Source organism: Triturus cristatus, chromosome 6 (genome assembly GCF_964204655.1).
Source record: "Triturus cristatus chromosome 6, aTriCri1.1, whole genome shotgun sequence".
In the NCBI taxonomy this organism is placed as follows: domain Eukaryota; kingdom Metazoa; phylum Chordata; class Amphibia; order Caudata; family Salamandridae; genus Triturus; species Triturus cristatus.
In genome coordinates this window covers 1,352,213,304-1,353,258,054 of record NC_140589.1, presented here as the reverse complement: position 1 = coordinate 1,353,258,054, position 1,044,751 = coordinate 1,352,213,304, and the positions used below count along the sequence as shown (strand labels likewise).

Sequence of the window (1,044,751 nt, the reverse complement as noted above, 5' to 3'; positions counted from 1 at the left end):
ACATGGCCTGTCCAGTGATGATGAACTGATATATGGACTACATGCCTCACAGGAATCGACAGAGCAACCAGATGTCACTCCACAGACAGCCGACCACATTATATGAACACTGAGAGACTCCATATCCGGTTGGGCTTCAAGTGGAGGTACTTTGATGTATGAGTAGAAACATTTAATCGTCAAATGTGTCCCTGTGCCGGGGCTGCAGGTTGATCCCTAGATTTAAGTTAGCAACAAAAGGGGGCAAATCCCTTTTCGTGCTGGGCGCCAAGGCTTGGAATAAGCTTCCGCCCTTTTTACGATCACTGTCTCATGAAACCCAGTTTAGGAAAGCATTGAAAACCTGGGTGTTTTCTCTGACCGATGCTGCCTGTAGAGCACTGGTGTAATGTGTAGTGTAAAGCGTAAATGGTCTCCTTTCCCTCCAACCCTTCCATCTGGGTTGGGTGAGCGCCAAGATACTTCTTGGAGTGATAGGAGCGCTATACAAGTGTACCTTACATTACATATTGCATTACATCATTGCATTGGGAGTTGGGCGGGGGGGGGTGCGGCCGGGCCACCGGAGGAGAGAGAGGGGGGGGGGGGTTTGATCTCCAGCTCTTCCATGACTGTGTTGGCGCTAGCATTGGCCGTTGACCTGGCTGGAGTCCTTGGGTCCAGGCGCATAGCTGACACACGCTACACTGCAATCCGCCTGTAGATGGGGGGCCTCTAGCGTATGAAATACGCATATTATTAATCTCTGGTACTCGATGCGTAGCACACCCCTCCAGGTCGTTTTGACTGTTGCCTCTATTGAGGGTTTGGACGATTGCCTGTTGCACTATCGCCCTTTTGGCATTGTTTTGAGGTTTTTGTTCTTATATTGGTTTGCCGCAAGCTGCCTTTCAATACACTCTGCTCCTCTACGACAAACATTGTTAGGAGGCCTCACGTGTGGAACGCAGGACACTACGAGTTACAAACACTGTGCGATGCTGAAGGGTATGCACGGGAGGTTAGTGTACTATAGAACATATGTCTACGGTTAGGGTTGGCACATGGAATGTGCGAGGCATGCATACACCATCCTGCAGGCATCAGATATACTCGTACCTCAAGAGACCTCGAATACAAGAGACGCACTTGACTATGGTGGAAACACAGCGCTTACGTTGCCGCTGGTGAGGACAATCATATGCACCGGGATACTCGGCATACGCCCGAGGCGTATTGGTCTGGGTGCAGCCGGGGGTCCCCTTCGCAGTCACACAATCACTGACAGACGCAGAGGGAAGATACTTGGTGGTGAGGGGCACACTTGATGGCAAGCAGGTTGTGATTGCATCATTATATGCTTCCAACACCGATCAAGCCGCATTTCTCGATATGTCACGCATCCTAGCGCCGTGGTATGATGTACCTATGCTGCTGGGGGGGGGAATTGCAATAGTGTACTTGACCCCGCATTGGATCGCTCCTTCCCGCCCCTACCGGGCGCCGCCACACACACTGCCATGAAGGCGCTGATTAACTGGGCGGAACTTTGGCGCCTAAGGGATGCTTGGAGTTATCGCAACCCCCAGGACAGGGTGTATTCATACTATTCTGGCGCTCACGATTTACATGTACGGTTGGATAGGTACATGCTCTCTGAGGAACTGCTTCCACATGTGTCCGCGGTTTATTACTTAGGAAGGACGCACTCAGATCATAATCCACACTTACTAGAGATGCGGTGGGAACCCTCCCGGGCACCGGTCCCGACTTGGCGGATGCAGCCAGACATGTTATTAGATGGGCCCTTCCGGAGCCTGCTGGCCACACATATAGCACACTAATTCAAAGAAAACACTGGTACTGCTACGACGCCCCAAGTAGAATGAGATGCATTTAAGTAGTGGTAAGAGGCGAATGTCTTGGCATACAGGCAGGTATGCGAAAACAAGTAGAAACTGAACTTGCACGCATCGAAACTGATCTGCTCCAGGGAGAGGGGGAAGCCATAGAGGGCAGAGATGGGTCTGACACGAGCCAAAGAGGAACACTCCAGATTGCTTGACCGACTCCGCAATCTGAACTACGCAGCACACTCGGCGCGCACCCACCACATTAGGGACAAACCTGGCAAGTTGCTATCTTGGCTGATATGGCATGATACAATTACCGCGCCCGTGACATCTATACAAAACTTACATGGCGTAATGGTCCACACTCAGGCAGGTATACACGACGCATTCGTGGAGCACTACACCGCACTGTACCAGTCTCGCTTGCGGGCTACGGACATAGATATACAGGAGTTCCTTGCGCCTTTGGCGCTGGCGTATCTGGCGGAGCATCAGCAGGACGAGCTGGGGGCACCTCGGCAGTCAGACGAAATGCGAGAGTATTTTCTCGCTATCGAACGGCAAATCCCCAGGTCCGGATGGACTACCGGACACATTTTTTAAAGCGTACTCCGGTATACTAATACCAGAGCTGCTCCGAGTGTACGTGGTGGCCCTAGAGGGCTCCACTCTCACGTGTACACAAAACGAGGCGACGCTAGTCTCCCTCCTGAAACCAGGTAGAGACCCTGTAGATTTAGGCTCCTATCGCCCACTGGCCTTGTTAAATACTGATTATAAAATCCTTGCTTCCACCCTGGCTAGGCGTCTGTCTCCATTTGTGCCTGCCCTAGTTCACAGCAACAAACGGAATTGTCCCAACCTGGAACACCTCCCTTAATATCCGCAGGTTATACAGGGTTCAGAAATATGCAATGCAGCGGTGGCCGCGATCTGGCTGCCTAGTGCTGGACCTGGAGAAGGCCTTTGACTCAGTGGAGTGGCCTGATCTTGCAGCGGTGCTGCGTAAATATGAGCTAGGAGATGGATATTTACAAATGGTACAGTTATTGTATCAGCGGCCCACAGTGCGAGTCCGCACAGGCAGACTTGTGTCGGACGCGGTCAGGGTCAGGCACGGAACCAGGCAGGGGTGCCCGTTGTCTCTGCTGCTTTTTTCCCTCGCAATGAAGCCTTTAGCGACTTTGCTGCGAGAAAGCGGCACAGACTGGGGTATACCCCTGGCAGATGGGCTACATACGGTGTCCCTGTATGCCGATGACCTGTTGTATATGAAAGACCTACATGAGATACCGCAGGCGGTGTCCGACATATTCGGCAGCCTTGAGGAAATCTTGGGTCTTAAAGTGAACAGGACGAAGTCAGGTGCTTACACCTTCAACGAACGCGTGGACGCAATTGGGATAGCAATGAATAGTGCTGCGCTCAACTGGCACACGACAATGTTTAGATACCTGGGCATATACATTTATAGGTCCCCTGTGGACATACTGGAAGGCAACCTGGTGTGCACCATTACTTCCATACGGGCGCAGATGCAATTCTGGAAAACTGCCACTAAACGTGATGAGCCGAGTCACCCTCACTAAAATGATAGTATTACCTAGATTATTGTATTTTGCAAATTTGCCAGTATGTGTCCCGGTGCGGCTGTTTCGGGAGCTGGAGGGGTTGATCAGGGGCCTAGTGTGGAACAAGGGGCGACCCAAGATAGCGCTGCAGAAATTATATGCACCACCGGAGCGTGGGGGCTTAGCGGTTCCTCATTTAGAATTATAATATTTGGCTGCGCAGCTGCAATGGGTCGCAAAGTGGCTCAATGGGTCGCAAAGTGGCTCAGTGGTAGGCACCTGGCAGACACAGCTACGGAGACACACTCATGGACACAGACGCAAATCTGTGGCCTATTTCACCCACTGGCGACCTCTCTCCGCCCGACGCAGCTACACCTTGGGATAGCATATAGGTGCTACCGCAGGAGCCTTCAGCTTACAAAGGGCACTGTCCCTTACGCTCCAATTTTACTGCTGGTGGGTACACCCCGAGGTAGGGAGTCTGTAACTGACCTAGAGCTGGCGTCCTGGACGGCGGCGGGAGTGGAGACCTTGGGGGTTCTGTATGTAGATGGTGCCCTAGCGTCTTCTGCAACATTGTCAGAGAATACTGGCTTGCCGGTAGGTCAGTTTCTCCTATACGCAGCCATCATACGTACATTAACGCAAACATGGGGAGACCTGTCGACTGAACTACAAACGCATCACTTGCTACAGTACTTGCATATGATGGGAGAGGGAACACACGTGATACATTGGCTGGTGCAGGCCCTCCTTACACATGTATTGAACCCATTGCAAAAATTTAGGGCGAGCTGGACAGAGGTCAACCCTGGACAGATAAAGATTGGGAATGTGTCTTAGCTGGCGCCACACACACCACGTAACTCGCGCTTTAAACTTGTACAAAAGTACATATTGCACAGAGCGTACCTTTCGCCAGATAAGATAAATAGATACTTCAACATCACGACTTTAGACTGTCCAAGATGCCATTTATTGGGCGCTGACCTACTACACCTGCTACGGTCCTGCCCCATGCTTCATGCCTATTGGCGCACAGTTGCGGAAACCCTAGCCAGCAGCACTAACGCTTTCATGCCATGCACATGGGAGGTTTGTATCCTGGGGTTCTACAAACGCACAAAAGCCAACAGAGTGAGCTCCAGATTCTGCGATTTAGGCCTCATTACCGCAAAGCGATTAATAACTAAAAGATGGAGACACAGGGACCCCCCGGAGGTATCCCATTGGCTAAAATCTCGGGAGAAGTGGGCGCAGGCGGAGAGCACTAATCTACACAGAGAAGAAATAGCTGGGCTGCGTAAGTTTCCGATAGCACAAGCTTGGGATGACATGTTGAAGGCTCTCGCGGGGGCGGATGGGGGAGCGCATGCTCCCCAGGCACGGCGAGCGGGAGAGGAAACTTGACAAGGTTGCCTGGAGGGACCGGGTAGGCGGCGCATGCGGGGCACCTTTAGGCAAAGCTATCGGAGTGGGAAATGACTTCACGTCCCCTCAGATCACAGCACAGATGCGACTCCCACAATGGAATATTTTGGACACCACACAACTAAACACACACTAGACAACAACCCATATTTTGACAAATCAAGCGTATCCCCTAATACGGCTTAACTGGAATGGCACATAATACCTTAGATGCGGGAAGCTCTGTGTATTTGACACCTCGCGGTCTTGTTTTAATTATTTTTATAATTACTGGTTATGAGTTATGTTAGGTTGGAAGATGCGGACACGCAGCAAACCAGCGATGATATTGGTTCCCCTAAAATATATGCCTTATTGTTCATTGTTTCCCAGAAGTTGTACCGTATATGCATCATACATTTACATGCTGTCAGGCACATTTTCATAGTGTCAACAGATGCAAACAGAAGACATGTAAGATAGGAGTGTCCTACCCTCCAATTCAGATGTCATGATATATGTGGATGCCACGTTCCCATATAAAACACTTAATACATGCTCACTGTGGGTAAGGAAAAATGATAATGTAAAGCAGTGAACATTCTAAATGACGATTTGTACTGACATTGCCGCAGTGACAATAACCCTGTGTATCAGTGCTGCATTGAACTACAGTTGCTTGGTCTGTATTGCGAAACTGTTTAAAATGTAAATACAGATATTTAAAAAAAAAAAATAATGATTTCAGCACACGTATTTTACTCTAGTATAACGACTGTTGATTAAATACTTATTGAAAAACTTCCCTACTGTTTATTCTGTCTATCTCTCTGAGACGAAGTGAGCACGAGTGACTTAGTGAAAAGTAGTACACTGTTTCCACGATCCTGAGGTATTGGGGTTGTCATGTTCGATATTTGCCAAGAACTATTCTCTCGGTAAGAGGAGCTTCTAGTGGCACTGTGAGCTGGTTGGTACACAGGCCAACATACCCGGTGGGGGTCTCTAGAATCAGTCTGAAACCAATCCTACAGTGTGTTGTCTAAACTCGCAGATCCTATATAGGTTTTATAGGAACGACATGACATGGCGCCGCCAACGTTAGTTGGTTACTCATTTAACAGTCAAATATGAGTAGTTCAGTTGTGCTATTCTAAGAGACCCCTACTCTCATTTCCCCAGAGAAGTCTGGAGTGGGAGGTTACGAACTCCATCACAGCTGAGTAGTCAAAATGCTATGTATTGGCTGTTGGTTAATCAACCTTGAAGGACATATTGTTCCTATTTGTGCTAACACCTTATCAAAGCTCCCTTGCAAGGCTCCTCTTACTAAAAACAATGACTGTAGTTCAACTAAATTTCTCAGGAGATGAAGATGCAGATGCAATACACATTTCAGAAAATGTTAGAACTGCCATTACCCTAAAATTAGCTGCATACGGTTTAACATATAGGGGTGGACAGGTAACATTCGTAATTGAGGCGCACAAATCATTTAGAACAGAGGTATTCTATTCATGGGTTACTTTCCCAAAAGCGAATGCATTAACAAAGACATTGCATTACTACACAGAAGATGAAATACCGAACAAATATTTTCCGTACGAGGACATTGAAATTCCGTTCACTTACCAAGAACATTTATACAGGTTTAAAGGCGTCCTACCCATACAAGAAATAGAGTAGGACTCTGTCCGCTCGGAAGAGATGGAGCAACATGGCCAGTACTAGCGGCCTACACACCACACCCTGACATTGATACAATGCCAGGAGGAGTCTTGCTTACACAACATAAAGAACTAATAAAACTTTACAGAAACATGACAGTTTTTGATGAGAACACTCACAATTCAGCCGACACCGGCTACACAAGCAGGACCAGTCTAAGCTTTTACAACAAAAATTACACCACAACCATTACACGCAGTGATGGGTAAATTGCTCACTACACGTGAGCAAATGCCTTTCTTGATAGCTCAAAAAATAACACCGCTAGAGGCAGTATTTCCACACACTGGTCCACACGAAAAGCATAGAATGCTAACAATTTGCTTGCCAATGGGGATAGCTCCCCCGATAGAGGATTGTACTTGGGGTACAGTCTTTGCTGCAGTATATACCAGGACTCGTGGAATGCCTTAATTAGCAGTAATACCAGACCTATTGAGACAGATACAGAACGAGTATGGAGCTGAACCTGCTCTGAGCTTAGGGATGAAGTTATTAAATAACTTCACCCAGGTATCAACTATAATATTAGCAGACATTAAGGGGATGCAGCATCAGTGGCAATAAGCCAACGCCTGAGAGATTTCACTCCTTTACAACAGCAGACCGAATTACCTAAAATAATTGAAACGGCTTATGCAAAATTAGGTAGATAGTTTGGGAGCTAGACCAGTAAAACCCCAATTAATAGTTCTGAAAAGGATGCCTTTAAGCAAGCACCTACTTCTTCAAAGAAGAAATGGGACAATAACAAACAACAAAAGAATAAAGAAAATAGATCTCAATCCAGAGGTAGATCTCCTCAACAGGAGCCCTCCGAAAGGAGGTATAACCTTAGGAATAGGGACAGCATTAGAAAACCTGACAGCTATTGGGACACTGATGCACGTTCCTTTCAGAGCTCAAAGAAAAACTCGGAGAGAGACAGTTGGAACGGACAGGAGGAGCGTACAAAGTCCTGAGTCACGCAATGCGCTGCGGACTATGCACCTAAGAAAGAAGAAAAACAAAAACCTAAACCTCAATTAAAAAAGAAGAAAGTAGCAGAGCTCAAGATCAGACATGCCCAGAATTCTGAAGACTCCACTACTGAACGGAAAATGGGCTCTTGACGATGCTAGACAGCACAGCAGAAGTAACGATAGCTTGCCAGAACCTGATTGAATTTCTGGTGACAGCGGAGTTGAGTGAACATATCCTGGTGGAAACACCTGTTACTAGGGTAAGCGTCCCACATAGGTTACATGAGAACACTCTGGATGGAGTGGGGAAAACCCAGGAAAATTAAAGGTCTCTTTTGGAAGAACCTAACCTTTAGCTATGATATTTTATTAGCTGAAATACTTGCTTCTTGTGGTGCGGGGCACTTACATTGTTCCGGACTGTTACCACGGGCATGACTCTAGCTTGCAGGGGACCATGGTTCTTTGCGAGCAAGGGGAGGATGTTGATCTTTCCTTCATGTTGTGTCCGTGGTCACTGACCCGGTCTGCTTGTACCACCGCCTGTGTGGTGCTCGGCTGCCTGGTCCCCCCTATTGGGTAGTTGCCCTCTGATGTCGTGCGCATCTGAGCTGCTCACGCTGCCCTGCAGGAGGTCTTTCCTTTCTTCGTGTGGTTCCAACATCTACACGATGTGCTTAGGTGCCTTCTGGTATGCTTCGATGTCTTAGTGTTGCTCCTACTTTGATAGGCTGTGTGCCATTGGCCCTTTCGTCGGTTGTGACAGACCGCCTATGTAATGGCGTGTCTTCTATTTTACTACCGGCCTTCTGGCCATGGATTGTTTGCCTGCTGATGTTGTCACATGTGTCTGGCTGATGCTGTTTGAACAGTGCTTCCGCTATTCTGCATACTGGGCCGGTATGCGCTTTGTCATACCAGTTGCCATCCCTCTGTGTTTTGCTTACAGGCGACACATTACATCTGGTGGATCTCTCAAACCCTAGGTCCAGTTCCACTTCTAGTGGTGTCCTCAGGTTCCTTCCAACTCCAGCATATCTAGTATGCGTTTTCTTGTTCCGTTCAGGCATTTTCTGGGCAGGGGTCAGCCTTTTGCCTCCGTTGCCCCTTGTATCTTGCAGGCGCAGGTTCAACAGTTTTGTTTTTTTCCCCCCACTGTTTTGCCTGGTCGACCGATAATCGCTATTTGTTTTCTGTCAACACCTCGGATCCTGTGGATCCCTCGGGCCCTAGGCTTCGTTCATCTTCCCTTTTCAAAGTAGTGAACTCTTACTCCAGCACGGGCATTCTGGCTTTGGGCTTTCCCCCTCTCAACCTGTTATACACAAGGGGTTTTTGTGCTGTACTTGTCGGCTTATGTTGCCTTTGCCTTCCATTGTTCTCCGCACTCTTCTGAGCTTCATTGCCTAGGAGTTGGGTACGCTGACATCACTGTCCCCATTGCTTCGTCACATGTTTGACTGCACTGTTTTAGTCCCATTATTGACAGCCAAGTTCTCTCTAGAACTTGGTGGGGGTTCAGTCGCAGACCCGCCTCTTCTATGGGTATGGCTTTGGTATCTATTCTATGTTAAGGAATCTGCGGCTAGAAGTCTCTATCAGATGATCGAGTTACTTACCTTCGGTAAAGATGTAACGATGTATCTATTAGATGCATAGTCTAGCCACAGATTCCTTAACGCTCGCCCGTCCTCCCCGTTCTGTGAGGACCTTTTTAATTTGGGCTTTCTGCGCTCGCCTCCCTCCAGGTGACTTGATCCTTCTGCAGGGTGACTTTCATTTCACTTCCACGCAGGATGCTTCATTCTGCTTTCATAGCTCTACTCTGCCCATTTTCGTAATTGGATGGTATGCTCATGTGTCATGTATCCCTTTCAACCCTGAGTCCTGGGTTGTACAGTGTGGATTCTATTTGCTTTTTCCCACCCCCTGCTCTCCCTTTCTTATCACCTTGGCATCTCTTACCACCCCTGTGCTCCAGTGGTTTGAGGTCTATTGGCTCTGCCACATTTTTTTTAATCTCTTATCGGGGATACAACTTCTTTCTGGTGAAGTCTTGTGGTCAGTTGTCCTAGCTCCTATATTTCGGATTTGTTGTCCTTCACAGTTATGCATAAAGGTTGCGGACTTTGTCATGATGTTTACATATTTAGGCCCAGATCTCTGTACTGGGGTGAATGTATGACATTGTTCTGCATTCTGTCCATCAATAGTTCTTTTTGCATGATGTTTACATATTCATTTACCTCCCAGGGTGGTTGGCCTTCACTTTTGCAGGGTTGCTTCTCAGAGCGGTGCTCTGCTCTTTCCCTTTACTAGTTGTCAATATACAGTGCCTGGAACTTTCCTTTATGGTGCTGTTTTTCATCATTCCATGTCTTTCATAGTTTTCGCACACTGTTCTCATATTCTAACAGTTTTTTAGTGGTGGCTCCGCGTTGCGGCGCGGAAAAGTTTCTCCGAAATCTGATGTCAGAGCGCCGGGAGGGGCATATATCGCTCCGCTGACGTCTGTGGACTGGGTCGGGGCAGAGCCGTGTGGCTCCGCCCATAGCGCGCAGAGGTGCTGCTGCAGAAAGTTTTCCCGATCCAGTCTGACGCCAGGGGATATTCTAAGTTAAGGAATCTGCGGCTAGACTATGTCTCTACCATTTACATCGTTACCGAAGGTAAGTAACTCGCTCATTTTAAAAAACGTATGCACGTGAGTGGGCAGTAGCCCTTGCTCCAGCACTATATCGAAACCATGTTGGATGGGATGAAGTCAACCCACCAAGTGATACCATTAAAATCTACTCCAACTCCAGAGACAGTATCCCATAAAGCAAGAAGCTAAAAAAACAGGTCAGAGAGATCTTAGATCAACTTGAATACCAGGGGGTGATTGAAACTTGCACCTCTTCAATGAATGTTTCCCGTAATGAAACCTGACAATACATATCGTCTAGTTTTGGATTAGTCATCTAAATTCATGCACAACATTTGCAGTACAAAACGCACATAGCGCCGCATTAATGAATAATATTGTGTGGAAAAAATTCAAAATACTAGATATCTCAAATGGATTTTTCTGCCAGAATATATCACCTGAGAGCAGATATTTGACCGCGTTCTGAACACTAAGTTCCCAGCGACTGTTTTTGTAGACTAGCCCACGGGTATAAAAAAAAAAACAGCCCGGTGCTGTTTTCCGCCAAAGTAACTGAATTACTTCAAAATCTGAACGAGGAGGCATTGGCCTAGGTAGATTATATTTATCTGGCGGTTGATGATCTGGAGGAACATTTGACTAGGGTGAGCGCCATAATTTTGGGATTCGGCTGAGAGGGTTACAAATTTAACTTCAAAAATAGCCCACCTCAGTGTCCTATTTTGGGGATAGGAGCTTTCAAGTGAGGGGAAAAGCCTGGCAGCCAACTTTTCTAAAGTGTGCGCTGCTCCAACCTCCAAAATCATTGAATTTACAATCCATACTGGGATTCCTAAATTTCAGCAGAACATACATCTTGGATTACGCAGAAAGGGTCAAACCTTTCTACGACCTCATAAGACCTGATTTTTCAGTTAGGCAATGGACACAAGAACCAACAGATACACTTTGTTTACTCCAGCCTGACATGATAGCGTCTGAACACTTACAGACATGCATAATTGTCCGCAACCTGATGATCCTGATAGTTGCGGGTCAATCTGGGTACACATACCTCACATATAATGGAGAACCAACACCCATTGCTTTCAAATCACACTTGTATACAAATGCTGAGATGCGTTTCGCATCCACGGAAATTCTGACAGCAGTACAGACTGCTGTCGTGAGAGAGAGAGAGCACTGGCTCAGGGGAAACTAATAATTGTCGTAGCTCCAGTACCAACTTTAGAGGCTGCTACAAAGACAAGCGTTCCTAACCTTAAAACGTTACATCCGAGATGGATACAAAGGGCTAATACTCTTACTGCATCAGATGTAGAATACAGATATTATCCAAATCTGAAAACACAAGTATTGCTGCAGTTTGAACAAGAAGATCCTCTCCCGAATGAAATAATGCCTCTAGATCAGTAAGAATACATAATTTACACTGACGGATCTGCACAACCGGCCATACGTAGTAAAAAAACTAGAGTGCCACATGTGCGATTGTAAAAGGTCGTATGCGACATGGTTGGGTCCATCCAAGCTGTACAAAGACTCAGTCTCTAGGAGACTGCATGGCTCAGTTAGCAGAACTAAAAGCTTTTATGGCACTGAAATACGGATCGAGGATTCCCCACACTAATAGTGTGCAATTCTTTTTACTGTGTCCAGTCATACAATGAATATCTCCATTATTGGGGACAAAATGGGTTTAAAGACCTAAAAGTGGCACAATTAAGCACAAAATGCTATGGGAACAGGTAGCAGAATTGAAAAACGAACTACCAAGTGCTCATGTGATGCACACGCTGAGTCATCAACATGATGGCGTTAACGTTAAATGCAATTCATTGGCTGATGAAGCCGCGAAGGGGGCAGTACGGACTGCGTCTGTAGCTGCAATCACTCGCTCTAAAACGGGAATAGACGGACAGATAATGGTAGCTTCACGCAAAGACAACAAAGCACTTCCAAAAAGGTTTCCAATCAAGTACTCCTACAAGTTAGATGCAAACAACTTTCCATTTGCTCAGATTCCTGGAGTGGGGGATAGAGTAATTGTTGTATCTGATCTTCATTGCAATGCATCTTTCCTGATTCATGGTCCTTGCTGCTCAGCCAGTATGGATGTGCTGTAGAATGTTGGTATGAGTCGTGAGGTCACCGTGTTGGGATGCCTGGGAGTGTCAGTTGAGAGTATAGGCTTCACCTCGTTAGTTTAGGTAAAGTTAGAGACTTGCTGCATTTCGTAGGAATTGAATGAAGCGATCTCTTAATACCCTTGCGTTTTGCTGAAGTCCCCTGAGCCTTCGTGTGAAAGTGTTTTACTTATTCACATATTTCATGATTATGGGACTACTTTTGCGTTGTTTACTGTGCCCTATGGACTCGTCTACCTAAAGGCAGTTTGCGGTGAAGGTTGCACTTCAAGTTTATTTGAATCTCTGTCCGAGCACCTTACCGTTTTCTTGGTGCTGCGCGCGGAATTTCTCATGAAGTTTTCTCTTCTTGATTCCTCACTGCTGCTGTGTAGTGCCTGCATGCACCAACTCGCCGAGAGCCATCCAGCTAGGCGTCATGCTACGTGCCTCCATCTTGCTTGGCACCACGGGAGCACATTAAAGTCGAGCTGATCTTGGATTTCCTATTTGTTTGCGTGATTTTGCCATCCATGCCAACCACGACATTGTCGTCAGTAAAGTTTTATTGAAGATGTCTCGTCCTCTCCTCAGCATTTCTGCCGACGCATGGATTCAATCAAAGACATCGGAGCTTCTTAATAAGTTATTGTTTTCCCCGCAGGTACTGTTTCCCTTTTCTACTGCTGCTACTACTTGCATCTATCCTTTAATATGCTTTGTCATTTTGAAGACATCGTAGTGGCTGTCTCTATTTAGTCACTAAGTACTGTTTTCCTCCTTGGTAAATCTTCTGCCCTTACTACATTTCACAGCAACAGCAGTAGGTTTCCATTTCAGGTAGTATTCGTTTTCATGAAGATGCAGCGTTATGTACTTTGCTTTGGTTCCATCTTTCATACTTGGATTTTGTTCCGGAACTGCATGCATCTGACTTTGATTAACATCTTAAGTACATGGGATTTCAGTGTGATTTCAGATGGTTCTTGCAGTTGAGATGGACTTCGGGTGAGGAGTTGCTCAACAGAGAGAAGTATCACCTTTTTTAAAACTGTTTTGCTATGTTCAATTATTTTCTCTTTAGTGTACAATGCCTTACTGTACTGTTGATCATAATGTTTATTGGTCAATATACTTTATTTTTTTCATAATGCCTTGCCATTATGTGACTTTCCACCTTCTTCGCAGATATTTGTGCGTGGATATGTCACTTACTGCATGATAATTAAGCTCAGTAATTTATTTTAAGGTTCCGTTTTGGAATCTTTCTCTTTAAGGTTTTGATGAGTCTTTTGACTATGACTTTAATTGTCACCTACATTTCCTGTTTTTACATTACATAGCATATAGTTGCTTTGCTTTAAAGTTTCATTAAGGGATCCTTTCTCTTATTTGAGGTTTGTATTGTTATAGCCTATTGGCTATGTGACTTGCCATTTTTAACATGTTATTTTGTTGGACTCGTCACTTACATTCTTTGCTATACATTACTGTACTTTTTACTAGTTCCGTATTTGAACTATTTTTAGTGCAGGTAATATTTCTTTACATTAATTTGTTTGCAGGATTCCTGGAGCTGGTACTTACATTTGTTTAGTGCACGTTATTTTTACTGATTGAGATATGCGCCAGGTATGCGTTTTTATAGCCATTGGCTATGTGACCTTCACTTTAAATAATACATTTGTGCGTGGAGTTGTCACCTACATTTTTACACGTTATTTGTACTTAACATGATTTGAATTGCAAGAGAAGTTCAAGATGCTCACCCTTGCGCAGGTTCTTCAAGCGCAGCAACAGGAGGACTGGATGGTGTTGATCGACTTGCTGGATGCGCATTTCCACATCCCCATCCTAAAGTCGCACAGGTAGTATCTCTGGTTTATGGTAGGGTTGCAACATTTTCAGTTTGCAGTCCTTCCGTTTGGTCTTACTACTGCACCTCGGGTCTTCCCCAAGGTGATGGCAGTGGTGGCAGCCCATCTCAGGTTGGATTCCAGTTTTCCCCTATCTGGACGACTGGCTGATCAAAGCAGAGTCGCCAGAGAAGGTGCTTCTTCATCTGCAGGATACAACTCAGCTGTTGTACAAATTGGGTTTCTCGATAAACGTGCCCAAATCTCACCTGGTGCCCTCTCAGCGCAACCTGTTCATAGGGGCGGTACTGGACACTGTGTGTCGAGCATTCCCACCTCCACAAAGAATTCTCGACATACAGGAAATTATTGTCCACCCTTGTATACCTACAATTCGAATGATGGTGTTTCAAAATGTATGTTACTGTCAAAGGCAGTGTTATTTCTTTTGCCTTCCTATATAATCTCCCACTGTGTTGCATTGTATATTATGTACTGTGTATATATTGTTGCCCGTCCGTGTGCCTCGAAAGCACGGAAAAAAGGGCGGAACTGACGTCATCACGCCAACTAGGTCTTCTTATGGATCCGGTGACGTCCGCTACAAAAGTTTCCGAATGTTGCTGGCGCAGGGGGATCTTCACAAGGTGAGGAATCCACACCTAAGGTAAGTAACTTGTTTGTCTGGGTCCCTAAGGTGGGGGATCTGGTCAGAAAATAACGTACAAAAAAGAATTTGGGCACTCATACAGGAAGCCTGTACCTGTCCTGACCGTTGAGGGAACAAGAACTGTACTTCTGCTACCTCTTGCCAGTAAAAAGGAGAAAAGATTAGTCTCCATTGATCTGATAAAACCACACTATGTGGCCGATGCTGAATAGTAGGCCTTGTGGGCTCATGGGTTGACGACGCCCTCCTCTCGCTACCATACAGGAAGTTCAGGCGGAAAGGCTCCTCACCTTTGACGAGCCACCCATACGTAATGATGGACTAAGCAACAATGCAATGGAACTTGTTCCCCTTGAACAAGGATTACAAAATCAAGAAGAAAGACAACTTTCAATTCGACCTAACACTGTCTACATAAATATGCCTCAACCAGCACCACCTACCTAAAATAAATCAAACTGCATCCAGTTATTTCATCGACTTTGATACCTTTTCTTTGGATCCAAGTGAACCTGAAACAACGCCAGCCCCAATTTCTCAAACAACAAATCAGACGTCTACATTTTTCTTAAAGACTTTACCTGGTGTCACCTTGGATAGAACTTTGGATAAGCAACGGGATACTTTTTTTTCTCTTCTGTATAGGCTTAGTAGGGGTCTTCTGCTTACTTGTTAATGGATCCTACCTTTGCCAAAGCTCTGCAGCATCAAAAGTGAACTTAGTACTGAAACCTCATGTTTCCTCACATCGTGAACAAAGACTTGTCGTCATTGAACATTACAGCAGTTCCTATACCTGATGGTATAGTACGGGACAAGGTTGATTATGATTAGGGCTCCCTATTTTATGGTATTTATTTTTTGGACATTTCTATCTGTATTTATCCATATTTATTTTGGGTTTTGTGAAAAAATTAAGATAAATTAGTATTTCCACATTTATTTAACCAATAAATATGCACTCATGCTTGAATCCTTGCCAGATTTCATTGCTGTGAGCACCCGAAGATGAATCAATGCATTTTTATGAAAATATGCACATTTCAATATCAACCTTGTGCATATCTACTGGTATGTGGCTCAATGGTTAGAGCGGCAGACCATGAGGCAGAGTTCTGGCCAGTGACCAGGGTTCGATTCCCACCTCGGCGGAGCTCTGGCTCAATTTCCTCGGACCTGTCTATTCTCGCCTCGGTGCCTATTCTAATCACGGGCACTACGATGCAACTCTGGGCAATAGCTTGCTTAGCCTCCACACCGGCCCCAACAGCGCTAAGGATGCCTGGCTTCACCCTGGGGGTGCCCAGGAGTGGACACTTCACAGGGACAGCCAGGAGGGGTTCCACAGCGGTATGAGTATCAGCGCCAGGAAACCGCAAAAGGCGACGCCGCAAGGTGGCCGTCTGGTGACAGTGCACTCTATAAGTACCTTGACATTTATATCTATTAAAGCCTCTTTACTAAAACTCCTTTCTTTTTAATCCACTTGACTATCCATTCACACAACTATTCTCCTGGCAGACTATTTAGAATTACTCAAAGCAACTCAATTTTCGTTTTTATCCATATTTAAAAATAGAGACAAGAAAAATGTTTTCTGTATGTATTTATCTGTAAAAATGGAAAACGGGGAGCCTTAATTATGATATATTCGGACCGACAGAACTTTTAAAAATACCCCATTTATTTTAAATTTCCTTGAATATCATTACCTCCAGTACATTTTCCTATGATTGGGATTTTGAAACTGTGAAGAATATGTTGTCTGATTTAGAACAATCTGATTGGGATTTTGAAAATGTGAAGAATATGTTGTCTGATTTAGAACAATCTGCTGCATTCTCCAGCAATGAAATGTTAGACACATCAGACTTTAACACAATGTATTAACATTATGGTCCTCATTTTCTACACAAATCAAGTAACCCTAGAAACATTTTCACATATCACCAATGGGAACGTTGCCCAACACCGCCTAAAAGTAGTCTGGAAACTTTTACACCAAAATTTTCATATTTTTTAGGATTTAATATTTCAGACCCAACTTTGTATTACTATAAGGTTGCACCTACACCTGCACAGAAATATGTTGACTAAGACCAAACAGATTTACTCTGCTTCCTTTATTACCCAATTATCTGAACAGGGTTTCAACTTATGGAAAGACACTATAGACTTAAAATCAGTCTGGGGTTCTGTAGACTGCCAGTCCAGGGAACAGAAGCGCTATTTAGAGCAGGCCTCATTCCTCAGCAGATTATATTTCTAAATGAGAATGTGCAACAGACTTCCTGCCTTGGAATAGCCATGAACAAGGATTTAATTACACCTCAAATTTCAACACCATAACAGGCAGATTGCAATTTTACATAATTGCAAAGGACTACCTTCGATGACCACTTACAATACAATAGAACACACCCTGATTGGAAGGGATGGTTGGTTTGGCCCACAGACACTAATCGGTCAAAGATTCAGAGGTACCACTGAAGGGTCCAGTATCCATAGGCCAGACCCACGCTACGTTCAAAGAACATCCGGGGGTAGCGACATCATACAGTGTTGGTAACTTATGCCTCGATTGGCTAAGAACCTCAGCACTAACACAGGTGAAACACTTCTCCTTACTAACAGACGATGTGGACCTAAGGGATTTTTTGCTAGGTCCCAGAAAGCAACGTCAAACGTGTTTATAATGCGGTTTATAATGAAATTTGGAAAATCTCCCAACAAGAAGCAGCGGAGAGACTACGAGAAATAGGATCAATTTAGAAAAGGCGTTGGCCGTAGTTGACCTTGGTATGACTACGTTAACATTCAGGATTTATTCACTGGGCAACATTGTATATTCTGCTATTGATGTACCAGAACAAGATTTGCCCATACTACAGCACGGACAGTCATAATTACGTTCTTTTATGTTATTGAGCTGGACACTGCAAACATTGCGTGCAGGTTATGTGCCTTGGCGTTTTATCAACAGTACGTCATTGTTTTCTGCATACAATCGAACGGAAATACTGATGAAAATGGCACAGCGAGGAGCGAAATATACAATGCTGCGTATTGAAAAGCTGGATAGATGACCTTTTACTGTGGCAGAATCACCATCCACAGAATGGTTGATCCATGGCCATTTAACATTACCGGTCACAACTTTCCAGTTTCACTACTACCTAGAACAGGCAGGTAGATATGAAGAAATGGGTAGGGAATATATCAAGAAATCTTGGGAACCATACAGATTTCGATGCAGGAATGGGGATTGAGAAGTGTTTCTAAGCGATACAAACTACCAGAGCACTTTGAGTGGATCTCTCATATGCCAGGATATTATGTTGCACCGGCCTGTAATGGTTCGGTAGCAAACCCATCCTGCCATGCCACTTGAGGGGTACCCCGGCAGCTCTGATTACTCCGTTATTCAAGCTACTTTCGAATGGGAGTTACTTGATGCTGAGCGATCAAGGTTGTTGTGGCATACTTCCAGACATCGCATATCTGGTAACCGTGAGCTCCAGGGTAACTTGCTGTTTGCAAGTATTGTTTCCACTGACACACGCAGTCAGGGAGGCGTTGTTATGGCCTTCACTGAATTTTTCTCTCATATGGTTTGATACTCTGAGCAGAATGAAAGCCATGCTTCTACAGAAAACCGTGCCATTAACCACCCGGGAGACTTTTAATCTCCAGATCGCAATATCCTCAGCCGAGATACAGACACTCATACGTACGAACTGCCCATTCCATTTCGCAGAGATGATGAATCGTATCTTTAACATGTCTGATACGACCGGTATTGTACACCTATTTAAGACCATAGGTTTGGGACTGTTGAGCACCTTTCAGACTGTCCTCTGAGTTACACCAAACTTTATACACTCCGTATTCAGAAGCATTTTTGGAGGACTTCTGCTTATCCTTTTTCTAATAGCAGGTATCCTGATGGTAATTTTTCTGCTACGCAATGGACGTCCCAGTCACCAAAGAGATGGAAACAGTGCTCTTGGAGCGCAATACCATGATTGCAGGGTACAACATCTGGGTACACCTCGCCTACGGGAACTGAGGGCATCTTGGTTCCTGTCATTTAGACCAGGCTGGATGGACTGCATCTTACCTGTTCTCCGATGCCTGTTCTGCGGAGAAGAATGTGTGTTGGATCTTTGACACTTCCATCGATTGCGCAACTGATCGTTGATGCACTACTGGGCCCGATAACGGCCCATGTTCTGCAGTGTCCCCAGCGTATTCCTATGTTGATGGCAGCATTCTCAGAGCCTCCACAGGAAATTTCTGCTCCTGTAGGACTGGATACCAGTTCCTCCACTGACACCAAGGCCTTGGATGGAGCACATGCTGCCCCAGCATCGACTGCAGGCAGTACGGAAGATCTGTGCTCGATTGATGTACTCGAGGTGTTACAGGGATCGTCGTCTGTGGTGGCAGACAACAGCAATTTGAAACTCCATAACAAAATTGACACTTTTATGACCTGCATGGCTTTCCGATGTGTGTAGTTCGAACTATATATATGGACATATTAGAACCATGGCTTGAGTGACAAATTTTGTGTTTAGCACCTTTTAGAGTTTTTAAAACCTTTTGAAACCTTTTTAGCGGAACTATGGTTTCTACTAAATGTTTGCATACCAGTACCTAGACAAGTAGTACATTAGTATTAAATTGTCGTCCAGTCGGATGAGGAGTGGGTGTTACATTCCATATAGATACCCAAATATAGGTTCGGGTAACAACCCAACCTTTCACCTATATTCATCCCTATATTACATATATAACGGGCTGCTAGAACTTGCCCTTTAACTAGTTACAGTACTGCACACAGAACGTGGGCTTTCCCTGAACACTAGCCTCATACATTATGCATGAGGATCCTTGGATTCTTGGGAACTCAGCAGGGCTACCATCGCCTGCAAAATAACTATGTACAAGGTTCATTACCGACGTCATCCTAAATCCGACAGTGGCACAGCAAGTTAAAACCCCTGGGGATACCTTCGGGTATATAAACATCACATCTTGCTGAGATAGGCAGAGGAGATCCGGACTTGCATGACGACACCGACGCGAGACGCAGAAGCTCCTGTATGCTCCAGCTTGCAGTGGTCGGACATCTCTTGCGGGGTGTCCAACCCGAGACCAGGATGGGGGTTCCACAGTTTCTCACTTCAGGTAATGGGGTTGACTCTATCCTAAAGGGATGATTTTGGGCTTAACACCTACACACACGCTAGGTTACATATATGTACATCTAGTTAGGATTGCATGGTAGGAGTACGCATTTTATCATGTATTTTATGTACTTACCGGTCTTCATTGGTACAGCAAAATGGTAGTACTCTACAATCCTTTTACTTTCCTAGTGCTTCTAATCGTCTATATCTGTTAGTCTAATGATTTCAGCACACCTATTTTACACTAGAATAATGGCTGTTCAGTAAGTACTTATTGAAAACGTCCCTACTGTTTATTCTGTGTATCTCTTGAGACCAAGTGAGCACGATTGACTGAGCGAAAAGTAGTACATTGTTTCCACGGTCCTGAGGTATCGGGTTGTCATGTTCGATAGTTGCCAAGAACTGTTTTCTCCTTGGTAAGAGGAGTTTCTAGTGTCACTGTGAGCTACGTGGTACACAGGCCAACATACCCGGTGGAGGTGTCTAGATTCAGCCTGACACCAATCCTACAGTGTGTGTTGTCTAAACGTGCATATTCTGTATAGGTTTTATAGGAACTACACAACAGGAGCTTCCTACGCAGTGGGGTTGCGTAGCGCAGCTGAGGCCTTGAGCTTCCTACGGTGGCAGTCTGGACTAACCTCCTGACGGAGGTGCTTCAACCAACTGCTGCCTCTTCGAGCCCCTTCTGCCTCTTAATGAGGCCCTAACCAAAGTCCTTCTGGACAGTTGATTCAAGCCTAGCACAGGGGCTTCTGTGGGCGAGATGATTGCCCGACGGCGCCGCGACCCACTTTTCCTCTCCCAGCACCCCACCCCGAGAGCATGTGGTCCAAGCCTCATCCTCTAAGGGCGCATTCCCTACTGTTCCCCCAGATAGGGAATCCAAGAAGCTGGACCACCTTTGGAAGATGTTTTCTTCGGCCAGCTTAGCGCTGTGTTCGATGAACACCGCACGCCTCTTGGGCCGTTATACCCATACAGTGCGGGATACGATTGCACAAGTGCTGCCACAGTGCCTGGAGGAGGCCTGGGCCATTCTCACCTGCGCAGTGGCAGAGGGTCACGACACCGTGAAGTTCACCATCAGATGAGGGCTGGATACCGCTAGTCTCTGGGCAGAATGGTTTCCCCGTCAGTAGCCTTGAGGCGCTATGCCTGGTTGAGGACTTCTGGTTTCGCTGGGGATGTCCAATCCACCCTACTGGACATGCCCTTTAATGGCTGCTGCCTTTTCGGTGACAAGGCAGACTCAGTGTTTCGAGCGCTTCAAGGATTCTAAAGCTATGGCAGAGTTTTGGGCCCCGCAGCGACCTCTCACCCCACGCAGTCTGCTTTTCACCCCTTTCGTGGCTACGGAAAGGGTCACCCACCACGTTCGACGCAGTCCAGCCACCGGTCCATGCAAGCTACCCAGCCTCTGCATGGCTGTGGACGTGGGACCCAGCGACGAGGGTCTGGGTGCCAGCGAGTGGGCAAGTCCGCCCATAACCCGCCTGCAGCAGCCTTCAAGCCATCCTAGTATTACCATTCAGGGCCATCAAAGGCCAGTGGGCGGCAGGATCCGCCAGCACCTCCCCCACTGGCAAAACATCACATCGGACATTTGGGTTTTGAAGATAGTCTGAAGTCGCTACTCCCTCCTCTTTGAGGCTACCTCTCTCTCCATGCCACCATCCTTCCATCGCATTTTGGATGATCAATTGGCCCTTCTCCGCCAGGACGTTGCAGCTCTTGGCCAAGGGAGCTATCGAAAGGGTCCTTGTGCCAGAAGTTGGTGCTGGTTGCCATTCCAACTACTTTCTGGTCCCCAAGAAGGACAAAGGGCTGCGTCCTGTCTTAGACCTCAGGTCCCTAAGTCGCTTCCTCCGAAAGAAGTTAAAGATGCTCACGTCCTATCTGCCCACGACCCAGGAGACTGGATGGTAGCGTTGGTCTTGCAGGACGCATATTTCCATATCCCCCGTCCTGCCAGCCCACAGGCGTTTTCTATGGTTCAGGGTAGGCCATAAGCATTTTCAGTTTACCGAACTCCCCTGTGGCCTTACCAGCGCCCCTCTGCTGTTCACGAAAGTGATGGAGGTGGTCGCAGCTCACTGCGCAAATCAGGGGTTCCAGTCTTCCCCTATCTCGAAGACTGATTCTTGAAGGCAGGATCGCTCCAGGCTATCGTCTCACACCTCCAGACTACGGCGGACCTCCTGCGCACACACTTTACTATCAATGTGCCGAAGTCACACCTGACCCTCTCAAAAGCTCCTTTTCATCTGAGCAGTTCTAGATACAGTGCAGTTTCGGGCTTATACTCCCGAGCAGCGAGTGAGCTATTCGGGCTATGATACCAATGTTTCAGCCTCTATCCCAGATTTCGATGAGAATGACCCTGAGGCTGCTGGGGCTCATGGCCTCCTGCATCCTGCTGGTGGATCATGCCAGATGGCATATGCTGGCTCTGCAGTGGGACCTGGAGTTCCAGTGGGCGCACAATCAGGGGAATCTTTCCGACTACGTTCAGATCTCAGAGGGGACTGCACGTCAACTGCAGTGGTGGCTAACGAACTAAGATTGGGTCAGAGGCAGATCCCTCGCCCTGCCCCAAACAGGCCTCACAGTGGTGACAGATGCATCAGTCCTGGGATGGGAGGCCATCTGGAAGAGATGGAGAATAGAGGCGGCTGGTCTCTGGCAGAGTCCACGCTCCAAATCAACCTGCTGGAGCACCGGGCGATTTTGTCTGGCACTGAAGGCATTCCTTTCTTCTCTCAAGGGGAAGGTGGTGGAGGTGTTCACAGACAACACAACTGCCATGTGGTACTGCAACAAACTGAGTGGGGTCGTTCACCCTATGTCAAGAGACTCTTCATTTCTGGACATGGCTGTAACATCAAGGCATGTCCCTGGTGGTTCAACACCTGGCAGGTTCTCTGAACACCAGGGCGGACAAACTCAGCCGCTGGTGCCTGGTGTATCACAAATGGTGTCTTCACTCGGAGGTGGTGCAATTTCTTTCCGCAGTGGGGAGAGTTTTGGTTAGATCTGTTAGCCACTGAAGGGAAAACAATCTCAGCAATTCTACGTGTTCGAATTCCCAAGGCGGCAGTCGATCGGCGACGCTTTTCGTCGCAAGTGGAACTGTGGCCTCCTGTACGCCTGTCCGCCTGTACCACTTCTACCCAGAGTGCTGAAGATCAAGCGCAACCGGGCCCAAGTCTTTCTTGTGCCTCCGATTTGGGCACGAAGAATCTGGTACCCAGAGCTCTTGAGCATGGCCATCGATCCTCCGATCGGACTGCCTCTTCAGGAGGATCTTCTGTTGCAGGGAAGGGTCCTCCACCCGAACCTTATCAACCTCCACCTCCTTCCGTGGAGATTGAGCGGTGACAGTTGACCGCTTTTGACCTTCCTCCTGATGTTTTTAATGTCATCTTGGCAGCCAGGTGTTCCTCCACAAAGACAGTATATGTCTGCAGGTGGAACAAGTTTGTGGCATGGTGCACAGCAAAGGCTAGTAATCCCCTTTCTGCCCCTCTTTCAGAGGTTCTTTATATACTTTATTTGGCCCAGCAGGGCTCTGCCCTGGGCCCTCTTAAGGTCTACCTTTCAGCCATTTCTGCCAGTCTTCTTCGTCTTCCTGATCAGCCTTCTCTTTCCAAGTCCCCTATTGTAAGTAGATTTCTGAAGGGCGTTACTCACCTCTTTCCTCCTCCTTTTGTAATGCCCCAGTGGGACTTGAACCTGGTCTTGACCTATCTTATGTGCGCTCCCTTTGAGCCTCTTCATAACTGCTGTCTCAGGCTCCTCACTCTAAAGACTACTTTCCTGGTTGGCATAACCTCTGCTTGCAGAGTGAGTGAGCTTCAGGCTTTGTCTTCCAAACATCCTTTTCTTGCTGTTCATCCGGACAAAGTTGTCCTTCCCACAAGGTCCTCTTTTCTTCCCAAAGTTGTTACCTCTTTCCATATAGGACAGACCATCACTTTTCCCACCTTCTTCCCACCTCTGCACCCTTCCAAGGAGGAGGAAAGACTCCGCTGTCTGGACCCTAAACGTGCGCTGCCTCTCTATCTCGACGACACAAAAGAATTCCGGGTAGACTATCAACTCTTTGCTGGATATGTGGGGGCCATGAAAGGCTGGGCTGTGCAAAAACGTACCATCTCTCGATTGGTTGTCCTATGCATTAAAATGTGCTACTCCTTGGCAAAGAAGGAAGCCCCAGTGGGACTGCATGGCCACTCCACCAGGGCAACAGCAGCTACTACTGCCTTGGGGCGTGGAATCCCACTCCTTGACATCTGTCAGGCGTCCACGTGGGCATCTCTGCATTCACTAAACATTATTGCCTGGACAGCCAAGTCCGGAGAGATGGCTATTTTGGCTGCTCTGTACTCCAGGACTTTCTGGTGTGAACTTGGTTCGTAGACCCACCTCCGGGGTTGGCATTGCTGGGGTATCTATTCTAAAGGTAAGGAATCTAGAACTACAGTCTCTTTCAGATGAGCATGTTACTTACCTTCGATAACTATGTATCTGTAAGAGACCTATGTAGTTAGATTCATTACCGCCCCACCCATCCTCCCCTTTCTGCGAACTGACTTCAGGGGATAGGGGCTCCCTTCCAGGGCCCTAGTTATGTGCACCAGTGGTAAGTGTCTTGCATGGCTCTGTGCTTCTGGCGTGGAAAGTTGCGTCAGAACTGACGTCAGCGCACAGGAGCGGCGTCTAAGACACTGTAACGTCATTCCGGCGACCACGACGCCAATGAATAAAGCGTAGTTGACAGACTCCACCTACTGACACGCACGGGTTCTGCTAAAGAAAAAATCTCCGGATCCAGTCTGATGCCTGGGGGTAATTCTAAAGGTAAGGAATCTATAACTACATATGTCTATTACAGATATGTTGTTACCGAAGGTAAGTGATTTGTTAGACAGGGAGCTCCTACCTTCTCCCTGACGATTGATGAAAACGGCTCTTTATTCACTACATAGGCGAAACCAGTCCATTACCAGTGCTGGTTTTTTGTGCTTCTTCACACATGAATCTGAAGCTCATTCCTTTTTCTCACCTGTTGGTGAGTTTTCCCCAAAATGCTCCAAACCTGTGTGCAAGGGAACAACGTCTTCTCCTCCTAAAACCACAGCCTGGAAGGTAGAACATGGCAATAAGTCTCAAGTTAACTAGGGGTTTAATGTTCATCTCAAATGATTAAAAGTTGCTTCATGGATGACTGCCAGTCCTTCCTTCCATTGGTCTGAAGAAATAAAAACCTTCTAAGGGGTTCACTGATACACCTGGTCCTCTAAACCAACAAAGAAGAGATTGGCACAGAAGTTGTAATATCAAGAAAACCTTTTTATTAACCTCACATGAGGGAGATTGTGTCACACAGTACCCTCAGGCCACTGTAGGAGGCATTCTAAGGAGTACAGAGAACAGGGGCCTTATGTATGCATAGGTTACATAGCATAAAACCAAGGGGAGGTCCTGGCACATACAAGCATGCTTATTGACTAATATGGGTATACAAAATTTGCTTGCTCAACAAAGTGGGAGGAGAGATATTTCTCCTTGCATCAGCAAGAATAGCCTGACAGTTCAATACTAGGAGCGGGTGCATTCTATCAGCTAAACCTTTCTGAGCATGTGCAAGGCTCTGAAAGAGGGTGAAAGCACATTGCTAACTAAAATGGCTGCAAGGCACAAAATGGCTTTTACCTCATGCTAACAGCAATTCCTGCCATCTTTAACAGGTCAGGTTGGTCTTTCCTGATGATTGGGTAGCTGTGATGTATAAATAGGTCAGAGATGCTTCAGTCATGTCTCAGACTATGATCTGAAGGTATTCCTCATAACAATCAGTGGTTGATATACTGATGCATTTGAAGGCAACTTGAAGGTGCAACTTAGCACACTGACTATGTCTTCAGAAGGGGAAAGAGTTGGAAATAGTCAATCAGATGACGTTGAGGGAGGTGGTGATGCTCTGGGTGTCTGAGGTGAGGCGTACCAATTAATTGTGTTGGATGCTGGCAGGTGGCTTGGGGGGCCGAAGTATGCTGTTTTTTTTGCTCAGATTTTAGATCCAGGTGGTTGTATGCTTGATTTAAATGACATGATATTGCTTGTGATGAGTACTTGCATGTCAAGCGAAATGGTTCAACAAGGACCCGGCATGTGCAGCTTTTAAGGGTATTAGGCCCTCTGTCACTAGTGCCTCGGGTGTAATGAATAAATGGATTGGGAGCTGCGTACAGGCATGTTCAGAGCTTGTTTACTTATGAATACGCATCAAAAAGCTTGATCCATTCCAGCACTTGATGTGGACCTTTCTATTAATTGCCAAGTTACCAGCCTTTATCACCTCCTGGTTATTATTGCACTATTCTTTCAGTACCCCCTTATAACTATAACCTATACCTTCCAATAGGTAGTATATCATATGTGCTGCTGCCTCCCCCCCTGTAGACCACCTATATCATTTAGACCCTTTGTCACCTGAGTTTACTCCTGATCGTAGGACAGTCTATTCCCTGTCCGTTTTATTCCGATACAAACCTGCTGACTTTTAATATGGTACCATCACTCATCTGACTACTGCTGCCACCCTTCCCACCCCTTATTGCTTCTTTCTTGCCGCTGTGCTGCATTATCGTTCTGGGAAATTGTGTGCACAGATTTGGGCAGCTTTTTTTTTTTTTGTTTTTTTTTTATATAACTTTCACAGCCTATGTTGCCACTAAAAAAAGAAAGAAAACGTTTAAAACCAATGCCATTCTTGCCCACCTAGAAACTATTATGCTGTATACGTCCAACTACTGAGTTCTATTTTGATTGCTTAACTTTTGCATTCCCACACCAGGTGGCAAAATGGATCTGGACAATTCTGCAATGGCTCCTACTTACCTGTACATGGAGCCATCTGCTTTAATTGCAAATCCGTCCCACCTTCGGACAAGACATCAGTTGCATATAGTCACAACCCCAAATGCTGACATTAGTTCTTCTTTTCCTGCAGTGTCTGAAGAGGATCCAGTTCCCTGCTCACAACCTTTTCTGACTTTGATCAAATTCTTCGAAAACATTGACGGGGAAACGGATGTCTCCCAAACGCAAAATGGCAGGATGTAAGCTGTTGGAAATGGATGTCTCCCAAATTCAAAATGGCAGGATGTAAGCTGTTGCAGCTCATGCAGTAAGCAAATATCAGTCCGGCACCTGCAATACATCTGTATTTGGTGCTGCTGCACCAAACATGATTCAACATCCTTTAACTGCCTATTGAAGCAGAGAGCAGTAAGTCTAGATCACAGTGGAGCTGATATGCCCAGAGTTTCCCCGCTTTTGACTCCACAGCAGATTGAGGGCTTTATAGAGCCATGCTGCAATGTTAAGAGTGTTCCCGAGTCCTGATGTACCTTCTGGTGGACCTTTCAGGTCACACTGATCAGTCAGGCGTCTGCTGGTGTGGCATTCTCCAGCCCCAACTGACCCATTTTGACCTCAGCCTAGTGCTAGGCTGCACCTTGACCCCTTTTTCTGCAGTCCCTGCCGGTTCTTCTGGTGCACTGCTTCAGAGATGTGAGTCCCATGCTCGCTATGCCACCACATTCAGGCTAGCCTGGCTGAACGGGTGAAGCCTTCAAACCAGTCCAAGGATGCTTGTTTCTGGTCAAGGGAGGACCTGGCCTGGCAGTTTGAGCTGGACTGTTCCAATGTGGAGCAGAGCTGAGAGTGATTTGCTTATGGCTTGGTCTAAACTGGAATGGGGTGGCGTGCACAAAACAGGGGGGGGGGGGGGTTGAAAGTTTTATTTATTCAGCATTCCGTCCATCTGTTATTTTTGCAAAATGCGGTCACTGACATGGTTCATAATAGCCTTGGATACTGAAATTTGATGGTGTCCTTGGACTTGCAGGACCTGTACTATCAAATGCCTGTTCGGAGTTCCACTTAGGCTATCTTCATATTTTGATCTGGTGGAATCATTTCAAATCACCATCCTACCCTTCAGTGTTACTTTGGCACAAGCCTGTCAGTGGGTGCGTCTCATTTTTGCACGTCAGGAATGCACATATTCCAACTTTTTGACAAATGGTTGCTGAAGAAGGACTTTCCTTAAATTATCTGTCCACTTCCATGCAGCAGTTTTATTGTTGCAATTTTGGTTCTGTGATCAAGAAGCACATCATTGACATGTGCAGCAGATTTCCTTTATTGGGGCTATTTAAAGGCCTTTCTCCTCCTTTAGTGAGCCTGGGACATCCAAGCAATGATCCCAATGTCCTTGTGCATACTGTACCAGCTTACTTATCCAGGCCCTTCAATGGAAAAAAAACCTTGGAATGCCTTTTGGGAGCTTTGGTGGTCATGACAAATGCCAGCCTGATGGGTGACAGGCCCATTCTCTTTGCCTCCTCACAATAGTGATGGGTGTGTCCTTTGAGCTGGAGGGGCGAGGGTTACCTGGGCAACGTGTTGCTCATAGTAAATAAAGCAGTACAAAAGGGGGTGGTGATGGACGGAGCATCAGAACCAATAAAACACTCACACCCAGTCAACAGATCTGGGTTTGATCCATCACCGTTCTTTAGCCCACTCTGCCACCCCAGTTCAGACATGGCCATATGCAAATCAGTCTGACCCTGTGCCTCATGGGAACAGTCCAGCCCGAACTGCCAAGCCATGTCTTCCCTGGACCGGAAACAAGCTTCCTAGGACCGGTTTCTGGCATTTCAGCCGTCTTCAGCCAGGCTTGCTTGAATCCAGTGGCAAAGTGAGCAAGGGACTCACGTCTGAGCATACCCTGCCAACTGAACTGGGTTGGCAGAGTGGGCTAAAGAACGGTGATGGATTAAACCCAGATCAGTTGACTGGGGGTGAGTGCTTGCAATGTTCAACACTCAGTCCATCATTTCCTTTGGTTTTTGCTTTGTTCGCCATAAGTTGGCAGGGTATGCTCGGACGTGAGTCCCTTGCTCACTTTGCCATTGGATTCAAGCAAGCCTGGCTGAAGACGGCTGAAATGCCAGAAACCGGCCCTAGGACGCTTGTTTCCGGTCCAGGGAAGACATGGCTTGGCAGTTCGGGCTGGACTGTTCCCATAAGGCACAGGGTCAGACTGATTTGCATATGGCCATGTCTGAACTGGGTTGGCAGAGTGGGCTAAAGAACGGTGATGGATCCAGTTGACTGGGGGTGAGTGCTTGCAATGTTCAACACTCCGTCCATCATTTCCTTTTGTTTTTGCTCATAGTAAATAAACACATCGCACGTATCCAAGTTTAAGCAGTGTACAATTAAACTTTGTATCCTTCTTTTGGTGTAGGGGTAAAAAGAGGTCAATCACCATGATGAGACTGCAGGTGCTAATGGGGATCCCGTAGAACAGTGGTTCAACAAACATGAGAATTAGTCAATCCCAGAGATTATCAGATTATTAGGGGGAAGAAACAAGATGAATGGTACATTTGGAAATTGCATACAAAATTAATATGCGGACTGTCATTGACAAAACAGAAGGAATCGATCCAATCAGGACATTACGAGCATTTACAACTAAGATTGTGCAGATTTCTTACAAAACTTGTTGGCTACAGGCAACTGTATGAATAAATCTATGGAAACAAATTAAGATTCTTTAACCACAACAAATGGACTGAAGTGCTTTACCTGACAAATTTAAATTGTTTTATTGGATTAAAAAGCTCCCGATAAGTGCAGAGTATTTATGGGCTTGAGCTCCCAGTATTTTGCTAGAGCAGCATCACCACAACAGAGGCCAGCCTTCTTGAGTGACGTGACACCCATCTAGTCCTAAAGGCTTTTATGCCTATAATCAAGCTCAGGTTTGTACAGGTCCGGACTGAGTTGTCAACCATGTAGTACTGCAACATGCAGGTCAATGTAGGGTCATGCATCATCTGACTGGAAGCTCTAAGGCTGTGTAGATGGCTGGATCCTGTTGGGATCTCTGTCAGGTACACTGAACGTCTGGGCAGAGTAATTTATCAATTACCTTGCAGACCACAATTGGAGCCTGGTCCTAGAGAGACCGGTTGACACCGCACACGAACGTGGCGGCCCAGCTTTGATCTCGGTTCCTATGCTACACTTGGATTGACTTCAGTTTCCGGAATACCTATACACTACAGTACACCCTCCCGGACCTTCACAGCGGATCGGCGACCTGACCCTGCCACTAGCACTTTCTAGAACTGCACTGTTGGCCTTTGGGACAGTCCCACATTGAGTTACTCCGAAGCAGACCCCTTCCACGCTCTGCCCTACCCGTGATCTCCACCATTCACGGTGGTACTTTGGCCCCTTTGGTCCTACCTATCCCTGACCCCATGCAGATGCCACCAACGCCATGCTAAACCCGCGATGCATACAACGCACGCTGATACCCTGATTCAACCCTGGGCATACCTATTCTGACTTCCGCAGCTTGCCCCCTCTTTACCAACAGTACTTCCCAATTTGGCAACCCAGTCCTGATGATGGTCCTGAATAAATAGGACTGAAACGCAGTCGACCGACTTATCAGCGCAACTCAAGGCGCACTTTCAACTTTGGCTCTTAAAAGTTTAAAATCATGCTCAATCATTGTAAATAATCATTCTTGCTGAACCACTGATCCCTGTACATAATTTTTAGCACCTTGCACCGTCTTTTTCTCACCTGTCACTTGCACCGTCACTACGTTTGTCACGAGCACAACGTGCACCAAGTTCCTTTGGGTTGCCTTCGCAATTTATGCTCTGTGCTGATATAACTGTTCTGTATAAACTGTGATTCCTATGTATGATGCCATGAGCACTTTTGAACAAACTACCATGAGTCTCCTTCTTTCCTTTTTGCAATGTCGTGTACACATATTGAAAATGGTTGAGACATTATTGCTAGTTTTTGTTTACTCACCCAGATCTCAACCTGGTCTATGGGTTATAGTCCTGTTGCTATTTACTACTGGTCCTAGAGGTGGCATAGGGCATCTTTGCTCAGTGGGGCTTGCCTCTGGTAGATCTGTTTCCTACTTTGGAAAATGCTTAATGTCTAGCCTTTTGTACCTCATTCTTAAGTCAATCTAGGGGATCTGTTCCACGCTCACTGGGACTCTGGTCTCCTTTAAGTATTTCCACCTCTGCTAAAATTGCATGGGACATGAAGGAGATTAGGAGGGACCGAGCATAACTGTCTGACTTGGCATAGAGCGTCTGCTACCTGTTAAATCGGACTGTCCTACACAGACTGACTTTCCAGATCTACTGCCCCAAAAACAGGGAAGGGTTTTGCATCCGCCAAGTCAGTCTATTCTGACTGTTGATCTAAATGTGTGGCCTGACACAAGGAAAGGTACGTTGACACTCTGCAGGCTAAGCTGTATTCTAATCTGTTTGTTTTCTCCGGTCCAGCAGGATTTCGCTGTGGGTGCTACTTTTTTGATGGGCACTTCTATTGGCAGATTCCTTACCTTTTTAATATCCCAGGAGTCGGACTGAATCCGGAAACGTTTGAATAGCTCTTGACTAAAGTGGAGGGCGCTGCCTCCAATCCGGCGATGCCATTGTAACTTCACTGGAGCCATAAAGCACCCCCCACTGACTCGATGTTGGTTCCCTTTTTTTATAACATTTCTGAGCAGTGTGTGGTGCAGTACATGGCAAACCCCAGCCCCCCTCCACCCCAAACATTCAGGGTTCTAACCGTGCAAGGACTGTGATGGACCTATGTCCATCAAAAACCCACACAACATATGTCTCTAGTTACCTGTAGGTTAACCCAAGGCATGCACGCCTGTTGAAGCATGTACCCCATGGCTGTCAAGGAGCAGGAGGGTCCATGAAGAGGCAAATGGAGGCGTAGTGGGGACTGCTACTGAATATACACTAGAAGCGGACCGGGGGCATCTGAACCTTGGATGCCCATTTGAATTAGAGCCTCATGGGCCAGCGGCTGTCACGTGGAGCCCAGCCGTGCACCAGAGGGTTTTGCCTTGGAAACAGGCCTGATCAAGGGGAGGGCGGCTCTGCGCTGACTGAGATCCCCAGCCTTATGCCACCCAAGAAAGCACAATCCAATAGTCTCTAGCTATTTTGCCCCCACCGAAGCCAGGGTGGACAAGGAGAGGGACACACAATCCGGCAGCGCTATGGCACTCACCCAAGACGAGCTGCTGACTTTGCGATACTTTAAGAAGGAACTGAGAGGATATTCAGGCTGACATCGGCGCCTCCTTCAACGCATTTCGCGCGAACAAACTGGTGGCGCTCCAGGCAGACGTGGATTTGCTGGGTACCCGCACCCTAGACCTAGAAACAAAATGTCAAGAGCTAGAAAGTCGAATAAAACCCTTGGAAGAGAGATCAGTCAATTTGAACTCAACTACGTGCTGCCATGCTCAAATGCGAAGACCATAAACTGTTCTCGCAGATACAATCTGGGTGAGGAGCCTGGAAGAAGGTTGCGAAGGGCCTGATTTGGAATCATTTATGGTAGGTCTCTTCTCCACGGTCCTTAGGGATGGCTGTTAAGAGGTCAAGCTGGAACGAGTACACAGGGTGGGCCCACGGTTAGAAGGAAAAAACAGGCACCCTAGAGACATTTTGGCCAAGTTCAGCTCCTTTAAAACTAAAGAACTGATTCTCCAGAAAGTTAGAAGCAGCGACAAGGTCACATTTCAAGGCACAACATGCTCCCTCTTTCATGACATTGCTCAAGCCACATTAGTGCGCAGGAAGCAATTCCGCACGATAAAAGGTTCTAAGGGATCGTTAAGTCCGGTACAGGTAGACATACCCGTTTGGCATAGCCTTCCTGCTCGACAATAAATCATACCACTTTACCGAATTTGAAGGGGCGGCGGTCCTACTCTGTCTGAAGGACAACACACTGTGACCGGCAACAAACCCAGGAGAAGCGCGCCCAGGGCAGCAGACAGTGCGACGCTCGCCCGGCCCATGGCAGACATCAAAGAGTTGGCAAGAAAACAAAAGGTTAACAGCTATGAACGCTGTGGCCCCCTGACCGCAGGGCGGATCTGTTCTGCCCCCTTTATCAGACGGGGTGGGCAACGATTTCGATCGAACTAAGGGATGAAAGAATGGTGTGGCCTCCCTCTGCCCGGGGGCCTTGGGCTTGGATCTGTTGTTGAGGGGCATGTTTCTTTCACTAATGGTAATTGTCAGACGTCCAGTGTTCCACTACTTATGCAAATGGGGCTCTGGGAGCGGAAGTGGACCCGCCCCTGGAGCTGCCTAAGGTGATGAACTCCAATCACTTTGGGGACTTTTCAGCTCAAAGCTACTGTTCATATTTGTTAATGTTTTTACCGTGGTGTTTAAAAATGTGGCCTTTGTGACTGGTGTATTAGGAGAGTGGGGGGGTGGGGAGTGGAGAAGCTGGGATGGGGGGTATTCACAGCTGGTGGGGGTGCCCTGGAGGAGGCGCCATGTGCCCCGGATTAAATGGCAGTTAGCTGCGTATCATGGAATGAGAGGGGTCTTAACACCCCCATCCCCCCCACCCTCCCCCCAAGAGTCAACCCTTATGGAAATACTTGGGGGACCACCATGCTAAGATAGTGGCATTACAGGAAACCCACTTAAAGAAGGGCGAAGACATTTGCCTAAAACATAAAGCCTATCCCTTAATTTTCCGCTCTTCGTCCACCACTGAACAGTACGGGGTCGCCCGCTTTTTCCACCTCCTTCCACTTCCATCATCTCAACACTAAAATCGACAAAGTGGGGAGGTTTCTTATGGTCCAGGGGATCTTGCAGGGATGGCCATGTACCGTAGCCACGGTGTACGCACCCCTATGCGGGCAATCAGATTTTCTCCTCACCGACCGCATTCCGGGATTTCTATAGCTCCCTTTACACAGCAGAATCCCTAACTGAGCAGGACCAGTCTCTCTACCTAGATTCAATAAAACTTCCGCAGGTTCCCCCTCATATCAATAGTTAGCTTAGCTAATCTATCATGACCGAGGAGGTTCACAAAGCGATAGACTCCCTTAAACTTCAGAAAGCCCCTGGCCCCGACGGGTTGACAGCTGCGTTCTACTAAAGATTTGCTTTGGAATGAACCTCTCATCTGACAAACCTCTTCAGTGAAATATTAGCCACACAATAGGTATTTCCAACGATGGGGGAAGCTCTAATCACTATAGTCCCTAAACTTGGGAAGGATCCGCAATTCCGCGCTTCCTATCGGCCCATAGCCTTCTTAAACCTGGACGCTAAATTATACTCTAAAATATTGGCTAGCCAGCTAGAAAATGTCCTACCTATGCTATCCACCCAAACCAGCGGGTTTTATTAAGGGTCGGCAGACCCACGATAATTTATGCAGGATACTACAGCTGATAAAGTGCAGAACAAACATGTCCCAGTGGCCCTTCTCTCACTATATACAGAGATGGTCTTCGACCGTGTCGATTTGGTCCTTCTTTCATCTCACCCTACACCGCTTAGAGTTTAGCTAGTTTTTCATAGGAATGGTACAGGCTAACTATCACTCCCCCAGATCTCGAGTCCTAGTGAATGGTGAAGCTTCGGACTCTTTTGCTTTCACGAGGTACGAGGCATGGCTGCCCACTTCCCCTCATGCTCTTCGCCCTCTGCATCAAGCCATTTACAACGTGGATAAGAGCTAACCCAAATATTAATGGGGTCCAATTCGATCCAAATGAACGCAAAATTTCGCTCTTTGAAGATGACGTTCTATTACCCATCACTGACCTTCCGACATCGCTGCCGGCTATATAAAGCAAACTCAATCATTTTGAAAAGGCAGCTGGATTTAAAGACAATCTATCTAAATCTTTTCTACTTGATCTAATTCTGCCACAAGCAACGATGGTAAGGACCGAGATGTCCCCTTTCTGTTGCGTACGCAAATAAATCCCCTATCTGGGTGTTAAAATCACCCCCAAACTATCCGACCTCTAAAAGGCTGACTTCAAAAAATGGGGGTTTGCGTTCATCTCCTGAATAGGCAGAATAAGTGCAATCAAGATGAATGTCCTACCTTGTCTTCTCTACCTTTTTCAGGGTCTCCCAATCACAGTAGATAAAGAGCTGTTCCCGCAACTGAAGAAAATGACCACTAAATTAATATGGCTGAGGCAGAGGGCGCAACTATCCCAACGGCTATTGACCAGACCAGGACTGGAGGGTGGGTTGGCTCTTCCTGATTTCCGTTTGTACTATCAAGCCGCTCAGCTGCAGGTCATGGCAAAGTGGTCCTTTAAAGCCTCCGACAAACACTGGCTCCATGTGGAAAGGCAGATAGTGGGCAGAACCATATGGGGCCTTCCATGGAAACAAACACGACAGGCCGCCTAACGTAGATCTCCGCATCCCCAAAGCCACTTCTCCGCGTATGGGACACCGTTACCGGGACACCGTTACCAAGACACTGCCTTTGACTTCTCCTTCTCCCTATACCCCCATTCATTTCAACCCGGCCTTCCCCCTGGCATTGCTAGAGGGTCCCGTTGATAAATGGATTTAATGTAGATGACTCATGCTTTCCGACCTTGTTAAGCGGGGTGAACTGCTCTCCTTTGCGGAATGCACAACCCTTTTTAAACTACCGCCCACAGAAGAATATCGTTACCTCCAGCTTAAACATTGGGTGCAACAACCACAGGTGGGGCTGGCCACGACCAGGGAATTGCTCCTTATTGAGAAATTTATTAAATCGGGCTTACTACCAAGGGATGCATATCTTTTCTGTATTCTTTTGGAGGTGGGCCCCTGGCCAGTACCACGACACAGAAGGTTTTGGGATGCTTTGTTACCCACTCCATTAGGGGAGAAACAGTGGGGTTCTCTATACAAAGATATTGTCAAATACAATTGCTCTGTTTTTATGAGAAGCGCGTACAAAACTATGTATGAATGGTACTTGTATCCCTAGAAACTACTCGCCATATTCCCTAATACCTCAGACAAATGTTGAGGGGCTGTGGCCTGCTGGGAGACTTTTGTCATATTTGGTGGGACTGCCACGCCATACAACCTTTCTGGAAAGAATTCCTCTCCCAAATTAAACAGATTCCTGGATACCCCATCCCAGACACTGTAGAACATACTCTCCTGGGAGTGAGGGACCCTAGTCTGAAGTATCAGACCAAAGGAGATCGCTTCATTATGCGTTTGTGTCTGGGGGCAGCCGAGATGGCACTAGCCACAGCCTGGAAGGAGCCGGAGGCCCCCTCCATTACCCAATGGCATGCACGGTAATGGCGAGCGCTGGCCCTCGAGCGGGTGACTGACCTAGTCGGTGACGCACGTAAGGGCTCTAACTGCATCTGGAGCCCGTTGTGGGCTACCTGTTGGAGGGGTTGCCTCTATTCACCTGCGGTCCTAGATTGCGGGCCCCACATCTTTCAGATCTAATGGTCCCAGGCACTGCCCTGCGCCGCCCCCGGTCCCCCCTGCATCATTAACACGAGACACCACGGAAATGTGTTATATTTTTCTCTTTATTTGTTTGTCTTTTTCAAAGTTACGTTCTCTTTGTTGGCTCTCGAGCACAGACTGCAGACGCAACCTGGAACTTTCAAGCAGGATCCTTGAGGCGCCGCATTGATGGGCCCATTATACCTGGGAATTGTTTTAAAAGTAAGATTTGCCGAAACCTTGTGAAAAAGCTTTGTTTTACTTTGATATCTGTAACTCTTGGCATATGAACTGTGCTCAGTTGAGACATAAATGTTGTATATCTTTGTAAAAATCAGTAGAAAGATTTTGACAAATGTAAAAAAAAAAAAAAAAAAAAAAAATGTCCCTACTGCCGCCTCTCCTCCGTAGTCTTCTCCGCGCCGCAATGGGAAGCACACAGCGTCCCAGAATCCCGTTACAGCAGCATTGTGATTGGTCTGAGCGCTGTGGCTTGGCTCTGCATAGGCTGTGCATATTCCCTACCAGGCTGTGCAATGCAGCCTGGTGGGGAACATGCAGAGTGCGCAGGACTGGCCGGCCCAAGAGTGTGCTTAACACTCCTCCCCCAGTCACCTGCTCTGACCTGCCCAGCCCCACCTGCCCTGCACCATACTTATGCAGGAAGGAAAACAAAAATTATAAAATTAGTAATTTTAAATATGAACTATTTGAGAGGTTAACATTATAGGCTACCCACTAAAAACTACAAACCAGATTTAAGAAACAAAAATGGTACAGCCACCAGTAGGGACTGCTCAAAATAAAGACAGCTGAAATTGGTGTGTAACCAACTAGAGTGAAAATGCAATACATCAAAAATTATTGCTGAGGAGCAGTGTCTTAAATAACCCATAGGAACAATTACAAAAACCGATGTTCGCTCCATAAAGAAAAAATAGAACAAAAAAAAACCTAAGAAGCCCTTTGTGTACAAATGTCCTATGTCTAAAGCGTGTAGTGAACAATAATCTACCAGTATTATAGGGACTATTACTCATCATGGGACCGCATAAATGTCGATCGTATGGACAGTGCTCTCAAATGATCAAAGCCAATTAATTATTGTACAACGAAATAAGAATTAAACAGAATTAGGATTTCAACTACCAACCTGTCCTTTGAATCTGAAGCTGTCTGTGCAATCTGGCGTAAATTGGCAAGACCAAGTTAAAAAATAAAACTTACTATTCGAATTATCCAGCATAATTCAATAGTATATTGCAATATTCCCCTTGTACACCAGCTGTGTGCCAAAAAAAAAAACATTCCTAAAGATCTCAGAAGGACAACAATCTACCAGGTTTAGCAGAAACAAAGGGGTGCCGTGGGGAAAAAACTCATCTACACAGAAGCCAAGATGACTTCAGTATATCTGAAAAGAGTAACACCTTTCTGTGAAAAAAAACTGATGAGATTGCCACTAGAAAGCTAAAGTGAGTCTGTTTTATGAACTTTTGTACATCATTAATCACCCACGAATGCACCCTAATGCTTGTAGAGTATGAATTTCATGACAAGTAGACATCTAAAGGCTATCCATTTTCTGTATTTATTGAAAAGCATCTCACACCTGTAAATACATTACCTGACAAACCTTCATCGAGCAGATACCATCACATCGCATGCCAATGGCATCCATTTTCATTACCAACCTGGATGGCTACCAACTATCACACATGCCACCTATCTGGGTCTTGTCCAGCCCATGGGCATTATTTTTTTTTTTTACATCTCTGGGATGGTATTCCTAGCCACCCACTGGTCTTGGCAGGACCTCTTTGCAATAAATGGACAGATGTACAGTACTGTCAATCTGGAAACCGGATACTGTGGGTGGACAGTTTACTTTTTTTTCCAAATAGTCTGCTTCTAATTTGTCATCTTGCTTATAAAGGTTTTACACTGATTCTCCAGTATTCATCTTTTTAGCTATATTGGCATGCAGCAAATGTTTTACTAAATGATGCCTCAGACAGTGTAAAGTTATACAAAAGTTTAGCAAACCTATTTTTTTCAAGCTGCAGTTATGCTGTGTACATTTTATGTTGACAGAAAATGATCAACAATATTGATTTCACACTTATTATTTATTTGCACATAATCAATGAGCACTTTGGAAGCCTTCCAACCCAACTTGTCATTTTCCAAACATACGTTTTGTTGTGTGTTTTTTTTAACTGGAAGCACTTGCAGCGATCTCATTAATACGGGCATTTAGCATTAGCCAATCATATACATGTTTGACCAACTTGTACATAGGCATTCAAATCTTGCGTTTAGTGGCAGATCTCAGTGCAGTTGTGAACCAGAGTGAGACAATCCATTGGGTTTCATTGTTGAAGCCCCTGGCTTGTTCATGTGCACCTGATGGCGGTGAGGTTTCTTTCCCAGACAGTGGAAGTGGATTGCTGACATTCTTGCGACTGAGGGATGGGAACACAGACACTGATGTGGGGAAAGAGGACTCTGCCTTACCCTCAAATTTGATTAGTCTTTCTGATAGTACTGCTGATTAGTTTTTCTGCAGTTGGATGTCTAGGGTGAAGGGTGGGATTGCAGTTTCTGGTACCAGGGTGTGATGGGCCTTTTAAAAGGTGAGTAGAACTTTGTTTTTCCTCCTGATCATGGTCCGGTGTGGCTGTTCTAGCCACTTCCACACTGCTCACACTCTATTGTGCCTCTGTTGTGGTTTGCTCCAGCCTGGTGTCAGCCCTCCTGTGAAGAAATGTGTGCAATCCACCAGGCCCTTAAGGCATTTAATTCCCCCTCAACCCCTGATTCACAGCTAGTAATTTCAGCTCCTGATGTGCAACACAACAGTGATGCAGTATGCCAAGCTGGGTATAATGGGTCCATGGAGTTGTTTCTAGAGGTGCTGAGGTTATGGTCTTGGTTAATGACCAGTCAGACACTGAACCAGAGCCCATCTGTCAGGCTCCCTGAATATACGGAGTGACTATCTCAGTTGGCGCAATCTTGCTGACCATGAGTGGTGTATCTTCACCAGCAGTGGTTCATTTCATTCTCTCCCTTTGTATGGTCCTTCTGATGGACTGGTATGCCCCTCACTAGAATGCACACTGCCCACTGTTGTGCACCCTGCACTTTCTGCTGCCAGGATCTCGGGGTGGGGGGGTGCATTTGGTCTGAAGTGGGACCTCCCGCCAGTATGCATTATCTCCCCCTCCTCTTGTTCCGAGGAGATGTGCGTATCTTACTCGTGCTTAAGTGGCCTAGAAAGGTGTTGTACTCATCCTATTCTCCTAATCAGGTTGGGCCTCCTTTCCCAGTGGGAGGGTCAAGTTCTGCATTTGAACCTGCGAAACCTCCGCCATCCTGCCTGGAGATTAATCAGGGCAATCTGAGCTCTTTTGACAGACCTACAGAAGTTGTGGTCATCGTTTTTCAGCTCCACATCCCTTTACCAAGGTTGTCTATTCGGGTCAATTTTCCCATTTTGTTGCTTGGTGCGCTGAAGAGAACGTCCACCCTCCCAAAGCGCACTCTTGCCCGCAAGGCTTTTGCCTTAAAGGTTATTTGTTAGCCCTTTTATGCCTTTCTTCCTCATCCTTCACTTTCTAAATCTCCTATTATGAGATTTCTTGAAGGGGTCAACATGTTTCCCCTTACGCGTTCATACCATAGTGGCACCTTTTTTGCATGGTGACTAAACTGATATCCAGCTCATCGTGATCAGCAAATCTCAGTGTGCCCTTGACTTGGCCAGAGTTCACAAATGCAACTAAAGCAATGGCTGTACCTCAAAAGTTTGGAGTTTTGTTTGACTGCAAGCCCTCCTTCACACCACTGGCTCCCAGTAAAGGCTAAAGTGAATTTCAAAGGACTCTGCTTCATCCACAAGTGCCTCTGTCAAAGCAGTTTGTCCTGCACTATCCATCCTGAAACCTTAGATTTATGGATCAACGTAGTTTTGATTCGCTCATTCCACCTCAAGAAATTTGGTACCTTCAAAAACAAGGAGCCTGCTTACGGAATAAAAACACTTCCTTCCAACTAAGACTGGAATATGACTATCAGATTCAAGAAACTTAAAAACTAGTCTTGTCCACAAGGTATATTAGTAGCACTGTTCTGCGGGCTGCCAGGAATTGGGCTGCTTAACACTTGAGTTGGGTCTCATTATTAGATGCCTAAAACCAGCTACTCCTTTAAAGCTCCATACTTTAACTACGTAAGGCGTTCACACCTTCTCAGATTACTCCGTATGTTTGCTGTCTACTATACACTTATCTATTTATCTCTGTATCATTGTTATCTTACATAGCACTCTATCTAATGTTGCAGAGGATTTAGTAGTCTAGGAGAGTGGTACTAGAGTGCAGATTTTGCAAGTAAGGTTGTGATCTGTTAGTCTTCTAGCCACAAATTCCTTACCTTTTAATTTCCACAGGCATCAGCCTGGATTCGTGAGGTGTACTCCTGTGCGCCTATAGGTGCCGTTGGTCAGCTCCTTGTGGCTTTGTAGGCGCTGGAAGTAACGCCAGCACCACCTATATAGGTGCCGCCTCTGTGTGCTGATGTCAGTTCTTTTCTTTTCGCACCAGCCAGTGCTGATACAAGAGAAGAGCTTCCTCTCGGTTTGTTTTTATAGGATTTTTGCGCCACTTTGTCAACTTTTAGGGAGAATGATTTCCTCCTGGTGTCAGATGTCATCGAGGAAGACTGGTTTTAAACTCGGGGGCGCATGTCACAGTGATGGACCAGCACCTCATGTGATTGGGGTGTCTTGAGCTTGGCCACAGCTCCAAATTGTGCTCAGACTGCCGGCCATGGCGCCAAAGACTTTGATGGAGCAGTCCATGAAGCTGCTAGTGGCCTGGCATGCAGCTCCACAGAAGTCAGTCCCGCACAGGAGTCTGAAGTCCTTCATTCTGCCTGAAATAGTCTAGGCACTCTGGTAGGAGGCACAAAAAACACGATTTGAAGCGCACTTTGACTTTTCCTTGTCTGTCGGCCAGCGTGACAAAGGAATATCAGCGTTCGAGGCCTGGTTCTCTTGAACCTGGGCCGACTCCATGTCGCCCTAGTTTTCAGGGAGCTGGAGCTACCCCCACTCAGTCAGTCAGAAACAGCTTTATTCGATTTTAAAAACAAAACCATAAAAGCACACAAATATAACATTTCATTCATACTAAATAGAACAATTTAACATTAAAAAGAGCTTTTTCCGTTAAACCTAATTCATGGAAATCCTGAATCTAATAATAGTTTTAAGGAACATTGACACCGAGAATATAAGAAATTCATCATTTAACATTTGTAATCTAACCAGTGCCACTCTACATTGTCGCAGGCCTAGTTTTTTTAAAACGGGGAGTAAAATACTTTTCCTAGGCTCTGAGTAGAATTTGCAAAAGAGAATACAATGAAGGGAAGATTGGACAGAGACCAGATCACAGGGACAGGGAATTAGTTCCTTTAACCAGCAATTCATCTCAGGGAAGGTAACTAATCTGAAGAAGGTATCCACCCTGAAACGAGACAATAACATTCGGGAATAGCAGCTAGGCACTAACTTCAGATATGGCTGAATGCCTTGATTTTGAATAAGTAGGTAGTTAGCCATAACAGAGGTCTTACTTTTCTCAGTCTGCCATCGTTTTTCAGCTAAGAATTGCAAGCAAGTTTTCTTGAGCATTTTTCTTGACAGACCAGCCATACTATTCGGAGTATCAAAGAATTATTGATGTCCCATGTCCACTAAGAAATTTTTTATATATTTAAACCAGGAAATTTTTGTCGCCCCGTCAAGACATAAACAGTCCCTTATAATGTCCCTGTTTAAACCTGTCTCATTACAGGACCATACTTTATGCCATAGTAAGATAGGATCTACTTTGATAAGATGCAAAATGTATGGTATTCCCAGCTCTTGGTGGCATACATAGGAGGAAGTGGACCCAGGCACTGCCAATAGGTAACGAAGGAAAGCATTCTGGCAGGACTGGATGCTAAGGTTATTTGCTATCCCCCAGATTCCTGCACCATATAACGCCGTGGATACACACTTAGATTTATAAATGTCTATTAGTGCTGGTACAGGACGACCTCCCACCTTGTTAGCAAAATGTTTAACAGCCCCAATTGCTTGTGATAACGCTAGTTTTCTTGTTTCACCTGCTGCTGTCCAAGTGCCCTTTTTGTCAAAATTTATACCTAAATAGGAGAAAGTATTCACAGTCGCAATTCTTTTGTTAAATAAAAAGGAATTACAATTAAGATTCTTCTTTTTGGAGCAGCACATATTAAAGGTTTTACTTATGTTGATCTTAAGGCCCCTGTTTCCCATGTATTCAGCAAAATTATTGATCGATCTCTGAAGGCCCACTTGGGTCCGGGCCATAATTACGGCATCGTCTGCGTATAAAAGAATGGGAATATGGGAATTACCAATTTTGGGATAGTCTTGCATATCTTCCAAGAGATGAGATGCTACCGAATTAATATATAAATTAAACAAAAATGGGGCTAAAATGCAGCCTTGTCTCACACCCTTTCCTATTGGAAATTTGGAAGTACAATCCCCCTTGTCCCCATAACGTACCCTGGCACCTGCTTCTCGATATAGTTCTCTGATAAATATTAGAAGGTTTGGGTCCACTCCCATTTCCTGCATTGTTAGCCAAAGTTTATTGTGGTTAAGACAGTCAAAAGCCGAACTTAGATCCACAAAAGTAAGAAATAAGTTTTCATTTTTGGCCTCGACGTACTTGGCTACTAGGAGTGCTAAATTCAGGCCTTGCTCAATTGTTCCCATGCCTTCCCTAAAACCATATTGAAACTGTGAGAGAATACCTCTATCATCAACCCATGTTTGCAATTTGTTGAGTATAACTCTCCCAGCAATCTTCATAAGTGAATCGAGTAAGGAGATCGGTCTATAACATTTCGGTTCATTGCGATCTCCTTTCTTAAAAATAGGAACCAAAATGGCTTCCTGCCAAGTCAGTGGAAAACCAACTTTAGTAAAGCTGTTTAAGACATTAGTCAAAAACGGGGCACATAACTTAGTATTAGCCTTGAAGGTGTCCACGGGGATTCCATCCGGGCCCGGGGCCTTCCCCGCCGCACTCTTATCAATGGCTATCGAGACTTCCTCCAATAAAAAATCAACATTTATTGGGTAAGGAGCCAAAACCTGGGTTCTTATGTTTAGCCCCCTCTCTGCTACTACCATGGTATCTACTTGATAAAGCTCCCGAAAGTAAGTCACCCATGACTCTTCAGTGATGGCTACCTCAATAGAATCTGTGGCGTTGTCATTAAAAAAGGGAGCGTTTACCGCTCTCCAAAAAGCAGTACTATCTTTTGAGTGGCAAGCCTCCTGCAGGGTCTGCCAAGCTTCCTGTTTAATCAGTTTTTTCCTATTTTTCACTGCCTGTTGATAAGCAGATCTAGCAGATCTAACTTTAGTCATGACCCTGGGCTCTCGTTTTAACTGTGTCATTAGATAGGCATGAGACTTACTGCACTCTCTATCAAACCATCTCTTCGTTCTACTCGCCCCAGGTGTCTGAGATTTTAAAAGTAACTTTCGTATCTCTTCAGTAATACTGAGAAATGCGTCATGGACTTTAAGGGGATCCTCATTCTCAGAGAGGCAAGTATTAAGTTCCAACTCTTTAGAACGAATTAGGTTTCTGAAAAAAGCCACTGGTTCCACTTTGTCCCATTTTAGGGTATAGCCGTTCTTCCTAGCAAGTTACAATCTATAATTATATGGATTTTGGACCGTTGTATCTGACTTGCTTTTTCCCCCCGCGATGGTAAGGGACATAGTGAGTGGCAAATAGTCACTCATTGCTATCTCGCATATTTCAAACGAGCCAATATAACTGGAATACCGTTTGGATATTAACATGAAGTCAATGACTGATTTACAACCCCTTCCTATGAATGTAGCATTAAAGGGGACTGGGGGAGAACAGAGTTCATTTACAAAACCCAAATCCAGAGAGAAAAGTATTTCATTTAAATAATTTCCCTGGGGCATATGGGAGAAGTGTGCCGAAGGGACATCAGAGGTTTCCCCCAGCCCACATATATTTAAATTACTAAGAGAACATGGGAAGTGGTTAAAATCGCCCGTCCAAATCACGCAGGGATCAGGAGCTTGTTTTCCGTCCATGTTTTTAAGGGTCTCGTGCAATTCCTTAAAAGTCGAGGCCCATACATCTTTCGGGATGTTATTATAAAAATGTATCAAAGTTATATTTTGTTTACCCCGAAACGATATAGACAGTATATGATAAAAAGCAGAAACAGGAAAAAAGGAAATTTTAGTTTCTTTTAGGCAATTTGATATGTAAGTGCAAAGGCCTCCTTTGTTTCTCCCTCTTATCGTGTAGGTTGCCGGCTTGTGAAAAGTACGGTAACCATACATATGAATGGGGTCCACCGACCAGCATTCCTGTAAACAGATAATCGGGAACTGATGTAAAAAGGAGATACAACTTGTATCCCCTAACCTGGCGGACAACCCTGCAATGTTCCAGGACAAAAGTGTAAAATCAGAGGCTCTGTCAACGTCTTTAGATGGTCTCGCATAGAGAAATTCACGGGAGGCCCCACTTCCATAGGTTCCTGTTTCGGGCAATGGAAGGTGATTGATTGCCTCCCCAACCTCAATAGTAATAGGGATGAATTCAGACTTATCCTGTGGAGAAATTAATAAGTGGGCAGGCCGAGAACCAGAGGGTAGAGTTAACTCGTCATCAATTATCACCTCTCGAGTAGATTCGGGTGCAGGGGATTTTAAGGGTAGTCAGTCAACCATATCTAGGCAGCTATATCTGTTTGTTCTCTGGAAGGCCTCAAGCCAACCCTGTTCAGCTGGGGCCAACCTGCCTCTTTGAAAATCAATATTTGGTTTGCCCCTCCCCACCTGTTCCCACAAACTATTGTTTGCTTGATGAGGATAGAAGTAGCCAAGAGGAAGTGGTCTAATTCTTGTATTGGACAAAAGTGGCCGTACCTGCTGAATACATTTTACAGCCTGTGTATCCTGAAAATTAACGACAATACAGTCCCCAAATATGTCTTTGTTCCTCCTGCCCACCCAGCTGACTCTCCGAGCAAACAGAATTTTGCTATGTATATAAGGGGGGAGTGATCGATTTGAATTGAGCCAGTGCATTGTTTTATTCTTCAACTCATGGTATGTTTCGATGGTGTTTTCTTCCAGACCAGGAACCTCTGTCAGTACGATAACAAACAGAGAAGATTCTGGCGGCAAATCTAAGCTAGGTAACAGGGAAACTCCACCATTATTACAAGTAGATCTGTTTTCTGTCTTGTTAAGGTTCTGTGCCGAATCACTTTTAGCTTTAGCATTCACATCAGAGGATTTCTGAAAAGACATTTCTCTTGTAGGTAAATCTTTAGGTTCATTAACATTTGTGGGGTTTTTAACACAAGCAGTGTCCTCTCCTTTATCCCGAGATATTCCCCTCTGCGGGTCTGAAGAGGACGTATCCTGAGGGACAAAACTTTTTAGCATGGAATTAGTTGCTTGGTTACCAAGAGAGCTGTTCAGAGGGCTCTCTTGATAGGCCTGTCTTCAGCATTTGATTAAGTTCAAGGTTAGATAGGGCAATCTGTTCAAGATTCTTAAGACGTTCTTCTATCATGTTAAGTCTATCCAGGATAGGGCGAGTTGTAAAAGCAAAGAGTTCCCCTATTTTAGAATAAAAACCATAGTCTAGATGCCTCGCTGGATCTGCAGTTGCTTCAGTCGGGAAATGATCGACATCACCCAGTAAATTATTAGATGCCAATTTTATCTTTTTGGATTTCGTCGATCTCAATTGACTCCCCTTTTTTCCTCGCTGGACAGCCTTCTGTTTAGATTTGGCTCCCAAATTTTGACCAGAGGAAGGAAGAATAGCCTCGGTAACAGCATGTAATTGTGCACGGGTGGATACGCCTTCTGGTTGGTTTATCGTAGCATCAGGCGTAATGGTTACAGGCCTAGCGGTACTTCTACCTTTTTTACCGCCCTTACTTTCTAGAATAAGATACGTACAGACAACATTACTGTCCTCCTCACTAATCATGGAATCAATTGATGTAGAATTTATAGTGTTTACCTTAGGTGTGACAGACGAAGCAATTTTGCCTAAAGATGAGCGTTTGTTGAAAAGAGGATCTAAGGAAAGACGGCGCTCTGTGAGATCAATTTCTCGTTCGAGAAGGGTAGCGGCTCTTACAATAAAGTTGTCCAATGTACCTGCCATGGTAGTACCAGCTACGGCACTTTTGCCCCTAGTCATTCCGCCCACCATTGTCAAACTACTAGCTTCTAACAAATATCAGTACCAAACTATACAGGGAGTGGCCCAGCCCAGTCTCTTCAGTCTCGAACGGGCTCAAACGGGCCCGCCCTTGGCCCGGGCTTCGCCCGGCACGTCCCGCGTGCGTCCCGCACAGCGGCTAATGACTTGTTTTTATAGTGACGGAGGCGGGGCAGGAAGAGGACCCAGCTGTAGTTGGTGTAGACTGTTGCTCCTCGCAGTCCCACACCCGGCAGAGTCTGCAGAAAACGAGCACACCTCAGGTCAGGTCAGCAGCTGCGAGCGGCTCCCGCGAAGCGGGGGCCGCGAGCCGCTATGAAGCCACAGGGAGGCGGGGCAGGAAGAGGACCCAGCTGTAGTTGGTGTAGACTGCTGGTCCTCGCAGTCCCACACCCGGCAGAGTCCGCAGAAAACGAGCACACCTCGGGTCAGGTCAGCAGCTTCAGGTCGATATTCTGGTCACCGATGTTCTTGATGTCGATATCCAGTCCCTTTGATATTTCCAACTCGATATTTTTTATGGTTCTCTTTTAGGCGGTGCCAACAGGAGAAATGGGCTGATGCAAGCACTCAAATTAGAGTTCTGAGGCTATACGTCTCATATTTTAGCAGCCCAACCCTTCTGTTGTGCCTTTGGGCCCCTTGGAGCCTTAAGGGGGCGCGCGGAGTGGCCCCAATCTGTATCCACGCAGGAGGCTCAGGTATCTGCTCCGTTGGGCCCCCATGGATCCAGTCATGGATCTGGACTGGCGCCAGTCGTGCCACTACGACCTTCCCTGACACTGATGCTGCTGGCTGTGCCAGTCTCCTTGTGATCCCTCGACGACTGACTGATGTCCACCGATGTGGATTCTAGTGCCGACAGGACCTCTGTGTCCTACACTGAAGCCTAAGCCCTATTCTGAAAGGCTAGACATCGGGCAGGAATGGGAGGGGTTTCAGGATATAGACTTGTTTGAGGAACTGGGTGCTGCCAGCGGACTGTATAAGTCTCCAGATACCGGCATGCTTTCTCTCCCCTACCGTGGTTATGGTGGAGGGAGCTACATATGTAATGGTGGTGCAGAGACCAACATCTTGACAGAGGTGCTGCAAACAGGAGTCTCCTCCAAATCCCTACTCCTGTTCAAAAAAAGCCCTCCGTGACCTTCAGGGGATCTGGTCCAACCTCAACACTGGGCCTCCTGTGAATAGGATGATTGCCCGCTGCCAGCGCCCCACTCCAGTGGACTCAAATGTCCTCACCCAACATCCTACCCCCGAAGAGCTTGGTGGTCCAAACCTCCACTTCCCATGGCGTGTTCCCTGCTGCTCCTGTACAGGGAATCCAAGAGCCTGGACTGCTTGGGAGACAAAATGTTTTTGTCAGCCTTGCATTGCAGTCAGTGAATACCGCATGCTTATTGGGCTGCTATTTCCACATGCTGAGGGAAATAGTTGCGCAAGTGCTGCTACAGCTCCCGGAGGAGGCCCTGGTCATTCTCTCCCAAGCAGTTAAAGATGGGAGTGATGCAGCAAAGTTCACTATACGCTGTGGCTTGGACACGACCGACTTGTTGGGCAGAGTGGTTTCATCTGTGGTGGCCCTCGCACACCATACCTGGCTGAGAACTTCTGACTTTCAGGGGATGACCAGGCTTCCCTCATGGACTTGCCCTTGGATGGCACCCGTCTCTTTGGAGACTAAGCAGACTCTGCACTGGAGCGCTTTAAAGACTTGCGTGGTTCCGTCAACGTCCTTGGCCCTCTTTTCTGCCCCACATCCCCAGTCTGCCTTTTGAACCTTTCATGGCCACGGAAGGGGCTTTAAATCGTGCCAGCCCTATCTCAGCCAACAAGCCGTGCAAGCTTCCCAGCCTCTGTGTGGACTAGGGTGTGATTCCTACCGGCTTCGTGGTTCGGGTAGCAAGCAGTCTGGTCCAGCCACCACTCCCCGGCAACTGCAGCCTGCAAACCTTACTAATCTTGCCCTGTTAGATCATGGGCGTCCAGTTGGTGCCAGGATATGCAATCGCCTCCACCACTGGCAGTCCATAACATCAGACAGGTGGGTTCTGCAGATCGTTCAAAGGGGCTACTCCCTACCCTTCTAATCTTCCCCCTGCCTCTATGACTCCATCTTACGACCGGGTGACGACGGATCATTTGTACCTGCTCCACGAGGAAGTCATAGCTCTCTTGACCAATGGAACCTTAGAGAGGGTTCCAGTGCCAGAAGTAGGCATCATTGCTATTTCTATTACTTTCTAGTCCTCAAGCAGGACAAGAGTCTTCGCCCTATCCTAGATCAACAAACCCTCAACTACTTCCTCAAGGAGAAGTTCAAGATGCTCACATTAGCTCAGGTCTTGTCTGCTCTGGACCCTGGAGACTGGATGGTAGCGTTAGACTTTTAGGATGCCTATTTTCAGCCCCCCCCCCCCTCCCCTGTCCTGCCTGCCTGGCAGCTCTACCTGTGATTTATAGTAGCATTTTCAGTTCACAGTGCTCCCTTTTGGCCTTACCAGCGCCTCTTTGGTTTTCACCAAGGTGATGGCAGTGTTAGCAGCTCATCTGCGCAGGTTAGGGGTGCCAGTCTTCTCCTATCTTGACGACTGACTAAGGAAGGCGAACCTCCTGCATGCGCTGAGGGTCACTAACCTGCTGAAGTCACACCTGGCTCTCTGACGCTCCTTAAATTGAGCTGTTCTGGATACAGTGCCGTTTTGGGCTTATCCTCCAGAGCGACGAGTCCAAGATAGGTAGGCTACAATACCGATGTTTCAGCCTGTGTCCTGGGTTTCGGTGAGTCAATGAGGCTGCTGAGCCTCATGACCTCCTGTATCCTGCTTGTGACACATACCCCCTGGCATATGCTGGCTCTGCAGTGGGAAATTAAGTTTCAGTGGGTGAAGAATCAGGGGATTCTCTGACATGGTCGGAGGGAACTGCAAAGGACCTGTAGTGGTGGCAAATGAATCATGATTGGGTCAGAGGCAAGCCCCTCTCCCTTCCCCCAACCAGATCCCACAGTAGTGACAGATGACACTCCTGGGATGGAGCGGCCTCCTGGGAGAGGTGGATATCAGAGGACTCTGGTCTCAAGCGGAATCCGGGCTCCACTTCCACATGCTGGAGCTCTGTGCCATCCAACTGGCATCGAAAGCCTTTCTACCCTCAATCAAGGGAAGGCTAGTGCACGTGTTCACGGACACCACCACCAGGTGTTACTGCAAAAAAACAGGGCCGGTGGGCTTGTGGACCCTCTGGCAAGAGACCCTGCATCTCTGGACATGGACGGAACAGCAGGGCATATCTCTGGTGGTTCAACATCCAGCAGGTTCTCTAATTGCCAGTTCAGATCAAATCAGCTATCGATGCCTTGCGGATCATGAATGGTATCTCCACCCGGAGGTGGTGCATGGTCTCTTTCAGCAGTGTGGAGAGCCTTGGTCAGATTTGTCAAGTAATCCATGTCGATCCGGACTGGGCTTGGAGTCTCGTATCCCGAGCTTCTGAACATGAGGGTTATCTCCGACCCTAGTGTCCAAAAAATGATCCATAGAACTCTCATTGCTGAACATGGCATTAACTATGATACTCTGTTATGATATCTTGTTACCGTAAGTTTGTGCCCTGAATTAGCCTATTTCTAGGTAAATGCATTGGCTGCCCTTATTGAAAAGTAATGGAGTAAAAAAGAAACAAGTAGAAGCAGTGACTTACTCGTCTTGTTTGCTCTAGTCCAGTGTCCAAATTGTTGTCTACTACATTTTGTTTTTTGTTGCTTCTCAATATATGTTCTATGGTGTCTAATATATGACCAATTGATAGCTGGTCATTTTGAGGTGGGCAACTTGACTTAATTGGTGTTTACTTCAGATGGTGCGGCTTTTGGCCTTCCTGGCTGTCAATATTTGTTTCAACTTTATGCATATTTTCCATTCATCTCACTGAATCTGAAAAATCACTCTGTTCAAAAGCTCTCCAGTGCTGCCAGATGCCCCTTATGACCCCGTTTGTGGCTCTGACATTGGACTATAATTGGGACTGCATGGTGGATCCCCACAACATCTGCATCTGGGGCCCGACCATTACTCCTTGACCTGTGACTTCTGCAAATCCATGAACCTGAAGGCCATCAGTTGAGTATGAGGCCAGGTTGTTCTGGGGGAGATCTTGTAAGGAGGCCCCAAAAGGGTCCCTCTTTCAAGTAAGTCACATGAGAGAAACAATCTAAGGGGGTCTACCTGTTTTAAACCAATTAATTATTATTTTTTTTTTTTTAAGTTTTAGCTTAATCTGCCGACCTGTCTGAGCTTGAGACCGTTCAACAGGCCACGCAGAATATAGTTGGCTGTGACCTCAGTGCCTCCCAAATCCATGCCCCCATAGGCTCTAGTCTGTGTAATTACCAAGAAAGCCTTGACTACTAAGGTGCTGGCCCGTTTGTATTCAACACTGTTCACCATGCAGTCTCTGGAATGGGGAGTGACTGTTTCAGCTTTCTTCAAGGACCAGCACCTGGTGGAGCCATGCCCATAACCCAAAAAATTAGCTCATTTTCCCATTCGCAGACTCATGCCTTTAGACATGCTGAATATAGATTATGGGCTCAGCGAAGATTATTCTGGGTTAAAAACCTCCTCTCTCCTTATTACACTTGCTTGTGGATACTGGCAGTTACTTATACCTCCAACATGCTAGTGGTCTAGACTACGGAGAGAAAATGACTAACCATTACCTACTGCTGAACCTAAATCCAACATCTTGATTAATGTACTGCAGCTGTCAACAGCCAAGAACATTCTTTTGCCATTTAATGAAGCATTCTTGTTGCAGCCTATATTGGCTGCTTAGGAGGAACCCTTTGGCACCGCTATTGGTTGAAATCCTGCACACTGTTATATGGTCCACGCTATCCAATCCCAAATTCTTGGCTGTGCATGCATCCCTAAAGAGCGTAATGATTCAGGCATCTTCAGCAGAGTTGAACCCTATGGCCTTTCGTACTTCTCCAGATTGGTAGTCCAAACTATTTGACTATGAAGCAAAAAGGTTTCCACCCAGACAGCCTACCCTTGAACATGTGCCTCCTTGGATGGTATGTACACACCATATGGGAGCCGGCAAGGTAGGCCATAATTAGCCTTCCTCACCACATGAACTTCTGATTGTAGAGTGACTATTTAGATGCCTCAAACAGATCTTGTATGCGGTCTGAATTTAGCAGACACAACTACTCCATTCATGGATATTGTGGTCACTCTATGCAAGCATACCTGGATTCGTTCAACAAGCTTTGCTGATGGATACTTCAGACTGCAGATTCCTCTATCTGTTGAATGCCTCCATCGCTAGGCTAGATCTCGAAATTTTGCTTTGCAATTCCCTTGCATACCAGTAGGTGATGTCATGTGGCTCCACTTGGCAAAATGACATTGGAAACAAATGTAGCAAGCACTCCTTCGTGTGACGTCTATTCCTTTCTTTCTGCACCTTCCAACACTGATCTAGAGCTCACTCCCTTGTTTTCCATCTTTTTGACAGAATGTAATTTTATCAAAAAATGTAAAAGTGTTGCAATGAACAGGTCTCCCCTAAAACTAAATGTTTCAAGCTCTGAAAGGACTGCCGTAATCAGATGTCTGTGATGGACCCCCCACCAGGTGTGCCTTTGGTGTAAAGGTTCCTCTTACCACTTTAACTCGTGTGATGACTGTGCCACCCGAGACGGCAAAGCTCTGTCACTGAACAGTTGGAAAGCATATAAGGGCCGGTGTCGTCTTCACATCACTCTCGTCAAGGGTTGTACGAATGTCCGGATGCCTCCTCATCTATCAGAGCGGATTCCAACAGCTAGTCCTGATTCTTAGGTCATTTAGTGACACTGCAACAAGTTGAAACCTTCAAGGAAACCATGTTGTGTACATTTGGCACCCTACTGGCTCCCTCTGGCATGCCTACAGGTTCCAAGAGGGCCTCCAGTCGGACTAAGGCCAGCAGATCAATCACAGGCATTGATTGTACTTTTTGACCCTGCTGCAGGGCCCGCCTCCAACTCCAGGCCCTACGCCCGTCCCGACTTCTCACCCGGCGACGAGCTTCTTCGTGGTTTCATGCACACCAATGCCAAAGAAAGAACTGATTGTCCTTTAGGACTGAAGCAAATCCACCATGACCTTGACTGAAATCGCACCCAGCTCGACCTCCGACATACAGTCCCATTTAAACTAGGATGGGACATTGCCACTGTGATGACCAGAATGAATATTCCCAAATTTATTAACAGAATTTATTTCGGGACCTTCAAGATGTAAGTGGGCTACATATGTCCCCTATCACTGGCCTAAGCTCTCCACTGGCCCTTCCACACTCAGCATCTTTTGCCATGGTCATCAGAAGGGCTGCATAAGTCCTGAGCCTCCAGCTACCATCTACAGATGTCCTGCAGCCTGGGCAGGCTTCTTCAGAGCCACTCCTCTCGTTCAATGAGGCCTTCGACCAAACCTGGATCTTGCCTTCCTTTGCATAGGCAGATTGCCAGGCAGCACAGTCCTGTTCCTGAGACCTGTCTTTCCTGCTCCATCTTGCTCGAGAGTGTTCTAGAGCAAGCTTCCTCAAACCGATTGAACCGTAACTTACTCTACTATTCCCCTAGATAGGTTGACCAAATGCATGGAGGTCTTTGGGAAGAGAATGTTTTCATATTCCAACCTAGCCCTCCAATTAGTCAACTCAGTTGCCTCTCAAGGCATTCATCGAACACGTTACTTGCACACATTATGGGACATGGTGAGTGAAATCTTACCTGCGGCCATGATGAGTTTCACAACAGTTTAGTTCAGATCTTGGACACCACTGATTTTTTTTTTTTTTTTTCTTTTTTTTTCTTTTTTTTGGGGCAGTCTCTCCCAGCACCATGAGGGATGAGTTCCATGGAATATTTGTAATGACTTCCAAGCATCACCAAAAAACATCCCAATGATGCCATTTAACATTTCAGGGACAAAGCCAAATCAGCCCTGGAGCACTTCAAGTCAGGCAGAGCCACAGTGTCCTCCCTGTGCCTCTCAGCACCCATGCAGCAATATCCCCAACGGTACTGATGTTTTGGAGGTTTCGGGGGGGGCATCCATCTGAGGCAACGCAAAGGCCTTCCACTGCAACAGACCTCCCAATCCTTTTGAGGTAGAGGTCAGGGATCATGCCTGCAGTGTCGGGTCATCAGGGAAACAAACTACCTAGTCTACTTCCACACCAAAGCCCACCTCCCTCCCACACCCCTTTAGTTTGCCCTCTGCTGCACATTGTCTCCCTGTTGAAGGTAGGATAAGCTATTACCTCCAGTAGTGGCAAAGCATCACATCTGATCTGCCTCAAATTTTCCAGGATGGATACACCCTACCTTTCCTGTCCACCCCTCATATCTCACCTAGACAATAGCGACTTTTGGAGGACAATCCTATAAATGGGATGTGAGAGTGCCTCTTTTACATGGTTACCCACCCACTTTTGCCTGGTTTTGATGTGGTTTCAGTTGTAGTCGAGTCCCTGCCAACCACGTCCCCTTATCGTTATCAGTGATGCTAAGGCGGTGCTGTGTCCTGCTGCCAGAAAGACAATACAAAGACCAACATAGACTGAACATAAATCACACACACTGTCAAAGAACCAGTAAATGAGTCCAAGGTGATAATTGAGGCCTATGGTAATTCGCATTTATGTTCAGTGTATGTTTGTCTTTGTATTGTCTTTTTTTTCTGGCAGCAGGACACGGCACCAGCTTAGCATCACTGATGACAATAAGTGAAATATATCAACTTCCTTACAGGTCACCACCTATTACGATGGATGATGTATATGGCATGTTTTTAAATGCTGTGTTTTCTCTTCCAGATTTTCATAAAGTAGTATACCTATTGGGGTATTGTATATTGTGCATGTTTATTTGGCATGCTCACCACGTAGTGACTACATGTATATACACATTTTTTATATTTCATTGTATTATATCGTGAGTGTAGAAGGGATCGTTTTGGTCCTGATGAAGAAGCCAGGGGAGGGCTTCGAAACATGTTGACATGGGAGAGACTGCTCATCATTGCAGTGTACCTCCAACCTATTCCCCACTTTTAACAATACCAGCTCAAAGGAATATTGAAGTCTTTGTCCACAGAGCCAGATATTTTTTAATTCATAATCACTTTCACTCACTCCTGTCCCACTCACATTCCAACACTACACATAGTCTTGTTTTTGATGAACAGTCCTCTCGCGTAGTCGTAGGTGGTAGAGCGCACCGTCCCACAGCGGGACGGAAAGACCCCTATGATGAAGCATGACACCAAGGGTCCTTTTGGTGTGTGAGGGGTATTTAAACAAAGCTGTGTGCTTTCCACCACTGTAGGAAACACACATAGTCTGGGAGTACACAGTCATACATCGGTCTGAGGGTGGATCCTTTTGTTTCTTATATATTGACTACAGGAGGGCGTATCCACCTTCATTGCTCTTTTGAGCATTACCTCTTCACTCCCTCTTTTTGTTTCTTTGGGCATATCTGCATAAGCAGGTATGCCCCTCCAATATTGGGGTCCATTTCCTAATATTGGAAGTGCCAGTGAATCCATAGAGCGTACATGATCTGGAAACTCTACAACTCTAGTTCCACAGCATCATGATGGCTTCACTAAATACAGGAGTGTTTAGTACCAAACTACTCCTTTTGATAAATCCTCACTGATGCCATGGTGGGATTTATTGCACCATGTACTCAGAGCACCTCAGCGGTCCCCCCTGGAAACCTGCCAACCCTGGTTGTCGTCTTGGACTGGCTGTTGGCAGCCAGACACAACCAGAAATGTTTCTGGACCCCTGGGTAGAGAGGCCCTACTCTCGGGGACCAGAAACAATGCACATCCTGGGCAGAGGTGTCGCACCTCCTTAACCCAGGATGGGTCCGTGCTCGAAGAAGGAAGCTTCAAAGGCCTGCTGCATTTGTAATGGGACACCCAGCAGATGGCAGCCCCTGGTTTACACCCCCACTTTGAACAGGAAAAACTCAAAAGAATAGGTGTGCCCACCTCTGCCAACCCCACCCCAAAGGTGGGGGAAGTGAGTTGAAGCATAACTTTCAGTCGCCCCGTCTTGAAGACGGGAAGACCTCTCCAATCAGGGCTAGGTCTGTGCCCCCTCCCAGAGGAGGGTGGCATAATATAGGGTGTAGTCTCCCCAGGCAAGGTGCCCATTGGCCCTACCTCCTACTACCCTAAAACAACTCCTAAATTTAGTATTTAGGTGGCTCTCCCAGACCTGGAAATTAGATCTGCTACAAACGAAAGACAACGCAGACTGCCTTGGCCCCAGCCCAACCCGCCGGTCTCCAGCTTCTGCCACCTGTCTTGCAGCCAGTGACCTCTGAAAACTGTGGGAGGACTGCAGCTTTCAAAAAAGACTCCAATCTCCCGTGGACAGCAGACCTGTCCAGAAGAAACCTACTCCAAGAACTCCGGATCCAGACGGATCTGCGTCCCCTGCCCACTCTGCACCCACGGCCTGAATCAGTGGCTCACCTATGCAGTGCAGTCTCCCCAGTGATCCTGACCTTGTGTCTAGCATTGGCTGACCCCTCCAGATCTCCACAATGGGCCTGCAGTGTGAATCCAGAGGGCACCACGACCAGCTCTGGTAAGACGATTCCGACGTCGTAAGGCACCCCTTAACACAAAGCTCTTGGGGTTTGGTGAGCTGAACCGACAGTGTCCCTATGACCCCCTTCATCTCTACTTACTTCTGCTGTTATTGGACTCCCTCCTGCAACCTCAGGTGCGATGCCTGCAGCCTGTTTGCCAAAACGAGAATCTCCATTGAAAAGCATTGGGCCCCTAACATCAGATTTACACCCTGCACCCGGCCGCCCCTGTGCTGCTGGTGGCGTTTGTTTCATGCTGCTTTGTGGCTTCCCTGTGCGTGTGCTAATCCCTAAAGCTTGGCCATTGCAACCAATTTACTTACCTGCAAGCAGTGTGGCTCCAGGCACCCCCTGTCTCTATTGGAAAGCATTGGGACGAACTCTGATTTTGGCCTCTGCACCCCGCTGCCCCTGTGCCACTAATAGTGCAGTTGTGGTACTCACCTGACCCCTGGCCCTTGCTGACTTTTCGCTCAGAAGACTGGGATTGTAAGTTCAGTACTTACCTGTTAAACCGCAGTATTGTTTTCCCTGTAGGATAACATTGGACTGTGTTAAAATTTCTATGTGTTGATTTTTTTGAAGTGAAAAGTATTTTTAATTAAAAATGTACTTACCTTATTAGGGAGACTTGGGTCTTAAAAATAAAGTACAAAGTATAATTTTCTAAAATTGGTCTGGATCTACTCATTAAGTCGTGTCCATTTTTGATTACGGTTGTGCAATAAATGTCTTACACTCCTCTTTGTTAGGCCTAAGGCTGCTCGCCCACACTACCACTTATAGAGCACTTTGGGTTTTACATTGAGCCCTGTACACATTTGAGAAACCCCTGGACTCTGTGCTCGGAATAACCACCTAGTAATATCATATACAGAGCCAGCTTCCTACAGGGAAGACTTGACCATTTTAGACAAGGGAGCCATCGAGAAGGAACCGACAACAGAAATAGGGACTGGTTGGTACTCCTTTGATTTACCTGTGATGACGCAAGAGTGAGAACTTTGTCCTGTTTTAGACCTTTGCCCTTTGAACTTCTTGCTCAAAAGTGAGAATTTCAAGATGCCCAGCCTAGCTCAAGTTAGGTTCCCCCTTGATCCAAGGGACTGGAAGGTGGCGTTGGTATGCAGGATGCTTAATTCCACATTCCAGTCATGCAGTCCCACAGATGTTGCCTCTAGTTTCAAGTGGAATGCAAGAATTTTCACTTCTTTGTGCTCTCCTTTGACTTCACCTGTGCTCCTCGGTGGTCACAAAATTGGTGGTTGCACATCTTTGGAGGTTGGCAATGCCAGTCTTCATATACCTTGATGACTGGGTGTTGAATATGGGATTGCCTCAGTCAGTCGTGGACCACCTCTAGGTGACTACAACCCTCCTGACATCTTTGGAGTTTTCGATTGATGTGCCAAAAGCACTCCTGACTCCTTCAGAGGCTCCATATCAGAGCCATTCTGGATACATTGCAGTTTAGCGTCTTCCCTCCACCTCAACTAATGTGGGGTATTTAAGCTATGATATCCGTGTTTCAACCTCTGGACTGGGTCTCGTGAGAATGGCTGAGACATCTTGGATTCTGGCATCCTACCAGTGGGCCATGCTAGGTGGCACATGAGGGTTCTGCAATGGGATCTGAAGTCTCAGAAGGCTCAGCAAGCACCAAAGGACCTGTTGGATTCTATCCCACTATACGACGAGACCGTCCCATCTCCTTGTTTTTGATTTGTTCGCCCTAGGTTGGCAGGGTATGCCCAGACGTGGGTCCCTTGCTCACTTTACCTCTGGATTCAAGCTAGCCTGACTGAGTGTTACCTGGAAACCTGTCCCAGGATGCTTGTTTCTGGTCCAGGGATGACCAGGCTTGGCAGTTTGGGCGAGACTGTTCCCATGAGGAACAGGGTCAAGACTGAATTGCATATGGCTGGGTCTGGACTGGGGTGGCAAAGTGCGCTAAAAACAATGTTATATTCAAGCCAGAACTAATAGTGACCGGGGTGAGTGTCTGAAAGGTTTATGCGCTCTGTCCATCTCCTTGTTTACTAGGATCATTGAAGGCCAGAGCTGACAAATTCAGCCGTTGGTGCCTTGAGGATCCCGAATGGCAGTTACACCCAGATGTGGTCTCTTCCACGAAAGGGGGAACCTTGGCTCTATCTGTTTGCCACCACCGTGTGTTGGAGTTTCCAAGGAGTCTTGCACTTAGACACTTTTTCTGCCTTGACTGGACCTTAGTACTCATGTAAGCCTTTCCGCCGATTAACACTCCAGCCTCGAGTTCTCAAGAAGATCAGTACCAGCTGGTCCCAGGTCATCCTAGTGGCCCCTGATTGGGCATGGAGAGTATGGTATACAGCACTCCTGGGCTTGAGCATCTGTCCTCCGATTAGGCTGCCTCTCTGGGAGGACCTACTGTTGCAGCAACAGGACAGAGTTCTGCACCCAGGCCTTTGCAATCTCCAACTTTATGCATAGAGATAAAGCTGTAACAGCACAACACCTTCATCCTTCCTCTGGAGGTAGCTGATAACTTGGGAGCCAGGTGTTGCTCAACTAAAACTGTGTATGCCTGTTGGGAAAAATGTGTGGCTTGGTGTGGTTCTCAGCAAATTGACCCCATTCATTCTAAGCTTTCTGACGTGTTATTGTTTTTGTCCTTAGACCAGCAAGGCCTTGCCCTGTGAACAGTTGAAGGGTACATTTTGGCTTTATTGACCTTTCTGCGGTCGCAGGTTAGCCCACTTTGTTCAAATATCCTGTAATGTACTTTTTGAAAGGGTTTCAACACTTGTTTCCTCCCTCTTCCTTAGTCATGCCTCAGTGAGACCTTAACTTGGTCCTCAAATTTCTAATGTATATCCCTTTGAGCTGCGTCAATGTACAAAATATTGATGTAAAAAATATTGATAAAAAAAATATAGACAGCAAAAATATCGACTCCTATACTTAAAAAGGTAAGTACAAAAATATTGAATAAAAAATATCGATGTAAAAAATATTCATTTAAATATATCTAAAATAATATATACTTGCTATATTAATATTTTAACAAAATAAATTAAATTTAAAATACATTTTGACAAAATATGACCAACTTAATTAAAAAAATAAACACAAACCTAGTGATTTATACATATATTTACTTTAAATTAATAAATTATTATCTTTAATTCATTTTAAAACTTTACAATTATATAAAACAAATATATATATATTAAAATATGAAGGAAAAAATTACAATAAATTAAACTATTAAAAAATATTTCAACTTAAATTGCCCAATACTATAAGTGCAACAGTAGGGAAAGTGTTCGGATAGCAGAGGGGTAAAAATTACTGTGTCCACTCCAAAGAGTGCAACAGTATAAAGTGTTGGATAGCGGAAGGGTAAAAATTACTATTCCCACTCCAGTGAGTGCAACCGTAGGGAAAGTGTTGGATAGCGGAGGGGCAAAAATTACTGTTCCTACTCCAAAGACTGCAACAGTAGGGAAAATGTTGGATAGCGGAAGGGTAAAAATGTAGCATTCCCACTCTAGTGAATGCAGCAGTAGGATAAGTGTTGAATAGCAGAGGCGTAAAAAAATGTTTCCCCATCCCAGTGAGTGCAACAGTAGGGAGTGTGTTGAATAGCGTAGAAAAAAAAATTACTATTCACACCCAAACACTTAAAAAAAAAAATATATATATATAGTTTAATATTTTTAAAACAATATATATTAAACATATAAAGAACACATTATATTAATTACATATAAAAAAACAAATATTATAAAAAAAAAAAATATATTAAATACATTTGCAAAAAAATTCTTACACTAAATATTTCCGAACAAAAACAATAATTAATGTATTAATTTTATTTCCTACCCTATAACACCACACCAATAACAAAACACTTCAACATATTTAATTACAATTTACATAGTTAACATAATCAATTTTAAAAAATATTAATAAAAAACATTGACTACACAAACTTTAACACGATAATATCCACAACACAAACCTAAATTAAACTATAAATAATAAAACACAATTCAAACTTATTTTAAAATAAAAACTATTACTTATTAACTAATATTACATAATTAAAATGTATTTAATACCCGCCCTTTACCCCTTTAAAAGTAAAAACACACAATTAACCAAAATAAATATCAAATTATTAACATTAATTAACTATATATTAAACACAAATTACTTTCCACCCTTTACTCCTATAAACACCAACATACACCTAAAATTAATTATACAATTACCATAATTATAATGAATTAAAATTAACAACCAATTATTAATTCATCGATTAAAAATGAATTACTTCCCACCCTTTACAGCTATAAACACAACACACACCTACAATTAATTACAAAATTACCATAATTAATAACCAATTAAAATTAACCAACTAATTATTAATAAATTACTTTACACATTTAACAAAACTCAAATATTAATAAATAAAAATTAATCAATAAATGTAATATAATTAAATTACTTCCCACCCTATTCCCCTATAAACCCACAACCCGCTAAAAGCACAAAAGTCAAATAAAAATGAATAACTACAAAATATTTAACACGAATATAAAAAATACAGTAATTCTTACATAAAAAAAATACATCATGCATATAAAATATATAGTAAAATACATATTAAACGATATTTTGAACAACCATATTTTTGCAAACTATATTTAACACTTCCATATTACTTACCTTAAATCGATATTCTTGACCACGATATTCTTGCTGTCAATATTTCTTACCCACGATATTAATGACTCGATATTTGTGCTACTTGATATTTTGTACTCTATATTCTGTCTTTGCACCCTCACCTCTAAGTAGGAGACATTTTCCTGGATCCCAGGAAAGTGCTGAGTTTCTACATAGATTGTCCCAAAGAACACTGGATCAGCTCTTTGTGGGATTCTCGGTAGCAAAAAAATGCAAGGCTGTGCAGAAGGGAACCATATCCTGCTAGATTTGTGCTCTTCATTAAAATCTGCTAAGCACTGGCTAAAAAGCAGCCTGAGGAAGGGCTGCGTGCTCATTATAGCAGGGCCAAATCTGCTACCACTGCATTAGCATATTTAGTCCCTGTCCTAGATATTTGCCAGGTGGCTACGTAGGCATCCCTCCATATGTTCACAAAGCACTATTATCTAGATACTCTGGTTCGCCAAGAGTGGCACTTTGCCCGCTCAGTCCCGTAGGACTTTCTGGTTTGAGTCCATCCACAGACCCACCTCCTAATAAGTACTGCTTTGGAATCTCTTCAGAAGGTAAGGAGTCTACGGCTCAGTCTTTCAGAAGTCTGGGTACTTACCTTCGGGTGACCTTTCTGCAGAGGCTCTGCCAAGCTGCAGATTCCTTACTGACCCTCCTATCCATTTGTGATTGGACTCTATCTATTACTAAGATCCCAAGCCTAGTAATCTGCACACTGGTCTATCAGTTTGTTTTTTGGGGGTTTTCCTCTGAGGTTTGGACAGTCTCTAAAGCAACTGACAGTGTACAGGAGTGGCACAAATATAGGAACACCAAGCCAAATGCACCACTTAAACACTAAGTTAAATCGAATACAGATTCTTGAGTAGTTTTATGTTTTCTCAACAGATTCTTCTTTATTTTACAGTAACTTTTACAATTAAAACCCAAAGTTTTCCAGAACAGCCAGAACAGCCGACGCGTTTCGTCCACCAAAGGACTTCTTCAGGGCTGTAACAGATATATACAAAAACCTATTGAAAACTTTTTTTTTTTTGACAAAAGGACAAGACACAAATAGACATTACATAATAGTGCTATGAGTTCCATGTATATGTAGAGTGTAAACAGACACATCTACAAGTGTTTTTAAAAGGTTATTCAAAAACCCACACAAATACAATTGTAACATGTTAAGGATGAAACATTACATGAAGAAATTTATGAATTTACAGCATGACACAATAATTTATATTAGAGAAAAATACATCAAATCAATATATGTATAACCATCTATATGGAGCTTATGGTCAGTAGATCTTTCTAGTGTTAGAGCACTCTAACACTAGAAAGATCTACTGACCATAAGCTGTAATGTTTCATCCTTAACATGTTACAATTGTAAATTGTAGAAGTCCTTTGGTGGACGAAACGCGTCGGCTGTTCTGGCTGTTCTGGAAAACTTTGGGTTTTAATTGTAAAAGTTACTGTAAAATAAAGAAGAATCTGTTGAGAAAACATAAAACTACTCAAGAATCTGTATTCGATTTAACTTAGTGTTTAAGTGGTGCATTTGGCTTGGTGTTTGTATATGTATTTTCCAGTTCTTGGAACGACATTGTGCTGGCGGGTGTCTACCAAATTTGCACACTTGGGGTGATTGGATTATATCACCAAAACTGACATTGAGTAATTTTAAATCCGGTGCTGCTCTAGAGGGCTACCGCTAGCTTTGTGATTAGTTGTCTATACTTTGTCACCCCTGTTAGCACGGATTTAGCTCTCATATCTCCCAGTGGGACACATTTTTGAATATAATTAGTTTTCCAATATCTAGTATATAAATGGCTCAGTTTAAGGACAGAAGACACGAGTTGGCACAGGACCTATTCGGTAATAGCCCGGGGGCCGGGGGTACGACAACAACAACCCCGAGCCCTGAGGGTTTAAAGATTAAATTTCAGAAACTTGAGAGACTAAAAAAGGCAGAAATGGCAAGGTGGTGGGATGGCACCACCTTAGCAAAATACATGGAAAATGACAAAATTCCAAGGGGTTTGAGAATCTTAATCTTCCCCACCTTTGAGAATTTAGAGGAGGATGACCTCAGGGATTGGGAAAAAAACCTTCACGATGCCTCATTCGTGATGATGAAAATCCTTATAAAAAATGCAGAAGGAAAAGGGAGAAAAATACAACAAGAGATTACTGAACTTGAGACCGAGATAGCCTCTATGGATCCCAAGGAGACAATTGGGAAAAATTACGAAATCCTGAATAAAATCTTGGACGATCATCTCATTTATCTTAAAGATAAGAAAGTAAAGAAAATACGCAGGGACGACAGAGACTATAGGGATGGAAGGGTGTACACATTTGCTCGAAAATACGACAACATCAAGGTAACAGGGGAGGGAAAAAGACAACGTGAAGATACCCTGGGATCATCATTAACGGGCAGTGTGTCATCAGTCTCATCTTCTGTTAGCTCCATAACCCCAGAGACGCCAACCCCCAAACCGGCAGAGAACATCCAGACTTCGTCTTTTTTATTAGAAATGGAGAAAGTCAGGGTAGGGGGAAGGGCTATGGGAAAGGACACAAGACAAGACGGGGGGGTAGGAGATGGCAGGAACAGCGCCTCAAACAAACCCACAACAAACGAAATCCCAGAGAGGACAACCAGAACAAGGAGGGGAGGAATCAGGAAATAGGGGAACTCGGGACAAACGTGACTGACGAATTGAAAATAGTTAATCTTTCCAAAAAAGAACTCACTGACAGTGAAATTTCTGTTCTCAGTAAGGGACTTGGGTTTTGCCCGACACAAACGGGTAATGATGTTGACATTTTTGTTGATGTGTATAAATTTGTACGTCATCTGAAATTAAAGGATCATTTTGCAAATACTTTGCCTCCCCGTGTGGAAACTAATTCCGAACGACTTCATGTTGAACAGACGGTTTCAGAATTTAATGCCCTCAAAGCTATGCTCTCGATTCAATTTGAGACAGAAATAGATACGGAGGATCTACGTATTGAACTAGACCTGACGGAAGATCTAAGTGTGAACAGCAATCTTAAAGAGAAATCCAAGTTTATACCAATGGGGACACACCCCAATATTGACATCTTTTATGGTAGGGTATGCCACGATTTATACAACATGAAGGCCTCACACACCAAAAACAACACGACAACATTTAATCTATCTCTGGCCGAGAACCAGGCACTCAAGGAACTAAGAGCAAATCCCACATTAGTCATCCGAGAGGCCGACAAAGGGGGCAATGTGGTCATCATGGAAAAAACCGACTACATGGGTGAGATAGAGAGACAACTTTCGGATACTACATGTTACACGAGACTAACTGTTAATCCCATCAAACAGCTATGTGATTATATCAATAGCAGACTTTTTGAATGGCGGGAAATAGGTCTTTTGGACGAAAAAGAACATAGATATTTGTCAGTCATAGAGCCCACATTCCCATGCATCTATGTCCTACCGAAGGTTCACAAAGGTGGTCCTTTCCCCACCAGGGTGACCCATAATCTCTGGGATCAATTCCCCGACTGAGAGATTGTCGCAATATGTGGATGGCTTTCTGCAACCCTTGGTACAGAGACTACCGGCTTACATTAAAGACAGTAAAGACATTCTTTCCAAATTCGAGGGATTGGAATGGCAGGACTCCATGATTTTTGTCACATTAGACGTGACCAGTCTCTATACCTGCATAAAAAAGGAGTTTGGTGTCAGAGCCTTGGAATTCTATCTGGGTCAGAGAACGGCTGACCACCTGGCTCACAATGACATGCTCATGGAGATGACAGACATAATCCTGTCTAAAAATTATTTCCTCCATGACAACAGGTGGTTTCAGCAGATACAGGGCACAGCCATGGGGTCCAGGTTTGCGCCCGCTTATGCCGGCCTTTTCATGGGCTGGTATGAGCGGGTGCATGCCTGGGGTAGACATTCGACCACATGGACTGAACATGTTTTGTTCTGGGGCAGGTACATCGACGATGTCATTATCATTTGGAATGGACCTGTCCCAGACCTTTTGGAATACTACACCTACCTTAATGACAACCCGTATAATGTAAAGTTCACCTTAAATTGGAACAAGGAGAAAATAGATTTCCTAGATATCCAATTTTTTGTGCAGAACAATGTGATCCATAGCACAGTCCACCGAAAAAATACCGCCTGTAATAGTGTTTTACACTATGAAAGCGCCCATCCCCGACAAGTGGTAAACAACATCCCTTTCGGGGAGATGGTGAGAATGAGAAGGATCTGCAGCACCCAAGACTCATTTGTTCACCACATTACAGAAACCAAGAAAAGATTCTTGGCTAGGGGTTACCCTGTTACCCTTATGAACAAAACAGAGAGGAGGGCACTGAACATCAAACGTGAAAGTACACTAGAAGAGAGAACTCCACGTAAAAAGAGAGGGGATCACTTGCCCGTGGCCCTGGTGACAGGGTATAATAGAGACAGCAGCAGGATCTATAATATCCTTCGCAAACACTGGAGACTCCTGGAGGAAGTTCCAGGCCTTAAGGATTCGATCACACAAAACCCCAAAATCACCTATAGACGTGGCCAAAGCCTGAGAAATATGCTCTGCCCTAGCCTGATCAAATCGCCAAACAAATCCAACTGGATGAGAGAGGGCCAAGGGGGTTTCTACACATGTACCAAATGTTGTGTCTGCAAGATTGGGAAAAATAGAACGCGCACTTTCCAATTCAACACTGAAAGGACATACAAGATCAGACACATCATAACATGTAGAACCACGTTTGTCACATACATCTTAGGATGCCCTTGTAACAAAATTTATGTGGGCAGTACTAAAAGGGAACTCAGGATTCGAATACAGGAACATCAAAGAGCAATAAACAACGGGGACTCCAGATACCCCCTTACATCCCATTTCCAGGAAAGGCAACACAAGTCCAATGAACTATGGTTCCTTGGCATAGACTACATACCAGTGTCACCCCGAGGAGGAAACAGGGAACTTACTTTAAGAAGGAATGAGGCCGGCTGGATTTGTAAGCTCCGCTGTGTCGAGATGGGCCACAATAGTGAATCAGAGATGCACTATTTTCTCTGATGCCCTCAGATCACTTTTATCCATTTTGTGAATACCTCTACCCTAGCATGTTAAAAGACTCAGGGACACATGCTAGGTTAGCATTACACTGGGTATCCCTCTCTTTGTCATAGGTGCAAGAGGGGTATGACTGCATGCTCTCTCGCAGTGGTTTTGTGTTTTTTGAAAATCTGGATCCATTTTATGTTGTTAAGGAGCACCCCTCTTCACATGTCACAGGTTCTGGTCCAAATTGTAATTTCATTTGGACCTTTATGCTGTTTCCTCTTGGCATTTACCCCTCCCCCTTTTTGGCGGTTTTATTTATTTTTTATTATTCATTTATAGAACCGTTTTTGCTTTTCCTTCTAGAGGGCCTTTCCTTTTTGGGTTGACACTCTACTTTATGGGTGGTTCTGATGGTGAATTGGGACTTTCTTTATCTTTTCATGATCTTTGTTGACCATGCCCACTTGAACACTTCAAAGTATCGGCTGCAATACCGGTGGCTTTTTATGGTACCGCGACGTATTTCGGTTTACTACATTAGTCATGTGGGGATGGGTCACATCACTTATCTTAGCTTGGACCTGTCCGTCATTTACAGATGCGTGGTTTGTTGCTAGGTATTATGCATTTCTATACATTGTAAATGAGGTTTTTTGCTGCATATTCATGAGCATACCATTGAGATATACTTCTCGCAGTGATACTCTAAGAATAAATTCATATGACCCCCTTTAACTGACATCTCCTAACTGAGGTGCCAAGGAGGGGTACTTAAATGTAGGCTATATATTTACTTCAATGGTCCCGTAGACCATTCCAAGATGGCGGCCTCTATACCAGGGCCACACTTTTTCTTTAATGGTTCCATAGACCGTTCCAGGATGGCGGTCCCAATATCCGGGATCGCCGAATCCTTTGTCCCCACGCACTTCCACCTAACGCTTATAACAACTAGCTCCACCGTTTTGACGCTGTTATATGCGCTCCAAACATTGCGCGGTGTCGTTCACCAAATAGGGTTTTTATCGTTTGTTCAGTATACAATTTGGGGCACACCAACGTGGATCTACCGTCTGCTTTAAATTACTTCCACCGATGGGGACTCATGTTGGAGCCATGCATTTAAACTTACTTAACATATTTCAACTATTTGGCGGTCCAATAGTTCAAAGATGGCGCCCACTGTATCGGGGTTTTCGACTCTTCCATCGTCCCGTACTTCCGGGTAGGACATTTCACAACCAGGTGCGATCACTTTCGCCCAATCATTTGGACTATAAATATGGGATTCTCTCATTGGAGGTCCTGCGGCTGCCTGATTGGATGGGTGGATGTTTGACCCTCCCTTGGAGATACGGATTCTGGTAAGCGCTCGTATGGCATTAGATACTCGTCTGTCTCAAATCATGGGATGCATGGTTGTTTGAGTAAGGTCATTGTGACCTTTAGGAGTAACGACTTGTTAACCTTATTCATCCTTGATTTGGCATTTTGTTTCTCGTGAGCACACGAGTGAGCGTGCACTTAAAAAGCCATATGCTACGATTTTTTCCATGCCTCGTACTGTTTTAGGCAGTGACATAACTAAAGCACCTTAGCGCGTTGGTTTTAATTTCTTTTTAAATTCATCTCTTATGTAGTCGATCTTCCTCTTGGGGAGACTAGTGAGATGGCATTTTGTATCCAGGACGCCAAATATTCATATCCAGCATCCATATGGGTTCCTGTGCTGTACCTGGATTACTGAGCAGATCCGCTTCAGTTACCATCACAGCACACATGAGACTGTGGGTTTTGTTTGGTTTTTTTGGTGTGTCTCCCCCCTTTGTTTGGTGTGTCATTTTCGCCAATATACTGGTAACCGTTATTACGGCTCCTTGTAAATAGCTTTTATTCATTGTCATTGCTTTTCTCTTTTCCTTTCTCCCCTTTTTTTCACTTGAGACCCTCCCTCATCACAATAGACTGTTCAGACTATACAGATCTTTTCCAATTGACAACTAGGGTCGAGCTTAGATTTTTTATCTTGTAAATACATAATTATGGTCACATTAGGATACATATATGTTGTTTGTTTTTTATTATAGGTATCTTCACTTTTTTATATTTGCCTCACATATTGGACGAACCTTGACTTAGACCGTCCTTCGTTTTTCGTTCCAAACCGGATGTGGGTTCTTCAATCAATTATTTGGCCTTGTCAATTTGACATTTGTTTTTCTGACACGAAGTGAGTACTGTCCGATTGATTAACATGGTTGTACTTTGACCTTTTACTCTTCAGCCAGGCCTTTGACTTAATCATGGACATCTATATATTATGTTTGTCTCTTTAGAAACATTGACCTCTGATCTTATTACTGTGGATACCTGCAATTGTGAGGAAACCGCAAGACGAAGAATAGTATATGAAGATACCTTTAACGTCACATCAATTTTTTGGTGTGTATACATTTCATATTCTTCTCTTGCCCTGTTGAGCTTTGAGATACTTAACCATGATATTGACAAATAGTTTTTCTCCGCTACCATTTTCTACCCCCCCTCCACCCCCCCTATTTTAGATTTTATCAGAGATTGTTTGCTTTTCCCATTCCCCTGGTCATCCCACCTCGTGCTTGTAGTTAACCTAACCATGCTTGGGTTGAGACATTTCGAGAGGAGTGCTCTAACACTAGAAAGATCTACTGACCATAAGCTCCATATAGATGGTTATACATATATTGATTTGATGTATTTTTCTCTAATATAAATTATTGTGTCATGCTGTAAATTCATAAATTTCTTCATGTAATGTTTCATCCTTAACATGTTACAATTGTATTTGTGTGGGTTTTTGAATAACCTTTTAAAAACACTTGTAGATGTCTGTTTACACTCTACATATACATGGAACTCATAGCACTATTATGTAATGTCTATTTGTGTCTTGTCCTTTTGTCAAAAAAAAAAAGTTGTCAATACGTTTTTGTATATATCCGTTACAGCCCTGAAGAAGTCCTTTGGTGGACGAAACGCGTCGGCTGTTCTGGCTGTTCTGGAAAACTTTGGGTTTTAATTGTAAAAGTTACTGTAAAATAAAGAAGAATCTGTTGAGAAAACATAAAACTACTCAAGAATCTGTATTCGATTTAACTTAGTGTTTAAGTGGTGCATTTGGCTTGGTGTTTGTACATGTATTTTCCAGTTCTTGGAACGACATTGTGCTGGCGGGTGTCTACCAAATTTGCACACTTGGGGTGATTGGATTATATCACCAAAACTGACATTGAGTAATTTTAAATCCGGTGCTGCTCTAGAGGGCTACCGCTAGCTTTGTGATTAGTTGGCACAAATATAGGCTCTGTATGTTCTTTCCAGTGCATACCAGAGGTGCTGCTGAAAAGTTTCTAATCCAGTCTGATGCATGGGGAATATTCAAAAGGTGCGGAATCTGCAGCTAGATAGTCTCCACCAGAAAGAGCATTACCTAAGGTCACTTGTTCATTAGTGATCTGCACATTGTTTAATCTGATCAGTATTGGCTCCGCATCCCACAGTGTGGACAGTTTCAGGAAAGGAACTGATGTCAGTGATCAGGGGTGGTGGATAGATGTGGCAGTGATGTCATTTCTGGGATGTGATTTCCACATGGAGCCACATAATGCCCCATATCGGCACATGAGGAAATTGCTGAGATCTTTGAATCCCGTCTGGCACCTGGGGTTATTCACATTACTAGTATTCAAATTACTACAGATAAGTAAGTTGTTCTTTGGGAGATTTCGTCTTATCCTTAATAGTCCTGTTCTTTGGCGTAATGCAGTTCGGTGATAACGTTAACTCCTTCCTGGAATGGTTAAAAACAGCTGTGCTATGGATTCTTTGCTGGACCTTCCCTCCCCCCTTCTAAAAAATTTAATAAACGATACTGTAATTTCTGGGGCCTTCCCAGAGCCAACCCTCATGATAGCCAGCCCAGCAGATGCAGAACCCGTAACAGTTCCACCAAACCCATTTGGTGTTTGTGGGTATATGGTCCTAAGGTGCTGCAGTTCCAGTTTCCTTATTCATCACTTAAAACACTTTATTTCGTCACCTTCTGGTACAGATCAGGGTCTAATTTAACCACCAAATGATCATGACCATGGTTGGTTGGCTCCGGCTAATCTTTGAGCTCCACACCTCCCTTTATGTCGTGTTTCCCCCCCCCCCCTCCCCCCCCTCCCCCCCGACTACCCAGATTCTGCACAAACATCCTCTGGGATGCGTGCATTGATTTTGAGGGTTATTTTCTAGAAATATTGGTCCCTCTCAGAAAAATAAAATAAATACATTTTATATAGATACAATGATACCTATATGTGGCTGCCCAACTGGACATAATCAATCTGAAAGAAACACGTTCGTTATAGATTCCTCACCTTAGAATTAGCCCCAGGCCTTAGGCTGGATCCTGAAAGTTTTTTCATCAGCAGTACCGCTGCGCGTCGGAAGGTGGCGTCCGTCAGCTCTGCGTCAGTCATTGGCGTTGTGGTTGCCGGGATGACATCGCGGTAGCTACTTAGATGCCGCCCTCGCGCGCTGACGTCACTTCTTTCTTTTTCAGAGCCAGCCAGCGCAGATCAGGAGAGATCGGTACCTCCAGTCATTTTTGCCTGAACTTTTTGAGCAACTTTGTCGACGTCTCAAGTCTACGACTCCTGGTGCACGAGGGATGCCCCGATTCAAGGCATGCGGTTCCTGTACCCGACTGATGTCGGTTACGGATCCGCCCCGCATGTGCCTCTTTTGCCTGGAGCGCAACCACGACCCCAAGTTGTGCTCCGACTGCCGGTCCATGGCTCCGAAGGCTTCGCGCGAGCGGTCCCGAAAGGTGCTTGAGCGCCTGCAATCGGCTCCACGCCGTTCGAGGTCCCGGTTGCGAGGGAGGTCGAGGGACCGGTCACAGAGCCATCACCACTCGTCCAAGTCATCGAAGTCTTCGCACTCTGGGTCGGGTAAATCCAAGCACAAAAAAGTCTCCGAAGTATAATCGCTCTTTGACTTCTCCCAGTCGGTTGGCTGGCGCAACGAGGGATGCAGGCGGTGCCCCTCCCGTGGTGCTGCGCGCGGAGCCTGAAGAGTCTACTCTGGGCTTCGCTCCCTTCCCAGGACCCGGAGCGACTCCTGCCCAGCTTTGTAAATTTTACAAGGCGATGCATGCCATCTTGGGCAGCCCGAACTCGCCGGCGCGCCTTCGGGCCCCGCGGACTCGGCTGGGGTGCCTAGGCCTTCTCCGCTGTCTGCTCCGGCCCCAGCACCGCAGGCCCCCTGTGGATCCAGGCCTTGATCCGGATTGGTGCCGGTTGACCATATAACACCTCCACCGGCGCCGCTTCCTCCAGAACCGCAACCAACGCTGGTCATGTACCTGATGTGGACCCGGAGCGAGACCCGCATCGCCAGACGAGGGACCCGGTGCAGAGTGGAGTTTTTGTGCCCCTGTTCACACCTGGGGTCCCTTTTCAGCCAGATAGGCAACCTGAGAATGAGGAGGAGGACTGGGAGGGGTCAGGTGACCCTTTAACTGATCAGCTCGTATCTGAACAGGACTGGAGAGAGGAACTGGGGGATGCCAGTTGTCTCAACACCTCCCCTGACCTTGGCATGTTGTATCCTCCTACTGTGGCAACGGAGGAGGGAGCGTCATACGCAGTGGTGTTGCGTAGGGTGGCCGAGGCTCTCAACCTCAAGCTTCCTACACTGGCGGTCAGGGCTAACCTCCTGACAGAGGTGCTTCAGCCAGCTGTGAACTCTTCGGAGCCCGTGCTGCCGTTTAATGAGGCCTTTACCGACGTCTTTTTGGGCACTTGGTACAGGCCTAACACTGGGGCTCCCGTGGACAGGATGATTGCTTGACGCCCCCGTCCGCCTCCGGGTGACCCCACTTCCCTCTCCCAACGCCCCGCCCCGGAGAGATTGGTGGTCCAAGCCTCCACTTCCAAGAGTGCATCCCCTACTGCTCCACCGGAAAGGGAATCCAAGAAGCTGGATGATCTTGGGAAGATTTTCTCTTCCGTCAGCTTGGGACTACGGTTGGTAAACACTGCATGTCTATTGGGCCATTATTCCCACTCTGTTTGGGATACGGTTGCGAAGGTGCTGCCTCAGTGTCCGGAGGAGGCCCGGACAGTGCTCCCCCAGGCTGTCGCTGCCGGGAGAGATGCAGCAAAGTTTACCATCTGTTGTGGGCTGGAAACCGCCGACTCTCTAGGCAGGACAATTCCCATGTCTGTAGCCCTACGTCGCTACGCCTGGATGAGATCGACTGGCTTTTCAGGGGATGTCCAGAACACCCTCATGGACATGCTTTTTGATGGCCGTCGTCTTTTTGGCGACAAAGCGGACAACGCTCTAGAGTGCTTCAAGGACTCACAGGTTACAGCCAAGTCCTTGGGCCTCTCCAGCCACCCAGCGCAGTCTGCATTTCACCCCTTTCGTGGCTACGGAAGGGGTGCCCCACTATGTCCCTCCCAGAGCCACAGGCCGCAGCAAGTTTCCCATCCTTCGCGCGGCCGGGGACGTGGGAACCACCATCGGGGTTCAGGGGGGGGCCAGCGGGCGGGCCAGTCCACCAACCCCCCCTTTGCAGCAGCCTCCAAACCCTCCTAGTCTGACCTTTCAGGCCCATCAAACGCCAGTGGGCAGCAGGATCCGCCATCACATACCCCACTGGGGCACCATCACGTCGGACAGGTGGGTAGGGTTTTGCAAATGGTCCAATGGGGCTACTCCCTCCCCTTTGAGGCTACCCCTCCAGCCATGCCATCTCAATACCACCGCATGTCGGAGGATCACCTGGCACTTCTCCAAAAGGAAGCTACACCTCCCTTGGCTAAGGGAGCTATTGAGCACGTCCCAGAAGTAGGTTGTGGTTGTTATTCCCACTACTTTCTGGTACCCAAGAAGGACAAGGGCTTGCATCTTCTCTTGGACCTTAGTAACGTCAACCGCTTCCTCCGGAAGGCGAAGTTCAAAATGTTGTTTTTTTTTTTTTTGTTTTTTTTATTAGCATTTCAAGTTTAGACAATCAAATACAACCATAACATACAGGTCACAGTACAACAGCATCCATCTTCCAAGCCGTAGCATTTCAGTCCGATTCAGAGGTTCCCCCATGTACCCCGCCACCTGTCGCACGCGACAGCAGCGGTCCGCTCTCTCAATGCGATTGCAAGTATTGTGTCCGGTACGCCCAGTAGTCTTTTGGCTTTGATCTAGCAGGAAGTTCTTCCTCATATGTCTTCAGGGTATCTCTACAATGCGTTAAATCCACAAGCCAGTCTTTAGAGTTCGGGATCCCTTTACCACTCCAGCAGAGCGAGACCCTCCTCTTAGCCATTAGTAACGCTATAACACAGAATCTACGCTTCAATGCTCTAAAGTCAGGAAGTAGACCCAGCAAGCAGGTTTTTGCCTCACATCGCACCTCACCGCCCACCATAGTTCCCAGAAGTTTCGTCACTTGCATCCAGTACTCCCCTATCGCCCCGCACTCCCACGCCAAGTGAATAAAGTCCGCCCCCTCCGCCCCACATCGCCCGCATCTAGAATCCTCCCGCAGCCCGTATCTGTGTAATCTGGCAGGCGTGTAGTAGGTCTGGTGTAGGTACTTGAAGTGTAGGATGCGGAGATTGCCATTAGGCGTCAACATGCCCGTCAGTATACATGCAGCAGCCCATTCCTCCTCTGTGAGTGGAGTGTCGAGACAGCTATTCCACTTCTCCATGGAGGCACTAGTGCCCGCCGCTATGTCTATTTGAATTTTCGTGTACAGTGTGGACACCAGGTGTCTGGGCGCGGGTGTGGTGATCAGCCATTGCAAGGCTGTCAGCTCCGGTGGTTCCACCGGGTATAGCTGTTTCACAGCTTTTTGGAGCCTATGATAGTTAAATCGGAACAGCGCAGACATATTGCTAATGAACGTCAGTTGATCTAGTGTTTTGAAAGTCCCGCCTTCGTACAGATCTCCCAGGGTGTCAATGCCCACTTGACGCAAAAGCTCCAACCCCTTCTCCTCTTGCGTGACTGAGATTTCCGGATGCCACTGGAGTCGGAGCGCCGGGGCATACAGCGGTAGTTTGTTAGCCTTCCGCCCCATAGTGTGCCATGCTTTATTTGTAGCGTCTATTGTGTTAATGTCGTTCTTGTGCAGGGGAGGTCTGCGGTGTGTTATAACTGCTTCCAGTGGGATCGGCAGGGCGTCCCCTTCTTCAATAGCAGTGTGGGTGAGGAATGGTATTTTGTGATACCAGAAGTGCGCATATTGCGCTTGCGCACAGAGGTAGTAAAGGAAAAAATCGGGTACTCCGAACCCCCCCCTGTTATATGGCAACGTGAGCGTGCGCAACTCGATCCGTGCTGCTTTTCCCGCCCAAATAAGCTGGAGGACCATCGATGTGATGCGCCTAAATACCTCTGCAGGAGGTTGAATGGGGATGTTGTTGAATAGGTAAAGTAGTTTAGGCAGCACCACCATCTTGGTGATGGCGATGCGATCCGCCAGAGACAGTGGCAACTGGATCCACCTCCCCACCTTTTCCTCCAGTGCACCAATCGTCCGCCCATAGTTCGGATCACAATTTCTGGGTCCCTGTGATACCACACACCCAAATATTTTATCGGATCAGTCCTCCACTCCAACGGGTGAAGTTCAAAATGTTGACGCTCGCTTAGGTCTTGTCTGCCCTCGACCCTGTTGACTGAATGGTAGGGTTGGACTTGCAGGATGCCTATTTTCGCTTCCGCGTCCTGTCGGCCCACCTGCGTTCCCTGTGGTTCATGGTAGGCCACGAGCATTTTCAGTTTACCATGCTCCCCCTTGGCCTTACCAGCACCCCTCGGGTGTTCACGAAAGTGTTGGCGGTGGTCGCAGCTCATCTGCACAGATCAGGGGTTTCAGTCTTCCCCCTATCTCGACTACTGGCTGTTGAAGGCAGGCTCCCCCAGGCAGTGGTCTCCCACCGCCAGACTACGGCCGACCTCCTGCATTCGCTGGGTTTCTCAATCAATGTGCCGAAGTCACACCTGATTCCCTCTCAGAAGCTCCTCTTCATCAGAGCGGTTCTGGACATGACACGGTTTTGGGTTTATCCTCCCGAACAGAGTCTGGGATATTCTGGCTATGCATCCGATATTTCAGCCTCTATCCCGGGTTTCGGTCAGGATTACCCTGAGGCTGCTGGGCCTCATGGCCTCCTGCATCCTGTTGGTTGATCATGCCATGTGGCATATGCAGGCTCTGCAGTGGGACCTGAAGTTCCAGTGGGCGCAGCATCAGGGGGATCTGTCAGATTGCGGCCAGATCTCGAAAGGCACTGCACGACAATTGCAGTGGTGGCTCACGAACCAGGATTGGGTCAACGGCAGATCCCTCTCCCTTCCCCAACCAGAGCATACAGGGGTGACGGACGCATGGAAGAGGCAGAGATCAGAGGCCTCTGGTCTCGGCGGAGTCCGAGCTCCACATCAACCTTCTGGAGCTTCGTCTTGCACTCGAAGCATTCCTTCCCTCTGTCTGAGGGAGAGTTGTGCAGGAGTTCACGGACAACACCACCACCATGTGGTACTGCAACAAACAGGGCGGGTGGGGTCATGGACCCTATGTTAGGAGGCCCTGCACCTCTGGACATGGCTGGAACATCAGGGCATATCCCTGGTGGTTAAACACCTGGCAGGTTTACTGAACGCCAGGGCGGACGAACTCCGCCACAGGTGCATGATGGATCACGAATGGAGTCTTCACTCGGAGGTGGTGCAAGGTCTCTTTCGACAGTGGGGAGAGCCTTGGTTAGATCTATTTGCCACCGAAGAGAATGTGTAATTTCAGCAATTCTTTACGTTGGAATTTCAAAGGCAGCACTTGCTAGGTGACTCTTTTCGTCACGAGTGGAGTTGCGGTCTGTTGTATGCCTTTTCGCCTATACTACTTCTGCCCAGAGTGCTGAAGAAGACCGGGCGCAACCGAGCCCAGGTCATCCTTGTGGCTCTGGATTGGGCACGAAGAGTCTGGTATCCCGAGCTGCTCAACATAACCATCGAGCCTCCGACCTGTCTGCCTCTTCGGGGGGAACTTTTGTCACAGCAACAGGGGACGATCCTCCACCCGAACCGGTCCAGCCTCCATTTCCTTGCTTGGAGATTGAGCGGCGGTAGTTGACCTCTTTTGACTTGCCTACTGAAGTTTGTGATGTAATCTTGACAGCCAGGTGTCCGTCCACTAAGACTGTATACGCCAGCCGGTGGAACAAATTTGTGGCATGGTGCACAGCAAAGGCTGTGGATCCACTTTCTGCCCCTCTTTCTGAGGTTCTCTCATTTCTCCTTTCTTTGGCCCTGCAGGGCTCTGCTCTGGGCACCATCAAGGGCTATCTCTCGGCCATCTCTGCCTTCCTTCGTCTTCCAGACCAGCCTTCTCTTTTCAAGTCACCGGTTGCTAATCGTTTCTTGAAAGGCATACCTCATCTCTTTCCTCCTATTCTCTTCGTTATTCCTCAGTGGGACTTGAAACTAGTCTTAACTTATTTAATGTGTGCTCCCTTTGAACCGCTTCACAACTGTCTTTTGCGGCTTCTGACGCTAAAAACTGCATTCCTGGTAGCTATCACATCTGCCAGAAGAGTGAGTGAGCTCCAGGCTCTTTACTCCAAGCCTCCTTTCCTGTCAGTCCATCCGGACAAGGTAGTTCTCAGGACTCGTCCATCCTTCCTTCCTAAGGTTGTCACTGTCTTTCACATTGGGCAGTCCATCACTTTGCCCATCTTCTTTCTGCCTCCGCATCCTTCGAAAGAGGGAGAGGCTCCACCGTCTGGACCCAAAACGGGCTCTTTCTTTCTATCTGGATCGCACAAAACAGTTCCGGGTGGATGACCAACTCTTTGGCTGCGTGGGCACCAAGAAAGGTCGGGCCGTGCACAGGCGAACCATTTCTCGATGGGTTGTTTTGTGTATTAAAGTATGCTATTCTCTGGCTAAAAAGGGGCCTCCAGTGGGGCTATGCGCCCATTTCACCAGGGTGATGGCAGCCACTACCGCCTTGGGAAGAGGAGTTCCTCTACATGACATCTGTCAGGCAGCTACGTAGGCATCACTGCACACGTTTACGAAGCACTAATGTCTAGACAGCCAAGTCCGGAGAGACAGCCTCTTTGGCTGTTCTGTTCTCCAGGTCTTTCTGGTGTGATCTTGGTTCGCAGACCCACCACCGGGGTTGGTATTGCTGGGGATCTATTCTAGGGTAAGGAGTCTATAACTAACCTGTTTCTTTCAGATGAACAAGTTACTTATCTTCGGTAACAATATATCTGTAAGAAACCTTAGTTATAGATTCCTTAACACACAACCCATCCTCCCCGTTCTGCGAACTGATTTCTAGGGTTAAGGATATCCTTTCAGGCCCCTAGTTTTGTGCAACAGTGGTCAGTGTCTTGTAGGGCTCTGCGTTTCTAGCGCGGAAAGTAGTGTACAGAACTGACGTCAGTGCGAGAGGACTGCATCTAAGTAGCTACCGCAATGTCATCCCGGCGACCACGATGCCAACGACGGACGCAGAGCCGACCGATGCCAAATTGTGACGTGCACAGGTACTGCTGACGAAAAAACTTTCCGTATCCAGTCTGATGCCCGGGGGTAATTCTAAGGTAAGGAACCTATAACTAACTAATGTTTCTCACAGATGTATAGTTTCCGAAGGTAAGTAACTCGTACTTTAATGTAAATAGTTAAAAGAACAACATACAACCGGGAACATATACAAAATATGAAACAAAAAGGAGAACTCTGGCAATTGATTAATCGTGACCAAAAATACATCGGTTAGGTCAACATAAATGACATTAAGGTACTCGGGCACAGCTTAATAAATGGTATAGGTTTGTGTCAGAGTACGAGAAGTCGATTAAGTTTCCATCCTTTTAGTGCAGTTCTAGGATCAGCGCAGGACAAGATGAGTAAAGCCTGAGACAAATGCCTGTCAGAGTTAAGACCTATAATGGTGTTCAAGGCGCGATGGCCATGTCCCCAATGAGGAGAAAGACAGCTGTACACACGGAGCAGGTTACAAGAACTAGCCAAGTTGTGGTTAAAGGGATGATCCGCGTAGTGACTATAGACCATGCTAGTCAAAAATTTAAAGGTAGTTGCCTCCTGGATGCAAAGACCTGATGGGCTAGTAGTAACAATAAGGGTTAAGTCCAATAAACCCAGAGAGGGAGCGGATGCTCTTGATCACTCTCCGCCCCAGCAGGCTCTCAAACTCGAAGCATCCGCTCCCTCTCCAGGTTTATCTAACTTAACCCTTATCGTTACTAGTTGGGCTGAGGTGCTCATCTGGAAGAGATAACAGGAATAGGCGTTTGGTAGACATCCAAACAGTGGCTACACATCAGTGTGCTAGAGTCTGTGGCAGTTCGCCTTTACCTGAAGGCATTGTTCAGTCGGTCTCAAAGTTAGATTCTGATTCTCATCTTTCAAACAAAATCACCACTGTCTATTACATCAAGAGAAAGGGCAGTGTATATTTTTTGACAGTGTTGAGAGGCCTCATTTCCCTTCCAGTTATCCCAGCAAAAGGGCATCTTCTGTGGCAGCCCACCTGCGTATTGAAGGCCTTGGGTTATCTTTTTTTATTATTTATTAATTTAAGAGATTTTATTGGCATTTTCTGTTTCAGTTAACTTTTTCACATTATAATGCTGCTTTAAATTCACATTACAAGTATAGCATTTATCATTAGGGTGCCTGGTTTTAGGGTATTTATTTTACCATTTCAGTCTGTATTTAGCCATATTTATTTTTTGGTCATTTTATCTGTATTTATCCACACATTTTTGCCGCAAGCAAAAGACGCTGCAGCTAGTGTTTTTTCTGCATTTATTTAAATAGTCAATGAACACGAACTCTTTTGTTATAGGTTTAGATATACCTATATATTCGCCAAATTAAGTAAACGCAATGCATTCATCTGTGTTTTGTCAGTCTTTAATTATTTAAATGTTGCTACTAAGAGTTTGTTTGGGTAGAAATACATTTTTACGAAAATCAATTAGGGGTTTTAGAGCACACTACTCACCCTTAAGGGTTTTAAGGCGCTGGGTTGGGGGGGCATGGGGGGGGGGGGGGTGCAAGCTGTTTCATTGGTCATTCGAAGAGCCAGGTTTGAAGTCCTCTCTGAATTGGTGCAATGGCTGGCTTCGTTGGATGTGGTGGGGGAGTTTGTTCCAGGTCTTGGCCACGGGGTAGGAGAAGGATCTGCTCTAGCACTATGGATGCGGGGGACTGTGGCTTGGGCGAGGTCAGCAGAGCGGAGGTTTCACTTGGGGACGTGGAAGGAGATAAGTTTGTCGAGGTATTTGGGTCCGATGTTATGGAGGGATTTTAGACGTGTGAAGGTTATTCTTTTTTCGACGGGGAGGCAGTGTAGGTCGCGGAGGTGCTGGGTGATGTGGTTGTGTCGTGGGATGCTGAGGAAGAGTCTGGCTGCGGCGTTCTAGCTGCTACATTCTGGATGGTCTGGAGTTTGCGAAGTAGAGTTTTGTTGACTCGGCAGAGAGCGTGTTTCCGTAGTCCAGTCTGCTGGTGATGAATGTGTTGGTGACTGTCTTTATGGAGTCTGGGGGGATCCATCTGAATTCTTGAATGATGGCAAAGACTTCCTTGGAGTTGTGGGAGTTGTAGAGGATTCTGTCCTGGAAGAAGTTTCTCTTTGTTGATTTGAGGAGTTGGTGGTGTGCCGTGCCGTGGTGGCAGCCTTGTAGGCGGTGCGTGCTTCAGGGGGTTTTCTGTTTCTCCATGCTTTCTCCAGTCACCGGCACAAGCGCTTCGATTCTCAGAGGTCTGTGGTGAACCAGGTGGCTTTTGCGTTGTCGCCTGGTGGAGTTCTGGAAGGGGGCGAGAGTGTTGGCGATCCATTGGTGAAGGTTGTTTGCTGCTGTGTTGGCGTCTGTCGTGGTAGGGGGAGCGTTTCTGTAGTCCAGTCTGCTGGTAATGAGTGCTTGGGTTAAGGTCTGCCTGGCGTTTGGGGGGGCCCAGGATCCATTTGAAGGTCTTCCGAAGTATGCAGAGGGTGTTGAAGCAGGTGGAGGACACAGCGTTTATCTAGCAGCTCATTGTGAGTGAGGAGTCCAGTATGATGCGGATGTTGCATGTGTGGTCTGTTGGGGTGCGTGGCTTTCCAAAGGTGGGGGCCACCAGGTGTTTTCATGCGGGGGTAGAGCAGAGGATGAGGACTTCTGTTTTCTCTGAGTTGAGCTTCAGGCAGCTGTTGCTAATCCAGGTTGCAACGTCTTTCATCCCTTCTTGGAAGTTGTGCCTGGTAATGTTGTGATCTTTGGTGAGGGACAGGATGAGCTGGGTGTTGGCGTATGAGACTATGTTGAGTCCGTGTTTTCTGACAATGGTTACGAGGGGGGCCATGTAGACATTGAAGAGTGTGGGGCCGAGGGGGATCCTTGGGGTACTCTGCATCTGATCTGTTGGTTTGGAGGGGAAGGGCGCAAGTTTTATTCTTTGTGTTCTGCCTGAGAGGAAAGATCAAATCCAGTCTAAGGCTGTTCCTTGGATGCAGGCGTCGTGGAGCCTGGAGGCTAGTGTACAGTGGGAGACTGTGTTGAAGGCTGCTGAAAGGTCCAGAAGGATGAGGGCTGCGGAGTGGCCTTGGTGGTGGCTAGGAGGGCAGTCTCGGTGCTGTGGAATCCAGATTGAGAGGTGTCTAGGGTGTTGTTGGTTTCTATGACGTGTGCTAGCTGTGTGTTGCCTGCTTTTTCAATGACTTTGGCAGGGAAAGGGAGCAATGAGATGGGCTTGAAGTTCTTGAGATCCGTCAGGTCCGTGGAGGGCTTCTTTAGGAGGGAGTTGACTTCGGCACATTTCCAGTTGACGGGGAATGTGGCGGTCTTGAGGGAGCCGTTGATAGTTTGGCATAGTTTGGGTGATATGGTGGTGGCGGCCCTGTGGAAGATGTGCCATGGGCAGGGGTCAGAAGGTGCTCCAGAGTGGATGGTTTTAATGGTCCTTGCGGTGACTTCTATGGTGAGAGGGGTCTAGGTGAGGAGGGTCTGTTGGACGGCATCGCTGGGGGTGGGTGTTGAGGCGGTGCCCTGGTCTTGGTGGTCAAAGAATGAAATCACCTCCCAAGCTGGATAGCGCACATGTACGAGTATACACGTGGATGTCCAAAAAGCCACTAACATGTCTTGGGAAATTTGCAACCGAACTGTCGTACCAAGATCGCACAATATCAGCCTACATCCATGTCATCGAGGGGCCTTAGGCCGACTGCCTCCTGAGCCTGGCCACCGCAGAACGACTGAAACTGGTTGATATCTTATACAGAGTGGCTGACAAACCAGCTATCATCCAAAAGTTCCCCAAACTCTTTCAAGGCCTGGGAAAAATGAAGGACTGCCAAATAAGACTGCACATAAACGAACAAATCACACCGGTAGCGCAACATCACCGGAAAATCCTGTTTCACCTGCAGGAAGCCGTGGAGAAGGAGCTCCAGGATCTACTGGAAGCAGGTATCATAGAAGGAACAGATGGACCGACCCCCTGGGTCTCCCCGGTGGTGGTAGTCCCGAAGAAAGGGGAAACCAACCGAGTCTGCCTATGTGTGGATATGAGGGCGCCGAACATGGCGATAGAGACAGAAAGACATCCAGACCCTCACATCAGTGACATGATCACTTCACTCAACGGAGCGAAGATATTTTCAAAACTAGATCTCAACAAAGGATACCACCAGCTAGAATTGCATGAAAGGTCAAGATATATCACGACATTCTCGACACAACTCGGGCTATTCAGATACAAAAGACTAAGTTTCGGAGTGTCATCAGCAGCGGAAATATTCCAAGAGGCAATCAGGAGAACAATACATCATATTCCACATGTCCTAAACTACAGCGACGACATCCTTGTATATGGAGCAACGACCCAAGAACACGACAAAGCATTAGATCAGGTCTGTCATGCACTCATGGAAGCCAACCTCACACTCAACAAAGACAAGTGTGAATTTCACAAACCAACGTTGAAATTTTTTGGCCACATATTCTCTGGAAGTGGCATGGAACCAGACCCAGAAAAGGTAGTAGCGCTAAACGACACACCAAGCCCAGATGACGTGGGCGACGTACGATCGTTCCTAGGAATGGCCAGCTACTGTTCCAGATACATACCTGACTATGCCACGTTAAGTTACCCTCTGAGGATGCTCACCAAGCAAGGACAACCTTTTCAGTGGTCCACCCAATGTGAAGGGGCGTTCAGAGAAATCAAAAGAACTGTAGAGTCGGCCAAAAATCTGGCCTACTTCAATCCAAAAAAGAAAACCGATAACAGTGGACGCCAGCCCCGTAGGACTAGGAGCTATCCTAGCACTATATGAGAGAAGAAGATCAGCGACACATAGTAGCATACGCCAGCAGAAGTCTAACAGACCTGGAGAGAGCATATTCACAGCCAGAAAAAGAAAGCCTGGCGTTGTCTGGGCATGTGAACACTTCCACATCTTCATCTTTGGGAAACACTTTACACTAGTGACTGACCATCAAGCATTGACCACAATTTTTGGAAACCCGCGGGCAAAAATGCCACCAAGAATAGAGCGATGGGGCCTCCGGCTCCAGGAATACACCTACACCATCATCCACAAGCCAGGAAAAGGTGCAAACCCTGCAGATTACATGTCCCGGCACCCCATCAGATCCAGCAAATCAGAACAATCAATCGCGGACGAATACATTCACTTCGTAGTAGACCAAGCGAGACCTCCGGCTGTTCCACTGGAAGCCATTTGTGAAGCGACGCAAACAGATGCCACCCTGCAAGAGGTGAAACGTCGGATTTAAACAAACAGCTAGAGACACACGCAAAGCAGTGAACAAAACGACCAAGAAATGGCGGCATTCAAACATGTCCACGACGAACTGTCAATAGCGGCAAATGGTCTCGTCCTACGAGACACCATAATAGTGATCCCACGACAACTCAGACAAGGGGTCATTAATTTAGATCATGAAGGACACCGGGGCATAGTAGCAACAAAAAGAGCACTCCGTGAAAGAGTCTGGTTTCCGACACTAGACATGATGGTAGAGACAACTCTGAAAGACTGCCCGCAATGTCAACTGGTGAGCCGTCCGGATCCTCCTGCACCACTACGAATGTCTCCACTACCGGAGGGTGTTTGGCAACACATTGCCATTGACTTCTTTGGGCCAATAAAATCGAGCCAATATGTCCTGGTCATCATGGACGAGTACTCCAGATTCCCCATAGCCCAACTATGTTCATCAACGAAAGCATTGAGTACTATACCGATATTAGAGGAGGTCTTTGCCGCATGGGGCATTCCCCTAGTGGTGAAGTCAGATAACGGGCCTCCATTCAACAGCCATGACTTTGCTGAGTTTGCTCAACACCTCAATTTCAAGCACCGCAAGATCACACCATTATGGCCTCAGGCCAACGGAATGGTCTAACGCTTCATGGCCACGATCAAGAAAGCCATTCAGCAAGCAGAACTCACCGGAAAGAACATTCAAATGGCACTCAACGAGGTACTACGAGCGTACTGAAACACGCCTCATTCCACCACAGGCAAATGTCCTGCCACTCTCATGCTGGGACGCCCAGTGCGCACCAGACTACCAATGATGACTATGGCAGCGAACGAACAGTATCCTGACTCTGACCATGAGGAGCTGGCAGCCAGAGACAAGATAAAGAAAGAAAAGATGAAGGACTATGGTGATGAACGGCGATGTGCTACGCCCCCTCAAATACAAGAAGGAGACTGGGTGCTTGCGCGACAAGAGCAGCCTCGGAAGACTGATAGCAAGTACCATGAGGTTCCGCTGAAGGTGATACAACAAAAAGGAACTATGATCACTGCAGAGACTGACGGAAGAAGACTCACCAGGAATGTGACGTACTTTAAAAAGTGCGGACCCAACATTAAGGAACTACTGACTGAACTGAAATGGAGAAGAGAGAACCAGAGACACTACCCCACCACAGTCAGGCATTGATTGAAATGGCCGACGAGAACGAGCGTGACCATGCTGAACTCCAGTCACACCCCAGACGGGTCATCACAAAACAGTCTCGCCTTATTGAGGAACTTTAAAAAAAAAAAAGACAGTTGCTGTGTTGTTCATATTTTGTTTTTATTTACAGAGGGGGGAGATGTAATGATGCACACTGACCAAACAGGTCAGGCACTAGGACCGGCCTGAAGGGGGACCAGGGCGGGCGGAAAGGGAGGAGCAGAGGGCTAGGGACGGCAGTTAGCCGTTAGCCCTGGACGAAGCAGGAGGTGAATAAAGGATCTGATTAAAGCTAACCCCGTGTCCGTGTCTCCGCTGTCCCCGGCGATCCTACACAACCGTAATGGTGACCCCCAACAAAGTGTGGACCTAGTTTTGCCCACTGCCTCTGTCAAAACATCTGCTATTGTCGACCAGTAAGATATCGAATATATGCACGACCATACCCTTTGGGTGAAGTGAGCATTAGGATTGCAACAGCGTGGGCAGGGAGCCAGGATACATCTGTGTAAGTTTGTGGGGTATGTGTGATAAAGGAAGTTGAATTGAGTATATATTTAAGTCTGGCGTTCGTCGAAACTCATTTCAGGACCCCCAAACATTGCGCCCACTGTTTGTCGGAGAGTGTTATTGAGAGCTCCGCGTCCCAATAAGTGCGAAGTGCAGTAAGGGGGACATATCCGTCCTTGCCTATGGATTCATATAACAATGTGAGCACGGTGGCCAGTCCTGTGTGTGATAATGGTTTGAAGCGTTCTGGATAATTCAGGTTCGTCTTGAGTCTTGCCCCCCCCCACCTTATGTAAATATCTGGTAAGAGAAGCCTACAGGAGGAAAGAACCCACTGGAATTCCATAGTCCTCTGTCAGGTTCTCAAACGTGCATAAAATCTTGTCTGAGAACAAGTCACCCCAAGATGTAATGCCGCTTCAGTCCAAGCAGTCGCTTCTGGTCTAGAGCGGTCAGTGCAACCGGGTATCACACATAAGGGCAAATCAGGAGCATAGGAATGGTAGGGCAGTCGTTTGTATAAGGTATACGTTCCAACATGAACGGGCTGTGGTCTGTGGACATCGGGATGTTCCCCCCCCCCCCCTCCCCACTTTCGGGATTGTGGCCCTTGAACCTAGTTGCCATTCAAACACCGCAGTTGTGTCCTGGTGGTCCGGTGGCCCAACTAGGTTAAGTTTAAGCCTGCTAACCAAAGCATTGGCCATTGCACTTGTGCAGCTGAGTAATAATGTTCATAGTTCGGGGCACCCAGGCCACCTTCCACATTTGAAACTTTAATTGCTGTATTTATACCCTGTAATCCTGCCAGCAGCTGAATGATTGTGCCCCTCCAATGACTTTAGGGCTAGGGCGGCACACTTACTTTTTTGCGTTAAGTGTAGGCACTTCACAAGTCTGGCGAGCTGCAGCGCACGCTACCTGCCACACTCGACTCTCCAGCAAGCTATTATAATTAATTAAGCCGCCAGCGCTGCCCCTGGTCGCAGCGTTTGACGGGCACAGCGGAGGAGGCGGTAATATGCGTGACTTTGCATTTCAGTACGGAGATGTGGGCCACTACAGTGAAAGATGCGTGGTATTTGGCAGAGTGCTGCTGATAACAGTTCGGCCCTGTAGATTATTCAAGTTACTAAACCCGCAGGTCTAGTAACTTTTTTATGAACTTTCGAGTCCACACAGCGCTTCCTCACCTCGTAGGGGCGCTATATAAATGTAGTTATAATAAACACACCAGTAACCGTTGCCCTGCTAACCTCTCAATTCCCATTCGCTAACTTTTGGGCTGTTCTGAAACTTATGATAGACCGCAACGCTTAACAGCGTTGCCCCAGCCTGTGTGTACGTGCACCAGAGCGTCCCTTGTAAGTGTCGCTTCCTGCAAAGTACTGGTTATTGCCCCTGGTCGGGGTAGATACGCACCTCGGCCTCTGACGACGCGGCCCCCGCTCTGCATCAGCAGCAGCGGCCGCCGGAGCGCAGGGTCGGGCCGCACCTACTGCCAGCGTCACTTCAGCCCCAGGGCCAGCCTGGGCCGCCCACAGTCCCTGCGCCGCACAGCCTCCTGGTAGTTCGGGAAATCCCCCGGTGACGAGAGCGAGCCGAGGCCGGGTGAAATATAGTGAGTCCCGGACCGAGACCCAGGGAGGGCCCAGCGAAGGAGACCCCGTGGGCGGTAAGGGATACGGGGGCAGCTGACTTCATATGAGTGCAGAGCGCCGCCCGCTTGGGGAGTAAGGCACTGGAGCTGAGAGCGCGCACTGTAGCCGGAGGCTAGCAGCGCCCCTGAGGGAAGGTGACCGCGGCACTGTCAGGGGAGGCACCGCCAACAGCAGCGGCTAAGGGTCTGCACCGAGGCGGCCAGTGACCATGGCAGGTAAGTGCAGCCGCTGCCTTGTAATGTGAACTTGGGCTTGATACACGGCTAGTGAGCTCTGCCGCTTCTTTAATCCTCACATGCCCTCTTCCAAGCCCTGGACTACGCAACTCCTATGTTCACACTGCCTGCAAGTCTCAGAGTTGTCAGTATGTTGCTCTGAAACGGGAGGAGTCATAGCCCTTCTCCTTTTAAAATCAGAAATTGGCAACATTCCCCCCCCACACAAACACACCCTCCCAGACACATTTTGGAAACTTTATTTCCTCTGTCCCCTTCTTTTCAACAGCGCCTGTACGTGTTTTTTATGCTGCGAAACTTATCCTTTCCTTTCTTCCGGGTTGGTGCACAGCCTCTGCGAGAAGCCCTGAACCTAAGAGCATAGCTAAGACCTAAGAGACGCGCACTCACGCGCCCCCTGTCACACAACCCGCCAACAGCCTAGTTTCAAACCTAGGGGAGACTCGAGTGACAAATATATATGTAAAGGGCAAGTCCTCCCACCTACGTTTGCAGTAGAAAAACGCCACATAGCGGGTGTCAGAATATATCCCCTCCCTCACCAAAATGCATTTAATGTTTGTAAGTAGAAATGTTTTATCTTAAGAAAAACAAAGTGGCGTTCAGAAGAGTTATTGTCCATAGTAATATTACTGCAGGTGCATAGTATTCCAAATGAGACGTGAAGATAGAACCGCCTTTTTCTCGTCTTGTCATGTGACCCAGGTTTAAAGATTTGTAAAATTGAGGAAGTTGGATCAGCTGCGGATGAAGGAGGACCAGCAGCTTGCTCTCTGAGGGGAGGGGAAGGGGCGGCTGCTACTGTGGTACAGTTTACTGGCACCATAGATTGCACTTCTCGTTGTGCCTCCACCACAGTGCACACAACTGTTGCACTTTTTCAAAGACTTCCTCTCGTTTTTAACCTGTGTGTAAGCACGTGAATGACTCTTTCCTCCAGGCAATGGCTGTTTTTGACTTTCCTGTTCAACACGTTCTTGCCCGCCACACAGGGCTGACCAGGTAAACCAAACTATCCCCGGCGCGAACGTTCAAAGTAGCTCCAAGCTGCTGGAGGCTGAAACTAGGCAGTGGGAACATTTATGCTTGGGTCAAGGCAACTCCACCCCCCCCCCCCCCCCAAACTCCTGTCTACTGATGACTTGAATTGTATGTGTCATTACTGTTGTGAACGAAGTGTTTGTGAAGTCCATTACAACTATGGTTGGCGATGTACTCCCTTCTAGTGCAGTAGTGCCCAGCACTACAGCAAATCTCAGAAATACGATTAAAATGCAATTTGGCCACTGCTAGAACCACAAGAGTTCTGTATTTTGCACACCAGTCTACTATCTCCTCTTGATGTAGGGTTACGTTGACCATAGTCTCGCCACCAGCGCTGCCTATGATGCGGGCATGGTTGTTATTGTCTGAGTTTAACCAGAGAGCTTTTAGTTTGGGATAATCTGGTGGGGTTGGAATAATAAACACCAATCCCCTAAGGGACGGTGCCGTGTTTTATTTAAGGCAACAATCTAGGCTGGTCCAAATAACACTCCTGACCCTTGGAGCCTATAGCATATCAGGTCTAGAAAAACGTCATATGGAATTTTTGGGATCTGGCTTGAGGGAGAGCCCGAAATCGGAGGCTAAATGGTCAATTGCTAAAGGTGTTTAATAGACTCGCACTAATAATTAGTTTTGATGTACTAAGGCATAAAGTACACATAATGCATAAATGTATGCATGTGTGTGTCAAGTAATCCCAAGGCATGCATACATTGTGCGCATATACATTCAGACTGATGGGAAAAATCACAAGGTGATTGCTAGCAGAGTGTTACAACATCTAAATTAATAACTTTAGGGTTTATTTATAAAAAAACAAATGTATAGTGTTGGGATATCATACATACATATATTTATGACATGTTTCAGTGCTTTTATTGCACAAAAGATTGTGGTGTAAAAGCCCAGTTTTCGCAGGCAACAGTGAAATAAGAAAAATATTTTATGGTTCCCTGTGAGTTATGGGTTTCATCATTTTAAGGATAGTTCCAACCTACTCTGCAGAACTTTAGCATTGTACGGACTACTGAGATGAAGCTGCATGAAGGCAGTTACCTAATTAATGTGGGAAAACCCAAAGTATCAATTTTAGCTAGAAACAACATTTGCAGTGGAATCTGCAGATTTTGCAAATTATGCGACATGTGGTAAATTCATCACTCTGCCGTACACACTAATCACAAAATTGCATAAATCCTTAGCTTAAGTCCATTCTTTCATTAAAAAAAGTTAAACAAAACCTAAACATTCTGATTCCAGGTAGTGTCCATTGCAAGATGCACTTTGAAGAATAAAGCATACAGCTTTTTCAAGATGACAACCCCAAAGTAACTACATAACTGATGTTATATGGTATAATGTTGCTATCTTGGGGATCAGATGACATTTACAACCCACTTGGCCTTCTGCCTTGTCAGCAGAACCTGCCAATGACAATTTTAGCCCATGTCATATGGTTACCAGGGTTGGATTTGGGATGCAGAGTAGGCCCAGGTGCCCCAAAAAAGTGGCCCATATTTGCGGATTGCGTCTTTTTGCAAAACACTGCTTCAGTGTTTTAAGTATTCTAAAAAGGAGGCGAGTTTTTCTAAAAGAGGCATGTTTTCTTAACTTCACTGAGAAAACATAATGCAAATGCTGCCAGGACTCTTTTTGCACAGATTAGTTCACACTGGTGAACCACACCTGAATATAAGTGAGGCCACTTCTGCACAGGCCCCTTACCCCTGCTCTATGTTCATACATTAATAGGTCGGCCCAGCAAGAGACTGGGAATGACACCTCCTTCCCCTTGGTAAAAGGAAGGTAATAGAGGCCCAACTGCCTGCGATAAGGTTTCTCAAGCACCCACTGGGCTGAACAACACAGACACAGCCCAAATCGTTCTCCATGCTGCCCAGAAAAGCGTCCCACAGGTGCAAATCAGATCCCGGCCCATCACCCATTGCCCACCTTACCAATCAGACCCTGATGGTTACTCATGTGATATCTATCTATCTCTCTATGTAAATTATACAAGCGTATAATTTAACCACATAGTCCCATAATTTTGTGAATCGCTGCTTTGGGTGGTAATATGACACGATATATAAATACAATTGCATTACAATACAATGCAATAAATGAAGCACAGGCTCCATGGTGAAATATATTAGACACGTGCGGAGAGCCTAAGTGAGGACTCGGACAGCTGGCATCCCTCCAGCCAGAGTTACATTGCTGGTACCCTGCATCCGATAGTGTGCTGTACAATTTGCAGGCCCTTGCAGTTTTAGTCCGGCACGTTTGACAGGCATCAAGTCCTTTCACTAATATTTCCAGGGTCTTACATACTTGATTGTATTCAATGATAGCAGGGTGAACTGACTTGCCCATTGGCACTGTACACAGGAGGTGCCATTATTATTGAATCCATTGGTGAACATTTTATTAACTTTGGAAAGATAAAAAGTGCATGGGGATTTAGACCCTAGCATGCTTGCAGAACTGTTGGGAAGACATGTAGATGATTCTTTTCACACAATTGCTGTATTAGGAAACAGTCGTTCCATCAAGCGCTGTGAAGCGCTCATTGATTGTTCCTACTGCTGTATAAAAACCCCCATACTGTAACATAGCCGCTACGATGCTCACACGGTAGAGTTCATTTTTGGCTCAGTTGTAACTGCAGGAGGATGTTTTCACCTAAGGTGTGTGGACCCAGACAGATGCAGATAATGACTCACTCGAGTAAGAGGCAATTACTTTTTGTTTCAGAAAGATTAGATGGGGGCGGGGGGAAGAGTGCCGTTGCTAACAGTTAAATTAATACTTGCCATTAGTTTTAATTTTGGGATTTAGTGCACAGACTGCCACGCGTTCTCTGCCTGCCGTCAGTGCCATGCGGAATTTGACTGCATGTACTATGTATGTGTAATGCAGACCTCTAAATATTACGAGTTTCTCACCAGAGTACACAGGAGACCCTTTCGTGTGATTTCAGATTGCAGACATTTCCATAAAAGCAAAACATGCGATCTTCTGGACAGTTTTCATAGTTTAGATCACTAAGAGTGGAAGGTAATGTATACAGTGCTAAGAAGAGGCGGTACACTGATGACATACAGTAGTCCATTGCACGTGAGATGGGAGCGGTGCTATGCTATCGATGCTTTTCAAACCCCCCAAACAAATGCCCTCTACTCAGTCGTACCCAAAAGTTGAAAGACGCGGCTAGTACCCGTGCATCACAAAGTATTCAGGTTCATAACGGCATTAGTCGCCCCTGGTGCACCTGACCTAGTCCTCTGACTACAGGAAGAGCTCGTAACACACTTCCTTTGTCAGAATGTAGTAGTGGCGTCGCACGCACGCCACGAACGGAGTGCCTTTTCCTGTTCTACTGGCAGCATTATTTCTTCTCACAGTGCTCTGCTGTAGAAAGCGAGTAAGTTGGTTGTTCGGCAGCTCGCATACTCTGCCCTGGGAGGGGCAGGCTATTATTTTACACAAGTTAGGTCTGGCTTGACGGCACAACTGCTGGGTACCTCATATGAAATACAAAACAAAAATGGAGAGAAAGGGATTCTCGCAATGAAAGAATATTGGAGGGGGTACTCCTGGTCCCCTTAAAAGTATTGTAACAAACAAAACAGAGGAGTATACCCAATAGACAGAGACCTGTCTTAACCCCTTCCCCGCTCATGACGGAACCACTCCGTCATGAGCCACGGGTGCGCTGTGCTCATGACGGAGTGGTTTCGTCATGCTGCGGCCGTTGGCGGCCGCTCCGCCCACGCGGCGCTAATTCCCCACCTGTGCGGGCGATTAGCGCAGTGGGCGGAGTTGTGACGGAACCACTCCGTCATGAGCACAGCTCACCCGTGATTCATGACTGAGTGGTTCCGTCACGAGCACGGCGGCACCGCAACTGCCCCCAAACCCCCCCAGCGCCGTGGCGGAATTCCTGCCGCGGCGAAGGGGTTAATGGTATTTGGAACGTAGAGCATAGGAAAGAGATTATCTTTCTTAAAAAGACCCCTCACTCACCAACCTGGTTGGTGACGTGCTTTATCATGAGGGTCCCACCTGGACAGCCGAATGCCATCCAGGTGTGCTGCGACACCTGACTACAGTGGAGCTGGGTTTTTTTGTGTGAAGGTGAATAGGAAAAACATTTTGGTTAAAAATTGGCCAGATTAAACCCAATCCAAATAATTTATTCTAGGGCAATTTGGACAATGTTAAAAGATTATAAGGATACCGTGATAGGTTAGATTGACCTACAGTATCTACTTGTGAGTAAAAAGTGAAAAGAGGCGGTCATACCTCATATGATCACTACTAGAAAAAGAGCTTCAAGAAAAAGTACAGAGCGAGCAGGGCTGTCTCTGCATACATGTTGGTTGGCTCGAATATAGGATTTGAGTTGTGTGCTTCGGCTGAAAGCAAAACGTGTCTGTTGTACTCCAATTGGCTCTTGAGGGGTTTCTCTTTAACTGTTATGGCCTGTGCATCAAAACTTAATAATGCAGGAGTTAGTGACCTCATTAGGACAGCCAGGTAGGGCCGGTGCCTCATCTGTAACTATCCTGCAACCCAACCCTCCCTCCCTCCCTCTCTGTCCCACCACCAGCGACAGCTGCAGTCAGCAAAACCAGACTCTGCCCTCTCAGCCTGGGAACAGCGAGGTTGTTCCTTGTTAAGTTTCACATTTTACTTCCTCTTGCATTCCCTAAGATTATTTGCTTGTTCTAGGATGGTGTTTTTCTGTAGTTTTTTTCATGCAACCTATTACTCTTGTATAGTGCACTCTCTGAATAGAGTATCTGTGTGAGTTCAGGTTGTGGGTGGGTGTTTATAACAGGCCACAATTGAGAGCTGTGTAGTTCAGGCCAAAAGCAGTGCAAACTTCTCACAGTGCCTGTCAGTGGGTCATAAAGGGATTCAGAATACATGCTTATCCAGTCCTCCTCTGCAGAGCGCATGGAGGGTGTGCAGCTGTAATTTTTGTTAATTGCAAAAATGTGTGTTGTGTGTGGGGATGGTGTAGTGAAGTGAAGGAGATGCTAGGAAGTATATGTGGGAGAGAATGAAAATAGGATGCTGAAGAGGAAAGAGATTAGGTGGGAGATGTTGATAGAATGTATCAGAAACCTATGAAGAGAAAGAGTGTACGTTCTAAACAAGACTTCAGAAGAGAGTGCTGTGAAGAGGAGGAGTGATTGAGACACTCAAAAGCCCACTACTCCTTGCACAGACCATAGGAATTTTCAATTCAGTGTTCTTTAAACGTTTATTACCGTGTGTGTGTGTGTGTGTGTGTGTGTGTGCGCGTGTGTGTGTATATATATATATATATATATTCATTATTTCCCCGTACTCCTTCCACTAAACCATAGGTTTCCACCAATATTTTTTATTTTGATTCACCAGTGTAAAACAAGGGAGAAGAACTGGATCATAGAACCCCACGCCCAAAGTGTCTATTTAAAGTGCCAATGCCATAATAGTCCTTCACTACTTCTTTAAGAAAACTACTAGATTGTGTATGCTCATATATCGTGAAACAGTCAAGTGCATTCCACTGTTTTGTTTTTCTTCCTCAATTAACTTACATTTCTGTAAAGTGCATGTAATATACAATCTAATAATTCATAATGAACATTTTACGAAACAAATTAGACATGAGTTTCACGCGGGCAGACAGTATAATTTCAGAAAAATATATTTACAAAGCCCATTCTTTGATCATCTGAAAAGCACATCAAGTAATACAGATAAGTGGGTTGTCAAGTGATTCCAAGCAAACAATGAAGTGGATATGTTATATAGGTCCCTCATAGTTAATCTGTTTCAGAGATATTGTGAGGTCTCAACCTTTTATTGCTAAGTCACATTGAGTAGATTGTCTGAGAAATATTCATTGAGTCCCTCACCAGTAGTATCTAGTCTAGTTCTTCAATCAGTCAGGCAGAGCTCACAATAGATAATTTATGGCAGACATTTACCATTTTCATCCAGCATGTGATTGTAAAGTGCTGGTGCAATTGTTAGACAGTCAAGGTTTTATTCGGAAATAATGGAGAGGGTAAGGGTTGAGAGAAAAGGGGCAGCTCAAATATACCACAATTCTCACATTCAATCCTGTATAGAATTATAAAGTACTATGTGCAGTTACTGGAAAAAAAATATAGATCTCTCTATCAATTTTTAGGTTCACCAAGAAACTAGGACATAAGCCTCCAAAAGAAAAGACCACAATTTATAAAAGTAAAAGCGTCACCGCTGGCACTTATGGAACAGGTGTTTGGGGGACTATCACAGTAAAGACCTTACAGGTGTCAGAGAGCAAATTCCTAAATTGGTTGCTACGGACCTCAAGTCTTATAACCCATAGTGAATTGGGGTAGGCCTGACCCCCATTTTGCTGAAGATCAGAATTTGGTTCTCTCCTGAAATGGGACTTACACGCAAAATAGTGGGGGATTGTGTTATATCCTGATCTAGATGTAGTGCCTTATTTCCCTAGTGTCACTGTTACCTGCCGCTCAGTTAGTGTGTGTCAAGTGATAGCATGTTGGTTAGTGCCTTGGCTGGGAGTGTGAGTAGGAGAGAGTGGGCTGAGCAGCAGGATGCTGCTCCTGGTGGGGCATATACATTCATTTTATAATCTGTAACCTGTAACTAAGATTTCTTCTTTAATAAACCATCATCCTATAACCTACATGGCCTGTCTACCAATGAGCTATCATTATTAGTAACACACTGCCTTGCGCAGAGCAGCATGATAGCCATTCCATGGCTTAAATATATGAAAAACACCGTCCGTGATCTGGGTTTGAGTAACCCTTTTGAAAAACCGGGTAATATGAAAACACACTTTAAGGGCCTGGTTAAGAAAACGTTTTTAGCATACAAAGAAGATGTAAGGATGTTGAAAGCACTTGACTTAGGAACAGTCCACTTATGTGCCACTCTCAACCACTCAAGGCATGGGGCCATATTTAACGAGGATAAATGCCCCAGAGCTCAGATTCTACCTCACACAGTGTAGAGGAAATACGATATACAATACATTATCTACTGGCCTTCCCCATCACAGGTAGCAGTCTTTTTTTTCCTCATTTTTTAAACTACCGAGTTGCTCATGCCATGTCACACCAGTCAACAAAGTACTATATACCATTCTGCACTTTATACAGCTGATTTAGAATTCGGTTCCTCTGCACAATTCTTAGGGGAGGATGTTTTAATAATCAAAGCCAAAGGGCTGCCAGACAACATCACACCTACTGACTTTGTCAGTGCTTCTTTTTCTATCCAAACTGCCATCTCCAACAAAAAGCTGGGTGGCAAGTTCTGTTTGACCTATGTTAGAATCCACTCTATCCTAATTTTGTTTGTTTGAATTGCTTTCCAATTGTACATGAACATTACATTGGATGGAATTGTAGACTTGCACTGTACATGGGGCAAACATGACATGTGAATGTGTGTGGTTAAACAAGCTTGACGTTCCTCACCAAGTGCCCTTATATCATGTGTGATAAATTCAACCAGTCCATATTATTACATTTTCTAAAGTAGGTACGGGCCTCCAAATCCAGTATGTCTACTATTTCGCTATGGGTTATTGACCAAAAGTCACAATTTTCTTACATTCCCTTATTGTATGTACAAAGGTACTATGCTTCGCTCTACATCTGTGACAGGTTAGACAATATACAAACCCCATTGAGTATAACTTCGGGCTGTGGTAAAATATTCTTTGTAGCACCTTTAGTTGAATGTGCCTGAAGAGGGACTCAATAGCTACATCACAGGCTTTCCCTAATTACTTCTGGTTTATGGCTGTTGCTATTTCTTCATGTTAAGCCCTCTATTATGCCTCTGTCTGTGTCTTAGTGCTAGCGGTGTGTCTGATGCTTGCATGAATCTCTCCAATTCTGTGTGTCCAGTAACCTGGGTTCTGCAACTGTACAAGGCTTCATAGTTCTTCCCAAACTCATTTACATTTCTTGTAGTTAGTCGGCGATTTGTTTAGTCTACTATCTCTCCTTCCCATCTGGTAGTTTCTTCACATTTTCTGTGCTTTATTATTCATCTCCTAGATCCTTTCCCAAGTAATGTGCTTTAGCTGCCTCAGTGACCATTTCCTTATATGCACCTTTAAGTCAGTCTAATATCTGTAATGCCTCTGAGGAGCCTGTGTACAGTGATTCCCCCATCACTGCTAATAGTATTTCTGTCTCCAAATCTCAGGGCAGTGGCATAATGGTAATGTTGGGAGGTCGAGATATAGCTTCTGGAAGGGCATCTCCTGGACACCAAAACAGGAAACCTGAAAAAGGGAATGGTCTGGTTTATGTCTGAGGATGGAGAAGGGGTTGGTACGGGTTTCGAGGTTCCCTGAGAAATTATGGAGCCTGCCAAAAGATGCTAGATTTGTTCCAGGGATTTGAATATTGCAAAGGAACATTGCCATGGTACTTTACAGGCTGCCTGTTGAGTGAAATGTAGCAGTGATTGACAAATAAACTTGGTAGCCGTGCTCGCCTTCTATATTCCATTTAGCCTCTGCTCCAAAGAGAAGAAATTTGTTCCTGGCATTAGTAACACATGAGACCCTCATTTTCAAAGAAAACTGTTTTTATTGTAAATATCAACTTGTAAATATGCTCGTTCATTTAAATGGCACACAATTTAGGGGAAGAATGTAGGTGCTGTGACATAGCTAGCAAACAGCCAGACTTCAGTGTACAGTAAATGTGTTTCAAGAGTTTTGCCAACACTTGCTGCTTAGAAAGTCCTTTCCGTGTTTTAGAGATGTCAGAAAGTGCTCTGGCGCTCTTTGCCTGGTTCATGCTAACAAACTAATAAATTATGATACTGGCTCTTTAGATGGTACTCGTATGTACGACCGTGCTGTTGAATCAAAGCACTAAGTAAGGTAGAATGGGTGTTGTTTAGGAACTAAGCAGGGATTAATACATGACCTGCTATAGACGTTGCTTTCTTGGGGATTCCCAGAAGGCTTGGTAGCCATCAGAGGGAAATTTCTTTAATGTTGACACATGGCTTTTTGTACATTAATGTGATTGAAGAAAGTTTTAGCCGCTCCCTGAATGCACATGGATTGAATGTTTAGATCATGTGTTCCGCAAGCGGGGTCAGCTACTCAAAATAGTTGACCCGTCAGAGGGTGAGTGTGAATAGGTTGTGCTGTGACTGTCATGGCTGAGGAGCTGTTGTGTGCCTTAAAAGCAGCCAGGTTTTCTTTCTGGAAATTTTGGAGACCATGTGCACATTTTAAGTGGATCCGAGGGCTTAACACTTGCACTTAACAAACTGTACCCAAGTACAGCATGTTGTACAAACTGTAGGGCATGAATTTCAAATTATTTTGAGGGTCAAAAAAACAAAGTTGCAGAAGTCTAGTAAGGAGAGAAGAAGGAATTAGGTGACATTTATGAAGAGGTTAGCATGGGTGTAGTGGATTGATGAGGAGTTTTGGGTCTATTCAGATTACCAAAGCAGGGTTTTCTCTATATGAACTCGAAAGGTGAGCTCAGGATCAAACTGGACTTTTTGGGATTTCATGATTAAGCTGCTCTTGAATTAGTGAAGTGGGAGCAATGTAGCCAGCTTAGGAAAATAACTTTGGTTGTAGCTAGCACATTTTGCAATAAGCAGGTTTCCCGTTTTTGTCGGTGTGCGACAGTCCCTCGCATGGAAGTGCATACCTGAATCGAATTCATACAAGTGGCCAACATATTAATCTCTCCAGAGTCTTTTATCTCTACTAAAAAGTATGAAATGTTTGCATGCTTGATGACAGAGAAGCAGTGTGCCTAACTAATGCCCAAGCGAGTGAAATCTAACCACTGAAAAAGTGACTTGATAGGATGTAGCGCAGGTGTAGGTCAGGCAAGTGCTTAAAATCTGTGAGAGTCCAGGACTACTGATTACGTACTGTTTTTATTGAGGTGAACACTTTCTACAAGGCTATTCAATCCTACAGAAATTGAGATAGGATCGTGTGGTTTATAGCTTTAAAGACAAAGAGTTTGAGGAAGCACCTGTGTCACGTAAATACACATAGTGAGTGATTTGTTTGGGGAAGAACAAAGCACTGTTATTATTCTGCGAAGGATAGAAATCCAGATCGGTAGGTACTTGCAGAAATATTTGGGAAGAGTTGAGTTTTATAGTTGTTACATGGCAACTTTGTCCAAAATGTTTCCAAACAATGTTCACTTTAGCAAAGTAGTTCATTAGGGACCTTTTGAGCAACATAATTTCTAGAGCCTATTTGAGTGAGTTTCGGAGACTTTGGCCGGAAATTATTTTGAGGACAGAACTGTTTTGAGGTGGCGCTGCTTACAGTGAGTTTTGGCTGTTGAGATCAGAAATGAGCTAAAAGCTTGGAAGGCTGTTTCATTGTTATTTTTGTAGGATCCTCTGGTTTTGAATTGATTGGCATATTTCAGTGGCTGTCAAGCTCTCTGCCCATGGCTAGTCCAGTGTTGAGATTTGTAGCCAGAGGAAGTTCTCAGCTTCCTACTTTACAATTTCCACTACTATCTGCAGTTGAGTCACACCCATTGCTTTATAAAGAGGAAGCACATGAGGTAGTTAGGTTTTCGAATAGTGTTTGTATGATACAAGGTAAATGTACTTCAAACCACTACCTTATCTCGCTTAGCATTTTGCAGTGACGCAATCAAATAACATTTTCTGAGAAGATGCTGTAAATCATTTGTTATTCTGTTCAACCATAAATGTTATGCTATCAGTCCAACCTTAATGTGAATTGTATTGGCTGAACAAGGAAGGTTCAACAGAAGGTAAAGTTATTTTAGATGTTCGGGTGATGATCATGGTTGTTGCAGATAAGCATTTTTATTTGTATCTGCCTTTCCCTAACTTTTAAAAAGTTTTCACTGTGTAAGAGGGAATGGGGGAGATGGGTCGGTATGCCCAGCAATGACTGAGACCCATTCCTGCCTTCCCCAAAACCTAAAGAAAACCTTATAAAGCTGCCACTAATATTCAGCGGAGATGCCAGTTACCCTGCTGGACCTCAGATGCATTAAATGCACAACCCCACCAGACACAAGCTGAAACCCTATGCTTTTCAGAGGTTTCCAGCTCACCTTGTGTGTGACTTGTGATATAGGCTCTGCACCAGGTGGTGTGAAGGGTCACAAGGCAGGACCATGTGAGATTATTTTGTGGGGGAGGGGGTACAATTTTAATTTTGTACATATTCAAACAACATCCATCTATATTTTGTACAATTGTTTGTAATTCTTATTCGTCTGATGTACCTGCTAGAGCAGTGTTTCGATTTGGGGAGGGTTGTGTCCTCTATCATTACGGCATTTATATCTGTTCATTATTGTGCTGGACCATAAATATGAAAAGAGTGTAGGCAGAACAGGAAAATAACCAATAAATTAACACTAAATAACCAATATGTTGCCGCTATCCTTAATAAACCATTTGTTCCGGTACCCATCTGTGAGATTCCTTAGCTCCATCAACCCTGATATTGTATATGCATCTAACATCTTCTCCTTATAGGTGATACAAATGTAAACATCTCAAAGTACTGAGCAGTCGACTAATACATTTTGTTTTGAGGGGATTTTTTTTGTAACTAAAACAATCTTGCGTAAAAGAGGAAGAGCCCAGTTTCGGGACATTTTTGAAAGAACAGAGTTTGCATGAAGAGTCAGCATAAAAAAAATAGATTTCTTGATAATCTTCTATGCATGAAAATTGTATAGTGATTTAGGATGCCACGCCTCCTAAAGCTGTCGTCATTAAATGTTGCTGTCCCACTCAAAACGCCTACAGGTTCACTGTGGGCTTCCCGCGACCTTCAAGTAAACCACAAACTCCCTCGGGACACGCAGACCTAACTTTTAAAATGCCACTGCACAAAGAGTGAAATAGAAGAAAGGTGCTTTCATTTAAAGGAAGGCGACGAGCAAATGAAGTCAGGTGTTGACGGGTGACATTTACATGTACAAATGCCAGTTTGCAACGTTCTTTACTTGTTACATGCGTATTAGTTAAATAAATGATTCTGTATACTGAAGGACGAGGTCGTTTTTTTATTGAAGCCGCAAGAAGTTTACATAAAGATAGTATAATGACCTAGTTTTCGAAACCATGCTGGACCCGCATTATTCTGCATACATTCTCCACGCAGCTTTACTTAAAACATCTCTCTTAATGACACCAGAAATCCATCTTCCTTCTTTAACTGTAGCCAGCTGCGTGCCCCACATCGGAAACCATCACATCTGACTGCCGTGTGTATACCACGGAAAAGTAATTTTCTTTTGGTCTTGTGATATACCACACTGGCTTTACTTGAGTTTGCACCCTCGCTTGCAGACTGCCCATCTGAAGAATATACTCGTGTTATTGATTACCAATGATATTCTATGACACTTTGACGCCATTTTGTGACTCCCTAGGGACATAGGGTTGGCTTCCTGTGGTTGCTTAGTGCTGCTTCTTGCAGGCTAGAAGGAAACTTGTGAAGGTCCCTGCGCTGTCAAGGCTCCTTCCTTTTGTTTAGTCTGTAACCCGGTAAAGGAAAAACCATAAATACTTGAAGACTCAATTTATGGATTAGACTCAATGTGATCTTTTTGTTTTCTTCTCCTCCCGCTGCATTTATTTCTCTCCCATATTGGATATCTCCTGTAAGCAAAGGCTGCTTTCTGTCATTGATTATGGCACTGCAATTAAGTGGTTTAGTATTGAAAACCAGTAAAATCTGTTTAAAATAATGGGCGCAAATGCAAGCTTCTGGCTTAAAAAGAGAGCTTGGATTCTGAACATTAAGAGTTTCCCAGTGCTGCCTTTGTATAGTTGGTAGATTTGAATTCTTTCTATAAAGGATACAATCGCCCCTACTGCAAATTATAAGGATATTGCAATTCATCAGTGCGCTCCATAGACTTGAGGTGTGAGGCTGAAGTCTGAGCTCATTTAGAAAGTCATGGAACTTGAGATTACAATGCAATATCCTTTTTATGCAAGGGAGGGTGAACGTTATTAAGTAGAATTTATGGTCACATCCTCACCATCCTCTTTGTTTCATCTCTTGCCACTTCTGATGCAGCAGACCCTCTAGTTACAGATATGCTAATCAACTACGTAATGTTTGCCTGTGAAAATAAACAGATAAACATTTAGCTTTCAATTTGCCAAATGCCAGCGTTTTCCAAACAGTGGCTTGTGACCCACTGGTGGGTCTCGAGCCAATTTTTGGTGGGTTCCAGTGATTTGTGAGTTCTTGGCATTGTTATGTTTAAATCATATTACAGTAGATTAACCATGCACTAATAAGGAGAAATTTCGATGACTACATTCCCACAGTCTTCGTGGGAATGTTGGTGTCGAAGATGGGGAGGTGTGAAAACGTGGAAAAATGTCAATGGTAATGTGCTGTACCAAGATTTAAGTAGGACAATGCTGAGAACACACACGTCACTGGGAACACAAGCCATCCTCAAGCACAACCTTTAAATGTGACTGACTCTGACTGCGTCCTACTGGCCTTCAAGTAATTACATTGAATCATCTATGCAGCTTAGTCCCCCTCTGACCCTAAGGAGATGCACAGATGACAAAACCAAGACACCGAAAGCTGCAACCCCAAACTCAGGCCGATGATGTTGAGCTACAAATCAACATAAAAGCAAGTGCTGAACATTTGTTAATATCTGTGAATCATCACTCGAAGGAGCTTGATTTCATTGTCTGCACAAACAGGAGCCAAAGCAAACTATACCCATATCTGTAACACAAGCTGAACCAAGTCCCTGGGGCTAAAGACTCTCATTATGTTCTACCAGACTGCATGGCCATGCCATAGCACAGCTCCCATAACAATGCACACAGCTGCCTTTGCGCCAGCAGGGGTTGATATTGCAGGGAGCACATTTTCTTTCTTCAATAACAAATATTTTTTATTTAAAAAGCAAAATAATTACATAAAAACATTATCCCCCACCTCATGACTTTTAAAGCTTGTTATAAATAATTGATCGTGGCGGGAAGCACTGTTTTAAGCAGTTTAATGAAAGTAATTTTAAAGTCAGCTTCATGACTTAAACTTATCACAGTGCTGCTCTCCCACACCAACCTCCAGCAGTGCAATAAATAAACACGTTATCATAAATTTCTCATTATTAGCGCATGACTGCAAAGTTTCAATGAAGGAAAGTTCTGATGAGAGTTGGTCCTGTATCTGGAAGTGGACTCCTGGCTCTAGCATTCTAAAGCAGTATAGCAGTGTTAAATTAATTATAAATACTTTTTTTTCCCAATTTCAATTTTAATTCTTAAAGAAAGACACATAAGGGACTCTAAATTCACAAGACTCATGATTTTAATAACTTTGCAAGCATATTGTGATCTAGCAGTGACAAAACTGGGAGAGGATGTATGTAGCCTTAGGGCTAGAGCTGCCGACTATGGAGCTGGGGAATCGGGTTCGAGTCTCAGCGTTGGCTCAGCATCCTGTGATTCTGGGAAAATCACTTAATCTCCCCGCGCCTACCAAAAAAAATGAATGTGTTCTTGTATAATGTAACTGGTGCTCATGTAAAGCGCTCCAGTACCTTCGGGTCGAGGTTGCACTATATAAATCTGCCACAAAAAAAATAAATGTTTGGGGAATTTTTTCGATTAGCTAATTCAGATTGGCGTGCCTAACTATTAAGAACCCAATAGCATGGCACAGGGTACTAGTGGCATAAAGGTCAGATATTACATGTGGGCTTCAGTGTGCCCTTGCACTACCCACAAGTGTGACTTTAAAACGCCCAGCAGCAACCTGCTGGAGCCAGCAGACATCGAGGTAAATAGTTTGACATTTTGATGAGCTTACTTTTTACAGTAATTTAGTCGCCCAAATGATGGGGTTTGGAGCCCGCATGGCTTGAGTACCTAATGCGTGGAACTGAAGTATGCTAAATATGGAATTAACTACCACAACATTATTTCCAGGGCTATCTCCATGTGTAGGATGCAGTAGCATTTTCTGATTATAAAGGTCTGATTAGGAATACATTAATATTTTCATTAAGTTAACTTTGCTAAGGATTAGAAAAACTACCCACAAACCATTGTAATAGTTATCAAAAATCGAATTCTTTAGTGATGGTAAAAATTGTCACTTGTTAGCTCTGGCAGGCGCTCTCTTTTACAGTGACAGTAATTCGTTTTCAGTCACTGGGAACAAATGGCATGCTGACAGAACTCTCGGAGGAAGACCGGATGCAGTTCATCATCATCAGAGATGCTTTGTTCGGTATTGTACCATCAAAGTATACAAAAATATCCAAGTAGACTTAATACACCGTTTACTACATTATAAAACATTGTTTAAAATGTCTAAAATTAATAAAATATACTGCATCCAGGTTCTGCTCATTTGCTGCTCATCTAAATCTGCACAATCAATATATATCATCTTAAATTCTACAGTAGAACTAAAATGCATTCACAATTTAAAAAAATGACTCTTACCCATAATTTACAAACTTACAAACACACTGAGCCAAAATTGTTTTGTAATAAAATACAGTGCAAGACGAGAACCAAAATTAATGTCTAAAAATTCTAGAAGCCCCAAAGACTAACTTGAGATTACACTATCACCTTTCCATCAAGTTTGTTCCAAAAATAATATGCACAATATAAATCATACAGCTAGTGGAATAACTTCCTCCATATCACAGTGCTGAAATGAAGGTTTGTTTTAGATTCTTTTCCCGCTTAAGCCATAAATGTATCAAGAAACGTCTCATTGCAAACCCAATCGGTCCTGACGTATCGGTTTTCAAAATTCGCTGCATCACTAAGCAATGGGCAACACCCATGTTAAGAGAGAATGGGGGCAACCATTTTTGGCGCACATCATGGTACCCAGGGCATGCAAACAAGATGTGCTCCCTGGTCTTGGGGTCCAGACCACAAGTAGGGCAGATAACAGAAGTCTGACACTTTTCTCAGTTATCTCTGAAAGTTCTTAAAGGCAAGCAACCATATCTAAACCTTAAATAAATGCTTTTGACAAGGGGCGGTGTTATGTTATCCAAGAAGTCTTCAAAAGCCGGAAAAAGTTTACTTTCTACAAATTGAACCGTCAAGTGCCCCAGATTGCTCCTAGCAATTCGTTGTTCATTTACATAGGACCAATATGTCGACTTTACAACCAGTATATCTGTCTTGCAGATATGTTTGGGGCATCCCATAATTTGCCTAAACCTAGTTTCTTACACTAGTTAAGGACAAATCTCAGCCAGTGTACCTTTGTGGCATGATGTAATTTCATCAAATCTCCTTGAGGTTCTCTATAATCAGAAGGTTCGGGGGTCAACCAGATTCGTATCCAAAACAAGAGTGTCTTCAATTGGGCTAAGTCAAGTACATGCTTAATGCCTGGGTCCCTATACAATGGGATGAGGGGAGTACTAGCTGGTACCGAGACCAGCAATCTTACAACGTTGTTCTCAGCTACAACAAGCTTCTGAATGTCAGTGTAGCCCCAAATTTCGGCCCGAATAGTGCGGCACATTGTGCCTTGCCACAATATGTTTCTAAGGCTGGAGCAATTGAGCGAGAGTGTGAGTGAGGGTGAAGTTAATTACATAGTTATGTGAGTGAAGGAGAAAGTACTGATGGGCATAAAGAACATATAGAAACATGATGTCACTGCAGGAAGTTACCCAGGATCAGAACCAGTTTAAATGAGCCTTCTGCAGGGAGGGGAGGGGAGATTCTCATTTCTAGAGGCAGGCCTTAAGAGGGGCTGGGGGAAAATTCAAACAGTGACCTTGGGCCGTGCCATCTTGGATCTCTAAAATATGGCTTCTGTGATTGTTTGCAGCAAACTGCTGCAAAGGAGGATTGACTTGCAGTGTGGGAACCTTCTGAGGATTGGTTAATGTCTTTTCACCAATCACCAGGCGCCTGCCTCTGTAAGAAGGGTTCCCTCTCCAGATACTTCACAACACAGCTGACCAGAGAAGAACAGAGGAGAACACATCTGCGGTCTGTATTTCCCTGAGAAGACTGAGGTCTGGCGTCCTTTCCCCTTGTGCATCTGTTTTGCAAATCTTGTGGTCCAAGGGAAATAAAGGACAAGAAGGACCGAAAACTAGCAGGACATTGGTAACCAGGTTGTGCTGGGACCTGGGCTAAAAAACATAAATGACAAGAAGGGCACCTATACAGAAGAACCAGGAGACCGTTTGGAACTGGGATCTGTGCAGAATCCTAGACTGAAGAGAATGGTTACCCCTGTGTCCCTGTGTTGTGTGTGCAGGACTATGCTGGAAGCTGTCCATTGAAGTTTGAGATCTTTTGGATTGACTATGAGGAAGGTATTCAGCAATCTCAAAACTTTGCAAGCGTTTCCACGTACTAACCTGTAAGTTAACTGACATTTTCACTGCTCACCCAGTCTATGTGAGCCAGCACCATTTGCTGGTACTTGCTTTTCATTTTTGGTTCACAATAGCCTCACGTGACTGCTTTTGAAAATACTCAAAGAATAACATTGACTTTTGCACTCCATTGTTTTCTTTGGGCATTTCCCTGACATTTTCTTAAATTCATACCTCCTCAATCCCCTATTCAATTTGTATTGTTTTGTTTTTGCGTTGCTTGAATCAGCCCAACATTACCGCTCACTACACCTTCAAAGACAGGCAATATCTGACCCTGCTCCAAAGATCTGATTTGGTGCACGAAGGAAGGACAGATACTGTTGCCACAATAGTGCAAGAACTGAGATTGGCACTAGGGTAGCTAACCACAGTGTACTTTATGGGTCCCTTTCCGGCGGTCTCTGCAGAACTGAGGTCTTGACAGTTCCCACTTTTCACTAGCAATGGGAAACCAACAAGTCTTGAAAACAGCCAGGCTGGGAACTTTAAATCAATTCAGCCAGCCGGCTACGGAAGCAGCAGAATTATAGGCGACGTATTACTCCCATAAATATCAAATAGTCTATTTGTCAAGAAATATCACAATTTAGGGTGCACTACTTGGTACAACTTGCTGCCTCCTCAAGGTTGGCTGGCAAATCCCAATACCTACTGCATGTGTGTGTGGGTGCGTGTGTGTACGCACGTGTGTGTGTGCACGCATGAATGGGTACTGGTCTGTCCTGTGTGCATGTGTGCCTGAATACATTTCTTTGTGTATGCGTCTATGTATTTGTGGATATTTCTGTATACACGCGTCTTTATGCCTGTTTGTATGTCAGTAAGGACATGCTGTAAGTAATCCAGAAATTGTTGAAATGTTAGCTAAATGCGTTTTGTTGTAAGCACTAAAGCCACACGTGTTGTCTTCAGTATATCATTCCTCTTTGTTATACACGTATTATGGCGAAACTAACCAGAACATAAAAGAGAAATGTTTTTACCACAAAAAAGTTGCACACGCAGCCTCTTTTAGTTTTCTATTTTTTTTTTTATAAGGAGGTTCCCACTCCCTGTGTCCCTCGATTCCCTTTCTTCTGTTGTTTTTCCCTGATGTGCCATTTTCATTTCATTTGTTCAACCTTCTCTCTTTTCCTTTAGTATACGCTGTAACCCTTAGGCCCCTCATTTGCTGACAGCCATTTCTCGACTTCTGGCTAGGCTTGTTCTCAGCTTTGTCAGCATCGCCCATTCCATATCTTATGAAATCTCCCTCTTGTGTTCACACAGACATATTTTCTTTTGTAGAGAAAGTGGAAAATATACTTCTAAGATCTTCTATTCTTCAAAAGTCTGATACTTCAAGTTTTTCGTCAGTTTATCAGCCAACATTTCTTGGTAGATGAAACGTTTGCTAAAGTAGGTTTTGAAAGAACTGCCATCATTAGAATTGTATTCTTCAGGTTTATTATTCATTGAGTAATTAAACCACACCGGGTTTGTGTCGTGGAGCTCTTGCAAAGCACATTTAAGCCTTTATCTTCCCTTCTACTCTTATCTGGGCAGTGACGTCCTTGTGACTTCCTCACAGTGTGTCATCAATAATACCAAATATGGCCCTTCCAGGCCTGTTCATGACCAGGGTTTTCACCTTGTGCATCTCTGCCACCTGTGAGCTGCTATATAATGCTACTTGCTTTTGGCCCAGTTGCTTGTTATTTAATTTAGCAGCGTTCATGAGAACATGACTTTTGTTTTTGATAAACACTGATAGTGCGCAGGTCACCCATCTTGGTCTGTCCTGGGTCCTGATGACAAATGGAGGAGGGTCTGAGGTGGCTGAGGTACAACCTATCTACTGACTGCTGGGCCTTTGCATTCCAGTCATTGGAATGTTGGAGTCTCCATGGTAAAGGAATGTTAGTGGAAAGAGCTTGACAGTTGAAAGAGGAGCGGTGGAGGCTGATGCAGCCATTTATCTTTAATAAACATGTGAAGATATCTGCATCTTTGTATTGGCGACGAATATGAGCATTGCCAGCAGGACGAATGCACCTCGTATGTCCCGAGAGAAGATTTGCAGCCAGTGTGCCAGCCCTGTGTTTGTCATTATAAATTTTGGTGAGTCCATTGCTTCTACTGCTGCGCGGGGCAGCGGAGGTCAAGGCTGCATGAAGGGAGGACGGGGAAGTGTTCCAGCGAGTCTTTCCCCAACTTTAAGAGTGGGCCATTAATTGCTATTAGGGGAAGAGCACGTGGGCTGTCAGTTGTAGCGCGACAGTGGAATGCGTGCAACATCTCTATCGCATGTGTTATTGCCGGCGTGCATTAAAGGGAAGCTGAAGGTCGTCACTGATGTAGTATCCGGCTGGATACATTCTAGTGTTTCTTAGGCTGTAACCCACACTAAACACCCACCCACCACAGGCGTCACCAGTCAGGTGACCCTGATAATAAAAAGGGTCCGAGCGCACGTGCTCGTAGCCAGTTAACTACTATCAATCTGGTGTGTGTGTGCTCCTTTCTAAAGTATGTGGGCCTAGCGCCCCCACCACTTTACAATGGCGACGAGTGGGTCTTATCCCATGTGTGCAGTGGCTTCGCCTCCCCTGGTCCTGGTGGGGGAGGTGTGAGGCCGATGAAGACGGGTGAGGGGAGATAGCTGCTGCATGCAATCGGCACCCACCCCCTGCGAGGAAGGCGCCAGCTGCCTGAAGGTCTGTGGGGCATGTGACGAGCCCCGGGCCTGCATGAAGAGGATGAGGTGATCGGGAGCCCACCCCGCACCTCATGAGCCTGCCGGTTTGAGCCGCCCTTGCGTGGAAGTGTCCTGAGTGAAGTGCGAGCGGAGCCCGCCCGCATCGGCTGCGACGGAGTGACCCCCGCAAGTGAGGAGAAACATGCGGAGCCCACCCGCGTGGATGAGAAGGCCCGCCGGCCGGAGGTGAGCCTGTGAATCAGGAGGAGGACGCGGGGCTACACTAAACAAAGGAAGCGACCCAAGCGTGATAAGGCCAGCGGGAGCCCACCCCGCTCATTAAGCCCCGCAGCGAAGTGCTATATGCCCAGAGCGCTATGAGGCCATCGGGAGCCCACCCCACCTATATGGCCGAAAATGAACACTGACCGGTGAGGGGCCCGGAAGTCAGAGCAGCGGCCCCAACCCCTACCCCGTGCAGCAAAAGATCTGGATAAGGCTGCTGGGGGCAAGCGGGAAAGGAGAAAGAAGTGTGCGTGTCGCCGGCAGCTGACCAGTGAGGCACCAGCCGCCCCCCCCGTCGCAGCCCAAGAAGGAAGAGGTCTGCAGCGGGAGGTGGCAGCGGTACAAATGAATGGCCGACTGCCGGGCAAGCGAGCTCCGGCAGCGGCGCTAACCCTCCCCCGCCCCGTGCAGCGCGTGAATTAAGATGTTGTTGCGGGGAGAGTGAGGCAAAGTCAGCAGGTGGCTGGCAGCGGATCAAAGGCGCATTGAGGCGCGACATACGAAAAGAAGCTTGAACAGCACGAGGTGCCCCCAGGCGGCCTTCACAGTTAACCGTGAAAAGGCAAGAGGGCTGCTAAGCGCATGATTAACTGCAGTTGCACCCATCCGAGGTGCACCAGTGAAAAGAGACACTCACCCCATAGAGAGGAACTGTCCCGCAGCTTGTAGAGCGCCTGGTGAGGGGGTGTGAGCAGCAGCCATCTGGTGAAAGCCTGCAGCATAGGAGAAACTGCTGAGGAGAGTGAATGGAGGCCAGCAAAGGCAGCACTGCCACCTAGTGGTTTTGGAGCAGCAGCGCACCTCAGAGAAAAAATTACTAAAGCAAGAACAGGGCAATGAACCCAGTAATGCTTCTCTGAAACAGTGGCTACACTTAGGAAAGTGAAAGTAAAAGGTGCAACGGCAGAAAGTTGCAACAGGAGAAGACAGAGCGACAGAAGAGCACAAGGTCTGCACCACGACCGCATAATGCACACAGATGGTGCCCAGAACGGGGAATACACTATAGAGGGAGTTCAAGGCATCGGTGCACACGGAAGGTCAGTGGCACCTTACAGGGAACTGGGACCCCAAGAAGAGATGAAGAGCGCAGTCACAAGGGCGCAAAAGGGAGTGACCAGGAGCAGGTCGACGAAGCAGTGGCGCAGACCACCAGAGAAGCACTGAACCGAGCTGAGACAGAGTGTAGCGGCACCTGATGGCCACAGGTCGTCGTTGCAGCAGCAGGAAGAAGGAGCACCACCAGACAAACGAACAGTGGTTCAAGACCTCAGCACCAGGCAAGTGCGAAGACGCGCAAGAACAGCAGACACTGCTCCAGGAACAAAGGAAGTCCACCCAGTGAGGTAACGGAAGAGTGCCATCAGAAGCGCGCTACAGCAACGTGATTGTGGAAAAGAAGAGGTGGTTGCGTGAACCACCAGAAGCACAAAGACCCGGGAAAGGGAGAAGAAGCCGACCAGCCAGATGGTCGCCAGAGAAGAAACGAAGCCGGCCAGCCAGATGGTCGCCAGAGAAGAGAAGAAGCCGACCAGCCAGATGGTCGCCAGAGAAGAGAAGAAGCCGACCAGCCAGATGGTCGCCAGAGAAAAGAAGCGGACCAGCCTGATGGTCGTCAGAGAGGAGAGACCTGACACGAGGTCTGATCAGAAGAATGGAGAAGAAGTCAGTGAAGTGAATAACTGAGGGGATGTCCGTGAAGAGGACCCCACAAGAGGTCCACTAAAAGGACCAGAAAGAGACGGACGAGACATTCAACAACAGTAACCAGAAGTTGGAAGGAGTTGAAGGAACGAAGGTTGCGACGACCGGTCCAGTCACAGAGTGAAAAGAAGAGTGTCCTATTGCTGGGACTAGACCAGAGGGAAACGTGTAGAGTGCACGCTACACGGAGAAGCCTGGTTAGGATATGAGAGAATGCGAGAAGACCAGACCGCGTCGCAAAGGAAGGAAAGAAAAGAAAGAGCGTGAGTGGCAAGACGCCATGAAGAAAGAAGAGGAGACGAGGATGACAGGATGTCAGCTTACAAAGGAGGAAGGTACAGTGGCATCACGCCACAGGGCAGACAACCAACACAGGGGTGCAAAGGAAGAAGAGGCGAAGTGACCGGGCAGAGTACTGGCATCATCACAGAAGAGAACACCCCGAGACATCGGACCGCCGCATACTGCCCCATCAAAGAATAATGGTGAAGTCATCAACACCACAAAGGAGCAGCACAACATCTAAGGGAATCCACACGCACCAGGCAACCGGAGTCCAAGAAGGCAGGCCGCCCAGGAACCGTTTGTGCACCCCTGTTAGCCTGCAGCATACGGAAGTAGAGCACAACCGGACATTAGAAGATCCACCCCTTGGGATAAAGCGAGACTAGGCCGTGTCCCTATTGGGAGTTCTGAAGCGACCCCTACGCGCAGCCTACACAAAGGCCTGCACAGCCCACGCGGTCAAGTGGAAATCCAGGGGCAAGGGGCCTCGGCGAAATTCCAGTGAAATTGGAGTCCGAATGGGAGAGATGTTCGGCAGCAGCCACTCGACATGCGCAGGATGCACGGAGGCCACAGCCGGAGACTGGTTGCCATGCGACCCTGAGAGGAATACACAGAACCGGATTCCTGATGGCGAAGACATAGAGATGGAAACATCACCCTTGGTGGACACATGAGCGACTAGACTGCGAGTCCCGTTGGCAGTTTGGAAGCGATGCCTTCGCGCGGCCCACGCGGAGCCCGCACGGTCCACACGGTCCCATGACCGCCCAGCAGGAAAGCCCACCCGGAGGCGCTGGTGAGAGAGGTGCCCAAGTGAGAGAGGCGCCCAAGTGAGAGAGGCAAGTCGGAAGCATCTTGGCCGTCAGGATACTGGAACAACCGCTAGCACGTCACCTCCAGGCAGAAACCTCATGACAAGAAACATCACAGAGTGGATCTCATCACAGCTGCCAGTGTCCTGATGAAGGACTCTTGTACATAGACATTGTTACTGATAGACCAGGTCGGTCTCAGGTGGTTTGCCAAGACGAACCCGAACGTCACGAACAATGGTGGTCCAAGAAATCCAACACCGCCGGGCCTGCGGCCTAAAGATAATGCCACTTGTGGTTTAATTTGGGGTGTCTGTTTTTCTTTACAGGTTGGACTTATTATATTTCCTTTTATCCAAAGTTGGGAGGGATGTAGTATCCGGCTGGATACATTCCAGTATTTCTGAGGCTGTAACCCACACTAAACACCCACCCACCACAGGAGTCTTTCCCCAACTTTAAGAGTGGGCCATTAATTGCTATTAGGGGAAGAGCACGTGGGCTGTCAGTTGTAGCGCGACAGTGGAATGCGTGCAACATCTCTATCGCATGTGTTATTGCCAGCGTGCATTAAAGGGAAGCTGAAGGTCGTCGCTGATGTAGTACCGGCTGGATACATTCTAGTGTTTCTGAGGCTGTAACCCACACTAAACACCCACCCACCACAGGCGTCACCAGTCAGCTGACCGTGATAATAAAAAGGATCAGAGCGCACATGCTCGTGGCCAGTTAACTACTATCAATCTGGTGTGTGTGTGCTCCTTTCTAAAGTATGTGGGCCTAGCGCCCCCACCACTTTACAACTACCTCGTAATGTCCTGCGTGCCGCCAGTTTGAGTTGGGAATAATGCACATTTACTGCTCATCCCGCACCAAAGGTTGCATCTAGTTCAAGCCTTCATGGTCATTGATAGTCACACCAGAATTCATTGACATATATTGCCAGTCTAATTATTGGTAACAGGCTCACCAATACAGTAGAATCGACATAGAGAAACCCTGTACGCATGGTGACAGGCACATCTGGTTGTCTTTGTACTGTATAATCATTATCATAACAGGATATTTCAATATTGTAGGCACCTGTCTGGTTGTCTTTAGCATTGTCCAGAGTGTTTAGTGTAAGTTTTACTGTTAAAATGCAGCATTCAGTAGTACCACCTCTGTTTTTTTTCCACTGAATCCAATAGTTCCTGAATCAGACTGGGGACAATTGAAAGAAGCCTTTGAAGGTTTCTTGATGCTTTAGAAGGTGAGTCCTTCACCCACAAAATGAAATTTGCCATTCTTCATCATTGTTTGGGTTCGTAAGGTCAGAAAATATTGAAACATATTCCGAAGGAAGTAGTCATGATAATTGATGGTGATGGTGACGTAGATGAATATGCATCGGCTATAATATCTCTAGATGTAAGATTTAAGGCATGCAAAAATTTCGTCATGGCGAGACAAGTTCCACAGAAGGGTTCAAATCCTTGGAGAGTCGTCTGCTAATTTTGTCAGAGCTTTAAGAATTCTGTCGGTCTCTTGTGAATATAAAGGTTTTGAGGAAGAAAGGATCAGGGATCAGCTGGTCAAAAAAACAAAAATATAAAGGTTCAAGAAGCTTTGTCGTCAACTCCTAATCTAACATTAGAAAAGGCAGTAGAAATAGCGACTAGGATTGAAAGTAAAATTTCATTTATGGAACAAATGACTGTATCAGATTCCAAGCCTCTTCCTCAGAATGTGTTAGCTGTGAAGAGTAAATACAAGAAAGGGAAAAAGAAAGAAGAGGTTGAAAAAGTAACTGATAAGCCTGGCTAAAAACAACACTTTAAACTATTGGAGTGTTATTGATGTGGAACCACATCCCATTTGGGAAATGCCAGTCTGTGTCCTGCCAAGGAGCAGTTGTGTGCTAAGTTCATGAGAAAAGGGCATTTTGCTAGGGTTTTCAGATCCTCGGGCAGGATGCAAGCAAGCAAAATTCACAGAGGAGAAATAGCAAGTTATGTAAGGATGAGGTTTCCATGAGCGATGAAGGCGAGGTATTAACGGTCAAGGATGTATCGATAAATGAGAATAATGAGGTTGTGTGGGGTGTTTCCTTGAACATGATAAAACCCCTTTCTGCATGCTAAACATCAATGGTGTTGGTGTAAAAGTTATGTCAGACTCCGGATCCTCGTTCACGTTGTTGAGTGAGAAAAAATAGAAAGAGGTTTTTGGTGGAATTTAATTGAGGGACTCTGTAATTTGATCTGTAGGTAATGGAGGCAAGCCCATAGATGTAGTAGGAGGATTTGAAGCTGAATTTAATTTTCAAAACCGTGTCACGATAGGTGTATTGTACTAAAGATGATGCTTGTTTTTGGGTTGGCATGATCAAAAGAATTTGGAGATATTGTTAGATCCCAACAGCCCGGCTCAAGTTGTACTAAGAAAGGAGTACTTGCAAATTATTTTTCTAACGGAGAAAAATGCATGGGGGGAAAAAGCTTATCTTGAAGTATTTCAAGAAAAGTTGGGGACATTCAAGGGTTTCATGGATAAGATAAGAGTAGTGTAAGAAGCATGAGCAGTAGTACATAAGGTTAAAAGAGCGCTCTTAGCCTTGCATACCGGATTAAGGAAGGAATCATACAAATTATGTGGCCAAGAGGGTCATTTAACCAGTTGAATGTTCTGAGTGGGTTGCACCCTTTGTTTTAGCTCGCAAGGCTAAAGGTGGAGGTTGTTGCATGTCGGCATGCTATACATTTTATCTTGAATAAACATTAACTATGAATAAATCTGCATCTTTATAAAGACTACTGTTGAAAAAGCACACCACTGTATAGGTGGATGCCTGGATTACTTGTGTCTGAGGGGGGTAATTCAATTGCGCTTCCCTACCCAGGAAAATTCTATATTTTATTTAGCAGACATACTGCTCGTGCCTCAGGTAGCACAGTATATCGCCTAAAATGGTCCTGCAAGGGCACACATCGGTGCATCACTGTGGCAAAGGGAGACCACCAAGTGCAGTAGAGGTAGGATCTCGAACACTTTCCCAATTGCTGAAAGGCTTTGATTTCAGCCCTAGCAGAAGCTGGTGGTAACCTTAAGGTGGGCTTTCCCCTTTTATTATCCTTGCCGTTACTCTGGTTGGCATTCAGTTGCCAGCCAAAGAATCATGCATTACTGGTTCCTATGTCCAACGCTCAATTCCTGCCCTGTTGCTGCCATGTTGGAGTTGCAAGCAGGGGTTACAAGGTAAGTAAAAAATGTGTGCTGCTGCACTGTGTGCGTGTTTGTGAGTGAATTAGATGTAGTGTGAATCAGCGAGGGTCTGGGTTAATGTGGTTATGAATGAGTATGCCTGAGTGGATGAGATTGAAAGAATCAGTGAATGGAAATGAGTTGGAGTGAAGGCAAGGGGAGTGGTGATAGGATTAAGGGAGATGAGAAGTGAGAGAGTGTGGGAGTAGGAGAGTGAGGGAGTAGGAGTGAGTGTGAAGGAGCCTTTGAGAGTCAAGTGTAGTGGGGGAGTGAGAGTGACAGGGAGAGAAGGGACAGTAAGGTCGTGGTAGTGAGTGAGAGTGTGGTAGAGAGAATGTGAATGAGAATCACAGAGTGTGTGTGTGTATATGAATGAGAGTGAGAAGCAATGAGTGAGAGTGAGTCGGGTAGTGTGAATGAATAAGTGTGAGAGACTCAGAATAAGTAAGTGGGAGTTGGAGCGAGTTTGTAAGTATGAGTGAGAGAATATGAGTGGAGGAGTGCGAGTGAGCTAAAAAGGCTGAGTGAGGGTGCATGAGCATGTTAGACTTGTAGACTGCCGCAGGCCATGGTATACTTAAGGTTATACTTAGTTCATAGGGGCACCCATGGCAACATTGTAGCACTGCCAATTGAATGTAAGGGATGCACTCATGATAAAATCTGGTCCCTGACATACTGGAGTAAATTATTGGCCTATAGGTGCACCCATGGAAAAATCTGTACTTGATCAAAGGCAAAATTCTGGTATTGGCATATTGCACACAATTCTTGACATAAGGAGACATCTATTGCATATGCATGGCACTCGTGGCAAAATGCTGGCAATGGCCCACTGGAGATAATTCTTAACATAAGAGAGAGGGGGAACCATGACAAAGTTTGAAAAAAATGGGGTTATCTTGCGGTAATCTTTGGGCTTCAATGACATACCATGTAAATCATGGAGCGTTCCATAATAATGCTTATGTGACAATTGTGTTTTAAAAAGCACTATTTGACTCCATATTTTAAAAAATTGTTCTCAAGGCAGGTCAAAATTTCAAGGATCACCAACCGCCATTGACCCCTTCCTCCTCAGGTTGAGATAATCTCAAGATAACACTGATGATCCTTTTGCTTTCCAATCAAGAAAACCTCTTCAAGCCCTTCTGAAATGCCTGCCTCCGCTTTTGAGTGATTAAGTTGCCCAGGAAACTAGGGAGATATTTTCCACCTTGCAGACCTATTGTGGGAACAACCAGTGAGGATTGTGAAAAGGGGTTGCTGCCGAAGCAACCTTTAAAGGTCCTATAAAGCAGCCTCAGTCTTCAACAAAAAGACTAAATCACCCAGAATTCATATGTTTTGTGGTGGCCCTAATTCTGTATCTAGTCCAGGGGTCTCCGACCTTTTGTGCAATAAGAGCTGCTTATGTTCAATAAAAAAATACTGGGAGCTACTAGTATTATTAATTTTGTAATAGTGACCACATTAGGAATGATCACATTAGTGACCTCCATATGCAACATCTCTAACAGTGATCCGCTCAGTGCCTAAGACAGGGTTGCCAGCAGTAATGCAAAAAAGGATTTATCAACTTGGGATGCCTCTACATAGGTAATACATAACAGGCACTGCTGCAATACCCCTGGCACAAAAATAATATTTAGTCTCCCAACATAATTTTATCACTCAAAAATCAATGCAGTCTATTACTTTGTAAATTCAGCCATTTTTCTTCAACTATCCGCTTATAAGTTCCGAATGTACACGTTTGCCTAGAATACACAATTTTGGCATTCATTCACCCAGGCATAAGGTTCAAATTTAGTAGGCAGGTATATATAGGGGAGAGCTACTTACAGGGAGCTGGAGAACTACCAGTAGCTCGTGAGCTACTCTTTGGAGAAGAATGATCTAGTCTTTCTCCCTGTAAAGTTAAAGTCTCCAACTAACCCTGCAGATGTGCCCTTTCTGACGTTTTCATCTCTCATTGAAAGTGCCTCTGTTTTGCTTTTTAGCAAACGTTTGTGGAACCCCTATTCCTGCAGGACCTTTAAAAGTGCAAATTTGGTTTTCATCTGGGACACTCCTTAGGTGTTACCAGGGACCATAAATTCGTTGCCCTTGTGTTGTATTAAGTGAGTAGCACATCTTTCACCCTTTGCACATGCCATGTTTTGCTGATTTTTGCATTGGAAGTGTCCATATTTTTATGAGCTTCAACTTATTTTAATATAAATGTTCTTATTCATAGTTCCTAGATTTAGAGATGCGTAGTGGCACTTTGTGTGTTGCCTATTGGTCCCTCCATCTAAATTAACAGTGGTTTTAGGGCAGATTAGGGCCCTTTGTTTTTATTATTTTCTGAATGTTTGAAATGTTTGGAAAGGTGCTTTTAACTTGTCACACTGATTACATTCGTCATAATGTTTGTGCTGGGTTAAGTGCATAGCAAATATTACCAATGCACTGTCAGTAGAATTACCCATAGCTACATGTTGAACGTTTATTTTGCAAGAATGCTGGTTTCAGTATGGACGCTACTCACAGAGGACATACTCTTTCCCTAGTTCTTCCTCATTTGTTTTGCCTGGCTGTCTGGAGGTAATGCGCGACATTTTCAGCCAGAGAAGTCTTCAAGTATCCCTGAAGCCTCTATCCACATGTAGAGTTTCCTGCATTGCATTCAAGGGATAGAACCCTTATTATTAACACTTTTTAAATTGACATTTCAAAGATTACAGCAATACAGCACAATATTAACACTGAATCAGTATGCTGGGTTTACATTTATTAGCCCGTGCTGTGCTGGAGCAAACTATCTCCCTCAAGGGATGGGGTTGTGCTTGCGCTTTCAGGAGGTCTAGATACCTTAAGATAATAATAACAATATTAAACATTTTAGTTACAAACTATAACAGTGTCCATGCATGCCTAAGTCTCATCATAAAGTAAAACCTTTCCAGAATTCTTGAAGGATGCGAACTGTGCCCAACATGTTTGGCTGGGCTTTTAATTGCTGCCTTACTGCCAGGTACATATAACCTGTGCCCCCTCCAGTTTGGTAAACCCCATTTTAGACCTGGCCATTTGTGCACTCTGTAATTTCAAACAGCAGTAGAGTTAAATCTGAGTACTGCTCACTTCTGCTTGTCTGGGATATTGTGTGAAGTCGGTGCTGAAGCTGTTCTGGCCTGCCCTACTGCTCCAAAACTAGCCTATATGGAACCACCCAACCGGTCCAAGTACTCCAGGGGCATGGACACAGTCACTTGGAGCTACCTTCCTCCCGTGCCAGAATTCAGAGCAAAGTGTTACCCAGGAAATCCTCTACTATGAAGTCCTGATGAACTGAGTTGTGACTGCCTATCGCGCACACTCACTGACTGAACCATGTTTTGTTATTTTCCTACTTTTTTTTTCATTTGAATGTTTTGCTGTGCTGGTTCAGCATGCAGTAGGCTTGCTACCTAGCTCGATTGGGAGATTCCAGTGTTCTGAGAGAGGTCATTTGTGCCTTTAAACTCCCCCTCCGCTGTTTCTTGTAGCAAGACTGCAGTCTAACCCACCATTATCATCAAAGTTGAGTCCCTCCTAAAGTAGGGTCTGTGCTTCAAACACAATAGGGTTTCTGCATTTTTGATGATACTAAACGCAGGAGGTGGTCTTATGTTCTTCAAGCCAGTAAACAATGTGTTCCGACTTCAAGACAGTATGCCCTATCTCTGCAAAGTACCAGGTAAAACTTTCAGTTTGCCATCTGTTTTGCTCTGTTACTGCTTTGTTGTATGTGTTCTTGTAGAGTCGCAAATAGTAAAAGTTACCAACTCATATAAAAGTATCCATTTTAATGGAAGGATTGTGATTTTGGGTATTTGATGTGCCATATTGTTGTGAGCCTTGGAGTATAAGTCTAACACGATCACATTGATTCTTTCCTTTGTAGACATTGCACAAAAACAATTTCCTTCTTGTGTAACTGCTCTTGTTTTAACTTTGCACACGCCTATGTACTTCATATACACCAGATTGTATTCAGATTATTATTAGGTGAAGATCACACCCAAAAGAATCTTTAGAGAAAATCTTTGCTTTAATCAAAGTGTTGTTGGCCAAAATATCAAGTTTTTTTTTATTTCAGCTTTCAAAAAATATTGAATCCAGAATAGCGACTACCACTGTGTTGGCAATGTCAGCATATAGAGGTAAGAATAGATATACTATACTTAACTCCTCATCGACATACCTAGCACTGTGAATTCGTCGTCAAGGTATGCAGGCGTAGAGTTAAGAATGCTAAATCTATACTTGGCTGTGTTTATTTAAATTGATCGTATAGAGGGAGTTGATATTTTAGGTTTGATATTTTTGTAGGTCTAAATAAAGAACTCGATAATGTGGTAGAACACCGTCACACGTCAGTTGCACAAAATAATTTGGTAATGTGTTTACTATCTTTCTATTGATCAACATGTTCTGCCTGGGTAGTCAGGGACTACATCTTTGAGTCTTGTCTGCCATATATAGGTGGAGATCTAATATGTAGGTCTTTGGGGGGGGGGGGGGTGATAATGAATACCCCTCACACTAGACTCGCAGGAACCTGGTCTCCAGTGTGGTTTTTGCAGCATTAGCACTACTCACTATCAGTTGTTTGAGTTTTAGCCTCGTCTTAAATTATTGAGTGGAGTTTTAACCCCTGCGTTGTACGTGGGAAATACTGTGACTATGCACAGCATTTTTCCAATGATAAATTTGTTGCCGAGCAGTTTTATTCTCTATTTCCCTCTCTCAGATAATATAATTTGACCATAAATATGGAATACGCACAGACTAATATTAATATTTGTTAACATCGAAACACACTGAATGCTGATCCATGTTATTCATTGAAGTCTCCCACTTCTATGTCCTGTTTTTTGCTGTTGGGTGGGCAATTCTCCTCTCCTGTGGTAACCACCAATTTGGTACTCCATGGGTGATGGGGTGGATGTTGCGGTGTTCTACAGGTAGCAGCAATCTGTTGGTTCCTTTCAGCCACTAGCAGTTTAGAGCACATTATTAAAGAATCCGCACTATTTGCAAGAGACAGTCTTAACCCAATAATTGTCGAGAACAATTATAAAACTCAAATGAAGAAACGTGAGGTTAAGAATGTAACACATAACCAACTGCTTCCCAAAATTGCCTTTTTTCGAGGACCTAAAGTTACTTTGGCTTGAGAGTTTCCGTTTTAGAGAAACAGCCAGTCATGATGAGAGAGCATCTGCTTCTTGAAAGGATCAAAGTAGTCTTCTACAGGGCCGAACGCAAGACGTGATGACGCGTAGTATGTGCCTGTGGATATGAGCAGAAATGGGAAATAATGCTGAGTCGCGATGTTGCATCAAAAGAACCTTCATGTGCCACCCGTGGTGAGAGGCAGCGCCTCGAAATGTGCGGTGTGTGGATTGTATGACACAGTTTGATTAGCCAATAGAGATTGCGTTACAGGGACAGATTAACTGGCAAACGCCAAAAATAAGTTTGGAAAAGTAAATAAAAAGAAAGATTAGGCCACGAGTGCTGGCACTGAAATTTACTGTGTTGGAGGTCGATGGCATATAGGCACAGGCAGAATGTGTAACTCAGAGATGGGAGCCAATGGCCAAAGTGGCCAGAGCCGTTGCCCAAGGCTGTTGCTGTGGTGGATGAAAGCAAACAATTTAACAGACTAATGTATAAAAACCTCTTACCCAAAGTCCCTCCCCTAGCAAGCGCGCTCGCTCTCTCTCTCTCTCTCTCTCTCTCTCTCTCTCTCTCTCTCTCTCTCTCTCTCTCTCTCTCTCTCTCTCTCTCTCTCTCTCTCTCTCTCTCTCTCTCTCTCTCTCTCTCTCTCTCTCTCTCTCTCTCTCTCTCTCTATATATATATATATATATATATATGTATATGTGTATATATATATATATATATATATATATATAAAGCAACTCGCAATTTGTCTTTTCCTGGAGGAAAATTACGGGCACAGACCACTGTTATACCAAACAGTATGCTTTATTTATTTCCCAATTTTGATGTCGATGTTCAGGACGCGTTTCGGCCGTCCAAGCAGCCTTGGTCACCTGACCATACGCATTGCCAAGCCCACAAATTAAAGTGCTAGTGCTAATTTAGTAGTAAACATGGAAAAGTTACTGTAAATCTCGTCATTTTTAACATAGTCATATGTTGCTAATGCGTAAACAAATACAAAGAGGATATACTTGAGAATTTGGAGGCCTAAATGCCACTATTTCTAGAGTTCAGTTTTTTTCAAAACATTTCCCCTATATTTGGTAATAAAATGACAATAAAGAATTTTTCTCCTGACACATGATTACTACAAATTAGTGCTTACTTAACCGTGTTAGCAGTTAAAAAATACAAATCACAAAATATTTGATCTATATACATTTCCACAATAGTCCATCACTGCAATTAACATAAAGTTAATCAAATAAAGTGCATAAAATGCAACTATATCAAATGGACATAAAGTGACTGATGCTTGTTAGTGCAAATTTTGCAAGTTGAGGTAGGAGACATTAACAAATAAAGTGCAACCATATTCGATAGACCTAAAGTGACTAATGCTTATTGGTGCAAATTGTGCGAGTTGAGGTAGGGGACATAGACAAATAAAGTGCAGTAAATAATTTGTCATTAATTATTTAAAGAAATGCAATCGTAAGATAATACACTGAAAGATGGCTGTGTGACATATTTAAAATGACCAATAAAAAAGACACAAGGTTAATAAAACCTACCCTGCCTTTAAAATCAATCATTAAAAATATATATAATGTTTTTTCTCATACAGAACAAGCCCAAGAACCTTCAAAGTAAAATACATAGCAATCCCAGGGAGAGACAACCACCCAGTGTTTTTATTGCCAGATGCACTGTTCAACCTTATAAAAAGGTATAGAGGTCTTCTGTTGCATTAAGCCCCCCCGGCCATTTGGAATCGAATTCTAATATATATTGTGTTTCCAGGCGACGTAGGGTGGCTTCTCTATTCCCTCCCCTTCGTTTCTGGGGAACAGATTCAATTGCAAAGTACCTGAGACTTTTGGGGTTACTTTCATGCATTTTTTCAAAGTGTCTGGCTACTGGGTAATTTTGGTCCTTATTGACAATAGCTCTGATATGCTGCAAGATTCGTTTATGGACCGCCAGTTTGGTACTGCCTATGTATTTTAAGGGACAGTCACATTGTAACACATAGACACAGAAGTCTAGTTTGCACGTCAGGTGTTGCTTGATTTCCCTTGGAATTTCTGAGAAAGCAGTGCAATATGTTTTTGTATTTGTACCAAACTGGCAGGCCTTGCAGGATGAGCATTTAAAAAAACCTTTTCTTACAGGTAGCCATGTCTGTTTTTTAAAACTTTCTTGGCTATTGTCCGTTAACATATTCCCCATGCTTCTGGACTTACGGAAGCTGATTGGAGGATTTGGGGGCATAAGGCAGCCAATCACCGGATCTTCACGAACTAGATGCCAGCTCTTTCTCATGATATTCCTCAATTCTTTTTCTTGTCTAGAATATGTTAAAATAAGACGCACAGGTTCTTTATCAGGATCAGAAACCTCTTTTTTTCTGTATTCTAAAAGCTCTTCCCTGGGTTTTGATTGGGCCTTTTTCTTGGCTGCTTCCAATACCTCATAACTGTACCCTCTTGCTAAAAACCTAGTCATACTTTCCCTTAATTTGTGTTCCGCGTCCTCAGGGTTACTGCAAATACGACGGATGCGGAGCATCTCCCCATACGGTATACTATTTATTAAATGGGGTGGGTGTGAGCTGGAGGCATGAAGAAGTGTATTGCCAGCCGTAGGTTTTCTAAAAAGGGTAGTAGTTAAAATATTGTTGGATATTAAAACCTGTACATCTAAAAATGTCACTGAGTCATCACTGATGTTAGAGGTAAAGGAAAGATTAAGATCATTGCAGTTGATATCTTTGACAAAGTTAATTACACTATCCTTAGTACCTTGCCAAATAATAAAAAGATCATCTATGAAGCGGAACCATAAAATCACATTTTGAGCAAAGACATTACTGTATTGCTGTCTGACCACCAGCTCCTCCCACCAGCCCATAAACAAACAGGCATAGCTGGGGGAGAAGCTGGCCCCCATTGCTACTCCTCGTATTTGTTGATAAAATTGCCCATTAAACAAAAAGAAATTATTTTCTAGGCAAAAAGATAGCATATTCAAAATCATTCTGGAGTGGTCCGCATATTCCATTTGTCTTGTGCTCAAGTAAAATTCCACTGCTCTTAGTCCATCCTTGTGTTTGATACAAGTGTAGAGGGAACTTACGTCTAATGTGACTAGCAGGTAACTTTCTTTCCATTTCAAGTTGTTTATTTTTTTGAGAAAGTCTCCTGTGTCCTGAATATATGATTTTAACTTTTTCATATGATCTTGTAAAAAGTAATCAATATATCGTGATAAGTTCTCAAGAGGGCCATCACAGGCAGCAATAATCGGTCGTCCCGGAGGCTCCGTCAAACTTTTATGCACTTTTGGGATGAAGTAAATGTATGGTATTAATGGATGTTCTTTTTTAATGAACTTGAATTCTTCCCAACTTAAAAGACCCCGGCTTTTCCATGCCAATAGGTCCTTAAACAATGTCTCTTGTGCATTTTTGTATTTAAGTGGCGAGCTCTTACTATAGCATGCCACATCGTCCAACTGCCTGTAGGCCTCTTTAAGATATTCAGCTGTTGGCCAAAGGACTATGTTCCCTCCTTTATCTGAATTACGGATGACTAGGTCCGCCTTCTGAAGTTTGGAGATCAACTGCATAAATTTTCCTTGTTGATGATAATACTTTCTTTTTCTTACTTTGTTGCTGACATATGTCAATTTCTTTAGTTGTACTGCCACATGTTCACTAAAGGTATCTAAGCCATCATGGGTGGAAATAGGGATGAATTTGGACTTTGGCTTGAAGGGTGTATATGGTTTAATTTGATTCACAAGCGGGGACAGTTCACCTGCTTCCATACTATCCCCCGCTGTTGCAAGATGGTGTATGTCCGAGAACAGGGCCAAGTCAGAGACTTGGAGACCGGTGGAATTGGTTGCACTCTGCATTCCATTGTCCATATCCTTTGATGGTTTAATCATATGGAACTTTTTAAGTTTCAGTTTTCTGATAAATACACATCTGCTCTTGTTTGAGTGTATTTGAAGTTGGATTCCGGGCAGAAACTTAAGCCCAGACTTAATAGTTGATTTTCCGCTTTGGTCAGTTCAGTTTGCCCTAAATTGATAATAGTTCTGACCTCCTGGGCTTCGCAATCCTTGGTCTCATTCTCTAATATCTCCGGGCACGCCCGCGGCCTCGTTTCTTTGGCTCGCCGCTGTTTGTTCGCCCTGCGCCTGGCCCGTCTCCTTTGGCATTTTGTGGTGCCATTGTATTTTGAGGTCTTGGCCTCAATGTCTCCCTTCTTCCCTGTTTTAAAATGTCCAGCTCTTCCCCCACCGTCAGCTTAATGCCCATGGTGTTCCTCACACCTTCATTGTCGGATTCACTCTCCAACGCCGAGCTATACGGTGAGGAAGGCTCCATTTGTTCTTTTTGCTTCCCTTTTCCCCCATCCTGTCTTTTGTTGGCAATCGCAACTCTCAGTGAGTCATAACGTCGTGAAAAGGTGAAGATCTGGCCGTTGGCATAATCATCGCGATCTCGTTTGAATTTCCAAATTTTTCGCGCTTTTATTTTTTCCTCTTCTTTATCAAGCCTGTTGTTCATTTCCTCCCTCCATTTACTTTCTTGTTGGGGGTCATTGCCTTGTTGTTTAATATATGCTTCTTGGGCGTCTATTTTTGTTATCAATTCCGCCCCATCTATTTCCGCATATTTTACGAGGATCTGTACTAAGCGCCTCGAGGATTCCAGGTTACATTCACCCCATTCAATCATCATCTGGGGATTGGGCGTCTCATAACTTGGGGCTAACATGATGCGCAGCCCCCTTGGAATCCTGCCAACGTCCAGGTATCTCTTAAGGGAGCGAGCCTCCCACCATTTCGCTGTTTCTCGCCTCTTCAATTGCTCCAACAATTTAAATTGTTCTCTCAGCTCAGTCGGGCTATTGCTATTCCCCTTTTGTACCTCTGCTCGTTGTATAGCCTCCCCTTCTAGAGCATCTGAAAATATTTCGTCGGCAGCAAGCTCTCGGGCTCTGCGCGCGTCTGTCGACATCTTTAAATTACGGGTCTAATGCACACTGTTGATTACGCAGTGGGGGCTTTATCATGCAGGCGAGAGAAAAAAAGCCTATTCTCCCGCGTCTGCTTCCCCCTAATGCGGGTATACCTCCGACTCAGAAACTTCAATGTCCGTGACACACAGTTCCTCTTACCGGCGTTTGGAGGCGAGCTTCCTACGATGCACCTCCGATTGGTTCCCGTTCCACCGGGCACCCACACAGTTGTACGAAGGAGCACCTTCTCTCGCCTCACATTGCAGCCGGATCGTGTCGTCTCGCCTTGATTCCTTCGATGGTTTGTTTCCGAGGGGCTGAGCCGGTCTCCTCTTCCGGATTACACGTAGTGCCCCAGGGGTCCCCGCCGTCACTCACCACGAGCCCGTGGCGGTATCCGCTCGGCGACCTCCTAGGCAATCAGCTGGTTATGGCAAAGCCTCAATCCAGGAGGGGGTCTGTGAACCGGCAACAGCCATTCACCGGTTAAAACTTGAAGCAACTCGCAATTTGTCTTTTCCTGGAGGAAAATTACGGGCACAGACCACTGTTATACCAAACAGTATGCTTTATTTATTTCCCAATTTTGATGTCGATGTTCAGGACGCGTTTCGGCCGTCCAAGCAGCCTTGGTCACCTGACCATACGCATTGCCAAGCCCACAATTTAAAGTGCTAGTGCTAATTTAGTAGTAAACATGGAAAATATATATATATATTACATATATACATACACACACACGCACATATATCCTCTTTTAAGTGGATTTTAAATTAAGAAAAATAAATCTATACTTTCCTGTGTGCACTTACTTTTATGTAATGTTGATCGTCGACATTCTGAATACAATCTTATTGTAGGTTGATTATAAAAAAGAAACTGTTTGTAGAACACGTCTAAGGCCTAGAGCCCATGCCAGTAAATACCAAAAATGTAAATTTGAGTTCCACATCTAAACACAGAATACACACGCACACTTACGCAAACACATCTGTGAACAGTTTGCCAGCCGCAACGGGATCCAGAATCTGTCCATCATATTTGGATTGAGGGGAATTCGAATTTTGATTCCCTTGATTTAGAACAGATACAAGCAAAACAAAACAGTACCAAGAGTATGCAAATATATGGCTTCATTTCTGTAGAAAATGTTTCCCATTTCTTCCTTCAAAGCTACTATTTCTAAGATTGGGCCATCCTATAGATAATGAGTGATAAAATAAATGAATTCCAGAAATGTTAGTGCTTTTAGAAGTCCTCTGCTCTGTATCATTAAACTGCGTAACAATAGAATGAATTAGGAGAGTACCACTGGTCCGGCACAATGCTCGATACAATTAAAACCTTGCTCTTTAGAATGTTCCCTTTGTACAATAATGGATTTAAGGAGAAGGGGGTGTCCAACATAGAAAGGGACCAGATTTGTGCCAGAGCTGTACTATATCCAAGAAATAACAAATGAAAAGGAGCGTTCAATTCTTTACAGGATTACTTGTTCCAAAATCAACATATGGTTAAACTGTTCTCCAGCAATAGATCAAGTAGTCATGATGGAATGTATAACGTTACAACGCTGTCTTTACACCGCGATACGTTTACAAAACGGTCATTATAACGCAAGTCATTACATCGACTTGCGCTAGAGGCACTGGACTTAGGAATAGTATGATTTACTATTCCAACTCCATCCTACGTAACAGTAGGGAAGGTGTTGGAATAGTAAATCATACTATTCTTTAGTGTATAGCGCTATCCAGCGCAAGTCTTTGTAATGACTTGCGTTGTAATGAACATGTTGTAAACGTATCGCGGTGTAAAGACCGCTTTGTAATGGATGTCTCGCATCATGATGCGACTGATAATAGGTAATTGGCAAAACTCCTGAATACCTTTTATCGCATAAATTCTGAGGTGTCAACTCATAGGTCATTTGAACCAGGAAACCGAAAGGACGAAGATAAGATGGGAGCGCGTAGTTGTACAAAATTATATCTATGAAAATTTATAAGAGAACAGGAGCCAACACTGAGTGGAGGACAACATTGGGATATTGATCAAGCCCTGATGAAGTCCCACTGGGACGAAACGTGTTCGCTGGGCTGAGTGGATTGCTTGAGTCAAATTGGCATTTGTTGCATAAAATTGGATTAAAAGCAAATCGCAAGATTCCTGAATAACTTTTATTCGTCACATCATGACTACTTGATCTATTGCTTGAGAACAGTTTAACCATCTGTTGATTTTGGAACAGATAATCCTGTATAGAATTGAACGCTCCTTTTCAGCTGTTATTTTTTGACCTTATGTTGGGGTGCCCCCTTGGCAATGGGGTCACAAAGTAAAGCTTTGGAAGAAACATAATTTGTATTAATTACATACCAGTTCACCGTTTGGAGCCCACATTGCCAGTGTGCTGTTTACTAGTATATGTAGTATATCCACATAAAGTAAATATGTATACTGCACTACCTACATACATTGGGCACCTGTTTAAGAATAATATGTAGGGTTTTATGGTTTGCAAATTAGAATACAATTTAGAATGAGACCTATATATGAATAGATTGCCTCAGAAATTGTAAATTCGAATGAGGTCGTAAAACAACCTGCTTAATCTATATTAATTAGGCAGGTCACAATACGCCAAGCACCATGAGAGAATGCAATTTGTGATAAGACCTATGTACTACTAGGCCCCCTCAGAAATTGTAAATTCAAATGGGTCGCAAAACAACCTGCTTAATATTGATTAGGCAGGTCGCAGTGACACCAAAATTACAAGAAGCCAATTAGGGGAACCGGAGATATGAATTTTTAAAGTCTTAAGTAAAAATAGCACTAAGAAGCACAAACGGCCAATGATAATTAATGGTCGCAGTAGAACTGCACCTAGGTGCAATTTGACGCTGACGGTGGTGGAGCGCCAGTCAGATACACCAACTACATTTGGCCTGGGCAAAAGATTTTGCCTTCTGACTTTAGTCCATTAAGTCCTAATCCGCCACAGGAGTACATTTCTAAAGCATCCCAGGACCTCCGGAGGGAATAGCACTTAAGAGACTCACAGGATGTCAAGCAGAGTCCTGTCCAGGTCCAGTTGCCACTGATAAGTTGTGCAGTTGCAGGAAAGGCCTCTCGTAACTTTTTGTAACTCTGTAGCTTGAACAGGACTCCCTTATTACCCTTGGAGTCCACTTTATCCTGGGTACAAGAGAGAGCAGGCCCAGCCGTGTACGTTTTTCGCAGGTCTCCGACAATAGGTTCAGTTCTCTCCTGATCTTCCAGTAGTGTTCTGAAGTGGGTTCCTGGAGATGCCACATTTATGCTTGGCATGAGCTAGTGAATGGCAATGACCCATAGAGATAGCCTAACCAATGAGGAAAGGTTCCTGGGGCTAACCCTACCCACTTTGGGCATTTTCATGATAGCTGAAGTCTCCGGCCATACTCATCCTGGGCTCTGAAGGCTAGGGGTTTTGGTGGGGAGTGTACTATAGTAAACTATAGTAAATCTAGCGCCCTCCCATATAGAACACTAGAAGTCAAGTTTGAGGCAAGTCCTGTACCTCCAACAACCTCAGAGACAGATTTCTGGTAGGACAAAACTGAGTTTTCAGCAACCAGACAGCCGATGTACTCAAATTGTTTTGACAGCTTCCTCCTTTATAGCTCGCCCCAAATGTTATATGTAAATCCAGCAGACCTGTCAAATAGACTTTGACACTGTAATGCCATACAAGGCCCTCTGTGATTGGGGCCTGTCTGGCTGTGAGGGACAAAAGAAGGTCCCTGTCCAGGTGTCCACTAACATTTGCCTGTTGCAGTGGAGGCCTCTTTGAAGTACGCCCCAAATGTCATATGTACAAACCTCACAGACCTTTCAAGCAGGATGTGACATTCAAGTAAGATTTGACACTTTAATGTCAAAAAAGAACCCCACTGCCCGTCTCTGCATACCCTGTCAAGCTCAAATGTGTCACCTCTGCCCTTTCAGGCCAGCCTATTTGCTCCTGCTAGCAAGTTCACACCTCATTGACACCTATTTAAACACTAATTCCCTCTCCTAGAAATGGCAGAGCAAAATGCAGATTTTGCTTCCACAGACTTCAGGCAGGCCTAAGGTAACTTTCTAAAAGTCTACTTTGCAAAATATTTATTACAAATTCAACTTCATTTAGGAATTGGGCATGTAATGAATATTTCAGAAAAGCCAAAAAATGAAATTTGTCGCTGTTCCCAAGCCAACGATAGCATTTATGAAACTTAATTTTGTATCTCAGTGCTTTGCTATGCAACAGCCAACCCTGCTAAAGTGAAAATAGCTTTAGGGCCTTTTCACTGTAAGGACTTGTTTAACATTAAACTTTTACATATCCTACTTTTAAATGCTAAGCACCCTGCCATATGGGCAATAAGGCCTACTTAGGGGTCATTTATTAATATTTAAATGGACGGTTCAGGCCCATCTAAAAGGGTTCTTTTACATTACTGCTAGCAACCCTACCTGATGCATGTCTTGTCAGATAGGGTTGATCACATGATCATTATGTAATACCTTCTGATGTAGTCACTATGAAAACTGTAATAATATTAGTAGCTTGTGATAATTTTCACTGAAAATAAGTAGCTCTGACTACCGAAAAGGTTGCAGACCCCTGTTCTATCTAGACTGTAGTGTGTATGCTTCCCATTTGAATCAGTGGCTCTATAGACTGTTTATGTGTATATAAAATTGCATTACCATGTATAAAATTAAATTAGAAACGTGTATACCTTCAGAAAGGTGTACTTTCTTATTGCTAATCTCAGCTAGATTGCAAAACACAGGCGTGGAGGTAAATTGAGCTGTGTGGGAGAGAGGAAAATTGCATACACCACAGCCATTGTATGCATTTCTCTACAGACTAAACTTCCTCTTTCTCCTTCCACCCCGGTGAGAGTGAGAAAGACTCTCTTTGAGGAAATATACTTTATAATATGTGTACTTGTTTAGAATTCACAATGATGTATCTCAGGTGTCTAAGGAAACACAACCAATATTTGTGGTTGCCTCTTTAGCTTTTCTGTGTCGAGTCTGATGTGCACCGACCTCAACGAATGATTGTAGCAGATGGCTGTTGCTATACCACAATAATACATAATTGATATAGCCAGTAGATATGAGTTTATATAGTAGTAGCAAACAGACATGACATACATACACATGTCCGCAGAGCACATATCTAAAAACATTAATGCACGCCTAGGCCAACACGTACATGCTGACACCCATGTACACAGAGCAAGATATATAAACATGGATGATGTACAGATGAGTGGATGGGTACGTGGAAGTTTTGATATCAAGAAAAAATTGATTTACTTGTGGATAGACTGAAATATGGTTGGATATACGGCTATGTGGATTCACAGAAGGAGGGGATGCTGGCATGAGTGCTACATAGGCGAATGAAAAAAAGATAAACTAATGAATGCAAGGAGATATATATTTATGTATACATGTGTTTCTATATGCTTCAGTACATTGGTCGATGAATGGAAGCATTGAAGGCATAACATAGGCCCCGATTATATGTGGGCCAGTAATTCCATATAAGGATTAAACTCTTGTTTGTGACAAATGGGGTTACAAGTCAAGCACACATTCTACATGACACAGGAGTTTGCCCCACAGTATGTGGCTGGTAAACTCTGCTTTGAATTACAGTTGTAAGTTACATGTGATTACGATTTGTGCTGCCCCAGAGTACTGAAATCGTGAGCAAAGTGTGTACAAAACGGAATTGATTGCAGTATGCGTCCCTGCTAATTACTGTACCACAGAGTAATTAGCAGGTGCACAATTTGTACCCATGATGCGCATGGGCCAAGCAATCAGGTTCCTAGATGTTAATTTTTTTTTCTTCAATATTTCTTTACTGGCATTTCCTCAAATACAAAAACAGGTCCGGGCAGGCACACCCCATCATAGGTGCGCAAAAATTCAACAGCTGCAAAGTAATTATATGGCATTGCCCACTCCCATCAATATTTACAAATCGCTTAATAGTTGGGGGCAGTCGCTCATCAGATTGCAAATGATCAGCATTGCCCTTGCTCCACCCCAGTTGGGTGTCCATGTTGCAGCCCGACCCCACATAGGAGGAAATACCGATACATAGAAAGAAGAAAGGAAAAAAGAACACAGAACCGTGACTCCAAAACTTGGCAGGCATAAATAGCTACCCTTAACCAGTCATGCCCTCAAGTGTCATCATAGTTGGGGGGCCAGGACCGCGCACTCGTCACTACTAAAAAAGGCCTCCAAAACTTCCGCTCAGAGCCTCGCAATAGGCTGTCTCCACACCCTGTCTCTCCCCACTCCGCAGTGCCGTCACCTTTGCCCTGGCCCATAATTCCAGGAGGAGCACCAGCGAGTGTGCGGGGGACCTTCCCGCGACCTCCAATGTAGATTTTCCTTTTTGCCAAGACCATGCCAGGTCAATAAATCTGTCAACGACTCTACGCGGTCTTTTCCATGAGTAAATGCGCAACAAGCGAAGGTCCATGGTGCCAACATTCCTCGTACCCAGCGCACGCTCCACTTCGATTATCACTGTGCTGCAGAATTGCCTAATCTCTGGGCATTCCCATATCTATGTAGAAACCTAGCATCTCTTAGGGCACTGCATGGGGTCCATCTGCTGCATAATATTTATTCTGTGGGGTAGGGGTCAAATGGTTTGTATATCATTAAAGTGCGTATATTTGAAGCAAGTGTTACACAAGACCTTGTGAACTTGCTGCATAGCCAGCTTCCATTCCCTGTCCTGAAGCTTCCTGCCCAAGACTGTCTTCCAACACTCACACTTGCAGGGAAGGTCATCCGTAAGTTTCTAGATGTTAAATGGATGAGTGCCTAAATACATCGATGGATGGATGCACGGGTTGAAGCAAGGGTGCATGGATTAATAGAAGAATAGAATGGATGATCAGAGTGAATGGTTAACACATGGTTACATGAGGCAAATAATGATGTTGACCGTTTGGCTCTCTTATATTTTGACAGTTTGAAAGGATTGGTTCCCATAATTTAAATGGTCATGCAGTTTATTATGCAACAGCACCCATTAAATGTTAAACTGCTCAAAGCACAGTACGAATTAAGCATTAAACTTTCTCTACTTTTCCCGTGAATTACCTTTTACAACAAATATTTCTCTGGTAAACTACAGAGCAATTTTATGAATAATAACTACATGAATCTGTGGCTGCCGCCTCAAGAAAATCACATTTTAAATCCTTAATATTAACCCTTTTAAGCCTGCTTGCCTCTCAACTGTTTCATTCTCGTGTTTGGAAAAAAAAAATGGAAATATAGATCACATTTCTCTAAAGAAATGATGTTTCTGTGCATCATTTAAAACTCCTGTTGACATTGAAGTGAGATAATAGCCCTGAAAATGCTGGACAAGTTGAAGCCTGCGGCAGCAGACAATTTGCTGCACCTCATCTAGGCATATGCTTTCTCACCCTCCTCAATCAGAAGTTTTGAGAACTTCAGTCACCCTTCTGTGAATGCTTTAATGGGGCATCAGGAGATCATTTACAAACCCAAGGCTTGTGAGTCGTGGTTAACGCTGAGGTAAAGTCTCACTGAAGTCATGCAAGGAAAACAATGCACGGTGGTTGGCAGTACCTAATAGCATGCCCGAATTTCAGAGCAAGAAATTAAATACAGAAAAGAGAGGAAGAGTCCTGTATCAAAAACAGTATGGGCCAGATGTACATAGTTATTTATTTATTTTGCAGATTTATATAGCACGAACTTGACTCGAAGGTATTGGAGCGCTTTACATGAGCACCAGTTACGTTACACAAGGACACATTCATTTATTTTTTTGGTAGGTACGGGTAGATTAAGTGATTTGCCCAGAATTACAGGATGTGGAGTTGACCCCGAGGCTCGAACCTTGGTTTCCCAGCTCCAAAGTCGGCAGTCTAGCCGTGAAACCACATCCTCTCCCCAATATATAGGCTTCCGTTTGCGATTTCCTAACAGAAAATTTTCGCTTTTTGGAAATCACAAACAGCAATGTACAATAGTGTGTTTTACACTGTTTGCAAACCTGGCTCATTAATATTTATGAGGCAGGTCGCAATTTGTGACCCATTGGGAATGGCTAGCACTTCACAGGGATGGTGGCCTGCTGGGGTCAGCAGATCGCCATGTCTGTGACTGCTTCTTAAATAAAGCAGTTTTTTATTTTGAAATGCAGCTCGTTTGCCTAAAAGGAAAACGGGATGCATTTAAAAAAGAAAAATGAAAAGGTTTTTTTTCATCTTTTAAGAGAAGGCAGTGGTCTGTTGGACCACTGACGCTCTTAAAAAATGTTGGTGCCCACATTCACAAAAGGGAAGGGGTCCCTTGGGGACTCCTTCCCGTTTGCGAATGGGTTACCACCTCTCCTTCACGGAGTTCGTAAAGTATGAATGTTTTGCAACCACATTCCGGTCGCAAAACATTCATAAATGCCCCTGCGACTCGCTATTAGGAAGGGAAGCCCTTAGCATGCCCCTTCCTAATAGTGACTTGCAAACCCTATTTAATAGCTTACTAAATCGTAAATAGGGCTTTGTACATTTAAAAATGCTTTTTTCAGTCGCAAACAGGCAAATTCTGCAAATCGATCTGCTTGCGAGCAGGAAAATGCTCCTTACATCCGTCCCTATGTGCCATAACTCACACCTCTGCAAGAAGGTCCTGGACATGATTCATTCCACACTATCTCCTACCTGAGTCTCCTAACCTGCCAGAAGTAACTGGAGTGAGAGCAGGGTTGAAAAGAAGATTTAGAAGAGATGATGTGACCTGGCACTGGGAAGGAGGATCAATTATTTTGTCTTTTGGTTAGGACACGTAGTCCCACGGTTTGTCCAGTTGAAAAGAGTCTAGAATAGAAGATAATGGAGGAGTTCCTACACTGGATTACAGTGTAATAACCACTTTAATTCTGTAAGATTTAACTTGTTTTACTTCCTGTCAAGCTCCGCTACGTGCTCTCTGGTAGACGTTTCTGCCACAGGTCTCTTGCAAGCAAGCAAACCATTATTTTAAAGTCCTAGCACTGCCCTATTTTCTACGTTTTATAAATCTCAGTACTTGTTTTTTGCTTCTGGCCTTCATTTAGAGCAGGGCTCGCTCAATAACAAAGCAGTAGTAAATCCAAAAACAGTAACAATACATTCCCATTTCATTATGTCAAATCCAATGTTCTCTTGAATTAGCCAGCATTTTTTATCACATTCCACAACAACAATAACAAAATATGCAAATACTCAAGACCAATTCCACCTATAGCTTCCACCTCAGGGACGTCTTAAGGATTTTGGGGGCCCTGGGCCAAACGTATTTTGGGGGCCCCTGTTCAGAACAGCTTTGAATTTATGATCCAATTCCAGCTCTTTCATGCCCTGTTTGGCCAGGTCACTAACCGTGCCCTGGCATAATCATCTAGATTCTAAATGTGTTTACATGTAATATTTAGGGATAGTGACATGTGTTTTCAATAGTGTAACACAGCAGCAGCTCACTCATAGTACTGCAAATAATTACTGTGACAGCCTCCCATTTCTCATATGTGAGGTCCTGTTTTTATGTGAAATAAACTTTTTATAAACACATACACACCTATCTGCAAAATGTCTGGAATTGACTCTCACACATCACCCACATTAAAAATAAATTAAAGGAAAAAGGTATTTAAAACAATTTATTTAAGAATTATTATAGGTCATCAGGGCAAGACTCTCTGCATAACAGAGCTGGCTCTATCATGGCCCCCCTGCAAGGCTGGGGACCTGGGCCAGAGCCCACTTTGCCCATGGCTTAAAACGTCTTTGTTCTACATATTGCACAAATTGAGAAGTACAGGCCACCTCTGTGGCAAATGTACCCATGTGTCCCTCTGTCGCACCAGCAAGGTAAGGGAAACAACTTGGATACAAAAGAATTATGATAGCTGTTTTTCGATGTGGTCATGCTGACATTGCATCTTACATTAACTCTTCTCATGAGAAGTGGCAGTTGTTTCATTTTCATCTTCGGCAACAGTGTGCTTGTCAGACGTTTCGTTACTGCATCAGTGTGCTTTTCATGGTCTGGCTTGACAGCACGGCTGTTGCCAGACAGTTATGTGAGCATCATTGCAGAAGGGCTTTGTCTCCAACTACATGTTGGGAGTCAGGAGTACATGTTTTGATTGGGCAGAAGTTGTGTGCTTCCACCAAAAATGTGCTTGCCCTGCAGGCAGCTGTGATAATTTTTTTTTATCCAGCTGGCTGAGCTTTAACTTTCTGGGACGCACACATGTAAAACTGTACGGCTGTAAAAGTGGCTTAGATAACTAGACAATTTATGGTGTATGTCTTTTTCTGGCAGCAGCACAGATGCGAGGAGGTCACATTAACCTACATCTAATTTTAGGTCTGGCTTGACAGTGGAATTGTCTCTTAACTTTTTAACCTACACCAGTATTATTCTACAGTACTTTGCTTCCACACAAATACATGTCCATTCCTGTGCTATTTACTTGTAGTGCTTCACATTACCATAGAGAATTCTTTAAAACCAGACACATTGGTATTGAGTGCTTGTTACAATCTCGGCTTTCAGTTGGAAACAAATGTTGCATCTGGGTCGGGTGTGTATGTGTGTGTGTAAGTTTTTTATAGATATATATCCCATTTGTTTTGTCATTATTAGTCCTACCACCTTCAGAGTTTCTACGCACGTGTACAGGGATCCCACTCTTATAATCCAACCATGTACACTTTCTCCAAATAACAGGCAGTCGCAGGTTTCGATTTTGCTATTTTTTTCTTGTTTATTTTACCAGATACTGCAACACATTTCGGCTCCCACAGAGCCTTTCTTTCTGGAAATACTTGTTAGTGCCTTTATTTGGAGAAGGTATACGTGGTTGAATTTCTGAAAGAGACTTCTAGCCGTAGATTCCTCACCTTTTTCATATTGCCCAGGCATCAGATTGGATCTGGAAATGTTTTTAGAAATACCACTGTGTGCCTGATTGTGGCGCCTTGCGACTTCTCACTGATGATCCAGAAATGACATGTGGGCCTTTATAGGTGCCACTCCCGCATGCTGATGTCAGTTCCTTTCTTTCCCCGCATTCAGACCCGGATCCTGTCCTAACTTCCTCTGATCTCTCTAAGACACCCTACCTTGATTTTTTCCAAATTTCTGATAGTGTGCAAGGAATGTCATCCCCTTAAATGTTATGTTTGAAGTTGAATGGGGACAGTCACAAGCAAATGCCTGTGGCTGATCCCCATCAGGTGTTCCTGCAGTGTCTGGTGTTAAACCACGTGTGGAGACTGTGCGTTGATGAACCCTATGGCCATCGGGGAAAGCAAGGTGAAACTTTGTCACCAAGTATAAGAAAACTCAGCGCTGGGACTGCTTTATATCTTGCTCCGCATCGAAGGTTCCTCCCTGTCCCGCTCTCATTACCAGAGTCTAAAGAGCCGCTCCAGAGACCAGTCTTCATCACACTCCAGTTTTTCAGGTAAGTACAAAAAAACTGCAAGAAATCTGAGTGGATTTCTGCTTATTTGCGCCACTTTTGCCCCGTATGTCCTCACTGACACCAATTGGTTGCTGGTCCGACTTCGACTGACATCACACCTGAATCCAGCGAGGCGTCCATGTCTGCTCTACATTTACCAAAGGCAGGCAACATTCTTTACATTCCCTTTTTGAAACAGACTCTTAATAACGATGTGACTCGGGTGATGAGTGCGCTCAGACCTTTCAGGATGACAACTTGTATGAGGACTTGAAGGAGGCCAGTTGCCATGAAACCTCCCCAGAGACAGTTCTTTTCTCTCCCACAGGACAGGCCACAAAAGAATCTGCATCCTATGCAATGGTCATTGGCAGGGCTGCCAAAGGGCCTGATCTCCAGCTCCCCATCATGGAGGTAAAAATGAATGTTCTGACTAAGGTCCTGCAGCCGGGTCAGACCTCTTCTGAGCCCCTCCTGCTCTTCATTGAGGCTTTGAAGGACACCATTTTGGGAACTTGGGTCAAGCCATGCTCAGCCCCGCCAGTTAATAGAAAATTTTGCAGGTACCACCGTCCTGCCATGGGCAACCTGGCTTTCTTGTCCCAGCACTCTTCCCCCAGAAAAATCTTGTTTATGATACTTCACACAGAAATTGATTTTCGAGCGAACCTTAACTTTGATATTTACATCAACAAGGTTTTTCTATGTTAACAAATGCCTCTACTTTAAAATGTCTTCACCCATTAAGTAGGAAACTTCAAGTCTTAAACATTGCTTCCTTCAAACATTGCCCCAGAAAAGAATATTTATCCCAGACTTTACTTAACTGATTTTTAACATGAAGTCATGTTCATATTAGCCACCAAGAATCACAATGGTAGTAATCGTTTTTGTTTTTTTATTAATGATCTCTTGTCACACACTGCCAACCAAAATGTAAGATTTTCAGACTCTAGAAGCTTACTCCCTTTCATCCTCATGAAGTCTTCTGGCTGTTTTGGATATTGAATCATTAAATATCTTGAATGATATATGTTCTTTGATGCTGTTAAGCCCATAAGCAAGGAAGAAAAAGTAGAAACTTTGTTGGTGGCTATATTGCTTAGGTCACAGAGAACTGGTTTTGATTCGGTTTGTAACATTTAAACAACATTTGCATGCTTTTGGGGAAATCACTTTATCTTTCTGTACCTCCCATTGTAAATATGTTCAATATAAAAAGCCCCTGTTCAGTGTAGTGTCCTAATGACATTTTCCAACCCTGCAACTATACCAGGTTTCTATCATTGTTTACCGCTGCCCTCTCCACCCACAAAAAGTTCCATATCGTTTTTTGTACAGTGTCTCATGGTAAATCTTTTCCTCACTGTAATAGAGATGTTCTATCAGCAGTGCTTTGCTGGCTCTTGAAGCCTACTTTGCTCTATATGAAATAGAAAAGGAAAGGTGAATAAGTCTTTCAATGCATCTCCAAGACACACAAGGCAGGCGCACTCTATTGTAATCTCACCATAATAGTTTTTGGGTGTATTTCTTGGCTTTCCCTATGTCTGATCTATGATTGCACTATGGAGATTGTAATTACATATTTTGCATGAAATCTATGGCATCGCAATTGCATCTAGTCCTTGCAGTAATGGCACATGTAATCAAGTCGCAATACATTATAATAATTATTGCTGTTCACCAGGTAATGTATTTCCTCACATTTTGCTTTAGTCCATTCTTTTACTGACATTGTAATTTCTCGTATGGTAATACATTTATTTTACATTTTGCGTCAATGCAACTTCTGATGCATATTTTACTCTATTTGGGGCTCTTCAGAGAAGTGTAGGAATCCACCTGAAAGTTTATAAGGCTGGTTTGATGTAGTGTGGCAATATTTGATTGGTTTGTGTATCAATTAGCGCTTTGTAGAGGCTGGGTGACATACCGAGGGGAGATGTTCCACTGGAGAGAAGCTTGTTAGTAAAAGGGATTGAGGCTGTAAGTTGTGTAAATTTAACAGAGTTACAACTGGCACTGCTGATCTCCTCTGAGGAGCTCCATATAAAGAGAAATATGGGAAGGCATTCTGAACTCTGTTACGTTGGAATGCAGTCTTAAAGCAGTGTTATGGAAGGCCACTCTGACTCAGTGACATATTTGGTGCTCATCTAGAGAAAGTTGAAGTGCAAGTTATATGCATGAAGAAAAGGTATTGATATGTGTGTGGTGTGGTCTGATAGGAAATGAACAAGCTACATGTTTGCTTAGATGTGATCTGTCTTTCCACATTGTTGCACAATTTCCTTTGTATTCGATATCAAAAGCATGTTGACGTTGCAGCATTTTATGTCAGTTGAGGAGTTTCCCTAGAGGGAATGCAAGCCTCCTCAAGGGTTTTTGAAGCTTCCAAGGATACATTACAAAACAAGATCCTTTGCTAGGCACAACAGTAGCATAGCTTACTATTGAGACACCTAGTAATTTACTCACAACTTTATTTGTGCAGATTAACCTCCATGTGTCACAAATAAAATATACCACTAGTTAAACAAAAAGATACTACATCTCAAAATAAATTACGACGACATTTTTGCACACATTTTACATTTCTAATTCATTGAGTGTCCTTGTAAAGGTCTTCAGGGAGAGGTGTGGTGCCGCGGCCAGGGCGACTGACTCCGGAATCTGGGGATCACGGTTCGATGCCCGGATCTGGCGGCAGATTACTCCAGCACCATGTGACTCTTGGCAATAGCTTGCTTAATCTTCCCGACGGCCCCCCAGCGCCTAGAGACCCTTATGGGTGATTGTTCGCGCTTTACAAATGTGGGTTACTATTATTTGTTTTTAAGTCTGGGGTGTCTCCATGTGAATTTAATGTTGAAAGTTCACCCACAGATAGTTTTATTGTTCTTGGAAGTGGCAATAAAATCAGTAATTATCAGTTCATAAATTCCATCAGAATTAATCCAACTGTTCCATATTAATAAAGGAAATAGGAACACCTTATAGTGTGCTGGTTGATGTGCTTCGGCCATTTGAGTTGAGCTTTACAGGACAAACCATAAGTACTTGAAAACTTTTAAGGTACTGATCGGAGGACTATCTCCATCATCCAACCTGGTCCAAACATTGGATCCTGTCAATGATCGGGAGTCAATAATGTTAGTCCCGTAGGGTAAACACTGGTGGTGTCCGCATCAATTGGAGCCTTGCCTACATCATAACAATCTGCACTTGTATGTGTGGCTGTCCAGGTTTGCAAATGCACTTGTCCATTCTTATGGCATCAGGTTCGGATGCAACTTGTGCATTTTGTTGTTTTAACCCCCAGGTTGCTTAAGGTATCAGAATTCCAATATTTGACTGAGGCAATAATTTCCCTTATCACATTTGAGAGAATCTTGAAATACATATTTTCTGGAGGCACACTGTGCGAAAACCTATCTTGCGCACGTTATAATAGACTATTGTGTTAAACCATCAGTAGCAACAACCCAGGGCACATATAGGGTACACATGACAACTGACCGGGGTGTAATCATCAGAGTGGCAGAGGAAGGAGTAGGCATGTTTCTAAGTTCATTTTTAGAAACTGCCACTTATAGTAAATGCCAATCATTGCAATTATACAACCTAATGTACTAAAGTGAAACACTTCCACATGTTAAAGAAACACTTTTTCGAATTTTGAATAGATACTACCATATTTTTACATGAGGTTTGTTGCACGATTTACATGGCAAACATGCTGATGGCTCGGTTTGTGTTTGGCCTCTTAGAGCCAAGCCAGACTTTTGAATCTGCTCTTTTAATGTGTTGGCTTGCTTGCCTCTTAATCGGAGTGCCAATTTTACCCAATGTTGTAAATGTACAATACTTCATTTATGATGATTTTATTCTCTATTTGGCTTTATCACCCACCACTTATGATTTCTTCTTTTTCCGTAGTACCCAACCATCACTCACTGATGCAGAGGCCCACACTCATTGGTAAGATTTTCTGATTCTTAAAATGATTAGAATGATACTTGATGATGGTGTCCGCAGTGTACTCTTGATTTGTAACTTGGTATATGTGTATCTTTTTAAGGTGTACAACAACCATACGTTGAAATATTCGAACAGCCCAAACAGAGAGGTATGCGATTCAGGTACAAGGTTGAAGGTCGATCTGCAGGCAGCATTCCGGGAGAGCGCAGCACTGATAATAATAGAACCTATCCGGCCATTCAGGTAAAAAACAAAATTTGCTCCAAAAGGCTCTCTTCTGCATTTATCTTTTAGTGTATTGTACATAAAAGACCTGTGTGTGTTTTCTATATATATAGCTCTTAATTCCGAGCTTAAACTAACACAATGTAGTGTCTTTGTCAGCTTGAGTTAAATGTATTCATTATATTTGTTAATGGGTTTCACCACACAAATATTCACATTTGGTTAAAATTATATGAATTCCACCATGTTTTTAAAGCTCAGAAAAAGTTAGAACACCTTCACCTCATCATGTTTGTAAAAAAAGGCCATAGGTCCGTTCATATGCTTCACAAAGTATTAAAAAAATATAGGCATTGAAAACATTCTTCCATAAAATAACTAGTTTATTACACACACCTATTATATATTCCAAATTTTGAAAACAAGATTACCTGGTGGGCAGGTACATTCTTTATGTGAAATCTTACCTTGCACTTCTAATATGGGTATTGTTGGACCTGGCCCCCTCTGCAGGGTCACCCCCAAACGTTTTGCCTTCACATCTCTATTATTTCTGAATTTGTTTTTGTTAACTTTAGTGCTCTGTGCACTTTACCACTGCTAACTAGTGATAAACTTGTGCATGCTCCCTTAAACGTAGTAAAATTGGCTAACACCTGATTGGCATATTTATTTTATTTATAAGTCTCTTGTAGAGTGGTATATCATATACCCAAGTCCTGCAAATTAAATGCTACTAATGAGTCTGCAGCACTTATTGTGCCACCCACATAAGTAGCCCATTAAAACATGTCCGAGCCTGCCATTGCAGCCTGAATGCAGTTTTGAACTGTCAATTCGACTTGGCAATATAACCCCCTTGCCAAGCCTTAAACTCTCCTTTTATTGCATATAAGTCACCTCTCAGGTAGGTTGTAGGGAGCCCATAGGGCAGGGTGCATTGTAATTAAATGGTTGGACATATACATTTAAGTTTTCCCTGTCCTGGTAGTGAAAACTCCTAAATTAGTCTCCCGCTACAGTTAGGCCTACCTGTCCTGTATTATAAAATGAGGTTGCCTTATTACATTTTAATAAGTGCTAACTTTTGATTGGGAAAAGGTAAGCATTTTGTGTTTTGTATCTATGCAATTGTAATTAAAAACCCCTCCTTAATAGTAAAATCAGATTTTAAATTACAATTTTAAAAATGCCATTTTTCGAAAGTTAAAATATAAAAAAAATGATGGATGGAATACTTGAATTAATCTCAGCCACTGGTAAATACTCAGACTGCATTCCAATCAATTGTTATTTTTCACACAATGTCATCTCAGTATGGACCCAGCTATATGCAAATCAGTCTAGACTTTGCTTCAGTCGGAACAGTCCAACCTGAACTGCCAAGTCAGGTCCTTCTTGAACTGAAACTTAAGCAACCCAGAACCGGTTTCACCTTAGTTATATGCCCAAGTAATTACCAGTGGCTGAAATTAATTTGAGCATCCCATCCATCACTTTTTTGTATACTTTACTTTTAGAAAGTTGGCATTACCTGCTATTTGGTGCATGCAGCCTGTCCTAGGTCACATGACTGGGCATAGTTGGCAGCTGGACTTCAGGGATTTCTCAGAGGCAGCCACACAATACAGGGAAAAGGCGTTCCTGGATAGACCATCAACTGCCTGGATGGGGATGGCGGTGGTGGGCATAGCCCCACTTGCGACTGAAAAGGCAGGCTATGGTCTGCCTTCATACAAAAGACTAGTTAACACTACATTGTCCATGCAGCAAGATTAGAGCCAAGCAGGGCAAGAGAGGAAATTTCAAGCACTTCAAAGGGACACTTCAAGAAACATCTTCTTCAAAGAAGGTTCAAGATATAAGAAAGGGGCCCTCCGACCCACTCTTTAGTTCACTTTCAGGACCTGTGGAACGACTCTCAGAGGACTCCCTCCTGCTGCGCACTCCACAAGAATGCTTAGCTGCATCTGGAAGGACTGCATTGATACCTGGAGCCTGCCTTTGAACCTCAGAGGGTTGCCCTGCTGCTTGAGCCCTGCTTTATCACTTCAACCCAAGACTACCAGAGTGACCCGAAGGACTAATTTGCTGGTCTCCTGCCAGAGCCTCAGGGACATTAAATGCTCTCAACATCTTGAACCTGCACCTGGACCTAGCCTGAGGGAGTCCTGAAGCCCAAAGTGATGCTCCTCCGGTCTTGGAAACTTGGTTGTGGTGTTAAAGGTGCCCAGATAGGCAAAATCCAAAACTTGGGACTTAGAACATTTTTGGGTAAAGTCTTGTCTGAGAACCGAGGGAAGACCGGAATCAACCTGCTTGTCTATCTGCCGAAGGTGCATCTCCGGTTGGCCTGACCCGCTACCTTTTTCTCCGCAGCAGCAAATCCTGTTCAGCAGACCTTCGAGACTTTAGGAGAGAACATAAAGAAAGGTGGAAAGAGGTTCGATCATGCCCATTTCTAAATGCATGGAGATCAGGATTTATTCTAATGTGTTCACTTTTAGATCTTATAAGCAATATGAACATTTCAATTGTCTGCTACTTTTTTACTTTCAATTTTGGATTATACTTATCATTTACCATATTCATCCATAAGAGTTTTTGTAAACATTCTCATCTGTGCATTCACCAGTTATTATCACTATCAAATCATTGCTGAAAATAATTTAAAGAACATTTTTTCTAGACCTAGATCCAATACCATGGCCGTATGTTGTGAACAAAGACCGTATTTTCAAAATTCACCCTCCGTTTTCTCCAGCTCATCAACTTTATTAATTGAAGGGCATTCTATGGCACACATAAAGAGGGAGTTCTTAGCATTTTAAGCTTTCAGTAATCCTTACCCACAGTGAGCCAGTATACATAAAGAATATATCTAATCCAATTCCTCCTGTCACTACCATGGGTATGTCTGACTTTGTATTACAAAAGTCTGAATCAATTTACATCAAAAGTCATTCCCAGTAACAATACTGTGTCAATATATCTTTTCTCCACATAAATACAAACTCTTCTTCCATGTCCAGTTCTTCACCCTAACCGTAATCTTCTCCACATTAACTTTCAGGAAGATTACCACCCAGTACTTACCTTGTGCTTTGTTGCATGCTATAACCCTACTGCTGTTTTGTCTAATCTGAAAATATTATTGGAGTTCTGTACCGAGCTATCAACTAGTTTAGGTGGTCTTCTCTCAAGACTACGTGGGAATCTGTTGTATAGAGGACAAGTATGTCAAGATCGTTTATTTTTGCACATATAGAGCCCTACAAGGTGTGCTAACAGGTGTGAGGTTGCTTGCATTCCAGTTCAGAGAAAGTATGACCTGGCAGTTTGAGCTTGACTGCACCTATAGGAGCGGGACCAAGTTTGATTTGCATGTGGCTGGTTCTTGTCTGAGGTGGCACGATGGGCCTAGAGTAATTACCAGTGGCTGTGGTTTATTCATTATTCTGTTCCTCAGTGCCTTTAGGTCATAGTACAAAGAAACAGCTGCTGTCCATACAGAACATTGGACATTCAGAAGCTCTTGTGATATGCATTTGAGGAAACACGTAGGAAAGTATTTAATTGCTTAAGGGTCTCAAGAGAATGACATCATAGAATATTATGAACCATTACAGCTAATTTAAGTATGATTTGTGAATCACCAGAAACACAGTGGGAGGCATTAGCAGTTGACCTCCTAGGACATATGGCGGGTGGCGGTGTCAAATACCTCGTTGTATTACTTGACATATTTTTGAACCGGCCTAAAGGTAAGATGTTGATTAAGGTTGATTTTTCTTGTCATTACGTCATTAGCCATGTGTATGCCAGAGCGAAGGACTACCTAAGTGTATTGTAAGTGACAGTGGAACTCCATTTTGTTCAAAGGAAGTTTAGGATTTCTTTTCCAAAAATGGTTTAAAACATAAGTTCACCTCTATGTTGTGGGAAAACGAATTGAGATTGATTTGAGCATATCTGATAACCCCAGATGTTACTTGGTTCAGTCCCTTCATGATTTTAAGAGGAAAGGAATCGTATACAGGAATAACTTGTGCTGGGTAACGGTTGAAATACATAAAGATTGGTCTCCCACCAGAATTATAGAGAACATTCAAAAGACACAAGCAGTGTACAAGGAATACAAAGTTAAGCAGTAGGAGATTGTGTGCGAATTAATAATCCTATCAGGTCTTTAAAAGGTTAAGTGATGGGAAGGGTTGGCATTTCAGTAGGATATCAATATGCAGGGATCGGCAAGTGAGTTTCTTTAACTCTGCAGATGTGCATGGTGCTGTAGAGGATTTTTTTTTTCAGAGAGGGTTCCACTTGTAAATGATGAGAGCCTTTCCTATCATGATACCTGTGTTCCTGTTCATACACAAGGTTCGCGCTATGAAAATGACGAACTTCCATATTCCAATGTTGTGTTAAGAAAGAGAGAATGACAGTGAGAGTTTATCTGTACGGTTTACGTACGAAAGTGAAGTAAAGACGCTTTTGCAGATGTGTGAGAAGGTTGGGATGCTCAGTAATATAGCCAAGAAAATGTGATTAATTTTGTAGTTAGTTAAAACCTTGTTTTGATTATTTCCATTAGTTCCTATTGCTGTACATAAATTGTTCAACTTCATTTATAGTCTAGATGTTTAGTACTTGTTTTTAATTTGATTTTATTTCCGACTCTCCATCTACATCATCCTCTAGTTGTTTGTAATTCTGTGGGTATTTGGGAACTAGGAACTTTTGAGTTGTTGTTTTCTTTGTTGTGTAAAGAAGAAAGATGTATAGTGTCACTTTGCCTTGTTCAAGTTGCGACTTTTCATTGGGGAAGAGAGGAGTAGCACAGAGCAAAGACACCCGTATTGTGTGTGAAAAAAGGCAGCTTTATTGAAATAGGTGCACATTACAACATAACCTGGGCCTTTGCTGTTCAAAACTATAACCGCACTATGCATTATTGGAACGTTGGAAGCTCCATTGAAAACAATGGAGTGCTCCTGGCTTATAATGGCTGGTATGAGCCCAGAGCACCAATTTTCCAATGTTTCTTTGTCCATCTGGCTGTGAACAAAGGCTTCAGGGATCCCGAGGGGATTTCAATCCCCTCGCGCTCCCTGAAGGCTTTATTTGTTAGAACATTCTGCCCTCTAGTGGCAGACTGTTCTAATAGCCTTATAGCCCTTCGTAGCAGGGCTATACCGGCATTAAAGTCCCGCTCCTTTGTTAAAGTCCCTCGCCTCGGGCCTTTAATGCTGCAGCGGGCCTTTAATAGCCGGTATAGCCCGCTACGGCGGGCTATAAGGCTATATTAATCACCTATGATAAGCTACCCCTCCCCCATAACAATCTTAAAACCTTAACAAAATACTTGCATCAGAACTGACCAACTCTAACTGGGACCTCTAAAATCCCTTTTGCTTTCCTACCTCAATTACCTTTTGAACCCCATTGAACTTCCTAACCTTGAACTTCCTATGTCGTCCAGGCGTGAACTTGCCTACCAGTTCCCTTTCAGCCTGAACTGCAGCTGACAAACAAACATCTGTAAATCATGGAAACTTCTCAACCCCTGAGCAAGAGGGAGGGGAGAGGAAGAAATGGGTTAAGTCGCTCTCCTCCCTCCCCCTCCTTTTCTCTGACCTCCAACCCCACTCATAGGTTCCCTGCCTAGCAGGAACGCCCAGTACTTTAGCGAGAGCCAATTTGACATGCAGTAGGTATAGCTCCATTCCCATGAATGAGAGATTTACCCCATCAGATCCGAATGGTTTATCCTACCAATCCCAATATCCTTGCAGAACGCTCGCATCTCTTTGTTTAGAATCCTCCTTGCCTTATCTATGACTGCTGGCCTGACTGCCCCACGCTACACTCTCCTGGGAATTAATTCAGTCCACATTGTGTGGCATCCGGCCCATAACCATACATATCTCCTTCTGGTCCTCCTTCATGGCCTTAATAAGTGCCAAGCCCTTCTGAACTACCAAGTCATCATCCCCTAGATGGATTAGAAGCAATTCTCGATATTTCCCGCCCACCAGAAGCCTATTCAGACCGGGGATGAGCTCCTTCCACGCCTCCCCCCTTTTTCCACCGAAGTGATAGTATATAGCGACTTGTCAAACTACCGATTCCTGCGATGTCTGCTGTCCCTAGCTTGACTCTCCCCCCACTTCACAAAAGAGTGATCGACAATCCAGATGTTCATCCCTGCTGCCTATGGTCAGGGCAAAAATTGATGGACAGAATGCAGAACAGTGTCATACAATCACCCCAGTACAGAGATCTGGGCCTAAATCCATCGATTTTTTTGCTCACCATGCCATTCCAGTTTGGACCCAGCCATATGCAAATCAGTCTTGACCTTGCACCCAATGGGAGCAGTCCAGCCCGAACTGCCAGGCCAGTTCCTCCCTAGACTGGAAACAAGCATCCTAGGACCAGTTTCGGGCTTTCAGCCCTCATCAGTCAGGTTAGCTTGAATCCAGTGGCATGAAGAGCACGAGACCCACACCTGGGCATACCCAGTTCTCCCCTCCCTCCTTTGGTTGGTCTTAGACTTGTACAGACAAACCTGCACATCTTTTTCCCTGCAGTGCACCTCCTTCCATAGCACACCCCCTACCCTGCTAAAGGTCCGATACCCTGAATGCCCCAAAAAATATTTAGGACATGAGGGTTGAAAAGAGAACTCTCTCCCTCCTCATGGAGCACACCGTCCTAAGGGACATAATCACCTCGGACAAGATCTCAAGGGGCCAGAGGCCTACACCTGTGTGTCCCATGCCCTGCTTCCCTCACCGAACCCTCCAAAATCCTAGTCATCAGTTTTCCCGCTGAAGGCACGTAGCCCCATAGGAGCTTGCCCATGAATGCAATACCAGACAACTTGTGTGCGATGATTGTAACCTTCGATTCTTCCTTTTCTCTGAGGGAGAGTATGAATTGTACTACATCCTTCACCCTCTCCTATTCCCGTGACATCCTTGTGGCTCCACCAAACAAGAATTCAGACCATGCTTGATGGAAGGCCCTACTCGTGGAAATGGCTAAAGACCCAGCTAACTATTGGAGCATCCTCTTTCTCCTAATGACCAGATTTCTTGTGGCATCTGTGTCTTCATGGATCCGCTTCCGTGGCCAGCCCATGGAACCTCTCCCACTGTGAATGGGACAAGGCATCGGCAATGTAATTTGTCCACCCCCGGAACGTGTCTAGCTCTGAAAGTAATCTGAAGATTCAAGATGTGTAGTACAAAAACCCTCAGAAGCTGCCACAACTGAGGCTCCCTGGCGGACTGTCTGTTGACTACATGCACGACTGACATGTCAACGCGAAACAGAACTCTCTTGTGGGCCAGCTGTACCCCCATAGCACCACCGCTACTACCAAGGGTAAACATTTTAGGAAGGCAATACTACTCTTAACCTCCTTCCACTTTTCAGGCTACTCCTCCACACACCAATGGCCCAGCCAATACAGGCCAAAGCCGCAACCCCTGCAGTGTCTGACAATAGTTGTGCGTCCCATTCAAAATCTGTCAAGGCTGCCAATTGGATACCACTGAATGACTTTTAAAATAGTCTTCCACATTCTCAGATCCTCGTAAACCCCTGCCGACAATCTGACATGATGGTTCAGTAAGGGCAGAACCGCGAGTGGCAAACGTAGCTGTCTACAGAACATCCTCCCTGCTCTCACCATCCTGCAGGCGTAATTCTGATGACCGAGCAACACCTGCACTTCCTTCACTGTCGCCTTCTGTTTACCCAGCATTGTGTTCAGAAGGTTCAGCATGTTAAGCTTATTGTCATCAGACAACCTTGCCACCATGGCTGCGGACTTTATCTCAATACCCAGAAAGCATAAGACGGTACTGGGCCCTACTGTCTTCTCCGCTGCCAAGGGAATACCTATGTCACCCATGAGTGCTTGGAAGCTAACCAGCAAGCGCTGGCAGTCTCCCAAACCAGGGGCACCTACAAAAAAAATAAAGTTTACTCTCTGATTTCAAATTGGCTGCCCAGCAACGCACCCTCGGCCCATCGTATCTAAGCCTAAAATTGTCTGTAATGCATTCCTTCAATAATCTAGCGTCTTCCTTCCTGTCATACTGAGCAGGCCAAAAAGTGAGTCTGTCCTAGTTAATGCACCTATGTGCCCTTCCCTTCAGATCCCTGTCTGCCCCTACCAGACCTGAAACCTGTGGCCTGACTGTGCAAGATCCCCTTTTGTCCACCTGGTGCCCCTTGCTGTTGTCCATAGCTGGTTGCATAACTAGCCCTGCTTACACCGAAGCATGCGACCAATTGGTGTCTGCCTGACCACTTTGAGCACTCATGTCAGAACTTACAAAGTTCCCTCGTACACAGTCCTTTGTTGTAGTCCCAACAGGCCCCACTTTGGCTACTTTGACCTTTGCTGGAACACCCCCACCCCTCCCTGGGTGGGGTGCCCTTGAAATGGCTTGTAAGTGATCAGCAGACCACACACCGTAAAAATAGTTTTGCCAGGCCCATAGTGTGTTGCCATAAGTCGATGTCCAATTATCCCCATTGTGCGCCCGGGTCCACTGCCATCTGCACCCGGAACTCCTCCTTATACTGGACCCAAGCATAGCCTCCGTAATTTAACTGCGCCTTTCTTATAGTGTCCATGTATTTAAACAGTGCAACTGACCTTTCTGGGTACTTCTCGCAGTAAACACTCTCATAAATGAGGAACGCTGCAGTCCAGTTTTCTATTGTCACTGGCACTCTTGGCTGTTTTCAGAGCTCTAATTCCTCCTCCTTAGACCCTTCCTTGGACCTCAGCTTCCTATGGAGGAGTTTCATCATCTCGACATACTTCCCCTTCCATATCTTCTCTTTGGGCTGCATAAGGTGTTCCCCCAACCGCTTGGCCGTTCCCATGAAGGGCAACTTCTTGATCTTAATCTCTTTCCTCTCCAGCTTGTCACCCGCCTCCGCTTGTGTGTCACTCTTTGCCCCCGCCCGACTCTGTTCCTACCCCTGTGGCCGTAACCTTATGGGATGTACACCCTTGATCAAAGATAATCTTCCCTTGTTTTTAGATCTCTTGTTTCTTTTCCCCCAGCTGCACTGTGGCATTATTTGTGCGCACTATAGGCTCCTCGGTGCCCATGCTAGTGTTCCGCACCCGACTCCCCTTCCTTAGGCGGACCTCCCCCGCTGTCTTGAGTCTCCCTTGACCCGATCCCAGTGGACACCATTTTTTTGCTGGCCTCCCAGCTTGTTTGAGGCACCTAGCCTCGACCCCAATGTGTGTCCTCTTTTGGCGGGCCTCCCCTCTTGCTGGAGACTCCATGGCCTCGACCCTCCTAACATCACTCTTGAGGGGGCCTCCCCACTTCCTCGAACCTCATTAGCTTGGACCCCTATATAACGTGCAGGGCGTGTGGAGCCCATACTTCGGTACCTTACCTGGCGCCAAGGTCAGTGCCTGCTTGGGGACCCCCTGCTTCTCCATCGACTGTTGTCTCCAGGTCTTGTCACAACTCTGTGTTCTGCGGGGCCTTTGGATTCTGTAACATTCTAGGTACAGATGGGTTAAAAGATCCCGCCACCCCACCCTCCCACCACCAGTTTTGTACTTCCACCTGACCCTTGTCTTCGTCCCTCAGTTCCTCTTCCTCGAAACTTCCCTCGTCGTAATCGAGCATTGTCCACTCAGTCTGTGGCCCCAGATCCCGAGCGCCCCACTGTCCACCCACCTTTACATGGGCTCATTTGCATGCAAAATACCTACCAGGGAGGGCCATACCTTGCCCTCCCCACCTTTCCAACACTGCAGGACGCGTAGTCCTGTACTTTGACGTGGAGGAGGACTCCCCAAGTCCTTCTGCGCGTTGAGGTCCCGTGATCTTCCCATCCGCGATGGATTGCAGCTAGCCGCGCTGTCTCTTCACCTCGTGCTTGTTGCATCGCACCTGGCTCTCCTGAGTCTGGCCCCCCAATGAACCTGCCAACCTGAAAAACAGAGACATGGCCCAGTGCTACCCAGCTCCACTCGCTCAAACACCTGACCTGACCCCTGTCCCACCTCCTCACTGCCTGATGGAGGACCCCCCTCCCCAGGTCATTGGACTAACCAGGAATGCACCTTAGGTCCCCCTGATACTGTCCCCTGGCCGGCCCGCCCTCTTTTGCCCAGTCTCCTTCTTAATGGGCCTCACAAATACCTTGCCCGGATGCATGACTTCAAGGACACTGGCTATGCTCCCCAGTCTGGACCAGGCCGCCCCCTGCCCATGCCTGTTCTTCCGTTCCTCCTCCCTGTCCTTCCATACCAAGTTATCTGCTGCTAAACGGGCGCGAGGGGGGCTTGTAGGCCTCTTGCCTGCTCCCGCATACTCTCCCCGGGGCCCTACCATACCCCCCTACCGTACTCCCCTTTGACACCCCACTCCGGGCTGTCCTAACTCCCATAGGTGCTTGGGCCAGCCAAGTGTCCTTGCTCCAGTCTATCACATTCAATAGTCTGCCCTGTGGAGAGGCTAAACTCTTTCTGCTCTCCGTGATCAGACTCCGCTTCTTCTGCTATCCACTCCCTATATACCTCCCTAAAATCCACCTGTTCAAACTCCTGCCTAGCTGTTTTGCCCAGTTTTTAAGCAGGCTCAAGCCCTAGTGTATAGAAGTGATATCCATTTTGCCCAATCTAGGTCCATGTTCATGCGGGCCATGACCGCTAGCATGTATCTCCATTTTAAGGTATTGCAGGCCTTACTCAAAAAGATAGTACCACTGCCTTTGGTGCCGTGTCAACTGGGATCTCATCCAGTACCCTATAGGCACTGGATGTTCAAGAAGGTGCTGCGAAGTGGAATAAAGCCATTCTGATCTTTCTGGATCAGGTGGGGTATATGTGGCTGCAGGCGGCTAGCCAAGGCCTTACTAAGGATTTTGTAACCCAATATAAGCATCTCTGTGCAAACCCTTTTTCACAGGAGTTGAAATTTCGAATTGTGCGAGTTTACAGCACTGGAAAATTACTGAGTATGATAGTTTGCACCCTTTGGTAAGTTTCTGCCAGTTAAAAGTGCCAGACTTTCACAGCAATAAAGAGACCAATAATTACAGTACCAGAATCTGCATGTCATGCCCCAAATATTCAGAGTAGGTGCATTTTATCGCACAGAATACATTCCAAAACTTGGATCGTTGGATTTTATATACTGCAATATCTATCGTATCTACCAATCTGGGATAGTCCCAATCAGGGCCTATAGCCTTTGGAACTTAGATACCTATAACACAGCAAAGGAAGTCAGTCAGGATAGAGTTCAGTCCTTTTCTTTTCTAGATGAGTTCATCTGTCTTCTCTGGTTAGGAAATGTAGGTAGATGATTGCTGAGACAAGCATTTCTAAGCAGCGGAGCGTTACTCCTAAAGCTCATTCAAATGTTTGTGGGCTTCATCATGGAATTGGTGCTTGTATATCAGCTTAAAGCTATAGTCAAACTATTACTTGAATATCAACTTGGGCTTGTGGGAAGCCTACCCAACTGCTAGTGCAGAGAATGCCTCTTTGAATATCTTGTCAACAGACGAGGATCATCTGTCCCTTTTGATACTCCTCGATCCTTCTGTAGTGTTTGATAGTCGACTATGAGCTTCTCCTCTGTTCACTGATTCTTAAGTTTCAAACACACCATTGAGGTTATTTAGAATCCGCTTACTTGCCTTGAATATCAAGAAGACAGTGAGTATATATGAAGTCTTGAAATTCTTACATCAGATACTTGTGGAGAAACAGATCACATACAAAATAAGTTTAGCTCCACAGTATCTTCAGTCGAACATCACCATACATTGTTGTGACCAAAACCCTCATATCTTGGGCTTGTGATTATTCTGAAAACTTGCCTTTTAAGTTGATTGATGATTCCTGATGACAGGATCAAATAACTGCAATGCTCTATCAGTCGACTCAAAAACAAACCTACCTTCTTGAGGTCTGAAAAACTATCAAAACGTATCTCATAACCAATTAGAGTGTTCAGTTCAATGGGTTTGTCCTCTAGTGGTTTATTGTTATCTATGCTCATTGGGATGCCTTGAGACAATTCACTTAATGGTGCATGTCGTTTAAATGTTTAAATAATAAAGAAATAAAATAAATTGAGGCTACCTTTCTGCCCAGAGCATCACCAAGACTTATTCAAGTTGAGTTAGCCCTCAAGAACACCCAGATAGATCCTATATGTTGGAAACGCCAGAAGCACAAATTAAATTGCTCTGGTTAAATTTAGTTTAATCAACTAAAGCTCTGCTAGGAAAATGTATGATAAATTGGTCTAGAAAAGTATCTAGATCAGTCTTCCCACTGGAAAAATGAAAATACTTCTCATAAAATTCTGTTTGGGTGTGGTACCTACAGCTTGTCAGGTTCAAGGAGGACATTATTTTTTTTTTTGTAAACAATTTTATTAGAGAAAGAAAAATAAGGTACAAGGCAATGATAAAACAATAGTCGGGTCTACAATAAAACGACACATGTTGCAATACAGAAATCAGTCGATAAGCACCATGCACTTCCCAAAGGTAAGCCAGTGTCAAGCCAAAGCAATAAACATCTGGTATTAAGGGATAGAGGATTACGAACATCGCACATACCAAATGGCATCTCACTATTGCATCGTTAGGGCAAGTTTGTCGCATCACTTCCAGGTTCATCCAACAATAGACGTCTTTCATGTTGCAGTTCAACTGAAGGAGACCAGCATATATCGCCCCTGTATTTATTCCACCTCCCCCACTTATAGTCCCATTTCTTCGGGCACCCTCTATGCTTGAACACATCCTTTTCAGCAATCATTGCTGTATCCATGTCAATAGCCCAATCACGCAAGCACGGGCTGTCCCCACCCCCCATCTCTGTGCATTGTTGCGTTTTGCGATGGCCCACCCCAATGTGGCCCATGTTTGCTCAATCTGCGTGAGGTCCGTGGCCTCCAATACATTAATAAGGCACAGTTCAGTTTTGCTTTTGCGGTGAGGGGAATATGTGCAAGTGAGAGTGAGGCGTCTGGTCGATTGGTTTAAGCGAATGTGTCTGTTTAGGTATTCTGGTCCTGTGTTGGGTAAAGCTTAGTATATGTGCATGAGAAGTTTGAATTGGCTGCGCTTGTGAATGGGGAGCCAGTGAAGCCTCTTGAGGTTCGGTTGGATGTAGGTGTGGCATGGGAGGTCGAGTTTGAGTCATACAGCGGTGTTCTGGAGTCTGCGTAGGAGTTGTTTTGAGATTATGGTGTAGAGTGTGTAGTTCAGTCTGCACAGAAATCCAGCGCATGCATTTTGCTGCCTCAAACTTTATTTTAAAAGCATGGAAAATAATAATTCCAGTACCAACCTGCTTATCTAGCGCGTAATACTACAGTTACGTACGTTAAGTAACATGCAACTATTACCCAATTTCATGGTAATTAATTTCCCTCCTTGGCTCCTTGGTAGGATGGAAACAGAGTTTCACGTACCAGGGAATGAGCTAGTGACCTACTGATCACACAGACGTCAGCACCAAGTGTGTAATTCACAGAACCATTTTGCTAGCTATATGGTTACGATGTTGTGTTCCAGAGGTGGTTTTTGGCCATTACTTGCCTTTTGACATGTGTTGAAGCCAGTAAATGCAGTGCAGTATCCTTGTTCCAGTGTATCAATGTCACTCAGCTACGTGTCAGAATGATTAAGGCATACTTGGAAGATGGGCTGTTTTTCAAATGTTACCTTATTTGTTTCTGATTCTACATTTTTTAGAAGACTTATATTACACAGATCCACTTAGACTTGATTAGAGTGACCTCTAGTTTGTTGGTAAACCATACACGAGAAGGGCCTACTTTAATAATTTGATGCAATTTCTTTCTGACAATAGCGTAATGCTGGAATTGATTTAACTTGCCCAGCTGCTGCTAATTTCTGATTCATTTCATGATATCTTTCACCATCTTTGGCACTTCTATCGAAGAGTTAATCCTTGTGTGGTGGAAGTGGAAGATATTAACTTGGCATACACCCAAAACGATTTAAGTGAAGGAAGAGGTGGTATTTTGTGTAGGCACACACATACAGTTCAATAAAAGATAATTGTGTGAATATATATTTAGATTCGGAGGGAAATATTTGTCTCTCACTTACCACCCACATACTCTCTCTTCCTCTCTGTCTCACAAAACATTTTAAACTTGAGTTAATGTTAGTATATCTGCAAAAATAGATTTGTCGAATACACTGTAACACTGTTAACGCGTGCAGTTGAGGCAGTTGCTGTGCTGCAGCTACAAACACCTATATTTGCAAACAATATTGTGCATTGAAACTCTGCATCCTCCCACCATATAATCCTGAATTAAGTGACCTCCGACACACATGTTCAGAAATAGACGTGTGGAACTCCCCAGGGTCAAACTGAGATATACGATTGGGCCCGATCCTAAGCAAATCAACAGGGTGAATGGGGTCTTGGTGCTTTCTGTTCTTGGCACCTGTAAAAAGGCTTCTCTTGACTGTAAATTCTAGAAAATTGAACAGATGTATGTCCTGCTGACTGTGAGGAAGATGGAATGAAGGGGGCAGCTTGGTACCCGAGGTATGCAGATCAGGCGCTCTTTGACCAGCATATTCCATCTGGACGGGCGTTGCCAATTAGCTGCGGGTCACCTGGCTAGGACAATGCCAGCTGATGAGATGAGGGGAACTAGTGAATTACCAGCAAGATCTTGGACGGAGTGACTGAACTCCACAATTTGCCATCAGGTCAGACACTGTGACCAAGAACCCCTAATGAGGAGGCGACATGGCTGAGTGAGGGACGTCCTGAGCGAGAACACATCCTAACGATGTGAAGTATGTAGAACAAATGTCTTGGAATCTGTGAGCTTTATAATGTACCTATTAGAGATAAAGTGTGATTGTTAGGTGGAATTGAAGACATCAGAAAGAGCAAACTTCCATGTGAAGCTATCATCAGGGGATGATACCTGGTCTAGCCAAAGATTAAATTGTGACAAAGGCAGGACTTCAGCACAATAATGTTGTTTGGTTTAGCAGAAGGTGAGCATGCACTCTTTTATTCAGTGGTTAATCTCAACTGCCTTGAGAAATCATTAACATCAGCAATGTAGTGTTATTACTGCAAACAGAATCCTGTAGCAGCAGTCCCCTCCTAGACCTGTGTCTAGAAGATTCATGATATGACTGTTAGAATATTTTTCATCTCAAAGTAATTTTACTGTGTTTTATAGGAATAGATAACAAACTGAGTGGGACTCTATACAAATATCTGACAGGCACAGTAATTATGAAGGTACATAGAGTATGAGTCTATGACATGACTAGACAATCTAATGTTGTCCTTGACGAAGCTTGACTGAGAAGAGTGAACAATTAATTTGACGAATGGTTTGAGTCAGTTAAGAATTTTAGAATATACTTCAATCAGTATCAATATAGGGCAATAGTTTGTGTCGTGTGGATTCTTGCCTTCTTTTGGGAAGACAACGATTGTCGCATTAGAAGTAGTACCGATAACTAAGCCTTTGTCTGAACAATGAATGAAGAGGACTCTAAGTGGCTGTATTAGTGTATTGTGTATACGTTCTAGTGCAGCACAAAGAAAAGCAGAAAGCCTTGGGGACCTGTGCATTCCTGGGATTTATGTAATAGATTGCTATTTTAATTTCCTGAGGGAAAATTGGGTTGTTACATTTTTTGCTTGCTTGTGGGTATAGGATGTTTATTGAGGTATTGTATACATTCTTCATAGGTTGAGGAGTTGCACTTCAAATATAGTTAAGATAGAAATCTTCAAATGTTGAAAGAATGTCTTCCTCTTTGGTAGGTATAGTCCCTTTATGATTCTTTTTTTTTTTCTAATCTGTTTATTGAAAAGAAAAGCAAGGTGAAAGTATTTAAACAAAATGCAATGTCACGCAACATTGGCTTTGGAAATTTACATCAAATCAGCGTCTGCATCATAATTATACATCAACGGCCATATGCATGAACATATTTTCCCATAGAGACAGAATGGGCAAAACCCTTTGATGCATCTGGCCCCAAATTACTTAGTCATTTTGCAGTGTTTATAATTCTATTTTACTTTCACCATATAACTGTAATCATGGGAGAACAACAGGAAGTCAGAAACAGAATGACAGGAAGAAGGAGGATTCCAGGATTGGGAGGAGGTGAGGTACTACCAGCGAAAGGATCCCAGGTTTTCCCGTTTAAAGCTAGGGACTAGGTAGTGGACTCCCTGGGTGGGCCGTCTGATATGTCTCTTGTAATATGTCGGTATTCGGAATTGATGGCGTGTCTTCAAAGAGTTGTAAGGCTCGAAGGTTTGGTGGGGTAAAACATGTCTATTAGAGTTTGCCATGTGTTTGTGTACGTAGATTTAGTATGTGTTAATCGAGTCGTGAGAAGTTCCATTGCCATAGAATGCCATAGGCGGGGAAACCATAGGTCGATTAGTGGTGTAGATGTTTTTTTCCAATATAGTGCTATTACCCAGGGCAGCTCCTCCATGCGGGCGGAGGAGGGTCGTCCCTCTGCTTTCTCACAGTGAGAGAAGCAGAAACATAAAATAGTATTATAAATACCATTTTATATTTCTGCTTCTTGCACTGCGAGAAAGCAGAAGGGTTTGTTTGGGGGCGGGTGGGTGGTCCTGCTCCAGGGTAGGGGAGGAGTGGCTTGCCCAGAGATGTGGGCGCTGACTGTTTGGTCGGCACCAGGGCCGACCAAACCAGTCATACGCACTCTCCCTTTTCTACATGTGTAGTGCATGCAGCCTACATGGAGAAAATGGCCTCCCCGTAGACGCCTGTGTGGACGGCATCCCAGCCAATCAGAACGCTGCCATTGCAGCATTGCGATTGGCTTAGGGGAGGGAGGCTTCCTGCGAGGACTCGGAGCAGAGACAACTCGACGCGGGACTGGACCGGGCTGGCAATGGTACGTTTCTATTTAAAATGAACCCTCTGCCCCCTTTGCACATGACCTCCCCCCGCGTGACCCCCGCACTCCCGCTCCCCCCTTCCCCCCCCCACACTCCCCTCCCCCCCCCCTTCCCCACCTGCAAGTCATGCCGGCCGCGACTGCTATTACCTGCTTGGCTGCTCCAAGCATTTGAGATATTATGCGCCAGTCTGCATAGGTCATAGCAAGGAGGGTCAACGACCCAACTCCCAGGATGATCACTATTGGGGCTGGTGGTATAGGGTAGCCTATCACATCTTTTATATGACTGAGGACCTCTTTCCAATAGGTGGCCAACCATGGACAGGACCACCATATGGGCAAGAAGTCTCCAATCGCTTGTTGACAGCGGCAGAAATTGGGTGAGGTATTGGGAAACATTTTGTGTAGTCGTTGGGGGGGGTATAATACCATTGTGTCAAGAGTTTATACGCGGTCACCCGCTGCCGTATGCTTCTAAATGTTTTTGGTATATTTTGCCAAAGTTGTTCCCATTGCTTGCGGGTGATCTCATCAGTGCTGACCGTTTGCCAATGTGTCTGGTACGTGTGGGACTTAATCGGAGTAGAGTGTTGTAATACTTGGTAGGTGCGAGAGATCAGACTTCGGGACCCATCATAAGAGCGAACAAATGTCTCAAAGGGGGTTTAAGGCTGGGTCGCTCCCTGGATGTTCAATGGTGTGTGCAGTCAGTGCCAGATCTTGAAGTATTGTAGCCTAGCCTCCTCAGGTCGGTGGAATTCCTTTTTGCACTGATCGAATGTTTTATACTGATCGCCCTCGAAGAGATCCCAAATTGTTTGACATTCCCCTTCTGCCCATGTTGGGAAGGAGTTGTAGTGCTGGTGGAAAGTTCGAGTTGCATGCCAGGGGTGTAATAGGGGATAGGAAGGAAGTGAGGCCCCCATCCCAGATTTCCAACACAGTCTTTGTGAGGGCGGCTATATATGCGCTACATGGTCGAGACCCCAGCGGAAGCCATGTTAAGTCCCATAGAGTCTGCAGGCCAGTTCCCTGTCCATATGTAGCTAAATGTTTCTCGCTCTTGCGGACCACCCACTCAGAGATGTATCGGAATATGTGACGCCCAATAGTATTCTAGAAGATTGGGGCATGCTAACCCACCTCTGTCTCGAGGTAGCATAAGGAGTTTATGTGGGAATTGTGGCCATTTTCCTCCCCATATAAAGGTGATTAGGTCTTGTTGCAAGTGTTTTTATGTAAGTTTGCGGTTTTGGGGTGGGGAGTGTATGGAATAAATATAGTATTTTCGGCGGAACAGACATTTTGATTGCATTAAGCCCTCCTAGCCATTATAACAGTAGGGACTTCCACGTACGTAGCTCCTTGAGGACCGCTTTTCTATATTCCAGCCAGTTTGTCTGTGTCCACGTAGATACTGTGAAAGTTAGATGAAGTCCAAGATGTCATATCGAGTGTGTAATCCATTGAAAGGGGGTAAGGGATTGTAGTTCCGGGATATCTTCATTGGGGATGGTTAGATTTCAGTGCCCAAGATTTAGTGAGATTAATTTTGAGGCTGGAGGCCTCTTCAAATGATTTTAGAAGCGTAATAAGGGCTGGTAACGAGGTGTGTAGTTTCGACAGGGTAAGTAGTAAGTCGTCCGCAAATAAGGCTATCTTATGATCTACTCCTCCAAAAGGGATGCCACTAATATCTTCTGAGCGTTGAATAGCTATCGGTTGTGTGAGCTGTCCATTGACCCTGACCTGGTCTTTGGGGGGGGTGGGGGGAAGTGTACGATGCCATTATCCTGAAGACCATCGTGGGTCCCAGCCCTATCTTCTGGAGAACTACCGCAAGAAATCCCAATCTACCCGGTCGAATGCTTTCTCAGCATCTAGTGATCGTAGACAGGCAGGGATGTTCTGACGGTGTATCTTTTCTTCCAAATGGGCTATCCGCCACACATTGTCGGCTCCCTGACGTTGTCGAATAAATCCGACTTGGTCCGGGTCAATGAGACCCGGGAGGTATGGTTCCAGGCAGTTGGCAATGATTTTTGTGTAGATTTTATCTGTGTTGAGAAGCGCAATAGGGCGGTAGGAAGAGCATAATGTATGATCTTTGCTAGGTTTGGGGATACGTGCTATTTCTGCCATGGCAATTGTGGCCGTTGTGCCTGTAATGTCTGTGAATGAGTTAAAAAGGCGCAATTTTGGTCTTGGATTTGCAGAAAGATCATGCTGTAGAATTGAACCGGTAGGCCATCCGGGCCCGGTGTTTTGCCCCCAGGCAAGTCCTTCAAAGCCTGTCGGAGCTCTTCTAGTGTAATAGGTTCCTCGAAAAGTTGTGCATATTGTTTTTCTAGGGGGTGGGCCCATGGACAGTTGAAGAGTATTGATTGTATCTCACTCTGGTGTGTGGTCCCTCGATCATAGAGGGTAGAATAGTACGTGTGGAAGGCTGTCAGTTTGTCTTTTACGGTGATGGCACATGTGTCTTCTGCAGTTTTGATTTTAGCAATATGTGCCTTTGCTGCCCTCCATCTCAGCCGACGCGCCAAGATGGAGCTCACTTCGCCCCCCCTCCCCCCCATTGTACTATTTTTGTTTCAGTGCCAATAATGTGCGTTCTGCCCTATTCATTCTATGTGCGCCACTGGGGAAATGTCTTGGAAGAGTTGAACTGTGTACCGCTTGTATGTCAATTCTGATTTATTTTGTGAGGCCTGTAATATTGCTTCCTTTGCCATGAAAAAGTGTACCCTGGTTAGGATATCTGGAACCAGTTCAGGGCGTCCGGGGGAGTGTAGCTACTCGATGTGCCCTCTCCAGTGCTGGCTGGGATGCGTCATCAACCCCTCTGATGTCATGGATTAGCTCTGCTATGAATGCCATGATGTCTGAACCCTCGACCCCTTTGGGTATGCCTCTGATTTGGAGGTTGTTCTGTCTACTTCTATTTTCTAAATCCTCCTGCTTTATCTGAAGTTCAATATGTTGGCCCCGAGTGCAGTCATTAATTTCCAAAGGTTTCCCTGATCTTCCGCACAGTTGTCAACAGTCCTTTCTAGGTCGTCGACTCTTTCACCAATTTCAGTAATGTCTTTTTTAAATTATTTGAGGCATGATGCAAATTCGGTCTTTCGCTATTTAGGAGTCCAGATATATCGCCGCCCGGCGGATCTGGTGGAGGGTAACCTGGGAAGAACCGTAAATGCGATCAGGGCTCAGATGACCTTCTGGAACACACTTGCCCTCTCGGTCACCGGCCGAATAGCACTGGTAAAAATGGTAGTGCTGCCTCGACTGCTGTATTATTTTGCTAATCTGCCACTATACGTTCCGGCGTCCTTCTTCGTGAGTTTCACGCGCTCTCTCCGAGACTTCGTATGGGGAACGGCGCGTCACAGGGTCGCTCTGCCCAAACTGTATCTCCCCGTCGGCCAGGGTGGGCTCGCAATGCCATGCTTTGAACACTACTATTTGGCGGCGCAATTACAATGGGTGGCCCGCTGGCTGGCAGACCGAGGCCGTGAGGACACGGCAACGGCAGAGGACCCTCTGCTGGCGCTGGCTGAAATGCTTCGGATTTTTCACCCGACGACAGGTGCAGTGCGACCCACGCCGATGCTATTAGTGGTGGCCTGCAAATGCTACCGTAGAAGTCTCCGGCTTACCAACACCAGGATCCCGTACGCGCCAGCTATACCCTTGGAGGGCTCCCCTTGCGGACGGGGAGTACTTGGGGCTGTAGAGCTGAGGGACTGGCATGCAGCCGATATCCACACTTTAGAGGACCTCTATCGTGATGGAGGTCTTCTACCGTTCACGACCCTTGCGGAGGAAGCTGGGCTAGCTCAGGGCCAGTTTCTCCGCCATCGGGCTCTGGTGGAGACGCTAGCAGACCACTGGGGAGACCTACGGGTGGAGCCGGAACAGCACCTAGTGGTGCAATATCTTCATGTCATGGGACGTGGGAGCCACCTGATTAAATGGTTTGCCGCGGCCTTGCGAACGCAGGCGGCGCTGAGCCTAGGGCCATTGCGTGGGAAGTGGGAGGTAGACCTTGCCCGCCCTATGACTGACAAAGAATAGGAGAGGGTGCTACAGGGACCGAGGAGGGTGCCTAGGAATATGAGATTCCGTCAGATACAATTCTTCATCATCCATAGGGCATACCTCACGCCGGCTGCCATTAATAGGTATTTCCATGGCGTGGACGCATGCTGTCCTCGTTGTACGGAAGTTGATGCTGATCTAATCCACATGATGTGGGGTTGCCCGGCGCTGGACACATACTGGCAGACAATACAGGAGGTACTACGCAGGTGCACAGGGCAGGAACTCCCCTCTGAGTGGACTACTTACCTGCTGCACCTCTTCCATAGACCACCCCCGGCTAAGGTTGCCTCTCGTTTTGCAGACCTGGGGATCATAGTGGCGAAGCGACTTATCACCAAGCACTGGAAGGCGGACACTGCGCCACATGTACGGGCATGGCGTGGCTCTTTCTCAGTCTGGGCAAAGGCGGAGGAGGTGGCACTTCGACTGGAGGAAACACTGGGCCTTAGGATAACGCCTATCGCAACCCAATGGGGGGAGATGCTGCGGGCCCTTCTGCAGTCAGAGGGGGCAACCCCGGAGGATGATGGCGGTGAACTGCAGGAGCTGCGTTATGAATTAGGGGACTGTCTTGCCTTACGGGGTGTCGCGACGCTGGGTATTGCTACTTTGACGCAGACGATGATGCATGGCGCTGCGTAGATTGTAGTAGATATAACACTCCTGGAGGCAGGGGCCGGGGGCAGGGACCCGGCGGGAGAGGGGTTGGGAGGGAACGGGCTCCTAGAATCGTGTTAAGAGCTGCTGTTGGATGTTGTTTTGGTTGTTAAGCTGTGGAGTAGACAGCTCCCCAGTTGCAGAATGGGGCGTTTAGTACTGTTTGATTATCTGTTTGCTGGTGCACCTGGGAAAAGTACGCATTTGGCGATAGAAACGGCGATATGTTAAACTCCATACGTGATAAGACTGCAAATCCGCATGCGGGGGTAATTTTCCTCACATCCTCGAAGTTTCTCGCCTGGGGCAATGCTGCGAGCCACACAATTGGTACAGGATGTTAGGATCACATGTGATGTGTTATAAGACTTTACCATGTGGTATATGTAACTATGCTCTCAGCCCACCTGAAATGTATTGTATGATTCCGGTTGCAAACTCAATAAACAGATTTCTAAATAAAAAAAATGATGCAAATTCGGTTGTAGGAGAGCCAATTACTGATTTGGTTTCTTGAAGAAATGTATTCATATAGGCTTGGATGAGTGGCTCAGTCGCCCCTTCTGAGGAGGATGCCATGGAGGCAGGGAAGTCACTGGATTGTCTTTGGATAAGCTTGAAGCAACGTCTTTAACTTCCTTGGGCATGGTATATTACATGGGTTGCGTTTCCCTTAGAGATGTAACCAGGTCACCTATCTAGGCAGTCTCAGGTTAGTTTTTAATGTACTGTGGCGTGGTGTGGAACAACTTCCCAGACAGCCAGGCAGGTTCCTGCGTTGAAAAGAGGCACCCCGCTGAAGGTAGCTGTAAGTGGCACAGTTCTGTGGGGCAATATCCACCGTGGTCCCACCCAGTGAGGCTTCTCCCTGTTCGGGTTTGCAAATGCTATCTAGCTCTGTATTGCAGCTCAGTAGGGGGTGTGGGGGGGCCTGGCGCTTGGCCGATCAGTTCGATTACTGCGCCTAGATGCGTAAGGATATGGATGATGGGCCCAGGTCAGATCCAACATCAGGATGGGGCCCCTGTGTCGACAACGGGAACGAGGATAAAGCGAAACCCTGTCTATGTGGAAGGGGGGTTTCAGGCTCTCTCCCCTCTCCGAGGGTGTTTACCCTAGGGAGTATTTGCGGGCTCATGTGTTTGTTGAGGGCTCAATCCCACATACAAAAGGCCAACTAGGCCGCGCAGGCCGTGGTTCTCTTACCTTCTCCAGCATCACTCCATGGGCTGTCTCAACCCCACCGGGCCTACCAGTTCTCAGCGAGGCCCCTGTGCAATCGTTGTTGGGTACCGTCAGTGCTCGAGGTCTCCTCCTGCCGCAGGATCCACACCACCACACCATCGCTGGTTTCTGCAAAGAAGAGGGCCTCACAGCTTGCTCAAGGGCTCTTCCAGGCCCGGGGCCGTTCAAAGGGGGTGCTGATGATTGTGGAGGCGCTGGGCTCCCTCTAGAGCACCCCCGCTGATTGCGCTGTTTCTTCTGCTCCTCTTCCGGCAAACCACCTCACCAAGGGAGCTCGCCTCCGTCAAACTGCATGGCCTCGCCAGCGCATCTCGCCTGTCAGCGCCGCTGCTCGATCCAAGATGGCGGTCTTGGCTCCCGATGTCGTTCCAAGGCCCTGGGGATGTTCGCTGAGGGTCCACAATGGGGACTGTCGAGGCACCAAGTACCTTCTATTGTGCCTCCACTGATTGCGCTTTCTCGTTGTCCTTCCTCCGGCATTCAGCTCTGTTGTGGGTGTTCACCATACTCAAGCTGCGCGGCCCTCTAAGCATTCTTCGTTCGGCTGTGCAGCCGCATAGCTCAAGATGGCAGCCTCAGTCATCAGCCCAGCTGGGAGACTGAGCCTCTTTCGCTGCTGAAGCGCATTCCCATCACGCGCATCCACCGAAGACGCCACCGTGATCGCCCGCCTTCTATTGGGCTGCAGGTCTCAGGGAGCTTGTTGTTTTCATGCAGTTGGGTCTCGCAGACGTTCTCTTTCCGGCAACGCCGCCTAGCATCCTAAGATAATGGCCTCAGGGTCTCACCCCGATCAGGAGGCTGCATTTTATTGCGACGAAGGCACAGATTCCTTTCGCCGCACCTCCTCTGGCATTGCTAGCGCAATCGCTCGTCTTCCGGTTAGCGCTGCACCCAGACAGCCCGCTGTTATCGGGGAGTAAGGCTGCACCAATATTCCTTGCCCAGCGATGCCGCCAAGCATCTCAAGATGGCAGCCTCGGCTTTGGCTTCTCAGTCGGACCGGTCTTTATATTCGGCCAGAGAGCCTGTGCGAGGGGGGGCTATGCGACCAGTCTGCTCGCTGCTCCTTCCGGTGATTGATATGCCCTCTGGGGTCTCCCCAATGCCTCGGTGCCGTTATATTAGCTTTAAAAGATAACGGTAGCATGGAAACCCTCCGGAGCAAGTCTTACTCTATGGGCCGCTAAGCCACGCCCTTTGCGAGTCTTAATGGTTTTGGTTTATTTTGATTTAGATAGGTGGCAAGAAGTCTTCTTGATGTTTTACATGCACTGAAATGTAGTCCTTTGTGTTTTTGTAACAACAAGGAGAGCTTTAGTTGATATAATTGTGTTTAATTCATATTTTAGCTCTTCCAATTTGCTCAGTTTTCCTATGTCATGATGATTTCCCTAGCAGGAGGTTTGAATATGTTACCCTGTGAAACTCGATAAAAGTCTTTTTTTTAAAAAAAAAAAGAAATGATGATTTCCCTAGGGATTGTTCTAGTTTTCTAGTGTCATTTTCAAGGATCTCCATTCTTAGGCTATTTTTCCTTACAATCAGGCTAATCATATTGCCTCTCATTGTGGCTTAAAGGGCATTCAGTAAAGTTTGTGGATTGTGACATTAGAGTTATAGTCTAAATAATCCTTAATATTTTCTTTGATCAGCTCTAAATACTTCTTGTTTTCTCTAATCAGATTGTTCATTCTCCATAGTTTGTTTTTTATTGGTTTATTATAAGAGACTGTAATGTAGCATGGTCGGAAATTAGTATTGGTTCAATGGTAGGATCTCTGGCCTTGTTCACATGGGATTAGTCTATCAACATGTAATCAGTTCTGGAAAATGTGTTGTGGATGTGAAAAGAAGGTATATTCCTTACCTGTTTGGGTAGTACGTCTCCAAACCTCTTTATGTTTATGCGTATTGCATAGGTTTGACATTTGTGATATTTAGTTTGGTCTAAAGACACATTTAGAAATTCTGTCCATGTCTTCGTCCCTAGGAAAGTTAACGTCTCCTCCAAGTATTAATCTTATTTAGGTAGGATTTGTGATCGTATCTTGTTCAGTTATACCCTAAAATTAAGTTTATCATTGGTAGGTGCATATATGTTCATTACATAGATTTCAGTGTCTCCTTTTTGTAGTCTAGTGAGTAGCCACCTACCCTCATTATCTGATTAAAGAGTCAGAATTTTTAGGCCTGACGATCATGAGATTAGGGTTACTAGACCGTTCATCTTCTTTTGTGCTGGGGCAAAGGCAAAATCATCGATCAAACCCTTGTGCATTTGGAGTGCTGTTTTGGAACCTATTCTTATTTCTAACAATAGAATTAGCTCACCTTTTGTCTTAAAACAGTAGTCAAGAGTTTTTTGATGTTTGATCGGGTGGTTTAGACCTTTTGTGTTCAGGAATGTAATCATAATGTTTGCTATATAGAAGTGTAGCAAGCTAGTTGGTATAATATGTTGGTTGAAACTGCCTGGTGGTTATTCAGTCTTAAGATGAAAGTCTGACAACAGAGGTAATTTTAGAAAATGGATAAATATGTGGGTTGAAGGGCCTATTTCTAGTGTGCATTAAGGGTCCTATCTAGGAGGAAGGAAGTGATGAGGGGAGAGAGGTAATAGTGTAGATAGGGGGCAGAGATGAAGAGAAGGAAAGGGAGACAAGCAGCACAAAAAAGATTAAGAAAACTGAGAGAATCCCACCCCTAATAATAATAAGAAAACACCCTCCCCAACAATATATATAAGGCAGGAGATGCCACGGGTGGCCTGCCCTCTCCAGGTGGCACATCCCCTCAGTGAACGCTTGATTTTCAGGTAACTTAACATTCATGTAAGTTGAGTACATGGTGTGAATGTGGATGCAGCAGTTAAGTGGGTATGTATTAGTGGATAGAATGGTTGTTGGAAAAGAGTTTTATATTAAGATTCTGAATCAAACATGGATAAGTAGTTCCCCGTACCACCTTGTAAAAAGTCTTGCATGTTAAAACATAGTAAATCACAAAGTATCTTAGGCGTGACATGTCAGATTTCGGAGTATCCTAGCATCTTGTATCATAACATGAGATCGCATACCATGTTGTATTGTAACATGAGACATATCATAATGATAACATAGCATGTTTGCCTTGTAATGTCTTTGCGTATCCTAAGCGGCGTCTGTAGAGTTGGTCTAGTTTGTATAGCTGGCTTGGCAAAACAATCATTTTGTAAGTGATATTTGTTGTGATATTAATTGTGGTGGGTATGGATGAAAACATCTATTGTTAGTATATGTTACTGTGATGAAATGTGTTGGCGATGTTAGAAATGTGCTATAGTTGTACTAAGAAAGTGGAAATGCTTTTAAGATTTGGTTAGCTAAGGTTGAGTAGTGAAGTTGGTTAGTAGTGTTACTTAGGATTAGTACCTTTAGTAATGGAGTGCAATCCACTCAGTAAACTATTTGGGTATCAGCAATATTGGAGATGAAAGTGTCAAGTTCAGCCGGGTCCTGAAATATATTTTGCTTTCCATTGTACATTATTTTGAGTTAAGCTGGTCCAGCAAAGGATAACTAGATTGAGAGAACTTTAAGTGCTTTTATTTTAGAGAGAAATATTTTCCTTTTTTTCAAAGTTCCATTTTGGTAATCTTGTAATGTACCAAATTTGAGTCCTTTCCAGTTGATGTGTTGGTGTTTCTTCGTTTAAGCAATTATCATATCCAAGTGCGCATATCTCAGTGGAAGATGATAGAAATTTGAGTTTTTTTGGTTTGAAAGGAGTTATTCTGTATGCATATGTGATTTCAAAGTGAAGTTCAAATAATTCCTAGGGTCTGTGGGATACAGAATTCCAGAAAGGCTGTGCAGGATTGTGCGTCATCCACTGTTCTTTCAGGAAGACCAAATACTTATACATTTCCTCTTCTGTTTTGGTCTTCTAGCTTTACAACACATTTTTCTAGTGATACAATCCTGTTGGTATGGTTAGAATGTACTTTTTCTATGTTTGGTTTATTGTCTTGTAGATCACCAATGCGGTATTCATCCTCTACCATTCTACCTCCCAGGTCACAGAGATGTTTCCTTATGCCAGAGCGTTTGTTTTGCATGCTATCTTTGCTTGTTTTAGTGGATTGGACCAGGTTGTGCAGGGAGTTTAGTTTTTGCATAAATAGCTCTAGGCCGGGAATACTGCCATCTCTTTCCTTTTATTGGCTACTCAGGAATCAGCGGGTCTATTTTTTTTGTTTTACCAGTTTTCACTGTCTTCATTTTCAAATCTTTTGTATCTACCTTTTCAAGAAGTATTGTAGTATCAAAATGACTGGAGGGGCTGTTTCTTGGTGTCTTTTAGGCATTTTCTTAGGAGGGTGCCCTTTTATGATTAGTTTTGTTGTCTTGGGCATAATGAGGCTCTTATGTCACAAGTATAGCAATGCTGCTGCATTCCAGCATTACTTGCAAGCTTTTCAAGTATATTTTAAAATGGTGAAGAATGACTAATATCATAATGTTTGTATATCGGGCCTTTCAGGGTGTTTTCGTTTTCAGCGTTTCTTTTTAAGATTAATTGCAAAACAGCAGTGTTTAGATAGCTTGATCTACACACGTTTAACTCCCTTCTGAGGTTCCTTGCATCAAGTTGAGATCTGCAGTGTAATAGATACGGATTTCTTCTTCCTGATGAAGGCCAGCTGACATAGAAGGCATTGAACGAACATAACATGTAGACCCTACAACACTGGAGTACTAATCAGCTTCTTGGGTCTTTCTGTATATTCAGTGCTCTTTATAATCTTTTTATGGAACCAAATAATATATTATCAGATTGGATAATCAACAAGGTAATTTTAACTCACCTGCTTTTGATCCCATGCAATACCAAGACCTCCCTTAGGAGGGTTAAGCCCATCCACATGCACTATCAATCTGGATGAGGCACTCTATGATGAAGCATGCAACAAACAATCTGTGGTTGGGAGTCATTTTCACAAACCTCATGGGGGCTTTCCACAGGGATTTGAGGACTTTGTTGGGATCTCCATCTTGATCCTCACCACATAGTCTTTCGAGATAGTGTTCCTTACCGCCTACATTGCTCATTAATTTCTTCAGAAGATCGGGTCTCCTTAAATACTTTTGACTCTTCCTTTATGAGTTAGAGTATTAAGGGAGTAGTAAGGTATAAATTACAAGAGACTACTACAGTTTACCAATCCATTAACACCATTGGGGGGGGTTTCCTCTTGAGTACCAACTGAGTTGATATTTGATTCCCTTGTTTATGGTTGAAATACCTCTTCAGAGTAAAGAACAAGCATAGCGTGTGGTCGGAGTGTAATTGACTTCAGAAGAGACTCAACATTTGAGTACAAAATGCAAGAAATCAGGCAACAAATATTTACTGAAGCTGTGGCTATCATGCTGTTGAAATGCAATCAGTAAAACATGCACTCTGGTAAGTAATTTAGGTGCAAGGTTCATGTAGCAAACACAAGGAGATCATGGACGGAGCCCTGAGACTTTACAGACACTAACCCCCAGTCACAGATCTGGGTTGAATCCATCATCGTTCTTTAGCTCCTATTCTGAGTAGTTAAAACATACATTGACAGTTCTATAAGGTATTTGTTAGTAAAGGGAGACCCATTTAACAAAAGAATTTTAGTTTTGATTTGCCTGCTCCAAATATAAAGGAAAAGGTATTCTTTTATGTAATGAAGGGCAGTCGCGGCCGGCATGACTCGCGGGTGGGGGGTCGCGCGGGGAGGGTGTGTAATTTAATAAAATTAAAAAAATTAAATAAATTACCTTCGCCTTTGCCTCCGGTCCCGGGCTCTCGCATCGCCTCTCCTGTTCTCTCTCTACTCACAGGAAGCAGAAGCAGGCAGCCTCCCTCTCCTCCCCTAAGCCAATCACAATGCTGCAATGGCAGCGTTGTGATTGTCTAGGACGCCGTCCGTACAGGCATCTATGTGAAGGCCGTTTTCTCCATGTTGGCTGCATGCAGCCTACATGGAGAAAACTGGAGAGTGCCTATGACTGGTTTGGGTCCGACCAAACAGTCCGCGCCAATAACATTGGGCTAGCCACTCCTCCCTGACCCGCCCACCCCCAACCAGGTGTAACCTTCTGCTTTCTCGCAGTGCGAGAAGCAGAAACTTAAAATGGTATTCATACCATTTTACGTTTCTGCTTCTCGCACTGCGAGAAAGCAGTGGGGCGATTCTCCGATGCCCACGTGGAGGAGCTGCCCCTGATGAAGGGTGCACTTATTTAAGGTTGTAACGGCTTATACTAGGTTTATGTCATTTTAGCGGCCTTCTGGAGGCGATATAAGCCAGATCAAATAGTAAAGCAGATGTGAACTAAGGGTCTGATTTAGATTTCGGCGGGCAGGTTACTCTGTCACAACAGTGACGGGTATCCCGTCCGCCGAAATATAAATCCCATAGGATTTTATGGGATTTATATTGCGGAGGACGCAATATCCGTCACCGTTGTGACAGAGTAACCTGTCCGCTGACATTTAAATCAGTCCCTAAGTCATTAATTCAAATAACTGAGGCTTTTGTTTTGATGGAGCTGTGAAGAGCCAAACAAAAGCATCCTGCTGTTGAAGGATAGTAATTTAATTCATCTATGCACAATCTGTATACCAGGATGCATATGGGTTTTGTTAATCAAGGCCATTTGCATACTGGTGGGTTCAATATTTGGGCGATATCAGATGATGCACCCTAAGTTTAAAAGTTATGTGGAGCGCACGCTGCTATGTCGGACTCTCATTGCCTTGTTTGTGTGTTATTGTTGTTTTTTGTTTTTTTTCTTCTATTAAAAAATATGAAACCGTCCTTTTTGATCGCCCTTGGACTGTGGCCGCGGCCTGTTATATGTGCTTACGAACTACCGGGAGCTTTTGCTTCTGGCTCATTTGAATGTATGGCGCTGCCTTGTTGGCTCCCGAGCTTTCTAGCGGCCGGCCCTTGAGGTTGTAGGCCCTTGTTTGTATCCTTTTTAATGTGTAATAAAGGTTTCTTATAAAAAAAAAAAAAAAGTTGTGTGGACCGACAAGCTGCAAAGTTCTGGCATAAGGTTGCAGACAGTCTCTTACTACCATAGTATATTTAGATTAAGTGAGCTAGAACATTATTGGAAGCTAAATGTAGACTTGCTGCACCCTAATGGTGCATTCTGTTAAGTCTTCAAGATAACGTGGACAATTTGCATCTTAATAAATTATGTAAGCAAGGCTCAACAGATTAGGGGATCAAATTGAGAAACTGTAGAGAGCAGAGTCAGAGGATTTGTAAACAGTTAGGTCCTGATTCACAAAGGTAACTTCCACTTTTCAGTTATTTACACTTTTGCTTAAGTTCACTACTTTTTGGCTATTCGCAAAATCTGAGTGTAAATTTACTCCAAAGTTGTAACTTACACTTGGATTTGGTGAATTGGGGTTGGAACCCTCCCCATTTGTCAAAGTTGCACCAAGTGGAAATGAACTCTGTGAAAGTATTTAAATTGAATTAGCCTGAGGTGAAATGAGATGGACAATGTGTGTGAGGCCATTTTCGCCTCAGTCCACTCAGTTTTCTCTAGCTCTTAGGCTCTTGCTCCAACTTCTCCTTCTACCCTCTCAGGGGAATAGGCTGGTTGATTTGTATTTCTGGAAATGCCCTTTTTCGATTTGTTCTATAGTTAAGTTAGGTTACAAAGGGTTAACGTTTGGTAAGGCTGTTAACTTATCCTGATAGGGTTGTTGGAAATGACGCAGCTGCAGGTATCTAAAAACATGCATATTGTCTAGAGAGAATTCCCCTGAATGTTGCTCAAATCACTTAATATGCTCTGCGACTCGTGACTTACAGGTTTTGATATGCCTCTCATGACCCATTGTTGGAACCTTTCTAACTTCCCCCCCCCCCCCCCCCCCCCCCCTTGGGGAGCTCCACCATTTTATGTAGAGTAGTTATATTTGCTTAACTCGACAGCCATTCATTGTGTTTTATGGCCACTTACCAAAGTAGTATAGGTACCCTAGTTATTGGTGGCCGTGTGTAGGGGATTTTGGTGCCATATAGAGGGAGTGTACCCTGGGCCTCTCCAGCAGATTGAGTTCCAGTCTCACTACTGAATCACACCTGTTGCCCCACCCATAGGAACCTGCTGATCATAGATTGAAATTCTGTGAAGAAATGGGATGCATGACTTGCAAGTTGTTCTGGAGCCCATCTAGAAGTTGTGGGAAATAAATCATGTTAACAAGTGCGCCCCTACCTATTATAGAAATCGGCGTGGAAGCTGATCCCTCCTGCTCCTGTTTTGTTTAATTAGTGGTGGAAGGTATAGGTCCCAATATTTATGTGGGTCTGTCGCCACATGTATGCCTACGTATTTAAAGTGGTATTCTGGGACACGCAGTTGAGTGTTTGCTAAGCATGACAGATAATGCCTTTCACTGAGACAAAAACAGCCTTAACTCAGTTGACTTTAAGTCTTGCTGCATCACTATAGATCCATGGGATTTGGATAAACTTCGGGAGAGACGTATGGGGTTGTTGAATGTAGAGAATCATGCCGTCTGGATGTAAGGACACTCTGTCTTCATACCCATACCTTCCCCGAAATCCCTTCAACTGCCTGTCTTGCTGTGTCCACTCTGCAAATGATTCAGTCACCAGTGCAGAGAGTAGGAGGGGACAGCAGGCACTCCATACTGATGCCCCACTCTACTGTGATTGGGATGGATACCACTCTGTTTACTTGGCCCCAAGAAGCCTCCTAGGTAGCTGCATTATATTTAAGAAAGAGAGGAGCAGAGTTCATCCTCTTTAGCATTTGATGCATAAAGGGCCAGTGTAACCAGTTAAATGCTTTCTGCAAGCCCAACCCTACTAATGCAGCCAAAATCTGCTGCTCTTCTCTTGCCAGAGCAACAGGATGGTGCTTATTAGTGGTGGGGGTACTCCTACCCGGCGTGAAGCCGGTTAGATACCTGTCAACCAGAGTGCGTACCACTTTGACTAGCCTGCTTTCGAGGACCTTTGCCAGAATTTTGACCTCAATATTTGTTAAAGTAATTGGACTGTAGGAAGAACACTTGTCCAGTGGTTTATTGGATTTCAGTATCACTGTGGTACCTAATAGTTCAAAAGTTAGGGTTGTAGTTTGTATAGCCTCCCCAAACAATGCTTTTAGATGGAGGATGATCAGCAAAGCATATTTTTTGAGGAATTCACGGGAGAACCCTTTCCAGCCAGCCTTGCGTCTTATCCATTGACATACTTGAAATTGCCCTCAGCATCTCTTCCTCTGATAAAGGGGGGTCCAGCTCCTCTTTAATATTAGTTGTTAAGCGTACAAGATCGGATCTCTGACTATGGGTCAGGCAAGGTATGCCTGTTGTGGAGTTGGTTACTTGTAGAGGTATTTTTATTATTTTGGAAATGTTTCAGATATTCCTATGCTTTTGGTGACCAATTCCCCATTGATATCAACAGTTGAGCGAACAATTCTAGTCCCCTCTTCCTTCTTGGCCAGCCTGTATAGCAACTTACTTGCTTTGTCTCTGTGTTCTGATGTATCCATGTGGCAAATAAGCCACAATTTGTACCCAAGAGATGGGTTCCTTGAAGGAGTATTATTTCTGGGTAGTATCTCTTCACATAGTGCATGACTGCCTCGCTCTTAATTTTATTATTATTATTATTAATCTAATCTTATAAGGCGCACAGCTACCCGGAGGTTTCCCGGCGCCATCGGACTAACACAACAAGAAAGGGAAAGCATTATTGATTAAATAACCACGTTTTGAGACCTTTACCATCCACAGTCCAAGATATAATGTGATATTGTTTTGTTATTATGTTGTGTAGCATGGAGGGGGTGGCCCATTTTCCACCAGTCTGAGTGCCTAGTATGATTATGCCAGTGGTGTATCTAACATTTCAACACAAAAAAAACCAAATAAGTTCCCCGTAATAATGTTCCCACCCCATACTTCCAATCTTGAAGCATCTGTCGCCCATATACATTTTTCACTTTTAATATGAAGACAACAACGAGATTTGTAGCTCAAGCAATCACCCTCCGATGACATTTGTTGTGCCAGCCCTATTTCTGTCTGTGATGGTGTCAATTTGGGCAGAGTGGCTCACATCAGCTTAATTACACTGACCATTTAGAGGTTAGCTGCTCCTTGTGGGGCTTAACTGGGGGTAACTTTGTACAGTTTATCCTTGCAGTTAAGGCAGGATCCAATGTGTATACAGTGGATTGTTCTCACCCTCATGCTCCATCCCCCTCGTCTGCATCTTTCTTCATATTTTCTCTGCGGGCCCTGCTGAACCATCAATCATAATGTCTCCCCTCCCCAAGTCTATTCACCTTCTTCTGATGGGAATCATATTGCAACCTTCCTCCACCAGCAAGGTCTTGGTCTTTGCTGAGGTCTTTTTACCTTGGGGCCTGCTTCTCTCGGAGGACTGGTTTGCTCGATGCTCCTGGGGTCTGGGTCTCTTTCTTCAACCCAGGGCCTGGCGTGGCCAGGGGTCTCAAAGAAAGGATTTGTCTTGAAAAATGACCCTTAATTTGCCTGGGTAGAGTAGGGTATATTTCAAACCTATCGCTCTCATTTTTTTGTTTGAAACATTCAAACAATTTTCATTGTGTTTAGACCAGTCAGGTGTGATTAAAAAAAAAAAGGATTTTTTGTGGATCAATCAATAGTTCTTCTTGTTCCTGAAATATCTTTAACACTACATCTCTGTCTGTATGTTTCAAGAATCTGACAATCAGGAGGCTTACAAATGCCCCTTCGGTGGCTTTATGTTGAGAGATCGGTGTGCTCTTTCCACTAGAAAGCACAGGGAAAGCCTGTCCACTGGCCAAAGACCCTTCAGCAAAATTTCGAGGAAAGTCTGGCATGGGGCCCTTCCCTCCTTCAGGGAAGCCAAGAAAAACTGCACATTATTGTGATGACCGCGACATCTTATTCGCTAGCTGATAATTTGTTGGAAGTCTGCTTTAGTTGTGGTTTTAAGTACCCTGATAGTTTCCTCCAACTCACTGATGCAGTCATGCGCTTCTGTCACTCCATCCATTTGTTTCTGAGATCCCACCTCAAAAAGGTGATCTGCATCCCCACCTTGCTTATTTTAATCTCCAGAGCCTGCTTCAAGTTGTATGGGCTGCGGGATCATTAAAGTTGCCAGCATGCATTGACTCTGGTCCTGTGGTTCTCCACCAACGTGTCTGTCACCCCAGTTTTTGGGGATATCATTTTGGAATACTTGCCCATCTTGCTTATTTGGGGGAAATCTGCATTCTCTTTTGCCTTTATTCCGTCACCTGTGAAGTTGTCTTCCAGATGTGTAAAGTGCAGCTTGTATTTTCAACGTTGATATTTTAAGTGAGCAGGCCACTGACCTGCCTGCTTCAATGACCTCGGGTGGCACAAGCTGTCCGGACAACCCTGGAAGCCTGATACCACTGTGTTTATCAGGCCCTTAAGCTCTTTAGTCGGCTTGGTTGCTGCTCAGGCCATTTCTTGCTGACCACTTAGAATCTTTCTCCTTTGTTGTGTGATTTGTTGTGAGGATAAATTGTGTGTTTATCCTGCAGATCCTCTCCCTGCATAGCACTTTACATCCTGTAGGGAGGGATTTTGAGTTCTGTTTGCTGTTTTGCAAGTGATGAGTTCCTCATTGCAGCAACAACCCCTCCCAGTCAGTCTTTCCATTCAAGTTCCTAAATTTTTCTTCCAGACAAGCCAGGGGCTGTCTCCCTGAACCGGCTTCCACTGTCCGGGTGGCCCGCACATCCTTGGCACAATCCAGAGGGCTGGGCCATGCAAGGTGAGATCTTTGAAGTCCCCTTCCATGCTCAGGGGGAGGGAAGAAGTGAAAGAAGGCCGTGCTGTTCCTCATGCTTCCATACACCACTGTGATTCCGGTGGAAGCGGTAGCGGTGGGATGTCAGATGAAGCACAGCTGGGCTGGTCCACTCAGGCCATGCTTTGGGCTCCACTGCAAATAAATGCCTCCTCCTGCGCTGCCAGCGGCTGCCACCAGCCTGTCTTCCCAACTCTGGCCTCTCACCTCCATGTAGCACTCCAGGCCCTATGGGCCTGGTCCAATGTCCGGGTGGGGAGGTCCACAGTGTCCAGTATGGCAGGCCCCCTATCGGCACCTCTCCCCCTTCTGCATCCTCTGCCGGGACCAGGGCTGCACAACTAAGGCTCCACCCATTCAGCCTGTGGCACTATCGCAGATTTGCTGCCAGCCCCAGCCCAGTGTATCAAGGTCCTGCTCCAGCCATTCCTGATCTTCTTTTACATGGTCCCAATGCAATCCCCTTGGTCTCCGGGTCTCACTCAGGCTTGGGTATTAGGGATTTAGAGGGTGCGGGAGCGAAGCTCTCGGTAGTCGTGTCCATCATGTTGTGCGGCAGAACACGTCCTCCATCATACCGAGTTTTATTCCCTCTTGATGACTTTCCTTCCTCCTATTTGCCTTTCAGCCGCCTACCTTAAGCTCCTTCCAAGGAGTTTGCTTTTCTTCTGTAAATACATTCAAAATGGACAGCCTTGGAAAACACTACCACCGATTATTCTAGCCCCTGCTTTTGTGTATTTTCTGTATGTTCCACATTTGCTGTGCCCCATCTTTGTTTTGAATTCTACTCTACGTAAGAACCTTTTTATTCCTCTCCCACTATGTATCACTTTTGATGATTACTTTTACAAAATGATGTTCATCCTTGAAAAAGTCCTAGGCTTAACTGCCCGCTAAGCACAAAATTGGGTGACTCGCTGTGGTAAAGAAATATTGCAGCACAAGTAACCTGAGAAAAAAAGAAAAGTCCATGGTCATATGGAGAAAATAATAAACACAATTTTTCGTATGTAATGTGTCATGTTTAGTAAGTCATGGTTTACATGTATAACATTTGATACTGTTCACACTCTTGATGTTTGTAATTTGAAGGGATAGACGACCTTACCCATACTTTCAAGAGTGCTACATGTCCCCCAGACCATCCCATTCCTCACCCAATTGGTGAATCGAGTGTGACCCCAAGTTATCGGGGGCTCTACCCGTTTTCATACTAGCGTTTGCTTATGCCTGCAGTTATTATTTTACGGTTGATTCTGTCTTTGCAGATCATGAACTATGCAGGGAAAGGCAAAGTGCGTGTGAGCTTAGTGACCAAGAATGAGCCGTGCAAGCCGCACCCCCACGACCTTGTTGGAAAAGACTGCAAAGAAGGCTACTACGAGGCTGAGTTTGGACCAGAAAGAAGAGTTTTAGCGTAAGTGCCGAAATATAATACATACCCTTATGTATTGCATGATATTCCGATGGGTGCACTGGCACTGATCTGTTTGAAATGATTTTACTTGAACTGCATTCCTGGCAGACCTGAATTAAAATGGACTGGTGAAAATGTGTGCAACTAAAGAGGCATGTTAGCATATTATTTTCACAAGAATATTAGTTGTCGCTGTAAATCACAGGTAGGTGTAGCACAAGTCTACATATTGGCCATTTAGATCTTCAGCGGATGCAAGCCTCTGATGACCTTCGTTGTGGTAGGTTCTAAGGAAAAACCATATCCTGTTTCCTTTACTTTCTTTCAATGGCCTAATTGAATGCGCACCCGGCTTCGGTCAAAGAAACCTCTGCTTTTGTTTCATTCATGTACGTCACTATGTAGGACATATGGACTTGTTCGAAACTCTAAACCTTAAAATCCAGTCATTTTTTCAAGTTACCCACAATACGTATGTAGGGGTCAACTTGCATTTAAAAATGCATTGGATTTTACTATTCGGTGGCTTGGGCAGGCATAAACATAGCCACAGGTCTCAGTTGAAAATATGGTAAGAGGATCTGCATTCTTGTGTCATTGAATGAGCAAGTTGTTCTGGAAAATTATGTTTTGTTATTTAACATGAACAATGATTTTCATAGAAGCTCATATCTTCTTTCCAAATAATAAATTGAGTCCCTTTAGCTCTAAACGCATACTAAGGAAATGTATTCAATGTAGTGCTCTGGTGGTACCAAAGATGCAAAGTCAACTGTGGACACCTTCATTAATATTCCAAGTTACAATGCTGGTGATATAGTTAGTGAAGAGTCAATACCAGTTGGTGAAGTTATTACCTTAGTCTATTGCAGTTTTAACCACCAAGTTAAAGATCAGCTAGAATTACTTTTCAGAATAATGGAATGAGGAGTAACAAACCATATAAGAAATTGGAACATTTATGGTAAACAATCACTTTAAAGGTACGTGGCAATGGTGTGCAACAATATCTGCATTTCAAGAGTCTTTCTGGATTCTGTGGGGCTCCATCTGAATGTCTTTCAAAGCATGGGGAGGGTGTGGAAGAAAGATGAGGATACAGCATTGATCTGGTGGTTCATTGTGAGCGAGGAGTCCAGTATGATGATGATGATGAGGATACGTGTGTCCCATAGGGGTGGGAGAGAGTTCCCAATGCGGTGGGCGGCAGGAGTCATCCCAGACTGAGGGGGTTGGTCCCAGGAAGAGTAATTCTAACCTGAGATGGCCAGAGATCTCTTTGAAGTCTATGGCCTATTACTTGGGCTAACTTGGCAGCTAGAGAGTAGCTGGTATGAAGGAGGTAGAAGGGGTAACTTTTTTAACACTGTCAGATTGGAGAGGAGAATCAGATTCCGGAGAGCGAGAGATGTAGTGGAACCAATATCGGTTACATCAACAGTTGCAAAGAGTGCAATTGCTTTTGTGTTCTATTCAAATGCCTTTCCTTATTTGAATTGATGTCTGATAATGTATACTCAATTGCTTCTACTTTTCTATCAGTTTTACAAAGCATTGCATGTAGCGTTAGTACAGCAGCACAACACCCTGCGGCAAACACAAATATAGTAATTAGCACTACTGAGACTGGAGTTTTTGTAGTTGGTGTGGTACATGATCTGACCTCTTTCAGGTTTGTCCTGTCGTAGAGTTCTCCATAGAGCAAATTCCTGCTCAAATATCTGGATGTGCATGCTTCACCTTTACAGATATACAGTTGTATGCACTGTTCCGTAGATGGACAGGATGAATCCATGAATCTCAACATATTTAGGAAAGTATGTTCTAGCCGAGCACCATATGCCCATATTACAAACCCTCCTATAAGTGCAATACAAAGGTTGTCTCCCAATTAGTTATTTTCAAGGTTGATTGTATTGCATTATAATTGCAGTTCTATCGCGCTTACTACTCCTGACTAGGCATTGAAATAGTTTATGCCCGGCAGCATGCTTCTACGGAAACCAAGGTTAGTGGTTAAGCCAGTAGTATTTGGTTATTGTTATCTTTTGGGATTAGTCTTGTGTGCCCAATCAAACCATTCCTTGCATTTATTCCAGTGACCTTGTTGTTGATTAAATTAATAGTAGTTCGTTGTGATCATTAGTAACTGAGCTCATGCACATGGTTGGTGGAATTAATATATGAGCTAGAGGAGATTAGGTTTGTTAGGTTGCAAGGGTATGCCTTTCAGGGAAAGGAGGAGAGGTTATGATGTAAATGAGGTGTGGGCAATTTGCAGAAATAAAATCATAATAAGACAAACATGTGTATCAGAGTAGGTTGTACTCAGAGAGAAGAGGCATGCAGAGGATGGAAGGGAAGGAGAGGGCCATCAGAAAGAAACAATCCTTTGCAATGCAATAGGTCTCACATTCACGCAAGTTTGAGCTATTGGCATTGTAAACGACAATGCCTTTTATTTATGTTTTGGATTTTAAAACATAAATGAAAGGCATTGTCATTTACAATACTAATAGCTTAAACTCTAGCAAATGCGAGACCTAGTGCATCGCAATACAGGGCCTTCTCGATCGCTTGTTACATTATAAATATCAGAGGAAGAGACTGGCCTGCGACATCTTCAAAGTAGTGATAAATAGTGCAGTAAAGAAGATGTACAAGTGTTGTAAATTACACAGACACAAAGTGTGAAGTGAGAGCTACATATGATCCGAGCTATAAACCCTAGCAAAGCGCTCCAACAACTTTCGCTCTGTGTTGCAGCTCAGAAGGAAGAGAGGGGGGGGGTATTTCCTGCCCTCTCCGTGATGAGTGTGCAGTGTGGCATTGCGTAATGTAATTGCTATCTTTGGCCTAATAAAAAGCACTCCAGCTGTAGTAGGGCCCTGGCTTCATCTCCTGGTGCAGGACGGACGGGCTGTGCTTTATGGTAACCATGGAGGGAGGGAGGGAGGGATTGTCCCGGCTGCAGCTCCGGTCTCATACAGTGCCCCTGCTATTACTAGTGAGCGCTGAGGTGGTGGTATTGGTGGTGGTGGAATTGGTATTGTTGGTATTTGTGGTGTTGGTAGTATTGGTGGTGCTGGTGGTGGCGGTGGCATTGGTGGTAATGGTGGTGGTGGTATTGGTGGTGGTATTGGTGGTGGTATTGGTATTGGTGGTGGTGGTATTGGTACTGGTGGTTTTGGTACTGGTATTGGTGGTGGTGGTAGTGGCATTGGTAGTGGCATTGGTGGTGGTATGGGTATTGGTGGTGGTGGTATTAGTGGTGGTGGTGGTATTAGTATTGGTGGTGCGATTGGTGGTGGTGTTGGTAGTGGTAATGGTGGTGGTATTAGTGGTGTTGGTGGTGATATTGGTTTTGGTGGTGTTGGCGGTGGAGGTGGTATTGGTGGTGGTGGTATTGGTGGTGATATTGATGGAGGTGGTGGTATTGGTGGTGGTGTTAATAAAACAGGTGTTTTTTAAAATAACCCGTCGGGTGGCCTTAGTATAGATGACATGTAACACAGATGTGCTGATGTCAGCTTCAGCCCATTAGAACAGGAGTTTGTGCTGCCTGGAAGTCACATGACTTAATTCGCTCATCATTTCTAAATCCATTTTACTTGGGGGGTGGGGGAGTTTGAAATAGATGCAAGATAATGCCGGGTTAAAGTGATTGAAAGCAGGCGCCTGTGATACGTCGCGGCTGTGCTGCTTAAAAAAACACAGGCTGTTTCAGCTGAAGCAGCACTTGTCTGGCCTGCAGTAAGAGAAACTCAATAAAGTAAATTGTGCTTACAGACTAAATAATAGGTTCCGTGAAACAACCAAAGTAAAGGGGCCTGTTGCCATGGGAGGCTACAAATGAAGATAAAGCCATACTAAGGAGGGATCAACAAGCCTATAAACAAATCCGAAGCCAGCATTTACGAAAGACAATGACACAAGCCAATGAAAATATGGGAGGAGAGTGGGCGCGGCTTCTCTCCCATACTCTACTACAGCAGTCTCGCAGAGCAAGCAGCGGATGCGTGCTGCCGCTAGGCTCGAACTAAAAAGGAGAGGCAAAAATCTGAATTTTTAATTGAAGTTCAGTTTTTCATGTTGTATTTTAAAGATCTAGAGGAAATTTTTGAGATAGCATGGGGTTTGATGATGCAAGACTATAGAAGGAAACATTTCTTGCATGTGAAAATTGTGTATATCATATATTATATTAGGTATTTTCGATAGGCTCTAGAATCAGGCATACTGTGTGTCTGTTGCTAGGCTATTGAAGGGCCACCACTCCAGTCGGGTCAGTTGATCGGCTCAAGGTTTTGGTGCTGTGATTAGTTAACAGGAGAGTGATCCTCACTTTCTTGCTGTGTGAGGATCAGCGCCCTAAACTGTACAGAATGGTGTATGTAACAGGATAATCTATTATTAAGAGATTCTACTTTGTCACATGAGTCAAATTACCAGATTATCTATCTAGTTAGTTTCGGTCTACAATGCCTTTTCGTCTATTCACACATATGGAATGCATAAAGACGTTTTAGTCCACTTAAAGACAAAGCAGTTATTATTATCGTTGCCATCTCCTCTTTTTTTAAAAACTATTATAAAGTTTCGGAACACCATGTGAAAAAAAAACACAAAAAAAAACTGTGAATACCTGGCGTTCCTACAACATTTGGTGTACATATATGGAATATATTATGCATTCTTGTTTTTATATTAACTGTAGTCTTATTATTGTGCTGAGTATATTTGAATCTGGAGAATTGTATTTGTGACTGTGTTTGTATACTGTGCTTTTATGATTTTATGATATAAAATCGAATAAAGCTATCTTGATTTGATTTGACAAAGCAGTTCATTTATGAAATTGTCAATAGATTACATTGGATGTCCAAAGTTTTACATATTCTGTCCATAAATTGCATTGCATTTGGTGTCAAGTATTCTGTTTACTGGCAGAAAGGTTTTACTGACTCTCATAATTTATTTGTTCTGCTTTTCCCTTGAAGGGAAGGCATCCCAAAGGGGTCCTGTAGGAATTTTATGGTAAACCACTACTTTTCTAACAGAATATCCTTTGCCAAGTCACTGAATTCCGACTCCATCATTTATACCTATGTTGGCGTGTTGTCAGGGAGCAGTTGCATCATACAGCTTTCACGAGGTGATATTGGGCTTTGATGTTCGGACCATAACCTAATAATTGATGATTTTTGCACTCGAAAAACCCAGAGAGGGATTTCTTCAAGGGCTTGTAAACATGATATGTTTTTCTGAGCATAAAAGCCCATAAACACAGAACAGTGGTGTATACTTTCATTTAACCTTTTTGTTTTTACCTTAAGCAGCTGTCATTAATTGATTAGTGAAAATGTCAGGTTACCCAAGTTAAGTACATTGAGAGATCAAGTTTAAACGTATCTGTTTTGGAGTTCAGCATCAAAGATAGGCAAGCGTGAAAACTCACAATATTCATGTTTGACGATGGTTTGAAAGAATGATGAGAAAAATCTTTTTTATGGTGCATCAACAGCAAATAAGTTTAACACCTGTGAGCACAAAAACACTTTATTCTTAGGAGTGTGACAGCCCTACTAAAAAAAAGTTAGAGATAAATTCCCATTAATTCTACTGCCTGGTAGGTATGCTTTTCGGAGAATCCTCAGATGCAAGCTGTTTCTGAATGAATCCCATTTCCTAAAGGGTCATCTTCCCAAGTACAGGGTATCTCTGACACTAGTAGTATGTAAGAAACCATACATCTTCGTGTTAGGTAGGGCACTAAGCTGTATGATTTCTCACCCCTCTAGGCTCATTTATTTCCCTCGCTCATTCTGCCTTTTATACATCCTATCTAACTGCCAGTCTTAAGTTAGCATTAGGATACCGCTTTGTCAGTGTCGCCAAAATGTGTTTTGGGGATTGTCCACAATCTTCTGTTTGTGTTTGCTTCTCAGCCAAGTGCTTTTCTGACAGAGGAGATGGGCTTTACCAACTTTTCCCACGTGTCTGGGAGCCAGGGGCCCTCTATATACTAAGTGTCAGAAAGGGTCTTAGATATTAACCTTACCATGTACTACCTTCAATCTTCAAATTCAGCAGACTGCATGTAGGAAGCTGGCTTTCTATATAGTATACCAAAAAGAGGTATTGTGTGCAAAGAGTCCAGTGGATCCCCTGAGGCTTTACAGAGGCTAAAGTAGATGATACTAATGCTCTCTTTTGTGGAAGTGTGGGAGAGCAGTTAGGCTTCTCAGAGGGTAGTGATAAGCATTTGCTGTACACACAGTGGCAATAAATGAGACACGCGCTCAATGAATAAATCCGAGACTAATTTCTAAAAATGATAATAGTTGTTTATATTTATTTTGCAGAACCACAGCACTTTGTCATAGGTAAATATGTTTTTCCATAGAAATACCTTTCAGTTTCTAAAATGGACACTTCGTGCAATTTTGAGGCTTTGCAATGGTAACCTATCGGAGGAAGAAAACATTCAGCATGCATAGGGATTGCATCGACTTACAAGACCATTCTTTGGAAGTTAAGGTCAGCATTGGGCAAGGTTCAGTTCAGCACCTACAGTCCACCACCAGCGGCAAAGGGGCGGGCAGGTGCAGGATGCAAGCTTGTGGTCGGGCGCCCAAAGCAAATCAATTGGGATTGAGAGCAATTGGACAGAGGCTGCTTGCAGGTAAGTGGCAGCGGTGTGGGGGGCCAGTCTCCAGGGGTTGAAGCAAACACTGGGGGGACCAACACTACACCACCAGCAGCACAGGGGCAGTCGGTTGCAGGGTGCAAACACAGCATCGGGTGCCCCATGCAAAGCAGTAGAGAAAGGCCAAATCGGACAAAGACTGCAGGCTCAGGCCAGGAATCCCGTAGAAAGAAACACACAGCTGCAGAGGTAAGTTGGGATGATCAGGGACATAAAGAAACCTTTGGTCTTCTTCACCAAGGCCCAGAGCGGATGGGTGCAGGTTTGTCTTTTGGCTTTGGAAACGGCTTAACGGAGCAGGTCGCGGTTGGGGGTGGGCGGGGGGGGAGGTCTCCAGGCAGAGGCTGCAGGCTACGTCGAGGAGTCCAAGTGAGGTCAGGTGACAGTGGACTCGGGCTCTGGAGCGCTGGGGAAACTCGCTGGAACCAGTGGGCCACTTGGACTCTGGCTGGAGGCGTTGAGTGCAGAGGTGGAACTGCTGGTAGGTTCGCGGTTCTTCAGGTCACAGAGTCTTTTTCTTGAAGATGGTTTCTTTGTGAACAGGTCTACTGTTCTGGGGAAATCTTGGTCTTTGTCAAAAGCAGGCAGTCCTCCCAAGGTTTTGGAGGTCACTGGGTTGCAGGACAAGTCTTCTTTTGGCGCAGGATCGTCGAGGGCTGCAGACAGACCCTGTACGGCTGGGGCCAAATCAGTAGTTCTCTGCATTCCTCTCTGCAGGTGCGACTGTAGTGTCCGGCTCGTCTTAGGTCATCAGGAACTGAAGTCCAGGGTCTGAGGATGCCACCTAAATACTAGATTATGGGATGTTACAAGGAAGTGAGAGGTAGTGGCCAGTGGGCCCCCTACCTGGGATGTCTACACCCTCTATTATGCCCACCACCTGTGGGAGGGGGACATAGACCTAGCCCTGATTGGATAAGTGCCACCATCTTGAAGATGGTGGGCATTTAAAACTACACTTTGCCTTGCCTCCAGCACCTCAGGGGTGAAGTTGGCAGAGGGGGCACACCTCCTATTCATTCTAGGTTTTCTCACCTGTCCGCCTCCCAAAAAGGGGGTGAGGACAGGAAGGTGGCTTTCTCCCCTAACAGGAGAGGCTGGGGTTGCAGTACAATGGCTGCAAGACCTTTGAAGCTCCCACACCCAGATGGCTCTTCCTGACAAGGGGTAGATGTGAACACCTCCACCCACGAAAGGCATTCTTCCTGACCTCAGAGCGCACACGAACTCTCCCCATGAGGTCAACTCACTGTCTGGTAATAGCAGGCTGGCTCAGGCCAGTCAGTGACCACACAAAGGATTGGAAGGTTTCAGGGCCTCCCTGTAAGTGGTCCTCTGCATGCAATTTTTAATAGGTCTGTGCAGGATTATGCTGAGATGTTTGGTACCAAACATCCCATACTTCAGGGAAGGCACCATGGAGCTGGGGAACTCGTAATGAGTGTCCAGCCCATGTACTTACTATGGCTTCCCTGGTCACTTACAATATCCAGGAATCAACAAGGATATTGCTGGGGCATATTTGTTCATGCAGATATGTTCTCACAGGAGATATAGTGCACCTGGCCTACTAGAGGGGTGTCTTACCTATATCTCGTGCAGTGTCTGTGAGCATGGCACACAGGGATGTATGCCATGTCAACTCTTCAGTTTCGTCTGCACCACGACACACGCAGGTCACAGTGGCACTGTGCATGTGCTTGGTGAGGGGTCCCTTAGGGTGGCACAAATTGTGCTGCAGCCCTTAGGGACCCTCTTTAACCACAAGGCCCTTGGTACCAGGGGTCCCTTTTTCTAGAACTGATATGTGAGCTAAAGGGGTGCCAATTCTGGAATAGGTTTAGCGAAAGAACACTAGTACAGGGAACCTGGTTAGCCAGGACCCAGTACTCTACAGTCTAAGTTGCATCAAACGCCAGGCAAAAAGTTGGGGAGTGGGGTACTGAAATAGAAACCCACTTTCCTTCACTGCACAATCTGCTGCTTTTCCTCTAAAGTCCCAGTTGGTTCTTTCACACACAAAATACAGCCAGATGGCCTTTGCTTTCCACTGTGATATCACAGACTCTGAGCTAATCAGCAGTTCAGGTCTGGATGCTCATCCGTAATCAGGGTACAGGTTCTTCCGATGTACGGGCGACTGTTCCTGGAAGCCTCGATTTCGCCACACATTGGAATAGGTGGTAGTCAAGTGTCCAACAGAAGCTGCCACTTTCCCAGGAAGAACAAGCCAAAGGAGTCAAAAACCTCCTTCCTGCGTGAAGACTTCAAGGGTTGAAGAAACCCAGAAGTCGGAATGAAAAAGTAGAAATCATCAGGATCGAAGAGTCTGGATCAGCAAGCGGAGTGGTTGAGAAAACAAGTGCAGGAACACAGCATTGTGCAACTCACCCGCCAACCAGACTGAAGTCTTATATAGTGATAGAATCGAAAATAAAAATTACATCAGACGTATATGACAGGAATCACAATGGATTGGGGAAATCATAAGTTAATCGAGGTAGAAGCTGCCATGATGGGAAAGGGAAAGAGATAGGAACAAAACCCTGGACCAGACTAATTGCGGAATAGCTTTTAAAGGGAGCTGGAACCCCTCACACAGGTGTTTGCCATTTTGGAGCTGAAGGAGCAGCAGCTAGGAGCCCAGGAGCATGAGGGAAGGCAGCCCTTAGTGAGTGAAACTCACAGACTGCAGCTGGGGGGCTGCATGCAGCATTTTCTGAGACCCAGGAACCACAGGACCATGCTGTGATGCAGGTGCAATATCAGCTGCAGGCCCATGGTCAATGCAGCATGAAGCATACACAGTCACTTGAATGTCCACTGCTGTTAGGCATATAGCACATTGACTACAAACTCCTCAAGTGAAATGCAGCTTACAAAGCAAAACATCAACACAGGCTGAAAAGCCAATCCAAGGTAGCAATAATTTACTAACCGTATATATCAGGGCTGAATCTAAAGAAATACCTTGAGTTTCATTCTGTACAGCATCTGTTTAGAAAACTCTTAGCACTGCTTCCAAAGTTGCAAACATCTACAACTGTCATTGAGCCACAGAGTCTGACTGCCCTTTGAAATGTAGTTCAGTCAAACCGTATTTGCTGCGGCCAAATGCCTCTCTGGATCAAGATGTGAACAATATCACTGGATTCCATCCTGCAATAAACCTTCAGATTATGACATTTAAACTGTTTTAGTATAGATATTGACATTGCAAGCGTTCTGAAGCCCAAAGAGTAAGGGTTTCAAAACGAGACCCTGCTCTGGTTGAGCAGCTGAGTTCCAAATACTCTGGCAATGGGGAGAATTGGATAGACTTGCCGAAAACATGCATGGACCATTTTAAGTTTTAGTGTAGTGGCTCCGTGTTAGAAACCATTTGATTGAGATTGAGTGAGGCATTAAGAAGGAAGTTAAGTCACATTTCTCTAGTCAGCTAAACCATGATTCCATTCCAAATTATGTTGCAGTGGATAGTTGGCGCATGGTGCACAGAACCTGTTTTGTGCAAATCATTGTTTTTCTTTTCCTGATAGAAAAATGAATCTGTTTGACAATTCGCTGCTGCCCTCTGATGTCGCCATTTTCCACATTTGGTTTATTTTATACATTTTTTGCTGCAGCTGGTGCACATGCCATTCATTGACATGTCTGGTTTCCCAGTTTGATATCTTAAAATGAAGAAGACTGAAAGACAGTATGCGCCCTCCCAAGTAAAATCAATATTAATGAAGTATACTGTTCCGCTTGGGGTCTTAGATAGTACCTTCGGTATCTAGATCTAACTAGGTCAATGAAAGTATTAGCTATGTAGAACACAAGCCCTCGCCCACCCATAGGTGACATGTTTCATCATCAGGCCATGCTCCTCGTTGGACTGGTGCTGCAATGCCAAGCAGGTCCCTCTTGGGGGCTCTTTGCCGGGGATCTTTTTATCACCAATTTGGCTGCAAGCATGCAACTCGAATGTCTCCAATGTTAAAAGGCACTAAACCGGGGCGGCTCCTCTGTTATGGCGGAGGAGTGTCACCCTCCTACTGAAAGACAGCAGAGGCAAACATGAAAAATAAAAGGATAATAAAACATTAGTATAATTATTTAATGTTTCCCTGAACCAAAGCCAGCCAGCTTGGAGCCATCCTCAGCTCTTAGAGGAGAAATAGGCACTGCTGGTGCCCATTTCGGTTTGGACGGCCGTCTTAGGCTGGCCAAACTGACCTGCGCACTTAGCCTTTCTCCAACCCGAACTGTGTTGCACAGCCAAGTAGAGAACAGTTTCAGGCTCCCAGACACTGTCTGAGTTGCAAACCAGGCCACTCAGACCATTCCCATTGCTTAGTACTCCCAGCATGAGAAAAGCACTGGAATTGGCATCTGGGAGTCTGCGTAGTGTGCACCAGCCCTGGACTGCCGATGATGGGGAGAAAGGAGCTAGGCGGCAGCTGCTGAAGCGGAAGCTAAGTATAATTTTGTGTATTTTTAATTGTCTGACGTGATTGTTTTGTTTGTATTCCCCTCCTCCCCCCAGCCTCCCACTTCCCAATGTGAGCAGCAGCTACTGACTCTAAAGACTGTCTAGGATGGTTGGTGAGGAGTGATGAAAATCAAAATTAACCATAGAACCCCTACTGCCCTTGTTTATTTTTTTCCTGGAGTCTGTTAAGTTTAAAAACAAATCAGATAATGCGTAGGAAAGTAGTTGGCCACGTTGCGGAGGCCGCGAGCGGAGGGGGGCCTGGCAGCCCCCGACTTTGAGTGGTACTATCTGGCGGCGCAGCTCCAGTGGCTCACACAGGCGGTGGCCCGGGAGTATCGAGGCCCTGAGGGCCCACGGGACAGGTTGATCCCACGGCATGTGCTGGCCTTCATTGTTCTCCAGCAGAGACTGGATCTGACTCAGCTGACCCTGGAGGAACGCACCCTCCGGCAGTGCTGGAATAGGTGCCAGAGGCGGGCAGCTATAGTCCGCCCGTACGCTCCGGAAATCCCCCTTGGGATGTGTACAGCGCTCCCGCATGGGGGAGATTGGTCGGGGCTAGCGATTTGGGAGGAGCTAGGGGTACAGATGGTAGGGGATCTTTACCGGGACGGTGCGTTATTGTCTTTCCAGGAATTGCTGGACGCCTATGGGCTCCCGCAGGGGGACTTTCTGCTTCATGCGGCTTTGGTGGCGAGCATTCAGAAGCATTGGAACATGGGGCTGTCGGAACCCCCGACCGCGGCGGGTTGTCAGTATGTTGTAATGGCAGCAGGGACGGCCAAAGCCATAACATGCTTATACCGCAGATTATCGACGGAGGGTTTGCAACCACTGGCCGCCCTGCGAGAAAAGTGGGAAAGGGACCTCGGGAAAACGATCCCGGAAACCACATGGTCTACGCTAGTGCGGAGGGCCTGGAAGGGGACTCGGAATGCACGATTCCAGCTCGTTCAGTTTTTCACATTACATAGGGCGTATATGACGCCGGCCAAGATCCTGCAATACTTTGGTGGAGCGCAATCTCCATGCCCTCGATGTGGGGGTGAGGGGGCGGATTTTCGCCACATGTTTTGGGCCTGTCCACAGTTAGGCGATTATTGGGCGGAGGTAGTGGATTGCCTGAATCAGGTGACAGACCGCTCTCTCACTCCAGAGATGGGGACATGCTTGTTACTATGGTTTCCCCACACCCGCCGCACGAAGGTCACTAGTAGGTTCTATGATCTGGGGCTGATATTAGCTAAGAGAGAATTGACCCTGCACTGGAAATCCAGGGGGGGGCCTAGCTATGTGCGGTGGAGGGCAGCGCTAGTGAGATGGGCGGGAGCGGAGGGTACGCTCCGGGTGCAGATGGCTCTGAGGGGTGACGATGAGAAAGCGTTAGCGACAGCAAGGGCATGGGAAGCGTTGGTAGTGGAGCTCCAGGGGCTGATGTCTGAGGTGGAGGAAGAAGGGAGCGCATCGGATCGGCATGAGGCGAGGGGACCTGGGGATTGAGTTAGGAAGGGGATGAGGGTGGCCCCCAGACAAAGGCCGGAGGCCTGGCCACGAGGGACGATTTGCTTCCGTAGAGAGGAGGTGAGCAACTGCAACTGAACTCCAAGGTCGGGGGGGCACATCAAGGGTGAAATGGGGGGCAGGGGTGCACTGACATGGGGGCGGGAGGGGGGGGACGAGTTGGGATTGGGGATTGGGAGGGGGGCTGCTCTTACGGCACGAGGGAACCCGTGATGTAATGAACAGTTGTTGTTGATTTGGAAACTAATAAAAAATGTTTCAACAAAAAAAATGCGTAGGAAAGTAATGTTCCTTGTATTCTCATTTGGTGATTATTGGTTGGTAGTTGGTCTGGTGATTTTTGGTCGATATTTTCCCCATATTTAATGCTTCCATTGACTTATTTGGATTTAGATACTAAATGTACTATCTAGGACCCCTACTGAAACAGTATATTTAATTAATATTGATATTTCCAGTTGGATACACAGGAATCTTGTACTGCTTCGGCTCCCTCTAGATTCCGAGGGCCAGATGTACGACCAAGAAAATAGCGCCTCGCATATTGTGAGTTTTTTGTGACTCGCGATTTGCGAGGCACTATTTCCTATGTACAACAGCATATTTCACACTGTTTGTGATTCCCAATGGGGTCGCAAATTGAGAATGGCAGGCCTTCCCAGGTATGGTGGCCTGCTGGGCTCAGCAGACCACCATGTCTGGGATTACTTTTAAATAAAGGAAAACGGGATGCATTTAAAAAGCAAAAATGTAAACATTTTCGTTTAATTTTTTAAGGTCAGGTAGTGGTCCCTGGGACCACTGCCTGCTCTTAAGAAATATTTTCCCCTGCATTTGCAAAGGGGAAGGGGTCCCCTTCCCTTTTGCGAGTGCATTAACACCCCCTTGAAGAGGGAGGTAATTTGCGAGTGTTTTGGACACAAAACATTCATACATGGGGTTGCGCTCGGTATTAGGAAGGGAACGCCCCTTCCTAATAGCGAGTCGCAAAACACTATTTTGCGAGTCCCAAAATAGGCTTTGAACATGGCCCATGCTGTTATTGCATGCGCAAACGGGTTTGCAAGCAAAAACGGTCGTACATCTGGTCACTTATGTCTTCTCCCCAAGCCATTTATGTCCTTGTTCTTTCCACTTACGAGTTACTTGTGTTCTTGCTGCTTTCCCTCTTAGAGCCCCCAGCCATTCATGTCCCCGTATACAATCTCCATCTTAAAGCCACTTTTCTCTCTATAGCATTCACACTAGCCATTCCTTTCCTTTTAAACTGCTCCCACCAGCTCCTCCTCATTTCCCTTCCTAGTGCTCTTCCTCTGGCTGCTCATACTACCTTCTTTTCTTGACATTTTTGTCCGCCTTTAGCAAAGGTTAAAGCACCATGGAGGCCTTGGAAGCCTACCTTCATCCTCTTCTGTGTCCTATTATCCTCCAGTGGTATCTGTGTCCCTACTTGACCCCTGTAATGAGCGCATGTCCTTTGTCTTGCACCACTGCTTCATCATGTCCAGTCCCTATTCCGATTTCTTGTGGTGCCCAGTTCTCAATCCCCTATCCTTCCTTTCCCCACCTCCTGTCCATGCCTCCCCTATGTTCAGTACCCTGACCCCAGCGTTTGTTTTGTCCAATCCAACCATGGTGGTTAGGTCCCTATTGCTTTTTGCTTACTTGTACAACTTCATTGTGCTTGGTCCAATGCCCTCCTCTACCTCTCCCCTTTCGCCATGCCCAACTAATGAGTCTGGGGCTCATGTTCCCCTCCTTCCTCACCCCTTTCCTGCTTAGTCCTATCATGGTGGTTTATCTTCTGTCCCCTTCTCCCTTACCAGCTGACCATTTCCATCAATCCTGGTCTCCAGTGAGAAGTGTCAGGATTCCTCCCGTGGCATAGACTCACAACATTTGTGTTCACCCACTGAATCCAGCAGGCTGATGATTGATTGTTTTGCTTGTTGCATAGTCTCCCTGTGTAATTTCAACAGTGCCTCACAATTCTGTGTAGCGAACATTTTCAATACCAACAAACGCTCTCAGGGGTTCAAAGTATACAGCTAAGGTTTAATGTTAGCATAATGATCCATGGGGCCAGTGTCGAAGCTCTCCCCACCTGTGCACATGCACTAGCTTTTATATTCATGTCAAGGAGGACCCTCTTGCACTTCCCCCTCTTCCCTGGTCTGGGTTTTTGCTAAACAAGTTTGTCCCGATTTCTGGGCTATGAAAAGCAGAAACTTCAACCATATTAAGAATTGCATAAAATCTGTGAAGTCTGCAGTGAACTACATACCATGTCCATAATTGTATCAGCCTGGTCCTTCAGTGCCCAAGGGCAGCTCTACTTTTCGGTGTGTCCAGCAAGAGGAGTATGTGTTTGAGCCAACTGTTTTCTTGGCTGATCTACTCCTCCAAGTTAAGGGAGGGGAGTGCTTTCACAAGCTGGCTTCTGATGAGACCTAGCTGATACTTCACTTGATGACCTTTCAGTATCTGAAAAATCAAGAATATATTTGTTTGGACTGTTGCTCATAAAGGAGTACACCATGTGACTTTTCTGTTACAGCAAATGACAAGTAAAACGTGTGTTCCTAGGGCACATTAACATATGGCCTTTCCATATGCTTGAGTCCATTTTAAATATATATCCACAGTATCCCTTTTCTCCCAAGCCTCCTTCATGATTCTTTGTCACAGGTCTCCTTCTCCTCTTCCCTCCTATCTCTGTTACAGCTGCCTTTTTCACCCTGTCTGTTCCCACTCCTATTGCTGTCCTGGTGATCATGCCCCTCTCCTCTCTCCCTCATCCAGGCACCTCTTTACGTTTTATCATTGTGCTTAGCCCCTTGCTTTCCCCCCCTCATCCCACCTTCTGTTGGTGATTATCGGTGAGCTTCTGGCTATGACATGGCACAAAGGATTTGAACTTCGTCATGTGGAATTTGGGTGGGACGTGGTTGTCAACTGTCATCTGCATGGTCTGGGTAGAATCATGAAGTAGGCGTCATAATGTTTACTTTAGGGTGGAAAGAGGCAGCCAGAGCTGTCAGGATGTCATGGTGAATGCTGAAGCAGAAGTGAATGACCGGGTCAGCTGTTAAGATGGCTTTGGTTGCTCTCTAAGAGAGCAGGATGTACATAGAAGAGCAGCATGAGTTTAAAATATTCTCCTTGATCAGTGTGGAATGAGGTGAGTGAATTTGTCATAAGTGTACCTTTCCTTGACTCGATTATTGTATTGACCTGGAGTTTGAAGTCATTTAGGAAGATGTTACCATATCTGATTGATGATGCAGTAATGATGGCTAGTGGTTTGTAATTGAACGGTACATTGGGTTGAGGTGGCTAGTAGGTTTGATCGAGGGCAATAGCTTGTGTTGCTGAGAGTTGGAAAAGGCTGGTTGCTGCTGTAAGGTTTAAGACCAAAATGATCAGTTGGAAGCCAAGATGCCTCGTTCTATTTTATTGGATCAATGTGCTGAATGTGTGGTTGTAGAGAATCAGCTCACTGCAGTAAAGATGGTATCAAGGTTATGAGAGGAGATGAGATCTGCTATGTCCGCTGATGTGAGACTGGAGTTTGTCTATTTTTCAACATAAAGAGCGTGTGCGTTCAATGTATTTTGTGTGCAATGTGAGGAGTAGAATACTGATGAGGTTGTTAAAATTGGCAGTATATGTCTGGAATGATTGGTGACAATGTTTACTTGTGTGTGATGTGGTGATGTAGCTGTGTGTTTCATATAAATTGAACATGGTGTTTTATGGTATGTGGTGTAAGGTGAGAGAAGCAAGGATTCTGACAATTAGCTCTTATGCCTCATCAGGACCTTACAGGGATAACCTCACAAATCTAACATGTTCTTGTTGTCCATTACTGAGTCTATGGTGTTTATGTAGTTGACAACCATTAATCTGGAATATGTTTTGCATGTCCTCTTAGTTCAGAAGAGTTGCTCTCAAAATTATTATGGAGTATATCTTTTTGTCAAGTTTTTAGGACAAATGAGGTAGTGCTGAGTGTGTGCAGGTAGTCTTGACCATAAAAAAGATGTCAATGTAGCGAGAAAGCAAAGATCATTTTTTACCATAATCCTCTCTGCTCTGCCACCAATGAACCCACAAGTAGCACTATCTTCTCCCTTCCCTTCACATAATCTGAAATGACACTTTTCCTTGGTAAATGGCACAGCATTTAATTCGTATCAATACTTCCACATGCTCCTTTATGTTGCACCAGCCAGAAACACGCACCTTTTCGTCTGAACCTTACTCTTGCTTCAGTGCAGTGCCTCAGGTCCTTTAGTGATACATCATTGACATTAGCCTAAAAAGCTGTGATTACCTCTATCTCAAAGTAATGTCCTAATTTCGAACTTGCATCTAGAAAGCCTGGGTACAGGTATTGCTTTTGGATCCGTCATCCACCATTACCCCGTTATGGAAATTTTTGAAGTACTTACTGGTAATCCATTACTATAAATAAGTCCATTATTACAGCCATTACTGGACAACACAAGTCCAATTCTGACAGACTGGCACACCATTGACACAACTTACTTTTCACCCAACAAGAAAGCTCTTGTTTCCACCCCATTTCCTAGGAGGAGCAGAACAAAGACCGCCTACCCAGAAGACTACACCTGGCTGGGTTGTTTCTGTACTGGTGTAACAGACATACAAGCTTGTGTCATGTTTGTTTGTACCTCTGTTTGACTCCATGGGTGAGACAACTATAAGCAGGCTTGGTTTACGTCTTCCAGGTGTCTACTGTGGAGAAGCAGGCCATCTCAGCTTGTGTGCTTTAGTGTAAGTCGCCCAGAAGTGACAGCAACAAGGTAGAGACCAGGGAAGCAACATCTAAATTAACTGACTAGTAACTACATTTTCTTTGGAGTTCATTCGTCCTAGTTAGCATCATTTACTTCCCTCCCTCTTTGGCTGCTACTGAGTTCAACCTGATGACTGGTTTTGTCCTCTGGCTGGATGGTCTTTCATAGGTATCTCTGGGAGAGGGGCTAGTAAGAGGTTTTTGTTTTATTTAAAGGAAATAATGGTAATGGAGTGGCTGTCTGTTGTAGGTGTAGTCCACCGTGCAGTATTGACTGTCCTTCTGCTGTGGCATCAGACCCTCAATTTATTAATTTTTTCTTGAGAGTCCCACCAACCCAACCATCCAAATACACAAATATTTTTTAACCCTAATTTCTCAAAAAGTACTGCTCGGATGTACACCAAATCACAAAAAGCACACTTTCAGGACCCAGATCTAGCTTTCTGCCCAATGTAGTGAAATTCCATTCAGCCGTTTAGCTGTAGCGTGTTACAAAAATCCCTGTGGAAATCTCATTTAGCCCCCCCCCCCCTTTTTTTCCTTGGCTCTGTTGCAGAATTGGTTTCTCAAATCTGCTAAAATCACTGTAATCAACACCATGACTTTTCAAAATCCGTGTGGTTTTAGTGAACAGATTCCACAGGCCAGCACCCTAATCTGAAAAGTGTTCCAGACTCCTGTGCAGTTCATCGCCTGCCACTTCTTTGGGACAGATCAGTATTTTGGCCAAAGTCTGATATCGAAGGGCTTGGTCAAGCCTGTGACGTTTATAAACAGTTGCTGTTTTTCCATTAAAAAATCACCCCCACGTCGTGTCCATTAAAGCTAGGTGGGTTGCGATAGTTTGTCCGAAAAATTGAGTTGTGCTACTGAAAGTTTGGGAAGCACTAGTCTAAATACTTCAACAATGATTTCAAGCATCTGGTTTATCTAGTACTAATAACTGTCACCCAACCTAATGGGCCTCATATAGTCTATCACACCTGAACGATGAATGGGCATGGCACTTGCTATATTGAAGTATATGTCTTCAGAACTATAAGTCAGGTGAGCATGAATCAATGAATATTGTTCTTCCATATTGATCAATTCCAAGTGTGAAACGGTGGGCCAAGATCTTTGAAATTATAAAAGATAGCCCTCAGTACTCAAAATGTGGTCTTATTAGCATCTCTTGAGAGCATCATCAGGAAAGTACTCTGCGTATAGAGGTGCTGGACTGTGTACTAAAAGGTCATCTTTTTTGAGAAAGTACATAGTACCAGAAATCTGAATTTAAAAAGTGTATGGGTATATGCGAGTGATGAACTGTGTTCAATTTTCACTGTTTCACCTCATTGAATGCATGGTCATTTATTGGTTTTGCATTGCATAAGGTAGACCCCTCAGGGTGCAGTGCTATAGGCTCGTGTATGAGAGCATTGATAAACATTCTCAGTGGGATTGTTACACTTTGGGCAAGTACAGAAATGGAGATGAAAGTGAGCATTGTGAGAGAGAAGATATTTTTTGTTATGTGAGCTAAAGATTGGCAATGCCATTAGGTGTACGCTGTGACCCAGCAGAGGTGTCCTTTGATTCTGTGGGAAAGAAAGAAGCATGGGTAGGACGAGTACCATTACTCAGCCTAGGGCACTGCATTGCGTGGTTTGGCTGTCTCTGAGAGAGTATTCACTAAACTATACAGGGGCGGCTCCTCCATGTGGGCGGAGGTATGTCACCCCACTGCTTTCTCGCCGTGCGAGAAGCAGAAACATAAAATTGTATTTTAAATACTATGTTCGTGGCATATGCACACTATACATAGATCGCATCTGGTGTTGGGCCCGGATGTTTGCACTTGTTTTTGTCTTGGAAAAGTCTTTGGAAGTCACAAGATAGGTGACTCCTCCTTTGGATGATAGTACACATGGGCATCGGCTCCATCTTCAGATTGTTTTTTTTCCGCCATCGGGCTCGGCTGTGTTTTCCGCGCTCCAGTTCGGTACCATACCGATCCTACTTTTGATGCGCAATCCTTCACCCCTCTCTAGTTGTCGCGCATCTCTTCAACATCGAAGTCCTCGATTCCGGTCGTCGACGAAGGCCTTCGGGCCTACCTGGGCCTTGACTTTTGGCTCATGGAAAGGACTCCATTCAAGAAGTGTCCTCAATGTGGGTTGAAGTTCGCCCACACAGATCTGCATGAGGTGTGTAGCCTCTGCCTCTCCCTGGAACACAAGGCCAGAGACTGTCCAGCTTGTGCCTCTTTCCGCTCCAAAAAGACTATTCAAGATCGTCGAGCTCAACGAACAATGGCTCGCTCGTCGACCTCCATCTCCGACGACATCTTCCACGAGGGTGTTGCTGTTCCAGAGCAAGTGCAGGCCAAAGAAGGACTAGTCAGCGCCTCTGAAGCCGATAACTCCGACATCGAGGACATCACTCCTGAGTAGCGTGTCATAAGTAGAGACGTCGACCCCGACCCCCTCTCCCTACCACCAAAAAAGGCTTCGGTCACACCTTCACGCTCAGGTGCACACGAGAAAGCGCTTCTCACGCCCCACCTTCGTGCCCGACAAAGAAGCCAACAACTAAGCCTTTCGGCCACTCGAGCTCGAGTCAGCCTACCGTCGGTGCCGAACCCCAAACAACACCGAAAAAGAAACAGTCCTCCTCCTCCTCGGTGCCGACTACTGCCTCCACATTCACGCACTCTGCACCGAAATAGACTACCACCAACCCAACTAAAACATCGGAACCGAGCAAAAAGCCGCTCCCGAAAGGGTCACACACTCAACCTTCGGAACCGAAAAAGCAGCCGGAACCGAAAAAACAACCGGCCCGCACGTTCCTACAGAGACTTTAAAACCTCACAGTTCCAAGCCTAAACAGCACAAACCCGCCTCAGTGCCATGCAAGTCTTCGGAACTAAAAAAATCGGCACCAAAAGAACAGCCTCCAACAGAAGAGCTTTTTAAACCAGACCCCACCCAAAAGACTCTTCTAAGAGATCCAAAGACGGTCAACTCACTCTTGGCTCCAAGAAATGACCACTGGACACGCCTATACCAGCTCCACCACCTAAAGGGAGAGATATTGCAACATCCCCCCTCAGGATCCCTTCTCCACCTCCTCCGCCTCCACCCCCCCCACCACATCACTCTCCTACACCATCTCCTCCACCACTGGACGATGATGATTCTTCTGATCACACTGGGGACGATGCAGACAATGAGCCACTAGGGGATCCTAGCCCACCTTCTACCCTAGACCCCTGGGATATTTATAACATGCCGGATGTCCCTAACGTGCCACAGGATGACATCTATCCCTCTAGACCTTCCCCTCCAGAGGATACCATGGGTTTCAACCAGCTAGTCCACAGAGCTGCACAATACCACAGGGCCGACTTACACACAGACCCCGTGGAAGAAAATTTCTTATTAGATACTTTAGATATCTCACAAAAGTCCACCTCCATTTTACCCATGTTGAAAGGGGTAATTAAACACGCACCAGAGGTGTTTAAAGACCCTGTTAGGGCTAGAGTTATTAACCCCAGGATTGAACAGAAATATAAAGCTGCCCCAGCAGACCCAGTATAAATCAAGGGCCACATACCGTTAGACTCCTTGGTAGTATCCAATGTCAAAAAGAGGGCTAATTCTCAAACCTCAGGCAATGCTCCACCTCCAGACAAAGAGTCTAAACTCTTAGACGCCTCTGGCAAGCGCACAGCATCACAAGCAGCTAACATATGGCGTATCGCCAATACTCAAGCTTTGTTAGCAAGATATGATAGGGCTCATTATGACGATGATGAGCTAGAGACCCTACTACAGCATCTTCCAGAAAAATATAAAGCTAAGGCTAATGAGCTAATACAGGAGGGTAAGCTTATTACCAACACCTCCATCCGCTGCGCTCTAGACGTAGCAGACACAAGTGTCCTGCTGCATAGACATGCTTGGCTACGCATTTCAGGTTTCAAACATGAAGTCTAGACTGCCATTCTTAATCAGCCATTTGACCAGCAACACTTGTTCGGACCTACTGTAGACTCATCGCTAGAAAAGATGAAGAAAGACACGGACACGGCAAAATCAATGGGAGCCTTGCAATCGCAAGCTCCCAGACGTTCCTTTTGTCGCTCCTCTTACAGGGGCACCTCCACAGACTATTCCTCAGACAACCCATCTTACAAAACTCCCACCCAAACTACATTCACCAGAGGTTGCCAAATAGGAGGCTACAGAGGCAATAATAACCAGGGCAGAGGCAAGACCAACAATACCTGCTCTGCCTCCACCCCTACCCAATGACTTCCCTCCGCTCCCCCTAGACCATTCCACTCCGGTTGGGGGAAGATTGCTACAGTTCCTTCCTGTCAGGAACAACATCACCACAGACAGGTGGGTGAGACAAATAGTTCAGTCAGAATACTGTCTAGAACTTACATCCACCCAGACAGCGCCCAATGTCACCAGAACACTTATCGCTGATAAAGCAGGAGGTAATCTCCCTCCTACAAAAACATGCAATAGAACCAGTTCCCCTGCATCAGCAACACACAGGTGTTTACTCCCTGTACTTTCTCATTCCAAAGAAGGACGGTTCCCTGAGACCTATACTAGACCTCAGACCCCTAAACCTGTACATACACTCGGACCATTTTCACACGGTGACACTTCAACCGGTCCTTCCTCTTCTCTCACAAGGCGACTTCATTGCCACTTCAGATCTCAAGGACGCCTACTTTCATATTCCTAATCACACCTCTCACAGGAAATATCTCAGGTTTGTAGTGGACAGGCAACACTACCAATTCAAGGTACTTCCTTTCGGAGTCACCACAGCACCCAGAGTATTCACCAAGTGTCTGGCAGTAGTCGCAGCTCATCTAAGATGACAGCACATTCACGTCTTCCCGTACTTGTACGATTGGCTCATAAAAGCCAACTCATACAATCAGTGTGTACATCACACTCACACCACAATCCAGCTACTCCATGACTTGGGGTTCACAGTAAACCACGCAAAGTCTCGCCTACAACCTTCCCACATACAACAATACCTAGGTGCCACAATAGACACCTCAAAAGCACTTGCATATCCCAGTCCAGCCAGGATAGCAAGCATACAAACTCTCATAACCAAATTTCAGCCGCAACACTCTCTTCCAGCTCGAGTTTTCATGCAACTCATAGGGATGATGGCCTCTTGCATATTTATAGTACCCCACGCAAGACTCCAGATGCGCCCTCTGCAGGAATGCTTAGCACGTCAGTGGAACCAGTCTTAGGGTCAGCTGACAGATCTAATGTTGGTGGACGGTCGCACTCGTAGCTCTCTGCAATGATGGAACACAGAGAACCTTTTCAAAGGGCGACCGTTCATCGAGCCAGTTCCACAGATCGTGCTAACAGAGGATGCATCGCTCTCTGGCTGGGGAGCTCATCTATTACATCACACCATGCAGGGCAGGCGGACTCCTCGCCAAAAGATACTCTGCATCAATCACCTGGAATTACTAGCCATATTCCTGGCCTTAAAGTAATTCCAAAAACACATATCAGGCAAGGCTGTCCTAGTCCGCACCGACAACATAACAGCCATGTACTACATACAGAAGCAAGGCAGGACACACTCCCTACAGCTTTCGCAACTAGCGCAAAGCATATGGAGATGGGCTATTCCTCAGAACATTTTTCTCCTAGCCCAACATGTCCCGGGAGTCCAGAACAATATAGCCGATCTGCTAATTCATCAAACGCAACAGGTTCACGAGTGGGAACTTCATCCACAAGTTCTTCAACCGTTTTTCCACATGGGGCAGCCAGAGATAGTTCTCTTCGCCACACACAAAAACACCAAATGCCCAAGCTTTGCCGCCAGATATCCACACTCATTGTCCAAAGGCAATGCGATATGGATGAATTGGTCAGGCAGATTTGCATATGCTTTTCCGCCTCTCCCACTCATTCCACTGGTCATGCGCAAACTGCAGCAACATTCACTGGCTCTCATCCTAGTTGCTCCAACATGGACCAGACAACTGTGGTACACCACATTACTGGAACTATCTGTAGACCCGCACCTAAAACTACACCTCTCTCCACGTCTCCTAACCCAGACCGTGGAGAGATCAGACACCCAGCACAGCTCAACCTAGCGATCTGGCTCCTGAGGTCCTAGAATTTGGTTACCTTAACCTTCCCCCTGACTGTATGAATGTTATCAGAGAAGCTAGACGCCCCACCAGTAGAGCCTGCTATGCAGCCAAGTGGAAAAGATTTGTGATATGTTGTCACAACAACAACATCAATCCTTTAGATGTGTCTATTCCACACATCATAGGTTATCTACTGCATCTCCACAGGTGTAACTTAGCATACACATCTATTAGATTACACCTCGCTGCTATAGCAGCCTATTTACAAAATAGACAACACCTGTCACTATTCAGAGTACCTGCCATCAAAGCGTTTATGGAAGGCCTCAAAAGAATAATTCCTCCCAGGGTTCCACCATCACCTGTGTGGAATTTGAACATTGTTCTCACAAGACTAATGGGCCCTCCATTCGAACCTCTGCACAGATGCGAGCTACAATTTCTAACATGGAAAGTCGCTTTCCTATTGGCCATTACTTCCCTTAGAAGAGTGAGTGAGCTACAAGCACTCACTATCCAAGAACCATTTTTACAACATCATCATAACAAAGTTGTTCTCAGAACTGATCCAAAATTCCTTCCTAAAGTTACTTCTCCCTTCCATCTCAACCAGTCTGTGGAACTGCCGGTGTTTTTCTCGCAACCACAGACAGTCGCAGAAAGAGCTCTACACACTCTCGATGTTAAAAGAGCACTGCTTTATTATATTGAAAGAACAAAACATTTTCGCAAGACCAAACAACTTTTCGTGTCATTCTCACAACCACATAAAGGCAACCACATATCAAAGTCTGGGATAGCAAGGTGGATTGTCAAATGCATACAAATTTGCTATCACAAAGCAAAACGTACATTATCTGTTCCTCCTAAAGCCCACTCTACACGGAAGATAGGGGCTTCTATGGCATTTTTAGGGAACATTCCCCTAGATGACATCTGCAAAGCAGCTACATAGTCTACACCGCACACATTCTCAAAGCACTATTGTGTAGATGTGCAATCTAAACAGCAAGCTAGTGTGGGCCATTCTGTACTCAAAACACTATTTCAAACTACTGCAACAGATACTGGTGGTCGCCGCTAGAGATGGGTACTGCTATACAATCTATGCATAGTGTGTGATCTGCAGCTCATATGCCTCGAACGGAAAATGCTACTTACCAGTATGCATCTGTTCTTGGCATGTAGAGCTGCAGATCCACACACACCCACCCACCTCCCCGGCTACCCTTATCTGTTCCAGTACTATCTTATTTAGATACAGCATACATGGGCATCTTATCTGTTTCTCACAAAACTCCATTTCCCTGCTGGCGAAAAAAAATCTGAAGATGGAGCCGATGCCCATGCGCACTATCATCCAAAGGAGGAGTCACCTATCTCGTGACTTCCAAAGACTTTTCCAAGACAAAAACAAGTGCAACCATCCGGGCCCAACACCAGATGGCGATCTATGCATAGTGTGTGGATCTGCAGCTCTACATGCCAAGAACAGATGCATACTGGTAAGTAGCATTTTCCTTTGTGTCTGCTTCTCGCACTCTGAGAAAGCAGAAGGCAGGGTTTGGTTGGGGGCGGGTGGGTGGGCGTGTCTGCTGGAGGGCAGGGGAGAAGTGGCTTGCCCACTGTTGAGGGCGCTGACTGTTTGGTCAGCCCCAGGGCCAACCCAACCAGTCATACGCACTCTGCATTTTCTTTATGTAGGCATGCAGCCTACATAGAGAAAATGGCCTCCCCATAGACGCCTTCGGGGTCGGCGTCCCAGCCAATCACAGCGCTGCCATTGCAGCGTTGTGATTGGCTTATGGGAGGGGAGGGAGGCTGCCTGCGGTTGCTTCCTGTTGTAGGACGATGGAGACAGATGACGCAGGACGGACCGGCAAAGGTTAGTTAATGTAACCTTTTTTTTTTTATTAAATCTCCCCTGCGCAACCCCCCACCCGCGCGTCATACCGACCGCGTCTGAAACTATATGCGCTCCAGCTGGCAGAGTCAGTAAAAAATAGATTGAAATGCAAGCCCTTAAACTCCGCTAAAACAATAGCTCTGATGGTTTTATTGTATTGTAATTGTGTTTACATAGCGCTTAATACCCCCTGAAAAGGCGTTGAAGCTCTTTACGTTAGTGGTTAGTCCAGTGTTATTGGAAAATAGCTAGTTATCGGGATTAGTATTGTACGGTTCAACAAACCATTTCATGCATTCATTCCAGTTACTCTGTGGTAGATTATTAAATTAATGGGAGTTAGGTGGGATTATGGAGGCGGGGGTGGGGGGGGTGTTAATATTTTCGGATCTGGGTGTTTATTTTTTGGCCTTTTAGATAGTTAAAACGTTCACTGCACCTTGTCATTGCCCTTACGTCGTTTTCATAAACCTAGGATGACTTTGTCTGCGCGAGCTTGATCGCAATATTAGTTTCTGCTTCCTGAGACCCACCCCCGTGCTTCAGTGACGTCACGGTTTTTCCAAGTAGGACACGGCGAGAGAAGGGAGGGGCAGGGGATTCCCCAGGCCGTGACCTGGCAGCGTTATTTGCAAATGAAAGGCAAGTCTCTTCAAAGCGTTTTTACGACGAGAAAACGTAATGTGATGAAAAGTGCCTGAGAAATGAAGAACTGAAGCCTCTATCTGTGCTATGCCCCGTGATCAGCTCCCACGGTACCTGATGAAGGAGTCGGTTTGGTTAAACCCTTTTAATGATGAAACATTGCGAAACATGATAGGAGTTATTACCATCTTATAACAGACAAGTGCAGCCAGGGTGCAACTGACTAGACCAGAATATCGGGTGGCGGAACTGCAGGGATTTAACAGAAGGCGGGTGTAACATTTTTCAAGCAATGGGGCAGAGCTAGCCTTAGAACCAGTACATGAAAATAGTGATAGCGCATTAAAAAAAATATTGGTTAAATCTGATATGATTACAGCAAACACGTTTTAGTGAATTTGCCAAAGTCTAGTAGTCCACTGACAGAAATCTTTTAAAAGGCAACTGAGCGATTTGACAACTGAAAAGCAACTTCTACAGATTTCAACACAAAGCACCTTAGAACCGGTTTTTGCAAAGCTGCCTCAAGACCACGACCATTTTTGCCAAAGCTCTAAAAATTCCTTCTGTGAAATGACAATAAGCTCATGAAATATTTTTAATTCCATCTTCAGGAAGGTGCTGCCTGACTGTTGACCAAAGGTACTCTTCTAGCACGCCTTCAGTCTGCTCATCATGACGTTGCAACATAAGCTTGTTTGAGGATGCTCACAGGTCTCAGAAAATTCAAGTTAGTGGGTTAACAGACCTGATTTTGGGATGTGTGACTGCCAAGTCACAGGCTTGATTCCTAATTTGTCTTTCATTCCTCCGATTAATGAATAAGTGAGTACCAATCAGTTGGCAATGTTACCTCACGTTAATTCCTCTGTGAGGAATCTGTGCTATCCCGAACCAAAATAAGATAGTAAGCTAGCATCCCACATTGAGTTGTTCTCATATGATATGACTGGGCTACATCCATGCAGGAAACCGACAAACCTAAAGAACTTGCAAAAAGAAAGTAGTTGTCTTGAATAACTTTGCAACATGGTGTTCAAGCACAGCAGTTCTTAACCTGTTGCCCGGGATCCTGGTGGGTCTGTAACACCTACTCCAATGTTCTGCGAAAGCTTAGAAAATTAAATAATATTAACAGATTAATAAAGTGTATATAAATAAAGGAGTACAATTAAAAATCAAACAGAATATAGTGCATTGTATGGACAACTAATGGTCTCAATTGAATTTAGAAAAGCTCTAATGTTCCAATTAAACTAAAATATATTTTTTTAATACTGGTTTGTGAATTAAATTAAATAGTTCACAATTTGCATATTTGTTTGATGAATGTTTGCTTCCGTATTTTTGTCTTTTGGTTTGCAGGTCAAATCCTCAAAATTGCTTAGGCCGAGTTTCCCGAATTGCAATAATGCCTCAGTGGGAGTCCCAGGCTTCCAATAATAATTTAGTGGGGTTCCCTGGATTCCAGTAATGATAAAATGAAGGTCCACAGAAGTGAAAAGAATAAAAACCACTGTTCTAGCATACAAAGAATGCAAGTATTCCTTCTGTGTCCAGAACACACAGAATGTAACTGATGGGCAACATCCTGCAAATGGGTCATTGCAATAGAAACAGAAATCATGGATCCTTATATCATATATACGAGAGAAACACATTAGTTAGATTCCTCACCTTAGAATATCCCCAGGCGTCAGGCTGGATCCAGAAAGATTTTTTGTCAGCAATACCCCTTGCGCCTCGCTAGGCGTCGTCTGCGGCTCCGCGTCCGTCGTCGGCGTCGTGCGCCGGAATGACGTCGTCGGAGTACTTGGACGGCGCCCTCGCGCACTGACGTCAGTTCTTCTTTTTTCCGTGCCAGACAGCGCCGATCCGGGAAGAGCTTACCCCTTAGTCAATTTTTGACTAAAACTTTTTGACTGTTTTTGGTCTTTGTCGACTCGACTCTGGTGCCGGTAGGATGCCTGGTTTTAAGGCCTGTGACGCCTGTCATCGCCTGATGTCGGTGACGGATCACCATCGCTGGTGCCTTTACTGCCTGGGGGCCGACCACGACGCGGAGTCGTGCCCCGACTGTCAGGCCTTGACCTCGAAGGCTAGGCAGGAGCGGTCCCATAGCTTCTCGAGCTTTGGCACTTGGCTCCGCGCCGCTCACGGTCCCGGTCCAGGAGGAGGTCCAAGGACCGGTCGCGGAGCCGCAGTCATCATGATCGCTCGTCGGGCTCGAAGTCTTCGGGTAAGTCGAAGCGATCCAAGAAGTCCAAGAGGCGACACCGCTCTTTGAACTCCCCCCGCCGATCGCGCGACTCGGCCGAGGGTCAGGGTGGTCCCACCCCCGCAGCTCTGCCGGAGCCACAGGAGCCGCGTCCGTCTCCATACCCGCCGGTCCCTGGGACTGACGCAACTCCGGCGGAGGTCAGTGCCTTCCTCTCGGCCATGAGGGGCCTGGCTCCACCATCGACGCCTGCCGGCGCGCCTTCGGGCCACGCGGGCTCGACTGGGCGAACTCGCGCGCTTTCGGCTCCGGCCCCGGCGCCATCGACGTCGACGACTTTGGTCCCGACGCCGCAGGTCCCCGAGAGATCCAGCCCTGGATCTCTGTCAGTGCCGGTCGACCTCACGACGCCTCCTCCGCCGGCGCCGACACCGGTTCCACCTCCGGCGCCGTCTCCGGACGACGCCGTTCCCCGGTTTAGTCCCTGTCCGGACCCGACGCCGGCACGGCGCCGCAACCGACGCCGATGGATGAACGTTTCATCTACCGTCCGGCTCCGATCGTTCCTCCTGTTTATCAGGAATCGGATGACGGGGGCGGCTGGGATGGGTCTGAGGACCCTATGGCCCTCCAGGGTCAACTTGCACAGGACTGGGCAGACAAACTGGGGGATGCCAGTGGTCTGGATACTTCGCCGGACGCTGGCTTCATCTCTCCTCCGACTGTGGCTTCGGAGGAAGGTGCATCTTTTTCCGTGGTGCTGCGCAAGGCGGCCGAAGCCCTGGGGCTCGAGTTGCCTGCTGTGGCCGTGAGGACTAATATCCTCACAGAGGTGCTTCAACCGTCAGCAAGCTCCACAGAGCCTCTGCTGCAGTTCAATGAGGCCCTCGTCGACGTTCTGCAGGGCACTTGGTCCAAGCCCTCCACAGTTCCTCCTGTGGATCGGAACGTGGCCCGGCGCCACCGCCCTGCTCCGGGCGACCCCAGTTTCCTGTCCCAACACCCCACCCCCGAGAGCCTGGTTATCCAGGCCTCCACTTCCCAATCCTCCTTCCCGTCCGCTCCTCCGGATCGGGAATCCAAGAGGCTGGAACAGTTAGACAAGAAACTGTTCTCTTCCCGGAGTTTGGGCCTGCGGTCTTTGAACACCGCTTGCCTCTTGGACCGTTTCTCCCACTCTCTGTGGGATACAGTGGAGGACGTGCTGCCACTGTGTCCGGTGGAGGCCCGGACACGTCTCTCCCAGGCACTTGCCGACGGGCGAGATGCAGCGCGACACGCCATACGGTGTGGACTTGACACCACGGACTCGCTGGGTAGGGCGATTTCCACCACGGTTGCGCTCCGGCACCACGCCTGGCTGAGGTCCACATCTTTTTCGGGGGATGTCCAGAGTACCCTCATGGATATGCCCTTTAATGGCGCTCGCCTTTTTGGTGAGAAGGCGGATAGTGCGCTGGCTCGTTTTAAGGACTCCTGGGCTACGGCCACGTCCTTGGGTCTCTCGGCCCCACGGCCGCACACTTCCGCCTTTCGCCCCTTTCATGGACAAGGAAGGGGCGCCTCCTCACGTCCGCATTGCCACCGGCCGCAGAACCAACCTGCACGCGGTCGCGGACGTGGGTTCCGCCGTGGTGGTTCTAGAGGACAACGTGCCGGTCAGTCCACATCCACCCTGGCAGCATCCGCCTCAAAGCCTTCCTAGTCCGAGCTTTCAGGCCCATTCCACGCCAGTGGGCGGCAGAGTTCGCCATCACCTGCTCCACTGGCGCTCCATCACTTCGGACAGGTGGGTGCTGCAAATCGTCTGAAGGGGCTACTCCCTCCCCTTTGAGACGACCCCTCCAGCCATGCCACCGCAGTGCCACCGTATATCGGAGGATCACTTGAATCTTCTGCGGGAGGAAGTTACGGCCCTCCTGGCCAAAGAGGCCGTCGAGCGCATTCCTGGTCCAGAAGTAGGCCGTGGTTGCTATTCCCACTATTTTTTTCAGGTTCCCAAGAAGGGCAAAGGGGGCCTACGCCCTATCTTGGACCTCAGGAGCGTCAACACCTTCCTTCGGAAGGAACGGTTCAAGATGCTAACTTTAGCTCAGGTTCTGGCTGCCCTCGACCCTGGAGACTGGATGGTAGCGTTGGACTTGCAGGACGCCTATTTTCACATCCCCGTGCTGCCGGCCCACCGGCATTACCTGCGGTTCACGGTGGGTCAGGAGCACTTTCAGTTCACCGTGCTCCCCTTCGGCCTCACCAGTGCCCCTTGGGTGTTCACGAAAGTGATGGCGGTGGTTGCAGCTCATCTGCGCAGATCGGGGGTTCCAGTCTTCCCCTATCTCGACGACTGGCTGTTGAAGGCGGCCTCGCCCCAGCAAGTCGTCTCCCACCTCCAGACTACAGCCGACCTGCATTTGCTGGGGTTCTCCATCAACATGCCGAAGTCACACCTGAGTCCCTCCCAGAAGCTCCTCTTCATCGGAGCGGTTCTCGATTCGGCGCAGTTCCGGGCTTATCCTCCCGAACAGCGGGTCCGGGATATTCAGGCTCTGATTCCCATCTTTCGGCCTCTATCCTGGGTTTCGGTCAGGTTGGTGCTGCGGCTTCTGGGGCTGATGGCCTCCTGCATCCTTTTGGTGCATTACGCCAGGTGGCGAATGCGGGCTCTGCAGTGGGACCTGAAGTTTCAGTGGGCCTAGCATCGAGGCAACCTGTCCGACCATGTCTTGATCTCGGAGGGCACTGCGAAACAGTTGCAGTGGTGGCTCACGGACCGCGATTGGGTCAGCCGCAGATGCCTCTCCCTATCCCAACCGGAGCATGTAGTAGTGACGGTCGCGTCCCTTCTGGGATGGGGGGGCCACATGGGAGAGGCGGAGATCAGAGGACTCTGGTCTCCGGCGGAGTCTCAACTCCCTATCAACCTTTTGGAGCTGAGAGCGATCCGGCTTGCACTGAAAGCCTTCCTTCCCTCTGTCCGGGGAAGTGTCGTGCAGGTGTTCACGGACAACACCACCGCCATGTGGTATTGCAACAAACAGGGCGGGGTGGGGTCGTGGACCCTTTGTCAGGAGGCTCTGCGCCTCTGGACATGGCTGGAACACCAGGGCATCACCCTGGTGGTTCAACATCTGGCGGGCTCTCTGAACGCCAGATCAGACTAACTCAGCCGCCGGTGCATGATGGATCACGAATGGCGTCTGAACTCGGACATGGTGCAAGGTCTCTTTCTGCAGTGGGGAGAGCCTTGGATAGATCTATTCGCCACCGAAGAGAACGCGCAATGTCAGCAGTTCTGCGTGTTGGAATTTCCAAGGCAGCACTCGCTCTGAGACGCTTTTCGTCGCGAGTGGAGTTGCGGTCTGTTGTACGCCTTTCCGCCTATACCACTTCTGCCCAGAGTGCTGAAGAAGATCAGCTGCGACCGGGCCCAAGTTATCTTAGTGGCTCTGGATTGGGCACGAAGGTTCTGGTATCCCGAGCTTCTCAGTATGTCAATCGATCCTCCGAAACGACTGCCTCTTCAGGAGGACCTTCTGTGGCAGCAGCAGGGGACGGTCCTCCACCCGAACCTGTCCAGCCTCCACCTCCATGCGTGGAGATTGAGCGGCGGCAGTTGATGCCATTTGACTTGCCTCCTGAAGTCTGTGATGTAATTCTGGCAGCCAGGCATCCCTCCACAAAGACGGTATACGCCTGCCGGTGGATTAAATTTGTGGCATGGTGCACAGCAAAGGCTGTGGATCCCCTTTCCGCCCCTCTGTCTGAGGTTCTACTCTTTCTTCTTTCTTTGGCCCAGCAGGGCTCTGCTCTGGGCACCTTGAAAGGTTATCTTGCTGCAATCTCTGCCTTCTTACGGCTTCCTGATCAGCCTTCAGTTTTCAAGTCCCCTGTTGTTTCACGTTTTCTCAAAGGCATTACTCACATGTTCCCTCCTGTCCCCTTCGTAATGCCTCAGTAGGACTTGAATCTTGTTCTGACCTTTCTGATGTGCGCTCCTTTTGAGCCTCTTCACAATTGTTCCATTCGTCTTCTGACCCTGAAAACTGCTTTCCTGGTAGCTATCACCTCGGCTAGACGGGTGAGTGAGCTCCAGGCTCTGTCATCTAAGCCTCCCTTTATTTCTGTTCATCCGGACAAGGTTGTCCTCCGTCCTCGTCCTTCTTTTCTACCGAAAGTGGTGACCCCATTTCATCTCTGGCAATCAGTCACGTTGCCCACCTTCATTCCGCCTCCGCATCCTTCAAAAGAGGAAGAGAGGCTCCACCGTCTGGGCCCAAAACGGGCGCTGTCCTTTTATGTGGACCGCACCAAACAGTTCCGGGTGGACGACCAACTTTTTGTTGGATACGTAGGAGCTAAGAAGGGGAAAGCGGTACACAAACGGACCATCTCGCGGTGAGTCGTGTTGTGTATTAAAATTTGTTACTCCTTGGCAAAAAAGGACCCCCCTGTTGGGTTGAGGGCCCATATCACCCGGGCCACAGTGGCTACTACTGCCCTGGGCCGGGGAGTCCCCTTGCAGGACATCTGTCAGGCGGCGACGTGGGCTTCACTGCACACGTTTGCCAAGCACTATTGCCTGGACAGCCAAGTCCGGAGAGACTGCTTCTTTGGCCGTTCTGTTCTCCAGGACTTTCTGGTGTGATCTTGGTTCGCAGACCCAACTCCGGGGTTGGTATTTCTGGGGTATCTATTCTAAGGTGAGGAATCTAACTAACGTGCTTCTTTCAGATGAACAAGTTACTTACCTTCGGTAACGATGTATCTGTAAGAAACATTAGTTAGTTAGATTCCTCACCGACCCACCCATCCTCCCCGTTCTGCGAACTGACATCTAGGGTTTAGGCTGTCCTTTTCAGGGCCCTAGATTTTTTGGCACCAGTGTCGGTCTCTTGCATGGCTCTGCGTTCCTGGCGCGGAAAGCTAAGTACTCAGACGACGTCATTCCAGCGCACGACACCGACGACGGACGCGGAGCCGCAGACGACACCTAGCGACGCGCAAGGGGTATTGCTGACACAAAATCTTTCCGGATCCAGCCTGACGCCTGGGGATATTCTAAGGTGAGGAATCTAACTAACTAATGTTTCTTACAAATACATAGTTACCGAAGGTAAGTAACTTGTTATTTAATAACAAAAAACAATGTTAAGTTTTGTTTTGTCGCCCCAGCACATAAACTATCAATTTCACTAAAATGTCAATTTTCTAATTAAATTGCGTGGGGCAGTGCAAATTATAAAATGCAATGTTTGTTGCAAACTTCTTCAAAATTCCTTTAAGAAGAATGGCAATATTCTTTATATTAGTTGTTCTTAAATATCTATGCTATTTGTAGCAATTATGCTGGTCTGGGCAGCAAAAGGACACCCTCGATTGATGCATAAGAGACACACCAGGCAGACAACATGGTTACCAGTTTGTATTGTCATACTTGAACAAATAGTGCACAAAGTAGTGCTTTTTATTATGCAGTCCCTTTGCATTGATAAGTTGTTATACACAGTATCAAACTCATGCTGATTTTGCACAGCCACAGGCTTAGCCTGACAGACAAATATGGTTTCTCAAGCAATTTGCTGCCAAACTATACTTGTTTGAAGAGACAGGACACAGTCATGCAATACCTATACAGCTGGAGTATTGATGTACTTCCTCTGTATAACACCATCCCGGTGAAATAACACAAAAGACATATGTTAAAGCAAATTCTACATCTGTCTTACAATGCACTCTGAGAAACTGATCATAGAGGCATTTGCATAATGCGGAAAAGGTATGACTCTGCTTAGACATAAACTACCTATTCAAGCTTCACACAGCTGCGACCCATAGATCACCCGCAATATAGCCGAGCTGTAAATCATGTGTCAATGCTCATCACCGAAGGACAGAGCCACAGCCCACAAGTTCTGCTCAAATTCTTGTAAAATCGCCACTTCCCTGCATGTAGTGCCTGAGTGCACTCACTAAATACATTTAAAACCTGTATATACAAGATATGAGTTGCGTCATTTAAATAGTACAAAGAACACCCTTCGGCATCTTGCCACTGAACTGACTAACAACATCTAAAAAGATATGAAGATAATTAACAAAATATATGAATTTTAAGAGCCTTCCTGAACATAAAATGGTCCTCGTTATTGTGTAGATCAAGGCGGAGTGCATTGCATATAGAGGAAGCAAGGAGAGAGTCTGACAGAAATGGCCCTGCCGCACCTATCCACAGAGCACAGAAATCTCAGCCAGATAGGTGGGGATCTCTAAATAGAGCATGACACTATGAGGTACCAGAAGCTTGAAAAAACAAACCAAGCCTCTTCCACCTGAAATTGGTTTTTGTATGACCTCCGTGGTTGAAGAAGATGGGAATTATTGGGAGCGACGTTTCTACTCTTTTATAATGACAGTTTCTCTACCTTTGTTTAAAAACAACCATTCCAGGACAGATACATCCAACCTCCAGGTGCCCCTCCCCTAAAGAGAAGATGAGGCATTATCCTGTTCTGTGTAACCAAGGGAGAGGAAGACAAAGTCAAAATAAGCCTTTATGCCAGGGGTGCCTGCTACCTGAAAGAATTGTAAATGTGTGCAATTTTTAATCAGCAAATCGAAAGCATGCTTGGGAGCCAGTATGTGCATTTAATTGATAGTCCTTCAAGACTTCATGAGGAAAAAGATGTATTCTTTTTTAGAGGAAATAAAAGGGGGCTTCCACTTAGTTCTGGAGCGTCCCCTTTTAAGGGAAACTTATAAAGAAAACATTTGCACCAGGTACAGTTAATAGCATGTTACAAAAAATATGTATTTTTTATTGCGCTTGCTTCATGTTAAACAGTAAAGGACAGATATGCTAACTTTTCACACAGTGCAGCGCAGCAATCAAATTTGCTGTGCTGGTAACTGAACGAGATTGTATAACATGACCAATTTCTCTATGTTAAATAAACAGAGTTTAAAAAAAAAAATAATTTGCTGTGCTGTGTAGTATGAAAAAGAGCAGAACAGAGCCACAGCTGCTAGGATATGGGTATGGTTTCTTTTTTCACTTGCATTGGTGAATGAATGAAAATACATTTCTCAAGTGCAACAGCTGTTCCAAGGAAGTGTCTCTGCGCTGGACTAAGACAGAAAGGGACACCAATCTACACTTCACTAAACAGAATGGTTTTCAAGCCTGCCTTAAAAGCGGGTTTCATAACCATTGCTCGAAGATGTTCCGGTAAGGAATTCCACAGGCTGGGCGCACAAAAGGAGAAAGAGCTTCCTTCTGCTCTGGCTTTGTGCACCCTAGGGATACAGAGGAGATTTTGATTTGATGAGCGAAGTGCCCTGTGGGGTGTGTTTCGTCATTTTTTTCCCTGTAAATAGGAAGGACCTTTTTTGGGTACAGCCATGTGAGTCATCATTAGCACTTTGATCTCCACTCTTTGTTTCATCATCAGCCAATGCAGTGACCTCAGACCTTGCCATTTAGGAATGTTAAAGACAAGTCGCAGTGCCGCATTCTGCACATATTGCAATCTGTTTATCAGTTCCAATGGGGCTCCCAGACACAAGACATTGGCATAATCCAATCTGGATATGATCATAGAGTGCACAATGTCTTTCCCAGTGAAATTTGAGGGTCTTTCTTAAAGGGCTGGAATGTACTATACCTGTGGTTAAAAGGGTAAAGCTATGTCTAGTTGCATCCCCATATTTCTCGCGACTGAAGATTGAAGAGTAGGTTTGCCCAGCTTGGAAGCCCATAGTCTCCTGGTGTCCAATGGGGAAGAGTCCATGAATATAAGGATTTTGGTTTTGTCCGAATTCAGCTTCAGACAGCAACGTCCGAGAGACAACCATTGAAGTTGCAAGGTGTATTGTCATCTACTTGTTGAAATGCAAGCATCAGCTTTGTGTCATACGCATAAGACATGCTAATAAACCCCCAAAATCAGTCTACAAGTGCCAGTGGGCCATATAGATATTGAACAGTGTAGGGCTAAGTGCCAAACCCCGTGGTATGCTGCATCTCATTTCTCTAAAGCATGAAGTGTAGGGGGCTAAAAAAGTTTGTTTTCTGTTGGAGCGGAAAGACATCAACCAATGCCATGCTTTTTCTGCAATACCAGCCTTATCCAGTGTATGCAAAAGGATGTCATACGACCCCCATTTCAAATATGGTGGAAAGATCAAACAGGATGACCACTGATTTTTTGGCTTAAACTTTTGCACTTTAGGCTGCCTTGCACCATGCACATATTCTTCCACTATAGCTCAAGGGTGTATGCGTAATGTAAACATCTGAAAGAAACACGTTAGTTAGATTCCTCACCTTAGAATATCCCCAGGCGTCAGGCTGGATCCGGAAAGATTTTCGTCAGCAATACCCTTGCGCGTCGCTAGGCGTCGTCTGCGGCTCCGCGTCCGTCGTCGTGCGCCGGGATGACGTCGGCGGAGTACTTGGACGCCGCCCCCGCGCGCTGACATCAGTTCTAATTTTTTCCGCGCCGATCCGGGAAGAGCATACCCTCTTAGTAATTTTTTTAATACACTTTTTTTGACTCTTTTGGTCTATTCTCGTCGACTCAACTCTGGTGCCGGTAGGATGCCTGGTTTTAAACCCTGTGACTCCTGTCATCGACTGATGTCGGTTACGGACCACCACCGCCGGTGCCTCTACTGCCTTGGGGCCGACCACGATGCCGAGTCGTGCCTTGACTGCCGGGCCTAGACTTCGAAGGCTAGGCGAGAGCGGTCCTGCAAGCTGCTCGAGCTCTGGCAGTCGGCTCCGCGCCGTTCACGGTCCCGGTCACAGCCACCACCACTCGTTTGGTTCCAAGTCTTCGGGTAAGTCGAAGCATAGTAAGAAGTCCAAGAGGCAACATCGCTCTAAAGGCTCCCCTCGCCGGTTGCACGACTCTGCTGAGGGTTTGGGTGGTACCACCCACACGGCTCCGTCAGAGCCGCAGGAGTCCCATCCGTCCCCATACCCGCCGGTCCCTGGGACTGACGCAACTCCGGCGGAGACCAGTGCCTTGCTCGTGGCCATGAGGAACCTGGCTCCGCCGTTGACACCTGCCGGCGCTCCTTCGGGCCCCGCAGGCTCGACTGGGAGGCCTAGCGAGCCGGCGGCTCCGGCCCCGGCGCCATCGTCGACTCCGGTCCCGATGCCGCAGGTCCCCGGGGGGTCCAGGCCTGGACCCCAGTCGGCACCTGTCGACCTCACGACCCCTCCACCGACTCCTCCGGTGCCACCCCCGACGCCGTCCCCAGACGACGTCGTTCCCCAGTTTAGTCACGGTCCGGGCCCGGCGTCGGAGCGGCGCCATCCGGCGCCGCACCAGACGCCGATGGGTGGCAATTTCATCTTCCACCCGGCTCCGATCATTCCACCTGTCTACCAGGAATCGGATGACGGTGACGACTGGGAGGGGTCTGAGGACCCTCTGGCCTGGCAGGGCCGGTTATCTCAGGACTGGGCAGATGAGCTGGGAGATGCCAGTGGTCTTGACACCTCCCCTGACACTCGCTTCATCTCTCCTCCGACCGTGGCTTCGGAGGAGGGTGCTGCATTTTCTGTGGTGCTGCACAAGGCGGTCGAAGCCCTTGGGCTGGAACTACCTGCTGTGGCCGTGAGGACTAACCTCCTCACTGAAGTGCTCCAACAGTCAGCAAGCTCCTCGGAGCCTCTGCTGCAGTTTAACGAAGCACTAGTGGACGTTCTGAAGGGCACTTGGTCCAAGCCCTCCACAGTACCTCCTGTGGACCGGAACGTGGCCCGGCGCCACCACCCTGCACCGGGTGACCCCAGTTTTCTGTCCATGCACCCCACGCCTGAGAGCCTGGTTATCCAGGCCTCTACTTCCCAGACCTCCTTCCCGCCTGCTCCTCCGGATCGGGAATCCAAGAGACTAGAAGAGTTTGGTAAGAAGCTGTTCTCCTCCCTTATTTTGGGACTGCGGTCTATTAACACCGCTTGTCTCTTGGACCGTTATTCCCACTCCCTGTGGGATACAGTGGAGGACGTGCTGCCCCAGTGTCCGGAGGAGGCCCGGACACGGCTCGCCCAGGCTCTTACCGAGGGGCGGGATGCAGCACGGCACGCTATCAGATGTGGACTGGACACTACGGACTCGCTGGGTAGGGCCATGTCGACCACGGTGGTGCTTTGCCACCACGCCTGGCTGCGGTCCACGAGTTTTTCTGGGGATGTCCAGAGCACCCTCATGGACATGCCCTTCAATGGCAGTCACCTTTTTGGCAACAAAGCGGATAGTGCGCTGGAGCGCTTTAAGGACTCCCGGGCTACGGCCAAGTCCTTGGGCCTCTCGGCCCCACGCCCGTTAGCCTCCGCTTTTCGCCCCTTTCGTGGCCAAGGAAGGGGCGCCCCCTCACATCCACCTAGCCACAGGCCACAGAACCAACCTCCACGCGGTCGCGGACGTGGATTCCGCCGAGGCGGTACAGGGGGACAACGTGCCAGTCTGTCCACATCTACCCCGGCAGCATCCACCTCAAAGCCTTCCTAGTCCGTGCTTTCAGGCCCTTTCCACGCCAGTGGGAGGCAGAGTTCACCATCACCTGCTCCACTGGCGTTCCATCACGTCGGACAGGTGGGTGCTGCAAATCGTCAGAAGGGGCTACTCCCTCCCCTTCGAGGTGACCCCTCCAGCCATGCCACCGCAGTACCACCGCATGTCGGGGGATCACTTGAATCTTCTACAGGAGAAAGTTACGGCCCTCTTGGCCAAGGGGGCCATCGAGCGCGTTCCTGGTCCAGAAGTAGGTTGTGGTTGTTATTACCACTACTTTCTGGTTCCCAAGATGGGTAAAGGGGGCCTACGCCCTATCTTGGACCTCAGGAGCGTCAACGCCTTGCTCCGGAAGGAGAGGTTCAAGATGCTCACCTTAGCTCATGTTCTGGCTGCCCTAGAACCTGGAGACTGGATGGTAGCGTTGGACTTGCAGGACGCTTATTTCCACATCACCGTCCTGCCGGCCCACCGGCGTTACCTGCGGTTCACGGATATTCAGGCTCTGATTCCCTTCTTTCGGCCTCTATCCCGGGTTTCGGTCAGGTTGGTGCTGCGGCGTCTGGGTCTGATGGCTTCCTGCATCCTGCTGGTACATCACGCCAGGTGGCGGATGCGGGCTCTGCAGTGGGACCTGAAGTTTCAGTGGGCCCAGCATCGGGGCAACCTGTCCGACCATGTCTTGCTCTCGGAGGGCACTGCAAGACAGTTGCAGTGGTGGCTCACGGACCGCGATTGGGTCAGTGGCAGATTCCTCTTCCTACCCCAACCGGAGCATGTAGTGGTGACGGATGCGTCCCTCCTGGGATGGGGGGGTCACATGGGAGAGGCGGAGATCAGAGGACTCTGGTCTACGGCGGAGTCTTGGCTCCATATCAACCTTTTGGAGCTGAGAGCGATCCGACTTGCACTGAAGGCATTCCTTCCCTCTGTCCAGGGAAGTGTAGTGCAGGTGTTCACGGACAACACCACCACCATGTGGTATTGCAACAAACAGGGCGGGTGGGGTCGTGGACCCTTTGTCAGGAGGCTCTGCACCTCTGGACATGGCTGGAACATCAGGGCATCACCCTGGTGGTTTAACATCTGGCGGGCTCTCTGAACGCCAGAGCAGACGAACTCCGCCGCCGGTGCATGATGGATCACGAATGGTGTCTCAACTCGGACGTGGCACAAGGCCTCTTTCAGCAGTGGGGAGAGCCTTGGTAAGATCTATTCGCCACCGAAGAGAACGCGCAATGTCAGCAGTTCTGCACGTTGGAGTTTCCAAGGCGACACTCGCTCGGGGACGCCTTTCGTCGCGAGTGGAGTTGCGGTCTGTTGTACGCCTTTCTACCTATACCACTTCTGCGCAGTGCTGAAGAAGATCAGGCGCGACCGGCCCAAGTCATCTTGGTGGCTCCGGATTGGGCACAAAGGTACTGGTATCCCGAGCTACTCAGTCTGTTGATCGATCCCCCGGTACAACTGCCTCTTCAGGAGGACCTTCTGTCGCAGCAGCAGGGGACGGTCCTCCACCCGAACCTGTCCAGTCTCCACCTCCATGCGTGGAGATTGAGCGGCGACAGTTAATGCCATTTGACTTGCCTCCTGAAGTCTGTGATGTTATTCTGGCAGCCAGTCCTCCCTCCACAAAATCGGTATACGCCTGCAGGTGGAACAAATTTGTGGCATGGTGCACACAAAGGCTGTAGATCCCCTTTCCGCCCCTCTTTCTGTGGTTCTCCTCTTCCTTCTTTCCATGGCCCAGCAGGGCTCTGCTCTGGGCACTCTTAAAGGTTATCTTTCTGCTATCTCTGCTTTCCTACGGCTCCCTGATCAGCCTTCTCTTTTCAAATCCCCTGTTGTTTCTCGCTTCTTTAGGGGCATTACTCACATGTTTCCTCCTGTCCCTTTCGTAATGCCTCAGTGGGATTTGAATCTTGTATTGACATATCTGATGTGCGCTCCCTTTGAGCCACTTCATAATTGTCCCCTTTGTCTGTTGACACTTAGGACTGCTTTCCTGCTGGCCATCACCTCTGCTAGACGGGTGAGTGAGCTCCAGGCTCTCTCTTCTAAGCCTCCTTTCCTTTCTGTCCATCCGGACAAAGTTGTTCTCAGGACTTCCTAAGGTGGTGACTGCCTTTCACATCGGGCAGTCGGTTACCCAGCCCACCTTCTTTGCGCCTCCGCATTCCTCGAAAGAGGAAGAGAGGCTCCACTGTCTGGACCCAAAACGGGCGCTGTCCTTCTATTTGGACCGCACCAAGCAGTCCCGGGTGGACGACCAACTCTTTGTCGGTTACGTGGGCGCTCAGAAGGGACGAGCGGTGCACAAACGAACCATCTCTCGGTGGGTCGTTTTGTGTATCAAGACCTGCTACTCATCTAAAAAGGAACCTCCTGTGGTGCTGAGGGCCCATTCTACTCTGGCCACAGCGGCGACCACTGCCCTGGGCTGGGGAGTCCCCTTGCAGGACATTTGTCAGGCAGCAACGTGGGCCTAGCTGCACACGTTTGCCAAACATTAATGCCTGGACAGACAAGTCCGGAGAGACGGCTTCTTTGGCCATTCTGTTCTCCAAGACTTTCTGGTGTGATCTTGGTTCGCAGACTCACCACCGGGGTTGGTATTGCTGGGGTATCTATTCTAAGGTGAGGAATCTAACTAACGTATTTCTTTCAGATGAACAAGTTTCTTACCTTCGGTAACGATATATCTGTAAGAAACATTAGTTAGTTAGATTCCTCACTGACCCACCCATCCTCCCCGTTCTGCTAACCGATATCTAGGGTTGAGGTCATACCTTTCAGGGCCTTAGAATTTTTTGGCACCAGTGTCGGTCTCTTGCATGGCTCTGCGTTCCTGGCACGGAAAGCTATGTACAAGAACTGACATCAGCGCGCGAGGGCGGCGTCTAAGTACTCCCACGACGACGCCGACGACGGACGCGGAGCCGCAGACGACGCCTAGCGACGCGCAAGGGTATTGCTGACAAATCTTTCCGGATCCAGCCTGACGCCTGGGGATAGTCTAAGGTGAGGAATCTAACTAACTAATGTGTCTTACAGATATATCGTTACCGAAGGTAAGTACCTTGTTCTTTAGGTTTCATAGTTGAAGTGGACCCTTCCAGTACAACAAATGTGCTTAAATACTTTTCCCACTTTTTACTTGTGCTGTAGAGTGCAGCTCACAAGCAAAAATGTAACAACTTTTTAAAGTTGCTCCACTGATACACCTCTGTCAACGAGGTATAATTTTCTGGAGCAAATTCCTGTTTACCAATGTTAGTAGACGGAGGTTAGCAACAAAACTCATGGTTGGTTGCATGGGAATGCACATGTATCACCCATAGTATGCCCCATTGATGCAAAGTAGTGCATAGCACTACTTGGCATTATATTGGGTAACTCTCCAACATAAATAATGATTTGCGTTGGTAAGTAAATCACAAAACAGTTTGCACTGGGTTTGTGTTACTTTTTTGATGGAAATCCAGTGTAAAGTGTTCTTAAATCTGGGTCTTAATCTCTTTGTATATTTTACGGCAGCCCATCTCATTCTGTGTGAATAATCATTTGCATTGTCACCGTGATTTGTGACTGTGATGGGTTCTCATAGCACTATAAATACACATCACTATTCCATGGTATACAAGCCAGAATTCAGTTCTGTGACTGGGTACATGCACCGACATCTGCAGGGATTGCATTAACCAACTGAGCTTTCATAACATAAAATAATGCATTTCCCATCCATTACTGTAGCACACTTTCCATACTTTCTATGCACCTCAACCTGTGGATGAACTGCAAAGTACTTTGTATGAGACTGTCACTGAGGCCACATCTCTAGTGCAGTCCTGCACTCAGAAATTGAAGAATTGTATTTTTCCTGGAAACTGCATCAGCCTGGGCTAAGACTCACAGCTTGGGAGCAGGTGCTGAAGCCTTTTAGCCCATTGAGCGCTCTGCGCTTTTGTGCAACTGTGAATATCGTCAACGGTGTCATCTTTCAAGCTCAAGAGTCCACAGTGTGTAGGAAGACAATCAGCTGCTGTCACTCTTGGTGACATCATTAACGCCTTCACCCAGCCTCCCCACGCAACAGAAAATAATATATCGCCTGACTTATTTTTCTCTAAATTCTTTTTGGCTGGTGGTTTTGTGGTACCATCTTTCAGGGCTGTTTCCTGTTCAGCTTCTGCTAAGTTGTGCAGAGAGAACAGATGCAGAAGAAATGGGATATTAACTTGCAGTGGGGTGGTAAAACTTGGAGAAAGGGCACCTTTTCTGTGATGAAAATTCTTCGAATAACATACAGGATTGGTTCACACACACTGACAGGACGAATGTTTTTACTAGTTAATATTTCACCTAATTAGAAAGTTGTCTATGTTCCGATAAATCATCAAGATATTAGAGTTTTGGAGTGAGCCATGAAATACAGAGTTAACAAAATAGCTTGTTTAAAATTTGCATCCACAAAAACCTTTCCAGATCGTGATCTATATAAACACAAAGACGTTGTATGAGGGTTCATTGGGGGGTGGGAGCGATTTGAAACCTCCAGGCTCGCTGGGTAAACCTCTATGCGTGCAGAAAGAACTTTTAAATGATCCTTTTATTGAATGTGCGGTTTGTAGTTACTCGTGAGCAAGGTTCATTCTGTGAGCAGACGTCAATCAATCAAGCAGTATTTATCAAGAGTGGCTAATCACCTCTGAGGGTATCCAAGGGCTAAAGTCTTGCTGTTCTCAGTCAAACAGTCAGGCATTGAGTCATTCTCTGAATTCAGTGAGAAAGGGAGATGTACGCAGGTGGAGAGGTAGGTCGTTCCAGGCCTTGGTGGCGAGGTACGAGAAGGAACGACCTCCGCTGTAGCTTGGGCGAATGTGGGGAATGTGTGCGAGTGAGGCAGAGCACAGGAGTCTGGAGTTGAGGGAAGTTCAGGCAGTGATTGATGTAAGCTGGCCCCTGGTCATGAAGGGCCTTGTAAGCGTGTATTAGCATCTTGAACCGGCATCTCTTCTAGACGGGCAGCCAGCGGAGGTTTCTTGATGGGGGGGGGGGGGTGGGGGAGGGTGGCGATGTGGGTCTGTTTATGGAAGTTGAGGATGAGTTTGGCTGCTGAGTTTTGTGTTGTCTGAAGTCTCTTCAGTAGGTGAATGGTGAGTCCAACATAGAGTGCGTTTACGAAGTCCAGCCGGTTGGTGACAAGTTCTTGTGTGATGGTTTTTCTGGCCTCAACGGGGATCTGTCTGAAGATTTTTGGGAGCATGTGGAGGGTGTGGAAGCAGGCGGAGGCTACTGCATTGATCTGGCATTTCATGATGAGTTTGATGTGTTGAAGGATGTCCAGGTTACAGGCGTGGTCTGTCGGTGTGGGTCCGAATTCGGGTGGCCACCAAGTGTCGTGACACAGGGAGGTGTTGTTCCAGAAAATCAACACTTCCGTCTTGTCCATGTTGAGCTTCAGGCAGTGGGTCCTCATCCAGTTGACGATGCACGTCATGGCGTTGTGGAAGTTAGTCCTGGTGATGGAGGGGTCTTCTGTGAGCGACAGGATGAGCTGGGTGTTGTTTGCGTAGTATATGATGTTGAGTCCATGGGTTCTGATGATGTCGGCCAAAATTCTCATGTAGGTATTACAGGTTAGGGCTGAGGGATGAGCCTTGAGGGACGCCACAGATGATGGTCTTTGTCTCCAAGGTGAAGGGTGATAGGCGGATTCTCTGGGTACGACCTGTGAGGAAGAATGTGGTTCTTTTGAGGTAGTCTCTCTGGATCCTGACTTGGTGGAGTCTTTTGATGAGGATGTGGGGGAAAACGGTATTGAACGCCATGGAGAGGTCCAGGAGGATGAGGGCCGCTGTTCCACCCTGGTTGAGGAGGATTCTGATGTCACTGGTGGTGGCAATCAGGGCAGTCTTGGTGCTGTGATTGACATGGAAACCTAATTGGGAGGCGTCCAGCAGGTTCTTGCTTCCTAGGTGTTTGGTGAGCTGGTGGTTGATGGCCTTCTCAAGAACTTTGGCGGGGAAGGGGAGCAGTGAGATGGGGCAGTAGGTTTTGAGTTTGCTGGGGTCAGCTGAAGGTTTCTTCAGGAGGGGTCTGACCTCTGTGTGTTTCCGTCTGTTGGGAAGGTAGCTGTGGTGATGAATGTGTTGAGAATGGAAGTAAGTTCACCGCTGATTATTTCTTGGTTTCTGAGTTTGAAGTGGTGGGGGCAGTGGTCTGTGGGTGCTCCGGCGTGGATGGAGTTCATAATGGCTGTGGTGTTTTGTGTGGTGAGTAGATTTGTTTGGTGAGCATGTGGTTGTTGGTGGCATACATTAGCATTAGTGTGAGGAGGTTGTGGAGGTCGGTGGGTTGGTGTTCGAAGTTGTTGTAGATGACCGATATCTTATTGTGGAAGTAGTTAGGCAGGGTGTTGCAAAGTTCCTGGGAAGGGCGGATTGTGTTCTCGGTGGCTGACGGGCACGAGAATTCTCTGACGATGCTAAAGAGTTCCTTTCTATGGTTGGTGCTTGCTTTGATGCGGTTGCTAGGATAGGCTTTTTTCGTGTCCTGGAGGCATTGGTGGTATTTGTTGAGGGCTGCCTTGAAGGTCGGTCGGTCTGTGGGGTGTCTGCTGCTGCGCCATCTTCTTTCCAGTCATTTACAGTTTTGTTTTATGGTCCTGAGTTGTGGTGTATTCCAACTGGCTTATTTGGTGGATCTGCTGGTTGTGGCTGACTTCATGGGGGCGAGACTGTCGGTGCAGTTGGAGATCCAGGCGGGCAAGTTCTGGACAGCCTGTTCCAGGTTGGTTGCATAATCAGGCTGGGTGGTGTTGAGGGCGCCCGTTCACTGGGTCTCTGTTACTTTGTTCCATTTGCGGTTGGAGGATCTCAGGGGCCTGGTGGTGGTGGTGACCGAGGAGCCTTTGATGCTGAAATTAATTATGGCATGGTTGGTCCAGGCGAGCTCGGTGATGTGGCTGTGCTTGACTCCCTTTGCTGGCTGTGAAGATCAGGCCCAGCATGTGTTCTGCGCAATGTGTGGGGTTAGGGGCCAATTGGCAGAGGCCGATGTTGCTCATGTTTTTCAGGAGGTTGGTGGAGTTGGTGTCTCTGGAGTCGTCCAGGTGCAAGTTGAGGTCATAGAGGAAGATGTAGTGCTTGTAGTCAATAGCTAGAGTGGAGATGCCAGGGCAAGGCCCTGGGGATCTGTGCCGCCGATGGTCGTCCTGCTGTCAGTTTGGAGTTGGAAGTTCAGTTCCAACTGTCAGTTGGAATGTTCGGTGTGATGTTGTCTTCAGTGGTGGTGCAACAGAGTTTCCTTGTCGATGATGGCGATGCCTCCTCCGTGTTTGTAGGTGCGGGTCTGGTGTATCATCTTGTAGCCATTGGGAATTGCGGTGGCAATATCTGGGTTGAGGAGGGGTTGAGCTAGATCTCAGTGATGATCACATTGGGGGTGAGGGTAGTGATGTCTCAGATTTTGGTGGCATGTTAGCTGAGGGACTGGGTATTAAGCAGGATGCACTGGAACCGTTCTGGGGTGTTCGTGGTCGGTGGGGTGGGTGCAGTGAGGGTTCCTATGCGGGCGATCCTGAGTTGCATGTGAAATGGCAGTGGCGGCAGGTGAAGGGTTCTTCTGTTGATCGAGGGGAAGTGGTGCAGCAGTTGTTGTTACAGCGTCCAGGGCCCGGAGCTCAGCGGTGGAGTATTGGTGGGAGGCAGGAGGGCGAGGGTTCCCGACACTGGACGCAGCGGATGGAGTTGACAGTCACTTCATCAGGAGAGACATTCACAAGCAAGGGCTCAGATCACACCACACCCAGAATATCTAAGTGGTTGGTAGATTTGGAAAGCTGCAATTTTGTTAGGGAATACTGGTTAAGAAATGTGGTTGCTGATTCCTTATCACGTTTACCCCTAGCTATTGACATCGTCCTGAAATTGGTAACTGCGAGCATTGACCAGGAGTGATGGGAAATAAGTTACTCTTAAGAAAAAACTTTGCTTTGATTTGTCATATTTATATTACTTCCGACAATGTCTGGTGTTTTCAGTCCACTAGACTCCTTGGAACCCTGTTCCCCAATCATCTATTTTGAGCATTTGGAGTCAATGGATCTCAACTGAGATTCTTGCTTATGGAAATTGACTCTTGAAAGACAGTTGATTTGGCTTGGGATCTCATATGCGTAGAACATTGTTCTTTTTGTCTGGAAAGCCCATCTCGTTTAGGAGCAGAGCCTCCTTTGGGTTAAAATTTTGTCTGCATTTCACAGTGTACAGCTTGTCTTCAGTCTTTCCACAGGAGAGGTTCTTTTTACTGTTGTTGTGCAGAGAGCTATTGTAATATTCTATGATAAATCTGGGCTTGTCAGGGAGCCTGATTGTTGGTTGCCATGGCAGTATCACTGTTCTGCAAACTTCAGTAAATTCATTATGGCTGCTTCTTGGGCAAGCTCCATTGCTCCTGTGGCCGTCATTTGTGGGGCCGTCACACAGGCATCGATTCACACATTTTGCACAGTTCATATAGTCATTGGCATCTCCAGCTCTGCAGGTACAGTGCCCATTTCTTTTGAACAAATGATATATTCACAGGGACAGCAGACTATCTGTGTCTGAATTTACATCTCTGGATAGTCTTAAGAATGGTACTTTTTGGAATTCCTGACTTTGTAAAGACTGTACCAAGGAAAAGAAATTAAGAGGCAACGGCTACAATACTCATTGTAATTCTCTTTAATTCTAGTCCTACTCTTCCTCAGTGCTGTGGTTACTTCCTCCACCTGTCTTCCCAAACAGTTGGTGGATTTGTCCTAGTGCTTGGGAATTGGGGAGATATTTTTTTTGTTTTCTTTTTTATTATTTTATTTTCCTTTTGTGTTAATACAACACAAAAAAAATCATAAATACAAACAATATACCAAAAATCATGAAAAATGAAATTATACAATATTACAAGGCACATTCAAAAACTATAATATAATAACGATTGGATAAAATCCAAAATTATACATTTAACAATCTCAAATAGCTTTGACCAGCGAAAAAATAATAAAGACTCTTTAATATTGAGGACACATCACACCAAGTAAAAGCTATAGACCCGCCTCAGGTGCTCCAATACTAGCAGAGATCTTACTAACTAACATGACCCCTCCGTGGTGGTAGGTGGGGGAGGAGACGCTAGAGACGCCATATAGGTAGTGTACAGACTCCAAAAGATTTTTGTCCGGTCCCGGGGAGGCAACAGTTCACTATACACTTCTGTTTGAGTGGTACAATACAACATGTCTCTAGACCACTGCGCCACGGTGGGAGGGGGGCCGCGAGACCAGTGCATTGCAAGGACACGCTTAGCGACTAATAAGGCCATAATTGGGTTGATATTTTGTGAGGTTTGTTTGATGGGTAGCCCCGGTCGAGGTGGATTGGCAGGACTATCACAGAGGGGGAGAAATTAAATGTCTTAAAGCAACAGAGTTTTCCATCTCTGAAATGGAATCCTTCTCAGTTTACAAGGACCGAGAAGAAGAAGAGGAGGATTAGGTGCAATGCTGTGATAGAGACCATATAAACATTCATTGCCACTGATTGTTTTTAAGGTCATCTGTATTTTCTGAGGGAGAAGTGTGAAGCATTATGAATGAATTTGCGATTGACCCCCAAAACAAATAATGGGGACGCTAGTCTGCCTATGATTTACTCAATTGAGAGGTCTATTTAAGCATGGATTGAAATAATTCTGTTCTTCCATACTGAACAATACTATAGCATGTAAAGAGTGGAAGGGTGAGTACTGTAGTAAAAAGTTTCTACTTCAACAGTAACTCGTTTGTTATTGCTTGCAGCCTTCAATGTACAGTTCTGGAGATTACTTTGTGACAGGGATAGTAAGTCTTTAATTTTGTACAATCCCGCTAATCCATCAAAACCTGCCTCTTTTAAGTGTTATCCTGTCAGTCATCACCCCAATCATGGGTTACTCAGAGCTCTAGTGCCAAGAAGCCACATTTGTGCCATACGAAAGCGCAAACATGATATGATAAGTCAGCATGCTAACCAGTTGGCTGCTAAATTAATCTGGAAAATTCCTTCTTGGCTCCCCTTCACCATAGCCAAATCACTCATCAGCACACTTGTAATGAGCAAGCTGGAATATATCAAAATCAGGTCCTTGGTTGGATTTTCACAACGTTCTTTTGGGTCTGGACATAAAAGCTGCTCCCTAGAATCCAATCAGTCTTCCCATGCCCCGTGGCGGTGCATCCATTGGGGGCGTTGGGGTGTTGCCATGGCGCCCACAGCTCCCTCGGCGTCTCTGAACTTAGTTTACTTAAGTTCAGATCGCCGAGGGAGAACTGACAATCATGTCAGTCAGCATGACGTCGGACTGCCCACCCCCTTCAGAGTCTGAAGGGGGTGGGCGGTCCGGCGTCATGTTGACTGACATGCATTGTCAGACCAGCAGCCAGAGACAGGCAGCAGCACAAGTGCGCATGAGTGGGGAAGGTGAGTGAATTTTTCACCCGTGCCCAGCCATGCGCACTTGCGTTTCCACTGGCTTGCGCATGCACATTAGAAGCCCCTCGGACTCCTAATGGGCAGGCGACGGGCAAAGAGCAACCGTGCCCTAAGCCAATCCTGGCGCTGCAGCAGCGCCAGGATTGGCTATGGGGTTGTGTGTCACTCCAGTCCTGTTCCAAGAGGCGCCATTGCCAACGCGGACCAGAAGCAGAGAGAGGCGGTCAGGTAAGTTTTCATTTTTTAAATTTTCTCCCTCGGCCCCCCACCCCCACGAGTACTCACTGCGAGCCGCGACTGAAAAACAGATTTATAGCCATCTGAGTGGACGCGTTGAAAAGTAAACACTCACAATGTCCTGCCTCTTCTGTAATATTGTGTGTCATTCAGGGTATTTATTCATTTGCGCGTTTTATAACGCGCTACGAGGTACCTGTAGGATTACTTTAGAGCGCTAAACAGTTAATATCCTACCGCTTGCTTTCCAAACTACTGTTGCTATATAATTTGTGCATACAGGCTGTAAACGGTATTTGGTGTTTCTTGTCTCCGACAGTTCCCCGCATCCCACTAGCACGCCCAGTGCTTGCATAGTTTTCCCCCAATAACGCGAGGCCTGCCTTTGGAAGGCCAGCGGTGTGCAATGGCCCGAGGAGCCTTATCTCGGGGAGGGTCACACAGGGACATGCCTGGTAACTGGTGACCTCGGGTCGCCATCTCATCAGAGGTCATCCCTCATTCCCCCTTCCAGAGGCGGCCTGCTGCTGACAGACGCAGCAGCAATCGCGTGCGAGCGCGCACAGACCACTTGAAGCTCTCCACAGCCAATTTTCTACATTTGGCTGTCAGGACCTCCGCCAGGGTAAATGAGTAAATTACTCCGTTGTCCTGGTGGGACAACGGTCCAACTGCTAACATATAAATCTGGTGCTGAGTTTTAGACGTTTAAAGGGAATTATTGAGGTGAATGAGTGAAGAATGAATTCCAAATGTTTTCGTTGAGTACATTGGAAGACTTGAGAGTTTTGACTTAAAGTTTGATGGCTGCGCGCAGTCATTTTTGTCTTTGCAAAGTGAAATTGCTGATAAGTTTCTCAAATGTCCAAAGGCAAATATTATTGAACAAATACAATTGTCCTTGTCATGACCCACATGTCAAATGATAGACTGCATCCAAACATGAGAGATTTGACCATACAATTTGGATTGATAAAAGCACCTCTCTCGACAGTAGAAAAATATTGGCAGTATGCAGGTGGGGGCAATGTCTTGGACTGGGAGGGAGGGAGGGAGAAACGGGCTCTAGGTTAGTTGAGTCTATGATGAACTAGGCATAAATATTCCAGGCACTGTATTCATTGTACAGAACAGATTTTTATATAGCATACTGGTTTCTATTTGGCCTGTGGGGATAGTGACAGTCTAGCACTTGCTGCATAATATCTTCCTCGGTTCTCCCTTTGTAAAATGCTTTCAATTTCCTTATGTGCTGATATATTGTTGATGAGCATAGCTCTACATTCAATGTGTGCTGGCTAATAAACTACAAGACATCATGGCCAGATGTACTAAATGTGTGGCGGTCGCTAACTGTCTAGTTTGTAAAATCAGAGGTTTTGCAACTGCTAATAAGTTATTTGCTATGTGCTAAACCCATTTTTGGAGTCACTAAAGTTGTATGAATACTATGTTCCTGTAAATAAATTGCGCTGCTGTAAAATAAAAAGTTTCCAATATTAAAAAGCAGTCAAAGGGACGATGTTCTACTGGCCCTTGCAGGTGACCATCCCTTTGACTAGCGACTAGTGAGTCCAGTGCTTTGAACCTTCATTACGGTTGTTTCTGAGCACTCCCGATGTTGGCAGGTGTGGGAACTGAGGCACCAAAAGATCTGCTCTAGATTACAAAGTGTGATAAAGTGGTTAAGCCAGGGGCAGAACCCTGAGTCCTACATCAACAGCCAGTGCCACAAAACCATTAAACCAGTGGCCACGGCAATTATGTGATTCTGCATTGGAATACAATTGGCATATAATCTACCTGCCTCCTCTCATTCTCCCGAGGTACTTGCAAAAGGCAGAACTCTTATATAAATAGAAGGAACATAATGAACACACCCCCCACTTTGGGGTATCAGTGTTATAGCCAGGGCCACAGGATTTATTCGATGCTGCTGCGTTTTAGGCATGATTATGGATTTGATACCTTAGCTATATAATCCATCATCTACAGCCTAAATTGAAGATTTTAACAAAAACCATCAGAAAAAGGATCAAATGTTACTTAAAATGCAGTAATATGTTGCTGCACAGTGGATGGCCCTTCACATAGTGTTAACATGTGCAGAAAATGACATAATAATGAAATACTACCCTGCATTACACTGTAAAATGTAGTCAACCCTGCTGCATAATTTGGTACTTCCTGTTGCATAATTCCAGAGGACCTGATTAAAGTGCTGCTGCTCTTCCGGTCCTTGAGAGAGGTGGAGAGAAGCAAAGGAGAGAGATGGGAGGGTAATAGGGGTCATAAGGAGGAGGCTGGGGCATTGCTGGGTGTATTGCATTAATAACCTTCCTGCTTCCTCCTATTTGCTTGAAAATGCTCCATTTATCCTCTATTTTTTCAAAATTTTCTCTGGGGAGAACCCCCGAACACCCCGAAGGTTGTTTTGGCTCGCTACGCTTGCTCGCCTCAGTGCAGAACTGTCATAATTTAACGCCTCACCACTTTCAAATGTCACCAGCCGCCACTGCCCATGCCCATTTCCTAGTGCTAACTTTTAACTTGATAGCTCTCAGCTAAGTACCAGGCTATCTTTAAACTTCTGACTGTGCTTTTCAGTGCAGTCCCTGGTACACCCTCACCTCTTCCAGATGCTCTGTAGGTGAACCCATGTGTGAGCACCGTGCTCTGCAACCATCCATTTCCTAACTTTTCTGTATCTCTATGTTCCCTATCAGATTGACCCCCCCCCCCCACCCCAACAGGTCTGTGCGACACTTCTCAAGCTCTTATTTCAAATATCCCCCAGAGCCCATCTTCTTCAGCTGATGCCTAATGTAGAATGTGGAGGAATCTAGGATCCAAATGTAGGTATTTGTTAAAGCTCCCAGTTGGTATGGGACCTGTTCTAGCACTGTCTGAGAGAGTGGGTCTTGATTCTCATAGGGTAGGCTCTGGGAGGAATTTGGGATGGCCAGAGTCCAGCCATCCCCAAACAAGGGCTTCTGTGATAGTTTCCAAGCAGGCAACTAGAAATTGCTGCAAAAGTGGAATGGGTGATTCTGTGCAATTTCTGTGGGGATTTGTTCAAATATTGTCACCAATCACAATCTAGTGCACAGGATAAACAAGACAACGCACCCTAGCTCATTAGAGCAATCCAAGAACTGGTGAGAAATCTGAAGAAGGAAGATTCTTTCTGGATCTACCCATGAACACTACGACTGAGATGTATCATGCTCTCCACTTGCACCCAGAGATTAGAATTGCTCCCCAAGGGTCTGGCATCTGACCTGCCTTGGGAATACAAAAACATAGGGAGGGTTCGGTACTGTGCAGTGAACAAGCTGTACAGCTGGAAGTGGACTGTTCTGGACACTGTGGGAGCCCTGCATGGATAGAGGCTTGGCCCCTAGGAGCCTTTAGTAGAATCCTGGTAGCTGGGAGAGGAACACGAATGACTTTTGCAGCATCTGAAAGAAAGTAGGTCATTGTCATTTTTTGGCCCTTGGGATACCTGGATAAAACACCAAAGCTGTCTAAGAGAGGTGCAAACTCGTTGGCTACAGATTGCAACTTTAGCCACCGGAGAGCTTTTTCCAGCAAAGGTTGAGGCTACTGTGGGGCTGCCAAAAAGAAGCAGCCCCATTTGAAAACCTTCCTTTGCTACTGCTTTCTCTTCTTGCTCAACTGGAGATTTCACAAACCAAAGAGGGACTATTTCCAGTCTTGGGACTGGGAAAAGGTGGAAGAGTCTTTCCAGGAGCAAAGCGCCCAGCAGCAAGAAGATCTAGCTTTCTCACTTGGAGCATTTGTAGTAAAAACGGAGGGCTTCAGTAAGAGTTAAAAATCGATGTATTTGACTTCGAGTGACCCTCACTGACTTCCCTGCCCCACTGGAGAAGCTTGACTTCCAGAAGAAACAGTAATCTTAAGCAGTGGCGGCCGGCATGACTCACGGGTTTTGGGGCAGGCGTAGGGTGGTGAGGGGGTGCGCGGGCATGAGGTAGCGCAATGAAAACCAAAATGTTTTTTAAAAATTACACACTTACCTTGCCGTTGAGTCCCCGATGCTGCGTCTCTGCTCATTGCTCCTTCTCTCCTTGTGAGAAAGGAAGCCAGTGGAACAGCCAGACTCCCCTGACCAGTTCTAACGCTGCAATGCAGCGTTGTGATTGGTAAGCACCCAGGCTCCCCTGATCAGTCACAACGCTGCTCAACCAGGGAATGGGGGCCTGGGCTTGTTCTCCACGCAGGCTGTAATGCAGCCTGCATGGAGAAAGGGAAAAGTTCACATGACTGGCTTGGCCCGCCAACCCGCCTCCCCACAAAGGAAGTAAACATAAAATGATAATAACTACAAGTTATTATCATTTTGTATTTCTTTTCTTTTACACTCCTCAAAGCAGTGGGGCTACGCTCCTGTGCCGCTGAATTCTTAAGGAGCACTTTTTATCAGTGCGACCCGCAAGACTCTGCTCCACAAGTGCTCTACACTGAATTTTATTGAGTTGCTTATTGACTTCAATGTTGTTTGATACAACTCGCGTGCTGCTCCTCCGGAGTTTAAGTAAAGTTTTCTCAGTGAACTGTGCTTTGACCTATAAAGATATTGTATTATTTAGTTGATGGTGTACACCCTCCCAAGTTAACCATTCTGTATTTCACAATCTACAAATAAATGAATACATAATAAACAGAGGTTTTTTTTCCAGGTTTTCCGTAACTGGAAAAGGATGCAGTGAATGATAAAATGTGGGTATTTACATTTGTTGTAGGTGCATATTATTATTTTCTGTGTTCTAGTTTTCAGAATTTGGGAATTCAGTGTGTGCGAAGGAAAGAAGTTAGGGATGCAATCCACTTACGAATATCAAGAAAAATTAACCCCTTCAATGGTGAGTAGAAACTTTTCTACTTTTGTAGTCCTGTTTTGAAGGCCTACAGATAAAATGTAAAGTCAAGTGTACGATGTTGGAGTTAGTGCATTTGTCATTAAAGCAAAATGTGTTAAGTAAAAAGAAACAAAAATGTGGGTAATATTTTTATTGCCATTTTAACAATCATGGTAAGTTAGTTATGCAATACATCCAACCATAAGTCAGGCATAAAACGTTAGGCTGAACAGACAAGAATGTTCCAATTACTGGTTATAAATTATTCGATGTAAAACATTTACTTAGTCGAACAAGTTATGTTTGTGGACCTTTCACTTTGACACCTTAACCTGTAAGCTACAGAGATTTGTAATTAAATACATAATATGCACAGACTCCCATTGCGAGCGCTTGGCCTTGTTTTTTGTTCAGAAGGTGCAAGCTATTTACCACTCCTTCCCTACTGCCGTGCACTGTTTGAATCCTGTTGATTGTCCTGAGTTCAAGGATAGGATCCTGGACTGTCTAGCCCCCCTATCGGAGGAGGGTTTTGATCTCCTGAGCCAAAAAATTAAATCTGGCTCCCCGGCAGACCCCCTCAAACCGGCCTTATTTAAAAACATGCGGGATACATGCCGTGCTCCCTTACTTTCCCTCATCAATATGTCTCTGGGTTCAGGGACCGTACCTACGAAGTGGAAGCAAGCGGTAGTCACTCCCATTCTGAAAAAGCCTACCCTCGACCCCACTAAACCTGAGAACTACCGCCCCATCTCCTTGCTGCCGTGGGCTGCCAAAGTCGTCGAAACCCACGTGAATGGGATCCTGGCGGACCATCTTGATAAAGCTAACATCTTGGACCCCACACAAAATGGTTTCCGTAAAGCCCACGGCACGGAGACTGCCCTGCTATACATGGCTGAACATCTGCGCTCCGTGCTGGACACCGGTCAAACAGCGGCACTCCTTTTGTTAGACCTGAGTGCCGCCTTTGATACGGTGTCCCATGACATCTTGATGCGGCGGCTAGAGGAAGCTGGGGTTGGGGGGTCGGCGCTAGGCTGGTTCCGCTCCTTTCTTTCCAACAGATCCTTCCAGGTTGCGATACCACCCGGTAAGTCCACCTCTCACCCGCTCACGTCGGGGGTTCCTCAGGGTTCATCTCTGAGCCCCACTCTTTTTAATCTTTATGTGAGGCCGCTGGCTGCGGTAGTCAAAAGCTGGGGCCTGACAATGGTTTCCTATGCGGATGACACGCAGCTGGCGGTCACACTAAGTGGGGACTCAGCTATGGATGCCCTCAACTTTTGTGAGGGGTTGCGCTCGGTGGCCAATTGGATGAATCAGAACTGTCTCCAATTGAACACTAAGAAGACAGAGGTGATGGTGTTTGGTAAGCTTCCTGGATGTTGGAATGATAGTTGGTGGCCCCCCGAGCTAGGTATGATCCCTTCTCCTGTAATGGAGTTAAAGAACCTTGGGGTCTGGCTGGACCCTTCCCTTAGTTTCACCTGCCATACGAAGAAGGTGGCTGCCTCTTGCTTCGGCATTATCAGGAGCATTAGGCCGGTGCTCAAATTCTTTGATGCCAGCACGAGACAGCTGGTGGTCCAGGCCTCGGTATTATCCAGGATAGACTATGCCAGTGCTCTGCTTGCAGGCACGAACAAGGCTGAACTTCTGCGGCTACAACGAGTGCAGAATGCCGCCGCAAGAGCAATATTTGGGTTGCCCAAACGTTGCTCAGTGTCCGGAGTACTGCATACTCTCCACTGGCTGCCTGTGGCGCGGCGCATTGAGTTTAAGGTGCTTTGCCTGGCCTTTAAAATTTTGAAAGGCTTGGCTCCTCCTATCCTCACGAACCTTCTAACTCTGTACATTCCTTCTCGCTCTTTGAGATCCTTGGGCCAGAACTTAGCTGTTGTTCCCCGTTTTCTGTTGAACAGGACGGGTGGCCGCTCCTTTCGAGTAGTAGCTGCCAAGCTCTGGAACGCTCTTCCCTACGACATCCGTGCTGAGGAAGATTTAACTAGGTTCAGAGGTGTCATTAAAACGTTTCTTTTTAATAAAATTTTGTAACCCGTTGCATTCTGTGTTGTTGTGTTTACCTTTTCTGGCGCCAGGACGCCCCTTTGCTGGGGTAGCTGTGCGCGGTACAAAAAACAGTAACATAACATAACATAACATAATACATAGTTATTGATGTGAGCAACATCTACATCCACGTACTGTACGACTATAGGATCTGATATTCATGAATGTTGAAAAACGCTAGCTTCAAACCAGGGTGTCTGGAATTATATGGAATAGAAGGTCGAATTAAGTTGCAGGGTTGACTAAACATTATGTTGCATAATATGTATGGCGTGGTTGATCTTCCACAAATTTTGATAACTTAACACACTTTGACCTAGGCTTTTGACAATTTAACACACTTTGGCCTACATTACAAGTTTGCCTGAACAGGGTGGGATATTTACCACAGGTAGTAAATACCATTACCTCAGGGAGAGGTTCTTACCCTGAATTCTGTCGTAGCGAGGGGGCTACTGGTCCCATATCACAAAAGGCAAGGAGGAGGAGCCCTGCATCAGTGACAGCACCCTGCTTCACGGGCTGAGGGTAGGCCTGTTCACCAGGAAGAGGCAGGGCAGGGCCATCCAACTTGGCTCATTGGTTGGACATACTTAGTTCCTGTCTGTGTAAATGTACTGTTATCAGGTTTCCCTTCATTGCCTTAGCAATGCTCTAGTTGGCTTCACAGCACTCATTTATTTATCAGACCTGCCATACCCACACCACTCTCGTGGCGGACTGATACTTCCGTAGCATATATATTGAACAGGGACAATTTAATAGCTTATCCTACCTGTCCCTGCTTCAAGGCAGAGGGCAAATCTGGCTGCATTCTTGTATTGCAAGAGAGCATTGAAGCCATAAGGCACGACCTCCAGCTAGAGACAGTGTGTCCTGGACTACAATTGACTATTGGACTGAGGGCAGGCTTAATTTGACATAACCAACGTAAAGCGGCTGCGGCATTATTGCGGAGAAGTGTGGAAAGTGTCCTATTTGTTAATAGCCCCATACAGAGGCTACTTCGGCTTGGGTGGGCTGCAGGACGCTGACCTACCCTATTACTATCACTACGTCGTTGTATACAACCGGCTCACCTTCCCCACTTTTCCAAGCAGATTTTACAGCCCTAATCAACGGAGGTTTAAATCTACCCATCCCCAAGCCCCCTTTTGTTTACCAGCTTTCTTAGGCCTGTCACTCTTCTTCTTTTTTTTCTCCCTATTTTTTCGTCATATTTACACATAGCTTGGGGGGGGGGGGGGGGGTAAATTGCACTTGTTGAGTTGCACTTGCCGAACTCAGCTACCCCGGCTAAGATGGCCAAGAGGAAATCCATAGGAAGCCCCCCCCCCCTTCCGGCTAAGGCTACATCTATCGACAGGATGTTATATAAAGCTATTGGGGTCGTTGGTACAAAGATCAAGCTCACTGAATGGTGGCTGTCCTTGCACTCGGAGAGACAGGCAGCACGTTGGAGTCCGATCCAGATACATCCTCCTTCACCATGCCACTGGCCGTACCTATGCGACCCTGCCATACTCCCAGAGTGCCATAAATTGAATTTGCGAGTGCCACTGAGCCAAGCATAATTAGCACTGTTCAACCCACTTGGAGAGCTAAGAAACTTAGCCCGCAGGTCGCTTAATCAAGATCACCCCTACCTTGTTGCACCATAGTAAAGAGCTGCTTGAAGCATCCCCCGCAAAGTTTATTGGTGGAGTCTCGCCCGAATGCATTAAGCAACTTATGGATGATTGCTTGTGCAAGGTCAGGAAGCTATTAGTGGAGCAATTAATCACAATATGCGCCCGCCTAGCAGCTATTGAGAAAGAACTGGCTGCTAGTATACAGGCGCAGGCCCTCTTGACATCTTATCCCCACGCCACAAGGAAGCCTAGTGTAGCCCAGGGAGCCATGAATACGGAGTATTCTATACTGAGTGTGCAGGAGCCAGGCTCTAGCATATTGCACCCGAGTCCAGAGCGCCTGCAGATCCCCCTAGTTGGGCCCAGGGGCGGCCTGGCACTTTTTGAAAAAACCCTAGCCCTTCCCCCTGCTTAGATAGCACAGGCTGCAGTAAGATGACTATATTGTTGACGAACTGTCATATTCTGGCAACTCAAGACCACATAGCCCTATGGGGAACCCAAAATTGCCAGTGATCAATCTTCCTCTGGCCTCCTGCCCATACATAGTTGATTTAACTAGAGTTTGTTCCCCCTTTGCAGGAAGGACAAAGTGAGACAAACGATAAGCTTCATAGCAAAACCTTGGGATGGCTAGTTCGTTTCAGAGGCTTTCTTTCCCCTTTCACAATCCAATAACATCCTGCTAACAAGAAGAGTGGCTTGGATTGGGCCTGAGAAGGTGGACTGAGGTGGCGACTGCGTTCTTATTAACTTCAGATTTTCGTTGTTGGCCCAAAACGTCTTATTTGGTAGTTCCAGCAATCCAGTAGCAGGGACCCACATAGAGCCCCTACCTCTAGGCTACTTCTATTGCACTCCCTTGCAACAGCATTTACAGATTTACCAGCAAATACAACGGGGTATTCCCCACCCCAGCCAGCTATGTTCTGCCCCAACCTTAGGAGATACGGTGACATCTCTCCCATACCGACTCACAATCATTTTGACTGATTGACTAGGGTAGACTGCCTTCCAGTTGGAAGATAGTGATTATCCCTGGCCGTAATAAGGATTGTTCTGAAACAGGGAGTGCCACTTTACCCAGTACAGAGAAAGGGCCCGCTAGGATCCCCTTCCCACATAAACATAGTATTAGGGGAGATCAGGGCCCACACTCCATGGATGATTGTGGGCTTTAGTTGGGCGAGGGGCACAGCAAGGGGTCCCTTGACACAGACCGCCACCAAGACATGAGGATTGATTGCCCTGTGGATCACCAAATAGTGGTAAGACTGTAGCCAGATATATAGGAGAGACAGCAAACCTCCTTAGCGGCCCACAGTGCTGGCCAAGATGATTTGATCTCAAAGGGGGTCACCAACGCTACTCATCCGCCAACCCACATAGCAGGTATTGATGGGGCGGTTAGCCTCCTGGCTACTGCTAGTCAGAAAGACCATCATGCTTTCTAGCACCTGGTGTCCTCTGGCAGCATGTATGTGTTTAGTTATATTGAAACTAACATTCTAACCAGTGATTGGGCTGCCCAGTTCTCCAGCTTGTATGTGCAGATAGCAGAATTGACCACTGCTGATAGTGATCAGATGAGCCAAGGGACCTTAGGACAATCAATCAAGAGTATAGGCGAGGTGGAGGATAGCATCGATGTGGGCCCGTTAGAAATTTCTGCCCCCAAGTGTCACTTTTATGGCCAGGAAATCTCAGCCCAGGAAATCCGTATAGCCATTAAGGGCATTATGACAAATAAAGCTCTGGGACAAGACCTAATCCCTGGGGATTTATTCCGAAGCGAGGCAGGCATATGGAGTGCCTATTTCTCTGTTATTTACTGCTTTCCTGAAAGGGGCACCCTTGCCTTTGACGTGGGCCGGGGCTGAAATCATCCCTATATTCAAGAAGGCCCCCGTGACTTGCCAGTCAACTATAGACCCATAAGTCTCATTGACAGCTCACAAAAGTTGTTCAGTAGGATCATACTTAGCAGATTACAGGAATGGCTGAGAAAATGACATTTTGCCCCAGTTACAGGCGGGCCTTAGGGAATCCAAAAGTACGATCGATTGGTTGTTTTGTCTTCTGATGTTGTACTGGAATGTTGTTACTCTTGGCGGTGGCTGACTCTGTGTCGTATTTGTGGACCTTTATTCCGCCTTTGACTTAGTCCCCAGGCTGACCCTTTGGCGGTACTACAAGAGTTGGTGGTACCCAGTTACTTATTAAACAACATTGTGAGACAGCATGCTAGTAACTGTGCAGGTCAGGTGTGGTCTGGCCAATGAAATTAGTCATTTCCTGTAACTAGATGGGTTAGACAGGGGTGTTTACTTGCTCCTACGTTATTGACACTTTACGTCAATGGCCTTATAAATATTTTAGAACAGAGTGATAATGAGGTCCCTAGGTTGCCAAACATGAGGATCCTTGCCCTCTTGTTTGCCGACGATACTCTTCTACTTTCCAAGTCCTCTATGGGCCTCCAAAAACTCCTGGACCGTTTTGAGTTCTTTTGTAAGGTGCGGGCCTAGAAATAAATGTGGGCAAGACCAATTATGTGATTTTTGAACCCAGGAAATTCGACTAGGGCCCATCCAGCACTAGCATGGATTCCCCTTGAGTGAGTGCATACCTTTACGTACTTGGGCATCACACTAACTGAACCTCCTAGGTGGCACGCACACATTACGCAGCGCAGCCTAAAGCTCGACTACGCCCTATCCTTTATTGGAGGAGAATCTGGGCCATCCCAGGGCTCCACGCCTATCAGAAAGGCTTAGAAGAAATGCTCAGTTTTGCGGGCTCCAGAAATATACCCCGGATCAAATATGTGAAAGCCACTCTGGGGGAGATTGGGAAGGCAACTCTGGAGTGCCCTGGGTGAGGCAGGGACGATCTCCAGGTTCAACATCAAATGTGCCTGTTGCAGCATTAAGAGTCCCTATTGCATACCTAGGCAGGCCAAGGTCCTTTGACCGACGCCTTCCTTTTGGTGAAGGACTCTTTCTCCAGAGAGGATTTTCTGGATGAGATATAGCCTCCCCTAGCTAGGCGCCTGCATCTGCTATTTCAATATGGCCCTCTACCCCTCCATTTGTTCACTGCTAAAGGGGCAAAACCTTTTAGGGTAGATGATTGGCGGTCTCCAGCTTGAGGTGTCCCCAAGGAAACTGTAGCATGTTACTCTTTTTTGCCCGGCCTATATGAACAGCAGACCTTGCTGGATACTCCCGCTGTGTCGGAACTTGGGCATTAGAGAGCATAAAGTCGCCCTAAGAATATTAAGAACAGATTCCGTCAAGCCACTGATTTTTGCACTCACCCGCAACTTGGAGGCCACGTGGAGAGCTGAGCTAAAAATGTGGGCTCCCTGAGAAGTAATCTAGCGCCATTGTGTCGACTTGCAAAGCATAGCCCAAATACCACACAACACTCTCCCTGCTTGGCCCAGCCATTTTAAAAGTTTACAGGCATTGTCCACTTTCCCTTTCAATCCTGATAAAATGTATTTATATTTTAATCTTTTTATATTTATATTTTTAGAATACGAATGGTTACCTAGACCTAAGGTTGTTGAAATTCATAATATTCTTGGTAACTACGTTTTATGTATTTTACTTGCTACAGTGTGTTTTATTTATTTTTGTATGATTCTCTTTTATGTGTTTTTATGGCTGTTGAGCCGAAATAAAGTTTTTGATGATGGCATTTAGAATTTTCTACAGGAAAATAACACGTGGAAAAGATTTCTATCACACCGCATTCCCCATGGTGTGCCCTTTTTAGGTCTCGGCTGGCAAAAGCAGCGCGCATGCGCTGCTCTTGTCATACGAGAGCTTCTTGGAATCAATACAGATTCCAAAGCTCTCGGAGGTGGAGTTGAAGCCCCGCCCATCCTTTTGATTGTTTCACGTCATCTTGCATGCAAAATGCTGGCTTCTCATTGTAAAGGAGGCTTTTTAGTCTCTCCTTGTTGCCGCATTGTCTCCTTTTGGCCACGCCCACCGGGATTTGATCTTTTACCGGTGGTGCGACACTCTCTCCTTCATTAGTCCCTACGCACTTTTTTTTCCTCATTCTGCTTGGCAAAGTCAGCCGCGTGTTTATTTTCGCATCCCGCTTTCACTTAAAGGGAACGCACGATGCAAAAGTAAACACACAGCTGCCTTTGCGGTACCGCACTTGATGATTCGCTGCGCTATTCAAATCTTTGAACGCTACATGTTGCCTCTCATTCTGCCATAAAGTTTCGGCTTTGCAGTGCCATTTGTCGGCTGAGAATGAACATTGCCGGGTCATGCCAAGCCTCTGACGAGCTTTCACGGCGCTGTCTCTAAATTGTCGGTCTTGTTTAATAACTGATGCCTGTAAAAGGAAGGCGTGAAGGACTGCCGTGAACATTTCACGAAATGTGACCACCTGTGAGCGATTCATTCAGGATTTCCATTCCTAAAGTTTGCAGTTGACGGGCTTAGGCAACGGATAATGACTACAGACTGAGGATGCCGCAGTCCACACTGAATGATCGAGGCAACCGTATTATAGGGAGAGGGGCTGTGGGTGTCTCTGCAGTGGCGTACCGCAAAATGACGCCCCTCTTCCCCAGCAGAATGTGACAAGGGGCCCCTGACTAGTCGCCCATAACTCACAGATGTACATTGGCCTTGGGATGACTGCGGGTCCCTTTGAAAGTATGGGGCCCCCTGAGTGCAGGAGCTGCGCCCCCGAAAGACGGAATGAAATCCCCCAGCTTGCTGCTTGCCTACTAGGATTCGTGTCTGACCTGTGGCGCTTTTAAATTAAAATGGTGGCCCCGGTGTTCCGCTTTACTTGTGAAGTAATAGCTGAATCGCGGCCTAGGTAAACACTCGCAAATTAGATGTGCAAATAATCTGTTAAAGTCAGCAAGAACCAATACCGCGTATATTAAAAAAGAAACTTATGTGGGACGTGCATTAACCCACGGAGCTATATTTCTACATATTTATGAATGCCACATAAAGCTGTAATCCGTGCGGGAATAGTCTCGGGTGATTGTATATAGCTAGCCTCCGTGCCTGCCGCCCATTTTGTCTACTTTGACTGTGACAGAGCTGTGTAGAAGAAATCTCTGTTATGCACAATGTGTCAGAATGTACTCATAAAAGGTGTAAACTTGCCCTGTTTTATCAGAGCTGCAAAACTACTGCATGAACTCAGCCTCTATCCTCTACCCCCGCCCCCATCCCCAGACTCACACCACCGAAAAAAGCGCCCAACATTTCTAGGTGTGATTGGTCATAAATAACCGCTGTATGACTCCATGAAATATGTGCATATGTGATCATAGCATTTACTGCGATGAATAATGCGCGCGAGGCAAGCAGCTGCCCACGGGCTGATTCACTTATTGTCAATGATTAAACATTTGAATAAAACAAATGACCGATCTAAATTCGTGCCTTCTTACCTTAATTTAATTTTGGGAACAGCAATAAGGCATGATGGATGGAGAATCGGAGGTGGGGGCGGGAGCTGCGCTGGGAGCTCGCCCGTCAGCCTGGCCGAGGGGAGGGCACCACAGAGCCAGGCACCTCCTGGGAATCTGGGAGACAATATATGTTTTACCTTTACGTTCAGTTTCACAATCTTTTTTTATCCTTTATTCATTAAAAAATGTTTTTCATATAAACATAAACAATGTCTCTTATTAACGTTCTGTTAACGTTTTGTGTTATCACGATTTGCTTTACATCTACTTGTGTTATTTTTTTACTAACAAAAACACAGTAAAACGTTCTACTTGTGTTATTTTTTTACTAACAAAAACACAGTAAAACGCTTCACTGCGCTATCTCAAAAGTCATAGGGCTGTGTTATAAAATTAATCGCAGGTTAGTGCCACACTGGCGTCTTGGTGCTATTTCTATCTTTAAATCCACTCAGAGGGAGTACTGTAATGAGCAGGACGCCTGCGGTGCAAATGTCGTACAATGTTTGGTGCTTACCCCACTCGCCTCTACAGATATTTAAACAAATGTCATATTGGAAAGCTAGGTTAGGGGCCACAAATCATATATTTCAATGAAATCTGTAATGTTCTTCACTGCCCCCAATAACATGCAGGAGCCAAGGCTTATATATAAGTACCTTTATTACAGTACTTTCACTCCTACACCTGAGAGAGCGCCGGGCAACAGGCTCCGATCGCTTCTCTCGCCGCGCGCTCACTCGCGCATGCGCAGTAGCGTCCAGTATGGCCGCTACACGCATTTCCGCTGTTACGTAGTGCGCGTCAACTAGACCGCGACACTATATATCTCCCCCTTTTATACCACACAAAAACAATGTACCTGACTTGGGTGGTTAGTCCATTTCGTAGTCTCTAAACTTGGATGGTCTCACCACCGCTCGCCCAACCCGGGTGTGTCTTACGGGGTTGGGGTGTCCTTCTTGACCCCCTTCTGCGACAGGGCTTCCCCTTCTTCCTTCAGGAGTACCATGTCCTTCTCTCTCTCCATTCTCACCCCCTTCCCGGGTCTTTTCCTCCATAGCTGGTCCTTCTTGTACTTGTCTCTCACTGTTTTGCTCTTCAGGAATGTTCTCTCCACTCTCTCCCTTCGAAGCTCCTGCTTCCCTTGTCACCTCTTCTGGTGGCGTCACCCCTTCCATGTCCTCCCGGGGCCATTGTAGGATTTTGTTGCATTTGGCCATATGGTCTTGGGACCACACATTTCCATCGCTGAGCAACGCTGCTTGGTCATACACTTCTTCCACTCTTAGGGGTGGGGAGTATTTGCTTTCTCCCTTTCGCTTTAGAACAGCCAGCTTCACTCTGACCAACTCCCCTTTTTCTAACGCTGTCTCTTTCACCTTCTTGTTGCGATTGTAGTATTCAGTGTATATATTCTGTGCCTTCTCCAGGTTGTGTTGTACCACCGCTGGAGACCATCTGCTGGTGATGGTTTTCTCTTTCCAAGCAACATTGTCTCTGGTGAAGGGTTGCCTTCCCCGTAGGATTTGGAATGGGCTGTACCCCGTGCTGGTGGGGGTGATGCGATATGCCCAGACCGTGCTTTGTACTTCCTTTTCCCAGTCTTTGCCCCTGGAGATGGCAGCCTGTATGGAGCCCATTAGTACCCTGTTGAACCTTTCTACTTGTCCATTACTGGCCGGGTGATATACCGACATATGTCTGAGTAGAATGCCATTCCTTTCCGCAAATCTGGACCATTTGTCCGAGGTAAATTGGGGACCGTTGTCACTAATTATGGTTCTGGGGATGCCCTCCCTGAGGAATACTGTCTTGAGAAATCGCAGTATTGTGTCAGTGTCCATTTCCTCTTGAATGTGTACCTCTGGCCACTTTGAGTATTTGTCCACTAACACGCATAAGTACTTGGGTATCCCTGATTGTCAAGTACAGGCCCCAAGATGTCCACTGCCACTTCTTCCCAAGGATTATTGGGGTTCGTGAACTTTCCTAGAGCAGGCCTCATAGGTTTTAGGATTTTGTATGCTCCTTGGCACTGCACGCAGTCTCTCACATGTCTCTCCACCAGCAGATCCATCCCTGGCCACCAATATGGTTTGCTTGGTTCTGGCTTTCGTCTTCACGATTCCCAGGTGTCCTTCGTGTATTATAGACAACAGATCCGGTATTATGTTCACAGGTGAAACCACCCTATTTCCTCTGTATACAAACACACCGTCGTTTCCCACCGACAGCTCCTCTCTAACCTCGTAGAACTGTCGAACCTTGGGCTTCTGTTGTCTCCTTTCCGGCCACCCTCGTACAATGTACTTCTTGATTTCTTCCAGGTCTCTATCCACTGCATACGCATTCTTCCAATCCTGTCTACTTATTGACCTTTCCGGATCATCTGTCAGGGCTACCATCTCATCATCTTCTTCGGTGCCGCTGGTGGCACTTTCCATCGCTGACGCCCTGCTGAGATAATCCGCTATCTTGTTTCTTGAGCCTGGTATGTATTCCACATCATACCGATATTCCAAGAGTTTTAGCGTCATCTTCGCTATCCGGGGTGTTGCGCTGGCATGGCCACTTGACGTCAAGACCTTCACTAGGGGTTTGTGGTCCGTTTTCAACTGGAATCGCGTGCCCCACAGGAACTGGCGATACTTCCCCATGGCCCATACTACGGCCAACATCTCTTTCTCGATCACGCTGAACTTTTGTTCCGAGGTCGTCAGTGTCCTGGACGCGAAGCTGATCGTCTCCATCACGCCTCCTTGTCTCTCTTGCATGAGCACCGCTCCTAACCCTTTTTCGCTTGCGTCTGTCATCACTATCGATCTTCCCAGGGGATCGTACCCATGCAGCGGGATAGCCTGGCTGATTTCACGTTTCACCGTGTCAAACTCTTCTTGCGCCTCTTCCGTCCACGCGAACGCCGTCTTTTCCCTCGTGAGTTGTCTCATGTTGTGTGTTTTCGTGGCGAAGTGGTGGACAAACTTACTATAATATTCCGCCATCCCTAGAAAGGACCTTACTTCTTCTTTGGAGGTGGGCGGGGGCGCGTTGCAGATGGCCTTCACATTCCCTTTCTTCGGTGTTATCCCTTTTTCTCCAATTTCATGCCCCAGGTATGTGACTGATGTCATTCCAAAATGACATTTCTCCCACTCTGCCGTCAGTCCGTTTTCCTCCAAGATCTTAAGTACCACTTCCAGCTTCTCATTGTGGTCTTCTTGCTCCTTCCCCATTACTAGGATATCATCTTGGAAGTATTGTACCCCCTCAATTCCTTTGAATAGGCGGGCCATTAGCTTTTGGAAGACTGCCGCTGCTGATGCTAGCCCAAAGGGCATGCGGCAGAACTGATAGCATCCGAACGGAGTTATGAATGACGTCAGTTTCTTGCTCGTGGGGTGCAGAACTACCTGGTGGTACGCCGATTTGAGGTCGATGGTGGAGAACCATTTCACGCCTTTCGTACGTGCCAGCATTTCCTCTATGCGTGGTAACGGGAACTTTTCTACCACAATGCATTTGTTGAGTTCTTGGAGGTCCACACATAAGCGCACCTTGCCTGACGGTTTCATGGCCACCACCAGTGGCGCCAACCATTCTGCGCTGTCGATCGGTTCAATGATTCCTTCTTCCTCCAGTCTGTGTAGCTCCTGTTGCACTGCCTCTCTCACCGCAATCGGTATGTTTCTCACTTTGTGTGTAACAGGGCTGACATTCTCCTTGAGAACGATTCTGTGGGTAAATTTCTCTAGTTTTCCGATCTTGCCACCAAATATTTTCGGGTGTTCGCTTCGCCATCTCGCTGCCGTAGACCATTCTCCATCTAACGTCACTAGCACTTGGGTGTCTCCTCCCGGATTCAGTTGTATTCCCAACTCTCCTTGGTCCATCCACCCGAGGACTGATGGTCCCTTCTCCGCAACGTACAGTTTGCACTGGGCGCTGCGTTCTTTGAACTGGAAAAGCAGTCTCCTAAATCCTACCATTGGGATGGGTTCCCCCATGTAGGTGACCGGTCGTATGTCGGGCGGTTCCAGATGTGAGCCAAGTGTGGGTTTGAATCTCGCGTTCCACACAGATCTTTGGACGATCGTGTAGGGAGACCCCGAATCCGCTACTATGGTGATTTCTACTCCTCCAATGTGCATGTCGCAATGGGGTTTGCGCGCTCTTTTTCCGTCGATGCCTAGTACTTGGTCTTCCACACATAGGACTTCGTCGTCTTCCTCCTGACCTTCTTCTTCCTCTCCTATGTCTTGCGCCACGAATTTCACCGCGCGTTGTTTCCCTTTCCTTCGACACACCTTCTCGTAGTGGCCGACCAGGCCGCAGAATGCGCACTTGGCTCTGAAGGCGGGGCACTGTTTGTCATGCGCCGCGTGGTTCGGGCTTCCGCACCTGTAGCACCTCGACGTTCCTTCCTTGTCCTGCTTCCACATTTGTCCCGGCTTTCCTTTCCCCTTGTTTGTTCCTTTGTACTCTCCTGGCGCCGGTTTTCCTCTTCCATGCTAGTCAGCGTCCTCCACCTTGTTTATCGTGAGTCTCGGGACTTGGTCTCTCTTCGCTGCTTCTGCGCATCGCTTGGTTAGTTCTGCCCTTTTTACGATGGCTATCACGTCTTTTAGCGTCGCATCTCCACTCGCCCACAATTTATCTTGCACTGTCTTGCTTGTCGTATGCATTACTATTTGGTCCTTAATGAATTCGTCGTGTAATGCTCCAAATTTACATGTTATGGCTAGTTTTCTCAGTGCCGCCACGTAGTCGTCTATCGTCTCCCCCGCTTCTTGCTTTCTCTGCTGGAAATTGTAGCGGTCGATGGACGTGCAAACTGCGGGCCGATAGTGGGTGTCTAAATCTTCAATGGCGTGTTTGAATACATCGTCGTCCGCTGCTGGTCGGGTGACCGGTGGTAAGTTTTGGAACACACGTATGCCTTCTGGTCCCAGATTATGTAAGAGTGTATCCTCTTCCTCCTGCTACTGGAGAACGCCTCCTCGTTCTCGTCTTCCAGTGCTTCGAGGTAATTTTTGAAGTACTCCTTCCAGTCTTCCCATTTCATTTGGGGCTCCCCTGGCCTTGGTAGGAACGGGACTGGCGTCGTTAATGCTGATGCCTGCGCACTCATCTTGGCTTCCACCTGTTTCCTCGGACTGCCTGGCGCTTCCGTCCTTTCCCCCTTCTTTCTTCGGGTCGTCTGGTTCTCTTCAGAGCTGCCTGCGCTGTCTCCACCCGCTTCCGCCAGGGTCTCTGCTGCGCCTCGCTACGGTTTGCCTGCTTACGCTTCCTTGCCTCTGGTCGGCACACTTACTTCTCTCGTGCGTCCCTCTGGCGTCCGTCTGCCACTGCCGCACTCTCTCGGTGTGCTGGTGTCCGTCCTGTGCCTCCTTGGTCTGCTCGCACTGTCGGACGTCGTCCCCTCCGGCTCTCCTGCTGGTTGGGGGCTTTTCCCTCACTGGGGTTCAACAGGGTCCACTCTGTCCCAGTCTCGTCGCCACTGTAATGTTCTTCACTGCCCCCAATAACATGCAGGAGCCAAGGCTTATATATTTTATTACAGTACTTTCACTCCTACACCTGAGAGAGCGCCGGGCAACAGGCTCCGATCGCTTCTCTCGCCGCGTGCTCACTCGAGCATGCGCAGTAGCGTCCAGTATGGCCGCTTCTCGCATTTCTGCCGTTACGTAGTGCGCGTCAACTAGACCGCGACACTACAAAATCCTGTTTTATTTTCAGGGAAAAAAGATGTATTTTTAAGACACATTTTACGTTTTTCTTCATTTGGGCTTTTGCTGCCAAAGTTCTTGTCTGCGCCTTGCTGCGGACTTCCAACAAAAGAGGCTTTATCGGAGAAAGGGCTCCGAATGAAAGTTGGATGAAAACTGCCTTCAGGCAAGTCTGAGGCTCTGCTATAAGGCTCACTCTGCTCCTCCGCGCTACCGTCAGCCTTCAAGGGCAGACAATGGGCAGAGCTGCCGCCTGAGGACCCGGGAACCCGCTTCCAGTCTCGGCATCTGATCAACATCCTGTGATCCTGGGCAAATCACTTAATATCTCGGTGCGTAAAAAAACGAATGAATGTGTCCTTCTGTAATGTAATTGGTGCGCATGTAACGCGCTCCAATGCTTTCCGGCACAGGTCTCGCTATATAATTGCATAAATAAAAAACAAATAAATACACCTATCCCCTCCATAACCGTGCTCCTTCTGACGTCATGTTCGAACTCTTTCACGTCGCAGGGCAGCCCCCGACATGGTGCTCTCACAGGGCAAGTTAAGTGAAAGCATTGTACTGCCGTAGTGAACAGGCTGCGCTTCCTTTGTGTCGTGTTTCCACCGACTGTGACAGTGCCCCTTACCTAATGAAGGAGCGCCAAAATATTAATTGTGCACAGATGTATCCCGGACGTTCCCATTGCAACGAACCAGAGTTAACGGCAAAGGCAACAGGCTGTTATGCTGGCACAAAAGTCTTCCATTATTGGCGTACAGTTTGAAGTCTAACATTATTAAGTACAAACAGGCATTGGCATAGCCAATAGGTCTCGCCTTGGGGACCTTATAAGTGTTTAGCCATGCAACGGTTGATGTTGTTGCACCAAGGATATTGTGCTGCATAACTAAATACTTATAAGGTCCCAAAAGCGAGACCTATTGGCTATGCCTGTAATGGATCCCTATACCCTCATAACTATATTGTATCTGTTCCCAACAGGATGTTAATGCTTCTCTGCTTTTTAAAGCATCTGTCCATCTATTTACTTGCTGTGCTCTTTGCTGTTTTCCCTTTCTTCCACAGTGTCTGTCTTGCACAGTGGGCATCGATACACATTTACAAGCCACTTCACAGAGAGGAATTTGTATGTGTTAACATCTGTGAAGGTAGAAATGTACATGTGCGTTCACTGTAAGCACTCATGTGGAGGATGGGATCAGTGGGAAGTAGCACAGGGCACTCAGAGGGAAATTCACAGAATATGAGATGGTCACCATAAGTATACTACACATAAAATCACAGAATGCGGGACGTCTGTGACTTCTCTGTTGAAGTCACATCCCTATTTCATGAAGCACTCGCACTAACGTGGGCTGCCTTGGAGCACTTAAGAATTTGAAGCAGGAAGAAAAAAAGAGAAATATGACAATGTTATGTTATTATTTTTTATAGAGCGCGGCTAATACCCAAAGGTGTCCTGGCGCTATTGAAAAGAAGTCCATCCTTGGTCCGAGACCGGGAGGGTGAAAGGCTTAAAGTGTGAAAAGCCTAGTCTTGAGTGCCTTCCTAAATTCCAAATGATTAGTGATGTGTCTAAGGTATGATGGCAGTGAGTTCCATGCCTTAGTTGCTTTCACTAAGAAGCTTTGTCCGCCCCAATTCGTTTTTTTTACCCTTGGGACTGAAACTAATTTTGCCTCAGAAGACCGCAGCCTTCTTCCGGGTGTGTACCATTGAATGTGCCTTATCATATGGAGGGGTCCACTTTTGTATAGGGCTCTGTGCGTAATGCACATGGCTTTAAACAGCACCCGTTTATTTACTGGCAGCCAGTGAAGCTTTTTGGTTTCAGCCGAGATTGAGGCATATTTAGTTATCCCAGAGATCAATCTGGCCGCTGCATTTTGCAATAGCTGTAATTTTCTCTGTACTCCCTCCTGAATATTTAGGTATAGACTATTACAATAGTCCAGTTTTGATAACGCCAGGGCAGAGACTATCCTTTGAGACTCTTTGGGTAGCAGAGGCAGGATCTTTTTACAGGACCGCAAAGTGTGCGAAGTGGCAGAGACTACTGCATTGACTTGGTCTTTAAAAGAAAGTTTATTATTGATGATGATTCCTAAGTTTTTCACTTTTCTGCAGGGCGTTGGCAGGGGGGCCAGTGATTCTGGCCACCATATTGGTGTCCAGAAATTTGGATCATTTCCAAAGGGCACCACCTCAGTTTTGTTGGTGTTTAGCTTGAGGCAGTTCTGGGCCATCCAGCTGCCTACAGCCATCATACAATCCTTAAATTCTGATGCTATACTCGGAAGACCTCCGGGAGTATAGAAACCACAATCTGAGTATCGTCCGCATATGAAGTAAGGTAGAACCCAAAGGATTCTACCAGAGGGGCCAGGTGTTTTACATAGATATTAAAAAGTGTGGGACTGAGAGATGATCCCTGTGGAACACCACAGGGAAGGGAGAAAGATTTGGCAGTGAAGTCTCCCAGCGTGACAGCTTGTACTCTATCAGCTAGGAAAGACTTAATCAAATTCCATGCTTTCCCTTTAACTCCAATCTCAAATAGCCGGTCCATCAATAATCCATGATGGACCGTATCAAAGGCTGCGGAAAGGTCTAACATGATCATTGCTGCCTTTCCTCCTTGATCTAGTATAGATCTGATTTCCTCGGTTGACTTAAGAAGCGCTGATTTGGTGCTATGTCCCCCTCAGAAACCATACTGAGTGGGATCTAATACCTGGCCTTCTTCAAGGAATCTACTGAGTTGTGTATTCATTATTTTTTCAGCAATTTTTGCAGGTAGTGGAAGCCTGGATATAGGTCTAAAATTGTTTGGTTCGTTGGGATCCAGATGTGGTTTTTTCAAGAGGGGAAGGATAGATGCTGATTTCCATGTTTTGGGGAAATAGCCCTTTGCAATCATTGTGTTAATAATGGTAGTTAGGATTGCTGATACTGGTTCAGGAGCCAGCTTCAGTACTGATAAGGGGCAGGGGTCCATAGGAGAACCTGATCTTGTTTCCTCCAGGAGTTTTTGAACCTCGGAAACTGAAACAGGCGCAAAATTGTGGAGCTGAGCCTCATTGCTATTTAAACTATTTATTTCTGCCAACCCTGATAAGGATGTGACATATGGGGCGTGTGAAAAAGTAGAAAAGATAGCATCAACCTTCTCAAAGAAAGAATTGGCTATTTTGTCACAAAGTTCTTGACTTGCTTCTATAGGAGGAGGAGCAGGGTGTGCTAGAACTGTGACCGTTTTAAAAAGTTCTTTAATCGAGTTTTTTGCCTCATTAATTTTAGTGGCGTAAAACTCTTGTTTAGTTTTATGAAGCAGTTGTTTATATTGGTTCAAACTAATTTTGTATCGTTTTTTTATCATATGCGTCATATTTTCTTCGCCAAGTTCTTTCTAGGTATTTGCAACAGAGTTTTTTCTCTTAGATCTTGCGAGTACCAGGAAGAAGACGGTCGAACTCTAAAATTATGGCGGATTTTCTTAGGAGCCAATTCGTTACATACTGATTCTAACCAACTGGAGTAATTCAGAGCTGCTTCGTCCAAATCTGAGGAAATAGGGGGGAAGGTGTTTACTAGACGGTTGTTTAACTTGTCAACTCTCACTTTTTTCCAAGATCGATATACCGTGTGTTCAGCTATAGTTTTATTGGTACCTTGCGTTGGGCGTGATACTGTGAATTTCACTGCCTTGTGGTCCGACCAGGTCACAGAAAGTATGTCAGTGAAAATAACATGTGCATTATTGGAAAATATGCCATCTAGAGAATGGCCTGCCTTGTGTGTGGCTCCAAGGACTATTTGTTTTAGGTCAATCGTATTCATGAGGTCAATTAGGTTACTGGTATCAGGATCACCCTGGGCTTCTAGGTGGAAGTTGAAGTCCCCTAGTATCGAATAGGAGCTTGCACCTAGTTCATTTTCCACCCAGCTGCTGGCATGTGTTATAAACCGGGATTTATGGCCAGGAGGACTGTACACCAGGGTACCTTTGAACGTGTATTGGTGCGAAAGATAGAAACAGAAATTTTTAGTTAGTTAGTTGAACTGTTAAAGGTTGCGTTTATGGAATCATGATAGATTATTGCTAGTCCACCACCCTTCTTGTTTTGTCTATTAAGCGTGTGGCAAATGTAACCTGGGGGTGTGGCTTTCACAATATCTGGACCAGAGGCCTCATCTGTCCATGACTCCGTTAAAAAGGAATCTTAATCTCTTCATTTTCAATTAGGTGGGCGCATTCAGTTCTGTGTTTAACAAGTGATCTAGTATTTAATAAAAGGCATTTAAAAGGATTATTTCCTCCTGTCTTTACTTCCAACCGGGTCTGCGTAGTATTAGTCGGTTTAGGGCAATACAGTGGTATAATAGTTCCACAGTTAGAGCAAGTTATAGTGTCACAAACAGGTTTAAATTCCGGAGAAATACATCTACACCAGGGGTTGTCCTCCAAGATATTTAAATTGTGCAACATCGCGCTAGAGTAAATCTGGCGTCTAATTATTCTCGGAGTGAAACGGGCAGGGGGACTGGCGCAGTGCGCGGGCCATGCGCGGACGGGCGCAGTCGGGCTTGCCTTAGGCGCGCCTTCGGCGTGCCTGCTGCGGGCGTCCGCTGCGCGCTCGCATCGGTTTAAGTAGACCGGAAATGAACTCCTAGAGCGCCAACCTGCCTTCACCCAAGATGGCGGCCTCACCTTGTAGCGACCAACTCCCAGATGAGGGTAAGTGCAATTGTGCAATGTGCAAAGAGCAGCAGAAAGAGCAAGATAAAATCGTCAAAGCGCTGCTTTTAATTAAAATGTTAAAACGTTAAAAATTACCAAAAACCTCGCACTCTCGTTTCAAAGTCAACGTCTACCTGGCTCAAGCCTCAGGGGACCTCTTTGCGCGCTCGCACTGGCATCGGTTTAAGTAGACAGGAAATGAACGCCTAGAGCGCCTACCTGCCTTCACCCAAGATGGCGGCCTCGCCCTGTAGCGACCATCTCCCAGATGAGGGTAAGTGCAATTGTGCAATGTGCAAAGAGCAGCAGAAAGAGCAAGATAAAATCGTCACTGCGCTGCTTTTAATTAAAATGTTAAAACATTAAAAATCACCAAAAACCTCGCACTCGCGTTTCAAAGTCAACGTCCACCCGGGTCAAGCCTCAGTATGTTTCCATTCATCCTGAAAGCTGCAAGGTTTGAATGAGTCCTTCAGACAAGAATCCATATGTAGACCTTAAAAGGAAGAAAAACGAGCAGGTGGAGATGTAGCTTTGGGCATTTGGTCAACCTAGATAGGTTAATGAACTACTAGAGCAGAATTTGAAAAGGAGGCTAACCGCATACAGAGGTGTCCGGACAGGAACAGCCACATAATGCCATAGAAATTGGACAGCAGAATTGTGTGCGTAGTGCAGGCAGAGTAAGTCACACAATCTGAGTATGAGTCAGGGACTTGCTACGTGAAGAAGGTGGTGTTATTATTAACAGCCACATAAACGGGTGCACTGGGAGTCAGGGTACGGTACACCCAACAAGACAAGCTATTCAGGAAACAAAAGACATCTGAAATAATGGAAGTGCAACTAACAGCTCCTCTACCTCCTGGTTCTCAAACTTCTCTGCAGAGTAGCACATGGAGTCCTATAAATACTAGGCAGATTAAGTACAACTGATATTCTGATAATGTATAGGACCATCACGAAGAAATCAAGTGCCAGAGCCATATTATTTGCGAGGATGGCACTGGAAGCACCTGGACCCACGGTGCCCTGAAGAGTGGTAGAAGAAACCTGTAGAACAGCTAGGACGTATAGTCTTAATGCAGGAAACGTGTACTTGCATTGATCTCTCCCGCAAGTGCAATTGAGCTTCCAATCCTCTGTTGGAACGCTGCTCTCACCAGAGAAAATCAAGCATTGGCAAAAATGAACAGGTCTCGCCTTAGATACCTATTGGCTTTCTCAATTGATTTTAATCCATGCTGTACAGCATCCCCGGTGCTGTGCAGCATGGATAAATAAGGGTGGGGGGGGGGGGGGGGGGGTGAGAGCCTATGATTCAGGTACACGCACGTCCGCGCATACAAAATGAGACAGACATCTTTTTTTTCTTACTGTTATTTGTTGAGCCAAGCTGGGTCGACAAATAAAAAATAGCAAAATCTTCTTCTATAATAATGACAGGTAGGGTTGGAGCAACACTAACATAACATAACATAACATAACACGTGTATTTGTAAAGCGCACGTTCACCACTACGGGTATCTTGGCGCTGAATAACAGATGTTTATTGTTACCCAACTCAATGGTACTCATTTTATCGACCTCAGATGGATGAAAGGGTGAGTGGACCCGCCGGGATTTGAACCTGTGACCATGAGGTCGAACACAGGCCCCTGCAGCAGACGCATTAGTCCACTGAGCCACCAGACCCTCACTGAGGGTGAGGTTGGGGAAGAGCAGCCACGGGGGACAGCGGGAGGGTGCAAGGAGAAAGCAACATTAAGGGCAGGGGTGGGGAGGAGAAGCAACAGATTAAAGAGAAAAACGCTGATTGGGGCAAGCGACATAGAGGGCGGGGGCTGAAACAACACAGAGGTTGAAAGTGGGGAGAAGCTAGGGTCAAGAGCAGGGTGAAGCAGGCAGGGCGAGAAAGCAACAGGGTTAGGACGCGAGAACGAGCGCAACATGGGGGAGTAGGGAGAAGCACACAGGGAATAGAGCGTCGCAAAGTGCTTGAAGATAGAAGGCATATGAGGGAGACATCTAATAAGACCAGACTGGGAGTGGTGCGCGCGCTCTAAAACGAATTTTAAAAAAAAGCATAGCGAAGGTGCGTGCGTACGCAGCCTGCTCTTTTTCAAAGCACATACTCGTGCTTGTGGCGCGCCGCTGCGCACTGCCGCAAGCTGTATGCCGCCACAGGCACGAGTATGTGCTTCGAAAAAGAGCTGTACGATGGCTAAAGGTCTCCTATTCTACGCATGCGCGCTGCATAGGGGAGACCTAAAAAGGTTATTTCACAGCATGCGGTGCACATATTCTCTGTAATATAAACAAGCATTGAAAATGCAATAGGTCTCGCCTTTGATTAAGTTAAAGCCATTTGCTTCGCTAATGGTATTGTATAGTAAAGCAAATGGCTTTAACTTAATAAAATGCGAGACCTATTGCATTTTCAATGCTTGTTTTCTCGGTCGTTTGCTTTTCCCATGGTGTGCCCTTTTTTTCTGGGTCGTTTCTTCCAATAAATTTCAGCAGGTTTGATTTGCTGAATTTATATGGGGAACTCTGCGAGGATGTGACAATTATCACACATCTCGTCACTATGATCGCTGTGCAAACACTGGTTTTCACAGAGCTCGGCATATAACCCTGAACTCTTAATAAGAGCCTAAAGCAAAGGGGAATTCAATAGGTGTAAAAATACATAGGTTTCTTAAAAAAGAAAACCATTCACATCGAGCAAATCCTCTGCAGTAGAAAACATTGCCCTCTGTATACATGTATAGTGCTATACGGAGCGCCTTATTTATTCTGCTCATTATGTTCGGTTTTAAAACTAGCTCTCAGTTTTAGGTTTGCCTTGTGATCACACAACGGGGAGCCTGGGATCACCTCTTTCAAATAAGCAACAGCCTTGCATAAATATGATACATCTCATATTTAATATGTCCCTGTCTCACTAAAGCGTAAATGGGATTCAAGAAATCGGGCTTTGAAAAGAGATGCAACTTTTTTTGGGAGGACATTTTTAGCTGCTACTTTTTTTAAACAGTTTTTCCTATGTCAATATGGCTTTGTCTGAATTGTGAAAGCAAATATTTTCACGAGCAAGAAGGAATAATTCGTTCTGCCTCTCGTGACTTACATTTATGTATTTCAGGATTTGTTTTCTGCTGCCGACAATAGCACACCCTAACTTCACGCCTACTGAAGCGTTTAACACTGGGCAAAATTGTCATAAATGTAATATGGCAATCTGGAAATTTAGTCAAGTATTTTAAGTAGCATGGCATCTTGTGTGCAGCAATTTTAAACTCTTTCGATCTATTTGATGTGGAAAACTAAGAATTTTTGTTGAAAACCGCAAAATATTTATCTACTTTTGGATTATGCGGCAAGTGTGGCTACTCCATATTTACACAGACCCAGTGGCCGCACAACCTGTTTTTCAGAGGGCAGGTTTATATCAAATGGGCCATTGTTGGACATCATATCATAAGCAAGAAGTAAATACAGTTGTATAACAAGCATTGGAAATGCAATAGGTCTCGCCTTTGTTACAGTTAAAGCAATTTTATTGGTAATGGTATTGTTTTTTGTTTTGTATTTATAGTGTATGTTTTGTATCGGTTCAACATCCACTATTTTCACTTCTGCTCATATAATTTTTTTCAATTCGAAGGCAATGTTTGGATGCGATAACATTTGTTAGTTTCTCGATCCATCCCCGTGTGACACCCGATCCAGTGGGCTTTGGCTTCTTTATGATCTCGAGTCCGAGCTTCTTAAAGGCTTTTCTGTGTACACACCTGAGTTCTTCATAAACTGCTGTAAACAAAAAAAGGGTGGCGCATGCACACAAAATATTACTACAAGCAAAGAAAGTAGCTGTGAATAGGGCTTGGCTTGCCCATATCTAAGCAGATAAGCCGTCCCCTGCCAGACAGTGCGGGGTTTGAGAGAGAGAAGCACACGTCTGGAAGAAAACACAGGAAGTCTGGGCAGGGAGGGCACCGGAAAGCACAGTTCATGGCCCTGGCTGCGTCTCCGGATGACAGCAGCCTCGCTTGGTGACCGGAAGAGAGGGTACTTCCGAGGGGGATGCTGTTTAGGTCTCGCCTGAGACAGCGCTTTAGCGCTGCTCTGGCGAGATTTATAGTAAGCACTTTTGGAAGTGCAAACGAGTGCTTTCAGGCCGCCAACTACTGTGCATGTGTGCCGGGCGCGCGCACCGTTTGGCAGCCTGAAAGCACTCGTCTTTCACTTTCGCGGCCGCTCGGCCGCTTTGATGTTTCTGAACAAATTAGAACGTCAGGGCGTCCTTATTCTTTTACTCATCTGAATGGCCGGTGGCTGCCCCTTTACCAATCATCAAGCTCCGCTTCTCCTTTAACCATTTCCAGTGCCCACTTTCATTTCCTTCTTGGCTGTAGCCGGAAAAGACCAGCTGTTGTGCTCCGATCGGAGCTGCTGCAACAGGGGTGCCCTGCTCACTGAATGCCGCACTCCCAGGCCCCGCTCTGATGCAAAGGCCTCTGGTGCTCTCGCTGTTGAAATTGCAGCTTGTTTTACACTATATCCTGTCGATTTTGCATGGTTGTGTCGCTCAATATGGTTTGAATGTTAGGCCTTCATTTGCCTTCGGAGTTCAACAGTAGGAATGTTACCATGAATACCTACCTTAACTGGCACACTTCTTACCAACTGTGTCTGTATGGAAGATGGTTCAGAGGGTTAAGGCGCACACTGCAGGGCAGACAGCAGCCATTGTGTACAGTGTGAAGAGAAACATTGCAACAAACAAACACAACCATTTTTTACCTTGAAATATTAACAGACTGAGCACATCCTGGACAGATTCAGCACACGCACCTCATGCCCTACAGCACACCCGCCAGAGGCATTAACTCTCCAAACTTTCTGATCTGTTCGCTCAGCCCTTCAGGTTACACACAGAACTCGGACAGATGGTGAACCCGCTCAGCTATCCTACATGGTTTCAATCAGTAATATGCAGGTTGGACAGCTCACGCAGCTATCACCAATTTATATTTTGCTATTGTATCCGTGTAAAGTTGAAGCCTCAATAGCCACCTCTTGGCATCGGATTCAAGAATGTATTGTGTAAAGTAAAACCTTTACTCTGACCAGGGTAACAAACACTTTCACATTCACTATTCTGCTTGTAGCTTACATTAGAAAACACTTTTAGGGCTGGTTACTGTGTACTATACAGCAACCCGAGCCCTGTGTTTACATATAAAATACATTTTATTTATGTAGCGCTTACTACCCCTAATGAGGCATGTTGTACATATGTTGTGACTGAATCAATACAGTGCCTCGAAGACCAAGGCTCAATTTTCAGACTCCTGTCCAGGCTCACCTCTTCTCCCCTTCACCCTCCTCCCACACCCACTGCCTTTCACACCACAGTACTTGTCACATATCAGGCTTCTGTGACCCAATCATAGGAGACACCCCCCCCCCCCAAATGAGGGCGACTTTACAGAGGTCTGATGGAGGCTTTACTGCTGAGTGCCAAATGCAATACACGTTTGGGAGGCCAGTCCCATCTTGGGTTTACTGTTTCCCTTTGGGCATATATAGTAAGAGTGGGACGGTTGATTTCTTTTTATCCTTATATATCCGCATACAAATCGCTCAACTAAACTTGACTAAATGGTTCTAGCATGTTATTAAAATACTAGAAGTTTATTGGAGACAGCTATATTTTTTTCTTTAGACTGAGCCCCTCCGAGAAGCTTGACTAATCACAGCCATTTCCCTTTTATTTGAAAAATGTGCGACGCTTCGTTTATTTGCGCATTATTTTGAATGTAACGCCTATAGCCAATGTTATTGTATGCATCGCAAGAATATGGATATTTTGTAATTTGCCATAAATAAAATATAAAAATAACCTGATAGCAAATGTTCTAGAATTTTCAGCGTTGTTTAAACAATAGGAGGGATTAAGAGTTGTACTAGATAAGGAATTGGTGCGTTTTTCAGGCATGTATTACATTTGTTTGTTTTCGGGCATATTTATATAAGCATATTTCTGCCACTTGTATGTCCTTGTAGAGCTGGCGTCCTTTCCATACCGTTCTGGGCTGTTCACCCATCGGAGTCCAGCTGGTCCATGACACGCTGCGGCTATGGATCGCGAAGAAAGATCTTGGAGATATTTGGGGTTTTATGTTATTGGACTATGTTTGGAAAGTGTGTTTGACGTTTACGCGGCCTCTTGGCTGGTGATGTGTATTTCTTGTTGTATGCATGTACCATGAAGCCAGTAATAAATACACTATACTCCTTAATCAGCCAGGGAGATCTTTTCGATTCACAATGATTCCTGACACGACAGGGCTGATTTAGGCTTTCATCCATCCCCGTTAAAATGCTTAGAGGAACTGTAACAACTTTTAAATTGTTTTCACTATATTAAGAAGCTGAAAAGCGTAACACGCTGCTCTCGTCTCGGGTACAGACATCCGCTTCCCTGCTAGCGTAAAGCTTTTCTCTCTTTTCAGTGTTTGTTCTCCAGTACGAATGAAGAAAGAAAAAACAAGCATTTGCAATGCAATAGGTCTCGCATTTACGCGGTTTTGAGCTATTGGCATTGTAAATGACAATGTCTTTTATTTATGTGTTTGTTTTTAAAACATAAATAAAAGGCATTGCCATTTACAATGCTGATAGCTTAAGCTCGCGTAAATGCGAGACCTATTGCATTGCAAATGCTTGTTTTGCATACAGTGGCTCTGCAGGTCTGGGGGCATCATGTGATGGTTGTTTATGAGTCTGGAGCGCAGTCACGTGGCACCGCGCGAGCCCGCCCTCTGCCTCCGTCCTGCATCCCAAACCTCCCCACCCTTCCCTGCCACCAAAAGGACTGCGATCTCAGACAAAAAAAGCAAGCACTAGAAAAAACAAAACATACGTGCGTTGAAATACAAACAAATAAATGTAAATGAAAGAAGCCCCACGTGCCTCAAGCCTACATATGCAATTTTGCCCAAAAACAAATCGCCACATGCCCCACGACCCTCGAGGCTAGTGAACCCCCAGGCCTGTAATGTTGGCTGTTGCGGTGGAAGAGATTATCTTCAGCTTCATACAGGCCTGCTATTAAAAATAAGTACCTACAAACCAGATACATAGTCAAATATTAATAAAAACAAAGATTCCACAAAGATTCCACCAAATGTTAATGTTAATACAATTATCACCCATGTCTTCAAAAATGAATATCTAGATGTGTATAATGTGCCATGCATAGCCATCACTTCATGCGTGGCATAGCATAGCTCAGTATAAGGACGCACGGTTGTTAGACTAGATCCCCAGTGCAGTGGAAGACACGGTGCTTTGAGCCCCCATTTAGTGAGCTATAGATTTTGATATATTCTAAAGTTCAAGTCATCGCTTTTCTCAATCAATACACGATGCAGAGCCGATCCTTCTTTAAAGTCTACATTCAAAAATTATATATGGAAACATAGAAAGTTAATCTCACTGCAAGAATTAAATATTGCGCTTCTGCGCCAATAGTTTGAGGTTAGAGTAATTCTAGAAACAGAAAAAAGCATCCCCCTCCCGCGACCCATCTGCTAGGTCGGCACACGAATATGCATTTGCAGCGGGAATGTGCGGTGGCCCCTAGGCGGACCCAGGTCAGGGGTTGTATGTTTAGACAGTCCTGGGTTTTTAGCCACTGCCCTTGCATTCTGGGACATGTAGTTCCACCTTTAAGAATGTTGTGATACGCTCAAAAACAAAGTATATGAAAGCGATGGTGGTTGAAAAGCCGGTACTTGCTCACCGTGTCACGCCTGCCATGGGCCATCGGGCAGCTAGAGTGCATTATCAATCCAATGGCACGGTTTAGATCCATGCTAAGACCGAATCAGTACATCTTTCAGTCTTTTTGGGTCTGTAGAGATCAAAGGCATGTGACGCTTGTGTATTAGAATTAACTCACACCTAGAGTCTTAAAAAAAGATGCTAAATAGCTCATGCATTCAGATGGGCTCCTCTGCTGCAATCGCCAAACTCACACACAGCTGAAGAGCATGTGAAAAATGACAAGCAATTTCACCTGAGTAAGAGGCGCGTCTGCGTGTGCTTGGTTCACGTGGGTGTGTACTCATGCTGCGGGAACACTGCACTGAAGCGCGGCTCATGCACAAGGCAGTAAACGCAAAGCGCCCAGTGTTCTGCCAGTTGGCACCGTCTGCTGGTGAATGTTTACCTTCTCTCTGCCCCCGCCCCATCCCTGAAAGTAAAGCCCCTACATGCTCTCAGCGCACGTGGTCCAGGACTGTCCTTAAAGCCACTCAGTGCTCGGGCAGATATCTCCAGCGATGCCAGCAAACGCCCCACTGATTGAAAATACTGTCACGAAATGCCCGGGAGCCACTTGACTTCACAACATTGTTTTGTGCAGCAAAACGCTACTGTAATCTTGGCCCCCGCACCAATAAAGGTGATAAGGTAGGGGGGCGACAGAGCAAAAACTGAGAATTATGACCCGAAATAAAGTGGCATTTGAAAGGGTGGCGAAAGCTGACACGTCCCTTTGTCCAGGAATACCCTGGAATGTTTTTTGTCTAGAGGACGGCGCTGCCCACGGTGCAATTGTACACACAACAAGCGCTCGGCGTTGCCTTGTCCTCCCCTGAAGGATTGCTGCCTTTGAAAGTTTGAAAGCCTCGCCTGCTAAAAGGTTTCTTATCTTTATGGGGCCATGTGTTTGCTAGATAAATATTTTTTATTACATCCGGTGGACTTCCTCCCAATTTTTTTTAGCAAATCTCTTAAGAGCGTTAAGGCTCCTTTGCATACCCTGGCCTCTTTTTTCCACTAGTTTAGACCAGAAAAGGTCTTTATCAAAGAGCACTCCAAGGTATGAAACGGAGTCTACCACCTCGATTTTCTTACCTGCTAGCTGGAAGTTTCTCACCATTGGTCGCTCCGGCTACAATTATAAATGATTTGGATTCATTGGGGGGCGCTAGGTGGCGCCAGACCAAGATGGCCGCACCGTAGTGAGGCTCTGGCAGCCTGGCCCGCATATCCGGTAATTATTAGTACTTCGCACGTTCCCCGTGCGCTACGAAGATATGCCTGAGTGGGGAGTGACGGCCGCCACCCTCGGTGAAGGTTACAGCCCGATTGCTGGGAGCTGTGCTGCTGACTTCCCTGGAACGGCGTGCCAGGTGCTGGACCTGCGCGAGCCCGGGGCGGCCACGAGGGACGGAGACGCGGCTCAACGACGTAGGTGGACGGGTGTGGCCCGCTTGCCGACTGTACGCGGAGCCGCTTCGACCCCGCCTGACTATCGCCTGCACAACACACCCAGGAGCCTGGATGGTCGATGAGCGCCGCGCAGGTCTGGTGGAGTTTTGTGACTTCCTCCTTCTGTCCCATCGAGCGTCATAGCGTCGCTGGAGCGCTCCCTGACTGCCGCATCTCCTGTGCTGATTGGTGACCATCCGGGGGCCTCGTGGCGGAATCTGTCTGATATCGGAGGGAGTGAGGGCCGTGATGATGGTGACCCGGGGGGTGCGCCCTCGCCCCTAGCTCTGCTGCCACTTACCTCTTGGCGCGTCCCCTCCGCTATCCGAGGCTCTGATCATCGTTGGGAGCACACCCTGAAACCCCTGCAAATTATAGGTGGGGCCTCCGCGGCCGCTGTGTGGCTCCTGGTGCTCCTACTCTCCGGGTCACCATATAAATCTGGAAACACGCTTTGAGGCGCCGCGGGGGTCTGAGTGCGTCCACTTGTGCGAATGCGGACCTGTTGGCATGCTCCTCACCTCTGCATGATTCTTACGACACAATTCGGCGCACTGCGCTGCTCTGGGCATCTCCCCTGCTGCCACCGCATACTTTCAACCGCCTCCCCCACCGTTGCTTGGAAAACTGAGAGACTCTGATGTGAGGGGGTGAGACGCGGTGGCGGTCATCGGGCCTCTAACACACGAGAGGTGGATTGAGTGATTGGCGGGGGGCTACCTTGAACGTCCGCCCCGGGGATCGCTGGCTCTGGCGTGGCCTGGAGCGGGGAGATGCCCCTGTGCCCTTCCCGATTGGGCGCCGACATGTCCTCATAGTTCCTGTGGTGGTGGTGGAGGGGGGCCTCCGGCGTGTCATTTGGCCCCGCGGCGCCAGGGTCCAGCGCACTTATCTGCAATTAGCAACTCCGGAGGGAGGCGGCCAACTGACAACGTGCAGACACCCCACCAACTAGGGTGCCCTGACGGGCCAGAGCCGACCAGCCGAGATGGGGAAGACAGATGGGCGGCAACAACGGCTCCACTTTGAAACTAAGAAAGTGGGCACTCGCTCGGTAGCGGAGGAGCCCCCCGGGCAGGAGCAGGAGCCGCCGTCCAACCAAGCGGCAAGTCCGGACAATGAGGTCAAAGAGATGCTGAAAATGCTGCAACAGAGTATGAATGGTCTGTCGGGTAAAATGGACATGATGAACAACAGGCTCGACTTTCTTGTGTTAAAGGTGGATAAGCACGAAGAACAACTGAAAGAAGTGGAGCAACGCATTTCTGATAATGAAGACCGCACAGGTACTATGGACAGACAAATAGCGCAGATGGACCGCCTCCTGAAAGTGATAGCGGCAAAGAACGAGGACCTGGAAGCCCGTAGCCGCCGGAACAACATACGCCTCACCGGGATCCCTGAGAGTGCCAATACCAGACGGACGGAAGATTTTGTGGCGAGGCTCCTCATAACGACGTTTGGTGCTGAGGCCTTCTCATCCCATCTGATTGTGGAGCGGGTCCACAGATCGCTTGGTCCTCGCCCGCCGCCGGGCGGGCCGCCTCGGCCTATTGTGGCACGCATTCTTAATTATAGAGACCGTGATGGGGCCTTGAGGAGGGCGAGAGAGCAGCATAATTTGCAGTTTGAGGGTACTGCGTTCTCCATATTCCCAGACTTCACCATGGCTGTTCAGGAGTCGAGACGGAAATTTGCAGCTGTAAAACAAAAACTGCGCACAGCCGGCATTGAATATGCTCTATTGTACCCTGCGAAATTGTGCATCAGGCACCAAGGACGCACGACTCTGTGCCTAAATCCTCAGCAGGTGGAGGACTTTCTTAAGACCCTGCGACGCCGCTCACCTAGCCATGACACGAATACTGAGGGATCGCGTCCCCCTTCGCCTGCTCCTGAAACGCGGGGCGGGGAGTGAAATTCTCTACGCCCCTGCATTGGCGTTGCCTCCACTTCCGGATTGACTGTGCCATGGAGGCCGGAGGTGAGAGGGTGATGAGGGGGTGGTACTGAGGACTCCTACATGGACAGACTCTGACTACCACTCTTCATGGAGTGCGGGCGGGGGGGATATCAGAGTACAATCCTTCTGAATACAGGTATGGGACACTCCCCTAGCGCTCACCCACCTGCGATAAAGATGGGATAAGGAAAATTGTGCCAATTTTTGGGGTATAAGGCCAGGCCCCCTCCCAACACTCCCTCTCCAGGCTCCTGCCTTGTTGGCGGGTAGTTGACCACCACGAGGGAGAGGGGAAGGGAGGGTTATCTGGGTCCACAGGCGCCCCCACCATGGGCAGTCTCCTACAGGGTTGGAATGTTATGGATCTACAGTTGACCCAAACGTTGAGGTCGCTAGGGAGTTGGGACGGGGAGGGATATATTGATGCCGGCACGGTTGGGGTGCTGTTGTGGGAGGGAAGGGGCGCAGTACTTGGTTGGTTCGTATGTTGGGGGGGAGGGTGGAGAGGAGGGACGACATCAGCAAGCACTCAGGCAACTACGGATGTTGTAGACTACGAAATACAGGGTACCTATTCACGTGGGCTGGGGCCGGCACTGAGAGTTTGGCCTCTATGTTGTAACCCATTGTACATTTACGTTATGGTACACACGCACACCCTGCACTGACCAAATTAAACTTACTGACCTGGAATGTTAGAGGGCTGGGGGACCCCCGAAAGCGGCAGCAGATCCTCTCATACCTTGATAGGCACCATGTCAGTATAGCGTTCCTCCAGGAAACGCACATGGATCCTAGGGACAACCCGACTTTTGGGAGCAAATGGGCCTCAGAACGAATATTCTCGTCCTATTCGCATATGCCAGGGGCACCATGATCCTCATAAAACGTGGTACTCCGTTTGTGTGTGCGGGAATGAAGAGAGGTAGGGATGGGAGGAGTTGTATGCTGTGGGGCACGCTGGGCACGCAGTCTGTTGTGCTGGTGAATTGCTATGGACCTAACACTGACGACCCCGATTTTTTTACACTCGCTCTGGGGACAGATCACAGGGGTGAGGGCCACACATGTATTATGGGCCGGGGATTTTAATACAGTCAGCGACCCCCAGACGGACAGATCCAGCGCGCTACCGCACCACTACACCCGAAGTCAGGCGGCGATAGCCGTGCTCCTTACACACGAGGGGCTTACCGACCTCTGGCGATACTCACCCGGCGGGAAGGGAGGGTACTTACTACTCGACGGTGCATGCGGCCTGGTCGAGGCTGGACTACTGGCTGGGGTCCAGGGGGTTATGTCACTGGGTATGTGCGGTGGACCACCTTGCACGCACTTTTTCTGATCATGCGTCAGTGTGCCTCACACTGGAGATACCGAACCTTATTGCCAGTCCTAGAAGCTGGCGACTGGTCCCTGGGGCACTCCTTGATGAGGCGTTTAAAACTGAGCTAGAGGAGGAGATAGTGGATTTCATAGCCCGCAACAAGGGGATGGTGGCACTGGTGGGCACGCTATGGGAGGCCTTCAAGGTCACTATCAGGGGCACCTGTATGGCAAAGAGCTTTGGGGTCTTGAGGGACATGCGGCGGTGCCTACGCCTGCTCGAAGGTCGACTAAAACTACTGAAGGTAGATATATGGCGCGAGGACTCGGGTGAGGGGAGAGCTAAATTGCGTGACACCATCACTGACTGCACTACCACAGCTGACCGTGAGGCAAGGTTTAGGGGGAAATACGTAACTGCCAGACGCTATGGTGAGGGAGGCAGGCCAGGGCGCGCGCTGGCTCGCGACATCAGACGACCACAGTACACCAATTATGTGCTGGAAATAGAGGATGCATAGGGGGATAGACACAGGGATGGCTTGGAGATTCTGAGTACTTTTACGACATTCTATGAATCGCTGTACACCTCCAAAGGGGTGAATACAACTGACTTTGCTGCCTTCTTTGGGGACATAACCTTGGGATATCTTAGTGGGAGGCAAAGGGAGTTTCTAGCTGCCCCATTTACGCTGGATGAGATTCGAGACGCAATCGCCCAGTTGCCATCGTGGAAGGCGCCCAGTTCCGACGGCCTTCCGGTGGACTTCTATAAATTATATACAGACCATCTTGCACCGGTGTTGCTAGAGGTCTACTCGGAGGCGCTGGAGGCGCAGGTATTGCCCGCCACAATGAGGGAGGCCCTTATTATATCTCTTTTGAAACCTGGGAAACCCCCTGACAAGTGTGATTCCTACAGGCCCCTATCGTTAATCAATGTAGACATCAAAATCTTAACTAAAATGATAGCGAATCGATTGAATCTCCTCATGGATAAGCTGGTGTTGCCAGACCAGGCAGGATTCATACCCGGGAGAGCGGCGTCCCATAATTTGCGCACTCTTCTCTATCATGCATCAGGTTGCCCCGCACCTCCCCTTGGCTGCTATTTTCTTGGACGCCACTAAGGCGTTCGACTCGATTGAGTGGGACTATCTCTACGCGGTCCTGCACAACATGGGGTTCCCGGTGGGATTCTCTGCTTGGATTCGGTTGCTGTATACCGCACCAGTGGCTAAAGTAATGATAAATGGTCACACCTCTACCGCCATACCACTCTCCCGAGGTACCAGACAGGGGTGTCCGCTGTCACCTCTGTTATTCGCGCTGCCTGTGGAACCATTGGCGGCGCGGGTACGGCAGTATCACCGTGACAAGGCGCTCAGCTGCCCCTTACGTCCCATCCTCATTTCGCTATACGCGGACGATATGACTCTTTACGTAAAAGACCCACAGAATAATTTTAATCCGCTGCTGAGGGAGTTTGTGCGGTTCGGGGGGCTCTCGGGTATACACATTAATTGGGCTAAGTCCCAGATTTTCCCCCTTACTTCGGCCGTGTCGCGTTTCCATACCGACTTTCCATTGGAGTGGTGCGACTCCACCGTAAAGTACCTAGGGGTGCAGGTCTTTGCGGATCGGGAGGAACTCATGAGAGACAATTATGGGCGGGCAATAGAGGCAATGAAAGACACCATAACATGATGGATTGCCCTGCCTCTGTCCCTTGTGGACAGAATCTCCCTGATCAAAATGGTTATCCTACCGAAAATGCTTTACTATTTCACGAATATCCCCTTCCATCCGGGAAGAGTTTTTTTCGCTACCCTGCGCACTGAGCTCTTGCGGCTGGTGTGGGGAGGGAAACAAGCCCGTATCAAGTGGGACGTTCTGGCTCGACCATATGCAGCAGGAGGCCTAGACCTGCCCAACTTTGAGTTGTATTATCAGTGCGCTCAGGCACATTACGCGCACTACTGGACGAGCGGACCGCGGTACACAGCGCATGTGGCCACAGAGCATTGGCTTGCTGACCCTGTACCACTGGCTGGGGCGTTGTGGAGGCACACCTCCCAACGTGAACACAGTCCTGATACTGTGGAGTGCTCGGGCCGCGCCTGGGAGTGGATTGTGAAACAGACGGGAGTGCCTTTGTTGTACTCTCCGCAGCTCCCGCTCGTGTACCACCCCCGCATGCCTCTTTTGCAGGAGGGAGTTTTCATCAAAATGAAGCAGCATAGGGGACTAAATACGTGGGGGGACCTGTATAGAGACGGCAGATTCATCCCGTTGCAACAGCTTTGTTCCGACCCTCCCCCCACCACAATGGACACCTTCCTGTACATTAGGCTCTGGGCCGGAGTTCAGGCCGCCACACCGGACTATTCGCTGGAACCGGCGACATCACCCCAATTACACGCAGTGCTACGGGCCACAACGGCTTCTCACCTGGTGTCGGCCCTATACCGTTCAATATACACAGGGACGGAATACGCGCAATGTGCTGCGCGCAGCAGGTGGGAGGAGGAGCTGGGACAGCCCTTGACTGACAGTGACTGGCTATTGAGCTGCAGACAGACAGAGCAGGTGGCTGCTAGTAGTCGGCTCCGGGTCACGCACTATAAGTTCATTCAGCGCTACTACTACATCCCGTGAAACTCCATCGGTTTGGGTTGCGGGAGGATTCTAGGTGCGATAGATGCAGGGTCGAGGGGGCGGGCATGCTGCATCTGGCGTGCCCCTCTGTGCATGCTTTCTGGTCCCTGGTATTTGACGCGGTTGGGAAAATGATTGCCACCCCTCTGCCGCCGACCCCACAAATGGGTATCTTGGGATGTACGGAGGGCATCCCGGCTCCTCATAGAAAATTTGGCTCATTTGGTCTTCTCCTGGCCAAGCGTAAGGTGGCCTGCAGATGGGGGAGAGGGCGTGCCCCTAAGTTTAAGAGTTGGCTGGAGGATCTGATACGTTGGCAGGAAGAACTTACTTTGTATGCTGACCTTTTGCCGACGGCCTCCAAACCCAGAGATATATGGGACCCTTTAAGGGGGTACCTGCTTCAAACCCCTCAGACACAGGTTAATATCGCTGCTCCTATGTCCTGAGCCTGCCGCGCGCCGGGGGCGTCTGGGGTGCGGCGGGGGAGTGCGGGGTCCCTATCACTGGGTCTCTTCAGCGCTCGCGGGCTGCCTGGGCTCCTATGGCCTAATATTGATATTGGAGTGTGCAACTGATACGGGTATGAATGTGCCGGGTGGCGCTTCTGCAGGGGCGCGGGCTGCGGGGCTGCTGCACCCCGCCCCTTGCTGTGGTCCTATGTGAATACAGGCTAGCGGGGACAATACCCAGTATAGGTATACTAGCTGTGCCCCTCTTGAATTTTTTTATTGTATTTTTTTACAATGTGGTGCCACTGATTGTTATGTGCTGATGTTCGTGTTGCCTTGTGTTATTATGACTACATGTTCTCACGCGGCCGGCCCTGTTGGGTTGTAGGCGGCATGCTGTGTAATTACTACAGAATGTGCTACGATGTGCCCTACTGGCATTGCTGCCGGCCCCAGCGGGGTTGTAGGCGGAAGACGGCTGTGTCAGAATTGTGTTTTTTTTAAATAAAGGTTTTGAAAAACTAAAAAAAAAAAAAATGATTTGGATTGATTAACTTTTAGATCGAGGGAGGCCATAAAGATGGAATGGGCTTTAATTAATTTTTGTAGGGCTAACCCCGATCTAGCCATCAATACCGCATCATCGGCGTTCACCAAGATCGGGAGGGGGGTTTGTTAAAATTTAGGCACGTCCAGTGAAAGGGCTTATAGGGAGGACTCAACCCTGTTCGTATAGGTAGAAAAAAGGAACGGCAAGCACACCCCCCTGTCTTACTCCCTTTCCGATTTTGAAATGACGGGTGCTCTCCCCCTTCCTTTCATACCTTACACAGGCAGTGACATTCGCGTAGAGCTGGTGAATGAATCCAATAATCAGCGGGTCAATGCCCATATCCTCCATCATGGACCACAACCTAGAGTGTGATACACAGTCAAAGGCTGATGTTAGGTCCATGAAGGCCATATATAGCTTCCCACTTTGAGCCGTCGAGTACTTCCCAATAGTTAGGGAGAGGTTTAGGCACTGATCGACCATCCCCATTGCTCTGCAGAACCCATGTTGAGCCTTCATAATTGTTATGGGCTTCTGCCCAGTCCTCAAGGCTAGCCAGGAGAACCCGTCCCATTAATTTAGCAGTGGTATCGAGGAGGTATATAGGGCGATAATTCTTTGGAGAGCACCTATCCCCTTTTTTATAAATCGACACAATGATTCTCTTATTCCATGAAGGAGGTGGACCCACTATCTGGCTGCTATTAAACACATTTACGAGTAAAGAGACCCACATATCGTAGTTAAGTTGCAAGAGGTCGATTGGTACTCCCGGGGCCTTACCGGAATACAGGATTCTAGTGCCTTTTGAACCTTGGATACAGAGAAAATTAGCCCTCCGTGAGGTTAAAGGTTCTGAACAGCATACTGGCATGGGTGAGGAGGTTGATGACCCAAATATTCCCTCAAAATGACTCTCCCATGCCTCTTCATCTACATGCGCATCTAGTACTCGATCACTAATATCTTTAAAATGGGGAGCATTCACAATTTCCCAAAAGTCTTTGCTGCTACCTGAGATAGCTGCTTGCTCAAGATCTTCCCATGCCTGTGCCCTGAGGTCTTTCTCTCTCGCCCTCCTAGCTAATTTATAATCATTTTGTAGTAGACGGATGTTTGAATGATCTCTGGGGAGGGTTTTTAGGGCACTTACGAGGGTTATTTAGGCTTTTGAACAGGCGGAATTAAACCACCCCTTGTTAGCAGTAGCATTGGATGACTTCACCCGAGTAAGTGCTGTTTTTATTTTTGCCAAGAGGTCGGTGAACCTGATAACCAAGTCTGTGGCAGTACCTTTTCTCCCAAGCATGCTATTATATCTACCTTTACCATCACTAGAATTTTCGGGGTCCAAATTTAGTTTTTGTGCCTGTGGCCATTTCAAAAGGTAGACATCTTTTACAGCCTGGTTGTGTTCTTTGGGTTTGGATAAACTATTTAGGTGGATCAATAGCATGACATGATCACTATGGGGTGAAAATCGAATATTCTTAAGGGCCACTTTCTGAGATAAATGTCCGGACATTAGCACAAAGTCGATAGTGGACTCTTTGGTGCCCTTTCTAAAGGTGGTCCTTTGCCCTTTCTCATTCATTGCATTTATTATTGATAAATCCCACTAGAATAACAGGCTGTTCAGGGTCTCCCCATACTTGTTATGTGAGAAATGTAAGAGGGGATTGCCATACGCATCTGCTGCTCCACATAACCTAGTCTCATTAAGTTTACAAAGATGATTATTAAAATCCCCCGCCCATATAAGATTCATATTACCCCCTTTTTTCCCTTTGTACAATTTCCCAGTCTCCAACTCCAGAGCATCCACCACATCCCTCGAGTTCTTCCCAAACTCGTTATTATAAAAATTGACGAGTGTGTAAATGGCCTGTTTCCTAGGACCCAGTTCAAAGATCTGAAAATGAGCGTGTATGGGACCAACTTGCCTGACTTGAAGTGAGATAGTATTTGAGATTAAGGCAAGAAGGCCCCCTTCGCCCTTCCGGAAGCTGAGAGAATCGCTGGGGAGTGGTAAGTACGAAACCCCGCAAAGAAGGGAGGCTCTTTTAACCACGTTTCCTGTAGTAATACTATCTCCATAGAAGTATTGACTGCTTTAAGGAGCTTGTTGCATGCTTATCTAAAAAGTACTATAAATATAGAGTCAAATTGTATGAAAGGCATCTCTTTTTCTTTTTTTGTGTCCATAAGTATGCTACCAAATCAGCTGTGCAGAGGTACTCATTATTCCAACATCAGCTGGGTAGGGCATAAGGCTTTGCTAGCCAGGACAGTCACCCAAATGTATCACATCTGATAGTAGAAAGTAGCAACTACCCCACCAGGCTATGGAAAGACTGACAGTAGATAGCAGCTGAAATTCTAGCGAGGGGCAAAAAAACTTGTTCCCTTTACTCTGAGAGTGAAGTCTTTCCACTCTCTGCAGGTAAAATATGTTCAGTCTCCCACAGCTGATGTCCTAATCTTCCCCGTAAGTGTTTTGCATGTTTGAGCTCCGTGTGGTGTGTAAGGAGGCCATGTGATATAAAAGGTGTCCTCTGTGTGTGAGTATAGCATGTATCACAAGATGACTGTTTTTGCCTCTGGAGCAGCCCACCAGGCTGCGCCTCAGAGATCTAATAGAATGTTTAGCATTGCCACATTGTGGACTGAAATATACATGCAGTCTAGAACCCTGCCTGAACCCAAAATATTGACCTAAACTGGTTAGACCACCTAAGTGGGTCTGCTTCCAGATCTCAGTCAACATAGTTTACCACTGCTCAATATGCCTCATTTATCTAAGGTCTAGTTCACATCCTCAGCCCCTATATGGTCTCTCCCATTTGTGCCCTGGGGAGTAAACATAGTCACTCGAGGAATAAACATCCTCTTACCGAGTTGGTGCCTGCCTTTCCTTTCCTTATCGAAAACCCAAATGGAAAGCCTACAAAGATGCTCTTCACTTTGATTGATGTTTTGATTATTGAATTTGTCGCCCCACCCGATTAGTCTTAGCTTTCTGTCTGTGGCTCTGGTTTCAGATAAACCCTGCCCCTCTTGAATTAGTAGTATATATTTGTCAAGGCTTCTAGAAAAGATGTGTTAAATCGTCGCAGGGGATGTAAGACCTGTATCAAGACTCTGGAAGTTTCTGTTCTCCTATAGGATGGGAACAACCATAGGATTCTGGAAGAAGCCCTGCTCCTCTGACCTGTCTTGGAAGAAAAGAAGGTTGTACTGCTCCTTGATGAGTGGTGGAAAAGAAGGCAGCTCAGACGAAAGCCTATGTGAAGGTCACCCTGAGGAACTGTACTTCCCAGAATCCACAAGGACCTTTCAGTCCACTAGTACAAAACTACACTGAAGATATCTGTTTTCCTTGAGGCTTGAGGACTAGAAGAAGACATTCCAAGTCTGAAGGTACAGTGAACCTTCATCTCCCTGTACTCCTCATGCCACCTCAGACTTTGGGGGAACTCGTGCTACCACATTTCCAGCACCAGAGGGTGACAGGATTTTTCCTTTTAGCATGTGCCTTAGGGTAGTGTCCTGACAACTGAAACGGGTCACCGTGCCCTTATTGCAGAAGAATTTAGACAATCTCTCTACCTCTGCTGTGGAGATATTTCATTTTAACGACCCAACTCTACCCCATCTTAAATTCCCACTGCAGTGTTTGCTAGTGACATCCTGTGTGACTACTGGATGTGGATTCTTTGGAGTACCTGTGGTCTGAAAAATGTAAAGATAACCAACAGTTCTCGAGATATGGGTCTTTAAAGACTGGTACCCCGGGGATCGTCCTATGAGTGGGAATCCTGTCGGTAGGCTTTTAGATGGTTAAAACATTTTGTACTTCGCATAATTTTTGGCAGATTCTGAGTTCCCTTGCCTCAAAGTCACTGAGTTATTCCCCCTTGCTCCCAGGACTGTTGACAAACTACGACAAAAGCAGATGCATCAGTTAAAAAGTTGTGGTATTCTGTCAGGCTCCTTGTTTCATTGACCAGGCAGTCACTGTAACCTTTAAAGTGCCAAATTACCTGCAGGTTTGAGAAATTGTAATAGCATTTACGTTTATGCATGAAAAATGAGTGAAGCAATCTTATGTGTAAGAAAATCAGCCAAGGGCCCATATAGGAATGTGTGGAGATTAGAAAACAATTGACCATTCAGCAATAAGAGAAGGAGGATGCAATTACTTTTCAGTGATAGGGAAACATGAGAGCGCAATAAGGGATCTCAGCGGCATGCCAGGCACTGAAATGGTTTGACATGGTACAGCTGGCGCAATCTGGGCAGCATCAGGTCCACCTTGAACAACCCTAATTACGTTGACTAAAGAAAAATCTGCCATTTTGGCAATCTGTTTGGAGTGACTTTCATTGGTCAACTTGAAAGACATCTAACTTACTATCTGGCTGGGTAACGTGGTAGCATCACCAGACTCATTTTAATGAATGTCTGGTAGCCGCCTTCGAATGGATGCAAGTCTGTTTATTGAAACTGTACTTAAATGTGACAGGGTTACTTGTACTGGGAGACTTCACTACATTGTGTTTGACACATGGTTGCTAACCAAATTGAGTAATGCTCCCATGCCTCCAGGGACAGTGTGCAACCTAGGTGTTATTTTTGACAGTCATGTTTTTTCTTTAAAACTGAAAATTAACAAACTCACCTCTGCTCCCTTTTAGATCTGTTCATGTCTAAAGATCTTGTGTAAAATCCCACCACTCTTACTTATTGACTGCCACATGACCATAATTCCAGCTGTGATCCTAATTGAATGGATCATGCTAGCCCATTTACACACCCCAAAAAATTATTGATATCATAAAAATCTTTATTCAACTTGTACACCATACGAGAATATGCAGTATAAAATCCAGCAATAAGTAATAGTTACAACACAACAGTTAAAACCATTAAAATAGCAATAGCTAAAAAATATATAAAAAACAATATTTGATATTCCAGAGACGACGATATGACATAAAGTGACATGTGCATTGGGGTATTATTTCCCCACCATATTCCTCAATCTAACTGCCGCCAGTATAAATGTATGTACCATCAGGCAAATATGTTCAATTTGTAATAATTGGAGGTAGTATAGAGCTGGTCTACACTTTATAACATTCAAAGACCTGAGCAATGAGAAGAGAAATTGCTTCCTGGGCACAGCGTAGTTTGGCAGAAAAGCAAAAGTGTTACATGGGTTGGTTTGATCTAGAATCACGCGGACATAGCTCAAGGCCTGAGTATGTGTGTCTGGGATAAGAGACTAAAAGGTGAGCTATGTTAAATCCAAGCAGGTAAAAACACTGACGGTGATGTGGTAGGAAATAAAGGTAGGGCTCCATACGATCTGTAGTCACTGACTATTGATTGTCAGCCCAACTCTTTTTACTAAGCTCTTGAAGTTCCCTTCTCTGTCCCTGCATGGAGGGACATTCAGCTTTTAGATGTTTTTTTTTAGTAGAACAGTAATATCACATGGGCTATAAAAGCATTCAAGCCTCCCAAGCAGGGTAAATTGTTCTTAATATACCTCGGTCACTGTATTCGATGACCATAATCAAACTGAGAGCAGTCAGTGATTATATCCTGATTCAGGACAGTTTCTTCCTTCGACCAAATAGTGTTATTGCACAATTGGTTCTAACTTAACGCGGTCCACTGTGAACGATAGGCACAGTTCTGCATGACAAGCATAAGTAGATACATTAGTGGGAACAGATAATTATCTCTTCAAAAACACATTCTCACTGATTTGCAGGTGCTAGGTGGTGTTGTACCCCCATGTTCCTGAACAATAAGTAAAGACATTACAATAGCATACCTTATAGATATTAACCATTACATCCGGGGCTAAGAGACTAACTTTCCCGCAAAACTAAAGGTTGCCTCTGTTGTTTTTTCAAACTGGATTTTCCTAACCTTCATATTGATATTGGTTTTGACAGCTGCAGTCTGCAATACAATAACAGTTGCTACAGCAGTAGTTGGTGGGAACACATCCTATTAAGACACATGGGTATCATTAAATAGTAAAAACCAAAGGAAATGATGGACGGAGTGTTGAACATTGCAAGCACTCACCCCCAGTCAACTGATCTGGGTTTAATCCATCACCGTTCTTTAGCCCACTCTGCCACCCCAGTTCAGACATGGCCATATGCAAATCAGTCTGACCCTGTGCCTCATGGGAACAGTCCAGCCCGAACTGCCAAGCCATCTCTTCCCTGGACCGGAAACAAGCTTCCTAGGACCGGTTTCTGGCATTTCAGCCGTCTTCAGCCAGGCTTGCTTGAATCCAGTGGCAAAGTGAGCAAGGGACTCACGTCTGAGCATACCCTGCCAACTTATGGCGAACAAAGCAAAAACCAAAGGAAATGATGGACGGAGTGTTGAACATTGCAAGCACTCACCCCCAGTCAACTGATCTGGGTTTAATCCATCACCGTTCTTTAGCCCACTCTGCCACCCCAGTTCAGACATGGCCATATGCAAATCAGTCTGACCCTGTGCCTCATGGAAACAGTCCAGCCCGAACTGCCAAGCCATGTCTTCCCTGGACCGGAAACAAGCTTCCTAGGACCGGTTTCTGGCATTTCAGCCATCTTCAGCCAGGCTTGCTTGAATCCAGTGGCAAAGTGAGCAAGGGACTCACGTCTGAGCATACCCTGCCAACTTATGGCGAACAAAGCAAAAACCAAAGGAAATGATGGACGGAGTGTTGAACATTGCAAGCACTCACCCCGAGTCAACTGATCTGGGTTTAATCCATCACCGTTCTTTAGCCCACTCTGCCACCCCAGTTCAGACATGGCCATATGCAAATCAGTCTGACCCTGTGCCTCATGGGAACAGTCCAGCCCGAACTTTCCTTTTGTTTTGCTATCATTAAATAGTATACAGGACATACTCTTGTTATTTTTCCCACAGCCAGAGTATACATTAAAGCATCATATGAGAAACAATGGTGGAAGAAAAGGATAGATACTATCTGGTATATGTAAGGCTTCAAACTTTCCTAAAGTAGGAGAAAATGGAGCAAACTAGGAAGGGAAGGGGGAGTCCGAGAGGTACCCTGTTGAGCTGGGACAGAACAGAGGAACTGGGATGCAGGAAGGGAGGGATGAGCTATTAATTGGCATATTAAGGTGCGAAATCCTGTCAAAACAGGAGTCCGACTATGGGTGGGAAGGCCCTAAAGTGAAACAAGTCATAAAAGAGGAGAGAAGTTGGGAACCCCCCCATCTCAATACATAACAGAACAAACAAGGATAGCAGCGGTTAGGTCCCATTGAGGCAGTCCAGGACTGTGGCTGCTGTACAGTCCCTAGGAAGGCTCATAATGAAGAGGCACTTTCATTGTGGGATTCCATAAAATTCGACAAGAGCCAGTCCAGTTCATGAGCAATTGGACAAAGGTTGAGGCCTATAGCTTCTTCTCTGTGATGAGCCTCGGCTCCAGCCCCAGCCCAGAACCTTATTGTTAGCCTCCAGGCCTCACTAGTAGAACGCAATGGTTTTTTTTCTTCATTTCATTGTAGTCACACACTTTGCCAGGATTAGGGCCAGGCCCAGAAAGCAAATGGCCGCCTTGTATGTTTCAGGCCTTCTGGACCATGTCACATGATACCTTGGATTGCCCACATATCTTACAGTCAAACCTTAGTGGGTACAAAATAAGGCCACCAAACACACCCTTGGGCCTACGCAGTGTCCTCATCTAAAAATAGCTGGTAGTCCTTTCCCTGTTCCCAAGATGTTTAAATGCTTTTGCATTTGACATCAGCCCCTCTTCAAATAGGGCTCATTTTTCTTCAGATGTGTTTTACGTGTCATACTTCTTGTTATCTATGTTCTTAATATGCTGTCTATTCCATCTCTTCAGACAGTTTGCAGAGCATGTACAGAGACAAGGGCCTTCTCCTACCTTACCTCAAAAACCTGGATCGCTCTTCATAACCAACATATTTTTACGTTCTGCAAACAATTTAGGACTGTTTACTAGGCCTATTCCCTTTAATTTTGATTCTAACCTTGCTTGGTTTGGTCTGAACATCAGAATACCTCTTGGAGTGCTGTCGCTCTTTGAGAGATGTCTTCACCATCATCGTTATCTTCATCAGATCACTGCAGCATTCATCAGATACAATGTGTCCATAACAAGAATTGTCCTCTTTTCCTCATTTGTGGCCACATTGTACTACCAGTGGTAAGCTACGGCTAATCATACAGTATGAACTTGACCAATCAGTATTTGTAATTAACAGGCCAAATCACTTAATGTAAGATACTACCTTAACCCACTTGTGTGAGATATGGATGCTGTAACGTGAAAAGAGGTAACACAATATTAAGTTCTTCTGAGCACAGATTGTTTTTCATATGTCTCGGCACATGTAAATATGTGAAAATAGAACAAAATGTGCAAATACTGTCACTGCCATTAAAGCCATTATAAAAAAATAGTGGCACCATACCGGGGACCCTGAAATCAGGTTGATATTTATAGTCCTCACAACAAAAACTGCATATTAAGACTATTGTCTGTGTTAATCTTCAAGTAAGAGAAAGTGTTTTCTGGAGTCTATTCATAATGTCCATCAGAAGTAATATCTGCATGAATTACTTATTCTACAAAATAGAATATAGCAGTTAGTATTTCTAGCTCCTGAGCTGTTTTAAACTGTAGAGTCCCCTATGTTTAGAGGCAAGAACTCCTGTTGTTGCACACACCATACACTATACATAATTTAACACACAACGTACACAAACACAGAACGGGGAGGGGGTTGGACATCCTGTGTCAGCCATTAGCCACTGCGCTTCAGCTGGCTTTAACTCTTGGCTCTAGGCTTGTCCGTCTGATTGATTCCCCTCCTGCTCATTGTGTGATTGAATTAATTACCTGTTTGCCCATCCTTCAGTTAGTTGGCAAGTGTGGGTTGATAACACTCAGTGGTTCATTTAAGTGTCTGCCTCTTTAGTTGGGACTTGGTTTGGGGTTTGTTCATGGCTTCAGATGTGGCATGTTGTATTGGTGGCACAGGACGTAGTCTACTTCTTTGCCATGTTAGAATAGAATTTGAGAGAAGCTAATGATGCTCTATTGGGAAAGGGTGTGAGTCTTGCTATGGGGGGGGGGGTTATGGCTCGTGGGGGTGTGGATCAGGTATTAGCTGGAGGGAAGATTGGCAAGGCCAAGGAGCAAAGGATAGTAGCAAGAGAAGCAGTGTGGAAAAGACAGGGAGGTTTTTTTAAAGTGTTACAATGGTTGAATGTTATCAGTTGGGTATTAGGGGAAATTGTAGGGCACAGGAAGGATTAAGAGTGAATGTGGAATGCTAGGGTTCCTGTATGCATTAGAAAGGCGAGTTTTTGGTTTATGTTTATACAACGATCTATGATGGCTTAAGAGCCTGTCCTATTCAAGCTGCTTTTGGCACTATAGTTGCCAGAACTTTGGTTCTTTACGCCGTCTGCTTTCTGATTCAACTCTTCTTTTCTTTGACCTTCTTCTGAAAGCTGGGGTAAATGGCCAACAAGCGGCTCACCTAATTACTGTTCAGTTATTATTGTTTCATCTTGTAAAAACAAAGCAACACCAACGACGGACCAAGGTTAAGCACTTCAATTCCTAAATTTTTTTGAAAAATAGATTTCTAAATTTGGTGCAACAACTTCCAACATCCGTCGTTGTTAGATGTTCAAAGGATCCAAGAAATTTCACACAAAGGAAGGTGCACTCAAAGCGAAGTCCCAATCAGTACATATATTCCAGAACAATTTTTTTCTTCTTCTGCCGGTTATCATGCCGCCCGTCACTTCGGGATTTGTTGATTTTTAATCTTTATTTGGGCTGTTGCCCTTCTGAGGGACTACATTCTGATTGACAATACTTATTCCCCTCGAGAGGCCTTAACCACACCTTCAACATTGAAGATGTTAATCTTTATACTCCATGCGCCAAACTAAATTTTGATTATTCTGCCTCAGTTATGTCTTATTGAAGGATTTATATCCATCTATTTACTAATATGCCCTGAAGAAGTTCCTGTGGCAAAGGGAACGAAACGCGTTGGCTGTTTGCCGTTTCTAAAATAAAAGAAGAAAAAAATTGTTCTGGAATATATGTACTGATTGGGACTTAGCTTTGAGTGCACCTTCCTTTGTGTGAAGATTATTGTATCATCTTTCTGTCTAATCATATGAAACAAATGGAATCAATCATCCAAAATCATTAAATGTAAATTTGTAAAAAAAAAGATAAAAACAAAAAGAGAAATAGGTGTACAAATATACGAACAATGCGTTAGAGGGAATTTTTTATGATGAAAGTGAATAAATATCCTTGGTGCACAAAATCAGCAAAAATGTATCTTGAACAATCGTTATGAATTTAGATTCTGATAACATTATGACAAAGGTATGATTAATCCACTCTTGGAAGTGAATAGTTCATAAAGTGAAGCAGTTCATTAATGGGTTCATTCCCACGTTGATCTTCAGAGAAAATGACGTGGAGTCACCGTCAACGTTTCTTTCTCTTAAAGCACTTAATACATGAGACCACCCTCAGCACTGAATTGCATAAGACCCCCTAGATAGAATAATAATAAACTAATATGTCCACAGAGATAAAATCAGCGATTTTGAAGTGGCACAGAACCCGTGGAGAGCACACGACACGTACATCACTTCGAACCAAGTATAAATATGATTAAAACTGTGCATGGAGTTTGTGATATTGAATTGATTCAAACATGCTCTATATGAACTTCACTTAGAGAGTAAAAACATATCAGACTCTATTGGTAGAGCTGGGCCGAGTTGTAAATTCTTTAACAAGGAGTACAGTTATGTGAATGATAAGCACGCTCAGTGTTGAGACTTAGTTAAACATCCTATATTTACATCAGACACTTTAAGTTTCAGTATTATTTGGTCACCCTGATGATGTGTTTAAGCCAACACTTCATGTGCTGGTCTTTCTGAGAGAAGAAACCACAGTAAGTAGCATGTGAAGGACTGAATTAACAGTTTGATCCTATTTTGGCAGGAACTCACCTTATTACAAGTGAATCGAATGAAAAAGGAGTGGCAGCAATCTCATTAAAAGATATCAGTCATGAATGTATCCTTCCAAACCATAACTATACAAAAACCGTGGGCTGCAAAGAAGAATAGACTGTCAACTGATATGGCGGCCATATTGGACGGATAAACTCCGCACATATGTGAATTGTAGACTGCCAGGTCTATCACATTTTCAATAAAAGACCCATTGGTAGTAACTGTGAATAGTGTTGAACAGCTGGTCTTCCTATAAGCATGTTACATAAAAACGGCAAGCTATTGTAATGTAGGGAAAAGATGGGCCATAATCCATTATGGAGCTAAATGACATATCTACAATCTCATGCAGAACTAAATCTGTTTAAATTAGTTTTTACTAGAACCTGTGACTTTAAATCATTGTTTTTTAAATTGGGCAGGTTCATTGTGTGATGCATGGGTTTTATGAGAAGATAATTGGAATAGTGGTCACCAGCATTATTTACATTGGTTACATTTTGCCAACAAAAAGAACAGTAAAATTCCACAAAGATGACAGCCATATTGAACAACATATTAAGTATACCAGCAAATATGGCCTGTTTTCAAAAATATAATGAATGCAACATAGAATTGAAATATGACTTTAGTGGCGGCCATATTAAGTGTTGCACGAACATATTACAAAGAACATGATAAGCCATTTAGATGGCGATTAAATGTAGATTTGATCAAGGTTAGGCAAAAATGTCTATACAAGTTAGAGACTGCAATATGTATGGTGCAGAAAACTAGTTTGACAATATAAATCATATGACATTAAATTACATGCAAATTGAAGCACTTGCAATGGTGGATAGTTTAGAACATCTTTCACAACAATTAAAAGAATAGTGAGGATACAGTGCAGTGCCGAACCAGACAAACAGTTGATCAGCATAGTAGCAATTTCCAAAACAATGCTGATTAAAGGTTTTACTGTTAGTATCAGACAAATGGATCATGGTAGCATCAGGTAACAGCAGGCTTATGTCACGTGGTCCAGATAGGTCTGGTAAAAAATACCACCATTTACATGCTCATGTTTCTTAAGTTGCCTTCTCTGTTAAACACAGTGACTTTTAACATACATTTGTGTGTGTGACAATGAAGGATAACATTCTCTGAGTCGGCATTGCTTACATTTCCACTTTGTAGGCACACTATCACGACACCTTAAACATTCAGTACAAGGGATAAAGTTCACTGCACAAATGTCATTGTTGTTATTGTCCAAGAGGCAAATAAGCAATCAAACTAGAATAAACACTTGCGGCCTGACTGGGGTTTCGACGTGGCCACATGGGTGCTGTTTATTATATATACAGAAGCACTTCCTTGTTTAGAGCAGAGAAGCACTCGTCTGACACTGCGAGGTCACTGCATGTCGGAATTCCAGTTCAGGTGATTCCTGTTTACACAGACAAAGGATGTCCAGTTCTTCACCAAGACGGACAGCCTGATGGCACTTACCAGCAGGTAATGGGGAAGTTAGACCACCTGGCAGCGATTTAGCAGATCACCCAACCTGGGCAAGACTAGGTTAGGGGGCGCTAGGTAGGAGAACACTATACACAGTATTTATATGCCAGCATATATTCCCTGCTATAGCGCAATGGTGCAATCGCTCATCTTTTGCACTATTATCATTATGCTAATTACGCTACTCTGTTTCATTCTACTGATTTTCGCAGAACACTTATTTTATACGAGACTCAGTGCTTCAATAAATATTGAAATGCCTTGCGGAGTATGTCTTGTGTATTTCATTGGGTATACATGAGTCCTAATGAAAAGGTTCTAGATCTGTTAACACGATTTCCATAGGGAGTCAAGGTTGTCATGTTCTGAAGTTGCATACACATTTGTCACCCTGTAAGGTTAGGGGTACAGATTGTGGGTGCACTGTGGGCTAGCAGGACTATAGGCCAACATATTCTGAGGGTATCCACAGAATCAGTGTGGCGCAAACCTGACTCTTATGTTGCCCAACAAACGCACAGTTTTACTTGAGAAAGTACAAGCTGTACAAAAGTTAGGAGTGATACATGGTGTAATACCCTAGTTATATTACAACATAGCCAAGGATGCCCCATTCCACTGAAACTTTCAGACCATTAATTACACTCTGTTCTGTTCCAGAGTAATGTATGCAGAAGTGTATTCCTCTTTCCCAAGCCTAATTCTTAATTGTGTACAGCGCTGAGAACCACAAGGCGTAAATGAACATTTGTACGTTTTTCTTTATTTCTCTTTTTTCTTCGATAGAAAAACGTTTAGCTGTGTAAGAAACTCCTCTCCCTACATTCTGTTACAAATCCGCACTTACTACACCTCTTACAGGTCCCTCATTTAGGTATAAGTTTGGAAGTGCTTTGTGATCTTTCAAATGTTTAACACATTGTTAGTGTCTAATCCCATGACCACCCCAATGAGAAGTGCATTGCTCCACCTCTTGGGTAACTTACAACTTTCCCAGTAGTAAGTACAGCAGAACCTTTTGCTCCCCTAACTTACAGAACGGTGTGCAAAAACGTCTGACTTCTAAGGCTTTTCCAATGAGCTGTGATTGTTAGGTGTTTTCTGTGACATCTCGATAGTCAATATTGTGGCCTGTAGGTTAGGATACAATCCCTTAAGCGTAAATGATCTCTTGATTTTCTTCACACTATAGTCCCAATTACAAGTTGAGTGGATGACATAGTGTTCCCACACCTGGATTTTCTGGCTGGTCAATTTGCTTTAGGAATGGACTGGCAGTGCAGCCCGGCCTCATCCCGCCTCCCTTCCCAAGCAAGGATAGAGCATGTGATTTTCTACCCTGGCAGGTACTTCTGCCCTTCCCTTAGCCACACTCCTTCCCCCACACCAGCCTTGTCACTCACATTTACCACCTAATCAAAGCAGTTGGTAAATGCAAGTGTTAATCCCCATGGAAATGAGATTCTGGTCCGAATTCTGCATTAAAAAACCGAGCCACACGGTTTTTCTCTATTATTTGATGAGTAACTAGTAATAAGCGGATTTAAGTGATATAATAGCAACCGGATTTGTAAATTCCGGTCACCTGGTTTCTCCACACCACCCGAAATGTGGACCTTTGAGGCAAATTAGGCATTAAAAAATACACCTGTTGACAAAGGAGTGCAGTGCAGTAAACGTGTGTCTTTGCAGCTGTCAGAATATGAAAAAAATAGTAGCTGCGAATTCTGAGAAAATCAGCATTTCACATTGTAGGGCAGACTTCAAAAACAGGAAGTGGACCTAGTCTAAAAATAAAAGCTTTAATGCTTTCTGCTTCACTGTTGTTTTAGAAATGAACTCCCTTTAACAGAAAAGACTGAACCGATAAGGCATAGCATTCTATCGAAAATTTGTTTAACAGACTAATGAGCCTCTTGGTTATTTAATCTCTTTACTTCTAGAGACTTAAATGGTGGTATGGCTTAGCACAACACCATGGAAATAATTCCATACATGGTTAAATAGGGCTTTGTATGGTGTGTCCACAGGTCATGACGTACTACAACTATACAGCTAGCGAAGCAGCAGTCTGTTGCAAAAAACTCTGAAACTTTCGGTATTCTCGTATTTACGTCATCTTCAGTGTTTCTGAGTCTCTGACTTCTAGTCATATTTGCGTCACAGCTCGGATATCGCGTGGGAGTACACACACCACCGATGACAGGCTTGCTTTCTCACACACACTACTGCCTGAATGAAAGCAGAGGCGACTGCAGATCTCCCTTCGCCACAGCTCTCACGTAGTTCCCACCACAATATGCAAACGAGCATTTACAAATGCAGTAGGGTTAGCTTTTTAAAGTGCGGCATTGTGGCATGGAGTGCAGTTGTGTGTCCCAGAAGAACCACGGAGTGCGAACGGCCCAGTTCAGAACGTGGTAAAGACACAAGATGGTCCAGACGTCCCTTATTTGAAAGAGCCAAACAAGGGAGGGAGACCAGGTCTGCCATTATGGGCGTCTCACACGGTCATTTGACCCGATACTTTACTTTGACTGTATAGAATTGCACACACCATGCAGGCAGTGTCTAACTGTATTTTACTTCATTTAGGTTGCCTCTCATATTTCCTATTGTCCTGATGAGGACACGCATGCAGAGGTTTGAATCTAGCCCCTACGCTCAAGTCTGATCGACACCCCTCAACCTAGGGCCTGTACTACGTTGTATTGGTGGAATTTTAAACTTGTGAGGCGTAAGCATCACGAATCAACGTATGCTAGCGAGCGCAGCGAGCGAGCCCGTCGGCAATAGGGGGGTTCAGGGAGGGTTCACGCCACCGAGAAGATTTTTTTTTTTAATTGCCATTTTTTTGGTGCGATTTTCAGCACTATTTCTGTGAAAAATGGACTAAAAATTCAGTTCTTCTAAGCATTCATAGAAGAAAACTCATACATTATTTCAGAGAATTTCTGGGTTGCCAAGCAAGTCTGACTTCTGAAGAGGGCTAGGGTACTAAGCAAGACTGCTTTGGCTCTACCCTTTCCAATAGAAAACACTAGTTAGCGATGTGAACAAGTTCAGTTGACAAATCTGGGGTCTAGGGAGAGTCCCTCCCCTGAGAAAGAAATTTAAAAAAGATTGGCAAAGTCTGCACCGGCTCGTCTCCTTCACCTCGCGGTGAATGGCCTCACGGTTTTGAAGAGCATGTTGCGCCACATCTTGGCCTTGCCATGTGCCAGCAGATCAGCTTCACCTGCTGTCATGGCTGCAGCTGTGCATTCAGGCTTGCATACTCCAAGGAGATCTGCTAAAAACGTGAGCCTGAAAGCCTGAAAGAACAAGATGCAAGGTGCCCAGGGAGGACTCTGCGAGGGGTATGGTATCAGGATGTGAGAGGTTATTTACATCATGGGTGGGTTTGGGGATGTGAGAGTTAACTGAGGGGAAGTGAGGGGTGAGACTCTGCAACCATATGGCTTTGCTTGCATGATATTTAGCTGTGACGTGGGATACTCGAAGTGTTTGCAATAGTTGTGAAGCCAGCAAGGGTGAAAGCCGCTGTTTTCACAACCCCCCACAAGAAAGCAGGGACCCTGCAATACACCTGTGCAACAAAAAACACAGAATGCAAGCTCCCATCACAAGGTGCTTGAGAGACAATAATAATATGACAGAAAAAATCTATTACAAATGGATGGATCCACCCTTCCCACGAAATGGTCAATAAAATCGATATAAAATTATAAGATGTATGTTGGTGGTTAATTTTCACCAGTTAAAAATTCCACCACCTTGATTATAACATCTTGGTTTTCGACTCTGACATGCCAAGTACGGGCAAATGAAAGGCAGCCGGTCCAGCGCAGTGCACGCAAAATATTGAAAGGGCTCCACGAAACCCGATAACTGCCTGTTAGACCTGGCATCATTGGCATGAGTCTCTCCTCCATTTTGTTCTGTTTGCCTCCTCTGTTTACGATGTTTTTGCTGGATTATTGCTTTGGGCACTGTGCCACTGCTGATCAGTGCCACAGTGCAAGTGCTCCCTATGTTAAATTGTTACATTGATTGGTGTTACCATGATTGGCTTGGTTGACTTACTGTTCAGACCCTAGTCTAGTGCACTGCGTGTGCCAAGGGCGTGTAAGTTAACTGCTGCTGGTGGGCTTGCAGCACTGGTTGTGCCGCCCACAGAAGCAGCGTGTAAAATGTGTCTCAGGCCTGCCACCGCAGCGCCTGCGTGCAGTCCCTGACTGCCATGTCGACTTGGTAAGGAAACCTACTTGCCAGTCTCTAAACCTTCACTTTGCCACATTTCAGACACCTCTATGGTAGGCCCTAGGGCAGGGTGCATTGTTGGTAAAAGGTAGGTCATGCCCTGATGTGTGTGGCATGACCTAATAGTGAATTACAGCCATTTTCGTTTTTCACTATTGAAGGGCTACCTGCCTCCCATAGGCCAGACTGGGCAGACGGATTATTAACTCCATTATAATCTATCTGACTCAGGGAGCATGGTAGCAAGTCGAGTTTAGTATCCCTGAACTCAGAATTTAATAACACACCCTTTAGGATGGATGGTTTTTAAATTCTATGTTTGAAAATAGCACTTTTAGAAAGTGGCTATTTTCTTGTCCAACTATCTACCGGTCTCTGCTGGTTTGGTGTGTGTGTCAGGGGCTGGGTGGCTCCAGAGGTCTGAGTGAGTCAGTGTGGGGTGAATGGGGCGTTTACACATAGAGTGAGGGAAGAGTAGCCTGCCCTGCCTGACACAATACTGGCTCCGCCTCCTGCTGGGCGACTGATAGCCCTGCTCCTGCCAGTGACAATACTGGCTCCGCCTCCTGCTGGGCGGCTGAGGACTCTGCCCTGCTCAGTGAATAGGCCAGGTGCCTCTGCCTGGCAACACCCACAACAAACCTGAGATGGTGGGAATCTCCCTGCTTGGACAAAGGGAACAAAGGGAAAAAGGGGTATAAGAGAAGGACCCCTGAACCAAGAACTCAGATCACTTCTGACAAGGAAACCTGTACCAAGGACAAGAAGCCTGCTGATCTAAGGACTTGCCTCCCCTTTCTGCCAGAGTGCTGTTTTGCTGTGGAGGAGCCTGAAAGCTGCTTCTTTATTTTTGCCAAGGAACAAGGAGAGAGGAACTTGGTGTGTACTCTCTGAACACTTGCTATGAAATCTCCAAGGACTGGAAGAGTGCCAGTCTCCTGTTGAAGTCACAGGGCCAAAGGACTTCACCATCTACTGAATTGCTGAATTGCTGGAAAGTGTTGTTTCCAGTACACAAGGGAAAATCTGCAGTCTCGACGCCAGCAGCAACGCCAGTGAGCAGTGGGTATCGGCCCCGGCTCCAAGTAACCCCGTCTCGACGCCGGTATCGACGCCAGTGAGGAGTGAGTATCGGCTCTACCTCCAAGCGACCCCGTCCCGACGCCGCTGCTGATCGCATCGACTCGACTCGCTTCTCGACGCCGTGAGCGCTGCTCCGGCCCGACATCCCTCGACACCGCTGCGGATTGACCCGACTCCGAGGCACGATCGACGCCGACCTCGACGCCGACATCTCGACGCCGTGGATCCTCGTTTTCTTCGTTTCTCAAGGTACTGTACTTGTGGGGTCTGTTGCGACTCCAGGCTCGACGTAGCGCTCCTCGCGGTCAACGCCGAACCTTGGGAATCTTGTAGACTCGACGTCGTGTGACTCCTGTGGGGGTTACATTGTTGCCAAAGAACTGTGCTCAGAAGAATACTTTGCTAAAGAACTATTTGCCAAGAAGAAACCTTACTTGAACTATCATTTTTCCTTCCAAAGAGTATTTATTAAGACTGTGGTATATTTTTGTTGTTATTTGGTCTTGTGCTAAGCCGTATATAAAAATACTATTTTTATAATAACTTCTGTGTCGTGTCCATCTGTAGTGTATTCACTTTATTACTGTATGTGGTCATAAATGCTTAACACACTGCCTCTGAGATAAGCCTGTCTGCTCTGCCAAGCTACCAAGGGGGTAGCAGGGGTTATCTGAGTGTGTAATCCCCTTTCCCTGACTAGAGTTGGTTGGTCCCTATTTGTCAGAAGTGTACACCTCTGCCAACTAGAGACCGCCGGTTCTAACATTGGTGGTCAGCGGTGGGATTTGAACTTTGCATTTATGACTCATGTGCAGTGATTAGTGTACGCTACATAGTGAAAGCAGACCATAACGCAGCCACAGTCTGTTTGGTAGGATATTCTATTTTTGTTCTCCGCTTTCCTGGAGCTTATTTTTTGAAACACTGCCAGTTTTGACCATGGAGAATGCCCGAGCTGCTACACCTGTGGAGAATGTTGTGGGGGAATTTGATAAGGAGAAGATAGATTCCTACACGCTAAAAGATCTAAAAGGATTTTGCAAGCAGTTTAAAGTTCCGACCACAGGTGTCTCAAAGAAAGAGGGCTTCCTCAAAGCGCTGAAGGCCTGGTTAGAGGCCAGAAATCCCTCTGATCCGGTGGTGGTACCGGAAGAGGAAGAAGAAGAGGAAGAGGAAGAGCCCACAGGTGGGCCAGTGTCCTCTCCAGGCAGTAGTGCATCCTCTAGGAGCCTTTCCCCCGAAGAATTAGAAGACAGGGAGAAGGAGAGGGGGTACAAGTTAGAAATGGCAAAACTTAAATTAGGAGGGCAGTTGGAATTAGAGAATGCGAGAAGCAAGAGAGAAGCTGAAATGGAGAGCAAAAGATTAGATTTTGAGAGAGAGAAATTAGCGTTTGAACGTGAGAAGATGGTGAGGGAGATGGAGCTTAAAACTAAGAGTTTAGAGTTGAATCCCTCTGGTGGCAGCACTCCATCTGTGCCTGCAGAAAGTAGGTTTTATTTTCCTAAAGATGTGATCAAAGATTACAGTAAGAATGAAGATATTAGCCAATGGTTTAAAGCATATGAGTTAGCATTATTGGCCCACCGGGTCCCTGAGAAGGATTGGGGAACGGGGTTGTGGAGCCGCTTTACAAACGAGGGGAGAGATACCTTGTTGAGCCTTCCTGCTGAGGATAGGATGTCTTATTCTCATATGAAAGATGCTTTAATGCTGAGATATGGCTTAACTCCAGAAAAGTACAGACAAACCTTTAGAGAATGTAAGAAGTTGCCTGGTACTACGTGGGTTGAATATGTGTCTTTTTTCTGCAGAACCATGGATGGTTGGATAAAGGGTAGCAAGGTTGATAGTTATGATGCTCTTTATGATTTGTTTGCTTGGGAGCACTTGTCTAATAACTGTTTTCCAGAGCTACGCCAGCACCTTGTTGATAGCAAGCTATCTAACCCTAGAAAACTTGCTGAGGAGGCGGACCGCTGGGTCAGTACCAGGGTCCACAAGGGTCCAGTGGGAGACTCAGCCAAAGGTGGGCAGGGTCCCCAGCAGAAGAGTGGGGGGGACAGGGGTAAACAGAGGGAGTTTCAGAAAGGGCCCCAAAGTAGTCCCCAAGGGAACCAAGGGAAGGGTTCCCAGCCTCCCCCTGTAAAGAAGCCAGAGGCCCCGACAGGTAAACCTGTTCACAGGGGCCCCATGACCTGCTATGCCTGTAAGCAGGTGGGACACCGTTATTATGATCCCCAGTGTCCCATGAAGGATTCGAATGCACCGCCGCGTGCACCCCCTCGTCAGGTAGCGAGTGTAGCCCTGGGAGGGGATGAGATGGGTGCCCCCGGTGGGTGGGGTCCCGCAGAAATGTCCCTGGTCTCTTTAGGAGACGTGGAAATGGTCCCTCCAACCCCTCTGCCTAGTAACACTAAGAAATATAGGCAGTGGGTGACCATTAATGGCCATAGGGTGGAAGCTCTCAGAGACACCGGAGCGAGTGTGACAGCTGTCAAGTGTCACTTGGTGTCCAGAGAGCAGGTGGTCCCGCATGAATTCTACCCCGTTGTAGCTGCTGACAACTCAGAGTCAGTGTGAGGTAGCTCAAGTTCCTTTTGAGTGGGGGGGGGGGTCTCAGGTACTCTTCAGGTTGCTGTGAGGCCCGCCATGCCTGTTGATTGTCTCTTGGGCAATGATTTGGAGGACTCCCCTTGGGCTAAGGTGGAGAGAAAATCGCATCTGGAAATGTTGGGTCTGCCTGAGTGGGTGTGTGCGACCACCCGGTCCATGTCAGTTAGTAAGGGTGTTGATGGGGGCCCGGAGCCTGAAAGTATGGCCCAGGTCCCAACCGTGAAGAGAAGAGGCAGGGGGCGCGGGAAACCGTCCCCCATCGTTCCCGCGGTCCAGGAGGGAGCAGACCCTGAGGGGGATGCCCTGGAACCGACAGGAGAACAAGTGGCCGAACTGGGAGACCTGCCCGAGCTGACCCATTGGCAGCAGGATGGTGGTCCCTCCAGGGAGGAATTTTGTGCTGAACAGAAAGTGTGCCCTTCTCTTGTGGGTATGAGGCAGCAGGCCTCAGCCCAAACGACAGGTGATCAGTCAGGATCACATTGGGTCTACTGGGAGAACGACCTCCTGTATAGCGAGCCTAAGGCTGCTGAACCTGGGTCAGCCCGTGTGCTGGTGGTACCCCAGCGCTTCAGAGCCTTCCTACTGGGGTTGGCTCATGACGTTCCGTTAGCTGGACATCTGGGGCAGGACAAGACCTATGACATGCTTGTCACCCATTTTTATTGGCCCCAGATGAGAAGGGATTCAGATATCCATTGTAGGACCTGTCAAACTTGCCAGGCAAGTGGGAAAAGTGGGCGGAAGCAGAAGGCTCCCCTCCAACCTTTTCCCGTCGTCAGTACCCCCTTTGAGCGAGTGGGAATTGACATTGTGGGGCCACTGGACCCCAAGACAGCCATGGGCAACAGGTTTATCCTGGTCTTGGTGGACCATGCCACCCGGTACCCGGAAGCCATCCCTCTCCGCACAGTGACGGCCCCCGTGGTGGGACGGGCACTGATGGGTGTTTTCTCCCGCATGGGGTTCCCCAGAGAGGTGGTGTCAGACCGGGGCACCAACTTCATTTCAAATTATATGAAGTCTCTGTGGAAGGAGTGTGGGGTAACCTACAAGTTTACCACTCCTTACCACCCTCAAGGGAATGGGCTGGTTGAGAGATTCAACCGGACCCTAAAAGGCATGATCATGGATCTTGAAGAACCAATGAGGCGTAAATGGGACGTCCTCTTGCCATGCCTGCTGTTTGCTTACCGTGAGGTGCCACAAAAGTCTCTAGGGTTCAGCCCCTTTGAGCTTTTGTATGGTCACCCGGTAAGAGGACCTTTGAGTCTGGTCAAAGAAGGCTGGGAGCAATCTCCCAGGAAACCTCCCCAGGATGTATATAGTTACATGCTGGCCTTTAGGAACCAGACTCGGCGCTTCAGAGATCTTGCTCAGGCAAATCTGGAGGCCAGCCAGGAAGAGATGAAGCGGTGGTACGATCAGAATGCCACTTTGGTTGAGCTTCAACCTGGTCAGAAAGTTTGGGTCATGGCCCCTGTGGAACCTTGTGCGCTCAAGGACAGGTGGACCGGACCATTTGAGGTTGTGGAGAAAAAGAGCGATGTCACCTACTTGGTGGACTTGAAGTCTCCCAGGAACCCCTTAAGGGTCCTGCATGTCAACCGGTTAAAGCCCCACTTAGAAAGGTCCGAAGTGGGCATGCTCCTTGCCACAGATGCTGGGATGGAGGAGGAGAGTGAGCCTCTTCCTGACCTCCTGTGTGCAAAAGAAAAAGATGGGTCAGTGGATGGTGTTGTCCTCTCTGACACACTGACCCCTGAGCAGCAGCAAGATTGTCGCCATCTGTTGGTACAATTCCCTGATCTGTTCTCCTTAATCCCTGGTGTCACTCAGTGGTGTGTCCATGATGTGGACACTGGGGACAGCACTCCTGTGAGGCACAAGGCCTACAGGGTGACTGAAAAGGTCAGAGCATATATCAAGGAGGAGGTCTCCAAGATGTTTGCCTTAGGGGTGGTTGAGTCCTCTAGCAGTCCTTGGGCCAGCCCAGTGGTCTTGGTCCCAAAGGCTGCAGCGCCTGGTGCTTCACCAGAACTTCGGTTCTGTGTGGATTACCGAGGACTCAATTCGGTCACCAAGACTGACGCGCACCCCATCCCCAGAGCTGATGAGCTCATCGATCGGTTGGGGGCTGCCCGGTACCTTAGTACGTTTGATCTAACGTCTGGGTACTGGCAGATCGCCTTGACTGATGGGGCAAAAGAGAGGTCTGCATTCTCCACACCAGATGGGCACTACCAGTTCCGTGTGATGCCCTTTGGGATGAAGAATGCCCCTGCCACATTCCAGAGGTTGGTTAACCAGGTATTGGCCGGGCTGGAAGATTTCAGCGCCGCCTACCTGGACGATATTGCAGTGTTCAGCGCCAGCTGGGAGGAACACTTGCGCCACCTCCAGGAAGTGTTGTTGGCCCTGCGCAGAGCAGGCCTCACAATCAAGGCTAGTAAGTGCCAGATTGGGCAGGGTTCAGTGGTGTACTTGGGGCACCAAGTAGGGAGCGGCAAGGTGGCCCCCCTGCAACCCAAGATAGATACCATCCTGGCTTGGGAACCGCCCAAAACCCAGACTCAGGTGAGAGCCTTCTTGGGTCTCACGGGTTACTACAGGAGGTTTGTCAAGGGGTATGGCAACATTGTGCACCCCTTGACCTCGCTGACTTCCAGGAAGCAGCCGAGACTTGTGATCTGGACTGACGCCTGTCAGAACGCCTTTGACACCCTGAAAACTGCAATGTGTACAGCACCGGTCCTCCAGGCACCCGACTTTTCAAAAGAATTCATTGTCCAGACAGACGCTTCAGAGCATGGTGTGGGGGCTGTTCTAGCACAGATGAATGAGGAGGGCCGAGACTTACCTGTAGCCTTCATCAGCCGGAGGTTACTTCCCAGGGAACAAAGGTGGAGTGCGATAGAGCGTGAGGCATTTGCTGTGGTCTGGGCGCTGAAGAAGCTAAGACCCTACCTGTTTTGGACTCACTTCCGGGTTCAGACTGACCACAGGCCCCTCAGATGGTTAATGCAGATGAGGGGTGAGAACCCAAAGCTGTTGAGGTGGTCCATTTCCCTACAGGGGATGGACTTTACGGTGGAACACCGCCCTGGTACAGATCACGCCAATGCTGATGGTCTGTCCAGATTTTTCCGCCTTAGTGATGAGGACTCCCTGGGTGAAGGGTAGTTCTCCCCACATTTCAGCTGGAGGGGACACGTGTTAGACCTGGCATCATTGGCATGAGTCTCTCCTCCATTTTTTTCTGTTTGCCTCCTCTGTTTACGATGTTTTTGCTGGATTATTGCTTTGGGCACTGTGCCACTGCTGATCAGTGCCACAGTGCAAGTGCTCCCTATGTTAAATTGTTACATTGATTGGTGTTACCATGATTGGCTTGGTTGACTTACTGTTCAGACCCTAGTCTAGTGCACTGCGTGTGCCAAGGGCGTGTAAGTTAACTGCTGCTGGTGGGCTTGCAGCACTGGTTGTGCCGCCCACAGAAGCAGCGTGTAAAATGTGTCTCAGGCCTGCCACCGCAGCGCCTGCGTGCAGTCCCTGACTGCCATGTCGACTTGGTAAGGAAACCTACTTGCCAGTCTCTAAACCTTCACTTTGCCACATTTCAGACACCTCTATGGTAGGCCCTAGGGCAGGGTGCATTGTTGGTAAAAGGTAGGTCATGCCCTGATGTGTGTGGCATGACCTAATAGTGAATTACAGCCATTTTCGTTTTTCACTATTGAAGGGCTACCTGCCTCCCATAGGCCAGACTGGGCAGACGGATTATTAACTCCATTATAATCTATCTGACTCAGGGAGCATGGTAGCAAGTCGAGTTTAGTATCCCTGAACTCAGAATTTAATAACACACCCTTTAGGATGGATGGTTTTTAAATTCTATGTTTGAAAATAGCACTTTTAGAAAGTGGCTATTTTCTTGTCCAACTATCTACCGGTCTCTGCTGGTTTGGTGTGTGTGTCAGGGGCTGGGTGGCTCCAGAGGTCTGAGTGAGTCAGTGTGGGGTGAATGGGGCGTTTACACATAGAGTGAGGGAAGAGTAGCCTGCCCTGCCTGACACAATACTGGCTCCGCCTCCTGCTGGGCGACTGATAGCCCTGCTCCTGCCAGTGACAATACTGGCTCCGCCTCCTGCTGGGCGGCTGAGGACTCTGCCCTGCTCAGTGAATAGGCCAGGTGCCTCTGCCTGGCAACACCCACAACAAACCTGAGATGGTGGGAATCTCCCTGCTTGGACAAAGGGAACAAAGGGAAAAAGGGGTATAAGAGAAGGACCCCTGAACCAAGAACTCAGATCACTTCTGACAAGGAAACCTGTACCAAGGACAAGAAGCCTGCTGATCTAAGGACTTGCCTCCCCTTTCTGCCAGAGTGCTGTTTTGTTGTGGAGGAACCTGAAAGCTGCTTCTTTATTTTTGCCAAGGAACAAGGAGAGAGGAACTTGGTGTGTACTCTCTGAACACTTGCTAGGAAATCTCCAAGGACTGGAAGAGTGCCAGTCTCCTGTTGAAGTCACAGGGCCAAAGGACTTCACCATCTACTGAATTGCTGAATTGCTGGAAAGTGTTGTTTCCAGTACACAAGGGAAAATCTGCAGTCTCGACGCCAGCAGCAACGCCAGTGAGCAGTGGGTATCGGCCCCGGCTCCAAGTAACCCCGACTCGACGCCGGTATCGACGCCAGTGAGGAGTGAGTATCGGCTCTACCTCCAAGCGACCCCGTCCCGACGCCGCTGCTGATCGCATCGACTCGACGCCCTTCTCGACGCCGTGAGCGCTGCTCCGGCCCGACATCCCTCGACACCGCTGCGGATTGACCCGACTCCGAGGCACGATCGACGCCGACCTCGACGCCGACATCTCGACGCCGTGGATCCTCGTTTTCTTCGTTTCTCAAGGTACTGTACTTGTGGGGTCTGTTGCGACTCCAGGCTCGACGTAGCGCTCCTCGCGGTCAACGCCGAACCTTGGGAATCTTGTAGACTCGACGTCGTGTGACTCCTGTGGGGGTTACATTGTTGCCAAAGAACTGTGCTCAGAAGAATACTTTGCTAAAGAACTATTTGCCAAGAAGAAACCTTATTTGAACTATCATTTTTCCTTCCAAAGAGTATTTATTAAGACTGTGGTATATTTTTGTTGTTATTTGGTCTTGTGCTAAGCCGTATATAAAAATACTATTTTTATAATAACTTCTGTGTCGTGTCCATCTGTAGTGTATTCACTTTATTACTGTATGTGGTCATAAATGCTTAACATACTGCCTCTGAGATAAGCCTGTCTGCTCTGCCAAGCTACCAAGGGGGTAGCAGGGGTTATCTGAGTGTGTAATCCCCTTTCCCTGACTAGAGTTGGTTGGTCCCTATTTGTCAGAAGTGTACACCTCTGCCAACTAGAGACCGCCGGTTCTAACACTGCCCTTTAAAGGAAATTGACCTTCTAATTAAGGAGGTCAAGCCCGTAATCGGCACTGACACACCTCCTCAAGAGGAACCAAGGGTGGACACAAATTACACTCGCACTATTGCCCAGCATGCTGAAACAGGAGCAATACCTAAATGGAAACACCACCAGGATCCAAAAAGGTATAAATGTTCAGCCCCTAAGAACAAACATGAGGCCCCCAATATAGCGAGCTATTTCAATGGTCCCACAAAAGAAACCCATTCAAAAGAAACTCATATTTCCCAAGACACACTAGACTCCGAGCTAATCAATGGGTCTGGCATTCACAAATTGGCTAAACACTACAGGTTCCCTTGATCCCGTGCAGTAATTGTTTCCTTCCTCTTGCTGAACAGGTACAGATGCCCCCGTCACAAATGATACACGCAGGGCCCCAGGCAGGAAAATCTTTCCCCTCGATCCCCACAGATGATTCTGCCTCCTTAGTACAGCAAATCATTGAAATCACGAAAGAGGTAGGGGGCCTTAAGATTATGCTAACACAAATAGCTCCCGACCTTAAAGTACATACACTTGTCGCAGATACTGAATTTTTTTATATTTTCGCCAGACACAACTTAAAAAGGCACATTACATGATCACTGTGGGAGTTTATCAAGCTCAAAAGATGTTCCGGGTTAGGAAATCAAAGTGCAAAAAATTGTGAAAGAACCCCACGGCCGGCCGTATAAGTAATTGACATAAAACTTTAGTTCACACGGATTAAACTGCTAATTTTTTTAAGTATTAATGAGAAATATGACAAACAACGTATTATTCACATATTGTGCAGTAAACGCTGCAGCTTTAGCATTTGGTCCGCCCGCCCTGAATCCAATCAGTGGGCGTAGCAATAGTATATTTCTTGACGGTGTAGGCATGCAAGATGCGACACATTCTTTTAACTTCCTTCAAATTCCAAAATTCCTAACTAACGCAACTTGGACAGGTTGAGCCAGTATGAGTATCCGCAGGTAAAGGTGACGTCAAAATGTTATCTGAAGGCACAACAACCGGTATAGCTTCAAGGGAGTAGGTAAACGACTGGTAGCTGCCTACGTCTGCGAAGCGCGCAACAAGCATTTTGTGAACAATTTTCTTTTGCGTATCAGGAAGGGTTGTGAGTCTGTAGGGCATCAGTTCATGTTCCCCATCGTGAATAAGGGGAAAAATATTCTTCCCCGACAAGAAGCGGTCACAATCTCTAATATAATTCCTAGGAATCATCAGTGGCTTTATCTTTCCATGGCTGTAGCTGTCCTCCAGTGCAGGAGGTGCAGTGACACCGAGGTTCGAGGATGTGAGGACCCTACTGCACGCCAATGGACCACCACATCTTGAATAATTAAAAATGTTGAGTGATAAATGACGTAAACCCGAAAAACATTTTACCACTAAACCGCTCCCTTTCTATCCTTTCCTGTGTGGCCTTCTCCCACAACACAACTCAGCACCCTACAGATATGCAGATATACAGATATGAAGCTGAACTTCCCGACTGATATCTGTGTTTAAACTGAAGGTTACATTTTCAAGCTTGACTCAGCCTTTTATCATCCCAAGGTCAATAAATTAAGTTCAATTAATTTGCATAATGCCATTAATCCTGCTACAAAACTTCCTACATAGTGGGAGCAAGTGTTATATCAAAACAAATCATTTATTCTAATAACACATATGGGTGATGTTGTAGTAACCAGACGAAAATGAATGCATTTAACTAACATTAAAAAAGTATGATTAACTAAAAGAAAATACGTAATGTACATAACTTTCCTAGGGCATAACGCAGCAGTAATATCCCGTGAACCATGTTTAATATTTAGTTCTAATAATGCATATTAAGGACATTGTTAACATGCCGACGTCCGCGTCTTCAAATCACGGTTCTGACTTCACATTTTTGTCTTTGAATAATCCGCAATTAATTCCTATCTGGCCTAATTTTCTCGCTGGCAGTCAAGGAATTAGTACAATTAATTTCAACACGCACGACGGTTCATGCACTACTTTCCTTGCTGCTCGGTGCAGATCATTAAATTATTTACAATGTGCCAGAAAATGTCTCCATTCTACCTTCGTATAGGAAATGGTTCAGTCTTTGACCCGTTCCACAGACATGCCCCTTCTATCACTTCAGTTGGATGTCTCTTCTATGTTTATGGCCTGTGGAATGTATCCCTTGCTATCGTGTATTGGTAGAATATTCTTTCTATTGCACCCTTTTGGTGGAATGTTCCCCATGCTTCGCATTGAGGCCAAGAGAACTGTACTTGATTATCGAAAAGCATGTATTATGGCTTTGCTCATACAACTTGGAAAACTCTAGCTATAAAGAAAAATCAATAAAACATACAGAAATCTAATGAATGGTCGTGCATTACATACACAAGTACAATATATAATTACTGAAGTAAATCACATAATGTGGTTGTAAATATACTTTAAGGCTCCTCACGCAACAGTTTCCCTCATCCTCGGTAAAACATCCTTCTTAATCCGCTCGCGCCATATAGTGTGCTCTTTAAATGGCCCCAATAAGCACATTGTATCCCGTCAGGTGGTATGATGTGTCCGCTGCCCTCTATATTTGAAATATACCATTGACTGTCCGCCACCGCCATAGCGTGGAGAATGTTCCCTTAATTACAAGGGCCAGGGAACAAAAATCAGTCCTGGTAACAAATGTTAACACCAGCCCCACGCTGCACATACCGGCTCCAGTATAGAGGGGTCAGAAGTGTTATCAATAAAAGATAGTTTTGAACAAATGACCCAAACAGTGCACATAACAGCTCAATGTTTTAAAATGATCAAATATCCTTCACGGAAAAACAGCCCCATGACCATCACCACATCAGGAAATAACACCATGCCATCGGGACTGTTGATTAGCTACATGCGTCAAACGTTACATATTCTTCCCTTACACTACAGAATAGTCCGACCAATGACCCCTAAATTAAATACGTGTACTGTTACACAGCTGCCCACCCCTCCATTTGACCCCTATACTTGGAATCCTTTGTACAGTTCGCTTCTTCTCCGTGGAATGTACCCTGCTGTAACCGTTCCCCTTGGATTAATGCGTGGCCCACAGTAGCTAAAATCCATCAGTTGGTCATCTACAAGTAAGTACAAATGCCATAATCCAGTTGCGGCGCGTGGGGGGGGAGGGGGTGTCGCACGGGGGGCCTTCAACAGCTGCATCAAGTGGCAACCCCTCTCAGCCAATCCTGGTGCTGCTGGCAGCGCCAAGAGATGGCTTAGGGCACGGTTACTGCTCGCCCGCCTGCCCATTAGGAGCCCGAGGTTTGAGCCTTTGCTCAACCCTCGCTCTCCTAATGGGCATGCGCCAGCCACAGCAGACACCAGTGCGCATGGCTGGGCATGGGCGAAAAATTTGCTGACCTTGCCCACTTATGCGCACTTGTGCTGCTGCTTGCTTCCACTGACAATGCCGGTCAGTCAACATGACGCCGGACCGCCCACCCCCTTCAGGCTCTGAAGGGGTGGGTGGTCTCACGTCATGCTGACTGACATGATTGTCAGTTTACTTAAGTTCAGATACGCGGGGGGGCTACGCCCCAACGCCCCAATGGACGCACCGTCCCTGATTAGCCCTCACCCAATTTGGATGATGAATTCTGAACGCAACAGCATAATTCCCAGAAATTAACATGGGAGAATACATGAAAACCGCTCCGTAGACAGGTCAGTGTGCACTGGTTTACTGTCTTCATCATCTTTGCAGCCAGTGTCCACTATATAGAAATAGGATCTATTTCTTTTGATGTTTTCCCTTTTCTCGCTCACCCTGCACATGAGCACCTTTCCCTTTTTCACTCTTAGAGCAACCATTCAACAATACCTTTGACATGTGTCTGTTTTATTTACTTTGCTAGGTCTAAAAAGAGAGAGAATATGTTGTACCTTAATTCCCTTAAGTGCATTCCCCTCTTAGCTGCTCAGCCAGAATGAATGTGATGGATGCATGGAATGTTGGAGTGCCTGATGGGAGAGAGAGTGGAATGTTGGTGTGCCTGCTTGCGTGGAGAGAATGACAGTTGGAGAGAGTGGGCTGAGCAGCAACCATGCTGCTCCTGGTGGGGCCTTTGCCATCATCTTGACTAATCTTATCATCTACTGAACTACCTTGTACCATCTGGTAAACAACCAATAAACCTACATGAAATATACCTCAAGGCTACGTCTGGAATTTACTACTACTATTTATCTTTTCTACATTGGCGACGATCTGGAAGAAACCCTGCGTGACAAGACTACTGAAGGTGAAGAAATTTACATTTATCCAGGATTTTATTGGTACATGAAACTACGTAAAGCAAAGCAACTTTAAAAAGAAAGCAAGGAAAAGAACGCCCTCGCAGGTCCCACCAGTGTCCTTCACCATCTGGACAGCCTACCCAGGGCGCTTCACTTTCCTTATATTTGTGGATTTATTCTTCAAAGGAAAATAGATACAGCGTTAGTAAATATATGCTTAAGACTGGCTAACTTCCAATATCCTGCCTACCGAACCGCGAACTCTTAAAAATAAAATGGAAAAATGTTTCACGATCTTTAAACAACTGGCTTCAGCAGAGTCTAACAGTGTGTGCAAACATTTGGAGATGTTCTCATTTGCAACTCTTAGAGGCTGTTACGGCAAACTGGATTATCTTTTGGTGTGTAGAGAGTACGGTCCACTCTGAAGTTTGTTGCCAGTCATATATTATTGGAAGACATCGTTCATCTTTACTCTTGTAGAGCTGCAATTATCACCATGGATGTGGATTTGGCATTGAATAGCTTATCTGTAGTGTTGGGAAGCGAGTGCTCTCTGACGGACATGACAAGCTCTATCTACCATCACCTGTTTATATTTTTCAACTGACATGATATCATTCAGTTTGGACAGGTGTCGTGTGTCTTGAGTCAAGGGCAAGTATGGAACCATACCTAGGACATGGGTGAGTTTTTGTCCGTGTAAATTTTCAAACATTGAGCCTTATTGGGGGTGTGAGCCGTTAGCAATGCGCGTTGCTGTTTGCCATTTGAAAATGTTGCGCGTGGATTCCTCAGCGCTCTCGAGCTCACCTGCATTCCCTCGTGAAGCGTCTCAGCTTCCATGCCTGTCGGAGCTGCTCCTTGTCGCCTGTGTGCACGGCCGTACTGCGAGCCATCCGGCACTGCGTCATGAAGCGTGCCGCCATATTGCGTTTCCACCAGAGCCAGGAGCATTAGCCGCGCTGTCTTCTGCTGTTCATTCAGCGGTGCTCCTTCTGCCAACCACGCTTGTTTTTCTTTTTGGAGGACAATAAAGTTTTTTTTCTTTAATAAAAAACACCAGGACATCGTATTCCTCAATTGCATGTCAGCTCAGATGTTCGGTGGAGTATTGAAGTCACATTAGTGAACTGTCGCATTGGTGGAAAAATCTTCTGAACTTATTTGATCATTTTTCAATCAGAAAGCAGAGAGCCAACCATTGAAGTGCACACAAAGCAATACAAATGCCGATGGTTTCCAGTCTGAATGATTTGGTATTATTGCAGTGAAGTATCCTTATAAGTGGAACTACGGTGACAACTTTATTTGTTTTAGTTTATTGTGTTTCAATGGACAGTGTTTCATGACATGTGTTTTGCACTGTGGTTACTTCATATGTTTTCATGCTTTTCTTATGTGTTATGCATGCTTTATGAGTTATATTACAATGTTAGTGACATCTCACAGTTGGGAGATGTTCATCCTTCATAATATTTACATTATGATTTCTGTTGACACTTCATCAAGAGTTACGCTTCGCCTTATTTTTTTCCTGACTTAGATACTTTCAGGGTATTTGGCATTTTCTTTGTAGGGTATTTGTTGTTTAGGAGCTGGTCTCCTTACACTAGTTTCATTCTTCAGTGGGGGTAGTGCGCACACCCTTCACACTGATTTCACCCTACACAGTCTTTGGTGCCTAGCAGCAGTGTTACGCTTGCATTACCCTTTAGATTGTTATCCATCAGTGGTTACTTGCGCAGTGGGCCGTGTACCCATCTTTAGTTAAAATGCGCAGTGGGCAGTGCACCCACATTTTATTAAGTAATATGTAACGGGCGGTGTACTCATTTGTAGTTTAGTTGAAACACGCAATGGGCAGTGTACCCATCTTTAATTTAGTTAAACGTGCAATGGGCAGAGTACCCATCTTTAATTTAGTTAAAACGTGCAATGGGCAGTGTACCCATCTTTAATTAAATTGCGCAATGGGCAGTGTTTCCATTTTTAATTAGAATGCGCAATGGGCGGTGTACCCATCTTTACTTGTAATAAGCAATGGGCATGTACCCACTCTTTAGTTCATTATACTCAGTGGGGCTTTAGTATATTAGTACATGAGGCGTGCAAAAGAGGATGAGTGTATAGGTATTTACATCTCCCGGGGTTCTTATTTAATATATTAGTATATGAGGTGTGCAAAACATCTCCCGGGGTTCTTCACTCTTCCAGTTCTGCACTATTTCCTCCATTGTGCTGTGTGTAGAAATGTAGTTGGGGTGTCAGATCTTTTGGTTTCCTTTTTCCCCAACTCAGTTACGCTACCGCCTTGCACCTTTTTACCTACTTTCTTTGTTCTGCCTTCTCTAACATCGGCTGTTATCTCCTTATATTCTGTTTTTTCTCTCTTTACTTTTATCACACTTGAATGTTTTACATGCAAGGTTCTAACTTTTTCTATTGTATTTCCCAAGGGAAGGGGAAGTGCTATTTGTATCTTTTGAACTTGAATTCTTGCTAACTACCACTCTTCTTTCATTCTTGTTGCTTTTTGCTATTTACTCATTCCTTACTTCTATCTCATTGCATTTTCATATTTATTCTTCTTATTTATTGTGTGCGATGTTACATGCATACTTATTCTTATTTTTGCTGCAATGTCGCAATTATTGTTGTTTATTGTTCCCAAGGGAAGGGGATATGTTGTACCTTAATTCCCTTAAGTGCATTCCCCTCTTAGCTGCTCAGCCAGAATGAATGTGATGGATGCATGGAATGTTGGAGTGCCTGATGGGAGAGAGAGTGGAATGTTGGTGTGCCTGCTTGCGTGGAGAGAATGACAGTTGGAGAGAGTGGGCTGAGCAGCAACCATGCTGCTCCTGGTGGGGCCTTTGCCATCATCTTGACTAATCTTATCATCTACTGAACTACCTTGTACCATCTGGTAAACAACCAATAAACCTACATGAAATATACCTCAAGGCTACGTCTGGAATTTACTACTACTATTTATCTTTTCTACAGAATATAAATGAGATTTTGTCTCCAAAATACAGTAGTTGTGCCTTTCTTTCTGGTGTGTTGTTAGAGAATATCCTTCTTTCATGTATATCAATTATGTGAAAACTTGTTTCAGTGACGTAGCCAATTGATTTGAACAGGCACAGTTTTTTGGCTCCCTCTCCTGTTTGGCTCTTCCAAATAAGGGACGTCTGGACCCTCTTGTGTCTTTACCACATTGTACCCAGTTCCTTTGATGTATTTTGGGTTACTCCATTAGTTTGTAACAGTTCAGAAAGTGGACCCACCCGTTTGCAAAGTGCATCAGTTCCTGTGCCTCTAGGCCCTGATAACTGATGGCCACTGAGCGAGCATGGACTCAGCTGTCAATAGCGCAGCAGGCTATTTTGACGAAACTGGAGAAGGTTCTTGTGAGCATGGAGGATTTTACTATAATTCTGTCACTTTTGAAGAGGTCGCTAGAAGGATATGCTTGAAGATGCCGTGTTAGCCAGTTCGCTGGTAAGCCACAAGTACTGCTCGACTGCATTAAGTCAAAGAACGCTTTGTGAGTTTGATAGCAGAGGTGGTGAAGTCTGTATGTCAGAGTTGTAGTTCTGGTGGTTGCTTATGCTAAGACAATTGTGTCCAGATTAGATGCTTCGATGACAAAGTCGGTTTCGAGGAAATCACAAATTAGTTACGAAGGTTGAAGTCCACAAGGTGGCATTAGGGTTTCTGAATTAGGTGATGATCTGTGGAGCTCCTTTAACGTCAGGCTGAATCTATGTTGCAGCTCAAGTATTGGGTCCTCATCGTTTTTCAGATTGACGTATTGTGCTTCTTGGTGTGTTGTTGAGGCATTACTTGTCCGTTTCATTATGCTGTTTCTTCTGTCACTTCTCCAGGCCCAGTTTTCTGCTCTGAGTGCCCTGAGTTTCTTCGTGAAAAATGAGGGGTTTCACACTCTTCTGTAGGCTGAACTTTATCGACTTCCATGTGTTTGTAGAGAGTGGAGATCAGTCAAAGATATAGGTCCTCAACTGAGGCAACGATAGCCTTTGCTGTTGGATATCTCAAGAGAACCTTTAGAGAAGGCTGCCAGGTGGGACGAGGGCTCCCGCCCCAGTCTGCTTTGCGGCCCCCTTCAGCCCAACGCACTATTCCTGCGCTCAGAGGCACATAAATTATTCCCGGGGTCCTGCAGCACGGGCTGCGCCTGGGCAAAGGGCGGGCCCATCAGCGCCAGGAAGAGCCCGGTGTGGCTACCTCCTTTACATCTGCAGCCAAAAATGTACTGTTTTGCTTGCTGTTCCTTTTAGTCCTTTGATTTATTGGCTCCCTGTGCTATTGTCCCCCATCTCGCACTTTAAACTCTCACTCCAGTGACTATGGGGAAACCGAAGGCTGCTTCTGGGCCAGGGAAACCTTCCCCGGGTTCCACATTAGATGGCTTCTTGCAACGTGCTGGGGGGGGGTCATTAGCAGGGAAATTGACTTGGCAGAACGGCGTCTGTCCCTGACATCTTTGCCTGAGCCGTCTCCAGAGATATCGCAAGATCTCCCTATTCTCATGCGTCCGCTGGCTTGTCCTCCCCAGCACCGCTCCTCCTCCCCCTACCTCGGGTCTTGACCAGTTGGCCACTCCAACAAGCATTACTACTTCTCGGGAGTAGGACGTCCAGATCTCCTGGGCATAAACTTATCCAGGGTGGGCCCCAAAGACGTCTTCCAATGATCGTTGTTGTATTTGTGATGTTTGATTTGTATGCAAGTGGTTTAGTTGTAGTGTGGCTCATCTGTAACCACAGTGTAGTTTTGTTGCAGTGTTGTGTTGTTGCGAATGTGTAGTGTTTTAGCTGAAGTGATCTAGTGTTGAATTTGCAGTGTTATTGTGATGTAGTGTTAGTGTGATACTGTAGTTTATCAGTGCTTTATTTTCAGTATTGTCATAGTGTGGTAGTGTGTAGTTGCACTATTTTGGCTGCAGTGTTGCAATTATAGTGCTGCGGTGCTGGAGTATTGGAGTTTTATAGATGTAGGGTGCTGTAGTATAAAGTAAGACTTAAATATTCTTAGAAAAAGCTTTGTGAACCTGCTGTTCTGTTGCATCAGTATTTTTATTAAAGAAGGGGCTAAAAACCATCTATTTCTCTGCCTATGTGTACTAAATTCATTAAAAAAATGTTGAAGTCAACACTTTGATGTACTTTTATTTCTAAAAAATACATGTATAGATTTAGAAGTTATTTTGGTAGCAGGGCCGCCTGAAACGCAAGGTATAGCTGCGTGCTTGTGAACTTGTCCAGCACTCGGAGAGAAAGGCAGAAAGCAGTATGTGGGACAGTCGAGTCACTGTAAAATGTTTGTATAGGTTGACATAAACAGAAATGACTCACACCAAAAAAAGGAAGTCCGACAGTCGCCCAGAGCATGAGACCTCTTGTTTTTCTGATTACTCATAATAGCAATAGCAGGGTGTGATTTATCACCCAGAATGCATTTGGCTAATTTCCGAGTGCGTTCTCATATTAGTCCCCGCCCAGTTTAAAATAAAAGTAGTGCAGTAGATACAAGTGTTTGTACAACGGGGTGACAGAGGTGTCGAAGTGTTTATTTCCCTTGTTCTGTCATGCAGTTCCGGTCAGTCTCGACAATGCCCTTTAAGAGGCCGTCTACGAATGCCCCGTGTCTTTTTTCCCCCTGCAACCTTTGCTTACGCAGGGATCTAATGATAAACAATGTGGAATGTGAATTACTGGGCGAGATTAACTCCACGCCCACACAGCTTTCCCCAGGTACATGTCAGCAGGTCGAACCTGCAGAAGTATACCGGTGGAAAAAGCTCGGTAAATACTGGGATATGCGGATTTTGGGCAGAAATCCCCAAAATACGCACGTTGTGCTGCATTTTTAGGGCAAAAATCATAATAAGAGGAATATATCACAGCCAATAAATTCCAATCCCAGGCTATGGGAATTTTTATCGGGTGCAATAAATATCACGGTACCATCCGGGGAACTCGTCACGGATTTAAAGGACGCTTAATCCGATTCTAACACACAACCATTTAAGACCAAAAGTACATAACTTTATGTTCTATTTCGTCACTGTATTTTTATACATATGCAGAGAGGAAAAAGGGAAGCCATGCTGGTGAGGTGGAGTACTTAAATGTACGGTGGACTATGGCTAAGAACAGGGCTGGACTATGTTTTAAAATGATTTAATATTGCACCTTCTTCGAATAATTTTAATGAACGGGCAAAATTATTTTATTGCACAAATTCCCAAACATACAGGTAACGGGACTTAGGGTTTTACAGGTAGTCTTGAAGAGGAGCTCACAAAATATTCCTGTGCCCCAGGACGTGGCACAGCAGCGAGTGGCATTAGTCGTGCGTGTACTCCCTCAGGCCAGAGTGGCATGCCTCTTGCCAGCTAACCCAGAAAGCAGCCATCAGTGGTCCAGCCTCTCACAGGCTCTGTTTAGTCCGGCATGGATAGAAGCAAAGATACATAAAAAAGGATGGGAGAAAAAGTCAACTAAGGATCTCTGAGATAAGGAAGTGTAGTGACGTATTTCTGTGGACAAATAAAATGCTTAGAAAGGAACAAACCTTAATCCTTAACTAGGAGCGGTCAGCTGGGCCCCGGGCCATGTATGTTGCGCGCCTTGGGGGAGAATTGAAATCTAACACGAAAAAGCGTTGGTATTCATTTAATGAACTAAAGAAGAGCCTCCCTGTAGTGTAGAAACAAATAAATTATTCAACCAGTTATGGCTGAGTGTGTGCTGGAATTCGCCGGCGTCCGGACCAGTAAAAGTCACCAGAAAAAAAGTCAGTTTACTTGAGAAGACATAAAATCGTAAAGAATGAATAGTGCGCTCCTGCAATGGTGGGCACCTGACTGACTAGTATACCATATAGTGGGAACACACGCACAACCCTCACTCCCCCCTCCCCACCGAAACAACCCCAAATAATTGTACAGCGGGTGAGTGAGAGATTTGCTCACCCAGATCCAGTGGGGTCACACCTCAATGCTGCTTAATTGCCAGATACCTCCACCACTACATAGCTTCCTTTTTAGGTCTCGCCTGAGCCAGCGCTGCTCTGGCGACAGTTTTAGTAAGCGGGTTTTGGAAGTGCAAACTAGTGGCTTTTCAGGCCTCCAGCTACAGTGCATGTGCGCCGGGCGCGTGCATCATTTGTCAGCCTGCATGATCACTTTCGCGGCCGCTTTGATGTTCTCAGTGAGCCGCGCGGCCACTGAGAACATCAAAGCGGCCGCGAAAGTGCACACCATTTGCCAGCCTGCGTGCCTCTCTCCCCTTAGTGCACGCGACTGCCCTACCTACCCCCCTCCCTTATCCCACTTCCTGCTTGTTATTGTCTTATTGTCTCCATCAGCAGTGAAAAGGGCTCGCGCTCGACAGCTTCGGCCTGTTTGCAGTGCCTGAGACAGGCAAATACTTTAGCTTTCCCGCCAGTTATAAAGGGTCAGCATTCTGCAAATTAATGACTGCCAGGCAATCGACCTTTACCCCCCTAAAGTCCCCTGAGGCCAAACCGATGTTACCCGTAACTTACTCGCATGAGCTAAAATCAACAACGTCCTAGTGCCTCATTAAATGTAAGCGCTGTGGGACTCGTCCCAGTGTTACCATAGCATTTATTATTCAGTAGTTTAGCAAGGATACCATGAGCCTTAATGCAAGCAAGCAACAAGCATTGGCATAGCCAATAGGTCTTGCCTTTGGGACCTTGTAAGTGTTTAGCCATGCAACACTTGATATTGTTGCACCAAGGATATTGTGCTGGATAACTAAACACTTATAAGTTCCAAAAGGCGAGACCTATTGGCTATGCCAATACTTGTTTTAGATTGCAGTTCTAGTTGCACATTTGTTCTCATGTATTCATTCACTAACCCAATTATATGCAGAATGATTTGCTATACAGTGTATGAGGGAGCCTACGAAAGACTGCACAAGGATGGTGAAGAGCAGACAACTTAATTGGTGTTGAAAGATACGAGGAACATCTAGGTAGTCCAGGTATTTCAAAGTTACACTTAAGTCATTTTGGACGGATGGGAGAGTAGCATGATACATACTGGAAAGCATTCACAAACAAAATCAAACCAAACAAGAATAAAATTATCATGAGCTGGTACTAAATAATTTTTCATGTGTCTGCCTGTGGTACTGGTTGAAAGTTGCCAGAAGTACCCAAATGTGAGGAAATGGCTTTTTGCGGGTTGAATCCCACTTTTTAACCCACATTTTGGGTAGTGGGGACTGGTGCAGTCATTCTGAGAGTGTAACTAGACCTCGGTGCCAGTGCTCCGACCCTGAAAGTGCATGTTTTATTGGCTTATACACTATTGACATAAGTTAAATTACTTGTACATCCCTAATATATGGGAAATGGGGTACCCGTGGCCTGTAAATTAAAGTGTCTCTCATAGACTGCACCATTTATTGTGCCACAATGAGGGTAATAAAGTAAAACATGTTTCCCAGCCTGCCACTGCAGACTGGTAGAGCAGTTTTGAACTGCTAACTTGACTTTGCCATTTAATCTAATGATAAAGTTCAGACCTTCCCTTTTATTGTATGTAAGTCACCCCTAAGGTAGGCCTGTCGAGTCCTAAGGCAGGATGCGTTATATTAAAAAGTAGGATTTTTTTTGTATATTTCTTAACCTTAAAACCCCCAAAGTGACAGTTTTACTGTTGAAAAACTAGTAGCCCCATTGGCAAGTATAGGGTTACATGCTGACAACTCAGCGGTGCTTACTTCTGACTGGAGCTACTAAAGTTGGTACTTAAAGGTATCAAAAGAATCATTGCAGTAGTTTTTAGGGCTGTGGGACCGGGTGTTAAGGGGGTTGGGATGTTTTTAGGGATTAGGAGGGTCGGGCAGTGTTTAGGGCTCAGGCGTCGGGGTAGTTTTCAGGGCTCAAGGCGGTCGGGTTGGGTTTAGGGCTCGGGGGGTTTGGGGTAGTTTTTAAGGCTCGTGGGGGTTGGGTTAGTGTTTAGGGCTTGGGGGGTTGGTTTAGTTTTTTGAATTTGGGAGGGCTGGGTAGTTTTTAGGGCTTGGGTGTTCGGGGTACTTTTTAGGGCTTAGAGAGGTGTCAGGTTAGTTTTTAGGTCTCGAGGCGGGTCGGGGGGGGGTCGTGTTAGTTTTTAGGGCTCAGAGGGGGGCTCGGGTGTGAACTTGACCACACATATCCCTTTATCAGCAATGCCTTTACCCCAAAATAGCGTGGTAAAGGCATGCGTTGTTCAGATGCATTTGTGGTTAGGGCAGCGTTGTAGAGGCACGCATTGTTTAGTCATGCCTGCCTCTATCATACAACCTGCTTGGACAGAAGCCTCACTTCTTAGGAAAACTCTTTCCTGAAACATCCGAGTAAAGACAAGTTATGATCCGTGAGCCCACAGGAATCTCACAGCATTTGCTGAAGGTGGTGTCAATCTTGCGTGGAGTATAAAGTTCCGTGTGGTATGTGGTTGCTGCTGCTGGGACTTGTTGGAATCCTGTTTTCTTATCGCTCATGAAGTCGACAGAGACATCTTAGAACTAGAGAATATCTTGTAAGAATAGACTTGCACTTGTTTGTTTCACAAAAAGTCATCCATTGCGGTTATAAACTCCATATCACTTGTTTCTTTCTTAAGGAGTCATATATGGGAATTGCAAACTCTGTAGCACTTGTGAAGATTCATTCACAGGATTATGAAGTTTATTGCACTGTTTACTTCGTAAGGAATAAGCCATATGGATTATAAATTATTGCAAATTTCATTGAAAGTATATCAACACAGAAGTAATGTTGTATGAAACACTGGTATCAAAGAGGTTAGAAAATATGCATGCAATACTAATGAATGCATTCATGTCAAAGTTACACACTTAGCTTGAACGCCAACCAAGCACAAAAAGGTATTACCTTATATTGAAGGAAGCTCTTGTTAATAAACAGGCTAATTGTAATCCTGATGGGTATTCAGTTACTAAAGCAGGGCTTCATTGTTTTTCAGCTCCTAAGTAAGTCCGGATTTCAAATTGTAGTAGAAAGTAAAAATACATAGAGCGACAGCAGGTATATTTTAGGCAACACTTCCTGTTAAAACCTCCAAGTTCAAACAACAGTTATGCGAAGACTCTCCTTTGCTTTTTAAAGAACAGTGCTCTGGTTGTGCAGATTAAATCTGGCTTTGTAGTCAGGCATGTAACAATATCCAGTTCCTCTCTCTTGTCCCATTCCCCTTGCCCCAGGTCTAAAATGATACTAGTTGGATGTGGCTTTGGGAAAGTGTGGAAAATATTCTCTCTCCTTTCAGATCCGGATATCCAGGTTGGTGTGCCCTGACAATCTACAGGAAGTCAATACTACAAACTTTAGGACTTTGGGCATCCAAAGGATGATTAGCATCAGTATCAATGCCCAATTTAAACAACCTTTGCAAGCGCAGTAGATGAACATATGACCGGGGGCCAGATTTACGTTTTCCCGCTAGGAATGCCAGTTTTCATAAAAGACTCGTTTTTTTTTAGTTCATTGAGCTTAAGAAATTTTGTAATCATCCACTATTGGATAAGGGAGAGGTAGTTGGTCAGTGAAGATAAAGCACATGCTTTGGAAGAAGTCCAGAGGCCAAAGGAAGTTTATGGAATAATTTCCCAAGATATGTGTGGAAGGAGATAGGGTGAAAGCTATTTTCATGGATTACCCTGCAACATTGGGTGCTTGGGAAAGGAGTAATAAGTCAAAACGTCAATTTTCCTATTGTGGCAAGAATTGTTTATGGGTAGCCCCGTAAGTGCTCTGCAGAAACTGTATGAGAAAATAGGGGCATTGGTAAACCCTGCATTGTTGAAGGGAAAACACAGTGAAACTGGTTTGAATGGTGTATAAAACTGACCAAAAGAAGGTAAACATGTTTGAGACATACTCTCAACCAAAATGTATGAAAAGAGAGAGTTTAAAAAGCAAGGTATTTTTAAGAATGATTTCTCTTTTCCTCAACAGTGCCGGAAGATAAGCTGCTTATCATTGAAGATTATGACCTTAACGTGGTCAGGCTGTGTTTTCAGGTGTTCCTCCCTGACGAGCATGGCAACTGTACAATACCGCTTGCTCCTGTTGTGTCCAATCCAATTTATGACAACCGTAAGTATTTCAGACTCCAAGTGGATTTTGGACTTTCCATTCCCACAATCGAGACATCTCACACATTCGGGCCTAGTCACAAAGGCATTTTGGAATATGTAAAGTAGCACTCTTGTTTTACGCTTTTATGTACATTTACATGCCTTTGAGAATTGCCCCAGAACATCTAAAACGGGAAAAAATGGTAATAAAATAGAAATATGAATTTACAATTAGTAGAAATGAAAAGGACTGTGTGGAGCCTCCCTGCACTTTTACTAATAGGAAGTTGGATGTTTTGGGAAGGATTCACAAAGGCATGTAAGAGTATGTAAAAGAATACTGCTACTTCCCTTTTTTGAGTTGGCCTCTTTGTTTTTGGCTCGAAATGCATAGGTTTGCTTATCTGTAGTATTTGCTGATTCTGATATTTCAGTGGAGTGAGCGTTGAAGCATCAGGGGAGTGGAAGATCGTAACCATCAGAAGTAAAAGTGATCAGAAGACGATTGAGTAGAATCTGTAATCCTATTCTTTATATGGCATTGTGAATCAGTAACATTTCCTCTCAGAAGGCAATTGAAAAAAAGAATCCAGGCAAATAGGGCACATCAATCAAAGGCATGAGTTCCTAATAACTGATAACACGATTATCACCAATATGGGTTCTAATCGTATAGCAAGGAAATAACAATACATACATCTATAACTACTAGCACACTTTGTAATCATGCTTCCCTGCAGCTCTTCCCTCAGATGGACACCTACACTACCATGTACTTCAAAACCCTGTTGTGCAGATTGCACATCTGTTGCACCTGGGAAGGCTTCATTGATCTTCCTCTTGTTTAAGTTTGCTCCAGTGTTCCTCCTCGATGGACTCGAGAGAGCGCGTACCCTTGTTTCCTGTTAGCTGTATCTCCAGTGCTGTTGGGCCTGACTGAATGGCACCCATACTATGGTGTTGCTTAAGCTGTGCCTTCCTGTGGGTTGCACCTCTTTCGTTCCTAGGTGGACTTCATAGGTATACGTCGGATGTCTTGTAAGAGGCATCTTCTTCCAGGTTGGTCTTCTGTTGCTGCTCGCTGGACTCTTTCCCTCGCATGCTAATGCAAGATCCCTCGTGCAGGTGGCCAAGCTTACATACTTACAGCTTGCTCTTGCCTTCATTTGCCAATGATGTTGTCTTATCTGTAAAGGATCCCACCATGAATTTATCCCCTATTAGCAAGTTTTTAAAATGTTGTGAACTGTCAGGCTTGAGCATCAACTTGGGTTAAGCTCGTGATGTTCTGTTAACTTCTAGGACAAAGTGCGGTTACCTAGACTTTTCCTTTCAGTTCTGACCGTACCGTCAGGTACCTTGATGTTCGACGTCACCAGGACATCAGTTTAGTTCTCGTAGACACCTATGAGGTGTCTATGTGATGCACTTTCTGAACGGGTGGAGCACTGGGTTTGTCACCCTCCCTTCTCTGAAACCTAGAGGATACCACTTCTCTTAGAGATGACTTGCTAAAATGTAACTTATTACTGACAGTCATAATCTGCAAGAGGCACTCACTAAATTAAATTGACTCTCAAATATGAACGATCCTCAAGGTATGATAGTCTTGTAGAACATATTAACAGAGACCTGACGATGTCATAGGGTTACCCCCATGTGACACAGCTCCTGTTAGAAGGCTGGAACATTCTAAACATATAAGAAGCAGGAAATACAAAGAAGACTTAGACGAAGGAATGCTGATAAATCGGTTATTTGTGGAGTGGTGTTGCGAGCAGCTTTTTAAATGTCTTATTGGGGGTTATGGCAATATTTATGCTCATGTAATTTATTTAAAACCTATATGGGCCCAGTCTGTCTACTTGATGCATTTAAGGAATGTCTCAGCATGAGTTGCAGCTGGTGAAAGGTAAGAAGAAAGCAGTCTTTAAAAACACAAGCTTGGCTCTATATTATAAACAAGAAAGGCAAACCCTTAACAATGAGCGCATTCAAATACTCCAGAGCAAGCAGTAGCGAAGATGGTGTGCGGTTCTCTGGTTACATAGAAATCAATAGTATTGGGGGCAACTGTTACTCTAGGGCCATACCTGTAGCTTATTTTCACATAGAAATGAATACCCTAATTCTGGTTGTTTTTTTGGGCAGATTGAAAGACAACGTTGACCCTACAGGGATTCAAATTCATGATCTTGAAGTCACACCAGTTGTTAGCAAATCACTGAGGCATCTGACCAGTGAATGGTGGCCATGGTTGACATGAGCTCAACTACTGTTGTAAACAAAGTATAACTTAACATGCAAGGTGATTTTCCGTGCTACCTGGATGGTGAGATTCCTCATCGGAGATGCAGAGGATCCCAGTGAGGGCGTCCATCAACAGGAAAGACAGCTATCCTTGCAGATAGCACCTGTTAGTGCTTCCCAAGGTTGAGTACTAAACTGCAGTGACATTTAGGGTGAAGGTGGACCCTGACACCCCCTGACCCCAGTGCCACTGCACCTGCTGCACTAATGATTACTCCTCCCCCGCCCCTCTGCTACAGGTTCAATAATGCACCAAAATGATACAGACTTTATTCTGAGTGCTCGTAATGGCAGGAAGAGATATAGACGCACAGTCAATTAAATAATGTTCCATTTTCATAGGATCCCCCAACACCGCTGAGCTGCGGATTTGCCGTGTCAACAAGAACTGTGGGAGCGTCCGAGGACAGGAGGAAATATTTTTGCTGTGCGACAAAGTCCAGAAAGGTATGTTGGTTGTTCACCTCATTTATTCTTTAAGTGACACAAAACAAAATGCAAGATCTCAGTAATAAATGTATGATTTCTCCTTACTCTATTTCTTAATTGTTTTTTACATGGGCCCTCGACTTATCCTGACCTGCACAATACCTTTGAAAAAAATGTGACCATTTCAGTTTTAGAATAAAAGGCAAAAAGTGTGGGCGGCCTGGTGGAATATACTCATTTTTATCATTTATTTAGTCACTATACTGCATTTTACAAACAATATATGTTGCTGGAACTGCATTGTGCAATCAAATATAGCACGTACAGCAAGTGAAAAAACACTGAAGGTATATTGTATTCTGTTGAATTGGTATCTATAAACCTCTTTCCATTTCACTTGTGAAGCCTAGAGTGCCTTCTAGGTGGTTCGAAAGCAATATTTATTTAGTGCTTCATACCCCTGATGTGGCTGTGCAGCACTCTGATTTTTATCGGTTCCTTTGGCACTTTCTGGAGTGTATGGTTCTTGGTTGTTTGGCATTTATGGAAATATTGGGTGAGGTTTGTCACACATGATGCAAGCACGGTGCGTCTAATGTCAGTGTGCATAAGCAAGGGGTGCAATGGAGAGTGTGAGAATAGATGCCATCGCACATGCAGGTGCTCACAAACTTTGGCATGGACAGTATCAAATGTAGAACCTGCCTTTGATGTGCATCAGTCGGGTTTGCTAGAGGTATTAGAAACTGACTCAGTATCATCAGAAGAGCCATCCCATTGAAGGCACTGTTAAGTCATCACTGGACTGTTATATAAAGTTAACCCAGGAGTGGCAGACGACACACCCGTAGAAGGTGCTATTAAGACGCCAAATCAGTGTTTGGAATCCACTCAGGAGGCTCTGTTAAAACAACAGTTAAAGCGCAATATGGAGTCCACTCACGTGTGATAGAGGGGCTATCCTATTTGAGGCACTATAAGCCCTCACAGATGTGTTGTATTGAATCGACTCCTGAAGAGCAGCTCATCGGAGGCAATGTTGAACTACCAAGAGAGCGCAAATGGACTCCACCCAAGAAGGGCGGAGGGTCGACCCGCTAGAGGCACTGTTACACCACCTAAGGAGGAGTTTATGCACTTCATCCAGGAGACACGGTGGGCCAGATAATTGGATGCACCCAAGAGAAAGTGGGCGAGGAGGGGAGGCACAGGTTCTGCCCCAAGGCCCCAGACTAGTCCTTACCAGGCCAAACAGGAAGGACACTACAGTCAGTCTATCTTAACCTTTCCGGGCAGGCTGAACATTCTAGGCAGAAAGGTTAATAAGTATTAGGTATGCAGGAAGGAGAGGAGCGGCCAAGAAAACATGGCGCTCCTGAGTCCAAAGCTAATGTCAAGGTAGGAGCAGTGGGTCGGGCCAGAGTCACATGGTGGGCTGAGAGGACAGCTGACCTTCTATGGCTGCACATCCGTTGGGGCAAGACGCATTGGTAAATTTACATGCATTACTGGTTTAGTAAAGTAAACATGCAGAATGAAAAAGATCAACGTATTTTAGTCCCAGCCCGCATTGCACATAAATAATACTGCACTAATGCATGCATGCCTGTTTTTTAAAACATTAATAATGAATATCACAAGCAAAAGCAATTCAGGCCCAGTGTAAATGATGTAGATCAGGTGTCTCCAAGCTTTTCTATACTAAGACATACTTCTGCTCGAGAAAAAAGATCCTGAGCTACTAACATATTTTATCAGAGGACAACTATCAGCTATACATGTTTTGCAAATCCAACCATTGTGACTTTATCAGGATACCAGTTTCTGAGAATAAACATTTTTTTTTAACCAAATACCACTTCCCTTTTGGGCAAACAAATTCAATTTCCCAAATTTCTTTTCTGGAAGAAACACGAGTTTTGCCTTTAAAATATCAGTTTTCAGTTTTAGTAACCAGTCAGTCCCCAGACATCCTTTTGCCACTTTTATCGAGTAACTACATGTACAAATGATTCACATTAACAGAATCTGCTTCAAATGTACATTAAGATCACATGCCATAAATGTTTGCTATAACGTCAGGTAAACTTCTAATATGACAGTAATGCTCACTATAATATTAGAAACCCCACTGTGCCATGCGTGGACATCACAGTGTCCAGGATGCTTACCATACAGCAGTAATGGCCATTATTATTTCAGGGATGAAAAAGTAGCTATAATTTGTTAATGATGGATGAGAGTATGCACAACAAGACCAAGAATGTCTAAAATATGTCAAGGCTCACAATTTATGCAAGGGACACTACTATGCCACAAACTGATACTATTGTGCCAGAGATGAACCCCGGGATGATGGGAGCCACATCTACCTTTTGTGGTCAGACACACCAAGCATAGCCTCCAGGGAGCAACAGTGTTCAACAGGGAGACAGTCAATGGCAAAAACACAGAACCAGACGCACATTTTTGTCATTCATTCTTCATGTTTCTCTCCCCTCATTCTGTCAGATGACATCGAAGTCCGGTTTTTCACCAGCGAGTGGGAAGGCAAAGGAACGTTTTCACAAGCAGACGTGCACCGGCAAGTGGCCATCGTTTTCAAGACCCCGGCATTTTACAAGAGTATTACTGAGCCCATCACAGTGAAAATGCAGCTTCGAAGACCATCCGATCAAGAGGTCAGCGAGCCAATCGACTTCAGGTATCTGCCGGATGAAAAAGGTGAGGTTACAACAACAGTTCTGCCTTGTTAGAACTAGAATGATATCAACATTATTGCTTCTGATGTTAAATGTATTGTTACCAAGAAGATACCAAAAGTGGCTCTGAAATACTGCATCTGTGTTGTTTCAAGTCTGGCTAGGATGAGTCTTAGATTTGTTCTGCCTTATGGTGATTTTATTGGACTGGAATTCACAGGACGGAGGTATTATCTCCTTAGGGAAGGTCAAGAAAGGCATCTATATCTTCCATGCATCCAATACACTGCATCGTACCTCAAAAATCATCCTTCGTGTCTTCTTTTCAACATTTATTTAGGCCTCTGGTGCAGCTCCTGGATCTGTCTCAGGAGAACGCCCGATAACTATGTTAATGACACACAAATCCTCTTTGCCCGGAAAGAGGTTCAGACAGTGCTTAATTTGTAAAATATGAAGTGCAGGTGCTCAAATCTTTGTCGGAGGCCACGCCTACTTTTCTCTGGCTCCACCCACATCCTCAACTGGCACTGCGAAAAGTCAGATGAATTTCAGCAAGGGACCTCTACTTCCTGGGACTGCCTTTTGATAAAACAGCTGAGTGTGTGTGACAATGCACTTGCCCCAACTCCAAGTCATCATGTGACAATTTCAAATCCAAGCATGGGTGACTCAGACTTGCATACTTATGAAATCAATAAAAACGCACCATTGGGTTGTGCTATACATACAGCATGTCACCCTGGGGCCTGTTTTCATAAATGTCGTCTGTACTGAGAGAGGTGGAGCACAATGTGTTTGTGAATACGTTGTTTAAAGTGACAGTGGTCACATTGTGCCAGTAACAGCCTATCTCCACATAGATTGGAGGTAACACACAGCTTCTACCTGGACACAGTGCAATTTTTCTGACAGCCTCCAATGTTACAGCTGCAACAGATGTAGGTACGGACGCATCTGTACTCTTCAGTACCTTTCATTGTCCCGACGTGCACTGGCCTTTACCAATTTGAAATGCATATTTATCCGAACCCTTTCCCCTCACACTGAGAGGGAAGTGTTGCTTATTATGCACAAATGCACCAATAACGTGTCCCCTCGAGAACCATTTACCATAAGAGCCACCAAAACAAGTGTGCTGTGCATAAAAACCACACGTGCAGTAAGACACCAACTCCGTCTTCGTCTTAATTAGTCAAGAAGCACATGTGATAGAAACACATTTGAATAGGAGCAGGAGAAAACAAGCATTTGCAATGCAATAGGTCTCACATTTATACGAGTTTGAGCTATTGGCATTGTAAATGACAGTGCCTTTTATTTATGTTTTAAAAAAACTAAACTTAAATAAAAAGCATTGTCATTTACAATGCCAATAGCTCAAACTCGTATAAATGCGAGACCTATTGCATTGCAAATGCTTGTTTATCCAGCTGTCTATCCTTGAACTTTCTGGGGCACACACACACATGCCATTGTAATGCTATTACAGTGTCTCAGATGCCTAGATAATTTATGGCGTTTTTCTCTGCAAGTTGGGGGAGGGCATTCTTTAACATCCATGAATGTTTAGGTCTGGCTTAACATGTCATTCTTTAGAATGAATGCACGAATGAATGAAATAAAACTTATAGAGCGCTAACTAAGCCCAAGGGCATCAAGGCGCTTAGACAGTCATGTTGGGATTGCCAATGCTTGAATCTGAATTAGCTCCATATTGGTCCACTGGTCTGCTTTTATTCTCACACTTTAGAAACTCTGTCTGCACCATGGCCTTCTCAGATCCCATACTTTGTACACAAACATACAAATGCTCCTCATAATGGTAATGGTTTTTGGACAGTAACATAACACCTGCTGATGGTAGAATACAAAAAAAGTGTAGTCTTTCCGAGTCCTATCCGCGACTTCGCTTGGGAAAATCACTCAATGAGGTGGCACAATGGAACCGGGGCTTTGGGCGGGTTTTTAGAAGTAGAACCGGGTGAGGAGATGTGGCCTAACGGCCCAAGCTGCCGACTTTGGAACTCGGAATCCAGGTTCGAGTACCGGCATCATCTCAACAGTCTGTGATTCAGATCACCTAATGTGTATGTGCCTTTAAAAATTAATCTGACCTTCTGTAATATAATCTGGCGTTTATGTAAAACGCTCTCATGACCGTGGTCCAAGTTTGCCCTATATTAAAGACACACAAACTGTAAAAAAAAAAAAAAAACACCTTGGTTATAGAAATGGTCACACTTCAAGCTGAATTCAGATCTGAAAAAACTCGCACCTCTTTCTGCAACAGCGTCCGGCTAGAAGTGTGTCTGCTCCTCGGCAAAGCCGTTGATTGAGTCGCTGCCCCCTGGCCCGTGCTTCATTAGCCGTGGTCAGTGGCCCATGGGCCCAGCTGGACACCTCCATTGACTTCATCAAAGCACAGCGGCCAGCGCGTTGAGTGCATCACTGCACAATGTCATTTGTGGGGTTTCGTCATTTCCTTGGGGGCGGGGGGCAGATGGGACAAAACTCGAATGACGTGACCCTGGAATCAGAGTTAGGCCTCAGAAGGGTCCCGAGTGGTCAGAGAGGTGTCAGCCACCGCGCCTTTCGGCTTTGTCCGCTACTGGGCTCTGCAACCACCGTGCCCCCCACTCCTCGTCCCCCTCCCAACCAGACCCTCCAACCCTTTAATCTCCCACCACCACAGCCTGGTTCCTGTTGGACACTCTAGTCACCAGAGCGAGGCATTCCGGAAGATTCCAGAGGCACAGGTAAACTTATTCAAACGTTTCTATGGTTATAGATTCTTGCCCTATCATAACGAGCGTATACCATCTGTCTGTTGAAGTAGTCAAGGTCGTAAACAGAACAATGCTTGATACCCAACCGTAAGGAAACATGAGTGATACAAAAAGTATGCAAAACATTAAACGGTATTGTACGGAGCTTATTTACAAGTCCCTTGCGCCGCTGGTGCGTCACTTTTTTATGTGGGAAAAAGTTATGTACCAGGCGGCGCAAGGGGCTTGTAAATAAGATACCTAGCTATGTATATTTCATTTTAGGAGGGTGTCGTAGTAACGAAACATATGGCAAAGAAATTGTTGCAATCTCAAATGATGGGATTCCGTCTAAGTCTTTAAACTTTGAATAAGCCGTGTACCACGAAAATACGATTCAGGGGTGAAGAACTTCTTGACTTAGATCTCTCCTGAGAGCCAGCGGCTGTTTTTTATGTTCTCCACAGGCCTGGCTATTTCTTCTAAAGCACGAATTCACTTGTTGAATTGTAAAATTATATACGGACAGTTTTTCCATTTCTTGGTACAAAAAAATTAAAAATACAATAGACAGCTTACTGGAGCCATGTACGTGGGTGTATGCCGGCAGCAGTAAAGGGGAGCGAAGCGGGAGGAACTGCCGGAGAGAGGAGACCGAAGAACCCCCTTGGTGAAATGAAAAGCAGGTGGATGAGAGGGCAGCCGCGAATCGTGATGAAAGGAGACGTGAATCGTGATGAAAGGAGACGTGAATCGTGATGAATGGAGACGTGAATCGTGATGAATGGAGACGTGAATCGTGATGAAAGGGGAGAGCAGGAGAGGCAGGGGGCACGTGATGACATAAGGAGAGGAGATACGGGGAGCCTTTAATGGAAGAAAATACAGGGGAGAAGATGTGATAGAAACAAAAGCTTACAGAGAAAAGACAAGCGTTGGCCGCGCGCGAGCGGCCGGAGATGCAAAATGTGGTGGGGTAGGGGGAGAAGCGGGAGTTGTGTGTGCGCGTGCATCATCGCGATCGCTCTGAAAGCGAAAGTGATCGCGATGACGCACACGAGTTTTCAAAGTGCTGCTGGCGGCCGGCTGCGCGCGTGCACGATCGCGTGAACGCAAGCGTTAGGCCAGCCAGCAGCACTTTGAAAATCCCACATACAGAATGTCTCTTCGAGCCAGCGCAAGCGCTGGGGCTCAGTGAGACCTAAACATCAATCAAAGTGAGGGTTGACATTACATGCTTAGGGGCGTAGCTATCATAACCACTGCAGGTAGGGTCACAATGGGGCCCTGGGAGTTGACGAACCACTGAACTTCAGTTATGTCAATTGGTTACTAAAACTGGGGGTAGGAGGATAATTTTTCTTCTTGCGTTAGGGCCCATTGCCCCCTTATCCACTCCACTGTAACTAAGCATCTTCACCTCGCACCAAAGCATACGTTATGTGTTGTAAACGTGAATTCTTCTGCACTGCTGTTTCTATCCTTGAGTGCACGAACATGGCAAGGCCGCTTTATACAATGCCTGTAAAGTCACCCAGGTATTTATGCACGCTAGTACTACTGATGATCATTCCAGGCAGTGCTGGCGAGGTAAACCTGTGGCACCCTACAGAGCATGCTGAGTATGCACACACGGAACCCCACAGGAGTAGCAAAGAGATGCACAATTTAAGGGTGGGCGTTCCTAATTTGCATGGAATGACAGCCAAAAGCAGCCATAAGGACTCCACCTTTAACAACTCGTCCAATGCAGAATGTTGCCCAAATGAGAAAAGCCTCCACTGCTTGAAATTCTACATTCATGTGAAAACGTTGTCAATTGGAAAGGCAGCCCCTTTGGTTTTGCTTTGAGCGCACAACATCGAACAGACATCGAGCAGCCTTGCCAATAAACTTCTGATAACAATACTTATTGCTAAGTATAAAGAAACAATGCGTTTGTCAGATTTTAAACTTGTAGCCTGCAGATTATAAATAGTCTTTTACAATGAGTGCTGCTACTAAGATCAGGTGGCGCGCAGATGCGTTATTCATTAGCCCCCATCATACCTCCCCACCCCTACAGCCCCTCCCGCCACCAGGGCTAGGGCTGGAAGCCACTACTCATCGCGCAATATAACTGGCTTCAAATTAAATTAATGGACGACATTGCAGGTGGTTGACGGGCCTACTTCTGTTAGTTGTTTTTGCACATCGACTTCCTAATCTGCACATAAGGCACGATTACAACTTAGTTTACTTTAAAAGCACAAAAACCATGGCACGCTTGAAGAGCTCCTTTACCAGTGTATATGCCTAGGATGGGCTCATTTATTAGGTGTGGTTTGTTTGGGAAGGAATGGAGGATTCTTCAAGGGCAGGGGCAGGCCTTTAACTTCGTAACCCTATCTATTGTGATGTATAATAAATGTGTATGTGGGCCGACAGCCGGTACTAGGCCAGGACAGGCACACTGCGTCATCGAGTCTTCTGGAGCTGCCGCCGGAGCTACGGAGTTTACTATTACTACTAAATTCAAAGGCAAGGGCCGGGCAGGGCCTTTAACTTTAACACCGGCCGGCCGGCCCTATTGTGATAATAATGTGTGTACAGCGTGGGCGACCGCTATTAGGCCAAGCAGCAGGCCAGGAACAGAACAGTGCATCATCGAATGGAGCCGGAGCTACCCCGGAGCCAGACACCACGCCACCACTGACTGGGCATGTCGCATGTGGCATGATGTCTGACTGACTGCTACAGTACTTACATTTACACTCGTTGTGGTTGGCCGGGGCTGCGGGGCACTTTATTAACTGATAGGCCTGTCCTCAACGTGGTCAGAGTGGCTCTAAATCGTGGGGAGCTGGTGTGACGGAGAGTGGCAAGCGGAAATAAAACTGCGCGCAGCGTGAACACTGACCCAATCAATGCCTGACTCCCGCCCAGCACTGCTCCCGAGTCCCGCCCACCCCCGGCAACAGTCCTGAACTAAGGGCTGTGCCCGCGCGACGCCGTGACGACGTGGCCGCCATGATAACTCCATGAGTATCATTAATATGATTAATTAATGCAGCCAGCAATTGCTTTGCTCCTGACCTCCGGCTCATATTCACACTGACTGACTCAACCGAAGCACACTGTACTCAGGAGACCCAGAACAACAATCTGCGCCAACTCCGAGTCACTGAGTCAGTATTGCACCATGTCATCATATGCAGATGCGTGTAGACCCGGCCCTGAAAAGAAAGTGCCGGTGCTAAGCACCGGAAAGCACCGGCACAAATTAAGCACTGGGTTCAGAGAATCCCACTTGATGGAGAGCTTTCTGTGCATGAAAGTGCCAAGGTCGAGACTGTAGCTCTGGGAGTAACTGTACCTCAAACACCTTCCCTTTGATAGGCCCTCATGCCTTTGCAAGCCTCCCCGCCCACCTTCCCGAAGAACTTCACCAACTAAAGGCAACATCCAAAGTGTTCATGACGTGTTTACGACAGGAGCCGACACTTTCAAAGCACTAGAAACTATCATCAATGGCAAGACATTGAGGAGACTAGTAGCAGCATGATGGTACAGCTGGACGCTCCTATTTGTACTTCAAACTCGAGACTAAATGGAGGATATGCTTCAGTGCACACTTTCAGATATAGTTTGACACTACTGCTGCTCCTAAACAGCGATTCTGATGCCGAGCAGTAGGCTTCGAATACTCCACTTCCAGTACCTACATATAATATATCGCACTCCACTTCGCCTTTGCAAGTTGCGTCTACATACACAATCTGAATGTTTAAGATGCTGTGAGACGGAGGCTGACTTTTTGTGTTAACCTGGAGCTGCCCCTATACATACAGCTATTGGAGATGTGTTAGTAATATGCTTTCAGCAATAATGGGGAATCCTATACAATTAGATCCCATGGTTGCGCTTTTAGGCTGGGTGCACAAGTTCAGTAAGGACCTATTGGAAATTGGTAGCTCTAGCCCTTTTAGACAGGTTTCTAAACACAGTGGTAGAGGTGAGACCCCAACAAACAAAATGCGGTTGTTTGACTTAGTACAGTGCAAAGAAAAAATGGAAATATATGCTGACTTCCAAGCACCCTCCTCCAGACCTAGAGAGGTATAAAGCCCTCTGCATGAATATTTGTTGAGTGTGGAAATAGAGGTTAGCTAAGACCCCTCAAATACACCGGCTGAATCGCCTAGGTGACTTTACAAAGATTCTATGAGATATATAATGTCTCAAAATCATGTACATACTCGTGATGATTAAGCTTTGGGAATTAAGAGATGGCGACACCAGTATAATGTGTTGATATCTGTACTGTTATAAAGGGTATTGACACAACTGCGTGATGCGTACAATCCTTCCTGACGTTCTACGATATTGGCTATGTAATGAGCATTGCCAGGACTCAGGTGACTCTGTACCGATTTCCTGTGTGCTTTTTCTGCTTTAAACTAAATATTCAAATAACTAAAAAGAAGTGAGGAACAACAATTACATTCCCACTTTTGCTCCTGAATTCAGCACAGTGTCAGTGTGTAAACCTACAACTCCCTTGATGCAGAAAAATCCTCCCACATTTACAAACCAGCCAGAAAAATGAATAGGCCAGAGCCCTCTCCCTAGCGTTCTTCAACAAATGCAGAATTGTCCACTCCGGCTCCCAAAAAGAACTAATTGTGAAGCTTAAAATACTTCCGAATTAGGCAGTCAGAATGTGCCTTAACGTTCTTAGCAGGACCACATCAGAGCAGCCGTTAAAAGAACTCAGTTGGCGCCAAGTGGATGTCTGGATTAAATTCAAATTGTTGTGCTGCGTCCATAAAGCTTATTGGTGCATACCGGCAGAACTTGTCACCCGAGTATACACTTTCAGAGCATTTCACTCAACCGTTGCCACCTTTGTAACCAATGATCTTTCAGAGGCTCAAAACATGGTGTTAAGTCACTGGCTGTGCAAAGACACAGATGCTGGGCCCCAGGGCTTTAAGTGGGATGAGAAAACGGCGAGGGGGTGTCTTCCAAAGGGGCGTGGCCTATGTAATCATGGGCGTGTCTTGAACACCGAAGCTAAAAATCTGTGCTTAGCATGGTGTCGCCCGGCTGATATTTTGCTGCAACGCAGGGCACAAGTCGGGGGTACACACACGTACATGCCGTCCACCCACTCTTTTCACAGGGTGGACGCCGTACCCCCTGCCATGTTTTGGGCCCCACCGAAATATGCTTAACTTGTCCTGGTGTAATTTTCTGACACCAGGACACATTCAGCCGTGCCTGTAGGATGTCTGCTTTCAATTCCCAGCAGCAACGAGCAGGCAGCGAGGGAACTTTTTAGGTCTCGCCTGACCCAGCGCATGCGCTGGTCTGACGAGACTTATTGAGAGGGCTCCAAAAAGTGCTGCCAGCCTAGAGCTACAGTGCATGTGCGCAGGCGCGCGCACCGCGCTTTACCGCGATTACTTTCACTTTCGCGGCCGAACAGCTGCTTTGATGTTTGTCGCGATCGCTTTCACTTTCACTTTCGCGGCCTCAGGGCCGCTTGGCATAGCCAATAGGTCTTGCTTTTGGGACCTTATATGTATTTAGTTATGCAACTGTTGCCTGTCTAAACACTTATAAGGTCCCAAAGGCGAGACCTATTGGCTATGCCAATGCTTGTTGTCACTTCCAGCTGGGCCGAAGTTAAGAGGCCATCAGGCCTCCTTTTGTGTGAATAGCCTGACTTGTAACCTCACACTTAAATGTAATTGCCTCAGAGGGGAAACAGCTTGTTATCTCTTCACAGGTACTTAAGAGAGGCAGTTTTTGCCTTTGTTTAGTTCCTGTATATAAGAGATGCATGCACTCAGTGGCGGCTCCCCCATGGGGGCGTCGCCCCACTGCTTCCTTGCAGTGTGAGAAGGCAGAAAAATAAATGGTAGTAACTACCATTCTATGTATGTTTCTTGCACTGCAAGAAAGCAGAAGTGCCTGGTTGGGGGTGGGCGGTCCTGCTCGAGGGGGGGGGGGGGGCGGGGAGTGGCTTTCCCACTGTTGTGGGTATTGACTGTTCGGTCGGCGCCAGGCACACAACACCCGTTGGGCTCACCGGGCTTCGACCCCCCCCCCCCCCCGTCATGTGTGTCAGCCCGGCTGAGACAGCCTCGCGGGCTGGCGTCCGTCTAATTGCAGCCGGACTAGAGTACTTCACAGGTCTTTAAAAGACCATTTACTCGTTAATGAGGCTTTTGTTGTGTTTTCACCCCTTCTTACAGCCACTCTGTCTATGGCTGGAAGACATAGCCCCCCCCCGAAATCTTTTTCAGCCCCCCCCCCCCCCCCCCCCGAAATTTGGCTCTAGTTGCCCGCCTGGTCGGCGCCCACTCTCCCATTTTCTCTATAGAGAAAATGGCCCGGCTGGGGCGCTCTCCGCTGCGCCTCACCAATCACAACGCTGCCATTGCAGCATTGTGATTGCCTCAGGGGAGCAGGAGGAGGGAGGCTGCCTAAAACGCGCCAGGCAGTAGGAGCTGAGGCGGCGGCGCAGTGGTTGTGGAACTGAAGCAAGGTACATTTTTCTTTATCTTATTTAAAGATTACCCACTTCCCTCCCCCCGCGTGAAACCACCCGCCCGTTTTTCCAGCCGCGACTGCATGAATGCAAAGAAATTACCTATAACAGTGTATGTATAGTATTGTTGCTGCCTCCGTGCTATACAGAAATGCAAATTAAGAAAAAAAACGTAAATGTAAAGCTTCGACAACAATGTGCACTTGAATACTTGCGTGCTTTCTTATTTTGAAGCATACAATTTAACCATATTAATCGCGAAGGAAGACCACTCTGGACGAAACTCCCAAACGTGGCCCCTCAAACAGCCCTCTCCAGGCGGTACCTTGCCTGGCACTGCCCTCTGATACAGGCATTCTGCCCCGAACTAGTGCCGGTTCTTAAAGAACATAATTCATACCTCGCCTGCACCCCACTTACATTATTGTTGGGCCTGTTGCAGCTAATAGCGATCCTATGGGAGTCTGCGGGACGCTGAGTAGTCAGAGCCTGGCTTCAAGGTCCCATCCCAAAGGTAAGCGGCTTGGTGCGGGTTACTGTTTTTTGCAAGGATTGTAGACTTATGCTGCCTTGCAGGCCCCCGACTGCGTCTGAACATCTTCTAGCTTTACAACTAGCAACCTGAATTACTTTAATCTGAAATTGATTATGCACTGTTTCTAACTCGCAAAACCTTAATTGTACTTTTCGAGGAGCTAAACGTTCTTGTACATAACTAAATGGTGCGTTCACAAAGAGCCCGCCTGACTGCAGCCATTTATTTTAGAAACCTTAAGCACGCCTCAATAAAAGAGTCAATTCTTTAAATGCAAATCCGCACAAGAAAAGCTTCTTCACAATGGCTTGAAATGAACCAGTCACGGCATTGTTTATTAAGTTTCGCTTGATTCCTCCAGACAACCGTTTAAACAATGACTGTTGGGAAATGTCACTCAAAAGAATCGAATCAGGACTTTTATATTTCGCTAATACTGGTTAAAAGAAGAAGGCATATTTCTTCCTGAAGGGATTAATGGCCGATTTATAAGACCGCTGCAGGTGAAACAATTGGAAGTGACCAGAGCTCCCGCAATGCTTTGGGCTGGGTTTTTAAAAAGCACTGGGAGCCTGGTGACATCTGTAAAGGGCAAGGCAGCGACTCTTAGAATGCATGTGCTTCGAGCATGTTCGTGCGCAGTCTAGGCGGCTGCAGTGCAATTTATTTTTTGTCCGAAAGCAACTCACGTTCAGAGGCCTTGTGCCCAAGCGCTGAGTAAAATCCAGGAGTGGACTCGGAACAAGGCGCCCTGGTGCCCAGACGTGATTTGCAAATTGGTCGTATGAGAACATCATGTTCGCCCTTCCCACTTGCATCTCTCGAGTTTCAGGTGTGTTCGCCTTGCAGTACTTTCATGGTCCAGAAATGAAATGCTTTATAACATTTCCAAAGAGTGTTTTTAGAGTGAAGGCTGGCCTTGATTGGGTTAATTTAATTATTTGTGTAACATCACATGCATGTAAATAATAGGTGATTGGATTGGGCAATCTTTTATCGAGGCAGTTTTATTGGTGCATGTGTAATGATACTGTGAAAGATGAAAGCACTGTAGTGTACAGTAGGTTTAAAAGTAGTTCATGTGATGGTATCACTAACTTACGTCTGTCAGAGTCAGAGATCCAGGCAGATTGTCAGATGCAGGTTGAAAGTGCTTGAATGGCGCCTATAGTTGCAGATGTTGAGCATTACTTATGTCCTTCCACTGCTCACTATTAAGGCACTACCTTTTTTCTTTCGTTTTTAGCGAAGCACACCACGAGAGTGCATGTGTTTTCGCTCACCGCAGTGAAGTACGACAATTGTTTTACGCTTCGCCACTTTCAAATGTCACTAGCCGCCACTGCATGCACTGTAAGAATGTCAGGTGTGTTTGTCAGTCTCAGTATTTACACAAATAACAATTTCAATAGCACTTTTTTATTTCTTTTTTAGCACTATGCACCCATTGCAGGGTGTCATTGCTCTTTATGTAACATACACATCATATATTGACAATAAATCATGTACATGTGAAAATCAATTTACAAGACGAGTTACATGGGACTGTGAGGGTTACAAGGTGTTGGGAGTCATATGTCCTCCTTTACCTCACTGATCTTTTGGAAGGATTACAATTTATGAACTGCAGGTAACAAAAGGATCTTTGTGTTAAAAGCAGTAACCCACTTTATTAACTACATAAAATAAAAATCTCTCATTTGCATGTTAGATGATGTGCTTTGCAGGAGACACATGTACCTTCTCTACTACTTCGATTCACATGTGGGACTTTACAAAACACAGATCTCTCCAGCAAGTGCATTAACCACCAGAGTTATCTCACTATTATTACTATTCCCTGAGATTTACTGGGCACCTTCACAGCAGATACCTTAACCCAATCAAATTTTGTAAAATGTAGACATTGCAACCAATTAAGCATAACAGATCTACTACCATGCTTCTCCTTGTTGCCAATTTCTTTGTGGCGGTGTTTAAAATATTTTTTATTAGTTGAGGCCCAGATTTTGCATCTGGATTGTGCCATATTTTTGGCACAACCCAGACGCCAAATCTAATTTGTTAAATCTCATAATGCGCTTAAATGTACTCATGATAAACCTGATGAACATATGTTTGAGGTCTTAATATCTGATGTCACTTCTTGTGCTGTCACTTCCAGTGAGGTTAATTCCTGTGATGTCACGAGCAATGTCACATGTCGTGACATCATGCACTGTGATGGCATCCGTCATGATTTTACTTGCATAACGCGGTTAATCTGGTTAGTCCCCCCCCTCTTCTGATTTTTAGGACTTGTGCCCTGCTGCAAGGTACAATACAACCACTAACATACGCCTAACTTTTATGGGAAAATGCTGAAATAAATTATTTTTTATTGACATACACCTAAAAGAAGCCAGGCCTAATGGTGTTGTCAGTGGTTGTTAGTTGCATAAGTTAAACAACAATGGCGTTGTTATTTATAATATTAAAAAATCTTCAGTTCTGAAATGAGACTGTGAAATAACGATGCGAGCCTCTTTGAAGTTACATCAAAGGCTGGTGAAGGGTGGTAATCTGTTGAGTAAAAATACTGTTTTTCACTCAGGGTGAGGAGAAAAATAAAGAGCCCGATAGGCACCCGTCTCAGGAACTGCTTTTTAGGTCTCGCCTGACCCAGCGCATGTGCTGGTCTGGCGAGACTTTTAGTGAGGGCTCAAAAAATGCTACCATGGCCAGCCTAGATCTACACTGCATGTGTGCGGGCGCGCGCTTAGGAGTAGAGGCTGGCAAACCTCGCATGCTCATTAAACGCCCGCGATCACTTTCACTTTCTCCCGCGATCACTTTCGCGGCGCCCCTTTGATGTTCTCATTCAAAGAACATCAAAGAACATGTTGTTGTGTTAATGCTTTGCTACGCCCGTTTGACTTACAATGTGCTTTCTCTTTCCACAAACTCGATGTTTGTGTTCCTTTGTTTTGAGATGCTTTTAGTATTACTGTTTTGTGACTTAAAGAACATTAAGGAAATGTTACTGTGAAACTGGACAACGTTCACAGTGTTTATTTCTGATCGCAGCGGCTGCTTCATGTCCGTTGCACCATTCAGGGAGTCCTTTCGTTGGCTCTTTCATGAGGACATGATGAGGAAGCTGGACACTTTTGGCACATTCTCTTTAAAAGCACAGCATGTTGGCAACTGGTTAATCGATTAGACCTATTTAGCGCTTTAGATCTCAAAGCGCTATGGTGGGTGCAGAAGTTACAACTCATGAAATATGGGGTGCAACTCACAAGGAGGGGGCAGGTTTGAGTGCACATTGGCTGCAATCGAACTCTTAAGATGATGGGCTGTGTGTATCCATTATCAGCACTCAGTCTTCGCTAAGTGATCTTGTTTGTTTTGTTGTTGTGTTAATGCTTTGCTGTGCCCTTTTGACTTACAACGTGCTTTCTCTTTCCACAAACTCGATGTTTGTGTTCCTTTATTTTGAGATGCTTTTAGTATTACTGTCACACACACAACCACACACACAACCACACACACACACAACCACACATACAACCACACACAAACAACCACACCCAACCACACATCCACACACACCCACAACCGCACACACACACAACCCCACACACAACCACACACACAACCACACAACCACACACAACCACACACACAACCACACACACAACCACACACACACAACCACACACACACAACCACACACACACAACCACACACACATAACCACACATACACAACCACACCCAACCACATCCACCCCAACCACATCCACACACCCACACCCACAACCACACCCACCCACACACACACACCCACCCCCACCCACCCACACACACCCCCCCCACCCCCCCCCCCCACAAACACACACACACACACAACCACACCAAGCATTGTCATAGCCAATAGGTCTCGCCTTTGGGACCTTATAGGTGTTTAGCCACGCAACAGTTGATGTGGTTGCACCAAGGATATTGTGCTGCTGCATACTTAGAAGGTCCCAAAAGCGAGACCTATTGGCTATGCCAATGCTTGTTAGAACTGCCGGTGCTCAGGACCTGACTCACTTTAAGCCCTGTTGGTCCCCCGCAGTCCGAACTTGAGATCTGAACCTAACCAGACGATCTCCCGCGGCACCCCTTTGATGTTCTCATTCAAAGAACATCAAACATCAAAGAACATGTTGTTGTGTTAATGCTTTGCTACGCCCGTTTGACTTACAATGTGCTTTTCTCTTTCCACAAACTCGATGTTTGTGTACCTTTGTTTTGAGATGCTTTTAGTATTACTGTTTTGTGACTTAAAGAACATTAAGGAAATGTTACTGTGAAACTGGACAACGTTCACAGTGTTTATTTCTGATCGCAGCTGCTGCTTCATGTCCGTTGCACCATTCAGGGAGTCCTTTCGTTGGCTCTTTAATGAGGACATGATGAGGAAGCTGGACACTTTTGGCACATTCTCTTTAAAAGCACAGCATGTTGGCGACTGGTTAATCGATTAGACCTATGTAGCGCTTTAGATCTCAAAGCGCTATGGTGGGTGCAGAAGTTACAACTCATGAAATATGGGGTGCAACTCACAAGGAGGGGGCAGGTTTGAGTGCACATTGGCTGCTATCGAACTCTTAAGATGATGGGCTGTGTGTATCCATTATCAGCACTCAGTCTTCGCTAAGTGACCTTGTTTGTTTTGTTGTTGTGTTAATGCTTTGCTGTGCCCGTTTGACTTACAACGTGCTTTCTCTTTCCACAAACCTGATGTTTGTGTTCCTTTATTTTGAGAGGCTTTTAGTATTACTGTCACACACACAACCACAACCACACACAACCACACATAAAACCACACACACACAACCACACACACCCACACACATACACACCACACACACACAACCACGCCCAACCACACATCCACACACACACACCCACAACCGCACACACACAACCACACACACACCACAACCACACACAACCACACACACAACCACACACACAACCACACACACAACCACACACACAACCACACACACAACCACACATACAACCACACATACAACCACACATACAACCACACACTCAACCACACACATACATAACCACACACACACATAACCACACACACACACAACCACATCCACCCCAACCACATCCACACACACCCACAACCACACCCACACACCCACCCACACACCCACCCACACACCCACCCACACACCCACCCACACCCAACCACACAACCACACAACCACACAACCACACACACACACACACACACCCACACACCCACACCAAGCATTGTCATAACCAATAGGTCTCGCCTTTGGGACCTTATAAGTGTTTAGCCACGCAACAGTTGATGTGGTTGCACCAAGGATATTGTGCTGCTGCATACTTAGAAGGTCCCAAAAGCGTGACCTATTGGCTATGCCAATGCTTGTTAGAACTGCCGGTGCTCAGGACTTTAAGCCCTGTTGGTCCCCTGCAGTCTGAACTTAAGATCTGAACCTAACCAGACGATGTTCAGGAACTCTCGAAAACTTACCTTACTAGACTAGCTTTCAATTAGACTCATCATAAAAGGAGTTGCGAGATAAGTATTTAGGCTCTCTTTTACCACGGAGCACAGCTCGACACTGCTCATGACAAGCCTTCCTTACCTCCCAGCCCCCAGGTCCCTGGCCTCTGTCCAGGGACGCGTGGATGCAGACGAGTGACTCCTATAATTGCAAAACCCTTATTTCACCAGGATGATGACATACCCGTAAATTATTCATCACCGCCACGAATTATTTATGTATCCATTGGGAGACTAGTCACTGGTTGATTTCCATCCTCCCAGTTAATTTGCCTTTCGGCATGACAGTGCATTTAAATAGCAACAGCTCCAAACAACGCCACTGCGTATCTCCCTTTCCGTTTCTTTAAAGTAATCCTCTTTATGAAAAATAAACACAACCTGACCGTTCTAATTGCATTTAGGACCCATTGTTAGCCAAAATATGCAGACAGCAGCCTTGGAAGCCTCTCATGCCGGCCAGAGTGTACTTCTCAGTACAGCTACACAGATAGTTAATTGCCTTAAGACTTTAATAAACACCTGTAGGAAACTTTGCAATGCCAACCAGACTAATCTAGCCCCACTACAATCCTATTCTGCACTAGCAGACAGATTATGTATAATATATATATATATATATATATATATATATATATATATATATATATATAACACACACACATCCACCCTTACGACAGTAGAGTGACCCACCTGTCACTAAACATGCATTCTTTTATTTCCATTTGTTAACCATAGTACCTTTTAACATTTAGTCATGCACTTGTCATGTGCACTTTCCTTTGCTGAATGGACCTTTTTGGAAAATAACTTTTTAAGACACTTTGTTAATCTGCTGTGTAGAAAGATTCTACTGGGGCTTTAACACAACACTTTGGCCACGGTATTCAAAACAGTGTTGTGCTCCTCATACTCTTATACACCTTTCTTCTCACTTCCTAACCCGCCCATCTGTTTCCTTTTTCTGTGGTCAGAAGCCCTTCCCAAAGGTTACTATCTACAGGCGCCATATTCTTTCCCAACCTACCCTACAGCCAGTCGCACCCTGTGCAGTCTTCTCATCTTCCATTAACCTGTCTTTTGTCATAGAATCATCTTTTAATTAGCTGACTTCAAACGTGTTTATGGCTTGTTAGGGTTACATGTCTTAAGTGGGCCACGTTCACGTCATGGTTTCCAATCTCCCAGAGACGATTAAGGCATGGGCAAAGTGGGCTGTGGCCCAGGGCCCCAACCTCTCCTGGGGCCCCTTGATAGTGCCAGCTCTGTTCTGCAGAGAGCCTTGCCTCATTGATCTTGAATAATTCTTAAACAGATTGTGTTAAATACAATTTTCCTTTAATTAATTTTTAATGTGGGAGATGTGTGTGAGTCTATTGCAGACACAATGCTGTGTTTATGTTTCATGCAACATCCATAAAAAAAGTTTTTTAGATCAAAACAAGACTTCAACTATGAGAAATTAAAGGGTGTCACATAGATAATTTGCAGTAACATTAGTGAGCTGCTGCTGAGTTACAATATTGAAAACAGCCATCACTATCCCTGAATATTAGATGTAAACACATTTATAACTTGGACAAGTGTGCCTGTGCACTGTCAGTGACCTGGTCAAAAAGGACATAAAAGACTGATATTGGATCATTAATTCAAAGCGTTTCTGAACAGGGGCCCCCAAAATACGTTTGGCCCAGGGCCCTCGCAATCCCGAAGATGTCCCTGCAATCTCCTGCGTTTGACAAAAGTTAGAAAGAACAATACCTCACCCACACATACATCACCAATTTGTCTAGTCCCTGGTCATACACAGGAAGGCCTATCACTGTGCATAATGCGCTGGATAAATGGGTCTTTGTGGCACATTTAAAAGGGCTGTCCAACAACAATGTAGTTTTTTTTTTTAAAGAAATGTATTTATCATTTTGTCAATAAACATGACATGTAAGCATGCAAATACCTCAATTTAGTCTTTGTGGTATGTTTCATTTCATAGTTCTCATCTCTATATTTATACTTTTATTTAGATCCGTATGGCAACCAAGCAAAAAGGCAGAGAACAGCACTTGCTTTCGAGAAGCTCATGCAAGACTATGGTGAGAGATACATGTATATCCTCAGACCTGTTTGTGTTATGAATTACTTTTCTGGCCTTCAATTTATTCGAAATATTGATAAGGTTAGTGATGGTTTCTGAGCTAAAATGTAACAATGCTTTTAAAAACTTTTTTTTTATAGCTCCAAGCTTTTCTGAACGAGTAAAACCAAGACCAACCATGCATGGAAATGCAAGATTAATAAAGACAGGTATGTTTCCCTTGACGTTCCAATAACTATCCTTCACCCAGGGGCGAGGTAAGTTTATAGTAACAAGTGGACTCCTCGTTGTATACGTCATTTAAAGAAGTACCATCAATTGGGTAATTTTAGCACCAGTTAGTTACTGCACTCATAAATAGCAATCATGGGAAATGTAGTGTGATATAAAACACAAGTTATTTTAATTATGTTTATTAGAAACCTTTACTACCAATTTAATGGCCTGACCCTCAGAAGGAAGTATGAAGTCCCTACAATTGAGAGTTTCCTTTCATTTGACCTATCCTTGTAGCAACACATCACACTCATCCTATATGCTAACTACTTAATTCCTTGCCCAACTTACACATCCAGTTCCTGCACATAATTGCAGACCAAAGCATAAGCAGACAGAAAAAGGTTAAGCATGTCTAATGTTCCCTATTTTCCTCTGTGTGCGGCAGTGTAAGGTCTCTGTGAGCTGCAGCCAAGGTTATGTGCGCCAGGAACCAGACCGCGTGTGTGGGTGCAGCGTCTAAAGAAAGGGGCGCGGCCAACATTAATGTGAAATTGCCTATGGGGCGCTTTTACACAAAGTGTAATAAAAAGAAAGAAAGAAAGCTTTTGTAGCGCAGCCACTAAAGTGAAAGTGGTTGTTCTGTAAATTAAATAAATAAATAAGCTCAGCTGCTCAAGTGAAAGTGGACCACACCGTAAATTAAATAAATAATCGCGGCCACGGTAGTTAAAGCGGACTGCGCTGGAAATTAAAAAATACATGAGTAAATGACATGATATAAAAGGTGGCGGCGTGCTGCGACATCGTGGGTGGAATTGGGAAGATCATTAAAGAAAACAGTGCTCACCCACTAGATAAATGCAAAAAGAACTATTGATGGGCAGAATGCAGAACAATGTCATACATTCACCCCAGTACAAAGATCTGGTCCTAAATCCATCGTTTTTTTGCTCACCATGCCATTCCAGTTTGGACCCAGCCATATGCAAATCAGTCTTGACCCTGTGCCCAATGGGAACAGTGCAGCCCGAACTGCCAGGCCATGTCCTCCCTGGACTGGAACCAAGCATCCTAGGACTGGTTTCGGGGTTTCACCCCTCTTCAGTCAGTATAGCTTGATTCCAGTGGCATGGAGAGCACGGGACTCACGTCTGAGCATACCCGTCCTACTCGGGTGACAAATGCAAAAAGAACTATCGATGGACAGAATGAAGAACAATGTCATACATTCACCCTAGTACAGAGATCTAGGCCTAAATCCATCGTTTTTTTGCTCACCATGTCATTCCAGTTTGGACCCAGCCATATGCAAATCAGTCTTGACCCTGTGCCCAATGGGAACAGTCCAGCCCGAACTGCCAGGCCAGGCCCTCTCTGGACTGGAAACAAGCATTCTAGGACCGGTTTTGGGGTTTCACCCCTCTTCAGCCAGGATAGAGCCCTAAGTGGGATGGGTATGCCCAGACGTGGGTCCCTTGCTCACTGTGCCACTGGATTCAAGCTAGCGTGGCTGAAGAAAGGTGACATACCCTGAAACCGGTCCCAGGATGCTCGTTTCCGGTCCAGGGAGGGCCGGCAGTTCAGTCTGGATTGTTCCCATGGGGCACAGGGTCAAGACTGATTTGCATATGGCTGGGTCCAAACTGGGGTGGCGTAGTGGGCAAAAGAACGATGGATTTAACCCAGATCTTTTGACTGGGGGAGAATGTTTGCATTGTCAGCATTCCGTCCATTTGTTTGCTGTAAAAGTTTTCGCCCTAAATGGGATGGGTATGCCCAGACGTGGGTCCCTTGCTCACTGTTCCACTGGATTCAAGCTAGCCTGGCTGAAGAAGGGTGACATACCCTGAAACCGGTCCCAGGATGCTTGTTTCTGGTCCAGGGAGGGCCTGGCCTGGCAGTTCATTCTGGACTGTTCCCATGGGGCACAGGGTCAAGACTGATTTGCATATGGCTGGGTCCAAACTTGGGTCCAAATCCTGGGGCTTCTCTCATGCTGAGAGCAGCTGCAGGATTGGTTGGGTTCACGTTGGCACAAAGTCAAGGTGAACCACTTACCGTTTCTTTCCTACCCTGAGCGCGTGCACTATAATACACCACCTGGATCATCGAGGAAAGCAGTGGAGCTGGGTTGAGGAGGAGAAGAAGGGATGGAGCCAGCATCTGAAATGGCGATTGTGGGCAGTGAGCGAGGCTGGGAGCAGTTGAGGAGCCAGAAATCGCTGCACTCACAATGCTGCCAGTCTGACTCTGGCCTCCATATTGTTGGCGTCCTCGGTCTCCCAGAGTAAGCTGGAACTTCAAGACAAGTAAGCGCTAATAAAGAAACAGCTGTGTGCTTGCTTTTGTTCTGCTTTGAACTGACCCAAGGTAGGGGGTTGGTGCACTGGGGGGCTGTTAATGTCAATGCTCCGAGGTGCATGCTCACTGTGTCTTGTAGCATTAAGCAGTCGACTTGGACCCTGGCACGTCCTCACTGAACACCAGTTAACAAATAAATAAGTTTCCCTATTAATGAACTTCAGTGTTTGCCCTGCCACTCCCGGCGACGCGAACGATCTCCATAGCTGCCAAAGTTTCAGATTACTTATGTGTGACATTTTCACAATTTCAGTGTAATTAAGAGTGACATTCAACTTCCTCGTGAGCAAAAATCAAGCAATGAAGACACTAGAAACATATAAATATCAGAAATTACACTCATTGAGCAACAAGAACTCTAAGAACTTGCACAACCTACTCACATCCTACATGATTTTACACCTCTTTGGACCACTGCAGCTAAGCTGACTCAGAAGGTCAAAGCACAAGATGAAGGATAAGTCTGGAGCTCAGTGGATAATCAGGCGGGCAAGCAGCTTAGATCCTACCATCACCAGCTACCCTTGGATTGCTGGCAAGATAACACATTACTTGTGCCTAAGTTTAAATACACTTATGCCAATGTTTCTCCAACAAGGTATTCTTTTATAGGGGTTTGTGTATACATCTGACTGGGACTACAAGTGTGGCCCTGGCTATGGGATGTCAGCTCTATGATGGCAGAGCAGGAGTGTCCACTGGCAGATGTCTGCATTTGGAGTGTCGACATGTCCGAGAAGAGAGAATGTTAAATTTTTTACAGATTCTTGCTGTTCCCTCTTAAGTCATGTATAAACATAATAAAATCTAAAATAACATAAGTCACTTGGACAGCTCAGCTTATTTTACATATGCAAAGTGAACATCCTAGCTATAGGGTTCTCTAGCACTCTGGCTCCTACCAGAGTAAACATCTATATATTGTTAACTCACCTCTTACCTGCTGTTATATTTTATGAAACCCCGTAAAATATCTCCACATCTGACCGTCCCCATAATTGACAGTGAAAGCCCTTCCTAACAGCCTTCGCCCGCTCTGACTGCCGTTCCTGACACACAAACCAGTCTGAGCCACTGGACTCCATGTGTTTTTGACATTTTCCATCAGATGTTTGCTTAAAAGGTCTTACGCCGATATCTCAAGGTTCAGTAGTTTTAAGTCTAAACCTCCAATCACAGCCCAGTGCTGCCCATTTAGATAGGCGTTGAAATTATCTCTGACCCCTTCCCAAGAGGCCACCATGGCACGTTCTGAAATGTACCACGAAAAAGACGCGCAGAGTAGGATGGGAACGGGACAAACGAGAAATGGAGGGATAGAATGAACAAAAAAAAGAAGAAAAGCAGTAAAACAGAAAGGGAAAAAGCCAGGAAGAGCACAAAAGAGAGATCAATAAGGAACGGTTGAATGAATTAATTGCTGGCTGAGGAGTGCGAGAGTCAGAGATAAGACAGGCAGAAAGGGGAAAGCCAGGTCGAGAGAAGAAGTTGTTTGAAAAGTACAGTCAGGGAGTTGCAGTTTCGTTATTAAGGTTGCATGTGTGGGTTCAGTCAATGGTATTCACTTTCAAAGCGCTATTAGGTTACTTAAAAAGCCAGTACTGGCTAGGGAGTCCACATGACATGATCCCAGTCAGTGGCCACTCACTTGCTGTTGTGTGCTTCTCTGCAGCGCGAGTACACTGCTTTACACTGTAATGTGACAGGCAGAGGCGCAACTAGAGCCAAATTTCGGGGAGGGGGAGGCAATTACAATTTCGGGGGGGGGGGGGCTAATTCTTCCAGCAATATGCAGAGTGGAGATGTAGGGGCTCTAAGAAGGGGTGAGACAAAGCCTCGTTAAAAAGTTAATGGCCTTTTAAAGACCTGTGAAGTACCCTGGTGCTGCTGGCAGCTGAAAAACTGTCTGTGTGTGTTTGCCCGGGAAGCCATCTCAGCCCAGGCTGACACACACGACAGGGGGCGTGGTGGTGGTGTGGAGGGGGGGGGGGGGTGAGAGACGTAGCCCTTTGAGCCCTAAGGGTGTTGCGCCCCTGGACTGCCAGACGACCCGGTTTCTTACAGTCTACCTGGCGCACAGATATCTGTATTTGAGGGGGCACTGAAAGGCTGAATGTGCGCGCGTTTGCACGCCCCATGAACAATTGTGTCTGGAGTACCCTGGTGCCTTCTGTCAAGGTATCAAACAGTCATCTTTAGGTGAACACCAGATGGAGCCCTCCCACGGGTGAGTTTTATTGTATGGCCAGCGCAGATTCAGACATTTCTGCAGGGGCGCAGAGGGGGCAGTCTCCATTCTGAAAAGTCGCAATGGTGGATGTGCTATGCTTAGGAGGTGGACAGCTGAGTGGGTGGTCTTTGCGTGGATGACTGATGAACAACGTTAGGCCATCATATTAGGCTGCTTAATTGATTCACGTCGGTGGTGCTAGTGAATTTGAATGTGCCACGCCGGGATGTCGCAGGGTGAGTGTTACGCTTGTCCAGATCGAGCTGAGTGAGTTAGCCCCCTGCTGCAAGCTGCTAGAGGGATCGGCTATGTGCGCGCTTCACATAGGGCAATGCGTGCTCAGGGTGAAAGAGGTGGGCGCTTGCACGCGTGCAGGTTTAAGGGAACAATGCGCATGTCCCCTGGAGGTATCCTATCGCTTCATCCCAGAACATTCCACTTTAAACCATTCCAATTAAAAAATGTATTTGGAAAAAACATTTCATTAAAAAACCAAGCCATAAAAATACAAATTGGAGAATGTGTTTCATTAAAATAAGATGAACGGAAGGAGTGTAGTTAGGATTAGCAGTACACTGGTGTTATAAAACTGTCATGGTAAATGCTAAGGATTTAAAAAAAATCTGTTTATTGGTTTTGAATACAATACGAACAGTGGAGTTACCAACAAGGGGGCATAGTTATCATTAATGATTCCACTTTGCATACCATTTGGAAGTGTGGTAGTTACACAACAAATGCAAATACGACTTTAACATTAGCAATATATATTGCCTAGTTTGTACCATCCTGTGGTCTCCCATCCCCCTCTCCCCTCCCAGTAATGTCCTGGCAAAGGAATGAAAGTGTGTGCACAAAGAACAAGGAAGATGACAAGATGTTGGCTTATCGTGTGTATCCTGGTGATATGGAGAGTTTGGTTACCTAAGAGTATTATGAATTGGTGCAGAGTACTAGAGGGCAAAAATGAGGAATGACACAGGTGGGGTCTTGGTGTCTGTCCAGGTGGTGCTTGTATGAGGGGAGAAGCTAGAGAGCCAAGCAGCTGGAAAGTTGGGGAGGGGGGTGAGGTAAAACAATGTGCATGGAGCTCTGCTAAACGAGACACCAGTTACACTGGCCTTTCATAATCTTTTCCAGTTTTACGCTTTGGGGTATTGCCGTAGGCCGTGCGTACAGCTCTCAGCTCAAGTCCAATATTCTAAGACTCAGTGCCAAGTGTTCACAACTAGGGGAAGAGTGGACTTCTTCTCGTAGTGATCACCCTTTTGGCAATTATGAGAGCCAGGTTAGTGAATTTTGTTGTAGCTTTTGTGTTTCTGGTTCTAAGGTAAATACCTAACATACAGGCCTCACTGGTGTCAAGGCACGGTCTAGCAGTGATCATAGCTGTACAATTTTTGACCTCATCCCAAACAGCATTTAATATCTAACAAGTCCATAACGTTGTACAGGTCAGCCGGGTTTACTCGCCTTCTAGGGCAGGTCGTGGATGTGTTGGGGAATAGCCGATACAGCTTATGGGGTGCGTGCATTATTTTACCAAACCGCAGAGATTGACCACTCCCTGATCCCCGTTTGTCTGCCAAAGTCCAAACGTCTGTAGCGGCCCCATCGATGTACAAGCCACCCACTGGGTGGATGCCCGCAGCTGCCCATTGAGTTAACTCACTGGCCGTCAGATGGCCAGTGGCAGTAGGTAGGCCCTTCAGCACGGGTGCAGATGAATATCAGGGTGTCAACAAGGCATGCTGCAGGCAGTGCCGAAGTGTCAGGGCTTCTGTCTGTACCAGTACTGGCAATCCCTTATGAAGTTTGGTGCCCAGAAGAAGCAAATCATTAAAATCGCCGTTCTGTATCTGTCCACTTGTGTCTCGCCAGGTGGTGTCCTGCCATCCAGTTGGTCACCCTTTGTCATTTTGCCTCAAAGAAGTAACCACAGAAGTCAAAGAGCATCTACTCCTCCCTGGCTAGGTGGTTGTCGTAGTTTGGATAGGCTGATTCTTCGCTGGCTGCCGCTCCAAATAATATCAATTAGGAGGGAGTCCATTTTCTTAAAATATAACGATCATATTAGCTGAGGGAGGCAGGATCACCCTTTTTATTGAAGCGGAATTCAGACAAACAGCAAACAATTAATTTCAAGTCAATTAGAACACTGCATCCTCCCCACTATCTGAGTGGGAGGCCTTTAAGTCAGTAATCCGGGGTATTGAATCACTGATACTATTGGAATCCGAGAAACCCTAGGAAAAGAGCTTAAAAAAAATGGCCTCAAGCGAGCGGTCACCAACGATCCAACACAGTTGACCTACCTTACAGAGGGACAAGCAACCAATGCTGCCTTGTTAGAGCGACAATGGTGCCTTGTCCATGCTGCTTTTGCAGAAAAAGTCCATGCTGAGGGAACTAAAACTGGCAGTTTACTGGCATAGCTTATTCATTCCCCCAACACACTATTTCTGCTATTAGAACCCAAGGAGGGACGTTGGTCCATACACAGAGTGTAATTAATGAAGCATTCAGGGAATAATACGCCCATTTATACTCTGCAGTCCTAGACACACTGGTCTCAACCACAGATAATTTCTTAACCGACACTCCTATCCCCAAATACCGTGAGAGGTGACAGAGGCCCTGGTAACCCCAATATCAGAACAAGCAGTTAGGCAAGCCATTCTTTCCCTGGCCAGGTATAAACACCTGGCTCCGTGGTCTACTAATTGAATTTTATGCAGTTTATGAAATGACCTTAGTGCCTAGGCTACTCAAGCTTTACAATGAGGCACAAGGACACCTCCCTATCATAAGAATTGAAGCAATGGTCATTTCCATCCCTAAACCTGAGCGGGTTCCTCTGAGCTGGTCCTCTTCTAGTCCACTTTCCATACTAAACACTGATTACAAAATACTTTAAAAAATCTTAGCTGTTAGATTCTTCCTTTTGCTTCCAATACTGATACATGCAGACCAAAATGGCTTCATCCCAGGTTGAAATATGTCCCTTAACATCCCACAACTTTACTAATTCCTGGACGAGGCCCCACTGACTGGCCCGACTTAGTCTGCATAGCTCTTGATCTCGAACAAGCATTCAATACATTGAGTTGCTTGTACCTTTCACATGTCATTGGCTCCTTCGGCCTCAGGGGGGAAATGATTGCTTGGATCCTGCTCCTTTACACTGCACCCACTGCCAGGGCAAAGCCCAGGAGGCATATCTCGGATAGTTACGCTGTGGCCAGGGGCACAAGACGGGTGACTATTGTCCATTCAAGCAGTTTGGAATTCCCAGGTTGGGATACGAGTAGGTATCTGTCCCAATTTCACACTTGTCTCTAATGGATTGTTATAAAAAAAAGTCTTAACTATGTAAGTTGTGTGACAACATGGTCTTACCTAACAGGGGCATTGTCGGGTAGGGATGAGCATTCCTGCATACCCAGGTTTTTTTCTCCAATTGTCGACCACTCTCTTAGCCAAGTGGTGAGGTCCTTAGAGTTACACACTTCTGGGGCGTTGGAAAGCAGTGGGTGCAAGTGGTCAAAACCTGTGTCCAGGCCCATGGTAAATGCTAAGGATAAGGTGAGAGAGGAGAGTGTGGATTATGAAGAAGGCTTGGGTAAACTGACTATAGTGTTAGGAGCTAGTTTGGGTGAGGTAAGAATTAGTTTAATGGTAGAATTGGTAGGATTTGGGCTACAGTGAAAGTTTATGTTACAGGGTTGGGTTTTCTAAAAAGAAATGTTTTAAACTACGAAACAAACTTAAAGAGATGATTGTGAATATAATTAAAGGTCAATACTGTTTTCAGTAGAAACATTTTTATCCAAGTGGTATGTAGTATCCTTTGTGTCCCCATTCCCTCTATTTCTGAGCGTGTGCCTGGAACGCTGATAGTGAATGATGTAACAAAATGTTGATGTGTTGTGTGGAGTGGAAACTAGGAGATAGTGACAGTTGGATGAAGCCTTGACAGACTCAACCTGCTGCTGTAACTTAAGGGCCTAACAGGGCATAAAGAACATACCTACTACTTGAATAGCTCCAGACTCTTGTATGAAGTATGATTTGTTAAATAAGTTGACTGTGGCACAGGCTTCTTGAGTGCTTTGTAGATTCATGTGCGTATTCTGCATATTTTATGGTACCCAGTGCAGATTGACCAGAGGAGATGATGCAGTGCCTTCTAGCTCTGTGGTCAAGGCGAGGAACAAAGGTCTTGTGACAATGCCTAGCACCAGGTAGATGAAACTTTCCTCTCCTGCATGACAGTCGCAGATGGAAGAAGGGGGTGGTGTATGGGTGCATAGCAGCTCAACTTGCTCAAAAGAGAGCCTCACAATGCCTTTGATTCCAGATTTGGGTGTTGGAGTGGAGGCGCTGGATTTGTAGAACTTGACTTCATGAAGGAGGATAGTTAGCTGATGTTTGATTGGGTTAAAGGTGGATACATAAAGAAAGGCTACCCAACTCATCCTGGTTAATTTAGAAAGAGAAGTAGGACTGTTTCCAAGAACATTGTAGATAGAAAGGAAACTGTGGTGTTCAAGTGTGGACTGAATTTATGGGAAGTTGAAACATCGCCTGCCCGGCGCTCAAGTTAAAATATGACATTCAGTCAGTGAGTGAATGGGCTTATTTGGTATTCTTCTATGTGCTTCTATAAATAAATGTGCCTTGTTTTTGACTAACTGTGAGGTTCATTAGGTGGTGAAACAATAGTTTGTAATTCTTAACGTTTTGATATGTTCCATGCACATCTTGGTTTTGATGCATGCATCAGGTTTAATGTGAGAGAACTGCTGTTTTGGTAATAGCAGTTTGATGTGGTGTTCGGAATGGTTAGTGCTGCTAGCGAAATTGGGAAATGTAAATTACCCACCTGTAGGTTGTTTTGGAAGTACTGCGTTAGCATTTACTAACATGAAGTCTAGTTAGCAGTTTGGGGAAACGGGTATAGTAATCATCTGCGTGTTGATGTGTAGATATACATGCTAGTTGTTCGTGACCAAGTGTCGCAGAAGTGGGAAGAGAAATAACCCATTGCAAGAGATAGATATGTGTATATAGGTTTGTGTATAGGTGCAAATTGGGGAAACAGCAGTAACCTATCGCTAGAGGTTTTATGGGAGAGTACCCAATGGTAAGTGAAGTTGGGAAAGTGTAGTACCCTGTTTTGATGAGTTGCATGGAGTAGTAACCCATTGTGTGCTAAGTTGGGGAAGAGAAGTATCTTGTTGTGAGATGTTGCACTGGAGAAGTACCTTGTTGTGAGATGTTGCATCGGGGAGTACCCTGTGGTGTAGTAAGTTGAGGAAGAGTATTACCCTGTCATGAGAAATTGCATGGGTGAGTACCCCATCAGTGTGATGTGGGAAAAGAGAAGTACCATGTGGCTAGATGTTACAAGGTGAAATACCCCGGTTGAGTGAAAATGTGGTAAAGTGTAGTATCACGTGGTTTTGTGGGTGATAGTCACAGGTTTCGCCTGAGTGTTGTGGATGATAGTCACAGGCTTCACCTGAGTTGTCATTCTGTACACATTGGTACATTTGACAGGTGTGTGGTACAGGAGACAGAATGTCTGTGATTGTTTGTTGTGCGTTTTATTCAGTTTGCATATAGTTGAGTTGGTTAGTGCTCTGTTTGAATGGTAGTGTTTGAGGTAGCGCTAGTGTGTAACAGGTGAATACTTCTTTATCTGGTGTCAGTGTTTGTATTGGTGGTTGTTTGGGGGGATGGGTGGGAGGTCGCTGTGGGAAAAATGGAGAACTTTCAGACCGTTTCCCCGTTACTAGAGGAGTACGTCAGGGCTGCGCCCTGGCCCCCACTCTCTTTAGCCTCTACATCAACGGCCTGGTGGGTGAGCTAGATAAGGTTAAGAATAGCGATGTCCCTCGGTTGTCATCTGGACGGGTGCCTGCCCTGATGTTCGCAGATGACACTCTACTGCTGTCTCGAACCTCTACAGGCATCCAGAGGGTATTGGATGGCTTTGTAACATTCTGCGCTTCGCGGGGGCTTGAGATCAATTTAGAAAAGACAAAGTTTATGATCTTTGGCCCCCCGAAGCGCACCCGCCCCTGCCCAGTCCTAAATGGCATCGCACTAGAAAGGGTTGGCACTTTTGTCTACCTGGGTGTTACCCTGACTGAAGATTTTGGCTGGGGCCCACAGGTGGTTAAATCTGCCCTGAGGCTCGCACAGATAGCGGGGGGTATAAATAAATTCCAAAGAAAAACGCTATTTAAACCAGTCTCCCCCGGTCTCGAAATATATAAAGCCCAAGCTAGACCCGCTGCAATGTACGGCGCAGAGCTCTGGGGCCATACCCGTGTATTGGCCCTTTCCAAGGTCGAACACACATTTACTAGAAATTTGATAGGGCTTCCCCAGAGCACCCCGCTGATACCTCTGAGATTAGATCTAGACCTAGAGCCTATTTCTGAACTCCTGATGAGCAGACCCCTCCTGTATTGGAGAAGGTTGTGGACAGCACCAGAGCTCGATGATTATAGAGCCAAGTTCTCAGCAATTTGGGATCAGCTGAAGAGTAAGAATATACCTTGGCTATCCCATATTAAGGCCGTATCAGATTGGCCTTTCCCAATTATGGGAGACTCCAGAGGAAGGTTGCATGGCGGTAAAGAGAACGGAGTTGCTAGCTCTAGTTAGACAGTATAATCTGGACCAACTATACCGCCTATCATCTATGGGTAGGCTGACTATGGAATTCCTGCAAATAAAATTGATTCCTAGCAGGGAGGAGTTCCTAGATTTGATTCAGCCTCCCAGAGCAAAGAAATTATATATCCAACTAAGGTATGGTTGCCTCCCAATTGGGGAATTGACTTGCAAGTGGACGGGAAGAGGAGCGGGGGCTTGCCCTGTCTGTAATAAAACCAAAGAAGACCTTGTTCATGTTTTATTTTTCTGCATCGCCTACAACGAAATACGTAGAGCCTGGCTTGTGCCATTGTGCAGAAATTTGGGACTAAAGCATTGTGCACAAGCCTGCAGGATTTTACGCTATGACACTTTCCCCCCAATTGTGTTCTCTGTTTCCCGCTTCTTATATGGTATGTGGAGAAGAAGGTCTGCCTTGATAAATTAACCATCTAATTATTTTTAATATTAACAGAATTTAATTGTCTGTTATTGCTTCTTTGATAACTGCTGTTTAATAACTTTTTATCCTAAGTGCTGAATTATTTATGTATTTTATGTGTATGTACATATTTTATCTGTGCTTTTATGGTCATCGACCGAAATAAAGCTATCGAAGTGGAAGTGTATTGCTGGACTGCTCTAGGGTTTGGTTGTCATGTTCTTTCAATAATATTTCAGTATGAATCTACTGATGCCTAACTTTAAAAAAAAATGTTTTATCCTCATATCACCAAATATGTGTCTGCAATTCTTATAGAGCCGCCCTTCTGATCTATGCGGCCACTGCATTCGCTTTGGTCTGTGAACCAATCCAGACCTGCACCATTGTTGGTGACTTGGTGTAATCATTGGACCACGAGGGGTTATTCGAATCCCAAACCTTTACACCACAATATAAAGGCCAGCCAGATATCAAGGCAATTTTCCTCCTCCCTGGTTCAGACGGGCCATTTTAGAAACTGCTTTAACCCAATCTCCCAACTTAGGGGGCAGAGGGTCTCTCCATTTCATACATATTTCCCTCCGTGCTATCAAAACACATTGGTAGAAAAACTTTGCCTGGAGCTAAGCCCCGCAGGGCATTATAGGGCACTTCCTTCTAGTGTGCGAATATTTAATTTCTGTCTCTGGACACATTTTTTCCCTGCTTCCGCGCAGCCACCTTTTTTTTATTTTCATTTGTTTTCTCTTGGGGGTGCCTGGTTGCTCTTGGCCCCCCTCATGTCTTTTTCCATTGGGGGAAGTTGGGGAGCCCACCTCCAGTGGGCTCCCCATCCGACAACTAATCTCCTTTGCTGCTGGCGCAGGAGCTGGCAGCACTCTTCTCCCCTGTCCAGTCCTGCAGGGAGTTCTCCTTGTGGTGGCCGTCCACTTACCCCAGACATGGGTATGGGGAAGAAGGCTGGCCCACCACATCTAGGGAAGTGCAGCAGCGCTCCCCTGTGGATCCCTGGGACTAGGAATGGGGTTACAGGCCCCCCCCTCCTCTACTCAGGGGAGGGTGAAGGCGCTCCCCCTTCCTTGGCGGGATTGGATGCCTGGAGTTGGTGTCCCAGGCTGCTTTCTTGGGATCTTGGTGGGGGATGGGTGAAAGCCCTACCCTGATTTCTCCTTGTGGTGTGTGCCCGGAGATGGTGTCCTGGGACCCCCGCTGAAAACGTTAGCCCGGGGGTTATGATACCCAGGCCTCTGGAGCTCTGGGAAGAGAGCCCCATACATACCCTCTGATAAGATTATAACTTTAAAAGTCTCCTTACGTCGGCCATGCCGCTCCCCGGGGGTTTCTTGGGCATTGGCACAGGAGCTCCACGTGCTCCTTGTCCCCGCTGGGGAGTCAAAGGTCAAATCCTTCTCTCTTGGATATTTTGGTGCCCGTTGGGTTGTTTTGCATGATTTTGAGCTCATTTTGTTCTTGGTGGTGAGCCCTAGCTATCCAGAGCCTTTTCCTTAGGCACACTTTGCAAGGGGCTGGTTCCACATGCTCCCTGCTCCAGCTTTCTCCTTTTTCTCCTCTGGTGCTTCTCTTTTCCTTGGCACAGAAGTCCAGTCCTTCCCCAACTAGTCCTTAGGGGGTGTATGGGGACCTGCTTCCCTGGTCCAGTCTTGAGTCAACGGTTAGGCATAGTCCTTAGTCCACACGGGTATCAGCGGGATCCTCCTTTCTGTTGCCCTTGGCTGCTGCCTCCAATTACAATGTCCAGCTCCAACAAAAAGTACACTCTTTCCCCTTGTGCAATTTATTTTAAAGTGGTAGGCGGAGAGTTCTAGAAGCTAGGCATCCGTGGCCAATCATGGGGTGCCACATCACCTCTCTGCCCCCTTCCTACCCTCCTGCACAGCATGCTGGGACACTTCAAGGTGGCATAATCAATAAGTCACTGGTCACATCTCCTCTGGGAGTCTCAGCTCCACTCCTCCCTGATATAGCTGGGGCCTTTTCCACCAAACCTCAAAGAGGATCCCCCTCCTGTGTTGGCTTCAGAGGTGTGGGCTCCCTCCTTTGTTCAGTGGGCATGGGGGCTATCCCATCCCTGGCACAATGTGCAGCTAATTAATGGCTGCAAATTTCTGTCCAGTCCTGGTCACAGGCAGAAAACTTGCAGAGAGTCTCCTTCTCACACAGCCCTTCTGGCTGCTTAGCAGATGACAATGTTTGGGTTCTCAACCTCCCCTTCTTCTAATAGTCCATTTCCAGACACCAAATGTGCTTTAGGATCAGAGTCTTTGAAGTTTTATGTTTGAGTTCTGCTTCTTTTGAAGTACCCACTCCTCTGCTCCCTGTTCCTCTTGAAAAGCAGTCTGTCATAGCAGGAATGTCGCCAAAGCAGATAGTCCCACAACACAGGCCATGGGAGTGACTGTAGTTCACACCTTCAGTCCTATCTCCTTCCTGAGATGTGTCAAGGCCTCTTCCTTGTGACTGCTCACTGAATCAAAGAGCACCCTTTAAAGTGTACAGGGGGGTCTAGTTCTTCCCTCGCCGGTGTGTGTTCCACCCAACCTACAGGAATGCAGCAATACACAACTCTGTCAGGGTGGATCTTTCTACCTCCTCTCCATATTTCACCATGCAGGCATGTGTCTCCCAAAATGGAACGTAGGGCAGTCCATTGACTGTACCATCCACAGACACACACCAGTGCATGTGTACAGCATACACACACTGCTTAGTACTGTATCCTCCATGTACTGTAGCACTCACAGGCACACATACATCAAGCATATGCTTTTAATATGCACGCACACCAACCTGATGTAGGCCAAGGGTGTGAGTTAAGAACACAGGAGCAGAACTTTAAAAGTGAGTGAGCCTGTAGACCCCACTCCTTGTGACACAGGTTAAAAATGACCTGTTCCCTCCTACTAATCACTACATGGTTTCCTGCCACCACCGCCCTTGTGCTGCGTAACTCTTGTTGAAGGCTCCTTTGTTGTATGTATTTGTTGATTTTCTTCCTGATGAAGAGTGGTCCTTTGCTATGTATTTCTTTGTGTGTGATACAAAGCAGCTTGAAGGTGGATCTTCTTTCAACTGGTAGCCAGTATAGGGAACTCATGCCAGTAAATATGTGTACTTGTGGCTCTACTTGTAGGAGTAGTCTAGCTGCAGATTTCTTAATTCTGTGTAATCTTATAGTTGACAGAGGTGAGCCATTATACAGTATGTAATGGAACAGTCATCAGATGTGAATCTTGGAATCCTCAGACTGAATCTTAGGGTGTTTGCATCCAGTGCTATTACTAAATCAGTCTTTGTTCCTTCATTACATCCAGTTCATTCCTTTAGAATATTTGTTGTCTATTCACATGTCAATTGGTAGATCACTTTCGGTATCATTTTTGCAAGGATCTAGAACAATGTTTTACTTTCCTTAGTCATGAATTCTACTCCATGTTGTTCGGGCCAACGAGCGATGTTCATATGCCCAAGTTTACCACTATAAAGTTGGCATTTATATCGTCCAGCTCACTTTCTTGTACAACCTATCTCAAAATCTGAAAATAGTTTTCACACGCTGGCTGTCTTCTACCATGGGTCTGTTTGATTGGTTCTTTCATAGTAGTTTTATAAAACGAATTACTTGTGGGTTCAGTTTGAAAACATTTCTAAACACAAGAATCATCCTTCCATCTTGTGTATCTTATAAGAATGGGCAAATTAATACAATTGACTATTTGCAGAACATACAAAACAGTTGATCTTTGTTATACAAGCAACATGCTTCTGCATCCAACTAGAGTGTGGCTGAATCCTTGGCAGACAGACAAATCAAATGTCTTAAATATGCACGTTTCAGTGTGGGCCATGACACAGTAAATATCTGTTACTCATTATGGGATTCACACTGAATTGTGGTCAGTTGCAGTTTTTGTTAGCAGGTTCTTCTAGCAGTTTTTCTTTGACTCAGCACCTTATTGCGCTTCTCCACATTAATCATTAAAGAATTTAGGGTTTGATTTAGATTAGACCGATGTAGAAAATCAAACGTACTCTAAATTGAGCAGACAGGAAATCATATTAATCAATACCATTGACATTGACCAACTAATACTACTGGCATCTACCAACTATTATACTCATTAGCCACAGACATTTTTTTCATTTTTTCTGGAACAGCTATGGAATGTATGAAAACAGTACTGTACTAAGGTCTAGCCAACCTAAAAGGGCAAAGATAACTAAGATATTGATATAGATTTGGTGTATCTTGGACATCTGCCAAAATTCGTGGTTTTACAGAGGGCATAATCTATAGTGCAAGACCTAAAGTTACCACAATGTTATCACAACTTGGCTAGACCTTAGTTTACTATTTTCCTATATCCCAAGGTTCTTCCAAATGACTATAGGTTTGATTTAGGCTTAGGTGATGTTGCGCATCTGCCAACAATTGGCAGGAGCCAATCTGTCCTAGTTAGAGTATATAAAATGGTATACACTCTAAATAAGTTTGATGGGACATCCTCCAATTGTATACACTGTGAATAGTAGGACAGGATATTGGTCATTTTTCAGCAGCTCTCTCACATCTTTCAAACCTATATCAACCCCTTAGTTATCTATCTTTTTAGGTTTGCTACACTTTGATTACTGCTTTCATGCATTCCCATGTTGGTAAGTACCATTGATATTTATCAGTCCCTAGGTTCTCCCAATGGATGATGTTGCCATCAGATTTTACTGGTTAGTGAAGTAGCCAATAGGGGGTCACAAGCACTCTGATGCCATAGGAGGAAGCAAAGAGATGGAGTTGTGATAGAAGCTTTAGCTGCAGATTGCTCTCCTTTTGGAAGTTCCCCAGGCATCAGACTGGATCTACCTCTGCACACTGGAAGGTGGCACATTGTGGCTCCGCACTGATGTCTTTCTGCTTCGGAAATTACATTTGGGGCTATATAGGGGCCACTCCTGTGTGCTAACGTCAGTTCCTTTCTTGCCTCGATAATAAATGGGATCCAGAGACAATTTTACTGCCGTTTTATACAAATTCTCCAATGTGCAAGGGATGTCACCTCCTTAAACGATGGGTTTTAAGCTCTTTAGATACTGTTGCAAACAGATGTCTGACAGATCCCTATCGGGTGTATCTGTGTATCTGGCAACGAGCTGCAACTCCATGACCTGTAGAGACTGCACATCGATGAACCCAAAAGCCATCAGAGAACACAATGTGAAACTTTACCTCTCCAAGCATAAGAAGAAGTAGCGACAGCAATGCTCCAAGTCTCGCACTAAGGTTTACTCCCATACAAGGTCCTATTCACTGAGCTGCTCCAGAGGCCGTTTTTGTTTCGCTCTCAAACCCGGTGGTAAGCCCAAGAAGCGTACGAAGTTGAAGGGGAGTTTTGCTACTTCTTGCATTCCCACTCTCCTAATGCAGCACATAGATGATGCAAACAGACTTCTCTGATGAAGCACATGGGCGGTCCAACAGTTCCGCTCTCGAAGTCGACTGACTTCAGAGCCGATTCTGCAGCTGGTTCTGGCACAAACCGAGTATCTGGGGTATTCAGCCACACCGCGCCAGATCAAAGAGTTCCGCACAGCTATGCATCGGATCTCTGCTGACTCCCTCTGGCACGTCTTTGGGCCCCATGCCGCAGAGAGGCACTCCTCCTGGATTACCGCCAGCAGGTTTGCCCTTTACACCAGCTGGACCGTCTGAGCCGCTTTTGCCCTCCGACCCAGTACCGATACCACCCCCCGGTGCCCACTACCATGCCAGGCCAGGGTACATCGATGCCAATGCCGACTTCCCCACCAGAATAGATAGCTCCCATTGTCCTTTCCCAGGTCGATCCGACTTCAACTGATTTCGCAAGAAGAATCCAACCATGTTCTTGGAATTAGCTTCACCACAAAGCAGGCAACATCTCTACACTCCTTTTTCGGATGGATTCTGATAATGATGGCGGCCAGGGTGATGAATTCGCTCAGCCCTATACAGATGATATGACTTGCAAGACGGTTGTGGGATGGACACTTCATCAGAAACAGCCTTTGTCTCTCCTCCAGAACCAAGAAGGATCAGCCTCCTACACCATGGTTATACATAGGGAAGTGGAGGTTTTTGACCTCCACACCATGGAGGTGAAAACAAATGCACTGACCGAAGTCCTGCAGCCTGGCCAGACTGCTTCAGAATCTTTCCTCCCATTCAATGAGGCCTTGACAGATACCCTCTTAGAGACTTGGTCTAAGCCTTGTGCTAGTCCTCCAGTTAGCCATCAGATTGCCAGTCGCCACTGTCCTACTCTGGGCTACCTGGACTTTTTGTCTAGGGAATCCAAGAGAGTTGAGACATTTGGGACAAGGTTATTCTCCTCAGTCAGTTTGGCACTCGGTTCAGTTAATGTCTCCTGTTTTGGTACTCTGGGCACAAGTTCTCCTCGGTGTTCTGGAAGACATTTGTCCTGCCCTTTTACATGCAATTCAGGAGAGTCATAATGCGGCCAAGTTCACAATTCGTTGTGGCCTGGACACCACCAATTCTATTGGATCAATTATAGGCATAAGTTTCACCATTTGCTGCCATGTCTGGGTACAGTCAACTGGGTTCTTGGGAAACGTTGAGTCCTCACTGGTTGATATGCCATTTGATGGCACTTGCTTGTTAAGGGAAAAAGCCTGACTCTGGCCTGGGGAACGTCAAATCCTCGCTAGTGGACATGCCGTTTGATGGGACTTGCTTGTTAAGGGAAAAAGCCTGACTCTAACCTTGAGCGCTTCAACACGCGAAGGGCTACTGCTTGCTCTGTGGACCTTTCTACCCAGACTCACCAGCAGTAGAATTTCCACCATTCCTTTTGTGGCTTCGGATGAGGCATTCCCTACTATCGGCCTATCCCACCCCAGCAGGAGGTAACCCAACGGTAACCAACAGTTTTGCGGGAGAGGCCAGGCCAGTGTGCCCACCTCCTCCATCAGCCAAGGTCAGCGGGCTACCTGGTTTAACACCCCCCCCCCCCCCCAACCTTGCAAAACTTCCTTAGTCTACCTTTACAGGGCTACAGCACCCTGGTGGAAGGCTGAATCCACAGATCATATCACAGTTGGCAAGCGATCAAATCGAACAGGTGGGTTCTTTAAATTGTTCACAGGTTTTACACTATGCTCTTCCTTTTGTCTCCACTGTACATTCCACAATCTACCCAATGACTCATGGAGGACCATCTCTCCATTTCGCTGCAGGAAGTGCTAGACATTTTGAACAAAGGGGCAATAGAGAGGTTGCTGGCGACAGAAGTTAGATGTGGTTGCTATTGCTGCTACGATCAGGTGCCCAAGAAGGATGGAAGTCTTTGGCCCATTTTAGATTTGTGCTTTCTCAAACTCTTCCACTGAAAAGAGAAATTCAATATGCTCACCCTGGCTCAGGTCTTGTCTGCCCTGGATGCAAGAGACTCGATGGTGGTGTTGGACCTGCAGGACGCCGATTTCCACATTCCTGCCCTGCAGGCCCATCGGCGCTACCTGTGGTTCATGGTGGGAAAGGAGCATTTCCTGTTCTCTGTGTTCTGGACTCACCAGCACCTCTTGGGTGTTCATGAAACTGATGGCCGTGGTGGCAGCACAGCTTTGGAGTTTGTGGGTACCAGTCTTCCCCTACCCTAACAGGCTTTTGAATTTATTTATTTACGGGTTTTATATAGCGCCCGAATCACCCCATACGGGGTATCTCTGCGCTTTAGACTGCTGATTGACCACTGAGGAAAGTGCGATTAGAAAAGATGTGTTTTCAGTGATTTCCTAAAGACCCCTAGGTTGGTACATTGACGAAGATGTAATGGGAGGAGATTCCAATAGCGGGGTGCCAGATAGGAGAACGCCTTACCTCCCATCCGGGCCAATTTAATGCGAGGGGTTTGCAGATATGCAAGTTGGCTGGATCTCAGTAATCTAGTAGGAGTATATCTAACAAGTTTCCGAGCAAAATAGCCGGGACCCGAGTTGTGCAGGGATTTAAAAACCATGCAACAGATTTTGAATCTGACTCTCTTTTTGATGGGGAGCCAATGGAGTTCGTGAAGCAGAGGGGCAGACGGGGTCCTGGGAAGTGCGTTGTTTACTAATCGGGCAGCGGTGTTCTGAACCACCTGCAGTTTGTGTAAAGATTTTTCTTTAGCTGCAATTAGCAAAGCATTGCAGTAGTCCAATCTGCTGACAATCAATGATTGGACCAGGGATTTACGGGTTGTTATAGGAAGAAAGGGGCAGACCCTACGCAACATGCGGAGAGTGTGGAAGCAGGTGTTGGCGGTACTGTTAACATGTTCTTCAAGAGTAAGATCATTGTCCAGGCGCACACCCAAGTTCTTTACAACATCTTTAGGGGACGGGGCAGAGCCCAATTCCTCTGGCCACCAGCTAGGGGACCATCTTAGTTTTGCCTCTCCAAACAACATGATTTCTGTTTTATCAGAATTTAGTTGTAAAAATTTTTCCCTCATCCAATGCGCAACTCCTTTCATGCCCTCAGAAAACAAGTCCAGGGTAAGTGGACTAGCCTTGTCGAAAGACATCAGAAGTTGCGTATCATCGGCATAGGATATGGGGTCAAACCCAAGCCGTCTGAGGTATCCAGCCAAGGGGGCAACATAGATGTTAAACAATGTAGGGCTCAAACAAGAGCCCTGAGGAACCCCCTTGCTGATACCGGTGGTTGACGAGCTATAGGGACCAAGATTGACAGTTTGCGTCCTGTTGGTCAGAAAATCAGTCCGCCAACTTAGCGCTTTACCTCTAATACCCATCTCCTCAAGTCGGGTGATGAGGACCTGATGAGATATGGTGTCAAAGGCAGCAGACAGGTCAAGCAGGACCAATATCACTGCCTGACCCTTATCTGCTGCCATTCTGATGTTGTCTATGACCTCCACTAATGTAGTCTCCGTACTATGTTTTGGACAGAAACCTGATTGTGATTCATCCAAGCATAGGGAAGATTCAATAAACATGGAAAGATGTTTGTTGATGTGTTTTTCTAGGAGTTTACTGAGGAGGGGGAGTAAAGAAATGGGTCTGTAGTTGGTAAAGTCCTCAGGTGACAGCTTTGCATTTTTCTTAATGGGAACGACCTGGGCTGCCTTCCACTCAGCCGCAAGGACACCATCCTTCAATGACTTATTAAGGATAGCACAAATAGGACTGGCGAGCGAAGCTGACAGAGTAGCAGCAATTTTGGCAGGCATAGGGTCAAGCGGCGAGCCAGAATTGGTACTTTTTAGGAGAACAGCAGCTTCCGGTAAAGAGCAAACATGCAACATGCAACATCTTTGTACCAATCATGTGCTTACTTTTTCTATATTAATATTTAGTTTCCATCTTACAATACACATAAAATATGTTTTTTGAAAGGTAAGGGGCTTATGCAACGTCAACACCAGAAGAAAGCCTGCTGGATATGCAACAGGGAATAGCCCACACAAATCTCATCCAGCTTTATCAACCATCTTCTTCAAATGCGTAATATCCAGTACAAAACCCGCTGCAAAGCTATACATCACACTTAAGAAAGAGCTGCATTTTGTTGGTCACTGTGAGGCAGATTTGTCAGTCTGCTCAGACTCATTTAGGTGTGGGGACTCCCTGGAATGTCTGCCACATGAAGGAAGAGGGCCAGGCAGGTTCTGTGCTGGAAGTATAGCACAGGACCCCTCCACTCATACATTTGCTCTTTGTGGTTCAGTGGAGTGATGAGCAGCAAAGTACAGAAAGGAAGGAAAACTGGGTGCTGAATTCTTATGTAATGGAGGGCCTGAAGTTTTTTCAGTTCTGACTGACATCCAGGAAGAAGTAAAATGTGTTAATGTATTTTAAATTAATTATTGTTAAGTATATTCATACATGTATCTCTTTATTGCTGGAAATTATGTACTAACTAGAATTCTGAAGAGCTACGACGATCTATAATAAAGTATATTGTACAATTGATAACATACATATTTTGAATTATACATCTTTATTTGTTTTCTGTGCCCTTTTCCAGAACCTCCTAATGTATTTCCACAGTCAACATGTGTGAGACAAATGCCTGGAACATCTTTTGGAACTACCAACATACCATCTTACCACGCAATGAGAGATTCCAGCACAAGTTCTTTTCCTGCTTCAGAAGGACAGTCAGTGGTCCCACAACTCCAAAGTGTGACCATGGCTCCAAGTTGGTCTTCACAATATTCAGCTGCACAAAGAAATACAAAGAATACCTCTGTTGGCACTATTAGCATGCGTCCATCAGGACATACAGCTATCCTTCAATTCAGCCAACAAAGTAGCCTACCCACACTATCTGAAGATCTTTTGAGGTGTTTAGATCTTCCTACTGAGCCCATCAACAAGGATAACATTGGTTCTAATGGGTTTGGTGCATCTTCCTCGTCGCAGACAAGTATGTTCCAGGGCTCTGACAACAGTATAACAAAACAAGAATGTGCCATGAATGTCATTAATATTGCAGCTCCATGCAATGATAATATCCAGATTAGCAACCTTCGGTATGTTAGCCAAAACATGGAAAACGTAGTATATCCTCCTGCACCAGCGCTAAATGAGCATGATAATCAAGTTCTCCAAATGCCGCTTGACACTATGATGGAAGCAACGGCACCAGCTCCACTCAGCTCAGGTTCGCTTTCTGGACAGGCCTGCAACTTCGGTCAGATGGACTTCAACTTCCAGAACAGTGACCTCCTCAGTGAGTCAAAACCTACTGTTGTTCATCTGCAACATAATCAGAATAGTACTCAATTAAATTATTTTGGTATGGAAAGTGCTCAAGCTGAGGAACATTACCCTCATAACAGCTCAATAGAAGAACACAGTTTCGCCACAATCTCAGATTATGAAGCATTTCTGCAGAATTTATCAGACATATCGGATGTTTTACATCCACAAAAGTAGTGTTTTGTAAGAAATCATTGGTAAATTGACAAATTCATAGCATAGACTACAAAGCGGGTCATTTTCTACAGTCTATGGACTCATTCATGTTCATTTTTTTATTTATTTTATTATTGTGTTGATCGAAGCACCTACACCACTTGTAAGTGTTGGAGTACTGTTCATCTTACATGGGGAAATGTAAACTAATTTCCACACATTATCAAATTTCAACAATGAAAAAGCCTTCCGATGCATTTACAGAACCTTGCAGACAAAGACAACAAATCTGTGACCAGTGTACTTTTCAGAACAATAGTTCTTTAGTTTCTTTTTTACGTCCAACAAGCTGTCATTTGATGCTTAGCAATGATTTAATTCAGTCACTGTAATGATATTTTAGTCAATATGTAGATATAGAACTGTTCAAGCTATATTGTAGAAAACATACATTTCCACAGTGACAATGCCCTATTTCTAGTAACTACACTATGAATATAGCTAAGTGCAATTAGGAAGGAAATTAAACTGGTAATGTACATTTATTGTACATAGTAGCCTTTGTGGTGACATTATATTGATATAAAACTTTGCACTGTGGAGCTTTCTATAATGCATGTGTCCCGCACTGATTTAGCTTGCGTGACCCGTATACCGACAGAGTTGATAGAACCACCAGTCTTTCTTGCATCCGCCCCCCTCCCCTGGCATGTGGCACAACCATTATGCGAGTATTTCTCCGCACCGACTTGTTTTGATACCAGGGATATGTATTACGCCCCCTGGAGATGTTGTTGACCACTTCATTTTGCCTCCCCCTTTTTTTGTCTCCCTGTCCCCTTTTTTCTCCTCCCTTTCCTTTTAGGTTCGCTCATAGGGACTCGAATAAAACGTGATCCCTTAACTATGGACATATAGGATACATTCTGACCTATATCAAATTTTGTTACCACTTTCCTTTTGGTCCTGACGAAGCGCTACGGATCCGTTAGGGACCGCTGGGAAGCGCGAAACATGTTGACCACCCACCTCACGTTCTCACTCTCACTCTAACTTTATCACATACGGGTCGAGAGTAACAGAACTATCTACCTTTCCCCTACTTTTTTAGAGTGCTACTTAGGCACCACTCCCCGTTAGATTTTAACCAGACCCGCAGGACCCATTAATAAACCGTTTGGGGTTCCTACAGGTCTTTTTAGCCTCACCACATCACCCACCATCCCCACACACCCGCACACACAACTACGGCTACTCCAGTAAAAAGATCTCCGACAGAGAGCCCTCCTGAAGGGCCCGTGAGGGACTGCAGCGCCACCCCCACGAGGAGCAACGCCCGATGATGATGCTTTGCACCCGCAAGGGTGTGTGAGGGCACTTGGAAAACCACCCAGGAGTATCTGGCCTACACGTTAGACATCACCGCGAACCTTTACAATCACCATTATTTTCCCAACCCCTCAGCAGTTCACCACTTTGGGACTGCCCACCATAGGAACTGGTACCATTTTGTGTATTTATGTATTTGACATTATATTGATACCTAATCCTGTTAGTAAGATATTTCAGTCTTCCATTACTGATCTGTTAAACTTTAGGATCTGAAGCTTTTCCTTCGGAAACAAAGCCCAGTGTTGTATTACAGATAAAGCAGCACAGAGGATCGTTGATGGCCTATGATCTCCAGAATGGCTGGTCTCCAAGCATTGACCACTAGTTTATCTCCTCTCTTTCAAACTGGATATACTACAAAACCACTGAAACATCACCTACTATTCATATCTGGTTACAGAGCTTCCAATTGCGTTATCTATCATTGACTACAAAAGAACCTGGATACATTTAGTGGATTTTTTAGATGGAACGAACTGCTCATTGTTAGTTAACGGATATTGTTGGTAATTACCTGCTTTGGTAATCACTTTGACAAATTTGTTGGTGTTTAATGCAGATCCAGGATAGAATAGTGTGACTTCACTTAGTGATGTTCCTCTCAGCATTAGAGCCTGAAACCAAGCCTGCTCAAGGAGAGTACATAGATTCACACAAACAGCAAGAATTGTGCCTTTGTGGAGCCTAAGCTTGAGTTGTTCTGTGCAAGCGAGCACTCTCTTACTTCCACACACTGCTGCAGGTGGTTAATGTACATCATTGGCATACTGGTGCACTGCCATGCCTTTCAGCTGATATAGGGTATATACAAATAACATGGAGGAGTGTACAAAGCATTACAGAACCCATTATGGCACCAACTTCAAGTCAGAATCCTTCAAGACTTGTAGATAAATTAGTGAATAATGACAAGAAGTTGTATGTGAGCTTGCACCAAAATATGTAGGCCTCTCAAGGTCATGGTGTTATTATGATGATTGTTGGTATTAACGGCTGCGAAGAGCTGCAACAGAACCAGCGAACAACGACTACCTCTAGGAGCTGAGGGAGCATCTGCTGTCACCTGCAGAGTGGCTTTCTGTGTAACTCTCCAACAGTCCGAATTGTAAGGCCCTGAAAGCCAAATATTTGGCACTATTGCAAATATTTGGGTTGTCACAAAAGCGTGCTCTTGCTGGTAATGGAATAATTGATTGCCAGGAGGGATAAAGGCCATAATGCAGTTTATTAGTCTAAGCAGGAATAGTGCATTCTAGGTAGGCAGTAGCACACATCCATGATATATCTTTGACAAATCAATCTGTAACGCTAGAGAAGTCATTCAATGGAAATACTCTTTTTTAGTTATATTATATGCCTCCTATGCATGTCCTCCTGGGTGTTTCCTCAGAGCATAAAGATCTTCTGTACAAAAAACTCAGCAAAATGGTTGCATCTACCACCAACAGAGATGTACTTGATTTATTGTTGTCAATGGGAAACATTCTGTATTAATATTTAACTTTTGAACTAGTGACCAAATTTGGATCAAACCCCTTCAAATGAGTGTCCTAAATCTTTAGTATGTCACTATATAGAACTTCACTTGACACCAGTTCTTCAGAAGATCAGGGGACTGTTGGTGTGGAAAACAGACCTTTAGGTTATACTGAGATAATGTTGCCTAATGAACAACTTAGTTCTTGAATGCATTTTTTCAGATCTAACCCAATAACATGGGTGCATGTTACAGATCTGACTGTTGCTTCAAAGGTTGCTTTGATATTCTTTACTCTAAAAATTCCTTCTTGCGTTGGTCATATTTATCCTAAATGCAGAAGGACCTATGAAATGATTGCCTCAATCTATCTTTAGAGGAGGCTCTCCAGCGACATTTGATATGTGGTGACCCACTTGATGTAACCCATTTTACCCTTGGTCTGATGGGGGAGGCAAGAGTTCTGTAAAAATCATTTGCATTTGAAAAATTACCAACAGCTGGTGAAAGAAGACAAATCATTCCATTGACCATTACCATACTCAACAAGAATTGCTTCAGTGTGGACTAAATGTGTAGTACGAAAATCCACAAATTGTTCATAAAAATAATTTAACTTGTTGTGATGGCTAATGTAATTGAATCATAGACAGAAACCTAATAATACTTTACAAAATTAAAAAGTTATGTATGAGGTAGGAGAAGCATTTAACATAGTTAGGAGTTTTTTGGGAAAATATTTGTGGATGCTACATTGCCATAGACCAGTGCTTCTATCCTGACCTATGACCTCGCTGCAATGCAATGTAACAGGTAGTCTTTCAAACAAAATTTTCTACATCAGTGTGTTTTTACATTGTACAAGCTCCTGTATTTTGTGAATATATGTTTTGCAGGAATAACATATTTGTAATTCATTTTTGTGAATTATCTATTGTTTGCTGTAAAGCAAGCCCAATCTTAGCAAATGTAATGACTATGTCATTGTAAAGTCAATGTAATTTAGTAAATGAATGACATGTCTCTTGGAAAGCAGATTAATTGGAGCAGCTCAATCACCATACTTTCCAGGACTGCATAGAGTTCTGAAAATGCAATAACTGGCAATAAATCTCATTTTAAATGGGTACCACTGGCCATTCGGTAACAGTGGATACAGGGAGACAATAGCAAACATATTTTCTTTCTCATGAGGTATTCTTTTATGTCTCCATGCCTCTAAAACATCTGCCCTTATCACAGTTGTTTGTAAAATTGAAAGCCATACCAAGTATATCCTCCATCACACCCTACTATATGACCGTTTCACGGTGTACTCTTTTTGCATCATAGACATACCTTTAAATTAAAAAACTAGCAATAAAGTAATGCCCTTTTCTCTCCTACCCTCACTCAGTACTCAGTACTATAGTTTGGCATGTGACTCAGTTGGGCTAGGCTTTTTCTGTCTATTTCCTTCATCGTACGGTGCTTGGCATTATATTTACCAATGTGATCCCTTGGAGAGTATATCAAGGGAGAGAAAAGGTTTCTTAATCAGTAGAAATAGTTTCCCACTGATCAAGATTACATAAAGCCGTACCTGGAAGCTCAAAACTGTATTGGTTTATGTTCTTCTGAGAAGAAAATTCATGAACTTAAAGTAGCACTCATCAACATTTAGTAGATCTTGCTGTGGAGAATTTTGGTATATCCACATTTTTTTAGAATATATTTTTACAAAGGTTACACATTGTTAACACTGGATGGTAGCTCATTCAAGACTGAATGAATCCATTGAAAATTCCATTGCCCTCTTATTAACCTTTCCCTTACAGTCATTAATTCATTAGGAGATTGCCTCCTCTCATAGACCTGTACCTCTAGTTTTTTCTTCAATCTTTATGACCTAAAACTGGAAGAGACCTCCCTTCCCCTACAAAGGGGATGTCCCTTGATCAATACTTCCTGTTCTATCCTCTGTCCCTGAGAAACATGTATCCTTTTATAATTGGACAATCACAAGCAAAAATCAGTAATCAAGATTTAAGGAAAGGCTGCCATTTTTTTTCCAGTCCAGCATTTGGAGAGGTTTGGGTGGCCCATGAAGTAGGGTGTTCGGCAGTGAGATGGACACTGCAGGTCAGGTCGGCCACTGCTTCAGGCGCCGAAGTGGAAAGGATCCAGAACAAACTCTCAATGCACCGGCTCAAAGGGGCTGGTGCATGGAGTTCTGGCTTTTTCTCCACAACGTGGATCAAGGGGAAATGGCATAAAAATGCTGCACTCCCATCAGGTGCTTGTCTCCACACTGTAGTTGCAGTGTGGAGACCATGTTTTTAGCATGTTGTACTATTTAATACTGCGGTTTAATAGTCATTAGTGACCTAATGTTAAGAATGAAGACTCTCACTCTGAAAACTTGGAATTTGGTTCTGGTCTCTAATTTGAAATACGCAATTACTCAATTACAAACTAGTAACAATTAACACAGATATATATATAAATTTACTATTATTGCTATGAGCAGATACCTGGCCTGCAGCATAGTATTTTCTTCTGGGACCCTTAGTGCCTGGCCAAACTAAGGAGAACAGTTTCAAGCATTTCCTGAAGACCCTTCTATCCAGTCACTAGAAGTGAATACGAAGATTATCCCCTGGATTGACTACGGTTCATGTCAGCCTATAATTAGTGAACTTGTAGTCACATGCTAGCCCTGGTCACTGTTTAACAAGCGTGAGGATTTTCTTTTCATTACTCTTGGTGACTGTGGAGAGAAAGAGAACTGAAAAGCGTAAGCACCATGAACTGCTTTCTTCAAATGAGGAAAGGCATTAAGGTTTTGTAGAGCCAGGAGATCTTCCTCGTCAGCCAAATCTGTGACAGTGGACCCAGATGTGCCCGTTGTACAAAAAGCGTTAGAAGGAGAGACAAAAGAAGAAAAATGCTGCGCCATAGAAATGGAAATAATTCTCCATCTTCAAATTCTTCTTCACCAGAGACTGCTGGTGCTTCTATGAAGGGGAAATATGTAAGAAAGACAATATTGACCAGATTATGTCACATCTCAGACATAATCTGGGGTTTTCAGTAAATAAATTGATAGAAGATGAATCATCTTAGTTTCCCCAATTTGCAGGGCCTTCATGGCCAGCTCTTCCCAGTTCATGACAACATTAAGACCCTTATCTTATAAAAGTAGAAAGATCTAGACCATCTCAGAGTACCTAGATTCATGCAAAAAATGTACGTACTGGAAGATGTAGATTCATTTCTCCCTCACAATGTGGAAATTGATTCAGTGTTGGCAAACCTGGCAGGGAAAACGTTGGTCAGCCTAGAAGACCGTACTCTGCTTCAGATACAGTGGATAAAAAGACACAATCCGCACTGAAAAGCACCTGTGCAGCATTAAATCTGTCCTTATGCACAGGAATATATGCTGCATATAAATAGCAGTCTTTTGTTTAATATTTTAATAACCTGGCTGCAGTAATGCAAGAGAGAAAAGATGTCTCCGACATGTTGACCACAATGGAGTTGCAAGCAATATGTCTATCTTATGTATACTGTGATGCTCTCAAAGCATCGGCAATGATAGCAGGTGATTCCATTCTGAAAAAAATGCAAATTTGATTATGGGCCTGGAAGACAGGTAGATCTCCCCTGTAGGCTGTATTGATTGTGTTAAGTTTATTTTTCATTTAGGACATGGTTTAACCTTCAGTGCATTGCAAGACTACATGTCATTCATTCTGTGCTGCAATAACTCGCAAGACTTGAAAGGCTCTGTGGTTTGTGAACCAGGAGAAACCCACAGTGTGAATGTATCATTTTATTGTGTAATGAAGACAAGGCATTTTTACTTACATTTAGCACAAAATCACCCTTCATAGTTATTGTTTTCCTACGTGCATTTTATGGGATACAAACCACTCATATTTGAGTGGTTAATAAAGTAGCAAAAATAAAATAATTACCATTATATCAGTACTTGTTTTGTTTAGTGCTTGGTACTACAATCGATAATTGTGTATAGTGCTTGGTACCACAAAGATTCTTCGCAGGGTTAAAAAGTACAAATTTATCACACACAACCTTTTTCCCTGTATAGTTTTCACCATGTTAAAGTGTATGCAGATTAAAACTGGTAGAAAATTATGAAAATGCATACTATTACTGTGATATCCCGCATTCTGAGGAAGGTGACAATTTAAGAGTTGTTAGTAATTCATTTGCACTGATGCAAACATTTTTACATGGATTAATAATGTACTGATGAGGCTGGCAGACTGTATAAATAGGTGTATGTTTGAGGCCGCTGTGTTGAGAAATTTGTTTGTATATACTCGCTATTGAACAGTGCTCTCTGGGAATGTGTCATTTTCACTGATCAAGGTATAGATTAGTGCTCTGAATGGATTAGAGGTATTTGTAACATACTATAAACTATTAAGTCCAGAAAAAGCATTGAATTGAAATGTTTTACTATAGTTCTCAGCAACTTGCTTTTATATATATATATGGAAAGCATGTATTTGTACTTTTTGTAATGTAAATAAATATTTTATCACTTCCTAATGGCGTACCGTTTATACATTTCTAAAAATAGATAATAAATTTTAGCCTTTTTTTGTGTTATGCAAGGGGGTTCATCATAGCTTGGTATTAAAGCCGATGCCTATTTCACATCCTTTGCTATCTCTAGGTCAACTTAACATCTGTAAGTTCTATTTACGTTTTCTGATTCCATTATCTTGTTTTTCTCAAAATTCATTTTGAGGCTGGTTTGTTTTGTTGTGCATATGCACCCACTAACACAGTCATTACATACATACATAGATTCTTTTCTTTAGAATATTCCCCAGGCATCAGACTGGATCTGGAAAATCTTGAGCAGTACCTCGGCAAGCTGATAGATGGCAAAAATCAACTCATCGCCTGCATCGTCCTCGCTGGGTGTGATGTGCGTGGTGCGTATATAGGTGCCACCCTAGTGCTCTGGCATCAGTTTTTTTCTTTCCCTTCCATCAGGATAGATCCAGAGAGAGGTACCTCAGTCCCTTTTTTGGACTCCTTTTTGTGCTGAAATTCTTTTTGAGCTAAGCTTCCAATGTGCTAAATGATGTCACCTAAAAAACCTGAGAGTTTAACACTGTAGATCCTGCCACAGGCGGATGTCTGTGATAAACTCCTACCTGGTCTGTCTCTGGTGGCTGGAGCCAGGCCACAACTTCAAGGCTTACCCTGACTGTCAAACGATGAACCCTAAGGTGGTGTGGGGGCACTTCATGGAGCTCCTGGTCACCCAACTACAGACACCTCCACCACGCTCCAGCTCTTAGTTGCGAGGAAGTGCCCGGCACACTTGCGGAGCCGTTCTTGTCAGTCGTCATCGCATTCTAAGACATCGTCGGTAAGTCCCACAAATGGTCCAAGAAGTCAAAGTGCTCTTCGACTTTGCTGCACCAGTCCAAGTCTTCGGATGAGGCACAGGAACAGTGCCATAAATCTGAGCCCCGCTCCCACGTATCAGCCATGGAACCTGAATCTGGATCTGTTCTATGCCTCTCAGAATTTCCTGAAGCTGGAGCACCCCTGCCGGAAGAATTTTATGAGGCCATGCACCGCATATTTGGGCAGGCCAACCTCTCTGGAGCGCCTTAAGGCCCTATTGGTTCGTCAGGTGCCCCAACTGGATTCCCCCCCGGCTGGTTTCCTCTCGGTGCCAGTCAGGCCCTTCGGATCCATTCCCGGATCTGGATCGTCTGGTCGCTAGACTGCAACCTTCCCTGGACCCCATTCCTTTAGTACCATTCCATTGCCGCGGACTCCCCTTGGCTACGCCGACCCCATCGTTATACCCGACTCTGATATAGAGATGTACCAGCGTCACGCGACGTCTGGTCTGTTGTCAACCAGAACACGACCCTCCGAGTCAGAGACAGGGCCTTTCTTTACAGGAAGAGCTTGAGGACAACTGTTATGAGGAACTGGCTGATGCCAGTGGTCTAAATACCTCTCCATACACTGGCCTAGTCTCTTCTTGTGTGGCTATGGAAGAAGGGACTTAATTTGCCAAGGTATAGAGGAAAGTGACTGAGATCCTGGACCTTATGCTGCCGTCAGTGGCAGTCAAGATGAACGTCTTGACATGTGCTTCACCTGGGAGTAGCCTCCACAGAACCTCTTCTTCTCTTTAATGAAACCCTCACAGATGTCCTGCTAGGAGCATTGGCCAAGCCCTGTACAGGTGCTCCTGTGCACAGGACGATTGCCCGCCGCCATTGCCCCACTCCTGGGGACCCAGCTTCACTCACCCAGCACCCCACCTCAGAGAGTCTGGCTGTACAGGGTTTCACATCCAAAGTCCACCCTGGTGCGTTCCATACCACACCATTCAATGGTGAGGCTGGACGCCTTTGGTAAAAGGATTTTCTATTGACCCCCGGTCTGACAACATGGTGTACCCATGATGTGGACACTGGAGCCAGCTTACCTGTCAAGAGTAAAATATACAGGTTCTCTGACCAGGTCAAGGCCAGCATCAAAGCTGAGTTTGCTAAAATGCTGGAGTAGGGGGGGTAATTAAGCCCTATAGTAGTCCTTCGGCCAACCCAGTGGTAATGGTACCCAAGCCCAATCCCAAAGGTGAGAAGCCTGAGATGAGGTTCTGCGTGGACTATAGGGGGCTCAATGCAGTCACTAAGACTGATGCCCACCACATACCAAGAGCTGATGAGCTCCTTGATAGGTTTGGGGAAACCAATGATGTGATTACCTTTGACTTGACATCAGGTTATTGGCAGATAGCCCTCACCCTAGGAACTAAGGAGAGGTCTGCTTTTTCTACACCTGAAGACCACTTTCAGTTCAAAGTGATGCCCTTTGGGTTGGAAAATGCACCTGCCACTTTTCAGAGGTTGAGGAGTAGAGTACCTTCAGGCCTGGAGAGCTTCAGTGCTGCTTATCTTGATATAATTGTTTTTAGTGCTACCTGGGAGGATCACCTGGTCCACCTCAATGAAGTGCTTCAGGACCTGCAGTAGGCAGGCCTGAATGTCAATGCTAGTAAGTGCCAGATAGGGCCCGGCTCTGTTGTGTACTTGGGCCACCAAGTTGGTGGAGGCCGTGTACAATCTTTCCCACCCAAAATCCAGACAATTCTGGCCTGGGAAGCTCCTAAGGCTCAGACCCAAGTCAGGGGCTTTCTTGGCCTGACTGTATACTATAGAAGATTTGTGAAGGGTTATGGTACCATAGTGACACTACTACCTAAAACTGACCTCCAATAAAAACTATCTGGACTGAGCAGTGTCAGAAGGCATTTAATGCCCTAAAGGAAGCTCTGTGCTCAGCACCTGTCCTGAAGGCACCTCACTACAGTAAGGAATTTATTGTTCAGATAGATGCCTCTGAACATGGGATTGGGGCTGTGTTGTCACAAGTGAAATATCTGGGCTAGGATCAGCTAGTTGCATTCATTGCATTCATATCTATAAGGCCATGAAAAGCCACACAAAGTGGCTTTACGTGGCCTCGTAGATATGGGTCTGCACACTGCGCTTCAGGAGCGTTACATAAGTGACTCCCTGGTGGTGCAAATGTGCCGCAAGGGGCTTGCAAATGATCCCCCAACTTTCGAAGTATGGGAAGGGAAAGGGGCAGTTGTTAGGCTCTCAACAAAGATAACTCACAACAAATCTCGTATGGGCATGGGCAACCCCATCTCAATATTCACCAAACATGATGCAGACCACCGATAAAATGTTGACACCCCATTAAAGTGCCTTTTGTGGAATGTAAACAGACTCCTCAACAAGATTAAGAGGTGCAGTCTTTAAAGAGAAAAACAATATGGGGCAGACAACTTCCATTAAATATTGATCGCAAATGGACGGGTAGTTTGGGGTGGGATTTAATGCTAACTGGTCCATATTTAATATGCCAATTGCATTATTAACAGTATACTCTCCACCCCCACTATTGCAAGCCTTCCCCACCCATAATAACAATATCATAATGGAAGGCCCCTTAGCTCACAATCATAGGAGGTGGCCTTAAGGGAACCAGGAACTGCAAACTGGACAGATTGGGCCCTCCATTGATAAAACCTGTATCTGTTTACCCCCTCAGTCCTTTACAATGGTCCTGGGCTTAAGTGTTATCTGGAGACATCACCTCTCAGAAGCTGGGGGTACACCTTTTAAATTATTCTCTAGAGTAGGCAATTTTTTCAATGCCACAGACCACCTAAATCTCATAACCGAGACATAGGTACATGCCCAGATCATGCTCCGATCAAAATCCCGATCTACCAGAGATCCCACCCAGCATGGATGCTGAGCCCCTTTAGGTTGACTAAACAGTAGGTCCATGACTTATTTAGAGAAGAAATCAGGACATGCTTTCATGTTAATACTATCGCAGTAGAGTCTCCTGCCATCCTGTGGAAAGCTATAAGGTGGTTATTTCAATAGTATCCCACTCAAAAAGTAAAAGAAAAGGAAGTGTTATTGACTTAGAGGAAAAAGTTCAGGAGGCTGAGAGTGAGAGAGCGGAATTGAAGTACATGATGCAGTTTACACTTCAGAAGCCATCATCCAATTAACATCTGCCAATAAACACTGAGCCCCAATAGGCCTCCAATTGAATTCTTTAAATGTCTCTTAACTCCCTTTATACAACCTATGCGCAATAGAAGAGCCGCCTCCCCCAAGTCTTGAAAGAGGCACACCTGTCAGATTGAAACCAGACAAACCCACAGACCATTGCATATCGTATAGCGCCACATTCCTTAAATAACTGTAAAGCAAAAATACTGGCCACAGTCCTAGCCAATGACCTATCCGAAGGCATCACCGACCAGGTCTACAGTATACAGAGCCATTGCATTGGCTGACAGAATGCATGAACCACTGGTCCTATTGCTCATACACTTTTAGAAGGCTTTGAACAGCTTCAGGGGTACTATCTGTCTCTTTCTCCGACATACCCAGGATTTGGTCCAACCCACCCTTCATACACGAAACTACTGTACAGTAGACCAGTGTTGTGGGTAAAATAGGGGAAGCCCTGTATGAATCTTTTCACCTGGAGAGAGGCACGAGGCAGGTATACCCATTCTTGCCCATTCTCTCTGCTCTAGCTATCAAACTATTAGCCTAATAACTGAGACAGGAGGTGCATATCACAGGGTTTTAGTGGCAAGATACAAAAGAAGACACAGTATCATTATATGACGGTTTTGTCATGGGCTGTGTCCCGTTTTTATTCTGTTTATGCTTTTAGTTTTGTTACCTTTCTTTTAGTTATCATTGTGTTGCCAGTAGGCTTCTTTCCTGTAGGTAGTCTGGGTCTGAAGTCATGGGTTGCCGAACCCCAGTCAAATGCCCATACTTTTTCTATGCCCATCTATTTGATCGTTGTTCACCTACTGCGTTACTACACATGACCAAGCCACGCCTCTTGACACGCCCTCTGGTGATGGAGGGCTTTTTACAGCGGCTCACAGCATGTCTGCACAGTGGGCACGCCGCTCAAGCCAATCTCTGCGCATTAGCACACAGCGCCAGATCCCCTGTTCGTTCCTCACCAGCTACCTGTCCTAAGATCTCTTACTCCCCAGACTTCCTCCTGGCCATGTGTCATTCAGGCAAGTCTCCTGGTTGTTTGGGCTTTGAACCCTCGCATCTTCTTTCAGCTGTCCTCCTCCCCTGTTCTCTCTGTGGTTTTTCGGTTTTGTAGTACTGTTTGCCGTCACTAACAGTTTCACTGTTCAACTGAGTCCCTCATTTCCCTAATGATCCCTGCCCACCCACATGCCTCTTGTGCTCCGTTGGGCTTTGCGCACTCATCAATGCATGCTCGCTAGTTAAGCACAGTGTGGAACGCTCTCTATTTATTGACACTTATCACCCGTGGCTCACATTTATCACTGAAACTTGGGCTGACACCTCATCTAATCCAGACATCTTGTCCTCATTTCCCCTGGCTTCTCTATCTTTAGATATGATCATCCGGGTATATACAGTGGCGGTAGTGGTAACATTTACCATTCCAATCTTACCATTTGCTGTACCCCTGGTCTTTCTTCTTTCTGCAAAGCTCTCGCATTCAGTATTAACCTCTCCCATCTCAGACTTTCAGAGGTCTTGTTGTATATCGTCCCCCAGGTCCCCGACCTACCTTTGCCCAGGATCTTAGTAGACTTCTTGAGGCAGACATACTGCTTAACAATTTTACTGTTCTTGGAGATTTCCAATTCCATTTTGATATTCCATCCTATAAGGAAACAGCCACCCTTCTTTCGAACCATGTCCTCTTTTGGACTTGAACTGGTCGTGACCCCTTCGCATTCTGCTGGGCATATCCTGGATGGCATCTTCTTTAACAATCCTTTTCTTGGGAATGTGAGAACCCTTCTTGTTGTCTGGTCTGACCATCGGGCCATTCTCTTTGACATTATTCTGAAGTCATTAGCTCCTCCTCCCTTGCCCAAGTCATTCTGGTCCTTCAAAGCGTACTCTTGCACAGCTTTTAGAATCTACCACTCTTTGTTCTTCTTTTGATGTCAATGCAGCTGTCTTGAACTATACCCCCTGGCTATATTCGGCCTCTTCTTCTTTGGCCCCTCTCAAAAGAACCAGGCTCAAACACAAGCTTAACTCCACTCCCTAGTTCTCTGACGACCTTAGGTCTCTGAAGCCGACATGCAGAAGGCAGAAAAAGCGATGAAGGGCCTACTACGATGACTTAGAAAAAGCTAAATACAAGCGCTGTCTGGCCAATTATAAATTCTCGTTTCGTAAGGCAAAAACGACTTTATTTACCTTCATTCAAAGCAGCATCTAACTCTTCCAAGGAACTGTTTGCCACAGTCATGCAACTCACCTCCATCTGCTCTCCTACTTCCAAGGTCTCATCACAATCATTCTGCAATTTACTTGCTGACACCTTCCACCGTAATGTCGAGGATGTCTTTAACAACTTTGCCACCGTTACCTCCTCTGCTTCTCCTTCATCTCCCGGTCCATCTCCTTTCTTAACATCTGCTCTCAGCAACTCTGTTCCACCTTCTGCTGATGAGGTTATCATGCTACTCCAACTGGCTAAATCGGACTCACCGTCAGACCCATGTCCCCTCAGAGCGGTCAGCCTTGTTGTATCATCAATCAGTTACTTTTTGGCTGATATCTATAGCCCGATGTGCATCTCTGGTGTTTTTCCCTCCCAATGGAAAAAAATTTGAATTTCTCCGCTCGTAAAAAAATCTTTTCTGGAGCCAACCAAATATCGCCCCATCTGCCTCTACCAGCTAAGATTGTTGACAAGAACTTGAATTCTCAGCTGGTCGAGTATATTCATGGGCAGTAATCTTTTGGATGCCACCCAATTTGGTGTCCGCACTGCGCACAGTACAGAAACCCATCTTATTAAGGCCACCTAGGAGATCAGGGCGTCGCTCGACTAAGGGGGCAGAGCTGTCCTGATTTTGCGTGATCTTTCTGCAGCCTTTGACACAATACATCATGGACTTCTGCTTGAGTGTCTGGGCACGTTTGGGTGTCCGGATCTTCTTGGAAGCTGCTCAAATCCTTTCTTTCTTGTTGAGAACAACTGGTGCGTTTTTTTAGACTTTGTCTCACCCTGTTTTCCTCTTCCTTGAAAGATCCCACAGGGGTACTCGCTTAGCCTCACACTCTTTAATCTCCGTTACTCCTTTTGCTGACCTGATTCATTCCTTTTATTTTGCCTTGACATCTTATGCAGCCGAGACACAAATTGTCGTCTCGCTATCTGCGGAGCAACAAGGGGTTACCAACAACTTCTGTGATTATATGAAGGCAGTCAGTGCGTGAAGGTCATCTAACTGCCTTAAATTGAACTCTGCCAAGACGGAGGTGTTACTTTTTGGAGCTCAACCCTCCTTCTGGTCCCGAGAATGGTGGTCGCTCAAACCTGACCCTCATCCATCGCCGGTTAAATCTGTTAAAAATCGGGAGGAGCCTAGCGCTTGACCAAGATGGCTGCGTGAGCTTTGAGCTCCCGAGACCCTCGCGCCCTCTGTCAACTATCCTGTTCTTCATCCTGTTTCTTATGCACGGTATCCTGCAGATGAGTCATCGCGGGGGCGATTGACGCTGCCCGGGCTAAAATCGCCCGCCGGGGACCGGAGTTGTGGACGACGGCAGATTGCGGCCTACCTCCGAGGGATGCCAGGAGCTCGCGTTGGCAAGATGCCCGGCCACTAATTGAACAACAGCGGGCCTGTGGGGTGTGAACGGGCGGATGGAGACCGCCGCACTTTCACTTTCACTTTCTCGCCCTTTGTTGGCTCCGGCCTGAGAGTGCTTCCTGAGGATCCACGGACATCTGGAGGACTTGCGCCCGACCCTGGTCGATGAGTGACGGTCCGGCCTGTCTCATTTAGCTGGGTGAGGGACGTTTCTCCGTAATTGCCTACATCGAGTCTGCAATGTCGGCCAAAGCAGAGGCTGACAAGCCGAAATTCAAGGCTACCAGGCGGGGAAGCTATACCCAATCCAACAATATGGATCGATATGCCCAGCAGAAGGGGTCGCCTGGTGGATCGGGACAGTCGCTGGAAGTACAGAAAGCTGACTCGTCCCCGGCCTCGGAGCTGTCGTTGCAGGATGTCATGGGGGCTATTGAGGGGATGCAAACATCGATCGGGTGACAGTTTGATGCCTTGGCACAAAAAGTGGACACGATTTTGGTCGATGTTAACTTGATACGCGCGGATTTGGCCAAAACCAATGAGCGGGTCAAGTCCCTGGACCTCAAGACTACTGGCCTTGCGGATGATGTTTTGGGACTGCAGGCGGAGGTCGAGAAGCTGCGGACTGCTAGTGACCTCTCCGCCCGTCGGCTGGAGGAATTTGAAGGTCGGGCCAGGCGCAACAATGTGCGCATTACTGGAGTCCCGGAATCCTCGGAAGAGCGCTCAATGGACCTACTCGTTGAAGACTTGGTGGGGAACCATCTTGCGCCTAAGGGCCTTGGAAAGTTTTTTGCCGTAGAATGGGCTCACAGGGTGCCTGGCGGGAGGCCTAAGGCGGGAGCTCCCCCGAGACCGATTGTCGCCCGGATCTTCCATTTTCGAGATCGGGACGCTATCCTGCAAGCGTCGCGGGTGACGGGCCCGGTTCCTTTTCAGAACGCCTCTGTGAGCTTCTATCCTGACTTCACCCAGATGGTGCAGAAGCAAAGGCAGTGTTTCCTGGGGGTTAAGAGACGCCTTAGGGAGATGGATTTGAAGTACGCTGTGCTTTTCCCTGCCAGACTACGTGTGGTGTATGAGGATCGGACTTTCTTCTTCGACTCGTCTGAAATGGCCGGAGATTGGTTGGACGCTTTGCCACGGAGAAGGACCGGCGGGGACTGTGTCACGGGAGTGGACAGTGGCCGGGCTGAGCAGGAGTGATGCCCCGGGTGTCAGGTTGTTTTGTTTTTGCCCCGGACAATGACTTGTGGCTAACTGTAGTAATGGGGGGGTGGCGGAGGGCCGTTCGGAGCTCTTTCCTCCCTTGGGGTTCTTTTTGTAGATTTGTTTTTGATAGGGCGACAGGCACACTGCAAGTTGGGGGGGCTTTGTAAGCTGACGCAGGGGTGCAGGGAGGGGGGAGGATTTGGGATGTTGGGGTGGTTGTTGGGGGGGTTTTTCTTGCAAGGCGTAGTAATGGTTGTCAGGATGGTTTGGTGGTGGCTTTTCGGGGGGGGTGGAGGTCTCTTGGTGTTTGGGGATGGGGGGTAGGGGCCTAAGTATTATTAGCTGGAATGTTAATGGCTTGGGTGATCGTATTAAGCGGGGGATCGTCTTACAATTCCTGAAGCGGACCTCGCCTGATGTTGCCCTATTGCAGGAGACACATCTTATAGGGAATATGTGTTATGCACTTAATAGAAAGGGTTACAAATTCATTGCCCACTCTGGCTTTTCATCGGGCTCCAGGGGGGCGGGCATACTTGTTCGAGCCTCACTGCCACTCGAGGTTGATTCCACCATTGTTGACGATAGGGGGCGGTTCGTAGCTGTGGCGGGGAGATGGGAGGGTAGAACGTTGGTATTGGTTTCTGTGTACGTTCCTCCGGCCCTGCAGGCCTCCACGTTTGCGGATCTGGGCAGGGCCTTGTTGGAACTCCCTGAGGGGCTGCTAGTGGTGGGGGGAGATTTCAATGCTGTTGGTTCTGGGCTGCTCGATAGGCACCCGCCCAGGGATACCGGGGGGGGGGCTCAGAAGTGGCTTCCTGACTTCATAGATACTTTTGGTTTGGTGGACTGCTGGAGACTCCGGCACCCCACCCAGAGTCAGTATACCTTTCACTCCGGGGCGCATGGTAGTCTCTCCCGGATTGATTACTTGCTCACCCTGGCTGCGCATGCCTCGCTAGTTTCTGAGGCTAGGCATATGGCACGTGGCATATCTGACCACTCGCCGGTGTGGGTCCGTTTCGACATTGGCCGGGTAGGAGGGGGTAGGGTGGCTCCTATTAACCCCTGGTACTTCCGTGACCCCAAGACGCGCAGGGCATTGCTGAAGGCAGTTGATCACTATTTTCAGGACAATCAGGATTCGGTTGATTCAGCGGTGTCTCTGTGGGAGGCGTTTAAGACCGTATTGAGAGGGGAGGCCCTCTCATTGGTGGTGGCCGCCAAGCGACGGAAAGACGCCGAGGTGATACAGATTGAGGATGAGATCGCGGCTCTAGAGGTAACCCTGGAGGAGGAGGTTACAGCGGACACTCTGCATAATCTGAGTTTGAAGCAATCGGAGTACAGGGATCTGGCGGAGAATGCTGCCAAGACCCTTAGCAGGGAGCAGCAGGGCCGTCTGTATGATGTTGGGGATAAGGCTGGGAAACTGCTAGCTTGGTTGGACAAAAAAGAGTGGGTCAATAGAGTGGTGCCGGAGTTAACGATGGAGGAGGGAGAGGTTGTTACTGACCCCGAAGCTATAGTCCAGCGTTTCTCGGATTATTTCCGCGTAGTGTACACCTCGGTTTCGGACAGGCCGACTGCGGACTCGTGTGACCTTTTGCGTGATATCGCTCTGCCCTGCCTTTCTGACGTAGATAGGGACGACCTAGATGGTGATATAACGGTTGATGAAGTAGCGGGTGCTATTCGGGCGTTGAACTCGGGTAAGGCCTCCGGTCCGAATGGTTTGCCTTTTGAATTGTACAAGCTTTGTCCGGATAAGGTCGCTCCTCACCTGCGCGCCATGTTCGTGGAGGCGCGGGTGAATGGGTCTCTGCCGCTTGATCAACGACTGGCAACCATAGTGGTGATGCATAAGGACGGTAAGCCTCGGGACAAGTGTAGTTCCTATCGGCCGATATCGCTTCTTAATGCTGAGCCGAAAATCCTCGCTAAGATCCTGGCGAACCGCTTGGTCCGGGTGCTTGAGGATTTGATCCACCCGAACCAATCGGGCTTCATTCCGCATCGTAACACTGCATTAAACCTTAGGCGTCTCCATGGGGTGATTGCTAGGGCGGGCACGCTGCGGGAGCCGGCTATTGTGGCGTCTCTTGACGCCACGATGGCGTTTGATACGGTGGAGTGGGCATACCTGTGGGCTGTGCTAGCCAAGTTCGGCTTCGGGCCTGGTTTTGTGGACTGGGTGAGGTTGCTTTACGAGGGTCCCCTTGCTAGTGTTGTGGTAAACGGGATGGCGTCCAAGCCGTTCAAGCTTGGGAGGGGCACCCGGCAGGGTTGCCCCCTGTCGCCTTTGTTGTTCGCCCTTGCTCTTGAACCGCTGGCGGCGTGGATACGATGGCATCCGAGTATACGTGGGCTTCGATGGTCGCCCGATCACGAGGACCGTATCTCACTTTACGCCGACGATATCCTATTATACCTCGCCTCGCCCCAGAAGTCTCTCATAGTGTTTTGCGACGTCTTGACTTCTTTTGGTAGGAACTCGGGCCTTGTTATCAATTGGGGAAAGTCATATCTGTATGTTTTGTGTGGCGATGTTCCGCCTGTCCCCCGAAACTGTTCGATCCAGATCGCCCAGCAGGGCTTCCGGTATCTAGGGATTTACATCTCCACTGACTCCATCTTGCGATATGAGAAGAATCTGCTCCCCCCCAGGCGCGTCTGCGGCGGGATGCGGCGGGCTGGCGGCGGTTGCCGCTCTCCCTCCTCGGGCGCGCCGCGTTGTTTAAAATGATGTCTCTTCCCCGTTTCCTCTATGCCTTGCAGAATACCCTTGAATGGGTCCCGACTAGTTACTTTCGAGAGGTCGAGAGCCTCCAGCGTTCGCTATTGTGGGACGGGCGGCCGCGCATAGCGATCGCTAAGTTGACGCTCCCGTGGTACGATGGTGGTATTGTGCTTCCGGACATTCGAAGATACTACTGGGCCACCCAGTTGTGTGCGATTAATCATGGTGTCTATGGCTCGGCGTTGAGCCCCGGCTATGCCATGGATCGGTGGTTACAGCGTGGCGGTAATTACCACAGAGCTTTGTACTCTAAGTCGTTGGACTCGTCCCTTACGGGGCCCACTGGGGTGGCGGTGCGGGTGTGGAAGTTGGCGACGGACTCCCTGGGTTGGGGGGGCAGGCTTACCCTCGCTACCCCGTTGTTTGATTCTGATATCCTGGGGAAGCTTTGGCATACAAAAGGGTTCGAGAAATGGGACTTGATCGGTATCTCCAGGGTCGGAGACTTGCTGGCTCAGGGCAGGGTGAAGTCCTTTGAGGAGCTGCAGAAGGAGTATGAGCTGGGGAGCACTGAGTTTTTCCGCTATGCCCAGGTGCGTCACGCCTTGCGGTCAGTCCTCGTAGAAGGTGAGAAGGTGCCTGCGTCCTCTCCATTGGAGGACCGAATTCTGGATGGCCATATGCCGGAGAGCGCGATCTCTCTCATCTATAAGAAGCTGATTAATGTCCGGGCTGACCTTCTTCGGGGGTTGCGGGATCAATGGACTAGGGATGGCCTCGAACTGGATGACGAAGATTGGCAATATGCAGTTTCTTCTCCTAGGGAGGTTGCGATTCCGTCGCGTCTGCGGCTGGTGCAGCTCAAAATACTCCATCGAGTCTACGTGACAGGTCCTAGGTTGGTCCGTATGGGTTTCTCTGAGGAGGGTTTATGTAAGCGAGGCTGCGGCATGGTGGGTACCTTCTTACATATCATCTTGGAATGCGGCGTGATCGTGGAGTTTTGGAGGCGAGTCCATGCAGTGATGGGGGAGGTGACGGGCATTGTCATGCAGCCGGAGGCGCGGTGTTGTCTCTTGAACGTCTGGGGTCCTACCGATCTTGATGACGCACAGACTCAGTGGGTGACCCTGGGGAACATGGTGGCTAAGCGGGACATCGCGCGCCTGTGGGGCTCTGCTGGGCCTCCTGCGCTGGCAGCGTGGAAGGAAAATATGGATTGGAGCATGCTCAGGGAAAAGACAGTGTATTGTGCTAGAGGGCGCCCTCGGAAATGGCATGCAGTATGGGGGCGATGGAACCACTACAGGGGGGACATATGTTTGCCCCCTGATCCGGATCCGCCTGAGGAGCAACTTTCCCCTTGACATTCTTTCCGGCTATGTATTTATTGTTGATGACTGATTGCCTTTTATGAGTCTCTGCTTTCCCCCTCCCTCCTCTCATTATAGCTTTGTTTCTGGTGGACGAAATGGGACTAGCTCCCCCTGATGGGCACCCATCATGTGCATTCGAAGCTTATCGCCTTGCTAGTGTTTGGTTTGTGTTTGTGTTTATTTAAAACTGAACCTTTTCTGATTCTCCTTTCAGTGCAGTGCGAACGCTTTTCTGTGTTGCTCAACTTAAGCTGCTGAACCTCCGGGTTGTCGGCTGAATAGCTGTGTTCCGGATTTACTGAATAAAGGTTTTTAAAAAAAAAAAAATCGGTTAAAAATCTTGGAGTCGTTCTCAACACTGACTTGCCCTACACTAATCAGGTTAATTCTGCTACTTCTGCCACCTTCTGCACCCTCAAAACAGTCTCAGTAATCTTTATTTCAGTTTAAAAAACCATAAAAGATACATACAAACATTATAATACACACATTTATAAAAACATTTCAAAAGGTGCCGATTGTCCACAAACTATGCCAATGGTAATACATTACCAACGGAGACCTTTCTTGGCGATTAAAAATAATAAATATGTTAAAATGGTTTAAAACGTAGAGGAGTTACAGTAAATGAGATACACATTTGGAATAGAAAAGAGAGCTAGTAGTAATAATATATCTAAAGTCAACTGTACAATTAATTCATTTTTTTTCTGAGAAGAAAACAAAATCAGTCCATGTGGTAGTAACAATAAATTCCATAAGGACATGTTAAAGTGCAGTGCAAGACTAGAGGTGATTTATACACTTTCCATTAAAATTCCATGCCTTCCTTTTTCCTTAATAAATTCACACCGAACAGATACCTACTCATGCTAAAAACTACAGGTTGAGATGTATCTGATCTCAATATTCTCTCTGCCTCAATACAGGATCGTATACCCAATAATCGGCAGATGGGTCTGATCCATTTCCTTCTACATTTTTGGTATGCTGGGCAGAATAATAATAAATGTAGTTTGTTTTCTTTTACTCCCATAGTACACAGATCACAACAATCAGAGCTTGCCTTTCCCTTTTTTAGAGCCCATTTTAATGTATTGGCATTTAACTGTAACACACCATATCGAAATGTAAGATATAGAGATTTTGCCAGCTGTGGCTGAATTTCATCTAGAAATTGCTCAAAAATCCAAGATGGTTTAATTAAAAGAAACTGCATTGTCAAGGTGCCTGTCGCTAAACTACGTGATTAGCCATCTTGAATGAAAGCCCCAAATACCTGTTTTAACACTTTTTTAGAGGCCATAGTCAATTCTGCCGGACATTCCCAAAAGTGTTTGAGTCCTAATTTGTGGAACCAGTCTTGAATGTGTTTCAGCCACACTAATACTTTGGTATTTTTGAACTTTAGAATTTCCTCTAGTCCTTCTCTGTAGTGGGCAAGTTCAGTTGTGGACCACAGGCGAACCCAAAACAATAAGGGGCGTAAGCTCGCCTGGTGGTCTATACGGCGTATGTTAAGATCCATTGCTATGGGAATTAGCGGTGTACGCTTTGAAAGGCTCAGTAGCTTTCTAAAAAATGTATTCTCCTCCACCCTGAGGGCATCCTTATTCAAAGGGCCCCATAATTCTGCTCCTTATAGGCACGCCGATTGTACCCTATACTTATACACCTCAAGGGCCGGGGAGACTGCTTTGGATATAGAGCTCTCATGCTTCATAACAATGGTTATAGCATTTTGGTTTACAATTGCCCTGCTCTTCTCCAGCTGTGTTTTCCAGTTCATTTTAGTATCCAGGGTAACGCCTAAGTAGCTAAAATTGTGAACCTATTCCAATGTCTGACTTTTAACAGTTAAATTCGTTTTAAAAGTTTTATGCGGATTTATTGCCATATATTTAGTTTTGTTCGAGTTGATCTCCAGGCCTTTAGACTCACAATATATCCCAATGGTATCTAATATTCTTTGCAAACCTTTGGGAGTTTGTGCGATTAAGATGGTGTCGTCAGCAAATAAAAGAGCCGGTACTGGCACACCACACAATTTGAGAGAATCGTGTTCGCAGCCCAACAAAAATTCTGGAATATCATTAACATATAGTGAGAATAAGGAGGGTGCCAGTACACATCCCTGCCTTACGCCCCTGCTGATCTTAATGGGATCTGTAAGTTCATCCCCCGGTCCCCATCTAACCCTTGCAAAGTTGTCCTCATGCAGTCTTCTTATCTGCATGATTATTTCTCCCAGTACACCTTGTTTTTTTAAAGAGTTCCACAGGAGATTTCTGGGGATGAGGTCGAAGGCGGCCTTTAAATCGACAAAGGCAATATGCAAATGACCTTTCTTAAATATTGTATATTTCCAATTAATACAAAGGAATCTAAAAACCTTGTCGATCATATTCGTTTTAGCTCTAAAGCCTGCCTGGTACCTTGTTAAAATACTGTTCTCCTCAATCCATTCGTTCAATTTACTTAAAATTTGGCGAGCATATATGTTCTGTAAAACATCTATTTTTTTTTTTTTTTGAAAAACGTTTTTATTGGCATTTATATGGAAAGACATACACAGGCACAGGTGGTAACGCCATCAGCACAGAGATTTACATAGCAAGCGCGCTCAGTCGTAGCCTTCTGGACCTCACAGTCTTGTGGGCACCCAGGCCACCCAGCCCTATCCTGAGTAGGGCCACCGGTGTGTGTTCCCGGGAGCAGCCATTGTGCGTGTCCTACCGGAGCGCGGCCTGATCTCTGCGCCGCAGGGGCGCCGCGCAGTGTGTTTGGACCCTTGTGCGTAGTGCCGCGAAGGCGAGAGAAATGCAGCCAGTGGATAACTATGAACGAACTGGGGGCAAGGAACCAGGGGGTTGGGAAGGGTGCACTATGTCGGCTATCAGGAATGCTTGTAACTATGCGCTCGAGAGCTGGACCAGCGTGAGAGAGCAAGGACAGAAAAAGGGGGGGGGGGGAGCCAGGGGGGCGCTGACGCCGGGAGGGGGGAGCGCGCCGGGGGGGCCGGGGCACCAGCCGCAGCCTATGAGGGGTCCGGTGGCAGAGCATGCGGCACCTGCCACTGCGAGGCCCCGGGCGTTTGGACTGCCCGCGCCGCTCCCCGGGAGGGCTCTGCGGTTGCTGGCGCCCCCAGGGGATCTATCGGTTGAGTACTCGCTGCAGCCGCTGTTTCCTGCGTGAAGGAGTGCAATAACATGGCCCAGGGCATGGAGATCGGGTGTTTGCGCATCCCTCGGGCCTCCTCCGTTCTAAGTGCGGTTTCCTCCGCCTTACCCCATTTCTTGACCGCCCCCACCCATGCCGCCGCCGGGGGCCCCCCCGGCGACTTCCAGTGCATACCGATGCATCGCTTAGCAAGGAGCAACATTAAGAAAGCGAACCTCCGTTCCACTTTCTGCGACTTGTGACGGTCATGAATCCCCAGCGCACACGCCTCCCATGTGTCAAGATCTCGGAACCCCGTGACCGCTTGTTGGGCAGTGTGAATTGTGTGCCAGTAACTGTGTAGTGTCGGACAGTCCCAGAACATGTGCTTGAACGAGGCCGCGGGCTCCAGACATCTAGGGCAGCAGAACGCCCCGTCAGGGTAATATTTCTGCAGCTTTTCAGGTGTTAGGTACGCCCGGTGCAGAACATGCAGCTGTATATTTTTAAAACGGTAATTGCGGGACACTTTTTTGGTGTATTCGAGGGCCCTAGCCCACTCCCTGTCGTGTAGGGGCCGCTGGAAATCATCCTCCCAGTGGTCCCGGAGGGTCGCTAACGTAGGACTCCGCAGGGCTCTCACCGCTTTGTATATCCACGTGACGAGATGGCGGCCGGGACCCATCTGCAGTATCGCGTGAATGACCGGGTGTGTGGGGGGCTCCGCCTCCATCCTTCCCCACTGCCTGTGGCAGTCCGTGAGAAGCTGCCGGTGCCGGAGGAACTGTCCCCTGGGCAGCTCGAAGTCTCCCGCCAGCGCCTCGAAGGATTGCAAACTGTCACCGGAGAACAGCATTCCCACCTCCGTTATCCCATGTGCCGTCCACGCCCGCAACATTTGTTCCGTGTAGTATGCCCGGCCCCTAGGGAGCCCCACCAACGGCAGCAGCGGGGAGTACAGGGGGGTGTCCCGGTGAAGGCGATGAACTCGTGCCAAGCAGGCGCGCGCCGTCATGACCTGAAGGGGCCGGGATACTGGCGGTGCTGCACCCGGCAGCAGCATGCGGTGGACGGCCGGGGTCGGGATCCGCCCAGCTTCCGTGATCAACTCCTCCTGAGCTCGGCCCGCCGTCCAACGCGACACCCACTGCAATTGGGCGGCAAGGAAATACGCCTCGAACGAGGGAGCCGCTAACCCGCCCTGATCCAGGGGCAGTTGCAGTTTCGCCAGGGCTATCCGCCGGCGACCGCTGCCCCAAATAAGGGTCCCGAGCAGAGTATCCAGCTCCCGGAACAGGGATCGCGGAGGAACCACCGGAAGATTGGAGAAGAGGTACAGCAGGCGCGGGACCAGGATCATTTTTGCCACGGCTATCCTTCCCGGCACTGCCAGGTGGAGACCCTTCCAGAAATGGACCTGGGAGCGGATGGTGCCCATCAGCGCACGGTAATTCCCCTCATATATATCCTGCGGTGTGTGGTACAGCTTAACTCCGAGGTAGCGGACCGCCTGGGGACTCCACGAGACTTCAACGTCTCCCATTCGTATCGGTCCCTGGGGCACAGCCTGTGTCAAGGGGTAGACAGTGGACTTGGCCCAGTTCACCCTGAGGCCCGTCACCTCTGCAAAGTCATGCAGGATACGCGATATCGGGGTCAAATCAATCGTGATGTCCCGGACGTATATGAGTACGTCATCGGCGTACATCGATACTGCATGGGTAGAATTGCCGATCGGGATGCCCCATTCCCCGCTCTCCTCGCGCAGCATGATCGCCAGCGGCTCCATCGCCAAGGCGAAGAGGAGGGGAGAGAGGGGACACCCCTGTCTGGTCCCGCGCTGGATCGGGAAGGAGGCCGAAATGAGAGGGCCTATGCGCGCTCTGGAGCTGGGCAAGGAGTAACTGAGCCGGGTGTAAGCTAACAGTTTGGGTCCAACGCCCATGCGCAGGAGGACCTGAAACAGGTAGGCCCAGGAAAGCGTGTCAAACGCTTTTTCAAGGTCAAGCACCAGACACGCCGCCCGGGGGAATCGCTCCCGCACCTGGTCCTGCACATGGAACAACCGCCGTATGTTAGAAGAGGTGTGTCTGCCGGGCACGAATCCACACTGATCCGGGTGTACCAGCCGTGGGAGGACCGTGGCGTACCTGTCAGCCAGGGCCTTCCCAAAGATTTTGTAATCCGCCGACAACAGAGTGATAGGTCGGTAGGAGCCTAGCTGGTGCGGGTCCCTATCTGGCTTAAGGAGGGACACTATGACGGACTCGCGCATGGAACGAGGCAGGGCTCCCGCGTCTACAGCCGCTCGGAGCTGCAACTCAAGTTGCGGGACCAACTGTGTCGCGAACGTCTGGTAAAAGTCTAGGGGGAAACCATCGAGGCCGGGGGCCTTATGGGTGGCTAATGCCTTCATGGCGTGGCGAAGTTCGGCCGCCCTGATAGGGCGATCGAGGTCCTGGCGCGTATCGCGATCAATGCGGGGGAGCCGAATACGGTCCAGGAAGGCCGCCGGGGTCGCAGCCGACGCCACGAGACAGGGGCTTGTGTATAAGCGCATGTAGTGCTCTTGGAAGGCCTGAAGTATCTGCCCCTTTCTGTAAAACATCTATTAAGCTAATCGGTCGATAATTTGAAGGATCATATCGGTCACCTTTTTGAAAAATAGTTGTGATCTCAGCTCCTTTTCCATGATTCAGGTATCGCTGCGCCTGCAGCCACTGAGTTACATATAAAATTAATATAAGGGCCCCAGACCTCCTTAGCATGTTTCCATAAGTCACCTGGTATCTTATCTTGACCTGGGGCCTTCCCAGGTTTGATTGCATCTATTGCTGTTAGGGTTTCTTCCAAGCTAAAATGTAATGGGGTTTGGACTGTGGAATTTACGTGTACTATTAGACTGGGCTCACATTCCGCTGCAGAGTAGAGGCTTAAAAAATGGTTTACCCATGTATTTGCATCCAAATATAAATCTTTAGAGCGTCCTCCCTTTTTACTGCCTTTAGATATTAGGCGCCAAAAACTTAGTTGGTCTTTCGCTTTTGCTGCACTGATTACCTCTGTCCATATATTATCATCCCAATTTTTCTTAGTTTGGGTTAATAACTTCTTATATATGTCCCCTTTGTCCCTTAGAACATGGCGTTATTTCCTTTAGCTGCCACAATAAGCTCTTTTTTTGCTTGCGGCATTCTTTATTATACCACGGATTGCCTGAGTCGCTCACCCCTGTTGTTCCCTTTTTACATTTCTTTGGTATCTTGCTTAAAATTGGTGCGAGGGACTCTACCAAACCTTGTTTTATATTCATGGCTGGCATCTCTGTAACCGGTAGACCTATGTACGGTGAGATAATATCTACAAAGCTATCATAGACCTGCTTCATAGCCATCTCATTTCCCCCTATAGAAGGTCATTTTAGCGCTCTACGATTGTTAGTAGTGGTTCTATCACATCATCAACCTCATCACGGGCCTCGAGCTAGTTGGATTAAAGAGGTCGGCCTTGAGTGTTAAGCACAATGGGAAGTGGTCTCTCAGATCTGTCATCGATTTTAAAATCATAGAGAATAGACCACAGTGCGATAGATACCAGAATATAATCTATATAGCTCTTGGAATTCCCCTTTTAAATGTGGGGGCGTTCAGGCTATCAGAGGGCAACCCACCGTTACAAGATCGAAGGCCATGCCCTGAAATCAATCTGATCAACTGCGCCACTGCAGTAGTACAAGATACTGCTGGACTACTGTATAGCAGGGGAATATTATTTGCCGCGTCTTCATCTTCGAAGATGTTTCCTAATCCTAACACTGGTTCAAATTTGCGGTTGAAGTCCCCACCCACAATTACCTCAGCCATAGGGGAGGCAGAAGCTAAAAATGTATCTAGTTGTTCCACAACCCTAGACTCCTTATTCCCTACCCCCGGCCTACTATAAATATTTATTAGATATAGATCTTTGTTCTTTGATGTTAAAATTTTTATCACCAGGATGTCCGGGGTTGGAAGTTCTAGTTGCTTTATTTCTATACCTAGGGTGACTTTTACCAAAATTGCGAGGCCCCCTGAGGCCCTCCCTCTAACTGACGGGATAGCAGCTTTACTAAACGTTTTGTACCCTACCTTATGTGGGATTTCAACCATCCACGTTTCTTGGATGATAATTATTTTATTTTGGCCTATGTACTCCTGCCATACCTAATCCCCCAGATTCCTTTTCAGCCCTGCAATGTTCCATGAACTTAATCTTAACTCGGTTTGACATTTCTTTGTACTTAGTTTACCAAGTGGGGCATCTTTTTCTTTTCCTGGGCTTGATATTCTCTGGGGTTCAGCTATATTATTGCTATTTTTGCAATCAGCATTCCATATATCAGTCCCATCGTTCTGCATAAAATATGGGTCGCCAATCATCATCCTAATTTCCTCAGATGCATGAATGACTGAACTTGCCCCCCGCAAAAGTGTCATCGTCAATTGAGAAGCTAACCTCAGTTTCTGCATTCACAAAAACGGACTTACGTGCATTTAAATCATTAACAGTTGGTATTAGCTTCCAGGGCAGAAATTTCTCAGAAGAATACACCTTTGGGTCTATTCCAGTTAGTTGTCAGTCCTGCTCGTCCAGTCCTGACAATACCTGGAATCTATTAGCCATTAAAGTTGGGGGAGATCTATTTACAAAAGGGACAACTAGTGGTTTGTAGAAATATCCCAGGGGGAGTGCGCAGATATTGGTATGTGATGATAGGTTCGGGTCATTATAGTTCAGTATATGGCGGATCAGTTCTTTTCTACGGAAATTGATCACAACACAATCACCGTTGATGCTCTTACTAGATCGTCCTAGCCACCCCACTCTCCGCACCATTAGAATTTCCCTTGTGTGTAAGGGATGAAACCCTTTATACTTTGACAACCAGTCAATGCTCTTATTACGCAATTCACTCCGTCTCCTTTTGACCTTCCTTAAGGGCCGGAACACCAGCCAGAATTACCACGTATGGGCATGAGGCTGATGGTAGATTTAATATATCCACATTTGATTTAAGGCCGTTATTCCATAGGTCAGTTCTCACATTCTTATGAGTAATATTCGATTTGGGTCTTGTGTCTGCAACTATATCTAGACCTGGTTTTTGTACACCTTGGGTATCTATCTTTGATCTACTGCACATGCTGTGTGTTGCTCCTTTTATTTCGTTTAACCTTTGCGTTAGTAGAACTTTCACCTCTGTCAACTCTTCCCTCACTATTTTGGATTTCATTATCGGAGTTATTAGCCTGAATTCTAGAACTTGGTATACCTCTTGGATCTAATAAATCAACACAGATCAACTGTTTGTCCCCCTTAACACAACCAAGTTGTTTTATAGCAGTGTCTATCTGGTTCAGTTTTTCCCGTAGTGTGATATTTCTTTCAACTAATTGTGAACGCGAGATAACATCCCTCCAAGTGGCGAATTATCAGGAGCTGCCTTGATTAAGTTAATTCCATCCATTTCTGTCGCAGCATCCACATTATCTACATCCCCTTGAACAGAGAGCGGCAGTACCACCTCAGTTTGTGTGCCAACAGAGATGCACCTCAAAGAGTCACAATTCCCTTTGGTCACACTGACGTACAGTTAGACACCATAGGTCCCTTTAAAGGTTTTTTCTTTTGTCCAGCAGTTCCTTGTTTCCGTTTTGTCGCAGGTTCTACCACAGGCTTCTTAGTAACGGAGTTCTTTGATGCTCGTGTCCTAGATCTACTGGACTCGTCAAATGGAACTAGAGCTTGAGCCTTTGGAGTAGGTATCGGGGATTTAGTGGAAGCGGAAGAGGGAACTGCCAAGGCATTAGTTAGGTCTACAGACAAGGGCATTTGTACAAGGTCCTCCAAGCTAGTCAGACGATTGTCTAAAGATAAGCGCTTGGAAAGATTTGTTGGGTCTAGAGAGAGGCGCCGCTCTGTCAGCTGTATTTCATGGGTCAGTAACGATTCTGCTCTCACTAAAAAAGCATCCAATGTTCCCGCCACTCCCTTCCGTTTATCCATTTCACCTCTCTTATATCAACCAGAATGATAGTACATTTTTAATATATTGTTCACAGTACCTTTCCACGCGATGAGATTATTCCAGTTGCGCCTCGTGGGGGATTGATTCTCAGGGGGGTGGCCCGGCCAGGCCTCTTCCGGCCCCTGGCGGGCACAGACCCTTGGCCCGGGCTTCGCCCGCGCGCATCCCGCGATGCGGGAGCCCTGCGGTGTTCTTGAGCGCCTCCCAGTGCTTTGCGGTGCGTGTGGGCGGCGTGCGCGCCGCTGAGAATGCTGGGGCTTGTAGTCCCGGCCGGCGTCCCCTGCTCGCGGCCAGAACCAGGACTATGGGCTGCCCGAATGACTCTCCTGGCGGTGGCGGCAGGGATGCAGAATGCAGGAATGCAGCAACAGTTAACTGGCATCATGTGAAATTGACTCCCGCGCTGCGGGAGCCCTGCGGTGTTCTTAAGCACCTCCCGGCACTTTGCGGCGTGTGTCGGCGGCGTGCGCGCAGCTGAGAATGCCGGTGCTTGTAGTCGGGGCCGGCGTCCCCCGCTCGCGGTGGGAACCGGGACTATGGGCTGCCCGAATGACTCTCCTGGCGGTGGCGGTAGGGATGCAGGGATACAGAATGCAGGAATGCAGCAACAGTTAACTGGCACCAAGTGAAATTGACTCCTGCGCTGCGGGAGCCCTGCGGTGTTCTTAAGCGTCTCCCGACGCTTTGCGGGGTGCGCGGTGCTGATAATGCTGGGGCTTGTAGTCCCGGCCGGCATCCCCCGCTCGCGACCGGAACCGGGACTATGGGCTGCCCGAATGACTCTCCTGGCAGTGGCGGCAGGGATGCAGCAACAGGTAACTGGCACCAAGTGAAATTGACTCCTGCGCGGCGGGAGCCCTGCAGTGTTCTTAAGCGTCTTCCGGCGCTTTGCGGGCTGCGCGGTGCTGATAATGCTGGCGCTTGTAGTCCCGGCCGGCATCCCCCACTCGCGGCCAGAACTGGGACTATGAGCTGCCCGAATGACTCTCCTGGCGGTGGCTGCAGGGAAGCAGGGATACAGAATGCAGGAATGCAGCGATACAGAATGCAGGAATTCAGCAACAGTTAACTGGCACCAAGTGAAATTGACTCCCGCACTGCGGGAGCCCTGCGGTGTTCTTAAGCGCCTCCCGGCGCTTTGCGGCGTGCGCGGGCGGCGTGCACGCCGCTGAGAATGCTGGGGCTTGTAGTCCCGGCCAGCGTTCCCCGCTCGCGCCCGGAACCGGGACTATGGGCTGCCCAAATGACTCTCCTGGCGGTGGCGGCAGGGATACAGAATGCAGGAATGCAGCAACAGTTAACTGGCACTAAGTGAAATTGACTCCCGCGCCGCGGGAGCCCTGAGGTGTTCTTAAGTGCCTCCCGGCGCTTTGCGGCGTACGTGCCGCTGAGAATGCTGGGGCTTGTAGTCCCGGCTGGCGTCCCCCGCTTGCGACTGGAACCGGGACTATGGGCTGCCCGAATGACTCTCCTGGCGGTGGTGGCAGGGATGCAGGGATACAGAATGCAGGAATGCAGCAACAGGTAACTGGCACCAAGTGAAATTGACACCCTCAAAACAATTAATAAGATTCTACCCTTTATCCCTCCTTATTTGCAGAAAACTGTGGTTATATCCTTGGTGTTGCTGATACTCGACTACTGCAATGATCTTTACTTCTACGCGCACCAACACGTTCTCAATAAGTTACAGACCGTGCTGAATGCAGCCACTAGGGTCCTATGTAAACTTCCTAAATATTATTCTGTCTCCCCGGTTATCCAGCAGCTTCCTTGGCTTCCTCTCAGGGCTAGAATTATCTTCAAATCGCTCTGTATAGTCTACAAAGCCCTGCATGGTCAGGGTCCTGAGTTTGAGGTCTGCCTTTTCCGCCTTCCTCCCATCTAGGTCTCTGAATTTCGCCTCTTCTAAACTTCTGTTGGTTCCTCATCTTAGACGAGTGAAATGGGGCAGTCGCAGTTTAATTCGGGGGGGGGGGGTTTCTAAGGCCTGGAACGCTCTTCCATTCTTCATTATATCCTTGACCAATCATTTGGCCTTAAGGAAGGTGCTTAAAACCTGGCTTTTTATTTCTTACTAATTTAGTTTTCTCTGTTGTAGCTCTCACTCTGGTTTGCCACTCAGCTAGAGCCAAGACACCTTATTGGTATTCGAGCGCTTTATAAATCATCGTAACATAACATTGTGGAGCCACTTCCCACAGGTCAGTGCATTCAGTGGTCAAAAAGCATGCGACTTCCTCGGCACCTCAACACTAGGTAACATAACTGCATCAAGTACTATGAAATCCTTTGGGGGTTACATGAGGAGATTGGCGTAGTAAACTCCCTTGTTTTTTATAATACCTATAACTGCGATTTGCAATTAGACCATACATAACACATGACACAGAAATCCCTGATTTCAGTCCTGTGGAGGTCAAACTTACCATTTCACAACCATATGCGAGTGGCCGAATATCTGCCCTTATCATCAACACCTGAGGCACCTTTCACAAACTGAAAGAGGAATGAGAAAAGAACTTGGGACTTGTTAATCCTGCAGCACTTATGGCGTATGCAGCGATGCCCAGACCTAATGTGTCTTACATGCAAAGCAGAAGAGGGAGATTTTATGCGTGTGATTTGATCATGCAGAATAATCAGCCCTTTTTGGAGGGACAGTGCAGATACATAATAAGGGGTTATTGGTCAACTACAAGCTCTAACCCCGACATTGCCTTATTGATTATTGTAAAGGGCAAGAAGGTGTTTAAAGAAACAAAAAAAAAATCCTGGTTACACTAGGGCCCTGATTACGAGTTGTGCGCAAAATCGCATAGGAATATCGCATTCGTAGGATAAGTATACCGAGGTGAAAATATTGTTTCATTACATTGCAGTAGGGCAGCGCCTCGTTGTGCCTCCCTTACGTCTGCCTTGGGAGGCGTACGTTTTTGGCGCTGCCTTAGAGTTACGATTTCTCAGAAATCTGGGGCAGTGGCAAAAAGCCATGGATGTTGCTGGAAACGCACCCAGCAACACCTATTGCACACCCCTTTAATGCAGAAAACTGCGTTGAAAGGAACGATATTTACAAGGCAGCATAAATATGGAGCAGGCTCCTGAGCCACAGGAGTGTCACAAAAAGTGACACACCAGCGGGTATTTACCGTACCGTGCGATATCGTTATTTACCATGGGTGTAAATCGCTGCTTGACTAAATATCACATCACAGAAATAGGTATTTCATGCCACATGCGCAAAATATCACATGCGTAAAGAATATGCATGCGCTAAAATCCAGGAAGCAGCGATTTCACGAGGAATGAGCGTAAGAACAATTCCCCCGAGAAATAAGTGTCCACAACAATCTAACTTTCTGACTCACAGATGAGTACAGCTTCTAGAGGATTAAGAAATATTTAACACTGACTGGAGGGCCAATAGTTGAAGAAGGCAGCCATTTTTCCCAACCCATGCATGAGAAAAGGAGACAATTTGCAATCCACATCCATCCTTCCAGAGGAGTCATCAGTGAAGCACATAAAGCAAAAAACTGAAAAGAAAGGATGGCAGCAGGCAACATAAATATACATTTTCCGAGCCAGAGCTTGAAGCACTTGCTGATGGTGTAGTGAAGCATCACAATACAATTTTGGGCCACCTGATGTTAAAAACACCTCCCAAAGTCCGTACCCATCTTTTGAAAAAAATCACAGACAATGTCATCTTTCCCACATGAGGTGGAGGAAGTAAAGAAAACGTTATCAGGATCTGAAGAGAGGAGCACGCGAAAGTGTTTTGAAAAACAGAAACATACCATGGCAACTGCTGGGAGACCCTCCCATACAATACCCACTCAAACCTTGGGAGGAAAAAGTACTGTCTACAATGGAGATCTCTGGTCTTGAAGGTATCAGAGGGGGATGAGGTTTGAGGCGCCCAAGAAAATACAGGTATGTGAATGTATTATCTGGTAAACATTATGTATGGTTGTAGTCATGTATGAATGTGCAAGCGAAATAGCAAGCATAATGCATCCAAGAGTACTTCAATAATCACATAGGGACTTATTTATGAGAGCCCTGCTTCGCTTTTGCACCACGTAAAGTGGTACATGCGTCACACATGTACCACTTTAAGTGATGCAAAAGCAGGGCTCTCATAAAGATTTATGAAGCCACACATAGCCACTCTGCCTGGAGTGAATGAATGAATGGCCTCATTAATCAGGAGTAAGGTGACGCAGCGCAAATCGCTGCATCTCCTTACTCTGTGCCTGGGAGGCGTCCATGGGCTTTACAGTAGGTTTTCCAATGCAACACCCATGGAATTTTTACCCTGCCTATATTATAAAAACATGTAAACCTGCAGAAGTGCCAAATTCGTACGCCTTCCGAGGTAAGGCGTAAGGAGAAATAACTTCATTTATCCTTGTGATTTCCTCTTTCCATGTGTGCTGTATTTCTTAAATACGATGCATTCCTGCCCTTTCACTTTGGCGTAGGGCAGCGCAGCATGGTGTCTTGCTGTGCTGCTGTTAGAAATGGAATTTCTGGTTGGCTAGGGCATGCGCCTAAGCCAGGCAGAAATCCTATTTCTAACATTGGTTGTCAGCGGTGAGGATAGGACTTGCGTTTGCGCAGTACCACAGCGACAACTAGTTGCACTACAAACTCTGCTTTAGATAATCACAGGTTTGGGGAATTTTTTTCCTGATTATTTTTTCTCCTAAAGGTGTCATTTTTCTGGTGCACTGTGGGTTGTGTATCTTGCCAAGACGGGGTTAACCTATAATGAGGATGACCTTTTGGAGTACACCCGGGAGGAGAGAGAAATTGACAGGGCAGGGACGCCAGTAGGTGGGGAGAATCCCATAGATAGGGAGTCCCTGGCTCGGTCCAGTGCCGGGGGCATTGCCCCATCCCTTTCCCTGTCCCCAGGGGAGTGGGTGGATAGGAGGGAAGAAAGGGAGCATCAGCTGGCATTGGAAAGGCTCAAAGTGAAGCTAGCGCAGCTGAGTGTGGAGGAGAAAAAGCTAAAGACTGAGAGGGTCTTAGCGCAGGAGAGGATGGCAGAGGCAAAGAGGGCCTTCGCCAGAGAGAAGCTAGCTCTGGAGGGTAGGTTATACCCTGAGTGTAGTTTTAGTTGTCTGGATTCACCAGTGAGGGTGGGGTCCAGTGGTGGCAGCAATAGAGTGTCCAGTGTGGGTACGTCCACTCCCAGAGCCCAGAGTATGGTACCTAGTCCCCAGGAAGAGGGTGTCACACCTGAAGGGTATAGGTTGAGGTTCAGGGACAGTAAGAAACTGTATCACCAGTCGTGGGGGGGGGGGGGGAGTTTGTGGATGAGTGTTGTAATGCATTGGAAGGTTGGGTGATGGGTAGCACGGCAAATGATTTTGAAGGGCTGTTCAATCTGTTTGTCAGAGAGCACATGTTCAGTAATTGTTTTCCAGGGTTACGCCAACACCTGTTGGAGTGTTATTTCTCTGATTCCAGGGAGCTTGCACGTGAGGCAGACCTCTGGCTGTGTGATGGGGGGTCTGAAGAGGCATTGGGGAGAGATCCTAAAAGGAGTGGCTCAGGTATCTTCCGGTCCTGTGTGGGGGGAGAGGTTCAGAGTAGCCCAACTAGGTCCCGGTGTAGTGGGAGGGGTGTAGGAGCTCATGTCCTGACTCAGTGGAGAAGGAGTGAGTGTGGGCTGTGTCCCAAGGTGCCCGACACCCAGTCTCAGGGCCTGGAAGGTTCCCTAAGGGAACGCCAGGTCGGGAGCCTAGGCCGTACTAGTAGGCCATTTGAGGGGGATCTCCTAGTGTCAGGAGAACGTGGAGTGTCTGTAAACGGAGCTCCAGCGGTTCTGGTGTCTGGCAGTACCGCTCCTAAGTGGAGGGTGCAGAAGTCCAGATGTGGAAATGTGCCTTTTAATGAGCACACCAGTGCAGGAGTCACCCTTATCTTGTCCACGGGTCCATAGACCAACAAAATAGAGATTGGCACTGAAGCTGGAATTCAAATAACAAGTTTATTAATCAGTCATGAGTGGGGCTATGTCCACACAGCACTCTCAAGTGCTGCCTGAGGTAGTACAGTGAATACACAGACCATGGTGCTTATATACAGAGTTTGTTGCAGAGTAAGCATGTAGTTACAAATAGAAGTTACAGGCCTACACAGAAATAACTACCGACAAACCTGGGCAGATGGGAGATCACTTAGTCAGCAAAGTGGGAGGGGGAACAGAACTGCTTACAGCAACAGAAAGCAGTTGAAGGTTATATCTTTAACCAGGTGCATTCTAGCAGCTACAGGCCTTTAATTAGCACATACATTGCTTTGGCTCAGTACAGAAGAAGTTTACTAAAGCTGATAACTCAAGCAGAATAGAAGGGCAAGCAACAGTGAAGACGGAAGAATTACATAGCTAACAAAATGGATGCCACAAACAAGATGGCTTCAGCTTATGCTAACGGAAATTATTTCTGATTTCCACAGACGACCCTTTTAGCATATGCTGAAGACATCTTCCTATGCTTTTGAAGGAATACGAAAAATATCACTGACATCGATCTTCATTATTTCATTAATTTCTTGATCATTTGCTAGTCGGGCTTTTACATTCTTAACATTTTGTTTAGTCGGTAAACATGAGGTGCAAGTAGAAACACATAGGGAACAAAGCATTGGGCCACATTGAATACATAGGTAACAAATGAAAAGAATAGCAATAATTATACATAGGGCTGATAAGAGTTTCCAGCCCCATACAGTAAACATGTTCCATAGCCATCTAGTCAAAGTCCATGACCCTGAATCCTGGTGGATTTCAGTGGCTATTTTGTGCATCTTCGAAATTGCATCAAAAACAGAAGGGGCATGGTCAGGGATGTAAATGCAGAAGATACTCCCGATGATGCGACATGCTCCACCCCAGTCAGCCAGGATGACATCAAGGACCATCCTATTTTGGAGCGTTACAATTCTCGCAATTTGTAGTTCTTCTGTGATATTCCCAAGCGCCATTGCTGTCTGATTGGTTACAGCCTCTACAACACGTGTCAAGCACCTGATCTTTCTGCTGTTTAAGGCCACTCCAACAAAGAAGAATAGTCCCAGATTAAAGTCAATATACTGCTATAGTGCAGTATCAGTTTGATCCACCTCATCATTGTTTATTGTCCTCTTTAATCGGCTCTTAGAAATGTCATTATACAGTTTATAGTCTTTATGGTAGGATGCAGGTGCCAAAAACACAGGTGGAAGCAAAAAGGACACGTAGCACCTACCAGACCAACCAATAGGTAGATGATAATAACCTTTACTTCCGCAAATAAAATAAGTGTTGTGTGAGGACAAAAAACTACTATTGTTCATTACAGTAATATTTAACACTTTAGTACAGTCACTTTTTCCCACAGGGATACTGCCAATACTGCTCACACAGAGATCCACTCGAGCCCTAGTAATAGCGATAACAGGAGGTCCATTTCCCTTAGTTGTTCGAGTGTTAGGGAAAACATAGCGCGCAGAGGAATTTCCTCGACGATACTCCTCCATTTCCCATACAGTTCCTTTAGCTTGTGGATCTCTTTCCTCATCAGGGTAACAAACTTTATTCAACTGAGCATTTAGTCCTCCTACATCGGCATAGGTAATATTAGCAACTTCAGAGGCCCACAACAATGCAAACCAGTCTCTGCAGGAGCCGTTATGTGAAAACGACAAGGGAATAAAAGGTGTTCCTCCTTTTTTCTGATGAGCTGGCATCATTCCACATACCCAGCAGTTGGTAACATTCGTGGCATTGTGTGTATGGTGCAACATTTGAATTAAAGTGTTATTGAGGTAGGACATACTATGTTTCTGCTCACGATAAGGAAGAGTGAAGTAGTGGTGTTCAGTGGGGTCTGGAGTAGTAGCAGTCAGTAGATTTCAGACAGGGGCTACTTCCTCTACAACCCATGTTATTATAGCAACAACAACAGTCAAAGTGAGTCCAGTAGGAATTATCATTCCTTTGCTACAAACTCTTGCAGCAGTTGGTTTCTTCTCCTTAGGCATATTCATTTCATTGACAAATAACAAAGCAGATGGTGCCCTAAGGTCCTGGGCAGGCGTTGATTTCTTCACTAACATTGAGACGAGTAGTCACTAAAAGGCTACCCCCCTTTGAAGTCAGTCTTTAACCACCCAGGACAGTGGCTCAAACAGTCTTTTTCAGCAACAAAGTGTCTTTCTTCCTAGGTCGCAGCTGATGTCGGGATTTACCAGGAATCGTGTGGTCCGGGAAGACTTCCTTCGATCCGTCAGGTAAAATAGCTTGTCCTTTCTCGGTGACCAGGATGTAGTGGTGATCTGCAAGCGCAGCTGGGCTCACTAGGTCTTGCAACACTTTGACAGTGTGTCGCATGGACCCAGTTTTTCCGGTTCGTCACTCGAACTGTGGTCCTGGTAGCCAGTAGTACCTGCTCCGGTCCTCGCCACCTCAGTGCTAGGGAGCTGGTCCTCTGGAAGGACTTGATTATGACGTAATCACCAGGGCGCAAGCAGTGGCCCTCACCTTGCGACCTGTCTGGAAGAGTCTCCCGAACCTGTTGATAAATAGAAGACAAACTGTCAGTCAACTGAGACAAATAGTAAATCATCAATACATAGGATACATCATGTATAGGGCGTGGCTTAGGAATCCCCCAAATATTCATTGGCCTTCAAAAAACCACCTCATACGGTGTGAGGCCAGATTATGTATGTGGTATCGATCTAATGGATAGCAATGCTAAAGGGCCATTTCAAAGATGTGGAAGCCTGTATTTTAGCCAATTTTAGATTTAGAGTAGAATTGTAACGTTCCACGAGTCCTGCTGATTGTGGGTGAAAAGCAGCATGAAACTTCTGCTTGATTCCCAATCCTTTCATGAGATACTCAACAACTTGCCCAATAAAATGGGGTCCGTTGTCACTCCACAAAACTTGACAAATGCCGAATCGGGGAAAAAAATCCTTTAGGAGCACCTTTGCTGTAGTAAGAGCTGTATTATCTTTCGTAGCATATGCCTCCACCCATTTACTAAACGCACAAACCACTACCAAGATATACTTCAGGTTGTTACAGCGCTCAAGCTGGATGTAATCCATTTGCAGAACCTCAAAAGGTGCAGTAGGTATTGCAAACCCTCCTTTTGGAGTTCGTGTTCCCTTTCCAGGATTATATTGGAGACAGATCAGACAGGACTGGACTAGTTTCTTAGCCGTATCGACAATATCTGGATGATCCCAAACTTGCAAAATTTGCTTTGCTATTGAGGATGCTCCAACATGTGCCGGCCCATGTGCCATGTGAATCATAGGATGTAAGTAGGCTGCGGGTAACTTCCATTTTGTCATTTCTTTATTACTCCAACAGCTCTCATCATCCAATGCTCTGTCCTTAGACCATTGGTCTAATTCATCAACAGAGGCAGATTGTTGCATGTCCAGCACCTCTTGCCTGGCATCATGCCAACGTTCAGCCTGCGATTTAACTACATACATAGATGTGGTACTTCGCTGCATTGCGGTCTCCCGAGCTGTGTAATCTGCAAAGGCATTGCCTGCTCCTATTTTATCGGTCACTTTCTTGTGTGCGCCACATTTAACAATTGCTACTTTCTTAGGATAGGTCAAGGCAGTAAGGAGATTATGTACTAATTCCACATGCACTATTTGTGTCCCATGTGAAGTAAGAAAGCCTCTTTCTTTCCATAGCTGCCCGAAATCATGAGCCACGCCAAAGGCGTATTGGCTATCAGTGTAAATGTTAACAAGCAACTCTGTACTAAGCTCACAAGCTCTTGTCAGCGCTATCAACTCGGCTGCTTGAGCTGACTTCTGTGGGATACGAGCTGTCTCAACTACTGTCTGAAGTGTTAGAATTGCATAAGAAGCAGATGTAGTGCCATCAGGCAATTTCAGGCAGGATCCATCAACCCACAATTCCCCATCAACACTACAAAGAGGTGTATCTTGCAGGTTAACACAACCCTTTGTGTGTTCTTCAGTAAGAGATATACAATCATGTAGCTCTTGTGACTGAGACTGAGTAGCTGGAAGTGGCAATAATGTAGCAGGATTCAGAGTCAAACATCTTTTCAACGTGATATGAGGGGCCAAAAGTGTCAATTCATATCCTGTCAAGCGAGCACTGGTCAGATGCTGTGTCTTTGTTTGATTTAGCCAGGCATCGACTGAATGAGGTACTAACACAAGCAATCTATGTGACAAGACTATTCCCTCACTCTAACGTGTGGACACAGCTGCTGCTGCCACTGCTCGAAAACAACCAGGCAGCGTGCGAGCAACTGTATCAAGGACAGCTGAGAAATATGCGCAAGAATGTTGTTTATCACCGTGTATCTGTGTTAAAACCGAGAGGGCACAACCTTCCCTCTCGTGTATATAGAGTGTGAAAGTCTTAGTGTAGTCTGGAGTTCCTAATTCTGGTGCAGAACAAAGAGCTTGACGTAGCTGTTGGAAGGCATTCTGGCATTCAGTTGTCCATGGGAAAGGCATCGGAGTGTCTTTAGTCAAAAGGGCCAACAAGGGTTTGAGAATGTACGAAAAGCTAGGGATCCACTGTCTACAAAAAGAAGTAAGGCCAATCAATGCACGAATGTACTTCTGAGTACGGGGCACAGGAGTATCTAAAATGGTCTGAATGCGATCTGGTGTGAGTGCATGTCCCTCCTTAGACAGAAGGTAACCTAAATAGGTAACCTGCTATCTACAAAATTGCAATTTCTTTCGAGAGACTTTGTGATGATGAGAGGCAAGAAATGACAATAATGACAGTGTTCCTTCTTTACACTGTTCAGGGGTATCGACAGCCAATAAGATGTCATTGACATATTGAATAAGAGCCACCCCTTTCGGCCAGGAAAGGAATCAAGCTGCCTTTTCAATGCCTGACTATAAATGCTAGGACTCTCTGTATACCCTTGTGGAGCTCTACAGAATCTGAATGATCTATTATTCAAAGTGAAGCCGAACAAATAACAGCTGTCAGGATGAATATGTATTGAGAAAAATGTGTTTTTCAAATCTATGACACTAAATATAGTGGCAGTAGGAGGAGCCATAGTAAGAAGTGTCGTAATGTCAGAGACTACCAGGTATTGGGGCACTACAATTTTGTTGACCTCTCGAACATCAATAATGAATCTGTAAATGTTAGTATCAGTGCCTCTTTTCAAAATAGGAAGGATTAGGGCTATTACAAATGTTATAAGGGACTTCTTCCACAACCCCCACCTTGATCAAATCCTGAACGATGTGCGTCAATGCTTATTCGCCTTCCCGAGATATTTTATATTGGGGCAATCGAGGCAATGAAGCACCTTCCTTCACTTGAATATGCACTGGTGGAATAACCATTTGTCCCACATCGGTATCTGATGTAGCCCATAAAGTACTAGGTAATGATGCCAAAGCGATATCCTCTTTAACCCCTTCCCCGCTCATGACGGAACCGTTCCGTCATGAGCCACGGTTGCCGTGTGCTCATGACGGAACGGTTCCGTCATGACAATCCTGTTGGCGGCCGCTCCGCCTGCGCGGCACTGTTTCCCCGCCTGTGCGGGGCGACAACGCAAATGGGCGGAGTCATGACGGAACCGTTCCGTCATGAGCACAGCTCAACTGTGGCTCATGACGGAGCGGCTCCGTCATGAGCACAGGCCCACCGCGCTGCCCCCCTGCCCCCCCCAGCGCTGCAGCGGAATGTCCGCAGCAGCGAAGGGGTTAATAAGACAAGACCTCTCCACCATTGGATAGTTATCATTTAAAATAACACGTACACCTTCTGGGGAACAACGTATTGTAGCAAGAAAATGTTTAAGCATATCAATGCCCACAATGTTATCCGGCGTGGTAGGGGAGAGCAAAAATGGACATGCTGCAGTGAATTTATCAAGACTAAATGCAAGTGGCTGTGACAGTTGGCTAGATGTAGGTGTCCCATTGAATCCTATCGATGTTATCATTGCGCCAGACAGGGGAGACCTAGGAACCCATTTTTTAGACAGAGCACTACGAGTAGCTCCTGTATCAACCAGAAACTGATCAGTAGAGCCCAAAACATTTGCATCAACATAAGGACCTTTCTGATCTACTGGGACCTCAACCGGTTCCTTACCCCACCCTAGGCATTCCTATGCATAATCAGAATCTGCAAGACCAGGGGCCGAATAATCAGACATTTGATATTGATTTCATCTATCAAAGGTATTAGAATATTTTGGTCTGTGTTCAACTGCCTCAAACCTGGGACAATTTCCTATTCCTCCCCTATTTCCTGAATTCCCTGGGCGTCCCCTCATACTTCCTCAACCCCGTTGATACTGCTGACCTCGCAAAAGGGGGCACTTAGAACGCCAATGTCCAATCTCTTTACAATAAGCACACTGATCAGAAGACAACGTTGATCAAGAGAAAGGGGGTACACCAGGTGTACATACTGCACGTCTGCCTCTTCCACCACCTCTGAATGGTGGACCATATACTTGAGCCAATATAACTTTCGTTTTTAACTCCTTTACCTTCTTATCATCCTTGCCTTTTGCCTCCAATTCCTGACGCTCATAAAACTAGGCCATAGTCAAAAGGGAGACTGGGGAAGATGTAGTCCATGAATTCTCGCTGGCCTTTAGGTGACTAGCTATTTCTGGCAACATGTTAGCGACAAATTTGTCGACGAACAGATGCTTACCCGTGTCATCTGTCAAGGTCTGCCCACTAAAGTCATGGAATGTCTCTTCAAAGCGTGTAAAGAAATCAGAAACTGACTCTCTTTCTGTTTACAAGACGCTAACGTTGGCCAATCTATTTTCTTAGGGGGTATATAATAATTTTCAACTTAGTCACAATAGCTTTGGGAAGATCTAATATCTCCTGTTGTGGTTTCTGCGCAGGCTCCCTGGCCGCATCTATTTCTTCTAAATGCACCCAAGTATCACCAAACGCAACATTATCATCTATTTTCCGAATTGTTCTCCACATATCAGGGGGCAAAATAAGTCCAAAAAACATATCGATATCTGTCAAAGTCATAGTCTTCATAGAAAGTGGCAGGATTTTTCCGCAGATCAGGCAAAGCAGCTTTAAGAGCCATAACATCTGCTCTACTCCAAGGAGTATAGACCCAATTATAAACAAAATATCCCTTTGCATCATCTGAATCTTTATCTGCACTTGTTCCCGCACCCTTCGGAGGAACATACAGAGGCGCAGCTTCACGCATCGGTTTCACAGTAACCACAGTATCAGAAGGGTCCTTGGCTGTTTCCAAAACTTATTCTTTTTGCGCTGGGGTCTCAACTGTTTGTGCAGTTTTAACTTTACTAGCTGATTTTTGATCCACTTTTAAACATAGTGTATCATGTCTTAATTTAACCACTCGCCTAATTAGATCAGGTATATTTGACAAAAGGAAAGTCCCATCATTTAATTGTCTATAATCGGAATTTATATCATTGGGCTCTAAATTTTTAGAAACGTTTCTAAAACCAAGTATTACTTCCCAAGTGAACTTTTCTGCAAAATATAACTGCTCTAAATCCTGCCACTGCTGAATCATTGCTACAAGGTCTGGGGCAGGAGTAGTCCCATAAGCTTATTTGCGTGCAGTGGATCTAATAGTGGCTTTTTCGTCAACAGTCAAAGTAGAACGAGTCCACCACCCATCTTGCTTATCTAAGTCTTTATCGTCTGAAGATAAATGTTCCTCTTCAGAAAGATCATTCTCAGGGGCAGATGGAAATTTATACGGGGGCGGAGGTCGATATAACAAGATGAAATCATCCTGAGGTTTATTAAGTATGGGATAAATGGGGCGCCTAATAGGGTACTGGCCAGTTACCTCTAAACTACGCTCCTGTCCTCTTTTTCTTTTATTGCTTTCATCTCTTAATTTTTTTATTCTAACACTTTTTGATATATCATTTTACGCTGTTCTTATCTGCTATAGCTTCTTCTTTCCTCACTCTCTCTTGCACTTCTTTCTCCAACATTCGTACACAATCAAACATATCTTGTCGACATTTCTTCTTGAATAAACACTGCTCTAGATATTGAATCTTTTTAAAGTAAAATTACCCATTCACAGGCCCTTGAAGATCAGGATCCTTTTTCGTATATTTGTTCCACAGTGTACTATACAATATGGAAGAAATACCATATTTAATATACATGTCTATAAGGTGTTCCCTCTAAGGGAGCCGGCTGACTTCTTTCTAAATCCATTTTGGTACCACCAAGACAGCAACACAGCCTACGGAGTGTGCTGGAAACAGGCATGCTACCAAATGTTTGTAAAATATTACTTTTCCAAAATATTCAAAAGTAGAGAAAAATCTCCACATTACCTGCCTTTATCTTGTGCAAAAAATAAATCAAACAAACAAAACCAGAATCTTGGCCAAGCAAACAAGAGTCTCCAACCTCCAACCTCTTGATCGACCTAATGGTCACTGCAAAAATAACGCCAAAGGATACCTCAGTCAGCACCGGCTGCCACCTGTAGGGTCCAATCGAAAAAAACAGAAAAATCACTTCGGCTGCAAAGACAATGGTCTCCTCATGCAGGACGTCTCCTCAGTAAGATTCCACTCTTCTATCAAGACCACTCCTTTGGACAGCCGTGTCTCAGATGAGGACTCACGTTCGGGCGCCAACTGTGGAAATGTGCCTTTTAATGAGCACACCAGTGCAGGGGTCACCCTTATCCTGTCCATGGGTCCATAGAACAACAAAATAGAGATTGGCACTGAAGCTGGAATTCAAATAACAAGTGTATTAATCACTCATGAGTGGGACTACGTCCACACAGCACTATCAAGGGCTGCCTGAGGTGGTACACTGAATACACAGACCGTGGTGCTTATATACAGAGTTTGTTGCAGAGTAAGCATGTAGTTACAAATGGAAGGTACAGGCCTACACAGAAATAACTACCGACAAACATGGGCAGATGGGAGATCACTTAGTCAGCAAAGTGGGAGGGGGAACAGAACTGCTTACAGCAACAGAAAGCAGTTGACAGTTATATCTTTAACCAGGTGCAATCTAGCAGCTACAGGCCTTTTCTTAGCACATACATTGCTTTGGCTCAGTACAGAAGGAGTTAACTAAAGCTGATGACTCAAGCAGAATAGAAGGGCAAGCAACAGTGAAGACGGAAGAATTACATAGCTAACAAAATGGATGCCACAAACAAGATGGCTTCAGCTTATGCTAATGGAAATTATTTTCGATTTCCACAGAGATTGAGGGGTGAGAGGGGGATGTGTTCCCCAGTGGGAGAACCAGTGGGTCAGGGGCCAGCCAGAAGGGCTGAGCCTCCAAGAAGTGACCATGGTGAGACCACTTCTGTCCTGGGGGGATCTTCGTGCACTGTCAGATGGACAGGGATCGGCAGATCTGCGCCAGGCAGACTGTCACACAACACATGAGTCATGTGTTACCCTCGGGGGCATGCCAGGCAAGTGCTCAGCCTCGGGGTTTAGCCCCTAGGTTGGGAGGACAGGTTCAGGTTCTGCCTGACCTGGAGGGAAGGACATCTGTAATCAGTGTCCCTACCGTTTTGTCTGCTAGGGGCACCACTCCAGGTGGGAGGGTGCAGAACTCTGGAAGGGGGTGCAAAGGGAGGGATTCCTCGCCTCTGACCCTGGTGCACCCTGAGGGTTTAGACCCTAGGTTGGGAGACCAGTTGCTGGAGAGAGGTCCTGAACTGGTGGGAGAGTTGTGTTCTGAGGGTGTCTCTCCAAGGAGGAGAGTGCGGAACCCCAGAAGAAGAGGTAGGGGGAAGAGAGCCTCGCCTGTGACCTCTGGTCAGCCTGAGGGTGCGGACCCTAGGTTGAAGGATCAGTGGCAGTTTAGAACTGCACTGATGAGAGGAAGAGTGGAGAATGGTTACTATGTGTCGGGGGTTACTACCACCCACTCTGTGAGATGGCAAGGACCAGAGACATCTGGATGGCCTAGGGCCTGTTCCTAGCCAGGGACAACTAGGGAGTACTAGTGGGGTAGCTTAATTGGTCCTGGGAGCTTTGAGAGAGGGAACCACATTGGTTCAGAATGGTGTAGAACTGGAGTGTACCCCTGCAGTTGCGGGCCCGCGTCCGTGTTCTATCTCCCAAAGCAGGGAAGTCCATCAAGGTTGTGATTGGTCTGCCCTGCGTTTTGGCTGGAATGGTGTTGTGTTGGACTTGGCCCTGTTTGCAGGGTCATCCCTGAACTTTTTGCCTTCCTCCTAGCCTTTTTTCTGACATGGTGTTGGTGGTTCTAGGACTCTGGGCACTTTAGCACTGCTGTCCAGTGTAACGTGCGTGTGCTCTCTGTGGTAAACCTGGTAAGATTAGTCTACACCTATTTGGCATATTTAATTTACCTGTCAGTTCCTTGTAAAGTGGTATCTCAGATACCCGGGCTGGTAAATTAGATGCTACTGGTGGGCTTGCAGCGCTGATTACGCCACTCAACAAAGTAGCCTTTCAAACCTGTCTCAGGCCTCTGCCATTGCAGGGCCTGTGTGCGCAGTGTTACTGCCGCTGTGACATGGCACCTAAAGTGTGTGCCATGTCTATGACCCCCCTTTTTACTGCATGTCAGTCACCCCTAAGGTAGGCCCTATCTAGCCCTATGGGCAGGGTGCATTGTAGGTAAAAGGTAGGATATGTACCTTAAGTGTGTGATATGTCCTGGTAGTGACAAACGGCCATTTTGGTTTCTCACTGCTGTAAGGCTGCCCTCTCATAGGAATGCATTGGGGATTCCCTGATAAGTGATTCAGTGGTAATTCCTGATATGAGAGGAGCAGCGTGGTCAAGTTTGGTATGGTTGGGATAGTAATAATAAATGCTGCACAATGGTGTGCGCAGATTGATTATCACTATTTTAGAAATGCCACTTTTAGAAGTTGCAAAAAGAACTATTGATGGACAGAATGCAGAACAAAGTCATACGTTCACCCCAGTACAGAAATCTGGGCCTAAATCCATCGTTTTTTTGCTCACCATGCCATTCCAGTTTGGACCCTGCCTTATGCAAATCAGTCTTGACCCTGTGCCCAATGGGAACAGTCCAGCCCGAACTGCCAGGCCAGGTCCTTCCTGGACTGGAAACAAGCATCCTAGGACCGGTGAAACCCCGAAACCGGTACTAGGATGCTTGTTTCCAGTCCACGGCAACCGTGGCTCATGACGGAACGGTTCCGTCATGACAATCCTGTTGGCGGCCGCTCCGCCTGCGCGGCGCTGTTTCCCCGCCTGTGCGGGGCGACAACGCAAATGGGCGGAGTCATGACGGAACCGTTCCGTCATGAGCACAGCTCAACTGTGGCTCATGACGGAGCGGCTCCGTCATGAGCACAGGCCCACCGCGCTGCCCCCCTGCCCCCCCCAGCGCTGCAGCGGAATGTCCGCAGCAGCGAAGGGGTTAATAAGACAAGACCTCTCCACCATTGGATAGTTATCATTTAAAATAACACGTACACCTTCTGGGGAACAACGTATTGTAGCAAGAAAATGTTGGGCTCACTGTGTCACTGGAATCAAGCTACACTGGCTGAAGAGGGGTGAAATCCCGAAACCGGTCCTAGGATGCTTGTTTCCGGTCCAGGGAGGACCTGGCTTGGCAGTTCGGGCTGGACTGTTACCATGAGGCACAGGGTCAAGCCTGATTTGCATATGGCCAGGTCTAAACTGGGGTGGCATGGTGAGCAAAAGAATGATGGATTTAACCCAGATCTCTTGACTGGGGGTGAATGTTTTGATTTGTTCTGCATTCCGTCCATCAATTGTGTGTCTTTTGCTTTCTCGCCCTAAGTGCGCCAGGTATGCCCAGACGTGTGTCCTGGGCTCACTGTGTCACTGGAATCAAGCTATCCTGGCTGAAGAGGGGTGAAACCCCGAAACCGGTCCTAGGATGCTTGTTTCCGCTCCAGGGAGGACCTGGCTTGGCAGTTCGGGCGGACTGTTCCCATGAGGCACGGGGTCAAGACTGATTTGCATATGGCCAGATCTAAACTGGGGTGGCATGGTGAGCAAAAGAATGATGGATTTAACCCAGATCTCTTGACTGGGGGTGAATGTTTTGATTTGGTCTGCATTCCGTCCATCAATTGTGTGTCTTTTACTTTTAGAAGTTGGCAGTTCTGTGTGCTATGTGTCTGCCTGCCTGATGTGGATTGTATGTCTGGCTTTGGAGTGACAGGGGCTGGTGAGGTGTGTGTGTGTGTGTGTGTGAATAGGAGATCTGTATTTGGAGTAGTAGGAGGAGTAATCGCCTGACCCTGAATAGGTCTGTGCCTGCCTAGGTGAATGCTGGCTCCGCCCCCCTGTCTGATGACAGAGCCCCAACCTGACAAAGGAGGGTGGGAGCCCTGTAAACAAGGTGCTCCAACCCCCCCCCCCCCCAACCAGTTGAGGCTGGATTCCCCCAAGCCCTGTGCCAGGGCAGACAAAGAAAATGTACTATAAATATTGGGGCTGTGACCCCATGTCAGGGTGTTTCCTTGTGACTTGGGGGGACTTGCTGCTGAAGGGCCCAAGGAGGAATCGCCACGTGGGATTGCCTCCCTGCAGGAGGGCCCTGTGAGCTGGCCTGCCTGAGCCCAGCTTTGTGCCCCTGAGACTGTGTGCTTAGCGCCTCGAGAGCGCTATATTTTCTTAATCCAGGAGGAGTGCTGGTGGTCTGCAGCACGAAGCTGCAACGTAGGTAGAGGGAATCCCGATGTGGGGATCCCCCTCATGGATGCCTTGGAAGCGGGAGCCCACCCCGCATTGATGTCACTAAAAGCGGGAGCCTGCTCCGCTGTTTATGTGCTCCTTTTGGCGGGTGCCCACCCCGCACTTGTGTCCTTTTCGAGGGCGGGAGCCCACCCCACATCTGTAAAGAGCGGGAGCGCTGAAAAACGGAAGTCAGGGGCCCCTGACTGACTGACTGAGGGCGGGCCTGCTGCTCTGCAGGGACGTGCAGCGTGCGGCCAATCCGGTGGAGAGGCCGTCGGAAGACAGGCAGAGTTGCTGCCTGGCTGTAGGCGGAGCTCTCGTGGACAAGGAGAGCCCCACGTGTGCCTGATGGTGTAGTGAAGACCGGAGCCTCGCTGGTTCCCAGCTAAATTCTGGCACGGGTCCCTGGTGCACAGAGGAAAGAGCGGAGAAGCCACAGGACGATGTGACATGCACCCGTCCTAATCCCCAGAGTGGTTCGGGGAAGAAGGGGAGCCCGGTGAGTAGGGCTGGAATGGCGCATTGTTGGTGCTGTCTGAGTGGCAATATATCAATGGGAAATGGATCACTAGAACCTGAGTAACCAGGGTTCAGTGTTCTTGCCGTCTTTCAATGGAAAACCCTCATTCACGTATCAGGTCGTGAGGTGGTATATCTTGATTCTCCGCCTTATTAAAAACGTGACGGCATCATCATTGGGTTTCTTTTTCTCATATGCTATCCTCCACCCGGAGGAGAAACCACTGGTTATTGCATTAGTGTTCTGTCATAAAAAAGGGGGAGTGCTCAAGTAAAGTGAGTTCCGGTGAAGTGAGTTAAAAAATGGCCACGTATTACCTGAACTGTACCTTTATTCAGTTCGGAATAGTGTCGAGTAAAAACCGTGATGTGCATAGGAAAATGAGTTACCGGTCTAATGCACTAGAGTGTCCATGTGTAAGGTCGACATGCTTCAGCCCTCTATCGTTGCCCTGACGGGTCGGGGTCTTTTTTCAGGACCATGTAAAGTGAAGGCTGCAAATTGTGGCAGTCTAGGTGATTTCGTTATCTGTTCACCTCATGAACGAAGGTCAATAAGTACCTATTGATGTGGGAGAAGAAGAAACAAAGAACAGCAAAAGGTAGGCATCTTATTTTTTTGTTAAGATAATTATCTGCTACTTCTGTGCCGTCACACTTCTTCAAACAATGATGCAAAAGAAAATAAAAACAGTGCATTCATACATTGGCCAATATTCAACTGAAAAATGGCAATTCTCTAAGCCCGTTTGGTACCAGATTAATTCAGGGGTGTCACGGGGTTAACATCCCTGCATGTGGAGTCGGACTAACTCAAACTTTTGCATACAGTGTTGTGAAAGGTGTCTGTCCTTCTTTATCTGTTAAATCTAAGCATTTGGTGTTTTATTCATACTTGATTTACGTAGTGCGCCTAATGGTACACCTTGTTCTGTGTGGGTGGTTTCCTTTAATGTAAAATATGGCAAAGTTCCAGTCGTATTCTAAACAGTGTTCATTAGTATAAATCTGGACTGGAGAGGGCTGCTATTTGGTGCGTGTGATGTCATCCGAATGTAGATTTGCTGTAATCGTGTCAAATATTACAAGCCTTATTATGAGCAGTATTTTCCAAGTACTGCTACTGAGACGGTTAACTAAGGAAATGAATACTTCAAGCGCGCATTTGTCACGTGTATTATAACGTGGTACTATAAAATACAATGTCTAGGTATCAGGGACAGCACTGGTCAGTGCGGTGTTTGTAAGTCAGGTGTGTTTTCGACATGGTTCAGGAAAATATCGATTATGTATGTGCACAAGTGATAGTACTTATCTGCGCTATATTAACGTGTCAAGCCTTAAAGGTGTCCGACTTTACAAGTGTGCTGCTATATATGCTTTGGGTGTGTTTTAATCAAGCGTTCGTGTCGGTAGATTATGAAAGGCATACCTTACAGTCCTTAACTAAGGACTTACTGTGGGTGCCGGCAGGCTTTTGTGGCCTGTAAAAGAACAAAGTTACTATTAGGACAATTTTAAAATCAAAAAGTATACGATACGTGACAGTAGACAGATGTCTGGTGTCGGCGCGTGATCTTTATGTTCTACCTTGATTGTACGCACTGCTCGCTTTTCCTTCAGTGCCCCGGATGACGCAAGCACGTTTGGAGCGTTCCTGAAGTTCACACTGATTCGTTGCCATAGTAGACAGACTATGGTTATTTAGGGGGTTACCTCTCACTGTTTCCAAAAATCTGCATAAAAAATGAATATATAAAGTGTGTTTATATTATACTCGTAAATACAAAATGGATGGAGGGTCCAAGGGAGTTTAAAGACCAGCACGGGCAAATCCCCAAATACCAGAACTAGAACAACAAAAGGGCCCGTGGGTCTAAGGAGATCTACCTACCGATGAAACCTAGAAAACAGTTTGCATACCCCAGTAGAGGATCCTATCTACAAGGACCAAGTCCCATCACCCACCGAGGTGGCATGCTTCATCATCTGGGACCTCCCGTTAACCACACCTGGTGTGGTTAAAGAGCTACTACTCCTTTAGTTACTTAAAAAAGGAGGAGCTCAGGGATGTTTTTAACTATCCAACACGGGGGGAATCACTCCCAAAATGGAAGGAAGCTGCCTGTGGTGTAGTGAAATGAAGTGCAGTGTGTGAAAAATGTGAATTTAAAATTGATTACCACGGGAAAACTGCTTTATTAAATATCCAGTGATATCAACAATAAAAAGACGCAGAAATAATAGAGTAAAGCGTGTGCACCAAACAATACGGAACACGTACTCTAAGTGTAGGTCTACATGTTTCAGCCAACTAGCGTCTCAGAGAGATGACCGTGGCTTTCTTCAAGACCATAATGATACACTACTGCAATGTGATAAAGTGTGGAAGGGAATAAAAAAGGAACGATACATCCAACAGTGGTACCTGCTTATCATTGGATCTACGGCACCATCTGGGAGTATTCAGGTCACCTGTTAAAAAAGACAGAATGGTCTCTGTTCAAAATAGAGTTATTGTTGACCTAGGACAAACATACAAACTGTTGCAAACTGGATCGAAAGGACATGATGGTAGATCTATAGCACACGTTACATAAATGAACGTCTGTCTAAACAAGGATCAAAAATGCCTCCTTACCCGTCAAGAGATCGAGGAACGTCCCACACTGCTGGTCACAACTCAGGGCGTGAGGCAACGCTCTAAAAAACAAGAGCAACAGATACACCAGAATATAATCTGCTCACTGATGTCAACATTTACTACGGTTAGCTCTACAAACTCAAACATTGTAATACAAGGTCAATTGACTATGACTCAGAAAAACTGAATGCCCCTCACAAAGGATCTCACTCTGGGGCCATCCAGTGAATCTTAATTGGCAAAGCTGGTCACACCTTGACGATGCCAATAGGGTTAATACGGGCATTCGCGCCCGGCTGCAATAGACAATAGGGCTGTTTTTAAAATACCACAAAAAAACAGTACATTTCTAGAGTCTGCCGTTCCCGACTCTGTCTACTAAGGTCCAAAAAAATGAATGAATACATGGGACCTTAACCTTTCTCGAATGGAGCTCAGGGGTAGAGAGAACACCACTGACATTAAAGGGCTAAGCTAGTACAGTGTACGGCTCCAGGCTACGCGTTCCCTAAGACAACGCAGAGAATACCTCTAACCATACAGCCCAAACAGTGAAAAGGCTACGCTAGTGCAAAATGCAAAGAACTACGCCTACCTGTCCGTCGCTACCCCGGGCCTCCTTCCTGGATGTGCCGAGTGGTAGCCGGAACTGTGTGGAAGCCGCCCTAGAGGCCTCGCAGAGTCGCGTGCACCAATCACAACCAGGTCCCCAGCACGTGATCTGAGAGTTGCCATATTGGGAGGGGCATTTAGGCGAACATCGGAACGTGAACCAATCCCGTACCCGGCCACCAGCACATGATATGAGGGTTGACACGTGTGGGGGGGCCTATTGGCGAACAGCGGAGCATGTTGGGTAATGTAGTCAGGCAGACGCCCAGACCCGCTCCGAGAGGATTCTTTAATCTGCCGAAGACTCGCACAATGTCAAAGCACCAAACCGCACCATATGATTAGAAATAATAACGGTCACAAAGTGCCCACAAAAATTGTTATATATCAAGTGGTATCTAACTACTCTACGCAACAACCAAGACATTTTGTTTTATTCATGTAAAACGGTTGTTATCGCCACAACACTTGTGCTAATCTTGTCCATAACTAGTAATCACTCATCCAGCGTGGCAACAGTATACACAAGGGTGGACATGCCAAAGTAAGACAGTACATTCTGTCAAGATGTTAAACTTACTCCTACATGATATAAGCACCAACAACCCAGTGTATTATAAAACCAAGCCGCACATCAAAGAGGAACATAATGTTTATGTCCTAAAAGTCGGTTAATGTCGCCATTACGATTGTTATGATGATGACAATAGACAGTGAGAACCCAGTGACCCGGCAACAATGTATACATGGGTGGACATGCAAAATCAAGGCATCAGAGTCTATCACGATGACAAGAAGACTTGTACATAGGTCAAAAGCCCCCTCATCATCGTCACAATGAGGACCACGGGATTGCCTCGTTGAGCCCTGATTGATCACTCTTCAATTTGAAGACCCAGCGCTGTTCTATTCTGAACAGAAATTTAGAAACATCTGAGACATGGGAGGGGATCGAAGGTTGTTCCAAAACCGTCCACCTGATGTCATCAGAACTGTGTTTCAGATCCAGAAAATGTTTAGTTAGACGTGTCGCCTGTCTATGGCATCTTATGGTGCTTCTATGCTCCATGATCCCTATTTTGACCTTTCTGATGGTCATCCCCACATACTTTTTATGACAGGGACAGGTAATCAAATAGATAACTCTCTCGCTGTTACAATTGGTATGTTTCAGTTGTCTCCAGGGTTTGTTACTGCCAATGTCAATCTCCGTGGTATGTTGTGTGTAGGCACATACACCACAGTTACCAAAGGCATAATGCCCCTGAACTGGTGGCAAGTTCCAGAGTGTGTTAGCTGTGGCAACCGGCATATCTCTTGGACGTGTGTGAACCAGGGTGTCGCGCAAATTAGCGCTTCTCTTGAATGAAAACAGTGGAGGAGCTAGATGTACCTGCCCTACATTCAGAATGCGCCAATGCTTACGTATGATCTTCTGAATATGGTTCGACCGTGTGCTGAATGTTTGTACACAAGTAAGTCTCTCCAATGAGGGCTTAGGTGTAGATGGTTCAAGTAGGGCCTCTCGGTTGTTATTCAATGCCCGTTTTGATGCACGTTGGACCAGACTAGAAGGATACTGGCGGGCCTTCAAGTTCCGAGACAGGACAGCAGCATGTTGTTTGTAACTAGCAGTAGTAGAACAGTTACGCCGCAGTCTCAGGAATTGCCCAAACGGTAGACCTGCACGGAGAGATTTCGGATGAAAGCTGTCAAAGGACAGCAGAGAATTCCTCGCCATCGGCTTAGTGTATAACTCACTAGCCAGGCCATTGTCCGAAGAAAAGACCCGCAGGTCTAAGAAAGGCAATCTGGATTTGCTGGCTTCCATAGTGAAATTCAGAAACATGTTTTGATCATTGAGCCACGAATGAAAGGTGTTCAGGGTGGCTAAATCTCCTCGCCAAATGACAAAAACATCTCCAAACATCTGGTACTTCTATGGGCAGTGTTTTCGCCCCCAGCCTGGCCAATCTCTACGTTCACTTGTTTGAACAAGGTTCTGTCCTTACTGCCACCAATCCCTTTTACGACAGAATAGTCGTATGGAAGCGCTACATTGACGACATTTTTGTCATTTGGCGAGGAGATTTAGCCACCCTGAACACCTTTCATTCTAATTTGCGCAACACCCTGGTTCACACACGTCCAAGAGATATGCCGGTTGCCACAGCTAACACACTCTGGAACTTGCCACCAGTTCAGGGGCATTATGCCTGTGGTAACTGTGGTGTATGTGCCTACACACAACATACCACGGAGATTGACATTGGCAGTAACAAACCCTGGAGACAACTGAAACATACCAATTGTAACAGCGAGAGAGTTATCTATTTGATTACCTGTCCCTGTCATAAAAAGTATGTGGGGATGACCATCAGAAAGGTCAAAATACGGATCATGGAGCATAGAAGCACCATAAGATGCCATAGACAGGCGACACGTCTAACTAAACATTTTCTGGATCTGAAACACAGTTCTGATGACATCAGGTGGACGGTTTTGGAACAACCTTCGATCCCCTCCCATGTCTCAGATGTTTCTAAATTTCTGTTCAGAATAGAACAGCGCTGGGTCTTCAAATTGAAGAGTGATCAATCAGGGCTCAACGAGGCAATCCCGTGGTCCTCATTGTGACGATGATGAGGGGGCTTTTGACCTATGTACAAGTCTTCTTGTCATCGTGATAGACTCTGATGCCTTGATTTTGCATGTCCACCCATGTATACATTGTTGCCGGGTCACTGGGTTCTCACTGTCTATTGTCATCATCATAACAATCGTTATGGCGACATTAACCGACTTTTAGGACATAAACATTATGTTCCTCTTTGATGTGCGGCTTGGTTTTATAATACACTGGGTTGTTGGTGCTTATATCATGTAGGAGTAAGTTTAACATCTTGACAGAATGTACTGTCTTACTTTGGCATGTCCACCCTTGTGTATACTGTTGCCACGCTGGATGAGTGATTACTAGTTATGGACAAGATTAGCACAAGTGTTGTGGCGATAACAACCGTTTTACATGAATAAAACAAAATGTCTTGGTTGTTGCGTAGAGTAGTTAGATACCACTTGATATATAACAATTTTTGTGGGCACTTTGTGACCGTTATTATTTCTAATCATATGGTGCGGTTTGGTGCTTTGACATTGTGCGAGTCTTCGGCAGATTAAAGAATCCTCTCGGAGCGGGTCTGGGCGTCTGCCTGACTACATTACCCAACATGCTCCGCTGTTCGCCAATAGGCCCCCCCACACGTGTCAACCCTCATATCATGTGCTGGTGGCCGGGTACGGGATTGGTTCACGTTCCGATGTCCGCCTAAATGCCCCTCCCAATATGGCAACTCTCAGATCACGTGCTGGGGACCTGGTTGTGATTGGTGCATGCGACTCTGCGAGGCCTCTAGGGCGGCTTCCACACAGTTCCGGCTACCACTCGGCACATCCAGGAAGCAGGCCCGGGGTAGCGACGGACAGGTAGGCGTAGTTCTTTGCGTTTTGCACTAGCGTAGCCTTTTCACTGTTTGGGCTGTATGGTTAGAGGTATTCTCTGCGTTGTCTTAGGGAACGCGTAGCCTGGAGCCGTACACTGTACTAGCTTAGCCCTTTAATGTCAGTGGTGTTCTCTCTACCCCTGAGCTCCATTCGAGAAAGGTTAAGGTCCCATTTATTCATTCATTTTTTTGGACCTTAGTAGACAGAGTCGGAAACGGCAGACTCTAGAAATGTACTGTTTTTTTGTGGTATTTTAACAACAGCCCTATTGTCTATTGCAGCCGGGCGCGAATGCCCGTATTAACCCTATTGGCATCGTCAAGGTGTGACCTGCTTTGCCAATTAAGATTCACTGGATGGCCCCAGAGTGAGATCCTTTGTGAGGGGCATTCAGTTTTTCTGAGTCATAGTCAATTGACCTTGTATTACAATGTTTGAGTTTGTAGAGCTAACCGTAGTAAATGTTGACATCAGTGAGCAGATTATATTCTGGTGTATCTGTTCCTCTTGTTTTTTAGAGCGTTGCCTCACACCCTGAGTTGTGACCAGGAGTGTGGGACGTTCCCCGATCTCTTGACGGGTAAGGAGGCATTTTTGATCCTTGTTTAGACAGACGTTCATTTATGTAACGTGTGCTATAGATCTACCATCATGTCCTTTCGATCCAGTTTGCAACAGTTTGTATGTTTGTCCTAGGTCAACAATAACTCTATTTTGAACAGAGACCATTCTGTCTTTTTTAACAGGTGACCTGAATACTCCCAGATGGTGCCGTAGATCCAATGATAAGCAGGTACCACTGTTGGATGTATCGTTCCTTTTTTATTCCCTTCCACACTTTATCACATTGCAGTAGTGTATCATTATGGTCCTGAAGAAAGCCACGGTCATCTCTCTGAGACGCTAGTTGGCTGAAACATGTAGACCTACACTTAGAGTACGTGTTCCGTATTGTTTGGTGCACACGCTTTACTCTATTATTTCTGCGTCTTTTTATTGTTGATATCACTGGATATTTAATAAAGCAGTTTTCCCGTGGTAATCAATTTTAAATTCACATTTTTCACACACTGCACTTCATTTCACTACACCACAGGCAGCTTCCTTCCATTTTGGGAGTGATTCCCCCCGTGTTGGATAGTTAAAAACATCCCTGAGCTCCTCCTTTTTTAAGTTACTAAAGGAGTAGTAGCTCTTTAACCACACCAGGTGTGGTTAACGGGAGGTCCCAGATGATGAAGCATGCCACCTCGGTGGGTGATGGGACTTGGTCCTTGTAGATAGGATCCTCTACTGGGGTATGCAAACTGTTTTCTAGGTTTCATCGGTAGGTAGATCTCCTTAGACCCACGGGCCCTTTTGTTGTTCTTTTTATATTATACTCAACATATTGGGACTGATGGAGGTTCTTTTCTGATCTCTGTGGGGATCGTATTAATTGTCCTAAATTAGTTGGTTCATAGATGTTATGCAGTTAAAAAATTCTTATTTTGTATGTTGGAGATGTTATTGACTTTTGTGTGTTAAAGCGTCAATTATGAAGATGATAATGCGTAATCTGAGGCAGGGACGATTATTGTGGCCATAACATTGTTGCTTGCAGCGTACTTGCATCCAGTGTCAGCATTATTGTCTGTACGTTATTTCTGGATTTTGTCTCTAGGTAATACCTTGTTTTAGGCAGGGGCGATATTTTGGTAATGTCTCTGTTAACTTTGTCGTACTTGTTCACAGTAGTTTCAGCACGTTTTTTACCTGTGATGTAAGAACTAAGATGCAGGTTTATCACTGAGTGGGAGCCACGTGCTACCTCTCTCGCATAATGTCATGGGTGGTGGTCAAAATGATTCATGATAATGCCCGTACTTCATTTATGTTCTGGTTGTTAGACTGAACCATGGGATGTTGTCGTTCATGCCTTTGGGAGAGGCCAGGCCAACCAAAGGGGAAGAAGAAAAGGAGTCACTTGGACAGACCAGGAACGACCGGTCCTCACCAGGAGCATGTCCAAGGACAAACCAGGACCAAGCACGATACACTGAAAGTCAACCTGACAGACACAATTTTGACCCAGGAACAAAAAGATGTTCTGAATAAAAGACTTGGCTATGTACCCACACCACCATTGGACACCTTCAATTTACAATGTGAGGTCGCTGAGCTTTGCACAAAACTCAAACTTAAAGCCTTCAACAATGAAAAGAAGTACATCACAGAAGGTGATACAGCGCTACGATGAAAATCTGCCGTCTGCCCCTTAAATCACCAAGTACCGATTGAGATTCAAGCCTTTGAACAAGCCGTCATGAAAGAGGTGGAGGACATTAAGAAAAACACAAAGAAACCCTTCAAGAACGTCACGAGATTGGAGCAACAGGCGCTAGATGAACTTTGACAGCATGAGAATCTAGTAAGCAAACCAGCAGATAAAGGAGGCAGAATAGTCCTATTGAGCAAAGAGGAATATGACCAGCAATGCCTTGAACTCCTCTCCGACAAAAAATTCTACAAGATAATCACAGCAGATCCAACCAACAGACTACAAAGAACAACTGAACTAATGGTAGACGAAGCGGAAGTGAACAACTAGATCTCAAAAAATGAGGCGAAACTTCCTAAAAGCAAGATCCCCCAAAGTTCCCCTATTCTATTCACTCCCCAAAATTCATAAGGAGCGAAAACCACAACCGGGACGCCCAATAGTCTCAGGTATTGGCTCGATCTTAGAACCACTCTCACAATTTGTAGACCACTACCTGAGACCTCTGGTACAAAAGACACCTACATACTTGAAAGATACGAGGGACCTACTGAACCTTTTGCAAGAACAGACCTTCCAGGAAGAAAGAATGCTCTTAGTTGGATTAGATGTGGAGAGCCTCTATACAAGCCTCCCCCAACAAGAAACTTTGGAAACACTACTTTTCCAGGAACAATGGTATTTCAAGACTCCGCGACACTTCGTTCTAGAATGCTGCCACACAGCCCTCACAGAGAACGACTTCGAATATAATGGCACTATGTATCAACAATTACCGTGGAACATCAATGGGAAGCACTTTTGCCCCTAGCATAGCAGGGCTCTACGTGAGCAATTTTGAGACCACCTTCAAACAGAATGTCTCCAACCCCTTCCTCCCCATGATACAGTTCTGGAGACGTTACATAGACGATGTCATCGTCATCTGGGAGGGTACCCTTGAGAACTTGCAGAGCTTCCACAGGTGGGTTAACACCAGAGACCAATGTCTAAAATTCCCCTACACCGCGGACAGCAGAAAACTGGACTTTTTGAATATAACCATCTACATCGATAACATGATCAAGACCAAGACATTCTTCAAACCAACGGCTAAGAACAGTCTACTCTCGGACAAAAAATGTCACCCTCGCCCACTCAGAGACATCTTACCGTATAGCCAATTTTTACGCCTGAGACGCAATTGTAGCAATCTCAAAGAAAATAAGGACCAGGCAAAAGATCTATGTGGAAACCGGGCTAAAAGGGATTACCCAAGAAAAACTATTAGCAAATGTCAGAAGAGGGCAAGAAATCAACCCAGAGAGAGCCTACTGGAAACCACACCAAAAGAACCCCAATAAGAAATTGTAACCTGTGTCACTCCCTACAGCATAGCCACCAATGAAATCAAGGAGATCATAAACAAAAGCTGGAGGATCCTGACATCGGGATCACTCAACTGGTCTAAACCAAGGTTCGCGAATAAAAGCACAAAGAACTTCAAGGACATCTTTGTCCACATAAGACCACCTCAACAGCCCAATAGAGAGCTCACAGCCAGATTATGGAATATGCCACCAGTAACATTATCCATGCGGTTCATGCTCAGTGTGCAAGCTGACCACCGTGACTAAAACAATCCAACTTTCACCAGAACTAAACTGGACCATTAGACATCACACAAATTGCAACTCTACACACCCGATCTACATGATCACGTGTCCGTACACGTTGGGATACATTGGGATGACATGCCGCAAGGTGAAACAGAGAATATGTGAGCACAGAAGCAATGTGAAGTGTAAGAGGGGCACAGCCAAAATGAGTACTCATTACATTGAACAACAACACACCACTGAGGACCTGAATTGGGTGATCCTAGAGACTCTAGAGATAAAAAACCAAGAAGCCGAACGCACACTTTTTGAGAAGGAACAAAGATGGGTACATCGCTTAAAGACGAACATCAAAGGCCTGAACGACAACATCCTGTGGTTAAGTCTAACAACCAGAACATAAATGAAGTACGGGCATTATCATGAATTGTTTTGACCACCACCCATGACATCATCCGAGAGAGGTAGCACGCGGCGCCCACTCAGTGATAAACCTGCATCTTAGTTCTTACATCACAGGCAAAACAACGTACTGAAACTACTGTGAACAAGTACAACAAAGTTAACAGACATTACCAAAAGATAGCCCCTGCCTAAAACAAGGTATTACCTAGAGACAAAATCCAGAAATAACGTACAGGCAATAATGCTGACACTGGATGCAAGTACATTGCAAGCAACAACGTTATGGCCACAATAATCGTCCCTGCCTCAGATTACGCATGATCATCTTCATAATTGACACTTTAACACACAAAAGTCAATAACGTCTCCAACATACAAAATAAGAATTTTTTAACTGCATAACATCTACGAACCAACTAATTTAGGACAATTAATACGAGCTCCACAGAGATCAGAATAGAACCTCCATCAGTCCCAATATGTTGAGTATAATATAAACACACATATATATTCATTTTTAGGTCTCGCCTGGCGTAAGACTGCGCAGACATGCGCAGTCTCCCTGGCGAGATTTAATGTTTTGGTTCGATTTCTCTAGTGGGCTTTAAGCCCCGCCCCTCCTTTCCATTGGCTGGCGTCGCCGTTTATGCTAAACGATGGCCAGCCATTGGAAAGGAGCGTCTCGTGACGTACACTTTTCACTTTTAGAGCCGTCCCAGTTGGACTGGCTGCCCCGACTTACTGCTGGCGTAAAAGTTTTTCTTATCTTTATGGGGCCAAACACATGGCCCCATAAAGATAAGAAACCAGTCATGCGAGTCAGTCCAACTGGGACGGCTCGTGAGCCAGTCCAACTGGGACGGCTTCTCTCCCCATTCGTTCATGTCTTTCTTAGCTTCCCTTTCTCATTGTTTGTACCCCGTATTTCTCACGCGGCCCCTCTCTCTTTCTCCCCTCCCCTACTTCTCTCTACATGTCTAATCTTATCTCCCATTGAAATTCTCACCCCCTCTCTTTATCATCTCTTGTTCTGTTTCTCGCCCCGGGTTCCGCTGCTGTTGGCGGGGAGGTTGCGTTGTCTTTGGCTCTGGAAATCGTTGCCGTGCTCCAGGCTCCCCCGCCTTTACCTGTTCTGAGTTTGTTTCGTTCGGTGTGCAGTTAAGCGACGAAGAAAGGAGACCTGACTGCCGCCATGAGCTTCCTGTTGTGAGTGCTGCACCTCTCGCTATTATTTTGAAGGGACGCGACCCCCTCCTCACTCCAGCACGAATGTGCCCCTCACTCCTCTCTCCGCGGGTGCATGGTCACCTGCACCAGTGCTAACTAGTGAATAATTCCTATCTGAAGTTTTCAGTACAATCCATTAGTCACTTTTTGCTTTGGTGCTTTAAAATGTTCGACAATCGAAGATTTCGCTGCACACTGCTGATGCCTCCTTGACTACCCGGCATCTTGAATAGGCAATCATTGATTAAAAACACACAAACAAGTTGGAGGTTAGCAGTATTTGTTTGCCGTGAGCCAAGTTGCTGAAAATTCCAAAAGTGTGTTATCCAGCGTCAGCTCAAGTTTACTAGGTCCGCTTGTCAGCTACTTTTCCATCCCCTAAAAAAAAAACATTACATTTTTTCATATGTGTTGCATCATAGCCACCAGCGCTTTTTGGGTACTTTGGTTGGACAGTGCATTGTTTTTGTCTTCAACTCAACGCCTACAGGGTCGCAATAAACGTGCGTAGCGCTCATTGGGACCCAAATGGTTTCTTGGAGCTGGCCGGTCAGCTTTGTAGCGGATACCCGGCTGGAAAACAAAAAGAAACGTAACTTTTATATTTGCAAATTCTAATGCACCTAAACAGTCGGGTATCCATGCCTTTGCCCACGGAGAGTGCTTTGCACTCGGTTGCAGCTGCCATGTTGGGTCGTATTTCTTCCTCCCTCTCCACCACCCAGCGTTCCCACCCCGGTCCAGAGCCCTGCCTCTGCTGCTCGCTTCTCAAGCGCTGCACTGTAAACATGAAGCCCAAAAGTCCTTGCCACCCCTCTCTGACCCTCTACCCCCTCCCCCAGCTCTGCCCAGGAATGCTATTAGGTAAACAATGCATTGTACAAGCATTGAAAATGCAATAGGCGTTGCCTTTTATTAAGTTAAAGCCATTTGCTTTGCTATATAATACCATTAGCAAAGCAAATGGCTTTAACTTCATAAAAGGCGAGGCCTATTGCATTTTTAATGCTTATTTATGCATATTTTTGGAAACAATGAGAGGTAACCCTCTGAATAACCATAGTCTGTCTACTATGGCAATGAATCAGTGTGAACTTCAGGGACGCTCCAAACGGGCCTGCGTCATCCGGGGCACCGAAGGAAGAGCGAGCACAAGTCGTGCAGTGCACAGAATCAAGGTAGAACATGAAGATCATGCTCTGACACCAGACATCTGTCTACAGTCACGTATCGTATACCTTTTGATTTCAAAATTGTACTAATAGTAACTTTGTTCTTAGCAGGCCACAAAAGCCCGCCGGCACCCCGAGGAAGTCCTTAGTTAAGGACTGTAAGGTATGCCTTACATAATCTACCAACACGAACGATTGATTAAAACACGCCCAAAACATATATAGCAGCAAGCTTGTGAGGTCGGACACCTGCAAGGCTTGACACGTTAATATAGCGCAGATAAGTACTATCACTTGTGCACATACGTAATAGGTATTTTACTGAACCATGTCGAAAACACACCTGACTTACAAACACCGCACGGACCAGTGCTGTCCCTGATACCTAGACGTGCATTGTATTTTATAGTACCACGTTCTAATACACTCGACAGACGCGCGCTTGAAGAATTCTTTTCCTTAGTTAACCGTCTCAGTAGCAGTACTTGGAAAATACTTCTGATAATAAGGCTTGTAATATTTGACAAGATTACAGCAAATCTACATTCGGATAACATCACACGCACCTAATAGCAGCCCTCTCCAGTCCACATTTATACTAATGAACACTGTTTAGAATACGACTGGAACTTTGCCATATTTTACATTAAAGGAAACCACTCACACAGAACAAGGCGTACCATTAGGCGCACTATGTAAATCAAGTATGAATACAACACCAAATGCTTAGATTTAACAGATAGTGAAGGACAGACACCTTTCACAACACTGTATGCAAAAGTTTGAGTTAGTCCGACTCCACATGCAGGGATGTTAACCCTGTGACACCCCTGACATCAATCTGGTACCAAACGGGCCTTAGAGAATTGCCATTTTTTCAGTTGTTTATTGTCCAATGTATGAATGCACTGTTTTTCTTTTCTTTTGCTACAGTGTTTGAAGAAGTGTGACGGCACAGAAGTAGCAGATAATTATCTTAACAAAAAACAAGATACCTACCTTTTGCTGTTCTTTGTTTCTTCTTCTCCCACATCAATAGGTACTTATTGACCTTTGTTCATATGAGGTGAACAGATAACGAAATCACCTAGACTGCTACAATTTGCAGCCTTCACTTTACATGGTCCTGAAAAAAGCCCCCCGACCCGTCAGGGCAACAAAAGAGGGCTGAAACATGTCGATCTTACACATGGACACTCTAGTGCATTAGACCGGTAACTCGTCTTCCTACGAACATCACGGTTTTTACTCGCCACTATTCCGAACTGAATTTATAACATGATTTCTCCCTTCATTTTCTATGGTATTGTAACAATGCTGATGGTTTTGTTTTTAATCATTTGTCTGCTTATGTTAGCCAAAGTACTGCTCCTTAGGGCATGTAGTTAAAAATAAACATTTTAAACTTTACTGTGTCTCTGATTTTGCTTGTTGTGGACTGATATGAGAATAATAACGAAAAGGTGTTTCTGATTCCCACCATTCCTGAGAGTACTCTAAGTCGCTTGTTCTGGGTTGTCTAATCATTGGTAGCTTCGAGATGATATGGAGAACAAATGAGACACTGATGCTAGTCGGATAGGGGTTCTGGGTACTGAGGTGAGTTTTTGGTACAACGCAATTCACTGAGGTCCTGGTTTCCTGTGCATAGTTCTGTGCATGAGCAGAATCCATGCAACATGGCGCACCTAACGTTTGGTCTTATGATTTAGGTGCCTTAGTAGTACTTATATTCGTCCACAACTACCCTCACTCTTGTTTCTGGATAGCAGGAGTGACGGTTTTAACCTACCTAAATAGTTAATATATAAGTTCTCTCAAGCTTAACAATTAAAAAGGTTTAATTTTATACCCTTTTTGTGCTACTGTTCATATAGATTGTTTTTCTTCTCTGTGTCCTTATGGCTGAAGTCGCAATTGCAGCGCATGGTCGCGCACCTCTCCGGCGTCATTTGACGCAGTTTGGGGTGCCTGGCGATGGGATGTCTATTATCTTTGTAGTGAGTGCCGATGCTTCGTATCCCTATGAGCTTTTTTACTCTTGGGTTACTTCGCCGGCGGCGAATGCGGACTATGGTACGTTTCACTCATACACTCCTACAGCAACCCCGGCAAATTACACGCCATATAGGACGCAGGAAATTCCAATTTCCGCTTGGCAGGATCGTATTTGGTTCAATGGCGCCCTCCCCCACACGGTTACACCGGTTTGTTTGGGTCCCTTGTCCATTCCAGGGGCCACTTGGCCAGTCTTGGCCGGTTTTACACCACATCCACGTTATTTGCAAGCCACAGTGGATGAGTTACGTCAACTCCATACCGCCTTGATTACGGTACATCGTGCTTTAGTGCAATACGTTTCACGCAATGTCCCGGTAGGGGCACCTGTAGTTGCGGGGCAACCAGCTGGCCCGGCCTGGATTACTATTAGTCCCATCATGGTTAATTCGGTAATGGGCAAGCGCCCACAAAATAAGGACGATATGCCTTATTGGCTTGCTGAGAAATTTGACCAGCTGGAAGCAGTTTTTCCGAATTCTACTCATGTGGAAAAACACAGGATTCTCACCATTAGTTTGCAGAAAGACTTGGTCCCAAAGGTAGCTGATTGTGATAACTGGGGTAAAGTGTTTGCAGCAGTCTACTCGAAGTGCTTCGGCACCCCGTCTATGGCTGTACTGCCCTCCGTGATCAAACGTGTTCAGGATCAACACGGTCCGGAGGTGGCGGTCGAGTTAGGAATGAGGCTTGTTGGCGTGTTCGACGTAGTTGCCACACTCATCCTTGGTAACGTCAACGGAGATGCGGTTAACTTTCAAGTGTCGAATGCACTGTGCGCCTCGTCGACGACGTCGATAAACCCTGGGAGTTACCAAAGATTATTGCGGAGGCGTATAGAACCATTGGCCGCAATAGTTTAGGGGTCAAGCGTTCTGTTCAGACAACAACTACACAACCGCAAACTAAGTCAGGGACATCTTCTAAAGACGACCGTCCGGCATTTCCGAAACAAAATTGGAAAGCTAAAAAACAGGGAAAGCAGCAACAGAAACAGGGGCCTCGTCCCACGTCGCCAGTCCAGGCAACTACTGAGCGCACATATGATTTGCGCGATCGAACTAGGATTAGGTCTCCTGATAGATTTCAGGTTTCTGAACAGCGTTCTCCTCGTTCTTCACAGGAAACATCGGTCTCACAATCCGGTGGAGGTGAACATGGCAAAGGTCGGGGTGGCCAACAAGGACGTGAGCAGTCCCGCCAGACTGACGGTAAAAGCAAGCAGGACGAGTTTGCACGACAACGACCCCTGTTTCAAAAGAAGAAAGTTGCTGCACTAACAGCGAGGTATGCCACAGATAGTGAGAACGCAGCTTCAGAACCTAACATGGGCACTAACACTGCTCGACAGCGCAGCGGAGGTTACAGTAGTGCGGCAAGCACTGCGTCCATTTCTGAAGGCGACAGCAACTGACACATTTATTACTGTAGAAACTACTGATACTAGAGTGGCTCCCCCTGACAGACTATATGACATAGTCCTTTTAATTGAAGGTGACATACAACGTACAATAAACCCATGACATCATCCGAGAGAGGTAGCACGCGGCGCCCACTCAGTGATAAACCTGCATCTTAGTTCTTACATCACAGGCAAAACAACGTACTGAAACTACTGTGAACTAGTACAACAAAGTTAACAGACATTACCAAAAGATAGCCCCTGCCTAAAACAAGGTATTACCTAGAGACAAAATCCAGAAATAACGTACAGGCAATAATGCTGACACTGGATGCAAGTACATTGCAAGCAACAACGTTATGGCCACAATAATCGTCCCTGCCTCAGATTACGCATGATCATCTTCATAATTGACACTTTAACACACAAAAGTCAATAACGTCTCCAACATACAAAATAAGAATTTTTTAACTGCATAACATCTACGAACCAACTAATTTAGGACAATTAATACGAGCTCCACAGAGATCAGAATAGAACCTCCATCAGTCCCAATATGTTGAGTATAATATAAACACACATATATATTCATTTTTAGGTCTCGCCTGGCGTAAGACTGCGCAGACATGCGCAGTCTCCCTGGCGAGATTTAATGTTTTGGTTCGATTTCTCTAGTGGGCTTTAAGCCCCGCCCCTCCTTTCCATTGGCTGGCGTCGCCGTTTATGCTAAACGATGGCCAGCCATTGGAAAGGAGCGTCTCGTGACGTACACTTTTCGCTTTTAGAGCCGTCCCAGTTGGACTGGCTGCCCCGACTTACTGCTGGCGTAAAAGTTTTTCTTATCTTTATGGGGCCAAACACATGGCCCCATAAAGATAAGAAACCAGTCATGCGAGTCAGTCCAACTGGGACGGCTCGTGAGCCAGTCCAACTGGGACGGCTTCTCTCCCCATTCGTTCATGTCTTTCTTAGCTTCCCTTTCTCATTGTTTGTACCCCGTATTTCTCACGCGGCCCCTCTCTCTTTCTCCCCTCCCCTACTTCTCTCTACATGTCTAATCTTATCTCCCATTGAAATTCTCACCCCCTCTCTTTATCATCTCTTGTTCTGTTTCTCGCCCCGGGTTCCGCTGCTGTTGGCGGGGAGGTTGCGTTGTCTTTGGCTCTGGAAATCGTTGCCGTGCTCCAGGCTCCCCCGCCTTTACCTGTTCTGAGTTTGTTTCGTTCGGTGTGCAGTTAAGCGACGAAGAAAGGAGACCTGACTGCCGCCATGAGCTTCCTGTTGTGAGTGCTGCACCTCTCGCTATTATTTTGAAGGGACGCGACCCCCTCCTCACTCCAGCACGAATGTGCCCCTCACTCCTCTCTCCGCGGGTGCATGGTCACCTGCACCAGTGCTAACTAGTGAATAATTCCTATCTGAAGTTTTCAGTACAATCCATTAGTCACTTTTTGCTTTGGTGCTTTAAAATATTCGACAATCGAAGATTTCGCTGCACACTGCTGATGCCTCCTTGACTACCCGGCATCTTGAATAGGCAATCATTGATTAAAAACACACAAACAAGTTGGAGGTTAGCAGTATTTGTTTGCCGTGAGCCAAGTTGCTGAAAATTCCAAAAGTGTGTTATCCAGCGTCAGCTCAAGTTTACTAGGTCCGCTTGTCAGCTACTTTTCCATCCCCTAAAAAAAAAACATTACATTTTTTCATATGTGTTGCATCATAGCCACCAGCGCTTTTTGGGTACTTTGGTTGGACAGTGCATTGTTTTTGTCTTCAACTCAACGCCTACAGGGTCGCAATAAACGTGCGTAGCGCTCATTGGGACCCAAATGGTTTCTTGGAGCTGGCCGGTCAGCTTTGTAGCGGATACCCGGCTGGAAAAAAAAAAGAAACGTAACTTTTATATTTGCAAATTCTAATGCACCTAAACAGTCGGGTATCCATGCCTTTGCCCACGGAGAGTGCTTTGCACTCGGTTGCAGCTGCCATGTTGGGTCGTATTTCTTCCTCCCTCTCCACCACCCAGCGTTCCCACCCCGGTCCAGAGCCCTGCCTCTGCTGCTCGCTTCTCAAGCGCTGCACTGTAAACATGAAGCCCAAAAGTCCTTGCCACCCCTCTCTGACCCTCTACCCCCTCCCCCAGCTCTGCCCAGGAATGCTATTAGGTAAACAATGCATTGTACAAGCATTGAAAATGCAATAGGCGTTGCCTTTTATTAAGTTAAAGCCATTTGCTTTGCTATATAATACCATTAGCAAAGCAAATGGCTTTAACTTCATAAAAGGCGAGGCCTATTGCATTTTTAATGCTTATTTATGCATATTTTTGGAAACAATGAGAGGTAACCCTCTGAATAACCATAGTCTGTCTACTATGGCAATGAATCAGTGTGAACTTCAGGGACGCTCCAAACGGGCCTGCGTCATCCGGGGCACCGAAGGAAGAGCGAGCACAAGTCGTGCAGTGCACAGAATCAAGGTAGAACATGAAGATCATGCTCTGACACCAGACATCTGTCTACAGTCACGTATCGTATACCTTTTGATTTCAAAATTGTACTAATAGTAACTTTGTTCTTAGCAGGCCACAAAAGCCCGCCGGCACCCCGAGGAAGTCCTTAGTTAAGGACTGTAAGGTATGCCTTACATAATCTACCAACACGAACGATTGATTAAAACACGCCCAAAACATATATAGCAGCAAGCTTGTGAGGTCGGACACCTGCAAGGCTTGACACGTTAATATAGCGCAGATAAGTACTATCACTTGTGCACATACGTAATAGGTATTTTACTGAACCATGTCGAAAACACACCTGACTTACAAACACCGCACGGACCAGTGCTGTCCCTGATACCTAGACGTGCATTGTATTTTATAGTACCACGTTCTAATACACTCGACAGACGCGCGCTTGAAGAATTCTTTTCCTTAGTTAACCGTCTCAGTAGTAGTACTTGGAAAATACTTCTGATAATAAGGCTTGTAATATTTGACAAGATTACAGCAAATCTACATTCGGATAACATCACACGCACCTAATAGCAGCCCTCTCCAGTCCACATTTATACTAATGAACACTGTTTAGAATACGACTGGAACTTTGCTATATTTTACATTAAAGGAAACCACTCACACAGAACAAGGCGTACCATTAGGCGCACTATGTAAATCAAGTATGAATACAACACCAAATGCTTAGATTTAACAGATAGTGAAGGACAGACACCTTTCACAACACTGTATGCAAAAGTTTGAGTTAGTCCGACTCCACATGCAGGGATGTTAACCCTGTGACACCCCTGACATCAATCTGGTACCAAACGGGCCTTAGAGAATTGCCATTTTTTCAGTTGTTTATTTTCCAATGTATGAATGCACTGTTTTTCTTTTCTTTTGCTACAGTGTTTGAAGAAGTGTGACGGCACAGAAGTAGCAGATAATTATCTTAACAAAAAACAAGATACCTACCTTTTGCTGTTCTTTGTTTCTTCTTCTCCCACATCAATAGGTACTTATTGACCTTTGTTCATATGAGGTGAACAGATAACGAAATCACCTAGACTGCTACAATTTGCAGCCTTCACTTTACATGGTCCTGAAAAAAGCCCCCCGACCCGTCAGGGCAACAAAAGAGGGCTGAAACATGTCGATCTTACACATGGACACTCTAGTGCATTAGACCGGTAACTCGTCTTCCTACGAACATCACGGTTTTTACTCGCCACTATTCCGAACTGAATAAAGGTACAGTTCAGGTAATACCTGGCCATTTTTGAACTCACTTCACTGGAACTCACTTCACTTGAGCACTCCCCCCTTTTTTATGACTGATCACTACTGCAATAACCAGTGGTTTCTCCTCCGGGTGGAGGATAGCATACGAGAAAAAAGAAACCCAATGATGATGCTGTCACGTTATTAATAAGGCGGAGAATCAAGATACACCGCCTCACGACCTGATACGTGAATGAGGGTTTTCTATTGAAAGACGGCAAGAACACGGAACCCTGGTTACTCAGGTACTAGTGATCCATTCCCCATTGATATATTGTATTACAACAGGAAGCTGAATGGATCACAGCTTCCTCCTCCCCCTTTTTGATTAGATATAGCTGTCTGAGTGGTACCAGGAGAGTCCCAGGCAAGGAGACTCTCACTGCATTGGGGCCAATTTGGTGCCGAGTGAAGCGCACCGGCAGGAGCTCGTAAACGGGGCTCTCTAAGGCGCTGTTTATGCCAGTGCTTGTTGATCTTCACGGCTGCACCGCGAGAGAGAGTGGGCAGCTACAACATTGGGCCATTTCGTCTTTAGGCTCCCAGTGGGAGCTCAGGAGGCACAGTGGTGCCAGGCCTAATTTCTCCAGCTGCACCGCGAGAAAGAGCGGGCAGCTGCAACGTTGGGGCAAGTTTGTTGCAGGAGCCCCAGAGTGAGGCTCCCCAGGCACAGTGGTGACAAAACCAATTTCCTACAGCTGCCCCGCCGGACAGAGGGCAGCTGCAACAAAGGGGGCATTTTGGTTTTCATGATGAGGAGGGGGTGAGTTACAATCCCCCACCCCCTGCACATTGCCCACCTTCTAATGTGCTTTGGATAATACAAAGGCAATTTTTATATAACTTTGTGTGGAGTTTCTTTTGTGGTGTGCCCAGTGTGTTGCTGCTGTGTGTGTGTGTTGCACAAACACTTTACACATTGCCTCTGGGATAAGCCTGACTGCTCGTGCCAAGCTACCAAGGGGGTGAGCAGGGGTTATCTTCGGCGTGTAACTCCCTTGCCCTGACTAGAGTGGTGGTTTCTGCCTGGCTTAGGCGCAATCCCTAGCCAACCAGAAATCCCATCTCTAACAGCTGCCCTATGCCAAAATGCTACAAATGAGGCCCTAAGTTTACAGTAATCATTACGAAGAAGTGTATGTCAGGTTTGAGTTGCATTTCATTTTGTAATTTTGTACTGAAGCTGTACCATGAATAACTGGTGGATAATTGATGTATAGATTTGCAGATCATAACACGCTGGTTGAGCATGTGGAAGGTGTGTATCATGTTCTTGGACCACAATCTCAATGTGTATGCCTTATAACATGACACATAGCACTGCATCCAATATGACTAAATTGCGTTTAAAATGTCACTTCATCAGTCATCTGAAGTAATATTATGTAATGTACATACAACAAGTGTGTTGTACACGTATTGTAGTGGAGACAGAGTTCCATGTACACACATTGCTATGTTAGCATAGGCGCCTTAGATGTAAAACGCCATCTTGCTCCTTTTGCTGCTTTTGCACACGACACTGCAGGTAGCTGTTCTTACAAGAAAAACTGCTTGCTTGCTTTTTCTTCACATGAGAACGGTCTGTTGTTTGTTCACATCCCTAGACGTGCACCGCGACCTTAGTCTGAACACTGTGTGCAGAACCCGTCAAGGTCAAATAACAATGTATGCTTTTGAATTCATGTTGGTCGGCCCACGCTCTAACCATAACACGTGCACAGCTGTAAATATGTAAAACTCGGGTGCCTTTAATATTGCATTTTGCATGCATGATTCAGACACTTGAAGAAAACCTTTTCCAGAATAAGAGCAGAGATGTGATTCACCTAAGCTGATATTTACGGTATGGGGTTCCCCATTCAAGCCTAGAGACCTTCTATTAGTTTCATAATACTAGCTTACTTGTGAAGAGAGGGTGGCTATATTCCACTATCATTTATAACATGATTTCTCCCTTCATTTTCTATGGTATTGTAACAATGCTGATGGTTTTGTTTTTAATCATTTGTCTGCTTATGTTAGCCAAAGTACTGCTCCTTAGGGCATGTAGTTAAAAATAAACATTTTAAACTTTACTGTGTCTCTGATTTTGCTTGTTGTGGACTGATATGAGAATAATAACGAAAAGGTGTTTCTGATTCCCACCATTCCTGAGAGTACTCTAAGTCGCTTGTTCTGGGTTGTCTAATCATTGGTAGCTTCGAGATGATATGGAGAACAAATGAGACACTGATGCTAGTCGGATAGGGGTTCTGGGTACTGAGGTGAGTTTTTGGTACAACGCAATTCACTGAGGTCCTGGTTTCCTGTGCATAGTTCTGTGCATGAGCAGAATCCATGCAACATGGCGCACCTAACGTTTGGTCTTATGATTTAGGTGCCTTAGTAGTACTTATATTCGTCCACAACTACCCTCACTCTTGTTTCTGGATAGCAGGAGTGACGGTTTTAACCTACCTAAATAGTTAATATATAAGTTCTCTCAAGCTTAACAATTAAAAAGGTTTAATTTTATACCCTTTTTGTGCTACTGTTCATATAGATTGTTTTTCTTCTCTGTGTCCTTATGGCTGAAGTCGCAATTGCAGCGCATGGTCGCGCACCTCTCCGGCGTCATTTGACGCAGTTTGGGGTGCCTGGCGATGGGATGTCTATTATCTTTGTAGTGAGTGCCGATGCTTCGTATCCCTATGAGCTTTTTTACTCTTGGGTTACTTCGCCGGCGGCGAATGCGGACTATGGTACGTTTCACTCATACACTCCTACAGCAACCCCGGCAAATTACACGCCATATAGGACGCAGGAAATTCCAATTTCCGCTTGGCAGGATCGTATTTGGTTCAATGGCGCCCTCCCCCACACGGTTACACCGGTTTGTTTGGGTCCCTTGTCCATTCCAGGGGCCACTTGGCCAGTCTTGGCCGGTTTTACACCACATCCACGTTATTTGCAAGCCACAGTGGATGAGTTACGTCAACTCCATACCGCCTTGATTACGGTACATCGTGCTTTAGTGCAATACGTTTCACGCAATGTCCCGGTAGGGGCACCTGTAGTTGCGGGGCAACCAGCTGGCCTGGCCTGGATTACTATTAGTCCCATCATGGTTAATTCGGTAATGGGCAAGCGCCCACAAAATAAGGACGATATGCCTTATTGGCTTGCTGAGAAATTTGACCAGCTGGAAGCAGTTTTTCCGAATTCTACTCATGTGGAAAAACACAGGATTCTCACCATTAGTTTGCAGAAAGACTTGGTCCCAAAGGTAGCTGATTGTGATAACTGGGGTAAAGTGTTTGCAGCAGTCTACTCGAAGTGCTTCGGCACCCCGTCTATGGCTGTACTGCCCTCCGTGATCAAACGTGTTCAGGATCAACACGGTCCGGAGGTGGCGGTCGAGTTAGGAATGAGGCTTGTTGGCGTGTTCGACGTAGTTGCCACACTCATCCTTGGTAACGTCAACGGAGATGCGGTTAACTTTCAAGTGTCGAATGCACTGTGCGCCTCGTCGACGACGCCGATAAACCCTGGGAGTTACCAAAGATTATTGCGGAGGCGTATAGAACCATTGGCCGCAATAGTTTAGGGGTCAAGCCTTCTGTTCAGACAACAACTACACAACCGCAAACTAAGTCAGGGACATCTTCTAAAGACGACCGTCCGGCATTTCCGAAACAAAATTGGAAAGCTAAAAAACAGGGAAAGCAGCAACAGAAACAGGGGCCTCGTCCCACGTCGCCAGTCCAGGCAACTACTGAGCGCACATATGATTTGCGCGATCGAACTAGGATTAGGTCTCCTGATAGATTTCAGGTTTCTGAACAGCGTTCTCCTCGTTCTTCACAGGAAACATCGGTCTCACAATCCGGTGGAGGTGAACATGGCAAAGGTCGGGGTGGCCAACAAGGACGTGAGCAGTCCCGCCAGACTGACGGTAAAAGCAAGCAGGACGAGTTTGCACGACAACGACCCCTGTTTCAAAAGAAGAAAGTTGCTGCACTAACAGCGAGGTATGCCACAGATAGTGAGAACGCAGCTTCAGAACCTAACATGGGCACTAACACTGCTCGACAGCGCAGCGGAGGTTACAGTAGTGCGGCAAGCACTGCGTCCATTTCTGAAGGCGACAGCAACTGACACATTTATTACTGTAGAAACTACTGATACTAGAGTGGCTCCCCCTGACAGACTATATGACATAGTCCTTTTAATTGAAGGTGACATACAACGTACAATAAAAGGGATTTTTGGGGAAAATCTGACCTCTACATTTGACATTCTGTTAGTAGAGGCAGACTGGCCCCCGGCTTTCGTTTTGGCCGCTCCTAGAGGGGAGGAGGTAATCCTCCCATCTTTCGCGCACACTGTGCCGAAGGATAAGACTCAGAATTTTGCAGAAGAGTGAGCTCAGGTACTTGCTCCAGCATTGTACCGTACTCAGGTTGGGTGGGATAAGTTATCGTCTAGCCACGAGATTCCATTACGGTCAATGTCCCAGCCACAACCCCAATATTCCCAGGCGCCGCGAAGCTAGATCTCACGTCGCAGAAATCCTTGAACAATTGGAATATCAAGGTGTAATTGAAACATGTGTATCACCGATGAATAATCCTTTATTCACTGTAACTACCGCCTAGTTTTGGATTACTGGCATTTGAACTCTCATTGTCGGACCTGTGCTGTACAAAATACCCACGGTTCTGCCCTAGTTGATAGTCTCGTGAGAAAAAGGTTTAAGACCACACTTGACATCTCCAACGGCTTTTATAGCCATAATCTGTCCTCGGTTAGTAGTCAATGGACAGCCTTTACTTCTGGGCTATAAAAACAGTCCATGTGTCTTTGCCGCACGTGTAGTCTCTCTATTAGAGACCATTGACCCTGATGCGTACTCGTATGTTGTTGATATCTATCTCACGGACGACAAATTATGGCCGCTTGTGTGTCGCGTTGACCGCATCATTGTCATGTTTGCGGACTTTGGTTACAAATTCAACTTTGCAAAGTCACACATTGCAGAGTATACAGTGTTGTTCTTGGGATATGAACTCAACAATGAAGGCCGAGGATTAGCACCTCACTTCTTGGAGAAATGCGCATGGTTGCATGCTCCAACAACACTGAAGAAGCTACAATCTTTGCTGGGTTTTTTAAATTTCGGGCGTACTTACATTCCCGATTATGCCCAGCGTATCAAGCCGCTATATGCCGTGGTACAACCTAGTTTTTCCAAATCGAGCTGGCTGCCAGAACATTCAGCTATCCTGCAATCTTTGCAGGCTGATCTTCTTGCTTTGAAATACTTACTGACTCGTGATAACCACACTAACCTAGTAATAAGAATTGTGCCTGGCGCAGTGTGTTTCACATACTTAACGTTCAATGAGGGCGACACAGTGGCCATTGCTTACAAATCACACTTGTACACTTCGGCTGAAATGCGCTTTTCCACTGTCGAGAAAGTTTTGACTACAGTCCAGATGGCGATTCTTAAGGAAAGAGTGCTGTCGCAAGGGAAACGCATGTTGGTTGTCACACCGTATCCTGCCCTTGAGGCAGTGAAGAAAGCCAGTGTACCTAATTCTAAAGCTTTGCATCCACGTTGGATACAATGGGCCACTTCTTTGACATCGCCGGATGTCACTTACATCTTTGATGCCTCATTGCAGACTCAGGAGTACTTGCAGTATGAATTTGTTCATCCAGCTCCTCTGTCTTTGCGCCCGCTTGAGGATTACCATTGTGTCATTTATACTGACGGTTCGGCGCAACCGGCGACAGATCTAAGCATGCTTATTCAGCGGCCTGCGCGATAGTGGCTGGTACTTTCGTGAATGGTGAATTCAAATCTGATGTCGTGCACACGCAGTCATTGGGTGATTGTACAGTCCAGTTGGCAGAGCTACGTGCTCTGGTGCTTGCACTGGGGTTTGCTGATCCTCGAGTTACTACTCTAATTGTGAGTGACTCTTTTTACTGTGTTCAGTCTTTTAACGACAATTTATTCTTTTGGTCTCAAAATGAGTATCGTGATTCCAAAGGTAGCACAATCAAGCATAAAATGCCTTGGGTTCGAGTCACAGAACTTAAAAAGCATCTGCCTCTCGTGAATGTAATTCATACTCTTGGGCACCAGCGGGTTGGTGTCCACGCTGTTGGTAACAGCTTAGCTGACGAAGCAGCAAAAACAGCAGTGGCAACATATCTAGTAGCAGCAGTTACAAGATCCAAAAGTAAGATTGATGATGACATCTTGGCAGCTATTGCTGCAACAGAGAAGGGAAGTAATTACCCTTGAGGTTTCCCTTGTAAATACTCTTATCATTTAAGTCCTGATAAAGTTCCCTATGTGAGAATTAACAACGTTGGTGACAGATTGATTCCCAACGCGGACTGCAGACTTTCCTTGATAACCGCGGCTCACGAAGGTATGGCTTCTGCACATGCTGGCGTTTCAGCGACTGTTACTCTATTACAACAACGTAACTGGTGGCGCGGATTGTATAAACAGACTCGTGCTTATGTTCTTAATTGTGACATTTGCCAGCAGATTAAGCCTTCGACTGCTGCGCGCCCACCACAGATGCAGTTGTACATATCTAATAAACCACTTGGGTGCGTTTATTTGGATCACTGCGGTCCTTTCTCCTCTGATACTGCGTATAAGTACATCTTAGTTGCAGTGGATTCGTGCACACGTTTTCTTTGGGTATGGCCACAACGGAGTGATGATGCTCGAACTGTCATCAGGGATTTGCGTGTCTTTGTGGGAATTTTTGCATGTGGTACCCTTCATTCTGACCAGGGTCCTGCGTTCGCCTCTAAGGCGTACAAAGAAGCCATGAGAAGTTTGGGGGTCCAAGTCAAATTTTCGTCTCCATACCGGCCTGAGGGCAATAGTGTTGTGGAGCAAATGAACCGTGACTTAAAGCAATCCCTGACAGCTAGGGTTTTAGGTACTGGCAGGAACTGGTTGGCCCATTTGTTTAGCGTTCAACTTGCACTTAATAATCTCCCTAGAAGGTCTCTGGGTGGGCGGACCCCATACGAAATGCTCTTTGGCATAAAGATGTTTGTCCCGGACCTTGATGGCCTAGACATGGCGGCGTCAGCCGCACCCTTTGACGTAGATGACCACTGTGCTGTATTACAGAATCTACAAGAGACCAGAGACAGTCTTGCAAAGGAACATTTGCCCTCCACAACTGATGCTGCGCTTCAGATTCCGGTCGTCGGCTGGCTACCTCGAGTTGGTGACCTGGTCCGTGAGAAGGTGGAGAACAAGGAGGAGTTCGGCCCCTCTTATCGTGCTCCAGTACCAATGCTTGGCGTGCAGGGTACAAGAACAGTAATTTTACCTCCACTTCCTGGTCGCAAGGATAACAGGTACATCTCCATTGACAATGTCAAACTACAGCGAATGGCCGATTCTTCTTAGCATGACTCCAGCGGTCTCTTGTCCAGCAATGCTACGAAATGCTGTTTTGGCTCCAACAACTACCAACAGGCCTGACATTGCCATCGAGATGCATACAGTTACTAATCCTTTATTGCCTCCACCGGCTGGTGGTCCTACTGACGAAACTGAGTATACTTATCCCACAGATGTGTTGTTGCCTGGTTTACAGTCAAGTGCAGTTGACCCGTCTTGTTTTTCATTTGACACTAACTCTATGACTTCCAATGCCCCATGGAAATTTCTATTTTTGCTGCTTGGTTTAAAATACATTTTTGGATTCCCCCTCGGACTTACATTTGGCTGGTGCTCATAAGTATTTTTTTTATTATGTCCATTGGATTTGTGGTGGTATTTTTTCATCTGGTGAATGGACACTATCTCACCGAAAGATCTGCAATTAGATTAATTGATGGAACTTTGGCCCCCCACTCCTCTTCGCACATCATGAAAAGGGACTAGACTTTTGTGAAAATTACTGCCTGGCCTGTGTTGGATGGGATTGTATGGGATGCTGTTAAGTTTCAAATTCATGGTCCCACGGAAGTGATTAATGTCCCCAATGTCCTTGGTGTTTCTATGGGGGATGTTGTTAAACAAAACATCCGCTCTGATGATTGGGATGTCCAAGCCGTAGAGGCTCTTTTTTCTGATTTGAAATATTATGCTGCTTTTGATGCTGAAGATTTATATTTAGACACAGCTAACTAAGGAGAGTTGTTTTGCTACCAACACTATGGCAATCATTTCCTGCATAAAGCAAATACATTTAGAAATGTTGTTAATTATACGCAATGGGAACATTGCCCGACACCTATTGAAGGCAGCTCCAAAACTCTAGTGAACAAATTTACATATTTTACTGATTTCAGTGTATCTGAACCTGAAGCCTTTTATTTTAAAGTAGCGGCTGAGTCAGCTTCCAAGGTTAGACTGACCCACACTAAATTATTGTATTCCAAGTCCTTTATGGATGAATTGGCTATTGGGGGCTATGAGCTGTGGAAAGATACCATTGATCTTAAATCTGTTTGGGGTTCTAAAGCATGGCCGGTACAAGGTTCAGAAGCTCTGCAGCATGCTTGCCTTATCACAAAACACATTTTGTTTTTGAATTCTACCATTTTTCAAACCACCTGCTTTGGATTGGCTACTTCTAAAAAGATGAATACCCCCTCTATTCCAGATCTGGGTCCTTATCCAAGATGGGATAATCACACAGATCTGTCCCTTGATGCGTTGCAGTCACATATTACTAATACATCCTTCAACATTTCCACCTTAGATCCTGAAGGATGGTTGATATGGCAGAAGAGCTCAGATATCTGTCAACATCGTTTCCTGGGTCTATACCCTGGCTATACACAGGTTAGAGTGGACCCCCAATTTGAATCTTCCCATTCTGTTACTACCTATTCGGTCGGGAAGTTATGTCAGAGCTGGCTGCAACATTCCACCTTGGCATCTGTTAAACTTCATTTACCAAAATTAAATGACAAAGTAGATTTGAATGATTTTTTATTTATAACGAAGTTTGGAAATTATCTCAAATTGAAGCTGCTTCAAGGTTAAGAGCTATTGATCAAGCAAATTTGGAAAAAGTGCTAGCTGTCATCGATAATAACGTTAATACCCTTTCTTCCAGAATTTATACATTAGATAATATTGTGTCATCTGTTGTGGATATTGTACAGGATGATATGTCTGTTTCATACCATGGTCAAAATCAATTGCGTTATTTAATGCAGTTTGCATGGACTTTACAAACATTGAAGGCTGGGAAAGTTCCCTGGGACTACATGAATACATCATCGTTATTCCTGCCTTTTAATCTGGCTGCAAAACAACAGTTCATGTCCATGAAAGATGCAACATACTCATTATTGCATATTGAAAAGTTGGAACCTTTACCTTTCTCTGTGGCCGAATCGAACTCAGCTGTGTGGCTTATCCACGGTTTAATCACCTTGCAGTTTCCGTTGTTTAAGTTCAGTTCATGTATGAAACATTATGCCCTAGGCAGATATGAACCACTGGGCACTGCTTTCCTGCATGGAGTATGGTCACTCCCATTTACATACAGATGCATGAGAGAGGGTAAAGAGGTTTATTTGAAAGGAGAGGAATGCACTTCCACACCTGATCACTCAGTTGTCTGTAGGCACATCCAATTGCATGGCGCCTGCAACGTTCAGGCACCGAATTTAGCTTGCATTCTGAAAGGATTGCCTGTGCCAGCAATTACGCCCACTTTTACATTGTGAGCTAACGGTAGCTATTTGCTTTTAAATAATGAGGCGTGCTGTGGGATGCTAGTGGGGATTCCGTACATTGTAACTGTCTCACAACGCGTAGTTTGCTGTAAAAATGTCCTTTTCCCACCCCCGCATGGAAGACTGGATGTATCCATCTGGCCTTCCATACCAACCTTGAAAGCAGAGTTCAACAAGATGAGCAGAATAAGGGCTCTATTGTCTCAAAAGGAAGTTGCACTGACTTCCTCCCGTGAAACATTCATCCTTCACATGGCGAACACCCGCACCGAGGTGCATGCGCTTCTGAATACTGATCTCCCCCTTCATTTCGGTGCTCTGATTCATACTATATTCAATGCCTCTTTAACAACTGGCTTGGTGCATTTTTTCAAAGTTGTGGGCTCCGGCCTCGTGACCTCTTTTCAAACAATATTTGGTGTGATACCGGCATTTTTTCATTCTATTTATTCCAGCGTCTTCGGCGGGCTTCCGTTGATTCTCGCCCTCACGGCTGGTGTGCTCCTGTTGGGCTGCTTGCTGCGTAATGGCTGCACGATATGTATCACATGACAGCCTGCCCCGGCTGCTTCAACTGCGTAACCGGATGCTAGAATACTATTGAACTTTACCACTGGCCACTTTAAGCGTAGCCTATGGATTGTCCTTCCGGTTCTCCTACTTTACTTGCGTGCAACCTGTTTTCCATTGCCTAGATTGCCCATTCGAATGGGCTCTGAATTTGTGCCTCTCGAACTCGGCGTCTCCTGCCCCGGATTATGATCGACTAATGAGTCCCTAAGTGGCTCATGAGTTGGACTGTTCTGGCATCGGGATTATGGCCTGTGGAGCGGCACATGGAGTCCTAGGGAATTGGGATATATATACGGCGGCATATGACTTCCTGGCGAGAAGTTATCTTGAAGAACACGCAAGTTGTCCTCTGATTGTGCTAGAGGCTCCAGTTATCGAAGAACATGTATGTTTCATTTACTTTGCTAGACTGGATGGCGGAATCTTTTACAGACCATTATAATGACTTGCTCTTGGAGGCTGTTGCTACTTATTGTACTTACACGTTGATGGATTAACTTGGGAGTTGGCCATCTTCCAATAGTCCAGCCCCAAATGTTTACATTTTTGACTTTTTTTCTCCACATTAGGCTCTGTCACGCCTTTGCAAGATGTTATTTTTTTTTTTTACTTATTCTAACAGGTTTTTCGAACTGTCACTACCAATTATATGGATTGGCAATACATGAACTTGGTTCTGTCTCAATCAAACTTGAACTCTGCGTTCCCACAGTGCTTCCCTATTTTTTTCATGGTCCGATCAAGGGAGGGTGTAGTGGAGACGTAGTTCCATGTACACACATTGCTATGTTAGCATAAGTGCCTTAGATGTAAAACGCCATCTTGCCACGTTTGCTGCTTTTGCACACGACACTGCAGGTAGCTGTTATTACAAGAAAAACTGCTTGCTTGCTTTTTCTTCACATGACAACGGTCTGTTGTTCACATCCCTAGACGTGCACCGCGACCTTAGTCTGAATACTGTGTGCAGAACCCATCAAGGTCAAATAACAATGTATGCTTTTGAATTCATGTTGATCGGCCCACGCTCTAGCCATAACACGCGCACAGCTGCAAATATCTGAAACTCGGGAGCCTTCAATATTGCATTTTGCATGCATGATTCAGACACTTAGAGAAAACCTTTTCCAGACACAGAGCAGAGCTGATCCTGTGATGTGATTCACCCAAGCTGATATTTACGGTATGGGGTTCCCCATTCAAGCCTAGAGACCTTCTATTAGTTTCATAATACTAGCTTACTTGTGAAGGGAGGGTGGCTATATTACACTATCATTTATAACATGATTTCTCCCTTCATTTTCTATGGTATTGTAACAATGCTGATGGTTTTGTTTTTAATCATTTGTCTGCTTATGTTAGCCAAAGTACTGCTCCTTAGGGCACGTAGTTAAAAATAAACATTTTAAACTTTACCGTGTCTCTGATTACTCTTGTTGTGGACTGGTATGAGAATAATAACGAAAAGGTGTTTCTGATTCCCACCATTCCTGAGAGTACTCTAAGTCGCTTGTTCTGGGTTGTCTAATCATTGGTAGCTTCGAGATGATACGGAGTACGAATGAGACACTGATGCTAGTCGGATAGGGGTTCTAGGTACTGAGGTGAGTTTTTGGTACACCGCAATTCACTGAGGTCCTGGTTTCCTGCGCATTGTTCTGTGCATGAGCAGAATCCCTGCAACAGTATGTTTCACAAATGGTATCATAAGTGGCATATTTATGTACATATTGACCATCACTTCTCAATCCCTCCTACGCAGTACACCATGAGCCTTGTTGCATGTACTATGCACAGGTTTATCCTTATCACTTTCCTTCTGCAATGATTGTGGTGATGTAGTAAATTTACATGGTACTAGATTTATTTATTTATAAAGTTTTATATAGCGCGAACGTGACCCACAAGGGTATCAGAGCGCTTTACAGTATAAGAACATAAATGGTTGAGGTGGTATACACGCATTCAAATGTGTCAATTTGTACAAAAGAAATATACAAAATATATGAATAACAAACAGAGGACCGTGATTCTGCAGGACGTTGTACAATAGACAGTTAATGAACATTAGGTGATTGTGCTAGCAAACATACATATCATACCTTCTATTGATTCACAGTTGATATAAAATGTATAGATGACCAATGGGACCCACAGCCAACTAAGCTTTATACTACATACAATTATTGAGCAAAAAGGGCTGTGATATAAATCTTACATAAAGTAGACTCGCCCAATCCATCTGAGATAGGCAATGGTAATAGGATTTTAAAGAGGACTCGGTGACATCCTATAATTAAAACTTAGGACATGAATTTGTTCATTAGTAGTCTTTTTACTTCCTTTTTGAATGCAGTAAAGGAAGTGATTCCACGCACTAGTGGGGGTAAAGAGTTCCAAATCTTTGGTGCAATCCCAGAGAAAGCTCTACAACCAGTTCTGGATTGAGGTTTCAGAGGGAAAGTGCTCGCACTTCATAGTTGTCTGCAGCCTCCAGACCTTTCCAGCTTTAGGGCCAAGTAACTGGGTGTATTGTTGTGAATTGCTTTGTGCGTCATGCAGGCCACTTTAAGGTGTATTCTTGCCTTGTAAAGCAACCAATTCAGTGCTTTCAAGGTTGGTGAGATGTAACTATTTCTTTTGGTTCCTGATACCAGTCTAGCCGCAGCATTCAGTGCTGCTCTCAGCGGAGCCAACTTGTTTTTGGGGAGACCACAGAGGATGGTGCTTCCGTAGTCTAATCTTGGTAGCACTAGGGCTTGTACTGCAATTTTTAGATCTGTCTGAGGGAGGAAGGGTTTGAGCTTCCTTAATATACTCATCTTATGATTAGCTCTCTTGGTGGCAATAGACATGTGCGACTGCATATTCAGATGTTTGTCTATGGAGATATCTAGGGATTTTGCTGAGTCAATGATGAGGGGGACACAGTCAAAGGAGGTTAGGTGTTTTAACCATAGGTCTAGCTTTGGTGTGTGGCTTAGTGGCGAGATGAGAATGAATTCTGTTTGATTGGTATTCAACATCAGGTGGTTGTTAGTCAGCCAGCTTAGCATGTTCAGTAGAATATGTATGGTAACTATAATGCTTTACGATTAAAATATCACGTGGATGTCCTTTCAAACATTCATTCTGTATGTACTGGTGCATTGCTTTTTAGTAATTCACTCTCAGTCATCAAATGTGTTAAGGTGGTATGAGAAAATGACTCTTCTTTTACAGAACACTGCCCCCCCCCCCGCATCCCCCACACCCGAAGGCGGGGATGGAGAAGAGAATTGTGGATCACCATCAACAATTGCACCATTTTCAGCCCCAATTACATCTGGCACTACAAGAAAGATAGTTTCACCAAGAAAGACAGCAGCCACTTCAGCCCCCACCTCCAAAATCACAAGTAATAAATCACCCAGTGCAACTGGTAAGAAAACAAAGACAGCGACCAGACAGATTGTGCCATGTCAAATAAAAAAGTGCCATCTGCTAAAAAATATGTCAGTTGACATCAAATATCAAACATTTGCAAATAAATATAACTGTTCCCACCACCACTTCAACATCAATGGAGATTGCAGCAGAAGGTAGTGTTCCGGGTACACGTGAGAACACCAACAATTCACAAATAACAGCTTGCTCCACTACCGAATCAATGGTGACTATGGCCATATCACCACTAGCAATCAGTACAGGAGTGGAGGGGCTAATTCCACCTGAGGAAATGACCCCAGTGCCATTTATCGACACTGATCAACAACAAGAGTACGCAATCAGCATGCAAACAAATGCTGACAATTTCAACCCACCAGCATTTGAAGACGTGGACATACAAATTAAAGACGATCAGGATCATGACCAAACATCAAGTAAAATGTATGAAGTGCTATACCAATGCATAACAAAACTTGAAGAAGGACAAGAGCAATTACTAGAAGCCTTCCAGAAACAGGTTGAGTCACATGCTGCTATTCCTCAAATCGGGAACACTAAAAGAACAGCTACAGCACATGAGGGATTCCGATGCACAACATAGACATCTTCTGCGTTCAAATACCGATGCCATGAACCGCATGAATTGCATCTATACTCACTATCAGTCCTCAGTTGGTGGCTGGACAGACTTCAACTGGATCAGCCCTAAATACCTTGGGTCAATTGCTGGAGAGACAATAAATTACATTGTCACAAATGACACAACATTTGCGGATCCTGATATAACTACTTCATTTATTCCATCTACTGTGTCCACACCTCTATCCGCTCACACATCTTCACCAAGGAAACTGAAATGTAAAATATGAATACATTACATCTTGACCGAGTCAATGAGCCTGCTCCAAGGAACTGATTAAAGAACATGTTGTATGTATTATTTACATTATATGCATATTCTATGTGCCGTAGATTATTTGCCGCAAGAGTTTCAATGCTTGAATCTCAGGTATGATGACAATACCTGTTGTGATTTGATTCACAATGAAGACAATTATGTCAATGTTTTGGTGCAGTGTAACGGCAGTGATTGCACATGTTATTGAACATTTAAAAAAAAAATGTTTTGCAGCTGTACTTTGAATATTGTGTTTTATTTTAATAGTATGAGTTTTTCTATTGTGTAATGTATTATGAGGATATGGCATGTTGTGGCGAAATTGGGATCCCAAATTTGTCGCAACATAATATACGTAAGCCATGACACTCACAGGCTCTAGGACCATCAGAGGTCCCATCTTACAAGGAATGCATTATCAATGAGTAAATGACACCAATAAAGATCACAGGGTACTTCAATTCTACAACACAAGATCACGTTCTACTTTTGCTACACAGAGAGAATGTACAAAAATAAGAACTCACAGAATTATCGTTACCCATTTCTCGTGAAGCAATCTAGCATCTTGGTGGAGTTATATTGTTCATTTCAGTTTATAGGTAATATTACCTGACACAAGGCAGTTTCACACTTATGTCTGCTCACACAAACAAGACTTCAGTTGCAAGCCCTGAAGAAGTCTCTATTTGGAGATGAAACATGCTGGCTATGTCAAAAATAAAAGAAGAAAAGTTTAAAAAAAAGAAGATCTTGAGTAAAGAAACAATTTTTAAGAAAAGACAGGATGGAGTCTGTGCATTACATATTCAAGTGTGACGTAATGATATATCTGCATTTAATTTACTTGGGCATTTTCTATGACAGTTGGTGGGCGCCAAGCCATTTTTCTTATTCCTATTTAGAGACGGAAGTGTAATGTCTGTTTTTTTCCTGTGTGTCACAGCCAGTAACAACCTGCCCGTAAAGGGCAGGAGAAAATAATAATGACCCACAAACACTGGAAGAAATCTCTAAGGACATGAAGGTCATTAGCTTTTTTGTTTTGCAGATACAAACTCACCCTTTGTGAGTTTGTATCATAAAAACAAAACAATAAAAACTGTTTGGTGGACAATGGTCTAAACTGCCGGCAGCCATCCACCAAAATGTTTGTTCATTGAAAATAACCACAGTGCTAGTGATTCCTTTCAATGTACAGAAATGATACTTGGCCAGGGGTCATCTGTAAATTTGATGGATGGTAGTCCATTGAGGGTGGTATAAGTAATGTCCTCCGCTACCTTGCCGGACTGTACTTCGTCTGCCAAACCATAAATCAGGCCCTACGTACTGGAGCTCCTTCACAACCATCCTTAGTTAAGGATAATACATCCACCTCCCCTTTAACCTCGCCCTAAGAGGAGACCGACAAGTCCAAATAGAAGCATGCTTTCAACTGAATGAGCCTGATGAAGTGGGTAACTTGTGCCAGAGGCACAACTTTAAGGTGGTCCCATGAGGCAAATGTATAGGTCTCTTAACTGACCTTGAGAAATTACCGAAAAGTGGGAAAGACTTACTTCAGAATGAAGGGCTGGATTTATTATGATTTTGCATTGGGGTTGAGTCAGTTTTGTGGTGCAGCCCCAATGCAAAATCCTTTTTGGCACTTACTAACCTAAGCCACACAAAGTCGATTTGTGTGGTTTAGTAATTGGAAAGTAATGCAACACAGCACACATTACTGCCTGCATTACTTCGCGTCAGGTAGGCATTCTATGGGTGGAGCGTGGGTGTTCCCATGCAATGACTTGTAATCATGGTTTACCGAAAAATGATGCACCTACCCGACAGATGCAATCTTGTTACTTCCTTTTTTCATGCGTGCTGCATTCTGCAGCACATATAGCAAATGCAGCACACATAGCAAAAGGAATATGCCTCTAAGGATGGTGTTTGTTTATGAGCAGGAAGTGGTACCTTCATGCACAATCGTGTCTTAAACGCAGGCACCCATGCACCTGCCTATGTTGCCTTAGGCAGCCTCTAGTGTGCCATCCTTGTGCAGAGGGTAACAACCTTAAAATGTAAACTACTAATCTTTCAATCAATGCAGGGCAGCTGGAAAGTTGCTGTGCTTTGCTGCATGAAAGAGAGAGAGCAGAAATGCTACATATTTACAAAGATATGGAGCGTTTCTGCACTCTTCTTGCACTGGTGCACTGTGTGCTGGCAAGCACCCTTGCAGCTGCATTACAGGCAGAATTGTTATTGTGCATGAAGGGACATCTTCCTGCACAAAAACAATCCTTAGAAGTATTTTCCTCTTTCCATTAGTGCTGCAGAATGGAGCACATGTGGAAAGAGGAAATAACAAGGAGAAATAAAGATGTTTCTCCTCATTACACCTCACTGGGGAAGGCATCGAATTGTGATACATTTCCAGTTTTACTGGCTTTATTAAATCTCGGGATGTGCCACAATTCGTGGATGGATGCATAGGAATGCCCATGCGCCACCCTGGAACGGCTCCCAAGTTGAAATGTAACACAACGCAAAGCAAGTAGCTGCGTTGCATTACATTTCTTTACCAATCCACGCATCGGGGTGCAAATTGCCCCTTGTGTTGCTTTGTATGTATTTCTGAAGTTTTTTGTTGTCTTGCGCGATGTAAGGACAGGGCAAAGGCTACATAAATTTGAGCCTCAATGTACTGGCTGTTAACTAGCCTGAAATGGCTGTTCTCCGCCTTAAAAAAGGTAAATCCTTTGAACAGGAAAACAAAACAGGGTCCTCATTTGGTGAGGCAAAAACTTGAGATGGAGTGCATAGGGGATGTACAGACTCCTGGGACACTCGTATACCACGGAAGTAGAGAAGACTGAAACATTCTGAGATTTTTATGCTAAACTTTATACAGCTGATTAATTAGCTGAAGAGGAATTAACCAGCTATATAGCATCTGCGTCTCTCAACAAAATAGTCTACAACCGGAGAAATGATCTTGAAACTCTGATTACACATTCATAAGTTCTTGCAGCCATTAAATCTCATGTCTCAGAAAGCATCAGGCCCTGACGGCTGTACAGCTAATTTCAGACCTGCCCACTCATATGGTACCACCGTGTGTCACACGATATCGACTCCCTTCACACCAGGGCCGTACTGGGAGCCCAAAGCAGCCCTGGCAATTTTGCTAGACTAGCCTCTCTGGGTGGGTGCAAATGTGAAGCAATACTGCTTTTGTTACTGGGGGACAATATTGCAGCACATCTGCAAAACCGTCCCCACTGCTGAAAAACCACCACTGCTGCAAAACTGGCTCCCACCCTTCCAGCCTCCTGGGGAAACCCCCATGCACACTATGGTCAGTTACCTGGTGAGGAGCCAATATCACAAGGTGGCAGGAAAAACAAGCTGGAAAACCACTAAAAAAGAGTGGATTTCCAGCTTGTGTTTTTTGGTTATGGAGGCTTTCAAAAGCTGACTCCAATTTTGGGGGGTGTGAAAACACCCCAAGACATTGGCACCTGCCTTGTTTTGTAGGAGGAGGGAGTTTGGTGGGGGAGGGCGCAAAGGGAACCTCATAGGTAGTTATTACTAGAAAGCCTGCACCCTCCTCACAGGGGGGGCATATTTAAAAGCCCCTATCGCCACCAGAATGTCACTTTTAGTGACGTTGTGGTGGTGATACGGGCATCGCCTTATTTACAAGGCAGCCTTAAGCCACTCAACTAGCTTAAAAGTACAGCGTAATACAGACGATTCAAAGAGTTTATGAACATTTAAATAGCTCATTGGGTAAAAAATTTATACAAGAATGTCTTTCATTCTATATAGTTTTAAAATCTTCCACAATATAAGAAGGGAAATATAAAATCACTCCTAACCCAATCTCACAAAAAAAAATTAAGACATACATCCAAGTAAATGAAGTATGTAAAAACTAAGCAGAAAAAAAAGACATTGTCTCTTTTACAGGTCCAATACAAACCATCCATCCGCTGGAAAATGAAAATGTAAAAAATAATATACAGTCATATCTTCTTTATATTTCTCTACAGATCTTCCCATATCACACCACTAGTGTGGAAGAACACATCCTCAAAAAATCCAAACCATCACTAACAAAAGTTGCTGGTCACACAACATGCCAACCCATTGAAGGTGAAACTGAAATAAATCATAGTTATTACCAATATTAACTTTCTTTTCACGGCTTTAAATGAAAAAAACATTTGATCACAAAGATAGCATGGCCTAATCGATATGAACTGTATAATAAAACAAAATGTAGAATCTCAAATAAATAATTGCTAAACATTTTCCCTTGCAGGATAATATTTAAAGAACATTTGTAAAACCAAATCTTGACCACATTTTGCTTTCTTTATCTTTCTAAACAGATCAACCCATACCATACCACCTATCTGGAAGAAAACAATCTACACCAATCCAAACAAATCCACACCATCATTTTTTAAAGTTATTTTTCACAGAACAGTGAAACCCATTTGAGGTAATATACAACAAATATTCAATTATTAGCCAAATAACATTCTTTTCACATGGTTCAACCCAAAAACAAATTAAAGTAAACATAGCAAAACCTAAGGTAAATAACCATTGTTATCAAAAAGAAGTGTAGATTGTGAAATAAGTAATTTTAAAACATTTTTCCCTTCCAGTTAACTTTTTACAAAAACACATTCAGCAACCAATATACTAAAACATGTTTTCTCTTTTTTTCTTTCTACCTGCAGATAAAAAAAGACAGAAAGAAAACAAGCAAATTATATCAAATCAAGCAGGGGAAACAGACTACTGAGCTATATTGGCTACCTTAATTGTAAGGCAAGATTAACTGACCTCAGGAGTTATTGGAGGTGTGTGCAGTATTATGCATCCCATTACACAGGCAGAGCGGTTACACTTGGTGACACTGTTGAAAAAACAACTGAACATTACCACTCTGCCTCTGCAATGGAGATTGGAGGTTGTCACAATATTGAACAAACAAAAACCCTTGCATCCACCTCCAATGAACCTTGTGGCTCAGTTTTGAGGGAGGTTTCCCAAAACATACCTATGCATGTAGCTAGTTCTATGCCTACTATTCCTAATCTACGTCATATTATATAAAAAAACAGGCATGTAACCCTCAACGTATAGCACCCCAAGCCTACTCAGATATCAACATACCTGAGGAATTGACAGTAACCTTTACTAACGACTCTTTCCTTTTGCAGGACAACAAAAACCCTTTAAACGGATACACATTTTTAGCACCCCCATAACCTTGCTAAACTGGAGAATAGTGATATTTGGATGATGGATGCTACCCTTTAGTCCACCCCCATCCCTCCAGCCAAATATACACTATTCATGCCAAAATTAATAACACCACTGTTCCTTTAGTGTACAGTTTGCTGCCTGCGAAGCAAACTTCAACCTATACCAAATTGTTTTGAGTAATAAAAACTAAAACTCTAAATAAAAGTCCTAGAAACGTGAATATTGATTTTGAATTATCAATAATTAATACCATTACTAAATTATAACCAGAAATCCAAATTCAAGGATGTTTATTCCATTTTTCACAGGCATATTGGCGAAAAATCTAAAAAACATCCTTGGTTGAAGACTAGATATCAAACAGTGAACTGAAATATCAGTTGAAGAAACTAACAGCCTTATGCTTCGTGCCACCTAACAGTGTAGATGAATACTACACATCAATTACAGAATCTGACTACTTTACAAAAAACAATGAAAAATTGGGTCCCTTACTAAATTATTTTGAAGACACATGTATTGGCCATCGAAGCAGGTCGGGTCACAGGAGGAAACCAAGGTTCCCAATTGACTAGTGTAACTATTACACGACCTGCTTAGAGGGTGGCACGAAGACTGATAATGCCATTGAGGGATGGCACCAGTCCTTCAAATCTATCGGAAAAACTCACCCAAACTTATATAATTTTTGGGAAACCTTAAAGAAGGAGCAAAGTTACCAAGAAATGAGAATAGCACAATCTTTAACAGGTAGTCTGAATCCACGTGTCTCCCAAAAAAGTAAAGAAATGTCAGAATGACTATTGGCACAAATGCAACAGTTCACGTTGTCAGTGGCTTCAGACTACCTGGAAAATACTGCAAGCATACTGCATTTCTAATACAAGCTTACCCCTTCTTCTAACTTACTTGCCTATTTTTTACAAAAAATGTAATTGGCATCTTTGAAATTATTTTTCCAAAATTATTAGGAATGTCGGAAATCCTACCTGCAGAAGTCTTTTTACTTCAACTTTTGGTGATGCTTCAATTCATCCTGTCACCAAAAGTCTTCTTTACTCAGGGTTAACCATAAATTCATGAATTTCCAAATGTCCTGATCAAAAATTTGAAACACAGAGGAGTAAACACTAGTACCAAGTACTAGTAGTTGGTTTAAAAATCTGTGTTCAAATAAAAAAACACAAACCCAAAATAAAATATCAAAAACCAGAAAAACAAAGTAAAAAAACCAAAAAATGGCAAATCTAATCCATAACTATGACCCAGGATTCATATTGAATAAAAAATGGCCAAATCCATCCTTGTTCACCCACTTCCAATATGCAGTAATCCATAAAACAATCTGTTCCAAAAAAAAACCTACTTCGCCCTTTTGAAAGGCCTGCATCCGAAGCCACAAATCCTTTTCCTTCTTTTAAAGATGTGACGTGTATTGTTAAAAAACCTCGAAACAGTAATAACAAAAACACGCCGCAAAAAAAATTGCTACTATTACAAATAAGTTAAAAAAAGTATTCTATTGTATTTTTTTAACGTATCTTGCAATAACCGCAGTCGTCCTGACGTAGGCCTACTACAGCTCCATGCATAGGACGAAAAATGGGTTAAAACATACATAACGCCCTCTGAGACAGACTGTGTCTATCTGGCATGCGGCGCAGGCCAGGTTGGGATGGCGGGGGGTCTTGACTCAAATCACACCTCTCTGGGATGCCAAGCAACTGGGACGATTGAGGGATAGCAAGGGCTTCGACGCTTGGGACAACATCGGAATTTCAGTAATAGGTGATGTGTGGCAAAAGAGGGCGGTCGTCCAGTTTGCGCGCTTGCAACAGCAATATGAGCTGGCTCCTTCGGAATGGTTCAGATACCTCCAGATGAAACATGCCCTGGTTGCACAGCTGGCTCCTGGTGCGCAGGTTCCGGAGGCATCCCCGTTGGAGGACAGGCTGTTGACGGAATACATGCCAAAGAAGGCTACGTCCTTCACATACCGCAAACTTATCAACAATCGACCAGACCCTATGGGGCCCTTGCGGGAGAGGTGGGCCGACGAGGTCGGTGACTTTGATGACCCGGAATGGCGCGAGGCGGGTATACCGTCGAGGCTGCGGCTGGTGCAGCTTCGTATTTTGCATCGCTCGTACTACACCAGGTGCTTACTACATAAGATGGGCAGGGCGCTCCACCCCTTCTGCTTGCGAGGTTGTGGGGAGGAAGGAACCTTTTATCACACTATCTGGGAGTGTCCAGTCATCCAAGACTTCTGAAAGCGAGTGCTGCGTACAATGTCGCAGGCATGCGGGGTATCGTTGGTGCCGGAGCCTCGGCGCTGTCTGTTAAATGTGTGGGAACCCAATGATCTCAATCGTCAGGCGCAGAGCTGGGTAACGTTGGGGATAATGATGGCCAAAAGGAACATAGCCCACAAATGGGGAGCGGCGGGGGTGCCGTTGCTGTCCGTATGGAGGAGAGATATGGATGTAGCCATGTTCGCTGAGCGATCAGTATTTATCAGGCGGGGATGTCCTAGCAAGTGGGACAAGGTTTGGGGGGCATGGAACAAGTATAGGGGAGGAATATGTGACCCGCCGTTGCTTTCAGATGAGGACTCCTCTGATTCGGACTGTTGAGATGGCCTACGGGGCGGTGGGGAGGTGGGGAGCCGCAGTCTGTATCAGTACAATAGAACTGGGGTTGGTTGTGGGATTGTGCATTTGGGTGATAATTGGTCAAAGGATCTGTGCGCAAGGTCTGTTTCAGTGTCTTTTTGTTTTAACTGTTCTGAAAACAATGCACATTTTTTTTTTTTTTTAAAACATACATAACATGCCTGGTTCTGATTGTGCTTCAGAGGTTGTATGCGCGACTTGAGGGGTGTGGGGGGGTTGTTGGGGGAGGGGGGGGGGGTTTGTTTTTAAAATAAGGAGGGTGGGTATTTTTCAGCTGTATTGCACTTCTCCATCCTTGCTACATTTCTTTACCTTTGGTTAAATGAAAGTCAAAGTCATGATGTTGTTTACGGATCGTGCAGAGGCATCTGGGGTACAGAGCCCTGCGATATATGTGTCATTTGATGAATAAAATTTGTTTAAAAAAAAGAAATACATAACATTCAAATTTTACACTAAACACTTTCCAACTTCCTTCCTCCTTTCTCCTTGGAAAAAAGTTGTCCATATACATAAACGTAAAATATTAAAAGTTCTTACCTGACCGCAGCTCTGCCTTCCATCCAATCTTGACAGCGATGCTCCACCGAATGTAGAAACAGACGTTCAATCGCATAAGTCAAGCTCAAGGCTGAAAGTAAAAAGGAAAAAAGGACAATTATTGCCATTGAATATAATAGAAAAACGTTTGAAAAATATGTTTTTACTGTTTAATAAAATTTTGACCGATCAAAATAGTATAAATATTTTTTAAAAATCACATAACTATCTTTATAAAAAAAATGATTACTAACTTTTTTAAAGTGTATTTCATATTTATCACTATTTACTAAAGCTATAGTTTGTTTTTAATTATTAATAACATATATTTAATACTTTTTAAAACTATTAGGTGTTGTGTTATACTTCATTTATTATTTTAAAAATATTTAACATGTTATTTTAAATTATAAATGTTTTTATGCTCTTTTTCTATTTTTATAATATTTCAAATTAAACAATTAATCTTAATAAATTGATACACAGGCATTGAAATTAATACCTGGGTAGTAATACACTTCCCCACCCATAACCCCTAAATGCCTCCCACCCCGTGCCTAAAGGGTTATGTTACAAAATCTTTTAGATTTGATAATTTTTTTAAAATATTAAATTGTATGCATTAATTCTCTAAATAAATTAATACACAGGTATTAAAATGTATACCTGAGTACCCACCCATAACCCCTAAATCCCTCACATCCCGTAACTGAAGGGTTACTTTTTTCTCAAATACATAAATATAAACAATTTTAAAAATCACTAATTATATACCCACCTTATATTACAATAATTATTAAAAATACAAAAAACGAATACAAATATTTAAACTCACCTAAACACTTACCTTAACAATAATTACGATGTAAAGGCATGCGTTGTAATGGCACCTGCGTTGTAATGGCATGCGCTGTAATGGTACCTGTGTTGTAATGGAGTCGTTGTAATGGCATTACATTGTAATGCCTGCGTTGTAATGGTAGTTCCCCCGCACCTCCTTCCTGACCATTTAAGATCTTACAAACAAGTAGCAGGCTTTAAAATCAATCAGACAATATTGGAGATTCTTAACTTATCACTATCATCAGAATAGGGGCCAGCACTGAAGGCCATCTTACTTTTCGTTGGGCTTCCTGATTGAGCAGCTACCTAGGGACATCACTCCAAAATGATCTGACTTTTATAATGCTAATTTCTGCTACTTCTTGTATCCCTGTAAGCGGATTTTCTAGAGATGGATAACCATCATAAATCATCATAAAATGAATGTCTTACCATGTGGACTCTACCTAGTCCAAGCGTATTCTATTTGATCCATAAACAATGTTTTGAGAAGCTCATATTAATGATATAAACCTTTATCTGATAATTAAGGAGTGCAAGACTTACCTACATGATTTTATGTATTGTAAGCTTAAATCATATGGAGGCCTGGCACTGCCAAACTTTGTTATATACTATACAGCTGCACAGCTGATGACAGGTTAGTCCCTTAGATAAACTGTTCAAATCTGTCCCTAAATGGACCATGCCGTAGTGGGAAAAACTATCTGGGACCTGATTTGAAAGCCTAAACCTGATCGCCCACCAAATGTCTACCTCAGTACTCAAAAAGACCCCACTGACAGTTTGGAACAAACTAATGTAAAACTTACAGCTGACCACTTATCCCTCACCACATATCCCTCACCACAGACTCCAATCCACAATTGCTCTAAATTCATGCTGGCTCTACAATTAAGGCCTTTTAATAGATAGAAATTGTTTGAATGTTTAAACCATAGAAGACAAAGGGGCTTATTTACCATCCGCCGGTATGTCACCTTTTCCATACATGGCACCTTTTCAAAGCGGAAAGTGGGAGATTTAAAAAAAAAACAAAAAAAAACCGGAGAATGTATTTCTCCCATTGACTTATATTGTGGCCTGAATCGGGTCTAATATCATGTGTGGGATTTGAAAGGATGTTGCTGCAGGATCGGATATCAGAAATTTAAATGTACGTTATTTGATTTACCTGTCAGGAGCACAGAAGAACGCACTATGGCAGGCAGAGGGAGTGTGGCAAAAATGTTGTGCACTGACCTGCAGGAGCAGGTTACTGGCAGTGCATATTATGAATCACACAAATACTGGTCTCTGTCGGCTGAAGCCGGCAGAATAATCGGGTTTTTGCATGCAGGAATCGGGGGGCGGGAGACTAGCCTTGAAATCGGAAGTCTGCCACCTGAATCGGGAGGGTTGGCATGTATGCTTTTTCCCATATTAAAAGTGACGCACTGGCGGCGCAAGGGGCTTGTAAAGAAGGTCCATAATGTTTGACAAGGGGAGCATGCAGTCCTTTCAGGGTTACAAATGAGCTTTTCAATTAAATGAAATGGAGACATTACAAATCCCATTATAATCAAATCAGACATAGCGTTATAAACCCGGAAATTAGAAAAGTAGCCACCCGAGATCTGATCCCCTTAGAAAAAGTTGTGAAAGAGGTACAAGACACAAAGGTAACAGTCTCCACTGTATATAGAATTTAGATGGCAGCCCCCTCTGACCTGCCAAATGCTCTGATTTAAATCATACTGGCAAGGGGTAATGGGCAGGGAGATAGAGGACACACAATGGAAGGGCATCTGGAGTGATATAACATGGATAGCCTTCGATCTCATCATTTAGAAAACCAAACAAAAGCAGACCATGTGATAATGTGTAACTGTTGGGGTTCGTGAAAACCAAATTAGCAGCTAATTAGAAGAAAAGAGACTCCCACTCTCCTATCTCACACTCGCACCTCAAGACTGTGGTACATCATGAAAATGGAAAAACTAATGGTGGATTACATGGACAGATTAGAGGGAATCTGGGGGCATAGTTGCAAAAAATGCCGGAGCCAGCGCAGGCACCCTGCCGCCATGTTGCAAGGTTGCCTACACTGCAGAGGCGATGTTTATGTCCTGCACATAAACAATCATTCATGGTGATTTACTCTTTCTATGCCCACTGCAGATTGCAGCACACATGGAAAGAGCAAACAACGAGGAGAAATTAATAATTTCTCTTCTTATCACCATTCTAACGCCTGGTAATCAATGGCATTAGAATGGCGCTGTTTTTGGGCTGCCTCAGCCTTGTAAATCTGGGGAAGCATAAAAAAGCAATGGGTGTTGCTGTAAAATGTCCACAGCAACACCCACTGCACACCCCTTTGCCGCAGAGGACTGCAGCGGAAAGGGGCTTATTTACAATGGGGTGTTAAGACACGTTAAGTGGCTTAGGGCCACTTGTAAATATGGGAAATAGCGCTAGGCCGCCAGAGCATAAAAAAAGTGACGCTCTGGTGGCAAATGGGCCTCGTAAATATGCCCCCTGGAATCCACTGATAACCTATCGATCAAAGGGCTTCCCTGGTCTATCCTGCCCCCCTGATTATGAGCGTTTAACCTATTCACATAGAGACAGCAAGATCGGAAGCCTGGCCATAATTTAGGATAATCTGAGTGATCAAGCAACACTGTTAACTTAAAGAGGGACACACTTTGGTATTTACAACATTTATCGTGAAGAATTTCATTGCAAGGACTCTGGGGAGAATACTGTGGCAGACATGAATCGAGCAAACAGATTAATAGGAAGATGTAATACCCTAAACCATGATTTGGTAGCAAAATCTTTGCATTACTTCATGAATTTAAAAATTATTAAAATACAATATGCTTAAAATATATTTTTATTAAAAAAAAGAAAATGTAATAAAGTTCCCTAAACATTCTCTCCAGCAATAGGAGAAAAGTAACTATAGTAACTTTATACTCATAAATTCTGCTGTAGGAGGTTACACCCAAACCCCTCATTTGAGTGAGTGGACACATGTAAGTGTACACCTAGGTGTAAACTTCCAGTCGAGGAAGGTGAATCGCAAAAAAGTCGAGAGTTACACTCAAGTGTAAGAGTAAATATACACATGTATATTTACATTTTCAAATCGGGCCCCAAGAGGGGCAGACACTGGTATAAACCGAATCAAGGTGAGGAACTAAAACATTCCAAGGCAAGAAATCAGTGAATCACACAATTTTTCTTCAAAGATTGACAAGAACCAACCTAGGTCATATGGAAAGATGCTAGACCTTCTGAGACTCACACACTGGCTTATTTATGAGAGTGCAAGAGCTAACAAGGTTTGGTATAATTTTAACATTCATTTAGACTGCCCTGAGTCCTCGGGTTCTAGGGAGCTAATGGACCTGTTTGATCTGGCACAACTAACCCAGTGGATAAAGTCTCCCTCACATCAAGGGGGACATATAATTGACCTGGTATGCTCCAACTTTGCCTTGTCTGCATCTGACCCCCTTCAGGTCACTTGGTCAGATCACTATCTGGTACAGTTTTCTTGGATCATAGGGAAACCTCCATCCTCTACAGTCCCGGCTCATAATAAACCGGCTCGGAAGATCGACATTCCGGCCCTCTCTAAGGTTCTCTCAATGTCATGCCCGTCGGTCACTTCTGATCTTGAAGGAGCGGTAGATAGTTTTTGCTCCTGGATCAGTCAAGGAGTTGGTGCGGTGTTAAAACCCCCCTCCACCAGGCGACCGAGAATAATTCCATCTAAATCATGGTACTCAGGCACTCTTAGAGACCTCAAATTGGGTTCTAAAACACTGGAACGGTGTTGGCGTCGGGACTACTGTCCCTTGGCCAAAAATTCTCTTCGCAAAGCTCAGAGAGACTACTACGCAGCCATTGAGGAGGCAAAAAGCAGTTTCTAGGCGGAACGGATTGCTAAAGCTAGCAACAATAGCAAGGATATTTTCTCCATTGTAAGAAGCTTTCTGGCACCTGGCGCAGAACAAACGGTCCTCCCAGCATCATTTCAATGGTGTGAGGAGCTGTCTTTTTTCTTTGTTGAAAAAATACAGAACATCCAAGACAGTCTCGGGCCGGGTCCCCGGGCACCGAGGGATTCTTTACCTTCACCTCTTTCAGCTCCCACTCTATCTATTCCTCCATTTATGAACTTTGTGCCCATAGCCGGACCAGATACCCTGGCCGTCCTCAAATCCCTCAAGTCGGGGTCTCCGACTGACCCTTGTCCTGCCAGAGTGTTGGCGGGGGTCGCTGAGGTCAATAGGATTATTTATCTATCCTTACAGACCGCTGTTGTTCCTTTGAGCCAGAAACAGGCTAAGCTCCTACCACTTTTGAAAAAATCTTCTTTAGACCCGTCCAAACTTGTTAGCTATCGCCCTATATCTCTTCTACCGGCACTGACAAAGGTCTGTGAGAAGGTGGTCTTTCGACAGCTGGAGGCCTATGTGGAAACATCTGGTCTTCTCCATCCGGCGCAGTCTGGTTTTAGGGCAATTTATAGCACCGAGACTGGACTGGTGGAAATGGCTGAGGCAATCAGGGAGTGCCTGGACGCGGGTGGCAGAGCGGCCCTGATTTTACTTGACCTCTCTGCCGCCTTAGATACGGTGCCCCTGCCAATTACTCCTTGCTCGCCTCTCAAATATTGGCATTGCTGGCTCCACCTGGGACTGGATGAAATCCTTTTTGGAAGAGTGTACTCAGCAGGTTTGGATGCCTCCTTTTTCATCAACTGCCAAGAAAATGTCAACTGGAGTCCCTCAGGGCTCTACTTTGAGCCCTTTGCTCTTTAATATCTATCTGACTCCTTTGATTTTTCTGGCCGAGGAAATGGGTGCAAAAATAATTGTATATGCTGATGACACCCAGCTCCTATTTACTTGGAAGGACTCCGACCTGTCGACTGAAATTGCCCAGAATTGTCTCTCTGCTGTGTTTAAGTGGCTGGCCCATGCCTGACTGAAATGCAACGAGGACAAGTCCGAGGTCCTTTCATGTGGTCATTTCCCTCCTTCAGAGAATCTTTATGGCCTCCAGACTTCCCCTGACCTAATTCTGTGGGTGCTCCAGCAAAAAACTTGGGGGTCTGGTTTGAAGAGGACCTGTGGTTCACGGAGCAAGTTAAGAAACTCACTGGAGTTTGTTTTGGCACCCTCAAGTCACTTAGAAGGTTCTTCCCTTTGCTTCCGAGGCCGGCCAAGGAAATGGTCGTTCGTGCTCTCATTCTCTCCCGCATTGATTATGCCAATGCTCTGTATGTGGGGATTCCTGGATACATACTAAAAAAACTACAGACCATACAGAATGCAGCGGCTAGACTTCTGTTTAACATCTCTGGAAGATCTAGCGTAAAACAGCATTTACGCGAGTCGAATTGGCTGCCTGTGGCTCAGAGAGTGCAATTTAAAGCTCTTACTCTGGCACACAGAGCTCTGCACGATCTTGGACCTATGTACATCAGGAAGCGTTTTGCTTTCTATGTCCCTAACAGATTGTTGCGCTCTGCCACCCACCGATGGATTGTATCCCTCCTTTCCGCAGAACACGGCTGGGGTGTCATGATCTAGGCCCACTGCGCCTACTAAAACTACCCCTCCCAGAAACCCCTGCGACTAAGGGGGAGGAGCCAGAGGGCTTAAAACGCCCATGACACGCACTACGTTGTGCGTAATTGACGATAGGATTTGAAACCGACGAGCGGCTGCTCGTGCCCATGTTTTTTCCCGTTGGTGGAGTGCAAGCCGCGAGGGATTGAGTTTGTATTTCGGCCGAGGAATTCGGCATCAGAGCCAGGCGGGGAATCCGTGCTTGCTTAGTCGACGGTATCTGCGGGTTGAAGCAGGACCGGCGGCATTTCAGTATTCTTTCGACACCTCAAAGGCGCCAGGGACGGTGTCCGGACTACTGACGAGGGCGGCGTGAATGAAACCGCAAGTATCACAGAAGCGGGCGCTGATCCCTGGGGGGGTGTGTGTACTGATCCAAATACCCGCTAAACAACTAGCACAACAAAGCGGGTTCTAAGCAAAAAGAAACCTTGGACCTCGGTGAGGTCTAGAGACAGAGTCCCGACGATATCGGGAAAGTTACATTTGACCACTCACGGTCATAGGACAAGCTTGTCAATCAGGCGGGTTGGCATTAAGAACTATCGCTATTTCATCTACGCGGAAAGAAATTTCCGAATGCCATTTTGAATGGCGAAGTTTTGCTTTATTATTTTTGTTACGTGTGCATCCTGAGAGTAAAGGGTGTACGCTATAAGAGTGCCTATTACAACGTCATACATATCTTTCAGCAGACCAACAGAGCCTCTCCTCCACTCACAAGGTTGAAGTACCATACAACCATTAGGCATCTATTGATAGTCTGAGAGTGGTCTTGTGGAGTACGGTTACAAACATGGGTTATGGTGTGCGTGTGTAAGCGAATCTAGTACTCTGGTTTCAAGAGAAGTAAATGCTATTAGTGAGACCTACTGAGAGTAGTTACTTGTTATTGCGCTGTATTGTTATATTTGTTGTATGTTAACTTTCTTTACAGGTTCTACTCCCCACTGTTCCCATTCTTCCCTTCCCTCGCTTGATTGCTCCAGTCTTCCGTGCCTTTAGTGCAGGAAGTTGGTGACGTCGAGAGAAGGACCCCATATAGCGTCGCCCGAATCCTGAGGAGTATCGGACCTGGAACTGATTCACAACATGGGGGGCCAGTCTCTGTCCTTCAAAGCAGCTATGGCTTGGAACTCCCTGCCCCTGGAATTACGGAACACTCAGGACCTCAGACTTTTTAAAAAGCAACTGAAAACCTTCCTCTTCAAGCAGTCGTGTTAAAGTTTTCACTCCATCGGGTCACTGTTAATTTTTGAGCGCCAGGACACTCTTGAGTATTTGTGCGCGGTATAAATCCATTATAACATAACATAAAACACACAGCAGTAAGGGAAGTTCTCAAAAACATTACTTTTTCAGTGCTCCCCTTTTTGCTGTATGTATTTGTGGACTTGGAAGGGGTTCTTAGGCGGTGGATACTCTGGGGTAGAAGCATTGCATTTGTGAACTTTTAAGAAACTACCCACTTGTGCGGTGGACTATAGCTAATACCGCCTTTTTAGGTTTGGTGCAGGGCCATATATCTGAGCACAACTGTCTCATGACTCAATCCCCCTTGCCCATAGACGGGACATGCGGAAGAAATATTATACAGCATATAATGCACCGACTGTGGTTATGTGGCAGGGCATACGATATACGGAAAACTGTAGTAGGGAAACCTTCACCATTTAAGTCACACAACACACATTTGAGAGGAGGAGAAATTATGATGACCCACAATTACCCCTGAAGGTTGTTAGTTGGAAACCCCACAAATTGGAGACCTCAGTTTGTCGTTCTATATCTCAAAAGCACCAAAGGACCAAGGAACTGGCAAACTCTAGCTTTACAAAAAACATATGACATGACATAATTGAAATTTAAACGAATACGGCCTCTACATGGTGTTTGTCTGCCCAGACTTGTTTTGCACAAGCGTTCGTGTGGCGCAAAGTGATGCTGGGCATTGCAGGCCATACTTATGGCAAAGTAACGCAATGCAGCACAGCAAGTCACCTTGCTGCACTGCTTTACAGGGGAAGAGCAGGAATGCATTGTATTTATAAGAATACAGCGCATTCCTCTTCTTGTCCCGGCACCGTTTTGGCTGCCTAGCGCCAACGCAGGCACACTTGCACCATGGTGCAAGGGTGCCTTTGCTGTAGATAGGATTATTTTTGTGCATGAAGGGACACTTTCCTGCACAACAACAATCCTGAGAGGCAAATTCCTCTATCTATGTGTGCTGCAAAATGCAGCACATATAGAAAGAGGAAGTAATGGGGAGAAATGTTCAAATCAATTTCATGTTAACCAACATAACGGTTTGGAAAACAAGTGGGTGGTGGACCAATATCACTTTCCATACTCTTAGACCTAGATTTATGAAGGGTACAGTGGGCTTTCGTGCTCCATTGCACAACTTTGTCCTGCCTCCGTGGGCTTTATTAATTGTAACTAAATAGATTGAGGGGCATATTTACGAACCCCAGCGCGTCACTGTTGCACCATGCAACGTGGTGCAAGAGCGACGCAACTCAAAAAAGAGATTTATGAAGCCACGCAAGGCCACCTTGCGTGCCCCTGAGTGGCTTCATAAATCTCGAATAAAGCAATGCAGCGCAAATAGCTGAGTTGCATTACTCTGCGCCAGGGAGGCATTCCATGGGTGGAGCGTGGATGTTACCAAGCAACTCCATGGTTTTTGACACATTCCCAGATTTAACATTACTGGTAAACCTGGGAATGCACCAAAAAGATATGTCTCCCCAGATGAGGCGCAAGGAGGAGAAATCTCTTTATTTCAAACGAGTTAGTTGTTTTCCAAGATTAGAACTAACCTTTCACCTAGTAAAGAAGACAAACATACCAATCAGATTTTTTTTTTTTTTAAATCAACGTTTCCTCTTTCAGGTTTCATTTTTATCTCCTTGAAGTAAAAATAACAATGCGATTTTGGTGTAGGTTTGGTATGTGTAGGGGGGTTTTGCTGAAGGTATGTGGGAGGGTGCTGTTCCATACATTTATTTTCATCAGCGCTGCAAAGAAAAACCTACATTTCAGGAACTGGTAGAATACAGGCTTGCTCAGATAGTGCTATATTATTTATTTATGTTGATTTGCCTAGTCATATTCTGTTGTCATTTTTGTTGCTCGTGTTTGATTTCCTGATTTGTTCATGCATTTTCCTACCCCTCCTTTTGTAAAGAAGGATTTTTTTTGTCAGAAGATTGAGTGGTAGCAGCATCTGTTTCCTGAGCATGCTCTCCAAGTTCTGCTTTCTGCCAAATACTGGTTGTCACCCATGTGCCATCCACGTCAAAACGCCGTATATTCAGAGATGTATACTTTTAGTTGTGGCTGAAAACAGCTTTAGCTGCCTAACACCCTTTCCTATAAAAAATAAATACATACATTGAAAAAATACATACACAAAGAGGAGCTTTTGGTTGCTCTATTTCAGCCATTAGTCAGTTGAAGTGTTATTCACAAGTTGGATCAGACCACAGAACAGCATACATAGAATTGAGCAATGTGTCAGCCCCTTTAATCCATTCCTCTATTGGCAGTGTCGTAAAGTTATTTACCTTCTGTAACACTCTTTCTGGTAGATACTCTATATAACTTTTGAACGTTCTACAGGTGTCAGACTGGGTCAGGAAAAATGTTTAAGCAGTACCTCTGCGCACCAGTAGGTGGTGTTGTGCGGCTCCCCACTGACAATATTCCACTCTGGAAGTGACATATGGAACCACACATAGGTACCACTCACCTGTACTGACGTCAGTTGCCTTGTAGGCTCCACCAGACGCAGAGCCAAACAAATTTAGCCAGCAAATTAAACCAGTGTGCAGATCTCTATACTCTGGATCTTTTTCGGTGGGAAAGAGCCCAGTTCACAGAACAGGGAGGATGGGCGGGTCAGTGAGGAATCTGCAGTTTGAATATCTACTAGAAAGAGTGTAACTTGTTCTTCTGAAAGATACTTCTAACTACAGATTCCTCACCCGTTGAATAGATACCACGGTTGTACCTTCCAGGTGGTGGGTCTGTCAACTGGCTCAAACTAAAAAGGCCTGCAGGATACTGCAGGCAAAATGCTAATCTCTAAAGACCTGGCTTTCCAGGCAGTAGTGCCTTGTGAATGTATAAAGTGATGCCCATGTAGCAGCCAGGAAAATATCCATATCAGGCACTCTGTGTGTCAAAACAGTGGTAGCAGTCTTGGCTCTGGTGGAATGAGTCCCCAATCCTTCCAATGGCTGCTTCCTGACCAGTATTTAGATTTGAATGCAGAGCACAGTCCTCTTCTGCACTGCCTTGCCCTTCTTTGCTCCAGAGAATCCCACAAAGAGCTAATCATCAACAGGATGTTCCCTGGTATGAGCAATGTAAAAGCTAAGAGCACTTTTTGGATCTAGTCGATGGAGTCTCTCCTCTTCCTTAGAGGGGTGATGTGGAGTGAAGAGTGCTTGTAATATGATGTTTTGCCTGATGTGAAAGAAGAAAAAAAATGGTGTGGGGGGAATGAATATAGACCCGGTCAATACTATATTTGTAGAACTTGTCCAGCTGGACAGAGGTCTGATATTTAATATTTTGAATCAAACAAGAACAATACAAACAAAAATTCAAGTGGGACACAAGCCTACATCCTACTAGGTCAGGAAGGACAAACAGTGGGGAACACAAAAGGCTCAGGCAGAACTGTAGGTTTGGCCATGCAAAAGCAGGTGTTAAAATGAGGAGAAATATTTTTATTTCTCATCCTTTCAGTTTTTTCTATATGTGCTGCATTCTGCAGCACACATTGAAAAAGCAAAACGCCATGAATGATGAAGTCCCTTCCTGCACATAAACAATTATTAAATAATGACGATTTGCTACTTCTATGTGTGCACCAGAATGTAGCTCACATAGAAGTAACATATCACTCCCTGCCTTTTCGTGCCGGAAAGACCGGCACGAAAAGGCAGTGAAAAAATGCCATTGTACTCCCTCGGTCGTAAAGAGGCAGCCGGAGGAGTACTGAGGGATTTCCGGATGGTCTCTCCGAGCCTGTCGTCTGCCATCCGGAAATCCGAGTTGAATTCCTTGCCGACCGAGCCCATCGGAATAGCTCGGTCGGAAAGGAATCCGGCCGACACGTTCCGATTCGGTCGGAAGGGCTCCGACCATCGTTCGGAGCCCTTCCGACCAAAATCGGAATCGGCCCCTCAGTTGTAAATATCCCCCATTGTCTTCATGGTCAGAAGCCGAAGTGGGCAGCTGTGCAACAGTTCATAAGGAGTACACATCAGGATGGTGAGGGCCAAGTTAAGTTCCCACTAAAATATGATAAAGGAAGAGGGTGGAAATACATTTTGCAAATTCTTTAAAAAATTCATCATGATGGATGATTTGAACAAGAAGGCTGATCCGGCTTCCACAAAAAGGTTAAAATATCCCACAGCTATCCTTTCACTGTGTGTATATGGCTGTATGATATTTTACTGTTCTTATTATATATATTATTATTTTATATTGTATATATAACATTGCTTTTATGACATAAATTGTCAAAAGAAAGCTGACTTGATGAGTGAGTAAAACACGTTGCCCAAGGGTTTCAATACTTTTTGATTCCCTTTCTGGTGGTGTGGTAGTGAATGTGTTCATTTTAAGCTTACTCACTGCACAACTAGGCTCTCAGGTGTGGTGTTCTGAGTCAAAAAGTCCATTCTACCCAGAGCTGAATGATGGAGCCATGCTATCTTCACCAGCAGTCAGGAACAGGGTTTTGCCCAAGCCCCGAGAAGGGTGTCTGTGAGGACTTCTTTAAACGGAAGCAGAATCTCAGTATTTGGCTGGGCTAAAGCACCTCAGTTAGGATATTAGTCTTCACCTCTATAGTGGGTTACTAGTTGTCGAGAACGTTTGCTGTTCTTCTGACAAAGGAGGCACTTTCTTTCATGGCAGGGCTCAGAAGTGAAACTGGAACGGCGTCTGGTGAGGTGTCCAGGCCACTGGCGTCCTCAAGGTTCTCATACCTATTGTCATCACTGTATGGTTGGGAAAATTCATCCCCAGCATCTTATGCATCATTGCCAGAATCTGTTTGAAATAAGGTATGGAGAATTTTGGCCTTTCCTTCAGGCATGGGCAAAGTATCGGAATCTGGTGGGTTGCCCAAAGGCTGTGGCCCAAGTGGATCAGGGCGCGGTCTCAGTCGAGGTCGAAGCAATGTTAACTCAGAGTTGGAAAGCACAATAGATTGCAGTACATCATATGACATTGGCTTCAATGCTCCAGGCTCTGGCGAGAGTCGTGACTCCAAGATTGAAGTTGATAGTGAAGCTGGTGTGGAGCCCTTAATGAGTCTAGAGGGTCTAGCTGGACTTGAGGGCAGACCTCCCGGCGGAGTCCCAGGTGGAGGCCCTGGCAATTCCTTGGGGCCCAGAGGCATGCCAGAAATCTGCAACATGGCTCCTTTGCTCCAGAAATTCGGGATGCTGTGGGACAAGGGTCAGAATAGTCTCAAAAGGGAAACAAGACCGTGAGGCATGTTGATGCCCTCATGCCTTCTCTGCAGTTCGAAAGTAGCAGGAAGGGGCACTTGGACTTTTTATACTTTTTCTTCCACTCATCTGAATACTTCAACCACGATGATGATTGGCCACAGAAACAAATTTGGGAGTGGGAAGAAGACCTTCACTTCAACCTGTCACTGCGTAGAGTCTTCTAGTGCTTGGTGACTCAGAGTTTCGCCTCATGATCTCTGATGGCCATGGGATTAATCAAGGCACTGTTACTTTAGGCCATGGAGTCGTGTTATGAGCCCAGGCACTACAGGCAAACCTGATGAGGATCTGTCAAAGACATTTGCTTGCTACAGTCCCTACATAGGACTGTACTCTTGGGAGGTGACATTTACCTGTGCACACTGGATTTTTGGAACAATTTTGGGCCTAAAGGGAAAAGGGTAGTTCTGGATTGACGTCTGGTGGTGTGTCAAGAAAGGAAATTATGTCAGAATGCATGAGTGGCACCTATATGTGTATCTGTTCATCACTTCCAGAGAGGAACAATGTTGGCACAGAGCGGCACTATGCCACCTTCCGCATCGCAGGAGTACTGCTTAAAAATGTTTCCAGATCCAGTCTGTCACCTGGGGAATAATCAAAAGATGAGGAATCTGCAGTTAGAAATATCTATCAGAAATTCCCAATTTGGATCAGCATATAGGTCAGCCAAATGATGTTTGGTGCCTTGGGCAATGTGCGTAAAGGCATTTTGCCTGTTCACACACAGTAAAAGCAAGTACCAAAAGGCAAAGGTGTTAATTGGCAGTCACAGCTCTGGAGATTTTGGGTCCTTCTTCGAGGCAAAATCTTGCTTCTCAGAACCCTACTGTATGTAGTATATGTGTTCACACACTGAAGGGAATTTGCAGCTGAATTTATGGTGCTCATCCCCATAAGAACATCCTAGCTGTACCTTTATTACTGCTTTCCTGTTGAGTCCCACTGAACCTCTCATTGTGTACTCCTACAGTGCCCAAGAAACCAAGGAAATGGAGATTACACTCTTAAGCCCATATTTAGGAGGCCCATATTTAGGAGGCCCTTGCGTTGCCGTTGCATCATTTTCTGTGACACAATGGCAGTGCGCACCACTAAATCATATTTATGAAGCCAAGCAAAGTCACTCTGCATGGCTTTGAATGGCCTCATAAATATGGACCAAGGCAGGAAAAATCATTGCGTTGCAAACTCTGCGCTAGGGAGGCGTGCAATGGGCATTGTGGTGGGTGATCCCGCAACACCCATGGATTTTGATGCATGCCCATATTTACAAGACCTTGTAAACTTGGGAATGCTCCAAAACCTTATGCCTCCCTGGGGGGTGGGGGCACACCAATGAGAAATATCAATATTTCTCCTCGTTTTTCCCTTTATCTATGTGTGCTGCATTCATTTTTTTATTACTATTTTTTTTATAATTTTTTAAAAAAAAATGTAAACTATATTCGTAATACTTTGTTATTATTACCACCCAATGCGTACCTTTCTCGATCTCTGCGCGGAACATAGTCGCCATTTTATGATTGTAGTCCAGGATCTGCGTACGGTGTGTGTTGGGTACGTATTTTCATGCGCTATTGCTATGCGACCGGTACGCGACTCCAAGAGCATACGCGACACGTATGAAATACGTTACGCGACGCTCGCGCGCTTCCGCAAAACGTCATGTACGGGCTTGACGCGGTGGGTGCGCGAAATATTTTAAATGTCAAAAAACATATATATATGTATTTCATGTAAATATTAAGAGAAGACATAATCTAAGCTACTCATAAATTTAATATATTTTTACTTTTAATCATCCTATATTGCTTTTAAATGCAATTTCGCGAATTCGCGCTCGGTGCGTGCTGCCTATGCGCGCGGTGCGCAATCCCATGTGACCTGAAAAAAAGAGATTTGATTGGTTCATTAGACTTCCTATTCTAACTATTGAAAGACCCCACCCATTTCAATCATTCTTCTTAGACCTTCTTTGGAGGAGCATCTCTCTGCTGAGAATAACTTTTTTTGGCTAAGTTTACACTTAGTTCAAACTTTTTTGGCAAACAATGGCTTCAGGGCAGCAGGCATCTCCAGGATCTGCACATTCTTCTGAAGATGAATTTCTGGTTGAACCACCACGCCCAGAAAGGTATTCATCTGTGGTCTGGAAATGTTTTACTTTTCCAGAGGGGCAATCCAAAACCAATGCCATCAAAGTGACATGCAAGATATGTCAAAGAGTGCTCTCCCGTGGCGATCCAGCAAAAAAGTACTCATGTGGTACAGCCAGCATGAAAAAACACCTGAAAACCATGCATCCAGTCAACCTGACACGTGAAGAGTGCTGAAGAATGCAAGTTCTTCCTGGACCAACACCTGGACATCCGTCCACAGTTTGCCACACTGAAAGTCCTCTGCTTGAAGTGCAATGCAGTCCTTTCTTACGGAGAGCAATCTATTGACTTAATTTGCAGAAAGCAAGAAAACCATCATTATTTATTTATTTTTTCTTACCCTGAAGTTCATTGTTTTGTTCCTCCAGTTCTGTTTTTTCCTTTTTTTCCAGAAAACCCCCCAAAAATTAAAAATTGTTCAGAAAACCAAAAAAAAATATATATAAAAGAAAAAAGAAGAAAAAAAAAAGTTCTGGTAAGAACTAACTTTCCTGGTTTAAAAAAAGAGCTATATTTGTATGTTAGTGTGTGAAAGTTTAGATGAATCTATGTGTAGAGCGTAATTGATTGAACGAATGCATTAGTACTGTATGGTGAATGTATAAGTGCAGAACTATGAGGAAGTGCTACCGCATCACACAGTAACCTCTTTAACTGCAGTGTGCTGTGGTACTTCCGAAGCACAGGGATGCAACATATGTACATAAATATGTTGCAAGTCTATGCTTCTCTCTGCACGGCTGCTTAAACTGCAGCCATGTTGTGACACAGGCACCCTTACACCATGGTGCAAGGATATCTGTGTCATGTGGAGTTTTGTTTTTGTGCAGGAAGACACACCTTCCTGCACAAAAACAATCAGTAAAGGCATTTTTCTCCTTCAATGTATGCTGAGCATTTTAGCATGTATTGAAGGTTAAAAAATGAGGAGAAATGAAAACAATTCTCCTTGTTGTGCTTTGCTACACCAATTGGAGAATGGTGCAGCATTCACACACATGCCCAGATTTATTATTTTTGATAAATCTGGAGATGTGTCTGTGCAATCACGCACAGCAACACTTATAGAACACCCTTTCAACGCAAAGTGGTGTTTATGATGTCGTATTTACATTGAGAAGAAAAGGTACACAGAGTGCCTTTTCCTCTCTTTGTAAATATAAAAGAGTGTCTTGCGCTATAACTATGTTACAAAAAGTAAGATATTTCTGGTTGGAAAATTGCTTGTGAATGATAGGAGGTAAGCACAGAGTTTTGTCTGCAAAGATGCTCAAAGAAGAATGATTGAAATGATTGCGGTCCTTCAATAGGTATAATGGGAAATATTATGAACCACTCAAATCTGTTTTTTTGCACACACGATATCCTATGATAGGGACATTCCAAAACTACATAGGTGTAAACAGGGTGTTTTGAAAAACGTATTAAAACTTTGTAGCTTCTTGCAGATCTGCCCATTGTGCATATTAATACTTAGTTAAAAACTTACCTTCACAGTATTAGAAATAAAAAATGGTACACATTTTTTTCAGTTGTTTTTTGTAATGTAAATTGTGGTAATTTGCTTATTTTAGAATTAGGATCTGTGAAAGAAAAGAAAAAATAGTTATAACATGTAATAATACATTTTTAACAACACAGCATCATTTAAACAAAGTAATTTGTTTGCCTTTTTTGCTGTTCTCAGAATATATTGAATTTCACTAGAAATAGTGATTTCAATCGTACTCATCACATAACAGCAGGCAAAATGTTAAATAACATGCCGAGGGGCAAGATGGCCGCTGACTGACCGCCTCTGAGGGCAGCGCTGATCTCTCTCCCCTCTTTAATGACTTATTCGTGGTTAAACCTGAAATAACCCCAAAGAAGATATGCTACAAGCCTCTATTTTCTCGTTTCTAACATCCTTCTCAGCGAGCAGTTTCCCTCCCAGTCTTCATTTCAAAGAAAGCCTGCAGATTGGGTTGCCGGGGTCTCTGCCTGCTTACTTGCACGGACAGCCTACTCGATGTAGGAGATTTAGTGGTTCCGGATATCTTTCCGTTTCGTTGTTCTCTTGGCTGGCGCGATATACCACATCATATTTTCAACGTTGGTTGCAGTGGAAAATTGCTCCGAAGACAGCGAAAACTCAAGAGGCTGCTGAGTCCGGAAATCAGAAAGAGCTGAGGAGAGAACAACCTCAGGGTTTGGCTGCAGACGCAGGTTCGAGTCGGGGACGGACACGGTATGGCGGTCCCAAAAGGAAAGGTGAGGTGGGCAGGATGGCTGATGGCGGGACTACCGGAGTAGCAGGCGGGACAAGATTACGGGCTGCTAAAGCCAATGAGGGCGCTCTCAGACAGCCATCAGTGATCGAGGCATTCAGTATGTTGAATTCGACACAGGCACTCCCTGGGGGTAATGTGAAAATGCCTGTTTGCTCCTCTGATGTATCCCTGCAATTGGAAGTAATTTCACAAAGGTCTGATTCAGCCTCATTAAGTGACGAACTGGTTACACCGATCACTGCGCCAGTGCATCCTGGGAAATGTAGTCCTTCTATCCCTCTATTCCAACGGGCTGATAATATGGATTTGGACATTAGCATTATGCAGCCGCATGCGGATATAATATCCGATGGGTCTCTTGGGATAGTTGGACTGCATACAGCGGGGGAGATAGAGGGAGAAAATCCTTTGTTAGACTTCCATGATACAAATATTCACAATAGTAGTCAAGATAGCAGTGATGGAGTGGCGTTAATTGAGGTCCAAAGTAGCTGTCAGAAGACTGTAATAGATGACTGCTGTACAGAAGGCGCGGGTGAGGCCACAGCTTCACCCCTTGAAACAATCCAGGACAGCCCTGTGACATCTGCACAGACTCACGGTAATGAGGGGCCCCCTGTTCTTAAACCTGGTAATTTAAACAGCACATCCAGTAAGATAGATAATGAGTCTGATAGTGCTCAGGTATGTGCGCCACTGTTTTCACCAGATGGCGATAGGTTTTTCTCACTGAATGATGACTCTGATTCATCTTTGGAGAGTGAGCTGGATTCGACGCAGGAGAGTGTCTCTGGAGAGGAGTCCCTGGTGGCATAGTGGCAGGATACCACCCAGTCTAAGCTGAAGTTTAAGACCATTAAGCGTCGGGTCAGGGGTAAAGGCCAATGTTCGGATTCAACCAGCAGACGGCTTGAGTGGGACTACTCTGCCTCAACTCTCACATCTTGCTCAGGTAGCGGGCCTGGGGGTGGCAGTGGAACAGAAGGAATCAATAAGCCTGGTAGTGTGCCCCCGTCACCAACGTTGGAGTTGTTGTATGCAACATTAAAACAAATGCAGAGTGAGGCCCGGCAGGAGAGCAAGAGATCTCAACTTGCGACCAATAAGCTACAAGGGGCAATCCGTAAAACAAATAAATTATGCTCTGATATGTCTGAGCGGATAACCCAGGTAGAAGCGCGGACGGTTGCCGAAGAGGAAGATGTTGGGAAACTACTTGTGGTTAAAGGGGCTCAGGAAAAGCGTTTACAGGATGAGGATTGGAAACTTGAGGATTTCGAAAATCGGCAGCGCCAGAATAATGTCTGCATTCTTGGCTTGGAGGAAAAAGTGGAGGGGGAGAACATTTTGACATTTGTGGTGAAGCTATTGAAGGCGGCTTTCCCAGACTTGGCTCACTGGAATTGGGAGATGGAAGTGCAGAGGGCACACCGTTTCCCGATGTTCAGGAAAAATCAGCCTAATAGTCAACGAGATCATCCTAGGGCGATTCTTATTTTTATTGGAAATTTTCTGTTGAGACAGGCAATTCTTGACCGTGCTAGACCTGATTCTAAGATAACAGTGGAGGGGCATACCTTCTTCGCTCGGCCGGATTTTTGTCACACTACGGTCGAGCGGAGGTGGAGGTTACGCCAGCTGATATCTGCATTTAAAGGGGCAGGTTGTGATGCCTTTCTGCTGTTCCCTGCAAGACTTAAGGTTATTTACAGAGGTTGGGCTAGAATCTTTTTTTTAGAGATTAAAGCCCAAGAGTTTCTCACTGATCTAATCGAAACACGAGGGATGAGGGCACTGTCTAGCACGGGTGAAAGTAATAAGGGTGATCAAGGAAAGGTTTGATGTGACTTTCAATCGCTGACTAAATGTTGAGATTTCTCTCCTATATTGATGGATCTATATGAGGGAGATATATATTATTGATGGTTAAGCTTTGATAATGTTTTGTTGGAAACATATGATATGGGGGTCTTTTCTTGGGTTTTTCTCGGGGGGTTTGTATTTGTCTTATTTGTTGAAGGGGGGGATGGGCGCTGCCTCTCTGGAAGACGTCTCAGCCATATTTAGGTCTTGGTTGACCTAATTGCCTGTAAGGGAGGTAAGGGGGGGAAGGAGGGTGGGTGGCTCAGGGGGTGGGGGGGATCAGTGCAGGTCAAGGTGCAGGTCAAGGTGTTTCATTTTGGTAGGCAAATAAAGAGGCAGCAGAATGGTGCTAAAGTTGTTCTGGTTAGGTTACTTGGTAAGGTTCGGAAAATGAGTATGAATAGCAAGGCGAGGTGTGATGGATTAGTGGCCAAATGGGTCTATTGTGCGAATTTAAAGAGGGAAAATCTTAATTTTAAGACATGAATCTGCGGATTTTGACAATAAATATTTGTGGGCTGAATGATCAGAAAAAGAGGAATAAGGTAGCGATTTGGCTGAAATCTTTACATATAGATTTATTATGTATTCAAGAAACTCATATGGAGGGTAATAGAGCTTATTTAATGGAACAGCTTGGTTTTAGATTGATTGCATATACTACACAAGGTGCCCAAACTCGTGGGGTAGCAATCCTCACCCGGAGAAGTGATATAAGGGTTCTTCGTAAATCAGCTGATCAATGGGGTCGGTGGGTAATAATTGAATGCTCGGTTAATAACTTTAAATTTACACTTTGCTCACTGTATGGCTCAACAGGTGATGACCCGGAATTGTTAGAGTATTTAGATGTTAGTTTGGCATTGTGGTCTGTCCCAGTTATCTTATGTGGGGATTTTAATATTAATCGTTTAGGGGTACAATGAGATAGTCAAGGAAATAACTATCTAGGAAAAAAGAAGAAAGTTAGAACTGCCCTATCTAATTCAGTCTATAACAATGGTTTGACAGATGTTTGGGCATATTTAAAATCCACAAATCTAGGTGGTACCTTTTCTTCAGCTCCACATAAAGTTATTTCCCGCTTGGATGATTTTTTTGTATCCAATCAACTTCTTACTAATTTGGGTATCGAGAAGCACCCGCGTATTATATCAGATCACAATCCATTCGTTTTGACAATTAACATCAGTTTGATGGAAAAAAAGAATGTTGGCTGGACCTTTGAAAGGAGGTTACTATATGATCCAGACTATATTGTCAACATGAAGGGATGGGTTAAAGAATTTTGGGAGTTTAATCGAGGGAGCACACGGGTTGGAGTCGCTTGGGATGCCTTTAAGGCAGGGGTCAGAGGGGAAACTTTAAGCTTCAGCTTGCCCCGGTAAAAGATGGAAAGACTTAGAGAAAGAGAGATAAGGGAGGAATTAAATAACCTTGAGGGAGGTTCAGCTACAGCTATTAGTACCGGTGAAGGAATAGATAAAATACTTTTACAGTTGGCTATTAAAAAGGTCGAAATAGATGACCACTTGGCTAAAAAAGCAGCAGAGATTTTTTTGTCTAAAAAACAGCATTGTTATGAATTTAATGAGCGAATAGGTCACACGCTGGCAGTAAGAGCTAGGCAAAAAACCTCGGCTGAGACGATATCTGAAATTTACGATACCAGCAGAAAGGTTATCACCGAGGCAGCAGGTATTCGGGAAGTTTTTAGGCTATTCTATCAGCAATTATACTCCGGTGGACCTGTTGCTATACCTGGTAGTATCCGTGAATATTTAGATAATATACCCATTCAGAAGGTCGATCCTATAGATATGGAGGAATTCGAGAGGGTCTTCTCCGAAGAAGAAATAATGGGTGCTCTACAAGACCTACCGTCTGGTAAAGCTGTTGGTCCAGATCAGATTCCGTTGGAATTTTATAAAATTGTTATAGATTCGTTAGGACAGGATCTGGTGGAGGTTATGCTACCAGCACAAAGGGGGTATTCTACCCCCGAGTCTTGGGCGGGGGCAGATGTCGTTATATTTTTGAAAAAGGATAAACCAGCCAAAGATCCTGGCTCCTACCGCCCAATCACCCTAATGAATAGTGATGTTAAAAATGTTTCCAAAATTTTGGCCATGAGATTAAATGGTATCTTAAAAAAACTATCCATCCGTATCAACACAGGTTTATCATGGGCCGGGGAACCATACAAAATATAAGGCGAATGATCACCCTTTTTGATGCAACGGAGATCTCAGGAGACCCTATATCTGTGCTGTTATTAGATGCTGAAAAGGCATTCGATAGGGTCTCCTGGGATTTTCTTTGGGAGGCCATGAGGTGGTTTGGGTTGGGAGAAGGATTTATTAAATCTGTTCAAGTATTATATGTGGCCCCAACAGCTCGGTTTAAGATTAATGGTAACTATACATCCCCTTTTCATATACAGAGGGGGACCCGGCAGGGTTGTCCCTCTTCTCCATTGTTGTTTGCCATTTATATTGATCCCCTGTTACGATTATTTGAGGCTAACAGTGGAATTCGACCAGTTGTGTGCCAGGGGATAGAAACTAAAGTTCTTGCATACGCTGATGACGTGGCTATTATTACCACAGATCCGCAATTGGCTTTGGAAAGGGTTGAGTTAATCTCAAGTGAGTTTGGTATTTTTACAGGCTATGCATTAAATAAAATTAAGACTTAAGTTATTAAGAATCGTTCTATTAATTTTGAAGATACCCGCGTTGTTGATTCAGCAGTTTATTTGGGGATACGAGTCACCTCAGATCTTGGGAAATTGGTGGCCGTCAATATGGAGCCAGTAATCAGTAACGCGAAGGTGGATTTTGATAGATTAAATAATCTTCATCTCTCTCTTGTGCGACGGTGCAATCTCATTAAGATGTTATTTTTACCAAAAGTATTGTATCTGTTTAGGTCAATTCCCTTAGAATTTCAAAAATCTTGGTTTATTATTTTAGAAGGTTTAGTTAATAGGTTTATTTGGGCACATGGGAAAACTAGGCGGGCTCTTCGGTTTATGTGTTTATCACGGGAGAAAGGAGGATTCTTGGCGCCGGACTTTCGTAGCTATTATTGGGCGGCAGCTCTGCAATATATGAGGATATTGGTAGGGTCGTGTTCCGGGGAACTGGAAAGGGAAAATGATCTCCCGGACGTTTATAGACTATTATTGGGCCAAAATGCTGAATATTGTTTTTTTAAATTTACAGAGCCCAGTTATAACAAACGCACAAAATTCAAGACGCTGATAGCTGCCTTTAAGATTTGGGGGGGGGGCTAAAGAAAAAGATTGGGTTAGGGAGGCTTAATTTTTATACAGTTTTGTTTTAAAATCCAATGCTTCCCGAGGTATTTTCGGATGAAATTATGGCCGGATGGGCTATTAAGGGCATCCGCCAGCCTGGGGATATAATAGAAAAGCAAGGGTTTCGTCAATTCAAAGATATACAGAAGGAATTTTTTTAAGTATTTATAGCTTCTTAGCTTTTTTTGTAAGAAAATTGGTGGGGCATGTGGGTTTGCTAGTAATTGTATAATTGATATTATGCAAAGGGGTGCTAAGGAGACGATCAAGTTAATCTATGCAGAATTGATTAATCTGAAACAAGACGACTTAATTAAACATGAGGGTAAGTGGGTTGAGCGAATGGGGGCTGCCCCCGGAACAGTTGTGAAATCTTTAAAGATGGGTCAGTCAGTTCTATTTTTGGCTGGGCTTCAGGCACAACACTTTAAAACTGTTTTTTCTTTATATTATACCCCGGCCAAAATAGCACAATGGGGCGGTTCTACAGGGACTTCATGCCCATGATGTGGGGGACTGGAAGCGGACCAGGTGCACATGTTTGCTTCTTGTCCTCGGCTGCAGGCATTGTTGGATTCAATTATGGAATATTTAGATCATATACTTGGGGTAAAAACAATACTAACCCATGAAACTATTTTGTTAGGATTAAGTTCTTCAAATCAGGATGAGACTGCTTACCAATTTATTTTTATTGCTATGGCGGTCTTAAGGATAAACATTGCCTCTGCCTGGTTAGATCCCCTCCCCCCTACATTTCAACAATGGCTAGCTCGCTTACTTTCCATATATACAATAGTAAGTGCAATTTATGAAAGGAAGGGGAAAAAAGTGAAATTATTGGGTAAATATATTTGGGCACCTTTAATAAAATGGAAGGAATCAATATAATCTTACCTATTGGTTTGGGAAGATAATGATGGTTGATAAGAATTGTGAATTAGGGTTTCCTTAATGTCTCATGGGAGTGCCTCTTGTGTTTTCTTTCCCTTTCCATCCCTGTTTCTTTTCTTTTTTCTTTCTTTCTTTTCTGTTGCTTTTTCTCCTTTTTTATTTTATTTTTTATTTTTTTCGCACTTGCTGTTATTTGTACGCCTCTTGTTTTCTAAGATCTGCTTTTTGCCTCAAGTAGCATATTTTTTGTGGATATTGTTTGCTGTATGATATTATGTACCTGTGCTGATTTCTCATGGTGGAATTGGGGGATAAAAATCTTAATAAAGAGATAAAAAAAAGAAACCCCCCAAAAAAAAAACAATCTATCCTCCGTAAAATACCAGAAAATACAAATTACACATATAAAAAATGCTTACTGCTAAGAAAATGTTATAACTTAAATGTGTAAACACTGTAAATGTTGGCGCTTTAAAATATACACCAAGACAATGTGTAAGAAAAAGTCCATAATTCAAACATATCCCTTTCCTTGAGCCCAAATGGTATTTTTGCACTGTTTTTTATGTACATTGTCCAATGGTAATCCTAATAAATTATAATAATAGATTCCTCAGAGACTGAATTATCTTCCTAAAACTTTGGCTTTAAAAATATTAGGTAGGAATTTGGTAATTCACTAGGCAAACGTTGTTTGAAAGCCAACTGGGCATCATTACAAAGTGTCCAGCCTTTGTCACATTTTAGATAGGCAGTGTAATGTCCAGATGTTGTGGAAGGACCATCATGGAAAATTATTGCAATTGCTACAAAAGTCCTTCCTAATATTAATAGTTGTGTGGCTACAAAATGCTTTTTTAAGTGTCCAATTTTCTTCCATCAGCTGTACAACGTTGCATCATTAAAATGATATATTGTCCATATTTTTGTCAAAATAATGTTGATAACATTCCGGATTTACATTGGCTACACTCCATGTTTTGATTTGTAGCTTTAACTAATTTATTGAAAGACACTGATTTACAGTCCGGTAATGTTAAATATAGAAATCTTTCAGTGTCTACATTAGTGCTAGATGTATACATACAATTTTCACAATGATGTTCCCATTTGTAACAAAGGCCAAAAATATTTATAATTTCTACACCTTCATTTTCAAAAACGGTAAGCATATACATTAAAAATTCCTGAGCATCTTGTTGGATATTTTGCGTAAATTGTGTAGAACCAGAACATACATCCAAAAGATTACGAACATCTGAAACAGTTTGTATTTTACTTGTATCTGTTCTCAATTTTTCATAAACAGAATGCAACAAAGAACAAAATCTTTTTTCCAGATTCTGCATAATTTGTTGTTGCAAACCTTCAAGATAAAAAACAACATTGACCACTACATTAGCATAGCAGTTGACCCCTAAACTATTTTCAAACTGTTAACCAACAATCTCTTCAATAGTGTCCTTTTTCTTTTTGCTTGCAATGACAATATTATCTTGTTCTTTTCCCTTCTCTACACCTTCAGTACAGATATTCTCATACCTTCTTTTTCGACCAACCACACGCTTTTCAAATACAGGATATTGACCTAAATTGGGAGCATACGCTCTTCTTAACCTATTATACTCTTTTACACAGTTTGCATCTGCAGTAACCTTTGTGTCATCAAAATCAATCAAAGGGGCGTGGCTAGCTGCCAGACAAGATGGCCGCAGCCTGAAGGAGCTCCGGGGGTGAGACTGACTTCCCCGCCATCCGATCACTAATCCGCACTTCAATGTGAGCACAAAGTCCAAGCCTATGACGCCGGAACGAAGCGGCACCAAGCGGTGCAATTTTGATGTCTCCCCGTGACCTGTGGTGCAGCCATCGCCGCGCCGTTTGATGAGGCCTGTATCCTCAACTGAAGACAGGGCCTCGATTTTGGAGGCGCGGCCCGGGCGCTGGGTGTGAGACCCGGGGTCGCTGAGGGGAAGTGCCGACAGCCCGGAAGCGCGGTGGAGGAGCCGAGTGGCGAGGCGGACTGTACTAAGGACGGCCCGGGGACGATGCCCGGAGCCCGAATGCCACGGTGAGAGCCCTGATTCAAGGCTGAACGGTCGAGCGTCCACGGCGCTGCCGCATTGCCGCAGTGAGTGCAGAGCAGCGAGAACAGCGAGTAATGGCAGCAAAGCGGCGTACGTGAAGTTGAATGAGGCTGGGATGATTGCCGAAATTGGGCGGTGGACGGCGTGGGGTCCCGCATTGGCACCTGAGACGCTCTGATTGGACACTGCGCTGAGTGCCCGTGCTGCCTCTGAGTGCCGGGTGACCTGAGGAGAAGCGACACACCGCACCCTTTATGGTGAAGTGCACGGCCAAGAGGGATGCATGGACGCAGGCAGCTGTAGGTGTCTCGGGTGCTGGTGGGTGACTTGCAGGTGTGCCTGCCAACGTGCATCCTGCTCATAAGCAGTGCCAGCGCCTGGGGAGTGACGACGACGCCTCGAGTTGAGCGGTGTGTGTAAAATTGGTCCCGGGGCCCTACGCTCTATCCCTTGGATTGCAGTGCAAACAGGCATCTAAAAAGACTGGTCTCCGGCCCTACCATGAGCGGCAAAGGGAGTAGGGAGCACCAACAAGGGAAACTGGACAAATATGCTTATACTAAGGACGCTCCCCCGCTGACAGAACAGGCCGGTCGTACGGAGAGGGCCTCTGCTGACGCTGGACTGCCTAACGTGACATTGGAGGATATCATGGCCACCCTTACTAATGTACAGACGACGGTGGGGTCTATTTCCTCAGAGCTGACTTCCAGAAAATGTCCGCCAGAGTCACGGAGGTTGAACAAGCGACAGCTACTCTGGCGAAAGACTCTAGCTTCCTGCTCCAAAAAGTGTCGCAACTGGAGGCCGAAAACAAGCGCATGGCTGAGAGGCTTGATGACCAGGAAGGGCGATCCCGTCGCAACAACGTGCGTATCACGGGCATTTCGGAGAGTGAGGGGAGCCCGGCCATGGATCTCTACGTGGAAAACCTCATAAAAACTGGACTGCAACCGAGGGAACTCTCTGCCTTTTTCTCACTGGAGTGGGCGCACAGGGTGCCCGGGGGCAGGCCTAAGATCGGGGCTCCCCCCAGGCCGGTCCTGGCCCGCATCTTTAACTTTCGAGATAGAGATGCCATTCTCCAGACGGCCCAAGTAGCACCGCCCCTGCGTATACAGAACTCGTTGGTGTCCTTCTTTCCGGACTACACGGCGGCTGTGTCGGCGCGCCAGAGAAGCTTCTTGGAAGTAAAAAAGAGGCTGAGAGCCCGTGAACTATCTCCATGTTATTTCCGGCCAGGCTTCGAGTGGTGGCGGATGGGAAGACATGGTTTTTCGAATTGCCTGAGGAAGCTCATGAATGGCTTGAGGGGTGGCAGCAGGTGAAAAACTCAGGACGCTCGGACAAGCGTAGGCGACCTCCTGGAGAGATGGAGGACCCCACTGACCGTGACTGTACCGTGGAGGATGAGACCCGGCTGCAACACGAGGCTTAGTCGAGATGCGCTATACGTTCACTCTTTATTAAAAGGTGCAGGGTAAAGGGGAATGATTGCTGGGTTGTGTGGTGCCTGTTCACTTATACTGCAGCATCGGAACATTTGGATGCTCGAACTGGGGATGTTCTTGGTCTTCCTTGGACCTCCCGCTCCTTACACGCAAGTTATGTATCGGGGTTGGGGTCTAAGCACTCTGCTGAGTTGGGGTGGCGGGCAGATTGGAGTCCGTATGGCAGGGAGGCAGGGAGGGGGTTGGGGGGAGATGGGGTTATTTTTAAGGTTCTTTCAACAGTTACTGTTCAAACTGAAAGTAGTGACCAAAACGCAGTACACGCACCCACTATATAACACATGATGCGCGTCGATACTTTTGCGCTGTTAATTGCCTTCAATGCCAAGCGCTCTAATGTCTGCTAATAGTGGGGGGGCGCCTGCGGCGAGTTCCTTCACTCCGATACCACCTCTCTCTCTACTCACGTGGAACGTGCGTGGCTTGGGAGCCAAAATTAAACGCGGTCTGGTCCTGCATAGTCTTAAGAGATGCGCCGCGGCGGTTGTCTTGCTACAGGAAACCCATCTTACTAACACTACTAGTAAAGCAATGGACCGGTGGGGATACAAAATGGTGGCGCACTCCAAATTTACCTCAGGGTCTAGAGGGGTAGGCATACTGGTGCAGAAGCAATACCCGCTAATTATACATAAACATAAAACTGACGGGTCGGGTAGATTTGCGGCGATAGCCACCCAATGGGAGGGACGCCCCCTTAATATAGTCTCCGTTTACATTCCTCCTGCAATGCGCGCCACCGCGCTACCGGCACTTAGTGAGTTTCTCCTTGACCTGCCAGAGGGAGAACTGATCCTTGGTGGCGATTTTAATGCAGTTGTAAACGAATCACTTGATAGATACCCTACGCGAGCGGGTAGTGCGGCAATGTCCCGTTTAGGAAGCTTTGTCGAAGCACTGGGGCTGTCAGACTTATGGAGGCTGCATCACCCAACAACACAACAGTACACATACCACTCGGGGGTGCACAACAGTCTCACTAGGATAGACTACTTCCTGGGTTCCGCTGGTAGTCTTAGAAACATAGACAGTGTAGAGATCAGACCCAGGGGTATATCCGACCACTCTCCGCTGATCCTGCAATACACATGTTACCGCCTCGCGCGTCGTCGTATCCCCTCAATACACCCCGGCTATCTCCATGTCCCCGCGATCCGCAAGGCACTTACGGAGGCAACAAGCCTCTACTTTACAGAAAATGCCCCCTCTGTCGCCTCACCGACGATTTTGTGGGAGGCATATAAAACGGTCCTCAGAGGACAAGCTATCACTACCATAGCAGCGCATAAGCGAGCAAATCAAGCAGAATTGCAGTCGATCGAACAAGAGCTGCACACGGCAGAGGCTCAGCAGGCTCGAGACCCCTCTCCTGCGTCGGCCTCTGTCCTGAAGGCTGCACAGGCCAGATATAGGGCGTACCTCACGGAGTACACAAAGCAACAGCTGATAGCCACGCGGCACAAGATATATGACCTGGGTGATAAGACTGGGAAGCTCCTGGCATGGCTCGATAGATGGGATGGAGGAGCCAGATGGATAGCACAACTTAAATCTGAGGAGGGCCAGATAATAACTGAACCAGGCGCGATAGTGCACGCTCTTGCGCGCCATTTCCAAACAGTCTATTCCTCCACCTCCTCCATGACAGTGGAAGAAGCGCGGACATATATGAAAGATTTAGCAATGCCCCGGCTTACCCCAGAGGCGGTGAGTGCCCTGGAAGCTGACATTACAGTAGAAGAGGTACAAATGGCAATCGGAGCGCTACAATCTGGTAAAGCGGTGGGACCGAATGGCATACCAATCGAGCTCTATAAGCGAACAGCCGGGACGGTCGCCCCCCGTTTGCTTAACATGTTCACAGACAGTCTCCGTGTGGGCGAACTCCCGCAGGACCAACGAACAGCCACCATAGTTGCCATACTGAAGCCCGGCAAACCTGCTTCTGAGTGTGCCTCCTACCGTCCTATATCGCTGCTGAATGCAGAGGCAAAGGTCCTTGCGAAACTCTTGGCGTCCAGACTGACACCACACCTGCCAGAAATCATACACCCAGATCAATCTGGTTTTATGCCCGGCAGAACCACGGCCCTCAATTTGCGGTGCTTGCATGGTGTGTTGGCTCGAGTGGAGCAACTACAGGAGCCAGTGGTGCTGCTCTCATTGGATGCGCGAATGGCATTCGACTTGGTCAAATGGCCCTTCCTATTTGCAGTACTACTGCACTTGGGCTTTGGGCCCAAATTTTGTGCATGGGTCCGGCTCCTCTATACTAAACCAATGGCCCACATTGCCGCTAACGGGCATATGTCCGAAGACTTTCCCCTGACACGTGGCACTCGCCAGGGATGCCCCCTGTCGCCCCTGCTATTCGCCCTAGCGCTAGAGCCCTTGGCGGCATGGATATGCTGGGAGCCCATGATACGGGGGCTTAAGTGGTCAAATGACTGGGAAGACCGCGTCTCCCTCTATGCGGATGATGTGTTGCTCCATCTGTCTTCCCCGAGGCGCTCAATACTAACTTTACTCAACATTTGCGAAATCTTCGGGAGAGCATCCGGCTACACCATCAACTGGTCAAAATCGATAATGTACGTACTGCGCTGCCCTCATCCTCGGCTCCCAGCAGACTGCCCACTCTAAACAGTGATGGGATCATTTAAATATCTGGGTATTTACGTCACTGCAAACCCTGCGGACTTTCTAAAACTGAATTTGCAACCCCCGCTAGACCGTCTCAAGCGAGACGTGCGTCACTGGGGTGCGCTGCCGCTAACGCTACTGGGGAAAGCTGCCCTATTTAAAATGATGGCCCTGCCTCGATTCGTGTATGTACTGGAGAACACGCCCTGTCGCATACCGCCAGAATACTTCCGCGCAATTGAGGCGCAGGTGACTAGCCTTAATGCGGGGTGGTAGACCGCCGCGTATAGCGCAGTCCAAATTAACTCGCGGCTGGTATGATGAAGGGATAGCGCTTCCAAATATCCAACAATATTACTGGGCGGCGCAGCTAAAAGTATTAATCAGTGGCTTCATGCTCCGCGGACAGACCCTGCATTTAAAGCAGATAGGGACATACTGGGTGAACGAGGTGTGTTGTCACCCCTGTATGATGGTAAACTGGCTCCAGCGCTCGTCGGTCCACTTAGACAGACCGTCGCCATCTGGCACGCGGCACAAGCCAAGCTAGGGTGGCGCGGGGTCTTGACCCAACTCACACCTCTGTGGGACACAAAGCAACTCGGAAAGCTTAGAAGCAGCAGGGGCTTTGATAATTGGGACAACATCGGGATTTCCACGATTGGCGACATGTGGCACAAGGGTGAAATAATTACATTTGCGCGTCTTCAACAGCAATACGAGCTGGTGATGTGGGCGAATTTGACGACCCGGAATGGCGGGAGGCGCTGGCTTCGCCGCGAGAGGCGGGTATACCCTCGAGGCTCCGGCTAATACAGCTCCGTATTCTGCACCGCTCCTACTACACCAGGCACACTCTGCACAGCATAGGTAGCACGACGCATCCGTTCTGCTTGCGCGGCTGCGGGGAGGTGGGAAATTTTTCCACACCATATGGGAATGCCCCGTACTCCAAGTGTACTGGAAGCAGGTGATGCGGACACTGTCGCAGTCGGGGGGAGTGTCGCTGGTACCGGAACCTAGACGCTGCCTGCTGAATATATGGGAACCTAACGACCACACGCGTCAGGCACAAAGTTGGGCTACGCTAGGGATTATGATAGCCAAGCGCAACATAGCCAAAGTTAACCGCATGGGGAAAAGACATGGACGAGGCCATGTTTGCTGAAAGGTCGGCCTTCATTAGGCGGGGTTGCCCTCGTAAATGGAGTAAAGTATGGGGGGCGTGGAACAAATTCAGAGGTGATATCTGTGACCCGCCTTCAGATCAAGATGACGATGCCTTGGACTCAGACTGATGTGGGGAGACCCCGAGGTGCGTGCGCGGGGAGGTGGATATTAAAGATGTATAGTACTGGGGAAATGCTACCTGAGGGATTGTCTCTACTAGTTGATACTGTATTGTTCTATATTGTGGAAAACTGCATACTCAACTGTTGTTTTGTACTGCTGGTAATAAAAAATAAAAACAAATAAAAAAATTAAAAAATCAATCAATAACAAACCAGATAATGTTCTGACTCGCGACAAAGCAACATATGCCATACCCTCTTTAAACACAGTAGATCCAATATTCACCAATGTACTGTCAACACTTAGGGGCCGATTCTGATCCTGGACTTTTATTTTACATACAAATCGGATCCGTATTTTTTTCAATACAAATCGTACAAGTCCCTTCCAACCCGTTTAGTACGATTCGTACGGGAAAAATACATACAGATCGTCCCGATCCTTACAAATCGGATTGGGAAAAGCTGTACGACACGGACTTGTAAAAAAGACCATACAATTTGTAAAAAGGCTGTACAACCCGTCAAGTACGATTCGTACCGGGTTGTCAGCATGCGATTTGTATGGAAAATGGCCTGTATACGGGGAACGACTCGTACCGGGCTACGAAGCGAACCCCTATACGCCTCGTACCCTGGTATGACTCGTTCTGGGGGTACGACTCGTACCGGGGTACGGGTCGTATAGGGGTATAAGGCATACAGGGGTCCCCCCACATGCGAGGCGTGTGTATGGAGCGTACCCCAACATCGCGCATGTACGCACCGTACATATGCGATTTTAGGGTCCGCACCGTACATACGCACTTTTGGGGTACGGTGCGTACACAAGCGATTTTGGGGTACGGTGCTTGTACGGTCGGTGCGTACACGACCAGTACCCCTTCAGCGCGTATATACGTACCGTACCCCACTTTCCGTGTCATCGGTACGCACCGTACATACGCACCGTACCCCTGTATTCATGGGGTGTACGACACGTACATGGGGGGTCCGTCTCGTAATGTTTTCGGGGCTTACAATGTTTTCCCGGCACTTTTTCGCTCCTGTAAAAAAAGGGCCGTACGGAGTGCCGTTTGTACGCATCGTACTTGACGGGTTGTAAACTGCTGCCGGGAATACATGTGAACGTCGCGTACAGGGCAATCCGAATCGGAGTCGCTTGTATATACGAGTTGTATGGTCTTTTTCACAATTTGTATGGAGAGCGTCTATTTGTACGGATCGTACTTCCTAGGTTGTAGGGGAATCCTTACAAGTACGAGTTGTATGGGTAAAACGCTCCATATCACGATTTGTAAAGCGTTTTTCCAGGATCGGAATCGGCCCCCTAATCCTTGAGATTTATGAATAGTCACTGCGTATGCCAGAGAAAATGGAAATTGTTTCCTACGGACACATAAATCTTTAACAAGCAAAAAACGAACTGAACAACAACCAATTTCTTTAACTTCTTCAATCTGATCAAATTTAATTTAAAAAAATTCCATTCCATCTTTTTTCTGATAATGAACAAAATCCACAACTTTACCCATTGCTCCATTAACTAAGCCTTTTTCTACATCCAAATTACGCCTTAAAATTACCCGACAGTTTATACATGCATATAGTCTTTTCTAAACCAGCCGTTTTAGATATCTTTTTTTCTAAAGAATCCAGTTTTGTTTTCAATTTTCCTGTCAAAATAATAGTGATTCCTTCATGCTCTATTTTATCGATGGCTTCCATTTTTATAATTTCTTCATTTTCCAGCTTCAATAGTTCTTCGTTGAATATAGAACACTTGCGCAGTGTTGGCATTAAGCAGATCACCGATTTATTTTCTGCAATCTTCATGTATATTTTCTCAGGAACTGCATTTTCATTTGGAAACAAATTGGAAAGTAATCGACTCTGCAAAGCTTGTTTGCCATGTTCTGTCAGAAGTCCAATTCTTATATCTTGAAGAATACTTCCATATTCAGCATCATTTGCCTGTCGCATATTTTTCGTCAGTTCTTTGTATTCAAAATATGTCCAAATGTTCACGTTTCCAACACTACCCAGATACTTTCTCGTATCTTCATGCGCAAGTGTTTTAAATACTGGTTGTCCTTTTACAGGAGCCAGCTGCAGTAGATCTCCAAAAACTATGACGTGTTTTCCTCCAAATAACACGTCATACTCTGTTTTAAGAATTTGCTGCATTCTTAAATGCACAAAGGCAAGCATCAAGTTTGAGACCATGCTTACCTCATCAATAATGAGAAGTTTCATTTTCTTAAGGACTCTTGAAACTTCACAACAAGCTTCTCCAGATAGCTTGTGGTATCCCAATTTGTTCTCATGCTCTACTGGTAGCATTAGTAAACGATGTAAAGTAATTCCTTTAATGTTATGTGCTGCCAACCCAGTTGGAGCAGTGACAACAAAAGACAAATGCGACTCAGTTGTTTTCTGCAGATAACTTGTAATTACTTTAATTAAGAAACTTTTTCCTGTTCCAGCTTGACCACTCACATACATTCGGATAGGTTGAAATGATGTACATGAGCACTCTTTCTTTTCATGAAGTAATCCATGGTCAATCTGTTCTTTCACTTACTGATATATTTGTTTCTGTTCAACATTTAGTTGTTCTTCCAAGTTTCCTAACTGCATTACATCTTCTTGAGCTTGATGCATTGCTGTTTCCACCTCATTCATGGCAATTGCTGCTTCATTTTCAACAATTGGTTGACCTAGTGGATCTTGACTCAGTGCAGCAGAACTTTGACTGTCTTGAGAACTGTCTCTAGCAATCTCAGCTGCAATTGTAGCTTCTTGATCAATTTCATCATTCAACATTTTCACATAATTTGCAAATGCACTGCATTGTATGCTATCTTTACAAGCATTAAATGAATCTTCATAGCTCTGAGAATCTCCGAGTAATTCCAGTTCTGAACGCCACGGTTTGAACATTTGCAAAAGGGCTATATAGTCAAATTCCCTTCTATCAGCAGTGTCGCAACTCAGTTTCCTGTGATTAATTAAATATCCTTTCCTTTGTTTCACCAAACATCCTTCGGAACCAATCACTGCATATTTTCCATCATTGATGTTCTCTGTAGTATTCCGTTTAAAAGTGTAGTTTTGCAGCACTTCATAGAGACACATGTTCTCAAGATGATGACTTCTGTTTGGGTAATATGTGTCCAACTTATTCGTTTTCAAAATATCTGTACTTTCTGGTTCTTTTTCTGCTAAATATTAAATTTCTTGAACAGATTTCAGTACCCGATTTCGCATTGCTGCAAGACCTAGACTCACCCAAATGATTCTTCTACTTTTGGAGCATAGACTTGCAGATGATAACCGATCTCTGCATTCATATGCTCCAATTTCACGATGCGATAACACCTTCAAACTGAAACTGTATAATTTTTTACTTAGAGTCTTCTTGTGAGAAATCTCTTCCCACATTTCTTTCAATTCCGTCTTTTCTGATTTACTAATTTAGGACGTTACATATCGAGCAGCAGCAATGGAATTGTCCGCAACATACTGAATATCCATGTTAGCGTTCCACATAGATAAAATAACTGGATTGTAGTCATTTATGTATTTTGACTCTTCGCTTCTTCTTAAGTTGTAGGTATTTTTCTGAGACTTTCTTGTGATGGTATGTCGCATAGCTGACATAAAACTGTTCAATCTTCCTTTGGATAATACAGGACGTGGAAATGCAAAATGACATTTGGTATAGAACTTATCCTTAGACTTGTACTTTCGTCGACAGTATTTTCCACATCTATGGCTTTGGAATCGTAAGACTTGTTTTAAGTTTTTATCTTCTCTGCTATTGGGTACAGCACATGTGACATATTCTTCAATGAAAGACAAAACAGTATCATCTGAATCTGTTCCAAATTTGGGGGCGTCCTTGATCCATAACAACATATGTATATGAGGAGCACCTCTTGCTTGATACTCCTTTCTCCAAAAGAATTCCACAACTTCTCCAAGAGGAGGATTCTTTTTATTGCAGATGAAAGACATCATAGCTTCAAATCTATGATTGAAATATCTGTATACATTAACAGGATCCAAAGAGCACAATTCTCCAGGTGTCTTGTATTCAATATTTTTTATATTGGAATTTGCCTCTCAAAGAAATTCAAGTAAATCATCCCAAGCATACTCAGCACAGCTTAGTGTAACGAACCATGTAGGAGTTCCTAAGTTCCGTAGCATACATTTCAGTTCTCCATGACGACGGTACCAATATTCATTAGTCCCACGCTGACATGCCATCAGATTAATCAACTGAGATTCTAAATGATCATCTCTCTGATGCACTTTATCCATAAAATCCTTTGCAGTTACATTTTGCAGATGCATTCCAGTTTTTAAAATGTGATTTACTGCATATGAAAGTCCGGACAAGTCACTTTCAAACAGAAGATGAAACATATAAGGGATACATTGTCGAAATCTTGGATCTTCTGCATATAATCTTGTTTTCCGATATTCAGATGCAGGAATCTGCACAGGACGTTCATCATATCGTCCACCTTTTCCTGTTTGAAACAACTGCGGGAAACAACGAGCTTCCAAGCTCTCTTCCCATACACTCATGGGACTTCCTCTTGCTTTTTTCATTTGGAACAACTCAATCGTATTCCCCATCACTTCTTTGGAATGAAGTGGATGTACACTGTAATGTTCATAGATTTCTTCACATCTGGACATGTCCACCTTTTCAATTTGTCCACTTAATGTTTCAGTATCTTCTGCTAAATCTATTTCTTCTTCTTCTCCTACAACACACATTTCTATAGTACTCATTATTTTTTATCAGATACAATGTTGCCTTCTGCACTTTTCTAACATCCACTAACTCTCGCCAGATTTTATTATTCTTAGTAGGAACACCATTAACTAGAATGACTAGTGGTTCATTTTCTGTACGGTCTACACCAATAGTTTCAATGTTTTTCTTTAAATCTAACGGTAAATACACAACTCTTCCTTTCAATGCTCTTTGTAACTCTGATGGAGGTAATTTACCTGTTTTAGGCTCCATACGAACAATAGCCTGAAACGGGTGCACACATTGAATGAGAATAGACTCATAGGTATTTAAATCTATCAGCTCTGGAGGAATAGCAACCAACTCTAGATTATTATGAACAGCTCTAGCAGGCATTTTATTCTCATCTAATTTGTTATAACAATTTTTGCAAATACGCTGCTCAGATCCCAAATCAAAACAATCCTTTACCAACAAATAAGTTGCAAATTCCTTCCACTTATTATTTTCTGTTTCACTTTTTAAATACAGATTGACACTCCTAGTCTAATTTTTATAGTGAGTTCGCTGACAACAAATACAAGAAACATTTGGTCTTTCACCTGAAATCACCTTAAACTTTGTGATTTGATTTTCAAAAGTTTTTGTAATCATGGGTTCTTCATTGTCTTCAACATTTTGTTCTATTAATGTGTCAGTTTCTGCACTCTCTTGCTGAGGACCAAAGTAACAAAACTCAATATCATCACAAACCTTCTTCACATCTGATACTGACACACGCAAAAGAGCACTGTTCAACTCATTTAACTTTAGTGCTGGACTTTTTGCATAATACAATCTTCTCACTAACTTCCGCATTTGAGTATGATGTACTGCCAACATCCTGAAATGGTGAAAAACACTTTGACAAACTTTCCTAGAAAGACAAGCCAGAGAATGACCTTTCAAACCAGTATTTTTTCTCACTCTGCAAGGGTCTAGTCCTAGCAACACCTTAATATTTGGTTTAACACTTTTTTTGCTATATGCTCGTAAGAAACTGCATAATTTATCAATAGATTCTTGTCATACACTACAAATACTACTGCAATCCCAAGTGTACACAGGGTCTTTAGGACGTCTCCCTAGAACTTCATCAGCTATCACTTCTTCTGCATTTCTTTCAACCATTTTCTCTTTGTCAATTGGACAACCATTTCTAACCTCATAACCTCGACCACTGGTGTCAACCGCATGCAATACATTATTGCTCTGTAAATAACTCTCTTCATTAAAGAAAGGCTCTGAACTTGAACTGTGTTTCCATTCACCCAAAAAAAAATCACAAAAATGTGTTCTGTTAATTACTCTTTTCCTCCTACTTTTGGCCTTCATTAAATGGATTGGTTTATCTAGTGATCGAATTCTGTTTAATACTAAAATAAATAGTTTGCTTTTTACTTCAAAAGCCTTTTCAACAATGGTTTCAATATGCTTTTTATTTTATAAAATAGAGCTCTCTTTTTATATTTCTTCACATCTTTCAGCAAATTATGTACTACTCTCTTGTAAAATAATTTTTTGCGTATTTCTTTATACTGATTTTGCCTTCTTTACCATACTTCGTCTCCTTTGACTGTCCATTTGCTTTTTTGCTTTTCCTATTATTTTGAATATTTTTTCTAGTTGAAGCATTCTCAGAGGTTTCAGCATTCTGTACATTCTGTCTTGTCCTACAAACATTTTTAATAAATTGCTTTGTGATCTTACCAGAAGATTATTTTTTTTTTAGCCACATTATGTTGTTCATTCAATACTTGTTGTTGATTTTTCTTCAAGTAACTGTCCTTTTTCTGTTCTTTTCTTTTTCTTACTTTGTCCGGCATGATTTCTCTATTTTAATGGTAATAAACAGTATCTGTAAAAATTAATCACAAATAAATGTATATTACTATCTTTACAAATTATACTTTTCTATTACTATACAAACACATTTTATATAAATACTGACTAAGAAATTATAGGCCTGAAGGACAAGTGTGATGGTGGTTAGACCACTACATGCATAGTGCATACTACTTTGAAGCAGTTCATGCCCTAAAGCCTGCCTCACTGAAAGAGTACATGCTTACTGACTGAATGATTACAGTACTATAAGGAGAGATACTGGGTGAATTCACAGTTGTTTGAGTTTTACTTTACTGAATAGATTATTACATGGTACTGAAAGACTCACTATGGGTTTGCAGCAACAGTCACAGTGTGTTTGCTGGAGTGTATGCATAGTGATTGTGGAAATGTAGGCCTGAAGCACAAGTGTGAAACTGGTTAGACCACTACATGCATAGTGGATAGTTATTTCAAGCAGTCCTTGTGAAAAGGCATGCTTCACTGCATGAGTACCTGGGTACTGACTGAAACATTAGAGTAATGCAAGAAGAGTGCCTGAATGAATCTTTTAAGGCTTTGGGTTTTTGCGCAGTGAATAGATTAGTACATGGTGCCGGAGGAGTCACTGAAGGTGTGCAAGGGGAGTGTTAGGGTGTTTATTGGAGTTTATAGCTACTGACTGGTCAATTGAAGGTGTGAAAGACAATTGTGTAGGTGGTTAGAGGCCTCCATGCATGGTGGATAGACATTTGAAGTACTCCATGTGCTAAGGCCGGGTTCACTACATAAGTACCTGGGTACTGACTGAATCATTAGAGTACTACAAGGAGAGTCTCTCGCTGAATTTATAAGTGGTTGGGTTTTGGTGTAGTCAATGGATTAGTACATGATGCTGAATGGGTCACTGGGGGAGTGTAAGAGGACTGACAGGGTGTTTCCGGGAACTGTATGAATACTGACTGGGGTATTGAAGGTCTGAAAGACAAGTGTATAGGTGGTTAGAGGCCTGCATACATAGTGCATAGGCGTTTGAAGCAGTGCATGTACTAAAGCTGGGTTCACTACATAAGTACCTCAGTACTGACTCAATCATTAGAGTACTTCAAGGAGAGTGCCTGGGTAAATTTATTACTGGTTGGATTTTGGCGCAATGAATGGATTTGTACATAGTGCTGAATGGGTCACTGGAGAAGTGTAAGGGGAGTGACAAGGTGTTTGAAGGAATTGTATGAATACTAACTGGGGTATCGAAGGTGTGAAAGACAAGTGTGTAGGTGGTTAGAGGCCTGCATGCATAGTGGATAGGCGTTTGAATCAATCATGTGCTACGGCCTGCCTCACTCCATTAGTACTTGGATAGTAACTGAATGTTTAGAGAATTGCAAGAAGAGTGCCTGGGTGAATTTATAAGTGTTTCTTTTTGGCACAGTAAATGGATTAGTACATGGTGCTGAATAAATCACTGGAGGAGTGCAAGGGGAGTGACAGTGTGTTTGCTGGAAGTGTATGGATACTGACTGGGGAATTCAAGGTGTTAAAGACAAGTGTGTAGTAGGTTAGAGGCCTGCATGCATAGTGGATAGACATTTGAAGCAGTCCATGTGGTAATGCATGGTTCACTGCATGAGTACCTGGGTACTGACTGAATCATTAGAGTACTGCTAGGAGAGTGCCTGGGTGAAACGTTTAAGCTTTTCGGTTTTGGTGCAGTGAATAGATTAGTACATGGTACTGGATGAGTCACTGGAGGTGTGCAAGGTGAGTGACAGGGTGTTTATTGAAGTATATAGATACTGACTAGTCAATTGAAGGAGTGAAAGACAATTGTGTAGGTGGTTAGACGCCTCCATCCATAGTGGATAGGCGTTTGAATCAATCCATGTGCTAAGGCCTGCGTCACTCCATTAGTACTTGGGTACTGACTGAATGATTAGAGTATTGCAAGGAGAGTGCCTGGGTGAATTTATAAGTGTTTGTTTTTTTGGCGCAGTAAATCGATTAGTACATGGTGCTGAATAAATCAGTGGAATAGTGTAAGGGGAGTGACAGGGTGTTTGCAGGAACTGTATGAATACTGACTAGGGTATTGAAGGTGTGAAAGACAAGTGTTTAGGTGGTTAGAGGCCTGCATGCATAGTGGATAGACGTTTGAAACAGTCCATGAGCTAAGGCCTGGCTCAGTGTATGAGTACTTGGGTACTGACTAAATGATTAGAGTTTTTTAAGCACTTATATGTATCCAAAAACATAAAGTACCCAAAACCTTCTCTCTAAATGCATACAGACTCTCATTGTGATTCTAGACAACAAACACTATCCCATGCATATTACCAAATCACATTTTCTTTTCCGGAAGGTTGGTACACAGAGTACAGACAATCCACATATTGTACTACTGCACATAATTGTAGAACCTTGACTCTTTTACAAATACCTAACCAATGACTGGTTTCTTATTCTACCAAAGTATGAGAACAGGATAGGTTTTTAACCAGTTATGTGTCTGAAAACACATAAAATACCCAAATCCTTCTCTTAGTACAGTTTCTAAATGCACACAGACTCGCAGTGTGATTCTAGAAAACAAAAAATATCCCTTGGGTTTAAAAAAACACATTTACCATTCTTGAAGAGGTAATGTGAGTGCACACATTCCACATTTTTTACTACTGCTCATTAGTGTACAAACCTGACTCATTTTACAAACACATAAACAATAAATGGATTTTATTTCTACCAAAATGTAAGAACAGGATAGGTTTTTAAGCACTTATATGTCTGCAAAAACATGAAACCCCCAAATGCTTTTCTGACATTAGTTCCCAAATGCACACAGACTCACAGTGTGATTCTAAACAAACAACACTATTCCTTCTATTTTACCAAAACACATTCACTAGTGTGGAAGGGCTGAAGTGACTGTAGAGATTCTACATATTTCCATAGTGCACACTACTACGAAAGCCTGACTCATTTTGTGAATGCATAAGCAATGACTGGCTTCTAATACTACTAAAACTTGACAACATGACAGGTTTTTAAGCCGTTATCTGTCAGCAAGTACATGATGTAACCAAATGCTTCTCTCACAATGGTTGCCCAAATGCACACAGACTCACAGTGTGATTCTAGACAAGCAACACTATCCCTTGGACTTTACCAAAACACATTCATTACTCTGGAAGGGGTAAGGGGACTGCACACAATCTACATATTTCAGTACTGCACTTTAGTGTCAAAGCCTGACTCATTTTATGAATGCATAAGCAATGACTGGCTTCTAATGCTACTAAAACTTGACAACATGACAGGTTTTAAAACAGTTTTCTGTCAACAAATACACGATGTTACCAAATGCTTCTCTCACAATGGTTACCCAAATGCAGACAGACTCACAGTGTGATTCTAGACAAGCAACACTATCCCCTGTACTTTACCAAAACACATTCACTACTCTGGAAGAGGTAAAGTAACTGCACACATTCTACATATTTCAGTACTGCACTTTAGTGTCAAAGCTTGACTCATTTTCCGAATACATAAGCAATGACTGGCTTGTAATTCTACCAAAACTTGAGAACAGGAAAGGTTTTTAGGCAGTTATGTGTATGCAAAGATATGAAGTACCCAAATGCTTCTCTCACAGTGGTTCCCAAATGCACACAGACTCACAGTGTGATTCTAGACAAGCAATACTCTTCCTTGTACTTTACCAAGACACAATCACTAGTCTAGAAGGGGTAAGTGACTGCACACATTCTACATATTTCAATACTGCACACTACTGTGAAAGCCTGACTCATTTTGCAATTGCATAAGCAATGACTGGCCTCTAATGCTACTAAAATTCGACAACAAATCAGGTTTTAAAGCAGTTATCTGCCGGCAAATACATGATGTTACCAAATGCTTTGCTCACAATAGTTGCCCAAATGCACACACACTCAGTGTGATTGTAGACAACCAACTATCCCTTGTACAAAATACATTTTATAGTCTACAAGATGTAAGGTGACTGCACACATTGCAGAACATTTTCTACTACACATTAGTACAAAAATGTTTTTCTCAAAATGATTCCTAAATGCACACAGACTCACTGTGTGATTCTAGACAAACAACACTATCCCTTGCATTGTACCAAAACACATTTCATAATCTAGAAGGAGTACTGCATTTTAGTGTAGAAACGTGACTCATTTTACAAATACATAAACAATGACTGGTTTCTAATTCTACCAAAACATGAAAACAGCACAGTTATCTGTCTGCAAACACATGAAAAACACAAATGCTTATCACAGAATGGTTTATAAATGCACACACACTGACAATAAGATTCTAGACAAAAAAAGTACTCCCTGCACTTTAGCAGGAGAAACACATTAGTCTGATTAAAATCAAAATATACCACATACACCCCCTCACAATTAAGAAACTCACCTTTCAAGTTGTTTTGTAGATTAAGAAGTATGTCAGTCACACACCAGATTTTCTTATACAGGATCTCTGCACTGTGCACCTGTCAGCAAAACCAAAGAATGGCAAAGTTTGCCTCTCATTTTGCACACATATACATGTAAACACCAAATCACATTCCTTCCCACATTAATTCAAAAGCTAACACACATTTCTATTGGTTAAACATTTCAACCCTTTCCAAATGACATGAATTTGAACCCTCCCCCCAATCTGCCTTCTGCCTGTTACCATAGAAACAGGTCATGGAACACAGGTCACAAGTTCAGCACACACAATGTTGCTAATCAAGACAGCAAGTGTGCTTGACTTTTCAACATATCAGTTTATCATATATAATGTTCCTTTCAATCAGTTTTCGTGAACCAATAAGAATCATGCGTTTAAAAAACAGAAACATGCACCCTAGTTTTCAGTGTAGAATGTTGTCAAACAACCAATCATTTATTTTCTTTTTTCAAAACTGCATCTTATCCACCATTTTAGAAAAATCTTACTTTTCAAACTGCCATTTCATTTACAGAGACCATCTGAGTGCATCCAGACCTCCCTTCAAGATGCTTAGAGTGTGGATTGTGGGACACAGCTATATTTTCTGGAGCCAAAGATATGCAAAAAACAAAGGCATTCACAAAGACCTAGGTTTGCCAAATGCAGCAATTAAATGGATTAGACAGAGAGGGTTAACGTGGCACCAATTGATGCCATTGGTAAAATCCTTTTTACATCTCCAACACCCTGACCTCATAATTGTGCACTGTGGTGGCAATGACCTAGGCGCTTTGACTGGGGTAGGTCTGGAAATGCTTATTAAGGACACCTTAGCAGTAATTGATTTCACTTTTTCCCCAAACTGCCTTTGTCTATTCTAACATATGCCAAAGGCAGAAATGAACTGGTCCAATCATTTTTGTCCACAGATTGAGAAAGCTAGGAAACATGTGAATAAATCTGTTTCTGCTTTTCTCCGAGACTACAGAATGAGGTCCATTTACAATAACAATCTGCGTTTTCACATGCAAGACATCTATAGGAGAGATGGTGTACACTTTACTGATGAGGGTAACAGAGTCTTCCTCAATAACTTTAGACTCTGTATAGGTACTTACTTATAAGTACCAAAAACTCTCAATGAACACAACGGCTCTTTTTAGAGCCACTCAAGAACAAAACACATAACCTTGATGTTTATCTCAAAACAATTTACATTTTTTTTGCTTGGAGTCGCGCACCCAACGCGTTAGGAATCGCGCACCCTACGCAAGAGGAGTCGTGCACCCAACGCGATAGGATGCGCGACTCCTAATTTTACCGTAAAAAAATAAATAGCCTCTATCACTAATTTTTATTATCCCCGGGGACCCCATCCCCTGTGGCTTATAAAAAACGTTGGGGACTGTGAGGGGAGCCCCAACGCCCCCACGGTCCCAGCCAGCTCCCCGCGTCCTTCGGGTGCCGGCATTGCTTTTCCACATGGGGAGCAGCTGACATGCAGCTCCCCGTGTGGAAAACCAATATGGTTTGGATTTTGAAAGAGAGAGCAGGTTTCCTTGCTCTATCTTTCAAAATCCAAACGAAGTTTGCTATGGGAGGGCGGGAGACTCCCGTCCTCTCATAGCAAACAACAGTGTCCTGGGGTGGGCACCCCAGGACACTGCAGGAGCCGGCCCTGGGGGGTGGCGGTCCCCAGGGCCCTCTAGGGCTCCAGGAGGGGGGCCACACAGCCCCCCTCCCTCAATAAATAAAGCCCTGGGGGCGGTGGTCCCCAGGGCTTGGGGGGCCGTTCAGCCCCCCCACCCATTTATTTTCTAGCCCCGGGGGGTAGCGGGGCTGGGGGACCCCCCAATAAATGTTACGTTGTTTGCCCCCGGGGGCTAATTATTAAGGAAGCGCGGAAGCCCGCGCTTCATTTTTTTTTTTTTTTACGGCCGGATCCGCGCACCCAGTGCACATTTTGCCGTTTAAAAAAAAGGGGTCCTGGGAGTCCTTCTGGGACCCCCTAAGCAGGTCTAGAGGGTCAGAGTATTTCTACCCTGCCCCCATTATGTTTTACACACTTATTCCAGTTACTTCTTCAGCCCCGCTTCTACCGAGGCTCAAAATGGCTGCCAACAGTTCCTGCTTTCGAATGTTGACAACCACTTGACAGCCAATTAGCATTCAGCGCATGATCGGGAGGGTGCGCGCACGGTGCGCAGAGGGTGCGCTCAGGGTGTGCATAGTGTGCGCGGATCCTCCGAGGCCATAGATATATATGTACTTTTAACTGTAATTTTCTCAGGAACTACTCAACAGATTAACACCATTTAAGCAAAAGGCACAAGTCTGAACTGAGGACTACCTCCTTGCCAAATTTGGTGTAATTTCGTTCAGCTAAAGGTCCTATGGGAAAATGCATGGGGAAAACGTGTTTTGGGACCCACCTTTTTTCTCGGCCCCCGCTTGACGAATCACCCCGAGACTTTCAGGATAGGAGCGGTCCGGAGCTGGCCAAAAGTTTGGAAAATTTCACGAAGATTCATAACCGGTGCCAGACTTATTGGGAATAGAATGTTGCGGATTTCCTATGGAAAATAGGTCCTTACTATAACTACCTCCTGGTGACAGCCAGCAGGTAATATATATATATACAATAATATTAAATATATTAAATAATAAAATGTATTAAAAAAATAATAATTCGATTTATTATATATTTTAACAAATATAATAGACTTAATAAAAAAAGTTAAACACATATAATGAATATATATATATATATTTACTTTAAAACAATTAATAAAATATTAGATTTAATTTATTTCATAATTTTACAATTAAATAAAAATGTAACAAATAAATATATATACATATACCAATAAGATAAAATCCAATAAAAAACATTCTCTTATAAATTAAAACATTAATGTATATAAATTCTTTACGCTTAAATTTACCACTCCAGTTAGTGCAACAGTAGGGAGCGTGTTGGATAGCAGAGGGGTACAAATTACTATTCCCACTCCAATGAGTGCAACAATAGGGAAAGTGTTGGACAGCGGAGGAATAAAATGTACTATTCGCACTCCAGTCAGTGCAACAGTAGGGAAAGTTTTGGATAGCAGAGGGATAAAAATTACTAATCCCACTCTAGTGAAATAAAACATATTATAATGCTAAATACATATCACAAATACCTACAAATATTATATTAAATAAAATAAAAAGTGTTTTTCAAACAATTACATATTTATCCTTAGAAATGATTAATAAACAAAAACATTATTACATGAATTTAGTTTATTTACTTCCTACCCTATAACACCACACAATTCCCAACCCTCATCTAAAAAAAGATGTACTTCCATAATTAACATAATTAATTATCAATTTAAGAAATATTATTAATTAAAAAACAAATTAAAACATATAAAATGTATCAAGTTCCCACCCCTTTCCCCTATGATCCCCACAACCCACACCTAAAATTAAACAGTAAATAAATTAACACTTAAAAAAAACAAAAAAAAAAAGCTAATAGTACTTAATAACTAATTATCATTTTCTCACTCCCCACACTTTACCCCTATAAAACCAAAACCAACACACAAAATGAAATTAAACAATTGCCCTAGGTAAGGTAAACAGATAAACAATCTGAAATTGTGTTTTTCCACTTCTATGTGTGCTGCATTAGCGCACATAGAACTTGTAAAACTTACTTTTTTTAATGATTGTTTATGTGCAGACACCTTTCTGCACAAAAACAATCATGAGAGGTGTTTTCCTCTTTCTATGTGTGCTGCAGAATGGATAATGCATAGAATAAGGAAAAAAACTAGGAGAAATTAATACATTTCTCCTTGTTGCGCCTCCCTACGCCTCCCCTGGGGAGGCGTAGCATTCAGACGCATTTCCAGGTTTACGATTTCTCATAAATCTGGAAATGTGTCACGTTCAATAGGTGTTTCATGGGAACACCCACAGCAACACACATGGAACGCCCCTTTCACACAGAGTGCTGCGTGTGAAGGGGCCGTATTTACAAGGACAGGAAAAGCCATGCAGAAAAATACGCAGACGGTGCACCAAAAAAAGTAATGCACTGGCGGCGCAAGGGGTATGTAAATAAGCCCCACAGGAAATTGATGGCAACAAACTGTAACTTTTTAAAAGTTGCACACCACAATCTGTTATATTACTCTTAATTAGAGTATCTAGTCGGGCTTAATGCAACAAGTTGTTTGATACCTTGGAGCATCAACTTTGGTTGCATGGTTCAGGAGTTAACAAAGATGAGGGGTCAGCATGTAACCATGTGCTCGACAACAGGGCGACCAAGTCTTTTCACAGTAAAAACAACAAATTCACATTATTACTACCGGAGCATGTAAAACACATGATCTTCCCATGAAATATGCTGCACTCTCCCTGCCTCTTCAACATGCCTCAGATGTCCTGAACAGTATGTGGACCTGATGCACATGCTGTGGGCTTGCCCCATACTATCCTCATACTGGACACAGATTGGAGCCACACTGGAAGCAGTAACTGGGGGGACCAACTAGCGTTCAACAGAGAGTTGCATTCTGGGTCGCTACACACGCCCCAAAAACAACAGGTTGACGGCCCGATTTGCGGACCTGGCACGTCTTCTGGCAAAACGCCTACTGACCAGGAGGTGGAAATTGACAATGAGTCCAACGTTAGACCTGTGGAGGGAGGATACAGAGAGATGGGGTTTAACAGAGTGATGCTCTTTGCCGGGAAGAATACCGTGGGTTGCGGAAGCGACCAATAGCGATGGAATGGGAAGCACTGCTGGAATCCTTTAAGGCTCTAGAGTCAGCCGATAATTAAATACTGATACATGCTAATAGGAGGCCCGATATAGTACCCTAGATATTTGTCAGCTGTGGCCCATTACTTATCCCCGACGGGCAGAAAGGGAGGGACGCCTCCAAGGGCAGCACAAGCATAGGGCCTGGTGGTGGAGCCACCTTGCCTGTGACTGTTCAGGTTAACTGCTGATCACTATGATATGTTCGCTAACCAATCTATTTGTTGCTGATAAGCTGTGACAAGACATGTGTGCATGGAGAAATGTCATGTTAGAGGGGAGGCGGGAAGGGAGTGTTACATTTGAATATTGGTTACTGCCACATACTTTTTTGGAAATCAATGCTCGCTGCCTTGTCTTACATTTGTACCATATGTACCATTGGTAATAGCCTGTAAGAAACGAATACTACTGTATCTGTACCTGTTTGACAAGCACACAGTGATGTAAATAATTGCAAATGCTATGACTTTTGAAAATCAATAAAGTTTGTGGTAAAAAAACAAACAAACCAAAAAACATCTCCTGTTGGTGTCTTACATAACATTTCAGGCTGAGAGGTGTTTCATGGGTGGATCATGCCCATTCCCATGCATCAACCGAAGACATTTTGCACATTGCCAGACTGAATTCTGCTACTAACTATGGCAATGCATGAAAACAGTGTAGCCTTCAGACCCAGGTTTAACAATGTGAAACATCTTTTATTCTCCTGATTATTTCTACTTTCATTGTGTACTACATTCAGCAGCACACATGGAAAGTGGAACATGCCCATAAGGATTAATTTTGAGCATGAAGTTATCCCTTCCTGGCCTCAAAGTTTCCAACCTGTAACATAGACACTCTTGCACTACAGTACAAGGATACCTATGTTGTTAGTAGGCTGCCCAACTCTGCCCCAGTGCAAGGAGAGACTACAAATGCTCTGTATCTTTGTAGATATGACGGATGTGTCCTTTCTCGCTTTGACGCAACACAGCAATACAGCACCGTAACTTTTGTTGCTAATCTGCGTTGCATGAGTAATCGGGAAAAATGTCCCTCAATGGTACACAATTGATTATCTGTTTGGTTTGATGACAGCCACCATGTGTAAATGGAATACTTATACGATCCTATATTTGGATATTGTCAATTGTATTTCACACCAACATACAAATAAATAGCTGCACAATTATACTTTCCAATCAGTAGGCCACTTCTATATGTTCGATTCTGGCAACACTCATTTATTATGCAGTGCTGAAAGATATAGGAATCATGGGCACTTCCAGGGTACTTGGCTACCAAATTGTTGAAGACTCCATATGATCCACAATTGCCTGGAGAATGATGGAATAGTTGTGCTTCCAAAAGCAGAAAATATGTGCAGTACCTGCAAGTGCCACCGATTGCACATTGGTGCAATGAATTACTCCTAGAACATGAGGAAATTCCACAATGTTGTAAAATACTTGTTTGGTGGTGAATAGTTTTGGCTAGTTTTTGGAAATAGCAGATTCTGTGGCGTTAGCTTAATAATGACATCAAGCACAGATAACAGAAAAGATCAAAATGCCTCCTATGATATTCCAGCCAACTTTGCAGAGGTCTTCTAGAAAAAAACAGAGCCCAATATGCGTAAGCCTGCGATCAATTAGACATGTGGTGAGATAGCATTGGACCGTCCTGTTGTGGGTTGAAAGAGTATTTTAAGTGGAAGGTCTTCTTATAAAGGTGGACTTGTGTCATTGTGTGCACCCAGATCGGCCATGCATAGCATTTTGACGCATTTCCATTGTTTTGTTACACTGCATGATGATGAGTCATGCAGTGATGTGTTAGTAAACCCCCCTGCATTACTGTTGCACTGGGATTTGCGTCCCAACATCCAACTTGCATACACTAATTCCTGTGTCACACAGGCTGACACAACGCACCACCTGCACCATGCAAATCACAAAAAATGACTCAGGAAGGCTCCTATCATAAAGGGGCACATTTATTAAAGACTTGCATCCCCCTTGTGCCACGCCATGGGGCGCAAGAGCGACCCAACTCTTAAGTTAGATTTATCAAGCCACGCAAGGGTACTGATGTAAGGAGTTCCTTCGTCCTCCAGAGGTGGTCCACAACTGATTGCAGCGAGCCTGCCTCCAGCAGCCAGTAATCAAGGTACAGGAACTCCCAATCTCCGAAAATAGGCAGCAACCACCTCCATCACTTCTGTTAACACCCAAAGGGTTCTGGTGAGGCCAAAGAGGAGCAAAGTAAACTTGAAATGTTCATGGCACACCTTGAATCGTAGTTAATGCCTGTGGGACTGCAGGGCAGGTACATAGACATACATCCTGCAAGTCCAAGGAAACCATCCAGTCTCCCTGGTCCAAAGCAGAAATAATCTGAGCCAAAGTGAGCATTTAGAATTTTTCCTTCCAAATAAAAGCATTCAGGCGTTTGAGGTCCAAGATAAGTCTGAGGCCCCCCCACATTTTTGTGGGATGAGAAAATAGCCTTGTTTTTCTCCGAGACGTACCCACTCTATGGAACCTTAGGAGTAACAACAGGTGTACCTCCTGTAGCAGAATGGACAGATGCTCTTACTAAATTTGTTCTGGTGAGGGAGGGATATTGGGAGAAGAGGAGAGAAAAGGTATATATGAGAAATTGGGTTGTTGGTTGAGGGGGGTGAAACCCTGCTAAAGCAACAGCCACAACCCTTGTCAGGGTAAACCACAAAAAGTCACTAAATTAACCTGTGCTTAAACCTCTGGTAGCTTGACAAACTCAGTGAGGCTTAACTTAGAGACAACGTATATTTATGCAGCACTTATAATGGTAATAAAGTGAAAACACAACACAAGAAAAATTCCCACACTAATTCAGAAAAATTTCAAAGTCCCAAGTTTTGGATTTGGGCTATCTGAGCACCTTTAGCACCACTTCCAAAGGTTCAGAACTGGAGGGGCACCACTTATAGGCTCAGCACTCACTCAGGCTGGGTCCAGGCATGGGTTCAAGATGGTTGGAGCCTTTGCTTTCCCTGAGAGTTTGATCAGAACAGCGAACGCCTCATTTGATTCTTTACCCACTAGCACAGATACTTAAGGATGAACCGATAGCGTTTGCCTTAATTACCCACTCCTACCCCATAAACGGCACACCTGCAATGAAACAGACCAGTTTAAATGGACAATACATGCTTACATGATTATTCATACAGGCATCTTTCTGAATAAACCAGACCAATGCTCGTGTGACTTTATTGAACCTACTTACTCCAGACGTTTGGGTCAAAAACAGAGCTTTTAGTTTATGACTCATTACGTTCACTTATAAACTGTTATTCTGCTTTAATGGCATTTTTTTTACATTTATGCATAGTTAATATTTAAATATCCAACTGGTAATTATACATATTTATTTTTATGCTCTGTCAAAAAATGAAGTTGTGACTGGTTGTTGGGACAGAAAAGTCCTCTACATTGTAAGAGATGAGCACCCCTACCCGAAGTACCCACTGTACTGATGTCTGGATCCCAAATGTTGATTTTTGTTGTCGCAGGCAAACACAGCTCATGCATGTGTGCTATGGCAGAAGCCGGTCTCCTGAACTGTGGTCTTGTTGAACCAGGAGGGGTGCCCAAAGTGCTACCACCTTCACCAAGAGTTAAGTAGCACGAGCGCCAGTGGTGGCAGCATACCGTGTAGTGATGACTAAGAGGGAACAGGTCTTTTTTAACCAGTGTCACTGGAGTGAGGGCTACAGGCTCACTCACTTTTAAAGTTCTGTTGCTGTGCACTTATCTCACCCTTGGCCTGCATCAGGTTGATGTCAAGTGTTGCTTACAGCTGGTGTATCTGCACTGGGTGTATGTGTGCCTGGGAAGGGTACAATACAGGCAATACTACAGTACTGAACAGTACATGCATGGTGAGTGCATGATCATGATGTAGGGCCAGATGTACGTCTGTTTTTAGCAATCGCAAAGGGGTTTTAGGCCCAATTGCGACCGCAAAAAAGGTGTGGCCCATGTACCAACCCTATTTTGAGAGTCGCTAATCAATTAGCGACTCGCAATGTAACGAGCCGGGGGCAGACCTCCTGCATGTGTTGTGGTCATGTACAGCCATTCAAGCATATTGGGGAGAGGTCACTAGGAGATTGGCTTAATGTACAGAGCAAACGTTAGATCGGACATGGGAGGTGTGCATCTTGGGGCTCTACCACAGATCTAAGAAAAAGAAGGTGACAGGTAGATATATAGACCTAGGCCTCATAGTAGCTAAGCGATTACTCACGCAACGCTGGAAATCCCCTGATCCCCGGCAGTAAAGGCCTGGTATCACTCCCCCCTGTGTTGGGCACAGGCGGATAGCGTAACACTCCGCCGCGAAGACGCGATAGGACTGCGGAAGCATCAACTGGCACCAGCATGGGACGCAATCCTGTCAGATTTTAGCACAGCAGAGCAGGGTTCGGACCCGACAACAGACACGACTGCGAGTGACGAACAAACAGCACCACAGCTGGCGTCCATTTAGACCTTCTAGAGCGCGGACACATCGCTCCAGGCTACTGATAGTCCCTGACATTCAACATTACACATCAGTTCTGCGGACCGAGCGACTGGTACAACTAAATGGCATGTAACTAAGTTTGCAGTTCATTTGGCTGAGGTGGTGCATATTCAAAATATGTGTGGTTATGGTGGATGGAGCGCCAGTTACTCAACGTAATTGCATATATTAGTTCCAGTTGAGATTTTCTTTCTGTTGTAACCTTTTCCCCCCTTTTCGTTTCTGTTTTTTATCATCAAGACAACGTCAGTTCACCGCATACTGGACTTGCAATATAGCGATGGTGATAAAACTGTAAAATGCCATAAATACATTGAAATATAAGATGACATTATGTGAATGGAGATGTATAATATGCATATTGACAGTTATGTACTGTTCAAAAATTCAGAATAATAATAAAAACAAATTTAAACAAAAAATAAATAAATTTGCGACTTGCAAAACAGGGTTAGCGACTCACTATTAGGAAGGGGCGTTCAGAGGGCGTCCCTTCCTAATAGCGACTCCAAAACCTATGTATGAATGTTTTGCGACCGCGGTCGCAAAACACTCGCAGTTGCAAACAGGAAGGGGTCCACAGGGGACTCCTTTCCCTTTGGGAATGCATGTGCAAATATTTTTTAAGAGCAGGCAGTGGTCCCAGGGACCACTGGCTGCCCTTAAAAAATTAAACGGAAAAGTTTCATTTTTATTTTTTAAATGCATACCGTTTTCCTTTAGGGAAAACTGGCTTCATTTTTTTTTTAAAACTGCTTTATTGACAAAGTAATCCCAGACATGATGGTCTGCTGACCCCGGCAGGAAACCATCCCTGGGAATGCCAGCCATACCCAATTGGGTCGCAAATTGCAACAGCCTCATTAATATTCATGAGGCATGCAATTTGCGACCCCATTGGGAATCGCAAACAGTGTCTCAACACTGTTGTACATAGCATTTTGCGACTCGCAATTTGTTGCAATTTGCGAGTCCCAAAATGCTATGCTAGTACATCTGGTCTGTAGTGCTGTGTAGTGCGTGCATGATAAGTGCATGAGCTGGGCGTATGTGTATTCATGAGTGTTACAATACATGAAGGATGCAGTGCGTGCATGTAAAATGTATATGCTGTATGTATGTGTGCCTATAGAGTGTAACGTTCATGAAGGATACAATGCTAGGCAATGTGTGCATCCTAAATGCAAATGCTATGTGTGCTAATGGGTGGCACAGTACATGGAGGATATAGTACTTTGCAGTGTATGCATGCTGTATACGTGCACTGGGTGTCAGTGTGCCTGTGAATGGTACATTGCATGAAGGTAGCTGGTTGTCATTCTGGGAGACCCAGGCCTGCATGTTGAAGCATGGAGAGAGGGTAGAGCAATCCCCCAGACAGATTTTCGTACTGCGGCATTCCTGTAACCTGGATGGGACACACACTGGGGAGAGGAGGACCAGGCCACTAGGGTGCTCTTTGATTCAGTGAGAGGTCATGAGTAAGTGGCCTGAGCACATCTCAAGAAGGAGATGGGGCTGATAACCAAGTAAAGGGGCTGGATCTTAACTAATTGCCTTAAGCTGAACAGCAGTAACACAGAGGACTTGGTCGTAGGGAAGTCCCCTTCCATCTGGTCCTCAGTGTGGTGGCCCCAGACTCTGGGTCCCACAACCATGTCTAAGGAGGAAGTTAAACATTTAGGAGTTTGGCTGGACCCTAAACTCTCCTTTGAGACCCAACTAGGAAGGTTACATGGAAATGTTTTGGAACCCTCAAAATGTTAAGGAAAACTGTGGATATCCTTTCCATCTCAGCCAGGAAAACCCTGGTCCACACTCTTGTAACTTCCCATCTGGACTATGGAAATGTCCTCTATCTTGAAGTAACAAGAAAATGTCTCCATAGGCTACAATGTATTCAGAATGCGGCAGCACGTCAGGGTTCTTAACTTACCCAGAAGAGCTTCTTCTGTGAAAGCGGTAGACTCCCTGCACTGGCTGCCTGTCAATAAAATAATTATTTTTAAAACCTTGTGCTTTCGCCACCGGAGTCTGCAGGGCAAAGGACCCAGCTATCTCCATGATCTTCTTGTCCCCCATAATCCAATGCGTCAACTAAGGTCATCCGGGGCTCACTTGGTTAAAGTCCCTAAAATCCACAGAGCAAGAATGGGTGCGTGTTCATTTGGTTATTTGGCAGCCAAAAACTGGAATGCATAACCCCTTTTTCTCTGAGCAGAGCCATCGGAGAACATTTTATGAAAAAGATTAAAAAGTTGGCTCTTCCATCTCTGAGTTCTTATGTTCGTATTGCCCCTGTTTGTTCTTGGGTCCTTTCTGCCATCTTTACGTAGTAGCTCCTAGCATGGGGACACAACAGCTGGTCTAACCAGGCGCTTTATAAATTAATTTATTATTATTATTATTATGAGATAATCATAAAGAGCAAGGCCGGTGGTCCTGGACAAAAAGTTTGATATACATATCACTGTGGCTGACTTCCGGTTGTGAACTCTAGTTACTCACATGGCCTGTGTAACTAACAGCTTTTGAGAAGAGGGAGCAGAGGAGTAGGCACTCCAAAAGAAGCAGAACCCTAACATAAAACTTAAGACACTCAGGTCCCTAAATCACATTTGGAGTCTGGAAATAGACTATGAGTAGGGAAGTTTGAGACCCCAAAATGTTCATCTGCCAAGCAGACAAATGGGCTGGCTTAGGAGGGTAAGCCCTGCAAGACGTCTGCCTCTAATCAGGACAGGAGGCCAAGGCCTTGTAGTCTCCCTGCATGGGTGAGGGGACATTAGCCAGGGAATCCAAGACACACTGCCCTGCAGCCTGGAGCACCATCAACTGCCTATTTGCCAAGATCAGTGTGCCCTGTGAGGAAGAGGAGAGCATTGGAGGGAGTGAGGTCCAGTGGGGAGCCCTGTTGAATGGACCCAGTATTCTAGGAGGAGCTGCAATGGAAAAGTGTGCCGTGCGGTAAGGGACAAAACCTTGGGCGGTAGCGGTGTGGCAACTGCATATGCCAGGAGGGGCCACCATGGAAAAGACTGCCGTGCAGTAAGGGCCAAAGCCTTGTGTGATAGCGGTGCATAACCCTGTATGCCACGAGGGCTGCAATGGAAACGAATGCTATTGGGTAAGCGCCGAAGCCTTGTGCGGTAGCGTGATGGTGACCCTGGATGCCAAGAGGGACCGCTGTGGAGAACTACACTGTATTGAGCGGGCCTGAGACTGTGGACAGGGAGTTTGTCACGCCACACCTACCAGTGCAAGTAAGACTTGTTTTGGGCCTTTTGGCCCGAAGGAAACTTGTTGCTAATTTAAACACAATAGCTTTGGAAAGTTTTGAATCAGAGTCGTAGTGGACTCTTGAGAGTCAGACTACTAGTGGGACATACCCTGGAGGTTACCAGTAAGGAATGGGGAAGATCCACGATCGCTAACACGAGGAGTGAGTGGGAAAGAGAACCGCCAGAGAAACACTAGAGCTCTGACCTCAGATGCTTTCCTTTTTTCATAAGAGTGAGTATTTGACAGGACAAAGATTTATTGCTGCTTCACGTATTTTGAGTTGTGAGCCTGTGTTCACTGTCCTGTATCCACACTTCCCCCCTAGGGAGCTGAGGGCTGTTCAGATCACTTAAACCTGAGAGTCAAGCGCAGGAGGCGTACTTGGCCCAGTTACTCAGAATGATCTAGGGGCAATGTAGGAGAGGCCTCGATCACCGGATCTGGTTCTCTGTATACTTGAGATGTGTGCCAGTAAGAGCACATCCGAGTGGAAGTGTCTGGATGATTTGTGGAAGCCAATCTGGCTATTGAGGTATGCCAGGCCAGTGTTGTGTAGTGCCTTGAAAGTGAGGAGAATGAATTGAGCTTGTTTGTGTATGAGGAGCCAGTGGAGCTCCGTGAGGTATGCTGTGATATGAGTGCGGTGGGGAAGGTTGAAGGAGATTCTGGCCACAGAGTTCTGAATGGTTTGTAGTCTTCTGATGAGTTGGTGACGTAGAGGGTGTTTCCTTAGCCCAGTTTGCTATTGACAAGGGTGTGTGCGACAGTTTTCCAGGTGCAGCTTGGAAGCTATTTGAAAAGCTTCCTCAGCATGTTTAGTGTGTGGAAGCATGAGGTAGTGACGGTGTCGACTTGGGCAGTCATGGTGAGTTTGAGGTCATGGTCAATGCCGATCCTTAGGTTTTTGGTGAGGGTGCGTGTGGGTCCTGGCTCTGTCGGTGACCAGGTGGAGTCCCACAGTGAGGTCGAAGATCACTGTGAGACGGTGGGTTCTGCTCATCTAATCCGCACGGATTTTTGCTTTTTGATCACCTTGTTTTCGACCTTTTACTGTGGGGGAGTCTCAGAACCTGTGACTCACCCACAGTAAGCTCATGGTAATTGGACTGCATGTGCTTAACACCAGAGCCCACCCTTTTAAGATAAGGCCACTGCAACGCAGCAAGAGTAAGAGGCACTTGGCTGGTTACACTCGTGTGAGGGCTGTGTTTGGGAGACTCCTCTTGTGCACAGTCCGGTAACTGCGCACAGGTAGCCTGCCACAAGTGAACTCTGCAGAATCGGGTATTGACCTGGGGTAGTCCTCATAATGTTAGTGTACACTCGTAAGGAAATTCAGTGTGGTTTACTGTCTTGCCTGCAGTGACACTCCATTATACACCTATGGGGAGGGCTGCCTTAGAGTGCAGACTCATTTCCCATTGGCCTACACAGGCATATCAACTTAGGGCGTAACCTGTATGAGAAAACCAATTCTGCAAGATCCAAACACATATCTATATAGCTTATGGGGCATCCAGGAATGTCATATTACTCTGGCTCAGCTCAGGATCAGAGCCCAGGTCTTTTGTCACCCTACTGTGCTAAGTTAATTACATTTCTCTCCAGCTGCAAGAACAAAGGCCTCTCCACACAAAGGGAGCAATTAACAGCACTTCATACAACTCTCGAGGAGGAAAGGGGTGGGGCCGAATGCTCTTCATCAATCAACCAGCTGTCATACTGTGCCAGGGATGGGTCTGCCCAATAAATAAAAAGGAGGAAACCCAGAACTCTTTAGCCAACAGAGGAGGGGGCTCGCTTTGAAGATTTGCTGGGAAAGATCCTGGCAGTGATGTCAGCGAGGGGTGGAGCTGTGGCCAAGAGCAGATGTGGCAAGTGGCTCCTGGGCGACACTATTTTGAAATATCCCAGAAGACTGTGCAGGAAGGTTGGGACAGGGCGGACAGGTGATATTGCACCCCAGGATAGGCCAGAGGCGCCTCACTGCTGGACCCTCCTGCCCCCAATTAAAAAGTCTTGCGCAGGGGCGAGAGCTCTCTCTTGATTGTGCTTTTATGCTGGACAATGCGACTGGAGGCAGCAGCCATGGACAACTGGAAGAAAGAATCTCTGATGCCTTCCGGACTAAGGACTCTAACTTCTGTTGACTCCATAACCAGTGGGGCTCTCCCCAGGATCAGGGAAGCTGGTCCCCATAGATCCCTGAGGAGTAGTTGGGGGAAAACTGGGCTTCTGCACCAAGGAGGAGAGAGGCCCGCAAAAAACCAAGAAGAAAAGCAGGCGCAGGGAGCCAGTGAAACGAGCTCCCTGCAATGTTTGTCACCTTTGACGCCAGGAGGCCTAAAGAAAGTGTTCCAGGTGGTTAGGGCTCCCCATCAGGAGCAAAACAAGACCAAGATCATGCAAAACAGCCCAATGGACCAAAGATATCAGCACGAAAAGGACTTTGACCTTTAACCCCCAGTCAGATCCACAGCATGTAGAGCTCTGCTGACTGGTTTTTAAACCTCCCCGGGGTGGGCCAGGACCCAGGGGTCACCCAAGGAGAAGTCCTTTCATTTTTATGCAGGTAGGGGGCGAGCTTGGGGCCCCCTCCCCAGCATTTAATGGGCTGGGGACCTCATTTCCCAGGCCTATTTCATGAGTGTGGTGCACCACACCCCAACTCTGGGCCCCAATCTGGGCTAAGATTGTGTATTTACATTTGGTTGGCCCCGGCGCGTGAGTGTTATAACGTACCGTTATCAAGCTAAGCCGTTGGCTGGTGCGTGTTTCTGCACGAGTTGCAGGGGAGCCAAGATTTGAGTGCTTTCAAGGTGGCGTGAGTATCGATCTGGCATGTGTTGTGATACAAGCGCCATCATTGTCCTAAGAACAGCACCTGGAACCTGAAAGGTAATCAAGGAAAAGTATTCGTGCCACGTAGACATAATCCTTAGGACAAGGAAGTGATTGCTGGGTTTAGCGCTCTAGTTTGTTTTTGTTCAGATCAACGTCACAGATGTAGTAGCAGTTTCCCTGGAAACTACTTTGCAGAACGTGAGCGCAGGATAATGTTCTAGTATTTATATGGGAGCGGCAGTCTACTGATCTGTTGCTATCGTTTTATGAAAACACATCGATGCCATGCTGAGCAGCATCGTGAGAGCAGAGCATTCAGGGACTTTGAAGTGGTGATTGAAGACTCAATGGCAGCAGTTGAATAGCGTACAGTTTTTTCAGCGTAATGTACTGTAAGAGGTACATTTGAGTATCGGTAGAGTCAGCGACTTGTATTGAGGGTGAGGTGTGCATAAACAAAAGTGATCTCCATTGATCTGATAAAATAGAGGAGAGTCCCACATTAGTGCATGCAGGTGTTGTATAGCTGTGGAGAAGTACACATTTATTACATTCAACAGAGCACCTAAAGAACTGTGAAATGTCTCTATCTTTCAAAGTTTTGAGTGTAATTTCGGGTGAGAGGTCACTCACTGGTGACTTTGGGTGCTATTGGAGAATATTTGTCAATACCAATTTGCTGCCTAAGTGTATTTGTCAATGCTATTCAGAATTTGCTGCCCCTGTATATTTTTCTATAAGAAGCTGTATTTCCTGCCTGACTATATTTTTCAATGTTGTGTTGAATTTTCAATGCAATGCTGAATTTTAGAAATGTTTTTATCAGGTTGATGCTAGAGTCTTATGTGCAGTGGTGACTTAAGAGTCTGGGTGGAGACTGTAGCGTCATGATGAGTATTCAAAGATGAGAATTACTTTTTGTTGTATGCAGAAGTGGGGGGAGTGACTATGTACCCCTGGTCCCACTAGATGTACGCAGTAGGGGTGTGTGCCTTTATAGCCTGTATGTGTTATGCAGTATAAGGTAGGTGTTGTGTGTTGCACCCTAATGTTGCAAGTGTCCTTCCTAAGAGGTAAAAGAGAAGTTGTATGGACATGTGTGTTGAACCCTATGTTGCGTTGAGTCTGCATGTGTTATGCATTAGTTGTAGGGGCATGTGTGTTGCATCCTAATGTTGTAAGTATCCTACATAAGGGGTTAAGGATTAACTGTGTGCAGTAGAGAATATTAGTAGTTCCCTGATCCTGCAGTGTATTTACCTGTGTTGATGATTTAGGAGTTTGAATATTTATAGGACTGGTTGATTGTTTATTCCTATCTTACGTCCATTTGTATTTTCAATTGTTTAAGGGGAAGAGATGTGTTGTATTCTGTGTTGTTACAATGCATCCTCTCCGTAGTTTTCCAGTTCCCTGCTGCTCAGCCAGTGTGTGTGTGTGTGTGTGTGTGTGTGGTGTAATGGAATGCTGATGAGCGCCTGGTTGGTAAGAATGTCAGTTGGAGAGAGTGGGATGAGAAGTGAATATGCTACTCCTGTTGAGGCTATTTATAGTTCACCTGTAACTATGAGACCGTCTTCAATAAATCTACATCATATAATCTATGTGACCTGGCTACTTGACATTTTTCATTTACAACATCTAGCTTTTTGATAAGCTTCTAAATACAAAAAAGGTTGCTGGTGTCTTGTGATTGGTTTTGCTCTTAAGGTCTGAATAGATTTATTAAGCCGTGCAGAATTAGTACCAAGAAGCTACTGCAGCAGGAAACTTTGAGCATGTCTATGTAAAGTCTCTGTGTTTCTCTGGGCCTACCCTGATTTCCAGTCTCTACCCATAACACAACACTGTTTCAACTGCAAACATTTTAGTTCAGGATTTCCTGAAGTAAGGGTTCCTGAGATGAGTGACCTCTGTTTGCTATTATAGATACCTGCCACATTCTTGAGCTTATAAACAATAAATACCAGTTTTGTGTTGGTGCTTTATTAGCGATTATCTTGCCAACAATTTGTGTAAATAAAAGTAACTGATAATGAATATTCAAAATCAACTGTAAGATAAGTTTCTACAGATCAACATGATCAACAAATGCATCTTGGGAGACAAAAAAGACTGTTGTCTGCATGTTGGCTGCCTGCCAAGTTCTCATAGGATCTGCTCTCATTTTACAGTCTTAATCGTCCAACGCTGGAGGCCAGTCAACATCCACAGACTATAGAGGGAAGAGGAAAAAAAAGTAAATCAAGATTGATGTCATTTGATGATACACTAGAAGAAACTCAAACAAGATTTTTTGCTTTAATTTCTGCATTTGGATTATTTCTTAATTTATGTTTTTACAGTTTGCAATATGTTAAGACTTTCAGTGACTTTATTGTGTGAAAGACATCAGTCAAGCGAGTACAAAGAATGGAAATAATAAAAAACGTATACCTAAATTTTAAAGAACTTCAAACATAGAGAGAATCATATTTGCAGAATGAGTTGGTGACATTACAGGAAAGGCATTACATTTTTGATGTTCCACAAAGAGATATGACAGAGCTTTACCAAGAGCAATCCAGTGTTAATGATCAATTAGAATATATATATCAATCGTCAGTTAAAAACTTAAATTTCCCATATGGGTGCACAACTCTTTGACAGAAGGTCGGTCTCTGCATCTGTCTGGTCAAAATAACGTTGGATCTCCATGATACTTGTTTAAAGCTTTTTGTTAATGGATAATGGTTCTCCGATTAGAGTGGCATACAGTGGATGGGCGTAGAGTGCTGGGGCATAGAGCTGAGTGGCACAGAGTAGAGCATATTGGCATAGAGTGCAGTGGCACAGAGTGAAGTGTTGCAGAGAGGAGTGGAGTTGTGCAGAGTGGAGTGGCATAGACTGGAGAGGTGTAGAGTGCATTGGTGAAGAATGCAGTGGTGTAGAGTAGAGGGCATTGGCATAGAGTGCAGTGGTACAGAGTAGAATAGAAAGGCATAGAATGCAGTGGCACAAAGTGCTGTCGTGTGGAGCGGTGCAGAGTTGAGTGCATGGCATGGAGTAGTGCAGAGTAGAGTGGAGTGGCGTAAAGTTGAGTATGCATGGTGTGGTAGGGCACTGCCATTACAGACAACGCATTTTAATTTGAAGTGTCCATTACATTTGCACAAACATACAGTTTTACTAATAAAACTACACAGCACACAAACGATAATGTGTGGAAATGACATCACCTAGTGTATTGATTTGTTTTCAACATATTTAAGTATGTTTCCAGCACACTTAAAAATTAACAAAAAATGTGCTTTAATTGTCCTTTTTTATAATTCTGAATCGAATTCTAATTCAGAAATACTTGCACAGTTCATTTAAATGTCGATGTGTGCAAGAAAACCCTATTCTACCCCCAGTATCCAGAGAGATTGTCACATAAATCCTCTCACTTTGAAGTCAGAGAAAGAAAAGTAAACAGCAAACTCCTTTGAAAGACAGAGCCTGACATTTGACCTCTGTCTTTGAACGCACAGCAAATGTGTCAAGATAAAAATAAGATTTACAGGCCTGTTTACAGAAAGGAGCACAAGGAGAGGCAGTGTGAAAAGGCTTTGCTTTATTGGAGGGGCAAACTCACGCTGGACAGCCTAAAACAAAGAAAGTCAGCAAACAGAAAGCCAGAAAATGAGAGTTACAAACCACAAAGCCAATGGTTAGCAAAGGGCAGTATGCATTCCCAGGGAAGCTTTCCGAATGTCCCCAAGATGTCTTAAGCAAACTAGACAGCTGTGCTGTCTGGTAGGCTTCCACTGAAAACTTGTTCAGTAAGGCCAGTGCAAGTACTGTCCCTGTTAATGGAGCCAAGTATTTTTAGACTAATGACCTGCTTTAGAGATGGTAAACAGTTTTAACGGAGTTAGAAGCCCAAGAGGTAAATGATAAGACTAGTGTATTTGAAGTACATGTCTGGGCAACACAAACAACACAGGTGACCGACTGTAAAAGATACATTTGAAAGCTATTTATCAAAAAAGGTATCTATGTCCTTCCCTGTCCTTCACAAACATGGAATTAAATGTAATTTGAGCAGATGTGATAACAGATCACATGATGTTGGTTTACTGGACTTAAAATACAAGGAGAAGATCCTTTTAAACCGTGGGTTTTCAACATTCAGAATCAGAGACAGTACAGAAGTTTATGGAATTACGTATTGTAGGAAGCTGGCTCTGTATATACTATAGCAAAATGAGGTATAGTGTGCACAGAGTCCAGTGGAACCCCAAAGGTAGGCAGAGGTAAAAGTAGATAGCACCTTACTCTCTACATGTGGTAGTGTGGGCGAGCAGTAAGCCTTTATCAAAGGGTAGTGTTAAGCATTTGTTGTACGCACTCAATCAGCAAATGATGTCACACACTCAAAGACTGAACTAAGACCAATTTGATTTGTATAAAAATATTGTTTAGGTGTATTTATTTCCTAGAACCAAGCAAGCTTAGCACAGGTAAGTGTATTTGATAATTTTCAAGGGAGGTTGAACAATACAAGCAAGATTAATGAAAATGACTTTGTTACAGGTCTGTAAATGCTTTCAATACAGTGGAAATTACTGTTCATTTCCTTTCAATTACTTTGCAGATTACTTTCTGGATTACTTTTTCAACTCAGGGTGATACACCTAGATATCACACTGGGACATTTCCTAGAGAAAAGGTAAGTAAGCAATATTTAGTCCTTTACAGTTTTTTAAAGTTCTGTACAAAACTAACTTCACACTTAGAACATTTTTAAAGGGAAAACAGTCATTGTATTCCTACAGAGAGAAATGAAGCTATCGGTTAACAGGTAAGTACTTTGATGTGGGAGTTGGTATTCTGGGGTTAGAACTAGGGATCTCCCAGGGTCAAGGATGCACTCTCAAAACACCTTCAGCGACACTAGGGCGGCCGGGTGCAGAATGCTGAGGCCCAATGGTATCCAAAGTGGAATAGGGGGCCTCTGGTTGGTGGCTGCTCACGAGCTGGCCAGAGGGTTGTGGGTGCAAAGCTCCTGGTGTTAGGCTCATCGCAACAGGGGATCCGATTTAGCACAAAAGGTGCACCTGCAGCGGCGCAGGGGTGGCTGGGTGCAGGGTGCTGTTTTGGCGTCGGATACCCTGTTATTTTCAATGGGGATTGCCGGTTTTGGTTTTAGCTGCAGGCTCGGTCCAGGAAGACTTCTCGGAGGAACCAACAGCTGGGCAGTTAAGTTGGAGGGCTCGGCGACGTAGGTGCACCTCGGGTACTTTTCTCCAGGGCGTAGGGTAGCTGGATGCAGAGGCGTCTTTTGAGCTCGGATTTCCCCTTACTGGGCCACTAGAGGCTGCAGGCGATTTCAGGGAGTCCTGGAGGGGTCAACCCATGGTGGACTCGGACTCTGGAACGCTGGGGGACCTTGCTGGGACTGGTGGGCCACCAGAATTCGGGCCATAGGCGTCGGGTTCAGTGGTGGTTCCAGGCGTCGGGTTTCTTTGTCTTCAGCAGGCTCGGAGTCTTTCTTGGCTGTTTCTTTTGAGCAGAGCTGCTGTTCACAGGAGATCCGGTCTTTGTTGAAGGCAGTCACTCCTCCCAGTGGTTCTGGAGGTCGCTGGCTGCAGGACAAGGCGACTTTTGGCGCAGGATCCCTGGAAACTGCAGACGGGCTGGTAGGGCTGGAGCCAAGTCACTTCTTCTCTGCAATCTCCTCTGCTGGGCGTCTTCTTTCATCCTTCTTCTTATGTTGCGGGAATCTGTCTTCTTGGTTCTGGGCTGCCCCCTAAATACTGTATTTAGGGGGGCGTTTTAGGGTTCTCGAGGTCCGTAGTCATTGGGCTACTGACCTTAGGGTGACTACACCTTTGGTGTACTCAACCCATGTGGGGGAGTGGGCACAATCCCTAGTCCTGATTGGGGAGTGCCTGCCATCTGCAAGATTGTAAGCATTGGAGTGGGCTTCACCTCGCCTCCCCCACCTGAGGGGTGGGGTTGGCAGAGGTGGGCACACCTTCTGGGCTGGCTAATTTTTCCCACCTGTCTTCCCGCTGAAAAGGAGGGGGAGACAGGAAGGGGGTCTGCTCCTGATAGCAGGAGAGGCTGGGGGTTGCATTACAAAAGTGGCAAGGACTTTGAAGCTCCCCTGCCACAGATGACTCTCCCTGAACTGGGGGAGGTGTGAACACCTCTGCCCAGGAAAGGCTTTGTTTCTGGGTTCAGGGAACGAAGGCTCTCACCCAAGGGGTCCAGAAACATGTCTCGTGGTGGCAGGCTGGTGTGTACCAGCCAGGGAACCCAACAGAGGCTGGTTGTTTTTCAGGGGGCATCTCTAAGATGCTCTCCGAGTGCATTTTTCTTTAAATCCCACACTGGCATCAGTGTGGGTTAAATATGCTGAGACGTTTGATACCAAACTTCCCAGTTTTCAGTAAAGCCATTATGGTGCTGTGGAGTTCGTAATGACAAACCCCCAGCACCATATACTCTTAATGGCATTACTGCAATTACAATATATAAGAATTGGTCTAGACACTGTAGGGGTCCAGGGCTCATGCACCTGTACCCTCACCACTGGAATAGTGCACCCAGCTAGAGGGGTGGCTGACCTATGCCAGGGCAATGGGTTGTAGGCATGGCACACAGAAATGTGTGCCATTTCGACTCTTCACTTTGTTCTGCACCAAAACACGCAGCCTGCAATGGCAGTGTGTGTGTGGGTAAAGGTGCAGGGCTTCTAAGGGTGGCAAAATAAGTGCTGCAGCCCTTATAGGCCTTCCCTGGCCACAGTGCCCTTGGTACCCATGGTACCTTGTACAAGGAACTGACATGTGGCCAGAAGGGTGCCAATTGGGGGGTAGAAGGTACAGGTTTGGGAAATAACACAAGCCCATGGAACCTGATTGGCAGGGAAGCAGGGCATAGCAAGTCAAAGTGCATCAGTAGTCTGGCAAAAAGTGGGAGGTACTGCAACAGAAACCCAGCTTCCTACACGTATATCAAGTTTTCAACAAAGAATAAGAAACAGCAAGTTGGCTTCAACAAAACAAAACAACAAATGTGAAGATCCAGGGAGACAGCAGCAGCTATACATAGCTTCCAGTGACCGAAAAGTCTGCCTTCCACACTGCTCGGTGGGAAGGTGCCTTCTCATTTTTGAGCACCAGCCCCTACAAACCAAAAGAACAAGTTACTTACCTTTGGTAATGATGTATCTGTAAGAGACATATGTAGTTATAGATTCCTTACCTTAGAATTATCCCCAGGCGTCAGACTGGATCTGAAAAAAAAATTTCATAGCAGTACCCCTGCGCGTCGGTAGGTGGTGTCGGTCGACTCAGCGTCCGTTGTCGGCGCCGCCGAGATGACGTCACGGTGTCTACTTAGATGCAGCCCCTACGCGCTAACATCAGTTCTGACACGACTTTCCATGCCAGAAGCGCAGAGCCATGCAAAACACTGACCACTGGTGCACATAACTAGGGTCTTGTAAGGGAGTCCCTATCCCTAGAAGTCAGTTCGCAGAGCGGGGAGGATGGGTGGGACGGTAAGGAATCTATAACTACATATGTCTCTTACAGATACATCATTACCAAAGGTAAGTAACTTGTTTATCTGAAAGAGACTGTAGTTATAGGTTCCTTACCTTAGAATGGATACCCCAGCAATGCCAACCCAGACTTGGCTGTCCAGGCAGTAATGTGTCGTGAACGTGTGCAGGGATGCCCACGTGGCTGCCTGGCAGATGTCAAGCAATGGAACTCCACGTCCCAAAGCAGTAATGGCTGCCGTGGCACTGGTAGAGGGGCGCACAGTCCTACCGGAGGTTCCTTTTTTGCCAGAGAAGAACCGATTTTAATGCATAAGACAACCCATTGAGAGATGGCACGTTTGTGCACTGCCCGACCTTTCTTGGCACCCACATAACCCATGAAGAGTTGATGGTCCACCCCAAAGTCTTTAGTGCGGTCTAGGTAGAAGGACCCGCACGTTTTGGGTCCAGACGGTGGAGTCTCTCTTCCTCTTTGGAAGGGTGCGGAGGCGGGAAGAAGGTTGGCAATGTGATGGTCTGGTCTATGTGGAAAGAGGTAACCACTTTGGGCAGAAAAGAAGGCCTAGTACGAAGGACCACTTTGTCCGGATGGATAGCAAGAAAGGGAGGTTTGGAAGAAAGAGCCTGAAGCTCACTCACCCTGCGTGCAGATGTGATGGCAAGCAGGAAAGCAGTCTTTAAAGTAAGGAGACGAAGAGGACAATTACGTAATGGCTCAAAGGCAGCACACATAGGATAAGTAAGGACAAGATTCAAGTCCCACTGAGGCATTATGAAAGGAGATGAAGGAAAGAGATGAGTAATGGCCTTCAGAAATCTGTTAACGATCGGGGACTTGAAAAGAGAAGGCTGATCAGGTAGGCGTAGAAAGCTCGAAATGGCCGAAAGGTAGCCTTTAAGAGTGCTCAGAGCAGAGCCCTGCTGGGCCAAAGAAAGAATGAAGAGGAGAACCTCTGAAAGGGGGGGAAGAAAGGCGACCCACAGCCTTTGCTGTGCACCATGCCACAAATTTGTTCCATCTACAGGCGTATACCGTTTTAGTGGAGGGAGGCCTGCCTGCCTGCCAAGATGATTTTACAGACTTTGGGAGGAAGGTCAAAAGCGGTCAACTATCGCCGCTCAATCTCCACGCAAGGAGGTGGAGACTGGACAGGCTTGGGTGGAGAACTGTCCCCTGCTGCTGCGACAGAAGATCCTCCCGAAGAGGCAGTCTGATCGGAGGATCGATGGGCATGCTCAAGAGCTTGGGTACCAGTCTCTTTGCGCCAAAGTCCAAAGCCACAAGAATGACTTGGGCCCTGTCGCACTTGATCTTCAGCTCTCTGGGTAGAAGTGGTACAGGCGGAAAGGCGTACAGGAGGCCGCAGTTTCACTTGCGAAGAAATGCGTTGCAGAGCGACTGCCGCCTTGGAAATCCCAATGCGTAGAATTGCTGACATTGTGCGTTCTCTTCTGTGGCAAGCATATCTAACCAAGGCTCTCCCCACTGCTGAAAGAGACCTTGATGACGGCATTCGTGATCCATCAGGCACCGGCGGCTGAGTTTGTCCGCCCTGGCGTTCAGGGAACCCGCCAGGTGTTGAACCACTAGGGATATGCCCTGATGTTCCAGCCATATCCAAAGGCGAAGAGCTTCTTGACATAGGGTCCACTACCCCACCCGCCCTATTTGTTGCAGTACCACATGGCGCTGGTGTTGTCCATGAACACCTGCACTACTCTTCCTTTGACAGAAGAAAGGAATGCCTTCAGTGCAAGAAGTATCGCCCGGAGCTCCAGAAGGTTGATGTCTAGCCCAGACTCCGCCAGAGACCTCTGATCTCCGCCTCTTCCATTTGGCCGCCCCATCCCAGGAGTGACGCATCCGTCACCACTGTGAACTCTGGTTGGGAAAGGTAGAGGGATCTGCTGCTGACCCAATCTTGGTTCATTAGCCACCACTGCAACTGAGTCGCAGTCCCCTCCGAGATCTGAACAACATTGGAAAGGTTTGCCCTGATGATGCGCCCACTGGAACTTCAGGTCCCACTGCAGAGCCCGCATATGCCATCTGGCATGATCTACCAGCAAGATGAAGGAGGCCATGAGGCCCAGCAGCCTCAGGGTCATTCTCACTGAAATCCGGGATAGAGTCTGGAACATCGGTACCATAGCCCAAATATCCCGAACTCACTGCACGGGAGGATAAGACCGAAACTTAGCTGTATCCAGAACTGCTCCGATGTAAAGGAGCTTCTGAGAGGTAATCAGGTGCGACTTCGGAACGTTGATAGTGAACCCCAGCAAATGCAGGAGGTCTGCCATAGCCTGGAGGTGGGAGACGACAGCCTGTGGCGAGCCCGCCTTCAACAGCCAGTCATCGAGCTAGGGGAAGATTAGAACCCCTGATCTGCGCAGATGAGCTGCGACCAACGCCATCACGGGGTGCTGGTAAGGCCAAAGGGGAGCACGATAAACTGACGGGGATGTGAAAATAAGCATCCTGCAAGTCCAACGCTACCATCCAGTTTCCAGGTTCGAGGGCAGACAGGACCTGAGCCAAGGGTAACATTTTGAACTTCTCCTTCTGGAGGAAGCAGTTGACGTCCCTGAGGTCTAAGATAGGAAGCAGGCCTTTGTTTTTTTTGGGTACTAAGAAGTAGTGGGAGTAGCAACCATGACCTACTTCTGGCACAGGAACTTGTTCGATAGCTCCCTTGGCTAAGAGAGCCATAACTTCTCGACGGAGAAGGGCCTAGTGATCCTCTGACATGTGATGGAGTGTCGGTGGCATGTAGGGCAGGGTAGTCTCGAAGGGGATGGAGTAGCCCCTTTGGACAATCTACAAAACCCACCTGTCCGACGTGATGTTGTGCCAGTGGGGAAGGTGATGGCGGATCCTGCCGCCCACTGGCAACTGGTGGCCCTGAAAAGTCGGACTAGGAAGGCTTGGAGGTTGCTTCAGGGGTTGCATTGGTGGACTGGCCTGCCTGCTGGCCCCCAGACCCGTGACGCTGGGTGTCCCACGTCCCGGTCCACGCATAGGCTGGGTAGCTTATGCAGCCCTGTGGCTCTCGGTGGAACGTGGTGGGGCACCCCTTCCGTAGCCACCAAAGGGGCGAAAGGCAGACTGCATGGGGCAAGAAGTTACTGCGAGGCCCAAGGATCTGGCAGTGGCACTAGAGTCCTTGAAGTGCTCAAGCGCGTTGTCCGCCTTGTCACCAAACAGGCGATGGCCATCAAGGGGCATGTCCAAAAGTGTTGATTTGACATCCCCAGAGAAGCCTGACGTTCTCAGCCAGGCATAGCGCCTCAGGGCTACCGACGTGGAAAACGTCCTACCCAGCGAGTCGGCGGTATCCAGCCTACATCGGATGGTGAACTTAGCTGCGTCTCGACCCTCAGCAACAACGCAGGTGATCGTGGCCTGGGCCTCCTTCGGGACTGTGGCAGCACTTGCGCAACAGTATCCCACACCGTGTGTGTATAACGGCCCAAGAGACACGCGGTGTTCACCGACCGCAGTCCTAAGCTGGCGGAAGAAAACATCTTCTTTCCAAGATGGTCCAGCTTTTTGGATTCCCTATCTGGGGGAGCAGTAGGGAATGCTCCTTTGGAGGATGAGGCTTTGACCACCGAGCTCTCAGGGGTAGGGTGTTGGGAGAGGAAAAGTGGGTCGCCGGGGCCGGGCGGTGGCGTCGGACAATAATCTTGTCCACAGGAGCACCCGTGCTGGGCTTGGACCAAGTGCCCAAAAGGATGTCGGTGAGAGCCTCATTAAAAGGCAGCAGGGGCTCCGAAGAGGCTGCCGCCGGCTGAAGCACCTCAGTCCTCACTCATCTTCTCGGCGTCTCAGTACTCTCTGCCACTCGGGCCAGAAAGAACGCATTATGGTTATTAAATGTCCTGGATGGAGGATTAAAGAAGATTATTGATGGTACAGAAATCTATCATAAGCAGTAGACGTCTGGAATAGAGAGATATTAATAGAAGCCCTGATGAAGTCAGAGATGCGGACGCATCATATCTGACGAAACACGTGTTGGCTATTTTTGCTACCTGGAGAAGATTGTAGCGTATCTCAAGAAAAAACATCGGAGCTGAAAGAAGACGGACTGGACTTTGATTTCATAATACACACTGAGTAGTGCTCAGGGTATATTGTCTGTTGTTGTAGGACCGGATTTTCTGGTCCATCTTTGGGGGTATGAGTGGCTGCCCTCTTCCTTGGGAGCACACAATTTGATAATTTTGCATCTGACTGTGGGGACTATTAGTAATTTTTGCGCATAGAGCCTTGCCACATTCAGCTTTAGTTAGTGAATCATGTAAGAGGACCATTAAAGAAGAGCCAAATCAATTGTGAGATTATGATCCTAGTAATGAGTTAACAGATGAGGACCAAGATCACTTAAAAGACAGTTATTATGGTCCAAATTTGGTTGTAATGATGCTAAGATTACATCATGGAATATGTCGGGTCTGCAACCTAACTATCATAATAAAGAGCAAGTAAATCTCATCCAATAATAACAAAGCAAGTTGCTGCTATGCGATTCTCTGCCTGGGAAGGTGTTCCATGGGTTCCATGGGGGAAACGTGGGTGTTCCAACGCATCCACCAATGGATTTTGGAGCAATCCCAGAATTAATAAAACTGGTAAAACTGGGAATGCCTCAAAATGCTATGCCTTCCCAGGGGAGGTGCAAGAAGTAGAAATATCTTTATATATCTTTGTTGTTTCAGCTTTCTAAATGTGTTGCATTGTGCAGCACTATTAGAAAGAGAAAAACGCCTCTAAGAATTGTTTTTGTGCGGGAAGGTACCCCTTCCTGCACAAAAACAATCCTGTCTGTGATGCAGGCACCTTTGTACCATGAGCAAGGGTACCTGCGTTGGAGCTAGGCAGCCACAAGTGTTCCAGTGCAAGGAGACAGCAGGTATGCGCCATATCTTGACAAATATGGAGCATTCCTGAATCTCCCTGTAACGCAACACAGTGCAGTGCAGCAAGGCATCTTACTGCATTGCGTTGCATGACATTTTAATAAATCCGTCCCTATGTGTATGTGAGTTATTACTTTAACACTACTTAACGTTAGATCTACTACACAAAATTACCTTTTTCACGCCATATCCAACATTTCGACATTTCATCTACTTTTATTCAGCCATTTTCACACAATGTTGGTTTAAACTAGACTGGTCGACATGAAATGCCACTCCACTCTACAACACAACACTATAAACTATGACATTTCACTCCATTCTACAACGCAACTCTCCACTCTACGACAGTCCACTCCCCAATGACCCTCTACGCCACTGCAACACACACCAGTTCACTGTACCTCATGCCACTTCACTCTATAATATTCCACGCCATGCCACTCCATGATACGCCAGTCCACTGCATGACACACCATTCGACTCTTTAACACACACCACTTCACAAACACTCCACTGTACCCCAATCCACTCTACGAGATCTAAGTTAACTCTACACCACTCCACTCTAAAACACTCTACACAACAACACTCTGAGACGATGCTCCAAGCCATCCCCCTGTACAATACACAACTCCATGCCTCTTCAGTTTATCCAACTCCACCCTATGCTATTCTACTGTATGCCACTCTCCTCTATGCTATTTTACTTTAAGCCACTTTACTTTTCGCCACTTCACTGTATGCTATTTCACTCTACGCCACTATACTCTACACTGCTCCACTGTACACCACTCCTCTGAACACAACTCCACTCTACGCCACTGTACTGTATGGCACTCCACACCACTCCACAACGCACCATTCAAATTTATTAAACTTTAATCAACTCTACGCTAAACCACTCCACTATACTCCACACCACTCTACAACATGCCACTCCACTCTGATATACTACACCACTCCATTCTACTAAACGACACTTCACCCCACTGTACGCCACTAAACGACACTTCAGCCCTTGACACGCCATTCCACAAGATGCTGCTCCACTCTGACCTTCAAATCTACGCTATTCCACTCTTTCACCACTTCACTGCACACCACTCCACTGTATGGATTTCCACTCTACGCTATTCCACTCTATGCCACTCCACTGTACACCACTCCACTCTAGTCTATGACATGCAACTCCATGGTATGTCACTCTGTATACACCATTCCACTGTATGCCACTGCACTCTATGTCACTTCATGCTATTACACTCTACGCTATTGCATGTACGTCACTCCACTCTATGCCACTCGACTGTACGCTATTCTACTGTACCCCACTCCAGTCTATGCTACTCCACTCTACTTTACTATACGCTACTCAACTCTATGCCACTCTGGTCTATGCCACTCCACTGTACGTCACTCTACGCCACTCCACGACATGCTACTTCACACCAGTCTAAGTCACTCCACTGTACGCTACTGTATGCCACTCCACAGTAGTCCATTGTAGGCCACTCCACATCATTCAAGTGTACGCCACTCTAATCAACGCAACTCCACATAATGACACTCTACTCCACACAACAAACTCTACGCCCCAGCACTCTACCACCCAATATTCCAGTCTATAGCACTCCACTGTAAAACTGTGTACTCCAGTCTATGTGAGTGTAAAGCCCTCTACTTTACTCTATGCCAATGTACAACACTTTACTCCACTCTAGGCAACTTCCTCTAAGCCACTCCACCACACTTTACTGCACTCTGCTCTATGACACACAACTCAACTCTACTCTACACACTCAACTCTATGACACTCTATGCCACTCCACTACAGTGTACTGCACTCTACTCTACTCCACAACACTCTAATCCATTCTACGACAATTTCGGACACACCAATCCACTCACGCTAGTTCACTCCATTCCATTCCATTCCGTTCCACTCTACTCTACAACATAACACTTCACTCTATGACACTTTATTCCACTCTATGCTATGCCCCTCTATCGCACTCTAATACACTGTACAATACTTTACGCCACTCTATGCCACTGTACAACACACGACTCTACACCCCTCGACTCTACAACACTCCACTCTACTATATGCAGCTCCACTCTACAAAACTCTACTCCACTTTATGCCACTCTACTCCACTCTATGCCCCTACACTCTGCTGTAGAACACTCTACTCCACTCTGTGCCCCTACATTCCACTATACAACACTCTACTTCACTCTACAAGTCTTTCCAACTGTCGAACGACACACCACTCCACTCTACTGTATGACACGTCACTCTAATTTATGACAGTTTACGTGAATGTATGCTATGCCACACCAATCTAATGCACTCCATGCCATGCCATGTCACTCTACAACACACCACTGCACCTTGACACTTTACTCCATTGTACGCTATGCCACTAATCTCTACTACACTTTAATCCACTATACGACACTACACTCTTTTTTTATCATAGGCTCCTGGAACACAAATAAGCCTATCATATCTGTGGAAGAGATTCTAGCAAAAATGATTACAGTGCATTTGTCAGAGAAGGGTAATCAACATCAAAATCCTTACCTTCAAAGGTAACCTGTGATTTTTCATGTTACAAAATACATCAGTTGGCTTAACATTGTACAACAACAATCCACCCTTAAAGGCTAATTGACTTAAATATATATGCTTCATAATAAACAAATTAGGCATATTGCCTTTGTTGCAACTTTTATTAAAATAGATCCAAACTATGGCCTACATTTTCCCAATTAACCAATTAGTCTTACAGACTTCATCATTGGCTTGTCATCATAACTAACTCCGACTGACTGTACTGAGCATAAGCTTTTCCACAATGCAACCAAGAGGTACACAGTGATAACCGTACAAGTATGTACACAATTACAGTTGTCAAAATCATACAAAATCCCTCCTAAGAGGGCCTAAAAAGGATTATCACATTGCAAATCTTCTCCCCGTGGCTTGCTCAAGTAGGTCACAAAACCAAAACACTTGCCTACTAAGCTAATCTTGGAGATTCCCTTTAACAAAATACCAGCCTACAGTTTTTCACCACAGTGTAACATTAATCTACAGTTAAAAGCCTACTACCTTTAACATATGGTTTCCACAAAAAGTAAGTCGGTCCTACTGGCTTTCTCTTAACTTTTTGTGATAAACACATCAAACCTATGAAATGTGACATACTTTTCCCAATGAACCAGTCAGGCATGGAGCCTTTACCGCTGGCTTCACACCATAACCATTACAGGCCTACTGAAGTGAACATATGCTAGCAAACGTTGTACATAGTTACAAAATTACAAATACATACGCAATTGCAGCTGGCAAAACAATCTACAACTCCTCTCAATAAGGCCTAATGAGTATGATCACAATGAAAATCTTGGGTCTCCTGGGTTTTCTCACAGTGGAAGATAAACACCAAAACCCTTCCCTCCTACAGTAATCTTTGAGATTTCATGTAACAAAAAACCTGTGTAAAGCTTGTACCACAGCTTGATAACAATCAGCAATTAAAGGCCTATTGACTTTACCAAATGCTTTTCACAATAAAAAACCCAAGCCTACTACTTTGTCATAATGTTTTATGATAAAGCCATCAGCTTAGGAGTTCGGTCATAACTTTTACCAGTGAACAATCAGGCCTGTGGCCTTTATCATTGGTTTGTCACCTTACCCAACTGAAGCCTACTATATGGAGTATAAGCTTTTCAACAAGGCGACAATCAGGCATACAGACACAAAAGTAAAAATGTAAACCACATTACAGCTGGCAGAGCAAAATACTAGGTCTCCTAAGAGGGCCTAGCAAAGATTCTCCCAATGCAAATTTTCTATCCCAAGGTTAATCAGAGGGGTTAACCAACACTAAAACCCTTGCCTACTTTTGTAAACTGTGAGATTCCAGGTAACAATATACCTCTCTGCAGATTTTAATGGAGTAATAACAACCCACCCTTAAATGCCAATTGACTTGAACATATCGTTATCTCAATAAATAAGTCAGTTCACTAACTTTATCAAAATGTTTCATTATAAACAGACCCAGCTTACAGCCTTGGTCATTGGCATGCCACCATAAGCAACAAAGGCTGCTGTATTGAGCACACGCTTTCACATATGGCAACCAGACACACAACAAAATGATCTAGGAGTGTTGTTTAATAGCATCACAGTGGCATTTACTTGACCTTAAAGAGCAAGATCAAAAGGTTAAACACAATAGCTTTGCTTGATAATGAGCCTGGCTAAAGCACATGGATAAACAAATGATCACAGTTGTTTTATGGTAAGCACTCTTTCTGTGGAAGCACACAACTTTTGACAAATCAAATGTTGTACTCAGATAAACCAATGTGTGGGCAGAGCCATTGTCCCTCTCTGTAGTACTCTTGAAAGTTAATCTTTTCATTACATGAGGTCTGGCAACAACTGTGCTGTAAAGCTAGACTGGAAAAGCATGCAAATAGCAATATAGAAGTTAAAGACTACTGTGAATTGGTTTATGCCAGATAACTAATGCTATGAATCTTGAAACTTTTAATATAACAGTTTAGGTAAAATGGGTTCTTAGGATTGGTGGGCTTTATTTCAATATGATATCTCATATAGTCAAAAAAACAACTAGCCCTTTGAAATACTGATCCAAAGGTGGTGGTGGCATAGAACACAATCCAATCCAAAAAATCTAATATTGTTTCTGCAAAAGCTGTATCCTGAACTAACACATATAAAGTACTTCATTGCACTGTGACCCACGATGAATCCGATAAGGTACACGCCTAGGGCAGGTTAATAAAGGGTAGGCACTCAGCTAATATTATCAAGAGGAAGTGGTTGGTGTCTATAAATGGCTCTTAAGTGGGTCACATTTGAATGCTGGGTTTGCCAAAGCACATTAAAAAAACAAAACAAACGTATTAAAAGACTGCTCAAATGCACCATCTTGAGATTCTCATGTCAATCATCAATTTGTGATTGAAACTAGCATTTTGTGCTATTTATGCATCGGCGCTTTAACTTTGACTTTTTGATTGACATAGTATAAATACAATTCAGGGAGGGAGGGGTATACGAGTGAAACACTTATAACAGGGTTACAAAAAACTAAGAATGTCCAACAGATTTTTGTGAATAATTTGTTTTGAATACCCACGGAATAAATGTAGATTTATACACTGCATTATGGGAGTTGTAGTTGAATAAGGAGCAAGTTCTACCAGCCAGTTCATTTCTATTGGTTAACATTGCGGGGAGGACCTTTGATAAGAACCAGTTATAAACGAGGATGTTAGGAGATGAAGTAATGTTGTATTTTTGAATGGGAGAACGCAATGACTGGGATCAAAGGTACGAACGAAGGGTGATATTATCGTAGAAGCAGTTCGTTATATGTAATAGTTCTAAACTATGAATATAGACGTACGGGGAATAGTAACGAGATATGTGTTTCAATTACAACGATGTAAAATGAGCCAGCAAAATGTGGGGTGACTCTTGTTTAAGTGAAAGGTCGCAGCGCTTCATGTAGCGCATAGCGGGAAAATGTTAATCGGAGGATCAGAGTTGTTTAATAATGTAGTGTTAAGATATGGTTGGGCCATGACATAATCTAATGGTAATGTTTCTTTAAACTTCTAGTGAACCCCTGAAGAAGGGCTATAATATAAGCCCGAAATGCATTGGGACAAAGAAGAACCACTAAGGATTTGTTTAAAGTATGGGGCATGCGACAGTAAGAGGCTTGAGGACAGCTGCCGTGTAGAAGCTATTCATACTTTTTCGGTCTACTGTGTAACAAGGATAATTGAGAGAACATTTTGGATCATCTGCAATAAAAGGACTAAACTTGGATGAAATTGGTATATTTTTGATACGCAATTGGCATTGCAGTGCGCCCGAGCTTGAAGTGCGTTCACTTCAACTTCTTTATTATACACAAAAGGCTTCCATGTTCTGTTTAGATTTTCAGTGTCTGAAAAAGGAGTATTGAGATGCTTCTTGAAGGTTGATTGGTAGTTTGATTTGCTTGCTGAGCTTTTCAGGAAATTTTTTCTAGACGTCTGGGGCCCAGATTGTTTTGCTAGTTCACAGCATTATTTAAATTACACTCAACCTCCAGGGCCAGTAGGATCTTCTTACTCAGGAGCAGACTGATTTATGTGCCGTCACTAAAGATTCTATCATAGTATTGTGGGAATTCTTCATAAATGATTGTATGACAGCATTTATGCAGCTTTAATTACTATGTGGGGTGGGGGCCGAGGCTACGAGCGCCAAGATGGCGGTCATGCTCTAGGAGGGCTCCGGACCCCTCTGTCATCCGCTCGCATCCAGGCAGAGATTTGAGAGTGGGGGACACTTCCAATCGATCAGCCATGATCTGGGTACTCTTTTGTGCAAGTTTTGCCGCGGATGACTCCCGCGTCCTATGGTTGGGCCGCCATACCGGACAGCAGCCGCGAGCCAAAAATGGCGGCACCCTGAAAGGGGCCTGGTGCGACTTGCCTGCTGTGTACTGCTGAGGCCCCCAGAAAGATCGGAAGACGCATTGGGCCTCTGCTGACCTGCCCCTACGTCATTCAGACACCGGGACCTGAGCTGTGGCTCCCCGGATCACCGAGCACTTAGCCACACTTACGAGAGGGGGCCAGGTGGTCTGCCTGTGGATTGGCGGCACCATAGGACGCCCGCAGCTGCCTTCGTGGCAGCTAATAAACAACACCAGCAGTGCCCTGACTGAGCGTCTTCTCTGAACACATCCAGGCAGGTGAGGAGGCCCAGACTAGCAGGCGGTGGTCTGGGATGGCCCCGTGACCAAGAGAGGGGCCCGCTGAGACTGGGCCGCATGGGGGACCTCCTGAAAGAAGAGCCTGGGCCTTGACGGACGCTGCGGCGGTCCCCACCCGATGGAGGGGAGACGCTTGGGTGGGGATTCCGTAACATCTGAGCTCCCATCAGACTCCTGCATTCCGAGCACCGAGGGCACGGACCAGGTGTAGGGCCTCTGAGGGAAGAAACCAGTACAAGCCCGACATCAGACAAGTGGCAAAGGGAGACGTAGGCCCACTCCCATCATGGGACTGAGACTGGGTTTGGCAGACCTACTATTTCCTCCAGTGGTCGCTCTTTTGTTGGAGGCTGGGGGCAGGTCATGGGCCCCCAGATCAGCGACACACAGGGGCAGTGGGACATGCATCAGAGCGGTGTCAGTGGCTGTCTTTAAAGATGGGTGGTGGCTGCTACATGAACGTCGACACTGCAGACACCCTTGCCTAATGTGGTAAATAGACAGAGCCACAAGAGTATAACTTTCCCAGAAGTGGAGGAGTCAGTGGTCAGGCAGTTCTCCCCTCCCCCCATGATCTTGGTTTGAAGTGTGCTGAAGCGAGGCTGAGTGGCGCGAGGAGAGGAGGAATCCTTCAACACCAAGAATACCCAGATTGGTGGGGGTCTTGGCCTGGCTGCCCCCAGTGGTGAACGGTAACTGTATTATCTGTTCAACCTACCTCCCTCACGACCTAGACATGGGTAAAGACAAAGTGGTGAAGGCAACTCCATCTCAGACCCGCATGGACCAATACATACATGTGGGGCCAACACTGGCGATGCCACTCCGCCAGGACCCCTCTCCCAGAGGGGGATCTTGTCACGATCCTTCAAGCCATTTGCTCTTCGCAAGACTATGTAGAAACCAGAATAGGTGAGGTGCGCGTTGACATGGCGTTCATATGGCAAGACCTCCGTAACGCTACAGCTCACATATCAGATGCCAAATCCCGCCAGATGTAGTGATTCTGGTCAGGTCTCACGGTGCTGTATCATACAAATGAACTTCATCGGCGTGTGGAAGATGTAAAAAATCGCTCTTGTTGAAACAACCTTCGCCTGGTGGGCATCCAGAGGGTGTGGAACCCATGCAAGCTGCTGCCTTTGTAAGGCCTGGATGAAGTCCTGGATACCATTGGTTCGTCGTGGAGCGGGCCCATCGAGCCCTTGCATCTAACCCGCCGCCAGAGACCCACACAGGCTGCTCATTGCTAGAATCCTTAACTTCAAGGACAGAGATGCCATCCTGCACGAAGCCCGCTCTCATCCTAACTTGTCTATCGAGGAAGTAAGGTGATGATCTTCCCGGATTTCCCAGGGAAGTGCAAGCATAGCGTCGTTCTTGCACTGCAGTCAAACAAAACTACAGGCCCTTAACCTCAACCTCCAATACAGACTCCTGTTCCCAGCCCGCCCTAGGGTGGTCTTCAACAACAAAAGCCACTTCTTTGACACCCCAGAGGCGGCATGGACCTGGGCCACCGAGGAGCACCCACTCCATCCACAGGCCACTGCTTCCTCATGCCCCTACTAGGCACAATCGGCAGCAAGTAAGGATATCAAGCCTCAGAAGACGCACCAACTCCCGCAGAGGGCACAACGCCCGAAGAGTGGCTTCATCGCCTGTTGGGGCCGCAAGTGGCTTGAACGAGTCTCCTGAGCCTCCCAGATCACTTAGACTCTCGCAAGATCAGGGTCAGATTCTGGATTGTCCGGCAGGCGCTCTTAAACTCCTCCTTCAACTAGTGTGGAAGACACTGACCTTTCCCAGAGCCCAAAGACCTGTTAAAGGGCCCAATGTTGTGACGGGCCCTGACTCCTGAAGACTTCTAGATCCTGCAGTATGGAGAGGCCCACCACTCCACTCCCAAATCAGTCCGGTTGTTTTTTGAGTGTTCTCTGTTAGGGTGACAGAGCCTTCCTCGAAAGAAGGGTGGGGGTTTGGTTGGGAATTTGTTCACTTCTTATTGTTGTATCCCGTCTTTTCATCTACAGCCCTTGGCACGCCATTTTTGGCCTGCACGCCTACAGATCTCACGACACAGCAATGCCTCCACGGGGGTCCCCAGGACCTGACAATCAGGTACCCGTGCACGCCTCAAGCAGATGACCTTACTCTTTAATAAGCAGTAAACATGACTTTGTCCCACTATGATTGGGAACCTCTTCATATTCTTTCACAGAATGTCAACGGGCTCCTAGATTGGGTGAAATGCATGGGGGACCTAAAATATTCACAGAGATCCTTCCCTAACGTCCTACTGTTGCAGTAGACACATCTTGTCACTGTCCATTCCTTGTGCACCAAGGGTATGATAGATTACAACGTGGGACTCACACGAGGTTCTCCTGTGCCGCTCCTTCTCTTTTACAGTCGCCCAAGATGTCAAAGACCCACAGGGAAGCTTTGTGGCCCTCACCGGGAGTCTAGGAGGGGGCTACCCTCAACCTTGTCTCGATCTATGTACCTTTGGCGGCCCTTGAGCCCTCCCTCAGAGACTTTGTGGACTTACCGTCATCCCTCCCACAGGTACTGATAGTGATCAGAGGAGACTTTAATGCAGTCCTAAACCCCACTTGCAATGCTACTGGGACCCCCTCCCCTTATCGGCGGCTGGGTGCTAAACGCCTCCCAGAGTGGGCATTCAGACTCAGCCTGTGTGACGTGTGGAGAACATGGAATCCTCGATCGCTTCAAAATACTCACACCTCCGTGGCCCATCACACTCCCTCCCGTATTGACCTGATCTGATATTTATGCCAGCCCCTGAATGTCATACGGTAGACAATATCCAAATTCTCGCTCAAGGAATGTCTGATTATTCGCCCCTCCTCCATCGCTTGGGAAGCCCTACAAGAGCCTTGCATCCCATCTGGCGATTTAATGCCTGGTTTCTGCAAGATAGGCCTATAAACAGGCTGTGGGTGAGGAGATTAAGCAATACTTTTAACATCATGAGGGACAGGTCGAATCTCCGGGTTCACTGTGGGCAGCTGGCAAGGCCACGGTCAGAGGCTTTGCTAAAGGATATCTCAAGAAAAAACGCTTGGCCCAAGAGGACCACCTCTCCCGGCTAGAAGCTCGAGCTCTCCGTCTGGAACACGCCACTAATGCAGCAGACCGCAACGTTTGGTCTGGCAATTCAAACTCCGGCGTGAAGAAATACGGAATGTCTCACTAGAGTTGGCTAAGCAAATATGGAGGTGTAGGAAACTGGCTCTATATACACTACACCAAAGTGAGGTATAGAGTCCAGGTGACCCCAGTGGTAGGCAGAGGTTTAAGTTAGATAGAACCTTACTCTCTATGTGTGGTAGAGTGGTCGAGCAGTAAGGCAGTATTAGAGGTCAGTGTTAAGCATTTGATGTACACACTCAGACAGCAAATTAATTCACACACTTAAGAACTGAACTCTAGGCTAATTGTTTTTGTATAAAAAAAATATACTGTTGTTTTATTTAAGAACCAAGCAAGCCTGGCACAGGTAAGCATTAAATACTTAACAGTAATAAGTTGCTGAATGTAGAACAGTTTGAAAATGCAATAGGAATTGTATTTTGTTTGATTTTCAGAAGATGCAGTAGGTTGCAATACTTAGCAAATACAGTACATTGAAATGAATAGGTTTTTTCAGTAAATTACAGGTAAGTTACTTTTCACGTTACTTTTCTAACTCAGTGCTGGATACCTAGATTCAGCACTGGGACATTTCCTGTAAACAGGTAAGTAAATAAGTTTTGGTTATTCGTGCGATTTTCAAAGAATATTTTTAGGTTTCAAAACTCCACACTTAGAAACTTTTTGGGAGAAAATTGTCAATGTTCTCCTATGGAGGAAAAACAGGTTATCGGTTCAAAAGTAAGTTATCGACTGTGGGAGTTAAGGTTCTGGGGTTAGACTCAGGGGTCCCCCAGGGTCAGTGATGCACTCTTGTTACAGTGTTAGAGTGTTGAGGCCCAATGTTATCCTATGGAGGATAGGGGGGTCTCCGGTTGGTGGCTGGTAGCAAGCAGGCCAATGGGTTGTAGGAGCAAAGCTCCTAGGGTTTAGGTCAGGGCAAAAGGGGAAACAAAGTAGCACAAAAGGTGCACCCTCAGCGGCACGGAGGCGGCTGGGTGCAGAGTGCTGTTTGGATGTCGGGCGCCCTGTGGTTTCCAATGGAGAACCTCCGGTTTGCAAAATTACTGCAGGCAGGGAAACTAAGGACTTCAGGGTGCGACCGCCACTTCAAGAGGTAAGTTGGGAAGTTAGGGGTTGGTTAGGCACCATCGGTTTGGGCACACAAGGCCGTGGGGCGTCAGGTGCAGGTGTGCCTTTTGGGGTCGGATCTTCTTACCAGCTCCAGGTCGCGGTTAGGGGGGCCTTCTGGATTTAGACTGCAGGCGTCGGCTGGAGGCTTGAGGCAGGCCAGGGGTCGCCGGATCTCAGTTCAGGATCGCCGGGATGACCTCCTCGTGGTGTTTTTCTACTCGAGCTCGGGCCGGGTTCGGCAGGTGCAGAGTGGGCTAAATGTGCGGTCCGGCTGCTGTTAGAGGTTCCAGTTGAACAAATACGGTGTTCACGGGAGAAGCAGTCTTTGGAAGTGAAGGCAGGCAGGTCCTCCAGAGTTTTTGAGGTTGCTGGTTGCAGGACACACCGGGGTTTCGCAGGAGCAGGTTCGAGGGGAGACAGGCCTGTAGGGCTGGGCCCAAGTCAGTGGGCATCGTCCTCTTGTTAGCTCTGCACGGCTCTTCGGTCCTTCTTCTTATCTTCCTTCTTGCCATTTCTGGATCAGAGGAAGCAAGGTTAAGGGTGCCCCCTAAATACTCGATTTAGGGGAGTTAAAGGTAGGTAGAGGGCAGGGACCAATGGGTCCCTTCCCGGGGTTGGGTACACCCCCTATTGTGCCAGCCTCCAGTGGGAGGGAGGCATGAGCCTGTCCCTGGTTGGTTGGGTCCCCTATCCTCAAGATGGCGGGGACTCGGAGTAGTGCTTCACCTCGCCTCCTCCCACCTGAGGGGTGGAGTTGGCGGAGGTGGGCACACCTCTTTCCCTCACTTGTTTTTCCCGCCGGTTCTCCCACCCAAAGTGAGGGGCAGAACCATTGGGGACCAGTTGCTGAAAGCGGCATGCCTTTGAAGCTTGCCCTTCATGAACCCTGCCCATCCTGGGGGAGGAGGCTTGGCACCTCGTCCCAGGATGTGCATTGTTTCAGGCCCCCGAGAGCAGCAGGCTCTCGACTCAGGGATCCAGAAACATGTCTGGTGGTGGCAGCCTCATCAGCCACTCAGTCGGGACACTAGAAGTTGGTCAAGTTTCAGGGGGCATCTCTAAGATGCCCTCTGCTGTGCATTTTACATTAAAACCCACACTGGCATCAGTGTGGGTTTAATGGGCTGAGACGTTTGATACCAAACTTCCCAGTTTTCAGTGTAGCCATTATGGTGCTGTGGAGTTCGTAATGACAAGCTCCCAGCACCATATACTCTTAATGGCTGCACTTACAATGTCTAAGAATTGACTTGGACACTGTAGGGGCACAGGGCCCATGCACCTGTAACCTCACCACTGGTATAGTGCACCCAGCTAGAGGGGTGACTGACCTATGCCAGGGCAGTGGGTTCTAGGCAGGGCACACAGAGATGTGTGCCATGTCGACTCTTCACTTTGTTTTGGACTAAAACACGCAGCCTGCAAAGGCAGTGTGTGAGTGTAGTAGTACAGGACCTCTAAGGGTGGCACAAAAAGTGCTGCAGCCCTTGGAGGCCTTCTCTGGTCACAGTGCCCTGGGTACCTGTTGTACCATTTACCAGGGTCTGACCTGTGGCCACAGATGCTAATTGAGTTAGTTTTGGGGCAAGAACACATGCCCTGGGAACCTGATTAGCAGGGACCCAGGGCACACCAAGAAAAAGTGCATCAGTAGTCTGGCAAAAAGTGGGGGGGTTAATTCAACAGAAACCCACTTTCCTACAGGAGGTCCTCTACGGCCCGAGTAAATGGCTGGGGAGATAAAAATGGCAAACTTATTTATTGGCTTGCATCTCGCCCCCTGGCCAACCGGGTAGTTCCGGAGATTTTGGATGTGGAGGGGCGCACACAGTGTGCCCTTACTGCCATTGCGCAGGCCTTCGCTGATTATCAGCGCCTCTACTCAGTGACCCCATCCCAGGGACCAAACTCTAACCCTAATTTCTTAGGGGATGTGCCTCTTCCACGGCTGTCGGACACCAACACTCGCCTGCTCGACCAGCCCATCTCACTGGAAGAGATCGGCAAAGCCGTCTCCATAGTAGTGACTGGGAAGACGATGGGCCCGGATGGGTTCCCTGCGGAGTACTATACAGCCTTTAAAGATATTTTGACACCGCGCCTTCATGATCTCTATGAAGAGGAGGCAGATAAAGGTGCCTTTCCGGCAAACATTAACATGGCCACTGTTGTGGTCATCCCTAAGACGCACCACCCATCACCCTCATGTTCGGACTACTGTCTGATCTCACTCACCAACACTGAAGTTAAAATCTATGCCACCATCCTAGCCACACGTTTCAAACCTGTACTTGCCACTCTGATACATCCCGATCGATGTGGCTTTATGCCTCATCGAAGCATCGAGGTACTGCTTGCTTTGCCTGCACGCAGCATTGGCCCATCACCACCTCCTCTCACCCTACTTGGCTTTGCTACTGATAGATTTCGAAAAAGCCTTTGATACGATCGATTGGCGATACTTAGAGGGTGTACTACTTAAAGAGGGATTTGGCCCACACTTCCGGGGACTTATACGCGTGCTCTACTCCAATCCGTCGGCTCGTGTTCTGATAAATGGTGTATTTTCTGACATCTTCCCTATTCGTCGGGGAACGAGGCTGGGCTGCCCCCTATCTTCCCTCCTCTTCACTCTTGCGATGGAGGCATGCCTGGCTTATCCAATGTGATGCGCTAATACAAGGGTGGCAGTGGAAAGGCTCCCATGAAGATCGTATTGCCTTATATGCAGACAAGGTTCTTCTCTTCATCGCAGACCATGCGCACTCAGGTCCCCGGTGTCTCCACATCCTGCAGATATTTGGAGAAGCGTCCGGCCTACACCTGAACCCAGCCAAATCAACTTTAATACCCCTGCATGTCTCTCGGGAATGTGTGGCATGGCAATTTGACATCCCTGTAAGGTGCCTCAGTTTTCGATACTTGGGGATCTGAGTGGCGCTCCACCCGGAACTTACCTGGTCCCTCAACCTCACCTCATTATTATTAAAGAAAACTAAAGAGCATCTTCGTAAATTGCAGTCCCTTCCCTTGAATCCTCTAGGAAAGATCGCCCTATTCAAAATGATGGTGCTCCCTTGATTTTTTGTATGCATGGCAAAATCTCCCTCTCCACCTCCCACGCCAGTGGTTCCACGCCTTAGACAAAATGGCCCCAGCATTTCTCTGGGGTAACTCTAGACCATGCATGGCCCATGCCTATTGTCAACGGGCTCCCTAAAACGGCGGGATGGGGATGTTAAACCTTTTTCGCTATTATGTGGCAACCCGCTTCCTAGTGACTAATGATTGGTTTTCAGGAGGATGGTCTGAAACGGCATTCCAACTGGAGCTAGAAAGCCTGGGGTTCTCCCAGATCCAAGCAATGCTCTATGGCGCTCGATTAGCCACACTCTCTCGGCCATAACTCGAGCGGTTCATCTTGCATGGTGCTCTGCACTACGATATACTCAATGGGATGCTAAGCTCACATAACAGACAACTTTGTGGCACAGCACCTGGATGAGGGAGGTGGCAGCATTAGAGGGATTCCGGAAGTGGGATTTAATTGGTATTACGCACCTCGGGGATGTGTGGTTGGGGAGACAACTGCGTACCTTTCAAGATTTGCAAGGCATATACTCCCTTCACTTAACTCAGTTCTATAAATACCTACAGCTCCGACACGCTATCACCATTTACGTCCCACTGACACCGCACTTCCTGAGTTTAGTCCACTAGAAGCCAAGATCCTTATGGGTAACCTAGGGAAAGGTAGGGTGTCCCAGATCTACCGTTCTCTCATTAACAACTCCCCAACAACCTTAGACCACCTGAGGAACAGTTGGGAATGATGGTTGGGCCCCTTGGAGGAAGAGGACTGGCAAGATACCCTTATGGCCACCCGAGTGATCACCATCTCAGCCAGACTGCGATTGATCCAAACAAACTATCTCCACTGGGCTTACCTCATCCCAGTCCGACTACACCGCACTGGATTTCTCTCGACTCCATGATGCCCACGACGGGCAGAAAACCCTGCTGACTTTTACCACATGGCCTGGTCCTGCACAGCTCTCACTCAATATTGGACAGAGGTAGTGAGCGAATTGAGTGTCATTCTGGGATGGGAGGTCCCGCTTACTCCCTTGGCCCTCATCTTGGGAGTTATGGAGGGTTTGGGAGCCTCTCACCCTGACAAGGTGTTTCTGGGGACAGCCACCATGGCGGCCAAACCAGATACAGCAGCCACTTGGAAGGAGCCTGTCCCCCCTACTATCTCCCGCTGGCATAAGGGTCTGTATTGGTGTGCATGCCATGCAAGAAAAACCTGTGTATGAGGCAAGAGGGTGTCCAGCTAAATATGGCCAGGTGTAGGGCAAGTGGTTGGGATTCATGGGTAAATAGAACTATGTGATGGAAACCGCTGTCTCTGGGGCTCCGGTCACATTTCTGTTAAACTGTAATGCACTTGGGGCTGAAAAGGACCCTTGAATAATTGCGAAATGTACTGTATGCTGAAGCACTTAACAACAGCTACAATGTTACATCATGTGGTATTTGCCCATATGATTACAAAGTTACACCATATGGTGTGTGTTTGTAAGTGTGTTGTCTTTGTTTCGACCTATGAGTGAAGCACTTTTCGTATTGTGCGTGCCTTACCAGTGAGGTTATCTTTAGTAGTGTGATGGATGAGGAGGTGTGAGAGGCAGATGTGCAGTTTATGATGGGCACTGTGCCGGCAACTGTGAACACCTCTGCTAGTCCCTTTGTTATCTTTATGATTTCTTTATATTCGGGGTTTAAATGAATATCATGATGGAAGAAAAACAACATCTACTCTTGTGGATCTTACAGGGAAAATGTGGTATAATTAGGGAGGTGAAGAGATGCATCTGCTAGGATGGACAAAGTCATTTACAACCTTTTCTTACTATTATTATAGTTTCTCAATTATTTGGTGTAAGATAATAGTCAGAATACATTCTGGTCGGGCCTACAGGCGCAGACTGTGCTAGACTTCTAGATTATTAGGGACTAAACAGTGTACGGCAAAAGTATCTCTTAACAGTTTTTCTATGATTGTAAACTGTGTTAGAGTTCTCCACTAGCTAGCAATAAGTAGCTCCTCTCCTGTACATTAGAAGCCTGTCCAAGTGGTTGATTACATTGGACTGGTTGATTATATCCCACTCATATTGGCAAGAAAAAGACTGCATAGATATAAATGGCAGAATGTTACAGTTACTCAATAGTTAGGAGGTGGACAATGTGCTTCTGGTACTATTAGTTTACCTGTTTCTGTCATGTCACTGGCAGCTGGCCAAGGGCATTGACTGCAGCGGGCTATGGTATGATGGTTTTCCAGGCAGTTTCCCTGGTTTAATAGCCAGGGATTGTATCAGACACAGACATATTTTCATTTTGTCTTAATTTCATGTGGTCCTGTATACTTTGTACTTTAATTCCAGAAGTTCTGCTTCTTGAATAGAGAATGTAGAATCTTCTATTGCATACTTTCCGTAAGAGGGTATGATGATCTGTGATAATCATGAATGTAGCAGCTTGTTGGCAATATTGTTTAAACTTCAACTGTAAATATAAAGGTCCTTGTACAATGTGAGGCCCTGTGGAGATGCAGAATGCCTAGAACACTGATTGTCTATCGACTGGTAGCCAATGAAGGGCTAGTATGACAGACATCATGGGCTACTAGGGCTGTGGTATTCTGAATTTGTGGTAGTTGTTTAGAAGGACGCAAGAAGTATTTAAGTATAAGCATTCACAGAGTCCACCTAGGAGAGCACCAGGAGGGTGAGGATAGCTTATAACATTTCTTAGTATGTAAGGAATGGTGAGATGTGTCTCAGTGTTTTCATTGTGTTGAAGGGGTGAGTTTGTTTGAGGGAGTTTGTTGTCATGTGGGGTCAGGTACAGGTCTGAGTCCATGTTTACCCTGAGGTTTCTCACTTCTCTTGAAGTGGCTGAAAAAGCATCAAGCTCTTTGGGACCCTTTGGTTGTAAGTTGGTATGTGCGCCACAGTCCACATGTCATGCCCTTCATTTTTGCAGTGCTAAGGTTAAGGTAGTTATCTATCATTGGCGCATAGAAACAGTGATCAAGTCTCAAAGTGATGATTATTTGTGTGATGTTTTATGGGCGAAGTCCCGAAATAAACTTGAAATTGAAAAAGAGTCTCGAAGTAGGGAGGCTTCCCAGATTGACTAGTTCTAGGTTGTTTGTGTGTCATCTGCTTAATTGCAGCACATCAAGTAGAATCATATATTCAGATCCAGAAAGAGAGTTAGGCAGACATTGAAAAGAAGAGAAGAGATGATGAATCCCTTTAGGTAGCAGCAGTGCAGGGTGTGAAGTGCTGATGTAAAAGGTGGTAGGGATACCCAGCTTTGTCTGTTTTAAGGTTGGAGGCAATCCGTTTTAGAGGGTTGTCATGAACTGGGGTATGTTGCAATCAAAGAATTATTATGTGGTGGTGGACGGTATTGAACGCTGTCAGTAAGTCTAACAGTAGTAATACAGCCACATGGTTCTTGTCAACAGCAAGTTTAAATCCAGAATCTAGACTTTTAATCCAACAAAAGGTTGATTTCCTCACTGAAGTTTGACAGTTGGTTAAAGAGGACACTGTCAATTAATTTACACAGGAAAAGGAACTTGGAAATTTGGTAGATTGTGGGGTTAGATGGGTTTAGATTCTTTTTCATGAGAAGTGGTCTGATGTAGGAGGTCTATTTATTTAGCTCGCACGTAGCTACTTGAATGAATAGAATTTATAAAGTGTGATCAGCAGCTCCAAAAGGAGCACCCCGGCGCTAGGTAATAGTAAGACGTATAGAAGGAGAGTGGAGAGAGGAAAGGCCGAACTAAGTCACTTTAAAAGGGTGGGTTTTTAGAAGGGACTTAAAAGAATCTTCAGAAGTTGCATATCTGATGTGCTGTGGGAGAAGGTTCCAGAGTTTCGGGGCCAGAAAACGAGTGGCCACCCGCTCTAGCATTGAAGATCTTGGGGATGCAAAGCTAGTTGAGATGGGCAGAGCACAGAGCTGTACGAGGCTAGTATCCTTCTATTTTGTCATGGATATACAACAGGCCTTTCATTTGGGTGGCCTTGAGCTCTATTGTCAAAGTTTTGAACTTGATTTTTTGATTAATGGGAAGCCAATGTGGGCTTTTCAAACCATTTCGAATTGGCTGCCATTTAGAAATGTTCAAAACCCCTCTAGCTGCTGCGTTCACTAATACATGTTGTCAGAAGACTATTTTAGAACAATATTTGGGGTGTTCGGTGTCTGATGGTGTTCCCTATAACTTACTTATCTTGACAAAGTTAAGGAAATCTTCAGAGAACACACTGTAAATGCTACAAGTTAGTTGATTGATTGTGTCTGCTTCTTGGGTGGTCTGGTTACCTTTTTTCTTGAGGTAGTCCTCTTAAGTTTTTAATTTTTGAGATGAGCTCATCTGAGATTTTGACACAGAAGGCATGAGAGCAGGGAGACTATAAGTAGTGGTATTCTTGGTTGCAGAATTTTGCTAGGATCTTATGCAGCTCCTTTGATGGGCACACATTATGTGTGTAGAGTAGTGTTTCCTTTTCATAGTGACTGCTGGTTTGTTGGCACCGTTAAATCGATGTAGTACAATTTTGTCTTTCTCATCCCATGATTTCCTGCCTCTGCATTGTACGGTAAGTGCTCTAATGGAATTATCTTGATCTTATCGTTGTACTATGAGATTATTTTCTTGAGGTTAGATTTGTTCAATGACTTTAATGATATCTGGTTGTCTAGGTCTGTAGGTGTAAAGTGGTTGTGGAATGCGGGTACATCCTGTGGTCACTTGTTGCTTGGTGTTTCAGCAAAGAGAGACTTCAGTGCTGGGAGGTTCAATTGCTTCCACTGACTATAAGTGTAAGAAGGATGATCTTGAAGGAAATGTCTCTTTAGATGACTGGGGAGTTGCTGGATTAGTAAGGTGTGCCCAGGAGAAGAGAAAATTACATCTAGCATATGTCTGGCAGAAAGAGTCAGTCCACATACAATTTGCTGGAGGTTGTGGGCCTCAAGGTTTGATGTGATGAATGTAATTATTGAACGCCTGGAACTCCTAAGCGTAGTAATCAAAGTGTCTGGAAAAACCCTTCTCACAAGACTCAACCGTTCAAGGCTCTCTATGATGTACAGGTCTGGGTGATTTAGCAATGTTTTTGTCACTGCATCCAGTAAGGCATCCTTACATTTACCATTGCCCGGAGGTGGTTTGTCAATCAAGAGGAAGGAGCAGGCAAAGGTTAAGGTGACAACTACTGGTTTGATGTGCACCCTTTCTTTTGTGTTTTAACTGATGGTTCTGCGTTCTTCATTCTTTGCAGTCACGTCAACACTTTCTTCAATTGTTCTACCAGCAGCATGTTACAGTACTTAAGTTTTGCTACAACAATTGTATAGATCATTGTAGGCAGTCATTTGCTAGACAAGAATAATTGAAAACGTTAATGATCTTTAGTGTGGTGATAACAGTGGTGCGTGTACGCAAGTGTGTCAACTGCTAAATCTGTTAGTTCAAAGAATTCTTTTCTGTCATTTCTGTAATCGGGGTTTGGTGTAGCTAAATGACAATGAACCTTCAGCAGAGAAATTCACCTTCCTCATTTCACCCGTATGGGAACACGTAGTCATAGTCACCCAAACAGGTCTACATGTTCTCCAAGTAAGCGTAAAAAATGTTTGGTCTACAACTTTTCAGAATCAAAAACCATTAACCATATCTTCACATAACACAGCCTGGTTTAATTTATCCTGATCTCTCCATCTGGAGCTCTGCTTGTTTTACTTCACAATCTAATGCAGCATCATTTTAGGACCACTATCCTACCCTACACTTCCCTGTGTCCCTTAACTTGAGTTGAGGGTAAGGAAAATGCTTTTATGATGAAGGTCCTTGTGTCATGGTGTGTAAAAGATGATGAAGCACTATGGTCACTGTTGATGCCTTTTTATTTTTATTTTTTATATTTTTTAGTAAGGACTAAATAAATAGTGAATCATAAGTCACCAAATGTTTTAGGGATAGGGTGTGATGACCAATTTACAAGAAGGATTGTAAATCATGAAATAAATAATAACTATTACAATAACCTAAAAACTATACCAATGTATAAGATATCTATCCCAGATATCTATATATTTGTGTGTATGTGTTTATTTTCTGAGATTCTTATTAGGCAGTTAAGAGGCTAAGGAATACTAAAGCAAGACGTTCAACATTGGGGAAAAACATAAACCATTCAAAAATTCAGGTTTGTCTGTTAGGACCATAAGTTCACCAATATTACTGGTGGCCTAGACGTCAGCCCTAAACTATTAAGAAGGCCCATATATTGACAGCATAAGAGAAGCCTGTATCTTTTGCTGCCCGATTCGGCAATGAAGTGTGTGTATTCATAAGGGGATAAAAGTATCACCTAAAGCATGACCATGTTTTTCCTATGAAACACACAACAGGTGATGGAAGGCTGCTTGCATTAAGTCTGACCACTGGCAATAGCTCGTGCTGGCACTCCAACCCATCGTTCTTTTGCTCACCATGCCACCTCAGTTTAGACCCTGCCATATGTAAATCAGTCGTGACCCTGCTACTCATGGGAACAGTCCAGTCTGAACTGCCAAGCCAGATCCTCCATGAACCAAAACACAAGCAACCCAGGACCAGTTTTGCCCTAGCTATGGGCTCATCAGCCAGGTACAGTTTGGTTCCAGTGACACAGTGAACACGGGACCCATATCTTGGCATACCAATGCCACTTAGGGCGGTACATGAAACACACAAAAAGTGATGGGAGGCTGCTTGCATTAAGTCTGACCACTGGCAATAGTAGGGGGTAGAACTCCAACCCATCATTCTTTTGCTCACCATGCCACCTCAATTTGAACCCAGCCATATGCAAATCAGTCTTAACCCTGCTATTCATGCGAACAGTCCAGCCCGCGCTGTCAAGCCTGGTCTGGTTTCACCCTAGTGCCCAGATGGAGGTCCCGTGCTGACTGTCACTGGAACCACGATGTACGTGACTGATGAGCCCATAACTAGGGCAAAAGCAGTCCTGGGTTGCTTGTGTTTTGGTTCATGGAGAACCTGCATTTGTCTGCTCTAGAAATGGAAGAGTGGCTTGTTTGGAGGGAGCATGCAGCATCCAATTGTCTACATAAGGGAAAATCAGAATACCTTGAAGATGTACATGAGCACCACTGATGCCATCATTTTTGTGAAAACTCTTGAAGCAGATTATAGGCCAAATGGAAGGAACATAAACTGCCGGTATTTTTTGCCTACCGCATACTTCGGAAATCTCCAGTGATCCTTGGCTATTCGAATACACAGGTAAGCATTCATCAGATCTAACTTGATAATGAAATGACCAGATGGGATCAAAGGAATAATCTTCTGCAAGAATTCTATTGAAATTGATCTCTTGAATGAAGATATTCAGGTATTTCAGATCTATCACCAAGTGAAACCCTCCTGAGGCTTTCTTGACCAGAAACACAATGGTCTAATTGCCCAAACACCTCTCCAAGAGTGGAACTGGGCAAATTGTTTTCTTGCAAACAAGTGCTGCAATCACCTCAAGTAGAGTCTTCTTCTTGAGGGGGTTTCTGAAAAACAGTGTAAGAACGGTCTTCAAGTCCTCTGGAGGAGATAGAAACTTGATCTGATAACCCTTCTTAACCACATTCAGAACCCATCTGTCAGATGTTATCTTCTGCCAGGCGGAGAAAATTCCCTTTATCCGTCCTCCAACCCCTGGTTGCTGGTCAATTTCATCTTCCTTGGCATAGTCAGGAAGCCTGGCCCTAGGAGCCTGCATCTTGTTTCTGTCTTTGAAAAGAACGACATGACTGCTTGCCCTAACCACTTGAAGACTGCTCATAATACGGTTTCCTTGGTGGCTGCCTAAAGAATTTCCAATTAGAAGGCTTCAAAGATTTGGAAGGCTCCCTTCTGAATGAAAACTGCTTTCTTTCTTTGAAAAGACAGTTGAGCTTCTCTTCTAAATTGGAACTAAACAACCTACAGCCATGGAAAGGCAACCGTTAAGCCACCGACCTCTAAACTGAGTCAATGCTACAGTTTTTAAAAAAAAGATTGCGTCTAGCAGCTATAGATGTGCCTCCAGCAAGAGTAGTGGATCTTACAATATCAAAGGAGAGTTCTGACTCTATTCTTGCCGCTCTATTGAGTCTAATCAGTCAAAGCATTCCTTTTCTTCTTGCATGACTTTAAATAAAGTTTTAAAATCGGAGATCAAGGATTGAGAAGTATAAGCACCACAAATGCCAGCTCTCATGAGTACCAGAGAAGGAATTTACCTTTTTATCTGCAGGATCATTCAAGATATTATTTTCTGCCATCGGGGACCTGCCCATCAGACTAGCTACCACAGAGTCGATATGAATATTATCTGTTAAGAGAGATTCCATCTTTTCGAAAGGTATACAAGTGCGGTTTTTCTGGATCCTTCCACTCTTGCTTAACCACATCTAGCACAAACTGATGACTAGGAAGACCAGAATTGACAGGTTACTGACAATGTCAGAAAACAGAATCCTGTGATATGGAAGGTCTCTCTATTGGATCAAAGCCCATATTTTCCCTTACATGGGCCAAACCGCCTGGCACAGTCTCTTTTAAATATATTTTTTTCCTTCAAAGCAGTTGCAGGAAAAGGTTTCTCAGAATCTGAAGAAATATCCAAGGCTGACAAGCCCTTTGAGGGACCTTTATTAGCTGTTTTGGTTTCCACCTTATGATACTCCTTTAAGGTGTCCAAAATAATCCTTCTAAGTCTTTCTTCCTCGATCTCGCTTCTGTCCCTCCTTGGGAAAAGGAAAGGAGGAACCGGAGGGTGGAGATTTAGGAGACCTGGCAGAAGAGGGAGAAACATGTCTCCTTTTAACAGATTGCTTCCCCATTTCAAAACAATGTAGTACAGAACAACAAATAAATAATCCAAAGGATCTCCACCAACACAATGTATTGAAAGTCAAGACACCTCCTACCTAGGGCATTTTTCCCTTAATAATATGGCCTCAGGGAAAATGAACTGTGCACGCTTCTGCGAATCGAAAGGTCGCATATGCGCAGGTTCCTCAACCGCTGCGCCTGCACTGATTCAGCTCCGCTTCACCCAGTGTCATCAGACACAGAAAAAGCTGCTTTTGAACAACTTGAACTGAAACCACTGTCCTGCGCGTCAAGTTAAAAAACTGCCATAAGAAGAAAAGGTTTCCCGCAAGCCCAGAAAGCGAGAAAACCCTTTCAGGTAGTCTCCTCCACAAGTTCCGCGTGTTCATCCCTGGAGACAGGAAAAAGGAAAAGGAGGTTTCTGAGAATGCTGCCCTAATTATAGCACCCAGAGAGGTGGGTGGGGTTATATTACAGCATTCTCCTACGCCTTTGTTCTGTCTGACAGGTGGGATCATCTCAAATGTAATGACTGGGATGAGGGAGTTAGAGGTAAGGTTTGATACTCCATCTCTGTCTAGTGTATCTCTATCTCGTTCTGCTGGCAACAGCAAAAACATCATAAGTATTTATCTCTCCCATTTAAATGCAGATATCTATTTAAAAAAAAACAATGCATTGAGCAGAATATTAGGATTCGGACAGAACAGTTTTCAGTCCATGCTTCACAGTCAGTTGAGACATAGCCATCCTGCTGAGCCACAGAACTCTCCACAACAAGCAGTAGCATAAGCATCTCACTGTCGGGGTCATTCAGGGAGACCCAATAACAGAACCTCCCTGCCGGTGTTCACTCAGCCCTCCCACTCTTGAACTGCAGGTCAGAAACTCTGGGAGCACTTGTTATGATCATGAGTGTTGGACTTCTATGCACCTGTATGTTCTATTATGTGTATTCTGTTATGAAATTCTGTGTTTAGAATGCCATGACAGAACAAGGTTGACGATGGCACGAGTGGTAATGTGGCACACCTCTGGAGGAGCTTGAGAGAAACCGTAAAACGGTCACAGCGTCGTTCGCTGGTCACCAGTACCTAAAACTGGTCTTTCATTGCTGCCAATTGTGTGTAAATAACGGTAACTGATGCATTTGTTTTGTGTCATCTTATCACTTTGTCCATCGTACTGTTGCTTGCTCTCTGTGGTTTGTTAGCAAGTGTCCTGTGAGATCTTCAAGCATGGAAGGTTTGTGACACATTATAAGCATCCCCACTAGGATTGACTGACTCGCTACACGAGGAGCAAAAATACTCATCTGATTGGCTACTGCATGCTATTCAGCGGCTATTTCGCTTTGGTCTATGTAAGACATTAGGCTCAAAGAGTGGAACATTTGGAGGATTAACTGTTGCATACGTAAGACGTCATAGATGGTGGCCATTTTTAAGTGGGATTGCTCTCTTTTGGAGTCCTGCTATCACGGTCATATGAATATGGCATGGGGCGTTTTCTTTCAAGCAACATCATGCTGTCAGCACTTGGCCAGAAGTCAAATCCAGTTAAACTTGTGATATTTTGATGGTGGCTCACAGCTAATCGGAAATGCATTTCTGTGCGTCCTGAAAAATTAAGGAAGGAAACTTTATGATACAGGAAGTGCAGTCTAATTCGTGGTGCTACGGGGAAAGTTGAAACACTAACCTAATATAATATAAGAAAAGGAAGCTAAAACTTGCCTACACCATCATCATAGCAAGACTTTCACAATGTTTTTTCTGTGACATTTTATCATTGCCTTTCTCTAATATTAGTATTATTCTAATGTTACCATTTAATGTGCCTGCTCCCCAACCTGTTATGGTTACTAAGGTGGAGCCTTTCATGAAATAGGAAGAAAGTAAAAAGTATTTCATTAATTATCTCTCCACATTTGAAAGCAAAGGGTTCTCACCAGAAAGGAAGAAGAAAGTATTGATACACTAAATAGGTCCAGAGGGGTTAAGTATTTCTCAGCAACTGTATGTATTGATATTGATCGCTAAAATTGTTTCCTCAGGAAACAAAGTAGTAAGTGTGAGGAAATGGGGTGATTATATGAGGTGGTTATGCGACCTCACCATGTAATACATTTATTAGCCCTTTAGGGCCAGTAGGTTTTGTTTGTCAAACACTAGCTCAATCCTCTGTAACTGTGGCTTTGAGCAGCAAGGCTTACAAAAAGGAATGGGTACAAAGTATTTAAACAGCACCAAAACAATTGAAGAAATGCACGACACTCAAGAAATCCGACACCAATTTATATAAATAGACCGTATTTTTAGATACCACAACAAAAAAGATCCAAATGAGGGTTCCAGAGAAATAGAATTTACAAGGTATAGTAAATATGCACTTTTTCACTTAACCACGAACAAACATTGGGCAAGTGTCAATGAGTTACTTAAAGTTACTTTAGGTGACCAACAACGGCAGTGACCCAGTCAGGGGGAACAGCAAAGTCCACAGAAATAGTTACATCGAAGCGGGAGTTACCTCGAAACGGGAGTTCGAGGCACTTTTATTCCTTTGGAGTGGTCCTGATGCAAGGGATACAGGATGCAGAAGATGCTCAAGGACGCAGTAGATGCGATGTGGTTGACAGGGTCTTCCGGCAGCTACTTCTCGGTCCATGATCTTGGTGAGAAGGTCCTGGCCACAGGAGTCAATATCTCTCAAAGTCCTCTCGGTCCTGGCAGAAGTGCAATCGCCACTGGGCTATCAGTCGCCCGGCATCGAGGTCACAGTGGAATCCTTCTTTGGATGATAACTCACCTTCTGGGTGACCAAGCTGCACTTCAACGAATCTCCTTGGTTCAGCAAACTCAGGTCCTAATTTCTGGTGCTGCACGGCGATGAGAAGCAGCTCTGAAGATTTGGTCTACCAACTTGCCCCAGCAGGCTTCTTCAGCTATTGTGGTCCTGTGTTTTGAACAGGAGGTCAGCAAACTACCCTTTGGAGTCTCTTGCTTCCGCTGGGCTCAGGAGAAGTATTCTTCATTTGTAGGGCACAGCAGGCACAGTCCCTCTCCTTTGCTAGCCACCAGGTTCAGAAGATGCTGTCCATGCTGGTGCAGCCTCTCTATGCCGGTTCCACGGTGTAGCAGGGAAGTCATTCTTCCAATCCAGGTGAGATCAGAGTTCTGGATGCAAGAGGTGCCCTATTTATACCCAGAAAATACCCACATGGTTGACACAATAAGTAGCCGATGGGCTAATAGGTTTCCTCCCTCCTGATGACCACTTCCTGGGAAGTGTGGCATCTGGCTATCCCAGGAGGCACCATTCTGCCCATTTCCAATATGGCAGTGCCCCTCTCTCGGCATCGACAGCTCCCTAGCCCAACTAAGCGGTATGGCTACCAAGGATGCTACACACCCATGGAAAACCGGTTTGACAACTGGTTTCCCCGCTCCTTCTCGAGTGCCAGCCTGTCTACCTCAACAATATGGTAACCCCTCTCCCATGTGTTCCCCATTTGCTCTTTAAAGGCGGCTTCATCTTTGAAGCTTGCCATCACCCGCATGGCTTCCTGCCAGAGAAAGGTAACACCTCCCTCCCGCGCAGGCTTCTATTGCCTCCTTTCCTGGGAGTTGTTGGCACGTCTACCCGGGAAGGCAGAAAGCTGTCTCAGGTGCAAGTGGCAAGAGTTGCACACGGTACATGTTACATTAATTTCAGCTTAATGTAATGAATTGTTTGATATCTTGGAGTATCAACTTTGGTCTCACCATTCCAGAGTTAGGACAGCTGAGGTGTCAGAGTGTAACACTGTACGTGCAAATCGGGCGACCAAGTCTTTCCTCAGTAAAAATGACAGTTTCACGTTTTTACTGCCAGAACATGTAAACTATATGCTCCGCCCTGAAATATGCTACACCCTGTCTTGGACTTGGTAGTCTTGCCTTAGTGGTGATTTACACAATTGCAGACGGAGGCTTTGCCATTGCAAAATAGCAAAGTTGGGCTAGAACTTTAAATCTGCTCTTCCAGTCTGCAATGGCGGACTGGGAGATATTTTTTACCTGGGTTACATCCAGGGTGACACGGCCAGTGCTGCAATCCCTGGAGTGGCCCTCTAACGTAATGCCCTGGGCACCATATACTAAGGGCTTATATTTTAATAAGCTTATGCCAATCTGGTATGAGCCTATAAGACATACCTATTTTAGGGTCAGGGCACTGGCAAAGAGGTCTGGTAATCAGGCCTCAGTGCACTCTCATAGTCCAAAAATCAGCAGCATCAGTCCAAAAACCTGGGGGTGACCATACAAAAGGAGGCATTTCCTTACAGTAAGGAAAAACAGATTATGTGGCTGCTTCAAAGAAATGTGCTATAACATGCAGGTTTGGTAACTTACATGATGAACGGATTAGAAATCAGATTAGTATGCAGTGCAACAATACTAGCATACAAGACAGGCTATGGATTCATGGGGACTCAATGTTAAAAGAAAGTAATGTCCATAGTCAGTAAAGCTGAGCTTACTTCTAGGTGATGGGAAAGCAAAGTTGACTGACACTCAAGAGGAAGGTGTAGGAATTGTAGTACACGTAGTTTCAAAGAAACAAGAAATAATTAAGGCTAGTCATGAAGATACCAAAAAGAAAGAATTTAAAGCAACACAATACAGTAATAGAGGGAAGATGTACGACCTGAAAGGGAGATGTTATCACAATGGTAAATCAAATCATTCAGCTCATGATAAGAAGTGCCCAACCCTGCTCCAAAAGTGTTCAAAATGTGGTGTGAAAGGTTATGTTGCTAGAGGCTGTCACAACTTGTAGTCAGTCAAATGCTTGGTAGATGAATTCTATCAAGATGATAACCACTCAGGATCTGAGAAGAAAGATACATAGGTTTTAAGTATTTCCAAACAATGCGGCGGAAGTGAGTGGTCAACCCAGGAAAAACCTATTTGCGACATTGTAGGAGGGAGTGTTAATATAAAGTTAGTTGGAGACTCTGGTTCACCACATACTATTATTAACAAAAAGGTATGGTTTGCATCTGTTTTCACCACTTTGGGGGATGAGTTACAACAACCAGATATTAGGCCTCAAAGTTTTAAGTGTGAACCCATCGAGTTATTGAGATTTCGAAAAATGAAATTTGAGTTTAAAGACATATCAGCGGAGTGTAAACTTTATGTTGCCGAAAAGGGGCCATCAAGTGTGGTGGAATCAAGGAGAGTTGGATATTCTGACATTGTTTTAATGGTCAATAATGATTTTCAAGTTAAAGAGAGACTCATCAAGTAATTTCCTACATGATTTGTGGAAGAAATTGGAGAACTAAAGGGTACCATACACAAAATAATTCTTAAAGATAACGCACAACCATGTATTCACAAAGTTAAGAACATTCTACTCAATATTAAAGATGAGGTGATTAGGAAATTGAATAAACTGAAGACTGCTGGGGTGACTGAACAGGCAGAGTCATCAGTTTGGGTTTCTCCTCTTGTGGTGGCCTGTAAGGTCAATGGTTGGTTTAGTTGTGTGTTGATTTGAGACATCTTAACAAAAACATTTTTGTAGACCAATTTCTCCTACTGCGCATCAGTGAGTTGTTAGCAATAACTAAAGGCAACAATTGCTAGAAAATTAAATTTTTTAGACGTGAACATGAAGGAGAATAATCAAACCTAAACTCTTTGAAGATCTTGTTTGTGAGTAGTCAGGTTTTATTATGCCTTTCACAGTAACTATGTGTTTTCCTTCTAGCATATTTTAGTGTGTAATTTAGCTCTATTATAGTTTAGTTATATTTAGAAATTTCTGATTTATATGTTTTTGAATGCGATTCCGTATGTTAATTGTATTGAATTTATTATCTCGTTTGATAGCTTACTTTTTTCAATTTAAATTTTATTCTTTTGTTTACCGTTGTACAATATTTTAATTATTAAAGGGGGAAGGTGTGTTATGTTCATGAGTGTTGGAATTGTATACATCTGTGTGTTCTATTATGCGTATTCTGTTCTAACATTCTGTGCTTAAAATGTCATGACAGAAGACGGTTGATGTCAGCAATGGCGGTAGTGTGCTACGCTTCCGGAGAGGCTTGAGAGAGGAATAAACTTGCAGATCTACTCTCCTGTGAAGTACTAATTGAAAGACAACAGGAACATAACAACACTCAGATATGTTGGGCGGTTGTGGGTGTATTTACAGGAGATACTAACTAGAGCTCACAAACTCCTTTCTGGAGCAACCATGGGCACATTCCTGGACTTCGACCCATGTCCTCTAATGGGTGCACAGGAGTGTCTGTCCACACTCAGGCTTCGATCAATCAAATATTTAAGGGATTATGAACATGGTAGAGTCTCGGCTGGTACAGCCCTTCAGAGATACGTTATTGTGTGGGGTAGATATAATTGCTAACATCCCATGCATGCTTACATTTGTACGACCATTTAAAGAGTGGTCCAGTACAACAGGTACACATCAGGAAAACATGAGGAAAACAATTAAGGAATATTGAGGGATTGACTGGCCAAAGGACAGGGCATTTCATTACTGCACAACAATAAGCAAGAAGATAAAGTAGCAGTAAAAATACAGAAAATGTGGTATGAAATGAGAAGAGAAGAGAAGGTTGATGGTGATAGGGCTTTACAAGGTAGAGAGAGAATTTGGGGCAATGGGTTAGCGAAGAAGGAAATTAAAGACTTATGCTTGAACTGGAAGATTTTTAAAAAAAAAACATAAAAAGAAGGTAAATGAAGTAGAAGGGGAAGACTACGTTGAACAAGGAAGAGGAAAGGTGGAACATCACTGAAACCCTAAGGAAGAGACAAAGGAAATGTGGACACAAAATAGTTATTCTCCAGCCCCAACAAGTTAAAAAGATAAATAAGGGAAACATTGTAGGAAGGTGGAATCTGCCTATATGGTTGCCCCCACTTTTTTCCTGGTGTTTGAATGGTTTTTGACTAGTCTGGCTGGGATCCTGCTATCCAGGACCCCAGCCTATCTGCTTGCTCCCTTAAATGATTGGTGTGCATATTAGATGCACTAGTGATTGGATACTGTGGTACCTTATGAGCCCCTAGTACATGGTACCTTAGGTACCTAGGGCATTGGTACTTCACAGGCCTGCCAGGGGCTGCAGCATGTATTATGCCACCCCTGGGAAGCATTCACAATCTGACACCACAGGCCTGCTACTGCAGCCTGTGTGAGGTAGTGTTAGCACTCCTCACTGAGGTATAGGTTCCTATATCTCACCATACACACACATATAAACCTATCAGTCACCCCTATGGCAGGCCCTATCAATCCCAAGGGCAGGGTGCATGGTTTACTATGTGAGTGGGTGCTTCTGCCTGAGCAGGACCCCTCTGCAGCTGGCAGAGTCTATTCTCTGCTGCTGTTTGTGGATGCGGTTAAACCATATACTCTTAAGTGCATTACAACCTCGCGGTAAATGCTAACTTTGGAATGACTGCATCAAAACATGTTGTGTTTGGTGTCAAACAACTTGGAATCTTACCCCCACACCAGTAACTAGTGTGGGAGTAGGATCCCACCCTTCTAGAGGGGACGACATGTACCCACTGTACTACACGGTAGAAATCTTCTAGAGCCCTGGCATCACAAAATGGATGCCACCAGCACAGACACCGGGCTGCCCTCCTGCTGCTGACCGAAACTCGCAGTGGAGGGAGCCCAACAAAGGGTTTCCTGTCACAGGGAGGTGTCACCACCTCCCAGACAGGATTTAGTGTATTGGAGCTGGGTGGGTGCACTCTTAGAGTGCTTTGAAGTCCTGGGGGAGCAGTAGGCTCCTCTGTGCATATGCCAGCTCAAACCGGTTCAGGGGCTACCTGCCCCTGCTCTGACGCGAAACTGGACAAAGGGAAGTGGGTGTAACCACCCACTACCCTGACCCTCCTAGAGGAGTGGTCATAGAACTAGTCCCTCCCATCTTTTCACTATAAGATAACACACATTGCCAATGCAATTTAGATTACACCTGGACGACGCTCTACGAAGAAGAATCCTGGCCCTTCAACTTTCTACTATCTCTAGAAGACCGAAGGATCTCCCTTGGAGTCAAGGAGTGACTCCCCTGCTTGGCAGGCACCAAAACTACTGAACTACGGTTGCAAACTTTACCGCTCCCGCCGGAGCCCGAAGTCCCTGCGTCCCCTGAAGCGGATTTCTTGACCTCTCGATGGCCATTTTGAGTCCCCAGCGAAGCTGTGGCATCTGGACCCCACGAGTGACGAGGAACAGCAATACCAGGGAACCGTGTACTGATTTCGAGTGCAAGCCCTAAACTACGTCCATCGAAGTTGTGCTTTGGACCACTTGTTGTCCAAGTCCCGAGCAGGTCTAGTACCGAAGATCAGCGGCCTACCTCGTCCCGAGTGACCGTGGGCTGTTGGTGAACTTTTCCTGCAAAGGCGTCTTCGCGGTTGCTTGCCCGTTGGCTCCAGAAGACTTCCACATCACCTTCAAGGGCTCGCCTGGTTGCTCTGGGCCTGCCCTCACTTACCCTCGCTGGGTAAGTCCATCAGACCTTGCTGGTCTGCTCCATCGACAATCTTCCATCCACACGAGAATTGCAGTTGCCAAGGCTTGTTGGCTCCAAACCGAGTGCCGACACCGTCAACAGCTGCAGACGTCGTGGGACCCTCCGAATCCAGCTGCTGGTCTTCATCGATCCCTCTTGGTCCTCGTGAGCGAAGAGACAAAACGACATCAGTGACCTGAAGAGACGCGACAGCTGTGGTCATCCATCTTGCTGGCCACCGGTCACTGGCAAGTGACTTTGAACTCAGTCCCCTCAATTTCTAGGTCTTCTGCAACTCCAATCCATCCTCGGATTCCAGCGGACACTTCTCTCGACGACACAAGCAGCAAGTCTTCAGCGATCTCCATTGAAAACAGCATCGCGACCCGACACCAAAGGACACGTATGCACCCGGCTTCCCTGGGTGAGGTAACTCTTGCATCACGGTGCCCAAGTGTGCATTGGCTCTCGAAGTACTTACCCTGTAAGTTGTTTGCTTGTTGTCCACTCCGAAGTGCCCTAGAACTGTAAAATACAAACCGCGACATTTGCCATTGAAACGCATTGAAAACCCGCGCGTGTGTTTAGACACTGCACGCGTCTCCTGTGGGTTGATTACTTACCTGCTAACACTGCAGAAGTGAAGCCCCAGTGATTACCAAGGCCCTAGGCCTCTTCATATTGCAAGTCGAGTTTGTTAAACCACTATTTTCATATATGGTCTGGTACGCCCCTAGGGCTACAGCCATATTTGTGCTTAATTTATTGAGAACTGTTGATCTTTTGAATGTTTACCTGGCTCTAATCTCATAAAGAGATTAGTAGAGTATATTTAGAAATAAATACATATATATTTGATATATATACCTGTGTGGTGTCTTTTCATTTGGTAATTCAAGAGATTATAAGATAAAACAAGCTGCTTTACATTCCTCAGAGACTTAGCCTGAAGGCTGCTCTCCACAGCTACCACTAGGATAGCTTTCTTTAAAAGGTTGTCTTTAAACCTATCTACCAAGAGTCGAATTGGACTGGTGCAAGGTGGCCACTATAACTAGTGACCAGCATATGCCAGGCCAACTTCTCACAAACATTACCTACGTGATAAGAAAAAAAACAGACCCATGTAAACAATTTATAAAGGAAATGTGTTCACAGTGTTGGATTGGTCTACCTGGAGAAATGTCTGCAGATTTTTGGTAGGTCTTCCTTATTGCCGTACTCTTGGTACTTGTCTTTAGGAATGTTGGTCCTTATTGGTGGTGGTGGAATTTTGACTATTGAATGAAAATCCCTACAGGGCAAGGGTGTTCTCTACTGACTTTTCCTTACATACAAAGCCCCCATGAGGCTATATTTACCCATTTCTGTATCATCAGGTGCTGAGCTTCAACTAAGTGTAGAAAATAATTTACGTTCCTGAAATGTGCTGGGTAAGGCCTCCACCTGGACTCCCATACGTAAGAACATGACAGTGTGGTTGGATGTGGAAGCTAAATGCATTGTCCAACCCAGTGCTTATGATTTTCTTAAAGAAATACTTTGAATCTCACAACAAAATGAAACCCTACACAATTCAAGAGTAATCACAATTACAGAGTTGTAATCTCAGTTACCACCTTCAATAAGGAGCTACATTCATTCTCTGTACCCTCTCCTTGTTCTAGAAGATGTTTAATGTCCACTTTCCCCAAGATGATGTGATCATAGGCATTAATTAGGCAGAGATACACATCACTTCTTTTTACCTTACTAGTTAGATGTGCAACTCAGTTCAACCGTTCTCAATCTACAAGTTCACGCAAAAACTGTTCAGAAAGACCAGGAACCCTTTCACAGCATAATCATAATGACTGGGTTGGACAATACATTATTTTGTCTGTGAATGACTTTTGAATTCTGAACTCTTATCCCCCACTAACTTCAAGATACAATCAGCTTTCCCTTGGTGTCCCTCACATCAGGAACAGTATGAGCATCTACTCCAGGCACCCTCTTTCCCGCTCTCAGCTGACAGGGAGAGTGGCTGTCATGCAAACAGCAGTCCTGGTCCTGCTTGGAATTAGGAAAAAGTGTGGTTGTTTGGATCCCACTTTTGTTCACATTTTCTCAGACACAGCCTTTGTGCAAGGGGACGCCTCTCACAGCAGGTAGCAATCGGGCTGGCTCCAAGCAGGAATATCCAAAACACTGGGACAATGGAGTGAGAGATCTCTGCATCATGCTTTCGTCAGCTTTCAATAAGCAGTAATCAGGTACTGACAAACTGGCGGGCCCTCCCTAGCAGCTTCCTTACGTTTAACAACAGAAACTGGAGTCCCACCACTCACTACTACCATATACTAAAGAGCAGTGCTAGGAAGACTAATCAGTGGCGCTTCGCTAACAAGGTCATCTGTGGATTTCTAAAAATAGCCCTGTCTCCAGCTGTAATAATGCCAGAGTTAGGCAATCTCACTCTCCCTGTTCGTACCAGTTGTAGACATTCCATTGGCATTTCTCCCTAGTGCGTCTATTTGTTTACTCTCCTTCTCATGAGGTACTATTCAGGATGGAGAAGGGGGTGGCGGGGGTCATTATGACCTCACAGGGGAAACAATCACAGAATCTGGCCATAGGAATAATGGATCCTGTTTCTGTAACAGTGCTGGAGCTGTGTTTAGGAACAGCGCTACAGAAAGTTCTAACAGACCTGGAACCGGAACCAAAGGGAGTAAAGGACATGAAGAGGAACAGAGTTGAAAGGTTTCAAAGGTCCCTGCACTCTTTGACTGGTATGTTTTAAGTATGCTTAGTGTTTTAGCATCCCTCACAAAAATTGTGTTGAAAAGCTGTGATGTCATCTGTAAGGAAAACCCTTACTGGAGGATAATCAAAGTTAGAAACTATGAAGAATGAGAAGAATATGTATAATGAGATCTAGAGTGGCCAGATCTAGAATAAGTTTTGCTCTTTATCAACGAGTAGATCTTGAACGGCACAATCTTGAATGCCAATGAAAAGAGTGTTTTCTTCAGGCTCTTAAATTGGTGGTGTCTCCAGAGGTGAGAACCCCCACAACGTCTCCTTTGAGTTCCGGATCACACCCGAGACAAGCTAGAGCATCTGATAGGAGATAAAGGGACCTCAGCACATGCAGACAGAGGCAGAAAGGGTGACAGGATGGGAAGCAAATGTTGAGGCAAGATGGGTTGAGGTAGCACTGCAGGTGCGGACCCATTCTGCAGACAGATGGAAAGACCTGCTAAGTGATGACTACCTCTAAATTGACCTCCTTTGATGTTGGCTTCCCAGATTTCAAGATAGGTGTCTAGCTAAATAACGATTCAGCCCTAGACATTAATAATATTGCCATTATTCCTGCCTTCTATGTCAAAAATTACAATGGTGAATGGGGTTTTGAGATCTCCCTCTTGTTCGCCTTCACGAGGGGTCCTTGGAAAATGTGGTAGGAGTTGTGGTATAGGAAGCACACTCTCATGTCCCTCTAAATCTTCCGGTTGCTGCTTCTTCAAGCCTGTGCTGGTCCTCAAGCAGATTATGCGGCCTGATTGTCTCCCTGCCCTTAAAAGTCCTTCTGGACCTTTTTTTGACAAACCTGGTAGGAGTTTGGACGATGTGAAGGAAAACTATACAGACAGCTAGAGGGTCTGTTTAGGCTTTCTTTCTACCACAAGTAGGACATTTGACAAAAAAGGAAGGCTTTCATGAACAACTAATATTTTTTCTATCACAAAACAGGAAAAATTAACTCTTTGTATCTAAAAACATTGTTAAGTAAAGGTGTTTTTGAAAGGTTTGGAAAGATTTACAAGATGGAAAAAAAACAAAAAATGGTCAAGCTTAATGCGCTAGAAAAGACAGAGCTAGTGCAAATGCCAACTACAGGGTATGATGGAATACTGGTAGTATACTGATCCTTAAAGAAGTGGCTGAGGTTTTCCCAGCCTCTCTGGCTTCTGCCTTCTATGCTACATTGTCCCCATTTCCTCTCTTTCACGTTTGTGAAAGAGTCGCTCTATCCTTTATAGTGACAATTTTTCTGCATTTAAAATGTGATTTTTTTTCTACTCAAAGAAAATAGACAAAAATTTGCCAATATAGTCTTTTATAAGCTGTCAGAAATACTTTGTTTAAAAAAAAAAAAACTAGCTCTCCCAAAGAAAAGCGCATTTTATATTTTCTCGTACAACGAGCTCCGAGGTCTCACTCGTGGGCAAGACGATGTAGTGCTTATGACTAATAGTGAAGGTTCCCTCAAGGAGAATAGTATCATCGCTAACATTATAACTGTAAAATGCATTGATGCCACCTACTGTATTAAGCAATGTGGGCACGGATTACAAATACATCTGCAGCATTAAGAGTCAGAGCGAACTACCTTCAATCACTACAAGCAAAAGGCTGGTATTTTCAACCACTCACCTCCACGTCAAGCTGGAGAATATCAGCAGTTGTCTTCATTAAGGAGCCCAAATTTGGGTTTGTTCTTCCGAAGTCTCCATGCACAAACTCCTTAACGTACCTTGATACTGGTTGAGGAAAAATGCATTTTGGATGTTCACTGGCATAAACATGCCCAAGACCTTACCTTATTTTGTCTAGGAAACCGAGCTGGCTACTTTCATGAAAAAGACACAAGAAAGCAAAAATGTATTTGAAGACGCTCGGGATCTTGTGCATAAAAAGGGACATTTTCCAACAGTTTGCACTGAGCTGTCCCAAAGCTATTTGTAAATGTGTACATAAAGCAAGACAACCAAGGGCCAGAACACTGCCCAGAGCTTTTATCAATAAATAAGAATGATCCATGCATTGCCACCCATCCCTTGTCAGTGCAGAATTCCCACCCTGAACAACAAAACGTATCACATAAAGAAACTATATAATGAACACATCACATTAAGAAATTGGATGATCCTGTGCACAGCCATGGACAGTGTGTAGCTGTCTCTTGGCCCAAGGCCTGACGTTAAGCCATGTCCCGAAAAATCCCTGTGACTTCGGACCAAGCTCTTTATCGCCCAGGTCAGGCCCTGTGGCAACCCCTGGGTCCACAATGTTCACTGGTCACTGTCTTAGACCAATCAAGAAGTTGTACTGTAATTTTCTTTTGAGACCAGAAAATATCTATTAAAAAAAATTGGGGACACATGGATCCATTTTCAGATCTGCTAATCCTGCAATAATGTTTTGTGTGTGTGTGTGTGTTCAGGGGCGGGGTGGGGGGGGGCAGCATTGGCCTTTATTTGGTGCTGTTTATGAAAATAGGAACACTAAACTCATTTTTATACGACCTGCAACATGAAGTCCCATCAATGAGTTAAATGCAAGTACATCAGAATCTGCCCATCGTAAACCACATCAACAGTGATCTAGATGAACGACTGTAGTCACCCAGGGCATGATTATGAGCAATGATAACTAAAAGAGGTGTAGGCTTATGCCTTCAATTTGTGTCCTTTTATAGCTTTTATTTCTCAAAGTTCTCAGATGCAAGTCTGTAAATATAATAGATTTTTCTGCATAGGCTTGCTTACCCTACATTTATGTATGCTCATTGTCGGCAGGAGCAAGGTTAGGGAAATGTGCATTAATATATTTTTGACCAATTGTTATCTGGAGATAATTAACATTTTTCTATGTGGAGAAATCTCTTTCTACAAACACCCTCAAAGTAGATTATCAAACCACATTGTATGTATCCCTCTTTAAATCGCAACTGTTCCACAGGATGCAGAATGGGCAGGGATAGAATGCATATTTGGTGGTGGTTTCCTAAATGGGGAAGATTTCTGAAAGAATGTACCCAGCATTATAAAGAATATTCTGGGCTATTCGATTCAAACAGATTCGAAAGTGACTTTTCTAGGACTCACATCCCCCCTCCCTCTATGATGGTACCAAGATATGACGGGTTCTAAAATGGAAGTGTCTTTCGCCAGCTAAATTGTAACTAGCTTTGCTTTAGAAGACGCCTGGGCTCCCAGTCATGACTCACTGGTAGTAGCTAATTTGGGATCATCTGTACACAGCACGACTGAATAGAGAAGGCATCAAGTTGAAACTCTACTGGTTCCCCAGCATTATCCCGCCTAGTCATGCTTCAAGCTTTGAGCTTATTTTCTTGAGCACAGTTACACGTGGCTGGCTACCCTACAAAGTTCTCAATGCCACAACCTCAACATAACCTGCCAAAATGACATACTTTTCAGTCTAAATTACTCAAACAATTGACACCTCATCCTTCTGCTCTACTGCAACGTAAAAAACACAAACTGCACATTTTATGCCACTGCACCAATATTTAAGAACTAACTACTGCCTATTCTTTTTGCGAGAGTGAAACATACTCTAAATGGAGAAGATGCCAAAACAAGGCTTTTCAGCTTCTTACTTGCCTTCTCAGCCTGAACAATGAACTGACTCCTGATTTTAACCCCTTTATTTTATACCCAGACATTTTTCAGCGAAACCCATATATTTTTCCTTTATCATCCTTACCAATTAGGTGAAGTGCTCTGGACTCTCAAGCAGATATAAATAGCCACACTATTGAGAACATATATGAACAGACAGATTATTATTGATAAAGGTGAATGATCTCTGAAACCGCTTTGAAATAAATCAAACCTGTAGTGTTGTCAACAAACATCCCACAATGTCAGACCCCTAAAAATAATTAGATTATATTAGAACCCACAAAGAATCTTCAAGCAAAAATATTTGAAGCAAAAACTAGTCATCTGATTTTGAGCTACCACAGGAAACATATGCTCAGACGTGCTGCTTTAATTCAATTCTTATATTAAACCCCATATATAAATCATGTAAATATTTTATATGTACTATGGCTACTTGGAATTATTTTATGCAAAAGAATAATCTCTAGTAGTTGTAATCAGCTAGTCTTCGATATCTGACACAACTAACTTGGCCTATATGGAAAGTAACAAATACAAGAACAAACTTGAAATACATGAAACATATTTGGATCAAATTTTTGAACTGGTGAGGTCTGTTTCTCTCATAGATTATTGACATGGACAAAAAAGTATTCCAATGCATAACAGTCTTACTATCACAATTTTACATTTCTTCTTTACATAACAACCTCTTTGCAAACTGAGAAATATCTGAAATTTATATTTTTTATTAGCGCAAAACTTTGACTAGCATATTGTAGTTATTTAACGCTACAGAAAACGCTCTTTACGATGCACATTTACTGAAATGATATTCTACTCATTTTGTGTTGTGTATGGCTCATATTCTATTAATGTCCTTATAAAAAAGCTCGAGAAAAATAAAGCCCAAGTTCAAGCATGTACTGTCACATAGTTGTGTATGCTTTTACACAAAGTAACTATAATGAGCATGTCCACTATCAGTCACAAGGCACTCTGCTATCTTTTGGACAGGTAGTAAGGAATTCACCAACCTGCCTTGCTACATACTCTATTTAGATCCTTGAAGTAATATAGCCTTTTTGTCGCTACCTTCAAGTCGTCTTGGTCTTCTTTGTTGGGGCTTGTTTTTTATTTTTATTTTAAAGATCACCAAATCAATATTTGTCTTACACAGCTGTTTCTGCTCTGCTGATGATTTTGCTAGATGGAATTATCATCACGGTTCACTATTATGTACCTTTTTGCATACGCTGTAGCACAAATCTATTCCTAGCCTTGCTGCTCTAGAACGTGTATAAAACAAACACAGTTCTGTGTAGCTCTTATCACTAAGAAACAGAAGTAAGTCTTATTGTCACGATCATCGCATACTCAGGAGACAGAACGATAATAGAGGCTAACTTGCTAATACCACTTTCACAAACAGCTTATAACACGAAGCCTCAATGTAGAGTCAAAGAGGAAGGGCATGAGGTCAAAATACGAAGTCAATCACTTACAATTGATGATCCAAACACCATAGATAGTAATAAGAACAAGGACAATTTTTCAACAAAACCAAACACCAAAGAGAAAACAAGGAGAAGTGGAGCAAATGAGGTACTTAGGCGGCGGCAAAAAAATTAAGAAATGTCTGATATGTGCACCTGAGCAGTTTAAAAACAGTGTCCCAGGAGGATCTAGCATTTGAGATTTGTCAGATTCTGACAGTATATCAAAATGCATAACCTGGTCGCCATCTTGTAACATAACTAATGATTACTACTCAAGGGAGACACCATAATGACAAAATCTAGTCATTTACATTGCACATCTGAAACGCAAGATGGGATACCAGAATCACCATTGCCCTACACAAACTTAGTTGATGAAAAAAGCAGAATATGAAACTCACCACTGCAAATGTCATGGACCCACAGTTAGGTACTCTATTACTAGGTTATAAGCTTTTGTTAGTTCAAGCTATAACAATTTTTACTTATGTTTTTCCTTATGACTTTAGTGGCTGTCAGTGCAGTCTACTTGCCCCATGTCATCAACATCGTGGAATCAGGAGATGTTTGTGCAGAAACGTCTCCGGCTGAATACAAGGTGCCACTACTTGGATGGAAAAGACTATTGTAATGTCAGCTTGAATCAAGCAGTACCAAAGACCATGGTGCTTCCCAATCCTCAAAGGAGGCAGCAAAACACTCGGTCATAACCAAGATTTGGACACCTGCATTCCTTGAGTTTGCTTACTACTTTAAGTCTGTTGTCATCCAAGAGACAGTTTTACTTCTTACTATGCACTGGCCTGTTCTGGAAACATGTACCTTATGATATGATGACGTATGGGCCCCGTTCTCCAAAGTCCTATTCTTTGACTCATCAATAACTCAGAATCAGGCTTATGAATAACCTCGCAAATGCATTTTTGGCACTTTAGTTGAACCAAGGTGACTAACGAGTCAGGCCATTCCCACTTATTTAATTTGTACACCAAATAGTGCAAAATTAAAATGTTGACTTTTGATGTAGACAGTTCCTACAGACTGCATTAAAATTCAGCATTTGAAACTTGAAATCTAAATATAGTGTGATTGTACAACTTCAATATCGCAAAAGACCAAACCGTTCAGTTGATTTACGATACATTGAGCGATTACATTTGCATAGAGCCCAATTTACATAAACAGTCACCATGATGAAACTGCACTATGAAAGCAGGAAGGTGAGGATGCACAAAAACAAAACTGAACAGGGACCTAACTTCAAACATGAACATGTATTTTGGCAATGACTTAGGCAGTTTAAAAAGTGACCGCATCAACATGCACTGTTTGAGGAAAAAGGTTTGCTTCGGGTATGTGATCTGCATCACAGCTAAGCATTTACAAAGTGCAAGAAGAAAACTGACATATCGCAATTTAAAGAAAACACAAAAATGTCATATTTTGTTAATGTAAAAAGGAGACAATGGGCTGCATTTAGAGTTTAGCAGATGGAACACGCTGTCACAAACAGTATAAATCAATTATAGCCTATTGGACTTGTAATACCATGAACAGGGTATCTGTCAAGTTTTGACAGAGCATCCTGTCCGCCAAAATCTAAATAAGGCCCAATATGTTATGATATCATGTCATCATCATTATGTCATGTCAATTTATAGCAAATGTAGTAATTCTCATTGTTGTTTGCCACATATGCATGTGCTATAATTACGGGCACAAATAGGTACAGGATGGCATACATTAAGAACAGAACAGCCTAAAAACCCAACATAGTGGAGCACCCCACTTGTACATTGGCTTCTTTAAAAAGGTCTTTTTTCTATAGTTTGCAATCTTTTCTGGGAGGTGGATTTTTCAGTTATCTCAACATAGCTAACTGAATCTCTTGCTAGCTCAGTTTAAATATATGTCTTCACTTTTCATTTGCTAAAAGGATACGTTCCAGCTTGAGTTTTCAAGTAAAGGCGGAAATGGTGTTCATCTACATAATCTGTCTTCATTGTATGGATAACACGTGTCCGGACAGCTAGAGGTCTTCTATGAAGAACCCTCAATGGGGTTTTCTGATCAAGCTTCAATTCCTATAGGCAGCAGTCAACATAAGAAATTGTGTATTATGTGTTAATTACACCAAGAACACCAAATTAAAATATTTTTATAAAAACAGTAAAATGAAGACAATACATTAGCCATGCCAATGTTATGTTCTATTCAGCCTATGCTGTATAATTATAACAGAAAATGAGTGAAATGGCACTCACAAGAATCAATGGGAATATAGTAACAACACAACAAGCAGTTAAAAACGATATTTTTCGTATACATTTACACACCACAACAATAAAAAATACCCAAGTTTATGATTGATAAAACACATATAACAGCATTTCCCAAATGTAAAGAGAAATCTGCAGGGGCAGACAAACAAGTTACATACCTTGTTAATGCAAATTCTGGTAACGCTATCTTACTGCCCATTCCTCACCTTTAGAATATTCCCAGGCACCAGACTGGATTCAGAGAAATTTTCAGCAATGCTTCAGAGGGCGGACAGGGGGTGCAGTATCATTCCGCAGTTACTCTGTACCGCCCTGGAAGTCACGGAACAGAGCCTCATGTAAGAGACATACCTGTACGCTGACATCAGTTTCTTAATCTATCACCTTCCGTGCCCTCAGACGCGGAACACTTAAGAAATTGCAGTTGACAATAAGCCAAAATCTAACTTGGAATCTTATGATGTTCAGGAGTACAGTCAACAGAATGGGGGGGGGCGGGGGGGGGGGGGGGGTATGAGCATAATGAGGAACCTGCAGTTAGATATAGAATCCATCTGAAAGAGCGTTACCAATGGTAAGTAACTAACAGATGGATGGCTTCTTCTAATCTTAGAATCCTCACATTTAGAATAGATACCAAAGTAGTACCTTACATAGGTGGTGGATCTCAAGACATTCACTCACTCACATTAGGAAGTTTTTCAGGAACGAGCAGGTAAAATGGCTCTTCGGTCAGACTTCAATGTCCAGTTATTATCTTTCTTGAATGTGTAATCCAGTGCCCATGTCACAGCCTGGCAGATGTCCAGAACCAACACCCACTCTGCAAATATCATTGAGACGGACTTGAACCTGGTGGAATGAGCCTACAAGCCTTCGAGGGTTGCTTCTTGGCCAGTGCTTAGCAGATCTTGATTGAGAGGACTGTTCATTTTGACAGAGTACTTTCCTTTCTTTGCTCCTGATATTCCCATGAAGAGCAGATCATCCACACAAAGTTCTTATGTTTGGTCAAATGTAGAAATTGAAGCTCAATCAAGACAATCAGGAATACTGTTTTGAGCTTCAGTAGTTACTGTGAGCTAATGGCATTGCCTCAAAAGGGGCACAAAAAATAAAATGTCAACACTAAGTTTAAATCCCATTGTGGCATGACACATGGCTTCAAGGGAAAGATGTGAGTTAGACCTTTGATAAAATGCATCACAATATGTGATTTAAACAGAGAGGGTTGATTAGGTACACAGAAAAAAGGCCGAAAGGGCCAAGAGATCACTCTTAACAGTGCCCATTGCAGGACTTGGATGACCCAATGATAGAACAAACAACAACACAGCGTAATGTTTGGCCTCTTGGAGGTTAGTATGATGACCAACACACCAGAAAACTAGTTTCTCCCAGCGCCCTGCAAAGATGGATATCACCTAAAGGCATATGGCTGCAAGGATAACAACGGCCATCAGACTTGGCAGATCAACACATTCAACTACTGCTACTCAATCTCCATGCTTGGATGTGTGTAAATTGAAGAGATTTGGATGTAGGGCCCTATTCTACTGCTGAGACAGGAAGTCCTTACAAAGAGATAGAAGGATCAGAGGGCAAATGGTCATGCTCAGGAGCTCTGGATATCATACTATCGTGGACGGACTACAGCAGAGGGACCCTGAATATTTTAGATTTGCGAGGAAGAGATCAGGGAAATAAAACTATTCAACAAAACAAACTAAGCTTCCTACACCTATATACTTCAATGTTAGGCAATATGTCCATAGAATAAGTCAAGCCCACGTCCAACTGTGTACAAATATTTGATCAATTCATTTATTAAATAATTTTTCTATTTTTTAGAAGACATAAAAATGTCCATTTTACATTTTGTTTAGACTACATATATTACATATTAAATCACAGTAATAGAACAGAAATGAAACATATTATCAGCACCACACATCATAATGACATTAATAAATAGCAATAAAGCACAATGCAATACAGAAAGCAAAAAGCAAAAAACAATAAGAACAATAATGACAATAATATTAGACAAAAAGCAATAAATTACAAAACAATGACTGTAAAATGAAACAGCTTTTTGTTTTATATCATACTATCGTGGCCTAGTCCAGGGTGATCAAGGTGACTCTGACCTGCTCTGTCCTGATCATCTTAAGAACTCGAGGCTGGAGAGGTAGAGGCTGGAATGCATACAAGAGACTCATATCCCATCGCACTCAGAATGTATTTCTCAGTGAATTTCCTAGAAACTCCAGTCCAGAGTTGTTTTGACAATGCACATTCTCTGTGGTGGTGAATAGACCTACATAGAGCATGCCCCAGTGATAGAAGATGTCCATTACCACCGCAGCATGGAGATGCCACTCTTGATTCGCCAGATGACGGCTGTCCAGCTGGTCTCCTCTGGCGTTCAGAAACCCTGCTAGACAGTTGGCTACTCCAAAAATGTTCTGCTGATCCAACCACCACCAGAGAGCTAGTGCCTGCTGGAACAGGACTCAGGACTCCTTGGTGAAAGTGGTGTCTGCGAGAATCTGCACTAGCCTTGATGGATGGCAGGAAAGCTTTCAGGACAGAGGGATCACTCAAAGCTCCAGAAGACAGTTATAGAGCTGGCTCTACACCAAAGATCAGAGGCTTGTGATCTCCATCTCCCACGTGCAACTCCTGCCCCCTCCTCACACCTGTGAAGTCTGTGTGGAAAAGTAAAAGTGGCCTGCCGTAGATCAGTCTGCCATTGCAGAAGATCCTATGCTGTCTCCTGCGAGATCTGATGGAGTCAAAGAGGCAGCACTGATGGTGGGACCACTGAGACTTGCGGTTCTAATGAAGGTTATGCACATGACATTTGGCCTTCAGGACATAGAGGATGCTCAAGGCTAGGAGTCCAAGTAGCATCAGAGCCACCCTCACTGAAACCCAGGATTGAGCCTGAAACATCTGGATCATATCCTGAATGTTCTGGAGTCAAAGCAGTGGTGGAAAGGCTAAAATGACACAGAATCTAGTGCAGCTCCAATGATGGGAAACCGCTGCATGAGGCTCAGGTGGAACTTCAACTTGCTCACAGAAAACCTCAAAGTTGTCAGGAGTTCTGCTAATGTCTAGAGGTGGTCCACGACTGACTGCGATGAGCTAGCCTTGAGCAGCCATTTGTCATGGTAGAGGAACACATGTACTCCCAAACTTTGAAGGTGGCCAGCAACCAACGCTATAGCTTCTATTTTTTATTTCCAAAACTTTATTTATGTGGTTTTGTTCCGAACAACATGTACAAGGTTTGCATACGTTGGTATCACAGTGTACAGTAGCATCACTTAGCATATAACAAGTTGACAGTGCCACGAAATAATAATAATATTTAGCCCATATCGGCCAAACTAGGAAAGGGGAGGAAAATCACATTTCTACATGTTGCTATCAGTACGTGGGAAGGGATACATCAATATTAGGGCAACCCATCTCGCCCGGTTCCCATTGATGGCAACATTACAAATCGTGTCCAAGGAAAAAACCCCAGTAACTTGAACGAGTTGAAATGGGTGTGATAGCATAAAACTCCCACCCAGCCCAAGTCCCATATCTGTCAAATTACGATACATCACCCATAGTGCCCCCAACTGGAACTATATTGTGGATCCTGTACTAACATATACAGTGACGTCATTTTGCGCAGTGGGGTGTGACAACAGGTAAGTCTTTAGAGGACCCCAGATATCCACCGGTCTGGAGGCAGTGGGCAGAAGCTCCGCGTATTGGAGCAGAGTGTCCTGACAGTGTACCATGTCTCGTATCCATTCTTTGAATTTGGGGGCCCTGCCCCTCCCCCATCTACATGCCACTAGTTTCTTCGCTAGTAGAAAGGCAACTGTTGTAAATCTACGGTAGGGTCTCCTGATTGTCTTCGTGTAACCCAAAAGTGCCTGTGTTGGGGACGGAGTTAATGGGGTGTGATCATCTCGGAAAGGCCAGAATACACTTGCTGCCAATAATTAGCAACCTCCCGGCATCCCCAGGCTAGATGCAAAAAGTCCGCCGTCGGCGCACGGCAGCGCCAACAGAGGTCATCACCTCGGAGACCAATCCTGCACAGGTGGGCTGGGGTGTAGTAGAGTCTGTGTAAGAATTTATAACCCGGAATCTACTACTGGAGGAGATTTGCTCAGTCTGTTGGCAGCAAAAGCGCCAGAGCTCGTCTTCTATGGGTATGCCCAACTCCTCCTCCCATCTAGTGCGTGCTTTGCAAGGCTCTGGACCTAGAGTGGTGCGCAGTGAGTGATATAGTTTAGAGACCGCATGTGCAGGAGTGTCAGCTTTGAGCAACTGGTGTAGTGGATCCAAAGTAGGTGGTTCGTCAGGGAACGTCTCTGTCACCGCCTGTATCCCACTACATAGCCGAATGTACAGAAACGTGTCCATGGGTGTTGGTGTCAGGTCACCAAAAATGTGTGCCCTTGAACGAAAGCGTCCTCCCTGATAAAGATCCCCCCACGTCTTAATGTTAAGTTTGGTCATTATATTCTTAAATAATTGTTCCTGCAGCAGAGGTAGTAGAGGGTGATACGCCAGAGGGAGCAATGGGGAATACGCCAGAGTCGTTTGGGCTTTTTTCGCAATATGTCGCCAGGCTAGAACTGAGCTGGAGACAGTGGATTGATATGCAGTATGTGTCTCAGGTTCACTAAATAGCGCCCCTTCCAACGGGATGGGATCTGCCAGCCAATGTTCTACCGCTACCTGGGGCATAAAGGGAGGGGGATGGATCCAATAATGGACATAATGGGCCTGAGCGCTGTAATAGTATAGTTCAAACTCCGGTAAATCAAAACCTCCCTCGGCGAATGGACGAGTCAGGATGTCCGAGCTCAAACGAGGTTCCTTCCCACCCCAAACCAGCCGAATAAGCTCAGAGCGCAAGAGTTTAAAAAAGGGCTTGCCCGGATGATATGGGATATTTAAAAATAGGTAAAGGAGCTTTGGAAGAACGACCATCTTAATGAGGGACGCTCGGCCTGCCATGGAGAGAGGTAGCGTAATCCATCTGGTCACGAATGTTTGAATATGGTCAAGTGCACGGCCATAGTTCAGCCGCATTAGTTCCTCGCGATCCCGAGAAAGCATTATGCCCAGATATCTGACCTCACCATCACACCATTGCAAAGGATAATCAAGGGGGAAGGGTTGTGCTGCCGCTGTAAATGGGAAGATAGTGGATTTTCCCCAGTTGATGTGAACACCCGACATACCAGCAAAGCGGATGAATTCCCTCAGAATAGGGTTAAGGTTAACGGAGGGATCTCGAATGTAAAGTGTAATGTCATCTGCGTAGAGGGAGATAAGAACTTGCCTCTGGAGGCAGCGCAGAGCTTTGTCTCGATGGTGTTGCCGAAGCCTGGCTGCCAACGGTTCCATTGCTAGGGCAAATAACAAAGGAGATAGGGGGCACCCCTGGCGAGTACCCCTCGATATCCCAAAGGCCTCAGAAATCCAGCCATTCACCCCAACTCTAGCTACAGGTTTATGATAAAGGAGGGCGATCCACTTCGTAAAGCCTATTGGCAGCCCCATGTTTCATAGGATGCAAAGGAGATAGTCCCATTCCAATGAGTCAAAGGCTTTAGTGGCGTCTAAAAAGACTGCCACTATTGGTAAGTCAGGGTCGACATTTTGCAATATCGAGAAAAGGGTGCGAAGGTTGTGTGAGGTAGCCCTGCCGGGAATAAGTATCTTAGCATCGCAGTTGATTAGTGAAAGGGGGCGATAGGAATCGCAATATTGAGGCGGTTTTCCGGGTTTCAGCAGAGAGGTGATTAAAGCCTCCTGCATTGACGGAGGGAGTGTCCCGGACTCATGTGCCTCTAGGAAGACCTCTCGAAGCACCGGCGCCAGTATGTCCACATAAGCCTTATAAAAATCCATGGGCAGACCATCTAACCTGGGAGCTTTCCCGGGCGCCATCTGCCCAATTGCGTCCTTAATTTCATCCAGTCCAATGGGCTCTGCCAGGAATTCTATTTGATAGTTCGGAAGCCATCCCAAAGTGAGCTCCCTCAGATAGTCATCCATTTCCAATGCTCCCACCCTGGTAGTGGTATAGAGTGTTGCATAGTGTGTAGTGAAAGCAGCCATGATCGATTGCGTGTCACGCAGGGGTACCCCTCCTTCACCCTCCAGCTCCAAGATGAAATTTGAGCGTCGAGGGGGGCCTCACGACTCCAGCTAAGAACTTCCCGGGGCGCTCTCCCTCCCCGTAGGCCCTAGCCCTGAAGTATTTACTTCGGAAGTTAACCTCCCTTTCAGCAGTGGAATTATATTCAGTCAGTGCTGTTCGGTATTGGAGTTGGGCATCCGCGTTGGTAGCATAGTCCGACCGAGTTTCCAGTGAGTGCAATGTGCATTCCAGTGTATGTAATGTGTTACGCAATGCCCGCAGCACGCCAGAGCTCTTAGAGATACAAATACCTCGCACTGTGACCTTCAGCGCCTCCCACATAGTTGCCACCCGCTCCACCGAACCCTTATTGTGTAAAAGAAAATCCTCAATGTCTTGTCTCAATTCATTACGGAAGAGTTCGTCGAGTAAAATGTTGGGTTGTAGTCGCCATGCAGGTGGTTTCCCCATTATGTCCTGTAAACGGAACCCGGCCATTACTGGGGAATGATCAGAGAACGTGCGACCCACATGCTGTGCCGCAGCCAGGGAGGGGGCCAGCCCCCGAGATATTAAAATGTAGTCCAATCTAGCCCAGGAGGCGTGTGCTGTATTCCAATGTGTGCCCTCTGTCAGAGTCGGGTGTAAGTGTCGCCAAGCGTCTATGACGTCCTGAGTGTCGCATATGTCTCGCAGATATCTATGCGTGTTTGTGTAATGGTGTGCAGACGGGTTGGACCTATCGAAGACTGGGTTAAGAACTGCATTAAAGTCTCCTCCCCATATCAGGAATGTCGATCCTATGTCCCTGATCTTGTTCCAGAGGGCAATGAAGCTGCTGGGGTCGTTGCAATTAGGACCATAAGAGCAGGCCAATGTGATTGTTTCATTGCCAATTCTCCCCCAAGTTATACAATACCGTCCCTCCCGGTCGGCAGCATCTCCCAAAGGGGTATAGGGGACATTCCTTTTTATCAGGATAGCGGTACCTCTCGCATAAGACGAGTACGGTGCGAAGACCGAGTGCGCCGCCCATCTAGCAGCGAAGCCACCTCTGCACTGGGGGTTCATATGGGTCTCCTGTAAAAATACTATATGTACATTCAGTCTATCCAGCGAACCCACAATCTGTCTGCGCTTCCTTGGGTCACCCAGTCCCCTAACGTTCCAAGTGACAGCGGAGATCAGTCCCCCTGCGTTAATATCCTCGTTCCTAGCATGACTCATACCTCCAATACGAAAATAATAGGTCAAAGTGGGCCCTGTCAAATACCTTTCCTGGTGCTACCTTGTACCGAAAATTGTCAGGGGGTAGGTCAGCTCTATGCGTTGCAACAATACCCGTTCCACATTTAACCAACACAAACAATTCCCTGAGAACATCCCCACCCACCCACACCGACATCCCAATCATGCCGGGCATCTTTCCCACCCCGTACAAACCCAAAATACCAAATCATCTCCCTGTTGGGGCACACCCAATTGGGGGACACAAGGGGTCCAGACCTGCCTTCCAACTCCCCCGATATTACACCCGCTGCCCGCTTGGTTCAGTAACCAGCGGTATGTGCGGGAAGGGGAGGGAGGTGCCAGGGCGAGCTGGTGCTAAACAACATCACGGAAACCCTGAAAGCAGTAAAACCTAATGACTGTTAGGCAATCAATTTAAACCAATGTGCAGAGCAGTCTATGTCATTGACAATAAGACATATCGTAAGGTGGGATTAAGGAAATGGCCATACAAAGAAACAGCAATGAAACCCCCCATCAGTCCAAAGCCGAGGTAGGCGAGCGGGAATGAGCTCTCCCTGAGGGGGACCGGGTAGCTTCTTGAGGTCGTTTTTGGTCTTTTAGAAAGTGTTCCACTTGAGATGGGTCTTGGAATATGTGCAGCTTACCATGGTGGACTATTCGTAGCTTAGCCGGATAAAGCATAGAGTATTGGATGCCACTCTGGAGAAGTCGTTTCTTAACTGACACAAACTTACGTCGCACATCCTGCACCGACTGCGTGAAGTCAGGGTAGAAGGAGAGAGTGGTGTTCTCGAAGTGGACCGGTTGTTTCTCCCGGGCAAGGCGTAGTAGGGTATCCTGGTCTCTGTAGTTCAGGAAACAGATGATGACAGGTCTAGGGGGGGGCTCCAGGTGTGGGACGAGGGCCCAGGATGCGGTGGGCCCGCTCCACCACTAGTTGTTGGGAGAAAGCCTCCGTGCCAAAAAGGTCAGCCGATAGTGTCTCAATGAAGTGTTCCATTTTGCCCACGTTGGTGGATTCTGCAAGACCAATAAGGCGCACAATGTTGCGGCGCGACCACGCTTCTAAATCTTCGTTCTTGTCGGCGATCACCTTCAACAGTCTCTCCATTTGTGATTCTTTGGTGGCAGTGGCCGACGCCCCATCCTCTAGCCCAGAAATCCTCTGCTCCGACTCCTTCATTCTTTCCTCCTGTTGATCAAGGCGATGCACCACAGAGTCCATCGTTTAGACATATTGTCGAGCTTAGAGTTAATGAAGGTGGGACTAGTTTGCATATTAAGCAGGAGCGCCTTCCAATCCACCTCTGCGCCATCCTCCCCATCCGAGTCGCAATCCTCCGGCGGCGGAGCACGTTTTTTTTTTTTGTGGGATTCAAAGGGGAGCTTGGATTGTTTAGTGTCTGTTTTCCCCATATTGGTAATGTATGCGAGGCAGGCTCCAGCGCAGGAGATCTAGTACGAAGCGCCCCTGCCGCCCAATCGCCCCGCAGGATCAGCAAGAGCCCTACAGCGGGGCACGAGAAGTGGCTCGTCCAGTGCTTCTCTCCACCTCCCAGGGACGTTGACCTGCGCTATATACTAGGCGGATGGTCTCGACGATCAAAGGGGGGCGACCTCAGGCTATTCGTAGCATCGATGTCCGCTACCTGAAGGAGACACCTCCTCACGGCAGTATGGGGGTAAGTAATCTGCACTGTACTCGATGGCGGCCGTTACTTTGCCCCAAGCTCCGGGACTAGACGAGACTTAGCGATAATGGCCCAACAAGCTCTGAGGGGGAGCACCCCCTTTTTTTCCACCCCATCGTATGCCAAGCTGTGTAGTGTTAGTGTGGGAGCTTCCCCATTACCTCTGAGGGTGCCCCAGGCATGAGCCTGCAAGGTTCTTCCCGCAGTCCTCCCCAGTCTCGATCCTCGAGTGGGCAGCCACCGGCGCGCTATGGGTGCGATACTTCGCAATGCAGGCCTCCACCCAATGTAGTCTTCTCCTCCCGTTCGAACCAAGGCAGGTAATACGCGCTGTACCCCGAGGGCAGGCTCTGCACCACCACGAGCTAGAGGAGGACCGGGACCCAGCGGCCACAGCTCGCGTCGATAGAGGGATCACCACCTCTCCACCCCTCAGAGGCCGCATCCCGTGAGGGCAGTGCGGGAATTTCGCCTCCACCCCTGTGGGTTTTTCGCGACCTGGGCTTGATGATCCCGCTCACGCCAGTCTCTGCCTCACCTCCATTCAGTGAGCATCTCAACGGCCTCTTCGTGTCAGGATAGACTATCTCCCGCTCGTAGTCCGCGCTGCCGCGTCTGTATTTCGCGGCCTGCCGACCACGGAGAGTCCCTGGCTTTGCGTGCACACGCACGGCGGCAGTGTCTCACAGGATGGTCCGTAGCTTCGCCCGCGGGAGGGAATAGCGCCACTATCTCCCGAGCCGGCAGACAGAACGGCCCAGAAGTTTCAGCGAGTGTGCTCCGACTCAAGCTGGATAATTAGTAACCGTCAAATGTGGGTTTCCATGCGTGCGGATGGGCTGGAGGAGCAGTGAATCGCCCGGCTGGCGAGAGCCTCACGGATGTGCGGCCATGTTGGTCTGGTGCCCTCTAGCGCCCCTACGCTATAGCTTCTATGAACACACAAAAAACCAGACGGAGAACATGGGAAACTGAAATATCTCTGGCCCCACAGTGGACTGCATGAAACACCTGTAAAAATGTAGGACAGGTATATGAAAATACCTGTTCTGCAAGTCCTTTTGCACTATCCTGTCTCCGAGGTTCAAAACAGAAAAATATCAAAGAGTGTAAGCATCTAAATTTGTGTTTCCACAGAAAGGAATTCAGTGGGTAGAGGTCCAGGAAAGGCCTGAGGCCTTCGTTCTTCAGTGCAATAAGGTAGCACGAATAGCACCACTTTCCTCTCATTAACATCTGCACCAATTCAGTGGCACCCTTGGCCAGCAGAAGGTTGACTTCTTGCAGCAAGGTTGAAGAACAGTTAATTAACAGTCTCTTTGACATGATGGGAAAACAGGGTGGGGAAGAGATGAAAGGCAGGACATAGCCCTTAGAATGATTTGCAGGATGGGGATATGGAAATATGCATCCTGCTGATCAAACTCTATACCCCAATCTCCAGGATCTAGAGCAGACAAGACGTGGGTCACTGAACTACTAGACTCCTATGGAGTGTTGGGTCAAGAGGTCAGGATCACCCGGTGCTGCTCTGTGGCGACGTGCTATCTGCCTATTGATTGGGGGGTCAGAGCATGGTATGACCCAAGAGGGTACCCATCAGGGCTTTGTTAAATTGCAGGAGAGGTTCAGTAGGTGCCTGGCCATACAGAAGAACCTCAGTCAGAGCGTTAGTTTCGACCTCCATTGCAGGATGCTCTAGATCAAGGACCTCAGCAGCCCGAAGCATAAGAATGACAAAAGAAGCACTCTCCTCTGTAGCAGGGCCAGGGGAGAGACAAGTCCAGTGTCTGGAGAGGTGTCCAGACTTTTTGCATCCTGCAATTCTCTGTACAAATCGTCCTCATAGTATGAGACACATTCTTCTCCTTCATCAGAGCTGGTGTAAGGTAATGTGTCAGAGTTCAAAGGGTTTGCTATTAGCTGCAATTCGGTGGGACCGGAACACGGCCTTGTTGGAGCCAAGGCTTGCTTTGTTTAGAAACCATTATAAATGGTGGATCCGCTTCCGGAGCTGGCAGTGTCAGAACCAGCATTAATTTGAGGGGAACCAGCACAGGGAGGGCAGTCTGAACTGAACTCTGCACCGAAGGCAGTGAGGAACCCAAATCGGTATCAAGAGGCAGAGATGTTTTTGACCACAAACCTGCTGGCAGGACCCTGACTGAAGGCCTTTGCGGATCCCTTGACCTGAGGGCACATCAGACAGGTGCAGAAGCATACAAAATCTGCACAGCATAGCCTAACTAAAAGCATTGATCTGCTCCAACGTCACCAGCGGACCCGAAAATTTAGGTTGCATCAGGACCAGATGTGCAATATGCTCATCAGGTGTTTGGAAGCAAAACCAAGTGGCACAGCGATGCCCTTGCACCTTCTCTCCGGAGTTTGAGGGTGGCAGAAACAAGTCTATCACTGTTTGGACTTTTTGCACTTCTTCGACTTACACAAAGATTGTGCCTAAAATGCAAGGTTTGGAACTGCAAATCCACTTTTTCTGATGCACTAACACCATTTTGCAATTCAAAAAAGCTTTCCTGAAATGCAAAATGGGTTTCTGGCCTCAACTGAATCACAAATTGGAAAGCGTGCACTTTGGGCCTTTCTTCCAAACTGTGACCTGGTCATGAGACAGTTGCTAAATACTGACCAGTTACCAACTTCCAAGTCAAAGTGGTAGCTGATTTGCAAAGGGGTCCCCTTTGGATACCTTCTGCTTTGGGAATCAGGGTGGCAACTTTTTGGGAATTAGGCAGTTTTTCTAGGTGACCAATAGTAACTCTTAATGAAGTTTGACAACATTTAAAATATATATTTTTTTGCAGCCCCTTTCCTTTAAGAAAATCAGTATGCTTTAAAAAAATGTTTTCAATTTTGAAATACAATCATAGGGCTGGTAGTCTGTTATCCCATGAAGGCCACCATACATAAGATTGTAGCCAATGGTAGAGGATTAAAATTGTGACATACCTAATGAATATTAACTAGGAGGGGGGCGTGGCCAGGCTACTGACCAAGATGGCCGTGTAGCGCTGAAGCTCCGCGATCCTTGCCCTATCCTGCCACTAATCCAAGCCATCCTTCCTTCCGGCGGCGGATTCGGGCACAGCAGTATGCCCCCCAGCAATTTGGTTGTTTTGATCTGCCGGACTGATGCGTGACTCCCGATCGGGAGATGTGGTGATCGGGGCTGCAGGGCCAGAGGCCGGCTCAACGTGAAATCAGATGCGTGGACGGTGCACGCACACTTGTCTGGTCCGACTGGGCCCACCTCGCAGCTGTCCGCGAGCGGTGGAGCCTGGAGAGCTATTGTGCGGATTAAGAGCGCTGCGCGGTGCAGGACACTTTGATCTCTGCCGTCAACTCCTCGCCCCACAGGTAGGCCGGCCCGCGTTGCTCCCGGAGGCCCCGCGGCGTGAGGGGCCGTGGGCGAGCCTGGGGTCCAGCCGCCCAACTAGTCGGGTCAGTTAAGTGGGTGCTAGGGGAGTACTGGTTGATGCCTGGGCAGCGCGGAGAAATGTGAGACCCGAGGGCAGATTATGAGCTGCAGGCCTGATCTGCAATTGGAGTTGCTGATTGCCGGGGCTGCTTCTCCCTCGCGGCCTGGCCTGTGCTTTACTTTACACTGCTGCCTAACCAGGGGGTACCTGGAATTGCACCCTAGCCCGCCTGCATTGCTTGGAGCAATATCTTGGTGCTCGTGGCCTGGGTGGCGCTGTGTGTCTGTCTGCGCTGGGTTGCCTGAACTCTTGATCTCACGGTGAGCCGAACCACCACGTTTCGGATTGGTGCAATGCGGTCCTCTCTGGCTGACTTTGGGGATGAGAGACTCACAACTAGAGCCAATCTTCGTGGCGAAGCTCCGTGATCTCTGGGGCAGCTGCTAAATATGGCCTGGACCGTAAGCTGCATCATGGTACGAAAGGACCCTAAGCAAAGAGTGTTGCAGTTTGGCTGACCGAACAACGCGACGGCGGATGCCCTGATGCAAGAACTAAGAGCGGGTTTCAAGGCTCTGGATGGGCGGTTTGATACTTTGGAGAAACACCTGAATACAATGAGGGCTAAATTATATGCACATGAGAGACGTCTGGACACTGCAGAGGGCAGGGTGTCCGATCTGGAGGATGGAGCCGCCCAATCCACCAAACGTCTGGACCGAATGAAAAATATCCTCAAGAATGTTGCTATGAAGAACGAAGATTTGGAAGCGAGAAGCAACAACGTACGCATTCTTGGTGTTCCTGAGTCCACAAACACAGGCTGCATAGATCTTTTTGTTGAAACCCTACTATTAGACCTCTATGGCAAGGAGTCTTTTACCCCCACTTTCCTGGTGGAGCTAGTGCATCGCTCCCTCGGCCCTCACCCAACCAGGGGTGTCCTCCTAGACCTATCATAGCCCGCCTTTTAAACTTTCGGGACAGGGATAAAGTGCTACGGATGGCTAGAGAAGCTGGCACTCTGTCCTGGCAAGGATCAACGATATCGCTGTTCCCGGACGTCACTGCTATGGTCCAGGAGGCGAGGAGGAAATATACTGGAGTGAAGCCTACACTCCGCAACTTAGGCCACAGGTATGGCATGATTTACCCGGTGGATGTTATGGGGAGGTCCTGCGTATTTGATACCCCTACAGCGGTACAGGAGTTCTGCCGAGACTATAAAGGGAACAGTGGCGCCCATGGGAAGGACCTTCCAAGAGTTTCTCCCCCATACAGTGGTTCGGTGGCCAGTGTGGAACTATTCTCCTCTGAATGGAGAGGAGGTGGTCTAACGGCAAGGGCAGTTGACCTCAAATCTGGGGAACCGGGTTTGAGTCTCGGCAAGGACGCGCAACATCCTGTGCTTCTGGGCAAATCACTCAATCTCCCCGTGCCTAACAAAAATGAATGTGTCCTCATGTAACGTAACTGGTGCTTGTGTAAAGCGCTCTGATACCCGATACCTTCTGGTCAAGTTTGCGCTATATAAAACTCCGTTAAAAATGTTTTTTAAAAAAAGAATGATCAGATCTGCTGACCTTCAGCACATAAAGACTAATTAATCTGAGTGTTTCAGGGCAAACAATGTGCGTTCAGCTCTCTTACAAAGTTGGGTAGTTGGCGCGGCGTAGCCGCACCCCAAGTGTGTATCACTTTCAAATTTGATATACTAGTTGGAATGTATATTGATGTACTCCTTCCTTATTATCTATGGTGGGTACAAGTTACGTTCTATCTCTTAGTCAGTAGGGATATTCCCTGCACTAGGGTAAGCAAGGATGGGTGGGGGTTAGGGGGTGGAGGGTGGGGTTGTTTGTTTTCAAAGGGAACCATTAATTTTTCTCCAGTTTACTCATTGTAGCTTGTTGATTTCTCAAAATGAAGCACAAACACTGTTGTCCTTAAATTATCTGCAAGTCTGTGTGGGGTAAATTGTCCACCTTTTCAGACCTAACAATGATCACCTGGAACGTACGGGGCTTAAACAATGCGAGGAAAGGGAAACAGGTGTTGCATTATTTACAGAGGCACCAAGTTGATGTCGCATTTCTACAAGAGACACATTTGCCAGAGTCAGCTACGAACTGCCTTGCCTCGTCGTGGGGTCTCTATCATTATTTTACGAATTACAGCACATATGTCAGAGGTACGGCCGTATTGATTCATAGACGCCTGCCCTTCCAATTTTCTACACAATGCTAAAGGGACATTTAATGGGTGATTGCATGGCGTTTGTGTATATGCACCTAATGTCGACAGCCCAGACTTTTTTCATGATCTACATGCGCATGTTAGTACAGTTGGACGTAGACTACATTTGCATGGGAGGGGACTTTAACCTCCTACTAGATCCTGCATGAGAAAGCTTTACAGGAATTGTGTGATACACTTGGTATACTTGATGTACAAGTTACTTACCTTCGGTAACGATGTATCTGATGGAGACGATTCTAGCCTCAGATTCCTTAACGTAGAATTATCCCTAGGCATGAGACTGGACCCGGAAAACTTTCTTGCCCAGCATCTTTGCGCGTTGGGGGGCGGCACCTCGCGGATCCGCCCCGACGTCACGTCAGCGAGGTCACATAAGCCCCACCCCGGCACGATGACATCAGTTTGCTTCGGAGAACTTTTCCACGCCACAACGCGGAGCCATCACAACAAAACCGAGGAGAGCATGGCAACAGTGTGTGAAAAAAACAGAGAAACTAAAAAGAGAGAGTCAAAAGGTGAGGAACAGCACCAGTTGGCACTGAGGCGCCAGGAGGCTACAACAGTAAAGCCAAAGCAGGAGCAGAGCACCTCTGAGAAACAACTGTGCAAGCCAAGGTGATAGCACCAGGCAGCACCAAAGTATCAGAAGGCCACAGCAGTAAAGCCACAGCAGGGAAAGCGTAAAGCACCACTCCGCGGAACCACCGTGCAAGCCAAGGCGATAGCCAGTCTGGAGGCACAAGCACTGGAAAGCGCTGTAAGAGAAAGAGAGAGTCTACAACCACAGACCACACAGCAAAGGGCCACAAGCCCTGAACAGAGGAGCAACAGCAACCCACCCCCAGACTACACAGGTAAGGAGGGCCATAGCCCCTGAAAAGAGCAGGAGGCCAAGGACAGGCAAAAGAACCCCCAACGTAGAAGACCACAAGGGGATCAGAAATTGTAACAACAAGGTAAAAAGAGCAAAAGCAGGCCCCTACACTGGAGAGAAACCAGCTGGAGGGAAGCCCAACGGAAAGAAAACGAAAAGGAACCCCAAAGAAGACAAGCCACCCAGAGGGAGGCGAGCGCAGAAAACCAAGCTGAGGGTCCGCGCAGAACGGGGAGGAAGGGTGGGTCGTGAAGGAATCTGCAGCTAGAGACTACTAGCCGCAGATTCCTTAACGTAGAATAGATACCCTAGCCATACCCAGAAGGTAGGAGGGCCTGCGATAGAGCCTCCCCCCTAGGAGAGACCCAGGGCCCAAGAAGGAAAAGGTCAGGATATCCTAAGCCCAATCAAGGGAGAACGCCCAACACCCCGCAGGGGCAGACAGCGCCCCAAAAGCCTCAAGGAACACAAGGGCCACCTCGAACCCAGTGAGAAAAGGTAGAACCAGAGGCAGGGCCCACCGCAACAAACACATGCACAGAGATAGAAAAGAGCGGAATACACCCTGGCCGCAAGCAGCGGGCAAGGCCGGAACGGCTCCACCACCAACAGCACAGGCGGGAGAAGAAAAACACTGTTGCGCAAAGCCCCAGCGGAACCAGAGGCAGGGGCACAAGGGAACACATCAAAGATCACAACGGTGGAGTAGAAAAAGCAGGCCTGCATGGGCATGCGTCGCCAGCATCTGTCAACACCACGGAACAGCACTCCCAGGACAAGGCAGACACCAGCCGAAGGCAGAGGCCAGGGAAGGCCAGGACACACCCCAAGGGAGGGGCCGGGCCAGAAACACACACATTGACCCACTAAGAAGGGGAGGAAACCGGCAGAAAAGAAAGAGAGGGAGAGAGAGAGAGAGACGGAGGACGGGCCAAGCCAGCCACCAGAACACAGAAACCAAGGAAAGCCAAACCCTCTGGAGCATCAGACAGAGGACCAAGCCGAAACACAGGACAGAAGTGCGGAACCGCCACAACACGATGCCGCAGACAGCAGGCCAGACCGGCCGAGCGACGTAGCGACAAGGAGAAGGACGGACCCAGCGCAAGCTGCTCCAAGACAATCGGCACGGAGAGCAAGGAGCCCGAAAGGGCGACCACACCTCCCCAGCACATAACCCCACAAAGGGTAGGATACGTCCCAAGAACCACGGGAACCCCTCTTAGAAAAAGAATTCCACAGCAGAGGACAAAACAGAAAGACCTGCAGAAAAAACCCGCAGACGGCTTACCAAGCAGCCAATAAAGAAGACACAGAAGGCCCAATCTCAGGGCCTACCGGGCTTACCAACAGCCATAACCACAAGTCAAAAAACAAAAGGGCCGGACCAGCAGCCAACAGCACCAAAGGGCCAACGAAAGGACCCTAAAGGCACACCAACCACACAGAACACACAACTGGGGCTACTCGTGACTAGGCCCCAGGAAACAATGGGAGAACACCTCCCAGAGCACAGACCGACATCCAGGTCACTGAGGGGAGGGGGAGGAGGAGGGCGAAGGCCCGCAAGAAACCTCTGAAAGGCAGAATCCGCAGGGGCGAGGAACAAAAGAGCACCATCAAAGGGAAGGTCAACCAGCTGTTCTCTAACGTTCTCAGGGAAAACACTATCCCTCAGCCAAGCATGGCGACGAAGGGCCACTGAAGAAGCCATGGTGCGACCAAGCACCTCAGAAACGTCCAGAGCGGCGCGAAGAATAAACGCCGCCAGCTCCCGGCCATCCAACAAATGGTGCCGCAGATCAACGCAGGCACCATCCTGAGAAGCGGAATACAGAAGGTACTCCGCCGAATCCCATAAGCAAGAAGTCGGGTCTGGTGGCTCAGTAGACTAATGCGTCCATTGCAGGGGCCTGTATTCTACCTCATGGTCACAGGTTCAAATCCCGGCGGGTCCACTCAGCCTTTCATCCATCTGAGGTCGATAAAATGAGTACCATTGAGTTGGGTAACAATGAACATCTGTTATTCAGTGCCAAGAGACCTCTGGGTGAACGTACGCTTTACAAATACACATGTTATGTTATGTAAGAAGTGGCTCTGGCCAATACACAAAGCGTGTTAAGCGCCCGCAAAGCAGCACTGGAGGAGGCGAAGATGTTGCGCCCCCAGGAATCCAACCACCGGGCCTCCCATGGGAGACAACATCGGTGGCAAGAAGGGAAAGGCGGTCTGCAAAAGAGGGCCCCTGGTAGAAGGATGGATGGAAAGACACAGGATCATGCGGAGCAGGACGGTGGCGGTGCAGAAGTGGCTGGGGCACCGGGTCCCCCGTGGCAGGACGCCCCCAAGAGAGAATTATGGAGCGAAGCCTCAAAGGGAAGAAGCAACTTCCGTCCACGAGAGCCCTGACGGAGAACCTCCAGCAAATGATCCGTGCGGAAATGGGCAGCCGGATCGCCCATGCGCAAGATTCCTGCAGCCGTGGAGACAGCCCGGGCGAAGGCAGCACTCGCCTCCGTAGGGCCACACGGTGGTGAAAGCAATTCCTCCGTGGGCGACGGCTGTAAGCTAAGGCAGCCGTCTCCCAGCCCAACCGAAGGAAGGAAAGGCCAAGCTCAGAATGGGGGAGGGTTGACCGACGAGTGGGGAACCTAAATCGCGCCTCCGGGGAAGACTGCGGGCGCGGTGACGGTGAAAAGCCGTCCTTGGAAGACGCTGGGGAAAAAGCCATGACGCGGCGTCCCGTCTCCGGAGAAGATGAAACAAACAGCTGTTGAACCTCTGGAGAAGAGGGGGCGTCCGAAGACGAATCAACGACACGCCATAGAGTCCGCCCCCGGCGTCGGGTCAACGTCGACCAGCGCCGAAGGGGACGCCGAAACGACCTCTGCCACGCCGCGCGCCGTGGGAGAATGGGGCGGGGTCGGAGCCGGGGCGGCCAAGGAATGGCGCCGAAAAGGCTTCGACTCGACCTCCGATGAGGTAGCCGCCTGCGTGGAGGGATGAGGGGGGCCCGGGGACACGCCCCGGCCCCTAGCCAGCCCCTGCGGCGCCACCAGGGCCAGCAGCCGCCAGCACCTGAGCGGTGTCAGCTCGTCCTCGGACAAGGCCGCCGCCTGCCCAGAGGACCGAGGGGGACTCGAGGATGAGCCTCAAGCCCCGGCAACCTCCTGCGACACCACAGGGATCCCCGCGGGGGTTTGCGGCGAGGCAGAGGCGGCGTGGTCTGAAGGAGGGAACCCCGGAGGGCCGCACTCCAACGGCACCACATCTCCAGAACCTGGAGCCGAACCGGTCGGCGCCGGCGACGCCTCAGAAGACCCCGCACATGGCAAGGGATCTGCAGACGTCCCAGGAAGAAGAGGAGAAGAAGGAGGAGCCAAAGAGGTCTGCAAGGCCGCCGCATAGGCCTCCATCTGGGCTCTGGTCGCCCCTGCACCAGGGAACGGCGGGTAGGGTGGCAACACGTGGGACTGCCCAAAAGGCCGGGGACCGGGCCTCGGGGACAAACTGCGACACTTACCAACAGGTGAGCGATGCCCTTGTGGTCTTGGAGAGGGACGATGTCGGAGACGGACGCGGCGCTGTCGCCGACCTAGACATGCGGGCCGAGAGGAGTTTCATCCGGCGCTCCCGCCGGGACTTCGGCTTCATCTGCTGACAAGCCGCGCAGTCCGTGGAGTCGTGGTGCAACTCCAAACACCACATACAGATGGGGTGAGGGTCCTTCGCCGACATGTGGCGCTCGCAAGACGAGCACGTCTTAAAGCCCGAAGGCATTCGCACACTGTTCCCAAGAAAAACGCTAAAGCGTAAAAAGAAGTCCTGAAAAAAGGCCAGGAACACGATCCGGGTCCGCGTTGCACGCGGAAAAGAAGAAAACTGACATCAGCGTGCCGGGGTGGGGCTTATGTGACCTCGCTGAAGTCATGCCCGCGGAGGACGTCGGGGCGGAGTCGTGAGGTGCCGTCCCCCGTCGCGCAGAGATGCTGGGCAAGAAAGTTTTCCGGGTCCAGTCTCACGCCTGGGGATAATTCTACGTTAAGGAATCTGCGGCTCCTAGTCTCTATCAGATGTGTGGCGTCACTGCCGACCAGGGAAATTAGCATATACCCATTACTCTGCGCATCATGATACCCGATTTTTGGCTTGTATCTCCTAATTTGGCAACCTGGTATCGGGCATCCCAGCAGTTACCTAGAACGCTATCTGACCACTCCCCAGTCGCTTTAACTGTCAGGATCCCCAGACCGGAGGGTTGTGAGAGACAGTGGAGGTTCCCCGGGCAGGCGTTGATAGATGAAGTGTACCGGGCGGATCTTCGTGAAGCTATTGTGAAATTTATTTAATTGAATAAAGGGTCAGTTCAGTCCTGGGCCACGCTATGGGAAGCATTCAAGGCTTATTTACGAGGGGTTCTGTATTTCCAAGCACACTGGGGTGTTGGGGGACTTGCAGTGTACACTAGCTCGCATTGAAAAGCAACTGGACTTACTCGATCGGGAACAAGTCGGGCAGGCCGATCCGGCTCAATATGGCTGCCATTTGTCCCTTTTAACAGAATTTAGGGAAGCTGCGGAGCGTGAGACACATTTTTTAAGTAAATATGCTATTGCACAGCGATATGGAGAGGGACAGAGGCCTGGCCGCACTTTAGCGTGGCTACTGAGACCCCCGGCGGGACAATCGTATATAGCTGGTCTCCGCGCCTCACGTGGACAGATATTGACAGGCACTCCAGACATACAGGATGAAATTTTGGATTATTATTCAAACTTGTACTCGACGCGTGTGACACACAGCGTTGAGGACCGCAATGAATACCTAGCAGAAATTGCACTAGTATGGCTTGACAAAGCTATGCAAGAATTTCTCGCTGAACCCTTCACCACTGACGAAATTATCAGCGGTATCGATGCCATGAATGGTTCGACCGCCCCTGGCCTTGATGGGTTCACTGGCAATTTTTATAAAGCCTATAAGGCTCTCTTAGTTCCATACCTTCTTGAGGTCTATAGTGAAGCCCTTGAACGAAAGGAGCTCCCTCCCACACTGCGCGAAGCGGTATTAATCCTTCTCCCTAAGCCTGGTAAAGAACCGCTACTCTGTGGTTCATATAGACCCCTGTCACTGTTAAATCTTGTTTATAAAATTCTTGCAAAAATTATTGTGATGAGGCTGAACCTGTTATTAGATCGAATTAAATCTCCAGCACTATCGGGCTTTGTCCCACACAGATCGACAGCCCTGAATCTGCGTACACTTTTCGCAGTTATACATAGATTTCCCAGGAAGTTCCGGCGGCTGCCGTTTTACTCGACACTGAAAAAGCCTTTGATTCTTTGGAGTGCCCCCTTTTTTTATAGCAGTAATGAGGAAGATGGGCATGCCAGAGGGTTTCACCGACCTCACTTCGCTACTTTACACTGCACCCACTTCCAGGCTTAGGCTGAATGGTAACCTGTCATCTCAGTTTAAATTCACCCGCGGCACCAGACAGGGTTGTCCGCTCTCTCCCCTGCTTTTCATCATAGCGCTTGACCCTTTGGTCCGGCAACTGCAAGAGCGGCACCTGCCAAGGGGGCTTCAGGTTAAGACGGGCCCTCTCCTAATCTCACTTTACGCTGATGATATTATTCTTTACATTCACCATCCACAGGAGAATCTGGATCCGCTAGTCAGGGAGGTCTTCCTCTTTGGTGGATTTTCAGGCCTGGGTATAAACTGGGGAAAATCAGAAATGTTTCCTCTAACGCTGTGTACCGCTAAGTGGGATTGTGAGTTTACCCTGGCGTGGTGCAACGAGTCGGTTAAGTATTTGGGAATACAGGTCCACAGGGAGACAGAGCAGATTATTTTACTCAACTATGGCCCTGCACTACATACGCTGGGGTGCCAGGTGGAACCTTGGTTGAAGCTCTCACTGGCTGGTCGTGTAGCAATCATAAAAATGGTGGTACTTCCCAAGTTCTTATACCTATTCCCCAACATTCTCATTCCGTAACCCAACAGATTCTTTCGTACTCTTTGCTCCCACCTTATCAGGCTTGTTTGGGGAGGTGGCAGAGCCAGAGTCAGTTGGGACACATTGACTTTACCGTATGAAAGAGGAGGACTCAGGGTTCCTAACTTTCAGATTTACTATTTAGTCGTGCAATGCAGCTTTGCACACTCTTGGTATCACCCCGACGCACGGATTCCTTATACTAGGCCTGAGGCCGATCTCGTGCTTCCAGCCCCGTTGAAAACGGTATTACCAAAGGGATTCCCTAGAGACCCCGGGGGACATTCAGACAGTGTCCACCACTAGCTGGGCCTGGCAGAAATTAGCACGAGTGACTGGCGGGCGCTCCCTATACTCCTCTGCAATTCCGATTGTTAATAATCCATGGCTTCCCATTACTGAGGAGAAGCTGGTTCAACTCACTTTCACCTCATATTTATTAGAAACGGTTGGGGATCTATTTCCGGGGGGCTACGTCTTTTCTAGTATAGAGGAAGTGAGGTTTAGCAAAGCATCTTTTATGGACCAGTTGGTATTCAGTAGAATTCGTAGAGCGCTTAGAGCACAAATTACTGAGTTCCCATTAGAGCCCACAACCTTCTTGCCACTAACACTATTGATTACGAGCAAAGGGGGTGACCATCTCATCTCCAAATTATACAGAGCCTGTATGACTTTGGTCCCTGGTAGAGATGCCAAGATCCGGGAGGCCTGGGAGCGAGATCTGGGGCACCCAATACAGGACTCGCATTGGTCCTTTTGTTGCACTCAGACTAAAGAGGTTTCCCTGAATAGTAGACACAAGCTGATTCACTTTAAGTTCCTATGGAGAGCATACATGTCCCCTGCGAAAATCCACTCCATTGATCCCAACCGACCACACACGTGCCCTAAGCGTGGAGTGCAACAAGCTGAATTTGCCCATATGACCTGGAATTGTGTAAAGATCGGGAGGTATTGGAGAGCTAGTTACACAATTTTATCATGTATGATTCTCCATGATACAGCCCCCACACACGAGATGGCCCTGCGGGGATACGTGCGTGAATTCCCTAAACAGCTGTGTAAATTTATCGCCATTGCCCTATTACTTGCGAAAAGGGAGCTAGCACTACACTGGGGCAGCAGAGTCACCCCTAGAACAAAGGCTTGGCTTAATAGCCTCATATATTGTATAGTATTGTAATTGCATTTGTATAGCGCTTACTACCCCTGACGAGGCGTCGAAGCGCTTTTAGGCGAGTAGCACGCTACTCCGGAACAATTGAGGATTAGTGTTGAATTAGTATAGTGAAACATGCAAGTAAATTTTAAGTGGTGGATATGTTAGTCGGTTATTTGGATTCGGAAGGATAGCAGAAGGATAGAAGAGGAAAAAAAGGTTTGTATTTATATAGCGTTTCTTACCCCTGATGGGGTGTTGAAGCGCTTTTTTTCTTTGGTAAGTAGCACGCTACTCCGGAAACCCATAAAGGATTAGTGGTGAATTAGTATGGTGAAATATGAAAGTAATTTGAGTGGTGGATATTAGTCAGTTATTTGGAGTGAGAAGGATAGCGGAGGGATAGGAGGGAAAGACAGGTTTACATTCATATAGCACCTGTTACCCCTGATGGGGTGTTGAAGCGCTTTTATGGCGAGCAGCAGGCTACTCTGGAACCCATAAAGGATTAGTGTTGAAAATGAGTATAGTGAAATATGAAGTAGTTTGAGTGGTGGATATGTTAGTCAGTTATTTGGATTAAGGAGGGTTGGGGAGGGGTAAAAAAGGGAAAAAGGTTTGCATTTATACAGCGTTTGTAACCCTGATGAGGAGTTTTTTGGCGAGTAGCACGCTACTATGGAACCCATAAAGGATGAGTTGTGAATAAGTATAGTGGAATATGGAATTAGAAAAGTGAACATGTTAGTCTGTTATTTTTTGATTGAAAAGGATAGTGGAGGGATAGAAGAGTGAAGGATTTATTTTTTTAGGTTATAGCAGTAGGAGGAGGCTTTTGGATGAGTAAAAAGGTTTTTTGGAGGGGAAGAGTCAGAGGGAAGAGTTTAGAAATATTTGTTTTGGGGATCTGTATAGTAAAAGAGGTGTCAGATGATGCAAGGAGGGGTAGAGTAGGAGAGAGTCAAGAAAGGGTTATTTTGGGCAACATAGTAGTGGTATGGGGTTTGGGATAAATGAGAGAGTGGGTGTAGAGGATATAATGATAGATGTGTAGGGTGAGAGAAAGGGTAGTGCATTGGACAGAATAGTAGAAAGAAGTTTGAGATGAGTCAGAAATTTGGGCTAGAAGATATATTGAGAGAAGTATAGGCTGAGAAATAGGGTAACACGAATAGCGAGCTGTTTGCAACAACTCAACCCTTGGCATCTAGACCCGAGGACATTTGGAGCCCTCTGAAGTGCTACTTACTGGACATTGGATCTGCCCCTGCTTCACAGCAGCCTGCAGGGATAGCTCCCACCGGGGTGGGTTAATCCTTCATTACTGTGCTTGACATCGTCTTATATATCCTTAGCCGGGAGAAACGGGCGGTAAGTCTGAATGGATGGGATTGCTGCCAGGTTGATTAAATGTTGATAATGCAGTATATAATGTATATTTTGCCCCAGTATCACAGTGCGTTGTGTTTTACATCATCCCTTCTCAGAATAGAATTTTTGTATTGCTGCAGTCAGTAACCAAGTAATGCTTGTTGTGTATCAATATGAAAATGGTAAATAAAGTAAAATATATATATATATATTAATTACGCAGGTAGTTTTGCAACCTCCTGCGATTCCCTACTTTGTGAACCAGCCTATTAGTACATAGGTTGATCAGCAAAATCAGAATGGTTTGTAAAAAGGCGCTGTCCAATTTTTGCAAATCCAGTCTTGGTTTATCTCGCCCATGGTTCCTAGACGTCTGCCCAGAGGATCTGAAGATTGCATGAGTGACAATGATGGGCTTAGTAATTTGTTCATCTCCTTACCGCCTGGACAAAATACTGATGCTTCCTCAACGAGGGCAGTACCCTTAGTGGATACTGTAGTTTATTCTGCCAACCATTCTAATACTATCGTAACACAGAACAAAGCAGTTCCATTTGGCCAGGTTTCTGGTTATAAAATAAACCCTTATTAAACTACAAGCAAAATGTTACAGTTTCAGTGGTAGTCTAAGAGGCAACCTATCTTAGCATCACGATAAGCAGTGAAGTTTGATGCTATTTTAAATAAACAAAGAGAGCGTTATGCTTTTTGAAATTTCTTTTAACAAAGTGAGGGTTTGATTTCACTACTGGGACAGAATGGTGCAAAGAATGTGCTATTTAATCACTGGATCTCCTCAAGATAATTTTTCTACAATGTTCCAATTAAATCCTGGCCTGAATGCATTTTGGCATAATTGAAATACTTTTTTTAAGAGTGTTTGCTTTAAGATTATTAAGGCGGTACAAAGCATTTAAGAAAAATGGGCCAAACAGTGTAATATTCCTTTAATCAATGTTTATACTCCCATTTGAGCTAATTCAGATCTCACAAGTATTTTTCAAGATTCTATAGGTAAAAAACGAGCATAATTGGGTTTGATCTCTGTTGGACAGATCTTCACAAATGGAATATTCCACACAGATATACAGCAAGAGTACAGTTTATCACAGGCTGGTTTCTTCAAGCATTTACAAATCAGGAATTTCTTTTCTAAACAAGATAGAGATAAATTACTTTTATTTGATTTAGTGTAAATCATAAAAGGGTGGCACATCCACCAATATACACAAAGTACAAGGACGATTATATCAATGCATTAATTAACATGAATCTCATAAAATTTACTAGAACGATTATATCAATGCATTAATTAACATGAGTCTCATTAAAATTTACAATAAAACAAGTTAAAAAGGATAGAAGTGGGTTGGTGATCTAAAAGAAGACTAGTACTGTAGATTGAATCGAGTGATTCCAGGATAAAGTGCTTGGTGCTGTAAACTAATAGTCTGCAATAGAACAAAATAACATTTATACTTTATCTAGGCTGGAGACTACTACCTTTGTTAATTTCCTATTATTTCGCCAGGGTGAAGTGTATGGGGCTGTAATAAACGGACTTCAAATTCTTAATTGCAATTTATCACCTTGTATCCCCAGTTAGTTCTAACTGGCAGTCCCTCTTTTCCAATTCCTTTGCTGCGATAGTCAGAAACGTTATTGCCTTACAAGGCAGTTTTACTGTTGAGCCTCCTAGGCATTTGATTACAGCAGTTCTGCAAGTCCTTATTTGTTTCTAAACAAGATAGGTTAATTTTACAGATTATTAAAATATAAATTATTCAACTTCTTGACCAGATGCATGGTAATATTTGATTCTTTAAGTTGTATAAGGTTTTCATTAACACCTAAGATGACAGTTTAGTTATTTTGTCTTCTAAATAGTCTGCAAAAATAGAAACCAATAGGAGTAAAAAGGTAATTTTTTAATGCAATTGGATTGTTTTCGAACAAAGCGTCCAATCTATTATTACAACACTTTAAGATCGTAAATATGTTATATTATTCGCCAGTAAAGCTACTTAAGTTGAAGTGTAGGATCAATTCAAATTTGTTGACTGCCCATAATTAAGAGAATTTTGGTCCAAAGCCACTGATGCAATCTCTGGATTTGTATAATATAATATTGTGCTGACTACTCAAGGTATCATGCTTGGCATAGATTAGACACACCCACAAAAGCACGTTTTCTGTGAGTATAATACTTATTGTTACACTGCACACTGCCATGAGAGGCTCAATCCATAGCACCTAGCACGAAAAAATTATGGAATCAGCTGTATTGAATCCATGAACTTGAGGAAGCAATGCAACATGTTAAAGGGCCACCAGGACAGAAGAAATTTAATAAGAACTGGGGCCCACTTATCAAATCAGGAAGTACCAACCTGTGAGTAATATAACCTAACATAATGTGTATTTGTAAAGCACAAGTTCACCGGTAGGCATCTTGGCGCTGAATAACAGATGTTTATTTTCACCCACTCAATGGTTCTCATTTTATCGACCTCAGATGGATGAAAGGCTGAGTGGACCTGCCGGGATTTTAACCTGGGACCATGAGGTCAAACACAGGGCCCACTAGTGGACACATTAGTCCACTGATTTATGTATTTATGTGATTTATGTATATTTTTACACGCCTCCTTATTTTAGCTTATTAATTTGTGCTTAATTGAAACAATATAACTTGTGTATATAGTGCAACAATTTATTTGAAAATTCATGATCTTTTCGACAGTAAAAATAAATAAATTGATTACAACACTAAGCTGAAAAAAATTAAACTAAAGCTAGTTGTTGGCCCATTTCTGGTAAGCCATATCAAAGGCCTTGGATATTCCAGTTAACACAATTAAATCTCCACTTTGGCGAGCTCTTAGCCACCACTCAGGCTATTTGGCCTTTTGGCTGTAAATGGGAATAAAGGGGTTTTACTAACTTAAAAGGCACTTTGACTGACAACCACCAGGGAAATAACCTGACGTTAAAGCTATGTCCAGAGGCGCACGGCCTCCTGACAGAGGGTCAATTACCCCACCCGGCCCTGGTTGTTGCAGTACTACATGGCGGTAGTGTTATCCGAGAACACCTGCACTAGCCTTCACTTGATGGAGGGTAGAAAGGCTTTCAATCCCAATCGGATTGAATTGAGACCTAACAGGTAGATGTGGAGTCTGGATTCTGTCGGAGAGCAGTCTCGTCTGATCTCCACCTCTCCGAAATGGCCACCCCATCCCAGGAATGACGCATCTGTCACTACCATCAGATCTGCTTGGGGAAGGGAGAGGGGTCTGCCGCTGGCCCAATCGCAGTTCGTTAGCCACCAATTCAGATCTTGAGGGAGAGATTTCCCTGATGCCACACACACTGGAACTTCAGGTTACACTGCAGAGCCCACATATGCCAACAGGCATGTGCCACTAGCAGGATGCAGGAGGCCATGAGTCCCAGCAGCCTCGGAGTCAGTCTCACCGAAACCCAGGATAGAGGCTGAAATATCGGTATTATGGCCTGAATATCACAGACTTGCTGTTTAGGAGGATGAGCACAAAACAGCACTGTGTCCAGAACACCTCAGATGAAAGGGAGTGTCTGAGAAGGGATCAGGTGTAACTTATGCATGTTGACAGTGAACCCCAGCGAGTGCAGGAGATCTGCGTATCCTGCAGGTAGGAGACAATGTCCTGGGGTGTGCCTGCCTTCAACAGCTAGTCATCGAGATAATGGAATACCGGTATTCCTGATCTCTGCTGATGTGCTGCAACCACCACCATCACCTTGGTGAACACCTGAGGAGCGCTGATTAGGCCAAAGGAGAGCACGGTAAACTAGAAGTGCTCATGGCCTACTGTGTACCACTGGTAACATCTGTTGGCAGGCATGACGGGAATGTGGAAGTATAAGTCCTGCAAGTCGAACGCTACCATCCAGTCTCTCGGGTCCAAGGCAGACATGACTTTAGCTAGCATTTTCAATTTGTCCTTTTTCAGGAAGAAATTGAGAGGGCACAGGGCTAGGATAGACGAAGGCCTCCGTCCTTTTTGGTCACCAGAAAGTAGCAGGAATAACAACCATGACCTACTACTGACTTCGGCACCCTGTTAATGGCTCTCTTGGTCAAGAGAGCCAGCACTTCCTGGCGAAGTAAAGAGATGTGCTCCTCCATCAGCCTGTCGCAATTGGGTGGCATAGGTGGAGGTGTAGTCACAAAGGGGATGAAGTAGCCCCTTCTGACAATCTGTAGAACCCAGTGGTCAGATGTTATCGACCTCTAGTGGTGCAGGCAATGGTCGGAGGGCAAACGAAAGAGGCTTGGAAACTGCGGCTGCCCAGGGAGGGGGTGTGGGGGGGGGGGGGCGGCTGGGCCTGCCCAACCTCTGGTTACTTGACCCACGAGGTCTGTGGGTACGGCATCCTCGGACACAAAGGGCCTGAGAAGCTTGCATGGCGTGGTGGCTGAGTGGGTAGAGATGCAGCCCCTTCCGTGGCTACGAAAGCAGCTAAAGGCGAACAGGGGTTGGCAAGGGTACATGAAAAGGCCCAAGGACCTGGCAGTGGCTGTGCTGTCCTTGAAGTGCTCGAGCGCGGAGTCCACCTTGTCTACGAAGAGACAGGAGCCATCAAAGGACATGTCCATGAGCGAGGCCTGGACTTTCCCCAAAATGCCAATGGTTCTCAACCAGGTGTGGCTCCTAAGTGCCACCAATGAAAAAACTGCTCTGCCTAGTGAGTCGCAGGTATCCAGCCCACAGCATATGGCGAACTTAGCTGCGTCCCTCTCATCAGCAATAGCTAGGGAGAGTATGGCTCGGGTCTCCTCCGAGGCCATTGGCAGCACCTGCACAACCAAGTCCCAGAGCCAATGGGATTATCAGCACAAAAAGAATGCAGTGTTCACCGACCACAGTGCCTGGCTGCTAGAAGAAAACATTTTCTTTTCCAAGTTTGCTAGCTTCTTGGATTTCCTATCTGGTGGAGTGATAGGCAATGCAACAGGATTTACTATGGAAGTGGAGGTTTGGACCACCAAGCTCTTTGGGATGGAGTGCTGGGTGAGGAACCAGGCGGCGGGCGATTGTCCTATTCACAGGAGCCCCTGATCAGGGCTTGGACCAGGTCCGAGTAGGATGTCCGTGAGGGCTTCTCTAAACAGAAGAAGTGGTTAAGAAGGGGTGAATCCCGGCTGAAGCATCTCTGTCAAGACGTTCATCTTGACAGCCACAGAGGGCAACTGAAGGTCCAGGACCTCGGCCGCCCTACTCACCACCATAGCAAATGAAGCTCCCTCCTCCTTTGCCATGGTAGGAGGAGAAACCAAGCTAATATCTGGGGAGGTGTCCAGTCCACTGCCATCTGCCAAATCCTCACACCAGGTATCCTCAGTGACATCTAGGGGTTGGTATTCATCAGGATCCAGTGGCCCCTTCCAGTCATCCCCAAGCCCTAGCCCAAAAGAATGAGGCACAGGCTCTGGCCTGGATAGAATGTCTCCAATTGGCGCCGGAGTCACACGACGCCCATCCAGCTTCGTGTCGGCGATAAGTATGGGAACGGTGCTGGGAACGTCGGCAGTGGGGATGGTATGGATCCCTCCATGGATCCAAGGAGCCCGACTGGTGCAGGGAGAGAACCCGCTGGGGGAAGACCAGTAGGGGCCCCTCTCAAGCCTGCAGAGGTCGAAGGCGCTCCATTGGGGTCCAGCTGTTCAAATATGAGGTGCGTGGTGTAGGGCCTGGGCCTTTTTGCAGGGTTATGCCCAAACTTTTTGCCTTCTTCCTCTTAATTGTTCTGACCTGTTTTTTCTGTTTTTTGAACTCTGCTGATCAGTGCTAAAGTGCAAGTGCCCTAGTAAACTGTACTGTGTGTGCCCAGGGCCTGTAATTTAAATGCTACAAGTGGGCCATCAGCACTGATTGTTGCAACCACATTAGTAGCCCTCCAAACATGTCTCAGGCCTGCCACTGCAGTGTCTGTAAGTGCAGTATTCAACTGCCATGTCGACCTGACAGGTGCACCCACTTGCCAGGCCCAAATCTTCCCTTTTATTACATGTGAGCCACCCCTACGATAGGCCAAAGGCAGCCCCATGGACAGGGTGCAGTGTATGTGAAAGGTAGGACATGTATGTACTGGTGTGTTTTACTTGTCCTGATAGTGAAATACTGGCAATTCTGTTTTTCACTATTGCAAGGATTATCGCTCCCATAGGTTATCATTAGAGCAGCCTTGTAACCTTTTACAAGTGTAACTTCCAATTGGGAAGAGATGGAGATTTGGAGTTTGGGGTCCCTGAACTCACAATTTAAAAACACATCTTTCAGTGAAGTTGATTTTTAAAGAGGATGTTTGAAAATGCCACTTTTAGAAGTAGATATTTTCTTGCTTTAACATTCTGTGCTTCTATCTGCCAGTGGAATCTGGTTTAGACTGACAGTTGGGCTGTTTGTGCATTCACTCTAGACAGTCACACAGAGGGAGCTGAGGTGTGCCATGCATATCCAGATGGCCCATCACCAGGCTGATGGGTCTTCCTGAGCTAGAGTGGTGGAAGGAGTTGTCACTGACACCCGAATAAGGCTGTGAGAGTCCTCACAAAAGCTGTCTCCATCCCCCTGTAGTGTGCTGGAGCCAGGTCAGGGAAAGGCAGGGTCTAGTGCACCACAAAGACTTCCCATTGAAGTTTGCCTACTTCAAAGGCAGAAACTGGTATAAGTACTGGAGCTGTGACACCATAACTTCAGAACACTTCTGGACTAAGAGGAGATTCTGTCAAGAAGAGCTGGATAAACTGTAGGAAGGGAACTGCCACTCTGCTTGTTGCTGTGTTGTGCTGGCCTACTGCTTGCTGTTCCAGTCTTGAAGAGTGAAAGGACTGGACTTTGTTTTCATCATCCTGCTTGCCAAGGTTCTCTAAGGGCTTGTGTGTGCTTGCCTCCTGTTCAGAAGTCTCAGGGCATCAAAGAATTCATCTGCAACCCCTGAACTCCTCTGCTGGGAGTTCTGTCCTGCCAAGTAGTGCTAATTCCAGTTCTGGGCCCTTGGAGGTGGCTTCTGCTGCAAGAAAAAAAGAAAATTCACGCACCAGTCTTTAGCGCCTGTTTTCCACCTGAAAGCTTGCCATGTGGTTGAAAAACCAACGCATTGCCACTGTAGAAAAATCGACGCAGCGCCTGTCGTGCAGCTCCAAGATCGCCATAGCCGAGTCCTGAGCACCGAGTCCCCGACGTTCAAGGCACCTACTCCGACGCAGGCCCTGCTGAGCAGCTGAAGATTCAACGCATCAGCTGCTGGGAGAATTGACGCAGCGCCTTTTTGGCCACGGCACAGACTCCAGAGCACCATGATTTTCCACGCATCTTACCTGTGCGCCAAGTCTTTATCGACGTTGCCCAGTAGTTAGGAACCGAGTTCGCGTGACTGAAACTCAACGCACTGCCTCCCCTCGCGGAAGGGAACCAACGCATCACCTCCCCTGACAGCAAGGAATCGACACATCACCTCCTCCGCACTGCAGAAAGGAATCGAACCATCACCTCCTTTAGTAGTGAGGAATCGATGTATCACCTCCCCTAAGAGTGCAGAATCGACGCATCGCATTGTTTTTGGCGCTTTATCTCCACTGCGCATGTTTTCGTCTATGATTTTGACGCAGACCAGGTACTTTGCACTAAAAAGTAATGCATCCATAGCTTTCTATGAATTGAACTGTTTGAACCTTCTAAAAGTGATATCTTTGCTTGTGTATGTTGGATTTTTGTCGTTTTGGTCTTGTTTTAATCAGATAAAGATTGGTTATTTTTCTAAACTGGTGTGGTGTCTGCTTGTAGTGTTTTCACTGTGTTACTGTGTGAATTTTTTAGAAATGCTTTACACACTGCATCTGAGATAGACCTGACTGCACGTGCCAAGCTAGCTAGAGGTTGAGCAAGGGTTATCTTAGCTGTGTAATCCCCTTAACCTGACTAGAAGGAAACATCTCTATTTGGACAGGGTGTAAGCCACTGCCAACTAGAGACCCCCATTTCTAACACATGGACTCTTAAAATGTACAGAGTTGGGCAGGGATTGCTCCAACTCCTGGAAACTCAGAGAGGCGCGGAGACAGCCCAGGCACAGCCCAGGCATAGGCTCAGCCTTGGAGCCAGGCCTCGAATGCCAACGCTTTCTCATCTCTTCAGATGACTCCAACGGACACTTGAAGTATAAGACCTCTTCAACTTGTTCTTTTTGCAGTTGAGAGACTTACCCGAACGCCCAGATGACTGAGTGTGATGGAGAGTGCTTGGATTGGCTACACGACCAAACTATCGACCTTCCTCTCAATCGGGATCGAGACTATTGCGGCCTATCGAATGGCAAGGAGCTTGAGGTACTGCTCCATTAAGGCATTGGGGTGCATGGCGCGACAATCGATGCTGGTATTGGTATCGTGGTCGCACTCAAGGCACCAGAGGCAGACGAGGTGTAGGTCCGTCACCGACATTTACCGGTGACAGGCACCACAGGGCTTAAAACCAGCCTTCCTCGTGGACATCCCTGCAACACCAGGAGACAATGTCTAAAACATCTACGACAAAAGGGTAAAAAAAATGTCAGTCAAAAAGTGACTGGGGGTAGCTCTTCTCTGGATATGCGCTGACTGGCGCGGAAAGAAAAGAACGGACGGCAGCGTGCTGGGGTATATAGGAACCACACAATTCACTTACCGCACGGAAGCTGCTGCCACGTGGAGCCGAACAGCGCTACCTACTGGTGCGCAGGGGTACTGCTCACGAAAAATGTCCAGATCCAATCTGATGCCTGGGGATAATTCTAAGGTAAGGAATCTATCAGATGCTCCAAGTTGAGGTTACAGCAATTACAAAAGCTAACCTCCACTACGAATCAATGTGTGGTTCAAAAGGAGGGTACATTACATTTGAAAGCATGATGTTTAAAAAAAAAAAAGAAGCAAATCTCCTAACAGATATAGACTTTATGAAGACAGAATAAAAATAACTCTAATGCTAGTGAAAACAGACAAAGGACCCTACCAAGTGCTACTCCAATTCACTTGGTGGTCTGCTTTGCTCCTTTCACAGTGGGACAATTGTGCATTGAGAGACGGTGAAAGAGGCCCCACACGAATCCTTCACTAAAAGGTTTTAGCAATGAGATCCTGAAGAAATGAGATTAAGGCACTCAGCAGCATATTAATTGGGAACTGCAGAGAAGAGAATGTTTACAGTCATGCATAATAATCCATTACATGAGGTCTAAGTATGTTTGACCAATATATGGGGATTGCATCATATACCTAAATACCTCCTGTGCATCATCAAATCCCAGAAAGGAGAAAATCAGAAGTGAATAAAGCAATGTATAAAAATAAAATAAACAATATGCAATAAATTTGACAAGTTTGTGAAAAGATCTTTTGACTAATCATCATATGAATGGAAATGGGATACCTTTAAATCATCTAGGAATACAATATCTTCCTTCTGGATTGATTTTTCAGTCCACACTAAGGCACTATAACATTTTGTCTTTTCTTCTTCCCCCACTTTCATGTGGGCCACTGCATCCCTGTACCAAAGAAATCAAAAGAAGACTGTGCTTACTATACCACAACCAGTGCTCGAAGTGCATTAAAACAAGTAAGGGAACTGTGATGCTGTACACAATAGGGGCGAGGAAAGTAGGCGGGGTCATAGGCATGGCTAGAAAAACAAAATATTCAGCAACTTTTTTTGGTCTTTCACCTTGAGGTACGTACATATAAAATAACACACAGCTTAATTGTAAAATTAATGCAAGTTAAGTTAATCAGTGGGAAATGCACCATCGTACTTCATTAAACCTTTATTAGTTAATGCACTGCAGAGGTCTGTGTCTGTAACCAGAAAGCCACAGAATTGAATACCGGTTGGAGCAGTGGAGAATAGTTAGGGGCTAACACAGGCCCCTGCGGCGCACGGGCCCGTGTTACACCCCTTTAAAAAGCACACACTTAACAGCCCAGCTGGTAACTCCTTTCAAATACAACTTTAAAAGAATACATTGGTGTCATCAGGTAGTGTCAAGTGATTCCATTAATCAAAGCCAATACGGCTTCCCAGCTCCCTTTACATTTGCAGATTGACCCGTTGTGCACATTTTAATTCCTTTTGGCAGAAGGCACCCTAGCAAAAAGGCTTGTTTAGCTCTCTGCCCGCCTTCGGTTTCACAGCACAGGAGACTCCCTGCCTTACACCTCAACTGAAGCATTTCAGTTCTAGAAAATTAACTGTCCTGGGAGGGTTACCTTTTTACAGAAAGTAGGGGAATGGTTTTTCTCCGATCCCGCCCACTTCGACCACTGAACACAACCATTGCTTCAGTGTGGCATGTTTTCATTATGCACATCAAAAAAGGAATTGAAGCACTTACCTTGTGACAATCTGTAAATCCCGAACCTTAATTTTGTCTGACGAGCTGTTTATTTTCTGTAATATCAAACAAGAGAAAATTCAAATGACAGGCATTTGCCCAATGCACCAATTTTGATATGACAGAAAAATCAACATTATTACCTGCTGTATTTCCTTTACTTCTGAGGCTGTGAGTTGCACCTTGTGAGGATTCACAAGTTCAACAGCAAATGGCCTTCCTGACAATATAGAAAAATAAACAGCCTTGCTCTTTATGTTTTTTTAAATAAAATAGTACAGCATAAATCTATAAAGTGAATCATTAAATGTGCAAAATGAATACCTCAACTGAGCTGCAGTTAGTCATGGACTCTCAATTGAGTTAGGTTTAGAGGCTTACCTGCAGATATCTGCCCAAGCTGAGACATTCTATCATCAATAACTTTGTGTTAAACCCTCTAAGGCATTATTTCACGGCTTTATATCTAAACACCAGGAAAACAACACATGTGAAAGAAGAGCACATCAAAATGTTTATATAAAAGCTACCACAAAATGAGAAGTATACAGGCCTTGAGGTAAACTCTTCTATAAATACCAAATAGATAGAACCTGCCAAACAAAAATCCAACTCGATTTACAAATGTAGGATTAAAATATTTTTGTATGCTGAAATTTCACCTGGAATTTTTGAAGATACACCAAATATGCAGATTAATTCACAGTCTTAAGTGACAACTATGGCTTCAGTACAAATGCTGTTGTGGTGTTGAAATCACATGCAAATGAGTTTCAATGTACTTCAAATTACAAATGTATCACACATTGCCTATGGCTCTTGGTTTTTTGTTTGCGCAAATGCCTCTATATCACATCAAATCCCATCTTACTTTATCTTGGTTGAACATTTTAATCCTTAAAATCATGTCACAATTCAAATACCTTTATATGGGTATTATTTCATGTTCCTTAGAGGACTAAAAATTATTTATAAATAAAGTTCCTCAGAACAATACTGATTTAAGATTTAAGATAAGATACAAAGTTAGATTCACACAATAATAATGTATTTGGTGATGGAGTAACTATGTTGCATTTAACAAATCTAAGAAGTATCATGCTAACTTTGTTGTCGAAGTACTGGAAAAATAAATATAACATGCATGAGGTGCTGTACACAACATAAGCATGTCACATTGCTCATAGTTAACAGGTCCGTTCTATCAATAATGTTTGATGGATTGGAAGACTGCACTTTTTCAAATTGGCAAAGAAACATCATACATCTGGTTCTGAATTAGCTGAGAAATAAAACTGCATCTTTCCATGCTGTGCAGTTAAACTTACAGGCAACAGTCTTGTTATCCTAAAAATGTCCCCAGTAGAGCACAGGTCAAAAAATACCAATATCAAATAATGTGGACACAAGCTCTAAACTTAAGACTTATTATGTCCAGCTCAGTCACCTGAATGAATGTCTTGTCAGCCTTTCTAAGGCTGAAATATTTAAAGATTCCAATTCTTAATGGCTCACATACATTTTGGTCCCAAAGGAATAAAAAGATTTGTTAAGACCCTTTACGATGGAGAATGATGTCTTAATTTATATATTTATATGTCAGTTACAAGACATATTAGCAGTAACCATAAGACCTAAATAGGAACACTCTTTAATATTTTCAAGTGTTATTTTATTCAGCTATCAACCTCTAATGGAGCAGTACCCCTGCTTGCCAAAATCATGGTTTTATCCTTATTGATGTTAACCATAGGTCCATTATCTGCCATCAGATAGGTGCAAGATGAAAAAAGTGAGGTCATCAGCATATTTCATCACTGGGACAGAAAAACCACCAATACCCGGGAGGGAAGAATCAAACATTAGATGTGTAAATTGTACATCAGATTGATATTAAGAGTAGCAGGGTGGCTAGAGAGCACCCATTTTAATCCATTTGGAAATCTAATTGTTTTGGTGAATTCATTTTGCGACACAACCATAACCCTCATTGAGTATTCTGTAAACAATGCAAGAAGAGCTTGCAACAGAAGTAAAGGAATTTGTATTTCCAATTCTTTTATTTAATCCCTAGTCTGAATCTCTGGCCACAATCAAAGGCACTGGAAAAATTGATAAACACTATACAGAACTTCTGCTTCATTGTATTAACATATCTCTCCGCAACGGTCATGAACAGTAAATCATTTTCTGTGGTACAAAATTTAGATCTGAAACCTCCCTGATGGGGAGAAATCAAGTCATGGACATTTATTTTATGAAATATTTCTGCTAAATCTTTGATACACCATTCAGCAATAGTGTACTATGAGACTACTGGGCGAAACATTTCAGGTTGTAAACAGGACCCCTTCTTGTAAATTGGCAGTATGGGGCTCTCTTGCAAGTAGCTGGGACATTTGTCTTAATCAAATATTATTCTAAAACAATAGCAAAATATCCTAGCCCATAATTCTGGGTTATTTTTACAAATCATCACTGCAATCCCATCGAGTCTTGTACTGTGGAGGGTTTACACTTCTGTATTAGCCTACTAATTTGTGTCTCCAGCTGAAATATATCCACAGCCCAACAATCAATGGAAATAAAAAACATATTTCCCATTCTTGTGTTGAGTGTATTAATTTTGTATATATTGTTTTACAAGTGAGCATGCTACATGACTCTAAGACTCTAAAAATAGATGTTACTTCAGCGTTCTTCAATAAGAAAAACAACTTTGGGGACTAAAATCCCCCTAAAAAATACCTTATTAACTTACTATTGTTAGTTTTCCTAGTTGTCCGGTTTACTGTCTAAGTAAAAAAAAAATCTCTGACCAGTCAATAATGAGAAGAAATGGATCAAATTCCCCAACCATTCAGTGAATTTAAAGTTTTGTACCTAGTCACTCCTTATAGAAATATGCTCAAAACTATAATAATTGTCATAAAGAGCCTTTCAATTATGATAGAGAGAACCTGTCAACAGTATATTCCCCAATAGTTAGGGCCATTGGAATTATGCGATTCCGTGGCTGTTGCTTTTCTTGCATAATTATAAATTTAGCGCATTTGCCACATAATCAATCATCGGCTACATATTCTGCAGATTTTAACCTAAAAAATTGTTTCTAGCTCAAACAGATGAAAACTTACTAAAAACATGGCGAAGTGGGTTCACGCAGAGTGAAGGCCCTTTGCAAAGATTAACTGTTCATTTTTTGACTGCTTTTTTCCATATTTGGGTGTTAAACTGGTAATAATGGACGTGAAATCTTTGCTTAGACAGTATTATCATGAGTAAAAATCTCAAAATTATAAAGCACTGGTATAAAAAATGTGCTGCATTATGCTGCATTATTTAGTCAACACTGCAGTATAATTGGGTGCTCCTCTTACACATAATTTCAGTGGCGCTGCTAATTGTAAATTATGGTCACTATAACCATACTATACAACTTGTAATGTTTTCACAGAAAGAATACCCAGATATGAAATAAACATATGTTCAATTATAAAGCTGTTCCTCTACTATTTCAGGTGAATTGACTGGGCATTTCTACTGATTTTAAGACCACTCATCAACTTTAGGTTCAGTTCCGAAAACTATCCTAGTAACCTCTGGACTCTAAGATCGCTTCTTATATTGAGTACTTGTGGGGTCCAGCATTCATGTAATTCAAGTGGTCTAAGTGCTTCATAAGCTTTAGTCGAGATTCAGGCATTAAAGATGCCTACTAACCAAATTAGAGCAGAAGGATATAAATTGTGATAATCCAAAATTAAACCTCCTCAAATTGATGGGACTTTTAGCACCAGGAAGCAAATTTATCATAAACAACAATATGGAAATTGGATCAGGTCAATCCATATTGAGCAAAATGTACAATATCAATACATTAATAAATGGAGAACTCCAATCTAACTGGATGCTAATTAATAACAGCTCTGAATAAGATTGCTAAACCACCGTTAGCATGTCCTGTGACACAGCCTGTAGCCCCAATTGTATAAACAATATAGTTTTCATGATCAAAATCCTCATATAACCAGTCTCCTGTATAAATATGATACCAGAATTGTAGAGCAATCCATGATTCAAATCATGCAAATAAAGTGCCAATTCGGTACAATTCCCGCTTTATGAAGAAATACATTCATTAGTAATCCTTCAATTTAAGCAGTGGGTTCATTGAAATATTCAAGGTGGCTGTACCCAAGACAAATTACTGTAATCAAAAAGCTCTTGAGGCTTTTTTTTTTGTTTACTATCTGACATACTTGGCAGATTCTGTTTAATTTATTCAATGACAATGCTAGCCTAGGATGGCCCCTTATAATATATGTGACTTTGCAGGCTGAAAAATGTATTCTGCTGTTCCCTCATTAAAAACAATATTTCTTCTGCTGGTAATTTTTTTTAAAATTATTTTCTTATTTTTTTTCCAACCTTACCAGAGCCATTATATATTATCTAAATATTAAGGGAAGAATCATACTTCGACACAGATGAAAATGTCACAGCCTTTAATATTTTACCTGAAACAGCAGAGAAAAAGATTTTGCAGACAAAGTCTTTTTTTTAAATTGGGTTCCTGGCTGAGGGGGTGAAACCATACTCAAGCAGCAGCTATAATCCGTGTCAGGGTGAGGCACACACAAACCCCAAATTAACCTGTGCTCAACCCTCTGGTAGCTTGGCACAGAGCAGTCGGGCTTAACTTAGAGGAAATGTGTAAAGTATTCATGCAGCACTTCAAACCGTTATTAAGTGAAAACACAACAAAAGAAAAATCCCACACAAATTTAAACAAGCATTGGCATAGCCAATAGGTCTCGCCTTTGAGACCTTATAAGTGTTTAGCCATGCAACAGTTGCATAACTAAATACTTATAAGGTCCCAAAAGCGAGACCTATTGGCTATGCCAAGCGGCCGTGCAGCCGCTAAAGTGATCGCGATCAAACATCAAAGCGGCCGCGAAAGTTAAAGTAATCGCGGTAAAGCACGGCGCGCGCCCGCGCACATGCACTGTAGCTCTAGGCTGGCCTGGTAGCATTTTTTGGAGCCCTCTCAATAAGTCTCGCCAGACCAGCGCCAAGCGCTGGGTCAGGCGAGAACTAAAAAGGTTAAAGTCACTTTATAGTTGAGTGTTAAAATGAGACCAGAACTAACGTAACAATGAAATAAGCGAGTTATAATTTAGTCAATTAACTAAATTACAGGTCTTTCATGTAATGCTTATCACCTCACATATTACCCGTAACACGGCTGGAGGGGTGGGCATGTTCTCCGCGCAGGCTGTAATGCAGCCTAAATGGAGAACATGCTATGTGCGCATGACTGTGTGGCTGGCCCTCTAGGGCCGGCCACACTGTCATGCGCACATAGGGAGTGCAAACCACTCCTCCTGCTCTGTGAGCAGCCCTGCCCCACAAAGATGCCGCAATGGGAAAAAAGAAAATTATAACCTCGAGTTTTTTTATTTTTCCTTTTTCTACACTGCATAAAGCAGTGAGGCGACGCTCCTACGCCTTACGGAGGTGCCGCCACTGTATGCGCACAAGGTTCTGAAATTAAGTGTACTGAAAGAAGGCTTGTCCGTCGCTGAAGTTTTACCAGTTAAATTGCATCATAAAAAGAAACAGTTATTGAGCTGACGGGATGGGACTTTTGGGGTTTGTACCCTGGGCATTTAAACAAATAAATGACATTGATACTGATGACATATTCCAGCAGATCGTTATAAAGACAGGACAGAGTGATGCCACAAATGTAGGGAGGGTATTTTATGCTTATATAAAAGAGACACATGCAGAGCTCAGCTGTTAATGGACATAAGTATTTAGGAACACCAGTATATATTAGGAACACCAGTATATATGGTGCAATGGTAACAGGCTCAGTGCCACAGATCCTCGAAAAGCGAAAGCGCCTCTTACACGGTTGTTTTACTTGGGGCACAGCATCGCGAAGCTGAATAAAAGGGCCCAGGCAGCACTCGTCCTATGTTGTTGCTTGGGGTGTTTAGGAAACCAAAGCGAGGCAAATATGTCCTGGCGGGAGAACTCCGACTAATTTTAATGACCGAGAAGAACCCAGATCAGACCAGCACTGGTTCTGCAGCATGGCTGGCTCGTAAAAATGTACATGCGCGCATTGCGCCACCTAGTGGCAGGAACCCTGAATAGCCAAGTGAAAAAATAAAACCAAAGTACAGGCGACTACAAGGGAAGGGGCATGGTTTAGCCCCATGACTGACTGAAACCATGAATTTGCCATGCCATCATCAGGTCCACTACGGGACTGTTGTGACAAGCACCATAGGGCATCTTCAACTAATCCCATTGTTTACCTTAATGAATCTGCACCTACATCGAATTTCAATCAATAAAAAGCAACGTTTGTAGAGCAACTCTCCAAGTGACAGCTTTGCAAATTTCAACCACTTGCCACAGCTGTAGCCTCGATCATCGCCGATCATATTCACAAACAAACTGAACTACCTTTAACACATACGTCTGCGTAAGTCAGAGTTGTCGCACCCTCTGCTTCTCGATTCAGAGTTTCAAAAGATAACACTAATTAACATCAGTGTTTAGCCATAGCTTTACTTCATAACAATGAAAAGAGCTTCTATTAACACCCAAGGAAATTTAATTAATCTTAATGATACCAATAAAATATACTTAAAATTACAATATGCAGAGAAAATAACTCCATGCCTGGACCCAAGTTATAGGCTAAAACATCTTCATAAATTCTCTGCACTAGAAGCTAGATTTCAGTAAACACTCATCCCTATAGCCAATGTTATACACAGGGAAACACTTCAGGTCGACTCTGAAATTGTTAAGTCTACAGGTCTGTAGCCAAAGAACAAGTTACATGCCATCAGGCACCGCTCTCTCTGCTGGAAACTAAGTAACCACAGTTTCTCACCTTTAGAATATCCCCAAGTGTCAGACTGGATCCAGAAGATTTAAAACGCATTAATCCACAGAGTCGGTATTTGGTGCCATGCAGATCCGCAATTACTATGTCCCGCTTCCTGAAGTGACGATGGAGCCGCATATAAGCATCACTCCTGCGCGCTTTTTTTCAACTGTATCCATGTACTTAGAAGTGAAGCCCAACAATCTGAGTTATCCGTGTGCAAATCTATATTTTGGGATATTTTTTGTTGGAAAAAGATTATTCCACAATAGGAAGGCAGAAGGGCAAGGAGGAATTGTTGGCTAAACAGTGTCTCTACCAGAAAGAGAGTTAACGAAGGTAAGTAATTTTTCTTCTGATAAAGACTTCTAGCAGCAGATTCTTCACCTTTGGAATAGAGATTAAAGCAGTACCTCCCACTGTGACCGGTTTGTGGAATGGCTTAGATTAAAAACCCCAGGACCAAACAGCTGAAATGCTGTTCATGTTGGACCAGACTCTCAAGGCGGTAGTGCTTCATGAACAAGTGCACTGATGCCACGGCCTGTTAGATATCAAGAACATGAACTCGGCATGCCAACGTGTGGTGGCAGCCATGGCGGAATGGCCCTCTGTCCTTCTGGAGGTTGCTTCTTAGCCAGTGTGCAGCAGATCTTGATGCAAAGGACTATCCACCTGGATAAAGTATTTTTCTGCACTGCCTTGCTTTTCTTTGCCACAGAGAATCCCGTAAAAGCTTTTCATCCACTCGATGGTCTTTGGTGCAATCGATGTAAAAGCTCTGGCCTCTCTTGGGCTCCAGCAGATGGAGTCTCTCTTCCTCTTTAGAAGCATCAATTAAAAAATAGATTATACATGATAGGATGTCGACTGGGATGCTGCTAGCCAAATTTACTTTGATATAGCCACTGTAGTACCCATGGATGATCAGGAATTAAAAAGGTGCTATATATAGCCCATGATGCAGTCTTTAAAGTGGTTGTTAATGGGTATGTAAAAAACCTGATTTCCATCATCAAGCGTACAGACTTTTCGTCGGGGAGTAAAAGTATTGGTCGAGCACAGAAAAATCTAGGTGCCTAATGCCCAATCAACGGTAAACAGCAGGTTACAGGGGCCTTTCATGTACCTAAACGGTGCATCTGACTTTTGTTGAAGTTAGAAAGTGGTACGAGCCCTACCACTTGAAATCTATATCGCAGCCAACAAAAACTCAGGAGAAGCGCTTGACATTTTTTGGGAAACCTTTTGGGACCAATAGTGGGAACTGGCCCACTATTTTCTGTCCTTACCCAAATAAAATGTGCTTTATATAGCTTCAAAACTCACTTTGAACCAAAGGGAACCCCATTTATACACATTCTAGGACTTCAGGAGCCACACTGCTTAAGTCACAACACTCAAATGACAATGGATAATTTCCTAAGATCCCCGAATAGATGCCCGGGGTGTGCAGTACGTTTCTTCAGGTTAAACATACATGTGCAGGAGGTATGTGAACCACAATTGTCTCATCTAAACATGCATTATCAGAAGCACCTTGATTTAGAGGGCCGTCATCATGACGGCAACACCATACAAGGGCAAGGGGAAACAAGTTATTGGGGGATTCTTAATTTCCATGTGGTGGTCTTGTAGACTTCTCTCCCATTAGAACCACAGCGGTCATCAACAACAGTTACCTGACAGCCTGTCAAGAGGCAATAGCTACTCCCCAATACAGGTGGTGTACACCAAGGTACATCACCTAGTCAGCAGAGCCCTATGGTCTGTTGATGGAATGCCAAAAACACACCTGCAGCGTCACACTAATTCTCAAGCAAATACAGGGCAGGCCAGAAAAAGTTGAAAAGGTACAGAAATGCAATATTTACTTGAAATTGATAAACATTAAGCCCGACAGCAAGTAAGAAAAAGCTGCTGCACCTACTTTACCCGTAAAGGTAAAGAAATAGAAACAAGCATCTATTGCTTTACTTTCGCTATAATCGCGGCACCGGCGCTTTATTTTTAACACTAAAAGTAAAGCGCCGGAGCCGCGATTATACCAAAGGTAAAGAAATAGAAAACTAGTTCTAGGCTCGACCTAAAAAAAATAGGATAACTTTTAATGAATGAATCAAGACCGAAACAACATAAATCCAATCAGTAGAACCGGATATATGCAATTTTAAAGATTTCGGCTGAAACAACACCAAAAAGCACAAAGCGCCAACTGTGGGTATCTAGTTACAGGGACCCACTTCGGTCCGCTGAACACAGTATCTTAAATCCAGGTGCGCAGTCTGCACAGCATTGCTTTGAGAGGCATCGCGTTGTCTGGCGTCAGTTGCAATGAAGCTGTGCGTCAAAGCTTTGAGGGACTTTATGTCCATTCCAGAGAGCTGTGCGGCATTGTTTGGTGGGGCTTTGCTTCGGTTCCGATGTGGCTGGCAGCTGTGCTGTGAGGCTTTGCAGAGTCCAGATGCTAGTTGTAAGGTGATTGGAAGCCTGTTATGCCCCGGAGGCGTCTGATCAGAAGGCCAGCCAACTGGCCCTTGAACTCACTCTGGGGTCCTGAGTTCAGGGATGCAGGTCCTATACTTCTCACCCAGGCAAGAGGGCATCATTTCAGCACAGCACAGCAGGCAAAAGCCCTTCAGGGCAGCAATCAAGCAGACTGGAAGTCCTTTTAGTAGCACAGCATTCCTCCTTCCTGGCAGTCTTCCACAGGTCTAGAATGGTACTGAAGAGTTGGGGTCTGCGGTACAATATTTATACCTAGTGCCCATTTTTAAGTGGAGGAAGCTTTTAGAGGTTTTCACCCCTCTGAGGCATCCGCTTCCTCCCTGTCCTGGCCCCAGCTTGTCTAGTGTCACAATAAACACATGGCAAGCCCTTTGTGAGCGTGCTCAGGCAGAGCCTTCGTGATGCGCAAGTGTGGTAGGTGACAGCTCCTCCCCCTCGATAACTCAGAGTGGCCTACCCTGACAACACCTATCTTCTCTTTGTCTCACTGTCTGAGCGCACTACACAAAGATCAACTGGCAGCTATACCTAGTCGTATGGCCCAGAATAAGGATGCAGGCACCAAATTGTTATGACAAGAAAATATCAACTTTGTAAAAGAGGCATTTTCAGAATCGTGATTATAAATCCGACTACCATTAAAGAGGGCTTTTAAATTCAATCTTTAGACATAAAACTCACCTGTCTACCTGCACCCAATTGGAAGTTAAAGCTTATTACATATAATAAGTTAACTCCAATGTTTTCCTATGGGAGAGGTAGGCCTTGCAGTAGTGAAAAATCAATTTAGGAGTTTTTCATTACCAGGACATGTAAAACCTAAAGATACATGTTCAACTTTTTAAATAACCGCACTTGGCCCGCTGGGCTGTGTAGTGCCTATCTTAGGGGTGACAAAGATATGTACTAAAAAGGAAGGTTTGGACATGACAAAAGGATTATTTTACCAGGTCGAAATAGCAGTTTAAAACTACACACAAAGAGGCTGAAATGGCAGGTCTGAGACATGTTTAAAGAAAGGGCTACTTAAATGGATGGCACAATCAGTGCTGCAGGCCCACTAGCAGCATTTAATTTACAGGCCCTGGTCACATGTTCATTCATGGATAACTTTATTTCGGTAACAAGACCATAAAAGTACAATAAAATATACACAAGTACAAGCATAAGATCATAAATAGACAAATATTGTTAAAAAATTATTAAACAATTGGTTATCATGATCAGTTAATGAAAAAGGGAAGCTCATGGGCCATTACTTTGTGTTAATAAAACTTAACCTTCTCCGCCACATACCAAATAAAAAGCGGGAAACTGCATAAACAATAAGTGGGTCTGTATCTTTGGTTAGAACTCTGCAGGCTTGTGCACAATGCCTGAAGCCCAATCTTTTGCACAAAGGAAAGAGCCAGCATTTTCGGATCGTACTGTATGCAGGACAGAAAAGCCAAATATGCACAACATCTTCTTTACATGATTTACAAATTGGACAATTGCCCTCCAACGATTTTCCCCAGCTTGATAGGAAGGCCCCAATTGGGAGACAGCCATATCTCAGCTGAATATAAAGTTTTCTCGCCAGTGGGGGCTGCACCAAATCCATGAATACTTCCAACTTAGATTCAGTTTTCACCATTAGGAACTCAGAGGTCAGCCTGCCCAGAGAAGTTGAGCAGCTTAATGTATTACAATTATGAAATCTCACAGCTGCCAATATCTCAGACCTCTGGGTCCTCATACAGCTAATGTCCGGAGTATCCCAGAGTTGTGGTAAGCCAATTTGGTAAAGAAAAGACTTTATATGGAGTAGCCAAGGGATTTTTTTTTGACTTTAGCGTCCCCCAGATTGCAGTAAATTCAGTTCTATAAGATTCAAGCTCGGGGACAGACCATAGCCTTCTCCAATAAAGTAGTGGTCGTGCGGCAGCCAAGTCATTAACGGGAACCAAATCCATGTCCAAACGCAAAGGTATCAGAGGCGTGCTCTGGGGGAGGCCAACCAGGCCTCGCATAAAAGCTTGTTCTACCTTCAGAAGGTTAGATGTATTTGTATGACCCCACAATTCTGCAGCATACAGTGCAGCAGACCTGACCTGGGTTTTGTAGATCTCTAGTACGGGGGAGACGGGTTTAAAAGTAGAATTTCTATAGAAACTACCAATACCCCCCGATACCTGAGATAGCCTCAGAGAAGATTTTACTACTTGGGCATCCCAGGCAAAGTTCTCGGTAAGCGTGACCCCCAGGTAAATGAAGGTCTTAACTCTTTCCAGGGGGGCGCCTCCCAGTACGGGATTCGGGCGTGTGTGCCTCGGGGGATTGAACATCATAAACTTGGTTTTCCCCAGGTTGATCTCCAGTCCCCGCGAGGCACAAAAGGCCGCGAACCCATCCGGTGCCCGCTGGATGCCCGATGATGTCCGGGACAACAGCAATGTGTCGTCTGCGAACATCAGAGCGGGCACCCGGCCAGAAGCCAGTCGTGGAGCGTCAATATCTTGGATGCTATTTAATTCATCAATCAATCCGTTAACGTAAAGGCTAAATAGTGTAGGGGCCAATACACAACCCTGACGTACCCCCCGGGTTACGGGGAAGCGGGCTGATAGTTCCCCATTCTTCCCACACCTCACCGGGGCGAAATTCCCTGTGTGAAGACGAATCAATACATCAAGTAAATAAGAAGGGGGAGCAAGTTCCTTCAATACCATCCAAAGTTTCTCCCTAGGGACCAGATCAAATGCGGCCCTTAGGTCCACAAAAACAAGGTAGAGGCTGCCACCCTCCACTCTTGCAGTTTTCCAGTATAGGACCTGGAGCCGGAAGATCTGGTCCAGGGTAGATATGCCTGCTCTAAAGCCGGCTTGTAGTGGAGAGAGAACTTTATTCACCTCCATCCAATCTAACAGTCTATTCAATAGAATTCGGCCCAGCAGTTTTTGGGTGGTATCCAGCAGACTGATAGGTCTATAGTTGGATGGGGCTAATGGACAACCCTTCTTAAAAATCGGTACGATCTCAGCCCCGAGCCATGTGTCTGGCAATGCAGAGCCTTGCAGAACCGCATTTAACAGGACAGTCAAGTAAGGTGCCCAGATTTTAGGTTGGGAGCGAAAAAGGTCCCCCGGGAGTTTGTCAAGTCCGGGTGCTTTATTCGGTGGCAAACCCTCTAACACAGATTCTACCTCCTTATAAGTAATTAAGTCTGGGTAGTCACCCTCAATCCTGTCCTGGGGGTCCAATAAACTAGTCCCTGTCCAAAAGGCCAAAGTTCCAGGCTGACTATGTGTGGGGGGGGGGGGAATCTGAGAGGGAAAAGATCCCAGGGGATGGTCTAATATCCCGATCAAGGCACACAAAAGCCCCTAGCACGGGACTAGCATAAAGTTGTTTAAAATGCGCCTCCCAGACTAAAGGAGCAATATTTGAAACCCCTAGCTCACGTTCGCCATTAGGTGTTGAAGTGGCAATAGCCCAAAACATCCTAGAATCCTTAGAGAGGAGTGCATTTCTCAAATTATTCCACCTAGATTCCTCCCATTCTCTCTTGGCCCTGGACTATTCCTTCTTATACAGTAATCTGGATGCCCTAATAGTCGCTGTATCTTTAAGTTTAATTGCTACAAGCATTTTTCTCTTTGCGCATTTACAGGCTTGGTCATACCAGGGATGTGTTCTGGGCCTGGATTGCCTAGGCCCAGAAAAAGGATAGAATACCTCCCCAAGGCTCGTGATCAGTCTTCTGTGTATATCTGGAGCCGATTTAAGAGAAAGAAGACCCCCCATTTCACTTATAAGTGGGATGGCAGTCTGATAAATTTCAGCAAGGTGAGTCGATGGTTCCAGGCACATTGACCACTTAACCCTTCTTCTGTTATTGGTTATGATGTAGGGTAGTGCAGGCAATGCTATGCTTGGCTCTGAGTTGGATAGGCCAAATGTACCAGGCTTAAGCGTCAGGACCAAAGCATTATGGTCACTGTCTTGTCTTAGTACAACCTGGAAGTCTTTAAGCTTATCCCAGTGCTTAGCTTCAAATAAAATGTAATCTATGATGGAAGTGCTATTAGACCTATTAAATGTTGGTAAACCAGAATTAACATTATCAAACCTTCCATTGCACGCCCATAGGGACTTTGCAAGTGTGAAGGATTTGATTTGTAGTACCAGCTTGGTCCAAGCCTTCACTGGGGTAATAGCTGGAGCCGGAATACACCAGAGTGAATCTACCTCATCTTGATTGTCCAGTTCAGAAGAGCTCAGGGGTTCGAACTGGCAGTTAAAATCGCCTCCCACTATTATTATTATCGAGGGATCAAGTGACTGAATGAAAAGGTCAAGAACAATAATAGTACTTGATTCCGTTCCATTCATTGTGGGTCTTGAGTAGATATTAATAATGGCCAGTCGTGGCCTGTCAGGTATGGTTAATAAGACACATTGAATGTCTGGGGAGTTTGTTTCTAGCTGAGTAGCCCGTGTTCCTAAATGCGTGCCCACCCAGACGGATAGCCCACCCGAAGGGCGACCCTTACCCCTGGAAACTGCAAGGATGTCAAAGGTCGCAAAGCCGGGGCATTCACTCTCTTCCAAGGCCCAGGTCTCTTGCATTAAGTAGATGTCATGCTTTGCCATGAATGCGAACCACTCTGGTTCAGATGGTTTATTCTTAAGACCTGCTATATTCCAGCAAAGAATCTTTATACACCCTTCTACCCTGTTATCGGAACCATGCTCAAACCTCTGTTCTTTTGGGGGGAGTATAATCTCGAATGCCTTCCGCTATCTTGTACACCTGACCATTGTCATCACCAATGGGTAGGGTCGGAATATTCTCCCCAAGACCAAGTCCCTCCGTACATTCACTGATACTCAGTTCTATAATGGGGGTTTCAGTCTGGGCCAGTCAGTCAACTTCTTCCAAGACACTAAACCTGTTCCAGTGAGTGTACGACTGCAGGGACGAAATAGGGATTAGGGGGTGCGCCACAGATGATTTCCACTGTCGGGGCCCACTACATGGCAAGAGATGATTCCTACCATAGTGAGTGAAACTCTGATTGGAAGTGGGATTAAAATAAGACAGATGGAGCGGCAATATCTGGGACTTCTGCCAGATGGGAGATTTACAAATATGGTCCACAGCAGAAGGATCCCTAAAATGTATTGTTATGACATCCCCTGCCACAGTTTTAGGGCCCCTACCAATCCACTCTATTCTTCTCACCGTCAAAATCTCCCCCGAAATATTTGGAGGGAGGGGTCTATTTATACTTAGCCACTGGATACATTTATTTTTAAGGTCAGGCTCAAATTCTTTTTTCCCCTCTCTTAGAGCTGGGACACCCACTAAGGCAACTACATAAGGTTGTGCTTCTGGGGGCAAATTTATTGAAGGCAGCTGGCAAGGATCTACTCTACGCTGGGCAGGTCTTGTTAATAAAGGTGTAACACTTTTTCCAGGGACATCGGCTTTCTTAAAATGAAGTCCAGAATTGTCAGCTGGAACCCTTGGAGTCTGAGAAGTATGGCCTAAATCGTAAAGGGTAGAAGGAGGTGGTGGCATAGAGGGAATGGGGTTAGGGGTAATAGTTGTATTCCCTGAGTTAGTGTTGTGGGCTATTGGAATGTCAACGGGGACAGCCCCCAAATTACCGGAAACAGGAGGTACTAACTTTCCATGGGGAGTTACTGGCTTTGCTGTTCCCACAGGCCGACTATTTAAAATGGAAACAATTCTGTCCAATTTCGAAATTAAAGATTTAATTTGAGCAGCAATAGACTGTTCAAGACATGCCTGTAAATCCGCCACCAGATTATGATTATGGTTAGCCGGCATTTTTTTGCCCAGTTTTCTAACTTTTTTAGGGAGACTATCTTTCCTTAATTTAGGACCCGGCTTCCCAGTTTTCACAATCAATACAGGGGAAGAAGGAGTCAATGTAACATGCAAATCCACAGCATTAGTAGGAGACTCCTCTACAGCCAGTCCTAGTTCCGCATCACTTAGTAATTTGGAGGGCATCTGTGAACATGGTAACTCAGCAAAGGTAGGTGCAAAAAAGGAATCAGAGGCCGTAGGATCAATAGTAAGTACGGAACAATCCCCTCCGACATCCTGGAAACATACTGTAGGAGTAAGGGAACGTCTCCTTTCAGTATTTTCAATTGCGGTGACGACTACTCCAATTGTTTGCTGTAACATTTTATCGATAGCCGTAAGTGTAGGTAGAGGCTGAGGAGCAGCTGCATGTAATCTAGTGTTTGGGCGGGATACAGCGGGCTTAGGTGTCTTACCCAGTTTAGTCATTATCTTCTAACAATAGTATCTTGGTACAAGAAGTCGGGTAGAATCACATTAGCAAGTCAGACTCCTGGGCGGACACATGTGTTCCAAGAAATCAGAGTATGACAATACCAATCAGTTCGAAAGAAGAGTAGCTTATGTAAATCACAGACACAGTACCTTAATTGAGTCTAGACATACTCAGTTCCATCGTCCACAGGGGTAAAACACAAGAGGGGTGGCCCAGCCCAGCCTCGGCCAGCCCCGGATGGCCCCAGACGGCCCGCCCTTTGCCCGGGCTTAGCCCGGCGTCCCGCGAGCGTCCCGCGAGGCGGTAGGTACGGCGCGTTTTTCTCGCGCCTCCGGCCGCGTTTGGGGGCATGGCAGTCCAAAGGATCCTGGGTGATGTAGTTAGGCCAGTTCCCCCCGCTCTGCGGCAGCGCCTATTCACCTGCGGCGGGGGGGAAATGGAGCAAGTGCAGGACCTCAACGGGACAGCAAGACTCCCGGCTCCCGCCAGGGAAGAAGAGCAGAACTGAAGGTTTTAGCAGCGCCAAGTGAGGGAGTAAGCTACGAGCAAGAAAGGCCACGTGTAACCCCACTTTAATCTTTGTGTTTTTAGTGAATTTCTAATTTTTTTAATTTTTATAAAGTAACATGTTATTATGATATGTCAGTGGCAAGTCCCTGCGGAGGGGTCTGTCTTGGGGCTGGGTCCTGGGCCCAACACCTCCCCCGGGCAGTCAACACCTGGGCCAACCCGGCCTAAGACACCATCCAACATTTATTTTTTAAAATATTTTTTTCATTCCTGCCACACTCCCACAGCAGGGCCCACACTGACTCCCCCTGGACCGTGACAACCCATTTTGTTTCCTTTTTGACCCCTTGAGTATGAGACCCCCCTACCCCCTCACAACAAGGGCTAGGTATTCAGGTTATCCATACCTTGCCTGCTTCTATGTCTTATTTTATTGTATGAGGACTCTGAGAATGAGCCCCCGAGTTTTGCAACGGCAGCCCCTGCTCATGGTGCAGCCAGATGACCAGAGCTCACGGTCCTGTAGGACTGACCAATCAGAATGCTCAGCAGCAGATATCGCAATTTTTTAAACCTTAATTTCTCTAAAACAAGTGAGCAGATTTACATCTAGTCACAAAAAGCAAGATTTCTGGGTATATGTCAAGCTTTCTATCAAATCTGGTGTAAGTCTGTTCAGCCATTTTTTCTGTATCCTTGTAGAATTTTTTCTACAGTCATTGCATGGGGAGAAAATAGTTTTGGTACCCACCATGTTTTTTCAACCCCAGCTTAACAGATCACCCTGAAACTTCCCCAGATGGAGCTGAGTTGGATAAAAAAATGTTTGGAAATTTTTGTGAAGACGCTTATGCCAAAGTTATTAGCAAAACAAAAAAAGCTCTTGCTATGGAACTTCTTACTTACGTATGAATACACAGTGGTGACCACTACTGTGCAATAATATATATATATATATATATATATATATATATATATATATATATACACACACGCACATATAAAATAATAGGATAAAGATAAAGTATGTTCAAAATATACGCAACGCTTATTTTTATTTTTATAAAAAAAAGGTACAAAATGATGTAAGAAACGTTTGAAGTAATAATTAATGCAAACTAGAGGTAAAGTTCAAAATAAATAAAAATTAAATACATTTAGAAAATTGAATATATAAGTGTTATTAGGAGTACAGCAGCACAGAGAGATATAAGTGTGTGTTCAAGGCATTAGGAGTACAACAATATTTGTGAAACAAATTGGAATGCAAGGAAGGGTTACCCCATAACAGGAAAAAAATAAGGGGTTGGGGTGCAGTTTGGATTACCCACTCCAAAACCAGAAAGGTATTGATTAAAATCTGGGTTGGTACCCGCATTAAAATAAACTGTACTAAATAACTGGATTAGGATCTGGTAGGTTGTAGAGGATGCCATCTGAAATTCAGTTAATTTCCTCTCATAGGCTAGGACAAATGTATTGACTCCAGTTGTAGTACCAAAGTCCTAGTTTTCATCACCATCAAAATCACTATCAGAATCATCATCAATATAAGGTTTGGGGACTTTGATGAATACACATTTTATTTTATGTTTTCTGAGCTTCAATAGATATTTTCCCCAAACTATCAGTTGCATTGCATTCCAATTTTTTTATTTGGAGTTAAAAGATCTTTGGAACTCTATGTATTATTTATTATAGAGCAGTGGCATATTTAATTTTAATTAAAAATGACAGCACGCTGAAGTAGAGTAAAGATATCTGCTTTGCCTCATGTCTTTAAAAGATTAGAGAATTCTTAGGAGAGAGGAATGAAGGCGCTGAAGAAAGCTTCTTGCTCACAAGAGGTGGAGACTATGAGGTCTTTGTTGAGATTCTTGCGCCTAAAGAGGAACTGCAGTGAACTGACGGAATACAAAACGCAAGCAAAAGATCTTTGTGTGAAACTATCTAAGAGGGACTATCCAAACAAAACAGTGGCAAAATGCCAAAAACGGGAAAAAAATCAACCACGAGAGAGCCTGCTCGAATCTACACAAAAAAAAACCAACACCTGACACCCTAACATGCGTCACCACTTACAGTGCAGCCAGTAATGCAGTCAAAAAGATAATTAACAAAAACTGGCGAATAATACCATCGGGCACACTTGACTGGCCAAAACCAAGGTTTGCAAATAGAAGAACAAGGAACATCAAAGACATCTTAGTACATACACGACCTCAAACTCCCCAAATAAACAGAATTACCAACACACTGTGGAACATACCACCAGTTACGGGTCACTATACAATGCTCAGTTTGCAAACTTACAACCATCACGAAAAGCTTACAACTGACCCCAGAATTGAAATGGACGATCAGGCAACACACCAATTGTAATACAACACATGTGATCTACATGATCACCTGTCCTTGCAACCTCAGGTACATTGGAATGACAAGTCGAAAAATCAAGCAGAGAATTTGTGAGCATAGAAGCAATGTCAACTGCAAACGTGAAACGACAAAGATGAGCACGCACTACATCGAACATGGTCATTCCACTGATGAACTCAATTGGGTAATTATTGAGACACTAACCAGAACGACCCAGAATGCGGAGAAAATTATTTAAAAAAAAGAGCACAGATGGGTGCATCGCCTTAAGACGAACATTATTGGTCTAAACGATAACATCCCGTGGCTCAGTATAAAGTGAACCCTCTCCTGATAAAAGATAAGCTTGAATATTGGGAACACAACGTCTTTTACCAAACCACTTCAGAGACGTCCTTTTTGAGTCAATACCACTTCCACCATATTCGCCAATGTAACCAACAATGGAATCAGAAATACAATTCCCGTCAAAATGACATAATAAACAAGTGGACACACGTGAAATCCCAAAGACCTTTGGTCAAGCAAATCTTTTTGCCCCCAAAAAAGCATAAATAAGCATCAGCGTCATAACACAATTGTTTTTAATAAATGAATCAGGAGTACGATTGATATGAAAATCTAATAGCCACACGTGTATTACGATTCTGCCTAAAAATCTTGCCACACCCCTCCTTTTTTGAAGATTTCACGCAACAGATTTTCCATGATTTCCAGATGATAATAGACTCTCCCCTCTTAAAAACCACAGAAGAATTCAAGAAACATATTTCTTCTCTATGGTAATATTGTTTTGTGGGAGTCTTTCGTCTCTCTCTTTTTCCTGACGATTTAATGCCTGCGCTTGAGATCCTGCGTAATCCGGGACCCTGCAAGCAGCGACAGCACAAGTTGTGCAGCACCGCTGGACCTCACTCAGCAAGACACGTAATGTACCTAGAACAGAACCGAATGTAACCTTATTTTAAATCGAACAGCAGGTACCGTGCTGCCAGCGGCCCCGTTTGAAGCCCGATTTGAGACTTCCTAAAGGGATGCATCCGATTTAACGAGCAAGAAAAACTTTATTCTGTGTTAGCTAAACGTGTAATGCCGCCCAACAGGGCAACGTCAAGAGCTTTTTGAAAAACACTGGGGCTCTTGATTAACGCAGTTGCAATGGGAATATAATATTCATGGCGACACACCTTGCGCACTACCACGCTTGCTCCATACAGATTGCAACATACAAAATCAAAATCTTTTTTGAACCTCAAAGCTTAAACGCGCAATGCCGCTTAATAGGGCTACTAACCCATTGCACAACCAACCAATAACGCAATGAAGACACAGTGCGTGATAATCATACATCTACGCCAAGAGCCCAATTCACAGGGACTATTGATATACGTATGTAATACTGCCCTCGTAATGAGATTATAACATCCAAGGTTACATACATTGCGCACCACCTAACTAACCCCATGCAGATTGTGACTTTTGAACCTTAGGTTCCTCTAGTACTAACCAGAGCATACCAATATTTATTGTCCAAAGATTCTGTTATAACCATAGGTACAACAGCATTTAAAGAGTTGCCATTTTATGTGTGCCAAAAGAAAGAACATTACACGCGGTGGTCTAAATGTAATGGTTGGTGATAGTACAAACAGCTCGCTATACCGTGAAAAACAGCATTTAAAGAATTGCCATTTTTTAAACGTATGCTTAAAGAGCTAAAGGAGTGCCATGTTTCTTTATTTTTCTCTATGTTTTAAACGCTCTTTGTTTGATCTATGACAAACATTACCGTTTTTACTGTCCGTACCACGAGATGAAGGTTTCTTGGTTTTTACTATATGTTCAAATTGAACTATTATGAGCATCACCATTTTTCACACAATTTATCACACTTACGAAAATCCACTTTCTGTCTCTTTTTCTAGGTACTATTGACCTTAATTTCAGGGTATTTACTCTGAATACTTTAATTGGCAAACATCCAATTCATGCACAGTTCTTAGGTCCTGAAGAAAGCCCAACGACCCCTTGTGGGTGAACAACGGGCTGAAACATGTCGACCACAGTGCGGAGAACTCATAATTAGCCCATCGCTGCACGATTATCAAAGAAACTTTTTATACAGTCTTCCCATACACCAGACAGAATAAAAATGTTATTTTTGGGTAGTATGAGGATCACTTTTTAAAGGAGCACCACACCCCACTTCTCACTCACTGTTGATTTCTGATCACTACTGTAAAACCAGTGGTTCCCTCCAGGTGGAGGAAGCATGAAAAGAGAACCTATGAGGATGCTGTCACGCACCTAACAGAGGCGGAGAATCAAGATATACCGCCGTACGAGCTACCTGCGTGAATGAGGGTTTTTTTAAGTACTTTTCTGAAGTACTGACGGATAGAACATAATGGACCCTGGTGGCAGGTACAAGTGATCCATTCCCCCATTTGGTTTTTGACTGTATAACAGGAAGCTGAATGGATCAAAATTGCTTCTTACTCCCCCAATCCCTGATTTGAATAAATGGTTTGCAACTTCACCTCAAACCTAGAAAATAGCTAGCATGCAGCATGTCCTGCCTTGAAATGCCGTAAGAAACCACATTATTTACAGCAACCCTCAAAGAGAAAGAAAATCTTCAGAGGCTTCCCAACTTCGCTCCATCAACTAAGTACATGGAGAAATAATCCAATGTATAAGTTAGTATCTGTTTAGCGCTTTGCATGCTTAAAGTATAGATAGCGCAATCATACATTTGCACATTCATACATTTGCCAAATCACCAGTATCCGTTTTATTTATTAAAGGACTGTTTGTTTTACCTAATAATGCACAAATATTGACATTTTGAAATGTAGCAAAAACATTTTTTAAACTTTATACTGTAGCGAATGATGGCACCCCTTTCTACCTGTAGCTAGTCCTTAATAATGACACAGCTTCACATAAGTTTGGTCCGCTTTACCTGTGTGTGGCACACAGAATAGAGCCGCAGGGAGGAGTGAGAGTGGCCAGAGCGAGGGACTGTGGAGTAGGATCAGAGAGGCACGGGGTGGGCGTGGAGAGGAAGGGTGAAACAACTTTGCCTGGCTGCATGCACAGCGGCAGGCAGGGCAGCGTGGCGCTTCACGAGCAGAGACCCACACAGAACCCCCACCTATCCTCCGCGGCAAGCAGCGCAGCCCCCCCTTACTTGCTGGGACATCCTGAAGAGCAGGTTGGCCTCACCGGGCTGCCATGTGCCCATGAAGGCGGGTTCGCTGCTGGGCGTCCTAGTGCCATACTGCATGGGCTGCCGGTCCTGGGAGGGCTGACTTCACGAGTGCATGGCAGTGTGCGCTGTGCCAGGACCTGGGAGGGCTGACTTCACGAGTGCATGGCAGTGTGCGCTGTGCCAGAAACAAAGATGGCGTCGGCCTGTCCACATGGGCCGTCCTAAAAGTGGACAAGGCGGTAACCGAGAATCCCGCTTTCCAATCACGCGCCATCGTTTAACATAACATAAACGATGACGCGCGCCAACTGGAAAGAGAGGCGGGCCTTTAAATGAGTTTGGAAACTGTATCGATAACAAAAGGCACTTGCATGGCGAGAGCAGCACATGCGCACTGTTAACGCCAGGCAAGACCTAAAAAGGGGTCTTAAAATCCATGCATAATAGTATGAATAAGGCCACATGAACAGATGGCCTACCCCTAGTCTTTTATGAAAGACTTCTACCCCTGTTGCAGAAGCAATTAAGCGGTCTCTCAAACACCTTTACACAAGCAACTGGCCTAACCACATCTATGTAAGTGGCAGATTTACACAAGAATCGGGCCGACCCCCATCTATGCAAGCAGCAGATATTACTCATATTCCTAAACTTGGGAAACACTGGGAGTGCCAATCCTCATATAGGTAGAAAACCTCCTAAAACAATGATGCAAAGATACTCATGAAAATCCGGCTAAGAGGTTCGAGGCCTGCTGCCGGGCCTAACAGACCCTGACCAAGTGGGATATATTGGAAAGAGGCATGGTAGTGATAATATCAAGTGGCTTGCCCATTTTATGGAAAACGGACGGATGAGACGCATGTCGTGTCTGGTGTCTCTAGATGAGAGAGAGCTTTGACCAAATGAGCTGGCAGTACTGGACAAAACAGGGATTGGAAGTAAAATAAAGAATTGGATACTAGCAAGCTACAGATCACCCAGAGTGGCAATCAAGATCAACAGAGGGAGATCCCTGGGGATCCCCATTAAGAGGGGGTAAGACAAGGCTGTCCCCTTTCACCACTTCTCTTTGCTTTAGTGCCAGAGCCCCTGGCCATAAAAAATAAATCCTGATAAGCAAATAAAAGAATACCACTCAGAGGTGAAGAAAACAAGCTATGCTTGTTTGCTGTTGATGGACTACTATGTGTGACAGACACTAGGAGCTCACTCCTGGCAATCTTGGAGGAGTTTGCAAAATATGGAAAGGTACCAAACTTCAAAGACAATATGCAAAACAAGTTCTACAGTTCCACAGGGAGAAGCACCAAATTTACAACAATCGATACCCCTCAGGTGTGAATCACACTTGATAACGTCTTCAGATGCACTTAACCGGGAGATTAGAGGGATGTAGAGGGGCCAACTTACTAAAGCAAATATATCAGGCTCTGCACCCGGTGGCACCCACTATCCCACTATGTATGTCATGGCTGCGGTGCTTAAACGTATACATATACATACATATTACCCTGGATAATATATATATATATATATATATATATATATATATATATATATATATATATATATATATATATATACACACACATATATTCCAGTGTCTGGCAATAACTATCCCAATCGCAAATATACAGGCACTACAGAAATGCTAATGGAAACACGCCTACTGATCCAACTCAATCAGTTGGCTGCATTCTACACAGTTGACAATGAAGTATTGTTAAACACTTACTAAAACACAGTACTAAACTACTTCAAATTATTTCTAAAACACCGCTCGAACCTGATCAAACTAGCCATTAGTTCCTACGGACTAGAAAAACGTAGCTGTGGAGTCTTCCAAGGATCAATACTTTCACGTGTTCTTTTTAAACTCTATGTTATACCCTCTTCAAAATAGCAATATAATGTAACATTAATATGCAAATGATACTCAAATGTATTTAAAAATTCATGAAATGATTTAAAATCCCTCCTAGACGGTCTTGACGCAATCTTCAACTGGGCATCCGGAAACTCTTTGAAACCGAATCCTCAAAAACAGAGTTCATACATTTATCTCGAAAAGAAAGCAATAAGGTTGACCCTTCCCAAATCGCTGTCCTAATGAATTATAAATGCTCGCTCTGCAAATGTGAAGTGCCTTAGATTCCTTATTGACAGCAAGCATTCATTAGACCCTCACATAAGCAAGCTAGCCCAAAAGCAGCTCTTCATCTACGCCAAATAAAAAAAACAGAAAACATTGTTTCTCCATAGATGAGCTTAAGACTGGAACTGAAGTAATAGTTATTTGCTGACATAGTTATTTGAAATGACATACTTTCAGGCCTCCCAGATAGAGCAACTACCTATACAATTCATAATGCACTCCACAGTTCATCTGATCTCAGACAAAAGACTTGGAGTCCAGGTTGTACTCAAACAGGCTTTGATTGCTGCACGGAGTCCGGTACCCCGGGTATTGATGCTGTATATGGCTCCAGTTGGTCCTGGCATCTCCTCACTAGGTGAGGAGACTGATCAGATCTCCTGGAGCATGTCGACCTCTTCCTGGGCAGCTGCTGCATCGGTGAGACTATTGAGCAGCAGAACGGTGGAACAGACTTTGCTGTTTGATGCCTGCAAGTTGCAGGGAGTAGCTCCTCTACTCCAAGGGAGATTGCTGGCAATTAGTTAAGTGCTGGCAGTCCACTGGGGTTCTAGGCAGATTCACAGCAACAGGACAAGTCGGTTTGTCGTCATTGTCAGGGCAGTTGCAGGCAGAGTTGGCCCAAAAAGTCCACAGCTTGTTCTCAGTTCTCGCTTCTTTGCTCTTCTTAGTACTCTTCTTCTTATTTCGGTTGAATAGGAGTTCCTGGTGTAAGGGGTGCCACCTAAATACTCAATATAGGGGTGTTTTAGGGGAGTGTAAGGTAGTAGGCAATGGGCTACTTACCTTTGGGGTGCCTACACAAACTATATGACCACTTCCTGTGGGGAGTAGCCATAACCCTGACCCAGTGTATCTAATTTCACCAAAAACCATGATTGTGGAATTTTACTTTCTGTGTTCACATCATTGCTCATTTTAGGGGTGTAACTAGCTTGATAGTGAACACGCCTCCTGTATAGCTAATTTTCCCACCTGTCCTGGGGCCAATTGGGCCTGGGGCAGGGGGTGGCATTTACCTTGTGTGGGAGAAGCTGGGGTAGCATATCAAAGGCGGCAGAGGCCTTTAAAGCCTCCTGCCTGACATGCTGATTACTAGTCATCCTGCTTGGAGGAGGCAACAACACCTCTGGCAGGAAAAGGCATTGTTTCTGCCCTCAGAGAGCGAGGGCTGTCACCTGCAGAGGTCAGAAACCTGTCTGTGGTGGCAGGCTGAGCTACATCAGTCAACCAGTACGATAGAGGTTGGTAGGTTTTCAGGGGGCATCTCTAGGGTGCCCTCTGGGTGCATGCCTTAATAAATCCCCTACTGGCATCAGTATGGATTACCAAACACCATATGTTTCAGTCAAGCCATCATGTAGCTGGGGAACTCGTAATGACCAGTGCCCAGTACATGTACTTAAGATGGATTCCCTGTTCACTTGCACCATCTAGTGGCTAAACTAGACAGCACAGGGGCATAGCTGCTTATGCAGATATGACTACACATGAAATATAAATATCACCCTGCGTTAAGTCTGTAAGGCCAGCTGTAGGGGTGACTTACATATACTGCATGAAGTGTCTGGGGACATGGCACACATAGTGTGTTACATGTTGTGTTTTCATTTTTGTCTACACCATTTCAGGTAGCCTGCATGCGTTTGGGGGGGGTGGGGCCATTAGGGTGGCACAATACATGCTGCAACCCTTAGGGACCCTCTTTAGTACCCTTGCCCTATGTACCAAGGGTGCCATTTACTAGGCACTTACAGGGGTGCTAAATGTCTTTCCAATTGTGGAACAATTGCAGTTACCTTGTTTCTGGGAAAGATCATTGGGGACCTGGTTAGCAGGAACCCAGTGCACTTCAGTCTAAGTTGTATCAAATACCGTTCAAAAAAATGGGGTGACCCTGACAAAAAGGGGCAATTTCCCACAATAGGGATACCCTGAACCCGGGGGCCAAAAACTTTTTTTAAACAAATTTTGCTGCCAAAAAGTGCAGCCTCCTGCGCAACTGGAAAATGTATCCCTGAGAGGACCAGGGCCTAGTAGGGTGGAGGATGACATATTTAGGGAAGTAGGAAGTATGACTCCCCCTCCCCAACCGTCTTGGAGGCCCCAGGGAGCCAATCCCCTGAACAGCCAGCAATAAATTAAATGTGAGTGCAGTACGCAGCCCCCTCTGGAAGTCTGAAAAAGCCCCAGGGACCCCATCCCCCGGGGCCGTCTCAATTACTGTGTCCCGGTGAGCCCACCCATGGGACACAGTAGTTTCAAAGCCCGCATTAGCACGGGCAGGGAAACCTATACCTGCTCCCACCCAGCGGTAGCATTTTTACACCCACCTGGTGGGAGCAGACTTCAGTCTCCCTGCCAGCGCTCTTGTAGGCAGGGAAACACCCATTGCTCCCGCCCAGAGGGAGCAAGCAAAAACAGCTGCTCCCGCCAGGCAGGAGCATTGCTGGCTGCTGCAGCATGCAGGATGCATGCATGTGCGGAGCTGGCGGGGCCCTATGGCTCCCCCATGGCCCCCAATGTAGTGGTTTGTGGGAGCCCCAGGTGGGCACTGGGGCATCCACTTGAAGCCCCAGAGGATGGATCCCCAGGGCCAAAGGAGACTCAAGGAGGGGTGCTGCTCGCCCCCTCCGCCTAAAAAAGGTAATGAGGTCACCTGGGCCCAAGGAGGCTCAGGGAGGGGAGCACATGCCCCCTCTCCTTATTAAGAACAAGCATTTGCAATGCAATAGGTCTCGCATTGACGCGAGTTTGAGCTATTGACATTGCAAATAACAATGCCTTTTATTTTTGTCTTTTTAAACACAAATAAAAGGCATTGTTATTTACAATGTCAATAGCTCAAACTCGCGTCAATGCGAGACCTATTGCATTGCAAATGCTTGTTTAAAGACCTGTGAAGTACTCGGGTGTGGCTGTGTGTGTGCCTGGGAAGCTGTCTCAGCCCGGGCTGACACACGAGGAGGGGTTGAAGCCCTTTGAGGCCAATGGGCGTTGCGCGCCTGAAACCAACCAATGGAAGCAATGGGAGGGCTTTACGACCACTGTCTTGAGAATCTGGCGATGGTCAGTGTCAGTCACAGCCAGACAGCTCGCGCTGCCTGGTCGTCTCGACCCAAACAAACCAGGAGTGAGTGAGTTACTCCTGAATGGACATGGGGGAACTCAAATGCGCTGTATTAGTCTGATTCCGCATCTGGTTGTGTTGCTGTCAGACCCCACGCTTCCCCTGACCCCCTCCAGTTCCACCTCCTCAATGAGCTGTAGGTAAAGTTCAAAGTGCTCCAGTTTGCTGTGCCCAGGCACGAGCATCAGCCAATGCAAGTTTGTGGCTTTGCACTCCGAAAGTTTTAGTCATGATCATATAAGAGGTTAAGCAGCACTACAAGTCCCAGAATACACTTTAACACAGTCCTACACGTGCAACTCGAGCACGTCCTGGTGAACTTGCACGTCTTGCGTTTGTCCCCCCTACTCACACCTCCCGCTGCTCTTAGAGGCCGCACCTCAGAGGCAGGGACTGGATGGGAAGGGCTCGCCTTACCACCTCTGGGGGTGTGAAGTGTGCCCGCGGGGTGTACTTCCACTTCCCACATGGAGGAGTGAGCAGTGGTCCCTCCCAGGAATCCCCGCCGGATGCCAGCAGAACCGCTATGCGGCTGCGTGCTAAGGGACTGGATTTGTTGTGCTCCGGGTGTTGATCAGTGGAGTCTGAGGACCTCCCATTCCCCCCCCCCACCCCCCCCCCCCTCCCCGGTACACGCGCCTGCTGCAGCGTGGAGGGGCACAGCTGGGCTGGTACAGGCGCCTGCTGCATCGCGGAGGGGGAACAGCTGGGCTGGTACAGGCGCCTGCTGCAGCGGAGGGGCCACAGCTGGGCTGGTAGAGGCGCCTGCTGCAGCACAAAGGGGGCCACAGCTGGGCTGGTAGAGGCGCCTGCTGCAGCACAAAGGGGGCCACAGCTGGGCTGGTAGAGACGCCTGCTACAGCGCGGAGGGGCACGGCTGGGCTGGTAGAGGCGCCTGCTGCAGCGTGGAGGGGCACGGCTGGTATATGCGCCTGCTGCAGCGTGGAGGGGCACAGGTGGGCTGATACTATCTGTATGGGAGGCACACATTAACAATCTGAATTGTTTTTCGGAGAGAGTACTTGGGGCAGGGGGAGGATTCGCATGAACTATGGATCGACCTATTTCTGGGTGTCTTATGTTGGGTTTTTTATGTCCGGGTATTCAGTTAGCAGTGGGTGTCGGGGTGTTCCTGTCTTACGCTATCTGACTGTGTTTGGGTGTTACATGATGTGAGTGTCTGCGTGTTTTATTGGCGACAGTGATTTGTTGAGTGTCTGATAAGAGCGAGGGTAATAGCTCTGTGTTCTGATATTCGACTGTCTCTTGTTATTTGGAGGTCTGTGGGTACTTTGCCAGGTGGTACCTGAGAACTTGCTGGTCTGTGGGTTATGGACAGTTTTATCTATTTTATGCGTTTTTATATAGCGCGGACTTTACCCGAAGGTGTCAGGGCGCTTCACAATAGGAACAGTAATGATACATGAGGAGAAAATTACAAGTGAGCATGTTACAAAAGCAACGTTACATGTGGCAATAGTGACAATTGTGCAAGTATCAAGAGCAAAGAAAATACAAGAGGTAGCAAACGATACGTTACAAAAGGAAAGGTGACATGTGTGGTATAATACTGCACTAAATGGCAGACACTCAAATCACAAGAACACACTGGGAAAGCACTTCTATAGGCATGGAGAACAGAATTTCCTATAAAGGAAGGACTTCCTTCAGATAATAGAGGGCGTGAATTAAATTTGGAAGTGTCTTTGAAGGAGGAGAACTTTGAGCCCGTGGGCACCCAGCTGTCTGTATATACATTCCGGTGTCCATTGGTGTCCGTATGCCGTTGGTCGTAGATGTCTGGTGGTGCCAATACTTGTATGGGATCATGAGTCCGTGGACAAGAGGAGCAGTGACGAGGAGCCGTCACACATCCCCAAGGAGCAGATGGGGGAGGTTGGGAGCACACAAGGGCTGATGAGTGATGGAGAAGGAACATAGATCAGGGAGTGGTGGACTCACACAGGCTGTATGGAAATGTGGGAACCGCATACGTGGCTGTGGAAGCTCCAGAGATGCACCTCAGACAGGGTCTGTCTTGGAGGTCCACTGAAAGGAGGATGTGCTTGGAGGGAGCTCGTCCTCAGATAAGGTGAAAGGGTCACATCGAGGTTTTGCCGGGTGCTGACACATAGGCTGGGATCACAATGGGGAAACATCAGTAGCAATCCGCACATGGGGCTCTGGCCTCACACCCAGGGGTGGGAAGTTGGTGTAGAGGGGGGTATACCCGCCATTGGGCCCCCATCACTCCTTCAGCTTCTTGACCGGTCTTGGTGTGCGCGCTCTCCATGCTGGGGCCGTGTGAGGTCTTACTCTCTATAGTCCCTGGGGGCTCGGCTCTAGCCGGGCATAGACAGGTGATGCGGACGGTTTTCAGACCCTCTGCCCCATCGGGCACACTGCGTGGTGGTGGTGGTGGTGGGGACTGCAGAGCGCTCACTACCGGCAGCCGCAGAGATGTGCAGGGTCCCGTGTTGTGTGTCCCCCCCTGTTTCTCGTGCTCCCACTGACAGTCCCGCGCTGTTTCTGTGCCCGGCTCTTCCAGTGCCTCCCCTCCTCGTCCCGCTCTGCTGCTGCCGGCGCCGCTGCTCTGCTATAGCCTTTATCAGCTGCGCCTCCTCTCCACTGCTGGCCGCCGCTGCATGTGGACGCCGCTCATTGGCCAGCCGGGAACCTGAGGAGAGAGATGCGCAGCAGCTTGAGCCCTCCTCCCTGGAATCACCCTGACGTACCAGCATTGCGCAGGCCATAAAGTAGTCATCCTACATGCCGGCGGCACGGAATCTTCGTAGTAGACGCCTGCCAACGCCGCGGCCACATTTAAATGGTATTCATATCTAACACTTACTATTGTGACATCGAATTATGCAACCATTGTAAAGAATGTTCTACTATTTTACATGTTAAAAAACCTTTATATTGTATGGCAAAGTATTACAGTGAGATTTATTCATAACTTGATTATTTCTGAAGCATTTTTGAAACACACTAGTTACCAAGTTTATTTAACGTTTTTGTAATACAACGCAGACAATGCGCAAGCTACACGATTGACTCTGCAAAAACATTTTCATTTCGTAGAATAGGAAATGCAGAAATTTCTACATGTTCATTTTGCTTATTTGAGGCTGAATTTTTTTTTACGGATGAGTCAGCTACCTCCTTTATATTTGGCTTATAGATTTGGGTACCATTGTCAACAGGTTGTTTCTGTTTTGGAGGATGTGGTACATTTACGTTACATCGAAAATCGTGAATGTTCCATAATGAATTCAGGAACAATGTGTATGTAAAATAGTTAAACTCTGAGGGCGATGTCTACTAACATTTAAACTTACCTTCCTTTTCATTTTTCTTTGTCAAAATAATTACTATTGTAGGAGTTTCTTTCATTTTTCAAAATGATATATTCCCGAATGTCATGAAAACCTGTGGCTGTTGTCACAAGTCTGCCCTGAAACGGAACTCAAAACGTTCTTTTCAAAATGGCCGACTAAGTTGATAAATTTCCACACACAAGCCTTCTTCTATGTCCTCACCGCCACCTCCCCCCGCCTTTGCCGGCTCAAGCGCGTCTCAGAAGCGCGTCCACAGACCCCGATCGCTTTGCGCTGCAATGCCAGCGAGACCTAAAAAAGGCCACAGGGCATGTGGTCCCTGGGACCGAAGAAACCTCAGAGAGGGAGCAGCGCACTCCCTCCCCTAAACTAAAAAAAAGAAAAAGAGAAAGCACCCAGGGGACGGGGGTCCCTGAGGCACAGGGAGGCTCTTGGAGGGGGGCCATGGACTCCTCCACTTATTGAAAAATAAAGACCCCTGGGATGGTACCTGGGGCCCAAGGTGGCTTTATTTTAGAAAATAAAGCCTCTGGGAATAGGGTCCCTGGGACCCAAAGTGTCACATGGAGGGAGGCCATGCACCCCCTCCCCTTAATTAAAAAGAAAACCTCCAGGGGATGGGGTCCCTAGGTCCGTAAAGGCTAGAGGGGTGCTGCTTTTTTTTTTTTAAAAGAGGGTGTCTCAGGTGGGCACTGAGATACCAAAGTGAGTAATAAATGAGCGACAGGAGGCGCTCATTAAAATAATGCAGGAGGCGCTCATTTATTATTCACTGCTCCAGCATGAAGTGTTCCATTAATCTCCTCCGAAGGCTTTTTTGTTTAGTCATTTTTTAAACTTGGCAGTGCCCCTAGAATAGAGAGGAGCATTACCAAGCATTTTTTAATGTTGCAGAGGTGCCGCAGGAAGTGAAGTCGCTCCCCAGCAACATTTTAAAAAACTGTCTCCTGGGTCCTTAAAACACTGACCCCAGGAGAGGTTATAATATTTTTTAAGCACACCAAGCTGGAGCTCTATGCTCTTCAGCTGGAGTGCAAGGCCCTCTTATGGTTGTTTTTACGATTGCATTTTGAGGGCTAAAAAATGTTAAATGAAAGGCTCACAAAAAATGTTTTGTTGTTTTTTTTAAAACAATGTGTTAGAGCTTTTCTTTTTACATTTTTCAGCCCACAATAATAAAAACTTTGTTAAAATAAAGACATACAGACATGTATATTTATTATTATAAGTTTATTGAAAATTGTATAAAAATTACTATTTTTAAAGTTTGCATTGACTGAATTACTGAAATGTACACCAGATTCAAATTATTGGCGATTTTTGGAGAAAGATGGTTACAGGATCACCTTTTATATTTCGGAGTTGTGACACTTTGGCATAGTCATTAAGTAATTAACTCTGTCTGAGGGCAGTCAGGCCCTGCGAGACCAACCGCACGCTCACATGCCAGGAATTGTACCCTTGCACGTTCTCTATGCTGGTTCAAGATACATCTTCACTATTCATGTGCAGGAGTGAGAAGCAAAGTACTTTGACAGATACTTGAATGCATTTGCTGACCTTTAGATTCTCAAAACATTCCCAGACGCCCACTAGTTCAGACATATCTTTATTCCTCCAGTTAATTTGTTTGTTTGTTTTATTTGAGAGTTTGAGATTTTTCCACTAAGGCAATACAAACATTTCATTTATATACATTTCCTTAAAGTTAAAATAACTAGTACAGCTCAGTTAATATAGAAATCCTAATGCTAGCTAAAATTACTGTAAAAATCCCTGCTTACCTTAAAACTTGCTAATGATTACACCATATGTCTATGAACCAGGAATCACAGATTCTTCCCTACAATCAACTAGGGCAATCAGGTAAGGTTTATTCAAAGAAAGTCCACAATTTATTTTAGAGTGTGTTTTTAGACACTATGCTGACAACATCTATTTAACGAGTGAAAGAGTACGCTTTCTTTTTCTTTCAGGTTCCCTGAGAGTCTCAAAGCAATTATTTATGTATGTACAGTTTCAGACTTCCTCTTGGACTCTATCCCAGATTTATTCATCAGTTTTTCCACTCCCCACAGCCCACATCAGATGTCAACACAGTCCTCAACATATACTTCAATGCACCAGTCAAAATACCATCCTCCAAATCTAAAGTGTCAGCACCTTGGTACTTGCAAGACTTCTCAGAGAACAATGCTCCATCACTACCTTCGACTTCTTCTGACATACTGAACACCAGCATCCTCAACTCTCTCAATGCCACCATCTACAAAGACAATAATGTCCCATCATTGATCATGAAAATCCTCCATGAAGATGTCCTCAAACTGCTTTTCAATATGGTTTAGACCTCCTTTAGGAAACTTCCAAGAAACTATCAAAAAGGACACATTTCCACTGGATGAGACAGCGTACACTGGACCCAGACTCATCACCTACCTCACTTTGATCAGTAAAATAGTGTCAAATCAACAGCAAAATCTGATCAGCTGGAATACCCTCCTACAGGACTAGAAATCTGGGTTTAGATCTCACTGAAGCACAGAGACTGTCACCCTTCAGACAGTCAACAACACCCTCCTGATTGTCTAAATGAACGACGCCAGCCTTTTCTTCCTACTTGACCTAACTGTAGCCTTTTCCATAGTCTACCACCAAGCACTAATCCACAGGTTGCAATGTGCCTGGGTTCTCTGGGAGGGTCATACAATGATTCATAACCCTAACCAATTGCCACCTATTTGTCCAGATGGGAACCTCAAGATGTGGTAAACTGTCTTCTGCAGTGTGCACCAGGGTTCCAACCTGAGGCCATATTTAACTTCTACATAGAACATACTGGAACCCTCCTTATCAACAGCAGCATCAAGATTCATCAATACACCAATGATACAAAATTCGACCTGAAATTGTTCACTGTTCATGACATCCATTGATTCAAAATCTTTCTCTGTATCATTCAAAATTGAATGTCCTCCACCTACCTAAAACTCAAACTAACCAAGACAGAATTTTCTCTTGTTCAGCAACAGTAACAAACTATCACAAATTTAATTTGTACTCTCTTAAACAGAAGGTTCTTCCCCCAAACTGACACAGCATGCAACATCATAGTCTTTCCCTTGCCACTGACCTCCTTTTCAAAGAGCAAGCAGCAAGAAAACCACAGCAGCATAGTGCCAACTCTCTCCATGAAGAATGTGAACCCATAACTCCTGGAAACCAAACAACAGCTGAAGCCTTAGTTCTCTCACAACTAGGTAGAGTAACATCCTGCTCTGTGGCCTCCCTGACACCATACTGGCTCCGTAGAAAGGTACCCCTCACACAGCAGGACGTCTCATTAAAGGCCTAAAGACAGTTGAGTGTATCACTCTAACTCTGATGGTACTGCACTGGCTCCCACTCTAAGATCATATCATCTTAAAACTAAGCTATATCAAACACTAGGCTTCTAGAACCTGTATGGCTTCATACCTGGCAGAGAAATTATTTACCTCAAGTGAAGAGTGTCACACCAAAAGTAAAAAAAAAGAGAAGACTGGAAGACAATCCTTCTCCATCTGTGCTCTCAGGATCTGGAACAACATCCCCATCAACATTGGAACTTTCACAGTCCTGCAATTCAGAAAGGACCTCAAGATCCACTTTAGAGAACACTTAATTTCCACACAATAAGATTCGCCACCCATAAACATCCTACTTCTTTTTAAATGATTTTGAAACCTAATTCAGGGCTATAAAAACACATGCATGTACATACCTTTCCAGATTAATCCTTGCTTTTCTTCATACATGAGGATTAATAAATTATATCTTATACTATTATAGATTCGGAAATGTGCTTTTGGTTCCAAGTTGATATGCTCTTTCTACAGGTTAGGTTGCTGAGCACGGATTGTGCGGAGGCTGTGCAAAGTGCCAGGTTATTCCACAAAATGTCTTTCATCCACCATTTTGGGTATACAGTATGATCACAAACTGGATTCTAGTCCCTGTATTGAGCACATCATTAGTCATTCTTTTTCTATTTCAATTTAGAAGACAGGAATTGCTGGGAACACATGCCACTTAACGCATTTTGGTGTTCCATTATCCTTAGAAGTGGTTGGTGTTGTTCTGCTGCACCAAAATCTAAAGCAAAAATAACCCTTCTTCAAAGACATGCATTAAAAAACAGGAGCAATAAAATAACATGCTACATGGCTTTGGTCTAACCACGAGCTTATGCAGAGTTTCCATTTAAAAAAACACAGGGGGGACATTTTGCACATGTATATGGAGGGTGCTTCGAGAATTCAAAATGTCAACTTAATTTGGTAATTGTCAGTTAGTGTGCAGGGTCAATAGGAGCTCACACTAACCTAACAAACATGCGAGAGCACACGGCCCCCCAAGGAGCTCACTACAACATGAATTTACAATTTTATATTGGGAACCTATAACATCCAAATAAATGCCAATGGAATAATAGAAGAGTATATAAATATCAAATCTCAAGATATTATACTAAGTACAGTACATATAACTACTACCTATTACACGACATCAGTATAATATTTTTTTTACAATGGCAGATGAAACCTAATGTATAAGGAGCAAAATACCCAACCAAAGTCAAACAAAAGTATAGATTCCACAACTCCCTCATCAATGATTTGAACGGTAACACTTCATCTTTGTTTTCTGTTATTCCAGACACCAACCATAGGTATGTTTTATTGTGTTGCATCCCTTGGCAATATTTGCAAAACTGCAGCTTTTTAACAGTCTGATTTTGATCCTCCTGTACTTGAATCCCTTACTAATTTCAACATTGCGCAGTTCCAACACTTTAACTTGATTCCATGGTCGCCAAAGTGCATTAAGAAACAGAGTGACCTAATATGAGGAACCACAACAGCCTCATGTGTCTTTCATCACACATCATTTGGCACGTGTAGCTGTGGGTAAGCAACAAAACACACTTGAAATTGGCATTGTAACGAGGAACCACGGCATGAGTCAAGACTCTTGAACTAATCCTCACAAGTGCAAATATTCCCCATGAGATGTGTGCATTGCATGTTAAGTAACACAGTGAAACAAACAAGCTTGAAAATGTCCCCATAAACCTCAAAAATACTGACAAAACATCTATGTGCTTCCTCATTATGTTTAACAGCATTGATTCAGAAACTAAAGGTACCGCAAAATGGCCAAGAAAAGCAAACTACATATTGAAGATTTTTACAAAGATGTCCAGTATATAGGCATAATAGATTTTGGATGGAAGTGTTAAATTAAATTACTAAGCATACTTCAATTACAGATGACGTTTTGCTACCTACAATCAAAAAAGATCTAGAAAAAAACTTGTATTGCTATCTTTTTGAAGTTTTGCTACATACTTTATGCTATAAAATGTGGTTTAACAAGATTATCAAAGTAGAGTGCCAACAGACTCGAATGCTTGGCAAGGGAGGTTCACTTATAGGGTCAAAAAAGTTTCAAGTTTTACCTTTTCCCAATGTTCTGACATCTACATCTTCTCTTCCAGATGATGAAAAGTTAAAACCTTTGAAAATAAAATAACATAATAAGTTTCTGACTGCCACTTATTGCAAAACTGCACCACTATAAATTGCAAACAAAACCTATGTACCGCCTTGTTAACCACTTAGGTTTATAACATTGAGGAACACCTGCAGGCAGTGATGAGGGGAACAGAAAGGAATGTAAGCAAGCTGATAAGGCAATAGGAAACGAAGGAAGTGTGCATCCTATCAATGTCCTTAGAGTGAGACTTTGTACCAAAGTAGAAGTTGTTATTGTTTATTGTCAATCGCATTGCAACTGTCACATTAAAGTTTACCGAACTATTACCCATTCTTAGCAGAGAAACAGCAACCACTGTATTAATAAAAATAAACCTGGGGTTTCATTAAATGCCCACAGAGGAACAGCAATCAGCGGGTGAGGATGGAGTGAAATGATAGGTAAGAGATTCCATGAATAAGAGGAACAAGCGTTTGCAATGCAATAGCTCTTGCATTCACGCGAGTTTGAGCTATTGGCATTGTAAATGACAATGCCTTTTATTTATGTTTTGGGTTTTAAAACATAAATAAAAGGCATTGTCATTTACAATACTAATAGCTTAAACTCTTGCAAATGCGAGACCTATTGCATTGCAATAAAGGGCCTTCTCGACTGCTTGTTAAATTGTATATATCTGAGGAAGAGACCGGCAGTGTGCAGTGTGGCATTGCATAATGCCATTGCTATCTTTGGCCTAATAAACACTCCATCTGTAGAAGGGCCCTGGCTTCACCTCCTGGTGCAGGGCGGCCTATGCTTTATGGCAGGCATGGAGGGAGGGGGGGAGGCATGGTCTTGACTGCAGCTCCAGCATTCTACAGTGCCCCTGCTATTACTAGTGTGCGAGAGGCGCTGAGGTGGTGGTATTGGTGGTGGTGGCATTGGTGGTATTGGTGGTGGTGGTGGTATTGGTGATGGTGATACTGGTATTGGTGGTGGTATTATTGGTGGTGGTATTGGTGGTGGTGGTATTGGTGGTGGTGGTATTGGTGGTGGTGGCTTTGGCATTGTTGGTGGTATTGGTGGAGGTGGTATTGGTGGTGGTGGTATTGGTGGTGGTATTGGTGATGCTATTGGTGGTATTGGTATTGGTGGTGTCGTTAATAAAACAGGCTTTTGAAAACAACCTGTTAGGTGGCTTTAGTGCAGATGACATGTAACACAGATGTGCTGTTGTCAGCTTCAGCCCATTAGCACACGATTATGTGCTACCAGGAATTCACATGACTTAATTCGCTAATCTAATCATTTCTAAATCCATTCTACTTGGTGGGGGGGGGGGGGGGGGCGGGGGAGGGTCTTGGAACAGACACAATATAATGCTGAGTTAAAGTGATTAAAAATGGGGGTGGTCGTGCTGCTTAAAAAACACAAGCGGTTTCAGCTGAAGCAGTACATGTCCGGCTTGCAGTAGGAGAAACTCAATAAAGTAAATAGTGCTTACAGACTAATAACAGGTCCCGTGAAACAACCGAAGTAAAGGGGCAGTGGCCAAGGGAGGTTACAAAGAATGACAAGGCAGTACTAAGGAGGGACTAACAAGCCTATTAACGAATCCGAATGCAGCATTTACGAAAAATAATGACATAAGCCAATGAAAAACGGGTGGAGAGTGGGCGTTGCTTCTCTCCCATACTCTACTACTGCAGTCTCGCAGAGCGAGCAGTGCATGCGCGCTGCCGCTAGCCTCGACCTGAAAATCGATATATTAGAAGATACTGAAAGGCTGCAGGTGTCCAGGGGGGCACATGTAAAACTATAGCACTACATGGCACAAACAGATGCTTACAGGGCAAGTAACATTTTCTGTTCGAGGCATGTGTGGCTGTAGATGCACATGCTGTTCATAGACTGTAAAGTAGTCTTCCCCAAAAGTGGTGCCAAGCCTGTGGGTGTTGTTTGGAAAAGTGTATGAAGCACTGCCTCGTCAAAATTAGCTTGTTGGCGTGCTAGAACATCCACACAGTAGTGTTTAGTGAAAGTGTGTGGTGTAGCTGTTTTATATGTTATGGCTATTGGGATGTTCCCCAGGAAGGCCATAGAGGCTCCTTTTTCTCGAATACTGTGTGCTGTAACATAACAAGTCTGAATGCATTTAGCCAACCATTAGGCAATGCCTAATTTGGATACAGCCTTTCCTTTACTGGGTTGAGAAAAATCAACAAAAAACTGTTGAGTTTTTCTAAACGTTTTTGTCCTATCAATGTAGTACCTGAGGGCTCTCTCGACATCTAGAGTATGGAAAGCCTGCACTGCTACAGAGTCTGGTTGTGGGAAAAAAGACAGGTAGGTCGATTGATTGCTTGAGATGGAAGTGACACACTACATTTGGTAAGAATTTGGGTTGGTGCTGAGGACAACTCTGTCCCCATGAATTTGGAAGAAGGGTATACACCGACACCTGGCTACAGTCTCTGATGCTGGAGGGCACGCTCTCTGCTTTCTTTGCTGTAGAGAGAACGCACAGGGTGCCATCGAAACGTCCGCTGCCGGGAGCGGGACCGCGACCTTTTCTGTATCGCCTCATGAACTTCAAAGATAGAGATGCAGTACTCCGTGAAGACAGGAAGTGGAGGCGATCAAGGTAGATAACTCGCAAGTTCTCTTTTTCCCAGACTGCGCCTTCGGTGTACAGAGGCAACGGCACGCCTTCCTCACAGTTAAAAGGCGCATGCGAGACCTAAACTTGAAATAATCTCTCTTATTCCCGGCCCGGCTGCGTGTAGTGGCTGACAGAACTACGCAGTTCTTCAATACACCAAAATATGCATGGGACTGGCTCGAGACCAAGGGACACCACACCTCCCCAAGCCGGAGGCACAGCACCATGGAGTCATAAGAGCTCATAGGAATCGCCGCAGCAGACAGCAGCTGCGAAGAGCAGAATCACCAATACCCTCGGTGGCGGTCCCTGACTGTGCACAAGTGCTGCAGGAAAGACGGAACGCAATGCAGGCATTAGCGGACTTGCGAAAACGTCAGGACAACAGAGACAAAGATGCCTCCTCTGAACAGTCACTGAGTGAAGACAGTTCGCAGGCTGTGTGGCCAGTCCATGAAGATCAACAATCACTCCCAGGTAGTGACTCCTCAGACTGTGGATGATCTAATGTAGCAGTTATCTGCAATTCGTAGACACGCAAGTATAAGAATGTAGAAGCACTCACACATGTGGTACATATGTCTCATGACCACGTAACCTCTTACTGCACATCTGCAACCTCGTCGCGAAGGAGAGCTGGCACTAACATGTACAAGCTACGGGAAGCAAGCGAATGGCACAAGACGTAACATAGGTGCACACACACCAGGGAGCAACACGGGCCTAGGCATACATAGTCTGATCCCTGTAGGGTTTGCACCCACCCCCACCTCCTACTAGAATCGAAGCGGCGTACGTAGCCGTAAATTGCCATAGGCACTGTTACCTGTTTGGGCAGACACATGTTGTCACTCTGCACTCTCCCAGTTTCACCCCTAAAGTTTATTATTCGTACCCTTAGTTAAGATTAATACACTCACATATCTACAGGTCTCGCAACCATATCCTGCAAAAGCACAGTACTTACTATGTGGTGATCTCAAACCTCACGCAACACACCGGCTGCATGACACAATAAGTTCTGATCACATCACATGCCGCCCACAAACGTAGTTACCCGGAACGGCAGGGGAATCCACACGCCAGCCCGCAGATTTGAAATATATGCATACCTTAAGCGTCAATCAGCTCACGTTGCATTTCTACAAGAAACACATATTTCACAACCAGAGATACGCAAGCTACAACAGAGATGGAAAGGCCAAATACTGGCCACAGGTTATTCGGCCTATGCTAGGGGGGCACTAATATGGGTTCAACCAGGTACCCATTTTGAGTCGGAAGAGACGGTAGTGGATACATATGGTAGATATGTTTTTGCAAAGGGTCTCCTCAATAGGCAACACGTAGTGTTAGTCTCCACATACGCCCCAAACACGGACCAAGGCACATTTTGGCACACACTGTCAAACCTTCGGTCACAATGGTGCGATGCTCCCTGGCTGCTGGGGGTGACTTTAATTCGGTCTTAGACACAGCGCTTGATAGATCATTCCCGCTGCTTCTGAAAACGGCAGCAACCTCTAATGCTAGGCATTTAGGGGAATGGCTACGTCACTGGGGTTCGGCAGATGTGTGGAGAACCCACAACGCGCAAATGCGACTATACTCATATTATTCACACCCACACGGGCTGCATGTCCGCATTGACCGCTTTGTTACAAATGGGCCGCTGCTGGCGAGGTGCCTTGGTGCGGACTACCTGGGCAAAACGCACTCGGACCACAACCCACATGTTGCAGGGGGAGGATAGTGGCCCTGTCAGTCATTTATGGAGGCTTCAACCTCTGGCACTGGAAGATCCCCTGTTTAGAACAGCAGTAGGCACGGCGTTGGAGGAGTATTTTGCGGACAATGAGGGGTCAGTTGTGGACACAGCTGTCTGTGGGATGCAGGCAAGGCAGTAGTTAGGGGCAGTGCATGGGGTTGAGTTGGTGTCTCAGCAAGCAGCTTGATAGTGAGATAAAACATATTGAAGATGACCTGACCTGGCTTGAAGATGACCTGGCGCAGGGTAATGTAGTGCAATTGGACATAAACGAGTGGCTCCAGCAACACGCTGTCATACTAGAGCGGCTGCGTTGTTTAAACTATACGTCACATGCCGCGCGCACTCATGCTGCAGCAGACAGAGCAGGTAGACTGCTGGCGCGCATGATTCGGCAGGAGCATATGCACAAACTGATACTGAGGCTGCGGCCCACGACTGGGCCGGTACTCACCAAGCAGCGAGATATTCACAGTGAGTTTACCACACGTTACACCAGAGTCTATCAGGCCACACATGGTGCAGCACCTGCAGACATGGACTCTTTCCTCACTCCCTTAGCCCTGCGTCACATCACAGTAGACCAGCGTAACGAGTTGAATGAGCCGCTTACATTACTGGAAATACAGACTGACATATGCTCACGTGCCACAGGCAGGGCGCTGGGGTTGGATGGATATCCGGCTGAATTTTACAAAGGGTATCAACAGACCTTAGCGCCGCGACACCTTGCAGTATACCAGAACGCACAGTAAACAGGCATATTGCCAGATTCATTTCGGGAGTCTCTGCTAGTGTCTCTACCCAAGCCTAACAGAGATACAGAATTAATTAGGTCCTACCGGCCACTGACACTACTCAACACCAATTATAAGGTGCTGGCGAATATTTTAGGGAATACATTGGCCCCACTGGTACCTCAACTAGTAAATACAGATCAGAAAGGCTTTGTGCCAGCCCGCAGCACGTCATTAAACCTGTGTTGCTTCTTCCGAGTGGCGCATTACTCAGTAGACAATTGGCCACATGCTGGGTGTCTAATCTTAGACCTCGAGAAGGCATTTGACACCCTAGAATGGGGGTTCTTATTTGCTGTGTTACATAAATATGACCTGGGAGATGAGTTCCTGGACCTTGTTTAACTATTATATATGCGTCCAGTAGCCAAAATCAAGGCGGGCCTTTACACATTGGAGCAGATAACTATTGAGCGCGGCACAAGGCAGGACTACCCGCTCTCCCCACTACTATTCGTGCTAGTGGTCGAATCACTGACCGAGACGCAACACAGAACTCAAGATGAATGGGGGATCCCCTTGGGAGACGGCACACATGCGGTCTTGCTCCATGCTGATGACCTATTAATATATCTTAGGGATGTCGGGTAGTCATGCGCAGTAATCGAGAACACGCTGGCTGATTTTGCCTCAATGTCAGGTCTAAAAGTGAACTGGGACAAGTCATGTCTGTAACCCTTTGCAGAGTCTACCCCAGACCCGCAATTATTAGCGGTAAACTGGTACACTGGCACTCACAACGTTCCGATATCTCGGAGTCCATGTATACCGAGACCAGCAAGACCTTCTTGAGGGCAATCTAACACGCACCATTACGGCATTGCGGGCACAAATGACCTTCTGGAATACCCTATCATTGGCAGTCATGGGCAGAATTGCACTAATACAAATGGTTGTCCTGCCACGTTTGCTTTATCACTTCACAAATTTACCTCTTCACCTCAGACCGCTGTTGTTCAGAGACTTGGAGTCGGACACGCGACAGTTCATCTGGCATAGATCGCGAAGTAGAGTGACGATGGCCAAAATTTACCCGTCGACCACTCAGGGAGGCCTTTTGCTGCCTAACATGGAACACTACTACTTGGTGGCACAGCTACAATGGGTGGCACGCTGGCTGAGTGTGAGACACTTCGAGGACACAGCGACACAGACACCCGGGTACATCCAGACCAAGATAGTGACGATGTTTCACCCCAACAAAAAGGGTGGCGTTCCCACGCAGCTGTTGATGCGAGTGGCGTATCAATGCTACCGCCGCTGTCTTCGCATCACACATCTGATAACACCATACGCACCGTCTCTCCCTATACTGGGGACTCCCAGATGACATTGAGCAATATCTAGCGTGGAACTCTTGCAGTGGGAGGAAGCGGGCATACTAACAGTCGGGGACTTATACAATGATGGACAAATTACCTCATTTGAGGACCTGGCCAAAAACTCAGGTCTGCCATGCGGTCAGTTTCTCCTCCACGCCACAGTGATTCACGTTAGGCGAACTGTGGGGACCCGCAACACAAGAACCCACTACTCATTTAACTGTACAATATTTACATGAATTGGGCACTGGTCGTCATATCACTAAATGGTTTGCAGAATCTCTCAGAGTTCAAACGGTCCTGCGATTACTCTCATTGCGGACCCACTGGGATACAGACATGCAGAGGCCCATCACAGAGCAAGAATGTGGACACATACTTGAAAGCCCTACTCGGATCCCTCGTAATGCGAGGTTTCGGCTCATCCAATATTATATAATACACAGGACCTACCTAACGCTGGAAAGAATAAACAAATATTTTGTCCATGGAAAACGCCAAATGTGCGAGATGCAACGAGGCTGGGGCAGACCTCTTGCATATGCTATGGCCATGCATAGCTGTTTGATCATATTGGGAAGTGGTCATTCGATGTTTGGCGAAATGTACAGAGCGAACACTGGACTGGACATGGGAGTGTGTATATTAGGGCTCTATCATAGACCCAAAAACATATAAGGCGACGTCCAGATAAATAGATTTGGGTCTTATAGTAGCTAAGCGACTGCTGATGCACTGTTGGATGTCCCCCACTCCCCCAGCAGCAATAGCCTGGTACCAATCCCTGCTGTGCTGGGCACAGGCAGAAAGCATAACACTCTGCCGAGAAGATGGGATTGGGCTGTGGAAGCAGCCTCTAGCGCAGGCATGGGATGCAATATTGTCAGATTTTCGCACAGCTTGGCAGGGATGCCCGGGAACAACAGCAAACACGCCTATAAGTGATGAATAGCAGGCAACAATACAGTCGGCGCACAATTAGATCCTAGAAGACGTACTGACAACAAACCTGAACACTCGCAGGTGCTGGAAATCAAAACACACTGCATATGTAAGAGTGGGCAGCTGGGGCAATTCGGAGACATGCAGCAACAATTAACATGCTGGTTGCGATGATGTACATACATAACATAAAGGATTTGTGAAGATGGAGTAATTGTTAATCAATATTGTTGTTCCGTTGATTGTAGTTAGATTTTGAGCACCAAGATATTACGCAATTTAACTGCATACAGGATATGAAGTTTAGCGCCATTGGCAATGATGTAATGTGCCACATATACACTGATTCGCACAGAAATGTTATGCAATATATATGATGTATGGCATACATATTGGTTGTTAAGAAATGTTCAAAAACCATCATAAAAACAAATTTAAACAAAAAAAAATGAATTTGGAAGAAGTGTTCTTCCAAGATTAATTACTCAAGCTCACTGGCACAACGGAGTGATGTAATAGCAACTAAAAATGCTACCTTCCAAAAGACAAATTGAAGGGGCCATATGTGAAGGGGCTCAAATGGAGGAACCATGAGTCAAGTGAGTACGATGTTAATATTTCATGAGGGTGATAGTGGGACCTGTGGTAGGAACACTCTTTTGAGACCTTCAATAAAGCCCTTAATTACTAATATTTTGAAAAGAGAGATGTGTTGCCTATTTTGAAGATAGGCAGCTACTATAGCTTGATGCAACTGCATGGAGGTGAAGGCAAGGCCAGGAATTTGTAAGTGAAGCAAATAACAGACAATGTTTTGTATTGCAGCTGGAAGCATGAAAAGGGTCAATTTGTTTGGAATGACAATAGCAGACCTAACTTTTCCATTTGGCTGCGTAGAATGCATGAGTGGTAGATCTGCGGGTTTCTTTGAGAATGTTCATGCACTCAGGGGGAAGATTAAGGTATCCATATTTTATGACATCAGAAGCCAGATCGCCAGGTTGAGAGACCTGGTATCTTGGTGCCTGATTTTTCCATTGTTCTCCATCAGAAGGCCCGGCCTGTTGGGAATCCTCTCATGCGGGACAACAGAAAGGTTCGACAGAGCTGTTAATCAAGGCTGGCGAGCACATGTGGGTGCTAACAGGATGAGCGTGAGAGACGCCTGCCATGGGAGAGGAGGAAAAGCGCAGGCAAATATCCCTGACTAATTCATCCATAGTGCATTGCCGCTGGACTGTGGGTGTGGAAACCTGGAGGAGAAGTTTGGGCATTTGGAGTTATCCATTGGTGCAAACAGATCTATTTGAGGAAACCCCCATTTGCGAAAGTAACGGAGGAGGACTTGCAGGTGGAGTTCCCATTTGTGGACTTGTTGCCGCAAAATGAGGAGGTCAGCAGAAACTGCTGTCCACCCCTGAAGGTACTCCGCTTACGAGCAAATGTTATGACGGAGAGCCCAACACCAAGTGGCTTGAGATAGCTGAGAAAGTTTTGGAGAATGTATCCACCACTGTTTTTGAAGGTAGTGCATGGCTGTCATGTTGTCAGTCTGGACAGGGACAACTTTGCCTGTTAGGTGAGGCAGGAAGGCTTTCAACGCTAGGTGAACAGCTAGAAGCTCTAAGTATTCTATGTGGAGGCCCAGGTATTTGGTCTCCCACAGGCCCTGCACGGTCAAATTATGTAGGTGTGCACCCCACGCTGTGACTGATGTGTCTGTTGCAAGAATGGTCTGTGGAACGGGGTCGAGGAAAGGCTGCCCCCGTAAAAGGTTGTTGGTGTTCCACCACTGTAGAGAGTGATGAGTGCGTTGGCCTACCAACACTAGATCATCCCAATGAGCCTCTGTCGGAGACCACTGTTGCGCTAAATGTTCCTGCAACAGACAAATGTGAAGCCTTAAATGAGGTACTATGTCTATGCAGGAGGCCATCATGCTTAAAAGGCATGATGTTAATTTGGTTAGAACAAGGTAATCCATGCATGAAAGAATTTTATCCTTGCAGAATTGGGATAAGCTAAGCCTATTTTTGTGTTGAGAACAGCACCTGGGTAAGCTGGAGCTGTAGGGGTTGGAGGTGGAGGTGGAGGTGGGATTTGGCGGCGCTGATGGTGAAACTTAAGCAATAAAGAATATCTATTGCGATTTGCGTGTGGTTTAGGCACTGTTGAGGGGTGGCACCTTTGATGAACCAATCGTCCAGATAAGGGCAGACATATAGGTCTCTGCATAAGTGAGCGGCTACCACTGCAAGGCACTTGGTGAATATCGAGGTGCATTAGTGATCCAAAGGGAAGGACTTTACCTGGCAGCGCCTTCGTCTACCACAAACCTGATATCGGCGATGTGCTGGGTGTATTGGAATGTGGAAACAGGAGTCCTTTGGATCTAGCGCAGACAAAGTCGCCTTGCTGAAGAAATGGAATGACATCCTGAAGGGTCACCATGTGTAAGTGTTCTGAAAGGATGTATTCGTTTAGGGGTCTGAGGTCTAAAAAGGGGCAAAGGGACCCGTCCTTTTTGGGTATAAGGAAGTATAGCGAGTATACTCATGTACCCTGGTGATGTTTGGGGTCGGTTTATTGCCCCTTCGAGGAGGAGGTCTTTGATCTTGTCTTTGAGTAGTGCTTGATGTCCCGCTGATAGTCTGTGTTTGTGAGGTGGAATGGTGGGAGATGTGGTAGTGAGCACCAGACAATAAACATGTTGGATAATACCCCACATCCACTGGTCTGATGTGATGGTTTGCCATGCGGGTAAGACATTTTTGAGCCGGCCTCCACTAGGTGGTATGTGGTCGGGGCAGAAGAGGAAAGTCAGAGTTTGGCGGTGGGTGCAGCTCCCTTTGGGGAACTACCCTTGACTCTGGAGTTGTTGCCTCTGTAGGAGCCTCTAAAATAACCTCTGTGAGATGACTGAGTGCTTGGGGGGTAAAAAGAAGTGGAGGCTTCAGGGGAGGTAGTCTTTGAACCTTCACGCTAGAAAGGGCGGTGAAAGGAACTACGGGGAGCTGGTGTTTGTAGTGCCCCTATTGATTTTGCCATTTCTGTATCCTTTTTTAGTTTTTCTAAAGTTTGGTCACCTAGGGACCAAAAAGGTGGTCGCCATCAAAAGGCAAGCTCAGAAAATTGTTGGATTTCTGGCTTAAAGCTAGAGATGCGGAGGTATGCATGAATGCTGGCATTTACCCTCTAGCAGCGATGTTAGCTGAATCTAGGGTGAAATGAATGGATGTGTTCTAAATTAGTTTTCCCTCTGATACAAGCTGTTGGCCCTGTTTTCTGTACTCCTCAGGCTGGTATTGGAGAAAGTCCTCCATTTCATCCCAGTGGGCATGGTCATACCTTGCCAGGAGGCCTATAGAGTTTGCAATTGGCCAGTGGTTGGGTGATTGCACTACTACCCTTTTTTCTGCTACATCACTACGTTTACATTCGGTGGCGGGGTATCACCGCTGGCCTGAGAGCTCGTTTAAGGGCAGTGGTGATGACCAGTGAGTCTGGTGGACGCTGACCACAGATATAAATGAAGCCAGATGGGGTGGGCTTATATTTTTTGTTGTTATGACTCTAGGTCTGACAGGCTCTTTACAAATCTCTGGGGGTTTGACGAAGCATGTCCTTGAGCATTGGAAGATATTGGTGGTGCGTGAGTGGAAGAAAGTGTCTCAAAAAGGAAGTCCCGCTCTGAGGGTTCCATGTGAAGTTCCACCTGATAGAAAGAGGCGGCCCTTACAATGAGTTCCTGATATGATGTAGAGTAACCAGGAGGGGAGGGGAGGGTAATATTCAGGGTCTGTATCCCCTGGTGGTTCAAAGTCATATGTGTCCCATGGATCATCCTGTGGAGGAATATCAAATGTGTTCTCTACCCCACCATGCCCACCCATGTTAGAATGAGGGGATCCTTGTGGTGTATTGTCAAGTGCATCCGCTAGAGAATGAGGTGGGGAGGGTGGTGCAAGAGGAAAGGGGCTAGTGGCCTTATATGCCTTGCTGCGTATTTTTGAAGGAACTGGACTGTCCAAGGCTTCCTCAAATAATAGCTGTCATTTGGATGGTGGAACTACAGGGGATGAAGGGTAGGCAAGGATTCAGCCCCTATGAAAGTGTATGATGAGTTGTTTATACATGGAATCGAGCTGTTCCTATAGTCTATGAAGGATGGGATCAACTGCTGTGTCAGAGTCATACTTGGTTTTTGAGCTCTACGGACCCAAAGGAGACTTTTGTTTTGGTGCCAATGGTCCACTTTGTGCCGAGATGGATGAAGTGGAAGGTGCAGGTCAGCTCTACGCCGAGGGGGGTGGGGGTGGGGGGGTGGGGGGGGTTTGGGAAGGGGAGTCAGTGCTGGGGTGGTCAATATCGAAGCACTCAGCTTGGATGGCTTCTTCGGCACCAAGCCCAAGCTGGGTGGGGCATCTGAAGTAGTTGTTTAGTGCCAACCTTGGTCAGAAGGCGTGGTGGTCCGAAAGCCTCTGTGTGATGTTCCAGAGAGGCTGCCTGCTTTTTAGCAGAAGGCTGCTCGGGGTGGTGTCGAGGGGAGCGGGTGCCATATTGATTGTTGAGTAGGCGGAAGGTCCTCTATTTCCAGGTTGATATCCAAGTCAGATCTGGAGTTGCCCTTAATGGAGAAGACTTCTTCTTCTGCAGCAGATGGCTGTGAGTGCTGCTCCCCTTCGACATCGCCGGGACAGAAAAGGTCTGGTGTTTCTTCCATGCTCCTCCATGACATCTCAAGCGGACATGCGCCATGGTTGCAAAGACGTTTGGTTGGGGCAGAAAGAGCGGCAGGCGTCGCAGTCTGCCTTGCGGTGTTCCGTGACAGGCACAAATTACAGATCTGCTGTAAGTCGGTCCAAGGGTATTTGGCATGGCAACGAGGACAGAAACGAAAGGGCGTTCGCTCCATCACTGAGGAGACATTCTCAAGAATGGCGATGGAGATGAGTGTAGGTTACGATGGGCAAGGCCCAGGAGGGGCAGTGATCGAAACGGATCCACTCAATCGAAATATTTAAACGTCTATATGCAGGCGAAATAGACGAATGCGATGGAGGGAAGGTACTGTGCGAACCGAAAAGAGCACAGTGACGGTGTAGAACTGGAGCACAGGAGACGTCCAAACCTGAGCCAAAAGAAATAATCTAACAATGGAGTTGATGTCCATGCGCATTATCACCAAAGGGAGGAGTCACTCTACCTTGTGATTTGAAACACTTCTTTGAAGTAAAACAACTTGCACACATCCGGACCCAATACTAGATGGCAGGAATATGTACAGCATGTGTATCTACAGCCACACATGCCTCTATTTACCTCCTAGGACTCAAACTATGTTACAAAAACGTATCTGTTCTTACAGTTAGGAAGCAGTAATAAACAAATAATAGCAGCATTGCTACAGGTAAAATAAATTAGGTCATTTGGGTTATCATTTACCCAATCTCTCAACGTTGCCTACACAGAAGTTTCCTCATAGGTTTCTATAAGAATATTCTGCCAACTTTGAACATGTTTGTACTGAACATATAGAGGTCAACATGTAACACGTCACTTTATTCTCACTTTTACAGCTATTTCCCTACAGTGACTTTACCTGGGCTTTTAGCCAGAACAAAAACATGGTTTAGGCTTTTAAGGTCAAGCGATACCAGAATATACAAATTCCCTGACCTATGCCCAAAAAGGTTTGCCCTCATGGGGGTTCTGCAGTAATACAAGGGTACAAACTTGCTTCGTCTCACACGCTGCAGCTACCCTCCACTCTGCATTAACCAAGGCCTTCTGTAGTTGGGGTTGGCTTAACGGAAGGATGCGCACGAGATGCCAGGCACAGAGCCTTGCTACAGGCGAAGTGCTGCAGCTAACCTTCGCTGAACACAGCCAAAGGTCACAATGAAAGCTAGAAGAAGGGCCAACCCCTGCTGTACACAGCTGAATGGAGTGCACAAATAGGTCTGACCAAACAGAAGGATTGGTGTGGTGCCTTGCTGCAGGACAGGCCATGTGTCCAACCCCTGTTCTGCACAGCTGAAGGTGAAAGGCTGTTGCCGTAATGTCTCACTGGACTGACTGGCTACTTCTGACCTTCTGCAGAGCTGCCTGGGAATGCTTGTAATAAGGATAATGTTGTTGGAACTCCCTCATAGATTGTTGTTTTCAATTCATTCTTTATTTTCTCTAACGTATTGTCAACCTTGGAGCTAAATAGGTGCTGTCCATCAAATGGCAGGCTGAGCACATACATTTGGACATAGCCTGAACCTGAAATCTGGAACCAGGAATGTCTTCTAAGAAGCCCACTGACAGTGATCTACCTACACTAAGTGTCAGCTGCATCTAGAGCACAAATCCCTACATTTTTAATGGTTATGCCCACCTGAATTATTTCTTGTGCCCATTTCTGGTGTAGTTTGGAAGATGCTGGAGAAATTTGCCCATATGGTATCCACCTCACCCGCTTAATTGGCCTGTGAATTTACAAAATACCAACTAAAGCCTGTGAACGTTACGCTATGTCCAGTCGTTTGCTTTCCTTGTTTGGAGACAGGCTGTCTGTTATTCTAAATCAATGCACATTTACATGCAGAATAGAATACTATAAGGTCTGGTTGTGTATGCCCTTTAATAAATATAAGGTCTTGTGGTCCTGCCTTGTACTTCCTCTCCACACGTGGAGTGACACACTTCGGCATGCCTGAACTTTTGAAATTCTCATAAGTAGATTTCAATACGGTCTTTACCACTTGGAGATACTGATATGCCCCCTTTGTTCAAGTGAGTGTCCCAATGAGAAGTCCTCTTCTTCCTTCTCAACTTGTTTTGCAATCCCACAGTTAGTGGAAACAAGCCAGCTGTATAAAAGCAAGAAAAGAAAACGTTTAATCTGGGGGTGATTCCTTGATTGGATAAGCATCTAACATCGTCTTCTGAGGAATCAATTTGATAATTGTTATTTTAATCATCCCATCTTATCTTCTCTTTGTGCCTTCATCTTCTCTGATTATGTAAGGCGAGGAGCTAAATGTGAATGAGGAGTGGAAACTGAGACTGGAGGTTCAGCCATCACCAAATTTGGCTTTTAGGGGCTGCCCATTTTCTAATTTCATTGAACACTTCCTCACACGAGATGCTGTTTTCTATTTTGTTACGCTGGTTGGAGAACTTTCACTTTTCTGTCCAGAGACTGCCAAAATATGGCCTGTCGCACAGATATTGTGTTTAGTTATCTGCCTCACATCTGCTTTGTACAACTCTAAAAACTGGGGTGTATCTGCATCTTGACACCGTTCTGTGTTATTAATCTGTCTTCAAACTAGAATTCTTGTTAGACAAAAAAGAATAAATTAATAATGGCGGATAGCTTTCTTTTTTATTTTGACTCTGATTTCGCAGATGTGTCCCTTATGCATGTAATGAACATAAGACAGTAAACATAAGCCAATACGTTTTACCCCGTCCTATTGACATATTTTGCAAGTTTGTCTGGTTATTAATGGTTTATTAAAAATGCCACTCACTGTTGTACAATGAAATACATACTTTGAAGAGTAACCAGTCCTATGTCCTATCTGAAGCTGTTGGAGTCTGAAGGGCGCAACACAAGGAGGATGGGAGAATCGGCGGGGGAGATGACAGTAAGGTGATGGGAATTAGAGGGAAGAGAGGAAAAGATGGAGATAGGACTATTTGTAGAGTCACACAGCAGTCCAGACACCAGATAGGTGCATCTATCACTGCTGCTTAGGGGTGAGCTCAAACACGGCTACCCAACTGAGCCCACAACAGAGGAGTGGAAAGAGAACATATAAAAAAAGTGGACTTGACCTCTTCTTTCCATATATTAATTTGCTTTAATTGTATCTCACCTGCATCTCAATCTCTTGCTGTGATGGGAGTACATTTACAGCTCTGCTGTCAAGGGTGTTTTCAGTGATACCTGAAGCTATATTTGCACACCTAACTCACACAGCATCACTGTCAATGTACAGTTACTGTGACAAAAAACTCAAGTGCAATATGCACATTTTTTACTGCACAATACAGATACCGACGTCACTGAATCGAGTCGTATTACCACCATTTACCACCAAGTTTTCTACTAATAAAGTTAATAAGATGGGGTACAACACAAGGGAACACCCATTAATGAAATAACATTTATCATGAAGTACATTTAAATATTTAGCAAGTTAAGTGACAAACTTGTTCATCAATTTACAATGCAACTCTCACATACTAAACAAGATTCCAGTATACTCACTATCAGGTTTAAAAACTGCAATTAAAGGCTCTAAAATCAACTCCTCCACAGAGGATTCCATCTTTCTCTCCCCATCTATGATCCATGGCGTTTGTGGTAAGTTTCTTGAAAATTTGTTGTATCGTCCTGCCAACAGTAAAGCATATCGCTGAAAACAACTTTACGGCTGCAATGAAACTGGTTTACTGTTTATCATATTTGGATTTCAATCAATGTTATGTAGTATTTAGATTGCGCTTAATGTACACTTTGTTTACCATATTTTTTTAAACAAAATTTAGGAACAATTTTACTTAATCAGTTAATATTTATTGCAAAGGTGTGGTACTATTTTCAAACTGGTGAAAACAATTGAAAGCAAGGTTACAGAGATAGCCAAAATCATGTTGTTGTTGTGCCAAATGAGCTGCAAAAAAAGGTTACATCCCTTCGGTAATGCTTTTTTCTACTAGATACTCTATCTAGATGCAAATTCCTCATCTTTTAAATATTCCCTAGGTGTCAGACTGAATCGGGAAACCTTTTAGCAGTACCTCTGCAATCCGGTAGGCGGCGCTGTGGGTTTCCAGACTTGCACAGTTCCGCTCCAGAAATGATGTGCAGAGCCTATATAGGCAGCACTCAAGCACACTGACATCAGTTGGTTTCAAGACTGTCCACGACCCCAGATGCAGAGCCCCAAATAGCAAATTGTTGTGACCAACGTGCAGATTCCTAGACTTGGGATCTTATTAATGGGTAGTGGCCAAACTCAGAACAAGAAGGATGGGAGGGTGAGGAATCTGCGGCTAGAAAGTGTCTCTACCAGAAACACCGTTACTGACGGTAAGTACCTGTTCTTCTGACAGACTTCTAGCCACACATTCCTCAGCTTTTGAATAGATACTAAAGCATTACCTATTTGGAAATGGACCTGTGGGTGGTCTCAAATCAGAAAGTCCTGCAGCACCGAGCAGGCAAAATGCTCCCCTGAGAGAACCTGATTGTCCAGACAATAGTGCTTCATTAATGAATGAAAGGACACACACAACCCCCTGGCAGATGTCTAGGACCGGGTCTCCACACACAGACACAGTGGTCTAAGCTTTGGCCCTGGTAGAATGAGCATGCAGTCCTTCCTGAGAATGTTTTTTAGCCAGTGTGTAGCACATCTTAATGCAGAGCACGACCCAGTGGGATATGGTTCTCTTATGTGCAGCTGTGACTTTTTTCGTTACAGAGAATTCCACAAAGAGCTGATTGTCCACCAGTGTCCTATGGCGAGATCTATGTAAAAGCTCAGTGCTCTTTTGGAGGCCATGCAATGGAGTCTCTCCTCGTCCTTACAGAGGTGATGCGGAGCGTAGAATTCTAGCAAGGTGATATTTTCACCGACATGGAATGGCATCACAATGTTAGGCAAGAAAGAGGCCTGTGTCACCAAAACCAGTTTGTCTGGGTTTTGGAAGTTTGTCTGGTGTTTTGCAGTTGACCCAAAGGGCTTGAGGCTCACTCACATGCTGTGCCAAAGCTACATGATGGCTTCACTGAAAATAGGGATTGTTTGTTATCAACCATCTCATATTAATAAACCTACATTGATGCAGTGTTAGATGTATTAATACCTGCACCCAGAGGGCACCTTAGAGGTGCCCTGGAAACCCTGTCAGCTACTGGTGTGCTGACTGACTGGTTTTCGCCAGTCTGCCACAAGTGACGAGTTTCTGACCCCAAGAGTGAGGGCCTTTGCTCTCAGGGGGCCATAAACCAAGCCTGCTCATGCAGAAAGTGCTTACACCCACGCCCACATGATGATCCACAGATTAGCATTCGAAGGCAGGGGAGCTTCAATGAGCCCACCGCCTCTTGGTAGGTGAATCTGGTTTCTCTCACAAGAGAGCGTGACAACCCCCCCCTGCCCTGAACCATCTAGCGCCAGGGCAGAAGGAAAAATTAACTATACAGGAGGCGTGTTACACTACCAGGCTGGGAATACCTCTAGGGTGACCAAATTTGAAGTGAGCACGACTTTAGAAAATCCACCATATTGTTTGTGGTGAAATTAGGAATTCTGGGACAAGGGGAGGCCCACTCCCTCCAAAAATTGGCCGTCAAGGGGGTGTAGTGACCCCAGTGGTATGTAGCTCATTGGCTACTGCCCCTCACTCTCCTTAATGCCCCTAAGATGAGTAATTAGGGGACCATCTGATACCAGGACTTCAGATTCTGACAGATCAAAAGAAGCAGTGGACGAAGAAGTCATGAGAACTGAGGCGCAACACCCCCCTACAATCGAGGAAGAAACAGACTTGTCCTGCCGGTGGGCAGTCTCCAAGAAACCCAGAGGGTTGCCACTGCTTCGCCGATTGCCTGAAGATACTCCCTTGAAGTAGAGGAACTACTCCCCTGCAGGTGCCGGCACTAAAGACGCATGGTGGGGTCCACCGAGTTGCCGCTCCACGGCGAGCCCTATGCAGCAGCCCAGCAGGAAGAGAGCCCTGTGCCCCTGGACATCGGATCTGTCTTCCCACTGAGTGAGAGGACACCAGGACCAACCGGAGCCGCACAGGACCAACACCCAGTGGTACTGAACCTCTTGCAGCAAACCAAGGCTTGTTGTGCCTAGTCCGGACACCAACGCCGAGGAACACCGACCTGTACATCAAGGGACTTCATAGACAGTGAGGCTCACTTCGTGTGTGGCCCAGCTTTCTTGTTTGCCTCTCTTCCGCACAACAAAGACCAACACGTGAGTCTATGACTGCCGCCACCAGACGCCTCCAAGCTCATATGCACCTGTGCTCCAGAGCCAGAGTCAAAGAGAGGTGATGGTGCCAAACGGGTTCCCAGACACACAAGAGCTAATCCCATACTTGAGTTTGCCCAGTGGACTCCCAGTAGCCACCTGCAGCCTCTTTCTGCAAGCCCCCTCCAACTGCGAGAAGCTCCAGCACCGACAACAAAAGACACCTCTGCACCCGAACCCCACAACCGGAGAAGTGGACCAAGGAAGCTGTCACTATGTACCCAAGATTCTCAAGGGTCGAGCCCTCCTGGGGGATTCCCTCAGACTGTTTACCCAGTCCCTGCTTGCAGCCTCTTTGTAATCGGACCATTCTCCCATTGAAGTGAATGGGACACCTGTCGCCATGGCACACCTCTGCAACCGGACACCCCAGAGCCTCCCGAAGTGACCTGTTGCTCTGGACCTTGCCCCATACTTACCTTAAGTCCTGAAGGACAGTCCCGTAAGTCGTTGCTAAGTGCCTGAATGCAATACATGTTTTTCCTCCATAGGATAACATGAGAAATCCAGAAATTGCACTGTCCATTTTTGAAAACTGTAAAAATTCGTAACTCGAAAAGTACTTACCCGATTCCAATGATCTTGGTATCTACACTTACATAAAAATACATGTTATTTTTTGTAAATTGGTGTCGGATTTCTTTATTGAGTGTGTGTCTCATTTACTGCCTTTGCGTTTGTAAGGAATATGCTACTTACCAGTATGCATCTGTTCTTGGCATGTAGAGCTGCAGATCTACACACTATGCATAGATCGCCATCTGGTGTTGGGCCCGGATGTTTGCACTTGTTTTTGTCTTGGAAAGTCTTTGGAAGTCACGAGGTATGTGACTCCTCCTTAGGATCATAGTGCGCATGGGCATCAGCTCCATTCTCAGATTGTTTTTCGCCAGCAGGGAAATGATGGAGCTTTGTAAGAAACAGGAAGGATGCCCATGTATGGTGTATCTAAGTAAGATAATACTGGAACAGATAAAGGTAGCCGGGGAGGTGGGTGGGCGTGAGTAGATCTGCAGCTCTACATGCCAAGAACAGATGCATACTGGTAAGTAGCATATTCCGTTTGAGGCATATGAGCTGCAGATTACACACTATGCATTGATTGTATAGCAGTATCCCCTCCTAGCGGCGACCACCAGTATCTGTTGCAGTAGTTTGAAATAGTGTTTTGAGTACAGCCTGGCCCACACTAGCTTGTTGTTTAGTTTGCACATCAACACAATAGTGTTTTGGGAATGTGTGCGGTGTAGACCATGTAGCTGCTCTGCAGATATCGTCTAAGGGAATGTTCCCTAAAAATGCCACTGAAGCCCCTATCTTTCGTGTAGAGTGGGCTTTAGGAGGAACAGATAATGTACATTTTGCTTTGATGTAACAAATCTGTATGCATTTGACAATCCACCTAGCTATCCCAGATTTTGATATGGGGTTGCCCTTGTGTGGTGGTGAGAAAGACACGAATAGTTGTTTGGTCTTACGAAAAGGTTGTGTTCTCTCAATGTAGTACAGCAGTGCTCTTTTGACATCTAAGGTGTGAAGAGCTCTTTCTGCAACTGTTTGTGGCTGCGAGAAGAATACAGGCAGCTCCACAGATTGATTGAGGTGGAAGGGAGAAATGACTTTAGGGAGGAATTTAGGATTAGTTCCGAGTACAACCTTATTATGATGCATTTGCAGAAAGGGTTCCTGAATAGTTAGTGCTTGTAGTTCGCTAACTCTTCGTAGAGAAGTAATAGCTACTAGGAAAGCAGTTTTCCATGTTAAGAATTGTAGCTCACATTTATGTAGAGGTTTAAATGGCGGCCCCATTAGCCTTGTGAGAACGATGTTTAAATTCCACACGGGTGACGGTGGTACTCTGGGGGGAATTATTCTTTTGAGTCCTTCCATAAAAGCTTTTATGGCAGGTACTCTGAAGAGTGATAGATGTTGTCTATTTTGTAGATATGCTGCTATGGCAGCAAGATGCAATCTGATAGACGTGTAGGCTAAGTTGCATCTTTGGAGGTGTAGTAAGTAGCCTAAGATGTGTTGGATAGCCACATCTAGGGGATCAGTGTTGTTGTTATGGCAGTATATTACAAATCTTTTCCACTTGGCTGCCTAGCATGCTCTAGTGGTAGGCCGTCTAGCTTCTTTGATGACGTTCATACAGTCAGGAGGAAGGTTGAGGTAACCGAATTCTAGGACGTCAGGAGCCAGATCGCTAGGTTGAGCTGAGCTGGGTCTGGGTGTTGTATCTCTCCAAGGTTCTGGGTTAGGAGGTGTGGAGAGAGGTGTAATTTTTGGTGCGGAACCACGGAGAGTTCCAGCAATGTGGTGTACCATGGTTGTCTGGCCCAAGTTGGAGCAACTAGGATAAGCGTTAAGGAGTGTTGCTGTAGTTTGCACACCACTAGTGGAATGAGTGGGAGAGGCGGAAAAGCGTACGCAAATCTGCCTGACCAGTTCATCCATATCGCATTGCCTTTGGACAATGGATGAGTATACCTGGTGGCGAAGTTTGGGCATTTGGTGTTTTCGTGGGTGGTGAAGAGGTCTATCTGTGGTTGCCCCCACATCTGAAAAAACGGTTGAAGAACTTGTGGATGAAGTTCCCACTCGTGGATTTGTTGTGTTTGACGGCTCAACAGATCGGCTATTGTGTTTTGGACTCCTGGGACATGTTGGGCTAGGAGAAAAATGTTCTGAGGTATAGCCCACCTCCATATGCTCTGTGCGAGCTGAGAGAGCTGCAGAGAGTGTGTCACGCCTTGTTTTTGTATATAATACATGGCTGTCATGTTGTCGGTGCGGACTAAGACAGCTTTGCCTGAAATGTGTTTTTGGAATGCTTTCAAGGCTAGGAATATGGCTAGTAGCTCCAGGTGGTTGATGTGGAGTAACTTTTGCTGAGGTGTCCACCTGCCCTGCATGGTGTGATGAAGTAGGTGAGCATCCCAGCCGGAGAGCGATGCGTCCGCTGTCATGACTATTTGAGGAACGGGCTCGAGGAACGGTCACCCTTTGGAAAGGTTCTTGGTGTTCCACCACTGCAGAGAGCGATGGGTACGACCGTCTACCAACACCAGATCTGTTAGCTGACCTTGAACCTGGTTCCATTGGCGTGCTAAGCACTCTTGGAGAGGACGCATCTGGAGACTTGCATGAGGCCCTATGAATATGCAAGAGGCCATCATCCCTATGAGTTGCATGAACACTCAAGCTGGAAGAGAGTATTGCGGTTGGAATCTGGTGAGAAGAGCTTGTATGCTCGCTATCCTGGGGGGACTGGGATAGGCTAGCGCCCTTGGGGTGTCTATTGTGGCACCGAGGTATTGTTGTGTGTGGGATGGTTGCAGCTGGGACTTGGCGTGGTTTATTGTGAACCCTAGGTCATGAAGTTGTTGAATAGTGGCGTGAGTGTGTTGTACACACTGATTGTATGAGCTGGCTTTTATGAGCCAGTCATCTAGATATGGGAAGACATGGATGTGTTGTCTTCTTAGGTGTGCTGCCACCACCGCTAGGCACTTGGTAAACACTCTTGGTACTGTCGTGACTCCGAATGGGAGTACTTTGAATTGATAGTGCTGACCATCCACTAAGAATCTGAGATATTTTCTGTGAGCTCTGTGAATGGGAATGCGGAAATAGGCGTCCTTGAGGCCTAGAGTAGCAAGGAAGTCGCCCTGGGAAAGCAGAGGGAAGACCTGCTGAAGTGTGACCATGTGGAAGTGGTCTGAGTGTAAGTATAGGTTTAGGGGTCTGAGGTCTAAAATAGGCCTTAGAGATCCGTCCTTCTTTGGTATGAGCAAATAGAGGGAGTAAACTCCCTTGTTTTGTTGGTGCAGGGGAACTGGTTCTATTGCACTTTTTTGTAGGAGGGAGATTACCTCCTGTTTTAGCAGTAACAGATGTTCTTGTGACATTGGACGGTGTTTGGGTGGTATGGTTGGGGGGGTAGATGTTAGTTCGAGACAGTAGCCTGATTGAATTATTTGGTGCACCCACCTGTCTGAAGTGATGTTTGCAGGGAGGAATTGGTGGAGTCTTTCCCCGACTGGAGTGGAATGGTCTGGGGGAAGTGGAGGGAAGTCATGGGGTGGGGGTGGAGGCAGAGCGGGAGTTGTTTTTGCCTCTGCCTTTGCTGTAGTTCCCCCTGTAACCACCCCTTTGGTAACCTCTAGTAAAGGTGGATTGGGTGGGAGCCTTGTAAGAGGTGGAGGGACTATAAGAGGAGTAGCCTCTATGGGTGCTTCTGAAGGATGAGCGACGAAAGGTCCGTCTGGGAGATTGCAACTGCAAGGCTCCCATAGATTTGGCAGTGTCTGTATCCTTTTTCATTTTCTCAAGTGATGCGTCCACATTGGAGCCAAATAGGTGTTGCTCAACAAAAGGCTGATTGTGTATAGCACTCTGGACTTTGGGTTTAAAACCTGATATGCGTAACCAGGCATGCCTGCGCAAAAGTACACTGGTGTTTATTGCCCTTGAGGCGGTATCTGCTACATCTAGCGCACAACGGATGGAGGTGTTAGTGATGGTTTTTATTCTTCTGTATGAGTTCATTAGCCCTGTTTGTATACCTGTCAGGGAAGTGCTGCATTATGGACTCAAGCTCATCATAATGTGTCCTGTCATACCTGGCTAACAGCGCTTGGGTATTAGCAATGCGCCAAATGTTTGCTGCCTGTGACGCTGTGCATTTGCCATAGGCGTCCAGGAGTTTTGATTCCTTATCTGGTGGTGGTGCGTCGCCTGATGTCTGGGAATTTGCTCTCTTCCTTGCATTAGAGACTACTAAGCAGTCTAGGGGTGCTGGCCTTTAATGTATACAGGTCAGTAGGAGCAGCCTTATCCTTTTTAAATATTCTCGGGTTGATGATTCGAGCTCTGGCTGGGTCTTTAAAGATCTCTGGTGCATGCTTAATGACCCCTTTAAGCATGGGCAGAATTGAGGTGGGCCTTAGTGTGGTATCGAGGGTGTCCATAAGAAAATCTTCCTCTACTGGGTCTGTATGAAGGGCAACCCTGTGGTATTGGGCAGCTCTGTGAAGGAGCTGGTTGAAGCCGATATTGTCCTCTGGAGGGGAAGGCCTGGAGGGATTGAGGTCATCTTGTGGGGTGTAAGGGACGTCTGGGACACTGTAATCATGCCAGGGGTCCGGGGAGCCAGTAGGGGTAGGGTCCCCAAGGGGTTGATCGGCCGTACCTCCCCCTGCATCATCAGAGGTGTTGTCCTCATCATCATCTACTGGGGTAGGTGATGGTGTAGGAGAGCGGCGTGGTGGGGAGGAGGAGGAGGAGAAGGGATCCTTAATGGAGAGGTAGCAAAGTCTCTCTTTTTCGGTGGTGGTGTGGGCGCAGGCGTTTCCAGGGGTCTTTTCTTGATGCTAAGCATTAAATGACCAGTCTTAGGATCCTTCACAAGAGTCTTTTGGGTAGGATCTGGACGAAACAGTTCGTCTGTGAGAGGCAGATCCTTCGGAGTCGAGGGCTTCGGTGCCATAAGCTTTTTCGGCGTCGACTTGGTAGCGATTCTAGGTTTGGAACCATGCAGTTTTGTAGTGTCTTTATCCGATGGAACCGGTTGTTGTTTTTTCGGTTCCGAGGTCTTTGGCTTCGAAGAATCGGGGCCTTTTGGTGGGCGCTTTTTAGTCGGCTCCGAGGGTGTTGTCGGTGCCGAGGAACCGGTGCTAGCCTTCGACGCCAACTGCTTTGATGTCGAAGCAGCGGTCGGCGTAGATGAGGACGAGGACGTCTTTTTTTTCGGCACTGAGGGTAGGCTGACTCGAGCCAGAGTCACCTAAAGGCTTAATAGGCTTCTTTACCGGGCCCGAAGGCGGGGCATGGGAAGCAGTGTCTCGGTGTGCACCTGGGCCCGAAGGTGAAGGTGGTACCGAAGCCTTTTTTGAAAGTGTCGAGGGGGGGTGTGGGTTGGGGTCGACATCTGTACTCACGGCCCTTTGAGCTGGAGTGAGGTCTTCAACGTCGGAATCATCTGCTTCGGAGGCGCTGATGATGGCTTCTTTGACCCAACCCTGCTCCGGAATATTGACACCCTCTTGAAAGATGTCGTCTGGGATTGAAGATGACGAGCGCGATTGTTCTTCGAGCTTGTTGGTCCCGGATTGTCTTCTTGGAGCGGAAAGAGGCGCAAGCTGGACAGTCTCTGGCCTCGTGCTCCGGTGAGAGGCAGAGGTTGCACACCTCATGTAGGTCGGTGTGGGGAAACTTCGACCCACATCGAGGACACTTTTTGAATAGCGTCCTTTCCATGAGCCGGAAATGAGGCCCAGGTAGGCCCGAAGGCCTTCGTCGACGACCGGAATCGAAGACTTCGAAGATGAAGGGTCGCGTGGGTTGGAAAACGCGATCTAAACAATACCCTCGAGAAGGGAAGGATTGCGCGTCGAAAGGGAAAACCATTAACGTAAAGATGGTGTTCAACATCTATGACAGCACTTTAGAAAAGTAGGATTGCTAAACACTGAATGTTACTAATTGTGCAGCACAACTTTATGTTTTAAGCATTTCACTACATACAGAAAGTTGTTAAGTAATGACTTGTTGAAATAAGGTCAAGTCTGACGAAACAAACAACAGACTCTTGAGGACTCTACATTGGACACAAATTTGTTCCAGTGCCAAGCATAAACTAATTTTGTAAAAAGACACTTGGCAGCAAGGATGACATCCACAGCCTCATGTGGTACATCGAACCCGATCAACTGCTGCTGCTCAATTTCCACGAATGGAGATGTAGATTGAGCAGTTTCAGATGCAGAACCTTGCCCTGTTCCTGCGATAGAAGATCCTCCTGAAATCGTAACCTGATATAAGGACACTCATGCAGAGATGTTCCAGGTACCACACTCTTTTAGCCCAATACAAAGCTAACAAGATGGCCTGGTATTTCCCATCTTTTTCAGAACTCAGGGCAGGAGAAACAGAGGCAGGAAGGTGTGCAGGAGTCCCATCCTCCATCCCAAGAGGATCTCCTAACCAGAGTTTTCACAGGAGCATCAAATGTTTTGACACTGTACATTCTTGATGGTGGTGAAAAGATCTAGCCAGGGTTGCCCCTACTGTCAGAAGATGTAGAGTGCCACTTCGAGATGCATATGCCGCTGACTGAGATCATCTGCCCTGGCATTCAAGGATCCAACCAGGTAGTTCATGATCACAGGGCCCAGATACTCCAGCTAAGGCACAGAGCCTTTAGGCACAGGATCCCACCCTGACATGCTTGTTGCAGTGCCACATGACAGTAGTGCTGTCCATGAGAACTTGCACCAGCCTCCCATTGATGGATGGCAGGAAGAACTTTTAGCGTCAGACATATGGCACGCAACACCAACACAATCATATAGAGCTGGGTTTCTGCCAGATAATCTCGCCAACCCAACAGTGATGCATCCGTCAGTATTGTCATTTCTGGATGGGGGAGGGACAGGAGCCTGCAACTGGTTCAACTGCGGTTGAGCTGCCACTACTGCAGATAGCACGCTGTGACGTCCGAAACCTGGATGGTACTTGACAGGTTCCCAAGGTACTGAGACCACTGTGACTTCAGATTCCTCTGCAGAGCTCACATATACCACCTGGTGTAGTTGAAAAGCAGGATACAGGAGGATCAGGCAAAGAAGCATCAAGGCTGCTCTCACAGAGTTCAGGACCAAGGTTAAAATGTTAGGATAGGAACCTGAATGTTCTGGACTCCTCGTAATCGAGAGTAGGCCCTGAACTGCACTATGCTCAAAACATCTGCGATAAATGGAAGCCTCCGAGAAGGAGATAGGCGAGACTTCAGCTCGTTGATCGTGAACCGAAACAGTCAAGAGGTTTGCTGTCAAATGTAGGTGGTCTATGACTGAATGTGGCAAGCCTGCCATCAACAGCCAGTTCTCAAGATAGAGGAAAACTGGTACACCCAACCTTGGAAGATCGGCATGAACAGGGTTTGGACCAAGTGCCCATTACAGTGTCAGTACGTTCTTCTCTGAATGCTGGCCCAGGCTGCAAAATGTCTTTACTTCAAATGAAGGCTGTTGTACATCCAGAATCTCAGATGCTCAAAAAATGACCACAGTAAAAGAAGTAGTCTCTTCTGCTGGGGTCCCTAAAGGAAAATCCAACCCTGTATCAGGGAAGTATCAAATCCACTGGTCTTCTGTAAGTCCCTGTAAAGACTATTATCATCATAATTAGTGTGGGGGGCAAACCATCAGGGTCCCCATCCTCATGTTCTCTGAGCAGTGGCTAGCTCTGGTTAGAGTCAGAGCCAAAAAAAACAGTAGAGCTTCTGAGGGTGCATCTGCAGTAGTGAAAGCAGAGGGTCAGACTCATGTTGGATGCCGACTGGGAGCGCAATAGCGGATTCGGAGCACAACCCCTGTTTTGGTCAAGAAAATGCAATTGTTCTGGGAACCCACAGATCTCAATGCCTATGCCATACAATGGGTTACACTTGCTTGCATGATTGCAAAGAGAAATATCGCCCAGCACTGGGGGGCATCCAAGGCACCCACGATAACGGACTGGAAAAAGGACCTTGATTGGTGCATGCAACGAGAAAAATCAGTATACATTGCGAGGGGCTGCCCCCGGAAATGGTCCAAGATTTGGACCCCCTGGAACTTATATAGAGGCGAAATATGTACCCCCCCCCCCCAGACTCCACGATGTAGATGTCTCCTCCTCTCCGTGATTTCAACTAGATCGCTACACTCTGTATTGATGAACCCTTGTGCTTGCATCTGCATATGCTGTACTGCTGTGATACTATGCCTTGATGTCGGTGTTTTCCTAATAAAAAGAGTTTAAAAAAAAAGAAAATGCAATTGTGAAGCAGTGGATTTGCTTTTGGATTCTCCTCTGGCATCAGTAATGGCATTGATGGAGGGACTGATGCAGGTCTCAGAGCTGGGGTGGAAGTCTGCACCAGAGTTAGTCTGAATCAGCTTTAAGGATGGAATGGCTAACAGAGATCCGACTGGGAGCCCCTACAGATCCCGGATTGCCATCAGGTGCTTGACAGCACAATCATAGCACAACTTCGAGTTGTGCTCCAAACTCAAGCACAAAAGACACACCTCATGCTGGTCCATCACCAACATCTGTTTTCTGCAGTCACAGCATGTTTTGGAGCCTGAAGTTTTAGGAAGGTTCATTGTTCACTTGCACATTGGATTTTGTTTTGGGAGTCCTTGAATGACCGACGAACATGGGAGATCCACTTTCCGGAAAGGAATTTGAAGGCAAAGAAAAAAAGGAACGGATGTTAGATCTACTCGGTCATATCTGGGGCAGACAGAAACCTACGTGGAGATGCACAGCACCATCAAGCAGCGTGCAGGAACATGGCTAGGAAACGTTCTGGATCCAGTTTGGCGCTGGGCAAATATTCTGAACTAATATACTAGCCATTTTCAAATCAGTATAATTGCATTTTGGCCCTATATCCTTTAAATGAGCACCCATTAGCTCTTTCCACCTTATTTTAATGTGTTAATCCTTACTTTTTCACGTCTGAGGCAGCTGAGCTCTGAGCAATTGTAATACCTTACCTCGTCTTGCAATAGAAAGTCAATGAAGATTATGGTTAACTCCTGCCTTTTGTTGAACACGGTTTAGTCTACACCAGACATTCTGTTACATTGATTTCATTTGTGAATAACCATCAGTTGATGTTTTCCACATCACGTGGTAGCGATTCTTTTCTTGAGTCCTGTACCTTGAATATGGAATTCATCCCCTATGAACTTGCATCTCTAGAACGCCCACGTGGAACTCCTTTCTTGGCTCTAGTGTACGTCAGCCAGGACCCTATCCTTATAGAAGTAGCCTCACCTCTTGCTTTAAATTTAAAATAAGTCAAGAATCCAAAACAACGACGAAAAAAGAGCCACAAAAGTCACATATACACAAACCAATAAGCAATGACCACTTCAGCAAACGCGGTTTAAAAATATTACCAAATGAAATCACCTCTGACATATACAACATTCAACCGCACACAGTTAACAACTAAAATACAGTACTCAAAATCAAACACATCCAATTAATCCAATAAAGGATACACTGATAAGTGTTCATACAAACCACATATATCATCCAATATAGGATTCACTCTTCCACAAACATCGAATAAGCAATGAGATTGAACAGATTGGGTTTGTTCTCCTTCCGCGGCTCTCGCTTATCATGGAGTTGAAGCTCCTTTCAATGTCATTCCTCTCCAGGTCAGTGGCCTTTGACTTTGCAAGCCATTAGGAGTGACCTTCACCCATTTTAAGAGTAATCTCTGTCCTACACAGTGTAGGTTTCTGTGGGTGCTCTGGAGATTTATGCTCTCTGGAGTAAGAACCCTTTTAAAGAATAGGAGACTGGCATCAGGGCCGGCTTTAGTACTGGTGGCGCCCTGTGCGACAATGTTTGTTAGCGCCCCCCCCCATGACCACCTCATCACGGATTCCCTCACTACCACCATTTGACAATGCCCCCCAAGTCACCATAACCACTGTCTCTTAGATTCATGTAGTTTTCTACCACCCCTCATACCAGTTTAGGGTCTCAGAACACTTTACATCACACATACGTTGCACGGAGACAATCATGCATGTGTAAATCAGTGTATAGGAAATGTTACCTAAAGCAGAGGACTACAATGTGTAGGAGTCACATGTCCTTCATAGTGGTAGGCAGTATCATTTAAAAGGCCTTGCTCTGGAAAAGCACAAATTAAGAATTTTAAATGTAACATCATTGTTAGGGGTTTTGTTTAATAATAAGAGTTGATTTCTACCCAAATGAAACATTTCTGCAATACTAGGATAAGGAAAGACTGGGGAAAAAACATGTAGCTGCAATATATTTCTTGCAGTTTGCATGAGCTCTTTGATGGCAGTTAATAGCTACTGCTCTATGTTAGGATTTCAACTTTTAAACTGCAAGCAACAAAAGGATCTTGCCGACAAAAGCGATAACCCCTTTATAGTGTATGCAGAATTGGAGAAGTTATTGGCAGCAGGCATATTAACCTTCTTGGCTATGATGTTAATCACTGGAGTTATCAATGGTGAAATTTTTAATGATGCTTGAAAATTGCTTGGACAAGGAACGTGGCATCTGGAGCTTTTAAAACAATAAAGATGGTGCCCCCTCCCCAAGTCAGCGCCTGGTGCGGTGGCACCGTTTGCACCGCCCTAGAGCCAGCCCTGACTGGCCTTGTTATTATTAGCCGACATCTATGAAGCTTGGGTGGTCAACATCTTCCTCTTCATTTATTAACTACGCATTGTCAAAAGCCTCTTTAAAAAAGTACGCTGTCGGCACACGGTAGAGCCCTTTTGCTCCATGAAGGCGTAGGGAGCCCACCATCTTGTTTCATCTGGGCTGAGCAGTCTTTTTGCAATATACGGTTTTACCGCCAAAAACTTATTTTCATCATGACCCCTTGCAAACATAAATTACATACCTTATGAAGATCAAAGATAATCTCAAATTGCAACGGGACAGAATTTAAAAGATGAATATTTTCTATCAACTGCCCACAAGTGAGTAATTCTCATATGACCTGTCCATAAGTTTTACAGTCAAAAGTTGTTATTCTGTGTGAGTTGATCCGCAACTACGTCAGTACAGCTTTGAATCCGATGCGGAAAAAAAGAAATCTAAGGTGGGGTCTGTGCCCTGGTGCACTCTGGTTTTTCATCACTTACATGATCTTGACTCCGTCGATGCAAGCTTGAAATCAAAACTAAGACTTTGGAAACAAGCATTGGCATAGCCAATAGGTCTCGCTTTTGGGACCTTATAAGTGTTTAGCCATGCAACAATTGCATAACTAAATACTTATAAGGTCCCAAAAGCGAGACCTATTGGCTATGCCAATGCTTGTTTCTGTTTATTACTGCTCTGTAGTAATGGCGGCGAACGGGTGCCACCATTACTACATAGAAGTAATAAACAGGAGAAAAAACAAGCATTGGCATAGCCAATAGGTCTCGCCTTTGGGACCTTATAAGTGTTTAGCCATGCAACAGTTGCATAACTAAATACTTATAAGGTCCCAAAAGCGAGACTATTGGCTATGCCAAGCGGCCGCAAAAGTTAAAGGGATCGTGATCACGATCAAACATCAAAGCGGCCGTGCGGTCACGAAAGTGAAAGTAATCGCGGTAAAGCTGGCGCGAGCGCCCGCGCACATGCACTTTAGCTCTAGGCTGGGCTGGTAGCACTTTTTGGAGCCCTCTCAATAAGTCTCGCCTGACCCAGCGCAGACCAGCGCATGCGCTGGGTCAGGCGAGACCTAAAAAACTGGCTCACGGAGAACATCAAAGCGGCCGTGTGGCCCCGAAAGTGAGGCGCGCGCGCCCGCGCACATGCACTGTAGCTCTATGCTACAGTGGTAGCACTTTTTGGAGCCCTCACAATAAGTCTCGTCAGACCAGCGCATGCGCTGGGTCAGGCGAGACCTAAAAACCAAAAGTGCAATATTCCAAACACAACACTAGATGGCAGAAAAGGACACAACAGATGAGCTACAATCTTTTTGTAGTTAATTACGTAGCGCGAATCATGGGCACCAGATTATACATTACACAAGGTCAGACTGTTTTTAGGCACAGGGAAATGAAGTGATTTGGCCAGAATCACACGTTGAACCTACGCGGAGACTCCAAAGTCGGCAGATCTGTACGTTATGCCACATGTTGTAGACCTGAACTTACTCAGAAAATAATGGCAACAGTTACGCAGATGTAGTGCACACCACACAATGTTCAAGCAGAGTCAGATTTTATATATCATTAGATTTTGAGCGTCATCACCAAACACCCTACCGCCTCAGGTGTATCCACGGACCTAAACGTTGGTACAGTTCATCTACTTTGCAGGGTACTCAAGAAAACATTCAGAGACTAACAGTAACTGATGCTTCTAGTTTCTTGACGGAAGTTGCGACTGAGGTCACATAAATTACCAATGAGACCAACGGCCTCTGCAGACGCATGCATTTCCCACACGGAGGCATTTTTCAAAGCTTACAATACAGCACGGCTGAAAAAACGGCTTCGGGCGACCCTCTTCTGTCTCCAAAATGTGAATACAAAATAACATTCTCACAGGTAACAAAAAAAAAACATGTCTCATGTGGAAGACACTGATATGTATCAATCCTTTGTCATTATGTAGCTCTTTAGTGAAAAGCAATAAGAACACTGAGCTGCGTTTAAACGCAAAGGGCAAACTAAAGAGTTTCGCTTATGAAGGGAAATGACATAGGGTGCACAAGGAAGTGTCCAAGGTGCATCACAGCGCTGTGCCTCATTAATTTTAATATAGGAGAAATATCTGGGCACAGAACCGCCTGCCATATAGATAGATAGTCAACAGTCCTATTTTAGCAGGCTACCGTAAACCTCGAGGATTGAATTTAAGGGGTTCTCCCCTAATCATCAGGCTTTTTGTCAGAGGTTCTGTTTTTCTTCAAAACTTTATCATCCACTGTTCTCGTCTCTGAATGCCTGGCTACAAAACATACCCACACAGTTTGAACAGGTGGAATATCCTATTTGCTTACGGCACATAAACGTTGGATCGTTTTTTTCCAGCTGAGTATCAGGTACATGCTAAAGTTTCAGAAAGAAATGGACATTTCCTACGTAATGACACTCAGAAGAAATTCAGTTTCATTCACTCCCCCACAGCAGTAGTATACCTATGGGTAAGGCAGTAGCCAGAAAATTAAAACGCCCCCCACTTGACCAAGACATCTAATCACGCACCAAGCATGCGAGGCAAGCAAAGCTAGCCATCTCTAGGAGAGGTCCCTTCACCCTTTCACCCTCTTTCCACCTATTCATCAATCCTTCCCCCTTCTATCTCGTCAGCCCTTCATCTGTAAATCTATTCACCTTTCCATTCATCCTTTCGACCTTTCATATATACAATAATTCTTTCACAAATCCACCAGTCATTATATCTAAGTTATACATCTATTCATTCATCCTATCATCTATCCATCCTTTCACTCTTCCCATCTGTTCATTATTCATCCTTCAATTCATTCACCCTTTAACCCATTTATCCTTTCACTATTCCATCCATCCTATCACCTTTCCATCAATTCATTTTCACCCTTCCTTCATCCTTTCATCCTTCTGGTCACCTTTTCATCCTTTTTTTCATGTTTCTTTCCTTCCATCCTTTTCTCCTCCCATTCATTTTTTCCTATTTCAATCTCCCCATATTTTGTCTCTTATCCTACATTTTTCTTCCCTTTTTCCTGCTCTCTTTTTATATGTGCAAAAAGAACAATTGATGGACGGAATGCAGAACAATGTCAAACATTCACCTCAGTACAGAGATCTGGGCCTAAATCCATCATTTTTTTGCTCACCATGCCATTCCAGTTTGAACCCAGCCATATAAAAATCAGTCTTGACCCTGTGCCCAATGGGAACAGTCCAGCCCGAACTGCCAGGCCAGGTCCTCCCTGGACTGGAACCAAGCATCCTAGGACCGGATTCGGGGTTTCACCCCTCATCAGCCAGGATAGCTTGAATCCAGTGGCATGGAGAGCACGGGACCCACGTCTGGGCCTACCCGTCCAATCGGATGACAAATGCAAAAAGAACAATTGATGGACAGAATGCAGAACAATTTCATACATTCACCCCAGTACAGAGATCTGGGCCTAAATCCATCGTTTTTTTGCACACCATGCCATTCTAGTTTGAACCCAGCCATCTGTGACTGGGGCTGAGTGTCTGAAAAGTTTCAGAGCTTCGTCCATAATCTCCTTGTATTTGCTCTTTTTATATTTGTCCCTCTGTCTGTGGTTTATTTATTTTAAACATTCCTCTTTTTCTATTTACGTGTTCCCTGTCAGTGCACTTCCCATACCCCTCTCTCACAATATTGCCTAACAGTATTATTTATGAGATATTTTGTCTGCAAACCTGCAGACAGAAGACGCCCAGGAACAACTAATCAATGTTCCAATTCGCGATCTACTGGTGCCCACAAGCAGTCCCTGCTTAAGATGCTTAAGGGGGGTTCCCTACGACACTGCTTATGGGTGCAATGGATACCTTCTATTACATTACTGTACACAAGGCTACAAATCCAAGACATAATAACAAGAGCTGACAAAATCAATAGGTCTGGCTTGGCTACGAGCCTTTTGACTTTGCCAATGCTTTTTTGGTTTCCCCATGGTTTATGTAAAACTTTATTGCTGAAGGAGCTGGTGAGCCTTCACGCTATACAAAAAAGATTGGCTGAAAGTAAAAATAGTTTTTGGGTGAAAAAAGCACATGTTGTCATAGTAGGCCCTGGAACTGAAGAACTACTTTCGGGGTGTATATCATTCTTGTTAAAGAGCAGATAAAAGTCACTCACAATGAAATTAGCCAATGGCTGAAGTCGGCTGACCTGGCTATAGTGTGCTGACCCACTGCCCCATGATGAATGCGGCTGTGGGCAAAAAAAATGTGAATGACAACAACACACCAATGGACGAAGAGGACTATCTGAAAGTTCCTAAAAGTAAACATTTTAGTAAAATAAAAAGGTCTTGGCTAGCACAAGACTTAAATTGGACAAACCACAAACATTCCAACAAACGATCGGTTGTTCATGCACAATGACTACCCATATCTATACTAACAAACTAGCACGTGGGCTGCGCAACGTTCCACCTGACACAATGTATGAAATGGGATGCAACATACGCCACCATCTAACATACACTTTGAAGGATCAATCAATTATTACCATACAATAGCGAACAAAAACTCACAGTTCCACAAGATAATATGCATGAGATGAATTCTTATAGCAAAATTCAATAAATGCTTGACATCAATACAAAACAAGGTGCTCCAAAGAAAAAGTGAAATGCTGCAGTGCGTGTAAGTTGTGGTCACTAGTGAGATGAGATAACAACTCAATCAAATACATCTTATTGGCTGCAATACTTCATGCTGGTCAAACATGTCATTACATGGATTCAAAATAGTCCCAAAGCATGCATAATTTGAGAGAGTAGTCTAATAATGGAGATGAAGTCGACATTTCGAATACATGAAACCTTGAGTTATACCAGAGTGTTCACCAGGACTTCGACATGCAGTCACTACCTATCTTAATGGAAAAGTTCGGCACTACAGCAGAGATTGGGAGTGGGCAGCCAGGGAAACACTTCACCCAAAACCACACGGCATATAACAGGGGTAAAACATGCCCTGTAGGCATGTGCACTCAAACGCCAAAAATTTCAGAAAACAGAGGTTCTTTTTTTACATTTGTAACGCATGACTTGTGTACTGTGGTCGTATAAACTAGCTAAGGTTTTGGTGACATTTTCCAAATACTTGCTTATTCACTTTTAGGCCGTGTGATTTATTTAGCCATTACTGAACTACAACAGACAGCTACCATTTTGTATTGACAACATATAATTACTTTCAGGTTCTGCATACAAATGTGCAAATCTTTTAATGATACAATACATTGAAAATCAGTTAACCCAACAGTACTATACCAGCCACAAATAGCGCAGAATGAGTGCACTGAATTTCAAGAACTTCACAGCTGGTTTTCGGTGGCTGTGGAAGGCTAGGGAACTGTCTGCAAACAACAAAAAAGATCTATATAACACATATTTAGATTGTCTTACATTGAAGCCCCAGATACTGCTTTTGCATGCATATGAAATTAATTTGTTAGAAAAAAATACTTTTCAGCTCAAACAAGACCTATTCCAGTATGGCACATCTAAAAAAAAAACTGCAGGGAACTTGTCTCCTTACAACACTACTCTGATGCAAATTTCTTACCAAATTCATTGTCTTTACACATTTGTTTAATATTGAATGATGACAATCTGAAGATGCTGGAACTTACTATTGCCATTGAAAAATTCTCATTAGCTAGTCAAATTGAGGGATCAGTGACTTTCAAATGATTTTCCTAATATTTTCCTTTTTAGGTCTCGCCTGAGACAGCGCATGCGCTGTCTCTTGCTGGCCTCAAGCTTGCGGTTACGCACGCGAGCAGCCGCCAGCTTTCAGCGCTCGATCAGGCGCCATCTGGACTCGCCAGCCTGCTTTTACTTTTGCTGTAGCGCGCGCGCAACACTCGTGTGCTTTTTTAAAATGTTCTTTTAGAAAGCGCGTGCACACAACTCCCGGGCTTGTTTTTTTTTTGGTGTAGGTGTTTGACACATATGGAGAACAGTCAGCCATTGGGATGCCACCGCCGTGCATTTGGGAGTCGGTTTCTGATGATTCATGTTGCATGTCTGTCATTTTAACCTGTTCTATCATTAACCTATGTTATGGTATTCAGTTTAGCGACTTCGGATGGATTGAAGGCTGTGTTAGCCTTGCCAGCATTCAAACTAGTGAAATGCAGATCAAAGCAAATCTCGGGGAGGAGTATTTAACTCGCTGAGCCATCCTTTTGGGCTTAGTAACAATTGTGGTTGTTTATTCGGGGCCAAGCAGGAAGCGGACTTTGAACCAGCTGAACTCAGTCACCTGTGAGATACGTCCCAATCCTTGTCTGGATGTGTCACCGACAAGTTTCTTTATCTTCACGCTCATGTGCAGCTGCTCTCAGATTGGGGGTTCTCACGTGCACACCTTTCAGATACCAGCCTGAAGCGTATTCTTCAGTACAGTATGCAATGGGGGAAATATTTCCTCTGTATCAGGTTTCTAAACCCTTTCAAGCTTTATGGAGTTTATAAAGGGCCACAGTTTTCAAAACTTGCAGACGTTTTGCAAAGCAACTGTTTCAACCTTGTGATCCTGCAAAGTGTCACCTTTGCAACCTTCCCAGGGGAGCTGCATATTTCGCTGACCCCACCCACCAATGAGCCGCAGTACTTACGGTGCAATACCTACTCTCCCCAGCAGACGGTGCCAGAGGCCAGGACCTATGCTGCGTGTGTGAGGATCTGGTGCCCAAGGGATATAGGCAAGACAAACGCACATACTCCCAGAAACACAATTCTTCAGGTCACGTTGTTTAAGCACATCACTGAACCCTTAGCCTCTGGGTCTGGAGCGATTCAGTGCGGCCTTTGATTTCTGAACCAGAGAGACACCCAAGTCCAACACCTTCGGTGAATAAATCTTTCATCACAAGCGAACAGTGGTCCAGTCGTTCACTAACTGCAGATTATTCTACGGTGTCGTGAGCTCTGGGCAGTTTGTGAGACATAGTCACAGCTGCAGACTGTCCATGCAGTTTTAATGCAGTGACCACTGGCCAATGCACGGTGTTGTCATTCAAACAGTCTTTTTTCTAAATTGTTCTCCCATAAGCAATTTTATTCCACTCTTGGTAGAGCTGTGCCTCGTGTGTAACAAGAGGTTTGTGTGCATCTGAGGCAGTGCAAACCCAAGTGACAGCGACATTAAAGATTTCCCATAAGCAATCTCATCAGCAGCCATGCTTCTCCAGTTTTGGTGTTTGTGCGTATCGCTGTGAGTCACTGTGTCTGTTTAAAATTGTCTGTCAGTGCGCACTGGCTTTTACTTGTATTGTCTGCTGTGTGCTTAATGTATATATCTGTGTCGCTGGGTCAGCTTGCAGCGGCATTTCTCTGTCACTCACACTTACACATAGCTGTTTGCCCATGTGTTGTGCGTGTCTCCATGTGCCTCTTTGTTTCCTTTTCACGTCTAGAGAATTGCCTGTTTATTGTGTGCTTGTTTCCGTAAGTCGCACCTTCACACTGATTACCTGTCTTCATCTGTGTGTGTGTTCATCTCTTTGAGGATCTAGCTTGTGCCGGTGGTGTGTCCGTCAACCCGCGGGCTCATCTGTTCATTCCTTTGTGTGTCTTGGCGCAATCAACAAATCCAGACTGCTCTGCAGCAGCCTCCGCCTCTTAGAATGAGCCGTGTTTACAGAATGTTGATCATTATAACCACCGACTAAATTACACACAGCAGGAATTAACACATCTCGGCAAGGACGAGCAACATCCTGTGATTTAGAGCAAATCACTTAATCTCCCCGTGCCTAATAAAAACAAGCATTGGCATAGCCAATAGGTCTCGCCTTTGGGACCTTATATGTGTTTAGCCATGCAACAGTTGGTGTTGTTGCACCAAGGATATTGTGCTGCTTAACTAAATACTTATAAGGTCCCAAAAGCGAGACCTATTGGCTATGCCAATGCTTGTTTCTAATCATGTCAAGACCAGTTTAGCTTTTACAAGTGAATTAGACTGAGGATATACTTACTTATGGAAATCCTCATCGTTTATTCTCTCCAGTGCCTTAAGAACAGCCATTCTAGTGAAAACAGACTGCAGAATGAAGAAAAAAAGTTTAGAGGAGCCGGGAAAAGAATGCTTGAAACAACTCAGCTTTCCGAGTCACTCTATACAAATACATGTTTAATTTATCTATCCAAGTTTAAATACAGAAATAACAGAATTATTTCATGGTCATCAAATGGGTTTTCTAAGTAATATAAGTAATGTAGATATTTCATGGCACCTTTTTAGGTCTCGCCTGACCCAGCGCATGCGCTGGTCTGGCGAGACTTTTTGAGAGGGCTCAAAAAAGTGCTACCAGGCCAGCCTAGAGCTACAGTGCATGTGCGCGGGCGCGCGCGCCGCGCTTGACCGCGATTAGTTTCACTTTGAGAGGGCTCAAAAAAGTGCTACCAGGCCAGCCTAGAGCTACAGAGCATGTGCGCGGGCGCGCGGCCGCTTTGATGTTTGATCGCGATCACTTTCGCGGCCGCACGGCCGCTTGGCATAGCCAATAGGTCTCGCTTTTGGGACCTTATAAGTATTTAGTTATGCAACTGTTGTCCCAAAGGCAAGACCTATTGGCTATGCCAATGCTTGTTTTAAGAGCTGCTGAGTGAAAACATGCAGAGTAACTCTATAAAATGTATGAACAAGGCCCATGCAAGAACTTCATAATATGTTAACAATCCTGAAATTGTGCAGCACTCCGTTGAGTTGTTCCTGATACAGCCACACCTGCCACTTAGAAATCTACATCTGAAAAGATTAGGCAGGTAGTAACAAGTAGAAAGACAAGGTAGACCAAAATCACTTTCACACTTGTGGATTGAAGAATAGCCCCACGAGTCACCGGCTTGCAGGGACCCTTCCCTTAGGGACACATGAAGGAATGAAGTCAACATTGTGATTTAATTTTTTTTTTTTAAAGAGGTCTGAGAGTACGGTAATAGTTTTAAATCTTTTGTTGTCTATTTAATGTATTTATAATTATTCACACAACAAATTCCATTAGGTTGACAAACCCAACGAATTTTGACATAACGATTCACATCGAAAATGGATCAATCTTCACAATAATGGAAGAGTTATTTGATTTAGTAGGACAATTGGGGCATGATAACCGCTAAGACTCTGTCCTAGCTCTGTTAACAGGAGCAGGCATGGGCCACAGTGGTTATCATGCATCTTCATACTACACTTCTTATCCCTAGACCACAAAATATGTGGAAGACCGAAAAGGAATACTGAATAGTAACAGTAGCTGTAAAGGTCCTATGTCCTTGACATCCCGTCAACCATAGTTATAAGATAGAAAACAAACAGGCTTAAAATCACACCTTTAAGACAGTGATGAGGGACTGTCTATTTGTGGAGGGGCACATATGAAGAAAATGACAGCGGATATGAGAGGCAGACAGCAAGATCACCTGGCGGAGATAGAAACTCACCATAAGTGAACGTGTGTGAGGGGTAATGTTCTAAACATATGTGGGGAGCTTTGAGGTGAAATACCCTCTGGCAAGAAGGTTAGGAGAGAGAGAGACTAAAGCAGGAAGACTGTTAGGCTCCAGGTTAAAGGCAAACATGGATAATACTTCATAGGCACTATAAGGGGAAAGGATGGGGCTATGTTGATGGAGGAGGGGTAGAAGGTGAAGAGATTGGATAGATTTATCGATGGCTCTATGACGCGGAGTCCTCCAACCCAGAAGCAGTCACATCGCAAGCTGGGAACGCGTAGTACAGAGGCCTCTCTCCTCTCCATGAGCAGGTTATAACTAAGGGCACAGTAGTAGTAGTAGTAAATTAACTTTATTCGGTATCCAAGTACTATCAAAGTGCACATGTGCAAAAACATTACAAAAAACATTTCATAAAACCAATATAAAAGATGTTACAGCACAGTTCATTACAAGAGAGGCGGCACCATTCAGAATGTCATTTTCTTCAGACGTTATTTATATGCCAGATGGAACCAGAAATTAGACAAGCTATGTGCAAATTGAGCAATGGATACTTAAATAGATACATAAAAAGAACTTAAAAAACTATCTTCAGCAATATATATATAAAATCAATGTTAAAAAGCAAGAGACACATTAAAAAGAAGACACAGTATTAAAGGCCATAAAGGGCCTCAAACTTTCTAAATTCTCAGGCCCACATCGTTTTACACCACTGTTCTACATAACATTCTCACTGCAACCTCAAAACTTACTGACCAGGCTGTTTAACACTTTTGCGAAGAAGGGACAAGTGGCTCCTTTGATGCCGGAAGATAAAGTAAAGTGATTCTCAAGGTGGAGAGAGATAGGGAAGGCTGTGGGTCCTGTACGACTCTTTCGCTGTTTTATGTTGATGTGAAGATTGCTACATATATCCTGGCAATACTGCTGAATGAATTCATTCACCAGCTAGTCCAAGTGGATCAGACTAGCTTTGTGGGGGGTTGGAGAGTGAGAAACAATACAAGACTGCCCATCTAATTTAACATCCCCAAAGCTCAAGGGAGAGAGGGTACTAACTCGAGGCCAAGAAAGCCTTCAACTTGGTGGAGAAAGCTATTTTATCAGAGACCTTGTGGCAGCGAGGGGGTTTGGTGACAGTTTCATGGTCATGGTTTGGGTTTTCTATGCACGGTTGATCATGTAGATTAGATTTAACAACTTACAGTCTGGGAAGGTAGCTATAAGTAGGGTCAAAGAGACAGGAGTGACTACTCTCTACCCTACTTTTTGCCTTATATCTGGAACCCGCAGCACAGAGGATCCCCAACAATTGCACTATCAAGGAGTTCAATTTAGGACCCAACAAGTTCAAACTAATGATGTTTGTAGATAATATACTCTCCTTGGTTTCTGACCTGGCCATGTTGATGTCATCTTTTTCAGAGGAGATGGACCAAGTCAGAAGAGTTTCCAGCTACTAAATCAACACAATCAAATCATCGGAGGTGTTGAACCTCACTGCTTCCCACAACACTCCCATTCCAATAGAGGGACAGATCATTCAGTATAAAGGGATACACTGCACACACATATATATATATATATATATATATATATATATATATATATATATATTATGGACTGTTTCTTAAGAACTACTTGCTAAAGCGTTTCAAATGACTTCCAGAGATGAAGCAATCTGCACCTGTCATGGCTAGGCAATGTGGCTTTCATGAAGGTGACTACTCGCCGAAGAATTCACTTCCTGCCCCTGCCAGTGGTGGTACCACAAAGCACTTTGGACAGAATACAGAAGTTGTGCACCAACTTCATTGGGAAGGGGGGGGGGGGGATGGAATGCTGGAAATAAGGCTAAGTCTTCAACAAGACTTCTACTCCATAAAAAAGCCTAGGCTTGGGAATCCCGGACCCACTTAGTTATTACAGAGTGGCACAACTGCAGTGTATATGGGAGTGGTCACAGAAATGAACAGAGCACGACTGGAATTTCACTGATCACTTGCTAGGGGAGAGGTCCCGCTTGGGATGATATCAGAGGTGTCGGATGGAATAGGAACTGAATTAAACTTTGACCAACTACCCATCCCTTTTCACTTCTCTGTTCAGCAATCCTGACTTTCAGTCTGACATGAACCCGGTAATCTTTAAACAATGGAAGGATAACAGAAGCCTCAAACTGGGAGACCTCCTCAAGGGCACAATCCTATTCCCTGAGTAGGTTAAACCGGAGTTTGACCGGAGGAGATCGAGAGCTTCCACTATAAACAACTGAGAGAGTGGGCACAGCATCATTTGGTCACAGAAGGGGGCCCCAAGGAACTGACTTATTTTGGAATGCTCCTGCAGTCCTCAGATAAAAACAAGCACTTATCAGTTCATGAGCGCGGCAGAAGGCACTCCTAAATGGAAGTTTCAGAACACTTGGGATGTGAAACTGAGGATAGCATTAGATGAACCAGAATGGGATGCTGATAGCCTCAACATAACTAGGGAACACACTAACATGGATAGAAGGGAGGCACGCCTCAACGTACTGCTCTGGTGGAACTATTCTATAGATAGAGGGGGGTTCTGAGCAACCTACAGCAGGCGATAGGCAATCTGGTCCGAACTGCGATTCCTAGCATCATGCTAGGTTGAATGCCTGAGGTCCATTGGCGCACTAAGAAAGGGAGAAAATCAATGGTACCAATTATGTTATTCAAGGTTCAATACTTATTTTTGGGTAGATGTAGCAGAGATGATCCTCCCCTCTTGGGACACTGATTCAATATAATGGGAAGTCACTAGACATACAGATGAGTTCTCACAATGTCCTAGGGACTGCGAAGCAACTCAGTAGAAAATGGAGTCGGCTATTGGATGTCTTCAAGGGACAATATGATGTTCATGAGTCCTGAGAACTTGAAGGGCTTTTTACAACATGTCAAGCCCAGAGGCTTGGTAAAGTTCTTGTCTTAGCACCAGCAGTTTAACAAACAGATCTCATCGCTTAGCAGAGCCTTATACCGGTGACCGACTCCCCATGCGACACTGCGTTGTAGATGGAGAACAGAGAGAGGGAGGTTGGGGTGAGTGGATTACATTTCTGTCATTTCTGATAATGGTCTTTTTAAATTTTGTGTGAAAGAAAATACATATTGAAGCATACATTTCGTCATCTCTCTTTTACCTCTGTTGTGCTAGAAGGAAAATTGGCTCCCAGTGGAAAATGCTAGGGACAGAGAAGAACCCGTATGCATTCAGTAAGTTGGAAATGTCAGGCCCCAATGCATGGAAGGTTTCTGAGCCAATGAGTCTCTAGGTGTTATGAAAGGTCCCTGAGCCAGTCTACAAATATGACCACTTATTCTCCCAAGTCGTTCTTTGAGATTTTCACCAATTCTACAGGCCTTAGATATTTTAAAACACATTTCTTGACAATCGTTTTTCCAAACACTTCCTAGTGGACGCCACCTTCCCCCAAAGTTTGTGGAAGATTCAACTGAAATTCTTTACAGTTTTGACAAATATTTCTGCTTTAAAACAAAACATTTGCTAACAGAAAATATCACTCTCACAGTTCTCTTTAAATTGATAATGATTAGAATACCGAGATGACATGTACAATACAGACAGAGATATAATTTGAACACAACTTATAACAATGCACAGCAGTATTTTTGTGATCAGTTTCAAATAAATAACCCTTTAGGAAGAAGTGAATATGGGAATGTGTTCCAGTGAATATGGAAGTTTATTCTGGGCAAGAAGGAGCAAAAGAGTTCATGCTTCAGGCAAGCTTTTTTTTTAGTTTAACGTTTAATGCAAAGCGCTTTGCTCACATCTGAATCTTTCCTTAATTGGTACACATTACAAACAACTCTACATGCTTTGAATCTGGTAGGGGAAAATAGAAAGTATTCCTGGAGGGAATTACATTACAAGCATACCAAGAAGACATCTTACTAAGCACATTTTTCATATTGGTGGATATTTGGGAATCAAAGTACTGTGTGGTAAAAACACTTTTCAATGCCATCGTTAGATAACCCATTTATCCTTTTTAAATATGTTTGCTATGCCACAACATTGAGAACAGACACACCATGTGGTCTCTAAACAAGTAAGGTTGCTATGGAAAACTGTCAAACTGTAAACATAGCAACTAAGTAGGCTAGGCTTTTTAATAACAAGCACAAATATCTCAGTAACAGTGGTATTCAGTATGACTGAGGAGTTTCATCCAGTGAAGGGCTAATAACCCCCTTCATTTTGACACTGTTCTTTCGTCTTATGTCATCAGTAACAAGCTATTAAATGATTCCCCTAATAAAATGCTTACCACTCATTCCATCATAAAAACAAACTGTCTGAGATCAAAGGTGTATCATTTCTTTCCTTTCATTTCCATTGCTGCAATTTAAAAATTGTTCTGCAGCACACAATTCTTGTGCTAAAAATATATAATTTTGTAAAATGTATAAAGTGCATTCATTCAGTCAAGGACATGTTTTTTGCGGTTTTAAGTAGTTTGTGATTGCGTTTTCATTACAGGGTAAAGTCCTTGGCGTTAGGGGCAAATCAGGAGGTTCGGTTTTGCCTGTTTTGAATGGTATTATGCTCAGCTACATCAAAAAGGAGGTAATAGATGCAAATAGATTATTTTGGATAAAGCTAATAGGCAAATGCCATTTACTTCTAATACTAAATCAATAACTACTCTTTATTACTGTGGCTTGAACTGTTCTTTTACCAAAAGATGAATGATAGTATGATAGCGAGAGGAGTACAAAATCTATCTTTGAGACACCAGATAATGAATGCATGAATGAATGAATGAGGTATTTATAAAGCGCAAAACTGCCACTCTAAAAGGAGCATCCTGGCGCTTGTTTGGAGGTAAGAGGAAGCCCAGGAGATCCTATTTAATAGTTGATTCAGTTTAAAGTCCCATTGCTCACTGTACTCTATCATACTATCTGAACAGGTCCACAAAATCCCATCTACTGTTGGCCAAGATTAGGGGTTCAGTGTGCTTTAAAATGTGTTATTTGCATAATGATGCCACTCACAAAGGCCACGGCACAGCCGGAGCTAGAATTTCCGCTGTGATGTACCACAGGCACATCGACACGATGATAAAAGTAAATAACGGGGCATATATATACAAAATCTTAGTATAGAAATGGATGACACTTCCCCTCACTATGGCCAGCAGAATTGTCCTCATGAAAATGGTGGTTTAGCCGAAATAGTTATATCTAGTTCAAAATATTCCTACCCCTCTACAAAGAGTCTTCTTCACTCAACTGAGATCCATCATGATCAATCTAGTATGGGCAGGGAAACAACTGCGCACTGGCTGGTCCAAGCTACGGAAACCATATGATTAAGGGAGTTTTGGCATTCCAAATTTTGAAATCTATTATTTGGTAGCACAGGCCCACATTGCTCACCACTGGATACATAATATGCCCCACATGTGCCCCACATGTGGGCTTGGAGGGTCGGCTGGCAGACCTTGCCCCCTTACAGGCCAAACTGTACTGTAGATCGAGATGGTGAGGTGCACCGGATGGGTTTTGGAGTGGGTCACAGAATTGTAGGGTAACCATGCTAGATATTCAGATTAAAGTCGTCACACATTATCTATGCGCCCAAACAGACCCCCAATATTGCACTATTTCCACTGTTACGTTGCAAGGGGCTTAGGTTGATGGGGAACCTATTCCCAAACAAAACATCAAGGATCATTGAGGTCTTTCAATCCCAGTCACCCGCTTCGGCTACCAACAGCCTGGGTTACTATCATCTGAAACATATGCTAAAACAACTGCTGCCATCGTTCCTAGAGGCTCCAGCAGACTGCGGACTATTGTTGCTCTTACTGGCAAACCGATCTCCAACGCACTTGATCACACATATGTACAACATTATCATGAGATTAATCTCTGAGCTGGAGCTGAATGCCCGGTCACTGTGGTCCTTAGACCCGGGCATGGAAATTATGGAAAAGCAGTGGGCGTTCTGCTGTGCACAGACTAAAGAGATCTCCTCCAATGAGAACTATAGCTTACTGCACTTCAGATATCTCCATCAGGCATACTATTTCTCCATTTGCATGGTTAATCGCAACTTATCTACCGACACCAGCTACTGCTGCTGCTTTGCCATTCAAGCAGATTTATTTCCACTTCCTCTTGGGGCTGTACAGCAATAGCTGCAATTTGGTCACGTGTGATACAGGTATTGAGTGTAAATGCGATGATACCAATATCCTCGACAGGGGCATTGCTGAATTATGTGTGTGATATCCTCAAACATTACAGGAAAGTGCTGGTGATGGCCATTTTGTTGGGTCCAAGTAGGGTGGCAATGACACAGGGAGGCATGGGCATTTCCCAATTCAAGCACTGGCTAAAGGGCATGTTGATGTGCAAGGAACTTGCTGCGCTATATGCTGAGACTTTACCACTTGTCTCAATACCGTTGGACCTCTTGGGGCCACTCAGGGAATACGTGGCTTGCCAAGGCACAAGCCGACAATCAGAAGAGATATCAGATTTACGGTCTGATTAATATTTTTAGAGAAGAGAACTGGACCCCTGAAATCACAGACTCAAGATGGATCTCGCAGCAACATGTATGATTGGAAAGTGGGTGTGGGCAGGAGGCTGGTTGAACAATATACACCGTGTGTAACAATTTCATATTCTTTAAAGTGCTGATGTATAATGTCTTGCAGTTGGACTGGTGCGAATGTTCTATAAAAGTTTAATGGCATAGAAAGGACAATAATCAAGATAAACACTTTGTGGTGTTTTTTACAATCTCCCCATATTGCATCATTGTTTCTAACAAGCATTGGCAATGCCAATATGTCTGCCTTTAAAGGAATGCTGTATGGTAATGAGAAGAATTACAAGTAAATAGCATGGGAAGAAGTATGTATTTGTGAAGAGAATAAAATTAGTGTAGGTTGCACTGTCAAGCCAGACCAAAATATTCATGTAGGTTAATGACTGCCCTTCTCATATCTGGGCTGCTGCAGAAGAAAACAACATACATTATCTAGTTATCTCAGACACTTTTATAGCATTTCAATGTCATGTGTGTGCCCGTGAAATTTCAAGCTTAGGCAGCTGGATAAATAAACATAATGATCTTAGCTGAGTGGTGGGTAAGCACTTTTTCTGATGAAGCACACAACTTTTGCCCAATCAAAACATGTACTCTGGGCTCCCTATAGGAGGGTGGAGCCAAGGCCCCTCTCTAGTGCAATAACTGTCTCTCAACAGCAGCGATGTCCGGCCATACCATAAAAAGGAGAAAACGGTTACCACTCTCACTACCTCTCTGTCTCCTTTATTATATTTTTGATGTCGAGGAGTATTTACCCTTCAAAAACGAAATCTCCTAATCATAAGTCTGGTTCATGAAAGGGTGCCTGGTGGGTGGGGTAAGTAACACAGAGTGGTCATATTTTAGCTCACATACCTTCTCTGGAATGTATACAGAGGAACTGACAACTATTAAAAGATGCAGGTAATATTAAACTGCATGCACGAATAACTAATTGCAAGCAAGACAGTGTATTGATATTTCAAAAACCAATAGAATATTTAAATCGCTGTTAATGCATAATCATTTAATAGTTTCTAAAAATAAACCAAACAAAACAAAAAGCAACACAGTGGAATCCTACCAATTTATTCTTCGTTGGCTTGAAACAATCTGGACATTTTGTGGCCCTAAAAGAAATAAAGATAAACAAGTGACTGGGTGAAGTCATATTCAAGCTATTGCTCACCTTCTTGTGCCATCAATATACAACCAGGAAAAAAGAAGAGTTAGGCCCGAGGGGCAAAGCACAAGCAGGGCCGTAATATAAATTGAAAAAAGAGAAGGAGCCTGTGCCTTGTGTTCTTTGTAAGCTAAATAATTTTGCTAAATAGTCAAACACATTGATTTCAGTTTGAACTGGTATTTTAATTTAACCTTTTTATTGTCACTAAGTTTTTGTTCTTCACTACTTTTTTTCAGTGTGAAAGTGTTTGGTCATATCAAAACTCTATACAACCTTGTTTACAAAAAGTTGTTAATAAACATAAATCAATAAAGCATAAATGTGCCGTTCAACATATATCACAATCACATTTTACATAAATATAATGTGAAACTCTAGGAAAAACATCAAATACATATATCACAATTGATAATACACTCTTAGTTATGATCCGAAAGACTCTTTTAGTGTCTTTATTCGGTATCCAATTATAATGTCCCAAAGGCGAGACCTATTGGCTATGCCAATGCTTGTTTTATTTATGCCAACCTTTCAGCAGTACATTAAAAAAAATATATAACATATGCGAAAGTGTGTTTAAAAAAAGAAGGGGTCTGGCAGTAAATGGCAGCTGTCGAGCTCTACAAAGATATAATTATAAACGTTTTTCTTTTAAAGACTCTGACAGAAGAGGAGGGGAGAGTAATAATGATTCGGGGCAAAGTGAACAAGGGAGGAAAGCAATGGCCAATGGGTGGTGGTGGGGAAGCAATGGAGGAGCTTGAGGTGGGGATCAGAAAATGGGAAAAAAATTGAAAAATATCTCCAGGTAGGGTGATGGGAGTAATGCACGAATTAGGGATTTGAGTAGGAGGAAGAAATATGGAGCACACAGATTTATTTGATGGAAGAATCCGCACGAGGACCAGAGCTAGAGAACACATGCACTCTCTTGGAATGCTCTTGAAATGCTAAAAGAAAAAGAAAACCCTTGATGTGAGTCGTAGAAGGATACAAGTCATCCAATCAAAAAGCCAGTTCAGAAGCTATGCTCCAGAGGAGGGATAAACACAAAGAAAGGAAGAAACGCAATTTAATGAGAAGCTAATGAGAGTAACAAGAAAGACAACCAATGGTAAGCAATGGACAGGCTCTAGGCCCACTGTACGTTTTTGGCACGGTCCGCACAAAGTCTTTTGACAAGAGACAGCTAAAATCTGTCTGTAGGCATGACATAAGAAGCCAGAGTTGTTACTTCGTGTGTTGGGCATGGCCGGCAAACAGTGGTGTAGGAAAAATCTGCTCCGATGCACTGACTGCAGTCGCCAGGGGTGGAGTTAGAAAAGCTCCTCATCTGTATTTGCAAGGGCAGAACAAACGTGGGCTCTGGGCTTCACCTACTTCTTTATTTTGTCACTGCCTGTCTTGATATTGAGAAAGACAGAGGCGAGGTAAGATAGGCAGCTGTGGGCAGGGTGCAGTGTATGTGAAAGGTGGGACATGTACTGGTGTGTTGTACATGTCCTGATATTGAACTACGGTGTAATTCGTTTTCACTGTTGAAAGGGTGTCTCTCCCGTAGGTTAACATGGGGCTGCTTTGTAACTCTCTTACAAATGTAGCTGGCCAAGGGGAGCTGAAACAAAAGTGGAGTTTAGTATGCGTGTCTCAGTTGCTGTAGAGGGAAACTGCAATCCGATGCCGTCACCAAGACTGCTGGTGGTTCCGTAACCTGAAGGCACTGCAGGGGGCACCGCCGCACTTTGCACCACAACCCTGATCTCACCGACAATGTCCGCCCACTGCAACCGAGCCACTGCTTGCACCGCAACCTGTGGGCACCGCACTGCCTTGCTTCACTCCGCCGCCCTGGTCTCACCGAAGACGACGCTGCCAGCTGACATTGTCACTGCGGTCTGAACTGTGGTCTGGGGGCACCTCTCATAAGCTATAAGAAGCACCGTCCCGTTCCACAATTCGCAGCCTCGGCCCACCGCAGCCAGCCCCAAAGACCGACGTTCTTCGACAAATGCCATCACTTCCACCGAGCCCATCAGCATCGTGATGAGCACTGCCCCACTTTGCACCACAGCCCTGGTCTCACTGATGCCGCTGGACGACCGCCACCGAGCTGCTGCCTGCATCGAGGCCTGAGGGCACTGCACTGCTCTGTTTCACACCGCAGCCTCGACGCCCTCCGCTGCCGCCCCACGCCACAGCGGTCGGCCAAAACAAACGGTACTGTTTAAAGAGTCTTCCTATACCTCAGCCGGGCCACACCGCCATGGTCGGCCAGAACCTTGGGATTTGTTGATCCACACCGCTGTGGTAGCCCGGACAGAGCTAACCACTTCAAGGAACTGTTTTTAAAGTCTAGTTTTGCTTTATGGGTATTTTTTAATAAGTGTATGTTGAATTTTTAAGCCACAGAGAGAAAGGGGGATCGAAGTACAAGAACCCGCACCAGTCTAGAACGTCTCAATAAATTTTAGATAGCAACCAAGGTGCAAGCGAGTCTGGGACACAATCCCCTATATCCCAAAACTAGGAAAACCAGAAGAAAGACAACTGGTTACACTAGAACAAGCAACAAGAGGTGGCCCTTCACACTTGTAGGTATTTGATTCTCAACAATCCACAAAAAAGTACAGTTATAGTGTAATTGTATGCTTATATAAAGAAGCAACGTTATTCAGTTGAAGTTGGTTTTTCATCTTTATTCATTATGTAACCGCCAACGCGTTTCGTCCAAACATGGACTTCTTCAGGGCTACAAAAATATATGAGAAAAAGTACTATTTACAATATTATATGTACATACATTAAAAACATTTTATACAACAATATATACAGAGTCGTCTTCAATTTATTTTAAATATCTCTTCTTAAGCATACAAAGATTGAATATATAGCACTGTATAGCAAGTATATATATACCATCTCAAACTTAATACAGAGATCGAATATAAGGAAAGAAATGATGGAGGAGCAAAATAACCAAAGAAAGTTCTTACTGTTCTTTTTTCTTTAAACAAAACCCGGTATATTTTCTTTAGTCACAAAGGAGCAATTAAGTCCCTACAAGAGAGCCATATTTAGTTACACACATACCTTAGCAGTAATCTTTTATCTCTATTGTCAGATATTCATGGTCAACATATTTAACACAGTCTGTTTGTGAGCGGAATTATCCGGACATCGTCCATCTTATGTTTCCATTAGGGTAGTTGGTAAGTCCTGGAAGGGTATAGAGATTAATGATTCAAGATAAGGAATGTGTAGAAAACTGTCCTATATTGCTCAATGAATATATTTCGAGGTTCTGTCAGGTTTTTGAGTAAGGTTAATCAAAGTGGTACATACATATGAAATGGCTAGAATAACTAACTTTTATTGTTTTCCTCTCTGAATTATAATTATTAATGTTTTCTTCATTTAGTACGGTTTATCACAGCAAAGAATATATATATAGCACAAAGAGACAGGTACATTTTCCTGCCTCGTTATAAGGGTCTATTCATTTTACCGCGACTAAGTCTATACGAGTTTATTGTCTACAGCCATTTCTGGATAGTGGGAGCAACTATAGGAGATACTTTAGCGAACATATTCTAGATGGTGTTTGCTAAAATCTGAAGATACAACAAGTATATAGTGTCGTTCAATTTACTAGTCTTATTAAAACATCTGTCTGAATTTTTATTTAAAAATCTGAAAAGGATTACACCTTCCCGCTTCACTATGTACACTTATACATTGAGCCAAGACAAGGTCTATGCAGGCGATGTTATGGACAGCCATTTCAAAGTGGTTAGAGCGCCCATAAATAAATAAAGTTTTTAAACTAACATATTCCTAATTATGTCTTATTTTGATTAATGTTTTAGAACAAATTTAAATGATAAGAGAATCTCATAGTGCAAACGCAACAATAACTTGCAGCGAAAAGAAGAGGCGTCCAAATAACACTTACGGTCACAGTATTCATTCGTCTCGTACGGCCGTCTAGTTCGATTAGTGAGTTTGAACAAGTCTGTTTTGGACCGTATATTTATACGGAATGCAATTGGTAAATTGGGTAGTATAATTGTGCAATTAGTCTAATTATTGCCTTTATTAGGCGCCAAAAAATACTGATAAAGTAAAGAAAAAGACGCGATAATACGCGCCATTTTGAAACAGGTAAATAGGATAGGATAAAAACATTTTTATAGATTTGTAAGCAGTCAGTCATATGATCTAACTAATGCAAAGATATTGATCCAAGTTTATATTGTAAACTTTAATTCTAGTACAAAATCTTATAAATTTAGTGTTAATTTGGGAACCAAAGTGAGTCAGACCGAAGCTGTACAATTTGTTTGGGCGCCATCTTGTAATGGTGTAAATTACTTCAGAGGAGTAAAATACGGAACCAAGAATGGACGTAAAAATACGCGCCATTTTGGAACAGGTTAGTTAAATAGGAAGAAAGCCATATATAAATATATAGGCAATCAACCATATGATCTCGCAAATGTAAATGTATCTACACACATATATAACTGACTTTTAATGTAGTGATTGCTCTAGTTCAATGTCTATCAATCCTAGATCTGAAGTAAAACAGATCGAAACGAAAGCGCTTTGGGCGCCATCTTGTAATAGTGTAAATTACTTAAAATATAGTTACTATGTGCATCTCTTATGTAATGTCTATCAATTTAAGATCTGAAGTAAAACAGATCGAAACGAAAGCACTTTAGGCGCCATCTTGTAATGGTGTAAATTACTCAAAATATAGTTATTTTGTGCATCTCTTATGCAATGGTACTGATTACTCAAAAAGTGTACAGATTCCAGTGAAGCATGAAATCAGTCAACATAATAAATTCTTAATAGAGTACATATGTTGCACTAAGCTATGATAAAAATGTATATAGTGAAAGCAAAAAAGGGGGAACGTAATTTGAACATCAGGGAAGATACTACGGTTGACAGTGGGCTTAGAAACACCTCAAAGTTCATACCCCCCAATTCTTCTACTAGAACTGGGATTGAGGAATTTGCATACAAAGTAACAGAAGATCTGTATAAGTTGGAGGATAATCATACCCTCAACTCCAAATGTACACATCAACATAATATTACTAAAAATGAAAGAGCCTTTCTTCGAACCCTACGAGACTACCCTGATCTGGTCACCCGGGAGGCCGATAAAGGCGGTAATATTGTGATAATGAATCGCCTTGATTACATAACTGAAATAGATAGGCAATTGGGAGATTCAGAATGTTATGTAAGATTGCAATGTAATCCTACTAGAACCATTGAAAAAAACATAAATGGCAGACTAAGAGATTGGCACGAATCTGGTTTAATAACTGACCCAGAATACAATTATTTAACAGCTACCAACTCGAGACATTCCTGCATCTATGCACTTCCAAAAATCCATAAGGGGGGTTTATTTCCACCAGGAAGACCAATAATATCTGGCAATGATGGCCCCACTGAACATCTGGCTGAATATGTTGACACCTTTCTACAGCCTTTAGTACAAAATCTCCCGTCGTATTTGAAAGATAGTAGTGAATTACTTTGTAAACTTGAAGATTTTGGATGGGAAGAGGATGTTTTTACGTTTGTAACCATGGACGTAGAAAGCTTATATACTTGTATAGGTCTGGAAGATGGACTTAGGTCTTTAAAATGCTTCTTGTTCAAGCGCAATGCATGCCATTTGGAACACACTCATATGTTACTTGCCATGTCTGAAATGATTTTGACTCAAAATGCATTCATGCATGGGGAGGAGTGGTTCCTCCAGAAACAAGGTACTGCTATGGGCTCCAGGTTTGCTCCATCCTATGCTAACCTCTTTATGGGGTTGTATGAGATGGAGCATGCCTGGGGCCCGGGTGCCAAAACATGGATCGACAATATCCTCTTCTATACTAGATACATCGATGATGTTTTCTTGATATGGAGAGGTAGCATTTTTTAACTCAATGACTATTTTCTCTTTCTTAATGATAATGAACGGAACATCAAACTCACTGTGAATAGCTCGAAGCATGAGATCACTTTCTTAGATCTGAGGCTTTACATAAAAAGAGGGTGCTATTTACAGTGATCTATATAAAAAACCTACAGCTTGCAACAGTGTGTTACATGCGTCTAGCTGTCACCCCAAGACCACTATTGTGGCCATCCCATATGGTGAGATGGTACGCATCCGCAGAAACTGCAGTGAGGACATTAACTTTGAGAATCACATCTGCAAAGCAAAAAGGGACTTTAAAGCAAGAGGGTATGACGTTAATTGCCTAAAGAAGGCTGAAGATAAAATCCGATTAAGAAAAAGAAAAGACACTTTAACACATAAAAAACGAGAAACTAATAGGACTACCTTTGATCAGTTAGCATTTATTACAGAATATGGGATATACAGCAACCTTATCTTTAATATATTGAGAAAAAATTGGCATTTGCTCAAAAACGATAGTCTTCCACCTTATCTTGTCTCAAAAAAACCTAAGATAATATACCGGAAAGGGACCACTATCAAGAAAATTATATGCCCAAGTCATGTTGTAACACCGAAACCTGCTCTTTCAACATGGTTACCAGTAAAACCCAACGTTTTTCACATTTGTGGAAATTGCTCTATTTGTAAATATGGTCTGAACAAAAAGAAGGTCTTTCAATACAATGGCCCAAAAGAATATGAGATGATGTCCTTTATCAATTGTAATACAACGTATACTATCTATGTCATTATATGTGCATGTAATAAGATCTATGTAGGTAGTAGCATTAGGAATCTTAAAATCCGGATTCAAGAACATGCAAGGGATATCAAAAATAGGGATGCAAGAAATCCGGTGGCTCAACATGTTGTAGATGTTCATCCTAATGAAAGGGACATTACATTTCATGCTATAGACCATATTGACACCAATATTAGGGGTGGTAATAGAACCCTACAACTTAGACAGATGGAAGCACGCTGGATCTGTAGGTTACGGTGTGTGTCTTTGGGCCTGAATGTTCATAAGGAATTTCATTATTTTCTGTAAATAACATTACAATATTATGTAAATGTGTATCACCAGGGTGGAGTGTATATATAGGAAATTTCACCTCTTCCTATAATAGGATATTTATACATCCTCTGAGCAAAACATAATTAAAACATAGCAACATATGGGTTAAAAGACATCTCTCTTTAAAGTTTTTTCTATGCTAACTGAGAGAAAGAAAAGTAAGAAGAAAAAAAACATTTCTGCCTAACGAAAACGTATGAATAGATTTTGCCTTTGATTTAGTTCCCCCTTTTTTGCTTTCACTATATACATTTTTATCATAGCTTAGTGCAACATATATACTCTATTAAGAATTTATTATGTGGACTGATTTCATGCTTCACTGGAATCTGTACACTTTTTGAGTAATCAGTACCATTGCATAAGAGATGCACAAAATAACTATATTTTGAGTAATTTACACCATTACAAGATGGCGCCTAAAGTGCTTTCGTTTCGATCTGTTTTACTTCAGATCTTAAATTGATAGACATTACATAAGAGATGCACATAGTAACTATATTTTAAGTAATTTACACTATTACAAGATGGCGCCCAAAGCGCTTTCGTTTCGATCTGTTTTACTTCAGATCTTGGATTGATAGACATTGAACTAGAGCAATCACTACATTAAAAGTCAGTTATATATGTGTGTAGATACATTTACATTTGCGAGATCATATGGTTGATTGCCTATATATTTATATATGGCTTTCTTCCTATTTAACTAACCTGTTCCAAAATGGCGCATATTTTTGCGTCCATTCTTGGTTCCGTATTTTACTCCTCTGAAGTAATTTACACCATTACAAGATGGCGCCCAAACAAATTGTACAACTTCGGTCTGACTCACTTTGGTTCCCAAATTAACACTAAATTTATAAGATTTTGTACTAGAATTAAAGTTTACAATATAAACTTGGATCAATATCTTTGCATTAGTTAGATCATATGACTGACTGCTTACAAATCTATAAAAAGGTTTTTATCCTATTCTATTTACCTGTTTCGAAATGGCGCGTATTATCGAGTCTTTTTCTTTACTTTATCAGTATTTTTTGGCGCCTAATAAAGGCATTAATTAGACTAATTGCACAATTATACTACCCAATTTACCAATTGCATTCCGTATAAATATACGGTCCAAAACAGACTTGTTCAAACTCACTAATCGAACTAGACGGCCGTACGAGACGGATGAATACTGTGACCGTAAGTGTTATTTGGACGCCTCTTCTTTTCGCTGCAATTTATTGTTGCGTTTGCTCTATGAGATTCTCTTATCATTTAAATATGTTCTAAAACATTAATCAAATTAAGACATAATTAGGAATATGTTAGTTTAAAAACTTTATTTATTTATGGGCGCTCTAACCACTTTGAAATGGCTGTCCATAACATCGCCTGCATAGACCTTGTCTTGGCTCAATGTATAAGTGTACATAGTGAAGCGGGAAGGTGTAATCCTTTTCAGATTTTTAAATAAAAATTCAGACAGATGTTTTAATAAGACTAGTAAATTGAACGACACTATATACTTGTTGTATCTTCAGATTTTAGCAAACACCATCTAGAATATGTTCGCTAAAGCATGTCCTATAGTTGCTCCCACTATCCAGAAATGGCTGTAGACAATAAACTCGTATAGACTTAGTCGCGGTAAAATGAATAGACACCTATAACGAGGCAGGAATATTTACCTGTCTCTTTGTGCTATATATATATTCTTTGCTGTGATAAACCGTACTAAATGAAGAAAACATTAATAATTATAATTCAGAGAGGAAAACAATAAAAGTTAGTTATTCTAGCCATTTCATATGTATGTACCACTTTGATTAACCTTACTCAAAAACCTGACAGAACCTCGAAATATATTCATTGAGCAATATAGGACAGTTTTCTACACATTCCTTATTTTGAATCATTAATCTCTATACCCTTCCAGGACTTACCAACTACCCTAATGGAAACATAAGATGGACGATGTCCGGATAATTCCGCTCACAAACAAACTGTGTTAATTATGTTGACCATGAATATCTGACAATAGAGATAAAAGATTACTGCTAAGGTATGTGTGTAACTAAATATGGCTCTCTAGTAAGGACTTAATTGCTCCATTGTGACTAAAGAAAATATACCGGGTTTTGTTTAAAGAAAAAAGAACAGTAAGAACTTTCTTTGGTTATTTTGCTCCTCCATCATTTCTTTCCTTATATTCGATCTCTGTATTAAGTTTGAGATGGTATATATATACTTGCTATACAGTGCTATATATTCAATCTTTGTATGCTTAAGAAGAGATATTTAAAATAAATTTAAGACGACTCTGTATATATTGTTGTATAAAATGTTTTTAATGTATGTACATATAATATTGTAAATAGTACTTTTTCTCATATATTTTTGTAGCCCTGAAGAAGTCCAAGTTTGGACGAAACGCGTTGGCGGTTACATAATGAATAAAGATGAAAAACCAACTTCAACTGAATAACGTTGCTTCTTTATATAAGCATACAATTACACTATAACTGTACTTTTTTGTGGATTGTTGAGAATCAAATACTTACAAGTGTGCAGGGCCACCTCTTGTTGTATGTTGAATTTTTATCAATTTGGTTTTGTTTTACACAGATAAATATAGGATATTTTTCTAAAACTGGTGTGGTGTCCTTTTGTAGTGTTTTCACTGTATTACTGTGTGTTATGTGCGAATGCTTTACTCACTGCCTCTGAGATAGGCCTGACTGCTCGTGCCAAGCTACCTTGGGGGTGAGAAGTGTAGCTACCTTATCCTGGCTAGGAAGAAGGGTCCCTAGCTGGACAGGGTAACAACCTGCCAACAAGAGACCTCCATTTCTAACATTTACCTTTCAGTTAACAAAGCACGGTCCAGCCTCCACTCTTTCCACCATTTGAATTGATAAACACTAAGGCAGAGGGACTCTGCTGTTTGATATTCACTGCTGAATTATGCGATTGTGGTGCCGTGGCGCTTTTGCACGATTATAGATTTGCTGCATTTGCCACATAATCCACCATCAACCGCATATTTTGCAAACAGTTCAAAAGTTATGTAAAATGCAGCAACACGTATTACAGTGAAGTGAAGGCCTTTTATAGAGGTTGACTGGTCACCTTTCTGTTGATTATTGCTATATTTGGGTGTTTAACTGGTACTAATGAGGCGCTACTAATGCCCAGACAGTGTTAACAAGTTGAAAAACAAAAAAATAATGAAGTAATACTATCACATGTGCAGCATTACGTTGCACATTTTGGCTTTTCTTACCACAAGATTTACTCAACCCTGCCACATAATTTGCCCCTATCCTGCCGCATAATTGCAGTGGATCTGTCTAGAGGGAATAGGGAGCTGGATTCAAGGTTGCAGGTAAGAGGCTCTTCTTCTATTGCCAATTGGTGCTGCTGCAGCCTGGGCTCTTCAGTGCCAGTAGATAGAGTTTGAAGAATGATCCCTGGAAAGACACGTCTGCATTTGTGAACTGCTAAGTGCACCTCTTGTTGCTGTTCTACGTGTTGTATGTAACCTTGGTGGTGAGGCCAGTGGGGAGAGTCCAAGGCTGATTCATGCACAGGTGCGAATTAGGGGAGTATTTTGGTTGCAATAACGGTCGAGCTTGATTTTGATTTAGATGGAGTCATGAGAGAAGGAATTGGTTCTGTTGATGGCAGTGGGTGTGCCTGGAGTATGCAACTCCATAGTGTAAAACCAATGCTCTGATTTGGATGTGATGTAATGGTTTCTAAACTTGGTGCTATCAGCGCCAATGTGCTTTTTAATCAGAATGGATAAATGTCCAAATGGTCGGCTCCACAGCAGCCAATTACTGACGGAGCAACATGCCACTTTCTGCCATTGGCAGTAGGTTGAGAAAGCCTTTGGAGGCAGATATTTTTGGGTTGTGTAAGCTTTTCAGCCCACGTTTTTAATGGCTGGCACACTAGATTTCGTCGAAATTACTCCCTGACATCAAAAGTTTTGGCAAAAAAGCAGGAAACAAGACTCATTTTACAACCCTCTCAGATAAAACAGAGCATTACCCCAACATACGAAACCAATGCTCTGGCTTTGACTTGGCGCAACTGTATTTCAGAAAGGGTGGCACATAGTCAATAACTTTTACTTATGGTGCTAGCATCGACGATCTCAGACCACTGTCAAAACTTGCCTGCAGATCCGTTGTGTGCGACTAGAGCTAATCTCAACCAGTGTGTTAGCATCCCTGAGACTGGAAAGACGCAATATCGTCAATATTGTCCAGCAAATCTTTAGACACAGTTCCTACAGTTCTCGTGTTTTACAAATGCTCATAAAACAGCTGTCTCTGCTGCCCCTCTGCTGTTAAATGGGATGTGGGCCCCTCGGAGCTCCTTTCTACAGCTCATGTAGATCTCAGCAGATATTTAAATACCTCTGTGCCCTGCAATCTCCCCAGAACCCATCTTTGTGTCCTACTTCTGGGTACTGCTGTAGATTCCAAGGCTGTAGTGCATGTTCACAGCATTCCCAGGTGGGGCTCCATGCCTGTTCCCAGCACTCCTTTTTAACATGAGTAGCATTCCTTTAAAACATGAGTAGTGGTGTCTTTAATGATAACTTTGTGAAGGTATACTGTATCGTCCTGCCCTAATACTAAAACTGTCTGTTGATGCAAGATCTGAAGCGGATTGCTTTTGTATTTTTCTTTTTTTACTTGATGTAATCCAGGCCTGATCAAAGAAGCAGTGGCGAGCCTTTTAGGGAATATTTTTTATTATTGAAAGATTATAGTAATCATGAGTTGCAGTACAAATAGCAGTATTGTGTGTGGGATCCAGTCTAGCCTGGACTACAGAAACCAGGATGTTATTTGTGATTTGTGATTTACTAAACAAAACAGCGTGCATTTTGATTTAAAATCATACTTATTTTAAAACAAAAAATATTTATATTACATAAAGGAATATGCTACTTACCAGTATGCATCTGTTCTTGGCATGTAGAGCTGCAGAGTTGTACACTTAGCATAGGTCGCCATCTGGTGTTGGGCCCGGATGTTTGCAGTTTGTTTTTCTTCTTGGACCGTGCTTGGAAGTCACGAGTTTGGTGACTCCTCCTTCGGTCCGTACTGCGCATGGGCTTCGGCTCCATCCTCAGATTGTTTTTCGCCAACAGGGAAATGATGGAGCGTAGTAATAACAGTGAGAAACCCATGTGTGTTGTATCTAAATAAGATGGACTGGAACGGATACAGGTAGCCGGGGAGGCGGGTGGGCGTGTACAACTCTGCAGCTCTACATGCCAAGAACAGATGCATACTGGTAAGTAGCATATTCCGTTCGAGGCATATGAGCTGCAGATTGTACACTTAGCATAGATTATATAGCAGTACCCAACCTTAGCGGCGACCACCGGTATCCGTTGCAGCTGTTTGAAAGAGTGTTTTTAGTACAGCCTGGCCCACCCTAGCTTGCTGCTGGGAATGCACATCTACACAGTAGTGTTTTGTGAATGTGTGCGGTGTAGACCATGTGGCTGCCTTGCATATGTCATCTAAGGGTATATTCCCTAGAAAAGCCATAGAAGCCCCTAACTTTCTTGTAGAGTGGGCTTTAGGGGGAACAGATAATGTTCTCTTTGCCTTCTGATAGCAAATTTGTATGCATTTTACAATCCACCTAGCTATCCCTGATTTTGAGATGGGGTTGCCTTTATGTGGTGGAGAAAAGGAAACGAACAACTGTTTGGTCTTCCTGAAGGGTTGCGTTCTTTGCATGTAATATAGCAACGCTCTTTTCACATCTAGTGTGTGTAAGGCCCTTTCCGCAACAGATTGGGGTTGCGAAAAGAAGACAGGTAATTCCACTGATTGATTGAGGTGGAAGGGGGTAATGACTTTGGGCAGGAACTTCGGATTAGTTCGAAGTATGACCTTGCTGTGATGCATTTGTATGTAAGGTTCCTGTATGGTGAACGCTTGTATTTCACCAACCCTTCTAAGGGAAGTGATAGCTACAAGGAAAGCTGTTTTCCAGGTGAGAAATTGTAGCTCACATTTGTGCATTGGTTCGAAGGGCGGACCCATTAGTCGTGTAAGGACCAAATTTAGATTCCATACAGGGGAGGGTGGTGCCCTGGGAGGAATTACTCGTTTAAGGCCTTCCATGAAGGCTTTAATAGCGGGCACTCTGAAGAGTGACAAATGCTGTCTGTTTTGTAGATAGGCAGCGATCGCTGCTAGGTGTAGGCGTATGGATGAATACGCTAGGTTACACCTGTGAAGATGGAGCAGATAGCATATGATGTGTTGTATGGATGCATCTAGAGGGTTGATTGTATTGTTACGGCAGTACATTACAAATCTTTCCCACTTTGCGGCATAGCATGCTCTAGTGGTAGGACGTCTGGCTTCCATGATGATGTTCATGCAATCAGGGGGAAGGTTAAGGTACCCGAATTCTAAGATTTCAGGAGCCAGATCGCCAGGTTGAGCTGAGCTGGGTCCGGGTGCCTGATTTCTCCATGGTTCTGGGTTAGGAGGCATGGGGAAAGGTGCAGTTTTTGATGTGGTACCACTGATAGTTGTAGTAGCGTGGTGTACCACGGCTGTCTGGCCCACGTCGGAGCTACCAGAATGAGTGTGAGGGAGTGCTGTTGTAGTTTCCTGACCACTAATGGAATTAGTGGGAGAGGTGGAAAGGCGTATGCAAATCTGCCTGACCAGTTCATCCATATCGCATTGCCCTTGGACAATGGGTGTGGGTATCTGGCGGCGAAGCTTGGGCATTTTTTGTTTTCGTGGGTGGCGAAGAGGTCTATTTGAGGATGCCCCCACTGTTGGAAGAATGGGTGAAGAACTTGTGGATGCAGTTCCCATTCGTGTAGTTGTTGAGTCTGTCTGCTGAGCAGATCTGCTATGGTGTTTTGTACGCCTGGAACATGTTGTGCCAGGAGAAAAATGTTTTGGGGAATTGCCCATCTCCATATGCTCTGGGCTAAGCGGGAGAGCTGGGGAGAGTGTGTCCCCCCCTGTTTCTGTATATAATACATCGCAGTCATGTTGTCTGTGCGAATGAGGACTGCTTTGCCTGAAATCTGCTTTTGGAAAGATTTTAGGGCTAGAAAGATCGCCAAAAGCTCCAGATGGTTGATGTGGAGCGTTTTTTGCTGTGGCGTCCATAGACCTTGCATTGTGAGGTGTAAGAGGTGCGCTCCCCAGCCGGAGAGCGATGCGTCCGCTGTTAGAGTCACTTGGGGAACCGGGTCCAGGAACGGCCGTCCCTTGGAAAGGTTTGTGGTGTTCCACCACTGCAGAGAGTGATGTGTGCGGCCGTCCACCAACACCAGATCCGTTAGCTGACCCTGGGCCTGGTTCCACTGTTGTGCTAGGCACTCCTGAAGTGGACGCATGTGGAGTCTTGCATGGGGCACTATGAAGATGCAAGACGCCATCATCCCTATGAGCTTCATAAACGCTCTTGCTGGTAGAGAGTGTTGAGGAAGGAATATTTTGCGTAAGGCTAGAATGCCTGTGATTCTGGCTGGGTTTGGATAGGCAATACCTTTTGAGGTGTCTATGGTGGCCCCGAGATATTGCTTTGTGTGAGATGGTATGAGGTGGGACTTTTGGTAGTTCACCGTGAAGCCTAGCTGATGAAGCAGTTGGATGGTGCTGTTTGTATGTTGCACGCATTGGTGGTAGGACGCGGCTTTTATGAGCCAGTCGTCTAAGTAAGGGAAGACGTGAACATGTTGACGTCTGAGGTGTGCTGCTACTACTGCTAGGCATTTGGTAAACACCCGTGGTGCAGTGGTGACCCCGAAGGGGAGAACCTTGAATTGGTAATGTTGCCCGTCCACCACGAACCTGAGGTATTTTCTGTGAGAGGGGTGTATTGGAATGTGAAAGTACGCGTCTTTCAGATCCAGTGTTGTGAGAAAGTCTCCCTGGCAGAGGAGTGGGAGGACTTGTTGTAAGGTGACCATGTGAAAGTGGTCTGAATGTATGTAGGCATTTAGAGGCCGGAGATCCAGAATGGGTCTGAGGGTCTCGTCTTTCTTTGGGATTAAGAAATATAGGGAGTAGACCCCTAGATTTCGTTGATTGTCGGGTACCTGCTCTATGGCGTGTTTCTGGAGGAGCGAGAGTACCTCTTGTTTGAGCAGTGTGGAATGCTCTTGGGACATTGGACGGTGCCTTGGTGGGATATTGGGTGGGGTAGATGTTAGCTCGAGGCAGTACCCTGACCGAATGATTTGGGTCACCCATTTGTCCGATGTTATGGACTCCCATACGTGGATAAAATCTTGTAGTCTGCCCCCGACCGGAGTGGAATGGTCTGGGGGGAGGGAAGGGGAGTCATTGTGCGGGTGGGGTGGCAGAACGGGTATTGTTGGTTTTGCCCCTGCCCTTATTGTTGTTGCCTCTGTAGCCACCTCTTTGGTTGCCCTTTGAAAAGGTATTTTGAGGAGGGGATTTGTAGGAGGTAGAGGCATTATCAGTGGAGGAGCCTCTACCTGTGCCACGAAAGGACGAGCGTCGAAAGGAACGCTTAGAGGCTTGGGTCTGGAGCGCTCCCATAGACTTCGCTGTGTCTGTATCTTTCTTCATTTTTTCGAGCGCTTCGTCTACCTTTGGGCCAAAGAGTGTTTGCTGGTCAAAGGTGTGATTAAGTATTGATGTCTGGACCTCAGGCTTGAACCCTGATATCCTGAGCCAGGCATGGCGGCGAAGCAGGACACTGGTGTTTATGGCTCTAGAAGCAGTGTCTGCTGCATCGAGGGCACACTTAATGGAGGTGTTTGTGATTAGTTTGCCCTCCTGTATCGAGTCATGAGCTTGGCGTTTGTATTTCTCTGGAAGGTGCTGCATAAGAGCCTCTAATTCATCATAGTGTGCTCTATCATATCGCGCAAGCAGAGCTTGTGTATTTGCAATGCGCCACATGTTTGCAGCCTGGTAGGCGGTGCGTTTACCAGACGCGTCCAGAAGTTTAGATTCCTTGTCTGGTGGTGGGGCATCTCCTGAGGATTGGGAGTTAGCCCGCTTTCTAGCTGTGGAGACAACTAGGGAATCTAGAGGAGCAGGGCCCTTGATGTATGCAGGGTCTGTGGGTGCCGCCTTGTACTTCTTCTCTATTCTAGGGTTTAGTACTCTGGCTCTGACAGGGTCTTTGAATACTTCTGTAGCGTGCTTGGTGACACCCTTAAGCATGGGTAAAATAGCAGTGGAACGATCTTGTAAATCAAATGTATCCAGTAGGAAGTCTTCTTCCACTGGTTCCGTGTGCATGTCCACCCCATGGTAGTGTGCTGCTCTCTGCACTAAATGGTGAAACCCTAAAGAGTCCTCTGGAGGAGACGGCCTTGATGGGTATAGGTCGTCTTGAGGTACATTGGGTACATCAGGGTTATTATAATCCTCCCATGGATCTGGGGTCCCTGGTGGGGTGGGATCCATTGGGGCGTCCCCTGGGTCATTGTCCGGGTCCCCGTCATCCGGATCTGGGGATGGGGCCGGATCGTAGTGAGGTAAAGGTGGAGGGGGTGGTGGTGGGAGGGGGGGTGGCAGTGGGGAGGGTACTCTAAGGGGAGAAGTGGCTGAGTCCCTCTTTTTGGGTGGAGGAGGAGGAGCCGGAGCCTCAAGGCGACGCTTCTTAGTAATCACAGTCAAAAGGCCAGTCTTTGGATCTCTGGACAAAGTCTTTTGTAAAGGGTCTGGTGTAAACAGAGCCAATGGCGCCGAGTCGTCTGTCGGCACCGGCGATTTCGGAACCGGAGGTTTCGATGTTCTGTGTCCGCCTTGCTTTTTGGAGGTCTCCGTGTGTTTCGGCGTGGAATGCTGTTTCGGCGCCGGAGCGTCGGTGCCGACCGATTTCTGTTTGTGTTTGGTCGGCGCCGAGTGTCCAGGTTTCGGCACCGGTGGTTTCGGAGTCGAGCTGGATTTTGCAGGCTTCGGTGCCGAGTGGTGTTTATCGGCACCGGGCGTCGGCTGGCTCGATCCCGAGCTGCCGTGAGACTTTGAGTGCTTCGACACCGGGCCCGAAGGTGGGGTGATCGAGGCTTTGGTTTTGGTTTTGCCCAGGCCGGCAGGCGAGGGAGTAACCGGAGTCTCTTTGGTTTTCGGTGCGGGACTGGGAGGGGGCATTGTACTCACGGCCCGCTGTCCTGGTGTTACGTCCTCCAGGTCGGAGTCGTCGGCCTCGGAAGCGCTGACGATGTCTTCTCCCAGTTCGGTGTGTGTCTGCCCCGAAGCTTCGGCGTCGTCTCCGAAGATGTCCGGTGGAACTGTCGAGGATGAGTGCGCCATGGTGCGTCGAGCCCTTCGATCTCGGATCGTTTTCTTCGATCGAAAAGACTTGCAGGCGGGGCAGTCTCGAGCCTCGTGTTCCGGAGAGAGGCAAAGGTTACACACCTGATGGAGGTCGGTGTGGGGAAATTTAGACCCACATTCTGGGCACTTTTTAAACGGAGTCCTTTCCATCGGCCGGGACCGGAGTCGCGGAGGGCCCGAAGGCCGGTGTCGATGTACGGGATGGAAAAAGTGCCGCTTCGAGAGATGAAGATGATGAAGGAACTCGAAGAATCGAGGATTTTCCGTCGAGGCTGGAACCGTAGAAGTTCGAAGCCGGAGCACGAAGTATCACATCCGAGCCCGATGGCGGAAAAAAACAATCTGAGGATGGAGCCGAAGCCCATGCGCAGTACGGACCGAAGGAGGAGTCACCAAACTCGTGACTTCCAAGCACGGTCCAAGAAGAAAAACAAACTGCAAACATCCGGGCCCAACACCAGATGGCGACCTATGCTAAGTGTACAATCTGCAGCTCATATGCCTCGAACACATGTTTAAGAATTTTAAACATGTCAGAATGACAATATTTACCCAGAATCACACTGTTTGGGTTAAGTGCAGAACCGAGGCCTACAAATTCCATGATCAACAGCTTAGCCACTAGATCACACCTCCCTTTTACAATGTGTTAAAGTAGTAGGATGAGTAATGATCAGCTGATGGAATACAACAGCAAATATATTTCAAACAAACATGGCGTCAGACATTAAGATAATTAAATCATGACAAAATAAACCATGCATGTGTTTAATACATCTCCATTAGGCATGAATTAATTCAGTTTCTCCTTAGAAAATCAACAGAAGAGAAAAGCACAAACAAGGCTACTGTGAACTACATTTTTCTATAACAGAGCAGCACTGTTATCTCAAAACCATCTCTTGTTACCAGAAGTACTTACAGGAAGTGGCAGTCTCCATCTGTTTCTGGGTGAGCAAAGACCACGCTTACTTCAAACTCACTCTGGAATATTAAATTAATAATCACACATTACTAAATGCAATGGTTAGTGTTTTCTGAGAGTACAACTGTCAGGTTGTAACATCAACATCATTGATTCAATAAGCAAAGCTTCAAAGCCTCCATCTCATCTTCTAGAGAGACTTGTTGCTCATTGAGAGGTAGTTGGTAAACACAAACTGCTGTTGATGACATCACTCGCTGTTATTCCCGCTCAGGAAGCTTTGAACAACAATGATACACACAAATAGCCAGCAGCCATTATGGCACCGTCGTATGCTTTAACCCCTTCAGTGCCACGCCCTTTCCCCCTCCTGTGCCGGGCGTTTCCTTAGTGGGCGGGTTTCATGACGAGATAGTCTCGTCATGGGCACAGCGCGACCGTGCTCCATGACGAGACTATCTTGTCATGGGCACAGAAGAGGTTAAGAAAGATTCAATAAAATAATGGAAGATTGCTCTGTTCAAACAGAAAGCAGTCAGGTGTTTCTTTTGAGTTGCTCAAAGTAATCTTATGACAAACAATTATTACCATGTGCAAATGTTCTTTGTAACATAAGTCAGATGATAGAAATATGAAGATAGATATTCAGCTGCAGAAACAAATACAATACAAAGCAAAACTAAGTTATATCATAGGGAGCAGCGTTGATTGTGGGAGGGGGAGGTGGGCTCAGAGTTCCATGTGAATATATTCGAACTGGCTTCTATGAAATGACCTCTACCACCAGCTCCAAAGTACAGCAAATCTGACCACCACACAACAAAAGTAACCATCAAATGTTTAAGGTGAAATCAATAGGTTGATCAGTTTACACAGTGTGAGGAAGGCGGCTGGGGCTATCAAAGACTCCAAAATTAGACCGGTCCGTCCAATACAACACCTAACTGATGAAGAACTTCAGACATTCTAGGAAGGGGGGATACACAGGGGTGCGATGATCAATGCATCATTTAGACTACGTTTATGTATGGCAATAGATGGGTAGGAGGAGGGGGATTTGAAGGCTGGGTGCATTTTCTTAGTATTATAGTTTTGAATTTTCTTTCTGTTTATATTATCATTGTACTATGTAGGCTGCGTAGGCCATGTTGGAAACCTCAATTTAAAAAACTAATAAAATATGTATAAAAAAAAGATTTAAGGGGAGCGCTAGAGGGCGCACGGCAAAATGGCCGCACATTTGTGAGGCTCTGCCAAACCGAGCTGCCATCCGCCAAATATCTGCTGCATACATCGGCCTGCATGCCCGTTCGAGGACAGAGGGGCCTTCCCCTGGCTTGGGGGGGGGGGGGGGACGAGAGTAGTCAGGTTGGACTTTTCACTCACGCTTGCCTCTGGCTTCACGCTCATTGCTCATGGTCTACTGCTTCAGTGCGGTTATTCAATCATTATGGGGATGACTGATAAATCCCAGCCGTGTCTTACCTTCGAGTACCGTAGGGTTCCAAAGACTCCGCAACAAGCCGCCTCTGATGCGGAGGCCGACGCCCGCGCGGAAGGCCCCCCCACGCTAGAAACCACACTGCTAGCTATGCAACGCACCTTGCAGTCTATCGAGGGCACGATGGCTGCCGTAAACCATCGACTAGACCACATGCCATCTCAGCTTGAGAAACAAAATGTGCGCATGGGGGAGGTGGAACAATGAGTATCGACGACTGAAGATGGTCTGAGTACAGTCGCAGACAAAACCCGGAATATGGAAAAGGTCTTGGCCCTTATTCAAGCAAAAAACGAGGAATTGGAGTCGCGCTCCCAGCGCAACAATCTCCGTATTACAGGCTTACCGGAGTCGACCAATGTGGGCAGAATGGAGGCCTATATAGAGCGTCTTATCTTGGATATCTTCGGCACAGAGCACCTATCCAGCGTGTTCATAGTGGAGCGTGCCCACCACTCTTTGGCTGTGAGACCGATCCCAGGTGCCCCCCCTCGCCCTAGAATTGCCAGAGTCTTAAACTACAGGGATCGGGACACCATACTGCGTCTGGCACGAGAGAAAGGTACTATTGTTCATCAGGGCAACTCATTGGCCTTCTTCCCTGATTTTACAGTGGCCGTTCAGGCGGCTAGGCGAGAATTTGGCAATGTGAAGCAGTTTTTGCGCAATGAGGGGGTACCGTACGCCATGCTGTATCCGGCTCGGCTCCGTATAGGCACTGCTGAGAATAATAAGATCTTCTCTTCTCCGAAGGCCGCAATGGAGCATGCTAAGCACCTGAAGCGACAGAAGAGGGATTCTGCAGCTGTGCCCGAGTACGGGGAGCAGTGAACACTGTGCCAACTAGTTGGAGCTTACGGACTCATTTGTTTTTTCAGTGCCTGCATGGGCTGCAATATTTTTTTCATGCCCAGCTGGCTCTCAGCTTCTGGTCTATTTCTGTCTATGGTGCTTGTCCCCTGCCAGGTTGTACCCACTGCCTTCACTGTCCTTTGCCTGGCTCGACATACTATTTGCTCTCATCCAGTGTTTATCGCTCTGCGGATGTCAACTGGTAGCGCGAACCCTGTATACTGCTTTTGCTCTCTGTTATGATGCACATTTCTGAGTCCTATATGATGTCACCTCTGCCCTGGGATGTGTCGCCTGGGTCCTCGAGGGTGCTACCTCTGAGTGGGGTTTGCATCATGCTGGTTGCATGCATTGCTAAAATACTGTTTTTTGAGCTCCGTTGACTCCTACTTGTAGGAGGCACGCGCCTCTGCGCTTCCCACAACTGGGTGTACCCCACTTCTGTTTTACGATTATGGGTGTTTGGGGGGAGGGTTGTGTTGGGTTTCTGGGATGGCTTTGGCATGTTGGGGTAGCTGAAGTGGGTGGGGTGGGGTCACTGCGGGACAGCCGGAATGTAACAAATGTACACTGTCGGACGAATATCGAGACTGTTGGTATCACTTCTTGTTAGCCACTAGGCTAGGAGGTTGCATATGGACCATTCTTACAAGATGACTAGTGTGATCAAGTTCCTTACTTGGAATGTTCGGGGCCTTAACACACCAAAAAAGATCAGGTCAGTGTTTGCATGTCTGGACCGTATGGGAGTGCAAGTAGCCCATCTCCAGGAAACTCACCTTGTTGTAGGGATTCTGCGTATGCACAGAACTATGCGCAGGAAATCAGAACCTTAGAGAATTGTGGTGTACCAGAAACTCCCCTCAGAACTAAGAACCCCTTATCCGACTAGCTTAGTGTCACATTCGTTATCCGAGATTTAGCTCGGCGGTCCCAATGTATAGACAACCCAGAACAAGCGACTTAGTTATTCTCAGGAATGGTGGGAACCCGAAATACCCGTTTGCACATATATATCAGTCCACAACAGAATAACTAAGACACAGTAAGAAGCAGGCATCTCGATGTAACTGCGTGTCAGGAAGTCAATGGCTGCTTTCTCTATATCCCATAACCCAAGGACTCCTTGCGCCGCACCCAAGGCCATAAACCCGACTCCAGAACAGTCAAACTCATGTACCACTAAGGGATACATCAGTTGATCAAAATCCAGGTCCGGTGACACCAAGTTTGACAGACACATATTCAGAGCCCATTGGAACGGACATTCGAGGCAGTGAAAGACAGGCTGTACACAAGTGAAAAACGGGAATCTGAAGGATAATCCATAAGCGACGCTCAAGGTAGCCAGTGGTAAAGTCCCATAGGCTTCCCACATTCGGCTACGCAGATGGAACATGTTGAAGCCGTGGTCGAGAAGCGCAAGTCGTGCAGCCATAGCGTAGTGCGCAGACCAACAGCAGTATGCCAGCAATTAATGCGAGTATCAGAGGAAACCCTCCGAAAACCCCAGAAAAAATAGAATGAAAAATAGCTGGTATTATACCAAAAATAGACTGGAAAGACGTCACAAGGCCAGAGCCTACAATTTTAAAAAAGTGCACCAGACCAGTCGTAGAAGAAGCATTGAAGATAGTGTGTATTAGTGTGCCAAAATGTAGGGGGAGGTCAGTATTCAAAAGCGCTTGAACTTCCGTGCGAGTGTTCGCAACTTGAAGGAGAAATGTTTCTCGTGACGAAGTCAATGCTACCTCCTTTTGAGACAAAAGAGCCCTTATTCTGCTCATCCTATTGAACTCTGCTTTCAAGGTTGGAATCGTCGGCCAGATGGATATATCAAGCCGGCCTTGCGGGGGTGGGAAAAGCACGTTATTACAGCAAACTACTCTTCGTGAAACTGAAACAATATAAGGAATTCCAGCTAACATCCCACAGCAAGCCTCACTATTTAAAAGCAGATAACTACCATTAGCAAGCAACGTAAATGATGGCGTTATAACTTGTACAGGAATGCCCTTCAACACGCAAGCTAAATTAGGGGCATTCATGTTACATGATCCATGTAATTGGATATGTCTACACACTACCGAATGATCAGGAGCAGTCGTACACTCCTCACCCTTCAAATAAACTTCTTTGCCGTCTCTCTCACATCGATATGTAAATGGGAGAGACCAGACCTCATGCAAAAACGCAGAACCAAGTTTTTCAAATCTGCCTAATGCATAATGTTTCATGCAAGAACTAAACTTATACATAGAAATCGGTAAAGTTACCATTCCATGTACGAGCCAAACTTTATAATCCGACTCAGCAACAGAAAAAGGCAAAGGTTCTAACTTTTCTATACGTAATAGGGAATATGTAGCATCTTTCATGGACATGAATTGTTGTTTTGCTGACAGATTAAATGGGCGGAATAAAGACGAAACATTCATGTAATCCCATGGTACTTTCCCCGCCTTTAACGTCTGCAAAGTCCAAGCAAATTGCATAATCGATCGTAATTGATTTTGACCATGATACAACACAGACACATCGTCCTGGACAATATCTACAACAGATGAAACAATGTTATCCAATGTATATATTCTTGAAGATAAGGTATTAATACTATTATCTATTACTGCCAAAACTTTTTCCATATTGGCTTGGTCAATAGCACGGAGCCTGGAGGCAGCCTCAATTTGTGACAACTTCCAAACCTCGTTGTAAACAGCATACACCCATCTTTTGGATCTTCCTAATGCGGGACCCTTAACAAAATCATTCAAATCAATGTTGTCATGCAAACGTGACAAGTGAAGTTTAACAGAATCTAATGTGGAATGTTGCAACCATGTCTGACATAATTTACCAACCGAGTAGGTAGTGACAGTATGTGATGACAGAAAACGTGGGTCTACTCTATCCTGTATGTACCCAGGATTTACTCCCAAAAATCTACGTTGACAGGTGTCCGAATTTTTCTGCCATATCAACCAACCAGTAGGGTCTAATGCACTAATATTGAAGGTGGAATTGGAAATAAAAGACTGCAACATAGTAAGGGACAGATCTGTGTGATTCTCCCAACCAGGATAAGCTCCCAGATCCGGGATCGAGGGGGAATTTAAGTTTTTAGAGATAGCCAATCCAAAACAGGTTGTCTGGAAAACAGTAGAATTTAAAAACAGCATGTGGTTAGGGATCAGGCAGGCACGATGTAAAGCTTCTGTACCCTGCACCTGCCAAGATTTAGTACCCCAAACTGATTTGAGATCAATAGCCTGTTTCCAAACGTCATACCCACCAATTGCCAAATCATCCATGAAGGATTTAGAAAACAACAATTTAGTGTGGGTCAAACGCACCTTTGAAACAGGGTCATTATTAAGCTTAAAATAAAAAGAAGCATTATTAGTTACACTAAAATCTGAAAAATATGAAAACTTTGCGATCAATGTTTTTGAACTTCCAATCTTTGGGGCCGGGCAATGTTCCCACTGTGTAAAGTTAACCAAACTACGAAATGAGTTTGCCCTATGGAGAAAATGTGTGCCATAATGTTGATAACAAAATTGCTCTGCATAGTTCTCATTATTCAAATACAAATCCTCAGCATCAAAAGCGGCATAGTATTTTAAATCAGAAAACAGTGTCTCTATAGTTTTAACATCCCAATCATCAGATCGAATGTCTTGCTTTACCACATCACCCATAGAGACACGATATACAGACGGCATATTAATCACTTCCGTGGGGCCATGAATTTGAAATTTAACAGCATCCCATGCTATTCCATCACGGACAGGCCAGGCGGTGATATTAACAAAGGTCTGGTCCCTCTTCATGATGTGCGATGATGAATGTGGGGCCAAAGTTCCATTAATTAATCCAATCGTAGAACGTTCATGCAGGTAGTGTCCATTTATCAATCTAAAAAACACCACCACAAAACCAATGGACATGAACAAAAAAATGCAAATGAGCACCAACCAGATGTAAATCCAGGGGGGAACCAAAAATTGTCTCTTGAACCAGGCAAAAAATTTAGAAAATTTGGAAGGGGCAGTGGAAGTCAATGATTCAGTTCCAAAGGAAGAATTAGACTGGACAATGTCAGTTGAATGCAAAAGGGGCAATGGGACATCAGTAGGATATGAATATTCAGCATCATCAGGTAAAGCACTATCCGCAGGTGAAACAGCAGAATCAGAAAGTACTTGCATTTCAATGGCAACCTCAGGTACTACGTCAGATGGTCGCACCACAACAGCACTGCGCATCATTGAAGGGCAAGAAACTGAAGGTGTCAGACTATGAAGTATCGGCCACCCTGTGTAGCTTGACATTGTCAACCGAAATGTACCTGTTGTCTCTGTGACCAGGAAGGGGAGGCAAAACAATTGTGCGGGTACCCTCAACTCCAAGCACCGGCACTGGTGCACGATAAGAGGGTCCAAACTCCTTCTTCTTCTCCACCTTCTCACGGACCAGATCACCAACTCGGGGTAGCCAGCCGACTACCGGAATCTGCAGTCCAGCCTCGGTCGCAGAAGACACGTGCTCTTTTGCTAGAGTATCTCTTGTTTCTTGAAGATTCTGTAAAACAGTACAGTGGTCATCTAAGTCAAAAGGCGCGGCCGCCATGTCGAGACCCTCTAGGTCAGGGACAAATATTCGAACTCCGAAGAGCATCATGTACGGGGTCCTCCCACCCAGAGACCTTCTAGGGAGATTATTAAGTGCACGTTGGACGTCATACAAATGGGATAGCCAGTTTTTGCCAGTACCTAACACCCGGGCCGTCAATGATTGCTTTAGGTCACGGTTCATTCGTTCCACAACACTATTGCCCTCAGGCCGATATGGAGACGAAAATTTGACTTGTACCCCCAAACTTTTCATGGCTTCTTTGTAAGCCTTAGAGGCAAACGCAGGGCCCTGATCAGAGTGAAGGGTGCCACATGCAAAACTCCCTATAAAGACACGCAATGCTTTGATGACAGTCCTGGCGTCAGCACTCCTTTGTGGCCACACCCAAAGAAAACGTGTGCACGAATCTACTGCAACCAAGATATACTTGTACGCAGTGTCTGAGGAAAAAGGACCGCAGTGATCTAAATAAACACACGCAAGTGGTTGATTAGATATATGCAGCTGCGTTTGTGGTGGACGTGCCACCGTTGATGGCTTAATTTGTTGGCAAATTCCACAATTTAGGACATAAGTCCGTGTATGTTTGTACAAACCGTACCACCAATAACGCTGTTGCAACAGTGACACAGTTGCGGACACTCCGGCGTGCGCTGACGCAACACCCTCATGCGCAGCTTGAACCAAAGCAGGTCTGCAGTCCGAATTGGGAATAACCCTATCCCCAACTTCATTAATCCTCACTAACGGGACGTTATCAGGACTTAAGTGATAATGGTATCGAGAAGGGAAACCTCTAGGGAAGTTTGTCCCAGTCTCTGTTGCAGCAATAGCTGCCAAGATGTCATCATCGATCTTAGTTTTGGATCTTGTAACTGCTGCTACTAAGTATGTTGCCACTGCTGTTTTAGCTGCCTCGTCAGCCAAACTGTTACCGACAGCATGGACACCAACTCGTTGGTGACCAAGAGTGTGAATAACACTCACAAGGGGTAGACTGCCTTTTAGTTCAGCCACCCTAGCCCAAAGCGTTTTATGCTTTACTGTGCTACCTTTTGAATCACGAAAACCATTCGTGATCCAAAACATCAGATTGTCGTTGTAAGATTGTACACAATAGTAAGAATCACTCACTATAAGAGTTGTGACTTTATAATCAGCAAACTCCAGTGCAAGCACCAGAGCTCTAAGCTCCGCCAATTGTGCGGTACAATCACCCAAAGTCTGCGTATGCACCGCATCCTGGACGAATTCTCCATTCACGAAAGTACCAACCACAATTGCGCAAGCCGCTGAATAAGCGTGCCTTGATCCAGTTGCGGGTTGCGCAGACCCGTCAGTGTAAATGACACAATGGAAGTCCTCCAACGGGCGCAATGTAAGTGGAGCCGGATGAACTAATTCATACTCCAAACTCTCCTGAGTCTGAAGTCCTGCGTCAAAAATGTATTCGACATCAGGTGAGGCTAAGGAGGTCGCCCATTGTATCCACCGTGGATGCAAAGCTTTAGAATTCGGCACACTTGCTTTAGTGACTGCCTCTAGGGCAGGAAATGGTGTTACCACCATCATGCGTTTCCCCTGTGATAGCGCCCGTTCTTTCAGGATTGCCATCTGAACTGCTGTCAAAACCTTTTCGACAGTGGAGAAACACATTTCAGCCGAAGTATATAAATGAGACTTGTAAGCAATGGGGACTGTATCGCCTTCATTGTAAGTTAAGTACGTGAACCCCTCAGCACCCGGCACAATTCTAATGACCAGGTTTTTGTGGTTATCACGAGTTTGTAAATATATCGCAGTAAGAAGGTCAGACTGCAAAGAGTGTAATGCAGCTGAATGTTCTGGCAGCCAGCAAGATTTGGTAAAAGTAGGTTGTACCAAGGCATATAGTGTCTTGATACGCTGGGCATATTCAGGAATGTAGGTACGACCGAAATTCAGAAAGCCCAGCAATGATTGAAGTTGTTTCAGTGTCGTAGGGATACGAAGGCGTGCGCATTTCTCAAGGAACTGCGGAGCCAAGCCTCGGCCCTCATTGTTGAGTTCGTACCCCAAGAATAAAACTGTGTACTCGGCAATGTGGGACTTCTTAAAGTTAAACTTGTAACCAAAGTCCGCAAACATACAAATTATGTTGTCCACGCGAGCAAGGTGAGGAAGCAACTCGTCATCTGTTAAGTAGATGTCATCAACGTACGAGTATGCCTCCGGGTCTACCATCTCTAAGAGAGAGACCACACGGGCAGCAAAAACTCCCGGACTATTTTTATAGCCCATTGGAAGCCTTTTGAATACTTTTTGTTTACCACCCGAAGTAAAAGCGGTCCACTCATAACTATGAGGGGATATGTTATGGCAATAAAAACCATTGGACAAGTCAAGTGTGGTTTTGAACCTTTTTCTCACAAGACTATCAACGAGAGCCGAACTATGGGTATTTTGCACAGCACAATTCCGGCAGTGCGAGTTTAAGTGCCGGTAATCCAAAACTAGGCTGTACGATCCGTCAGGCTTCGTTACAGTGAATAAAGGATTATTCATGGATGACACACACGTTTCAATTACACCCTGATATTCCAATTGTTCAAGGATAGCCGCGACGTGAGACCTAGCCTCACGTCGCATAGGGTATTGGGGTTGTGGCTGGGGGTCGGACCGCAATGGAAAATCGTGGAGGGTAGAACTTTTATCCCACCCCACCTGATTACGATACAACGCAGGTGCAAGCACCCGCGCCCACTCCTCGGCTAACTTCTCAGACTCCTCCTTGGGCACCACGTGTCCAAAAGAAGGAAGAATAACTTCTTCCCCCCTTGGAGCGTTTAGAACGAAAGCCGGGGGCCAATCTTTTTCCGCCAAAAGTATATCATAGGTGGTAGTTAGATTATCCCAAAATACCGCGTTAATTTTGCGTTGTATGTCACCCTCAATATTGAGTACTACGTCAAATAATCTCTCAGGGGGGGCTACGCGAGTATCAGCAGTTTCTACTGTTACATAGATTTTAGTTGCTGTCGCCTCCAGAAATGGACGCAGTGCTCCCCGCACTACTGTAACTTCCGCCGCGCTGTCTAGCAGCGTCAAAGCCCACTTCATGTTCAGAAGCTGTGTCCGCACCATCTGAGGCATACTTCGCTGAGATAGCAGCAACTTTCTTTTTCTGAAACGGAGGACGCGGACGTGCAGAATCCTCCTGCTTGCTTTTTACGTCCGCTTGTCTGGGTTGCTCACGTCCTTGAGCACTCCGGCCTCTCCCACGGTCTCCTCCACCAAAGTGTGAAGCCGCTGTTTCCTGTGAAGAACGAGGAGAGCGCTGGTCAGGAACCTGAAACCTTTCAGGTGATTTAATACGAGAACGATCACGCAAATCATAAGTGCGTTCAACATATGCCTGAACCGGAGAAGCTGGACGAGTCTCCTGTTTCTGTTGCTGTTTATCTTGTTTTTTGGCTCGCCAATTTTGTTTTGGAAAGTTAGGTTTATCGTCTTTTCTAGACGAACTCACTTTAGTGTGCTGTACTACATCAGGAATTTTGATGACAGGTTTCACGCCTAGGGCGCTACGTCCAACCATCCTGTAGGCCTTCGCAATAACCTTTGCAAACTCCCTCGGCTTATCTTCATCCGCAATAAGTGCCATCATGTTTCCCACTTGAAACTGCATGGCATCTCCCTTGAGATTTCCCATGATCATGGAACATACTACATCGAAGCTGTCGATAAGCCGCATTCCCAATTCAATAGCTGCTTCCGCACCATGGTCCTCCTGGACTTTCTTGATAACGGAAGGTAGTACCGACATAGACGTAGTACCGAAGCACTTCGAATAGGTCGCGGCAAAGACCTTGCCCCAATTGTCACAATCGACAATGTCAGGGACCAGTTCTTTCGGCAAAGTAATAGTGAGTATCCTGTGTTTATCCACAGGACTAGTGTTAGGAAACACGGCTTCTAGTTGATCGAATTTTTCTGCAAGCCAATAAGGATATTCATCCTTATTCTGGGGGCGCTTGCCAACAACCGCATTTACCATTACAGGACTGATCACAACTGCATGATGGTGATCAGCCCCGTGTCCCGCAACTGCAGGTGCCCCCACCTGTACAGTGCGCGACACATACTGCACTAACGCCCTATGGACCGTAATCAGGGTCGTGTGTAGTATACGTAAGCTATCCACTCCTACCGTCAGGTAGCGTGGATGAGGTGTATGTCCGGCCAGCACCGGCCAAGTAGCTCCTTCAATAGACAAAGGACCCAGTCTCGCCGGGGTGACCGTGTGGGGGAGGGCGCCATTAAACCAAATAGTGTGCTGCCAGGTTGAGATTGGAATTTCCAGAGCCACATATGGCGTATACCGTAGAGGCACCGGTGTTGCAGTGTATTTGTGGAATGTTTTATCGACATCTTCCACAGCCTCAAAGGTAACCCAAGAGTAAAACAACTCATAAGGGTATGTAGCACTTGCACTTACGACAAATACCACTGCCATCCCGTCATCAGGCACCCCATACGTCCTCAAATGAGCACGCAGAGACACCCTACTATGAGCGGGAATTTCTATCGCCATAATGACTTAAAAAAATCACAACGAGATCTTTAGTAGCACTTGGGCTTATATTAGTTTAACCTTTTTTATTATCAAGCTTGAAAGAACCTATAGCCTAAAACCTAGGTAGGTTAAGCCGTCACTCCCGTTATCCGGAAACCAGAGTGAGGGCGTTGTGGACCAACATAAAACACTACTAAGGCATCTCAGATATTAAGACCAAACGTTAGGTGCGCCATGTTGTAGGGATTCTGCGTATGCACAGAACTATGCGCAGGAAATCAGAACCTTAGAGAATTGTGGTGTACCAGAAACTCCCCTCAGAACTAAGAACCCCTTATCCGACTAGCTTAGTGTCACATTCGTTATCCGAGATTTAGCTCGGCGGTCCCAATGTATAGACAACCCAGAACAAGCGACTTAATTATTCTCAGGAATGGTGGGAACCCGAAATACCCGTTTGCACATATATATCAGTCCACAACAGAATAACTAAGACACAGTAAAGTTTAAAGAATTTATTCATAAACCTCGAGTCCTGTTATAAAGTACTTTGGCTAACATAAGTAGACAAATGGTTAAGATCATTACCATTAACATTGTTACAATACCATAGAATACAAAAGGAGCGATCATATTAATAATGACAGTGGAAAATAACCACCCTCCTTTCTCTAGCAACTAATAAAATATTATTAGACTATTAGAAGGTCTCATAGGCTTGCATAGGGGACCCCATACCGTATAGATCAGCTCAGGTGTGTCACATCACAGGATCAGCTCAGTGTTCTCTGCAACAGCTCTTCTATCGAATGCTCTAACAATATGCTGCGCTGTGATATTAAAGCACAAGACTTTCTGGTATTTGCAGCTACGTGCATGTTGTGACTAAACAGTGGTACGATCACCCTGAACACAATCAGCCGGCACCGTTTAGTGTCCTAGAACAGTTCTTTACTCGATGTACAGACCAAGGGCACTAGCAACTGTTAAGGATGTATAAATAACATTCCCTTGAGACAAGAGCGACTCTGCATTTCTCAAATTAATAACATGTAACAACAGTGTCGGGTGCAAAGTCAGCAAAAGCAACAAGATGGCTTTCTAACAGCTAACGCGATTAAGCTAACTTAGCACTGTAAATAGGGAGTGGCCTTAATCCACGTGACAACCTTACTGCTGAATCTGCTAGCAGACTGGGCGCTCGCTGGGTGGGACTACGGGTCTCCTCTTGTTTCTCCACCTACTCTAGAGGGGTCATGGTTCTAGTGAAAAAAGGGGTGCCCTTTACTGAGATCAGGACTGAAGTGGATGATGAAGGCCGGGTCACGATGGTGCATGGTCGATTGGCTGGAGAGAGTGTGCTGATTGTGAATGTATATGGTCCAAATATAGACGACCCCTCGTTCTACTCGGATGTGTGGCGCCGGATTTCGCTCTTTCCTCCGGCACAGATTATATGGGGAGGGGATTTTAATTTATGTTTAGACACCACCATGGACCGCCTTGGCGGCAGTGAGGCTAGACACAAACGCGCTGCGGAAGTTCTACTGGGGCTTCTGGACACTGGCCATCTGTATGACGTATGGCGAACTTGTCATCGTGTGGACCATCAGAGCACTTTCGTTTCTTCGGTGCATGGCTCGTCGTCCCGTATAGACTTCTGGCTGGTCTCAAAGTCTGTTTGCGCCTGGACGGTGGTGGTGTCGCATGAGGTCCGCACTCTTTTGGACCATTCTCCGGTGCTTTTGACGTTACAGATGCCTACGTACCGGACTCCTCCGTTTGCCTGGCGGCTGCAGCCCTCAGAACTCACGGACTCTGTTTTTAAACAGCAGATAGCAGAGGCCATAAAACATTTCTTTAGGGAAAATGAGGGGACGGTGGACAGCACGGGGACGCTCTGGGAAGCGATTAAAGTGACTGTGCGGGGGGCTTGCATCGGCGCCCAGTCGGGGGTTCTGCGCGACATCCGTCGGCGAATTAAGAGATTGGCATCTGATATCTCCAAATTGGAGCGGGAATATGACTCTGACCCATCCCCTGCAAAACTGGCCACCATACGGGAACTGGTCACGGAGCATAACCAGACTGTTGACCAGGAGTTTCTGCATTGTTCTCGGCGTCGAATAGCACGATATTATGGCCGATCGCTGATGCAGAAATTGTCGGAGCCGAGATACCAGGAGCAAATAACAGAACTTATTGACGAAACCGGGGAGGTTCACCACTCGACTGCTGAGCTCTGCGACGTAATGCTGCAATTTTATACCCGCCTCCATGCTGCCAAGGCGACCCAGTCGCCGGGGGAGATCCACGAGTACCTTGATGATGTGGCGCTCGAGTGGCTCTCTGAAAGACAGCGGGAGTATCTTGTGCAGCCCTTCGATGAAGAGGACGTATGAAACGCTATTATGTCACTGCCGACCTGTAAGGCTGCGGGTCCGGACGGGCTGCCCAGTGAATTTTATAAGGCATATGTGGCAGACCTCGCCCGCGGCTTTTGGAGGTTTATGTGGAAGCCTACGAGAATGGCAGCTGCCCCCTTCACTCCGGGAGGCCCTACTGGTCACACTCCTAAAGCCGGATAAGCCATCAAATCAGTGTGGGTCATACCGACCGCTATCTATGATTAACATAGACGCAAAGGTCCTAGCAAAAATTATTGCCACTAGAATGCAACCTTTGATTCCCCTGTTGGTGCTGCCGGACCAATCGGGATTCGTCATGGAGCGCTCCACCACTGATAATTTGCGCACACTATTCTCCACCTTGCACTACTTTGAGCCCGACTTTCAGGCGGTGGCCGTACTACTCGATGCGGCTAAGGCCTTCGATTCTTTACAATGGCCATTTATGTTTACTGTGCTGGAAAGGCTGGCCTTCCCCCCCTTTCTTCCTGCAGTGGCTCTGGGTGCTGTACAGAGAGCCTGTCGCCAGGGTGCGTGTTAATGGGTGGGTGTCCTCACTGTTTCCTATTGGAGGGAGCACGAGGCAGGGCTGCCCGCTGTCGCCTATGCTTTTTGCCTTAGCACTGGAGCCCCTCGCCTGCAAACTACGGCAGCGGCACGCTGAAGCTGCACTGTGGTTTCGACAACGGCCCTTGATTGTCTCTCTCTACGCAGATGACATGCTGTTATATGTCAGAGAGCCCGAGATCCACCTCTCTGCACTACTCCGTGAATATGTCCAATTTGAGCGCTTCTCTGGCATGGGGATCAATTGGTCTAAATCGGTGGTGTTTCCCCTAACCGCGTTCACCAAAGAGGTGGAGTTGGATTTTCCACTGACATGGACCACTGACCCGGTGAAGTATCTGGGCGTCTGGGTGCATAGAGATCCTGACATTGTGATCTCTGAAAACTACGGCCGCACGGTGTCCCGTATCACTGAGCAGGTTGCAAGATGGACTCACCTGCCCCTCTCCTTGGCGGATAGGATTGCGGTGATAAAAATTGTGTTTTTGCCTAAATTGCTGTAATTCTTCATTAACATCCCTATCAAGCGGACCATTGCGTTTTTCCTCACCCTCCAGTCTGTGTTGCTCACGTTTGTGCGGGGAGGCAGGAAGCCAAGGTGTCGATGGAACTTGTTGGTGCAGCCATTCGAACGAGGAGGCTTTGAGGCTCCTGATCTTCGCATTTACTATTTGTACGCCCAAGCGCAGTTCGAGCATTACTGGCATTTCCCTCCACGGTATCAGCCGCATGTGGCTATAGAGGCGGACGCAGTGCTACCTGTGCCGCTGCAGGCGATGACACTTGCGGGGGTGTCGGTCTGGCTATCCGCGGACCGAGATCAACCCTACGTAGTCTACGGCGTGGGCCTGGCGAATTCTTACGACAAAAGCACAGCTCTCCTATTTGTACGCACCATTATTGCCGTTACTCTCCCACCCCGATGTCTCGGCGGCTCTGGAGGCGTCTGCCCTGCGAGAATTGGCTGCGGCTGACATACACAGGCTGGGTGATTTAAATGTGAAGGGTAGATTTAAAACGTTAAAGGAGGCGTAGAGTGGCTCTGAGCGGGGCTTTATGTTTAACTTCAAATATGTTCTGGTTCGTCAGGTTATCCGCGCGGCGTATTTGGGTTACCCCGCTGAACCCATCACTTTGAGAGCCCTGCAGGTGCTGCTGACGGGAGCGAGCCGAAAGAAATTAGTTACTCGACTTTATAATGCCTCTCTGCGCGAACGAGATCTCGGGGTACACCCCTTCCTGGTTGCGTTGGCAGACGGCGCTGGATGCTCCTATCGCGCCGGAGGTCTGGACTGCGTGTTGCCAGCTCATTGGCCGTCTTACGGCCAATTGTAATCTCCGAATTATACACTTTAAGTTCCTGCACCAGGTATATTATTACCCTTTGCAGCTATATACATATGGTCTAAAGGAAGCCTCCAATTGTGTGAGATGTGGAGCAGAGGGTGCGGACTTTCTCCATGTTGCCTGGATGTGTGGGAGTGTATTTGCTTTCTGGACGGCAGTGGTGGCCATTCTGTCTGATGTTGTGCTGGAGCCTGTGGATTGCTCTCCAGTGATTTGCTTGCTGGGGTATGTCAAGTGTTTTAAGCCCTGCAATAGGAGAATTGTTGCTGTTACCACTTTGTTTGCCAAAAGGGCGGTAGCGCAATGCTGGGGAGCAAAAACGTCACCAACTGTGAAGAAGTGGCTCCGGAACCTGGTGTTCTGTAAAACTCAGCTCCAGACTTATGAGGAGGAACTACCGGAATCCTCTCGTCCAAAAGACTTTTGGGCCCTCTTGACGGAGTATCTGATGTCCCATCCTGACATATTGGTTCAAACAGATACATATTGTCAGCCCCTCAGTAGACTCCCATAGTTACCTTAAAATGGGTGTGGGTCCTTGGCTAATAGTTACACAGCTATGAAGTATGGGCTTCGCCTAAAACCGATTCTTTCTTCGGTTATATTATCAAATGCAGCTTTGCTGTCCACAGTTTACAGTCTTTATGCTGCTGTTCTGCTTGGATGGGGGGGGGTTGTGGGATTTTTATGTTTCCTTTGCCTTCAATGACCCTGTATCGTTGAATGTCTGCCTTATTTGAAAATTCAATAAATACATTTAAAAAAAAAAAAAAAAATACAGATTTAGGAATGTTAAATCTTCTTCCTACACAATCAAGTCTCATAAGCTTCCCCCTTTATCGTAAAAGGGGATACAAACGTCTGGTATCTCGGGAAGGGATATCATCAATGGAATTAGAGCTTTATTTTAGGAATGTGAGGATGTAGAGTGGAACTTAGGAGAAGAAGCCTTCAAGACACAGAGGGTCTGAGCCGTTGTTTGAAACGTTGGTGGAAACAGAATCTTAAGAGGTGAATAAACCTATTCAGTTATAATAACTTTAAAAATGAAATGTTAGACAGATGTTTTCCTGCGATTGAATCCGATTTAAATTAGACAGACTCAAGGTTCCCTTACTAAAGGCATTTTTCCTGACAAAAGGGAATTCAGTACAATCATGGAACCAGGCTTGGTTTTTTCAAATAGAATACCTTCTCAAACCAATGAAAGGTTGAGGTTGTGCTTTCAAGAGTAGTTCAGAACATCTGGATGCTATCTTTTTTGTGATTATTGCCACACATATGACACAAATCATGTACCTCCGTAACCCTTGCTTTTAAACATGATCGAGTTACAGGGCTTCCTGTCATAACGCTGCTTCAGCTGCCAACCTAACATACAGACAGTAATGCCTGGCACATATATGGTTTGAAGACAAAGTTGCTGACTTGCATATGTCTCCTAAGGCACCCCAGAGAAGGGTGCAGTTGTAGCAGCAATGCTTCCTGTCAAATGCACGGACCCCCTACTCTGTTTCTCAGGAGACTGCCAGCTTTGGCATGGTAGAATAAGAGACATGATGTAATCCAACCCAATATGACATGTTTTAATTAAAGGCATTAATTGTTAAAGTTGCCATATGAAACAAATAATTGGTCTGTTTTGTTAAAGTCACTAGTAAATGGAACTTCACATTAACGAGAAACAAAGTTGGTATCTTTGGTAAAAATCTTGAGTTGTACACAGTATGAGTGAACTTATCAAATTTTAAGTAAGGGGGTTTAATGGAAAAAGTCTTTGTACGTCTTGCTGACATTGTCACCTATAAAAAGGCACTCTTCCAGAACAACGTTTGTTGAGATCCCTTGTGTATGGGTTTGAAAGGATCCTCTATTAGTTGCCCTAGGTATGTGTTCAGTTCCCATACTGATGAATTTGTTGACAGAGGGGGAACGGTGCAGAGCAGACTGCTCAAATTCTTTAACCACCCTTAAAGAGAACAAGGATGGTGGAGATGGCGTCTTCACGTACCTAGATACGACTGCTAGATATGCTCTGAGGAATATCTCAAGCCAGATTCTGCCAAATGAAATAGATAAGGCAGCATTTCATGAGGTGCAAAGAAAGAGGATCTATATTATTCACTGAGGTCCGAATGCAAAATCTCTTCCATTTTAAAGACTAGGATTTAAGACTGGAGGTTTCTCCAGCTGCCTGTAGAATTTTCTTGCTGTTTGGTGTAATGTTCATAAAACCATATTTTAGGACTGAAGCAGTCAGGTACAGAGATACTGCATTGTATCGTAGCACTTGCCCAGGATTCTTGGGGAGAAGGTATATGTTTTGGAGCGGATCTGTGTTTCTTTTGAGAGATCCCAAAGAATGGTCAAACAAAATAATCTGTCCTATGGAGTGGTGACTAATGTTAAGGGTACATGGCTCCTTTTTCATTTTCAGAGACACTTTCAATATTAGTGCAAGCGTTGGAAGAGAAGTGTCGGGGGGGAAGTGTACACAAATTTCCCTGATGAAAACACTTCCAATTGGGAGTCGGGATACCACCACCTGCTTTAATGTTTTCAGCATTTGGCATTCTCTGGAGTAGCAATGAAGTGTAGAGATTGACTGCCCCATCTTTGAAATAGGAGTTTCGATTTCCTCGAGTCCAGCTCACAGCTGTGGCACTCCACATACTTTCTGCTTATGGCATCTGCTGTCTCATTTTGTAATCCTGGAACATGATCCCTGTTATGTTGATATTGTGATGCAGAATCCAATGCCATAGTGCTGAGCCTCTTTTACAAATTGCTGTGAGTTTCCCTTCCTTGTTTCCAATTGGAATATAGAGTTGTCATGTTGTTTGTCTTTATTCTGGCATATTGGTATCAGAGGTTGGAAGATCTTCATATCTATACTGACTGCTCACAATTCTAGCAATTTTATGAGTGGACTTCCTTTCTAAGGAGATCAAAGACTGTTTGTATAAAGTCTTGCTCCGCAAACATTCAGTGAGGCAATAGTAGGTAGACAGATGAATGCAGTATTACCTCTTGAAGTGCTGCCCTGCATAGATGCTGTCTTTGGACATTCACCAAACCATGACTTATTTCATGCCCTTAGTTATTTAAATGTGCTCATGCCTGCTTGCCTAGTCCTTGTTATAGAGGTCTTATTAAAATCTGACAATGCGGGATCAGAGAAATGCAAGATGACATACTTCTCAGAAAGATACTGAATCTTCTGACTGTGATATGTTCCCTTCCGCCTATATCTTGAACCATCTGTAATAATTCTTATGCTCTTTCTTGTGACAGATAAGTCTTTAGAAGATCTGCACAGAAGTTCACCCAGAAGAATAGGCTCTTCAATACTGGCACATGGATCGACTTATGCCCGTGGAGTTTAAGGCCAAATTCTCTCAGAAGACTCAGTTTCTTGATATTAGCTTTGATTTGTGGAATGCTTCATCATTGGGAATCCTCCTCTCACCATGAAGCCTAGTCATGGTGCGGGCTACAAGCCCCCACTGCAAGGGAGGAGCTCAGGGATGTTTTATGTATGAGAGAGGGGTCATTACTAAAACCCAATGCGAGCTAACAAAGTGTAGTGAGGTTGCAGTGCTAGTGGTGAAGTGGATTAAAAGTAGCTATAAGGTTTACCACATACTTTATATTCTGGCTACCTTGTGCTAGGATTAAAAACAGAAGGTACGATAGGAGCCATTAGATGCAATCATTAGACCGATATGTTTCAGCCAGTGACCTAGAGAGTGTTGTGGCTTTCTTCAGGGTCTTAAGTGAGCTGCTGCTGTGAAAGTGATGTCTAAAAGTTATGAAGAAATTGTTAATAGCAAGGCAAAAAAGCCCAGACATTGAATTTGATACAAAACCAGTGACCCAAGGGTAGCAAGATGGTGAATTCAGCGGTGATACCTGAAGGAGTCAGGTACAGCGCCCCAGCTGTCCTTAGCATAAGTTCTTACGGTGCATACGTGACTCCAACCGCTCCAGTTCAGGTTGGTCCCTTTTGCGCTTTGCCGGGGGACAAGAATGCACATTCTTTGCTAGCTCCAGCAATTATCAGGAAATTTCTCTAAGTAAGGGGCGCTATCCTTCCATAGCTGCTTGCCATAATGCAATATGAGCAATTTCTGTCTTTATACAGTGTTGCAGCAAAAACGTTTCCCTGCAGCCGGCTGCATCACGCTTTTCTGCTCCTCTCTTCCTCAGGCACAGGCTGCCAGACTCCACTGTGGCCAATCCTGATGCTGCTCTCATGCTGCTGGTGGCAGCATGAAAGCAGCATCAGGATTGACCTGAGCACCGTGAATTTACGATCCCAGTTAGACTGGGAGCCTGTGCCTGCACTCTCAAAGACAGCTTCAGTGCGCATGGAGGTTTGGCCGGCCTGTGATAGCCTGCCAAATCGCCATGCACACTAACAACAGTGCCCACCACTCCTCCTGCAGCCTGTCATACCCCATGGCCCCGCCCTAAAGACTAGGCAGGAGCCACCGCTGCCAGATTGTGCATGAAAGACAGACCCTTCCCCCAGATGTGATTCAGGACTAGAATTGTCCTCATGGATTATGGTTTATCTCTAAAGTTGAAAAGAAAGGATTTTTTTCTCCACTGTGGCCAAGGGTTAATTTAATTTTTGAGATGCTCTGTCCACCAACATAAATTTTTTTTTTCACACATCATCTGGTGGAGAGTCTCTCGAAACTTACCCCGGACATAGTTGTTCTGCTGGAGCATATTCCTCTCAATCAGGGACTTTGTGATTATTATGTGAATGGTCACTCTTGTCTTGATCCAATTGTCTACCATCAACCTGTCATCACCAGCCGCAGGTGGTGTGTCATGGCCTACTTTCCGACACTATAATAGGATGAGTCGACAGATTTGTAAGATGAATTACTCTTGGAGGTGGTATGAAAGATTGTGTCATCTGGGGCTGGAAGAAGAGTCAAGTCTCCTGGAGGTCCCTGGGGCGGAGTTTGTGGACGAGTAGGAGGTAACCTATTGTAGAAATCTACCACTAGCTTTTTCATTGAATTTAAAAAATCCATAGGCACCTCAACCATTTGTATATCTGGTGTTGCAGGTATGTCTGAATCTGTGGGGATGACCAAAATATAATGGCTCCTGGCACTTATCCAATTCTTTTTTGTTGGGTCTGGTGCCTCAGTGGACTAATGCGTCCAATGCAGGGGCCTATGTGCGGCCTAATGTTCACAGGTTCAAATCCTGGCAGGTCCACTCAGCCCTTCATCCATCTGAGGTCGATTAAATGAGTAACATTGATTGGATAACAATAAGCATCTTTTATTTAGCACTAATAGGCCTACGGGTGAACGTGCGCTTTACAAATGCACGTTATGAATTGTCCGGTAGATAATGTATGTTGAGATCATGGGACCGCTCAGCTGTAAGGCAGCTTCTGAAAGCATGTTGTAATCCGAAAATGCCAGATCTTAATCTGATTCTTGATCTTTGAACTCCTCACCACATACATATACTTAAGAAGAGTCATCTAGCATTTGTGTAGGTGGCTTAGGTGTTATCCTTATCAATTGCAAGAGTTGTAACATGGAGCAATGCAGACATTATTGTTGTAATGTGAGTGGCAGAAGATGAGGTTATCACTGGCATACAAGTCAAAATAGGCAGACGACATGTTGAAAGAAACAGGTGTCGGCATTGTTGTTTTTGTTGTTGTTGTCAGTGCCTTCATCAACTGTAGCCATTTCATCTTCGACGATGACTGTTTAGTCACTGGTATTGATGTTGTCAGCAACAGATGCTTGCTCATCGAAGGTGTTATCTTGCTTAATGACAATGGCAACTTACTTGTCGATGAAGGCTTCACGTACGGTGTAACTTTCAGAAATAGCGTTGTCTTCTCTAGACAACAGTCCTGATTTTGTTGGCAAAGCACTCTTCTACGGCTTTACATCTGAAGGTGTAGAGACACCACTTAACGTCAAAGTTGTTAATGACACAGTGGAAGTCTAAGTGACAGATATTGTCTTCTTTGAAGGTGAACTGGACCCAGAAACAGAGAGCTTCTTGGTGCGAGTAGCACCACACTCAGACATATCACCAGTGACTGGTTTGTTTGCTAAAGTCATCACCAACTAGAGCATTTTGGTTTTCAAAGCACTCTTTTCAGATGATGCTTCAAGTGATTCTGAATTCAAGAATTGCAGCAGCGAACCCTCTGTCTTTAAGGGATTTGTTTCTGAAAGACGCACAGATTTCATATCTGCTAGGCTTGTGGCCAGATATATGAAAAAGAAATATGCATTTTGACTGGCGCTCATCAGGATAAACGTCCCTAGCACCAAACATCTCACATGGTTTGAAAAGTGTTCTAGAGTTGGAAGCTTCAGCCATGGTGTCCAGCCAAGTAATAAAAAAACCCATCTCAAATATGTTGTACAGGAAGACGGAGACAATGCCTACTTTCTGTAGCTGAAGAAAGATGTATATTGTCCTGTGAAAAGTGGGTGCAAAATGTCAATCTGTGGAAAGCTGAGCAAAACTCAAACGATTCTTTGTTGCCTGATACCATGCAGTAGAAAATCTAACAGTTGGAGCCTGGGGAGAGGGTTGGATCCTTGGGCCCCTCTACTTGATTGGCAAGACTTTGGTTCATAACATCAGGTGGATGGTCTAAGTGAGGTCTATGAAGGTTTTCCTTTTCTTCAATGTCCATTGCTGCATTGAAATACTGCTATGTTAACAGCGACTACTGAGGCACCCTAGCCTGTTCCCAGATGTCATGTAATAATTCATCCTAGGGAATCAATGCTGGAGAAACAGTCTTGTTTCGTACCCTGTAGGATAAATGATCAATTCAACATGGTTGCATGATAATGCATAAAAACAAGTCTAATAAAACACCAATCAGTCAGAAACAATAGATGCATTAATGAAAAATACCTTGGCATCAACCTGAACCCCCAGAGCATCTGTAAACATGGGATGAATAATCCACTTGTATGCTTCTTTAACCTGGACGATGTCCTCTTTCTGTAGTGTTTGTCCCAGCTTTCTAGAACAAAAAGAAAAGAACAAAGCAAAAACATATGGTACGGTGCATGCACAAAGAAAAGAACAAGGCAAAAACATATGGTACAATGTGCTACTTTCTCTGCAAGTCATACAGGACGCCAGAGAATAAAGTAGCACATATGTTTTATTCCTTGGAGATAGAGTACATCATCTCAGTCATTTGCAAAATTACTCATGCATGATTAATAAACTAAAAGCAATTAGTCAAACACTTAGTTATTCATAACATTACAAGATGAAAGAAAGGCGGACTATGACCCTTTAGGAACCCCAAGAAGCACAGTTATGCCTCATCACCTGGAACACAATGTCCCTGGATATCTGAGCCTGTCACAGTCTCAACAAAATTAGAGCATGTCTATGAATCCTCATGAGGTCAGAGATTAAGAATGCCCAATAATGCACTTCATTACCAAACTGTAAATATATCCATCATTGAACTACACTATGTAATCTGCATATGTGTTGTGTTTGTTTTGCTTTACAAATCAGTGACTTTGTACAATCGCTCAATTATCTACTTGGTCTGCCTTCCCAATTGTAACTGCATTTAATTCTAGCCACTGCTTCTGCCTTTATGTACGGCATTTCTGCTTGAAATATCAGGGTAAATAATACATGAATTGGGTCTTTCATACAGTCACACGCTACACGAATAAAACACCAAGTATTAGATACCTGGAGAAGTGCACCATCAAAAAAGGTTCTTCAGCATGGCTTTTACTAGGCTTATTAGTTCTTCAAACCTGCATCCATGCAGCAATGGCCATTGCAGGTCTGTGATGAGTTCTGTGTGGTTGCCTTGCAAATGTACACCAAAGGGGCAATGAACATCACTGTGGCAAACTCCCTCTCATTCAGTGGGCAGTCATTCCCTCAGCCAACTGTCTGTCCTACTTCTGGCAAACATGATACAGTCTACCACCACTTGTCTGTGATGGCATTGGAAACCAGCTTGTTCCTGAGAGGGATTTCTGAAAGACACATTTTCTAAAATGTAGACCTGAGTGTCCTTGTACTGTCACTCTAACAGCCGAGTGCAATCATGATTGCCAGTATATGTAGAACACTCTCTATGGACTAGACTTAGGCAACTTGACGAACATCAACAAGAACAACCTGGTTCAGCTGAAACTCAGACACCAACTTCGACATGTACCTCATGAGCATCGCGCCTAAAGACAGACCTTGTCAGGGCGAAACTCCATGCAAGGAAACTTGTAGAAAAATGGCTGAATATGCCCTACCCTGGCAGAAGTGGCATACACCAGGAAGACCGCCTTACACATATGAAACTTGAGATCAGAGTCATGCATTGGTCTGAAGACCTTCGACATGAGGCAAGTGCCACCTAGAGTTCCCACTAGGCCAATGCCGCGTGAACATCTGTAATAGGCCTTTGAAAGGTTCGCCAAACACAAGTTGGATGAATAAGGTGCTCCGCAGGATCCCTTCTCTTTGTGAGACATCACTTACAGCAGCACCATTATAAATGTGTGTGGCAGACGCAATATGGTCAACTCCAGTAACAGCTCCTGTGGTTCATTTAGCAGGGTGTGAATACCATAGGTGGGCAATAGCAAATTACGCTTTGACTTCAGATAGTATTTAGCATTGGTAGCCCCAGACTTGGCGTTGACCAGCACCTCCAGGCAGTCTTGAAGCCCAAGTGTCCAAAATCTAGAGCTGCAGGGGCACAGCTGAAAGATTCGAGAAAGACAGCGTCATGGCACAAAATCCATTCTGCATTCCTGCTTTTTGTCATTATTGAAAGTGATGACTCGCCGAAAGGCAGTTGAAAGTAATAGCTCAATGAAAGGCAGAGGTGCTGGGGCAAACAGGTTTGCCTCTCCCACTTATAGGCAACCAGAACCATTTGGCATCTACATTCCCTCAGTCTCCACACAATAAGAGTAAAGTAGTGGCCCAGAGGTGAATGCACAGAAAAATGTTCCTTCCTAGTCCACAGAGAAAGAGGCGTAATATATGTATTCCCACTGGGAGCCTAACTGGAGAACCTAGAGCCAATGGCAGAGTTTCTGCTGTTTTTCCTTTCATGAAAAGGTCTAAATTTGGTTCACCCAAAAGACCAAACAGGGTGTTTTCGGTCTGTTGAGATCCCTGCCTCAAGTAATTAGGCCTGCCCATGTACTAAAACATTCCTTCACGTTTAACATAGAGCTTTGTTGCACAAGTGGAATGTCGTCGACTGATATGAACACACCACTCACCCAACCTGTAATGCTGCAAAGGCACCAGTAAAACAGAACAGAATCTCATCAGTCTCTATGTACATAGGATTAATATGTAAGAGCAGTATTTAGTATTAATATCCAAACCACCACACTACCAATGAAGACATGTAGCTCTGTAGTATATTTAACTACAAGTTCATTCAGTAAAACATTTTACTGTGCTGCTAATACAAAAAATAAAAATCAGCATGAGATTTATAACAGATATATAAATCAACCATGTTCATAAAACCAAGTACCGTGTTTCTAGTAAATATCATCTCAAAAGGATACAACAATTTGCATTAAAAATCATGAACCCTTTCCAAGAATTGAACACACAAACTCTGTCAGAATATGTTTATGCTACACTATGCAATGGAAGCATTACTCAGACTACGTCTCTCTCACACTTTTAGAGAACTAAATTAACAATTCTGCAATGAGTATGTACAAGTGTAAGCAATGGCAATGTGACCCAAAAGTCTCGAATGGGTGGCTCGCTAAGGTCAGTGAGTGAATGCCATCTTGCTTTAGAGAGTGGAACATGACTATTTTACTGCCAATCTGTCATTCCCAGCACTGCCTTTCATGTGACCCTAGGCTAAAATGCTAGGCCCCTGTTTTTCCAGGTGCATGAAAACAGCTTGTGGATAGATCCGCAAGTTTGCAAACCTCTGGTCACACCCATGAAGATGGTCTGAAAACCCTTTGCCCAACTATGTTTATGGATTCTTCATCTCGTCAGCCTCTTATGCCCCTCATTCCTCTCTTCCCAGCGGCTTGAGCAGAGAATCACCACTACTGGAACTATAGAGGGAGAATTAATGGGGCTGTGAACCGGCCTCTAGCTCTACAAAAATGAGACAGGGGCCTCTTCAACAGAATCCCTCCTAATAGCCATTGAAGCATCAATATCGGCCTTGATGGTCTGGAGTGCTTAGTCAACTTCTTTGACAAAGAGTACATCACCACTAAAGGCAAGACATGTACCCTGGCTTGCACCTCAGGTAGGCAGCCTGTGCACTTCAGCCATACTTGGCAGTGGAGCACCTAACACATTTGAGGGCACCATGTTTCGGCAAGGTCTATGCATGCCTTCATACTGTTCTAGCCTCCCCTCTGCTAGGATGCTTCTGGCTTTATGCTCTTTGAAATTAAAGCAGTTTTGCCATTTTATGCCATTGTTCTCACTGTGTCTACTGAGAAGCACTGCTGTACTGTCCACATGCATGGTGAGGGATGCTAACTCAGGAATCTTGTCCATGCCCTTCATATTACTGTTGTCTTTTTCAGAAGGCATCAGCGTGATGGAAACAGAGTTCACAGGACATCAGCATATGGCTTCAATTATCACAGTGTTTCGTTTTGTGATAGCCTTAGGCAAATGAGGGGCAGAGCCTAGCAATTAATTTTAATCTGGTCAGGTTCCTGTAAAGGGCCCTTCCCTTCTTCCAGATGTGGCCCAGATGAGGCAGGGCCAGCACTGTTTTCTCCAGCTCCTGCTATAATGCAAAGAGAAAGTGTGGCCCATTAGCTGGTGACCACATGGTCAGGCTAAACTAGCCTAGTATCCCCACCCTCACATTAGGGCCACACAGGACGCCATGTCTTTGGATAGTAATGTTGCATCGGGCAAGAGTAAAGAATGTCCTTGGATGAAATATACATGTCCAACGGGTCAGGCTCTGCCTCAACAGTAAGTCCTTGCAGTGGTCTCCCTCACCCATGTCACAGTCAAGAAGAGATGCCAGGTACTCCTCATATTCTAGGGCCACACAGCGTCTTTGGATGGGGTTTCAGACACTCTACTGAGGGGTCAACCTCTATTGATGGCTGTCTCTGTTCCTGTTCACTCTCCTGGGTACCAGGAAACCTCTCCTTGTGTTCTTTAAGTATGTACTTGAGAGGCCTGATATATTTATCTGACATCTTGGGCCTGGGAGGTTTAGCTTTTATCTTATGATTAACATCTCTTGCTTAGGCAACGTCGCTCTCGCTCCTTCAACTTAGCCACTACTTCCTCCCAGAAGTGGTGTTTCTCTGCCTTTCCTTGCTACACCTAGATTTACCGCAGCTTTTTCATACACTGATGAAGAAGAAGACAACAAAGTTAACATTGTACGGAAGGCCACTGAGGCTGACAATAACGGTGAAACACTAAAGGTGTTGATGTGTACAGTTTAGCTGCTGGAGTTGAAGTTAATGAAAGTGTGGGCTTCGATGACAGAGGTGCTGATATTAGAATCAACATCAAGGATCTCGTCCTGATTGGATCCGAAGCTGTGCTAAGCACTGGACGTGACATTATAGCTGCCGAGGATGCCCAGAGCGATATCAAGAGGAATGACATAGGGTTGAGTGGAAGATTGCTCCCATCACTGGTGCATGTGGCGTAACAGGGTGATTTGTGGTGAGACTCAGGGCTTCTGGAGTCCTTGCCTTAAAGTCTTAGTATCCTCCCCCTGGTGGGGACTCGGATTGGAGCTTTAGAAGAGGGGACCATTTTAGCTGCCTTGCTCTTATTCAAAGTATACCATCTTTATGTACCCTTCATTTCTTGCTATTGTATCAAGAGAATTGGATATGTCACATGGTCAGGCTATAGGCAGTGGGTCTTCTTTCAGAGTTGTTTCTCTAGCCACACTGGGCACACATTTTTAAGAAAGCGTTTTTCATCTTTATAAGCTCTATTCAACAAAAATTGACACTCTACCTAGTACAGACAGCACAGGAAAAACCGATGAGGACATAAACCCGCAGCCAAGAGAGCCACTTAGTCCTTGTTAATAAATGACAAACAGCATGGCTCTTGGAAGACCCTCATGCTGTAGTTTCTGGAGTAAGAATCTGAACAAAGGAGGTGCCAGAGGGAGGTATTGAAGCATGCCAGTTTGGTATGGGTGAACCTGAGCTCAAGTAACTGCACAACAGTGTTTCCTTGCATAGCTTTTGTTTGAAAGCATAACATATTTCATAGTTTTTAACAGAGGACTTCCAACTTGATGTGCGGATTATTCAATATCACATGAATCTATAAAATGTTCAGCGGGAAAGAACTGTTTTCAAAAGGAGCTTGATCAGCAATGACGTTTGGATGTAAGCAGCATACTCAGCAACAGTCCCTGCTTTAATGAAGGTGTTCCTGAGGGCAAGGGGGAGTGTTTGTGTGAGAGTGGCATAGGTAGGATATTTACAAAAGAGTCACCATTAAGCTCCAGCAGGAATAGAGAATGTGAGATTGGTCTCAGCAAGGAGCATAGAGGGGAGCAGGACAGGACTGGCTGTCTACCATGGAAGGCATTTCCTATAGATTAGTTACAGGCTGAGAATGAATGGGCATTACATGGTCCAGGGGTCTCTGTAGCCATATAAGAGGACTATAGCGATGTAGTGGAGGATGGTAGGCAATAATGGGGGGGGTGGGGGGGGGGGGTGATGTGCTCAGTACTGGAAAGGAGCGGGTTTGTTGTCTGATTAGCGGACCGGTCAGGATATTTCTTGATTGATTGCAAGACAGGGAGACATGAACAGCAAGAGCGCCTTAGGAGGACTATACTGTAGTGTCAAAAGACACCAAATTGACTTATTTTTTGTTTTGTTGCCTTCCCATTATGGTATAAATGAGTGGTAAAGATTGATGCAGTACATTGTAATTCTGAGTGAGTCTTTTCCCCCCTTAGAGTCCATGCAGACTGTCCATAGGGGGAAGACAAATCAGGAGGTGGAGCCCCAACAGATTAAAGTGGGGATGTGGAACAGGAGGTATGCTTTACTGAAGCAAGATATTATATATATTTATTTCTGAAGCCTTTGGAACATGCTGTGACCACATAAGTGATCTAGAATAAAGCACAGTTAACTTTGGAGAACCACACGATGAGCCGTTATAGAATGCTGGCCTAATACACAAACTGCGGAGTGGGTCAGATAGATGCCTCCCGACTAGGGATGCAGGCAAGTGATGTGCCAGGTTGAGATAGTGGTCTGTTGCAGGGCTCATTCTGGGAGGTTAGAAAAATTGATAGCCGGACACCATTCAAACACTGAGGGGCCGATTCCGATCCGGGTCGGAAGGGCACCGAACGCGATCCGGCCGGAAAAACTACGAGCCGTACGCGTGCTTTCCGGCCGACTCGTACAGCTGTACGAGCGAGCCAGTATGATGCGAGCTACATGAAATTCACCAACCGAGTCGTTTCCGGGTCCGAGCGGCTCCGTACCTTTCAGTCGTAAGCCAACTGTGGTGTGAAATGGATGCGATTCACGACCGAGCCAGTATGATGCACGTGTCGGACAGCCTGTGCGAGCCGGAGTGTCCGGCTCGCAAAGGCTCCCAGAGTCGGACTTCGGGGGTCCGCGTCAGACCCCCGACACCCGCAGCCGTACGACTCGCACACAGGGGGAGACCTGTGGGTCTCCCCAACCCAGGCATGTATGGTGCGGATGGCACCGACGCGTACCCACTGTAGGGGGAGCACGTCTTCGAGATGTACCGATTCAGTCAATGGGAGCGCATTTACGTGTCTTACAACTGGCTCCCATTGACTTCTATGGGAGTCCGCCGAAACGAGTTCGACAGCATCGGTGCGCATCTTACTCGCTCGGACGGACTGTAGAGGTCCGGCTCGGTCGGAAAACACTCCGGATCCGACTCGGTCGGAGTGCTTTCCGACCCGGATCGGAATCGGCCCCTGAGGTGTTGAGGGAACTGCTGCTAGTTGGCTTATCATAGTATGGATAGAACATATTATCAGTGTGCAGGGGCAAACACAAGACCTACGTCCCTTTACTAATAGATTTGTAGCAATTTAGACATACATTCAATTGAGCAGTTTTTAATCCATTTTTCACTAAATAAACTTTTTTGATAAGAAGTCCTTTTTTTTTTTTAAATTTTCTTTATTGAGTTTTTTATAACATCAGGCAGTCAGGACGAAGATCAAGAGATACAAATAAATTGACAAAGAAAAACATCGCTTATAAGAAGGCACGTCCCAAAAAATATATACATGAGAACACTACATCAATTCATAACCATTTAATAAGTGGAGACCACAGTTTCAGACCAATTGCTCTCCTTTTCTTGCCCTTAGTTTTATAAACAGCCATTTCCAAGTGATACACAGAAAGTAGTCTTGCTTGCCAATTATTAAAGACGGGTGGTTCAATGTCTAGCCATTGAGTAGTAATACAACAACGAAAGATTGACATACATATAAATACAAATCTATCCTCCACATCTGTTCTTATACTATTACTACTAGTTTGTACCCCCAGAATCACCAATTCTGCAGTAATTTGTGTTGAAACCCCTAGGTAAATCGATAAAAAATTCTCAATGTCTCTGATAAATTGGCTGAGTTTTGGGCACAGAAAGAACATATGTATAGTGTCTGCTGCTATTAAGTTACATCGATTACATTTATTCACTCTGACCTGTGCCCATCTAGCAATTTTAGCCGGTGTATAATATAAGTCGTAAATAGACATGAAATGTTGACTTATTAATGATCCATTATACAACGTTTTACTAGATATTTCAATGACTCTATTCATATCAATTCCATCTACATCAAATTTCTTTTGCCATTTGTCTGCTACTATTAATAAGTCATCTTGATAATTGGCAAGCATTAATTGATAAATAGTTCCAATTCTCGACCTTTTCCGAAGTATTTCAATGATTTTAATTTTTTGAATCACAATTTGATTCTCAAAACGTTTTCTGTCGAGAAAGCTACGAATCTGTAAGAACTTGAAAAATTCTATACGAGGAAGACCATATTGCTGTTGTAAAGACAAAAAAGAGGCCATTTGTTGGCCAACGAATAAATCCCCCAGTTGACTAATTCCGGCCCGATGCCATCTGTACATGATTGGATCTTTGAATATATCCGGTAACAAAGGGCAATTAATTAAAGGTGTGTAATAATTTAAGTTAGAGCTGAGACCTATTCTTTTCTTTATTTTTTTCCAGATCTCAAACACAGTTGATATAATTTTAAATTTGTTTTTTTTTATAGTAGCTCGGCTCGATAATACGAACTAAACATTGACGTGCCTCCTGTCCTAAAACCATCTCATATATAGATGGCCTAACTGACTCGTCCAAGTATGTTTCGTTGACCAATAAGACACCCATATTCTGTAAAAAAATAGACCAAAAATTTAATTGAAAATTAGGAATTGCCAGGCCTCCTCTATCTCTTGATAAGGTAAGTTTTTTTAAGGCTCTTCTAGACCTGTGATAGCTCCATAGAAACCTGGACGACATTCTCTCAATTCGGTTAAATATTGATATGGAAAAAAGCAGAGGTATAGTTCGAAATAAATACAAAAACTTAGGAAAAATGAGCATTTTTAAGACATTGCTACGGCCATATAGCGATAAACGAAGATTATCAAGCCTCTCCAGAGTTTTATTGGCAGAAGCAATTACCGCATCAGTATTTAGACAAACAATTTTATCTAGGTCAGCAGATATTTTTATGCCCAAGTATGTAGCCTCTGCCTCAAAATGCATATCTTGTGGACGTCCAGCTTCTGAATGAAGTAGTTGAGTCTTGGCGACATTAAGCTTATATCCAGAGTATTGACCAAATTTTCCCGCCGCTTCTATTATTTTAGGGAGGGCAGTCCTAATATCTGTTGTGACTATCGCGATGTCGTCTGCATATGCAAACACCTTATAAGCTATGTCGTGTATCATAACCGGATTAATTCCAGCATTATTGTCCAGACTATTTAAAAAGGGCTCGATATACAGAGCAAACAGCAGGGGCGATGTAGGGCAGCCCTGCCTTGTACCCCTCGTAATCATTATCTTACCAGAGAACCGACCTGCAATACGCAGGGTTGCTTTTGGATCTCTATAAAGAGCCTGAATAGCTATAATATATTCAGCAGGAAAGCCTTTCCAGGTTAGAGTTGACCATAGAAACTTCCAGCTGACCCAGTCAAACGCTTTTTCAGCGTCCAACAGAGCCACTGCAACCGGAGAGTTAGAGGCCTGTGCCCAATCCAGTATGGAGATAATTCTTTTAACATGGTCCGTTGTATCACGCTGTAGAATAAATCCATGCTGTCGCTTAGATACCAACAGAGGCATAAGGTTATTTAACCTATTTGCTATAATTTTCGAATAGATTTTACTATCAACGTTAAGAAGAGATATAGGTCTATAAGATCCCATATCTACTTCTGGTTTTCCTTTTTTTAGGAAAATTACTATGATGGCCTCTGACCATGAAAAGGTCTACCCGAAAAGGAATGTTGGAACACCTCCAATAATTCATTTTTCAGCATATTTCTAAAGGTACGATAAAACTCCAAGGGAATCTGATCCGGACCCATTGCTTTACCCATAGCTAATGCTAAAATAGCTTCTTCAACTTCATCCCACGTTATTGGGGCCGATAAGAAAGTTTTCTGTGATTCAGAAAATTCTGTTGTCAGAGCCCCCATCATATACCCCACCCCATCATGATCATAAATCTCGGTACCCGGGGCGCTGTAAAGCGATTGATAAAAATTCTGAAAAGCCTCCAAGACCCCCTCTCTTGTTTCTTGAATAACACCATCGGCATCCATGATTTTAAGAATATCATTATATGCCGCTTTTTGCCTTAATCTTTGAGCCAAAATTTTCCCGGTTTTTTCGCCGAATTCGTACGCTTGCTCTTTATGTTGTTTATATTTTAAGGCTATTTTATCCGCGATGCTAGAGTATACCCTTGCCCTATTAACAGTGAGTTCTCTTTGAGCCAATCCTGGGTCCCCACCAGACCTGATTACCTCAGCTAATTTATGTTCAGCTAACATGACCAGCTGAAAATCCTTTTTATATTTTGTCAACATTCTTTTGCGTCGAGATAATGAAAAACTGAGGGTCTCCCCACGAACTGTGGCTTTAAATGCATCCCACGTAGTTTGAATAGATGCTGTCCCTTTATTAAAAGAGAAAAACTCCCGTATAACTTTAAGCATAAATTCACGATATTCGGTTTCTAAGAGGAGGCTCCGCTCGAAGGACCATGATTGATTCCCTGCTTTTATTTGTGATTCAATTGAGATCTCGAGAACTAAAGGATTATGGTCAGATATAAGTTTTGGCAAAATCTCTAGCTCCAATTTTCCTAGATATTGTAGAGACATAAAAAAATAGTCTAATCTCACAAATTTCTTGTGCGGAGCAGAGTAAAAAGTATATCCCAGGTCATCCCCATGAGTTGCGTTCCAGGTGTCAAATAACCCATGATCTATAATCAGATTTCTTAATGCTGTATATAAACGGGGTTTTCTACCCTTATATGAAGTAGTCATCTTAACGTCTAAATTAGCATTCAAATGAATATTCAAATCGCCACATAAAACTAGGGGTTGTGGCCATTGGGCTAACTCAACATTGAGAAAATGAATAAGCTCTGTATCATCCAGATTAGGTCCATATACATTACAAACCGTGAATCTAAATAGTCCAATCTGAAATAAACAAATCGTCCATCGCCCCCATTTGTCTTCAGCCGACTTAATACATGCACCTAAGCCTCGTTTCATTAAAGTTGCAACCCCTCTCTTCACCCCTGTCTGTTTGGAGCAGGCAACCAGTTCTAATCCAAGTTTCCTCAAACAACCCCTTCTGGCCCATGCCACATGAGTTTCTTGTAGGCAGAGTAAATCAACATTTATGATCTGTATGAGCTTAGCAAAAACTTCTCTTTTTTTCACATCATTTAGCCCACAGATATTAAGCGTGCAGATTTTTAATTTCCTAGCCATAATATATAGCAAAAAAACAAAACATAACGGACCACCATCTTGATAGAACAGCAAAAATTATCGAGATGATATCTTGTATATACATTAATATGGTTTTATCATAGAATTCAATACTTTCCAAATCAGTACAATCAAATAACATCATAAGTCCAGACTGCCGATGTTTTTTATTCCCCCCCACACAACCCGACACCCCCCACACTCCCCTTCCCCCACACCCAAAATCCCCCTGCAAACCACCCAAACCCACCCAAACCACCCAAACCACCAAATGAGGCATAGGGACAAACAGGCCCTAATAGAGATGGTCAGCCGCGCTCCCCTCCTCCCCCAACTGCAGACAAGGTTAAGCTATAAAGAAAGACATCCCCTATAATTCTAATCACATACTATAAGGAATCTATAAGGAATCTAGAAATCCTCTGGCTAGAATCTCAGAAAAGAAAAATCTAGTTTGACCTTTAAACATAACTTTGAGCTTGGCGGGATTCTGCAGATATACAACAGCACCTTTCTCTTGGAAACCAGATATTAATTGTCGTAAGTGCCATCTTCTAGAAACTGTTTCCTTACAGAAATCAGGTCTCACAAAGAAGTTACACCCTTTTGCAGCTCTCTTCTTATCAGGTCGTGCCAAACCAAACACGGCTTCTCTGGCCAAAAAATTATTAAATCGAACCAAAATGGCACGAGGTTTCTCTTCCTCTCCCAATCTAGTCCTCCTAACATTAAAAGGAATCCTGTGGGCCCTTTGAATCTCAATAGACCAGTCCCATAAAGTTAATTCCGGAAATGCTTCAACAAATAAATCACAAATAAATTTACGAGCATCAGTTCCTTCTACTTTTTCCGGAATGTCAATAATGCGAAGGTTCTTTCTCCTGGCTTGATTTTCCAATTCCGCCAGTTTGGACACAACATCATCCCTATGTTCACGAATAGAACTTATTTCCGTTTTTTGGGCTGCTACGGTATCTTCTAATGTAGAGATTCTAGACTCTGCTTCAGTCACTCTGATTGCCGTATCAAAACAGATTTTTATAACCCGACGCACAGAATTTTGAACTTTCCGACATGTGGCTTGCATACGAACATTTTCTGCTTTGATCTCGGCTCTGTGCTCCATCATAGTATTATAGATTGTGGATAATGTGATCTCGTGATCTGATAATTGTGTAGCAGAATCATTTACTATGTCAGACTGTTTTTCCGATATTGGCCCCGTCTTCAGAGGCCCTGTAGGCGTGTCCCCATTAGCTATATCCTTATTGCTGTTAATAGTAAGACGTTCTTTTCCTTTTTTGGTCTTTTTCACTGTTATCATCGGGGAGTCCTTGCTTAAATCGGCTTCATTTTCAGTATAAATTTCTGCTTCATTGTCAGACCAATCCTTACTGCTTTCGTCTGACGAGAAGTCAGACAAGGAATAAAAATTATCAGTAATTTCTTGAGACCCTGCACTTGCCTGTGGTAAAGCTCCTTTGTTAAACCCCGATACCTCTGTTTGTGATGTTAAACCTTCAGACACAGGAGTTTCCTGTACTACATCTCCCAGAATTCCCCTTCCAGGATCGGGAAGCAGCTGGTTTCTATCCATTAACTGTTCTTCTGTTATAGTACTTTTTAGAGAATTGGATAGAGACAGATTAGCGCTTTCAACAAAGGGTACGAGATTGCCAGCTACAGTGTCGCTGCTGCACGATAAAATTGAGCGGGGCTCCCCCTCCCTTTCGAGTTGCAACAAAGTATCTCTTTTTGTTACCTGCTTTCCAAACAACTCTGGGAGGGTTACCGCTCCATGCTTTCCTGTGCGGAGTTTCTCTTTTCCACCTCGATCCCCTTTCTTTTGAAGCGCGCTGCTGGAGTGCTGGATGAGGCCGGCGTTGGCGTTGGACGCCCCTTCTGTTGATTCATTAAACACAACCGTAGCGTTCTCCAGAGGAGCTACCTGGGTCTTAGTGCTACGCGTTACAGCTTTTGGCGGCATCATGCACTGAATATTCCTGCACCTGTCAACGGCGTTCTGAAGAGCACGCTGAGCGCCGAAAAAAGGTAAACGAGTCTGAGCCGCTCCCCAGCTCCGGTTCTGGCTCCGACTCTGTCTGATTACCGCCCTCCAGCCATTGAGTATTCTGGCAATAAATCGGGGGATGAGGACCCCGCCAAACATTCAGGGGTTCCAAATGCGGGTTATTTACCGACCGAAATCACCAAATAGCCATATCAATCAGAACCTTCACCAGCAGTCGGGAGAGGTCAGGGAGTCGAGCTGTTACACAGCCTTCACCACGGCGGCCATCTTGCCTCGATAAGAAGTCCTTAAGCAATATTTAAGGTGATTCCATATCGAATGCACTGATTGAATGCCAATTCGTGACTATGTTATGATGTGACTTTGGTCCAAGAAACCAATACAGTCAAGTGGTTCAGTACTTATTTTGGTGCCTTTGTGATGAGTATAATTTGGGAGGCTGTGGCATACACTGCTCTTCTTACTCTGCTGTATATCTGTCTCTAGATCTAACACTATATATATATTTTTATTTATCTTTCTATTTCACTTTCCATTTGACCATCAATGTCCGTCTCTATGGGCCATATGTAGGAAGCCTAATACCCGTCGGTAACGGCCGATTTTCGGTAAATATCCCGTTACCGACCGGTATTTAGGCTTTTGGTATGTAGGGGGCACATTTCAGGATTCGGTAATTTACCGAATCGGTAAAATTACCGATTCGGTAATTTTACCGATTCGGTAAATACCGAATCCTGAAATGAGATGTAGGGGGAGTGTGTCGTTGGTGTGGGGATTCGTTATTTACCACCAACTAAAAGTTGGTGGTAAATGACGAATTGCTGTAAAAAAGCATTTTTGTGTACTTTGAAGTGTGCAATGTGGCAGACATACATGCCCTTAGGGCATGTATGTGCGCCACATGTGCACACATGGACGAATCAGGGGTGCAACAGGGTGTCAATGTGACACCCTGCCACCCATGATGATGCCTCCCCCATTACCGATTCGGTATTTACTGATTCGGTAATGGCAACTGGCTTCCCATTCATTCCTATGGGCCTCCAGGCCCATAGGAATGAATGGGAAGCCAGTTGCCATTACCGAATCGGTAAATACCGATTCTAAAATACCGACACTTACCGATTCGGTAATATTTTACCTACATTACATTTACCGATTCATAAATACCGAATCGGTAAAATTCGGTATTTAAGAATCGGTAAATGTAATTTACCTACATATGGCCCTATGTCTCTAGCAAATACATCAGTCTCCCACTCAATATTTCTCTTTCACTCTGCCTTTCACTCTCTATTTCTCGATCAATGTATCACAGTTTCTCTATTACTAGTCTTTCCCTATTTTCCTGGCTTTCTCAGCCTCTCTCTCTACTGCTACGTCAATTTCGCCATCTCTTGTCTTTCTCTACGTATCAATCACTATATCGCTATATGTTACTCTCTCACTCTATTGCTCTGTCTATCACGGTCCAGAGTCAGTCTTTTATCTGTCTATTTCTTGATATCTCTCACCTGTTTCTCAATCACTTTCTGTCTGACCATCTCATCTGTCACTTTTTACTCGGTCCCTTTATCAGTTTATTTCGCTTTATATATAGGTCTATACATTGCATATCTCTTGTTCGCCTAGCCAATTTCTCTATCATTTATCTAGCTAGATCCCTATACATCTATCTCCCTTTGCTTATAAATTATACTCTTTCCATCTATCCTCTTTACTCCATTCTACTCATCTATCTCCGTTCTCTCTTTATCTTCGTTTCCCTTCAGTGCTCTCTATTTCTCGTTGTTCTCTATCTCTCACTGTGTACTATCCTGTCGGACTCTCTTTGTGTGTAAAAAGAAAGATGTATCTATTTGCCATTTCTGAGGATCCAAAAACTCAAAGGTTGTGGGTGGTATCAAGAAAGATGGAATGTATTTGACACGTACTCTGCAGTAAATTGTGACAAACCATGTTAGATAATTGAGAGCACAGCCTATCATGGGTTGCTATACCTGAAGATATCTTCAACATATTTAAATTATTTTTAAGTATTTTAGAGCAGAACTTGGTATTGGGTTTTAGTCCCTCCGGAACTGAGTCACAGAGTTGTAAACATCCTTTTCTACAAAAGTAACTTTACATGTGTAGTTACTCATATATAACGTTACTTTTGCGCTTAGGTGTAACACATCACTTTTACCATTTTTAAATATAGAGTTACACCTAATTGCAAGCTTACATGTCTTCAACTGCTCAGTTCATGTGGTAGTGATGTCTAAAACTGAATGTAGATATGTTACTACTAATAACTTTTCCCAAGTAGGCAGAGCTCTCTGCCACCACAGCCGAGATCTCACTATGGGAAAGTATGGGGAAAATTTTGAAGAGTTTATTAATTACTTAAAAATATTTAAAATATGTCAATTAAAAAAATGTAGATTAATTTAAATACGGATTGACCTAGAACTAATAGAGTAAAATGTTACAGCACATTATTTCATTAAATTAAACGTGTATTAAATAATTACATATTCAAAATATATTAATTTAACTAATAAATATATTTGATCAAAATTGGGGGGGAAAACACCCTCACTAGCATTTTAATACATAATTAATATTTAATAAGTGTAATTAATTGGTATGTGGTTTTGTATTACTGTAAAATAATTTTACAATTATCAAAAGTTTAATTTAGGTTTTTTTAAACGTATGCTCAATTTTTAAATTATAACATTTCATTTTTAAATAATCCAACTTTTTAACACTAAAAACAATTTATATATAATGAATTTAAAAGTCTAAATAATTTAATTTATTTAATATTATTTCACAAACGTGTGAGATATAATTCCCTGCCTCTATTACTAGGTTAGTGAATAGCAGGTTTTAGTATGTGAGCAGTACTAGTCTATGTACTACAAAGTGCAGTTTGTGAATAGGCCCCACAGTGATATGTCCAGAATCACAAAAGGCTTCAAATCTGGAAGCTGGGAATAGAACTTTTAGAAGAAAACAATGTCTACATCTGTATTTTTATTCTATTGAAGTGCTGTTGAAAGCAACATCTTCCAGCCCATAGAGACAGCGGGGATCTGGATGAGCAAACATTGATCCTTAAATAATGTGCTTCCTAATAGTAAAATGAATCACCTTTTAACATAACAATATCAATTGAGCTGACTAAATGAACGTTAGCGTTGATAGTTGTGATTAAGAAGCTTGTTTCTTCCCCACATACCAGACAATACAGAATTATTTCTATAAGTACACAGTTTTGGTCAAATGAGAATAAGCCACAGGTCAGGTCTTCTGGTTCCACAGCTGGTGAATCAACCATGGGATATCAAAAAATGCAAGTAGACTAGAAAAGGAACATGGCTCACCAGTGGGGTTCAAGGGTATGGGCATGGAGAATACTAAAAATCCATTTCGATTTCATACTCTTGTTAATGGATATCTGAATAAACTTGTAGAGAAAAATAATTAACTGAATTGCAGCGTCCTGGTTAACTTGTGAATGGATGGATCGCTGGATAAATAGAAATTTAGAGAAGAGATGTTAAAACAGTTCTTTTTTCGGAAGCCTGGGGCGCAATCTAATCAATGACATCTCCTCACATGCAAGGGTAGGGATCTCTTTCATAGCGCTTGGAGACCTGAAGGTGAGAACGCGCTCTACAAATGCGAATTAGAATTACAATTGAGCCACTTGACACCACTTGTTACTCACTAACATCACTCATCTACAGGCTCTCTCAACACCACTTGCTGAAACCAATCAGTCGCATCCAAATGACAACACTCTTTACCACACCACTCAGTAACACAAAGCAAATTCAATGTTGCCTTTTCTTAGGCATTTAGATTTTGTTTTTCTTGATAGATTTTTATTTCACTTTTTTAAAAGTGTTCTGTATCCAGCAGTCAGCACATATTACTATTAAGGAAGATCCCTTGATAGAGAACAAGTTTAAGTAGAAAAGAATCAGAAGGAATGGTTATTGAGAACAAATATGTTCAAAGTGGGTTTGGGAGTGAAAACAAGTAGAGAAGTTAAGAAATTTGAGTTGCTTTCTGACTGGGATGAACCTCAACCAGTCAAGCTTGATAAAACATATTGTGTGCTTTTCTGCTCTACATCCAGACCAGCTGGACATTTTTCATAACAATTTCTGGCCTTCTCTGCTGTTTAGATGGTGTATCAATATTTGTACTCTAACTGGGATCGAGTGATAAAGTCACGGATAGCAGAGAAGATCACATCCTCCAAAGGACTCCGCAACATCAGGGGATCATCCTTTGCAAGACTAGAGCGCTAAAATTGCAAACTACACATACTTGGAGACACCCATTCTATGTCTACTCTCTAAAACTGTGCAACGTCACCCTCTTCAACATCAGATTTGCCACTTTTCTACAGTAATTCAGAAAAGAGCTCTTAGACTCCTCAATTTAATGCACACCTATCAAAACTCAGTAGTACCTAAAACATGTCATGCATTGGCATGCTTTTCCAATAATTCCAACAACTGCAAACCTCATACCAAGATATCCTCCCTCCTAGAGACTTTTCCAGATGATCCGTCGATACTACCCCTTGCAACCCTCGTATATATACCTATTTCACCTGTTACATTGTACAGTACATTCTGAAACTGCACTAGAACAGGGCTAGTCGGAAAAACAAGACGACGCCAATTTCGGGTGAAGTCAATAGGTACAGTTTCAGTCTTGTGCATCAAAGCAATCAGCTGCAAACAACATACTATTAGTTTAACATGACTTTTTAATCTTTAGGTTTAGTTCTTCAGTGTTCATTTTTTTAGATCGAGCATTCGAGACCTCTTGTATATACTTTAGTATATACTTATATGTTCTTTGTGGGCTCTGGAGATCAGCCCTAGAAGTTGTCTGCTTCCGCTTAGGGACTTTGTTTCTGTTCAACTGCCTCTATTTAACTGTCTTAATAGAAAAGGACCAGTAGTACCCTTTAATAGCCCATCTTTCCAATGTGCTTCAGTTTGCTCAGCAAGGTTGTGCAGTGTCCACGGTTAAGGGCTATTTATCAGCCTTATCGTCTTTTCTGTGTCTTCCAGATCAGCCGTCGTTATTTATGTCTCCTATTGTTTTAAGATTTATCAAAGGTCTTACTAACAGGTTTCCACCTACTCCCTTTGTAATGCCGCAGTGGGACCTTAATCTTGTCTTAACTTTTTTGATGGGGTCCCCTTTTGAACCCCTTCATAGCTGTCCTTTGAGGCTGTTGTCCTTTAAAACGGTCTTTCTTGTAGCCATAACCTCGGCAAGGAGGGTGAGTGAGCCTCATGCTCTTAGTTCAAAACCCCCATTTTTATCCTTACATGCTGAAAGGATGGCCCTCAGGACCAGGGCTGCTTTCCTTCCTCAGGTAGTTACTCCCTTTCATCTGGGGCAGTCCATTACTCTGTGTTTTATCCTCCCCCTTCCAAGGAGGAAGAAAGACTTCACCGATTGGACCCTATAAGAGCTGTGAGCTTTTATTTGGACAGAACGAAGGATTTTCGTTTGGATGATCAGCTCTTCGTGGGCTATATTGGACACTCTAAAGGCAAGGCTGTGCACAAGCGCACTCTGTCCAGGTGGATCATCCTGGCCATCAAGATCTGCTACGCCCTTGCTGGTAAGGTTCCTCCTGAGGGTATTAGAGCTTATTCAACTAGAACTAAGTCTTCTACCTCTGCTTTGGCCAGGGGTGTTCCTGTTGCAGACATTTGTAAAGCCGCGACTTGGGCCTCCCGCCATAATTTCGCAAAGCATTATTGCTTAGACTCTGAGATGAGGAGGGAGGGACACTTTGTCCGCTCTGTCTTGCAGGACTTTTGGTATAGGAAGGTGGACACCCTCCTCTGGGAGTGGGACTGCTGTGGGAATCTATTCACAAGGTGAGGAATCCACTGGCAGATGTATCCATCAGAAGAACAAGTAACTTATCTTCGGTAACGCTTTTTCTGGTGGATACAGTATCTGCCTGTGGATTCCTCACTGGCCCACCCGCCTCACCGTTGTCCACCTTTGTATACCTTAAAGGATGCCTTGCTTGACATGTTGTTTTATCTGGTACACTTATAGGAAATGCTTTTGTTCCTTAGCTTTCCTTTTTGTATATGTACTATGTATATTTGTTTGAATATTGTATACTGTGTATACTTTGAATCTGTTGTCGGTCTACCTGTTCGCCTCGGAGGCACGGAAAAAATGGGTGGAACTGACGTCATCACGCCGACGTGGCTCTCTTATGGTTCCGGTGACGTCATACGGAGTCGCGAGCGGAGCCGAGGCATTATGACGTCCACGTCGGAGTAGAGAGCTGGGGAAAAAAATCTGTGGAATGCTGGCGCAGGGGATATTCACAAGGTGAGGAATCCACTGGCAGATGTATCCATCAGAAATACCAGAATCACTTTAGCATTCTCTAAATTCCAGTCCATAGGAATTGTCTTTCACGAGCACCCGTAGACAGTAATATCTTTTTCAAATCTTGTATTTTCAGTGATATGACCAACGAAGGCCCTAATTGTACAGAGCTTTGGACTATACCATTTACCGCTGAAAGGCAATATTTCTCTCCATGTGTTCCCATACCTGGCGTGTCGCGCAGTTTGATGCTTACTTTCCCTCCATGTTAAAGAACAGTAGATGTTTCAGCACCCAGGCTAATGTGCTGCATAGCTAAATACATATAAGGTCCCAAAGGCGAGACCGATTGCATTGCAAATGCTTATTTTTTTCTTCTTCCCTTCCCCTTACTAGTTAAACTGGCATACGCGCGCTTTATAAAATGTATTTTCATTTCATTTATAACATTTATTTTCATTAACATCTGCAGTTTATGTTAAGAACAAGAATACCGAAATATATGCAAAATTAACAACTCCCCTTTTCATCGCAATTAGAACTGTGCAGTCACTGTAGAAGTGCTATAAAATGTTTGCTATCAAATTACTCACCCCATTTCCTTTTTTACCAGTAACCACACAGCATGCTGTAGGCCATTTTTGTCAAACCAAGGGAGAGAAAATAGTGGAAGGCAAGAAAGGAAAGAGAAAATAATAAATGGTCAATCTCAGCAAATAAACACAATCTGAAAACTTTGTATTTTAAGTCATTTTTATAATCAAAACATAAATGAAACCCCATTATAATCACTTATTTTCTCAAAACACTTAAGCAACTTTTCAATGGCAAGCAAATATTTAGACATTTAAAAAAGAAATGGCTTTCAGCTCTGTGCAATCTGTTGAATAAAATCACGCTTACAGTACAGTGAATAAATTCCTTTACCGAATGCTATAAACATGGAGAATAATATACATGGATAAATAGAAGAAAATCTAAAAATCCAAGTGAAAAGTGGAAAAGAAACATCAGGATCAGATCCAGAGTATCTAAAATCCTCTGAGAGGAATAAGCCTTTTGGCCCTGTCCAATACCACACCATTGAAAGTCAGTTTCTATGTAGGGACAAAGGGAAACGTCTGGGTGTTGACCATAAAGAGCAAATCGTACAGGAGGATCATTGTACACTAAAGATTTTTTGTAATTAGTGCAGGAGACCACATCTTCAACAATCAGTCCTCAGTTTGGTAACTCCCAACTTCCTGAGTTAAGCTACCACCACAGCCAGCACCTTCAAAACATTTTGGAGCACGGACATCAGATAAAATGGAAAAATTGTAAAATTATAATGCTGAAACCCCATGATTAATCATGTTGAATACCTATATGGGCTGATATAACTGGTAGATTAAAGTGGGTGTCCCGGAGCTTCAAGGACACCAAACTATTTCCCAACAGATCCTGACTGAAGGACCGGATTTCTAACTTACTCCGTCAAATGGAAAGGTTCAAGAGGCAGAGATTGAAGTTGAGCCTCAGGCATCTGATCTACTAGGTGATCAAGAAGTAGAAGGAGTTAAATACATTGTCTGTATCCTCCAAGGCCACTAATTACATAATTCTTGGCTCAGCGACCAAGAAACTCTGCCTTCAAGATTGTGGCATGTGCCAGAGAGGAAGGATCGCAGGAGGAGAGTACTCTGGAGGAGAAGACACGAATGAGCGGGCATAGCACCTGAGGATTTTTTAAGGAACAGTGGTCCCATGCAAGAGAGGTAAAAAATGGTTATCACAATGTCTACAATGAGAGATTGGAATACAAAGGAGCAATCAATGCAAATTTATGAAAGAAAATTATTTATGATGAAAATTCGAAAAACATAATGAACAAAACAATAAGTGAACTAGCCGTGAGGAGGTTAAAAGGGAAATCAGCCGATTTCCTTAACCCAGGTTGGTGACTTAAAAAGTGACTTTTTGGTGAATGGTGAGAATACGTAAAAGTCAGATCAACATCCCATACTCAAACAACAAATATATAGTAAAGAATTGAGTTTAGAGACGACGGTCGACGACGTTTTGATCCCCATACGGATAGTGGGATCTCTTCAGGACAAGGCGATGGTAGGGGTGCCTGGGAAGTAGCCTGGGTAGGTGGGAAAATAAAGGGGAGGGGAAGGAGAGGAAGGGAGGTGGGGGAGTTTTAGGGTTAAAATTAGTCGCTGAATAAGGAGGGAAATAGAGAAGGAGGGATAGAGGAGAGGGGGACAGAAATATCAGGGAGGATTGTAGGAAGGTAGGGGAATAGCACGAAATGTTAGAGGGAAATGGCGTCTGTAGAAGGCCTGATAAAAATGAGAGAATAGATCATAAGTGCCTGTAAACGCGAAGAAAAGGAGAGGGAGGGGTAAAGACGAAGGGTGATTAAATTGGAGAAGGGATATAGTGTTAGGATAGTTGGAAAAGTGATGGGAGCGGCAAGCTGAGGGGGCCTGATGCAATGAAAAGGGAATCAGAGAGAAGTGGGGGATGGCAAAACGGTACGTGGATGCCGAAAGGGCGAATGAGCACAGGCGGGGGGCAAGGGGAGCTAGGGTACGACAGATCAGAGCAGCTCAACCAGAGGAAGATGGGGGGGGGGAAAGTAAGAGGAAAGGGAGGGGAAGAAGAGCCGTAGTGCAGCCATTGGACTTACGTGGTTGCAGGGATGAGGACGAGTCGGAAAACTGCGGCAATTGCAGCAAGATGCGGCACGGGAGGTCCGATGTCAAGGGCGAGTATGCGCGAACGTTGGGTCAGCGTCTGGTAACGGAGAAACGTTCCAGGCCCGAAGCGCGGGATTTGAAGAGGGCCTCTGCTGCTGAGGAGTAGAAGGAGAACAGCAGGCTAGCAGCGTAGAGGCATAAGGGCGTGGGGCGGGGGTGGCGGAATAGACATACCATGCAAGTAGCGTAGCGATATAAGGGCGTGGGCCGGGGGTGGCGGACTGGGCTTTCCTTACCGTGCAAGGGGATGGAAAACCATGCGGGTGAGCTACGGTGCGGCGATCCGCGCCGTGCGATCCGGATGGCGAGAAAATCAATGCCTTCGGTACGGATCCAGCGGTATACTGAGATCCAGAGCTTCCGGGAATGCAGAGTAACAGGAAGTATACTCAATGTGGTAGAAAGATGGAATTAACAGGAAGGGGCGGGCTATATGAGGATTCAGAGAGGAAATAGAGGGAGGACTAAGTACCGGGAAACAAAGGGGCGTACGGCCATGATGGAATGGGAAGGGAAGGAAGGGAATAAGACCAGGCGGTGGAGGAGTCAAGGAAAAAGGAATGAATATGCTACTTACCAGTATGCATCTGTTCTTGGCATGTAGGGCTGCTGACATTCATATCTGTGCATAGATCGCCGCCTAGTGTTGGGTCCGGATGTTTGCACGTTGTTGTCCTGGAAGAGTCTTCGAAGTATCCTTGGATAGGTGACTCCTCCCCTGGACTACAGTGCGCATGGGCATCCTCTCCATCCTCAGATTGTTTTTCGCCATTGTGGCAGTGATGGAGTAGATACAGAAAGTGATGACCATGCTTGCAATAATTCTGAGAGCTGCAGCTGCGACAGGCGCCGGGGAGGAGGGAGGGCGATATGAATGTCAGCAGCCCTACATGCCAAGAACAGATGCATACTGGTAAGTAGCATATTCAGTTCGAGGCATGTGGGCTGCTGAATTCATATCTGTGCATAGAATACATAGCAGTGCCCTCTATTGGCGGCGGCTACCCGTGCCAGCTGCAGCGGTCTGAAAAAGTGTTTTGAGAACAGCCTGTCCTACAGCTGCCTGCTGTTTTGACTGCACATCTACGCAATAGTGTTTTGTAAATGTGTGTGTAGTGGACCATGTGGCTGCTCTGCATATATCATGCAGGGGAATATTTCCTAGGAAGGCCATGGAAGCCCCCAACTTGCGTGTTGAGTGGGCTCGTGGTGGAATAGTTAATGTGCGTTTTGCCTTTTGATAACAGATTTGAATACACTTAACTATCCATCTGGCTATCCCTGCTTTGGAGATGGCGTTACCTTTGTGGTGTGGGGCAAAGGCAACGAACAGTTGTTTTGTCTTCCTGAAGGGTTTAGTCCTGTCGATGTAGTACATGAGGGCCCTCCGTACATCTAGTGTATGTAATGCCCTCTCTGCAACAGTTTGTGGGTTTTGGAAGAAAACGGGCAGTTCAATAGTCTGGTTCATGTGGAACTGCGATATTACCTTGGGCATGAATTTGGGGTTGGTACGTAGTACGACCCTGTTGGCGTGAACCTGAATAAATGGCTCTTGAACGGTTAGTGCCTGGAGTTCACTAACTCTTCTTAGGGAAGTGATCGCTACCAGGAAGGCTACTTTCCAGGTAAGGAATTGAATCTCGCATGAGTGTAGAGGTTCAAAGGGTGGACCCATCAGGCGTGTGAGGACCAAGTTGAGGTTCCACATTGGAGCCGGTGGGTGACTAGGTGGAATGACTCGTTTGAGTCCTTCCAAGAATGCTTTGATGGCAGGCACTCTGAAGAGAGAGAGGTGCTGCCTGGTTTGCAGATAGGCTGATATTGCGGTCAAATGGACACGTATAGAGGTGTACGCCAGATTGCATCGGTATAGGTGTAAGAGGTAACATATGATGTTGTGGATGGATGCGTCCAGCGGGTTAATGTCATTATTACCGCAATAAATGACGAACCGTTTCCATTTGGCTGCATAGCAAGCTCTTGTAGTGGGTCTCCTGGCCTCCTTGATGATGTCCATACAGTCAGGTGGCAGATTGAGATAGCCAAACTCTAGGACTTCAGGAGCCAGATCGCCAGGTTCAGCTGTTGCGGATCTGGGTGCTGAACCTCTCCATGGTTCTGCGTCAAATGCGCGGGTTTGATCCGCAGCCTTTGATGCGGTACCACGGAAAGTTCGAGGAAGGTGGTGTACCACGGCTGGCGTGCCCACGTGGGAGCAACTAGGACGAGTGTCAGGGAGTGTTGTCGGAGTTTGCGAGCCACCAGCGGTATCAACGGTGCTGGGGGAAAAGCGTACGCAAATTTGCCGGACCAGTTCATCCATATCGCATTGCCCTGCGACTGCGGGTGTGGGAATCTGGCGGCGAAGCTTTGGCATTTTGCGTTTTCGCTTGTCGCGAATAGGTCTATTTCTGGGTGACCCCACTGCTGGAAGTACGGTTGGAGTACCGATGGGTGTAACTCCCACTCGTGCATCTGGTGGCTGTGTCTGCTGAGCAGATCCGCCATCTGGTTGTCCTTGCCGGGGAGGTGTTCCGCCATGAGGAACATGTTCCTCTGAATGGCCCACTTCCACATGCTCTGAGCCAGATGAGACAACTGTGGAGAGTGTGTCCCTCCCTGCTTCTGTATGTAGTACATTGCGGTCATGTTGTCCGTCCGGATCAACACGACCTTGTTGCACAGATGTACTTTGAAAGCCTTCATGGCCAGGAAGATTGCCATCAGTTCCAGAAGGTTGATGTGCATCTTCTTCTGTTGTGTCGTCCATAGTCCCTGCACTGTGTAGTGGAGTACATGAGCTCCCCATCCCTGGAGAGACGCGTCCGCTGTCAGTACTATTTGTGGAACAGGCTCTTGGAACGGTCGGCCCTTGCAAAGGTTTTGTGGATTCCACCAATGCAGAGAGTTGTATGCCCGACCGCTCACCAACACTAGGTCTTTCAACTGTCCTTGAGCCTGATTCCACTGACGTGCTAGGCACTCCTGAAGTGGGCGCATATGTAATCTCGCGTGCGGGACTATGAAGATGCAGGAGGCCATCATGCCTATCAACTGCATAAACACTCGCGCTGGAAGCGAGTGGTTGGGTCTGAACTTGGAGATCAGCGCTTGTATGCCGTTGATCCTCACTAAATTTGGCTGAGCTGTGGCCGCCAGAGTGTCTATAGTCGCACCTAGGTACTGTTGTACGTGTGCGGGCTGGAGATGAGACTTTGGGTAATTTAGTGAGAATCCCAGACTGTGAAGAAGGTGAATGGTACGGGACACGTGGCTTGCACATTGCTGGGCTGATCTCGCTTGAACGAGCCAGTCGTCTAGGTAGGGGTAGACGTGTATGTGCTGTCTCCGTAAATGTGCCGCCACCGTAGCTAGGCACTTTGTGAAAACCCTGGGCGCTGTTGTCACGCCGAAGGGAAGGACTTTGAACTGATAGTGCTGCCCCTGAACAGTGAACCTGAGGTATTTTTTGTGTGAGGGGTGGATGGGTATGTGAAAATACGCATCCTTGAGGTCCAGTGATGCTAGGAAGTCTCCCTGCTGGAGAAGCGGAAGGACTTGCTGTAGAGTGAGCATGTGAAAATGCCCCGAAAGAATGTACTGGTTCAGGGGTCTCAGGTCTAATATAGGCCTGAGCGACCCGTCCTTTTTTGGAATTAAGAAGTAGAGGGAGTAAACCCCCGTGCCCCGCTCGTGGACGGGTACGACCTCGATAGCGCCTTTTAGAAGCATACTTTCTACCTCTTGCTGTAAGAGCGTCAAGTGCTCTGAGGACATAGGACGGTTTCTTGGTGGTATTGTGGGTGGAGTGGAAGTTAACTCCAGACAGTAACCGTATTTTATAATATCTTTGACCCACCTGTCCGTGGTGATGGAGTTCCACGTGGACAGGAACCGTTGTAGCCTTCCCCCGACAGGTGTTATGTGGTCGGGAGGAAGGGAGAGGGCGTCACTGCTTGTTCTTGGGGGAGGACCTGGTGTTGCCGTAGCCACGTCCTCTGCCCTTGGTACTGGAGCCACGATAGCCACCTCGGGTGTTCTTATCGTAGGTGGTCTGCGTATTACCCTTGTTATATGTTTGTTGTGACCCCTGTCCTCTGCCTGCTCCCTTGTTTCCGGGGCGACGAAAGGAGCCGCTCCGAAAGGACTGAGTTTGTAGGGCGCCCATGGACTTTGCAGTGTCCGTGTCCTTTTTTATCTTCTCGAGGGTGGCGTCAACCTCAGGCCCGAACAAAAAGTCGGGGTTGACGGGCTGATTAAGGATATTGTTTTGTACCTCAGGCTTGAATCCTGAGATACGTAGCCAGGCGTGACGTCGTAGGATGACGCTAGTGTTGATGGCCCTGGCAGCCGTGTCAGCAGCGTCTAGTGCACATTTGATGGCAGCATTCGTGAGTAGCTGTCCCTCTCTGATAAGGATTTCTGCACCTTCTTTGTAGGGGTCAGGGAGGTGTTGAAGGAGTTGCTCCATTGTGTCATAGTGCGCCCTATCGTAGCGAGCGAGGAGCGCTTGAGTGTTAGCTATGCGCCATATGCTTGCAGCTTGTGCGGCAACTCGCTTGCCGGAGGTCTCCAGCACCTTGGACTCCTTGTCCGGGGGAGGAGCGTCACCCGTTGTCTGCGAGTGTGCCCTCTTGCGGGCATTCGCCACAACGATGGAGTCGAGTGGTAATTGTCCTCTGATGTAAGTAGGATCCCCAGGTGCTGATCTGTATTTCTTATCGATCCTGGGGTTTATCACTCGTGCCCTGGTGGGTTCCCTGAAAATGTCAGTGGCTGGCTTAAGGACCCCCTTCAACATTGGCAGAGTCTTTACATGTCTTTCTGAGGATGCAAAGGTGTCCATTAGAAAGTCATCTTCGATGATATCAGAGTGAAGCTGTACATCATGGTTGTTCGCCGCCCGTTCAATCAGAGCGTTGAACGCCGCAGTATCCTCTGTGGGTGACGTTTTTGCCCCATATAGTTGTGGGTCCTGTGCATCAAGAGGTGCACTGGGGTCTGCAGGGTCGCCCCAAGTTTGGTCAGGGTCCTGCTGGTCATCAGGGTCCGTGTCCACATGGTAGGGGACTTGTTCACCCATGTAGTCCTCCAATGCATCCGTGTCGGAGCGTGTGGGGGAGGCCCGGTGTGGATCCTGGTAGGGTGAATGAAAGGGTTCATACAGGAGAGGTTCTGTGTCCACAGGCAGCTTCCTCTTTAGCGGGATCCTGAAAGGTTCCAATGGCGGTTCCGAAGTTATCCTTCGGTCGTGGAGAATCATCCTGCCAGTGTCGGCGTCGATGACGCGTGACGGAGACGGCTCGACAGGCGTAACCGCAGTTTTGGTGGCCTGTGTCCTGAGTTGAAACGCCTTCGGGATTGTGGATGGAGGCAAGCCGAAGGTAATGCTGGTCGGCACCGACGAAACCGCTGGATCGATCGAACCCGACTGGTCCTGGAGGGCAGCCTTGGTTTTGCAGCCTGGCATTGCGCCAGGCCGTACTCGGGGCGCCTTAGAGGTCGTGGCCCCCGCCAGGGTCGTCGAGGCGGCTGCAGATATCTTCTGCGCCCGTGGTGCATCGAGCCGAGGTGCGGAGATCACCGTCGACGTCTTCGACACGTGAGGTTTCGGTGTCGTCGAGGGAGTGCTGCGAGGCGTAGCAGGCGGGACGGCCCTCGGTGTCGGTGGCGTCGACGCCGGTAACCGAGCAGGTTTTTCGGCGCCGATGGCCTTCTTCCGTTTGTCGACTCCCATGTCGCCCGTCTCGAGTTCGGCACCGAAGTCCCCCTTGGTGCGGTCGGTGCCGACACGGTGCGCCGGCGTCGAAGGTGTTGAAGGCCTCGATCCGACTAGCGCCACTTTCAGTTTCGGTTTCGTAGGAACCTGAGCAGCTTTCGGTTTCGGTTTCGTGGAAGGGAAACCAGCTGGCTTAAGCGGTAATGGCTGCCGCTGAACGTCCGAGGCCGGGCCCGAGGGCGGGGCCGAAGGACTGCGTGATAGGTCTCGGGTAAGGCCCGAAGGCGATCCCTCGACCGGAGCCATAGTCTGTGGCACTGGTGAATTCTCGGTTTGAACAGGTAGGCCTTGTTCATCATCGGAGCTACTCTCTTCGGCCCCTAAGGCCTCCTCGTCGTCTCCTACCTCGGTGTCGTCTTCACCTCTGTGGAAGAGTGACTCGTCGGCCTCGTCCGATCCGGGTTCTTGGTCGGAAACGGGACTGGAGGGTAAGACTTCTACTTCTTCGACGTCGTCCGCGTCGTCGAAGATGTCAGCTGGGGCCGGTGCCGCGTGCTGCGCTTCGAGCCTCGCCGCTCGACGATTCCGCAGAGTCTTCTTTGAACGGAACCGGGCACAGGCCATACATGTCGACTCGTCGTGGTCCGGCGAAAGGCATTTGTTGCACACCGGATGGACGTCGATGTGTGGGTACTTCGCATTACATACCGGACACCTTTTGAATGGCGTCCTCGATTCCATCGTCGAAGTAAACAAAGTCGGTGCTGAAAGTTAGTAAACTAACAGAGAGTATCGAAAACCGATCGATAAACAGTACCGACGCGAACTAAAGGCCTTGTGGCCTCGACAAAATTGTTTTCCTAACTTGAGCTAAGATAGCACATCCGAACCCAATGGCGGAAAAAAACAATCTGAGGATGGAGAGGATGCCCATGCGCACTGTAGTCCAGGGGAGGAGTCACCTATCCAAGGATACTTCGAAGACTCTTCCAGGACAACAACGTGCAAACATCCGGACCCAACACTAGGCGGCGATCTATGCACAGATATGAATTCAGCAGCCCACATGCCTCGAACTGTAAGAATAGGTAGTCGGATTCGGAGGAGAATAACCAGAGGAGGAGGGGGCCCCAACAAGGGAGTGGGGGCCGGATGGAGCCTATAGGAGGTCGGAGGAGTATTAGTGATAGGGGAGAGGAGGGAGAGAAGGAAAAAGGGGGGGCAAACGGGGGGGGGAAAGAGAGGAGAAGGGCATGGGGAGAATGTTGCACCCCTAACGATGAAAAGGGGGTGGCAAGTCGAGTGGATGATGGATGAAGGGGAGAGCAATAGAGAGAGGTTAAAGTCGGGGGAGGGAAGTAAAGAGAGAGGCATGCAGGTGAATATTCACATTGCCGGGTGAAGAAATAGGGTGGAGGGCGGCGGGGAGAGGGGAGGGCAAAAATGAGGGGAGAAGAGGGGGAGGCAAATGGAAAGAAATCCAAGCGGTTATAAGCAACTAAGACTCTTCATAGCATAACCAAAAACGTTCTGACATATTCATGGGATGGTTAGAGCAAGTTAGACCAGTCCTCCAACCGGTTCAGTCCTGTGTGCAAGCTGTCAGTGCGGATTATCCATTTTAGTTCTTCTTTGTCCAGAATAGCAGCGATGTTGGGGTTTCTGGCAGGTTGCTGTATCACGCTAATGACTTGCCACCTTAAGTCATCTTCGGTGTGGTCCGTGAAATGTTCGACGAGTGGGGCATTGGCAGTTTTACAACGGATCCTGCTTCTGTGTTGGCAGATCCGTATTCTGATCTTCTGTGTTGTTTGTCCCACATAAATCAAATTACAAGGACAAGTGATCGCATAAATAACATTAGAGGTGTTACAATTGGAAAAGTGACGAAGAGTGATATCAATATTGGCATGCACACATTTTTTGGTGTCTAAGGTGAGATTGCAGACACTACAGGTGGTGCATTTGAAGTGGCCAACTAGGGGCGGAAGATTCCAAAGTGTCCTGATGGTGGCGTCCTCTTTAGTGTCTGGGAGAGTGGCCCTGACCAGATGGTCTTTGATGCTTTTACTCTTTTTGAAGGCAAAGAGAGGGCATTCTAACCTCAGGTGGCCAGCATTAAGTGTAGGCCAATGTTTCAGGATGCATTTCTTCACTGTGTTGGATATGGGTGAGAAAGTGGTGACACAAACAATTTTTTCGTCATAGCACCTGAGGATAACATCTTTTGACAATTGGTGGAGAAATGGGAGATCCTTTCCCCCGAAACTGGTGATACTGGGGAAGGGGCCCTTCAAAAAGGTTTTGAGGCAGCTGATCCAGAGAAAGATGGTGAGAAATGAGCTGCTGCTTTTGCAGGTGTCAAGAATTCCTGTCATGCGAGGGGAGGAAAACGGTAACCAGCGAAAACGGACTACATCTCCCAGGATGCTTAGCGGTTGAGAGGTTATGTAAACAGGAGAGCTGTTACATAACTCAAGGAAAACACGCCCTTATGTAAACAGGAGAGCTGTTACATAACTCAAGGAAAACACGCCCTTATGTAAACAGGAGAGCTGTTACATAACTCAAGGAAACACGCCCTTATGTAAACAGGAGAGCTGTTACATAACTCAAGGAACACACGCCCTTATGTAAACAGGAGAGCTGTTACATAACTCAAGGAAAACACGCCCTATAAAGGGAGGAACCGGGAGGTACAACGCTGTCGGATATTGTGTTTACACCGACGTACCTGCTTAGTGAAGAGCAGTGTTCCGGAGTGGTGCTCCAGTAAGGCAAGAACGGAGGTAGGTCGAGTCGTTACTCCCTGGGCCGTGTCTTGCCCCATCGTCACCTGTGAAGGACCCGGAAGCTCTACCGGATAACCATTGAGCTTCGCTTTTTGACTCGGCTGAGTCAAAGCGCAGTGGCGCTTTTGCTGGTTGGAGTCGTAACTCCCAGCCCGACCAGAGATACAGGGACTGCCAGCTGTAACGCACACCAGGAGGTGTTTGCCGCGTTACAGACTCGGAAGTCCACGGGATCGATCGAGCGGCTGCTCTCGGTTCAGTCTTCTTTGCTTGTGATTGGGGTATCGGTGACGCATCACCAGGAGGTGACTCCGCGTCCCGGTGCAGTCTGAGGAAGAGGTTGAGCGGCTGCTCCCTTCAGGTAGAGACCCCGGCTGGGTGTTTCCCTGACTCCTCGATTCTCCCCAACACTCTTCGTGCCCCTCACAGCCTACCGATTGGCATTGTCGGCCATTTCATTTCTGCCCTCTGTTGGCATACGCCGGGATCGGCGTATATGCAGAGGACGGTTAAGACCATCCGTGCTGTGGGCTGGTAACGTACTTAGCCTGGAGGATTCCAGTGACTATAACCTTTGTTTATTCCTTGTATTATTTTTGCCTTCATTAAAGTGGTTGCGTTCTCATTATCGTGTCTGTTAAACGATCCTGAGACGTTCAGGGCGTTACAGCAGGATTTGGGGTCTCTCAGATCCACTGCTAGTCTTAGGTCCTTCCTGATAATGGCCTTTTGTTTACTTCTCTGCTTTTTTTATCGAGTAGAACAAATCCTTGAGTCAAGCAATACTAATGTTGTATTTGCTATTTATGTTACAGGAATACTCTATTATCGCATGTGGCAAGGTTTTCATGATAATACATAAGTTGCACACAAAACGTCTAATTGTCTGATAATGTGAGGCAGTAACTAATTTAGAGTGCTATGTGCAAGGCCTAGGGCCTAGAAACCTAATATTTGGAATGATGATGCTAGCTAATAGATTGTGCAAGACTGGTATATTATTTTAACAGCAGGCATATATTAGTCACACTAACAAAAATAACTGAGACACAGTAGGGAGGAATGTTCCACTCTGCTGTCTGGAGAACTATGCGTAGTGATTAACACTGCATGGATGGATCTGAATAAGTTTAAAAGGAGGATGGAAGCAGAATTGTTTAGTCTCATTGGCATTTCGAACGCAACTCTGACAAAGACATAAAGACATGTTCCTTGCTTTACAGTACATTCATGAAAGACAGCACAGCAGATTCCTTCTCCATTGAAAATCATCAGAAGGAAGGTATAAAGAGACCTGAAAATCTGGAAGCAGCAGACATGAACACTGATTGCTTATGGGGAAATGCGGGAGGACCATTATCTGACTGGAAGCCCGACAGTTTTATGAGGTATAAGGCTCTGCATAAAATAGTTAGGGAAATGACTAATAGTCCAGCCAATAGAATGGTCATGAGGCTGGCAACACATACATATTATAAACACTGTCAACAGGACTATCATTAAAAAGTGAGGCAATCATATGGAAGGTAAATAGTTGGTACAATCCTTGCTGTAGGCAACAATGCCATGCTCCTAGTAAAGCTGAAATTGAAAGATACAGATAAGCATCAGTGGCACACTGGATGCCCTCAAGACCTTGCATCGTAAACCCGAAAATGCCCAAACACTAGATATTTCCCAACAGGAGTTTTCCAGCATGGAAACAATGCCAATGAAGACCGAGTGGGGAAGCTCATGTGAACGGGTGACATATATTCTACCAAGCAGGACTGTTACTGGTCTAGTAGGTAAACTGGGTAACCCTGAATGGTGCAATTTTGTAGATCAACATTCAGTTTGCATTTTTCAGGAAACCTAGGTTAGCAACTCACTTTATCACAAGGCACATTGCTGTGAATATTTGGGTTGTAAGCAAACCAAAAGCAGATCTTCAGGGGGGTTAATGATCTGGGCGCATATTAATTTGATTTGTATGGTTTGTGAAATTAACAGAGAGCAACAAGACATTCAAGAGTTACTTTTATCATTTAATACATGCAAGAAACTAACATCTTCAATGTTTATGATAGGGGTGAAAACTATACTGGTGATTCACCCAAATATACAACAAACCAATAAAGATGACATATGCAGGCCTATGGTAGTGGTAGCTCGGCACTTTAAAACCAACTTTGAACCGAATAATGATTACAGAAATCACAAAAGAAGACGACTTGGCATGGAGAATTCCTGTTTTTAGTCAGTAGGGATATTAAAAATCGCTTAAGTATGGGACATCAGTCAGCACTGTTAACACTCAAGTATGGTCGTCAAGCCTGTAATGGAACTTCCAAATTTGATTCCGCCAGACATTACACCTTTAATAATGGATTTCATAAAAACATAATTGCCTGTGTAATGGTGGATTAGCCTCGCTGCAGTTTTAAGGTTCACATGAAGATAAAGGTGCGCCCAGAAATCAACCATGACCCTTTAATTTTGTATTTGTCACAACTTGCCTTCAAGTCGCCATCAGCATGCCTCAAAAGCCACAATAATATTTATGTTTCCAACAACCATAGGAAGCTAAAATGAGAAGAGGCTGAGCAAAACTCTACCCTACCCCTAATAACAAATTCTATAACTACCATTTTGGAGGGTGGAGGTGATCTCCCAAGGCTACAGCTGCACCACTACATAGAACTAGAATCTGCAGTGCTTGAGCACACAGTGCCCTTCTTAACTCAACCTACCTCATGAAGGGCTAGCCATCCAGAATCGCACCATTGGTTTGACAAAGTGTGCAAATCAGTCAATGTTTCACTGATTTCAGCTATTAAAAGCAATATATTAGGTGTTTGAAGAGTTATGGGGAGATTACAAATTATTGCTAAATTAAAAAAGGCAGCAAAAAAAAATTATAGGTGGCAAAATCTTCTAGGGCAATTTTTTTCAAACTTTGGATCATGAGCCTATTTTTTGGTGGGTCGTGAAAGTCCAAGAAATAAATAAAGAGGACTTTAAACTCTTTATTTAAAATTGTCACATTTACTGCTCTTTAAAGACAAATGTCATGCTATGTCATCTGACAAATTGCTGCTTACTTTTAAAAGACAGGAATCAGTGTTTACAAACTCCTCCCACTTTGCAGTCAGAGAAGAAAAGTAAAACTAATTATATGACAATCTTGCTGGGTTACAAAGTATGCGAACCTAAAGTATGCAGAATGTCATTTTTTAAACACACAACAAAATGTAAATACCCGTAAATGACCTGTACACATTCAGCAGTTAGGAAAGCAAAAATTAAGCACATTTGTTATAATTCTGAAGTGTAATGGAAGCAAAGATTTTAATAGGATCCAAACAAATCAATCAACGCACTTCACCTGGTGATGCACAAATGACAAATATTCACGGAAACTCGATTTCCATACATTATCATGTGTGTGTAATATAGTATTATTAGTGAAACTGTATGTCTGTACAAATTTAGTCGCAAGTTCAATACAAAATGCACTGTCTGTAAATGACAGTGCCCTGCCACATTCTGCTTTAGTTACATTAAAAAGGCAGCCACCTCATGGCCTTTAAAGTTAGGAGGGTCACAAAAGTCTGTTGTGCTAAAAAGTGGGATGTGGTTCTAAAACGTTTGAAAAGCACTGTTCTAGGGGTAGTGAGGATTAGAGATGCTCGCCTTTTTGGCACGTCATTGCAAATTGTAGTAAACAAAATATATTGAGGCCAGAAACATTTATACCTGAATGTCATTAGTATGCACATTTTGCAGCTATTTATTCTGCTTGAGGAGCCTTTACAGGCCACTATTCCTATTGATCATTGCCTTGTTGTGAACTGGTGCGGACTCAGCCCTTCCCCTTAAAAACACACATGTAAAATCAATTAATAGGCAAGGGGAAGGAAAGCCATCCAGCCCTGATAAAATACTGGCTAAACTGTATGGACCTGAGCCCATTTATTATGGCAGATACATACCTTCTGTGAGCAGCACCACTCTAAAAAGAGCACCCTTTCCTCCTTTCCAACCTGGTTAGGAGCAGAAAGAGTGTCTCTATATAAGAAGGGTGATTGAAATGATCCACATAACAATCACCGGATGGATAATATCCAGAAAATATTTTCATGTGTACTGCTCACCAGGACAGAAACCTGGGTTGAAGATGAGATCGACTTTATGTGGTGTTTGTAGATGTGTGGTTTGCCTCTGTTAATGTCCGCAGGTATCTGTTAAGAAGCGCATTGAATGATTTAGGCACCCTGCTCATGTCCTGCATTTTCTTGTATGGCCCCATCACGAGAAGTTTGCTACAGTACATTGGGGACCAGCAGGAGAAACCACCAAGCCTTTCCCTGTTACTAAGGACATCTGGAAAGGCTGTTCATTGGCTTCAGTGTTGATTCCCTTGTATGTCAATTAGGTGGGAGAGGAAGGTAATACTTGTATGAGCAATAACAGAATGATTGTGACCGAAAGAATGTAGCCGTCTTGTTTATTAACTACTCTTTATTGGTTTCCTAGAAACCTAGCGGCCTACAGATTCATTTAAACAAATTTGATCAGTTTTGTTACCAAAAGGTCTAGGAGGTAAAATACCAGAAAAGAAAAGTCTTGAAGACTTTGCTTTCAAACACCACCCAAGGGAGCATGACTAAGGTATTTTTAACACGTAAGTGCCCACCCAGCTCGGGGAAACCTACCTGGACAAGGTGGAAGTTGCTAGACAGAGATTTGTCCCTTAATTTTAAGACAAACATTTTACCTTTGAAATATTTTATTTGTAAATGGGGTGCAGAGCATGGCCACGCAAAGCAATGGTATCGTTGTTCAAAGTGGGACGACGAGGAGACCTGCTCTAAGCAACTATTAAGAATTATGGGTACCGTGATTGAGGGGGTCCGCAATAAAAACTTGGTAAGGACTGATACTTTGAGAGTTGTGGTGTTTAAGATCTCAAATGTTGGACTTAATGCCCCAGAATTCGAATTATACTTCTGCGCCGCACAACAGATGCATGCATATCAGTGGCTGCACTGAGCTCACGACAACCCGCAGTGGTTCATCGAAAATGAGGCTGTGCACCCCCTGTCCTTACCACAGTAATCGTTTGCTGCGTCACGCAGACGTTACCATGTGATTGACCCGGTTGGGTGCACGAGGAACCTGCTCTGGAGAGCTGCTGATAAGCAAAATATGTCGCTACTCTATTCTCCCAAATTGCCACTAGAGCTGTGCGACTGGTTACCAATGGTTAAGGAGAGGGAATTCCTCTCTGCAATGCATCTCGTAGGGATTAGCACTGCAGGTGATTTATTTCACGACGGGGTGGTTAAGCAATAGAACATGCTAAAATCAGACACACTAAATGCACCCATGCTTACTAAATTTCATTACTTTCATGAAAGACATGCACTCCGTGCATTATTAGTGGAGGATATGAGCGAACCACAGGAATACACACAATTATCTTATTTATAATGTGCCAAATCCTCGCTTCACATGATATCAATATTGAACACTCTATCTAATGCAGTCCCTGGTCCGTTTAGCACGAGGGCGTTACAGGATTGGCGCGTTGAATTACAGATGGACATTACAGATGAATAATGGATATATTGCTGCACAAGCACATAATCAATATCACAAAATGGCAGGCATCACTTAACACACTTAAAATATCTGCAAAGAGTTTATTATACCCCAGAACGCTTGTATAGGTATGGTCTCAGAGATGATGATAGATGCGCCAGGTGAGGGGCAACAGATGCAAATTTCACACATCGCGCTTGGAGCTGCCCCGGGATTCATATGTTTTGGGAGGCAGTGCCTGCTGCACTACAAGACATGGGAGGGGGGAGGCTGCACTTATCTCCTCTGGAAGCCTTGTTAGGCTACACTAAAGGATACCCCAAAACCACGAGGAAGTTATTATCCCTAGGTATTTTGTTAGCTAAATGCAGGATTGCATGGCGCTGGATGAAGGGCCAAACCCCCACAATGGAAGAATGGTGTGCAGACTTAACCTATTGTTGTACACACTCTGAAAATGTCAATGCTCTTATGCCTGCGTGTTGTAAACCAAAAGACATATGGGACTCATATAAGGTATATCTGGCACAGCAGGCGGGAGCTGCAGACCCGGAGGAAGAACCGAACAGGGTGAGGGTTGGCTGATATGTTTATGCATAGATAGCACTATTCTAATGTGTTCATGGACCAAGATGTAATGTAACTAGATTGACCCGGGTGTCGTCTGATGAGTGACGTGTAATCCCCGTTTGTTTAATAGCAATGCATTAGAAACATAGCTGTAAAGGTTTACACCCCCTTAGCATACCTGATATAATGACTGCATCATTTAAGCTTTCAATGTCAAGATGGGTTATTCATGGTCCTTGCTGCTGTTGAATGTAATGTACGGATCAAGGTGCATAATGTTTGTTTGCAAACTGAAAATAAAGTTTTTTTTTAAAATCGCACATTTTTTGCTGTCTGCTTGCCCGTAAAATTAGGTAACACTAGCCTTGCATACTTAAGAGTTTAACTGTATTGTATATATATATGGTTCTTGAAGTACTGATTACAAAGTTTTAAGTTTTATGGGCCTTGACTCGAAATAAGCTTGAACTTGCTTACCACCGCTGGACGTCTTCCACTGTCAATAAACAACATCTAGAGGTGGACGAGTCAACAAATTAACAGGGAAAGTCGAGCCGGAGCTGAGCGAAGGGGCTAGCTGGGCTCCAAGAGCTCGTTGCACAAGTTGAGCCCTGAAAATGTTTGTCACAAGTGTGCGGCATACTCTACATTAAAAGTTTGATAAGGGCTTAAATTCAAAAAATGTTTATTTCTTTAACATGCAGAAGCGTTTCAACTTAGTACATCAGCCTGCATTGAGAGGCATTTACTGTGACTGGTTTTAAACATGAAATTAAAAATATTAGTGTTCACTCGACCCCCACTATAACAAAAATGCAATTTGGGAATTAATGGGTAAGTCAGTTGTCATTTGCACCCTTTATGTGGCCTAGATTTTTATGTGTAACAACATTTTAGTCTATTTAAATCAGACACAAGAGCACACACCCTGAACTTACGTATTTCAAACCGTTCTCAAAAGCAATACGATAAAAGGAAGCACAGTGAAATAAAAAAATGTGCCTAGGCTCACACAATTTGGTCAATAGGGGGAAGAGAGGTTTTCGGATTTCACATAGTGCCACTCAACCACTGGATGGGTATCTATTTCCTTCTCCTGTTTTACATCAAGCTTTAATGTTTTTTCTTAAATTCTTGGCACATTTGGTTAGTGCGAGGGGGTCAGGCAGAAGTCACATAAAAGCTCGGTTCGTTTTGGGCTCGAGGGTCCAGGCTCTTTCAGTGGTTTGCTCACTTCTAACAGCAACACATATTCATCTGAGGGTGAGATTTTCTGAGGTTTCCATTAAACCACTTTGCAGGAATTCCTTTCCAAATATTCTGTGAGTAGAGTTCCTGACCACTGATCTATCGCAGTTTACAACAAATTTGAAAATCATTCAATAACTTACCTCTCTGACAGACAGCTGTGGAGGAAGAGACACGGATACAACAAAGCTCTTAAACTCGTGTCCAGTTGATTCAACCTTCAGTCTCACCTGCAAACAAACCAATGCATTCTGTTCATAGAAATGTAAATAGAAATGTAAAGAGAGACACCAATCATTGTGTTCATTTGACATAAAATTATTTACTTGTTAAAGCCAGCTGCAAAGAACAAGCTTGTTTACATTAAAAGTAAAAATGAATGGGTACGAAATGCCCTACAGTCAGTAAGTTGCATTAGGAGCTCATAGAATTACAAGAGATCTAAACATCAGAAAACCTGCAATCAGAAGACTAGACCAACCTTCTTATCTTGTTTCATATCGCAAACAAAATGAGCACCTTTTCCCATAAAATAGGAATTACCAGTTTAAATACTGAGTGATAATATAACTTATTTGCTACTTGGGTTGTATTTACCTACCTTTGGTTGGTAAAGCTGCCCACTACACAGTGCTTAATTTAACACACGCTCACTCACCAAAAACACCACAGTGACCTAGGACCGGATGAATGAGAATCCCCCTGACCCACTTTTCATCACAGAAATCTGGCTGAATCCTGCATTGGCACCTGACATCGCCACAGCCACCCCCGCCTACAAGATTATAGGTAAGATAGTCCTCACAAGCCCAGAGGTAGAAGCGCAATCATATACAAAGACACCACCAGCTGCACCATATTCAACGACAAATAATTTGCTAATATAGAACACCTGTCTTTCAGAAAGCTCCTCGTCACAGCCAACTTCGCCCTAAGCAGCACTCTCATCTACAGATCACCTGGACCGTGCACCAGCTTCACTAACACCATCACGGACTTAGTTGCTTTTCTTGTCCTCGTTGCTAGCAATTACATCCTATGTAGAGACCTAAACATCAATCTGGGAGATACTGACCCCAACTCTAGAGCACTTCTTGAATGAAGACTTTGGAAGCCTGGCCTCATCCAACTTGTTAAGGGATCTACTCACATTGCTGGACGCGTCTTGAACCCTATTTTCACCAACTTCGACAACATCCAGGTTTATGAGCCCACCCCAGTCCCCTGGACAGACATCCCCACATCAAGTTCAGCACCCCCTCCACAGCCCAACGCAAAACCGCCAGCCCTTCCCACCAAGACCAGAACAGAATCACTGACAAGGAGTGGAACTCGGCTCTCAACACTCACCGACCTGAACACAGCAACAGCCTCCTGCCAGTCATCAAGAATTTCAACAATTGGACCTCCCCCTGAGCCAACTCCCTGACCCCCCTCAAACACAGCAATTCAACAAGATTCAGACCCCAGGCCAGTTCATACACAAGGGAACTTAGACTGATGAAACACCACTGCAAACAACTGGAGCGCAAACAGAGAATGAGCCAGCACAATGGAGAAAGAAGCACCTTCAAATCCGTCCTAAGATGCTACCACTAAATGATTTGGACCACCAAATGCACCACTCTGGTGGACCGCATCAATGCCAGCACCTACAACAATCAAATAATTTTTCACCACTGTGAATGATTTCACCTCACCATCAGCTACCTCCAATTCAGTCACCCCCTTCTAGGAACTCTGCAACAAATTCTCTCAATTCTTCAGCAACAAAATGACTATCATTTACAGCAACTTCATCCTGCAACTGGACCCGACAGACCTCGCGGAACACCTCTCAATCTTATACAAAGAACCAATGTTAACGACATGGCTTGTCATCACCCCAGGAGAAACTACAGCCACCATGAAGTTCATCCACTCAGAGGCCTCATCAGACCCCTGTCCCCACCAAGCCTTCTCCAGAGGCCTGCAGCCCATCAGTGCCATACTCACACCCAATCTGAATGCCTTCACCTCTTCAGCGACCTTTCCAGATGCATGGCAACATGCCACTGTCCTCCCACTGCTAAAGAAACCCTAAGCAGACCCTTCAACGCTCACAAACTAACGAATAATCTCCCTGCTACCATTTCCAGACAACGTCTTAGAGAAAATTATTAACAGACACCTGACCAAATACCTCCATGACCATCAACTCCTCAACAACACTCAGTCTGGTTTCAGACCCAATTTCATCATGGAAACTGACCTCATCGGCGCCACAGATGACATTCCGCATTATTCTGGACAGAGTAGGCACGGGGCAGCCCTCATCTCCCCAAACCTCGACGAAGTATTTGACACAGTTTCCCACGCCATCCCCATCCAACACCTACACGACGCTGGAATCCAATGACACATGTTCTGATGTATCTGCTCCTTCCTGATTGGAAGGACCCAGTCATTCAGCTTGGCACAGTACAGCTCGGACACCCAAGACCTCTTTGCGGAGTTCCACAAGGATTCTCAGTGAGCCCAAGATTCTGCAACGCATACATGATCCCCTCTAGCCAGCATCATCTGCACTCACGACATCAACGTCCTCTCCTACACCGATTAAATGCCACTCATTCTCTCCCTCACAGACAAGACGCCCAATACCCGGAAAAAGTATAATGCCTCCATGACTGAAATCCCCTCACCCACTGAATGAAGACCAACTATCTAAATCTAAACACTGATAAGACTGAAATTGTGATCTCATGCCTGGTGGCCAACAGAGCGAAGACCATCACCCACACCAATCACCAATGCAAAGAGCCTCAAGATCATTATTGACAGCAAACTCGACATGACCTCGCAAGTCAATGTCGTCCTCGCCTCATTCCTTACCTTGAAGATGCTGAGGAAGATTTTCAAATGGCTCCCAATCAGTATCTGGAAAACTGTCACACATGCTCTGATCACAAGCAAGCTGGACTACAGGAACACTATGCCAAGATCACCAAAAAACTCATCAGAAGGCAGTAGACCATTCAGAACTCGGCAGTCAGAATCTCTTTCAACCTTCCATGCCACACTATTCAAACTCCTCACCCACACTTTCAAGGAAGTACATAACACTAGCCCAGCATACCTCAACAATCCCATCTGCATTCACAAACCTTCTAGACACCTACGCCCATCCAGACTCCTACTAGCACAAATTCCTTGCATACGGAAAACCAGATCCTGCAGTCGAGCCTTCTTCTACATCACTCCTAAAACATGGAATAACCTGCCGCCACACACGAGAGCCCTCTCCTTGTTTCTTGAATGCAGCAAGACCTGGCTCTGCTAGTAGCCCCACTAGGCCCTAGGTGTGGTTAGATTCGCATATGCCCAGTGCCAAGATATCTTCCAGGTTGATAATACGCTCTACAAATCCGAATGACATAACATGCTGGGTAAAGGGACTTATTTTACATCATTAGATTTTAACAATCATGAGAAAAGCAGAAAAAAAAGTCTGAAAAAGTGCAATAAAGGAAAGCAGTGACAAAGGGAGAAAGTAGAGATCACATGTATGGTGGTGAAAGAATCAAGATCTGGACTAAAGACTAGGAGTCCCTGGTACTTGGCAACCTCAGCATTTGGCAGTGCCAGGATACTAGGAAAAACTTTGGACACTGCACTTTTTATTTGCCAATTAATGACTGCACCTTAACCTAGCACTTTTTTGTAACTGTTCCCACTTTTTACTGAGTGGATGAGAGTCCAGGCAGACTTCGTGAATCACCCTGGAGTTCTAAACTAATGAAAAACAAAAGCAACTCAATATGCCATGGGGAGAGTGAGTAAATATGAATACGTAAAAATAAAAGTTCAGCAAGGAATCATTTATCAAGAAAATGCAGGATAAAAATTAAAATATATTACTATAGAAGTTAATGTAAAATATCTAAAGTACAATGGAACTTAGGAAAGGATTTGTATTGTAGACAACATACCAATGATCAAAGGTGTGAGAAAGAGGATCACCAGGTTTGCAGCAAACAATTGCTCCCATAAAGGTACCCTTACACTGTACATAAGAGTACCATCACAAAATGAACAGTTTTTGGTAAGGACAATGTCCAATAGAAATATTATGAAAGAAGTTGGGACTCTGAAAGGTTTTGTCATTTGTTTCATTGCACATGCATAGATAGCCATTTTATATGTATTATTTCTGTGTGATCCCTGGGGACACAGAGCACTTTTTCTTGTATCCGTTGGTTGGTTTGATTCTATGACTATTTGTATCAATGAATCTCATACATTAAATTGGTGTTCACATACATAAAGGTCTGTCGATTTTAGATTTTACATTAACTATCTTCAGTAATTTCATATGCTATTTATCGGGCACTGCTTTGATTAAGGAGTCCTTGGTGAACTATTGTTTTGCATATTCATCATCCTCGACTTCACCACAGCTCTAGTTCCCTCGGATTAGCTTCATAAAATGTAGTAACAGTTCTCTGTCCCTTTCAGTTGTGAGCCTCTGTACTATATACACTCACAAGAGCATCACCATTTGAAAGCGACCTTCCTCCACAGTAAAATTTTTTCATTCAAATAACTACACAAATGATTATTTTTTGCAATATATATATTCTCAGAAAGTGGTAAAGTGCAATCGCCTTTTCTCAATGTGCAGTTTTTCTCCACTGTAAGTCTCATTCGAGTGAGTCCCCTTCATTCCCATTGCTTTGCTAGGTCTCTTCCCTCTACCCAAACTCCAAGACTTCATTAGTGTTCTTTATCCGAGTCTCAGCATAGTTTCGGCTTAATTCAAGATAGCTCATCCATTGACTCCAGATTTACAGACATTTTCTTGGGTTATACCTTCCTTGTTTGTGCACCACAGTTTCAATGTAAGGGTCTCTGCACTGCTCTACAGATCAGTTATGTCTCTGTTTAATACAACAAGACCAATATTCCACAGTACTTGATGCATTTAAGTGGAGCATAATGACCCCATAAGCTGAACAGTATAGTTTTTGCTTTGTTTTCAATCTCACTACCCAAGGCCAGGGACAAATGGGCAACTACCTCCATTTAGACGCTTTGGATCATGGGGAAGTGCTGTACTGTGTAAAAAACTGATCGTCTACCACCATTACCCATTATACTAGGTCATCTATCCTGAGTTTTCAAAATGTGTATTTTATAATATATTCTGTGCAGCATCTTCATCCTGAACCAGGTCCAGATTGAGCCACTTTCCTTGGGTACAACAGCAATTCTTTGCATGGTGTAGCTTCCATTGATCCCAGCTCTTCCCACATCAGGACGTCCGGCATTCCAGCATCGATCCTTCATAGTAGATATTGTTGTTATGATAATATACTATTCTGTATCAGGGAACAGTGCTGTATGCTCCATAAACTGCTGCGTATGTTTTAATATGGCATGTTTTAGTTGCAAATACTTGAACAGTTACATATCTGCCAATGAGTATTCAGCGTGTGATTGATCAAATGTCTCAAGCCCATTCTGCCAACAAACATCCCTTAATGTGTAGATTACAAAAAGGTCCTACTACCTAAACCCATACAACTATATTAATTGCCTCAAAGTGCATTTATCTTTAGAGGTGTGGCCTTGGTCAGGGTGTTCCTCCAGTCCAGTCTTAGGATGCTATTTTCCAAGCCTTCATAATTGTCTTTATGTGCCCCAGAAATAGGTGTGAGGTCCTCTCTTCGTATTATATCCTCAGGCATCCCTCTTTTCCAAGTGCATGTCATTTTATTGACAATGAGGGTTACTCCTCTGAAACAAAAACCTACTCTTTACGATCACCAAGTCAGATGCCCAATAATATTCTGCAGATTCAGTAGGGCTATTCTGCATCATACATTACCCTACTGAAGATTGTCAGACACATTCCGCAGTGCCCTATTCCCATAAGATTGTGCAGAATATCCCAGCTATCTTTTTATTTTAAAAACTTCCAGTGTTATCCATTATAGTGTGTGCTTGTGTATGTATAAAAACCCAGGGAGCACTATCATTTAGTGGAGAGCCCCAAGCAAAAGTGTAAGCTTTCTTGATATATTAACATCTTCACCAAATTTCACTACCATCCTATATCGGTTCGAGGCCATGAGACCCTCGCTGTCCATTTTCACACATGTAGCTAAATAGCTAAAACCCTGATTCTTGACCTCAAAAGGGCACTAGAAATAATGTTGTGGTCTCCACTGCTTGAAAGGGTGTAATATCAATTTTATCTTTGATTTGTGAGAGTCTACCAAACACCCTATAAATTCTCAAGCAGTCTTTCAATGGATTGCTCTGGGTCTGCCAAGTATAAAACAATGTCATCTGCATAGGTTTACACTTCACCCAATTATCTGCTCTGTCTGAAGCCTCTCAGCAAGAGGTCTCCTTTAATTCAACTTGCCAGGGGGGTTAGGAGCTAATGTTAACAACAGTGCAACATTGGTGACAGGGGCAACTCCGCCTCATGCCTCTTTCTAGGCAGATGGTATCTGGCAGTGCCCCATTGGCTTCTGACTTGGGCAAGGATTTTGGCCTTAACAAGGTACACTTTTAGTCTGGCTTTCCAGTTTTGTAAATGAACACAATAGTGAATAGGTGCAGACTGGCTGACAATATATGTTACTTCCTTGCTGTTTCGAACATTTGAAGCATAGAGCCCTACATCTTTCTTGATATACACATACAGAATTCAGTGCATAGATGGCTTGGGCCCAGTGCCTTCCCACACTGGAGCTAGCCTCAGCTAGCTCTTCAACTTTTAAATATAACTCTAGTTACTCCCTGTTCACATGTGGCTGCTTTAAAGTCTTTAAATTCGCAATAAAGTCTCAGTGATCTGTCTCCTACCCCTTGCTAGTGCCGTAGGAGGACTGAATGAAGACATGAAAGTTTGTGCGACCTTCATATTTAATTTTACTACCCCCCCTCAGCATTTAACTACTTGCCCAATCCACATAGTCTCCCCATCCCTTTTGCTACTTGCCCAATCCACATAGGCTCCCCATCTCTTTTGCTAAGTCACACTAATACTCTGCCCTGCTTGCTGCTTACCTCATATAGCCATTTGTGGCTATCTAAGACTTGTGTTTCTCTTCATTGCCTACTAGAGCTTGGTAATCAGCTCTCTTTGCCCAAATAGACAATATCATGAGACTCCAAGTTGCGTGTTCCTCTTGGTCCTTGGATTTCTGTAAACACATGCTTTCTACTTGCCAGCAACAACTGACATGCTTTGCTCCCTCATCAATTTTATTAAACACTTCACCAATAACAGTTTTGAAATGACTCACTCTACATTGCCTATGATAAGAAATTCTGATTGTTACCAGTAGACCCTTGTACATTGATTGGCCGTTTAGATCCCATTCAACACTGGTTGTTACCCATGTGTGTTTCCTGCTGCAGAACCATAACCAGCTTGGTACTGTCTAACTCTTCCGTATCTACTCCCTGCTTTGTTCTATTTATGTTCCAGGAGACAATTTTGAGTTAATCATGTCATGTATTGGCCATGCCCTGAAGCGTCCACTGAGTAAGAAGCAGGTATTATGCAATTATGTCTTGCTATCTGCATCTTCCCTGCTGCAGATTTGAAAAACAATTTGTTAACAGAAACCTCTAATCCCCCTTCTGTGTAGCAGGCATTGAAATACTTGCTAAACCATTGCACAATGTGTCTGTCAACATAACTCTGATAATTCAAATCTGTGTCCTTTTTGGACAAAAGTGCCAAACACTGGGATAGACAATTGCTACCTCACCCAGCCGTCTGAATCTTAACATAATTTGTACTTAGGCCAGCCATCCTCAAGAACCCACTTCTAGCTTCCTTCATTGTAGCTTCAACTAGGCTTCATTGTATTTGGAATCCATATCAATCTGGGGTTTACTCCACCAAAAGTCGCCCCCTTACGCCACATCACTTGGGGCAATCAAACTGTGTATGGTTAGATGGCAGATACCCCATTTTGACATAATGTTGACCTCAGTTTCCTTATATATTTACATACCAGGTTCTCTTCTTTGGCTTGGCCATTGTCCTGTCCTAACAATCTCACTGTTCTTTTCCTGGTTGGTTTCCATGCTGGCCCTCCGCAGTTCAAATATCAGTGATGGCCATCTCCTACATTTGCTCATGCCTTCTTCCTTTTCTGCTCTTCCTGATGGCACCTCGCTTAGGCGCCTACTTCTCACTTCCCAGTCTCCACCATCCTTCAATCCAGACCCATGCGACATAAAATGACTCATCTTAACCCTCTGCCACCCCATCAGATGTGCTAGGAAGAAGTCTTCCTCTGCTTCTACACTGCTTATGTAAAGTTGGTAAAGAAGAGCACTTTTGCATTCTCTATCCAAAAGGTTCTTGTTTTCTTGTTGCTGGTGGAATTATTTCATGGTTCCGGTATTTAAGTAAGAATGCAATAATCTTGTTGAAGTAGGTCTTAGATGGGTCTTGGCAGCAGCACAGGTGCTTCATGAACCTTTTCTACAGCGAAGAATTCCGAGAGCCCATTGAGATTTATCGTGTCCCCAATCAGCATTTCCAAAAACAGTTTCACACTCTGCCCTTCTGCCCATTCGGGCATCTCTATAATACCCAAGTTATTTCTCCTTGATCAACTGATTATATGTACCTTCTATCCTCAGTATTGGGTATTACCTACCTCCTCCCCATTGGGTCATCTCGGCCACCGAGGATTTGATGTCTTGCTTGTGTATTTCAAGTGTCATTTCCATGTGTCCCTACTCTCCTGGAAATGTTTTGTAGGTCCTCATGAAAGAGGTTTACCTCTCTTGCCAAAATGTGTACCTTTTGCTCCAACACTATTCTCACTTCAATCACTACCACAATACATCTTTTATGGATGACGTGGGGATGACTGCTATATTGAACAGTATCCTATGATTCTCTAATTTACCACTGGTTTTTCAGGGTCACAATGATAATGCTTTCTAATTTGAAAAGCAAGTTACTCGCTTTGTGAACCTGAATCTCTCTCGCTGAACTGAAGACAACCATACAAGGCTTATTCTAGGTCATAGGGGTTACCCTGCACCCCAAGACCCATTCCGAAGCTAGGTTAGGTAACTTGACAGGATCAACAAGTAAAGGAGTATCCGCCTTTAGGATAAGCTCAGCTTTTGACTTGGCAGGGTCCCAGCCTGGAAGAGACACAGGCTCCAGGACCTGGGTCAGCCATGACAGCTTTCACATGCCCTTTTCGCTGCATTGTTCCTACTGCTTACAGGGATTTCAGTGGAGGTGGACCAGATATACAGGCAGTATAGCTGTCCCTCTGTATGCTGGGAGGGAGTGAAGAAAAAGACAGAGCGCTTGAATATATTAGTTCATGCATGTCTGGGGGTTGAGGTTGGGAGGCCCCTAATGGCTTTTAGGGGGCACATCCTTGCTATATTGTAGACATGCATTTAAATATTCTAGGTACCCCTTGCATTAAAGTGGGCCACTGTTAGAAATGGGATTTGTGGTTGGCTAGGACAAGAGCGGAAGCCAGGCAAAAATCTCCACTCTAGTCAGGATAAGGGAGTTACACTCCTAAAATAACCCCTGCTCACCCCCTTGGTAGCTTGGCACGAGCAGTCAGGCTTATCTTCGAGGCAGTGTGTAAAGCATTTGCATATAACCCACAGTAATAAAGTGTACGCACTACAAAAGGACACCACACCAGTTTAGAAAAATATCCAATATTTTTATATAATTAAAACAAGACCAAAAACTACAGAAATCCACAATACTATATGTAAAAAAAAAAAAGTCTGTAGTTATCAAAAACAGTTTCAAACAAAGTTCCTCGATGTCGATAGTTTCGTCCGGGGCTACCACGGCATTGTTAACAACAAATCCAACAGTTCTGGATGGTCGCGGGGTCACGGGCCAGCTACGTTGTTGGGAAGACCCGCAAACAGTACCTGTAAGAAATGCAGGGTGATGAGGCCCTTGAAGTCATTCGCGTTGCAGGTCGAGCTCCTCTCTGATGGAATCAGGAGCGCTGGCGTCGGCAGGCGTCGGGTACTGCGGTGCGCAGTGCAGTCGTGTGGTGCCCTCAGGTCGCAGTGCGAGCAGTGGCGTCGTCGGATGGCGGCGTCGGTGAGACCCGGGTCGCGGTGCAAGATGAAGGCGGTGCTCGTCGCGGTGCTAGCAGGTCACGGTGCAAGCAGCGGTGTCGTCGTTGCTGAAGCGTAGTCGTCGGCTGACGAGCAGGAGTCGATGGTGCCGTTGTCGGTGGGCCAAGGCTGCGTTGCGGGATGAGGGCGGTGCTTCGTGTGACTTACGAGCGGTGCCCTCGATCCACGGTGCAAGCAGCGGCGTAGATTTCGGCGTGGAGCAGCGGCGTTGCAGATGCCAAGGCATCCCCGTGAAGCAAGGCGGTGCGGAGTGCGGTGCCCACAGGTGGCGGTGCAAGCAGCAGCTCAGTGGCAGCGTCAACAGGCGTCGGTGAGACCAAGGTTGCGGTGCGGCTTTGCGGCGGTGCTCTCTGCGGGCCAAGGCTTCAGCGTGAAGCAAGGCAGTGCGGAGTGCGGTGCCTGCAGGTAGCGGTGCAAACAGCGGCTCGGTGGCGGCATCGACAGCCGTCGTCGGTGAGACCAAGGTTGCGGTGCGGCATTGCGGCGGTGCCTTCTGCGGCGCCTTCAGGACACTGAGTTGGCAGTGACGTCGCAAAAGTCGTCGAGTTGCTTTTCCTCGGATACAGCACAAAACTCACAATCCCCATTGCTGAGGCAGAAGAGCTTGAAGTCTTTGCTGTTCCTGAGACTTTGTGAACAGGGAGCAAGCTCTACTTCAAGCCCTTGGAGAGACTCACAAATTAGGTTGCAGAAAATCCAGTCCAGGCCTTTCACTGCCCAAGACAGAAGCAGCTACTGCAGGTAAGCCCAGCAAAGCACACAGCAAAGTGGTCGTTCCTCCTCACAGCTTCGCCAGCTTTTCTTCCTGGCAGTCTTCTTGATCCAGATGAGCATGTCCCACCTTTCACATACACTGCACCCTGCCCACAGGGGTACCTTGGGCCTACCTTAGGGGTGCCTGACATGTAAGAAAAGGGAAAGTTAGGGACTGGCAAGTGTGTGCACTGGCCAAGTCGACATGGCAGTTACAAACTGCGCGCAGACTCTGCAATGGCAGGTCTGAGGTACCTTCTCAGGGCTACTCACGTGGGTGGCACAATCAGTGCTGCAGGCCCACGAGTAGCATTTGATTCACAGGCCCTGGCACACTCAGTGCACTCTCAGTGCACTTTACTAGGGACTAACAAGTAAATCAAATATCCCATCGTGAAAACATAAATTGACACAGAGAGCGCCTGCACTTTACCACTGATCAGCAGTGCGAAAAGTGCGCAGAAACGTTACACCAGCAAAAACAGAGTCAAAACCGGGAGGTCAGAAAGCAAAAACTCGGAGGAAACACGCCAAAAGATGCCAAGTCTAACAGCTACCCTTGACATACCCTGGGTATTTCGGTTCACATTCAACCATCCATGGTTTAAGTGTGGTCATACTTGGACTACGGGCACACTCAATGAGATTCTGGCTAAAAATTGTTTTAATATCCTCCTGAAAGATCTCACAACAATGTAATAATCTTGAAAACAATCTCCTATCTTACGCATCTCTATTTCTCAGACACTGCGCTTGCTTTCTAATTGCCCTGCATTATGGTGCCTTAGTACCCTAGGCTGCATTAAGTACTACGTGCAGTATTCTGTCTTGATTTTAAAGTGGTCTGCTTAGAGGAGAAACAACCTTTACAACGCGGTCATTACATTGCACTACCTTTACAACGCAGTCATTACATCGCAACATCCTTTACATCGCATGTCATTACAACGCAGCCATTACATCGCATGTCACTACAACGCATGTCATTAAAACGCAGGTAACTAAAACGCAGGCATTACATCGCAAGTCATTACAACGCATACCCTTACAACGCATAGTACCCTTACAGTATCCGACACTTACCTTACTGATGCACTCACTAGAGTTAGAATAGTAATTATTACCCCTACACTATCCAACACTTATCTTAAATGCGATGTAATGGTATGCGTTGTAATGGTATAATGCGATGTAATGGAATGCGCTGTAAAGGTGGTTTCTAAAAATGCGATGTCATGACATGCGATGTAAAAGGATGCGTTGTAAAGGATGTTGCGATGTAAAAATTGTGTTGTAAAGGCATGCTTTGTAAATGTATGCGTTGTAACGTCATACATTCGCTTAGAGTAAAGGACAGCCGCTAGTATTTAACCTTTGTGCGTCCAGCACCTTAGATTTCACTTATTTTCAACTAGTTGTCCCCCACATTTTACATAAGGTATTTGCTGGTGAAATGTGAAGGGGAATAGTGCTGGATAGGCAATACATTCCGCAAAATGTAGGAGCATACTTTTGTTTGCACCTGATCTGAGATTTACACGGTGCTCAGAACGAGGTCCTAAACTGCATACTATGGCTACTCCAAATACAGAGTGCTTTCTACTCATCAATCTCCAACTTTGTAAAAGTGATTGACCCTATGTGCCGACTTACTTGTCACCCCCAGCCCTCTCAGTTACAAAGGGCACTCTGTCACTTACAGAAACATATTTAGTGGCATAAAACTGTTGCATTTTATATTGGGCCTCATTTTTCATATGGTTTTCTACACCAAGAAAACAAGTCATCTACAGATCCATCAAAAGAGGTTGTTCAACTTCCGGACTCCATCCTACTAAGTAACTGCCCTACTGATCGCCCACGGACTCCCTCCTGGCTTGGAGATGTTCATGACACACCACCCTTCTTCAGGAACGAGTGCTTTGCCCCTCACACCCGCTTCTTTCTTCTTTTTCTTTCCTTCCACCCTTTCACCCTGTTCAAGGTTGATCACTTAGCAATTGTTTACTGTTCCAAAAGTAGTTTTTTCTTTTTCTTTCTATCCAATGGCATCCTCGATACATAATGGTATTCACATTTTGATTGATTATTGTAATTTTTCTTGTTTAGGAACAAGACACAATGTTTTATTATTTGCAACATATTGGATGTATGTTTATGTTAAAAATGCCAATAAAAACTACTTTAAAAAATAAAAACAATAAAAACAGAGGTTGTTCAAGTCAACAACTTTTTCATTAACTTTCTACCCACTTAAAAGCAGTTCCCCCTCTTGCATACCTGCGTAAACGGTAAAAGCCAAATTAGTAAAATGCATTTGCTTAGCTCACTTTGGCATAATTCTGTATTGCTTTTTCCAACAATCTGCGTGACATAGAATCTAAACGCTACCATGCAAGACTGTAAAAGAATCCTTGCTTGAAAAAACATTCAGTGTCAGCCTTCTTCCTCCCCACAGGTTGACTCGGGAGGTTCGAGCGGACGCATAGGACACAGGCACATTCTGCTCTGTGTTACAAAGTAACATAACGGTGGATTACCCCCGTCCCTCCTCCCCCCTTGGGACAAGTTGTCCAACCAATTAGGGCTTCACCTTTGGAAGCACCATAGGCAGTGAAGTGTGGCCTATGCTACACTCACACAGTGGTAGTGTCTTACCAACACCTGGTAAGAACGGAGCCCTCACTCATAATTTGGTCCTGATGAATGCCACGGACCCAACAGGGCCATTACGGCAGAAACATGTTGACCACACATAGGACGGTTAGGGGACACTAAATACCCCATACACCGTCACACATAATTTTTAATATCATATAGTTGTCAATCACATTAAAAATCACTTTTTGACCACTATAATGATTTTTAACCCCACTCACATTTTCACGGGCCCCCACTTAACCATTTAGAAAGTGCGTCCTTGTCGTCAAGTGTATGCCCGCCCTCTATCAAACGAAGGTTTTAGAGGGCGAGGACTGGTCAATGATGAAGCATGACACCAGGTGGTGTGTGAGACCAGTCCGTAACTTTTTGTGAGATGCCCACACCTACGACGTTCCTGTAACTCGTTTGGGTTATCACACTAGGAGCGGCTTCTTGTGGTAAACAGTTATAGTGGAGGCTGCCAGCTCCTAGAACCCCTGTGCCTTTAGTTCCCTCCTCCACAGATCCAGTGGAGACTTTTTGTGTGTTAATATACACAAAGGAGCACAGCTCTAGAGAAAAGGTGTTGGAAAACTGGCGATGAAGGATATAGCAGAAAAGCTAAGACAGGATACCATCATCAAAACTTGTATTAAAACATCTATTACTAAATTTACAAGCGTTTACACTGTTTAATAGCATAGAATTACGAAATAATTAATGTACTTTGACCATCCATAAAACCCTTGATAGTGGCTGAACCCAAATAATTTTATTATGTTTCAGTATTGTCTGACTGCCAAGAATTCATTGTCATTTCCTTGAAGATGGTACATCAAAACTGCTGTTTTGACGGTGATTAGTCCCTATTTTTCTGTGTCACATTTCACAACTTTTATGTAAACCAAAATTTTCTTTCTGTCAGCAGAAGCCTTTTGCTCACAAAATTCACGGGAAGCAACAATAGAGGGTTGGTATGTGTGCTTGTCCTTGTGAAACCAGCTCTTGCTTCACACCAGATGCTGTAGATAAGACCTAAATACTCCACTCATTCAGAGACACCGCAACACTCCATTGAATGTTTATGTTTGGGAGCACTCCATATCTTCTTATACAGACATGTTCAAACCTCATAAATAAAAATATAAATTCAATTAGCAAAACACCTACAATTCCATATTCTTGGGGCCTTTCTCACACACATGGTAATGACCAATATTTCTCAAAAATGACAATTAGGGTTGGCTAAACGAAATAAACAAGTAAGAAAAGAATAGTGCATCATTAGAAAACTGTACTGCAGAGTAAAAAGCTCAATGTCGGTTTGTAGAAAAACAATTAGAAATAAAATTAACTTTTTTGTATGAAAAAGACAGACAACTTAATAAAATAACTCCTACGGTTTCACTGAAGTGTTCAGCATTTTTATGACTGTCAGGGTATTCTCTGATGCAAGCCGGGAATGGAAAACCGTGTATATTCCAATTTCCTGCTAAGAAATTTGATACTTGGGCAATCCAAGTACTTTAAAGGCCTAGGTCTGAGGCCAATGTAGAGGAGCTGAAGGATTAGCCACTTTAGACTCCTAAAGAAAAGATTCCCCAGAATACTGTGGCGTAGTAAACTGATTACTTTAAGTTGAAAGTTGCATATAAAAGAATGTTTGTTTATACGCACAATCTAAATTTGCTTTTTAACTCAAGTAATGTTTTTGTCCTATATATTACAAGAGGCTTAACAACTTGATTCTGCGAAAAGCATGCAACTTGTTCAAAATGTGTAGCAGGACACTTTAATCCTTATCAAACTGCATTAACCGTGAGGCTAAAACAAGTTGTTTATGCATGCCATACTAAAGTAAGACACTGAGAAAATAACAATAGGAAATAAATCAGCTTTTAACATAAAAAAATGTGTGTATCCTGAAAAGGTTTGAGAAGGCATATGAAAAATGGAAATCTTACCCTTTTCACAAAATCCTCCCCACAAAACTCTTGAAGTATTCCTAAACACACGTTGCAGGTTTGTTGAGGATTGTTTTCCAAAACATTACTCTTGTCCACCACTGGTGGACTTCCAGTGTTGCTGTTGCTCTCATTACAAGTCGTTTCTTCTGTGCTCTCACATCGGATTTTCTTGCTTGGTGGGTCATCTGCTTCTACTTCATTTTTCAGGCACTGTTCCAACCCTTGGTGAGGTGTCAGAAATGACTGAAGATCCTGAGCCAAATCCTATGTAATAGGGAGATTGGTTTAAGCCACTCACACACAAGAGGATAATTAATAATGGTCTGTCCAGTGAGCAAATATGATATAGGCTTCCATATTGCCAATGCATGGATACATTACACACATGTAAATTTCACCTAGAAATGAAACAGTGCGCAAACAAAGGGGAATATGTTAGATCTATTTTATCTGTCTCCGCTTGACTGAATATGAGAGATGAAGTGGTTTGGGTTTCTCAATGCTATTTGACATCTGTAGCTTCCCCGTACCAGATATTTCTTCTGACTATATTTAGGTATGCATGTTTCACCACCTAGTCTCTTTTCCTCAAAGTAGCAACGGGCCTACACATATACCCTCTTGTCCCTGCAATAGTATTTCTAACCAGAGCACCTAACGTGCTGTTTTTAATGTCGATCTTATACACTTCCACGTTTGCACTTTATTAAACCTCTGTTGAGGAGAGAGTATATTAGAAATTGTACACCTGCTGTGCACTTTCTGCAAAGGTTTGGGACAGAGTTTCTTTGTCTCTCGGTCTATAACTTCTTACGTAATGTAATCAGTAATAGAAGGCAAATCGGTATCAGCATTGAGTCAGACTCATAACCATTTTTAGTGTTCTCTACAATGTATTTTATTTTATACTGTGATATTATATTGTTGATTATAGAGTATGTATACTTATTGCTGGCTCTGCAGGCAAGGTTTGTTTTTCTTGTTGAACGTTTATGTTTTTAATCCAACGAATAACGTATGATAGATGATGATGATGACGTTTGAAGATTCCAAACTAAATCCTATGCAGTAATAGAGAGATTGTTTACGCAAGTCATACACAATATGATCATTCAGAATGGTCTTGCAAATGTGAAATAGGTTTACATAATATTGCCATGGCATGATACATTACACGCACGTAAATTCCACTTAGAAATTAAATAGAGTGCAAACGAAGGGGAATATGAGGAATGATTAAGGAAAAGAAATGCAAATTTAGTTTCCACCAACAAATCTGAAACATTTTGAGAATCCACATCTAACATACAAGCACCTTATTTTCATCTGAATACATCTGACCTTAATAACACTTGGGAAAGTACATCAATAAAAATTCAGGATGGTTGTATGTTCTGCATCTAAACTGAGTATGAAAACATATTACATAAAGGAAAATATATAGAATAATTTAAAGAATCGAAAGGTTTTTATTTTTCTTCAACCTCTATATGGGCTGCTTACATTAGGTGCACAGAGAGGTTTGGGAACATGAGCTTAAGTCACTTTTGTGTATGAATATCATGTATATAAGGGTGTACTCTATAGAATTCACACATTAGGCATGTATCACAAGAGAATGAACACGAACAGTTGAACTATGTATACGAATTTATAAATTGCTCCCATTTACTTCCTGTGGTAACCATTCTACCCCAAAGTGCATTGAGTATAGGAAAAGTTAATAAAAAGCAATACTTAATACAGTCCTTCATAGCTTGGTGTACAAAGAGGATTTTTCTGATGTTGTCAATAACTCAGTGACAATGAAAAAATGTGGTTTACGTCTGTTCACCTATGTAGTTAAAGTACTGGTGTTGTGTGAAAATCTACTGCTGAATGCAACCCTAATGTGTTGTTGCTTGGTTGCAGACATTTAGACCGTAAGACATCAGCTACAGATATCGAAAAAGGAATTATACATAAATTAGTGTGCTAATGAAAAGGAAGCAGCTTAGGAAGTGCAGTAACAGCCTTGATTTAAAACGAGGAATTTATTCTGAAACCTGATATGAACTAGCATACTGCGCTTGCGTTGAAACACCACAAAATCGGAGGATGCATCGGGGGCAGGTGCCAGAGGTCTGCAACATCTGTGCAACGGGTCGATCCTTCTCCTTCAGCACAAACATGGTGAGTCAGTCTAAAGCTGGAAAGAAGATGGATTAGTCTCACGATGTAGCACAAATATAATCAAAATATGGCAAAGTAGAAATCTCATGTAGCTACAACCGTTTTGTCAATTTCTTGTACCTGGGTATAATATATGATTTATTTTACAAGCATACAAAAAATATCCAAGCTTGGTTTTGTTTATATGCTTTTATACCCACATTCATTCTGATGATTTAACTCAGACATACCAAATCTTAAAATAATATATGAAACCTGCGTCTACAATCTGAAAATGAATAAGCAGCGTGATTGATTACGATGGCTAGACAAAAGTTACAAAAACCAAAAGCAAATATAATTGTTTACAATAACTCAGTCTCTTTTTGCTTTCTATAAGATTACAAAATTGTCTATACAAAGATTAAATTATCACAATTTTCTACAGAGTCAAGTGCCCCAAATCAGAATATATTGCCTCATGGTTCATGATCTCATAAACTTTTACAAGTACACTGAAAAGAGTTACCAGCATCTACACCCCCAAAATACAGAGAAAAACGGATAGGAGGCACTTCCTCTTAACAAGAAGAGCATTTTGAAACTCGAACAATAAAAAGCGTAGATATGCCCAGATTTAGCAATTGTACCTCCAATTGATTAATATTATTGACCATCTGAGCTAAGGATTTTTTACTTGATGGACTTCAGGGGACTCTGCAGACCCGGTTCTGAGTGATGTATACCAGAGGCATGAGCAAATTGTTTCCTGACTTCCTGAAAGACTTGGGGTAAGATATAGCCTCTGAAGAGGCTTGCTGTACTACCCTAAGAGGCGCTGCACTGTCCAGTGTGAAGAGAAGCCAGCCGTCTCCTGACAGATCAGAAGACCTGCACAAGCCCACATTCATCAAACAGCTACGTGAAGGTGGCCACAATGCACTGCGATGTCCAGGATCCTTGCAACTCAGCTCACTAAGACTCAAAGAATGGCCTGGGTCATGGTGCTAGAGAATCATCTCAGTATTCATCTTTAACATGCTTTATCTTTGAGTTATGTCCAGTTGGTCTGCATGGAGACGTTCTTTTCAAAGTGCTCGCAGGAAAGCATGGTGTTGATATTTCAAGGTGGCCTAAGCAAGCATGCCATCATAGAGATTCAGTATCACTGGTGCCGAATAGGGCTGAAATTTCTAGGTACATTACTTTACTTTTATATTAAGTTACATGCCCCTGGTTTTGTGGCTTCTGTAGGTCACCAAAAAAAGTGAATCTCTTCTTCACACTTAGCATCTTGATTATCCTCTCGGAGGTTACGGATAGTTTTGGCCATGCGCAGATTCTTCTCAGCAGGGGCTTTTGACTGGCATACCCTTACAAAGTAATTTATTTTGCTACACACTGAATATTTTTGCCATTCAGCTGGCTGGGTGTAGAGCTACTTGTGTCTAATATCAGCAATGGTGTCTCAATTATGGTGTTTCTCTTTTTGTCTTAGAACCCTTTAACTGAGCTTGTCAGCTCTTGTACTGACTTCCTCATTTATTAGTATGGTAGCGAAAGCCAGCCCCCAGTTGAACCCCTGTGTGTGGACAGTTGCAGGGGCATGTCTAGTTTTCTTAGTGTCAGCTGTCTTACTTTTGAAGGGAGAGGCTTGGAAAATCTGCACTGGTCAGCTCTCTCAGCTGGACATGGAATGCAGTAAGGTATTCATTGGCTTTTGTATTTTATTTTAATTTTCAGAATTATATAGCATGTAACAGAGACAGAAGTTTTAGGGGACTTCAAATGAAGAAACCCATTCACTTGAAAGTCAAACATATCATATCAGATAATATCACATATTAGACCACAAAACGTTTACACAGGAATTAAACAGTATATGGTGGTACATTTTCAATTCCCGTTTAAAATGGGCCAGACAAACTAGTTCCTCAAGGAAAGAAATATAAAATGTGTAAATCTGTGCTAGGTACTCATTTGAAAGACGAATTATACAAGAGACCCTGCAATTGTCAAGTATGTTGTCATCCTTGAGGAAACAGTTGGAACTGTTGGTGTTTGATTTCCTTGCAAATTTCTCAGAAGAGGTTTTGTGCTTATGTTAGGAGAAATCAGGCTTCTAGTTTTAAGAACGCTGCTTGACTGGGATTGGGAAATTGTACTTTATTTCTTAAACCAAGATAATTTTAGCAACCTGGACTCAGAACATCATAGAGTGTGGCTACAGCATGAGGTGGTAATTGTTTGTGTCAAGAATGTCAAGGTGCTCTGGTCCATGGTTTGTGCTGGATGAAGGCCATTTTGGATACATTTTATACTACTGTACAAAGCCAGTTGAGAGTAATGAGTACTATGGTGATATATTCAATGTGTTTCACTTCTGAGGCCAGTCTTGATGGTCCATGGAGAGTTGTCTTAAGTGAAGCTGTGGAAACATGTAATATTTTACTTTAGCATAAGCGACAGCCATTTTGGCTATGGTGTCCATTTCGTTTCCTTCGTAATTCTTGCGTCCTCTGCTGTTCGCCTTTTCACTCTGCTTGTGTCATCTATTTTAGTTGACCTTCTGACATGGCTAAGCAATGTACGTTCTGGGGGGTTTGTAGCTGCCAGTACACCTGGTCTTAGATGTTATTTGTTAAATGTTTACTGCTGCCATAAGCATTCCTGCTCCCCCTCCCTATTTGCTGACCACGTAGTCATCCATCTGCCTTGGTTTGCTGATAGCTATTTCTAAACTTGTTCTTTAGATTTCTGTCCATATGCTTACATTGCAACAAAGCTGTATATTAGGATGATGGTTTGTGAGTTCAGTGTGCCTCCTCCTACTAGACTTGAGAGTGTTGTGTGGACTTGGTCCCACTCATGAGTGATTAATAAACTTGTTGTTTACTTCAACTCCAGTGCTGATCTCTCTTTTGTTAGTCTTCGGACCCGTGGACGAGAGGGTGACCCTGCACCGGTGTGCTCACTTTCGGGTACATTTCCACAATTGGTGCCCAAAGTGGGGCCCCATCGGAGACGCGGCCGTCGGAAGGAGTGGTCTGGACGGAGGATCGAAATATTACAGAGGACGCGCACTGCATGAGAAGACCCTTGTCGTTTGCAGGCCGACGTGACTTTTCCGGTTTTTCCGATTTGACCCTCCGGGTGGTGGCCGGTCTCGACTTGGGCTTTCTTTGGCGTAATTCTGCAGTGACCATTAGGTTGACGGGAGATCGGCAGGTGGGAGTTGGAGACTTTTGTTTGGTAAGGTCGCTGAAGCGGCACTCTTGATTTGTTTGGCTTGGTTTTTGGTTTGGTTTTGGTATTCATTCTTTGCAAAGACTGAAGGCAGGTAATGTGGAGATTTTTCTCGTTCTGGAATATTTGTTTGGAATAGTAATATTTTACATATACTTGTGAAAACATGTATGTTCTCAGCACACTCCGTAAGTGGTATTGCTGCTCTTGTGGTACCAAGAATAGTTTGGAACAAAGTCAGCCGGCTCCTCCAGAAGGGACACCCAATAGAGACATGTATGTCAAATATGGTATTTGCCTCATAATGTACAGTTCATTGTAGAACAAATACACAATGGAAGAGTCTGATTTGCAATGGCCAGTGAATGGGTCATTCGATTCTAAAAAGGTTCAATATGTAGAGCAGTGTTTATTTAAAAGAAAAAGTAGACAGGATATGTTTGATTGTGTGCATATGTGGGATAAAGAAGTATGAGAGAGAGCGAAGAGAGCAGAAGCTATAGCAGAAAAAGAACAGCGGAAAAAGATGTATCAAAAAGTGTTAGAATTAAAACAAAGAAATGAAGGAAAAAATAGGAAAAGAAGATAGAGAACGTCGATTAGAGGTAAATGGCCAGTACCCTATTAGGCACCCTATCTATCCGCTACTTAATACACCTCAGGATGATTGCATCCTATTAGAACGACTCCCACAACCCGTATAAATCTCCTACTCCAAGTGCCCCTGAGAATGAGGTTTCTGACGAGGAGCATTTGTCTTCAGAAGAAAAAGATAAAGATAAGCAAGGTGGGCGGCAGACTCGCTCTACTTTGACTAAAGCAGAAAAAGATAAATTAAAAACCGCTGCTAGGGAGGAAGCCTCACACTGCATCGATCCTCGTAGCTATGGTTCAACAGTGGCAAGATATAGAGCAATTTTATTTGGTAGAAAAATTCGCTTGGGAGGTAATATTTGATTGGCGACAAATTTCTAAAGAACTGGAGCCAGGTGATATAAATACTTATTATAAATGACTAACAGATGGGACTTTCCCTTTTTCGGACTTACCTGATATGATTAGATGAGTGGTTAAAATACGAGATGAAACATTGCGTTTATGAAAGGTGCAAGATTTAGCTAGAAAACAAAGTGGTAGAAGCAGTTCAATCCCAAGCACAGAAAGTAGCTGCTCCGGTGGATGAGATTGAACCCGGTAGTAGAGCAATTACTATGAAACCAATGCTGGAAGCTGCACCCTTGTATGTTCCTCCGAAGGGTGCAGGAACAGATGATGATAAAACTTCGGATTATGCAAAAGGATATTTTATATATAATTGGGTTTACAATACTTGGAGTAGAGCAGATGTTATGGCTCTTAAGGCTGCTTTACCAGACCCTCGGAAAAATCCCGCCGCCTTTTACGAGGAGGTGGAAGGAGCCATCAGCTCCTGCACTATGACCTTGCCAGATATTGATATGTTCTTCGGACTTATACTGCCCCCTGATATGTGGAGAACAATACGTAAAATAGATGATAATGTGGGATATGGTGATACTTGGAAACATTTAGAAGAAATAGATGTAGAAAGAGAGCCTGCGCAGAAACCTCAGAAGGAGATATTAGATCTTCCTAAAGCTATTGTGACTAAGTTAAAGACTCACATACCCCCTAAGAAAATAGATTGGACTATGTTAGCGTCCCGTAAACAGAAAAAGGATGAGTTAGTTTCTGATTTCTTTTCAAGATTTGAAGAGACATGCCATGATTTTAGTGATCAGTCATTGGCCGATGATACAGGTAAGCATTTGTTTGTTGACAAATTTGTCGCTAATATGTTACCGGAAATAGCGAGAGTTCTTAGACCACGTCTTCCCCAGTGTCCCTTTTGACTATAGCCCAAAATAATGAGTGACAGGAACAGGAAGCGAAAGGCAGGGAGGATAAGAAGGTTAAGGGCCATATGTAGGTAGCCTCACATTTACCGATTCATAAATACCGAATGTTACCGATTCGGTATTTATGAATCGGTAAATATGATGCATGTAATGGTTCGGTAAATTTTACCGAATCGGAATAATTCGGTAATTATGAATCGGTATTTACCGATTCGGTAATGAGGCATGCCTTCCCATTGATTCCTATGGGCCTGGAGGCCCATAGGAATCAATGGGAAGCTATGCCTTATTACCGAATCGGTAAATACCGATTCTGTAATGGGGGGAGCATATTCAAGGGTGGCAGGGTGTCACATTGACACCCTGTTGCACCCCTGAATCTTGCATGTGTGCACATGTGGCGCACATACATGCCCTAAAGGTATTCGTTATTTATCACCAACCTGTATTTGGTGGTAAATAACGAATTCTTATTACTAATTTTCACTCTTTAGAGTGCTCCCTACATTCAGGATTCGGTATTTACCGAATCGGTATTTTACTGATTCGGTAATTTACCGAATCCTGAAATATGCCTCCTACATCTCAAATAGCTAAATACCGGTCGGTAACGGTATATTTACCGAATTTCGGCCGTTACCGACCGGTATTTAGCTACCTACATGAGGCCCTTAAAGATAAAAGTTATGTTGGCTCAAGTATATGGTCCACCATTTAGGGGAGGTGGAAGAGGTGGACGTGCAATGTATACACCTGAAGTGTCCCTTTCCCTCAAGCAAATATGTCCTCTGATCAGTGTGCCTATTGTAAAGAGACGGGGCATTGGCTTTCTGAGTGCCCTCTTTTGCGAAGTCAGCAGTACCAGCGGGGAAGTATGAGGGGATACCCAGAGAATTCAGGAAACAGGGGAGGTACAGGAGCTCGTCCCAGGTTTGAGGCAGTTAAACAAGGACCAAATTACTCTAATACTTTTGATAGACTAAATCAATATCAAATGTCTTATTATTCTGCTGATTCTCTTGCAGATTCCGATTACGCATAGGGATGCCTAGGATGGGGTAAGGAACCGGTTGAGGTGCCAATAGATCAAATGAGTCCTTATATTGACATAAATGTCTTGGAATCTACTGGTTGATACAGGGGCTACCTGTAGTGCTGTGTCTAAAAGATTGGTTCCTAGGTCTCCCGTCGGGCACAATGATAACATCGATAGGGATGGAACGCCTACACCTAGCCCGCTTTCACAGCCACTTGAATTTGGACTTGACAAATTCACTACAGCATGTCCATTTTTGCTTTCCCCTAACACGCCGGACAACATTGTGGGTATCGATATGCCTAAATATTTTCGTGCTACAATACGCTGTTCTCCGGGAAGGTGTGCGTGTTATTTTGAATGACAATTATTCAATGGTTGAGAGATCTTGTCTTATCAATGAGGATGTCGCTCTGGCATCCTTACCTAGTACTTTGTGGGCTAGAACAGATACTGATGTGGGTCAAATGGTTATTCTACCTGTACATATCCAAGAAAAGGAGGGTGTTTCATTGCCTCGAAAGCCCCAATACAAAATATCCTGAGAAGGTGAAGAAGCATTAGCACGCATTGTTCAGGATTTGATAAAGTGGGGATAGTGGAAGAAGTCCCCTATAATACTTGTAATAGCCCTATCCTTCCTATTTTGAAAAAAAGACACCAACACTAAAATTTACAGATTCATTATTGATTTGCGAGAGGTTAATAAAATTGTAGTGCCCCAATATCCGTCGTTTCTAATATCACAACACTTCTCAATATGGTACCTCCCACTGCCAATACATTTTCAGTGATCGATTTGAAGAATGCCTTCTTCTCGGAGGGAGGAGCCTAGCGCGCAACCAAGATGGACGCGTAGGCACAGAGCTCCCGAGACCCTCGCAGCCTCCCACGTCTATCCTGACCACTATCCTGTTATCTTGAAGGGGTAACACGGGCGAACTGATGCTGAGGTGGCTCCCGTTCTCGGAATTTCGATCGGACTTCGGGAATTGTGCCTATGTGGCTTCCAAGATTGAGGCCAACACCGTGACGCCGCCCCGAACTCAAGTTGGCATTGTTCCCGAGTTGCAGTTGAACAACAACGGGCCTGGATCTTTGAGTTGGCTCGCCACTTTAGTTTCACTTTCGGTCTCGATTCTCCTCCGCGAGTCCGGTAGCGGATGTGTGCAGAGGGACTGTAACTGGACTGGACGGCGATCGCTGGCCTGAGGGGACTGCCAACCACTGCCTGGTGCGGCCTCCCCAAGGAGATCCCAGCGCCTCACAGCCTGCGCTGGATGTTGCGGTCCCGCTGAGTAACGACAGGCCGGTCAGACAACGACATGCAAAAGTCTAGAGCGACCCGGCTATGTTCAAACTAACAACATGGATCGCTACGCACAACAGAAGGGATCCCCCGGTTTATCGAGTGGACCTCCAGACGGGACCAAGGAAGGCTCGTCTTCCTCGACGGAATTGACATTACAGGACGTCATGGGTGCCATTGATGCCATGAAAGCTGCTGTCGGCCAACAATTTGATTCCTTGGCCCACAAACTGGACACTGTGTTGATCGATGTCAACCTGATTAGAGCGGACTTGTCGAAAACTAATGAGAAGGACAAATCGCTGGATCTCATGACTTCAAGCCGGACTACTGATGTGTCTGGCCTCCAGACCGAGGTCCACAACCTGCGTACCTCCAACGATCTCTTTGTCAAGAGACTGGAGGATTTTGAAAGTAGGGCCCGACGGAACAACGTGCGCATCATCGGTGTGCCGGAGCAATCGGAGGAGGAATCGACCGCTCTATTTGTGGAAGACCTGATTTTGAATAAACTTGCGCCGAAAGGACTGAGTAAATATTTTATGGTTGAACGGGCCCACAGAGTTCCGGGAGGTAAACCGAAGCCGGGGGCTCCACCGCGACCTATCCTTGCCAGGATCTTTAATTTTAGGGACCGGGACGCAATTCTGCAGACCTCCCGTGTGAATGGTCCGACGAAGTACGAGAATGTGGATATTAGCTTTTATCCAGACTTCGCACAATCGGTCCAAAAGCAAAGAATGAGCTTTCTGTCTGTTAAGCGGCGACTGAGGGACATGGGCCTAAAGTATTCTATGCTCTTCCCGGCCAAGTTGCGTGTTGAATCAGCAGAACGGACCTATTTTTTCGATCGGCCCGAGGCGGCTGGGGACTGGCTGGACACTCTGCAACGTCGCTGCAATAATGAGGAGCGGGCCGCGGACGAGGGTAGCGGACCGGAAGGACGACTGTGAACGCTCAAGTGCTGATTCCTGGACGGGATCGTGTTCACCTCAGACTTTGGTTTGATGTTATTGTATTGTGTTCTCTTTCCTTCATAAATTTGGGGGCTGCGGGGTAACTGGTGAGACTCTTCCTCCCAGGGGGTTTTTCTTTTCGTAGAGTAGGTTTGATGTTGGGGCGACAGGCACACTGCAAGTTGGGGGGGCTTATTAGTCTTGTGCAGGGGTGCAGGGTGGGGGGGTGTGTGACGGGAGTTGGGTGGGTGGGGGTGGAGTTGTGGGATGGGGGTTGTTTCAGTTTAATACAAGGCAATTGGTTTTCTGTTTCGTGTTCTCGCTGTAGCTGGGGGAATCTTTGCATCGGGGATAGGGGGTAGGGGATTACGTGTGTTGACGTGGAACGTCAACGGGTTAGGGGATCGATTGAAGCGGGGGGTGGTGCTGCAGTACTTGAAGCGTCTTCCGCCCGATGTAGTGTTACTGCAGGAAACGCATTTAATAGGACAGTCCTGCCAAGCCATGAATAGGAGGGGCTACCGTTTGGTCGCTCACTCTGGTTTCACTTCTGGCTCTAGGGGAGTGGGGATTCTGGTTAGAGCTTCTCTCCCACTAGAAGTTGATGACGTTATACACGATGAGCGGGGACGCTATGTTGCGTTGGTGGGCCGGTGGGAGGGGAAGGTCTTATTGCTGGTCTCTGTCTATATCCCCCCTGGACTGCAAACTACCACCTTTGCAGATTTGGGGCGGTTGTTACTTGGACTCCCGGAGGGCCTCCTGCTTGTGGGTGGCGATTTCAATTCTGTGGTGTCGGGGAGAGAGGATCGGTATCCACCCAGGGATCTCCCCGGGGCGCATTCTTGGTTGGGTGGCTTTCTCAGCACTATGGGGCTTATGGACTGTTGGAGGTTACTGCACCCGGGGCTAACCCAATATACGTTTCACTCTGGTGCCCACGGCTCTTTATCTAGAGTGGATTATGTGCTGATGCCGGCTGCCCAAGCTCAGATGATTAGGGAAGTCACACACCTTGCCCGAGGCATTTCAGATCACTCCCCACTGTTCTTACACCTGGAGGTTGCCTTGTGGGCGGCAGGGAGGGTGGCGCCGATTAACCCCTGGTATTTGCGAAACCCCAAAACTCGTGCTCTTTTGGTTAAGTCACTGGACCATTATTTTACAGAAAATCAGGGGTCGGTCACTTTGGCTGTAACCTTATGGGAAGCCTTCAAGACGGTCATACGTGGGCAGGCCCTCTCTTTGATTTCTTTAGCCAAGAAACGTAAAAATGAGGAGGTGGTGCGCCTTGAGTCTGACATAGCTGAGTTGGAGGAGGATCTGGGACGGGGTGTCACGCGTGACAAGCTCCATACCCTCCGCCTTAAGCAGTCGGACTATAGGGCGCTGGTTACTGATGCTGCTAAACACATGAGCCGCGAACAACAGGGACGCCTGTATGATGTTGGCGACAAGGCCGGAAAGTTGATTGCGTGGCTGGACAGAAGGGAGAGTGCTAACCGAGTGGTTCCGGTGATTGTGCGTGCCAATGGTGTGAGTGTGACAGAACCTGCAGAGATTGTGAATTGTTTTGCGGAGCACCTTCGTGAGGTGTACTCACGGGTCTCTGATAGACCTGAAAAGGACTCTCACCTACTGCTGCGAGATATCGCGTTGCCGTGTCTCTCTGACGAGGATAGGGGTTTGATGGATGCCGCATTGACAAGTGATGAGATAGCTTTGGCGATTCGCTCTGTTCGCTCCGGTAAGGCTCTTGGTCCCAATGGCCTTCCGATCGAACTTTATAAGCTTCGGCCTGATAAGTTGGCGCCGTATCTCCGGGAGATGTTTATTGCGTCCCGTGATGTCGGCTCCCTTCCCCGTGACCAACGCCTTGCCACTATTGTGGTGATTCATAAAGAGGGAAAGCCACTCAATCGCTGTGCGTCATATAGACCTATATCGCTTCTGAACGCTGAACCAAAGATTCTCGCCAAGGTGTTGGCTAACCGCCTGATTAAAGTTATCGGAGACCTGGTTCATCCGGATCAGTCTGGTTTCATTCCACATCGTAACACCGCTCTGAACTTGCGGCGCCTCCATGGAGTTTTAGCGAGAGTGGATTCTTTACAGGAGCCCACCATTTTGGTATCTTTGGACGCCACAATGGCGTTTGACACGCTGGAATGGTCTTATCTCTGGGCGGCGCTGGCTAAGTTTGGTTTCGGGCCTGGATTCATCGGATGGGTGAAGTTGCTATATGAGGATCCGCTGGCGCAGGTGGTGGTGAACGGTAGAGTGTCTCACTCCTTTGTGCTTGGTAGAGGCACACGACAGGGCTGCTCCTTGTCCCCACTTCTTTTTGCTCTCGTGTTGGAACCCCTTGCAGCATGGTTGCGGTGGGAACCCTCTTTGAAAGGTATTCAATGGACACCGACCTTTGAGGATCGCGTGTCACTCTATGCGGACGACATTCTGCTCTATCTTACATCCCCGCGGAGGTCCTTGATTGTATTGTTTGATGTGTTAAACTCCTTCGGTCGCAATTCTGGGCTCATTATTAACTGGTTGAAATCCTGCGTCTATGTGCTTGTTGGCGATCCCCCTCTTCTCCCCCGCGGGTGTCCAATCCCGATATCGCATTCTGGATTCAAATATTTGGGCGTCTATATGTCATTGAACCCCGCGGTTCGTTATGCTCGGAATCTATTGCCCCCGCTCCAACGGCTGAAGGCCGATGTGGCTCGCTGGCGGAAGCTTCCGCTTTCGCCGCTCGGCCGGGCGGTCTTATTAAAGATGATGTCTCGTCCGCGTTTCTTGTATGCCTTACAGAATACGTTAGATGTGGTGCCTGCGCGGTATTTTAGTGAGGTAGAGAGTTTACAGAGACAGCTGATCTGGGGTGGAAGATCGCGGATTGCTCTCGCTAAATTGACCCTCCCGTGATATGACGGGGGCATAGCTCTCCCGGACATCCGGAGGTACTACTGGGCGTCTCAGCTGGTGGCGGTGAATCATGGGACGTACGGCCCGGCTGTGAATCCTGCCTACGAGATGGATAAACTACTGTTGCCAGGCGGAGATTATAATAGAGCGCTTTATTCCACGTCTGGCGGTGTCAAGTTGACGGGTCCCACGAACTCAGCTGTACATGCCTGGCACTGTGCCACTGCCGCTACTGGCTGGAAGGGCCGTCTGTCTCGCGCGACTCCACTATATGCTTCAGATAGGCTGGGCGGCCTGTGGAAGACGAAGGGTTTTGAGAAATGGGATATGATTGGCATTTCTCGGGCGAGTGATCTTTGGGCGAGGGGTGCGTTTAAGACATTTGAAGAGCTTAAGGTGGAGTACAAGCTGAATGACAGGGAATTCTTTCGTTATGCGCAGATTCGCCATGCATTGCGCTCAGCTTTCCCGACTCCGGGGGCTATCCCTGAATCCTCTCCGTTGGAGGACCGCATATTCGATGGTTATCTCCCTGATAGTACCATCTCCCTGATTTATAAAAAATTGATCAACACTCGTGCGGACCTCCTCACGCATCTGAGAGAGGTCTGGATTGCAGATGGTCTGGAACTAGATGACAAGGATTGGACCGCCGCTATAGCTTCACCGAGGGAGGTGGCCATACCGGCTCACCTTCAATTTGTGCAGTTGAAGATACTACACAGGGTCTATGTTACTGGCCCTCGATAGCTCCATATGGGGTATTCGGTTGATGGATTGTGTAGGCGCGGCTGTGGTCTTCTTGGTACTTTTCTTCACATTCTCTGGGAGTGCCCGATGGTGGCGCGTTTCTGGGCTGCGGTGCATGCAGAAATGGAGGAGGTGACGGGGGTGGTGTTGTATCCCGAGGCTCGGCGATGTGTGTTGAATGTATGGGAGCCGACTGATTGCAGGGTGGAACAAGAGCGCTGGGTCACTCTGGGCAACATGATTGCCAAGAGGGACATTGCACAGTTGTGGGGCTCCCATAGGCCCCCCACGGTGTCGAAATGGAAGGAAAATATGGACTGGTGTATGTTCAGAGAGAAGACGGTGTATGTGGCTAGAGGCAAACCTAAGGCATGGAGCAGGATGTGGGGCCCGTGGAACTCCTATCGCGAGGACATTTGCACCCCCCCCCTTGGAGGTCACCTTAGACATACCATTGTCCCCCTAGCTGTGATGTTCCCGGTTCTTACTGAACTATACGAATGGTAGTTGCCCTTCTTCCTGCCCCCCCCCCCCCCCCCGATTTCCTCGACGTGAGTTGGGGTATAGTATATTGCGTCACTATTACTGTCCCCCGCCTGCGAGGGCACATGCTTGCGATAGCGGAATCTTTGTCTTGTTTTTGTTTCATTTTGTTTATTTTGTTTTAACAAACAGAAAACGAAACCTTCTTGTTGATCTGATGGGTATTGGGAAGTTCGAACCCTGTTCATGTATGACCTGCCCATGTTTTAATTATGTAACTTGATATGTAATTTGTGTCATTGGTAATCTTTTTTACACTAGCGGCTGGCCCCTGTGGTTGTAGGCCCATGTTTGTACATATTTCTTGTGTTAAATAAAGGTTTTTTTTTTTTTAAATTAAAAAAAAAGAATGCCTTCTTCTCAATACCCATTCACCCTGAAAGCTGTTATTTGTTTGGGTTCATCCTGAAAAATAGATCCTTCCGGTTCTGCAGAGCTCCAGAGGGCTATACAGAGAGTCCTAGCATTTACAGTCAGACATTAAAAAGGCAGCTTGATTACTTTTGTGTACCAAAATGGGTGGCCCTTATCCAGTACGTCGACAACATCTTGTTAGCTGCAGATACTCCTGAGCAGTGTGAAGAAGGAACACTGTTATTGTTATCATTTCTTGCCTCTCATAATCACAAAGTCTCTCGAAAGGAATTGCAATATTGTAGACAGCATGTTACCTATTTAGGTCACCTCCTGTCTAAGGAGGGACATGCACTCACACCAGACCGCATTCAGATTATTTTAGATACTCCTGTGCCCCGTACTCAGAAGGATGTCTGTGCACTGATTGGCCTTACTTCTTTTTGTAGACAGTAGATTCCCAGTTTTTCGCATATTATTAAACCTTTGTTGCCCTTTTGACTAAAGACACTCCGCCCCTCCCATGAACTACTGAATGTCAGAATGCCTTCCAAAAGTTACGCCAAGCTGTTTGCTCTGCACCAGTATTTGGAACTCCAGACTACATTAAGACTTTCACACTCTACGTGCACAGGAGGGAAGGTTGTGCCCTCTCAGTCTTAACACAGACACACGGTGATAAACAACATCCTTGTGCACATTTCTCAGCTGTCCTTGACCCAGTCACTCGCGCACTGCCTGGATGTTTCCGATCAGTGGCAGCAACGGCTGTATCTATATGTCAGAGTGAAGGAATAGCTTTGTCACACATACTGCTTGTGTTAGTACCCCACTCAATTGATGCTTTGCTAAATCCAACGAAAAAACAGCATTTGACTAATGCTCGCTTGACAGGATATAAATTAACACTTTTGGCCTCTCATATCACATTGAAAGGATGTTTGACCATAAACCCTGCTACACTATTACCATTTCCAGCTACTCAGTCTCAGTCGTAAGATTTACATGATTGTATATTCCTCACTGAAGGGCAAACAAAGGGTCCTACAAGATACACCTCTTTCTAGTGCTGATGGGGAGCTATGTGTCGATGGCTCATTTTTTAAGTTGCCTGATGGCACTACATTAGCCGCCTATGCTATTACAACACTTCAGACAGTAGTTGAGACAGCTCGTATCCCACAGAAGTCGGCCCAGGCGGCCGAACTGATTGCACTGACGAACGCATGTGAGCTTAGTACAGACTTACTTGTTAACATTTTTAGTGACAGCCAGTACGCTTTCAGGGTGGCACACAATTTTGGTCGCTTGTGGAAAGAAAGGGGCTTCCTCACCTCACATGGGACACAGATAGTACATGGAGAATTAGTGCATAAATTTCTTACTGCCCTAACCTATCCTAAGAAAGTGGCAATTGTTAAATGTAGTGCACGCAAGAAAGTGACTGATAAAACGGGAGCAGGTAACGCCTTTGTGGATCACACAGCCCGTGAGACCGTGATGCAGCGAAGTACCACATCCATGTATGTGGTGAAGACACAAGCTGAACTTTGGCATGATGCCAGGCATGAGGTGCTGGACATGCAATAATCTGCCTCGGCTGACGAACTAGACCAATGGTCTAAGGAGGGAACACTGGATGATGAGGGTAGCTGGAGGAATAAAGATATGACCAAATGGAAGTTACCCACAGCCTCTTTATACCCTTTGATTCACATGGCACATGGGCCGGCACATGTTGGTGCATCCTCAATGGCAAAGCAACTTATGCAAGTTTGGGATCATCCTGATATTGCCAGCACTGCTAAAAAGATAGTCCAGTCTTGTCTGGTCTGTGTCCAGTATAATCCTTGAAAGGGAACACAAACTCCAACAGGAGGGTTTGCGACACCAACTGCACCTGTTGAGGTCCCGAAGACGGACTACATTCAGTTTGAGCGCTGTAATAATCTAAAATATTTCCTAGTAGTGGTTTGTGCCTTCAGTAAATGGGTGGAGGCATATGCTACGAAGGATAATACAGCTCTCACGACAGCGAAAGTTCTCCTAAAGGAGTTCTTTCCTCGATTTGGCATTTGTCGAGTCTTATGGAGTGACAACGGACCTCATTTCATTGGGCAAGTAGCAGAATATGTCATGAAAGGGTTGGGGATTAAGCAGAAATTTAATGCCGCTTTTCACCCACCATCAGCAGGCCTGGTGGAGCGTTACAACTCCACCCTGAAATTGAAATTGGCTAAAATACAGGCTTCCACGTTTTTGAAATGGCCTGATGCACTGCCCCTAGACTTGCTTTCTATTAGATCAATACCACATACACGATCTGGCCTTACGCCATATGAGATCGTTTTTGGAAGGCTCATGAATATTTGGGGGGTCCCTAAGCCTCGCCCTATACATGATGTACCCCATATGTTGCTGAGTGACTATTTGTCCCAGTTAACTGACAGCTTGTCTTCTATTTATCAGCAGGTACGGGAAGCTCTTCCAGACAGGTCGCAGGGTGAGGGCCACGATCTGCAGCCTGATGATTTCATACTGACGAAATTGTTTCAACTGACAAATTCCTTGCCACCTCGGTGGCGTGGCCCAGAGCAAGTTGTCGTGGTAACCAGAACTGCAGTGCGAGTGACCAACCGGAAGAACTGGGTGCATGCCACCCATTGCCGAAAGGTTCCGCATGCCCTCGTGAGCCCAGCTGTGCTGACAAATCACAGCAACATCCTGGTCACCGAGAGAGGACAAGCAGCGTCACCTGAAGGGCCTGAGGAAGTCTTCCCAGACCACACGATCCCTGGTGCATTTACATATCTGCTTCGATCCAGGAAAAAAGAAATTTAATCGCAGAAAGAGACTGTTTGAGGCACTGTCCTGGGTGGTTAAAGACTGACTACAAAAGGGGGGTAGCCTTTTAGTGACTACTCGTCTCAACGTTAGTGAAGAAACCAACGCCTGCCCAGGACCTTAGGGCACCATCTGTTTTGTTGTTTGTTGACGAGATGAACATATCTGAGGAGAAGAAATCGAATGCTGTAGCAAATACACAATGTTTGTTACTGGACTAACTTTGACTGCTGTCATCATTGCTGTAATAATGTGGGTTGTAGAGGAAGTAACTCCGGCTCGAAACTTACTGATTGCTACTACTCCTGTCCCCACTGAACATTATTATTTCACTCTTCCCTTTCATGAAAAGAAGCACCGAATGTCATATCTCAATAACACTTTCATACAAATGTTGCATCATACTCATAATGCTACGAACACTACAAACTGATGGGTATGTGGAATGATGCCAGCCCATCAGAAGAAGGGAGAAACGCCTTTACCATCTAAAACGAATGTCCAAAATGTAAATACCCGTTCAGCAATGGAACGAGAAATCTGTGAAATGATGTTAATTGACATCCATGATTTACCCCTTTTAAAGCATAAGAAAATGTCTTAGCTATGCTAAAAGGGTCGTCTGTGGAAATGTGTAATATTTTACGTTAGCATAAGCGACAGCCATTTTGGCTGTGGTGTCCATTTCGTTTCCTTCATAATTCTTTCGTCCTCTGCTGTTCGCCTTTTCGCTCTGCTTGTGTCATCTATTTTAGTTGAACTTCTGACATGGCTAAGCAATGTACGTGCTGGGGGGTTTGTAGCTGCCAGGGCACCTGGTCTTAGATTTTATCTGATGACTGTTTACTACTGCCATAAGCATTCCTGCTCCCCCTCCCAATTTGCTGACCACGTACGTAGCCATCCATCTGCCCTTCTTTGCTGATAGCTATTTCTAAACTTGTTCTTTCCATTTCTGTCCACATGCTTACATTGCAACAAAGCTGTATATAAGGACAATGGTTTGTGAGTTCAGTGTGCCTCCTCCTACAACACTTGAGAGTGTTATGTGGACTTGGTCCCACTCATGAGTGATTAGTAAACTTGTTGTTTACTTCAACTCCAGTGCCGAGCTCTCTTTTGTTAGTCTTCAGACCCGTGGACGAGAGGGTGACCCTGCACCAGTGTGCTCACTTTCGGGTACATTTCCACAAACCTGGATGGATATTGTGAATACCTGTGAACAAAGTTAAATCTTGACAGGAACAGAGATTGTACCACTGCTTTAAATTCAAATTCAGCTAATACGGGTCAATATCAACAAAAGATTAAATTGGTATAGGCCAATGTTTGCAATGGAGTAAATGTGTATTTAGTGTTTTATATGAATTAGTGTTTAATCAGCACTTATGTTGTTTGTGCCATCTTTCGCATGGAATGTACTGCTTTATCCTTTATGTGTTTTCATGGGGCACGGGCTGTACAATTTCAATTAATCTTTGCAGTTTATTAGGCATCTGTAGTTCGCGATCTTTTCTACACATAGATTCAAATTTTTATCTAGTGAGACATACAAAGACGCAGTCCATTCAATGGTGTGAGTTTTATGTCCAGTACATGTATAAGTCCAGCTACAACTGCACCAGACTAGAGATCAATGGTGAGGAGATTAGGAGGAATTTTGACTTATATCGGTTTCCGATCAGATGGTGAAAAGCAGGCATCATTCAAAGTAATTTAGCGTTTACTCCTAGAAGTAATATATCTTCTAGAGAGAATACTTTTAGGCATACTGAATATTACCTACAAAGAAATGTGCAAGATTAATAAGTGTGGTCAAAGGTTCAAGGTACAGATGTTTGAAAATTTGGAAATAGAATTGGGCTTTGTGGCTTTCCAAGGCATAGAGTAGAAGGTTCTGAGAAATTAATGCACTATTTTATTTCCTCTTCGAAGTGAGTGGCAAAATATTTTTGACCCCTCTTCCAGAATATGAAATAGAAAGTGAGTCAATTTTTTGAATGTGTCGGAAGCCATGACTCTATGACTTTAGAAGCATTTTATATCTTTACTCAACATTGTTGAGAGGCAAAAGGTTTGATGCAGTACCAACAAGCCTTCAGATCAACTGCACAATATGTTGCTGCCTTATCCATTTTGGCAACGAGTTGCAAAAAGGAAAACCTTTTAGATCAGAAAGTGCAAGAAGGTTTATTACTGAAGAGAACCCCAAGCCTGGCTCAGACTATTGTGAAGGCACTGAACAATCTATATGGTCGTCAAAAATGTTAACTTAGAAAGTAGATGAAGGTGCTCGTAGCACAGTCAATTTTGTTGAAAGACACAGAAAAATATTTGGGTACTCAAATGCACCATTTGAAAGGTAATCGAGCAGAGCTTAAATAAATAGAACAAGGATTGCATCAAACTGAACAACCTAAAGCATACACTTTAATTCCGTCCAGAAAATGGCATCGAATTTGAGAACTAAAGTATAAACTGCAGAACATTTAGACAATTTAGCATTGACGGTGAGGAGCCAAGAATGTGATGAGCCTACCTGCTTGCAGAACATACAAAACAAATTGATTGAACGTACGGTTGACATAGGTCCACCTACAACAATAATTGATTGGGAGGTATGTAACAATGAATGATCAAACCAAGTTAAGCAAGTCAAACATCCAGCCTAGGGGTAATCAACGGAATGTGATCAGATTAGAAGGTAATTTCTGGACAAAAAACTGTTTGTACGCAGAAGGCCTTTTAGAAAAGATTATATAGCTGAGGACGAGTACAACATTACATTACATGGTGGGCATCATTTAAAAGTACTAAAAAGTAAGCTTGATGCTTCTTCAGTTGCCCAGGTGTCAGTTGTTGAAGTACCCAATTCTGTAGAAATTTGAAATAATTTCCGTCAGCATAAGCTGAAGCCATCTTGTTTGTGGCATCCATTTTGTTAGCTATGTAATTCTTCTGTCTTCACTGTTGCTTGCTGTGAGAAGTTGGCCTGGTATATGCTGGTCACTAGTTAAAGTGGCCACCTTGCACCAGTACAATTCGACTCTTATGGTAGATAGGTTAAAGACAACCTTTTACAGAAAGCTATCCTAGTGGTAGCTGTAGAGAGCAGCCTTCAGGCCAAGTCTTTAGAGGAATGTAAAGCAGCTTGTTTTAACTTATAATCTCTTGAATTACTAAATGAAAGGGCACCACACAGGTATATATATATAAAATATATATGTACTTATTACTAGACACACTCTACTAATCTCTTTATGAGATTAGAAGTCAGGAACATATGCACAAATCAACGTTTCACAACAAGTTAAGCACAAATATGGCTGGGGCCCTAGGGGCATACCAGACCATATACTAAAAAAGAGGTTTAGGAATATCGACTTGAGAAGAGAGAAGGCCTAGGGCCTTCAGAAGAGCTGGGGCCTCACTAATCCACCCAAGGCAGGTAAGTAAAGGACCCACGGGAGACGCATGCAGTGTGAGAACACAGCCGCGGATCCCAAAAGACTTCAATGGAGCAAGTCGCGGTTGGAATTTTAAAGTTTTAGGATACTTCGGGAAAGTCTACAAGCAAGTCACTTCCAGGGTAAGTAGTTCTATAGCCAACACACACAGGAGCACCATAGTGCAGGAGTTACCTCACCCAGGGAAGCCGGGTGCATAGGTGTCTTTTGGTGTCGGCTTGCGGCGTCGTTTTCAATGGAAGCCAAAGAAGACTTGCTGCTTGTGAAGACAGGAGAAGTGTCCGGTGGAATCCAAAGCTGGATTCAGAAGAAAGAAGACCTGAAAGCAGAAGGGACAGTGTTCAAAGTCACTTGGCAGTGACCTGGGGCAAGGAAGATAGATGCCCACAGTCGTCGGGTGATTTCAAGTGATCATGGGTGTCTGGACTCTTCAGCCATGAGGTCCAGGAGGTGTCGACGACAACCAGGAACAGGATTTGGCGTGTCCCACGAAGTCTGCAGCTTACTGCGGTGTCGGCGACCAGATTGGAGCCAAAAAGCCTTGGGAAGAGCAAGTCTTGTGGAAAGTGTAAAAAGTCAGCGGTGCAGACCAGCAAGGTCTGAGGCAGGCCTGGAGCAACCAGGGGAGCCCTTTGGCTTCGTAGAAAAGTCTTCAGGGGACCCACAAGCCAGCCGGCAAGGGATCGCGAAGACGCCACAGGAGGATTCACTCACCAGGAGCCCACGGTCACTCGGGACGAGGTAGGCATCTGATCTTCGGAGGAAATCCTGCTGGAGGCTTGGACCACACATGGTCCAATGCACAAGTTCGTAAAACGTCGTGAAGGGGTTGCACTCGAAAATAGTGCCCGGTACCCAGGTATTGCAGTTCCTCGTCACTCGTGAGGTCCACTTGCCTCAGCTTCGCTGGGGACTCACGATGGCCTTGGAGAAGTCAGGAAATCCACTTCCGGGGCTGCAGGGACTTCGGACTCCGGCGGGAGCGGGAAAGTTTGCGACCGTTGATGCAAAGTTTTGGTGCCTGCCAAGCAGGGGAGTCACTCCTTGACTCCAAGGGAGATTCTTCAGTCTTCCAGAGGTAGTGGAACGTCGAAGGTCCAGGATTCTTCTTCAGAGCGTCGTCCAGGTTAATCTAGTTTTCAATGGCAAGGGTTCCCTAACTTATACTACAAGGAAGGGAGGGACTAGCTCTAGGATTCCTCCTATGGTAGGGTCAGGGGAGTGGGTGGCTACACCCAATTCCCTTTGTCCAGTTTCGTGCCAGAGCAGGGGCAGGTAGCCCCTGAACCGGTTTGAGCTGGCATATGCACAGAGGAGCCTACTGCTCCCCCAGTGCAGGACTTGAAAGCACTCTAGGAGTGCACCCAACCAGCCCCAATACACTAAACCCTGTCTGGGAGGTGGTTACACCTCCCTGTGACAGGATGCCTATTGTTGGGCCTCCTCCACTGCGAGTTTCGATCAGCAGCAGGAGGGCAGCCCAGTGTCTGTGACTGGTGACAGCCATTTTGTGATGCCAGGGGTCTTCAGGATTCTACTGTATTTCCACAGTGGGTACATGTCTATCCCTCTAGAAGGGTGGAATCATACTTCCACGCCAGTTACTGGTGTGGGGGTATGATTCCAAAGCGTTTGACACCAAACATAACATGTTTTGATGCAGCCATCCCAGAGTTAGCATTAACCGCAAGGTTATAATGCACTTAAGAGTATATGGTTTAACCGCATCCACAAACATCTACAGAGAATAGACTCTGAGAGCTGCAGAGGGGCCCTGCTCAGGCAGAGGCACCCCCTCACATGGAAACCAAGCACCCTGCCCTCAGGATTGATAGGGCCTGCTTTAGGGGTGACTGATAGGTTTATATGTGTGTGCAGGTAGAGATATCGTGTACCTATATCTCAGTGAGGAGTGCTAACACTACCTCACCCAGGCTGCAGTAGCAGGCCTGTGGTGTTAGAATTAGTCTGCTTCCCAGGGGTGGCATAATACATGCTTCAGCCCCTGGTAGGCCTGTGAAGTACCTATGCCCTTGGTACCTAAGGTACCATATCCTAGGGCCTCATAAGGTACCACAGTATCCAATCACTAGTGCACATAATGTGCACACCATGTCATTTAAGGGAGTAAGCAGATAGGCTGGGGTCCTGGATAGCAGGATCCCAGCCAGACTAGTCAAAAACCATTCAAACACCAGGAAAAAAGTGGGGGCAACCATGCGGTCAGATTCCACCTTCCTACATAACCCCCTCCCCCCAAACGAAAGGAGATAAGGCTAACCTTGTCCAGATAAGCCTTTATTTCCTGAGTGGCCATATAAGGAAGAACCTGCACTAGCATGGTTGCTCCCTGTCTCATGGTCCACTTGGGAAATCTTACCCCAAGGGGTTCTGGAGTTTCTCCAAAGTCTAGGGAAATTACCTGCATTGTGTTTAGGTACAGAAGTAGGCTGGTGGGGTGTCTGCGTCTGGAAGTGAGGCCCTATTTGGGGTGGTCTCAACTTCCTCAGGACACTGGTCACCATGGAAACCTTTCTGTCCATGACTGTGTCATATCTGGCCCTAAAGGTCAACCTCTGGCTGCCTACAGCTGGGGGTTGGGTCCCTCTGGTTGGAATAGTGGAGGGCATTGGAATGTTTGGGGCAACTATGTCCCAGGTCTCCCTGTGCCCAACAGAGTCTATCTGTGGGATACCTGTACCTAGGGGTAAGGGGGATCCCTCAGTATGTAGAGGAATATTCACCTGGCTAGAACTACTCTGCTGGGTGTTCCTAATCTGTTGATGAGGGGATTCCTCTGGACAGGGGCCCACTAAGGGTCCACTGACCACCTGACCTCTGCAGCCCTGGGCTGACTGAGGCAGGGTAGAGAGGGGCAGGATACCTGCTCCAGAATGGGTACCACCTGGGAAGGATCCCCTGCCATCAAAGATGTGGTCAGGACAGGCATGACCACCTCTGGGGCAGTTACTTCACAAGGGGCAGGATCAGATCCCTTAGGAAGCTGACGCTTACCTTTAGTCTGGTGGGGGGAGGACTGTTCCTCACCCCCTATGCTCTCTGTTTGTGTGGAGTGATCCATTGTTTCAGGCTTCACCCCCTTAATTTCTCCTGGGGTGGAGGGGAAGCCCTCAGGGTCTCATCCACTCTCTCAGGGATGCCTAACATTCTTAAATGGGCATTGTGATTCCCCTCAGACCAGATCATTCCCCAGTAGACAATCGACAGGCAAGGTTGGGGACACTGCCACTCTCTTTGGGCCAGTGACCCCTCCCCAGCTGAGATTTACCACTGCCATGGGATGGTCTGTCCTAATTCCATCAATATTGGTCACCTGGTATCTAAACTCTGGTAAAATCTGTTCTAGGGGTACTAGTCTCTTTGTCACCATGGTGACACTAGCCCCTGTGTCCCTGTAGGCCACAGCCTTCTGACCATTGATCATGGGCTCTTGTCTGTACCTGCCCAAAGTATTGGGACTCATGGTAAAGTTGGCAAACCCCATGCCACCATCACAGACTAGAGTTGCTTGTGTAGGGGACCTGGTTAGGCCAGAGTCCACCTGAGTTCCCCAAGAAAACCCAACTACGTTTTTGGGTGCACTCCTACCACCTGGGGGATTACTACTGGTAGTAACAGGAGGTGTTGGAGCTGCTGTGGGAGGAACATTTTCTTTATTGCCATTCTTTGGACAATTGGAGTCAGTTTTCCAGTGGCCAGGTTGCTTGCACACATGGCAATATGGTTTCTTAGTGGAAGAGGAAGGATTTTGGGACCCACCCCCAGAACTGGATTTTTGGGGCCCTTCAGAGGACTTTTCTGTATTTTTATTATCCCGACCTTTCTCTTTGGGCTTAGTGGAATCTTTCTTCTGGTCACCACCTTGGTTCTTGGGCCTCACCCTCGTTCTGACCCATTTGTCTGCCTTCTTTCCCAATTCTTGGGGAGAGGTCAGATCAGAGTCCACCAGGTACTGGTGTAAGAGCTGGTTTTGACAATTGTTAAGGATCTGCTCTCTCATCATTAGATTATACAATCCCTTAAAGTCAGTTGCTCTACTGCCAATTATCCAACCCTCCAGAGCCTTGGTAGCACAATCTACAAAGTCCACCCAGTCCTGTGTCTGTGCCTTCTGGGTATCTCTGAACTTCAACCTGTACTGCTCAGTGGTTAGGCCAAACCCATCTATCAGTGCACTCTTCAGGACTTCATAGTCAATTCAATTCAAAATGCTTTTATTCGGTTTATAAAATACAACCATATAAGCAGAGCAATATACAAACAATATTTCATAAACTAAAACCCCATTATGGCTGTAAAACAAATTACAAGTCACAATATTTAAAAACCTATCGCATTTGAGGAATTTACAAATTCCACATAATATATTTAAGTGCAAGGTAGCCTTCCAAAAGGTCCTTGATGCTCCAATTTTCATGTTTGTACAGACAAAAACACATTAACACACCGTCAAGCATTGTACTCTATAAGCTAAGGCAATCCTGTTTAAAAAATTATTGCTTTCCTAGCAGCTATACATTTCAGTATATACAAAGCCACATAAAAACAGATGTCAGGGCCTTCTAGAGATGATACTAACTTCATGGCCATTTTTGTGGATCGAGCATTATATTTTAAAAAGATAGGTTTTAGATAAAATTTTGTCAGAGAATGATAAAACTTACAAAACAATAAAAAGGGACAACAACTTTGTCTTGACGTATTGTCACATGGGCAAAGAGAATTGGTACCATTTTTCATTTGCGGAAATGCCACTAAATGGTGAACAATTCCCAGTCTAAGACGGGTTAAAACAAATCTGTGTGAATTACGAGTAACAGAAGATAGATAGGTCTGGAAACCAATATTTAAATTTAACTCCCGATAAAAAATAACGGTTGGTAGCTTCCTAGATGACCTTTCTCTTATCTCCTTCTTGTGGATTAAAAACCTCGCTTTTAGCTCTTTTTAGGTCTCGGCTAGCGAAGGCTGCGCTTGCGCAGTCTCGCGAGATATAATGACTTGGAGAAGAGGGGCTTGAACCCGCCCCTCTTCTCCATTGGCTGGCCTCTTGAATGCTGGCCAGCCATTGGAGAAGAGGTCCGTCACTCCGAACAGGCCCCGTCCTTTTCGGATTCGGGGGCGTGTTTTTTGCAACTTTTCTAATTATCTCCTCCAGCCAATGGCAAGAGGAGAGAACAGAAAAACACGCCCCCGAATCCGGAAACGCCGCTGCCTTTCTCCGAGGCATTGCTGCTTCGCCTCAGAGAAAGGCGGTGGTGTCTCCGTAAACATTCGCAGCCTATTTTCTGGTGTGGTAGGTAAGCTGGCCCAGGGAGACGTGTATTACACTTATAGCCAGGTGAGTTCACTGCCAATGACGTCTGGGTGAGGTATCCATGGATCTCCACACTGGCCCCCAGTCAGGTGATTAGCACAGCGCTCTCAGCCCTTCTAAAGATGAATCAGCCCTGCGAGAAACCACCGGGCCTCTCCCCACGGATCCCGGCAGTGATGGACACACAGGGCCCGAGGGAGAAGGAGCCGCACAGCCGGGCCGACCGCCGCGCCAATGCCGCTCACAGAACCCAATCTGGCTGCCCGCACGCACACTGCACCCCCCACGGCACTCGAGGGACTGGAAGGCCCTCTCCCCGACTCAGTCCCTCTGCGGAGCGGTAACTGTTAGATCGAGGCGCACACTACTCACGCAACACTCGCAGCCTGATTTGAAGTGTGCATATGGGGGGTGGGAAGGGCAGCCCAGCAGCTATGCAGCAGACGACAACGGCATCGGAACACCGACCGGCGGCCCCCGCTCGCCTCCTATCTCAGCTGCACCACTCCACCACAGCGACTCCAGCAGGGCCTCGGGACGCGACTCTCAGAGCTCATAGGCTCCACATCCAATACTGAAGCTCAAATGTCCTGGATTCAAATGCTCATTCCTGAAATCAGCCTCTATTCTGAGTACCAGGGAAATGCCTTTTCCACTCTCTGGAGCTGAGCAGGCCTGAAGGGAAAATCTAACTCTTTCCTTCAATTCACAAACCTCCTCTGCTCACTTCCCCCACAAGAGCACTTCTTTCCACAGCCTCATCCGCATTAATTGTTACATCAGCAACAATAAATAATTGTATTTTTTCTTTCCATAAACACGAACAATAAACCAGCTCTCTAAATGAAGACAAATGTTTTCTATTTTCTTCTACCAGCTCGCGCTAGCTGTAATCCCCCCTCAAACTCAGATGGAACAGGAAAACCAGGCTTTGGGGACATGCATTTGCTCAGCGTGCTCCTATAATTGCATTTTCTTCATCTGAAATGAAATGTGATTTCTATTGGGAAAAGAGATATGGCAAATTAAAAGGAGGAAGAAAAAAGGCACCAGTGGAAACGCTGAGCGTGGGTAAAGATACTCAAAAGGACCGGGTTCCATTTCTGAATCCGCCCAGGATGGTAGATGAATGATACTTCCATCTGTACCCAGGGCATCATCTGTGTTCGTGGTAGCGGGCACCGGCGCCCATTTTTGGGGCCGGAATTTATCTTTCATCAATACCCTTTGGCCCAGAGTAAAGCAGAACAAGCATTTACAATGCAACGGTCTCGGCATTGTTAAAGTTAGAGCTGTTGGCATTGCTCATGACATTATTTTTGTTTATGTTTTTGTTTTTAAAACATGTAAAGAAACGGCATTGTTATTTACAATGTCAATAGCTTAATCAGTGTGTGTGTAGGTGGCTCTGTGTAGGTGGCTCTGTGTGGGTGGCTCTGTGTTGGTGGCTCTGTGTGGGTGGGTGGCTTTGTGTGTGTGGCTCTGTGTGTGTGGGTGGCTGTGTGTGTGGGTGGCTCTGTGTGTGTGGCTCTGTGTGTGTGTGGGTGGCTGTGTGTGTGGGTGGCTCTGTGTGTGTGGGTGGCTTTGTGTGTGGGTGCAAATGCAATAGGTCTCGCATTTGAGAGTGATGAAGCTATTGACATTGTAAATAACAATGCCGTTTCTTTAACCCCTTGAGTGCCCATGACGAGATGGTCTCGTCATGGGCCGCGGTTGCGCTGTGCCCATGACGAGACTATCTCGTCATGAGCCCCGCCCGCTAATGAAACGCCCGGCACAGGGCGTGGAAAGGGCGGGGCACTCAAGGGGTTAAAGGTTTTAAAAACAAAAACATAAACAAAAATAATGTCATGAGCAATGCCAATAGCTCTAACTTTACCAATGCCGAGACCATTGCATTGTAAATGCTTGTTTAGGGATTAAAGCTGCGGCCTCAGGTTCAAGGAAAATGTCACATTCAAATAAAAGATGATACCAATATTGGATGTATTTGAGCCACGGGATTCGATTAGAATGGTCAAGCCTCAAGCAATCTTTAATGATTGCTTGGGTAAATATTGTTTCTGGCTTTGACCAGATTGAACGCCAAAGGCTCAGGGGCCGTAATGCAGCCATATCAGAGATGTATTCAATTCCCACTTCCTCGTGAACTAAATCTGTTGAAGCTGAGGGTGGGACACACAGTAGTTTCTTAAGGAACCCGTTTTCATCTTGCTGCAGCATTGGGCTACATTTATGACCCCATACACCCGCTCCATAAAGTGCGGATGAGACACATCTGGCGTTGTAAATCACCATCAAGTCTCTGATTCGTCTTGCTCCTAGTTTAGATGAAAATCTAAATATACTATTAGTGTTCCTACTCATTTTGAGAAAATCTAAATATACTATTAGTGTTCCTACTCATTTTGAGCTGTTGTCATGTTCCTGTGTCCATTTCCCATCACCCGAAAACGTTAAGCCAAGATAACAAAATGTTTTAACCGGTTGCATCTTTACATGATCAATAAAAAAGGATGACCCGCCTGATTTAGTTTTCTTCCCACAGGTCATCACAAAGGTCTTGGTTTTGTTTGTTAAAAGTTTTCTGCTTACAATAAATGAAGTAAACTCGTTAATAAGTCGTTGCAGACCAATCTGAGTACGTGACAATAAAACGGCGTCATCCGCATATAGTAAAATAGGCACTGCTTTCCCATCTATAAACGGGGCATCTGCAGAAATCTGGCCAAGAGTTGAGTTGACTTTGTTAATAAATAGTGAAAATAAAAGTGGTGCCAAGACACAACCCTGGCGAATGCCTCTTGTGACCCTGAAAAAAGGAGTACATTCGCCAGCAGGACCATAACGTACTTTACAAGTTAGTTTCGCGTATAACCTTGCTAGGAAATGTACAATTTAGTTAGGTGCCCCTAATTCAAGTAAGACATGGCATAAAATGGCATGATCCACGAGATCAAAGGCACTACTTAGGTCAGCAAGACAAAGATACAGATTTCCTTCCTTGGCAACAGTGTATTTATTAATAAGGAGGTCAAGATTAATACACTTCTAATGTCCCCAAACCCTTCCTAAATCCATATTGAACTTTTGATAAAATCCCATTCTCAGCTGCCCATAAATCCAATCTCTTCAGAATAATTCTACTCATTACTGTAATAGATGCATCTAGTAAAGAGATGGGACGGTAATTACACGCCTCAGATTTAGATCCTTTTTTAAATAGAGGGATAATTACAGACTGACCCCATGTCTCCGGGAGGCTCCCTACAGCTGCTGCATTAAAAAGTCGTACTAGAATTGGGGTCCAGAGATTAATTTCGGTTTTGTATAAATCCACCAGCACCCCATCTGGGCCAGGCGCTTTACCTCCTTTGCTATTAATTAAACCCTCATATACTTCGTCTAAACTTACTGACAACGGTAATGGTAACCATAAAAATTCATTACACATAATTGGATTTAAAATAAACCTATTGGGGTTAAAAAATTTCGAAAAATGTTCAATCCATGCATTGCATTCTACATATGAAGTTATTTCTGGTACACTGTCATTCTTTAAAAAAGGGCTATTAATAGTTGCCCAGTACAATTTACTATTATTGGTATCTGCTGCTAGGTTAAGATTGTACCATGCCTCATCTTGGAGTTCATTCTTCCTGTTTGAAAGTGCCAATTTATAGTTAGTCCTTAAAATTTTGATAGATAAATTATCACGTGGCCTATTGCTCAGGGCGTTTTTTAAATCGTGTAGTGTTCTAGTGCAATTTTTATCAAACCACCCTAAAATTGGTTCCCTTTTACCACGACTTTTTTTAGTAAATAAGGCTTCTATAATTCCATTAATATTAACAAAATTATGAAGCAATGTCTCAGGGGTTACTTCATCACTAAGACAATAGTATATCTCTTTTCTACACGTCTTTACTACCTCCTTGTGCATTTTCTGAGGATCGATTCCGGCCCATTTTATTCTCGTACCATTTATTCGGGTAGCAGCTACATCATTGATACAATCCGGTGCATTAGGTTGCTTATTGCCCCAACATAATAAAGATATGGAAATGCTGTTATGATCACTTAAAACCTGTTCCTCAATCCATAAATTCGAAAATTCCGTATTACTGGAGAGTAAGATGTGATCAATATTTGTCTGCGCATTCCTACCAGTAAAAGTCGGGCACTTGGTATTAACCTTGTTCTTGGAACAATTTAAAAGGTCCAGATCAAGTTTTACCATTAATGTATTCAGTGCTATACCATACCTGCAATGCGGGAAATGTAAATGGTCAGCCCCATCGTCATCACCAATCTCCTTCCTAAAGCCACAGGAGTTAGTCGTAGCCAGTGGGCAGGGTTGGATGTTAAAATCACCTGCCCAAAGTATAATAGCCTGTCTGCGTGACAGTGTAAGTACCCTTTCGATCTCTTTTTCAAGTGGGTTTAAGACTTTGTCCCTGGTTGCATCAAAAACATTATTATAGTAATTCACCAATAAAAGATCTTTACCTTTGGTAAATTCTAATCGCAACACCTGACAGTGAGTATCTACTGTGGTGTAACTTTTAATCTTACACATAGGTAATTTATTAGATATCAAAATAAGAAGACCACCCTTAGCTCTCCCTGCCATAGACGAAGTTGCATTTAGCCAATGAGAGGTATAACCTTCTATATAAATACTCTCTTTACACCATGTTTCCTGAAGGCAAATGATGTCATAACCTGCCTTAATAAAATCCAACCAAAATGGTGTATCCAATTTTCTATAGAGACCTGCAATGTTCCATGTTACTAAATTATAGCCTGCTTCCAGGACTGGGTCACCTCTCATTGTATCTAATTGAGATACTACAGGTACATTATTTGGGATAGTTGTAACCAACGTTACTGGGGGTATACCCCTATTAATTATACCTGATACATCATCCTTTGCAACTCTATTACTAGTTGGTATTAATGGTTCCTGTGCCGACAGTGCTGGCGAAGAGATTGGTTGCCTACGTTGCAACAGTACTTCTGTACCCATATTGTCTCGTTCTTCCTGTTTAGGCCCTGTATTGGTTTTATCCTTTGCCAACTTAAGTCAGTCGTTATGCTCTAAGGAATCAAAGGCCTGGAATCTGTTATAGGTTGGTATTGTAAAGCGTGGTCGAAACATAGAAAATGTTGTAGAACTATATGCTAATGAATTGTTGTTATCACCGAGTTTATTTTCCAGTAGATGCCTATAGAAATAACCCAGAGGCAATAGAGTCGTATTAAACTCCCAAGCTGATGGTGGTGGTGCATTGGCAAGAGTAGTTTGAGCCAAATACGGGGATCGAAAGTTAATGATACAATCCCCCTCCACCTTTTTCTTGAGCGGACCCACCCAACCCACCCGCTGTGTTAATATAATCTGGTTAGCCCTCTCCATTAGGAAGCCACATTTAGTGGATAACCAGTTGAGGGATTTGTTTTTTAATGCAGCATGGGTTTCTACTTGGTCCTTTCTTAACTTGGGAACATTTGTAAGTACTGCGACATAAGCGCTGCATTCTGGGGGTAGGTTTATAAAAGCAGGGACCGTGCTGGCATCTTTGCCTGCTTGAACTCTAGTGCCTCTATTGACATCTTCAACTACCACTGTGTTTTCTTGCCTCCAGGTGCCCTGGTCTAAAAAAGGAGTTAAATTTCTTTTAGACGTTGGAGTGTTTTTATTTAGAGGACTCTTGGCAGGTTGTTCGTTAACAGGAGCTTTTTTTGAGCTCCTATTATTTTTAATCAACTGGTCCTCCATGATATCTAGCCTCGTTTCAATATTCGTGATTTTAAGGTTGATGGGCCCCAATAATGATGATAGCATTGTCTCCATTCTTGTCCAGAAATTTTCATCACCAACCTCGGTATATCCCACAACAATTTTAGTATCAGTAGCAGCTATCTGTTCCTCAGTCTTTTTCCCCTTTTGTCTAGTTAATGTTGGTATCGCGTTTCGCTGTGTTCGACTACCCTTTTCCTTGAGTTTATTTAAGGGCAGATCTTTAATAATATGCTTTTGCTTACTTGTTGCCCTCTCGTTCTTACTGGTGGACTATCGGTCTTGGAGCTGTCTAGTGATATAGGAGCAATACTTGAAAGAACAGCATTCTCATCCTGACCCAGCAGGTCGTCAGTTAGATGGTGATGCTCCATACACACATTCGGTGGCAACATTGGTGGTGTTAAAGAAAGTCTACTAATGAGAGGGGAAGAAACATGAGGTGAGTGGTGCTGTGTTGTAGGGATCACTTGGTTCTGTGCAACTGGGAGCCCAATATAAGATGACATCAGTATAGAATCAAAAGAATGTACCGTGGTTGAGGGTATGTTTGCGGGTCGTAGGGGAGTAAGCGTACCAGACGGGAGCGAGAGGCGCCTCTCTCTGTTTTTGATCGCTGAGGCAACTACTCGTATTGTCTTTTGCAACATTAGGTCTATAGCGGTCAAACTGGGTAATGGGGCATTAGTGGTAACTGTTTGCCTCGTACTGGGACGGGGCTGCATTAAGTTTTGATTTTTTACCATAGTCCCTGATAGTAATACCCGATGTTTAAGGTTTGACCAAACCCTGTTCAATATGACTCGGTGGTCCACCCCACAATTGGAAGATCTAATAATTTAGTAATCAGTGTATATATACCAAATATCAGCTAACCGGGCACTATGGCAGTTTGACCTAACACAAACTGGTTATTACTATTGCCAATGTCTCCACATACAATAACCTTGACTCAGGACACGGCGGTGGCCCAGCCCGGCCTATTCCGGGCAAGGACGGGCCAGCTCTTGGTCCGGGCTTCGCCCGGGCGCGGCCCGCGCGCGTACCGTGCCGCGGTGTTGCTGGGCGCTTTTGAGCGCGGATTCGGCAGATTCCTCCTCCCTCCTGGGCGCGTGGCAGCCTAGGAGGTGTAGTCAGTCGGGCAAAGTGCAAGTGCTTTAGGCCAGGTAAGCGCGTCCCGCACCGCGGTGGTGCTGGGCGCTTTTAAGCGCGGATTCGGCAGATTCCTCCTCCCTCCTGGGCGCATGGCAGCCTGGGAGGTGTAGTCAGTCGGGCAAAGTGCAAGTGCTTTAGGCCAGGTAAGCGTGTCCCGCACCGCGGTGTTGCTGGGCATTTTTAAGCGCGGATTCGGCAGATTCCTCCTCCCTCCGGGGCGCGTGGCAGCCTGGGAGGTGTAGTCAGTCGGGCAAAGTGCAAGTGCTTTAGGCCAGGTAAGCGCGTCCATAGTCATCAGCATCCTCTTCTCTAACAGTGAGGAGCTTGTCTCTACCTTTATCTGAAAAGAAGAGACACAAGATTGCTGCCCACTGCTTTTGGGGGACCTGTTGTACTCTACAGGCCCTTTCCATGCAGTTATCCACTTGTGGATATCATCCCCACTCTGGTAGGGAGGAACAACCTTGGACAGGTTCCTATGGTCTGGAATGTATTCTCTGACTCTAGGGACACTGTTGCTGCCACCAGGGGGTTCTAACCCCTCTTTTCTAGAAGCTCTCTGGAGCTCAAAGGCTTCCCTATCTAATGCCAACTGCTTGGTTCTGAGGGCAAGTCTTGCTTCCTCATACTGGAGCAGTTTGTACCTTCTTTCAGAGGAGGTCTCCTTTCTAGGAAGGTATGAGTTCCTCTGCTGGACAGATTCTCTGCCAGAGTGATATGAGTGGTCAGATTCCCTTGAAGGGGACCTAGGCCTCTCTTCCACTCTGTCAGCTCTCTTAGGGAGAATTCCTCTGTCCTTTTCAGATCCCTGTGGATCTGACCCTTCAGCCACAGAGTCCAGGTCATCTTGATTTTCATCATCTGACCCAAAGACTGTAATTGACCCACCCCCTGATTCAGACCTATTAGCTCCTAGAGCTAATCTAAGATCATCTGCTGTCAGCAGATCAGGTGTAGTGTGGAGGGACTCTGTCCTAGCTTCAGGTGCCTTACGGCACACATGGCTTTCAAGTCAAAGAAAGTAATGTCCTTATACTGAGGCTGAGTGGACCCATTGGCTCCACCCTTTGAGGACATTCTAGTGTTGTACAGTGTTGTACTACCTACACTAGTTTGTGGCCTACTGATCCTAGCTTGAGCTGTAGAAAGGGTGTGCTATCCATTGACACACAGCTCTAGGTTCAGTAGAACTTATTGATACTAAGCTTGACTTTATTTGTACCTTGAGTACCTATAGTGGTTTTCAGTTAGTAATTCAAATAGGGATTTTCTGGTAAAACAATGGCAAGCTGTAATCCAACACGCTGCCCACCAATGTGAGACGTTGGCCTGGTGTATGCTAGTCACTAGTTAAAGTGGCCACCTTGCACCAGTACAATTCGACTCTTATGGTAGATAGGTTTAAGGCAACCTTTTAAAGAAAGCTATCCTAGTGGTAGCTGTGGAGAGCAGCCTTCAGGCTAAGTCTTTAGAGGAATGTAAAGCAGCTTGTTTTACCTTATAATCTCTTGAATTACTAAATGAAATGACACCACACAGGTATATATATAAAATATATATGTAATTATTACTAGACACACTCTACTAATCACTTTATGAGATTAGAAGTCAGGAACATATGCACAAATCAACGTTTCACAACAAGTTAAGCACGAATATGTCTGGGGCCCAAGGGGCGTACCAGACCATATACTAAAAAAGAGGTTTAGGAATATCGACTTGAGAAGAGAGAAGGCCTAGGGCCTTCTGAAGCGCTGGGGCCTCACTAATCCACCTAAGGCAGGTAAGTAAAGGACCCACGGGAGACACATGCAGTGTGAGAACACAGCCGCGGATCCCAATAGACTTCAATGGAGCAAGTCGCGGTTGGAATTTTAAAGTTCTAGCATACTTCGGGACAGCGTACAAGCAAGTCACTTACAGGGTAAGTAGTTCTAGAGCCTACACACATAGGAGCACCATAGTGCAGGAGTTACCTTACCCAGGGAAGCCGGGTGCATAGGTGTCTTTTGGTGTCGGGTCGCGGCGTCGTATTCAATGGGAGCCAAAGAAGACTTGCTGCTTGTGAAGACAGGAGAAGTGTCCGGTGGAATCCAAGGCTGGATTCAGAGGAAAGAAGACCTGAAAGCAGAAGGGACAGTGTTCAAAGTCACTTGGCAGTGACCCGGGGCGAGGAAGATGGATGCCCACAGTCGTCGGGTGATTTCAAGTGATCACGGGTGTCTGGACTCTTCAGCCACGAGGTCCAGGAGGCGTCGACAATGACCAGGAGCTGGATTCGGCGTGTCCCACAAAGTCTGTAGCTTACTGCGGTGTCGGCGACCAGATTGGAGCCAACAAGCCTTGGCAACAGCAAGTCTTGTGGAAAGTGTAAAAAGACAGAGGTGCAGACCAGCAAGGTCTGAGGGACTCACCCGGTGAGGGTAAGTCAGGGCAGGCCTGGAGCAACCAGGGGAGCCCTTTGGTTTCGTAGAAAAGTCTTCAGGGGACCCACAAGCCAGCCGGCAAGGGATCGCGAAGACACCTCAGGAAGATTCACTCATCAGGAGCCCACGGTCACTCGGGATGAGGTAGGCCTCTGATCTTCGGAGGAAATCCTGCTGGAGGCTTGGACCACACGTGGTCCAATGCACAAGTTCGTAGAACGTCATGAAGGGGCTGCACTCGAAAATAGTTCCCGGTACCCAGGTATTGCAGTTCCTCGTCACTCGTGTGTCCACATGCCTCAGCTTTGCTGGGGACTCACGATGGCCTTGGAGAAGTCAGGAAATCCACTTCCGGGGCTGCAGGGACTTCGGACTCCGGCGGCAAAGTTTGCGACCGTTGATGCAAAGTTTTGGTGCCTGCCAAGCAGGGGAGTCACTCCTTGACTCCAAGGGAGATTCTTCAGTCTTCCAGGGGTAGTGGAACGTCGAAGGTCCAGGATTCTTCTTCAGAGCGTCGTCCAGGGTAATCTGGTTTTCAATGGCAAGGGTTTCCTAACTTATACTACAAGGAAGGGAGGAACTAGCTCTATGACCCCTCCTATGGGAGGGTCAGGGGAGTGGGTGGCTACACCCACTTCCCTTTGTCCAGTTTCGCGCCAGAGCAGGGGCAGGTAGCCCCTGAACCGGTTTGAGTTGGCATATGCACAGAGGAGCCAACTGCTCCTCCAGTGCAGGACTTGAAAGCACTCTAGGAGTGCACCCACCCAGCCCCAATACACTAAACCCTGTCTGGGAGGTGGTTACACCTCCCTGTGACTGGATGACTATTGTTGGGCCTTCTCCACTGCGAGTTTCGGTCAGCAGCAGGAGGGCAGCCCAGTGTCTGTGACTGGTGGTATCCATTTTGTGCTGCCAGGGCTCTTCAGGATTCTACAGTGTTTCCACAGTGGGAACATGTCTATCCCTCTAGAAGGGTGGGATCATACTCTCACACCAGTTACTGGTATGGGGGTATGATTCCAAAGCGTTTGACACCAAACACAACATGTTTTGATGCAGCCATCCCAGAGTTAGCATTAACTGTGAGGTTATAATGCACTTAAGAGTATATGGTTTAACCACATCCACAAACAGCCACAGAGAATAGACTCTGAGAGCTGCAGAGGGGCCCTGCTCAGGCAGAGGCACCCCCTCACATGGAAACCAAGCACCCTGCCCTCAGGATTGATAGGGCCTGCCTTAGTGGTGACTGATAGGTTTATATGTGTGTGCAGGTAGAGGTTTATATGTGTGTGCAGGTAGAGATATTGTGCTAACACCACCTCACCCAGGCTGCAGTAGAAGGCACGTGGTGTCAGATTTAGTCTGCTTCCCAGGGGTGGCATAATACATGCTTCAGCCCCTGGTAGGCCTGTGAAGTACCTATGCCCTTGGTACCTAAGGTACCATATACTAGGGGCTCATAAGGTACCACAGTATCCAATCACTAGTGCACCTAATGTGCACACCATATCGTTTAAGGGAGTAAGCAGATAGGCTGGGGTCCTGGATAGCAGAATCCCAGCCAGACTAGTCAAAAACCATCAAAACACCAGAAAAAAAGTGGGGGCAACCATGTAGTCAGATTCCACCTTCCTACACTTGTCTTTCTATTGTGCTTGAGTCATCTACTTTAGTTAACTCCTTCTATTCTAAGCTACAGCAATGTATGTGCTGAGAAAAGGCCTGTAGCTGCTAAAATGCACCTGGTTAAAGATGTAACTGTTAACTATGTTTTTCTATTGAAAGCAGTTCTGTTCCCCCTCTCACTTTGCTGACTAAGTGATCTCCCATCTGCCCATGTTTTTCGGTAGTTATTCCTGTGTATGCGTGTACCTTCTATTTGTAACTACATGCAACAAACTCTGTATATAAGCACCATGGTCTGTGACTTCAAGGTACTACCTCAGGCAGCGGAGTGCTGTGTGGATGTAGTCCCACTCATGAGTGTTTAATAAACTTGTTATTTGAATTCCAGCTTCAGTGCCAATCTCTATTTTATTGGTCTACGGACCCGTGGATAGAGAAGGGTGACCCCTGCAACGGTGTGCTCATTAAAAAGCACATTTCTACAATTCAACAGGTGAAATAGTAAATATGGTGACGTTTTCTGTGACAAATTAGGAAAACTTAAGGGTTCCCATCACGTTATAAAATTAAAACCAGGTGCCACTCTGGTCACACATAATGTATCTGATATTCAATTTCAGCAAGGTAAAATGCAATTTTCAATGTTTATGATGAACAGATTACAAAAATTATACTAGTAACAATATTGTTCAACATGATGTTACTTAAGAATAATCAAAAACGATTATTGCGAGATATTCAACATTCCACAATAAAAACTGAATTAAAACAAACATAAATGAAAAATGCAAACACAGGCGAAAGTATTGAAAACAATCTTTACATACTATAATGGCATAGGAGACAGACAAACGTTGCATCAATCAACATTTAAGTTTAGATGTGCTCGGTGTGAAAAATGAACATACAGTGCTAGAGAAACGGCAGCCCAAATAAGGGTCAAAACTATACAACGACGATAGACTATTTACAGAACAATTGCATATTCCGAAGTCCCCCATAGCCCTTCAAAATCTCTTAAGATACATTTCTGGCTTTCGTTGTATTCAGGGGCCTGGAACTTAACATGGATAAAACTAAATGTATTATATTTTGGAAAGGCAAGTTTAGAACAAGGGCATTTAAAATTGCTGACAATCAACTTGAGAGGGTAAAAAGTTTAGATTATCTTGGGGTTCGGGCTCATGTGAGAAAGTGCCCTCTTTCTTGCATGGTATGCCCCCACTTTTTGCTGAATTACTGATGTACTTTGACTGAGAGTGCCCTTTGCTCCTGATAATCAGGTACCCAGGGCCTATGTTCCTTCCCTAAAACTGCATTGAAGCCTAAACCCAATTGGCATCTTGGCCACATGTCATCCCCTGGTACACCAGGGCACTGTGACCAGAGAAGGCCTCTAAGGGCTGCAGCACTTATTGTGCCAGCCTTAGAGGTCCTGTACCGTGACACTCACACACTGCCTTTGAAGGCTGCGTGTCTTGGTGCAGAAAAAAGTGAAGCTTCGACATGGCACACATCCCTGTGTGCCATGCCCACATACCACTGCCCTGGCATACATCAGTCACCCCTCTAGCTGGGTGCCCTTTGCCAGTGGTGAGGGTACAGGTGCATGAGCCCTGTACCCCTACAGTGCCCAAGTCCATTCCTGGGCACTGTAAGTGCAGTGCTGCCAATAAGAGTATATGGTGCTGGGAGTTTGTCATTACGAACTCCACAACACCATAATGGCTACACTGAAGACTGGGAAGTTTGGTATCAAACTTCTCAGCACATTAAACCCACACTGATGCCAGTGTGGGATTTAATGTAAAATGCACAACAGAGGGCATCTTAGAGATGCCCACTGAAACTCAACCAACTTCTAGTGACCTGACTGAGTGGCTGCTTAGGCTGCCACCAACAGAAATGTTTCTGGACCCCTGAGTCGAGAGCCTGCTGCTCTCGGGGGCCTGAAACAATGCACATCCTGGGACAAGGTGCAAAGCCTCCTCCCCCAGGATGGACAGGGTTCATGAACGGGAAGCTTCAAAGGCACGCTGCCTTGCTGAGACTCCCCAGACCATTTGCTGCTTTCAGCAACTGGTCCCCACTGGTTCTACCCCCACTTCGGGCAGGAGAACCGTCAGGAAAAACAAGTGAGGGAAAGAGGTGTGCCCACCTCTGCCAACTCCACCTCTCAGGTGGGAGAGGTGAGGTGAAGCAAAACTCTGAGTCCCCGCCATCTTGAGATTGGGGAACCTAGCCAACCAGGGACAGGACACTGCCCCCCTCCCACTGGAGGGTGGCACGATAGGGGGTGTACCCACCCCAGGGAAGGGACCCATTGGTCCCTGCCCTTACCTGCCTGTAACACCCCTAAATCTAGTATTTAGGGGGCACCCTGAACCTTGCTTCCTCAGATCCAGCCTGACAACAAGAAGAAAAGAAGAAGAAGGACTGAATAGCCATGCAGCCAGATAACAAGAGGAAGAAGCCCACTGACTTGGCACCAGACCTACCGGCCTGTCTCCCCTCGAACCTGCTCCTGCGAAATCCCGGTTTGTCCTGCAGCCAGCAACCTCGAAACCCCCGGAGAACCTGACTGCCTTCACTTCCAGAGACTGCTTCTCCCGTGAACACTGGATTTGCTCACCTGCAACCTCTGGCAGCAGCCAGAGACCGCAAATCCAGCCCACTCTGCACCCGCCGAACCCGGCCGAGCTCGAATGAAAAAACACCACGAGGAGATCACCCTGGCGATCCTGACCCGAGATTCTGCGACCCCTGACCTGCCTCAATCCTCCAGCTGACGCCTGCAGTCTAAAGCCAGAAGGCCCCCCCCTAACCGCGACCAGTAGCTGGTAAGAAGATCCAACCCCAAAAGGCACCCCTGCTCCCGACGCCCCACGGCCTTGTGTGCCCAAACCGACGGTGCCTAATCAACCCTCACCTTCCCAACTTACCTCTCCAAGTGGTGGTCACACCCAGAAGTACTTAGTCTCCCTGCCTGCAGTGCTTTTGCAAACCGGAGGTTCTCCATAGAAAACAACAGGGCGCCCGACGTCGAAACAGCACTCTGCACCCGGCCGTCACAGTGCCGCTGAGGGTGCACCTTTTGTGCTACTTTGTTTCCCCTTTTGCCCTGACCTTAAACCTAGGAGCTTTGCTCCCACAACCCAGTGATCTGCTTGCCAGCAGCCACCAACCGGAGGCCCCCAACCGGAGGCCCCCTACCCTCCATTGGATAACATTGGGCCTCAACACTCTGCACCCAGCCGCCCTAGTGCCGCTGAGGGTGCAACAACAGTGCGTCACTGACCCTGGAGGACCCCTGAGTATAACCCCAGAACCTTAACTCCCACAGTCGATTACTTACCTATGAACCGATTACCTGTTTTTCCTCTATAGGATAACATTGACAATTTTCTTCCAAAAAGTTTCTAAGTGTGGAGTTTTGAAATCTCAAAATATTCTTTAAAAATCGGACAAATACAGCAGTCACCAAGCAGCATCGCACGTTCCTAGAAGTAAAGAAGGAACTCCGGAGGAGGGAACTGAAATACTCCATGCTCTTCCCGGCGCGTCTGAGGGGGAAGGTGGAGGGCAAGGTATGGCTCTTCCACGCGCCGGGGGAGGCCCGGGACTGGTTGGAGGGATGGCGCCCAGCGACAGCACAGGGAAACACAATGGCAAAATGCACCAAATGTCAGCAACAAGCACACAAACTGACTCCAACGCTACTTCCACACCATAGGATGGCTCGCTGGAGCAACGCTAAAAAGAAAGAGAACCAACCTAAGCTCATATTGTAGCCACAAGGACGCCACAACTTCTCCATCCAACGACACAAGACATTTACCTGCCGGCATATGAGAGAAGTGGACGCAGTCACAGGTTGGACACCTCACTAGACACTGCTACCACGACGTATCTACTTGTTTAGTAATGTTGAATCCAGGATTAAGTTAACCACTGCTTCATGGTGGGACAAGGGAGGGGTTGGAAGGAGGGCCCGACCCCACTAAGGTAATTGGGTATGGGATGTAAGCGCTCTGCAATGTTGGGGAGGCGGGTAGTTTGGAGTCCGTCATGCAGGGAGGGTCATTATTTAAGGGGACTTCTAAGTATCATGATTGTAGGATTTTTTGTTGCACACACGAAGATATAATCCCTCGAAGGACATATATACACGTAAACTCCAGTATCCGATCTGTGAAAGGAGCTCACACCCCATCAGACCTCACCTAATCCAATGACACAACGCACCGTGACACCAATGCTACCGTTTGTCTTGTGGAATGTCAATGGTTTAAGAGACAAGGTGAAGAGGGGACTTGTGCTGCAATACTTAAAACGTAAAGCCCCAGCAGTCACACTACTACAAGAAACGCATTTAACGGGGTCCACATGTAAAGCACTGGACAGATGGGGATTCAAGCTCATAGTCCATTCGGAATTCACCTCAGGGTCTCTAGGGGTGGGCATCCTGGTTCGAAAACAATTTCGTCTTGTTGTCCATCACACTTTCCAAGATGACCAGGGTCGATTTGCGGCGGCATCGATACAATGGGAAGGCCGCCTACTTAACCTTGTAACTGTATACATCCCACCCGCCTTGCCCTCGATGGCCTTCCAGGTGCTGGGCACAATCTTGCTTACACTGCCGGATGGGGATCTAACACTGGGGGGTGACTTTAATACGACGTTAGATGACGCACTGGACTGTGCACCCGCCCGATCACTGCACTGTCTCAGATCACACTTGGCGGATTTTCTAGAGGCCCACGGCTTGCTGGACACTTGGCGATTCCAGAAACCGCACACGAGGCAATACACTTTTCATTCAGGGGCACACAACAGCCTTTCCCGCATAGACTATATTATTACAGCAACGGACAACATTGGAAGGTTCGGGTCGGTCTCGCACCTACCAAGAAGAATCTCTGACCACATCCCGGTGATGGCGGAATATAGGTCACATGTCCCCACCCAGCGTCGTGTATACCCCATATATCCAGGATTCCTTCACAATCCCAAGATCAGGAAAGGTCTGCTAACTGCGACTACACATTACTTCACAGAAAACGAAGCCTCGGTCTCCTCACCGCTAATTCTATGGGAGGCGTACAAACCGATCCAACAGGGGCAAGCCATCTCACTAATTGAAGGATATAAAAAAAGACAAGAAAAAAGAGGTGGAAGTGTTAGAACAGGAACTACATCATCTAGAATCCCAGCATGCAGAAAATCCCACAGATGACAATGCACATAGGCTGCTCGCCAAACAACAGGAATATAAAAAACACCTCTGGGTTGATGCTGGGACCCGCTTAACGGCAGTTCGGCACAGGGTATACGAGGCTGGGGACAAGGCCAGCAAACTCCTTGCATGGCTAGACAAGAGGGAACGGGCGACTGAGTGGGTGGCAAGACTCAGGTCACAGAACGGAGACACAGCCACAAACCCACGAGAGATTGTGACAACATTGGCCACGCACTCCAAGCAGGTGTACACCTCCACAAACACAACCACAGTGCAGGAAGCACTTGAATTCCTCAGAGATATACACATGCCAGGGCTCACATCAGAAGAGACTGAGGGTCTAGAGACTGACATCACAGTCGAGGAGCTCAAGTGGGCCATCCACAAACTTCAGTCGGGCAAGACTTGCAGCCCCAACAGTATCCCAGTTGAACTGTATAACATCTATGAGGCTTATTGGACGATAGTTGGCGGGGAGGAGTGGTGAGCCCTTTTTAGGTCGAGCCTAGAGCTCGACTTTTAGTAAGGGGCTTTTCAAAGTGCTACACTGTGGCCTAGAGCTTGCGTGCATGTGCGCAGGCACACGCATACGAGCAGAGACCCCATATGGCTTTTCTCTCTCGTCATGGGTCATCAGCTTTCAAGCTACAAGAGCTTTCTTTCACATTCCTGAAGTTGATAGCTTCCTTATTGCTCTTTGTTACTACAACTGTCCACAAGGTGGTGGTGTTCCCACATTGTATATGGAAGCTACTTAATATAGACAACATAGAAGTTAATACGGCATAGTGTTGCTTCCTGGCCAGTATTGTCTCGCTGGTGTTTGTATGTCACGACCGTTTAAAAAAAAGAACGGTGATGGATTAAACCCAGATCAGTTGACTGGGGGTGAGTGCTGGCAATGTTCAACACTCCGTCCATCATTTGGTTTTTGCTTTGTTTGCCATAAGTTGGCAGGGTATGCTCAGACGTAAGTCCCTTGCTCACTTTGCCACTGGATTTAAGCAAGCCTGGCTGAAGACGGCTGAAATGCCAGAAACCGGTCCTAGGAAGCTTGTTTCCGGTCCAGGGAAGACATGGCTTGGCAGTTCGGGCTGGACTGTTCCCATGAGGCACAGGGTCAGACTGATTTGCATATGGCCATGTCTGAACTGGGGTGGCAGAGTGGGCTAAAGAACGGTGATGGATTAAACCCAGATCAGTTGACTGGGGGTGAGTGCTTGCAATGTTCAACACTCCGTCCATCATTTCCTTTGGTTTTTGCTTTGTTCGCCATAAGTTGGCAGGGTATGCTCAGACGTGAGTCCCTTGCTCACTTTGCCACTGGATTAAAGCAAGCCTGGCTGAAGACGGCTGAAATGCCAGAAACCGGTCCTAGGAAGCTTGTTTCCGGTCCAGGGAAGACATGGCTTGGCAGTTCGGGCTGGACTGTTCCCATGAGGCACAGGGTCAGACTGATTTGCATATGGCCATGTCTGAACTGGGGTGGCAGAGTGGGCTAAAGAACGGTAATGGATTAAACCCAGATCAGTTGACTGGGGGTGAGTGCTTGCAATGCTCAACACTCCGTCCATCATTTCCTTTGGTTTTTGCTAAAGTTAGATATACCTTACTCTCTAAAGAGGTAGCTTGGTCGAGCAGTAAGGCAGTATCGGAGGACAGTGTAAAGCATTTGTTGCACACACTCAGTCAGCAAATGGTCTCACACACTCAAGAACTGAACTCTAGGCCAATGGTTTTTGTATAAAAATAGGCAGTTGTTTTATTTTAGAACCAACAATAGGTATCAAAATTTCAATTGCTATTACTAATCCCCCTGATTTTTATTCTTCTCTTTTGTGTTCATTTGCCGAGTTGCCCTGTGCCCAGCCAGTTTTAAATTAATCTAACGCTCTAGAGACTGTTAAAACTCCACCACATCTTGTAGTAAACAAGGTGCATGTAACCTACCCTGCTAGTAGGAAATCTAGGATTGGGAAAAGAAAAGTAACTAAAAAAAAACTATGCCCCAAATCGCTCCTATACCTGATGTTGATGGTCCCCCCTCTTCTTTGTCCTCCACGGGGCCACCTCTTTGGGCTACCCACCTGTTACTAGATTTGCAGGCACACATGGAACAGGTATTTGGTTCACAATTTAAATCTTTGTCATCTCGGTTGGGCAGACTAGTATCTGCCATTAATAACGCAGGACTAGGGAGAGTCCAATTGACTAGCCCAATAGGGAACCCCAGTACTAGTTCTGCCCCGAATTATGAAATCCCCCCTGCTAGCAAAAATATTCCATCTGCTCCCCCACAACAAACTGCCAAGATTAACACAGACCTAACAACGTCTCTCCCAAGGGATATAGGCACTGGTAATTCTATATCACAGAGAGGGGTTACGGGTGAGGGGGTAAAATGTTTGGACAAGCAACCACAAGGGAGCAGAAACACGGATAGGGAGGGGCCTCAAATAGCTCTGCCCTGTATAGATCTCCCACCAGAGTCTTTACCCTACGTCGTGGTGCTTGCTGGTGTTCCTCCCCTAAACCAAGGGAAAAAGGAGGACTATTCCGAACTGAAAAATAAATGTGTACACTGGCTTAATTCCAATAGGCCCCTTCCCACCAACATATCTGGTGAAATATTGGGTGTAAGAAGGGTAGATTGGATTGGGACCGTACCTAAATCCATCGCAGGAAATTGTGTCATTATCAACTTTAGGCACACACTTGCTGTAGATATCTGCAGCAGGGTACCAACTAGGTCTAACACCCAAATTATTCCATTACATCTGTCTTATTTCTACCCGGTATCCCGAACAAGAACAGGGCTGAATAGAGATGCTTGGTGTACGGGGTCAAGAATACCGTACAGGCCAGAGCACAACAGGGACAGTCAACCTGGGAGGATTGGCGGCAAACTACCCCCCTACTCTCACTATTTCCCCAAAAGAATAGGTTCAGTATGTTAGAAGAGGTAGACTAACTACATGCGAGACAGGGTCCGGTATCGCATATTGATAACATTTTGAGCACTCAAACAGTGATAGTGCCGGGCAATGATGGGAGTAATATCTCCGAATCTACATTAACATCACTCTCTTCGGGTACGTTGGAGGGAGGGATTTCTGTGATAAAAACCACCGAACACCTGGGGGCCTTTTTCCCATCAGATGTGCTGCGAAGTGATGAAGCTAGGGTAAAGATATCAGAATCAGATGTGCGAACCCGAAGAATCAGTTCAAATCACAATGAGGGTGATCCATGGGCTAGTAATAGCGTGGAAGATGGGAAAATAAAGATTTTGTCCTGGAACGTGGCTGGGATTAAGAATAAGTTACCAATACCTGAGTGGGGCAATTTTATACGCAGGCACGATATTTGCCTGCTACAGGAAACTTGGGCACTTGAGGAGAATGTAGGGACTGGTTTTGCTACCTTTGATATTTTGGCAACTACAAAGGGTAGGGGGAGGCCCTCGGGTGGTTTGACAATATGGGTGGGTACGCATTTGGGCGTACAGGCAGTTCAAATACCAACAAGCTCCCTTGACGTCCAATGTGTACTTTTAACACTCAAAGATATGTCAAAGATAGCCATAATAAACATCTATTCTAGACCAGTCAAGAGTGGCCAGGAATCTGGTACTATTGAAACATTAAAGCACTTTATATTGACACTTGACCCCTCAGTGGCTCTGTTAGTTGGAGGAGATTTTAATTGCCAATTTGAGCCCCTTGAGAGTTTAGACAAGGGAGAGTTAGACGATGAGGATCAGTTTTGGCATGTTCCCGATCCTCAAATTCCCTTCATTAGAGCCTGGACTCCTCTGGCTCTTCAACTCAAGTCCTTTTCCCTTGTAATGTCCTTAAGGGCCTGTAACGGGAGGTTGAACCCAGATCGCCCGGGGTCAGCTACGTTCAATAGACCCGGGCAAACCTCCATCATCGACTATATACTGATGGAAACTAGACACTGGGACAAGTTGTTGGAGTTTATGATATATCCCAGACAAGATAGTGACCATAATGCCCTTGTCTTAACTCTTAAACCAGGAAGTTTTGGGCTAACAAATCCTGCCCCTGACCCCACTGGTCCGCTGCTTCCTCTGTCGATATCTAACAATAGGCGGAGGGTTAAGTGGCCCCATTTCCAGAACTCCCCCTCTAAACTTGCTAAAATATATCAGATAGCCATACCATTTCTTTCTGATATGGGGGATGTTAGTATAGGAAATTTGGGTGTGGATTCCCAGGACATTCCCGTCGAAATCCATAAGCAGTTGGTTGTCAAGCTGACGGATGTGCTAAATCCAGTGGGGAAGGCGAAATGCCAGGTGGATCGGACACATCCTTGGAATGATACCTCCTGTAGAAAAGCAAAGAAAGCCTTGCTCTCCGCAATCAAAGATGAAGATCGAGCTAATATTACGAAATCCCGTTTAGAGTACAAAAAGGCAATCCTCAAGGGAAAGAAGGACTGGGAGGAATATATATGGGAGGAACTTAGATTAGCTCTCTCTCGAAGGGATTCTAGGGCGTTTTGGACCACTGTGAGTTCTGGTGCGGGAGGTTTGACCCCAGATATAAACATAGCATCCCAAGTGTGGGAATCCCATTTTGGAGCACTTTATGCTGACTCGGGTGAAGATTCTGTACTACTTTCTAACCCCGACCAACTTTTGGAGGATGGATTGGTGAGTGAGATAGATTTGGCTTCTGGTGAATCTATGACCCATCCTTCGTTTACCGTCCCAGAGCCCCAGCAGGAGTATCGATCGCTGGGGCTTTTCGACGGTGGACGGAGTGAGGATTATCCAGTGGAAGGGGGTGGGTCCCGTTTGGGCCAGCCCGAGGCCATCACCCTTAAGGAAGTCGAGTTGGCAATAGTGATGTTGCTCCCCAATAAAGCTCCTGGATTGGATAAGATGCCCGGAGATTTATTTCGCTCTCAACCCAAAATATGGGCACCGTATCTGGTGGTTTTATTTAATTCAATACTTATGGGGGCAGATCCACCTGATACGTGGCTGGGTGTAGAGATTGTCCCCATTTTTAAGAAAGGTTGTCCGCTAACTCCAGCAAATTATCGGCCCATCAGCCTTATAGATACTTCCCAGAAACTAATGGGTCGAATCATCTTAGATAGAATTCAAGGGTGGATGGAAGAAAATGAAATACTGACCACACTACAGGCTGGTTTTAGGTCAGGTATTTCAACTATAGATCAAATTTTTCGGCTCCAGGTCTTATTTTGGAAAACAGTGAGTGTGGCAGCCTCTACCTCATATTTGTTGACCTGCACGCCGCTTTTGATCTTGTACCAGGGGAAAAGCAGTGGAAAGTCCTAGCTAATTTGGGTATCCCTCCTTATTTACTGAAGATCTTAATGAGACTTCATAAAGGTAATTATGCCCAAGTTAGGTGCGGGGGGCATGGTGATTTGTCTGCACGCTTCCCAGTTGGGAAGGGTGTACGCCAAGGGTGTGTTCTGGCCCCGACATTGTTTAGTCTCTATATCAATGGTCTGGTGGACCACTTAGCTGAGGTAACTGATAGTGATGCCCCTAGGCTGGCTTCTGGCTGAGTGCCCGCTCTGATGTTTGCGGATGACACTTTGTTGTTATCCGAAACATCATCGGGCATTCAGCGTATCTTGAACGGCTTTGCAGCATTCTGCACTGCTCGAGGTTTGGAGATAAACTTGAGCAAAACCAAGTTCATGATTTTTAACCCCCCGAAGCAGACCCGCCTAAACCCGACTCTTAACAGGTCTGCACTTGAGAGAGTTAAGACCTTTATCTATCTTGGGATTAGCCTAACGGAGAATTTTGATTGGGACTCCCAAATCCTGAAATCAACACTTAGGCTGTCCCAGATTATGGGGGGGATTAACCAAGTCCAAGGAACTTCGGATTTTAAGCCGGCAGCTCCGGCTATAGAGATATACCGATCACAAGCCAGAATGGCCTCATTGTATGGAGCTGAACTTTGGGGCCATAAAAATGTATCTAAACTTGCCAGGGTGGAGCATGGTTTTATGAGAAGTCTCCTGGGTTTGCCGCAAAGTACACCACTCATTCCTTTGCGATTTGACTTGGTGTGAGAAGTTGGCCTGATGTATGATGTCACTAGTTATAGTGTACACCTTATATCAGTCCAAATACCCTTATGGTGATTGGTTGTAAAGTCAACCTTATAGACCAGCTATCCTAGTGGTAGCATGGACAAGAGCAGTCTTAGGCTAAACTCTGAATGGCATGTGAAGCCAGCTGTGATACCATATATAATCCCTTGAATACCAAATGAAAGGACACCACAACAGATATATATATAAAATAAAGTGTATTTATTCTAAGCAAACCCTCAGCACTCTTTATGAGTTTAGAGGTAAGTACAACACAGTCTTATTAATGCATACAGTAAGTCACACAGGTAAGTAATACAGTTAGGCCCTAGGGGCCACGCAAACCATATACTAAATAAGTGGTATAAGAACCACTGTCACGGAAATAGAATAGGCCTAGGCCTAGGGAATCGCTGGGGCTACACTACACTAGCGTTAGTTAGGAAGTGGGAGGCCCACGGGATTCGTGTGCAGAGTGGAAACACTCACGCGTAATGCGTAAAAGTCAATAGCAATGTTACAGTTTAGAAATAGATAGATTTAGGACACTTCCGGAGTAGCTAGGAAGTTGAGACTTGAAAACTAGACACTAGGATAGTCACTATCCTGATGAGCACCGGAGTACCCAAGTTACCTAGCCCACAGGCTGCGGGTGCATAGGGGTGAAGATGCGTCGTTTTCGTCGTCGACTCCTATGGATGCCTGAAGAAAGATGCTGACAGGCAGTCAGGGGAGAGTGTCCGGTGGATCCCAAGGCTGGGATCGAGAAGAGAAGAAACCTGCAAGCAGAGGGGACAGAGTCAAGGTCACCAGCCAGTGACCACGTGGAACCAGGAAGGAACCAGGCGATGTCGTGAAGAGTTGCAGGTGAAGGTGAAGCTTGTCGCTGCAGCCAGGAGGACCAGGAAGCGTCGAGGACGACCAGGACCAGGAGGCGAGCTGTCCCACGAAGGCTCTTGCTGTCGGCGGCGTCGAAGTTGGACTAGGACTCACCAAGCCTTGGCAAGCGGAACCCACGAAGAACAAAGGACTTGCTTCTGGTGCAGACCAGGAAGGTCTGGGGTGCTTCTTCTTTGCAGAGAAGCGGGAGCCAGTCTGGAGGAGCCAAACCAGCGCAGAAGATTTCAGGGAGCGTCGTCACAAAGGCCACTAGCCAGCGGGCAAGCAACCGGACAGACGCGGCAAGCAGGAAAATGCTGAAGGGCCCCACGCAGGACTCGTGGAGTGTGGGGGGCTGGTCTTCGGTGCAGATGGTGCTTGGGGTTGGGGCTTCTCAATCCCCGGTGCACAACTTCGAGGGTACCTCAGAAGCTGCACTGTAAGTTACTAGCCACTTTTCCCAGGTAGCCGGTCCCACGTCGCTCGTCGCCTCCACGGATCTCAGCTCTGCTGCAGATGTGGATGAGGGTCGGAGAAGTCTGGAAATCAAGGCTCTGGTCGGGCTCTGCAGTCGGTTCCTCGTCGAACGTTTCACAAAGCAAAGGGTAGTCTCTTGATGGTGCCTGTTTGCACAGGGTAGCCACTCCTTGGCTACAAGGGAGATTCTTCAGTCTTCTTCTTTCGTCGAATGTCGAAGGTCCAGAGTTTCTGTTCAGTTTTGCAGGTTCAGGATAATCTAAAGTTTTGAGGCCCAACTCCCACTCTTATACTAATCTGGGGGGCTGGGATACCTGCTAGGTCACGCCTTATGGGTGGGACCTGGGAGGGGGTGGTTACACCCACTTCCCTTTGTCCAGTTTCGCGCCAGAGCTGGGGCTGGAGTGCCCCAGCGCCGGTTTGAACTGGACTATGCAAGGAACACCTTGTGTGCCCCAGGCATGTCTCATTCCTTTCAGCCCACCCTGCCCCAATACACTAAAGGCTGTCTGGGGAGGTGCTAGCACCTCCCCAAGCAGGAAACCTATTGTCCAGGCCTCCCTGGCTGGGATCACTCCCAGCAGCAGGAGGTCAGACTTGTGTCTGTGGCAGCAGCATCCATTTTGTGATGCTGAGGCTTTGGTTAGAGATAAACAGCAAAGTAGGATTTTAACATGTCTCTCCCTCTAGAAGGGAGGAATAATATCCTCATCACCAGAAATGGTATGGGGGTATTATTCCAAAGTGTTAGACACCTTACACGACATGTTTTGATAAAGCCAAACCATAGTTGCCACAACCGTTTAAGATTATAAGGCACTTTAAGAGTATATGGTAGGCTATATCACAGAACAGCTATAAGGACATGGTTCCGAAAGCTGCAGACAGGCTCAGCTCATGCTAGAGCACCATCTCACATGTTACCAAGCACTCTGCCTCCAGGATTGTCAAGGCCTGCCATAGGAGTGACTGATAGGTACACATGTGTCTATATATAAGGTAGGTATAGGAATACTACACCTAAGCAAGGGGTGATTACACGACCTTGCCCCAGCTGAGTGATCAGCCAGTTGTGTCTGATTGGAAGGCCAGACCAGGGGTGGCATAATACATGCTGCAGCCCCTGGGAGGCCTAGGGTACACCTATGCCCTGGGTACCTAGGGTACACTGTACAGGGTCCAATAAGGTGATCCTTACCAATTGGTTATGTACCTAGGGTACATGGAGTCCATTTTAAAGAGAGAGCAGACAGCCTGAGACCCTGAATGGCAGGATCTCAGGCCAACTAAGTCGAAAAACCAGCTAGACACTAGGCAAAGAATTGGGGGTAACCATAGTCAGATATCCACCTTCCTACACAACCCCCCCCCCCAAACGAAAGGAGATAAGGCTGGCCTTGACAAGGTAAGCCTCTATTGCCTGAGTGGCCATATAAGGAAGAACCAGCACTGGCATGGTTACCCCCTGTCTCATGGTCCACTAAGCAATTCCTCATCCTAAAGATATCATAGGGTCTCCACCATAGGGAATCTCTACCTTTGGTGTGTCTTTGCAAAGTAAAAGGCTGGTGTTGAGATGGAGTACTGAAGTGAGTGTCCTCAAAGTGAGGCCTCAGCTTCCTCCAATCATCCTCCACCATGGATGCCTTTCTTTCTCTAACTGAGTTGCACTGTGCTCTCAGGGTCAGCCTCTGGCTACCTAAAGCTGGAGGCTGGGTCCCTTTTGTGGGCTTACTGGAGGGACAGGTCAGGTTTGGGGCCCTAAGGTCCCATGTTTGCCTGTGCCCAACAGAATCCCTCTGGGGGAGGTCCCTAACTACCTGTGAAGGGGATCCCTCAGGAATGTTTTTACCCATCACCTGGCTAGGGCAACTAACCAGGCAATCCTCATTCTTTTGAAGGGGGGGTTCTTGTGGACAGGGGCCCTCTTGGGGTCCACTGGCCTTCCTGACCTCTGCAGCCCTGGGCTGACTGAGGCAGGGTAGAGAGAGGCAGGCTACCTGCACCAGACTGGGTCCCACCTTGGAAGGGGCCACTGACATCAGAGGCTCTGCCAGGCCAGGCCTGGCTACCTCTGGGGCAGTTCCTTCACAAGGGGTGAGGTCAGCTCCCTGAGGAGGCTGACCTCTTCCTAATGTCTGGGGAGAGGGAGACTTTTCTCCCTCCCCACTACTCTCTGTTTGTGTGGAGTGATCCATAGTTTCAGGCTTCACTACACCTATATCAGTCTGAGTGTGGGCTGAGACCATTACAGCCTTGCCAACCTTTTCAGGAAGGCACTCAGTTTGTGTTTGAGCTGTGACTGTCACAGCTCTGCCAATTTCTACAGGGAAGTCTGTCTGTGCCTGGGCTGTGGCTACCACTGCCCTTCCAACCTTTTCAGGGAGGAAAGCTACTTGGACAGGGGTTGTGACTGGCACAACCCCACTACCCTTTTTGGAAAGGCCTACCATTTTAGAATGGGTGTCTTGTTCAACTCCAGCCCAAGCTGAGAGTTCTAAGTCATTCCCCAGCAAGCAGTCCACAGGCAAGGTTGGAGACACTGCCACCCTTTTAGGGCCAGTGACACCTCCCCAGCTGAGACATACCTCTGCCATGGGATGACTGTTCTGTTTGCCATCAATGTTAGTTACCTGGTATGAGAAACCAGGCAAAAGCTGCTCAGAGGGAACTAGCCTATGGGCCACCATAGTGATGCTAGCTCCAGTGTCTCTGTAGGCCTCAGCTTTTCTACCATTGATGTAGGGTTCCTGTCTGTACCTACCCAAAGTGTTGGGACAGGCAGTGAAGTTGGCAAACCCCATGCCACCATCACAGACAAGAGTAGCTGCTGTAGGGGAATTGGCTAAGCCAGAATCCCCCTGTGTTCCCCAAGAAAACCCAACCAAATTTTTGGGGGCACTCCCACCACCTGGGGGATTACTGCTGACAGTAATAGGTGGTGTGACAGGAGTAGTTGGAGGAACAGTTTTGTTTTTAGCCTGTGGACAACTGCTGTCAGTTTTCCAATGTCCAGGTGTTTTACACACATGGCAGTAAGGCTTTTTAACTGTGGTAGAGGAGGGAGCTTGGGACCCACCACCCTGTGTGGAGTTTTGGGGCCCTGAGGAAGATTTCTCTTTTGCTTTATCCCCACCCTTCTCTTGAGGCTTGGTGGTATCTTTCTTTTGGTCACCACCCTGATTTTTAGGCCTAATCCTGGTCCTGACCCATTTATCTGCCCTCTTTCCCAATTCTTGGGGAGAGGTCAAATCTGAGTCTACCAGGTGTTGATGGAGAAGCTGGTTCTGACAATTATTAAGGATCTGCTCCCTCATAATCAAGTTGTACAATCCTGTATAGTCCTGCACCTTGCTGCCATTTAACCAACCTTCCAAAGCCTTAGTGGCACAATCCACAAAATCAGACCAGTCCTGTGTCTGTGTCTTCTGGGTGTCTCTGAACAACAACCTATATTGCTCAGTGGTTAAGCCAAACCCATCTATCAGAGCACTCTTCAGGACTTTGTAATTGTTTGCATCCTCATCACTGACTGTGAGGAGCTTGTCTCTACCTTTGTCAGAAAAGGAGAGCCACAAGATAGCTGCCCACTGACTTTGGGGTACCTGCTGTACTTTGCAGGCCCTCTCCAAAGCAGTCATCCATTTGTGGATGTCATCCCCATTCTGATATGGGGGGACTATCTTGCTTAGGTTTCTATGGTCATAAGACCTATCCCTATCTCTAGGAATGTTGCTGCCACCAGTGGGTTCTGACCCACACAATTTTTGCTCTCTAGCCAGAGCAAGCTTCTCTTTGGCAAGGGCAATTTCTTCCCTCTGAATCCTCAGATTAGCTTCCCTCATTCTGGCTTTATGCTCCTTTCTCTCAGGTGAAGTCATTCCCCTGTGAGAGGAAGCATTAGAGATGTTAGAGACATGGGAGTGGATGGATTCCCTTGAAGGGGATCTGTCCCTCCTGCTTCTCTGTGAATGTCTACTTGTGGGTCTGTATGGGGGGACCCCATGCAAACTCCCATGTAAACTTAAGTTAGCCTGGCTAAGTCTCCTTACTTGGCTCTGGCTGTCTACCTCCCCATCTGAAGCCCCATCTGACTCCTCTGTGGTGGGTAGACCCTCCTCTGTGCCTAGGGCACCTTCCTGAGATGCCCTCTGAGCATCATACTCCTCTAGGAGTTGTCTTAACTGAAGGAGGGTAGGGTTTGCACCCAGTTTTATTCCTCTGGAGGTACACAATTGTCTCATCTCCTGGAATGTTAAGGTATCATACCTAGAGGGGGTCTTCTGCAGACCTGCCCCTACTGAGAGAGCATCTACTTGATCTCCTCCCAGAGGCATGTCCTAGTGAGGGTGTGGTGTGTGCACCTACCTACACTAGTTGTTTCTACTAAACCTCTCTAGTAGTTGTAGTCAGGGTGTGTTACTCCCTTCAACCTACAACCACTAAGTCCAGTAGGACTTACGTATTATAAACTATGTTATATGTACCTAGACAATATCTGTGTGATCTTTCAATTTAGTATCTCAAGATTACAATGGTATTACAACAGCAAGCTCAGATCCCAACCGCTGCTCACCAATGTGAGAAGTTGGCCTGATGTATGATGTCACTAGTTATAGTGTACACCTTATATCAGTCCAAATACCCTTATGGTGATTGGTTGTAAAGTCAACCTTATAGACCAGCTATCCTAGTGGTAGCATGGACAAGAGCAGTCTTAGGCTAAACTCTGAATGGCATGTGAAGCCAGCTGTGATACCATATATAATCCCTTGAATACCAAATGAAAGGACACCACAACAGATATATATATAAAATAAAGTGTATTTATTCTAAGCAAACCCTCAGCACTCTTTATGAGTTTAGAGGTAAGTACAACACAGTCTTATTAATGCATACAGTAAGTCACACAGGTAAGTAATACAGTTAGGCCCTAGGGGCCACGCAAACCATATACTAAATAAGTGGTATAAGAACCACTGTCACGGAAATAGAATAGGCCTAGGCCTAGGGAATCGCTGGGGCTACACTACACTAGCGTTAGTTAGGAAGTGGGAGGCCCACGGGATTCGTGTGCAGAGTGGAAACACTCACGCGTAATGCGTAAAAGTCAATAGCAATGTTACAGTTTAGAAATAGATAGATTTAGGACACTTCCGGAGTAGCTAGGAAGTTGAGACTTGAAAACTAGACACTAGGATAGTCACTATCCTGATGAGCACCGGAGTACCCAAGTTACCTAGCCCACAGGCTGCGGGTGCATAGGGGTGAAGATGCGTCGTTTTCGTCGTCGACTCCTATGGATGCCTGAAGAAAGATGCTGACAGGCAGTCAGGGGAGAGTGTCCGGTGGATCCCAAGGCTGGGATCGAGAAGAGAAGAAACCTGCAAGCAGAGGGGACAGAGTCAAGGTCACCAGCCAGTGACCACGTGGAACCCGGAAGGAACCAGGCGATGTCGTGAAGAGTTGCAGGTGAAGGTGAAGCTTGTCACTGCAGCCAGGAGGACCAGGAAGCGTCGAGGACGACCAGGACCAGGAGGCGAGCTGTCCCACGAAGGCTCTTGCTGTCGGCGGCGTCGAAGTTGGACTAGGACTCACCAAGCCTTGGCAAGCGGAACCCACGAAGAACAAAGGACTTGCTTCTGGTGCAGACCAGGAAGGTCTGGGGTGCTTCTTCTTTGCAGAGAAGCGGGAGCCAGTCTGGAGGAGCCAAACCAGCGCAGAAGATTTCAGGGAGCGTCGTCACAAAGGCCACTAGCCAGCGGGCAAGCAACCGGACAGACGCGGCAAGCAGGAAAATGCTGAAGGGCCCCACGCAGGACTCGTGGAGTGTGGGGGGCTGGTCTTCGGTGCAGATGGTGCTTGGGGTTGGGGCTTCTCAATCCCCGGTGCACAACTTCGAGGGTACCTCAGAAGCTGCACTGTAAGTTACTAGCCACTTTTCCCAGGTAGCCGGTCCCACGTCGCTCGTCGCCTCCACGGATCTCAGCTCTGCTGCAGATGTGGATGAGGGTCGGAGAAGTCTGGAAATCAAGGCTCTGGTCGGGCTCTGCAGTCGGTTCCTCGTCGAACGTTTCACAAAGCAAAGGGTAGTCTCTTGATGGTGCCTGTTTGCACAGGGTAGCCACTCCTTGGCTACAAGGGAGATTCTTCAGTCTTCTTCTTTCGTCGAATGTCGAAGGTCCAGAGTTTCTGTTCAGTTTTGCAGGTTCAGGATAATCTAAAGTTTTGAGGCCCAACTCCCACTCTTATACTAATCTGGGGGGCTGGGATACCTGCATGGTCACGCCTTATGGGTGGGACCTGGGAGGGGGTGGTTACACCCACTTCCCTTTGTCCAGTTTCGCGCCAGAGCTGGGGCTGGAGTGCCCCAGCGCCGGTTTGAACTGGACTATGCAAGGAACACCTTGTGTGCCCCAGGCATGTCTCATTCCTTTCAGCCCACCCTGCCCCAATACACTAAAGGCTGTCTGGGGAGGTGCTAGCACCTCCCCAAGCAGGAAACCTATTGTCCAGGCCTCCCTGGCTGGGATCACTCCCAGCAGCAGGAGGTCAGACTTGTGTCTGTGGCAGCAGCATCCATTTTGTGATGCTGAGGCTTTGGTTAGAGATAAACAGCAAAGTAGGATTTTAACATGTCTCTCCCTCTAGAAGGGAGGAATAATATCCTCATCACCAGAAATGGTATGGGGGTATTATTCCAAAGTGTTAGACACCTTACACGACATGTTTTGATAAAGCCAAACCATAGTTGCCACAACCGTTTAAGATTATAAGGCACTTTAAGAGTATATGGTAGGCTATATCACAGAACAGCTAGAAGGACATGGTTCCGAAAGCTGCAGACAGGCTCAGCTCATGCTAGAGCACCATCTCACATGTTACCAAGCACTCTGCCTCCAGGATTGTCAAGGCCTGCCATAGGAGTGACTGATAGGTACACATGTGTCTATATATAAGGTAGGTATAGGAATACTACACCTAAGCAAGGGGTGATTACACGACCTTGCCCCAGCTGAGTGATCAGCCAGTTGTGTCTGATTGGAAGGCCAGACCAGGGGTGGCATAATACATGCTGCAGCCCCTGGGAGGCCTAGGGTACACCTATGCCCTGGGTACCTAGGGTACACTGTACAGGGTCCAATAAGGTGATCCTTACCAATTGGTTATGTACCTAGGGTACATGGAGTCCATTTTAAAGAGAGAGCAGACAGCCTGAGACCCTGAATGGCAGGATCTCAGGCCAACTAAGTCGAAAAACCAGCTAGACACTAGGCAAAAAGTTGGGGGTAACCATAGTCAGATATCCACCTTCCTACACTTGGGGCTGGAACCAGTTGAAGATCTAGCAGCTGTACGGCCCATGCTCTATTGGAAGAGACTTTGGTCAGTGCCTGAATTGGCGGTATACAGAGAGGAATTCTTAGAGGTCTGGGCTCTTATAAAAAATAAGAATATTTTGTGGTTACACCACATTAAGAACCTCAGTATAAAGATTGGTCGGATTGACCTCTGGGAGTCTCCGGAGGGGTCATGTTTAGGGTTACCGAAACAGTTACTTATAAGCCAGCTGAGGGAACAGAAATTACTCGCCCTACATCAATCAAGTACCCTGGGGAGACTCTCTAAAGAGTATCTTCTAGTAAAAGCTGACCCGCAAGCAGAAGTCTTTCTAGACGTAATTTACCCACCGCTTGCGAGGAAGCTTTATGTACAGCTAAGACACGGCACCTTACCACTTAGGGCATTTACCTACAAATGGGCACAATCAGGAAAAATTGCTTGCCCGGCATGCAACTACAGTCGAGAAGATGTACGCCATGTTATGCTCTTCTGCCCCGCCAATCAATCAATAAGAAAACTCTGGTTGATCCCGCTATGTAGGAATCTTGGGTTTAGACACTGCACCCAGGCATGTAGGGTTTTAACATATGATACCCATCCCCCTATTGTTTTTGCTGTCTCCCGTTTTTTACTGGGTATGTGGCGAAGGAGGAAAAGTTTTGAGTAAATACAGCCTCTTTCTTACTATTTACTATCTGATAACTTCACAGTTTAATCTTTTTTAAACGCTGTATCAATTTGTTGTTATTTATTGTTTTAATGATCTGTGCACTTTTGTATGTATTTTACTTGCACTTTTATGGTCTATGACCGAAATAAAGTTATCGATTGATTGATTGGTATCAAAATATACTTTCTCAGACTGAGATGCTTTAGATAAATACTTTTCAATAGGCAATAGACTTTTGAATATAATAGTTACAGTGGTTGCAATAGGCAACACAATTTCAAACACAATAATACATTGAGCTCAATAGGAACTTCAAGTTAAATGCAATTAGTTACTTTAAGGATTACTTTTCTAACTCCAGGACTGGATCCTAGATTCAGTCCTGGGACAGTTCCTCGAAACAGGTGAGTAAATATGTTTTAGTTACTGTTGTGATTTTTAAGCAATATTTTGGTATTTTAAAAGTTGACACTTAACCCCTTCCATGCTCATGACGGAACGGTTCCGTCATGAGCCACGGTTGAGCTGTGCTCATGACGGAACCGTTCCGTCATGGTCCCGCCCGCGCTCGAACCCTTCAGCACCGCGGCGGAATTCGCCCAGCGCTGAAGGGGTTAAAAATGTTTCTAATAGAATCACCAATGTTATTCTATGGGAGGAAATTCAAGTGGGGTTATTGTTACTTTTTCTAGTTCAGTGTTGGATCCTGGATCCAGCACTAGTGTGCCACCTGTAAGCAGTTGAGAGAATGCGTTTAGGTTATACAGGCGATTTTTAACAAATATTTGTACGTTTGCAAAATCGACACTTAGAAGAAATTTCACAGAAAAACAGTCAATGGTTTCCTATGGAAGAAAATTCAAGTTACAGGTAAAGTATGTTCTTGTTACTTTTGTAATCCAGTGATGGGTTCCTAGGTTCAGCACTGGGACATCTATCTAAAACAGGTAAGTAATTACATTTTCACAGTTGGTGCAATTTTTAAAGAATATTTGTAGTTTGCAAAAATCAACAGAAGAAATTTCACAGAAAAACAGTCAATGGTTTCCTATGGAAGAAAACTGAGTTAGCGGTAAGTATGGTTGAAATTACTTTCCAGGGTCAGGGCTGGGCACCAAGATCCAGCACTGGGATCTCTCCTGATAGCAGGTGAGTATTTTAATTTCTCGGTTGATTTTAGGTGAATATTTTAAAGTTTAGAAACTCCACATTTTCAAGTGAAACCAGTCAATGTTACCCTTTGAAGAAAAGTGAGTTATTGGCTTTTGGGTAAGTACTCGACTGGCAGAGTTAAGGTTCTGGGCATAGACTCCGGGGTCTCCCTGGGTCAGGTAAGTACAACTGTTACACCCTCAGCAGCACAGGGGCAGCCAGGTGCACAGTGAGTTAGGCCCAATGTTATCCTATGGGAGGCAGGGTGCCTGTGGTTGGGGGCTGCTGGCTAGCAGGCCACGCAGCTGTGGGAGCTGGGCTCCTGGTCACTTGCTCAGGGCAAATGGGGAAGTAGGTTAGAGTAGAAGTTGCACTGCCAGGGCCACTCGGGCGGCTGGGTGCAGGGTGCTTTTGAGCCGTCGGGCGCTCAATGGATTGCAATGGAGAAGCTCAAGAACGAACAAAGGCTGCAAGCTCGGGGATGAAGATTCTTCAGGAGCGACCACCACTTTGAGAGGTAAGTTGAGTAGTTGGAGGATAGGTAGGCACCCAGGAGTTGGGCACAAGGGGCCGCAGGGCGCCGGGTGCAGGGGTGCCTTTTGGTTTTGGGAAATCTTACCCTCTACTGATCGCGGTTGAAGGGGTCCCTGGTTCTGAGGCTGCAGGCGTCGTCAGCAGCCGCGGTGCGTCCATTGGGGCGTAGGGGCGTAGCCCCACCAGCCCTGGACCCGCGTTAAAGAATTAAAATAAATGAAACTTTTACGAAATAACTACTTTACTTACCACATTTACACGGCGCCGGGCAGCACCCGACTTTTTCGGGAGGGGGGGGGGGGGGGCGGGCGGACCGGGCTGGCTGGTGTGGATTGATTGACAGGTCTGTAAAAAAACGTTTTTTTCCCCGCATGTATGCTTCGGGCAGCAACTTGCCCGAGCATGCGCACCCAGGCCGGCCCCATTAGCTAGTAGGGGGGGGGGGGGTGCAGGACCTGCTGGCGGCAGCGCTGGCAGCAAAAGGGCGACAGGGCGAGCAGTCACTGTGCCCTCCAAGCCAATCCTGGTGCTGCATGCAGCGCCACTGCGCCAGGATTGGCCGGTCCCCGCAGGGGCGGGCAATCCATATTGGATGCCGAGCGCGTGACGTAAGAGGTAACGGTCGGGTGACGGGTGCACTTCACCACTCTGTCTCGACTTGTGCGCGTCGCCTGAGCCCAGCCTGACAGCCTCGTGGTCGTGAGGGACGGTGTGTGCTGCTGCTGTCTTACTCGTACAAGTCAAGATCACCTTTTCTGTGAGTTTGGTTTGGAGTTGTCGTTCAGTGACTCTTTTTTTTAGATGAACAGTGGAGTGACGTTTCATCAACTAACTTGTGAAACTGAGTAGATTGTTGCTGCCTAGAAGAGATTTGGAGTCCCCGCATTCAGACATGATTAATACCTGGTCAGACGCACTAATACGATGTGCTGGATTGAGACGACAGTTTGCAGCACATTTGTGAATAACCTTCTGCGGACAGGACATGAATAGTTGCGCATTTTACGCATTTTTGAAAACGTTGGCACAACTCGACGTTTTGACTTCGGTAGAGATGGCACGCCAGGGGCCCAGACCAGGTGTTCTATGATTCATACCCCTCGTGTATGGGCACAGCACTGAGGGGCGTCTGTGGGCTAGGGGATAGATAGCCGAGCCTCTGTTTCAGAAGAAGGTTGTGGTACGCTGGGGTGAATAGCCGCTTTGATACCCTTAAGTGCTCTACGAAGGGTGCCCTTCCCGTTGTGTAATGTGGACTAGAACCCGAAGTCAGGGCACAGGCCACAGGGGTAGAAGGGTTTTTTAGGAGGTGGGTGAATTAGTTACTGTCGAAGATATTTGCAAATCTTGGGGTAAATAAGTCCCTTTGGAGCCCGAAGAAACCACGAAAGGTGGTAAATTGTTCTACGCGGACGTCCCCGAAGCGGGAACGGGACAGTGCGCGTTGGTAGGCGGACAGCCCTTTAGGACACGCCGCACGCCCTTTGCTGGTCGAGTTTCTCGGTAGATTCGTGCCGTTGCAGCGAATGCTGCTGACATCGCCGGCTTCTCTTGTCGCATTATACGCGCCCGTTACTGGGTATCGTGACGCGGGAGATGTGGGCAGAGGGGGCACTGGGGCAGAGAGGGCGCCGACTGTCATCTGCCTGCACGTGCGGGCAGTTTGGGAGGGAAGCAGCCATTTCGCCTGCTCTGTGGTGGGTCGGCAGGAATGGGGTGCAGTGAGGCCCCCCGAGCCTGGGGCTGTCACCGGGTGCGTACTGACAAGGAAGTGGGGCGGCCGCGGCTCGCAGGGTGACCGCCGGGGCCCCGATCCCTCTGTTTTTAAAGCACGTCCAGCAGCTTGTTGTCAGACGGCCATTTTGGAATCTGCAGCAGCCCTTCACTGATGGCGTTTTATACACACGCTTCCCCGCTCCGGGCTCTCACCCGGGGGAAGCGAGCAGAGGGGGCAGAGGGACGCAGGGGTCGCCGGGGACATCGGAGATATTGTCTGGATCGAATCGTAGGACATTTTATGTTAGGAAGGAGGGATGTTCACAGGCGGGGCTGCTGTGCAAGGTTTGCAGGGAGAGGCTGGCTGTGCTCTGAAATGACACTTTTCATTGCTAGCCCGTTTGGAGGGTAGCGCGGGGTGCCGTGTGTTCTGCTAACCGGGTAGGATTCTCGAGGGATAGTAACAATCAGAGTGTCCATGATTGTTTTGGTACTGGACGCACCGGCGTGGGTCTAAGCGGGTGCCCTGCCCCCCCGCACCCGCACCCGCGAGAAGAGGCCTGAGCTTGCTCTGAACCCCACACAAGGACACCTGGTTTAAGGGAGCACCTTTCCACACACTACAGCCGTCTGATAACATACTATTGATAAATTTACACACACATTCTGACGGCCTTCGATGTACAGTAAGTAAAATAGTTCTGTTCTAGACGTGTATGTGCAAAGATAAAGAAAAACGCATCGAGCCATCTACTGCCTGATGCAGTCCCAGGTTTTCTGATACAATACTTGGGACATTTCTTAATTGGTCACCAGCGTTGCATTTCGATGCACGATTTTGCTGTACTGTTTTTAGTCGTTCGTACAGTGTTTTTTTTCTTTTTTACTCTCTCTTGTATTGCATTGCTGCTGTTGTTGTTTCCCTTGGTTTGTGCAGTAACTTCATTCCCGTTAATGCCAAGGCCTTCCTTTCCCCGTGTTATCTATTTTAGCAATGACCCCCTTGGAAATCTTCCTAATATCTCATTTGTAAATAATGACCTCACTCCAGAACTCTAAGACTTCTCTCCAATACGCTCCCTGATAACTGGCCAAGTTACTGTGGGTCTTACGGCCAGAGCATACATGACACGGCAAAAACAAACACACTTCACCAGGGTTACTGGGGATTAGACATTTCATGAGACTGCTTGCTTAATGCGGCCATTTAACAAAGGGATTCCCGACAGTTATGTCGCTTTTGTGCCATAAAATATCAATCCAGGTGGCATTAAGGATTGCGCGCTTCGCTGCACTGTAGGCGTCTGGTGCTCATAAAGGGACTCTGGCGCGCGGGCTAGCATTTATGAAGGCGCTGCTTGCTATGCGGGGGGGGGGGGGAGAAGAGGGAGGGGGGGGGCCTGTCGCAATGTCGCATACTTCGAGACAATCTCCATGGATTTCAACTTTATTCTACCGCCATTAACAGAACAAATAACAACCCAGCCGTAAAGTGCGAAACGACAAGGGACTCTTTTTAAATCCACCTGGTAATTTGAAAAGCCATTTTGTCCTAGATGTATCAAAAGGATGGGCAGAAAAAGTGCACCTACATTTTACGACCTGTCTTTACTTTTCTTTTGTGATGCGACCTATGCCCTGGCCAAGTGCCTTAAACCACCTACTCAAATCCCTCCCAGGCTGTGGACACAGTTCGCAAATGAGCCTTCCTCTTTGTGAATCAGTTAACCCTTCCTTTGTGGTATTGGTAACTGGCCAATGGTTGCGACCGCAATTATGATAGCAAATTATTAATGCCTTTGCTATTTGTAATTAGGCAGGGTTACCCCTTTTACGACCCCTCCTAATTAATTACGAGTCGGAATGGATCACAAAACCCAAATGGGTTTAGTACATATAAAAAAGCCCTTCTGGCACATCCCAGACATCAGGCTCACTGTCCACATCACTCACTGCTGTCAGAACACACATCACTCACTTCAACTGCACTACGTTAGATGTCCCAGACTCTACACCCTTCTGTGTTGGAGCCTCCCTGGATCTGCATTCTCTTTCAGTGTCCAATTGCCTGCTTTGTTGCTGATTCTGGTGGAACACTTTTGATGTATGGGAAAAAGTGGTGTAAAAAACAAGACACCAATCAAAATGTGCCTATTTCCCATTGACACTGAGAACACAGCTTTTCAGAAGCACAAAGACTAGGGTTGCCCTGTCTGTTTCCTCTGTGTGTTTGTTTGCTCTACTAACTAGATTGGGTATCTCCCCACCATTATCCCTAGCCACTTTTCTAGAGTAGTGATGAGGTCACAGAACAGACCGTCCTGCAGAGTTATGACACCCGCTGCAAAGGTTAAATATTTGGTACCTAGGGGTCAGACTCAGACTTGCCTCTTCAGGGACCTTACAATGAGAATGATGTCTGGACCTCAGAGGATGCAGGTTTTTGCACTCAATTCATTCCTTCTAATCTGGTAACTGTTTCTAGGGCAGTGATGGGACCTCTTTCCCTGGCAGTCACTTTCTCCTTATTTTCAAAGCCTCCAATAGATTCATCTGATGTCTAGGAAAAAATTGGAGCGTTATGTTTTTTCCCCACAGTCTTTGTTTCATTACCCTACTGTTTCAAAAATAAATTGTTATCTTTTCATTTTCAGCACCTGACAACCTGAAACATTACCGCATTTTGGGGCAATTTTCCAGCAAACAACAAGAGGACCCCAACCTCCTTTGCTGCTCTCTCACCCGACCCCGGCTACAACCCAGCAAACACCAGTGTTAAAGGTAAGGCAACTGATGCTATATATTTTTTTACATCGTAGTTAGAGCATGTATGTCACGTGGTCACTCTCAAGGCCCTCAAGCAGTGTCTTTCAGTGCCTCCAGCAACACTATGGCACAGAGAGGCAGGAGGCAGTACGGCTCTATTTTTAGCAGTCATTTGAGATGTATTAGGATAATGCACAATATATATGTATAATGTATTTATACTGAAATTTGATATTATTGCACTGCACCTTATACGTTGTACTTTGATTATTGACAGGTTTCTTTAATATATATATATATATATATATATATTGGTAAGGCCAGCAACACCCGACACCCCATCATGAATACAGTACAAGAGCTGATTACAAAGTCATTCCAGTCACGGCCACTTGAACAAAAACTGAAGTTAAAAGAATTGGGACCTCATCAGCCTGAAATAAACCTACAGCAAACTACCCAGGACAGAGGAAAAATGTCAAAACGTACATTCTCAAATGCCTGGTACGCAAAAGCTGATTGGCTTACAGGCTGCCCTATACGCAATTCTCTGTTCTGCTTCCCCTGCTTGCTGTTTGGCGGTGACTTTTCTTGGACACGGCAAGGAATGGTCGACCTGAAGCACATCGCTGAAAAAATAAAGAAGCATGCGCTCACAAGAAATCATCTGGAAAACCTGACAAGACTGGGAATGTTGGGGGAAGACGCACCAATTGAGCAGCAGATAAATGATGCGTATCGCAAATCCATTCAAAAACACAATGAAGCTGTGGATAAGAACAGACAAAATCTATCCAAGATCATTGATTGCATTCGTTTCTGTGGTGCTTTCGAACTGGCATTGCGAGGCCATGATGAATCGGAAACTTCCTCAAAACCTGGGATCTTCCGAGGCCTAGTGGATTTAATGTCAACCATAGACCAGGATTTGGAAAGACATTTAGCACATGCTACAGTCTTTAAGGGCACCTCTAATACAATACAAAATGAACTCCTTGACTGTATGCTCGAAATTATAAGAAGCCATATTGTGCAAGAGTTGCGAAACACAGACTTTGTGGCTATTCAGGCTGATGACACCACTGATGTGTCCACTCAAACACAGTCCGTGTTAGTGTTTCGGTACCTTGACAGTGACAGAAACATTGTGGAAAGATTTTATGGCTTCACGCATTTAAGTGACTCTAGTGCAGCAACCATCACTGAAGCAATACTGTGTCAACTGGACTTAATTTTCCCGGACCTGCCTCAAAAACAAAAGCTTATCGCACAAAGCTATGACGGTGCATCCGTAATGAGTGGGAGCCTTAGTGGAGTTCAGAAGAGAATTCGAGATGTGTACCCTAATGCTCATTTTGTGCACTGTTACGCCCACCAACTCAATCTTATTATGCAACAGGCGGTATCAAAGATCAGAGAGACACGAGTCTTCTTTCAGGATATCGGAGGCATAGCAGCATTCTTCACACGTTCCCCCAAAAGAACAGAAGCCCTTCATGAGATTGTGGACAAAAGCGTACCAAGGGGATCCTCAACTCGTTGGAACTTTCACATTCGTACAGTCAACTTAATCTTTGAACAGAGGGAGGGCCTTGAGAAATGTTTTGTCGCCATAGCATCCAGAGCAGACTTTGATCACACAAGTCAGAATGAAGCCCATGGCTTTATTAGAACACTACAAGACAAAGAGTTTCAGTTCTTACTGTTTTTATTTCATGACATAATGATTCCTGTTGATGTGTTATACGATCAGTTGCAAAGAAAAGACCTAGATACTGTCTCTGTGAAAGCCAATACATCTGCATTTGTACAACAGATTATGAAAGTGAGAGATGGGGTTGAAGATTTAGAGAGCAAACTGCCGCAGCATTCTGTTTTTGCAAACCGCAGACAAAACATCACCTCTCTGGTTCGAATTGGAAAGGAGATATGTGACATTGTAATTGTGCAGGCGAAAGAACGCTTTTCGTTCACAAAACATTTGGTGAGTGCGACTTTATTGCAAGGTAAAGAGTTTGCACAATATGATGAATCCTTCCCTGAGCGTGCTCTGAATCAGGCTGTGGAAGCGTATCCTATGCTCAAAAAAGAGCAGCTGAGAACTGAGTTAACTGTACTCTACGGAATGCCTGTGTACCGGAAGGCCACAAGCGCCTTGACTTTGCTGAGTTTAATTCATAAACTGCATATGGAAAACTCACTTACAGAGACAGTGACTTTACTAAAAATTGTGATTACGACTCCAATGACAACAGTAGAAGCTGAACGATGTTTTTCAGCCTTAAAGCGCATAAAGACATTCCTCAGGAACACCATGCTAGAGGAAAGACTAAATGCTTTGGCGATGCTATCTGTAGAGAGCAAGCTAGTCCAAAAGATACCGGACTTCAACATGAAAGTAATTGACAAGTTTGCTACACTGAAAGAGAGACGTGCGGATTTCATCTACAAAAAGTGAATGCTGCTACTTGTTTGAATACAAAAAATTCTGATTGAGGTAAGAAATGCATTGTTATCTCTGTTTTTAAAAGTTTTGTAGTGTTTGTTCTATTTGGAGACTACACAGATTTGCTCACCTTTGTTCACTGGCCGGACCTGTCTCCCGCAGGGTGAACGATTCGTTGCTTGTGTTGCCTATCAAACCTTTCCCCTTGGCAAATTGCGAAAACCTTTATACCAGTGGTTCCCAAACTGTTTACTCCTGAGGACCCCAATTGAGTCACCACTGGAAGCCGGGGACCCCCAAGCAATTTGTATGACTTAAATTTCAAACATTAAAACAGTAATTCGAAAACAATAAACACACGTGTGCACACAAAACGGATACTCGAATTACTAAGGATTTTAGTATTTTATATTGAAAGAATTAGCAAAAAACAGGAGGGTTAGCGCTGCATCTCCATGACTAACTTTTAAATGGTTGGTTTTATTTCGCAGTATGAGACTCCTGCCAGGGCCAGACTGGAAACCCAAAGCAGCCCAGGCAAATGTTTGCAGACCAGTCCCCATACAGTGCACACCTAGTGCAGTGAGTGCGCCTGACCACTACAAAGGGGGCTTTGGGAGGCTCTCCCCCCAAGACAATTTAGGAAACAATGGTGCAGTCTACAACACATGTATCATTATATATTGAATTGTATCAGCTTTTAAAGAGTAGTAAATGATGACCTTACTATGCACCAGGATATGACAATCTTTGTTGGGGTTCTTCAATGATTCCCATATTATCCTCCTCCAACAGTGCCTCATCTCTCCATAGCCCCTCTGTCACATGTATTTAATTTGTTTTATAACATCTCTCATACCATTGAAGGATGTCAGAGCACCTTAAATCACACACATATAGGGGCTGATTTACAAGCCCCTTGCGCCACAGGTGCGTCACAAAAAGTGATGCACCGGTGACGCATTTTAGTGCCCCATATTTCCAAGGCAGGAAAAGCAACCCTGCGTGACTTTTACTGGTCTTGTAAATATGGCCCAATTGCACACAGCACTTTACGTGAAAGGGACGTTCCATGAGTGTTGCTGTGGGTGTTCCCACGCATAACCCATGGAACCAGACACATTTCCAGATTTACGAGGAATCGTAAATCTGGAAATGTGTCTGAATGCTACGCCACCCCAGGGGAGGCGTAGGGAGGGGCAACTTGGAGAAATTTATTAATTTCTCCTCTTTCTATGCATGTTGCATTCTGCAGCACGCATAGAAACAGGATATTACCTCTGGTGATTGCTTATGTACAGGAAGGTGTCCCTTCCTGCACATAAACAATCAGTAAAACAATGACGTTTTGCAAGTTCTATGTGTGCTAATGCAGCACACTTAGAAGTTGAAAAACGCCATTTCTGATTGTTTACATGCAGGAAGGGTTACTTCCTGCACATAAACAATCTCCCCACGACACAGGCATCCTTGCACCATGGTGCAAATGTGCCTGTGCAGGCGTATGGCAGCAGTTTGTGCGCCAGCACAGGGGGAAGCACAGAGATGCAACATATTGTTGTAAATATGTCGCATCCCTGTGCTTCGAAAGTGACTCAGTGCGGCGCAGCCAAATGGCTTGCGACACACACAGTCAATTTTCTTGCAAATCTGCCCCATGGAGACAATGATTCATACGTGTAAATCAGTGTATAGAAAATGTTACATAAGGCAAATGCGACTACAGGGTGTAGGATTCACATGTTATTCATACTGGTAGGCATTTTTAAAGAGTGCTTGGTCTGGAGAAGCACAAACTCAGGATTCAGAACATAACAGTGGTTAGCATTGACTTTAACAATAAAAATGTATTTCCACCCAAATAAACCTTTTTAGCAGGATTAGGATAATGAAAGACTTGAAACAAACATATGTTTCTAACTTGTATCATGCAGCTTGCAAGCAGCTCTTTGATGACAGTTTATAGGTCACTGTGCTAGATTACTATTGTCACTTATGAACTGCACAGTAACAAAAGAATCTGTGACTAAAGCAGTAACCCACTAACCTAGGCACATAAAAAATGTTTTTCAAAATGCATGGTACACGTTCTTTGCAGTAGGCATATTAACCCTCTGTGCTACATTAGATAAGTCAAAGCTGCCACTTGACACAACTCTCATCTCTCTCCAGCAGGTACATTAATCACCGACGTAATCTTGACACTTTTATTGTTGCTGGAAAACTGCTGATTCTACAAGGAACTTTTTTGTGCTTTTAAAATTACTGCCTGAGGACCCCCCTGGGAATGTGACCACAGTTTGGGAAACACTGCTTTATACCATTTATATTTGGGGTACTTGCGTGGACCTATGTGAAGTGTGTGTACAAAGTTCAGCTCAACCAGAATCACGGTAACAGCGCATTGCGCTGCCTCTTTTATATTCAGTATATTGTAAGACTGTTTTTCTTCCCCCGCCTTTCCTTGTTTTGTTTCCCTGTTTTCCCCTTGCTTGCCATTCGTTACTCTAGAGTCTAATATTCAGTATGTTGTAAGACTATTTTTCTTCCCCCGCCTTTCCTTGTTTTGTTTCCCTGTTTTCCCCTTGCGTGCCATTCGTTACTCTAGAGTCTATTCTAATAGAGTCGGAAGGCCGTAGGGGAAGACTGTGGACTTTTCTTCAAGTTCCTGACGCTCCTGCGGAACGAGCCTGGCAACCATTACACTGCTGTGCAACTTCTTCTACTCTTAGAGCTGAGATTTCCATGAGTCTTATAGTCTGAATTCAGCACCTGAGCATAATAGGACAGAATGTATGAAGCTCTGTGGTAATACTGAATAAGCAGCTACCTATGTTATGCCATCTATTAATGTAATAACTGCACTTTCACAATTGCTTTATTAACCTTCCTGCTTTCTCAAATTTGCTTGAAAATGCACGATTTTTCTTCTTTTTTTCCAAAATTTTCTTGGGGGGGGTAATCCCCCCAAACACCCCTTTTGGGGTTCGGGCTCGCTCGCTGCGCTCGCTACGGTGCTGTATGCTAATTCGGTTGCGCCCCACCACTTTCAAATCTCACCCACCGCCCCTGGTCGTCAGGAGCGTCGAGGTGGGTCCTTGGGTGCTGGATGCAGGGTCACAGTCACCGGTGGGACGTACTCGTGGCCTTTGTTCACTCCAGCACAGGCCAGGCTTGGCGGGTGCAGAATATGCAGAGCTCGCGGTTCCTGGCTGATGCCAGGGGTTAGTTACTTGCTTTGAGCAGTGCCACTGCTCGTGGGAGTCCCAGATGCTTAGAGTCACAAGGTAGCCAGGTCCTCCGGGGTTTGTGAGGTTGCTGGCCACGGGAGATTCCGGGATTTAGCAGGAGCAGGTTCGAGGGTTGACAGGCCGGTAGGGCTGGGGCCAAAGCAGTTGGTGTCTTCCTCTTGTTAGCAGCTGCACGGAAGGTCTTGTTGTTTCTTGATCTTCTTTGCTGTTTCGGAATCTGGATCTAAGGAAGGAAGGCTCAGGGTGCCCCTAAATACTAGATTTAGGGGCGTTACAGGTAGGTAAAGGGCAGGGACCAATGGGTCCCTGCCCTGGGGTGGGTACACCCCCTATCCTGCCACTCTCCTGTGGTAGGGGGGGCAGTAGCCTAGTCCTGATTGGGCAGGGCTTCCCATCTTTAAGATGGCGAGAGCCCAGAGATGTGCTTCACCTCGCCTCCCCCACCTGAGGGGTGGGGTTAGCAGAGGCTGGCACACACCCTTTCCTTCCTTGGGGTTTCCGGCCAGTCTTCCTGCCAGGGTGGGGGTCAGAACCGGTAGGAGCCAGTTGCTGAGTACAGCATGTGGCCTGGAGAAGCTCACAAAGGCGGAATGCCTTTGAAGCTTCCCCTGTCCATCCTGGGGGAGGAGACCTAGCCCCTCACCCAGGATGTGCATTGTTGCAGGCCCAGGAGAGCTGATGGCTCTCTACCCAGGGGTCCAGCAACATATCGGCTGTGTGGCAGCCCCTCAGACAAGACGTGGATTGTAGGTTAGGTTCAGGGGGCATCTCTAAGATGCCCTCTGTCGTGCATCTTACAGTAAATCCCACACTGGCATCAGTGTGGGTTTACTGTGCTGAGAAGTTTGACACCAAACTTCTCAGTCTTCAGTGTAGCTATCATGGTGCTGTGGAGTTCATGTGGACGCCCTCCCAGCACCATATACTCTTAATGGCAGCACTGCACTTACATTGCCCAGGAATGGACCTGGGTACTGTAGGGGCACAGAGCTCATGCACCTGTGCCCACACCACTGGCATAGGGCATACAGCTAGAGGGGTGACTGAGGTATGTCAGGGCAGTGTGTGTTGTGGGCATGGCACACAGGGATGTGTGCCATGTCGACTCTGTTTTGTACTGCACCAAGACACTCAGCCTGCAAAGGGGGGTCCTCGATGTGTAAGTTCAGGGGCAGTGCTTCATGTACAAGGGCCCGAGTCCTAGAATGGGCCCTTATGGAGGCGGATTCTGCAAGTTGTTGGACCGGTGATAGTTCTGGGCTAGTCAGGAGAGGGACTAGGTCCGGTGTTATTGATAACCGTCTTTCAGTTTGTACAATTTCATTTGCAACTGACCCTATTGCCCTCTGCAGCATCCTATCTATCGAGGTTGGCTGGTGGCTTGTTGGAGATTGGGCAGTTAGTGTTGATTTTTTCCCTACACAGGTACGTCTCCCCATTTTGGTTGCCAGACAAGGATGTATTTTTTTATTTTTTTGTCAGAATCCTTTATATCAGATGGGAGTACAATACGTAGAATGGGCAGAATTCAACCAGGGCTGCTGTATGGAACACAAGGCTCCCAAGTAGGAGAGGAAACGCCCAGGTAAAGGAGGCAAATAGTCAATTTTAGTCTTTTAGCTTGTCGATTTAAACAGCAAAGGCACCCACCTTATGAGCCTACTACCTGCATATCTCAGAAGTTCAGGAACATTTTCCTGACAGCAGGCAAAAGGGGAATGGCCTTGCCCTGCCGCCTCCTTGCGGCCAGGGCAAGCTCACGCGCGTACTGCACTGCGGGAAGCCGGTGCAGGTTTTGGAGTACCGCTCGTCGCGGTGGCAGCGTCAGCAAGCGCCGACATTGCAATGGGCGCTGGGAGTTGTAGTTGGTTGATGGCTGTTCCCCTCATGGCTTTAGAGCGGGATGTTGGCTGTTTCCCCTCACGGCACCCAGGTGGCAAAGTTGAAGCACGTCCCGGGCTGCGGGAAGCCGGCGCAGGTTTTGAAGTACCGCTCGTCGCGGTGGCAGCGTCAGCAAGCGCTGAGGTTGCAAGGGGCGCTGGGAGTTGTAGTTGGTTGGTGGCCGTTCCCCTCACGGCTTTAGGGCGGGATGTTGGCTGTTTCCCCTCACGGCACCCAGGTAGCAAAGTTGAAGCGCGTCTTAGTGTAGTCTACGTATCCTTCTTTGCTTAGACATTGAGGGGCTGGTGACACAACATTTCTTTTCTTCTTTGAAATCCAAAACCTCGTAGACAATAAAATATTTTCTTCAGATAATGTGAAGGACAGAGCCAGGATCCTCCTGTTTTGTTTTTCAGCCTCCAAAAGATTTTCCCTCTGTTGGCCTGGCTTGGGGCAACTCTCTTGCGCCGCAAATGGTGCCTACTACTTTCAACTGTAGACCGTCGACTGCCGGGGATCCTTTGGATTAGCAGTGCGGCACGTTAGAAAACTCCTTGGTTTGTTCTAACCGGGTGTGGCTCAGTCGAAAAACCTTGGATGGTTCGAAGCCGGTTGGTGTAAAACCGACTGGATATTTGAAAGACTGAATGGTCTTTTTGTTTTTTGTCAAATGTCCTTTGTTATGAAGATTCCTTCAACACCAACATAATTTGTTTATTTTAAAGACCCGCGCTTTTTATGTTGAAACGGAGTCGCTTATTTGGTAGTCACGAAATTTGAAGTTTTTTCAAAAATAGTTTAAGCGCCTGCTATCTGCATTTGACGGAGATTTGTCAAACTTGAGAATGAGGGCGTTTTCGATTTGTGCTGGTCATTTTTTGTGGCAGATTCCGCAGGTACGGGTCTTTCAACAAATCAATGAGGGTGTTCATAGTCTGTGTGAAAGCGGCATTATGCTATAGAACAGGGGTCTCCAACCTTTACTGTAGTGAGAGCTACTTCTGATCAGTGAAAATCGTCGTGAGCTACTAAAGGCCAAACAACTCGCGCATTTTTCGGAGACACCTCCCACACCCTCATTTATTGTCTTATGCCTAATTTCTTTGTGCCTATACTGTGGTTTGATCAAGATACATAGACCTATGGAGCTGTTCAAAGCTGTCAGCAGACTGAAAATCATAACATAATAAACTGTATATCTGTCTCACACCTCATTCACCACACTGCTACGCACTGTGTCCCATAACATGATAACTATAACCGCATCTTGGTGTTAATCAGGCAAGACAAGGAAATTCTTCCCACATAGGATCACAAACCAAAGAAAACACTTTGAACCACCCACCCTACACTTGCCATAGCTTGCTAACCATGTAGGTAAGTGCTTTCGTGAGCATTAGTAAGCGCTATAAAAATGCTTCCCCTTTCTTCATTATCAAAAAAAGTAAAACAAAGGGAGAAAAGTTATGTTAGTAATAATACATATGATTTTCTTTCATGTCCCGGCCTTTGCAGACTATTGGAACAACAAATGGAAGATATTTGGAAAGGTGACAACCTTACTTTTATTATAAAGCACTTCACTCAGTTCAATAACACATGCTTTAACGCTGCAAAGTCAATTTTCAGAAAATGCATAGTTCTGCAATGTTCAGCAACAGACTGCCTGCTAAGCTTTGCACTCGCTGCACAGTACTCTTCTACTTCCAGTAATAATATATTAGCATTAAACACATTGCAATGTCCCTAAGCACATACCTCAATAAACAGAAAGTTCCATGATTAACTACTCTAATATACAGATCAAATTTATTCAAACTTACACATCATGAAATTTTGAAAACGCTATAAACAAGTAAGCATTAATTTGTTCCTTAAAACAAATGTTAAATCTGATCACACCATGTGCATGCACACACACTCCAGATATCTATTGAACTCACCAGCCTGCTTTCCTCCTACATAGGCCACGAGTTTCTAAATCAGGGCAATTGAGTCCTTCATTGAATTTTCTTCTAAGTAACACCTCTAAAACCAAGCCATATAAAGACAGAACATCAATGGGATCAAAGTGCATGGGTAAAATCAGGTAAGGACTAATGAGCCTTGCTCAGAAAAATCCCACGCAAGAAAAAATTGCATCATCTCAGACTCGGCCACTAAAATTGTAAACAGAAGCTGCCTGTATTAAACGCACACTAGTATAGAAGTACTCAACAAATCAAATTGTTTTGCATAGCTGTGGTGCACCAAAACACAGCTCCGTGTCACACAAGTGAGCTGCCTTGACACAAAGGAAGAGTGTGGGAGACGAGAGGCAGGCAGTGACAGGACTGGACAGAGAGGTGAAGGGCCTGTTTTGATAGGATCGGATCAGTGCATGTAAAGCGCTTTGATTTTAACATCGGCTGGCACTGAGCTTTAAAATTGAAAGAAGACATAATAAAGCACAGTGGCAGCCGATGTTAAAATCAAAGAGCCTTGCATGCACCGAGCTGCTTTTATTGACTACAACTTGAAGGCAAATTTAAAGCGTGCTGTAGTCAGTGAAAGCAGTTCACGGCAGGCAAGCACTTTTGATTTTAACATTGGCCTCCACCGTGGTACCAGCTCAGTGCCTGCAAGGACCTTCGATTTTAAGGTCGGCTGCCACCGCACTTTGTTACTGAAGGCAGATGTAAAGCGCAGTGGCAGCCGATGTTAAAATCAAATGCCTTAAGGCAGCCTAAACAACGATGCCACCTAGTATTGAGGGGGTGGGACAGTGTTTCCTTGCAGGCCCTTGATAGCCCTTGGTTGGGGGAGGGGTCATGGGCGTTTCAGGCAGAAAGTTGGTGTTAGTGTACCTCCGCGGTGACCAGCAGGTCAGATTCAACTGTCCGTCCAATGCAGCCCCCCCACCGCAGAGACGCAGTGCCAGCCTTTCCAAGGCAACAGGGATGAGTGCCCGAACTCTCTGTCAGCAGAGGCCACACCCCAGCCTTCCTGGAACATATGCACCCCCACCCATGGGCGACCCAAACATTCAGTAGCAGAGAAGCTGCGCACCCCGATCTACGATCAGCAGAAATTGTCTCCATCGCTCCTCGCCCTATTACACAGACACACTTCAACCCCAGCTGAGGGGAGGGCGGGAGGCAACATTCCGACCCCCAACACTCACAGCAGAGACAACACGCCACAATGGATGCAGGAGGTGCTTGAAACGCATTTTAAACGTCAGGTTAGGCCCAGACTGTTTACTACACAGACCAGTAGGCCTGACTCGGGCTTCCATCTTGTAAGTAGTGCGCATCGTGCCCCGGTCTTCACCGCCAGAAAGACGAGGAAAACGGTACCCACTGACGTAAGCAGCGCTCCCTCAGTCCGTGACATGGTAGCAGAGGCCAAAGAACCCACCACTGTTCACCCGAGCACATCCTTCCAGGCTCCTACACCAGACCCTGGGGAATGCTTGAGCCCATCCGAATGTAGGCCAATGGCCCTTTTCCAAAGTTTACTCTGATGGCGGACATTGTCATGGCTCGGCCCCTAGCATCTCTGGATGCTTCGTGGCAATTTTTCAAATGTTCAAGACAGAGCTACACATCAAAAGGGTTCAAAGTTAAACTAGATATGTAGCAATGCTAAGCGCTATAAGCCCGATGCGAGTCTTTGGGCGCTCTTAAAACTCCGATACAGCTAGCGCCTCGAGACTTTGATTCTGCTACTTCTGGCATCAAAGTTTAGGATCCTGTGACTACTAACTGACCCTGTAGGGTTACATGCACTTAGCCGAGGGGTTTTACCAACTATGTTGCTATAAATCCAGGCCAGGGGCACACTTACCAGCCCTGCGCAGCTTGTCCGGAGGATGAGACGGCGATTACGAAGTGCGATGCCAGCCTGGAAAAGGCAGGTGGCGCATGACTTCAGGAAGAACGTCACGTTCTTTGGCCCGCCCCGCCTCAGCTAAGCTCAGCCAATCTGAGGAGCTAGTTTGGGTGAGGGCGGGCAAGGGCTGATAGCCCTAATAGACAATGAAGGGATACAAAATAAATGCTAACAATGAAGTCTTTAAATTAGAGAGCAGTTACGAGCTACTACCAGAGGGTCGGCGAGCTACCGGTAGCTCGCGATCGACCGTTTTGAGACCCCTGCTATAAAACGTGAAACAATACCAGTTAGTCAGGAGAATCTCCTAAATTTGCCAGCTTAATAACGGGTTGTTCCGGCTGCAATTCCACGTAGCTGAAGATTTCCTGCTGTGGCTCCGTCAATCACTTCCGCTACGTTTGTCCGAGAGCAAATGTATAAACATACGGCAGATAAGATGGCCCCTAACCTGTTGCGAATGTACGAAGCGAGCCGGACCCTCGGCGAGCTTCCTAAGGACCAGCGTATAGCTACCATTGTAGCCATCCATAAGCCGGGCAAACCTATAGAGGAGTGTGCATCATATCGGCCGATATCGCTGATCAACGCGGAGGCCAAGATTTTGGCTAAGACGCTGGCACTTAGATTAGCCCCGTAAATTACTAAATTGGTCCACCCGGACCAATCAGGATTCATGCCTGGTAGAAATACGGCTCTAAACCTCCGAAGCCTACATAATGTACTGGGTTGCAAACATGCAATCCAGGAGAACACTGTAGTCCTATCTCTGGACGCGAAAATGGCATTTGACTCCGTGGAATGGGCATTTCTCTTTGCTGTCCTCCAATGTTTGGGCCTAAGTTTTGTTCATGGGTTCGTCTATTATACACTAACCCTATCGCACACGTGGTAGCTAATGGGCACATATCACCGGAATTTACTCTGGGACGAGGGACGCGGCAGGGCTGCCTGCTGTCGCCACTCCTATTCGCGCTGGTCCTGGACCCACTGGCTGCCTGGATTAGAAGAGACCCTGTGGTCTGAGGCCTAAGTTGGAGGGAGGGATGGGAGGACCGTATCTCTCTATACGCAGATGATATTCTGGTGTATATAGCTTTCCCCGCACAATCCCTTAACGCACTGCTGGATATCTGCCGGGTGTTCGGGTCGGTGTCAGGATATACAATTAATTGGGAGAAATCGGTGCTCTATATTCTACATGGATCACCTCCCAAATTAACTAGGGGATTTATGGTCAAGATAGTATCACACAGCTTTAAATACCTTGGGATACACGTAACGTCTGACCCAGACGAATTCCAGGTGCTCAATCTTCAGGCACTGCTACAAAGGCTGAGATGAGATATTAAGCACTGGAGGGCATTGCCACTCACACTATTGGGCAAGGTAGCACTTTTCAAAATGATGGCTCTGCCTAGATATTTATATGCCCTACACAACACACCCTATTGTGTGCCCGACTCATATTTTAAGGCAATAAACACGGCAGGCACTAATCTCCTCTGGGACAACAAGCCGGCAAGGATAGCCATGTGCAAACTGATCAGAAGCTGGTACGACGGGGGCATTGCCTTGCCCGATATCCAGGCATACTATTGGGCCTCCCAGCTGATGACAATCAATCAGTGGCTTCACACGCCTGGCACTGACCCAGCATACCACCTAGACAAGGTAACTCTGGGAACTGGGGGAATAAATAGAGTACTATACAACAAGAGGAAAACAACGGGGCTCATAGGACCAACAGCACACACAATTCATGTATGGCACACAGTGACACAACACCTCGGATGGGCCGATAAACTCACGTAACACACCGCACTGTGGGACACCAGTAGGTTAGGTACCCTGGGAAAGAGCAAAGGGTTTCAGAAGTGGGACCTGATAGGGATCTCCCGGCTAGGAGCACTACGAGATGGGTCCTGGAGAAACGTTTCGATATATGCAGGTTGGAGAAACGTTTCGATATATGCAGGTTAAGCACGCACTAGAAGCAGCAATTCCAGCAGCGGACATACTCCCTGAATCGTCCCCCTTAGAAGACCGACTACTGACTGATCACTTACACAAGAAGGCGATCTCCCTTACGTATCAGAAAATTATTAATAATCAGACGGACCCCTGACACGACTTCAGGATATCTGGCAGGCAGAGGTTGGATAAGTGGATGATGCAGACTGGCAGGACGCGATCGCATTGCCTAGAGAGGTAGCAGTTTCCTCGTGAATGCGTCTCATCCAACTAAAAGTACTGCATAGGACCTACTACACGAGAGTGACAATGCACAAGATAGGCTGAGCCTCCGACCCGCACTGTTTGCGCCGATGTGAAGAGTTAGGCACATTTTACCATACTCTGTGCGAATGTCCGGGGATCACATCATATTGGACAGCAGTAATGGATACTATCACAGAGGTTAGTGGAAACATAGTTCTGCTTGCTCCCAAGTGCTGCCTATTAAACATATGGGAAACGATGGACCTCAACAACGCAGATAGACAGTGGGCAACAACGGGGATGATGGTAGCTAAGCGAAATATTGGTCAGAAATGGGAGGCAGCGCAAGCTCCAACCCTGACAGAGTGGTTAAGAGACATGGACAAGATCATGGTGGCCGAAAAAGCTACATATATTCATAGAGGGTGCCCCAAGAAATGGGGGAGGGTGTGGGGCAAATGCAATGAATATAGAGGCCATATATGTACCCCTCAGGCCATAGACCATGGCTCAGACGATGCACAATAGGCAAAGCTGTGTGATCTGTACATCACTGTATATGTTATTGGCCGATGAGATGTTATCAACATACTCTCTCCTCTATAAGGAAGGTACTGCAGATCTTATGTTAAATAAAATAAAATGTTTCAAAAACAAAAAAAACAACAAAACAAAAAAAAAAATCGGACAAATACCAAAACGCATTTACTTACCTGTTTACAAGAAATGTCAAAGTGCTGAATCCAGGTATCCAGCACTGAGTAAGAAAAGTAACGTACAAAGTAACTTACCTTTAATTTACTGAAAAAGGGTATTCATTTCAATGCACTGTTTTTCTTCCAAAAAACGACTAAGTGTGGAGTTTTGAAATCTAAAAATATTCTTTAAATAAAAATCATGCGAATAACCAGAACGTAATTACTTACCTGTTTACAGGAAATGTCCTAGTGCTGAATCTAGGTATCCAGCACCGAGTTAGAAAAATAATGTAAAAAGTAACTTACCTGTAATTTACTGAAAAAGCCTATTCATTTCAATGTACTGTATTTGCTAAGTGTTGCAACCTGCTGCATCCCCTGTAAATCAAACCAAGTACAAGTTCTATTGCATTTTCAAACTGTTCTATATCCAGTAACTTATTACTGAAAAGTATTTAATGCTTACCTGTGTCAGGCTTGCTTGGTTCTAAAAATAAAACAACAGTATATATTTTTATACAAACACAATTGGCCTACAGTTCAGTTATTGAGTGTGTGAATTCATTTTCTGACTGAGTGTGTACATCAAATTCTTAACACTGTCCTCTGATACTGCCGTCCTACTCGACCACTCTACCACAAATAGAGAGTAAGGTTCTATCTAACTTTAACCTCTGCCTACATCTGGGGTCACTTGGTCTCTATACACACTATACCTCATTTTGGTGTAGTATATATAGAGCCAGTTTCCTACAGCTCACTGTTAATATTTTCTGGGCATCGCAACTCAATAAAAGCTACCTTCTTCCGAGTCAAAGGTCTAAAGCCATACTGTGATTCTATAAGCAGACAAAGTCGCACTCAATAACGCCCGCACTTGAAGTTTAGCGTGCAACAGCTTAAAGCGCCGAGATCTTTGTAGATGAGATGTGTGGCTACGCTGACATTAATAATTTGACAGTGAGCGATAATACTTATTTTAGATCCCTCATGCCATTATCCCATCCATCAACAAGTAGATAGCAGGGGTATTCAGCAACATGTAAGCCCCATCACATGGTGGTTAAAAGACTGTGCTATGCCACAAAAATGTTGCCTTCCTAATAAAAAGCCCACAAAACAAGCCCAGTGTATTGAATTACAGAATATATCTTAAGAGATTTATTGGTGCTGTGTAGCTTATGATAATGCACAGCACTATTAGAAGGAAAAATCCCAAAATAAGGATTACATTTTGATATCAAATTTTAAAAAAATCCATCTATAAACCTTCTTAGTGCACATTATATGCAGCTGAGTGTACATATGTAGTTGTCAGTGCCATTGTTGTGCCATCTACAGACATCTAAGCACAACCTGAAGAGATTTTAAATTCAAGCAGTGGTGCTCAACCTTTCATCTTTCACGGGCTGATAAAATGGATATCACCGAGTTAAGGATAGAACACGTTATTTACAGAGATGCAAAAATTAGAACAGGACCCAGGGTGATCAGTAGTGGCCTGGTGGACACAAAAAAATGATGGACTGGAATGCAACCTCTAGCAGTTACCAGTGGTAGAGATGAATTCAAGCATTTCACCCTTAGCTTTTTTACTTTCTTTAGCGCCACGCTCTAAAAGCACACATATGGGGCTGCGCTCACTACATCGTAGGACTCAAATTCCTGATTGACCAGGCCAAATGGACCAAAACTGGTTTAAGTTTGCTTGTGCTCTTGTTCAGAGGGGCCCTGGCCTGGAAGTTTCAGCTGGGCCATTCCTATTGGAGAAGGGCCAAGGCTGATTTGCTTGTTTCTGTTTGGGGTGGTATGTGGGGGCAAAACAATCCCGTACTGTTGGCTTTTTTGTGTTGTTAATTTTTATTGTAGGGGAGTCCCCCCTGCTGGTTGGTAAATCTCCTCAAGCCTTCTGTGTGTTTACACTGCCTTGACTTGCCATTACCAAGGCTTGTTGGCTTTGCACTCTAGAGATCTTCAGGCTACAAGCCTCCAGCATCTCTTCCTGCCAAGGACAGCATTCTCACCACATCCTCTGCATCATGGGCCTTCCTTCTTGGTGAGCTGCTCAAGGTTCTCTTGCGACTCCTGTGCCTTGGTGCTCCAGTCGGACACCGGTCCCCTGGTTCTCAATTTCCAATGTGGGACAGCTCGTGTTCTACCTCAGTGTCGCCTGGTCCTCACATGTGCAGTGACATGATCACTGTCAACTCTTCTGACCTGTCAATCATCGATTGGCATTGCTCTTCCATTACTCCTGGTCACCTCTGAGTGGCATAGAAACTCTGTCCCCTCTGCTTACAGGTTCTTCACTTGAGAATCCACACTTAGATTTCACTGGACTCTTGCATAGTCTTCTCCAGCGGCACCTTTCCTGAAATCCTCCATTGTTGTCCACGGCAGCTTCCGACCTCACTTCGCACCTAGGGACCCGGCTTCCCTGGGGTAGGTATCCTGGGTCCAGGGGTATCCACAGGTGGGGTGACTCTCCAGCCTACTGTCTTTCACTGTGTTTCTTGAGGGTCTACTGGGCAGGGTTCTTCTTCTTCAAAACTGTAACTGCGACTTCCCCGTTGACTTCTATTGGACACGCGGCTGTGTTTCCACCTTGCACACACCTTTGTGTGGTTCCTGGGTACTTATCTTGGATGGTTCCTTATGTCCCAAGCTACTGTGAGTCTCCTGGTCAAAGTCCAGGCTTCGATCGCAGTTCATATTCCACTCTTTTAGTATATGGTTTGGTCTCCCACCTAGAGACCACTGTATTTTGTGCTTACTTATCTATGTGCAATTAAAGTATTATTGTGCATTTGTGTTTACATCTTTGGGTAGGAGATATACCAATGGGTTAGTGAGTGTTGTGTAATAAATAGACATATTTTTACTTATACACTGTGAGGTTCTTTTTTTTACTTAACCTACACTACATTATTAATCTGGTAAAACAAGCTGCTTAACAGTCCTTCAAGATAAGCCTGAAGGCTGCTCTCCACAGCTACCACTTTGAGAGCTTTCAAAAGGTTATCAAAGACAACTGTAATCACAGTAAGGGTTGCCTGGATTAGTCAAAGTGCACAATTAGTGCAAGGTGCTTCACTTAAATAGGTGTGCACCATATACTAAGCCAGCCTCCTACAATGATGGATAACCATACTTTAAACCTTTCGACGTCACGGGTGACGTATGCGTTGGATGGCCAGGAGCCATCCAATTTGCACACGCGTGAAATTTTGCCGCACTGCGGGAAAATTCCGACCGCATTTAACTCGTTCGATGCGTCGGACAGCCCCCATCCGGGGGCTGTCTGAATCACGCCCACTCATTACTTCGCCCATACTGCGGCGGAATTTGCACCGCGGTAAAAGGGTTAAGCTTGGTTTATGTACTTCATCCCCAACATCTTTCCAAATGGAAGCTTTCAGGAGGCTGTGATACTTGGCACGTATATTAAAGCATGAATTCACAATGAAAGCTGGAATTCAAGGTTACCGTGTTGTAGTACTACTGAATACAGCTTCAGCAATCTGTGTTTTATAGTGCAATCCATGGTATGTAGCATACCACAGCAGTAAAGGTAACCTCACCTAGTCATTGTAACCCAGTTTCTAAAAATGGCTATGCTGCCATTGATCAAAGCATTAGCCCCTGTATGCCCAAACGCTCCACCCACCCGCCCCCCGAAATTGGGAGTCTTCTTCCGCCATTGCATGCAACTATATAACTACATTCTGGAACTAACAGTACCATTGTAATACTATATGCTGGCATCACATATGCAACAATCTCAGCCCCTACTTATCGTGCTACAAAGCCACCAGCAAGTCCAACATGGAGTCAACCAAAGAGGAACAACAGTTTAGCCTCTGGTGACACTGCTAATCACTGACTGGCAACCCGAATAACAGTAAATGCTAACAAGCCAGTGCCTCTCTTGTTTCCCCCACCATCTTCAGCACATGCTTTCATGACTGACGTGACTTTTTGCCTATTCGGCTACTCATTTGAATTCTTTGGCTTGCACACCTCAGAATAAGATGGAATAATGTGGTAACGAAGTTCAGGTATCCGAAGTGTAGTTTAAGATGATTTATTCAGTCTAAGTTGCAAGTTGGTACATCCATGTACAGCAGCCCCACCAGGAGCTGCCTGCCTGCTGCTCAGCCCATACCCCAACTGTCACACTTCACCTCACAGCTGCACATTTACACTGGCTGCGCAACTAGGGGCAAAGCAACAAGGGAGAAGCGTCAGTACATATACAAGATACTACAAATAAGAACACCGCTTTGGCCCCTCACGCAGGAAAATACACGCTGACCACAATAAGCTCGTTACAAACACACTCTTTCAAACAGTGAAGCATGCTATCAATCCGATAACAGGCTTGGCGCCTCATTAAGGGTAGGAAGCGCTTTTCAAATACTATGATTGTTACAAAAACTTGAGGTCTGATGATTTAAAACGCCTAAAACATACAGAGAAAGAGATATGTAGTTTTCAAAGAGATGCCACTTGGGGTGACTGCAATTTAAACCTCACATTCCTTTTAGCGAGCGCGCTTCTTTGTGAATTACAATTAAAGACTGACGCGTGGGACTCGCGCTGCGCAAAAGTAATTTAAATCTTACCCAAGATCACCGAAGGCAGCAAGGAAAATGCGCGTGCGCACGCTACCAACCAATCAGCTGTTTAAGCACTAATTGCGTCAACGTTAGAGAGCAATACGAGACAAACGTCTGTGTGGCAGCCGTACTGGGCGTTCATAAACAGCAATGAAAGGGATAAGAATACGTACTAATAATCAATTGTGCTCAATAGACACGGAGCATTATGTACTAAAAGCGAATAAATACGCTCTGACAGCATCTAGTCATTGTATTCTGGGAAAGTAAAAAAAGAGCACTATGCTACCGTACAGAGAGAAACCTCGTTCGGGTGTCCCGAAGACGTGGATATTTAGATGCAGGCTTGAAACTTTTAGTAATTGCTCTGGCTGCAGGTACCACTCATGAAATGCTTACCAACTTCCGTAGTAGCAGAGTTTCACTCCTAGGAGGGGGTGCTGTGTTCAAGTCAACCCCCTGCTCACGCGCAGAAACAGCAAGCAACGATCGATGGGTAGTCCGTCTTCTTTGTCTAGCTACCAGTCCTTCCAGGGCAGTTGTGCTGGGAACAGTAACCAGAACTATGGCCTCGCAGCCCCCTCCCAAGCCGTGGGAGACCCGGCGGGGTCCGCCTGCCTACAGCGCCTTCCAGTGAGTATCGACACAAGATTTCCTGCAGTCTGTAAGGAGAAGCTGACTTGCCGATCTCTTAGAAAACATGCCCCCTCCCCCCGGAAAACATGACTTCTGTAATCTCCTGTTCTCCAGCCGTGTTTATTTTCTGCCCAAACTCCAATGCGTTTGTCCTGTCATTTGTGCTCCTATGTTGATTGCATAAGGTATGGACCCCCCGCCTTCCAAGAACGAGTGACAGATCCTTTGATTTATAGCCCAGAGCAGTCGAGACATTAATAAACGCTGTAACATGGACTTTTACGTTACTGGCAATGTGATCTACTCTTGTCTGTATTCTCAGACTTACTGCCTTTTACAGAGGGGGTTAAAGGGACAAACTGCTTAGCCACGGGGATAGTCAACATACCTCCAACGATTTGGACATTCAGATAAGGGAGAAACATTCATCACTCTATAGTACACAGCAATTCCTGTTCACTTCTAGCTTGACTCCGAAGGCGCACTAGGTCCTGTAGAATACGCTTCCAAGCAGTGTTTTCATCGATCAGTGTGACTGGATCACTTTTACCTAGTGGGCTCCTGCCCTAGTTAGCTAAGTAGGTGATCTAATGTGTGGTAAGTGTTACATCTAGACCCTCATGGACCACTGGTATCCAGGCGATCCCTTGTTCCATGAAGAAGGGCGGTGGGTAGGGCCTAGAAGTATTAGAGATGTGCAAGCCTGTAAAGTTAGGTGTCTGACTTGACCTTAAGAGCAGTGCTTTAAGTGGGAAAAAAAAACTGGGGGTGCTCTAAAAGGGGCGTGGTTAATGTCTTGAAGGGGCGTGGCCTATCCGAGTAGGGGCGTGGTCTAAATCAAAATAACTAGCACTGTGTGCTTAAGAAAATCATGAGTACCGGCACTTCTCCGTGTTCTCCCATTGAGTACCGGGACAACTGGTGCATAAGTGACTGTCACTCTTTGTGCTCTGCAAATAGGCAAAGGATCAGATGTGCATGTTTTCTGAACACTTTTACATGAGTCACTGATGGTCACCGTGAGCAGCTCGCATTGCACTCAACTCCTACTACAGAGCTCTCAATAGTGGCCTGCCATAAAGACCCAACTACAACATGAATTCACACCCAGACATATGGAGGCAACTCAGTTCACTGTGCTCTATACAAGAGCTGCATGACAAAAACTACAGAAGCACAGCATCAGCAAAAACAAACACTTACGAAAAGAGAGATGAACTAATATATGTGAAATGTAATCAGAGACTGCAATATTGATATGGATTACCTTTGGGTTTTTACAGTTATTGTTGAATAAGCAAGGCGTGTGGTTGCCTGTAAATGTAAGGACACGTATATGGGGTCCGGTAGGGAACGGCTTCAAGTCAGTTTTTTATTACTAATGGGTATGAGACCGAGAGGACCCGTCCAACTTAAAGGCCTGAGTCCAAGTACTTCCACTCGTTATGGAGGAATGGAAGGCAATGTCCGTCTGAGGGTGCACAGACAGTGATAGAGATGTTGCATTGTATTGATCGGAGTTAGGTGCTCCTGGGCGTTTTTTCTTAGCCAACTGTGCAGACTTCAGGCTTGGAGTGACTGGTCTGTCAGTCTGATGCATGAGTGGGCCGCACAGAGCTCCTACGTGCATCATTTGGAAGGTAAGGTCGTGTTTGCAGAGGGATATGCCTTTTCTTGTCTACCGCAAGCCCCAGAAATACAGAATGCTAGTATTCGGTGCTGCCACTCTAAGGGCAGAGGCGCCCAGTGTCGTCGGATCGTCTGGAAACAAACAATGTGTGATGCAACTAGGGCGATTACGGGTCAGAGGCGCAACTAGAGCCAAATTTCGGGGGGGGGTCTGAGCAAAAGTTTCGGGGAGGGGGGGGGGGGCTGAACTTTAAGCAATAGGCAGAGTGGAGCTGCAGGGGCTCTTAGAAGGGGTGAAACAACAGCGAGGCCTCATTAACATGCAAATGGTCTTTTAAAGACCTGTGAAGTGCTAGGGTGCGGCTGCTTTTTTGCCCGGGAAGGTGTCTCATCCCGGGCTGCCACATACGACGGGGAGGGGGGGGGGGGGCTGAAGCCCTGTGAGTCCAATGGGTGTTGCGCGCCTGTTACGGGTTGCATATTAACTTCGGTCTCTGGCGGAACACGATGTAAGGTCTTATGCGCTTACAGAGTCTGAGCACCGGCAGTTTTTTTTTGGGCCCTCAAAACGGGTCCGAAAAAAATAAATAAAGAACGGACTACCTTTAGTAGCCACGAAAATAGAGCCCGATAGAGACCCGTTTCGAGGGCCCCCCAAAAAAACTGCCGGTGCTCAGACCCGGCCCACTTAAAGCCCTGCTTAAGAGCCAAACCACAAGCTAAGTCATCGCAACATTTATTTTGTAAAGTTTGGAGCAGGTGACATGGCTACATGTTACAACTCTTTAAAATTTGAGATTATATGTATATATCATCGACGTTTGTGTTTCAGTAAAATACAATATATTATATCAGTGTATTGAATGGCATTTGTTGAAAATAATTGTTCCTTACCTTAAACATAGGGATGACTATTCACGAATACTTCTGCTCCAAGACAATGTTGTCCTGAGTCAGTCAAAGCAGATATCAGTTTGCCATGGGAACTGCAGTGTTGCTATATGTAAAGAAATATTACTGCCTATTAAACCATACATAAGGGACTTTTTTGTAGCACCCATCCATGGCTGAATGACTTTTAGGTGCCCTCCAGCTTGCCGCTCGGAAAAATAGGCACTATAAAGTAAAAATATTTGATAAGTGAAGGAGCTGGGATTTGAACCCTGGTACATATTTGCACAATTTAGCCTCTTGCATAATGTATTAATTATATTGTAGCGCAGCATATATATATAGCACCTACTACCCCTATGTGGGGTGCTAAAGTGCTTGCCTACATGAGTAGCACCGTTTCAGTATGTAGGGTGTGTGGGTGGGAGGAAGTTTTGTTGAAATCGTGTTTGGGTATGTTTTCATGTCATGCACGGTGACCACTGAGTTGTGGTTATACTGTTAAAGGACGCAGCACAAAGCAGTGTGTTGGATGGTGAAGCGTAAGAGCTCTGCAGGTCTCTTTATGGTAAATCATGATATAGTGTACCTAGCTGTTTACTGCACTGAGTTTTTCAATCTAAGGTTTTGTGTTTAGTTTTGGTCCTGAGCAGGCATGGTTGGGGAGAGAGAGAATTCACTTATAATCATCCCATTTCTGAGTTTGTATGTGAGATGTAAACAAGGTGTCAGATAGTATAGATATGTGGGTCCTGCAGTAAACAAACTATATTAAAGTCCTCAAAAATTGTGAACTAATACGTGACCGATCTCTTAAGTTATTCCATGCCTGTTCATTAAGTTGTACAGTGCTTATGATGGACAACCCTCTCAGCAAATATGTATATTTAATGGATCACTGACATAATATCTAGAAGAAGAATATCGAACTACCAAAATATAGAAGGAAAAGTATAGAATGCCAAAATATCGAATGCCTATCTCCAAACAGGTAAGTACAAAAATATCGAATTCAAAATATCGTTGTAAAAAATATAGTTAGTCAAAATATCGAATTTTTTAAATGTCTTAAAAGTAATGTATAATTAATGAAATAATACATATAATTAACTGAAACATACTTAAAAAAACCTAAATAACTTTAACATTAATAAATAATTAATGTAATTTAAAAAAACAAATTAATACATATATTAACGTAATATTAATTAAAAATATTCAATATTTTTTGTGTAGGATAGCGGGCAGGTAAAATTTAGTATTACCACTCCAGTAAGTGCAATAGTAGGGAAAGCGTTGGATAGCGGAGGGTACAAATTACTATTCCCACTCCAGAGAGTGCAACAGTAGGGAAAGCGTTGGATAGCGGGAGGGTAAAAATTACTATTCCCACTCCAGAGAGTGCAATAATAGGGAAAGCATTGGGTAGCGTAGGGGTAAAAATTACTATTCCCACTCCCGAGAGTGCAACAGTAGGGAAAGCGTTGGATAGCGGGAGGGTAAAATTTACTATTCCCACTCCAGTGAGTGAAACAGTAGGGAAAGCGTTGGATAGCGTAGGGGTAAAAATTACTATTCCTACTCCAAAGAGTGAAACAGTAGGGAACGCGTTGGATAGCGTAGGGGTAAAAATTACTATTCCCACTCCAGAGAGTGCAATAGTAGGGAAAGCGTTGGATAGTGTAGGGGTAAAAATTACTATTCCCACTCCAGTGAGTGCAATAGTAGGGAAAGCGTTGGATAGCATAGGGGTAAAAATTACTATTCCCACTCCAAAGAGTGCAACAGTAGGGAAAGCGTTGGATAGCGTAGGGGTAAAAATTACTATTCCCACTCCAATGAGTGCAACAGTAGGGAAAGTTTAGGATAGCGTAGGGGTAAAAATTATTATTCCCACTCCAGTGAGTGCAATAGTAGGGAAAGCGTTGGATAGCGTAGGGGTAAAAATTACTATTCCCACTCCAGTGAGTGCAATAGTAGGGAAAAAAATATTTTATTAAAAATAAATTAATTATTAATACTAAAAAAAGGTATGAAATTTAAATACCAACTACACAATATTTAATAATTATTTATAAATACAATTTTTTTGAAAAAATTATTTACCTATTAATTAATTAACCAATTAATATTCAATATAAAAATGTATTAAATACAATTAATACTTAATTAATAATTTAATTATCAATATACAAACATTATTTCTATAATTAATTATTTACAATTGAATTACTTCCCACCATATTCCCCTATAAACCCACAACCCGCTACAAATAATAATTTAATACAATTAACATAATTATCAGTTAAACAATTAATACAAATTAATTACCAATTACTACAAATTATTTAACAATTAATAATTAATCAACAACCAATTAATTTTCAATACCAATTAATAATTACCTCATAATAATTACATTACTTCCCACCCTATTCCCCTATAAACCCACAACCCGCTACAGAAGTAAAACGCCAAATTACATTAAAAATAATTAATAATTTCTAAAAATTATTATTTTATGTACTATAATTAAATTACTTCCCACCCTAATCCCCTATAAACCCACAACCCGCTACGGAATTAAATTACACAAAAATTCAATAACATAAAATTAATTACTTTAAAAATATTCAAACATACATTACAAAATTAATACATACTTTTAACACATATATTAACACTTAAAACACTAAAAAAAAATCGATATCTTTAACAACTATATTATGACTGTCGATATTACTTACTTCGATATTATTTAAATCGATATTTCTTACCTGATTTTTGATATTCTTCACCACTATATTTTGGCAATTCGATATTCTGTCCATTCTATATTAAAAACTCGATATTCTGTCCTGTCGATATTTTTAATTCGATATTATGTCTGTTTACCGTATTTATTAGCTATACATTTTTTGCTGACCAATGCATATTATGCTTTAATTATTGTGGCCTATAACTGTTATATAGAGAAGTACATAATTGTATAATGCCATGGTGATTGCATTTTAGGGTCAAACTGTTTTTTGGGCTCTGTTGCCGGGATGCAGGTGGTGCAGTTCAATTCAATTCTTTCTTTTTTCGATCACCGGTAAATGGATCATAACAGAGCACGTAATAAAGTGCAATATACAGTAACAATAGTTAAAACATAAAGTTTAAAAACAAGTGCATTAAATAAAGCGCATCACTTTTCAGTATAAACATGGCAACATCTTAGTAGAGACAATGAGTTCATCAATAACCAAGTGCATAAGTACCATAGACTTATTAGACGCAACTACGAACTCAGTCAGATCAAACCTAGTAGCAAGCGTGATTAAAATAACATTGATTTTCGGAGCCATACAGCTTTTTTTTTTTAAAAAAAGGAACTAATCTCTTTGCATACCAGGAAGCACTCAAGTTGCTGTAGAAAAATCAGTGCAACTCTATAGGTGGTGCAGTTATCTAGGAAATAGCCAAGTTTTCACCTGCCTTCGGAAGTGTATATTCTCCTGGTTGCTTTTAATACTGGCTGATAGTGAGTTCCAGAGCTTTCTGGCTTGTACTGTGAAGCAGTACCTCTTAGGATTTCTTATGGTAAGGTGGCATGAAGATAAGTGGTGCAAGCATGGAGTACATTGTTCTGTTCGGTTTGTATTGCTTGAATTTAACTTGTAGGCATAGCGGTTCTTAACTCCAGTTGAACCCTTAACTTCAAAGCGAAATGGTCACGTTCAAGTACCTCAGGATTAATGCATTTCATTCGCCAATAGGTCTCCAGAATGGTAGCCGAGAGAGCGCTCTGCAGTCCCTAAGGGCACAATTCTCCTTTTGGTTGACACTGCCCCTGTCGCTCATGGGTCGGATAGCATGAGTTAAGATGATAGTACACCCATGGCTTCTCTATATTTGTCAATCTCACTTTGTGCTTCTCCAGTTGGATGCAACTGTGGGCAATTTGCTTTGGAACCAGGGCTGCCGCAGGCCGCACTGTCTACTCTAAAATGCCTTGTAGAGACCAGTGACTGGGGGCTCACAGACTTCAAACAATACTATCTGGCAGCACAGATCCAGTGGCCTGCTAGTGGCTGGCGGGCCACTCCCTTTTGAGATGGGTATCTCTACGAGAGACGTAGATGAGGGACAGTTGAGGTCCGCTACCCCCTGCTGTTATCCACTGCGTTGTACTGTCAAACGCACACAAGCACTTTCTAAGCATAGATACTCCTATGCCCTGCGATCCTTCTCAGTGGGTTACGCATCTGAAAGTGTGGGCCGAGCCGGGAATTATTACCATTTCAGACCTATTTTCAGCTGGTGTGTTTGAGACCCTTAGAGCAGAGTTTGAGATCCCTCCTGGCCACTTCTTCACTAATGCACAAGTTAGGAAATCGCTGAGAACCCTATTTCAGGTCCACGACTCCGAGCCCTTTTGCAAATGTGGCGACTCAAGCGCTACATTTCTTGAGGTACAGTGTTCACCTTGTCTGCTGGCTTTACAAAGCACATTTCCAGCATTGGGATCAAGCCAGAAGTTCCCTCCGGGAGAACTGAGAAAGTGATATAGGTCACACACTGCATGATTCGGAGTGATATAGGTCACACACTGCATGATTCGGAGTGGCAACAGATTTAATCATATCCCCCCATAGAGCATCCCATAATTCGAGTTTTAAGTATCTCCAGTTCAACATTCCCATCATTCGTCATATAAGTAGCTCCAGTTCAATATTCTTAAGAGACTCTCATCCCACAGGTTAAAGTATCATGTTAACATGTTGCAACCATGTAGAAAATGTTTTTCTAATAGCCCTTATCAGCATTATTAGTAGTTTAATATCATAAAACTGAGTTTTGTTTTGGTATGATAAACTCAGAGGCATTGATGCAAAAACAATTCTGGGTATTGTTACTTATTTCTGCTGTGTAAGATGGAGGTGAGGTCTGATATTTGCACATAGGTATTACTTTGGTTAAAAAACTTCCTATGGGACATCCTGCACCAAGTGGCGCAGGATGTTGGAACATACGTTATTGCAGCGTGTTTCAATTTCTTTCAATACATGGCTTGTTTTCTTTGTATGAGCTAAATGTAACCAGCACCTCAATTCCATAAGACATCACTGGTCTTTGAGAACAATTTGTAAAGCACGTCAATTGTTAAATTGTTATGAATGTAGGTTTATCTTTAGTTCACACTTATTTTCTCAGTTCTAACTCAGCTTACCATTGTGTGAGGGGCCCCCTCTGACTTTGCTTTCCTTCTTGCTCATTTAAGAGAATTTATAGGCGCTTCACTTGTGTCATGCTTCAAACCATCACCTTATCTGGCAATAGGTAGAAAACCTGAGTAGCTTGTATTTGGTTTCTCAGAGCTGTTGCATCAAAAACAAAGTTGTAGAGGAATAGAAATGTTTGCATTATTGGTCATGGGAATTGATATTAAAAAAAGTTTTATTTGTGAGGTTGATTTTCATTAACTGGCTTTTGTTTACTCTCCCTCTACTTTGGAGAATCTTTGTTTACATTGCCGAAATAGGGACTTCCCTAGACAAAAACCCTATATGAAATTTACTAGTGGCACATAAAGCTGCCATTCCTCAGATGATGTGCCACAGAATATAGAGGATGTTAATATTAATGACAAGGACATGAATGCGGTTTTGAACATGTACAAGTTGGTATGTTAATATTTTGATTCATTGATGCTTGTGATTCAGGAAGGTGTGGAAAACTAGGACATGATACTGTATGGAAGAAGAGTGCTGCTAATTATCGTGATTTAACTGTTACGATCTCTACTGTAAAATGCAAAAACATGAATAGTTATTTAAAAAGGCTGCCATTCCTCATTTGCATACTTAAAATACTAAAGTTTTTATCACTGCTAAGTTTGTTAGAAGTAGAAGGTTCCTAGATACCTAGCATAACAGTCACTTCAAAGGCAGTAGTGATAAGCGATCCTCACCACCTGAAACGATTTTCAAATGGTGATGAGTGATCTTACTGCATCCCTAAATCGCACACACAACTTAGATACCGTGTTGGGAAATATAAGTTCAACGGGGTCTTATTCCAGAAGCAATTAAAAAACTCCAATTACGCATATTTACGCATCCATTGAATTAAACAGACTAGTCTATAGGGACTGCACGCAACATACATGAACGCCAAAGAAATGGGATGAGTAACTTAATAAGTGAAGATGCCTGATGGGACTGGCTGCTGGGCTTTGTCAACACTGCAAAAAAAAATGCAATTTATTGAATAAAGTTTAATCATCAAATACCCTTTTGCACATGGAACTGCACAGGTTTAAAAGAACTAAATGAGAAAAACCTTCTTTTGGTAAAAGCTAAAATTATCTATTATGTGCCTCCAACAAATCTGAGCTGTAGATGTTTGGGATCATATAAGCTGTTATATAGTCTCAAAGTGTGCCCTTCCACCTCCCCATGACCATTTTTTCTTGTGAACTTGCTGTTCTATTGATTCCCAAACTGAGAGAATTATTCTCCTACAAATTCAAATTACTTATGTGTTAAATTAATAATTCCGGCATTAGAACACTATTGGCTGAGGTATTCCTGAAACGAAAGTGGCTAATGTGCAAGCTAAGAAAAGGGGAGAAACTGAGTGATGTGACTGAGCTGGCCTTAGCATAAACTGACTTGCGATCTAGGCCAACTCATAAAACACCAGGGGCGGGTACAGTGATCGATTTAAATGTTTTGTTTTGGAAATCTAGTTTTATATCTCACGGATAGAAATATCACTCAAACCAATCTACATGATTTCAGGTTTTTGGTGCTGTCTCTAATCTTGTCAAAGAGTGTGATACTATCCATTTTATAAAAGACAAAGTATGGATAGCCAAAAAAATAAGATTGCTTGGACTCCAAATGTAATCTCTAAACACCAGGCTGATTTCATCATGTAAATTACATGATCGACATGCTCCTGGATGGTGATTGTGAGAAGTTGGCCTGGTATATGCTGTTCACTAGTTAAAGTGACCACCTTGTACCATGCCAAGCAACCCTTATGGTGTGGTTGTAAGTCAACCTTTTCGGACTAGCAGCCCTAGTGGTAGCGTAGGCTAAGCAGTCTTTGAGGCTAAACTCGTTAAAGCGTGTTAAGCAAGCTGTTTTACCATATGTAACCCCCTTTTATACCAATGAAAGGACACCACACAGATATATATTCAAAATATATATGTATTTATTACTCGAAGTATCCCCTAGACTCTTTATGAGCACAGGAGCACAAATCGTTAAACAAGAAAGTATTACAATATACAGAAGTTGCACTTTATATGGATAGGCCCTGGTGGCCGATCAAACCATATACTAAAATAGTGGTATAAGTACCACGAACAGGAAAGGGAAAAGGCCTAGGGCCTCTAGAATCGCCGGGCCTACAAGGAGCTAACTTCAGTTAGTGACCAGGAGGTCCACGGGTCGCGTGTGCAGTGAGGAAAGTTACACGCGGGCTCCCATAGGTTTTCAATGGGTGCGTAAAAGTTCAAAAGTTACTGCTAGAAGGGTCTTCTGGATGGACTACGAACTTAAGACTTAAAACACAGACACTAGAGATGTTTCTCTACACTTGGGCACCGGAGTGCCAGCTTTACCTCACCCACAGGAAGCGGGTGCATAGGTCTCGAAGTGCGTCGGGTTTCGTCTATCGATTCAATGGAGCCTGATGACAAAGATGCTGCAGGCGGTCGGTCCAGAAGAGATGCGGTGGATCCAAGAGTGGATCGGAGTTGTAGAAGACCTGAAAGCAGAGGGGACAGTGTTCACAGTCACTAGCTAGTGACCGGCGTGGCACCAGGTAGGTACCAGGCGATGTCGGGTGCAAACAGGTGATGAGGTGTAGCTTGTCTCCGCAGCCACGTGGTCCCTGAAGGTCGACGACGTCCAGGAGTCGGTTCACGAGCTGTCCCACGCAGGCTCTCACTGTCGGCGGTGTCGGCGACTCGAAGGAAGCAAGCAAGCCTTGGCAAAAGCAGAAGTTGTGAAGAATGAAGAAAGCTGATTACTCTGACCAGCAAGGTCAGAGGGGCTGCTCCTTTGGAGGGAAGCAGGGGCCAGTCTGGAGCAACCAGACCAGCGTCGTAGTTTTCAAACAAGGTCGCCAAAATGGCCACTAGCCAACGGGCCAGGGACCGGGCAGGCGCGTAGAGATGCAAAGTGCAGAGGGGCCCCACGCAGATCGTGGAGATGCTGGAGGGCTCACCTTTGGTGCAGATGCTGCTCGGGTGTTGGGCTTCTCAGGACCCAAAGCACAACTTGGAGGGAGCCTCTGTTGTCGCGCTTGCAGCTTGTCGTCGGTCTTTCAAGATGGCTGGCTCCACGTGTCTCGGTGCCTCCACGGGTTCCTTCTCTGCAGGGACTGTGGATCGGGCGGTGAGAGGTCTGGAGGTCCAGGTCTTGTCGGGCTCTGGGCTCGGGCTCCGGCGGGAGGCGGCGGCAAAGCAGACGTCGAGTAGCTGGTTGGTGCTTGCGTTAGCAAGATGGTCACTCCCTGACCATAGGGGAGATTTCCTTCTGTCCTCTGTGCAGCAGAGCGTCGAAGATCCCGTCTTCTTCTTGTAGTTAAGTTGATTCCAGGATGTCTGAAGTCTTAGGACACAGCTTCTACCTTTAAGCGGATTCTAGGGCCCGGACTACCTGCTAGGTCCCTCCCTAAGGGTGGGACCAGGAAGGGGGGTGGTTATACCCCCAATCCTTTGTCCAGCTCGCCCCAGGTCCGGGACTGGTGTGCCCCAGGACCGGTTTGAACTGGCATATGCACCGAGGCTCCTTGTGAGCCTCAGGCATGTCTGATTCCATTCAAGCCCTACCTGACCAATACACAAAATCCTGTCTGGGGTGGTGCACGCACCTCCCCTGGCAGAAAACCCTTTGTCCACGTCTCCCAAGCTGGAAGGACTCCCAGCAGCAGGAGGGCAGACTTGTGTCTGTGGTGGCAGCGTCCATTTTGTGGAGCTGAGGCTATGTCTGATTTTACCCGGGTTTCAGGTACTGTACATGTCGTGTCCCTCTAGAAGGGTGGAATGCTAACCCCGTCGCCAGAATTGGCGAGGGGTTAGTATTCCAATTCGTATGACACCTTACTCGACATGTTTTGATAAAGCCAAACCAAAGATAGCATTTAACCGCAAGGTTCATAATGCACTAAAGAGTATATGATATGACGATATCTGGAAACGGTAGAAGGAAGTTGTTCCGACCACTGCAGACAGGCTCAGCTCATGCCAGAGCACCATCTCACATGGAACCAAGCACTCTGCCTTCAGGATTGTCAAGGCCTGCCATAGGAGTGACTTATAGGTTAACATGTTTCCCATTTAAGGTTAGGTATAGGTGTACTACACCTAAGTAAGAGGTGGTTACACCAACTTACCCCAGCTGAGTGATCAGCCAGTTGTGTCAAATTGCTAGGCCAGGCCAGGGGTGGCATAATACATGCTTCAGCCCCTGGTAGGCCTTAGATACACCAATGCCCTGGGTACCTAGTGTACACTGGTACAGGGGCTCACAGGGTGATCCAATTCCAATTGGTTATGCACCTATAGTGCATAGTGTCAATTTAGTAGAGAGAACAGCAGGCTGGGCGTCTGATTAGCAGGCCCACAGCCTCAATATGTCAAAAACCAGTGAAGCAAAAAGCAAAAATTTGGGGTGATCATAGGATAGCAGACCCTACTCTCCTACACCCCCCCCCCCCCCAAACGCAGGGACATTAAACTAGCCTTGACCAGTCTCGTCTTCATGTCCTAAGTGGAAGTACCTGGAGAGACCATCTGCATTCCCATGGTCTGTACCTGGCCGGTGCTCCACTGTAAAGTCCATCCCCTGTAGGGAAATGGACCACCTAAGCAGTTTGGGGTTTTCACCCTTCATCTGATTTAGCCACAAGAGGGGCTTATGGTCGGTCTGAATCTTGAAGTGAGTGCCAAACAAGTATGGCTTCAGCTTCTTCAGGGCCCACACCACAGCAAAGGCCTCCCTCTCAATAGCTGACCAATTCTTCTCTCTGGGGGTCAACCTTCTGCTAATAAAAGCAATGGGTTGGTCTTGACCATCTACATTAAGTTGTGACAGCACAGCTCCCACACCCAACTCAGAAGCATCTGTTTGGACAATAAACTCTTTGGAGTAGTCAGGACTTTTCAGGATAGGTGCAGAGCACATGGCCTTCTTCAGGTCATCAAATGCCTTTTGACAGCTTACTGTCCACTGAACCTTTTTGGGCATCTTCTTGGATGTCAGATCATTAAGAGGAGTCACAATGGACCCATAGTTCTTAACAAACTTCCTGTAGTACCCAGTCAAGCCCAAGAAAGCTCGAACTTGAGTCTGGATGGTTGGAGGGGACCAGTCCTTGATGGATTGTATCTTACTCTCCAGTGGTTGAACTTGGCCTCCACCTACAAGGTGGCCCAAGTACACAACCTTACTCTGCCCTATCTGGCACTTAGTAGCCTTGATAGTGAGGCCTGCCTTTTGCAGAGCCTCAAGTACCTTCTTCAGGTGGATCAGGTGATCCTCCCAGGTGGAGCTAAAGACAGCAATGTCATCAAGATATGCTGCACAAAAGTCATCCAACCCACTAAGGACTTGATTCACCAACCTTTGGAAGGTGGCAGGTGCATTCTTCAGACCAAAGGGCATCACCAAAAATTGATAATGCCCACCTGGGGTTGAGAATGCTGTTTTGGCCTTGGACTCCTCAGCTAACCTGATTTGCCAATAGCCAGCTGTCAAATCAAATGTGCTCAAAAACTTAGCAGAAGCCAGTTTACCTATGAGCTCATCTGCCCTTGGAATAGGATGTGCATCTGTCCTAGTGACAGCATTGAGTCCTCTGTAATCCACAGAGAACCTCATCTCTCTCTTGCCATCTTTGATGTGAGGTTTGGGGACCAGAACCACTGGGCTAGCCCAGGGGCTCTCTGAGGGCTCAATGACACCCAGTTCCAGCATTTTGTGTACCTCAGCCTTTATACTGTCCCTGACGTGGTCAGGTTGTCTGTAAAGTTTGTTCTTTACAGGCAGACTGTCACCAGTGTCCACCACATGGGTACACCAGTCAGTTTGACTCGGTATCAGTGAAAACATATGCTGAAATGATTGTAGAACCCGTCTACATTCAAGCTGCTGATGCTCAGTGAGGTTGCCTCCAAGGGTCACTCCTTCAACTGAACCATCTTCAGGGTTCTGAGACAACAGGTCTGGGAGAGGGTCACTCTCTTCCTCCTGTCCCTCATCTGTAGCCATGAGCAAGCCCATGTCTGCCCTGTCAACATATGCTTTTAACCTGTTAATATGGAGTACCCTGTAGGGACTCCTGGGAGTTCCTAGGTCCACCAAGTAGGTAACCTCTCCCTTCTTTTCCAGGATTGTATGGGGTCTAGACCATTTGTCTTGGAGTGCTGCTGGGGCCACTGGCTCCAACACCCATACCTTCTGTCCTGGCTGATACTCAACCAAGACAGTCTTTTGGTCATGCCAAGCTTTCTGTAAGGCCTGGCTTGCCTCAAGGTTTTTGGATGCCTTCTCCATATACTCAGCCCTCCTGGAGCAGAGACCAAGTACATAGTCCACTATGTCTTGTTTAGGCTTTTTGAGAGGTAACTCCCATCCTTCCTTCACTAAACACAGTGGGCCTCTTACAGGGTGCCCAAACAACAATTCAAAGGGGATGTAGCCATCTCCTTTTTGTGGGACCTCTCTGTAAGCAAACAGAAGGCATGGTAGAAGGATGCCCCATCTTCGCCTGAGCTTTTCAGGTAATCATTTGATCATACCCTTTAGGGTCTTGTTGAATCTCTCAACAAGCCCATTGCATTGTGGGTGATAAGGGGTGGTGAACTTGTAGTTGACACCACATTCCTTCCACATAGCTGTCAAGTATCCTGAACTGAAGTTGGTACCTCTGTCAGAAACCACCTCCTTAGGAAACCCCACTCTGGAGAATACTCCCAGCAGGGCCCTGGCCACAACAGGAGCTGTAGTGGTCCTAAGGGGAATTGCCTCTGGATACCTGGTGGCAGGATCCACTATCACCAGTATAAATATGTGCCCAGATGCAGTGGGAGGATCCATGGGACCCACTATATCTATTCCCACTCTTTCAAAGGGGACCCCCACCACAGGTAGTGGTATTAGGGGGGCCTTTGTTGTGCCACCTGATTTGCCACTGGCTTGGCAGGTCACACAGGAGCGACAAAACTCCTTGGTATCTTCATTCATGTGAGGCCAGTGAAAGTGAGGGACAAGCCTGTCCCAAGTCTTGTTCTGGCCTAAGTGTCCTGCTAGAGGAATATCATGGGCCAAGGTAAGAAGGAAGCCCCTAAATTGCAGAGGTATAACCAACCTCCTGGTTGCACCAGGTTTTGGGTCTCTAGCCTCTGAATAAAGGAGCCCATCATCCCAATACACTTTATGGGTACCTTGAGCATTCCCAGCAGCCTCAGCAGCAGCCAGCTGTCTGAGGGGTTCAAGAGATGGACAGGATAACTGAGCCTGCCCCAAGTCAGCCCTGGAAGGTCCCCCTGTCCCCAGAAACTCAACCTGGTCAGGTTCAAGCTCTTCAGGAACAGTTCCTTCAGGCTTCTCTAGATCATCTTCCTGGGAAGGCTGATCATCACTTGGAGGCAGGGGGGAAGGCACAGCCTTAACCCTCCTGTTCTTCTTGGTAGGTGCTTGGTCCATTGTTCCAGCATCCAAGACCTGTGGTTCAATAAGGCACTTTTTGGCCTGTGACCTGGTCACAGCAAGGACATGTGATGATATACCTAACATCTCTGCATGTGTCCTGTACTCCACTTCTGACCATAGAGATCTCTCTAGGTCATTGCCCAACAAACATTCTACTGGGAGGTCTGCACTAACCACAACCCTTTTGAGGCCAGTTACCCCTCCCCATGAGAAGTTAACAACAGCCACACTATGTGAAGTAGTGGCATTGCTGGCATTGGTCACCAGGTAATCCTCACCTGGTATGTACTGTCCAGGGTCCACAAAGCCTGGTGTCACCATTGTGACACTGGCACATGTGTCCCTGTAGGCTTGAGCCACTTTTTCATTTATTAAAGGAGTCTGTCTGTACTTGCCCAGGTTACTGGGGCTCACAGTCAGGGACAAATCCATGTCCCCATCACAGATCAAGACTGCCTGTGTCAGGGTTCTGTCTAAGTCAGAATCTCCTTCAGTTAGTGATTCCCACTACACCCTTTGTCTGGGGACCAACACTGCTAACAGTAGTACTGGGAGCAGGTGCCTTAGGGGCAACAGTGTTGGGGGCTCCACCCTTCTTACAATCACTAGTCCAGTGAGTTGTATTCTTGCAAGATTTGCACCAGGGTTTCTTTGGACCTTCTTTCTTCTTCCCTTTAGGTTGTTGGGACCCACCCTCGTTAGTACTAGTTTGGGGCCCTGTTGAAGACTTCTGGTCTTTGGATTTCTGATCTCCACCCTTTTGGTCTGTTTTCTTCTGATCACCCCCTTGGCCCTGGTTCTGGTTCTTTTGCTTAACCCTGGTTCTGACCCATTTGTCTGCCTTCTTTCCCAATTCTTGGGGAGAGGTCAGATCTGAGTCAACCAAGTGTTGATGCAGTTGCTGGTTCTGACAGTTATTTAAAATCTGTTCTCTCATCATCAAATTGTACAATCCTGTATAATCAGATACCTTACTTCCCAGCAACCAACCCTCCAAAGCCTTAGTGGCACATTCAATGTATTCAGACCAGTCCTGAGTCTGTGTCTTCTGGGTGTCTCTGAACATTAACCTGTACTGTTCAGTGGTTAAGCCTAACCCATCAACTAGGACACTCTTCAGGGCTCTGTAGTTTCTGACATCCTCCTCTCTAACAGTGAGGAGTCTATCTCTGCCTCTACCTTCAAAGGAGAGCCATAAGATTGCTGCCCACTGGTCTTCGGGAACCTGCTGCACTTTGCAGGCTCTCTCAAGAGCAGTCATCCACTTGTGGATATCATCCCCACTTTTGTAGGGGGGCACAACCTTGGACAGGTTCCTATTGTCAAAGACCCTATCTTTGTCCCTAGGGACATTGCTGCCACCAGTGGGTATAGACCCACTCTCTCTAGGTTGCCTAGCCTTACTCAGTTTCTGTTCCATCAGAGCTACTTCTAGCTCTTGTCTCCTGATTCTCAGCTGAGCTTCCTTCATTCTGGCCTCATGCTCCCTCCTCTGAGGGCTGGTCATCCTTCTTCTGGAGTGACCCTGAGAGCCTCTAGAGGCATGAGAAGCATTAGAGTCACCTGAGTGATTCCTCTGCCTCCCAAACCTCTGGTTAAGTCCACTAGGGAGATCCAATGGGGTGAACCCATTATCAGTCCCCAGTAGCCTTAAGTTAGCTGAGCCAGGTCTGGCACCTGGCACTGGGCTATCTCTCCCATCTGAACTGCTACTACTGTCAGATTCACCCCCTTTGTCATCCCTGTCCCTATGCTGATTCTCATCATCTGTAGTCAGATTTTCAACTAAGGGGCGACTATGGGAAAGGGGTACTTCAGTGGCATCTTCAGAAGGAGGGCCTCCTGTTCCTGTCCCTAAGGGGTCTAACTGGGAGGTTTTCTTGAGAGCTCTCTGATCTTCATCAGCCTGTAAGAGTTCTCCGAGTTCAGCAGAGGTAGGGTTCCTGGGCTGTTTAAGGCCCCTGATATTTGCCAACTGCCTGAGCTCATTTTGATTTAGGGTAGCAAAGATGGTTGGTGCCCTCTGGGGGTCACTCTCGACAGAGATGGGTACATTGGACCCCTCTGCCCCAGCCATTGCTCTTAAGTGTGGGTGGATATGTTGCAACTACCTACACTTGGGTTTTCCTACTAAACCTATCTAGTAGTTGTAGTCAGGGTGTGCTACTCCCTTTGCTCTACAACAACTAAGTTCAGTAGAACTTAAGTATATCTAATCTTGTTTTATATGTACCTAAAGGTACCTGTATGATCTTTCAATTGGTAACCAAGAGATTACAGAGGTAAAACACAGCAAGCTCAAATCCAACCGCTGCTCACCAATGTGAGAAGTTGGCCTGGTATATGCTGTTCACTAGTTAAAGTGACCACCTTGTACCATGCCAAGCAACCCTTATGGTGTGGTTGTAAGTCAACCTTTTCGGACTAGCTGCCCTAGTGGTAGCGTAGGCTAAGCAGTCTTTGAGGCTAAACTTGTTAAAGCGTGTTAAGCAAGCTGTTTTACCATATGTAACCACCTTTTATACCAATGAAAGGACACCACACAGATATATATTCAAAATATATATGTATTTATTACTCGAAGTATCCCCTAGACTCTTTATGAGCACAGCACAAATCGTTAAACAAGAAAGTATTACAATATACAGAAGTTGCACTTTATATGGATAGGCCCTGGTGGCCGATCAAACCATATACTAAAATAGTGGTATAAGTACCACGAACAGGAAAGGGAAAAGGCCTAGGGCCTCTAGAATCGCTGGGCCTACAAGGAGCTAACTTCAGTTAGTGACCAGGAGGTCCACGGGTCGCGTGTGCAGTGAGGAAAGTTACACGCGGGCTCCCATAGGTTTTCAATGGGTGCGTAAAAGTTCAAAATTTACTGCTAGAAGGGTCTTCTGGATGGACTACGAACTTAAGACTTAAAACACAGACACTAGAGATGTTTCTCTACACTTGGGCACCGGAGTGCCAGCTTTACCTCACCCAGAGGAAGCGGGTGCATAGGTCTCGAAGTGCGTAGGGTTTCGTCTATCGATTCAATGGAGCCTGATGACAAAGATGCTGCAGGCGGTCGGTCCAGAAGAGATGCGGTGGATCCAAGAGTGGATCGGAGTTGTAGAAGACCTGAAAGCAGAGGGGACAGTGTTCACAATCCCTAGCCAGTGACCGGCGTGGCACCAGGTAGGTACCAGGCGATGTCGGGTGCAAACAGGTGATGAGGTGTAGCTTGTCTCCGCAGCCACGTGGTCCCTGAAGGTCGACGACGTCCAGGAGTCGGTTCACGAGCTGTCCCACGCAGGCTCTCGCTGTCGGCGACTTGAAGGAAGCAAGCAAGCCTTGGCAAAAGCAGAAGTCGTGAAGAATGAAGAAAGCTGATTACTCTGACCAGCAAGGTCAGAGGGGCTGCTCCTTTGGAGGGAAGCAGGGGCCAGTCTGGAGCAACCAGACCAGCGTCGTAGTTTTCAAACAAGGTCGCCAAAATGGCCACTAGCCAACGGGCCAGGGCCTGGGCAGGCGCGTAGAGATGCAAAGTGCAGAGGGGCCCCACGCAGATCGTGGAGATGCTGGAGGGCTCACCTTTGGTGCAGATGCTGCTCGGGTGTTGGGCTTCTCAGGACCCAAAGCACAACTTGGAGGGAGCCTCTGTTGTCGCGCTTGCAGCTTGTCGTCGGTCTTTCAAGATGGCTGGCTCCACGTGCCTCCACGGGTTCCTTCTCTGCAGGGACTGTGGATCGGGCGGTGAGAGGTCTGGAGGTCCAGGTCTTGTCGGGCTCTGGGCTAGGGCTCCGGCGGGAGGCGGCGGCAAAGCAGACGTCGAGTAGCTGGTTGGTGCTTGCGTTAGCAAGATGGTCACTCCCTGACCATAGGGGAGATTTCCTTCTGTCCTCTGTGCAGCAGAGCGTCGAAGATCCCGTCTTCTTCTTGTAGTTAAGTTGATTCCAGGATGTCTGAAGTCTTAGGACACAGCTCCTACCTTTAAGCGGATTCTAGGGGCCGGACTACCTGCTAGGTCCCTCCCTAAGGGTGGGACCAGGAAGGGGGATGGTTACACCCCCAATCCTTTGTCCAGCTCGCCCCAGGTCCGGGGCAGGTGTGCCCCAGGACCGGTTTGAACTGGCATATGCACCGAGGCTCCTTGTGAGCCTCAGGCATGTCTGATTCCATTCAAGCCCTACCTGACCAATACACAAAATCCTGTCTGGGGTGGTGCACGCACCTCCCCTGGCAGGAAACCCTTTGTCCACGTCTCCCAAGCTGGAAGGACTCCCAGCAGCAGGAGGGCAGACTTGTGTCTGTGGTGGCAGCGTCCATTTTGTGGAGCTGAGGCTATGTCTGATATTACCCGGGTTTCAGGTACTGTACATGTCGTGTCCCTCTAGAAGGGTGGAATGCTAACCCCGTCGCCAGAATTGGCGAGGGGTTAGTATTCCAATTCGTATGACACCTTACTCGACATGTTTTGATAAAGCCAAACCAAAGATAGCATTTAACCGCGAGGTTCATAATGCACTAAAGAGTATATGGTATGACGATATCTGGAAACGGTAGAAGGAAGTTGTTCCGACCACTGCAGACAGGCTCAGCTCATGCCAGAGCACCATCTCACATGGAACCAAGCACTCTGCCTTCAGGATTGTCAAGGCCTGCCATAGGAGTGACTTATAGGTTAACATGTGGCCCATTTAAGGTTAGGTATAGGTATACTACACCTAAGTAAGAGGTGGTTACACCAACTTACCCCAGCTGAGTGATCAGCCAGTTGTGTCAAATTGCTAGGCCAGGCCAGGGGTGGCATAATACATGCTTCAGCCCCTGGTAGGCCTTAGATACACCAATGCCCTGGGTACCTAGTGTACACTGGTACAGGGGCTCACAGGGTGATCCAATTCCAATTGGTTATGCACCTATAGTGCATAGTGTCAATTTAGTAGATAGAACAGCAGGCTGGGGGTCTGATTAGCAGGCCCACAGCCTCAATATGTCAAAAACCAGTGAAGCAAAACGCAAACATTTGGGGTGACCATAGGATAGCAGACCCTAATCTCCTACAGTGATGTATTTGAAAATAATGGGAAATAATCAATCATGTAAACAGGAATATGACAACTTACTAGTTTTGGAAAACTAAATGGAGAATGTCATCAGACAAAAGTAATACAAAGAGACAATGTAATAGATGTCTAAATGAATTTGATATCAATATAAAGCCTTCAAAAAGCACAAGATCCATCACATACGCAGAATAAGGGAAAATAATATGACCTTATGTGTGGGACTAAACAAATTAGTGAGACCAAATTATGTTTTTCAATGGAAAAGCTGCTTTTCTTGCAAGTAGTAAACTATTCCTAGGCTCTTTATGCAAAAAATACCAATCTCCATCCTGGATGATAAGTGGGTAAAGTACCTGCATGATTTATATAAAAGGCATGGCGTACAAATTCAGGCTAATGAGTTGGCCTACCTACTGTATGCTCGTCTTTGTCCCCCTTCAAACAGACAGATAGAAGAATGTTTAAAACAATCAAAACCAACAAAGGCATGATGAGGTCCTTATTTGCAGCAAGCATCCTAGAATATTTGCAAAGTTGAATCGAGGATAACAACATTATACCCGTAGAGCAAAGTGCCTTCCAAAAGCATTCATCTACTCTAGATGGGGTATCTGTTCTACAGCTTATCACTGAAAAATATGCACTAAAAATGGGGCAGTCGCTCTATACCAATTTTTTATAGATAACCGCTTTTGATAAGGTTGGCAGACCTAAACTATGGCGGAAATTGATACCCCTTGGTAATCTCATAGATTTATTATTGGAAATTGTATACAGAAACAGGGTAAAGCGGAGCAATGCCCAGCGCTCCCCCAACTTAGTATGTGGGTACACAGCTATTTTGTATATGCCATAATTAAATAAAAAAAATATTTAGGGAGTGAATCCAAACTAATAATCTATTTCAAGGTGGTCTTTTTCAGATTAGAAAAAAGGTTTATTCCTCGTGATTTTTAAATGACACTTAATATTGATCCAGTATTCCAATTTATAAAAACGTCTCTTCCATCAGAGGTTATCAATCATGACTACAACCAACACGTGTTTCGTGGAACTGCTGCTTTCTCATGACTGCCTAATGGAGAGCTCACATATATGGCTTCCATACAGCATGTGTGAAGGCAAAGACTGATAAAGGTGGCTTCAAAACATGTCCCCTGTGGCTTCAAAACATGTCCCCTTAAAGAATTGTCACTTACTGAGAAGTCTTGAGAAAGCGTCACGTCCGCAAAACACATATTGTCTGTCCTTAATTTCCAAATCTAGACTGTGGCAAAGCATGTTTTCTGACTGACAAAGAAACACAAAGGAATATGAGGTGTGAACATTGTAGCCTAGTTATTAACACATAGCTCTGAACTAGTGTAATACGTATTTCTGAATGCAATGCACTATGAGGTTGTAACTTGATGTTTTCACAGGTCATGATGTTAATGGTTTTACGGTGTGCACTTCACGGCTTTCGTCTGCTACTGACAAGTGTTTTGCAGTGCCGCCTGTACCAGGGATTAGAGGGATGTTATGCACCCACGTCCTTCTACTCTACACCCCTTGACATTTGTGTAGATAGTAAGAATCTTAGCCCAAGCTGTTCATCCTATTTGATTTGCTTTTTGGACCAGATTATGTCACCTCCTCTTATTCCCACATCGTCTGGCATCCCCTACCCTCGCAATGTGTCCTTGCACGTATTTCACATTGCCCTGGTATTGTTTCTTATGCATTTTTTGTTTATATTTTAAGTATGTCAGACAACCTTTAGATGTATTTTTTTCTTGGACATTTGGTTTGAAAATTTGTATAGCGCACAAATGCTCAAAGGCATCTATACACTAGTGCCAAAGGGACCCGGAAAGGTTGCCAATTCTTAGCACGGCATATGTGTGAAGAGAGGTGTAAATACCGTCTAGATTGGTTGTGTTGCTAGATATCCACATGCGTACGTTTATTGTTGGCACTTGGTGGGGTGACACACTATGAGCTCCATAGTGAAGTGCTGTGCTTGCAACACACTGGAGTCGGCTCTATAGATGCACGATATTAGTATGTAGTGATCCTAAACACTGTTATATTCATAGAAGTTTCTACTTGTAATCCTTTTCTGATTAATTATCATGTTTGGACACTAGTGATTACATTGTGTAGAGTTTGGCCTCAGAAGGCCGGGGGAGGAGTTTGGATGTGTATTGCCCTGCAGTTTTCTCTGGCATTTTAAAGAGAAAATGCTGTCTTCAAACGCAGTGCACATGAACTTTGACATCTAATTCTTTCCTTCAACGCAGCAAGTGCTATTGTGGCTAGTGATTAATTTTGAAGGAGATTGTTGTGCTGATGTGTGTCTGGGTTGCAAATGCACAGCTTGCTCCAATTTTCTACTTTTGTGAATAATTAAACTACTCATACCTGGACTTTGTGTCAGATCACATCTCTCCCCTTCACAACAGGGCTGCAGACCACATTTTACGTTGGCAAAGGAGGTAAAAACTCTGATCATGTCAATTCCTTTCTCCCTGCTTTGCACAATATCTTGCATCACTAAAAGCCACCCTCTACAGTCAGTCTTCCTTCGCCGAAGATTTCAGTTAACTGCAGTTTGTGAATTACTAGCAGACGGCCCAACTCTTCCTTGTACATCTCTCTAAGAGCGTTACAGTTCTTTGCCTTAGTTGCCCCTAGAATCTGGATCATGCTGCTGGAGGTATGTGACCCAATATTTTTCCCTTTCAAAGTGCTTGAAGTCTTTCCTCTTAGCTATTTTCTGAAGGGTATGTTTGCCCCATCCATGTGAGTACACGTAGGGGTGGTTCCGCTAAAATCAACATGGCACTGCTAGAATTCCGCCCAGTAAAACTCTCTTCTCCCTGTCCCTTGAGTTGGACATCTATGTAGGCAGGTCAAGGTAATTGCGGTACCATTCATCATTCGGAGCTCCTGCCATCGAAAACCAACAACCCGCACTAGGGCCGGTTAGACCAGTTCAGTTCAAGCTTTATTGTTAGTAATTTTAAGACCATTTTTCATAGATCAAAAAGTTAACATACATCTCTTTATAAAATGCGGGACAAGAATATGGACACTAAATTCCAGTAAAGCACCTTACAGCACGTACAATTAAAATGTAAATGAACCGTTGACGTTTTACTACGAAGGATCAAGTTCATCAGCATCTGGAGTGCCACACTGGAATGTAGACATAAAAAAGATAAAACGTTGTACGACCTATGCAGATATTTGACTATTGATGTCCTGCTTTCATGTGTGGCTCCTTCAAAGCACAGTTTAATGATCACAGGCACAGAGTGAACACTGTAGACATTAAATATACATTTTAAGTGAGTTATCCAAAGGCCTACTAAATCCAGAGAGATGCAGATTATATGTTCAAAGCTTTCAATGTCCGAACCCTTAAGCCTGGATCAGGGGTCTCCAACGAGGAGTTTAGTAGCTACTGGTAGCGATCTGCTTCCGTACCTGCAGCCTAAAGTAATAAGTGAAAAGATTTTATTTGGTTGCATTAGACGAGCTTTCAAAATTGAAAACAGCGTCTAGTTTCAGAACGGGTAAGCTGATGTTTAAAGAAAAAAAAAGACTCCTAATTAAACAGTAATTTATGTTTCTTTGTGGAGTTTTATTTCTGATATCCATTCCTAGGTACCAGGGGGTCATGTATATGTTGACTGCAATTGCATGTAGAGGAATTTAACATTAAAACTGATAACGCTTCTTTTTGTTGCACATTATTGCTTGGAACTTAGCCTGATGCACTGAGGTTGTCTGCATCCAGGGGGCAGCAATGAAATCTGCCTTACGTGGTCACTGTTTTAACATTGATAGTCTGTCTTAGTGACCTGGCATGATTTTCCTTGAACATAATTAGCTTTCATAATAAAAAAGGTTGGAGATCTCTGGCCTAGATGGCATACTGTCCACTCTACCTGCGTCTTTACGCCAACTCCCCACTGTTGCTCATACGTTGGTATACTGCAGGCTAAATTGCAGACGTTCTGTCCAATGGATGATCTAATGAACTTCAGGGAATAACTCTGAGGTGTAGGAGTAGAATAGCTAAGTAAGAGATGATCCAACCTTCAATTTACTTGCCAAAATGTAATGATTTAATTTTGTTTGTGTAAACATTTTGTAAATGCAGCTTTTCCCTTTACGAAGTACATGCACATGATTTCAAGACTATATGTCTGCAGGAAAGTTATTACACTATGCAAGATGAAAATATACCTGCTTTTGAACTACATAGTTCATCCTGCTATATTCCTTTGATTCACTCTTGTCCAGACATTTTGGCCAGTGGTAAGCTGTAAAAAAAATGGTTGAGTGCTGCTTAATGAAGTGCCCAGTGGCAATAGGACCCGTTTCCTATCTGATGAGTGATTGTGCTTTTTTCTGAGCTGAACATTATTTTTATTTTTTTTGATCAAGGAGTTTATTCCTGCTATTAGCACATATTGCAGTGCAGAATCACACGTGGCTATAAACACACTAGCTACTGAAAGATGAGATGGAGCTCAATATGCTTCATAAAATATACAAATCCCTAGTTCAGCATGGCTGTATTTTCTTTTTAACTGTTCCGTCTGTGAGGCTCCAGATAATTTGTTTAAAGTTATTCCTAAGTAAGTGTGATTGAAAAGTGTTTTTTCAATCTTTAAGTGACCAAGGAATTCAGTTTACTCCTTTGCCTAGGATCAGAAATGAGCCCAGTTAGAAGAAGTATGGTATAGACTGAGAGTAAGAGGCGTACCTATCGAGGTTACTGAGTATGTGAGGTTGGTGCTGAGTAGAGAGGTGGGGATGCTGACCTTTTGGTGTGCTACCTGTTGTGGACTGCGAATTTTGAACACCATAAATGCTCAGTTTCCAATGTATAACTGTCATATATCTGATGCTGCCTGCTCTGGTCAAAGTGTATACTAACCGATTGCTTCAAGTACTGTACTCACTGTCTTATATGCGATGTTTAATAAAAAAAAAGTTTAAAAAAAATAGACCAAGAGTAAAACTTCTGCCTAAACTTGAATGCTAATTTTCAGAACGGGTGCAGAAATTCCATTTAGCTTGTGAACCCTGGAAACCTTTTTTCCCATAAATAGTCCTTTTATTCTTTATAGCGAAACCACCCATTTTCCCTGGTGCCACCTGAATTTGGCAACTGTTTTATCTGAGATACTTTGTCCATACAATGTAGAATTTTAGAGCTATCATAAAGGAAAGTCTCAGTTCTATGAAGGGGTGCAGAAGCGAGGAATATGCATACACTTCCTCCACTTTATCCTCCATCAGTTTTACGAAACAGGTATAGGAACTACAACTTCCAAGAACACTAGGCGAAAAAAAGTTAACATTGACAGCCAATCCGCATCGTGTTGTTCTCTTTTAAGAGGGCTATCCGCTTGCTACTTCCCCTCTTTCTTCGCACGACAGCCAACTTGAACTTCAAGAATTTCCCTTTACTTCCCCTTTTGATCTTTTCCTGCCATGAACCATAAAAACATGTATTGGCGTTAATTCCTAATCCCCTCAATACCCAAAATGACCATGCATTTCTCTTAATACCTTTTGAGAGTGAAACATGAAAATAAGCCACTCGAAACCTGTTACTTGCATTGAAATGAGCAATTAATCAACATCTTTTCAGTGATAAGCTGATAAGTTCTATGTGAGCGTATCCCCCTTCCAGGGAGGGTTTGGTTGAATTAAAATAATAAAGAACCCAAGGGCGGGATAATCCTGGTGTCTGTGACCTTAATAGAATTGGACCTCTCCTTCACAGTTGCTAGGACATTTTAAATTCTATGTCAGGACTAGAGGACAGGATTTGCAACTTTAAAGCTTACTTACCACTATTAAGGCTACACCCACCACTGGTTTGAGGTAAAACCTCTTAAAGGTGTAACCAGAGTACCAGTACACCACATTTATAATGTCCTCCAGCCTCGCTCCTAATGATAAAGCCTAAGAATACATGGCCCTCCTAGTCGAATGGGCTCCAAACACTGACATCAATGTCTGCCTCCCCGATCATGTAACATACCCATCTGGCAATAGTCAGTCAAGACACAGCTCCAAATGGTTTCCGGATGTAAACGAGGAGCTGTCTTTTTTGTCTTGAGGGCGAAGCTCTTCTGTTGCGCTCTCTTGTGTTCATATGCCTTCAGACATTCCACAACACACAGCTTAGGTAAATATCTGAATGCTGAATGCGAAATGGTTCTGGATTGCGACTTTACATCTCTACTTGAATTGAATGTGCCTCCTTGTTCGTATAAATTATACCCGTCAAATCTAAGGCCCTGATGTCAGAGATCCTCCCACAGGACACCAAGTACAGTAGCATAGCCAGCTTAGCTGACAGCTGTTCCCTGCTCAGATATGTATTTCTTGGCCATGAAAATGAGAAATTCAGAACTTTACTCGCATCCCACAAAGGGGAGTTCATGGACCAGGAGGTAAAGAGAGGCCCAATTCCTCAAAGAAGGTTCTAAATCATAGGATGCTTGCCTGCAAACTATGTGTCGGGAGATGACCTGGTGACATAGCAGAACGGAAACTATTTGCTGACCTGTAAGCAAGGCCCTCCGAAGCAATTCGGACAAAAAGTTCAGTACATGTACGGGATCCAGGTGTCTTTGTAAAACACTAACCAAGTCATCTTTTGCAGGCTCACCAGTAACGCCTGACAATGTTGTCTGCCCATTCCTTCTGGGTGTATTCCTCGGCTTCTCTTGATAAGCCTGGAATCTTCCAGCATCCCCTGTAATCCTCCAGGCCATGCGTTTTAGGCTGCCCTCTATCACAAGGTGATGGAGTAGGCCCTGTGTGTTCCTCAGAATGTGATAATGGTGGGATAGATTCATTGAAGAATCCCAAGAAAGTTCCAGAACATGATGCCAAGCTTGACACTTCCAACTCATCACCACCACTTTCTGTCTTCTGACATGCGCAGTTAATCTTGTGATCATAGCGAACGGGGTAAATACATACTCTCTGGCCAGTGTCCAGTCTTATAAGAACACATCCGTTGCTGCAGCAGCCGGATCCAGACTAACTGAAGTAACTGTGCAGTTGATTGTCCAGCCTGGATGCAAAGAGGTCGTCAAAAACTGTCCCCATGCCTGAAGCAGTATGTTGAACATTTCCAGATCCATCTTCCATATGATTGAATCTCGCAGATACCTGGAATCCCAGTCCACTTCTGTGTTCTGTGACTCAAGCAGATATTTTGCTATCGCAGTTATTCCATTCTCCAGGCAAAAGTGCTACAAATCCTTGACCGTGTCCAACAGGACCTTTGATCTCGGGTCCCGAGATGGTTTATGTAGCGAACTGCCAACATACTGTCTATTTTTAACAGGATGCAGCACCAGGCCTTCTCCATGGTCCAACATTTAAGCATGAAGGATCTTGACAGAAGTTCCAGGCAGTTGATGTGGAGTTTTATCTCCTGCTCGAACGTTCATCCTCTGGTACACATGTTGCTACATCTTGCCCCCCCCAGCCGGTTCTGCTGGCAACGGATTCTGTCATCAGTTCTGGATCGGAACCAAAGATGACTCTCACATTCCACGCTTCCATGTGGGCTAGCCACCAACAAATTTTCTCATTGGAGAGGGTTACCATCTCCAAATAGGTAAGGCCTCTTTTCAAAGGAGGTGTTCAGCCTCTGAAAGACCTGATTGTGAAAGGAACCCGAAAAAATTGCCTAATGAGATGTCAACAGCAGGCCTACTACCCCCACAATTTGGCGAAGAGAAGTTGTAGGTTTGGATAGGATTCTCCTTCGATCCTATTGAATCAGCGCAATCTTCTTCAATGGAAGACAGAGTGATGACTTGGCTGAGTCGATGAAGAAACCTAGGAAGGTTACTTGCTGGGAAAGCACCATCAGAGACTTTGTCTTATTGATGATGAACCCCAGACTTTCCAGGAGATAGATCATTCTGGTGAGATGGTTAGCCATCTGAGAGCTTCATTACTAGTTTCAAGATTTTGGTGAAACAACAGGAGCCCGAGGACAGACCGAAAGGGACTGATTGGAACTCGCATGTCTGTCCCACCAGAGAAATCAGAGGAATCTGCACCGCAGTTTGAAAATGGGAATGGTCAGGTAAGCGTCCTGCACATTCAGACATATTATAAAATCCCCAAATTTGAAGTGGCGATAAATCAGCTACTCGTTGATCTCTCAGAGATTGATCCAGGGCTGCACCCACTTGTCTGTCTTCTCAACCAAAAAGAGGCTGCTGACCAAACAACTTGAATGATTTGGCAACTACACCCTTCACCTGTAACTCTTCAGTAGTGTGCCTGTATTGGAAAAGGAAAGTGGTCGAGGTCTGTGGTACTATTCCGAGGAACCATTGAATTCTACATGAAACCCATTTGCTGTCTGCTGAATCTGAGCTTTGTTGGTAAGAGCTAGCCATTTCTGTGCAAAGCAGGCCAACCTACCTCATACCTTTACATGAGAAGAATGGGTAGCACTTACCAGCATAGTTTCTCATGTTGAAATTTCCTTGGCCTGCGCCCCTAGAATATGTATCTCTTCCTGCATTGGGATCAATTTATGAAACTTAATCCACCTTGCCCTCAAGAGTTGGTCTAGGACACTCCGCCTTGGGTTTATTGCGGACCTTTTTATCAAGGGGTATGCGGAAGCAACTTGCCATGTAGCATGGCACTTTATCCCCCAGTTACCATTCTGTGGACCACGGATATTAAATATCATCCAGCTCTAGCATATCGAAGGAGAGGGCGCCACTAGGCCTTCTGTCCTCTGCTTCTAGTGTTTTAGATACCACCTTAGGGTTATAGGGTCTGGTTGATCCCTGCTGTTCATCCGAATATCCCGGGAAATCGTCCGCTGGGACATTGTCCACTATGCCTGGAAAGGAGCAATGATTTCCAGCATTATCCTATTCCCAAGGTCCTCAAAGCTTTTTAGGTAGAACCTCAAGGTGCTGCGTTCCTTTGCCAATAATGCTATTTTTAGCCTATCAAAGGCATCTCCCACAGAGTTTATTTCCTTTGGATGTTTCCATGTCACTTTTTTGGGAACAGTAACTGGCAGCCTCAGAAGTTCCATGGACCCAGAATGTGTGGCCTGGTTTTTCTTCAAATTAAGGGGCTCCGATTTGCCTACTACCAGTTGCATAATCCTCTTCAGAGACGCCGGAGCTACAGGGCCTGCTTTATTCACTGAGGCATCTACAAAAATCGCTAAACCGTCATCCCATGGAATATATTCAATTTCATATGACAAGGTGTAAATAAAACCCTTCTCACTCCCACTGGTTGGTTCGTTTTTCACAGAGAGGTGCGGTTATGTAACTTTATTGTTCTACGGCTGGCAAACAATTGATTTTTTTTACAATGACACAAATGCTTACCTGGTGAGTGTCTGGAGGATGGGGATGGACTTTTGTATGGGTTTGGAGGTGTCTGTTTTTTCGAGTAAGGGGATTTCTCCAGAAACATACGAAGATTTTGTCAGCGTGTCGGAAAACGAGGCAGCATCTGTGAGGCCTGCACAAATAACATGACTACATTTGTCCTTCACTTGGAACCAAACACCCAATTGTAGCGCCTGACTCTCAGAGGGTAGCGTTGCAGAGCAGTCTGAGGCTTACTCAAGGGAGGTGGTGTGGGCTTGTCATCGCCATTTGCAGGTGCACAAAAATAACACTCAATAATTGATTGTCCAGTCTGTACTTTGCTTTATAAAAGTAAGAGTACATTTATTAAACACACACACTACTCAATACTATGTACCAATTTACAAATATACATAAGCTGTTGGAATTACTTTGTGACATTACATAACATCTCCACCCCTCCCGCAAAGGGGGGGGTGGGGTCTAGTACCACCACTCCCATGTATGCACATCAACTTGCCCCCAATGCAGATAGTTGAACATAACCTGGAGCGAGGGCCCTGCGTACTGGCACCATCCCAGTGTCGACCCACCCCATTACCTCAACAAGCATTAAAAAGGGGTAAACCTGCCTTGGAGACACATGACCCTGACTGAGCATCTCCTACTGACCATAAAGTATGCACCTCCATATCTTAAGGGCTAGCAGTCTGGAGACTTCACCTAAGCGCAGCAGCAAGAATCCATGTTTACGCACACTTTAGAATGCCAGTACTCATCACCTTGGTTGATCATTTGAATGCATTGCAATTACAGCCCTTAAAGGCATCACAGATGAAATCACAGGATTGCGCATATACAGCCAGACACCCTAGCAGGACTGTCTGGCAAAATAGCCCCACTTGGCTTATGACGTCTCCTTAGACATGTGACTTACAGTCCCTTCAAAAGAAGTACTCCTGGCAACTACACTTCCCCTGCAGTGCGCCTCTTCACTTTAAAAGGAATAACAGGTAAAAGCATGGGATTACGTAAATACAGCCAGACCCCCTAGCAGGAAGGTCCAGTAACATAACTCAATTTAGCTTAACGTCACCTTACACAGGTACTTCACTTTACACATGTGACTTTAAGTCCACCTAAAAAGAAATAACCAATAGTAAATGCATTTCGGTGCAATTACACCACTTCACCTCCAGGGGATGCCCTTCTCCAGACATCCCCAACTCAGCCCTTTTCTCCATGATGCACTTCATAGTACACCCTCAGCTGTAGAACATAAGTTCCAGCCTAGAAGGTGTTAAAGGCTGCCTGAGCCCTTGACGGGTTATTCTTTCAGATGCCCCGTGAAACTTATGGGTGGACTGTCCTTCTTTATGCTGGGGGAGGCTGCGGTGCTCCTGCAGCCCCCCTGCACCCCTTTTCACAAATGAGGGTGACCCCCTCCTCTGGGGGCCAAAAAGCACCAAAACGGCAGATTTCCAAATGCCTGGCGAGGCATTATGGGGCGCTTCATGCCCCTCTTTACCAGCCCCAGCCACTGGGAACACTCTCCTCCGCCCTCGGGGTCTCTGATTTAGCAGGGTGCTGTCTTCACTGGCTCCCTGTGCCAGCCTTTCGCCTGGCTCTCCTCCGTGGCCTCTCTTCTCCCTGCGCAGAGGCCACTGCTCCTGCGCACCGGTCCTGGGCTCTTCTTCTGGTGCTGTTAGGGTCCTGGGGGCAGTCGGGGGGTCTCTCCTTCCAACTGCCCATTGTGCCAGGCTCCAGCACCTTCGGCCTCAGCAGACCACACCCCAGAGAGAGCTTCTCTTCCTGTTCAAGCACTTTTTAAAAGTTGAGTAGGGGGCTGGCAGGAAGTCCCTGTTGGTCCTATCAAACTGCGACACATCACTTTCCTGCCCCTGCTCCCTCCTTCTTACTCAATAAAATTTGTAATGGGTAAAAAACCTCCAAGGATGGAGCTACAGCCTCCTTCCAGACCCTTGCAATATCATGGCCCAGCACTCCCTCCAGGAAGTCAAAGACCCCACCTCAGAAGCAGGCAAGAACAGCACAGCCCCAAACAGTATGTGTAAAGTTTCCCGTTACAGTCTGACACCTGAAAACAAGAGGCAGGTTAGATAAGTCACCGTCTCCATAGCCTCTCCCTAATGTAATGCATCCTTTGTAAATAACGCAGCTGAATATAAAGGTATTATGAAGCTACAGGCGCTTCATGAGGAGAAGCCAGTGCCTGTCTCCAGTCATCATCTCCCACGGGCCAAGGTCACAAGTCCAAGCCTGTGATAATAATGTGAATGTATGAAAGGCACTCAGTGCGATAAGAAAATAATTCGTACAGTTTTTTCGGGGTGCTTCCGTGAAGGGGCTGACTGTCTCAACAGACCCTGAGATAAATGTGAAATAATGCAAGTAAAAGAACCTTGCTACGGAGCAACCTTCCCTGGGTGCAAATGCTAATTTTAAATCAGTTTACCTTTATATACAATCTTTTTTGTGACTGGTGATTCTCAAAGACAGTTTCATTTCTCAAACAATATTTTCAGCAACATAATAGATTTTCAAACCAACATTTAATTATTGTTCAAATCACAATAATAATTAATTCAATTCAATTTATACATAGGTCATAAACTTTAGTTATATTCATGCTCGCCCAATGCATTTCGGGCCGTTTAGTGGCCCTTCTTCAGGGGAAGATCTAAAAACAAGATGAAAGTAAAACCATAAATACAATCGTTTCAACTTCATGAGTGCAGACAACAGCTACAACATGTCAAAAAAGCATACTAGATACAACAGTGCGTAACATCTCTTCGTTGTTTCAAATTAATACTGATTTTATGAATGTATGAAAATAGTCAGAACGGAATAGTTCTAAAAGAATACCCTTATGAAACCCAGTCACCCGAGGTGATGAAATAATACACAAGAACACGTGTGTGTGTAAAAAAAACACAGTCTATGCATACCTGATGACCTTGTATTAAACACGCTCTGTGGAGCAGGAAAGAAAAAAACATACCAATCCTTATTCCAAAAAAAACAACGCTATAACCTCAAAACAAGCCAAACTTTAAATAAACAAAACCTCTTTTACACTGACCTTGGTTCCTGACCAACTTTTTGAAAACAAATACCCCCACTCGGTATATCGAACTCGAACGGGATTTCTAAAAGAAAAATCCAGTAAACAAATTACCATCCGCAAAATACACCTCGATGCAGCTGTGATTACTCCAAATGACAAAACAGAGCGTCCGCTCACCTTTTCAAAACCTCTTCAAAGTAGACGATACCGATAACCAAACGGAAACCATGCTCCTCTACCGATACAGCTCTCCGCATCCGCGTCTACCATATATGGAACTCTAGTCACTAACAGCAAAAAGGGACTGAACCTATCTACTTAATAAATCTTAGCGCGCGCCATTTTGCAATGGGGTTTCATGCCTTGCGCTTTCAAAAACTGTGCCAACCAAACAATGTGTGAATTGCTAGCGTAAAATGCCCACCGGCTTATGTTTATCAGGAGAGCTCCAAACCACACGTCCTGTGACCGAAAGCCTTATTTGACAAGTCCAAGCCTCCCTGAGGGCCGGAAAGGTATTAGGGACATTGACCAACAGAGAACGGTAAATGGCAGACATTTCGTGGTGTCGGATGTTGGTCCACCGTATTTTGGCATCTAAGGGACTGAATTCCAGGATGTCCTTGGTATGTGCGCTATAGAGCGTGAGTGCAAGACAAAGCTGCAGATAATTATAACATTGGAACTGTTAGAGTTGATACTTCACTTGAAGGGAGGTAAAGGATGTAATCACTTTCCCACTAAGAACATCACCCAGCCTGGAGATTCCAGTTAAATCCCAGCGTTTGAACCCCTGCAGCTCGGCCACCTGACGCAGGGCGGAGCCCTTTCACAAGGGAGTCTCCTCAGTGAGCCACCCCCCTTAGCGCATAGTCCGACCTGCCTCCCTCCATGTCACAAGGACCAATCTGGTCACTGGGGGTTTGTCATGAGGGACCAGTTCCCCATACAGTAGATGCAACAAGGTTGATGATCCCAGTGCCCATCCTTAAGATGTATAAGCTGGATAGCCGAAGTCCCCGAACCGCCAGTCATTCAGGATGGTCAGTTGCACAGCCCTATAACAGGGCCGCACGTCTGGAGTGGCAATGCAACCGTTGTATGTAGTCTTATAATATTTTGAGAGGTCGATTCGGGAGGGACCGGAATCACATAAAAACCCTGCAAAAGGGAGTCAGTACGGGAAACTCCTCCATGCATTTTGATGATTACCAAGGCAAACTACCCTTCATTGTAATACACAAATAATGAGATCGCAGGTCCACTTAAAGTATGGTTTTCCACCACCCTCCAGAGGTTTGTAGTACAGAGTTTGTCCAATATGACTTGTCCAAGTGGGGAGGAAGTTGGACCCTTGCTCCCTTAACCCCTTCGACGCGCTTGACGGAACGGTTCCGTCATGCACGTCGGTTGGGCTGTGCTTATGACGGAACCGTTCCGTCATGGCCCCGCCCGCGCACGGAATCTTCAGCGTGGCGCGGAAATCCGCGCCGCGCTGAAGGGGTTAAGTATCATGGGCTGAACCTGGGCTGTGTCCAGTTATCAATGCTCTACAGAGGTGCCACCTCCTAATATAGACCCCCAAGTCTGGGACCGTAGTGCTCCGCAGGTCTGACTAGGCATTATGAAGGACTGCAAAGATGCAACATTGTGTATGATGCAGCCCTGAGATACCAGACTGATTACCTTTGTACAGATTTGAGTAACGGGTCAGGTCGTAAACAAGCAGTATTATAGCTTACTGCGCCTCCACCCTTTGTACGACCTCCCCTGGAGAGAAGTACGAGGTGCAGTAAGGAGCACAGATGGAATATGTGATTGATGTGTCCTCTGATGGTGCAATGCAGGATCCTGCGTCTGCCAACAAAATAAACCGAGCCACATATGACTCCGGGAAAGCTAGCCTGTGATCTTTTCTGTGACTTGCTCAAGGAGAGAAATTTGTTACATGTACAATAAAAAAAAAAACTTTTATCACTAGCAATTATTAAACTGTACACGAAGATCTAACTAACTGCACTTAGCTCAAAGAGTAGCGAAGAAAGAGGGAAGGCAGGAAGGGAGCATCCCTCTTCAATGATGTGGATTGGCTGCCAGTGTTGACTTTCTGGTGCAGTGTTCTTGGGAGTTGTATTTACTTTATTTGGCATGTAAAGCTTCTATGTAAAGCTGCTGGAGAATAAAGTGGGGAAAGTTTATGCGTAATCCTCTCCTCCGGAATTCATCGATATGTAACTTGCAGTCTTCTTCAGTAATTCTGGATCCATGTTAGGCTTGACTTGCCCACCAGCTGTTGTTGTACAGGGCTAGAGTTGTCTAAACTATTTTTTACAATCCTCCAGCAGGATACACCTTTCCCTTTCCAGAAATGTATTCTTAGCCAAATTGATAACTTTTTAGTATTCCTGATATTAGACAACACATTTAGTTTTCTAGATTTTTGAATAAGTTGCTTTCTCACTTTTTTACAATTCTTTTTAAACCACGACTTAGCCACTCAAAGGTTGTATTGTAGTTTGATGGCATTACTATGTGAGCTAGTACCAAATAATTTACAAATAGTTTTCTGGAATTCCATTCTGTGGTTGGCTCTGATGTAGATGCAGTTGCCTCCAATTATGCCATTGTTAGATCACCACTTGGTAAATACCCCCAACTTGTCTGATGCACAATTATTGCATTTTCCTTTCTGGCTCCTTGGAAGTCACAAATACTTAATATTGGTTGAGCACTTTTGATTGTGTTTTGTAATCTTGTAAGAAGGGGCAAACATTCACAAGTCATACTAATATTCTCACAGCCATGAAAGAACCGTTAATAAATAGGTAGCCCAAAGTGGCATTTTTAGCAATAGGTAAAAGATACATATGTCTAACTAGCTGCTGGGAGAGTGATGAGCCAGCCAATGTCCTAATCTAAACTAAGAAGCATACACCCTTTCTACTAGCCATCAAATTCTTGCTTTAGACTTTATTACTGTGTAACAAGAGCGATGCAATACCCCATAGGTTGTTGCATAATGCAGAGGCGTCCTCTTCTTCACGGTGAAAATAAGGAGGAATTTAGATTTTTATTCATTATTTATTCATTTAAATTGCCATCCAGAATCGGGAAAAGATTACTGTTCACGATAGAGACTACCAGATCACTAGCACCACAGACCTCTTTTTTTTATCACGCTTCCCTTCTTACATTCTTCTGACTTGCTGATGCTTTAGATCTTCCATAGATGCCCCTTACTGCTTCCATGTCTAAAACAAATAAAAAAAATAATCTAAGCCGCAGTCCCTCATATGCCATGACACTTGCAGGCAGATTATAACACACTGGTGTGGGAACTGCCACACCTGTCTTCCATCCAGCATACCTCGGCTCCTGCCACATTCTACAAGCCAATAAAGGGTCAGGTATAATATTTTGGAGCAAGTCCCAATCTCCACCAAGGTTAGAGAACACTTTCTCCTTTTATGTTTCTTTGAAAGAGACTTCCAGTTCATTCCTATTCTTGTTCTTCTGAGCTGTTTAACTCACCCACTTTACTTTATCTTCTCTGTTAAACTGCGTTCTCAAGTGATATACCAGAAAAATCCAGTTCATGCACCCCAGACCACCCACTCTGGCACAGCCCACAACACTTGCATGGTTGATACAGACATCTTAACGAATCAAACACAGTTGTCTCGCTCTATTGAGTCCCTATCTTGGAGAAAATCAATAACCTACAAAAAATAAACTGCCAACTCAATATTCCCATAGCATCAAGATGATTGGATGAGCGCTCTAACATTTAAAAGCACATAATGTGTCCTATTTTAAGTGTTAATCACCATATCATAGCAAAAAGAAATTGGTAAAGTGTGCCCGAGTTCAACTTATTGCTGTTGACAAGAGCCACAATGACAGCTGGTCAAATAATGTACTCCTGACATCATAGTGTGAATATTTTGCAAGCTAACTTTTGCAATGTTAGTGCGAAAGAATATTTTTTCGAATTCTATCTGCTTTGAACCCTGGAGTAATCATTAATTTTGCAAACGATTGCTCACAAAACTTTGTTTTTGATCTCTGAACTCTTGCTGATCGCTCTGTGAACATTGCCCTTTTGGAGCTTAGGCAACAGTGCATAATGGATATCTGTCTAGCCACGTGATCAAGCTACTACAGCAGGTGGAAGCCTTTTTTTATTATCTTTTAACATCTGGACTCAGTTTTGTGGATCATACACACACATATATATATATATATATATATATATATATATATATATATATATCTATATCAAAGCTCCTTTTTCTCAGTTTATAGAAGGGAAAAAAACAGCACCCACGGCCTTCGCCGACGAAGGCACAAATCGAAACGCCTCAATTGTTGCGTTGCTATTAAAATCTAAGGCAACTGCCCCCGTGAGTGCTGTTCATTTTTTTCTTCTTTCTTCTATAAACTGAGAAAAAGGAGCTTAGATAAATTTAGCGCGCATACCCCCCCCCCCCCCCCCCCCCCCCCCCCTCATCAGACCCGTTCGTGAGTGCTCCGTGTATGGTGAGAGAGAGACTCACTTTTGCTTTAGATGTGCTCATTGATAACTCCAACCATAATGGTGTTTCCGAGTTAGGGACTTTTTTTTCGATGTGCTCAATGATCACCCCAAACATAATGTTACAGATTTCGGCACCAAAAACAAGAGCTACTCCAATGTTATCTTAATACGGAGCTGCTAGAAACATCCCTAATCCTTTTTGTGTAGTTTTAAGTTGTGTTCAGTCTCAAAACTGACGAGTGCTCCATACGTATTTCAAGAGTAGAGTTGTTATAGAGCTGGTATTCTGAAGTCTAGATTAGTGTGGAAGAGCGGAGTGGGGCAGTGGGATGGCAGAATAGGTTAGAAGGAAAGTGCAACAAATGTTCTAGTGTGAATCAATTTTTCTTAATTTTACGCATTTTTACCATAAATGCCTTCCCTTTTCATACACAAACTTTTTAAATCTTATTCATAATAGTGTCATACATTTATCTCACGTTTTCATGAAGTAAAGAGACATATTTTTGTCCTCTACTTCAACCCACACTCTCTGGGACGAAATGTCCTTTTTAGGTCTGGACTAGATAACGCTTTAGCTGTCTCTACAGACTTCCGTTATCCAAATATACAATAAAGACGCATGATTGGACTGTCATTCACAGATTGATCAGCCCTCTTCAAGCATTGCGAGTGTCTGTACACTAAACCAGCCCACAATGATAGCCACTGATTGTCGTCAGCTACAGGTTGTGTGAGTGACGGCATTTGCTCTTTTACGACGGCCTGTAGTATGTGAAAATGTCAAGCTCCGATAAACAAGAGGTCCCCTCTCTGTCTCAGTCCATGACTCTCTTGATAGAGCTGCTGGACACCGCGGACTAGAAGGAACATATGGAACTCTCACGTCGCACATTATAAAAAGTAGTGATATTCTTCACCCTGAACAAATATTCTATTTTCATTTTCACATGCCAGATGTTTACTTGATTATAACAGGTATCTGCCGTGCGTTTGTGCCCCATGTCAGCCACGCCCTGTGTAATTCTACACATGTTCAGTGTCAAGATTAATAACAAGCATTTGCAATGCAATAGGTCTCGCATTTATAAGAGTTTGAGCTATTGGCATTGTAAAATTAAAATGCCTTTTATGTTTTGGTTTTAAAACAAATAAAAGGCCTTGTCATTTACAATGTCAGTAGCATAAACTCGCATAAAAGCAGTGTGCGGCGTGCAGCAGTGTGCGGCGTGCAGCAGTGTGCGGCGTGCAGCAGTGTTTCATGTAGCACTGTGAGGCATGCAGCACTGTGATGTGCAGCGGCGTGCAGCAGTGTTTCGTGTAGCAGTGTGAGGCATGCAGCACTTGGCGTGCAGCGGCGTGCAGCAGTGTGCGGCGTGCAGCAGTGCGCTGCGTGCAGCAGTGTGCTGCGTGCAGCAGTGTCGTGCAGCAGTGAGTAATGTAGCAGTGTGCAGCAGTGTGTGGCGTGCAGCAGTGTGCCGGTTGCATCAGTGTGTGCCGGTTGCATCAGTGTGTGCCGGTTGCATCAGTGTGTGCCGGTTGCATCAGTGTGTGCCGGTTGCATCAGTGTGTGGCGTGCAGCAGTGTGTGGCGTGCAGCAGTGTGTGGCGTGCAGCAGTGTGTGGCGTGCAGCAGTGTGTGGCGTGCAGCAGTGTGTGGCGTGCAGCAGTGTGTGGCGTGCAGCAGTGTGTGGCGTGCAGCCGTGTGTGGCGTGCAGCCGTGTGCGGTGTGCGGCGTGCAGCAGTGTGAGGCGTGCAGCAGTGTGAGGCGTGCAGCAGTGTGAGGCGTGCAGCAGTGTGAGGCGTGCAGCAGTGTGAGGCGTGCAGCAGAGACACGTGGAGGGTGAGGAGAGACACGTGGAGGGTGAGGAGAGACACGTGTGGAGGGTGAGGAGAGACACGTGTGGAGGGTGAGGAGAGACACGTGTGGAGGGTGAGGAGAGACACGTGTGGAGGGTGAGGAGAGACACGTGTGGAGGGTGAGGAGAGACACGTGTGGAGGGTGAGGAGAGACGTGTGGAGGGTGAGGAGAGACGTGTGGAGGGTGAGGAGAGACGTGTGGAGGGTGAGGAGAGACATGGAGGGTGAGGAGAGACGTGGAAGGTGAGGAGAGACGTGGAGGGTGAGGAGAGACGTGGAGGGTGAGGAGAGACGTGGAGGGTGAGGAGAGACGTGGAGGGTGAGGAGAGACGTGGAGGGTGAGGAGAGACGTGGAGGGTGAGGAGAGACGTGGAGGGTGAGGAGAGACATGGAGGGTGAGGAGAGACGTGGAGGGTGAGGAGAGACACGTGTGGAGGGTGAGGTGGAGGGTGAGGAGAGACACGTGTGGAGGGTGAGGAGAGACGTGGAGGGTGAGGAGAGACACGTGTGGAGGGTGAGTAGAGACACGTGGAGGGTGAGGAGAGACACGTGGAGGGTGAGGAGAGACACGTGGAGGGTGAGGAGAGACACGTGGAGGGTGAGGAGAGACACGTGGAGGGTGAGGAGAGACACGTGGAGGGTGAGGAGAGACACGTGGAGGGTGAGGAGAGTGAGGTGGAGGGTGAGGAGAGTGAGGTGGAGGGTGAGGAGAGTGAGGTGGAGGGTGAAGAGGCTGAGGAGAGGTGGAGGGTGAGGAGAGGTGGAGGGTGAGGAGAGGTGGAGGGTGAGGAGAGGTGGAGGGTGAGGAGAGGTGGAGGGTGAGGAGAGGTGGAGGGTGAGGGGAGACGGAGGTGGAGGGTGAGGAGAGACGGAGGTGGAGGGTGAGGAGAGACGGAGGTGGAGGGTGAGGAGAGACGGAGGTGGAGGGTGAGGAGAGACGGAGGTGGAGGGTGAGGAGAGACGGAGGTGGAGGGTGAGGAGAGACGGAGGTGGAGGGTGAGGAGAGACGGAGGTGGAGGGTGAGGAGAGACGGAGGTGGAGGGTGAGGAGAGACGGAGGTGGAGGGTGAGGACAGACGGAGGTGGAGGGTGAGGAGAGGTGGAGGGTGAGGAGAGACGGAGGTGGAGGGTGAGGCGAGACGGAGGTGGAGGGTGAGGCGAGACGGAGGTGGAGGGTGAGGCGAGACAGAGGTGGAGGTGGAGGGTGAGGGGAGGTGGAGGGTGAGGAGAGACGGAGGTGGAGGTGGAGGGTGAGGGGAGGTGGAGGGTGAGGAGAGACGGAGGTGGAGGTGGAGGGTGAGGAGAGACGGAGGTGGAGGGTGAGGAGAGACGGAGGTGGATGGTGAGGAGAGACGGAGGTGGAGGGTGAGGAGAGACGGAGGTGGAGGGTGAGGAGAGACGGAGGTGGAGGGTGAGGAGAGACGGAGGTGGAGAGTGAGGAGAGACGGAGGGTGAAGAGAGACGGAGGTGGAGAGTGAGGAGAGACGGAGGGTGAGGAGAGACGGAGGTGGAGAGTGAGGAGAGACGGAGGGTGAGGAGAGACGGAGGTGGAGAGTGAGGAGAGACGGAGGGTGAGGAGAGACGGAGGTGGAGAGTGAGGAGAGGTGGAGGGTAAGGAGAGACCGAGGTGGAGGGTAAGGAGAGACCGAGGTGGAGGGTAAGGAGAGACCGAGGTGGAGGGTAAGGAGAGACCGAGGTGGAGAGTGAGGAGAGACCGAGGTGGAGAGTGAGGAGAGACCGAGGTGGAGAGTGAGGAGAGACCGAGGTGGAGGGTAAGGAGAGACCGAGGTGGAGGGTAAGGAGAGACCGAGGTGGAGGGTAAGGAGAGACAGTGGTGGAGTGGGGGGGAGGGGAGGATATCACTTTTAATTCCTCTCCTAGTGTAAGGTAACGCCCCCACCCCACAGGCCCTGCCGGGGCCGAGAGCAGATCACTGTTCGCATCAGCCGTCACCCAAGACCGCTCCGTACTTGTTGGTAAATAGAGGTTCACTATCTGTTGATAATGGGATTCACTTGGGGGGCTGACTTACCTCCTCCACCCCCAGGGCCAACACTGAGAAGGCATCAGAGACCTGGTGCTGCCTATGCTGCAGTACTGCGAGAGAGAGGGATGGGGGGGCGGGCAGAGAAAGAGGAGTGGGGTTAGAGAAGGGACAGGTAGGGAGAGAAGGGACAGAGACAGAAAAGGAGCAAAAAAAGAATTAGAGAGAGTAAAGAGGAGAGTTGGGGAAAATGAAAACATTACGAGAGAACATGTAGCAAAGAGGTGGAGAGAGAAGATGGGAGAGAGTAAGGACGCAGCCAAGAGATAGGTCAGAGACAAAAAGAATCGAAACAATACAAAAGTATTTTCCAAACTCGTAAATAACCACGGGCCATACAACTGATCTGCAATGAAGCATCCGAATGCGGTAAATCATGACGTTAACCATGCAATAAAAAATAAATTTAAAAAAAATTAAAAAAACACCCAAAAACACGTATACACCATGTTGACCCTTTTCCATGCAACGTATTCTAAAACGCCATTCTCATTCATACATTCACAGCAAACCTGTTCACAAGAGTGACAGAAAATGTGGTATTAGTGTTACATTTTTGTTTACATCCATACCCGCTCACTTATGCAATTAAAGGATTCATGACCACACGGTTAAACAAAACGTACTGATTGGCCTTGCCGTGAAGGAGAAACACGTGTTGACACACACTCCCGATCTGTGAAACGTTCACCCCACTTTCTCGAAATTGAAACCAGTGCATGTGTCCGACTTACTTCCTGCCGCTTATCTGAATGCACCAGTGGCAGAAGATAGTCACCATCTTGCAACAACACAATTAAAGGGATGCATGTCTGTCTCTCCCCACCGCCACATGTCTCTGAGTCTTACTGTCTCATGCGAGATCTCCCTCTAGGAGACAGCTGACACCGACTCTTCCCCTGAGACAGTACGGGAGATGCGTGTGTGCATAGTGTGTGTGTCTATATGTATATATCTGTGTGTGTATGCATGTTTGTGTGTTTGTATGTGTATGTTTGTGTATGCATGTGTGTGTTGGTGTGCAAGTATGGGTGTGTCATTGTGTTCATTTGTCTTCATGGATGTGTACACATATGTTTGTGTGTATACCTCTGTCTGTGTATGCATGTTTGTGTGTATGTATATGTGTTTGAGTATGTTGGTGTACGTGCTTGTTTATATGTGTATGTGGGGTTGGTGTGCATGTATATGCATATGTTTATGCATGTCTGTGTGTGTTTGTATATGTTCATATGTGTGTGTAAATGCATGTGTGTGTTTGTATGTGTGCATAGTTGTGTATGCATGTGATCAGAGGGAAGAGTGCACTTGAGGGCAAAGAGGAAAACATACAGGGAAAAGCACGTGAGGGCAGAGAGAAAAATAGAGAGGGAAGAGTCCATGTGAGGGAGGAGAGAAAAATAGAGAGGGAAGAGTTCATGTGAGAGCAAAGCGAAAAATACAGAGGGTAGGGCGCATGTTAGACCGGAGATAAAAACATAGAGGGAAGAGAGCATGTGAGAGCAGAGAAAAATATAGAGAGAAGAACACATGCGAGGGCAGCGAAAAAAATACAGAGCGAAGAGCACATGTGAGAGCATAGAGAAAAAATGCAGAGGGAAGAGTACATGTGAGGGAAGAGAGACAAATACAGAAGGAATAGCATGTGTGAGGAAAGAGAGAAAAATGGAGAGGAAAAAGCACATGTGAGGGCAGAGTGAAAATACAGAGGGAATAGCACATGTGAGACCAGAGAGAAAAACATAGAGGGAAGAGCATATGTGAGGACAAAGAGAACAAGTACAGGCTATGCCAAGCGGAAGTGATCGCGTTTGCGATCAAACATCAAAGCGGCGAAAGTGAAAGTAATCGAGCAGAGCATCAAAGGGCTGGGTGAGAATGGAGGGGGGAATGCAAGGGTCAAAGCGGCTAAAGTGAAAGTAATCGAGCAGAGCATCAAAGGGCTGGGTGAGAAGGGAGGGGGGAATGCAAGAAGCAGAGGAGCAGCTGTGCACGTGCACGCCATCGTGCACTCAAGCCCTAGGCCAGCAAAACCATGTGGGTAGTACTTTTGAAAGCCCACTTACAAAATGTCTCAAAGAGACAGCTTTCGCTGTCTCAGCGAGACCTAAAAAGTTTGAACTAGGTCCAGTATGATTGGTGTGAGAAGTTGGCCTGGTATATGATGTTCACTAGTTAAAGTGACCACCTTGTACCATGCCAAGCAACCCTTATGGTGTGGTTGTAAATCAACCTTTTCGGACTAGCTGCCCTAGTGGTAGCGTAGGCTAAGCAGTCTTTGAGGCTAAACTCGTGAAGCGTGTTAAGCAGGCTGTTTTACCAAATGTAACCCCCTTTTATACCAATGAAAGGACACCACACAGATATATATTGAAAATATATATGTATTTATTTCTCAAAGTATCCCCTAGACTCTTTATGAGCACAGGAGCACAAATCGTTAAACAAGAATACGTTAGAATACACAGAAGTTGCACTTTATATGGATAGGCCCTGGTGGCCACTCAAACCATATACTAAAATAGTGGTATAAGTACCACGAACAGAAAAGGGAAAAGGCCTAGGGCCTCTAGAATCGCTGGGCCTACAAGGAGCTAACTTTAGTTAGTGACCAGGAGGTTCACGGGTTGCGTGTGCAGAGCAAATAGTCACACGCGAGCTCCCATAGGTTTTCAATGGGTGCGTAAAAGTTACAAAGTTACTGCAAAAAGGATCTTCCGGATGGACTATGAACTCAAGATTGGAAACACAGACACTAGAGATGATACTCTACACTTGGGCACCGGAGTGCCAGCTTTACCTCACCCACAGGAAGCGGGTGCATAGGTCTCGAAGTGCGTCGGGTTTCTTCTATCTGTTCAATGGAGCCTGAAGATAAAGATGCTGCAGGCGATCGGTCCGGAAGAGATGCGGTGGATCCAAGAGTGGATCGGAGTTGTAGAAGACCTGAAAGCAGAGGGGACAGTGTTCAGTCACTAGCCAGTGACCAGCGTGGCACCAGGTGGGTACCAGGCGATGTCGGGTGCAAACAGGAAGAAAGGTGCAGCTTGTCTCTGCAGCCACGTGGTCCCTGAAGGTCGACGACGTCCAGGAGTCGATCACGAGCTGTCCCACGCAGGCTCTCGCTGTCGGCGGTGTCGGCGACTTGATTGAAGCAAACAAGCCTTGGCAAAAGCAACTGTTGTGGAAAACGAAATAAGCTGATGGTTCTGACCAGCAAGGTCAGAGGGGCTGCTCCTTTGGAGGGGAGCAAGGGCCAGTCTGGAGCAACCAGACCAGCGGTGTAGTTCTTGAAGTTCGTCGCCAAGATGGCCACTAGCCAGCGGGCCAGCAACCGGTTAGGCGCGTCGAGTGGCAAAATGCAGAAGGGCCCCACGCAGATCGTGGAGATGCTGGAGGGCTCACCTTTGGTGCAGATGCTTCTCGGGTGTTGGACTTCTCAGATCCCAAAGCACAACTTGGAGGGAGCCTCGGTTGTTGCGCTTGCAGCTTGTCGTGGTCTTTTCAAGATGGCTGGCTCCACGTGTCTCGGTGCCTCCACGGGTTCCTTCTTTTCAGGGACTGTGGATCGGGCGGTGAGAGGTCTGGAGGTCCAGGTCTTGTCAGTCTCTGGACTCGGGCTCCGGCGGGAGGCGGCGGCAAAGCAGACGTTGATTCGCTGGATGGTGCTTGCGTTAGCAAGGTGGTCACTCCCTGACCACAGGGGAGATTGGCTTCAGTCCTCTGTGCGGCAGAGCGTCGAAGTTCCCGTCTTCTTCTTGTAGTTAAGTTGATTCCAGGATGTCTGAAGTCTTAGGACACAGCTCCTACCTTTAAGCGGATTCTAGGGGCCGGACTACCTGCTAGGTCCCTCCCTAAGGGTGGGACCAGGAAGGGGGGTGGTTACACCCCCAATCCTTTGTCCAGCTCGCCCCAGGCCCGGGACTGGTGTGCCCCAGGACCGGATTGAACTGGTATATGCACCGAGGCTCCTTGTGAGCCTCAGGCATGTCTGGTTTCTTTCAAGCCCTACCTGACCAATACACAAAATCCTGTCTGGGGTGGTGCACGCACCTCCCCTGGCAGGAAACCTTTTGTCCACACCTCCCAAGCTGGAAGGACTCCCAGCAGCAGGAGGGCAGACTTGTGTCTGTGGTGGCAGCATCTATTTTGTGGAGCTGAGGCTATGTCTGATTTTACCCGGGTTTCAGGTACTGTACATGTCGTGTCCCTCTAGAAGGGTGGAATGCTAACCCCGTCGCCAGAATTGGCGAGGGGTTAGTATTCCAATTCGTATGACACCTTACTCGACATGTTTTGATAAAGCCAAACCAAAGTTAGCATTTAACCGCGAGGTTCATAATGCACTTAAGAGTATATGGTATGACGATATCTGGAAACAGTAGAAGGAAGTTGTTCCGACCACTGCAGACAGGCTCAGCTCATGCCAGAGCACCATCTCACATGGAACCAAGCACTCTGCCTTCAGGATTGTTAAGGCCTGCCATAGGAGTGACTTATAGGTTAACATGTGTCCCATTTAAGGTTAGGTATAGGTATACTACACCTAAGTAAGAGGTGGTTACACCAACTTACCCCAGCTGAGCGATCAGCCAGTTGTGTCAAATTTGTTAGGCCAAGCCTGGGGTGGCATAATACATGCTTCAGCCCCTGGCAGGCCTTAGATACACCAATGCCCTGGGTACCTAGTGTACACTGGTACAGGGGCTCACAGGGTGATCCACTTCCAATTGGTTATGCACCTAGGGTGCATAGTGTCAATTTAGTTAAAGAGAACAGCAGGCTGGGGGTCTGATTAGCAGGCCCACAGCCTCAATATGTCAAAAACCAGAGAAGCAAAAAGCAAAAATTTGGGGTGACCATAGGATAGCAGACCCTACTCTCCTACACAACCCCCCCCCCAAACGCAGGGACATTAAACTAGCCTTGACCAGTCTCGTCTTCATGTCCTAAGTGGAAGTACCTGGAGAGACCATCTGCATTCCCATGGTCAGTACCTGGCCGGTGCTCCACTGTAAAGTCCATACCCTGTAGGGAAATGGACCACCTAAGCAGTTTGGGGTTTTCACCCTTCATCTGATTTAGCCACAAGATGGGCTTATGGTCGGTCTGAATCTTGAAGTGAGTGCCAAACAAGTATGGCCTCAGCTTCTTCAGGGCCCACACCACAGCAAAGGCCTCCCTCTCAATAGCTGACCAATTCTTCTCTCTGGGGGTCAACCTTCTGCTAATAAAAGCAATGGGTTGGTCTTGACCATCTACATTAAGTTGTGACAGCACAGCTCCCACACCCAACTCAGAAGCATCTGTTTGGACAATAAACTCTTTGGAGTAGTCAGGACTTTTCAGGATAGGTGCAGAGCACATGGCCTCCTTCAGGTCATCAAATGCCTTTTGACAGCTTACTGTCCACTGAACCTTTTTGGGCATCTTCTTGGATGTCAGATCATTAAGAGGAGTCACAATGGACCCATAGTTCTTAACAAACTTCCTATAGTACCCAGTCAAGCCCAAGAAAGCTCGAACTTGAGTCTGGGTGGTTGGAGGGGACCAGTCCTTTATGGATTGTATCTTACTCTCCAGTGGTTGAACTTGGCCTCCACCTACAAGGTGGCCCAAATACACAACCTTACTCTGCCCTATCTGGCACTTAGTAGCCTTGATAGTGAGGCCTGCCCTTTGCAGAGCCTCAAGAGCCTTCTACAGGTGGATCAGGTGATCCTCCCAGGTGGAGCTAAAGACAGCAATGTCATCAAGATATGCTGCACAAAAGTCATCCAACCCAGTAAGGACTTGATTCACCAACCTTTGGAAGGTGGCAGGTGCATTCTTCAGACCAAAGGGCATCGCCACAAATTGATAATGCCCACCTGGGGTTGAGAATGCTGTTTTGGCCTTAGACTCCTCAGCTAATCTGATTTGCCAATAGCCAGCTGTCAAGTCAAATGTGCTCAAAAACTTAGCAGAAACTAGTTTGTCTATGAGCTCACCTGCCCTTGGAATAGGATGTGCATCTGTCCTGGTGACAGCATTGAGACCCCTGTAATCCACACAGAACCTCATCTCTCTCTTGCCATCTTTGGTGTGAGGTTTGGGGACCAGAACCACTGGGCTAGCCCAGGGGCTCTCTGAGGGTTCAATGACACCTAATTCCAGCATTTTGTGTACCTCAGCCTTTATACAGTCCCTGACGTGGTCAGGTTGTCTGTAAAGTTTGTTCTTCACAGGCAGACTGTCACCAGTGTCCACCACATGGGTACACCAGTCAGTTTGGCTAGGTATCAAGGAACACATGTGTTGAAATGATTGTAGAACTTGCCTACATTCAGTCTGCTGATGATCAGTGAGGTTGCCTCCAAGGGTCACTCCTTCAACTGAGCCATCTTCAGGGTTCTGAGACAACAGGTCTGGGAGAGGGTCACTCTCTTCCTCCTGTCCCTCATCTGTAGCCATGAGCAAGCCCATGTCTGCCCTGTCAACATATGCTTTTAACCTGTTAACATGGAGTACCCTGTGGGGACTCCTGGGAGTTCCTAGGTCCACCAAGTAGGTGACCTCTCCCTTCTTTTCCAGGATTGTATGGGGTCCAGACAATTTGTCTTGGAGTGCTGCTGGGGCCATTGGCTCCAACACCCATACCTTCTGTCCTGGCTGAAACTCAACCAAGACAGCCTTTTGGTCATGCCAAGCTTTCTGTAAGGCCTGGCTTGCCTCAAGGTTTTTGGATGCCTTCTCCATATACTCAGCCATCCTGGAGCGGAGACCAAGTACATAGTCCACTATGTCTTGTTTAGGCTTTTTGAGAGGTAACTCCCATCCTTCCTTCACTAAACACAGTGGGCCTCTTACAGGGTGCCCAAACAACAATTCAAAGGGGCTGTAGCCAACTCCTTTTTGTGGGACCTCTCTGTAAGCAAACAGAAGGCAGGGTAGAAGGATGTCCCATCTTCGCCTGAGCTTTTCAGGTAATTCTTTGATCATACCCTTTAGGGTCTTGTTGAATCTCTCAACAAGCCCATTGCATTGTGGGTGATAAGGGGTGGTGAACTTGTAGTTGACACCACATTCCTTCCACATAGCTGTCAAGTATCCTGACATGAAGTTGGTACCTCTGTCAGAAACTACCTCCTTAGGAAACCCCACTCTGGAGAATACTCCTAGCAGGGCCCTGGCCACAACAGGAGCTGTAGTGGTCCTAAGGGGAATTGCCTCTGGATACCTGGTGGCATGATCCACTACCACCAGTATAAATCTGTGCCCAGATGCAGTGGGAGGATCCATGGGACCCACTATATCTATTCCCACTCTTTCAAAGGGGACCCCCACCACAGGTAGTGGTATTAGGGGGGCCTTTGTTGTGCCACCTGATTTGCCACTGGCTTGGCAGGTCACACAGGAGCGACAAAACTCCTTTGTATCTTCATTCATGTGAGGCCAGTGAAAGTGAGGGACAAGCCTGTCCCAAGTCTTGTTCTGGCCTACGTGTCCTGCTAAAGGAATATCATGGGCCAAGGTAATAAGGAAGCCCCTAAATTGCAGAGGTATAACCAACCTCCTGGTTGCACCAGGCTTGGGGTCTCTAGCCTCTGAATAAAGGAGCCCATCATCCCAATACACTTTATGGGTACCTTGAGCATTCCCAGCAGCCTCAGCAGCAGCCAGCTGTCTGAGGGGTTCAAGAGAGGGACAGGATAACTGAGCCTGCCTCAAGTCAGCCCTTGAAGGTCCCCCTGTCCCCAGAAACTCAACCTGATCAGGTTCAAGCTCTTCAGGGACAGTTCCTTCAGGGTTCTCTAGATCAGCTTCCTGGGAAGGTTGATCATCACTCTGAGGCAGGGGGGAAGGCACAGCCTTGACCCTCCTGTTCTTCTTCTTGGTAGGTGCTTGGTCCATTGTTCCAGGATCCAAGACCTGTGGTTCAGTAAGGCACTTTTTGGCCTGTGACCTGGTCACAGCAAGGACATGTGGTGATATACCTAACATCTGTGCATGTGTCCTGTACTCCACTTCAGACCATAGAGAACTCTCTAGGTCATTGCCCAACAAACATTCTACTGGGAGGTCTGCACTAACCACAACCCTTTTGAGGCCAGTTACCCCTCCCCATGAGAAGTTAACAACTGCCACACTATGTGAAGTAGTGGCATTGCTGGCATTGGTCACCAGGTAATTCTCACCTGGTATGTACTGTCCAGGATCCACAAAGCCTGGTGTCACCATAGTGACACTGGCACATGTGTCCCTGTAGGCTTGAGCCACTTTTTCATTAATTAAAGGAGTCTGTCTGTACTTGCCCAGGTTACTGGGGCTCACAGTCAGGGACAAATCAATGTCCCCATCACAGATCAGGACTGCCTGTGTCAGGGTTCTGTCTAAGTCAGAATCTCCTTCAGTTCCCATAGTGATTCCCACTACACCCTTTGTCTGGGGACCAACACTGCTAACAGTAGTACTGGGAGCAGGTGCCTTAGGGGCAACAGTGATGGGGGCTCCACCCTTTTTACAATCACTAGTCCAGTGAGTTGTATTTTTGCAAGAGTTGCACCAGGGTTTCTTTTGACCTTCTTTCGTCTTCCCTTTAGGCTGGGACCCACCCTCTTTAGTACTAGTTTGGGGCCCTGTTGAAGACTTCTGGTCTTTAGATTTCTGATCTCCACCCTTTTGGTCTGTTTTCTTCTGATCACCCCCTTGGCCCTGGTTCTGGTTCTTTTGCTTAACCCTGGTTCTGACCCATTTGTCTGCCTTCTTTCCCAATTCTTGGGGAGAGGTCAGATCAGAGTCAACCAAGTGTTGATGCAGTTGCTGGTTTTGACAGTTATTTAAAATCTGTTCTCTCATCATCAAATTGTACAATCCTGTATAATCAGATACCTTACTTCCCAGCAACCAACCCTCCAAAGCCTTAGTGGCACATTCAATGTATTCAGACCAGTCCTGAGTCTGTGTCTTCTGGGTGTCTCTGAACATTAACCTGTACTGTTCAGTGGTTAAGCCTAACCCATCAACTAGGACACTCTTCAGGACTCTGTAATTTCTGACATCCTCTTCTCTAACAGTGAGGAGTCTATCTCTGCCTCTCCCCTCAAAGGAGAGCCATAAGATTGCTGCCCACTGGTCTTCAGGAACCTGCTGCACTTTGCAGGCTCTCTCAAGAGCAGTCATCCATTTGTGGATGTCATCCCCACTTTTGTAGGGGGGCACAACCTTGGACAGGTTCCTATTATCAAAGACCCTATCTTTGTCCTTAGGGACAATGCTGCCACCAGTGGGCATAGACCCACTCTCTTTATGCTGCCTAGCCTTGCTCAGTTTCTCTTCCATCAGAGCTACTTCTAGCTCCTGCTTCCTGATCCTCAGCTGGGCTTCTTGCATTCTGGCCTCATGCTCCCTCCTCTGAGGGGTGGTCATCCTTCTCCTGGAGTGACCTTGAGAGCCTCTAGAGGTATGAGAAGCATTAGATTCACCTGAGTGATTCCTTTGCCTCCCAGACCCCTGGTAAGTCCACTGGGGAGATCCAATGGGGTGATCCCATTGGCAGTCCCCAATAGCCTTAAGTTAGCTGGGCCACGTATAACACTTGGCACTGGGCTAGTTCTCCCTTCATCCTCACTACCTTCTGTATCCCCACCACTTTCCTCCTCTGTAGTATGATTCTCATCTAAGGGATGACTATTGGAAAGGGGTACTTCAGTAGCATCTTCAGAAGGGGGGCCTCCTCTTCCTGTCCCTAAGGGGCCTAACTGGGAGGCTTTCCTGAGAGCTTTCTGATCTTCATCAGCCTGTAAAAGCTCTCTGAGTTCAGCAGAAGTAGGATTCTTGGGCTGTTTAAGGCCCCTGATATTTGCCAACTGCCTGAGCTCATTTTGATTTAGGGTAGCAAAGATGGATGGTGCCCTCTGGGGGTCACTCTCAACAGAGATGGGTACATTGGACCCCTCTGCCCCAGCCATTGCTCTTAAGTGTGGGTGGATGTGTTGCAATCTACCTACACTTGGGTTTACCTACTAAACCTATCTAGTAGTTGTAGTCAGGGTGTGCTACTCCCTTTGCTCTACAACACTAAGTTCAGTAGAACTTAAGTATATCTAATCTTGTTTTATATGTACCTACAGGTACCTATGTGATCTTTCAATTGGTAACCAAGAGATTACAATGGTAAAACACAGCAAGCTCAAATCCAACCGCTGCTCACCAATGTGAGAAGTTGGCCTGGTATATGATGTTCACTAGTTAAAGTGACCACCTTCTACCATGCCAAGCAACCCTTATGGTGTGGTTGTAAGTCAATCTTTTCGGACTAGCTGCCCTAGTGGTAGCGTAGGCTAAGCAGTCTTTGAGGCTAAACTCGTGAAGCGTGTTAAGCAGGCTGTTTTACCAAATGTAACCCCCTTTTATACCAATGAAAGGACACCACACAGATATATATTGAAAATATATATGTATTTATTTCTCAAAGTATCCCTGGACTCTTTATGAGCACAGGAGCACAAATCGTTAAACAAGAATACGTTAGAATACACAGAAGTTGCACTTTATATGGATAGGCCCTGGTGGGCACTCGAACCATATACTAAAATAGTGGTATAAGTACCACGAACAGAAAAGGGAAAAGGCCTAGGGCCTCTAGAATCGCTGGGCCTACAAGGAGCTAACTTTAGTTAGTGACCAGGAGGTCCACGGGTTGCGTGTGCAGAGCAAATAGTCACACGCGAGCTCCCATAGGTTTTCAATGGGTGCGTAAAAGTTACAAAGTTACTGCAAAAAGGATCTTCCGGATGGAATATGAACTCAAGATTGGAAACACAGACACTAGAGATGATACTCTACACTTGGGCACCGGAGTGCCAGCTTTACCTCACCCACAGGAAGCGGGTGCATAGGTCTCGAAGTGCGTCGGGTTTCTTCTATCTGTTCAATGGAGCCTGAAGATAAAGATGCTGCAGGCGATCGGTCCGGAAGAGATGCGGTGGATCCAAGAGTGGATCGGAGTTGTAGAAGACCTGAAAGCAGAGGGGACAGTGTTCACAGTCACTAGCCAGTGACCAGCGTGGCACCAGGTGGGTACCAGGCGATGTCTGGTGCAAACAGGAAGAGTGGCTGCAGCTTGTCTCTGCAGCCACGTTGTCCCTGCAGGTCGACGACGTCCAGGAGTCGGTTCACGAGCTGTCCCACGCAGGCTCTCGCTGTCGGCGGTGTCGGCGACTTGATCGAAGCAAACAAGCCTTGGCAAAAGCAATTGTTGTGGAAAACGAAATAAGCTGATGGTTCTGACCAGCAAGGTCAGAGGGGCTGCTCCTTTGGAGGGGAGCAAGGGCCAGTCTGCAGCAACCAGACCAGCGGTGTAGTTCTTGAAGTTCGTCGCCAAGATGGCCACTAGCCAGCGGGCCAGCAACCGGTTAGGCGCGTCGAGTGGCAAAATGCAGAAGGGCCCCACGCAGATCGTGGAGATGCTGGAGGGCTCACCTTTGGTGCAGATGCTGCTCGGGTGTTGGACTTCTCAGATCCCAAAGCACAACTTGGAGGGAGCCTCGGTTGTTGCGCTTGCAGCTTGTCGTGGTCTTTTCAAGATGGCTGGCTCCACGTGTCTCGGTGCCTCCACGGGTTCCTTCTTTTCAGGGACTGTGGATCGGGCGGTGAGAGGTCTGGAGGTCCAGGTCTTGTCAGTCTCTGGGCTCGGGCTCCGGCGGGAGGCGGCGGCAAAGCAGACGTTGATTCGCTGGATGGTGCTTGCGTTAGCAAGGTGGTCACTCCCTGACCACAGGGGAGATTGGCTTCAGTCCTCTGTGCGGCAGAGCGTCGAAGTTCCCGTCTTCTTCTTGTAGTTAAGTTGATTCCAGGATGTCTGAAGTCTTAGGACACAGCTCCTACCTTTAAGCGGATTCTAGGGGCCGGACTACCTGCTAGGTCCCTCCCTAAGGGTGGGAACAGGAAGGGGGGTGGTTACACCCCCAATCCTTTGTCCAGCTCGCCCCAGGCCCGGGACTGGTGTGCCCCAGGACCGGATTGAACTGGTATATGCACCGAGGCTCCTTGTGAGCCTCAGGCATGTCTGGTTTCTTTCAAGCCCTACCTGACCAATACACAAAATCCTGTCTGGGGTGGTGCACGCACCTCCCCTGGCAGGAAACCCTTTGTCCACACCTCCCAAGCTGGAAGGACTCCCAGCAGCAGGAGGGCAGACTTGTGTCTGTGGTGGCAGCATCTATTTTGTGGAGCTGAGGCTATGTCTGATTTTACCCGGGTTTCAGGTACTGTACATGTCGTGTCCCTCTAGAAGGGTGGAATGCTAACCCCGTCGCCAGAATTGGCGAGGGGTTAGTATTCCAATTCGTATGACACCTTACTCGACATGTTTTGATAAAGCCAAACCAAAGTTAGCATTTAACCGCGAGGTTCATAATGCACTTAAGAGTATATGGTATGACGATATCTGGAAACAGTAGAAGGAAGTTGTTCCGACCACTGCAGACAGGCTCAGCTCATGCCAGAGCACCATCTCACATGGAACCAAGCACTCTGCCTTCAGGATTGTTAAGGCCTGCCATAGGAGTGACTTATAGGTTAACATGTGTCCCATTTAAGGTTAGGTATAGGTATACTACACCTAAGTAAGAGGTGGTTACACCAACTTACCCCAGCTGAGCGATCAGCCAGTTGTGTCAAATTTGTTAGGCCAAGCCTGGGGTGGCATAATACATGCTTCAGCCCCTGGCAGGCCTTAGATACACCAATGCCCTGGGTACCTAGTGTACACTGGTACAGGGGCTCACAGGGTGATCCACTTCCAATTGGTTATGCACCTAGGGTGCATAGTGTCAATTTAGTTAGAGAGAACAGCAGGCTCGGGGTCTGATTAGCAGGCCCACAGCCTCAATATGTCAAAAACCAGTGAAGCAAAAAGGAAAAATTTGGGGTGACCATAGGATAGCAGACCCTACTCTCCTACAATTGGGTATTACTAAAAATATAGCTTTATAAAGTATGTAGGGACAGAATTACTAACAATCTGAACCTGGTAACAAAAGTGATGCAAGCTGGTGCAAACTGTTGAACTGGCTGACTATACATTGGAGAAATTCTTTTATTTCTTTAAAGTTCTCCAACTTTCCATGTTTTGTGCTGCACTGTACAGCACATGTACAACGTGAGAAAAGTGTTGAATCTATATTTAAGCACAGTTTTATTGCACTGGAAAAATACCCTTCAAGTACAAAACATCAGATTGAACAGCACACACACCCATGCCCTCTGACGAAAGGGTGTAGGAATTGGCATGTCAACCTAAAGTGTGCCACCTCAGGGAGACAACAGCACCATGTCTAGGCAGATGTGATGTTGTTCCGCTCTCTCCTATTCACTCAATCGAATACAGCAATTTTGGATGCTGGGCTGCCTTGTGTGAAAAGTTAGTAAATCTGACCCTAAGTCTCCTCGCACATTTCTGACAGCCTTTCTTTCACTGCGTGTAATACAATTTTAAAAGATGACGTGCACATTCACAGTGCTTTCAGTCACAGGCTGGGACCTCGAGGAACTATAAGTGCACGCCACTATTCTACTGGTGACACAAGCAGAATTCAGTTCTGTGGCAAGTTGCATTCACATACATCTACAGTGACCAAACTGACCAACTAATCTTTCAGAACATAAAAGAGTGCATGTTTTACTCTACATATAGAATATAATGCGCTCACCTTAAATTAAAAAGAATTGTATTATTTTAAAATGTATTCTTCATTTAAAGTGTTTGCATTATATTTTATATGTTTGTACCTCTAGGTGAAAGTCAACAAACTAGTTTCAGAATATTGTGTTCTTTTTTTAGTCACATCACCAAGACTCCTCTCAGGATCAGAGTTCCATAGGTCTTTTGTTATGCATCTCAACTTCTGGATGACGTAGGAAATACTTTGTAGGAGGCTGCCATTGAGGCCACATGTCCAGGCAGACCAACACACCTTGTATTTTAATTACACGTTTATACCGCTTACTACCTCAGGGGAGGCGTCGAAGCGCTTTTTCACTCCAGCTTCAGAACTGTGTGTGTCCTGGAAGCTACAACTGCCCGAGCTGAGGCACTCGAGGGAGGAGGGGTTGGTGGTGTAAGTGTGGGTACCGAAGCCCTTTCATACCAATGGGCGTTGTGTGCCTACCTCGGTCCACCTGTCTCAGACCGAGGCAACTCCCCTCCCCCTGCCACGCCCTGGCCTGGGAAGCCAACAGGTGGAGAGAGCCAGGTTGGGAGCAAGGCGCGGAGAGGCGAAGGGAGAAACAGGCGAGGGAGAGAGAAAAACCCACTGAGACAAATGAAACATGCAGGGGGAACGGACAACAGAACGCGATTCAAAATGAAAAGACAGTTGTGACTTGTGAGGAGCGAAACAGTAGAAAAAGCTAAGTGTATTGAGAGCGAGAAGAGAAAAGTAAAGAGCGGAGATGGCGTAGAATAGAGAGAAGACAGACAAAATAGAATGAGCGAGGGAGCTAAAAAGAGGAAAGTCAGAGAAAAAAAAACAATTGTGAAGAAGTAACAGACATTATTTGAAGGAAGATAGGCAAAGGTAAAACAGCATCGGAGGAGAAGTGGGGACAGAAAGAGTGATAGTAGAGATACGGCAGACAAGAAAAGTTGTAAAGAAAGAGAGAACGGAGTCAAGGTGAGAAAGACGGCAAGAGTAAGAGGTGAATTAGGTCAGCTATTGGAAAGAAGAAAATAATGAAGAGGGGAGTTTGAGAGAGATTCGTTTAAGAGAGTGAGGGCGAGAAAGAAACAACCAGAAGTGGGTAGATAACGAAGAGGGGAGAGACAGAAAGAGGGGGGAGGGAGGAGATAACGTAGAAAGGGGAAGAAAAAGGATATCGGAAAAAAGAACAAAACACAATTTAAGAACAGTGAAATAATGCAAGAGGGGACGTAGGCTAGAGAGGAAGATACAGCACTAGAGAGACTAGCATTGGCCGCACGCGCGCCTCGCGCTTGAAGTTAAAAAAAAAAAACAAAAAACAAGACAAGCCCGGCGGAGCGTGGCGCGCGCGCGCTTGGGGGCGGGGGAGCAGACCCTTTGAAGTGCTCCCAAAAGGCAGATTGCATGGCGGCACGATGCGCGTGATTGTGCGCGTGCTAGCCATGCAATCCGCTTTTTAGGTCTTGCTGGCGTTGCAGCGCGAAGCGCTGCCGCCAACGAGACTTATTGTTGCCGTGTTTGCTCCCAAGGGAGACAGACCAGGGCACGCGCAGCGATCGGGGTCTGTGGACGCACGTCTGAGACGCGCTTGCGCAGACGCACACACCCCAAGCGCGCGCGCGCCACGCTCCGCCCGGCTTGTCTTGTATTATGCCTTGTTATGACTGATCCTATTGTTTGGTGAATGCGCCTTCAGGAATACATTCAACAGGTGCAATCACTTCCAGGCACAAGTCCATGGGAGCTCTACATATGCAAACGCGCGAGTAAGTTTTCCGAAATTCCAGTGGCTAGGTTTATTGAAAATATGCATAGTCAAAGGAGCTTACTGCAAAACTTGACTAATGTAAATGTCCTTCATGTATCCCAGGTGCATTGCTTTCCTGTATATTGTTTGCCCTTTCAGTTCAAAAGCACCTTTATTAACCAAGGCAGCCATGTTGTCCCTCGGGAATTCCAAGCCTCGTTATTAGTAACGTTAACGGGAACCTGCAGAAGTGCGACACGACACGTCTTTGGGTCTGGTCTCAGATGGAGGTGCCCGGATAACCTCGAGAATGTAGAGAGAGTATACGGTTCTAGTTACTCTGGTAAGTGCCTGGTGTATGGCGTGAAGCATTCAGAATAGCGCAGAAGCAACCCTACTGTGCCAAACACGGCGCTGCACTTTTCAGACCAAGACACCGCGCGCCTCCGTGGATAAGCGGGACTTGTTACAGGCGCGCGGAAGGTTCTTCTAATTACTGCTGGTTCATTTCCGCAGAATGCACGTTTCATAATTATGTGTTTTGTGATGTTTAGTACATACACAAACACATGCATGTGTGGAAAGATTGCGTCATAGAATAAGGAATGGCTAACTCGTTCTTCCTGGAGGCGTTAGCTTTTAGAAGTAAACAGATGATTAGATGATTGGATTACAACTTTGCTTGTGGTGTTTGGACAGTTGATGCGCAGAAAATTGTAAAATATGAATTGCGCTGTTATAACCTCAGCTGGACTCAAGCAGCTATTGATTGCAGTGGTTTCTATCTTTGCTTCGATATTTCATTCTGAGACGGCGCAGTGAGTATTGTGGTAATGAATCAACAGCATTCCAGGCTATTAGGGTTGGGTATTTTCATGGAATTTGTTTTCTCCTTGACCCTTTTAAGTGGCACCTCAGGGATTCAGTCAGTGCTTAATTTCTTATACAATATGTAAGTGGCGCGTGGGTCGCCGATATCAAAGGCTGCTTAATCTCGATTCCACCTCATCCCTCTTTCTTCACCATCAAACACTCCCTTTCTCTTTATGACATGCGAACGTTTTAATTTTTAACACTTATCTTTATTTCTCTCTGTCTTCCATCTTCGCCCCCAGCCCAGTTTTTTTCTATTTGCTGCTCTGTGTCAGATTCTGACGATGAAAAAATAAATCCTTAAAATGTTTGCGCGCGCCCATAACCTGAATGAGAATGACTAATACAAATTAAGCACTTGATGCAGTAAAAAAAAGTGAACGGGGTTTGTGACTTCTGTTTATATTTTCTTTAAAGACCGAGGGGCAGATTTACAAGCCCCTTGCGCCACTTTTTCGTCATTTTTCCCATGTTAAAAATGACGCAAAAGTGGCGCAAAGGGCTTGTTGTAATATTGTAGCCTGTGTACCCCTTGTTTTACTTAGAGTTGTTTTTCCTGCAAAATGGTGACCGCTTCCTCTGAGGCTCTTGCGGCGTCCGTTTCATACCATTTATGCCTGTTTGCATCGGACGCTGGCACACTCCATTCTCAACACGGTGTAGAGAAGCTGCCTTATAGCGTCAGCTTGGTAGAAAGGGTCCTTTATGGTGTCCACCGTCAAAAGCGTTGCTGCAAGTCCGGGCTTTATGTGAACAGAACAGCTTCTCCGAACCATGTTCTGTACGACACACACTCGTACTCGCCCTCTTTCGCATACAATATTTCTGCAACGTCCCACTAAAAATACTCCAAGGTGCACTTAAATTTATATAAAAAAAAGTCGTGCTTCTAAAAGTTTGTTTCTAAGTGCTGAGATTATTTGTTTCGTTTTTGGATGCAAAAGTAACAAACTTGTGCTGTCACCTGATCTGCATTTAATTGATGGACAACCTCTGTCCCTTTCTTGCTCTGTCTCTATTTATCTTAGCGTTCTCTCCTTCCTTACTTTCCACTTCTCTTTAGTTTCCGTCCTGATGTTCACTGGTGCTGACAGTGCTCTAAGTTGGATACAAAGAGGAGGGTAGGGTCTCTAAAAGGGGACAGGCAAAGAAGCAGCAGGTTTCCTATACAAGGGTGTGACATACATAGTTATGGGCGTGGCCCTTGACCAGCATTGGGCGCCTCTGTGTTTTCTGGCAGTGCATCAAACAAGTCACATGACAACAAACACACACCTAACTAGAATCCAACCTTCTGGCTTTATCAATGCTTGATAGCGCTATTTATACAATATCAGATACATGAATACCATCTTGAGTTCCTAATATGCGGTTTGCACCATTTCCACTGCAGTACTTCCTAATATGCCCTTTGCACCATTTCCACTGCAGTCTCCCCTCTGCACTAGTCACACTGTCATTCTCCTCACACCTCTTTCTGAAGTCCCTGCATCTGTATATCTAACAATCCATATTTCCTCTCCATCCATCTTGTCACTCTTCTGCATGTCCCTCATTGTGTCACCATTGCGCTATCCTCTCCCTCACAAACAAATGCAGCATTCTTTTCTATAGTCCCACCATATTGTGACAGGTATGTACCTCCTTCTCACATGGTCTCATAGAACACTATTGCAGTCAGCATATATGTGACCATCACCCTGTGCACTCTGCAGAGAGGCCAATGATTGGATGAGCCCGTAGTCAGAACACTTTTTAGGTCTCGCCTGAGACAGCGCTTTAGCGCTGCTCTCGCGAGAGCTTTTGTAAATGGGGGATCTGGAAGTGCAAACGAGTGCTTTCAGGCCTCCAAATACAGTGCATGTGCGCCGGGCGCGCGCACCATTTGGCAGCCTGCGTGTACATTTCGCGGGCGCTTTGATGTTCACAGTGAGCCGCGCGGCCACTGCGAACATCAAAGCGCCCGCGAAATGTACACGCCATTTGCCAGCCAACACTGGCTAGAGCACATCGCTGCGTATGGCAACCCCATAAGGAGCTTCTCATGTTCCTAACCACATCACGGTGTGAACCATGTCGCAGCACCGCGTTACAGACACATAACACTGGCGCTCCCTGTAGATACAGTCCGCATTTCCACAAACACATGTCACTACCAGGGCCAGACACGACATTCTGCCACAGTGATTCAAGGGCTAGTCAGCTTTTTCCAGAGAAGGATGGACAGCAAAGGCCCAACCCGTGCCCCTGTGTCCCATCTCAATGCCTGCTGCAGTGTGGCGCGGGTTTGAACATTTGTGCCTCCTCTGTCACTACAAGCTGAAAAGATTGTCCCCTTACTGCACACACACATCTGTTTACACACTGGCATACAAAACAATCACCCCCACACACTATAGACCATGCTAACCTCTAGATTGTCACACAAAGCTCGGCCCACCTCGTCTACACAAAAATGCAAAACTGTCCCACATAACACTTCCCATCGCGTATAACCAGTACCCGCGAGCATATATCAACACGTTTCTCTACACATGACCCCTCTAAAGGCCTCAAAACACTCACTCCCTGAGCTGGACACAAGTACGCTGCCCCTCTCCAGAGGAAAAGGACTGTTGTTCCCGCCCACACAAAACACTTCCACTAACTCTGTTTTCAATTCTCTCTCGAAAACGACCCCAATCTCTTTATCTGCATGCGTGTCTTTCACGTCTTTTTATATGGAGAGCGACAGGATGTTTGGGGTCGTTTGAAACACCCCAGCCGGTGCCGTCTTCTACACATACACTACATAACATACTAATCTCCCATCCTTCTGTCCAACAGGCATCGTCGCTCCCCTCCCCCACCGGTCTGCTGCTCCTGGCTGGCCCCAGCATGAACACTCCTTCCCCCTCCTGCCTAAACCTGCTCTCCAGGTTGTGCTCTCGCAGTGTGTATTTACACCTCCCCGCCTCCCACCCATTAACATTTTTCTCTGATTAGCTTGTGCTCCTGCAGAGGACACGAACTTTGCTGTTGTGAGTCATCACTGTCAAGAAGCGCCGTCTCTCTTTGGAGCGCTCCCAAACCCGTTCCTAGACAGACGTGTATTTTAAGGTGCCTGTGCCTGCGCGTGCCCGCCCGGCACTGGAACGGCGGCGCGCGCGCCACCCCCACCCCGCGCATGCGCACATTCCCACGGCCCAGTATTCGAGCACACTTGTACTGACTCATTGTTCGTTCCTATCGTGGCTCGCAGCCTCTGAAAGAAGCAATGAGTACTTTAAGTGGACATGCTACCTTCCAACGAAAAGCTTAGGTCTGAAAACACTTTTTGTATGGTTGCAGTGAAATGTGGGCGTATTTTCCGTCTAATAGTTGAAACATGCATGTCAATATTTGGTAACTGAAAAGAGGGAGGATATTGACTTTCCCCATTAACTTGCATTGCAGTACAGGACGTTTCGAGTGTAAGAATACAAGGGAGGGCAGCAGAATGAGAAGAGTCCTGTGAGTCTGCAATATTTCACATATTTGCATTGGCCTTGGGCTGAATTGGAGGACTGACGGGGGTCCTGAAAGTTTGCCGCCTACATTGCACTCCAAACCATGGGGCGACAAGCCAACAGGAAGGGGAAGCCACACACTGCAAGGCCAGGAGAGGGCTAGACCTCTGTAACATCACCTTCTAGGTATAACCTTATCCTCACCCACTTCAACAACAAGCATTTGCAATGCAATAAGCGATCGCAAAGCGAGACTATAGAAAGCGGGTTTGATAAGTGCTCCCAACAAGCATTTGCAATGCAATAGGTCTTGCATTTATACGAGTTTGAGCTATTGGCATTGTAAATGACAATGCTTTTTATTTAAGTTTGGTTTTTTTAAAACATAAATAAAAGGCACTGTCATTTACAATGCCAATAGCTCAAACTCGTATAAATGCGAGACCTATTGCATTGCAAATGCTTGTTGGGAGCACTTATCAAACCCGCTTTCTATAGTCTCGCTTTGCGATCGCTTACGCGATAGCAAGGTCGAGACCTAAAAACTAACCCACAGAAAAAGGGACACAAATGCTGCACTCATGCTGCCAAACATTCGTTTCTAATAGCAGCTGGTTAACGCTTGTGGATAGATTCTCTCAGTGAAATTTCAAACAGTGTTCGGTGTTCAGCATGCACTCCAAGATGCCTGCCACTCTCACACCAGACTTCCAACAGTCCTTATCATTCTGATAACAGTGGCCATCTTGGAGTGGGCGGCAGTCAGCTGGAGCTTGTAGGAGTTAAGTGGCATTACTTGTGAAGAACCTCAAGCAACCTCCTCTCCTGTGCTTCTGTTGAATGTTCCGATTTCTATGAAGGAAAATATTGGCACTTGTAGAGCAGGGTGCTCATTGTAGCACTGAAGACCAAATTACAAAACTTTTGAAATTACCAGAGAAATCGGCTTCCTGATTTATTTTCAAATGTAAAAAACGTAATTCACCTTTTTAAAAACACAGATTTTTTTTTTAAAGAATTTTTATTGAATTTTCCCCAGCCAGTGCAACCAAAAATCAACGTTACATACAATAGTCTCTGGCAAAAGACCTAATCATCGTAGGACATGTCAGGAAAAACGGTTCTTCAACATTGTCCCCCTAACACCCCCCCTAACACTCCCACCCCGCCCCCTCTCTACCCCCACCCCCACTTGTCAGTGTGCCCGTGTCAACCCCCCTCCAATTGAGGCCCACAGTGCCCCATGTATCGAGAGAACCGAGCCCAAAACTATAGGAAGAACCCTGTCATTGTTCCCAGAAAGGCCGGAGGCTTCACGCTGCCACCCATCTGCGCTCCATGGCTCCATCCTGACCACTCGACACTTCTCAATACAGTGTACAAACACTGAGTCCTCGCTGAGAGTACTTAAGCGGCCTCATCCTGAGCAGTCTCCCCAGCGGTCTCAGGGGGTCCCACCACAATCCCCATATTCTGGTCCATGTCTACAGGAGCCCTGTCCTCCTCATCTGGCTCCCCCGGACTACGAAGCTCCTCTACTAAAGCTCCCCACACCCGAGCAGCATCTAGCGCCTTGTCATTAAAAGCACGCCTGGCTATTTGTAAACGAAGCGTCCCTTCACTCCCTGGCCAGACCAAAAAACTCGCCTTCCACCTCCGAAAACTCGGTCCGGCCCTTGCCTTCCAATGCATGGTGAGCTCCCTCTTTGCCATTATCAGCCCTAAATCATAAAATTTGCTCGTAATTTTGGTACTGGGGGTGTGCGGAAACCAGAGCAATAGGCAAGTTCCCATTTCCACTTCCAGCTCATGCTCAGTCACGTGATTCAAACAAGCCACCACATCTGCCCAGTAAGGGCCTAATCCCGGGCAGGACCAGAACATATGTCCGAAATCAGCCCCTTCCGCATTGCACCGGGGACACGGCGAGTGAGATCCACCAAAATACCGCAAAATCTTTGCCGGAGTTAAGTAGGCTCTGTGGAGAGTGTAAAATCGGACCAATTGAAACCTAGCGTTACTTGTGCCCTTCCAGGCTCGCCGCAACAACTGCGACCACGTCGTCTCTGGAATAGGCCTACCAAGATCCCCCTCCCATTTCCCTCGCAGGGCATCCAGGGGTGGGAGCCACTCCGTGGACAGCCGCCTATAGAGACAGGTGATGGCCTTAAACGTACCCGCCGCCATAGTGATGTACTGACACCCCAAGGACTTTGGGGGCTCCTACAGCCCCATCTTCCAATGTTTCTGAATCCCTGACACCAAGGCAGTGTGAAGAAGATAATCCCCCCTCAGCAGATCAAAATCCCTCTAACTCTTGGAACGGCAGCAAGACCCCGTCTCTGTATAGATCACCAATCATGTGGACCCCACACTCTTCCCAGCCCGCCAACGCCGACCAGTCTCCGCCATGTGGGAGAGCCGTGCACATGCCCAAAGGAATTTCCGGAGCATATGGGACCACGAAGCCTGCTCGTTTCTGACTGCGAATCCAGCAGAGCCGGAGCGTGCGCTCCTCGAGAGTGAGCTGGTCCAGCCTGATTTTTTGCTGAAGCACAATGAAGGACAACACATGCCGAGGGATGATCCTACCCTGCGGGCCCTCAGGGCCCCTGAACTCACGCGCCACGGCCTGCGTAAGCCATTGCAGCTGTGCCGCCAAGTAATACCATTCAAAATCCGGGGCTGCCAGCCCCCCCCTCCATTCTCGGCCGCATCAGAGTGGCCAATGCCACCCGCCGTCTGCCAGATCCCCAAATGAACCCTGTCACCAGCGCCAGAAGCATCTTAAAAAAGGAGACCGGAATCCATATCGGCAGGGTGCGGAAGAAGTAAAGCAATCGCGGCAGCACTATCATTTTCAGAAGCGCTACCCGCCCAGCCACCGACAACGGGAGTGTGCGCCAAAATGCCATACTTCCCTTGAGCCCCCTCAGCGCGCCACCCACATTTCCCTCAAAAAGATCAGCAGGAGCGTGAAATATGCGGACGCCCAGATACGGCAGGCAGGCTCCCAACACAGATCTTCAAGCGCCTAAGGCGCCTGGACTCCAGGGGACAGAGGAAACAGACAGGTCTTAGTCCAATTGACCTGCAGCCCCGATAAGCAGCCAAATTCCCGGAGCAGGGCTCTGGCGCCCTGTAAGGAATCCCACGCATCGGCTAGATACAACAGGAGATCGTCTGCGTACAGGGAAATGTAATGGAGCTCTCCACACAACAGAACACCCTCATAGGAATGCCCCTTACGAGCATGCGCAGCAAGAGGTTCAATTACCAGCGCAAACAAAAGTGGGGACAGCGAGCAACCCTGACGAGTGCCTCTCTCCACCCGACAAGCCGCTGAGATAGTACGTCCCGTACGGACCCTAGCTGTAGCAGAACTATATAACAATCTGGTCCAGCGCACAAAGTGATCACCCAGGCCAAACCCCTGCAGCACCCGAAACAGATAGGGCCACTCCACACTATCGAATGCCTTTTCGATGTCTACCGACAGTACCACGGCCTCCGATGTACCCTTCCCTCTCTCCCCCAGGATCCGCACCTTTTTAAACACATAGATACCGAAGTATTTCAGCTGCAGCTGTTTAACACAAGGATTCCAGCTTTGGCCAATACTGTAAAGTGAAAACTTCTCATTGTAAGTCTTTTGAAAGAAGAGCTTAATATTTTAATCCTTCCATGAGACTGTACACAAAAGGTTATTTTTAGTGTATAAAGCATTCTGTGACTTGACATTCACAACAGTGTAAAAAATATTTTAAGATGGTGTTCGATATTCCAGACAGCCATCTGTGATGTGTACTGAATGCAAACGTAACAAATTCAATTTTGAGCACACTCCACATTCTTTATTTCAACGGAAATATTTTATATGTGTGGCAGGTATCACAGAATTTCAAATCTGTACAAATAAATCTTATGTCTTCATTAACAGAAGGTCGCTGTTCTACTTTGCTATGGCTCCATCTCCTATAGGCACTCCACCTGTGTAAAATGACTTGGAATGTTCAGGGTATGGCTACTCCTAGACGGCACCTTCTGATGGATACATCTGCCAGTGGATTCCTCACCTTGTGAATATCCCCTGCGCCAGCATTCCACGGAACTTTTCTTCCCCAGCATTCCACGTCGACGTGGGCGACGTCACAATACATCGGCTCCGCACGCGACTCCGTACGACGTCATCGGAGCCATAAGAAGCCCACGTCGGCGTGATGACGTCAGTTCCCTTTTTTCCGCGCCGTCGACGCGCAACGGTTTTTTCCCAGTGCTCTCTAGATACTTTGTAATCTAGTGGTGTATTTTTGTTAAAATCGGTATATCTTCGACGAGGAAGTCGGGCTTTAAGCCCTGTAGGGAGTGCGGAGGCCTGATGTCCATGACGGATCCGCATCAGAACTGTTTATGGTGTCTCTCCTCTGATCATGACGTGGATGAGTGCGGGTGCTGTAGGAGCATGAATCCTAAAGCGCTGAAGGAGAGGAAGACCAAACTCTTCATGAAGAAGATCGGTGAGGAGAAGAGAGGGAGGAAAAAGGAGAAGTCCAGGCGAGAGTCTTCGACTTCGAGGTCGTCGAAGTCGAAGAAGCACCATAAGAAGAGGAAGCATTCTTCTCGGCGTCGGTCCTCGAAGTCTAAGAGATCGAGGTCGGCTTCGCCTCGTCGACGTCAGAGCAAGGTCTTGTCTCCTTCGCCTTCTCCTGATAAGTCTTCGAAGTCTCCCTCTCCGAAGCGGACTCCAGCTCGTTCCCCGACGCCGTCGCCGTCCAAGGCTTCGACTCCGGGTCGGGTGGAATATGATGTGGAGCAGGAGCAGGAAGAGTCTGTTCCGGTGCCTGGTGACTCCGCGGCTCCGGTGGAGGATTCTGAGGAGCCGACGCCGGTGGCTCCACAGGAGGATACAGGGGCAGTTCCTTATCCCCAATTCCCGGCTCCAGGTACGGATCCTTCGGGATTTCTGAATGCCATGTATGGCATTTTTCAGAGAGCATCCTTCCCATCCGGAGCACCAGCAGGTCCCGTGGGTCCGATGGCGTTTTCTCTGGGAGTGCCGCAGCAATACGCTCAGGCTCCTTTTCTGCCTTTTCTGCCGATGGCGCCTTCTTGGCAGTTTCCGGCGCCGGTTGGGAATCCGGCTCGACCTCGGATGTATGGTCAATCTTCGGAGCCTTCTTTGACGCCGAGGCCGACTCCATCGACGCCGCATCCGGCGCCGCCGACTCCACCTGTAGCGCCTCCGACGCCGGTGCCTTTGGCTCCACCGACGCCGCGTACGACGTCGCCGGCTCCCCGGATCCGGTCGAGGCGGGAGGCCCAAAGGGTTTTGGAGGAGGAAAGATATCGGGCTGAGGTGGAAGAAGGTGAAGTCGACTCTTCTTCGGATGAGTTTGGAGGTATAGAGGTAGCAAGTGGTTTGGATACCACCCCGGAGTGGGAGCATGCTTCTACAAGGTCTTCTCCACCACAGGAATTGGCGCCCTACCATGTTGTGATCAAGAAGGCCGCGGAGTTGTTAGATCTGCAGCTGCCCTCTGTGGAATACAAGTCCAATCTGCTTACAGAGGTGTTGCACTCCCCGACGTCGGCTTCGGAGCCTTTGTTACCTTTCAATGAGGCTCTCTTGGAACCAGTGTTGGAGGTGTGGAAGAAGCCTCTATCAGCTCCAGCAGTTTGCAGGCAGGTGGCAAGGAGATACAGGGTTGCGCCAGGAGACCCGGATTTTTTATCCACGCATCCTTCTCCGGAGAGCCTAGTGGTGCAGGCTTCATGTTCTAAACATGCTTCGGGTGCTTTCCCCCAATCTCCTGCTGATAGGGAGTCAAAGAAAGTTGATCAGGCGGCCAAAAAGACTTTCTCCTCAGGAAGTATGGCGTTGAAGTCCTCAAATGCTACATGCTTGCTGGGGCGTTATGTTCATGCCCTGATGGACTCTATAAAAACTTTGGCCCCTAAGTTACCTGAGGGGGATAAGTCGTCCTTCATGGAGGTTGTGGCGGACACTCAGGCAGCTGCCAGGCAGGTGATCCAGTCTGGGCTGGATACGGCGGACTCTGTGGCGAGGATTATGGGGTCGTCCATTGCCGCAAGGAGACAAGCTTGGCTCCGTTCCTCAGGGTTTTCTGCAGATGTCCAGGCCACGCTGGTGGATCTGCCCTTTGATGGACAAAAGTTGTTTGGGGAGAAGGCAGATTCTGCCCTTCAACGTTTTAAGGACAGTAGGTTGACGGCGAAGTCCTTGGGTCTGCAGGTTCCTGCTAGAGGTTCAACTTTCCCTAAGGCTAGGGGATTCGGAAGGTCATCCTTTCGCTCCTTCCGACAGCCACAACAGCAGCAGCAACAACAGCAGCAGAATCCCCTCTATCGCTCCTATAGAGGGAAGCAAAGGGGTCGGAGAGGTTCTGGTCGCAACCCCTCTTCTTCCTCCTCCTCCTCTGCTCCAAATGAGGCTTCAGGGAAGCAGCCCTAGATCCCCCATCCCGGATCATGTAAGACCTGTGGGGGGTCGGGTGTCCTACTTTCTACGGGGTTGGAAATCTGTTACAACCGACCTTTGGGTTTTGAACCTCGTAGAGACTGGGTACGCCCTTCCCTTTCGGGAGTTTCCTCCCCCTTACCCTCCTTGCCAAGGTTATTGCTCGGAGGACCACCTGCTTCTCCTGCAGAAAGAAGTTCAAGCTTTGTTTCAGAAGGGCGCAATAGAGGTGGTTCCGGAGCAGGAAAGGGGTCAGGGATGCTACTCCCGGTATTTCCTGATCCCCAAGAAGGACGGCAGATTGCGTCCGATTCTGGACCTCAGAATCTTGAATTTTTACCTGAAACAGGAGAAGTTCAAGATGCTGACCCTTGCGCAGGTTCTTCAAGCGTTGCAGCAAGGAGACTGGATGGTGTCGCTCGACTTGCAGGACGCGTACTTCCATGTCCCAATCCTGAAGTCGCACAGGAAGTATCTCCGTTTTACGGTTGGGTCGCAACATTATCAGTTTGCGGTCCTCCCGTTTGGTCTTACTACTGCACCTCGAGTCTTCACAAAGGTGATGGCAGTGGTGGCTGCTCATCTCAGGAGGTCGGGGATTCCAGTTTTTCCCTACCTGGACGACTGGCTTCTGAAGGCAGAGTCCCCGGAGATGGTGCAGCGTCATCTGCAGGTGACAGCTCAGCTGTTGTTCGACTTGGGTTTTTCAATCAATGTGCCCAAATCTCACCTGGTGCCCTCTCAACGCAACCTGTTTATAGGGGCAGTACTGGACACTACTGTGTGTCGAGCATTCCCTCCTCCTCAAAGGATTCTCGACATTCAGGAGATGGTCCCTTTATTCCACAGTGGAGCGGCTGTTCCAGTTCTGAAGGTCCTTCGCCTGCTCGGTCTGTCCGCTTCCTGCATTCTGTTGGTCAACCATGCACGCTGGCACATGAGGGCGCTCCAGTGGTGCCTCCGCAAGCAGTGGTATCAGCACAATGGGGATCTCGGGGAGTCGATCAAGATCTCCGGAGAAGCTGCAGCGGATCTGTCTTGGTGGAGCGTGGAGGGCAATCTGTCCCAAGGAAAGCCTTTCCATCTACCTCCATCGGTGGCCACAGTGATAACGGATGCCTCCACCCTAGGGTGGGGAGCTCATCTGGGGGATCTGGAGATCAAGGGTCTTTGGTCTCCAGAGGAGAGGTTGTTTCATATCAACCTTCTGGAGTTGCGGGCGATTCGTTTGGCACTCAAGGCCTTTCTCTCTTCCCTTCGCGGTCAGTCAGTTCAAGTCCTGACGGACAACACGACCGCGATGTGGTATATAAACAAACAGGGAGGAGTAGGGTCTCTTTGTCTCTGCAGAGAGGCCTTACGACTATGGTCCTGGGCTCAGGACCATCAGATTTGTCTGATGGCAAATCATCTGGCCGGGGTGCTGAACGTGCGTGCGGACAGTCTCAGTCGGCAGTTCTCCGCCGACCACGAGTGGAGGCTCCATCCGGAGGTGGTTCGTCGCGTCTTTCGGACGTGGGGGACTCCTCGGGTGGACCTGTTTGCCACCCGAGAGAACGCGCACTGCCCGTCATTCTGCAGTCTCCAATATCCGATGCAGGGGGCGTTGGGGGACGCGTTTCAGTTGAGTTGGGGCTCACGACTCCTTTACGCGTTTCCTCCCATACCCTTGATTCCTCGGGTTCTGAGGAAGATTCGCCAAGACCGGGCCCAAGTCATTTTGGTCGCCCCGGACTGGCCAAGAAGGGTGTGGTACACAGATCTTCTCCACCTCTCCTTGTGCCCTCCGCTCCGTCTCCCTCTGAGGGCAGACCTCCTCTCGCAGTCGGTGGGGCAGGTTCTACACCCCCACCTCCAGAGCTTACACCTTCATGCCTGGAGATTGAACGGGGCAACCTGAGTTCCTTCTCTCTCCCACCTGATGTGGTGGACGTTATTTTATCGGCCAGGCGACACTCCACCAAGTCCATATACTCCTACAGGTGGTCTAAGTTTGTAAAGTGGTGTGGAGAGAGGTCCATTGACCCTTTAAAGGCTCATCTTTCTGATGTGCTTCAGTTTGCTCTTTCCTTGGCTCAGCAGGGCTGTGCTGTGGCCACGGTCAAGGGCTACCTTTCGGCCTTATCGGCATTTCTGTGCCTTCCAGATCAACCTTCGTTGTTTAAATCTCCGGTTGTTCTGAGGTTCATCAAGGGCCTTACAAACATGTTTCCTCCTACTCCATTTGTAATGCCTCAGTGGGACCTTAATCTTATCTTAACCTTTTTAATGGGGTCCCCATTTGAGCCTCTTCATAATTGTCCTTTGAGGCTGTTGTCCTTTAAGGTGGTTTTTCTTGTAGCCATAACCTCGGCAAGGAGGGTGAGTGAGCTTCAAGCTCTTAGTTCCAAACCTCCTTTTCTTACCTTACATGCTGAAAGGATGGTTCTCAGGACCAGGGCTGCTTTCCTGCCAAAAGTTGTTACTCCTTTCCATTTGGGGCAGTCTATTACCCTCCCTGTTTTTTATCCACCCCCTCATCCTTCCAAAGAAGAAGAAAGACTCCATCGCCTTGACCCGAAGAGGGCTATGAGTTTTTATTTGGACAGGACCAAGGACTTTCGTATTGATGACCAGCTTTTTATTGGCTACGTTGGTCGTTCTAAAGGTAAAGCGGTGCACAAGCGCACGCTGTCAAGATGGATTATACTGACCATCAAGATCTGCTACGCCTTGGCTGGTAAGACTCCTCCTGAGGGTATTCGTGCTCACTCTACTAGAGCTAAGTCTTCAACATCTGCTCTGGCCCGGGGTGTTCCTGTGGCAGATATTTGTAAGGCCGCGACTTGGGCCTCCCTCCATACTTTCGCAAAGCATTATTGCTTGGACTCTTAGATGAGGAGGGAGGGCCACTTTGCGCGCTCTGTCTTGCAAGACTTTCTGGTATAGAAAGGTGGACACCCTCCTCCGGGAGTGGGGACTGCTGTGGGAATCTATTCACAAGGTGAGGAATCCACTGGCAGATGTATCCATCAGAAGAACAAGTTACTTACCTTCGGTAACGCTTTTTCTGGTGGATACAGTATCTGCCTGTGGATTCCTCACCAACCCACCCGCCTCCCCGTTGTCCACCTTTTGTATACCATGAAATAGGTCTTGTTTGAAATGCTTGTATATTCTCTTGTACATTTGTAGGAAATGCTTGTTTGATTAGCATTCCTTTGTTTTGTATGCTATGTATATGTATTGGGATTCTATATACTGTGTATACTTGGAGTTGTCGTTGGTTCACCTGTTCGCCTCGAAGGCACGGAAAAAATGGGTGGAACTGACGTCATCACGCCGACGTGGGCTTCTTATGGCTCCGATGACGTCGTACGGAGTCGCGTGCGGAGCCGATGTATTGTGACGTCGCCCACGTCGACGTGGAATGCTGGGGAAGAAAAGTTCGGTGGAATGCTGGCGCAGGGGATATTCACAAGGTGAGGAATCCACAGGCAGATACTGTATCCACCAGAAAAAGCGTTACCGAAGGTAAGTAACTTGTTCATCAGATACATTCTTACCGGGGACGAAACAGATACATATTGCCCATCTACAAGAAACATTTATGACTGCGACAGAGCTTGCAAAACTAAAAAGTAGGTGAAGAGGGCAGATCGTGAGCACCGCCTACTCCGCATTTACAGATGTTTGGGGGGTACTCCTTTGGATGCCACCAATAGTGCCGCTGGTGATTAACCACAAGAGTAGATCCGGAGAGACTTTATGTAATGTTGGAGGGAGTACTTGATGGAGCACCAATCGCTCTTCTGGCAATATATGCCCCTAAAAGTAAACCGCAACAGTTCATAGCAGATTTAAACCCCTTGATGACACATAACTTTACAGTGCCAAGCCTTTTGGGTGAGGATTTTAACAGTGTACATGTCATCACTTCCGATGGGCACACACATCAGCCACTATTTTGAGGACAATGATAAGACCTCCTCTGATAGGGGGATAGAGTAGGACGCGTTTAAAGCATTCATACAAGGCATATGTATTAAAACAACATTTGATGTGAAACTCACTGTGGAAGCAGATCTTGAATGCGGAAAGTGCTGTAAGGGTGGCCGAGATATGGGTGGGAGAGGGCATAAGTGTTGAGTGTGATATTGCACCACTTAGTGAGGGAATCACAGGGCCCTGGTAGAACGTCTTGGGAAACTGGATTATGTGTAGTACATGGAGGGGCAATATGCAGTGGGAGACAGGGCGGGCAGAGTGCTGGCATGGATTCTTAGATCGGAGGCCCACAGACCCCCATGATTGCTATTAGGTCCCAGAATGGGGTAATACTCAATACACAGGCTGACATCAACAAAGTCTTCTTAGGCTATTATAGCACCCTATATCTAGAAGCTGAGTGGAATGGGGACTCTATCTTGAGAGAATATTTTGGGCAGTTCATGATATACATTGCACTAGTGGCCACAACTGGGAACCTGTGTGGACCGGACAGTGTTGACCCAGCTTCGTCTCCTCCCCTCCAGATTTGAATTAGTCATGGGAATGACAGGAAGGCAATTACAGCGCTATATGGGGCACTCTTGGACTCCTGTTTTGCGGGGCTCACCTCTTTGAAAGACAAATGGCCCCTTTCCATTGGTCTAGAACTTGCTGCTAAACCATGGTCCCTCGCATTGGAGTATGTCCGGAACGTGTCTAGAAATCTTCGCCTGAAGTATACAATTCAATTACTTGCATCATATCTCACCCCTGTACATATTCATTATGTTCTCTGGGGTTGCCCCCACGCTGTTCCCCCTGGGAGGCAAATTCTTATCATATGGAATGGGCCTGTCTAAAGATAGAGCGACTTTGGGCTGAGACAGTGTCACTGCTGTCTAAAAGAACAGGCTGAACCTTATTTGTAGTTCCCTTGCCCTGCCTGCTGGGAGTTATGCTACGCACATGCGAGAACAAATACGCCAGCAAATTTATAGACTTAGCTTATGTTCTGTTGAAATGTCGGATAGCAATGGGCTGTAAGTCTCCTACTGCCCTTTCAATTTCGCTTTGGTTATATGACCTGGACAACTGGGCTGCTGCTGAGATCGTGACCTGGCGATCGCTGCCAACCTGACAGGAGAAGCCCCACAGAGGGATGCATGGAACACATACTTTAAGTGATTAGCAGTTAAGTATGATGAGCGTCCGCCATGAAAATCTGCACGCGCTCCCTCCTTTGGGACTACTATGTCTGTTAGGGACTTTGTGACGCATTGCAGGGTAATAGAGAAGACGTTGTATAACATGGATGCGGACCCACACTCAACACCACCCACACACGAAAGGAGCTACTACATAGGATACTATTATCTTCTTTAAACGTCCGTTGGTGAGCCCCACGCGCATGTGAAGATGAAGAGGCAGGGGGACATCTCTCCTGGGTGAAGTGCTGGGTTGGCCCCTAACCTTGATTTTAAATATGTATAGCCCCAGTTGAGCTTTACCACTTTTTTTGTTTACCTCAGTTAATAAATGTGGATTCTGAATGAGAGTTCTATTTCATTCTTTTGTCTCTTCTTACATATTGAATGTTACAAAACTGTTAAGTATTACTAATGTGGAGAACTGTATGTCATAATACTGTCAAAAGCAGGTTTCTAAATAATGTGCCACTGCTTACTGTAGTGAGACCACTGCCTCTTTCAATAGCTGTTTTTTAATATCTCTGAAACCTCAATAAAGAACCACTGGTTAAAAAAATGTTTTCATTAACAGCACAATTGCAAGTAAATAAATCACAAAGTGTCCGGAAGAGATTGCTGTACGAGCTGCTATGAGACAAACCTATCTCAAACATAGGCACATGGAAAGGAATAACACATTGGGGTACATTTACAAAATATCTATCAAATTAAAACATTTCTTGTTTTGTGCAAGGTGTGAACTCCGTACAATATGCGGGTGAACAGTTGCCCCAGTGTGGATTATGTGCAGTGCTGGACTCACTCGCAGCATAGCACTCTCCTCTCTCTCACTAACTCTCCCTGACTTTCTCTTATTCGCTCACTCTTGCCCTCCTCAACTCTATCTTCCCCAGGCTCCACCTCTCTGGCTATCACTCATCCTTTGTCAGGTACTGCTTCTACCCTTAGCGCGCTGGTACGAGCGCTCCGCGCGCTCTGCATTTTAAACTCCAGTTTTGTTCTTTTTGTCATTTTGGCTTTTACTGTTCTCCTGCTTTTAGCAGGACCTGGGTATAGATCCCCCCCTCCCTCTTACCGCACGTAAAATTGACTAAAGCACCGTCACTTGGCGGGTCCGGGTTCCGTGGGTGGTCCTGGGTTGCAGCTTTAGGCGCCATCTTGCTTTGGGCTTTGTTGTTTGTTTGCGGGCGCCATCTTGGAGCGTATTGACGCTCGCTCGGCTCCAAGGAACGCCTATTTAAAGTCGTCCTCTCCCGCGCAGCGGGTACGCGCAGTGGGACGCCGTCGCTTAGCCGGAGTCGTGCCTGAGTCCTGCCCGTCTGCGCCCGTCCGCGCTAAGGACGCGCAGGGCGCAGCGGGCACCTGGGGTCCTTGAGAGTTGGTCTCGGCTCTCGTTACCATGCTGGTGTACTCTGGCGACACTCTGCGGGGTATAGGTCGTTCAATTGTGAGTTGTACCCTTCCCCCTATACACCCACTAGTGGGCCCCTTTCACTGTGCGTGTGGAAGGTGGTCTTTGGATCCCCCTACCCTGAGCTCACACGAAAATCCTACGGTTGCCCTTAGTAGGAACCGCGCCGAGCATTCCCTTCGCATCTTCAGCCTGAATGCCAGGTCTCTGGTGCTGCATTATCAGGCCGTGTTTGACCTGATACAGGAAGAGGCCCCGGACATCGTAGCCATCACCGAGACTTGGTTGAAGGATGACGATGTGGCCATTATCAACTTGGCATTTCCCTCTGATTTTTCGGTTTTTACCCTTAACCGATCTACTAGGGGAGGGGGTATTGCGTTGGCCATGCGACCTGGCCTCACTGGTAGTTGGTCTGGTTTGACCATTGCGGGATGTGAAAGTGCGGTGTTTAAGATCTCGGTCACCCCACATTTCACACTCTCGGGGATGGTGGTTTATCGCCCCCCTGGGAGTGATGTGGCGTTTAGAGCGGCCTTCCCCGACGTGGTTAGTTCCTTGGTGGTAGGCTGCTCCAATTTCTCGATTTTGGGAGACCTCAACTTACATTTTGAGAACCTTACCTCCCCCTCGGTTAGCGGTATTCTTGCTGACCTGGAGGCCCTTCAACTGGTGCAAATAGTTCGACAGCCTACCCATACAGGCGGCCATATCTTAGATCCTTTTTTCACCAATTTGGCAGACGCTGCTGTCTCCGCCGTCACACCTCTTGGCTGGACGGACCACTCTTTGGTTACCATCTGTACCCCTTTGCCGGGAATGATTACTGTTCCCCCGGCAAAGCTGGTTACAAGGCGGCAATGGAGTAAATTACGGCTGGAGGACTTACATCGTGTCCTCGCCGAGGAGCCTTTAGAACCTCCGATGCTGGTTGACTCGGGTTACGAGAAGTTCTGCTCCTGGATCTCCAAGGCGCTTGACGCCCTTATCCCAATTACCGCTTGTAAAGTCAGCTCCAGGGACTCCAGTCCGTGGTACGATGGCGCCTTACGTACTCTCAAGGGTAGTTGTAGGCAAGCAGAGAGGGCTTGGCGGAAGGCGTACGATAGCGGGAAGAAAGCTATTTATCTCGCCTCCGTCAAAGTATACCATCGGGCTGTTTGCCAAGCTCGGGCAGCTTATTACGCTACTGAATTCGGCAACAGCTCCAACCCCTCTAAAACCATCTTTAAAGTGATGAAGGATCTTTTAGCAAAGCGTGCCTGTATCACGACGACTGGTTCCACCACTCACTGTGAGGCTCTCGCTCGGTTTTTTTTTGGAAAAGGTCCAAAACATCTATCGGACGTTCCCTTGTACAGGGCCTCCGGTTGAGCCCCCGATCAACATCTATGGTGTTTCCACCTTGCACGTGCTGCCCCCGCTGACATCAGAGGGGTTTGACCTCTTGGCTCTGCAGGTCAAATCAGGGTCCCCCGCTGATCCGCTTACAGCGACTCTTTTTAGAGAGCAGTCGTTTGTGGGACGGGCCGTGGTTCACTCCTTGATTAACATCTCGTTGGAATCAAGCACGGTACCCGCTAGCTGGAAGCGGGCAGTGGTTTCTCCCATTTTGAAGAAGCCATCCCTGGATCCAGATAAACCTGAAAACTACCGGCCCATCTCCTTACTTCCGTGGCCGACCAAAGTGTTGGAGGCCCATGTCAACAAAGTTCTTTCTGCTCACCTTATCCATGCTAACATCTTGGATCCCACCCAGAATGGGTTCCGTGCTGGACACAGCACGGAGACCGCCCTCCTCTCCATGGCTGAACACCTTCGCACGGTGATGGATGCGGGACAGACAGCAGCGCTCGTCTTATTGGACTTGAGCGCCGCGTTTGATACTGTTTCGCATCCTATCCTGTTGCATCGCCTGGAGGAGATTGGGCTGGGTGGACCTGCCCTCCAGTGGTTCCGGTCTTTTCTAGACGATCGTTTCTTTAGCGTTGCCGTCCCACCGTTCCAGTCCCAATTCCATCCTTTGAAACAGGGGGTGCCGCAAGGATCCTCGCTGAGCCCCACGTTGTTTAATCTCTACGTGAGACCGCTGGCTGAGGTCGTCAAGCAATGGGGCATGACTATAGTCTCATATGCTGACGACACTCAGCTAGCGGTTACGATCAGCGGGGATGCGGACCGGGATGCCCCCAGGTTTCAGAGTGGACTTAGGGCGGTGGCGAGCTGGATGAAGAACAACTGTCTCCAGCTCAACGCCAAGAAAACAGAGATCATGATCGTAGGCAAGAGATCGGAGCTATGGGGGGACAGGTGGTGGCCTATGGAGCTGGGGCCGGCCCCCCTTCCGGTCACGGAATTAAAGAACTTAGGAGTATGGATGGATCCCTCCCTCAGCTACGTTGGCCACACGAAGAAAATCGCGGCCTGTTGCTTTGGTATCTTACGGTCGCTTCGCCCTGTTTTGAAGTTCTTTGACCATCGCACCAGGCAGCTGATAGTCCAGGCTACAGTGTTATCTCGCCTGGACTATGCCAGCTCTCTTCTGGTAGGGTCCAATGTGGCTGAGGTTACCCGCCTCCAACGTGTCCAGAACGCTGCGGCGAGAGCTATTGTTGGCCTACCCCGTACTTGTTCTGCCTCCAGCACATTGAGATCACTGCACTGGCTGCCTATCAGGGCCAGAATTCAGTTTAAAGTGCTGTGTATGGCGTTCAAGATTCTGAGGGGGGTAGGTCCCCTTATTCTTGCGGACCTTTTGTCTTGGTATGTGCCTACTCGGCCCCTGAGATCCATGGGTCATGCACTCACTGTGATTCCCCGATACAGGCTGTGTCGGGTCGGTGGCCGTTCTTTCCGGGTCAGAGCAGCCGAGCTCTGGAACTCCCTTCCTGTAGAGTTGCGACTGCTAGATGATCTTTTAGTCTTTCGTAAAGCCTTAAAAACCTTTTTGTTTTAATAAATTCACTTTCCTCCTTTCTGTTGTGTTTCCTGTGGTGTTGCATTTTTTACCTGCCATGCGCCTGGACGCCCCTTAGCTGGGGCAGCAGTGCGCATTACAAATGTATGTAACATAACATAACATAACTTTGTTGTCCTGGCTTTAGCTGAATCCAGTCATGTTTTCGCCTAAACCCAACACCAAGATGACACACAAATTCGGTAATCTCGAAATACAAGTGATTACAGATTTAACTTGTACAGAATAATTTTGACTTTCATTAAGGTTTTTTGATTTCTAGTTCGGCCCAAAGCAGTGATGCCCCACTCCCAAATAATCATTTACATTCTCTGTCCTAAAAAGTTCTCAGCACTCATTAAGCAAATGCTGCCCCTGACATGTACCATAATACCCTGCTGACAAACACACAGAACTGTAGACACTCGAAACATAGACACGCCCAGCATACATGCACACATACTCTGCTGCTTTCTTACACATGGACACAAATAGATATAGACACTAGGCTGGTGGAGAAAACAATCGGCAATAACATAAATGTGTAGTTAACTTGAAACCCTCTGCCCATTCTTCTGTTGTTTACCATCCCCCTGTCCAAATCCTCGCTGCTGGTGGTGTAAGCACACCACCTGTGAAACTCACACACATAACACTACACACAGTTATTACAGCAAAGAACTCGTACACCTAAAGTAGCCCAGATCTATTTCTATTTGCCAATGCGTGACTATCTTGTGAGACAAGATGCACATGTTTTTATAACGTTTAACACAAACTAGTTATTCTTAGCACCTTGCTTCTCCTCTTTCTGCACACTGTTTTAATGAAATTACTTTCTATGAAATAAAAAAAAACAAATGCTGCCTCCACGTTAAATATTGTGTCTAAAACTGTGGCCTGGGGATGGAGGACAGAATAAGATGTTGGAGCAGAAATGGTCTACACATCTCCTTAAAGCCTCTCCTTTACCAGTAATGTCAATAGTTATGTCATAAGCCCCCAAATGAGCTTTTAAGTCCGTCTCTTTAATACTATTAAACTGCAAAGCCGTGGTTGAACCCCTGGTGTATCATATTTTCCAAAACTAATCAGTTGTATGTGTTTTCAATGGAAACCATGCCGTAAGAAACTGGTTCTGACCATTTTTTTTCATTAAACTATTTCTGGCAAACCTTTCTTCAAGAATGGCTTTCTTTTTTTTAAACCTTTATTACAATTTCAGAGAAATACAAGTATGGGCCTACAACCAACAGGCCGGCCGCTAAAATGCAGTGTAACCCTAGGCACAGCTAAACATTCACATTGATGAAGCAACAAAAAAGGGGTCACTGGAGAGTTAATCATCGCAGTCGGCCGCAGCAGCAGTCCATAAACAAACAAGAAAGGTTTCATATTTTTAGGAAACGAAAAACAGCAAACACACAAGGCAGAGGAAATTAATATCAGTAGCATGTGCCCCTCGTATCGAGGGAGTAATCCAACCCGGGTAGACAGAGGGGGGGGGCAAGGCCGAAGAAACCAAATTTGCATGTCACAGGAGCATACAGGAATGCGCGGGCTAGGGAGACAAAGCGGCATCTATCTCACGCATCTGAGGCGGGGCGCATATACCTCCACGATAGGAGTTCCAGGGAACCCCACACCTTAACCCACTTCCCAGGCTTGCCTCTCGCCACATACACCGTTTTCTCTCTGAACATACACCAGTCCATGTGTTCTTTCCACTCGGAGACTGTGGGTGGCCTCTGGGAGCCCCACAATTGTGCAATGTCGCGCTTCGCTACCATATAGCCCAAAGTCACCCATTGCGCCTGCGTCACATTGTAATCAGTCGGCTCCCAGACATTCAGCAAACATCTTCGTGCCTCCGGCAACAAGGCAACATGCGTGACTTCTTCTAACACCGCATGCACTCTGCACCAAAACCGAGTCACCTCCGGACACTCCCACAGGATATGGAGGAAACTCCCCAGGAGTCCACAGCCTCGCTTACACAAACCATCCACCGAATACCCCATACGCATCAGAGCAGGCCCCGTGACGTACACTCTATGGAATATTTTAAGCTGGACGAACCGCAACCGGGCCGGGATAGCCACCTCTTTCGGGGAGGCCACCGCCGACACCCAATCCTCGTCGTCCAGTTCTAAACCGTCAGCAATCCATGTCTCCCGCAATGAAACCAGCAAACCCATCCGATCATTAATAAGCTTCTTATAAATCAGCGAAATGGTGCTATCCGGCACATAGCCGTCCAATATCCTGTCCTCCAACGGGGAATGCTCCGGAATAGCCGCCACGTCCGAAAACACGGAACACAAGGCATGATGGACCTGAGCATACCGATAGTATTCCCTATCATTCAACTGGTATTCAGTTTTCAGCATGTCGAACGTCTTAAATTTCCCTTTCGTCCAGAGATCCCCTACCGTGCTGATACCAATCGTATCCCACTTATCAAAGCCTTTCGTAGTATACAGATAACCCAAACGCTGGGACGCATACAATGGCGTAGCCCGAGTCAAACGATCCCTCCACCCCATCGCCGCATTTGCTGCATGCCACACCTGTACCGCGACCCGCGTCGGGCCCGTCAACCGCGCATCAAGGGACCCCGAGTATAGCGCTCGATTATAGTCTCCGCCCGGCAATAGCAATTTGTCCATCTCAAAAGCCGGGTTCAAAGCAGGGCCATACATCCCGTGATTGACGGCAGCCAACTGGGAGGCCCAGTAGTATCGCTTAATGTCAGGGAGGGCAACCCCCCCATCATACCACGGTAAAGTCAGTTTGGCAAGAGCAATCCGCGGCCGCCCATCCCAAAACAATCGACGCTGGAGACACTCCACCTCCCGAAAATAACGGGCCGGCACTACGTCCATGGTGTTCTGCAGGGCGTACAAAAAGCGTGGCAGCGACATCATTTTGAACAGTGCTGCCCGGCCAAGTGGCGAGAGCGGCAACCGCCGCCAACCCGCCACATCCGCCCTTAGGCGCTGAAGGGGGGGGAGAAGATTCCGTTCGTAGCGGGCCACCGGGTCCAGTGTTATAAAAATTCCCAAATACGTAAATCCCGACGGCGCAATCTGGATAGGGCACCCCCGCGGAAGGGGGGGGGGCCTCCCCGGAAAGAACGTATATACAGGACTTAGCCCAGTTGATGACCAATCCGGAATTGCGACCAAAGGAGCTCAAACATCCACCAACACAATGAGCGATTTGCGCGGTGATGCAAGATACAAAAGGATATCGTCCGCGTATAGGGAGACCCGATCCTCGTATTCCGGCGTCCATCTAAGGCCACGCATCGAGGGTTCCCACCGCAACCACTCCGCAAGGGGCTCAAGACAAAGCGCAAAAAGAAGAGGCGACAGTGGACATCCCTGTCGGGTGCCCCTACCCAAAACAAAGGGAGCCGAGACACGTCCGTTGACCACCACCTGTGCCAGTGGATTGTCATAAAGCAATTTCACCCAACCGATAAAACCCGGGCCAAAACCAAACTTCGCCAATGCTGCCCAGATGTACGGCCATTCCAAGGTATCAAACGCCATGGTAGCGTCCAAGGACGCCAAAATGGCCGGCTCACGAATGAATGGAGCGCGCGCCAGGACGCCATGCAATCGCCGCAGGTTCAAAGCGGTATTGCGATGGGGTATAAAGCCGGATTGATCCTGATGAATCAGGTCGCCCACAACCCGGATCAGACGATTGGCCAGTACCTTGGCGAGGATTTTGGGCTCCGCGTTTAACAAGGAGATGGGCCTGTAAGAAGTACACCGATCCCGCGGCTTCCCCTCCTTATGGATAACCACAATAGTAGCAAGACGTTGGTCAGGGGGGAGGGAGCCCGCCGCCTTAGCCTCAAGGAACATGTCTCGGAGATAAGGCGCAATCACATCTGGGCGCAACTTGTATAATTCGATGGGAAGTCCGTTAGGACCCATGGCCTTACCCGAGGCAATAGAGCGAATGGCCAAAGCAATCTCATCTGGCGACAGGGCCGCATCCATCAATACTTTATCCTCATCAGATAGGGAAGGCAGAGTAATGTCTCGAAGCAGCAGTCGGGAGTCTTCCTCCGAGCGCTCTGAGACCGGAGAGTAGACCCCGTGAAAATACTCCGCAAAGCAATCAACTATATCACCGGGGTCCGTCACACACACACCGTCCACCCTCTCAACCTCCGGTACCACTCGACTCGCTCTCTCCTTCTTATCCCACCAAGCAATCAACTTCCCGGCCTTATCACCCATATCATACAAACGCCCCTGTTGCTCCCTGCTCATACTCCTAGCAGATTCAGTAACCAGCGCCTTATAGTCGGCCTGCTTAAGCTCCAACACATGCAATCTATCATCCGTAACACTTTGCTCCAAATCACTCTCCAACTCAGTGATCTCATCTTCTAGCCGAACAACCTCCTGCGCAGCGCATTTTTTGGAGGAAATGAGAGATAGGGCCTGGCCCCGGAGCACCGTCTTAAAGGCCTCCCAAAGGGAGATGGCGGAAGACACCGACCCCACGTTGTCATTAAAGTAGTGTTCCAGAGACTTAACCAAGTCTGCACGAATCATGGGGTTTCGTAGGTACCAGGGGTTGATCGGCGCCACCCTCCCCTCCGCCCCCAGGGCGATATCTAGGTGTAACAAGAGGGGGGAGTGATCTGATATACCGCGTGCCAAATGTCGCACCTCCCCAATCATCCCAGCTTGGGCCGCAGGCACTAGCATATAGTCAAGCCTCGAAAGACTACCATGGGCCCCGGAATGGAAGGTATACTGCGCCTGTCCAGGGTGTTTCAACCGCCAGCAATCTATCAGTCCCAGGGTATCCAGAAAGCCCCCCAGCCAGTTCTGGGCCCGAGGGAGGTCCCTAGGGGGGTATCGATCCTCAACTCCGGAAACCACAGCGTTAAAGTCCCCCCCCCCCCCCAGGACCAACACCCCCCCCCGGAAGCCCAAGCAGCAGGCGTCCCAAATCGGCATAGGTGGCCGTCTGCAGGCCCGGCGGCACATAGACCGTGACCAGCGTAATCAACCTACCCTCCCACCTCCCCACCAGCGCAGTGTAGCGCCCTCTGTCGTCGTGGAGCACCTCATCCACCACCAACGGGAGAGAGGTCCTGACTAAAATGCCCACTCCCCTCGAGCCAGAGGTGAAACCAGAATGGGCCAGAAGGCGATACCCTCGTCTGTTCATGGCATGGAAAGAGTTCCCTATGAGGTGCGTTTCCTGCAGGAACACAATGTCAGGCGAAATACGTTTCAAGAACTGCAGGACTACCCCCCGCTTTATCCTGTCCCCCAGCCCATTCACATTCCAGGAAAGAAGTTTCAGCCCCCTACCCCCCATCCCTCCCAACACAAAACATCCCTCTCCCGGGGAGCACAATCATAGTAGCACAACATGAAATATTACCCCGCCTTGTGAAACAAACAAACAACCCCCAACCCCACCCCATCAACCCCAACAAAACTCCCCCCTCCCTGCACCCCTGCGTGAGCCCGAACAGCCCCCCCAACCTGCAGTGTGCCTGTCGCCCCAATATAAAATTCACTACAGAAAGGACAAAAAAAGAACCCCCAGAAGGAGGAAAGGGCCCCAGCAAGCCCCCCGCAACCTCCAAACACCACGGGGCAAAGTGTCACAAACTGGAGTCCAGTGCAGCCACAGGTGCAAAACGTTACCAGTGCAGTCCAGCGCCAAAATCACTGTTCCATTCCTACTCCGTCAGACCCTCTCCGCTCTCCGTCATCCGACCCTCCGGCTCCCGACTCTTGGGCAGGGCATCCAGCCACTCTCCCACCGCCTCCGGCCGGTCGAAGAAGTGTGAGCGACCATCTAGCTCGACCCGCAGCCTAGCCGGGAATAGCATCGCATACTTGAAGTCCATGTCTCTCAAGCACCGTTTGATGGCCGAGAAACCCATACGTTGCTTTTGAACCGCTTGCGTAAAGTCTGGGTAAAAGCTAACATTAGAGTTCTCAAATCGTAATGGCCCAGCCACCCTCGACGCCTGCAGGATAGCGTCTCTATCCCGAAAATTAAAAAGTCGGGCAATGATCGGCCGCGGGGGGGCCCCCACCTTAGGCGCACCCCCTGGAACCCTGTGGGCCCGTTCAACAGCGAAGAACTTGCTCAGCCCCTTGGGTGCTAGATGAGTCACCACTAGATCCTCCACAAAGAGATCCACAGCAGGCTCCTCCGATCGTTCGGGCACGCCGATAATGCGGACGTTGTTCCGCCTGGCCCTGCCTTCAGAGTCCTCGAGGCGACGCTCAATCAGGTCACTAGTGAGCTGTAACCTCCGCACCGTCGTCTGCAAAGCGGCCACATCTACCGTTAGGCTCGACGACGCTTGGGCCAACGAGTCGACCCGGTCATTGGTTTTCGGCAGGTCCGCTCTGACCAAGGTGACATCAATCAGCACCGAGTCCAATTTGTTGGCCAGAGTATCCAGTTGTTGGTTCACAGTCACCTTCATCTCCTCAATGGCCCCCATGACATCCAGCAGAGTCAATTCTGGTGATGCGCCCGAGGCCTCCTTGGGCGGCTCAGGCGATTTACGTGATCCACTAGGGGATCCCTTTGGCTGCGCATAGCGGTCCATATTGTTGGCCTGGGAATAGGCTCCCCTCCGGGTAGATTTGGGTTTCAGTTTGTCGCCATCCACTCTTGTCGTCATAGTCAGCGATCAGCAAGGTCAGCACCCTCCAGCACCCGGAGGAAGGCTAGGAGATCCGGGCCGCTAGCTGAAGTAGGCCCGTTTACAGGTCAAGACTAGGCTTTGCACTCCGTACTCGGCGCAGCTCTCCCAATGTCTCCTCATCAGTGTCAGTAGACCAACTCGAAACCGAAAGTGAAAGTGCGGGGTCCGGGGCAGGCCCAGCCTGGCATGCCGCTGTTGTTCACTTCGCAGCCGGGCACCTCACCAACCCGAGTCCGGGACCAAGGCCGGAGAAGGCCGCAAACTTCAAATCGCCAAAAAACCGGTTCCCGGAGTCCAATTTCGATTCGGAAAACGAGTGACACCTTAGCGCAAGATCATAAACAAAAGCCCGTCGAAAAAATCAGGATTATGACAGGATAGATGTAGGAAGGTGGATATCTGACTATGGTTACCCCCAACTTTTTGCCTAGTGTCTAGCTGGTTTTTCGACTTAGTTGGCCTGAGATCCTGCCATTCAGGGTCTCAGGCTGTCTGCTCTCTCTTTAAAATGGACTCCATGTACCCTAGGTACATTCCCAATTGGTAAGGATCACCTTATTGGACCCTGTACAGTGTACCCTAGGTACCCAGGGCATAGGTGTACCCTAGGCCTCCCAGGGGCTGCAGCATGTATTATGCCACCCCTGGTCTGGCCTTCCAATTAGACACAACTGGCTGATCACTCAGCTGGGGCAAGGTCGTGTAATCACCCCTTGCTTAGATATAGTATGCCTATATCTACCCTTATATATAGACACATGTGTACCTATCAGTCACTCCTATGGCAGGCCTTAACAATCCTGGAGGCAGAGTGCTTGGTAACATGTGAGATGGTGCTCTAGCATGAGCTGAGTCTGTCTGCAGCTTTCGGAACCATGTCCTTATAGCTGTTCTATGATATAGCCTACCATATACTCTTAAAGTGCCTTATAATCTTAAACGGTTATGGTAACTATGGTTTGGCTTTATCAAAACATGTCGTGTAAGGTGTCTAACACTTTGGAATAATACCCCCATACCATTTCTGGTGATGAGGATATTATTCCCCCCTTCTAGAGGGAGAGACATGTTAAAATCCTACTTTGCTGTTTAACTCTAACCAAAGCCTCAGCATCACAAAATGGATGCTGCTGCCACAGACACAAGTCTGACCTCCTGCTGCTGGGAGTGATCCCAGCCAGGGAGGCCTGGACAATAGGTTTCCTGCTTGGGGAGGTGCTAGCACCTCCCCAGACAGCCTTTAGTGTATTGGGGCAGGGTGGGCTGAAAGGAATGAGACATGCCTGGGGCACACAAGGTGTTCCTTGCATAGTCCAGTTCAAACCGGCGCTGGGGCACTCCAGCCCCAGCGCAAAACTGGACAAAGGGAAGTGGGTGTAACCACCCCCTCCCAGGTCCCACCCATAAGGCGTGACCTAGCAGGTATCCCAGCCCCCCAGATTAGTATAAGAGTGGGAGTTGGGCCTCAAGACTTTAGATTATCCTGAACCTGCAAACTTGAACAGAAACTCTGGACCTTCGACATTCGACGAAAGAAGAAGACTGAAGAATCTCCCTTGTGCCCAAGGAGTGGCTACCCTGTGCAAACAGGCACCATCAAGAGACAACCCCTTTGCTTTGCCCACGTTCTACGAGGAACCGACTGCAGAGCCCGACCAGAGCCTTGACTTCCAGACTTCTCCGACCCTGATCCACATCCACAGCAGAGCTGAGATCCGTGGAGGCGACGAGCAACGTGGGACCGGCTACCTGGGAAAAGTGGCTAGTAACTTCAAGCGCAGCTTCTGAGGCACCCTCGAAGTTGTGCACCGGGGATTGAGAAGCCCCAACCCCAAGCATCATCTGCACCGAAGATCAGCCCCCCACACTCCACGAGTCCTGCGTGGGGCCCTTCTGCATTTTCCTGCTTGCCGCGTCTGTCCGGTTGCTTGCCCGCTGGCTAGTGGCCTTTGTGACGACGCACCTTGAAATCTTCTGCGCTGGTTTGGCTCCTCCAGACTGGCTCCCGCTTCTCTGCAAAGAAGAAGCACCCCAGACCTTCCTGGTCTGCACCAGAAGCAAGTCCTCCGTTCTTCGTGGGTTCCGCTTGCCAAGGCTTGGTGAGTCCTAGTCCAACTTCGACGCCGCCGACAGCAAGAGCCTTCGTGGGACAGCTCGCCTCCTGGTCCTGGTCGTCCTCGACGCTTCCTGGTCCTCCTGGCTGCAGCGACAAGCTTCACCTTCACCTGCAATCTTCACGACATCGCCTGGTTCCTTCCTGGTTCCACGTGGTCACTGGCTAGTGACCTTGACTCTGTCCCTTCTGCTTGCAGGTCTCCTCTCTTCTTGATCCCAGCCTTGGGATCCACCGGACACTCTTCACTGACTGCCTGTCAGCATCTTTCTTCAGGCATCCATAGGAGTCGACGACGAAAACCGACGCATCTTCACCCCTATGCACCCGCAGCCTGTGGGCTAGGTAACTTGGGTACTCCGGTGCTCATCAGGATAGTGACTATCCTAGTGTCTAGTTTTCCAGTCTCGACTTCCTAGCTACTCCGGAAGTGTCCTAAATCTATCGTTTTCTAAACTGTACTATTGCTAGTGACTTTTACGCATTACGCGTGAGTGTTTCCACTCTGCACACGAATCCCGTGGGCCTCCCACTTCCTAACTAACGCTAGTGTAGTGTAGCCCCAGCGATTCCCTAGGCCTAGGCCTATTCTATTTCCGTGACAGTGGTCCTTATACCACTTACTTAGTATATGGTTTGCGTGGCCCCTAGGGCCTAACTGTATTACTTACCTGTGTGACTTAATGTATGCTTAAATAAGACTGTGTTGTACTTACTTCTAATCTCATAAAGAGTGCTGAGGGTTTGACTAGAATAAATACACTTTATTTTATATATATATCTGTTGTGGTGTCCTTTCATTTGGTATTCAAGGGATTATATATGGTATCACAGCTGGCTTCACATGCCATTCAGAGTTTAGCCTAAGACTGCTCTTGTCCATGCTACCACTAGGATAGCTGGTCTATAAGGTTGACTTTACAACCAATCACCATAAGGGTATTTGGACTGATATAAGGTGTGCACTAGAACTAGTGACATCATACATCAGGCCAACTTCTCACAATAGACGTGGGAGGTTGCGGAGGCCCTCGGGAGCCACAAGCCTACGCGGCCATCTTGGTTGCGCGCTAGGCTCCTCCAAGAATGGCTTTCTTAGTGTTGACAAAACAATCTGGTGAAAGTCTTTCTTGCAGAAAATGAATTTCCTCTATTTAAGGGGTGGGGGGTTCTCTGCAGTTTTTACTACCTCGGGCAGGGGTTCCTCCTTCTTAACTCCGCCTCTTACTTCCCCCTATTACATTTCTTGCACATCCCCTAATTTATTTTCAGAGCACTTTACCTGAGCACCATTTGTGTTACAGATGGACACATTGATTTTGTTAGGCACAGGGAGATTAAGCTGACTGCTCTTGCCGTTAGGCCATATCATTTCTCCTTACTACCACACGCCCCCCCACCCTTTCTTCCCATTCTCATTTCCCACCCCCTTTGTATTCTTACCTGTGTTGTGTTCTCCTTGCTTCCTCTCTATTGTCTTAATTTCCCTCAATGCCTGTTCATGGTAGACATAGAAGAAATACTACAGCAGCCTTTTTTTATTTGAAAAAAATACCAGTTTACGTTTTGTAAGAAAACATACAGTTTAAGAAACCTTGCCTGAGGTCAGTAATTGCTTTCCGTTTTGCTGGTGAGGCCACTTTGGTTGAGGACTTTTGACTGCTCCTTCCTATTGAATTTCCTCATGTGTCTCGTCCTTTGTTCTTATTGAGCTGTACAGCTTATTTCCTTCTCTGTTAAGGGTTGCCTAAATGCTATGGAACGTCATTTTACGCATGTCTGATTTATCACTATGGTATTTCTACACCCTCTTATAACTTTGTCCTTCTTTTTAAATGCCTTTAATTTCTTTCAAGGAGGAGGGCTTCCCAGCATGGCTTCTGTGTCCTTTTTGGGCCATGAAACCCTCTCACAAGTTGCTGTATACCCCTGATATAGTTTCTTTTCAAGGGGAATTCAGACCCTGCACTTCTCCATTCCACAACCTCTATTGTAGTGCACTTACTTTTCTAAAGTTCAGTGTGTTAGATTTGAAGTCCTATTTCACCTCTTCTCCCTGGTAAAACCTTAGTTATACCAAGCTGCCAACAGGCCAATGATTTTATGCACAGTGCACCCAGATTGTACTTCCACTCTTTCGCTGCCATCCAGGTTACATCTTCATTAAAGCAGGTGAATCCTGGGCGGCGTCCAATTTATTTAATGATCGCAGCAATTTCCTATTGGCTTCCATTCATTGCTCAGCTTTTCTTGCTCCAAAAGTACAACAAGAACTCTGCCCTAAGGGGGGTGACCCCATTGGCGTCCCTACTCTGCACCTCTTATCCAAGACTGCTATTCTAGCAAAGTATGTGCACACAGAAGGACGTACTGCCAATTTTCCCCCAGTCAGGCCTCAAGAATATTTCAGGGATGTTGGCCTTGCATCTTCTCCCACTGGCTCCAGAATGGCTCCCAGGCTAGAAAACAATCCCAGACCTTCTTGCCAGTTGTCTTCCGTGCCACAGAATTATAACTTTGGTGTGCTTCTTCCTCCTCCTCCCTCGCTTTTCTCTCCACCCCTCTCTTCCAGGTCTGTACAAACCCTCCGCTCCGTCTCTTCTAGTCTCACAGAGACCGACATTTCTCCACCTGTCTATTAAACAGGACGGTCTCTTCCCGTTAGAGCCATTTTTAGGCTTCATTCAAATTCAATTAATGACTCCCGCTGCCCCCAGCACCACCAGCAAGGGTAGGGCCCGACGGCGGGGGGCCCGTGAAGCGAAGCCCCTCGAGCCCCGGCCTGCGGTGGTAGACAGACAGTTTCATCGTAGATTTCAGGACATGTTTTATTCTGGGAGGGCTTCGTTTCATCACCGACTACAACTTTAATTATTTTTTGTCTTAGCTCGGGGAGAGGAGGGGGTCGTTTTTTAGGTCTCGCCTAGCGAACGCAGCGCATGCACTGCTTCGCCTTGGCGAGACTATTGTTGTCCGTCTGGTGCGTGAAAGGAGACAAACCATGTGCGCGCACGGACAGGCGATGAGCACACGCATGGCGTCTCCTCTCTGCTCCCACCGCGCGCTTGATTTAGCTTTCACGCGCGCTTGTTTTTTAACCCATAGCATTGTGACAAATGGAGGTGCTCCATGCGGTTCACGCCTGCAATTACACCATTGTACCGCATAGGATGTGACCAATTGAAAGGACTACCAATTTTGAATTTTTTATATGTATATATGTCTCGATGTGTGTAATTGTTCTCATTTTAGAAGAACTGATCTATTTTGTATTAATAATTACAAATATTTACATGTGAAGTAATGAGTCGATCTACGGGCTCCCGATGTAGTGTCTGCGTTGTAGTGGCTCCCAGTGTCTTGAAATGTAGTGTGAATGTAACCGAAGACATGCAGCGTGAAAACAGTGGATAAGGGGGACGTTTAAATTGAGAGGGTATAAATACAGAAGAGAGAACACAAACTAAACAGGCTGCATATTCACCAATGTAGGTACTGCAGTAGCTTGACACCCAGCCAAGCCCATCATGTGTGGAAGATAGAAATGATTTGTCAGTGACTTATGGAATGAGTGTGTAACGCTTTGTTTGATTGCGTGACGAAGTAGCTGGAAGATGTTTGGATTTCCATATTAACTGCGCAATTGTCTAGAGTCGTATTGTAACATTTTGTTGTTTTGTGAAAGCGTTTAAGGACATAATTAGTGAGTTTCTTGTTATGGTCAGAATCATTATTATCTTTTCATTATCGGTCATGGCATGCAACAACCTTGGTTATCTTATGGTGGTAGTGCACTTTTTGCCATTTAAAAACGTGATTCCATCCAAGTGTGATCATAGTTGATGTGATTAATGATCCTATGCAATGCATAATGTGACACTGTACATGTGAAAATGTTGCATGTGGCAGGGTTGGAAATTAGGTGACGGTGGAACAGTCACTGGATTAATTTGCCATCTTTGTCTGCTCTGTAATATGCTACATATATGTAGTCCATCATCATCTATCTTTCTATACCCTGTTTTTTTTATGTAAATGATGTGTTTATACATTTTCAGCTGTTAGAAAGTCAAATAGTGAGGTACATTTTTTTTGTTTTTTGCTGTATATAATGTTCTCAAACATTTAATTGATTTGTGTCTGACAAACCAGACTCTGAATGTCAACACATTGTTGATACATCGCATTTTAAAATTAGTTTTGGTGCTTCTTGATGTTTGTGAACATTGTTGAAAAGTATGGTGTTGCCTAGAAGGATTTGCTGGACTCTCTACATCAGAGATGTTTGATCAGCTGACACAAAGTGCATTTGAGTGTTTTATTGTGATGTTCATTTAATAACAACATAACTTTTCCTTTTGGGTGTATGGTGGCCGAGTTATTAGAAAATTATTCATTTGTGTGGGTGTATGGGGGTAAGCGTTAGTTTGAAATTATTCACTTGTATCGCCATGTATTTCTGAAGTGCTTGGTTTGTGTGTGTTTATGAGATAAATGTATTGAGTCTGATTATTGTGTTTGCCAACTTAGCCTGTCTTTGTAGGTCTTAAGTAACTCGCTTGCGGCTTCATGTAGCGGCATTATGCCTTTCGTCTAATGTTTTGCGTTTTATTACACGAACAAACAGCATATTCCATGTAGCGTGCGTTAGTAGCATCAGCAAGGATTGGGCTTCGCCCGTGACTGGCTCTATCTAGGGAAATGGCACCCGGTATGTGCTTCCATGTGAGTGTGTTGAGCTTTGTGTGTAATGTGGTGTACTTTATTATAACATGTTCAGGAACAGCATATATTACATGTTGAGCACATTTCTAGCATCAACTCTATGCAGGTGTAGAACACCTGGTTTGGCTCCATGTATCATAGGTTTATTGTGCCTTGTGTGCATTGCAGTGACCGGTACATACTGTTTGAAAACATCTAATTCGATGTGTGAAGTTGTCGCATTCGGAGGGCTTACCCATTCCCGGTTTGAATTATGGTCTGTTTAGGATGTTCTCTGAACCCCTAACATGATACTATCTCTAGAGCACACTTGCTTTGCTCCTGTGCAATCTAAACATCTTATGCTTGCAAAGACTTATTTTTTGTTCAGGCACGTTTGCCTTTGTTCTTGCATTTTGTATTGATTTTTTTTTAACAATCAAATGGCTGAATGAAAATCCCTAACAAATGGCACAGAATAGATGTGCACATACGTGCTTGCCAAATACAGTGTGTTTCCCTGCAGAAGATTTTGACTTCTTTTGGAAGGATTTAGCCTAGGGAGATTTCCATGCTATTTGGAAAAAAACACCGGTTTTAGGACCGCTCTTCTAATTTATGACCACTCTGATCAATGAGCATCGATAATCAAGCGCAGAAGAAAGTAAATGTCATTTAATTGGGGTCCAAATGGGAATTTGTATCTAGTGAGTTGTTGGTCGTAACTACCGAGCTACAAATGCGCCTCTGTAATACGGTAAGCGCACCTTAGGAAATCTAAGCCTTCACGCTCGGAGGGTGGTGAAATGATTTAAACGAAACCTGTCTAGCTACAACCCGAAACTCCTGGCCCACTTATCAAAGCCTTGAAGTGAAATTACGAATTACATAATTCTACTAATCCTACTTTTTAATGTAGCAGCAGCAACTTCTCAATATTGCTCACTAGGGACCTCTAGGAGCAGCTTGCGCAACTGCACCTAGACATGCAGTGCTGGTGCCTTCCTCACTAGGGACCTCTAGGAGCAGCTTGCGTTACTGCACAGAGAAATAAAATGCTGGTTCCTGGCTCACTACGCAAGCATTTGCAATGCACTAGGTGTGGCATTACTGAAAGTATGAACATTTGGCGTTGCATTATTATTTGCAACGCCAATACCTCTAACTGTCAGTAATGCAGGACCTATTGCATTGCAAATGCTTGTTATTTTCATCCCTTCCCCAGACCTAGTGCGGGGTGCTCAGGTTCTGCAGGGGTGAGTGGGGTACATTAAAGACCAGAAATGAAGGCCCCCAATAATTAATAATTAAAGGGCCGGGCGGGCTCGGGGTCAGGCGCAGTAAATGTTACTGCATCGCTCTCACAGATGGGAATGTGTGGCCTCGGCTTCGGGTGGGGGAGGGGCCGTCATGTGGCCGCTTTTTTGCAATCACACTGAACCTCGTCTTAGAATAGAGCGGGGGCAAGGGTGGGGGCAGTAGGGAGCCCTGAGGGGCAAAATCAGGGTCTTCCCTAAAATGTCCTCTAGGGGTACTCGGAGGTGGGGGTCCTATGTGAGTATTTGCGAGAGTGCTTGTGAGTATGTCTGTGTGGTCATGCGTGCGTGTGTTCTAGTGTGCGTGCGTTCTAGTGTGCGTGCGTTTATCTCTGTGTTTTTGTACGACTGCAGCAGTGTATATCTCTCTGTGCTGTTTTTGTATGTCTGTGGATTTATGTGAGTGTGTGTACTTCTCGGTATGTTCGCATAGGCTACCCTGTATTTGTGCACGCGCCTGTTTCTTTGTGCGACAGTGTATGTTTGCCTGTGTATATCTATACGCATATGTGTAAATCAATGCATGTGTGCCTCGCTTGTTTGTGTGTCTGTGCATGTTTTAGCATGTGTCTGTATGTGTCTGCCAGTGTGTAATGTGTGTGCGTGTTTCAACTACAGAGACAAGCATTGGTATAGCCAATAGGTCTCGCCTTTGGGACCTTTTAAGTGTTAAACCATGCAAAAGTTAATGTTGTTGCACCAAGGATATTGTGCTGCATAACTAAATACTTATAAGGTCCCAAAAGCGAGACCTATTGGCTATGCCAATGCTTGTTTTATATAGGCTCCTATATTTAGGTACAATCTTCTGCTGCAAACAAGAATGCCACATGAAGTGCTTGATGTCATTACAGATTTTCATGTCTTCATCATAATCTCAGTCTTTGCTTTCCTGCTTTTGCATGCACGGTTATTTTTGGGTTCCTTGTGAAGTGATTGCGTGATACATTTTCGGAGATAAATCAATCGCATTGGAAAGTTTGCAAAGTATGTTGAAAGGGAGTTATGTGACCTTTTGTCTGCCACTATTGTTACTGAGTATTGTTAATTTTACCACACGTCTACTCTTAATGCCAACTGTAGTAGCATTACTGCTGCTGCGATTTTGAACAAGCACAATTTCAAGAGAAACCATGTTGTTCTTGTTCGATGCCTTTGTATTTCGTGCAAAGGTTTGTTATAAACGTTTAGGTTTGAAATGGTTATTTATGCCCTATTTACTTCATTCCCAAGTCTCATACATCTTGTAGTACTTCAGGGTAAAATAGTTAATCATTTGGCGGCTTGCGTCCCATCTTCTACATTGTGGCGAGTTTTAGAGATAAGAAAAATAATAACATGGATGCCTTTAATTGTACATGTTAAGGTAATATTTTTATTATGTGATTAATAAAAATCATCACAAAATTATGTTTTAAAGTACAGATAAAAAACAATTTACAGATTTTAATACAAAAAGTAACTCAATTAAATATAAAGGTTCATTTACCCTAGCACAAAAAAGAACCCAACACAATCCATAAAAATGCAGAGTGCTTGAAACCGAACTCACAATTTATTCATACATTTTGCAAAGATTTTCGGCCACATTAAAGCTAATGGTACCGACAAGAACCATACAAGCCTTTATTTAATGTGCTGCATGCTTATTTGGTCAGTATTAACTCCACAAAGCAACATTTTACAATACTTCATTCAAAAGTGGCACATACTTAAGGACAGATAGTCTACTTAATCTTGGATCAATAAAACATCACAAGTTGACGTTTTGCAGTACAAACAAAAGGGCATATGCAATAAAAAAAAAACGCGTAGTAGTAAAAAATACTACAACTTTGGGCATAGGAATACTATTAGTCCTAAAATAGTGCCTTGATACAATGTTGAAGCGTAAATATCTGGTAATATAATTTATTCAAGCAGTAGTCGGGAATGTGCCTAGTGCGTAGAGTTAAAGTTTAAACCCAGAAAAAATAAACCTTTGTTGAAAAAAAGAAAGTGTTTAAACTGCTGATGTAAGCATTCTTTCTGTAGTGGTCAAAAACGTTATCAACTGACAAGTTGGTTAGATTGAAGCACCAGATAGAAATAAATAAGGGCCTGACAAGCGGATAGCACCCCTGGCCAACAAACCTTGTCTGAGGTTTCTGGTACCTTATATAGTCTGCTATTGGATGGTATATGTGTGCACTGATTGGTGGTTGTATCTGGTGTTTCTATTGGATTAGGGTTAGTGTTCTCATTGGTTGGGTATTTGAGGGTTCTGATTGAATTCCTGGGTCAGTGATTCAATTAATGCAGGGTTGGGCCTAGGGCTAGGGTTAGGCTTTCTATTGGAAATAGGGATTAGGGTTTCCTGTGTGATTGATTGCTGGGGTTAGGACTAAGGCTTAGACTTTCTATTGGAAGTAGGGATTAGGGTTTCCTGTGTGATTGGTTGTTGGGACTAGGGTTGGGACTAGGGCTAGGCCTTCTATTGGACGTAGGGATTAGGGTTTTGTGCCTGATTGAGTACTTGGACTAGGGCTGTGTTTGGCTGTAAGGTCTTGGTCTCCTATTTGTTCTAGAGTTTAAGGCTAGCGTTTTGACGGGTTAGGTCTGGGGTTTTCATTGGCTGAAGGGGTCACCTGACTACTAGGGCTATTTAAGGCCAGGTTTAGGACGTCTCAGCCCAGGCGTCGAGGCTAAGGGTGGAGTGCACAAGAGTGAGTGCCTGTTTGAGCCTGGTCAAGACTGGTCGTGACCAGGGCCAGAAATGCAGCCCATTTTGCTCATTCAGTAATACCCACCCTACCCCATCCACATCAACAGAGTAACACCTTCACACCAAATGTACTCCACACATTTACTGCAAACTAACCCTATGCACAATGCAATGTCTCATCACCCACTACAAAAACCACACAAACCATACCTATACACCGTTCTGTCCCAGCTGCCACACATTTCCACCATCACCTACAAACAGTACACAATTCTATCCTATACCACTAACCAATACACTCCTCACTAACACAACCCAATTCCACACTATACTTAACTACAACCCATCCAGACACACACTAATTACTCCTAACAGACCCCCTTTTATCACTAACAAACATATACTCTTCCATCATTTGTCCAACCAACACCCTCCTCTCCTTTCTACCATAATAACACAAATGCACAACACATACACTGCACGGCACCACACATTTTAACTCTTGCCACAAACCAGTCTAAGACAAACACTTTTACCTCTCCTTCATCCCCTCTTAAACACAACATACACTCTACTCACATACACATCACAACCCCCTCTACCTTACAACTTCCACTCGTCACAAAATACAAACATACACCCACCTTTCAAACTACACAAAGGAACAAACTCCAATGCCAAGCTTTCTCTCTTCCACCATTCCTAACACCCATTCAGCAACTCTCTTCCAACCGCCTCTCATCCATTGGACAATTTAGAACCATACTACTTGACCCACATGCTGCATCACCACCCCCGACTCATACACCTTCCACCCTAAACACAAGCAAACAATATAAGCAACGTGCCACACCTCACAACTTCGCTTCTCCATTTCTACTGCACAACAATGTTACACTGTGTTTTTTTAGTGGTGTATCAACTCACTCTCAAACACCGTCTCCACCACATGCAGACCCATCAAAATACCTTCTTAGCCTGCTGGATGAGGACCACATTACAGAACAGCTACCCGATTGCTATCCTAATACAGCTAATACCAGCACTAAAACACACCTGCTACAAACCCACACAATACTAATCACTCTTCTACAAAACAAAGTCTCGCTGTCACCAAAGAACATTCTCTAAATTGTCTACTAATAAATGCTTGATCGCTCTCTAAAAACTAACATCACGTCTACGACCTTCTCACTGATGCAAAACCAGATATACTATTCATAACTGAATCATGGTTGGGAGAAGATATGGTTCCAGTCCTGCATGAAGCCAATTCTCAAGGCTATCAAACTATCACCCAAAATCGTATAGGCAAAAAAGGAGGTGGCCTAGCTGTTGTGTTCAGGCAAACATTACATATCACTAAAGTTGACGACATCGCCATAAAGAATTGTGAGGCTCTTCTAACCAGATGCAATCCTACACCGTCTTCCTCCTGTAACTTTCTGCTCCTTTACTGACCTCCACCTAGCAAGGCGACATTCCCAGACACACTTCTAGACACAGTTTCAAACCTGATAACAATACACTCCAATGTATGCATTCTGGATGACCTCAAGATTTGGTTCGACAAACCCAATATGCCCCATCTGAAAACAATAATTACTGGCCTAGACTCACTGAACCTGCATCAGATCGTCCACAAACCCACACACATCGCTGGACACATCCTAGATGTAATTTTTGCTAATACAGAACTAGTTAACTTTCAACCTATAACTCCAGTCACACGGTCAGACCACAATTTGCTTGCTTTCCAACATAAAACAACAATAAGCGACTCATCTAAAACTACCTTGCATGCATCCACCTATTGACCGTGGAACAAACTCAATTTGGAACACCTAGAAACACAACTAACATCCAGTACAGATCTGAAAACAATAAATTCTGTTCCAAAACTATGAGTGACTAAACTTTTGACATCCTGATACCAGTCAAAACCACACAACAGAACGAAAGAAAAAAAGCACCTTGGAGAAAAATAGAGATGAAAGACATAAAACATCAAATTAGAAAGCTGCAACGTGCCTGGCTCAAAACAAACGCCAAACTTCACCTACAGAAAATTAACAGGTTATACAAGTCCGCTATCAAAAAAGCGAAGAAAAGGTACTAATCAGACTGTATTTAAAATTTTAAATGTGCAAAGAAATAATTCTATAAAATACTCCATGAATTTCGTCAACCAAATTGCCTAGAAGGAACTCATCCCGTTACTCAAGATTTCACAGACAAACTTGGAAATCATTACGCGGACAAAGCAGACACGTTGGACTCATACTTAAAACAGAGACAAAGCACCAGCTCTAACCCTTTTACAAAACAACAATCCAAGAATACTGTAACCCAGCCACTCTGTTCCTTCCAACACATCTCATACAGTGAATTTATGGACCTGGTCAAAACAAGCAGGGCTTCTGGTAGCCCTTCTGACCCGTGTCCACCGCAAACTTTCAAGACAATTCTTTTAACAACCTCTGCTGCCACTCCAGTAAGAAGAAGAATCAATGATTCCTTAACTACTGGAATATTTCCAGAAGAACTAAAAAAAAGTCATACATACTCCCTTTACTGAAGAAAACAAACTTGGACCCGCTGAACCCTGACAACTACAGACCCATTCAAAATTAACCTTTCCCGGGCAAACTGATAGAAAGAGCAGCATTCGCCCAGATGTCTTAATTAATTGAAGAGAATGCCATACTTTCAGACTTCCAAATAGGATTCCGTACGAAAAGAGGCACAGAATCTGCCCTCCTTGCCATCTGGGATGACCTGAAGAACACAGTTGACCGCAACAGGGTTGCTGCGCTACTCCTCTTGGAACTCTCGGCTGCCTTTGACACAGTTGACCATGACACTCTGAAACAAAGACTCTACAAAGCCGGCATAGAGGGGACTACTCTATACTGGATCGCGTCCTACCTTTGAAACAGAACTAATGTCATCCATACCCCACCTTTCTCGTCCAAACAATAGTCATTACCGGTGCTGATCAATCAATTTCACCTCCCGTGCGATAACTATGCAGATGACCCACAATACTCCTTCAACTGGAATGCCCCTAAGAAATTGGAAACTCTCCAATTTTCAGTTGTCTCAGAGCCGTGGATGGCTTGGAGCCATCTCAAATTGAATGCTTCCAAAACAGAAATAGTCACGTGTGGCGATTGGAAACATTATGACCCACTTGCCGCCTTGCCTGATTAACTGGGATCACCACCTAAAGTATCAAAAGAAGTAAGCAACCTCGGAATGACTATGCACTCCAAGATATCAATAAATGCCCAAGTGGACAAACTACAAGATCAATCTTTGTCACTATAAAAACTCTGTGACAAATCTTCCCCCATTTGGGATTTCCACCCAGGGGCCAAGGCACCATTTCTCTTGTTCTGTCCAAGCTCGATTACACCAATATCCTCTACCACGGATCACCTTTAACGACCATGAAAAGACTACAACGAATTCAGAACTTGGCTGCCAGACTACTGTTTCATATCAAACCGCGAGACCACATCTCACCTGCGATGAAAGCCCTACATTGGTTACCGGTTGGCAGAAGATCCACGTTGAAGCTGCTTTGTATCACCCACAAAGCGATACATAGAATGGGACTGCTCTTCATCAGGAATTAAATCACCAAACGCATTCAACAAGAGAACCTCCGCTCTAGAGTGACACCTCGTTTCACAAGCCTAAATACAAGAAAAAAAAAAACATGTCGGGCACATCCTTCTGTGTTCAAGCAGCCAAACTGTGCAACTCTTTACCCCCCCACACCCCCCCCCCCCCAAACATAAGATCCACGGACAACCACCTTATCTTCAGAAAGCTACTTAAGAGTTGGCTCTTCCTCACATAAGCACCATATGCAAACAGCAATATACAACATATCCCTCTGTATATAAGCATTTATTTGTACTATAGATAGGTACCTATCTTTGTGTATTGCTTTGTATAAACATGTAGAATAATTATGATGTTAAAAAATAAATACAATTAATTTTTAACTACAACACTTGAAAACCAGAGTTTATCTAATGCATCTTTAATCTACATTTACTTACTTCCATTATGCATCTATATACCTTCATTGTACTTGGATCTATATATTTATTACTTTTCTCCTAAAAAAGCATATTCAATGCACTACCCTATTTCTCATCCTCTACATCTATCAATATCTTTAATCTACATATACTGACCTCCTTTATGCATCTATATACTTTCCATGTGCTTATGGATCTATATATGTTTCACTTTCTTCTAATACAGCATATCAAATGTACTACCCTGTTTCTCACTCTATACCTCTCTCAATATATCTTCTACCCCGACTTTCTGAATCAACTTTAACTTCTTTCTACTACTCTTTCTAATGCACTACCCTATTTCTCACCCTATACCGCTATCCATATATCCTCTACATCCATTCTCTCATTTATCCCAAACCCCATACCACTACTATGATCCCCAAAATAACCCTTTCTAGACTCTCCCTACTCTACCCCTCCTTGCAACCTCTGACACCTCTTTTTACTATACAGATTCCCCAAAACAAGCCTTTCTAAGCTCTTCCCCTCCACATCCCTATTTACTCATCCCAAGCCTCCTCCTACTGCTATGACCTCCAAAACAAACGAAAACAAAGTCTAAATCCTTCACTCTTCTATCCTTTTCAATCAGAATAACAGACTAACATGTCCACTTCGCAGATTTCATATTTCACTATACTAATTTACCAATAATCCTTTTATGGGTTCCAGAGTAGCATGCTACTCGCCGAAAAAGCACTTGAATACCTCATCAGGGTTAGCAAGCACTATAAAAATGCAAACCCTTTTCCCTCTTCTATCCCTCCGCTAACCCCGCTAACCTTCTCTATCCAAATAACTGAATAACATATCCACCACTCAAATTACTTTCATATTTCACTATAGTAATTTTCAACACTAATCCTTTATGGGATCTGGAGTAGCGTGCTACTCGCCGAAAAAGCGCTTTGATGCCTCGTCAGGGGTAGTAAGCGCTATATAAATGCAATTAGAATACAATACAATTACAATACAATACATTAAGAAATGTTTTTTTTTTAAAAAGAATATGGCGTGTATTAGCAGGATTGGTCAGTTACAAACGATGTGCAATAGAGTTTCTTGCAAAAGCCCACACTGTCTACAAACGCTAGTTGAACTTTGCTGGATTCATTTCTCCGTGCCATCCTTACATGGATACCTGCCAAGTTTTAATTTCAAATATTTATCCCTCATATGTGATGAAAAGTAAGTAGTCGGAGAAAGCTGAATTACCATGCTCTGATACAAATTTATCACAGCCCAGGCGTGCTTCTTTGCAGATAAAGCCTCTTTATCCGCAATAAATGAATTAATTTTTATCTTTCTGTTTAAAACTGGGCTTATTCAATTTCAGACACCCCGGTTGTAGATCAAAGCTTTGAAAACACATTAAAATGTAGGCTCTCCAAGCTCCAGAGTATTAAGAATGATTTATTTCATACCAAGAGTTATCTGCTAGAAGCCAGGTTCAGATATGGACAGTGAATGTATACATTTCAAAAATGACCATTGTGCCATCAAGGGCGGTCTTCAAAGAACAAGCTGCAAGCAGATTTCTGCTTGGTCAATTGATTTAAGAATACCAAAGAATGACTTGCAAGCCTTAATTAACAATAGCTCCAATAATTTAGAGTCTTTTCCCTTGGTGATGGGTGAGCCATATGCAATAGTCGTTAATAATTTGGCACCAATTGTACAATGGCATCTCATTTTCAGCTGATAAGCTTTTCATTTTTCATATGCATACTAACACTTTTCTCAAAACATTGGTTACATTGCTTTGAGCTCTAGTGGTTTCAGAATCTGAAAATCTCAATCCTGTTTGGCAAGTTTTGAAATCTCCTGCCCAGAGCAATTTCTTTGAGTTTCTGTTCTCCGACTGAGGGCTGTTCACTTGCCTCCATTGAAAAGTAGCTGTGAGCTCCTTGCTCATGTTAATCTTCTCTAAATCATACCTTGCTTTTCATCTATACGATTTTACATATCTTCATATCCTCTGCATATTGGTTTACTTTTCAGATCTGCAATATCATTTGTGAATGTATTGAAAATGATGTGGTCAAAAATCAGTCACAGTGGCACTCCATGTCCTAATAACACTAAGCTACCTGTCACTGAGCCGCTTCATAATTTACTTTAAAAATCTGACGTTCATCCAAGGCATTGTAACTTGTTTACAAGTTTTGTGTGTGGAAATGTTAGAAAAGGCTCTTCGAGGGCCCAGGTGGAGGATAGGAGTGATTTTCTCTGTTTCCGAGCTTAGGTCTAGAGTCTTTCATTTTCGTAATCCTTTTCTTTTAATGTGATTTTTATTTATTTTTACCCCAATATCAAGCTGATTAAGCGGACAACTCGTGGTTGTGGAATATGTCAGCTATCAAGTGATTGCACTTGGTCTTTGAGATGCTGAACCACCCTTCACAGCACCTATATTCTTTATTTAGGGTACTGCAACACTCCTGTAAACGATTTCTATAGCGCCAGGACACCTCCGGGTATCAGAGCGCTCTATAAATGTACAAAATAAATAAATAAATAAATAAATAGCCTGTATTCCATCCAGACCCATTCCTATTACCACCTGAAGGTTTACAATCTTTATCCAATTTTTTGGTCTCGGCCTGGCGAAAGCAGTGCATGCGCTGCTCTGCTATGCAGAGGCTTTTTGGAATCGATACAATTCCAGAAGCCTCGTCCCAGCTCCGCCTTAACTTTTGATTTGTGCGCGTCCTTTTGCATCACGAATTATGACAAAGGCAGTGCAATGATTGCACTGAAGGCATGTCACTCGCTGATTGTTGCCACTCTGTCTCCTTTTATCCACTCCCTGCGGGATTGGATCTCTTACGGGCGGCGGGAGACAGTAGGTTTATTATATGCTTGCTGCACTTTTTTTTTTTTTTTTAACCAATTGCATGTGTTAGTCTGTGGAATGCACCTAAAAACGAAATCAGACTAGTGACTGTGTGAAACCAGCCAATGTTTGTGCCTATTCAGAAAATACAAAACCCATACCTTGACTCGACGAAAAGCCAAATCCTGACTTCTGAATAAGCAGAACCAGTCGACGTGTCAGCAAACTCAAGAAGAGGTGCCATGTTTCAGTAAATACAAAATGCGGAATGAACCTGGACTGGCAGAGACTGAAGAGCTCGGAGGTCTCGCTAAAATAAATAGTCTAGTCCTGCAACTGACCGTCCTTGCACCAGCCCTCCCGCCTTTAAGAGTGGAGTCCGGCACATAACTGACTCTGCACTACTATTAGCGACTTTTCGCATTTAAGCCTGTAATGTACTACGGATGGGCGGGCCAGCAAGTTCAAAGGATCGATGTAGTGATCTGGCTCGACCCTAAGAGCCAAAGGACGTGCAGAGTCCTCGTGAGTTGTGGCCTGTAAATCACACCACAAACCTTGTGTAAAAATATTTAAAAAATTAAATAAAGAAAAATTTAATTTCTTCCACGTACGTAATTTTTTTTAATTGAGTATGTATGATGTTATTTGACAATAATGTTTGCTATGCTTAGAAGCATTGTTGTATACCTCTTTGCGCTGTCGACATTCTCATCAGGCAGCCTTTAAAGTTAACAGTTTTGCCGTGTGCGCTATATAAGGTTAATGGTATTGTTATACAGTAAGCACTCGTATTATTTATTACACTGTGCAGTTGTGGCGTTATTATATAGCACTCGTTCAAAAACAATCGGTTTCACAGTGTTCTCAAACTGGTCGTTGAGAGAAAATGAGGCAGTGTGAAGTTAAATTATTTGCCCAAAACCACACACATTTTGGTCTCGTGAGAACTGGGACTCGTGCCCGGGGTTTCCTATCCACATTGTGAAATCTGCCTCTAGACGGATACCTCTATTCCAATCTCCACTTTAACAGCTAAGTGTTCACTTCTTTCTCGAGCTCAATTGGAACAGAACACTGTCCAATACAAATATGAAATCCAATCCTTCCGATGCCAAGCGTAGACAAGCATTTGCAATTTGGAGCTATTGGCATTGTAAATGACAATGCCTTTTATTTATGTGTTTACAAAACCTGCAAGCGCTATGTAAACACCACTTGCAGGTTTTGTAAACACATAAATAAAAGGCATTGTCCTTTACAGTGCCTATATCTCAAATTCTCGCAAATGCGAGACCTCTTCAGCAACTGCACTTTAGCTTTTAACTTGGTAATTTAAAAAAAAATATGCAAATTCTTGTGAAATTGAAAATCAGCATTTAGCGCTATATTTTAGCTGCGATAAAGTAGGGAATAGTGGAGGAGGAAGGGGAAGGTATAAGAGACTGTTTTAAGGAGGTTAGAAGAAAGAGATAGAGGGTGTGAGTACAAGAGAGGAAAAGGGCTGTGAGCCAGTAAGATTTCATAGGTACCGCAGTGAGGATGGAAGAAAGCGAGTGTGTATTGCTGGAGGGAAATACAAACAAGCATTGGCATAGCCAATAGGTCTCGCCTTTGGGACCTTATAAGTGTTTAGCCATGCAACAGTTGATGTTGTTGCACCAAGCATATTGTACTGCATAACTAAATACTTCTATGGTTCCAAAGGCAAGACCTATTGGCTATGCCAATGCTTGTTTTTCTTGTCAGTGTAGTGACCTACATTCTATAGTGAATACACACACACATAAATATATATATTTTCCTGGCATTTTGGCATCAACATTGGTGCTGTACAATCTGCAAATCATACTATTCAATATAAATAGTACAGGTGGCATAATGCAGTATCATGCAGTGCAGTAATATAAACAGCTAATGATTATGAACAAATATAGGGAAAAAGCCTTAACAAAGCAGGCTTAAGCATGCATGCCGTTTCCCCACAAGCAGGACGTGATTAAGGCAGTCGGCGTTCTAGCTGTCTCAGCGAATGGGAGAGGAACCGGAAGGCATGCGGCAGGAAGGACGGACAGAGACGTGGTGGGTAAGTTGGGCTGGGACCGCGGGGAGGTGGGGGTAGGTTTTAGAGGGTGGGGGCTGGTTTAGGGCTCAGGGAGGGGGGCTGGGGTCAGAGTAGTTTTTAGGAGGTTGAGTTTTGGGGCTCACGGCAGGGGACAGGAAAGGGGCAGTTTTCAGGCCTAGGGGGCTGTTGTGCTGGGGCCGGGGGGAGGTTGGGGCTGGTTTTATGGGGTGGGGCTGGTTTGAGGGCTCAGGATGGGAGGCTGGGGTCGGGGTAGTTTTTAGAGGGCTGAGTTTTACGGCTCGGGCAGGAAATGGGCTATTTTCAGGCATGGGGGCAGTTTTTAACCACCAGGGCAGGCAAGAAAGGGGCAGTGTTCAGGGCTGGGGGCAGTTTTAAGTGCTCAGGGTGGGGGTGCAGGGGTCGAAGTAGTTTTTTGGGGCTAGGGGGTTGGGTTGTAAGGCTCAGGATAGGGGTTCGGGGTAGTTTATAGGGATGGGGCGGGTAGAATACACTGCATGATGGCCGAATTTTAGGGCTCATGGCAGAGGGGCAGGAATGTGATCCTTACCACTCATGTCCCTTTACTAATCATGTCTTTACCACTAAATTGCATGGTAAAGCCATGCGTGGTAAAGACGCAGTCATGGTTGAAACCGCATGGTTCATGTATGATGAGGCATGTGTTGTTCCATCACACAACCACAAATGTAATGCTTTCGGGATGTGTGTTTGGGGGTAAACAAGCGAGGGCTCCTAGACACGGGCAATGTCCACATGTGCCAGTTGTGCAGTAAAACAAAGCTATTCGCAACTACAACGGCCACAATATGCCCGCACTCACCTTGTGTGACAGCATTAATTATGTGACTACTGAAGCCAGAAAAGGGTTGTATATATCGGGGATGCTTGTATGATATACGGAGGTCAGGCAGGGGTCTCATTCAGTAGCAGAGGCTATTATTTCGCTAAGAGGTAGCACTTAAGGTGCTTTGGTGGTGTGTTCTGCCTCCTTTTGCGCACGTTCACGACAGTGGCGTAGGAAGGGGGGTGCGGGCCGCCCTGGTTGTCATCACTGGGGGGGGGGGGGGGGGGGGGGGGGGGAGAGGGGGTGACAAAATGGCCAAAATATACCTGCTGCCTGACGCGCTTTTGTTTTCTCCCCACGACTTTCAGTTTTGCAGTCAATAGAGCTAGATTTGTAGGGGTGAAAGGGCGCCACACTTTGATTAGAGATTCTGCCTTGAGAGCGACTGGGCTGACTAAAACTGCTGGTGAAACAGGCGCCCTCGCTGGACCAGTTCATCTAAAAGCTTCTGTAAAAGTGGTTGACGATCGTCACATATTTTATAAATGTAGTTTTTGCCATGAAAGATATGTACTTTTTCTATCTGTTGTCAACCTTAAAGCGCGTTAAGCGTATTGCAGCGTCACAATTTCCCTTCCAAAATCTGTAATGTTTTCAACATCACTAAACCCCTACCCTCTCTCTCAGTGCCTGCTCTTTAACTCCAGCTATAAATCGATAGTAGACTTCTCTTGAACACTAATGGCCCTTTTCACTTAGAATAGAAAAAAATAAACATAGGAGATGTTTATTTAGTGTTCGAAACTTTGGAGAGACGATAGGTAGGAGGGCGGGAGTGCTTAGCTGAGCAATACAAATCAAATTAACAACGTGTAAGTAGGGTGACCAACCGTCCGTAAATTTCACGGACAGTCCGTAAATTGGACCTCACGTCCGTTGTCCGTGAGGATCCTTTTTACGGACGCCTTTTGTCCGTAATTTTAGGCATTACAGAGAACAGATCAGTTCCCCTGCGAGAGGCCTCAGCCCCCTGATGGGGCCGCTTCGCACTCCTCTGAGCACAAGAGCAGCCCCTCCCCGCCCATTGTCATTCTGTGTGGGGCTGATTGCCACATAAAGAATGAGAATGGGTCAGTCTGGGCTGGCACAGCATGTGGTGGCCTCCTCCTGCCTCGGTCCAGGCAGAGCATTCTGTCACATGGAAGTGCAAAAACGCCCGAGCTGCTGCTACCTGAGAATCCAGTTAATCAAAGGAAGGCAGTGAAAGAAGTTCAAAGGAAAGGATTATAGTTATAGTATAGCAGCCATGGTTCCTGCTTTTTTATTTTATGCAACAACCATTGACAAAGCCAATAGTTCTGGCTTGTTGTAGTTGTAACGTTACTTGTTCCAAGTGTAACGTTACTTGTTGTATTATATATCTGGATGCAATGACACAAGCAACAAAAATAAGCACAGATTTTTAGCTTATGTGTTTTAAGCCACGCATTTTATTACATTAAACACCCTTTTGGAGAGACCCCCATAGTTTTTACATCCCATTTAAAGCTCTGGAAACAAAACCATGTCACAGTCGCCCCACGTCCAGGCACTGTGCATCAGGCATGACTCATGCCTTCCACTTTTTCAGATTGCCTAAGTGCAGGGGCATAGTGAACCCTGCCCCACCCCACCCCTTGCTTTAGGAACTACAGCGAGGGTGGAGTTCTTGATGGGTCTCATAATTAATGTGAAAAGGTGAGTAAGTAAGTGAAGGGATGGGTGGGTGGATGGATGGCTGGATAGATGAGTGAAATGATGGATGATGGATGAGTGAAAGGGTGGATGACGGGCAAGAGAATGAGTGGATGGAGGAGTGAAATGATGGATGGATTGATGAATTGATAAGTGAAAGGGTGGATTGCTGAATTGATAAGTGAAAGGGTGAATGGATGGATGGACGGATGAGTGAAAGGGTGGATGTAAGGCTGGATGAGTGAGTGAAAGGGCGGGTAGATGGACAAAAGGATGGATAGATGAGTGAAGGAGTGAAAGGGTGGATGGATGAGAGAAAGTATGAATGGATGAGTGAAAGGATGGATGAATGATAGGTTCAATGGATGGATTCATGAGTGGATGAGTAGATGGGTGGGTGGGTGGATGGAAGGATGGATGGCTAAGTGAAAGGGGAATTGAAAGTGAAAGGGGGATGGGTAAATGGATGGCTGAACGGGTGAATGGGCAGAAGGATGAGTGACTGGATGGATGAATGAGTAAGTGAAAGGATGGCTGGATAGGTAAATGGCTGGATGGATGAGTGGATGGATGGAAGAGTGGATGGGTGGAAGAGTGGATGGATGAGTGAACGGATGGATAGGGTGAAAGGATGGATGGATGATGGATGAGTAAAAGGGTGGGTGGAGGGATGGATGAGTGAAATGATGGATGGAAGGATACGTGATGGATAGGTTTGTAAATGGTTGAATATGGACATGGATGGGCACACAGATGGAAGGACAGAATGAACGGCGAAAGACTGAATGATGGATGAAAGTATGATTACACATTGTAAGCCCCATTATCTTAAGCAACATTTACTATACATTGACACTCACATTTATATGAGTCATTCTCTCTGTATAATATGTGTGTGTTGTAACGCACTCCAACACTCTGCCCCACATACTTGGGATGAGTAGCACTATAGAAGAAATTAAATACACGTGAGAGAGGCTCTATGTGAAGATGAGGGGTGTCATTGGAGGGTGGTAGCAAGGCCGGACCGGCAGGACCGGGCATCAGGCGTTTTCTCTGGGAGCTGGAAAGGTGGGGTGGGGGCGGTTTTGTTACCACAAAAAGACCTGCACATTTGCTTAAAGCTGCGCGCACACTGACAAAACATAAAGTGCACAATTGTCTCAACCTAATGTAAACTTATTTTCACTTGTACTTTAGTAGTTGTCTATTTACTTACTTATATACTATTGCGCAACCTTCTCTGATGTGTCTATAAAACGTACCTTTTGTCCTGAATTTTGACCTCCTGTCCTGAATTTTTGTCCTGAATTTTGACCCCTTGTCCTGAATTTTTACACTCAATGTCCTGAATTTGCACCCATGTCAGTTGGTCACCCTACGTGTAAGGCGGAAATTCAAACTGCGTAACTCAACTTTTGTAACAGGTGGTTTCCTCGAAAAAAGCTAGCACTACTTTACCAACCTGTCTCGACCTTTACTTCTTTTGAACAAGGGTTAGCAATTCTTTTATTTTTAACCAGTGGAGTTATTAGGCAGCGACTCCCTCTGTTGCTACGCTGTTATGCAAATATGTGCTGAGAGCGTATGGGTAAGGTCGGGGAGGGGGGGGTTTCTTTCCGGCGGGGATGAAAAGAAATTTTCTGCACCGGGTACCACCTAGCCTTGCTACGCCACTGCTTCGCGAAACTTCTCCAGTAGACTGTCACAGCTATCAGAGATGGTGAGGCCCATGAAGCACACCAGATACCCCAGAATCTCGAGCCAATATCTAACAAGAGATGGACCGGTCCAAAATGTGTATAAAAAAAATCTGCATCCGGTGCAAGGTATTGGCGAGCAAACCGCGTCTGTGCGGTCAAATAAGCTCAATGTAATATGTAAAATTTGTATTAGTTTGAAGCGGGCGTTGCGTGATATTAGGGTAGGGTAAACTAATAATACCTGCCATTCTCTATCCGTGCACTGGCGGCCGAAGTCACTATAGTGAATGCATAATAAATTGATTAGAAACGTTCTGTAGATTTTTTTTTTTTTAAACGGTTCTTTAATTCCGGTCTTGTATAGGTCTTCTCGCTTTTCTCACCAGCCTCTCAACAAAACTCTAATTTCTTCTTTTCAGTGACAGATTTTCGATCACTGTTTAATTCCTTCATTATTGTAAAGGCAATAACTCAAGTGTAGACGCTCTGCCTTGTGTTTGAGTTTATTGCTCTTTTTGTTGGCAACTCACTGATAGGTCACTCGACCTAAGCTTCTGTTGTGCTATTCCTGTTTGTAATGAGAAGGTCTGAATTTACCTCTTGTTTAAGTGGGTTTGTCGCTAGTTGCTTAAAGAGAGCCCCCTTTGGGGACTCAAAAATAAATCCCGACTGTTAGAAGCAGTGATTGTTTTTGTCAGTTGTCGGCAAGTCAGTCCCTAATGATCAATAACCCTATGTTTGATATTTTCTGAAAAACCTCAACTTTTTTTCATTCTGTATACCCTCCTTTGAAAGTTGCACAAATATTAGGTCTGCATACATGCCAACATTTCAGAAGAGCAAAGTGGGAGATTTTAAAAAAGTATCGGGAGAATGGGGCCTTGAATCTGGTTACTGTCATGTATGGGCTTTGGAAGTGTGCTGCTGTAGGATCGGACATTTGAAACGCAAATGCACGTTTTGTTCTTACCTTTCAGAAGCATGGAGCGCAATGGCAGGCAGATAGAGGGTGAGGCAAGTTTTGTGCACTGGCCTGGCAGGTTGCTGGCAGTGCATTCACCACCCCCGCCCCCCCTCCCCTGTGTGGCAGGCCGGGCTTAAACAGCTTCCCGGGCACACACACAGCCGCCCCAGTACTTAACAGGTCTTTACAAGACCATTCGCTTGTTAATGGGGCTTTGTTGGTTTTTCACCCCTTCAGGAGCCCCTGCATTACCACTCTGACTATTGCTGGAAGAATTAGCAGTTACACAATACCAAGCCCTGTCAGCTGAAACCCCGAGGAATCGGGTTTTTGCTTGCAGGAATCGGGAGGCGGGAGACTAGCCTTGAAATCGGTAGTCTCCCGCCTGAATCGGGAGGGTTGGCATGTCTGGGTCTGTGCAAATTGTATTGTATGAGGGCTTCTGCTTCCACGCTACATTCCATGGCTTTTATTCACCTGTTCTTCTGATCTGTTGTCTGGGATCGCTGAATGCCGGTTGCTGTCGCCCCTGCAGCTTGAACATTCTTCCAAAGTGAAAATCAGAAGCAAGTGTAGCCAAATTGGTAGAGGCTTTTCTGGAAATGTAGGAGTCCGCAATGCAGGCAGAAGGAGAGTACAAAACCGCTACATGAAAGAGAAAATTGTGGAATTGCTGTGTCCTGGGTAACAGGCAGCAAACTGCATAACATATTGGCACACATTGCACGGTACAGTATTTTAGTTTGAGAACATATACTTTAATGACTTAGGACTGGAGTAACTGTGGCATCCTTGCATAATGTTTTTTGGCAATGTATGGATCCCCTAACTTTTTTCATTTTGAAGGAATATCCCTCACACTCAAGGAGTGCCATGCTTCATATTCAAGCTCTTTAAGTTTAGCCCCACATTCTTTTTGTCAGGATGAGCTCGGCCACTCTAGTGGGAGCACTCTTTATGTGGGATCTAGAGTGGTTTTTTTTGGGGGGGGGTTTGGGAAGTAAAATTGTCTCGGAAAAAAAACATAATTTGTTTTGCTTTCCGATTTTCCTCAGACATGATTTATAACTGTACACCTGGATGGAGAGGGAAATTATCCCCCGATTGTATTTAGTCAGCATATTTCAGCCTTCCTTGATGCCCAAAAGGTCACAAGGTTTCATCAAGAACTGTATGACCCCCCCTAGTCGTTTTTATGCCGCTATATTTGTTTTTTTGATTTCAAGTCAACATACATAAAATTAATTGATGTAAACAAAAACAAGCACGATTCTCGCTTAGTATCTGGTAGCGAGGTTATTCCTATAAAGTAACTGCAAACACACATTAAGGTAGGTGTAAAGAATATTCCTCATGTCTGGTTTCTTATAACTCACCACACATTAGTCACGAATGGCCTCTTAGGTGATGGAGCGAGAACATGCCCCTGTAGTAACATACTGCATGTATGATTAAGCAAAACAAAGACCATTAGGTCTGGTAGAGGCGCATATAATAATATGATACAGAGTGATGTAGTAGAGTGATATCACCTTTTTACCAGTGCCCATGATCAACAGTGTCTGCAGCACTCCATGCTTTTTATCACAAGTCCAAGTGCCCAATATCAGCCAGCCCCACATCTTATAATGTTCTGTGGGAATTCTGTAGATTTGTGTAAATTAACCAAATGCGTGCCTGATCCCTGAAAAACATAGATCGCCAACACTGAATACACACCCACTTTGGTACATATTGTTCATTATGTGCCATGCCCCAGTGGATCAATATGCTCATCACAAGGGAATGCTGGGTGCATATGCTAAAGACGTTTCAATTCTCATCAGTCACCAAGACCGGCAGTGACATGCTACCTCGACCAATAAGGGGAGGGGTTGGTCAAGGTGGAAGTCCCATAGCAGCGCCTCCATCAGTGACTGAAGTCACAGATCCCGTTCCAGACTGAAGTCTTGTGTGTTTATTCAGCTGCCATCCATCTCATTAAGGCTGTGCAGTGAGTAGAGCTCAAAATCGGGAACTTACAGTGCACCCTGCGTCAAATGCAGTTGAAGCTTTTCAACTGCAACTCCTGAGCTATCTTTCAAGATGAGGCTAGAGGTGGGGAGAAGTAAAGGAGTTCAGTTCTCTAGTTCAGAACCACCCAAATATTTAGAAAACAATAGAATAAGTGCAACAGCACAACCGTTTTCATCAAGGAAACTTGTCTTATTGATACCAAGACCCTATGCCAGTATGGAAATGTTACTGTTCATCCTTTAGTACCTGTACTGACCTTTGTGTACAGAGTTCTTTACTATCTCCACACAGTAAATTCACCATATTACGCTTTACAGTAGTAAACTGACGAGGTAGAAACAAGCTGCCTCATGGGCTGTGCTGGCCATTTCAGCTAGGTTGTGCCCAATTTACTCTGAGGCAGGTTTTCACTATGCATCTAGGTAGTGTTTCTATTTTCGTTCTAACTGTGTCCTTTATCCAATCTCTTTGAAAGATCCTGGATTCCATACATTATAAAATAACTTGCAATGTATCCGATCCAAAGCACTACAGTCGTTCCAATTTAAGAGCGAGTAAAGCATTTTTTTTGCAAAGGTAATAAAGTTAGGAAACATTATTAGTAGAAAAGAGAACAAAACGACACCTATGCATATAGAATTATTAAAGTACTTCCTTTCAGCTGCTTATATTAGAAGTTTTAGTACTAGTCCTTTTTATGCAGACTGATTTAGCCTGACTTACCATGCCTCCTTATTGTCTAAATTTGAAATCAGATATATTTGTTCATTTAGATCTCCTATGATATGCTTCTTAAGACCAGAATTGGCCTTTAGGTCTCACTTTTCATTGATGTGATGCCTTTTGACTTTGTCAATGCTTTTTTCAGATTCTGAGCAACTCGGAAGCAAATTGCAGCTGCTGAGCCTGGTAAAATAGAAAAGATAATAATTCAGAAAAAAACACATCAGGAAGGGGCGGGAGAGAAGGGGAAGATCGGGTGGGGAAGTTGAGGGGAGTTATCGCCACCAAATGGCAAGAGTAACAGAGAGCCAAACACTAGAAGACAAAGGAAAACCATCATGTAAGAAGCAAGCAAATGAGATTGTCAAGGAAATATATCAGTACTGTCCACAACCGGTCTAAAAGAATATGCCATAACTCCGCTTCCGGTGTGAGGGTAATATTTTGTACAATTTGTGGAGTTTATCATGCTGCTTCCTGATTTTCATATTCAGAGCTCTTAAAATATAATGCGCAAATGGCCCCAAGACCTAATTTGCTGTACATAATTTTCGGGTTCAGGTATTCATGACAGTACACTATTTGGAAAACTATTGTGTGTAACAGCTATGTTACTGTAATGAATGGTATACCAATGTCTTTTTGTGAATCGATTTACACGTCACACAATATGGAATGACAACTTTCAACAAACAAAAGGGACGGGAGGGCTAATATTGTGAACAAAGCACACCTAACACAGATTTGCATGCAGTTTTCCTCCAGCTGTAGGATGTATGCATAGTGTAGTATTTCCCCACTGCAAAACAGCTAATGGATGGCAAATGATTTCATTTAAAGACAAAGGTTCTATGGGATAAGCGTACCTGCTGAAAGCTGGTGCCAAATTTCCAGATGCACCCATTTCAAGATACACAAAACAATGTAATTTCTAAGTCGATTGTCCCAGTGAAGTTAATATTTCTCACTGACACCAGTCGATTTAAGTGAAACCCTGTTTTTCCTTTAAAGTACATTTTGTCTGAGAAGTAAAACCAAAACTCCACATCCTTCCTTTAATGTACTACTAAAGTCTAATACCCCTCTACTCATGACAGCAGACCCACAGCCTAATTTACAGTCTAACCCACGTGAGGACCTCTGTTGGCAGACAGTAGAATTGCAGTCTGTAGTCTATATGAAATGACGAGTGAGGACATGAAAAACGAGCATTGGCAAAGTCTGCTTACCCATGATGCGTTGCTGCAAGCAGTAATTATGACATTTATTTTGTATCTGTCCAATGAAATACTTACTACCATTTCGTGGCCACATTCAGTGTGAATATTGGGACTGTTACTCTTGTTCTCCCTAATTGTCGGCTGTCGCATCATATGTATTATCCTTGTAAGTAGTCGTCAGTTTATTTAAGTAAAAACATTTGTTCATTCAGGATTCAGTTTTGGCTTCAGTGGCACCAAAGAAAGAATGTCCAGAACATTTGAATGATCTGTCTTATTTAAGAGGTCTGCTAAAATATGACAGTAAAGGAGTTTCTGATGGATACATCTGCCAGTGGATTCCTCACCTTGTGAATATCCCCAGCGCCAGCATTCCACAGAATTTTTTCCCCAGCTCTCTACGCCAACGTGGACGTCATAATACATCGGCTCCAGTCGGGACTCCGTATGACATCACTGGAGCCATAAGAGAGCCACGTCAGCGATTTGACGTCAGTTCCCTTTTTTCCGCACCATCGACTCGTAACGGTTTTCCAGCACTCTCCTGCTACTTTGTTGTCTTGCATTGGGTTACTGTTTCTGGATTTACCATGTCTTCGACGAGAAAGTCCGGTTTTAAACCTTGTAGGGAATGTGGGGGCCACATGTCCATTTCTGACCCCCACGAAGATTGTTTGTGTTGCCTTTCTTCAGACCATGATGTGGATGACTGCTCCTGCTGCAGAAAGATGAACCCCAAGGCCCTGAAAGAGAGAAAAGTGAAACTCTTCATGGCCAATGCCAAAAAAGAAAGGAGAGGTAGGAAGAAGGAGAAGTCGAGACCGGAGTTGTCGACTTCACACTCTTCAAAGTCGAAGAAACATGGAAAGAAGAGGAAGCATAGCTCTCGGCGCCGATCGTCGAAGAGTAAGGCTTCGAGGTCGCCGTCACCTCGGCGTCGAAGCAAGGAAGTTATTTTTCCTTCTCCTCGTATGTCTCCAGAGAAGACACCTTCGCCAAGGTAGATTCCGGCGCAGTCACCGGCGCCAGTGGAGTCTCCTGCTTCCGACGCCGAGCCGGATCAGGTGGAAGATTCTTCTCCACTGCCTGCTGAACCTACGACTCCAATGGAGGATACTTCGGCTCCGGCTCCTGCTACTCCTCGACCGGATCCAGGGTCGAACCCATACCCGCAATTCCCGACTCCGGGTGCGGATCCAACGCATTTCCTCAATGTTATGTATGGGGTTTTCCAAAGGGCTGCCTTCCCATCCGGCACACCTTCTGGTCCCGTGGGTCCAATGGCATATACTTTGGGAGTGCCGCAGCGTTATGCTCAAGCACCTTTTTTTTGCCCTTCTTGCCGATGGCTCCTTCATGGCAGTTTCCGGCGCCGTCTGGAGATCCATCCTCCTGGCCTCGACTGGATCGTTTGCCTTCTTTGGAGCCTCCCTCGACGCCGATGCCGACTCCATCAGCACCGCATCCGGCGCTGCCGACTCCTCCGGCGCCGCCGACTCCACGTTCGGTGCCACCGACGCCGAGTGCTCGGATTCGTTCTCGGAGAGAGGCCCAGAGGATTATGGAGGAGGAACGATATAGGGAGGAAGTGGAGGAAGGTGAGGTTGGTGATTCAACTGATGAGTTTGAAGGCATTCAGGATGCTAGTGGACTTGATACTACTCCAGAATGGGAGCATTCTTCTGCTAGAGCTTCTCCTCCACAAGAGTTGGCTCCTTATCATTCAGTTATCAGAAAGGCTGCAGAGTTGTTGGACTCACTGTTGCCCTCTGCAGAGTACAAGCCAAACCTTTTAACCGAAGTCCTTCATTCATCATCTTCCATTGTTGAGCCCTTGTTGCCTTTTAATGAGGCTATTTTAGAGCCTGTCATGGACGTTTGGCGCAAGCCACTTTCTTCACCTGCAGTCTCCAGATAAGTGGCAAGGAGGTATAGAGTGGCTCCGGGGGACCCGAGCTTCCTATCTTCTCACCCTTCACCAGAGAGCCTTGTAGTGCAAGCTTCCTGCTCGATGCAATCTTCAGGCGCCTTCCCTCAAGCACCAGCTGATAGGGTTCTAAAAAGATCGAACAATCAGCCAAAAAGGTCTTTTCATCTGGAAGCATGGCGCTTAAGTCGACTAATGCCACTTGTTTATTGGGGCGCTACGTTCATGCTCTGATGGACTCGGTGAAGCGGTTAGCCCCTAAACTGCCTGAAGATGAGAAGGCCTCTTTTATGGAGGTTGTTATGGACACTCAAGCTGCCGCCAGGCAGGTTATTCAGACGGGCCTAGACACAGCTGATTCTGTGGCTAGAATTATGGGGTCTTCGATAGCCACTAGGAGGCAAACTTGGCTTCGTTCTTCCGGCTTCTCTGCTGATGTTCAGGCCACATTAGTTGACTTGCCTTTTGATGGGGGAAAGCTGTTTGGGGAAAAAGGCGATTCCGCCTTACAGAGATTTCAAGATAGCAGGGTTACTGCAAAGTCTTCGGGTTTGCAGACGCCGGCTAAAGGATTAGGCTTCAGAAAATATAGAGGATTTTGGAGGTCTTCATTTCGTTCCTTCCGTCAGCCTCAACAACAGCAGCAGAATCCTCTCTATAGGTCATATAGAGGAAGACAAAGGGGCCGGAGAGGTTCTGGCCGCAACCTATCTTCATCTTCTGCCTCCTCTGCTCCCAATGAGGCTTCAGAGAAGCAACCCTAGATCCCCCATCCTAGATCATTTGAGACCTGTGGGGGGTCGGGTGTCCTACTTTCTGCGAGGTTGGAAATCGGTCAAGATGGACCTTTTGGGTTTTAAACCTCGTAGAAAATGAGTACGCCCTTCCCTTTCAGGAGTTTCCTCCCCCTTACCCTCCTTGCCAAGGTTTTTGCTCAGAGGACCATCTGCTTCTTCTGGAGAAGGAGGTTCTTGCATTGCTTCAAAAAGGTGCGATAGAGGTGGTTCCGGAGCAGGAAAGGGGTCAGGGATGCTACTCCCGGTATTTCCTGATTCCCAAAAAGGACAGCAGATTGCGTCCTCTCCTGGACCTCAGAGTCTTGAATTTTTACCTGAAACAAGAGAAATTCAAGATGCTGACCCTTGCACAGGTTCTTCAGGCATTGCAGCAAGGAGACTGGATATTGTCGATCGACTTGCAGGATGCGTATTTCCACGTCCCAATTGCACAGGAAGTATCTCCGTTTTACGGTTGGGTCGCAACACTACCAGTTTGCGGTCCTCCCGTTTGGTCTTACTACTGCACCTCGAGTCTTCACAAAGGTGATGGCAGTGGTGGCTGCTCATCTCAGGAGGTCGGGGATTCCGGTCTTTCCCTACCTGGACGACTGGCTTCTGAAAGCAGAGTCCCCAGAGATGGTGCAACATCATCTGCATGTAACATCTCAACTGTTATTCGACTTGGGTTTTTTGATCAATGTGCCCAAATCTCACCTGGTGCCCTCTTAACGCAACCTGTTCATAGGGGCGGTACTGGACACTACTGTGTGTCGAGTATTTGCTCCTCCTCAAAGAATTCTCGACATTCAGGAGATGATTCCTTTATTCCACAATGGAGCGGTTGTTCCAGTTCTGAAGGTCCTTCGCCTGCTCGGTCTGTTCGCTTCCTGCATTCTGGTGTTCAACCATGCACGCTGGCACATGAGGGCACTCCAGTGGTGCCTCTGCAGGCAGTGGTATCCGCACAACGGAGATCTCAGGGAGTCGATCAGGATCTCCAGAGAAGCTGCAGTGGATCTGTCTTGGTGCAGCGTGGAGGGCAATCTGTCTCAAGGAAAGCCCTTTCATCTTCCTCCATCGGTGGCCACAGTGATAACGGATGCCTCCACCCTAGGGTGGGGTGCTCATCTGGGGGATCTGGAGATCAAGGGTCTTTGATCTCCAGAGGAAAGATTGTCTCATATCAATCTTCTGGAATTGCGGGCGATATGTTTGGCGCTCAAGGCCTTTCTCCCTTCCCTTCGCGGTCAGTTGGTTCAAGTCCTCACGGACAACACTACCGCGATGTGGTATGTCAACAAGCAGGGAGGAGTAGGGTCATACCGTCTCTGCAGAGAGGCGTTACGGCTTAGGTCCTGGGCTCAGGATCATCGGATTTGCTTGATGGTGAATCATCTGGTTGGGGTGCTGAACGTACGTGCGGACAGTCTCAGTCGACAGTTCTCCGCCGACCACGAGTGGAGGCTTCATCCGGAGGTGGTTTGTCGCGTCTTCCAGACGTGGGGGTCTCCTCGGATAGACCTGTTTGCCACTCGCGAGAACGCACATTGCCTGTCATTCTGCAGTCTTCAGTTTCCGTTGCAGGGGGCGTTGGGGGACGCGTTTCAGTTGAGTCGGAGCTCACATCTCCTTTACGCATTTCCTCCCATACCCTTGATTCCTCGGGTTCTGAGGAAGATTCGGGAAGACCGGGCTCAAGTTATATTTGTCGCCCCGGATTGGCCAAGAAGGGTGTGGTACACAGATCTACTTCACCTTTCGTCGCACCCTCCGCTCCGTCTCTCTCTCAGGGCAGACCTCCTCTCGCAGTCGGAGGGGCAGGTTCTACACCCCCACCTCCAGAGTCTGCACCTTCATGCCTGGCGATTGAACGGGGCAACCTGAGTTCCTTCTCTCTCCCGCCTGATGTGTTGGATGTTATTTTATCGGCCAGGCGACACTCCACCAAGTCCATATACTCCTACAGGTGGTCTAAGTTTGTAAAATGGTGTGGTGAGAGATCCATTGACCCTTTAAAAGACCATCTTTCCAATGTGCTTCAGTTTGCTCTTTCCTTGGCTCAGCAGGGCTGTGCTGTGGCCACGGTCAAGGGCTATTTATTAGCCTTATCGGCTTTTCTGTGTCCTCCAAATCAGCCATCATTATTTAAATCTCCTATTGTATTAAGATTTATCAAAGGTCTTACTAATATGTTTCCACCTACTCCCCTTTGTAATGCCACAGTGGGACCTTAATCTTTTCTTAACTTTTTTGATGGGGTCTCCTCTTGAGCCCCTTCATAGCTGTCCTTTGAGACTGTTGTCCTTTAAAACGGTCTTTCTTGTAGCCATAACCTCGGCAAGGAGGGTGAGTGAGCTTCAAGTTCTTAGTTCAAAACCCCTGTTTTTATCCTTACATGCTGAAAGGATGGTTCTTAGGACCAGGGCTGCTTTCCTACCTAAGGTAGTTACTCCCTTTCATCTGGGACAGTCTGTTACTCTCCCTGTGTTTTATCCACCTCCTCATCCTTCCAAGGAGGAGGAAAGACTGCACCGATTGGACCCTAAAAGAGCTGTGAGCTTTTACTTGGACAGGACGAAGGACTTTCATTTGGATGATCAGCTCTTTGTGGGCTATATTGGACAATCTAAAGGCAAAGCTGTGCACAAGCGCACTCTGTCCAGATGGATCATCCTAGCCATCGAGATCTGCTACGCCCTTGCTGGTAAGGTTCCTCCTGAGGGTATTAGGGCTCATTCAACTAGGGCCAAATCGTCTACTTCTGCTTTAGCCAGGAGTGTTCCGGTGGCAGACATTTGTAAAGCCGCGACTTGGGCCTCCCTCCATACTTTCGCAAAGCATTATTGCTTAGACTCTGAGATGAGGAGGGAGGGCCACTTTGCGCGCTCTCTGTCTTGCAGGACTATTTGGTATAGGAAGGTGGACACCCTCCTCCAGGAGTGGGACTACTGTGGGAATCTATTCACAAGGTGAGGAATCCACTGGCAGATATATCCATCAGAAGAACAAGTTACTTACCTTCGGTAACGCTTTTTCTGCTGGAAACAGTATCTGCCTGTGGATTCCTCACTGGCTCACCCGCCTCCCCGTTGTATACCTTAAAGGATGTCTTGCTTGAGATGTTGTTATAAATTGTAACTTCTTTCTATCTGGTACACCTATAGGAAATACTTATGTTCTTTAGCTTTCCTTTTGTACATGTACTATGTATATTTGTTCGAATGTTGTATACTGTGTATACTTTGAATCTGTTGTCGGTCCACCTGTTCGCCTCGAAGGCACGGAAAAAATGGGTGGAACTGACGTCATGCCGACGTTGCTCTCTTATGGCTCCGGTGACGTCATACGGAGTCGCGAGCGTAGCCGATGTATTATGACGTCGGTGTAGAGCGCTGGGGAAAAAATTCTGTGGAATGCTGGCGCAGGGGATATTCACAAGGTGAGGAATCCACAGGCAGATACTGTATCCACCAGAAAAAGCGTTACCGAAGGTAAGTAACTTGTTCGTTGCCATTTTCACAGTTCATTGTTGTGGACCCAACATGTTTGGCAATGAAAGGAGCTGGATATTCCTGTGCAAGTATTGATTTTGTGGCGAGAGCCAGGTCTTCTTTTCTAATACAGGTTACCTTTGGGGTGGAGATGGTTCCCACTCTTTCACTAACCAATGTCCTGACATGAGCAGTTGTACAGTAATTCTGCTAGATAGAGGCGTTTCATAATGCCCATGTGATCTTCTGGCCAAATACTGCTGTCTCTCCTGTTGTTCCCCAATTTAGATCAAGCAGATAAAAGGCCAGTTGCAGGATGGTCGCACTAATCAAATGCCCAGTGCACTGCTTATAACATTTGAGCAGGGTGCATCATTGTAACCTGTAGAGAGATTACTATCTTGTACTCCTAAATCTAATAGTTAGTTTTGCTTGCACTCAATAGTAGCTACCGCCACTTCATAATGTCAGTAAAGTCTCCTTAAATTCTGGAAAAGCAATGGTCTCTTTTCAAGTCATGTGGAGATCACTGAATAGCTTTGTGAGTTTACGCAGCTTTTTCCAGTTGTTTAAAACAAATTAAACCAGTGTGAAGCTACAAATTAGCTAGCTCATGCCTACTGCCTCTGGGAGCTTCACTGTTTTGAAAGGACCCACGACCATCTCTCCATTGAAGTGGTTATTAAAAAAACACATATAACAAACAGGGTTCCCTTTACAATTTGCTACGTAGCAAATTTACATCCTCATAAGCAGCATATTCTTTTATAGCTAATGATTATTCTAAGCTGCACTAATGACCGCCTCTCATTATCACCTCAAGCTAATCATCTACTATATTTTCTGGGGTTGGAAGGGAATTTTACTCCAGCAAAAAATACATCCCATTGAGACAAAAATGGTTGAATGTGCCACTGCATGTTACAACCAGCTAGAACCTCAAACTTGTCCAGTGAAGAAGTGACCAACATTGCTTGGTATTGATGCTTAACAGGTCATTAGTCTGGTATGACAGACAGTGCTGTGCAGGCTCCATATTTTAGATGATTATGGCCTGGGAGGTGGCCCAAGGACATTGAGTAAAGCTCGGGGATAGAACTAGCAATGCACGTTAAATTAGTTTAAACATGGTTTTGTTGTTTTACTTATAATACTGCAATTATCATACAGAAACATGACAGAATTGCATTCATATTACCATTGTATCATATTAGAACTCTGATGCTGCTTCACTATCTTTCCTCAATACCTCCCCACCCTTAAATTTGTCAAGTGTCCTTATTAATCTGTAAATATGGTTTCAAGGTGGCAACCATTCAGTTTTTGATAAGCAAGAGAAATAAACGACATGAAAACCTATCCGCTGTACCTAAATGTATTACTAGTCATCATTGTTGTATATGTTTTCTGGAATCAACCTACCTACCCAGGGAGAGTATCTCGAGTGCAACTGACACATAATTTAATTCAGAGCTGTTACTACAGGGTGGTGGGGTAGAGGGAAATAGGACATATGTGAAGCAGGAGTCTGTGTGGAAAGGGAGAGAAGCAATCTGACACAGGAGGGAGTATGCAAGCAGTCAGTAACCCTCAGGAAGTAGGCGGTGGAAATAGACTATTGGAGGAATTCAGAGCAACAAATCAGAGGCCTTGAAAGGATGAGGGAGACTGCCTTTACCCCCTAATCTTATTCCTGTTGTCCTCTGTCTTATGTTTCTGTCCTGACCGAAACCGGCGCTGATTCAGCAAGATTCCTTCTATACTGGCATTTCTTCCTGTGTCATAGAAGTTAAAAGATCATTACGAAAAGATGGATAGTTTCCTGCAGAAGTATGTGATGTATCTCGGTGAAATTTGTCACATGGATACTGCAAAACATGAGAATTTTGTATCATTTTGTCTAATAGTCTACTGTGATCCATAACAGTAATACTAATGTGGGCAGTTAAATGTTTATTTTCATCTGTAGCAGAATTTGGAGCAAAATTCATGCCATCAGTCCAAAAGCCCAGGTATCTGGATTGTTTACTTGCTCCGTCACCTTTTTTCAAAATCACTTTTTTAACAGACTTTTTCAGTTTTGAGAGAGATTTTGATGTTTTTTACACGATGGCTTAGGAGCTTGCTCTATTTGAGCCTTTGTCAATTCTTGCATCCTTTTATTGCCAACGCCAAGGAGAGCTTAGTTTCATCACAAATATTGTATGTGGCTACCTCTTGGGACCCAGTACGTAATTGAAGCAGACTAGACATACCTAGTGGCCTTTATAGTATGTTGCTGTTTGTGCAACCTTGCAAAGGCTATGCTGTAATTCAAGTGTACATCTCTCTGAAAGGTGTGACGCTCCCCCCAACTCCACCTTGAAGTCCTCATGTTGTGAATTCGGTAACTGTTGTGACTTCATGGTTTCTTCTTCCAAATGCGATTTCCAATAATGCTGCTTCTACCTATTTTCATTAGTCAGTCATGCAGTGTTGTAATGCCTTTGTGTTGCAGAGATTGGTCCTAGATTTGCTTAGCATTGTTTTTGAAAGTATCATTAACTTCAGGTAGCTAAAGAGATTGGGCATATATGGTTTGTACATAGCTTGTTTTTGATGTACCATTAATACTGACAAGTGGTTCTCTTGCACTCTAGATCTGCAGACCTGCGAACAAATGCTCCTGTTCTGACCAGACCTTCACAACCTGTACTAACCCGTGTGCCGCCACCTGTCATGCCAAGACCAACACAACAGATTGGAAACAGCAGCCTTAGTGGGTTCAGACCGTCTTACAACTCCTTTTCGCCCAGCTATGGGTCATATGGCGGCAGCTCATTTTATGGAGGCTACAGTCCATTCGGCTATGGTGGCATGAGTGGGATGAACTATAACCGGTTTCGAACTGATGATATTCAGCCAAGCCAGTTTGTCCGTCAGGCTGAAGAAAGCAGTAGAGGTGCTTTTCAGTCCATCGAAAGCATTGTGCATGCGTTTTCCTCCGTAAGTATGATGATGGATGCAACATTTTCTGCTGTCTATAACAGCTTCAGGGCCGTTCTGGATGTAGCCAACCATTTCTCCAGGCTAAAAATACACTTTTCAAAAGTGTTTTCAGTTTTTGCTTTGGTTAGAACTCTGCAGTATTTTTACAGACGACTGCAGCGACTCCTGGGTCTAAGGAAGGACAGTGAAAATGAGGATCTCTGGACAGAAAGTGCCGGTTCACTAGCGGTCCTTGGACAGGAGCATGGAGTCTCCAGTTCTGCTAAATCATGGCCTATTTTCCTGTTCTTTGCTGTTATTCTCGGAGGACCTTACCTCATCTGGAAGTTGCTGTCCACATGTACTTCTGAAGAGAACGGTAAGCCAATAGGAAGACATGTGGGATTTGTTTTAATCGTCAAACAAATTGTTTGATACCTGAAATTTTTCAGGTATTTGAAGAGGTGGCGATAAAGCAGAATTCATTGACTGGAACTGCGTAACCCATAACTGTTCCTTGTATATTGGTTGTATATTTTTGTTCCATTTAAATAGCATTCAAATTATAATGTATGTTCAGAAAAGGTTAATAGAGGGTAGATAATGCTTGCAGCAATTCATGTATTGTCTTCTCATTAGTGCAGCCGTTCCTCTTATTTAAGTTTCGGTTGGTAGCAAATGCGTCAAATCTCTGCTGACACCATATACAATATAAAACAATACATTTTTTTCAAACAGTTTTATTTGCTACAGTGACTGTCTTTACTAAAATTCCTTGCAGATAAAATATATCATTTAGCAAACCCTGCATTGAGTCAGAAACTTGGATTGCGTGGAGATGAGTAGACCGGGGATCTAATTTCTCTTTTTAAAAAATCTATGGTGGATTGAAAATTTTGTAAAGTTAAACTCTCATGATACCTTTTTTCCAGGATAAAAAACATGTGCCAAAGCAGTTCAGCTAGAAAATAATTTACTTTTGAACAATGCTCTACAAGGTAGATTAATACTGTAGGATGCTTACAGGTTCTTGTGCCTTTTGGATACAGTAGAGCATGCATACTTCACTCATGCTCAGGATAGTGATGTACAGGAACACCTTAAGTGCTTGTAAACTACAACTTTGTGTAAACTCTGCCTCTCATAATTTACACTTGTTTTTCACTACCTTTGTGAATAGGCTCCAAACTCTTTAGGTGAAATCATCCATAAAGACAAGGCATGTTTTTAGGCAGAGATGAAGAGACTTCTTAAAAGATCTATTCAGGAAAGAAGCATAACCTCTTTAGAGCTTTTTAGTTTGTGTGTGTGTGAGATCTGGAACTTTTTTGTAATGTTTGTTATGAAATTTACAAATACAGATTTTACTTTCTTTTTATGTTTGATTTGATTTAAAATAGATAAACAGCAAAACAGTGGAAGAGTAAACGAAACAATAGTATAGTGAGGACAATATTTACAAGTATGATAAAAATGGAAATACACTAAGAATTACAGTTCGCTGTATGAAATTGTACTTGAAATACAATATTAAAGAGTAATATGGGGGAGGGAAAAGGAGGGAAAAAGTAATACGTACATGTTGACTGGACATTCATTTAATTCATTTTAAAAACCGGTAGACATTTCATGGTTAAAAATTTGGAATATTAAGCATGCAATTAAAGACAGAAAGATAATGTGCAAATATCTTAAGGGGGTTTCTGGGTCTCATCAGGTATTAAGATATTCTTACTGGTAAGTTAACTAGATTGAGGTAAAAACAGTAATTGGGACCCATAGTAAATCTTTTTTTATAGCTAAGGAAATAGGTGTAACATAGTTACTATCAAGCCTATGGTTGAAGCATATAGCATACCACCAGGAGTTAAAAGTAACAGTTTGCACATTTTTCCAGTAGGAAGTAACTAAGTGAAAGGTAACAGAAAATAGTAGGTCCACCAGTTTATGACCTTGATTGAGCTCAGACCAAGCTGGAGCAACGCTACCTAGAAAAATAGTTGAAAACGAAAATGGTTAGTTAATTTTAAAAATCGTATTAATCTGGTTCCATACGCGTTTCCAAAACAAGTTAACATTAGGAGCATTCAAAGAGCATGTGTTTCAAATCAACGTGCGGGGAGTTGCAGGACCAGCAAGATGGGCTTGATTCTGAAGACAGTCAGTGTCGATGAGCGGGAGTTAGTATTAAACGATGGTAAATTAAACTATCATTTGCAATGCAATAGGTCTTGCATTACTTAAAAGTTTGAGCTATTGGTGTTGCAATATTATTTGCAATGGCAATAGCTCAAACTTTTAGTATTGCAAGACCTACTGCATTGCAAATGCTTGTTTTTAAAGAGATCCTAAGTTTCTAGGTGACCATTAGCAAAAGGGTTCCGTTCTTCTGAGCGCAATCGTGAATGGTGCAGATGAGGTAGTAGAAATGAACGCTCAATCAGGTGAAGTTTTTTTTCTAATTGCCAGGGAGGTGTCACTACAAGCAGCATTGTAACAAAAGGACACATCGAAAATTTGGAAAGGGTGTCATTTGATGATGCCGTCAGTAGCACTCTAACTTGACGCTCAGCTAGAGAGGATTGTGTTATCAAAAATGACAACTATAAAAACAAGCATTTGCAATGCAATAGGTCTCGCATTTATAAGAGTTTGAGCTATTGGCATTGTAAAATTACAATGCCTTTTATTTTTGTTTTAAAACAAATAAAAGGAATTGTCATTTACAATGTCAGTAGCATAAACTCGCATAAAAGCAGTGTGCGGCGTGCAGCAGTGTGCGGCGTACAGCAGTGTGCGGCGTGCAGCAGTGTGCGGCGTGCAGCAGTGTGTGGCGTGCAGCAGTGTGAGGCGTGCAGTGGCATGCAGCAGTGTGCGGCGTGCAGCAGTGTGCTGCGTGCAGCAGTGTCGTGCAGCATGCAACAGTGAGTAATGCAGCAGTGTGCAGCAGTGTGCAGCAGTGTGTGGCGTGCAGCAGTGTGTGGCGTGCAGCAGTGTGTGGCGTGCAGCAGTGTGCGGCGTGCAGCAGTGTGTGGCGTGCAGCGGCATGCAGCAGTGTGCAGCAGTGTGCGGCGTGCAACAGTGTGCGGCATGCAGCAGTGTATGGTGTGCAGCGGCATGCAGCAGTGTGTGGCGTGCAGCAGTGTGTGGCATGCAGCAGTGTTACGTGTAGCAGTGTGATGCGTGCAGTGGCATGCAGCAGCGTGCAGCAGTGTGCTGCGTGCAGCAGTGTCGTGCAGCATGCAGCAGTGAGTAATGCAGCAGTGTGCAGCAGTGTGCGGCGTGCAGCAGTGTGCGGCGTGCAGCAGTGTGCTGCGTGCAGCAGTGTGTGGCGTGCAGCAGTGTGTGGCGTGCAGCAGTGTTTCGTGCAGCAGTGTGCGGCGTGCAGCAGTGTGCGGCGTGCAGCAGTGTGTGGCGTGGTTTGTAAACAACAAGAAAAGTGAACATCAAAGGAAGGGTGGGAGGGAACGAGCATATGGGGTGTGAGTTATAACGAAAGTTAATTGTTGTAAGAGGGGATGTAGGAAGTGAGGCCGAGCGCGCGCTGGCGAAAGCAGTCTGCTGCTTTCAAGTCCTATGCCAGATGCCAGCTTCGCGCTTGAATGCCTCACATGCACTGGCTATAAACCGCATTCCTAAGGTCTTGTGCCCCTTACTAAATCTCTCTGAATGCGTGAGGCGGAACACGCGCAGGAAGTAGCTGGTGGCAAATGGAATGCGCGTGGTTGTGCGCGTAACCGCCACCCGATCCGCCTGGGAAGCCTTTGGGAGCATTTTCTGAAGCCCCTACATAAGTCTCGCTGAGCGATCGCTTACGCGATAGCCAGGCGAGACCTAAAAACAAAAACGTGCCGGGTTCTAGGCATGAACATTATTTTCTTCCTTTGAGGGGTGTTTGGCTGCTGTATAAATGACGGACAACTAAACAACGTATACTTAATACTGTCCCTTCATGGAGTGCTCCAGGTAACTTTTCAAGACCAGCATACCTGATACTTGTAGAGTGGCTGAATTGGGAAGGTGTGCACATCATCTTCAGGTAGAAAATGTTCAGTTTCATGCTGAAACCGATCTGGTTTAAAGGATTCGGGGACAGCTGCTCTATTGAAACACGTTTTATATTGCGCTGTGGCAGAAACAAGCTTTTCTTCCTGATTGCGCCAATAACCGCATCTTTCCATGAACCTGCCCTAGCTTTGACGGCTCTTCTGAGCCCCCGGCTGCCAAACTCTCTCAAATTAATTCCCAATGTCTGTGTCTCTAATTTAGGGAGCAGAGCGGAGTTAGCCATTTTACATAATGCAAGGAAGTGGCGCTAATTAGGCTTTTAAGGATAATGGGGAAAGAGCCAGCAAAGCAGCATTAAAACATGTGAGACCTGCCACTCCTGTATGATATCGCTTCTGGGCTCAGGGCACAGAAAAAGCGCTAAACCTCGTGGCGTGGCCCATTAAGCCGTGCAGTAGAGAATAGAGAAGAAAACCCTCCCTCACCCACAGATGGTCACTGCAGTTAGGGCTTGAGCCACAAAAGACAATGTCGCTGCCCACACTCCCAGCTTACTTTCACCAAGCTCTCTTGTGGCAGCGAAGAGTAGAATTGTGATCAATGATACGGTGGTGTGTAAGTTAAGGCGCTAGTGCTCACTGCACCTCCAGACCTTTCAATGGGCAGTTTACAGTGGTTCAAGAGAACCACCATCACCCTTCAATCCACTGTAATTTGTTTGCTCTATGGCCGAGCCTGTAAACAAAAGCACTGAGATGAATTACTTAAACACAAGTCTCGGTGTGGGTTCAATATCCTGTGATTGTTAGCAAATCCCTTAATTGCCCAGTGTCTACAAAAAATATAAATGTTTCATTGTGTAAGGTAATTGGTGCTCGTGTAAATCGCTGCAATAACTTCGGGTTGAGTTCGCTCTATATAAAATCCTTAAAAAAAAATTAAACAAAAAGAGCCAGTAGAGAGAGCTGCAGCACTCCTAATATGTGGCGGGACAGTCAAAACCTCTGCAATATCTTCAGGTTGAGTTCAGGCTGTATAAAATATTGTAACTAAAAATTAAACAAAAAGAGCCTGCAGAGTGAGCTACAGGGCAGCTGTTGTGTGGTGGGTCTGTCCAAAGCGCTGCACTACCTTCGGGTTGAGTGCACGCTATATATAATTTTATAACCAAAAATGAAACACAAAGAGCCTGGAGAGAGAGCTGCACCGCTCTTAATGTGTGACGGGACGGTCCCCCATTATTAAAACAAAAAATAGTCCCGGAACAAAAGCTAAAAAGTGGCTGCTGGTAGGTTTACAGTAATAGACCGGCGCTCGCGGGGAAGGTTAATTACTGGGAGAGGCATGACCTATGCAATCCCTTGACAAATGGTGATAAGGATGGAGTGACGATGGTTACAGCCAGTGGCAAGCCTATGAACTGGCAGAAGCCCATGATGTAGATAGACCATGTCTCGGTTCAAGACAGCGCATGCTCCCCGTCTTAGAGCCGAGACATAAAAAAAGGGATTGTAAAGTGTTAGCAGCTCTGGTAGATTTATGAATTTTAGTCCAAATTTTGTCCCATAAACTTGGGTGTGGGCGCTGATACCAAGGGCATCCTCCTGCCCCTTCCCTTGTGATGGCTAATGTGGGTGCAAAAATGAAGGTGTCCTCATTTCTTTTGTAGTGAGAGATAAATGAGCAAGATTGACTTCCATTAGGCCTGAGTATGTAGACTGGAGTCGTTACCTGGCAAAGTTGACATAATTGTGACTGGGGTGGCCGGGCAATTTATTGTGCTGTTACCCCCTGTGGAGTTTAAGAATAAAAAGAACTGAACCTTGGACTAGAAAGTGTGGGGCATCTGAAACACCCACTCAACTCCCCAAACCCCGCGGATCGTACTTTAGTGATGCTTGCCTGGGCTGGGTCTGCAATCTTCTAACTGACATGAAACAAAGTGTTCGAGGCATATGAGCTGCAGATTGTACACTTAGCATAGGTCGCCATCTGGTGTTGGGCCCGGATGTTTGCAGTTTGTTTTTCTTCTTGGACAGTCTTTGGAAGTCACGAGTTTGGTGACTCCTCCTTCGGTCCGTACTGCGCATGGGCTTCGGCTCCATCCTCAGATTGTTTTTTTCCGCCATCGGGCTCGGATGTGATACTTCGTGCTCCGGCTTCGAACTTCTACGGTTCCAGCCTCGACGGAAAATCCTCGATTCTTCGAGTTCCTTCATCATCTTCATCTCTCGAAGCGGCACTTTCTCCATCCCGTACATCGACACCGGCCTTCGGGCCCTCCGCGACTCCGGTCCCGGCCGATGGAAAGGACTCCGTTCAAAAAGTGCCCAAAATGTGGGTCTAAATTTCCCCACACCGACCTCCATCAGGTGTGTAACCTTTGCCTCTCTCCGGAACACGAGGCTAGAGACTGCCCCGCCTGCAAGTCTTTTCGATCGAAGAAGACCATCCGAGATCGAAGAGCTCGACGCACCATGGCGCACTCATCCTCCGCAGCTCCACCGGACATCTTCGGAGACGACGCCGAAGCTTCGGGGCAAACACACACCGAGCAGGAGGAAGACGTCGTCAGCGCTTCCGAGGCCGACGACTCCGACGTGGAGGACGTTACACCAGCGCAGCGGGCCGTGAGTACTATGCCCCCTCCCACCCCCGCGCCGAAAACCAAAGAGACTCAGGTTACTCCCTCGCCTGCCGGCCTGGGCAAAACCAAAACCAAAACTTCGATCACCCCACCTTCGGGCCCGGTGTCGAAGCCCCCAAAGTCTCATGGCAGCTCGGGATCGAGCCAGCCGACACCCGGTGCCGAAAAACAGCATCCGGCACCGAAGACTGCAAAATCCAGCTCGACTCCGAAACCACCGGTGCCGAAGCCTGGACACTCGGTGCCGACCAAACACAAACACAAATCTGTCGGCACCGACGCTCCGGCGCCGAAACATCATTCGACGCCGAAACACCCGGAGACCTCAAAAAAGCATGGCGCACACAGACCATCGAAACCCCCGGTTCCGAAATCACCGGTGCCGACAGACGACTCGACACCATTGGCTCTGTTTACACCAGACCCTTTACAAAAAACTTTGTCCAAAGATCCAAAGACTGGGCTTTTGACTTTAACTACCAAGAAAAGACGCCTTGATGCTCCGGCTCCTCCTCCTCCACCCAAAAGGAAGGACTCTGCTACTTCTCCCCTCAGAGTGCCCTCCCCACCACCGCCTCCCCTACCCCCTCCACCGCCTCCACCTCACAGGTCTCCGCCACCTTTACCTCACTACGATCCGGCCCCATCCCCAGATCCGGATGATGGGGATCCGGACAATTACCCGGCGGACGCCCCAATGGATCCCACTCCACCAGGGACCCCAGATCCATGGGAGGATTACAATAACCCTGATATACCCAATGTACCTCAGGACGACCTATACCCATCAAGGCCGTCTCCTCCAGAGGACTCCTTAGGGTTTCATCATTTAGTGCACAGAGCAGCACACTACCATGGGGTGGACATGCACAGTGAACCAGTAGAAGAAGACTTCCTACTGGATACATTTGATATACAAGACAAATCTACTTCCATTTTACCCATGCTTAAGGGTGTCACCAAGCACGCTACAGAGGTGTTCAAAGACCCTGTCAGAGCCAGAGTACTGAACCCTAGAATAGAGAAGAAGTACAAGGCGGCACCCACAGACCCTGCTTACATCAAGGGCCCTGCTCCCCTAGATTCCCTAGTTGTCTCCACAGCTAGAAAGCGGGCTAACTCCCAATCCTCAGGAGATGCCCCACCGCCAGACAAAGAATCTAAACTTCTGGACGCGTCTGGTAAACGCACCGCCTCCCAAGCTGCAAACATGTGGCGCATTGCAAACACACAAGCACTGCTTGCGCGATATGATAGAGCACACTATGACGAACTAGAGGCTCTTATGCAGCACCTTCCAGAAAAATACAAGCACAAGGCTCATGACCTGATACAGGAGGGTAAACTAATTACAAACACCTCCATTAAGTGTGCCCTCGATGCAGCCGACACTGCTTCTAGGGCCATAAATACCAGTGTCCTGCTTCGTCGCCACGCCTGGCTCAGGATCTCAGGGTTCAAGCCTGAAGTCCAGGCATCCATACTCAATCACCCCTTTGACCAGGAAACACTCTTTGGGCCAAAGGTGGACGAAGCGCTCGAAAAGATGAAGAAAGACACAGACACAGCAAAGTCTATGGGGGCACTCCAAACACAAGCCTCCAAACGTTCCTTTCGACGCTCGTCCTTTCGTGGCACAGGCAGAGGCTCCTCCACCGATAACGCCTCTACCTCCTACAAGTCCCCTCCTCAAAATACCTTTTCAAAGGGCAATCAGAGAGGTGGTTACAGGGGTAACAACAATAAGGGCAGGGGCAAAACCAACAACACCCGTTCTGCCACCCCCCCCCGCACAATGACTCCCCTCCGCTCCCCCCAGACCATTCCACTCCGGTCGGGGGCAGACTACAAAACTTTATCCACGTATGGGAGTCCATAACATCGGACAAATGGGTGACCCAAATCATTCGGTCAGGGTACTGTCTAGAGCTAACATCTACCCCACCCAATATCCCACCAAGGCACCGTCCAATGTCTCAAGAACATTCCACACTGCTCAAACAAGAGGTACTCTCACTCCTGCAAAAACACGCTATAGAGCAGGTCCCCGTCAATCAACGAAATCTAGGGGTCTACTCTCTATATTTCTTAATACCAAAGAAAGACGAGACCCTCAGACCCATTCTGGACCTCCGACCTCTAAATGCCTACATACATTCAGACCATTTTCACATGGTCACTCTACAACAAGTCCTCCCACTCCTCTGCCAGGGAGACTTTCTCACAACCTTGGATCTGAAAGACGCATACTTTCACATTCCAATACACCCCTCTCACAGGAAATACCTCAGGTTCGTGGTGGACGGGCAACATTACCAATTCACGGTTCTCCCCTTCGGGGTCACCACTGCACCACGAGTGTTTACCAAATGCCTAGCAGTAGTAGCAGCACACCTCAGACGTCAACACATTCACGTCTTCCCTTACTTAGACGACTGGCTGATAAAAGCCACGTCCTACCACCAATGTGTGCAACATACAAACAGCACCATCCAACTGCTCCACCAGCTAGGCTTCACGGTGAACTACCAAAAGTCCCACCTCATACCATCTCACACAAAGCAATATCTCGGTGCCACTATAGACACCTCCAAAGGTATTGCCTATCCAAACTCAGCCAGAATCACAAGCATTCAAGCCTTACGCAAAACATTCCTTCCCCAACACTCTCTTCCAGCAAGAGTGTTCATGAAGCTCATAGGAATGATGGCGTCTTGCATATTTATAGTGCCCCATGCAAGACTCCACATGCGTCCACTTCAAGAGTGCCTAGCACAACAGTGGAACCAGGCCCAGGGTCAGCTGACGGATCTGGTGTTGGTGGACGGCCGCACACATCACTCTCTGCAGTGGTGGAACACCACAAACCTTTCCAAAGGACGGCCGTTCCTGGACCCGGTTCCTCAGGTGATTCTAACAGCGGACGCATCGCTCTCCGGCTGGGGAGCGCACCTCCTACACCTCACAATGCAAGGTCTATGGACGCCACAGCAAAAATCGCTCCACATCAACCATCTGGAGCTCTTGGCGATCTTTCTAGCCCTAAAATCTTTCCAAAAACAAATTTCGGGCAAAGCAGTCCTCATTCGCACAGACAACATGACTGCGATGTATTATATACAAAAACAGGGGGGGACACACTCTCCCCAGCTCTCCCGCTTAGCCCAGAGCATATGGAGATGGGCAATTCCCCAAAACATCTTTCTCCTGGCACAGCACGTTCCAGGAGTACAAAACACCATAGCAGATCTGCTCAGCAGACAAACGCAACAACTACACGAATGGGAACTGCATCCACAAGTTCTTCACCCATTCTTCAAACAGTGGGGGCATCCTCAAATAGACCTCTTCGCCACCCACGAAAACAAAAAATGCCCAAGCTTCGCCGCCAGATACCCACACCCATTGTCCAAGGGCAATGCGATATGGATGAACTGATCAGGCAGATTTGCATACGCCTTTCCACCTCTCCCACTAATTCCATTAGTGGTCAGGAAGCTACAACAGCACTCCCTCACACTCATTCTGGTAGCTCCAACGTGGGCCAGGCAGCCGTGGTACACCACGCTACTACAACTATCAGTGGTACCACATCAAAAACTGCACCTTTCCCCATGCCTCCTAACCCAGAACCATGGAGAAATCAGGCACCCGGACCCAGCTCAGCTCAACCTGGCGATCTGGCTCCTGAAATCTTAGAATTCGGATACCTCAACCTTCCCCCTGATTGCATGAACATCATCATGGAAGCCAGACGTCCTACCACTAGAGCATGCTATGCCGCAAAGTGGAAAAGATTTGTAATTTACTGCCGTAACAATACAATCAACCCCCTAGATGCATCCATACAGCACATCATATGCTATCTGCTCCATCTTCACAGGTGTAACCTGGCATATTCATCCATACGCCTACACCTAGCAGCGATCGCTGCTTATCTACAAAACAGGCAGCATTTATCACTCTTCAGAGTGCCCGCTATTAAAGCCTTCATGGAAGGCCTTAAACGAGTAATTCCTCCCAGGGCACCACCTTCCCCTGTATGGAATCTAAATTTAGTTCTTACACGACTAATGGGTCCGCCCTTCGAACCAATGCACAAATGTGAGCTACAGTTTCTCACCTGGAAAACAGCTTTCCTTGTAGCTATCACTTCCCTTAGAAGGGTTGGTGAAATACAAGCGTTCACCATACAGGAACCCTACATACAAATGCATCACAGCAAGGTCATACTTCGCACAAATCCGAAGTTTCTGCCCAAAGTAATTTCCCCCTTCCACCTCAATCAATCAGTGGAATTACCTGTCTTCTTTTCGCAACCCCAATCTGTTGCAGAAACGGCATTACACACACTTGATGTAAAAAGGGCGTTACTATACTACATACAAAGAACGCAACCCTTCAGGAAGACTAAACAATTGTTCGTTTCCTTCTCTCCACCACATAAAGGCAACCCCATTTCAAAATCAGGGATAGCTAGGTGGATTGTAAAATGCATACAAATTTGCTATCAAAAGGCAAAGAGAACATTATCTGTTCCCCCTAAAGCCCACTCTACAAGAAAGTTAGGGGCTTCTATGGCTTTTCTAGGGAATATACCCTTAGATGACATCTGCAAGGCAGCCACATGGTCTACACCGCACACCTTCACAAAACACTACTGTGTAGATGTGCATTTCAAGCAGCAAGCTAGGGTGGGCCAGGCTGTACTAAAGACACTTTTTCAAACAGCTGCAACGGATACCGGTGGTCGCCGCTAAGGTTGGGTACTGCTATATAATCTATGCTAAGTGTACAATCTGCAGCTCATATGCCTCGAACGGAATATGCTACTTACCAGTATGCATCTGTTCTTGGCATGTAGAGCTGCAGAGTTGTACACGCCCACCCGCCTCCCCGGCTACCTGTATCCGTTCCAGTACATCTTATTTAGATACAACACATGGGTTTCTCACTGTTATTACTACGCTCCATCATTTCCCTGTTGGCGAAAAACAATCTGAGGATGGAGCCGAAGCCCATGCGCAGTACGGACCGAAGGAGGAGTCACCAAACTCGTGACTTCCAAAGACTGTCCAAGAAGAAAAACAAACTGCAAACATCCGGGCCCAACACCAGATGGCGACCTATGCTAAGTGTACAACTCTGCAGCTCTACATGCCAAGAACAGATGCATACTGGTAAGTAGCATATTCCTTATTTATCATTGACTAGAAAATTGATACCTTGACTTACAAGTTAAACTGAAGGAAGGAGCACATTGATAAACATCACCATAAAATTGACAATCCCCAGCAGAGGATGTTAGATGCAGAAGGCGGTGCAGCAGGTATCTGCTGTGGAACGCATTGTGGAGGTAATCAATGCTGAAATTGAAGACTTGGAGGCACACCCATCCCACAATATTTTGCAGATTCTTGCCATCGCCAAATCCACAGCCAAGGTCTGAATGGAAGACTGTATTGAAAACAAATGCTATAAAATGTCTTTAAGCACCTTTACCCCCATGTTCTCTGTTGCGCACACACAGATAACTGGGTCCATGCCTCCCACTGGGTGCACTGGCCTGCCCTTAATTGCCTGTTTGTTAAACTTTAAGGACTGTAACACGGCCTTGCACCTGACGATGGAGTGCTGCGACCTCGCCTATGAGAGAAACAAGCTATTGATTTATCTGAACATCACCTTGCTTGTTATATTATTTTTTTCCACACAAGAACTAATAAAAGCACATTCTAAAAAAAAACCTGAAAGAATTGCATCCACCTCTGATGTCAAATTTTATGTGCTGTATATTTCCATCATGGTCCTATTTACACCTCTACCAGATTTGGTTTTTTTTCACCCATAAAGACTAACTATTGAAGTCAATGATGATATTTTTGTAAGAATGACTAACATGCAGGTAATTTAGTACAATTTTCGCTGCTTTTTGGCCCCCTTCCACTTCTTATTCTCTATAGGATAACCTCTTAGAATTTAAACAGGAGGAGAAAAATAATACCTCTCATGTTTTGTTTCCAATAGCCGTACGTCTGCAGAGGAAGCCTGTATTTGTTCATTATGACCATGGACGCTGTCCGTAAAGTAAAGGAACTTGCTACATCTTAACAACAAGCATTGGCATAGCCAATAGGTCTCTCGTTTGGGACCTTTTTAAGTATTTAGTTATGCAGCACAATATCCTTGGTGCAACCACATCAACTGTTGCATGGTTAAACACTTATAAGGTCCCAAAGGCGAGACCTATTGGCTATGCCAATGCTTGGTGTGGTTGGGTGGGTGTGTGTGGTTGTGGGTGCGGTTGTGGGTGCGGTTGTGGGTGCGGTTGTGGGTGCAGTTGTGGGTGCGGTTGTGGGTGTGGTTGTGGATGTGGTTGGGTGTGTGGGGTGTGTGTGGCTGTGGTTGTGTGTGTGTGGTTGTGTGTATGGTTGTGTGTGTGTGGTTGTGAGTGCGTGGGTGTGGGTGCAGGTGTGGGTGCATGTGCAGTTGAGGATGTGTGGTTGTGTGGTGTGTGTGTGTGGTTGTGTGCGCGGTTGTATGGTTGTGTGCGCGGTTGTGTGGTTGTGTGTGTTTGTGGTTGTGTGTGTATGTGTGTGGTTGTGTGGGTGTGGTTGTGTGTGTGGTTGTGACAGTAATACTAAAAGCATATCAAAATAATGGAACACAAACATCGAGTTTGTGGAAAGAGAAAGCACGTAAGTCAAACGGGCACAGCAAAGCATTAACACAACAACAAAACAAACAAGATCACTTAGCGAAGACTGAGTGATGCTAATGGACACACACAGCCCATCATCTTAAGAGTTCGATTGCAGCCAATGTGCACTCAAACCTGCCCCTCCTTGTGAGTTGCACCCCATATTTCATGAGTTGTAACTGCTGCACCCACCATAGCGCTTTGAGATCTAAAGCGCTACATAGGTCTAATCGATTAACCAGTCACCAACATGATGTGCTTTTAAAGAGAATGTGCCAAAAGTTTCCAGCTTTCTCATCATGTCCTCATGAAAGCGCCAACGAAAGGACTCCATGAATGGTGCAACGGACATGAAGCAGCCACTGCGATCAGAAATAAACACTGTGAACGTTGTCCAGTTTCACAGTAACATTTCCTTAATGTTCTTTAAGTCACAAAACAGTAATACTAAAAGCATCTCAAAATAAAGGAACACAAACATCGAGTTTGTGGAAAGAGAAAGCACATTGTAAGTCAAACGGGCGCAGCAAACCATTAACACAACATGTTCTTTGATGTTTGATGTTCTTTGAACGAGAACATCAAAGGGGCACCGTGAAAGTGATCGCGGGCGCTTAATGAGCATGACTAGGTTTGCCAGCCTCTGCTCCTAAGCGCGCGCCCGCGCACATGCACTGTAGCTCTAGGCTGGCTATGGTAGCATTTTGTGAGCCCTCACAAAAAGTCTCGCCAGACCAGCGCATGCGCTGGGTCAGGCGAGACCTAAAAATAAGGGACCTTCGCCTTTTCACTTTCCATATTTTCATTGAGTATAGTGGGTCTGACTAATCCACTTGTAGCTAAGTTATGGATTCTGTCCGAGATAATAGTTTATATTGTTTCAGGGGGCATGATCTGTAAATCAGAGTTATGAAGCATGCTGCAATCGGGCTTTACACTGAGCTTGTGTTTGCCTTGTTTCACCAGATGTGTCTCTGTAGACATCCCCTATAAAGCTGCACCCATTTCTTCTAAATGTAATAATATTCAAGCATTGGAACTCCAGGAGTTTTTAATTGTACGTTTTTATATCAATTGCTTCAAAAAGACTTCATCATCTTACTTGCACTGTCTAATTTTCTAGAGTGTTCGACCGGGTTTACATATTCTTTCACAACAAAAGGTGTGTTTCTTGTAGTTCAGGGTGAGTTTAATTCAAAGAAGGGCCGCTCTGGCTGCCCTCTTAATCCAAATGAGGGTACTATCTGGTCAGACCCACCTATACAGGTTTTAGGCACTATGGTTGATATTAAAAATCAATTGCTTTTTGATTTATGGAAGCTCATAATCTGTGGTATGGCAGTGTCCTCTTTATTGGTGACATTCTTGCACGCCTCATTTGAAGTACAGACTAAGCAGCACAGCTGATTTCGTGCTACTGTTGGCTTCTTTTTTGACAGAATATTGTTCTCTGTGTGCCTCGAAAGGGTTAAAGTGATTAAAACACCTTCACTGCACTCCAAGTCTGCTGATAGATGGTACACAGTTATCCACTGTGCATATTAGTTTGGAGTACATAGCCATTGAATGACTAGAGATGGCTAAATTGGGAAAACCTTTTCTTACAAATTACCGATACGCTCGAGGATTGGTATGTAAAGCAAAACAAGCATTTGCAATGCAATCGGTCTCGCCTTTGGAAGTTTATATGTATTTAGCTATGCAGCACATTAGCCTGGGTGCTGAAACACCAACTGTTCTTTAACATGGAGGGAAAGTAAGAGCCAAACAAATATTTCCTTTCAGCCGGAAATGGTATAGTCCAAAGCTCTGTTTTTAATATAAAACCAGGGCCTTCGGAAGTCATATCACTGAAAATACAAGATTTGAAAAAAATATTATTGTCTACGGGTGCTCGTGGTGGACAATTTCTATGGACTGGAATCTAGAGAATGCTAAAGTGATTCTGGTATTTTACTGACCTCTGCTGGTAGTTTTCTATCAAGAAAGTTAAATAGAGGCTGTTGCCAGAATTTTTTTTTTTTTTTAAAGTCCCTCAGCAGAAAGCAATTCTGGTATTTTACTGACCTCTACTGGCCGTTTCCTATCAAGACAGTTAAATAGAGGCAGATGAATAAGCAGAAAGCAATTCTAGTATTTTACTGACCTCTTCTGGTCGTTTTCTATCAAGACAGTTAAATAGAGGCAGTTGAGCAGAAAAAAAGTTCCTAAGCGGAAGCAGACAAGTCCTAGGGCTGATCTCCAGAGCCCACAAAGTACATACACATACAAGTATATACTAAAGTGTATACAAGAGGTCTCGAATGCTCGACCTAAAAATAAAAGATCCCACTCCACACTGTGAAAAATGTAAACCCCTTCTGCAACCAGATGTGTTACGCTGTTTATTGTAGGTTCTGGTGTCACCCTGGATTGATTGTAGGAATGCCATCTTAAGGAGCAAAGTTAACCCTAATCAAAGCTGTTCTTCACTTTGCTTCCAGACTAACCACATTTTTCCCTGTTTCAATAGGCCCTTGTTGGTTGGATTCTAGAATATTTCTGTGTCAGATGCCCTGCATCCCAATTGTTATTGTCATATATTCTATATTGGTACCCTTTGTAGAGCACCAACAAATAAATGACACGGTTCAGTTTATGATAGCTTGGTTCATCCCACAAGTTCTTGTGTCATTTGAGACCCCACACGACGTTATTTAGAATACCGTAGATGGGCTTTAGCCCTCAAACACCTTTGACATATTACCGCAAATGGGTAATTTAATGTGGGGTGTGCTCTTTTAAAAAGGAATTTTAAAAGCCACTGGAAGATCCTTCCTTTAATACTGCAATAGTCGAAGAATAAGTTGGTGTTATACATGTGGTTATTGTCAAAAACATGAATCCATAGTGTGGACTTCTATATTGCCTGTGAGCCTGCACATTCTGTGACTTTTTGGAAATTATCGGCAGAGGCCGAGGTTATCTCGTAAACTGGATGTCATAATATCACCAAAGGCCTGGGTTGCTTATTAATCTAAACGTACTCCTCTGAAGCTGCAAACCACCCTCCACCCACCCCCCCCCCCCCCCCCACACACACACACACACAACATGATGCTGTTCTAGATGCGATCTACCCTCCAGATCTTTTAGGCAAAATGTCCCTCTTCTCATCTTACTGGATAAAGTTTTAAAAGCTTTAGACTCTAGCACTACCCATAAAACACCAGGCCATGATGGCATCCCTATGGCTTACTCCAATTTAATGAAGATTTATGTCTACCTTTAATTACATGAGTATTAAACCTAGCATCTCTCTCCCAAGTCCTCCCATCTTTCTGGTCTATAATTATTCATATTTTGAAAATGAAGGAAACCGGGACAACATGAAGCGTTGCATGCCCATTTCCCTTATTGACCCTGGGATTTCAAATCCTTAAGCAGAGCCTTGATTTGGGAAGTAAATCTAGGGGGAAGCGAGGAAATATGTTTGAAACATAATATTCAGTAGGAAGCTCTTTCGTGTTGTTTTCATGTTGGAACGTATCTAATTATTAAATCTACTTCCTTTAATTTAAGTTACCACTAACTGGGCGAATGGAGAGGACGACCATGTAGTTGGAAAAGCTGAATATGATTTTACTGCTGCTTCCGAAGAAGAGTTATCATTCTATGCTGGAGATATGCTTAATTTAGCCCCCAAAGGTACGTTGATCAGCATGTTTTGCTTGCTTCAGAAGGTTTCAAGGAAGCTGTTGTGAACAGTTTAGTAAAGAAAAAAATTAATTTCATGTAACCCTATTTTTTTCTCTTTATTGCAATGTCAAAAATATACTATGTACTGGCAATATAGTATCGAAACAATTTGCCTTATGAATTGTGCTTCCTTTTTGTCCTTATTTATAATTCCAGTGATACGCACTTACTCCATGTTGTTTCTTGCAGTTTAAAATGTTAAAATACTAGGTGACATAGCTAACGGGGCCCACAATCACATTCACATTATAAATATCAGCAGCACGATTGAGTTCCTTTCGAAAAAGTTCCAGATCATCGATGTGAGCTTTAAAACCCAATGTGTCTTGTGGTTGAAAAGCATTATTATGTGGTGATATTTGGTGAATTAAATACTCAAGAACTTTCCTTAGTGATTTTTTATAAATGTTCTTTATAGCAAAACTTTGTTTCAAAAAGGGCACACAGAGCACATTTACTTTGGTTCTGTTCGACAATTAGCTTTCAGAAGTTTTCCCATATGTCTGTAGATTTGTGCCTTAATCCTGCACCATCACTGCTACGTCATTATGCAGAACCTCTCTGTCCCCCTATTCCTTGTTAGCAGCTGAACTGTGTAGTCAGTGACAGAACAGTATTTGCAGAACTGTATACAAACTTTAATCAGTATCCATGTGTTAACCCTTTTCATAATACTTTAGACAAAGAGCTACGAGGCCCTCAAACAGGGTGGAGATCACCATTGTGTTACCTTTTGGCAGATATGAGATTAGTGGTTGACAGTCATGTAGGAATTTAGTGCCACTATGCTGCTATAGTCCTTCATTTATTTTCCATACTTAATGCAGTGTAGCCTTAGCTATTAAATACCACACCTCCATCTCTGAGACTTGAGGCACTTCTGATGTAGCACCATCACCACTTTAGATGTTTGGATTAGTTACATTATCAAATTTCAGTTGTCCCTCCTATGGCCATGATATAATCTGACCTGACTCCCAGGGTTAAATATGGTGTGTTATTCTATTATATTTGTATAACTTCTAGTGCTTCTGTCTATTTTCAGACAGGTCCACCACGTGCCACACAGGTTTTCTAGAAATAAGTAAAAAGGTGCCTACAAGGGATTTTGTTTCTAGACTTAGTTCATTAATTAATTTGTACAAAGATTCCTTTTTGTTCAACCTTGGTTAGTGATGAACTATTAATTAATCAAACAAACAAAAACAAGGAACAATTCCTTTTCAAGCGGACAATTTCCTCTTAGACATAAATTGGGTAACACGGGGCAAACTTTTCTTCAAAAAAACTTATATTTAATATATTTACAAAAGTAAGAGCAAGGAAAATACAATCAGGATCAACCAAACATAGTGCTAAAGGTATGACAGCTAAAGGTTTTCTAACATCTCGAAGAAATTCACATAAATCATATGTGACACTCTGGTGCTATGTACCAGTCCGTCGTTATTGTAAAACTTATTTCTGTGCTTTGTGCACTGATCAGTGCTTTTAATGGATAAATCTGCCATTTGTTCAACCCTATCATGCCCCATATATTTTTTCATAGCCCACGTTTGGTTTGTGGAATGGTTGTATAGTATATTCTGCTGTGATCAGCCCCCCTCAGTACTGATGCAGGACTTGTCAAAACCCGGGATCTACGAAAGGTGAAGGGAATGTCTGGGGAGAAAACGTTTTGATATTAGGGTGCATCACTAACTGACCAATCAAATAGTGTCTCTTTTTCACTGCATAACGACGCCTAGAACTTTGCTGCTGGCCCCTGGCCCAAAACGCACCCTGCGCTTTTCCCGCAGTCCCTGGATGGGCTTTAAAATCATTGCGGTGGTCCCGCAGCATGTGAAGCATGCGGGGTGCGCCCGGGCTCGGCCCAGGCGAAGAACGGGCCAAGACAGGGCCGTCTTAGCCCAGAGGAGGCCGGGCTGGGCCACCCTCCTTGGCTCTGACGCCCAGTTGGCGTGGTGATTATCTAACAAGGTCATTCTAATACAGTCTTGCACTTAAGTGCTTACTTTGTCTGTTGGCCATATTTGAAGGAATTCTTTGACAATTCCCAAGTACCAAGGTTGCCTTATAAACTAAACTGTTAACCTTGATGGGCTTAATAAATATATAACTGTGGCATATAGTAGGCGTATAGTAGGATATTACCACGGGGCAAACTTTGTCGTCCAAACAGTCAACAGGTTCGAAAGCCTGTATAACCTAGAAGAGCAAGACTGCCTGGTAAAGACACCCATATTGCAAACAGTAAATAAAAATGGGGTAGCCCATGGAAAGACCAGACAAAAAGCTATTAATAGTCACCTTATGTACCACACTGAGTCAAAATGCGCTCTGGACTTTCTGCCAGAATTGGCAGATTGTCATGCAGCCCCAGAGTTGACTAAGTTAGTACTAAAGCAGGCACTAAGGGTAGAGACCAATGTCTTAAAAGTAGGAATACGTCAGACACCGCTATCACTGACTTTCCGTATCCCACCCGTGCCAGATGCACACACCGTAATAGGAACTTACAGCGATAACGACAATTTTAATAAATTGGTCTACTGGAACATAGCGGGATTACAATCTAAGATAGACAATCCATTGTGGTCTGACTTTATAATGGGGTTTCATATCATATGCCTCCAAGAGACGTGGCTAAAGGAGGCCATACACATGAATGGATATCGAACGTATCACACTACTGCTGTTCCTTCCAGGAAACCATGGGAGGGCAAAGGGGGGATTAGCTATTTATATATCTAATATGCTAAATGTCAGGAAAATTGTATTGAAATATGAGGAGGTATATTATCAAGTCATGGTGTTGCATATTGGGAGAAAGCAACCAGACCGGGGGAATTTTAGAAAAGCTGTTAAAGGCTCTGAAAACTGTGCAAAGTGAAGGTGATGGAAATGTGTTTGTTTGGGGGGGGGGGGTTTAATATTACATTGTGCCCTAAAAATTGTATTGACGTATGTGGTATTATAAACGAAGAAGGGAAAAGTGAAACCCAGATCTCACATTCACAATACTGGAATGTTCTAAACGAAATGGTACATGGTCTTGAAATGGGATTTGCAAATGAGATAAGCCCTAACCCAGTGCCTTTTAAAAGTACTTTTAACGGAAGAGGATGTTTCTCATTAATAGATTGTATCCTACTGTCTGTCAACTTAGCACCAAGGGTGAGACAATTCGAAACACATGCTATCATCTTGGGCGACCATTTTCCATTGAGCATCTCCCTGAAATTACTAATACCTCAAATTAAGCATGATCACTAGATTATCCATGTCCCCAACATATGGAACTGAATAGAAAAAAATGGTTACGCTTTGAAATGGCTGATGGTCGACCCACTAGTACCCACACAGAAAATCGTGGCAAAAAGTAATTCGGCAGTGGGAGCCATTTTAAACGAAAATGCAACACATGAAACAGTCCTGACTGCCTTCAAACATATCACAAGATCGATTAATAAATCCCCTATGGGTACCAAAGTCTAACCCCACAAGAAAGCCCAAAGGATAGTTCGATTCAAAGTGTACAAAGGCTTACTCCACTTTGAAAAGAATGTCCCATAGCATCCCTAGAAACCCGATAGAATTAAGAGAGGCGAGGAAGGCATATAATAACGCATAAACCCTAAATGAGGGAAGTGACGGAAGTAAATCATTACGTTCGATAACCGCAAATGACCTTCAAATTACTTTGGAAGAGGTAAACAGGACAATTATGGCAAGTAAGGGAGGAAAGGCGCCTGGCCCGGATGGGATCCCCGTAAACTTATATGAGTAACTTAGAGCTATGGAGCCCAATACTCATGCAAGTAATTAGAGCCAGATGTTCTTTTAAATATAGAGACTTGGTCGGAATCTATTTTAGTTCCCATCTTTAAAAAGGGAAACAGACAAGATCCCACATGTTGTCCACCGATTTCTTTGTTAGATTCTTCGTCGAAAATCGTGGGGCATATAGTTCTAGAGAGATTGCAAGACTGGGTCGAAGGGAAAAAAAAACTCTCAGACCTACAATTCGGATTTTGTAAGTGATCGGAACCGTTGAACAAAGTCTCAATCTGAATATCCTTATTGGTAAATATACATATATTGGTAAATATACAAGTCTAAAAAAGGAAGGCTTTTCTTGGCGTTCGTTGACTTGACCGCAGCCTTTGACTGCGTAATACACGAGAGGCTGTGGGGAGTCCTTCGGGACTTGTGGGTGAATAACACTATTATACTCTTTTTGAAACAACTCTACCAGAACGCCAAGGGTAGAGTCCGTTACGGTCTTAATGGAGAATGTACAGTATGCTTCCCAATTAAGAAGGGGGTCAGGCAAGGATGTGTGCTGGCCTCCTTCCTTTTTAATCTTTACACTAATGGTTTAGAACAAGCACTGATGACAGCGGGACAAGACTTTCCCATGATAAAAGGGCAAGCCATACCGGCATTAATGTGCGTGGACGATGCCGTCCTGATGTGTCGCACCCAAGTATGCTTACAGAAATTATTGGATGGTTTTGTAGCATTCATGCGTGACTTGGGTCTAAGGGTGAACACATCAAAAATGTACATTATGAGGTGTGGCACAGGTAGTAACAAATGCAGAGACATGTTCATTGACAAACAGAGAATACATTTTAGCAATAGTTTTAGTTACTTAGGAATATTATTTGACCATAAAGCTACATAGGTCCAGGCTGTGCAGATGAGAAAACTCGCTTTTATGAAAACTACCGCAGCATTAGTCCATTTTTCAAAAAAATTAGGTAGGAGGCCCCCGCAAGTCCTACTACAATTGTACAGGGCTAAATGTGTATCGACAGCCTTGTATGGCGCGGGAGTGTGGAGACATTGTAACATCCAACCCTTACAAACGGTTGAAATTCAGTTCCTAAGATATATTCTGGCTCTCCCGAGTAGCACATCATCGCATGCCTGTCACACGGAATTGGGGGTTCCTTTCTTAACAGACCTAATTAAAATGGAACCAATCATGCTCTGTTATAGGATATGGATCTGCGAGGAAACCCATCTGAATCAGGAGATTTCAACTGATGCGTTGGGAATGACTGATGTTTTAAAAATGAAATGGTTAAAATATGTTTGAGACTTTCTTTTGTGATATTGGGTACCCCGATTTTTACTATGAACCAAGCACAATGAGTTAAATCTCAAGAAAGGAGCTGAAAGCTAAATGTCTATCATTACTTGAATCTTGTCGACTATCAAAAGAAATTGCTAAGCCCACAGTAATGCATCATCAGATGACGGTAATAACGTACAGTATCCAACCTTACCTCTATCTAGTGCGTGGCTCCTATGATAGGTTGTTTTTAACAAGATTTAGATTAAATATATTCCATCCCATTACCAGCTTCCCTAATATGACCGAATGGGCAAAGGTGATGCAACTATGCCCATGTGAAAACAGCACAGAGCAAACAACAATCCATGTAGCTTTTTTTGTAAATGTTATAACCTGCAAAGGAAAAAATGGTTAGTGCCACTTTTAAAGAAACTTGCTTTTAGAAGATGCCGACCGGCGTATTTAGCTTTACTACTTTTAGAAAATGATTTTACGATATGGATTTTAGCTAACTTTTTGAAAAGCGTGATAATATGTAGGAAGTGGTTAATATTGTGATGGATCATCTGCATCACTATTCTATTTTTATGGGAAAGGAGTTGGTGTTTGTTGAAACTGGAATAATTATGTATTTTTATGATGTGCTTTTAGGATTTTTCAAATAGAAATCGAATAAAGCTTGTTTACTACTACTACCACTTTCCTCTATGAAAGTCTTTTTTTGTATGCAGACTGACAGATTTTACCTATCCCGGGTAGTTGGGTATTCTCCTGCAGTCACCTTTCCTCAACACTCTGTTTAAGTCCTTTGCAGTTTGTTAAAATGCAGGGTTAAAGTGAATGGATGTTTGTGGGGCAGGCAAGTAGAACCTTTTAGTTTCAATAGTCACTCGCGAGCATGGTGCTCAATATGTTGTAATATTGGTTATTGTATTTATAGAGTTCAAACCTGGGTAGTATAGTGCCAAAACCTCTCTCTCATAGCACTGTAAGAAAGAAGGAAATCGGTTCTGATAAGGAAACAAATAATTTTGTTTGATAATATTGATGTTTTACTATATGAAGCAGACGCCATGCTGTTTTTTTGAAGGAGCAAACATACTCCAAATTTTTACTTGATGAGTTGACCCTTTTTGATAAACTTTTAATTCGTCGGAACCAGGTGGTTTAGTGACGCTAACGTACATATTGAAGCCCTGAGAAGTCCTTGTCGGACGAAACGCGTAGGCATCTGTTCGCCAATGTGGTTTATAGAAGAAAAAAAAGACTGATAAATTATTTATTACAAGAAGAAACTCTCTTCATATGCATTTGGTGTGACTCCGTGTCAATAGTCATGAATTGAAAAAGCCAGGGTCTATAAGTGTTGTACAAAGGCCCTCATACACTGTAACCCGTGGGCAGCGGTATATCTTGGTTCTCCGCTTGAAAAGGTTAGGTAATTGGTTTTATTATTGGGTCCTTTTCTGCCTAAGTTTCCCGTTCTCCAGGCAGTCAACCTTCCCCCCACCTGGAGGGAGACCATCTGGTTCTTTGACGGTCGTGATTTTGACAGTGTTAGCGGAAAAAAGTGATAAATTAAAAATACCTCCTATCCTGTACTCTTATTTTATTTGTCAGGATGGGGTAAGATTAAAAACAGTGTGTGGTGCTCTGGTGGATGTGTCAATGGTCCACCGCACCTATATAATGGTGATTTTAGTGGTCGACATGTTTCAGTCCATGGCTGTCTCTAAAGATCGTTGGACTTTCATCAGGACCTTAGTCATAGCGATAATGTGATAGATCGGTTTGACATATTGAGTAAGTTAATGTCACTTACTCGTCTTCGTCATTATTTCATTTAATCAACGGGTTTTTAGGTTATGGTTCTACCTATAATTTGGGAAAGAAAAAGAAAAACGGGAAAAGGAAAAACATGCATATTGTTGCTTTATATAGATTTCATATAGTGTTGCCCAATTAGGTGCTTGGATGTGTAATGCTACTTGCATATGTGACACACTTTGTGTGCTATACTCATGTAATTTCTCGTTACATATGACTGTGAAGCATTAATAATCAATCAGGGAACCATATCAAGAAGGCATGCAATTATATTTGTTGGCATCAAAGGCTTCCAAAAGGACGTAATAATTCAGTGACTTGGGGTCGGTTGGTAAGAAAAAAAAGTCTATGGCTGTTAAGTCACCATTAAGTTAGTGTAAAGCGTATCAGTAATTTTACTCCCACGCTACACCACAAGAGCCTGCGTTGAGGATGTAACCAAACATGTGCTCAAGAACATGTCATATACTACCCAAGAAGGTGTGTTTCTCCTGCCTACCAGTTTGCCAACCAATCTCTGGATGCTGCCACAATTTCACATCTGTATCACAGTCCGCTCCCACTATAGCTTGGCGTCTCCATCCTAGGTATGTTGTGTCATCTATCCTCTCTCCAAGGGACTGTATCGGTTAACCTCACAGTCTTTTCAGACATCTCAGCGAGTGATAGCAACTCCAATTCAAAGGGAGGTCTCTTTCTACGTGAATTTAGTTGGGTCCATTGAGTTTTTAGCTGAGGCTCCTCCGATGTGTCAGGTGAGGGTATGGAGCTCTGAGGGGGCTTTCATGCCACACTTCTCTTCTCACTTACAAGCCTGCATTATTTCCTTCTCTGGGTTTCTACTGTCTTTCAAATGTGTTGGTCAGTTGCAGCCATGAGTGTCTAACTTGGCTGTGCCATTCAACCTGTATGTATCTGCGAGGTGGTGGTTGGTGTTGTAGCTTGCCTCTCAGTTTTCACAGATTGCTTTGAAGGAGTTAAACGGTACATTCCCGGTTTCTATGGGCTTTGTTTCGATGAAAAAGCTGTTTTTACAGACCTCTATATTATAGCGGCAAAGAATTCTAAAGGTGCGCCTAATCCATGTTCCTGCTCATGCTTTGTGCATGACTGTTTTGCCAAGTTTCTTTTGCTTTGCCAATTTTCTTTTTTCAAACAGTGCTTTCTAAGGGCTTCAACGCGTTATTTAAAAGAAGGGCTTCAACGCGTTATTTAAAAGTTTTTTTTGTTATTAAATAAAAGAGGGTTGTTGTTTGACTCAAGTTATCTGCTGGTTCCCTTTCCTGTGCTATAGGCTTGCTTTGTCAGCTGAATCTCCTATATCACCTTCACTGCTACCTTGCAGGGTTTCTGTAGGGTCAGCACTCTTGTCCCTCTAGCTTAATATTTACTTCTTACCTTTCCACAGTCTTGTAGTCCGTCACTCAGGTTTTGGCTTTCATTACTTAGAGGTCGACTTCCAGCTCTTTCCTGATCACTGAAGACTGATTGCCACACAGCTCAGTTGTATTCTGTAGAGCTGGAGGGACAATAATTGGCTGAGTTTGAACAGTTCGATATCTGAAGTACAGCCTCTTGGCCCCAAACACGATCTCCCACAAAGCTGTCTCCTTGTCGCTCTGAATCAGTCCAGTATCATTACCAAAGTTGTCCCATCTGGACATTCTAACAGTTTGTCTAAAAGCTTGTGTCATGGATTCGTAACCATAGAAGATTAAAGAATGTGGCTATAAGGCAAAGGCGTCCATAAAGCTGCACCGACATCTTTGCGTCAATCCTATGTGTCCTGTTTGGGTCAAGGTAATGTGATACACAGCGTTAAATTGCAAAAGAATGAGCCTCTTCTTGTACAACCCTTTTGTGACTTGCTTGCAAGCTATGATTCACTTTGGGCTGCCTAGCCTAAGCACTTTGTAAAATATAGCAACATTGAACGTTCTGCGTGGTCTTATTTATCCTGCACATGCTGCTTATTAGTCTTAGTGCATAGTGATTGATGGAAGGAATGGCCCACTTAGCTGTCCTTTCCCGTATTTGTAGTCAATATATTTGCCTAAGGGCGTTCAGGCATCATACTCATAAATGTTTTCCTTGGTTTTATATATTTTAAGGGATAGATGGGTCTGCCTAGATTGCAAAATAACGCTGTTTGAAAAAAGTTGGGACTGGTATGCTTATTGAGCTCATTGCTTGTGTTGCTTAATAACAGACTGTGTGTTTATTATCAGAGCAACAACCCAAGATACGTGGCTGGCTGCTGGCAAGTCGAGATGGTCAAGCAACAGGACTGGTGCCAGCAAATTACATTAAAATCCTGGGAAAACGAAGAGGCACGAAAGCGACAGCGTTGGCAAGCATTGCAGAGCAGCAACCACCATTCACCGACCGGACACCAGCCTTGGGAGCCACTGCTCCTGTGACCCCCGAGGAGCAAGAGGCTGCCTTCGAATCTGTGTTTGTGGATACAGGCAAGGTGCCATCCCCCCAGGACTTCCCTGTCACGAGAGGAGACCGAATAGACCTTTGAGCAGCACTAGCAGACTGTAAAAGATTTGCGTTGTCAGGGGAGTAGGCACGTTTGGTTTTATTTCCCAACAACAATATGGTAGATCACCCTGAAAATAATAGCGAAACTGCCGCCATTTTAGAACAGGGAGAGTGCTACGGTAAGGCTCTCACAGATCTGAATTCGTTTGAGCTATAACTATAAAGCTTCTGTGGCGTCTGCTGGGGCAGGTTTGAATCATTTCTATAGTCCAGTGCATTGGATAAATTGTATGATTGAAATTACTTTGTTGATGTCAACATGGTTTTGCAAGCCCATGGATGTGAGCAAACATCAATACTTGCTGAACTAGAACAGCCAGAGATTTAACATGGAGGTAGTATCAACTGCAAGAAGCAGGATTAGCTTAATTTATTTCTGTACAAATGTGTTTGCATTTTTATTGATTTGCGTTCCCTTGGCTCCACGGATATTGGCTGCCTCTTTCTTTTAATATAGCACTCATTAACAGCTGACAATGTATAGAGACCTATATCTGACAAGTAGCTGCAAAGAATGGTTAATCGAATTGTGTGCACTTGATGATTTTCCTGTTTTCTCATCATGGAAAAAAACGGAGTATTTTCAAGTCTACTTAAAATTGTATTTTGCACGGGCTTCCTCCTTGGGACTATTCGATTCATGGCGACGTTTGTCTCTTGTCTGCAAGTGATAATCATATGTTGACACTGCTTTCATTACTATCTTTGACTTTCATTTCTGTATAAAACTCAAAGCATGTAGCAATCTACCTAATCTTATTTCTAGTGCCTCCACAAAAGTGTTTGTTCAAAGTGTTTTTTTCTTTTTTGCTCTTCATAAAACACTTCGTCTGTCGCTTGTTTGTTTCAGAATGCCTATTTGTTTACCTATTGAATAGTTGGTGGCATGTGCAAACAGCAGGTTTCCCATTTGTACATTTTTTTTCCAGATCTAGCTCTGGAATAGGTTGATTTGATGTTTTCCCTGAGGCACAATTTTACATTCTCCAGGTAGCCCTTTCTAATCCTATGTCACTTTACATACTTGGCACTAAATAAAGACGCTCACTATGACCATTTCCTTCAAATTTTAAAGTAAGGCGTTTTTATATATCATAGTATCTCAATAATTTTGGATTTCACCGCATTGCAGTTGTTCCTTTCAAGCCCCATTCTGGTTCATTACCTCGTGAGTTTGTTGGCATTCATGAGTCTGAACCCACCCTGCAAATCATCACCATGTTGACCTGACAAAGATCTGGAACATATCTCCCTTCCAGAGTTTCTGATCTCGGCGTAAGATGTAATATTTTGCCAAGAATAAACCTTATAGGTTTTTTTAGTAAGTGACTTCAGTAGATCAGCAGGGAATCTTGCCATGCATAATTCATCATGTGCATATTTCACAGAAAATGAATATGTTCAGGAGCACTAGAATATTAGCTACAGTTGTAATGGTCGACGAGGGTCAGATGTAATCATGCTAGATGAACAAATGGATTAGATCTATATTTGAGCAGCTATGTACTTTCAGCCGCAAGGTTATCTGTATAGTTGATTCTCCCATCATATAGGAAGAGTAGTTCTACCAAAGTCTACAGACGTCAAGGAACACACCTTAAGAGTGTGTTGCATGGCATTCATTGGTCTGAAAATTCCAGTCTCATTGGTGCAATTTGAGTTTCCATTTTTCCATCAGTCATAATTCTGAAAACTGCTGCTGTAGTTGAAAGCATACAAAGTGTTTTAAGGCATCGGTTTCAGAAGATTTTCACTTTAAAACCTTCTTTATTTTTATGTTGCTCAATGCCGACTTTTGTTTTCCTTTATTCCCACTGTAATTTATTTTGTACACCTAGAACAATTTCCTTTTTACAGGAGACTGTTTTTTCTTCTCCAATGTAATCTCTTTGTATGTGTCTGTATACCTGTTTCGTGATTAATGGAGAACTGTACAATGCTACACTTAACAAGCAGATCATGAAAAATAGGGGTCTGCATTGCTGAAATATAGAGTCCTTTGGAGAAGGAATACTTACTACTGTATTTAAGATGGTAGCATTCAAATTGGAATCTTTCCTCGCCTCCTTTAATTTAGTGTTTGAATCTGTGCAAGGCTTTGGAGATGAAACCTGATCTTTGGTGATCTGTTGGTTGAAGCCACTCACCAAATGTTTACTGCCATGACTTGATGCCTATTCTTGGCAACCTGTTAAAACTTTCACCTGAATACTATGAAGAATTTTATGATTTTGCCAAAGATGACATACAGGCTAGACTTGGGCCCCAAAGTGTATCTGATTTGTGTAATTGCATCTCTTCTGAAATAGGAGGGCTTTATTTTTTAGACAGGTTCCTCAAACATACATCCACACATTTCAAATTCTCAGTCATGATTTTCACAAACTGAAAGGACTTCTATACTGAAAATATTTGTCAGTGAATTCCACTCTGTATACGACTAGAGTAACCAATCAATATTTGAACAACCCCATTATAAACATCTAAAAATACTAACGCATTTTATGGATTTCTCGTGAGATCACTAGAAGAATTCCACATTTTCCCACATCTCCTGTCACATCCTTTATTGTGCTTATCCTTTTGTAGATCCCATGCTAAAGAGCATTTTTGCTTTCTCTACCCTTTGTTCTTGGCTTTTTAATGCCAGTTCATATACAAAGTGAATTTCCAGCTTCAAGTGCTGAATTCTTAAAATATCATTCTTTACAATCTTCCTCAAAATAGGCCACTCCCAAGAACAGTCTCCCAATGCTGCACTTCTCTGCCATGGAATATGAACTTTTTGTAGCATCTCATCACATCATCTCATCAGATAGCTTCTTCAAGTTGTGCACCCCGAAAAGTCATCTCTAAATGAGAACTTTCATGGAGCCAGGTCACACAGTGGCAGCGGTGATCGACCATTCTCTTCTGGGTTGTTTGCGCACACCTGAGAGGTCTCTATGTTTCGGTCTACTCCAGGAAGCGTCAGCTATTGGTGTGAGCTTTTTATGCAAGTGGTTCACCAGTGTTATCTGTTTGACTTTCCAGGATCTTTCTCTTCGAAACAAACTTTGTGCCTTCCTCTAACTGCTATCAAATGAAAACTGAAATAACCGTGTCCAGAGATCACCTGTTCTTTTGGTTGAGCAGTAGTACTAAAAATACACCCAGGTAGAAGATACCCAATGTTGGAGAAACTGCATTACATATAAGTATTGTTTTCTTTTTCTTTATGACCAATCAATTTAACAGATTTTTAGGACCTTTCAACAAAAACAGTAAGTCATGCCTTTCCTTGCTGGTTTTGTGTGCTGTCCCTTCAGTTTTGCACCATAAAGGATAATTGGTGCATTACCAAAGGTAAATGATTTGAAGTCACATGATCACCGCTGAGTTTGGCACCTACATCTGCGGCTAGCAGATCACGTGCTCCTTGTTTTTGAAAAAAAGCTGTTAAATTGAAAATAAGTTGCACAGTCCATTCAATCGAGGTAACAGATTGGCTTAAGCTTGGCTTTGCTAAGTTTTTTCCCTTTTGAGGAAGAAAATGCACTGTATTGTTTTTAAAACCGACTTTTCGTTCTATAATATTCTATGAAAAGTGTCTGGACAGAACTTGGTATTGCAATTCAGCATTTTCTTGATTTCTATGGATTATTATGTGAAGCATCTGTCAACCTTTTTGCTCATAAACAAACAGGACATCTCATTGCAAAGGGTCACTGCGATTGCATTATCGATGTTATGTAGAGTGTTAATTGTGCTCATTATCATTCACAGAGTGCTTTTAAAATGATTCTCTTAATAACAATTTGAAGAGATTAACTGCCTGATGCATGTTCAATACTGTTCATGGGAGCACTATGGTGAACTGTTATAAATATTTTAACAAGAGATCCGTTGGTGATACCTATAACTTGCGCCATTTCTCTTTTTTTCTACACCAGTCTTCCTTATATGCACAGCAAAAAGAGGATAAACAATACCGCGTGTGAATATGTAGCTACAATGCCTATTATTTATTCGCCCCCAGGAAAACTTACATGTATGTTTACTGTAATAGAAAGGAGTTAAATGGGCAAACAGTGGTAGTTTATGCCTACAAAGGTTGCACATCACTCATGATCTCTTTATGCCTCTTTGTGGACTATATTAACATCTTGTGCAACCCTCTCCGCTCCTGATAAATTTGGAGTCTTTATTTAGCGTGCCTGCCAATTTGATCGTATCACTTACTGGCAATAATCCTTTTGTGTTCATCAAAACATACTGGCAACGGCCAATATTGTCTTATTCTTTGGAACTTTGTCAGTTGAGTAAATCCTTGTTCATGCAATTTAGCATATGATTGTCACTACATGAATGACGCTGAGATACTTTCCATGCCAGCTTGTATTGAATGAATAAGATAAAAGTGAGAAGATAATGGTATTTTACTGAAAATATAATTTGCAATACTGTAAAAATAAATGTATTATAATATTCTGCACGAGTCTGTTGCATTTTGTTGATCTGCCCCCTTTGTTTGCAGAACTTTGGAATATTAAATACTAAAAACAAAAGTATTATTGCATTCTTTGCATAAAGGGGCATTTTTTGTGTCCCGATTCTCCTAACTAAATGTGATGTCCCGCAATGTATACTTAATTTTCATTCTTTTCCCTCTCTTTTGTAATGGCGTTTGTGTCTGTAAACTTTGTAATCACATCCTGTTCCAACCCTCTTTTACTGCTTTCCACAACACAAGTATCCCTAACCATACTTAAATCAAAACAAAAATACAATGGAAGTGACTCCAAAGCTTAGTATCCCTAGGCCCAGTGGTATCCGGTGACAAATTGCCGGTGGGGATTTAGTCATGTTTGTAACTGCTGTTAAAAATAAGTGTATTTTCTAGTGACCAGAAGGAAAAGAGACATGTAGTCCATAATAGGGATGTATTGCTTTAGCCCAGGAGTCTCCAACCGTTTTACGTAGTGAGAGCTACTTCAGATCAGTGAAAAGGCCAAGCCATTTGCGCATTGTTACCAGACACCGCAACACCCAATTTCATAAAATATAAGCCTAATGTTCATAGGGCCTAAGAATATGGTTTGAACAAAATACTTTGACTAGGGGCAGTATGACAGGGCTGCCATGTGTATCTGATAGAGACATCTAGCCGCAGATTCCTCAATTTAGAATTATCCCCATGTGTCAGACTGGGTCCGGAATTTCTTTTGCAGCAGCACCTCTGCGCGCTGGGAGACGGCGCCTCACGACCCCGCCCTGACGTCGTCCACGGACGTGACGTCGGCGAGGTTATAGAAGTCCTTCCCGACACGCTGACGTCAGTTTCCTTCTTTTCCGCATGCAACGCGGATCCGGAGTAAGCGGTTCCTCTGGCCTGTTTTCAGGCCCCTTTTGACGCCTTAGCGTCTGGAACAGTGTGCGATGCCTTCGTGATTTAAAATGTGTACCTCCTGTTCGCTGCAAATGTCTGCGACGGACCCACACCTTATCTGCATGTGGTGTCTGAGCGAACACTACGACTCAACGGATTGCGATGCCTGCCAACAGCTCAAGCCGAAGTCCCGTCGGGAGCGCCGGATGAAGTTACTTTTGGCTCGCCTGTCCCGGAGGCAGTGAGTTCCGTTTGCGGCGTCGGTCGCCGGCTGGTTCCCATGTGCGTCGCTCGCCCCTTCCTGGTAAGTCCCGGTGCATGTCGCCGAAGTCCTCAACCTCCCTTCCTTCTGTTGTCGGGGGCACTAGTTCCCGGATCTCTCTGGATGTGCACCCTCCACTATCTGGCTTTCCTGGGCGTGGGGGCGACTCGGACACTGATGGAGGCCTATGCCGCAGACTTACAGGCCTCCCTTGGGTCCCCTCTTCTCCCTGGGGCGTCCTCGGACCCTCCGCTACGTGTGGGGTCTCAGGTGGGCTCGCCGGTGGGTTTGCCCCCGGCGCCGATTGAGCACTTCACCTCTAGGGATGATGGAGATATGGCATCATCAGGGCACAGCGCGGCTGGGTCCCCCTCTTCGACCCATAGTACCCCTACCGCGCCACGTAGTCCAGTGGAAAAACAACAGTTGATGGACAGAATGCAGAACAATGCCATACATTCACCCCAGTACAGAGATCTGGGCCTAAATCCATCATTTTTTTGCTCACCAAGCCATTCCAGTTTTAACCCAGCCATATGCAAATCAGTCTTGACCCTGTGCCCCATGGGAACAGTCCAGCCCGAACTGCCAAGCCAGGTCCTCCCTGGACTGGAAACAAGCATCCTAGGGCCGGTTTTGAGCTTTCAGCCTTCATCAGCCAGGAAAGCTTGATTCCAGTAGCACGGGACTCACGTCTGAGCATACCCGTCCCACTCGGGGTGACAAATGCAAAAACAACAGTTGATGGACAGAATGCAGAACAATGTCATACATTCACCCCATAGTCCAGTGGGGCTCCCTGTGGCGTCGCAGGTGGTTGCTGGTGCTCGCAGCTTGACTCGGAGCCCACCTCGGCATTCCGGACAGGCGGCTGCCTTTTTGGAGGCCGAGCCGGCGCCGGTTCGGCGCCGAAGCCTTGCCTCGCCGGCTCCGTCCCTTACTTCAGAGTCAGAGCCTGTTGTGGTCGAGGCAGGGTCGGCGCCGGTCCAGCGCCATAGACTTGCCTCCCTGGCTCTGACACCGTTCCCTTCTTCGGAGCCGAAGCCTATTGTGGTTGAGGTCGAGTCGGCGCCCGACGAGGCAGAGTCCGCGCCGACCGAGGTCGTCCTGGCGCCGCCTCGACGCCGGATCATTGACTCCTCTCCGGAGGCTTCCAGGGGGAGTTCGGCGTCACCCCAACGTCCGTCAACGTCGGATCCATCATTGCCTCTCCCCCTCTTGGAATTTGTGGCTCCGGCGGATTCTCCGCCTCCTCAGGAACTACATCAGGACCCTCATTTGTCCATGGGGCTTCCTTCATTTGGACATTGGTCTCATCCTCCGTTCATCAGAAACCCTCCTTGAGGTGGGAGGCTCAGTTTACAGCCCTCAACCACAGGTGAGTTATTGTCCCCTCTTCGGGGGGCTACCGGGGCTGGTGCGGCATTTCTAAGAGTTGTTTCCATGGCCGCCTGCATTCTGAGTATGCAGCCCCCTTCGGTCCCTCTGCCTGTTGACCCTCTGTTGGATGTCCTCCACCATGGTTCGGGGAATGTAGAGCCACTTCTGCCTTTCGAAGCTTCTCTTTATGATGCCCTTCTGGTCACCTGGGCTCGGCCGGCATCATGTGATCCGGTGGCTCGTTCGATCATCCACCGCCCTGCTCCAAACAATCCAGTTTGCTTATTTGTTCATCCAGACGTTCAAGGGATGGTTCTGCAAGCTACTTTTCCTTCATTGCCTCAGCTGCTGCTTCCTCCCTCCCGGGAGTTCAGATGACTGGAGTCATGGGGGTCGTAATATTTTCGCTTCCACTAGCGCAGTGCTTCGATCACTCAATACAGTGTGTGTGTCTTGGCTCGGGCTACTTCTGCCATTTGGGACTCTGCTGAGTCTCTTCTATCTTCCACATCTGAGGGTGATCGTGTTGACCTCCTCAGTCTTATCCGTGACGGCCTTGATTTGGCAGAATTTACTATCCGCTTGGCCCTGGATACCTCGGATTCCTTAGGCTGAGCTATGGCTGGTTCGGTTGCAAACGACGCCATGCTTGGTTGCAGGATGGCGTCTTCCCGGAGAATATCCAGTAACGCCTTGTTGACCTGCCCTTTGATGGGTGCTTTTGTTCGATGCCCACACCGATTCGGCAGTTCAGCGCCTCTGTGCGGGGTTTCGCCCTCCCCCATAAGTCTGTACTTATCGGGTCTCACATTGTCATATCCTGGTGTGGTTACCCTTTCATTTAACGTCCCCTGTTGGACTATGTGTTTTTGGGCTGGCAGTAAGCCTATTGTGGCGGTGTTCCATAGGTTGTTCTGTTCTGTCCTCTGACTGGTTTACCCTAAGAGGTGTTACCCTGTTTTTCTTGGGGGTGTGATATACTCCAGGTGGGGTACCTGTATGCTATTGTGTAGCTCTGCTCTGCGCCAGACAGGCGTGGAGGTCCCCTTGGGCTCCCTGCGTCTACTAACCCCATTTGCTTACAGTTGGACGGTTTTCAGTGTTGTGCCTTCTGGCATTGCCTCCTACACGCCACAGGTCTCGCCTTGCTCTTGCCTCATTCTCCTCTTCTAGGTTTTTTTTTCCTTGTACTATCTCTTTTCAGTGTATTTCAACATGCTTCAAAATGAAACTGCCTCCTGCCCCGGGTGCATCAGGGAGGGAGGGAGTTATCCTCGTTTGGGGGCAGTTGGGTGCCTTATACTCAGCCTTGCCATTGTTCTGCACGGCGGTGATTTTTCTTACAACGTTTAGGCTGCACTTTGGTGCATGTTCCTGCATCTTCAGCAATGAGGTTTCCTAGGGTTCCACTCCCTGTCCTGTCCTGATCATGTACTGCACAGTCCCTCTCTTCTATGGGGGTGCATTTCCCCTCCGGGTCGGAGGTGGTGGTCTGGAGATCTGCTGTTCTAAACAGCTATGTGTGTTCTTCACAGTTCCTATAGGCACATTCAGTGCCACCAATGCCACACTCTTCGGATGTGTCTTTTTACTTTGGGTGTTACCCTCATCTGTGTCTGGTGTGCCTGTGGGACAGCTCCTCTGATGAAGGTTGTCCCAGGTGCTGCGCCCTGCCTTTCTGGGAGAGTTCTCCCTTTGGCCTTCAAACTGCCTTGCTGGGTAGTCCCGTACTCATCATAGCTACTCCACCTTGTTGTCGCTGTAGCTGTCTGCTATGTGTATGTTCACGTTGTAGCCCGCCTCGGTGTGGTTCGGCGTGGTAATGTCCGCCCCCGTCGCGTTCTGGTGACTATCTGTGCACTTGGTGTGTCTTATGTTCCCACCTGTGATTCTGAGACACTGCTCTGGTCCTGCCTCTTGCCCTTCGGTTCCTAGACTGCACTTGGTCTGATCATTTTCTGATCTCCTTTTCCATCTCTCTTGGTGTCCCTGACAGACCCTCCTTACCTAAAAATCTTGTCGCTCGAAACTGGAATCGGGTTGACTTAAACTCTCTTTCTCTCTCCCTTGCTTCTTCTACACCTGATCTTTCTGAACTCCCTCTGGATTCTCAAGCTGAAGCGCTTAACACCTGGCTGTCTTCCTCTTGTGATCAGGTTGCCCCGCTTAGGAAAACTAAGGCTGTTCGTCCCTATGACGCTCATAAGTGGTTTAATACCTAGCTTAAAGCTCTGAAATTGGACCTGAGACGCTCTGAGCGTCATTGGAGACGAAATTACTGCCCCGCTCTTCGGGTCCAATACAAACATCTTCTCTATGAATATAAGCAAGCCGTCCTTCTGGCCAAAACAAAATACTTTTCTGAGAAAGTGGCCCTCTCTGCTAACAAATCCAAGGAGATTTTCTCTCTGGTCAATGATCTGGCATTTTCGGCTCGTACCAATCCTACTCTCATTCCCTCTCAAGATCTCTGCTCTTCTCTCAATGATTTCTTCATTGAGAAGATCGTCAAGATCAAAGCTAATATTCCCCTGCTTCCTCCCCCTCTCCCCACTCCTTCTCTGTCGGCTCTTTCTTCTTCTTTCGACTCTTTCCCCCCTATTTCTGCAGACACATTTCTCACTTTGCTTACCAAGATCAAGTCAGGCTCTCCAGCTGACTGTGCTCCGGCCCGGATTTTAAGAGCTTTATTTACTAGTTGTCCTTCTCCCCCTCTTTCTTTTCTCAATGCCTTTCTTGCCCTGGGCTTAGTCCCGTCATTCTTTAAATCTGCTATTGTTTTGCCTATTCTAAAAAAACCTGGCCTTGAACCTTCACTCCCTTCTAATTTTAGGCCTATTTCTCTTCTTCCCTATCTTGGCAAGATTTTAGAAAGTTATGTTACCTCTTGCCTTTCTGCTCATATTGAGGAGAACCATGTCCTGGCCTCACATCAGGCAGGCTTCCGTCGAGGCCACTCCACTGAGTCAGTGGTTCTGGCAGTCCTCGATGAGCTGAAATCTAAAGCTGATTCTTCTCTCCCTCAAGCCTTGGTTCTCCTTGATTTGTCCGCTGCGTTTGACACGGTTGATCATTCCATCCTTCTGGACCGTGTCAGCGCGGCGGGCATTCGGGGCCTTGCATTCTCCTGGCTTGCCTCCTTTCTTTCTGGCCGCTCTCAGGCAGTTCATTTATCTGGTTTCTCTGCCCCTTCCCGCTTGGTTCCCTGTGGTGTTCCCCAAGGTTCCTCTCTTTCCCCTCTGCTCTTTAATCTTTACATCTATCCTCTTATTTCTGCTCTTCTTGCTCTGGGGGTCTCCGTGTACAATTACGCCGATGACCTCCAGCTTGTCTTTGATCTTTCCTCCTCATCTCTGTCTCTCTCAAAATTTCGCTCTACTCTGGTCTTTATCTCGGATTGGATGAGCTCTAACCATCTTAAGCTCAACCCGGACAAGACCGAGCTGGTCTTGACGGGCGGCCCATCCAGTCCTTGGTCTTCCGCTTTTTGGCCCCCCTCCTTTGGCTCCCTCCCTACTCCGGTTCCTTCTGTCAGAACTTTGGGTATTCAGGTCAGTCATGATCTTTCCATGCATGCACAAATTAGTTCTGTTGTTTCTTCCTGCTTTCTATCCCTCCGGCTTATTCGAAAGATATCCCGTTTCTTTTCCTCAGATGCACTTAAAATCATCATTATGGCTCTGATTACCTCCCGTCTTGATTACGGGAATAGCTTGTACGTGGGCATTCCAGCCTACGAAACTCGACGTCTGCAAGCTATTCAGAACCAGGCTGCTCGTCTCATCTTTCACCTTTCTAAAACTCATCACATCACTCCTGTGCTCAAGTCTCTTCATTGGCTCCCTGTTTTTCAGCGTTCTCTCTTTAAAATGGGTTGTCTTGTTTTCTTGGCTCTTGCCCGTTCAGCTCCTGCATTCATATGTTCCCTCATTTCTTCTCATATTCCTGCCCGCACTCTCCGCTCTTCTACTTTGGCCCTTCTGAACGTCCCCCGCTTCCGTAAGTCCAGAACTGGAGGCACACGCTTTTCAGTTCTGGCCCCCCGTTTCTGGAATAGTCTTCCCCTTTCCATGCGATCCATCCCCATTTACTCCCATTTTCGTAAAGCCTTGAAAACCTTTCTGTTCTCCCAGGCGTACTCTTGTTAATCCCTTCGGGTTGCCTCAGTGACAGTTGGTCTCAATACCAGCGCCAGGAAGCCGCTTGGCCACAGTGCGCTTAATCAAATACTTTCTTCATTCATTCATTCATTCATTCTTCTAGATGCTGCCTGTCCGGCCTCCCTTGCGTGGGCTTGCATGGTAGGCTTTGAGTACGTCTCTCCATGTTGTCCTCTAGCTTGGTTGGTGTCAATTTACTGCGCCATTGAGCTCTGGGAGTGATTAGTGCGTTATGCAACTCTTGAGGTGGTTTCTCCTTCCTCCCTTCGTTATGTACTCTCTCTACAGTTATGGGATATGGCTTAGTGCCATTTCCACTTACACTCACACAGGTATGGTGTTGCGCCATTTTGGCAGTCTTGTGATGCCTTGCCTCCTGTTATCTTTTGCTCTTCTGAGCTGCTTGGGTTGCTCACTGGCTGCACCGCCACAGCTTTCCCCTTAGTCTGTCACTCTGTTGCCGGCTCAGTGCTCTTGGGCACTTTCTGTTGTTTTGTCGCAGACCCACCTCCCCTGGGGTATGGCTGTGGTATCTAATCTAAGTCAAGGAATCTGCGGCTAGATGTCTCTATCAGATGTACGAATTACTTACCTTCGGTAACTATGTATCTGGTAGAGACGTTGTCTAGCCGCAGATTCCTTAACGCCCACCTATCCTCCCCGTTCTGCGAGGACCTTGCCAGGTGGGTTTCTCCGCTTTGCCTCCTTTCAGTTGGCAATGGTCTTCATTCAAGGTGTTCAATTTGGTGCAATCCTTTACTGATTTACAATATGCAGCCACCTTCCTGTAGAGCAGTGCTTTTTGCTTCGCCTTCACCGGGAGATTCTTCTTCCTTTTCTCTGCATTCCGCCACCCTGGTCCTTCCAGTGTGGGATCTTCTCCTATTGCTTTCCCTCCCTCCTGCCTCCTCTTTCTACTTGGGGATCTTGTCTCCTGTTCAGTCGTCCTTTTGGGATCTGCTGGGCTGTGCCATTCTTGTACTGCCTTCTTGCAGTAGATTGTCGTTCTTCCTGTGCGCCGCCCTTTTTCGCCGACACAGTTCTACGTTGTAATAACAGTCTGTCTTTGTCTGTAGGGATATTCTTCCCTTGTTACTCAGCCTCTGGGGAGGGTCCACGCTTGGTTTTGCGGGGTTGTTTTTCAGAGCGTTGCTCTATCCTTTTCTTCTTGGTTTGTAAATAGACAGTGTCTGATACTGTCCTTTATGATGGTGTTATGCACCATCCGATTTCTTTGCCTTACGGATTTTTTTCTCCTTTGCACACTGTTCCCATGCTTTCACAGTTTTGTTGGTGGCTCCGCGTTGTGCAGCGGAAAAGTTTCTCCGAAGAAAACTGACGTCAGCGCACCGGGAGGGACTTATATGACCTTGCTGACGTCACGTCCATGGACGATGTCAGGGCGGGGTCATGTGGAGACGTACCCCGGCACGCAGAGGTGCTGTTGCAAAAAAAAATCCGGATCCAGACTGACGCCTGGGGATAATTCTAAGTTAAGGAATCTGCGGCTAGACACCGTTTCTACCAGATACATCGTTACCGAAGGTAAGTAACTCGTACGTCAGAGAGAGCTTGGTCTTTGGGGGATGTATGAACTTGTGCGTATGAATGGGATACATGTATATTTAAGTGGAGAAACATGCTTCATAAAATATTAAGACATAATTGGCTTTATTGAAAGTAGAGAAAAACATTGACACAATGTTTTATATAAATATTTTTATGCACTTTAAATTTCTCACCTTTGAAATGCATGACAGTATTTTTCAGTTTTAAATATAGCATAGTGTCTACTGGCCACTGAGAGCAAGATTCCTGTTCTTTGTAAACGCAACATTTTGAAATGGAATAAAATCAAAAAGAAGAGTTAACGTAATCATTAAGTTAACTTCTTTTTAATCTTCTCCCATTTAAATGCATTCAGAAACATAATTTTGTTCTCATGCTCCAATTTAGAGTTGACAAGGAATTTTATTTAAGATTTAAATACCTCTATGCCCAGGGAATACTCCAGCCATGCTCGTTATCAGGCTCTGATATCTGCAGCCTGAAGATGATAATGAAAAATAAACAGTCTTCCCTTAACTTTAAAGGGAAAATGTGACTCAGTGTTTATTTAAAAATTAACTCAAAGCTGTGAGCTACTCTGAAGGTGTCTGTGAGCTACTGGTAGCTGTGATCGACTGGTTGGAGACACCTGGTTTAGCCAAATCCCTGATTTGCCTAAATTTGGCTCCCCCAGTGTCAAAACACATCCCTCCTTTCGCTAATGAGGGTATCACATTCAACAAGGGTCACTTGACGTGGAAGAAATGTCGTCTTATAACCATTACTGATTAGTTTTGTATAATTGTCTCTTCAAATCAGAATTTCACTAACCCTACAAATGTACATCATCTGTAGTCACATTAGGCAGACTAAAGAGGGATTTCTTTGATCCTGAGAAAGTCCCTGACCCTCTATTCAGAGAGTTATTAGGTAGGCTGAAACATGTTGGTCTTATGCATTTAAAAAAAAAAGTAATGTGTCTGGTGTACCTCTCTGTAATTTTATTCTTATTTCCCACATTCCTTATAATTACAATATGGAAGAAAATAGGTGGCATCTCACCTACGTGAAGTCAAAAACATGTTATTTGAAGCAACAATATAAAAACTAAGCATTATAGGCCTCTCTGAATTACTGAGCATATAATTCTGACCCCTCCCACAAATCATCATTCTTTATTCACTTTCATTCCATAAGCAGCAACGGAAAAGACATGCATGACAGAAACGTAGGACAGTGTAAGTTGTAGCAGGTGCAGTGCTTTCTCATGCGAAGAGTTGAGAGGCCTGAAAAGAGAAGCATTATATACATTTCTCAGATGCAGAGCTAGTCATTTGCGAATCCTCACTTTTAAATGTCAATATAAAAAGGAGAATAAACACGTCCGCAGCTCAAGCATAGTACAGGTCTAAACATAGCATTGGCATACAAAATGGTTGTGAATAATTATTAATGTGCATTATAATTTAACATAAAGCATGGAAAAACTCAAACAAGTTCTCAACAGGGTCAACTAGTGTCCACAACTATCTGTCATTTCTTTTGCAAGTACTACCTCATTTTGGAGGTTGGTCCCACTTGTGCTTTCCACACACGTGAGGAGCAGGCCTTATCATGTATGACATTTTTCTGCATTCTGTCCATCAACTGTTGTTTTTGCAATGTCACCCAGAGTGGGAAGGGTATGCCCAGACATGGGTCCCGTGCTCTCCATGCCACTGGAGTCAAGCAATCCTGGCTGAAGAGGAAACCCCGAAACCGGTCCTAGGATGCTTGTTTCCAGTCCAGGGAGGACCTGGCTTGGCAGTTCGGGCTGGACTGTTCCCATGAGGCACAGGGTCAAGACTGATTTGCATATGGCTGAGTTCAAACTGGAACGGCATGGTGAGCAAAAAAACGATGGATTTAGGCCCAGATCTCTGTACTGGGGTGAATGTATGACTTTGTTCTGCATTCTTTCCATCAACTGTTATTTTAGCATTATAAGGAAGCATGACACCGCAAGATGGGTAAGGGCTCAGCGTCCTTAGACAATCCCACATGTGTGTCATATCCTCACTTGAGGGTGTCTAAATACTCCATTCTTTTTGTTTCAGAGTACTTGTGGACTAATAATCTTTACTTGAGGGGGATGTACTCAAGACTCAATCCTCTCTTCTCCTTTGTGGTGAGCTGGTCCCAGGATGTTAGTCATGCACAAAGGCATATTTGACCCAATCCAAAGTGTATGGTATTCAGCTCAAAAAGTCCAGCACTTAAGGATTCAGTCACAACACAAACAGCTCATTGTCATATTTGATTCGCTTGGTTATTAGTTGCACGAACATAACCCATGCAACATCCTTTCACTCCTATTCCAGAGATTTCTGGAATTCCAATACACCACTATATTCTCCCAAAAGAGAAATATTGTGCTTGCATTCACATCTGCAGATCCAGAAGATGATGCCAGAATTCCTTCACCAATTCTGGTAGGGCCCTCAATTTCTTCCCCCCAAGTTCATTTATATTCCTCATGGTGAAGATGTCAATGTGAAGCAGAATACTACTGGGCTTAATCATTGGATAAGTATTTGATAGCAAAGAACCATATTATTTTTCTTGAGGCTGGCTAGACATTCACAAACTTGCAGTACCTCAACTCGTTACTAGAGATCTCTAGAGTCTGATGCAAATGGCTAGAAATTAAAAAGCTGCAGTACGTACCTCATGTGGTTACTAGGCGTCCCTGTGGAGTCAGATGCAAGTGCTTAATATGACCTTTACAAATTTGATTGACTTAATGTATACATTTGCCTATATATTTTACTATATTAATGTGTGCTTTTTTTACATAGGGAAACGTATGCCAAAGCTGGTGTATGCAGAGTCAATATTGCAGATTGCTGGTTTATGCGGAGTCAATAGTCTTGATTTTGATCAAAGAAATTGATGACACCCTACTATAAATAGATACTGTCAGTGGTTAATTATGTGCCATCAATGTCAAATTATTAGGAGGAAGGGGAGATTAAGGTGGATGTACAGGTGCATCATCAAAATGCAGTCACTCAACGTGAAGGTGCTTAATGGCTGAAGTGGGCTGACCCATTGTTCTGTGATGGTGGGAGGTGGCATAATTTGAGCACTCCAATAGATAGCTAGGGTTGACTAAAACCTATATATGTATGTATTGGGAACGCCTGATGCTGGCAGTTTTCAATAAATGTCTTGATCACTATGGAACCCCTTGATGACACCCTAGTACACATATGTACTAGAAATCACTGGTAAATTCAAGTGTCTTCGTCCTTATTCTTAGCAAACTGGTATTTGGGTTGCGCTAATAAAGCACACACCCTTATGCTGTGGAAGAAAGATGCAAAATATCAAGGTTTTTGAAGCAAAAATATTTGATATATCCCCCACACTGCAGCGACTTCAGGAGGCCTGGGAGGGAGACACAGACCCACTGGAGGAGGAGGACTGAGTGGAGGCTCCGCCTCCCCGCAAGGGTCATCTATAGCCGTAAGTCATAGCCTTATTTAGTTTCAAAAATATCCACCGGATCTATTTCACCAGGGTTAGGCTCTGGAGGGCGTGATTGGTGGCCTCCCCGGTGTGTCTTCGATGGCAACATGAGGAGGGTACTTTGCTCCACACAATCTGGCAATGTACCGCCTTGGCACAATTTGGGGGGGGGGGGGAGGAGTCTTGTTGTGCCTATCTGAGGTACTAGGCTGGGACCTCCCCAATTCCCCAAAGTTTGCCCTGCTGTATGTTATGGATGATATAGGAGGTAACCTATACAAACGCCATCTTACGCTATTAGGGTTCACCTTGGCTAAGAGGGATATTGCCAAAGCCTGAAAGGCTCCGAGGGTACCCTCGGTATCCGTGTGGGAAAAATAGCATTGATTTCTGTATGGGGTTGGAGATCCCTATCTTTGCGGCCAGGGGATGCCTGCTTAAACATTATAACATCTGGAGGCTATGGGCAGAATATCGCGGCCTGGAGTTGGAACCGGTTTCATTGGCCAGGCCTGCGGACTTGGTGTCCCTCCCTCTATAATTGGCATGCAACATCGCTCTTTAGATACAGGTGCAATGTGTCTGGATGAATGAGATTGTTCATGTATGGTGCTGTTTTGGGGTAGGCGTGAGGGCGACGGGGTGGGTTTTGGGGTTTGTTTCTTTGAATTTTTTATTTGCTAAATATTTCAAATGTATTGCTCTTTATTTGTCCTACATATTTTCGTTGAAATTGTCAGTCAATTCAATGTTCATTCTGTATACATGGGTTGCTGGGTTACAGTGCTCTGCAATATATTGGTTATTTGACAAATAAAATCTGTTTAAAAAAAATATATAAATATATTTGATATATCATGGATGTTTCTCGAGGCTGGCAAGACGTTCACAAACCTACAGGACCTCAAGTCATTACAAAAGGTACCTCGAGTCGGAAACAAAATCCTTTCACAAAGCTGCAGTACTACAAGTAGATGCTAAATGTACTGTGTCCCTCTCCAATCACGCCCAACTGAAGTCTCACAAACCTGCAGTACCTCAAGTCATTACTAGAGGTCACTCTCAAGTCAAGTGCAAAAGCCTTGAAATTCTTTCAGCAAGCTGCACTATCTCAGGCGGTTACTAGGTATCCCTCTCGAGTCAGATGTGCTTTAGATGACTTTAACAGAGATGAGGCGCTGTAAGTGCAACGTATACATTTGGATGTACACTTCAGCTGTTTTAATGCTTTGTGCTTGTTGGATAAAGTATAAACCCGCCAGAGCTGGTTTATGATGACGAGTCAATACTGCAAATAGCTTATTTTTGTAATGTATTTATGTGATCAAACCTTACTATATATAGGTACTCGCAGTCTACCCTTAGCAGACTGACATTTTAAATGGATGCATACATGTGCACAAGCAAAATGCACTTGCTAAAAATGAAAGTATCCACTGGCTGAAGTGGGCAGACCTGTGTACTGTGGTGAGATGGAGCATAATTTGAGTGACTTTTAAGCAGCCTAATGGATAAGGAAGGTCGACTAAAGACCCTATATATGCACGTGTTTTATTATGATTTTTTTCTGGAAACCTTAATGCTGGCAAACAATCTAAAGCTGTCTTTGGGCCAGGTGAAAAAAATTTGCATTCTGTTTTTTATAGTGGCATTCTCAAGAACAGAGAATATTTTGGGCTTATAAGACTTATTTCCGCTTGGGGCCCAAAGATTTGGGCCTTCCTTAAATACACTGATTCACAGGAGAGCTGTGCCTAAATTCATTTACACATTCGGCCACAAAGCCCTGTTCTAAAAGAAGAGCAGCTGATGAGAGCCAGTCCCTCGTCGTTCCCCTCTTGCGTGCTCACTGAATCACGACAGTGTCTCCCAAAGGATCCGCTTCATAGCTAAGATCTGCCCAACTGTGGAGCACCACAAATTACAAAACAATCTTTCCACTGCAATGTGACCACTCCTTCGAAGACGCCTGGGTTAGAATGAGTTAACCAAAAAACAGGACCAGGTAGAGCAAAACGAGGGCTCATAGAGGACAGATCAGATGGCAGCAAAACCAAAAGTAAGACGTTCAGCTTAGAAAACAAAATCTATCTAACCAAAGTGATTAATTACCATAGGAGACTTAATGAACTTATCTTCTGCCATCAGCAGCCGTGGGACGCAGAAGATGATCTACAATAAAGAACTGATATTCGCAATTCTAGTCATCAAGTTTGTTGTTGTTTTGGGTAATCTTTCTTTGTGCTGATGGGAAGGGTAGTTTTGTAACATATTTTTTGTTGCTGGTATCACTTAGTAAAAGAGAAGCATAATGCTTCTCTCCAATCCTACCATAGAATTTTGATAGACCTCCCCTTTGTCCCATACATATGTGTGTGCATAACTTTTTAAACAACATAGTTTTTAAAGTTCGCTAAAAAAAAAAAAAGGTAAAGTGAGATTTAGAGTAATTTTAAGGTTTAGGAGTGGGTAGAGGAAAATGGAGGTAAGGCTAATTTTAGGGAATTGGGTGGATAGTGGTAACGGGAGGTAAGAGAAATGTAAGGGATCAGTAGAAGTAAAGGGAAGTAAGTGTAACTTTGGGGTTCAGGGGAAGGACGAGGTAAAGGGAGTTTAGGAGTAAAATAAACAAGCATTGGCATAGCCAATAGGTCTCGCTTTTGGATCCTTATAAGTATTTAGTTATGCAGCACAATATCCTTGATGCAACAACATCACCTGTTGCATGGCTAAACAGTTATAAGGTCCCAAAGGCGAGACCTATTGGCTATGCCACTGCTTGTTTTTTCTATGAATGATGATGAATTTATGTGATCTCATTTTATTTATTGATTATTTTATGTATTTGTCCATGAAACTTGCTTTCAATCTGCTAATAAAGTTTGTACTTTTTGAAAGTATTAATCACCCTACATTTGTGCAGCACAGGATGCCTCCATGTGATGGGTTGTTGTGGACTAAAGAGGCGTTTGTGGTGTAGGAGGTGGGCCCCCTTTGGAATTGGAGGTGGGCCCCTCTAGTTAGCATGGCCCCTGCCCCAAACAGCTTCTCCTCTCCATCATGAGCCCATAAGCTCAGGGCTTTAAGTGGGCCGGGTCTGAGCACCTGCAGTTTTTTAAAGGGGGCCTCAAAACGGATCTCTTTCGGGCTCTGTTTTGTGCCTGCTGTCACTGCAGTCCGTTTTTTCCGGACTGCAGTGGCAGCAGGCACATCGATGTGCGGGTGCTCACACTTCTCACTAGTGGAGAAGTTACGGCATGACGTCATGCCAGGTGAGCGTTGTAGGGGAAGGGAAATCCTTTAGAGAGAGTCCTTTTCTCTCTGGATTTCCCTTCTCTTTTTGAAACTCGGGAACAGCAACACTGTCCTGGTGTCACCAGGGCTCTAAGTGGAAGCTTGTCCAATATTATATACAACAAGCCATAGTTTCTGCTTATTTATATAATGCAAATAACAACCATTGACAAAGCCAATAGTCCTGACTTGTTGTAGGTATGATGTTACTTGTTGCCACCAGCGACCAGAAACCTTTACCAAACCAATGAGCCATCCAGTCTGTGCGATGAAATACAAAATACTCCTGAGAAGGGGAAGGGGGCAGGCGGGGGTGGCCTAAGGCGACAGTCTCATGTGGTGCATGAGCTGAGAATGGCGGCCCGGCGTCTGGCATGCACACGGTTGTCCAGGACTCACGGAGCACAAGTGCGCACGTGTTCTCCGTGGCTTTTGGGCGCAGATGACGAGCAGAGAGAAGGATTAACAATAACCACAAACAAGTTTCCAAAGTAAACTGGTTCAGCGGAAAGGAAAACATTTACCTGTCTGACACAGAGACCTTTGAAGCAGCTGTGCTTTGCTCGACCGCGCATGCGTTGACCGACAGCCAGGTCTCCAGCCATGTACACACAGGGCTCTTTGGGGTGAGATGCATTCCACGACGTGAGCCTCTCTGGGGTCTGGGGTGTTTGTACTTCGGCCCTCTCTTCTCAAAGCAGATCGGGATACAGTGCTGGTGTGAGGCAGTTCAGGGGGGCGGCGTGAGCGTACTCCTTTCCCCATGGAATTGATCAAATAAGGACTATTCTTTGCGCTTCGGCGCTTCGCATGGGGTAGTGAGCGCTATATAAATACAATTACATTAAAAAAGAGCCTTGTTTTTCAAGTCCTGCATCGAGAGTGAGAGAGCTCAGCTACAAAGTCTGGAAACACAGACGGAACAAATTGAGAAAGGCGTGGAGTTGGACATGATCCACATCATGTCCACGGCTTAAGCTGTCCACACTCAGAACCTTTTCTAATAACAATATTTTCAATATGAGCGCTTCATACTGCACTCTTATCTCCATTAGGTTTAAGGAGTTTTCGTCTCATCCAGCCCTCCACTTCTGTGAGGCAGAGGCGGAAGTTAGATGTGCCATACCCATTCTCCGCACTGAGTGAGACAATGATCCGGGTACCATCAGGACACCTAAAGAAACACAGCCCACAGCCCTCAACTAGGTTGGACCAAGACCGAACATGGATATTAACAAGCATTGGCCGCGCGGCCGTAAAAGTAACGGCCGTGAAAGCGAAAGTGATCGCGATCAAAGCGAAAGTGATCGTGAGGACGGGACGCGCTGTGTGGCAAGCACGCGAGTGGTGCTCGCGCAGCAGTGATTGGCGGCTGCTCGCGTGAACGCAAGCGCTAGGCCAGCGAGGTCTGGTAGCACTTTGGAAACCCGTATGCTAAATGTCGAGCAACAGCGCATGCGCTGTTCTAGGCTCTACCTAAACAAGCATTGGCATAGCCAATAGGTCTCGCCTTTGGGACTTTATAAGTGTTTAGCCATGCAACAGTTGCATAACTAAGCACTTATAAGGTCCCAAAAGCGAGACCTATTGGCTATGCCAAGCGGCCATGCGGCTGCAAAAGTGACAGTGAAAGTGATCGCGATCAAACATCAAAGCGGCCGTGCGGGCGCAAAATTGAAAGTAATCGCGGTAAAAGCAGCACCCGCGCCCGCGCACATGCACTGTAGCTCTAGGCTGGCCTGGTAGCACTTTTTGGAGCCCTCTCAATAAGACTCGCCAGACCAGCGCATGCGCTAGGTCAGGCGAGACCTAAAAAGGGGGCTTTGTTGGATGGGCTTCCCCCACAAATTATCAATACATATACAATATTTTTAAAACAAAAGGAGGCTTTATATTTTATATATAACACCTCCTCCATGCACAGTGTTGTCATCAATGATGTCATTTTAGATGTTGCAGTCATTTTATCAATGTCTTCATAGAACATGTCATGAGTGATGTAATATGTGAGGTCATAGGCAGTGCATGGCGAGGCCGCAAATTATATTTACTTTAGGGCACGAGTTAAAGTTACTTGAGATAACTACAACTGGTGAATTTTAGTGGTTTTGTTTGTTTAGAACTATGTTTTAATTGATATTTTCACATACTCATAATGTCTATTTAACTTTAGTTTTTTCCAGTGAATTTCCACGTTTAAAATAAATGCAAATTAAGATATTATTACCAATTCTAACAATAATGTCGATTTAACCTTTGCTTTTTTCCCAGTGAATTTCCATTTTTTTGTTGTTTTTTTTAACGTGAAGTAATATTTTATTACCCTACATAACGCCAACCCCATGCTGCGCGCACAGCCTTTACCCTTGCTCAGCGTGGAGTTGCCCAACTCCTACTAGTGCCCAACACCCCTGCACCCGAGCAATGCGCATGGCCTGGATATCATTTCAAGTAAGGCAGACCTGCTGACTTTGTGAAAGGGTAAGAACATCAAAATATAAAAGTGGTCCTATTGGCTTTATGAAGGGGTCAGGATATCAACATATAAAAAGCACATGTATTGTCTGTCAAAAAATTACCAATAATAATGAAATGTATATTTCATTAATTCACATAGTGCAATGTTTAATTAAATTGATTGCTATAGAAAAGTAAGACCGTTTATTAAAAAAAGCATTAACATGTCTTTGTTTTTTGCTTTTTTAACATTTTTCAAGCTACAAAATGCAGCCATAGAACCCTGTGTATTTTCTTAATCCTTTTCAGCAGGACTGGAGGCTTTATTCCCGAGTCCTAAAATGGCTGCCGCCACATCTTTGTTGATGTGGCGGCAGTCAATCAGATCTTATCTTGAGATCTGTTGGCTCTGCGGATCCTCCACAGCGTGATATACGCATATATTTTGAACCTCATTTTCTCAAACTACTGAACGTATTTACACTAAATCTCAAAAAGCATGGACCAAGATCTATTTTTATGCCAAATGTATTCCGTTTAGTGTTTTGGGACACCCCCCCCCCCTTTTTTTTGTCTGCCCCCGCTTGACTGATTACCCCGAAACTTCCAAGAAGCCTCTGAGGTGGATGAGACTTTTTTTTTTGGGTGGTGGAGGTAGGAGGGGAAATCTCATGCAGATTTGTCAAATGGCACCAAAGGTATAAGCAAACCAAAAAAACCTAACTATAACTACCCAGTGGCAAGCGGCACTGGCTAATACCATGCACGGTAAAGGCATGCTTGTTAAGGGCATGCATTGTAAAGACACAGTCGTACAAGAGGCTCTCACATCAGCATCCTTGCAATGACTTAAAGATGAACAGAGACTGGAGTCCAGTTCAGCAGTTTCTGAAAACTATAGGGAGTGCTCTTACTCCGACCTCCAATACATATGCTGGAAATCTGACTAAGGCTAATGGTAACAAGATTCCAATCTATAGTTATCCTAAGGGGCTCAGTAGGGGTCTCCAATGTGAATGTAACCATTCCATGCTGCTAGGTAGCACTGAGGTTTCTTCTGAAAAAACAACAACCCCTCTGTCTTGTTGGTCAAATTGTTTGGATCCAAGGTTGTATCACACTATTTGTGGGCTGACAGACAGGCATGGACTTGTGAGGCAAACTGATGCAGTGCAGTGATAGTTCCCTCCCTGCCCCCCCCCCCCTTCTCATGAACTGCTAAAATCTGGCATAGAATCTTAATGTTATCAATAATAACTCCACATCTACAACATATCTCAGAAGAAGGGTTAAGGGAAGGGTGTAGTGAGAATAGGGCACTGCTCCAAGCACTATGCTTGATAAATACTTAAGCTGTTGCAGGAAATCAATGAAAGAACATTAATTTTATTGTGTTATTTCAAAGCAAGTTGCTCAGTGTTCCTAAGTGCTACTTAGGTGTTAATTATCCGCTGGACCATGAAAAGAATGGTGACTGAGTCAAGGGTTGATTGGTCTCAAAAATTAAAACAGAAGTTTTTCAGTCATGCCCGAAACCAAGTACATGCATTTTTCTGATGGATACTTCTGCCTGTGGATTCCTCACCTTTTGAATACCCCCTGCGCCAGCATTCCGTGGGAAAATTCTATCCTAGCTCTCCCACATCGACGAGGACGTCACAATGGACAGGCTCCGCTCGCGGCACCGTATGATGTCATCGGAGCCACAAAAGGACCTCGTCGGCGTGCTGACGTCAGTTCCCTTTTTTCCACGCCATCTACGCATAACGGTTTTTTTCAGGGCTCTCCATTTTCATCGTGGAAAACGTTGTATTTCTTAAATGGTTTCAGATGGCTACTTCCTGGAAGACCGGATTCAAACCCTGCAGAGAGTGAGGCGGGCATATGTCGATTACGGACCCGCATGATGACTGCCTTTGGTGCTTATTTTCGGACCACGACGTCGAGGAATGCAGATGCTGCAGTAAAATGAATCCGAAGGCCATTCAAGAGCGTGAAGCCAAGTTGTTTTATGGCCAAAGCCAAGAAGGAGAAGAGAAGTAGGAAGAGGGCGAAGTCTTCGTCTTCTCACACTTCGAGGTCGAAGAAGCACAAGAAATCCAAGAGAAGACATACCTCTCGTCATCGTTCTTCGAAGGCCAGGGTTTCGACGTCGAGATCGAGGTTGCCTACTCCAGCTGAACGGCCTCGGAGAAGGGACTTTATCTCTCCAAATCCTTCTCCTCAGGCGACTCCAGTACCATCTCCGGCTGCGGCGTCGACGTTTTCAGAGGCTTCTTTGCAACATGAAGATTCACTGACTCCAGCGACGTCACCGGCGCCGGGTGGGTCCTCTCCAGGCCGTGTGGCTTCACTTGAGCGGGCGCCGTCCCCGGCTCCACAGGTTCCAGTGTGACCTCAGGTGACTCACCTTCAGGAAGGTACGGATCCATATCCTCCTTTTCCTGCTCCTGGGGCTGACTCTTCGCATTTTCTCAATGCGAGGTTTGGTTTGTTTACCAGAGCCTTGCCTCCATCCGGCGCACCTTCAGGCCCGTGGGTCCTTTGGCTTTCAACCTGGGTGTTCCTCAGTTCTATCCCCAGGCTCCTTTCATGCCTTTTTTGCCGTCGACTCCGGCTTGGCATTTCCCGGTGCCGAGACCGTCCACTCCGGCTCCCCAGACTCCTTCAGCTGCTGAGTCGGCTCCACCTCTAATTCGATCGACGTCGAGGTTCGAAGTAGAGGCTCCTCCATCAACGCCGTTGGTGCCTTCTCCGGCGCTGCGTGTGGCTCCACCGACGCTGTTGCCTAAGCAATGCTCCAGGAGAGAGGCTCAGAGATTGCTTGAGGAGGAGGAGTATTTGCAAGATCAGGAGGAAGGAGAAATTGTGGACTCTGTGGATGAGTTTTAAGGCCTCCGGGAAGCTAGTGGCCTAGATACTTCCCCTGAGTATGACTTGCCATCTGCAAGTGGATATGTTGTACAGGACGTTGCACCTTACCATGTGGTTATAAGGAAGGCGGCTGATTTATTGGGCCTTAAACTTCCCTCTGCGGAGATAAGGTCCAACATACTAACGGAAGTTTTAAATACCTCTTCATCAACTTCTGAGCCTTTGCTTCCTTTTACAGATGCCTTAACAGATCCAATTCTGGAGGTGTGGCAGAAGCCTTTGTCTGTTCCGGCTGTATCTCGTTCTATCTCGAGAAGGTACAGGCCTGCCCCTGGTGGTCCGGCTTTTTTGTCATCACATCCGACACCGGAGAGTGTAGTTGTCCAAGCTTCTTGCTCAAAGCAATCTTCTAGTGCTTTTCCTACCATTTTGGGTGGTAGGGATTCGAAGAAGATGGAGCAAGCTGCGAAGAAGGTGTTCTCTTCTGCAAGTATGGCTCTTAAGTTAACTAATGCAACTTGCCTTTTTGGAAGATACATTCATGCATTGATGGACTCTGTTGTACAATTGGCTCCTAAGTTGCCTGAGGAGGATCGTGCCAACTTCTTGGAAGTCCTTTCGGATTCACAGGCCGCAGCACGTCAAGTGATTCAGTCAGGCATGGACACTGCTGACTCTGTGGCTCGTGTGATGGGGTCTTCTGTGGCTACAAGGAGACAGGCATGGCTCAGGTCTTCTGGTTTTTCGGCTAATGTTCAGGCGACTTTGCTGGATTTGCCCATTGATGGGTCAAAGCTCTTTGGTTCGAAGGCGGATTCGGCCTTGGAACGTTTCAAAGACAGTAGAGATACTGCAAGATCTTTGGGCCTCCAGGTGCAGTCTAGAAGTTATGGTTACAAAAGATATCGGGGCTTTGGGAGATTTTCTTCCTTTCGTAGCTGCCAACAATCTCAGCAGAGCCAACAACAGCAGAATCCCTTGTACAAATCATGCAGAGGGAAGAATTAGAGAGGCCTCAGGGGTGCAAATCGACAACAGACCTCCTCCTCTTCCTCTACCTCCCCTCCCGCCACCATTGGTACATCAGGAAAGCAGTTTTAGATCCCCCATCTTAGAACATGTTGGTCTAGTTGAAGGTCGGGTGTTCCACTTTCTACAAGATTGGAGACCGATCACTTCAGATCGTTGGGTCTTGAATCTTGTAGAGACATGGGTACGCCCTCCCATTTTTGGAGTTTCCTCTTCCTTACCCTCCTCGCCAGAGTGGGTGCTCAGAAGACCACTTACTGCTTTTGCAGCAGGAGGTACTTACATTGCTTCAAAAAGCTGCGATAGAGGTGGTTCCGGAGCAGGAAAGAGGTCAGGGTTGCTACTCCCGATATTTCCTGATCCCCAAAAAGGATGGTCGCTTGAGACCAATCTTGGACCTCAGGATTTTGAACCTTTACCTCAGGAAGGAAAAGTTCAAAATGTTGACCTTGGCCCAGGTTCTCCTTGCGCTGCAACAGGAAGACTGGATGGTGTCCATCGATCTGCTGGATGCGGATCTTCATCTTCCCATCCTGAAGTCGCATCGGAAGTATCTCCGGTTCACGGTAGGGTCGCAACATTACCAGTTTGCGGTTCTTCCGTTTGGTCTTACTTCCGCTCCTTGAGTCTTTACAAAGGTGATGGCGGTGGTTGCGGCTCATCTCAGAAGGTCAGGGGTTCCTGTTTTCCCCTACCTGGACGACTGGCTGTTGAAAGCGGAGTCTCCAGAGTTGGTTTCGCGCCACTTGCAAGTGACAACTCATCTGTTGTTCAAATTGGGTTTTTCGATAAATGTACCCAAATCTCATCTGGTGCCTTCTCAGCGCAGCCTGTTCATAGGGGCAATACTGGACACCTCTGTGTGTCGAGCATACCTGCCTCCGCAGAGGATTCTCGACATACAGGAAATGATTCCTTTATTTCACGATGGAGCGGTTGTTCCAGTCCTGAAGGTTCTTTGCCTGCTCCGTCTGTTCGCTTCCTGCATTCTGTTGGTCAACCATGCACGCTGGCACATGAGGGCACTCCAGTGGATCCTCTGCAGGCAGTGGTATCAGCACAACGGAGATCTCGGGGAGACGGTCAGAATCTCCAGAGAAGCTGCAGTGGAACTGTCTTGGTGGAGTGTGCAGGGCAACCTGTCTTAAGGAAAGCCCTTTCAGCCTCCTCCGCCAGTGGCCACAGTGATCACGGATGCCTCCACTCTAGGGTGGGGTGTTCATCTGGGGGGATCTGAACGTCAAACGTCTTTGGTCTCCAGAGGAAAGGTTGCTTCACATCAACCTTCTGGAATTGCGGGCGTTTTGTTTGGCACTGAAGGCTTTGCTCCCTTCCCTTCACGGTCAATCGGTTCAGGTCCTGACGGACAACACTACGGCGATGTGGTACATCAACAAACAGGGAGGTGTAGGGTCGTATCGCCTCTGTTGAGAGGCTCTGCAACTCTGGTCCTGGGCTCAGGGCCAACAGATTTGTGTGTTTGCAAATCATCTGGTCGATGTGCTGAATGTTCGTGCGGACAGTCTCAGTCGGCGTTACTCGGCTGATCACGAGTGGCGGCTTCATCCGGAGGTGGTCCATCGCATCTTTCAGATGTGGGGAATTCCTCGGTTGGACCTGTTTGCCACTCACGAGAATGCGCACTGCCCGTTATTCTGCAGTCTCCAGTATCCGATGCAGGGAGCTTTCCTTGGGTTCTGAGGAAGATTCACCAAGACCAGGCCCAAGTTATATTGATCGCCCTGGATTGGCCAAGAAGGGTGTGGTACACAGATCTACTTCACCTCTCGTCGCACCCTCCGCTCTGTCTCCCTCTCAGGGCAGACCTCCTCTCGCAGGGGCAGGTTCTGCACCCCCACCTCCAGAGCTTGCACCTTCATGCCTGGAGATTGAACGGGGCAACCTGAGTTCTTTCTCTCTCCCGCCAGAGATAGTGGACGTTATTTTATCATCCAGGTGACACTCCACTAAATCTATTTACTATTCCAGATGGTCCAGATTTGTTAAGTGGTGCAGAGAGAGAGACGTTGACCCTTTGAAGGCCTGCTTGTCTAATATTTTGGAGTTTTCTCTTTCTTTAGCACAGCAAGGTTGTGCTGTAGCCACTGTAAGGGCTATTTATCAGCTTTGTCGGCCTTTTTATGTTTGCCGGACCAGCCGTCTTTATTTAAGTCCCCTATTGTCATGAGGTTCATTAAGGGCCTTACAAATAAGTTTCCTCCCACACCTTTCATTATGCCTCAGTGGGATTTGAATCTCGTACTCACTTTTTAAATGGGTTCTCCGTTTGAGCCTCTTCACTCTTGCCTGTTGAGGATTCTTCCTTTTTAAAACGTTTTTCTTGATTGCCATTACCTCAGCTAGGAGGGTAATTGAGCTTCAAACTCTTAGTTCGAAACCTCCTTTCCTGACCATTCATGCGGATACGTTGGTTCTAAGAACCAGGGCTGCTTTCCTTCCCAAGGTGGTTACCCCTTTTCATATGGGACAATCTATCACTTTATCCTCCCCCCTCACCCTTCCAAGGAGGAAGAGAGACTGCATCGGTTGGACCCTAAGAGGGCTGTCTGCTTTTATTTGAATCGGACTAGAGATCTGAGGCTGGATGATCAGCTCTTCGTGGGCTATGTTGGGAAAATGAAAGGCAAGGCAGTGCACAAGAGGACGCTTTCTAGGTGGATTATCTTGTGCATCAAGATTTGCTATGCCCTGCCAAGAAGGAACCGCCTGAAGGTATCGGAGCTCATTCCACCAGAGCTAAGTCTACTTCTGCTTTGGCTAGAGGTGTTCCTGTTCTTGATATCTGTAAGGCAGCAACTTGGGCCTCCCTCCATACCTTTGCAAAGCATTACTGCTTGGACTCTGAGGTTAGGAGGGATGGCCATTTTGCTCACTCTGTTTTGCAGGATTTATTGGTCTAGTCAGGTGGACACCCTCCTCCGGGAGAGGTACGACACTTGGGAATCTATTCAAAAGGTGAGGAATCCACAGGCAGAAGTATCCATCAGAAGAACAAGTTACTTATCTTCGATAACGCTTTTTCTGGTGGATGCAATATCTGCCTGTGGATTCCTCCTGCTCCCACCCGCCTCCCCGTTGTTCATTTGTTTCTACCAAAAAATATTTTATTTTAATATGTCTTAATCATGTTTATATTTTAATGATGAGAAATGCTTATTCAGTTGCTATTTCTCTCTTCCTTTCTTGATTATGCATTTGTGAATTTATATATATGTATATATTTGATATGCTATGTGTGCATTTGAAAATGTGTCGGTCTGCCCGTTTGCCTCGGTGGCACGGAAAAAATGGGTGGAACTGACGTCAGCACGCCGACGAGGTCCTTTTGTGGCTCCGATGACTTCATACGGTGCCGCGAGCGATGCCTGTCCATTGTGACGTCCTCGTCGACGTGGGAGAGCTAGGAAATAATTTTCCCGCGGAATGCTGGTGCAGGGGGTATTCAAAAGGTGAGGAATCCACAGGCAGATATTGTATCCACCAGAAAAAACTTTACCGAAGGTAAGTAACTTGTTCAACAAGAATATTGTGATATGTTAGAGTATTCAAAACTTTGGTGGCTCTCAGCGGATCTGCTCTTTTCTATCTCCATTATAAAATGCAGGTCTCTATCGGAAAAACTGTTATTGTGTGAAGGCCTTTTTAGTATTTCCCCAACAGGACTGATTTGTTCCTTTCTCTGGCTTTATGGGGTTTTTAAAGAGTGAAATATCAATTAGTCTATGTACATTGCCAAGGCTTAAAATTCTCACAGGTGTGTTAGAAGAGTTTCCCAGTGACTGTCATGGTACAGTGGGACTCCTATGTGGTATATTGTTCTTAGCATTTGGATACTGCCACTGGTGTCATGCTTTGACTAGCTTGTTCTTTTGACCAGGGACACACCTGAGCCATGAGGTGTTTAGTGCTCAACCCCACCGAGTATATTTCAAGATTTCCGTGTGCCACGTTTACTCTTTTTGGGCAATCCGCCTCTTTAAAGTTCTTCTTTGGAGATAAAAGGGTACTGGTAAAAAAAAAAGATTTCCTTCTCAAATCAGCCTCTTGACTCTTCATTTGGCTAGATTTGTGTACATATCTAAGTGAGGCTGTTGGTTCTCTGCCAAATTGTTATCTGCTTAACAAAGCATTTTGTTTGTCCCAAGCTTTCTCTTGAACATTAACGCATGAAAGTAAATGGAGAAAATCTTTGCACCGTAAAAGGAGTTATTTTTATCTTTCCACCTGGTTAAACTGTTAGATAACGCAAAACAATAACTTTTGCTGGTGTTAGGACTCTGCAGACTTTACCACTGCTAACCAATGCTAAACTGCATGTGCTCACTCCTTAAAACATGGTCATATTGGCCTATCCTCAATTGGCATATTTAATTTACTTATAAGTGCTTAGTAAAGTTATACTAAATGTACCCAGGACCTGTAAATTAAATGCTACGAGAGGGCCTGCAAAAAGACCAATTGATGGACAGAATGTTGAACAATGTCAAACATTCACCCCACTCCAGATATCTGAACCTAAATCCATATTTTTTTTTGCTCCCCATGCCATTCAAGTATGTACCCAACCATATGCAAATCAGTCTTGACCATGTTCCCTGTGGGAACAGTCCAGTCTGAACTGCCATGCCAGGTCCTTCCTCGACCGGAAACAAGCATCCTGGGACTGGTTTTAGGGTATCACCATTCATCAGCCAGGCTAGCCTGACTCCAGTGGCAAGGAGAGCACAGGTCCCATGTCTGGGTATACCTGTCCCACTCAGGGTGACAAATGCAAAAAGAACAATTGATGAACAATGTCAAACATTCAGCCCAGTACAGAGATCTGGGCCAAATCCATTGTTTTTGCTCCCCATGCCATTCCAGTTTAAACCCAGCCATATGCAAATCAGTCTTGACCCTGTTCTCCATGGTAACAGTCCAGCCCGAACTGCCAGGCCAGATCCTCCCTGGACCAGAAACAACATCCTGGGACCGGTTACGGGATTTCACCCCTCATCAGCCAGGCATATGCGTCCTACTCAGGGTGACAAATGCAAAAAGAACAATTGATGGACAAAATGTTGAACAATGCCAAACATTCACCCCATTTCAGAGATCTGGGCCTTAAGCCATTGTTGTTTTTGCTCCCCATGCTATTCCAGTTTACTAGAGGGCCCGCAGCACTGGTTGTGTCACCCACTTAGGTAGCCCTTAAACATATCTCAGGCTTGTCATTGGAGAGCCTGTGTGTGCAGTTTTACACTGCCATTTCAACCTGGCAAAGTAAGCCTTTTACCTGGCTCACCCCTCCTTTTTAATACATATAAAGCACCCCTAGGTCCTGAACTGCCCAAAGGGCAGGTTGTAGTGTATCTAAAAACTGGACATGTACTTTCAAGTTTTGCATGTCCTGGTAGTGATCGACTCTTAAATTTGTTTTTCTCTACTGCAAGGCCTATCTCTTCTATAGGATAACATTGGAGTTGATTATTACATTTTATAAGTGTAATTACCAAATGGGAGGAGATAACCAGTTAATGTTTGCTGTCTCTGGAATCACAATTTAAAATCCTAACTTATGGTGGTCAGATTTTAAATTGTAATTCTGAAAATGTCACTTTTAGAAAATTGGCATTTTCTTGCCTTAGCCATTTGGTGCCTGCAGCCTGTTTCTGGTGACATGACTGGGCGTAGTTGGGCTTTGTGTGGTCCTCCTAGACAGCTACACAATGGGAGGTTAGGTGTGACTCGATGAGCCATCACTGGCAGGATGGGAGGGAGGAGCTAGGCCAAGACTCACTCGCACCTGAATAGACTGTGTCCTCTCTCCACACAAAGGGCTTCAAACCACCTGCAGTTAGTCTAAAACAAGGTCCATGAAGGCAGGGCATCTGTGCACTTCAAAGGCATGCCTCTAGAAGCTTCTCACCACTTCAAAGTCACAACAATTCTGGACCTCAGACACCACCACTTAAGTACACTTCTGGACCTGTGGACACTCTGCCAGGGAGAAGGACTGCTGTGCTGCTGAAGGACTGCCATTTTGCTGTACTAAACCCTGCTAGACTCCTGCTTTGCTGTGCTGACAGCCTGCTTGCTATCCTCTGTTGAACCCAGAAAGACTCTAAGGGCTAGTTTGCTGGCCTCCTGATCTGAAGCCTGAAGAACATAACAGGCTTCCAACAACCTTTCATCTGCACATGGACTCTGCCATCTGTGAATCCACCCTGCCAACTGATGCCACCCCAGTCCTGGAATTTGGTAGTGAGCTTAAGGTACTTTGCCAGCCTCTGTAGATCAAGCAGAACTGACGCATCACCTCTGCTGCGCAGCACAACCCCATGCGGATTGGACCCGCTGCTAAGACTTACATTGCAGGCGCAGCCTGCATCACCTATGGAACTGTCACTGCATGATGCATCCTCTGAGCAGGCCCTCGCATCTCCTGTCGACGGAACCCTTAACGATGTTATGAACTCCGTATCTCAGCCTTAAAGCTCTTCAGAACTGACGCATCTCCCAGCCTGTGTGCCACATTCCTGACACTGGACTTCCCATTGCAAGCTCTCTCAACGGGATCCTTGACGTTCATGCAACAGGACCTCACACCGCAGCTTCGTTGCATTTTGAAACTGATGCATTACCTCGGCTGTGTGACACATCTTTGTTGATCCACGCAGCACTCCACAACCCCAGGATGTAGGGTAAACTGTTCAGCTGGAGTAACTGGCTCCCTCTAGCAGGTCCGCTCTCCATCGTGGATGGCCTGAACTTGTAACTTTGTCCCGGTCCGTTGTGACCAGATGTCCACAGCTGGAAAAGGAACTATGAAGGAAAGCTCTAGCAGAATGAATACTTTAAAAGTACATGACAATGCAAACTTGTTATTTATTACCTTGGTAATAGTGTCGCCCTTTGAGGTCAAATCATAATTATTCAAATAATCTGTTGAGGATCAGTGGTAGAGGCATTGCTGTACTACATTCAAGAAGTCAACTGACGACAACGGTTACAATCACATCTCACAATTCTTGTGGAATAACAATTTTGCAGCTTCTGAGCTCAAGACAAGTTCATGATATACTCTCCATACTGTAGAAATTCTGGAACAGTTTAAATATCTCTTTTCCTGCATAAAGGAGAAGGGAGTGTTTGACTGAGCTAGCTGAAAGAAACACGTTAGTTAGATTCCTCACCTTAGAATATCCCCAGGCGTCAGGCTGGATCCGGACAGATTTTTCGTCAGCAATACCCCTTGCGCGTCGCTAGTCGTCGTCTGCGGCTCCGCGTCCGTCGTCTGCGTCGTGCGCCGGAATGACGTCGTCGGAGTACTTAGACGCCGCCCTCACGCGCTGCCGTCAGTTCCTCTTTTTTCCGCGCCAGACAGCGCCGATCCGGGAAGAGCTTACCCCTTAGTCACTTTTTGACTAAACTTTTTTTGACTCTTTTTGGTCTTCTGTCGACTCGACTCTGGTGCCGGTAGGATGCCTGGTTTTAAGGCCTGTGACTCCTGTCATCGACTGATGTCGGTGACGACCACCATCGCCGGTGCCTTTACTGCCTGTGCCCGACCACGATGCGGAGTCATGCCTCGACTGTCAGGCCTTGACCTTGAAGGCTAGGCGGGAGCGGTCCCGTAAGTTTCTCGAGCTTCGGCACTCGGCTCCGTGCCGTTCACGGTCCCGGTCCAGGAGGAGGTCCAAGGACCGGTCGCGGAGCCGCAGTCACCATCATCGCTCATCGGGCTCGAAGACTTCGGGTAAGTCGAAGCGCTCGAAGAAGTCCAAGAGGCGACACCGCTCTTTGGACTCCCCTCGCCGGTCACGCGACTCGGTCGAGAGTCAGGGTGGTCCTACCCCCGCGGCTCCATCGGAGCCGCGTCCGTCTCCATACCCGCCGGTCCCTGGGACTGACGCGACTCCGGCAGAGATCAGCGCCTTCCTCTCGGCCATGAGGGGCCTGGTTCCACCGTCGACACCTGCCGGCGCGCCTTGTGGCCCCGCGGGCTCGACTTGGCGACCTCGCGAGCCTGCGGCTCCGGCCCCGGTGCCGTCGAAGACTTCGGTCCCGACGCCGCAGGTCCCCGAGGGATCCAGGCCTGGATCTCTGCCGGCGACGGTCGACCTCACGACACCTCCGCCGGCGCCGACACTGGTTCCACCCCCGGCGCCATCCCCGGACAACGCCGTTCCCCGGTTTAGCCCCGGTCCGGGCCCAGCGCCGCTGCGGCGCCGCTCGACGCCGCATCCGACGCCGATGCATGAGCATTTCATCTACCGCCCAGCTCCGGTTATTCCTCCTGTTTATCAGGAATCGGATGAAGGGGGCGACTGGGAGGGGTCTGAGGACCCTATGGCCAGACAGGCCGACCTTTCACAGGACTGGGCAGACAAACTGGGGGATGCCAGTGGTCTGGACACCTCCCCGGACGCTGGTTTCATCTCTCCTCCGACTGTGGCCTCGGAGGAAGGTGCAGCTTTTTCAGTGGTGCTGCGCAAGGCGGCCGATGCCCTTGGGCTGGAGTTGCCTGATGTGACCGTGAGGACTAACGTCCTCACAGAAGTGCTTCAACCGTCAGCAAGCTCCACAGAGCCTCTGCTGCAGTTCAATGAGGCACTCGTAGACGTTCTGCAGGGCACCTGGTCCAAGCCCTCCACAGTACCTCCTGTGGATCGGAACGTGGCCCGGCGCCACCGCCCTGCTCCGGGCGAACCCAGTTTTCTGTCCCAACACCACACTCCTGAGAGTCTGGTTATCCAGGCCTCGACTTCCCAATCCTCCTTCCCGTCCGCTCCTCCGGATCGGGAATCCAAGAGGCTGGAACAGTTCGGAAAGAAGCTGTTCTCTTCCCTCAGTTTGAGTCTGCGGTCCTTGAATACCGCTTGCCTCTTGGACCGTTATTCCCACTCTCTGTGGGATACGGTGGAGGACATGTTGCCCCTGTGTCCGGAGGAGGCCCGGTCACGGCTCACCCAGGCGCTTGCTGATGGGTGAGATGCAGCACGGCATGCCATACGGTGTGGACTAGACACCACGGACTCGCTGGGGCGGGCAATTTCGGCCACGGTGGCGCTTCGTCACCACGCCTGGCTACGGTCCACGTCTTTCTCGGGGGATGTCCAGAGTACCCTCATGGATATGCCCTTTGATGGCACTCGCCTTTTTGGCGAGAAGGCGGATAGTGCGCTGGCTCGTTTCAAGGACTCCCGGGCTACGGCCAAGTCCTTGAATCTCTCGGCCCGTGGCCAAGCAAGGGGCACCTCCTCACGTCCGCCTAGCCACCGTCCGCAGAACCAACCTGCACGCGGATGTGGATTCCGCCGAGGCGGTCCTGGAGGACAACGTGCCGCTCAGTCCACATCCACCCCGGCAGCATCTGCCTCAAAGCCCTCCAAGTCCGAGCTTTCAGGCCCATTCCACGCCAGTGGGCGGCAGAGTTCGCCATCACCTGCTCCACTGGCGTTCCATCATGTCGGACAGGTGGGTGCTGCAAATCGTCCGAAGGGGCTACTCCCTCCCCTTCGAGACGACCCCTCCAGCAAAGCCACCACAGTACCACCGCATGTCGGGGGATCACTTGAATCTTCTCTGGGAGGAAGTTACGGCCCTCTTGGCCAAAGAGGCCGTCGAGCGCATTCCTGGTCCAGAAGTAGGTCGTGGTTGCTATTCCCACTACTTTCTGGTTCCCAAGAAGGACAAGGGCCTGCGTCCTATCGTGGACCTCAGGAGCGTCAACGCCTTCCTCCGGAAGGAGCGGTTCAAGATGCTCACCTTAGCTCAGGTTCTGGCTACCCTAGACCCAGGAGACTGGATGGTAGTGTTGGACTTGCAGGACGCTTATTTTCACATCCCCGTCCTGCCGGCCCACGGGCGTTACCTGCGGTTCACGGTGAGTCAGGAGCATTTTCAATTCACCATGCTCCCCTTCGGCCTCACCAGTGCCCCTCGGGTGTTCACAAAAGTGATGGCGGTGGTCGCAGCTCATCTGCGCAGATCGGGGGTTCCAGTCTTCCCCTATCTCGACGACTGGCTGTTGAAGGCGGGCTCGCCCCAGGCAGTCGTCTCCCACCTCCAGACTACGGCCGACCTCCTGCATTTGCTGGGGTTCTCCATCAATGTGCCGAAGTAACAACTGAGACCCTCCCAGAAGCTCCTCTTCATCGGAGCGGTTCTAGATTCGGCGCAGTTCCGGCCTATCCTCCGGAGCAGCGGGTCCGGGATATTCAGGCTCTGATTCCCATCTTTCGGCCTCTATCCTGAGTTTCGGTCAGGTTGGTGCTGCGGCTTCTGGGGCTGATGGCCTCCTGCATCCTGTTGGTGCATTACGCCAGGTAGCGAATGCGGGCTCTGCAGTGGGACCTGAAGTTTCAGTGGGCCCAGCATCGTGGCAATCTGTCCGACCATGTCTTGATCTCGGAGGGCACTGCGAAGCAGTTGCAGTGGTGGCTCACGAACCGCGATTGGGTCAGCGGCAGATCCCTCTCCCTACCCCAACCGGAGCACGTAGTAGTGATGGATGTGTCCCTCCTGGGATGGGGGGGCCACATGGGGGAGGCGGAGATCAGAGGACTCTGGTCTCCGGCGGAGACTCAGCTCCATATCAACCTTTTGGAGCTGAGAGCGATCCGACTTGCACTGAAGGCATTCCTTCCCGTTGTCCGGGGAAGTGTGGTGCAGGTGTTCACGGACAACACCACCGCCATGTGGTATTGCAACAAACAGGGCGGGGTGGGGTCGTGGACCCTTTGTCAGGAGGCTCTGCGCCTCTGGACATGGCTGGAACACCAGGGCATCACCCTGGTGGTTAAACATCTGGCGGGCTCTCTGAACGCCAGAGCAGACAAACTCAGCCGCCGGTGCATGATGGATCACGAATGGTGTCTAAACTCGGACGTGGTGCAAGGCCTCTTTCGGCAGTGGGGAGAGCCTTGGTTAGATCTATTCGCCACCAAAGAGAACGCACAATGTCTGCAGTTCTGCACGTTGGAGTTTCCATGGTGGCACTCGCTCGGGGACGCCTTTCGTCATGAGTGGAGTTGCGGTCTGTTGTACGCCTTTCCGCCTATACCATTTCTGCCCAGAGTGCTAAAGAAGATCAGGCGCGACCCGGCCCAAGTCATCTTGGTGGCTCTGGATTGGGCACGAAGGTACTGGTATCCCGAGCTACTCAGTATGTCAATCGATCCTCCGACACGACTGCCTCTTCAGGAGGACCTTCTGAAGCAGCAGCAGGGGACGGTTCTCCACCCGAACCTGTCCAGTCTCCACCTCCATGCGTGGAGATTGAGCGGCGACAGTTGATGCCATTTGACTTGCCTCCTGAAGTCTGTGACGTTATTCTGGCAGCCAGGCGTCCCTCCACTAAAACGGTATACGCCTGCAGGTGGAACAAATTTGGGGCATGGTGCACAGCAAAGGCTGTGGATCCCCTTTTCGCCCCTCTTTCTGAGGTTCTCCTCTTTCTTCTCTCTCTAGCCCAGCAGGGTTATCTATCAGCTATCTCTGCTTTCTTACGACTTCCTGATCAGCCTTCTCTTTTCAAATCCCCTGTTGTTTCTCGTTTCCTTAAGGGCATTACTCACATGTTTCCTCCTGTCCCCTTCGTAATGCCTCAGTGGGATTTGAATTTAGTTTTGACCTTTCTGATGTGCGCTCCCTTTGAGCCTCTTCACAATTGTCCCATTCGTCTTCTGACTCTTAAGACTGCTTTCCTGGTAGCTATCACCTCGGCTAGATGGGTGACTGAGCTCCAGGCGTTATCGTCTAAGCCTCCTTTTCTTTCTGTTCATCCGGACAAGGTTGTCCTCCAGACTCGTTCTTCCTTTCTTCCAAAAGTGGTAACTCCCTTTCACATCTGTCACCTTGCCCACCTTCTTTCAGCCTCCTTCGAAAGAGGAAGAGAGGCTCCACCGTCTGTACCCAAAACGGGCGCTGTCCTTTTATTTGGACCGCACCAAACAGTTCCGGGTGGACGACCAGATTTTTGTTGGATACGTGGGTGCTAAGAAGGGCAGGGCAGTACACAAGCGGACCATCTCTCGGTGGGTCGTATTGTGTATAAAGGCGTGTTACTCCTTCGCTAAAAAGGACTCTCCTGTAGGGCTGAGAGCCCATTCCACCCGGGCCACAGCGGCTACTACTGCCCTGGGACGGGCAGTCCCTTTGCAGGACATCTGTCAGGCAGCAACGTGGGCCTCGCTGCACACGTTTGCCAGGCATTATTGCCTGGACAGCCAAGTCCGGAGAGATGGCTTCTTTGGCCGTTCTGTTCTCCAGGACTTTCTGGTGTGATCTTGGTTCGCAGACCCACCACTGGGGTTGGTATTGTTGGGGTATCTATTCTAAAGTGAGGAATCTAACGAACGTGTTTCTTTCAGATGAACAAGGTCCTTACCTTCAGTAACGATGTATCTGTAAGAAACATTAGTTAGTTAGATTCCTCACCGACCCACCCATCCTCCCCGTTCTGCGAACCGACATCTAGGGTTAAGGCTATCCTTTCTAGGGCCCTAGATTTTTTGGCACCAGTGTCGGTCTCTTGCATGGCTCTGCGTTCCTGGCACGGAAAGCTATGTCAGTGCGCGAGGGCGGCGTCTAAGTACTCCGACGTCATTCCGGCGCACGACGCCGACGACGGACGCGGAGCTGCAGACGACACCTAGTGACGCGCAAGGGGTATTGCTGACGAAAAATCTTTCCGGATCCAGCCTGACGCCTGGGGATATTCTAAGGTGAGGAATCTAACTAACTAATGTTTCTCACAGATACATCGTTACCGAAGGTAAGTAACTTGTTCGTTCATACCTCTTGCTGCATTGAAATAATTGTTCAAGTGCCCCATCTAAATGCAGTACCTTGGGGCTACTTTGGTTAGCACAGCCAATTCACTAAAACACTGGAGCTGTTTTTAAGACTGCACCACCATGTTGTGTTGGTTGAACCGTGGCTGCTGCCAGTGCAAGGACTTATGGAGCCACCATACCAGGAATTGGCTTCATTTCAAAAGTGAGAATGGGCATGAGTGCACATCTCTAAGTGGGCAGGAAGTGTGACCATGTATGCACCATGATGCATGCGGCGCCCAGTTCGGAATTCAATAGCCTTGTAAAGCTATTTATGGCCCCTTTGCGAGGTGCCAGAAAATAGGCGAGACCCTAAGGAGCGAACCAGGCAAAGAAATGTACTCTAATGAGCAAGATAGTGATGAAAAAGAATGTGGTGCCATACAGAATCCTTAGTACAGAAAAAAACATACTTAAAGGGTAGGACCCTTCACATTTAGCATTATATTCTTCATTGCTGTCTGATAATACATACATAGGGCAAGTATTGGTCTCTCAATTTTATGTTTGTTCCGATGTAGCCTGCCGATTAAAATGAAACCTAAAGATTTTGCCGTATTTGTTGTCCTGGCAGCCTTCTGTACTTCACCCTGCCTTTCAGTACACTTACTGATAATAATGTGATTGCTTATAGCAAATAAATACTAATGTTTTTGCTTTTTCTATCCCTGCTGTATCGAGTATCGCAATGTGCTTTTAACTCTTTTATTTGCTTTCCTAGGGAAAAAGGTTTCTAGCCTCTGTTAAGTTTACCTGCCACCCGTAGCATTAAGCCTCTCTCAATCTGACTAGGGCCTCCTTCATATATATCGCCATCTTTGAGAGTTGCCCTACTGAAAGGCCTTTCACTTAGTTAGAAGTGCATCGTTTGATGGTGTCTAGGACCCTGCATGGTCTCAATGTATATTATACATTTGTGACAAGTAAGTAAAAAAAATAGCTTAACTGCAACTGGGAACCGTAGTATCTTATAGATCATCTGCTATACAAAGTCTTCAATATTACTGCTCCCAGTTGAAAAATCTGCTCGATTTTTTTTTTAACCTGATGCCTCCACCTCCGCTTCCCAGTTGAGTCTCAAGAGGTTTATATGGAACCCACTGCAAAATTCCACTCTTTCACCACTTTTTCATACATACCCATTCCGTGTGGATTTATATATGGGATAAAGTACCCCCCATCGTACATTAGAACGATATTGCAAAGCACCACTGACTTGTGTGACCATTGTGCTTTCATATTAAAGGCGTACTATGGTTGCAGACATGAACAATACAAGCAGAATCTTAAGTGCAAAGCTAAACACACCAAAAAGCATTTCGTAATTTACTACAAAAAATATATCAGTATCAGTTTAGTTTAAACAAGATAAAAAATAATATAGCTCAGACTGTGTAAGAACAGAGAGATTCTATTTAACTTGCAATGGCCTGTAGAACGCAAAAAATAAATATATTGCCAGAAATATCTTCTTTCTGCTCATCTGTCATTTTAGAAACAACAGAACAGAAGAAGGAAAAATCAGTTCCAGTTTTCATTGTTTAAACTGCAGCTGTAATTATGCTGTTATCTGCGTATGTCCTTGGCTGCT

General features: G+C 45.5%; 4 protein-coding genes across 5 annotated transcripts; 3 read left to right on the top strand and 1 right to left on the bottom strand.

Annotated features, from left to right (window-relative positions):
* The first annotated feature begins 86,448 nt into the window (after positions 1–86,448).
* Positions 86,449–361,821, top strand: REL (REL proto-oncogene, NF-kB subunit). Of its 2 annotated transcripts, XM_085612360.1 has the most exons (11): positions 86,449–86,742; positions 140,029–140,070; positions 140,171–140,313; positions 176,446–176,594; positions 231,118–231,209; positions 308,437–308,577; positions 311,211–311,315; positions 313,809–314,021; positions 331,454–331,522; positions 331,665–331,733; positions 353,497–361,821. In XM_085612360.1, exons 1-11 carry the CDS (start codon positions 86,736–86,738, stop codon positions 354,408–354,410), a joined length of 1,944 nt encoding a protein of 647 aa, XP_085468486.1. In that variant the 5' UTR covers positions 86,449–86,735; the 3' UTR covers positions 354,411–361,821. The 2 variants fall into 2 exon arrangements, with proteins under 2 accessions (XP_085468486.1, XP_085468487.1); XM_085612361.1 differs by lacking the exons at positions 140,029–140,070; positions 140,171–140,313 and having other exon boundaries at positions 86,609–86,742.
* Positions 361,822–506,752: 144,931 nt separating this feature from the next.
* PUS10 (pseudouridine synthase 10) lies at positions 506,753–845,874 on the bottom strand. The gene is made up of 18 exons (XM_085612358.1): positions 845,868–845,874; positions 773,708–773,831; positions 771,641–771,907; positions 756,266–756,352; positions 738,051–738,085; positions 717,892–718,003; positions 695,094–695,155; positions 676,684–676,729; positions 667,511–667,575; positions 664,794–664,879; positions 645,475–645,600; positions 629,695–629,751; positions 593,865–593,941; positions 593,722–593,777; positions 592,761–592,878; positions 558,738–558,880; positions 553,319–553,418; positions 506,753–506,997 (listed from the first exon to the last, which is right to left on the bottom strand). Exons 2-18 carry the CDS (start codon positions 773,744–773,746, stop codon positions 506,959–506,961), a joined length of 1,515 nt encoding a protein of 504 aa, XP_085468484.1. The 5' UTR covers positions 773,747–773,831; positions 845,868–845,874; the 3' UTR covers positions 506,753–506,958.
* On the top strand, positions 836,862–841,176 carry LOC146821414 (zinc finger MYM-type protein 1-like). Its single transcript, XM_085612356.1, has 2 exons — positions 836,862–838,843; positions 840,965–841,176. Exon 1 carries the CDS (start codon positions 836,954–836,956, stop codon positions 838,802–838,804), a length of 1,851 nt encoding a protein of 616 aa, XP_085468482.1. The 5' UTR covers positions 836,862–836,953; the 3' UTR covers positions 838,805–838,843; positions 840,965–841,176.
* A 9,916-nt stretch (positions 845,875–855,790) lies between the features above and the next one.
* Positions 855,791–1,008,906, top strand: PEX13 (peroxisomal biogenesis factor 13). The gene is made up of 4 exons (XM_085612359.1): positions 855,791–855,967; positions 977,556–978,262; positions 994,800–994,925; positions 1,004,118–1,008,906. Exons 1-4 carry the CDS (start codon positions 855,900–855,902, stop codon positions 1,004,414–1,004,416), a joined length of 1,200 nt encoding a protein of 399 aa, XP_085468485.1. The 5' UTR covers positions 855,791–855,899; the 3' UTR covers positions 1,004,417–1,008,906.
* The last annotated feature ends 35,845 nt before the right edge of the window (positions 1,008,907–1,044,751 follow it).

Bases quoted from the DNA above. Each gene is read 5' to 3' on its own strand.
- PEX13 (XM_085612359.1), top strand. From the start codon at position 855,900: ATGGCCTCGCAGCCCCCTCCCAAGCCGTGGGAGACCCGGCGGGGTCCG. The intron at 855,968-977,555 runs GTGAGTATCGAC...CTTGCACTCTAG, and splicing joins CCTGCCTACAGCGCCTTCCA to ATCTGCAGACCTGCGAACAA. The intron at 978,263-994,799 runs GTAAGCCAATAG...CTTTAATTTAAG, and splicing joins ATGTACTTCTGAAGAGAACG to TTACCACTAACTGGGCGAAT.
- PUS10 (XM_085612358.1), bottom strand. From the start codon at position 773,746: ATGCATCCTCCGATTTTGTGGTGTTTCAACGCAAGCGCA. The intron at 756,353-771,640 runs GTAAGATTTCCA...GTTTGTTTGCAG, and splicing joins GGGAGGATTTTGTGAAAAGG to GTGAGACTGAAGGTTGAATC. The intron at 718,004-738,050 runs GTGAGTAATTTG...TTTTTGTTCTAG, and splicing joins CTGGTAAAAAAGGAAATGGG to AAAGCTGGGACAAACACTAC.
- REL (XM_085612360.1), top strand. The intron at 314,022-331,453 runs GTGAGGTTACAA...ACTTTTATTTAG, and splicing joins GTATCTGCCGGATGAAAAAG to ATCCGTATGGCAACCAAGCA. The intron at 331,734-353,496 runs GTATGTTTCCCT...GCCCTTTTCCAG, and splicing joins TGCAAGATTAATAAAGACAG to AACCTCCTAATGTATTTCCA.
- LOC146821414 (XM_085612356.1), top strand. From the start codon at position 836,954: ATGGTCGACCTGAAGCACATCGCTGAAAAAATAAAGAAGCATGCGCTC.